At 36.8% G+C, this 1,153,433-nt stretch overlaps 5 protein-coding genes, 1 long non-coding RNA gene and 1 pseudogene across 11 annotated transcripts; 2 read left to right on the top strand and 5 right to left on the bottom strand.

Annotated features, from left to right (window-relative positions):
• Nucleotides 1-49,082: 49,082 nt before the first annotated feature.
• On the bottom strand, nucleotides 49,083-68,272 carry LOC148224952 (uncharacterized). Its single transcript, XR_015802003.1, has 2 exons — nucleotides 68,202-68,272; nucleotides 49,083-49,706 (listed from the first exon to the last, which is right to left on the bottom strand). It is a non-coding gene; the product is annotated as an uncharacterized LOC148224952 (long non-coding RNA).
• A 24,586-nt stretch (nucleotides 68,273-92,858) lies between these two features.
• IL1RAPL1 (interleukin 1 receptor accessory protein like 1) lies at nucleotides 92,859-775,424 on the top strand. 2 transcript variants are annotated; one of them, XM_088160340.1, is made up of 11 exons: nucleotides 92,859-93,004; nucleotides 181,870-181,983; nucleotides 461,692-461,971; nucleotides 509,585-509,771; nucleotides 510,860-511,013; nucleotides 608,625-608,699; nucleotides 738,789-738,921; nucleotides 740,929-741,074; nucleotides 752,048-752,191; nucleotides 761,821-761,991; nucleotides 763,266-775,424. In XM_088160340.1, exons 2-11 carry the CDS (start codon nucleotides 181,902-181,904, stop codon nucleotides 763,982-763,984), a joined length of 2,091 nt encoding a protein of 696 aa, XP_088016466.1. In that variant the 5' UTR covers nucleotides 92,859-93,004; nucleotides 181,870-181,901; the 3' UTR covers nucleotides 763,985-775,424. The 2 variants fall into 2 exon arrangements, with proteins under 2 accessions (XP_088016466.1, XP_088016467.1); XM_088160341.1 differs by lacking the exon at nucleotides 92,859-93,004 and adding an exon at nucleotides 361,908-361,949.
• A 113,623-nt stretch (nucleotides 775,425-889,047) lies between these two features.
• Nucleotides 889,048-891,849, bottom strand: NR0B1 (nuclear receptor subfamily 0 group B member 1). Its single transcript, XM_014878035.2, has 2 exons — nucleotides 891,164-891,849; nucleotides 889,048-889,591 (listed from the first exon to the last, which is right to left on the bottom strand). The coding sequence occupies exons 1-2, from the start codon at nucleotides 891,729-891,731 to the stop codon at nucleotides 889,347-889,349; spliced, it is 813 nt and encodes a 270-aa protein (XP_014733521.1). The 5' UTR covers nucleotides 891,732-891,849; the 3' UTR covers nucleotides 889,048-889,346.
• Nucleotides 891,850-983,975: 92,126 nt separating this feature from the next.
• TASL (TLR adaptor interacting with endolysosomal SLC15A4) lies at nucleotides 983,976-991,995 on the bottom strand. 2 transcript variants are annotated; one of them, XM_014878034.2, is made up of 2 exons: nucleotides 991,734-991,995; nucleotides 983,976-984,974 (listed from the first exon to the last, which is right to left on the bottom strand). In XM_014878034.2, the coding sequence occupies exon 2, from the start codon at nucleotides 984,971-984,973 to the stop codon at nucleotides 984,098-984,100; it is 876 nt and encodes a 291-aa protein (XP_014733520.1). In that variant the 5' UTR covers nucleotide 984,974; nucleotides 991,734-991,995; the 3' UTR covers nucleotides 983,976-984,097. The 2 variants fall into 2 exon arrangements, with proteins under 2 accessions (XP_014733520.1, XP_088016469.1); XM_088160343.1 differs by having other exon boundaries at nucleotides 983,976-984,977; nucleotides 991,734-991,994.
• A 20,442-nt stretch (nucleotides 991,996-1,012,437) lies between these two features.
• GK (glycerol kinase) lies at nucleotides 1,012,438-1,045,833 on the top strand. 4 transcript variants are annotated; one of them, XM_088160344.1, is made up of 21 exons: nucleotides 1,012,438-1,012,599; nucleotides 1,019,371-1,019,444; nucleotides 1,020,021-1,020,127; nucleotides 1,020,681-1,020,758; nucleotides 1,021,747-1,021,826; nucleotides 1,022,817-1,022,954; nucleotides 1,023,366-1,023,475; nucleotides 1,024,170-1,024,236; nucleotides 1,024,850-1,024,867; nucleotides 1,026,722-1,026,757; nucleotides 1,027,351-1,027,418; nucleotides 1,028,626-1,028,668; nucleotides 1,029,348-1,029,428; nucleotides 1,031,313-1,031,391; nucleotides 1,033,269-1,033,365; nucleotides 1,034,495-1,034,579; nucleotides 1,037,834-1,037,954; nucleotides 1,038,142-1,038,285; nucleotides 1,038,885-1,038,965; nucleotides 1,040,384-1,040,470; nucleotides 1,043,421-1,045,833. In XM_088160344.1, exons 1-21 carry the CDS (start codon nucleotides 1,012,534-1,012,536, stop codon nucleotides 1,043,426-1,043,428), a joined length of 1,668 nt encoding a protein of 555 aa, XP_088016470.1. In that variant the 5' UTR covers nucleotides 1,012,438-1,012,533; the 3' UTR covers nucleotides 1,043,429-1,045,833. The 4 variants fall into 4 exon arrangements, with proteins under 4 accessions (XP_088016470.1, XP_088016471.1, XP_088016472.1 ...); XM_088160345.1 differs by lacking the exon at nucleotides 1,024,850-1,024,867; XM_088160346.1 differs by lacking the exon at nucleotides 1,040,384-1,040,470 and having other exon boundaries at nucleotides 1,043,421-1,043,560.
• Nucleotides 1,045,834-1,057,000: 11,167 nt separating this feature from the next.
• On the bottom strand, nucleotides 1,057,001-1,057,848 carry LOC106854226 (pre-mRNA-splicing factor 38A pseudogene; annotated as a pseudogene).
• A 14,060-nt stretch (nucleotides 1,057,849-1,071,908) lies between these two features.
• On the bottom strand, nucleotides 1,071,909-1,115,630 carry TAB3 (TGF-beta activated kinase 1 (MAP3K7) binding protein 3). The gene is made up of 7 exons (XM_014878043.2): nucleotides 1,115,401-1,115,630; nucleotides 1,089,951-1,090,139; nucleotides 1,085,666-1,087,109; nucleotides 1,082,482-1,082,642; nucleotides 1,080,067-1,080,160; nucleotides 1,078,433-1,078,516; nucleotides 1,071,909-1,076,461 (listed from the first exon to the last, which is right to left on the bottom strand). The coding sequence occupies exons 2-7, from the start codon at nucleotides 1,090,050-1,090,052 to the stop codon at nucleotides 1,076,313-1,076,315; spliced, it is 2,034 nt and encodes a 677-aa protein (XP_014733529.1). The 5' UTR covers nucleotides 1,090,053-1,090,139; nucleotides 1,115,401-1,115,630; the 3' UTR covers nucleotides 1,071,909-1,076,312.
• Nucleotides 1,115,631-1,153,433: the final 37,803 nt, after the last annotated feature.

The raw sequence follows: 1,153,433 nt of genomic DNA on the forward strand, positions 1-1,153,433 counted from the left end.
AGGATGAAAATCTACTCAGATCACTAACATGCAAAATCTCCACAACCTGTACTGTGCTGGACAAATCTGCAAGCTAAGCACACATGTATAACACAGGAATTTTCACTATTTTTCATGAATTTAGAAGCATGATGCGTCTTAGAATTTCTGTTTCATGTTTAGAAATTTCCTCATGTTTTAGTTGATATTTTATTATGCGCACAAGTCTACATTCAGAAAAAGAAGTGCATTTAATTTTCTGGAAATAGGCTTGCAGGTTTTTCTAAATGGCATTCATGTTTAGACCAGGACTTTGCCAAGTTTCTCACGAGGTTAAAGATTCAATACTGTGCTGGTTTTGGCTGGAGTAGAATTGATTTTCTTCCCAGTGGCTGGTAAGGGGCTGTGTTTTGGATTTGTGCTGAGCACAGTAATGGTAATACAGGGATATTTTTGTTATTGCTCAGCAGGGCTTACACAGAGCCAAGGTCTTTTCTGCTTTTTCTGCTGCCACACTGGTGAGGAGGCTGGGAGTGCTTGGGAGGCTGGGAGGAGACACAGCTGGGACAGGTGACCCAAACTGGCCACAGGGACATTCCAGACCAGGTGACATCCTGCTCAATGTACAAAGTGGGGAGAAGGAGGAAGGGGTAATGTTTGCAGTGATGGTGTTTGTCTTCCCAGGTAATGTCAGATGTGATGGGCCCTGCTCTTCTGGGATGGCTGAATCCCTGCCTGCCCTCGGGAAGCAGTGAATGAATTCCTTGTATTGCTTTGCTAGTGAGCACAGGTTTTACTTTCCCTATTAAATTGTCATTATCTCAACTCAAAAGTTTTCCAGCTTTTGCCTTTCTGATTCTCTCCCCGATTCTGCTGGAAGAGAGTGAGTGAGCAGCTGCCTAAGACTTGGCTGCTGGCTGGGGTTAGACTACAACAAACACAATGAAGTGCTTCTTATCAAACTTCTGTGCTATTATGGAAAAAACTGTTCTGCAGTCATAACTATCAGTTCTTACAGTAGAATGTCTCCTAGTATTTTTTGGCAAGTAGTATTTTCTCTGTCAAGTTGTTTAGAACTTCTGGTGCACAAATGTTTATTTCTTTCTGGGAAAAAGGAGATATCTGTAAAGTTTAGCTTCAGCTCATATAATTCATCTCATTTTGAATTATTGAGAAGTGAAAACTAGATATACAAGCAGACAATAAAGATAACAAGTAACATTCAACTATAGCATTCTAGGGACTAACAGAAATTGTTTCTTTCTTAGAAGCAAATTGTTTTCTATTTATGGAGATACTTAAAAATCTCTTAAGACAGGAGTTTACATAATAAAAGTGGCTACTTACACAGGATTAAGTGTGTTTACCACTTACTCATACTCCAAGTGCTTTGAAACATCAAGTACAAAGCATAGGAAATAGTCCCATTAAAGTCACTATTTAGAGTACAGAACTGTAAAAGGGTGTATGTAAGGTCAGTTGATGGGCAGAAATCTAACAAAGTCTTTGAAACCTTTTGTATTGGCATCCTGCCCATGCAGACTCTGTACAAAACTTTACATAGTCAAGATACAGAGAGAAATTTAAGAATCACATTTTTTCAGAAAGAGTTCAAATACCTTTTCATTTCATGTTCTTGAAACTTGTAGATGGGTATAGGTGAAAGCCAAAGATTATTTTAGATTCTTACTCTATTCTTTTAACCCCATTGAAACACACAACTGCATAAAGCAAAACTGGGAATGGATGTTTTGTGTTCCTACCCATAAGCACCTTATGAGAAGGCATGGGTAGCAGAATTAATGAGCTTGCACAGATCTGTGCTGGGCAGGTCTGTGGGATTGCCTCACTGGAGACATTGAAGAACCACTGATAATTCACTGGTGGTTTAGCAGCTGCTTAGAGCCCACTGAGACCAGGACTTTTCAATGCCTCATGCTCAGCCAGTGAGGGGTAGCATGAGCAGCTGGGGGGAAGAGCATGGATGGCTAAGGCAGCTGACCCAAACTGGCCAAAGGAATATTCCACACCACAGAACATGATGCCAAATCAGACAACAGGGGGAAGTTGGCTGGGAGAGGTTGATTGCTGCTGGGGAATCGGCTGAGCATCAGTCAGTGAGTGGTGAGGAATTGTGTTGTTCACCACATGTTTTTCAAGTGTTTTACATGGGTTTTATTCCTTTCTCTTTGTCCTTTCCATAACAATTATAATTTAACATAAAATAATGCTATTATATTTTAGTATATTTTAGTTCATTTCAACTATTAAACTGTGTTGAATTCAAGCCATGAATATTTACTTTAATTTCCACTCAAGACTGGGAATGACTGAGTGACTGAATGGTGTCTAGTTGCTGTATGGGGTTAAACCAACAATGAAGTTGGCTCTCTTTGGTGCAGGTTCACACTGCCAGGTCATTATCAGTTTTATTGTTTACCTGGTCTCTTTTGGCAAAACTAATTCTTAGCCAGTCTGCTTTGGCTTGTACTGGTGAATGAGGCTATTTGTCCTATTGAGATTTGCATCCTCCTTTCTTATATTTTTTGTATGCTTTTTTTATTTCTTTTTTCTAATTTATTTATTGTAGAGGTCACTTCAGGTAGCAATGAACCACTTCCCCCATTTTGATATGAGCTATGAACTAGGTGAGGGTGCACACCATTCTATCACCCAGGTTGTTAACAAACAGTATTTGCTGCAACACATATCCATGAAGTGGCTGCCATTTGGACATTGAACCATTGATGAAAATAAGCTTTCAACCTGAGAGTTTAGCCAGTTTTGCACCCATTTATCACTGAGTTGGCTGTGTGAATGCTAGTGAAGACCATGTTGAAAGCCTGTCTAAAGGCCTTTTGGTACAGACTTCTCAGGCTTTTTCTCTGTGGAGAAAAAGTTTATTGAGATCATGATAACCCTGAAAGTCCTTTACTGGAATTGATCTTTATAAAATTATGCATATGTATCATGAGCAGACCAGCTACACTGTGGAAAATAAATAGAAAATGTATATAAGGATACTTACAATGATAAAAATAAATATTTCCAGTATCACAAACTGCACAAGAACCTCCTGTTCATAGTATGCCAAATTACTACCTAAGAAAGAATATACTTGACTATAAAAAGCAAAAATAGAAGCCTTATTATGCTGCTTTTCTTCCAGTAGTGATTCAAAACTAGAATATATGCTGATAATCTGCTGTTAGAAATGTCATCAGTCAAAAATAATCTCAAAGGGTTAAAGACAGCAATTTTGTAGCTGTTCTGCAATGTTACAGTCATGAAAAAGAAAGAGAGCAGAACAGAATATATTATTTAAGACATTAGGTGTTAAGTACGTGGCCCACATCTTTTCTCTGTAATCACACAATGTTTTATGTCTGCTACATGAAAAACACAGTGGCAAATGTGGCAAATGTACCAAATGTCTTTATATTCCAAGTAGGTAAATGGTCTGCTTTGCAAGTGAAAATGAGTGTTCATGCTCCACTTACTACAAAATACTATGCCAGTAGAAAATGAGAGAGGAAATGAAAGAGAAAAGAAATAAATAATACAGAAAAAAAATCAGAGTTATATTGATGAAATAGTCCTGCTAGTCCAGGTTAACACTATCTTCATGACTGGCAGCTTAATAGAAGCAATCAACTTGTTAAATAGAATTTCATTGTGTATAACTAATTACCAATAAAACTTTAAGTTTTCATTTCTAAACAAATTTGGGCCACTCTTTAGACTACTGAAAACACTACATTTTAATTTAAGTAACCTGGATACATGGAAATAGGTCAGTTTATCTCAGTTAGGAATTTCTCACATACCTTTAGATTGTTTTGTTCTCCCCCCAAAAAAAGACAAAATGGTTGGACCTGAGCCCAGAATAAATAGGAGACAAAATCTGGGTTAGTATTTTTGGGGCGTTTTTTGTTTGTTTGGTTGGGCGTTTTTTGTTTGTTTTGGGGGTTTTTTTTTGTGTGTGTGTGTTTGTTGTTGTTGTTGTTGTTTTTGGTTTTGGTCGGGTTTTTTTTGGTTTTTTTGTTTGTTTGTTTTGTTTTGTTTTGTTTTTTCAAAAAAAATGAATTTTCCATTAGTTTCATTATTAATAGAGTAGATGTAAATAACAGCTACACGTCATGTTTGCATTATTTCACATTGAAAATAAATTAATAGTTTGCAATAAAACACTTAATAAGAGTTTTGACAAGTCACTCAAATAGCCTGGTGCAAGACAAGAAAGGTTACACTGGCTTGAAAAGGTTGGGTAAAGCCTGACATTTTCCCCAAAATGGGGTTTGTGACAGCCAAAGAAAGATAAACCATTATAGCAAGCAAAAAGGTCTCCACATCACATGAGAGCACATAGTCAGGACGTATAAATAGAAGAACTTGTCTGATAAATCTGAAAAAGAAGAAAAAAACCAAGCCAACAAACTACAATCATCATGTTATAGTCAGACTGAAATTTGATTATGGTATCTATCAAGTAAGACTCATATCATAATAGATGTATATAGAACCCAAATCAAAAGCTTGCATGAAACCAACCTTAGAAAAAATATATCTGATTCTGAAAATCTCTTAAGGCTTTTCTTTTTTAATATAAAGAGCAACAAATGAGCTGGGAAACTCAGCAGTTGAAGCAGTAAAATGCATTTATGTTCCAGACTGTCACTGAGAAAACAGAATCAACAAAGCCTATCCTGGATCTATGTGTGTGGAACTCAAGTAGTATCAGAAATTCTTCAGAAGACCTTTTCAGATCTTAAAAGGGGATATACAGAAAGGAGACACATTAGAAACCCTGTAAAAGACAGCTGGCACAAGGCATTAGACAAAAACTAATGGGAAACACTTTTTCTGCCTTCCAAGTGAACATCAAATAAGGCGAGTTCTGAAATGTCACTTTTGCAATGGACTGGAAACTATTTGCATTGATTCTACAATAGACTGAGAACATCTAAAAGCTTGTAGTGTTTTGATTGTCAGAGGGTTTTCTAGAAAAATGTTTTATCACGTGTTTGATCAATGGATAGCTTCCTCAAATTCACCATGCAAAAAGCCATAATTGGCAAATTTAAAACAGAATTTATAAAAATCCCAAGTACAACTGAACTAAGGAAAATCAGAGCATTTTTTGTGTTTGGGTCACTAGTCTAGGAGTGGGAAGAATTCTTTATCTGCTAGGTTTTCTTCTGTGACCTTGCCAAATTCACTCAGACCAAACCCATGCAAGGGGAATGGGTAGAATTTAAGCATCAAAAGTTTAAATTCTCAAAAATTCTGCTTATTTGATGGCCAAAGACAGAAGAATTTAACATAAAACACACTTGAATATTAAAATTATTCCCTTTTACCCCTGGATACATTTCAAAGTGTCTCAGTATGGAGAACATTTGAACTATTTTAGGTACTTAATGTATTTCCTGATGGAATAAAAAAAAGTTAAGTATGACAATAAAACAAAAACAAGGGGCTTATGAAGTGTTAGGAATGAGCAATAATACAATATGGGAGATACACAGACATGTTAAACAAGGATAACATCACATGAAATTCATGTTTGTGCAATGTAACCTTTTATTTATATTAGCCATTTAGTAGATAGACATGAGAAGTCAGTATGGGCAATAGCATTAAATGGTTAATATTTGTCTAGAAAAATAAATGAGGCACACATACCTCACCTCTCACCTCTGAAGACAATTAGGAAATTCATATGCAGCACAGAAAAATGATCTGGTGTTAGCAGTCTTTATGCCAACACATTACCAGAAATAGCATCAAAAGTTAAAGGTATTTCCAAAGAGAAATTGTAGAGAAGCAGGAAGAAAGACTAAATTATCCAGTCTTCTGTTTTAGGACCTTGAATACCCCAACTTTATTTTACCTTCAAAAGGCCTCTGCTGCTTATATGACACATTTATAATAGCAAGATCTTAGGATATCTGTTAATCAGTGTCAGTTTTTACTGAGAAAACTTATCAATGTGTATCATGAATCATCGTGATCAGAAACTATTCTAACAACCCTCAGCTATTAAGCAAGGTTTAAAGTTATATATATACTCATGTGTGTATATAAAAATATATATCTCACATATATATATATATCTCGTACATATATAGAGATAGGCATGGAATGTCAAGCAGATCAATGATAATTAATTTGTACGGGCTAGGAAATTATATCTATCTACCTCAGGCAATCAAAGATTTCTTTAATAATTGCACTGGAACCTGTTTTTCAAGCAATTAGAATTTAGTTGCCAGCAAACATCTTAGATTAAAAGAAATTGCATTTTAAAATTACATGAATAAAAATTAAATGGAAATTAAGACTATCGTTGTCTAATAGGCAATCAGAAACACAGGAAGATACGAATTCCCAGGACTACTAGAATAAGTTTAGTTCTGTATTTCTCAAGTTTTTTTCAGTAATTTGAAGTAATGTCATGGGAGTGATCTTGCATGTACTGATTACCAGGAGTTCCAGTGCCTTCTGAAGGGATTCTACGTCCTGCACCTAGGCAGGTGAGTCTATGGGACAAGTTTCTTGTCAATTCCTAGACGTGTGTAAACCAGAGAATGGACAAAAAACCTTTTTAATTCTGATGTTATTTGCTGCTGGGGACTTACACTCCTAGTAGTCAATGCTGGAAATCTATAATGTGCTGCAATATGGTATCAACGGGTAATTGAGCTTGAATATTATTTATTGATATTAAACTTGATATTCAAAAGGATAAGCCTCAGATATTATGTTAAATACATTGTCCCATAGGATGCTTTGAATATTTTTTTTAAATTTAATATGCTGTTAGCATCAATGCAGCAGACATAAAATTAAGAAAAAATTCTAATGAGATTTGGGTGGGTTTAGATAATTCTCCAGTGGATTTATTATCTTAGAAAAGTGGTGTTCTAAGGCATTTTAATGACTCAAGAGATCATCAAAAAAACAGAGTTTCTCGTATATCTTGGTTTCCAAACCATTTCATGTTAGTGCCTGAAGTTAGAATACAATGACTATTTAAGGCCCATAAGAATTGAGCAGTATCCTTGACCCTATTTGAAAAAATATATCCCCTGAAAATAGGAGATATATTAGAAATTTAGTCTGAGCTCTAGAAGAACTATAGTGTTCTGAAGACAAATCTGACCGGCAAAAAACAGTCAGGTGATAAGATAATATGGTTTTCTCAGACTTTAGTTCCTCTAGATAGTAATTGTTCTGCTGCAGGATTTTATGATGAATTAAATTAATTCTGATATTGGATGGGTTGATGCTCACTTAGCTTTTATATTTCTATAATTCCCAGTTAGGGACTAGATTTTGTATGGAAAAAAGGCAAAACACTATACATGTTGTAGAAACAAGAAAAGTTAGTTCCTGCTTTCAGAAGAACTGAAGATTTTGCATCATTTTTGCTGAACATTTATGCATGTGGCTAACTGTGAACTTAAAAGAATCAGACACACACCTAGAGTTAAGCTGCGAGAAAATATTTCCATTGGTGTACTGAAGAAAATAAGTGATACACAAAGATTTAAAGGAGAAAATTTCAAAGTCCTTTATAGATAAGATTTAGATGTTTTATAGATATTATAAGATCAAGTAAGAATCCATCAGTCCCAGCTACTGGTACTGCCCTGAGAGCTGCTTAAAAATGACTTAATGTAGAGTAATGGTTACACATTGATTATAGTCGTGTATGAAGATTCAAAGTACAGTCTTCAGACTCTTATAGATGCATTTCATTTGTAAAGTCAAACTGTCTGACTGCATTTTTGGGGAACAAGAGAGGAAGTGAAAGAAGAAAATATAGGAGGATGTATTTGGAGGGATGTGAATAGTAATAGAAGAAAAATAATAATTTTTCAATTAAAACCATATGCAAAATGAAATTGCAGATCAGGTTAAGTCATTAGACCTTAGATCAGCAATGTGAGAGAAACCATATGTTTTCTTATAATGAGGTCAAATGGAATTTGTTTTAATGTACATTTCCAGGACATGCTACTTCACAAGAAGGTGATACAGCTCAGGAAAAGCAAGAAATTAATTCAGAAGATGATAAATAACTAATAACTATTTCCTAATACCCATAGTTTCTCTGGTCAGTCATAAATTATCAGAAATCAAATTTTGTTTCTTCTACTATATTAGTAGAATGACTGGTGTTGGACACTCACGTACCATCTCCATTGATTCAGAATACCTTTTGCTATAAGTTTAATAAATAACACTCTGGGTCTTTTAAAATTTTAATTGTGATTTATACAAACCATCACCAAACCCATAATTTTTCTATTAAATAGATTTCTGACTATATCTTTTTTTTTATAATATGTAAAAAATGCAGATGTAATCTGTAGATGATCTGAGTCTTGCACCTTAGAAAAAGAAGCTTTTGTTTCTAATGGTTTAGAGGATAAATACTGACTTATACAGAGTGAATTACACAACACCTTTCTTGCTGGGAAAAAAACAGTCTCTTTCAAAATGCCAGTATGAATTTCCCCAAACATGTGCATCAACATAAATCCTCTGAAAGTGAAAAGACTTTTAGGCAGTTTTTGAGAACATAAAAACAACCCACAAGCAAACCAACCAACCAAAAACAACCCAGAAACTATAACTCACATGTTTATGAATCATCTGAAGCATTCTGTTCACCTGTTTTATTTATTTAATTTGTTAACTCTCAGTAAAAATGTATGCCTCAGTAGGTGCTAAAGTGATCTAGCAGGCTAGCACTGACAATACTTGAGCACCTATGGAAGAGATTTGTGCCATGACGAACGTAAATACTGAATACAATTTAAAAGTCTGCCTCAGCATGGAAGGAAATAGACCAAGTGGCTGCTGTGATTAGTGGTTGGAGAGCAATAGTTAACTTGAGATGTGCTCAGGGATCAAAAGCAAAATCTAACTACTTGTGAATTTAGAGTGCAACTTGGAGAGGTAGGAGATTGTCAGTACTAGTCTCAAGCAGCAAAGTTATAAAAGCTGGTGGAACATATTTTTTTCAAGGGGTTCATTTTTGAGGACTTTTGTCACACAGTTGAATATTTGGAAAATGGAAGGTTTTAATATTCTACTTAGCTTGATGGAGAATGGGGGCACTAACAAGGAAGAGGAAGGACTATTCTAAGATGAGCACTGCACAAATATCACACTATCAAATTTCGTGGTGCTCTTCATTTGTTTCACATGTGATAAGCAGAAGAATTGACAAGAAAAAATGAAGACACCCACAAAACTGCTGCTCAGAGATACATTGTGGAATTGTTAATATAACACCAAAACCAGAGAGAAATCAGAAAGAAAGATTTTCTCAGGAATATGTGCAATACAATATTAAATGTACCTACTGTGTCACCATAATATTTTCTCTTTGACTCCATCTCTGAGTTGCCTCTACAGAAAAATTAAGTTTTGACAAAAACTGGAACACAAACAATGAGCTGAATTAAGTCTTATAAAAACCCTCTTTAATTAGGTAAAGCACAATAGCAAGTTCTGAATACGTGTATTGATAATGTTCATGCTTTGTTTCTTTACAGCTACCTTAAGTGTGTGAAAGATATTTATAGCCATAAAAACTAAAACATATATTGTAAGGGGTGAGGCCCAAGTGATTACACTGAGTCCAGACAACACCCCAAGGGAGAGTTCCAGGGGGAGCCAGGAGAGGGGATGGTGTCACTTCCCTTGATGGACTGATATCCCAGCCATTCCTGGAATTGTAATGAGAGAAGGCCCCAGAAGTCTGAGACCTTTATCATGAAGTGCTGATGTCCTCAGGTCCTCTATTGCACCTCCAGTCAGTGTGAGGATACCTCTCTTCATATTCTGCTAACTGGGATTTATGTGCCCTGGTAACCCAGGAGAGGTTTTTTTAGTTTTCTTTGGTTTTGTTTTCCAGGACAAATACATAAAAGCAGCTGTCTCAGTAGCAAGATATTTTCAAAATAGAGATGAGAATGTCTTTTTTAGACTGTTGGTAACATTTTGTGATTTACTCTGCATCCAACCTGACAGTGCTCTCTTAGCTTCATTAGAGAACGACAAGTGATTATAACATTACCTATCTGAAAACAATATCCCACTTTGTTTCTCTCTGAACAGCATAATGCCTTATCTGATGAGAAGGGAAAGGTTAAATGAAGATACTGGTCCTAATTTGAGGGTTTAGAGAGTCTGGATTCATAACTGGTAGTCTATCCCCACACAGGTAGGGCACACTGCCAACATCTCTTTTGATAACCTTCAGGCTTTCTTCAGTCCAGGGTAGACATTTATTTCCATCTTCTTATCTTCAAACACTGTCCCAGCCATACACATTCCTGGCTATAGACTGGCAGTCTTATGAATCAGATTGACATAACTCAGTTCTGCACCTTCCTTATTAGTCATGAGATCATTGGCCCAGCTGTTTCCAGGTGCTATGTTCAATTCTTAGAGGCAGAATGAGAAATTTAGTGTAAATTATTCAAGCTCTTTTTTATATTTTTAAATATAAAATACTGATTGATTACTGACAGGTCACAGACCCTCTTCACACCTGTATACTGACTATATCTCCAAACCAAGCTGAGGTAAGCTTTGCATTTCTAAGTAGCCATTTCTTTTTATGAATTATTGACATCCTGTCTTATATTTAATCATGCTTCAGGGTATCATTTTCACCTCTTACTGCTTTCTCTATTGTTCTATTTTTTTCATGTCACTCTCTTGTTCTTTCATTTTCCTTCCATTTAGTTTTTTTGTCACATTTTTTTATTAGCTTGAAGAACTTTAAAAATTTTATTTCTCTCCTCTTCATATATAGTCTCATTTCTTTGTATTGTTTCTTGCTTGCAATAGTCTAGATGGTGACAGACAAACATTGGCATTACATTAATGGCTGAGCAGAAGTATGCTAATATAAAATTTGTGGAGTCCAATGTCTAGATTACTTCATTAGAAGGACAGCATTTTAAGGAGGTATTTATTAGAAGATTCGTCTTTATGCTTCCTATTGTCAATAGCATGACACAGGAATTCAAGGCAAATCATCTTACTGATGCCATGAACTACCATGTATTTTTCATTAACCAGAAATGGCCTGAATTCAATCATAGTCCTTAAACATGAAATGATCCCACTTAGAAGTCCAGATGGACTGTGCCTGCTGCCTTCATGGAAACGCTGCTGCTGGCTGATGCAAATGTTCAGCAGATTCCTGGACTGGCTTGTGAAAATCTGATACTGCACATGAGATCTTCTTTGCCCAAACTGTCCTATTGCAAACACAGAGAACACAGCAGGTTATTTGCACAAATGACACGTATCTTTTTAAAAATATTGGTTTAGACCATGAAGAGCTCTTCAAAATTCTCCTTATTTTCTCACTTCTGTTTCTATTTATTCTCTTGGCTTTTGTCCTTTTCTGTTTATCCAGCAAACCTTCTTTTCGATTCCTCGTTGTCATATTGTTTCTTTCTCTCATTGTCTCCACATTTGAACTTAGATTGTGGGCTTTTTTAAAAAAATGATTGCACAGACTTTTAGAAGAATCATATTTTACCATGACATATCACTGTAAACTCAACATGAGTTTCTCTCATGTCAACATCTGGCTATATCGTTTTTTGCTGAGTCAGCTGGAAAACTCAAGCTGGTGAAAAGAGGGGATAAGAAATAAATGAGATCTCTAAGCAAAAAGCACTGCCATGTTTAGAAAGAATTTGCCTAGCTCCTGAGATAAATACCAATGTTATTCTAAATATTTGCATTGTTCTTATAGGAAATATTTCTAAAAATACCAAATTAAACTTATTGTCATTATTTTTTGCATTACAAAAATTCTCCCTCCGTCTTCCCCTTTTTCCTTTCCCCTATTTTTCCCCTTATTTTTGTCTCTCTTAGCCCCATTTCTTTTTTTCTCCCCATTGTTCCACATCCAGTTGACTCCATTTTTATACTTTTTACCCTTATGCAAAGTTTACAGTGTTGTTTTGTGAGTAGCAGAGCTTATATACTCAGTTTTTATCTGTCATTTCCTTTAGCTCTGTGCTAACCTTCCAGTGAGCTCGTTGTGCATCTGATCTAATAAGTGCTCCATACTATTGATGTCTTTCCTTTGTTGTCCTCATGCCCTGTTTGATATCATGGCTTCATGGGGAGAGCAGCTCTGCTTGAATCTTTGCATTTTTCTGCTGGTGATATTTTGTTAAATGTTGTTCAATAATTTTTGGAATTGCTTTGACTTTGATGATATTCTGAGTACATCCCTCTCCCTGCTTTTATCAGGAAAGTTCAGTTTCTTTTTCACCTGCTTTTTCACCTAAACTTATCACAAGGTTTTGTTTTACTGTTCATCTTTCTTCTAAATTTTCCTTGTTCTACTTAGTACCGTTGTCAAATATTTTGTCTAAATTGTTGAGATTTCTGCTAGTTGATCTGTGGCCCTTGTATGCTCAGTGTTAGCTTGGTCTCTGTGGCCTGCAGCATTTGTCAGTGGGTATATTTTTGATTATTTATTCTCTACCTTTTATTGTGTCACTTGGCGAGATGAGAAGCTTTTGGACAAAGTCTGAGGAGAAGTTTTAGTCCTAGAGAATGCATCTCAGAAACAAAAGAATGAATGAGCAGATTCTGAATTATTCTAAACAGAAATGCAGGGAAATATGATGATGATGATGATGATGATGCTGATTGTGGTGGTGATAGCTAAAGAGATAGTAGGAAGCAAAACAACATCATAGACTGAGAAACTAATTGTGATAAATATATATATATATATCTAAGGAATAAGAAAAATATTTGATGGGGTTCAGAGGGTGGAGATATGGGGTAGAATGAACGTGGAATTAAAGTGTAAATCCTGCTACTGTTGGTATCATCTCTGGTGCAATGCCTGAATTAATCTTTTGTGGGTTACTGGGCAACAACTTGGCCTCTTCAGTACTAAGACATCCCAAACCACCAATGTTGAAATATATTTTCTCAACAGACCAGATTCACTGGACAAAAGGTTTTGTATAGTTCCATTCTATTTGCTGCCCAGGAACAGATTCCACCATAAGTAGTATAAATTTCTGACCTCACAAGAGCCTTGTATAAAACTGACAAGACTCTGTTCAATTTATTCAATTCCACCATATGTTCAAAATATTTTCCCTTTTTACCCCCTTTAAAAATATGGAAATATTGTGCAGCCACCAATTGCTGTGAAAATAGATTTTTTTTTTCCATAGAATTTATGCACATAAAAAAATATTGTCTTAATGATTTATCAGGAGCTGCTAGGTCACTACATGGGAGGTTGTAAGTTTTAACTGCTGTTACACTTCACAGAACCACTGCATTTTTTTCTCATGGGTTGTTCCTATTAGCCATTATGTATTATTCAGTCTTTCAGTAATTTTCTCTCAAGATATCAGAAAAATCTATTTTATCCAGGTGCCAAACCCCCCAACCCCTACTTTTTAAAATAGAACAATCACTGTACCTGAATTTTGCAGCTTCCTTTTACAGCCTGTATCATTAAATCAGCTTTCAGTAGTCACTTCTGTTTCACAATTCCGATGAAGGTCTCATTCTCCTATCTCACTTTTTCATGCCCTTTGGAGAAAAAAACCAAACTGTGCTAATAATAAATATGCTATTTAGGGTCTAAGGCAGAGTGGAACCTAAACCATTACAAACCTCACTGACCATCTATCTCAGAACTTGGAGAACAAATTAGGAATCACAGTTTCATAAAGAGATGCTAAAATTGTCATCAATAGTCCACAAAAATACATATTTTTCCAAAGTTACTGTGCTTTGATTTAAAAGAGGTGTTTAAAGCATTAAGTTACACACATTACATAATTACATTATAGGAACAAAGACATAGTACTGCTTTTTAAAAACCTCATTAGCAAAACAAAACAATAAAAATTAAACAGTTATTGATGCACCCCATCCTGATGGTGTTGGCAATTAGTGCACCTACAAGTAGTCTTAGTGCTCACCATGCTCTGCAGATAAACACGATGCAGTCACAAGCATTGGCTGCACATCAGGTGAGATGACAGAGTTTTTTAGAGGAAGAAATATTCTAGGAGCAGTATGGAAGTGAAAAATCTTCAGCACCAAAGTGCTCAGCAGCTCTCTCAAGAACACACCCCTTTGGTATTCATCTCTCTGCAAGACAAGGTAAACACTGCCTGTGCTCTGGAATCTTGGCAGCTAACTGAGACCAGATACCACAGGAAGGGCACAAATTGTTCAGAAGTAGGCTAAGAATTCAACTAAATATTGGTGGTTTATGATGTATATGAGCCTGAATCATTTGTATACTGCAAGTAAATGAAACAATGTGCCACACTACTTAATCTGAGTCTAAACTGTTGTACAGCTGATGGGTCAAAAAGGGAAAAAACAGACAATATTTCTTGAAAATCTAGAACTTAGAAAACAGCAGGAATTTTTGTGTCAATGATGCAAATGTAACTCTGGACATCAGAATATAATGGCAATGTTAATAAGAAGATTAAGTGAAAAGAATATCTTTAAGAACATGATTGGAGGGTGATTTATTTTATTTCACCTTTTTAGGTAACTCTGTTGCTTCATTTGTCTGTTTGTGTATTTCTTTATTGGTTCAGTACAGAATGTTTTGGGACTGTTTTTCATTGGTTTTGTAAGTATTATTTTGGGCTGCTGCTGGCAGATATTTCAACATAAAGGCTGTATGGATTTTGCTCTATGGGCTGGGAGGAAATTGATGTTGGTTAGCTAAATCACACTATAGTAGTTGGTGTGCAACATCACTCCACAGCCATTCAATTTTAGATTTCTAGACATAAGGTTATTGTATGAATATCTGGTAAAGAGCTGTTATCACAAAGGCAGCATTATAACTAAAGGCAGATATTATCATTCCTCTCATCTTTCACTGCCAATGTTCACTCTTTTTTTATAAATGTTACACTTTTTACTTATGGTAGAAGTAACAAGGCACTTAATCGTTCTCAATATGTAAAATTGACATCAGTTCAAATGGTACATCATTGCAACTGAGAAAAACTGTAGCTATGATAAGAGGGTAATCTGCCTTTGCTTATTTTTTCTTTAAATATTTTTTTTAAAGATTTTGTTTTCATCTTTTTTTAAAGCTGATGTTAACAGGTCTTCAAAAATGAGCTCACTGAATAAATGCTTAAGTATAGGCCCAAATTTGCAAAATGTTTCAGCTTCTTTATAACTATTTATTTAAAACATCACAGAGGCAGTTCTCAATTTTAAAAAAGAAATCATAACTTTGACTATCACATTAGAAAGATGAAAGTGATTTTATTATGATAGAATGATCCACTAGGTACACAGTATGCTAGCTAGCTAGTAATCCAAACAGAAACTGAATATTTGTGCATGCTTCATTAAGCAATTTTCATGGCGATTTATTTTTATTTTTTAAGGGAGAAAGGAATTTTAGGGAGCAATGATTATTTAGAATGTATATAATTATGAATTGTAAAATTGATGGTTCTAACATTGTATAAGGTTACTATGTTTTTAAATCAATAACATTTATTAATTGATCAATCATATTTGCTCAGCCTTTTAGTCTGCAGTTAATTTTTCAAGTCTCATAGACTCTTTTTCAAGTGATAGGTGTAACAAGTATTATAATCAACCTTCTATTTATTTTTATTTTAACTTTTCCTTTTTCTTTCCCTTTCTTTTAGTTGTAATTCCATTCTCCAGTATAGGTAGAAATAAAGTTGTAAGACAAAAGACATTTTGAAAAAAGAAACAAATTTACACCTCTCATATTTAATGGTTAATCATTTCTCAATGGCAATTTGATAGACAGTAGTTTGAATTCCCAAAATTATTGTCTTATTCGTAGTAGAGGATCAGTTTGAATTCTTTCTTTCACTGTTGTCCCTAATTTTGAAAATTTGATCTTTTTAATCCAAACTCAGTTTTTTTACAGTTGGTGGAAGAAGAGAATGAATCAACGTAGTTCCATTTTCTTTATTTTTTTAAATTGCAAACAAAAAATCTTTTTAGAATTATCTGAACAGTTTGCTGAAAAGTGATACTCATTTGTCCTTCCTTTTCTTCCTGTCTGTTTTTTTAACCAGGTTCCCACTGGTTAATAATAGATCTATGTAGTAAATGCAGTAGCCATTTCACTTATTTTCTAAATATTCCATTTTTAGAAAAAAGTAGAAAATGTCCCTAAATCTGGCAGAAAAGACCAAAAATTATTATCTGCCTTTGCTGCAGAAAAGTAATTTTTAGAGCTAAACATAAATTCAACTATATTTTGTAATGATTTTTGTATTTGGTTCTTGACAGCCTGTTTCTAATTTTGCTGGCAACATTATCATTGCTAGTTTTGATTGATGATCCTGCTTTGGGAAGACATTTACAATTTATGTAATGTCCCATCAGAGAGTACCTCACTGCCAGAACAAAATTGCTGTAATTTAAGACATATCACTTTCAACAACTATATAAGGGTTAAGTACGTATAATAAATACTTAGATACATCCTTAGTCACCCTATTATAAATGCTTTAAACTGTGTTAATTTGACATTTACATTCCACTTGAAAAAGCATGAATCCAGATTGGTACATGACTACAGACTATGCCTAAAAGAGATCATTCTTTACACTTACAAAAAGTTGTGACTTCTGAATATCACTAATGGCATCTGAAAAGACTTGACAGAGCTCTTAAGAGGTCAGGTTAGTCCAGCTTCTCTGAAAAGGTGGGAATTCAACTGAAACCATTCACTGAGTATAAAAAAGGAAAAAAAAAATAGTGGGGTAAAAAATAGTCTTTTATGGAAGTAAAATAAGGTTTTGAACCTGCAGTATTTGATAAATCACTCAAGTGTGTTCAGAAAAGATGAAAAAATGACATTTTTTTTTTTTTTACTTTGATGTAGAGCAAAATAGTATATGAAGGAAAATAAAATGCAATGGAGTATAACGTGGAGGTATAATGTGCAATTATAGCATAGATAGAAAATAAAGAAAAAGACCCATTCTACCTGTGAAAAATGAAACATACCTCTTGATTCCATAGCAATAAAGTTGCTTGTCGTTTGTGAATAATCTGCAAAAGTAGGTGACCAGTGGCAGGCAATGAAACAAAAAGAAAAGTCAGACTTTATGGGTAACCACTGTGGTCTAACACCTGCTGCCAACGCCACAGACACAGGATGGGGGAGAGACCCAGAACAGTGAAAGTAAGGAAACCTGTGGGGTGAGGTAGAGGCAGCTCCATAGGGAAAGCAAAGTCTGAGCACACAACAAAGCAAAACAAGGAATTCATTCAGTTCCCTAGGACACTGGATACTGGATATATACTGGACACTGTGAAAAAACGGCTACCCCAGTCATAATCAGCACAGCATCTAAGTGGGCCACACAAATTACATGAATATCATCATGGTTTGTAAAAGTGGCTTAGACATGCCAGATGATTCATACTGGAAAGAATATTTTACTGTAAACTGTCAGTTAACATAAACTGGAGAAGTACAAGAGTCTTCGGCATAATTCTAGAAGTTGGTTTAAAATTACTGTGCATATCTAGAAGAAAATATGACAGTGCTGTCATAGCAGAAAAGACAGATGTGGAAGAAAATATAAACTAATAGTAATAATAGTACAGGCTTTTCCATTATGAAGCATCTGCAGCTGAAATAGATTGCTTGATTCACATTCTATTTATGGAAAAGTGGTAGGTGAAATTAAAGTGTTTTAGGATCATGTGCCATGAATAAAGGCACAGATGATCTCCAGAAAATGAGAAGATTGATATTTTTATCACAAAGACAGAGAGGTGGTCATGCAGGTTATGTTTGTATTAGCTGTTCTCTAAAATCTATTCCTCCTGATTCAACAGGAGCAGATCAATAGGTAAAACAGAGGGTTCTGTTCTTTCTCATGCTTCTGTTGTATGTGATCCATGGAGTTTGCATTACATAAAGCTGGGTATTTGGGCCAAATGTCCCTGTATACATATGTTTTCATGTTATCTGATGACAAATTATTCAGTAAACTTTTGTTTCCTTGAATACACATACTTCCACATATCTGCTTAGGAATCACAGTGTCATTTCATCTAATTCATGTGGATGACTAGCACATTATTACATTTGTGTGTTCCCACCACTTTTACCTTTATAACCCATATAAGAATAAAACCTCATTTCTGTTCATGGTCTTGCTGCTGCTAAACCATATTTCAAAAATGCATTGTGTGGTGGCTGCTGCCCAAAGAACTTCCCTTTTTGTTTCTCAATGTCCACATTGATTGGAGTGTTCATCCTTTGACTGCAGCAACTAATGCAGAACACTGGAGTGCCAGTTCTGTTATACTTCCAGTTTGAAAAGTAAAAGATGTTTGCTAAAACAGTTCTTCCTTTCTAGTGATGTAATTGAAGAACTGTCCCAGTTTGTGCAGAAATGTTTAGTGGTGAGGGAACAGCTCAGGTGCCCTGCCATGAACTGTTTTTGGACATCCTCCTTTCCAATTTTCAGAGCCTACATTTATCTTCAAAATGAGAATGGGGGAGAGTTCATTTTCCAGGTGAATTTTGCAGCCTATGATTGATCACTAAGTGGCAAGCCAGATCCGAGTGGGCAGATCCATCTTAGTTAAGCAATGACCAAGGTCTCTGAGATGGAAGAGCAGTTCCAGGATTATGAGTGGAAAGCCAGAAGATGCTGAGTGCAGTGCTTGCCCCTTTTGTGACACTCAAGGATCTCTTCAGGTGGTCAGAGCAGCTCAAGGGCCTTGTTATTGGCACACGAGCAGAGTCTGTGTCGTGCTACCCAGTCTGTGTGTATACAGCTCTATGACCATGACCCAATTCACAACTTGATGCCCCCTCTGAACAGGAGAGAATATTTAGGTCTCGTGGTGATTCCTGTTTAGCTTCTTCTATTACAAAAGAAAAAGGCTGCTCTGCAAACACAGTCTACAAATCAAATGCAGAAAATGCAGGAGTCTCTTCAAAACCACACTATTGCCTCATTTTAAACTGTTAATGTAGAGATGTCTATAAAGCTAAAGAGATTCAGAAATTACAGGTAAATCTTAATCTAGTTCTTTTAACCTTTTTCATTATACAATGAAAAAAACGAAATTTAGTGTAAATGGAAATTGATACATTAAAAACTCATTGTCTTGAGATATAATTGAGGCCAAGAGCTTAGCAAGATTCAGTGGAGGATTAGACACATATGTGAATAATAAGAACATTCACTGTTATTTTGCACATATTAATTTTCTTTATTTTTTTTTTTCAAGATTTACACTTTTAAAATTTTATTAATTGATTGAGATTATGAAAATTAACCTCCAGGAAGATTGTTTCATACCTGGGCACTACAGAGTTTATTTTTTCTCATTCCTTTTATGATTGATAGAATTAGGGATTTGACTGGTTATGCATGTAGTGTAGTAAGAGTCAATATTCTGCTACGCACTTTACTGTGCCAAGGTAACTGTGGCAAGTTTTATTAATACTGAAAATTTTGATTGCAAACTGAAACTAAATTTTGAGACATACAGAATAAGATGTGAATCTTACTCTCAATATTCTGAAACAGTTTTTATATTATTCCTATTTCTTCTTCATCAGCTCGCTAACATGTAAATTACTCCTCTAGATGAATCAAAAAAGGATGAAATTGCTGCAGTTTCTACTCCTGCAGAGACTGCATTAGCAGGGCATAAATTTCTACCAAATGCTTTGCTGCAGTTTTGACAAGACTTTTATTTGTCTGATATCTCTTGATTTTGGTGGATATAGTTCCATACCCTGAGAATTCTAGATACTTTTCAGCCAGCTTCCTGAAAGTTATCCTGCTGAAATAAAACTAAAAATAGTTTTATTTCCACGGATTGGTTTAAACTATGTAAAAAAATTGGATGCTTAAAGTTGTAATGAAATGGGCTCCAAGAACAGTAAATTAATGGGTTTAAATTGGACATAATTTGGGATTTTTTCTTTAGAATGATTGGTCAGGCATATTCTAATTAATTCAATGATATTCTACGAGTGTCAGCCTCCTATGTATACCTTTTTTAGCTTTTTATTCCTGAATGAAAGAGAATAACAGTATTAGAATGATGTTTCATCATGACCTATCAAAGGAATGGAGTATAAACAAAGGTTAGAAGGGAAAAACTTGATATTCACTAAAAATTAAAGAGCACAGGGAGAGAAACTCAGTCTCTTTTCTCCTTCTTTTGTGGGGATATGAAACAATGGACTAAGTTTTGGGGGTTTTTTCCGAGTGGAAAAAAAAATTAAAATATCTACTGATGTACTTATGTGGCAATCTGAAGTGATTACTTTCTCTCGGTTTTCATCATGAATGTAGTTTTACCAATGTCTACTTCAGGATATTGATTATCTGAGGAGTGGGAACATGTTTTATGAATTTTATGTCAAGTTTTGGAGGTTGGAGCATGAAGACAATTCCAAGGATTTATGCACTAACATAACTCTGTACGTCTTGGTGAATTTTGATTTTTGAGCACTTGGGAATGAAGACAATAAAGAGACGTGTGGTGAGTCTGTTGTTACACTTCTATTTGATAAGTCACTCTGTCTTCTTTATGCTACATCATCACTACAAAGCATTTTCATTCACTGAAAGTGTATACTTTAATCTAGTGCAAATGAATAGACATTATTGGAAAGGACAATGCACAGATGACAATTCTACTGTTTAATTTTTCCATTAACCCAGGAACATGAGAAGTTGGTTGCACAAAATGTCGGAAAACAAAATCTTATTATGTGATGAAAAGCTGGAACACACACTGAATCTACTCATATTAAACAATTATCTACAAATATATCAGCAGCTTATACTTGGTTTTGTGTGTGCATTTGCTAAGGAAGCACCTTAATTTAAAAAAATGTGTGATATCAAATATGGGCTGAAAGATTAAAAATCCTAATTTTGGCTTAAGAAATAGGGAGAGCAGATATGTTTATGAACATTTAATTTAAAAACCACAACAACTAAACCTCCAACCCCAAAACTTGAGTAACCATTCACAGTTATGTCAAAAGTCACATCTGTCTGTATACCTCAACATCAGACAAGATTGTTATTGTCTATAATATCAAAACTGTAATATTAAAGATCTCTAAATAACATCCTTTAATTTTCAGGTTAGATTAATAAATTGTGAACATTGACTCTGGAACTCAACTGTTAATTAATCCTGAATGCAAACTCATTTAATCCAGCTTTTTAAAGGTTGTCCATCTGGTCTAAGTTTTTAATCAGTGGAAAGAATTGTTCCCTCAAAGGCTGATTATTTCCCTGCTAAAGTATTTTAAGCTAAATACTGACTGGGTTACCTAGCTACTCTTTTAATCCTAAAGAACTTGCCTAACATCGCCCAATAAACTAATGACAAAATAAGGATTTAAACAGATTCCCAAAGTTTTAGACTGTTCTTATACATTTAATGGGAATTTTTCTTTTCTTTTCTTTTCTTTTCTTTTCTTTTCTTTTCTTTTCTTTTCTTTTCTTTTCTTTTCTTTTCTTTTCTTTTCTTTTCTTTTCTTTTCTTTTCTTTTCTTTAATATGCTTCTAGCTGTATATTTAAATACTTAGATACACATATATCTTTCTAAAACTGGTCTTAATTTAGAAAGGATTTGTCGTCTTTTCTTCCCTCATCTAGTGCATTTGTTTTGCCATACATACAAATTAATTTGAAATTCTTAGGTTTTGCTTCGGGTTTATAGTTGGGGTTTTTTTGTTGTGTTTGATATTTTTAATTATACAAATGGCAAATTTTCACATTGGTCTGGTGAAGGACTAGCTACTATATTATATTTATATATATTATATTTATATATCTGAATGTCCTTCAAGACTTCATCATTAAGGAAAAAAATTCTTAATTAAAACCTATTTGTCTGACTTGAACTAGTGAGCCACAACTTATCCATCCTTCATGAACAATAAAAGAAAATCAAGATTTTTGTAATAAAATTTCATTTAGTCAGCAAAACCATGTCTGAATCAGAAAATATGCATAGTCATAGGTGCATCTTCCATAATGATTTTTCAAAAATGAATGAAACATATACAATAAGATTTCCTGAAGTAGTTCAGTAGTTTGTTACCAGTTGTTTAGACTTGTACTTTAATTGCCCTTTTGCTATAGTACTTTTAAGATAATACTTTTCCTTGATATAGGGAAACACTGAATCTTTTAAACTACTCCTATTGTTTACATACAAAACCATCAATATATCTTATGCTTTAGAAAAGATATACAAAATCTAAATCACTTCTCATAATGGTGTATAATCTATGGAACATTGTCATGCTGTCTGTACTGTAAAGCTAGTATTGATTTTTATGAGGATCATTAAGTGCTTTTGAAAATATCATCCAATAGCTGCAGTTTCAAGGTACTGGATATTTAGTTGACTAAAAGCAAAGTTTTGTATCTCTTGTGCTTAATCATTAATTTTATGTTATCTTATTTTCATTTATCTACTCCTCTTTCTTCAGGAACTATCATAATGATTAAATGTCCTGAGTAAAACATGTCAGCTCCTATTATAGGAGAAGAATTTGTGGTGAGGAAAATAAAATTATAGTGTATAAGAAAATAAGATAAATTATGCTAATGGACTTAATTAATCAGAAATCTTATTGAATACTTGGTGTTGCCTCTTCTTAATCAAGACAGTAATCTGTAAACAGTTTCCACCATCATCACTATCGAAAGGTACAACACTTCTTTATTATTATTATTATTATTATTATTATTATTATTATTATTATTATTATTTCTGTGTTATGATCACTGCAAAAAAAAAGGAACAGAAGCAATTGTCCCTCTGATGTAATTTCGGCCTACACTTGGGTAAAAAAGCACAGAAACTGCTAAACAGCATAGCAATAAATGAATCCATCAACAAAAATTACAACCTTGTTAACTAAAGTTTAGTTTGACCAAAAAAGTGCAAAATGAGATGCAAAAATAGAGTTTTCTGTACCATCTTAATTGCTTGTTCCTATTTCATAAAAACTTCTCAGGATCTAACTGCAAAACTGGGGGCTTAGACTGCTTAAATATTTTGGGAAACTGCTTTCTATCATTCAGGGCTCTTTTATAGTTCTTTTTGTAGTATAATCCATTTTTAATTGCAGCACTAAATGTGATGTAGGTCTCTTAGAAGAAGTGCACAGCACAAAGAAACAGAAAATTAGTGAGGCAAAAGGAAACAATGTAAAGAGGGAAAAGCTCAGATGTCAGAATATGGCCATCATATGGCCTCTAGCTGAGAACTTATTTAAGAGAGAGGCCAATCTATAAATGACAGTAATTTACTAATTAGTAAATAGTAAATAGTAAATAGTAATTACTACTACTAAAATTAGTAAATTACTAATGATGATGATGATGATAATAATAATAGTAATAGCAATAAAAAGGATTATCCCTGAATGCATAACTGCAATTTATATTTATATTCTATGTAATTTATTGAAAGGAAATAGTAATATGAAAATGGTATATGGTAATAATACATGGTAATATGAAAAAGGCTTTGGAAGCATATTACTGAAAAATATCCTTTAGTTATAAATAAACCCATATTTCCTGAAGAATTGCATAATCATTAGTACCTCTTATGCTGAAACATGAAAATTGGATAGTAATTTTTTTTTCTTTCCGCAGTTGCATATGGAAAAAAATGAGATATCAGAAAACTTTTCAAAATGCATTTGAAAACATGGCTTGGATAAATTCATGTAGGTCTGCATGCACTGAATATACAGAACTTCTTGTTTTGCTCTTTGGTGTAATGTTGTGACTTACAGTTGCTAGGGAATAGAAAGCTCAAAATCAAAACAAGATTGGCACAGGCTGTTTTGCAAACACATTATTCAGATCTTCATTTCTGATTTGTCTCTCTTTAATGATTGACAAAGACTTCTTTCAAATGTAGAATGTACTAGCTGTCATATGTACAAATCATTCATTACAGGAGGCATAAAATAAAGAATGCAGCCATGTGTTTTAATTGTTTAGTCAATGCTATTTGACATCTTGGTTGGTTTTCCCCGGATTTAGTGGTCAAAGAAGAGGAACATATCAAATTGTGCCAGAGAGCATCACACAAAGAATAGCTGTCTTGTGTCAGCTTGATGAGACTCTATTATAGTGATATCAACTCAAGATATGGATTAGAGTAAAATCAAAAACCTAGCATGTTGCAGAATATCCAGCAAGTAAAAACCACAATGTCTCAGGTTCTATAAAAAATGAATTATAGTTGAAATATACATATCTGAATTCTAATATGGCTGTGCCTTTCTATGTGACTCTTGTTTAGGATATCGTGCTGAAAATAATTGCAAAGCTGGGAAGCCTAATCATTCAATGTGGTCTACTTAGTGCAGGATCTAAGAAAAAAAATCTCTAAAGAAAGGAACTGTGGCAGTATATTCTGGAGAAGAGGAAATAAAACATGGATATGATAAAAACAGGTGTAAAGACAAAAGAAAGAAACCACTGTCCATGAGCCCTCCTGAATAGGACAATCAGTAATAATCATATTTAAGACAAGAAAGATTTTGAAGATAGAACAACAAAATGTTTTTAAGTGCAAGACGTTAAACATTTTAATATACTGGCCAAGGCAGTCCACAAAATTTCTTTCAGGAGCTTCAAACAGAAAATTAGTCAAGTGCCAGATCTACCCATATGTCACAATGATTCCTTGATACAGTTCTATAACACAAATTTTTATTTCTATACCACTAAGTATTATATGCTTGAATTATTTCACCATAGATGGGTATTGATATCAAATAAGTATTTTCTAACCATCTGCAATGTTGGTGACTGTTACTTGTGACCAGTTTTGGCAAAAGCAGAAATGATTGGCTGTCATAAATGTAGCACAATGACACATTTTATTCTGCTCTAAATTTGTCTTAGAATTCCGTTTATCCGACATCCTTCTGTTTACTTAGGCTCAGTAGGTACTAGCTTATTGGAATAAAATTGTACATGATTTCTATGACTAGTAAAGCATGTGAATAAACAGCAGTTCATGTTTCACTGAAATTCTGTTCAAATTCAGCACATTGTTGGAACTGACCTTTTTTTCCTTGCAAAAGTAAATTGTTCAGCTAGATTAGAATCAGACTGGCAAATCCTCAAGGTCAAAGTATAAATCTGCTTTGTGTCTCTGACAGATAAAATATCTCAGGCAAGGGAATCATAGAATCAGAATATGCTGAGTGGGAAGGGACCTAAGGAATCAAGGAGTCCAACTCCTGGCCCTGCACAGGACATCCCAAGAGACACCCCTGTGCCCAGGAGCATTGTCCAAACACTTCTTGAACTCAGATTTGGTGATGTGACCACTGCACTGGGGAGCCTGTTGCAGTGCTTGATCATCATCTGGGTGAAAAAATTTTTCCTCATATCCAACCTAAACCTGCCCTGACACAACTTTAGGCCATTTCCTTGAGTCCTAAGACTGGGCATGAGAGTGACAAGAGCAGTACCTGCCCTTCTGCTCCCCTCATGAGGATGTTGAAGACCACAATGAGGTCTCCTCTTGGTCTTTGCCAGGCTGAACAAGCCAAGTGACCTCAGCCACTCGTAAGGAGGACACTGGGCAGAAGGATCCTGTGACAAACAGTACCAAAAGCTTTCCTGAAGTCCAAAAAGATCTACTGGCTTTCCTAGATCACCTAGGTGGGCTACCCTGTTGGATAAAGAAATCAGGTTCAACAAGCAGGTGTCCCCTCTCATAAAGTTGTGCTGCTTGTAACCAATGACTGTTTTTTTCTTTCTTTTTCTTTTTCTTTTTCTTTTTCTTTTTCTTTTTCTTTTTCTTTTTCTTTTTTCTTTTTCTTTTTCTTTTTTTTTTTTTTGGTTTTTTTTTTTTGTTTGTTTGTTTGGTTGGTTGGTTTTTTTTTTTTGTTTGGGGGTTTTGTTTGTTTTTTTTATTTGTTTGTTTTGTTTTGGGGGGGTTTTTTTTGTAACATTATTTTTCTGGGATAACCCAGCATTAAATGAATAAAAGATAATTAATGAAATGCTTGTTTCTTAGAGGAAGAGCAAGGACTTTTGCGTTCTTTTCTGTATTTAGTGGAAAACTCTTCCAATGTAACACTTGAATTCTAAATAACTCTACTATTATAAATACATTTCTATCCTCGTAGTTTAATTTTTAAGCCTTCCTTTCAGGCTATGTCCAGCTTTGAAAGGGGAACTAACTAACTGTAGGTAAGGTTGGGATGCCAGCACTCATATAAATGATCTGTCAATATTCTGAGTCAACTTTACTCAGTTGCCAGAACAACTGTCTCCTGTGGCATCCCCTCCTGGCAGGCAGAAGGAATTTTGGCCAGTGCAGGCTGGTTGCCTGCTTGGGCAGCCCCCATAGCAGTGCTCCACAGGTGGTGTCACTGACTGAATCCAAGGGCTGGGCTGCATGGGGAAAGACGCTCAGAAAAATCATTCTGAATGAGTTATTGAAGTCATATGACTAATTTGTGCTGAACCCCTGATTGGACCACCTCATAGAAAACTGTAATGACCTTAATTTGATTTGGCTTGATTTACTTTGAAAGCAATTTGAACTCATTGAATTAAACCCTGGTTAATTTTCATTATAGCTTTCACACAGGGATTTTATGCAGTTTAACTAAACCACCTGTTATTTACTCAGTATGTTAACTGGAATTAACTATCTTGAATTACCTTGTGTAGGAGAAATGTAAGTGAAACCAGAAAAAATTGTTAGCGTTTCTTTATTAATTATTCAGATTCTGATTTCACACATGATGTCCCTACCACCCCTAAATGCTTCATTAGAGACAAGTAAAAACTCTTGAGTTGCTTTTGGACTGTTAACTTTATTAAAGGAATTCTTCAGAATTTAACAAAACAAGTCAGTTTAAAAAAATTCCAAATTTGGTGAAAATATTGTTATTGTTTAAACCTAATTCAGAAATTCCTGTTTTTGAGAAAACTTGATCTTGTGTCTAAATGTGACAGTAATTCTGATACTCTAAGTTTTAATTACTAGGCATGAAAGTAACACCAGTTAATAATAAATTCAGCACATGTATGTTTTTCTTAATTTTCTTTTTGACTCTCCTCTCCTCTCCTCTCCTCTCCTCTCCTCTCCTCTCCTCTCCTCTCCTCTCCTCTCCTCTCCTCTCCTCTCCTCTCCTCTCCTCTCCTCTCCTCTCCTCTCCTCTCCTCTCCTCTCCTCTCCTCTCCTCTCCTCTCCTCTCCTCTCCATACATTCATACATCAATCTCTCATCCTTCAGTTTGTGATTTTCTGGAAAATCTCCTGCTTTTTCTTCTCCTGGTAAAATTTTGTGTGTTTTTTCTCCTTCCAGAACAAACCAGTGTCTGGAATCACACTATCCAGTATTGTCTCCAAATGGACAATAGGAAAGGAGCTTCCAGGCTCGAGCACCTCCAGATACTGAAGGATCCAGAGGAGTCAGGGTGGTGCATGACCAGGTTTCTGAGGTTTTGACACTTGGCTTTCCTGAAACCTGGAGCTCTGAATCAGTGAAAATTGCTGAAAATGAGCTCTAACACAAAAGGCAATACTGGCTTTCTCAAACTAACCCTCAGAGCAAGATCTGGAATCTGGTCTCAGGTCTCAGGTAGCACTTGCAAATGTGTGTGCATGCTTAAGCATCACTAAATCTACAATATGTTGGCAGGGCAGAGTTATTACACTTTCTGCTGGAATATTAGATATCTATACAATGGACAAATATTTCTCAGAAACTTTCTGCCCAAGTCATTATTTGCATCATCAGATCATGCATACAAAGAGTTTTAAACCCATGTACTTATTATAATCTGGGTTACTTTATGAGTTTTGGGGACTTTTCTCCACTTAAATAAGGCTTTTGTTAAATGGCAAAATTATTGGTCCTGAAATTATGTATGGCAATTTCTGTAAAGATTTCATAAAACAGAAGTGTTCTGAGGTGTTGCTAAGCACAGCAAAGCACTATAAGTGTACAATTTATGACTATCACTTTTACATGAAGTTCTGAATTTAATGCAGAAGACATTTAAATCTATTATGCAAAGGATGACTTAAACACTGGTTTGTGAGAAAATGTCAGGAAGTTTGCACAAGGCATCAATACCCTCCCCTGGCTGTATTTTTACTCATAAGTGCATTCTTAATAATGACCATTTTCACATCACTCATGGACAGTTTGTAGCAAAGATTTAACATTGAAAAACCCAGCAATATCATAACCTGTTGTAGCTATCCTTGCTAATTAAAATTACATGAGACACATACATTTGGACAGCTAATTTCTTTTTGGATTCAAAAATATTTTTCCAGGACCTCAGGTTTAGTCTAACAGAAAAAACTTCCTCATGCTTGCAGACCTACACCTACACCCTCACTAGTGGAGGGCTGATAAAGATTTCCTGTCACTTGCACTTCCACTCATGAAGGAGAGGAACTATCACACTTGGTCATTGTAAGAAGCCTGCAACTCCCACAGTGGAAGTCTATTTATGCAGCAAGAAACATAATGTTTATGGATATGCTGGCCAGATGATCTTTTCCAGGGGTTGGAAATAGACAAAGCCATTCAAATTCCTACAGAAAATATAAAAATGTATCAATATATGGGAAGTTTCCACGGGATCAGGAAGATCTGTAGTAGAAGAGACACTATAATGGAATATTGGAGATAAAAAACATGTTGTTGTGACAGTTTTGCACTTTTTTTTTTTTTTTTTCCCTCCAGTTAGGCAATCGAAATTATCAGACAGGAAAAATTAAGCTATATTTGCCTCTGAAGAGTTAATTTGTTGATACACATTTTCCCTATGATTCTGTGATTTTATTTGGCAGAATACAGAGGAACCAGACCCATCACACAGAAAAACAGTTGGACTAAGTTGAGGTTTGTGACCCTTTATGGGTCAGAAATATATATCATAGTTTTCTTGACCATTTTGGTAGGTTGACCCTGGCCAGATGTAGCCAGGTGCCAGCCAAAGCCACTCTGTCACACTCTGTCTCAGCTGGATGGGGAAGAGAAAATAGAACAATAGATTTGGGGGTCAACATAAGAACAGGGAGAGATCACCCACTATGTACTGTCATGGGCAAAACAGACCCATCTTGAGGAAATTAATTTAATTAATCACAAATGAAAATCAGAGTCGGATAATGATAAATAAACCCAAATCTTAAAAACACCTTCCTCCCCTCCCTTCCTCCCTCCCTGTTTCCCAGGCTTAACTTTATTCTCTATTTCTTTGGTCAATTCATCACACATTGTCCCTGTCTTTTCTTTCTCCTCAAGGGGAGAACTTCTCACACTCTTCCCTGGCTCCCACCCACCACCAGACTCCAAAACCTTGCCACATCAACCTAATACATCATTTTTTATAACACACATCTGTTTGGAAATGGAAGATACTTAGCTTCTGCATCAGTCTCTGAGCACATTATTGTTAGAGAAAGGAGAGTCCTTCTAGCCTGGCGACCTCACAGCTGCTCATTGTACACTCAGCTATTTGGGTTCTCAGGCTGGGAAATTGATTTGTAAAAAGAAGTACTTTCTTTTTGGGAATAAATGTTACCAGTGTTTCAACTTGAACTCTTTTAATGACTCTCTTTACATAGAAAGATGATCTCATGTTTGGTTTTTTGACTACCTCATATTGCCTATTTAAAACAAAACGTGATAGTTTATTCTATTATACTGTATTATATTATGTAGAAAAGATCAACAATATAGCAGCTGAACTGGGAAAACTGAACATTATAATGAATTGTGATCTTGAACTGTATTATGGTTTTATTTTTAAGAGTTGATGAATATCAAAACACCTAATTTATCTGAAATTATGTATATGCTAATGTACCAAAACATTCATGAGAACATCTGTAACAGCGTATCTCTGCTAGGTATATTGTTCTTGATGACTAGCAAATGAAGATTGTAGAGAGTTGAGATGAAAAGGAAAAGTTATTTCTATAGCATCCCCTTTCATTAAACCATTCCAAGTGTAATGCTTCTAATTATATTTGCATATTATGACTAAAGAGCAAGATTCATAAATATGAGTCAGAGAAAGTTCCTGAAGTGAAGAAGTTATTTTGATTTACAACAGCTAAAGTTGGGCCAGAGGTGCAATTTACAAAATCATTGATTACTTTCAACTTATCATCTTAACTTTTGCATATTTTATTGTACTAATACTTCTTACAGTAACTACAGTATTAAATTATAATTTTGACATTATAATCCATGAAATCCTATGTATATAAATCAGGAAACTAAACTGAAAGTTTAACAGAAAGATTTATATACTCACATACTAAATCAGAACTCTGAAACTTAAGATTTTAAAATAAGTTTTGTATGCAGCATACATAAATCAGCACAATATACCTGATTCTGAAAGTAAATGTGCATAAATCAAATTTATGACAGCGTATATTAATGAATCATAGCAAATAAGTTATACTCAGAAAGTGTTGTTTAATGTGGCAATTTTCAATTTTATTACACAGCATATAGGTTTGCTTGAAGCAGTCCTTTCTCTTCTTAATTTTTGATGTGACAAAAATATCAACTGTGTTCATCATTCAAGAAAAAAAAATAGAAGTCAAAAAATTAAAACACCAGACATCAATCAAATGTTTACTACACCTAGATTGACAACTAACATAAAATCAAGGATGTGCAGCAACTGGAGGTCAAGTGCCTAGTTCAGCTTAATACAATTTAAACTTTTGCTAGTGTTTCTTTTTAGCTAGATAATTTTAAAGGCTTAGAAACACCCAGTTAGAAAATGAGATGAGTGAGTTTTAGTCAATATTCAGTTCTGTATTTAGTGCTCTGTTTATTGTTGCCACTCCCAAGCCTTTCCCACAGCATGAGTCAAGGAGTAAAACTGATATTTCTCTGACCACTGAGAATCGACTTCAGTGCAATCTGTTTTGGTGAAATAATGAACCTGCACCTAAGTTAGAAGACAGCTTAATATTTATTGCAGAGATAACATCCTTTCGGACAACATATTATTGCTTTTATTATAGATTTATACTAACATGCCAGACAGAACAGAACCTGGCAATGATCAGCTATGCAGCCTTGTCACTGAGTGAGGCTTCTGCTTCATCATCATCAACTCCAAGGACACTTCCTTTCCATGAATTGTTTTAAATTCTTTGCTCTGATCTTCATACATGCATCCTTTGACTCTCAATTTCCCCATGTCAATCCAGTCAAATTTTACAAGTTAGATAACACTACAGTCCTTCTGTTTCCTTCTACCTTTTTAAAAGTCGTTATTCACGATTATGTATCAGTCAAAATTGTTATGTATCACTCAGTTTAGGATTTGAAACAGGAATTGTATGTAGTTCAAAAAGCCTGTGTGGGAAAGCTCCTGCTCATGGTAATTTTTGGAAGAATTTTGTCCTCACTCATGATGTAGCATTCACTGTACCCTGTGACCACAAGGTTACAGAAAGTGTAACAAAGCTTGTTGCAAGAAAATTCAGTCCCTATGGAAACTTTGTTCACCTTAAGACTACTCAAGACAAATATAGAGCCTGAGCCTTGTTTTGAAAATCATGGATCTATTTCAGAACTGTTTATATACTCTGTGACCATCAACACATTGTAGTTGTCATGGCTGTCACTTCTAATCAGAAATGTTCTTCTGCCCTTTCTGCATCTCTTGCTCTGCGTTTTCTTCATTAATATGAAGAAATCCAAATCCTGCAATATTTACACAGCAGTTTCAGTAGAAATCTAAGTAGTGATCAAGTATAAACTGAAGAGATCTGAGGCAGTTATTTGTAACCCCAAAAATCATTGATTACAGTGTGAATTAGGTGCCCACATAATTTTGTAAATCTGGTCCTTGGCCCATGGTGTAAAGGAGATACCACATGGTACTTTTTACAGATGGATCATATAAACTGTGCATCTGTAATAAGTGTCACAGAGGTATTTCAGCTTCCTTTTGCCAGCTGACAAATAGAAATCAAACGCAGATGTTGCAGCAGGAAGAGGGAAAGAGAGGGAGAGAAGTCACTTCTCAAGGAGTACATGGAGCCAGCCTAACCCTCTGGTGTATGAGTTAGAAAAGCAGGCATATGTGTAACTGGGGAATTTTTCCAGACTCATTTAAAAAGATGTGATGAGCTCAATATTGTCAGCAGGAAGTTGAATCCTTCTGTGTATAACATTGGAGCTTGCAGCATCGGAGGTGAATTCACAGAGCACAGTGAATATGAATAGCTTACACAGGAGACTTTTATCATACATAATTTCTTATTTTCTCTAAACCTTCAAGGTAGTAAAGTATTGCTAAAGAGTAGGGGAAATGTGCAGCATTACATTACTTGTTTTCATTTCTGTTACTCCTCAGTTTTTCCACTATATGAAATCAAATTGGAAAACAGAAAAAGAAAACCATTAAAGAGGAGGTTGAGTTCATAAAAGAGTGATTCACCTGTGTTAACGACTAGAGACAAACATGTCATGTTTGCATGAATATTCATATATATGTAAAATCTAGGAAAGAACACAGTAAAATGTGTTAAATAAATATATTCAATATATTCTCAGGGATAGTCAAGAATTTTAGTGTCTTTTTAAGAAGAAACAGTGGAAGTTGTCTTCATATATTTTTCCCTCCAGGAAGAAAAATAGGAAGTATATTCTAGGTCATATAGGGCTTTATCTTACATGTGGGGGAATCATTCTTTTTACATTGCTGTTTCATATTCGATGCAGCAATACAATTCTTTTTGAGAGTGAGCACAAAGGGAATGAGACAGAGAGGAGACAGGGAGGAAGGCCATAATTTCTTTACTCGGAGCACATGAGACTGCTGAACTGCCTAACATTTCCTAGGACACCTTAAGTATTTCTCTCTTACTAAGGGGAAAATAGTGCACACTCATGAAGGAGTGGTGAAAATGTTAAAGCTATATTCTTTAATTTTCATGGTATCTGTGGGTTTGGGTCTACTAAATTCCCAAGCCTGTTGAACTGCCTTTCATATCTCAGTGACTCAGAACAAGGTATGTCATGACTTTACTCTGACACTTTTCCTTTGTTACAAAAAGTTGTGTGACCTCCATGCCAGTTCGTGGGAATCCATGTGCACCCCTATATTCCTTTTCCATACTTAGCCCTCCAATAGTAACTGTGGAACACTGAAGGATGTTTGGGAAACCATCTCTACAGACCCATTATGAGAAAAATTTGTCCTTGGTTAAGTTGAAGGCATCGACTGCTGAAATCAAAACACATCTGGGTTAACAAATTTCTAGCAACTTCTGGTCAAAAGAACAGCTCAACACAGGTTCCCTGGAAGCCAAGTCATCATGATAGAAGTTACTATCTTGCAATGGAGAGATTAGTACATGAGAATATGCAATGCACAGAAGGAAGAAAAGAAAAAAAGAGACAACTACTGTGCTGTGGAAAATATGAACTTGGGCCATAAAAAAACCCCCAAACTATCTCTTGAGCTACTTTCACCTGAATTTCCTGTAAAATTCTAATTGCATCACACATATTAAATGTCACATCAGCTATTCATTTCTTTTCTGAAAAATGTATGTAAATTCTATTTTTTCCCCAACTATTTCCAAAGTAAGGCCAACGCAAGTGGATTAACCTGCATAATCACATAATTACTTGTAACATAACTTTTTTTTTGCTTATTTGCTTTCTTTGATAATTCCAACAAAGTAGCTCTTACATTTTGATTAAATTAATGTGAATATGAGAGAAGCAATGTAAGAGCAGCATGTGCAACACAGTATTGTTTTACAAGGGGATGATAAGGACTAGGCTATGGGCAACCAATTTAGATCTTTAATATTTCTATCCTAGTGTGATAATAAAGTTTGCTTCTTTGCATAAAATAAATTGAGTGGGACTGACACAGTTGCACTTTCTTTTACATAGAAAAATAGCATTCATCATGTTTTTTATGGGTATTAACTACAATGAAAATCAAAATGGACAGATATATATAGAAATTATAATAAGCTTAAGGTGTATAAGTTTTATCCATATGAATGTTCTTTTCTTGCACTCAGCTGAGTGATCAAATGTTTGCTGCATCTTTTAATGCCTTTTATTAATTTTTAGCCTTTTTTTTTTGGCTTGTGTTCTACTCAAGAGATTTTGTCATTAAAAAAAAAAAAAAAGACCCCAATATTATCTCACTCCAATACATGTCTCTTGTACTGGGGAGCCCAGCACTGAATACAGATCCCCAGATGTGTGTCACCAGGGCTGAGTACAGGACAAGGATCACCTCCCTCAGCCTGCTGAGGATGCACTGCCTCCCTGGCCACGAGCTCTGCAAGGCCAGGGTGACACAGCTCAGCCCCAGCCTGGTTCTGCCTCCACTGTCCCCATTTCTTAGGGTCAGACAAGCAGAGAAATTAAAGCAGCATGTCCAGAGCAGTTTGTGTGGTTGTAGAAGTTACAGAAATACTGTAATGAATGGCAGTCTAATGCTAAACAAAGCTTGATGGGGGACACAGTCTTTTGCTGGATGCAGCCAAGTTCAGTGAAAATCTAGGAGCACCTTGATCCCTGCTGAGAATAAAGCCTGATACTACAGATGAAACAGCACAGATTCAACAGCATGTATGGCAATTAGCAGGTGCAGCAAACATCAGCTGGTGTTTCAACCAGTCCCCTGTGGTTTCAGATTTGGAAGAAACCAGACAAATCTTATTTGTACATTGGTGTTTTGTTCTTTGGGGCACTAAGTTTGATTTGATATTCTTGTGATGTTTGTACTGTGGAATCATTTTTCCTTTACTCTTGTGAAGAATGGTAGCTCTGTTATTTTGTCAAATTTTAGTTATTCTTTTATAAGCATCAAAATATTATGAGATTTAGGCCTCAGGAAATTAAATATGTTTTGAATCTGACTACTGTGATGAAAATTAATGAAAAATGTAGTTCCAGAGAATAGTTATTTACTAAAAGAAAAACAAAGTAGCTGCATTATCTTTCACTGCAATCAGCACATGTTATCTAATTAACATAGTCCTTTGTTCTTTCGTCTCTGTAATTGTAAAAGCAGATTTAGATGTACAATCAAGCTCTGCCAAATACACACCACTGTTTTTGCCCTGCTCTCTCCATGTGTTTCCTCTCTCTCAACCCCAGCCTCCATACTGCAGTATGATGGCAATTAATACACAGAGTAAGACCCAAACCACCTTCTTCCTGCATCTCAGTCAAACTCTCTTCTTTCCTGGAAAATATGAGAAAGTGAAAATGTCAAAACAGGTGAGAGACTCTAATCTTCAGATCAAATCTTGACAAGCTTGAGGTGTGGACCCAGGAAGGCCAAACTCAAGATTCTGCTTCTGGGTCAGGGCAGTCCCTGATATCAACACAGACTGGGGAAAAAGTGGATTTAGAGCAGCCCTGCAGAGAAGGACTTGGGGGATTCAGGTGGGTGAAAACCTGGATATGAACTAGCAGTGTGTGCTGGCAGCCCATCCTGGGCTTCATGAAAAGAAGTGTAGCCAGCAGTCAAGAGAAATTATTTACCCCCTGTGCTCTCAAAACCCACATCTAGAGTACTGAGTCCAGCCCAGGGACTCCCAGTAAAAAAACATCATTAATCTGTAAGGGGCAGGCCAGAGGAGGGCCACAAAATTGATTAGAGGGCTGGAACCTCTCCTTTGGAGACAGGCAGAGAGAGCTGTGGTGGTTCAGCTTGGAGAAGGCTTTGGGGAGACATTATTATGGCTTTTCAATATATAGAGAGGGCTCATAAGAAAGGTGGAGAGAAGGTTTTTACCAAGACCTGTAGTAACAGCACAAGGATAATGGCATTAGACTAAAAAAAGGATAGCTAGAAGGGTAAAAGAGGGTGTATATAAGGAAGAAGTTTTTTACTGTGGGGGAGATGAGGCCCTGGCACAAGTTAGCCAGGGAAGTTGTCAATGACCTGTCTCTGGAAATGTCCAAGGCCAGGTGTGGCTTTGAGCAACCTGGTCTAGTGGAACATGTCCATGCCCATGGCAGGGAGGTCAGAATTAAATGATTGTTAAGGTCCTTTCCAACCCAAACTATTCTATGATTCAGTGCCACAAGGCTCTAGCTCTTGATTTAGAGGTGGATAATTATCCATTACTATGGACAGTGGATTTTCTAGAATGAAACAGAGATGACCTTGAGAAAAATGGCCTCCCTGTCAGATAAGATATAAAACACCATGATACATCTTAAACTGGAATAAGGCAAGCACTGGTTCACAACTGGTCCTGTATTAGCACTCAAGTTATACCTCCTGCATCACTAAAAACCCAAAGAAGGAAGAGGACTATCATATTTGGGAATAAATTAGATGGAGCAAATAGAACTAGGATTTAAAGGTAAAATACAGCATCAAATTTAAGCTAAACATGAAGAAAATAATCTTAACAATAAGAACTTTAAGACAGTGGAACGCTCTCTTGGGAAAATGATGGAAAGCCTCTCACTTCAGCATTGAACATGAAAAAGGGTTTTAAATGTTGTTTGATCTGTGATAGAAAGAAATTGGTGAGTCATTACAATGTACTTTGAAGTCCGACAGAAGAAGATTTTTTAAAAATCTATGCCTTCCAGTCAAGTGCTGTAGCTGCCTCACTGCTCAGTTCTTGATATGGAGATAACCACAAGAATTTTAAGAACTGATTTTTATGTGATGCCAGCTAGCACTAGGATCAGAAACAAAATGTTATGAACAGATGCATGTGGTTTTCCTACCAGCTACCTAAAGGGCCCACCAGGCAGTATAAATTACTCCATCCCACAGCTGCATTTGACCTCCTTTCTGCAATGAAATTGCCCTGGATATGTCTGTCCTGAATGCAGGAAAAGAGCAGCAAGTCAGGTATATATCAACTACACATATTGGTTATTTAAATAACCTGGCCCAGAACTGCTTGGGATGAGCACAAACCAATACAGGTTCCAATCACAGCTGAGGCATTCAGACTTCACAGCCTCTGTAGCCCCTTCAGGAGTCACAGGGGGTGGCCCCTGTCCCCTCCCAGTGGAATTCATACTGACCAGACTGCAACAAGGTATTGCTGCTCTTCCTGAAACCTCTTGTTCTGGCTTCATCGTAAAATTTTCTTGAGAGTCAGTCAATAAATTTTTTCCCCCACGTTTTCTTGAAAATAAAAAAAAAATATGCATTCCTACATTTTTTGAAATTTGGGGTGACTTGGTGAAAATAAGAGAAATATGCATAGGTAAAAAAAATCTGTTTCTCGTAAGAAGAAAAGAGATGAAAATTCTGGTTTCAAATGAAATTTTTTAACTAATTCACAATTTTAGCTACTTAACTTTTTGCCACAAGTGTCTATGCTGGAAACCTCACCACGTGTTTCTGTGGTGATCAAAGCAGAGGTGCCTGGACAACCCACTTTTGGCAAATTATCTGTTCTGATGAGAACGTGAGTGTGAGTAGTGGGGATGTGTGAGTACCTGTGTCTTTGTGTATGTATTGAATACAGAAACCTGGTTTTTAGAATATTCACCCAGAACTGATCATGCTCAAGAAGAAAATTATTGTTAGCGGGATTAAATAGTAATGGCAGAATTATAAAGAGGATTTGATACAAAGAAGCAGTCACTGGGAGTAGTATAAAAGAAAAATGAAAATTCATGACCAGAGGGAAAGATTTTCAGTGGAAAGGACAGAAATGAAACCTGATTTGGCAGTGACAGAAGTTGCCTTGGGGCATCACAGCCCCTGCCCAGCCCAGGGGGATGTTCCTGTCACTGTCCCTGCCTGATGCTGGAGGGTCCTGGCTTGGCAGCAGCTGCTCCCTGCAGGGTAGGGAGAGCAGGTGGGACCATTGCAGGTGTGTGCAAACACCTCTTTTCTCATCAGTGTCAGGCTCCTGGGGCTTCCACCTCTCCACAGGAGGAGAATGCAGGCAGGGCAGCCCCATGCCTAGGTGGGTGGGGGTTACTGGTTACATCCCTATCTTGGGTGAAGTGTGAACATAATTGCATGTGTGCATACGTGGTATGAAGATTTTGGGACTAGTCACAGAAGAATGTTTAGGGTGTTGGTTTTATTATTATTATCATTATTGGCATTATTGTCAGTACTTTTCTGTTATTTCTTTTGAAAGTATAATATTGCAGATTGTCTATTGTATTAGATATGACTCCTGGATGTATTGTTTGTTGATTGAAAATTACTTACATGTTGTTCAGAAATCAATAAATTGCTTTAATTCTTTGATTTAATTTAGACTTTTTGAAATGAACACTTTTCCCCTTTGTCTATCAGAAATCATTCAAAGAATTTCTACTGGCCAAAAGCAAACCTGCAACAAAAACCTTGCAAAACCTGCCAGAAGGAGGATCTGGAGAACCTCAGTGCCCAGCAAGGTTATGGATCAGATTATCTTGAGTGTGATCACACAGCACATACAGGACAACATAGAGATAAGGCCCAGGCAGCACGGATTTAGGAAAGGCAAGTCCTGCCTAAACAGTCTGATCTCCTTTCATGACCAGATGGCCTGCCTGGTGGATGAAAGGCTGTGGCTTTTGTCTACCTGGTCTTCAGCAAAGCCTTTGACACTGCCTGCCACAGCATTCCAGCTGGCAGCTCACAGCTTGGACAGGTGAACTCCTCACTGGGATGAGAGGGCCTGGATGACCATGTCCAGAGTGGTGGGAATTTCTGTTTCATCCAGTCGGTGACCAGTCCCTAGTGGTGGTTCCCAGGGCTCAGTATTGGGTCCAGTGCTGCTCAATGACCTTAATGATGGTCTGGATAGGGGGATCAAGTGTGCCCTCAGCAAATTCACAGTTGACACACAGCTAGGTGGGAGTGTTGATTTGCTGGAGGGTTGGAAGGCTCCACAGAGGAACCTGGACAGGCTGGATAGGGAAAACGAGACCAGTGGCATGGGGTTCAAGAAGACCAAGTGCTGAGTCCTACACTTCGGTCACAACAACCCCAGGCAGAGCTACAGGCTGGAGAAAGAGTGGCTGGAAAGGTGCCTGGAGGAAAAGGACCTGAGGGTGCTGGTCAACAGCAGCTGAGCATGAGCCAGGTGTGCCCAGGGGGCCAGGAAGGCCAATGGCACCTGGCCTGGATCAGCAATAGTGTGGCAGCAGGACCAGGGCAGGGATTGTCCCCCTGTGCTCAGCACTGGTGAGGCCACACCTCAAACCCTGTGTGCAGTTTTGGGCACCTCACTACAAGAGAGGCATTGAGGGGCTGGAGTGAGTCCAGAGAAGGGCAATGGAGCTGGGGAGGGTCTGGAGCACAAGTGTGATGAGGAGCAGCTGAGGGAGATGGGGGTGCTCAGCCTGGAGAAAAAGGAGGCTCAAGGAGACTCCATGGCTCCTTACAACTGCCTCAAGCTATGCTAGGGGTGATTCAGTGTGGACATCAGGAGGAATTGCTTCATGGAAAGGGTTGTTAAGGAAAGGACTGTTAGACATTGGAATGGGCTGTCCAGGGAGGTGGTGGAGTGACCATCCCTGGAGGTGCTCAAGAAACAACTGGATGTGGCACTTTATGCCGTGGTCTAGTTGAAAAGTCCAAAGGTTGGACTCTATGATCTCACATGTGTTTCCCAATCTAAATGATTCTGTGATTCTATGGAAAATTGAAGATTTAAAAAATACTTTCTTAATGGCACAAATATTAATTTATATCACATTATTTCTTCTATCAATCTCAAAACATGGTGCTGGATACATAAGGTAACTTTACATTGCTTTCTCTTTAAAGATTTTTGAGAATTTTTCATAGGAGATATAGACTTTTGTGAAAGTAAAAACAATCATCAGATTTTTACAAAGATGCACGTTTACCCACAGACACAATATGAGGCATGTGGTGATAAAAAGCTTCAATATTCTATTTCATGCATTAAGATCAATTCCTCCCTAACTCAAATGCCAGAGCTGTAAAATTAATTTAAATGTTGTCCTCACAAAAAATTAGTTATTTTCTTTCAAAATTTTCATTGTAGATTTTTGCAGAGTGAAAGTGTAAATCATAAGACTTACAAGATACATGAATTTACAAGAAGACTCAGGACAGCTTTCAATAAGTCTAAATTGGCCCTTATTAAATGAAATCTAGTGTCATTTCACATCATCTTGTGAAATCTTATGCTAAGACTTTGTATGATAAATTGCAACAATATGAAAGCATACATCTAAGGAATTCCACTGGGAAATTCACTTTTCCATTTTCTCTAGCTTTTGACTGTAGGTAGTGATTTTAGAAAAGTCTAGGAGATATGTTGGGAAGACATTTTCATATGAAAGCAAAGAAGATGGAGCTCAGATGTCTATATAAGTCCGTGTGAAATCCCTGCACAAACTGGAAGCACTATCACATCTTCAGGCAATTGTTTTAGGAGCACCACACTTTTGTTGTGGAAATCAGATATTTACTTGCAAATGACTCAATAAGGGAGGATTCCATAAAAATCATAATCTGTTAAAAAAAAACAAACAAGCCAAACCCCCCCCCCCAAAAAAAAAAACCTCAACAAAAAAAATTGTGAGAAGTAATCATCAAGATGTCATTGAAATGCCACCTGCCTAACTTTCCAATACCTGAAGCACTCCACAGTGGAATGAGCTCAAGGTTTGTCATACAAAAATGTGAGCATTTTCTAAACCCTTTATTCAATCTGATTTTTTTTTGTCTTCCAGCAGTGAAAAAGTATATCTAATCTATGAAATCATTTTAAATATTATCAGTTTCTAGTGGGCAGCTGAATGCTATCTTTCAAACAAACAAGCAAACAAAAAAAAATTAAAAGAAAAGCCACCTCTCTTCATTCAAAGATTCAGTATGCTTATTTTGGAAAGCTGAAGCTTCTTCCACTTCACTAAGAATATTTGGTTCACTGAGATTTATTAATGTGTTGCAGTACAAATTCTCAAAGAAGCCACTTATATTTTTAGGGAAATATGAACATGGTAAACAGCCAGAACATGCAGAGGCACCAAATTGTAAAGGTCTTATCTTGTCTCAGATTACTCATGATCAGCTCAGTGTGTATTAATCTAACTGCAAAACAAGAATTCAATAAGATATTCAGTGGTTTTAGTAAGCACTCAGAAACTAGAACTGAACAAAACCATTTTTTTTCTCTCCAGGAATTCTTTTGTTCAAAAACAAACAAACAAAGCAACACAGAATGTTGTTCCATTTTTTTATTAGAATATGAAGCTTTATTGGAGTTTTTTAAAGATTAAAGCAAAAATTAACTTCTATTTCCTTTATGGGGTGGGAACATATAGGTACATAGGTATGTCTTAAATTCACTTCTCTTCCATTTTTTCACTTTTAGTGTGTTTCCTTTTTATTGCATATCTTAAAATTGTGGGATAAATCATATGGGAAGAGGCTTCAAGAGCTTTCTAGTCCAGGCCTGTGTTAGGTGTGAGATCAGACCAGGCTTCTTGGGCTTTTTCTTGAAAGACCTGCAAAGATGGTGACTGCCCAAACTCCTTGGACCACATCTTTCACTGCTGAGCTACTTGGGCCAGCCTGGACCTCCAGTGTTTCCTGGCACTGCTCCTCATCCTGTGAGGAATGCTGCTGTCCTTGGTCTGGAGAGAGGCAGGTTGGGATCCTCCAACAAGCCCAGGTTCCCTGGCACCTTCTCACAGGCACTGCTCCCATCCTGACCGTCCTGAGGGTGCCCCTAGGCTTGCCTGGGTGGATCAAAGTCTGGTTTTCCCTGGCAGACCCAGCTGGGTGCAGGAGGGTGGGATGGAGTGTTGTTAGTGCAGGGAGCTGCCAGGTCACATCCCGGCTCATGTCCCAGCTGGAACCCCAGAGCCTTTCCCACAGAGCATCTCCCCACCTTGGAGCTCTCATCCCTGGGCAGGACCTGGCATTCCTTGTTGAGTTCCATAAGGACTTTGTGTGCTCATCCCTCTGACTTGGAGTTTGATCAGAAATCCTGCCCTTGAATACTCTTCCTCCTGCTCCCTCCTGTTCGATGTCACCTACAAATCTGACGTGTGTCCTTTCTGCCACCATCAAGATTGTTGACAGAATAATTAAGCTGGACAGATCCATTCTTGTTCCCTGTTTTTTTCCTGCACTTTTTAAAAGTGTTTCCTTCAATATTAAAGTGAGGGGAAAAGGATTAGTCTCCACCCATGAAATGCTTATGGGTTTTTAGCCTTTTTTGTTGATTCTTTTTTCTTTCCTTTTTTTCTTTTGTAGTAATAGGTGAAAAGTGGAATACATGGTAAAAATGGAAAAAAAAAAACCCCTAAAAAGAAAATCTGGACTTGAAAAATCAAGACTCTTTTCCAAAATATTTACAATGTGAAATACAAGTTGAGAGAAGTACCTTGCAAAATAAAAGAGATTTTGATTTTTTAAAATAATTTTTTAAATTACTATTCTAATTTCTTCCAAAAGAACATATTTTCCCCCTCCAAAAATTACACTTAAATTACACAATTTTAAAAATGCAAGGTTTATACTTACTCAGAGTTGATTAAATTGAGCAAGGAACCTGTCACATCCAGAAGAACTGGATGTAATTAATATGAATTAATGATGGTTATAAAGACAGAAAATCATAATCCGACTAAAGAAACACCCTGGATTATTTGTTGGATGAAAATTGCTTTACATACTGTACAGACTGGGGATATGGTCCTGTTGTCATTTCCAAAGAATTAGCACAGAACCAAACAATTAGCCAGGCAAGAATGCTACTAAACATTTTGCAACCAAGGAATGTGCAAGCAATTATTTATCTCAGTGTGACAAGAGAAAATTGCATTTAAACTGTGCTGCCAATAAACATAGCAACTTTCCCTTTTCCAGGATTGGTGCCTCAAGCAAGACCTGAGTGATTCAGACTGGAAAAGTTTCTGAGCATTTAAAAAATTCATTAATCCTGATTATCTGACATCTTCCCTGATAGATAAAAGTCCTACACGGATTCTTTAAACCTCTTCTCTGCCAGAGCTTTACTGTGAGCTCTGGAATCACAGGACAGAACAGTAGGGATACCTGAAAAACACCTGGTCTGGTTTTTTGGTGAAAGCAGGGTCTTAGTTCAGATTATCTATGACCCTGGCAAGACAAGTACAAGTATTTCTGAAGGAGACCACACCAGTTCTCTGTGTAATTTATTCAAATGTTTAATTTCTCTCACCATGAAGATTTATTTCATGTACCTAGATGGAATTTTCCCATGTCCACAGCCTCTTGTCCCATGCATCCTTGTCCATGAAGTAGCTTCTCTTTCTTTGTTGCTACTTTTGAGGTATTCAAAGTGATTAGATCCTCCCTTTTGAGTTTTCTCTTTCCTAGGCTGGGTAGTCCCAACTTTTTCAAACTTTTCTCATATATGTGCTTTACCCATCTTGGTGACCCTGGTTTTTACACCTTTTGAATGGAGGGTGGGCCAAAACTGAGCACTGTATTTTGTGTCTGGCCTAAATAATCACACCTTACCACCTGCTGCATATGTTTTTACTGATCCATGCAACAAACACAGAGTTTGCTACAGGGGTTCACAGCTGACCCAAGTTCAGCTTGCTCCTCACAGCCCTCTAAGTCTTTTCCAAAATATCGACATCCCAGACATCCATCCTCCAGCTGTTACTGCTGCTTGGGATTATTTCAACCCAGGTTTGCATTTCTCTTTGTTAAGCATCACGCATTTTATGGTTTGCAGATCTTTCAGCTTGTCAATATATCCTTGTATGATAGTTCTTCCTTCTGAAATATCTACTTCTAATCCCATTTAGTACCTACTTATGCTGTCACTGAATAGAAATCAAGAGAAGTCACCATTTCCACCTACCCAACATGGTTCAGATTAGAAAATCTTAAGAAAAAAATACTCACAATAAAAGGTCTATAATCAGGAAAATATGAGCAAAAAGAATAAATAACTATATAAGATGTTTGAAGAAACTGCATGAAAGTATATGAAAGGATAAAAGTATATGAAAACTATTTGGAAGGATCAGACAGAATTTTAGAGCTATGCAATTCTTCTAAATGATAATAGTAGATTAATAAAATAGAAAATAGAATAAAGACACAATTGACATATAAAACTCATATTTATATTCTGTTATAATGCTGCTGTGGCAATTAGTCTACCTCAGAAAAATGTACTTACAGAAAACAGGCAATAAATAGGCCATTAAATTAAAGGGAAGGACAAATGAAATGCCTTGCTTCCTCCAGGTGGTGAAGAAATGGATGTAAAAATGCCTCTGGCCTTGGGTATGACTTAAATGTTAGTGAGGGTCAGTTGCATTAAATATGCAAGGCTACCACCCATAACTTTGCTGATGGAAGATGAAGAAATTCACACCAAATAAAAGCTCTGAGTTCCTGCCTCTGAGCTGGAGAAGTTCATGGTGCCTGGATCAAATGGATGCTGAAGCAGCTGATGCTCAACAGATGCTGTAATTTGTTCTGTTTGGAATCAGGAGATTCAGCATTGCCCTTGGGATGCCCCACAGCCAACACAGTCTTTTTTGGTAATTATTTGCACCTTTATCTTTCAATAAATTGGATTCTGTGACCTTTATAAACCAAGAGTATTGTCTCAGGGAAATATGGTAGCTAAGAATATAGTCCAGCATACAGGAATTAGAAGTCTAAAATTTAGATAATCTGTTTATACTCAAGAAATCCTTCATCTTTGAAAGTTTCTATCTTCCTGCTCAAATGGCTTTAATAGCTTTTTTCCCCCCTTCCAAAAACTAGATAACCAGCTCATAAATATATTTTCCTATACATAAAAGCTCCAAATTTAAACAAAAAAAAATTGCTTTTCATGAAACATTCATACATAAAGGCCTTTCAATTTCTTAGATACTTGCATCTCTTCACTAAATTTCTGCAGGTATGTCTGGATTGTTTGTTTATTTGAACATTTTCTTGAACACCTCTAGTACTATTAAAACTATGCTGAGAAATGCATTTGGAATGACGAGTGTTGACACAGCCAAATTGTTTACAAATTTTGCTTCTGAAATCCTCTTCATCATACATTTCTATTCACTTACTTGGCATTTAATTTCCAGTCAGAGAAAACTTTAATAAGATTCATTCACTTAATTTCTCAGTCTGTCACTGCCTCAGTCTGGCCTCTCAGACACACTAAAAATGTTAAGAAGAATTTGCTGACTACAGAATATAAGTATTAGTCAATTAATTAACCAGTAGTATTTATACCACCCAGAGTTTACTTCTCAAAATTGTAATTTTTCATTAGGATAGAGTTAGTACTTCCAGGTTCTCTCTATACAGGTAACTGAATAACTGAATACCTAGTAAACATCTATGTAAATAAATAGATGTACTTCTAAATGTTGTCTTTTTCAGACAAGTATATTACCCATTAGGAATTGTTTTGGCTGGACATATAGCTGGTCAACCATAATTTCTAGTTTATTAACTGTACAGCAAAATTTATCATGGTAGTGTAAGACAATCCAGGAAAAAAAATGCTTAGAATACTCACCTTAATATCTTTTTTCTCTTCTCTGCCAGATATTAAGAGAAAGGGGGCTCTAGAACCAAGAACACAATTTGATAAATATCCTATACTAATTGATTTCAAGACTTCATGTTACTGCTGCTCTTCTTTTTAATCAGTAAAGAAAAGAACATTTTATGGATAATTATCTCTGGGGGAAATTTTATTATATGATCCAATAAAGAAAGAAAACTACACCACTACAGAAAATGTTGTTTGCTAGTCATCAATAAACATTCTAAAAAACTTTTTCTGTATCTTTAGATTTCCTCATATCTCATCACTAAATTTTTTATCTTCAGAACGATATATCAGAGGGTTATGTTAGCACAGAATGACAGCCATCCTGGGACTTAAAGATTGTGCTCAGCCAAGCCAAAAATATTATTCACATGAAAAAATTCCCAAACCAATGAAGACAAATCCTTATCTGGAGACGCTGTGTAGTACAACAGCACACTTTGTGATGAGCAAAGACATAGCGTTGTTCCTCCAAAAATTCCTGCTCAGCAGTTGTACAGTTAGAAACTATGCTTAAGCTGTCTTTGCTGAAATGAAATGATGAAAAAAGATGTTCCACAATTTAGTACGTAAGCCCTTCTGAAAGTATCCCCTTGGAGTTAAGCACTGATAACAATTCATCCCCAAAGAAGGGTGTGATGCCAAGAAAAGGCTGCTCTCAAGGATGTGGCCCTGAGCCCTGGTGTCAGAGATGGGGAGGGATATCGAGCCATGCTCACATTGTTTCGAGTAGACAAAACAATTATTTCAACAAAAGTGAAAGAAATTGAAAAAAGGGCACAGGGATGGATTTAAAAGTGCAGTGTTTCGGTATTTTAACTTTACATTTTATTAGAGAAAATCAAAGAGGTGGCCCATCCTGCCAAGATTTATGTAGAACCTTGTGGCATTCATAGTTAAACTAAGCACACAACACAACCTGAGGAGAAATACTTTTAATAATTTCTGAAACTTCAATGCTTTGGAAAACACACCTTTTAGCAACTTACAGAGACTTACTGATGTTATAGATAATGCTGCAACTTGGAAGATCTCTGAGGATTTTCAGATTTTGTGTGTCACAGGTGTGAATAGAAATAAATGAATAATGCAACATTGTTCAGTAGAAAGACTGAAGTAATGAGTCAGCTTAATCCAGGAGATGCTGTTCCCCTGGTTTCTCTACAGGGAAAGGAAATGACACTAGAGAATGCACAAGGGCAAAACAAGGAAACAAATGTGCATGACAGGACACAGACCCAAGGGCTTGACAGAGTAAGACAGAAAGCTTTGGGCAATAAAGAACTCTGCACAAGTTTACAGTGATTAACTGTGACAGTGCCTTCACTTCTGGGCCTGGATGTGTTTTTCTGTTGTTCGAGGGGCATAGCCCATCTGTGTCTGCTCCCATGGCAGGAACAAAGTCTAGCACCTTGACTCCTCTCTTCACACTCTGTTCTGCATAAGGGAACTCCACTCTTCCTCCAGGCATGCAGTGGCCACGGTGTGCTATCAGGGGGCACTGGGAAGCCAGGAGCCCAGGCTGAGCAGAGACTCACCTTTGCCTGATGGAGCCACCTGCCATCAGACGATGGTGCAGCACTGAGACAGGTTACATTGAAAACAAAACCGAGCTGAAGGCTGTGGGCTGATCATCCCTGCAGCCTAATTTCTAGCCCGTCCACAAGGCACAGTTGTGGCTGAAGCAAACTAGATTTCTGCTGGACAATTCCTGGCAATGATCCAGACAAGAGCATACCCCATTAGGGGCCAATGAACTCCACAGTCATAGGGGAAAAATGTGCACTGGCTTTGTTTCTCTTTGCTGTATGAGGTTCTCTAATAGCATCTGGTATCTTAGCACACAGCTGCATGCCCTCCTTTTGTTTCAACACTCTGCTAAGCTGTGACATTATGCTCACTTTATTGCAGGTATTTTGGACCGAGCAAACTCCTCACAGAAATTACTTATATATTAGAGACACAGAGCAGCATGTGGGACATTGATTTACAGTTGAATACTGTAGACATGTATTACCATGTGTTATCATTCATCTCAGAAAAGAGAAGAATCCCTTTATTTAGGAGTACAACTCCAACCCATGATTCAGATGTAAAGTCTGTTATAGCTCTCAACGGAATTAATGCTGGGAAAGTGATTAAGATTGAGGATTCTTATTAGGTTATGAGTCTGTTCCTAAACCATAAATCTAGAACATCCTCATGGATGGAATCTACATAAGCAACATTAACTTCAGTGAGCTGAGGAAAGCAAGGCAGCATGCTCCACAAAAGCCTGAGGAGTCAGCCCTGGAGTCTCATTGTCATAAAGGGATCAGAAAAATAAAGCTCACATCTAGGAATGGAGCCAGAGGAACTGCTTACTGATCTAGGCAAACACACTAAGATTCAGTGTTTAAGGACCTGATTCATCAGCTTGTTAAAAATCCAACAGCTTTTACCAGATTGCAAACTTTCAGTTCAATTCCTGCTGCTGAATAACTTGGCAAAGACTTTGAGGAGAGTGGGAAATACAAATAAATAATTAAATAAACCCACTGGGAATCTTATACACGCTGCTTTCGTAGAATTCTGCCCTGAGTCTGGAATCTCAATGTTGGCCACTACTGCCACATGCCAAAAATGTCACAGTATTTTCCAAATGAAGGGCAGTAAGGCAGCTCCTCAGCTTAAAAGAGCTTCCTACTCAGAAAGGCAAATGTCTAAGAGTCGTACAGCTTCTCCCAGCAGGGCTAGTGGCAACAGGGAAAGTTGAAAAAACTTTTTCCTCTCACCATCTGATATTCAAATATGATCTTTAGTGTTTTATATGGAATGGAGGCTGAGGTATAAGGAAAATTCTGAGAGGCCATTTCCTTTAACACACATAAAATTCTCAAGTTCCTTTTCCTCACTGGCATATCTCTCCTGAAAATATAGCAATCGTGTTCATTTTCATGATAAGACAGAAGCCAGGGGGAAAAAAACTGATTATTTTACTTTACTCTCTCTCTCTCTATATGTATATATATAAATATATATACGTATATATATATACACCCAGTATACTGGGTATACTTTCAAAATATAAGTTATTGCACAACCTTGACATTATACGTATGTCAGCACACTTCATCTTTCAAATCCCAATACAGGAAAAAAAAAATCGGTTATTCATGTACTACATTCAGCATTCAGAAGCTAAGAAATTTTTCTTGAAGACAGCCATTATATGGCTCTTCTTTATTCAGTTCTCAAGAGGAAAAGAAAGGCCTGTGAGGACAGTAATAATATGTGTTATGCTGTGTTGGAATTTGGAATTCCTTTGTCGTGCTGTATTAAGTGCAACCATGAGGAAAGATGAGGTCAAGGGGAAAAAAAATCGTGCAGGATTCCACAAGGCCACAGCTTCCACTGCAGTGCTGAAGCTCAGACTGTCACTTTGAAAAAGCTGTTAGACAAATACACAAAGGGCATTTTAAAATCATTTTAATAATAAAATATATGTCAGAACCATACTAAAAACTAGACTTCAGCTCAGTGAACTGTGTTTTCATGCATTATACAATGCCAATTGCCATGCAAATAGCTATGAAATAGAGCTAAATATAATTTAGGAGTTCTGTGTCTCACCAAGTAAGTGTCAGAAAGTACTTGGTGCATTACATTCAGAAAAATATGACAATTAAGGTGAACAGGTAGAGAAAGCCTGGAGAACAGAAGAGACTGAATCATTAAAAAAACCCGATATAATCACGGACAAAGACCCTCTAACTAATTAAAGTCAGACAGTGGTGTGTTTATTCACTGGCGGGCAGCATGGGAGTCACCTCTGAAAGGCGGGACCGCCCCGAACAAGGTTCTTTGCCCTCTGTTTATTCCCCAAGATCTCACATACAATACATCTGCATAACCCCAGCACCTCCCATCCCCATCCCATATTAAAATGAGCCCATCAGTCCTTCACACATGCGCAGTTCTTCTCTTGAATTTGGGTTGGTGGTCTCGAAATGGGTCAGTGGTCTTGAAGGATGAAGTCAGGAGAGTCTTCATCAGGTCTCAGTGACCCTCTGGCACAATCCAAGGCTCCGTGCTTCCTGATTAACAGTTTACTTATTTTACGTTCTTCTGTACGTAAATTTATAATAGCAGATAATTTTACCAATTAGCTCTAGCCTAAGCATCTAATAATTATTAACCTTACATTTATCTACCTAACTTACATCTTGGTCATGGAAACAACTTCTACCCTTAGCAAAAATCTTAACTTTTTAAAACCACGATTCAAGACTACTGAAAATCCATTTTGAATTATGGGGCAGAGATTGCCTTCAACTCAAAGATTACCTTTGATTTCAAAAAATTCTCTGGGATTGAAGACACACCTGAATCTCTAAAAATTCCTTAGGAATCTAAGGAGTGAAACACACTAAAGATTTGGAGACTCTTTCCCATCACAACAAAATACTGAAACTTATGTTTTCAGGTAAAAATTACTTTCTTATCTGGTTAAATGCATTAGAGATTGCATTTTCATGACAAAAAAAATATCTATAGCCTGTTTTTATAGTATGACTTTTCTCCTCAAAGTAGATGTATCATGATTGTCCTGCCATGCACACTCTCTGTCTGACATTGTGCTTTAACTTACACCAGCAACTTCTTGTGGTAGAGGAACCTGCACATGGTAGAGGGACTAATTCATTACCCCTTTGCATGGCATGAACCTGACTGAAGCAGGCCTGACACCAGCTTTGCTGTGCCCAAATTTTTCTAAAGATGTTTCAGCAGATCTTTGCCCCAGAGATGCCTCAAAGATCATTATTTCCACTCTGCACTGTCTCTGTCTCACTAAAAACACAAAAAGGGCAGAGGACCTGTGTCCATTTAGAAGTGTGGACATGCTGGAAAGGAATCTTCTGTCAGATAATTCCAGTGATATGAACCTGCCTAATGTTTTCTGCTAGCAAGGAAACCAGTTTATCTAGGTGCCAAGACTTCTTTTTCAGTTGATTCAAAGAAGCAGAAATTTCTTGAGAGTGTTTTATAAAATAGTAAAACAATGCTACCAGTGCAGTGATCACAGAATCACAGAACATGCCGAATTGGAAGGGAACCATCAGAATCATCGAGTCCAACCCTTGGCCCTGCACAGGGCACCCCAAGAGCATTCTCCAAATGCTTCCTGAACTCAGACAGGCTTAGTGCTGTGACCACTTCTCTGAAGAGCCTGTTCCAGTGCCCACCCACCCTCTGGATGAAGAACCTTTTCCTGGTATCCAACCTAAACCTTCCCTGACACACTTCAGGCCATTCCCTCAGGTCCTGTCACTGTCACCAGAAAGAAGATATCAGTGCCTGTCCCTCCTGTTCCCCTCAGGAGGAAGTTGTGACTGCAGTGAGGTCTCCCCTCAGTCTCCTCCAGGGTGAGCAGACCCAGTGACCTCAGCCCCTCCTCCTGTGTCTTCCCCTCAAGGCCCTTCACCATCCTTATTGCCTTCCTTTGGATGTTCTTTAACAGTTTAATGTCTTTTTCACATTGTGGTAACCAAAACTGCACACCAGACTGGAGGTGAGCCACACCAGTGCACAGTAGAGTGGGATATGATGTGTTAATAAAAATAACACATGGGTAAATACACATCTTGCAGTTCTTCTCCTCCTGCCTCAAAAGAGGCTTCTACAGCACTAACTTTATTTCTAAGGGCAAGTGCACAGTGTTTGCAGTTTGGTTTGGGGTTTTACTTTTTTGTTTGTTTGGTTGGTTGGTTGGTTTTTGTTGGGTTTTTTTTTTTTGTTTTTTTGGGGGGAGGGGGAATTTTTTTGTTTTTTGTTTTGTTTCGTTTTGTTTGGTTTGGTTTGGTTGGGGTTGTTTCTGTTGGGTTTTTTTTGTTGTTGTTGTTGTTTTTTGTTTTGGTTTTGTTTTGTTTCTTTTTATTATCCACACAGTTCAACTAAAATAAGAGAGGCAGAACTGAAGGTCACAACTGAATAGGAAAAAACAAAATTAACAATACAACTCCTCTCCTTCCTTAATCTCATGGGTCCTAGCAGTCATTAATGGAAAAACACAATCTTGCCTTTTCAGATGCTTTTAGAAGTAAATCATTAGAGTCAGGATTGTGACAAGGTAAGGTGAGTGACAGGGTGGGTCTCCTGGCACTTGGCAAAGGCTGATGTGGCACATATCAGCCCTGAAGAAAATTGCAGCTTTGGGCTGCTATTTGGGGTATGATGGGCACACAATGTGTTAGGAAAAAGTGTTCAAGAAGTTTCTGCTTGCCTGTAATTCAGGCAAAATTCAGTCTCAGATGAATACTGAGTGAAGCTAGAAACATCTGCTAAAGCTGCCATGGGAACTCTGGTTTCAGAGTAATGTGTGCTGAGACAGGAGAGAAGTGGATGTTCAACAGGTGTCTCATGGAGATGAGTGGCTTCTTCAACATCTTCTTAAAAAAAAAAAATTTCATGAAGACAAGTTAAGGACAGGAGAGTGTGTGATCCCAGAAACACTTAGTTCTAATAGAGCAAAAGGTATCATGTAAAGAGATTTCATATGTTGGAGGTCTTAGAGAAAATGGATCAAAAATACTTAAAGATCACACAAGATATGTATTTCAAAGGCAAAGTTCAGGCAAAAACAGTCAATTACAGGCTAGAATAACAGAAAGGATGGTGACAGAAACATCCAACATTTTCAGAATTCAGATTGTAGAGATACTAGAAATATTTTGACGTACAAGAAGTCTAAGCACCATTAATATGATGGTAAAAGTTATAGAATAGGGTCAGTCCAACGATCTCAATCAGATAACAAGTCTTAGAAGAGTCATTGGAGCCCCTTGTGCATAAAAAAATTAAATCTAACAGAACAAGATCTAATGATATTAGAGGAGAGATATAGATTGCTAAGTATAGCTTTATTTGTAAGAATAGAATATTGTAAAAATTCAGCTTTTTTAAGTTTAAAAGAACTCAACTAAAATAGCTGATTTGGAACCGTAATTAGATTTTTAAATGTGGAAATTGTCACAAGCAAAATGAGGAACTGGAAAAAAATCCCCGAAGTGTTGAGGAGTGTTCATTTGTTGTATTTTCAACTTTAATTGAAAATGTTACAGTAAAGAAGTATATCTCTTGACCTAAATACAACCTGGAAATATATCTGATTTTGAGTTCCAACATCCTTTAATATCTATTTTTAACTTAGCCATTAACTGGTGTGATAGTTTATGTCAGACAAAATTGTTTGTTACGTCTTCATTACTACATAGCATCAGTACTACATAACAATGAATACTAATGCCACAGAGGAATAACTATGAAATTATTTAAAGATAACAATCTTTAAATACCAGATATTACTATTGTAAGCAAAGGGCAAGAGGTATCTCAAAGAAAATTGGGTTGGTAAGTTATAAACCCTGCGGTTTCACCCTTTGAAAGCAAGATAGCTGTAAAGCCTGTATGTAAAGAAAGCAAATTCCTTCTCACTTTCTTCTTCTGTGGAAACAATTAAGAAAAAAGAAGTTTGTGCTACTTCTCTCTCTATTCACAGTCAAGTTGAAAATAAGCAGAATTTTGAGAACACCTGGGCAGTGCATGTTTTATTTCTGCTTAGCAGATAAGCCATTCTCTGTGAAAGTTTTCACTCTGGAAATTGTTATTGTATTCTACATATGCCACTCTACAGTTCAGAGGAAAAGATAAACTTATCACCTTAGTATTTTATTTATTTATGTATTCACATTAAGATGTCTATATATCTCCATCCTTCTTCTTCTCTGTAAATGGTTTCACCAAATTGAATTAGAAAGGACAGGAGAAAAAATAAATTTTTCTCTGCCCTTGAAATCACACTGCATTTAACCTAAAGGAATATGGGTGTTTCCACTCTGCCCTGAGCAGCTTTAAAAGTGAAAGTGGAAGGTGAGAACATAAACTGCTACAATAATTCTCTTAGGAGCTGCCATGCTGCAGACAGATTTGATAGCAACGTGTTTGTCAGACTTCTAGCACTCCTGCAATTTAGCAGCTAAGGACAGTCCTGGGTGAATGTCCTGAGTGCTGATCATAGCAATTGCACCAGTGAACTGTTTCTAGTCTGACCAAATGGCTGTAAATAGGTTTTATTGCTTAATAAAGAGATTATGTTATTAAATACTCTAGCAAGTTTTATTTTTCTATTTTTTTTCTTTTCAGAAACACTGTATTAATGTGAATGGCAAGTATTCATTTTGTCTGAAAAAATTAGGTAATTGCAAAAGGCCAAGGCCATATCATAATGGCAAATTGAACAATTTTGTTACTACAGATTAGATGCCTGGAAATTATTTGATGTTGAGGAAGAAGCAATATCTTTTTCCTCCTGCCCCCTAGTACAAAATATTGAATAAAAAACATTTAATTAAGGCTATTCTCCAGGCTACTGAATTGTTTCCATTAAATGTCCACCTCTCCTGACTTCTGCTCATTTTGGGAAATTAATTGAAAGCAATTATGTCTTAGAATTGTTTTGTCTTTTTGCTTTAATCAGTCAACTCCTATGCAGGTCTCCTACCTCTTAATGATGATATTTTATCTTGTAATCAGTGTGTGAGATGTTCTTTATATTGATATGTACTTCAAGCTGTGTCTATTTGTTAGCTTTTTGCAAAGTTAAAGAGTATCTTATTTCAATCTGAAACAGCTCTACATAAAGTACAGAAATGTAATGTGAGTATTTTGCAGAAGAACTTGCAGAGGTATTGCTTGTCTATATTGAAACCGTCCAATTTTAGGGTTTTGTGTGTGTGTATGCATACATATATACATATATATAATGTGTGTGCAGGTGGAGAGGAGTTAAGTGAGAACATTGTGGTTAACCTCTGTCATCCAGGAAAGGACACAACACACTGGTATTATTTTATGTTTTGGAGAGGGGTAACACCTACACTTTAGATCTGGTTGTTGAAAAATGACAGAGATCTCACTTCTAGTTTCAGATACCAATTTTTCCCCGCCAAAACTGAATAACAACCACATCAGCATTGGATTTTAATATCTTTATATATTAAAATATCGTATCTCAAAACCAAGACTCCTTTCACAGAGAGGTCCTTGGAGAAAAGAAATATTTCCCTTGGCAAAGTATTAAGTGTCACATCTTTAAGCACATATAGTCTCAATGACTGCACTGGAATCTCTGACTTGCACATTTAGACTCAAAACTCAAAAATGCTCTGAAAGCAAGTAATCTTATCAGGCTAATATCTGAAAGCCCGAGGTGCTCTGCCAAGTCTTACCTTTAGTTATATTATAGCATTTTTTAGTTGTAAGAACTGCAAAAAAATCCCTTTTAAAATACAAAACCAAAATGGGTGTTTAAAAACATCAGCAAGATTCTAAAGTTTAACGGGACAGGACAATAGCACTGGCAGCTAAGAACTGTCTCAGATGTTTTAACTGTAATGCCTAAAAATCACTCAGGTGCAATTCATTAATTTTTATAATGAAAATATATCACTAGTCTGTCAAAAATATCCCAGATTTAACATCCTAAAGGACTAAAGGATAGATAACACACCAGATGAAGGTTTACTGGAGGCAAGCTGAATGTCCATCCCAAATACAAATATATGCCTAAACCATTATAAGATTAATATTTCTTTTGTGATTCAATGCACATCCCAGTTTAACCTTTGCTTAATTTTTGCAGTATATTTAAATGCATTGCTGAATCAGTGCATCAAGTCAAATAATTACATTGATGGCATTGTATCAGCTGGAAGCCTGGAGGTTTGGTTTTCCCCATCCCTACCCTTTGAAGTAATTGTACAGGCTTGTTATTGCTAGAGGTACCCAGATACAGTGGATTTCAGAACATAGGGGGTATTCCTCATCCCCATCTGATTGTTCATATAAAATTCTCAAAAGAGTAGTTGACAGAAAAATTCCCTTCTAGCAGTTTTGATGGACATGTAGCCTCTAAGAGTAAACTTGGCTGCTGGATCTGGTATCAAATGACTGCATTTAACTGTTACACTGAGAGAAACTGAAATCTTTGAAGCCTTCTACTTCACTTGAGTCAAGGTTGTCTAATGCACACTCACACAGAGGACTCTGTGGTCTCTGACCTGCACTACAGCCAATTGCTGTCCCTAGAGCTGCACATCTGCAGCATCTGGCCTGGGCCCCACAGTCCCTCCAACCTTATGCCCCACTTGTAGACCAGCAATTGGCATAACCTCACACCCCTCAGCCAAGCTGACCTGCTGTTTTTCTGTGGTCATGCACACAGATCACTAACACAGAGTGCACATGCATTTAAAACAACTGGAAATGGGATTCAGTAAGAGGATAGGAAAACCTGTGCCGCCAGTAACCTGTTAGGGCATCATTAACTCCTTTTGATCTCCTTTTCCTTTTATTCTCTCATATTTGTGCCTCGTACCTACTTAGCTCCTTCCCCAAAAAAATCCTTAAAACATGCCATGAAAGGTTTTACACGATCCCAAAATGCTCTTCCATCCTGGGTCCCATAGGCAGGAGTCTACTTTAGTTTACATGGTGATGCAAAGAGAGCTTCTTTCACTGATTCATATTTGTAGGTTATAGCCCAGGTTCAGCTGTCCTGTCCTTCTCCTTTGATAGCTTTAGGGACAGCTGATTCAGTGTTCTGTAATTTTCACTGACAAGATTTTCACTGATGAGGCTACTAGAAGTGTCTGTCACTGTTCCCCTGTTCCTTGTGGGGTCTCTCTGACTGATCTGCAGTCTTTCCTTAGAAAACCCAGGAGTCATGCTCCTTCCCTTCAGTTTCCTTTACCTTCCCTTCACTTTTGGGCCTGGTGATGGAAGCACTCTTGTACCACAGGTAAACCTTTGCACTTCCTATTTTCACCCATGTGTTACAGTCAGGACTATAATTTCTAAAACATTTTATGGGGTGAGTGGAAGGAGGTGACCTCAGAAGATACCTCCATGCTACTTAAAGATGAAGATATTACTTAGCTGATCTTTATGCTCTGCCTTTTGTAGCTGGGGGCATGCTTTGCTCTGTCCACTGCATTTAGGAATCTGTGTTAGGCAGCAGAGTTAGTAGTGTGCACGTACTTACTCCCAGTCTACACCAGTAAGCTATCACATTCAGTAAAAGATACAGTAAATTGAGAAAGGCAAATAGTTGTACAATAATAGCACTTTTTGGTCACTGGCCTTGCCTAATATCCGGTATTTTGCCTTCTGTCTGACATCAGTTACATTTCCTAAATACCCTCAATCTGGGCACAAATATTGTGAGCACCACTTGTGAACTTTGGGAAGGATTTAGGTCAGAGATTAATGTACTTTTGGAAGAAAAGTTACATTAATCCTTGTGGTATTGTCTATTGATAATATGTTAATCCTCACAGTGTTGTCTGTGGATAATTTAAAGCAGCCAAGAAAAATGAATAAATTTTGCTCTAGGGAGAAGAGCATATAACGACAGCATCTTTTGTCAGCCACCAACCTACTGGGCTGGTGCTGCAACTGTAGAAAACAAAAATTATTCTCACTGACTAGAATGTGAACACAAGTTTGCTAGTTAAGACAAAGAACCATAGTGGGGGGGAAAAAGTCCAGTAAGATGTGGTTTAGTGATATGCTGTTGCATGTGCATGCATGTGTTTAATGCTCTCCAGCAGAGGAGAAAAAGCATACATTTCATTTTTGAGATAGTAGCAGGATCACAGTGTTACCCATAAAAAAATTTCTCAAAGAGTGTTTAAGGGAAATATTTGCAGATATCTGTTGTGTGATAGAAATTGAGAAATTGAAAGGATTTTTTTCACTGGATAAGATACAACAAAGCAGTTTTAAAAATTTCACTTAATTAAATTATATTATTCTAGATTTTTTTTAAGAAATAGAGAATGTGCTGCATAGATATATAAGAGAAAAACACCAGGTCTCCACTGTTTTCTTTTCCACATTTCTATGAGTAAAACCTTAGCAACTGAGAGCTGTTGGACTGCGGGAGAAACCAGATCTACAAAAGAAAAGCGTGGCTTTTAAGCACTTTTTAAATACAACCTGAAATCCACAGGCTACAATGTTGATGATATTCCAATGCCATTCTAACGATAACTAATGCTGTGGTGGCTCTTATTGAGTACCCTTTTCCCCTGCAGTTACTAAGAGGAAGATATTTGAGGAACTAAGGCAACAGAATTGCTGCAAGCTTCTGTAATGCAGAGAGCAGCTAAAAGCCAACAAAAAACCCATCAGCAATAACACCATCAGATTCTAGAGATGAGGAAGTGTTGACAGTGCAGCATTCAGCCATGTGATAACCATTCTGTCATGTAATAGTCTTTTGAAGTTGCTAGCATTAGAGCACCAAGTTTACCTTTATAAACTTTAAGTGTTCATCCACACAAGGGCAAGGATTTCAGCTTCAACCTGAACAGCTTCATAGACAGACAGGGAGAACCTGACTTGGGCTTACTGAGAAATACTTGAAGTTGTGGCAATCTATCCTAGAAGGATTTTTTTTTGGCACCAGTTTTTTAGAAAAAAAAAAAGCATGTTTTTAACATTAACCTGACCTGATAATTTATCCTTTTTTTTCAGTAGCTTGTGTGTGCACATGTACAAGTTTACTCCAAACTGAGGAGTATTTTTATTATTAATAAATGGTATTAGCACAGTTTTTCCAGGTATGTGTAGGTATACATACATATATATAAAAACATTGCATTTTTTAAAAACTACATTTACCATTACATGTAAATAATACTTTAAAAAATAAATAAATAAAATTGATCTTTAAAAAAGTGAATGATTCCTCCACCTCATAAATCTCTTTGTAACCCATCATGAAGTAGGGCTTAGCTGTTTGCTTTAAGAATTAATACAATTCTAAAGATCATTTTTTTGTGGTTGTAATCGACTCTTATTTTATATGAAGTAGAAAGCTTCCAAGACTTCAGTTGCTCTCAGTGTAATAGTTAAATGCAATTATTTTATATTAGATGAAAGCTTCCAAGTTTACTCTTAAGAGACTATGTATGTCCCAAATAAAGCTGCTAAAAGAACCCTTTTCTCTCTGCTGCTGCACTGTTCTGAGGTTCCTAAATGAATCAATACATGACAAAATGTTGTTCAGTCAGTGTTAGCACATGTAGCCCAGTGCACCCAAAAGGCAGTAGATTAATTCTTAGAATTCTAGTCAGAAGTCAAAAACAGCTGAAGACCACCTTTGAAACTCATTTTGTATGATCTTTCAGGCAACTGTCCATAGTGAGGAGGGTTTCCTGGTCTCAGCCACTACCAGAGCTGATGGAAACAAAAGGAACAATTGCTGATTGAACTGCATTCTTTCACACAGAGCCTGGAGTGGAGCTGCTGCTCTGCCATCACTTGTAAACATAACTTTGAGCAGCAGCAAAGGTGATCAATGGCATGAATACAGAGTAACAGAAAGAGAGAAAGGAGGGAGGAAGAAGCTGTACAAAACCTCATGCATTTTACAGCAATATAACATTTCTGACTTCAGGGATCGATTCCTTGTTGTCACATTAACACAGGAAGCATGTATCAGCTAACTCATTTCCATTTTTCTGAGATTAAAACCCAGTATGCTTCCTTGGAATCTATTAGTAAATCTGGCTTCAGTGGGCCAAAAAGGCTCAGCTGAAAAGTTTTCCTAGAATTAGATTTTTGAAACTGTGTGGCATAAGGTATTCTCTTCCTCTTGAATTCCCAGTTTAATTACATTATACTAGGCATGCTGACAACAGAAAAAGCATCTTTTCAATAAACACTTTTAATCCATGCAAAAAAAGAGTAGCTGTGGAGAGCTCTGTGGGGCCATAGCCTTTAACATTGTCTTTTAAGGTTACTCCTGTTCATTAGGAAAAAGCACACATGAATAATTAAGGAAAAATGGAAAGATAATCTGGCCTTCCTGTATCCTAGCTGAACATACCAATGCTTTTTGTTGGCGTGTAGTAACCACTGCCTACTGCAATGGATATTTTAGAAATCTGAGTATGTACTTCTGTCATTTGTTGAGTCAGACAGCCAGAATAGATTTTTGAGTTTAGTTTTGACAAAAACTAAACTAACTTCATCAGTTTGTCAGGCAACTATACTTATTCAGTCTTATTTAGGCTGATTTTCATCAGGAGAGCTCTCTGTGCTTTGCTAAAATGAGAAAGCAAATCATCAAGTGCAAAAATGAATATGGAAAATAGGATTTTTTGTTTTCGTCTTTAAGCAGGGGCATTAGACATTAAGACTGGAGTGGGAAAGTATAGATTATAACATCTCCTCTGTACTACTCAGAGTTACTCTTGAGTGCAGGGGACAAGGACCCTTCTTCTCTTTAAGTGGCAAATTGACTTAATCAAAGCTCCACTGAGGCAGACCAGAGCAACACAGCTTAGCAAATGTATCACTCAGAAGGTGGAATATATTGCCTCAAACTGCTTCTTTTGCTTGCAAAAGGACTAAATTTGCTTGACTATCCTATCAGAAATTTGTGATGTAGAAGCTGTTGCAGAAGAGTGGAAATTGCTGATGCAAGTTAGGCTGAATTTACAGATCCTTTACATCTGGAGAGCAGAAATGTGAATCTGTGACACCAACAGGCATCAGCATGACGTGCAACACTTTGGTACCACAGGGGAGGAAGCGACTTTTGGCAGTCATCCTGATGCATTCAAGTTTCCTACAAAATTTCTAGGCACATTAGTTTCTCCTCCTGCACGAGCCTGGAAATATGATTTGGCCTTTACAAATGATGACATGTTCCAGTCCAGTTCATCCTCAATCCATTTTGAACTTGCTAAATTATGTTTTCCCTCTGCAGCCCCTTCAGAGCTCAGTTCAGGAAGATTTTTCCACCTGTTTCTCTTACAAAAGCAGAAAAAGTAGAAAGTGTATCTATTTACCTGGCTGTTAAACTTCATTTGATCGCCTCTCTGCAACAGAAAGGAAATTCTTTACATTATATATTAATAGCAGAACAGCTAGTGATGTGAGACAGATTGAAACTTTTTTCTGTTTTTTTTTTCTTTTCTTTCATTTTGAATAAATATTTTAGGCCTCAATCAAAACCTTTTTATGCTGACAGATGGGCCTGATTTTTCCCTAGTTCACAGCAGGTTAAATCAGGTGATAAAATTATTATACACTGAGTGAGAAGTGTGCCGATTAGATTGAAAGGAGACTTAATCACATAATTTTTGAAGAGGTAGTTCCCTTGATGTAGCACCTGTGGAGGGGGTCTCCTTTCCTCCTATTTTCTCTTTTTAGGATTCTTCAGATTTTTTCCTATTGGTTTAATATTAAGGTTTCAAAATCAAGTAATTTGAGAATTTTTTTTCCTCTTCAACTGAGCTCATATTTCATTAATACCTGCACAGTAGCTAAGACTTTGCATGATTTACCCTCACTGAATGCTAGCTTAGACTTTTTTAAAGCACCAGGCATTGCTTAAAGGTGTACATTTAGTTTTGCCCTTTTTTGTGAGAAAGGAGTCTAGAATACTTCCTTGACTTAGAGAGATGGATTAAAAATCGGTGCATCTTACTGTGATTCTGAAATAAAAGTCTGCTTTGCTGCAGGATGCTAGAATACATATGAGAGAGCCCTTTCTTGTAATAAAAGCTGGCAGCTGAGCTTTCATTACCTAGTCACAAAAAATGACATCTAGACTGAGACAAAGTCAGATGCATAGATGAAGAGAAGTTAAAAATCACTGGATCAGAGATAAAAATTGAGGTAAAACTGTGACCAAGAGGTGACAAATGCCAAAGACAAGGGGAGTAAATTTCCCTGCCAAGGGATATAACCTGAATAACAAAGAATTCAGGTCTCTAAGGCCTACAGATAATCTGTTTTCTGTATGAGACTAATCATAACTTTATCTGTGTCAAAATGGATAAAAATACGTGCATCCAGGTCTCAGAGCTCCTACAGTTACACAGTGGAGCTCTGCAGAGCCCAGGGGTAATTTTCAGGCCAATATTGCTTGAGGCTAAAATGAAATTAGCAGCATAGGCCTGATAGATCTCCTAAAATAAAGTGGAAGCTTTCCATTCACATTTATGAGAGCTAGATTAGCTCTGATATTTATTTCTAAGATCCAGTACTGACCATCAATATTGCCTTTTTGGTACAAATCCAATTCATACCTGAGCTTTTAATTTACAGATTACATGACTCCCAAAGCTACCATGAAAAAAGGGTTTCTACCCTTGCTTTCTATCCAGCCTCATGGGTCCTGGGTACAAATTGCTTAAAGTAATTCAGTCATTAATATTCTGTTTCTTCTTTGTCTTTTTCTCTGTCAAATATTGTAGAAATTTATTTTGTAAAGAGGTGCATAATAATAAATTTAAACATTGCACCTTTTAAACTGAATCACACAGTGGTTTGAGATAAAACGTCAGGGAGGTTGGGGATTAGAGGGAATGATTTTGGATTTAAAAGAAGTACACATTTTAGCATGTAACTATAAGAATCAAACCACTCAACAGTTGCATTTATTGCTGGATTTTTAAATCTAATTATGAAAATACATTAATATTAATAATTTATGGAGGGAAAAGAGGCTCCTGTTCTTGCCAAATGTTGCACAAATTATTAATACTTGTCAGGGGTGGTATTGTACAAAGACCCTGTGTGTATCACCTCTATTCACATGAATTAGCATTTTACATACAATAACAGCCTCTTAACATCTATCCCAACGAATGCTGGAAAGGGAGCAGATTGCAACTCTTGATTTAATGTTTTATTTTAAGGACTAGTAAAACATTTCTAATGTATTTTTAAAACTCATTGGTATTCTCCTCCTCCCAATCAGTGAAACAGTCTGTTGCTAATGTGGAATGAAGTACTGTTTTACCTGTGTAAAAGATGCTATTGCTTTAAACAGGCTTGGCCAAATCAGCTTCTTAAATCTTAACTGTGCAAGGCAAAAGGCTGAAAGATAGTTTATCACTGTCTGCAACAGGTGTGCTACCAGCCAATTTCATTCGTGTTGAGCTGGCATTCAAGAATTATCTGCAATAATGGAAAGAGATTCTTACTTAATTTGTAGTCCAGCTAATTGTTTCATGGTTTACGAGCACAGAATTTCAACAAACAGGAGCAAAGCCAAATTCTGTTCAGAAACTATCTGCTTGAAAGTAGACATTGTAAGGGTTTCAACATTCACTTTTCTGTTTAATTAAAAACAGGACCATTATTTCTAATATCCCAATTAAACCTTTTTCTGCTTTAAAATCTTGGGGTGGAAAAAAGTTGCAAAAATAATGTTTTGGAAACATTAGCAACTAACTGCAAATCTTAGAGTGAAAATGTCTGCTTTCTACAAAGAACTAGAGACAAGGTGATGCCTTCCAGGGGATCAGAAGGAGGAGTTCTTAAAATAAAATTGGGCCAGTTTCATTGACTTATTCACCCAAAGCCTTCAGTGATTGTTTCTAATACCATGTTGCAGTGTCCTTCATCTGCCAGTGAATGCTCTGCTGCATTAAATCACCATAATTCAGGTTGATTCAAATGCAGTTGCCAGGTTCAGAACCTGGAACATCCTCTTTAAAGGCATGGTTTTATTTTTCTTTTATTTCTAAATGCCATTCAAAGAATGATCAGGGTAGCTATTTCTCTTAAATTCTTGTTCAGAAATGTAAGGGCAAACTGAGTAATGAAGGCATCAGGGGGTGCATATGTGGTCACTACAGAATGATTCACTTTTATCTATTATAGAAAAAAATGAACCTGAAAGCGGTTTACAAATTTCTCTGGAAATGTTAGATAACAAGAGGCCGAAGCACAGAAGTAAGGAAGAGGATGTGCAGTTATGACTGCCATTTGTCTTTAAGCAAAGCTGATGGTACAAAAGAGAGAACCTGCAAGTAAAACTGAGCTTTGTGACTCGGGGTTCACCTCTTGTGGAAAGAGAACTTTCCTGATTCAGACCTTCTCCAAAACACAAGTAAATAAGACTACAAAATATATTAGTGAGGATTACAACACAGGCTTATGTCTCATAATTCCAGCAAGTAAAAGCCTTTCAAAAGACAATAAACACAGGTTTATTACAGGAAATCTTCTGGGGCAAAAACGTTAGTGTGGCTGTTTGAAAGCTAAACATAAAAAACATATTTTGATGTTGCAAAGGTGCTTAGGTTAATGACATTTAGAAGGAATATAGCTAATATTATTTCTTAGCTCAGGAAATTGAGACACAGATGATTTTCTTATTTGCATATAAATTACATTAAAAATTGTTTAACCAAGGCTTTTGACCCCATAGAACATGAAACTGAAATAAAGGCTTGTTGGGTTTTTTTGTTGTTTTTTTGTTTTTTGTTTTTTTTTTATGGGTTGGAGGGTTTTTTAACCTACAGGAAGAAATCTCTAGGGGTTTTGCTCTTGTATTTGTTTCTTGATGACAACTTGGACTTCATTAGAAGTCTGAAGATTCAGTATCAGTAAGACACAAAATGAAGTGAATTATTAATTCAGGTCCTCTGTCTCAAGTTATTCATTTTGGATGTTAGTAGCTTTCCACAAGCATCCTTTGTGTTTAAGCCACACAAAGGTGGGTGAGAGAAACTGAATTAAAGGCAGACTTCCCTATGAGAGGGTAAGAACCCCTGACTGTGGAGGTAGTCCTTATTAAATAAGCTCACATTAAGCTGTAAATGACAGAAGGCACAAAATGGAATAAATGGGGCTCTCAATTTGCCTTTCATCTGAGAATTAGCCAATGGCAATGATAAATGCCTACATGTATATATCTATGTCACACCTTTGCTTTTCATTGCTGTGTGCCAGTGTACCTGTTCAGCAGAGACATGGCAGTCTTGGACTCTATAAACATATCTTGACATAGTTTGAAAGAATATAACATTTCAATTAGATCATGGCTAAATACTTTAAATTATTTGCTTCAATTAAACTATTTGTTATTTTGGTGTGTGGCTTTCAGAGCATTGATACACGGTGGCAGTAATGCACTCAAACAGACATGTTGATATCAGAAACAGCATCCTGTTACAAATGTTATGGCATGGATTAAAAAAAGCATTTAGTATCTTTCCCAACCATTACAAAAATTCAGCAATACATTTTCAAGCATAAGACTGTTTTCCCAAAATTGAGCAGTTAGTGCTTTGTAGCCTCTTATATGAATATTTCTCTATACTGCTCTCTTCCACTTGGTTTCACATCACTTTCTAATCTATTCCCAGTGACTGTGCTTTCTTAGTGAAGTAATAGTCTGCATTATTGCATATCAGTGTGTACTAGAGATGTAGAATAGAGCCACAGAGAACCACATAAAATTTCTTCCCAATGCAGTCCTACATCCTTTATCTGCAGTAGAATTCCGCATTGTAGTGACAAAGACCTCCCTGGGCAGTGGAGCAGTATTGCCCAAATCTGAACTCTTTTAAAAACCAAAAATAAATTGCTAGTAACTTTAATGATCACAAAACTGGGGGAAAAGTAATTTCTCTAAAGGATTCAATAATTTGTATTTTTTATGTTAACTTCTTACTTCTTTGTATTAGTCTCTGCAGTGGAACTGCAGAGAATTTGAAATGGCTCTTTGAAATGCATTTGAAACTATTTTTTATGCTGGCCCCTTTCTTGCATATTAAGTTTTAATCTAGGAAATATTTAAGTATACTCACCTTGATTAACTGTACCTAGTGTCAAGGTGCCTTAAACTAAACATTGAAATGATAGTAATATTTTTCATAAGTTTATCTAACATAATTGTAAAAGAAACTCCAAAACACTTCACTTGGACAGAAAGTCCTTTTATGCACATCTACTAAACACGTGTGCAAGGACTTTTCAGCATTAGAATTATTTATCATTTAGTCAATTCTAACTCTCTTAAAATTAGAATAGCTTTTTCTGTATACTATAATCAAATCTCTCTCTAACTTGGCACTTAAGAGTTTTTGCTTGTGCCATCAAAACAGGTACTTCAGATTGTTTGGAATATTGAGCACCAACAAGACAAATTTCTTGATTTCCTCTTAATTTGTGTTCCCAAGGCTTTTTCTGTCTTTTTATTTTTGTTTCTTTATTTTAATATCGTTTCCCTGTCCTTGACACTTTCACAATTTTTCAATATGCTACTTCCAAGAGAAATGCAATAGGCATGGTCTTAATACGTTGGGGTTTTTTTATTATTATTACTTTTAAATATTAACACTACCTTTTCAATTATGCTAAATAGCTTACACAATAGATCCCTCCAAAATTATATCAAACTATATCAAGCACTAGAGGGATTAATTCCATTAAACATACTGAAGTAGAACAAGTATTAGTTGTCTACTCATCTGTAATAGAAAAGAATTGGTTTATGTAGACCTACACACAAGCAAGACAAGTGGGTTTATGGAGACATTTCTTTATTAAAACCACATTATTATTATTTCCAAATGGTTAAAAAAAATGACAACACTTCAGCCTCTTCTTCCCTTTAGAAAAATTTCAATCACCTTCACAGAACATGAAGAATGATACTTTAAAGAAACGTTTCAAGTTTTATTCTCCTTCACTCTCAAGGACTTTTTTTCCCCAAAGATAAAAGGTTCTATATAAAAGTAAGGTTGTTTGGACTCACTGGAAATAGATTCCCAGTTCCTAATGAAGTCTTGAGACTAAGAAATAGCTAACAAAGGGGTGATTTCTTTTTTCATTTCTTTCACTTTTGAGATGCCCTGAAATTTTTTTGCAAGAACAATGCCTAATAGAAATCAAGTAAAGCCAAATTATGCAAACTACCTATTCTTTCATGTACTGGGGACTTTATTAGAAGCAAGGAGAACTATTTTTTTCCCATTCTTACATCCTTCCACCATGTTTACAAAGTCTCCTGAAAATGTGCACATACTACAAGCAAAATGTTAACCTTAAGAAAGTGTTGAGATAAAAAGAGAGTGAAAAAAGCTAATTCTGCAGCAAGTCAAGTACAACACTGATGCACCTTTCTTTCCCCCATATGAAATACAAAGAGGTTGGAAAGATGCCATGAAAACTCTGAATTCAACAAGAAGAGTCTCCTATTTTATAAAAACTCATTGTATTCACTGGTCAGCAAGGAAGAAGGAAAGTAAAAGGAGAGAACGAAACAGGCACATTCCAGCATCAAAGGGAAGCATCTTCCTGTTTCTGGGCACTGCTGGGACTTCAGTTATGCTGCTTAAGATGAGGCTGCAGTGCATTTCCATAGCCCTTATTTTTCTTGTCTACAATAATTGATTAGATATAGAAAGTTTGCTGCGATTTAATAGAGAAGATTTTAATGTTTCAAGAAAGAGATTGCTTTATATTTTGTAATCATGGAGAAAGTATATGAAGAACATTAGGAAGATTCTATGATTCTGAAAAGAAATGGTAAGATTTTAGTTATAAAATATTTCTTTTCTTTCCGTATTATAATATCAAAAGATGTTTTGTATGAACTTCAAGACATTCCAAACTGAGGTACAATAAGAATACTGAAGGACTGTAGGTTTTCAGCTTGCTGCAGAGAGTCCAAAAGATTTTTTAATGGCATGTTCAAACTCGATATTTGAAAATAAGTTTATTTCAATGCATTATTATTAGAATTACAGCCTGCTAAATCTGACAGTGAGGTAGACTTCCTGGTCATATATACAATGATATTGCAGTAATTTTATTATTATTTTTTTCCTTTCATTTTTTTCTTAAATTATGCAATTAATTAGAGCAAATATGGTTAAGTGCTATCAATGACATAAATACGCAATGAGATCTCAGAGATGACTGCTCTTGAATAAAGTTTATTTAAGTATGTATTGGATTGGCTGCTCTATTATTACTATTGGTTTTGTTGTTGTTATTCCATTTTATGAGTCTGTATTAACTGATTACATTCTCCACAGGTTTTTAATAGGTTACATTAAAATCTTCAGCATTCTAGACATTTAGTAATCATCCTATCACTCTGTGAGCATGGCTGAGCCCTGGAACAGGTTACTCCAGGGAGGTTGTGGAGTCTCTATGATTGGAGATATTCAAAATTCTCTCTGCACTGTCCTGGGGAATCAGCTCTAAGTGGCCCTGCTTGAGCAGGTGGAGGACAAGGTGACCTCCAGGAGCCCATTCTGCACTTAGATCTGCTCAGGAGTTAACAACTAAAGTTTTTTAAACCATTCAGTTTTTTAAAGAGTTAAAGAACTTGAAGTTTATATATTTGACCTGAGGGAATTATGACTGGATAATGCACAATGAAAGAAGTTAAAGTTAGTTGATAGATTTCTGTAGCAGAGCACTTCTTGCTCCCTTACATGCAGAAACTCTGTTGTGGTGAAAAATGGGGAAAGATGAACAGAGTAGATACAGCACATATTATAAAAGAGAGAAGAAAAATCATGAAGGCAAAGTAATTTACAGTAAGTCTTCACTACCACAAAGCAGCAGAGACACTGTATACCCACAAAAATGTTTTTGTAATAAATCTGGAGTTCCTCAGATTAGGCTGACAAATTTTACAGCTATTATGCAATGGTACAGTCATAGAATGGTTTGAGTTGGAAGGAAATTTAAAGATCATGTACCTCCAACCTTCTTGCCATGAGCAGGAACAGCTGTCACTAGACCAGGCTCTGAGTCCCATCCAACCTTGAACACCTTAATGGTGCCACTTAATGGTGTTACTAATTCTTGGGTTTAGTGTTGGTCTGGCAACAATTTCCAATGAAACAAAGAAGTGAAATACAACACACAAAAAAAAAAAACAACCAACCAACAAAAAAAAAAAAAAAAAAAAAAAAAAAAAAAAAAAAAAAAAGAGCATTGGTTAAAGGCTCTTAGGAACATGGGGACAACTCTGAGATATTTTAAGGAAAATCGCTGAGGAGTGGCTGTTTCCTTTATCTGAGGGTTCAGAATAGCCAATGAAACAGAATACCAAAGTCTAAACTAATGACCTTAGATTGACTTTAAATATACAAGGAAAATGCTTGTCCAGTAAATTGGCCAGTAAAGTAGCATCTATGAATTTCCGTATTCAGAAATAAAATTTAAGTGCCCAGTATATGAACAGATGGTCTAAAATTAAACAAATCACAGAATATGCTGAGTTGGAATTCACCCCACAAGGATCAAAGTCCAACTCCTGGCCCTGCACAGGTCATCCCAAGAGTCACATCCCGTGTCCAAACACTTCTTGAACTCAGGCTTGGTGCTGTGATCACTTCCCTGGGGAGCTGTTCCAGTGTCCAGCCACCCCCTGGGCGAAGAACCTTTTCCTGATACCCAGCCTAAACTTCCCTTGACACAACTTCATGCCAGAAAAATCTACCAGATAGACCAAAAACATGGTCTTGAAGCAAACCTTCTTTGTCCAAGGCAGACAAAGTTATTTTGGATATTCAGTAAAATACTTGAGAATGAAAGGACCAGAAAAGAGCATTAATAAGCACATATCAAAAACATGCTTATGTGCTAAGCTGAAATAATATTTTAAGTACTTGGTCTGTTAAACAAATATTAGTTATGACATTTTTCCCTTTTTTCCACAACCCCCCACATAAATCACATTGTTCCAATAAAAACACACAGGGGAGCAACAGAGCAGTATCCTTGCTAGCATGTCACAATCCACTAACTGCAAGATTTTCAGCATTTTATCTGACAACAATATTCATTCTCTTTCTTTTATTTCCATCTTTACTAAGTCAAGAGTCTTTTTAGAATAAAGAATATGGAATGAGAATTATAAACAAAGTCTGAAGTTTGCTTGTGAGCATTGTTGGATGTTTATACAATGTGAATTGCAGACCAATACACAACTAATATTTCACAGTGAGGTGGAATGTAGCAGCTGTTTCATTTTTCTGTTTATCTCCTGTAATGTTTCTGTTATTTCTTTTGTTTTCCAGCAGAAATAGTTTTTAGAAACACATTGTTGATGCATTAGACCAGAAATTTTTCCAATGGAATATATCCTCATCAGATAAATATTCGTATGACTCAATTAAAGCCAGTTTCTGTTTGCTATATGTACAGCCCAAAATGAGCTTTTTTAGAAAAAAACTTAATTTAAACACTAACAGTAGACATCTTAAAGTAAAGGATGTAAATACAGTTTTAATATTCTCCTCCATCTGCCACAATGGCATGAAAAAATATACCAAATATCCCTCTTTTTGCCTTTCTCATTTTTTCATCCAAGGATAGCTGAATAAGGAAATATGAAAAGTTGACTACAAATTTACAATTCTTTGGGCTACCATGTAAAGACTTACAGAATTTTCCATCTGTCCTAACAGCTGGAGACTTAGTCAGATCCCTGGCAGGAACTGTAATCTTTCCTTTTTAATTTTTTTTCTTTGGTGGAAGATTGAAGAGGTCCATAATTTACCATGATTGCTTTAAGAAACGATGCTGTGTAATGAAACATTCTGGCATATTATTCTTTAAACATGGAAGGAATGGGAAGTATGGAGGGCTAACTTGGCTTAATGAGAAATAGTATATAATGACAGATCTGAAAATTGCTCCAAGAAATCTTTCTGAAAAACAGAATTATCATATTTTTATGCTAAACATAAATGTATATAAGGAAATAACTATATTTCTCTTCTCTCACTCTTATTTGTGCCTTGATACAAACAAAAAGCACAGGAATTTAATTAACTCTGAGCTGGAAGCCAAACATTCTTTTATGGGGCCAGGGGTGGAAGATCAGGCTACAATCAATATTGCATTTCTGAAAAATGAAAATATATCACAACTGTCTTTGATTTTTTTACATTGTAAATGTATAATTGACTAAGCAAAACTTTCTATATTTCTATGGAATATTTTATGTTTTCTCTCTTTCAGGTTAAACAAGAAAGACGAAGAAGGCCACTTTTGAATTCTGTGATATTTTGTACCTAAAGTTCCATATCCCTCTTCTGCACTTTGAATTTCTACAGCCTCTATTCCCTGAAATAATGTTGGCCACTGTATAATATCACCAAATTTTAAAAAAGTGTTTTATAGAGTAGATATTCAGTCACATGAAGGCAGACAAATCTTGCCTTTTGTAGTTTCCTTTCAGCACATATATTTGAGAGACTATTTTGAACATTAGCAATATAAATGTTTTATGGAAATTTTGAGAGAATAGGGGTTCCAACCATTCTCGAAGTAATGATCTGATGAATAAAGAACCAGAGAAGAACTTTTTTCAGAACTAGACCAGCATCGTTTTCAAGTTGATAAAAACACTAGAATGATCTAAATGATCTATTGCTAATAAGGATACTTTGTGCTATATACTTCTACTAAATATAATCAAACATACTAATTAAAAATTCAGGTCAGTGAGGGCAAAGTTAAATTGCGTTTCTACTACAGACTATTTATCTTATATTCACTGAATAATATATTTAATTTTTCTTCCTAAAAGCCTGAGAATGTTATTTATCATATTTAAAAATATATGGCAAATACAGAAAGGATCATAGTCCTTTAGGGGAGAAAAGATGACATGACAGACAGGCAGTACTTCTCCTTTTTTTTTTCTCTTTTTTCTTTTCCTTTCTTCGCTTACAAAAGGAGGGGATAAGCTTGTGTATTTGCACAAAGTGAAGGCATATATATACATATATATATAAACCTAAGAAGAAATTTTTTTTATCTTTAGTGCTTATACAATAATATTTTTAGTAAAGATCGTCTCTATGTAACTATTTCTGAAAACTTTCCATAATTTTTAAAAAATTTTTCTTCCTAATGTGAATGACAAAATCCTTCGTATCCATGGATTGAACATCAGGGATTTAGTACCTGCAGTCAGATTGTAGCCTAATTTAATTTAGAATATAATTTCAAGTATCTCTATGAAAAAATGATGCAGAAATACAAAAATATATTTTACTACATTTTTAAGAAAAAAAAAGTGAAATATTTACCACACATGAACAAACTTATTGGTGTTTCCTCAAACACAAACATTTTTCCCACAATACTGTTTGCTTCTCCCATTAGCAAAAACAAGCTCACATTTCTTGTAGATAGCAGTAAAACAACTGGGGTACACTTAATAACCAGTGTCTTATGGTACTGAATTTAAGAGGACCACAGCCATGATCTTTAATCATGCATCAGTTCCAAAGATTGCATTGTACAAGGTGTGTATTTCTAAGAAGTGCCAAACAAATATTTTAATTGGGCTAATTCTAGTTAATTTAACCAGTCAGAAAAAATTATTTCTTGCTTACTCTTTCATGTTGCTGACAGGAAGCACAACTGACACTCATAAATACAATGATATGTCATTTTGAAAACCAGTTAAATGTCTAACAGTTGACAAAGTAAAAAGAAAAGGCATCTAGTATTTAATTCCATGCATTGTTTTGACTATTTTCAGACTTTATTTCAGCCTTTTGACATTAATCCCATATAATTTCATTTCAAGAAGCATTAGAACCAATGGAGTGGTTTTGTCCTTGGATATTGGGTGTCCTGTAACTTCAAGGATTCAATGTTTGATTTTAAAAAAAACCCCAACAAAACAACAAATACATATCCCAACAAAAAAAAACCAAAAAACCCCAAAAAACCAACAACAACAACAAAAAAACACAAAACAAAAAACAAAAAAAACCCAAAAAAACAAACAACAAACAAACAAAAAAAAAAAAAACCAAAAAAAAGCAAAAACAAAAAAAACCCACACAAAACCAAACCCCAAAGTAAGAAAACCTTTAAAAGAACAGCTAAGTCTGTATAGGCTTGCTTAGAAGTTTTATTTATCATATATACTTTTATGAAACTGGGGGAAGTGGTGTTGTCATAGAAGAGCCCTGAGATAACGGGTAGACAATCCAACATGACAAATTTCATTGTCACATAAAAGTTTATTTACAGTAGTTTAAAAATCGTTAGCATTTCTCCATTAAAAACAATATAAAATCATAAGACATTACAACGAGTAATGAGTTAAAACCCAAGCAAAGGTCTTCTCTGACAATTTCATTTAGATTAAAGCAATGTAGTCACATTTCTTAACATTTACTTAATACTTTACCCTCAAAGTAAAAATTTCAGTTTTTCAGTCAAGAAAAGTTGTTACTTTCCCTATTTGCAGTCAGATAAATAATAGCAAAGGATAAATAATTCAGAAAACAGATATTTTACTGAAGATAAGCAGCTGATTAAAGCTATTACTTCTATTTGTATACACCATGGACTACAGGATGTTATTCTTCTATACCTTTGGTAGCATAAAACCTTTTGTGAGTAGTTCAGAAAAAATCAAGCAAAATAATCAAATCAGCTTTTTGGTATAAAAATTTAGCTGGCTGGTTTCATGCAAATGAGGTTACAAACTGCTCCTGTGATCCTTCCCCCATCACAGCTGACGATGATAGGCATATGGATGGTGTTAAAGACTTTAACTGAAACAGCTGTTTGCAAAATGAGCACCTGTTGATGGCAAAAGGGTAGGTTCTCACCTTCATTATTTTGAAATGTAGAAAGACGTAGCTAAACATTTTCAGTGTGTAATGAAAGCCAGAAATCTTTAAGTTCTACATTTACTTCAAACTTGCAAACAGTGCCACAGCTTTTTGACTTCATGCACAGACTCATGGTGGAATAAAAACCTTTAAAAGTAAATTGAGACATTAATTCTATCACAGGCTTTATGTTCCTTCGAGTATTTGAATAACAAGTAACAATGGAGCATGAGGGAAGCCAAGTGCAAAAATATCACTAAATTTGGGATGTCTTTCAGCTTTTTATTCACTCATACTACAGGGCCCATTCATTTTTGCTGTCCTGTCCCATTTTCCTCTGAAGCTGCACTTGCAGCTTTCTGTCTGTGTTGAAAAGAGATGTTCCAGGTACCTTGTTTCAATCCGGTGACAATTCTCAGTCCATAAACTTTCCAGTGTAATTTACAGCCCCACAAAGATAAAAAGGCCAAAGAGAACCCAAAGGAACACTAAAGGATGGTGCTGTGTGCCTTCTAGATGCAAACAGATTGTGTTGCAGAGCAGGATAAGAAGTAATTACGGAAGACAAACTTTTTGAAAAACTTTCTTCACACACAGCACTAGATTTACCAGAAGACTCAAGATCTCCTGCCTTTTGCATTCACAGGTAAAGGTCCAAGATTTAGTAAAAAAAAAAAAAAAATACACTTCTCAGCTTCTACTGAATTTTAAACTTAAGACAGTTGTAAATTTCAGTATTTATAGCAAAAGACAGCAAGAGAGCTCTCCTTCTCAGTCTTGGATAAAACTGCTCAGTAGATACCTAGGTTCTCAAACATAGACTTAAGTTTAAGTGATATCAAATCCTATTTAAATAACATCTTAGAGAGGGCATTGCGGGCTTTCTTGTCATAAGGAATAACAGATAAGGAAAGAAGAGACCTGAAGACCTAGATCTGCTTTCCTTCCTGGCCCTGCTACAAAATATCTGATTGACCACTGGTAAAATGCTTAAACATTCTACAAAATGGGGATAATCTGTTTTACCTCCTAAGGACTAGGAGAAGATAGGTTCTTTCATTCCTTAGGATTTAAAATATACCATACTGAAAGAAAATTTTGATTCACAGTAACTGGTTTTCTCTGTACAGACGTGTGTGTAGAGAAAATGCATGCACGAGTGTGTTAAACTGACCTCTGAAATATACTCAGCTTTTTGGTTTTCAAATATCTTTGGGTTTTTAGAAAGAAACTCTTTTCTTTTTCTGTTTTTTGTTTTTTTTGGGGAGAAGGTTATTCTTACTTGTTTATAACAGGAGAAATTGAACATGAATGTCACAGTAGGCATAGGTAACAATTGGTACTTAGGCTTTAAGGCACAGCCACGCTTTTTTACACTCCCTATGTTATGCGTTTGTTACATGATGATCTGTAGCATCCACAAGAGCTGAGGCCAGAATAATATGTCTAAACATAGAGAACCTTTCTAATTGAATGTGGTAACTTATTGTGCCCAACAATAACATTTTTTTTTTCAAAGTTTGTTGCACATTTTTAATGACTACACGTCCCAGTAATCTCAGTTTTGTACCTTAGCAATTTTAAAACAATGGCTGCTCCAAAACCAGACTTCATTTTCTGCTGTTCTGGTTTCAGTGCTAAGCCAGAGGGAAGACTGCCACCTAATGATCTGTAGGTAAGTGCAGGTTACAGCTGGTATCTTTTGGTTCCAAGTTTTTGCATCCTCCACTGCTTGTAGGTTTAATAGACATTCAGGGGTGGCCAGTCGCTTTTATGGTTGGTTGTGCTTACAAACACAACTGTGGAGCTGCTTGAATTAAAAAACTGAATGGGGAACAGTGATTTGGCTTTCTAACAATAAACAAGCTTGAAAGCATCTCAGCCTGCCATTGAAAGGCTGTTGAGTGCAGCAGCAAGGCAAAGTCGTCATGGGGAAAAAATGAAAATCCTGAAGTATCATAGGTTGCTTTGCTAAATTCATGGAATTAGGCAAGAAAAATATGACAGAAAGGAAGACCACATGAATGAGGAAAATATTACAATCTAATAGTAGGTTTATAGAGAAAACTTCTTCTCCCATTACAAACCTGAGAATTACTTGGTGGAATGAAAAGATAAATACTTTCATGGTACATTTGAACAATTGCATGTAAATTGCAAAGTTGTATTCAGTAGGAGTCTTATTTCAATGTATTGAGACATTGCAGGGGGTGTCAGTCACATTAATACATGCCTCGAGTGGTTGAACGTTCAAGCATCCCTTGTCTCCCACTGCACCAGAGGAATGTGTTAATGAGTCCATAGAACATAATCCTGTCATATTTTAATGTTATGTTAATTCAAATGGCTGAGGAAAAAATCCTGGGGCTAGGAAGATCCATAGCATGGAGCCAAATGAAGCCATGCATTTTGTCTTCATCCTCTGGTCACACAGACCTAGTTCTTGTGAGGGAGAAATTTCTAAAGACACCTTGAGGGAGGGGGAGCTTCTGTGTGACTGCCTTACTCTGAGCTCCCTTGTCCTCAGGGATCAGTGATAATAAGACTGCTCTACTGAGGATTATTTGGGGGTGGATTGAGCATGAATTTTTGGCAACCCTGCTGCTTTGCTTCACAGAAAAGTTGAAGGATTTTTTATATCTCCTCTTTGTTGTGTGTTCTTAGCTAACAATTCCTAGGGAAAAATGAGGAAGAAAGTATTAAAAGGCCTTTGCTGCTCAGCAGTTCAAATACAGCCTTTTAACAAACGTTACAACTCCTCTTTTCAAAATGTAGTTTATTTTAAATATTGCAAGAATGGGAAGACCCATTCTGGCTTCAGCCTTCCCACAGATCTAGGGCAGGCATGACTGCTTAACTGGGCCAAGAATATCCAGGGTTACCCTGTGCTTGCTGAAAAGTGATAAGCATTTGGCTGAACCCTTTTCTTTTAAGCAGAGATTGCCTGCTCAGGGCCTACCTGACATGGGGAATACTTGGTTCTACATTGGTGACATCAAATTCTTTCATTCTTTTGGGCATACAAATAAGGATACTGGTGTCATCCCCCAGCCCTCCTCCTATTCAGAAGCTCCCAAGGGGGTTGCAAGCAAATTCAGGGAACCATAAGAGGTCTCTGAACCAATTTCAGCTCCATTTTAAATACAGAGAGCCAAACATGGGAGTTTCTGAACAGCACACAGTAATTATGAAAAAGTACCAGAGCAGGATGGGTGCATTAAGCAGGATGATGCCCTTAAGGATATGAAAGTTTCAGCATTCTCAGGACTCCCAAAGTCTGCTGGAAATTTAGATACCATAGCAGTTTGAAGCTTCAGTAGCCTGAGAAGGGAATGGACACAAACATTATTGTGGAAGAACAAATTGCAAAATTGTTGTCACTTTGTCTCAGTTATCATGTCACTTCTGCATTCAATAAATTGGAACAAGACCTTACAAACAATTTTCTGAAATAGATCTTGTACTTTATTTGATATGATTCCTATTAACTTTCTTTTTGACCAGGTGATCTAAGAAATAATTGATAGACATTGCAAGCAGATGACCTGTACCCTCAAAATACCTCTGTCTCATAGTCCTGTTTCACTTGCTATTTTCTGTCAGCTTCTCCCACAAAAAAAAAAAAACCCAAACCAACCAACCAAAAAAAAAAAAACCAACAAAAAAACCAAACAAACAAAAAAAAACCCAACAAAAAAACCATGGTGCAGTTCCTCCTGAGAGTGTCCTTTCTACCACTAATTGGTGAAAAATCAGATTGGATTAATATAGAGATTAATATCGGATTAATAATGTTTGTGTGTTTGTGTGTGTGTATATGTGTGCATGTGTGTGTGTTTGCTTGTTCAGAGTCTCAACTATAAGGAGGAAGTCCTAATATACAAAAATTTCAAATGTGAACTGCGAATATCCTTAATTTCTTTTCCTCTTTCTAGACCTCTTGTCCTGATGATAAGCACACCTCTTTTCCAAAAAGTAATTTTCTCTGTTTTCTCCTGTTTAACTAAAAGGCCTCTCTCTATCTTAGGCTAAACTTGCTCCATTTACAGTCAAATTATAATTAACCAAGCTTTAAAAAAATCAATTAATGACCAGATAGTTGTAACCACAAGAAAAAAAAAAGTGTATTTGTAAGAGAAAAGAACATTGATTACAATTCAAAGATATCTTAAGCTCTTTCAACCACTGCTTGGCAATACAAATGAGCTACAACCTTAGCTTTGATGTCTTTTTGCTTCAGTGTCCATTAAATTGGAATTTTATTGGCAGACTATAGCTTAGTTAAGAATTTATTCATGCTATGTCATGCTGTCCTTTTGGCAAGGAGAGAAATTTGGGGAAAGATTTTCAATTAAGGTTTGTTTGGTTTTTTTTTCCTTTTGTCTTTAATGGACAAAGGTGACATTACCCTTAAAAACTGAGTTATTTTCTCTTATATTTACCTGTAAAATAATCTGAAAATATGGCTGCAGGGAAAAATTACAGGTACAAGTGCCAAAATTATTAATCTCAAGTAATAAAACTGCTTTAAAGATTGCTGCTTTCTTCACAATTAAACAATAGTCATGGATACCATTAGATGCCATCCTATGGAAGTATAATCTCTGGTATCATTCCTTGTTTATATGTGTAGATTCTTGTAAGCCAGTCTCATCCTTATTGCCTGATACCATCAAGCAGTATTAATCTTTGAAGCTAAATTACTGTTATGGGTGCTAACCAAAGTCCAGTCTGTTAAGGAGGGAAAAGAAAAAGTGACTTGATAAATATTCCTTATTGTTGAAACTTTCTCTTGAGCAATTGAAAACTGCAGCAGCTTGCCACTTAAAAGAGAGAAAGAAATTTAAGCTGGTTATGAGTGATTAAAAAAAACTAGTCAAAGTGGCATAACCCTGCCCTGAGGAAAAGTAATAGCTGAAGTGAGCATAAGAGATGCATAAGTCTTTCTCAAGTTCTGGATTTGTTTTCTATCCTCTCTGACATAAGAATTATGTATCTGTTACGTAAGTATTTGAAATCACCCATAAAAGTTAAAACAACTTCAGTTGCAAATTTAGAAGAAATGAGTTGAAGTCCCCAAGGAATAATCCCATGCAAAACCAGAAATATGTGATATTTAATACCTATTTTCTGATGTAAACCATCCATTATGTGCTTTATCATCCTTGGGCCAGACGTAACTGGAAGAAACCAGTGAAACTATATCAAACAGCTTGTTCTTGAAAAGAGAGTGACTTCAGTTGTTTCCCTCCATTTGGAGATGCAGTATTCACAGAAGAAAAAAAATGTGACATTGTTTAACTGAGTTTTACTGATGATCACTGACAGAGCACAGTAGATGCTGGAGCACATTTCAACAGTGAGTTTCCTTAGAAATTTTATATATAAGGTTGACTTTAGTCTCCTTTTTAAAGAAATAAATTGGTTCCTTCTACAAGGCTTTGATCATCATGTCAGATGTAAGCAGAATGTATAAAAAGGGATCTATTTATGGGTTACAAAAAAGTGCCTTCAGGTTTATTTTTAGAGCTGATGGCTATTAGTCACAATTCCATAATTGCATTTCAGGTGTTTAGAGATTTCAGGATATTAGTACTGAGTTCCTATTTTGAAAGAGTCATTGATGTCTGTATGAGTATGCTATTATAAAGCATCACAAAAACCCAACAAATTTTTTTTTCCATGTTCCTAGGTATGTAGAAAGCTATTTCTGTAAGTGAGCAGGATTTTTTTAGCAACCCCTTGGAATCTTTGTATCACATTCACGGCCACAAAGATAGGGTAAATTTTTTTTAACAATCAGCATAAATTTTACTAAAATTTTACTTACAAACACTATTGAAACTACTGAAAAATCACTCCTCTTTTTTTTGTGCAATGTTGTACCTTCTAAATTTAGAAATTCATTTCTGCTTATTATTTTATATCCTCTTTACATATTAATGACAGGAATAACCTCACGCAGACTTAGGCATCTGTCATATACCTTCTATTTCCAAGCTTTTAATCCACTTTTCTGTCTAGCTGAGAGTGAAATAGATCCTTCAAAGGTGAGATTCACTTAAGATGGCTACACTAGAATGAGCTGAATCATTCTAAAACAGCTTCTGTTTCTCCCCATGCCTAAAAAGTTTGTCTGGAGCTCAGGATGATGATGATATCCTGATGATGATGATGAGAGCCTAAAGTTATGGAAGATTAGTTCTGCCCTAATTACCAGAGTTAGCATCACAAATTGCAGTGGCAGAAAATTTGTTTTAATTTGTTACAATACATTGCAAAATTGTCTCAGTATTGATTTAGACAAATCTTTGAAACTCAATATAAGTATTCAATTTGTGATCCTCTGACAAAGATTAATGTTTGCACTGTCACTAATGATAGTCAGACCACTATTTAAAACCAAAGACTAGCTTAAGAATGTTTTACTTTTTCTCTTAGGGGACTGTCTTATATTAAAAAAATATAAATAGATAGAGATAGAGATAGATTAGATATAGATATAGATATAGAGATATAGATATATAGATATATATGCTCTTATGGAACCACCTGAAACTGTTTCCATCTCTGCTGATATCACTGATATCAAAATCAGATTTTGATTTGTATAGGAGTTGAAGTTTGGTTTGGTTTGGTGTTTGGTTTTCAGGAGGTTTGTGACTTCTTTCCAGTCTTTGTCTGGGGATTTTACTATAAGGATTTCCACTTTAAGAAGTGATAAATATGCAGTCAGACATAAGCCACAGATCTAGAATAACCTGACAGTTACATATTGGTCATTTATTTCAGTGGGATTTTTTAAAGTTAATGTGAAGCCACACAAAATAAATACGTCAGAGGCCATTGTGGAGAAGTGCAGGGAAATTAAACAGGAGAGAGGAAACAAATTACCTGAAAAAACCCTCTCAATCTCTAATCCTTCAATTAACTTTAAATCACTCACTGTTGTATCTGCCTGTAACAGCAAGAAGATGCCCCTACTACACAGTGTGAAAATGTGTGTTATATAGTGTAAAAGTAGTGACCAGAGATAATAAAATTATTGGAAATTTACAGTGTTCATTGACCCATGAATTCCAAACTCCCATATTCTGAGAAAATGCATTGCTTATTAACAGCTTGTAATACCAAACCCTAATAATACATACAATTATAAAAGAGATGCACATTTTTCCATATGTGATTTATGCACTATTTTTTTTTTAATGGGGTATTGCTAGTAAGTGTTTTCAGCCTGGTAGGAATTTTAATTTTCCATAAAATAACTTGATGTAGAAAAAAAGTAATTCTACAAGTAATGTAGAAAACAAATAATTCAAAGACATTCTGCTTTTGGACAATAATATTTGAATTTGTCCTTCTACCTGTCAGGTGTTCTATTCAGAACTGAAAATATGAATTTTCAAAGAAATTTGGTCAGATTTACGGTTTTGCTTGTTTTTTCTCTGTATTTTCCCTATCTTCATAACCTGGTTGGCAACAAAGATTGGAATTTCCTAATTATCCTAATAGATTAGTGTTGAATTAATATTATCAGCTTCTTTTGCAATTTTTGCCTTTTGCTCAGCCTGGGTGTGATCATATTAAGATGTGGTAGCAGTGACAGTACTGTGATATGCTGGTCTTTGTGTGGAGGCAGATGAAGGTGAGGTTGGGTAGTTTATCATTCTTTCTATAGCAAAGTTGTGCTTCTCAGGGGAATACTTCATCTTGAATTTCATTCCTCAAAAGATGAGGAGTCCAGATTCAATGCATTGGCACAAATCCATGTTACCACATGGTCACTCTCAGCAGCAAACCTGGATTTCTGAGGCTCTAACATGGCAAAGCAGGAAGCAAGGCTACAGCCATTTTATAGTAGCCACAAATCTAATGTTCCAGGCAGCTGCCTACCAGCTAACAATTTTGTTTAAGATGTCCTAGCAATTTAGCATCCTCTGCAGTCATATTTATTTTCTGTAACTGCACATGGGCAAATTTAAACAACCCTTTTTTTTTAGTGGTTAAATAACAGTATACACACAGATATATATCAAGGTAACAAACCTGCTTTGATTCAAGTATCTCAGTAAATCACAGTGGATTCAAGACCTATTGAATTTCAGGGAAGCCTTCCAGAAATTCCTTTAAAAAATTCTAATGAAACTGTTCTGCATACTACTTGCTGTTAAATATTCAACAATAATAAAATGTACTTTGCCTTTATGAAGAGCTATATAAGTATTAAATAACTAAACTTCATGACTTCTATGTATAATTCAGATAAATTTATAATTTATTTTTACTCTTCTTAGGCAAATTAGCAACAAAAGTGAACAAGCCTTATAGTAAACAGTGAAGGATTTTAAAAAATCCTTCCTTCATTTTCTTCACTGACCCCAGTGAAATAACAATTTCCCTACACCTGTTATATAGAGAGGGAAAAACTAAAAAGCTTTTTATGCACTGGTTTTAAAAAGTCATTATACAGAAGGATAATAAAGCCAGTACTACCTTAGCTACAACATAAAATTTAGAATTTTTTTTCATCTCAAGGCACAATTTTGTTGTCTATATATTGCATATTTCACAATATGACAACACATTTAGGTCCATGGTATACACACACACTGATATCTGCCACTGTAGCCTGTTCTACACTCTGAAAAAGTATTTTCTGGGAGAATATACACGGTTCTGAGCACTCAGCAACAGCTGATTCTTTGAAAGCAGATTTGAAAACCCTGATTCTTTGAAAAGAACTGCCATCAAAACCAAGGACTTGATGGCTGGAGATTGACACTTTTCCCAATGCATGTGTTGAAGCAAAAACTTAAGCCTACCTCAATGCATCTACTTTTAAAAGAGTGGGTTTTTATTTTTAAAGTTTGGCAAACTTCTATTTTCAAACATAATGTGTCTGCTTGTTTTTGTTGTTTTATTTTGAAAAACAGAATTTCCTGTGAGTACTGACATCCAAATTACATATAAGTAAAATACCTGAATATTTAATTATACTGTATGCCCTGGAGAGTGGGTGTAAATTGTGAGTACCTCACGGACCTTCTGTACTTGTAATTAGCCTACATTACTCAGAGAAGCATCCTCAAACCTTGATAAAGTCCAGTTACATGGACTGAAGGGTCTCAAAAAGTGGGGGAGAATGGGTGGCAGGTGCTGAGCCTTTCCCTTAGCAACTGTATTTCACAGGGGCTGTGCCACCAACACTGACTGTGAACCCTGTTTGTTCCAGTTTTGTGGTATAAAAAGAGCGCAGGAGTGTGTCAACAGGACAGATTTTACACACTGGAAATGAGAGAGCGAGAGCGCGACAGAGAGAGATCTTTCATCTTGTCAATGCCTCTTCATCAACATTCAGATCACATTGCCTTCATTTCAGACCTCGCCACTATCCTCTGCCTTCATTCTTTTTTCTTATCCTGATTCGTGTCTCTTCACTGCGGAAAACAAAACTTTCTCCTGTGCTTTGACAGTTGTCTCTCTTCTGTCACAAAATGCTACACTGTCACTGTAGATCTCATAAGGAGCAGCTTGCTGTTCCCTTAGAAGAAAGAATCCCGGCCTTTGAAAAAAAATTGGCATTTTAAGATCGAGCAAGGCAAAACTACACATTGAAATGGAAGTTACGTTTTTTTCCAGGTCCCTTGGACAAAGTTATACAGGAGTGTTCTTTTAAATCTTAGAAATTGCTGACCATTCATTTTTCATTTTCTGCAGCTTGCTTTCTGTGCTGTTACAGACTCTCTGTAGCAATCATGCTAACCTTGTAGCATTTATTTTTGCTGTTTATTTCAAGATAATATTTAATGTAATATTTAAACACAGAAGATGAAAATGTTGGACGTGGGACATTTGAATTTCACACTATGGATAACAACAGTTTGACAGAATTGTTTACAGATCCACATCAGGAACAGCTGGCACTCTTACTGAGCTCTGTGAGGTCTCAAATTTGTTTGTACTGTAAAGTTTTCCTGTAACTACATAGCATTTCAGGAGGGTACAATACTCTCCTACCAAGGCTCTCTTGTTCCTGTATAGACTTGAAGAAAGATTCAGAGAGAAACAGAACCCGCACACAGCCATAAGAAAGTCTGTTTGCTTTAACCCCTTTGCTGCCAATAATACAATGGTCCTGCTGCCATCACCCACAAACACGTTTTTTACTCACTCCAGATCTGAGGGGATGTTAGGAAGGTTTCTGTCCTAGGAACAGACTTTTAACCTTCCTCAAATACTAGAAGCTCTACTAGTAAGGTTACAGATTGTAGGCAATGAATAAATTTATTAAAAACAAAAACAAAACAAGTAAAATATGTAAAATTGAGGGGGTTTGTACCATTTTGAAAGGAGTGGTATAATTAATATGGCACAATATCTTTATTAAGTGCATCGCAGGCAGAAGTGAAATTGTGCCTTACCTGGTAGCAGTTTTTCTCCCTTTTTTACATAGAAGGAAGCACCAATGGAAAATGAATTTTCTGTACAGTAACCCAGGCAAGTGACATTCCTCGTCATTTGTTTCCAGATTCTGTGTTGCATTGACTCTGCACGGTATGTATTAACTCTTTCAATATTGCAAAACTTTCAATTTCCAGATACCATAAAAGGAAAACAAACAAACAAACAAAACATATCCATGGAGATTCAGCACAAAGACCCAGTTAGCCCAATGTGTCATCTCTAAAAACGATTAGTAAAAGAAACCTAGGCAAAGGATGAAAGAAACAAGTGAAGCAGACTGTCTCTCTCTGGTGTGTCCTTCTGCCTTGGCTGCACAGTTTAGGTATTTTCTGGACGGGAAGTTGTAGTCAGATTATTGTTTAACAAGAATGTACTTAATCTTTCATAACTGATTTATACTTTGGCCTTCAACATGTCCTGAGGCAATGAATGAATTTTACAATTTACTTATTTGTTATGCATCTGTTTTGAAAATGTCATAGAATAATTTCACTGGCTGCCTCCTCATTCTTGTGTACTGAAAACATTGTTCCTAACACTGTAACTTTACAGATCTCACATATTTCTCTTTGTATTATCCTTTGCAAACCAAATAGGCCTGCCCTGTACAGTCATCCTCTATTTCTCTGAGCAAACATGTTCTATTTGACTAATCCACTGTTAGTTACTTTGCTTAATACTAATTACCAATTAAGACATTTTTTTTAGGACAGGGTGACCCAATCGTGTCATATTCCAGAAAAAAGTTCGTTATTTATTCTGTGGTATAATGTTTCTTTTCAGTTTTGTTTTCATTTCTTGTCCCAATCATTCTTGATGTTTGATTGACTGATTGTTGGAAATTGTTTAATATTAATCTCACATTTTTGAGAAATTTCGACAGTAATATTGATAGCTTCCTTTTTGAGTACTACAGGATCTTTATGAAACAAAAAAAACCACTTTAAACTACGGTAGCCATAATTGTTTTAACACCCTTAGATGCTAAAACATCTCATATGTACTAGAACAGTATCTACAAATTGACTATTTTTCAACTTGTCGCTGCTCGGTTGGCTGGGGCTTTTTTTTCCCCCCCCTAATTCTCATCCTACTGAATCATCTGCTGTTACCAATGATGGCAAACTTCATCTTCTAATGAGTTTGAAAATATTTTTTCTCTAACAGTTATATGCTGTTAGTGGGTTGATTCTCAACATTTTTGTCAGGGCTGAGTTGCTATAGCTTTACATTTAATTCACTATATATAATTTCCAACTATTTGGCTGTGATTTTCATGTTGGAAAATGTTTTTTTTTTCATCTCTAAAAGACACTTTACTATTTCTCAGGATCAAGCTAGCCCTTTTTTAAGGATCTGATGGGTTCTTTCACCAATCCTGTAACATAGGTCTTTGAAGAGCATCCTTTGCACCAACTAATATTTTACCGTTTGAAGTTTATTTTTTTAAAGTTCATTTTAACTAACTTCCATTATGTTTACATATTGCCCCTCCTTACAGTAAAACAGTAATTCAGTAAGAGAAGGTGAGATTGTTTTGATATCTATTTGGAGGGATCTGGTAAGTTTTGCTTCAGGAATTTGCATACTTCACAATGATTATTGTACAGTGGTACTTAAATAATTGACTCTTGAACTGGCTCTCGTGAACTGTTAAAAAGTAAAGAGCTGCTTCTCTTCATTTGAGTTCTTCACTTAGTTTTTCCAAAGCGCAATTGTTTATTATGTCCTAAACTTTAATCACCATGTTCCACCATAACACCCAAGCTGAGGTTTTGTATCACTATCATCTTTAATTATTTTTTTGCTTGCCTTCATCATCTTTCTAATTTCCTTTACAGTCATTGTCCACGTCTTAGATAGGGTGTCCATGGCACACCTGTATTGATAAATTCTTCTCACAAGAGAAGAGTCTGGCAATCAAGACCTGTCATACATGTAATAAAGATATTGATTTTCCCCCTCCCCCTTTGCACTGCATGTGCTGTCCCTGCCTGCCCTCAGTAAGTTATTCCCACATGAGCACCCCAGGTCTGTATGTAGAGGTCGAGATCTCCCCATGGCATCCAAACAGCAAAATGAAGCTACAGATCACATTGACTGCAGATGACTCTAATCACTTACTTTAATAACTGGGACAAACCTTTGCAGCTGCTGAATTGATGCACTGGTAAGCACAAAATCAAGTTCCTTGCTATGCACACGTGTGCCTATATAGTGGGGAGGCAGCAAACCAACAACACTGAATAATAAACATTTCTTAGGTTAATTAATTTTGACATGTATAGCTTTATATGTAATTGATTCACGAGCTCTGTGAGGTAGATAATTCACACATCTTTGATTTAAGCAATCTCTTATTCTGCTTCATAACTTTCCAAAGGATATTTTTACTCAGGAACATTAAACCAGTTAAATTTTAGTCTGTTCCTGTCAAAATGGTTTACATCTATACAGGCAATTTCTGGATTTGATTTTGTTTTTGTCAGTCACGCTCTATGATGAAAGTTTAGTATTTAATGTACATCAGGATGAAAGTAGCCACAGTTCTTCGGGAACTTGCTCATATGGAGCTGCATGTGAGTGAGCACCTTCCTGCTCCTGGGAGTCTCATCACTCCCCTGGCCTGCACAACGCCACATTTTGGTTGATCAACCCGCACCAAGGCTGCAGAAGTGACTTCAGTGTTGAGGGAGTGAATGCTTCCACAGATGACTCTGCAGTGAAAGGAACTAAATTTGTATTTTGCACCCACTAATGGCATGATGACCACATACAGCGTGTTCATGCAAACAGGACTGATACCACATCTCAGAGTGAGAATGGGCAGGTGCTGACAGACATCCAGGAGTGCACAGAAACTGGATTTATTAAATTGTGTACAATATCCTCATGGAGGGATTGGAGGGGGATGCTGGGGAAGGTCTCTGACACATGGCCCTGTCATGCCAGCCATGGCCTGCCCACAGGCAGGCAGGAAGCCCTGGAAATATCCCTTGGCTGCTGAGAAAAGCTACCAGCAACAGAAGGGTTCAGTGGCCAGAGTGGGCTGGCAAGGAGGTGCTGGGCAGGGGAGCAGCACAGCAGGTAGCAAGCATCAGCCCATGGGAGCTGCTCTTCTGGCACATTTGCCACCTTCTGGCAATTTTTAGAATGAAAAAGGAAAATAAAATTAATAGAAAAAGTTTTTCACAAAGCAGCTGGATGACTCAACAAAGTTTTGCTTCTGGTCTTGCTTTTTGCTTTAGGGTTTGGGTGTCGGGTAGGTTGGGTTTTTTTCAGATCAATTTTTCTCTTAATTTCTAACGCTTTTCACATTCGTGACTAGCATTTTCTCATGATGAAAAGTGAAAATCCCTGTACTGGGAGCTGTCAGAAGTAGGGAGGGGCATTACATGTGAATTGCTTTTGGATGTCTGCAGCCCTGCCTTTTTCACCTGCAGCCATCCAGCCCTGGCCACTGCTGGGACACATCACCACTAAAGGATTACTCTGATAGCTTGGGTCATTCATTCTTATGCAACTTTTGTCCAAATAATGCTTGTATAAAAAAATCTCCAATGTTTGATCTTTGGTTAGACAGCAGTAGTGCAAGACTGCTGTAGCACGTACTGAAGCAATAGGAGTCTTTCTATAGACTTTATAGGAATTGGATGAGATTTATATTACTGAATACTTTAAAACTAAACAGACCAGTGAAGGAAAATAATCCCTTATTGCTGACTTCTGTTAATTCCTTGGGGGAAAAAAATAAAGCTACTCTGAACTGAAACATACAGAATTTTTTAAATGCATGAATGCACCTCATCGTTTTACTTTTCTCATCTTATGATAGAGTACTGTTTAATTAAATAGATGAGGTATATGTTCTAAGCAGCTTATGGATGGGTATTATCTTTATTTGAGACACTTTAATGAGAGACTAGGGGAACAGCAAGTAACCATTTATTCTACAAAATTAAAAATGGGCAAGAGATGAACATTTAATTACCTTGACATTATCCTTTTTTATATTCGGTTAAAGCAATTAAGTTGAAGGACAACAAAGCTAATATATATATATATTATATATATATATATATACACATTTATTTATTTATGTGTGTATATATATGTATATTCTGTTTTCTTTAATCATTAAAAATCAACGAAATGCATGCGTTAAAGTAGTAACAAGATATTTAGCTTTTATACAATGTCACTTTTCCTCCATAGGTTCTGGAATGCTCAGGCCACCTACAGCTGATGAGTACCTGACACAGAAGGTTTTCCCTGGCAGAGCTGGGTACCAGATAGCCTGAGCTGTCCAACACGCTCTGCACAAAGCTGCAGAATCAGCCACACAAAAATGGTACCAACAAGAAAAGCAAGGTACAACTGTAGCATTTGTGACAACACAGCCCAGCAATGAGCACAGAACACTTGTACTTATGGAAAGGTGTATGTGGTTGTGGGGGGTTGGCACTGTCTGGATGCCACCCACCCACCAAAGCCTCTCCACTGACCTTGGTGTCTGCAGAGCTGTTCCTCTCACATGTTCTCACCCTGCTCTTCTCTGGCTGTGATTACAACTGCACAGTAATTTTTCTTTTCCTTCCTCTCAAATATGTTATCACAGAGGTGTTCCCACCATTCCTGATGTGCCCAGCTTTGGCCAGCAGTGGGTCCATCCTGGAGCTGGCTGTCTTTGGCTCTGCTGGAGGAAGCTTCCAGCAGCTTCTCACACAACCCACCACTGTAGTTCTTTCCCCTGCTACCAAAATCTGGCCATGCAAACCCAACAGTGGTTCAGGAAAAAAAAAACAACATAATTTCAATTAAAACTATAAACAAGAATTTTTGTGATTAAATCTCTTCATTATGAGATGAGTATTATTCCCTGATTAGGTATGTACTTGTTGGAGTCAGGTTCCTCCGTAAAGGAAATTGCTTTTGAAATTTTCACATGATACAGAATTAGGGATTATTCTTTTTAAAATATTTTATTTCTTGAACACTCTTGCCTAGACTTATGAAAGGGATGTAATATGTATGCAATATACAAAGGACTTAACAAATAAAATGCAATTATATATAACCTAAAATATACAAAATTTAAAAATATAAAATATACACAAGAACTCAAGAACTAGGAATTTAATCACATAGCAGATTTCAGGTTTTACTTTGTTCTCTCTGAAGCATTCAAGGCTACTTAGTCTGCCAGAAGTGGACAAAAGAGAACTTGTTTATAATAAGATCAATGCAATTGTGTTTTGAAAAGGAGAAAAGAAGCTAGCAAAAAATGCGAAAAATGCTGACCTTTTTTCTTTACTGAAACTGTTTAGTAATTAGATTGAGAATGCAGTTTACATGATCAAAGGGTTCAGATGTAGATTTTTACATGAGCAGGGGTTCTGTTTGTTGTTTTTAGTGGGGGAGTGAAGGCATACTTTGGAAATTCTGACTTCATTACTTTTTAAATCTAAAAATCTATGCTTGTTTTCCATGCTGTCAGATTCATATCATGTCATAGTTCTATTGTATATGCACACTCAGCAAGAGAATGTGCAAGTGCTGGTGTTTTGTGTTACCCTGTTTCTCCCACTGCATTTGCTAAAAAGTGGAAAATAAATACACAGATGGAAACAATATTTACTACCTAAAATCCACACGCAGGTAGCAAGAAACCAAGACCTGTCAATCTTTGGACCTTCTGGACAGATTTGCTGGCAGGGTAAGCATGAGGCCATGAAGTTTTGTAGAACTCCTGGCGGCTCAGGGTATCAGCTCTTGGGCAGTTCCCATTCAAGCAGATTGGATTTACTAACCAAGAGCATTCTGCATCATGTTAACGTTCTTCAGACCTTTTTCAGTACTGTCAGCCCTTTCATTTTAGATATGTATTACTTTTAGAAAAGGAAGCTTACTTTGACTGCACCGCTTCACTTTCCTTAATACACATTAAATGTGATGAGCCTTTTAAAGACACACTGAGGTATATATGAGGATGTGGTTTGTGTCTCTTCCTTTTCTCAAGGGACACAAGGCACCAAGATCACAAACATGGTTCAGGTCCAAGATACACTACTCATTCATATTAAACATTTCAGCACACACTGAATGTCATGGAATTAAAACAGTGTTTACAAAACAGACAAGATTATGCTTTTCTCTTTGGTGAAATATCTTGAAGACACAAGTTATGATGAGGACAAGGGAGATCCCCTTCTATATATACTTTAAAATACATAAAACATACTAAGGGGAGGATGAAGCCAATTAGAGTTTAGATATGTGGCTGAGAAGAAAAATAAATTAAAATCTCTTATGCTTGTGTCCATACAACTACATTGCTATTCACAGCAATTCAGTAACTGAGAAATGAACCGAATCTAGCTCCTTTAACCCTGGGATAAATTTAACTCAAGAACACAGGTGGTTGGTATTCTGCACGTGTGAATGGTCTACAGCTTTTCTGTGTTATTCATCTGGTTTCAGCCATTTTAACAATTCCATTGTATTTTGTTCACAGCTTTTGGCTTCCACCCTTTTTCATTTTCCGTTTCTTCTGCCAGACAATTAATCAGCCTCTCTGGGAACTTATATAGCTCCAATGACCACTGTGTAAGAACACCTAACAAACATTAATGTATTTTATCTGCACGGCACCCTTATGAATAAGTGCAGTGTTAATTCACATTATATAGAGAAGGAACAAAAGGACGGAGACATTAAATGACTTGTGGAAGAGAAATCTGTAAAGCATCAGGAACTGAAGGCAAATGGTTAGGGTTAGCCCCAAGCACCTCCTTCCTACTCTCTGCCCTTTGCAGACTATGAGCAGCCTCAAGCATCTGTTGCTCTGTCAAGGCACATGGAAAACTCTTGGGAGTTTCCTTAATGAAGGTGGCTGTGCTGGGAGCCTGTTGTCACATCTCCATGGTGAGAAAGCAGCTTTCCCAAAGGATAATGGTGAGACTCAAAGTTGGGAACCCCTCTGTCTTTCCCTCTCTGTCAAACAGCTAGGATGCCTGGGCTTCTAAATCAAGCACCCAAACCTGCTCTCTAAAGTATATGGTATGAGTCATTTAGCTAACAGAAAATGCCCTATACTGATCCACAAAGAGCATCCCATAAAGTTTTTCATGTCTCTCTTACCTGCCCACGCATATGGATCACTCATCATAGTAGTATCTGAATGCCTGGTTTAACCAGTCACATTAATCTTTTTGTTTTAATATTGAATTTTGACTATTGCTCGCTGCAGTCATTTCTAGTTTCATCTATCTTTTTATCTGACATGAAGAATGCCATTCTGTTATAAGGGGAGGTGAGGTGTGAGCAAGTTCCACAAATTCTACAACAGCTCCCACCCCTCCTGCAACCCACTGGCTCTGCATGGCACGTTATCTGCCTATCGATAATCCTTTATCATGTTCCCTAATAAAATCATATTCTCCCACGGGCTGCTTTTTCTTTTCTCACTTCTCTTGTAAGATATTGGGGGTTTAATAACTAGCAGTTTGGATTCCTCTCTGTGGCCCTACAAGAAGCCAGGATGGATTAAGAGGCAAGTGAATGTTGCCTAGCCTCCTTGTCCGGGTTTTGGAGAGCATTGTTTACAAATATATAAACAGATACGTTACTGTACACACTTATCTCACTTTGCTCAGCTATTTCCTGCTCCTCCACACTCCCCCCCCCAATACAATGTGTTGTAAGAGTTCAAGATGCCTCTGATCCAACACACTTGCCTATGCATAGGCAAGTCTATCTCTTCCCTGTGTGTGTGCACCTGGACGGTAAATGCAAGGGAAGAAGGGGTGCCTACTCCCCTGCACCTTTGTGCAGGAACGGGAACAAACGTATTGAGGGGAGTGTCAGAATTTGAGTTATGTTTTATAGAACATTTGTTTAGTATAATAAACATCTGCAAATTACTATTTATTTCATGAAGTAATTAACATTCCTAATTAGATGCACCTTGCAGCTGCTGTTAATCTCAATTGGCAATAATGCAGTTACATTTTGATACATATCTTCAGAAGAGTTACAGAAGAGAAGGGGAAAAAAAATAAAGACAAAAATCTGAAGAGAAGGAAATAAAACTGTTCCCACACAGTTCAGAGAGTTCGCACAAAGAAGATCCCATGGCAACAGCGAGGCCCACAGTTTGCCTTATAAAAATCCAAGAATAGATAATGTATCATCTCTCCTAAAACGCTTCGCTTGGGAAACCGGAGGGGAAGGGTGGGGGGAAAAAATAAAATAAAGCACAAGAGGTGAAGCGAAGCAGGCTGACCCCCGCGCGTGTTGCGCGTCCGGCGCTCCCCCCGGCCGAGCCCCCGCCGCTGTCCCGGAGCGGAGCCGAGCCGAGCGGAGCGGCCCCGGCGCTGCGGACCGAGGCGGTGCCGGCAGGCGGGCGGCGCCGGGGCGGAGGGAGGCAGGGAGGCAAGGAGGGAGGCCCCGCTCCCCAGGAGTTCCTCCAGGATCCCTTCGGAAGGGCCCTCCCCGGCGGCTCCCCCCGCGGAGCGGAGCCGAGCGAGTGCGGCGCTGTCCATCGGGTGGCAGTGCCGGCCCCTTCCTGCCGGCCCGGCGGAGGGCGCGTTCAGCCGAGCGAGCGAGCCCGTCTCGTAGGAACACAGGGATCGTTTATGCACTGCAGTTTCTCTCGCCTCTCTCCCTCCCTCTCTTCCTCTGCTCCCGAGGATATTTTGGGTGGATTGTGGTTATCAATCAAGATCTCCTCTTCTTTGCTGATCACTTGTCATTTTCACCGGGGATTAGTATCGTTCGGGGCAAGCGGACAACTGATTTTTTTTTTTTTTCATTTCCTCTTTTCTATTTGGAGAATTTTCCCCTAAACCTCCCCCCCCTCCTTTTTTTTTTTTTTAATTTTTTTTTTTAATTTTTTTTTTTTTTTTTTTTTTTTTTTTTTGGCGCTGCGGTACGGGTGCTAGGACCCGTCAGGCACCCTCCCCCGGCCCCCCCCCCGGAGCGTTTTCCCCACATTCGCCCAGCACCAGGAAAGGAACCCCCTCCGGACCGTCGCTCGCCGGATACTTGTGCGGGCAGCCGGGATCCGGCCCGCGGCGGCGGCGCGCTGGGCGCGGAGCTGCCCGCGGGCGGCGCGGGGGCCCCCAGGCCGGCCGCCCCCTTCCCCCGCCCCCCCTCGCCGCACCTGGATGGTACCTCCCGCCGGCGACGCGGGCACTTTCTGAACTAGGAAGGAAGGGGCGACTGGGGGGGGCGGGGGGCGCCGAAGTCTGTATGGAATTACCTGCGCCCGCGGCGGAGCTGGCGGCGGTGGATGGATGGGCGCCGCGTCCGCGGCACTCGCGGCCAGCTGAGCCCCAGGAGTAAACACGGGGCTTCTCCGGCCGAGTGCGCAGTGTGGTGACCGGCACTCGCCTCGCTGACTGATCGCACCGGAGGAACGTTTCGGGAGACTCCTGTGGGTAAGGTCATTTTATCCAGGCAAAAGCCCGGCATTGCTAAACTTGGTGGCGGGTGACTGAAATGGGCACTTTCGGGATTGCTGCATTACCCTGATGAGAGGGGCTCCAGCCGCTATTGGCAGTTGAGTGGAATAACTGCAGTAGGTCTTCTGGTGAGTGCTTTTTGCGATAAATTAAAAAAAAAAGAAATCTCCTCCCTCTGTATTTGTGCATCCTCTGGATTTGGGAGAGTACTGTAAGAGCAAGGAGTCTTTAATTTTTCCTCTTTATATTTTTTATTTCCTTGGCTGTAATATATTTGACTGAAAAGGGTATGTGACAGCAAAGAAGCTCTCTGTGATGGAATCTAATTAATATGAGATCGGATCCCATCCTCTGGTTAAATAGATGTTTCCAACTCTGTGCAGCGTTCTGCTGCATTTCATAGCTGCAATGGAGGTAGAGAAAATATGCTTTTCAAGTTGTTAAACTTTAAGGTGGTGATCTTTATTGATCGTGGTAGAGTGCATTGGTGCTAAAGGGGTTAAATGCCATTGGTAATTTGGGATTACAACTGTTCCTGTAAATCCTGCAAGGAAATTATAGACTGAGGGGCGGTAAGGACAAAATCCCCTCAGCTTCATAGTAGAGAAATACCATAAATGTCACTAGCCTGAAAATATCTCATCCAGCTGCTCTTACAAAATATCTTTTTTACCCTATAACTTACCTACTGAAACCTCGGACCACGTGTATGGGAGTTGGAAGATGTGCAAACAGAGATGCTATCTTCGGTATTTCATACATACATGCATCTGGCTGAGGGACTGTGTGGGAATTCATTCCTGTTACTTGTGGTGTGAAGCGAGACGAGAGAAAAAGGAAAGATCATCTTCTTAAGAACAGAAGCGAGTGAGGGAAGCACTTCAGCCTTTAAAGATTTAAAGGGATCCGAGCAATGCACACTGGTAATCTCTCTCTGCAAAATCAGTTCTGAAAAGAGGGAATGGGGGAAGGTTGAGGGAATCGATAGTGATGACGTTGTGCAGTGCAATGCACTGCAATGCTAAAGTTACATAGTGTGTGCGAAAATATGTACCCTTATGTACTGCTGGTGAGTTCATGCATAATGGATGGAAGAAGATATGCAGATCTGTCTGTAGGAAGATGGATGTATTTGTGCAAAGACGGTGATTATGTAACTTGATTACATCAGTGGCATCAGTCGCCGATAGTGGAATAATATGCTCCTATAGCGTATCGATCACTTGGCTTAACTTTGTAGCGCTCCCGGCAGCGAGGGATGGAGACCTGGGCAGAGGAGGGGAGATCCTTGCTCAGCTCCTGACGAGGGGTTTGCCTCTTGCAGGCTGCCTTTTGCATCAGCGTGCTGCTGGCGGAGTTTCCCCGGGACAGGGAGTTCACGGAGGAGGAGGAGGAGGGGAGGCTGCCGAGGCGCTGGCTCAGCCACACCCGGGGAGAGGCTCCCGGGAGCCCGGAGCTGCACGGTGGTCCCGTGGAGAGCCCCGGCTGCGCGCTCCTTCGCAAGGTCACACCGCAACCTGGGACTTGGGTGCATGGCAACAGCTGAGCGGAGGAGGAACAAAGCCGAAATTAAAATTGATCCTCCTCCTCCTCCTCGTCGTCTCCCCTGGCCGTCGCCCATCTCCAGGCACGGCGTTGTGCTGGCCTCTGTCCTGGCGGTGCCCGGCTGCGTGCGGCGCCCAGCGCTGACAGCGCTGTGTCTCTCGGTGCGAGCAGTGACTGCTCACAGCCTGGGCACGGTGCTGCTCCAGTGTGTTACAATACTGCGTGACTGACGCCAGGAAAAAGTACTGTCAGATACAACAGCTTCATACACCTGTTACATTGACAGGAACCGAAAGGGTGGTCCTTGAACGCATTTCAAGCCTCTTGGAAGTGAGTGGGTGAAGAGCAAAGGTGTAACAGGAGTCTCATTGGTTTAACTCAGACTTTTTTAGCAAATTGTCCTCAAAGATAGCAGTCTCAGGATATGCCTCCTTAATGCCCCTTTTAGAATCCTGAATCATTTTTCCTATCTGTTCAGGGGGAGGAGGGGGAAGAGCACTCCTTGAAGATAGATAAGCTCACAAAGGCACTGCTGTGGGCCCATACCTCTAACACATGCATTTTCTGAAAAATGTAAGCCTGATGAAATCTTAACTCAGCTGAAATGAGTGATCTTATCACCACTGACCTGTGTCCTTCCTCACTTCACTCTGAATTCATTCTAGCAAAATGTCACTAAAATACTTTTCAGTTAAGAAGAGGTAAGGGCAGAGTGGATTTTACATCTCTTGATAAACATGATCTTCACATACCTGCTAGATTTAATGCGCTATCAAACTCACAGTAATTTTACCCTACAGCAGCCTGAAAAATCATTTTTTCCTGCTTCCCTGAAAACATCAGTATTTTAAAGTTGGTTCACCATTAGTTCATGACTATATTCATATTTCTGGAGGATAGATCTGGGCAAGCACTAAAAAATCCTGCTAATGCAGTTTAGAGTTTGACATTCACAGAGTATACTGAGTAAATTGGGAAAAAAAAGGATATGAAGTTAACTCTGTTTCCATCCTTCAGGGGTCAGAATAACACTATGGCAACTCTTATGCATTGCTACAGCTCTTATAATTTTCAGAAATGTCCATTGCATACTCTCTGCCACACAAAATTACGGCATGCTCTTTCCATTGATTCCTTACAGACCCCTTGTGAGACACAGGCTACATACCTGTACCACCCATCTTAAAGGAAAGCACAATTGTCTCCAGAAGGTGTTATAAAACTGGTGCTGTAGAGGAGTAGGCACTGACACTGTAAGAATGTATCACATGATACATGTAAAGACGCATGCAGCATGCAAAGATTTGCAATTTCAGGACAATAGAGAATGATAAGCAACTAAGTTTTATTTATAGATTAATTTTATTGTTGCAGTTTGTAATGCCCACTTGGTAAAAATAGAGGGTTTCAGCTCCAGTGCAATATCTCTTCAGTTTGCACCAAATGTAGCTTTTTTGAGAGGAAAGTTTCCTTGCTGAAGTAAAGCTTTAAATCACTCGGACATATGAAGAGAAAAAGTGAAGAGAAATATTTACATAAAACATTCCCAGGCTCCAAATCTCAGACCACTGAAAGCAGTGAGTTTGGCCACCCACTCCTCACTATTGCTGGAGAGCTGGCTTTTAAAGAAAACAGCAGTGCATGAAGAATAATCTCAGTGCCTTCCTCTGAAAGAGCAGGCTTCTGACTGTCATTGTCATAGAAAACAGTAGACTTGTTTTAATGCTGATAGGAAAATTTGAATCAGGGCACATCATATTGAAACTTTTTTACTATTCAGAGATATTCTTGTAATGTATTCAGAGTACTTTATATGGCCATTATGTTGAACCTATGTATTAGGAAAAAACAAACAAACAAAAAAAGGATAATCAACTGAGGTTTTCCTTCAGTGTATTTGCACTTACAGAGAAGTGTTTGGATATACTTCTGTGTTTCATAACAGCTGTGATATTTAGCGGCTGGGAATCTTTTTATTTTTATAGTTCACACTGCATGATAATATATGGCAATTGAAACATGAAGCTTTGATTAATATGATTAAGAACTAGTGACTTATCTAATGGTGCTGAAGTTGTAAAGTTTAATTATAGAAGCACCATTTGCACAGCTATAGGTAAGGTTGTGTCAGAATTTCTTTTGTAAAGCTCTGTCCTGTTTCCATCCATTGTGTCAGGGGTCCATGAAAGAAGAAGAATTCACAGTAGAGACCATAATGGCTGTTTTAGGTCACTGTCGTGGCCTGTCAGGTCAGTAATCCTTGTGTTTCTTTAAATCTTTATGTGAATGTCTACAGCAGCACCAAAGCAGCTATTATGCTCTATCAATTCAAGTATCTTCTTTTATTTTAACATGTAATTAAATATGCAGTGGTGGACCACAGTGACTTAGTGACTCAGGAGGGGTCATTTAACATATAATTTTTTATGCACTTTCATATAGTTTTCATACTCCTAAAACAAAAAGAGATGAAATGCAGCAATTAATTATTTTGTGACATCTTAAAATTAATTTGGATTTAGGTGAAAACTCTTTTGGGGGGCAGGGAGGATAGAGAGAATAATGAAGATGAAAATTTGTGGGTTTTGAATGTTGACATTCAAACTTTGCATATTCCCCTGAGGTAGTCACATATGGAACACCATTCTGCAGAAGGGGAAAATCCTGTGTCATTTGTTAAAGCTCTGTAAGACCAGGGGAAGGCAATCAGGTAGTGCTAGTTCTCTGTTCTAACACTGAATACTCTGTTTTTCTAGGTCTCACTGTACCTGTGTATTATAGGCACTCCTAGGTCATTGCATGGTGTTATATAGCACACTATTTATGCCTTAATAATTGGATCTGAACAAATGAACCAAGGGTGTCAGTCAGTCCTACTGCTTTATGTGCTTCAAAGCTTCATGTTTATAGGAGCAGCACACAGACATAACCATAATCCTTAAATAGTCATCACATCAACTGCAACATTTACTCACAAAGATTTTTAAATTGGGAATGAAGTAGGAGAAAGGGAGAACATGAACACATTTAGATTTTTGCCAATGCAGTAGATATTGTTTCCATTTTATTTTCTACTTCTGGGAATAATTTAGGAAATGCTCAGTGTAGCTTACAAAAAGAAATACAGAAACCTAATTCATGTGTTGAGAAGACCAATACCATCTGTACAAATCTATACAATCAACAGGCAGACAAGGAGTAGTGTTGTCAGAAAATTTTCTGTTCTCTGGTCCTTCACAGCTGTCCACAGTGAATAGAGCACTGTGAAAGAGGAAGAAGAGGGAGACTGCAGAATGGGTTAAAAAGCTTGTAAATGTACAGACAATGCTGAAGTATCTTCTCTATCTTCTGAGAATATATTTCTGTATTCCTCTTGTCTTTACTAGGGATACTCAGATGCTTAAAGTTGTCCGCTTCTCTTTTTTTTTTTTTTTTTTTTTTGGAAGATACTTAAGATCTTCAGTGCAAGGGCCATCAACTTTTTGTTTTCATGCCTGTTTCTAGTCATACAATGAGGTGTGATCTCTCAGTTGAGGTAACTTGAGGTCCTTTTCCATAAAATAATAAATTAATTTGTTCTCAGGAACATAAGAGAAAGGATGTTTTTTGTTAGGTAAAAAGACTGAAAAGAGAAGGTCAATAATTTTAGAAAATACTGATAAGTTGCAGAAATCAGACTTTGCTCTGACAAAGTACAAGCCTTTGAATTTCCAACAAGGATCCTACCCTACAATGCTCTTGCAAGACTGACACCTAGGTAGTGCAGTTGCTGTGTAAAGCCTCAATATCTCAGTTTCCCCTATTAAGTTCACTTAGTAATGTGTGCTTAGAGTGTCAGTAGCAATGTCTTCTCAATCCCAACCAAAAGTTTAGTCTGTTTCAGGGAAAATGAAGTTGTAGTAATGTGCATCCATTGTCATGTGCAGGGAAAGGCTTCTGCTGCTGGTTAGGAGTGGGCTTAACCAGCTCTGACCTGTCTGAGTTCCCAGACCATTTGCCTCTGACTGAGAATTGCTGTGCCTGAATGGTGTCAGGGACCTGCAGGTACATTTCTGCCTGCCTACATCCATTTGACAGTGCACCTTTACTGGATTTGACTCTGAGCTCAGATCATATGCCTCAGGGATAATTCCTACACCAAGAAGATCTGTTGGTATGATTGAAACCTTGGGAGAGAGCCACAATGTCTGCACAGGAATGTGTTTGGCCAGGATGCTTTTGTGTGGCACTGATCCCTGGCAGCAGTTTTAGCCCTGTGTCTGTCAGGTTGCTGCTCAGTGCTCAGAATTCCAGGATGGCAGCAGAGCACAGCTGTTACCATACAGCACCTTGGCATTCTGCATCTTTGACTTTCCTTTAATGCTTTCTGTCTCTTTCCACATTAAAACTTTTTTTTCCTCCCCCCCCTCCCCAAAGTGTTTTGCTCATTATAGAATAACATAACTGGAAATGCATGGCATTTCCTTTTCAGCAAGTTGTGCATGTGATGGAGATACATATGTTTGTATGTTTGTATGTTTCAATAAGATCTGCATGTTCAATATACATAGAGTTTATTTTATTCAACATCTCTTACACAACAGACAAGGCCTGTGAACTTTCTCCTAGACATTTTTTTCAGGGGATCCCATAGCTGAAGGTGGTTTTCTTACATCAGTGTTAAATCAGGCTGGCTGATTGGCACTGTCTCTCTGCACATACATATATATTTAGTTATCATAGAATATGCTGAATTGAAAGAGACGCACCAGGATCATTGAGTACAACTCCTTGGCCCTGCACAGGGCACCCCAAGAGTCACACCATGGGCCCGAGAACATTGTCCAAATGCTTTCTGGTCTCAGACAGGCTTGGTGCTGGGACCACTTCCCTGGGGAGCTGTTCCAGTGACTGACCACCCTTTGGGTGAAAAACGTTTTCCTGATATCCAACCTAAACCACCCTGGACACAACTTTAGGCCATTTCCTTGAGTCCTGTCACTGGTTATGAGAGTGAAGAGATCATTATTGTCACCTCCACTTCCCCTCAGGAGGAGGTTGTGAGTGCAGTGAGATCTCTCCTCAGTCTCCTCCAGGCTGAACACACCAAGTGCCCTCAGCCACTCCTCATAAGGTTTCCCCTCCTGACCCTTGGCCATCCTCATAGCCCTATTTTGGATGCTCTCTAATAGCTTAATGTGTGCTTTGGGGGATCATTTCTGTAGCTGGTCCCTAGAGGAGAATTATGTACATGTACACATGCACAAATACAGGTACGTATGCATGCCTGTGCATACCTATGCCAGAGGAAGACTGAAAGCAAGCCATAAAGAGGAAGTACTCTTGTTATTCCTTATGCTAAATGGAGGAAAACAAGAATCATTCAAACAAGCCATGAGACAGTAGCTCTTTTTTAGGGTTCATTTAGTATTTATTTTTTAATGATCTGTAAATGCAGCATGTTTGAACACGACACAAATGTATTTTGGAATGTCAAAGTAGAAACATACTTTGAAAGGGCCATCAAAGGGCTATATGTTATCAAATGTAATTTTAGAAATCTACATGGTAAAACTTTGAAAGATACAATCTAAATGTTCCTGGATATCTCTCCTAACAGAACTAGATATTTTCAAAAATCTTGACCATTGTTGTGAAAAAGCTCCACCAGGGTATTTTCTCAGTCCATAGTAGAAGAAAGTTTTATATGCATTATAAAAGAAATGTAAAACTTTGTGTAGTATTTCTTGTATAACACTTTGAAACTCTTCACTCCTATACTCAGAATGAATAATCCATCTGCCTTTGGTAATTCTTCCATATGAAAAGATTCCCATGTGAAGAAAGAGGTGAAGGTTTTGTTTTATTCAGAAAAAAAGAAGATCCAATATGGAAGAACAGGTGATGCTGAGCATGCTGCTATGGAAGAATAGGAATGTTGAAGGCTATGAAAAGAAACTTTGGCTTATCTGATATATTGTTTTCCCTATGACCAGTAAAATTTAATTTTGGAAAATGTAAAATGAATGAAGGAAAGCGCTATTTGAATAGTTCATTTAAATCCTTTCTCTTATGGAGAAGGACACAGTGAAGAGAAAGCTCTAGTAGAATACAATGGCTTGAAAAAACCAAAGTTTAGAAATGTTGCATGGTAATAGATACCTAGGTAAGAAGATTATCAGGCTGTGTAACAGATAGAAAGCTCTCACCTTATGTACCCCAGTTGTGTAATCAGTGGATGTATGTGTCTGTGATTTCTGAAGTGTTAAAGGATGCTTCTTCCAAAGGATTTGTTACTGGCTTCCCTTGGACTCTCTGTTCTTGAGACTATAGTTCTTCACTCTCTTCATTTTACAGACCCAGCAATTGTAGTACTGCTTAATAAAGATGCTATTAATGTTGACTGAACAGCCTAATTTTGCTCTTTAATTCCTCATTACCAAAGTCGTGGTCCAAAACACAGTGGTGGGAATGGAATGAGGCCTACTGCACTCTGTAGGTATTGGATCAATCTCCAGCTTTATCATCTCATTTCCTAATTTTTGTTATTTTCTGTGGGAAAAAAAACCTCATACTGCTTATGTTTAATGGGTTAACATTGATTACAGAAAGAAAATCTTGTAAACTTTAACAGAATCCAATAAAGCTTACTATGTTATTGACAGTATAAACAGTCTTATTAATTTCCATCATTAAGGGATATGCAATCCCCATATTTTGTTCATTTATGGAAAGGAATGTCTCGTTTCTTAAAAGGTTGTTACACCATCCCTGGTCTCTGATATCTCTGATACTTTCAGTTGCTGTGATGAAAAACTCAGAAAGATCTTTAATCAATCACTAAAACTATATGTACTATTAGTGTACATCTTGAGATAGTTCTTTCTTAAAAATTGTTGGGTTAATCAAAATACAGATGGGTTTCAGTCTTTAGTTAGTTTAACTTGTCCTCCTTCATATTGCTCCTTTAGTACTTGATATGTATAACGTATCTATTATAAATAATAACGTATATTCTGTCAAAAGACAGTCACATGGCTCAATGGGCAGATTCTCTACTTCTACTTATGGCTGTTCACTTACAAGAGACCTTCCTTAATTACTGTTTTCTCTTGATTTTGTCCATTTGTAATATCACTTAATGCTTAAGACGTCCATATTAGCTAATGCAATGTTTGTCTTTTATTTCTTTGGTGTCTGAAATCAGGCCCTTTCACTAGTTCCAAATGTTGCTTCTCTGTAAAACTTTGCTATATTTGTCCATACTTCAATTTCTTGTCTCTAAACACTGAAAGGCATAAACACATTCTGCCTTCTTGTATTTTTAAGTGCTTCATCTATTTATAAAATAAGCTATTTGCTTAATATTGCTATTTTATTATCTATGAAGTAGGGTTAGAGAAAAAGTTAATGTCAATTTTTCTTCCTACCTCAGTGGAAATTAAATTTTTTGCCAGCCCTTGGAAATCATAGAAAGTATTTCCATTCTTTCAGCCTCCAGAAATGAAGTAATTTCCATGTTGGTTGGAGGGTGGATTTTTAAATTTTTTTTTTTTTATTCAGCACTCAGATTTTGGGAGGATTGAATCAAAAGGTGCCATTTTAGTAATAAAATTTTAATGAAAACATTTTCTGCTCAGTAGAAAATTAATCAGGGAAGATATTTTCAGAGTACTTAATGCAAGTTCTTAGCAGAACAGGACTCTCAGCTAAGGTCTTTAGATGCTAAATAATACAAATATGAAAATAGTATTGTGAGTCATACTACTGGGGGTGGCTGGGTCAGCTGCCTGTTTCCTAAATACCAATCAGTCTTTTTAATTTGAGATTGATTCACTTTTCATCTTCTCATTTTTCCCTGTTGCCTGAATTAATTATATATAAAATATGGATGGTCATGAATCAAAGATAGCTTCAGGTTTTCCTTTCTGCCAGGGTTCAGGTGTAACCCACCTGCTTAACAGAACAAAAACATTAATAGTGATGGAGCTTTCTGGTTTTCATGCTGAACTTCGACTCCGTGTTTGCTCTTGCTCATCGAGTCTTAATCCAGTGCCCGGGGTGTTGTGGGGAAGGCTGCTGTTGGGCTCAGTGTGTAGTGAATTAGATTTGGGAATTTGAAAATCCTAGCAGCGAGGTTCTCAGATGCCCTGCAGTGCGTTTGCCTGTGGGCAGAGCCATCACCTGCTGCATGCTCGCAGGTACTGCCTGCCTTCAGCAGCTTTCCCTAAGGGAAAGCCGGAGCAGGGCAGCTCCTGGGAGATAATCCCGGCGGTGAAGGGATCTCGGGTTTCCTACATGAAGCTCCTGCTGTTTCTTCCAGGTGTTGTTTCTGGAATTGCCGAGCCGTGCTCAGTGGCATCCTTTGGTCTGGCTCAGCTGACGGCTCTGGAGCGCAGCGCTGCCCGCGGCATTCCCCCATCCCAGCAGGAATGCCCGGGCCAGCGGGCTCCGTGCCCGTGCCACCTGCCGCCTGGAGACTTGTGGTTTCCATGGCTTTGTTTGGTAGAAGACATTTTTGTCTGCTCTGGAGATACTCGTGTTCGCTGGTTTGGAATAATATTAAGTGAAGCAAGGGTAAACCGATTTCACACAGAATCTCCTGTCAGAGCTCTGTTTCGTCAAGAATAATATTAAAGTAACTCCAGTGAAGCTGTTTCATTCGGCTTGCCAGATTCAGTCCAATGTGAACCTTCAACATAGATATTATTGCATTAATTTTAATGAATAAAGATCACAGACTTATTTAATTAACACAGCAAAAACCATTGTCAGCAAGCAAAGAAGTTATATTGCACAGCCACTCTAATGCAATCACAAGAGTATACTTTATGGCTATGAGAATATAATTTTCTTGTTAAAAACCTTTGATGTTTCTTTAAATATATAAAAAACCAGGAAATGTGTAAATAAGGCTTGCCAGCCATCTCAAATGCTTCTAGTTAAAATTAAACTTTTAGCTTTGTGTTCATTTTGATGGGTTTCAGATAACACTGATGTATATATACAAGCATATATATAAATATAAATAAAGATATGCATGTATATATGTGTTGGTTTGAAAGTAAAACCAGTGCGAGACTCCAAGTCAGTAATACAATTTAATAGGAGAAAAGAGAAAAAAAAAAAAATAAAATACATGCAATAATATAAAAGAAACAACCACCAACACAGTCAGAAATACAACCTGACACCCTGTCAGTCAGGGTGTTGGTAGCAGTCCGTATAAATGGTGGCTGCAGTCCTCCTGGATGACAGATGTGGTTCTGTTGAAGCAGTGCTCCTGTAGAAGGTGCAGTTTTCCTCCGAAGATCCAGCGATGATGTGGAAAAAGGTCCGACTTTCCTCTGGGATCCAGTAGAAAGGTCTGCCCTCGGGTCCCAAACCCCAGTTTTTTATCTAGGTAGGAAAGGCTTGGCTCCTGCCCCTGGTTGGGGCATCTCCCAATGGGGTGATGTAATCTTATCAGTCACACAATAGGACTTAATGGCCCATTAACAGAATATATCTTCTGGAGGAGGGATGGGTTGTGAATAGATAACGATGATCATCCCCCCATCTTATCAGATGGCACATCAGCAGAGGATATCTCCCACAGAGATAAGGATCACCACCCCTCCCACATTTTAACAGATGGTGATAGAATACACATTTTTGCATTGTACCCCAGGACATAATCCACCCCTTATTCTATTACCATCTACATCACACCCAAACCAATACCCTCTTACAGATATATAATACAAAATGAAACCTTACATACAGTTCTCACTAAAAATTAGGTCTCTTTGCGGTACACAACGGGTTTCCCCATCTTTCTGCATTACCCACCAAGTGTAACCAGGTCCTTGAGCAAAAACAATCCCACGGATTGGTTTGCCTTTGCCTGTGGTGGGATTAATCCAAACAGTCTTTCCTAAAATACCTTTCATGTGTATCACTGGGACCTTGTCCCCATCCACTGTGTGTAGGGGTTTAGAGTGGGCAGGACCGGCTCGATTGATGGACCCTCGAGTGTTAACCATCCAGGTGGCTTTGGCCAAGTTCATTTCCCAATTTCTGAAGGTTCCACCACCAAGTGCTTTCAAAGTAGTCTTAAGGAGTCCATTACACCGTTCAACTTTCCCGGCAGCTGGCGCATGGTAAGGAATATGATATATCCATTCAATGCCATGTTCTTTGGCCCACGTGTTGATAAGACCGTTCTTGAAATGGGTTCCATTGTCTGATTCAATTCTCTCAGGGGTACCATGCCTCCAAAGGACTTGTTTTTCTAGGCCCAAGATGGTGTTCCGGGCAGTGGCATGAGGCACAGGGTAGGTCTCTAACCATCCTGTGGTTGCTTCCACCATGGTCAGTACGTAGCGTTTGCCCTGGCGGGTTTGGGGAAGGGTGATGTAGTCAATTTGCCAGGCTTCCCCATACCTGTACTTTGACCATCGTCCACCATACCACAGAGGCTTTACCCGCTTGGCCTGTTTGATTGCGGCACAGGTCTCGCAGTCGTGGATGACCTGTGAGATACTGTCCATGGTAAGGTCCACCCCTCGGTCACGGGCCCATCGGTACGTCGCATCTCTCCCCTGATGACCAGAGGCATCATGGGCCCAACGAGCTAGGAATGATTCTCCCTTGTGCTGCCAGTCTAGATCCACCTGTGATACTTTCACTTTGGCAGCTCGGTCCACCTGCTCGTTGTTGTGATGTTCTTCATTAGCCCGGCTTTTGGGTACATGTGCATCCACGTGTCGAACCTTTATGGTCAGTTTCTCTATTCGGGCAGCAATGTCCTGCCAAATCTCAGCTGCCCATATGGGTTTCCCTCTGCGTTGCCAGTTGGCCTTTTTCCAGCGATCCAGCCAACCCCACAGAGCATTAGCTACCATCCATGAGTCAGTGTAGAGATAGAGCCTTGGCCACTTCTCTCGTTCAGCAATATCCAAAGCCAACTGGACGGCTTTTAGCTCTGCGACCTGACTCGATCCACCTTGTCCCTCGGTAGCTTGTGCAACTTGTCGTGTGGGGCTCCATACTGCAGCTTTCCATTTCCGGTTAGTGCCTACAATTCGGCAGGAACCATCAGTGAAGAGGGCATATCGTCTTTCAGCCTCCGGTAGCTCATTATATGGTGGGGCTTCCTCAGCACGTGCCACTTGTTCCTCTTCTTCTTCAGAAGACAATCCAAAAGTCTCACCTTCAGGCCAGTTTGTAATTATTTCCAGAATCCCAGGGCGATTTGGATTCCCAATACGGGCGCGCTGAGTGATGAGGGCAATCCACTTGCTCCATGTGGTGTCAGTGGCGTGATGTGTGGAAGGCACCTTTCCCTTGAACATCCAGCCCAGCACTGGTAGTCGGGGTGCCAGGAGGAGTTGTGTTTCTGTGCCAATCACCTCTGAGGCAGCTTGAACTCCTTCATAGGCGGCCAAGATCTCCTTCTCTGTGGGAGTGTAGTTGGCTTCAGATCCTTTGTAGCTTCTGCTCCAGAATCCCAGTGGTCGACCCCGAGTCTCACCAGGCACCTTCTGCCACAGGCTCCAAGACAAACCATGGTTCCCGGCTGCAGAGTAGAGCACGTTCTTCACATCTGGTCCCGTCCTGACTGGGCCAAGGGCTACTGCATGAGCAATCTCCTGCTTGATCTGGGCGAAGGCTTGCTGCTGCTCAGGGCCCCAGTGGAAATCGTTCTTCTTGCGGGTAACCAGGTAGAGAGGGCTCACAATCTGACTGTACTCAGGAATGTGCATTCTCCAAAAGCCTATGGCACCTAGGAAGGCTTGTGTTTCCTTCTTGTTGGTAGGTGGAGACATAGCAGTGATCTTATTAATTACCTCTGTTGGGATCTGACGACGTCCATCTTGCCACTTGACTCCTAGAAACTGAATTTCCTGAGCTGGTCCCTTAACTTTACTTCGCTTAATGGCAAAACCAGCTTTCAGCAGAATCTGGATAATCTTCTCTCCTTTCTCGAAGACTTCCCCTGCTGTGCTGCCCCATACAATGATGTCATCGATATACTGTAGATGTTCGGGGGCCTCACCCTTCTCCAGTGCAGCCTGGATCAGCCCATGACAGATGGTGGGACTGTGCTTCCACCCCTGGGGCAGACGATTCCAGGTGTACTGCACACCCCTCCAGGTGAAAGCAAACTGAGGCCTGCATTCTGCTGCCAGAGGAATGGAGAAAAATGCATTGGCGATATCGATAGTGGCATACCACTTTGCTGCCTTGGACTCCAGCTCGTACTGCAGTTCCAGCATGTCCGGCACAGCAGCGCTCAGCGGTGGAGTCACCTCATTCAATGCACGATAGTCTACGGTCAATCTCCATTCTCCTTCAGATTTACGCACAGGCCAGATGGGGCTGTTGAAGGGTGAGTGGGTTTTGCTGACCACCCCTTGGCTCTCCAGTTTACGGATCATTTCATGGATGGGAATCACTGAGTCTCTGTCAGTACGGTATTGCCGGCGGTGTACTGTTGTTCTGGCGATTGGTACCCGTTGCTCTTCAACTCTCAGTAGTCCCACAGCAGAGGGGTCATCTGCAAGACCAGGCAAGGTGCTCAGTTTTCTAATGCCGTCTGTCTCTACAGCAGCTATCCCGAAAGCCCAGCGATATCCTTTTGGGTCTTTGAAGTATCCATTTCTAAGATAGTCTATGCCAAGGATGCATGGGGCCTCTGGGCCAGTCACGATGGGGTGTTTCTGCCACCTGTTCCCAGTTAAACTCACTTCGGCCTCCACTACAGTCAGCTGCTGGGATCCTCCTGTTACCCCAGAAATAGAGATGGATTCTTCTCCTACATACTTTGATGGCATCAGAGTACACTGGGCGCCGGTGTCAACCAAAGCCTTATGTTTTTGTGGGTCGGATGTGCCAGGCCATCGGATCCACACAGTCCAATAGATCCGATTATCCCTCTCCTCTACCTGGCTAGAGGCAGGGCTCCTCTATTCCTGATCCTGGTACACGTTGCTCTCTCCCTGTAAATAGGTTCTTGAGGTTCCTTCAAGAGGATCAGTCATATCATCATTCTGATACTGTCTGGAGTTCTGTACACGAGAGACTGGAGCAGCATTGACTCTAGATGAACTTCTTGGGGTAGGTGTCCCTCTTTTCAGCTCCCGTACCCGGGCTGCTAAGGAGGAGGTGGGTTTTCCATCCCACTTCCTCATGTCTTCTCCATGCTCCTGAAGGAAAAACCAGAGGTTACCTCGTGGAGTGTGTCCTCTCTCCCTGCCTGAGGAACGCCGGCTCCTAATGGCAGAAACTCTTGTTGGTTCAGGAGAGATCTGGTAGTTGTTTTCCTTAAGTTCTTTTTTTAGTTTCTGATGGCCCTCTTCAATCAGGCTTCGGACTTGCTCCACCAGCCGTGTTTCCACGGATGAGACATGGGTACGAAATGGGGCTGTGACAGTGTCCTCATAAATTCTTAGTTTATTGGCCAAGACGCCTACCATGTCCTCACCTTCCCTCCACTGCAGCGTTGCCAGGTAACGGGAATACATCTCTGGTCCAAGTCGTGCAAATCTCAACCACATCTGTGACGTGCACCGGACACAGTCTGGGCTCTTAGGAAATCTCTCATCTTCTGAGAAAATGATCTCCAGCACGGCCAATTCCCTCAGGCATCGGATACCTTGTTCTATTGTGCTCCATTTTCCTTGGTGCACCTGAAGATCTTCTTTACAAAGGTATCTGTCCTTCACACTTGTCAGCAGTCGCCGCCAGAGGCTGAGAGTTTCTTGGGTTCTCCCAATCCCCTGGTCAATGACCACATCCCGGGACAGAGATCCCAGTTGCCTGGCCTCACATCCATCCAGAATGGTGTCATTGGCTGCAGCGTCCCAGATGCGGAGCAGCCAGGTCAAGATGGACTCATTTGTCTGGCGGGTGAATTCCCTCCGCAGGTCACGCAGCTCACCCAGGGATAGAGAGCGAGTGATGATCTCTGGCTCTGTCACTTCTGCTGGGTGCGAAGGTCCTGCCACGTCCTCGTCAGTCACTATGCGAACTGATTTGCTCTTTGATTTCTTCTTCTGAACGGGCGCAACTGCTACTGGTCTAGGCTGTTCTGGCTCAGTGATGGTTTGTGTGGAGATGCTGATGGTGCTTCTGGCTTTTTTTCTCCTCTGTGGCAGACTGCATAGACACGGACACCGTTGCTTTGCTTTTGGCTTTTTCCTCCTCTGTGGCAGTCTGCGTAGACACGGACACTGTTGCTTCGCTTTTGGCTTTTTCCTCCTTTGTGGCAGTCTGCATAGACACGGGCACTGTTGCTTTTTGTTTGGTTCTTCTCCTCTTTGTGACATTCTGTGCAGTCGTGGACGAAGTTGATTTGTTTCTTTTTTCCTCTTCCTCAAGAATACGCATCAATACGCCATGTAGTGTTCTGTTTCTAAGCATGTTGTAGGCTGTAAAGGCTGTGCAGAGGAGACAAAGCAGAACTAACAACAATATTGTGCTGTCCTTAGCATCCAGCGGGAACTCAACATTTCCAAAAACTACTGTATCAGGCCGGAAAGATTGGAAAAAATCATCCTTTACCCCTCCCCCCAAGGGCTGGGTGTGATTGTTAAAACCCCGGATGTAGCAACCTAGACTAGGACAAGCAAACAAAGTCGAGTATATATTCCGGATTATGTTCATTGCCTCAGAGGTTATCATGCAGTAGACATAATAGGCCAGTAAAGCAATTTTTATACCATATCCTGGTCTACACAGGAGCATTACAGCTGGCAGATAGTTCCCCATGTGTGGAAAAATATAGAGAGCAAGATATAAAACCCATGTAAGCATGTTGAGAATCATGGTGAAAACAAAATTGTAATACTGACTTTCCTCAGCACCCTTCGTGCCCCACGTTGGGCGCCAATTAATGTGTTGGTTTGAAAGTAAAACCAGTGCGAGACTCCAAGTCAGTAATACAATTTAATAGGAGAAAAGAGAAAAAAAAAAAAATAAAATACATGCAATAATATAAAAGAAACAACCACCAACACAGTCAGAAATACAACCTGACACCCTGTCAGTCAGGGTGTTGGTAGCAGTCCGTATAAATGGTGGCTGCAGTCCTCCTGGATGACAGATGTGGTTCTGTTGAAGCAGTGCTCCTGTAGAAGGTGCAGTTTTCCTCCGAAGATCCAGCGATGATGTGGAAAAAGGTCCGACTTTCCTCTGGGATCCAGTAGAAAGGTCTGCCCTCGGGTCCCAAACCCCAGTTTTTTATCTAGGTAGGAAAGGCTTGGCTCCTGCCCCTGGTTGGGGCATCTCCCAATGGGGTGATGTAATCTTATCAGTCACACAATAGGACTTAATGGCCCATTAACAGAATATATCTTCTGGAGGAGGGATGGGTTGTGAATAGATAACGATGATCATCCCCCCATCTTATCAGATGGCACATCAGCAGAGGATATCTCCCACAGAGATAAGGATCACCACCCCTCCCACATTTTAACAGATGGTGATAGAATACACATTTTTGCATTGTACCCCAGGACAATATATATAGATACAACTTTTATAAAATCGTAGGTATTAATATTTAAAACACAACCATTATGTCAATTTTCATATGTTATTTTTACCATTATTTTAATCATTTTATTTGCACGGTTAAGGGCTGTTTAACCACTAGAGTTTTACTTTTCTTGTGCTTTCCTGCCTGGTCCAACTAGACAGAAAATGCTCCTTTAAGTTTGTTCTTAGGGAATTCAGGAGCACTGTATTGGAGGTTTACCTACTGCACCAAGACCCATTGCACAATCTCACCTGCACATCTGTTTTAGACCTTCACATGTTTTTCTGTCCAAGCTCCCTCATGCATTGCTACAGGAGCTGGTTCAAAGTTTCTGGACGACAAGGAGTCAAGGAACCAGCAGTCACCTGACTGCCAGAATCTTGTCATGTGCAAGCCAGGCTATTGTCTCTGTGCTAGTCCTGAATTCATACTCAGAGGGAGTCTGTGTTTCCTAATAGGGGAAGCTGTGGGCAATACATCTCGTAGTTTGGAGGAGCTGCTTGCTGGGTAGATGGCTTTAGATTACTATTGGAGTCAAGACTTTAACATACACTTTGGTGTGTTTGATCCCACACTGATGTAGAGTATGAAAACCATTGCTTGAAAGCAATGTATATATATATATATATATATGAAAACCAGACTCTGATTTATCTAATCATGAAACCTGAATGCAGAAATGCAAATGCATAATGTAGCCCAAAGTGTATCAGGCTGTATCAGTTCCACCTGAAATACATAAATAAGCAAATTCACTGTTTATTTGGCAGGGACTATTCTACAGTCCAGGTTCTACAGACCTCACTTTTATTTTTGTTTTTATTGACTTCTCAGAATGCTCTCAAGTAAGCTTTCAACCTTATACTTTGTTTCGATGAATGAGGATGACTGAATTTTTAACTAGAGACAATTTACTATAGAATTATCTTGTATTTTTTCTACCAAGATTGGCACAATCTTCTTAGCTTAAGAAGGAAGTTTTTTCTTTATTTATTTTTTCACTGGAAATTTGTACTATAAAGATTATTGTAGGATAGAGGAAAAATAAAGTAAAAGTATAATAGAGTAAGATTGTGCTTGTAGAAAAGCAATTTTTTGCACCTATAAGCTTTATATTTTGTTTTGAGGATTATCTATTAGAAAATAACAATACACACAACTTCCCCCCAGAGAAAATGGAAAAGGGTACACCAGAAAGAAAAATAAATTTTTGTAATTAAATTTAGATATCCATTTATTTAAGTCCATAGCTTGTTTTAAAGTACATATTGTCTTTCTGCTTATCTTAGTGGGCAGACAGACCCTCTTAATATTTAAAGCTTATTTTTAAAACAGCTTCACTATGAAGGGGCACAATTTTTGCTCAGTCCTTATCAAAGAATAAAATTATACAAAATACACTGTCAAGCAACACTCTCCTTTAGATGGTCAGAAATAAAGCAGAGAACCATCACTGATCTCAGTATCAAAATAGTATATGCTTCTAGAGGTTGAGTTTATGGAACTCAAGTTTTGTAACAGAGTTATGGGAGTTTTGTATATGGAATAACTGATTTTAGCAGGAAATTGTGTTTTGTTGATGTCAGGAATTCTAGCTCACTTTTTCTGTTACATGGTGCATAACTTTCATGGTGAATACACGCATGAAACAGGAACTAATTTATCAGTTCCCATAAGCAAATGGCTCTACACACCTCTTTTTTTTTAGTGAAAACTAAATTTTATTTGAAAACAAGGATATAGAGGAGAAAATATCCTTAAGTGGTCCTGCATTTTATGTGCTGTGATACACAAATAAATCCATGAATTACCTTCAGCACTGTGGAGTTTATTTCTCTCTATCAGATGAGATGTTCTCGCTGTCACCAGTCACTGACAGTGATTGTGACACCCTGCTGCACACATTGCTTACATTATACAAAAATTCTCTGTTTATGTAGCACGTTGTTCCTGAGATTTCATACCACAGGTGAACAATTAGCTGTATACCTGCCAGTTAGGAGAACTGAGCTCTGCAATTAGATTGTGTGACAGGTTTTGATGACATTCAGCCTCCTTCTAGAGGCAGACTGTGAGCTGGCAGTGCCTGGCTGGCAGGCAGCGTGCTGGGTGCCCCAGATGGGTGGGCACAGGGTGTGCAGGCAGTGCACCCAGGAAGGGATGCTTGGAAAGCCACAGGGGGTGTCAGCAGAGCCCTGCCTTCCCATCCTGTGCAGCCCTGCCATTGCCACACGTCCTGTGCAGCAGCTGACAGGCATGGGGAAGGCTGCTTCTAAGGTGGATATTAAAGAAGAGCTATGGATAGTGAAGACATAGAGGAATCCTTGCTGTTGGTCAGCGGCCTCTGGCCTGACTTTGGTTTGATCACATCTTTTCTGTTGCATACGTCATCTCTAAGGAGAGATTCCTGCCTGCCAATGTCACCTGCCTTGGTGACATCAGCTCCCAAGTGAAGGAGAGCTTGGCTGGGAGGCTGTCCCCCCACTGCTGCACTCTGTGGCCAGCTGGCTAGGTGGCAAGGAGGGGGACCAGCGTGTGCTGGTTTTGGCTGCAATACATTTAATTTTTTCCAAGTGAAGGAGATAGTTTCTAGTTCTCGATGACCATACCCTCTCAAACAGGTTACCTGGAGCTACAGTTTTTGTCATTTGGCTTTGGGCGCCTTCTCAGCCACCTGTGGTGGACTCCTAGTCTTAGTTATTACTATTACAGTTGGTTTTATAATGAAGTTTATGGGGTAATTTTTACTTTTGTTTGCATAAAGTACAGCCTCCCTCCCCTACACTGTAGTTTTTTCAGACACAGAACTGGTAGATGTTGTGTGTCCTAGGCTACATGCAGGGATAAGCTTAGGGATAGATGGTATCAGAGGATGTTCAATGCAGACCAAACCAAGGCTGCCACCTTGGTGTTAGAGGCAATGTGTACAGTGAACTGCCTTCCCTCCCCTGTTGACTGCAGAAAGCAGCAGTGAGCTCACACCGTGCAGTGTAGATGATCCCTGTGAGGGAGTTTGCTCAGACTGTGCTGCTTGGCAGTGCAGACGTGTTGCCTGACTTGGATTCCCAGGAGCAGAATGGGGTGATAGCATTTCTCACCTCCCTGGCACACTAAGGGAACAGACACATTAGATACTGTGAGATGTGAAGATATGGTAAGATGTGGTGTTTTGTAGTGTGATGAGAGTGCAAAAGACAGACTCCTGTCTGAGAAGATGGATGAGTTCCCTCCAGTAAAGCTTTCATACATGCTGTATCCTTCCTCTGAAATGTGAGCTGGTTGTCACAGGCTCTGCAGTTGTTTCTGGGGATTTGTTATGCAGATGGTACTTTCTGATTATCACATTTTAAGACTCATGCACGCATGAAAGGGAATAGTGAAATGGAGAGGGGTAATCTAAATGAATAAGAAAAGCATATTTATAAACAGATTGTTTTTCCCCTGACATAAATTGAGCCTTACACATTGAGGTTCAGTCTGGCTATATCTGAATTTATGAGATACCTGTCATCTTTTTTTTAATTGCCCTTTGAAAAGCCCCAGAAACATGACTGTCGTCACTGAGATGCTGTGGAGACAGCTCCATGCAGATGTGAGTACCATTCCTCCTGCCTGTTTCTCTCCATCAGCCTGGTCAGGTGTGTGCCTGCTGCTCTCTGAGCCAGGTCTGGGAAGGCAAACGATCTGGGAAGGCAGGTCCCATTTGGGGCACCACCCTGTAACACAGATACTCTTCAGAAGTAAGTTACAAAGCTTCTTGGTCTTGTACACTCCTTTCAACAAATTTCCCTGCCAAAAAAGGGCTGGTGAAACAAAGGTTTAGTGAAATAATTCCATTTGACGTAGCCATACTTTCCATTTGTAGGAGAACTGCACTGCATTCAGCACTCTAGCAGATGTTGTTTGTTCAGCAGATTTCAATTAAAGGTGTTAGTGCTTTTAGAGGCCAAGCTGGACTTCTTCCAGAGCACACTTTTTATTTTCCACTCCATACATAGCTCCATATAATGTCTTTGTACAGACAAAATGTGCATTTGCTTATACCCTTAGAAAGCTTTTGTGATTAAATTGTGGAAGAAATTCTTTTACCTTGCCCTGTCTGAATTGGAAATATTGTCTGCCTGCGGGAGGAAGCAGACATTGTGGTTTGGGTTTGGATGGGAATAGGGATTTTAATGTTGGTGGAGGAATTACTATGATTTCTTTCTATTAAAAGATTGCCCATAATCACACAGTTTCCATTTCTCTTTGCATTGTGCATGCTCAGAACCCATGCCATAGAGCTTACAAGAGAGAGAAATTGGATTGGGGCAGCTGGGGAGCAGGAGGTAATAATAAAACCATATTGGCAATGCTCTTGACAGTATCCATCAGCTACTGCTTGCTTTCAGTTTTTTGTAGGCATTGCAGTGGAGAAGGGATTTGAAGGAAGAGAGAATGGAGTTCATTGTCTTTTTAGTCTGCTCCAATGATTGAGGAAGGCTATAAAAAGCCACCTCAGGCTTAATTTCGTAGTAGCCAATTCTCACAAATTGTCTGTCTGTAGGAAGAGCACAGAGCTTCAGCAATGCCAGGCCACCTGCAGATGTCACTTAGGAAGAATACAGCCCAGTTTTCATTGGACTGTCAAAGCAAACTTGCTCAAAATCACAGTGGTTCTGTAAGTTGATTTCAGCTACAGAAGAATAAATTTCTGAAAAAATTTCTATGAGCCTTTCAAAATTCTGTATCATAAATCACATCCCCATTGCTGAAATCTCAGTTTAGAAAATAGAAAGCTAAACTATCACTAGTGAGGACTTAAACATAATTTTATACTATATAGTATTCAGCGTATTTAAAATATTTCGGCTTTTAGTTTGGTTTTGGACTTGTGACCTCATTAATAAGCAAGTTTTAATTTGAAGAGTTTTTAATTTCTAATGTAGTTTGTGTCATTTTACATCCTTAATAATCAGGTCACATGGTACCAAATGAAACACCTTATGACAATCTAAATTGAGTATATCATCGTTATTACCTTTATCAGTCACAAATAATTAATTGAATTGTGAGTATTGCTCATAGATCATGATGTCTGCTTCTGAAAAATGCATTGACCTATAAATTGTCCTCCAGTAGCCATCCCCAGACTAGACAGGAGTTGCCAGAAGAAATTTGTAGAAAGATGTCTTCTGAATGATGTGTTTGCACAGTAAAGCTGAGTAAGAAGGCAGCTATTCAAAGCCTCTTTTTAAAGGTTTCCTGTTAGATCCATTTTTAAAAATACAGTTTTCTATTTCTAGCATGAATTAACATAAATCACATACGAGATATGTTTAATTTCTTTATTTCTGTCTTCTTATTTCCATGTAAGACAGGACACTGTTGGAACATAATACTAACCACCACATGAATTTATAGTTACATTTTCCTGGTGCCACATTAAGTTTTACCCAAATACAGTAAAATTGTTCAGCAGATGATTCCTGAAACAAGTATTTATTTTTAAAGGTTTATTTTACAACAGTTCATAAACTTCCATTTTCAACTGTTTATCATTTGTTTCTCAGGATGCACTCCAGTTTTTAATATATACACACACATTCTTAGGAACAGAGGACAAGGCCTTATTGTTATGCAGTCCCTACTCTCTCTTAAAACAGTTTTCTTTTAGGCTTGTCCTTCGAATCTGGTTTCTGCTTTCAAGGCCAAAATAGTTGCTGGACAGCTCAGATTCAGTGCCCTTTAATTGACATGACTTTTCCTCTGACTCATGTCTGTTTCCTGACGGTATACAGAAAGAAATCATAACTTGTCTGATGTTTATCGCAATAAACAAGCTAAAATATTCTATTCCAATTAGACTTCTGTTCCCCTTATGTGCTTTAACAGCTGCCTTTGCACTTGTGGTCTGAGTGCTTTTGGAGGATACAGAAACCTCTACATTATGCCAGAGGAGGTCTTGCTAGTGCCATTTGCAGCAGCTCTCCCACACACCTGTCTTCAAACGCAGATACTAAATTTGCAGCTTTTCAGTAATATGTCATTGTGATTTGTCACTTAAGATATTGTACTTATTGCATGCAAATTTTCTGACAGCCATGCTTTGCTGTCAGTCTGTAGCTGCCCCAGCTTGTGATGCTTTACCACTCTAACTTAAGTGTGTATTTAGTGCTGACAATCTACCTAGAATCTGTACATTCTGCCCTCTCTGCTCTTGTAAGTGTCCTTAACAGTGAGTTTTCTTCTGGCAATGTCGGGAATGGAATTAATTGTTCATAAGATGGCTTAAAAATTCATGCTGGAACCAGAAGGATAGAATATTTCAGTGCTATTTCATAGCATATATTATGCAGGATATCATGGTATCTACTAGCATATAGGTATGCAAGATTGAACAGGTCATTCTTGTTCATGGAATCTGAGTACATTCACTGGATCACCAGACATAGTGGTATGTGTGAAACTCAGACCTCATTGAATATATCTTATCTTCCCATAACAAGATGCTATATTTCTCATTGGTTCCTATAGTTATCAGATACTATTTAAAAATCCCCTCCTCTCAGCTCTAAAACTATGCCAGAAAATCTGGCATTTTAATGCAAGTCACAAATGAAGCTAAGAAAAAAATTATTCTTGTTTTTAATTTCAGACCTACAGAAACTTCACATGGCATATGTTTAGACAGGCAATACTCAGATACTTCATTATTAAAAAGTCAAGAAAGGGAAGAACAATCCATTTGGCATAGGATGATTACTAGCCTCTAAAAAAAAGGGGATTCTAGGAAAATCAAGTAATGGTAAAGTGTAATATCAGCATAATTTTAAGTAATAAACCCCCAGGATTTGTCTAGGTTTAGCTGGGAGTAATGTAAATGAGCCTTTGTGGAGCAATTGTGTGTTTAGAGCAATTGTGTGTTTGGAGCAATTGTAGAGCAAACCCTGTGTTTAATGTCCTAAATACTTTGTTTGTGGTTCCTCAGCCTTATGGCCTCATCATATACCAAATTTTTGTGAAAAAACACTTCAACTTACATGCAATTAAGCTTTACTGAGGACGTAAAATTACAGTATAGCCAGTGTGAAATAGGATCATCAATGATAGTGACATCTGTCAGACACAAGAATAAAACCACATTATGAACCCCCAGCCCTGATTGTATTGTCTCATTTGCATAACCAGTGTTAAAAAATCCAGTTATGTTAGGCACTTAGCATTTCAAAATGGCCTTTAAGCACAGGAGTGGGGCTAGGAGGGGGCACCAGATAATTTTAAATTGTAGGATTAGGATGCCAGAAACCATCTGGATAAGCAGCCGTGCCTGCAGTGGTGAATGCAGCAGAGCCATGGACCCCCCAACCATAGCTGTGCCAGGGAGAGCAGCAGCAGGGCAGCAGTGGGAATGGCTGCAGACCCAGCCTTTGAGCTTTCTTCCTGCCTTATTTCCTTCTGTACTGGTGCAGCCAGAGAGTCTAGCTGACTGCAAAAATGCAATATACGGTTAGTCTAAAAAGGACTTCAGAGCACCAACCCCACACCACTTGAATGCCAGAAGTTCCAAGCTAATAACTCCCAACATCCTATAATTAATTAGAACAAGAAAGGCCCTAGAAATTATGATGTGCCACAGAAAGAGAGCTGGAGAAATCAAGGGCATTTAGGGTGTCCTAGTATATATGTGGTGCCGTGGTAAGAGTACAGACATAAAATTCTTTATTAAAGTAAATTAGAAAGTTTAAAAGAAGAAATTACTAAAGCTATAATATAGGACCAAGTCCCATGTTGCATAAAAATGGTATAATTTTTCTTCATTAATGTGTAAGATGGGAAAGGACAGATAGGAAAAAGCAGTCCAGAAACAATATGTTATTAGGTACATCAGACAAAGGAGACCCAAATGAGACACATCTAGGTGGGGAGCACCTTCACAGGCCCTTCTGTCTCACCACTGGGCATGTAGTGAAAATTGCTTTTCTTACTAATCTCAGGTATATTTAATCAGCTAGGCAAAGGTGTATTCATCCTGGCACAAGATGTAATAATTGCCCAAAGAAGCAGCAGGAGGAGGAAGGATTGCTTTAAGGCAGTTGCAGAAGTCTGGAGGAGCTAGCCAGGGGTGAAACAGTATTTCCAGAAGAGCAAGGACGTCAGTTTTTCAGGCTTATGTCTTCTCCCCATCACCTTAGGTAAAACTGTTTGGCATTTGCTGGTAGTAATACACCCACATCACATGAGTCTCATCAGGCACCTGAAGAAAAGTGACAGGAAAGAAGTAGATGCTTGTTAAATTTTATTTTGCTTGATTTTACTTTGCGCTGCAGAAATTAGTACTGTGCATTTAGTGACGTTAATAAATATGAGGTTAATGTATTCACAGCATTTACACATAGTTTTGAATATTTTTAAGGTAAACAGAATACACTTTCCTGTACCACTAGAGGAAACAAACTACATGTAGAACACAGGAAATTAGTATGTTTCCCCAAGCAGTAATTTTACAATATTTCTTTTCCAGTTTCTAAAAAAGGGTGGATTTATATTGCTCCATGAAGTAAAGTTTAAACCACTCTTGTATACAAAAAAAAGTGAAATGGTATATTTTTGATGAAGTATGATGTTCTTTGTACATGAGATTCCAAAGAGAATTCTTGCACTTTTCTTGCAAGTAATTTCTCCAAAATTCATAAAAACAAAGAACAGAGTACTCTGAAGAACAACTAAGAACAACAACAACAACAACAACAACAAAAAAACCTAAAAAACCCCAAACCATATGGTTTTGTGCTGGGTTGGCCCTGGCTTGATGCCAAAGCTGTTCTGTCACTCCCCTCCTGAGCTGGACAGAGAAGAGGAAATAAAACGAAAGGCACATGGCTTGAGAAATAAGGACAGGGAGGGATCACTCACCAGTTACTGTCATGGGCAAAACAGACCCAACCTGTGGAAATCAATTGCATTTATTAGCAGGTGAATCAGAGCAAGATCTTGAGGAATAAAACCAAATCTTAGCAAACAGCTTCCCCCCACCCCTCTCTTCTTCTGGGCACAACTTCATTCCTGATTTCTCTGCCTCCTTCCCTCCAGTGGCACAAGGGGACAGGGAATGGGAGCTGCAGTCTCTGTTGGTTCTTCCTCCTCAGACTTTTACCCTATTCCAGTGTGGGGTCCCTCCCACAAGCAGCAGTCCTCAATAAGCTTCTCCAGTGTGAGTCCTACCCATGGGCTCAGTTCTTCACAAACTGCTCCACTGTTGGTCTGTTCCGAGGGCTGCCATCCTTCAGGAAGAGACTGCTCCAGTGTGGGCATTTCTCTCCATGGGTCCACAGGTCCTGCCAGGAGCCTGCTCCAGCGTGGGCTTCCCACAGGGTCACAGTGTCCCTGGGGCATCCACCTGCTCCAGTGTGGGGTCCCTCTGTGGGCTGCAGGTGGATCTCTGCTCCATCATGGACCTCCATGGGCTGCAGGGCATGGCTGCCCCACCGTCTTCTTCCCCACAGGCTGCAGGGAAGTCACTGCTCCAGCACCTGGAGCACCTCCTCCTCCTCCTTCTTCACTGACCTTGGTGCCTGCAGGGATGTTACTCTCGCATATTCTCATTTCTCTCTTTGGCTGTTGTTGCACACTGTATTTTTTCCTTTTCCTAAATATGCTATCCCAGAGGTGCTGCGGCTGTCACCAATTGGCTTGGCCTTGGCCAGCAGTGGGTCTGTCTGACTTGTAGCCAGCTGGCTTTGGCTCTGTCAGACAAGTAGGAGCCTTCTGGCAGCTTGTCAGAGAAGCCACCCCTGTAGCCCCCCCACGATCAAAACCTTTCTACTTAAACCCAGTACATCTGGGTCAGAGTGAATGTTGCTCTGGGCTGAATGGTAATTGAGCTGAATGCCGGAGAACGTTCTCAATTACATGAGTTGCATGGGCTCTGTCTGCCTTAGCACTTTGGTTTGAAGCAGTAGCACAGTCTTGAAGGAAATCCCTTGGTTGTTCCCACTTCCCACATGTCAGTTCAGTTTCCAGGGCAGCTTTTGTATGATGTGAAACAGGTGGCCCTGCAGAGCAGAGCATTGCTGGCAGCTCCCCTCCCCTCCGCGGCAGCAGAGTTCGGATCCCCACCAGGCTCGTGTGGGTCGGAGCCCCAGCCTGAACTTACAACGAGCCTGGAGCTGGTTCCGAGGACAAGATAAAACCTATTCTGAACTGCAGATTTCTGCTACAGAGTGCAGAAATCAGGGCTTACATGCCACATGATTTGATACAATTATTGTTTCTTTGCCAGGAATTAGCTGATAATATGGAAGGGGTTTGGTTTGGTTTTTGGGTTATTTTTAGTTATTGCTATTAACAAAGGGGGAAAAACCCAATTATATGAAACCAGAATAAGTGAAGGTAATTTGTGTAGATACTGGTGAATGCATGAAGGGTATCATATGTGGACCAGTAAAATAAAGTGAGTTGAGTTGAGTGGAGAAGCACCTCTACCTTTATGGAAGAAATTAGCTGCCTAGTAAAAAATGAAAATGAGTAAATAAGTAAATTTCAACAAGGTACTGCCATGTAGGCTAATATTTTTAAGTGCTCAGCTGAGGTTTAATTTCTAGAGCTGCCATTCATCCTGTTAAAACAGGAGCATCAGCTGTGGGCATGCACGTTCCAGCCTCCCCATCCAGCCCTGCTGGGTTAAAGGAGGTTTCTGCTTCTTCAGATGGTCTGTAAATCTGACAACCAAATTTTCTTAAGCAGAATTTTGTTTAGGAATTTGACCCAGTTTTGCAAATAGTTTTAAAAGAGCTGAAGTGACACTTTGGCTCAAGAAAAAAAGAAAGGAAAAAAAAAAGCCCTGAGAATAGGAAGAGGAGATTTACACATTTCATAGCACTGTTTTGTCAGGTTTTGTAAGAAATGCATTATATAATACAGCACTTTAATCCATAACAAGATTAAAAGTAATTGTTTTCCCATGTTCTGCTTTCCTCTGAGGCTGGTTCAGTACACATCCCATTGTTTGTGTAGTATTGCATTATTTAGTAAAATCCTCAGATATTGAACAGCTGTTTGTTGGATTTGACCTGCAACATTGGAGTAATGGCACTACAAAGACAACAGATTTTGGCAGCTGTACTTTCTGTACAGCTGAACTATGATATTTGCAATAATATGTTGCTTGCAAAATTGCATCTGCTTGTTTTTGCTTCTGACTGTTTTTAAAGTAGCACCATTTATTAGCCCTAAGAAATTTTGGAGATGTGTACACCATTGTTATAATGAGTTTGCATTTCTTGCATTATACATTTCATATCCAAAGCTAAATTTGGAGTTCTAAATTGGTCTGTAGAATTTAAGAACTAGCTGATAATCAATGCTGTCTTAATGGTCTCTTAATAGTAAAAGTACAATGCAGGTGTTAAATTTTACATTTTCTTCTGTAAACGTATATTACTTTTTTTTTTCAAATTACACTTGTCCCTGTTATTTTAATTGTAGTAATTGCAAAGTAGAGTCCAGATGTAGTTACTGTAATTTAATGCTTTATTTATTGACGTAAATTCTGTTCACTGCTTAACTCTGAACTGTTGTTTGTCTTAATTTGTTTAGTTGATGGTCATTCCTTTACTGAAGGGAAGAGGTGTTAGATTAGGAGCTGGAAGATGGTGACTTGAGGAGACTTCACCAGCTGCATAGACAAACAAGGCTTACTTTATTATTGCCTTAATAACAGCTATTGAGCCCTGAGTACAGAGCAGCTCCTTGGCACCTCGTTCCCAGTGTGCAGGGAGCATCCCAGTGGTCTGCTCAGTCACCCTTCATTTCTCCTGTTTGTCGTTGCTTTCCAGCCATCCTCTAATCTCACTAAACAAGTTCTTAAGCAGCTACTATAGAACTCTTCCAAAATATAAGAAACAGCCAGGAGGTGGATGCTGCTCCTGCCTGGATTCCCACGCAGTGCAGCAGGGAAGGGATGTTCCCAGCCTGGAGAGGGAGCTGGCAGGAGCTTGTGTGAGTTGGCCTGGGTTTAACACTCAATGGCCTCTTGCTGGAAGAGAAATTTGCACCCCCATGGAATTGCTCCAGGAGCTAAAAGAGCTGCAAGGTTGATTCTCTGTGCATTTCTTTTTGTTTAATTTCTAAAGAAGATTTTGCATTAGCCAAACTGTGTTTGCATGAGCCAAAAATAAGTAAATTTGTCTGTATCATAAAACTCTTGACCTTTTTTATATTTTCTTGATATATTGCTTAGTACTCTCAGAGTCTTGACACCCTGGTACCATGTATTTCCGAAGAAGAATTTTAACCATGACAACCATTTTAATGACTTAATGAATACTAATTCATGGTAATGAAAAAGAAATATCTTTGTAAAAGAATATTTTGTACAAAAGTAAGGAAAAAATTTAACTCCATGAAAGTCATGTAGAGTAAGAGTGAAAACATATTTGAGTATTACACAAAGTATTTGAAATACTTTTAATGAATAGTTTTTTTTGGTTTTTTTCACAAATGAAAAATATAGAATCTGTGCTTAACTATTTAATGGCCATTCAGAGAAATTTGTATTTGATCAATATTCTTGGCGAAGGTTGATTAATATTCATTGTGGTCTGCAATGAGCAGTCTAGAGAGAGGTGATGAATCAGTTTGCATTCCTGGAACAAAGGATAACCCTGTAGCAATCTGAATTTAGCCAGGCTGGCTCGATTAATAATTCCTAGTTAACTCCTGATTTTTAGCTGTAACTGAGCTTTATTGTAACTGTTGAGTAGAACAAGGGATTTTGTTGCTGTTCTTACCTGTGAAAGAATGATTCAACAGGTTGCCCAGTGCTCTGGCTTTTGTACAACAAAGCACATGCTCAAGTCCTTAAATGCCTTCACTCAAGCCTTCAGTTGTTCTTGTTGGTTAGAGTTTAGCAGATGAAGAACATTTTTGCTGGAGATATAAATAAATAATCCTATCATGTTTCTCTGTAAATTAGTATACTGGGTTAAGCTTGTTTTATTTACTTTTCTGCCTTAGGGTGAACCATTTGACAGAATCACTGTAGCTTCTTTGATTTTAACAGTCAAGGATGGGGATATGTTTGGTGGTTCCCTGTTACTATCACAAAACCGAGCAAGTGACTTGCAATATCCAGTCTTGGAGAGCATTATTTTTTTTCAGTATTCAGATTGGAAAGAGTTTGTAGAAGACTTTCTCAAGTAGTTCTTACTCAAGTTGCATTTTATATTTAAGGTGATCTGCTTATGCTCTCAAAAATGACTCAAATATATTCTTTTACAAGTTTTATTTTTATTTATATATCTAATGGCAAATGCAATACATCTCTTTTAATGATAGATATGAAAATTACTGGACACTTAAGTTCTGCAAAACTACAACGTTTATTTCAAATTTTGTTTCCAGACCTCAAAAGGTACCATTTTCCTGATTTAATCTGCTATGATTTTTTTTTCCTCCATGCATTGATATAGCCCCCGTTATCCTGTTATTAAAAATCTTTAATGACACCTACAATTAGTTGTTCTTGCTGGTTTTATCATCTCTATGCTGCAGTGGTTTGCCATACATTTAAGTCTGACAGATGTAATATAGGTATCCATATTTGCCATTGCTTTTTCAATGTAGATCTATCTCTTTCCAGAGATAGTGAGGCAGTGAAACAAGGTCATGGAAAGCAAAACAGGAGGTGGAGGAGTGAGGACCGTGCTGTGTGTGCCTCCTTCCCTCCACTTGACACAGTGTGAGAGAGGAAGGGCTAAGGGCAGGCAGTGCTGTGATCTGAGCTGGAAGGAGACCAGGCTCACTCCTCCTCCACCCATGCAGGAGCATCCCCAGGAATCCCCAGAGCTCACTTGGAGCATGACAGATGATGTTGGAAAAGACAGTTTTAATTAAAACAAAAGACAGTGTCTGTTAGATGCATCTATTTATAGGTTAGGTAAATATGTTCATCTTTTCATTGACGTCTTAGAGAAGCAGTGAGGATCATTACTATGAACATATGAATATCAGCTTGGCTTTCATGTGTTGGCTTGGAGCCAGTTCTGGGAGCTTTTAATGATGCTGCCAAGTTTATAAGGTTCTCTCATGCAGCTGGGGTTATTCATGAGGATAAGTGGTTACAGGGCCAAGGCTTGGTATCTTTGCAAACACCCAAGGCCTTCAAAAGAGCTTTAATGGCAGAACTCAAAGACAGTGCCTTGAGTGCTTATAACAGTTACTGGTGTAGGTGATTATATTTGATAATTAATGGCACTTAGTAAGTGAGAAATTCCTTTTTTTTCATGCAGAAAGAATATAATATTCAGGTTTTGTATTCAGTGAGCTTCTGTTTACCTTTTATCAATGGTAAAAGAAAAATATAAAGATAAGAAACAAAAAAAAAAAAGCTGTTCCTTCCCCCCAGTAATTTAACTGGGTTGCAAGCATTAGTGCAACAGTATGGCAGAGAGTTTGTTTTTTTGTTTGTTTGTTTGTTTGTTTTTATTGTAGTCTAGATTCACAAAACAGCTTAATTGAAATTCAGTACAGGTTAGTTTTCTTTTGTGTAGGCCTAAATTGGTAATGCTCAGACTCTGAGGTATCTGAGGATGAGGACAAACTGTAGAGAGCCTCTCACAACGGTGCACCTTATGCATTAACAATGCAAATAGTAATATTTGAAGAAAGTGGATGTTTTCATGTATGTTTTTTTTACTATTTTTTTATTATTGGCTCTTTGGAAAATAGGAAAATATATTTTTTAAAAATCAAACACTTATTTGAAATGCTCAAGCATTCAAATACGCTCATTTAAAACTTCAAACAAGAAGATGGAAGGGGTCTTCAAAATTGTCTCCATATTATTTTTATTCTACAGCATATGTTTACAAGTTTTTTTAATGAAAATATATAGCAAAAAAAAAAAAAAAAGCAGAACAGGTCAACATATCTATGCTGCAACAGAGAAATTCTAGTAACATGCACTAAAATATGAATGAAATGTGATGCTTCATTGGTTCTAAATTATAAAGCTGCTTGGTAGTTTTTGTTGTCCAGGAATATGCATCCTTATCCTACCTTATCTACAAGTTCATGTAAAATTTGATCAATATTTAGTGACTGATTTAAAATAGGTACATGGTTTCATGAACAACAAGGGACTTCAGGTTTACCTTTCTTTAAAAGGAATGCAATCATGTAAGTTTTACAAGGTACTGTACAGACAATTCTGAAGTATGCTATCTCATTATATTTTCCTTAATGGTTATTGATGTCTAGATAAACCTCTTTATTATTCTCATACTTGGATATTTATGATTAAGTTCTCAAAGCATCCAGTGTGAAATTTACAAAAGTTTATGAAAGAAAGGTCCTTCATGATTAACAGGTCTCCTACTATGATAAGGCAACACTTGGTGAATGAGGAAGAGGCTATGGATGTTGCCTAACTAGACTTCAGTAAAGCATTTAAAAGTGTCTCCCACAGCATTCTTCTGGAGAAACTGGTTGTTCATGGCTTGGTTGTGTTCACTGGGTAAGAAAATAGTTGGATGGCAGATCCCAGAGACTGGTGGGGAATGGAATTACATCCACCTGGGGTTGGTTCCCCACATCTCAGCATTGGGGCCGCTCCTGTTTAACATCTTTATCAATGATCTGGACAAGGGGATCAGGACCACCTCAGTCACCTTGCAGATAACCCCACATTGGGCAGGAGTGCTGATCTGCTGGAGGGCAGGAAGGCTCTAAAGAGGGATCTGCACAGGCTGGGTTTATGGGCCAAGGCAAATTAATTGTGTGAGGTTCAACACTTGGACCTGTGCTTGGATCACAAGTCCATGAAATATTCCAGGCTTGGGAAAGAGTGGCTGAAAAGCTGCCCAGTGGAAAATGACCTGGGGAGGCTGGTCAACATATGAGCTGGAAGGCTGCCCAGGGGGCCAAGAAGGCCAGTGGCATCCTGGCCTGAAACGGTGTGGCCAGCAGCACCAGGGCGGGGACTGTCTCTTTGTACTCAGCACTCTTGAGGCTGCACATCAAATCCTGTGCTCATATTTGGGTCCTTCTCCACAAGGAAGACATCCAGGTGCTGGAGTAAGTCCAGAGAAGGGCAGTGGAGCTGGGGAAGGGTTTGGAACACAGGTCTGATGAGGAAAAGCTGAAGGATTTGGAGGGGTGAAGCCTGGAGAAAAGGAGACTCAGGAGGGACATTATCACTCTCTACAACTCCCTGAAAGCAGAGTTTAGTGAGGTAGGGGTTGTCTCTTCTCCCACATAACAAGGGACAGGACAAGAGGAAATGGCCTGAAACAGCACCGGGTGAACTTTAGACTGGGTAATAGGAACTACTTCTTCTCTGTAAGGTTGTCAAACATTGAAACAGGTTGTCCAGGGAAGTGGTTGAGACACTTCATGAGTGTGTTCAAGAGGTGTCTGGATATGACAGTCAGGGACATGATTTAGTGATGGATTTTGCAGTGCTGAGTTAACAAGTAGGCTCAATAGATCTTAAGTCTTTTCCAACCTAAATGATTCTGTGAAATACTACAGACTAGAGTTTGTTTTAATGTAAAGGAATCATCTATATCAAGCCAAAGTATCATGAAATTGGTGATGCAAAGGTTTGGAAGGAGGGAGATGTGTCTCCTGTTAGTGACCTCTGCCCTAGAGTGGTACTTCAGCTGGAACATATGACATGTAGTTTATCAGAATTTAAATATCTTCTGCTGTTCTTCTACCATGATGTACATTTTTCATTGGCTCTGAGGTCAAAAAGGGTTTCCCACATCTTCCTAGAAAGTGCCAGAAAATGAAGTTGGCAGTCCTAGGTACTGATGGATATTATATTTATAGAAATAGTATAAATAATAGCAGAGATTTGTTCCCCACAGTAGCAAGACTTTCCTCCAGGTTTCAGGAATTTTAGAAAGAAAAGTGGATTCTCCAAGTACTGTAGTTACATGGATCACCTCAAACTCAAAATAATATGAAACACTCAGATATTTTTCCCCATTCTGAGTATCAAAAGTTACAACATGACTTTCAAGAGATGCCTAGGTAAGGTAGGAATTAACCTCTCTCAAATGCAAACATTTGTAGACTGATTTTTTCAGGAGATAATGTAAATTTTATTATTTGCTTATACCTCGTGCCTATTGGGGTTTTTTTTTGCTGTTTGTTTCCATCTCTCACCATTTTTTAATCAACTTGCTGTTTATTTTGGGCTTTCTAATTATTTACCTTATGAAAAATATGTACTTTTCCAGAACATGACAATTGCAAATATTGAGCTATCTTCTACCAGATAAAACTTCTATTTCAGCATATGTTAACGTTTTCCTGTCTGCCATACTGTGGCTCATTTTGGTTTCAACGTAGTGAAATGCCCTGCTTGGTGTTTTACACAGGGCAAATGATTTTTAATGTGAGGACGTCAGGCTTTCATTACAATTTCTATCATTTGCTTTTAGGTCTAGGGCTTCATAAAAGTATCAGGCCTGTCTGTTTGTGGGTGCAGAAGAGCCAGTGGACCACACACTCCTGTAGAGAACAGCAGCTCTCCAAGGACAGGGTCCCCAGAGCTTGGTAAACATCTTAGAGTATCCTCACAGCTGTCATCCTCACAGCCATTAGGGCTTGAACTTACAAACATAAAGAAATTATTACAACTGTAGGTAAAATCTCCACTTTGAGAGCTGGCAATTTTTTCCCTCTGTTGATCAAAGAGCTTTTATCAGAAAGGCTTATTTTCATGCAGTTATCTAAAAGAGTTATGGCTCGGATCCAAAAAAGTTTGTGCTTATCTTTCTTTGCATTCTGAATCAACATTGGCACATATGTGAGAGTAAATATGGGTATAGATAGATGGTAAAACTGAAATGATATAAAAATTGATATATATACATAGTGTTTGCAGAGACAACATTTGGGGGAGAGGTAAAATCTTTATAAACTCCACTTCAGCACAGAATTGCAGAATGGTTTGTGTTGTAAGGGTACTTCTGGGATTGTCTAGGCCAACCTCCTAGGCAGGGACTCTTTAACCTGACTAGGTTGCTCAAAGCCCACCCAACCTCACTTCAAGTCATAGAGCATCCACAATTTCTCTGGGCAAACTGTCAATATCTCACCACTCTCATTGTAAAAAGAAATGAAAAAGAAAATTATCCTTGCAACCTAAATGTACTCACTTTTAGTTTAAATTTTTGCTCTTTGTATCTTTTATTCCAAGAAATACAAAATGGTTGTGGTTGGAAGAGAGTTCTGGAGGTCATCTAGTCCAAGCCCTTGCTAAAGCAGATTCTGCTTCCTTATACACTACAGAAAAATGAATCTTCTGCAACAGGCCTGACCTTTGTGTTTAAGTGTGTCATCTCTGATGACTTTTCTGAGATAATTTTGGCTACTTGTCTCTTCTGCTGGCACTAAAGATTCAATACAATTCAGGCAAAACCACATGGTTCCATTCTAGGCCCCTCAAATTGACTTCGGGGTAAGGTACTCTTACTGCAAAAGATAGTAAGTAAGGGAAGGAAAAAAATAGATCAAAGAATGAAGAGGATAGGAGCAGGCTGACTTGCATATTCAGGAATGTATCTGCATAGCTGGCAATTCAAAAAGCCTTATTTCTAGTTAAAATTCAAGAGGTTTTGACCTGAAAATAATTGGTAAGAAAATTATAATTGTATCACAATATTTAAAAAGCTTCTCAGACTAGAGATATCTATTAAGTTGTGAATATAAGCAGCTATTGCCTAGTTACACAAAATTAGAAAAAAAAAGGTAAACTACATCTCAGCTGATAGGAATGTTTATCTATTCCCATGGCTACACCTTTCCATACAGAGTTCCAAGGTTTGGGTTAAAGGTGACTCATCTGACTTATGCCCTTCATTCTTTTACTTTTCCATTCATTAGTTGACTTAACTTTAAAACATTTAGAGCTCAACTTCTCGGTTTTCTCTCAATAGGAATAGTAGTGATGATATCAGTTATTCCCACTTTCAAAATTTTTTAAAACCTGAGTTTTAGACAAACTGCTAGCCAGAGTTACAGTATTTTCTCATAACATTTACCTTTTATTGAATAAAATACACATTTTGAGTGGACAAATTGTCGTTGCATCCCCAGGTACTTCCTACAGTGATTTCCATTGACTGGAGTACATGAGCTTGTGAAAACAGAGATGATCGACTGCACTGAGTCAACAACACACTCATTATACTACCAGATGCTTTTATTTTCACATAGCAAGAGGAGCACTATGGACCACTGTTTTCTTTTTCTCCCAGAAGAATTTTTCAGCCTACTTATAATTCCAGAAATGAATGCTCTATTGCATATTTAAAGAAATTCCTGTCAAGACTTTCAGAAATACAGGCTGTGCTACACAGACACATTCTTTATGAATGTAGTGAACTCTCAGCATTTGTTTTAAGAGGTAATTCTGGGGAAAACCAACAACAACAGCAACAATGAACAAACAACACCCCCTCCCCACCTTCTTCTCTCATGACAATAATATATTACCTGATTATTGCTTTTTGTAATCCATCATCCCTCATGTCTCACTGTATGAACACAAATAATACTACCTGAACATCACCCCTGAGAGGTTATTTCTGTGCTTTCTCTGTGTTTACAAACAAAGTGTATTGTTTTCCCTCACACATATGTTATTATCCTTCTCTAAGTACTTGTTACAAATCGACTGTAATTTATCAAGTGCCTGTAATGGATGTTATGTATTTGGATATAGCTGGATTTCTAAAGGTCATGTTTATTACATCTTTGGGAAGCCTGTTGTAAAAGTTTATCAAAGCCTTTCAGACCTGCTGATAGGTGTGGGAATATCACCAGATTATTAATGCACTCTGCTTCTGCTGGTCTACTTGGCAAATGAGAAATGTAAAAAAAAACCTCTGGTATTTGTGCTTCAGGTTTAAGCTAAAGCAAGAAGCACAGAATGAACATGTTCTAAAAAATAGGCTGTGTACTGCTGAATGCTAAGAAGCAAACACATGGATTGAAAAGCTAATGTTTTAATAAAGATATAATATTTTCTTTTTTTTCCTATTCAGTTGAAAATTTTTTGTGGTGTCACACATAAACTTTTAAATATTTACTCATTATTCTTACTATCCTGGATTGAATTCAGCTTTAGTACAAGAAGTGCCATCACATTAAACTAAGGAAGACGAGGAGAAATATAGATTTCCACATCTGTTAGAGAATTTATAGAAGTCATTAGAGCTGTAATAACGTATAATTATATAGTTCTGACTGCAGTCAGAATCAAGACAAGTAAATGCTGGTATGCTAATAGCATTAAAAAAAAATGAAAAAAAAGAAAAAAGAATCTCAGTCTTTTATTCCTTCATGCTCATCAAACAGGTCAGGCAGTCAGGGGTGGATGCAACATGAGATGAATGTGTGAAAGGTCCCTTTTTGCAGATCAGCAAGACAACTTGTCTGTGTCACTGTTCAGCTGAATGTTTCTAGTATTTGCAATAAATGGAACCAAATTCAAAATATAAGCATGAAAAGTACTTTTTAGAATGGTTAACGAGGAAGAAGGAAATTTCACTGTGTTCTTTACCTGTAGAAGGGTCTCAGGTTTATTCCCACCAAACTGAAGGCATTTTGGTCTTACACACTGCTGCATTGCTTGGAGCACTTCAGAGTGAGCTCTGAGACTGGCTGCTTGTGAGAGAGGAGAAACTATTTGCAGTTATATTCTTTCTGCTTGGATCTGAGCTTTATATTGGAGATACATACATGAAGTCATGTGAGGACTAAGAGCACTAAGAGCAGAGCAATGATTGCATAGCACCACACAGAAGGCAAGTATATTTTAATTTCTTTTTCATGTATCATTTAGTGCTCAAGGCTTTAATTTTGCATATCTCTTAAGTAATCAAGGTGTACAGACAGGAGAGAAATTATAAATAAATGACAAGAGAAAAAGAAAGAATGAAAAAGAAGCATGAAAGAAAATGTCAGTAAGTGAAGTACCAATTGGAACATTGTCACTCTCTTGCACTCAGATCAGGTATCCTCGAGTTTCAGACATAATTTGTGTATCTTGTCATGAGAGGGGAGCAGAAAACAGCAGGCAATTACATTTAATCCTTGGGAATTCCAGCTTCTGCCAGTTAATTGGTATGTGATAGGATTTCTAGAACTGAAAAGCTAACAGGGAGAAGGATCACAATCAGGTCTGCAGCAGCCTTCCATGGCCCCTGGGAGTGCTGTGCCCTTTCATTGCCTAGGGAATGACCCAAGCAATAGTGCCTTCATTCTTTACAGTAGTGTTGCTAAAAAAACTTCATTTTAAATCCCTACTGTAATTTTAAGGTACTGTTTAATACAGAAATATAATACTCTGGTATGACATCATTAGAGCTGGCTGTTGTCTTCTCATCTGGACTGAGCACATCAGACCAGAAAATAGATAAATATTATGGGCACATCATCTCTCTGATCAGTGCAATATTTTTAATAGTCTTTTTTTGTTGTTGTTGTTACGTCTCAGAAAGAATCTTTGAAGGTAAAATCCATTTTCCATCTCCATCAAGGTATTTTATATTTTTTCATCTGTACTTCAGTTGTGTCGACTGATACTTCAGATTTCTTTGTCATTCATTTTGGAATAAATACACTAAAAACTATGCATATATTCTTATTGCAACATTGCATATTTCTAAGATTTTTTGAAACATTAATCTGTTGGTCAGAAATTGAAAATAACAATACTTTGGAAGAAGCAAATTATCTTGAAGCCTATATTCCTGCCATGGAAACCTGGTGTCAAAATTCACAAGATAGACACTTCATCTCAACTGTAGAGAAAGCAAATTTGATAGTATGTAATCACAGAAGCACAGAACGCTGAGTTTGGAAGAGACTGGTGGATGTCAACTGCTGGACTTTTCTCCAGCAGGGTGAGTTGGAGCCATGTCCAGATGGCTTTTTAATATCTCCAAACTTGAAGATGCCACATCCTCCCTGGGCAACCTGTGCCAGAGCTTAGTCATCCTCAGAGTGAAAGTGTTTCCTGGTGGTCAGAGAGAACCTCCTATATTTCAGCTTGCTCCTGTTGCATGTCCCTTAAGGAGAGCATGACTCACCCGGACACCAATATTCAGGAGATGTATATGATGAGTTTCTTCATGCTGTGCTTCAGGCATTCATATGGAACTAACATTTCATGTCCCTTCTGCATAGATAAAAGAGCAGGTACTCTGAAGCAAGTGGCTGAACTTGATCACTTATATCCTGAATGGTTTCCTGCACTGCAGGGTATCCTGAGTAATAATTCCGTAGTGGTACCTCTTGAATTTAATCTCCACTGGATAAAACACTTAAATATTGCTTGCAGCAAGAACTGAAATTATGGGCTTATAGATGTGCACCACGGCTAAAAATATTATCCATCCTGCCCAGTGTGTTGCATATGGTGTATTTTAACAACACGAGAATATTGTAGGGAAAAATGGTCGATACACCACAGTTTGGTGATTAAACCAATAATCTAGCAGAACAGGGAGGTAAATTCAATCTCTTCTCCAATTTAAGCAGAGATGGGATCAAAGCCTAGTTCTTGCCAGTTTTTAACTGCAGCTTCCATATTTCAACTTTAGAATCTTACCTTAGTTGTGGTCCCTAAATCCAAGAGGAGACTAAGAGTAATATCTTCCTCTTACCTTATCCTGCATGCAAGGCTTAGGATTCAGAAAATATCTTCTTACATTAATGAGGACCCTGTTCATCTAAATCAGGCATGCAGACACTGCTAGGCCAGAGGTTGCCAAGTGGGAAACTCTATAAAACTTGGTTTGCAGTGATGGAGTATCTTTGTTGGCTGAGCTTTTCATCTTTGTTGGTTCTACCTTTTGGTACAGCACCATCTAAAGATTATTACCTTCTCTCCAAATATACAGTGCTAAAATCCTTTCCAGCTCTTAACACCTTCCAACTCTTATCAGCCAGTCTCCAGACACCAGCTCCAACCTCCTGAACAAAACATTTGCCAGCAATACAGTGTGTACCTTGCTTAGTCCCTCTTAGATGTAGAGTTTAAGACTGGAACAGTGTTCATGAGCTGATTACATGTGTATATGTGTATATGTGGATATGTATATAGAGTTTCTTATAGGGTCTTATTTCTATTTCATGTTACCCTTATGGCCTTTTATCAGAGTTTACACAGTTATTGATGATGTCTTGGTGTAGTTATGTAGAAGTAGGTATTGGATCTAACAATTAATGGAAATACATTCCTTTATCTACAAATCATCTACAGTATTACAATGTCAAATTTTAGAGATGCCTAATTTTAAATTTAATTTTTTGAGATATAAGTTTTGAGGTTAAGAAACTTACATTGTTATGAGAAAAAATATTTACTAATAGGCTAACTTTTTGAAAAGATTCAAAAAAGTCTAGTGGCCTTCATGATGACTGATAGGTTCCCAGTCAGAGCCCTTCCCTTTTCCTTCTTACACTACCCCCATCAATATAAAACCTGTTTGAAGCCAGCTAAAAAAAAGACAATAGGTATGGAATTCAATTCTGGACTTAGATTAGATTCTACATACAAAGCTCATGTCCAATGAATGTCCCCATAGAAATGCTGCTAGACCTTTATTTAATCTAGAAATCATGTGGAGCATTGTCCTCTCTGGTCTTCCATACTTACTCATGCTTACAACTTTCTTTGAGCACACTCTCTACCCTTTCCTTGACACTATTTAACATTTGGAAGAGAATATTTTCCTAATGACAAAAAAGAAAATTGTCTTACCATCTATTCATGAGATGTAACTTCCATAGAAAATGATGGTATCTTTTTCCTGTATAGACATTGCCTCATACAGCCTATACTTAAGTAAAGGATCTATGCAATCATGAGAAGTATAAGTACAAGGTGAAGCAAAAAAGTAGAACTAGTCTTAGTTATTCCTCAGCTATGAAGCCTACTCTGTGGTCTTCTCATTAATGTCTAGACTGCAAACTAGAGAAAAGCTGAGTAATAAAAAAATTAATTTGTTTTGATTGAAAACAGTTCTTTAAATTATTTAATTTCATCCAAGTTGTTTAAGCACTAGAGGAAACCAAACATGCTAAGATAAGCTTCATAATGTTTCAGTTCAGATTAGACAGTAAGGAAACATTTTCTTCTTCCTTTAAATATGGGTGTATCAGAGATATAACAAGGTGGAAACAAAGATCTTGCATGATAAATTCATTGGGATTAATCATGTCTTTTCTGTGAAAATGTTTTAATATAATTAAATGTGAAATAGTTTCAAGCAATTTTATAGCTATTTGGTTTATGTTAGGTAATAAATAAATGATTGTAATTAATGGAGGACTGAACATTTCAGCACATCCACCTGGGGCCTAACAGACTGAAATAAAAAACTCCCCCAGTTTTGTATGTCAAGGTATATTCAATCAACCCAGTAACAGCCCTGGATATTTTTTTAAAAACTGACTGTATAATCCTGGGAAATGATCAGTAATCTCTAGGTTGGGAACATTATCTAACACCTTACAAGCATATAATGGATTTTGTACTTTCGATTGCCTTTGATAAGCACTATTTATGTAGTGGCAAAAGCCAATCTAGTGCTTTTTTTTCTTCTGATGATCTTGATGTTGTCTTTACTTCTAAGAAGCCATAATGCAATAATTTTTATTGAAATTATGAGGGGTTTTTTAAGAATGTAAAGTGAAGAATATGCCAAGCCATTATTTAAAAAGTATCCCTGGCCTAATTTTGGAAACCTGGAAAATATATACAGATTCGTAATGGGATTTTTTGTAAAGCAGTTACTGTAGAAGTGCTATGGTTTTGAAAGGTCTTTTTAGCTTCAAATAACTAAAAGTACATCTATCTAGCACATAATGTATCTTCATCCTGAAGTAGTGGGTTTTTTAAAAAGAAGAAGTCATGAAAGAGAAACTGATTGAAAGCTAATGTCACATGTCCAATATTTAAATTTGACTACTATAGAAGTTTCATTAGGATAAAAAAATCTGTCTTCTTTTTCTGTTGATACTATCTTACTGGATTAATAAGTTTAGCAAAGAAAAGATGGTACTTTCCAGTGCTTAAAGGATGGGAAAGGTTCTTGGGGTTTAGAGGAATAAGGACAGAAAGATTCAGTAGGTGGCACTCTTTCCTTTGAATATTTTCAGCGCCAAAATCTTAAATTTTTGAAGGCTGGTGCCTTTTAAAACGACCTTACAATAAGGAGATACCCTCGAGTGTTATTCTAGATTGGATGGGAGGCTTTAGAAAAAACATGTTTATCCTAACCAATTATTGTATCAGAAAATTATACTCTATTGACTTCCATTTGCTCAGTTGTGTCAGTTGGTTATCATTCCTTTTCCAAAATCTGGAGAATCGTTGATGTCCTTGAAACAATAGCATTATCTCTCAACAGATATTGCAATGAATTTAAGAAAATGCAGATCCTTGTAACACTATAGTTATGATAACATGTTGTTTTTTAGGATCACTGAACAATGAGTGGATTACAAAAGCTCAGTATTTTTTTGTCTGGATAGGACTTGCAGAACCTAGATTCATCCTTTCTTAGGAAAAAAATCACATTTTCTTAGGAAAACAGTGTGTTTGCCTCAAAGTTATCAAAGTGATCTGACATTTTAAGAGCTGACAATGCTTCTCAAAATTAAGACATATTCAAGCCTTTTTCACAGACCTGAACAGACAGTTGTATTCTTATTTAACTAGACAAGATGTAAAAGACAGTATGAGTATAAACAAAAGATGGTTGGGACTGGTCAAATCAAAGAAAACTTTAGTGCTGATACATGTGTTCTCAGAAATGAATGCCCATTTACACACATAGAGCTTTGAAATACTGCCCATTAAGTTTTGTTTTCTCTGCCAGTTCATCTCAATTATTTTACTTTTCTTGTATTTACTGGTGCTATAAGAAGGAAGACTCACACAGCTTTCCTGCCCTGATACACACTGGGATAAGGTGTGGCCCAGTGGAATGCTCTAGGAGGAGCCCAGAAGGAAGACCCAAGGTACATGAAATGTCACTACAAACCATATTCAAGTTTCCAGCATGGCTCTTGTGTATCTCCCAGTCTAGATCTTCTGGTAGTTGGTAGCATTCAAAGACTAAATGTGGCTGTTGGGTTTATTCATCCATGACAAATCTTTTGCAGATTTGCCATTTCATTCCCCTTTGGTGTTCTTGTATCTTAACCGAATTACAACTCCAATACTAATAGTGCTGAAGTGAGAATGAGGTTTATTATACAGACACTTCTCTTTTACTCCTCTAGGCACTGACATAATTTCTCTATTGAAGAGCACTTTTTCTTTAAAATTCATATTTGCAAGATGTCTTCTCATTACTATGATTTTCAGTCTTATAGTTGTATTTCAAGGACAAGTGCACACTTTTGTTCAGGCTAATTTTCCAGAGACAATGTGCTTCAAAGTGAGATTTATTCCTTCTCTTATACAATTAGTCTTACTTAACTAAGTTTCCATTTTAAGACCTATTTTCTTCCCTTCATGTGAATGTTTAAGAGAAGTGAAGGATTATTGAATTGAATAAATGTAGGAGCTGGGCTAGTCTGTTTTTACTCCTAATAGTTTTTTTACTAGCAGAAAATACCCACTATATGGTCTGTGAGGTACTGAAGGAAAATGGTTGCTTTCATGCTGTAAGAATTCAGTTCAGTGTATTTGTAGTGCTTTTCTCTTTTCTCTGTACAAAGTGATTAGATACCATCTTGGCACTGTCTGGGAAATAGAAAAAGTCAGGAATACAACTGCCCGGTTTCTAAGGCCTGCTTCATACAATGCTGTGGAGCTTTCTCTGATGGATGATTACATTTTGGATAGAGGTTGGGGTGCTGACCTTGGCCTACAGAACCTGATATGATTTAAGGCCTGGATTGGTGGTACAATCACAGCTGAAATTATTTCCCCTTCTTAAGAAAGGGTAAGTTGGTGTTGAGTTATCTTTATTGTTAATTATTATTTGAGGGTAAGGAAGAAAACTTAAATCGGTCAAGTTGATGTGTTGATTATCACTCATCTGTTATGAGTTTTGAAATACAACTAAGATGGACAAAAATATAGAGAGCACATTTATGTTTTGGAAATAAACACTGACTTTACTTCTGCACTATGGGTGATACTGTCCAGTCACTGAATATTCACTCAGATGATTTACTCATGTAGGAATAAGTGTTGAATTCAAAAGTGGTCCAGTAAGAAAGAAGAATCCTTATAAAGTTTTGTACCACAGGACACTTTGCTTTCTGTTCTCAAAATGCTCCTTTTGCTGGCATTCTCAACCTTCATATCCATAAGCCGAAAAACATGAGATATTACATAAGGCTAAGCAGGTTACAAGCAATAGTAGTCTCGAATCCTAACAGATAGTATCACACTTCCCAAGTTCAAATACATTAATGCAAAATGTTTAGATTCCAATTTTTAATGCATTAAAAATATGATTTTGTTTCCTTTACCCCACGATTTTTTAACATATGATGAAAATATTTCTTCTATCCAGGAGTTTTGTAAATAGGACTTAATCAAGATCGGGCATCAGAACATGGTCTGTGTTAGCTCTTAAAGGAATTTCAATACATTGCCTTTAAAACATTGAGTCTTTGAGTTTGTCAGGAGGAATAGCTGACTTATTATTATTTTTTTTTTGTCACAATAAAAAGAAAGCTGTACTTACCTCAGTCTTTCTGTTGATCTTTCTAAGGTTTAAAATTTCAGATTCCTTGGGAATGAAGTAGTTGTGAAGCATTTCACACTTCTTAAAACTGCCCCCAGTGATATGGAGAAGCTGATTATAGTCAAGTCTGCTTTCATTGCATTCACTGTGCGTTCTTTTAACACTCTATATTTTACAATCTACCTGCACAGCACCGGAAGTGCCAAGAATGTTGGATAGTTATATTATGTTAGATTTGACAGAAGCTTAACATTAGTTTCTGCTATTACTCCTGATGCCTAAAATGAGCACCTGCTTGAATCTGTTTGATCTGAACAGGTATTCAAGGGTGCAGGTATTTGAACTTAAAGAAAATAGAAAAATTATTATGAAATGAAGATGTGCATGTATCAAACATCTGACATATCATGCCACCAGCTGGAAAAAAAAAAGTCTTGGTCCGTGTCTGAGGTATTTTGTTTCACATCAGTCAAACAGATACCAAAGAAAGCAACCTTTCATTTGGAATCAGCAAAGCTCTGTGTCATCACTAAGATTTCCAGGCTCACCGAGGAGCTGATCAGCAGTGCAGCCAAGCACTAAGAAGCCCTCTTGAATAGTTGGCACCAGACCAGAAGAGACACAGAGCTTGGAGAGTTCCGAGTTGTTGGGGTTTTTTTAACTAGAAAAAACAAAATAGCAAAAAGGCCAAATCTGAAAGTCAGAATCCAGTCTACTTCTTAAACTGCACTAATCCAGATTTTGTTCATGCCTCAAGTTATCCAGAGATAACAAATCTGCATGAGAGCTAGGTAAGATTTCCCTTTCTTCAGCTACTTATTTCAGGAACGAAATATGGTTTAAAACTTAAGAATATAACTTACTTTAAATTCAGAATGTTCAATATAGCTGCATGAAAGAGTGAATTATTGTGGTTTATATGAATTGAGATATTGTAAAAGAAGTGCAAAACTATTCCAGATGTGATACTTGATAGGAAAGGGCACTTAGTATTCTTTTTAATTGATCCTTATAACATCTGAGTATCCTTAGTCAGTTGGTTTTGAAGTTAAACATAGAAATTAGCACACAGAGGTTTCACTTCAGAAAACAGAAATTCAGCTTTTAATTTAGGTCACTTTATCTCTGCTTCCTTCCTGTGTACTCACTTTCAGAAGACTGGAACATAATGTGACTCAGCTTGACTCTCCTGGCAGTACCTCCTCAACAGAGGTTCAGTGTTAAGACATTTGCAGGTCAGAGCTGATGAGCACTGGTGGGGCATGGCAAATGTTAGTGTGTCTATCTGCTTAAAGTCAGAGTTATTAGTGCTTTGCTTTTTATGAGGATAAGTTCATTCTTTTTCTTATTTATCTGTTATTCCAATAATTAACTCATAGTGACGTTCTATTTAATTAATGGCCCTTTTTTTTGACCTAATTCTAAGTATTTCTGCAAACATTGCCCCTTAGCCTGTGTTCCAGATTAGTATGTAAAACACTTTCTGCTGCTTTCTGCTTTAACACTTTACCAGTCAAATGATGATTTCTGCTTTTAACTGGATTTTTAGCCTTGAAGTGGGTCAGTGTCATGTGCCAACCTAAATTAGTTATATGCAAACATGCATGCACAAATGCAGGTGCTTTACCTGTGGAGCAAAGCATTTGGATAATAAAATTGATTCAGGTAACTCTGGGAGCATGCTCTTCAGTAGCAGGGATGTAAGCAAATATCCAGCATGTCACTTTTCACAGGCCTTCTCTTCACTTTTCTGACATGTGCCTAAAGGAGTGATCAAGAGACAAGTGTTGCTTTGAGGAGAATAGTAGTAAAATGACATAAGTGAGTAGAGGAGAAAGAGACATCAGATAATACTTCAAATAGAACGTGGAAAGCTACACAGACTCCAGCAGCACGAAGCAACCTTAGTACATGGTCGTCCTGCATTGAAAAAAAGAAAGCTCCAATAGAACTGTGACAGCAGGAAGTAACAAAACAGTTTGCCAAGTAAAGATTTTATGATTTCTTTTTGGCTTGTCTCAGGGACAGGAAGAGAACACTCTCCAGCTTTTCAAAACTGAGCCTTTGCATCATAAAGAACATACCTTTTTTTTTTTTTTTTTAATTAGTTAATTTTTCTCGTTCTGGAAGATGAAGTCAACTAGATTTGTAATTTTTTTTTTCTTTTATCTTTTTATTACGTTTTTTAAAAACTGATTGTAAAGTTAAAACTCATCTTGCCTAAATGCACCAAAACTTTATCAATAAAAGCACGTTCATGCCAGAACGTGTAAAATATTCCATTTTTTTCTGAGTAGAGCTCTGAACATTACTTATCTTTTCTTAATTTTAAAATTATCAAGTTATAGTACTTTGTTTTTTCCTTGGGATTGATCTACTAGCTGATTTTTTAGATTTCCTGTGTTTTTTACATATTATCACAAGATCTACTCAGTTACATATTGCATATTACATGGCTTATCTGCATGTTCCTTTACATCTGGGCAGCAGGGACACAATGGAAAGAATAATTCACAGAATTCACAGAGTTCACAGAATTCACAGAATACATGGCCTAAAACACCCTGCTGTAACAATTCATCGAATTTCTGTAAAGTACCTGTGGAGTTCTAACAGCTGAGAGTCAGCACAGTGAATCTACACACTGAAAGCTTTTATATAGGTGCCCTGGGCTTTTATAACACTGCCTCTCTTCACTGACAATTTACTTTTCTAGATCTCACTAGGTTCACATTATTACTCATTGTTATCACTAGCATGTCACTGTTACTCTGAAAACTATCCTTCCTATATTTATAAAGGAATTTATATTTTCTATAGCTCTTATTCTTGATTTAGTTATTCACCTTATAATTCTACATAATTCATATCTCTGTGTTTGTAGAATGCTGCGTAAACGGTTTTCATTAAACCTCTGGTTTTGAAACCAAAATGGGCTATGGTTGTCTCAAAATATATTAATTTGAGTGTGCTAATTAAAACACTTGAAATGCAATGTGCTGAAGTCATAGAATAACAGAGTAGTTTGGGTAGGAAGATCATCTGGTTCCACCCCCCCTGCCATGGGCAGGGACACTTTCACTAGACCAGCTTCCTCCAAGCCCCATCCATCCAGTCTGGCCTGGGCTGCAAGGACACACTGCTGGCTCATGTTGAACTGCTTGTCAAGATCAGAAGAAACACGTTACTGAAGAATCCCTGTGTAATATTTTAAGTTCGTTTACTAAAAACAATAAACTGAAGGTGTATTTTGACAACCTCCCCCCACGGACTGTGGATATATCCATGTAACCACAATGCTGCTATAGGGTACTTCAAAAACTGCAGTACAAAATCAGCATCATAAAAACCATTTAGTTTCAATAAGAAGAAAATTCTAAAACATGCATGTAGCCTTACTTCATCTACTTAAGGTTTATTGTTTACTTTCTTTTATGTTCAATCGCTTTCATTCCAGCACAGAAACTAAGAGGTGAGAAAAGCACAGGGAGAAGCTTCTTCACAATCACTCCTACAGCAACAGTAGCCTGAAATCAGGGTGGAAAAAAAATGATATCCCTAATCCTTGAGCTATGAACATAAATTAAAGAGGAGCTACATCCTTTCTTTCCTTTATACTTTGGAGATTCATTTTTGGAGACAGGCCCCCAAGACTGTGTTTGAAAGAACATTAACTGTAGTTTTTAAAGATGCTATAACTTTTTAAATAGGCAAGGTATATCTCACTTCTTTGAAGCTCAAAGTACTGCTTGCAGAGGTCTTTGCAAAAAGTTAGTCTCAATTTCTTCATGAACAGTTTGCAGCTGGTAGTTTTCTGAAAGACTTAATTTGGAGAAGGTATTTCCCTATCAATTTCTGCTTGCAAGTGCTTAAACCTTGTTGGTTTCAGAATATTTAAAATGCTAGCATAGAAACAGCTGAACTTCTAAGTGTTTCACTGAAACTTATTCCACACCCCTTATTACTGGAAGATGTTCAAGTTCAAATTAATTATACTTTAATGTTAAAATACTTCATGCTCCTACTCAGCTTTCCCCCAAGCTGATTTAAAGATAGTTTGCATATGAAGATTTTATACACAATATAGTAAGATTTTTGTCGTGGTAAGAGGTTGTATTTATTGATGGTTGTGCTCAACATATTTGGTATATTGTCTTTGGGGTTTTTTAAATATATGTGATAGGTATATACTGGTGTTTGGTTTTCAGTGCTTTGTTCTTGTGCAGCTGCAATGGAAGCCCCTGATTTTCACACTCAATTTTAGCTTTTTAAACAAAAGTAAAGATGAAGGGTCTAATTGCTTCGGCTCTGTAATTAAATCTTTCTGGTAGGCATGGATACCTCTTAATTATAATTCATTGTAAACACATGGATTTATGTTTGATTGTTTGTTTGTTTGTTTTTCCTGGTCAGTTAATATATGTAATAAAGAGGAACAGTTTCAAAATATTTAGTTTAGCCAGTCTGAAAGGACAAGCAAATAAAAATTTCATTAGAAGATTGATTGAGGAAAATCCACGTTTCTCTATGACTAGCTTTAAGTCTTCACAGCCATTGACTCAGACAATCAAACACTGAATGACAGAAATTAAGGTGTGAGTCTTACAGTCAGCAGCTTAATGATCCATAAGCATGTAGCTAAGCAGTCATGTATCTTATGGAATGACCATAAATGATTAATAGACATGAAAAGCTGGGCCTTGTGTCTCCTCAGGTTTGTTTCTTCTCCTCTACTCTGAGCAAAACAAATCCACTGCTCAATTTCTCAACATTTTATTCTACTGTGTCTCAGCTCATAAGTCTATCACTGGATCTCTTTCTTGTGAGGGCTGACCATTTGTCTGAAATGTACTGTAAGTATAGACAGACAATATGCTTGGACAACATTAATTGTTTATTTCCTTGTGTTTAGTAAGTTCAATTGTTCAATACACAATTTAAAGAGTTAGTTTTGTTTTTTTTCTTAATCTTTAGCTGATAGATGAAGTCCATTTACCAAATTTACTCAGCCACAGTATTTTCCAATCCACACTATTTTGGTACTTCCAGACATATTTGCCATCTACTGATTGAGTGTTTGGCACATTCTGATGATGACTCCTTGTCACGAAGCACAGTACCTACCTCTCTCAACTGGATTGCTGACTAGATCAGATACTGTGGCACCAATATCATCCACCCAGAGCAATCTAGGAACTTTCTTTTGTCTTCCACTTAATTCCATACCAGTCAGCTCTCTGAAGTTTTCCCCTTCCCACTGAATATCTATGTCACTTATAGGCAGCAAATACTGATGTTGGTCCTGTCATCCCATGAAGGAATGATCCCACCAGCCACACACCCACATCACTACTTATGTCAAAGGAAAAAGAGGGTGTGGGGATTGGTTTGTTTGTTTGTGTTCTGTTTTCAATTCAGTTCTTCATACCAGGGTAACCCTCCTATTAAATGGAGAAGACATTTTTGATTCACTTTGCTTGCTGTTGGCCTCTTATGAGAACCTCATTGATTTTCCAAAATTTAGTCCAGCATGACCTGAAATTCCACATTCCCCACTCAAGTCTGACTTCTATTACACAAAATACTATTATTTTATGAAAACATTACTATATTGGCTCATGCTTTCTTTTCTTGTGATCATCATTTATAGCTCTGGTTGCTCTGAGGTGACAGTGTATGCCTGTGCAGCAGCTGTATTCCACAGGGACTGCCTTGGTGAGGTGACACTACCAGGCACTACTGTGGCTGATGAAGAGTTTCCTAACTGCTTTCCACCTTGAAAATCAGGTGTTTAATTTGCATCATGAAGGAGGTGGTGTTTATCCACTGTGTTATGTGAGCCCTTTTCCTGCATAAGTGCTTCTGTGCTGGCTCCTCAAAGTTGCCTTCCTCTTTCTTATTTTATTTTCTCCTCCTCCAGAATTTCTCTGACTGCAGCAAGCCCAGCCCTTCTCCCACGATGCTTACTATAGGTCTGACATACAAGCAGATTAAAAGACAGAACTGTGTTTGATTTCTGTAGGAAGCAGAACAGAGCCTCAGTGCTCTGGTCACCAAACTCTAATTTCTGATTTTAACTGCAGCCAAGTCAATGAAAGATGAGTAGCAGTTTTGAATCATTGCCATAATTTACTGAGGATATATAGAAGTAAGGGATGGATGTAGACTCCCCTGCCAGTATCATTCTGGAAAACAGAGCCTTGCAACTTTAAAACATTGGCCAATTTCCCTTCCTCTAGGTAACTCTCCCCATACTCTCTCAGTGTCCTATTATTTTTAGCCCTTCCATTGACTGCAAATCTCTAACTGTAATATGACATCTGGTCTCTTCATGTTACTCTCTATAAGAATGTCTCAAAGCCTGCCAGTAGAGAGAAGATTCATGTGTTTTTATGGCAAATTTTAAAGAGATTTTTGTCAACACTTCTTGCAGCACATTGTTGTTTTTATCTTTTAATCTTCTGGCTGTTTTCCTTTTCAAACTCTCAGCAGCTGCCATTCACCCTGACTCTCCCACATGCTTGGCTAGTCACATTTTTTTTTCTTGGTGATTGTCATTCTGACAGCCCCCAGGGAGAGTTCTGAAACAGATCCCTACCTGCATTTGCTCAGCACCTTATTCCCCATCTGGTGTTGTGAATTCCTGTTTATTTTCTGGACTGCTAGTTGAGACAGAAAAGTGTACCTTCACACCCTGAGGGGGCATGGTTTGACTGCTTGACAAATAGCCATCAGAGTAAAGGTCTGGAAACTTGGGGAGGCAAATACGGTTGATTATACAACACGTGATTTCACTGTGCTAAATTCTAATTATTGTTAATAAAATTGCAATGACAACTTCTAAATTGCCACTGAAAGAACATCCTTCTAGCATCCTGGTCAGCTGAATCTCAGTTACTGTGCTGACCAAGCCAGAGAGATTTGAAAGTCTTGCTCCCAAGGTCTTACAGTGTCAAATGAAACTGGTCGTACTGATGGTCATGATCTCCAAATTCCTCAAGGCACTGTTGTGTCAGCTGCTTTGACAGGGCTGACCCTGACATTAACCCCAGTGAAATACTGCCACATACCAGCAGTTTGCTTATGCTCATACAATTATCACTACAGAGACTTACATCTGTAATATCTCCTAAAGAAATAAAAGTAGCATTAGTAGCCATGCTGCAAACATATGGTGCCTCAGAGCAGCTGGGAAAACACGGTGCTCCAGCTTTCTTGATGGAAAGCACTTTTCCTCTGCCAACTGCATTTTGTAAAACAGTTCAAAGCCTTTTACCAGCTTTCAGGGAGCTGCTTGCCACAGAAAAATGCTTGTGAAAGGAGTGGGCAGGCAGGCACCCAAACAGCAGAAGTCATAAGCTATCTTGCTACCTCTCCCCATCTTCCAGTTTCTACACAGGGTGCTGGGATTATCTGCTGAGAGGAAAAAATTACAAAAGGTATTTGGATACAAGTAAGCCCCCTATATCTATAGGATGGCCAATTCAGGTCATCAGGTTAACTGAGCATTGCCTTTTAAACGTGCATTCTCTAGGAATGGTATTGCTAAATCAGTGTGTTCCTGCCATACACTTCTTTTGCTGTGGGCCATTGGAATTCTGTGTATTTTTTGCCCACCTTTCTTCTCTGTGGTCAAATCCCGTACTGATCCAGTATCTTGACCACTCTGCTTTCATACTGCTAATTTCAGATCTAACGCTTGTGAAAATGCAACCCCATGGTAGATCCTAAAGATCATCTGATTGACTTCTAAGAGCTTCCTTTCACCTTCTCCTCCAAGGGCATTTCTCTGCTAGGTTCTATCAAATACTGCATCTGATCTCCAGGTAGTGGCACTGACTGTTCGATTTCTTGTTCAGGTTATTGTACTTCTCCTTCAGACTTAGAACCTTAAAACCATAGATTGGCCTGGGTTAGAAAGGCCTCAAAAGTTCATCTGGTCCAACCTTCTGTGGGAAAGAAAGCCTACAAAGAAAGGAAGATTTAAGAAAGGAAGAATATGATGAATATCAAGTCCATCTGTGGAAGACACCCTACAGTAGATAGGGAAAATAAGAATAATTGTAAAAATATTTTCTTCTGTCTATTCAATATAAAGACATCTCTCATGGGATGGCCACAACACATTTTATTTTCCCAGCACAGAACATCAACATCATATGACAGTTTCTCCTTCAAAAAGTAGAACAACCAGAGGAAATATAGGATTACCCATAGGAATGATATGTTGTTTGTGTGTCCTTAGTTACTATGCTCCCATTCAGGATGAGAATCCATATTATATATTCTGAATTCTTTCTGAACAGTTTTCCCTCAAATTAAATGAATATATCTTATTACAATAAAGCATCATTCTAAAGCATTGCAGTGAGATCAGCATTTTAATAAAAATTCTCCCTTCTCTCTCAAAATGTTAAAGAAAAGGAGGTAAAATAAAGGAAAAGGTACAGATACAGGTTCTAAAAAATTCAAGGAAGGAAAGCGTTTCTTATTAAAGCAACAGAGATCTGTGACTTAACCTAATGAATCACTTCCAAATAATTGCATGAGCCATTGGATGTATCTTTTCCTTCAATATTTTAATAAATGTTTAGGATATATTCCACACATCCCATAGCTGCAGTTTAATTATCACAAATAGAATATATTTAGAATAGAATAGAATAGAATAGAATAGATCACAAATAGAATATATAGAATGTTTATAATATATGTCTTACAGACTTCTGTAAAACCAACATCTTCCCTGGATACATACACTTAAAAAAAAAAAAAATTCTTTAATGTGCTATCCAAGAACAAGTAAGAGTAATTGAAAGCAAACTTGTCTCGGTGTTTCAGAGCAGTAAATGTTAACAGTGCTTAAATAAATGACACTGAGGCTTCTGTTCCTATCTGTGGACCTGTGGAGAAAGGAGCTGATGCTGGAGCAGGTGACCGGGCAGGGAACCCACCCTGGAGCAGCCTCTTCCTGAAGGACTGTGTCCTGTGTTAGAGCAGTTTTTGAAGAACTGCAGCCTGTGGGATGGACCCACCTCGGGCAGTGCCAGAAGAGCTGCCTCCCATTAGTGGAACCCCGTGCTGGAGCAGGGAAGAGCTTGAGGAGGCAGAAGCAGCAGAGGCAATATGTAATGGAATAACCACAGTCCCCATTCCCTTTGCACCTGCACTGCTGCTTGGGGAAGGAGATAAAGACATTGGGAGTTCATTCATTTCATTCTGTTAATTTCTCCCAGCTGAGTTTTGCCCATGATGGTAATTGATAAGTAAAACCCCAGTCCCCGTATCAACTCACAAGCTTACTGTTGAATTTTGTCCCTTAGTTCTGTTGGGTGTGGTGTGATATTGTGGCTTGGTGGACCCTTGTCAGTTAGCCAGGGTTAACTCGCCACACCAGCGAAGAGTGACTTCAAAGGAAGTAGGCAAATGTAGGGAGTTTGTACCCATATTGTTGCAGATTTCCAGTAATTCGCCTTTCAGAGTCAGTCACAGCAAAGTATATAACTTTTTACAAAGTATCAAACTTTTGCATGTCCAAAAAAAAGATAGACCATTACTTCAATTCTCATGCAAGAGATGGAAGGAAAAATATTATTTGAAACTGCAGTTCAAAGTAGTCAGTGTTCAACATACATTTAATCAAATATGTTAAGAGAAACATGTTCATCTATAATAATTTAGAGCTGTTCAAATTCTACAGCTTATTTTACTGCAATACATCAGTGAGATTCCCAACAGAAATAATATTCAGGGTTAATACAGCATAATGAGGAAAAGGTTACTTGATCCAAACTAGTAGACATCTCCAGGCAGTTTTCAAAGAAGTTCATATTCACACTGTTAATTACATGTGCAGCCTTGTTAAATTGTCTCTTGGTTTCAATCATTTAGTGTTTTTTTCTTTATAACTTGATGAAGTTAATTTCTTTCCTATATTCCTTAAAACACATATCAGCTAAGTACTATCGATTCAGTTAAATTGCATTGTCACAAAAACTGAGCCTGAAAAATGAACTTCAGAATTCTGGTGAATTTCTGATATTGTACATTGTAAAACCACTAGAAGATTTGAATTCAGGTTTTCAATTTTCAAATTTTCTCTGAATTTTAAGAATGATGATATTTTATCTAGTTGTTTTACTTGTGAACTAAATGGTACTCATGTGGATCTTGATTCAGGGCTTAAAATTAAGCACTTGTAGCAAGTATGGCAGATCTGGATGCAGCATAGAAAGGAAGAGAAAAAGCAAGTGCCTTAGATAGATTATTGTAAAAATATTACTGTATAGGAACCATGTCATAGAGTAAGGGTCATGACTATGCAGTGATCTTATGTTAAAATAACTTATTTTTGCAATAAAACTTGAGTCTTTGAGGAAAAGGAGAATGGACAGCAGATTAATATTTTTCAGAATGTTTTGTCCACTGTGGAAAGAATACTTGCCTATTTGCAAGCTTATGGTTTGTTTTATAGATTAGTTGCTTTGGGATTCTTCTCATGTAAACATAACAACCACTTATTGGAATAAAAATAGAAAGTTATTTGCTCTGGCATTTGGAAATTTTGGTGATGAATGACATATACTAAAAAGAGGTAATACCTGACTCAAGAAAATATGGGGAAATAATTACAGCAATCAGGTTCATGGAAGAAAAATGGTGATCAAGAAATGTCTAATGATTGACAAAGATAGATGAGGCACATTTAGAATGCTAAAAAAGTTGCAGCAACTGCTTTGGGAGTTACCATGTATACAGAATTTCACTGGAAGGAAAGAGTTTGCAGGGTTACCCTTAAGTGCAGGAGAGTGGAAGGGATGAGTATCCATGGACCACAGTGTTCCACCCCTCTCCCAAAGGTGGGATATAATTAGGGTGAAGGGTGCAAAATTAACGGGGAGACTGGTGTTTAACAAAACTTGTGTGTGTGTGTGTGTGTGTGTGTGTGTGTGAAGGGTCTGGAGCACAAGTGCTGAGGGAACTGGGGTTGTTTAACCTGGACAAAAGGAGGTTCATTGTGGGTCCTTATCACTCTCTTCAACTACACAAAGGGAAGCTGTAGAGAGGTGGGGGAACGTCTCATCTCCCAAGTAACAAGCAATAGGACTAGAGGAAATGGCCTCAAATTGAGCCAGGGGAAGTTTGGAGTGGATATTAGGAAAAACCTCTTCACAGAAAGTGTTATCAAGCATTGAAAAGAGGCTTCCCAGGGAAGTGGTTGCATCACCATTCGTGGAGGTATTTAAAAGATGTCTAGATGAGGCACTTAGGGACATCTGTTAGTGGTGGATTTGGCAGTGCTGTGTTAGCAACTGCGCTCTATGATCTTTTAGGTCTTTTCTAACCTAAATGATTCCAAAGACACAGGAACAGAATGAATGTGGACTTTAAAAAGCACTCATACAATGCTGCCCAAAAGGCTTGTATGATACCTTGCCAGGTATCATATCAAGGATGTTATATACCTAGGATAACCTAATGATATATTTCATATATATATATATATATATGATATATTATTATATATTTCATTCATAGTTCTGAATAAAAACTTTGCATTCAAGCAGAAAGAAATACAGAGTGGCTGGTGAAATGTCAGAAGAATGAATATTATGGTTATTATTTACCCTTTATAAGAAAGGCAAGGAAAGCTGCATCTTTCAGCAAGAAAATATTCTATGTGAGAAAGGGTAAACAAGCATGGTCAGCAACTGAAATACAGGTTAGACTTGATTATATTCACATCTTAACTCATACTTGGATATGGAGGGCTCATTTCTGGGTTTCAGGCTTGTCCCCAGTGGGATCACAACTAAGAAAAAGAAAGAAAGAAAGTCAGTCTTGGTGTTATTCTTTCAAAGGATTAGTATGTTCCAGGATTTGAGTGTAATTTAAGCTTCTTAACCATGCATATGTCTTCAGTAGATTATAAAAACAAAACTAAATTTCCATTGTCATTATAAGCTATTAATTATATATTGCAATTCTTCTCACAGAGTAGTGTGTATGAGTGAAGTCATCTCTGGAGCAGATTTGTCATCGACTATTCAAAAAAGCATTGTATGGAGAAGGAGAAGTGGGAGGGAAAGAGATAGGTATGTTACAGGGCAAGGAGGTGGTAAAAGAGGTGTATGAATTTTATATGATCGAGGATAATTAATATAACAAATGAATCTACATGGGGAGAGGAAGGGAGTGAACTGTTCTGAACAGCACACATTTCAACAGCAAGATGGATTGCAGTATTTCTAACCATAAGAGTTAGATTCAAATGAAAGCAACAGTGATTAGTTTGGTTTATGGGGTTTTTGTGTGTGTTTTTTTTTTGTTGTTGTTGGTTTTTTTTGTTTGGTTCACTGTGGTTTTGTTTGTTTATGTGAACAAAACATTAAATAAATGTTTGAAGGAATAAATGAAGATTTATAGGAACATATAGCTGTAGAGAAGAAAAAAAGTTCATAGATCTCCTGTTGGTAGAAAGTTTAGATGAGAAATTATTGTGTAGGAATAAAAAGCCCATTAATAGCTACATGTAGCTCAAAATTTGTTCTATGATAAAACCAAACATGTCTACTGCTACGACTGACTGGCTGTGAATAATTCCCTAATACTTTGGTTTCAGCTGATGGCACCCTGGCAATTTCATATTTATGAAATCAGATACATAATCATTATTAACAGATTTTGATATTCATATGCAATCATTAAACATCACTGACTAATGTGCTGTTTATTGTAGAAACAGAATAATAATGGGTTTGGACTGGCATGATGCGATTTGGAGAGCAGTTTACTTCTCTGCAAAAAAATTTTCCAGTCCTTAATCTTTTGGGAGGTTCTGAGAATTCAATATTAACAGTGGCTCCAGTCAAGAGACAGAAGAGCTCAGTACCTATCAGGATTAAGCCTGGTTTTCATTTCAAAATTCAAGGTTGGACAAGGTTGCTTTTTGTTTTTCTTTTTTTTTCCCTATAACAATAGTGAATAACAATGTAGCACTTCTAAAAGTATCTCCAAGAAATACGAATTAATCTGTTCTGCCTCTGTGAAGACTTTCTCTACATGTGTTGTATACTGATAACATTACTCAAGTAATTATCATTATCTCTGAGCAAGTGTTTTCAAACATTGGATATCTTTTAATAAGGAAAACACAGTGTATTCTGCACAGAAGAGCTGGCAAGATTTCAGGTGATATGGTTACCCAGGAAGAGAACTAGGGGAATGGGAGATGTACTGGGGATTTTAAAAAAAACCAACCAAACAAAAAAACAAACCAAAAAAACCACCACCAACCACAAAAAAAACCCCAAAAGAAACAAACAAACAAACCCAAAAGCAAAACAAAAAACACAAACAAACAAACACAAAACCACCCAGAAATTGAAAACATAAGTGATACTGCTCCTGCACAGCATTATTGGTTAATAAACATCATCATGTCTCACAGGGGTACTGAAGGGATTTAGCAGTGAACTGCAGTTACCCATTGGATGTGACTGCAAAACAGTTCACAGAACTGTAAACCAAAGTTCACAGAGTGGGACACATCACTGAATTAACACAATACTCAATTCACTGTATAGATGCATAGTATCTTTTCAAACTTGTTTACTTCACAAAAGCACTGCAACTCTTTATTTTAATTACTTCATTTTCACTTTTGGCATAATTTAAGTATTAAGTAATTTAAGTTCAGCACTCCAGCTGTAAGAATGATTAATGTACCTGCAATTAATTAATGTAATGGTATAAATAATAATAATGTATAAAACAGTGTGAAAGCACCCCAGTGCTTTTTACCATATTCCACAGGTGTCACATTTTCCTGGGAAACATTTTACATCACTGAGAGTGATGCCTTTTCCTAAGCCAACTAAAAAGTCAGACATGCTGTTACAGAACTGTGATTTAGAATGATATAAAGGAGTGCAGCACTCTCCTGATCTCTCTTTTTCTTCAAAACTATTAGCTGATATAGCTGCAATTTAATTAGAAAAAATAGTTTAGCTTATTTTACCTATTTATAATCAGGACAGTGAAAATTTTACTCTCATTAACAAAAAAAATAATTTTTTTTTTTGGCCAGTATAAGTCATTCTGCCACATCCATAATCAGATAACTGATTTTTTTTTTGTCTCTGGGAAGAAAAACATTATATTATTTCTATTTCTTCACTTCTTTGCATGGTCTGAACTTCAAGGTGAATCAGAAAAGGTTTCCTTCCAGCACTGTTACTACCTAAATAGCAGTGAATACCCCAGCAATGCACACATTCCATTTACTTAAGTTTCAAAATTTTGGTTGAGGAAGGAGTTAATTGAAGGTTCTCTTTCTCCTTTTGTTGTGTATAACAGCAAGTTTGAAAGAAAGCCTGTCCCTTGCCAGCTTTGTCATGGCAAGGAAAATCCATTCCTTCAGTCTGGGTGTCAGCCTGAAAAGCTGCTGTGAGTTTCTAGTCTCATCAAAGCCTGGTGAAATCCGTAAGGATCCTGTGTTTGATCCTTCCATTGCCTCTGAGAATGTGCTGTGGACTTGCTCCCAGCTGCAAGCTGTACTCTGGTTCCCTCAAAAGTCCCAGTTCAGATAGGCAGCAGCAGGGAAAGGGAAGCAGCAGTGCACACATGGTTTTACTTTAGATCCTGAAGCACTTTAGTACTGTCTAAATCTTCAGTAAGGCCAGCTGCTCATTGTACCTTCCAAAGGGAGCAGGCAAAGATGTTCTCAGGGAAGCAAATTCTCCTCTCTGGTGCTGGAACAGAGTAGAAGGAGCAAACCAACAGCCAGTCCTTGGCTGTGCTACTATTTACATCTTTCTGTACAGAATTTAACATGCAGTACAGGTACAATGAGCTGTAAGCCAGCAGGTTGTTACAGCAGTTGCTGTATCAACTGATCTAGATTAAATGCCCAGCTCAATAGTGCTGGTTGATAAATCACTTCTGAATTTAACCTTCCCACTGCATCTTACGAGACCTGAAATGTCCATGACACCGTGCAGGTCTGACTTCACCTTCCTAAGAGAGGGCAGGTCCAGAGCTGACAGCACTGCAGCATTTACCAGGCTCCATTGTGACCTGACCAGGTTTTCCTCCAATTGCTTGGAGAATGCATGGAACTTAATTTTTTATATTTCTACTGGGGCGTGTGTCTTAAATTATGTGAAGATACTTCAAAAATCAGTGTTTCAGTGGGAATTGTGTCCTCTGCTCTCAGTCTATTATGTTAAATAAGATGTTTAGAGACTTTCTGGGCTCCTACTCTTCTTTCTAAACATCAGAAACAAAGAGGTTTTCAGACAGGTGGAAGTCACTAGGAGAGAAGGTACAGGTTTAGGAAGTGCAATGACTCAGGTCTTTCAGAGGCAGAGGAAGGAAAGAATGCATTTCCTCACCTTTATGAATATTTGCTGGATGAAGAAAATCTGACAGATAATAACAGCCCTCTCCTTACTTGTCTTGCATATCTCTGTGTAAGATCCCCCTCTCATAACCTTTTGTATTCAATCCCAGAAATGACTTTAGTAATGAACAAAGACTGCACCACTCCTCTCACTGTCTACTGATCCTTGTCATCCTGCAGAGTGTGCTGAGCTGCCACAGCTCAAGATAAAGCTCTGTTATTGTAAATCACTGAAATGAAAGTGACAGTGTACAGCAGGAAAATGCACAAGAAGAAATTGTTTTAAACAAGCCTTATCTGTAAGAATTGAGGTTGCAAATCTACCCAGTTGTGTGTTAATATCAGTGTAAGTTAGTGAAGAGTGCAAAGGGCCTAACTTGAAGCCTTATGGTTGGCCTTATCCCCTTTTGTAGTCAGTGAGAAGTGTAGCAGAATGTAACAACCTTCAGGCTTAGTTTAAAAAAAATCAAAACCAAAACAAAACAATACAAAATAAAAAAAATTAAACAACAACAAAAAAAACCCCAGAAAAACAAAAAAACACAAACAAACAAACATAGAAATAGCAGTAAAAATAGGGCAATAATATGCTGGTTCAGAGAATAAAGCTATCTAGAAAACCATCAGTGAATTGTGAACTGATAACTGAGAAAACTCATGATTCCTGACTGACCTGGACAAAAAGCATTGCTTCTAAATTATCTGCTTTAGTCCTTCTTCCTTCTTCTCCTCTCATCCAGCTCTCACACACCAAACCAAGTATTTGGAATTGGAAAAAAAAGATAAAACAGTCTAAATGTAATTTCAGAGTTCACTGATTTAGTTTCAGTTGCACCTCTGACTCTTGAAATCTTGTGGGGCTCTGAAAGGAGAAAACAGTATGGAGAGAGCAAACATCATACCCAAAGGGACAGGATTTGTAAAGTCTAAATGGAAGTCAAACAATGTGTATGATAAAAAAAAAAAAAAAGGGATAATAGCTCTTAAGCTGTATGGAAAGAAAACTCATTTTCTTTTCAATAAACTTATCCTTAAAGTGTTATCAATAAGTATGTGGATGGCTTCTTATATAGAAAATAGATCTTATATACATAAGAAATGTGTTTTGTGTGTATGTGAATTCAATTACTTCTGTTTCCATTAACCACTGCAAGTCAATGCCTTCAGATTCTATGATTCTATATTTTCAGCTGTAGCATGAAACATGCTAAAGAAAATGCTTAGAGCTCATGCACCTCTACCTGTACAAAAATTGGTTTTGCTTCCAGAAACTGAGTAAAGTCATAATGCTCTGTATTGCTTTGATCTCTCTGATGCTGCCCATTCTCATATTAAAGGAGAGGAAACTCTCTGTAGATTTACTATGTATTAAAGGACTATGTTTGGAAGTGGTGGACAATATAAAACATTAAGGAATTGCTGATATTATTTGCATGTGACTGCTGAATGTGGTTACTTAGTTACTGTGAAATTTTTATCTCCAATTTGTCCTAGAGACTCATATCTGAGAGCCTGGATACAAGTAGTTATAAAATTATTTAGATCATATTGACAATGAACATCACCTTTAGTAAGGTTATGCAACAGTCAGTTTTAAAAAAAGTTTAAAAATGCCTATATTTTAAAATTTTACAGAATCTCCATGCTTTGGAAGATGAATCTAGTTCAGTAAGTGTGTTTTTTTTTCTTATATATAGCATATCCCATATGAAAGTGCAGATTAGGTTTAACCAGTCTGCATATGCTGCAAAGCTGCTCATGTTTATAGAGCATTTTTATTCTGACCTCACCTGGCTTATGGCTGCAGGAATTGAACTGGAATTCCTTGCAGCTGTTCCCCCCAGGAGGTCCTGCATTGCTTCAAGATATAGGCAAAGACATTTACAGTCATACAGAAATCCTGTAATTGTGTAGTGCCAGAAGGAAGGGAAGAAATATGAACCGTATGGTAGATATAGAAATAAGTAAGACCAGCAGCAAGTGGGTTTGGGAAGTAAAAAAAAAAAATAAAAAATTAAAGAAGACTAAGAAGCAAAGATTATACAGACTAAGCAGGAACTATGGATGTCAGAAAAGGTTAGAGGAGAAGGAAACTATTCTATAAATAATAAACCACTGATGCTTGCAAGTAATGGAAATGTGGAGTTGTGAATAGTTTCATTAAAGAGCTGTCATATGTACTGGTAAAAGTCATGTTGCCACTCCAGTAAATCTGTGTTAGAGAAGCCAGCAACTCTCTGCTGCTACCACTACTGCCTTTTTGACATAAAGTCCACTGACCTGATTATTCAAGGTTAGGATGTTTCTGTGTTAACAAAGTCAACATTTCTTCTTCATTTCACCTAAAAGGGAGAAAAATCAATTGAAATTTTATGTCCTTGGGTCTTTTTAAACAGGATTAGGATTTCGTTTTACTATGAATAACTAAAATCTTACACTGCTCTAGAATATAGCCAAATGTGCAATCTTCATTTGTGTCTGGTACCTGTCTTCATCATGAAAAACTAATTATGATAAATGTTTCCAAATATTTTTTGGATAAGAGCTGGCATTGGTTTTGCAAGTTCCATTTACACAGATTTGGAGAGCCTTGCTGCTGGGGTAAGAAGGCCACATGTTGTGTGGTGTCTCTAACCTGCCTTCTTGCTCGAGGGCTTTACAGGGAATATTGCAGGGAATATTGCAGGGAACTCTGCTGGGAGCTGGGAGGGATCTGTAGGGAGGCCAGATAGCTGCAAGTGGTGCTGCTAAAGAAGTATCCTTAGGACACAGAAAACACAATTAGGCTTTACTGGATTTCTCAGACAGCCATAGCTCAGCTCTGACGAATTTAGAGAGTATTAAGTTTGAACTGAAGTCCACACACACTCACCTGCAAGGTTAAGGGGCATCACAACACTCTGGGAGTTTTTGTTTCTCAGCTGCTCCAAGCTGTTACAGGAGGTGCCATGGAGATGTGTTTTCCAAGGGGACATGAGAGTGGAGGAGGTCTTGGAAAATGATGGATCATACAGACATGAAGCATGGAATATGAATTTAAAACTCTTGTAGTTGTCTGGAGATAGAAATTTCTCAAGTGTTTGTCAGAATTCATGCAGGAGATGTTTTTTATTTGCTTTTTGTGCCTGTCAGGGAGAACTGGGGTAAGTACTTTTGTTCTTTGTGATGTTCCTGGTCACAGGAAGAACAGCTGCCATGAATAGAAAACTATTTTTATTCCTTTGCCTTTGTAGAATTGCTTCATGAAAAATATTTGCTTCTGAGGAAAGATGCAAATTGTTCATCATGAATCTTAAAAAGAAGCAAAGGGAAACTTTATTTCTCAACAGACAACAGTAAATAAGAATTTTGGGAAAACATTGGAAACTATGAGAGTTCTCTCACAGCACATACTACCTTTTAGTTCTTATTTTTCTGTCTGACTGTATTGATTCTTATTTTTCACCTTTCTGTATATTCACCATGTATTGCTGTTACAAGGTGAGGGATGGACTTTCTGTTGAATGCTATATAGCTTTTCCCAGTGAAGGCATTAATTTATTCCACACTAGAGAGACATTGTCTCTTTAATTTTCATTGAAATCTTTTGCTGTGTTATCTACGCTAATCTGAAAACTGAATAAAATCAATGTACACAGAAAATTAAATGATTTATTCAGTGCTTGTTCAATCTTATCAGTCATGTAAAGATTCTAACATACAAAGCAGATCTATATCTATTTCTTTCTCCTGTTTCCTTTCAAAAACTTTATTCCTGTCTCCTTGATGCTATCATTTCATGCCTACAGAATGCAGAAAGAACATGCTTTGTGCTGGTTTATATCCTCTGCATTCTCACTGAAATAGGTGGAATTCTGGAGACACTAAATTTGTATTGATAACTTTTGTAATAGTGAAATGTTAGAGTATATTTATAACATGCTTGAAAATAATTCTTAGTGATACAGTTTTTGATAACATAATAGTTTCATATAATTTCATGATAATTTCATTTTGTCTTTAGCACACCCTCAATGTTGCAAAATAAAAACCTATAGTCTACCTCTGTATACAAGAGACATGTCCCCAGCTCTGTTCTAGAAATACAAAGAATACACATACTGTTCAAAGAATACACATACTGGGACTGACTTACTGGTGCTTATCCACTTGTATAATCTTTACTTGCACAAACAGTCCTGTTGAAGTTAAAACTCCCAGATACAACACAATTACTCACAGGCTTTATGCTTGCATGGATCTTGACAATTGTATTCTGCCCCCCAGCTAAAGGTTTGCCATAGCTTGATATGATAAAACCTTCTAGCTGAGTGCTCCCTGCTGTGAATATATATTTTGAAAGCTGACAAGGATATGGCTTAAGAAGTAGAGAGCCAATTATAAACTGCCACACAATTTTTAATGAAAAAACCAAATCAATCTAGTTTTTAATATCATAACTCTCTTTTCAAATGCTATTGAGCTTTGCTGTTTACCTCACTTTGCAGCATTTGTTCTCAAGGAAGAAATGTCTGATTATAGATTTCTTGCTGATGATAAGAAAAAGAAGAAAGAAGATGTGAACATTTTCAATACTAGTCTTAACAATGACTTTCGTTGTTGGGGCAAAAACTGAGGTCATGTTTGGCACTTAGCCCCAGAGTGTTCTGCAACAGTGCTCTGTCCAAGAGTGGACCTTACCAAAGAGTTCTGCTCTCAAAACTGGAGGCAACTATTTGCAAAACAGCAGTGCCAAAGCTGAATTTTCTAGTCTCTCAAGGACAATAGGCTGGCTGCATTCTAGGCTATATTGTGTCATAACTGCTGGGTACCCACTGTACATATACAAACAGGCTGTACAGACAAAATTTGTCTTCCCTATGATACTAATAATGATAAAACTTTCAAAGTGAATGGTGCACTATCTAGTACATCATCTGGCTTGGCTTTGCTATGATAGCTGTCATAAATTGATTTTACATGTCAATAGTGGCTATTAGCTAATTGCATAATTTGGCTTTTGGATGTGCTTCACATGCAGCCTTACATTTAAACAAAGCTGCCAGTTGAAGAAGAAATGAAATTTCCTGGTTTTGTTCCCCTCATTTGAATTACTTAACTACGTAACCATATCCTTATCTTCCACTGAATGTAATTAAATGACTCTTGGAAAATTATTAAGTCAAGAAGTCTTTGGAAAACAGTTATGCTTGTGCATGAGTGAGTGCATGTGTGTGTGAAGCAGAAAGGGAGTGATGCTGGGAGTGGGGGTGGTCTTCGTTGTTATTTGAACAAATCGAGTTAATGAGTGTTTTCCTGCAAATACCCAACTCTACAAAACATTTCCCCTCAGAGTATTATTGTAATAAGCATTGTCCTTTGGGAGCTCCAATTCTCCATGCTGAATTTCTCTCCACGGTACAGTGGGATTTTTGGCAGGAGCTACAAGGAGCATATGGGATCTCAGTATTAGACAGAGATGTACTGCTGATGGAGAAAACCATTGTGCCCTTACCTTGCAAAGATATGTTATCATGCATGGGAATTATACTGGGGTGTCTGAACATCATTCCTGGTTTAGTCAATTCCAAAAGAACAATACAGAAGTATGTCATTCAAAATGTCAAAAGATACAGAAGTATGCCAGTTGTGGAAACAGAATAATTAAGTCATTTACTATCTATTCATATTCTGTAAAGTCAGCTTATAAAACGTCTGTGGTATTTGCATGGCTGTTTGAATCAAATGTATATTTCTTCACTGTGAAATGAGCATGTACCTCTGCTCACACTCTACCACAGAAATTTTTGCAGCTCCATGCAAGTGAGCAAAATAGGGCAAATTTATACCAGTAACACTCTGACCCAAATACTTGCTAAGCTTGTACATGCCACCTCATTAGATGCAAACTTGCTACTGTGGATTTTTAATATTAGCTGGCTACAGCATATTTTCAACTATTTAGCCCATGTGTCTGTTTAGCAGGCTGTGTAATTACTGCTGTATGTGTCAAGCCTATCCTAAGGTGATAAGATCTTGTTCCCATACTCCATTTCCCATACAAGGTAAAAAAAGAACAACTCGGTGTTACTTCTCTTACACTGGTGCACATTTGCAACAACCTTCCTAAGGTGAAATTGCCAATTTACAAATAAGGGCAACAGTGAAAAAATTGCACTCCTCTGCTCCGTGTCACATGTAACACTACCACCCTTCTCCTCTCTTTTGCCGTTCTGCTACCCACAAAACTAACTTAGCTTTCTTGGTGTGGTAAAGCCCATCTGAATTATAGTTGCACTGTACTTTCCTCTGTAATTAGAAATCTTTTATTGCTCCAAATACCCTTTTTGAAAATAAATTGACAAATAAATGAAAACCTTCTAGCTGCTTATTTACTTCATGAAGAGTTTATTATAATAGTCAGAAAATTGACTATAACATGGGAAGAAATACTGTATGAGGATAGTTCAACTCCATTGTTTACACACATCAGGTCTCATTACTAGGATTAATTTGTTATTTGTTCAATATGAGTCCATCATACACATTAAAAATAATTTGATACAGCTTTTTCTGTTTCATCTGCATTAGACAGCTTGTAAAACGTAATTCACAGAGCACTGTGGCCAACAGAATTGCTTAAACAGTCTTAGCATATTTCTTTTCTAATAAAAGCCAGCCATGATCTTCACCTAAATAGTATTCCTGTCTTTGTAATGGTTGTGAGATTGAGCTCTCTTTGTCTTTAAAACTTCTGTAAATGCCATAGGTCTGCAAGAATAAATTGAGAAAGATTATTTACCTTTAACTCATTATTCTTTTTCTATTTTTCTTTTTTTTTTTTAAAAGATAGGTGTGGCTACTAAATAGTCCTTCTCAGTGCTTTAAGAAATAATGGATAGAAAAGAAAGTAATGCAGCTTTTAAAAGAATGCAATTTTCCATGTTTCTACTAAGAAAAATTAGCATCACATTATAAATCTCAAAATACCACCCTATTTGATGAGAAGTAAATGAAATAAAATGTTATATTTTGCAGACTGGACTTCTGTATGGACAGGATGTTAACTTGTGAATGTCTAACATGTTGGGCAGAGACACGTGGCACTGGGCAAAGGGCTGAAATAGTTGAAATGCTTGATTCTATTCCTGATGAAGCTTTTCTCAATAAAATACCAGATAGTTAAATAGAGTTTATAAGCCTCCTGCCTATATGACAAGTATATCCCTTCTGTAGGGATTTTACTCTTTTGGTCCATTTCCATTTCACCAGTATTTCATGGAGCAGCATGATTATTTTGCACTAACCCATGGGACACATACTACCCGGGATGTCAGTCTGGGAATGGAAAAGTTTGGGGAGTTCAGGAACAATTGTATTTCATAGAAACAAGTTCTAAGTAAGATAGCCAGAAATCAAGAAGACAACTGCTAGCCCAGGAGCTGGGAAGCAGCTCTTCATTTACAAAAATCCACTGGAAATGTGTGTGGTTTATTTCTCTAGGTTAGGAACCAACAAAGTTACTGAAGAGTCTCATACTCTATTGACCTTCAAAAATACTCAACCTCCATCAAAATGTTTCAGTTTTTTAAAAGTGGACAGGAGGTCTAACTATTTCAACATTATTTTCATTTTCTTGTCTCTGGGACAATACACAGAGAGAGAAGAAAACAAGTCTTTCATGTTGAAGGTGTACATTTCTCCTATGTAAATGAAAGAAAAAGGAAAACACTCAAGAAAATTGATCTATGGCATTCTGTAGATGAATATATTTATATTGGTGCCTTACCTAGAAGAACATATTATCCAGAGGTCACCAAAGAGGTGTCATTGGTGAAACATCTCAAGTGCTGTACCACGCCAACCTCAGTATACTAAGGGCATGTTTTTTTACTACTTTTAATCTGATGCTGAGGTGTAAAGACATAATGATCTTCTTTGGAAAAGGAAAAATGAGAATTAACAAAATCAGATTATCTAGAAACTATTTATTCTTTGAAATGAGCAGCTATTGTTAGTGCTGCCATAGAGATTATACTTTGAAAAGACTAGTGTTTCCTGTTTCTCTGCATTGCATTTATCTTATTTTATTTTATTTTATAATCCTGTGAAAATAAGCATTTTGAAAAAGTCTATGGAATGTCATGATTCCAACTGATCTCCTTTGTTTCTGTTATTAGATTAGATTTCTCCAGTTTCATCCTTCTGCAATAGCCCTTGAAAGAGTATGCAGCTGATACTATAAAAGTCAGACATTTTCTGTGTTGGGAGATAATTCTCTGCTTTTATGAGATGTGCATCTTTTAAACATTTGAAATCTGCTGCCAAGTAAAGTTCGTAGTGTGAAGATAAATAATGTCATTAAACTAAAAAAAAAAAACTTTTTAATGATTGGTAGCTATTCAGTGGGCTTAGCAATTTAACCTAACACTTCCTTAGAAAAATCACTACAGTTGCTCAAATTTCTAACCCCAACAATAATTTCAAGACAATGTGGCAGCATTCTTTTATAAAGTGGGTCACTGGTGATTTCCTGAAAGCTTAGCCCAGTAATTTTCATATTCTTTTTATTGCTATGTCAAAGAAGAAATACAAAATGTGATTTGGGTTGTTAAAATGGCATAACATTATTTCAATTTAGCAGGGACTATCTAGGAATAAGGCATGCTTTGGAGGTCATTCTTAATTCCCTTGAGGACAGTTGCTGTGAGCTGGCAGATTTATACTTTCCCAACCCATTGTTTTGCCCTTTGTAATGGTGAAGGAAGAGATCAAGCAAATTCTGACTACAGTTTTCCTGTTCACTCCAGTTTTTACTGGTTACTGTGTCTTTTACTCCTGAGCATCAGCAAATTAATGACTAGCACTTAGCTCATGTACTTTTTTTATTTCACACATACATAGTAAATATTTCCTATCTAGAAATACCCAGAATATATGTAATGTGTAATTTTTAATTGAAGAGATGTTCAATTAATCTTAAAGCACAGGAAAACAGGGAGACACTCAATGCCACAATGAATAAGTGATGAGTGTATATGAACAGTTTTACCAGAAATTAAAACTAAATCTTTCAGTCATCCTAAAGATGAAACAATTCAGCTTTTATTAATTTTCATTTTAACGAGCAGGAATAGGGAATAAAAATTTAAGATGTTAAGAACTCAATAAGTTAAGTTAATAAAAAGAAAAGAAACTTGCCTTTTTTATTGTTGTTATTCTAAATGCAAAAATCTTTCCTAAATCCAGGTCAAAATTGTCAATCAAACATGAATCCAAAAGTCCTCTTCCATTTGTAGCAGAGAAGGTGTACGCAGAATTATGAAAGATAAGGTCAGAGTGCATTCTTGCTGATTCCATAGCACAGCCTGCAAGGAATGATGCACTGTAAGGGAGATTCCCTGCAAGGCTCAGCATATCCCTCCCCTTGGGCCCTTTTATAATTCGATATCTTTTCTTTCCACATGCGTTTGCTCACTTCTAGAATCTTAAAACACATTAGTGGTTAATTACAATTTTGGTGAATTTATTCTCTTGTCCACTCTGCTGTATCACTCAGTATTTACCAGGCTGATATTAAACACCAAAATTATGTTTACTCTAGCACTTCCTAAAAATATAGATGCAATTATAAACAAAGCATTCACACTTTTCTAACTAATTGATTTGTTTGAAAGGTCAGGGATTTTTCAAAACACCATTTTAAAATAATTATTCAGGACTTTCCAAGTTTACCTTCCTAGAAGTCATATGCCCAAACACAGAAGGTTGTGAGAGCTTGAAAAGGTTTCATTACTGTGATCTTTTCTGGTTCAGATTCTTATGTGACTCATTGTTCTTTGCTTGAAAATAAGTAATGCTGTTTGACAAATATGTTTTTCTATGAAAATGGAATCTCTAGGCAGGTTCTTAGAGAGATCCATACGTTGTTGATTTTTTTCCTAAAATATAAAAATCTAAAGGCAGGGTATCACATCCCTTGTGAAGGTTCATTATTAAATTTCATGAACTCCTTTCAGTCTCTCACAAGGGCTGTGTTTCAGAATATATTCAAATATGCTTTGCCTCTATTTTTCAACCTTTAATAGGCATGACGCAAATATTTTGGTTCAGAGTTTTTTGTTAGTAGTTTGTTTTCTTTATTATTTTTCACTCTTTTCCACTCTCTTTCCAAGTCTGCCTTTATGCTCTGGATAGAGTCTGCCCTTATAGAAATCAGCAATTTTCATTTTTTTTTTTAATATATTAAATAATATGCCTTATGTTATATCTATCTAGAGCAGTACTCAGCAACAGATCTATGAGCTACTGGCTTGAGAGTACGTCTTTGAATCTATATGAGCTGTAATGAGTGCAGGAAATATTTAGATTTCCAGAAAAACATCACTGTGTAATTTTGATGTGTTTGAAACTTTGTTTCCTTTATCAGATTCTTGATTTTTGTGAAGGGTAGCAAATCTGGAAAACAAATACATTTGAGAACAATTAACTCCAAAAGGTCATCATGACAAGAAAATAAATTATGAAGAAGTCATTGAGTTTTTGTGTCTGTGCGCTCATCCAAAGTGAGAGTTTATTCTGGTAGAGTTTATACAGATGATTGTCCTCAGAGACTTTGGTCAGCACTTCAGCTTCTAGGAACCAAACAGGAATTCTCATCTTCTTGGAAACAATTTCCCTTAAAAAAAAGGGCAAGGGAAAACAAGAGAGATCTATACATCCTGAAACTGGTCTCTTGAGTTCTAATAAGTTCCTATGAGTAAGATCCTCAGATTTGGCTTGGGAGTGGTGGTGAGATGATAACTCTTTTCAGTAATCTGGCTCCTTGTCTTGCCTGCTTTGGTAATCAGACTGTGCTGAGAGTGGGATTACAAACTGAAGCCCTTTTGTTTCAGACAATATCACACAAGCATCATCTGTTGTTAGGGAGATAGTCATCCAGGGAACAGTCATTCAAACATAGCATGATGTCTCTACCAAATTCAAGCCCATAAAGACTGTTCTATTGAAAGCAGAATAGTCCCTTCCCATTTTATTTTAAGATACACTAGCAGCTGCTGTAATACATAAAACAGCTAAATGATTTCAAAGCAGCATTAATGAATTTAAATGAGATATGCAATCTGCTCTTCTTCAGTCAAACTTTCAACTACTTGGGATGAACAGGGACTATGATTTGAAGGATGTCATCCCTGCTATCTAAAAAACTCTCCTTGGGAATTATATATGTCCACAAATAATGGAGAATTAACCTTGTTTACAAAATTGGAAACCAAATAATTCTCAACCAGCAACAGTCAGATAAAGGACTTTCTTGGCTGTAATACTGATATTTTCCACAGTGGGGAGACAAAATTATTAGCAAATTGGTGTGGATGATGAACAGAAAAGATAATTTGTGGACATCATTTCAAAGCTTCTATTTAATGTACAATTTAGAGGAAGAGATGCATGAAATATTTCAGCTAAGGTAAACCCAACAAACAAAATCTTGTAGATTTAATTTTGACTATATGTTTTTAATAATTTAGTAGGAAATGCGTCATTAAAGGATTACTAAATTATTACAGTAACGTTTTTGTAGCTCCTTTTCATTGTAAGTATTGACATGTGCTAATACTTCTTATAACAGCAACAAATTTAGTTACATGTCACAATCTGTTCTCTGTCTAAATACATGTTTATATTGAGAGACATGGATTTGATGGATGGACCACTTGGTGAATAAGGACTGATGGGCACACTCAAAGGGTTGTGGTTGACAGCTTGATGTCCAAGTGCAAAGCAGTGACAAGTGGAGTTCCTCAGGGGTTCACTGCTGGGACCAGAGCTGTTTAACACCTTTGCTGGTGGCGTGGACAGTGGGACTGAGAGCACCAAACTGATGACACCAAACTGTCTGGTGTGGCCAAAGTGCTGAAGGGCAGGGATGCCATCCAGAGGGACCTTGACAGGCTTGAGGGGTGGGTCTGTGCAAACCTACCCAAGTCCAACAAGGCCAAGTGCAAAGTCCTGCACCTGGGTCACAGCAGCACAAATACATCCCAAAGGCTGAGCAGAGGATGGATTGAAAACTTCCCTGAGAAGGACTTGGGGTTTTTGCTTGTAGGGAAGCTCAACATGAGCCATTATTGTGTGCTTGCAGCACAGAAAGCCAACTGGCTTGGGCTGTATCAAGAAAAAGTGTCAGAGGAGGTGTTTCTGTCTCCTTTTTTTTTTTTTTTTTTTTTTTTTAACTTTTTAAAAGCAAAAACCAAAAGCCATGCCTTTGACAGCAGTCTGATTTGGTCTGGTTCATACCACTACAAAATTTCTTTAGGCCACTTTTATTGAAAAATACTTTGCCTCATCTACGTACAAAATGAAAATACTGTAGACTAATCAAACTAAGATTTAGTTTGTTTAGTAAATGTCTTGTTAAACATGCCCTTAAATTCAACTCTACTCTGTTGGTTCAAATGCAGTCTTTTAAATTCTGAAACTGCTTCACAAACACTGGTTGTTTGGGGAGAACTCTTTTTGTATGTATGGAGTCAGGACCTCTCAGCAAGCTGAAAATGTAATTCTCTTCCAGGGTGACTGTTTTATTTGAAGATAAGTACTTGTTTGTGAACTATACAGACAGTTTGTTGCTGCCTGATATCCCAAGATATTAATCCAGAATTAACAAATGCATTTCCCAGTCCCTTAACTTGCTTTGCTGACGCAAAGCTACACTCAGACATTGCAATAGGTCAGGTCAGTCAGCAAGATTAAAGGATGGCATCATGAACTTTGTAAGCAAGTTAAACCAGAGGTTCAGTGAGTCCTAGAAGACCTAAATGATGATGTCTGTATCTCTGCCAACTACTTTCCTCTCTTCTTTCTATCCCACATCATCTGATGCTTCCTTGAAGATTCCTTGTTTACAGCAAAAGTGAATAGCACATCACACAGTGCTGGCCCAAAGTCAGGTTGAGTCAAAAGTGGAAGTAGAATGGCTCAGTAGATGTTTTTCAACTGTAGAATCAAACCTGGGAAAAAATTAGGAGTTAAAATCAAGGGAAGATTTATGTTCCTTAAATGTGTTTGAAGGACAAATACTTAATAAAATAAACATAAGGATGTACCTACACTGTAATCTTCATGTTGGATCTAACTTGTTTTACTTTAACAAATCAATCTTTTTATCTACCTGTGACAATTGAAGTTAAATTTATTTTGGTGGACACCTGTCAAACTGATGTAGAGTTTCATTATATTAAGTCTGTTTAAAACTTGAAGAGTCTGAATGGCATTTTGCATTGACTTCTACCATACCTTCAGTTTCATGCAGTGCTAATTAGCCACGTCATTTAAAGTGAGGTATTATAACCTGACTTTCCTTCCTTTCACCCTGTCTTTAGAACTCTGTTCAAAGCTTCTTAATTATCACACCACCACTTTTATCCCAGTTGTCCTGCCTTGGGAGATGCACCAGAATGCTGACAAGGAAAATACAATATTTAGAATTTCTTAACTAGCACAAAATGCATGTATAAGATGAAGGGAACCAGAGGCAGGGCGTGATGGAGCAAGACAGTGCTTTATGACTCCTGTTTGACTGTGCAGTGTCTGCAGCAGTGCCTCAAGCCTCCATCTGCTCCTCCTCTGCCATATTTGTCCCAGTGCTATTAGAGTTCTCCCTCTCAGCCTTTACAACTCTTACAGTTTTTTGTGAGGAGGGGGTGTCTTTGTATTTTTCTTCAAACAAATGGTTTTGTTTATTTTTTTTTTTTAACTCTGCTTTGGGAACTGCTGTCCTTTGGAGCAGTTCCCTGTTCTTCCAGACATAGAGTGGAGAAAATATTTTTTTTCTTAAATGTGGTTCATACTTTAATTCTGCTAGCTCCTGAGTAGGACTTCACATCTCCAGTATAAGAGAATATGCTGTTGTTTCTGTTAGGCTAGTCCTTCACAAGACACTCAGTACAAGTCTTGTTTCAGCTTATGAAGTATGATGGAGGAAAGAGTAAAAATAGTGTCAGAAATAAAGACCCTATAGATTCAGTAAATCAAACCAAAATTTGGAAATAGATTTTCCTCAGTGCATACACTCATCTACTGGATTTTTATCAGAAGTCATGAAAAGTTCATGTTTTTATGAGGTTTGAAAAGACTAAGCCTAGAGAAGAGTGTAGTGGATTGTAAACTCCCATAATATTTTGGTGTTCTAAAGAGCCTTCATTCACTCACGTGCAGCTCCCCTATAGAAGGGCCTGTGTAGGGTAGGTGCCGTGTGTGCAGGTTGGTGTAGGAATTGAGCCATGGGCTCAGGCTCCACTGCCTGGCCCTGAGAGTGGCCCCGTGGGAGGTGCCCGTGCCTGGGGCTGGGAATGCCCCGGTGCCCAGAGCTGCTCCTGGATGGGTGTGGGCACGGGGAGCTCTGCAATTCCCCCAGCCCATGGGGACCTGCAGCCCTCATGGTGCCCCCAGTCTGCTCCGAGCAGAAGACACTGCTTCACACGATTTGTTTAATGCTTTTAAAGAAAAAAAACATAATGCAGTTCAGTAAGAGATTTAAGAATTATCATGATGTTCCTTAGCCCTGTACTGTCATATATGATCCTCTAGGCTTTGTGTCATAAAACTGAGAAGGAGGCAATGAGGATTTCTGTCAAAACACAGGCTGGAGTGCTCTGTTCATCATTGAAACCATAGCTTCGCCCTACATTAGCTATATAATTACAAATTCTCTTTAAAAAAAAAAAAAAAAATCCTGTTTTAAAAAAAAAAAAAAAGTGAGATGTTTTTGTGCAGGAGGCATCCTTTTTACTAGTTGCCTGACCTGCAATAAGTAAACAATTAAGAACCCTTGATAATTCATATCCAGTTAAATTGTTTTCATGAATCTGTGTGGGCATCAGAGTTAATAGCAGTGCTAAGAATAAGCTGTCAGCTCTCTTGGTAAGTAGGAGTCATCATAAGCTCCTCATCTACCTCTGCACTCTCTGGACAAAGCAGTTAGTATTGACAAGCTCTCAAATCAGTATTATTGAAAGGGATATATTCTGCCCTGGTAGCACTGAACATTCATAGAACTAACAATTGCTTAAAAATAACCTTACTATTAGGGTTTTTTGTCAGGGAGACAGCATTTCCATTTCTCTGGGAATTGTCCTCTGCTTATGCTACTGTATGTTTCACCAAAGTTTTTTGATATTCTGTTCTTAAACTTTTCATGAAAGACGAAAACTTTTATACAGAGTTAAAACTAAGAGAATTACCTTGCCTGTCCAAATATACATGTTTAAAGAAAAATAATCCTTGTAGCAAATTAGTGTTTAGATATTGAAGACTGAAATATCTTGAAATATTGCATATGCTTATAAGATTTCATATAAAGTAAAAACTTTCAGTGACTATCTAACAGCAGATGCAAAACCCAGAGTATACCAGAGAATGCAAAATGCTTATCATTACTTCTGCTTTATAAGCTGGAAATTAATTGTTTGATATGGGATCAAAGCACATTTTATAAAGTATTTATATTACAAATTGAAGTTTATAGGATCATAGAATGGTTTGGGTTGGAAAGGACCTTAAAGATAATCCAGTCCCACTCCCCCTACCTTAGGCAAGGACACCTTACACTGGACCAGAATGCTCCAAGCCCCGGCCCACAAGAATTCCAGGGATGGGCACTGACAGCGTCTCTGGGAAACCTGTTCCAGTGCCTCACCACTCTTACAATGAAGAAGTTCAAGTTGGTTGATTGAGACAATAGTCAAAACTCTGTCAGTATCTAATGGCTTGTATGTAATAGAGCTAAAAGCTTCCTGGTGAACAGCTAATACTTGTTCCATGAGAGAATGTGCTAATATCCTCCTTTGCTAAAACCTCAGGATTTTCTTACTACACTTGTTATCATTAACTGTTCATTTGCACATAATTACTGACAATGCATGCCCATTAAACTGAAAACAGGCTTCTGTCCTGAATGGAGAAACTTCAGTAGAGAGTGTCCTGACTCCTTTAGCTGGGGCCCCACTGTATGCAATGATTGCAGCTATTAGGCATCACAAAACAGCCAAGTGTGCACAGCTGTGAGCAGGATGTGTAAGGCAATGAATAATGGTCAATGGATGGAGCAAGGATGTTTTACCTGTATCTTTTGTTTGAATGGGATCTTATGCAGATCTGTGAGGCACCTCACTCTGAATTCTTACATTCTCCCTAAATTCTCTCCAGTGAGACAAAGGATGGAAATTACTATGGGGACATTTCAAGCATGATTCTCTCTGCTTGACACAATGCCAGCAACTAAAAATCTTTAATTTCACAGATCTTTTATTTCTGATTTTTTTTCAATATCTTAATTCACATTTTATCATAAACCAATGACACTGATGTAATGAGTGATGTGTGTTTTCATCTCCTCTAAACCTAACCCTTCCCTTCCCTTCAATTTTTTTTAAACTCTAGACACCATCATGAGCCACAATGCCACAGCAAATGAAGCATGTGTCTTTTAGATCCAACTCAGAATTTCTTATCCCAAAATGATGGGCAGGCGTCAGCAATGGCAGTGTTTATTCTAGGAATGCTTACTGTGTCCAAATAATGTTGAATAGGTGAGACAAAATCAGTATTTCTCCCTGTTATGACTGCACTGGCTGCTGAATGAGTCCTTACAATACCATTGTTTGTTCCAATATGACACGTTCTGGGCAGTGGCTGCTGCCAGTACTGGTGAACTGACCACTGTCTATGCTTTACACTCTTGCTCTGTCTCTTAAACAACTCTTGTATTCCTTGTTTGTTTGTTTTGAAGAATTGTTTTCCAGAATGTGGGGACTTCATAGACATCCAGCTCTTACTTTCAGAGGAAGTTTCATACAATCAAAAGTATGGAATAAATAATAAGTGTCAAGGCCAGCTGTTCTCAGTCATTGTGTATAAATGTTAAATATACTTTTAGATATAAAAGTACATTACATCTTAATGTAAAAAGATTTTTAAAGTCTAAAGGTAAAGGTTCTACAATTACTCTGTTCTGTGCACATCTCGGGATGACAACTTCATTTTAGGAAATGTAGTCTGACTGGTATTCAGCTTTTAATCTACTGTAATTGATAAATTCTTCCTACAGAACCAATACCTAGCCATCTGTTATTCATCCTCCCTGCATTTGGTTGATTAGATCTTCTTAATTTGACGATTTACATTTGTTTCTCTGGAGTTTTATTTGTTTTTATATGATTTCTATAGTCAGCATAATTTTCAATACCATCACTTGACCTCAAAAAGTTATGCAATTCATCCCATCTCGTTTAATACGGAAATGTAGCAATCAAAATATTTTCCTGTCATGTAAATAATTAATAAATAATGCTGAGCTAACAACAGGAAGTGTAGAAGTCCATTTGGTATCTGGCCTTGCAAAGTAGTGGCCTTTGGTCATCCTAATGAAACAATGGGAGACTTTCATTACAGAATGGATTTTGGAAGCTCTAGTTCACAATTCTTCATGACAGTAATCTCCTTTAACTAAATGTAAAAAGAAAATAAACAAACAAACAAAAAAAAAAAAGAAAGTACTAGAACCCCATAAACTGTTCTACTTCTAGCTTACTTAATGCTTCTTGTAGCTCTTATTAATCTCCTAGTGTTATAAATCAATGAAGAGTTAATAAGATTTGTGTGTGTGGTATGAAATTCACTGCCTTTGAAATAAATTTACCTTGCATCTGCATCCACTTCTAATCCCTCAATCGATGCGTGAGCACAACAGCCTCAAGCAACTGAGAGACAGGAGCAGACAGATGACTGTCACTTCTTGTGGGTCAGAAATAACCCAAAAATACTGTGTTCCCAGTTCTTTTACAAAAGCTGGGTTGGCTGCTATTGGAGAGGGAGTGATCATGTTCTTTCTCAGTGTGAATATGGGGAGTATGTACTAGAATCCAAAATCCTGTGTAAATAATAAAAGCATCGACTGTTGTTGCATCTATTTTTAGAATATACCAAAAATCTTTTATTTCAGACATCATTTTTCAAGGAAGTAAAACCTCAGCAGTGTTATCCTAATATAGATTTTGTATTTATGATTTATTGGCATAATAGTAGTCAGTCAATAGCACAGATTCATGGGCAAATACACTTGTGCTAAGTTTTGAATTCTGCGGAAACTAGATACATTTCTAGTGAGCTTTTAAAGCTTCCTGGGGGCTTTCACAATAGGAGCTGATAAAATTTTATGGAATGCTCCACTTTTATGTTTAGAGTATGATGGGAATCATTCTACCCAGTACAACAGGGCAGAAATTAACTGAATAGTTTTGAATGAGCTACCCATAAACATTTGCTGCATTTATTTTACAAGTTAACATTTTGCTCGTCACAAACTGTTCCTTTGAAAGCACACAATGTGTGTATGCGTTGTAGAAGCAGAGCACATGCCCAGGAAATGGAAGCATTATTTTGTAAGTCTTCTTGATTTGAAGGAGTTGAACCCACATGTCCCAAATGCCTCATCCAATTATTTTGATGACAGCAATCTCTATAATTTCTGAGGAAAACAAGGTGCTGTGCAGCTGTGCATGCTAAATCCAGGGGCCTGGAAAAGAAGCAAAAGGAGACAAGTTCTGGCTTAATAGTTTTAACACTTCTATAGGAAAGAAGGAGTCCTAAGATTACAGTATTTTCTCATGTTGTTTCTGATGTGCATTTCATCCATTTTAAGAAAAAAAGGTTTTGAATTAGCAACTTGGCATCCCAAGCCTGATCTACCACAGGTAAGACCAGAGTGATTCTCAGTCCCTAAGTATTTGAAGTTCCAGTTTTGAAAGGTTACATAAATACTTGCCATGGTGGGAGAAAATATTACTATTTTCCAGAGAAGTTATTTTTGCGGTTTTTTAATTTTTATCATTATTCTCAAATTAAGATTTTGAAGAGTCATTATAATATCTCCCAGCTATGAAAATTGCTAGCAACATACTGAATATACTGCAATTAATTTGTGACCTGATACTTGTGATACTTAGCTTGTGACCTGAATATATATGTCTTTACTTGATTTATATTTTCTACTGTTATAGTCTGAAATCCTAATTTTGGAACAGCTATTGTTAATTATCAGGATGTTACAGTTTTAAGTTCAGATATTATGTATTTCATGAGTTCTCATTAGTAATAAATAATTGGTAAACTGGAAGGTCTGCCTCTTCTGAAACCATCAGCTTCCTCTTAGTGTCAAATCCAAAAATGCAGCTATTAATAAACAGTATTATTCAGCACCTTAAAGATGTAAATTACTGTAAGGAAGTTAAATGCAGTCATTATTTAGGCCAGCCACACTGCTTTGTGACCTTGGATCTCAGTACAGGCTGAGATTACATCTGAAGGTAAGCAACAGTCATAGATCTGTGACTTTCCACCGAGGCAATGAAAGTTTCTCCTGTGTTGGGATTATTAGGGATTGTCTGTGTTAGGGGTTATTTCACTGCTTGGGCAGTGAGATTGCAAGCAGATTTTGGCTAGAAATTAAAGGCATTGAGATGTGCTTTTCAAAGCTAGCTAAACAAAGCAAAAAGATTAACACAAAAATGAAGCAGGGCTAAGGAATGCCATCCCAGATGGAATGATGGGTCTGGGCAGTTTCAAAGTTCTCTTGTTCAGTGCAGCTAAATGCTGTACCATTTTAACAGGAGAAGTTTTAGTCCCATTTGCAATCCCTTCTTCCTTTCACACTTCTAATCTTCTTTATAATAATAGGTCAGGACTTATGAAGTTATGATGTGTTTGTCAGTGTTGCAGGAAAGCTGACTTACATTGATGGGATGCAGAACAGAGCAGAAAGAGCTGCTCTGCTATACCCACCACCAGTATAGTTGCATATCATCAATGAGTGAATTCTTTATAAGCCAATGATGTAGAAATTGCTCTGCTTTAAATTATGGTACAGTGGGTGATGTATCAAAATGGTAAAGCTGCCTTATCCTTTGTATACATGTTTCTCTCCTTGTGCATATTCCAATGGCAAATTCATCATGTGGACTCTTGTCTTTGTCAGGCAGTAACTTGCCCGTGAAATTTCACACAGATACTGAATTGCTGCTACTCAGATGTTTTTATATGTGGTCTTACTTATAGTCTGCTGACATCTTAAAAGAATAGTGAACTTCTAAAGTGTTTAATTATTTCTGTAAACACAAAACTGTTTACAATCTGTGCATGTTCAAGGGGAAGCAGCAACTTTTCTCAGGTTATTCATAATATTAAAATGTGAGAATTTTTCTCCCATTGGAAATGAGCAGGTTTGAGATGGACATTGGTGAATAGTTGTTTTGGATTTCAGACCCTTTTGAGGAGCAAGGTGTCAGGGTGTGGTGAGGGTGGACTGTCCAACCCCAGGAGTGACACTGGTGTAGCCCATGCCCTCACCCCTGGGTGCAGCTCCACAGTCTTTGAACGTGGGGGTTGTTATGGGGTCTGTCAGCAGCCTTTGGCACGGCAGTGGCGAGCCATGGCCAGGGACTGTAGCCAGGAGCAGAAGATGACAGGAGAGAGGGCTGGATGGCCCATGTGTGAGGAATCCATGCTGAGAGGGGCTGCCTGGAGTGGTGGCAGCATCCAGGTGGGGCCAGAGGTGGAGCTGGAGCCCAGCACTCCTGCAGGGTCGCAGAGGCAGGACTGACATCCCCAGGGTGAGCTGGAAGGGGTCCCAGGCTCAGCAGGGGAAGTCTCAGGGTAGGCTGGGCAGGGACACTCAGGCACAGTACTGATCTCAGGATCTGACAACAGGTTGTCAAAATCTGCTTTGAACAAGTGTAAAGGGCTTGTCAGTTAGTCTGTGAGAGAGAGGAGATAAATGAAACACTTGTTTCTCCATTTTCACAACTCTAAAGTGCAGAGGGAGCTCATATAGTAAGAAGTGTAATGTAAATTGCAGACAACTTCCCTAACATCTCAAATGGCAGGATAGGGCAAGCATTAAATTAGAAACAGGTCATATGTGAGGGTCTAAGATTACCTTGTGTTAGCAAAATTGTGTTTCAAATATCAGCTGTGGAAAACCATTGATGTTGGTGTGATGTAAACTGATAACCCAAGTGATGGTAAGGGGGTTTATTATTTTGTATATGAACATTCTGTCAGAATATCCACAGTGGAGCTTCATCCTCCACATCCTTCTGTCTTTCTTCATCTTTAAGGAAAATACCTTTCTTATTAGTGACTCAGATGGAAGATACTATTTAGGGAATTTTTGGAAAGAAATCATTCTTCTAATGTTTATTAATAATCAAAATACTTAAAAACTTCTGTTAGTGTCTGAGAAAGAGCTTGCTTATTTTGTCAAGTAACTATTCAGAAAACTTTATGAAGACGAGTTTTTAAAAAATGCTTTTATCCTGATATAGTTTCGAAATTAGAGTTCATTTACTTTAAGTTACATCTTGCAAATTAATTTTTCTAGCATATTATGTTATATAACTTCTACTATTCATAAATTAGAAAAATGGAAGAAAAGTACTCATATAGGAAACTAGAGAATCCAGCTGTTCTGCTGTGGTTTTGCTGAAAATGTCTAGTCTTTGGTAACTTGCCATATGCAGAAAAGGAGCTTGAATTCCACAAACTCATAAGGTGAATATACTTAGCACTGACTGGAAAAGGGGTAGTATAGCCTCAGTTTTTAAAAAGGGAAATAGAAAAGACCTGGGAAGCTACAGGGTGATCAGTCTAACCTTGGTGCCTGGCAAAATCATGGAGCAGATTCACTTGGAATCTGTGCTAAGGCACATGGAAAATAAGGAGGTGATTGCTGACAGCCAGAATGGCTTCACTAAGGGCAAATCATGCCAAACAAATTGGGGGGTCTTCTGTGGCAGGTTTACAGTGGTGGTGGATGGGGGAAGAGCAGTTGATATCCTCTAGCTGGATCTGTGCAAAGCATTTGACAGTGTCCTGCGTGACATCCTTGTTTCTAAAGTGGTGAGACATTGATTTGATGGGTGGACCAGTCAGTGGATAAAAAATTATCTGCATGGGTTCAGTGAAAGAGTTTTGGTCAATGGCTCAAAGTCCAAGTGGAGAATGTACTGGGTGGTGTTTCCTGGCGGGATTGGTACTGGGAGCAGCATTGTTTAACATCTTCTGCAGTGACGTGGACATGTCAGCAACTTTAAGGTCCCTCCCAACTCCAACCATTCTATGACTTTATGTTTCTGTTATTCTACTGCTGTTGTAAATATTTCAGGAGCTCATTTAATTTCCTGAAAACACGAACATAATTATCCAACAAAATTATACTTGCAGTATTAAAACCTTGTCAGTTTAGGCAGAGGTGGAATTTCATCTTGATACAAGAACAAGGCTACTAACCCTCAAAAAGCAAAGATACAGAGTGGTCAAGGAGCAACACAAGAGCAGATAAGTGGTGTTAGATATCTCACATCCCAAAACCGTGCCATAAGTTGAGTGATGGTCACCAATGCAGACAGATTTGGAAGGAAGTCCTTTTTCTTTATTTGGAAAGGCAACATTTCAAAATCATACTGATATTATTTGAAATTTTCCTCTTTATCTGACTTTTTGTATTTAAGACTATAAAAAGGTAGAACTGTTTTATTTATCATCTTCTACATCTGCCTTTAAAAGTTAAGTAACACAGAAATCATCTTCCAACTATCTTTGTTTAAACATTGTTGAATGAAACTTTTCGATTATTGCCTGTAAGTTTGCTGCCAGGTTGCTATAAAGGTTTTTGTTTGCTGTCCAGAAAAAGAAATTATGGTTTCAAATTTTTCATGCCTAATTGGCATCATGAGAACACAATTCTTATATATCCTACTAGATATGCTAGACACATCAAGTATGTTAGCCCAGTTTGGTTGCATTTTTTGTTGAAAAAAAAAATCTTTCCTTAGTTTCAGATTCTAATTTCTTTATGATCATGGGTTATGAATTATTAAGATGGGGGCATTTACTTCTAATAACAATACAAGATTGTTTTAAACTTAGGCTGATGTATTTTTTTTATCTCAAGTAAAGACTCCTAGAAATGAACAGAGGCTTCTGTCCATTCTTTGTTGCCTTACCCTGATAGTAAATAACTCACTGCCTCACTATCCAAGGATTTTCTTTCCTGCTCTATTTGCATCAGCACTCCTGACTGACTGAGCCAGCTTGGTGAATTATCTGGGTCTGTCAAGGACACCCTGCTGACCTGGATCCCACAAGATCCATTGAGACCATTTGAAAGAGAATATCATCTCCCTTTTGTATGTCTTTGCTGTATTTGTACTTCCTTTTTTAGCCCCTGTAGTTCCCCAAAATAAGTATTGAATAGTTTTCAGCTATGTGACTATTTCAGTCTGTGGTTCAGAAGGACAAGATGTTCAATTGTTTCTTCAGAAGAGGTTCCTCAAGCAAATGACATGTTAAATTTCAGGTATCTGCAATCTGCTACAATTTATTTGTCTCATAATACAAAAAACACAATCCAGAAATTTTATTCATTACGTAGTACAGAAAAAAGCCACTTAATGAAATATTTAGAAACGCGTTAAGCAATCTAAACAGTGTGCAAAATATGAATGTTTGCTAATCCATGTTCCATTCAAATACTATTGTTGACTTATTACTTCTTTACATAAGACTAAGAAAGTAAATCTTCAGCCCATACCAGGATTCATTTTCATTGTGGAATAACTTTAAATTATTTTATATGTTGAAGTGATGCACATTTCTTAATGGAAAAAGTAAAATTTCTTCTGGAAAAAGTAAATTATATTTTCATATACAGAGATACATGGAATAATCTTAAATTTCTCTAGATAGATTGCCATGTTTACTATACCTTGTATGATGGGTGGAGTCAATAAAAAATATCTTTAAAGGAAGACAATAATGAGTACCATGTTTAATAGGAAAAGTCCTAATGCAGTTAGTTGGAAACCTCTCCAAAGTCTCCTCTCAATTCCTATTCACAATGAGCCCTGCAGGACAGGTGGCATATTGGCTTTTGGTTATCTCAGTTTAAAACACTATCACCATTCCTTCAACTCTTACTGCTTGTTTAATCATCTCCTTTCCGTTTTTTTTTCCTTTGTCATGAACCACAACATGCTTGAATTTAGGAATGCTGCTTAGTGTGGAGGAACAGGGATGATTTGGAGAAAAAATGCAGTAGCTTATTGGCTTCCTGTTGCTTTTGACTGATTTCTCATGAGTTCTTCACAATTTGATTGCTGAATCTTTTTTTTACTGAGACCCTGGAAATGACTAATTTTATGGGCATTTGTATTTGAAATAAGTATATTTTCTTTCAGCTACCATTTTAAGAATTGCTAGGGTTGTCCTAGTCTTCTAGGTTAGCTGCTGGCAATGAATTGACACATTTATGACATCACATTGATTCTAATTTTAGTTTTTCCTTGCATTTTAGGAATTTAACTTGCAGATTTCAGAGGATGTTGCAATACTGTTTTACTTTTTTCTTTTTCTTTGAAGGGCATATGATGGAGTAATATAATGCAGCAGTTTTTAACATATATAAAAAACTTCAAACAGAACAGCAGTATAGGAAGAAAAATGATTTTCAAATAATTAGTCAACAGACATCAGCTAGCATTTATAGGCTAACTGAGAATCAACTCCTTAAAGTTATTTCAAGGGACTGAGCCCATGGAAAATGTCTTACTTTAGTTAAGTTTGATTCAAGTATTGGGAAAGGCCCATAATAAGCATAAGTACAATAAGGAAATCAAAATTTTATTTTCTATTTTTCTGTCTTATCAGGAACTGCCTTTCTATAGTTAATTTAATGACTGCTGAGCTGTTTTGGGAAACATGTGTCTATGTGTATGCATTTTCCTCACAGTGAGTATTTATGACAATTGAAGAGAAAAAAGCATTCTTGGCATTTCCCCAAAGAATGTTAGTCTTGATATACAGCTGTATTTCTATTTCTGTCTCAACTGGAAAATTAGATACTTTCTGATGCAAATGCTATGCTATGTATTTTTGTGTCAAGCAGTGACACCATCTACAGAAAAGAATTTTTTAAAAGTTATTAGTATGCCCAGTTAAAATGTGTGCAATGTATTTATGCAGAAATATTTAACATTTTTTCAGTGCTTTGGTTCACGCAAACAAACAACCCACTACTGAAAATCTGAAGTTGTGAATATTGCTTAAAGATTAAAAAAAACCAATTTTTGGTATTGTATAAAGAAAAAGCAGCCAAAAATCCCTGGTTCTAAAAGACTTTCTTAGTCTACTATTCACCCTTGGAGTGTAGCAGTCTTAAACCCAAAGGGTATGTAAAGCATGGTAAAATAGTTTCAGCCTAAAAAAGAGCACTTAAATTTATAACTGCCGTACATTGTCTTGGATTTTTAGTGGAAGTAACTGAAAGTCAGAAAAAAGAGCAACCATAAAAACATTTTTTGTAGATGTATATGTAAGCTGTCTATCTAACTATTGCTTAATGAAACAGGAGACTTGTTCTGCTTGCTAAAATCAGAATTTCTTAATGGTATTTTAAAAAGAAGAAATAAATTCCAGTTAAGTGACTAGTAAAATAATCTCTTCCTTAAAAAATTCATTGCTGAAAGAAAGCTATTTCCAATTCATGAGATATCACACTTGAGTTAGTGTTAAGAATTTGACTTCTAGAATTATGCCTTTTATTTTGTTTTCTAGTTTAAAAACTACCTGAATATGTTACAATGTCTCGGCCTCGGGCATACTCATTGCAGCAGTGAAGGCATTTTCTCTTGACTTTGTTGACTTGTTGTGAGATTCCCCTTGGGATGCTCCTTTTATACTTTCTTCTGACTTGCTTCTTTTGTTTTCACAACCAATTTCACAAGGGTGACATTTTCTAGAATAGTCAATTTCCGAGGCATTCACCCGGAACAAGGGACAAGAGATGTTAAATATCTGTTTTGAATCACTCATATGAATAACCTGAGGCAGATTTTCCAACTGCCTAGACAACTTCCAGAGCTGTGAAGTACCAGTTCCAATAAACTGATCTTCCCTTCTTTGCATTTTCTTTGCTTGAGCATTTGATTTTTAAAATGTAGAGAAGACCAAAAATACTTTTCCTCCTTCACAAAAGGGAGTGCAAACAGAAGAGAAGGGTTGGAAGACTCTGGGGAGAGCCTGTGTAAAATCTGATCTGTTGCTTATATTGCTGTAAGGAGGCAGTGGCTGCTGTTGGTAGTCATCCCTCCCTTCTTTTTTCCCTTTAGCAGTAGGTTCTTTCTGGTATTTCCAAAGACAGCAGCAGACTTTGCTTTCTAGGGATTTATCACAAGTCATGTAGGCAGCAGCCAGTTTAGCTTATGCCTTTAAGTTAGACCTGAATCTCTGATAATAAATGCACATGAGAATGTCTTCCACAGTGATATGTTTAAAATGCAATTCCTGCCATACTATTATAATAATGGTTCGCCTTGTTGACTTGACAACTTTAATTAGTGATATATGCATGGACCAAAAGATTTTCGTTTACAGAACAGTTTCTTATTGATATTATTGTATTTACTGAGGCTTGCTTTGATAGAATCAATCTTTATAGCTACTCCATGGTTTCCCTACACAAATATCTATAAATACAAATTAATGCATGCATACACGTACATATGCAAATATATGTATATATTTGATTTATTCACAGTGATCAGCAATATTATCTTTTGATGCATGGTCAAAAAGGATGTGTTTGGATATGCTTTCACAGTCAGAACCTATTTACGGGATTTGTAATTGCACAGTAAGATCCCGTGGTTCTTTGGGCAATATTTATTAGGCTCACACAGAGCAAGGAGCTGACTCTTGCTAGTACCCTGGAGGCTGAAGATATCAGCTTCAGGATTTCCTGTGGCATCAGTTAGTGCAGTGACTGAAAAATGAGATTTTGATTTCAGAAAGCTTGACTAAGGTCTGCAGTAAAATGTGGCATAACACATTGTGGTATCTACTCATTGTGCCCCTGGAAAATTAACCTTTATTGCTAGCTTCTAAATTTCTGAAGATCTGTATTATTTATAACTGCCAGTGGTCATGCTACTTTGTTAAATTTTAAACTTTACTAAAAATGTTAGCACTACACATCATTTACCTCCTAGCATCCCCATATTTCATATTTAATTTCTGAGTTGCCTAAATTTTCTGAAGTAGCATGTGAATGTAGGCTAGTGACAGTCTTTCCCTGTGAAAGAATGCTGAATGCAAGAATGCTGAAGCTTGTTAAAGACCATGAATGAACAAACACTTGTGTATTTCTCTGTGAGTACGAATATTGTTTTAAAAATATCACAAACTGTTGTCAAAATATATTATCTCTCTTCCTCATCTTTATTAAATACATAGTAATGAATGTAGTAGATTTGTGCTCAGTTCTGAAATGTCATGAAGTGTGAAGCTTTAATACGGATTATATAAGAAGTCATCATTTTTTAAGCAATTCTTACCATATCCTTTTTTACACCCCTGCTGTTTCTTATTTCTAACCTGTTCTCTTCTAAGGTGAAGATATTTTAAGATACTGCTTTCAAAAAATGTCTTGTAACCTGATTATCAATGAAAGTGCAAAAGACTCACGGTCTCTTTAGAAATCAAAACTTGTACTATGTGGTACCTTCTGAGAATTTTTTCAGCTGATGTCCAGTGCTGTGATAAAAAGAGATGAATATCAAAACCACATTGGTTTAGTCTGGATCTTATTTATAATATTAAAGAACCATTGATCCCAGCCCTTTCTCGTCCCCATTAGGCAAGAATGTTTTTGTGTAAGCTACTCTAATGAATACAAATAGCATAGACAGGCTGCTGTTTGACTTGAATAGGCAAATTTGTCCTCCTTTCCTCTTTCAACACTCTGAAATATGAGATATTAGCCCTGTCAACCTATCCTGAAGAAAGATGGTAAATCACCATGAGTAGATGACACCCTCTTACTTACATGAGGAATTAACAAAATGTTTAGTACCTGCTTTCATCAGCAGCTCATACCACTTAATACCCAGAGTAAGTAAATAGAAATGCAAATGTTTTATTCACATGTTGGAGGTGAAGGCCAAAACATAATCTGTGCTCCCTTATCTCCATTCTAATCAGCATTCACTTCTGATTTAGTGCAGTGAATATGTTACTTTGAACTTGCATGGGAACTTGCTCACCGAAAAGGAAGTTACAAGTGTCTCTGCTGGTTACTTGGAGGTGCTCTTATTTCCCCCCTTTCTCTGTTCCTAAGAAGATGATCAGATGTGTTTAAAATCAGAATGTTCCATTTTATTGTGAATCTTCCGCTCAATTTGTAGTATTAATAAATGAGAGCAAAACTAATGAAGATGGGCATTATTTTCTTTTTCATGTTGGTGGCTTGAAAAGGTTGTATGATAAAAAGGAATAAATAGATGTTTCAGGAGATCTGTTGCAAACTTTTAGCAGGGACTCAATGAACATTAAATGTGTAGACAAAGTTGTAACTTATGCTCCAGGGTTACATGTAGTGTGTGCATGTGTTTGTTTTACGGTAATTTTAGTTTGCATACTTATTAAAAGAAATTATAAAAACATTTTTAGTGCCTTAAATCGCTCACAAAAAGTGTATTTAGCTTTTCCACAATGTCAGTATTACGATTATTTACTTCAGGGTTGTATCAGCACCATTCTACAACCAGTGTTTCTTTCTAATATATTTTTTTTTTTTTTATAGTACTCCAGGAAGCAGCCACGGAAGGACAGAAGATGAAAGCTCCTATTCCCAACTTGATTCTCTTGTATGCTACTCTGACTCAGAGCTTGAAGGTTGTAACCAAAAGGGGATCAGGTAAGTGAATCTTTATCTCTGTGGTTACAATGTGGCTTGGAAAGAAGTGCTTAATGTTTGCAGTATATACAGGGATGCTGTTATGGTTCTGTTATGCTTAGCTTACAGCTAAGAGGATTCAAATTCTGCAGCAAGAACAGTTGGCAGTTTCTATATATTTTTATTGTTTTATGTGGACTTGATGAAAAAAAAACAGATATGTAATGTGAAATGAATATAGCCTTTTACCTGCTAAAGGAAAGTTATTTCCAGAACTTTTTAACTTACTTAAAGGACTATGTTGCAGTCAGTGTTGTTGGGTTACTGGATTTATCTGTTTTAATATATACTTTGGGAAATTAAGATCATAGAGTTTGGGTTTAAGCAACAACAAATAGATAAAACACATTAAATTTAATAACCATGAAAAGTGAACAGCAAAATGTGTTTTTTGAAAGGGATACCTAATATGGGGTTGAAGAGTTTAATTCAGCAAAGGAAAATAGTCGGTATTCAGACATTTGGGTAGTTTTGAATTCATTTTTTCTCCGTCACCCTGGAATTCTAATTTTACTCTCTTTGGCTTTTCACTGGATAATGAAAAAAATAGAATGCTACTTCTGCAAGCTATCTTGCTATATTGCACTAAAGAAAGCTAAATCCTTAATGAAAGCCTTAATTCCATGTTGGTGGATTAATGAAAGTCTTATTCCCATGCTGATTGAATTAGTTAATTAGATTTGTTGTTAGTTGTAGGTTTCCTTTTGGCATTGGAGTGTTTTAGGTAGCTTTTGTTGTGCTGTTCCAGAAGTCTGTCTCTGATTTATTTTTGTCTTTTGGTTGGTAGTAGTTGTAAACTGGTGCTTGGGGAGAGCACAGCTCTTTACACATTTTTGGCAACATCTTAAATTATACCTTGTATTTTCAATGGATTATATTTGTAACAACAGAATGAAACAGATTATGTCTCCAATATTTTAGTGGCTGGAAATGTTGATGTAGGGAAGGCAACCATGGAGTATTACTACAAAGTAAGATATTCTTTAATGAAAACTTGAGATTAAAATATATTTGGGTTTTTTTTAAACTGAAGAAAACTGAAATATACAGACTGTGTGCAGAGCAAAGGATCTGGTGACAGGTTGATGTGTTTATAGGATGCTGGAGCCTCGATAGGTAATGTAGATATCCTTTGAATGTGTCTGGCTAAGATTGTCCTGTTCAAGATTTAATACATTTAAGGCTTAAATCAAGGCCCCTTAATGCAAATTTAGCAAAAATATTTTTTATCATCTTAAAGTAAATTTTAGAAATATTTTTAAGGAACTAAAAAAATACAGCTATCACCTGTTACTTGAAAGTGACAATGATAACTTGGGTTGTCTGTGCATCTTATTTCATAATTTTTTGCCTGTATCCTCTTCATCTGATTAACCAATGCAAGGTAAAAATGGTAAATACACAATTCCAGTTATGTTTGGGAAAGTAATATAATTGCTGTCCAGGAAAAAAAAAAAAAACCACAAAAAAGCCCCAAAAAACAACAACAACGTACACAAGATATACCGAATTTTTTCTCACCCTGCAATAAAAAAAGTAAAACACTAAAATCTTTGGATCATACCTTACTATAATGTGGGGGTCTTGATGTTTCTGCATGCTCCTTCTGTATAAAGCTTCAATTAGATGAATCACCAAGGGTGCAGTTTGTAATACTGTGCATGCAAAGGAAATATCTCTGATTTACTGAAATCTCAGATCCTTCTGCCTTTGGCCATGATGCTTTGTCACTTTAGTTTGGAGAACTTCTTCAGTGCTAGGTGGAATGTAGTGGTGTGTGATGGTTCTTGGCTTGCTTTTGTTGTTGTTTGGTTTGATTTGGTTTGGCTTGGTTTAGTTTTTTTTACCTCCCTTGGGTGCTCAGGAGGGCTAGTTTTGCAATCTTGAAGTGTTTCTACAAAGAAAATCTTATTTAACAGGAGTTTTAACAAACTAAGATTGACTTACGTGTACTGTGAAAATATAAATGGTTTCCTAATGTTAGTGCAACTCATAATTGGAAGTAGGACAAAAAAAAAAACAACTTGGGAAGTATAACTTAAGTTTTATGTGAACATGTTAGCCACATGCAGAGCGTGGTGAGGACATGGTTTTAATATCTTCAGTCAGTTCCACTTGTAAGTGCATTTTGTCTTTGAAATGCAAAGAAAAAAAGAAATATTTTTATACTTACAAGTTGTTATAAATATGTAGTTATAGTATCCACCTTTTCGAGATGTATTGCTTTTCTTTACTTCCTTCTCTGTTATAAATTACAGGAATGTAATAAAGAAATTTACATTAATATCCTAAATAGTTGTTCTAATTGGGATTTATTACTTCTAATTCACTTTTGTTGAGCCTCTTTCTGATGACCAAACCTAAAACCACAGATCTTGTGTTCTTTATTTATTCAATTTAGATATTTTCATATATATAAATATATTTTGATATATTTATGAAGTATATACATTATATATTTTATGTTTATTTTATATATTCAGTATTTAATATTAAAAAGAGCTCCATCCTTGAAGATATGTCTTTTCAATTCTGTCAGAGTAATTCACTTCTTTTCTATGTTTATTTACCAGGTCTGCAAAAAAGATAGTGATTAGTAAAAGAAAGAGTTTGTCAATCTGGTAGACATACATTTCCAACAACTCTGATTTTTCAAGAACATGAAAACTTACCTTCAGAAAGTAATCTTCTAAAAATCCATAGTAATTCTGACCATCTATTGGCTTTCATCACTGAAGCTACATTAATTAGCTATATGTGAAAACAATTAGATCAATATGGTAATCTTGGTTTTATTTGTTTGAAAAAGTTAAAAAGCTTTACAATATAAGAAATCTTAATTTGTGCTGCCTTGGATTTCATTGCTGATCATGACACTGGTCCTTATACAAAGCACTTAAATTATTTAAAGGTAGACTTTGAATCTTTCTACCACTGTGTGCTTTGAATCAAATAAATATTATTATATAGGGAACAAAAGGAAGTGTTAATCAAATATTTCCTGCATTAGCCAGAAAACATACTTTAAATTAGTTTGCTCACAGCTTTTCAATTTACCTGTTTAACACTGTATCTTGAATGATTGTCTCTATCTGACAGAAGATACTTTTTTTCCCCCAGTGAATATTTTAAATAAGTTCTGAAGAGTTTCAAGTTACTCTTAAATATATGTTGGATTTCTTTTACATTGAGAGCATGTGGTGACTGTACGTGTTACATGAGAATGGATGGGTGAGCAGTTGTAGTAAAAATTCCATTCCTAAATACAGATGGTGCAAGAAACTTCTTCCTTATCCATGTATGCAAAAGACTTATCAGCACACCTAAACTTTTCCTGTCGATGAGAGTTCACCATACAACACCTACAGGTTGTAATGCCTTCTGGAGAAAGAAAAGATTCTTTGCTGTAAGATTCCCTGTTCCAACCACTAACTTTACAGTGGTCATGTTTATTAATTGGTTGTTTCAGGTATTTAATGAAATCTCCCTGAACCATAGAGGCTTCAGAGCCTGCAATATTAACTGCAAAGAGGAAATTTCTTTTGTCAAATAATAGACCTCAGATAAGATTTGCTAAATGGGAAGCTGACTCTTGCACTACTTCTCAGCTCCCTTAAATATCTAAAAGCATCTTCCTTCATGAGACAGTTCCTGTCTGATCACAGTGATCTGCTCAATGCAAAGGAAGAATAAATACTTAAAGCCTACATATTTTGATTCGTTCAGCACAAAGTCTTACAGGAATTGAGTTTTACAAGAATTGAATTAAACTTCAGAATGCAGAAGCTAATGCCTGTTTCTTAGCATGAAACCAAGCTACATATAAATTTGTGATGTGCCTAAAAAGTGTGTAGATTTACTTTTTGTGCAGTTCAGCTAAGTCCTTGATAGTATTTTCAGAACTTTATGGTAATGCATTTATAAATGTTTTCCTTTCAGTGACTTTTCTTGAAATTATCCAGTTTCGTAGTTTGAACTAAATTGTTGATTCTTTTTTTTTTTTAGTCATATGGTTTTACATTCAGAGAAAGAGATTTCTAAAAGTCTGTTCTTTATAGGTTGAATGGTATTTGATCACTTACTTGTGCTGAACAGAGTTTTGGCATATGAATTATTTAATATTAATAAAAGAGGAAATAGGTTAGGAAAGAGAGCCTCATGCTGACACATATAGACTTTTTCTCTATAATATATATGTTAAATGAAATACTTGAACACTGCATTGCCATCTGGTGGTTTTTTCCAAGGATGCTGAATAGACAAAAGAAAGAAAGTTTTGGATTTTTTTTTTTTTTTGTTTTAACCCAACAAATGTGGTAAAAGGGAAAATGTGGGCAAAAATATGAAAAGATATTTCATTACATAGAACAATTATGAGCTGATCAGTATGTTCTGGCAGTATTATTGTATTCACTTTTTTCATGCTCACATTGCCTAATAACAATCTGGCTGCCTTGTATCAGAGAGGTGAGAGTTGCTATTACTGCCTCTAGTTTTCTGCTTTTCCATAGATTATTTTGCATTATGAGTTAATTATTATTCTGTGTTCAGTTTTGCTATTAAGAATAGACATTTTATTTTCTAGATCAAATGTATTCTACGATTGAATTATTTAACTGGAAGGAAAATCTTTCCAATGATGGATTTTTGGGATACATATGAGATCCTTTACATCATTATGATGAGATTAAGGTCTATATATGTATTTTGTCATGTCACAGAAGATTACTTCTCTTTTTAATGTCTAATTTTTTTTGCCTTAGCTATTATTTCTCAACATGGGTGGTTCTTGTTGTCGTACTTGGATGAAAATTCAATATTATGAAAATAATGTAGTAAAGACTTTGACAATGAGATGCTATTTTTGAATTTTATTTTATTCTTATATGAGCAAAATATTAATTTTAATGAGGTAAAAATTATTCAAGTTTCATTTTTTTTTTCTAAAAGCAGTGGAACCCTGAGGAACAGACTGGAAATACATAGTAAAATCTCAAGTAGTTCCTCCTTAAGAACTATAAGGTTATATGTTTCTAAATTATGGCCATCCATGATTTTTTAAGGTTTATTGCTCATAAAATCATAAGTATATTTTAGATAATAATAACAGATGTATAAAAGAATGTCTCTGAATAAAAAGACAGTTGCTGTTTTTTGACTTTTTTTTTTAACTGGAAAAGGAACATATCTGTGCAATACTGGCCTTAACATCAACAAAGCCAAGATTTTATACCTCATGAAAAATGTCACAATGAGGACTCAACAATGTAGTTAAAAAAAACAAAAGTAAGGAATATAATTAAGTCATGACAGTATGAGAACACTTTACATCTAGGAAGAGGTTTTTAATTGAGTTTACTCATTTGTACTTAATAATTGAATTGCCACTATTTTGTAGGATATATATATATAATCCAGTTTACATGGCAAAAAACACTTTGAGAAATTGCACATAATTAAGTGCTGAGGCTTAGCAGAGATCCCAGTATTTGAGTATTTGTATTTTTAATTTATATTTTATAACCCTTCCAGGTGAGATTTGGTGTCCTAATTGTCTAGTACTACATAAATAGTACTATTATTATTAGCATCTCCCTTTTGGTAATTCCATTCTGTTTTTAATTCTGCTTGTGTTTTGGTTGCCTAAGTATTTTCCTTTTGGCTTCTTGTCAAAAGGTAATTAGTTGATGGATGTCATATTGGATGTGGTATGCACTGAATAGTAATAAGAAGGTTCAAAAGTAAATTAATATACCTGTTGTTACTTTTCTTATACAATTTATAAGCAGAACACTCACATATACTGTACTCCAGGTACTGTGAGCTTGGAGCAAAGCAATTACAGCCATTAAAGGATATGCTCCTTGTAAACCATTGGAGTTTATGTCAGTTGATATTAATGGCTCCTAGCTGTTGTTTTCACTTCGTTACAGAGTGTTAGTTTCCCATTATTAATTGATGAGACTTGTGGCTTATTGTGTGGTTATGTAGAGCCTGAAATAATATTTAGAGTCTATATCTATTTGAAGTACAAGATTAACTTCCATAAACAATGACTTTTTAAACTGGAACAATCAAGAATATTGTTATTACTATGAAAACTTTTTTTCCATCTCTCTGTTTGGTGACAGGAAAAAAATTTATAGTGAATATCAGTCCTAAGCAAGTATGTGTGTACCTTTCTTATTGCATTGGGGAATGGAATTATTTTTGCATCATGACCTGATTAAGAAGTGAACCTTGCTTCTTATGAGGATTGTTTCAAAAAACTCATTTTGAATTGGTACATAAATATGCAACCTAGTTTATGGTTGTAGCTGTGGGGCTGAATGGGGAAAACTCTGTGGAATATTTTTTCTTTTGAGGGAGAAGAGACAAAATGATTAGGCTGAATATTTAGTTAAAAACATATTAGGGATAAACAGAAATCCTTGTTTCATTCTCAGACAAGTTTCCTATATTGTGATCTACCTATTCCACATTGATTTTATTAACATTAATATTCTTCAGTTTTTATCCTAAGAATAAAAGATGGTTTAGTTTTCTTTTTGCACCTTTTTTGTTTTATTTAAAGATGGCTATTCCTCCCCATTTAAATGTGTAGTAGAAATCGCTGTTTAATTTTTAACATTACAACTTCCTCTTCGTAGTTGGAGAATTAATTAACTGAGTGTATCCACTTGAATTTTTTCCAATTACTCTGCAAGATATAGTTGTATGTCAGTGGAGGAGGGAGTTTCTTGTTTTGGTACTTTCACATTTCTTTCGATGATAGAAAACCTTCAAAAGCAATACAGTAATGGGGGTCAGCTGAGATGAATGATTTCCTATGCCTGCTGGGAGGGAGGCTTAGATGATCCAGGGATGCAAAGACTGTGCCTCCTTCTTCAACACTTGCACTCTGTGTCCTGATCTTCTGCTGTCTGTTGGACAGCATTATGAGGCCTTCTGTAATTAATATAACCCACAGAAAAGTTTTACATCTTCCTGTTACTGCATGACACCAACATGTCAGAAGAGCAATTAGTGTCCTTTAACACCTTATTTAGACATCAAAAGTATCCATATCCTCATCCTGGAGCAATTCTGACAAAACTATTTACACCAATTTTGGTATGATCCTCAACTTTTTTCTTAGTTTATGAAGGTAAACCTCCATTTGACTATTGTTAGATGAAGAGGCATGACTTGCTGTTTGTGAATCAAAAGATACTGGAAGAAAGTAGGAATGAAGAATAAACTTATTTAGTAAATTTCTGCATATTCAGGAGGTTAGAATTCCTTTAGAATATGGTTTTGAACCTGGTGTTTTGCTTTTTTTTCTGTTTGCTTATTTATGCCAACAGTATATGGGAAGCATTAGATTTTTTAAAAATAATAATCTTTTACAATACCACATATTTATTTAGCTACAGAATATTGTATGTGTTGCATTACTATGAAGTAATTTTCAATATGCAGTTTTCAATTGAAAAATGCTGAATAATAATGTTGCTGGAAAGAACACCAAGTTTTGCTAGTTACCTGTGCTTGGCCAGGGGAAGATTTGGCTCCAATGGCCTCTACTCTGCTTTTATAAACAGAGGATGCTATTCAATATGTCAGATGAACAGCAAATATGAGGATTGTGTACCAAGGGATGGCAGGGAGACTATACTGTAAAGAAAGAAAAAAATATAATTCTGTTCCACTGGAGGATTTGGGCATAAATCCTTTGTGACACATTACTTAATTTGGAGACACTATGAAAGCAGTAACTGTTACTGGTCCTGTGAGCATTTATGAACAGGATGGCTGGCATTTTAAAAATAGTTATATGACCTTTTGTTGTTTCTAGGATCCATCCTGATGCTTTTCAGAGGCCTAGGAGATTGTGAATAATACCACAGAATGTGAAAGGACTGTCTGTGTTTTGGCAAAGGGTCAATGTTTTAGAATGTGCAATATATATTAAGAAATGACTAATGATAGGAAAGGAGACAAAACAAAATCTGAAGCCAAAAGGACAGTAATAGATATTCTTACATAGTTCAGTCATTGCGTTTTAGTAGCTGCTTAGGATGACTCTTCTTCCACAGTCCCTGTTTTCCCTGGGGAACCATTAGTGATTATTTTACTGATTGGCATCTGTTGGCAAATGGCCTAAAAGATTTAAAAAGCCAGTGACCTTTGATCAGAAATCACTGTTGCAGAAGATTTATTTATTTGAATATTATCCTGTTAATTTTATGTAGAATAATGACTGTGGAAAAATAAGGCAAAAAACCCTCAAGGACAAGTAATGGCCATCTGATATATTTGTCTTTTCCATTTAAGTGTACTCAGTAGTTAAAATTATTAACTTATAAAAATAATAGCCAAAAAATAAGTTCTGCCCATCAGAATATAATTTGCTATACTTTAAAAAAATTGAAATTGATGAAATCTGTCCTATTAAATACTTCCTGACTTGCTCCTCCTGACGGCTTGAGGGAGAAAGTTCTATAAGTGCTACATACACATATATATGGGTACCAACTTAGCATGAAAAGAAAAGGTTGTCCTTTAGATTGCAATTCTGAATTCTTCAGACATTCTTGCTCAGACTTGTTTCAGCTGTTATGGCCTTTGCTCCAAAAGCAGGATACATAAAGTCTTGTAAAATTTGTATTTTTAAATTTTTTTTCCAAGTATTTTTTTGCAATTATATGGAGAATTATCAGACTGCTGTAATGCTAAATTACAAGACAGTTATGTTAGTTGAGTGGTGAGTGCTCCTGTAATTTCATCACCTCACTCTGAAGGCATAACTCATTTCAGGAAACTGTTGGTTTTACAGATGCAAAGCAGACAATTGTGATGAAATGATCTGAAAACTCATTTAGTGAATTAGCCCACTTCCACAAATGACTCTTTTTCATCCTTGACAAAAAGGAGTAATTTTTACTCTCTCTAAAATAACAGCAACACACATAGCTTGGTCAGATCAAAAGAGAGCAGCCAGCAGTAAAGCTGTTGTTAATACAATTTTTTAAATACGTATAATGTAGACTTTTCTTGAATTCCAAATTTTCTGCTGAATGCCATTGGTGGTATCACCCAGAGTGAACTCTTAAGGCCAAAACAGAGAGGGAAGAATAATGCAAAGTCCCTATATAGGTATGTAGAGATACCTGTGCTATGAGGGAAGGCTCAGCTCCTTCCTATGGATCGTGGAGCCTATGGAGACCCTGTTAAGCTTTCACAAAGGTGATTGCTGTGGAGCAGCACAGCCAAAGAGGAGGGAAAACATGGAACAATAGTGGTAACCTCTTTCTAATCAAACAATCTGAGCCAGGTATGAGAAGGAGTCTAGAAGGGACTAATGCACAGCTCATAGGCTCACAAGGGTCAGGCCAGTCAGTGAGTGCATTGCTTTACTTCTGGTGGCTGTGCCAGGCACTTCACACACTCTGCAAAAAAACCCCACTATTTTGGATTGAATGTTTATTTTTGCCATTGGCGGTGTTTTAAATGCAATTTATATTTTTATTGTTTGAGAGACAAAACAAAATTTTAAACTTTGTATTTTTCTAGGAAATTGCATAAGAGTCAGTAACAAGGCATTCTAGTTCAGTAATAAACATTTTTTGAAATAATTATTCAACAGAAACAGTAGCTGGTAAAAAATTTACAAGTATGCACAGGTTCATTTTTTTTAGTGTACTACTTGCTGTGATTTTTTTAGCAAAATGGGATTATTAACAGATGAAGCAGGAAGCATAAAATTAGAGAAAGTCTGAGAAAAAACCATGGCAAACTATATTTGTCAGAAAATACATTTTTTATTGTGAGAAGTAGCTCTCATGTCAAGGAGAGAAGGAACAAATTTTTTCTGGTCATTAAGAATGGTAAAATAGGGTGGCTTATATTTTTTAAATTACAATATTTTTTCTCTATACATTTGAGATGTATACCATAACATAAACCATAAACCCACTATATATTTGAAATATATACCTTAAAATCAACTTAAAAGTAATATGTAAGATTTGAGGTTAAGGAAAACACTTCTTACGTGAATCTTCAAAGTAAACAGATTTATAACAAACTTATTAATAAATTCATACATTTTATTGGTTTGCTTGAAATAACCACTATTACTGTTATCTGAACTTTTTTTCTTATAATTCACAATTAGATTATTATAAGTCTGTGCAATGAAATAATGAGATGTAACAAAAAACAATTTGGGCACGGTGTTATTTAACAACATAAAAATTTATCACTAAGAGTTTGCTCAACAGTACACCAAAATGCAAAGTCATTGTCCACAAATTACACAAAAAAAACAAAAAAACCCCAAAACAACAACAACAAAAAAAATCCACACACACAATAAACGAACTAATGGACAATTTTCAGGAGCTTAGTAACTGAATCCTAGTGTGATAACACTTTTACAAGTCCTAGAGAAGCTGATAAACCTCCTTCACAGTAAGACTCCATGAAAAAACAGCTGTCCTTATTATCATCTGACTACTGTTGTGCTATCTGTAATTCAGGGAAATTGAAAATAACTGAAATTTTATGCATATTTAAGAAAGTGGACTGCTTTATTCATTCATGACTGTTACAGTTTGTCACTGCTAAGTAATGCACATGTAATAAACCTTTGCACTTCAAGGTAGCTGATACTCATGCATGTACAGAGCCAGCATGTTTGGTGTGTGTCTGGTATTGAAGACAGTTACAATAAAATGCTGCTGTTGATGCTGCATGTAGCATTGATCAACATTGCTGCTGAGGATTTTATACCCAAGTTCTGAATTACTTTTCCTGATAGAGACAGTGGCAAATGTTAGTAAGTTATAGGAACTCTTGGAAGTGAATTACTTTGATAAGCTGTGCCATGTGAGAGAAGAATCTGGATAGGTTGGATTCATGGGCTGAGGGCAATGTTGAGGTTCAAGAAAGCAAAGTGCCAGGTCCTGCACTTGGGTCACAACAACTGCATCCAGTGCTACAGGCTGGAGGAAGAGTAGCTGGAAAGGTGCCTGGAGGAAAAGGACCTGAGGGTGCTGGTCAACAGCAGCTGAGCATGAGCCAGGTGTGCCCAGGGGGCCAGGAAGGCCAATGGCACCTGGCCTGGATCAGCAATAGTGTGGCAGCAGGAGCAGGGCAGGGATTGTCCCCCTGTGCTCAGCACTGGTGAGGCCACACCTCAAACCCTGTGTGCAGTTTTGGGCACCTCACTACAAGAGAGGCATTGAGGGGCTGGAGTGAGTCCAGAGAAGGGCAATGGAGCTGGGGAGGGTCTGGAGCACAAGTGTGATGAGGAGCAGCTGAGGGAGCTGGGGGTGCTCAGCCTGGAGAAAAGGAGGCTCAGGGGAACCTTATTGCTCTCTATACCCACCTGAAAGGAGGTGTTGACATGTGGGGGTCAAGCTGCACCAAGGTTCAGGCTGGACATAGGAGCAATTTCTTCACTATAGGGATGGTGAAGCATTGGGATGGGCTGCCCAGGAAAGTGGCAGAGTCACCATCTCTGGAGGAGTTCAAGGAACACCTGGACGTGGCACTTAGTTTAGTTGACATGATGATGATCAGTCCACGGTTGAACTCAATGTTCTTAGTGGTCTTTTCCAACTTTAATTATTCTATGATTCTATGTAATTTTAAAAGTATCTGATTCTCTAATTATTTATTTACATCGAAGATGCTTTGTTAAGAACCTGAGAATCTCACAATTCCTTTACTTTTCTACCTGCGGCTATTAAAAAGAATTGAATTTAATTTATGTTTTATCAGGTTGATTTAATTAATATGCTCAGTGAAATAGCTCTTTATTTTCTCTCCCATTTGCCTGATCTTAATTTATATGCCAAATTTAATATGAAGGCCTTAAATCTTGTCTCTTGCTTAGGGGAAAGGTCAGGCATCAAGTTCCATCACACTCTAGAGAGAAGAAAAATGTGTTATGTTATGCTTTGTTCACAGTCCTTCACTGCTTTTAGCAATTCTGAATGATCAGTCACATATGAGAGCAGTTTTTGTTTACATCTGCTTCTGTCAAAGCAAACTTCTTGCCTTCTTGAAGACCTCTCTTGCTAAACTTTATTGTGTTTGTGGATTGATTTTGGATTTTTTATTTTTTACCATAGTTAGTTAGTTTTGGTATAAGTAGTATAGTGCTGTATATTTTTTTAAATTTGGGGGTTAAATGATAATGCCTGCTGAACAAGTCTCTATTTGACTTGTGGCAGCATAATGGCATATCTAAATATGAGTAATTAAGTTGCCTGTATATATGAAATATAAGCAAATATGGAGGCAAATTCCATTACCTGGAATCTACAATTCCAGTAACTGGTGTGGATTGCCTTTGCTACAGTTGTTAGTAGAATAATATTGAAGTGCTTTTTGACCACGACTGAGGATGGTTTTCGTATTTATGTGGTTTTGTTGACACAAAGATTTGATCATGAACTGAAGATGGTTGAGCCAATTGATAGTTTTGATTTTTTCAGCTTTCTTTTGTAGCATAATTCAAGTTGGAAGAGATCTTTGGATGTCTCAGGTCTAAAGTAGGGTCATCTCTGACATCAGGCCGGATTGTTCAGGACTTTATCCATGTGAGTCTTTTAAAACCTCTAGGGACAAAGCTTGCACAAATTCTCTGGGAAATTGACAGAGTCTTGCCTTCTGTTGGGGATCTCAAAATACTCTTTTATAGTTCAGAATTAATTAATGCATGAATTAGAAATACAAGTCTGGTAGACCAAATATCCTAAGAAAATCTGAAAAAGGAAAAAAAAGAGACAAAATCAGCTGGTTGATAATAGGCTTGGTTATCTGCAGCAAAATAAGGAAAAATAATTAATCTAAATAAAAATAAGTTCATTTCTTTTCCTTAAAAAAAAAGTAGAAAAGCCTTATAATGAAATCAAAAGAGATAATTTAATATTCAATTAGTTCAACTTTCTGCATAATTTATTTCCATATGTATACTTTTCTTTAATCTAAGGGGTTTTTTGGTTTTTTTTCCCTTTTCCTTAAGGCAACTTACTGCTTCTGTTAAAGGCTAGTAGAGATTAAGTTCCTGATGTGAATAGAAACCTGATAGACCCATCCATTTTTAATTTTGTTTACATATAAAGTTATTTAAATTCATTGCAATAACTCCAAAATTTGTTATATGAAATGAAGGGTTTTTAAATAAATTGCAACTCTGATTTCTCTAATATATTAGTGGTTAGAGTAAGACCTTTGAAACAAACTGTGTGATGGGAAGAATTCTATGAAGTGTAGCTAACCCTGTCAATAAAACTTCTACTATCAGAAAACTGTTCAATTGATACATGCTGAGCATACTAGAATGCACCACTGAAACAATGAATGAGACTAATTATTGAGCAAACAACTTAGGTTTTCATTACCTAGCTTGTGACTTTCTGAAAGAAGGCAATAATACTTGTTATCCTTTGCTCATTAAAAAAACAAAACAAATAAAACCCAAAACAACAGAAAAACCCTATCCAAAATAACCACAAAATCAAAACAACTTTTTGTATGATTTTAATTCATATTACTCCTTTTAATTGGGATATAGGCACAACAATTCTAAGTCACACAATTTTAAGCATTCAAGAGATTCCAGCATAGTTAGCGACGTTGTCTGTGTCAGATTGGATCCATGGATAATCTATTTTCATGGTAAACGCTAAAATATTTGCAGATGAATCTCCTTGACCACAACTGACTTTTCAATACCATTTTAGTCTGTAGTTTAAACTTTATTTTTAAAGGTGGAAAGAGCACTTATTTAATCTTCTGAATTGGATATTACAAGATCTAATACTTTCCTTTGGACTCTGCTGGGTATCTACATAGCTCAAGGATGAACCTTTCAAAGAGTGGTCAGATTATGTAGGGTTTCCTTCGTTTGTTTTCTTTTCTTTCTGATGTTGGCATCCAAATGGATTAATGTATCATCTCAGGAGCTAATCACAGATAATTAAATTGTTTCGTATGCAGCTGAACTCAGAGTCTTAAAGAAGGGTTGAACTACTTCCACTGAAAAAAAAAAAAAAAAAAAAAAGATAAAGGCCTGGCCAGAGGTAGGAGAGGAGGCAATTTAATAATAAACAAAGTGAAAAAAAATCTGAATTTTGTTTTATGTAATATTCTATTTTCTTCAGTTCCCAACACAATTATATAGCTGTGTCTGAAAGGATAATAGAATAAAATATAAATATAATTCTAAAGCAGTGTGGTTCATGTTTAACACTGAGACTTCAAACTGGTTTTTACCAGTGTTCAGTTACTGATTTTCTCTTAATCTTGAATGCCTGCAATTAACATGGGATTATAAAGAGGTGAAGTACTCTGAGATGAAGGGAGAGCTAATTTGTTTAAAACAAAATCTGGATGAGGAACTTTAAATTTACCTTGCAATGAATTGCAAGTCCTACACAAATTATCAGTATCATGAGTCTGCTTCATGTATGTGAAAGATCTACACAATGAACTAGCTGCAACCAGAGAGAGAGATGAAAGTGCAGCATCAGTCTGAAGAGATCTCAAAACACAATAATTTGGAATCTTCCAGACAGTTGCATATAATGGTTAAAATCCTCCTTATTTAAAGTAAACTATGTTAGTTTATTTCAAATGTTGGAAGAACTGGGAAACATATTTACCCTGAACAAGTAAAATATATAACTTAAATATTGAATTTAATATAGTTAAGCATGTCAAACATATTCCCACATAAAATATTTTATAAGAAAAAATGTTAAGTTTCATGAGAAGGGTGTATTTATTAAAAAAAAAAAAAAGGCAGAAAACATAAAATTCTCAGTCTTTAGTCTACCAAGATAATTTTATAGCTTTTAACAAAATGCAATCTACTGTTCTTTACCTTTTCAAGTGTATTATTTCCTCCTTTCTGGATACTCTTGCTTGTTTCTACCTAACAATCCAATTTTTTGGCAAGTTTCTCTCTTCACTTTTGAGCTGTTATTGAGCTTCTCACCTTGACAATCTCTGTCAATCTCTGTGAATAGAAAGTACTTCCTCTAGATGCATTTCGAGATCACTGCTCTTGACAATCAAGCTCCTCAAAAATCTTTAGAATATGTTCAGAACAGGTGTAAATCTTTTCAGCTTAAAGAAACTCAGTGGGTCTCTGGTGAATTGTACATTACTTTGATCTTTCACATCAGAAGAAGAAACAAAATGGCAAATCAATTATAGTCCTTAGGGATCACAGAATCATAGAATGGGTAAGGTGGGAAGAGACCACATCTGGCCATCTTGTCTACCTCCCCTCTCAGGCAGGGCCATCCCAGAGCACATGGCACAGGATTGCATCCAGTTGGCTCTTGAATAGCTCCAGTGAGGGAGACTCCACAACCTCTCTGCACAGTCCATAGTGAAGTTCTTCCTCATATTCAGGTGGAACTTCCTGTGCATCAGTTTCTGTCTGTTGCCTCTTGTCCTATTGCTTGGCACCACTGAGCAGAGCCAGTGTATAAAAGTGCCATGCTGCCCTTTAATACCAAGTGAGTGTTGCATTAAGGCACCCATTAAAGTGACCCTTGGGGGTCTGGGATCAGGCTGCACCTCACTGTGGGAACAGCTACAGACATTACGAGACCTTTATGCCCCCCACGTGCTATTGAGGGCGAACACAAGCCGATCTTTTCTTCTGGGTGCCCCGTCATGCCTTCTGCTGAGGAGAATAAGGAAAAATGCCATTCCATATTTCATTGTGTCTGCAGCCTGCAACATTCATTCAGAACTAAGGACTTTCTGAAAACCATGCTGGATGACTCTTTTTATTAGGAGGAAATTTGTGATCAAGGGAGGAAATTTTATTTGGATAGTGAATAGAAGTTTTAGAAGTCTTTATTTCTGTCCCATTCATTTCAGTAAGTTCTGCTTTGGTTTTCAGAGAAGCACCTTCTCAGCTTAGTGCTCTTTGTGTCATCCTTTCTCTTCTTCCTTCCTTTGCCTGCTCTGTTTCTTTCCTAGTGTCCATCTGTACCTGTGGTAGCTCAGCCAAAGAGCCTCACCACATCATTTTTCCAAGTCCATGCACTAAACAACCCTTGATGAAGTTATGAAGGCTGGTCGTGAAATACCGTTTTAAGATCTTGCTCCACTTGGGTTTTGGCCCTTTCAGACCTTTGCCTTAGAAGGCAGGAACATATTTTTCTTGCTGGAAACTGGAATTCCAGACCATTGCAGTGCGTACCACGGATCACAGAGGGGATCTAACGAGGTTCCCAGGCTGCTGTTTCTGCTTTACCTCCCAAGGGAGCTGTGCAGATGACAAGGTTCTGAAGCTGTCTGGGCTCCCGAAGCAGACAGCAAATGTTTGTCTGCTGGACATTTTTAAGCACATTTCCAGCTCAAAGCAGAGGGAAGAAGAAAAGGGAAGCGAGGAGCTGACAGAATCATGGAATCTTTGCAGCTGGAAGGGACCTTGTGGAGGTGTTAGGATCCCATTAGAGAGAAATGCCTCTGCATGAAAGAAGGTTCAAATGGGACCACATGATGACAACGTACGGATTTCATTCACCATCGATTTTATTTAACAAGAAAGAGGAAGTAGAGAGACAGAAATAAGTAAGAAAGAGGTCTCAGAGAGAGAGGGAGAGAGAGCAAAAGATAATCGGTTGATTATCAGATGATCTCTAAGGTTCTTCCATTCATTCTGTGATTCTAGAAGGTGTGTGGATGTGTATTTTAATTTGATAGTATTATTTACGACTACTATTTCATCTTCTTATTCATCTTAGTCTTCTTCCTTTTCTTTACTACTACTACTATTCCATTTTCTTCATCTTAGTACTTCTTATTTTTCTTATTCTTCTTCTTGTTTTTCCTATTCTATTTCTTACTTATTTCTACTTTTATTTCTTCTTATTCTTCTTATCCTTCTTCTTGTTCTTATAATTATTATTCAACTTCTTCTTATTATTATTCCTATTCTTTTATTCTAATTTTCTTATTCTTATTCATCTTTACCACTATTATTTCATCATCATCATCATCATCATCATCTTCTTTTTCTTCTTCTACTACCATTTCTATTCTTCTTCTTCCTCTTCTTCCTATTTTTGTTATTCTTTTTCTTCTGATTATGTACTGCTACTATTTCTTCATCATTTTCTTATTCCTTTTTTTTGTTTTGTTTTGTTTTTCTTTCTTACTACTAGTGTTTCCTAAACACAAGTTTCATTGCAATAGGGGAATGGTTTTTGTTGCAGGCCTGCTCAGTCTGGAGGGCCACATCCAAGCAAAGGCAGCCCGTGTGGCTCACTCAGGATGCCGGGCAGGCATGCCTGAAGCTGGATGGGTGTTCTTTGTGGGGAGCCGGCTGCTCCCTGAGGGCCTGGGATCCCAGCTGGGGAGCTGAGGGGCCTGGGGGGCAGCAGGGGCTGTGCAGGGCAGGGCCCTGGCTCTGTGCCCCTGCTGCCTGCACCTGCTCAGCCAAGGCTGGACAAGCTGCTGCCTTGGCCGAGCCCTGGGGAGCAGCGTCGGGGTCCTGCAGCAGCTCTGGGTACCTGGGGTTCACCCAGATGGTATGGATGGTGATGCACTCCAGATCCTCCTGTGACTCCTCTTTGTCACTGCTGCCTCCCCTTTGGAACAATTCTGGGTTGTCTCTGACTTCCCCTTTGGACAGCTCCTTTGGACAGGAATGGAGTGTTCCCCTTGGGGAAGCACTTTGTCACCATCATCTTTCTCTTGGGTCAGCTTTTGGATTCCCATGTCTGACTGCTGAGACAGCTTTTGGAGTCTCTCCCAAACAGACAGTTGGGAGAGAACTTGACAGAACTTGGGCAGTCCTGGGTCCATGGAGGGTCCCTCCTCTCCCTCCTCCCTGGCCCAGTCCCACTCTCCCCACTTAATTGTTCGCTCCCACTGCTCTGGGAGCTCTTCCAGCCCCCACCCGGGGAGAGGTCTGGGGAGCAGCAGGGCTGTGCAGGGCAGGGCCCTGGCCCTGTGCTCTGCCTGTGGGGGAAGGAGCCGACTGCCTTGGCACATCAGGGGCTACAAGGCCCTGGCCCCCAGGCAGCTTCCCTCCAGCCCCATCCCAGCTCCGTCCGTCCCCTCTTTCTCCACAGCTGGCTGTCACCTGGGGCCTCATGCACAGACCCAGCTGCTCCATTGCAGGGAGGGAGCTAGGGTTCTCCTCCTTCATGAGCATCTCCATCATGCTCTGCTGCTGAGGCTCTCAGGGGAGCTGCTTCATTGTGAGACAGCAGCTCTCCTGGGACTGGGCACACCAGGGCTCTGCGCCCCTTAGATACCCCTTGAGCACGGTGGGTCTCTGCCATGTCAGAAGAGCTTCTGGGCACCACAATTTCCCACATCACCAAGGGCCCTGACACAACGGGCCAGTGTCACAAAGGACCACAACCTGACATCCCTTCAACAGCTGACCCCACTGGAACCAGCATGGAGCAGTCCTCGGAATTGGGCGCTTGCAGCCCCCAATGTATCCAGAGCCCTGTGAGGCTTTGGACACAATCCCACACGACAGCCCGAGCTCCACTCTGCAGAGCCCTGGATTTGGAGGGTGGGCTGTTTGGGACAGGAGCCATGGGCCAGAGGGGTGCAGCCAGAGGGTTGTGGTCAGTGACTCTGGTAGAAATGATACAACTTTAAAAAAAGTAAGTCACTTTTTGTCATGGGTTTGTTTGCCTTTGCCAAGGTAGGGGAGGAAGTTAAGGTTTTCTTCAAAAGGCTCTTTTCACCAAGGATTTTCATTTTGCTGGCTGAGTCATGATGGGCTTCAATCAACACAAAGAAGATTCCTATACTCTGAAAGTTTAGCATCTAGAGGCTGAGAATAGCCAGAAGATACAGAGAACATAAATGGACATTAGCAAACATTAGCCCCTGGTGCAGTTGGAGACACCTGGTTGGAAACACAGATTTGTGTCACCAGCAAACTGGCTGAAGGCACACTCTGCCCTACTATCCAGAATGGGCAGAACAGGGCAAGAAGAGTGCTGCCAAGGACAGACAAAAAGGGGAGCTTTCCTTACAGAGAGTGGAGCAGGAGAGGCATTCTTCAGCCTGCCAAACTCAGAGGTTTTGTTGGTTTTCATGCAACAAAAGGTTTCCCCTTCTCTCAGTGTTACAGAGTGATGGTGTTTGCAACCTAAGCAGCAGCTGCAGAGAGTTATGTTAACAGCCTCATGTCTTTTCATGTGATAAATAACCCTATTAATGTCACCTGTGGGCACTTGGATTTGGTTACCAATGGGCCAGTCTTTCTCCTGCAAGAAAGAAGGATCATAGAATCTTTGTGTCCAGGAGCCTAAGGCCTACTCACCTGACTTGTGGTAGAATTACCTTCAGATACTTATATTGATATGGTCCCCTAAATATTTTAAAATAACCTGAACTTTTTAATAGTTTCTCCCAAAAACTGATTCTAGCATTATATTGCCTTTACTAAGCATAGAAAGTGCAGCAGTTGAACTGTATTATTTCATAAGATGCCCTAGAGCCATCAAAATTCAGACACGTTTCTGAGTCACAGTGTCATTCTTGCTCTGGGCAAGGAGGTATCAATTTGCTGCTGGCCTAATTTTACTAGCTCAAAGTTTTCAGTTTCTCCCCTACCTTCTCTTCCTATCTGTGTAGCTTCACTTGTCTGGCCAGGAAAAGCTCACTGATCCAAGTTTTTGACAGATGGAACAAGGAATGAAGGGAGATGTTGCATTGCATTAGTCTTGAGGAAGTGCCTTGTTCAGGAGCAGCTGAGCCCTTCAATTTTCATCTCTTTCCTGTAGGAGCTCTGTTGTGTTTTGACATTTATGACTACATATTAGAAACCAACAAACAATAAAGCAGTGGTTTTAAATGAGTTTTGCTGGTAGTTCAACTTTTCATGTACACTTTTAACATGTTTACTTAATGTTTTAAGGACAATTTTGAATTTTTTGGTGGCAGCCAGCTTTCTTTCAGTGTCTTCAAAACAAAACAAATCAGTGAAACTATGGACTGATTTAAAAAAAAATAAAATTAAATATCAAATGTCAGAAGTTAGAACTTGACTTCCAGAATTCTCTTTTTGACCATTAAAGATGATTTTTCTAATTGTTTGTTTCTCTATGCATAGCTATACACCTTGTAATTTATTTTACTGTGTAGTACTGCACATCCTTGATATGCTGACTGAGAACTTTTTGTAAAGTAATATAATATTTCCTGAAATGTTATGGTTCTAGGAGAGATTCTATTATATGACATCACATTTATTTCTGTTCTGTGTAGTGTATGCTTTTGCAATCTAGTCTGAAATAGGTTAGTAGATCAAAAAAAACCACAATGGGATAACTTGTGTGATTCATGACAGAGAGGACTAGCAGGGCAGCAGTCAGGCAGACTGTATGGTATATTTGGCATTTTTACAAAATCATTGTATTAAATTAATAGCCACATCATTTTCAATCCCATAAAATTTGGCTCCACTTTTAAATTTATGTTATGGTCACAGGGAGGACTAATTTTCTTTTCTGATGTTTGACTTTTATAAATGTACCATAATTCAACACCATGACAGTCTAGTGTTATATTACTAAGGAATAAAGTTAAGCAAAGACCTTTTAGCTGATTTCACATTTTACAAAACACTTTGAGACAAAATTCAGATATTAAAAGTTACATGTCACATAGCATTTTGGAATCAGGTACTTCTTGATTTAAATAACTCAGATAGAGCATGTGTTTCAACTATTTTTGAAGCTTTTCTGCCATGGGAGCTCATATGGTAGAGATGCTGTCAATTACCAGCTAAGGAGTTGACTTGTAATGGTTTTTAGAAATAGATGTGGCAATCAATTTAGATTTTGTATTCAACAGAGCAGAAAAAGAAAGTTTGAAACATGGATTTTAATTGTAATGGTAAAATTATCTTAAACCCAACAGATGTTGTTATAGTATTGACTTAATGCATTGAGGAAAAAATCTTGTTCAATTCCATTTTTGACATAATTCAGAATTCTCTTACCTCTCTGCATGTTATTTTCCGGATTTGGGGATATGGAGTATTTTTATTCTGGCGATAAATTTCATCATTTCTAATTTTAAAAAGTTGAGGCAGATAGTATTGAAGTAGATTTTCCTTTATTAAGTTTTATTAAGCCAGCGTAACATAATTAAGTAAAGAAGTCTTCCTATTTACCTAAACACTTTATATTTTGAGAATAGAGTTAAAGATTACTTGGCATAAAGACAGTGATCCTGTTTTTAGGTCTGAGTGTAATTAACCATTTTTTAATAAATGTGGCTATAACCTATGTAAAAATGTTTGCACTTGTTTCAAAATTTTGGCTTTATTTTGACAGAAAAAGTTAAAAATTGCAGAGAAACATGACTGAGGTCTCAGCAATGGTGATTTTGTGGAAGCTCTTTATTTTTAACGTCAAGAGCATAAGATCAGTTTATACACTGACATTCAGTTCCCAAAACCGAAGAGAAGCTGTTGAAGAGGAACCCTCTTTACAAGGGAACATGAGAGAACACCTCTATGGATCTTTAGCCTTAGAGGCTTCTCAACATCCCTAGGAGATCTAAGCCTCACTGATGCCAGCACCATACACTTCCATGAATGGTTTGAAGCACTTCCCGCCCTTCCTTTCCTCCATTACCTAGTCAGTTGATAAAGCTGTCTGATAGTCTGTGAAGATGACATGTTTCTTCTATGATATATGTGCAGAGCAGAAAACAACGATCTTTATTCAAGCTTCTTCATCCTTTCAGGAACAGTAACCCTACTAGAATTTTCTAAAGCATCTAACATCTTTCTCATTGCACTTCAGAATGCAGAGTCATCTAAGGAAGCTAACGTTCTGCTGAGTAATATGATGTAGTATTTAATCTCAGTGTTACAACGAAAAAAATAGTTTTGCTCTCTTCCTCTGAGCTCTTGACTTCATTGCACTTTGCTTCACATTTCTTTTCCGCAGGCAGAAACTGCCCATTAAATATATTTATGTACCTTTGTCCAGCTGCAGTTCTCAAAGTTGGCTTACTATATTATATTATTTTAAAATATTTTTCTTGACTCAAATTATGTAATAACTGCATCCATTCCTATTTGCTTGAAGTATGCACAGTGAAGACCAAAAAAGCGGAAAATATTTTTACCTATCAGTTTTTCAAATGCTCAGAAGTTGAATTTAAATTTATGAAATTCATATTCTTACCTTAAAATTCAACCTTCTTCAAAAGGTTGAGAAATTAAGTTAATATTTTAATTTCTTTGATTACTGCATTAATCTATCTTTGAAGCAAGACTTACAAAACTGTCTTTAAAAGCTGCATCACAGAATCATAGAATCACTAGGTTGGAAGAGACCTTTAAGATCATCAAGTCCAACCCATACCCTAACACCTTAACTAAACCATGGCACCAAGTGCCACATCCAGTCTTTTTCTAAACACATCCAGGGATGGTGACTCCACCACCTCCCCGGGCAGACCATTCCAGTACTTTCCATAAAAATTTTTTTCTTAATATCCAACCTATATTTCCCTTGGCACAGCTTAAGACTGTGTCCTCTCATTCTGTCAGTTGCTGCCTGGAGAAAGAGACTGACCCACACCTGACTACAAACACCTTTCAGGGAATTGTAGAGAGTGGTAAGGTCACCGTGAGTCTCCTTTTCTCCAGGCTAAACAACCCCAGCTCCCTCAGTTGTTCCTCACAGGGTTTGTGTTCCAAGCCCCTCACCAGCCTCGTTGTCCTCCTCTGGACGTGCTCAAGTGTCTCAAAGTCCTCCCTAAACTGAGGGGCCCAGAATTGGACGCAGCACTCAAGGTGTGGCCTCACCAGTGCCCAGTCCAGGGGAAGAATGACCTCCCTGCTCCTGCTGGCCACACTGTTCCTGATCCAGGCCAGGAGCCATTGGCCTTCTTAGCCACCAGGGCACACTGCTGGCTCATGTTCAGTTGGCTGTTGACCAGTACCCCCAGGTCCCTTTCTGCCTGGGCACTGTCCAGCCACACCATCCCCAGCCTCTAACACTGCAGGGAGTTATTGGGGCCAAAATGCAGGACTCGGCACTTGGACTTACTAAACTTCATCTTATTGGACTCTGCCCATGCATCCAACTGCTCCAGGTGTCTCTGCAGAGCCCTCCTACCTTCCAACAGATCAACACACGCTCCCAGCTTAGTGTTGTCAGCAAATTTATTAATGAAAGACTCAATCCCCTCTTCCATGTCATCAATAAAAATATTGAACAGAACTGGCCCCAGCACAGAGCCCTGAGGGACACCACCGGTGACTGATCCCCAGCTGGATGCAGCACCATTCACCAGCACTCTCTGGGCCTGGCCATTCAGCCAGTTCTCAACCCAGCAAAGAGTGCTCCTGTCCAAGCCACGGGCTGCCAGCTTTTCCAGGAGTGTGCTGTGGGAGACAGTGTCAATGGTCTTGCTGAAGTCCAGGTACAACATCCACAGCCTTTCCCTCATCCACCAGGTGGGTCACCTGGTGATAAAAGGAGACCAGGTTGGTCAAACACAACCTGCCCCTCCAAAACCATGCTGGCTGGGTCTGATACCCTGGCCATCCTTTAAGGGCTGTGTGATGACACTCAGTATAAACTGTTCCATTACTTTACCAGGTACTGAGGTCGGTCAGGCTAACTGGCCTACAGTTACCAGGATCCTCCTTCCTACCCTTTTTGGGAATGGCTGTCATGCTGGCCAGTTTCCAGTCATCTGGAACCTCCCCAGTGAGCCAGGGCTGCCAGTAAATGATGGAGAGTGGCTTCACAAGCTCACCTGCCAGCTCCCTCATCACCCTGGGATGGATCTCATCTGGTCCCACGGATTTATGAACATGTGGCTCAGCAGTTCTCTGACTGCCTCCTCCTGGATAACAGGGGGACCATTCTGCTCCCTGACACCATCTACCAGCCCAGCAGGAGAGTTGTCCTGAGGACAAGCTGTCCTCCCACTAGAGACTGAGGCAAAGAAGGCATTAAGCACTTCTGCCTTCACCTCATCTGCAGTTACTAAGTTCCCTCCCACATCCAGTAGAGAACAAAGGCTGGTCTTACCCTTCTGTTTGCTGTTAATATGTTTGTAAAATAATTTTTTATTATCTTTTACAAAAGTTGCTAAATTAAGTTTGAACTGAGCTTTGGCCTCTCTTTAATTTTTTTCCTACATGCCCTAGCACCCCCCTTAGATACTTCCTGAGAGATCTGCCCTCCTTCCAAAGATGATACATCCTCTATTTATTCCTAAGTGCCATCAAAACCTTGTAAAATGCCTACAAAAAGTATATTTTCTTTTTTTGAAAGATTGGTGCTTATAGTTCTCTCTCTACTTCCAAACACTGTAAGTTTCTTCAATAGATTTACAGTCTACCCATATTTCTGTCCCTTTTGCATCTTTGGTATTATATTGCCTGATCATGTATATTTTGGTGTATTCTGGTAGTAACTGCCCAGTTTTTTCTCACTGCTTTGTGAAGAACAAGGATGCCTTTAGTTCAATCATGTCCTTTAGAAAGGGAAGCATGTGTTTATTTTCCCAACTCATCTTAATGGCATCCTAAGGTAATCGAATTCTGGGGGTGAAAAAAAAAAAAAAGTTTTAGTTTTTATTTAACCATACTAATGTAGGCAATTACTTTGAAGTTTCCAGAAGAATATAGCTGTCTGTGGCTGTATACTTACCCATATATAAGGATGAAAGCAACAAGATTCTTTTCAATAAGATGATGCAAAGCATGGAGCATACACTTGAACATTCACAGGCATTTTGTATCTTGCCCAAAGAATTTGGGAGAAGTTAGATCAAAGACAAAAATCAACATCTGAACACAGATGTAAATAAAAGAGACAAATACTTGAAGCCACATAGGGATTCATCAGAGAATCACTTGACCTATTATTTTAGTTGGAAGTAAAAAAACATATGAATTATTCAATTTCAACACAGTCAGTCACATCCTCTACAGAAACCTCCTGTTCAGTTGTTGAATGCAAGACACCACCACTCTAGTTTCCATTAATTTATTGTGAATCTTATTTAATTCTTTAAAATTCTCTTTAGCCAATTTAGCTTCATTGCAAGAGCAATGTTCATCTGAATCAGTCCTGTGGGGATGATTTTTTTACAGTTAATTAGGCATTCATTAGCTACTAGCCCATAGAAAGCAGGAAGTTTCTTGGTTTAACTGTTAATCAATAAATTAACCCTGTTCTTCCTGTTTAATTTTGTAGACACTGAAAAATTCATGGAAATATCCTTTCAGTCTTCTTGGAAAAATACTTAAGTTCTAAAGTAAATGCTGAAGAAGATATGAGAAACATTTTTTTTCTCAGTGATATCAAAATAAATATACAAAAATCACAGAATTAAGATTATTTTAGATTTTTTTTCCTTGACTATGTTGACATTATGGAAATTGAGTTTTACTTTATGTGATATCTGATTCTACAAGCTATGGCTTTTGATTCCATATTCTGGAATGAATCAATTTTAACATACTCTTTCACACAGGTACCTTCCCATAAAATAATGGAACATTTTTTCAGCTACACAGATTGCTTATATTTCTAAATATACGCAAGTTTCAACAATTTCATCTCTTATTTCTGGCAATTTTTTATTTCCAATGTTTTATTTTCATTCAACACACAGAGATTTTTCATGTTTATTATGCTATAATGGTAGCCAGACTTAGTCTTCTGATTTCTGCTCTACTTGGAACTTCAGAGAATTGAAAAGAAAAATAATTGAAGCTTGTTTTAAATGACCAGTCTAGTGTAGATTGATTCTCCTCATTTGCACCAATTTAACAGGGTCTTTCTGACTCTCATAGAATTATTATCTCCTGATTACTTGTGAGTCAGACCTTCAGACAAAGGTCTGACATGGCAATGCTAATCGGAAACTAAATTGTTATATTATGTATTTTAATAAGTGCTAGAGATAAGTCAATGGAAAATACTCTGATACAGTGATTCAGTGACAAAAATAGTCTCACCAGAATCCATAGAATTTTTTTAAGAATTAGAATGGCTTGCAATCCAGTTGTGTTCAAACTGCTGTAATTTCAGCATTCCATAAGGCATTTCAAGAGTTTGTCTGAGATTCACAGGAGCAAATGATACAAGACATAGAATAGTGAAATGGAATATGCATATTTTTAGTTTAGTTTGACAATTTACACCAAATTCAGTAAGCTACTTCTTTTTTATTTTAAAGGGCTTTTGATGTGAGCATCCAGGTGTTCATAAACATTAACAAAAGCTACATTTCAGTGTCATTTCTGTCCACACATTAATAATAAAAGCAATCTCTGTATCTGTTAGAGTAGTTAGAAAAAAAAAAGGAAATTCAGTAAAGGATACTTTAATATAAATACTTTCTTAAGCAAAGAAAGTAGTGTGATGTTTGTTGTTTCCAACAGATTTAAGTAATGTAAGCTCCTTGTGTAACTCTAGAAACAAAACAATTCTCATCTCTTTCATGTTTTAGTGAAATAAGAGATGCTACAGGAAACACAAATAACTTTGTTTTTTAACAATATAACTACTGCTTTTTAAAAAGTCTTTCAAAGCCAATAAAAATTGGAAAATGGAATATTTTACCTTCATTAAGGCAAAGACTAATTCAAATTTGCAGGAAGAATAAATCACATTTTGCTCCAATCTTTTCTTCATTTAGTTTCTTTTTCAGAGGTTATGTGTTAAAATTATTCATCTTGTTTCAAAGTTCCTCTTCTAGAAATGCAGTTAGTCACTGTATATGGTACTATATAAGCTGTTCACTACAGTGTGCATCAGATTTAATTTTTTTCTGTGATAATTCTGATTTTGGTCCTCACAATTGAATCTTCATAGCAATTGCAGTAAATCCAAATTACTCTATACATGTTAACTTGAAAGGTGCTGAAGTAGCCTGTGAGAAGCAGAAGAGTTTGCGGAATTTAAAGAATCTGAGGACAAATCAAGACTCTTATCTCTGGAACATTTTTTTATTGATTTTAGAGATTATTAAAGTTGAGCTTGTCACTCTTCTATTTGTCTAAATGAAGGATTGTTTCACAGGAATGCTTCCTCTCAAGGATTAAATTAAAACAACAAAAAATAAAAGTTAAGGAGAACAGGACAGTAAAGCAATTCCTAGGTTTTTTTCAGCATAATTGTTTTCACGGGGAATTCCTAGAAACAAATAAATAAATGCTGTATCTGTAACAAAGCATATTAATAATTTTGTGTCAAAATAATATTTTATTTTTTTTAGAATTAGAATTTCTTATTTCTTTGCCTACAAATACAAAGCTTTGCAATAGTAGTAGGACAATTGAGGACATGGTTTAATATGCTTGAATGGAAGCATGTCTTTGGTTTTGTCAGCAAATAGTGTTCATTTTTCAAAGCCAAATTTGTCTTTTTGTCTCTGTGAAAATGAAAGCTATGTTTGAGAAAAGGAAGGAAACGGAACATTAGAGTAAATACAGTTTAATATGAGCCTTGTACCTGACCTGAAGGTGCCATTTATCCAGAAGAAAACTAGCAGGACTTACGTTTTCAGGTTTATCTTTTTAATGAGAAAGATCATTTATTCCGGGAAGGGAAGGGAAGGGAAGGGAAGGGAAGGGAAGGGAAGGGAAGGGAAGGGAAGGGAAGGGAAGGGAAGGGAAGGGAAGGGAAGGGAATGTATGTTAGCAGCTGAAGGATTTCTACTAAGGTAGAGAAGATTTAGTGGGCCAGAAAAAAAAATACAGACAAACTTGAATACTGAGGATAAAAACCCCACAGCAGATTGTATGTCTTGTATCAAAGTCATTGAAGAATAGTCACTAAATGAGAAAATATTAATTATCAGTGTTCTCTTGTCTTTCAGACTATGAAACAAAACACTAGAGTGTAAATACTATTATTGTAAAACAAAATTAGAGTTTTGGGGCTATGGATGCATAATTAATTATTTGCTTCATTTAACTGATTTATTGTGTTTTTGAGATTAATTTTTGGTAGATAGTGGTGCTCTCAGGTTTAGGGTAAAATTAAATATCAGAAAGAAACACTGGAATTTGGATTGTTCTGATTTCCAAATTCTATTCTAGCTGTTATAATTAAAAACATGATAATCTTAGCTTATTACAAAATTTATAGCTGGTTTCCTTATAAAATTAGGAAATAGATGCAGAATGCGTTTTTAATAATTCGCATAATTCCTCCTCTACTGTTCCATTGCTTCAATCAAGGGCTCAGTGTGGTCACAATCTCAGTTCTCCTGGTTATGTCACAATAGTGCACCTACACTTTCCAAGAGTCTGGTAAGATCAAACTGTGGAAAATTAACCGGAGGATAATTTTTTTTAATTTTTGTTTTTCAACATGCTGTATAAATTTTCATCAGGTCACAGTAAAGCACAGTGAAAATGCAATTATAGCAAAGACAGATATTTCACAAAGTATCCTCAAACTCCAAAGGAACTGCTGGAGGTGCTGCAATTAAAATATTTCCTATTAGACTCTAGTTGTCCGAGATTTATGAGCTCTAGTAATCAGAAATAATTTCCTGTAAAAAAGAGAGACTTGGGTGCTTTTTTTTTTCCAGCTTTAGAACAAGTAGAACAATGGTGTGAAGTCTGGTTATCAGGTACTCTTTATGGATCTCAGCACTTCACATGAGAGAGGAAAAAGTACAATACAACTTGTGGCACTACTGTTTGTTTTGTAGATTTTTGGGAGCAGGTAAGAAACTTCTTTTCTTTAGGACCCCAGGCCACTGTGAAATTATACAGAAACTTTTTAGATGGGTAATATGATCTTCTTTAGCTGATTCTCAAGGGAAAAAAAATATTTTAGCTAACAGTGTTGACTTTATGGGTGTTTTCCATAGTGGTGTTGTGTAAATTACTTCATGTCCACTTTTCTGAGAGTGGAAGTATTTCAGATATTTCTAGTTATATTCACGGGAAATTAAAACAAAAAAAGTGTTTTATCATGGTTTAAAATATTTTATACTTTTGTGCTTAATGAATAGTATAGGAGTAATTTAAAGTGTTAGGTAACTTGAAGGTAGGGGAAAGTAAGAAAATATTTCTTGGAAAAATTGAAATTCACATCCTCTTTAGCAGCATGTCAAGTGATGTGTAGCCAATTTGGTGTTGCTACACGATCCTCATAACCTCTCCTGAGGTTTAAAGAATATATCTTAGGAGTATTGCTCTGCAAACCCTCACTAATGTAAAAGACTCTTACTTCTTCCAGGAAACAGACAATGCATTTTGGCTCTGTTGGAAAATTAATAGCTCAGCAAGATTTGTTTTAAGGTCAAGTATTGTCTAAGACTGTACCTCTCATTCTATGAATACATTTTTCCATGGACTGAAAAGCATTCCTATATACGGCCTGATACTCTGAACGAGTTTATAAATAAAGTTACAGCCAAGACTTGAAATCCAGTGTTTTAAATACAGTCAGTTCCTTCAGGAGATAAACAAGTATGTCCAGAAATACTTCAGGACTATATCACAACATCTTTTCATAGCGTGCATTGTTCTAGTACAAACTGAATCTTATACATGATGACATTTTTTTTTTTTTAACACTTTTTACTCTTTGTGGACCAGTATCAGAATCAGTTTTTAAACTGCTCATTGGGATTGAATTAAGAATTTGGCAAGCTCTAAGTAGCATGAATTGTGTGAGATTTGTGCGATAGTAAATTAACCATTCCTGTCCTTTCAGATCTTGCCACTGCAATATAAAATTGACTACCCACATGCAATTAATAAGTAAAGACTGTTTACTTATATTTTTGGATCTCTGTTTCAGAATTTAATGTGTAGTAATAACAGACTCAATACAGCACATAGAGAGCTTGCATGACCTAATTAGATTATTCAATCATTTGTTAAAATCAGAGGATATGAAGATGTCTTCATCTTTTTTCATAATTCCCCTGAAATTTGGGAAAAAAAAAAAGTCCCATCAATTTACATTTACTGGCAAGGTCTTTAAAAACATTTTATATTATGCCTTAGTTATACATGCATTTAATTAAATCTACCTGTCAGCAGTATTCAAAAGACTTATTTATCAATAAATGCAGCTAGGATAAAGTTAGAAAAGTGATTGCAATGCAGACTCTATCTCTTACTACAATTATTAAATCAAGTAAACAATTTAGCATATCTACTCTCTTCTTTTTTTCTAGTTTAAATAAAAGTAACTTGCTTAATCACTGTTTGTCAGATGCAGTAATTAACATTTCATGAAGTACTAATAAATCCAGTAAAACCACATAGGGTGGTTTCTTTTTTTTCAAATGTGAAAAAAATATTTGCATGGTGTCACCTTTTTCACTCTAATTAGAGTGCTGTCATAGTTCATGACAATCAAAATACATTTACTGATTTTTTTTTTCATCTAGTAGAGCAGAGGCGACAGTTTCAAACAACCTTAGAAGTCCTCAAATGATACTTTTATTTCAATAATAAACTTCTAAATTGAATAACCTCCTCTGGATAACTGTGTGAAATTTCAGTAATCACTGTGAGACCAGACAAAATTTTGTAGTAAAAAATTGGTTTTAATAAAATATATTAAATTAAAGCCTGAAGGGGAATATTGCATTATCTGATCTTTTATGGTGCAAACTGTAAAATTCCACGTAGTTACCTTCTGCAATAGGTTGCATGCTTGTGTAACCACAATGTGTTTTTCAGAGTTATAACTACTGTTTTTTCATCTTCTGGTTCTGAAATTTCAGATTTCAATGTTTAGGCTTAGACAAGTAGATGCTCAGGTTGTTTTGTTTGCTTGCTTTTGTGGTTTTTTTGCATTTTTTCTCCTGTTTTTTTTTTAAGGAAAGAGAAAAGACAAGAGTATTATATCTTAAAATTGCTGAGCTTTGAGGGGAAAAAAAAATGAACTGATGAATCAAAGGGTGAAGAAAGTATGGTCTTTATCTTTCAACGCTCCAATAAAAAGTTTAAAAGAAATAAAATAATTGAATATTGAATAAGTTAGATAGGGTTTTAATACTTGTCACTTAAGAAATCTAAAAAACCTCCCCTACTTCACGCTGTAACCAGTTCTTTGCTTCACGCTGTAACCAGTGTCTTGTTGAACCTTCTATATCCACAACTCCAAACCAGCTTCTTTCATTATGAAATCAAGTAAAGCAATATACTCGACATCTTCTGAAATCCAAATTATTTAGCAGTAGCAGTTACTTTTTTCAAACAAAGAAAAGAGTCAAAATGTGTTCTAAACACACATGTAGGATTGTCTTTTAGTCTGATTATTTTAACTTATAAAACCTCCAAAGCATGTAGCTGGGACCAAGACACTGCTTTAGTGGTTCAAGTTTTATTACTTAAAGGTAAAGTCTGCCTTCCTTTGTGTTTTCTGTTGGTATGAATGAAGCTTTAGGGAACAGTGCATGATGCTAATATACACTGAAATATTTCTATCAATAGAGTTTAACCAATTTGATTTAGCTAAGGAGCTGAAATTTACTGGTGTTAAATTCCCCAAATCCACTGGTGTTTCACAAACCTTTACCACATGAGAGACAAAGAGAATTGTTTCATTTCTTTGCAATTACTCAAAGTAGTTCTGGAAACATTATAATCCAACTGATTTGAATGTACTGTCAGTGTAGCTCTGTGTGTCAGGATGTGACTTCTGCAGCCAAATCACATACATGCTTGTACCACCAAAGAAGGAGGAGTTACAGAAAACAAGTTACTTACAACATTCCCCCAAAACTACTGAGCTTTCTGCAGCAGTCACCTTTGCCTCTGTTCTCATTCTCTTCAGCAAGACTAAAAGACTTACCTCTCACTCCAATTACACAGCATTGCTTGAGCATGTTTAATGTTTCATTCTAGATTGTGCTTTCCTCCAAGACTTGTATTTTGAGAGAATTGTTGAGAATAGATCGAGTATCCTTTATCTGAGTCTTGATTTTACTTCTGGCAGTGCTTGGAAACTTTGGGATATCCTCCGTGCTCCCCTTCTGAGGCTCTCCAAAACTTTTAAAATCTGTCATGTGATGATCTTCTGGGTTGAGTTAAATTAGATAATGTAACTGAGCTTGTTTAATTTATGTACTCTTTTTCATGAAACATGCATTACTTCACTCACAAAGGTTGTAATGAATTATTTTTATTATGGCTCCTTGAAGTAACAAGTTGTGAGTGTAGCTGAGGTGCCATAAGAGGACAAAGTAAATAAGCAGTAGTTTTTGTGAAAGAATACAGACTGAATTTTGTTCAGAACTCACTTCTACAAATAATTGTTATGGTTAAGAACTGATATTTTTTTCTGTCCTTAGTATGTGCTGCAATAGTGGTCTTGGTTAGGTCATAATTACTCTTTTTTTGTAAAACAGAACAACTCCGATTATGACAGTGTTTCAATCAACCCAGAAAGCATAAAATATACTGCCAAATTATGTTCTGGGGTTTTCTAGGGATTTTTGTTTGTTTGTTTTAGTTTTGTTTGTTTTAGTTTTGTTTGTTTTTGTTTGTTTGGTTGGTTTTTGTCTTTTAACAGAAGGAGACAAAATTATAAGCCCTATGTTCACAAGTGGTCTTACTCAAAAGTTGCACAAGGTGAAAGCTTTTCTGTCATGAAATGATTTTAAAGATAGTTTGATTCATTTTATGCCTACTATGCCTGAGATTTACCTGCTCAATTAACTGTACATTTATTGTACTCATAAAGGTATTTGAGGGTTGCCTGGGCCAAATGATGGTGTTGTTATTCAAAAACTTTTGGGTTCTTGTGAGCACTTTGCAGCATGTTTTGTGAAAATTTTCATCTAGGAGGTTGCTAGTGCCATAAGGAGGAACAAACTCTGAATGTTTCAAGTAGGTCTGGGAATTTAAGAGCCTAACTCAATACCAAATGCATACATATTGACATTATTTGTGAATGTATTATTCTATGTATTTTTTTAATTATATTTTATCCTTTTTTTTCATTTTTTGCTTAGACTCCTCAAAACTAAACTTGATTTCTTACTTTTCCTGCCATGAGGATTAGGTGAGTTAGGTTAATGAGAAGTAGCTCTCTGTGAATACAGCTCAGTGACTGGAAGGATTGACAATGTTAACAATAATTTTGAGGACATTTTAAACAGTCTGTGTAAAATTGTAGACCTAAATTAATCTGTGCCTTCAACAGATTTACCATATCCAAAAAGAGCTATCATATGGTTTCTTTTCTAAAGCCTCAATATTTTAGCTAAGAAATGATGTTTCATATTTCTTAAAATAGAAATCAAAGATTTATTGTTTCAGTTTTATTTATGGCGGATCTCAGTTAATAGAATTACACATTTATGAAGATAGTATAATTTAGTAATCAAATGACCTCATAAAAATTTTTTACCCTCCCGTAAGGTCCTATTAAAAAACTCAGTGCTTAGTTCACTTACCAATTTGCCTCCCTTTCCTTTTCTTGTGTTAAATTAAGTGGCTACACTTGAAGTGTTGCTGCTTAATTTAAACTGAGGTGTAATTTACTTTTTCTTCATGCTGAAGGATCCTCAATATGGAAGGATTTTCCTAAGTAAAATTTTGTTGTGTACCAGTGTAATTCCTGGTCCCACATGAAACTACCTGTGCTTCCATAAAGCACTATTTAATAAAATTAATTAACACCCACTTAGGAGGTGTAACTGGCAAAGGCAAAGCAGTGAAGCACTTCAGTGTACAAAGCCTTAGGAGAGATGGGCACACAACTGTATTTCTTTCAACCTTCTCCTTGTGCTGAGCTGATGAAAGAATGACTTGCCAAAGTTCCATGCTGCCTGATTTCCATGCTGTCCGAGTCTCTTTTTTGCTCCCTAATTCACACTGTTAAATAGCAGAGCCAGAGCAGGGGGCACTGGGGTGACAAAGTCCCCCAGGCAGGAGCCAGCAGTGTTGGCCCTGGAGCTGGAGGCCCAAACAGAGCAGGGGCCCTGTCATCTCAGAGAGGGCACAAATAAGAGCTTCTTTTCTGAAACACACAAATAAAAACCAAATAGAAGTCACGAACAAGTAAAATTAAAGGAAATAATTAAAACTTTGCCATCTGAAGCAAATCAATTATTCCTGCAATTACCTGTACATACTACCATCTGATTTTATATATATATAATTTTTCCCCTTATATTTAACTATTTGATTTTGATTCATGAAGGTGAAACTTGCAGTAGGATGACATATTTAAAATTCTAACATTAAAGTATCTTGTTCAAGAGTTTTCTAGAGAATAAAAAGAGCTGCAATGCATATTAAACGCCTTGTAAGAATTTCAGGCTTAGGGTTTTTTGGTCTAGGTAGGCAGCATATAAATTTAGATATTATTTTGAGTAACACAGGGAGCAAGAACATTTATGTGTTTTAACAAAAGACATGAATATGCTCCATATGGCCTATCTAGAAAAAAAAACAAAACCAAACACATTATGGTCAGGTATTTTATCGTACGTATTGGCTTCACCCAGCAACAATTTTTTCAAAAATTATTCATAACCTAGTGTTTGCATTGCAGTTTTACAGCAAAAAAAAGCACTCAGGTCACAAAAGTGGGTGTTTTGGAAATATTTCCATCTTCTATGAATAGTCATATCAAACATAACTTGGATAATTTAATAGAAAAGGTTGCTTATGTAGATTCTGCCTTACAAAGATTTTTCTGCTTTTCAGTTGTATTGTTCCTTAATAGCTCATTGCTGCCATCATCTATTGAGCTCTTTCGTGTCACAGAGGAATCCCATGGGATTGGAGCCAGTTCAGGAGAGCAATGACAAATGGTGCATTGACTGTGAAAAGCTCCTAGGTAAAATATGAGTTTCATGTCATCCAGTTTAATAACTCTTCACTTAAACATGTCAGGTATTCTCTTGACCTTTCACAACCTAATTTCGAACATTATATGATGAAGTAACATGAGAAAAATTGGAAAAATACTCTTAGCAGCAGAACTTTCAGATAAATAAATCTTTTAAGAAAATCCTGAAACAAATAACTTTCTTCTAGAAATGCTATTGTGAAGGTAACAAATACAAGCACATATATTATTTACAATGGATTAAAGAGAATCCAGGAATCTCAATGTAACCCTCACATGAGTATGGTAAAGGCAATTCAGAATAAGTATATTCATACTAGAGACTACCAAAAATTATGCCAAAAGGCTGGGATATTTTGCAACTTTCTTCTGGTTCCCTAGGTTTTAGCCCCTTCTCTTGTGGTGGAGATGTTGTATCACTTGTGGATGTTTCCTATTATTCAGTATTTCTATTAATATGTGTGTACATTTGTAATTATTAGTATTAGTTGGCATTTAAGTACATAGGCTGAATAATTCACTGCTGTAAACACTGTGTATGTAAATGCATATCTGACTTTATTAGTAGGGAAATGAATAATTTAAAAGATACAATATAGAAAAAAAGTTGACAAAATTCTGAAGTTGTTTGTGTAACTGAAGAAATACTAAGATAGGGAGAAGGAGAAACTGAAATTTACCTAATGTGGCATAAAAGTAACTCATACTTCTGCACATACTATTTTTATATCTCCTAATATTAAAAGTGACAAGAATGATCTCCTGGGGAAATTCTCTTCTTAAACAAAACAAACAACTTCATTGTCTGTCACTTACCAAAATAGAAGTTGTTAGGGATAAGTTTCCATTTTCTGACATTCTTGTTGTCACCCTTTGGTCATTGGTAGAGGAGGGCCAAGATAATTAGAGATGGAAAACCTCTCTTCTGAGGAAAGGCTGAGAGAATTGGAATTATTCAGCTTGGAGAAGAGAATGCTTTAAGTGGTCCTAATTGTGGCCTTTGAGAACCCGAAGAGAGACTACAAGAAACATGGAGAGAAAGTTTTTATGAAAGTGTGTAATGACAGGAGAGGGGGAATGGCTTCAAAGTGAAACAGAGTAGATTTTGATGAGCTGCTGGGAAGAAATTCTTTACTGTGAGTGTGCTGAGGCACTGGAACAGGTTGCCCTGAGAAGTTTTGGGTGTCTCATCCTTGGAAGTGTCCAAGGCCAGGTTGGATGGGATTCTGAGCAGCCTTGTCTAGTGAGAGGTACCCCTGTCTACAGCAGGGGGTTTGGAACTAGATGATCTTATGGGTCCCTTCCAACCCAACCAACTCTAATATTCTTTGATTCTGTGAACCAGTACTGCTGAGTTGAGAGGGACAATTTATTGCAATAATTGTTGGAATGGAATGAGAAAATCAGTATTTGAGAACCAGCCTGGAATATAAGGAGACTTGGAGCTGATTGCCTCCTCCTTTTGCTAGGCTGCTTGTGTGAATTGTGGAATATCTGGCAATCTAAATGCCGTTTTTCAAAGCTGTTTAAACACCTCAAGGTAGTTGTAATTAGTGGTGGTAAAATATCTTTTAGAAGAATGTGTTAATTTCCATTTTTCCCATGGGTGTTGTGATGTTAGGGATAATGGTGCTCCATGAAGAAAACTAAGTTTCAGTGTTTAAACTTGTGAACCAAAAGGTGACATCTTTCTTACTTATATAGTTAAGAGCTTATTTTCCTTTGGGATTAGTGGTGGAACACTTTTTCAGGGCTGTACTCAGGTGCCTAAATATGAGTGTGTAGCACTGTTTAAGATGCTGTGAGGAATCCAGTTTGGCCTCTAGCTGCCCATGCAGAGCCTTCCTTCACTCCAGCATCACATCTGCCAACCACATGCAAGTGGGAAATTCTGAGTGTCTAAATGTGTGAGCCTCTGCCTGACCATCTGGCATGATGTACTGGAGGAAAAAAAAATATTTGAAATAAGAGGATAAGTCTGATATTTTCTATATTATATTGTGTTAAAATTTTAATTAGTCTCCAAGTATCAAACACAGCTGGAAGGAAAGTTACCATTGTCTTTATGTAAGGAGCTGGCATATGTATATGTGTGTGTCTGTGTGTTTGTAACTTTTATCTTTAATTTTATATTTGTGTGTGTTTATAAACTTTTCAGGGTTAGGATGATGTTTGTAAGAGAGTAGTTTTGGTTTTTTTCTGAAATATGCCTCTTTTTAATACAGAAAATATAACTTGTAGGTAGATTCATTATTTTGTTGTATAGCAAACTCATTATAATGGCCATCTACCTGTATGACCAGTATGACCAGTCATACTACCCTGGGGGAGATTTTACAAATGCCCTAGAGAATTCAGTTCTGCCCTATTCTTTGTTCCTGATGCCGTAGCTAAAGCTGGAAGGGGTTGGTGTTGTAAGGCTGCTAGTGAAAAAGGAGATTCTGCCCCACCTCACAACTCTGGTATCAGCACTAGAAATTACATGTCCATGCAGAGAGTCACATAGGGTGACAAATCTGAAGGGAAATGTCCAAAATGAGTTCCAGGTGGGAATAGGGAGAAGCAAGAATGCAGGTAGATAATATCCATTTGTAAAACTTTCTCTAATATACACAGAAACAAAAAATATCTTCTTAGTACCAGTCATATTTTAGTAAAACAGCATTTTTACATGTAATTTCACAGATTAATATCGCTGTACTTTTCTGGTATCTGAAGCTTACATCTTTGGTTAAATGATGGGTGACACAAGGCTAGAGCAAGGCATATCTCAAAAATATGCTTCTGCAAATCAGAATGAAGAGTATGTACTTTGTTCTAATAATTTCTATATCTTACAAGTGAAACTAGAAATTAATCGAAGTACAAATAGGATGTTTGAAACTCAGGCTGTATTTCCAATAGGATTTTTTTTGTAGTTTCATAGCACAAAAATGAATACTTGGAAGATGTAACAATTCTGATCTTTTTCATTTTATAAAAAAATCTTGATGGAACTAATAAAAGAAGAAAAAGTATTTGGCTTTTCATCTTTCATGCAACTCATGAGAAAGTCCAGAAGAGGACTACCAAGATGACTAGAAAAATGGAGCACCTCTCCTATGAGGAAAGGCTGAGAATAGCTAGGATTGTTCAGCCTGGAAAAGAGAAGGCTTTGAGGTGACTTTAGAGCACCTTCCAGTACCTGAAGGGAGCCTACAAGAAAGCCTTTTACAAGGGCATGTAGTCACAAGACAAGGGATAATGGCTTGAAATGAAGGAGGGTAGATTTAGATTAAACATTAAGAAGAAATTCTCTACTGTGAGGACTGTGAGGCACTGGAAGAGGTTGTCAGAGAAGTTGTGCCACAGATCCTGTGTCCCTGGAAGTATTCAAGGCCAGGTTGGATGGGACTTCGAGCAGCCTGATCTAATAAAAGGTGTTCCTGTCCATGGCAGGGTCATTGTAACTGTGGTCTTTAAGGTCCCTTCCTATGATTACTGGTTTGTCATCAGTCTCATCCGTTTTCCTTCAGAGCCAGGATTAATAGAAAAGGTGATTGAGATGGTTTCTCATGTTCGAACTTGGAGGTTTATTGTATCTTAACAAAGAATTACAGAACATGCAACAGCACCTCTAGCTCCTTGCTAGAAGTAGGAAAAATAGCTACAGCTGAGCCTGCTTCAAGGCCTTTTAAAGCTAAACAAACCAATAAAAGTTTAACACCTACATTATTTATCCTTTTGACCCAATAATAGATTCCCATGACCCTTAGAGTGACTTTTGACTGACGAACCAGAGGTTACTACCTAAGTTCCGTAAAGAAGATGGAAGAACGTGAATAAAGAAAAAGTTGCCACTCAAAATTCTCCATCTTGTCCCATATCCACCACTATACTATAAAACCCTCAAATTTAAAACCCATCACCCAGTGAAAATACACACATCTAACCCACTACACATTTGTGATTTCTAACTCATTATTCATATTTACAAGCCTTCTCCAAGGTTTCAGGTACAGAGCAGTGTTTTCCAGGGGGTCTGTGCCTGGAAGCACAGAAAGCTCAAAAACTCCATATTCCTGAGATCCAACACCTTCCAACCCAAAATGTTCTATAATCCTGATGTTCTATAATCAATGGTTCTGTGTAAGTAGCTGTGGTGGCTCACCCTGGCTGGATGGCAGACACCCACTGAAGCTGCTCTGTCCCTCCACACCTCAGCTGGACAGGGGAGAGAAAAAGTAACAAAGGGCTTGTGAATCGACATAAAGACATGGAGATTGTTCACCAGTTGCCATCACAGGCAGAACAGACTCAGGGCTTGCAGTCAGTCCATGCCACCTTGTCTATGCCACGTTGTCTCCACAGGGAGAGGACTCCTCCCAGTCTTCACCTGTTCAAGTGCAGGGTCTTCCCCAGAGCAGACAGTTCTCCTTTTCTCCAACAGAAACTCCAACAGAGTTCTTCCCACAGGCTGCAGCTCTTCAAAACTGCTCCATTGTGGGTCTCCCATGGGTCACAAGTCCTACCAGGAAATCTGGTCCAGTGTGAGCTCCCCATTCCACAGGGACACAGGTCCTGCCTGTAGCCTGCTCCAGCGTGGACTTCCCATGTGTCAGAGTCTCCTTCAGGCACAACTGCCTGCTCCACTGTGGGGTCATCCAGGGGCTGCAGTTATATCTCTGCTCCACTGTGGGGTCATCCAGGGGCTGCAGTTATATCTCTGCTCCACTGTGGGGTCATCCAGGGGCTGCAGTTATATCTCTGCTCCACTGTGGGGTCATCCAGGGGCTGCAGTTATATCTCTGCTCCACTGTGGACCTCCCTGGGCTGCAGAGGCACAGCTGTCTCACCCTGGTCCTCAGCATGGGCTGCAGGGGAGTCTCTGCTCGGATGCCTGGAGCACTCCTGGCCCTCCTGCTCTGACCTGGGTGTCTGCAGGGCTGCTGCTCCCAATGCTTTCACTCCTCTCTGCAGCTGCTGTTGCAGCTTGGCTTTTCCCCCCTTCTTTGACACATTATCACAGAGGCACTAACACAATGCTGGTGGGCTTTGCCTTGACCTGCAGCTGGTCCATCCTGGGGCCAGATTCTCTCTTGGACAGCTTCTGGCAGCTGCTCAGAGGAGCCACCACTGTAGCCTCCCACTACCAAACCTTACCATGCAAACCCAATGCAGCAGCCTCTGAAGAGCCTGAGACTAAACCATTTTGTGGATCTAGTGGTTTTACAATACCCTAACATTGGAACATATTTCCCAATTAATCTACTTAATGATAATTTAAGTGTGTTTCTCTTAAATAATTTTCACTAAAAGTCTACAGTCCTATTATTTATTCTAATACTCATTTTTTGCCTTTTCATCCATAGACACACATCATCAACACACTATCCAGCTACATTATTTTATATTTGTGCATATTTTAGATTCCCTTAGTTAACTTTTATTGTATATGAAACACAGGAAAGATGACAATATTTTCACCTAAGAGTTGTGGTCTTTGAAAGAAATCATCCAGAAAAGTATTTCTTTATTACTTTCTTCTATGGATTTTAAGTTCAAATTCAACACCTTGAATTTAAAACAGAAATATACAACACACTGACATTCTTAAAACAATGTTATAGGAAGGATTAAAGATATAAAGGTCTTTGAAAATATGAAGTGCTACAGAAGAGTATTACTGTGAAGGAGAGCAGGTAGATATTAAAGAATAGAGAATAATCCATTGCTCCCTACTACTAGTGTCCTTTAATCCACTTTATTAATATTTGGATTTAGGTCTTCATAAACATATTAGAAATAAGTAAATATCTGCACAAGTCTAGATCCATGTAACTTACTGTGAAAAGAAATAATAGTAGGTACATGAGCTTCTTCATCCCCTGGTCTCTACTTGCAAATTCCATTGCAAAAAGCAGTAATTGATTTTACATACACTAACTAGGAATTTAAGAACAATAATTACTGAATCTTGGGTATCCCTGTTTAAAAATTGGTAAATAGATAGCTGAATTACATGTAATTGAACATATATATGAGAAATAACTTTCTCAGAAAACATAATTAATAAAAATTATTTAAAATTAACACCACACTGTTCAGTTACAGTACAAAAACTATCTCCACTGGGCATCCTTTATATCCTTTATTTTATATACATATATATATATGCCTTTTTAAAGAGGCAATCAAAATAAAAAAAAAATCAGGTGTTAAATTATTGTGAAGCCTGCATCACCATAAATTTGATGCATATTCATATATTTTATGATTTCACATTAAGGTCCTGAAACAGAATCAGAGAATTAAAAAAAAAAAGAAGTCAAGAATACTTCATGTCTTTATCTGTTCTGAAGTTTTGGCTTTTTTTTTTTCCTTGCTGTTTTTTTTTCTTTTTTTAGCTGAGTCTCTTACCATGTAAATGGTTTATGTAGTAGGTAGTAGGCAGTAGTCCTACAGAAGGATAAATTCAAATCAAAACCTTGTTTTCTCTTACTAACAATTTATAACAAATTCTAAAGCGTTGATGTTTATGTGACAGAATATTGATTCCGATTTTTTTTTTTAATTTGCATGCTCCTAATAAAGCTTGTGAGGTCTAAGTTTCTGCTGAACCGTGTATCTGTATATCTGTGTATATAGACATATTTGGTTTCAAATATTCCTCTCCTAGAATATGACAATCAAAGCTTAAAAAAAATTTCCTTGTTGATGTTTGCCAGTTTATAGGATCTGTGCTTCTATATTCATCATGCACACAATCCCTGTATTTTGCTCTGAATCCAATCATCTTCTTTTTTCAAAATGTCAAACTGTGCATCTCCAGAATTCATGAAGGGATAAAATGTAGAATACCTGGGAAGCTTACTGTATAAAACAGAACATAAGAGTGGAACAGCAAAAATATGTCTATCTGAAACTCTACAGCAAAATATTAAACCACAAATAATTAGGAAACAAAATATCTTGAAGATTTCTACCTTAACTAAATACTTTTGCCATTAAAGAAAATAATTAGAAAATTAGTGGGAAAGGGATTAGCCAATTTTTTTTTTTTTGTAATCATATCTGTTTATAAACCCCTATTCAGAAGGGTCAAAGAAATAGCTGGAGGATTCTGGCAGGATAGGATGCATATTATCTAAAGTAAATGCACTATATTTATTCACTATGAAAGGAAACTACTCTGTAACAAATGGATAAAATTTTAGTTCTAATAGAAATTGACACAAAGGCATTTAAAAATAGAAGGCGTAAGTAGAATTTGTTGTTCTTCATTCCAATTAAAAAAGATGAAATTAATTTTCCTACAATAAAGAAGCCCTTCATAAATGATTTATTCATAGCCACCACTTATCCAGCAATAATGCTGCCATTATTAAAAGGAATATTGATGAGTTAGATGTAACTCTGCCTACATGTGCTAACAAATATGATTAATTCCCTTTTTTTTATTGCATGTTATTTATGCAATTTTTGTCAGAGGCTTGTGTATTTCAGGCATGTTTTCATGTTGCATATGCTATCATATTGTTGTACCAAATTATTTTCTTTTTCCATTGTGTTTATTATGTTGCTTGTGATGTGTGAGACAGTTATTAGAAATATTTAGGGAAAGGACAACTTTTCAATAATATGAAAAATAGTGTTTGGAGTCTTGTCTGAAATATGATGATTTGAATATTTTTGATGCTTCAAGCTTCTGAGTAGAAGGAGCGTCATTAATTTCATTTCTTTTTTTCTTTATTTCCTTTTTTTACCCAAAATCTCCTTTTTTCAGCATCTATTGTATCTGTTGTATGAGAAGCTTAATATTCCAGTAGACTGCAGAACCAACACATTTACAGTTAGTCAAGTTCCCTTGGGCATTTTTTGAAGTTGGTGACTGAGGAAGCTTTATAACTACTATGTTGTACTGTAGGATTTAAGCACTAAGCATATTTTACCTTGAGAATAAATGCTTCCTGCAGTTCCTGGTTTCAGAAGCAAATTCTGACCTTGGCTTCTCCCAACCTCAGAGGAAGATCAGAGCTGCCCAGACCACTGATTAATGGGTAGAGGAGGCTCCAGGCTGGGAGTTTAAGAGGAGAATAAACAAGGATGGAGTAAATGAAGTAAAACAACTGCTTTCCTTCTGGATCAGTTGGGCTGGTTATGAGTTGCAGTGAACCATTCATCCATGCTTTGTCTTTCTTCTGAAGGATGTGTATAGTTAAAATCCATTTCTGGCTTCACTTCTGACTGTGACCCTGCAGTGGTGTAGCATGTAATGCTTCCCTTGGTCTAGCACTATCCTCTGGGATCTATCTGCTATTTCTTTTGCCAAAAAATTATTGGGTTTTTTATGTCACTTCTTTACAGTAAGATCTAAAGAAGTACAGGTATTCCATAAATATATATTTACAGAGCAGCCTCTGTGAAATCCAGTTAACTTTCTTAGAAGGTAAAATGAAAGAGTCACAGTTGGCTTATAACAACGTTTAATGGGACCTTGAGAAAATAATGAAAAATTTAATGCGAGCATGAATCACTCCAGAGAATACCAATCTGCAATCAGTAATTTTACTGTCAGAACATAGAGATTTCACCAACAGGTACGGTGTAGGCACTAAAATTAGAAAAAAATATTATACCCTTTGAAAAGACACATCAGACCCATAGATTACTCAGGGATGTATAATACAAAATTCACTTGCAGCTTACTTCAGGGTAATAGAACTGCTGAGTCCATATGGGGGTAGTGATTTATTCTTACTCAGACATCCTAATGTTGACTAAATATTATTTTAGTATACTAATTCCTTTTTAAATCCACAAACTAGAATAATGAAGAACGATTGAAATTCTAAGTTCAGGTAAATTATTGCTGCTGTACATATAGATAAGCTGCAGAGTCAGTGAATAATGCAAGGAATGAAATTAGTAGGTTTTCATTGGGAACAGTTTGAATCTCTTTTGCATGACGATTCACTATTCATGATGCTGAATACTATTACTATTTTTGGATTTTCAGCTTTAAAAAAAAGATAAAAAATGAAGTATGCTTTCCACGTCTGTCATTTTTACACTTATTTGTTGCCTCTTGATGATTTAACTGTATTTAATTTTGAATATAGATATTTAATAAATTAACAATATGCATTGAAAATATGATGACATTCATTCTCTCTGGATATTTCGTATCACATATCAATCTTGTAACCTCTGTGTGACTTATCTTAACCCACTTTATGACTAAAAGTAAACTGGGTTTTGAAAGAAAAGATCCATCTATTCAAACCTTTGGACTATTCCCTGTAGTGTCTCTGTGTTGGCTTAGGTCAGCAGAAATTAATATAAATGAAACAGTGGACATTCATATGTTGATTACCAAGTGATTAAGATCATGCTAAGTGACAGTTGATATTTATGTGTATTTCTGATTTTATGATTTTTTAGCCATTTTAGAAACAAACATTACAAAAAAGTTTCCTATATTAAAAAAATTCTTGTAACAAAGTAAGTTATTTTAGTTCAATCAATTTATTAATATTGAAACAAAGTAGAGATTCACTGATGTTAGTAGGAGACCTATTTGAAATTCTGGGTGAAAGACTGAGTCTAAATTTTATAAGTGGAGTTCTGTGAAAATGTATGTTGAGACAGACAACAATGGAAATTAGAATTTTTTTTTTCCAAGAAAATATTTTAACTTCCCTCCTTAATCTTGATAACTCTTACTGATCTAGGTAGTTCCAGCAAATATTGTGGGCTTTGGTTCTCACATTTTTCACTGGTTTCATTCACAAGGAGCCCTAAGCACAATGAAAAGCTACATATATGCAGAATTGTAGCCTCAGTGGTTTCTATTATCTTTTTTCCTATTACCCATTCTTGAATTAGGGGAAAGCAGGAGTTGAAGAGAGCAGTTAAAAAAATCAGTTGTGTTCTGAAGTGAATGATAAGAGAGATCTTGGGACTGGCTAATTTGTGAGTGTCTAATTGACATAAATCATTCAAATCATAGGCACGCTATTCAAACAGAGATTTTCAAAATTGTCGTAAATAAGGATAAAACAGGAATTACTGCACCCTGAGTGTTTCCAAGTGGTTTTCCTACTGTTGTAGAAACTAAGTGATGAATTATTTGTTTCACTTTGATTCCAAGAAGACAGGAAATGCTATGTTGTTTCAGACAAAGAAGTGAAATAAGGAGCCAACGATTATCAGAGAAATTCTAATAATTTAGCTGTGTGACATGAGTATGTAGTCTTTGGTGGTGTCTGTGAATTACAAATTACTTTTGTTTTGTCTTTGTGAAAGGTCTTTCTAGATTAAAAATAAAACTAAAAAAAAAAAAGAAAAAAAGAAGGATGCCAAAGATATTCACACTCTGAGAATATGTTGTTTTTATTTCTTTTCAGTGGAATAATATCTGTGCACATATAAACTCCGTGATTCTTTCAAGAGTGGTGGAGGGCATAATTTAAAATTATTAGGTTTTTCCTTGAACATCTTTTTCCATTCCTTTAGGTCACAGGTCTCTAGAATATTTGCAAAGCCTTCATTATTAGGCTATCTTTTCCAGAAAATTGGTTTCATGGGACGCCTGTTTAACATCCTCTGGACTATCTTTCCTTAAAGGAAATAAGTGTTTACTGCTGAATATATTCCTGCATGCATTGCTAAATTCCAACTGGGAATCTGAAGTGTGTGCACACATTTTCTTACTGTTCAGCTACACTAGTACTCCTCCTAATAGATAGGCAAAGTCTAATGGTAAGAAGAAATGGTAAAGAGCCCTTCAGTACAAGAATGCAAACCCTACTTTCTGATGCTGTATATTCTGAATTAATTTGAGCATATGTTTCAAATCTGTGTAAGTGACGAGTAGTGAAATATCCTGCTGACAATTCTGTGGAAAGATGATGATGATGATGATGATGATGGTGATGATGATGGTGATTATAATCATTATTATCGTTTTTATCATTGTTGTCATTTTTATCATAATTATCTAGGACACTTCAGTAGACATTGGCCCAAGAGGTTAAGATCCTAAAAATAGTGTACAAAAAGAACTTGTACTTCCATTAATCTCTCTTATTCATTACCTGAAGTCATTATATATTTTTTAATATTCCATTGAATAGATTAGTAAAACTTTTCTTTTGACCATAATGTAAGTTACATAAGCTATAATTTGGATGTGAAGGTTTTGTAACTTTTCCAGCAGAAGTCTTTTCTTACGGCAAAAAAAGGTAGCAGCACCAATTTCCCATGAGGGTAGAGAATAAATTAATGAGCATATGGTGCCTTTTGTTTCCTCAAAGCAACTGTAGTTTTACTTTCAGTTTTCAATTATCTTCACATCATTCTTGATTACTCATTTTACCTTTACTGTGATCATGTTGGGAATAAAGAAAGCGAGGCCATGCTCATGATGTTGAAAGAGAGAAGAAAATAAAGGTTATTCTGCATTAAAAAAGATGAGAACATTGTCAAACTTATGACTTGTGTTTCAGCCTTGTTGATAGGAAAAGAAATACAAATGTCTTCACGCCAAAATCTTAAGCATGCCCTCAGATGTTTATCCACTCATTTTAGGAAGATTTCATAAAATGATTGAAATGAAAATTGTTACTGTTGCTGGCATATATTTTTGTTTCAGTAAAATTATTAAGTTTTTTTTTTGTTCCTCCTTTCACCTGCACCAGAAGGGTAGAATCATTCCCAGAGATAAATATGAAGAGTTTTAACTCAGAGAAGTCCTTAAAAACCCATTTAACTTGCAGTTACTAAGACTTAAGCTATTTAAGTAAATGTTTTAGAATTTACATATCATTAATTGAAAACAAGTCCGTGTATATTTGGGTCAAATGAATAGCATTTTTATATTTTTAAAAAATCTGTATTGGTAATAAGACACTATTAACTAGGCAATGTATTGGTTTTCATGTTAAAGATGGGATTTCCAGAGCATTCAATAACTGCTTAAGTGCTCAGTGTAATGTCCCTGAAGAAATCTGTAATATGTGAAGTTAAAAAGGAGGGTCATCTAATTATTTGCAACAGAGCTGGTGAGTGAGTCAGTATTTCCAGTCCTGAAAAAGTTGATGGAGTTGAAATCATGGAATCACAGATTGCTCAGAAAGCAAATAAATCTGGATAAGTTTGAGGTTGTTGATGAACTCTTCTAAAATCAGGGTTTTCTGCTAAAATAAAAAATTTAAACAGTATACCTGATAATATATTTGCCTACTTTGATCCATAAAAGGTGTGAAAATTAATTTTCTTTATTCTGCAAGTGTGGCAGGTTGTTAAATCTAGTGCGAGTGTCTAATTATATTTGAAAAGACAAGAAATTCAGCTTTCCTAACCCTAATCTCTGATGACATACCAAACTAAAGATAGGAAAATATACTAAACGTAATAGTGTCATTTTAGCACATCTGATAAAGGCAAAACATTGCAAGGGTTGATAGGTCTTTCATGTCCTGTTACACTGAATCTTATACCAAATTAAACTCACTTTCAATGACTTACCTTTAAATTCTCTGGGGCAAGGATCCATTGAACGTCCTACTAGATTTGTTGATCTGCTCTGTCTTGTCTCTCTACTGTCGTTGTAGGTTGCTCCTAACAATTTCATGTCAATTTTGTCTGTAAATAAAAAAATAACTTTCTAAATATTTTTGTTTATTTTTTCCTTCCTCTTGATGAAAACTGAGACTTTATAATATTGTTGGGGAGGGGCTGGGAATGTGTGATTTTCCTGTCACCACAAGAATAAGCAGAATCCAACCAGCAAAAAATGGGGTCTTTCAGCTAGATAAAAAACGCAGCATTATGGTATTTGGGCTATTGAAACAACTGAAATATCTGGGAGGGAAAGTAGTATGAGATAGCTACATATTCTGTTGGATAATTTCTCAGTTTTGCATCATAGCAAAATTCTCAAATTTCTAACATATTGAAGTAAAATGTTCTGGCAAGTTTCCATTCCTTCATGTTATTTTGTATAAACTGTTTTGACACTACTTTGATTCCTCTTCTGGCCCATATATTAAATGGTCAAGCTCTGCTGGAAACCTTGCTGAAATAACCATCTGCTTTTATACACACTGTGCACTTTAAAAACTTACTTATTGATATCTCTCACTTGTTTCATACTCTTTCTTCAACTTTTTTTTAAATATCAAGATTTTTTCCTCCATTTCCTTGAGTTTTGCCTCTCATTTATCTTGCCACTCTTTTCTTTGGTACACTGCTTAATATGAATCCACTAGAAAACATTCTCCTTCCTTTGTTATAATACTACAAAATATCTCAATGTTCTCGGTTCTTCACCAAAGCAAGTATTTATGAGTACCTCTATTATGTGTAACTCCATGTAACTGTGACCTTCGATGGAAACATTAATAGAGAAGATGAATTACTTATGCAGTCAATATTAAAAGCTCCTGCATTGTAATTTCACTGCATTGTAATGTCACATTAGCAAGAAATGGCTGAGAATCAAGGAACAAGATATAGTTCTGATATCAATAAAATATTTCCTATGAAGAAGCAACACATTACATGTGGAATGCACACTTGGTAATTCAGCTGTTGGGTAATGGTTTTGTTGAGTAACTAGGGAAGAATTAGGGAATGTGGGCTGGGGCAAACTCAGTGTGATTCTGTCCAAAATCCTAATCAAAGCAATTAAAAATCACTTATGGCCACTTGACTGAATCTGCTATGTTCTGTTTTTCTAGATAATTGTTTTGTACGCAGAGTTGAGCTCTTCAGACTTGGTGCACTGAGGATAAATTACCTCAATAAAAAGTGTATTATAACTACAGAAAGTTATCTTTAAGATTTTGACACATTTGAGTGGATGAGTGAGTACATGTAATGTAGTTATCCCTGCTTTAATGAACAACAGTAGAACTTTAGGAACCTTCTTTTTGGTCCAGATGACTTAAATATGAAGAATTAAGTTTAAAAGAACAATACAATTGTTCACAGCTGTTAATAGTTGCTATCTTACATTAATTTAGGTCACTGTATAAGGCTTTTCTTTAGAGCTCGTGGTGGAAAATATTTCTTTTGCTTTACCTTTATCCCCAAGCATAAGTAATTTCTGTCTTAAATAGACTCATGTAATGATTAAAATGTTATCTGATTAATGTAGATTAATTAATTAATATAGATCTCTCTCTTATGATCACTCCCATATGTTATTTTTCTCACTATACCACACAAATTCAGAATAGCTTTCCCCCACAAAGCAAGGTTACATTTAGTGCATTACTGCCTCCCTACCTCCCTTTTCTTCCTTTCTTGAGAAAGGGGACAGCAGTGCATGGCCCAGTGGTCAGCCCATAAATAACACACTGCAGTTTAGAAGCCTCAAGGTCTCCCCTTTGACCTGAAGTTCTGGCAGCTAAATCTAAATAAGTCAATATAAGAAGGTAGACATGCCAGAGTGGTAACGTTTGGTGACTGTTGACATTTTCTTTCTGAAGAATGTCATACTTAGCCTTACTGTAGATTATAGTAGCAATATTTATATAGAGGGAAAGGAAATAAAAACCAACTCAATAATAAAATACCAGCAAGTAAATACAAGATTTATTTGCTGAAACAAGTACCTGAATACTGTGGTGCATTCTGCTGTGGCAGTATCCTTTAAAGATGGCTGAATACTTAACCCTTTTGGCATGCTACCTGTTGGAAGCAAGTAAAGCAATGCATTTTTAGGGGTAAGTGATAATTATTAGCTATTGTTATGTAAGATCTATGATGCAAAATACATCAAACTAGTCAAATAATATTTTTCTTCTTTGTGATTCCATTTTACCAGCTCTGAGTACATTTTACAAAAGCCAAGAGACTGATGAAAGCAAGGATATTATTTATATGAAAGTTAGAGGAAAAAGAAATCTTAATTATATTTGGCCAACAAAAGATTTGGGGAAGAAAGTTTGAGAAGACTACTGAGAAAAACTAAGATGACATAATTAGATGTTAAGAAGTATAATCCCAAAATCCCTATCATTCATGGTAATTAGTTGATAATTGTTGTTCAGTTTCAGATTGTGATCTTATTTTTGTTTTTCAGAAGATTATTTAATGTTTATAGATTTATTTTAATTACAAATTTTAGTTTTTGGGTTTTTTTGTGTTTTTTTTTTTTAACTTTATTTTTACTTGCTTGTACCCTATTTGCAAATATGCTTTATAGATTAGTCATGATACTGATCACAAGAAACTGTTCCTAAGAGAACATTCAGAGTTGCCAGACTATCTAGCACTCCCTGGAGTGAATGTGGCCACAGCAGTGATACTAATGAAGCCAGGAATTTAGGGATTTCTTTTACATTGACTATTAAGGAGGCTGCTCTAAATTCCATCCTCAAGTGAAATAACTGCTGAAGAAATTATTAGGGAAAATAAAATATAAATAAATTATATATAAGAGCATATAATGTATATAATGAAATATCTAAGATTCATAGTACTTTTATGTTTTAACACAGAATATTGTAATAATAGAATATTTCACAAGAAATATAACTTAATCATTTAACACATATTTTCACTGAAATATAGCAGTTTTTAATACATTTCTTGTTCAAGCCTAATCATTAAGGCTTTCTAGTTGTCTAATTTAGATTTTTTTCAAATTGAATACCCTGCATGATGACTAAAAAACTTCCTGATATTTATATGCCTTGACTTATTTAAGACAAATATTAAAATCTGTCTATGTAAATATTTTTTTCAATTTTTTCTGAGGTCAATAAAAAGATGCTCCTGGAATTTATTGAGCTACCTATGGAACTGGATTACATGGTTGAACTCCATATTTTAAAGTAACAACAAAGATCCTGATTTTGGAGAGAATTTAGTCAAGGTACTTTTATATCATTTTATATCTATGCCCATGTCATGACATTCCTTCTTGTTTCAAGGACTATTCCTAGAATTTGTCTCCTAAATTAGGATTGAGCTACCCCTCTATTACATTGTTTACTTCACAGAGTTAAGGTGTATTCCAGGAGGCTGTACCTTTGTCACCTGCTGCTGGCTCCACACTGGCCAGTGGCATCACAGGGCCACCATCTCCTGATTGCATTTGGGCAGCACAATAACGTCAGTGTGAACCTGTATGTTGAGAAGGGCAGAGCCTCTAATGTAATTTCAACTCTGCACTCATTTTTCTGAGTAAAAGTTTCCAATTTTCTGAAGGCTAAATCCAAGTCTGTTGAACATCAGTGTAGTATATTTCAGTGGGTGCTTGTTCAGAGCCTTCAAAATCAAATGTAGTAAATATAAGCAGTCATTTTACTGGAGAAAAAATCTCAATGAAAAAAAATTTTCTATCTTTATTCTTCTTTATATATATTTGTGAAAGAAATAACATTTCTTATTGATTTCAGTAATTGAAAATAACATCATCTAACCCATGAAAGAAAGTAACTAAAGATCAATAAGGAAAAAAAGGGAAAAATACCAGGCACTGATGGATCTGCAAACAGTTAAAATAGCCAGGCTTTGTGTCACTTCTTTTCCTTTGTAAGTTGGTTTCTGCATCCTGCTTTGCTGTCGATATGCACTGAAATTGAAATTAATATTGACATAGACTTGTACAAAATCTGTGTCTAACATGACTACTTGATGGTAATTCAAGGTTCAGGATTATCTGCTAAATGAAGTCCTGTGGAGTGTATTCATTAAACAAGTAGAGATTTATTTTCCTACAGATTTGCCTGGGTGTTTTTTATTTGGTTTGATTGTGGGTTTTTGGTATCTTTAAAACCCAAGTACTTAAATTACTATTTTTATCTTAGTTTTCTTTGCTTTCACCATCTGGATATTGGCAGCTGGCAGTCACTGTTCCAAAAATCATTTAGCTATGGATCCAAAATATAAGAGAGGCCTCTTGGAATATTTCTAAACTTTAAAGAGCCTCCAAGATTTTGTAATACTTTTGAGGGCTGTATTTAGGGATGCTTGTCAAAATGTTTACTCTAGTGTCTTTACCAACATTGATGAAAATGCACTGTTTAACAAAATAATTGGATATTTCATGGAATTTCACCATCACCATTTCCATACTTAAAGACATCCCTGATGTATGCAGTTTCTTACTTTGTTATATTGATGAGAAAATACAACTTATTTGTATCCTTTTACTAAGATATAATGCAGCTTTGCAGCCTGAAATTGGCAAGTATGGTTCCTTGTGCCAAAATGATTTTTAAGGGGAAACATGTCTTGTACTTCAGGACATTTTGCCATCTTGGGAAGATTGTGTCGATGGGCAATGAGGTGCGTGAAAAGGTTGGAGGAAGAAAAATAACAATGCTTCTGTTTATCAAAGGGAACTCTGTGGGGAACAATAGTGAATAGACATCTTGTGTTAGTCTCTTCAGCTTGAATTCCAAAGTGCAATTCAATTCTTTTTATCTCTGACAGACCATTCATTTAATATCAAGAACAGCTTTAAGTGTGGCTTGTGCAGCTTTTTATCACAAGTAAATGCTGAGAGGATACATATAAATGATATCTGTTGTATTTATTTTTTTATATGCTGAACACGATGTAAATGTACAACATGTTGAGATCAAATATCAGTGTGGCTGAAGAAAGAAAATAAAGTGAACTATTTAGGTTTTCAATAATGTGCACTGCTTAGGTTGCTTATTTGTGGGATCTAAGTGTTTAAGGGAATTTTTATTCATTTTGTATTAGGAAAGATGCAAGGACATGGTAATGGGATAATAGTGCTTGAAGTGTTTTCTTAATTCTCAGCATTCTTTTGATAACTTATATTTTCTTCTTCATTCATCCATGACTCAATTCTCAAACAATCCTACTGTGGCAGTAATGCACACATTTTTTTTCTCACTGTCTTGGCACAAAGAATATGTGGGAGTTAGCCATGAATATTTACTTCCTAATAGGTTTTGCCTGTATCAGTGAAAAGCATGGTATAATGCTCAAAAAAATATTTTTCCCTCTCAGGTTGTCTAAAAAATATTTTAAAGTATTGTTGATTAACCTAAATACTATAATCATATATTACATATTTCACAGAAAAGCTAAACTTCCTACATTGCTGGGTTATTGATGACTCAGAACTGACAGTTGTTTACTGTCATGTACAGATGAGAGCCCACTTCCCAGAAAACAGGGACCCTAAAAATAGCCTTTAAAAGGTGCCTGGAATCTTCTACCCAGTGCACTGATGCACCCATCCCCTTCAGATATGGCTGATATGAATGAACCCTAAGGCTTATCAGGCTTATCAGTAAGGCAGAGAAGCAATTTTTTTTAATGTTTTCTTTTTCAGGAATAATGAGCTGAGAGTTTTCTCAGGAAAGTTATTTTGCAGACATCCCAGAATAGCTTGAAATGAAAATAAAAATGTAAAGAAAATATTCCAGCTACAGAGGCATCATGTCTGAAGTGTCTATTTGACATTGCATACATTAATTTGAAACCATACCTTAATTAGGATGTCTCATGACTGACTTCTGTCCATGTAAGCAGGCATTTCAGTGGTGATACTCAGGGTTGTGACCATCCCAGGAAGTGTTCAAAATGTGACTGTGGGCTTGGAGACACAGTTTAGTGGTGAATGCAAATGGTGCTGAGTTAATGGTTGTACTTGATGATCTTGGAGGTTTTCTCCAACCTTAGTGATTCTATGATTCTGTGATTCTGTATTGATCTCTACTGATTTTGGTTTAATCTAGTTCCTCCATCTTCCTGTTTGAAGTCTGGGAAGAGAGAATTCTATCCAGATTTGGAGAGTTCCCTACTCTCAGGATGAAGTGAGTCTTTCGTTAGAGCCTCTTTCCTTATGTTACTTGCAAGTCACATTAGGTACAGATGAATACATGGAAAACAGAGACTAGGAAAAAAGAAGTCCCACCAAAGGTGGAAAGATTCAAATCCAGTTAACACAGCTGTAGATCACTCCTTGTAAGGCTTGCATGTGAACTGTTATGCCCATATAATAAACTGCAAGGAATCTTCAGCCTGAGGCTTTTCAGGTTGGATGCCTAATTGAAGAATACAACCAGGGGTGATGATTCCTGCAAACTGTTTCTCTGCTCATGTTGTTCATTTCATGATCTTCCAGTCCAGATCACAGTGTTTGCTAATATATTATGTATCAGCAACAACATCCATATCTGAGAAGGTCTTAGGCTTGCAAAGGTTCAAGACCATGACAAGTTTGGCTTCAGCTGATGCATATTGCAGCACATTGATGCTTCATGGGCATGAACATTTTTATCATGTGAAACACTTGTATGAAAAACTTCATGCAGATTATTATTTTGTGAGAAATTTGAAACCCATTTGAAGAAATCTGTTCCATAGATCAGTGTATTACGTTTGTTGCAGAGAAGGCCAGTGTGGTGGATTTCCCAGTACAAAGACTTGATGTTCCTCCCTCTTGCATGACAGTGTCTGGCTATCTCATGGCTGCTGTGGACAAACAAATGTAATTAAATGAAAGTGTATTGGCCTCATGAGAACCTTTGATTTGTTCTCCATACAATTTTTGATGTGGTAGAACATCTATGGAAATACTTATTTTTTACTTTAGATTAGGAAAAATTCAGCATTCCATACTTACATATGCAGAAGGTCTTTTATTGAGTAGTGTTTCAGGTTGTTTTCATTTGGATATAGAATAGGACTTTGTTTAATACAGAGATGTTTTTTTTGTTTGTTACAGAGATGTTTACTAAAAAGGACTACCTAAGTATAAGGATGAAGCAACAATAAGAGAGAACCTTTACCAGCTGCATTATTCAGAGAGGTTATTGCTTTCCCTAATTTCTTCTTCTCAATCAATTTTCTACTTTCCTTCTTGAGTTCCCAGCTTTCAAACTGATTATCCTTTGACTTGGCACTCTCTAATTTTGACACATTTTCCTTATTGGCCTCAGCTTGACATCAAAGCTCTCTGCAACTCCTTCTTTACAAAGTAGTGATCTTCTTGTGTAAAGGCATAAAATGATGTTATTTTTCATGGGAAAAAAATAACATATCATTTTGTTTAACTAAGGAAAAAAAATTGAGATAATACAGGGAAAATTTCTGTTTTCAGAAGTATAGATTCTTCCACTTAATTTCTCACAGCTATTTTCTGGACAGGCTTCTTTTACCAGCATGAGCACCTGTTAACTGTTACCAAATTTTCCAGCTCGTTAAGAAAGTTCTTGTCCTACTAATATTAATGTGTGATGGAATAATGATTCACTAATGAGGGGGAAGAGCCCCATCCTTTTCCCTTAATTATAAAGGCCAATAACACTGTGAAAGGAGGTACCTCTGTGGTGGAATTCAACCGCAGAAGGCAATTTTTTTCATCAACAAATCCTAGATATCCTGGATCTGGCAGATTAATACAAGGTGCTTGAAAATTGGTTTTCCCAATCTGCTGTGTCCTGTCAGGATAGGTCCTCATTCCAGTAGTTTTCAGTGGCTCCTTGGTTTACAAAAATTTTGTATTCTTCTCTGGATCTCTAGGAAAATTTTGCATTCTTCATATACTTTTGAAACTACTGGGATTGCTGACCGTCACTGTCAGCTGCACTGGCTCTACTGATCCCACAGTTATGGTTTTATTCTGAGCTGTGCATTTGCACTCAGAGATTATTTCTGAGCATACACCATTACTCTCAAGATGAGAACCATGCCATTTTACCTCAGAAGCCTCCCCATTTGAGCCACAGGGCAGCAGTAAGGATAAAGCAGATGACCTTTCTGGGTGTCCTGTCTCACACCTAAAAGTAATGCAAAATCAGCTCTTATACAAAGCATGTTGAACAAACAAATAAAGATCCATGTTTCAGCTCAATGAGATGTCAGTGAGATAAATTTCCACTCAAGGGTGTTTCACTAGTGCAAAAGCGTGGGCAATTCATCCATAATATGGAATTTTTGAATTTTGTGTTTTGGAGTTTGATCTGTGTAACTTTGTTGACTTTTTAAAAAATCAAAATCATCAATGTCTGCTGTGGGTTTGACTTTATAGAATTTGATGAACTGAAAAAATATTACTGTAGCTTTTCTATCCACCATTCCTTCACTGCTGATCAGAGAAGCAAGATAACTTCTATACATATTTTATTCTCACTATTTTATGCAGAAATGCTGGGAACATTTCTCAGTCACTGCAGTTCTGAAGCTAAGAAGGCATCCTAGGATTTCATCATAAATATTACCTAGGGAAGAAAGGGTGATTCTAGTCCTTTTCCTATCTTACTCAATATGTGCAAATGGCTTATAAAATACATTGAGAGATTGGGGGTGAGAAAAGCATTACTTTCCATTTCATTTGGTTCTGGAAAAGCAGAGGAATGTAAGCCAAGTTTTTTCTACTGCCAAGAAAATCCAGTCTACTAATAGTCTTTCTAAATGTTTAGTGAATTTATCTTGCTGGCACTGCTTATTAACTAAGGCCCAGTGCAGCATGAGCTGAAATAGAATAATTGGTAATTCATTGTAAACATGGCTAGTTTTATGTCCATTTTTCATTTTTTCTTGACTGGTGTTTAGTATTTATACTCCAAAGCAATTGGCTGTCTTCCCATCTTCCACCTGTGGGGTTTGAGGAATTTCTTTTCCTGAGTGAGGTGTGTGTCCTGTACTTAAAGTGTCCACTTTGTGGTTTGTGGAAAACTCCTCTTTGTTTCAAGCAAAAAAACCCAAAAACCAAAAAATACCCCAAACATCATCAACAACAACAAAACAACAAAACAAAAAATCAAACAAAAAAAAACCCACAAAAAAACAAACAAACAAAAAAAAAATCACAAAAAAAACCCAAACCAAAACAAACCCACAAAGTATCTCATTTCAAAATACAGGAATCAAGTTTCAAACTCAAGATACCAGACAGAGAATTAGACTTTTCAATGCTTTCTCAGAGATTATGGCTTGCATGGTGAAAAGCAGAGATAAAGGAATGTGTGCTTAATATGAAAAGCATTTCATAGCAACAGATAAAATAATTGAACACAGAACAGGAACATGCCAAAGATTAATATGATATTGTGGTGGATTAACCGTGACTGGACACCTGGTACCCACCAAGCTGCTCAACTACCTCCCCCTCCTCAACTGGACAGGGTGAGAAAATATGAGAAAAAGCTCATGAAGGACTGAAAGAGATCACTTACCACCATCTGTCATGGGTAAAACAGAAAATTAATAGAATTTATTGATTATTTAATAAGACAATAGGATAATGAAAACCAACCTAAAAAACACCTTCCTCCCTCCTTCCTTCTTACCAGACTCAACCTCACTCTCAATTCCTCCACCTCCTGTGCCCAGGCAGTGCAGGGAATGGGGGCTGTAGTCAGTTCATCACACATTGCCACTCTTGCCCCAACAGGAACACTTTCCACGGGGTGAATTCCTTCAGGAAGAGGCTGCTTTAGTGTGGATCCTCCCTGGGGTCACAAGTCCTCTCATCAAACCTGTTGCAGTGTGGGCTCCTCTGTACATGGCCACAGGTACTCCCAGGAAAGCTGCTGCAGTGTGGATCCTCCAGGGTAACAGCTGCCTGCTCTGTCCTGGGCTTCTCCAAAGGCTGCATGTGGATAACTCCTCCCCTGTGTGCCTCTGTGGGCTGCAAGGGGACATCCTACCTCACCATGGTCTGCAGGGGAATCTCTGCTCCCGGGTGCCTGCAGCACCTCCTTCTTCACTGGTGTCTGCAGGGCTGCTTCTCCCACATGTTTTCACACCTCTTTCCCTGCTACATTTGTGTATTATTTTTCCCCTTCTTAAATACGTTATCCCATAGGCACTAACAGTGTAGCCCATAAATTTGGCCTTGGCCAGTGATGGTCAGACCTGGAGCTGTGTGGAATGACTCTGTTGGACATGGGGGAAGCTTCTGGCATCTTCTCACAGAATCCAGCCCTGTGGCTCTCCCACTGCCAAAAACTTGCAAAGTACACCCCATACATGTACATTGAAAAAATAACCTTCAAAGAAAATTCCCACCCAGCTAGGTTATGCTTTCTTCCCTTTCCACCCTCCTGTGTGTCACCAAAGCTTTCTGTATGGTGAAGCAAAGTCTTTCTAGAGGTCAACATTTCTATTTCCTGCATTTTTTTTTTTCTTTTCTGTTTGAAAGCTAAGGAAAGGTCAGAGAAGGAGAAAGAGCTTGTAAGGTTTAATGGCTGGGTTAAGTATGAACATGATCAGGGTGTTTAGGTTTTAAGGTTTCTCTATGGTAAGGATCAAAGAAAACATGTTTTATTTAATAATGCTTACAATGCACTGGTGTAATGTCATTACAACCTAGTGTTAAAACCTTCTTCTTAATGCAGCAAAATGTTTCCTATAATTTAAACATTTAAATAAGGTTTGTTTTGTTTGGGTTTTTTTTATTAAATCAAGGTCTTATAGTATCAACTTTCATATGCATAATATTTTCTTTTTTCTCAAGAAATTTATCAGAGCACAACCTTTACAGAAATTTACTTAAGGAGTACAATTTCCTACATGGTAGTAGAGGATGTCTTTGTGAAAATAATGTGTTCAAGTTGATTCCTTTTCTTGAATGGAATGGAAAATAAAAAGGCTTGCAGACAATATCTAAGATACTAGCTCATCTACAAAGTATCTTTGCAGTAAGGAGAGTGTAGGAAGCAAAAGTAACTGGTGAAAAATATTTTGCTTTGCTTCTTCCTGTTTTAAAGGAAACTAAAAACTTAAATTCCAAAAATGATACCTGGGTTTTACTGTATTATAGTTCATCTGATACAGTGCATTACTAGTTGTATTTGGGTTTTCTGTTAATTTTAGCTGCTCTTTTCTAATAGAGGAACATGGTATATTTTTAAAGCATTAAAAAAGGTTTACAACTAGTTTACCTTAATTCCTTTGGGCATTACATTATAAGTCATCCTTTAAAAAGGTAGAATGCATCTTTAGTTGGTATAAATTCACTGTCCTTATTGACCGCAATAAACGTTTACAATTTATATCACTGAATGTCTGGACAGAGAGCTTTCCTTCAGTTGTAAATATAGGGTATACACCATAATAATACAAGAGATAGACTGTAAATCCAATCAACACTTCCCTTTGCTTGTTCACAAAGAAATATAATCATGAGTTTAAGAGTACTTGGTGTAACTTACACTTGAAGAACTTAATGTCCAATGTGTTCTCATAGAAAGCTCAATGATTACAGTTTATTCACTGAAGTAATTGTGAACATGTAATTATTTCTTCCATTACTAATAATTACTTAGCCATTTTACTTAGACATAAAAACCAAGACAAAGAAAAAGAAAAAAATTAAATTAAGGCAGACTGAAAAAGAGAAAAAATTTATGTTCTTTAGTTGTGAATTCTGAAATAAAATATACAGAGCCAATGGGCCAAAAAATTGCTTTTGCTAAACAGTTACATAACCCTCATTTCTTATTTTGAATTTCTGTACAACTCCAGTCAGATGGAAATCTGCATCTTTAGCCTTTTTTTTTTCCTGGCATTCAGTTTCTTGCCTAGTATCTCATTATGTTTTGCAACATAATGTGTAGAGTGCTGGTTTTTGTATCAGTGATTTTCTCTTGTGAATATTTATACCATTACCCATGCATAGAATTGCAGCTGTGAAGATGGAACTTCTAAAGGTATCTATATAAATGAAAGAACAAGTCCTAATGAAAACCTCAGTCTTTGAACAGGACTATTATCAGCTTGCAATGAATGCCATTACAGGGAAATATAAAACAGTGCTATAAAAACACTGATTAGAGGGTAGGTTCTCCGGGACAGGGACTCTTTTTCGACTATGAAGTCGGGAAAGGAGTTAGGATCCAGAGTCTGTAGTTTATCTAGATGAGAATATTATTAACTCCTCTTACTTAGGACCCATTTTTCCTGCCTGAATAGGGTTTGTTTTCAGACTTGATGCTGTAAATTGGGTGACTAGGTACTCTCAGAAATAATGGATAATTGAACACCCCAAAAGAAAACATAAGGCATATTCATGCCATATTCCCTTCTCTTTGTTTTAAGACAAAGTGTTGAGGAAGAGAGAAGTGTCTGTAGTATACTATAATGCTTAGCCTATAACTCTCTCTGCTTACCGACAAAGTTGTCTTCCAAGTTCTTGTCATAAGAGAGCTGGAAAATTCTCTGGTATATTTCCTGGGTCTTGCCACAGTCTACTTTAATGCAGACAGTAGTGGAGCAGAGATCCCTTCTAGCCCTCAACCCCTTCACCTTCTCCCGTGGCAATGGGGCATTGAACACTTACTTGTTTTTCATACAGGCATTAAAACAAAAACAAAAACAAAAATCAACCCCCAAAAAAATCAGCATCCTCTCTAAAGCTTTCTTCCCAGGAACATGTGAACTGTAGGCAAAGTTAAGTGTATTAATTTGTCTGATTTTTGGATAAGCTAGTTCCAAGCAATAACTACACAGAGTAGTTATTGCATAGAATTTATCTATGCAATGACAGCTTGAAAAATTGGACAAATCAGAGACAAACTTTTTTTCCTCTGAAATATACTGAAACCTATTAAGTTTTACAGTACCCACCGATTCTGTAAATATGATAGCAGTACAGCTCTTCAGAGTAAATGAAAAACAGTTATGGGAACATTTTCAAAAGGTTCACAGCAACTTTTCAGCATCGTTGCTAACTTAATGAGTATTTTTCACTATAATTCATGCTAAGCACCATGGGAGGAATCAATTGTGACAAGTAGGAGGACTAGTTATTGAGATGTCATCAGATTGCTCATAATCATATATTTTCCCTGTGGATTTGTGCTTCAATTCACACTCTAAAAGTCCATTCACATTTTAATGTAATTAAACCTTTGCTGTATCTGTTTGGTAGGTTGTATTTGATTACACCAACTATGCATATTTTAAAATAAACCTAGTGTGATAAATCCAAAATGTATTCTTATCTGTTTATAGCATCCATTCTTCTCATTCTTCAAAGTGAATTTCCTTAAGACAGCCTGGGTACTTTTCCCTTGCCCCAAATTTCTCTTATTATTCTTACCTGTGAAAATCCCACAGCTTCACCAGTTATTTGAGTAGTGTCAGCCAACCTGATGCTTAGGTCATGCCTTCCACTTTTACTGGATATCTTCTCCAAAGTTAAGGGGAAATCCTAAATGGAACTACAGCTTTGTCCCTCCAACATACACTTAACTTGTTTAGGTTTGTTTTTTTTTTTTTTTTTTTTTTTTTTTTTTTTTTTTTTTTTTTTTTTTTTTTTTTGTTTTTGTTTTTGTTTTTTTTGTTTTTGTTTTTTGTTTTTTTTTGTTTTGTGTGGTGTTTGCTTTTGGTGTGGTTTTTTTTGTTTGTTTTGGTTTTGTTTTTGTTTTTTTTTAATTCATTCTTCTTAACATCACTGAGGTGGTGAAAAAGTATTTTACAAAAAACACCCGTTCAGAGACAGAAAGCCTTCAGCAGCAGTAAAAATTATAGAAGGGAAAATAGTAAAAAAAACATTTTGAGGTACCTCACCTCACTGGAGACAGCATTTCTGCTGTTCATTTATTACTAGAAGGTAATAGTTGTCTATCAGATGTTAACTTCCATGGGAGGAAAAGCAGAGAAAAAAGTGAAAATGTGCTCAGATTTCAATTTTTAAACATTTCCTTCTTTTTTTTTACGGATCACTGTAAGGTCTCAATTATGAAGCCAAATCATGCACTCCAACAAATGCATCCAAGCTTGACACCTCTTCTGGTCAGGTTTCCTTTGTATGTGAAGAAATTTCTGAACTCATTTAGGCAAACTGAAAACATCACTGTTTATTAGTGATTTTTAAGCAGAAGGTTTTCATACTGAAACTGTGTGTATGTGAATTTAATTGAGGCTTTTGTCACCTGTGAAATATACCCTGGCTTGTAAAAATTGAATGTGTCATGGAAATATTTTTATATCAGATGAAAAACAAAGTAAAAATATGAAGAAAAATAGAATCTAGATAGATTTGAAATTATCCTTTATTCAAATAATTATTTGTCACTTTGTCTGTAATGAGTTCTTTTATTATTTAGTCCATCATTCCTAAAGAAAACTGGGCATACATTTTTTTATTCAATACCTCCATTTGTTTTTAACACTAGAATGCTTTTCAAAAGAAGAGAGTGATGTCTAAATTTAAGGGGTTTTGGCTTCATTTTCCTTGAGGGAGAATTATGGATGGAATTCGATAGGTTTCTTTACAGAAATGACAAGGGACAGTGATCCAAATGAACAGTTTATGCAATGTTTGTCATGATACAACAGAAATTATGCTATTTAGGATTTTACTGAAAATCTAAAATGCCTGTACATGTCAAATAGATTGTCTTCCCATAAAATTATATTGTGACCCAACAGCATTTATCTTCATCAAAGGTAATATATTTTATATTCTATATTTACTTTTCATAATGACATAGAGTCCTAATAAATCAAAACGAGGAGTATCATCAATTTTTAATTTTTTTTAATTGTTTAATGTCTTGCCTATTACTGCTATTAATGTGGTCTGGTTTCAATATTTTGTGCTAAGACAGTAGTATTTTAATTTGATATTATTTTTCATTTTACAGAAACTCTGGCATCTGTCCTGTCCAAGTACTTTTCCCTTGCACATTTTACCAGTTTGGCTTTATGTCTTGCATACCACGAAGGAGAAAGTTTCTCTATGCCCAGGTGACTGCTTATCGAAAAGAAAAGCCATAAACAAACAAACCAAAAACCCCCAAACACCAAACCAAACAAAAACAAAAACAAACAAACAAACAAAAACAAAACAAAAACAAACAAACAAAAAACAAACAAACAAACAAAAAAAACAAACCAAAAAGCCCCACAAAAAAAAAATAAAACACACACCATGTTAATAAGATTCACCTCTAAAATTAGGTAATCAGCTGAGATTCAAAGTCCTTAAGCATTTGCAATAAGCATGCCATGACTTTTAAAAATTATCTTCCTGAGGGTTGACAGTTCTGCTCTGTGATCTTTGGGACATAGAGTATGTTATTATTCAGAACTTCTTATTTTATCATTTTTCATGCCTTGGCAGAGAATAGAGGGCCAGGTGTGGGAATTCTGGTGCTTTTGCCACTAACAGAAACCCTAAATCATCAGCATGTCTAAGACAATAAAAACTATTTCATGTGATCATTCAGTTCTAGATTTCATCCTTTCAGCAGCTACTGAATTTCTTGCAAAACTTCTGACTGTCAATGCACAGCTAAGACACCAGAATAGTGGGCATTTATTGTTAAAGTTAGGCAACTCAAATTTTAGGCGTTTAAGTTGCTTATTAAGAACTTCAGGCACACAAGCATCATTAAATCTAAATTCTGTACTTACACATGGTGTTCCTAAGTATAAATAGATCCTCCTGAGACACAGTCATGTTGCAAGGTTAGCAAATCCTTTAATTAACCCTGCATATTTCCATGAATTCCAAGGGGGAAAAATAAAAATTCCTCAAAGATGCAGATGTTCACTCAATCAAAAATGGTCACATGAAACTGGAGGAAAAGAAGTGTTCCTGGAGGCTGTTGAATAAGGCTCTGCTTCCATCCCATTGTAATAGTTGAAGTGAGGAAACCTGGGAGGCTTCCTCATGTTTGGAAACCTCCCAGGAAAGCAGATCCACAACCTCACCGTTGTAAAAATTCACTTCTACTCACATTTTGAATGCGAGAATTTTTTGGTTGTTGCTCCATTCCTTCCCCAGCCCCAAGAAGTAATCTCAGTGAATGTTCAGGGCTCTGAGGTATATTATGTTTGTCTGCTGGGCTGGTTGTTGCATGGACATGCAGAACTGCTCTGTCCTTTTGTGAAGTTAGTGTCACTTTCTGTCAGTCTTAATCATGCACAATATTTGTATCTTTTTGTGTCCTAATGATTACCGTGGTAAAGAGACAATTTAGCCTTCTAAATGCTGTCACCCAGGTTATGCAATAAGACTCTTCAGAGGGACTAATTAACCTGAGCAATCTGGCATGAAATTCTGGTTTACTCTGTTTTTAAAAACCTTTAATCAGTGAATCATCATAACAGCAAGTAGAGGGCAGTTTTATTCTCATTTATTTTGCCGACTGATTCCTCCTTCACTTATTGTGTGATGGTGAAAGAGTTAATTAAAATAAATATGACACTGACATTTAAATAATTCTGAAGAACTGGTAATTATGTATTTAAAAAACAACAAAAACCAAACCAATAAACAAAACCTTCTATTCTGCTGGCATATAATCATTGTTAACTTTTTTTTTTTTTAATGACAAAGTTTAAAAGATATGTTGAAATACTGAGAGAAATTTCAAGACTGGAAAGTCTCCAATAATTCATGTCAGAGATCCGTCAGCAATTTTTTGTGGTATTAAAAAAGAGATCCTATAAAACAAGAGGTATAGCTATCCTTACTCCTTAATTTTCATTAACTTTTTTCTTAATCAAAATTTATTCTTAGTTGTCTGTCTGATTGTTCCGTTGTGGTTTAAACAACAAAAACAACAACAAAAGGGTTTTTTGTGGCAAAGGAGTACTTTTTCCATTGTAGTGGATATGATTGTTGTGAGAAGGTATCCTCGGTGTTCATCACATCCTCAGAGGAAAGGGCAAATGGTGTCCTGCATTTTAGTATTTCAGAACTGACCAAAGGATAATTCTATATATATATTTTGCAGAGTTAGAGATTTGTTATGCAGAAGCCAAACAGTCAGGGATGGATTTTTAAGTGCTGCAGTTTATTTATTTATTACAGGATATTATCCCAGAATTTAATCAGTTAAACCTTCCTGTTGGTAAGTTTTAGAATTATCTACACAGCCTCTATGGAGTAATTTTTTACTGAATAATCAGGCAATTATTTGCTAAGCTTGTCTACATATCTGTATCACAAATCTTTAATGAATTGTCTGGTGGCACCTAATTTTAATAGTAAACCAACGTAGATTAGAACAAAGTTTTTTTGGAAATAAGTTTGGCATCCGCATTACTACAAAATGAATTCATTTCAACTACTATTATTGCAGAGAATAGCAAGTGAAATTATGAAAATGAATGCTTAAAGTCATCATTCTTTCTAATACACACTGACATTAATGCAAATAACCATGATGTAGGAGGAAAAATCATGAATATTGGAAGTTCCAAGATGGCTGGAAGTGGGAGCTAGAAAACCAGATTAGCTGTCAAGCAAACATTTTTATAGAGTGATTGTTTAACCTGGGGAAGAATGATTGTGGTGGGTTCTCTTTTATAACAAAGAGATCTGCGTGGGTTTCAGGCAGCCAAGGTCAATCCACCACAAGGAGTTCTTTCCTCCTAAAAATATTTTCCACTTTGAATAAAAATCACTTAAAAACTGTCTCATAGATAGTTTTATGTGTGAGTTGTGATATTAATGGACCTTTTTTTGTTACAGGACTTTTGAACTCTTGATAAACACAGCATGAAAGTACACTGACAGAGTTAGGTTCTTCCTACAGCTGGAGACAGTATACTGCCCATTATTACAAAACTGAATTTATGCATATCTTCCCGTTGAATATTTTTTAACAACATGTTAGTTTTTAAAGATAGAATGAATATGACATTGCTTTGTCTACTCTGCCTGAGTTGCATAGAAGAGTTTCAGCTGATCTGGCAAAATACTTACTCTATTTCTGAATTTTCAGTGTGAATATTTCTAATTGTCAGAGAACATTTTTTTTCCTCAATTCAGCTTTTTAATCTTTTTAGAAAGTATACTTATATTTAAGATACATAATATATGCTACCCTGATAGTCTCAGTACTTTTTCAAAACTCTATGATTATCTTTTAGACCTTTGGAAATTAAAGTTTTTATTAGAAATATCAGGCTTAAAATAAATCTGCCTTTTGCTATTTATTCTATACGATTTTTTTATCTGCATTCATTTGATCTGTCTCTCCTTTTTTCATCTTAATCCCTGCATTCCTCAGTATTTCCAAATGCAAGAGACTAAATGTATTGTTAGACTTGGGCTAAGATTTTATCCTCTTCCCTGCCACTCCCTTCTTTCTCTCTATCTCAGACAGATTAGAGGTCTGTCTTCTTTTTTTTTTTTTCCTTTTCTTTTCAAATCATTTGACTTCAGGAATTCAGGGTCCAAGATTGAGATAAAACGCTAATGCTTCAAGCATTTTGTATTTTGCATTTTGGCTTTGTTCTTTTGCAAAGAACATCGGCAAAAAGTTTCAGTGCTGAATATAGGACATGCAATCAATTTCTGTAAAACAAATAGATATTTTGGGGGAGAAAACTATGAGTAACTGTGGCTCAAATCTAGCCCTAAATTTAGGTAACATCTGCAAGCCTGAAACACAGCCTTTCTTCTCTCCCACTCTTATTTATGATTATTTGCTTAGTGATTGTGCGAATGGATATGTAATCACAAATTGTGTACCTTTTCTCTGAGTAGAGAATTTAAGTGTCTGAGGAATAGGAACTTATCTATATCATATATAAACAGCCATTTGTCTATAAAGCCTAAAGGGTTTTACATAGTGCTAATCCCAAAGGTGTCTTTCATGCCTGCAGGCAACTTTTTTATTTGATGGTTGCAAGAAGAAGTTTGTCTATTCAGTGCTCATGATTATTTGTCTTTGGGCAAGGACAAACAAAAATAATTCACTCTTATAATTCCTTTATGATAGGAAATATGAATTAACTAAAAAATTGAAGTATATTCAAAATTTTTCATGGGTTATAATTACATAGGCATACAGTTAAAATATACCTCTGTGATCTTTGTACGAGTGTAAAAACTTTCTGTTGGACGCTGAACCCTCTAGTTCTTCTGAACAGCAAAAAAGCCCCTTTAATATAAGATTATAGCAGCATACCAGCAGTGTATGTTAATTGGAAGTCTTTCAATCTCAGTCATCTTTTAGCACGTACTTGACAAACTGGTTTTTTTTTTACATATGAGCACTGTTTACATATACTAAACATTCACAGTTTTCTTTTAGTCCTCTGACATTTTGAATTTATTGATTGGATTGACATTTCTAAAGATGTGGTGGCACTTCCTCAGATATCTAAGAAAATATATGCCTTTATCCCTGTATGTTCCCACATAAAACCTAAAATTTAGATGAAGAAAAACAATAAGTAATCTCTTTGGTTGCACAGCACTGTATATAAAGTTTATTTTTTATTTTGAAGTGGCAATATGGCTTATGAAGCACAGCTTGAGCATGGGAGAGAAGTGTGACTGTCTTTGTCTGATGTGCCAGCAGCCTGCTGCCTCTCTCAGGAAAAACCACCAGCCTGGTGTATGTGTTACTATTTGTGGGATTAACACTCCATGTTAATTCCAGCTGCTGCTCATGCCATTGTGTTCCTGGTAGCTAACTGAGTCCTCCCTGTGCCCAGCTAGGGCAACTGTGTGTCAATTTGGCATTTAAAAAGTCCTTCTTGAATTATTCAGAAATATTCTCTTTCTGTGCATCAGAAGTCACTTTCCTATGTGTTTATAAGAGTCGAACAGTATGAATGGCTGATACATTGTGGTTTGTATGTAGATGATATGTTGCTGGCTGTGATTTAATTATTCATGTTAAATGCTTTTCATTTGCTTGTCCAGGACATTTTCTGGCTTTTCCTGCCTCGGAGCATAGTGTGTGCAGTGAGACATAAGGAGGATTCTAGTGAAAACACTTTTCATTCTTTCCATTTTGCATCAGTCTGGAGGACTGATCTCATCTGGATGGCAAAGAGTCCTGGTACCATCAGCACTGCTGAGCCTTTTTGAGTGCCAGAGGCAGTCTGAGTGACTCAGAGCTCAGACAGTAGGGCTTTTGAGAGCTGCCTCTGGGGCACAGCCACATGGAGTCTCACAGTCACTGTGCTATCAAACACAACAATAAAGCTTCACAATGCCTGTGTGTGAAAATACCAAACTGAGGGGGTTGCTTTCTCACACTGATAAGAGCTGTGAATGGTGCAAAAGTTCAAACTCACATAGTTGGGTTTATTTTCCTCATGACTGAAATCATCATAACCGATTTCAAATCTCTGATTTAATTCCCAAACCTGGCTGTTTCAATGATTTCTTCCAGATCTCCCTGTCTTTATCACTGTTGCCTCCAGCAATAGAGGCGCACCTGCCAACATGAGTCAGAAAAAGTTAGCTAATAAGAAGCACTCTATATTAATCACCATCTTGCTGACAAGCTTGTGTGTGATGTATATGTGTGGGCTGCTAGCAGATTAGTACCTTGTGTAATATATACATAACACACAAGCTAGGATTTCATTGATATCTGTAAAATTTTTGTTACAGTAAGAAGTCTTTTCAGTGCAGCTTATTATACCAGACACAGATGTCCTAAACAAAAAACAAGCTAATGAACAAAAAATGCTCTGTTCATCCTTGTATTCTCTTGGTGTCAAGAGATTCTATGTTTTTTACAAACTCTTTTTTGTTTGCTTTTGAAAGCCTTTTTGCAGAACAATTGTTAGTCCTCTAAACAGATAATTCAAAAATTCATGTGGTGTTTAGGCTTTTTTGTTAATTGAAATATTTAATTCTATATATTATGCAAAGTATTTGGGTTAGGGAATACCTTTTTCTTATTTTCTTCCATAACATTATAATTCACTTAAAAGCGAAAATCTAGAAGTTTCTCTTCCACATTTTTCCTGAGTGATCTTACAATGTCCTTAGGTCCTGCACTTCTATTTCTTTATATTCAGCCTTTCCTTTCTTCCTTGCCAATAGGCCTTTTGGCTTTATCTCTTCTCTAATGACAGACATTTTTTATTTCTCTGGCTATTATCCTTCCCTAAAATTAAACTCTTATTCATTTTGTAGGAGGGTAAATATGAAAAAGAAAATTCCAGGGACATAGGACAGTGCTAAATAGCTGCTGAAATTCACTTAGTGCAGAACTCCTACCCTAGTATATCACCAACAGGCCAAATGAATGGCCTTAATCTGGAAAATGAAATATGAAATTTCCAAAACTGGAATACACAGTGCTGCATTCTGCTGTGTGGCAAAGCACCGCAAGATTGGGGTCGTCATTGTTCATGCAAGCTCCTCTGTGACAAGACTGTGTTTTTCTAGTGGTCCTGAATGTTAGTTTAGTTATATGATTTGGGTTACTTCAGTTTCTTAAAATTCTTGTATTTAAGCTGTGATTTTTAATTTTTTATAATGAAATCCCTGGGTTCACCTTACAGTGTAGCTGAGGAAAACAATGAGGTTGATTCAGCTGCTTTTTTAATTTTATGGCATTTAATGACAAAAATACACTTGGTTTTAAAATATTTCTTTTTGTGCATTTTGGACTACAAAACTACATAATGGGACCATCCTTATACCTGTATCAAGCGTCTACAGTTGCTGGTAAGAACCCTAGAAGTATATCAGAGGACAATATTATTTGTATTTTCCCTCAGTAATTAAATATTATTCTTAATATATTTTTAATTAGAGGAAATAACGAGAGAGAAAAAAAGTGTGATTTCAAACAGACATGAAAGGCTTTGCAGGAACAAATAGAATACTTAAATTGTTAATGGATTATACAATTTTGCTTTGATTTAATGGTTATCTGATGGGATATTATATATATATATATATATATATGGGGAAAATGGCATTATTGTAGTGTTCTCAAGTGTATGAACTTCATTGTGCTAAGCTCCACATATATTAAAAGAAAAAATAATAATCCTATCTGCAGTTATGGTTGTAGAAATTTTCTGCAGGGAAACAAATTCTATTTTAGGTTTTTATTGGGGGAAAAAGGCATTGAGAGATTACAAGACATTATGAAGAGAATGGGATGTACAGTAGTCCCTTGATGTGAGGAAATGATTTCTATAGTCAGCTGTACCTGTACAGAAGAACTAATGCTTTGACTTGTGCTACAAGAATCAGAGCTCTGGGGATCCATCACTGCTGTTGATATTTCACCTGAAGTGGTTTCTGTACGGGCAGTTAAGGGCTGAGATTCACTGGCAGAGATCTGATGTGAGCTCTGTTTTAGGGAGCAGCCTATCAAACACCAATTGTCTCTTACCCTGTACTAAATTGTAGAAAGAGAATCGTTCATTGTCAGCTCGGCTGTTTAGTGCAGGTGGGATGATATGTCTGACATTGCAGTATATTAATTAACATTAGGAAGAAACAAATAGCTAAAGAACATGTTTAGAATGGATTTTATACTCCTCCAAGATATATCTTCTTCTCCTCTTCTAAGTTGTCTGTTATCAGCCAGATAACAAAATCTCTTTTCAGCGATCAGTAAACTGTAGTTGCCACTTGTCTTGTTGCTTCTATTATTTTTTTTTTCATGTACAGTCAACAGAAGCCTTTCCAGGAATGTTAGGGAGGATGTTCTATGGCAATCTCCTGCAATGGCAGCAATAGTTCAGCAAAATGTTTGGTGGGCTGCCTCTGCACAATATGCTTCAAAGAAGATTTATTACATATGATAAGCATGTTATTTTATTACAAAAAATTTACAACAACAAAAAATATCTCCTTGAACATTTGTGAAGACAAAATTGGCTTTCAGATCATTGCTAACACTAGATTTTTTTTATATAAGTAAATAATTCCGTATGAATTCCAATTAAATTGAGATAAAAATGACACATTCAGAACTTTGATGAGCTCATATGTCAAACTCTTATCGTAATGTTATTCCATAATATTTTAAAGAAAAAACAAAACAAAACAAAAAAAAAAAAGAAACACAAAACCAATCAAACAAGAAAAAAAACCAACAAAACAAACAAAAAAAGCAACACAAAACAAAAAAAAAGGGGCTGTTAAGAGTTGGGAAGTTTCCTTCACTGTAAAGATAAAATAAAATAAAATAAAATAAAATAAAATAAAATAAAATAAAATAAAATTAAATTAAATTAAATTAAATTAAATTAAATTAAATTAAATTAAATTAAAATAAAATTTGTTTCTAAATAAGATAAATGTCCCTTTAAAAAGGAATATGATACATTTTCTCTCATTTTTCCATACATTTTCCATTTCAATCATATGTAGCACAGGTACATATTCTTTCTGAATCGATGAAAATCAGACTATCAATCTTTTTATGTGTTTTATTCCATATTTTCACTAAATCTAGCATTTCTGCAGTCTCCTTTCTCTAATTTGGTCCCATCCTTCCTCAAATAGTCACTTTACTGTGTAAAAAATCTTCTTCATGGAAATACTGATTACTCTTTGGCCTGTGTTTTCAGCATATTCAATGTCCATTGTCCAGTACAGAAATGATTACTGAATTTTATAACTGTTCTGAAGAGAAATAGATACTAATTTATAAGAGAGTGTCTTCTAGATTTACCTTCCAAAGCTTACGAGTTTATTTATTGAAATAATGAATTTTCTGGACTATTAGTTTGCAATTTAATTATAAATTGTTAAGGTAAGTAGGTCTCCAAGGTGATGGTAAAATACAATAATCTATGTAACTAAAGGTATTGTGTTCTGAAGAAGGAATTGTCATTAAATCTGGTAATACAATTATTATATTCAGAGAATGGCTAGACACCTATTGCACTATGTATAGAATCATAGAATATTTTGCATTTGAAGGGACCTTAAAGATCATCCTGGTTCTACCCCTGCCATGGGCCTCTCCACAGGTCTCTCAAAGCCCCATCTGACCTGGCCTTGAACACTTAGGGGATGGAATATCCAGAACTTTCCTGGGCAATTTTAAAACTGTAAAATTTCGTCTTCTTTTTTCAAGTAAAGATTTGCACCTTGTCATAAGAAACTTTGGAATTCAGAAGCTATCATGGGAGAGTAAAGCAATACTGAGAAAAGAAAATCTATATGTGTTATATTCAATATGTGACATACATTTTTGTGTAAATGCATATCTGTTATATATATGTTTGTAGCTTTACATTTATGTACATACCTCATGTAATGCTCTGTGAAAGAGTATCCCATCTTGGTAAATGAAACATCAAAAAAGAAAAAAGAAAAGATCAGGTTTCTTAACCAAATCATTTTTCTTTCCCATTAGATTTTTATGTAAGCTGAATAACATTTATCACTTTCTACACTGTTCTTGATGCTGTCATCTCAGGTACTCCATGGGCATCAGCTATCTTAATCCTGACATGTAGGCTGGTGTGGTTGTCTACTAGCATGAAAGAATTCATTTGCTTGTCTTCATGGTTCCCTTGACTGTATTTTCCTTAAAGTGTGATGTAGCTCTGTTTCATACTCATGGTGCTGCTGTCAATAATTCTTCTTAAAGTTACTGTTTTAATATATAAATTATGTCAACAAAAGAGGAAAATTAATCAGGGACTTGAGTAATTACATTATGAAAGAAACATGTTCTTTAATAGAAGGTATTTTAACTCTAAATCACAATTATTAGTCTACTATATTTGCTTATAAAATATGGTAAGATTGAGCTTTTTTTCAAACTCCATCTTTTACTGTAGAATCCTCTTTTAATGGGCTGTGTTAATCTTCACATGTATTATAAAAGGACACAGGTGTAGTGGTTTGCTCTGACTTCAAAGGCTATCCAGAAAAACTTTAACAGATAAAGTAGGTTTTATGGTGTAGTGCAGCTGTGCCTAATATCTCCTACTATTATTTAGTTTCATTAACTGATTTAGAATGTTGTTTTATTGATGAGCTTCTATAGGCAAGTTTTGCTTTTCCTGATATTCATAAAGGAATGCACATATTTTTAGCAAATACTTAACAGTAGTTGGAAGCTGAAGGCTAGAGAAAGAAAAGCACAGCCTAAAAGAAAAGAAAAACATAGTCCATTAAAAAGATAAGTGATTTTAAGTTTCACCTGCAATGGCAGGGTTTCAGATGGAAATCCACCTTTATCTTGCTTTATACACACCTGAAACTCAGCCTCTGACATCCTGCTCTGAGTTTTCCTTTTTCCCACAGGCCCAGCAGTGTTTTGCTGACCTGAGTGTTTATGTTATCAGTCTGTAGAAGGATGCACACATAGTAATGTTTGAAAGACCTGTGACTTAAGCCCAGTGTTATGGCAGTGTTAATCTGCTGTTAGAGGTGGGTAGGAATGGAGCAAACACCTGGAGCACACACCTGGCACAGCTGGGACCCAGATGTGCAGAGCCAGGCAGGCACTCCCCTGGCTGTGCTCTGAGCAGGACATTGCTGCAGAAGATAAAGTTCCTTCCTTTCTCCTGCCTACTTTTTCTCCTGAGATAACTTTATCTTTTTACCTTGTAGGCTTCCTTTATAAAAAAAAAAAAAGCATCCCACAGTTTATTCATAGCAGCTGTGGAAGCAATTCAGTGAAGTAAAATACCTCAAAGAAAGCAGAATTTTTCCAATCTCACATGCCCAAGGCTGTTAAGTAAATCTATTATATAACTAGAAGTACAAAGTCCTCTAATTCTTTTAGAGGTGCCTTTGAAAACTACCTCTGACTTTTACTTTCTGTCATTTAACTGCAACTCTCCAGGACCAGAGGAAATCCTTTAATAACCTGCATAGCACTAAAGGCCTCTCTCTGTGTGAAGAGTGCTAACTAGTGTATCAAAGATATTACTTATCTTGCTTGAACTGAAATTGTGTGTCAGAGCATAGTTATTAAGAAAAAGAAAATAAAATAATTTTATTTCTGATTTTAAATATTGTATAAATCCAGCTGTCATTTCAGTTGGTCCCTGAAAAAAGCAGAGGGAGACAGAAAAACTTATGATTCGGGGCTCTACTTTATGTTCAGTCAAGTAAAAGGTACATTATTTAAATGATTACTCGCTCATGCTTTTTCCACTTCCATAATCTCCAAATGCAGGTGATTATAAATCAGGGAAATCTATTTTTTATATACAATTAAACTTGCTACAAATTTTGGTTTTCAAAAAAAAATCCTCACTTTGCCTGCAAAATTATGTTTGGTTTCTGTTATTCTATAAAGGAAGCAACATTTCTCCTTCCATCAGTTGCCTTAAAGGAAAATATGTATGAATATACAGTATACAGTACTTATATATATAAATTATATATATATGTATTTGTTTTGTTTGGTTTTGTTCGTCTCATTATAATTCTACATTGTTTCATGTAATAACATTATCAGAGCTTGAATATGTAGACAGTTCTTACTGTTTGGTTCTTTGAAGATCCAAAGCAAAGTTCTGCTTTTATGCATTCATACTTTTATCCTCTTTCCTGGTTTAAGCAGACATTTTCCTGATATGAATGCTCTTCATTTTTACTGAATGCCATCCTACCAGTCTTTCACTTTGTGTTTACCACATTCATTGTCATCACATTTTCAAACAGGCAAAATTTCAATTTCGTTTCTGTTCATAGACCTTGAAAAGAATAATGAAGTAATTAAGGGAACATATGGAGAGAGATTATTTTTTTCTATACTGTGTTCTAATTCCAACATTTTTTCTTCCAGTTGAATAGTCCGTTAGTATAGAAGAAATCTTAACAATCTTTTGCATCAAATGAAGAGTGCATCTGCAGTTCTGCATTTCTATACCAACCTCACTAAAATATCACAGTGCTTTAAAAAAGTTATTTTCTTTCTACATATGAAAAAAAAGATGAGCTGTATTTTAAAGGACTGAGTCCTTACTGGTGCTAAAGTCATCTATTGACACCGAGTAAAATCCTTCTTAATAAGTATTTAGTATCTTGTGATACCTGTGAGAGAAGGAAATAATATTAGTCCTCTTGCTATTTCAGCACACAAAGACATAAAAAATGACAAAATTCAATTCAGACTTGACTTCCTGCTAGTGGATCTATTTTTGTGTGAATCTAATACACGAAGCTCTGTGTGTGTGGTAAGTATATCACATCTTCATATATATCAAGATCACTTAATGATACTTCAAGCAATCTCTTTTTTTTGTGGAATAGACTTTGAAGCTGAATCAGAGTTCAGGACAAAAGACACCTTTTGAAAATATCTTATATTTGATAAAGAAATGTGATATAGCAATTTATTTTACTTATTTTTACATGAAATTGCTGTGACTCGAAATCTGTTGAACTAAAACCTCTGTTCTATTTAGGTGTCAGGGTGTCTTGAAACGTGGTTTCACTGTTTTTCTTGAGAATTTCTGAGTATAAGGGGAAGTACCTGGAATAAACCACTTTTGTCACATATGATTTAAAACTTCAGATACCTCAGGGATTTTTCGTTTATAAGCCTATGAATTTAACCTCCTTTCCTAACTGGAAAACATGAATAAAACTGTAGATCCTTGTTATCCATACCGTTTAGAAAGTACAGAAAGTAATTAATCTTACAGATTTCTTTCTGTTACAAATTGACATGAAATAGAAACAACTATAAATTCCAGACTGGTACAGCTTTTAGAAACAAATTTAGCAGCACGTAGCACCTTTTAGGTGACTGATAGGTGTTTCTTTTTTAATTTCCCTCTTGTAGAAATTATGTAATAAATTGTACTTCATAACTCAGAATGACTGAAAGACTAATTTTAGCTCTGAAGTGTTTTTACATCTAAATTGATCAATAAATTGGATGGATTCATTAATTTCTGCTGTCAGGGCCAAGGACTATCAGTGTATGTAACCTTGCTGATGTATAATTTATTAATTTTTCAAACAGTAAGTTTTTAAAACTCTCTGAATATCCCTTCCATTTATAAGCCTTTGAAAAGGGTATTGCAAAGAATAAAATTTTTTCCTGCTATGAAAATGCAGAAGTTCTGTCAATAACAGACCACCACTAACTTGCAAAAAGATGAAAAACTCAGGATAAATGCAATTTATTTCTGACAGCTACATAAATTAGAAAGACATTTTCTGACAAATTAACATCATTACACTTTTTCTATATAGCCAAGGTTTTACTTGATCAGAATGAAATGATGTAGGTGAGAACAGTAGAATTACTGACACATGAACAAATGTACATGAATTCCCATTCACTGAATGAGAAATCTTTTGTGTTTGGTGAAACCTTTTGAAAATATTTAGCATAAAAGAAGACGTCATTCTCCTATTCAGAATTTTCATAAGTCATGACTAATTCTGAATTTAAATATAAAAGACAGTACCTAAGGAAGACCTGGGCTTTTTCCACACACATCAAATCCTGGAATATGCTAAACCAAACCATCAGAACTCTTACTAATCATGCCAAGGATTGTGCTACAAGTTCCAGCAATTCTGTCTCTCAGGAATAATTCCTTTAAAGAATAAACATATCTTTTAAAATGTCGTGTTCTAATGACAAGTATATACATGAGAAATTAACCATGGATGACTTGGTAAAAATCTGAAACAATTCTAGAAAAATTCTCCAGAAACAAAGTATAGTTCTTCCAATTTCCTCTCGGTACTTCCTCATCTTCAGTTATATTTCTTTTAAATTCCTCTTCATTTGAAATTGAATTAAGTAAATAAAAAAATGCATGAGAAACCATATAAAAATTACTTACCATATATACATTCCAGACTATATTTTGAGAAATAAAATGAACGCTTTAGCAGAAAAACAGAATAGAATGCATTATACAGATTTTTTGTACGAAAAAAATATACATACTCATGTAATTGTAAGACCCAATGTATGTTTTCTATATAATGTGCCATTTCAGAGTAGTCTTTTATATAATATTTCTATCTTATTTATTGCTTCTTCATTTCCCCATTGCCCCAATTGTTCCAGCACTTACTGCTGAATAAGAAAATAACAACATTTCTGAAAAAATTACTTTGATTTGGGATTCTTACTGAAAACAGCTCAACTTCATCTGAATCTTCGGTATTTGTTTCTGTTAAGCAAACCCATTTACCTTGGGTTGATAAACCTTCATTCTGCTGATCTGTAAAACCTTTTAGGTAAGGTTGATTTATAATTAGTGGTCAGTCTGTTAGATAAAACCCCTGGTTAGTGAGTTTGCATATCTGTGTTTGCACAGCTGATATAGGGCATATATTCCCATCAGGACAGTTGGAGTATTGAAAACTGACCAGTTCTTACATCCCTGCTCTTCTCTTCCTCATAAATAGGACATTAAAAAATGTGAGCAATCTTTATTTCTTTCAATTTACATATATCAAGGCACCAACTTGAAACTGATGTAAGATTCATGAGGTTCTGATTATGATTTCTGTAAAGTGCAGCTGGTGTCAGTAGAGATAGCTGGTTTTTTTTCTTTTTTTTTAGGGATGTGTCTTGGTCAGCTAATCAAATGGACACATACAGAAGTAAAAAAAAAATAATAAAAAAAAATGTGCTGGTCATTAGCAAAATATGATTCTTACCAATTTCCTTTTTTCATTATTCTCTCTTCTATCCGCTCCTAACTTATTATGCTTTATGATTATTAGTGAACTTTAGGCCTTCAATCTCATTAAGAAATCATTTGAAGAATATCAGTATCAAATACACTAAATATTTGCAAAATACTTTTTAAAATTTACTTTATTTTTATAAAGTATATTACTTTATTTACTTTAATTTATTTTTAAATACTTTATTTAATTCTGTAGGAAGTAGAACATACATGCATGATGACTGATCTTCCTTTGGCCAGATCTTAGTGAGCAGTTGTGAACTTCTGGGAATTAGTGAATATCACTAGACTCCAGTACACCCCATTCAAACCAAAACTTTACCACCTGAGATTTTTTTCCCACCATATTTTGTGTTTCATTTGTTCTTTAGTTATGACAATAGGATGTCAAGATTATGAATTTCAATGCAAATATCTATTTACATCTTAGACAAACTTTTACTACTTACATGAAGCTATGGGCAGTTTCTTTTGGTTTCTATCAGCATTTCTTTTCATTTATATCAGCTACTTCAACTTTCTTTTAAAAAGTTTATGTTTGGGTTAGACCTTCATACTCAGGTAATACCTGGCTCAAGCTTATGATGCCACTACAAGATATTAGATTTGTTTTTACTTAAAATAAATCCAGAAATGAAAGAGAAGTACAATGTGTCAGAGTCTGCACCTGGCACTGCATTTATTTGAATACAGGGTGGCTGTTTGGAATGCTGTGGAAACAAGTGGTATAATATCTACGTGTAGGAATCTGACTTGCACACCCTCAAAAACCCAGCAAGGGATGAGCTGCATCATGAAATACCTAAATGTCTTTAACGGCCTTGGTCTTGTTACTTCAGAATTAATCTAATGAAAGAAATAGTTGTAGTGAAATGACTGAAGAAAAAAGTATCTGTAATATGTTCAAAAATTATATAAAGGTACATATATATTCATTGTAGGAGTGCATGATTCCTCTGTTAGTTTAAGGATAAAAACATCATGGCATGTAAGGTGAAGTTTCTGAAACTTCAGAAACACTCCTGAGCTTTTCTGTTAGATGACCTTCATTAGTACATTTAATGAGTACATAACTAACTTTAGGACATACTACAATTTGACAAATCTAATTTTCATATTATGATAAGTTAATGAGTTTCTCTTTTAACTTGCTAAAATTACACCAGCACCGCACAAAAGATTTCAATGGCATGATTAAAGCATTAATTTAGTCTTAAGTATTTAAAATACATTTCTTTGAAGTAAGAATAACTATTAAAGTAAATATCATAGCAAGATGAACAGAGCATTTCAGAAGACTATTGCATATTCTTATATTTTGGAGTCTGCATGTACTTTGCAAACATAGCCCTAAACTGCCGAGATTTGCATGCAAAAATCTATTATGGATGTTTTTATTCCAGTGAAAAAAAAGAGGAATGAGAACACATCCATTTATTGGTGACCTTTATTTCCCTCTCCTGTTTCTGCTGTTAGTCACAAAGTAGAGAGAATTCAGTCCAGGAAAGAAAAATTCCTTCTGTAAGCAGCTCTTATTTTTCTCCAAGGAGTTACCTCCACATTTCTGCAATATTTAAAGTACAGGTCATGCAGCTCAGCCCTATCAAGCCCCATGAATTAGGAACACTTCTGTTCCTGTTGCATCCTTGCAGTGCCTGCAATTGAAGCTTTCCCAGCACTGGACAAGGGTGTGTCACTGGGTGGAATGTGCAAGACAAGGCACCATTTGTGTCTTTGCTTTTCTTGCTAGGTCACAGGAAGGAAGGAAGATCTGTCTGTAGCATAGCCCTGTTGGTTTTTGAAATAAATGAGGATCTGGCCAAGCTGCCTTGGATTCAAATTTTATTGGGAAAGAAATAGGTAAAAACTCAGGAAAATAAGGGTTCATTTCTTTTCTCCTTTTTTGCCACATTATTAATATGCCATTTTTTTCCCTTCTATGAACTAGCTTCAGAGTGCATTGTATACCAAACATTCACGTTTCTATTTAATGAGTGGGATCCTTTTTGTGTTTGAAAATGTGTTTGCTTTCACAGTAGAGAGCTCTCGACAGAACTGCAAAATTAACTAAACTGCAACTGCTTTGCCAATTAAGTTTCAAGGTGGTGGTTCTGCTTAATAAAAAATTTCAACATAATACTGTTGCAACAGTATAGAGTGTATTCTCCAATTTCAGCTGTCACGATCATCAACTTCTTTAAATGGAGGAACTCTTGATTTGTTGATAAGTTTGCAGTATTACTGTACTCTTCATGGCTTCGAGTTGTTCTGTAGAAAATAATCAGGTGTTTAAGTTGCATTATGAAAGAAAAACCACAGCCCACAGGTCCTGAACTCTGACAAGAAATTCCCTTACTGGTTCAGGGAGAAAAATTCCCCCTCTGCTAGCCCCTAGCCAGACCATTCTGGTTTGGGATGAGCAGTCTTACTTAGACCTGGATGTTGAATTATCTGAAAATCTCCATTGGTAATTCAGAGGCATGGGGAAAAAAATCACTGTTGCAAGATTAAATATTTTACTTAATTATAAGCATTGAAATGCTTGTATTATTTTGCAGGTTGGGAAAAATCCTTTTCTGAAAGGGGAAACATTGCATCCTTATAGCTTAAAGTGTATTTTCCTGTCAAAGTTTAAATTTGTTTTATTTGGGTAAAGTTGATATGCACATTCAAATTAAGGGTGTGTTTTAAATTAGAAATAAAAAAAAATAAGTAGAGGAGCAAGGCATTGCTCCTCAGAAGAGTACAGAATCAAATCCTAAACAAATAAACAAAAATTTTTAGGGCACATCAGGTTTCCTGGAATAATCAATGACTATGATGATGAAGAATGTCTTAAGTGCTATGCACGTTGTTTTTTGTATTTATTATTGTGAAGTATTTGTTCATTTTAGAGGTGAGTATTACTTGAAATAATCTTTTCCAAGTCACATATTATAGAACTGATGTATCTGTTCTGTTCCCTACCATATGGATATGCTTAAAGCAATACATTATACCAGAATGCTTTATCTCCAGTGCTTTCAGTACTACTTGCTCCATGATTTCTTGAAGTATTCATTAATTAAAGAAGCACAATGCAAATTATTGTATTTCAGACTAAGACCAAAGTAAATGAATGTACCTATAAAGGAAGAGATACTATTGTTAGAACACTTCTAACTTAGTTTATTTAAATTATTTGCATAGCTGTAATTAAGCTATAGTGCACTTCATTTCTGCGTAAAAATTAAGTAGAATAAAATTATCACTTTTTAATAACATCCAATTAAATGTCATTAATGAGAATTTAATCACCATGTTTCATATTAGATATAATTAGCTAATGATCTGTAAATCTGTGTGAAACACACCTTAACAATTTAACACTTTACATAATAAAATAACCTATCTAAGCCCAAGAAGTAATTAAGATTTCATATGTGCCATATTTCACTGTCCATGAGAGAAGACAATTGAAGCTCTGATAAAGTATACAATATTAAATTTGACTTGCCCTGCCCAAAGCCCTCTGTACCATTATTTATGCTTTTTTTGAAACTTTCTATTTAAATTATCTTAAGGGTCTTGTATTTCTTGCATTTGTGTTTTGATAATTTGTGGCAGGTGAGGAAATAGCATCTGTTGCAGGTTATTCCATTAAACTATTGCATAGACTAAGGTGGAGGTGTTGGCTTTAGTTTTCTTGGTTTGTTCTTTCTGTTAAGAATTTTAAACAAAGAATTTATTTTATTAAAATAAAAATTTTCTAAGAGATAATTTTGTGATTTCTGGGATGAATTTTCTCAGATTCTCTGGGCACAATTTCTGCTCAAAATCAGTGAGAAAAAGAACTTCTGTTTAGTTCATTGCATCAGTGCTACCACAGGATTTCAGCTTTAATGGCACTATGAGCTAAATTACCCTGCATGTCTGCTGAAGTCTTGTCATACTGACTCTTGATTTTTCCTGTCATCAAAGAAAAAAAAAAAAACCTATGCAAACCCTAAGAAACCAAATGCTCATGCTTTATTACCATTTCCTCTCAAAATAAAAAATATTGATTAAAAAAATACTGTTAATTTTTTTAAAACTTGCCTCCTCATGTTCTTATCTTAGTTTATTGAATTTTGCCATTTCTCTAACTCAGATATTTAAAAGCTGTCTGGACATGGTCATGGGCAATGAACTCTAAGTGGCCCTGCTTGATCTCCTGAGACAACTTCTGACCTCAGACATTTTGTGATTCTCTGATTACTTTGGTATCACCTTGAATATCTCATGCATTATCAGAATTTCAACGTGAGATGAGTATGTTGTCAGCTATGTCTGATTAGATGCTGTGAAGTACCATATTAGAACTGAGAATCTTGTTTGCTTTTAATAAGATGCACCCAGTCTTGAAGCTGTCCCATCAAAAGATAGAGGAGCCCTTTAGTAAATAAATTGCTATTCAGGGCAGAATTTGCACTGGCATTTCATTTTTAACCTCATTTTTACCTTCTTTTTTTCATTGATTTATGTCTTTGGAGGCTGAAACAGAAATTGAATCTTTCCTTTGCACATGTTTTAGTATGTCATAAAGTTATATACTGCATTACTTACTTAATAAAGATTTAGAGAAGTAAAATTCATTCATTGATCCAGACATGTTAGACAGTTTTTAAAATATGTATTGTTATATCATATCACTCATGTCAAGCCTTGCTTAGAAAGTCTTAGTAATAAAAATCATCAACAGTAGTCTTAAGAAGGAGACCAGTGATTTTCTGGTACTACAAATGATAGCTAAAAATCCCTGTCATATTTTAAATGATTCCAAATTATTTATCTTTAAAAATTCTTAAGATTGCTTCTAAAGACTGATACAGCATGAAGCTACATTTAAGCAGAAAAGACTCATCAAATTACTTTTAAAATTTTAGTCTCAGAATAAAGCATGGAGTTTCTCCATTAATACATTGAAAGAAAAATATTTTTGAATTCATGTAATAGTTTCCCTCGTTATAAATATTTTCTCTCTAACTCCCACGTCATAGAAAGTGCAGCTATATTAAACTGAAAATGTATTGCTAAAATTTCACTACTTCCTAATGATTGAATTGGATGTCTGAATCTTCTTTGAATTTCCATTTATTTCATTCTGCATTCCTAATCTAACAAATTTAAATGTTATGCCTTTATAAATGTTATGTTTGGATTCTCATTCACAAAATGTTGTATTCTTTGATTTCTCTAAGATCCTTCATCACCATGCTCAGGAACGTTTTATCACAGAACAAAGGTGCAGGTAGCAGTTTATTAGAGATCCTTGCTAAAGTGGGTGCAAGCTGATTATCACGGGAAGGAGTGAGATCCACTAAGGGACATAAAAAACAGAGTTTATAACCCGGTCCTGGGGAGTCCCTGAGCCACCCACGGCTGGAAGGGCTGACTGGAGATGTGCTGGGATAGGGATAGGGACAGCACTATTCCTGCAGTGGGATGCTGCAGCAGCCCAGCCCTATTGCCAGGACCTTATCCATGGGGAGAGACGCCCCTGCTGATCCTGTGCCTGGCTGTTGGCACTCTTGATTTCCAACAGCCGAGAATCCTCCTCCTGTGAGGTCAGGGAACATCCTGTCCTCAAAGCACGGCTGTAATCAGCAATCACTCAGTTGAGACTGTGATGATAATCATTCACTTTCATCGTGGATTTGCAACACGAGGTCAGACTTTTTTGTCCTCAAGGCTTTTGAAGAGTGCAATTGTGTGCATTGATTAGGGTAAAACTAGCTTTAGCTTATGTTCTGTAAAATGTTTGAGAAAATCTATGAAAGGAAGCATTTCTCTGGTCTGGAATACATATTTCACCTTTTAAAAAATAAAATGGAGGGAAATAAAGATACCATAATCTATTATAAATTGTATAAATAAGGAAGACTAATTTTATATAGCTTTTTATTCACATTTTCAGAAAATAAATTTAGAAATGTTTAGTTCCTAGTAAAGTTTAGCTGGAGGAAAAGAAGAGAAACATTCATCATTGTATCTGTGAGGAAAACCAGCATAAGATGGCTTTTGATGCACAGCTTTGGTCCTTTCATTTTGTATTTAATTTGCATGGATGTGCTTTTGCCCTTTCATATGCCTTTCTGGGGTCTGAACTTCTAGTTCCTCATGGGAGGTGGAGTATAGGATGTGAGGCATGGTGCTGGATTTTTCCAAACCAGAGGAGCACCTGGAGGTTTTGGTGTGAGGTGTTTGGTTTCCAGTATGAAGAAGCATATGAGAAGAAAGGTGTGAGAATATACCATAAGCAGTGCTGGCTAAGTCAGAAATCAAAAGGATATTTGCCAATATCATATTTTCTGCATAGCGATGTATGTAAATTTGTTCAGTGAAAGTTAAGATGTTTCCAGGACATCCACAATTATCAGCCATATCCTCAGCAGTTCAATATTCTACATACTCCAGAGATGTCTGTTATTTGTTGATTTTTAGCTGCACAGTTAAACCAGCAACATGGCTGGGCATCAGGTCTCACTTCTTCACCAAATAATTTCGAGAAAATCCTAAAAATAAAGAGATGACCAAATGTTTAAAAAACATACTTTAGACTAATCCAAACAGGTGTTTTGGTTGCAGATATCATAATATCCCAGCTGCTGATCAGATAAGGCATATCTCTTGACATAGTGATAAGGAGGATATAATTTCCAAATTTAGTAACTGGTAGCTGCTGGTAAACACCTTCCTTTTGAAGTTGGAATGATTCAGGTTATAGATTGAATCTTGTAATTTCTGCAAACTAGTCATCAGTTCTGCCTAGAGCAAGATTTTCCAAAAAGTATACATCTCTTTCTTACCCTCATTTCCCTGTTCTGGAAGTTTCAATAGAGGTTAATCAGAGCTATAAATCACAGGGAAGAATTCATAGGAAGATAATTGCACTGTCTAGCTGAAACAGTCTCTCTAAGAGGCAACGTATACCAGAGTCAGGTGGAGAAGCAGACTTGTCTTTTCAGTATTCACGGTTTGTGAATATTAAATCTGGGTTTTCTTCATCATTCTTCTGAGGGTCACAGCCCCTCAAGTTCATTAATAACCAAGTGTCTTTACCACTTAGGTCCTCATGAGGTCCTGCAATGCATTTATTACCTGGTAGGTAGTAAATATTTAGTCACTTTGAACTGTAGGCTCAGACTTCTGCATGTCACATCTATCAAACATATTTGTTTATTGCACATTGCCAATTTGGAGTACTGCAGTGTTCATTAGGAGATAAGAATCTATCTGGGAAAAAGACTGTAATTTTAGCATTCTTATATGAGTTACTCTCTAGGAAGCAGTTTCTGATGTTGGAAATTAAGTACTGCTATAGTATACATTTTAAGTTATCACACCCCTTCAAAACTCTATCTAGGGGATGTGTCTGAGTCATAAAATGCTGATGGCTGACTTTCATTGAAGGTTTCAGCTTAAGTACTGTTAGTCTTTTTTGAAACCTCACCTTATATTTAAAAGTGTTTAAAAAATAGGAAACTTTGATTTGAAGACTTAAAACTCTACTAATCCTTGAGAATCATATGTAAAATGGAGTTTTCATATTGTCTATTAACTAGGTGGCAGCTTTTAAATCAAAGATTAAGACCAGAAGTTAAAAAGGACACCATTCTTCATCACTTTCCCTATGTCAACCAGGAGAGGTTGCTGTGAAGAACAGTCTTGTATAACCTCAACTGCTGCATGCCAGGAACATGGATGCCTTTGCCTAATGTGGATTGAATTCTGCTTACACAAAACAAACACTTTTCTTCAAAAACGATACGTTTTCTGAGCCAGTGTGAAATGTTATCTCACTATTTTATTTCTCCCTATTCAAGTGAATTCCAGATTTTTAACTTATTTTTTTATACAGCACTTCAAGTCAATAACATAGTGCCTTTAAGTAAAAATCTATCTTATATTTTATTAGGTGTCTGTTAAATTGATGAAAGGGTTGCAAGTGTCCTGGGCATTCTTTACTGCTTCCCCTACTTATTTTCTTCAGTGTTCCATCATAACTGGTATTACAGGCAATAAGAGTCAAAGCAAAGAGATTTTATTGTTTCCTTTGTGTTGGAAGCGTCTGAAGCCTAGCTCTCAAGTTCTGTAGTTCCAAAGAAATATTTGCCTATAGCCTGGGAGGGAGATTGCTACTCTGCTTCCTAGTAATAAAGATAAGTGGTTCATAGTCACTTAAACATAACACCTTTTTAGTGTAATAGAAACAGGCAGTGTTAGTATTAGAAGGAAAGAAACATTTGACTTCAGGTAGGTGGACCTTTCAATTTCTGCATAATAGTGAAATCTCCTGGTTTTCCATGGGATATGAAATATCTCCTCCTATCTCATGAATTTTGTAGCATTTCAAAAAGAAACGATCCTTTTAGTAAAACAAAGAATTATGACATAATGTTATCTCAGTAACCCGTACTTGCTATGTATTATTGCAAAATCCCAGTGTATTTTTCCTGACACCTCTACAGTATTTAACCCAGTTACCTTTCACTAGGGTTTTTTGATGCTTGTTTGTTTGTTTTGGTCTTTGGTTTGTGGTTGTTTTTTGTTTGTTTTCTTTTGTTTTTTTTTGCTTGTTTGTTTGGTTTTTTCCTTGGTATTAATATCACTATATTATTAGCTACCTAGAGACTTTGTACAGTAGCTGTGACCTTTTCCATGATGGGATAACTGTGGTTGTTTTCCACAAAGTTGGTGTCCTGCCCCAAAGCCTTGTCCATTCTCTGTGTAGAGAGATCTTTAACCCACAAACAGAGTTGCCACATTCTACCAGCGATTCACAGAATCTGCTGAAACTTGAAAGCTTTTGCAAGGCAGTTTAATGCTGGGGAGCCTTAGAATGGTTTTTGAGGTGCAAGCAAATTTGTTCATGCTGCTTGCCACATCACAGGTTGTATCCCTGAGCTATGCTGAAAACTTTGCATATTTTATTGCAGAAGGCTTTTCCTAAGTTTGAATTCTAACAAGTTTACAAAGATGTCAAAGCTCAAGACACACATCCCATGAACTTTGTGGTAGAAATAATATCTTATTTTTCAGAAAATGTACATGTAAAACTTTACAGGATTATTTACAGTCCATATGTTGCATTTTTCTGGTACATTTTTCCAGATTTATCTATGATGCTAATTCTTCTTCAAAAACTTTATTGAAAACTGAGAAATTGTCTCTCTAACTTGTATGTGTTGCAGCCTATTCCTTGTTTTACTTGTTTTTTGTAAATTATCTGTTTCAGAATCCTGTGCTTAATTTGTGTGTGCATTAAAGTTTAGTTGTTAAATTTTGCAATATAATTTCAGTATCAAGTTATTCAGAGAGTTGTTGTCAGAAATACATATATTTCATTAATATGTTTATCCTTCTGCCATTTTTGGATTTGTCTTTCTAGGGTGTCTTTAAAGTGAACTATTTATACAGGAATGGCCAGATGGGTAAGAATGCTTCTGACCATAAATGTTGCTGCTCTGTGTACGCAGATTATTGATTGCACATGAATGTTTTATTATTTCTGAGGTAGAATGATTTTTCAGACTTCATATCCTTGATGTAGTTTACTTTTCAATTAGTTTAAAACAAAGTAGAAACAAAAGCAGAAGAAATCCCTTGAAGGAAAGCAAATTAACAAGCTAGGCATGAGGTCAAACAGAAAGTAAATGTCCATGGGCACTTCAGAGCCATCCTGGAAAAACAAATATAAGCATGCATGGGTGCTTCCATATATAATATAGGCAAAAAACAATAAAAAGAAATCAGCCTTGAGCCAACAAAGCTTAAATTAAATGGAAGAGAGGGAAGTACAACGAAAAACATATGTTATATTTTTCTTAGGTTATTAGTGTATTTGTTCATCATTAGGCAAATGTAAGTGTATTTTAAGAAAGCTTTTTATAAAGAAACTTACCTTTAAGCCTTTGTTCTCATTTCATAGCCTCTAACAAAGCCTTATTTTTCTCTTCCTTTTTAAGTATACTCATTGCCCAAAATATATGCAGTGGATATTAAAATGATGTTTGAAAGTTTTCTTACCTCTAGTCATTTCATGTGTTTAAATTTCAAATTGTGTTTAATCAATATTGTATAGTTGTAAAGTTTTTAATGAATTATGAACTTCTGAAAGTTTAATTTTAAAAAAGGATTTGGAGTATGAGTCATTAAAAAAATCCAGAGTCCTTACAAAATCCGCAAAGTCAACTAAGCAATTAAAGAAAACAAAACCAAAAAACCGGACAAAGCAAAACAAAAACATCCACTTCCCAATGAACAAGAGCAAACTTTAAGAAGTTAGGGATTAAAGTTAGGTATAAGAGCACTTTGATATTGCATGCACATTAAACTGAAAAACTGATTGAAACTTAGTTACTTTAGAATCTCAGATTCAGTTTAAATCCCTAATATGTGAGACATCTCACATTTTGGAAAAAAAAAGGAAAATAAATAAAAACACACACACAAAAAAAAAAAAAAAAAAAAAAAAAAAAAAAAAAACAAAGAAAAGCAACAAACTACTTTGAAAAATACTGAGTTAAAGGTAGTAATTTCCTGTGGAACTGTCAAGTGAACATGTTTTCCTTCCTCTAGGGATTTGCCTGTAATTTATCTGCAAGTTTTACACAGATCTTCACTGCCTTGGTGAAACAAAGAAGAATCAGCAATGTTTAGAATCTTCTATGTCAAGTATGCTGTCAGAACTGGGTTCTGGCAACCTCTGCTCATATATTGCAGAGCCATATTTTATGAGTGATTTCTTTATAGTGTGCAGATGTCTTGGTGCTAGTAAAGAATAATCAAATGCATAAACATAATAACAGCCTCCCTGTGAACATCAGTAGTAGAACATATAATGACTGCAGCTATTTGTAATCCTAGAGTGAAAACGGGATATGAACTCTCATAGTGAAAACAGAAAATGAATTTTAAATCATGTTGATGCTTTTTAATTTTTTTTTTTTTTTGTGTGTGTGTGTGTGTTTTCCAAGGATAAAATATTTAGAAAGCAAAGACAAATTCAGAAAGACTGGCATTAGGATCTCCCCCTAACACTGATTCTGCCCTGTATCTGTTTTCTCTTCAAGTTTTACTGTGGTTTCCATGTAGGTGACTGCAGATACTTTCAGTCTGGAGGGGCCACAGACACGTTCCTGGTTCATTTATGGATGACTGTGGCTCATTTGTTTCCATGTTGGTCTAGCGCGAAAAATTAAAATACCAAATACTAATAACTTTGAAGTTAATATTTTGTTGCTGAAAACACATACTTTATTAAATTTGAACCATTTCTATCTTTAATTAAAAAGCCACACAATCTATTTTTGAAAGGTACAGAAAAATTTTACTGAAAATACAGATAGAGCCGATTTGGTGTTAGAGCATTATGTGTACTGTAAAATAAAAGAGCTATAGAAAAGAGATTCAGAAATCAATCTCTCATGTTTAAAATAGCAGAAATATCTAAAAAAGAAAAATTTTAAAAATCAAAACTGATTGCTTGCAATCTAGTTTATGTACGGGTAATTACAAAGTGGACAAGTTGTACATGCCCAAAGCCAAAGAATGGATTGGTGACATAACTAAGAGCAGCTAATAAAGATTTCCTCAAAACTTATTCTTTTAGAATATTTCTTCTCTGGGACATAGAGTAGTGCATTTTTACTATTTGTGTTACTATTTACTATTTATTTTACTTATTTTTACTATATAGGTTAAAAGACTTTTTAATATAGGTCTGGGAGTTGAACCAGCATATGTTAAAGCCTGGTTTTAAAAAAAGTCAGCATGAAAATAGAAAATTGTATATTTTTTTCTTCCCAGGGGTTAGTTTCCATAATGAAATTATGATCAAATATACACTTTAAAAGTTTTTTCTTTAGCTTTTCATCGTTTTGAGTAAAGTATTCAAATACTGTAGTTATAATCAAAGAAAATAATTTCACGGTAGGAAATTCACTGTAAATTCAGAAAGCTCAAATACTTGAAATACTGGAATTATGGTAGATAGAGTACACCTGTAATTTCTGTAATTATGGAATTATTCTGAAGACTAAGATCAAGGACTAGATTTGCAAGGAACTCAAACCTTAGGATAAATCACTGGCAATATTTTGTTACCTAGTGTTTAATTGTAAAATGAATTTCTCTGTCTTGTTGCTGATGGCGAACTACTGAGCAAATTATAGGAAGGAGCAACATATGAAAGGACATGTTTTACACAGCTAAATGAGCTGCAGTGCTGGTGTTACAGAATTAGTATATCTACCCTTGATGCAATATGTACACTCTGTTCATAAAAAATGCCTCACAGATTAAAATATTGATATTTAGTAAATGCATCAAAATGCCAGCAAAGAGTATACAAAAACATATTTTATGTTTAAATTTATGATAAACAAAAGGTCAGTTGGCATAAATTTTGTGCCAGATTTATTGCTAACATGCTGTGCTTCTTACAAAATAAATAGAATGTTCCTATCTTTGAGTCCAATTTTGCTTGCAAATCCTTTAAAAAATACTTTATTTCAATGGGCCTTGCAAATCTCAATATAGGAATTTTGGCATTTCATCTACTTACTCACATGGAATTTAGAGCTCCTTTATGATTCCTACACAAAAAGAAAATTCAAAAGGGAATGATCCACAATACCTGTATATTTAACAAAACTCCAAGCTCAACCTTTCCCTTCTTTCATTCAGATTAGACATTGATAATTGGAAGGCTGGTACTGAAAGTTGTGGAGAACCGTGGACTACCCATTGATCTACATTTCACTTTGTGAAGTAGACGAACAGAATCACTGATAAATTATTTGTTGTTTTTTTTTTAATCAGAGTTCCTAATCTTCATTTCTCACATCCTATTGTCTTTGTAGATTAGGTGAAAACTCATGCAACCCTCTATAGTTGTATAAAAAAGCATATACAAACCAGACGTTATATATAAATTATTAAACTGTTAAATTTGTAAGAGGAAAACCCGTCAATTTATTTAACATTTATTTAAACCTCACTAAGTGCTTCTGATAATGTCATTTGAGATTGTAAGCCAAATTGTGAAGTTAAGAATTAAGCAAGGAATTCAGTCAGGAATTATAAACTTCTGTTTGACCAAAAAACTTGCCTTACATAAGTGTGTTTCTGTATATGCTAGGATCATTTCTTGGGTCCAAAATGGAATTTTGTAACCTAAAAGAGACTAAGGAGTTAATTAAGAATAACTCACAATATTCCATAATCCTTCACTGTGGTGGTTGCAACATGGGCTTGGGAGATGGTTCACTGCTCGTTTTTTTTACCCCCTTGTACTGTGGTTGGGATATTAATGTATTTCAAACCCTCATAAGTTTCATATAATTGAGTGATATTCCACTAACCAATAGTAAGTAAAATGCAAGGGCTTTTTTGAGATGTTGCTGACTTTGGGGACATCCATATTCTTTCATCAGAAAATATGGTGAGAACATCTACACTGAGCTGTTTTTATGCCATGTCTTGAAATATCCACCTGAAAGTTTATATTGTCAGAGGAATTCTTAAGCCTAAACAGCTGACACAAGAAGATTTCTTAAGTTTTGTGTTAGTCTCGAAATAAATAGTAAGTATGAAATTATAGAAAGTTATATTAGTTTAATCTCAAGCAAATAGATTTTTTCTTTTCCTCAGTATAATTGGTGAATATAGTAATTGCAACTTGAACAAGTAATAATTAGCAATTCATTCAAAAAACTGGGAAGAAAATCTCTTTCCTGAATAGCAAGATTTTTGAGGCATAAAAGAAAAAGGCATGCATGCTTGATCTTTTCCTTTTAATTACGCTCTTTTCTTTCTATAAATATATTTCTATGGATACTGGTTTAAACTGTGTGTCATGACACTTCTTCAGATCCAGTCCTCTACATTTGCTGTATAATTCATCACCTATGAGGCTAATTATAGGATTCACTATTTTAGCCCTTGTTCTCTTGTGAGGAGAATAAATGTTAACACACATTGCCTCTTGGTCTTACTAGGACCAAGATTCAGAAAAATCAGATGGATCACCTTCACAGGTAAAATCTAATTAAAATTATTTTAAATGCTCAAGATATGAAGTAAATATACATAAATTTAAGCGTAAACATATGCAGACTATCTCATGCAGTATTAAAATTACGTTAGAAGGGCTCCAGTTCATAATTCAACAGAGTGAACTGCAACTGGGCAGTTACTTTAAATAATAAATATCTCATATTTATGAGTAGAGATTGTGGTGCTGATGTGGATGTAGAGGGAGCTGAAGGAAGCAGAGCAGAACTTTCAGGATGCTTCACACTTTATTCTCCTCTATCTTGCCTGTGTGGTGAGGCTGCAAGGAAGTTAATTCTGCCTCTTAACAGGTAACTATCTACCAGCTTTAAGTTAACCTGAGAATATTTCTTAATATTCATAAGATTTTCCCTTAAAACTGATTTTTTGTGCCTTAGGCATTAGTATTCCTTTCAGATGTGGAAGATAGTCCTGATGAAATTGATAGAATAAGATTGCATACATGTTGTGAGAGGCATGATTTAATATAAAACTTTATATCCTGTAGAAAGTAGTGTTGTGGTTCTTTTCTGCTTACTATATTATTTTAGTGCCTGAAAAGCTCAATATCTTTTCCATAGGTAAAATTCAGTGTAAAGTTGAAGAGAAAATAGGAGATAAATCTGAACTGTCAGGGATTTTCAGATGCACGTGTTTTTTTAGAATTGAGATGCTTTTGAAGTATCACTTTGGGGAAGTTTAATTCCAGAAAAGACAGGCATGCAAAATTTGAGTTGTTTGGGGTTTTTCTTTCTTCCCCGTAACCCTCATAACGGAAATATTGACATCATGATAAATGAGCATGCAATCTAGAATAGCACATTTGGTGTATCAGTTTTGTTGAAATATTAGTGTTATAAATATCTCATGATGAAATAAGAGAGGGGTTCAAGAATATATTTAAGTGTTCCGTTTTCCAAGCATCTTTAGAAGACTTACTCTTCTAAAATTATTAAACTATGAAATGGAAATAAGTTTTTCCCTAGTCTTCAAAAGTTTCTATATTTTGTTCAATCATATTAAAGTGCTTTCAAATGATTTTCTGAGAAAGGTTATGAACTGTCATTACATTCTCGAGAAGTTTTGTTTGTTATCACTGGATTTACATGTAAACTACTGTGATGAGATAAGCAGAACACACTCATACATTTCTGACTTTTTACCCTCCTAATTTAAATGTAGATGTGTTAAATCATTTGCCAGTAAAAATAGACTAAAAAAAGAGCACCAGTATTTTCAGGGTATGTAAATGCTGGCTAAATATTTATCTTGCATCAATATGTTTGGTTAGCATTTCAGTGAAGTACACTTACAGCCAAAAAATTATATAGCTTAAAAATTATTGGGGGGAGGGGTGTATCTTTTTGTGCTGCCTTAGGATTTAATGGAAATATAAGAACTTTATGAAAATATTTGGAGAATTAGCCAAATGTGTCACTGGATATAAACAAAGCACCAGAAAATTCCACAAAACGTTGGCATTTTTCCTGAACTTTAGGCAATATTATGTACAATTTTCCTTTTAATAATTATGAAAGTAACTGTAAGACTCATTTATAATTATGACATATTTCCATAGGCTTTCTAGATTTTATGTAAGAAAATACTTCTTATCATAGGCAAAGCACTGAATAATATAAATTGGGCCTACTTTGCTGACCTCACTGGAGATTTTAATGTTTGTGTGAGATTAAAAAGTGACAGTTGCGTTTTTAAACTTATACTAATTGTTATTTTAGTGACATTTTTAATTTCGTATTTATAGCTAAAAATTTATATAATTATGTACATTTTGCTTGTAATTTTTCTGAAGTATTGGAAAATAATGTGAAGCACTTTTCATATTTGAAAATTTTGCCGGTTTGTCCTCTGATCCTAAATTTTGCCATCTTTCCTGAAATAATGCTTAAATACTGAAAGAAAACTTTTTTGCCTTATTCATCCTAACAGAACAGCAAAAGCCTGAGCCAGACAAGCAGCAGAGTAAAAATTAGTGTAACGCAGAAGAAAAATTCACAAAGTTCACAACTCCATCCAGTAAGCTCAAACACACACACTCACACACACACTCACAGTGGAATACCTGATTTTTGCTCACTGTATGAACTAATAGCTTGCAAAGACAGTCATAAAAAGATAAATAAATAAACTCTGGATTCATACTGAAGATTTGATATTTGACACAGAAAACACATAATGAAAGTATATATTTTTTAAAAGTGCTATTTCATTTTGTCTGTTTTTATTCCATGCTAGTGTGTTTTGAATTTCATTTTAAAGCCGTAATTACTTTTTCTTTTTGACTAATCTCAACAGATTCCAGTGAGAGTGGAAATAACATTAAAGACCTGTAAACTGAGAAAATAGACCAACAATATCAAATTATATGAAGGTCGCAAAGTGCCCTTCTTATTCTGACAGGTAGGGAAGATAAGCAAATATATGGAAAGTCTGAAATTAGAAATTTTATCTTTTACATTTCCGATAGATATTTATACATTATGGCATCACAGTGGCATAAATATGTAGCCACTTTTTCATTTCTCCTAAGCCCAAAACAAACTAAGAATAAGATTTTCCTTCCACTTCATAATCTGAAATGTATTCCAAGGAGAAAATAGTGCTATATAATTGGAATTGTCAGTGGGATTTGCAGAATATTAATTACTGCTTTTTAAATTGTTAACCATTAGTGAGTCATAGGACACGTCTAATTGAAATTATTCAACCGGCAAATATTAAATTAAAAAGTATAGACTACTAAAATAATAGTGTGAATAGGGAGAAATTTAATTCCTTTGCTATGGCAACTTAGAATTTACTGACAACAATGGAAATATCTGTAAATTTCTAAGTTTTTCATTAGCATTTAGGCAAAGCAAAATGCCTATGGCAGGATGATTATGGAATTTTGGTTACTTTTTCTGACTAATGTTAATGCTGTGAGTATGAACAGTGTCCTAGACTTGAGGACAATATGCTTTTGTGTTTCATAATTTTTGCTTTAGCCAAGGAAATAAAATCCATGGCATTTCTCTTACTCTACTGAGTTATTTATCTATCTATCTATCTATCTATCTATCTATCTACACATATACATATATATAATATTATATATCCAAATATATTATCCAAATATATAAATAAAAAAAAAAAACCAAAAACTTTATTTCAGGTCTGTGCACCTCCCTGATGCTGAAATGGAGTGATTTCGGTGAAAACAAAGAAATGAAAGTTAACATTTTGTCTCTGTGTATAGCTGATGTGAAGCAAACCTCTTGAGAGCCTTTAGATCAGCAATTATTGATCCCGTGTGCAGCCACGACTGTTCAGATGGATGCACAGGTTTGACAGGTGTGCAAGGGTAATGTACAGAGTAAATACCTAAGGAAAATTAAATTTGCTCTGTAATTAAACAGGTTGTTATCTCCTCACCTTCTTAATTCTCGGTTTCTGGCAAAGGGATTAGTGCTTAACTACTGATTCACCTCAAGGCAGTTTTCACTCATTTGGGGCCAAACTGGTGAGCAGATTTCAAGACAAATAACAGGGAAAAGATGCAGATTTACCCCACTTAGAAGTAATAATTCTAGCAGCTGTTTTTTGGAAAGGTCTGGCACCTTACAGGCACTTGAGCCTTGGCAGGGATTTTGTACAGGGTGTCACTCTTGCCCTTCCCAGGACCTCACAGCCCAGCTGATGAAGACGTGAATTTTGGACAGGGCACAGCTGGTGCTGGTGCAGTGGGAGCCCTGGAGTGTGACCTTGTAGGGCAGGAAGAGCCTTTCCTTGGGGCAGACTAAGTCTAGATTCAAACACCTGAACCAAAGGCAAGTGAAAGGAGGGAACAGAGTCTTCTGTGCTGTAAATAAGAGCCTCCTACCCTAAAGGGCAGCATCGTGCAGCCAATGTGTTCATATCCTCACCCTCTGTGTACATAATACCACTGACAATCTGGTGCATCAAATATCAACACTATTGATAATGAAATATTATTAATTGCAGTCATCTTGCTCTTGTTCTGTACTTTCCCAGGCCTGATTTCAGCAATTCTGTATTTTTGCTGCATTGTCTCCCTGTTTTCCAAAACAAAATCCAGCCCATCTCTGTAGGGTTACCATGGAGCTCCTTTCCCACAGGAGGGTATTGTATGAGAGTCCTGACTTCTTCCCTGTCTCTTACATCCACTGATACATCCCTCTGAAAGTGACTGGGAGGGGAGGTCTGTGGGTCCTAGGAGAGAGGCTCAGTGAGGGGTGGAGTGGTGTGAGGAAATGCACAATGTTTAAAGGAGTGAAAAGCTCAGGAAGCTTTTGACTTGGCCCTTTCCTTGGGAAGTGAATTGGAACAGGTAAATATGGGAGACGTCCTTCAAATCCCACTGGAAGGCTGAGAGGGAAACTTGAGCAGAAGGAGGAAAAAGGGTGGAGATGGAATTCAGGAGGGTGGAGATGGAATTCAGGAGGATGGGTCTGGGGGGGAGACCCGAGCAGACAATGGGATGGAAAGGTCTGAGACTGATGTTAGGGGTGGGCATGGAGCAGCGCCTGGAAGGGGAAATATGAGCAGCAGCACAACTATTGGAGCTGGTTCTGGGAAATCAGATGCAGAAATGGGACATCTGGGCAAGTGAACATGGATCAAGGAATCTGAGACAAAACCAGGGGAATGACTGTGGAAGGAAAGGGGACAAACTATGAAACAGTTGCTCTAGAAAGGGAAAGGGGGTGTTTGGATGAAGCATGTAAAGCAAAATGCCTGAGTCTGAGGCAAGGAGTGGAGACTTGAGAGAAAAGTCAGAATAAGTAGAAAAAAACTATTTCTATTTGAAGGCAAATCCACATTTAAGAATTCCTCTGATGTTAAAAAATAGACATATTTTTCAAACAATGTCTCACTCTGCAGTTTGGAGGCAGTAAATTGCTGCTCTTGTCAGTTTCTCTGTTTCATATATCTGCCAATAATAATTTGTATTTTAGTCATGATTAATTTGACATATTGTCCGACTATTTGCTATTAAAATCATAGAAATTAAATGTATAAAATGTACTAAAATAACAGATTAAGTGCTGGTTTAGTTAATACTGTGAAATACAAGAAGTCATTAGGAAGTTCACAGCTTTGGTTCTGCTGCATTTGCATACTTACTATAAATATTTAATAAAAGCACTAAATCTGTACAGATCTGAGTGGTTAGTATGGTCTAATTTGAGCTCCTGCATGCAGGAACGAAAAGAAATATATTAGGAGGAAGCATTTATAAAGTACCTGACTCCTGACTTCAATGATTGTTGGAGTAGAAGCACGTCCATAAACAATTCCTAAAATAAGAAGTCCTTCTTCATCTAGGAAAAAAAATAAAATAAAAAATCAAAACAAAACAAAAACAAACAAACAAAAAAAACCCCAAGAAAATTATTATAGGTTTTTGGCTTTATTTTGGTAATTAATACTGAAAAAGTAGTACCAAAAAAAACCCCAAAAACAAAAAAACACCACCAAAAAAACATTTAAAAGAATGAGATGGTTAATCAAATGTTGCCCTGCAAAGCTAGATTTTTTTTTATCTGCCAGAGTTCCTATGTGAAAAGATTCTCAGAACAACCATTTTCCTGTGTAATAATGATTGAGTTTTATTTTCAAGTTTCGAACTTCAGTTCTTGAAGTCTGATTAGTAACCAGTGGGAACATATCACTGAAAATATCAAGTGCTTGTTGTAAATTTAGACACTTGAAATTAGAAGACACTTCTAATTTTCTTTCTGTGGTTCTATTTCTCTTCTGTAGAATGGGATAGTGATGAACTTCTCATAATGGTGCAGAAATTAATTTATTGATAGCTATGTAGAGTCAAAAAATCTGATGAAATTCTGCAATTTGTTTCCATAAAACGATTTGAAAGGTCTAACAATGAAGACAGAAGAGGATATTGAGTGATTTGTCATTAAACAAGTACCACCCATTATAAGATTGAATGCAGCAGGTTTCTAGGGGAAAAATGATATATTACCATGTCAATAAAACGTGCATGTGCAAAGGGGTAAGAATATTCAGGACTCAGTTTGTTTGGCAATACTCTGGGGATTTTGTAGAGTAGTTGGTTAGTATCGAATAAGTGAATCTTTGCTCATAGTTTGAGTTCAATGGAGAAAAAAAATATTTCTCCTTTATGTGGGCACAACTAAAGGCATAACTAAGCAGATACTTGTGTAACAGAGGGAACTGCTAATGCCTCTTACACATCCTGACTCCATTGACATCCATGGGAAACTTGAAGCAAGTTAGTAGTAAAAGGATTTCCGAGAGATTTTTATTTATTTTTCTTTACTGATTTTAGACACAGGAATTAAACATTTCATGTTTTAAATAACTAAATAAGATTGCATCTTGGATGTTGCTCAGGTAAAAAAAGGTCTTTTTTATGTTTTAAATTTTTCCATTTTTTATAATTTCTAATTCCAATAAGAAAACTAGTTGTCTTTGCATATATATCTCTCTACCTTTAAAATACAGATAGATGGTTATTTTTTTCCTTGGTTACCTACACTGTAGAAAGTACAGGAAGTTAAAAATCAGTGGAATGTACCGTGAACATTTGAACTATATGTGCATTAAAAAAAAAAAAAAAATCAAAAGAAAAAAGAAGAAAAAATAAAAGATATTTAAATCCTGATTCTGAAAATTCTAGTATATAATTTTTATACATTTTTTTAATTACAGCCATTTCAATTTTAAATGGAGATAGACCTGCCTTAGCTCCATGCTTCCTGCCTCCCTCCTTTCCACTAGCCTCACCTGGCATGACTTTTGGCCAGCTCTGGGAGCTGGTTTACTGGTTTACTGCCTCTAAATTCCATGTTTCACCTGACTTTTCAATTTTATTTTTTTTTTTTAACAAAAGATAATACACTAATTTATTTGCTTGATTATGTAGCAGAGAAATTTGTAAGGGTACAGCATCAAGCCCAACATGGAAAGTAACTGGTTCTGAGATACAATGATGGAGATCACAGTCTCAAATGTCACCAAATGACAAGTGCTTTCATCTTGCCACTGATACGTGTGCAGGAGCAAAACCGATCAATTAATCAAGCAAAATACAAGATAGTTGCTCCGTTGTTCAGCAGAACACTTAGACACATGATTCAAATGCTTCAGCAAAGGAATCAGGGACAAATCCTTTTCCAAATCTGAATCTTGCTGTCTACTGCCCAAAATATTTCTCATCACATTCTGACATACTCTTTCTGGCTGTTGGTTGTACAGACAGACCTTCCTGCTACAGGAAAGTCAACATTTTTTTTTTCAAGTTCCGATAATGTTTCTCAAAACTTTACATTTTATTATTAACTAATCTAACTACTACCTGATTTTTTAAAAAGTCTCTACATATTGAAGGTTCATATTTTTCTTTCACTGTTTCAAAGATTTTTGAAAGTGACATTTCACTATTTCGTCTTTTTAAAAAAGTACAGAGAATGCTATTGTTTTTCCAGCAAAAAAACCAAAATCCTGAAGTAAACTCTTCCTTGCATTTCCATAGTCTGTCAGCTTTCAACAATGGGATGGCAGGTTTGGTGGATGAGGGTAGAAGAGTCAGCAATATTTGTCTTGACTTTAGCAAGACTTTTGAGGCTGCCTCTCAGCATCACCACAGACAGGCTGATGAAGCGTGGCTTCAATGAGTGGACAGTGATGTGAACCGAAATCCAGCTGAACATCTGTGCCCAGAGTTTTGTGAAGAGTGATACAATATTCAAAAAAAGGAAGAGCCAAGTCCTGCCCATGGGGTGGAACAACCCCAGCCACCAGTGCACACCAGGAGTGCCTAGAAGGCAGCACAGCAAATATTTGATGGGAAAGAATCCAGAGGGAGTCAGACTCTTCTCACGGTGCCCTCTGACAGGGCAGATGGCAGCAGGCACAAAACAGAACTCCTGAGATTCCTTGTGAGCACTAAAGGTGATTTATACTGTGAGGATAAACAGTGGGACAGGTTTCCTAGAGAGGCTGTGTGAAGTCTCCATCCCTGGAGATATTTAAAACAGCCTGGATGCTGCTCTGGGCACGGGGTTGGGCTGAGCTATCCATGGACTCTGCGAGTCAGTGACATGGACTTCAGATAAGGATTGTATTATGTCTTTGTGAAAGAATGATCAGAACTGAGGCAGGATTTTGTCTGTTAAAGTCTTTCTCTTCTTACCCACCATGCTTATTTTCTGTACTTTGGGAAGATTACACCTCTGTGCTTTTTGTGTTCTTGTTTTTCTTGTCATGTTCTTGTTGCTTGTCAGAGAAAACAGAGGTCACAGATTTTCAAATTACAGGAGGCCTAATGAAATTATTTGTTTGGAGACCAAATGTTGCTTCAGTGCCAGTTAATTCATCTCTCTATTGGGCCCTACGTTGTGAAGACAATGGATTAAATTTTTATTTGCCTTTGAGTTGGTATATGCACCATGTATATAAGATTTTTTTGAAAAGTAAAGTAAGGTATGCTGTGAATTTTCTTTACTTTCATTATCAAATCAGAAACTTCAGGCACAGAAAAAGCCAATATCTCTGTGCATTCACAGTCATGTGTTCAATGTGCATTTATTTGTATAATGCATTGGGACAGAAATTGAATGTGTAGGCAAGTATCTGTGTACACTGTGTTTCACTTCTTCATTTTTAAGGAGTTCTTCTGAGAGATTTTCTAAGAATGTTTTGTATTTAAAGAAGGAACAATCAAATGGTTTTCAGACCAGGTAGTAAAGAGTTAATGGATTATATTCATTGTGTCTTATTTCTAGAAAAACAAATTCAAGGAAAATTTTGCCCAATTATCTGTCATGAATAAGTTGAAAAGCAATCATTATTCTAACCTTCAGTTATAAACTGCACTCATCTCACTTTGTATTCTTAAAAGGCCGTGAGAATATTCTAGCTTTAGATTTTTTGAAAGCATTGTTTGGTGTGAATTTTGGTTTTTTTTCCTATTTTCACTTTATTTTCCCCCTTACTTGTCAAGCACAGTAAAGAGGAAAGCTTTAAATTTACTCATAAATCTTAGAAATACCATTTATATTTTGGCTTCAGGAATAATAGGTCATCCATTCTGGCCTTGATATCACCTGTTTTTGTAGCTGCTATTAAAATGTCAACATTTTCTATCAATTACTCCAGAATCATACTTGCATTATTTGTCAGTTGCTAAAATAAGAAATAACAGTAGTATTTCAGATTATATATAGCTTAAATTGTTAGAAAAATCCACCATAATTGATACTTTCTGGATTCTTGAAAATCATAGAAGGCTAGGGAGCAATAATCAGAAAAGATCAGATGGAATACATATATGGTGAAAATTCAAGTTATTAACTTTTTGTTAATTTTCTTGTTTAAAAAAAACAGTAATAAGTTTGTGTTAGAACAATGATAAGATATTAGGAGATTTAGTCTTTCCTTTCTGCCATGTTGCCTAACATTTTGAATTATAGGACACTGCCACTTTTCCAATATTTTTTATAATTTGCTAAGTGTAAGCATTAATATTTAACTGAAAATTATTCTTTATTAATTCATTCACAAACATCTTTAGTAATATTTTACTGAAACTTAACGTTTATTCCAAGGATAAAGAGGAGGCAAAAGAGATAAAAAAGGAACCATATCTTTTTTAAGTCAATCAACATTATTCTTATAATTTACTCATGACCACAATTTTTTTGTGAATTGTTTATTTTATGTTTAATTTAAACTAGTATAACTAGAAGTGACTCTGGAATAGAAATGAGGAAGTCTATTGTGATACACAACTATCCTGAGACACCCTAAAACTCTTTTTTTTATGAGGAATTTATTCTTTTTTAATATTAATGTCAGGTGTAATATTCTAATCTGCTTTCAGTTGAAATAGAATGGAGCCCTCATTTTGAAAGATCTTAAAGACCTGCTTTTCCACTCTGTGTATAACCAGACACTAATTACTGGAGGTCAGAGAGGGGAAAAAAAAGTGTTTTTATATTGTCATTTAATATTACACTAGGTTTTGTTTGCTTGTTTTTCAAGTTAATAACAATCATTAGTGCTTACTACAGATTTTCTAGCATGCTAGAATTATTTCATGCCCTCCATCTTTATCTCTGCAAAGATAACATGAACAAACCTTTGCTGTATTTGTGCGAGCATTATGCATTAAGTAACATCAGTTTCTCTCATTCAGTATAGAAATGCTTGCCCTTGAAATAATTCAAGGACTGAATTTGTCTTGTCCATGACACTTTATTGAAAAATCTGGATGTGCAGTAACTGTTCTGCACGACAGATTGGGGGTGCACGTTTTGTAAATAATTGTCTTTCTTATTGGGAATTACCTTCGTTTGCATGTTTGTCAGAGCTCCATACCCTCTGACCAGGTTCTTTTAGATATCCCACATGTAGAGGAATATCTAATTTACCTGTATGAAGAGAGCTGATGTTCCATGGGATTTCTGATCTAGTGGAACAGTACAAAATAGACTATATAACAGAATACAAATGTAAATTGCACTTAGTGAAATACAGCAATATATACAGTCCAGTCACCAGTTGTTAATACTCTCACCATCACCAGGCTGAGCACCCCCCTCATCAGGAAGGCATCTACATTGGTAAAGTCAGCTCAAGCCTGTGGAGCTCTACAAAATTCCTTTGTTAATTTTTTGGGTTTTATATTCTTTGCTGGGATAATCCACAGCTTCTCTTCTTCAGGTATTCAGTCTCACCTGTGCTAAATTGGTCAGCTCTGGGAGACATTCCCACACTTCTAATGAACTCAGGGAGAAACTTTTACAATGCCTGTTGATCCACTCAGCTGTTGATGGCTCTTTACCTAAAACAAATTTCACCCTCTGGTCCCCTTGGGGCTGAGTTGGCTTCTACATAACAGCTTTGGTCAGTCAGACCCTGCATCATTCCCAAGATTCATGGAATGTATCCTTGCCCAACTCCTCTACACCTCCTTCCATTGTAGGAGGTCATTGGGCAGTCACAATGTTTTTAGAAAAAGTGTCTTGGTTATGAAGATGACAAGGAAGTCACATAACATTTTGCAGTGGACTTAAATTTCATTTCAGGGACACATTCTTTGGTCTATAAAGTCGAAAACCAACCACTCTCATTAAATAAAGCTGGATTCTTCAGCTTATTTCTGTAGTACTCATGTATTTGCTAGATCAACAAGACATTTGAGTTTAATAGCTAAAGTAAAAGGACATGATATAACAAAAATATATGAATACATCTTGAAAATGAAGCTATAAGTTTTATTGCTTTGTCATGTAAACTTTCTAAATGTCTGTTTACTTCCCTGGTATTTTCAAGAAAACTCCAATAATCCAGAAAACAGTAGACTAGCTTCTATTTATGTCAGAGTTGTGGACATTGTTTGTAGATCCAGAGCAGTTCTTACATAGCTGTTGCAATTTAAGTGATGGTTTCCCACATCTCCTCAGAACAAGTTTCTGCTGCAATGCAAACTTTTTCTTTCTCTGTGCACAAAGACATGCACACCCATGCAAGTACATGTATGAAAATAGATGAACCAAAAATCTCTCTACTCTCATTTCTGCTTCAGCTGGACTTGTTTGTTGTATGTACTTCAGCTTGATTCATGCATATTATTTTATAAGTAAAATATCAGTAGGTAAAAACACTTAGAAATATTTGTGAGTATTTTTTATTCTTTACAATGACTTTATAAGTAGAGTGACTTGAAGGAAATGCTATTTCATGGTTTTAAGGCTTCCCTATTTGGATAAACAGTAAATAGTGTACTGTCCATGAAGATATGCAATATTAAATAAAAATTAAACAAGAATCAACCTTCACTCCTACTATACACTTTCTTTTCCTAATATTTTGCTATGAGTAACCAGAATTTTTAATATATACATTTTATGTTATATACATAACACATAACATTGGCTAACCAGACAACTCAGGACACAGTTTGACAAATGATGCCACAATCAAAAGATTCGTCTTTACCAACAAATCAGAGATCTAAGATAGGGATATCCCAATCGAAGTGTTGGCCGCCAGAATTTGTTTGTTGGACCTGTGGCATCATGATTTCTCTGAAAATAGAAAGAATTCTGCAATATTTCTTTATCAATAGATTCTCTGTGATAAATGCAAAAGAAATGATGAGCACAAAATCTGTCATCCATGCAGAAACCTTATGAATTTAATTATCAGAGTAATAAAAATGTATTTTCTGTGGTGTCACATCTTAAATCTCTTTTTATGTATCAATGTGATTAATATTTTTGAAAAAAAATAATTTTGATGCCTTGTTACCCATTGGGAAGTAGAACATCCCATCACACTTGTGAATTATTTATGCTTGTGATAGCAGAACTTTTTATGTTAGTTTCTCTAACTTTGTAACCCTCGAGTAGTCACAACAATTGCTTGGAGTTTGAAACTAGAACATTTATTCCCCTTGTCAAAGGTGGTCTTAAACCTTTGTAAATGAAGGCTCTAAGCCTGAGTCTCTCAGTCTCTCAGCCTCAGCATTACCATGTTCACACATTAGAGATCTCAGCCCTGGATCATGATAGCCACTGACTTTAATTTTTTTTTTTTCTTTTTTTTTTTTTTTTTTTTTTTTGTGGAGGAGAGGTTTAGGGAAAATTTCAGCACCTTCTTTTCATGGGGCTTTCCCTTAATCTTGCCACAAAGCAGAGTCTAAAGGTCTTAGCTTGAAAGTGAAGTCATGAGAAAAACAAGATTAGAGAACTGAGCATGGAAAAATATGTAGAAGCTGAGATATTTCCATGCAGCACTTTCTATCAACCTAATTGGCCGAGAAAAAATTATTTTTAAATTGCTGGAGAGCCTGAGGGCTCATAGGTCAAGTGGACCTCAAGGTACCATTTCTGTGAAACAGATGGAGGGTATCTCCCTTGGAAAGCTGCCAAAATCATGATAGTGATGGGCAGGGACCTGCTGAGAACAAATAACCTTGATAACTGCCTAGATTTCACAAAAATTGCCATTAACAATGCTCTTATATGATAAAAAAAAAAAAAAGTCTATTTTGATATTGAAATACAACCTACAAAATGATTTCACAATATCTCTTCCAAAAAAATATTTATTTATACTTGTAGTAAAACTAATGATAATCCTTACTATTGGTAGAAATAGCTATAATTTTATCAAATTAAAGTCATCTATAGCTTTATTATAAGTATTTTTATTAATGCTTCCATGCCAATTATGTGCTTTTAGACATAGACCCAAAATGCTAGTAATTTTTAGACCATTTTGAAGTAAACCTCCATAAGGTTAAACAATTATTTTATGTTTGAATGTTATTTCTTCTCTTTTTTTACTTATTTTGTGACCTTGATCTATCAACTGAACAATATAATCTAGTATTGATCTTAATTCTGTAGATATTTTAAAATAAAAAATACATAAGATCTGTATGGCAAAAAGATATAGAATAGAAAATTGAAATAATGAGTTACGTTAAGCTCAATAACTCTTATATATCTGATTAAAAGAACCCCACTAACAGTGGGGTATTATAAATATGGATTGAAATGGGTGAAGCTAGGGAGTGACTCAGGAAAGAATTTACATAACAAAGATATAGCACTCCAAGGGAAATTCTTGTAAACAGCATAGTAAAGTCAGATTTTGGAATATGTTAATTATTTTCTACACTTCATCAGTCCTTTGAAAAATAAACACTTCATCCTAAATAAAACACCACCTAGGGGGTATGAGTGACTTCGTAAAAGTGGCAATGTGAAAATGCTGTGGATAGCAGCAGTGACCATGATGATAACAGTACATGTAAATGTTCTTTTCCCCTTTTATGTGCAAGGAAAACCTCAGATAAGAAGTTTAAATACTTCTACTCCAAGCAAAAATTTTTGTTAGCTAATATTTCTGGAAATTTTCTGTATACGACACATGATTTTTGCTGTATAACTTCTTATATTAAGTAATTAGTAAGATTAAGTAATCAGTAAAAGGGCTTTGTGTTGTTTGGTTTGGTCTTTTTAAATTTGCTTGTTTTCTGATGTTCTTTTTTTATCCAATTCTGATATGATTATTAAAAGTAAATATTTTGCTTAGACATACAAGTATCCCAATTAATAAGAAAATAGTAAGGATTACATAGGGGGCTGTCTTCTTAACTTGATTAATAATAAAGAAGAGTAATTACAAAAGACTGAGGGAAGGGTGTAATCAGGAATATTTTTTTAAAACTCTCTGTTGAATTAGTCTGTTTCTTCGTCTTTTGCCTGTAGACAAAGTCCCCTAAGACAATTTTTATTCCAGGTACTTCTGTATTTTTGCTACCCTCAGCCTAGAATTAGCACACCAAAACCTATGAAAATTGCTGTTTCACAGTGAAATCAAATAATAGCATCACCTTTCCCACCCTTTACTTTTGTGAATTAGGAGTTCTGGAGGACACTAAATCACAAATTTGCTGCCCTTTTTTTAACTGTACATATTCCATTTTTGCACAGTACCTCTTCCCCGTTTCTGTTACCAACACCGTTTCAGTCAGAGGGATGACAGCTCTTTGGTCTCTGCAAGTCAATATTTAAGTGTTGTGGTTTGTGGTAATTTATTTACTATTCTTGCTTTTGCTGCAAGTCACTCTTGTTTACTCTGGGATTTTTTGATCACTGAAGTTTAGTCACTGTGTAAGGATTTTTTATCTTTGTTGTTAAATTTTTGTTTACTTACTCGCCTGATACTAAACAACATTCACAAAAGTGAATGCAAATTTTGTTTATTTTGTTAGACTTTTCATATCCTTTCATGACAAAGCAATTTAAGTTGCATTCAAAGAATATCAATGGTTTTATTCACCTTGCTTGCCTTTTTGTATAGTACTATTCCTTTTCTCTAGGGATAAGAGGTTGGTTGACAGGGCAGGTATTACACATTTCTTCATTATACATCACAAGATTTTTATTTTTTTTCCCCCTAGACTTCTGTTAATAGAAAACAGCAAAACCAGCACTCCTAAGCATAAGGAATGCACAAGTGTACTAAGGACATTGCTACTAAGTCAAAATCCACCTGACTGTTAAAATTCAAAAACTGAAACTGCCACTCTCACAGAGAACAGAGATAAAGAATATTTGGGTTTGCAATTCATAGTCATGCTTCACAGGAAAGATTGAAGATATAGGATATATATGTATATACATATATATGCACACACACATATATATAGAGAGAGAGGATATGCTAACTTCATAAGCTGGAGAAAAGTCCCAGTATCTCTTCTATGAAAAAGTGAAAAGTCATCTGTAAGACAGCATCCACTTGCATACATATTTAATGTTACCCTGCAGAGACCATGGAAACTCCTCTTCATTGGGCTGTGATTTTATGGGGAATACTTCAGTGGAACAAAATGCATATCTTTGTGATTTAATCTTCATGAATATGAATACTGAATTACTCTTCAGTACTTCATTATTACAATACCAAGAAATCTTTTCTAACCATGTTGAATACATTAAAAAACAAGACCGCCAATGAAGAGGTGATGACATTCTGTATTTTTCACATTTAACTATATTACAAGAATCTATTAATTGTCTCTGTCAGTTGTTAAAATAAGTAAGCAAGATGCCCTCTGCACGTCTATCAGGATGACTGGCCTAATCAGGCTCAGTAAATTCAATGAGTATTTTGCTAAGCTTAATTAAAATTCAGCCCTGCATTTGAGTAAGCCGCAGTGGTTTGGCAGACCTTCAAAGGGCTACACTGCAGCACAACAATAAAAGTGATAAAGGCACACAAGAACAATAAATGTGATGCAAATGTTCCCATTATTCACAAATCAGGTATGACGTTGCTCCTTTAACTATTTTCTGTTTTCTATGGTGATAAAATTCAATTTTTTGCATTTTTCATTTTCAATCTCTGCAAGTGTTATTCTTATCCACATACCATTTTATGGTTCTAAGTCACTGAAATGAAATAATTTAAAAACAATATGTAAGTTATTACCAATATTAAAAGAATTGCATGATTTTGTTTGGTAAAAATTTCAATGGGACTTTCGCTTTGCAGTGGCAAAACTTTAGACCCTTGGGGGGGCAACACCTCAGCTCGCCCAGTTATTCCTTCAGGTATATTCTTCATTTATGTTTCTTGACTGTATGACCTCAGGTCTAGGTTTCTCCTAGCATTATGTAAATTGCAGTTCCTCAGCATTAGACGTGAAATGGAGCCTTCCCTGCAGGTACTTCAGTTTGATTTATAACTTAGAATTGTATGCCATCACAAATACTTGTTTTCTATTGTTACAAAATCTCTACTGTTCCCCACATATGTTAAATATCTTTGGAATGCTTATTTGTTACCCCCATGAAAAAGTATTAGCTAGACTATATTATTTCTTCAGAACTAGAATTTCCTTTTGAAGAAAATATTGTTATGGTACCTTTGAATGGTGAGGACTCTGCATCACAAATAATTTACAGCATAGTCCTATGTCTTGTACATCATAATGGTTCCCTTACCCTTGTCCTATTAGCTTTGTATCCTGGTCTGGTCCACTGATATTTCAATATTTTGTTTGCATTCTTAGCAAACACTACATTGACTGTCAATCTTGGCTGAAGATTTTTTTTTCCTTGAAAATGTCATTACTTGGAAGACTTATGTCATTCCCTATCTTCTGCAATAAAGTAAACTAACTATGGTAACAGATTTTAAAATGGCAAACGAACTCATTTTTCAACAACTAGAGAAGCAAAAGAGGAGGAAACAGCAAAAACTGAAACAAAGAGTGATTACTGTTGAACAATATTTCTAAAGTCTGATTTTGGTGATAGGAAATAAACAATAGGATTATTTAGAATGAAAAATGGTGATTCAGAGAGAAACAATGACGGAAATATTACACAGTGAAAAGACATTCCTAGCTAACGACATATTGTGTACTTCGATGTTTAATATTTGCTAAAGTTTATCATCTCTGTAGTGGCTTTTATAATCAGAATCATAATTATTTTTCAAGATAAATAAAAAATGACGTAAATATATATAAACTATAAGAAAATATACCTAACAATAAGAAAAAATCTTTGTCTGAGATTAAAAATATTCTTCTTTAAAATAATTTAACATGCTGCTAATAATACTACTTTCACAACTGGACAGAGAATAAAGTGGAGTTCATAAACCTTGACAAAGCAGGACAAGTAAGCATGAAGCTTCTTCCCATGTCCATGGGAGCAGGTGACCTATCTGCCATTTTTTTATTTCCTTTTTCTGCAAATCTAATCTGGACTTTGTTAAATGAAAACCTTTGCTTTCCTTGAACAGATTTGCAGAGAGCAGATCCTTTACTAGGTAGCTGTTCATATATTAGTCACTGGCCATTTGTCCTGCCTCCATTCAGCCTTTCTGTTGTAGGGATAGAAATGCTTCCAGAGCATTTAGGATATTTACAGGAAGAGGAGTAAAAGGAAATTGCAGAGCTTATGCTTTTAAAAAATTATTTATTTGAATTTATTATTTTGTTTTGAAGTATGTGAAAGTGTCTTGTTAAATGAGGAAGATTATTAAGCATCCAAGGTGCTGAAAGATTGTGAATACTGCCTACAAACTATGACTAAACATTTAATTCACATTAAAAGCCATTCTTTACAATTCAGTATTTTTTCCACACGTCGTGACTAAGATACAAAGTTATATAAATCTTTGTAAATGAAGATTCTTTCTGTTTTCCCCAAATTTCCTGATAGCATGTACAATTAATCACTGTCAGTAAAAGGATCGCTTAGAGACAAGATTTTTTTTCATAAAAGACTCAGAAGGAGTCATATTCTCTTATACTTACCTCAGATCTCTGTGCCTTGAGAGAGAAAGTGTGACTAGCACAATAAATGTTAAAAACTGTACATAATAAATTAGAATATTATTACAGATCCAATGAACTATTTTCGAACATTTATTTCACACAAGTTTGTTAAGGAATTAACATAGGTCTAAAATAATTTGTAATTTCCTGTTTCTCTGAGCATTAAAATAATATTAGGTTGGATGCTCTCCTTGGCCCATAACAAAATGACTTTCAATAAACTTACATGAAATATGCTATGATAAATTTTTAAAATAATAGGGTTCAAAGAAGTTGGAAGATTGTTTAAATGGCTTTGTAGAGAGTTGGCTTTCACATGCCAGAGTATGGAATGCAAAATTCCAGACTAAAAATTCCTTGTTCATTCAAATATCTCTAAGTGTGAAATTCTTGAGGCTGCCTCAAAGTAGGATTTCTATCAAGTAATTTTAACATCAAGACCCTGCCTTTTGCAAGCCAAAAAAGAGACATTAGTGGAATTGAGGAACTAAGTTAAATCTAACCTTTAATACAAATGCAGTAAAACAGTCTGTATGTACTTGTATGTATTTAAACTGAGACAGAGTGGCATTTAATGAGACTTTCCTTACCCAAGTCTGTAGCAGCATCTAAAGAGCAATGCCACTGTACAATTTTCTGGATGATCTTTCTATATTGATCCTTTCCTCTCTAGGAGCAAGAAAGGCTTTTCAGGTGCTGGTAGCATTCATCAAAACTGCTGTACTAACCACAGAAATTACTCTTTTGTTTTCCTTTTCAGTGTTCACAATTGCTTTCTCCTCTTCAGTGCTTGCAACAGTTGTTGCCTTGCAAAAGGTTTTGTAAAAGTTTTGGGGCTTTTTTGACCAATCAGATGTTCAAGGTTTCCACAGTAATTACATAATACAATATATCCCAAAGCACTTTAGCAGTTTGTGAAACTTTTTCCTTGTCTTTGTCTGCTTTCATAAAACATTAGTAGTGATCCTCTCTAACTCTTTGGGGTGCAGTTTTGTCTGGGATTAACACATACAACTTTTTGCAAATTAGGAAGGAAAAACAGAATAGAATTTACGGCTGAATTTTGTATTATTCATAGGAATCATTTTCATTTTAATTAATCTGAAGAGACCTTATTAGAAAAACTAAATTGAAAACTAAATAAGAAATGGAACGGAATTGAAGATTTCTGTGATACCATGTCAAGTCACATCTCACTCAGTGGACTGGTGTGCAAGTGCCTATGCCAGCATGAGGGAAAAAATGAAATTTTACCTGTGGGTCAGAGCTGTAAACAATAAACAATTGTTTAAACAATAGGGCACCCACCATCACTAATTTGTCAGATTTTACTTTCTGCAAGCAAAGTGTCACTCACAAATGGAATTAGTATAAATCACCAGTACCAAGTATGAGATTTATAATTACAGATATTACAATACTTGTCATTATTACAATTCACAACTGTTAACAACTAAACATTCCAGCTTTCACAGCAGTGCTGGGAGATGATCAACAGAAAACTGTTAATGTGGAATTTAATAATAATTTATATTAGTTGAAGGTTTGGGGAAAAGTGAGAAATGTTGCACAGAAACTGAAATTTGCTCCTGTCAGAACAGCAGTTTTTACTTTTTATTTTGTCTTTTTTCTGAAACTGCAAGATTATTAAAAAACTAAACTCAGATCTGGACAAGGAAAAAAAAAATAAAAAAAGCCAAACCTGATATAGAAGCAGAAAAAGTGAAAAGTTCTGACAGTCAGGACCATGGACAGTTATGGTTTGTAAAGACACAACTGCTCTTATGTATTATTATACTATTTATGTATTTTAAAAATAAAATGTGGTAATTTTTGTGTTTTGTGTTTGATATGCAGTTTGTTGTCTTGGGTTTGGGTTTTGGAGGTGTTTAGGAGGTTTTTTGGTTTTGTGGGTTTTTGTTTTGGTTTGTTTTTTTGTTGTTGTTGTTGTTGTTTGGTTGTTTTTGTTTTGTTTTGGGTTTTTTTCTAAGATATGCATTTATGTGTGGTTAAAGCAGAAGAGTATTCATGGCACCTGGAAGCACAGCAATGGAAAAAGCATCAGGCAAAGATCATGAGTACAACAGTAAATAAGTGCTTCAAGCACTTTGAGCGTTTCAAGTTCTACAGTTTAATAATGTTTACACCAAGACTTGAGAATATCTTTATGCACTTTAGTAAAATCTACATCCCCTCCTAAAGTTCTTCTTTATCTGCATAACTTCATAACTGCAACAAATTCCCAGGCACAAATACACTTGAGCCCTGTGTTTGTTGTCATACAGCCCCAATGCTCTGCCACATTCACCTCTGTGACTCAGCTTAGCAGGACTTAGGGACAATTTAAAACTGTGCAGGCTGCCTGAGCTGCACCTGCATGTTTGCTTATCACCCCCCCACAAATATCTCATGGTGTGCATGTGTACCATTCATGTGAACAGCATGTTCATATCTGTCTCATGCATGTTTAATATGAATGCCCATCTTATTGCATGTCCCTTTAACTGTGCACATGAGGTTTTAATCTTCTTTCAGACACATGACAATATCCTATTACTTCTTATTAGAAAGTATTTGTCTGGCAAGGTGGAATTTGGCTAAAGTGTATTTCAATATTTAAGTGTCCAGCAGCTGTAAGCCTAAAAATCAGTGTCATTTTAGGAAACGTCATCTTATTTTATCCCAATATCTATAGATTGAATTATTTAATAATGATGAAATTTATATTAATAATTTTCATTGCAGTTCAGATGATCTCAGTATTTAAGAGTTGAGGGAAATGATGAGTAGGGAAAGGTTTTAATATTGCTTTCTTAATCTTCATCTGGTAGTGTAGAAGGAAGCATAACAGCACTGTGATTGAAGTAGTTTTGACTGACAAAAATAGATCTTGTCATATTTTTTCTTTTTTAAAATTAAAACTTTAGTAGTGACCTATGTATAGCTCATTTCACTCAATATTATGTTGTTCTGTTATTTTTGGAATTGTGTGTTTCAGAGCACAAAAGGGATGAGAAATGTTTTGCAATTAGTTCAATTAGCATGGCTTTAAACTTCATAACTTTACTGAAACACATGGGTATATTGAGAAACTTAAGTTATTTTATAATCCTTGAACCCAATAATTTTTCAAGCTGACTACACTAATTTATTTGTTCTTGTACCTTCTATTTAATGCTATCATCTCATGTCTGTACACTTGAAAAAAATGGCTGGACTATTAGGGTCTAATCCCATAAAAAATGTGTTCCTGGGAGTTCCTGGGTGGCATGAAGTCTATGGTCCTGTGGGATAAATAGCTAAAGAGTCATATAAAAATTACTTTGTCTTCCTACTTTGTTGATCATGAAATTTATGATAAATTATTGTTTTGAAAAATGTGGCAGGCTGAAGTGGATTTTGATACATGAGATTGAAATGATGCTAACAGTTATATCTGAAAACAGTATTTGAACATTTATTTTCCAAAAGTTTCAAAAAACTGATAAGGTGGCTTGTATTTTTATGCTGCTATGTTTCCAAAGCCATTTTCTTTTACAATGTAAATAAAAAAATTCTTTCTGAGTTATAGGCATGAGGAAAACTGTGCAAGTATTGTTTTCCTGCCCCACCCAATAAAAAAATAATGTGGCTATGAGATTATATGAGAAGATCCATCAATGGATTTCTTTTTTTCAGAAGTGTTAGCATTATTAAAAAGTGCAAATCCTGAATATCTCCTCAGGTGTAATTGCATCACAAGTCCTTATCTGGAATCTGTCAAGGATAAATGTACCATGTACACATAAATGTGCAAGACACTCTGTAATTGGATCTCACTGGTTTAGGCCACTAAGTAACCCTTGCACAAAAATGTGATGAACATTCCAGTCAGTGTTGATCTAATCCTAAGTATGCTTCTTGGTTGGGAAATACAAAACTCTGTCTTGTCAGTGTGTGATAATGAGAGAAACTGACTGTTAGTGATTTGCACAAGGCTGCATAGTAAATGAGACAAGGCTAGAGCTTCTGAATCTCTTACTATGAAATTATAATACATTTTATTAAATTATTAATATTTTAAGTATAATACTGTTTATATATTTATAAAATAGCTTCTTAAATTTTAAGTCATACGACTCCTTTAGTTACAGGCTCCTGATATAACTAGCTTGTGTGCAATAAAAAAAAAATGCCAGGCATATAAACGTATGCTTAACTATATCAAATTAACAACCTTCAAGAAGTGATTACCAGAAATTAATTTAATATTATGTGTTAGCTGTAGACTTGAATATTCACATAAGGAATCATTGATTTATATGTTGAACTTCATATTTTGCTGAGGAAAGTTTTAGGAAAAGGTCTTTTATCCCCTTTTGCCTTCAAATCTTCACTTAGTATTCTGCTCATACTCAATTTTAATTGCCACGTTATAGTTTGCAAAGATGGTATGCAGCTGTAAAATGCTGCACTTTATTGCAGCAAGAAGAATATTTATCTGAACAGATACATTACTGTTACTGTAAAGAATGGGCCTATTTTACTTTATCAGCAGCTGAGGGGAAGGTTAATGGCTATGATGTATCTTTTACGTTGTCTGTGAAACATGGAGTGCTCTGCACTGTTAAGATTTACAGTGTGGAAGACAAAGCGTGTGCTATTCCAAGCACACCCTTAACAGCACACTGTAAACCTGGGAATTAACTTCAAAACCCCTAAATATCTTAAAAAAACATTAAGACTCGAAAAGAAAATAATTTCTTCACATAAATTCATACTTTTAAGCCTAAGTGCATGGAAAGACCTTATAAATTTTCCGGATGTCCTAAGCAAGCGGAGAATGAAGATGACCAGGATGTTTTCAATATTCATTGTATTTCCATCTGTAGTGCAGCATTGTTTAATTTATATTGGAGAGTTAGTACCTTCAGAGAGGACTTGATCATCCTTTAGCCTGATATTGGGAGGTCCAATCTATTCAGCAAGAAGGGCCACATGGCAGCTTAAGTCTACATGAATACAGTGATAAATATTAAGGATAAGGAAGATACTCAGGTTTTAGGGTTTCCATCTTTTTTGGTCCTGTAGCTGAAAAGCAATGGAATGGTGACACTCCATCCCACTGGGATGAGGTATCCCTATGGCTGCTAGCTGCACTGCTGTAGGATCACTGCAGTCCTGGTAGGACAGACTCTAATGCTATTCAGTACAGGAATAATTAGGATTATATCCATTAAAGATTATGTATTCTGTACTTGTGAAAGCTTGTGATAGCACATATAGAGTCTGATCACTTGGACACAATTCAGAGCTCTTTTTCAGGCAACTGTGTCATACATTGCCCAGGAATGGTTGAGCATGTTAGAGTAACGTCATAAACCACCAAAAAGCCCACTGAGAACAGTCACAAATGAGAATGTTTATTAGAACTATCCAATAAGACAAAAATGTGACATTTGTTTTATCATTTGTTTTTTCTAGAGTATAAATAACTTCTTTATATGGCCTGAGCTTTCATTTTTGTGTCTGACATAATGGGAGGGCTTTCATCCCACACCTGTGCAAAAGGGTGTGCCCTGCACCTCCTCTGTGCAGCTCTCAGGTACTGGAGAAGAAAGGAAGTTTCATTAGGTATGGAAAAGAACATAAGATAGTAATTATCCCAGTACACAATTCAAATGTTTGGAATTGTCAGTTTTAGCCCTTGCTTCCACAGACATCAATACATTTGTACAAATTTAGTAATTTAATTTGAAACTGGTCTAAGAGGCCAGGAATCAGATCCCACATCTCCATCCTCCCAGATAAGGAGATATACAATGAGAAACAACCTCAAGTTCCTGTTTCTCTCCTATTTGTAAACCTGATATTGGAGCTCCCTTCAGCAAGCTGACCCACCTTTAATTTCAAACAGAGTAGTACTGATTTCCTCTATAAGACAATCATAATTAGAGGTCACAAGCATTTCCTACAGCTTTGATTTAAAATATAACTGTATCAGATACTGCAAATTGTCATAGTACCAGACTATTTTTTCTTAGGATTAAAAATTTCGGTTCCTGGGTCATGTTCTAATTTTCTTCCTGATCTAGGATCATAGTAATTCTGAACAAGTTCAAATGTAGAGGGAGCACAGAACAAGAAGCTGCTTTGAAGTCCCTCAGGTAATAGTAATGATATTAATTACTAAGTACAAAGTTTCCCAGTTGGACAGAAGATAAGTTAAATATCTCAGAATCATACCTATTAAGGTGTGACTTAAAAAAGACATTTGAGACTGTTCTCATGATGTAGCAATCTTTCTTTTGGCCATATGGTTAGTTACCATAAAATGGACTGTCTTTGTTACCTGCAGGGGAGAATCTGTCCATGGCCTCTCAGCTGTGTTAGCAGACAGTTCATGTGCATTGGAAAGAGAGTTGGAACCACCACAATGTCTCAGTAAATAATTTGATTCATTTTCATGTTCTGAAATGTGATTTGTTCTGAGAAGTGGAAAGAAGAATATCTCCAGGGTTCTATTGATATTACTAATTAGAGTTTGTACATGGAAATCTGACTTTCTATTTCATAGCTAAGAGAATAGTGTTCAACAGATTCACATTATTATGTTTTTTCCTATTTTATTTATCCATCCATAATTGACACTGAAAGATTTGAATTAAAAGCTAAGCTTATCTTGATAAAATCTTCCAATGATAATGAATTTCATTTCCTAAAATATACCTAAGATATTTCCTAAAATATATTAAGTCATTTTGCTCTGGTTAGGTTTCTGGAGTTTTTTAATAGATTTTACTTTTCAAAATGCAATCAATTATTATAGCTTCAGAGCTTCAATTTGAGTATTTTTGTGGTGGAGTATAGTTTCATGGAAGAAGTGTTTACCTAGTAAAAAAATATGATTTTGTTTTTGTTTAATACTACAAAAAACAGAGAAAATTAATTATAGTTCTAGATATTAAAATTATTTTTCTACAAAATGGTAAAGGGAAAGATAACTTTCTCCCTTTAGTGAAGCTTTCTTAGTCCACAGGGCAGATATCATTAATTGTCTTTCTCTTTCTTCTCATTTGATTATTTCAGATAACCTTCACAGACTTTCCAAACTTTTGAAATGAGAACACCCTTCTTTTCTCTAGAGTAAAGTGTTAAGAACATTAAGAACCTTCCATCTGCAATATTTCATAGTCTGTCTACATGAATACAGTGATATACAGACTTAGGAAAATACAGACTTAGGAAATACAGGCTTAGGAAAAAAAAAAAAAAGATAAATTTTAAGATAATTCTGTAATACTTTCCATTTGACATTAAATATCTTGTGAGAAAGAGTTGTAATAGCCAATGTTGCTATAAATGTATAGATGTGCTAAAAGTAAGGGTGTAAAATATAAGGCTTTTTCTTTTATCAAGTAACTCGACACTGCTTTTTTATGAAATATGTATATATTTTTTTTCTCATGCACACTACTCAAAGGAGGAGGTCAATGTGGGAAGCAGCTGGGAAATTTAGTTATAGGTGCAAGTCTGATATCCTAACTCATCTGCTCTTCAGTTTTCGAAAATCTTCACACTCGTTTTTGGTAACCAAAAGGATTAAAAAAACAAAACAAAACAAAACAAAAACAAAACAAACAAACAAACAAACAAACAAAAAAACTATAGGTTGGAACCCTACACCCTGAGAGTTTTGAAGTTTCTGTGCTTTCTGACACTGACCCCCAGGAGAGCACTGCTTTTGACTCGAGGCCTTGGAGAAGGCTCCAAATTTGAGTGATGGAGTTACGAGTCACAGGTGTGTAGTTAGAATAGAGGTGTGTAATTTCACATGGTGAAGGATTTGGAATTTGAGATTTTTAGAATATAGTAAAAGGTATGGGACAAGATAGACATTCTTGGGCATTGTCTCTTTCTTCCTTCTTGTTCCTTCTTCTTCACTCTTTCAGGTAGTAGTTTTTGGATTGGATAGTTGGTGCTGCACTGCAGGTCACAGGTGTTTGGTTATTGGGTTGAAAGTATAAATAATATAGGTGTTACTTTTTAATTGGATAGTTAGGCTTTAAAAGGCCTTGTAACTAGCTAGATACACCTCCATTTTCGCTCACTTTTAGCTTGTTAGCTGGAAGTGTTGCTGGACGCTTTGTACCATAGATAAGATTTAATAAACAATCAAGCCGAACAAGAAATCCATCTCTTGAACATTCAATCCTGACTCTGAGTGAAGGCAGAAGAAAAAAGCTAACCACTTTCACTATATGCTATGCAATTAATACTGTGTTCATAGAAAAACAGAATATTTTGAATCGGAAGAGGCCTTTAAAGGTCATCTATTCCAACCTCCCTGCAATGAGCAGGGACATCTTCAACTAGATCTGTCTGCTCAGATCCCCTCCAGCCTGACCTGAGATGATACCAGAGATGAGGCATCTACTATCCACCTCTCTGGGTTATCTGAACCATCTGGGCTATTGTTTCATTCACTTTCTTTTAAATTATTTTGTCCTTATATCTAGTCTGTATCTGCCCTCTTCTAGTTTAAAACCATTACCCCCTTTAAAACAGGTCCAGCTAAATTCCAATTTGACCTTGTGGCTCTTTCCATTGTTTTTGTTATTTTATAGTAGCTATAAAATGTCTTTTTTTTTTTTTTTTTTTTTTAATCAGAAAGAAAATTCATTACTTAAAGGTTCTATTGTCCATCTTTGTTACTTCTGGTGACATAAAGGCTTTCTTGTCCCCAAGATCAGCTCAGCTGTTCAGAGCATGGTGCTAATAATGCCAGGTTTGTGGGCTTAGTCCCTATATAGGCCATTCACTTAAGAGCTGGACTTGATGATCCTTGTGGGACCCTTCCAACTTAGAATATTCTGTGACTCTGTGCCATATTCTAATGTATATTCTAATGTATTTACTTCCTCTCTTTCAGGGATAATGTTGTCATGATACTTGCTTGAAAGGAAACTTCCTAGAAACTCTTTGGGGGTTTGTTTGTTTGAATGTTTCATATTATTTGTTTGTTTTATTGCTAAATTCAGTCTCAGTTTTTTGAACTACTCTCTGGTTTTGCTAAGTGTGGTATCCATATAGCTCAAATTGATGGCAGGTTTGCCAAACCTTCTTTGCAGAAACTATCTTCAGGCATATTCCAAGGAGTACAGTGTCTGTGCATTTCTCTCATTCTTGCAGCCAAACTCAGAACATGCCTTTCCAAGATGAGTGATGATACAAGTAAATCATTTGTGACCCCTGCAGCAGTGCCAAAAAAAAAAAAAAAATCCTGTTGAAGGCCATTAACAGCCATAACATCCTGGATTCATAAATCATCTGGTTCAGTTTTTAGCTGTTTGGGTTTTTTTATGCCAGCCCTTAAGGAAAGAAGCTGCTACAAAGCAGAACTGTATAAGATTTAGGTGTGAATGCCCTAAATTCATTCCATGTCTCCCTGTTCCTGCATCAGCTCCACCTGGTAAGGTTGTCTGCAATCCTACAGGTGAGAAAACAAGATGTAAGTGCAAAGACACATTTGGGTACTGCTAGCATAATGAAAAAAATAGCTTAAAAAAAAAAAAAAGACTTCTAAAAGACAATACAGAATAGAATTTAAATTATGAAATCTTCCACTAGAAAGCTACAAATTTAAGTAATACACTTAGTTTCTGGATGCTTCATAATTCCCTTCAAATTAAGTTATCATAAGCAAATAGATCTGGAATTAAAATAATAATGAGACCACTTTTGGCAACCCAGAACTCCGCACTTGTCAGAAATTTGGTTCCCAACACGGAATTTTGCCATCAAATTGAAGGAATCATCCTACCATTTAAGTTAGATGCAAGCTTTGCCTCACACTTCAGTGGTATGAAAATTTAGGAGCGACATGGTGACCCTTTCTAGCACTGAGGGTTTTTCCACATGTTGGTGTCCTTCTAAAGGCCTCGTTGTATTCAGGATCAATTTTCATTTTTCCTTTTGCAAAACCTCTCTCAGTGTGATACTATCAGTGAGAAGAAATTTCAACCATAAACCTGGGATAAATAATGAGAATTGAAATTCTCAGGTCAGGTTAATTTTTTTTAGTTTGTGTTTTTTTCTTGAGAACACATATTCTTCAGAATTCATATCCACTAAGCTCTAGGTGCTGTATGTAAATGAAATATATTAGTGGTTATTAATGGTCGGAGATATATATGCCATTGAGGATTTTCACAGAGCAAGTATTATAGATCTGACAGATCCCTATTTCAAAATGTATGGCTATATATGCTGGAAAATATTTCCAAAATGTCTTACTTTACAAAGTGTATTGACCAAAATAATAATATTGTTTTTTCTCAACTGTTAAACTTTTTAATAATGCCACCAGTCTCATTATTTGAACTGTAATTATGATCACTATGGAAACTCAGATTTGTGACTCAGTTTTTCAGATTCAAAGGGCTTATTTCATCTAATTCAGGTAAATAAAATGGGATTAACATCTCTACTCAATAACAAAAATGAATTTGTGCTTTTTGTTTGCTATGACAGAAATACCTAGTATTTTTTTATTTTTCTGTTTCAGCTATTTCAGTAACCTAATATGAAAAAGAAATAACAAAAAACTGCCTAAAACAATGCAGATGGTTCTATTGAATGAGAGAAAAACAAAGTCGCAATATATTGGTATGCAGACCTTTTTAAAAACATTGAATAAAGGTCAAACTATTTTGAGAGAGATTACTGAGGTAAAAAGATATTTTCCATATGTTGAGCTTTGTTTCTTCTCTTTGTTTTGTCTTTCCTTCTTCCCTTTCCTCTTCCTAATTCCTATTTGGAAGATAAGAACCAAATAAGATTGTTACACTGTTGCTATTGTTATCGCTATGAGAATCCATATCACGATTCAATTTTTCTTTATTCTCAAGACTGAGGACTTAGAATGTGGTGTAAAAGCATCATACACAGACTTTTCTGTCTTTTTAAAAAATGAGTTGTAATATTATTTAGTTTACAATCCCATAATATTATCCATATAGTCTTGTCAAGTGATTTCCTGAACTTCTTCTTCTTTGAGACTTTTTTTTTCTAGAAGTTATTCATTATGTAATCCAAAACCACTTCCAAAATTAAAGCTTCCTAACTGCTGTAAGGGTGAGATAGTCCTTCTACACCACTTATATCAAAATATATCTGCTTAAAAGCAGAACTTACCTCACCCTAAAAGCCCACATCAATAGTGCTTCTATTAAAAATAAATTGAGATACCATTTAAAACTCAGTCTCTATACTTAAGTTTGAATTAAGTAAATGAGAATTCAGACCTATCAATTTTGTGTATTGGAGACATGGGGCAGATGTTTTAAGGAGAAGTTAACAGAAACATTCAAGGTATGTTCCCAGCAATGGACAGGTAAATTAAGAAAAGAAATGACAGAAGTGACTCGAGATTCACTTTTCTTCATGTCTGGTTTGCTTGGGAGCTTGGGGGAAATGTGTGTGTGCCTGCAGGGTCTCTCTTTCCTCCTTTGACCTTAAGGTGCTGCCCCTTCTTTCCCTGTAATTGCATGGCTATTGAACCGAATAGAAAATCCTACAACCCCAGTAGAACAATATTTTGTTAGGTCCAGCTCAGAGAATTGACAGATTTTAGGGATTTTATTCTTTGACATCTCTTCATGTCACTCTAAACCTCTAGTGCATTTTTGCTTTAATGCTTTTAATTAACCCTTTGAAGGAGAAGTATATGAGGGCAAAAATTCTGAAATTGATAGTAAACTTCTCTCAAAGGTGTCCTCAAGTTCAGCTTGCTACAACTGCATATATTTTATCCTAAACCTATCATACTCCATTGAAAATTTAATTTAATTTGTATGTCACTGCTTAGAATATATATAGTAGGCTACCATTTATCTTGCATTTTTCCAAGGCTTAAATAATTGTGATTATGTAAGAACAAAGATATAGTGATAATACATCTATTAAATATTGTATTTTTAATCAAGCATTGTCTGATTGTTACAGATTTCAAAAATAGAAAACTAAAAGGAGAAAAATGTATTTGAGTGAAGTGTCCATGCATCGGTTATTTTGGAGAGTCTCCAAAATTAGAGAATATTTTGATGTTTTAGTTAACAAAGACAATTAACTTTGTTAGAGAAACAAGGTCTATTGAAAGAAATGGAGAAGTGACACAAAATATTCCCATTGCAGCATCCCTTCCACAGGTTTACAAAAGCTGTTCATATTTTTAAGATTCATTCAATACAGAAATGTGGAAAATAAAAGGAAAGCATTCCTGAGAAATTTTATTTTGCAAGGTTAAAATCCTATAATGCAGAAAGATGAATTTTGCTCTTGTTGCTATAGATTATAAAAAAAAAAAAAAAAAAAGGAAGAGGCTTGCTTAGCTTACTCATAGACCTAGAGCTGCAGTTATCTTCCTTACCCTCAATCTTACATAATATGAGAAAAAATGAAAAGGTGTGTTTCATAGTCTATGTTCTCTGACAGAAAAAAAAGGCATTTTCTCTTCTAGCTAAAGTAGTTAATTTATCTATTCTTTCTTTTCATATTGTTTTTAAAGCTATGACTTCTTTAGATAAAGAAATTTAGACTTTTCCTCTACTATCACGTACAGAATTTGGAACATAATTTTTCAACAGTTTTAATGTGAAATACATTAATAATTTAACTATATTTTCTGCTTCCTGTAAGAAAACCATCAGAACAGTAAATAGATCATGAATGTTCAAAGGAATATGCAGAGACTGTTTTCATACTGAGCACCAAATTTTCCTGTGATCCTCATTTTTTTAGTGATAAGAGATCTGCACCTTATAAAGTCTGATTTCTCCATCAGATCTTGGAGTTCAGTTTTTTATGAAGAAAAAAGGAGGAATATTTTAAGACTGTTTTGTGTGCTTGGGGCATAAAGAAAGAAATGTAATTTTAGCTGGGGCTTTGGTCCAAGATGCTCACAGCAACTTACTATAGCAGGAGGGGATTTGTAGTAATGTGAGTTCATAATTGTACAGTCTGAAACACACAAGCAGGAGACAGAAAACTTTGAAATTCAAGCCAATTCCATGCTTAAGATTTGCTGAGCTTTTTATCTTCATGCAACAATGATCTTTTTACTAATATCTGCTTTTAATCCAACCAGTGGCATTGTTTCCAAGTGTCACTGCTGCCTCATGATCTTATTTAAACATGTATTCAGGCAAGGTGAAAATTCCAGTGTGCAAAAAAAAAATTAGCTAAAATACAAAGTCTTTCAACACTCAGAGAATTAAGAATGGATGTTAATGATTATCTATTTCAAACCCTCCAGACAGGGGCAGGGACAACTTCCATTGGACCAGGCTGCTCAAAGCCCTGTCCAACCTGGCTTTGAGCAGTGACAGGGATGGGGCTTCTCTGGACAACCTGTGCCAGTGTCTCACCCTCCTGACAGTGAAGAATTTCTTCCTAATATTTGATCTATACCTACCTTCTTTCAATTTGAAGCCATTTCCCCTTGTCCTATCACTACATGCCCCTGTAAAAAGCATCTATTTCTGCCTTTTGGCCCCCTTTAGGCACTGGAAGGTCACCCCAAAGCCCTCGATTCTCTCAGCCTTTCCTATAGCAGAGATTCTCCATCACTCTGATCATCTTTGTGGCCTCCTCTGGATTCACTCCAGCAGGGCCATGTCCCTCTTTTGCTGAATATCCAAGAACTGAATGCATTACTCTGGGTGGGGGCTCAGTACATTGTGATTAAAACCATTTCAACTTCAAACATTCTTCATGTTCTGAGGTCTGAAGAAAAAAACTTTGTTTTACAGTTCAGCCTGGCATCTAGATCTCTTAAACAATTAATTGAGATAATTTTCCAGCATTGCAGTGTATGAAAGGTATTTCCAAGGATTATAGCTGATGTAAGCTTGCAGTTACTTTATCTGAGTTCAAAAGACAATTGACAGTACACTATCTGGGTCTTTAATGATTTTCTCAAAATTAATTACTTCCTTTTTAATATAAAAAGGTAAACATGGTCATCAATCTGCTATGAAAGAAACAATTCTGTTTTCAGGTGCTCAGCTACGGAATGAAAAGTGCATTATACCTTTATTTATTTTGTTTATAGTACTTTTATTATGCAAATGTTACATCGATATATTTCTATAAAATATACTCACATTTAAAGCAAGGATTTTACTTTTCTTCCTTAGCTGTTAAAAAATTTGTTAAGGTTCCTTTTCTGGTAGGTGCTCTGTAAAGACAGCATGTTATGCTGAGCCAGCAGAGATTAGACTAAATGAGAACACACTTGCTATAAATTTAACAGGGTTCATTTTCTAAAGCGACTGCTTTATGCTTCTGCAAATGGAAAGAAATAGAGCTGCAAAGTCCTAATTTTTCCCACACATATAAAAACTGAAATAATGAATGTCTTGATTTAAATCTTCAAAGAAATATTGTTTTTATTAGGTATAGAACAGAGTACAATGATCAAAAAAGGAGGAGGTGATGGAGGATTTTTGTGTTTTGTACCTTTAGTAAAAAAATAACTGTTTGGTTTTTTACCTCTCCACATTTTTCTAAATGTTGGATTGCAAATCTTTGGATTGTAATGTTCTGTAAACTTCTCCATTAGTGATTGTATGAGGCTAAAACATTCTGTGAGTTTCAGTAGTGCATATAAAATCTGTTTCTACAGCATGTTTATTCTAGGTTCGATCCTTTTCCACTTCAAGTCACTTATAATAATTCTACTGACTGGAGTGCAACAAGATCACTAGGTTGCATATCAATTGCTGTTAGCCCACAAGGTGATTGAGTTTAAAGGCAGGAAGAGTCTTTCTAGCAATTGACTTTTAAAACTATCCCAGATAGGTGTGTACTTGAAAGATAAGTACAAAAAAATTGCCTTTTTGCACATTTCCTGCTTATACGTCAGCTTTTGTGGGTATTGAACAGAGTAATGAAAATATAGTGTGTGGTCATGAATGCTTACTGTAGCCTTAACTCTTCCGAATTCTTTTTGTTGGAAAGTATTATATGCCATGAGTTTGGAGCTTTTAAGTTATACAAACTCAGAGAAACTACTCTTTTCATATAGTAACATATAAAAAATATAATAAAATCAGGCTGCTCAAAAGTTAGATATCTAGATACGTTGTGGACAAAATGAAAAGAAAGAAACAACAGGAGAATAAGGAAGCTATTAATGCATCCAAAAGATGTGTAAGATAACTGTGTTGCACAAGGAAGTTAAGAACTGGTGTGTGAAAGAGGTGCCAGAGTAATGACACTTCAAAACGCAATAAAATAATATCTGATTGCAAAGATTGCAATTAATGCATTTTCAGGCCAGATAAAATAACTTAATTTTTCTAGAAATAATAATTAAATACTTGGATAGCTAACCTTGAGATGGCATTAGATTTTTTATTTATTTAATAGAAACTTTCTGCATGGTATGTTAGATTTTTTTTTTAATAGAATTTTTCAACATAAACTCAGAAAACATTTTGATAATTGTATCTACATCTTTCAAATCTGTGCATCGTTCTTTATGATAAAATTTCATATGTCTTTTCTCCCTCTTTAAAGTGCAATCTAATGTAGGGGTAGAATATCTTGTATAGAATATAGATAATAACCAGCAAAAATAGTGATTCAGCATTGTGTGAAAATAAAATTTTGGATGAGTAATTTGATACATTTTACTCTGACAATAATATATGTTAATTTCACCCTGGCTATAATCTATCACATAGAGTAATATTTAGTATTTTTTTACCCATTAACTCTGAGTCACATATAGAAGTCTTCTGCCAGGAAAATTGGCTGAATAAAAAAAAACCCCAATATTATTAAAGGATGTATGTGTGTGTATGAATGATGTATTTATATTCTGGAAGAAATTAGTGTTGCAGATTTGTATTACTAGAAACTGGAATGTGTAACTTTCAAGGAAAATGTTCTTTATGTATGTTTTACTGTGTGCACTAACTTTACACTGACTTTGTATGTTTATTACATCTTATTTGTATAATAGTATTAGTATGTTCACCTGGAAAACAGAAGTGAACAAACCAGGTGCTTAATATTGCAGTCTTAATATATTGTACTCCAGTATATATGCAATCTATTTCCTTTACAAAATATGTGCTATTTTACAAGAAGAAAATCTGGAATATTTTAATTTATTGTGCAAAAGTAGCTTTATGCTATCTTTTCTTCTTTGCTTGAATATTTGAACTGAGTGTCATAGCTCTGAAAGGGAAAACTGGTAATGAAAATACCTGATTGTACTTTTTCTGCCACAACCGAAGATGAGAGAGGGATAGAGGAGGGAATCAGTTGTAAGGCTAAAATGCCACGAGGAAATGCATGCCAGGGTTTTCCAAGATCTGTGACCACTAGAAATGCATTCAGATCTTTCAGTGTTTTGGTTTCAGTGTCAGTTTCCTGGGCTGGGAGGAAAATATTCCAGATCAAACCATGGGGTGTGGAAGTCCACAAGGCAGCACTACAGAGTGTGTCAAAATAAAGTGGCAAATTTTTCTATGTGTAGAATTTTAATTTTAGAGGCTTGTTTGAGCATGACTTCATTGCAGAGGCCCTAAATATCCTATGTCATGGCTTTTAAGTCACTGAGGCCTCTGTAGCTTCCAGGTCCTGGGTGTTTTCATTAGAAAGTCGCCTATCTCTATGAGTTTCACAGTTTTGTGTCATCATGGAAGTGATTATGGTCAATCACTTCTTTTCTCTGTATCAGTTGTCCCGAATGATATATATTATATATATTTTCCAAGTATGATTATACTTGGAAAAGAATGGAGAAGAATCAGGACCCTACTATTTCCTGTGGAAAGACTTCTCTCTCAGTGCTACCAACAGGTTCTATCTGTTCAGCAGAGTGTCATGAAATAGGAAATTTTGATGTTGTCCCCTTACCCAAATAACTAAAATTGCTTAAATTATCATATCCTAATGTCTGTAGAAATAGTAACATGAAAGTGTAAATATTTTCCTCAGTCTTTGATAAGACTTTTAATGCAGATAATGACTCATTTCAGTAAATGTTTGGACTTTCATTTGCTCCTGTCTTACTAAACCAGACATTTATGTGATTTTGTTCAGCCTAAGCAGACCTTTCATTTAAAAGAATATTGAGAGTTGGATCCTTATTGGCAATGTAATAAAAGAGGGAACATCAAATTACTCTTACCAATTATAAGAGCATGTGCACACCATTTCAGGCCCCATGGCTGAACTGGTAGCACGGGTGCACCTTGGGGAGGCTGGCATGTCTTGGGAACGTGCTCTAGGAATTGGGGCACATGCTTGACTAGAAGAAACTATTCCAGAAAATTTAGTGATCTTTTCAGGGGAAGATGAACATATCAGATTTTGAAATTATTTTCATGAAAGAAGAAATAGTCTTCTAATACTGTCTTCCTTTACTTTCATATTTAGCTAATTGATGCTTAGATTCTGAATTACCAATAAAATTAATCTTTTTTTTCCAAAATGCTTCCAAAGTTTTTGTTGTCAAATTTGCAACTCTTCAAACACTGCAGATTTATAGCATGCAGATCATATATTCTTGAAGTAGATGATGCTTACTTTGGTATTGTGTCTTTGAGCCTTTGCTCTGAAAACGTAGCACTTAAAGAGGTGAAAATAACCAAGAGCTGTTTAACCAATGCTATATACTTTAATTGAATGGAATATTCCCCTTTCATTAAATGGATACCAAAGCTAAATGAAATAACTCAGTGAGGACATCTCATTTTACAGTAGTGCTAAAGCTGCAATAAATGTTACATTATTAAGTCAATAGTCTTATTTTCCCCACTTATTGTACTTTGATTTGTGTCTTTGGACATTCTTGGAATGAATAGCTTGGCTTCTTTTGTACGAAAAATCCAAAATCCAAATCTGCAGTCGTGATTTTGTGGTCAATCTGTGGAGCTTGGAAAAAAAAAAAAAAGTCTAAAATAAAACCTGGAAAAATGTATATCATAGAGGTAGGCTGCACAACACAAGCTCTTTTGCTGTCTGCATCAATTTTGGTGGTACATATGGATGTGTACTAAATACAGTATTTCTTTATTATAGCGTTTAGAAACCAAGAATTTGTGATTTCAAAAGGGCTTACAAAACATCGTATTTTCTGTTTTCTTTAATGAATGAAACTAGCAATTTGCTAAATTCTGTATACTTCTGCTTTTATAATTAAATCTGTTCCAGTCCACAAGCAGTAAAGGAGTAAATGCAATTATTGCATTAGTTAGATATTATTAGGCAAATCTCTGATGTATTATTGACAGTCTATGAGGTCTTCAGAACTTATGAATTCTTAAATTACTTTTAGTTATTAGACAAGGTGATGAAGCAAAAATTACATAATATACTTACAGTCTTTGGAGAGCAGATTCAGCTTAAGAGCTTGGATTGGAAACACTGAAATTACTATTTCATTGAATAACTTTTTTGGGTATGTTTGAACATAAATATCAATAGATTTTTATATATCTCTAGTCAAATCTTATTACATATATATATAAAAGTAAATTTACAACCCAGAGTCATACCTTAAAATTTAAACTACTACAGACACTAAATCTCTCCTTCCTATTTTTTATGGCTCTCATCTTCTGTAAACATGCATATGCACAATTGAACAAGACTGTTGGGTGCCCAGGAACTTTAATGGGCTCTAAGATGTGTGAAACTTTAATGACTCTCTTTGTCATCCTCATGGATGTTCAAGCTGGTTTCAAAGTGTTGCATATTCCCACTGCCCAACTCTTGGTAATGGAACTATGTAATTTTACTCTCTCTGTAGACAATGGAAAACCAGAATCACTTCCATGATCAAAATGGAAAGGCTTCCCAATTCAGGCACATAATTCAGGATGGTAAGCTGTGTCCCCTCCCACCCCCAATGTGAAACATCCTTCTAGAACCTGAGAGAAAGAGTAACAACTTTACAGAAGATCTTACAGTGACAAGAACAGTTAGAGAGCTAATAAAGCTGTTTGCATTATCAATTTCACTTACTATTCACCAATCGTTGCCATTTAAAATTTTTAAACAACTCTGTTGTGAAGAAAATAGAGGTGCATTTCAAGGTGAATTCTGGCCTCTAATGGTTTTCACTCTGAAGAAAGAGACAAGGGTATGTAAAGCAGCAGCTGATTTTCTATCTAAAATACATAAAGGTTTGAACTCATTTTCATAGCAGCAGCATTTTTTTTAAAAAATGAGGAAAAAAAAAACCCACTAGCGTTAACATCAATAGGAGAATCAATAACACAGGATTTTTTGATCTGACAAAACTTTTAATATAGTGTAACTGAAAACATATTTGTGAAGTTGTAAACATTTCAGAAAATGGCTTTGCTCTGTGCATGACGATAGACCAGTACTTTAAAATAACAGTTTTCTTGCTGAAAATACTGTATAGAATTAACTTTACCTTCTAGGATTTACTGAATCACCAGAAGGGGGGATATTTAATGTTCTAACTATGTGCCACAGTTCTCAATTATTTAATTTTCATGTGTTCTAAACTGTATTAGCAGTACTACTGTGCTACATTAAAAGTTCACCTAAATTTAAGTGCAGTGCCCAGAAAGCCACAGACTTCACATTTTGCACACCTGCCACCACCAGTTATCCTCCCTTTGCTGGTGTGGCTTCTCCCTGATTTTTTCCAGGTAAATGAAAACCTGTGCACATGAATCTGCTTCAGCATACAAAGTGCAGACACAGCTGTCTTTTTCCCCGTTTTCCTTCCACTTTACAATAAACATTGTTGTTCTTAGGACCTGTTGATGTTCAATTCCATCTCGGAGTTAGTTAAAGGAGGACAGTAATTGCTTTGGGGCAATGAATACTTAAGTGGCTTAATGTAGTTACATAGAAATTTCTTCTTTCCTCATGAAACCTGAACCAAAAGTTTCCTTACAGAATGGCAGAGCTGGAGACTGGGACAGTGCTGGTGCACACCATTCTGGGGTGTTTTTATTATTTAGTCATCTGCTACTGGCCACTCTGGGAAGGAAACTGGGCCTGATGAAATTCACATCTGACAGAAGCCATTTCTGTGTTCTTTTATACCTTCAGAATATGTGTTAAATGCAGTATGAGCAGCTCTTGCATGAAATAAAAGTCCAGAAATACGCAATAAAATTCTACAGCAAAAATATCAGTAATTTCTTCCCCCTTTCTGTTTGTTCAGGAACCTTATGCCTATTCAAAATGCAAAATGCTTAACCGTTCTGGAGCTCAATGATGTCTGCAGAACACTGGCTGGTAGTAGCAGTTTGTAAATTGTATCTGCTCTTTCTTGCAAGAGTCTATTTAAATAGTATTATTGAATAGAGGAAAGAGTTAAACCTCTATAAGTTTTATTACCATGTTAATTGTAATTTTAATTAAAACAATAAATAATTTAGCATCTTGAAATGATACCTGTTACTTCCTCTTGAGAGTCACTGCAAATCTTCACATATTTTCACTGCAGAGATATTAAAAAACTATAAAACTGTTCTTTCAAACACAAATATATATTTTAAAGTATAGATTTTATTTACTGTGGGTCCATAGATTTTTTCTTCCATCTAAATGCTAGAGAATTCTAATCATTTAAGCAACCTGCATTTCATAATACTTTTCTCCTAAGAGAAAATCCTGAGGCTTCTCTGAGGAAAGTATTTGTCTCGATTTGTTGGTCTTTACAAATCCCACACAGAGTCCAATAGCAGCCTTGCAATGCCAAGTTGGCAGAGGCTGCAGTATTAGCTACAAGAAGGCTTAAGAAAGAGACTGTCAACATTTCCTCCTACAGACCCTAAATAGCTATGGGGCATGAACGGAGCTTTGTGTAAAAATGTGCTCTTGTCCAGCAAGTAAAGAAAATCAGTTCTGAATTCATGCTATGGTGTATCATGGCAGCGCCTCTGCTCTTCTTCACTAGGTTTTTTCTCTGCAGAATTGCAGTAGAATATAGTCTCAGCCTGCCCTTTTTTTAATGTTCATCTTTTCAGTCGACTTAAGTGATTTCTTGTAGAAAGACAAGGATTAGCTTTTGAAAGAATAATGTCTCTCTTTCTCTCTGTTTTTCTTTGTCATAAATAAAGAGACAGATAGACTGAAAAAACAGCAGGTAGTTAGGAACAGTGAAGTACATTAAGCTTAGAAAGCATTAGATCATGATTCCACTTCATCATTTGATTTTAGGAATAACTCAAATTCAAAGTCTGTGACATGAACAAAAATGCTGCTGCTTCTGGCCTGACAGACATAAATCCATGTATCTGCGCTGCTTTCCTTTTTCTCTTTAAGCAGCCAGATCTCTTTGTGATGGATGCCTTTGTTTTCTTCCACCTGTCCAGTAGACTAGTTGTTATATATTGCTGTGGAACATCATCTCATTTTAAAAAGAATTCAAGATTTTCATCTTTGAAAACAAGCCAGTATAATGTCACTATGCAAGATTAGACATTCAGTCTTTCCTATGACAACTCCCAGTGAAATAGACATTCACAAGGCATTATTTTGTTAATTTTTTACATTCTATAAAATAAAACAGCTACCTGAGAGTAATCAGTTTTAAGAAATTAAATCTCAAATATTACTTTGGTACTTACTGACCCATTAAATTAAACATAGAGAGCAAGTAAACTAGGACTGATTATTTTTGGTTTTGTGTAAGAACACATTTTTGAACTATATAAGTCTCCTTCTGTCATGGTATTTCAACTACTGTATAAGCACAAATATTTAATTTCTAGTAGAAAAAAATCGGGTTTTTTGTTGTTTTTTTTTTCTTTATGCTATAGAGGAAGAGCTTTTACAAGTTCTAGCCCAATATGAATGTACCTGGTTTAGGTGCTGATTTGTTCCCACCAAATTATCTAAAATTTCTGTCAGAAAGAAATTTATTGAAGAATCCATCATTTGGATTTGTAACAAGTTAATTTTTGCATGGTTTATGTGCTTCTATGCATTAGAATAAAGCACTTTTTCTTTCTTTTATTTTTTTTTGTGGAAATGATAGTGATATATTGCAGCAAGATGACTTTTCTGAAATCAAGCTTCTCATATGAACTTCTGATATGATATTTCAAAATTAAGTTTTTCTTTAGACTAAAAATGGTAAATCAAATCTCTGTCTTCTTCATGAGGAAGAAAAAGGCCCTGGGGAGTCTACTTTTGACCTTTCAAACTTTAAATGCTTGCATTTCTTAGGACTTCTGAAGGTAAATAGAAGGAAATAACGTCTTGCCCCTCAAAAGAATACATTTTCCCATCTCCTTTACAACTCAGCTATTACACTGGTAATTTTCAGCAGTTTTTTTTCCATACTCTCGAAATCGTTTGCTCTTGGCTCTTTTTACTTTCTGTTCATTTCACTTAGGCTTTCATATTTGTACTTGATTTTACTACAGAGTAAAATCTCTATAATTTCACTTTTCTTTTTTGACACTTCTTTGTAAAGATATTCCATTAGTCTTTACTGCATTTAGGATCTATTGGCTGGTATTTATTTTGGGGACTCTGTGACACTGAATGTGTGAGGCAGGGATACCATTCTGGAATAAGTTATCTGTCTTCACGTCTACATGAAAAACCGCAGCTCTGCCATGTGTTCAAAATTGCATTATCATAAATGGGCACCTGCTAAATTAAATATTTAAAGAGCAATTGCTGTCCTTCTGAAGTGGTCACATTGAACAGTAAAATGAATCTCTTGCCTCAGGCCAATCCCTGTATTGTCTGGTGGTAGGATTTTCATGTGGCCACCTATTGGGGTTCATTTGGGGTGTGCTGGGGTAGCTGAGACACCCTGATGCTGCTGTGTGGCACAGCCTGCAGAGTCTTGCACCTCTCTGGGTGATGTGAATGAGGGATGCCTTTCATCTGGCAATTTGTGCATCTGCTTAGGCTGCTGAACCAGGCTACTGTGTAGGGTTTGATGGCTACCAGTACAGTGCTTGACACACTCCTTAATATTGCTGTCTAATAAATCTATTTAAAGGCATTTTTCTATTTGGAGGTAGAAGCTTCTCTTTTTAAACAAGTTTATTCTTCTCCAAGTGAAAGAGGTTTGTGGCTTTAGAGTTGTATGAGTACTTAAGGGAAGCTCATGCTGAAGCATCTGCAAATGTTGGTTTCTTACGTTTGCATGGGTTTATATTCTCGTTCAAACTGAGGGACTGACTTTTTGTCTATTTAGTTTTTCTTTTAGCATAAGCATTGAGATACTTGACTAGATCTAGAATACTTTTTACTTTATTTTGCTCTTTGCTTGTTTCTAAAGGCAAGATGATAAATTACTAACAAAGCCAAGTAAATAAAACAGCTGCAAACTTTTCTAATGGATACAGAAAGAAATATCTGATTTTATTACAGTTAGAATGAAGTCAGGCTGTGTTGTGTGAGTTTATGTAAAGATAATAAGAACTTCTATAAATGTTACTTCAAAAGAAATATAAAATTTATAATGTCAGATAAATTAATTTTTTTTTATTCTAGGATGTGCATCATCTTGAATTGCTGGATTGCCAATTTGTCTATTGTGTTTTCAAATTTTCAAAAACATAATGTTATCAGCAGAGATTGTTTCAGTTGCATTTGCTTTCAGTTAATAAGACCATATTATGTGTGGGTTTGTCTGTGTGGGTTTGTCCCCACATCAGATTGTAAATGAAGAATGACAGAGGATAAAAGCCATTTAGTTTTATAATTTTTAAACCAAAATAAAGCTGTCTGATGAACGACAATAAAATATCACACACTGCCAATGTTACTAATTAGTAGGATTTACAGGGTTTGATATATTCAGCAGTATGACTTGTGTTTGTGGCTAAAAATGAATGCTAATGATCTATGTAGTGTTAAAATACAGATACTCTATTATCAAAAACTGTTATAAGTGTAAAGACTCTTTTGTGCAAAATGTTGAATGACAAATAAATACAGCTGTAATTCCCAAACAAGTTATTATCTTCTCACTTACGTGTGCAGAAAACTTGTTGCAAATCAAAGTGTGGCTATTTTCATATGTTTATTTTCACATGAGCTTCTTGATCAGGTTTAGAAGATTTTGCACTGATTTTGCTTTCTATTTCAAGAGATGATGAGTGTCAAGTGAAGTCAAGTAAATAAAATAGATGTAAACAGGTGGACATTTGACTTCAATGTTCTTTGAGAATTCTCTGATTATATCTTGTGTTTACTTGCTTATAAAACTTAGGTCCAGCTCTTCTCCTACTGAAATATATATAAATTTCTTCATTTGTTGTGCTTGTTATGAGTTTCACATTCCATTTTTCTGGTAGTGACTCCCTTGAAAATTAACCGAAACATTTCCTTTTCTACAAGAGGAAATTAGACAAGGAATAATTACTTTTATTTTTCTTTCTTTTAAACAGTGAACACAAGCATCTTTTTAACTGCATGTAATAATCATATATAAAATATATACATAAAACTATGTATGATAATATTACAATCTTTCCTTCAAGAGAAATAATGCATTTATAACTTGATATAGTTCTTCAGCTTTCTAATTTTCTGTAACACAAGTGAGTCATGGGAGACAAGCAAATGTTAATTTAAAGATACATATGTATCTGATATTTAATCACTCGAAATAAAAACTCCACTTAAGAGGAAAATATAAAGATTTAGAAGAACGTGATTGAATAGGAAGCTGTTCTAATAGAAATAGAGAGGAAAAGCAGACCCTCACTTCAAGTTTAGGCTTTCCTCAGAATTTACATCTCTCAAGTCAAAGAATAAAGGAGAATCAAATGTCAGCTGTATTCACCTGTTGCTCAAGCAGTCCTTATTGTCAAATTTTAAATATATACACTGGTATTTTAGCACCAAAATATTCTCGAGCTTTGAGATATTGATAAATGTCTGAGAATTATTTTTGTCATATGGCAGTACTTTAAAAAAGGACAGCAGTATTCTAAACTTCTCTGAGTCCAGGTTTGACTGTCTTTAAACTTCTTGTAACTTTTGAGGAGAATAATCCAAAAACCACTCAAGATGGAAAGAGGAAGAGTTGACAAGATCTTATTTCAACGTTTCAGTGTTTTGGCACTTTTGATTTGGGAGAGTAAATGATATTCGAGAGACAAGGATTGATAAAAATATAAGAAACTAAAAGTCCAACTGAAGTTGGAAACTTTACTAAGGAATATGATGAATAACATATAGTGGGCAATGAGGAAAAAATGGCAAGCCTAAAGAAATTTGGGGGAAAAAGCTATATTGCAGAACTGGAAAACCTTGTATGTAGGAAATCAACCCAATGCAAGCTACAGGAGCCTGCATAAGAAACTGAAAGATAAGAGGAGGAAGAGAAGAAACTGACTTAGGAAAGGATTAGGCTTCAGATAGGGTCACAATTGTAATTTCTACCTGTCAATGAATTTGATACAGCTCCCTAAAAGCTCATCTGTCTATTACAACTTATTTCAGGCATATTACTCTGAAAGGAACAAGGACTTTTAAATATAAAATTAGATGTCTGAGAGTTAGATTATTCTTCCTTCTTCTTGCAGAATTCTCTTGATTTATTGAGACCTTTCACTAAATCAGTAATACAGTAGTTTTCTTTTATTTGCTAGAATGAAGCAAAATAAATTTAAAAATATCTGTATCCTAGAAGATGAAGGAAGCAGCTTTCTTCAACATAATTAGACAGCAGCAATTGTACCTTGAGTCAGGGGACATGTAAGAGTGAAAAGATAAGATGTTCAGTTAATGGAAAGACAACAAAACTGAGAAATGGTGTTTAGTAGCAACTATTGCCTCTATGAGAAAGACAGAAAATAATTTCCTTTGGAAAGAAAGATTAAACATTGGTTACTTTATCAACTGTGAATATTTGTCTTTTATGGAAAGAAAACCGGTCACCTACTGTGCTTGCTATAAATACCAGTACTCCTTCCAGTATATTCTTGGTACTTAGTTATTGCACATGCTGCACTTAGTTCTCTAAAATCTGAACTGTATCGTTTCAAAGCTGCATTTTTAAGTAGAAATCTGATTAAACAATATTCTTTGATCCCTTTTTCTTGAGTAAGCAAAGATGAATCTTTCATTTCAGAGTTATGTCCACCACCTTCTTAGTTATCTGGTGACAAATTCGTATGTTGCTGGTCATGTCTAAATACAATCAGAATATAGTGATGTATTTTGTGACGTATGTAATTTGAAATGAATGTCCTTTTTTAAAAGGTATATTTCTGTATGGTTATGTTTTCACTGTAAAGTTTATTAATGTTCTTAAGGATAATCAAGATATATCAATCTGTGAGTGTCATACTGAATCTAATAAATACTGAATCTCATAAGTACTGGTTGGTTGTCTCTTTTAAGATCAATTTGAAGCTGAGCATGGAGATTTTGTAAAATGTATTTTGCAAAATATTGGGAAAGCATCCACGTACTATATGTTGGGAGGAAATGGACATTTTTGAGTGAAATTAAACCAAATATTTAATTCCTCACAGTCTAACTCTTGTGACTCATGTCACTTCTTTTACCCTCTCCATTCATTCTAAAGTTAGTGGTTTATAACTGAGTTTGTTAAAGTCTCTGATGATCTGCAGAGGACATTGTGATTCTGATCCCAGTTTTTGATCCTGGGAGTAAGTACTGTATCCATTCATAGAATTTTGTAATTTTATTTTCTTTTATTTTTTCTGAGGTTCTTGTGAGTTTTGATGCATTCTTTGTCCTCAGAGTTGCAGAAGCTGGAAAACATAGTATACAAAGAAAGTTTTGGATTATGAGTTTCCCTCATATTACTAAATCACAGTATTGTATCCCCTCTGGTAGACTATTACCTGGCTTATGAAATTACTCTCCATGCATCCCATGAATCTCCTGGAATACCTAAATCTCACTGGGCCGCTTACCCAGCAGATGTTGAGGTGGTTGAAGTCCCCCAGCAGGACAAGACCCCGTAGCTGGAGCAAAAAGGTTTTGCAACAGGCTCCCCTTGATCGAGCAACCTGCAGCAGACTCCTAATACTGGTTTCCCTTTGTTGCCATGGTCTCTGACTCCTACCCGTGAGTTTCCAACCTGCTCATGATTATTCCTCAAAATGTTCTTCTGTCTTGATGTAGAGTGAAACTTCAGTATTTTGAGTGGTCTAATATATCTAAAGCCTAAAGTGTATTTAGAATAAATGTATGGAAGACAAACTTTTAACACAACATTCATCTATAAGACTCTCTTCACTTTGTTTGAAAGTGAGAAACTACATGTAGGAGAAAAGAAATCTTTGGAAAACTACCCTTGAGTGCAATAAGGCTTTTCTTTTTATATATATAATATTACTTCAAACATTAGGTACAATTCCCTAGGTCTCACAGCCATGGGTCAGTTCCAGCAGTTATGTGGGTACTGACTTTGCTGTCAGTATAAGCAGGGAGGAGTGGATGTAAGCTGGTCTCCCTGCTCTCTGCTCAGGAGAGGATAGTGTGTGACTGTGTGAGCAGACAGGGCACCAGCAACTGCATTTACCCAACAAAATGAATCATTCTCTTTAGAGCAATGGAGTGGAGGAAAATTGCAACATAAACCTTTTTGTAGTCTTGTCCCTAAATACATGGTGGACAAATACAGGATTATTGCCACTGTCACGGATATTTTTCATCGGATTTTAAACGTTACCATGATAGGCAAGCTATTGACTTTCTTTTCAAAATGTAGTATATCTTCAATTATATATAATTGCTTGGAGTATACAGTAAAGTTATTGCAAGGAAAAATTTGAGCCTTTGGTCATTGCCCAAAAAGCATTTGCCCCTTTTCTTTGCAAAGAATTCTTGATATCAAACAGATTGCTATGCAATTAAAATATTTCTGAAAGAAAATTCATTTCATCTATCATAAAGCATGCTTGTACAAGAAAGGACTTGACTGAAATAATTTTATAGTTTTGTAGTTACCAATCCTGGCAGTACTGATCCAGTGTGTTGTTGGCTTTCAATTACTTCAGTGGGAGGTAAATGCATTTATGATTTTAAGAGCAGGACATTTGCCAAATGTCATAAATATATAAAAGAGTTCTACTGTATCTGGAAGAACAAGTTTTTATTGCTAGTCACTTTACCACCTGGACTATTCTAACAGAAAACATGTTCATCCATATAGAAAACTCTCTGCAGACAGCTGAAAACTCTGATATAGTGACTGGGAAAAATTTTCTGTGAATTGAATTATTTATAAGTTAGTTGTCCTTTCTAAGTTATTTCCCTCACTTAAGTACCCCAAAGTTTTTATGTGTATTTTTTTCTTCACATGTTATTGTTAGCAGAGCAACAAGTATATTGTCTAGATGTCATTGTTTAGAGTATGAGGATGCACAGAACATTGGTAGCTTGGATCCAGACCCATCTCTCAGTCACAAACATGTAGAATACTTCTGTTGCCCTTGCGATTTTATTTAATCATTTACTCAATCTAATATAATTTTCTTTATTGTTAGATAAAAACTTGTAAGTGTTCTAAATAAACTAAAAAACATTTTGCCTGAATATGGCTTTCCCAAATATTGTTTTAAGTATCAACCTACTCAGTCAAATGAGCATCTAATAAGAATGATTTAACATTTTCCTTGCCTATGAGAATAATTAAAAGATGCAGGGAAAGAAAAGTAGCATGAGAGGCAATCAGAACTCTTTTAGAAAACAAGCCTGTGCTATTTTCACTCCCAAAATTACTATTTTCAGTTTACATGTTTGGAACAAGGGTACTCTGAGTGTAGCAGCTCTTCATGAAAATAGTGAGTTAGAAATAACCTTTCTCAACTTTTCTCTTAGACTCTAAAGAACTTCAGAAACTGCAGCCACTATTGCTCACACAACTGTCCTGAAACAAAAATGAAAATAGCATGACTTCTCATACTTTTATATTGTTGATTCATTAAAGGAAATTATGTGTTCTGTTTTCAGAACCTTGTGCTAATTATTCAAAAAGAAAGATATTTCCCTCAATAGCAAAATATCTCTTTGATGTCAATGTTCATTGTGCAATAAAGTTTAACAAAAACTAGCCTTTGACAAGAGTTTCATTTTCTATACCCTACTTTTCTATCCTACTAGAAATAAATCCCTATATCACACCTTTTTCCAATATGTAGCATAACAGTTCCAAATCCCAAAATGAAAGAAAAAAAAAAAAAAAAGTGGAAAAAGCAGATATGTTGGGTTAATATTTGACCAGTGATTCATTTTTACTCTTTATCTTCTATATTTTGTATTAAGGGAAATGATTCATTGCTACTATAAGTCTAAGTGATTTTAACGTCTATCCTAGAGGTATTACAGGTGTTTCAGCCTGTTTCATTTATTAGAGCATTTTGGGTTTATCTCTCGAGTATCTTCCTTCAAAAAGATATCTACTGCGTTTCTGCATCATATCCAGCATCAATCACTTTGATTAGGGTCTCACTCCACAAACCAAACAGCTTTTCTTCCATGGCAGCTCCATATGTTTGCTGCAGCTGTTAAAATTTCCAGGCAGAATGTGACCGTGCTCTGTTCAGAGTTTGTGTCCCTGTCAAAGAGGCAGGAAATTATTCCTCTCTACTTTGATCTGCCTTGAAGTGGAGTGACTCGAAATCTGCCCTACAGCTAGACTAGGGTTGCCTACAAAAACACACACAAAATTGAGTGTGCCTTATTTTTTCAGAGCCATGAGTCCAAAGAGTGCCGAGGCTTGTTCCCACAGCACTGATTGAATATCAGGTCAAAGGAGTTTCATTGCTGGAGAGGCTCCTCCATGGACTTTTTAGGCAAGTTCCAATGATAGAAGAATACTATCAGAGCTATGAGCATGAAATGCATTGATTTAATGATTTTATGGTTTCTAACTCAGGAAAATATTTCTCTTTTGTTGATTATTATTCCTTGTCTTGCGCTAAGAGAGCATGTAAAGCTATGAAATACACTGAACACTGTAGTAAAGTATTAGTTTTACCACAGTGCACTGAACACAGTGCAAAGAATGTACCAATTAGGAGATCCAATTGTATTTGAAGAAATACTACATATTTCCGTGAAGGACACCTTGAAGATCCCCAGCTTACTGTGATTTAATTACATCAAAGGTGAAACAGAGAGCTCAGGTTATTAAAACACATATGTATGAATGTGAGTAAAACTCCACACCAGTAAGGAGAGATGATTTTTTTTTTTTTTTTTTAAATTCTGGTCCTTGGCTAAGTCTGACAGCAGCCAGTGTTGTAAGAACTTTATTCATCCTGAAAACATATGCACTTTTCAGCAACTCGGTGTTGCTGTGTCACTTTTCTTTGCATTTCCTTATCTGGCTGCAAAAATAAATATGCAATGGATCATTACTTTTTGGTGATGAAAAATACAATTTGGCATGCCTTAAATAAGCTTTTAATGAAATTTGTAATAATGCACATGTTCTAGTGACAAGTATTTTTAAAAGCCCTGTGAGTCCATAAACTCAGTTTGACAATTAAGGTTTGACACAGATGAATGAATGTAATGAATTCACTTTACTAGAGGTGTGAAAAATGACTTCAATATCAGAATATCTTACTCTTCACTGATCCTCTGTCTCTGTGATTGCAAATTACTGCTCTGGTTTTAACAACTCAGTAACTGGAGAGGAAAGTTGTTCCTGATGATACCTAGACACTGTTTCTCTGTGTGTGACACCAGGGTGACTGTAAATAGTTGAGCTGTCACAGCACAGAATTTTCCTGTTTCTCACCAAGAAAGAAAAGCAGGAAGCAAATGCAGAATATCAAACACATGCACCATGGCAGCCATGCAGCAACTCTTATGGGAGCTAAGACTGTTTTCATGTGAAAACCAGCTCTATGAAAAATCCTTCTCACAGTGCAAAACAGTATCTAGAATTTTTAATTTATTGATACAGGTCTTTGTTGGATTGCTTTTTTCCCTCCTTCCCAAGAAATGTAAATTTTTGGCTGAATATAAAAAAAAAAAAGAAGTGTCTTTAAACACTTTTCTTTCTTCTAATATACAGAAACCAGACATCTAATAGCAATAGAAGCAAAAGTATCTGGGTTTTGGTTTTCAATTTCCTGATGAAATGCTTAGCCTTTTCACTGGAGGCAGAAATCTTCTGTCGTATTTCAAAGTCAAAATAACTTTTTGTTGTTATAGTAAAAAGTCTTCCTAAAAAGGTTTTCTTAGTTATTGCAAAAAGAATGTTCTTGAACTCCTGGATTCTAATAGGAACATGAATTTATTATCTGTCTGAATACCCTTGTTCAACAAAGCCCTTAACTTTAAAGTGTGGATAAAGCCATAGATATCAGAGAAACTTAAGTGCTGATCTGAAAAAGGTTGTTGGAGGAAAACTTTTAATTATTAAATTAGCAGAGGGACATAGTTAACTTTAGTTTTGTCCTCTTCTCCTCACACGCCCCTTTCACTATTCATTAAGTGCTAAAGTGAGGGTTCTTGTTGTTTAAGTGTGGAATAGGAGATGAGAGGAATGAAAACATGCTGAGAACACCAGGGAGGGGGCAAAAACCCATCTGGGGAGTCCCAAAGCACTGATGCCCAAGGAAGCCCCTGGGTTTCAAGGGGCTCAAGTCCTGTGTTGAGCCCTTCAGTAGAAATTGCAGTCTGGCAATGTTATGATATATGACCAGCTAATATACTTTCTGGTCCCTCAGGAAGACTAAATGCTAACAGATTCGTGCTGGCTATAAAAATGTTTGTGTTCTGGATCCAGATGCTGGAATTCTAGCTAAAATTATCTTCTCTCTGTAACTGTGACAGAGATGACATTAGGAAATCAGTTGTGGTTATTGGTTCAGACCTCAAATGACAACACTATGGAGCAGGCTCCTTCCCTAATTCAGTTTACAAAGCGTTTTTAAAGGAAATTTTTAATAGACAGTGTATATCACTCGTTAGCAGAGAATCAAAGTATCTGTATGGTAAATGTTTTCAGAATGTAATTAATGGTTATTTTGTGTAGGAATCACGATCGGTGAGAAGCATGCTGCAGTGTGTATGAATATTTCAGACATCATAAAAAAGTCTAAATGCGTTCTGGTAATTTTTTGCTAATTAAAAATCAAATTTACCTGTATTTTACTCTATGTGCTGTTACTTAGGTATGTTTTGTCTATGTGGTGAGTCAAGATCTCGTCATAGAATCACACTAAAGAGGAAAGATTTTCTGATAGATTTTCTAGAATGTCAGTAGTCAATGGATGTATATTGAACTCCTATATTTGCATTTCATTAAATTAAAAAAAAAAAAGGTTAATTTTAAGGTAAACTTATGCTCATCTTACATGTGCAGAAAGCCAATCTCATATCTGTTCAACAAAGTGCTTTCGTTGTACTCGTTTTAAGAAACAGAATGTAATTTTGTAGTCAGTAAGGCTCTTTTGAAGCTTTTCGGACCAGAAACAGGGCATGGTTCTGCCCCTCATACAACTGCTGACTAAGGTGGTTCTTCTTTAGGATCAAATATAAACTACTTTGATTTCTTGTTTTATTGTATATGTAAATCTTTGTACTAAGTATTGTACCTTGTAATGTAATATTTGAATAAAACCAACAGAAATCTAAACTAAGATGGGAACAATGAGGCAGACTGCTTCCAGATTAGACATCATATGTCCTAGATTCAGGGGTGGTGGTTACCATGAAAACTCCATGGGTCTCAAGCACTTGGATCCTGTATCACTTAATACTTGGCAATATTTTATTTCATGTGTTCAAATGAAATCCCTGTAGTTGTAATGAATCCTTTCCTTTCTGGCAGGGAATTATATGATTCCCTAATATTGACTCAGTTCCCTTGAATATTCAATGCAAAATCATTAGAGATTTCTTAGTAGAAGAATTAACATGTACCAAAAAGGAATTGCATCAGGGAGATTATATTTGCTAATAGATTTTATTTTTCTGCTATGCTAAATTATATTCTTGCTCTATAAATCTTTATTAAACGCTGCCAATTCAGCATCTTTAACCTGATTGTTTCATTTGCATGCCTTGCCTTTGTGATTGGATTACAGTTTGTTGTACTTTATTCTTCATTATCATCTCTCTGGATGTGTAATTATGCATTATTGCTTAGCATTCAATTTATTTTGTCCAGTATTTGAGTATAAGGTATTCAGGCAATAATTTGCAAAAATATTTTCTGCTTCTTCAAGCCCTTCTGCAGCACTTCCCCTCAGCCTCTGTAACTATGGAAAAAATTAACTGGCATTAATTTTGATTCCCAAATTTCATACATCTTTAAATATATTCTAAAGAACAGCAAATTAGCACAGGGAAACAAATAGTGATAAAATGTACAATATTGTATCAAAGGAAAATGACAATTATTTAAATATGCTATTATGGCAAGTAAAAACCCCAACTTCAAACTTATAAAACAAATACCTGTATTTTCTGAATTACCTAGATTTAAATCAATGATTTACTCAATTTCTACAGTAGACTGACTTAAGGTGTACCTCACAGAAATAAAGTGAAGAGCTATAAGAAAGATGACGAACTGGCTAAGCAAGAGAATACAAAATGTTTATGTTAAGAGTTCTCTAAATAGGGTTTAATAATGAAATTTTTCAAGGATAATTTTTCATATTAATCTTCATTATTATATTGAATAATGACATTACAGGAAGAATGACAAATATGCCAAAGGGAGTTTTGGTGATATTGAAGAGAACTGGGGCAGTTAATAGCTAATAATTACACAGTCCAAAAGCACATCAGTTAGAGATAGCAATTCAGGAAACATCTCTCATTGAATCAGTCTCTTAAGGATGACCAAACTGCAAATATTATATAGCTCTTCAAAAGTCTGCCCTTATTTTAGCCCTTGATAAGGCCTCACTTATAGAACCATTTATATTCTGTTCTCCCAAATTAGAGAAGAACACAGTCTCTTCACAAGTAGCCACATGAACAAGGTAAGGGCAACAGCTGCAAGTTGCACTGGGACAGATTATCTCAACATAAGAAAGAAATTTTTAGCAGGAACAGTCAATCACTGCAACAACTTCCCAAGAGACATAGCATCATGAAACCCATGATTTGGGTTGGAAGTAGACACTGAAGATCATCAAGCTCTAAACCCTCTGCCATGGGCAGGGCCACATTCCACTAGACCCGGCTGCTCAGACTCCCATTCAGCCTGGCCTTGAACACTTCTGAGAATGTGTTCCACACATCCACAATTTCTCTGTTGCAGTGCCTACCTTCATATATCTAATCTAAACCCAATCTCTCTCAATTTGAAGCTATTCTGCCTAGTCTGTCACTATGTGCCCTGGTAAATTGTCTGGCCTCAACTTTCCTGTAAGTTCCCTTCAAGTACTGGAAGACTGCAGCTAGATCACCACAAAGCCTTCTTTATTCTAGGCCTGGTAGAATAGTAGCCTCTACTGCTGCTTTCCACATATGTTGCTAATTGCCTTCTAATTATGTACTCTCATGTAAAGACAAAACCCATGGGACATGGCAGAAAAAATTACTCTACTACCAGACAATTCTCTAAGTCTTTGTCTTCCAGTTTCACCTGAAAGCCATTTCGATTGAAGAACTGGGCACTGAACAATATTTGGACAAACTTGAAGAATGGATCAGATTGTCTAGTTGAATCTTAAATTTCTGAGTCATGTGGCATTAAGATGGATGTGTAGCTTCTTCCTTTGTTTTTTAAAGGGTCATTAGTATCTGTTTTAAGATCATTTACTCGTCGCTCTGGAAGAAAAAGTATTCATTGCAGGTCAGTCAGTTTTAGCAGAAGTACTTGGAACTCCTTTGCAGACTTGATCTCAAAATTATGCAAAAATCAGCTCTGGATTTAAATAACGAAGCTATAAAGTCTGTTATCTTCAGATACGACTACAGCAACCTGGTAAACATTTAACAGTTTGCAATAAAACCTGTGAGATTAAGCAGCATCATTATGTCTAGCCTTCTGTATGGACTCCTAATGAGTGACTGTGCAAGAAATAAGCAAATACAAATTTTAATATGGATGCTGGCTAGGCAAAGCCATTTTGCAAAATGAGAAAAAAATAATTTAATCTGAGGATGCTAACCTTAGAGATAATTTCTGTTCTGAAATATTGAAATTTAGGGAAGATACTGGGGAAGGGTTCATCTTTAACTTTTTCTAGTACAGACCAACAAACAGCCTAAGAGAAAAAATTAGATAAACCTCCTCATTTTTTCCAGCCCATCACTAAAACCATGGGTTCATACAATCACTGATGGAAAAACCATCTGTGCTATCTAACTTTGTAGCATTCAATATTGATAGAAATTTTTGTGACAGACAAGTAAGTGTCTTCTCTGAGGCTTCTGTGGCTTGATGAAACTCATCACCCTAGTATTTCAGTTTAGCTTTTACTTTTCTTTCTTTGTAAACCTACTGGTTTTCCTGTCATAGTCTACAGCATTGCTGTAGATGAGCATCCTAAATTACTTTTCAAAAATCTACTTTAAATCATGTCTGAACTAATATTGGTTCTTTCTTTTTCTTTTTTCCCCTTAATCGTTTCAAAAATGAGAATCATACACATTTCTTCAGGGTACATATATGTGTGTATATATATATATATGTATGTATGTATATACACACACATATATATATATGCATGTGAATGGATGCACCAACAGAAATACATATGAACCCCTACGTATGTTTAAAGGACCAGGCACTTTTCCTTCCAAGTTGCTATTGCTAAGCAACCAGTTCCTACTGCCTGCTGCTCTAATAAAAAGTGCTCTTAACAGAGCTGCATTAAATTGTATTTCTCCTGAAAAACCCTTGTGGTCAATATTGGAAGGCTTCAGTCACAGGCTTTTCAAGAATCATTAATGGAGCATTGTTAGAGTTGACACTTCAACAATACTGAGGAGGAATCACAAGCAATGGGTCAACAAGCTTGCTTCAGCTGCCTCTTGGTAATTTTTAACAATTTTAAAACCACCTTGAGTAGTTCTAATTTTATCAGTAGAGTCATCTATGTTTTCTTGCTGCTTTGAATGAGATTGTCTTTATTGTATATAGATATGTCTGAGTTTGTAATACAAACTCACTGTCCTATTCAAAGAGTCACTGCAAAAATATAATTGTTACAGAAACATATTTCCCTATTTGCCTTACACTTTAAGGATTTTTCGCTTTGTTAACTGTTCCAGCTGTTCATGGTCCTTCTCCAAAAAACCACTAATCAATCACCACACATTGCCTGGAGATGCCTCGGAGCTTGGAAACTTCATTCTGACAAAATCAGAAGTGTTTAATGGAATCTCCTTGTAAATCTTTCAAATGCTACAGGAAGAGGCAATTAAGTAGCAGAGTGACAAGAATATGAAAAAGTCTCCCAGTTATTTTCTAAAATACAGGGTCAATACCTTCCATCTCAGGAATTAAGACTCAAAATATCAGCTCTTAAACTTTGTCATGTCTCTTGGCTTTTTCAGTGAGACCTGCACTTAGACCCTACATCTGAAACAATACTTTTGTAAATTCATATTCCTTCAAGTGGTCCAATTACAAATCCTCAGTTATCCCTGCACTATGTTCATGGATGCCTCCTGATCTCTCATAAGGAACCTATTTAGTTGTTCTGCACAGGATTTGTCAGGTCCTTAGCAGACCTGACCTGCTCAAGTGCTATGATTAATATTCTTTCTGAGCTTCTGCTGATAGAACAGTTTCCACACTACAGGTTTTCAACTGAATAATCTTTACATCCTAAACTTTTCAAATCAGAAGAGTTTTCCTGGTAGCAACTCTTTGTGACAGGTGGATGATAACAACTTACACAGGAAAATGAGCACTCTTGGTGTATGAACTAATGTGCCCTGTTCTATCACACCACTGAGCCCTGCTGTGATGGAGAATAAGCCATTCAGTGGCCATGGGTGAAATATTTAATGTCGGCATGCAGCAGTTGCTCTGTATTTAAAAAGAGAATAAAGATTACTTACACATTTTTGTTCATTGTATTCAGAACTTTGGACCAGAATGTGCTGTACAAGTAGGAGCATTACATCCCCATCACTGGATTCACCATCACTGCATGTAGAGAGGAAAGATATTCCTGGTAGCAATTTCAAAGGAAGGAAGTGCATTTATTATGCTTTTAGGGTTTCCATTTGCCTGCTACCCAACTGATTTTCTAAATGCCACCATACTGTGATGTCCATGTCATCACCTATTATGTTAAAAAAAAAAAAAAAAAAAAAAAGCTATACTTAACATTATTCATACTTTTAGCTGCAATTCAAAAACTACCTGACTGCTTCTTGGATGAAAATCAGAAAAGCTACTCTAGTGGTAGCAAGTAAATAGGAGGAAGGAAAAGAGAAAAATCAGCAGACAGGTGATTTTATAGGCAACATGCAAGAGGTTTTTGTAAGTATGAACTCACAACATGCCTTTTATAAAAAATTATTTCAAAGTATGCTTTTTACTTGCTTTTGTGATTAAAACAAAAATATATATGATTTTTGTGCGTGTGTGTATTAAGTGTTCTCTCAACTTAAAAACTTATAAAATTACATATTTTACACTGTAGTATGGGACAGTACACTACAATAGTTGCAATAGTTGCATATATGTCTATGGGGGGGAGGGAAGGGAAGGGTATCATCCTGAGGCTCTGACGATGTGTAAAAGTGTAAAAAAGCAATTTACTTTTTAAATAGAACTTTCAATAGATGCAGGTAATCTTTTAATTTTGTCCAGTCATTTAGCCATTATGCTTAGCTATATAACATCATGTTCCTGTTATCAATGGAAATGATTACCTGCAAGAATAAAAATATATTTTGAATTAGAAACAATTGCACCTGCTACTTATTTGTAAGATGTGTAGTGATAGCTAAGGCTTTGTCCTAAGAAAACATAAAAATCTATTGCTACAGTGACAGGCAAAGAAATGCAGGCATGAAAGAAAAATTGTCATTTTCAATAGCTGAATAACTTGGTTACTTTTAGGCTAATGGAATTTAAAATAATTTATTAAACATTTCAAGTTTCTTTAAGTATCTAACAAATTTAAGCATTGATACTTACAGAATTAAAATGTTAACTCAAACCTTAACTAAATTTCCAATTAATTAACATTATTTTAATTGTGGCTTCCATAATATGACTTCCTTAAGGCTTCTTTTCATTCAAGTATTTGGTAAATTGTAAAGCACAGAATCTCGGTCAAGTCTCCCTATTACTGAAATGCCAATGTCTGGTGCCCTTCAGTTCGGGGAAAACAGCAAAAACCAAACATGCTATGCATAAAAAATTATATATTTTTTTCTTTCTGGGGATTTAGAGGTTGCTAACTATTGCAGGTTATACACGTTGATCCACCACTGAAGTGCAGAGTGGCAGCTGCTTAAGAGCACAGAGCAGAATTCCCTTTCTTACTCTGCTAAGGAAAGAATACTGCAGCCAACTTAAATTGCAAGTAGAACTAGAAAAGACAGAAGGTAATTACTCAGTGTGTCTTGGGAATAATGCTTTTAATCCTGTGAAAAGTGTTGTGGGATACTTAGTGACCCATATACTTAAGGTGTATATCACCTTCTTTCATATAGAAGCATTTACCTCCATCCAGTTGTTTGAACAATTGTTTGTTTGGGTTTTTTTGTGAGCTCAAAAGAAAAGTTGTGTCTTGTGAATTTAGGTTGCATCTTGGCCTTTCTAGCTGCATAAACCCATGAAATTCATGCAGAAACTCACGAAATTTATCTTGACTTTGGACGTAGAGTCACAACATGTAAATTGGTTGGGGTAATTCTGCTTTATGTTTGGAACTACACTGGGACTTGTCTACATAAGTGCAATTGTGAAAGTTAACCCAAATTGACTAAAGTCGTGAATTCAGAGCATCATTAATTAAAGTAGATTAGTGGATTCACATCCTGAATAAATTAAATTAAACCAAATGCAAACCCTCTTTGATTCTGAATGAGAGTGTCCAGGCAGGAGTTTAATATAGTTTAACTAATCAATTTTTAAAGTTAATTCTGATTGATCTTAATGGGAATCCATGAAAATGAGGCATGTGAAGGTGGATATCTGTATGTGTGGGTGAACTTATACAGAAAGTCAAAGAAATATAATCAAATTAACAAAATACAACTTTGGTCATTTACATTTTCCATTTCAGGAAGTATGCTGATTAGAAATTCAAAATTGTAGATGTGGCCAAGATAAAAGAGTTCCATGTTGCCAGCGATATTAAGTTTGTAAAAATAATGAACTTTTAAAGTCAAACTCTATGTAGGAAAACTTTATTCACTTTTTCATGTGGATCAATTTCATTAAGCCTCCTGCTCCATTTAATAGATATGTCAGTCTCCAGAGGCAACATGAATAATTGTCCATACAGAAAACCTTAAACAAGGTAGCATTGCAGACAATAAAATAAACCAAACAAACTCGAACGTTATACCCACACTATTCCCTTCACAAAGCACAGCCTGTCCTCAGTGCTGCAGTGACACAAGCTGGGGAAAACCAAAGGGGATAAGGATTTGAGGTTTAAGGACAAAATAGATTGCATGACTCTTCGCAGCTTGTTTATTTTTAATTTCCTATTAAATTTGCAATATGTATTCCCCTTCCATCTTCCAGTGCTTAAAATTTTTCTTCATTGTGCAAATTGTAAGTCATGTTTCCAGCCCAATTGGAAGGATGCTTACATTTCCTTGCTATAAATGGTCCTTCATACTAATGTGGTGAAATACACATAATTTGTTATTTCAGTTTCTACTTTATGAATAATATTAATTATTATTCATGATAATAATTACCTATTTGTTCAGAAAACTTCTTCAGCTGAACAAAAAATTACTGGGGAAACAAATTTTATATGCTGCACAGTTAAACTAGTCATAACGTGTGGGGTTTAGAGTGGAATGAATGATTTCTATTTTTATAATATTTTCTGCTAATCTTCAATTCATTATTCTTCTCTGAATCAACACCTTGCAGCAAGGAAACAATGCACACAAGAAATTTATTCTGAATGATTGCAAATTTGGGCAAAAAAGTATGGGCCATTTAATTTAAAAATGGAATATTGTCATATGCAAATTAATAAACTACTGAAAATAGAGTGTATGAAAGAAGGAACACTGATTCCTAGGCAGAATGTTAATATGCTGAACGTCTAGATCACTTAATCATTAAAAATAACAGTAATATGTGATGTGGAATGTTTAACATTCAGAAGTGTGAACAATGGGAAAGGTCAGATACCTAATTACTGAGTTTGTCATTGCCTGGAAGGATTTGTAGGAACTGTAATGGTAAAATCTGTTTTTGTATTGATTTTATGACTGGTCCCAGTTTTTCTTTCTGTATTTGCCAAGTTCCTCACTGGGTATTAGATCATACTTAGACTTCTTAAGAAAACTGTAATCTCACATTTCAGGGCTAAAATGTCAGTTAGATAAAAGCAAGAAAACTGTTAATACTTTCCTTTTTAACAGAATGTGATAACATATAAATCAATTTCTAGCTTTTAGCCTTCGCAGTGCATTTGCTTTAGAATTACATTAAATAAACTTTATAAGAGAAGTATTAATCTAAAATTAAACTCAGTTTCACCTGTTAGTTTAGAATACTGAAATATTAGCCTTAGTAGCCTAACAATGTGATATTTCTATAACAGTTCTTGAAAATCCAACTCTGTGATTATGTTCAAACTCTGCATGTTGGAACAATTACCATCTTCTGTCTCTTGAAATAGTGTCTGGGTTGCATCCTGTCCCCATGCAGGCAAGACTGGATGACACGCAATCTATTCCCTCTTTGCCCTGATTTCTGTGGAAAGGATATGGAGACATGTAGGCTAAAATGGTCCACACTTCGTGAAAGAATTCAAAATTTTGGGACAACAGATCTGCATTTGTTGTACAAGTTCAATAAACCCTTCCTGCCTTCAGAAGATGGCTTTTAGGATTTTTTTGATCAGACTCTTTCCAAAGCATGGGAGACTGGGATCTGTATCTCTGAACTGGTTAGGCTGATTAGAATCCTTCTTTGTACAAGGTCTGGGGAGTGTTATTTCAGGGAGAAAGTCATAATAGCTTGCATGCTAAATTTTCAGTGAATAGAAAACATTGAATACAGAGTACAGGGCACATCTTAGCACCTTCTGCTCTTTGAGAGTCTTCAGTATAGAACTTGTGAATGGGGAAATACCCTGTGCTGTTGGGTTGTGACAGCTGGGTTATTTATTTAAAAAAATGGAATAGACATTAGATCTCCATTCTAAACCTCAGTGGGAATGTAGTACTGCTTTTCTGTAGACCCCTGTACCCCTGCTATCATCTGAAAGCTTCTTGGTGCATTGCAGTAACCCACACTGTGGGACCCCTGTGCTCTGCCCTCTGCACTACAAGGGACTGAAGCCCCCTCGTTTTTCTGAGCTGGGGAGTCTAATACAGCTGTGATGGGTGATTAGGTTTTCAAAAGGCAAGAATGCAAACTATGGTGTGCCAAAGCCAAGACACACAAAGAAACCTGACATCCGAGTTTTAGAGTTATCACATTAGAAGTCAGTTTTGGAGACTGGAAATGGACTTTATCCAAAAGATGTAATAAAATCTGGGCTTAAATAGGTACTCTGAATGTTCTATGTGTTGAACTTTTTTGGCAAGTGCTTCACACTTTAAGAAAAAATAAATATTTTAATAATATCTGCAGTATTCTTGAGAGTCATTTAATGTGATGTCATCTCATATAAAATATGGATTTGTGTACAGTGTTCTATCTCATTAAAGAACGGTTAAAACAAGGACAGCAGCTATTTCTTTTTTGATGCTTTAAGCATATTAGGAAAGGTTAAGCACTTAAAATTATATTGTTCAGTATGGCACAGAAGAATTAGTTTTTCCTTTGCCCTATTTCCATTTTTACAAAGAGAAATGAAATGAAAGTTTATGAGAGAAATTGTGTCAAATAGGCCAAAATTATATCAAATCTTGATGCCATATGGAGCCAGAAATTTTCCTAAACATGAAAACTAAGGATTCCTTAGAGGTCTCAGAATACTAGGCTAAAATGAAGGCATTGCAGCTAATATCCTATGTGCTTTGATAGGTGAGGACAATGTAATGGCCCCTGTGAGACAATTATTAGGCAAAACCATTTGAAGCAGTTTTGTGGTTGCTCTGTCTTACAAAACAAATTAGACTGCAGCTGCCAAAGGGATTTAGACAATACCAATATCATCACATTTTTCCCTGTTTTTCTCTTTCAGTTCTGACAAAAAAATCTGCAGATGTACTCAGAAATCTGTCCAGTAGTAATTAAATTAGCGTGGTAATTGGACTGTAACTTCATTTATTCATGCAAATGAAGACTAATCCATTTTTTTTACCATTTTGTTTGGTTGGTTGTTTTTTTAGCAAATAGAACAACTTACTTAGTATCAGATTTAGTTGACTTATTTTTTCAGGTGTCAGATTTTTCAATAGGTAAGAAAGTTTCTTGAGGCTTAAAGGTTATATCATTGTATATGAACACGAGGTCTTGTCCGTTCAGTGAAGTAGCATATTTAAGAAATATATAATAACCAAGCCTGAATATGAGGGTTAATTTCATTAAATATAATTTGGAATGGCCTTGGGGTACTATTTCCTTTTTTTCATTTAATATTATTTATCAAGTGAGAAAAAGAAAAACAGTAGAGAAGATGGTGGCCTATTTAAATCTTTAATATCAAGATTAGATGTACCTTTTTCCCAATTTTAATGTTGTATATTTGGCCTAATCTTACAAGTAGTGGGTTTCTGAACTGACTTCCTCCTCAATATTGTTAGTATTTAATTAGTTGTAATCTTCTATGAGGATAAATATTGGGGCTTTTTTCTCAACTGACATACATATGTATTCACATGTATGCATACATGCACATGTACACACACACACACACACACACACACAAACACATGAATTTCATCTCCCGCTGAATAAAAACAGTTTTAAAATTATACATTGTCACCCTCAACGCCTGAAGGACAAAAAAGAAAGCTCACCTGATTTGTGACCATTTTAGGGGTTTTTTGACAGCAGGGTTGTTTTTCACTAAAGTTTATATTTTGATACACACATACGCTATTAAAAAAAAAAATATATATATATATATATATATATATAAAGTTCAAACGTCTTCAAACTGCAAATACAGAAGTCTTGCACACACAATGCAAACACTCGAACTTGCAAAAATACCAGAAATGACAGGAAGACCTACAGGATAAAATTTATTTGAAAAAATTGAAGAGATTCATGTGTTGTGGAAAAATGTCATTTGTCTTAAACATGTTCTGTGGTTGGAGAAAAAAAGACTGACTTCACTTCAACACCATAACAGTTTGATTGCCAGGTGGAAGGACAGTGCTGATAAAACTTGTGGGATATTAATGTTGAAACAGAGGTGGACATTTAGTCTGAGGTCTGTGATTATCTGTAGTATAAACAAAGATATAGCCTTGCCCTTTTGAAAAGGTCAGATGCAACATTTCCTAAAATGCTGGGCAAACTTGCAGAGCAAGAAAGGGCAAAGAAGGAAGTATCAGAGGGAACGTGGGATGCACAAGAAATGATATGTCAGCATGGTTAAAATAGGGGAAATAAGCATAAACACAGTAATCTGATGATGAGCACTTTTGGTACTCCAGGTCTCAAGAAGTGCAAGACGGATTTCCTCTATCATCTAAAATAAAATAATGGAATTCTCTTCAGGAGTTTAACTTCATAATGCCCCAATCTCAGTGGTATCGGCCACCTGGCAAAGGATAAGAAATTAAACACACAGTTCCTACCTCCCACCCTTGGTTTCCTGCTTGTAGGAAGTTCTTTAAGTACAAATAGGACATGTCTCTTTGCTATTTGTCAGGGATTTTTGTAATTCTTAAAGTGAAATAATGACTAGACTAAAACCAGGTTAATGTTCCCCCAACATACACACACACTGGCATCAGTAAATCCCTACTGATCACTCCCATTTTATGTATATTTAAACTGGTACTAAATGAGTGGGAACTGTGAGATTTAGAAGCCACTAAACTGCTGTTTCTGTGAGCAGCAAATGAGCCAGTGCTGTGGTTTAAATTCAGTCAGAACTAAGCCCCAGCCAGCCACTTGGGCACTCCCCCCGGTGTGGTGGGGGAGAGAATTGGGAGAGTAAAAGTGAGGAAACGTGGATTGAGATAAAGACAGTTTAATAGGCAAAGCAGAAGCCATGCATGCAAGAAAAGAAAAACGAGGAACTCATTCACCAGTTGTGTTCTGCCATTCCCAGGAAAGCTGGGATCCATCTCGTGTAATGGTGACCTGGGAAGACAAACACCATCACTATTAATGTCCCCCCACTCCTTTTTCTTCCCCTATCTCTATATGCTGACCATGATGCCAAATGGTTTGGAATATCCCTTTGGTCAGTTGGGTTCAGCTGGTTCATCTCTGTCCCCTCCCAAATTCTTGTGCACCCCCAATTCCCTTGGTGGAGGGTAGGGTGAGAGACAGAAAAGGTCTTGACACTGTACAAGTGCTGCTCAGCAATAGCTCAGACATCCCTGTTTAATCAACGCTGTTTTCAGCACAAATCCAAACTGTAGCCCTGCTCTAGCCACTATGAAGAATATTAACTCTATCCCAGCCAAAACTAGCACAGCCAGCATCAGAGGAAATACATGCCTTAAAGAGATAAATACACTTTTTTGTACTTTACCAAGCTGGAAGAAATTTAGTCCAGGCTTACAGTTTTGTTGAACGGAGGTAAATATGTATGTGTGCGTGTATATATAGATACATGTCTTTTATCACCAATGAAATCTCTTAACCTCACTTAAAGTCCTGTCATATTCCCTTCAGTTGTATCAAGAACTATGAAAGTAAAACAACTGTGGGATTATAGTACATTTTTTTCTCAGTGTAAAGAACTGAGATAGTAAGGTGTGAATTTCGACTGAAAAATGTTCTTTTTGCCTAATTAATTTATTAATGAATCTGGCTTTCTGTTTAATTTGATGAAATTACAGGAAACAAAATAATTTGTGATAATAATAATGTAATTTCTATATTTTAGAACTGCTCAATCTTGTCTAATAAGGATAGGTACTAGGATAATTCAGTCAATGGTTCAGAAAGGTACAGAGCATGCTGGCATGCTGAGTAAGAGAGGAATGCTCAAGAAGTGTCAGAAGGTGACCAGGTGACAGATTGCTTTCCCAGGTGCTCTTGCTGGCACTGCACCACTGTGTCTACCTTGTTCTTTGTAGGCTGTGGCACCACGTGCACTCTGCAAGGCACAGGGCAGGAGTGATCAAGAGCTCATATGAATCAAAGTGATTGAAAGAGAAAGGAAGGTTAAATCTGAGCTTAGAGAATCTGTTTTACTCGGTTTCAGTGTCTGCTGAGAACACCAACTGCCTGAAGCCATACTCTGTTAGGTTAGCTGAGCCTTTTCAGCAGTGCCAAGCTCCCAAAAACCTGTCAGCAGTGCCTGGCTAAAGCTATCTGTGGCCATTATATTAAAATGTAGTTTCAGCCTTTTTTTCCCCTCACTGGGAAGAAAAGACAATGAGGATGCTGGGTCTACTTCACTCTATCATAACCTCTAGGACCACAAGCTTTTGTAATAAAAACATCTTTCTAAGAGCCTTATATCTAAAAACTTTGTATTGTTACTCTAGAAAAACCCAGTGACAACATATGCAATTCAAGATTACATTTTAAAATATTTTCAATTTTTTTAGGTGTATCAGAGACATAAAAGTTTTGTTTTAACTGTATGCATTTTAAAATATGTTGGACAAATCAAAATACTTCATTGGATCTTGATTAATAATTGAATGGGGCCTGGCATTTTTCTGTTGACAGTGCGGTTTATTTTTTACTTTTATTCACTATCTTGCAATTAAGTCTTTAAGGTTTTTTTGGGGTTTTTTTTGTGGTTTTTGTTTGTTTGTTTGTTTTGGGTTTTTTTGTTTTGTTTTGTTTTGTTTTGTAAATGTCCTGATAAGATTTTAAATACCTTTTTATTTCTCAATATTTTTTTGAAGCAGATAGGTGTCTACAGCAGTCTTTCCATATAAGTAGTTCCGAAAATTTTCAGAAAGACAAAAATGTTAAACTTCAGTGTTAGGTCCAGGTCTACACACAACCTGGGACTTACTTTGCCACCATCCCACATTCTTATGACCATCAGTTATCACAAAATCAATCACTATTGCCCATCAGAATAGAGAAAAATAATGCATACGAAGATATATTAGAGCAAAGGAAATTATTTAAAAAGCAACAAACAAACAAAATCCCTTTTGACTCACAGAGAAGAACACAAAATGTCAAATGGAAAAAACTGTATAACCCTCACATGCTGAAATTCCCTTCAAGACCAACTGTGCTATTTACTGAATTAGCTGATCATTATTTCCATTCTACATTCAACATGAAACACAAATAGCAAGACATTAATTTGCTTTTCAGGATGATTTGTATTTTTCTGTCAGGTACCCTAGATTTAGGAATTCACTGTTTTGCTGTGACGGACTCTGATCTGATGACTGTGAGATACTAACATTATATTCTTCATTTTTCTCATGGCAAGTTGAAGTGAGGTATTAAAGAAAATATAAAAGAAAAAAATCCCATTAGTCTCTATAGTAAATAGCCTTATATGAAGTTAAAAGTGGTTGGTAAGTTCATATGCTGTGATTTTCTAATTCTGTATTTCCTAAAAGCTTCTACATCTTGAAGAGTAAAAAGTAAATGCACCTAAATACAAGTGAGTGCAGCCTTTCATGTATGTGAAATCCCTGCTATTTTTCATATACATGATTTCCGCCTGAGCTATATTTTACGCCAAAATCTTCTCAAAGTGTATGCTGTCTAAGTAACAAGCTGAGAGTAAAAATTAGTGCAAAGCAGTACCAAGAAAAAAAAAATGCTGATAAGAAACTAGGTATTTTGGAGTTCTAAAGTGGTTCCCTGGGTCTTGCTTGCATTTTGAAAAATACCTCAGATGCACAAAGGTGATTTTTGAAGACAGTGAAGACATTAGACTCCCAGTAAGAATTCTAAAAAACCCCATATTACATCAGTGGGAGTTCATGGGCTGAAAATAAGCTAGAAACCTCCATTTAAAGCAGAATTCTCATGAATAGTATGATCACAAATATCTTTTGACCCTTTCAAATTAAATCCAATGAATTTTCAGTGGAAAATACATTCTTCTTTCATAAGTGCTTATCGAACATTTGAAATACCTCTCAGAAAGAGCCTCTTGCTAAGACTGATCATGTTTATATCGTATGTAAAGTGCATCTGTGAGAAAGAAAAAGAGAGAAAACAACAACAAGAACTATTGAAATTAGCAACATATACTTTTCTATTGCTTTATATTTTTGTTTCCAATTACGTGAGATTAAATAGGATATTTAAGTGGAATACAGATACATAGCCTGGAAGTGGAGTTTTTTAAAAAGTCAAAGTTGAAGTCTAGGACTTCACAATGGAAAGTTTCATGCTTCCTCTTCGAATCATGCTTTCTTCTTTCAGTATTCTGAGTATAGTTCTGCCATTTGTCCTCCTCTATAATCTGAAAGCCATTGCCATTTCATAGAAATTGAATATAGTGGGGGAAACAGTGTTATAAATTAACAGGGCAAGGACGACATCATTGGATGACAGATATATAGAAATTTTTCAAGTAAACTTTTCATTGGATAAGAGATACTAGTCATTCAAACAGCCATTTATTATTTAACTGACTCAATTAAAATCACAATTTTTAAGTCCTAAATTTATGAAAATTAGTACTTATGTTTCTCAGAATGAAAGGTTAATTTTACTCCACATCACATTTGGCTTGGCAGCATAGTTACTGCATGCTTGAAGAAAGAGAAGTAAAAGGATAATTATTCATGTGAAATATTTTTGAACTCAAGTATCATGCAATTATAAATTGCTATTTTTTTGTTGTTGTTGTTGTTGCAGTTAGCAATAGCTGATCTCAGAAAAGCTAAGAAGAGAAAATAGGTCAAATTTTTATGAGCAATCTCTGTGATCAGAACATTATAAAATAACTACTATAGTGATTTTTTTCTCCACAAAATTATATGAAATTGATAGTGTTTACCCAAAAAGTTTGAAAAATTGCATTTGTCCGAAAAGTTTGGATTAAATTCTGTATGTTAAGATTTTTCTTATATTAATATGAGAAAAATGCTGTGTTTAAGCAAGTTTGTCACAATGAATCATGCTAAAACTGGGTTCATGTGTTCTGAGAATATTGTTACTGGTATATTACACCCTAGTAAGCTAAGAAACCCACGAGGTTTTATCTCATCAAGCAGCCTTTGATTCTCATTGAATGCTCACAATACATTTGTTAGGGAAAAAACCTGCCAGGAAAAAGCAGAAGACACATAGAGTCAACTCACATTTGAGTAAATACATTCCCTATCCTGTATATTTGCTTTTGGTGTGCTCTATTCTTGCTTTACCTTCGAAGTCTGGAATACTTGTTGACTCCCCTGCAAGACTGCAGTGGTGATCTCAGAGAAGTGACTCCACTTAAATGTTTCTTTGGAAAGGTCATAAAAACATTCAAAAGAGCTTGCAAGTATTTGGAAAAAATATTTTAAAGAAAAAAACCCCACTTTTATCTATATATGATCTATTACTTTTATATATATATATATATATATATATATATATATATATATATATATATATATATGACTCCCTGAAGTGACATTCTGCAAATGTGAACCATTAGGAGATTACAAAAAGATGGCAAGATAAAAAGGAGAATCATTTTCAGAAAACTTGAGCTGAACTGTTCAAAATCATACCAAAACATGAAAATATTAATGTTCAAGAATCTCCTAGAAACAGAAGTGCCTAGTTATTATACCTGATACATTAGTTCCCTTCTCTGCTCTCTCTTAACCCCCTTCCAGCTGCTCTTCTGCAGCACAGCTGATCCTTTATTCAACTCTACAGGTGTTTACCAGTGTCTGAAATCATTCCCATCCACAGGTGACAAGATCACTTTTTACCTCCAAAACAAAAGCAGTCCCCGCTTCTTACCATCATTTAGAAAGGAAATATTAGCAAGGAAATGGGAGCTGTTTTTATCATTTTCCTGGATTATGAGCATTTTGAGATACTGTTATTTCCCCCTTCTCATTCCATATATCACAATGCAAGTTTTCATTTTCTCAGGTGCATCTGAGGACCCTGTTCAGTAGTTTACTTGCTATACGGGAGGGTATCACAACTATTGATTTTGATAATTTAATCATATGCTCTGTAACACCCTCCAAAAATATGAATCTCTTGCCATATGAAGAAATAGTAATACTAGCTTCACAACGTTCCTCTTTAATCACTTGCAGTACTTTTTGAATTAAAAACCTTATAAAAGTCTGTCGTTTTAATAATTACTGAAAAATACTCTGTAAAATGCTGTTGATGCAATTGAAATTGCTCAGTCATGTCTTGCCCACTTATAGGGCAAGAAGTTATTACATTTAATCTTCTAAAAACCAGAATATGAAATACTAGGTCAAGCCACAGATTTATTTTGTACGACTTGATATATGGATTGACATCTTTCCTCACTATCAGTATTGCTCAATTACATATGCTCTTTCCTGCACACTATGGAAATACCTTCATGGCCACACAGCTGCACTGTTCTCTCCTTCCCTGGGCACTATTGGTACCTCTGAGAACATGGGGGTTAGAGGAAACACTGTTCTTCCCCCGTGTCCTCTGGAAGTGATTTTGGGAACAAGAAGAGGTTCAAAGGCTCACAAGCTTCCAGTTCCACTTGATGGCAGCTTCTTTGTCACTTTTTGAGAATCCAGGCTGTCAGAAGGTGGTAAATTTAACACATAAAAGCAGTAATAATTCAACAGCTTCTGCTAAGGGACAGCATGAACTAGTTGTGTTTTCTGGCTTGAAAAACTTATGAAGAAACATGGAAAATATACAAAGAAATAAAAGGAAAAGGCAGTCTTGTTTAGTAACATGTATTATAAATGTTATTACTCGGAGGTGCAATCATGCTGATTGATGGGGTTTCTAGAGACAGAATTCAAGAGCTTTTGATGCATTTGGAACAAACATATATTAGGGAACTATATGTGGCCTATTTTGCTTCTGGCTACTTTAGATATAAGAGTCTTGCCTTGCAGATTGATATTTTCCATGATTTAGGGAGCACTGAAGAAAGTATAAATGTGTGTGTGTGTGTGTGTGTGTGTGTGTGTGTGTGTGTTTAGAAGACAAAAAACCCAGAAGCAAATTTCAGTACACCAGGGGAAGAGTATTAACATTAAGCTTGAGTAAGCCAAATGCAGTCAGGAACAAGCCTGAATTTTGGAATTTTGTCCAAAAATGGTCATGAATTATGTACTGGACTTACTCATCAGTGTGTCAGATGAGTGTTCAGATTTGAGCAAGTAGGGGTGTTTTCCACAGAGCACTACTGAAGGAATATTAGTCAAATTAAATGAAAATTTCATCTTGCCTTGCTATAAACTTTTCATTTCAGAAAGATATTTTACAGGAGGAATTAGTGGACAACCTCTGTTTTGATGGAGTTGGAGTGTATTAAAAATATTTTAATTTTATTGTTGTTATTTTTGCATCATTATAGATTGTCTTAAAAAGGGGTTAACTAAAATCTGGTCATTTTTGTTATGCTTCAATATCTACTATTTTATACTATGTTTTTGAAAATCTTCACCAAATACAAATGGTTTAGGATTATATATGTTTTGGAAAGCAAAATATTTGAAAGTATCCAATCACTGGCAGTGCATGCTGTACTTTAAAATAGTTACTCAATACCTTTCTTGGAGAGTGGACCAAATATAGGTACTGACATTTCTTCAGCACAAAATTAGTTTTGCTTGTCATTAACATATATGAACTGCCACAATAATTCATTGCTTACCTGCCAATTTTGGCAACAGGACTGCAGAGTAATCTTTATCCAAGACCATCTTAAGGTGGAAAACTTCTCATTTGTCAAAATATGTCTTCTCTCAGTTCCACTCTATCTGTCAGCTTGCAGCTGTAGACTTATACTTGAGTTCTGCCCTACAGTTCTGTGCACTTTCCCTCACTTTCTTTCTTATGAGTAATGTACAAAAACTATTTTGGTGAAGATTGCTTTTTGCTTGTCACAACACAAACTAGAGTGAGGTCTTTTAGAAGGATACTGATTTTTATAAACACAGTTTACAAAATTCTCCTTCATCTTCGTGACTAAAATTAGGGGCACTGACACTTCTTCATCACTATTCTTAGTATATCTGAAAAAACCTCCCAGCTGTTACATAGAACTCTGATTTTGTACAAGAAAAAATACCAGTACTCCTACTGTAAGTGAACTAAGAGAAATTGTGGAAGAAAAGACCAAGAATCTTTTATCTCACAAATCTAAAAATTAAAAAAACATTTTGCCATAGTGACTTTTACACGCAGTCTGTGTGTGTCTGTGAGCATGTATAAAAATTTCTCCATAATTATCTAGAGACAAGAAGAAAGGAAACAGTATCAACACCATGTTTTAAAGAGTAGAATTTAAGCTGCTATCCTTAATCTTAGAATTGATTTTTTTTTTCAAATGAACAAACAGCTCTCCATCTTTCATCATGTCCTTAAAGAATTCACATTCCTTACATTTCTTCTCTAGTGTATTTGTAGGCTTTATCTTTTTTTTTCTTTTTTCTTTTGTTGTTGTTGTTGTTGAATTTCATCAAATCTTAATGAGTCTACATGAAACCAAGAAATAATGTTTCTTAGATGTGTGATCCAGACCTTACAGAATGCAAAAGTCTGCCTTCATCTAAGAAATTCCTTTAATAGGGATTTTATTGAGGTTTTGTTTTTTTGGTTTTTTTTTTTCCAGAGTATCTCAGCAAATGACTGTTCCAGCACCTTGTATGAAATACAAGGCTTATGAGTAGGAATGCATAGAATTTCTGATATCAGGAAGAGAATCCTAGATGTTCATTTTCCCATAAGCTTTGCAGAAAGGCTTCAATGGGATAAATCCCCTTGGTTTACATAGAGTAACAAAATTTATTGCCATGGTGTAAGGGAAAGAAGCAATAGGAGCAGTTCCTGTCAAAGGAGTTTTCAGACACTCTTTTGATCATCTGCTGTCATTTCCCTCCCTTGTATCTAGCTCTGTCCCATTAGTGTATATCACTTGTCTTTTTTATTTTTCTCCATCCCCTCTCCCAGGTTTTCCACCACTGTGGCAGAAAATGCACACATGGCAAGGAGCTCCTTCATCCCAACTTTCACCTCTGTCTCAAGTCTTAATATTCTGTGGCTGTGTTCTGTGGGGAAATCTACTTGGCTTGGGTTCTCAGCCCCCGCTCAGCCTCCAGTCCCCCTATATACTCTACACAGGCACACACAAAGAAACTAAAATTCCTCTGCTAAACCCTCATAAGCTTCTGTTTGATTCTGCAGGAAGTGTGTTTTCATTATTCTGTTGTCTTTTCTTTTCTCTCCAAGTTAATTAAAGTTAATTGATTAATTGGTACTCTGCTATAGCAACCACCCAGCTGGAAAAGCACCAATCTGCAGAGTGATCATATGTGTAGAGCATGTCTAATTTGTTATCTTATGTGAAAAGGCCAGAACTCTTTTTAAATTAGGTTTAACAATGTGTATTTTCCAGGAGAAGCAGTTAAGATAAGAGCTCAACATAAGTACTCACAGGTTCTACCCAGCTTTCTGCAGCAGAAGCACTTGAAATCAGATGCACAGATGTAGCTTTGGTTCAGTCAGGCAACTTCAGGAATCCATCTTCTGTTAAAATGTTTTTTCTGGCTTCTTGCATTTCATACTGACACCAGTACCCCGGCAGACTCTCTGGTGCATAAGCAATCTGCACATTGAGGGGGAAAAAGCCCCAGCTTCCTTTAATAATGTTCTGGCAATGGGAGCTGGGTACTTCCATAAGTCAGTGGTGGCAATTGAAATTACATGTTTAGGGCTGTACTTTCAGTCCTATTTGCATGCTACAATCAAACCTATTCCACTTTGAAGTGGAATTTGGAGAGTGAATTTGTAAAAAATGGGGCATTTGTTTCAGTTGATGGTATTTGCAAGTATATGTAGAGTCCATTGCTCCAGTGACTCATTCTGGAATATACACATTACCAGTCATACTTATGTACTATATAAGAAAAATTTAAATTGGTGCAAATAAATCTTAAAAAAATGATAAATATACTGAAAGTGTTGGCTTGATTGGAAAAGTTTCCTTACCATTTCATTTTTGTAATCAGTTCCAAAATTTTCCATTCTTCTGATTCAAAAGTTTGAAAATACAAATTCCAAGTTATATTTTGCCTAGACAAAAAGTAATTTTCTTGCTATTTGCTTTATTTGCTTTATTTGAGCAATTGAGTAAAGCAAAATGATTACAAAATATCTTCTGGTCATTGACATATCTGTAGAAAGAAGGATTTACTGTTGTTTAGAATATGGTAGCAAGATACATATATATTCACCTCTGTGTAGTTATTTCAGTATCTGTCAGAGGGTTAGGGTAAACCTGAGTTCAACGATTTTCTCTGAAACTTCTCACTAATGCATTTGCTTTCTGTAGAATAACTTGGTTTTGTGCCAAGGGTGAGTTAGAAAAATTAATTTCTGAAAGCATGTTTTCCTTATTTTCCCAGAAAATGGGGTAGAGTATATGGCGTGTCTCTGTAACTTATAGGAATGAGAAATTATGAAAATTGAGGTAAAATGTCAATTTATTAATTATTTATTTTAATTAACTATAGATTTACTTACAGCCTCTTTCTAATATCACAAATTTGTTCCTAAATATTTTTTATGTGTATTCAAAAGTGTAGTGTCATACCTAAATTTACCCAATACCTACATAATATCTAATGTATTAGATAGGTTGAGTTGTGAAAAGATTACTTTTCTGTTAAACACAGAAATTTCACTTCACCTTATGTTAATGTAATGATTTTGTGGTTAAAATTGTTTACTAACCCATTTTTCCTCATTTTATTTTCGAATTTTCTCCAAAGCTTAAAAAGAATATTCAGATTCAAAGGCATATGTCACATTTGAGGAAATAATTATTAATACTTTTATCAGATAAGTCCATCACTGGAAAAAATTGACCTTATCCTTTTGAACAGTGATCATTAACATTAAGGAGTTAATGTTTTTCAAGGCTGTTTAGAAATACTTAGGAACTTACAAAACTTTCCAGGGAAATGAGATTTTTCCAGCACAAAGAACTAAAGGTCAGACCTCACTGTTAACATAAATAAAGCTTCTGGTATCTAAGTGAATGATAAGATAGATTTGCATACAGATTAAATTTAAAATTATAGCAATTAAAATACAATACAAAAAGACATCACTGGAAAGAGAAATCATGATTCCTTCTATTTACAGAATCTAATGTGAAAATCATAATTTAGAAAAAAGAATATTAATTTGGTAGGAAAAAAAGACATCACTTATACATCACCAACAAAATCAGGTAAATCAAATCATTAAAATAAATTATATTTCTTTAAAAAATAACTAAAACATTTCTAAACCACGATAGAAATCATTAAGCTTTTCCTTAAGCAATATCTTCTTGACTTGTTGGGGTTACATAATTTCAAATTTGGATGGACATAGTTACATTATATTTATTAAGCCTGTACAGTTTTATTCAGGTGTATTCTTCACTGGAGATGGATGAAACCTACTTTCCCTAAACAACTTTATTAATTTTTGGTGGTTCCTGGAACAAGAAACACAAAAGGGATTTTGAAAAATGTCTATTATTGTCATTAATAGCTTTGCTAGGTTTTGTAGAAAACTGTAGTATGTGGAATAATAAATTGTCATAGATTTTTGATAAATAAGAGCATCAAGATTAAATTATTTGGGAATATAACAGTTGAAAAAGCACAAATAATAACTTTAGCAGATGTTGACTTAACACGATCCATTCTGCCATGGATCCATAAGTATCTGTAAACGTGAACATCAAAGAAGCATACACAATATACCTCAATAATGAGTGTGTGAAGGGTGTGGACCCTGCATGCCACTGACTGGAAATTTTTTTAACAGTCGTTTTTTTGTCATCAGTTGAGTGAATGGAAAGTGAGTAATGTGTAGTACAGTCCAGTGGTGTCAACAGTTCAAGGCAGGGAAATAAAGAAACAAAGGACAGCAGAGCCACTGGCTGTTTTGCTCCACCTCTTTAGAAAGCTCAGACCTGGATGTCTTTCTTGCAGGGAAAATGAACCTCAGTGCCTCTGTGTGCTTTATAAGAAGGACATGTAATATTCTGTCATTATACTGTAATATAATTGTATGCATGTAATATTATTTCATGTAATATTCTGTACTGTGGCCTGAACCCAGATAATTATGTGACATCAAACACATATGGGAGATTGCCAATTAGTTGTTCTTCATGTGCTACAAGCCCATAAAGCATGGAAAGAATTATTAACAATAGAGGACTTTGCTGCAACTTCCACCTCACGAAAGATGGAGCTTCATGTGTTATCCCCTGGATGCACCCACGATCGTTGCAATTGGTGGTTAACTTTTTTGTGGACAAAATGTTGACCAAAGAGCAAAATCTGCTGGTATGACTGACAGAATTAAATATAACAGTTCCTTGGAGCAATTGTGGAATTCAATGTAATTCTGTGTAACTACAGGAATTTCAAAATAAATGTCATCTTTAAGAGACCATGTCTAACCAATCCCTTACAAACTCACTAGAATAGGTGGGAGAATAGTATATGGAATATCTAGTATCAGTTGAAAAGTCATTGAATAGCTTTTTTCTGAAGTGTCATTATTTCATATTTAACAAGTAAATGATGATATAAACCAATGATAAATATTTTATTAAGGTGTACTGTTTTGTAGTGAATGTACATAGATAGTACAAAAGGTTAGGTCTTTTTTTACTATAATTTAAATAAAAGAGTTGTGGAGTCACAGATGAAGTCTGTCAACTAACATTCCCCTATTTAGTGAGTTAATCTTGCATAAGTGCTACTAGGGACCAATTCTGTAGTGTAAATATTTAGCATTATATTAGACACTCCACAGTGCTTTTTCTGGTCTTCAGTTGCCTGCCCAGAAGGTGAAATCCTCCTTCTGCAATCCATGTCTACTAAATACCTCAGGAAACTGAAGCAGCATCAAACATGCCTAATCTGTGTGTGAGCAGCTGTACCCCCTCCATCAGATTCAGCCTTGTGTCTGTGATAACAAGATACATACTATGGCTGGGCTATAGGAACATATTTTGCTTATTGTAGGACAATAAAATGCAGGTTAATAATGATCTTTAGTGGCTTGTGTTTCAGGTAAACGTAATTTAAAAGTTCAAGGTAATTACTATTTTCTTTCAATAGTAAGCAGTACTCATTACTACCGAGTGACCATTTTGATCACACATATTGAACAGTGAATGCAAGACAGTAGAAAGGCTACATTTTACAACAGGAGAGTAAATGTACAGATATTCTGAAAAGGATTTTAGACTGAGTAATGAAGAAAATTAAGCCTTTAATTCAAAGACTAGTTCAATTTAAGGCTAATTTGAGATGCATATACATTCACTAAAATTAAGGTAAGTGGATAGCTGCATTTTTCAGATGAAGTGAAATAGGGTGAGCACATAATTCTCATTAAAGTTTAGTAACTGGGCACTTTGGAAAGCAGCCCTGTATCTAACTATGTTGTAGTCATCTAAGTCTATGCAAAAACATGACCCTCAGATCTCAGGTATCTTTCAACTTATTTTATATTATTACAAAGATCAGCACACTAAATGGGTACCTAATGCATTTCTATTTGCTTTTTATTTTGAAGTGTGCTTTCTTTTAATTCTTTAAAAACATGAGTATCAATCTTATGAGTTAGAAAGTCATGAGCAAATAATTGTCTGGTCCAGAGAGTACACATCCTTAAAATCATCCTTAAAATCATACTGACTTTACAGGTGGAGGAAAGCTTTCTTTCATGCAATCTAAACACAGCAGCTCACCCCTGATGCCATGCTGAACTGTGGACTGATTTCCAAATAATGATATGAATAATGATCTGAACAATTTGCTGCACTGACAAGTCTTAGAATCACTCAGGAGAGAAGAGACCACAGAAGTTTCTAACATGACCTTTCCTCAGCCAGGAGCACCAGAAAATACTGAATTCAAGTCAGTCACTTAGGACTTTGTTGTGTCAGGTATTGGAAAACCTCCAAGAATGAATATTCCACAACCCCTCTGGATGACTTGAACCTTTGCTTAATTATCTTCAGAGGGAAATTTTTAAACTTAAATGTGGCTGAAATTTCCCCTATTTCAGTTTATCTCATTTAACTGGGGTGTAAAATAATAAGACTTCATTTCCTTGATGGTTTGATGAATACAAATAATATTTGAAAAAAATAGGGGTTTTTTGGGGTTTGTTTGTTTTTTGGGTTTTTTGTCTGTTCATTATCTCTTAAGTAAAATGCATCTGTTCTCCCCTCTTTAAATGACAGGCAAATGAGGTTTAGGAGGTATAGATGTCATTTATTGATCATTTTCTTGACTGGATTTTTTCAGCATCAGCTTCCTACAAAAAAAAATACCTAATGCAAAACTGTGGTAGAAACTGAGCTTTCTCTGAGATATCTGAGTATGTAAAAAAAAAGTTGTGTTTTTGTGATATAACTTTTCCATCAGAAGGACACTTTAATCACTGTATTGTAAAATCTACTGACTTTCTATTTACTTGTCAGAAGGGTAGGCTGGCATGATTTATCCTCCAAAGTACGTGGATGATATTTTGTCTACTAAAGCACAGGGTACACTTGCAAGGTTATTATAATTTAAGTAAAAAAGTGCTGCAATCCACATGATAACAATTTTGATAGAGGAATGTCATCTAAATGTGTACGTATTTGAAAAATATATATAGTGCATAAATAAGGAAAAAAATGTTCCTATCTCAATTAGGAAAGTTGTTAAATTGCAGTTCTATTAAGGAAGCGGCTTTATTCTGCAGAAGGACATTATTTTAGAAACCATGCCTAATATAGCAGGGGGTGACATCAGAGGAAAGTGTGGCTCATATGAAGGCAAGACTAAAGTTTAGGAGACTCTCCCGAGTGTAGAGTGACTCGAGATTAATGCCTAATTTGCAGGTCTGCTCCTTCCTGTGCTCAGGAGGAGACATTTCCTACATTATTAAACTTGATCCTGACGATATATATTGATGTAAAATACAGTGTACGTGAAATTCTGTGGAAGAGTTGTTAAGCATTGCAATTCCTGGTGTGTAAAGTAGAATGGAATCATGATTTCACATTTTACTCTGCAGTGTTATTGACAGCTACTAGAATAATAAAATTAAAAAAAACAAACAAACAAACAAACAAAAAAAAACAAAAACAAAACCAAAAACCAAACCAAACCAAAACAAAACAAAACAAAACAAAAACCAAAAAACAAAAACAAAACAAACCAACAAAAACCAACAACAACAACAAAAAAACAAACCAGTCCAGGCTGCATATTTCATGTTAGGATATAACTATGATTTCCCTAATACCTAGAGAAAGATGCAATAACTACAATCCTCAAAATCCCACAAATTTTTATAGTGCATTCTGTTCTAAAATAAACCATCAGACATGGAAATATACTACTAAACAATTACTTGGCCAAGAACAAGAGAGTTTTGTTAAAAGAAATGGAAGCATCATCAAGATAATCCCTGATTTAGTCTTGACACGTTATCTCAGATTCTCCACTCTTTGAGCTATTATGTGCTGAATTCAGCAGGGAAATGGTTAACCTGGAGCATGATTACACATTTCACTACAGAAAGTGAGGGAATAATACAGAAGTCAGTAAGTGCACAATTCAAGCAGCACAGTGAATACAAGGAAAGAGGGAAAGAATACATAAATAAGTGTTGGAAGGTACAAAATTTGGTGGATCAAAGAAGCATCTATTTTTTGTTTATTTTTCTGGTCAATCTTTTTTCCTTCTTTTGCTTCATTTCTGGACCTGCTGATATCTCACATGAATAACAGTGTGACAGCAGTAACCCTTCAAAAAATTGGACAGTTGATAGTGTGTTTGTTAAAAGACAGGAATTTCTGCTGGGATATTGATGTATAAATTGTAAAGATGGGGTCTTGAAATAAAATATAATATATTTTTAGGTGATTATTATATTAAACAATGCCAGAACTCCTAAGTACAAATATGACTATTTGTACCCATGTTATGACTCCTGTCAGATTGCATCAGGCAGAAATGCTGAGTCTTGGGAGTACCTAGTTAGACTCTACTGGGTCCTAAGGAAAAGCATGCACCAAGAAAGAAAACATTAATGTGTAATAATTCCAAAATCTGAAAATCAAGGCAGAAGAAAGAAAATCTTATATCCTCTCTTTCTTTCTTGCCCCAGCTGCAAGTTGAAGTGCTTCACAGGACTGTGACGCTTTTGCCTTTACAATTTGACCATATTGGTGAATATATGACCAATAAAGTGGTAAAGATGTGGGAAGAAATTTGTGGCACTATCCTCAGCCCCAAAAGCTCTTGTGCAAAATGGGTAATGCATTAATGGGTGCTTGCCATGGATATTTTCTTTGGTATGTGTTCCATGCAGAGCTTAGCTGGTATCTCCAGCATCATGGCAGCCTTATGTATTGTATGGAATTTTTGCTGTATTCCTAGTTTTTATGCCTCTTTTCTACAAATTATATATTTTGACAGTAGGAAGAATATCTATTGTGCTCCACATATGCTCTATTATGCTATGGGCTTAAAGATCCTCACAATCAATGTTAGGAAATGAAATATTTTCTTCTAAACATATCCTCTGTTTGTCTGGGAGGGGGTTTGGCTCACTGAATAGAATCCTGAACATACCTGAACCATATACTAATTGTAACAGCAGCATGTATCTCAAAAGTTCTAGAAAGAAGATTTACGATTGTCTGAGGTCAATTCATTTCCTGCCTCCACTAAAGTGATAAAACAATGAAGAGCTAATGAAGTAAAAAAGTAGTTTTCAACTTTCAGAACATACAGGGACTTTCTTGCAAAAAGCCAGAAAGGAAAACTTAACAGAAAAAAAGTTACGACTTCCTTTTACAGTAGTAAATTTGTGGAAAATAAATGCCTGGCTATTTTGCATCAAAATATTGTGATGTTAATTCTATCAGATTTTCTATAACTGCTTTATTATCACAAGTCACTAAAGCAGAATGAAGCACTTGTTCATAAAAAGGAATAACATTTCCCAAAACAAAGTTTTTAAACCCAAGAATAAATTAAAGTATTTTTAATAAATAGCTCTGAAATATAATGTTGTTTATTAATATGTCCTTTAAAATATAAGATGCTGAAAAACTAATCTGCAGGAATGATAGTTTGCCATGCTCCACTATTTCTAAATTTCTAGGGAAATTTTCTGTATTAAAGAAAGAAGTATATAATATTAATATATTTTCAAAATTCAACTTCAAAAGTTGAATTATTTGTGTCTGCTTTAATATAGTTAATCAACATAAATTGATATGGCAATGCTTAGCTCAGTTAACATGAAAACATCAGTATTGGGAAAAAGGTATTTCCAGATATGACTGTTATTTTGGGGATATTTTAACTAATTCTTTGAATATTTGTAAAAAAAGTTGTTTATCTTTCTCTTAAGATATTTCATAGAATTCTAATGATTTATTAATATATCCAAATAAATGCAACATTTCTTATAGCATTTCTTATTAGCATACTAGAACCTACATCTGCTTTCACAGGATCTTTTTAACACTATTCATGATCCTGAAGGGTCTTTCAGAAGGTCAATTAATCCACTTTTCTAATTAGTTATCATCTTATTATCATTAGCTTGTAATTAAGTGTCACTATCCTGTGCACGATCTGTGCTGTGGCTGGAGAGTGGAGCTCCCTTTGTGTCCTGTCCCCAGCAGGCTGACAGAGATGAGGGTGCAGCATCTGAAGGACAAACCATAGATTGTTTGTTGGGGGCTTTTTGAGTGTGGTGAGGAAATAGAAGTTCATGTTTTTTTATTTGCAGCTTTCTGTTTGTTGAAAGTGGGTTTTAAATTAAGCAAAACCACATAGACCGGAGCGCAGAAAGTAGCGACCACTTTCCAACATGAAAATCCTATCCTGCTCTTTGAGTGTCTGTTTCAAATGGAAAAACTTGCAGATTGAATTATGAAAAAAAGGATTATAAATCTTTGACATACTCATTTCCCAGAAGTCATTTACCATAAGTGCATACTTAAGTGATTGTCTCTTCTTCGTTACATTTTTAAGAGTTTTTGAATAATCTTCCCAGATTTTACTAAAATACAGCATCACCTACAGCTTCTCCTTGGTTCGTGCTAAGGTATCAACATCTGTGCACATATTCTTTCACCTTCCAACAATAATTATAATAATAATAATAACAAAATAGTAGTTTAGTGACTATTGAAGTTTAAAGGGATGAATTACAGCATGGCAGGCTGCCAATTACTTCCATACAGACAGTAGATACAAATGCATTCACCAGGACTTTTAATTCTGAACCATAAGTTACATTTTAGAAAGGAACATTGTAATCTAAATGCTGAAATTATGTTCGAAGTGAGAAATCAAAGAAATGGTGTCTAATCTTTTCCTTCATGACACGCTAATCAGTGACTTTTTATTAGACACTTAACAGGAAATACTTACAAGTATTAAATATCAGAAATTCTTTTGCTGGAAACTGCTGCACTGGCAGAACTGAGATGGCTCTAACCTAACCTTCACATTTAATCAGTACATTTCTCTGCTTAATAGTGCTTTTTCTCCTACTGTTAGCTTTGTGATGATGAAAAACACATTTTGGTTTTGTGTCAGTACTGGAAATAGGACTTGCAATCATAAAATCTTTTGCCACGCTGTGCTGTACAAGTGATTGAACAAAAAATTCAGTCTGTCAAGCAACAGTCAATAGCCATTGTGGCAGCTGATTTTGTGCTGATCAAGGCTTCTGGAGTGAAAGCTTGTATTGTCCTGGGAATGCTGATGTCCTCAACTGCCCAGCAAAGTTAAAGACGAGTAGAGTTAAATGCGAGGTAAAATTTTTTATACAATGATGTTTATAATGTTATATGATGGCATTACTTATGTAACTTTACATATTTATTTATGTAAAACATGAGGGATGTAGAATATAACAGTTAATATTAAGGTATATATGCTACATTCTGAAAGGATAATAGAAGATGAAGAGATTACATTTTCTTAACACTTTACCTTCTCACTTTACTATCATTAAATCCCTTACATTGGATTTCTAGACATGATTTTTTTAACTTAATCATTCACTGTGTTAGGGTATTTTCAGTTGATTTCTGGGAGTTACCTTGTGAGACAACAATGCTACAGTATTGGAAATGCTGCTGGTGTAAGTTACTGCAGAATAGAATAGCTGCTTTATTAACAGCTTCAAATATAAGCTATTTACTTCTGAGGGATAATTCTGGTTTTCAAGTGGAGAAAAAACTTGCAAAACAATGTTAGGGAAGCTGAGTTCTGGTATTATCAAACCTAACACTGCTGAAATGCTTACCTTTTCTTCTGTATTCCATTGAAATGCAAAGCCTCTGAATTGGCAAAACAACAAACAACTGTTTAAAAAGAAATCTTTAGAGCTAGAAAATAAGCATTGGGGTTTTTTTGTCTCTACTGCACTGCTTTAAGCAATTTCACCTATCCAGCATAAACCGACTCAAAACCCATGGTGACTTACCATAACATCTAGTCTAGGATGTCTTTTGTGAGATCAGGTCCACCAGTCTGTGACTGATATTTCTTAAAGAAAAACAGCTCAATTGATTTGGAAGAAGTTTCTACAGACCCATTTATGATGTGCAGCTTGAGCAGCCTCAGTGCTACGCTGGAACTGGTAAATAGAACTGGGAAGCTACAGGACACCTGGCAAAGAAACAATGGTCATTTCTTTTGCTGCAGCAGGCACTTTGATGTCATGTTGGGTTGTCAGGGCTGAGGAAAAAACATCATTCAGTCTTTACTGAGGATAAAATGTAATACGAATTTCCTTGGAAAATGATCCTTAGCTGAATCAAAACCAGGAAGAGACAATCCAGGTAACTAAGCAGATGGACTTCTCAGTTTCATTTTGAAAGTAGTCAAAACAAAACAACAATAAAGGAGCCATTCTATAAATATAAGCATGTTGAAAAAACAAACTTCTTTAGGTTCTGGATGTCTTCTTTCCTTGCTATTTATTTTGTACTTTTGTCTGTTGTTTACTTTTGGCAGTGCTTCATGTGTATATCTACAAGGAAAAATACTCCTGCTGTGGACTCTTCATATGTTCTTTCATATTCTCAGTGAGAACAGGGGAAGTAACTTTCTATAAGTTTACCCCGTGTTATGCTTCCAGTTTCATTAAGATTTGAAAAAAATCCCCAAACAAACCAAAACATTTCTGCTGTGCCACAGAAAATGGATGCAAGGAAGCAGTACATTCGAGGGCAAAATCAAAGCAAGGAGTGGAGGACAGAAGGTGTGAGAAGTGTCACACAAATCTTTCTCCTGGGTGTGCTCACCCACACACAGGTGACAGAGGCCTGGGGATGCAGTGTCAGTCTGGGGCTGGGCTGGGGCTGGAGGGACATTTGGAGGGATGTGACCACTACTGGTCCAGTCCTGCTCTGCTGCTGAATTAAGGATAAGAATTTAACAGAATTTAATTTTGATTGGAATTAATTGGCATACTCTGAGGATGTAAGTGGGAGCGATGGAGAGAGGAGAATAAGGGAGGAATTCTTACACTGAAGGGTAGAACCTGCTTGGCAAGGTTTTCTAGGATCCACCTGGGCTTGTTCCTAGAGTTGAGTATTCCTGATAAGGGTGGTGGGGTAGAGATGAACTCAGACTAGTTGCCTATGCACATAATAAACATATTACATAATTGAATTAATGGAATGTTGTTTTGTTTAATGTAGAAATTCTACAATTAAGTTTAAACTACAAATTTTGAAAAACATGGTTATGTTACTTATGTCTTGTTACATTCCAGTATGAACAAAATTGAATTCAAGTATTGATCTTACCTTTTATTCATTTTGTTTATCATAATTTCCCACATTTGTGCTTGGATCAAAATTAAAGTCTTACTTGAAAACGTCTTTTTATGTATAATTTGCCACTTATGGATAAGTGTGTGTTTTGCTCACATAATCGAAGTTGTGCTTCAGTATGTTTGAGGATGGTGTCTTGAGAATGCCAAGTGGTTTGTTTCCATAAAAATTTAAGTGAATTCAGATTGCCAGGCATCATTATCCTTTAACAGTGACTAAGATACATATATTTCTATTTTTATGTAAATGAAAAAGCAGCATTACCCTGCATATGTGGGGTTCTCTGGAGGTTCTCGAAAGACCATAATTTCACTGCCTATAATGAAAAGTTTGCATTGATGGCTTTTTAAATAGGTATTGCTGCTTCTTCAAAGTGTTAAGACAGTGAGGAACAGTATGTCTTGGATTACCATAAATAGGATAAGAGCACATTGAAGTTGTACCTTCAAACACTACCTCCTGAGAAATGCGTCTGGCAACTTTTATAAGTTCCACAGTCATTTAAAAACATAAACCAGAGGAACAGCAATGAAAATGAGACATTTGTATAATCTGATTAAAGCTATGTGTTTTTTCTATTTAAAAAATGAGCTCTTATTCGAAGAGAACAATGGAAAAAGCTGAGGCCTCCTACCCAAAACAGGAAAGTTCGCAATAAATTTTTTGGTTGTCTTGAAGTCCGGTTATCAGAATAAGTATATTACCTTTCATTCTACTTACTGATTAGATTAAAACACTTAGAGACATAAAAATAAGTGTGCATATTTTTAAATATTGGCCTAGAATATCAGTCACAGACATGACTATATAATAAAAAAGGAAACTCAAAAATCAGCTCTGTCGCATGTCTTGTCAGAATTTAGGACAAAATCTGTTGCAGAAGCTGGAAGACATTCATAGTTGTTATTTTGGAGCAGTAATATTTTGCCAGAAGGGAAAATGCTTTGCCTCAAGTCAGTGTCAAATTTTGCAGCTGAATCCAAAACTTTCTTATGACTAAAGATTTTGTTTTTCTCAGTTTGTTTCCTGAACTTGGAATTCAGTAGAAAATATAATCAGGATACAAATTCCTCATTAAAGTGCAGAAATTAATTCTAGAAACACAACACCCACTATCATGAAATTACCTAATAGTTCCCAATGTCCCATGAGCCAAGCAGAAAAGTACTAAGAATAACTATATTAAAATTGTATATAAAGTTGTATGTGTATATATCATATATATAAAAATATTATATAGATATACACACACACACACACACACACACACACACACACACATATATATAAACACAACATATGTATTAAATTTACAGGAACATTTGAAAATGAGACATGCCTAAAGATGGAATTAAATACAGTCCCTTAATAAGAAGCCAGTAAAGCAAAGATGATGGTACAATAGTAGACAGCAAGATACAGGAAGCAACTGTGGAGAGATTGGGAAGACATTGTAATAGTTTGAATTTACTACTGGGTAGTATGAAATTGGCCATAGCAAGTCAGAAAGCACATCTATTTCAGTACCTCAGTTTTGATCCCAGTTTGTGGCAAACACAGAAGAAGCTAGGGGCAATCATATTATTATATTTTTTAGCTGTACTCAAATGCTCCATTAGTCAGCTATTACCATCTTGAATCATTCCTTAAAGTTTTTTTCTCCCATGAATTAGGAGAAATGTTTTGAGCCTATGCAAGCTGAGGCAATCATTTACCTGCATGTTCAGAGTTCAGCTATGAGCAAAGTGATAGCATATTTCCTCTTTTGAAATTCTAGTGTGATGATTTCAGTCTTTTGATTCCATTTTTGTTTTATGACAAGAACTAAACACTCATTTCTTATTCACCTTCTTCCTGGCATCCATGATTTCACAGACTTCTGTTGCATGCCTGAGGTTTAAAGGTCAGATCTCCTTCAGAAGTGTGTACATATCTTTGAGATTTCTTTCTGCCCTTCTTCACTTCTTTTGAAATCTTATTATCCTTGGACCATAAGTATTTTATATACTATTCCTTTCCTTATCATTTTTATATGTTTTGGTTTTATTTTTCCCTCTTCATCCTTTTTACTCTTTCCCCTTTAGATAATACTTTCACAGAACTCTTCATTGTAATTGCAAATCTTTGGCTAAGTAATAAGATCAACAACTGGTATCTGCTTACTACTAGTGGTAACTTCTTTTCACTGTTTCCAGGAAAAAAAATCAGAATTTCTTTATTCAGTGTACACAATTTCAATGTGTTCAGTATTGGTTTATCCATTGTACTATCAAGTACTATCATGTTGTTGTTCTTCACCTTTTGACACTTTTCACAACACTCTGCTCATTTAATAGAAAAAAATCTTCATTTGAGGTTGAGACATGTAAAAATATTCAGTATTTTAGCTCTGACATTGACACATTTTTACCACAGAGCATGGCATATCTTATACCTGTTCCTAGAAAACAGTTGTCAACAAAGTATTAATCCTCACCATTGGCTACCCTTTTAGGTTTAAACTGTTAGTAAAATATCTGAAGGATAATAAGAAATTCTCCTTATTGTAAAGGAAATAGAAAGCAGATATGACCAATCTGGCAGTCCATCTAATCTAACATTTTCTTTCTGGTACTGTTGAAGATAGTATGTTTTGGAGAATGCTGTAGCAGACATATTTGCAACAACACATTTGGCTTTTTGTATTTATCAAACTTTACAGCTTGAAACAAGAAGCTTCAATCCTTCATCCTTCAGGTAACTTCCATCACTCTTCAGAGCACAAGGTAATCTTTAGCTAACAAGGGCACAAAGCTGCATTTTATGGAGGCAGGTTCCTCCATCATTTTCCACACGAGTACATTGCATTTCTCTCTGATCTATGTGTCCCTGGCCCATGTTAGAGACAGAGTGCTGAGCTAATCACAGCTCTGCTCCTGCATAGCAGATCCTATAAGATAGCAGATGATTCACAACAAGTACAGAATTTCCTGTCAATAGTACATAATTCCATCTGAAAACACATAGTAATGCATGTCAAAAAAGCCAATTGACTGCACTTGTGGATCATTTTTTTTTATCCCTTTGTAAATATATGTGCTGGTATGAAATTCAGTATATATAATATTGGATTTCATAACCTTGATTCAAATTGGGCAAGTATTCATGATTTTTAAAAAATGAGATAAGCAATTTATATTTCTTTTTATAAATATTTTTCTTGTCTCTGTGGAATGGAGAAGACAACTCTGGCAGACTGGAATTGCGGATTGTTGCTACCATTTCTTTAATTTTAAAGTGCTAGCCTGATAAGTGAAAATAGTAACTGTTCTCTGTCTACAAAATACTTTCAACAACCAAATCAAAATTGGGACATTTTTATTCCTTGTTCCATTGTGTGCAAATTTGTGTTCTGTGTTCAGTAAATCATTTGGCACCTTCTTGACAACTGAAAATGGGAGTGATGATATCTTTCTAACTCTCAGAGGTGGTGTGATAGACAAAAACCACTAATTACACTAAGTGATTGTCTGATTAAAGATCTGAGACCAGTGATCATCCTAATCCACCAGTTTTCAGTTGAAATCCTCAACTGTTACTTAGTTAAGGTGCTTCACAAGAAGAGACATTGATTCACCAGAAAATCAAATATGTATTGATAGCTTGCATGTTTTAGGGGTTGTATTTTGAATAAGATGCAGAGTTGTTTGAAGTGTTCTTGAGTCATCTGTTGACTTTTAAAACTGTTTTATAGTTTTAATTCTCTTACAGAGTTAAAACCATTAGGTCATTTCATGTAACTGTCTAGAAGCCATATATCAAGATACTCCTTCAGGAAATACTTTAAATTTTGTCTGACTAGAGGATGACTTGTGGATTGGCTAGCACTCACTTTCAAAAAGACTCTAGTTTGGAATTTAGGCCATATGAAGAGAATATGCTATTTTCGATGGATTGTGTGTCAATTACAGGATTTGAGAGAAGATTTTTTAATTTTTTTTTTCCTTACACAATGTAGAACAACACTTCAAACAGACAAACTGAAAATTTGGCAGGAGGAAAAGGTGCCTCACATGGATACTATAGAATTTCATAAAATTTCCAGCATCACCCATGAATAAGAGGGAATGGCATTCAGAATACAGTCTTAGCCTTAAATGGCAAAATATCGATATTCAAAACAGCATGAGAAACTTAGGGTTATATTTTTAAGGGTTCTTTATATCTTCTTTTTCTTTTTTTTTAATTGATTCAGTCTTTCAGTTCAGTTTCTCTTAGTCTAGAAATAAATATAACTCATAATTTCCAAATCTGAATACGTTCCATTTGAATTGAAAAAAATCATATAACATGTACCTGAAGAAGTTATTTTGTTCCTATTACATTCAACTATTCAGATTGTTGTTCCATATATATATTTCAAAATGTACTGTTCCTTAACTCCAAAAAATATCTTCATGCCACTTGTCGATTAAATTTGTAGTTTTTATCATCATGAAAGTTGAAAATAATTTAGAAGACATTTAAGGAAGGATGGACCCTCCAATTCTGCACTGAAGTTCTGAGACTACTGACACCTTTCTTAATGCAGTGCGGATTCACAGAAATTATCAACTTATTTTTACATAGATTTTCCTCTAATTGCCACATGATCGATTTAAAATTTTGAAAATTATCCTAAATATTAGATAATAGGGTAATTTGAATCAATGCCATTTCCAGATATTGCCATATAGACTTAGGTATCCTTGTGAAGAGTAGTACTAGTCTCCAGTAGATAAGGTCTGTCTTTTTGGACCATGCTATCATTTAACACATCAGTGCTCATATAATTCTGTGGGGTTTTTTCTGTTATAAAACCCAATATACTCACTATGTTAATTATTATCGTAATTGTACACTCTTACATAACATCCTAACTTTATTTCTGTTTGCTACTTTTCAGAGTTTTCTGTGGTTCCCCTGAAGATGTAAATCACAGGGCTTTGTTTTCTTATACTGAGTGCACAGAAAAAAGCATATTCACCTTGAATAAATGCTCACTGTCTTGCACCAAAAGGCATCCTAATTATCAGACTTACTCAAGTCTTTTTAACCAGCAGTATGCACAGAATATAAAATAGTATATAAACCCCTTTTCAGGTGAAGACATACAAACAAATTTTGCTTTCACCTGCATGTGTTTAAGGACAGAACATGAGTGTGTATATGATATTTCTATAAAAAAGGGGTGATGTGATGTTTTTCACTGCATAAAGCAGAGTAAGCAGCACAGCTTGAGTAAGAAACACACGTCACATAAAGAACAAAAGCACTGGTGGGTAAGGAAATGAAAATTAACTTTTGTTAACTTCTTCAATCCTAATCTTTTTCAGAAGTGCTCACCAGAATGGTGGTGGCTCTTAGCAACTATTGCATCAAAGTCCACAGTCAGAAGTGCAGGAATGTTTTTTCATGAGAACATGCTGTTAAAGACACGAACTGTAATTCATTATTTTCTAGAATTTCTGACTTTCTAGCAAATATAACTCCCCAGTTTCATCCCCAATGAGACATTTTCGGCATTAGCAGGTCAAATCCTTGTTTGTTTTGAAGTCAGTGATCCTGTGACATATATTTATTTCTCAGCATCATCTAAATTTCTAAAAATTCAGCTCATAGGCCTGTGTAGATAAATACTGAAATACTTTCTCTCTCTGATTGCCATTAGTGTAAGAAATTACTGACTTTTAAACAGCTTTATTGACCTTTTATGCCCTGAATTCATTTCTCTCAATATCTTCCACAGACCAATTTGTAGATTTGTTAGTTTTACATTTACATTATAGTTCTGGGAAGCTATGCAGAGTGCACTCCTCCTCCTGATTCTTCCTTCTTTTTTCAGATCATACCAAATTTTTAAACATTAATGTTATTTTACTCCTTTTATATTTGTTGCTGGAACTCTTAATGTGCTTGGAGACTTTGAAAAGCTTCACTAAGCTTCATCTGTTTTGAGGCTTCTTATATTTTTTGTACATATTTTAGTTCTTTTTCAAAGATTTTCTGTTAACTAAGAGCTCTTCTCTTATGATCCTTCATGATCAACCTTTGTGCTTTCCAGTTTGCCATCTTGGATGAATAGATACTGCAATTACATAAGTTTGTGTGTGGATATACAAATATGGGCATGTATATGCACAAGTATATAGGCATATGCATATGAACAAATATGTCTATACATTCATATGTGTATGTATAACAGATAAAGAATGTGCATATATGGATATTCATAATGCCATATATTTAGGCATATGAGGAGGCACCCAGGCCCTAGGTGGCAGAGTGACTAGCTCTATAAAACTATCACAAAACATGATTTTCCTTTGGTGCTCTTTCTAAGGACTCCAGCTGTTCATGACACTTTTAGAAGTTGAGTGTACAGTAGTATCTGTGCATCACTGTGACAAAGCACTTTTTGTCTTCTGCAAATTCCAGTTCATTACATTAGTGCTGATGTTCTCTCAGCAGGTGGTCGATGTCAATTATTTTTTGCTTCTGTGTAATGAAAGCTGCTACATATTCATTTCAATTCTGTTACAGAGCTCTGAAGTTCTGACAAGCTGTGAGCAGTTCTTCAATCAGGTAAACTTATGAACAGCTTCCTACTAGTTGGAATCATCTTGTCCCGACTAACCTGGATTTCTCACAACTTGTCTCTATGTTTGCCTCATATACAGTTGAGGTTGTCCTTTTCCTTTCTCTATTTTTAGAGCTTGTTGCAGAAGACAGGCATCCAAACCTCACTTACTCCCTTGCAACAGCTGTTTCCAAATGTTGGACAAGGTGATTTTATTTTAACAAGTGCATGCACAGGATAATTTACATTGATCTGAGACTTGGATTATGTCCATGAGAGAAACTTACCTTGCCCTCGTCCAAGCCAGCCCAAAGTCTCTAGATAGATCAAGCTGAATTCTGTTCCTGTGGAAATAACAGCCCTTCTCTCAAGATTATGTGCCAGTATCAGTCACATGGACACAAAACAACCTAGTCCTGAGTCTAAAAATCTCTCCCAAGTCTTCAACATGCTGCAGAACTCAAATTCTCAATTCCACGTCCAGGATTTTTCCATAACTTTGATATATTTTACACACACGCACACACACACACATATACATATATAACCCCTAACTCTGAATCTATGGAAAATTTATTTTAAAATTTTCTAGGTATTCAAAAAAAAATTCTAAAACAACAAATCTTCTTCCAAAGCCTTAGTTTGTCTTATGACTCATTAGTTGGACAGTAACTCATTGGGCACCCATATTACACTGGCAAATAAATCTGTTGAGAGGCATCCAAGTCATGCTCATATAAATCTCCCTAACAGCCAACTGGAGCACTCCCTCTCCTATGTACACACACACTGCCAGGCATAAAGAAAAGATAGTCCAAAATTTTTACTTTGTGTCCCTCTTGACAATAAGTCATCAGAATTAAATTTTATGAGTGAGGACATAAAGAGTTTCGTGGCTGTGGAGCTGCCACTTTTTACCAGAGTTGGTTTTCTGGACTTGCACAATGCAGTGTGCATTAGGTAGGTAGAAATTTGTTATCAACAGTATAAAAACGTCTGTCATGCTGTCAAGTTTAATGAGAGGGAAACATGAAAGAAAAGATTGCAATCTAGAAATACAATTAGATCTTTGGAAAAGAAGTTTGAGCCATATAACTTGTTCATTAAAACACAGAAATACCAACTCACACACTGTCTGGGGCAGGAAGGCACCTCTGGAGATCACCTGGTTCAAGCCTCTACTCAGAGCAGTGTTAGCAAGAGCAGGGTAGCCAGGAGTGTGTCCAGCTGGGTTTTTAATATCTCTAAGTATACAGACTCCATAGCTTCCCTAGACCACCTTTCTGGGTGTGACCTTCCTCCTCTCAAAGAAGACTTTACTTAGGTCTCATTTTGTGCCCTCTGCCTGAGAAAAGTTTGTCCTCATTACTCCCCCATCAGGGAGTATGATCCCACTGAGCATTCTCTTTTCCTGGCTGACAAGTCACAGTTCTTTCAGCCTCTTCTTTAATGCCAGATGCTGCAGTCCTTGCACCCCTTCATTGGACTCACTCCAGTATGTTCACATCTCCTTCAATCCTGGGGACCCCAGTACTGGACCCAGCACTTCAGATTTGTCTTGCCAGAGCAGAGAAAAAGAATCACTTCCCTTGACCTGCTATCAACACTTTTCCCTAATGCATCCCAAGTTGCATTTAGCCTTCTTGGCTGCAAAGGCAAACTGCAGACTGGTGTCCAACTTTGTGTCCACTAGGACACCCAGGACATTCCCTGCCAAACTGCTTTCCAGATGGGGCATACACTGGTACTTGGGTTATTCCTCCCCATGGTCAGGTCATGGCCTTTACCCTTGTTGATCTCCAAAACTTTTGGTCCATTTCTCCAGCGTTTGAGGTCTTCCTGAATAATAGGACACCAATCTGGTGCATCAGCCACTCTATCAAGTTTTGTATCATCGGTGAAATCACTGAGGGTTTGCTGTATCCCATCATCTGGATCATTAATTTTATTGTTGAACAGTATTGGCTTAGAACAATTACCTGAGGGAGAATCTGTGTGATGTCGTAGAACTGACATTCATTGCTTATGAAAAAAGTTATATTCAGACATTATATTAGAAACAGCTTTCCTGCCATCTTGACTATCAGATCAAAATGTTTCCATTAGCTTTTTTTTCCATTTAATCTATTTTGGAGAAAACTCTTCTTCGTATTGATGAAAAAAGTAATGTTTATAAACCAAAGCCTGACAATTTTTAAGCGATCATGACATTCATCTTAAACTATGAAAATTTTGAACAATATTGCTCATGTGCTTTGTGTTGGACTTTGTTCCAATAAATCTAATTTCAGTTTTCAGTACTGAAGTTTTCAGTAAATGGTCATCTAAAAGGCACATTATTGTCAAATGATAAAGAGATAAGCTATTATAGTTTATGTTAGTCTTCCTCTTCAGTCCTTAGTGGCCACTCTATTTTTTAGTTCAAAAGACTTTTGCATTTACTTTGCTCAGTTCTTCAAGAATTGCAATGATGTTTCAGTAATTAAACTTCATTATGCTACCTGCTAGAGCTCTTGCACTAGACTAAAATTCAGCTGCTGTCTTCTTGAATGACTTTTATTACTTTTGTTCATGTTGTGCCCTTGGAAATCGAACATTAGCAAAGATTTCTCCATTAGGGGTGACAATGTGTTAGACCATAAGGTGATAAAAAGGAAAGGGATGGCAGACATAAAAGGAAGTGTTTGTACATCTTTAAATGCTGCTAATAATACATCAGAAAATATTTTAGTACCAAGCTTCAAGTAAGCCCTGCTCCCTTGATGTTCACATGAACCGTTTTTTTTCACAGAAACTGTTATTTCATAGGCATGTATTATCCAAGTGCACAGTGTATTGTGTTTTCTTGTACTCATGACTTATACCCAGATAGCATCCATCCACTAGAGGTAGCAAAATATATTGGGAAATTGCCAGTGTAATGCCTCACAAATACTTGATAAGTAAGGATCTGCAAGCATACTTGAATCATCATATAGATCAAAAAATAATAGAATCAGAATATTTAAGGTTGGAAAAGGTCTCAAAGGTCATTGAGTCCAACCATTAACCAGATAATATTTATGTTTCTGTTGGCATCTAAAAGAAGACACACTCTGCTAATCATGCTTCTGTAGAACAAGAGGACATTCAGGGTAATCAAGTCTAATTTTTTTGAACTCTGGGATATCACACCTTTAGCAATTGGCAAAAGTCCACCTTACTTTTGTTGTCCACCTGCCCTATAAAATCACACTTCTGTCTTCCTGGCTACTTGCATCCATTTATTTTTGTGTCAGTCTGGTCCTTTAGTTTAAAGAGGATTTTTCACTTCCTGTTCTTTCTTCTTTCCTTTCTCTGAACCCCTCTCCTTCCCACTCCTTGTCACAAGGAAATATCACAAGCCATCTTTCCTCATTGGTTGTGCAGCCTTATCAAGCCATACATTAGCCTCCCAGCCATAGTATTATCCTTCTTCCATTTGATAACTATTTCTGTTTCATTAATCAATCTACAAGTCCTCCCCTGGAGTGCTCCAGTGGCTCTGCACACAGGAAGTGTGCAGACAGAGAAGTACAGACACTGTAGTATAATCACTAATATCAATTTTTGTATCTTTAAGTTCTTAAAAACACCTGTAGGCTGTTATCTTCCTGATCTAAGAAGAAAATGAACAAAGGAAAAGAGAAGAAAGGAAAAGGCTCAAGCTTGTAAATTTCATTAATATCTTTGCCCAGAGTAACTGCAGTTTTTAAAAATTTGTAATTAAATTAAGCATCAGTTAAAACCAGCACAGTCTAATGTAGTAATGTAGCTCTATTTTCATGGACATCGTACCTACATGTCTTGCATTTTCCTGTAAATTAAGTGAAAGTCACTCAGCACTTTTTCTGCAAAGTTTGAAAGAAATTTTCAAAAGATAAAATATTCAAAATTCCACTTTTCCTCTAATCCCTAGTTCAGTTCCATTCCCTCCCTTCTGCCTAAAAATTGGTCTTTGTCATCGTCTGTGCAATGAGAAAAGCCTGCAGGGACTGCATAATCATTGTGTTTCCAAGTAGTTTGATAGGATTATTTTTGGGTGAAACCTCAGAAATACCATTCAGCAATGTCAACTTAAAGATCAGTTATAAAGGATGTGCATAAATAGTGCAGTGTACTGGCTTCATATAAGAAAAAATAATGAGCTACTTCCATGACACTGTGTGCAGCAATGTTTATCAGGCTCTGATTTCTGATCAGTGGAGGTTCTTAGGTATTCAGAAGTGCAGCAAAATGCCTTTTTTTTTTCTGATATGGAAGAAATGCAGGCACACTGAAAATGTGACCTACATTCAGTACATCAGTAATTGAATTTTGTTTTGGCATTATTTCATATTATGGATGGATTTTTTGTGTTTGTTTGCATGTGTGTGCTTGTGCATGAATATACTATATTTCTGTGTTTGTATGTTTCTATATTTTGACAAGGTATCATGCAAATCTGAAAAGTGTGAAAATCAAAACAGTTGTTCCTAATTATTACTTCTATCTCTGTCACAGCATGCAAGTGCAGTAATGAAGAAAGTCAAGAACTGTGCATGCCACCAGCAGTATCAATGCTGAGGAATTCATGCAGCTTGTTTGAGCCCTCATCATTTCTTTCCAGCAGGTCAAGAACTAGTTCAAAAGTAATGACTCTCTTGAATGGCAGTGAATGTGAGGATGCCTTTCCAGGCACTGTTCTCATTCTTGATTTTTCCTTTTAAAAAGTTAGAATTAAAGATATTCCTGCATTCCCAAATTTTTGTGCCAGACTTGAATCACATTGACAGCCATTATGACCAATAATCTTTCCTCATTCATAGGTAGGTCACAAACAAACTTTACCCCAAAAAGCTATTTTTTTCCAACTTTAAGAAAGGAACCTATGTTTGCATTTTTGATTGGATTGTGAGTTTGGAAAAAGAAAAATTGCAAAAGTTTATGAGAGAAGATTACATCTATATGGCATTAAGAAGTATTCTGGCTGACTGCTTCCCTTTACCCTCAATCTCAAATGACTAAAATACTTTCTCTTGGACTTCTTCACTCTACTCGTGTGTTTATATGAAGGATTATGTTGAATTATATAAAGGAAATTTATTGAAGTTCCTAGGGGAAAAAGCCACATAATCATGATAGCATTCTTTTTTAATTGTAAATGCCTTCTTTTATACTTTTATATGTAATGTCTATTTTCTTCTGTAGATTGAAGTTTGATCCTTCACCATAACTTTGAAGAGATAAAGGATAAGGTCTTGTAATGTATTCCCTACATTCCTTCACTCGGCTTTATTGCAGTAGTAAAATAAACCTTTAGCTTTTCCTTTAACACTGAATTTCTGTTTTAAAATATGCAAAATGGAATATTTGAAAATACTGCTATCAAAAATTAAAGCTAATTTTGGCAAGGATCATCTCTTTCTCAAATAGGGAAGAATGAGAAGAGGAAACATTCCTGCTTCTGAGTTATCCTTTAGATCAGTTCAGCCAAGTCATGCCTCATGCAGTGCTATCAAGATCAATAAGACTTGTTATAGAGTGACTTACTGAAGTCACTTTGGATAAATTATTCACCAAGAAGTTCACAGATTTTATGGTATTTTAAGACAATGGTTTAACAAATCTCAAAGGCATGTCAATTTAAAGTATTGATCCAAAGCTTGGAGTTTCAGCTAATTATACCCAAAGATCACAGGTTGATAAAGCTTTCAAAACTAGGCTAAAAAGTTAGGTGGTTTAATTCAAGTGATCTATAAAATTCCCTGCTTAGGGTCAAGTTTAAAACACTGTGGAAATGTCCTTTACAGCAATGGCAGCACTTTTGCCTCCTGCCAAAAGTGGGAAGTGTATAAAGCCTGAAGAGAAAAGATATGCATATTAGGAGAATTCAGCAAATTTTCTGGAACTTCAGTTCTTTCTCATGTGTTCAGAAATTTATTATCATATTTCCCTGAAGATATAATTTAATTTGAAATAATTCTGCTGTAATTTCAGCCTTTTTACATTTTTAACTCTTTTTACTTTGGGACTGTATCCTTTTGTGAGTGTCAAATACCAAGCATTTAGAAAAATATACATAGACTTATTATAGTTAATGAAAGAAACACATAACTTTGCATTTCAAATGGAGAAATAAAACCTAGTTTTGGCACAGCTAAGAGAAGGATAACATAGCATAGAATATTTAGAAAATGCTGCAAATAAAAACTACTTTACAACCTTCTTTCTTTACTTCAATCTCAGAGAAAATAGCTTCATTCAGCTTTATTAGTATTTTCAAGATTCCTATATCCTTTTAAAATGTATTGTTAGTGGTCAAAGGTAAAATATATTGTATAGCAATACAGCTATACTGAAATACCCTTGTTAAAGAGAGCCTTCAATAAATGCTACTTTGAAACTGAGCCTGAAAAATGACAAATCTTAAAGCTACATCTTTTGTCTAAAACAAAAACTGATCAGCTGTTCTACCACTGTCCACTCTTGCCTGAAAACCCTTTTGGGTAAAATTAGCTTTTTGGTTAAACAAAAGAGAAGCAAACAGAAGCAGAATAAACATGATTTATGTTTCTGTTTTGTTCCATATGCACCAATTACAAACAAATTTAGCTGTTGGTGGCCGGAAACCCCAAGGATCTTGTGATGTGTATTCCTGTTTTCTCTAATCATATATTAAATATTGTACTGAGGCCCGTTAAACATTGATAAGCTTTTTTTTTTGCACTGTAAGGTCCTCTGAGATCATTGTTCCTTAATACCATAAAGACCTGGATTGGTTTTATGTATTTATATGGCGGTTGAGATACATCTTAGCTCTGTCTTGTCTTTCCAAGGCAGAAAGTCAGCCTGACTGTATATTAATATTGGTATCATTGTAGTGATTAGCTGTTCAAATCTAAAAAAAAAAAAAAACAAAACTAAAACAAAAAAACTAAAACTAGTTTTCTGATGCTCATTCTTCACTATCAAAGGAATTTTGCCAATCTTTTATGGGAAATTTACAAAAATTTGCAGAATTGCATATTTATCATTTTTTTATGTACAAACCTTTGTAAAGAACTCTACTTTTTTCCAACTCGTGCAACGCATTGGCTTGGAAACATTGTTTCTCTTTTTCCTTTGTTTTTTCTCAGAGCAAGATTTTTCTGTTTTGGTTAAATAATAATTTCCTCATTGTCATACCTTTCTGACTATTTAATGTATGGAGAAGAACTTAGTATATTTCTGGTTTGATATAATTTTTTTTTTCCCTAAGAGATGTTTTTAAGGGCAGAAAAAAACCTCAAGGATATTATCAAACTACACCCATACTTGAATTTTCAGTGCCATTTTTTGAGATCTTGCATTTTGATTGAGATTGGTCCATACAGCCTTTATATATACTTAAATAGCATGTGCTTCTATGCTTATTGATACAAATCATGAAAGGATAGACATAGAGACTGTTTTCTGGGTGCAAATGGGAGAAGGACAGAATGCTGCCACATATTTCTATGTCTGTAGCTTAGGGCATTGGAGTTTCCATCTCCAAAAACAGCAGCTGTTGTTTATCCTTCAGTATCTTTCTGATAAAGTTATGCTACTAAATACACAACAAGTGTGTCCAATATGTCCTTACTCACTCTTCACTTAGATGTGCTGGTGTGTAGAGGGTTCCTGGATTACTAAAAACAGCTGAGTCCAGGGATATTGTTCTCTGTACTTCAGGATCACAGTTGTTCAAGGCAATTTCCCTAACAAGATAAATATATTTACTGACATCTGTAAGTGGTTTATTACCAAGTGGGATGTTAGCCTGATTATTCTCTACTGTTTAAGAGAATGACACATCTCTCTTCAGAGCATAAGATTTCCTGGCACAATTTTCTGTTCTTAACCCTTAATAGCACACCCCCCCCCGACCGCCATAATCAGCTACCATGAATATTTAATAATACCTGTTTGATCTTTTACATTGCCTTATCATATTAGGATCAGAGAAATAAACAATTTTCCCAAAGGACACTCATCTTGATATATATCTGTTCAATTTTCTAAACAAGGGAATATAATGTAATTTTGGAGCTTTAGCTTTTGAGCTTTAGAAATGCATACAGGGATTTTTTTTGTTTGAGATGACAGCAATAACAGCTTATTTTATGACATCTAAATATTTTCTATTGTGAATTTATTAATGTCAATGCTTTAAAGAATTAGAAGTATATAAAAGATCACACATTAGGTTAGAAATTATTTGTTTGAAAACCTACAGGAAGGTATGTCAGGCTAAAAAACCAAACAAACTTAAACATCAAGAAACCTGAGTTTTGATTTTCCTATGTTTAGCTATCTCAGGAGAGTAAGAGGACAAATTCATATTAAGGAGAATTTTAGAAGCAGCCCACTGACTTTATTCTGAGTAGTAAATTTCTCTTATCTTTTAAAAAATCCCATTTCAATTTTCAGTCAAAAGAATAAGTTTTCTCAATCATTATATATTTTTTTTAAGTTCTCTAGATAGTTCAGCAAACATTCCCATCATCGTGAAGAAGTAGGTCGTGGAAGAGTAATGCTATTATTTTGGCACAGCATAGTGGAACCCAGAACAAATTAATTGCTTTGAAAATGCCGTGCCAGTAGAGAGCTGTGCAGCTTCCAAGTTCTGAAGTTATATACACAATTATTTGCTTTAAACATGGGTGATAGTAAAGCCAGAAACTTAGTTGGAGTCGGTTTTTTTTTGTTTGTTTGGTTTTTTGTTTGTTTTTTTGTTTTGGTTTGGTTTGGTTTGGTTTGGTTTGGTTTGGTTTTGTTTTTTTTTAGTTGTTGTTGTGTGTTTTTTTTGTTTTGTTTTTATTTTGTTTTTGTTGTTGTTTTTTATTTGGGTTTTATATTGGGGTGGGGTGTTTCTGTGTTTTTTGGTTTTTTTTCTTATAATTGGTTTTTAATGTAGATATCTAGGTATAGCTGGCCACAGATTTTTTTTATTTCCTCCAAAATAGGATATATCGTACTTCTATCTAGATGGCTGAAACAAATTAAAATATAACTGCTGAATCCCCAAATCTGTTAATTAGTGGATGTAATGACTTAAAAGACTATACCAGCTCTGGCTGACACAAACTTCTTCTGAGGGACTTACTGAAATTAGAACTTTTATTCCAAAATATTTAGGTTGTGCCTGTGTGAAAGTGTGTCTGCAAACAGAGGAAACAAACTAAAGCATGGCTGGGTGTGCAATGGAGTGACCTGTCCTTGGTTTTGCACTGTCTCTCCTAGGGCTGCAGGTCAAGGCATTCCCATAGAAACCTTTTCATAATAACAAGGCAAGCATGTTTTGACTGGTCTTTTTATCCCCCTTTCACTGTGACACTGCTTTAAACTCCTTTTCTTTTCTTTTCTTTTCTTTTCTTTTCTTTTCTTTTCTTTTCTTTTCTTTTCTTTTCTTTTCTTTTCTTTTCTTTTCTTTTCTTTTCTTTTCTTTTCTTTTCTTTTCTTTTCTTTTCTTTTCTTTTCTTTTCTTTTCTTTTATCTTTTCTTTTTCTTTTCTCTTTTCTTTTTCTTTTCTTTCTTTTCTTCTTTTATTTTTTCATTTTCCTTTTCATCATAAAGCCAATAGTTCTGGAATGAGCTGTGTCAGTCAGCTTGACAACTAATCATAAGCTTTTTTTTTTTTTATTTCCATCAAATTTCATGTCAACCAAGACATGTTGCTGACTAAGAATTTAGCTCCAGAAAGTGAGTTGCTGCAATAACTCAGTGCTGCTATTGAAATCCTGTTGCTCCTTCTGTCTTCACTGGTATCAGCCCCGAAGTCCTGCTTCATTTCTACCCATTTGACACTGCTGTTAAAATAAATTCCCACTCAGATAGACAAGAGGTAAAAACAACTTGAGATTGCAACAAAGAGCCAGGCAAAGAGCAGAAAACAGTTCTACATTCACTTCTGTCATAATACTATGAAACTGAAGGGAGAGGGCAGCAGCCTGCCTGTTTTCATGTGACAATGCTGCATTTTTCTACACCGAGAATACAGAGAGGTCCTTTTAATTCTCTTGGCGCCCTTAAAAAGAAATTAAAAATATATATCTATTTTTTAATAATGATCACAAAAAAATATTAGACAATTAGTATTTACTACACAGGAGAAGGATAAGGACAATATGTTCACCTGAATCTCAGTACCTTTCCACATTTACCATCTCAATCTTATTGGAATATTTACAGTGAATTTGGAGGCTCATGTTTCCATGTCAAAAGTGTATATTAAATAAGAGTAGGTATATTTTAGGAAGGTAATAAAGCACAAATTGCACTTTAAAACTCTTGAAATATGTAGTTCTGTAGGCAACTTCATGGTCAGTGACTGAAATAAATTGCTGTTTTGCCTAAAGTTTGCATAATCAGCAAAATTGTGATGGTGTTTTCTAAAATGCTTAGATTCGAATGATTTAGGTTGTGATCCGTGAAGTATAAAATATTTTCTATATTTAAAAAAATAGTATTTCATTGGTTCTTATTAAACTGCTTTTACTACAATGCATTGCAGTGATACCAACAAAGAGGAATATATATGTGGTATTATTTATAATCTAGAAAGCACGTCACAAAAAGTTGATGTGGAGTTAATTGAAAGCTCTTTTGAGTTATTTGTGCTTTTCGTATTTTGTTTTTTGGGTGGGTTTTTTTTGTATTTTGTGTTTTTTGGTCATCTTAGTTTCTGATGAATAGTTTTTCAATATAAATCTCACTCGTGTGCTGCCAATTTTTCATAATGAGGGTGGCAAAGTGATTTTGCTTCAAGTTTCAAATTCTTTAAATTGATGGGATTGCTACCTGATTCTAAAATAATAGAACCTACATTTATGAAAAGAAAGTCATTCATAAAAAGGGTTTCTCTCAAAATATTCTGCTTTATCTGTAGCATATTTTATCTTGAACTTTAAGAAATCTTTATGGCTTCTAAGAATTTTTTTTTTCTCTTATTCATGTCGAATACTTCCTATATAGGATATAATACTACTGAATCAGGAAGCTTTTTTATCAGATAGCTAAATAGGTACTACTCCACAAAGATGATAGAGTCTGTTCCAATTGATTTTTTTAGCCTTATCAATAAATTCCTTTTCTTATATATATGAAAAATATGAGATTCCAGAGTCCTTTTATTTCTTGAAAGCAAATAATAGTAATACAATTTCCATCCCTATTCATAAACAGATCCTTTACTGGGATACACACCACCATAACTACAATGGGCATCAATAGCAGCCGTGCATATGTAACTAAGGACAAAGCTTGGCCCTAAATCAAAATAATTTTCTACAGCAAAAATACTTATTTATGATTGTTCAGTTTATGTTTTATATAAGCCATTCAGTTTTCTCTCTTTCTTCAGTAGTGTATCATAAATTGTAAACCTCCAGTAACTTTGTTGTGTATTACTCCATTGCATTGTCAAATTAATTAATATGTATTTATATTATTCTGCAAAAATCCATTCTTTATTTCTAGACAACTCCTGCTAATCTGGATGTTTATGAGACAATCCAAGCATCAAGCCCTGTAACCCAATAAATGCATTCTTGACCTTGCTAATGATAGATTTCAAGCTTCACAGTAGCTCTGCAAATCCTCAGGAGTGTTTAGGCTTTGTCAGGACTTCTCTTGGCCTGCTCACAGATATGTTTCACAATGCTCCACTGTAAAAGCAATATTCTAATGAAATATTTTCTAATGGCTATTTCCTAATTTGTTTTACTTTTGCTGAGCTTTGTGTAACCAAGTAGTGTAACCATAATTTTTGTGTAGGTAGGACTTCTATGTAATTGTTTTGTGTAGAATGAACTATTTATGTCTATACAATAATAATGAAGAGTAATGGAATAAATGACTGAGAGTGAAGCAGAGCCCTTAAATGTGGGGAAAGATCATGAAGTGTAGAGAACATACAGGGATGGGATGATGACACCCATCATGATGACACCGGCTGGCACCTGGTGATACGAGGACCCCCAGGGCTATAAAAACTCTTGAATGGTCAATTACCTATTGATAGAGAAATATTGCCTTCACAGCTGTGTAAAAACAGTTTTTTAGAAGTAACAAGAGAACACAGAGCAAGTATGTGAGATAGGAAAGATGCTTGTTTGACATCTGGGTAATTAAGATATATTAGAGACAAATAAACCACCACAAAAACCCAACAAAATAAAATCCATACAAACCAAACCACAAAAAAAACCAACAAGACAAAACAAAATAAAACAAAACCAAACAAAAACCCCAAACCAAAAACAAACAAACAAACAAACAAAAAAAACCCAAAGGGGACAAACTGTTTTAGAAATATACTTTTGACCTGAAATGAGGAGTAAGAAGTGTCAACATCAACATGATGCACCTGAGGGAAGGACATGGATTGCTGATGACATGCTACAGTGTCCCACTGTGAGGCTGTGATGCTGCAGACTCTAAGACCTATAGAGGCAGTGAAGGGGGAAGAATAACCCCACAGAAAGGGTACAAAAATCCAAGACATTTCTGCATAACAATTAATTTTTTTTTTTTTTGAGATTTTCCTCTGAAATAGTTTGCTTTTCTCCTTTTCTTTTTCTTGTATTTTCTATCACACAACTAAACAAATTCATGATACTGTATAAAAGGTGTTTTTTTCTTCTTTTTGTTGAAGTAAGGATATAACATAACAAATTCACCATAATTTTTTCAACAGAGCATGCAGCCCCTATGTTGAAGTGTAGATTGTGCCATCTGCTCATGCACTTGGGGAATTTCTGAGTCTCAGAGGTGCTCCCCATGTAAAACATTAATTCATTCTATTCATATGTGAATTCTCAACAAGTCAATTTAAACAGCATGTATTTTTTCAATGTCTCAAATAAGAAATTTTTTCTAAGGCATGTAAGAGCATCCATGCTTTAAATGCCTCGTCCAAAAGAGCAAATATTAGATGACCTGTAACAAGGAAAGAAAGATGGGCTTATGAAAGATTATGTTCTCTATTCTTCAAATTTATTTATTTGGAAGATCACAAAATATTTTTCCCAGTCAACATCTCTGATTTGAGTAGAATCTTCCTAGAAGTGTGAAATTTTACAGAGGAACAGAACAATGAGATGACTAACTAAAAATATTTTCCTAGTCATTTACTGAAAGAAATAATACCTAAAAGACTGGCAGCCTTTCTCCATGCTCAGCAATGATTTTATCTTCACTGCAATGTCCTTAAATCCCATTAGTTCCTTTTATCTTTTCAGAAGGTGATCTGTGTTATTCTCCAGTAATGTTGGAAACGTCATAAGGTGGCTTTTAATAGGAGACTTGGAACATAAAGCAACAAAAGAAGCACATATTTGGATCCTAGTTCTCATTCTTAGGAAAAGGTCCCATGCCTCAGTGCACAATGGGATGGGGATAACAGAAATAAAGATACTGGAAGTGCATCCAGTACCTTCAGCAAGCAGGACTACAAGCTGCTAGCTGCAGCAGGGTTTGGAAGGAGGTACAGATGTGTGCTTGTGGGAAGCTCCCTTCCCACTTGGGGAAACGTGGTTCAGGAGGAACGGGAACATGTTCAGGGTGTAATCCAGGGGCAAAGTAAACCTCGTTGTGTGTTTTACCCAAAGTCTTCACACAGGAGCAAAACCATAGTAATAATGCTTGGAAATCACGTTCTGTGATTTTTTTTTCCTGTATTCATCTTCATTTTTGGAGCCATGTTTTTGAGGATTGACAGTTATTTACTGAGTTATGAATGGCAGCATAACATTTATGCTGGAGGCAACATTTTGCCTCTCCAGCAACCTGAATATGTGAAGATCATACATCTATCTTTTCTAGACCAAGCTAATACCCGTAATCCTGCCTTTATTTTCTTCTCTACTTTTCAAAAAAATAGCTGCTTGAATTTTAGTTGTTACAAAATAAAAGTTTATAAAATTTATTGTGAAAGATATTTGACACTTCCATGCTTCCATGGATGTATCTAGCTTATTAAAAATTGGTTTCTTGCTGCTATAGTTTTTTAAAGGAAAGCCCTCTCAAGTGTCATGCAAACAATTGCTATACCATTTCATAATATTTCAATAATTATGAATTAAGAAACTTTATTAACTGTCATTAGAATTTCTTCTTATAAATAATATTCATGCCAATTAGGACAACACTTTTCCATTTTTTTATATATTGATAGATCATTGTTCTGACATAAATCTTTACTTGTATTGTTGGCGGAATATGTTGGATCAAGTCCAAGATAGTAAAGATAAATAAGTAGAAATGGAAATGAAACTTATGGAAATTATTAAATATTATCATAATCTGTTTCCTATTTGCATTTTTGTCTGTCCTCCTTCAGTATTTCTAATGAAAGAAAACACATTGAATATAAAGAGCTTAACAAGAATTGAAATTCATTTTAAGGGTAAGGAAAGTGACATGAAATTGAGTAGAACTTTTACCATCAACATTATTCATAAGGACCATTTGTTGATTAAACTATCTGTTGTAGTCTCAGCGTGTCATATCACATCAATCACATATGAATTTAAATTAAAGTCATATTCCAAAAAATAATAATTGCCAAGTTGCCACGTGTGCCATCTGAGTGCTAAATTTAAGCTTTTGCAGTACTTCAGCAGCTGCATGAACCTATGAATAATTCATTAACTGTATGAAATAGTAGATTGGAATTAACCAACTAGTTGCATATTTTAGCTAATGTTTGGAATTGAAGAAATATAACTAGCCAATTCACCAGATACTTCCTAATGAAAAGCAATTATTTTGTGCAACATTTTGAAAGATCCACTTAATCCTTAATATAAGCTTTAGGCAAAATGAGAGGTATTGAGTTCAAATTCAAAATTACAAGAAGAAAAAGAATGTAATAAATGATATGTGGAGGAAGAAAAGGTCTACAGGTAGATAATGTGCAAGTGGCTTGCATGTAGCTCCAGGGATTCTTGTTCTTGTATTCTAGAGATAACAGGTGATTTTTTAGGCTTGTTCATGTTCACAATTCTTGTGGGTTTTTTTTTTAGATTGAAGGAATCATGATATACTTTCTATGCACATCAGAAATGATTTGTCTTTTTTTGTAACTAACTAGCATTAAAGTCTATATTCCCAGTTGCCAGAGATATGCTGGTACTGGGTTTGCTTGCTTTATGTGGCTGGTAAGCAACAGCAAATGTCTGATGGAAGGAAAGTGAAAATTTTCTTTGCAGGCATTTGGCATTCTTTTTCTCAAACAAACCACCGACACATAAACAGCTCATTTTATACCCATGGGCTCAAAAGTAATGTATTTTTAAAGCCAGGAAAAGGGGTGTAATTTCTCTCTAGTGTGACTGAAATCACATGATTTTGTAGAATCTTAGAATATCTCAAGTTGGAAGGAACCCATAAGGATCATCAGGACTACTTAAAACTAAACCATATGACAAAGGGTCTAGACATTCCTTGAACTGTACCAGGCTTGGTGCCATGACCACTTCCCTGAGGACTCTGTTCCAGTGAAAAACCTTTTCCCAATGTTCATTTTGAACTTCCTCTGACACAGGAAAAATCAAATGTCTCGGAAAAGGATTTCCCCTTTGGGGAAACTGCTGGCTTAAGAATCTGCCAGGGTAGTTTTCTTCTCATCACAGGGGCAAGTGTGACTCCTGAATATTTTATTGCACTTTATGTTCACCTCAGGCTGCTGGGTTGGTCCCCTATAAACTGGGAGCTTAAAAAATTAGATTGTGGAGCTCATGGACATATGTGATTGCCACTGGTTTGTTTTTTTTTTTTCAATTTTCATAATGTTATTCCCTTTTTAATCTGTGACAGCAGGTACCATAACACATTGTGCAAATTTGTGACCAAGACTGCAGCATGACTCTTAAAGGGGAAATAAGAATTAATGACACCATGTCCTGTGTTTGAAAGGAGAGTCCCATCACTGAGCAATGAAGCCTCATGCCTAGATGAGCCCTTGCCTACTTTCTTTGAAAGTCATCCTTAAGGTGTAAAGTGGGATGGGAAGGAGTTTGTGATACTGTGTAGCTTGTGTGGGGCCTAATGGGTTTTAACTTGCTTTTTTTTTTTGTTAACATAGATGCTTCTTAATTCTTAGTGAAATGATAATTTTTGAATTATTTATAACAGTCATATCCACGCCTTCACTTCTGGATTATACTGCTGTCTGCAACTCGTAAGGGAGCACTTATCCAAGGTGCTATGAAGGGATCAGGTCATGCCAAGTAGAATTTAGGAATTTGTCCAATTTAGGGTACAACAAACAAATGTGTTTCCTTGCTTTAAAATTAGTGTCTGTAGTAGTACTAGCAGTAGCAGTAGTAGTAGAAGTAATGATTCTAATGATAATGATGATAATAATAATAATAATAATAATAATGGGAGGGAGAGAGGGAGGGAGAAATGAGGGAGCCATGGAGAATGCTACCAGTATAGTAGAAGTAAGATGGTAATAATACAAAATGGTATTACTTTTATTCAGATTAATATCTGGGTCCTTTGGTTTAAAATAATGAAGGTGATGCAATACTCTAATAAAGGGAACTACTAAGAAGAGATTTAGGTAGTCCAGCATTATTTTTATCTGTGTATATGCTTATACATAATATACCAGGGCTTTGCAATGGCCAGTGCTTTAAAGATATCTAAATGGAACAGCTCCCAGTCCAGACAAAACACTCAGAAGAAATAAGTGAAAGTAAAGAAGTAAAATGAAGTAACAATGCAGTGGATATTTTAAACTGTGGATGAAGGTGGTGGTTGGTCTGATTAAATGGCAGAACAGTTGACCTAGCAAAATTTAATTCACTGAGGTTAAACAGGAACAACTTTCTACACAGATACATTTGTTTCCTTTGTTGGCCTCTTATTTTACTTCAGCTTTTTCCCATCCTGTCAAGATCATTGAATAAAACATTTAGAGTTTCATAATGCATTGCTATTTCTAACTTCACTTTTAGGTGTGATTTTTTTTTTTATGGTGTTCTCAAGCATGTACATAGGGAGAGATTTGTTCCATCACCTAAGCCTGTTTTTATAGTAATTTAAAAAATCTCTTAGTGTGATATATTTCTCAGGATCTTAAATAATTAGGACAATTGGTCATCTAGCACATTCCTGATTCCACAGGGGTATATTGCAATTAAGAAAATTCTACTCTATTAAGGTAATTTGTTAGTGACAAAGAGATATATTAGTATGTATAATTATAATGATGTTTAGCATTTACAATATTCCTTCTAACTCAGGATCTCAAAAAGTTCTTCAGAAGAATTTGTTTTGCATTCAGACTATGGTACATCTGCTGCTACCTCTGTGTTACAGATAGGGAAAATAAATATCAGAATGTTAAAATACGTGCAAAAGCCTATGTATTAAGCCACAGAAAGATGCTTATTAAAAGAACTAGAAGCAAAGGTTTTTGGCTCTGGTTCACTCTTTCTGATGCATTCAAGGGGCTAGATTGCAACTGAGCTCTGTACCCCGGGCATGAGCCCTCAGAGGTCTCCTCTAGAGTGTGCACACACAGGGAATGCTTGGCTTTAACACACCTTACACGTGGTTCAGATGAATCCAAATTTGCACATCATAATTTAAATCTGGGGGAAAATGGAAGAATCATGGCCTATAGACTTGTCTAAGAGGTGTAACAGCTCAGAACTTCTCTTGGAGCAGCAGCTTCCTTTATACCTCCCCCTCAGGTCTTGTCTGAATCACAATTGTATCCACACCCTTCCCAACAACATATCTTTAATGCACAGATCCTCCCGTGTAAGGACTTAGAATTATGAAATCATTGGCAATGCTGAAGAAAAACATAATTTCTGGCAGATGAAAAGTATAGAAGAATAAAGACATTACACAATTTTGTATTAGAACTTAAAGATATCTCTTTTCAAGTTAAAAAATAGCAACAAACAAAAAAAATATTTCAAATAGTTCAGTTAGAACTTTTATTTCCATCTCCAATACTTATCTCTATATCATCCACATCAACTTCTATGTAGCTCCAAATCCCTCTGGTGTCTTTCAAATATGATGTTTCAGTGCAAATCTATTCTTTCCTTCCTGTAATATAATTTCAGTTTCTTCTTAATAAACATAGACTTAAAATGTTTCTGTTCCATTTTAATAATAATTTTTGGAAGTGTATAATCTGTGAACCAAATACAGAAAATTCCCCTGTCATATAGGGTCTATTTAGATGATAGAGAAAGAAACTCCATGATGCTAAAATAAATTAATTGATATTGCAGTTGTCCCAAGATAGACTACATGAGTGACATAAAGATCATCTGGGGATGTGGAGGTAATAAACAATAAATCAGTAGTTCTCATAATCCACACTTCAAGTGTTTTGGAATAATTAGATCTTTCAAAATGTGTAGAAAAATCAGAGAATCACAATAAAATTATTAGGAAGAAAAGAAGATATTAAATAAAGTTTGGGAAGGTACTATTTTTCATTAGAAAGAAGAAAGACAAAATAGAAGGACAGAGAATAAATTTCCCATAATAAAAGCAGAAAGTCAAGGAATAATGGCCGTGAACTGAACCACAAGAAATTCCACCTCAGCAGAGGAAGAACTTCTTTACTTTGAGGGTGGCAGAGCACTGGAACTGCTGCCCAGGGAGGTTGTGGAGCCTCCCTCTCTCAGCCATTCAAAACCCACCTGGATGTTCCTGTGTCACTGCTCCAGGTGACCCTGCCTTGGCTGGGGCTTGGGCTGGGTGATCTCCAGAGCTCCCTTCCAACCACAATGATTCTGTGATCATAGCAACTGGAAAGAGAAATACTTTCTAAAGCATTTTCATCGCAAAATGTGCGGTTCAGTGTCACTGTCTTATCAGGGATTTAGAAAAAAGAATAATCTTTGATATAGAATGCAAAACTTTTTGGTTTTAAAACTTATACTGTTGATATTGAAATGGGTAAAACAAGCTATAAGGCTTGTATAAGTCAGATTTTCTCAGATTTTGCAGATTTAAGATGAATCTTTCCTCACAGCTACTCTATGAATGTCTAAAACAGAAAACCTTCTTTCAATCCATCTTGGAGGTGGGATGAGAAACAATATGTTGTATTGAGCCCCTGCCAAGCACTGTGTGCTTTCTGCTACAGAGCTCTGGGATGGGAAGGAGGGGGGAGAATGAAAAACCTTGGCTTTGCTATGGGGTCAAATTATGTACTTAAGTCATATTTTTTCCTCTCATTCAAGGGCTCAGGATGTAATTATTTGTCACTCTGAACTAGCCCTTTGTCCATAGTTATTCATGTGAGGTACTTATAGATAAGTATGGTGCAGAAAAATACTGCTTGAAATGACAGTAACAGAAGAAGAAGACTTCTGCTACTGTCATTTCAAACCTGAGTCCTTTAGTTCAAATCTCTTGTTTCTTTCCAGCTGAACTGTAAAAACATGCCAATGTTGTGATGTGAACCAACAAGGACAAGGAAAACCTGTCTAACATAATTTTGCTTGACACCTAAATTATAGTCATGTTGGGTTCAGAAAGTAAAGAATGCAGCAGAAACCAAATGGGCTATTTTTTCTTTAGTGTCAGTACATTCTCTGTTTTCATTTTCTGCATATCAAAAATAGAAACGTTTTCTTCTGAACTAATCAAAGCTAACTAAAATTTCAGGTCAAAAATATTTCTCTCTAGAACTACTTTGATCTTGCAACTACCTTATTAGGTTGAAAAAACAGTTCTAGTTTATCCTACTAATCCTTATATTACTATGCTAGATTGTCACTAAGTCTGCTTTCATTTATTTTTCATGTTAGCTGGAAAGCTCACACAATTTTTGATTTGTATAAATCGTCTTCAAAACTAAGACAAATGAGTACCTTTTATTTCTATACAATTAAAACTTTCATTAAATCCAATGCAAAATTGGATTTATTGTTTTATGCAATTTTTTGTCTTCATTTATAAAAGAAATATAACTCCTCGCAATATTCCATTATTGTAATGATCACTGACCTATCAAAATGCTGGCTATCATTTTAATGCATATAGAATATGGCATAGAATACAAACATACATTTGACATAAAAAAAACATACAAGGAAGCTTTGCATTGCTTTCAAACTCTTGTGCATGTCAAATGTCATTTCTAGAGATATTATTTTTTCTCTTATTCTGAGGAGCTGAACTGTTCCAAATTCTCTTTCAAGAACCTTGCCCACCTGACCATCGAGGCTCAGGCTGACCACCGTTGGCCACAGGCAGGTGAGGGAATGTTGCTGCTTCCATGAATGAAGAATAAGGCATTTCCCCAAGAGCCCTAAGGGACAGAGACAGCCCACTTTATCTGCCTCTTTGTATCTTCGGCTAACAGAACCTCTGTGGACTTCTCTAAAAAAATCTGACTGACTTGCTTTTCTAATTGCTCCAAACTCTCTCCATTTCATCAAGTTTCCCTGCCTGAAAAGTGCTGATAACAGGTCCTCATTCTGGCTGACTGGGAAATGAGCAAAAAGATGCTGCTTCTACTTTTCTTTCCAATATTAATATTAAAGTTTGAGGGATTTTGAAGAAAATTAAATTTTGAGATGATTAGTTAAACCTGCAGCTTTAATTAATCACAGCCTTAATCCATCATAATGCTTATGCATACATCAAGATTTTAGACATATGGACATGAGTTCACACAAGTGGGTTTTTTTAGAAAAGAAAAATGCCAGAGTAAAGTTTAAAGCGATTTTTAAAAAATTTTCCCATACTTATATAAAACTGTGCAAAGCTGAACTTCCACAAAATTTAGAAAAATGTTCGTTTTATTCTGATTTTCAGTTGCTGGAAACCTCCAGATATTATAAAGGCATATAAAAAAAAAAAAAAAAAAAAGCCATAACAAAAAAACCCCAACAAATCTAAATTACTCTGTTTCAAAGAACTAGAAATATGAAAGGAAACTGGGAAATTCTGTTCTGATTATTCTTTATTGCCTTGCAGTGTACTCACAAAAGGACCTTGATTTAGTGTCTGATACTTATTCTTCAGGCGTGTCATGGAATTCTCATCAAGGCCAGGGTGATATCACCAGGCTGACCAGAGACATGATGAAATTCCTATTTACAAAAAAAAATGGTTGTCCCTTGCCTACTGAGAAAAAAATATGCCTTGACTGATACATCACTGTCAACATTTTCTGTCATTATTTATTCCTTTCTGTTTTCTGTGGAAGCCCTTCAGACTCTGTCAGTCCATAAATCATTGGTTATTCTGCTACTTGAAATACTGGCACAGCATGACACATTCAAAATCTTTTTATGCAAGGCCTGTAGAATATTTCCTTAGAAACCAGATATGTCCACATTAATGAATATCTGTGTTACAGGAAAGATGTGTGGAAAATGCATTAAGTACATTGATGCCTATTTCAGAGGGTTTTTGTTTTGATTGGTTTAATAAAATACATGTCATATAAATGTTTGGATGTTAAATTTTTGATAATTTTTAGTGTACTTTTTTTTCATAATATGCAGACAAGTGGTTGAAAAGCTTTATTACATTTTGGGAAGCTGTAAAATCTCCCAATCAATCGAGAGGAGGATGAAACAGTTTCCAAAAGAATCAGTTAAAGGTAGAAAGTGTGGCCCACAGGGACTGGCTCACTGACACTGTCCCAACGTGGTGGATTAGATGACATGTTTAAATTCTTGAGAGCCATTTGAGCCTCTGAAGGAAAAAAAAAAAAAAACCAAAACAAAAACCCAAACCAAAAATATGCTTGTGTATTAAATAAAAGTTATGGAAAAGGGAAAGGAGATAGAGAGACCACAATATTTAACAATGAATGATTGATTCTACGAGTCAAAGAGTAATGGTATCTTGTTTTCAGATTCTTTAAGTCTCAATCCTTTGTAAGAAGCCTTTTTGAAGAGGGCTTTGTAGGCAGCTGGCAAGGCCCAGAAGGCCTCTGTGTCAAGAGTATAAAGGTTTCCATAATCTTAGAGCAATTTGTTACCTCTGAGATGAAAACACCAAAACACTTTTTTATTTTTTTGGGTTGCAGCTATGAAATTCACAGAAGTTATCTGATTTTGGGTCTTGTCTCAAAACATCTTGTAAACAGAATAGATTGAATATACATACACTAGTTGAATAGATGCCTATTAGGTTATTAAAAAAAGACCTTCCTACCTCACTTCAAAATCATGTGCAATCGTGGAGGTGCATTCGTGTCCTCAGAGCCTTGAACTGTGATCCTGCACTCCTGCACGCTTTGACAGTGCCACTGGAGATCACTCTCCTTGCCCTTCTATGAGGGCACTCCAGCAAAGCAGAACAGCACTCTTGACCCTTAAGACAGTGTTCCAGTACTTCTGAAATATGTAGGGTGGCACAAAAAATGCATAAAAGAATCTCATTTGGGGCTTGCTTTTGGTTTTTTTTTGCTTGTTTTTGTTTGTTTGTTTTTTGTAATGAGCACTCCCTATATCAGGGTGTCCTGTGTTTCCCAGAAAGTTTGAGGTTCTAAATAGTTTTAGAAAAGAAATGCAACTTCCTTCAGAGCCCTGTACGGAACTCTCTGTTCAAGCTCTTGTTTTGCAGAGCCAGCAGCATACCATGCACATGGGTTTGCCTCTTTTACAGCATAAAAGCCCTTCTGTACCACTTACATACCAAGACCCTCTAAATGTGCTGGATCCCACAGCATGGTCTATTTATTCCCCTTCTCAGCAGTTTGTCTGTTGCTTAAGTCACAACAACATTAGAGATCTGCCTTATGTTTTCTTGCCTTCCCCTTTTTTTACCCCAAATATATCCCCCTTTTCTATATCCACAATAACTTTAGCAACATTGAAAGATTTATTTTTTTTTTAAGAATTTATTGAAGTATTGTTTGTTTGTTTGAAAACTTGATCAACAAGGAGAGTAATTTAAAAGTGCTAGGCACTGAAAGGAGGTACTTGGGCTTCATGGCCATATCTAGTCTGTGCAATGTTTACTATGTTACTATGGGGAAATTGTTTATATACATAAAGCAGAGCACACCATACTTTCACATATGCTAAAAGCCAAACTCCCACTGCAAGGTTCATAATAGAAATCAAGCTGTTCAAAAAAAGTTTCTTTGACAAGACTCAGACTCATTTTCCTGGTGTGGATTTGGCTTACAGAGAACACGGGTTACTGGTGCTTTTTGGAGTGAAACCGTCTTTTGTCGCAATTTCTCACCTCGTGTTTTCTTCATGAATTAGACAAATCTGTTACTTTCTCTGAAGTAAAGTGCTAATGTCACTTCATGGAAGTCTGTAGGTTGTTGGGGTGCCAGACTGTTTCGGGATGGATCCAGTCAGGATCATGCAGATCTCTGCCTTGTGTAGCCACTGGGAGTTACTGCTTTTGGAAGAATAGAACATCACCATGAGCTGTTGAGGGTACACAAAGAGAATAATTTATCTTTTGGTAGGGTGTAGTGTGCCCTGACAGTATGTGTGACACCTCTGATAGCCAAGGGGGAGATGGGACAGCAGAGAAAGAAGCTGACTCCTATTCCACCCTTGACATTCACTGCTTGAAAACAGGGAGCAGTGCAGAGATTTCCGGATGAAGAAACAGAATTACCTCCATGCACAGTGCCACTCTGCTCACACCTGTGTCACCTGTTCCTGAGTTTGGCTCTCTTTGCCTGGAGAATGTCATGCTCATGGCTGCAGGGCACTCTATCCCAGGGGAATTTAATTTTAAAAACCCAGACTGATTTTTTAAACCCCAGTTGACAGATAGGCATTGATGCAGTGTCATTGAATAGTTCTTGAAAAGGCAAAGGCTCCAGTTTTCTAGCCCCATTTTGTGGTTTCGAAACTCAGTGAATATAATTGAGACTTACCTTTGTTGCTACAGAATTACATTTTTGTACTGAAACACAGGTGCACTCTGGGGTTTCTTTGCTTTCTGACAAATGACTAGGGTTGTTCACACTAATGGTTAGCTAATGGTCATGTAACACCCTGAATAGATTTCCTTACAGTAATTATAACACTCAGACAAAAACCAAGACTTTTAAATTACTGAACTGACTTGTTGAAATACTGAAGGTAAGATATTGTTGCTATCTGAAAAAACTTTAAGTATGTGCTTGCATTTCTATTTGCAGACTGTTATATTTTTAATGATATATTTATGGCTTGAAGTGAGTAATGTTTTATATACAGGAGAAATAGTTAATTTGCTTAGATGACTCATATATTAAACCTATCGTCATTGAATTTTACTTCTGCCTCCATTTCCTGGGAAACGAAACTCTCCTATTAAAAATAATAAAAAAAAAAATACTGAAATAACATCTTGCTGAAGTGTGCAACACAGCTGACACTTTGTTACTTCCTTCATCCTGTTAGGAGAAGCACATGGGAAATATTAAGATACAGCAATGTGAGCACTTTACATTGACCCCTTTAAAGGAATAAAATCCGTTTACTAGAGGAAAAAAACAGCCCACAAAAATATATTTTTATTGAGTCATTTATGAATCCACTGCACGTTTTTGATCACAGTTCCATTTGCACAACTATATATAGAAAATATGGCACATAGTTTTTTTCAGGTAAAGAAGGCCAAATTTGTTGGTCCTACTGCATCATATCTTTGGACTTCCTATTGATTTTCCCATAGAACAACTTCACATGAGAAATAAGGAAACTGAAATGGATAAAGCCTGGGGCCAAACTGAGAGTAATTGTGTAAGAACCTTTTTATTTTTCTTATAAGAACTCCTGAGAGCCACAGTCACTGGGAGTGTGGCTGTGTGGGAGTCACGATACTCACAAGGCTGTGCTAAGGCATTACCAGAGATACATCCCATCAAAACAGTTTTTCTGGCCAATATCTCAGTCATCTGATTTTGATGACGTATTAGATAAATGTTCTGTCACATTCTGGGGCATTTTGTGGGAGACTGTGGCATTTTTGAATGGCTACTAATATTGTACAGGAATTTCGCATCTATAAGGATTGTTCAGATAACAGGTGCTTTGTCAAAGTATAAATGGGACAGCTTTGACCTACTGAAACTAAAGACTCTTGGATTCTTACAGCTCAGCCACAGATTGCAAGAGTTCAAAAGTTAAGTCTAAATCCTATATTTTTGTCACTTTTGCTCAATACAAATTAAGTAAACAGTTTATAATGTACTAAAATGTGTCAATATTAGAGGCAATAAATATATACCTTTTTTTTTGTTGCATGATTCTTGCTTTCATTCTTTTCTTAATTATTTCATAAATTACATATTATTAAGTCTAAATTCTAGAAGTCACTGTTTTCTAGTGTCAAACTTATGCCCTTGTATACATACTTTTTGGAGACACTGCCCAAAAGCATTACACAAAGGATGCATTATTTAATAGACCAAAGGTCAAAATGTTCATGATTCAACATGCCATAGGTCACTACATTTCGAAATGACTGCATATTTCCTAAATGATGCCTAGTTCTGAAATATATTTAAGGAACTGACAACACATCCTCTAGTTTGGAAAAACACAAAGACTTCAGAAATTCTGCAGAAATTGAATGATGAGTTTTGGGGCCTGGGGAGTATATATTTCTTTTGTCATCTCCTTGGTGGGAAAGCAGATTTTCAGATTCTCTAGCACTTTTAAGCATTATTTTTGCATTTAATGTGGTCCATGAGGAGTTCTTCTGTGACACTTTTAGGCCATATTTTTTATTTGTATTGCAACTCTTAATGACATTTTGATAGGTCCATAATGAGTCAGATTTTTTGTTATGCCCTATGTATATGCTACTTTCAAAGGGATAAATGTGGTTGTCTGGCTTCTCTGACATGATATATTCTAGAAATAAACAGGCCTAATATCCCAGTGAATTACAGTCCATTCTCTTCCTCCCCTTTGCCAATAGAGTCTCATGTATTTGTTGTTGTGTCTCGTTGGTTGCTTGCTTGCATTTGGCATGGGCTACTTGTCATATGAATCTGAGGTTTCAGGACTTGAGAGTAGAAGATATTTAGGTCAGTTTTGGAGTAGTGTCTACACAAAGATTATGACTTGTTTTATTATTAAATTACTGATAACCAGTGGTCTTTTTTCTGCCTTTACTTTTTCCTAAGTACAGTACTTTTTGAAACTGTTCGTGGACTGAAAGGAAAAGGTTAATGTGAGATATTTTTTTTGTATGCAAAAGAAAACTATGTCTTTTTTAAGATGCATCAAAAATGTATTAGCTCTTTCAGTCACTGTAAATGCTGCCACACCTAGCCATTTCTTATTAATTTTCAACTGCCTTGTGTATCTTGAAGGATTATTATGACTTAAATTTTTAAAAATTACCAAGTTATTAATCCAAAGATGCTTTATGGAATCTATAATTACAGAAAAAACCCTCTAAACTTTGCTGGTTCATATTTTTAAGAATATTGTAGATACAGTCCTATTACATTGAGGTGTGTACAAAACTACTTTGTTTTCAGCACATTGCATTAGGATGTTGGATGCAGCAATTGATATTTTCCATTAGAAATTATTTACACAAATATGAAAATTATTAGTTTTCATAATGTCCAGGAGATGTATTGATTCATGGCTACCAAAGCCAGGTGATCCTTAAACTTCCTCTGCCTCTTGGGACTAACAATGAATATTCAATTTTCCACATGACATGAAAAATCGCAGTGCTGTGTCTAAAAGTTATTTCCATTGTAGTTCCATTCCTGCCAGTTCCATTCCCACCAGGAAGTCTGATTAGTGGACTGGGTAAGCACTGCTGTTTTTCTGCAGTGCCTGTGCAAGAGATTGGCTTAAACAGCTACTGATCTTTAGCTATGGGCAACCTGAGCTGCTAAACCCACCCAGCATGGCATTCTTATTGCATCTTATTGCATCTTATTTACCTAGTTGTAAGATTCAAAAATATGCGAATGCACTAAAAGGTGCAGCACGAATTGCCCTTAAATTACTTTGACAAAGCTTGATAATTTTCATTATAGTAGTTTTATCAGTCAGTGTCATCACACAAGAGCATGAAAGTTCCTGTCCGTCACACTCAAGGCTGATGTTCTTTCATCTTGTCACACTTAAGTGGAGGTTGACAAGCCCCCGTATGATGAGGAATCCACATAAAAAATACTGAAAAGGCTGAATAGTGCACCTAGGCTGTGCCTGTAGATCACAGTGTCAAAGGCCCAGTCCTCTTCTACGGTGAGATGAACTCAGCTTGTTGCGTGCTACAGAAAGATTGCTGTGGATAAAGCTTCTAGCTGAGTGTCAGAGATGATTAATGAGACAGATAAGAGAACATCCTCCTTTGGACACTAAGGGGCAGATAGCAGAGAATGAAAGAGTGAAGGAAAGCAAAACATTTATGTCTGAAAAATAACGAGGGTCAGCAAAGCTGTGGTCTCAAATTAGAGTTGTGTGTTGGTCCATTTGTCGTTGTAACTTGACCCCTTCTAGCTGATAAAGGACTTTTGAGGGGAGCTGGTAACAAAATGTCCCCTATAGAGAAACAAAAAGGATGAATAGCTTTAATGGAAAGAAACACAGTAAGACAAAAGCAGAATGCAAGCAAAAATCCAGAACTAGGTGTTTCTCAGAATGGGCTATTATTTTCTTCAGCTCTGAGATGGCTTTGTGGAGACAGGAAAAGATTAAGGCAAGTATCTTCAGCAAGGCTTTATTGAAAAAAAACAACATATGAAAGATTAGAAACAGAAACAACTATTGCTGAAAATAGTTTATAAAATACATAGCAAGTTCTAACAGTACAGGGGAGTTCATGACCCACTCCCTCAGCTTCTTGGAGGGGGTGGATCAAAAGAACACAGTCAATATGAATGTCAAAAGTCATTAAGTAGTTTCTTGTTAATGCAGATATACTGTTCATGCTGCAAGTAAAAGATCATCCCTCATTCACTGAACTTATTCAAATGAGTACTTTTGTTATTAGCAGACAATTTGTAGGCAGAAAATTACTTTTTTAGATGCAAGTTTGTCATAATCAGAATCATTGAGTAATTTGCCATCTGTGTAAAATGTATCAGATCTCACAAGAAACTTGAATGGCAGAGTAAATTAGATGAATTCTGTTGATTTGGGAGTGTGTGGCAATACATTTATTAAACAGCAAAATTAGTCCTTGAGATGCTGAAATATTTGTACTAAAATAAAGAGGGCACTCATATTTTTAAAATTTTAAAGTTTTAGAAGGACTTATGTCTCTAAAATATTATAATTTTTATTTATGCAGAAGAGCAAGAAATTAATGGAGTAAGAAAAAAAAATTGAATACACAAAAATTAAAACCTTACTCTTGGTAACTTATGAGTTGGTTAAAACTTGCATTTATCTGTGGTATATTCATTTGAGACCTTCATTGGAGAATGTGCAGTACTGTCAAAACAACTTAAAATGAAGACTCTTCCAGAACACTTTCATTTTAAAATACTGCAAATAGCTACTGATACTGTAATTGAATCACATTTGTTTAGCAAGATGGTTTTCTGAGTGTTTTTTGAGCATGAGCTCTTTCTATTCATTAAACAACAATGTTATATAAGGTTAGTGCAGCAGATAAGTAGCTCGTATGAAATAAAAGCAAAAACTTAGTACATTTTAAAATAACATAGTGAACTTCAAACCTGAGATGTCATTTACAAGACAGAAAATGTGAATGCACGGTTTTCACAGCTATAATGATACAGCCTATCAGTGCAAGCTGGTTTATATAAATATAGTTGTTAAATAGCTTTCACTTATGTTTGGTTTATCAAATGGATCAGTATGAAAATACTTTTTGTTACAAAAACAGATAATAGAAAACATTTTTCAGGAGAAAAGAAATTAAGCATTGCTGCTCTTACTTCCATCTACTTGTTCTTATTAATCTCAAGAAAAGGATAGTTAAAGATTTCTTCAGACTGGCCTCATCCCAGGCTTTTGAACCCTCCCACCAAACTCTACCTGCAGAGAGGAAAAAAAAAGCCAAAACATGAAAGAAATAGATACTTTTACCTGAAATAGAAAAGGCATAAAAATAGACATGCTTACTCTTTAACATGTTTGGAAAAGGGAAGTATCTTGAAGTACAAATAGATCAATGCTTAAACAGAAACATTTAGTGGAAAAAAAAAGGAAAATACATTTACATTTTTTATCTTACATAAAAAACTGTAATATTCTAGTCAGGTTTTGTAAGGTAACCCAAAGGTCTTCATTTGGCACTATATAGAATTGTTTCAATACGAAGAAAGAGAACATAATACAGAATGAATACTCATTCTGCAGTGCTCATTACATTAATTCAGAATTTCATTTAAGAAAATGGATCATTAATACCTAAGTAACAAAATAATTATCACAAATTCTTCCATGTGTCAGAGACAGATGCCTCACCTTTTTTTAATGATGTTTTTTTCAACAGATTGCACTGTTCTCTTCCCCTTTATAATAGAATAATTCCCAAACTTTACAGCAATGGAAATATCCTCAATTTTGCATTTTATTTTAAGAAACTTCCCATTTTCTTAATCTTCCCATATATCTTGGCTTAGGAAAGACAATTTTCTTGAAATTTTTATTCTAAGATTCCAATTTAATGAAATGCAAATTCTCTAGACCTAAAAGATAACTTTCAATAAAATAAAGTAGGAAATGATATTTTATTTTAGAATTGTGAGTATAAAGCATCTTACAAATTCTTGAAACCTGGGTGAGAGAAGGCCTCTGAAAAGTCAGTACAAGAGCCCATATCACAAAATAGATTTTATCTGTCATTTTTATAATAGTCTAGTATAATATTTTGGTTTCAGAAAGACTTATCAATTGAGAAAACATGAGATAGAAGGATGATAAGAAGACAGTAATATTCAAATTCTGCATATTAGGATCTTCCTTTCCATAGTGAAGTCAAGATGTATTACCCTTATTTTCACCAGTCTGAAAGAAATCCAGAGGACTCATTGTTAAGAGCTTCTGATGGGAAGAGGTGAGGACCAGAAGCATCTGGAGGCAGTTCAGGCAAGAATGGAATGACACACATGAAAGGCAAGAGTTTGGCTACTGGAACTGGGTGTGAAATTTTTCTGGCATATTGACTCCTTTACAGTGAAGTAGAAGAATCACTAAATACACAACCAGGAGAGAAAAATGTTATGAATATATCTATGTTAATGTGGATCGTTTTCTGGACCATTGAAAATTACTTTTTCACCTATTTCCCACAGCGTATTTTTATTTAATTGAAAGATAAAAGGGACAAATTATTTAATTAGCCAAATGTTATAGAAAATCTGAAGTAGAAACAAACTCACCTCGAGAGGTCAACAAACCTGGTGAAAATGCAGTTAAGAAAGAGCACTGCTCATACAGCTTTTTCTTTTTGTTTTTAAATAAATAAATTAAGACTTTATTTCACCAATAGCCATTTATGGAGAATAGTAATATAGAAAAAAAATGCAAGGGAGAAAGTTATAGAAAAGCTTCAGGGAGAAAGGTACAGAAAGAGTCAACACCTGAAAGAGGGTGCCAAGTTCAAAGAAAAAGTAAGGCATATATTTTTTAATATTGAGTGCATTTCTCTCCTCAAGAAACTTCCTACAAGTGAGATTTGACCAGATATATGAAGGTCTTTCTTCATTTAATTTCCATTAATGTGTGATGACGCTTTGTAGAGGGGCAAAAGATTGACACACTTTCTTATCTCAACTGTCTGCATTTAAAATGAAAGCTATATTTACAGTTTTTATTTTGGAAAATCACTACAGAGAACAAAGAAAGACTAATTCTACTCTCACACATTTTTAATTCTGAAGAAATTCCACTTACTTGCTTCAAGTTGCTCTTCATCCATACCAAAGAATATACTTTGAACTTGGTACATATGATACCAACTTCCTTATCCAATATTTCCAGATGCCTATGATTTTTTATTTAACATCTTTAACTGGATCTGCTGGTACATGCTGAGGTTTCTATCTAGGGCATACATTTGCATTTCCTCTCCATCAAAACCACTCTCAGTTCAACTGAGAGACAGTGCGTGTATGGGCTTAGTCCAAATTAAAAACAAAACATGCCTGCAAACTTCCAAATCCCGTAGCTCAGATGCCATCTCTAGAACCTCTTATAGTTCCTGTAAAACAGGAAAATATTCTGGTGCTTTTATTGCATGAATAATAGATCAAAGGTATGGGACACAAACACATCACAAAAATATTGCCATTATCATTACCAGAATTTATTTTACTTATTTTTATGGGTACATTAGAATTGAAAAATTTGTCTTATTCTACTAGAATAACCCATATTAGAATTTCCCACACTGAGTATGAGGATACCATAGACTAAGACTACCTACCAAGACTACATACCAAGGCTATCTAACCTCTGTTTTGATTCATGTTAAAAGTTTGTTACTGAAGTGGCATATTTCACAAGAGATGGAGAGAAAGGATGTGATCTGATTGTGCTCATTCCTCCTTTTGTCATATTCACTTCTTAGAGGAGAGATCTTGAAGCGATCTGACCATTTATGGCCTTAAGTAATATGTGTGCATCTTATACTGATTATTGCTTATGTTATAGTCACTGTTGCTTATTATTTATACTGACTCAGCTCTCTGGAACTTCTCAGGAATTGTGGAGAGATTCTCATTCAAATTAGACACACAACTTCATTTAAATCCGTAGGTTTCAAGTTGAGAACTGAAATCTTGCTTAGGATAATTGTGATGGGAAATGGGAAGCTATGCATTCATATGTATTCAAGGTAATAGAGAAAAAAAGTGTGAAAAGAAATTGCAGCTACAGAACACGAAAAGGTGTAAAAACTTTAAAATTTAACTGAGTGCCTTCTTTCTCACATTTCAGAAAACATGCCCATGCTCTTGCTTGCACTGTCTTTCCCCACTGATGTGTTTAGTAAAAGCATTTTAAAGCTTTGAAATAAATACATGGTCTACTGAATTCTGTGAGGTACTCAGTTTTTCACTTAAATAAAAACCCATATATTCTCAGGCTTGTGGATGCATATAATTGAATCAATGCTTAAAAGCCAATAGGTTCTTGGATGCTTTCAATTAAATTTAGTGCATGAAAATAGCTTTTTTCTGGCCAATACTCACATATGCTCTTAACGCAGCATCAGTAATCTTCTTATATGTGTATGTATAAATCAGGAGTGACTCTAATAGTCTTGAGGGCCATGTACTGGAGAAACACCAGAATGAGACTAGAATCAGGATTCAAAATTCTTTCATGACCGTGACCTAATCAATAATGAATTTGCATTAGTTTTGGAAATGCTAAAGTCAGGAAATGGTATCAGACTTTAATTTATTTTAGCAGATGCATGTGAGTTAGTCACAGGGTCCAGAAATCAAAGTAATGTACACCTGGGAGCGCTGCTACCAAATGAGCTCATCTAAGTGTGGGATGTAAATAGAGCAAACCTGGTGAGCAACATGTCAGCGTGCAGTCTACAGCCCTGGAGCTTGTTCTTCACATGGGCCTAAATTTCTTCAACCCAGATTTTTATCAAAGCATATTCTGTATGCAATAAGCAGAGTTAGCCTTGGTATTGATTCAAAACTAGTTTATAAAGGCAGGTGCCGTTCCATTTTAGCCTGTTGAAAATGACTCAAGGTTTTGTCCACAGGAATTGGATTTAATGATCTTTATAGCTACTGACACATCAGTCTTTTCAGAATCCTTTCTGTCTGTATAATTAAATTGAAAGTTGGCACCAGGGAATCTCAGGCTCTGTCAGATAGTATATGTTTCTCCTGGCCTAGAATGGAAAGACTGTACAGGCAATGAGATATTATTCTGCTTCAGTGGATTGGAGGAAAAGAAAGAGAGATTGGTGGTAAGTTTTTTGTCCATGGGTTGATTCAGTGTTCCATTCACTGGACTCCTGTCTGAGGTCTGTTTTCTCTGACATACCTTATTTGCATGTGTTTCTTTTAAACAACATGCTGCGTTTTTATGTAAATTGAGATCAAAGAAGGAAGTTTGTCTTTTTGTTCTGCAGTGAAATTCCCTCCATTTTCCTCTCTTTGTTGCTGTTGGCAGGTCTAATTTGTCAACTGTGTGACCATACACCATTTACAGTCTAGCTGCCATGTAGATTTATAGCGAGGTTGGCACATTAGAAGACACAGAGTCTTTTGCTCCTAGAATACTATTTCTTCATCCTAATTTATCTGTTTTCTTTAATCATTATTTCTCCATTCCATGCATACAAATATATAGGTATATGATGAAGAAATTATTGTTTAGAAATGCTATAACTGCATGGATAGATGTTAACAAAATAATGCTTGCTTCCAAATATCTTCGAAGTAGAGACAAAGAAAACTGAATGATGGCAATGCACTTTCTTTTAAAATAATTTTAATGCAAATTTTCACTGAAAGGGAAAAATATTTCTTACTCTGATAGAAGAGAATATTTTTTTTCTGATTTTACAAAGTCTGAGTGAAAGTACTTTCCAAAGAGATAGACTAATAGAGTTGATGGATAATAATAGAACTACATTTTTAAGCATTCTTTGCTGTCAAAAAGTTGAAACGATTGAAGAGAAGAAAATACATCTATATTTTGAGAAAACAAACTTCATAGCTTTGCTCCAGATTTACAGTCAGGTCATTTCAGGATTGCTACGGAAGCATGGAAATCAAGTCACTAAATATTTATAAGATGTTAACAAGCAATAATTGCAAATAAACATCACGTAGATATTTGTGATGGCAAATCTTACATCCCTAGAATTCGATTTGCAGGCTGTTTTTTGAGAATTTACCATGCAATAATTTTCTCTTTTGTACATAAAAAATGTGTACAGGAAATTCAAAGTCATCAGGGAAAGCAGTAAAACCCGTCTTTACTCTTTTGAGCAGAACACTATTTCTAAAATTATGTATATTATGATGCACACATGTGCCATCTGCAGTGCCTGTTCACTTATTAATTCTTTTTAATCCTACAGTGTATTTTTATGTATTTTGACTGTATTAAGGACCTTGACCATTGACAACAAAGTGGGACCTGTAACGGCAAAGGCAGAGCATTCATTCTGTTCCCTCATAGAGGAGTTAGTGTGACATGATAAAGAAGGTCATGAATAGCAAGAGAAGTTCTAACTCCTCTTGGGAAAATTACTCCCTCTACTCATCATTTGAGAGTTTTTAGCCAACTGAATACTGACTGGAATTTACTGCCTTTCTCTGCCATAGCTCTGCTTAATCTTCAATCAGAAAGGTCTGGTAGGACCTTCCAAAGCATGGTAGATCTTGAAGATGACACCACAAAGAATGGTGGTCTAGAAATGTGCATCCTCTTAAGCATTTCTGAGTTAGTATTACTAGAGGAAAATGCTAGAAATTAGGCATTTAGTATTTTATGGGCAGGGGAGGAAAGGTAAAATTCTTCTCTAATAGAAGTGCAACACATTGGAAATCATTCCTTATGAAACAGATAAAATATTATGAATGCTCTTACTGTTATTTCTTTTATATTTTATTTCTAGATTTAAATAATTATTCAGATAAAAACTTATGTCCGACAAGTAATTGTTTGTGCTTCCCTGGAGTTGGTCTGAACTACTGCATCTAATCAGTTGTTCAACAATCACTGCTGTTTGGGGCTTCACACTGAGAATTGGCTCTGGTGTGATAAAGCAAAAATCCCACACATTCTTTTTTCAGTGCTCTCCTAATTTTTCCCTTTAGAACAGTCCAATTCTCTTCTTGGCTTTCATTAAGCAGGTCCTTCTTAAACTAGGTAAATAACAATATTTCTTGCTTTGTGGTTACAATATTGTCCCTTTGTGGTCATCGAGAACTTATATGTATGGAAAGGCCTGCAAAAATACTCAAATTTTATAGAAGCAAGATTATTTAATTTTTTTATGAGGATGTAGAATTGTATTGATTTAAACACAATCTGGAGACCCTGTTGTATACTAAAAAAGATTACTAGAGTAGCCTTGTTGTTAGCATGACATATTGAAAAAAAGTTCAAGACATGTGGTTCACGTTATCTGCTCAAGACAAACACAATTAAAATACTATAGGTCTCAAGAGATATGCCAAGCAACTCTCTGCTTTAAATTGCTGTAGTGTATGTAATTTTATTTTAAAGGGATTTTGAGATTTGAGTTTGTGATTTACATTGTTATATAAGTATTGTTTTAATAACAGAAGTCCAAAATGTGCTGAGTATTCGTCAAGTTTCATTATTTACTTTGGCCTTTTGAAGGAATTTTCAGTAAAATGAGCTTCACTTTTAAACCTATTTTATTGCAGAGGAAGACATTTGTCTTACGTTTACACTTACATTTCATCAGACAGAAGTTCTGCATATCATCTATGAATATTTAGATGTTCCATTGTCAGGCTATTCCATAATGAATATCTTCAATCCCATAACTCTTCCCATGACAAAAAGAAGAATAAATACTGAAAAACATCTTAATTCACATGTAAAAGCCTTTTGGAAGAGTGAGTAAGGGGGAAAATTAGTTTGCACAGTTACAAATAATGGACAAGAGAGCTGTCCAGAAGAGGAAGAGACTCCTGCTCCGGTCAGTTTTGGTCTAAAAAGACCTTTGGAGGCCTGTAGATAGTGGACAAAATGAAAGGCCTTTTTTCAAGGTGCAATGGACGCTTATCTTTTTATCTGTCAGCAGTAGAGCAATGTGTTAAAAGAGCATGCTGACTTCTTGTTATCTGAAGTCTTTGTTCATATCCCTTGGAGGTTCTCACACTTGTCAAATCATTGCCCTCCTCCCCAGCACAAAAACTTTTAATAGGGGACTGACTGACCATCTGTAAAGCAGTTAAAATGTTTTATTCCAGCTGTGAGGAATTTTTTATTGTTGTGGTTTCATGATCTGAGATTCGATGCCTTGACATTTTGTACACCGATTTCACAAACTGATGTGAACAAACAGAAGATAAAAAGGCAAAACCAGGTAATTAATAAAACAGAATATATGCTGCCTACTTGCTAACCAGAGGCAGAAATGTAAACACTGATGTTACAGATCTAAAGATGTATATTTAGCCCTTACGAGACTTATTAGTCTTCTCCCCCATATTTTGCCTACAGTCTTATTCTGTGTGTGTATGTGTGTGTGTATGTGTATACATATAAGTATGTATGTATGTGTGTGCATAAATTAAATTTTATCCATCTATATTAGCCTTTTGCAACAATTTGAAGCAGTCTAATGATCCCAGTGTTCTTCAAAGTGTTGCCAAGGAACCCAAAAACCTCAAAAATCTCAATTACTTCATCCTATGGTAGCTAAAATGAAGGCTATATTGCGTCTTGGTTTTTAGCTGCAAAAAAGGATGCTTAAACTCCCTTTAACCTCCCTGAAGATGTTTTAACCATCCCAGAATATGGGATAAGACTTCAAAACGAGACTGTTTTCAGAGCTTTACTTCTTGGAGCTTTTAAAAATAAAATCTAAAGCTCAGGAGAGGAAGCATGTCATGATAAAAGAACAGAGGGCTGACATTTAGTGTGATTTTAGGGTTTTCTCCTCAGAAGGTTAGTCTATGTACTATTTACTGTTAGGCTTAGTGTACTCACACAGGTTAAATACTGAGTCCAGCTATATGAAACAAACATCTTGTTTAACAGTTTTTTTCATGTAAAATTGTTAGTTAATATGCCAAGTAAAAGTCACAAGTCTGTACAATCCATAAGAGTTCTACTAAAATCTTACAGATTTTACAAACAGCACGGCGCTCATTCTTCACTCTCATTTTTCAAGGAACACGATATTAGTATGATAAAGATATATCTCTGTCTGGAATTTCTTATTGAATTAAGAAGATATGGGAGTTTTATGTATAAGGAATGTGTCAACATTGTGATGTTACTAATTAATAAAGCAAATTAATGAAGTATTATGGATGCTTGTAAAGTCCTGAGGATACTTTTTTCTCTCCCGTGATCCTCCTGCAAATAAAAAAAGATTTGTTTCTAGTGGACTCTTCTAATGCAATCTTTCATCTTTCCTTCTATTATTGATTCTGGGAAAATATCTTCTAAAATCGTTAATTCTCCTCTGAGCACATGGTATGCAGCTATACAGAATATTCAATAAGAATTTTTTCAGAATTGGAGAAGTCTTATAAATTTGGAAGTTGCTGTAGTTGGGTAGATTTTGTAAGACATTAGGCACACTCAGTATCGTGTTCCAACTCAAAATGACATGAAAAATTTATTTAAAGCTCAAGAACTTAGACAAGTTCTGTGACTTAAAACCATCACGACTGTAAGTCTTAATTGAAACATGCTGATTGCTTGTTCATACTGCAAACCCTCAGCCCATAGAATCATAAAATATTCTGGGTTGAAAGGGACCCTCAAGGATCCCTGAATCCACCTCCTGCACAGGACAGCCCCAAAAGTAACACCATGTGCTGAAAGTGTTTTCCAGTAATTTCTTTCAGTCTGTCAAGGTTCAGTCACGATCACTCCCTGTTCCAGTGCCCAGTCACCCTCTGTCTGATTTTTTTAGTCTTAGCTCAGAAAATTAGTAAAACATTGCAGTTTGAACCTAAATTGTGACAATGAATGGTTAGGGAACCTTGCTATTGTTTCCTACAGAGCTCTGTGCAGTGTGATGTTTGCAGGAATGCCTTACAGCTTCATGGCCCTGATAAACGTGGCAGGTTGGATGTGACTGGTCCTTAGTGCTGCAGTTCCAGAGACACTGTCTTGTTAGAGACAGAAATTATTATTTAATGAGTGTAAGATTCATAGTCTTCTCCAGGTATTAACAGGTGAGTAACACACAAGGTACACCTGAGGTTTATAAGTGATAAAACTTGAAAGAAAAATATAAACCAGAAAAATCTCAGTTATCACAGGGAAAAATAAAAAGAAGACTGAAGAAATTATTTTCAATTATTTTGTGCATGGGTATTTTGAATTATATCTTTCAGTCCTGTGGTCTCAAATGTTATTAGGTCCTCAGAAGAAGCTAATAATTTTCAATACAAGCTGTACTATTTTTTAGCTCCTAAGACAGCATTTCCTGCTTACAAGTGACTCTCATCCAAAAGTGTTTCCTAATTCAGTATTTTTGGGTTTGCATATTTGCTGCATATCATTGACTTTCAGCTCAAAGCCGTTTGAATTAGCACTTGATATTATGAAGTTTTTAAACTGTTTTCCCTGCAGAGAAACCATGACAAGATCCTGCTGTGTTCTGACTTGTTTTGCAATGCAGTTTGTTGTACTAACCTAAAAAGACTGGTATTGTGTTTAATGACTAGCTATAGATGCAGACATACATTTGTTGTTCAAAGTAGCTTGTGTTCCTCTCCAAGAGTTCCACTTTTCGTTTTCTCTTGGAGAAGGGAAGCATAATTCAAAATAAATTGTGGGAGTCCTCCTTTTGCATGGAAAACTGCAAAACCTTGTGACAGAAATGGATAAAAAGCCAAATTAGCCATTCTGTTTCAAATTCAGAACATTTTTCTTTAAATTATGTTCCCACTTTTCTTGTTGCTGTCAGTAATCCTGCACAGTTTAAATTAAGGTCAGAGTTTTGCTTTACCATTCATAAAACATGAGAGGTTCCAGCTGTCTTTCACATCAGCAAATTGGCTATGCAGGGCCATTAGAAATCAACAGGGAAAAAAAAGAAGTAAAACTAGCTTAGTCATTAAACTGAGTGGATAAATGATGATTCTATATTTGTCACATTCAGAGGAACAATGTCAAATGTCAATAGACACATTTTAGAAGTTGAATCACTACTTTACAACTTGTTTAACTTTTAATGCAAATTGTGTACCATTTTAAGGACTTCAACTGGTTCAAGGGCTTGTCTGAGTTAAAGCAGCTTAATTGAGTTTCACCATGTTAAACTAAGCTGATATTCAGTGCGGGACCTAATTAAGAATGTCCTACATAAGCACTATCAGATCTCCTTGTATAGTGTCTATCACATCTCATTTCTTCGGGAAAGAAATAAAATGTTATTATTAGTTGTCATTTAATCAACTCTATAGATCTAGCTCAGCTCAGGGATGCTCAGGAGAATTTTCTTTTAGCTTATGAATCACTCAGTTCCTATTAGCATTGTTAAAGGTTCTTTATTTGCATGTTGTCCCCATATGGTGCTGCTGAAAGGTTTTTCTAAGGTTCCACAGGTGTAGAGGGCAATATTCAACATCAACAGGCTGTGTCTTTTTGGGTAAAGATCAGGTTAATAGTAGGAAGAGACAGGGTAAATTTATTTTCCTTCTATTTGACACTGATAGAACATGAGGTGTAAGTAACTTGACCTATATATCAAGCTTTTTCTGTGATTTTTAGTAACTGTTATTTAAAGAGACTCAAATTTGGAATACCCAGAAGCTGAAAAATAACAGATAAACTACATTAAATACTCAGGAACTCATTTAATTTAAATCAAAACAGATTCCTTAAAACCCTAAACCGAAACAATGTTAGCTAAAGGGCTTTCATAAAAAGATTAATTCAGTGAGAATTAACTAGCTTGAGCCTAGGTGTTAAGCTCCTAAAACTTCCTGAACTGTTAGAATAGGCTTAAATACCTGAATTCATCAGTAATACCTTAGTTAAATACCAGCTCCATGCTGAAGTGCCTTGAAGACACTTCAAAAAGAGAAGTATTTTCTCTTTAATTCTTGTCATAATTAGGTCAGCTTAATTAGAAGAACATTAAATTCTCTGAGAAATTAGAAATTTGCCTGATTTTCATAGGCTGTCAAATTGAAAGTTGCATCTTTTGAAATTTTTGGCCAAAAGCTTTGAAAGCATAAAATGCAGAAATGTGGTAAGTAAGAACATGAAAAAAGAGACTGCTAGATAAGACTGAGAAGATGTGTAAGATGAGAAAGTCAGATACTCAAGGCTATAGTTGTAAGATATCTTTCAGTGGGTTTCTAGGGTTATGGAGACTGGAAAGAGGAAGGTCTTTTAAGCAAAAGTTTGGTACTGCAAATATCTAATAAGAAGATGAAAAATCTGCAAAGTTATTATAGATAAAGAAAACAGAAGGAGCAGTGTGTTAGAAGTAGAACAAATATTCCAGATTTAAAATTAAAAAAAAAAAATTTGGAAAACTGTACTTTATTAAATTGTAGGGAAAATGATCCATCAAAACAAGCAAATTAAACAAAACAAAATAAAACAAACAAACAAAAAACAAAAACAAAAAACAAACAAAACAAAACAAAACAAAACAAAACAAAACAAAACAAAACAAAAAAAAAAAAAAAAAAAAAAGGAAAACCAAGAAAAAAAACCCAAACAATCAAACAGAATAGAATGAATTAATGAATTTTTTTCTTTTTATAAGCAAAAGGTTTTTTGCACAGGGGTGGCTGGGCACTGAAATGGGCTTTCCAGGGATGTGGTCACAACACCAAGTCTGATAGACCTCAATAAACATTTGGATGCTCCCAACACAGACTCTTGGGATTGTCTTGTGCAAAACCAGAAGTTGGAGTTGATGATGCTTGGTCCTTTCCACCTCAGGACATCCTACAATTCTGGGTTGTGCAGTGACTTTAGGAGTTGCCATTGTATTTTCTGCAATGCCAAGAATTATGAATTCCAAATATCTAGTATGAATTCTGAAGCACTTATGAAAAGTAAATCTTCATCAGTCTGTAATTATTAATTTAATATAATGAGATCTTGTTGCAATATTCTTACTTAAACCATTACACAAATTCACTAAAATACTCTAACCAGAGAGTTCAGTAATGTCAATCTATTTCTTTGAAAGCTTTGTATTTACTAGGATGTTTAACAAATTGTCACCAAGCTCGTTTATACCATCAAGCCTGAAGAAGAAATGCTCCATAAATCTTTAGTGGAAGGGAGAAACTTATTTTTATACACATGCAGCAGTCTGTTTTGCATTTTCTTGCATTCTCTTCTGAAGCATGTTTCGTCTGCTTGAATGTGTGTTTGTGTATATATTTATTGAAGGTGTTATATGTTTGGTAGTGGAATTATGAAACGCTGCTTCTCTGTTGTACAATGTAAGCTGTGATTTTATACTCTGGAGTAAAATGGATGGGCCAATGAGAGATCCATTTGGAAAAGAGAGAGGGGACAACATGCAGGACTTTTCTTGTTCTCTGTGTCAATAATTATTGCAAGAAAGGAAATCAATTGACCAACTTCCAGTCGTGATTATCAGACTGAACTGCGCCTTTAGTTATGCAAACAAGTGAAATCATAGCATCACCATTTATTTTTGACTCTCACAAAAGAACTGAAATAGGTAAAACTTGTCAAAAACAATACATGGAGGCCTAAGCTACATAATAAGGTAGCTTATTTATATCAAGTCACTCTACCATCTGTGTTTTCTCACACTTATGAAAACTATAGCTGTAGTCAAGCTTGGTGACAAAAAATAGTTTCCATGGAAAAATTACTGTAAAGCTATTATCTCTGACTTCATTGAAATAATTTCATAGCAACTTTGGCTTTACTATAAGCCCACCTTTTCATGTTAAATATTAATTCCATTCTTATATGGAATGATCTGAGGGGATAGAAATTTGGTGAAAATAAGATCTTAGGTGTAAGTAGGTTTCAAGGACCATAATTAAACCATGAAAAGAAAAACAATAAAAAGTATTGTAACTTAAATGCAGAGGAAAATTCGTCAGTTTCAGCTTATTGAAAAGTTCATCTTAAAGTTCCTATAACTACCATTTAAATCACTGAAAAATATGACTAGAGAAAACAAGTAATATACTCTCATCTGCAGCTGTGAGGCAAAATATTTCAGACAACTTAAACATATTTGATTTCTAAAAACTAACTTAAGTTGATTAGAATTTTACCATTCGTGATTACCATCATAATTTGACGTGAAATTATTATTTGTATGAAAATTAAATTGGGTTTTGTATATTTATCCCATAAACTTCAATTTATGCTGCAGACACAAAACACAAGAAGAAGTAATAGCAAATAAAAGGTTTAAGTTTAGAGATTCTAATCTGGAACAATACATTTTTTCTGTCACTGTTTGGAATTCCAAACTAACTCAAGTTCCTTTATTTGTATTTGTTAGCAAATGAAAGCTTAGCTTTGAAAAATCCAGATACATTTTATTGTACCTAGTATGGTGAACACATTCCAATGTTTTTTTGGTGTATTCTTGGTTATAACAGTTGGACAGTAAGCTAATATTTTTAACATTATTCCTTAAACCTGATCTCTAAGTTTAGTCTTGCCCAATTAAATAATATTCTTGTTTGTCATAATAAAGTGTTCCTTGATTATTTTGACAGGCAAATAAGATCTAGGTCACTTCAGGCTGGATCTTATCATTAAAGCATTTTCAGCAGTGCAGTATCTATTAAAGGGTCAGATTAAATCCAGTGGATCACTTTCTGTGCAGAAAACTTCTCATTCCAAGTTTCATGCTGGGAGAAATAATATAATCTTACTCAATTATAAATATGTACTTGATTTTGCAAATAGTCTTTCAGAGATAGATTTATCAAGTCTCTCAGCAGTTAATGCTTCTATTTTGGCACATAAATTAGCAGTCTCATTTTCTGGAATGCTGGCAGCTGCCAATTTTCAATAGAAATCTTTGCATAATTTAAAATATAATTGAATATTTCCTTTATTGTTTATATCTCCAAACTGAAAGCATGACCAGTCATTAAATACCTGGTTCTGAAACCCACTCAAACTGAAATTAATTAGGAAATTTGCACTGAATTCAGTTGGACGAGAACCTGTTTTTAATAATTTCTGATTACTTTGTACAGGATGTACAGTCGTCTTTCATTTACATCTCTGCTCTACAGCTGTAATATGATTTTTGGATCTGGCCTTTACAGTCTAACTGGTCTGAGTAGTTAAAATGTATGATATGTCCTACTCCTGTATTTATGGGGGGATGAATTGAGACTTTAGAACATCAATAAGAGGGTAATTAATAAGCTTTTGCACGTCATCAAACTGTTTTTTATCCATATCAATGAATTGACATGAGTAAATTAACAAACATACACATAATTCTGTTAATCTCTTTAATAATAAGATATATCATGTAAAAAAAGTTAATCTGCTATCTGCATCTACAGAAATTTGCCATGACCATCTCCTTTCATAACTCTTCATTATGACTGGCAGCTCCCTGAGCTCACATTTACTCTTTGTGGGTCAGTCCAATTGGGCAGTTAAAGGTGGGGCTGCCAGGAATCCTGACATCTAGGTTCATATATATAAATTAGATAATAAAAGCCACAGAGGGGGAAAAAAAATAGTGTCTTGGCTGATACCCTGAGCAATGAAAATCTGTCAGAAAAGTTTGAAGGACATTTCAACAGACAGAATTCAAATTCAAACTGCAAAACACTTTTTTTGCCAGATGTGCATGTGCAGTAATCACACGCATGTGAAGATGTACAGATATACAGTAGGAAGCTCCTTTTCTCGTTTAGCCCACCTCCCATTTGCATTTGTCAAAAATACCAGTAGGCCTCCCCCTGCATGTAAGAGTAAATATTTCATTTCATCCCATATTCTATTCCTTTCTTTTGCTCATTCTGAAGAGAACTGTGTTAGGACAAAGGTTTATTTTTCATGTTTTTTACAAGGGTATAATTGAATAATCTTGGAGACTAGTGTTGATCTTGGGATTTGTGTACCTGGCTAGAGCTAACAAGACAGGGATTTTCTCACAGACAACTAAAGGGATAAAGGACAGCTTTGTTCCTAAAATTGCATAAAGAGAATCTCAGATCTTTAAACTGAATTCTGTAGGAGGTACACCAGCTTTGACATGATACCTAATAATGGATATTGGTCACTATGGCTCATTTATATAAGTTCTGTTCATGTTTCTCCTTAAAACCCTGCTTCTCAAATGGGAAAAAATGGATCTGAGTCACAAAAATGGACTCAGAAATCTGCATTTCAAAGACAGTTATCAAATTAAATAAATGGTTCTTATTTTACTTTTAGAGTTATGAAATAATTGTCCAAGCACTGTTTATGACACTGAAAAAATTATTCTGTATTTTTTTTTTATATTTGAAATTAAGAAAATGAAAACAGGTGAAACTGTGAGTTATATTAATCTTCATGGCAAGCCTCCTGCCATGATTTTTCAGCAGAACAGGTACAAAGATTTATTCAGCTTTTAGTTTATGTGGATCATTTGTGTTAGTATAGCTTTTGTAATAAAGGTCCTGAGTGTGTAGCACCACTGAAGTGCCCTGAGGTGCTAAGAAGATACAGTCCTTTCATTCTGCATGTGAGGAGTGTTTTCTTTGATAAAGCTTTAATTAAGTAAGAAAACGGAAAAAAAAACCCACAACAATCAAACAAATAAAAAAATTAAAACCAAAAACCCTGTAATGCAAGAAGATTTTAAATTTCAGTAATAATTTCCTTTTGTTACAACTGGTAGAGGATTTTTTTTAATTGTTCAGCTCATTGACACCTACGTAATAAAATAGTTAATATTTTATGATAATGGTAAATCAATTAATTCAAAATAAAAGAAATTTTCATTTCTTTTCATGTGCAACACCTATAAAAAGGTGTTTGCTGCTGTTTTAGTCAATTAAAAAATGAGGCTCTATGGGAAAATGAGGCTCTACAGACAGTGCATGATGATTATTTGTAACATATAAACATTGCTAAGCTTTTTTCTAAGGGTTTGCTTATAAGTTCACGAAAATATTTTTAATTAGTTGAACAGTAGCAATTTAAGTCATTATATTTTAACACTTGTGGCATTAAATGTATGAACTGTATCTGCATTTGGGTTTCAGATCTTTACAGAAGCTGAATTAAATATAAGGGTCTTGGCATGATTTGTCTTGGTGTATTTATTCTCATTAGATACTTTTCACAAACCTCAGGTATCTACAGATCAATCTGTGTTGAAGACATAATTGTAAACAATTAGTTTTAAGCTAGGAAGCATCAACAAAAATATTTTAATTCACAGAGCCTAATAGTACACTACAGTCTGTTTGGGTTTTTCTTTTAATTGATTTTTTCCTTATTATTAGCCATCTATTCTCACAAAGGAAGGAAAAGCTTTGCTTATATACAGTATATCCTGGCTATTGTTAGGGAAATTAAAATGTTTCTCTGAATGTTTTAAGATCTCTGACCCTAGAAGTCACAAATCCTACAAAGCAGGGATCCATTAAGTGTTAACTGCAAGTGACATGCTAACCTGCTTGAGATTCTGATACAAAGTAAATATTTTGGGGGTTTGTTTAGCAATAATGCTGCATATTTTTAAATTATTAACCTGAGAATTGTAATAGTGATTCTAATAGTGACTGACTACTCCTTTACATCAGAAGTTTGTTCACAGCTGCCAGGCAGAGTTTTTAACTGGTGTTTGTCAGGAGTTACTCAGTGAATCCCCAGCCTTAACAGAACTCGGTGGTGGGACACATTAAGTGAAGCATTACCAATTATATGGATTTCTTGAACATCCTGCTCCAATATTTAGTGAATGACATACTGAAGAAAGTGTCTGTATTGGATTAATGAGACACCTGTGACAGGGCAAATTTAAGCTAGCAATTTTGAAAGGAGTCTATAGGACTTCTGAATATAACATAATAAAATATACTGCATGATGGATGAAAAATTCAGATTTTTTAAATGTTGCTTTTACCCTCTACTAGAGCTGTGTTTAGAAGCAAGTTTCTGAATAGTGGCTTTTGGAGGAATAAGAATATAGATGTAAGAATATAACTTCTGTTCTATTTTAGTCTTTCTAGATTTAGATGCTCTTTTGTTTTAAAGTCTTATTCTGGAAAACTGATAATATCTGCGACATACTAGGGAATTAGTGCCAGCTACAACTTTATACCTAGAGATGGTTATATAATAAAAAAAAATAAAAGTCTCTTAAGACGATAAAGTTTTGGTGAGCTTAGATCCCATTTTATGATCAACCAACTCATTAGCAACAATACATATTTCACAAGATAAACAGACCTAATTGAAAATATTAATTAGAAGAACACTGAAATTTTTAAATTGTTTGTACTTAAAGATCATATAAATCTTGAATTGTTTCATCAGTTTGTGTTAGAATTTTTAAATATACTTTCTTAATGTGTTATTCTATTATGAACCTCAGGTGTACTTCTGAAACACATTGTGCTCAAACCTACATTTATATCTGCCTTCTAGATAGATGTCATCTCAGTATATTTTGGCAGTGACAAAGAGCAAATGAAAGGATGCCCTGTGCAGGACACCCCAAGAGCCCACACCATGTCCCTGACCACATTTCTTGAGCTCTGTCAAGAAGTGATGCTTGACCACTTCCCTCGGGAGCCAATTCCAGTGCCCAACCACCCTCGTGGTGAAAAATCTTTTCAAAGGCAGCAGGTAAAAGAATGTTGAAGTTATTGGATAGTCAACATTAAAAAATCCATTGAAAATTCAATAGAATTAAACTTTTCGTCAGCATCTTCAATCTATTCAAAAGCAGCAGGATACAGAGTGTGTATCCTAACGTTAGGAGTACATTAATGACTGCTTTCATGACCCCTGCAAGATTTTGCTTCAGGTGTCTCTATAAAATTCACTGATTTGGTCAATATCTAAATAACTGATGTTTAGCTTACAGAGGCTTCATTTCAGAGAATGATTTATTGTGAAAGTTGTCTTATCTGTATTTGGTATATAAAATATTACCTTACCAAAAAAACTCCCCAACAAGCACCCAGTACTACTAAGTAGAATGTAGAACTGAGCTTAAAGAGCAATTCTTACAAATATATTGTTGTGATTCGGGATTTGGGGTTTTGGTGGGAATTTTTTTGCGTTTTGTTTAGTTTAGTTTTGTTTTTCTGAGTGGTCTTGTTTTAGCAATAAAGATATAGTAAAGGAGAACACATAAATGAGGAAAAAAAGGAAAAGTGAGAAATACGAAAAGTTGAGAAAATTGTGAAAGACATTGCTTGGATAGTCAAGCTGTTATAAAATATTCATAAAAGAGGAACTTGTCTGTTTCATTTGCCATGCCTTATGTTTCATAGTGATTTGCATTCCTGTACGATCAAATTGTTTTCTTTAGATGACACAGAGCATCTGATTGAAGAAAAGAAATATGAAAAAAAAGTAGATTTTAGGCTGTAATAGAAGACAGCCAGGATTATCTGCTTCAGTCAGATAACTGCCAGCTGACTCTACTTGTAATTGCATAGAGGTCTGAATCGTGGAGCATAGGCTAGAATATTACAAGAAGCAAGATCTGGTGCAGGAAGGGAAAGAATATAACATTGACAATTTAATAACCTTGTTGAATTTCTGTCCTAAAGAGCTACAGGTAACTTTTTTCCTTCTCTATAAGAATAACTAAAAAATATATTGTAACCTTGCACTATAGCTGATCTTTCTCTTTTAGGTAATTAGCGATTCTTGTTTAATGATAACATTACTTCAATAAAATAATATATAACATTACTTCTAAGGATGTACTTCATAATTATGTTTTCAATAGTACTATTGGTTTAGTTACCAATTTTCATATAGTCTTTACTAGCATATTTCAATTTAGGGAATCTTATGTGTCCACACACAAAAACATATAAATATACACACACATTTAATTTAAAAAACCCTCTACTTTTAGTCAATTAAATGTGCTTGGGAAGTGAATAATGTATATGCAGATTATTTGCAACTATTGCTAAAGTTGCAGTTTTAATTGTAATTCTTCATCAGACAGATTTATTGTAAATTAAATTTGCATTTAAAATATTTTAATCTGCTGACATGGACTCTAGTTAGATTCTATTATAGATTATAGTTCCATAAAATTTCTGCTATTAAATGTAATACTTTAGGGTTTGGATTGTGTTGTTTTTTTTTTTTACCTTGGCTTTGGAACACTTAACTCTTGCTGTATTTTTTATGTTTTATATGTCTAAAACCTGGATTGAGTCCCCATGTTTCAAACATCATTTGATAACATTTCTGTCAGTTTCGAAAGATTTTTTAGCATGTAAAAAATATTTACTAAAATAAGTGTGTCAAAAATATCACTTTTTATATTATAGGAATATTATTTCATTAGGTAAGAGGATTTATTATTACTTTGAAGACTTGGCCATCAGTAACAAAGATATGGGATGAGCTTACATGTGTGTGCAGGCAGGAGCTGTGCCTGTAGGGTTCTTCTGTTCAGTTTTCCTCAACAATCACTGAGGCAAAGAAGTTCTCCTGTTTCCTTTACATTCTTCCTCTACTTTTTTCATTTGTTAATCAATGCATGTGCCTTTTAAAGGAAAATTGCAATAAAATTGAAAATCAAGCCAGTTAAATTTTCTGCTATAACGGTAAAGATAAAATAAACAACTTTTCTGAATCTTCTGTTTCTCAGTCAAGGGATTTTTTTCGGACACATCAGTAGCATGGTCTGTAGATCATCTTTCTGCTATCCTGTGGAAGAAGGTCCTGAACCCTTAAAAAGTAATAAAGTTGTGACTAATGGGTTGCTGGTAAGGAGACAGATTTCATGTAGGCAGCAATGTCTAGAAGTGAAAAATTATGCTCTAATTTTCTGAATTTTTTTTCATGACATAGACTTCTAATACTATTTTGGAAATTATGATCATAGGAAATCTCTAGCTTTGTTACTAAAACGAATATTTTAGTTTTTATTTTCAGTGGTACTAATAGTACATTTGAGAAAGAGACTCAGAAATTAGAGAGCTGATAAAAACATGAATTATTACCTTATTACGCAATTTTTATTAAAAAAATAAAAAAAGAAGCTACTTTTTTATACACTGATGTTAACCTTCAAAGATAGCTTTTCTCTCTTTTAAAAGATTAATAATGTTCTTAATTTAACATTAACATATTTGCTACTCTTCTTTCCTTAGAATATATTATAAGGATGGATTTTTTCATTTCTGTGACTTCAACTGTATTTAAGGTGCAGTTCTAGCTTTAAAATTAGAACTTCTGCAATGTAGTCTTGCACTGTTATTTGTTTGAAATTTTTCCTAGAGACAAGATTCAATATGGGCTTTCATTTTCTATTTAGTCTTTCCTCTGCCACAGGATTTGTTAAAGTACGTAAGGAAAGCTTACATTCTTCTCACTGCATATATATGCATTTATCAAGACAAAGGATGAATCTCATCTACTTCATAATATAGCATTACAAGTATTGAAAATTTCTGTTAAAAGAATCCATTAAAACAAAGACTTTTTTGAGGGATGAAGTACACCTTTTTTCTCCATTTATTGTGACAACCATTCTTTTCTGAATTTAATACTAAGTCACTTATTCATACTAAAAACATAGCAGGATAGTGTGGTTGCATCAAAGCACCACTTAATCACTTCCTCTTTTATTTTTTTTTTTTTCAGTAAACTGGACATTCTGAGTTTTCAGTTGGGCATAGTCTACTGTATCCTTTCACCTGCTGGTTTTATTCCTTTTCCTAGCTCAAAGAATCTCATTCAAGTTCTTCTGGTTTTCAGAATATAAGATTTGCCAAGCTGCCCATTGAAAATGTTACCTTTTCTGATTTGATAAGCAGAGGTATACATATATCAGAGCCTACAGCACTAAATCTGCCTGTTTGTACAGGCCTAAGAAATTCATGTTTACAGCTTGGATTTTCTTTCAGATTTCATCACATGTTGTCACCTTTGCACAATGTGGCAATGAAAGAAATTAATACACAAACTTAGCATGTGTCCTGAGATACCTCGTGTTACTTAATGGGGGCTGTGCAGTCATACCTAGAGAGGATCTTGGACTGTCATGAGTAGTGCCAGCCCAGTAGAGACTGTGTCAATTGCTGGAGTTAAAGCAGAAGGCATGAGCACATATGAAGTGTTGAGTGTCTGGATTTACTCGACAAAGTAATCAGAATACCAGGAGAAAGAAAAAATCATCCCACAGAAATGTCACTAACATCATCAAGTCTTCTGGCACAAACCTCCATCCAGGGTTGTGCAGTATCCATAAGTCTGATTCCAGTCTAATCCACTTGATCTTGGGCAATGCTCAGCCCAAACCTAACACCTCCCCACGAGGCATTTGCACATGAAATACTGAGTCCAGCTGGGGAAGCAAATCTCTTGCCTGTGTCTGCTGCCAGCATTGCAGGGGCTGAGGGTCCCCAGGCACACGTGGCTGCAGTCCCAGCCAGCCTCCAAGCCACTCGGGCTCCTGGGATGTTGGGCAGGAGCTCCCTGAAGGACTCTGTCACTCCAAAGCTGGCTGTCTTCATCAGGCTGCACGTCTCTAGCACTCACCAAGTTCTCTCAGCTACTTATTTCAGGAGTAAGCACTGAAATATCTGTTTTGGTGGGGGGTTGTATGAAAATAAAAGGATAAGTAATATTTACATTTTTAATACATGTTTTTCCAGTAAAGCCTGCTAACAAAAAACAGTTCAGTGTGTCTCTTATTAATTTTTTTTCTCTGTGCAAAGAGGATTCACTCTTATTTACAAACTACTTTATTATGAAACACTTCTTAGGATTTCTTTGATCAATTCATTATGATTTGAGAAAAATGAAACTATCTTACTGCAATATGGAGGTTTATTGCCACTATCACTTCCTTAGAACTTGATTTTGAGTGTGATCAATCTATACTCATTCTTGAGAAAATGTCGAAGGTAATTCAGTTGATAATGCAGAAGAAAAATGGTTTTGGTGTTTACTAAAACGCAGTAAGAGCTTTTTAAATAACAGTCTTCTGCAAAGTCTTAAACATAAAACTAGTCAACGTGAAGTTTTTGGGGCAGTAATGCTCTGGGTGTGTTTTCCTGTGGTGATATTTTGATCTATATTTTTTTTTCTGGCTATAAAGTGTTGATAACCTATCTGTCATGTCCTCAGAAATAATTATCTGTTTGGTTTTTTTAAGATAAGTTTGTGCTTTCCTCAAAATAGTAGCTATCACTGTACTGAATTCAGATGTCCTGCTCTGTAAGGAAAAAATTCTGTATGTCAACATCAAGTGTGTTGAGAAGCTTGTAAATCTTTGGCCATAAATTTTGCTACAATGCTCAAGTTTCTCATTTATTCTATTGTTTAAAATACAAGTCAGACACAGATATATGAAATATCCACCTGAATATCTCTGAAGTTTTTTACTCATCTCGTCAGGTTCCTTTGAAGAATTATCCTGAAAGGAACTTTCTGAGAAGTTATTCCCACCCTCTTGTGGTGTATAATTAGTTCTCTTATTTGCCTGTACCTTTAAGTGAAACAATTAGAAGAGGTTTGCTGCCACTTTCATTGTTGTTCCTATTTGTGTAACAATAGGGGTTTATAAATTGGTTATTTTGCTTTATGGAAATGTTTAATGATCCTTTTAAAAATAAGATCGATGTCATTTTTTTCCTATGTTCAAAACCAACTCGAAATAATTATAACATTAAAAAGTATAAATTTTGCCTTCTCCTTTTTCTGAAAGTTATATCAAATTGAGATTTAAAAACAATCCATTGATTTAAAATCCAAATTTGATCTCACTATGATTTTTCTAATAAAAAGCTAAACGTTTAGGTACATTAAAAACACTGTGGGAGAGAGCCAAGAAGTAAAATAAGAAATCAAGAATTCTTTCACATAAGACATTCCTAAAACTTTCTTAACCTGTTTTCATCATTGTCATATTCCCCAATGCCTCTTTTCTCCAAACTCAGTGATTGATCAATCATGGGTTTTAATTTTGAATTTTAAGAAGTGTTTTTCTTTCCAACACTGAACATCGCTACTATGACCATTCCTGACACAGCAGAACACAAAATGAAATTTTGTCCCAGAGAAAGACAAAAGTGTTATTAAAACTATCTGAAGAACTCTTATGCTGATGTTAGTGTCCACAGGAAGGACTAAACGATCATGTCAAGTTTGAAACTCAGCTCTTCAGATCCAGTTGTTCAAAGTGTTTTTATTTTTCAACACCAGCATTACAGGGTGTTTAGGTATAAAAACGTTGTGGTGAATAAAATGCTGTGGCATAGTAATTTTAGAATGTATATTTGATTTCTTTCCTCTTATACTTTTCTAACAACAGTGATTTCAGGTTGAGATTTCAAATAATTTTGTTAATACTGTGTACTGTGTTTTTGTACCAGAAAGTAAAAGCATTTAACTTCAGTTCATGCAACAGTTTTGGACTAGGATATTACCAACACAGTATGATGTGAGCAAAACTTTAAACCATTGTTCTTTAACCTGCTAACTGCCATATTCTTTTTTGTGATAATCTGTTTCAATTGATAATCAATTTGTGTGATTTCTACCAGTACTTTAAATAAGATAGGATTTTTTTTTCTCCTTGACATTTTTGAAGAATTGTGCTGGCAAAAGCTCTCAACTTATAGTTAACTGAAGGATGAAAAAGATGTGGTATTCTTTCTGAAAACTTCTGAGAGGCAAGGGAGCTCTAAGCAAGTGGGGGATAGACCTAAACCCCTAAACAGTTGCTGAATTAAAACGGCATGCATGAGAAAAGCTTCTCCTTTTAAAACCTACCCACAGAATTTAGCAGAACACAGAAACTGAAGTTTTTGTATGACCTTGCAAGTGTACTGGGCATCATGTCATTATGTAGGATGGGGGTTTACTCTGTTTATTTCTAACTCTGTGTTAGAATTATTTCTTGCTTTGAAAATAAAACAAAGAAATTTGGACTTAACGTAAGCTACAATTCAGTTATAAGTTAAAGATTTTCACAATAAGAAAACATGGTGGAGGAAATCACTGTGGCTGCAGAGGCTTAGACTAGAATACACTATAAAAGAATAGAGTGATGTAAGAGTTCAAAATAAATTAGAGGGAAAAGAATGAGATTTTTTTTTTGCCATTGAAGTTTTCATAAAAATAAATATATGGTGGCTATAAAGAATGTAAGCAAGTAAACTCCATGTTTTTCATATTGTAGTGGAAGATGAGATAGAGACTGGAAAGTGATATCTTTTCATTGCTGAGGAAATGGTGTACTTCTGATGTGCATCCTGAATTCTGACAATTTTTTTCTGCTGAGTTAGAACAGAAACCACACCACACTCCATTAGGTAACTTCTGGCTGTCTACATCTGTAGAAAGTTGCTATTCATATTTCTTGCCCATTTTTAAAATTCCCCTGAAAGCCATGTACCAATTTTGTGTCCTCCAACAAATATGTTAAGTTCAATGCAGTCCTACATAACTCCTCTGCAAATCTCTAACGTCATAGCACACATACCCAGGCGTCTTTCCCTGACTTTAACATAGAAATTTCAGTTTCTAAAACACAGAGTATTTACTCATGGCTCTATATATCTGCTCACTTGAAGTCTTCCCAGTAGGGATATTTTTGTAGAACGTTAGAAACAAAAAGCCAAAAAAGCCCTCTCAGAACTTAAATCACAGCATTTGGCAACTAATTGAAGCATGCATGTAAAAATAGTACATGCTGCAAACTTTGTAGTTCTTGGAGAGCTGTTCTTTAAATTTTCATCACTAAATGTAAGGATTTTGATTTCCTTGGAGTGCAGATACTTATGTGGACAACTTTTTGAAGCACTGATTAGATGACAGCAGAAAGAGTTTGGTTTCTCCTTTTGTCATAAAAGTGATGGTGGTGGAAAGAAACATTTTGTATTAGTCTTTAGTGCTAAATATGGAGAAAAGAAAGCTAATACAAAAATATCTCAGGATTTACTGTCCAAGGAGACTTAACTTTTCAAGACTTTTAAAAATTTTGGGCTTTTATGACAAGGATCAGCATCCCAATGATCATGGGCTCATATGTCTAGCCTAGTCAAGGTTCCTCTGGATGGCATCTCTTCACTCTAGAGTATTGGCCACACTACTCAGCTTGGCATCATCTGCAGCCTTCCTGAGTGTGCAGTCAATCCCACTGTCCATTCTCCTGGCAAAAATACTGATTCCAGTATGGATCCCTGGGGCACATCACTCTGCTATTCTCCACCTGGACATCAAGCCATTGCCTGAAATCTTTGAGCATGACCATCCAGCCAATTCCTTCTCCACTGAGAGCTCCACCCATCAAACCCACGTCTCTGCAGTGTGGAGACGAGGATGCTGTGTGGCACAGGAGGGAAGGTTTTGCACGAGCCCAGGGAGCTGACACCAGCTGATCTCCCCCATCCACCAATATTGTAAGCCCACCATCAAATCTGACAGGCACAATCTGCCCTCAGTGAAGCCGTGTGGGCTGTCACAGATTCTGTCTGTTTTCCACATGTCTTAGCATAGTTTCCAGGAGGATTTTTGCAGGGCTCCAAGGTGAGACAGACTGGTCTGTAGTTCTCTTTTTTGTCTTTTTCATTTTTATAAGACTATAGCAAGTCTCACCAAGGTGGTCTGTGAGGGTAAAAATCTTCTCCACTCTGGATATAATTCTTCATTTCAGAGGAAGAAAAGCAAAACCAAGAAAGCTTCAGTTAAATTTATCGTTGTGAAATTACATCCAAACAGATATTTGAAATCTAAATTAAAAAGTCAAAGCAAGGCAAGAAGTAAATACTTGTCTGAAGCACCTTAAAATGTGTGATGATAATATAGAATCATGGAATTGCTTAAGTTAAAAAAGACCTTTAAGATCATTGAGTCCAGCCATTAACGTAACACTGCCAAGTTCACCACTAAACCATGTCCTTAAGTGCCACATTTACACATCTGTCAGATACCTCTAGGGGTGGTGACTCCACCACTTTCCAAAGCATCATGTTTGAATGTTCAATCACTCTTTCCAATAAGAATTTAATTAATAATTAATATTAACCTCCCTGAGTGCAACTTGAGGCCGTTTTATCTCATCCAGTGGCTTTTTTTCTGGGAGAAGAGACCAATGCCTTCCTTGCTACCACCTCCTTTTAAGCACTTGTAGAGTGATAAGGTCTCCCTTGAGGTTATTTTTTACTGTTTAGTCTGGACAACTTTTGCCCAGTTCCCTCAGCTGCCCCTCATAAGACTTGTGCTCCAAAACATTCACCTGAATGTAACAGGAAAAGAGGAACAGAGCTGGTAACTGATGAAGAGGAATACTATTTAAAACTAAGCCCCTGCGACCACAGCAATTTAAATATTGGTAAACTATTATTGGTAGTAGAGGAATATAAAAAAGAAGTGGTCAGAAATAATGAAATAAAGATTAAAAACAGTGTAGGAAACCACGTTGGCTTTAGCAGTCTAACTGCAGCATAGAGTTGTCATTTAATATCTAATCCAATAAAACTGACGCCAGTGGGAGTTTGCTGTGAAGTTCAATGAATATAAAATAAAGTTCTAACAAAATCAGGTTAAAATTATAGCCTCATTTTCTCTTTCTTTTCTTTAATGTTCTTCAAACATTTTTTTGTTTTAAAAGCTGAAATATGATTCCTTAGCAAGAGCACTGTATTCTTGTATTTCAAGAGGTCACCTTTGCAATTTATTAATATTAAAAAAAATGTGTGAAACATTGTGCTTAATTTATATGGATGGATACCCAGTATATTCTAAAAACAAAAGGCTTTCTACAAAGGACAATGCATTCAGCAGGTTTTCATAATTTGAGAAAACCCATTCAAATGAGAAAAAAAGATACAAATTATACAAATCAAATACTGCATAAACTTTCTTTAAAATATGCATCAATTTAGATCCAAGAGCTTGCATTATGTAATAATATGAACCTTTACAGAACATACTCCAGTCTCACTTACATGATTAACTGACAGCTTATTCCCATCTCATATTAGCAAAACACAGATTTAAGCGTTTATTGATGCTTTACAGTTGGAGCTGTAGCATGCGGTAAAAATTATATATGATGCTCTCTTTTTAAACATTCTGTCTTGGCAAAAAGTGGCAATCCCCTCCATATTTATATTTTATCCATGATAAAAAGACAGTAATCCTTTCTGGGCATGAGAAAGCATATAATGGAGCATGCTTAGGAATCCAAACTAGTGATGTTTAGGAATTAGCTCTTAAGGTTCAGTTCATTATGAAGCCATAAAGAGCAAAGACCAACTGTTACTCCAAATATGTGGTAATACAAAACAGATGTTATAGTACCAGGGAGGACTGTACTTCAAATTTGTTTTAATTACTCTTGAGTGCACCTTCTAATGACAAATCTTGTTTTCTGCTCCTCATTCTGAGTAGAAGCCATACCACCTAGCCACTTTTAAATGCATCATTAGGCTGAAATCTTGCTGGTTCTAAAATCTGTTAGCCTGAGGCCAAATCAAGGGCCCATGACTCTTCAAAAAATAAATGTGTAGTGAAACAGCTTTTTCATCAAAAAAACAGCCATAAGATTTTCCCTCCTAAAGTATGGTTTATTCATCCATCCCAAGTTATATAACCTGGAGAAGAGATTAAAACTAAAAAATACAGACTACCTGTGTGTCGTGCTGAAACTGAGTTACTTCCTTGTGTGTTTCTGACAATTCCTTTTAGACCAATTTATCTCGTCTTCCTTAATTGGGCTGACTTTGCCTTTCAATGGACTGCTTGCAACTCAGCCTTGAGCAGGTGTCAGGCTGAAGTTTATTTCATGCCCCTCATGAAACAGCACAGCGATGTCATCTTTGACTCTTTTTTTTAATTTTTTTTTTTTTTACCTTCCTCATTTGATTCAGTGTTTTTTAATATCAAAACAGGGCGGTAGCATATAAGTAAATATATGTATGCAGCATTCATATCATCATGTGCTCAAAGCTGTCAATCTCTACAGAAACATTTTATTCTTTTCCTAGATATTTGAGCTATTTCGATTAAAAAGGAAACTAGGTCGAGAACATCTAAATTTAAACTGAAATTATATATGCAGCTAATAATGACAAATGACTGTTGACATCAGTGGAACTGCTATTACTGCTATTGGTAGAGATATTTCTTCCCCTGTCAAGATTAAGATTACGGTTTCATGTGAGAAAAAAATTTAAATAGTAAATTTTCCTAAAAGCTGTAAATATCTTGATTGGAGTTAAATTAATTTAAATGAATTTAAACTCCATGACAAATGGAGTTCATTTTTTACAAACCAGGAATGATTTGATGTGATATGCTGAGTTTTTCACACTGACATGTCATAAGCATCATAATTAAATCACCAAATTGCATTGGGATCAATAGTGTTTAATATCTTCAGCAATTATATAGACAGTGTATGACTGAGGGCACTCTCAGCCAGTCTGCAGCTGACATTGAACTGAGTGGAGTGGAGTGGATGACATGTCAGAGATGCCATCCAGAGGGACCTGGGTAAGCCCAAGAAGGTGCCCATGGGAACTTTTGAGGTTCAACGAGACCTGAGCCTGGGTCTGGGCAACCCCTGGTGCCCATCCAGGCTGGAGATGAACAGTGAGGGCAGACCTGCTGAGAAGGATTTGGGGGTGCTGGTAAATGGGAGGCTGGACATGAGCCAGCAATAAATATGCCCTTGCAGTCCAGAAAAACAAATGTGTCCCAAAAGCCCCATAGGCAGCAGGTGAGGGAGGGGATTCTGCCTCTCTGCTCTGCTCTGCTCTGCTGAGCCCCACCTGCCGTGCTGCATCCAGCTCTGGGAAGACATGGACCAGTTGGAGTGAATCCAGAGGAGCACACTAAGATGATCAGAAGGCTGAAAGATCTCTGCTGTGGAGAGCAGCCTGATACAGCTGGGATTGTTCAGCTTAGAGAAGGCTGCAGAGGAACCACATTGCAGCTTTTAGTACTTAAAGGAGGCTTAAAAGTGTAGTAACTTTTAGCAAGTGCTAAAGAAAGGATAACAGTTTTAAACCAAAAGAGGTTAGAATTAAACTAGATATAAAGAAGGGGATTTTTTCCTATGAGGCTGGTAATAGTCTGGAACAACTTGTCCAACAATGTAGTAAATGCTCCAAGGTCAGGTTGGACTGGGCTCTGAGGAACCTGATCTATTTGGGGATTTTCCTTCTCATTGCAGAGGGGTTGGACTAGAGATGACCTTTAAAGTTCCTTTCAACACAAAGTATTACATGTTTCTATGATTCTATGATATTTAGAAATGCATGGATGAATAAAAAGTCTTAACAAATTATGAAATTATTCTAAAGTATCTAAAATAGAGCTGATATTTTATTTTATTAAGTTACAGTGATATTTGACAAAGTAGATTCAAAGCTAAACCTTTTTTATTTAAAGGAAAACATGAGCATAAAAAGAAACCCAAACTATCAATACAAATCTTCAGAGTTTGACAATATCAAATGCAAATTTTGCTGATGGTGGAAAAATAATGTTTATGTATATAAGCAAATGCAATGAATGTATTTATGTTGATCTTCATGTTATCTTATACAACTTTTTTAGTTTTATTCTGAGAGTGGAATCCAATGTATCTGCCATAACTCACTGTAAATCAAGAGATGGTTGTTCATCTGGGAAACAGCTGTTCACAGCTCTGTGGCTGTTTTCTGAACTGCAACTCCTATGAACCATAGCAATAACATCAAAAACACAGCACTTCTGGTTTTCCCTTCATTCAGAGAAAATATTTTCTCTGGAGCAGATAGAAAAGAAGTAGAATTATCCTTTGACAAGCACTAATAACTGACTTATTTCATCATATTGTAAAGAAAAGAGATAGGGATTCCAGTCATGAAGGCTGCATTGTGTTTAGTTCCTCTGGCTTTCTTAGATACAGACTGATTTCTAGAGGAGGCACGCTGAATGCATTTGTAACAGAGGACTGAAACATGAGACAGCAGATATTACTGCAAGGAATTCACTATTGAAACATATATTCTAACAGCTAATATATCAATAGTGTATTGTAAGATCACAGTTGTCTTGGGTGGGAGGACAGCAGTCAGTTTTGCTATTTCTAGGTCACAATTGTTCCCATTTATGTAAGTTTGGAACAGCATCCTAGGAGACACCTTGACAGACTGACTTGACAAACTGCTCCATGGTGTGGCCTGTCAAAATGAGCACAGACCCCGTGGGGCATGAAGAGACAAAGCTGAGGATTTCCACATGCCATCACTCAGCTGCTTCATGTCCCGTGTTTGCATTAAGTTCCCTTGCGTAACTCCAGCATCTGCAAAGTAAAGCACGTGATTCCTACTACCTCTTAGCAGCATTTCTACCTTCCCACACTGGGGAACTTCCCTAAGGATGACTTAAGGAAGTGTTTTGTCCCTCCAGGGGTACCAGGGGACCCAAAATGTAAGAGGAAAAATGTGGAATGCAAAGACACCCACCCAAAGATGTCCCTCTCTCCTTCAACTCCTTGAAGAAAAGGTCAGAAATGTGTGGGAATTAATATTTTTTCATATTGCCATTTGCCACTTAGCAAGAGAAGTATTTCAGTGATAATTGATAGTAAATGAGGAAGTCTATGCATAAATCATAAACGTTCAAGAATATGAATAAAAATTATTTGGAAATATGCCAATTCACTTGCATACCAAATCAGGGATGTTCTGTCACTAAATATAAAATTAGATGCTTGAGTTGTACATAAAACTAACACTGCTTTAACCCTTTCTATTTTTAATATGTGATAAGTGTATATATACCCTCCAGCAAGGAGGATTGCATGAGGATTCAACCCAAGGGAGTACATTAATTCCTAGTTTGAGGTCCAGTAAGGAGGAGAAAGAGGAAAAGGATGAGGAAGAGGAGGAGGAGGACAATGAAGTCCTTAGAGAAGACCTGGTATGACTGGAACAAGACTGTATTTCCAGGAGAGAGCCACACTCTGCAATCCCTGTGGAGCAGCTTTCCCGTGCCCAGGCACAGGCAGTGACTGTGCAGCTGATGAATGCCAGCAGATGGAGGCTGCTTCCACCAGTCGTGCCAGAGCCTATGTCAGTGAAGGGAAATTATACTAGAATGAAGGCTTAAAATGAAAGGAGATACATAATTAAAAAGTTGAGACTCCTTATCATCATGTCATTTTAACCTTGTTCCATTAGCAAAAATAAAATAAGTCACTCAAGACCAACTGTATTTGAAAGCATCTATTTTAAACTTGTTCCAAATTGCCTCTGAGCTTATAATAAGCTGTACTGGTTTTTACTGACAGTAGTTTCTTTTTACTGTGCTTTCTGTGCTGACATATTGTGATAATCCCGTGTATATTGAGGTAGAGGACTACACTTTGAATGCGTTCCAATTGATGATAATGAAAATATATTGAACAAGTTAATAAATATCCTCTTTCTCCATTTTGGCTGTTACTCTTATATTCCAAATCATCACAGGCATTTAAAGAGATTGCTGCCCTGCAGACACACCGGAGGCAACTAAAAGAATTGAATAGTTTCTTGGAGCAGTATGAACATTTTTGCTGCTTTCACACATGGCTCTCAGTAGGAAAAGACACACAGCTTATTAGCAAAGAGATAGACTTACTGCTCTGTGTGGCTGGGACTTGGGAGCTCATTGCAGTTCTATGAAACAGTAAATGTCAGATCTTGGTTTAGTTGTGCTATTAGAAATTATTATAAATATTTTCAGGGTGGAAATTCTAGTGGATCTTGTTTATAGGCTATGTGTAAAGGCCCTCAAAATTATGCCATAACTGAGAGGTAAAATGGTGCTTTATGTCATGACCTGAGCTTTCTCCAGCAGCTCCACTGATGAAAACAACTGCATGTTACTTTTCACAAACAAGCTAAATACACAGAATTTTTCTCTTAATTTTGGAACGGTTCTCAATGCAGATAAAAATCATAATGTACTTTGTTCTGTAAAGTGCTTGTACAGTACCTGTATAATTCAACAAAGGGCTATAAGATTTGAGATTTAAAGTCAACAAGAGTTATGTCCTCAGCCTTGGAAGAAGGGGCTGGGAAATTTGATACTGGAGTTCACACAAGTAAGTAGTCTTTAAGGACTATATGACAAGCATTTTATTCAAATTCCTTCTTGAAACACCTACTGTTGCTCATCTACCCAATAGAGAATTTCACACAGCCCAGTGAAAGTACCAGAAAAAAAAAAGAAAAGCCAACAGTCAAATAAAACCAGAAGGAAAAGAGTTCATTTTATATCCTAAGATGACAGAGCATCAGAAGATCCATTGCTCTGTCATTGGATTAAAACAGACTGTTGGATTTCTTTCAAACCACTTTCTAATTTCATTAAAGTAAGTTGTATGTTTTATATTGCCGATGCAGTCAGCATTGATAGAGTAGTGTAATATAAAATCTCCAAGCCATTGCTGGCATTTTTCTGGTTCCATCTTAAAATTTGTTTATTTAATCACCTTTTACTTCCGTAAGATAAGCGTGGAAGGTGGGCTGTATTTGTGAAAATGAAGGAAGTGAAAATGACAGAAAATTCAGTGAAAGTTATCTTCCATAATTTTGATGAAAATTCCCTGAAGTTGTCTGGAGTCTGCTATAAATACGTGGAATCTTCCATGCTTTATTTTTAAAATCTTTCCTCTAGTTTTTCCATAATTGAAATTCTCAGACTTTGCATGAAAAAAAAGTCTTTTTTTAGGAAAAGGTCTGATTCATGGAACTTCTAAAAATAGTTTCAGTAAGCAAAATTTGATATCAGAAGCAACTGAACGAGCAAACATTATGGAGTTTTCCTAACTGTCAGATAGAAGGATAAGTAGCTCTTTCTTATTATTTGTAAGAGGTGCAAAATTATTAGTCATCTTACAGCTGGCTTTGGTGCTTTAGATGAAACTAAATTTTTAACAACTTTTCTTTCTTGAAAAAGATAAAACCGTATTCTTGCATAATTCAAATCATGTGTAAGCTACTCCTCCTGGAACATTTGATCAAAAATCTTGGGGCTAGTAACAGCTATTAAAATAAAATCTTCATATTAACAGCATAATTATTTGTCTTTGGAGAGGAATTTTTTACTTGTCAAATATTTTGCTCAAAAAACAAAAAAAAAAAAAAGGAACAAGATCATATTCATCTTCTTGGCTAGACAGAAATATTCGAAATTGTTAATTATTATTCATAGGAGCTAACCATAGCTGATAAAATGTGGAGTACAGGTGTAGTTTAGCAATGATGTCAACATCTCATTGTACTGGCACAGGTTTTCCACCTTGTTTCAGTCAAGAAAAACAGTTTCAGGTATTTATGGTGCCATCATGTGGAGATTTCTGAGCATTGAAGAGCTTGAATTAGAAGAGCTGTATTACAAGAAAAGGAAAGATGGACCCCAAAATAGTGCTGGTAAGCTTGAGCTAGAAACAGGTGCTTGAAATGAAGAAATCCTAGCTCATTTCTGAGTCAAGCTGCTGATCTGCCTGCCCTCCTTAAGTATTTGCTTGTGACAGTCACACTGTCTACCAGAACTTGTGTATTTTACTTTAAAGAAAAAAACGCCTGTGATTTTTTTTCCCCAATAGGAAAAAACTGAATTTTGTCTCAGACAAATGTAGATGAAGAAAAACAATGACATAGTTAAATAAACATAAATTACATATTTTCTTCAAAGCAATCATGCTTTTTCCTGCACAGGACAGGGTAGTCTTAGGTTAAAGTTATTCAGAAAAATGCAGCCTGGGAGGTTTGCTGTATGTATGAAAAAGACTTGGTCAAAGTTGCAAGCATACAGGCTTAAGTAGATGGAAGGAAACAAATATGCTTCTTTGGACATAATTTATAAAAAAGATCAGAAAAATATTTTTCTAGTAGTAATTTTAATGTCTTAATTTTTTTCCTGTCTTTTCAAAGCCAAAACTATTTAATTTATCTAGGACGAAACTAACCTAGGTCACCTCCTTTTTTTTCCCCTAGATTCAAGATGGAATATTCTAATAGCTCCTTTTAATTCTATATAGATTGGCCTGCACAAATGCTGTGATTCATCGTGTGAGCCTATTTATGCTCTTTTATTGTGCTGCATAGGACAAGTTGTTCTTTATCAGTTCTTTTATGAGCATGCCATTGAATACCTCTATGCATGCAGAATGGAACATTGTTTTCAAGTCTTTTTTTTTTTTTTTTCTTTCTCAAGAGAAAAGGGAAAAAATGAGCCCCCTAAACCTGCAATAGATATTTTTCCACTTTTCTGCTCAAAGCATTTAATTTTCCTAGTCTTTCTTTAGAGAACATAACACTCAACCCTCTGCTGTTTCCAATGAAGAAACCTCTTGGTTGCTACAACTGATGTCTCAGCAGCTGGTTATCAGCTTTTTAGATCTCTGTATGATTTCTTTTTTTTTAGATAGAAAGTTGTCCTCCCATTTGCAGACTAGGTTTGAGAATAAGGACTTTTTTTTTTTTTGAAGTGTGCCTGCAAGAAATTTATACAAGGAATCTAAATGTGGTGGAGGTGCTTTCCTGTAGAACACTTACACTAATATTAGAAAGTAACCTCTTACACAGACAAATCTGCCTAAGAAGAAAATCTGGATAATTTCTAAAAATGTATTTTATGATTTCACATGATTGTGGAAAAGAATGCCTTGGGTTTTTTTTTTTTTTATCAAATATTTAATTTACCCATTTTGATTTTTAAAGAGTGATCAGGTATTTAGTTTATGGATATAGTTTGGTAAGTTCAGTTATTGAGGTTTAGACCATGTGAAAAATTTTGGTAACTAAAATATGTTACCAGGAGATGAAGATTTATGTAAGAGGATGACAGAGAATAATTTTATCTTTCTGAATTTTTAATAGTTTTGATGGAGTGATAGATGGGCCTTAAGTGGACTCTACAGGTATTTCTGTATGTCGTACTGTAAATATGTTTTACATCAATCTCCAGTCTCTTTTTCACCTGGGTGTTAATTTTGAAACTTGTAGCCAAAATGCTGAGATAAGAGGTAGTACAATATGTGGCATTAGAAAATTATTGTTGCCTTGTGAAGGCAGCTTAGGGAAGGGAGGAATTGCATACAGGCAAAACTAAGTGCAATAGATAAATTGTGAGGTAAACTGGCTATGAAGGTACAGGTGAACAGGAAGGAAAAGGAAAGTGTGTGAAATGAATAAATCCAATTCCTTTAGCAAGGATCCTTTGCAAATAAGTAAGAAGTTTTAGTCAGGCCACATCTCACAATCACGAACTTGCCAATTTTTTTCCCCTGTACCGTTATTATTATTATTATTATTATTATTATTATTATTATTATTATTATTATTATTATTATTATTATTACCCCCCCGGTAATATTTGTAATATTATTATTATATAGAAAGAGAAACAAGCATGGCGTCTATTGGGTCTCTGAGAAGTTACATAGAAAAAATACTGTAAAATTACTCCTCAGCCTCTGGAAAAAACGAGAATTGGAAATCTAGGTAACTGTATTACTTCATGAATTGTAGTACAGACAGTTACTGGCCTGTGTGACTTTCTGTTTTGCAGGGTTAGCTTTCTGGTAAAAAATATGGGATTTGTAATGGTTTGTAGTCAGCTGGAGAAGGCATTATAAACATTTTGTTTTCTGGTAGTCTGAGACTGGAAGAAGGAAGGCAGTTTCCTTTTGACCTTAATTTATGTGCTGATAGAATTAACTTTGGACAGACAAATGTTTTGCCTTTCCAATTAGATTTGCATACTCAGATTTGCATCAGCAACCCAGTTACAAATGCAACGATGAGACACTTCCAAACTTCTCTTAAAATATCCAGTCAAATTTCAGCCCAAGCCAGTGTCTCTTTCAAGCTACAGAAGAAAGATTTAGTAGATTTATGACACTATCTGGAAACTGAGAAAGCTCTTGAAAAAATATAGGGAGAATCAGGAAAGATTTCCTTTTCCAGGAAATGAAAATTAATTTCCTAGAAGGTTGCTAATGCTAAAATTATATTTATTTTATCAGTGCATTTGATCATACTTGTAAACAACTGTGATAAAGCTCCTAATCTAAATGGTTTATAAACCATCAGCTTTACTGAATTTGGATAGGCAAACAGAATAAAATTGATAAACAAAGGTGTTAAAAGCAGTTTAAATATTGTTGTTATATTTTGATATTTATATTGTGTTAGTACATGCACAGTTGCAGGTGACATGTGGTATGAAAATTTACACAGAGAGAAGAACCACAGGGTTGAAAGTCCAAAATATGAAAGCAGGACATTAATGAAAAAAAATCCCAAGATATGAGAGTCAAGAAAAAGTTAACGAATCTGGTTAATATGACATATGACAGTGAAGATAAATTAATTGTCTTATATATGTCAATGAGATTGTCAGACTTTACAGCTAACATATTCCAGACTTTCTCTGTTTTTGAGGGGAAGGAAAAAGAAAAAAAGAAAACCAACCAACCAACCAACCAACCAAACTCCATTAACTTGTTAAGTACAGAAGCTGAGCAAATACCTTGTTCAAGAAAGATTTACTGTTCAAGTTAGAATTGTGACTGAGCAGTGTGTCAGAGGCTGCCAGAAAGGTTCATCCCAGTCATACCTACTGAAAGTAAATTCAGAATTACTGCTGAAGTTTATGGGACTGTTCTGGGCTCAGAGCAAAAAGAGGTCAGAGATTACAGAAATATATACTGTGATAAGCAGAATTTTTTACAGCACTGATGCTCTTGATAATGGGAAAGTAACAGCAAAATAAAATCACAGTAAAAAACAAGAATTAATGTGGTTTTTTTCACTTCCTTTAAGGCAAATCTAGGGAGAAACTGAAACAGTAATAAGTGGGGATGTTTCCAGGATTGTTATAATAATTATTATTGGTTACTCATGTGGCACAGTGTGAGTGCATGAGGCTGTTTTCTGACACAGAAATTAATTATGTAATTATGTACACCTTGACTTGCAGAAATAGATCATCTTTGTGGATAAGAAGAGAGCACTAAGGAGGCTCTTAACCAACTTTATTTTTCAGTTGTAAACCAGTCCTTGATAAAATTTGCCTAATCCTATTTAGAGCTATAGACTGATTTCTTGAATTTCTGGAATTAAGGAGTGTGAAAACAAAATTGATTTTAATTTTTTTTCCATGTTACACAACATTTCTCAGTACTATTTTTTTAACCTAGGCTTTCTTTTCACAGAACTATCATTTAATAGGCATTTCATCCTTGGTTGAGTAACAGTTCTCATCGTTATTCCCTAAATAATTATTTTAAAAATTCTCAGGTTTGACAGAGATATAAAAGGAGTGTTCTATTCTTCATAATTCTCCACCTGTGTTCTTATCATAAAATAGCATTTAATTCTGCCTTTTGAGGTTTTAGCTCTTTTTTGAATCTCAAGAGACTGTTACAAAGTTAGAAGTGTCTTCTCATATTTGTCATTATAAAAAAATATGTATCAAAAGCAATAACAATTTTAAGTTATTTTTTAAGACTGCTCAGGGGTGAAAGGAGTGTGATAAGTCATAATCATAGAACATGATGTTGTCTGCTACAGGCCAGAATCTGGCACTGGTCAACGCTGTGTATTCATGCCTATAAAGGCAATACCCCAGCCCTAAATGCCTGAAAATTCCATGGAACAAATTGAAAGAAAGCTATGAGAGGACAATTTTCAGTATGAAGTGCTGATAAAGGGCAGAATTTTCTAAGGGCTGCAATGTTAGTTTGTAGTAGTTGGACTGTACTGAGTGATACCAGAGACATCCGAAGGTAATAAGATCAGAAGTACCTCTGCTCCTCATTGTACTTACCATCTAACATAAAATGTGAATTTTTTATTCTCTGCCCAAACCTTGAGCTTCCTGATCTAATTTTGTATTGTCTCACAGCAAGGGACTAATGGTGAATTTTCCTTATGTGAATGTAGATAATCAGTTCTATAAATATATCTTCCAATAATCTTGAAAATATATTTTTTCACCTTTGAATTTCTTTATTTATGTGCCAATAACATAATAATATCAAAACTAGCAAACTAGTATACATAGCATAAAATAAGTCCTCTACTTTGTGTTTACCTCCTGTAGTGAATTCTATTATGAATCTGTCATTTACTGCCTTCCTGTGGCATAAAGAAACCCTGTCTCACTCAGCACTACCCAAAGATCCTGTTTTTTTCAGGATTAGCTCTGTGTAAGACCTGTCCTAGATCTCACAATAATGTATACTGGGGCAGGGGGCGAAAAAATCAACATTTGGAGGAGAAAAGGCCAAATAGTTTTGTAATAATTTTGTTCCTTCTGAACACATGCAGAGAGGTTGGTGTTAAAACAACTGAGAGAGGGGAAGATACATTAATGATTATAATGCAGATGAGAAGTTCCAAAGTGCAGAATAAATGTTGCTTGTGCAGATGTTTATAGCCTATCCATGGGATTCATGCATCATGATTCTAGCAACACAGCTAGACCTTCACTGTCTGTTAGTTCAGTCTTAGTGTTTAAAGATGTCATTTGTGTGGAGAATAACACCTGTAAAAATGTTGAGAAACTGTTCATATCTGTAAACACATATAAAAAGAACTGTCCTATATAGAACAATTTGTGTTTTTCCCTTATACATGTAGACAATGGAATGTAGATTAAATCCTTATGATAACATTTTGTGTTCCTGTCTATTTTTTATTACTGTGAAGATGCATGATAATGTTTGCCTAAAAATAAATGTTTGCTCTCATAGACAGGAACTTTTTGTATTAAAAATTATCAATGAACTGGTATCAAGTTCTGTTCCACAAGCTGGACTTTAATTTGCATTGTATTTTCAAGGAGTCACTTAAAGCAAAACATTGCCAGCTGGAAGTACATTTTAATGTAACTTACTCTTCAGTCTTGCAGTCATTCTTTTTATTCCAGATTGTACCTCATTATATTATACCAACATTATAATTGAAAAATCTAATGGAAACAATTAGCATCAGAAATGCTTCATGCGTAATATGTACTTGTATTGGTACAGATTGTGGCATAACTTCTTAAAGGAGAACAGAAATATCTTTAACTCTGCCCAAATGTGGGCTTTCAACAAAGAGGTAAGGCAGTGCTTTGGGGAAAAAGAATCATTTTGAGTAATCAATCCTTCCTATTCTCTTGTCCTCATTTCCATCTCCTGCTCTACTAAAAACATAAAACTCATACTTCTTCTCATTCTTCAAGAATTTATTTACATCTGGAAGCTGACAAGTTAAGCAACTAAGCAAAGACTAAGGTCAGATCAAAAGGTAGATTTAAAGGAACTTTAAAGCTTGACTACATGCCCCCAGCCTAAGCTAGCATTTCTGGTTTTAACTGTGCATCACAATGATTTCATCACTGTCAACTTTAATCCTAGTCACAAGAGTCACTGAATGACAGAATGAAGCATAAAATGTTTTGGCACCAAAACAACCTTCAAACACCACCTAGTTCCCACCCCCTGCTGTGGGCAGTGACATCTTCCACTCCACCAAATTGCTCAGGGTTCCATCCAACCTGCCTTGAACACTTTCATTGACTTCTCTGGGCAACCTGTTCCCATTCCTCACCACCTCCTGAGTAAAGACTTTCCTCCTAACATCTAACTCAAATCTCTTCTCTTTCAGTTTAAAGCCATTCCCACTTGTCCTATCAACACATGCCATGTAAAAAGTCTCTCCCCAGTTATTTTTTAGGCCCAACTGCAAGGTGTAGCCGTGGAAAGTAGTATTAAACCTTTAGATGCAGTGGAAATAAAATGCACAGATACATGGTCGTCTTTCATGATAGGAAAGAGAGACAAATTTTATTCAGAAACACATTTGTTTAAAATAGAATGACTCGCAAGACCAAGGGCAGAAAAAAGATGATTGGTTCAGAGAGAGGACACCTCTTTCCCAGGCCCTGGTCAAGTACCACAACAGGTGTTCTATCTTTGTTATTAATTCCTCTCTATTTTGACCAAGTTATCACCCTGGGAGAGATTTTCCCTGGCCTTCAGCTGGATCAGCTTATCAGCCTGAGAAGAGAGCTAAGAAGCTCTGGCCTGGAATATTTTTCAGTCTGGTTCTCTCAAGTGAGTATCCACAGCAAGGATGTTATGAGGTCTGCCTTCTCTTCTCCAGGCTGAACAAACCCAACTCCCTGAGCCTGTCTTCCTAGGGAGGCACTCCAGTCCTCTGATCACTTTTGTGGACTTGCTCCAAAAAGACTATGCCCTTCTTAAGATGACTCCAGAGCTGAACACAGTGCTCCAGGTAGGGTTTCACCAGAGCAGAGTAGAGGAGAAAATCCCCTCCCTTGATCTGCTGCCCAAGTGTTTTTGGATGCAGCCCAGGACACAATTGTCTTTCTTGACTGCAGTCATTCCCTGTTGGCTCATGCCCAGCTTCTTGTCCACCAGAGCCCCAAGTCCATCTGCACAGGGTGCTCTCAGTGAGTCCTTACTCATGTCTGGGATTGGCCTGACTCAAGTGCAGCACTTGGCCTTGTGTAATCTCATGAAGGTGACCTGGGCCCATTTATGGAGCTTGTTCAGGTCCCTCTGGATGGAGTCCTGTCCTGGTGTTGTGTCAGTTGCCCTGCTTATCTTTGTGTCATCTACAAACCTGCTGAGGGTGCACTTGATCATGTTCTCCGTGTCATTGATAAAGAAATTAAAGAGAATCTATTCCAAGACAGAGCCCTTAGGGAAAGCACTGGTCACTGGCCTCTACCTGGACAAAGAAAGATTGGTCACAGCTCTCTGGCTGCAACCATCCAGCCAATTCCTCATGCACCAGTTAGTCCATCCTCAAACCCATTTGTCTCCAATTTAGAGATATGGATGTCGTGTGGGACCATGTCAAAGGCCTTGAAGAGATCTCAGTCTTTCCTCATCAGCTATTTCAGTCATTCCATCATAGAATGACTGAAATACCGTATACCATTATCCATGGATAAATCATCCCTATAAGGATTCCATCACGTCTTAGCCTGAAATAATTCTTCCTTGGTTTTCAGCTCTACCAAAAGACCTGACCAATAGTCAGTTGTTCTGCCTAAAGTGGAACACTGTTAGGACTGAAAGCAATAATGAGGAACAATTGCTCTGGGCTTAATCTGGTTGTAACCTCTGTGCTTCTGCTTAGAGTAACTGCAAAGCACTTCAAGTCACCATGCTATTGCAGTTATCCTGTCCAGAATAGTGAAAACAAAATTCGAGTGATCTGTGCTGAGAAGAACAGGTCCAGAAAACAAGAAAGCAGCCTGCAAAACTCCTTGTTAACAGCCTTTTACAGTGAATTTCATTTTCCAGCAAGAGCATTTTGCTGAAGATTGCATAGTGTATTGATATTAGTATAAAATAGGTTAGTGAGAAACTTTATCCATAATTTAAGTTACTCTCTTAGAGAAAATGCAAGTAAACTGATGGATTCTGAGAAAAATATCTCTACAGGGTGGCAAAGAAATATCTACTGTAGCTACTTACCTGAAATATCTTTTCCCAGTGGCCCAATTAACTTTATAGTGTGGCACTAAGTTTCACATTTTTTTTGCCATCAGAAAAGGTTTTTTTGCTCTGAATTATACAGTGACCTTGTTTATATCACAAACTCCAAAATAAGGTGACAATTCTATCGTGTATTTAATGTAAAACATTTCAAAGAAGAAACTTGAAGCTGTAGAATAGAGTCTTTTATATAATATGTACTGTGTATTTGGTGTCTGAAAAAGTGACTAATAGTGTCACTTTTCTTGAATTCATATCTTTTGAGGGAAAGTGAAGAGGCTATAAAATGCAAATGTAAAATTAATTTGTTTTGCAGTTATCTATTTTTAGAAAGCAGAGCAGCCTCCACAATTACTTCTCTCTAAATGAAATGAAAAGAAAAAAAAAGAAAAGCCTGCCATCTCTATGGAGCATTATGATTTCCAGCTGTGTCATTTGATTTTTGGCAGCAGGATTTCCTGAAAACAGCAAAATAAATCAAAAACGCCTTTTTTTTTTTTTTTTTTTTTTTTTTTTTGTGATGGCTAAGTGCTTTAGTAATCATGTGTGTCTAATTCCTGATCATATTTCAGAGTGGAGTTTTTTCATTATACTCAAGTGGAACTTGAACGAGTAATGGGTTGTGAGGAAGATTGGGACAACTGGAAAGTTTCATGAATGACTCCTCAGAGAAATGTCTGGCTTCCCTGTTGTGGAACAGCTGGAGGAAATACACTTTGAGGAAATACTCTTTAGAGTAGTCTTTGAGTCAAGTGCATCCTTAGTTGCCTTGGTGTTAGGTTGCTGAACACCAGACTTTGTAGGTGCCTGGGAGTAATACAAAGATTCAGCAACCTAAAATAGGATGTAAAATTCAAAAACCCTTGGGAAAAACGGCATGGCAAGATTTCCAATTCCTATACTCAAAGAACTTTATCTCAGAGAAAGAGATGCTCCAAGTGCCTCTGCAGGTTGCGAATCAAATGCAAATTAAATAAAGTGAATAAAATTAACTCTTTCAGCTTATGTTATTTTGCTTCAGAACAATATTTCTAGGGGAAGCCATGAATGAGACCACTGTGAGAAGTCTAAAGCTGAATTTGTGACTTGGCATGAAAACAAAAAGCTGGATCAGTCAGGTATTTATCAATTAGTTTTTCAGTCCTGTTGATGGGCTTGCCCAGCAGAGCTATCAGACAAGGAAGACTTTTAAATAACTGGAGTTCTTGTAGATTCAGAACCTAAGATTCAGAACCTGCAGTGGTTCTTTTCAGCCATCTTTCCCACCATTTTGCTCTTTAACCTCCTGCATACTCTGGTCTTGCAAATATTTAGGTTGGGCTTTTTTGCATTCTACTTGTAATTATCACAAGATTATCTACACTAAATAATTTTTATTTTATGACAAAAGAACAATAGAAAAATCACAGTTTTCATTGGCTTTAATTCTTGCATGCAAAGCAATATATACTGGAAAAAAAAATACTGCATTCTATGATAAAAATTCATGTTAGACAGTAAGGTGCCATTGTGAATATTTTTGTTATGCAATCTTGCACAATACCCAGAGAAAAACTAGTTGAGGTTTCAACAAATAACATAGACATGGTAAGTTACTCAGAGAAATTAAAGTGTTTAAAATGACAGTTTGCACAGCATAAGTGCACTTAGGATTTATATTCAAGGAGACATTGGTAACTCAACTAGATAAGATTCTGCAAGAATATATTGCTTTGATATAATTTTTAATTTTTTAGCAAACACCATAGGGATTCAACATAAAGGACAGTAAAAATCCAATACCATATTTCTGTCATTTGAATGATCTTGGCATCCATAAATTTAAACTATAATCACATTAAAATGTGCTTCACAGTAAGTTGATAAAACTAATAATGTTCTTCTGAAGGAAAAAGCCCTTCTGCTACAGGATGCAAAAAGATTTTAGAAAATACCTTGTGTTATCTGTAGCTATTTTACCTCCACTCCACAGATTTGCTGGTTATTCACAAAGATCTATTCAATGCCTCTAATATATGTGAATGTTGTTAATATAAAAACTTGCATTTTATCCAGTGTTCCTTCCCTCTCCACTTGAACACAATACCATAATCTAAAAAACTCTGTAACAAGCTAAAAGATTTAAATATTATTATGATATATTGCATTCATTTGTTTCTTTAAATGTGTCAGAACTGATTTTCAAGATATTATGATAGCTGTTTCCTGGGAAATATATAACCTGCTGGCTGAGGTGAACTGCAAATGCTCTAGATTTTGGCTGCCTGCAGCTTCCCCTGGGCTATCACAGCCCTTCTGTGCACACATGTAACCATCTCAGAACATCCCTCAGCCAAGAGAGGGAGAAGTACTTGAAGAAGGCAATGTTAAATGCATTACTATTATTATTTTTAATTGATTTTTTTTTCTTTTGATTTAAAGAATTGCATACATTTTCTGTGTTTTCCAATAAAAAAATAAAACATTGGGAACACCTAAGAACTTCTCAGTGTTCACATGATTTTTTTTCTTTTTATGATCAATCTGAAGAAAGATTATAGTAGAAATTGTAATCAGGCCTATGGAGCTAAGCAGGCACTAGTGCAAAGAAGGCACTGAAGTGCTTACATGGCCTAGGCACTGCTGAAAGGTTCAGCACATGAACAAGACATGAAGTCTTGTTTGACTTACAAGAAAAAGAGAAATGAGGCTAATAACAATGTTTAAATGCTTATCTAAAAAGCATTTTGAATTTGAAAGTATCTAAGAGTAGGATAAATTTCTGAAACATTTCTATATTTCTGATATTAAGGTGATGCCAGCACATTAAGGCTCTCAGGGAAAATGTTTAATAAGGCATTATTTTCAAATGTTCATCTGTAATTTGCCTGGTATGTACTTATCTTTTGAAGGGTTGCTACATCATTTGGAGTCTAATTTTAATCACTGAAGGATGAAATGGGAGAATTTTAATCCTGCTTTAAGTGCACATCTCAATACAGCATTAACTGTAGTGTTGCTACTGATACCTCTGTAATATATCTGACAAAAGCAGCTTGGACAAGCTGGATCAATCAATTACTTCAAACTCAATGAATTTTTTTTTTTCCAACCATGTTTTCTTATACTTCATGAGTATCCTGTGGATTTTTCATGACTTAGGTTAAAATGAATAGTAGAAAATGGGTCATGGTTTAAATATAATAAGAGGATGAAAAAGTAATTAACCAAATGTGTGTGTGTGTAGAACAGCACCAAGGAAGTAAAAGGTTATATATGATTTGCTTATTTTATTTTATTTTATTTATTTTATTTTATTTTATTTTATTTTATTTTATTTTATTTTATTTTATTTTATTTTATTTTATCATCTTGTTTTGGGGGGTTTTTTTGGAGGGGAGTAGGGTGTTCAGTTGTTGGATGTCTTATTGGTTGTATTTGTGGGATTTTTTTTGGTTTTGTTTTGTTTTTCTTTGTTTTGCTTTCTTTTGCTTTGTTTTGTTTGTGGGGGTTTTTTTGTTTGCTTTTCTCCTGAGTTTCACAGCAGGATTTTTTTTAACTATTTTCTTTTTGTCTATGCATAGATGGGTTGTTTTTTCTGGCAAGTGTTTTTCTTGTTCCTTTTTGAACAAGGGGGAAAGAAGGTCTTTTTTGAAATAAGGCAGTAAATAGAAGAAAATAGAAAAACTCTGCTAGCTTTAATGTTTGTTGTTACCAGATTAAAAACATCCATAACACTCTTTAAACTCAGCCTTACATATACTTAGACTTATGATTATATAGACAGAATGAATATATATGCCAGAGAAAAATTACACAAAATTCTAACTTTCACCTGCAAATTTAATGTGTTTGAAAGCATAACATAAGTTGGTTTTCTTACACAATTCCTGTTTTTCCTTAATGAGGTCTGTAAGACATGTGATAGGTAAATCTGAAGTCTGCTGCGCTGAATTTTTCTGAATATGTAATTACATTAAGCTTAGAGGGAAAAAAAGAACTCTATTATGAAAGTATGGAAGACTCATGCTGATATAAGGGGTTTTATTGCTGCAACAACAAATGGTTCTCAGGTAGGGATTAATTCCTCTGTATGCTTCCTGACTAAATAATTACTGATGTCTAAGGCATTGAAAGATTTTGAGGGACTCTATGCTGCAAGATGCTGGCTCATTTCTACCTACTCTGACAAAAGCTTCAGAAAATGGGACTTCTCACTGGCACTTGGGAAGGCACACTAATCACACTGTAAGCCAAAGATACAACAGAGGAAGTTTAGCTTCTGCCTGGCACCTTAAAAGTGCAAATACCAAAAACCTGTCCCTGCCTTCGTATGCTTTGCCATATAAAATCTGTCTCACAGCTGCTTACCTGCCTGTAATGGTTGAATGGAAGGTGAAAAACCAGTCTGGTCTCAGTTTTGCTGACATTTGATATCTGAAAAACCCTCAGTGTGTGGGAGTTCTTATTAATTTTAATCATCACATTCTTTAATATCAACTTGAGTGGATGTATTTTAGAATCAAGGTTGTAATATCTAGAGAAGACCTGTCATGACTACAGCAATTAACATAAAGTGGCACTTGCTGATAGCTGTGCATCCTTATTTTCCTTTTCTTGATCCATCACGTTCCCAGGGGGCCAGGAAGGCCAATGGCACCTGGCCTGGATCAGCAATAGTGTGGCAGCAGGACCAGGGCAGGGATTGTCCCCCTGTGCTCAGCACTGGTGAGGCCACACCTCAAACCCTGTGTGCAGTTTTGGGCACCTCACTACAAGAGAGGCATTGAGGGGCTGGAGTGAGTCCAGAGAAGGGCAATGGAGCTGGGGATGGGTTTGGAGCACAAATGTGATGAGGAGCAGCTGAGGGAGCTGGGGGTGCTCAGCCTGGAGAAAGGCTCAGGGCAGAAACCTCATTGCCCTCTGCCTGAAAGGAGGTTATAGCAAAGGCAGGAATCAGCCTTTTCCCCAGGGAACTAGAACAAAATGGCCTCAAGCTGCACCAGGGGAGGTTCAGGCTGGACATGAGGAAGAATTCGTTCACTGAAAAGGTAGTCAAGCACTGGAATGGACTGCCCAGGAAACAATGGGCAGTAAAGAGCCACTGCCACTGGAGAAGTTCAAGAAATGACTGGGTGTGGCACTTACTGCTGTGGCCTAATTTACAAAGTTTACAGAGTTGATTGGTCAAGGTTTGGGCTCCATGATCATGGAGGTTTTTCCAACCTTTAATGATTCTATGATTCTATGATTTTTCCTTGTCAGGTTCAGTTCTCCCTGGAGGACGCCCTAGCAAACCCCCAAAGTGGCAAAGCTAGACTGTAAACAATAAAAATGTGTATAACTGAGAACATAACTCAGTAAGGAAAAACACACTTTCAAGCGAATGGAAAGAAATTTCAAAAGAAAAATAAAAGTGAAAAACAAGTATTTTTTATGTCTCCCGAACTTTAACTACCAGCATAGTACAGTTGAAGTGCTGTCAATGAATATATTCAGGGCAGGTAGCTCAGAGTGCAGCTGCAGAGCAAGCAGCTGGCTGAGCTCAGGGGGACAGAGACAGGAGGAAAGAGGTAAAGGTGTCACCCCTGTGAAGGGGTGATGACCCTTTGCATGATAAATGGCCCAGGACCTGTGGCCCAGCCAGGTGAGGGACACCCAGAGACATGTCAGGAGCCATCATCCCCCAGACTTCCCATCATTTAGGCTGTGAGGGCGCAGAACCTCGGGGTTTGCTTTGTTCAAGGACCCTCCTCTGAGACACCCAGCTCCAGCTGTCATTTTGTTCCTGCACCATGATTAAATTATTGTAAGGATCGAGGTGTCTGAGACTCTGATCTGGGAAAACCAGGGTCAAGCTAATAAGGAAACCTTGTCTGACTGGGAGTGTGGTCTGTGTGGCTGTGAAGGGTCCTTGGTCCCGGGTCAGGTGGTGAGAGAATGTCTGTCAGGGTGGCACCTGGATGGTCAGACAGGGAAGAAGACTGGTTTTGTTTTCCTTTACATGAATATGGTCATGGCCTCATCCAATATCTAAAATGTCTTTATACTATGTAGGGGAAAAAAGAATGATCAGAATTTTTTCAAGAAAACGGTGTTTCACAGCTTTGTTTGACTGGATTTGTAAATCAGTGCTGGGGACTTTTAAACATTAATTGACCTTATCTCTATAGATACTCTATTACTGCCCTTTGAGAATCCTGACACATATATCTGCAGTACTTGATCTGATGTGTGAGAGAAGTGCATTTTTAATGAATTCCTATAATGCATATACATCATACACAGCTTTGTCTTGCACAGCTGCATGTTTTCTGTTTTCTGCTTTTTTTTTTTTTTTTTTTTTTTTTTTTTTTTTTTTTTTTTTTTTTTTTTTTTTTTTTTAAGAGTACTAGATATTCTGGTAAGATATTTTGAATAATTTAACGGGAGAGGTAGTGCTTTTTCAAGACACATCAGGAAGAGGAAAAGCATATTTTTGACAACTTTTCATCTGAAATTATGAAAATTGAGCTAATCATCCCCGTGTAAAAGAGAAACTTAATACAGATAAAAGCTTGTTTACCTGCACTGTTAGTGTTTTTGTTTAATAGCCACGTAAGTACCCCAAGACATAAGTGGTCACTTATCTTTAAGTAAAACAGGTGTTGAAACTGAAGAGTGAGGAATGTTCACTTAAGGGAGTTCTGAACACTCAGAAGACAGAAGTAATTGTGTGCTAAGTGTAGGTAATAAGGAAACGTTATGAGGTTTTGAGTTTTTTCATCAGCTCATTTAAAACACTATACCTGTAAAAATCAAGTTCTCTGTCAAAGGAGAGAAAATATGGTTTGGTATTATCACTCTTTTGTAATGCTTAATCTGCCATACTTTAATATATTGCAGTTTTAATATTTAATAATTAATATTGTTAATATTGCAATAATCACATATATTGGTGCACTGTTGCTTTGTAAATGCTGCTAGTTTTTTTTTTTTTTTAGTCAACAGTACATCTGATTGCCTCTGAACTGTATGCCGGCAAGAGATCAACAGGAATAATTAATTTTATACCAAAATATGTATGGACATGGCTATTTCTGCTTTGCAAAATAGTAAACATCAATGCTTATAAAGATTTATTTATTTCCAGTTATGCTTTTGATAGCAAATTCATAAACTAATTATAAACGAATGATGCTCAATGACTTCTCTTTAAAAATATAGGTAACAACTTTACTCTTTTAGAAGAAAGCACACATTTGAAATACTCCTTTTCATCAATACAAGCACTGCATCACATTTATAAAAAAAAAAAAGAGAAAAAATACTGAACAGGTCTAGCTATCAAAGTGAATATCCAGCTGGAAATTGTAATGGCCTTAAAAAGACTTGATCATAGTGGTGAAATTCCATTTCTGATTTTCACAATAGGTAGCAGGAAACTGCCTATAATGCTTCACTCACTTTAATCTGAATTTAGATTCTGAATCCATTTGACCAAATGACCACTGGAAAGTGGTTAGTGAGAGATATTGAAGTAGTTTCTATGGCTGTCAAACTGTGATTTTTTTGCTTTTACCATCCTATGGTTTGCCTTTTTAAAAAAATATTATTATTATTATCATTACTACTACTACTGTTAACCTCTACTATTACCATTACTATTAACCAAATTAGCTATCAACTATTAACTACTATTACCAGGTAACATCATCAGTCTCTATTTATATTACATTGATCTACAGGTGGGTGAAATATAAGCCCTTCCTGAAAGGGAAAGGGACATGATATTGGAATTATCTTGCAGAAGCTTACAAATTTAATAGAAAACACACATTTGTTCTGTTGCAGTTTTTATGCCACTTAGAGTATGTTTTGTGGGGTTTTTTTAAAGTTCAAATATTTTCTTAGTTTTTTTCCAAAACCAAAAGACAAAATCCATTGTCTTTGTAAGCTTCAGACTCTATATCTGAAAGGCTTGGTGAACTGAAAAACCATACAATAATTTAAAGTAGCATCTCCTGCCTTTTTTTGAGACACATCTGTTCAGGTTTTCTTGTTTAGCAGTGATAATGTGGCTGTTGCCCAGCAGTTTAATTAGCACTTGCCTACCTAATCTCTTATAGCAGATATTATTACTGAATTCAGGGACTCTGAAAATCCCATATCTGACAAAACAGGCTTGATAATGAAAATCACTATGTTTTTACATTTTATTTGTCTTGGCAAGAGCACCTACTAGAACACATACATTTTTCACTAGCTAGAAAACATGCAGTTCAGAGTTGCAATCCCCGAGCTGTTCACTCTTCAGAAAAACAGAATTGAGCAGGAATTAAAATTGAATGAAAACTGGAGGGGGAGTTACGGAGAAAGACAAAGCATACAACAGAGCATCATTTTCTAGACAGATGTTAATTTGTTTCTCACTGGGTGAAACCGATCTGCTGTAATGTATCTGTGTGTACATTTTGAAATGTTTTTGAGCAGAATATCTGTGAAGCACTGGGGGTTGATTTCAGCCCCTGGGTTTGTTCAGTTGTCTGATTTCTTCACATAGGCTAGCTTGCTTGGCTCCTGCTTTACAGCTGCTGAGAGCTGATTTTTGGTAACTTACACTCTCTGGAGGTGGGAAGGGGGAAGTAATTTTGTGTTTTGCAGAAAGGAGGGGAAATATGCCTAGCCAGTGGTGTTCAGAAGTAATGCTACCTTGGCTTTATCTCTTCCTCTCTAGCCCTCCTCTTGTCAAGGGTATGGGGAAAGGGAGGATGGAGGATATTATTAGTGATTACATATGGACTACAAAGCTAAAAAGCCAGGATATGGAGATAGGATTTTCTTTCACTGGCAAACTGGGGATTACTGTGTCCTTCTAGCAAAAAGTCTCATAGCAAACATGGGTATGTGCTCTGCTGTACAAGTGCTGACCCTCAATATTATAGGGGTGCTTATCCGTGGCTACACAGCAAAACATTTCTTTGTGTTTTCTCACCTGTGTTACAGGACCCATCACAGTTCATGTTCTCATATCTTTGGATAAACTGGCACCATTCTGGGTTTCAGTTCATCTCTTGTGCTGGAACTTGTCTTTGTTCATTAGCTTCTATTCAGGGAGATGTCCTGTCCCATCAGCAGAGATGCAGAGGACAGGAAGGGTGGGTACTGCTGTTGCAAGCCCATGGTGAGGTCTCTCCTCCCAGGACTCACTGCTCAAGATCTCCATCTGCAAACATGGGCAATTTAGTCATCACCTATTTATAATTAACTTTCACATTCCAGGTTGCCACCTTGCTAACCTTTTTCTATTGACTAGTCAAGAAACCAAGTTTCTGTTGGGCACATGAATTAGATACCTAAAGTAGACAGTCTGAGTAGTCAGCACCCAAAATCTCAATTTTCCATATTTTTTACAATGTATAAATTAAATCATTCTTAATAATCATCTTGTAGTAAAATCAAGAAAATAGAATGCTTATGTTTTTGTTTCTTTCTTACAAGAGCATCTCTCCAATCTTTGATATTGTTGTATTGAGATTCACTACTTCTGTCTGTGTACTTCAGCAATAGGTATAAAATGTCAACAATAAATCATAATGATGAAATGGGTAATGAAAATTGAATGTAATGGTTCTCTTGGAGCAATCTCAAATTCTGCCAGGTAACCTATACTTGTTTTAATCGAACTGGAGAAAACTTAAAGGAAATAACTGAATATAGTCTGATGTGATCATATTGAATATTGATAAAAATATTTATAAAGTTTTCTTTAATCTTTTATTTAAATTAATACATTTGCATTTTTCTTTTGACAATGCTAGACCCATCTGGGGACAACTTGTAACATCAGCAGCTGAAGAAATTATTTTCAGTGCTGCTGTTTCATAATTCTGCCTTTGAAGTGCACTGGTTCCAATACTTTTAATGTACCTTCAAAAAATAAAACATTTTTTGTAACTATAATTTGATGCCACAAAGAAGCTTCTTAGTACTACTAGTAATATTCCACATGTTCAAAAGGGAGTGTTTCTTGTACTACAATGATCAAGATACACATTGATGAGTCAAATTGTTTTTTCTCTTCTCTTCATTTCAGACGAACATAAGAAATGATCATAAGGTGGCTGTAGAACTTTCCCAAGTTGCTAGTTACAAATAAGAGATAATAAATTAACTATACTTGCACAAAGAAGAGCAAGTATAAGCTGACCACAGATAAATGTAAGGTATAAATTCAATATAGGCCGTGGAACACAAGATATCTAAACAATCAAAGACAGAGACGATGATGAAATTTCCAGCAGGATTTTCAGAAAAAAAAAAACAACCCAACAAAAAAAACCCAACAACAAAAAAGTGGTCTTAGCATAAGAATTATTAAAGGACTCTCTATTTCCTCCTTTGATAGATCTGATAGACTACAAGAAATATTGACTCAGAAGACCTGGCCCTGTTTTGCCATTAAAAATATTGGATTATTTTATAATGCAAGAGAAAAAGTGGGGGTTTTTAAATTCTTTCAAAGTCTGTACCTAGTAGATGCACTGTACACCTACTGTGTGTTTAGGAGTAGTTTTATTGTGATAAAACTCGATGAATTTTGTTTGTGCATAATTCATTTTATTTAATATTCAAGTATATACTGTATTTTCCCGTGAAAGGTTATTTTCATTAACCTCCAGTATCTCTACATGTTCATTTTACTGAAATGGTTCTTATTATTTTTCTAATAAAAGATAGAATAATGCATTTATATGCAGATTAAATGAAAAGCTAAGCAGCTGTTGGCATCTCAAGAACAGATCAAAGTACTAAGTTATGAAATCTTCAGTTCCTTATTTACTTTTGGATTATTTTTCACTACCTTATGTTGACTATGTAACTTTTTTGATTCTAACATTTTAGAATTTAATTTCAATGTCTTTTATTCACAGTGGTTAATTCTTTTACCATTACATTATTTAACCACCGTTTCAATAAGGTTTGATTCACAAAGAAGTTAATAATTCTACATCATTGAATGCCTTGATGGGACCTGATATTCCAATAGTCCTTAAAATATGCCTTCCATCACAAATTTGCAGGATATTTCACACTGGAAAAAATATCTGTCATATAACATTATTAATTAGTTCTGAAAACTTTTTTTTCTATTTCCATGTCAAGAGGTTAATTTGTATGATAATAGGAACAATTTTATATTATACTGAATTTTTTCCATAGCAGACTATTTATTAATGCCATGGTGCTATGCTGGATAGAAGTGGAAAAAATAAAAACAAACAAACAAACAAACAAACAAACAAAACAACAAACCAAAACAAAACAAACAAAAAAAAAAAAACAGAAAAAAAACCCAAAACCCAAAAAACCCACCAAAAAACCAAAATCAAACCAACCAACCAAAAAACCCCCAAACAAAACAAAAGTAGTAAAACAAAGGCAAAAGAATGCCTTAAATAGAAAGCAGCCAAGTAAAAGATGAATTGAAAACCTTATAAATTAATTTTCTAGTCAGGCTGAACATTTCCAATATGCCTGGAAATCAAAGAACAGCAAAAAAATACTATATTTCTAAAATATTTTTGCCAGAGTGAAACACCGACTCTCGCATGAGTGTTTTGGGCACTTAGTAATTTGATCCTTTCTGACAGTTTTACTATACTTGGCTGCAGTGGAGTGAGTTCTACTCTTTTTAATACCTTTGTCAGTCAGGTGGGCTGTAGTTCACCTGTTGTTCTGGCCCCCTCCAGCAATAACAGAACAGGAAAAAATTAACATAACCAAGAAGAGATGTATACCTGACATCTCTGTAATGGACTAGACACAACATTTGTGTGTCCTTTTTCCCACTAGTCAGAAACCACACTCCAAAACAGACAGGAAAGTGATGGGAGGGAAGGAAAAAGGCATTTCTTCAGAGACCAGCTGGTCTCTTGTTCATGAAGAACTGGACTCCATGGGACTCTCGTTGGAGAAGTCTGTGGAGGATTGTCTGCTGTGGGAGGGAGCCCACGCTGGGGCAGGGGCAGGACTCCTGTCCCTGAGGAGGAAGCAGCAGGAGATGGAATCAGCGTGTGATGAACTGACCACAGCTCCCACTGCCCATCTCCCTGCGCCACTGTGGGCATGGAGGTAGACAACTGCTGTAAGGTTGAGGAGGACAAAGGGGTGGGAGGAAGCTATTTTTAAAATTTGGTTTACATCTCGTTATCCTACTCTGATTTTGGTTGGTGATGCCTTTAGTTTTAAGTTTTCCTATTCTCCTTGGATGTGCTTTTCTGATATGCTAAGGTGATGAAGACAAAACAGTCCTATTCTAGTTAAGAACTCAAGGACAGTTTCTCCAAACTTCAGGCCCTAAGCACAAATTACATGGAAAGGTGGAGGGTGGGTTCATGCAAATTAACCAGAACCCATGAAAGTGTAAGATTTTGTGACCAACCTCCTCCTTTGCTTCCATCTTGGAGCCATCCAGGCAGGGGCCACAACTGTGGCACTTTTATTGCTGGGGTGTGGCTTTTGCAGGCCTTTCTTAGGCCTCACAATAAATACCATTTTATTCTCCTTAACTCTGTGTGTAGCCTCTGTTCCAGCTCCTCAAGGCATCATTGGTGATAAATTAATTTTCCCGTGCTGAGTCTGTTTTGCTGTGACAGTGTTTGTTGAGTGATGTCTCCCTGTCCCCAGCTCAGCTCATGAGCCTTTTGTTATATTTGCCTTTCCCTGTCCAGTGAGGAGGGAGTTACAGGGCAGCCTTGGTGGCACCTTGCACCTGGCTGGGGTCAACCCATGTGCAGGCAGGCGAGTGACTCCTCAGCATCAAGTCAGGGGACTTCTGTATAGAAGGGGAGCTTTCCAATGGAAGGAAAACAGGGACTTTTCCTAGATAAGGCAAGTCCAGAGGTTGGTAATACAGTTTTGTGGAGGAGCGTTCATTTTAAAATGTGGATTTGTTATGAATGGCAGCACTTGACCATTTTGTCATAAATAGGATATTAAAAAATCAAGTATACTAAATGTTTTAAGTATTGATATTTTGCATTAAGTTCTATGTTGTTGTGCAGTAATATGAATATAAAATATAATTATTTGATAGGGAAAAATGAATATATTTTTGAGTTTAATGTTGTCCCCTTGTCTTCTTTTCCAACTTCCATTCCAAAAAGAATTTTTTTATTAAGACTGACCCAATTTTGAAGGTACCCTGGATAAACCTGGATAAAAGATATTCATAGAGATAGGGTGAGATACTGAATTGTGGAAAAGAGAAAAGAAAGTTTAGGTTTCTAATTCAACTTTTATGAGGAGGATGAAATACATAAATTGAATAAAATCTATTTTGAAATGTAACAATTCTATATAATGTAAGTTTAAACTATGGGATTGTCGTGGTTTTGAGAAGGAACATAGGAGGCATTTAGAAGATAAAAGAAAAATCCAGAAGGAGTCAGTTTATTGCTTGAGGTTTTTATCTCCGAGAGATAATATTAAAAAAAAATATAAAATCAGTTCTGCTATGAAGATACTGTGTTAACTCTAAAACAGAGATTCAGTACATGAAGTGTGAAATTGAAGATTTTTAATCACTTTCAGCAAAAATCTCAGTGTGTCCATAACTATGGAGTTACTAATAATATTTTTATAATAATAAAAAGGTCGTATCACCTCGAGTTCATGAATAATCATCTAAAGCAGGTCAAGTTAAATAGGAGACCTGGATTTTAATTTTGATCACTCAATTCCTACAGCTAAAAATACTTTCTTTCTTTTATCTTCTTTTCTCTTTTCTTTTCTTTTCTTTTCTTTTCTTTTCTTTTCTTTTCTTTTCTTTTCTTTCTATTTCCTGTCATAATTTTAAAAATCTCTTCTGAGGAAACAGAAAACCAACCTCCTGAGGATTAATCTAGGAGAATTTTGAGATTAATATTTGCATACCTTATCCTCTTTATTCCCTTTATTTAATGTGTGAAATAATAGAGCATGTGCCACACAGTGAGGTTAAATCACATCAAATTTTATACATACAGTGGATGTGTTTTAATTTTGATTTTATTTCCTTACCTGCCCCTCTGGGTTAGTGGCACATTAAAGAAGGGATTTGCAATTGCCATTTAAGGAGGCATATAATCTTACCTTTTTATGTCTTGCTGCTAGTAGGTCTGTGTATCATGATATGATTTTTTCTAAATAAAAATAATCCTCTAGAAAAGTGTTGGCCTCAATTTCAAAGGTTAGCTGAAAGAAAGAGATTTATGTCAAAGTCTTACACATCAGGGTCATTTATATTAATCAGCCTTTTCTGGACAAACTGTAATCTTGTATTCAAGATTGGTAGAATACTTTGTTTGCTGTGGTTTTCCTTGGGTACATTTGTTGTCATTAAAGATCAAGCCTTAGAGGACAGTAGTAATTAATCAGCTGATGACCAGTGTAAGAACTAAGTTTACTTACACTGCAACATTGCAGTGCAGAGAGCATTTCTCAACTGGAGACAATTTTGCTCTCAAGGACAATTTTCCCTTGATATTAAGAAGACTGTGTTGAGGAGAAGCTTGATAAATACTCTTTCTTACTCTCTTGGCAAACCCAAGTGTGAAATGAGACTCAAGTGTCAAATGAGAGACACGTATGGCTTCTCCTACTGCTGGCTAATGTGCCGAGAAATGCCATGTGAGCAGCCACCTTGAGCTGCTGGAGTGGCACTAATTTATTGCTGGAAAATGGGACAGTGAATGGCAGCACTCACAAAACCCCAGGGAAGGTGGGTGAAAAAATGAGTGAGGGGTTGCTGTAACTGCTCTGACTGCTTTGAGACACTGAGCTCGTCTTGGAAGGGGAAGTAGAAGTTCTGTGTTACTTGGAGAAGCCTACACTGACACCTGCGAGCTTTGAAGCTTTCCAGGCTGGAAGCTGTGCGGTCTCATTAGCACAGAGCTGCTCCCAACCTGAAGTACAAAACTTAACAGCTTGTGCACTACTGTGCTAATATTGAGCTGTTTCATGCCCAGTCAGTGCAGACCAAGTAAAGTGAGCCAACCTTATCCTGCCTTATGAATATATGTAAGCTGTCTTTTTCTTACTCAAGATAGTAATGGATTAAGTACAGGGGAAAACAAAACAACAAGGGAAGCCAAAACCAAAAAACAAAACCAAACAAAACCCCCAAAACAACCAAATAACCTCCCCCCAAAACCGCCAAACAAAAAAAGAAAAAATGAATATATGTATATTTGTATATGTTGTTTTGGGTTTTTTTCTCCTGGCTTCTTAGAGAGCCCTGGTAGGCCCTGATGTATCCCTATTTCAGGAAGTTAACCTGGTCTCTAAACACGACTTGAAGACACTAGAATGACCCAAGTGCTTTTATCCAGAGGCATAAAAGCTGTAGGAAGTCTAAGCAAAATAAAAAACTTGACTATCACAAGGGAACTTGTATTCAGGCTAAATTTCTTCCCCACTGTTTCAATTGCTTAGAAATTCAGAAGTCAGTGTTGCAATTTTAGGCTCTTCTCTATTTCTTCTGTCTACCAGAAATTGCAGTCCTTTCCGGAAAGAGAGACCTTAAGTTTAGCACATCCAGAAACTGTCAAACATGTTCATGTGTGAGCTTTGTGTTGGAATTTTTTTTTAAATTGATATGTATTATTTACCCCAGAAGGGTAGATAGCGGGGATATAAGGGTAAGTATGGGGGGATAATATGAACTATTGCAGGAATTCACTTTTTTGGTATTGTATTCACATGAAAAAAAACTTGAATGCTGAGGAGGAGCATAACAAAACAAGACTAAACAAGGAGTGATATAAGCACTTCTGTTAATGAAAGTCATATGAAACTTTATTAAATATGTTTTTTTTTTCACATGTTTTCTCAGCCTTTCACGAATATCCAGTCTTGGTTCTTTCTCATATTTTTATATACTCTATTTTCTACTTCATTACCCTTAATTTTATTTCTTTTAGTTCAGAAGAGGAAAAGATGGAAGTAGTTTCTTTTTATTTCTAATAGAAAAAGTCCCTGATCTTTTTTCTCTACTCCATCTGGACATAAACCCACCAATTAATGTTTGGCTGTACAGATGATGGTATCTATACCTATTTGTCTACTTCAGTCACTTCTTCTTTCTTCTGACATAAATATGATCCTGTATTTGTACTTTCCACATGTTGCGTTTCTACAGTATTAGCAGAGGGCTGTGACACCAGTGACCCTCAAATTGCACAGCTCCAGATTGCACTCAGATTTCATTCTCTTGTAGCGTGCATTTCTTGTACCGTGCAGCAAAATTCATCATTAATAATTAAATTATATATTTAAGCTTATATGTGCAGAGAAGGACAGGGAAGATACATAGAAGGTGAATCAGTTCTAAAATTGAATAATCCCTGAGGAAGTTTTCAATAATCACAGATCAAAATCTATTTCAGCTCTGTGACATTATCTTGAAAAATTTAGTGGTCTTTTCTTTACCTCTGTGCATTAAAGGTAGCAAAAAGACTCTACAGAGATCAAAAAGAGTGAAGCATCACTCAATGAAAGTTAGTCTCAGAGGAATATTTGGGTTATAAGGTTATCTTACAACCATTTCTAAATTTCAATGAATTCCTTTATACAAAGGTTTATTTCTTCAGTGCATGGAAAGGAGCAGTGTGAGTTTGCAGGCCAGGTTCTTTTACAAAGGTGTGTGTACAGAGGGGGATTGTGAGCACGAGTGGGTGTGCAAGCAGGGCATCCCTGTGAGTGTGCAAAGAGACACGGCCCCACTGAGAGTGAGTGCACAGCTCACTGGGGTGAGCACCCAGTGCTGCAGGGTGGTGTGAAGGGCACAGTGGCAGCAGAGTGTGCAAGGCCCCGTTGTGATCATCTGCTGCTGCACTGCTGCAGTGTGTGAGTGTGCAGGAACTGCACTGTGTGTGTGCAATAAAGGCTGCAGTGTCTGAGTGTGCAGGGACTGCTGCAGTGTGTGAGTGTGCAGACTGCTGCAGGGTGTGAGTGTGCAGGACACTGCTGCAGTGTGTGAGTGTGCAGGGACTGCACTGTGTGTGTGCAATAAAGGCTGCAGTGTGTGAGTGTGCAATGACTGCTGCAGTGTGTAAATGTGCAGAGAATGCTGCAGTGTGTGTATGCAATGACTGCTGCAGTGTATGAGCGTGCAGGGCACCATCGGGAGTGTGCAGGGCACAGTCGTGAGTGTTGGATGTGATGGAGGGGCTGCAATGTCCAGGCGTACGTGCAAGGACTGAGGGAAAAACATATGAAGTGGCTGCCATCATGGGAGAATGCTCTTGGCCACCCAGCCAAGATAGTGGCATCAAAAATTTATTGTTTGAGGAATCCAGGGATGCCTCCAAATCAACTGTCCTTATGGGGGAATTAAGCTTGTGGGTGTTAACTGGGAACACCATACAGTTGGTAGGAACAGGTTCAGGAGATTCCTAGAAGAGCTGGATGACAGCTTTTTTGGTACAGGGAGCTGACTCAAAGAGGTGCCCTCTGTGCCTTGTTGCTTGTTCCCAGAGAGGCTCTTGTGGCTGAAGTGGTGAAGAGTGATCATCTTGGCCACAGCAACCATGCAGCGATTAAATTTGAAATCTCAGTTGTCTTGTCTGCACTGTCTTGCTCTCAAGATGGACAAGGTAAAGGTTATCATGGCTGGAAAACAGCATGTTTTGTTAATGTGTCCATGGCAAAGCTGTTGTCCCAAAATGTGTTCTTTCCCATGCTGTGCAAGAAGCCAATCCCCCATAGAATGGAAGTATTTGATTTCAGTTCTGCACAGAAAAGGGTGCTGGATGACAAAGCCAGTGCAGGACTATCAATATTTTTCATTATTTACATATATTAACAAACTAAATATGTGGTTCTCTAATTAGTTAGTATTCTATCTTTTATTGTTTAAAAGATTCCCCACATATTTTATGCAAATTATTCTGTGTGCTCAGTCTTCCTCTTCCCTAGAGTCAATGGGTTTCTTGGATTGGTGAGCCAGGAGCCAGTGGTTGTGATCTCCTCCTGCCAGAAGTTCCTGTTATCCAGCTGGAGAGCTGAGTTTATGAATTTCTTTCTGCCATTGTCTTCCCTTTGGACAACCCTTGGTGTCTCTCATCTTCCCACTGGGACAGCTCCTGGTGTCTCATCTTCACATTGGAACAGCTTTTGGGTACTCTATTCCCCATTGGGACAGCTCTTGCTAGGGCAAATTTGAGCCATCTAACTGGATCATGAGTCCCAATGTGGCTGTAGGAAATAGCAGTTCCACAACCAAATAAATATTATTGTGTCTGTTCATTTAACCAGAATGAAAAATTGTTTTATAAAATATCAAAAATTTCTCCTTCACTTGAAGATGGCATATTTTTCTCATTTAAAATATTTTCAGTATTTCAATAAAAAATATTGCTATGGTATTCATAGAATCAGGATGCAAAAATGTATTTCAGTATAGTAATGTATTTTGTTTGCTTTATCTAAGGAGTTTTAATTTTGAATGTATTCTAGAATATAGCATAAGTAGAGAAAAGGAAATGCTCTGATGTTTTGATTTTGTCTTTGAAATTTAATGCAGCTAAGCACATCAGTGTGCTTACCTGATCCACAAAGGTACCTGAGGAAGCTTTTTATCTGAATCTCATAGGATTTGGATTCCTAACTCAATTAAATCCTTTCTATTTCTTTAGATTTGCTTTAACCAAAACATTCACACTAAGCTTTAAAGTAAACTTTGGTGAAAGGTGTAAAGTTTTCTGCTCAGACTCGAATAGTAGTGATTTTAATTTCCTTTGCCTAATGAGATTAAAGAACCAAATTACTGTATTACTCTGGTGACCTCTTTCTCTTTGGTAAGCTGTCTCAAGTGTGGCAAACGTGACATGTGGCATGTGGGAACAGGAAATGTCAAAAAGGGGAGCAAAGATTTACAAAATTTAATAACTTTCATAAGCTTTAGCTTCTTGACTTAATATGGACAAAAAAAAAAAGGAAGGAAAATGCCAGATGCTATAATAATATGAGTTCTTCTAAAACAGAAAAATGTGTACAAATAGATTTATAATGACTTTTTGTAATCCTGGAGTGCAGATTTACTATAGTTAATATTTTCTCTTTAAAGTTCAGCTAATATTGTTGTTTCTTGCTAAGTCTTTCATGAAGTTCCTTTTGGCTTAAACTACCATGCTTGTACTTAGGAACATCTGCAGGAAAAGAGAATACATCATAAAAATATCTTAAATTAAAAATTAGTTTCTGATTTGTAAGAAAATATGTCCTTTCCTTAAGCATTTGATGGTGAATTATCCCAGTGTTACACATTAATAGAAGGTTTTCTTGTAGTTTTAGGAAAAGAGAATCCTTTTTTAGTTCCCAGAGGCTGTTATATTCTACCTTTGGTAGTCATTAAGTAACAGGGTGGTTTTTTCTATGAAAGAAGACCTACAAACTGACAATGACTACATTTCTTATAATTTGTTAATACATATTTCCTAATCATTATAGTAGCTGGTGCTGTGTTGTGTGCTAGTAGTAAGGTTCAGAGTAATGTCAAGAATTTATTTTTCCTTTCAGTCATTCACACAGAAAATATTGAAGGGCTCATGAGACTAAAAATAAATTCTAAGGAGAAGGAAAATGCATCTTTCCCAGAAGTTGTTGCTTGTCCACATACACACAAAGCAGAGTACCAGTATTTATTATGTTTTGAAACTTTTTAAGGCATGCAATAAGAGAATAGACTGCTGCAAAGACAGTAATGTTTTAAAGTAAACATGCCACCTGCTGAAGGTACAGCCTTATGGAGGGTGCAGTTTGTGGGGTTTTTTCCCCCATCTTCAGTCATTATTTGCCCCTCTCTGTTGGCAGCACAGTGCAGGTCCTGATCTGATCTGCGCTGTGGAAAATCCCTCCAGTCTCCCATGGAATGCTGGTAATTTCCAGCAATGATCATCCTTCCAGCAATGATGGTCATTCCCAGCAATGATGGTCATTCCCAGCAATGATGGTCATTTCCAGGCCACACCAGGGTATTCTGACAGCTGTGACCAGGCCACAACCTCTCTGCCCTTCCAGACCTCTCTGCCCTCGCCTCCTTCCCTCCCCCCAGTCTCAGATTTTCAGTCCAGCTCTGCTCCCCTGACTTGCCCTAAAACATCCATGGGAAGAAGTCATTGTTCTCTCTTCAAGTGTCTAAATGTTTCTGGACTGTCTCAAAACTGCTGATGATTACTGAAGCCTTGCTTAGGAGATTCCTAATGGCACCATACATTTGTATTAACATATTGATATAAATATTGACATCAGATCCCTGTTCAAGAACAGTGCAATTGCTAGGTCAATTCTTTTGGCATGCAAATGCACACAGTAAATCAAATTGAAGCAGTGATATGCACTGAAGATTATTAAAAAATTCTTCCCAGCTTTGGGGAAAATAAATTACTTTGTCATATTGAGTAAAGAAAAACAAAAACCTCCTAGAAGTGCTTTGTGCTCTCTAATGTTATACTAGCATTCTAGCTTCTATTTAATTGCAGTTTTGAACACAAATAGCTGTCTAACACATATATGGCTTTAAATAAATCCATATTTGCAGTTTCAGTCTAGCAGGACTATTTGTAGGCAAGAAACAGCCATCAAAACCACCAGGAGTTGTATGCTATTAGCATATTCATTCACAAAGAACATTGATATTTTAATTCCTAGATCCAAGTTTCCATATATTAACTTTCTTCCAGTATTTCAGGAGTGAAAGTGATGTAAAATAGAATAATAAATATGTAGTTTTTGAAAATATGTATATTCCTGGTAACATCATATATGGTTAGAACTTTTAATCTTTGAAATTTTAAAGTAAAAATTATACTTTGATTCAAAGTCTGTTTGAAATAAAGTGTTTCTTTGGGTTTCACCTCTTTCTGAAGCTCTCACTGCAATTCTTTACATTTCTGCACAGTATTAGTCACACAGTCATGATAATGCAGTTTAAGAAACTTCCACCAGATAAGTGAAAGCAACAAGGTAATTGTACTCTCCTATGTACGTTGTCATTTGATTAATTTTAATCCTCTTGGGTTATGAAATAATCTGCTGAATTTTCTTGTATTAACTGCAAGTGGACAGTCCTCACATATTTAGTTATTGCAGTTCAGCTGACATTCAGCAACTTTGCTGAATTTTTGATACTATTTAATATAATAGTTAATATTTAATATAAAATTTGATATTAAGTGGTTGATTTCTTTGTAGAAAAAGTTTAGAGGTATACAGTGCAGCTGTTACTCGAGTGCTACTGAAATTCAAACATGAAAAAGTCCTTGATCTTCCTCATAATCTCCAAAACAAAGCTACTGGTGAACAGAATGTAGTTTCAGAAGCAGTTTCAATAATTGAGAGATTATGGAATAGATTAAATAATTTGCCATCTGCTGTGCAACCTGATACCCCAGTATGGCCCAGAGATTCTCTTTTCTGGGAAATTGCCTTTCTAATGAAAAAAAAGGTACACTTACATGTGCTTGTTCAATTTCTAGGAATTAGTTCAACCTCTTCCCATGGTAGTTCTCTTCAGGCTGAGTTATTATTTTGTTGCAGACACTTTGTTTAGTCATTCCAGAGGGAGGTTTAAGACCAGCATGTGCCAGACTTGACTTCCTCACATATTCATGTTGAGATCATGTATCTAAACATATATATGTAATTTATATATATAAGATTATATAAAAAGTTATATATATATAAATTGTGTGATAATGAGGCTGGATGGATGTTGTCTTTCAAAATAAATCACAGTATGTTTGAGGAGCAGGGAGGAAAGAAACTTGAACTCTTAAGGTTCAAAAAGAACTGAAGGTAATCTGGTATAGTCACAGAAGGAATACAAAGGAATTGGTGCTAACAACACCAAAGTTGTGAGTTTGATCCCAATATGGATCATTTACTGAAGAGCTGAACTTGATGATCCTTGTGGGTCCCTTCCAACTCAGACTATTCTGTGATTCTGTAATTCCGTGAAAGAAACAGAGGATGTAGAACTGCCCTTAAATAAAGTTGTATAGTAAATATAATAAAAAAGAACCAATTCATTTCAGATGAGCACAGAAAATAATGCAGTTTAATATCAGGCTTTGGAAATTAATCTAGTAAATAAACTCTTGTGTTTTGTGGCTGTTGATTAAATTCTGCTGTCATCTCTATGCTATAACTGTAAATGTACAGACAGTCCTGAGCTGAAAATGAATAATTGAAAGAAGGTAACAGACAGAAGCACACAGAAGACTGGGGACCTGTGTACCAGGTCTGGCCAAGATGGAGTTATGTTTATTCACAGCAGCCTTTATGGTGCCTTGTTTTGGATTTTAGTGTTACCAACACTAAAAAAGTGTTGGCAACACACCAGTGTTTTGACTATTGCTGAGCAGTGCTTGCACCACAAGGGTTCTCTTTTTCCCATTCTACTCCCCAGGGGTGGGGGACAAGAGATCGAGAGGTGACACTGCTGGGACAACTCACCCAAATTGGCCAAAGGGATATTTCACACCAAATGACACCATGATCAGAAATAAAAGTTGAGAGGTTTTGGCTGTTGAGGTAGGCGTTGTTCAGACACCAGCTGGGCATTGATCTGCTTCTGGGAGATAATGAAGGCCTGCTTATGCATCACTTGTGGGTTTTTTCTCTTCACTTATTAAACTACTTTTATTTTGACTAATGAATTTTCTTTTGCTTTTTCTCTACTTTCCCCTCTTCTGTTGCATGTGTGGCTTAGTGATTGAGAGGATGTGTGGGTGCTTGTTGCTTGCCTGGGGCCAATCCAGCAGAACCTGATCAGTCAGTCCAGCCAGGATGCATTTAAAGTGTGTGTTGACAGAGCTTTCTAATTTATATGACATGGTAAAACAGAATAGGAAGGTTTGAAAGATGCTAACGGGACTGTATAAGCAACAGGGAAAAGCTCTTGGTTTAGAGTAGGAACTTAAGAAGTGCAGCATTTGCTCCTGCATTGGTCTGTCTTGAACAGTTGTTTTGTTTTTTTTTTCTTAAAATAACTTTTGTGGTTTAAATTTTTCAACAAAACACTTGTGGAAATTAAAGGATTGGTAATAATTCACACAAAAATTCTATTTAATTTGGCTTGGATTAGGTAAAAGAGAGAATGACATAAAAAAACTTCCCACCAGATTGACATAATACTATTTTCATGCTTATTATGCCTCGAAGTATCCCAATACCTAGGCATATATACTCTGTTTCTTGTTGTGTGCAGTATTCTGAAGCCAAGAAACATAGCGTTTCTAATTAATTTATGGCAAGACATAGATTTCTTTTCTCGTTATTCCTCTTCCTATGCTAGCTATGTGCATTTGCCAAAATTCCTCAACTACCACATCTACCACTTTTACAACTTCTCTGGTGATGGGAAAAGTGCCAATTTTAGGAACTAACTTCTTTAATAGATGATAATATCCAAAATAGCTTTTCTATTTCCCTGAAATGTCATTCAACATTTTCTACTACTGGCACCCTCTCATAACAGCCACTACACAGTTTTATTCTGAGAACAAAATATACTTTTTTAGCCTTAACCATAATTTTTACATGAGTTTTCAAGAGAGTGAAAAATGCCATTTCAAAATGAAAATGCTGTGCCCAACAAAACTGCAGTATAGCAATATGCAAAGCTGTAATAGCAGTCAGTGCAAAAAGAAACTTAATTGCGTATAAAATACCTGATGTGGTCGTTTGATAGCATTAGTACTGATATTAATTCTTTTTTTTTTTCATTTTTCCAATTTTATACTGGTAGTACTTTGAAAGAACAAAATCTAAGCAGTCTAAGAATAGAACTGACCATGTTCTCTCTCATCTCCATAATTTGTTGATTCTAAGCTCTGCTTCTTCATTCCTGTCAGAGTTTATTTTTGTATCAAATAAAAGCATATGCAAACCAAAAATAGACAATTTTTGCATGTCTTCATAATGAGAACCCACACTGGAATACCATGTGTTATGTTGGATAGAGTTAATTGGTTCAGGCACTGAAATGAGTGTGCTATAAATGATAAACTCTTAATTTTTTTAAAAATTTCTTTCTTTATTTATTTTTTTTAATGATAGCTAGTCTAAACAAAAAGCAGAAAGTAATATGGATGGTAAGGAGATGTAATCCAGAACAGACTGTGATTTTGATTGTAAAATATTGTTGTGAAAATTGTTTTTAAAAAAGTAATCCTGAGTCTCATGCATCACTCAATGATCTTTTGAAATGCTGTTTTATGAGCAGCCAATTAAGGAAAGCCTGTTTTCTTGACCTGTTATGCCTGCTATTTGCCACCCTACCCAAAGATCTTACAGCATGTATAAAATATCCTTTGTTCGATATCTCTACCCATCATATTTACTCTCCCTGCATACTGCCATCTTATTTTTACATCCCCTAGTGCCCTCCTTGATAATTTTCCAGCTTTAGGAACAAAACCTGGTGCTTTCTCCTTTACACCCTCACTTATCAGAATTTTTGTGATTTATGATATCACTTCTTATCAGGTTTGCAAATGCCTTATTAAAAAGCCCTGAAGTTGCTGACAATTAAATAGAAGACACAGGGACATTTCATTACTCTATATAAAATTAAATTAAGATCAGAATTACAAACACAGGTGAACAGGAAAAAGTAAATCTGCTGTTAATATTTATTTTCTTAAATATTATTAAGTGAAAAAAAATAGGATAATTTTCTATTTCTTTTACAATTTTTTAGGAGAATTGTTTTTAACTGTCAGACCTAATTTGTTTAGATGTCTGTAAATCAGATTTTAACCAATATATTGGAAACGAACACTTTTTCTAACCCTGAAACCTATATATTAAATTGAAGCTTATGAATGAGACCAGGTTGCAGCAGAAGACCCTGGAGTTATTAGCTTTATATTTTTGTCCTTTTAAGAATTGAATTTTATCTTGAAAATGATATATATGATACCAAAAATTAAGGGGAAGGCCTTCTTAGTAATGTTAAACATTCTGTGTGTTGGGTCCTACCCAGCAGATACAGCCTGCAAGACACTTGTTTATTAAGCAGAATGATCTCATTATCAGGACAGAGATGCAGTATGATTTGTTTTATACCCTGAATTCACTCAAGGAAATAACTGAGTGGATAATATTTATCCTGGACTCTGTATTGTGCTATTATGTGTAGCAATAACTGGCAGCATATTAAAATAGAGATCAGGGACTACAACCTTTCTTTTGAAGGCAGTTCTGAAATTTCAAAGCTGTTGAATTATTCAAGTATTTTTCAATTGATAAAAGATGATTGACTGCTTGATGATGTGACAATATAAATATAAGCATTGAAAAGTACTGAGTGCATTTTTTTCCCCATAGTTGTTTTGAACCACTGTAATTGAAGGTGTTGATTTTGTGTCAGTAGCAACTATAATTAAGAGAGGAAACATTCGATAATTTATGTGGTCAAAGCCCACAAAGAAAAAAAATACATTCAAGGTAGAAACGGACACAGTTACAATATGAAACTGAATAGAAATATTCAATCTATTTAATATTAAAAAATCTGAATTAATATTAAACCTTTTATGTTTTCTGTCCCTATTTACGTATAACATGTAAATATGTAACATTTTTAAGGTAGCAATGTCAATATAAAAATCAAAATAATTCTCTGAATATATATTTGGATATTTTAAAATGTATCTTTATATTCTTCAAGGAATTTTGAAATTGGGCTTTTAATTAGTTTTTGATACATCCAAGCTTTTTCTAGACTGAGAACTGCACGTCTGTTCTACACATCACATGAAGAGTGTACATAGAAAGTGCTGGCTATGGTGCATACGTGCTATCATCATCTGAGTGTTCACAGTAATATTTCTGAGGACATGACAGTCTGTTTTTCTTTTCATTATGTGGCTTTAAGCCTCTGTTTATGTTACTCAGTTACTGTGGAATAGGGAACATTTTATGCAGAGATCAACAGTTACCTCCTGAAATATCAGCTATCAGAAAATATCACAGAAGGATGTCTGTATCTTATGATGGGAATGATGATCTTCCATTATATCTGACAAAATTGAATTAGCACCTTCGCATAGATTAGCACCTTGGTTGAGCAGTAGCGTGGGGATTTTCCTAGAAGATGTTTAAGGTATTAAGCCTTCCTGCTGTAATAAGGTTAATACAGTTCTAAGTGACTTGAATGTCAGTGTTGGCAGTTTAAGTGGTATAATATTTCTGAAACCAGGAAGAGAAACCCTCTCATGTTCACTTCATTCAAAGAGCACTTTGAGGACATGTTTCCTTAAGGTTATCACTGAGTGAAACTGTAATGAAGCACAAAATTACAGAATGATTGAGGTTGCAAGAGGCCTCTGTAAGTCATATGGTCCACCTGGAAATGGTCTTTTGGCACCATGTCTCTCTGCCTTCTAAATATCTCCAAGAATGGAGAGTCTGCAACCTCCTGTGTGAATTTCAGTAAGCCTTACAGAAAATAAAATGTTTCCTGGAGTTCAGAAAGAGCCTACCATGTTTCAATATGTGCCCGTTACCTCTTGTCCTGTCACTGTGCACCAGTGGCTCTTTGCACCCTCCTGTCAGGTATTTGTATTCATTACTAAGGTCCCCCCTAAGCCTTCTCCAGGCTAAACAGTCTCAGCTCTCAGCCTGTGCTCATAGCAGAGATGCTTCAGTCCCTTAATCAGCTTTGTGGGCCTTTGTTGGACACTGCAGTCTCTACATATCACTTGTATTCAGGAGCCCAGAGCTGGACACAGCACTCCAGGTGTGGACTCATTAGTTCCGAATCCAAAACACAGAACTGCAGTAGCTGCTGAAAAGAAATTAACTCTCTCCTAGCTGAATTCAGGACGAGTAGATATTCTCTTAAAATATCTGGTGGGATATTTTGATGTGATTTGTGCCAAAAAATGAACCACTGGCTGAAAAGCAGTTTTCTGATGTCCAACCTAAACCTCCACTGACACAGTTTCATGACATTTCCTCAAGTCCTGTCACTGGTCACAAGAGTGAAGAAATTGGGATCTGCTGTTCTGCTTCCCATCATGAGGATGTTGAGGACCCCAGTGAGGTCTCCCCTTGGTCTTCTCAAGGCTAAACAAGACAAGTGACCTCATACAGCTTCCTCTCCAGTCCCATCACCATCCTCATGGCCCTCCTTTGGATGCTCTCTAATAGATTAGGTTTTTGGGTTTTTTTATATCATGGCACCCCAAACTGCCCCCAGCACTGGAGGTGAGGCTGCCCCAGCCCAGAGCAGAGCAGGACAATCCCTCCCTTGCCCTTCTGGCCATGCTGTCCCTGATGTCCCCAGGACACGCTTGGCCCTCCTGGCTGCCAGGGCACTGCTGGCTCAGCTTCAACTTTCCATCCACCAGGACCCCCAGGTCTCTTATGAGCAATATCATGCTGAACTAAAGTCAGTGGCATCTCCCCTGCATAATTAATCCTTCATCCAATACAAAGAGCTCGAAACATAGTTGGTTTATTCAGCAATACATTCTCATGGATCCTGCAAGTTAAAGGAATTGAGAACCATTAGAACTGACTATCCTGAGAGAGAAGACATAATTTACAGACTAATAATGTAAACCAAAGTGTACTAGCTAAATTAAGACGTGAAAAGCAAGATTACAATCTGATGATAAAGTATGATGAAGAAATTATTACCTGGTAACTTATATAATGAAATTACCACTGCTTAGAGGTGGCTGTTAATTCATTTTTGGCATTGGGATTTAGAAGTGGAGAGAAATAAAATCAGGTGAGAGAGAATGCTCTTTCAGAGAGGTAAAAATGAAATGATAAAAGATGTAATTGAATTCTGGAATAAATGAAAGTTTGTTTCTTTGGTCCTAAGGGGAAGCTAATAGTGTAGCTTTGTTTCCATTCACTTCAATTTATGCATGAGTAGAACTAAGTCTTGTTAGGGCCTTGTAACAACAAGTTACTAATTTTTAGGAACTGTTGTGTAGGAAAATTGGAACGGGGACATATTCTTTTCCCTTCCTGGTTGTAAAAGTAAATGCAGAATGAGAGGGTTTTTTTTTGTTTGTTTGTTTTTTTTTTCTCCATCTTTCTATGTTGGATCAACTTAGGTTATTGCTTACACAGGGATGGGTGAAAATGTCTGAGTCTTTCTTATTTTGCAATGTATGATAAGTACTGTGTCATAATCCAAATATAGGACTCAAAAAATCACTATTTAGTATGTTTTTCTCCCATTAAAAGAACAAAACATGGTCTAAATTTAAAGTATTTAATTTAAATACTGCTTTAGCTTGCATAATAGCTGGAATTCTCTGTTAAAGTCAGTATTCAACCAGTTCTAGGATGAAAATGGAGCTTTGCAAAAGTTGATTTTCTAAGATGGCTATCTATCCGAGCTCTTTTAAAGTCAATAAAGTGTCAAATTCAAAGACAAAATATTTATATGAGACATAGATACTAATTTTAAGATTTAATAAATTGTCCTTTGGATGTACTGATTGTTTTCTACTGACTGGATAGGGGCCTAGTTAACTAGCTGAGACTGCACACTGAGTTTTTTACTGTATGAACCTAGTGGTGAATTTTCGTGGCTGAAATTGGTTAAGAAAAAAGAAATAAGCTTTTGTAAGGAAGGGATTGAAGAAAATAGCTCTTTGCCTCTTCCTGTTTTGGTATTCTTAACTAAAAATACAGCAGAAGATGGTGTGGGTTTGGTGGTTTTTTTTGCCCTATGGTTTAGTTATGTTACTGGTGTTAAGAATGTCAAATAAATTTAGTTTTGCTTTCTGACGAGCAGTTATTATGGGACAGTATTGGTAAGGGCTGATGTTATTCAACAGGAGAAAAATGAAAACATTAATAACCATAATTTGTAATGTAGTTCTAGAAAGTCAGGAATTCCAGCTAGGATCTGTTTAACATGTTCTTGAATCATCCATTTATATTACTGATAGTAATTTTCCTGGAAGTATTTTTTTGCACATCTGGTGTTATTGTAAAGACAGTTTTTTCCTCCTTCAAATCTATCCCAAACTTTCACATTTTTTGGTTCAGATCACAGTTCCTTGTCCTAATATCTTCTGAGACTTTCACTTGCATGGTAACCCTGAAGATATTTGATTAATGCAATTTAGATGGTGACATCCTGTGAACCACCTGCCCTCTGTGTTGCACTAATTTCACTTCGGTATTTTATAACTGGTCGTGCCAGAGCTGCAGAAAAGATAAAAGAGCAATTGCTCAGATATTGCTCAGAGACTATCAACATTTAGCAATATATGTCCCAATAGCTCTGGCCACTATAGAAAGTACATGACATAACCACCATGAAAATTCAGTTAATTTTTCAGGGATAAAAAGCATACTGCAAGTCCCTCTATGGACTTTTTTTTTCTTCAAATGCAATACTTTCCCACAATAAAGACTGCTCTGTGAATAGTGCTTTCCAAAGCCTTTGACAATCTCTTGTCATTTTCTCTTCTCTTGTAGCTGATGGATGCACTGACTGGTCTGTGGATTACAAGAAATATCAAGTTCTAGTGGGAGAACCTGTTCGTATAAAATGTGCACTCTTTTATGGATATATTAGAGCTAATTACTCCCTAGCCCAAAGTGCTGGACTTAGTTTGATGTGGTACAAAAGCTCTGGACCTGGAGATTTTGAGGAACCTATAGCTTTTGATGGAACCAGAATGAGCAAAGAAGAAGACTCCATTTGGTTCAGACCAACAGTGGTACAAGACAGCGGGCTCTATGCATGTGTTATAAGGTACTATATTTTAATATACTGCATTTTAATTGACCAAATATGAAACAAGGCTTTTAATAATGAGACTTTTATGCCAAAGACATTTTTTTTATGTTCTTTTTTCTTCTCCTCCTGGCATTCTCTTCTCTGAAGGTTTTTTATGCCTGACTAGAAATTGCTATTGAATGTCTTGAACATATTAAATTTGCTTTTTTATAAATTTAGTAATTTATAACAAAATCTAAAATTTATAAGGTGGTTGGGACTGGATGAATAAGTCATCCATTCCTTTCTCTGATTCTGGTTTCACTCTTAGAATCGCTCTCCAAGAGCAAAAAAAAAAAATTATTTAATTATTTTATTTTTTTTTACATTTAGATTTAATTTTATGTGGATTTCATGAAGTGATTTAACTTACTTAACCTTTTTTCTGTTAAAAAAAAATTGCTATTTGATGTTAAGTAGCCGCATCAAGGAAAACAAGGTGAAATTTCAGCATTTTTACATACATTCTCTAGAATTTAATCTGGCTTAACCTGATGATAGAGGCCAAGTGCACGATATCTTCCAAAAATATTTAACCTTCTGATTCATCAAGTTTTATCACCAGAAACTGGATTGAATTCTCTTCTGCTTTTTGTGACAAGTGTTCAGCTTCTTTCTGCATCTTTATTATGGTTTATACTGAGATATTTTTACAACCCTTTACAGTGCTCCTCTCTATCAGGATAACTAGAAAAGTGGTCTTGCTACTAATGCACAATAGAAAGAGTCAAAAGCCAAGTGTAAAGCAATTGAATGGATAGAAAAGGAATGCATGATGCAGCTAGTACAGTGATGCAAGGAAAATGGGGAAATTGTTTCATCAGCATCTGACACTTTTAATTTTTTTTAATTATTATTATTTTTTTAATTAGGTATTTTTTTTTGGTTGTTTGGTTTTGGGTTTTGGATAGAGGGAGAGGGAGCACTGTCTTGCTTTTGTGCCTTGCTGTCTTACTTTTGTGTGCTGAAGGAGATATTTACTGAATAATGTCTTTATAACAACATTATTCTTTGAGCTCTTTATATAACCTGTGAGACATTTCATATCACATTGTTTGTCCAATAGCATATTCAACATGTTTTTTCTGATGGTGGAAGTTCTCTTTAAAAGAAAAACACAAAAACCTACAAATTAAGCTCCCTAAGGAGAATCTTTGCTTATACTTGGATTAATATTTTCTGATGAGCATGTAACTGTAGCCATGAAAATGAAAGCAGTTTTGTCAATTATTCCATAATGCTATTTAAAATACCATAATTAATCTCCTCTGTTTATACAAAGAAAACCTTAATTATCTGATGTTGCAATTTCCAGCAAGTATAGATAAATACTGAATTTAGCTACTCAGACATACTTTATCATCTCAACCTGTATTCACAGCTTTTTGTACATGGATTTTTATTTATCCCAGAGGTAGGTAGGACCATAGTCTAATCTGCATTAAACTACTGTGATGGCTTGCTACCAGTCAGAAATTAGACCTACAAATAAACCACTCCTTTGGCAAGAGAGGGACAAAGGCAGAGACAGTGGGTTGAGATAACAGTTTACTGAAAGCAAACAGCAGTGGAATAAGAAATGCACAGTAATAGCAGCAATATCAATAACAAATAGAGAGGTGCTTTAGACTCAAAAAGTGCTCACACCTTGACCTCCTTCTGCATGGCCACCAGGACAAAGACAAGAGGCTGGCAGTCCCCATAGCTTGTGCCCTGTGGGTTTCCCCACACAAAGATGAGATGGCAGCTGTTCCTGAGCCCAGCACACTGTGCCTTTTCCCAGACAATGACAAGTTGGTGGGAGCTTCCCACAGACGGCTTTCCCCGTCCCTAAGTCCAAGACAATGGAAAACAATGATGGACAAGCCTGTGAGAGATAAATTGTTCATGTCACACTGCGCTGCCACTCTGTTGTGCTGGCTCAGCTCCTCTCGGCTCGGTTTCGCCGCTGTTTTGTTCCCACTGTGCTGTTCCCACACCAGCACTGCCACTTTTGGCCACTCTGCTCCACTGGGGTGCAGGCTGCTGGTCAGAACCACATCCCAGAGCCACACCTGAGGAACGGGATGGGTGACAGTGCTAGAGGATGGGGTCAATCCTAGACATGCCCTCTGCAATGAAGAGAGAGATGTCATGTCACAGAGTTGCTTGTTATTTATAATATATGCACAGGGAATATAGCTGGATCAGCTGCACTAAGAGTTAATTCAAGTGCAGCTTCCAGAAATTATGTATGTTACACATACCTGGTATAATAGCAAATAATAAGTAGTTTCTGACAAAAATGCTGCCTTTAAAGTTTCAAAAATAACTGAAATATTGTTCCTATTAAGACAACATGTCTTCATGTATTCTTTTCCTTCCCTGCCTGAAAACATCAATTATAATCAATGTCTCTAGTAGCAGCCCAACATAATATCAGCATATGTCAGTGAAACTGGAGTTCTGTAGTTAGGTCTTAATGAAGATTTATGTGATTTGGGATCATAGAATCATAGTATCGTTTGGGTTAGAAAAGTTCTCAAAAATCATGGAGTACAACATTTTAATAAGGAGCACCCCATCAACTAAAACATTGCATTAAGTTCCACATCCAGTTGTTTCTTGAATGCTCCCAGACATGGTGACTCCACTTCCCTGGGCACTCCATTTCAGTGCTTTCAGTGAAGAAATTATTCCTGATATCCAACCTGAACTTCCCCTGACACAGCTTGAGGCCATTTCCTCTTGTCCTGTCTTTGGTTGCCTGGGAGAAAAAGCCAGCTCCCACCTGAATACAACCTCATTTGGGATCTTTTTTGAGAATGATAAGGTCTATCCTGAGCCTCCACTTCTTTAGACTAAACAATCCCAATTCACTCTGCAATTCCTCATATGATTCGTTCTATAGACTTTCACCAGCTCTACAATCCTTCCCTGGACACTCTCCAGCCCCTTAATGTCTTTTTTACAGTGAGGAGCTCAAAACTGGACATAGGATTTGAGGTGTGGCCTCACCTTTGCTGAGTACAGAGAACAATCACTGCCCTGGCCCTGCTGGCCACACTTGTTGTTTATACAGGCCAGAATGCCATTGGCTTCTTGGTCACCTGGGTTGTTGACCAGAATCCCAAGATCCTTTCCTGCTGGGCTGCTTTTGAGCAACTCTTTTCCCATCCTGTAGCACTGCACGGAGCTATTGTGACCAAAGTGCAGGACCCATCATTTCACCTTTTTTAACTTCATGCAGGTGGCCTCAGCCCATCTATCCAGCCTGTCCCAAATGCTCTGCAGAGCCTTTGCACCATCCAGAGGACCAACATTCCTGCCCAACTCACTGTCCTCTGCAAAATTACTGAGGGGGCACTCATTGCCTTCTCCTAAACCATCAATAAAAATATAAACAGATCTGGTCCCAGTAGTGAATGAACCACAGGGATCTCCTCTAGTGATGGCCAACAACTGGATGTAGCACCACTCACCATGACTCTTGGGATCTGACCATCCAGCCACGATTTATATTTATGAACATATTTAATGTTTATGAACATTATTTGCTTTGTTAAGCTGTAACATTTAGTGAAGAAAAATGCATATGAACGAGTCTTGTTCAGAAACATGAGTGTCTATATAGAATGTTTAGGATACAGGCAAATAGAAATAACAATAAAAGTTTAAATAAAGCATGACAAATTACAGATGAAAAATCTTCTCCATCTTTAACATACTTAAATTCATTAGGTACTTATTAGCCACAAAAATACTGCCTATGATTAACTTAGTGATATTCAGCTTTGAATATTCAAATTCAGATGACAGCAAGTTTCAAACAGGGAATAACAACATCTATGAAGATTGTTCAAATCTCTTTTCATCCCCAGTTGGTAAAAACCTGAGCATCTGCTTCAGTATCCTTAACTGTTCCCATTAGTACACACAGTACAGGATTTTAGACAGAGGTAGAGAAATTGTGTGAAGTTTATACAACTTTCTGATGAAGGAAGGAAGGAAGGAAGGAAGGAAGGAAGGAAGGAAGGAAGGAAGGAAGGAAGGAAGGAAGGAAGGAAGGAAGGAAGGAAGGAAGGAAGGAAGGAAGGAGGAAGGAAGGAGGGAGGGAGGGAGGGAGGGAGGAGGGAGGGAGGGAGGGAGGGAAGGAAGGAAGGAAGGAAGGAAGGAAGGAAGGAAGGAAGGAAGGAAGGAAGGAAGGAAGGAAGAAAGAAAGAAAGAAAGAAGAAGAAAGAAAGAAAGAAAGAAAGAAAGAAAGAAAGAAAGAAAGAAAGAAAGAAGAAGAAAGAAAGAAAGAAAGAAAGAAAGAAAGAAAGAAAGAAAGAAAGAAAGAAAGAAAGAAAGAAAGAAAGAAAGAAAGAAAGAAAGAAAGAAAGAAAGAAAGAAAGAAAGAAAGAAAGAAAGAAAGAAAGAAAGAAAAGAAAGAAAGAAAGAAAGAAAGAAAAAGAGAAAGGCTAAGGGAATTTTCACTAAAAATTGATTACCTGTTTTAATTGCCTGTTTTAAAATTCCCATTTATTATTTCATGTTTATTTAAAGAAATAATTATATATTGATAACAATGCATCATTCATATAACTGCCATTATTTTAACTAACTGTACAGAAATTAAGAGTAAATAGTTACATTAATTAAAAACAATTGATATAATTTGACAGATTTAGATGTTTAAAATTACAGAAAACCAATACTTCGTATTTCAAGATGAACACATCCTATATAACAAAATAAATTTATGCTATCTAATCCTAAAATTAATTTTCAGATGATTAAGACAAAGAACTATTTTTTTTCCTAAATTCAAGAATCTCACATTTGCAGTCATGGTGAGGGGAAAAAAAAACAAATGTATTCTATACTGTAGTAATGATGCTTTTCAAAGATAATTGGAAGCAGTTTTGACTGACAATTTTTGGAGACTATTAATATTCTGCATTTAAAATATCTCTATGTCATTATATTTTATTTCTGTCAGATAAATAATTATACTAACTGAACAATATGGTAGGGAAGTTATGTGATTCAACAATGTAGTGTCTGCTTGTGTGGATGCATGTGCATATCTATGTGTAAATATAAAACCAGAAAATACAAATTCTGGGAATTTGAATAGAGATATTTTAACAGCTAAACGACAAAAATTAAAGCTGACCTTATAAATTAATTAGAAATACTGCTACATTTGAAGCCCCTACCTTCAGACATGCAAGGTCATAGGAAAGGGTAATGAAGCTAAATGTAAGAGTAGACAATAATCTGATTTCCTTCCTTCCTTCCTTCCTTCCTTCCTTCCTTCCTTCCTTCCTTCCTTCCTTCCTTCCTTCCTTCCTTCCTTCCTTCCTTCCTTCCTTCCTTCCTTTGATTCCTTTCCCCTTCCTTCCTTCTCCTTCCTTCTTCCTTCCTTCCTTCCTTCCTTCCTTCCTTCCTTCCTTCCTTCCTTCCTCTTTTTCTCTCTTTTGCTTTCTCACTTTCTCTCTTTCTCATTTTCTTGCTTTCTCTCTTTCTTGCTTTCTTTGCCATGGCTAACCATCCAGAGTAGGAACTTGTTAAATTGTCAATTCAATTTAAGAAGATATATATTTTTATATATTTCATGTATGCACAATTGTTTAATTATTGTTTAATTGTCAGAAATCTTGAACATAGAATGTATAAGGAAATCTTTACTGAAGGAAATGGTGAGCAAAGAAAAGAAATAGAATCAATTTTTCATAAACCTGGTGGAAGCATATTTCTTCATCATCTTGAATAATGTAAAACATGTTTACAAATGGAATTGCTATTTCTGTGTACCAACCATTTTTTGAAATCTGTCTTACCCAAGGAGAGCCTTTTATCCTGGCTGTATATGCTTATAAATATTTTTATTTCTTTATAGAGTTTTCAAAATTGTTATCTTAAGAAAAGAGTAAGCATTCATATAGCAACCACATATCAGATCTCAATTTTAAAAAAACTAACAAAAACCCCACAAAACAACAACAAAAACAGACAAACAAACAACCCCTCCCCCCAAGAAAGAGAAAGTATCTGAAAATGAAGTCTTAAAACAGTGTGTCTTAAAAGTTCGTAAAGTTGGTGTTCATAAACATGGTATCCCCTAGATCTGCATGAGATCTTTGGTCATGTTTATGTGTATTACTGACAAAGGAGTCTGACAGTGGATAAAAGAAATAAGCTTTCTCAAAGGAATACCAAATGAGCTAGCAATATTCAGAAAGTAGGAAGTCTCAGAAGAACCTCTTATATTCAGAAAGTAGGAAGTCTCTTTTATTCCATTAATTCCTTTAAGACAGTATCACCATTCACTGTCCTGGGTGAAGGGATAGGACGACAGGACACGGCTGCACAGTGGTGACTGTGGTTAACAGTTGCACTCGAGCATCTTAGAGGTCTTTTCATCGTTCTAAGAAAGCAGCAACTCTGACTGCCTCTTGAAATGATGTGCAAGTTCAGGAGGAAACATGAGATGAACTTTCCTTGGTCCCCACCTTTGGTTTATAGAGAGTGCAGGGGGTAACTAACTGTGTCTTCCTTATTCTTACATTCCATTTGTAAGCTTGTCTGAGCTTTTTCCAAGGTCTTTTCTTTTTGTGAAGATGGCAACCGTCACAAGGAGTCCGGCTCTTATTTTCTTATGTTTGGTCCATCTCCTTTTCAAATGCAAGCTTGGTGGGCTAGTCAGATATCCATGTAATTTTTGACTGTGACTTAGAGAGGCTTGGTGAGTTGAAAAAGCCTTCAGGCTAACATTAGGAATTTATACACGTTGGGTAGCTGGAGCTTACATTAAGTGTTCTGTACAGATGGCAAAAGCAATTGCTCCTAGAAATAAATGGAGGATTTTCTTGAAGTTAATGCTTGTTGAAAGTCAGGAAATTGAAATGCACTCATTCTCCACTCCTCTGTCCTGACACTGCAGGAGGTCAGCTGTCTGACATTAGCATCTTCATTGTACATGGCAAACACCTTCCACACGTGTTAGGATAAAGCAAATATCTAATACTGAGGAGATAAGCAGGATACACCTTTCATTTTGGAGTTGGTATAACTTATGCATAAAGCTAAATTCTAGAATGTATTTTCTATTTGCTTGGCTGAGTGAGAATTTAACAATGAAAAACAAGCAAACAGGCATGGTGATGAGTAGAAAAAAGAGCAATATGACCCTGATAGTAGGTGGAGTAATGAATAAGTGAGGAGTCTTCATGGGCTAGAACTGAACAGGTTAGTCCAGATAATTCTTTTATGTAAGACTTGAAGGATATAATAATTTTTACTGAGGGCAAAATAGCAAATGCCTATACTTACACAGAATAGGGGAAGAATGTTGATATTGGGAAAGAAGAAGAAATTAGTGTATTTGACTGAGCAGACAGAATTGTTAACGTTACATTTTAACAGCTCTGAACTTATAGGAGTAGCATAAATATTGTTTGAAAAAAGATTTAAAGAAAAGTCATTTATATGATATCCAGTTTTTTTTACTGCTAATTCTTTTGTTGTTGAGATATTGCTTAAATACAGCAGTATAACAAATAACAGTTTGACTATTGCTTCCACTGTTTTATTAGGGGTTTGTTGGCTTCTCCTTGAGAACACTTTTAGCAAACTAGATTTGCTTTTTGATTGTTCAGGTTATTCTGCTCACAACTAAATTAATAATTCTGACCAAAAAAGTAACATTTCAGATCTCATTTCAACAAAATAATTAATTATGACTGTGGTGTTTGGTTTTGCATATGCAATTTAAGAAAGTCCTAACAGATAGTCAGGCTGCATTACTATGCATTGTTCATAGTGAAAAAAACATAGTTTCTATTTTGTTGAAGAGTAAGCAGTATTTTGTCTATTTTACACTCTACTTCTAACTTCATCCATCTTAGAAAAAGTAGAAAAACCGTGCAACAAAATGGAAGAAGTGGTTTTCCAGCTCCCTCTTTAGCAAATACAGAAGGAGAAAACAGATAAAGTTAATTCCCTATAATAGATATTTTAGTCAAGGCTCAATCGCTTTCTTCACAATGCTACAAAAAATGGAAGACAAAGAACTAGAATTACTTTCATTCATTTTCAAAACACTGGCTTTTAATTGTTTCAAAATTGTATGGATTTTTTTTTTGTTTCACAGAATTCAAAGCAACCAAGCTGTATTGCTAGTACTGTTTTTTGAATCTGCCCTGCAAGTGCTTACTTCTTTGTATATAAGCTATCTGTGGACATCAAATTCAGTTTAAGCATCTAGGTTCTAAAAAGTTGCATGTCAGTTGTTTCCTTTTTAAATCCTCCTTGTTCTCAGGACAGAAAGCAATTTAACTGATGTTAAAATATAACTAAGATTTGATTCTATTATACAGGGATAGATGTCTATTGCTGTTTTAGAGGCTCTAGGAGCATTTCCAGGACACTTCCAAGGGAATGACATATTGACACTAGATCTGGAGGAGGCTGAATGTGGGATACATTTGGGTAAGCCACATGCCACTACTCACACACTCTAAGGTAAATAAAATAATCTTTTTTGTGGCTTTTAAGCTAAACCATTTTCTAGGCTCCATCAGGCAGGCTGACAGCTACAGTAGGAGTTTAGATATAGCACACAGGTGTGTGAATGTAAGTGGATGACAGAACTGAAATGTCTTAAACTGCATTCCAAACTAAATTGATTTTGTTTGTGTGTTTCCATCACATACATTGAAATGCAGTGGCTGATATGAAAGTCAAGGGACATATCTCTGTACTTAGTGCTATGACATGAGGCCAGCATTTTAAATATAAAACTTATTTGATGAGTTTATAATGTAAGAAAGTAATGGAAATGAATTAATTTATGATCATAATTTTTCTGAAATGCTAATCTAAAATAGTGATTGAGGCTCAGCAAATTTATCAATTGACTTAAAAGCCATGAGTTCAACAAATAAGTCTTCTAGTAATTAGTTTAACATGTCCAAGGTTTCTGACCAAAAACTATTACAAATCATCCTCTGGAAAGGGGAAAGCTGTGAATCTTTAGTCAGGCTTCCAGAAGTGTAAAATATTAGATGATCTCTGGTGAAGTTTTGCATGACTTTTCCAGAAGGGTTCAGTCTGAAAAGGGGGTGTGTGCCATGACCCAGAAAGGTTACTAATGCAGTAGAGACTCTGTAGAGAATTTGCCTACTGACTGCTACCACTGTGCTAAGAGTAAATACAGCTGGGAAGAAGGTGCTGTGTTCTCAGGATGTCTTTGGAACAATTCATTCACATCTACTTCCCACAGCCATTAGACTATTTCCCCCAAGCCAAGACTGACCTAAAGCAGTCCTAGCAGCAGTAAGAAGATTTTTCATGGTCCTTGTTCTGACCCTTGCTTCTCTCTTCCTTCACAAAGCAGAAACAGGAACCCAATATTCCCAATAATGAAGAAGAGGTTGTGTAGTTCCCAGCATAAAGAAGACTGGAAAGGTGAAGGCCTCTCCCTCTGTCCCTCTTTCCCTTCTCTTCAATCTTCTCGTCTATTACAAAAAAAAAATCAAAATTAAAAAAAAAAAAAAAAAAAAAAAAAGGCAGGGATATCATCTTTATCAGATATAGAAAGAGAAACATTTTTATCAGAATTCTTCAAGCTGAGGCTCAATTATTTAATTATTTGTCTAGGGGTTTTTTGTGTGTGCTACGGAAAGTTGTATAAATGTAAGAGGATGTCAAGGTGAGAAAATTCTTTTTAAAAATGGTTGGAGGGTTTTATTTTATACCTGTGAGGAGAAATGTTCAGAAAAATTCAGATGCAAATCAGTTAGACATTTGGAAACTTGTTATAGTCATAACAAAATGAATGAAAGAGAAAACAGTGGTAATATTACCAGTGAAAAATAAGTAGACTACAATTAAATAGAATTTAATTAATTAATGAATTTCTTTAATTTCAGTTTTCCAATACATCTAACAGATTCTTTTTGGTTTTGGCCATCCAGTAAATAATTTTATAGTAATTTTGGCTCCTAGTCAAATGCACAAGTAAGAGAGGGTATGTAGGGAACTGGAGGGAAAAATACTGATACTGATATTAATGAAATATTGCCTTGGAAATGTAGGGCATGAAAGAAACAAGTTACTTGCTGAGTCTGGCAATGTCAAAATAGCAGGTTTTTCAAAGGATTGCTGATGCACATGATTCAATAGTTCAGTGTAAAGAGAGTAGAGTACTTGGAGAAGTCATATGAGATCTCAAAGTGCCTCCAGATTTGATGTGCTAGAAGTAATAAAATGACGTCTTGTAACACCTAAATAATTTGAATTAAAATATTTCACTTCCTTGTTCTATTCATAAAATCAGAGTTCACATGTAAGCAAGAGGTAAATAAAGAGCCATGCTTGCAAAGATTCTAATCCATTATGAATTGTACCTTCAGTTCCAATGGTGTCTATAGAGTGACTAAAGAGTAACTCTTTTTTAGTAAATATATCCCGAATTGATGGTAGTTGAAAAATATAAATTTGCCTTAGTTTTTTAATGTCTTCTTTTAAAGCTTACAGGCAGACTTAAGAGATAGAACTTATTTGTAACACTGAAAATAATAGTGTTCCGATATTCCCACTATAGTAACTAATGAAATTTGCATATTTGGTGCATGTTTAGTGTCACCATCTGTCAAAGTAATATAGCCTGGTGATACTAATTTCAAAGGTGATGAGAGTGACCAAATAAATCTTGTGGTATTTAATTGAAAAAGCTGAGAAGATTATCAAAGGTCAAAGATGTCTCTCTAATCTTCATTCAGCTTTTTACTGTGGTAAGCATTATGATATAGCTTTTGAGTGCTAAATTTGGACATCATTTAGAAAATTAATCAAAATTAGACAGTGAGAAAGGCTCCTATTTTCACTTATTGCAAGAGCTAGTTTGTGCATATAAATACACACCCCAATACACACATACACATCCATAGGTGCTCAACTATGCTCAGCATACAAACACATTTGAATATTCATATATGTGCAATATTTGAAGATACATCTCTTTGTCTATAATAATAGAATCACAGGGCTTGGAAGGAACCTTAAAGATTATCTATTTCCAACCCTTTGCCATGGGCAGGGGCACCTTCCACCAGACCAGGTTGCTCAGAGCCCCATCCAGCCTGGCCTTGAACACTTCCAGGGATGGGGCATCCACAGCTTCTCTGGGCAGCCTGTGCCAGTGCCTCACCATCCTCTGGATAAATAATTTCTTTCTAACGCCTAAACTAGGCCTACCCTCTTTTCACTTAAAACCACTCCTCCTTCTCATATTGCTTTCTGCCCGTGGAAAAAGTCACTCTCCATCTTTTTTGAAGCTCCCTTCTAGGAGACTCCCCTCTAGGAAAGTCTCCTCAGAATGTTTTCATTTCCAGGCTGAACTAAAAAAGCTCTCTCAGCCTATCCAGAGGTGCCACAGATCACCTTCATGGCCTTTCCCTGGACCCTCTCCTACCCTCTCTAACCTCGCACATCTTTGTTGTGATGGAGGCCCCAAGCACACATGTATCTGTAGATGCAGGAAATAATAGGATTAATGACCTTCAGGTCCAGGTTCACAGCTATTCTCAATCTAGATACCATGAAAATAATTCTTGTGTATTTCAAATAGCAGTCAGTAACCTCCAGCTGTGGTATGTTATTAAATGAAGAGAACATATTCAAATACACCCTTGTGGTGGTCGATAATGAGTAATGACACACACAGGCAGTTTCTCTATGTGTGACATTATATCTACTAAAATAGCTATTGTTCATGTTATCTTCAGTGATGTTTAAAGTATGACTATTAATATGGTACTTTACAGGCAAAAGTTTAATCAAATGCATTCAAATTTGTGTGCTCATTATCAGTGCTACATACTAAAATTAGCTTTGCTGGTAACATCCGTGCTTTTGGCTATAGTTTTCTTCTGGATCCTTTGCAAGGCAAGGATTAATAAAAATTAAATTTATTTCAGCATAACCTTTTATATTGAGGCAAATGAAAAATAAAAGCCCTGATCTCATCTTTTAATGAAAGTATGCTTCCAGAATCCCTTTCCTCTCAATGCTGAGGAAAGAAGGAAAAGGTGCATAGACCTTCAAGCCTTGTATCTCTTCAGCAGCAGAACAGAGCAGATTTTCAGCCTCAGAAACCCCCGGATTTTTCTACAGGCAGAATACAGGCGAGGCATATGTGTGATACACTGTCCTGCAGTATGATTCTGCATAATGCTAATAACAAAGGGTAAAATCAAAAGACGAGGCTTCTAAACCACCATCTTTGCTTAATTTGCTTCAGGACCCTTGGATTGGCAAAATTCCAGGACTGACCGGCCACTGATTTGCCACTATTCTCAGCTGAGCTGGAAAACAGTATCTTGAGAATGAGGACTTAAACTAATACTAAAAAAAAAAAAAAAAAAAAAAAAAAAAAAGGCTTTACCTGAGCCACTGCTCTGGCTTCAAGGCACCTGATTCTCATTTGCTTTAGGAGCAGTTCTTTCCCCAACAAACAATGGCTTACACTGCTACCAAAGTGCAGAAAATACAAGTACTTATAGTAAACTCTTTCCTCTCAAAGTCTGAGTTTTTGACTGAGATTCTGACTTAGTCACTGGAAAATGGCTGATAACTTCAGTGGGACCTGGATTTGCAGGTATCCATTTGTATTAAAAGTTTCAGAGCTTTTAAAAACGATGAAAAAATTTCCTTCTATCACACTAATGTGTTTTCATTTGACGTAAAATTCAGGAGTTTCTGGAAATGTAACTACTTAGAGTCTAAACTTGAATGTGAGAGTCCTTGCAGGACACTCTGAGTACTCAGTTAAGCAGCTCGAAATCAAGAATTGAGTCTACATTACATACCCATGGAGTAAGTAATTTTTTCAGCTGCTCATGCAGTAATTCCAAGTACGTGTCATTTAATAGTCACTTTCATTCAGTCAAGGTTTATTTGAGAGGAGTTAATCTAAGGATCAAAATTTTCAGTTAACTCTGCAGGGAAAAAAACTAGCTCTTTAAGAATTGTTTGGCCTAGGTTTTCAGGTTGGGAAGAAAAAGGAAAAATATTTTCCCTGGGAGATTGCAGCCAAATATTCTAGTTTGAAAGATGAAAGTTTAATGAAAAACCTGGATAGTGAAGTGATAAAACTATATGTACGTTTATACGGAAATTAAATCTTTTGTATTCACTTCAGTATATGCAGTAAGTAAGATCAGGACCTACATACTGAGCGGTAAGAGAGGAAGAAAGATGAGATCAGAGAACATTTACTGGGGCTTGCACATCCAGAGTACTAAATCTGAAAAGAAAGTGTCTGAGTGGAGGAAAGACTGGGGGAAAAGAAGTGTTCTCATGCTATTTAAAGATAACATTGTAATATAGGCACACAAGGTGGCAGGATTAAGGAATCTTTAATTACTGCATTCCTTTACATCTAGGTTTTTACTTCACATTTTTTTGTTCAGGTATTTAAAATATACAGATTACATGGCAGCAGAGTTATACGATTTTAATTTCAATGGGGTGTGCATGCCTTGCTAAAATTAATATATTATCTCCCACTCTTCTGGCCTATTAATTTTACCCCAGGCTCTGCAGCACTATAGGTAGAAAAGTTATTAATAAATTGTATGGCCTTACTGCTATAAAAAATTATATTGAATTCTTGTTCTTGTTAAAAACATCTCTAAGATGACAGTGAGATTTAGCAGGGATACACACGGCTTTCACATTTTTTTAGGCTGTTTAGACATTCTTAGTCTCCCAGGTAAGGAATGAGAGCCAAGTGCCCCCAGACAGGCAGAGCTGATGCTGGAGGGGACACTGAGCGTGTGTCCAATTTCCCCTCTGCAGAACACTTGCTGCTACATGCCAAAATACCCTCTCCCCAAAAAGATTTCCTTCACAGTAGCATTGCTTTTATGCTTGGAAAGTGACAGCTCCTTTTTCTGCAACAGCAATGTTGTATTGATCCATTCCCCACTTGAAGTGAGAAGAATGGCCTCAAACAATGTGAGATCTACTGGATTGTTACGATACACTGACAGTAAATACTCCATTTATGCTTATTGAAATTGCTAATTTTTCCATTTGGCTCTCAAGTGCTGAAGCCAAAACAGCATGCAGACTCTTTATGGACCTCAAGAACACCCTCTCAAACTCAATCTTGTTCATTATTCAAGAGGTGTTATATCAGAACAGTTGTCTGGCCTGAAATATTTTCTACTGCTTTTGTAAAAATGTTCAGTTTTTCCACCACAAATAGTTTTTCTTATCATAGCGGATTAATGTATTTTTTCGTATTTTTTTGTGGGAACTTTACTTAGGGAGTCATTCTAAATTCATGCAGGTCCCAGGATTAGACCTGTTGGTTGCAGGAAGTGTTCAATAGGGAGTGAATGAAAACAAGGACTCTGTTAACCTCTCATATTGCTCACCAGAGAGAAAATGCCTAGTTGTTAATTAGGGCAATAAAATGACAGTGGATGCAATAATTACAATTTGTTAGAGTGGTACTTTTAAGCTGTGCTTAAGCTGTATTTTTCTTTATGAGAAAAATACACCTGCACAATTTCAAATCTTGTGGGTGTTTAGCACATGAGGAAAATAAGCAAAGGCCAAATGAAATCAAATCAGTTAAAATAGAAGTGTTTGGATTAATGTTTATAGTTAAATATGATCAGCAAGATTAGTCAGTAAATGCCATTTCTGTGGACTTGATGTGGTCTGAAGACATGAATTTTGCCAGCTTTAATGACAGTTACATTGTGTTAGTGAAAGAGATAAGATGCAATTGCACATGAGGAAAATATGTTATGACCCAGATTTTTTGGAAGGCATTCTTCAAGCACTGACAATCAGAGTCCCTCAGCCCCATCAGGGCAGAGCAGGCATGGCTGGCTGCCAGATGAGATAAGCTGGCTGGACAGTGGGCTCCTGCTGTATCTCATACAAAAGACTTGACATAAAGTGATTTACTCAGGACCGTGGGTGTTGTCTTATGTGGGATGTGGGGGTATCCAGTGTATGTCTTCCCTCTACAGTGATGGGAGGGGCAATAAATCTGTGGATGAGGATCTGTCACAGACCACAGTGTAATGTTTGTGTATGACACAGAACAGCAGATACTGCATTAAAACCTTAACTGGGGGAAACTACAGCAAATCCTACTCTTTTCAAAGCCTCATTGCTGGTGGCTTTAAATGAGCAATCTGCTTGTGTTCCAGTCCCTTGCTCCACTGAGGATCTCATTGATATGCAGTACTTACTTTGACCGTCATGTTTTGCTCTTTGGTGATTATAAAATGCACCAAAGAAATTTAATTTGAGAGACAGAATAACTATTATAGACTCTCAACAGCGAAAAGTGCTAAAGGGGAAGTAATGTTTTTGAGTGAACAGCTACAAGATCAATAGAGTTTTGAGCATTTTACATGAACCAGTATCTAGCTCTTTCTGACTCTTCAATAGTTCTATTTAGAAGACATGTGAGACAAAGTTATGTTTCCTGAAGCACTGTATATCAAATTTGCAGATTTGTAAATGCAAATATAATAATGCAGAAATTATATATCTTTGTATAAATCCGAATCATATAGCAGGTGATATTTCTTTGAAGTGTACAAATAGTCACTGAGAATTGTATGATGAGTTTGATTTTCTGTCAAAGAAAAGGATAAAATACTTAGTGTAAGGCACTCAATAATTGTTAGATAAAAATTGGCAAGGAAGTAATTTGTATGTGTTTAGAGTAAATTTGGTGTCACAATGCAGATAACAATCACAATCAAATATGGATGATTTGTTCATTGTGTACTACACTTGCAATTCTTGCAGCTTATTTTTCTATGCTGTTTTAAAGTGCATCATGGGTGTATTTATTTCAGTCATTTCAGCTTCATTAATTGTCAAATTACTACTTAAGTTAAAAGTTAAAGGTTGAAATGCAGAGCATGTCAAAAAGCTTTATGATCCTAACGAGGTCATGAACTTTATATGAATTAGTGCATTTAGAAAATAAATAGAACAGGAAATTATGCAAAAAATAATCTCCATCTTGTTCAAAATGAACCTCCAAGGATCACAAATAAATAAGGATACCATGATTCATATTATCTATATTTACTTAAAATTTCTGTGTTTACCAGTGCATCCTTACATAATTTAGTTCTAGGTAGCCCTGTGAGGAACAGAGAGTTGGACTCCATCATTATGTGTCCATTCCAATTTGAGATAATCCATGATTCTATGACTGGAATTTTGATCCTATACTATAGACTTCAAGATACATATTTCTCTACAGAGAAAATGAAAATTATGCCTCCCCTAAAAATTTAAATTTTTACAGATTAGAGAGCATGCAGTAGGTAGTAGACAGGCATGGTTATCTTCTGTCAATCTGACAGGTGAGCTTGATAAGGATAAATGGCTTCACCTGGAGAACTGCCCAACATTTTCAAAAAGTAATGTAATATGTTTCCAGTTCTCTGTGGTATGTATAAGAAAAGAGGAAGAGGGGGATATATGTGTTTAGGATTTTCTCTAGAATATATATGTTCTCCACACACAGTGAAATAGGGGCAATTGAAGGTATTCTCTTCTAGTTCATAGCCCATTAGTAGTTTTGTTATGTAGTACCCTCAGTGAAGAAAGCTTAAGCGGACTTGTGCAGTTAGAGATCACTGCTTTATCTAATTGTAAAAAATTTAATCTTCAGGAAGCCTAAAAATATACTTTAACTAACTTAATAATACCTTCAAAATAGTTTTAATTTCAGTAAAGAAAATAAAACAAAAATATCTGGCTAAACATAGTAAAATATTGTGAAAAACTGTCTGATCACTTATACAATGTGATTTTGAATCCAAGTAAAATGAAGAATGCAATATATTAAGTGTAAAGTGTAGTATAAAAACAGCTATTTAACCAAACCTTACTGTGATCCATGTTTTTCTATTTTCCTTTATTGTACAAACACTATCATAGCTGCCACTATTTTAAACTCAAAACACTAGCAGACAAGCATTACATGAAAATTTTATTTTAGCTTGAAAAGTTTTAGTCAAGTCTATAAATATGTAGCTACTTGATTATTATTGTATGTGCATTTTTTTTTTTATGACGAAATATTAGGAGTTCAGTTTAAATATGTGCAACACTGCATCAATTATGCCATGTCCAGCACAGGTAACTGATGAACTAAATCACATCCAGGACGATATGAGATAAGGCTGAGAACCTTGATAGACAACAGCCAGAGATAAATCTACTCTGTTAGCACTGTACATTTGTTTAAACATTTCAATCCCTTCTCTGGCCATTACAGGTCTCCTTTTTCTGGACAAAATGTAGAACTACTCCTGGCAGATTTATGCAAGTGAGACATTTGGCAGATGATAAATTATATATTTGTAAACACTGATTTTAATTTTCATAATGTAAGCCTATTCCAAAATGTGACCATTTAATCCCATCATATATGCATTAAAATTTCTAGAACAGAGAAATGCACAGGATGAGGAACTCTGCCCAGGAATGCAGTGACTGAAAAGGTCTATGTAGTCATTTTAAATAATGCTCAGACTTGAACTCGTGTTTTATTTCTGCATCTGTTATCCTAAATATGAGACAGAGGACAGGAACATCAAGTAGGATGGCTCAGTGAAAGGCAGGATGAGGTTTTCGTGGCAAGCAAGTTGAGGAATGTGCACTCAGGCTAGAAAAAATGACTGACTTATGGCTAGTATAGTCAGAGCCTTTTACTTATTGGTTTGAGGAAATGTTCATTTGCTGGAACATTTAAACTGAAAAAAATTATCTTTGTAAAATACATGCTACACCTCAAACAGAAGTTACATTCCAGTATTAAAATAATGCAATTCATAGTGTACTTCATATAGGTGGTTAGACTACAGGATTATAGTATGATCTTTTTAGATGCAAGAAAAAAAAAGATTGGCAATGGAACCACAGTTTTTATTCCTCAGGACGCACCTTAATATCATTATTTGGAAATAGATCTTACCCTGAGAAGGAGCCTAAAATAGTTATCTGAAAATCTTAACAGGAGGCCTTGATAGACCTGAGGAAAATAATGAGCTTAATGATGTGAAATAGTTGAGGTTTGTATTCTTGTGCTAAATAAGTGTTTGTATCTGATCCATAGCCTTACTATTCATTCATGCTGATTTATTCTTCATTGTTCTTTTATTCAACGTTTTTTTCAAATATTGTAGCAAAAGAAGACATGATGTGTGTATGATAACATGTAAATGTCCAGTCATACAAGACAAAAAAAGGCAAAGAATTTATGAACAGGAAAAAAAAAAATGGTTCCAAAGAATTCCAGAACATAGGATATATTTCTTCACATGCTTTGAACAACTGCAGGAATTCTAAGGCAGATCATTGAAAATGTTTATCAGATTTTGAATTTATAATCATTTGCCTTGTGTTGTATGTTAGTTTGATGGTTACATAGTTCATACTATGCACGAAAAGACAAAACTGCATGAGTGATCTTGACAAGATGTTTCACTGAAGTTAATGGACAGGCAACCAAGGTGAATTTTTGAAATGGAACAAATATTGTAAGTGGCATGAATGAGGTTGATTAATTGAGATTTTATGTGAAAATGAACTTTATTTCTTTCTTCTACATGACAGAGTATGTGTGAGGGACAAAAATAATGTGAAACCAATTAATAAATCTTATGTATGTATGAAGATTGGATTGTGAAGAACATTGCAGATTATGAATTGTGTAACTACCACAACACATTTAAATCTTGGCAAGTTAGAAAAGGAGCATATAAATAGGGGGAGCTTATAAGATCATGTTGTCCATAAGTATTTTATTTTTGTCAGAGTATCATTAGAATTCATGACAGTTAAATGTTCAGACAACATTCAAGGGTTTTATGCATTGATTAAGTTTATTGGCTTTGGTCTAGTGTTTAATGAACTGCCAGAAAAATTTATTGCTCAGCATACACAAGCAACATGAATATTATCTATTCATCTTGCTAATATAGACAAAGCAAATGCTAATGTTCTTGGAGTTAACAAACTAAAACCTGTGGTGTTTTAATATATACATACAGTGCTTATGTATTTGTGTATGTGCACATTAAAGTCAAAAAAACTTTGGGCTATCATGATGCATTAATAAAGACAGCTACTCTCCTCGAGGAATTGTTGCCTATTATCATAATATTTCTCATTATAAAAGCTCAAAAATTGTAGTTGAAATTTTAAATTCAAATGTAAATAACACAATTTAAAAAAATATCACAGTATGCACTGTGTGTACTTGTAGATCCCTTTAAATATTATTTTCATGATTCCCTTGCAAGGTCAGAATGATAAGCTTTCCACATCATTTCCTACTACATTTTTAAAAATTGTGATCAATTGCGTCTCCTTGTTGAAACTGGATTCTTCTGACACAGGAATTAATGACTTAATTTCGATGACAAAAGAAGGGGCACCCATCCAAGTCTTGAGGCATCAGCCACGTGAGTTAGAAGGACAAAAATTAAATAAAATAGCATCTTATCCTTTCTCATCCAGAAGAGCTGAGCTTTTTCCTTGATACCAAACTACCCCTAAAAAGATATAAAGCATGTATCATGGAAATTAGTGCATATTATAGTCTAAGAACAAGCAGTTAATGTTAGGCTTATTTTTTCTTGCTGTTACCATTTATAAACTGCTGATATGGAGCTGTTTGCAAGAAAAAGATCCTAATCCACTATAACTAATCCCTGTGGCAGCTGCTGGGTTACACCAAACACTTGTCTCATAATGGCAGCCTCGATCTCAAGAGCATAGGACATAAAAAAGGAAATAGATAAAGGTGCTTCCTGACGTTTGACAGAACTTTATTTATTTCTTTTCCTGTGACTAGACGTCACTCCATCTTGTTCACACCCTCCCTTCAGGTATTTTTATACATCAGTGAGATCCCCCTGAGCCTTCTCTTCTGGCTAGAAAGTCTCAGCTCTCTTTGTCTTTCCTTACAGGAGGAGATACCCCAGTCTCTAAATCAAATTAATGGCTCTTCCAGTGTGTCTGTGTCTCTCTTGACTTGGAGAACACAGAGCTGGACACTACTGCAGGTGTGGCACCACCTCCATCTGCTGGCAGTGCTCCATCTCATGCACTCAGTCATCATTAGCCTGTTTTTCTGCATTGCTGGTTCCTGTTCAAATCGATGCTCCCCAGGACCCTCAGGCCCTTTGCCCCAAAGCTTCTGGGTGTCTCCCAGCACAATTTCATACCCAACATTGTTCGTTCCCAGGTGCAGGACTTATCCTTGTTGTGCTAGATAATGGACCTGATATGAATAATGTTATTATGATGTGAACTAGATAATAGACCTGATATGAATAATGCCCACTTGATAAACAAAATAACTAAAAACTTATCAGTGGTCTTCTATCAACTGACTTATCTTAGTCTGCAGTTTCCTAATATTTTCTTTAGAGACTGTGCTTCACTGAGAGGGGTTCAGTTCTTTCCATTCCTCTTCTTTCTCTCTGTCATGAAATCTGAACTCTGTGCCAAAGAATGTAATGAATAGCACCCTATCAATCAATAAAGCCTTCCTGTGCAAGTGCTTTAAATGTTTTTCCTATGTTTATTTAACAACTAAGTTTTAAGCACTGCTCTGTCAGTAACTAAAATCACTACAGAATCACAGGAGGTTTTGAAAAATGAAACAGGGCCATACAATATTTGAAAGCTTGATTATCTGTCTTACAATCATAAAGTCCTGGTGAAATAATGATCACACTAATAAATCTGCTTGTGCATCATCAGTCTCTGATCTCGAGTCTCTAATGTCTCTGATCTTCTTGCTTCTCTAATCTTTGGTCTGTATTTCCCGATATGAACATTCACTACAATGCCATAAAGATTTTTGAAAGGTGTTTTAAAAATAGAAATCATGGCAAAGAGAAATTTTGTGTTCCAAGGAACACTAAGAAATTTAAGATTAGTTTATAAAATTTCCATTTCAGTGGTTCAAGAAAAATAATCTCTAAATTACTAAAACTAATGCTAACCCAAGGAAATGCAGATTGAGAAAAACATAGTTTTTGAAAGTTTTTCCTCCACATTATATACAGTTGTGATATTCTTGTTCTATGTGATGTTTCTGACTTCTATGATATTACATGTCTCCCTGTGATAGAGGCATTTTCGAGTTTACTCATTCAGAAGTTTTAATTGCTAAAATTCTAGAAAATGTTTAAGATAAATGAGATAAAAGCATATTTCAATAACAAGTTTTGTCACACATGGTGTTTTTGGACAATTAGGGATTGTTGAACTTGGTTTTGTCAGTTGCCAGTTCCAATTCCACCCCAAAAAAATCATTGTAATAACTCTTAAAGTATCTTCTAAAATACGGTGGAAAAGACAGGAAAATATAATGACTTCTTAATTGTTTCTCTTTATTATTCATGCTTGTCAGTAGATACTAAAAAATCTGATTATGAATATTTCAACTCATAAAACATTCTTAACCCAAAAAATTAAAGAGAAACATTTATTTTATTAATGATTTTTTGTGTCAGATTAATAAGTTTTGAGCCTTATATTCCTGCTTTGTCTTTAATGTTACCAAAATGAATTGCTTTATTTTTTACCTGTAATTTATCTGTCCTCTTGCTATAATTTTACTTTGCCAAAATCTAAATGGTGAATTATGTGTTGTTTTAAATTTCCATATAGCAATTAAACATGAAGATGAAGTGACAGTTTTAAAGCTGTATTTAGAAATCAGAGGATTGTGTGTCTGTTTCAAAAGAATTTCAGAGAAGAAATCTGGTGAACCAGCTGAAATACCAGCTGTAGAGAGAGACCATCTTTAAAATGGGGAGAAAGAAAACCTTCTAAAATATCTTCCACTCACAACAATGTAAACCAAACCTAAATTAGTGGTTTTTTTTTTCTTTTAGTCACATACAAAAACTTTTTTTTTTTTTTTTACCTAGTCCTGTATTGTGTATATTTTAATTCTCTACATCACCTTTGAGATAGTGTTTACAAAGGATTGTAAAGGCAGAGTTATGCTCTAGTAATTCCTACTGTAACTTGCAGCTTAGTCATGGATACATAAGCTCCAAACTAGGATTACATAATAGTTGGAAATATGGTTTTGCGAGAGGAATATGATATTCAAAGTAAAAATACACTTGTTTTAATTATTTATGTTTCCCCTTGGAAAGTTACAATTTTTAAATTATTTATTGCTGCAGCTGAGATTGCAGCTGCACTAGGGCTGTTTTCCATGACACCTTTTCCCAGAATAGTTTCAGCTGAGCTGAATCCATTCATGGTTTGAGAAGTCAAGCTATTCTTTCAGTAAGTATTTTTTCACATTGCCTACGATTCTGGATGTACTTTCAGACAGAGAAGCAGTCAGTTGATGTAACAAGTTCACTAAGAAATTGTTTTGTCCTGTGGCAAAAGGAAGAGGATTTATTTAAACTTTATTGCTTGGGTTATTATTCAAGTTTAAGGTGTTGGTATTTTTAAAATAAATCAGTTTGTTAAGATGAGATAAATTCTAAAATATTTTGCTCTTCTGTTATTTGCATTTTGATGTTAATGTATTTTCTCCCATTTTACTTAATGGTTATTCTTCAGTAACACAAGTAACCCCAGTAATCTGGTGCTGTGGCAGCTGACATAATTTCCTACTGAGTGTTTCATTGATTAGTTTATTTCTGCTCGTATTTTTGCCCTATTGGGGGAAACAGAGGTTTATAGATGTGATAGTCCTGAGCTGTAATTCTCAGTGAGCTTACATCTGGGTGATTGCAGACAAGCCACTTGACCTCAATATGACTCAATTAACCCAGCAGCAAAATTGGGTAAACATCAAAATCTCGTTGAAAAGCAGCTGCTGCAGCATCTAAATTAAATTGTCTAAAATTGCATTGTGACAGCATTGCCATTGGGTCTCTAAAGATCTGAATTTTAATTGTTTTTCAGTCATAACACTACATGAAAATGGCTCTAAAAGGCATGCAAATAATGATGTCTCCACAGTTTTGCAATGACATTGCCTGTATGGTCAATGGATACATTTAGGTCAACTCTATAAAATGTTTTTGTGCAGTTTCCAGATTTTTTCACAACTATTTACATGTCTATCTACTTGCAAAATGTGTGTATTTTTAATGATCTTTGGATCAGATAGCAGAAATTTAATCTTTAATTCATCATACAGCAACCTTAAGGTTTTATTGATCATGAGGGAAACCAAGAAAAAAGGAAGATTAAGAGAAGTTTTATGAGGTTTTGGAAAATGAATGGCTCAATTTTGGTAAATATTCCATGACAGTCTCTTTTCCCAGTAATTCTGGAGTCCACATTTAGGAAGCCAGGCATGGCCTAGGTGCTCTCTCTCGTGGCACAAGCAGTAGAAATGTTTTGACAGGATTTGACTTAATAGACTATCTATCTATCTATCTATCTATCTATCTATCTATCTATCTATCTATCTTCAGGCTTATCTTTCTTATGCTGTAGGATTATAGTTTAAGATTTTGGTTGCTATTTTACTCATCATACTGAAGAACTGTGTTATTTTGGGGTACCTTATTCAAATGCAATGGCTAATAGCAAGCATACATACTATTTTTTTTTCTTATGCTGAAATTTTTAATGTTCAGTGATCTCAAACTACTGAACAGCTGAGATGCAAAGCTGGAATCCTGTTTTCTGTTATTTGCATACTATTCCTTAGGTGTTGCATCAAGATTTTTGTCTCCTAATTATCTTTTATTGTGAATTTCTCATCACAATGAATACACTCATTATTTTTTATCCACACTCAAAGCACACCTCAAGTGCCAATCAGTACATTAGTGGCTGTATAGACAATACACTTTTAATATCATACTTGGCTATTTTTTAATCTACATATCTTTTATGACCAGGAATCCCATGGAAAGGATGATTTTGTGAGTCACTTGATAACGTACAGAAAATTTTGTTTCGTATAATCAAAAAGAGCTTCTGAGTTTATCGGTCAATCATTCTAACTCAATACATTTCCTAAAAGCAATCACATGAGGGAAATCTGATGTTTATTTCAGTATGGAAGCAGCTTTATAGAGTAGAATTGCCTCTGTGTGTGAAAAACAGTTTTTGTTTACTATCAATGATCTGCTTACATATATAGCAGTAGAGAGATCTAATTCCTCTTAGTGTTTTAATAATTAATTAATTTTTTTCATTTTGAAAATCAAAGAAACAGCGTACATCTGTTAGTGTATGTTTTCAATTATTCAATGCTATATTCTGTTCTACTCTATTTACTATCACTAGGGTAGCCATTGCCAGATGATTTAACAAAATTAAAAATATACTCCTGATAACTAAAGAGTCTTTATATAAACTTTAAAAAAGTTACATATTCGGCATTTGGTCTCATGCAAAAAAACCCACTGTGCTTTAAAAAAAAATCCATATCTTCAATATAATGGGTAAATAGAAATCTCAGTGGGAATCTTGAAGATGACTTTAGTAATATAAAATACCACAAAATGAACTAAATATAGAATCAAGTAACACATATCGTCAATAGGACAAGAGCACAACACAAATGTCAAGAATTTATGTCCTGTGTCTGGCAATACAGACAATGCTTTAGGTAGTCTAATTAAATAAGAATATATGATTCTGAAATGAAAAAAAATAAAAAAAATAGAGATTTATTTTGGCATGAGTTAATATCTTATATAAAGCATCTTATGTGGAGCCAAAACCATACAGCAGCTCCAAAGGGACACAATACAGAAAACCAGCTCAGCTGGGAATCAAATTTCTATGGACACTTCTTATAACCTTTCACTGTTGATTCTTTTTTGCTCCTGTGTGCCTGAACTTATTGCAAGGAGCTAAGAACTTATCCAGAATATGACTCTACTGCATGGAGAAGTGTGTGCAAGGGTGGTTGTGGATGGATGTTTCAGTGGGTGGTTATATGAAAGATGGAGTAGGAAACACTTCATTTCCCACCAGTAGTAATAGAGCACTTCTTTGTACGGCCTGATTCCTGTCCCTAACTGGGAAAATCACTAGGAGTTGCAGCCACAAGTGTGTGCTCAGAGAAGAATAATAACAGAAGAAACAGTTCTCATGGAGCACAATACACAAGCACACATCTTGATGTATATAGTAAATTTGATATATGTGCTGATGACTTCTGCAAAGGTAGACAGCAGTCCAGTCAGTAAAGGCTTCTCTAAGGCAGATGACATTCCATTACTTGGCAGGATATCTTCTAGGGTTTATTTGATCCTAATTGTTACTGTCTTCTGTTCCAATGGAAAGAACCAGCATGCAGTTCTCAGGATTTTTTAATGCTTATTATTTGCAAAAAAAGAAACAAAGACAAAGAAGTATATAGTGGACCAAAAAAAATTATTCAGATTTTGTTGCTTACTTTTTAGGCAGTCTGATACAATATAATTCCAAAGTTTTTAATACAAATACATATCCTCTCCACGTAAGACATCTTTAAGAGCTACACAGTACATATATCCCTGTGGATTAGATAGTTGAATCTCTGGTCTGAGGAGGGCAGGGATATCCAAGCAAAATGCAAAATTCAGACTGTGCTAGTGAAGTACGTGTACCATTATCCATGTACTAAATTTCCCCTGGAAGGAATTCACAAGCCAATAAGGAACAGTAGTAGTTAGGAAAATAATGTATTTCAACTATCTTTGAGATTTCCTAACGTACCATTCCTTCTGAAATGTCTCCATCTAATAATAGCAATACTCAAAAAGCTGCTAAAGAGGGTATCAGATCCCCAGCATAGACTTTAAAAGACTGAGGATTTTGCTTTATAGGCAGTCTTTTGATTTGGTTTCTGTTTGGGAGTGGAATATAGATTTCATGGTTCAAAATTGTATTCATAGCTCAGCTGCTGTAGTTGTAACACTGAAAAATGCATACTCATGGAAATATTCAGGAGAGACCAAATAAACCTTATATTTATCTCATCCTGGTTAAACTTATTCAATTCCCTCACCTCTCAGATGCTTTCTCGTTTTACTGGATTTAATATATTCTATATAAATTATCTATGGATGTTAATGTCATTTTTATGCTTATAAAATGTCAGTTTCATTCTTTATGTAAAGTATCAAATTAAATTTTGAAAGGTTTCAGAGTGAGTTTTTAATATTGCTCTGCTGACAATGTCAGTCTTATCTCTTTAATGAGTTTTAATAGTTCCCTAGCTGTGGCATTTCTCTTTACTGTTCTCTGACCAGTTAATAACTGCACATTGTCATGTGAAAACATGCTGACTTTTAAAGCCAGAATGAGCAGATAACATTATATCTACAGGTATAAATGGCTGGTTATTAGGCTAAAGAGCAGGAAATTTAATATAGAAGTGTATATAGATCTAGTATCTGATCATGTGAAAACTAATCGTGAAGCATAAATAACATAAACTAAGTTCCTGAAAAGGAATTTTGAATATTTGATGAAAATTTTATTTGAAAAGCTATTACCGACACTGAAAATTTGTAAAGTGGAGTAGTAGAAAAAGACTAAATTTTCCAAATCCAAGGAATGAATACAGTGAAATAATGTACATTAATTTCCCACATCCAGATCATCAATGAAGGTGTTAAATAGGACTGGACCCAAAACTTTGCCCTGGGGAGCATCCCTGGTGACTGACTGGCAGAAACCGCTGTGCTTCCTGAACCTTGTCTACTGGGTTATAACTTTTAATTTTTGTTTCATAATCTGCATTCATATCTGAACAGTTCATTAGCTGAGAGTCATGTTCCTGATGTTCCTATAATCCCAGGTTACTGAAATTATCCACCTTCCCTAGAGCGGGATACCTTTTGTGTCAAATCATAGGAAAGGTCTTTACACAGGTAATAAGGTGTACTTGAGTGGACTACTGGTTAATTAGTCTGTTTTGTTTTGTTTTGTTTTTATTTAATGTAAATATTTAGTTTTCCTCAAAGTAATTGCAGTAATACATGGAAAATATTTTTCTTTTTAATCCTTTAAGAGTGTCTGTTTGCAGTCACTAGAGATTGTTTATTATAGTACATCCTGTGTGATTTTGTTTCTGTGTACACAACTGTTACTTTTTTGGGTGGGTTTTATATTGGCATATGGGTTTTTATTCTGTTAGCTTTGACTCTTTTAAGTAACTTTAAGTTCTGCTCGGTTTTAGGGTCTGTATTCTGAACAAAATTCAAGAAATAAATATCTGACTGTCAAAATTACACAGTGTACTGTACTATATCTGAAGAAGCATATTTTTTCTTGGCACCATATGTAAGAAATTTGAGTAACAGCTGCTGACAAAGGCAATAACTCTTAAAGTGAAGGGTTTTTTTTTTCTCTGCTCTAAAGGCTATTTAGTTTCATTTTTCTGAAAACAAGAAATTGTACCATAACAGCATTTTCTCCAATGTGATGGAGGAAGATATTTAAAAATGCATTTCATGGAGATGGGCTGTTTTAGGATGTCTTTGCCGCATTTTCTCTGGATTGTCTTTCCCATTTAATAAATATACTATCTGGAAGTGTAAATCTCTCTTTAACCTGTATCTCATGAGATGCTGACTTAATTGTAACTTAAAGACCCAGACAAATACATCTTTTAATGATTGTTTCTGAAGCACAGTGACTACTCCATGTTGCAGCTTATCCTGTCCCTATCTGCTTAAAATATGTAAGTGCCTTATGCTCAGCAGCAGGTCTTCATGGATTTATTTTGTAAACAAATATTAAGGGTTTTTTTTTTCTGTCCTCAGCTCTTCAGAGAAAAATGCTGCTGGAAATTCAGATGTTATGCACCAGCTTCTCCTGACTACTTGCAATAGTTTCCTTAAGAATCCAATTTCCTAACCCTGTATAAATTGTAAGATTTTTTTTTTTCACTTTGGGGTATTGAAGGCCTCACAAACACAGTTTGATAAATGGCCTCGAGCAGCAGTGCTGGGTATTGCTCCATGCTGGCCCCTCTGGGTGGTGTGTGCTGGATAACCCTGCTCCTGGAGCAGCTCCTACTCCTACATAACATCAAGCTATGGCATTCCCAATGTTGCACAGAGATGGCTCAGGAGACCTTATACTCCTGTTTCCAATATTGGCTTTTTTTGGGGTAAGCAGAGGAGACCTGGGGTCTAGTTAAGCCCTTGTGAAGGCACATGATATCAAGCTGATTGCTTTTTAAATGAATTTACTCCACCTTTTCTTCCTCCTCAGACAAAAAAGAAATTTTAAAAACCCCCAAAACAGGCCTGCTACTAACTTATGCAGTTAAGTGTAAAAAATCCTGTTCACTGCAACTGTCTTTAGATCAGAAACATTTCTGTGCCACTTGAAAGATCACTCATCTCAGAGCTGGCCTTCTCTAGGTCTCGCCTATCTTTCTGCCCTCTCTGCCTACATTCTGCTTCTCCTTAAGTACCAATGCTTTCAAAACTTCCTTAAAAATCCAGGTTTTTCTTTTTATCAGTGATTTACCTGTGACCAGCTACAGTCCGAGCACACTCATCTTACTTATTTTTTCAATTTTAAGAAAAAAAGTGTGCATTTTTTGAAACCAGAAGTAAAACAAACCATATAACTTTTTGTCTTAAACACTCTTCCTTCTCTTTATGAAAGGTCTATTCTTCTTTTATGTAAGACCTTCAGTCATGTGCTTTCTTCTTGAGTGTTTATACACAGCACCTAAAAGAGGGAGGCATTCATTTTCACTGGCGAATTTGACACTACTAGAATACAAATAATACATTACAATTCTAAGACTTGAACTATAGGAAAAACATATGGGATTTCTCTTAAATTTCAGTACAAATGAATTTGTAAGAGTGGCTTTAAAACTGATGTGGAGAGAGAGAGAGAGAGAGATTTTGTAAAATCTGTGCTCTGCTACATTTATATGTTTTTACTGTTGGGTATTTGTGACCCATTAAAGTGATCATAGAGGCCAGCCTGCTTAGTAAATAGCAGCTGCATCCAAGTTGCTTCAGTTGGCTAGGAAATGAAAGCATCCAAACTCTTGATTCAACCTTTTAGAAATACAGAATGCTATGTCCCAGTCACTCTTCCCTAGGGATCAGGCCAGATTGTTTGCACACAGTGTAACACTGCTACCTCTTGGGACCTGGAGCAGTAACTGTGCTAGCTCTGCTGTGCACTAATGCTGCTTGGCCTCCTTTCCAGGTGCTTCTGTGTGCTAATTAGAATATCAGATTAAATGAAATAGAAGTTTCACAGAGAGATGCAATGTGTTTGAATAACTACATCAAAGTATGGCTAAGGAGGATTGCTCCATGTCTTTTGGAGTGATTCATTTTGAATGAATCATCAATTAAAATGATTTCTGGGCCTTTTGGTTGTTTATTGTTGTTCTTGTTATCATTATTAACACTATATTAACAGCAATGACAGTTGAAAGTAATTTTGAAAAGCAACAAGTATTCTATTGAAAATACATTTACTAACTATATACTGTTGCCTACTGGAGAAGTGGCTCTGTACCTGCAGCTACTCCTCTGTCTCAAGGCACACCATCTTTGAGGCAGTGTTTTGGAAAGCATTTGAGAACTACTATTGAAAAATTGTGTGAGTCTGCATTTATGTGTAAAAAAACAACCAATCAAAAAAAAAAAAAAACAAAAAAAAAAAACCCCAACCAAAACAAACAACAAAAACCAACCGAACAAACAAACTAAACAGGAGGCAAAGTTAAAACGTCAATAATAGATAAAGAGAAAGCAGGAAATACATATTTAAAAATAATATACAAGATATATTACCTCAAATTTAGAAAAGAGCTCTTGCTTCAGCCAGATGTAGATATAGTCCTGTTACAATCCTTATATGACCCCCCAGTTTCATTCAAACCATTTCTTTTGCAATCCTGTTTTATTCTGGTCTTTCTAAAGACAGCTTTTCAGTCATGCTACATTTTATGGTCTTTTTCTGCCTTTTATTATTCAAAAAATCGTGGTATTGTACATCAAAGTGATGTTCTTGTCTAGTCTTCAAAAGTGATGCTTAAACAAGTAATGCTCCTGTCTACCATGTCATCTTTGTGTTCATTCTGTAACTCTGCAAAAAATCATGCAACTCAGGTCTAATTTTTCAAGCTTACAATATATAATAGCCTATCCAAACCAAAGACATTTTTTAATATATGAGGGTATTGCTGAGGAGGATAATATAACTAATAAAATATCATGAGAGAATTAAACGGCAGTAAAAATTAAACCCAAATTTTTAATCATAGCTTTGGGATTCAAAATGACTTTCAGTGCCATTAGGAAGTTAATGATTTGCCCTTGTGGTGTGCTAAATTTGGCTGGCTGCCATATGCCCACCCAACTGCTCTCACACTCCCCTCTCTCTATTGGATGGGGGGGAAATAAGATTAAAAAACTCGTGAGTCAAGATAAAAACAGGAAAATAATTTACCAGTTACCTTCATGGGAAAAACAGACTTGACTGGGGGAAAATTAAGTGTAGGATTGTGAGAAAAAAGGGCAAAACTAAGAACAGCTTCTCCCCAGACTCAACTTTATTCCTCTTTCTCAAGTCCTCTGTCTCATCTCCACCAGCCCAGTGTGGCACAGGGGGATGGGGAATGCTGTCAGCCCATAGCAGTTCATCTTTGCCACTTCTTCCTCACACTTTTACCCTGCTCCAGCGTGGGGCCCCTTCCAAGGGGTACAGTCTTTCATGAGGATACACAGTGTGGGTTCTTCTGCTGGCTGTGGTTCTTCAGGATTTTCTCCACGTGGGTCTTTTCTACAGGGTACAGGCCTGCAGGAACAGGTTGCTTCAGCATGGGTCTCCCATGAAATGCAGCTCCTGCCAGAAAACTTCTGCACGGGATCTCCCCAGGCTGCAGCTCCTTCATGGATTGGGCACCTGCTGCAGCCTGGGGACATCCATGGGTGCAGGTGGATACATCCAGCAGGTGGATACATCCTGCAGTGGGATACATCCTGCAGTGGGATACATCCTGCAGTGGGATACATCCTGCAGGTGGATACATCCTGCAGTGGATACATCCTGCACTGGGATACATCCTGCAGTGGATACATCCTGCAGTGGGATACATCCTGCAGTGGGATACATCCTGCAGGTGGATGTCTGCTCCACCCTGATCCTCCAGAGATGCAGGGAGCCAGCCTGTGCCACCATGGTCATCTGCAGGGGATTCTCTGCTCCAGCACCAAGGGAACATTTTCCCTTTCCTTCTTCACCATGCTTGGAGTCTGCAAGGCTGTTTCTTCCAGTTTTCTCTAAGTCCTCTCCCACAGCAGTTGCGCTGTGGTTTTTCTGAAATGCATTCTTAAATAAGCTTTCCTAGGGACATGGCCCGCTTGGCTGCTGAGCTCAGCTGTGTCCTGAGGCAGATCTATTACAGCTGGAGCAGGCTCTGTCTGAGCTGGTCTCTTCTCCCACCTCTGCAGCCCTCTGCTGCTATCCCCTTGCCATACAAACCCAATACAGCCCTTTATTTTGGTTCTTCTAATATACCTGCTCTTCTTCTAAGCTGTCTGCTGTTTGACACAGTCTTAGTCCCTGCTGTTTAGTTTATCTTCATCTTAATTTCATTCCTGCTTTTTTTTTTCCCTGATGCTACCACCCTGGTTTTACACATGACTAGGAATAGTTTGTATAAAGATTGAACAAGTGGAGGACAAAATGGTGCAGCCACAAGGATGCTACAAATAAAGTAGGAGTAGCTTTATCTTTCATATATTCCTTTTGGCTTTTTCATCCTGTGATATGTTAATTTAGAAATAGGGTTGATTTCTGAGGATAAATATTTAGACCTGGATTTAAATTCTTTTTTGTGATATTTTGTCATATTACTATTTGTGAGGAGTGGGGAAGTAGTCTTTCTGTTTCAGTCCTTCCTCTGTAAAATAGCACTATTACACTTCACAGATGATGAGGTAAATGTGTTACAGAATGTGAAACACTTGGCTGCCTTTGGCTGAGGTCACAGGCAAATACCTGAGCAGGAGAAGGATGGCATTCTGTGTCACAAAACTTCTAGTGACAAAGTGTGCCCACTTAGTTTGGATGGATGGTTACTGAATTATTTTGTGTGACTTATTTTGTATACTCTCTCTTTCTCCATTGGATCACTGGACTGGTTTCAGAGAGAGAGATAAATAAATCTGCATTTTCTTGCATTTTTTTTCATTCCCTTGGTGAGGTTTCCCTTTAAAGAGGGAAGATGGTTCTATGAAAACACATCTGGATTAAAGTGGTTATCAGATATTTGTGTGAACACAATACCACTTTACTGGATGTTTGTATTTAGTGAATAAAAAAGGTGGTAATTTTTATAATGGTCAAATAGAGCAGCTGTTTTGAAATCCAAACTGAATATTTATAAACTCTCTCCATGCTTGATTTAACTGATTTGAGCTTTCAAAGTCTAATGTTTCATCAGAAATTGTGCTAGAATTGTAACCAATAATCTTCCCATGTTGGTAAAACATGCAAACACACATATGATGCATACAGGGGCATTATCTTCATATTAGCTAGATTTTGTTGACAAAAAGAAGATAGATCATTTAACAGATATATAATTTGCTGTCTCCATTGCAGTTTTATAAGAGACACTGTTATAAAAATGGGTATGACATTTGCATTTCTATTTAATTGCTGTGGAGTGAACATAAAAAGATAAGAGAGCCAAGAGAGCTTATTAAAACTGAAATGAGGGCAAGTGATAAAATAATGATATTTTAGTGGTGCTGCAGTCAGATCTGACACTTTCCCCACAAAAAACAATCTTATTCAGAGGTTTTTTGGTGAGGAGAGAGGATATAGAGATTATATAACAACTCTCTTTTCTTCTGAGCTACGCTTGATAAACAGGATCTCTCCATGCCTGTATTTTAACTTGAAGCCTCAGTAGCCTTGGGGACACTGAGGAAAAGTATGTGACTTTTTTTTTATGCCCTGAAGTAGCTTCCTTTTTTCTTTTTCCCCCTGATTTTTTCCTATTCTTTTATTTTTCTTTTCTTTTCTTTTTTCTTTTTCCTTTTCTTTCCTGTGTCAGATTACACCATGCTGCATGTAGGGTCATCTGAGTCTGTCCATGGCATGCCTCATAGCAACATCTCTGAATTTCAACCCATCCAAAGAGATTTAATAATTGGGAGTAATATTTGAAAGCATTGAAGCCATGTTTCATAGACTGAAATGTCAAGCATCAGGAAACACAAGTCTATACTGGGCATGTAAATGAGTTAAGTTCACAATGAATAGTAAAGTATAATCATACAGCTAATAACTTAGTTATAATGTAAGTACACAGAAAGGTAAAGCTAAAGGTATATACTAATCATTTAAGTCAAAGACTTGCTATTCTTTGTTTTAATGACATAATTAAGGCAATGCTTTTATAGAGAAATTTGTAAAAATTCTCCTAGTTGTAAAACATTAACTGACTATACATAAATGTGCATATGCTGCATGCTGTTTTAGGGACTTCCCTCTGCTTTTGAATATCAAAACCCATATTGCTGGCTGAAACCACCACTGATAATTTTACTTGGGACTTGAGTCCAGCTGTGCAGGGAACGACAGCAGGGATGTGTCTTGGAGGAATCTGTGTGCTGGAACAGGAGGCCTATCCCTCCTCTGGCTGGGTATTTCAGCAGATTGTGGCAAAATTCTGCATTGTCAACAGAATAAGCCCAGTTCTGCCCAGTGCTCAGCACAGCCTTCAGTCACAAAATAATGATGAGCTGTCACTGAGCTGACACAGGAACAGAAGTCCATTGCACAGCTTTTCCCCACCAAAAAAAAAAAAAAAAAAAGAAAAAAAAAAAAAAATTCAATTCTGTTCTCTTCAAGGAGATTCATAACTCCTGACACGAAGCTGTATTAGCTTGCACAAATATTGAGAAAATCTGCTCAAATAAGTAAAATCTTTCCAAACCAGACTTTCTTTTATGTGTCCAATCTTTCTTCTCTGGAAATCATAGCTTACAACAAATCTTAAAAGAAGGGACATTCTCCTAAAATTCAAGAGCGTTCTGGGTCTATCTTATAAATAGTGGCATGGCCTGAATTATTTCTAAACCAGTATAACCACTGGATATGGCTTTTCCTTCAAGGACACATCTTGTTTGAATAATTGTGTATGTTGATGCTCTGAAGGAAGAATGCACACAAACCCCACAATTTCTGGAATTAAGTCATCCTATTAGTTTGGTTAAGCTCCATGGTGTGAGCAGGAATAAGGAACAAGCAAATATTTTATTTCTATTGAACCTTTATCTTGCTGTCACAGATAAGATTTATGTGCTAATAGTACTTTTAGGTGCAAATTTGGTTTTGGTTTTTTATGGGTTTTTTTGCTGTTCCTGTGTTTACTGGGAAAGAATAGTATCATTAGCATACATTGCAAAATTGCTGAAAAACTAAAACAACCACATATGACTCTAGGAAATCTATTCTCATACTGTTTTCCTATGAGTGTCTTTTACTGTGTGAAATCTACTGGTTTTATAACTATTTTATTTTCAAACTAATAGACTGGGTTGTTTTCATGCTAAAGGGATCCTGGAGTAATCTTGATGCTTATCAGAGCTATCATGCATCAAAATTGATGCTTACCTTTATGCTGCAATATATTTGAACATATTTGGAGTTCTGGCCTTCTACATAAAACCCCCATGTTTCACATATTTTGACTTTAGGAGAAATGAGCTAATTCATTTTCTGATTCAAACATACATAAAATGTAGAAAATTTTATTTATTGTTCCACTGTTGGTAGCATTGTTTTCATTTCTGAAGCAATTTACATTTCAATGCACATATATGCATGCATTTGATTAACAATTGTACTACAGTCATTCGTATTTTGTGACATGCTCAAAAATTATCTATTTAAAAAAGAATTTAACAAAATAACAGAAAAGTTGGCAACTTAATGCGAACCCTTAAAGAAGGTGCAAATAAATTCTTAAAGGCCAAATATTCTGTTGTAAAGACATTTTATAATAACAATAATGATATTGTCACTAATACCAATGAGCAGGAAATTATAACATGTTTAATGGAAAATCTGCCTCTGTACATGGAAAACTGTAAGGCTTCTGCTATTGTTTTTAAAAGTATCAAGATTATCTCATACATTTCAATCTGCAGATGAAGGAAGCGGAATATAATATGGGGGCTTCAAAATCATGTTCCTTGAAACATTTGAGTAGCATGAATGTCTTGCACAGTTTAAAAAGCACTTTCCTTGGATATTTTTTTGGTATGCTACAATTTGTGCTCTAAAAACCTCAGCATTTAGCATTTTTTAGAAATTGGAAACTGAAATATTTATAAGTTATTTTTCTCCTCAAAAAGAAGAAAGGGGAAAAATTATACAGAAAACATCAGTATTATGGAGCAGCGTTGCTGATGCATAATTACAATGGAAGATTTCCCATAACAAGCTCTGTTAAAAAACAAACAACTCCTAAGTGGCTCTGATTTTTGTGTGCTTTCAGTCCCTCCTCACAGTACAGTTATTTTGGTGACACTTATAATTACTCTATCCTGAAATTTTATCTGGCCTTTTTGATAGTATTGTATCTTTCTTTTGTTTTAGTAGCTCCAAAATGAGTTCGTTTAGGAGAGAAATATTTCTGTTTCTTTCTTGAACACCAAAAAGGGAAAAAAAACACAAAACTTTTGAGAATATTTAGGATTTAAGGAAATTATATTGGTACATTATCTATATGTTCATAATTATTTATATACTGATGTAAACATAATGCTTACATAGTATAGACAAAATCACGGTTGAACTATATTAGAGTGGGGGTAAAATAGTAGGTAGAAGGAAATTAAAACTTCAGAGAAAAATCTGGTAGAAGAAATACTGCTGCAAATCTGAAGTTTAAGAAAATAGAAGTTGTCCAATTTTTTTTTTTTTAGGAAGATGCAGAAACTGATTAGATATTTCGTGTGCATTTTCTTTGGATTAAAGAAAGTTTCAGAAAATCATTAGAAAACAGTATTGCTAGAATATGAAGCATTCAAATATATTTATGATTGCACTCACAAACTTACTGCTCTTGCCACAACACATTGTGATTTTAAAGTCTTTAGATTAAATAGCAAAGAAAGGACGGTGAATACTTTATAAAAAACAGCCTTAGAAAGAAACCTGATGGGATCTTTTCCAGGAGAGTGACTAAGTGAGCAGAAGAGAGCATTTATAAAAAGAGGCAAGGAAAGACCCAGCTAGGAAAACAAGGGATACTGGGAAGAAATCAGTAACTTGTCAAGAATGTTGCCCTGTGTGGTCTTTGAGAACTGGCTGATGATCTTTGTTTTAAAATGAATATACTGATACTTTGTCTGCTATCTCACATGCAGTGCCAAGTTAGTCACACTCTAGTGCCCAAAGATGATTGTGGAAAACACAAAGGCTCAATGAGGGGTTAGAGAGGCAGAGATGAGTAACAAATCCCCATGACCTGTAAGCAGAAAACCACCCAATCACTTGTAGATGTTCCCTCCTGGAAAGGCTTTGGACTGAAGAGTGTGTGGGGTTTCCTATGGGATGCAGAGAGGAAAATAATTTTTTTGTTTAAGTAAAAAATATTGCTGAATGATATTTTGAAGTGATTCTGAGGATGCATGAATCTTAACTGGGGAAATGACCAGAAATACAGAGAGACTAATTCGCGGGAAGGAAATGGAGTAGAATATAAAAGGTGAGAGGATAGTAGGAAAAGGAGCTAAAATGCTGTTCAGTGTAAATATGCCGATGGTAGGTACTCTAGTTTGTCCCCTCTTCTGATTAAAGGGCAGTTCTCCATGTGGGTGTGTTGCTTCACTAAGCAGGTGTTGGTGCAGGATAGAGAGCTTTGAGCTGGCCTGACTGGGGAGCAGGGTAAATTGTGTGAGGAGCAGCAGCTGCTGGGGACTGCAAACCTCATGTGCCAGTGCCAGGAGCTGGGGCAAGCAGAGGTCCTGGGCCAGCTCCTGGGATGAGAAGCCAAAGGCAGTTGCTGGAAGCACCCACATTGAGTGTTTGTGTAGGTATGTATTCCACCAGCTGACTTCAACTTGACCAGCTGGAGGGGAGGCACTGGGCTGGGACAGCTCTGCAGTTCATTATTTCAGCAAGCACTGGGTGCCTGTGTGAGCAGCCCTGTGAGCTCTGTGTGTGTGTGCCCACATGCTGGGTACCTGAGCTTAGCCTGGCTGCTGCATGAACCTGGTGCCTGTCCTGCAGCCTCTTCTCATCCCTCTGGCTACTAGATTCCCCCAACTCTAACAGAGACATCAAGAGTGTAAGCAGAAGTCAGCAGAACAAATATCAAGAAAATAGCTATTCAATTCAAGTTGCCCTGAGTATTAAAATACTTGCAAATGGATGTTAATTCATCCATGAAAAAATGGGACAAAGTGTTTAATCAATACAGGAATTCACAGGTTCTCTTGTTCTTTCCCCATATGATGAAAAAAAAAGTGACTGAAATAGATTGCAGAAACAAAAATAGACAAAAATGTGGTACATAAATGACAAACTAGGTTATATTTTCTACTCATAAATAGTTTATATATTCATTCATTCTCTACCTATTGTAAAAATTGGTGGCAGTATTTTGAGCCAAAGTGTATTTTTAAATGGAATTGAACTTTTTTATACAGCTATTCCTATATTTAGATAATGTGGAATTTGTGGGTGCAGCTAGGTGACATAGAACAGCAGATGATTAAGCTGGCAGCACCGGCCCAGCTGGAAGCTGTGTCCTGCTACAGGAGGAAGCAGCCAAACAAGCCAAAGTGGAGATTCTGCATTTCTGACAAATGAAGTGGACTTTTCTTTGAGTGCACCACCAAGAAGAAATATGTCTGAGAAAGAGGTGTCTGCTACTGTCCCTCGTGCATCTCTGCTGAAAGGTGTTGTATAAAGACTCCGGCACATAAATGTTGCCTCATAGTCCAACTGAAAAAGAAGTGACTTTCAATTATCTGAAATGCATTTAAACTTGTTCCGTTTATCTATTATGTTTGAGGCATGAATTAAAATGTGTAAAGCAAACCTCATTTTTGTGAAATGAAAATAGCTTACACAAGCACACTTGATGTAGGTGAAATTATTCAAAGCTTCTGTGTAGAAATGCTCTCATACATTCATATTGCTGCTGTTCATATGACTTTGGATTTTCATGCCTGGATGTTCTGGGTGATTCATGCTTCCGAGGATGACACGTAGCAGCAAGCTTGAAAACAAAATCAAGAAATGAAAATATATAGCTATAGGGTCTGGCACCTGCCTGTGCCTTATCCTCACACACTGTTTGTTTGGGCAGCCAATGCTCCTGAAACCTTTTCATTTGTCATATCAGAGTTGTTTACCTTGGTGGTAGATAATAATATGGGACAAATAATAGTATAAATTCATATACTTGAAACTTGAGTCTCTGCTGAATTCTCAAATGTGTTGCGTTGTACTTAGACACTGGAGATAGAAATGTGATATTACGAGTGAAGGTCCACAGGTATTGGTTTTATGCTAAAGAAAACAAGAATTAATTTATTTGAGGATTCTGTAGAAGAAAGGAATTAATAATTCTTTAGCATGGAGTCACAACTCATGCTTTGAAAGCCTTACAACAAAGAGTGTGTCCCTCTCGCTGTCCCAGCCTCTTCAATAAAATATTTTCAAAGATCCTCAAATAATATTTTCCTAAAATGGCTCAGTGAGGTTTTTTCTATTCTCTGTAAAGATGATTATTTTTCTACAATTTCCCTTGACTGTAAGGGTATTAAAATGGTGTTTAGTACATTTAAGGGCAGAACTGCAAACTGGATAGAAGCTCTGGAGGCTGAATTGAGAAGACTTTCAACTCTGGGCAGAGTTGATAGCTCGGATGGGTGTAAGACCTTTTTTGCCCATGTTTGTCTTCAGGGATGATTTTGATATGAACATCGTGCAAATACTGGTTTATATTGCCTGAGCTTCCATAACTCTCATCTTCAGCTAGAGACTGAAGGGTATCAGGATCCATTTTAGAGCTTGAAAGTAGAGTGAAATAAAAATATTTATTGTGTTGTTACAGATCATACCGAGGCAATTTTGGAAACTGTTTTGAGGTAAAGCTCTTTGTATGAACACGATCAAATATAGTTAAAAGCTAAGTTTCCTGTGTCCTTTATGGTCCTCAAATGAGTAGCAAATCCAAATTTTGTCATATTCCTTTGTTTATTCATTTGTTCCTTCAAATTCTGATGCCTTTGGAAATTCAGGACTTGCTCTGAGATCTTCAGTCATATAAATTTCATAAAAATTCTTGCATATTTCTAATTTTCTGCTTTAGTAGCAGCAATAGCAGCTTTTCCAAAGACTGACTTTTCTGCAGAAAATTGCTACTTTCTTTTGAGTTCTGGTACAATCTGCACACAGCAATGCTCCTACAGAGCATGCTCCTTCCTTTTAATCCTGTGACTGATAAGGAAGACTGACTGATATCTGAATTGTTTCTTCTTTAGGAAATTAGGCGTAAAACAAGTATGAGTAAAACTGTAGGGGTTGAGGGGTTTTTGGCAGGGTGTTGTTTGGGTTTTTTGTGGGGGAAGGGTTTAGTATTTTTGTTTCTTTGTTTTTTTGGGGTTTTTTGTAGTAAATGTAGGAGTCATAATTCTAGGAATTATTTAGGTTTTTAAATCCAGAGTTGTCATTAAATCCCATTAGAGAATTTTCAGAAGTCTGGAGAAGTGTCATCAGTATGCTAGGAAACAGCCTTGAACCTAATAAATGTGATGATTTTTTAATATATTCCCATTTTTACTGGGTAATATGGGAAAGAGTTATGGAGAGATTTTCAAGGGAATCTTATTCATGTGCAAATGTCATTCTCCTAATATCTATAATAAATGCTGTAATTGTTGGATATCTCTGTCCATATCTACCATTAATGAGTAACTTTTCAGAAAATAACACACTCACGCAGAGTTAGCAACAGATAAATATCTAATCATTCAGAAACAAGACAGATACCTTCATGGGATATTCTTTATGCATCTGCTTGACAGCTGAACAGAAAATTAACATTTGAGACTGAATGACAGGATCTGTCTTTATCTGAGAACTGAGTTCTTTAAGCAAGGAGAGGGAACAAGGGAGAAGCCATTTAGCAGCACTGCATTTTCAATGTTTTCAGTTTTAGTACTATAAAAGAAAGCCAGTTACATTTGCAAAAGGGATGATTTGGTGATAAAGACATTCCAATATTTGTTGACCTTCTGAGTCAATTGTTCCTGAACACAGAAGAGCAGCTGCTGGAGCAAGCTCTGGTGCACCATAGTTTTAAGGACCTCTACCTTCAAAAAATTTGCATTTCTTCTGGTCATTCTCATACCAACCCTAATTTTTTCTGTCCTTTTTGTATAATACTTGGAAAAATATTTTTTTGTTTAATGATTCCCCTGCATCCCCTGTGAGTGAAAAACCACCCAAGAAAACAGATGTTTCATGAACAAAAAAAAATATGCAACTTTGAGGAAAAAGACTTGGGAGTTCTGGTGAAAGCCAAGTTGAACATGAACCAACAGTGTTCCCTGCAACAAAAAAAGGTGAATGATGAGCTGTACTGCATTATACAAAGTATTGCCAGCACACCAAGGGAGGTGGCCCTTCCTCTTTACTCAACAGTGGTGAGGCCACTGGAGTACAGTGTCCAGTTCTGGACTCTGGTGCAAGAGAAAAATGGAGAGTTCAGTGAAGAAGAATGAAGAAGATAAAGGAACTGGAGCATCTCTGCTGTGAGCGCAGGTGTGGACACACACATTTAGAGAGCTAGGGAATTATGGCTTGGAAATTCTTTTCAGGCCTGGATTTCCCCTGACTCTCAGGTCCATTCCCAGGCTGCCAAGCTGACTGCAGCTTCAGTTAGGGAGGCAGTCTCCCAGGGTGATAACTTGGTGAAAAACAGAGTGGAATTCATAATAAAGATTAACACCTGGTGTCTTTCCCATGGGACATCCGGACATGCTGTCCCAGGGGATGTTTGTCCCAATTGTCCAATGAACTACTGTCCTGTCCTCGCTGCACGTAACACGCTTTAAATACGGGCTGTCCAAACAATAAAGTTGGCCTTGTTTCCCCAAAAGAGGTCCCTGTGTGTTGCTGTCCTTTCTCTCTCTTTGCAGCGCAGTGACCACACACAGGCTGAGAGAACTGGGACTCTTTACCCTGGAGAAGGCACAGGAAAATCTTGCTGACATATATACATTTCTGAAGGGAGGGTGCCAACAGGATGGAGCCAGGCTCATTTCAATGTTGCCTGGTGACAGGACCAGAGGCAATGGGCACAAACTGGAACACAGAATGTTCCATTTGAACATCAGGAAACATTTTCCACCATGAGGGCCACTGAACCCTGGCACAGGTTGCCCAGGAAGGTTGTGGAGTCTCCATCCTTGGTGATATTCAAAAGCAATCTGAACACGCTCCGGGGCAAGCAGATCTAAGTGGCTTTCCTTGGTCATGGGCGTTGGACAAGATGACATCCTTGTTTCCTTCTGATCTCAAGCATTTTGTGATTCTGTGATTCTGTAAATGAAAGAGATGGGAATGAAAGAATTTATGATTCTGTAAATGAAAGAAATTTTATTAGTTTGTAATTTTTAAAAGAATAATTTCTGCTATTCTGGCATATGGTGCTAAGTAAGGGTAAGGGTATAAAAATTGCTCCTCTTCAGGATCATTGGTTCCCAAGGAAAAGCAAGTGCCATCGTGTCCTGGATTATGAGGACATAGTATACCTGGAGGCATTTCATGCTATGGTATTATCTCCCTACTGCAGTTTGTTGAAAGCTAAAGGGATTTTCATCTGTAAGGGTACACTTTTGCACAGCTCTTCATACTTCTCTGTCCTCTGGGAATATACATTGATCTGCTGCAGGGAAAACGTTTAGTATCATTCTGACACATCTCCATTCTTGCACTTTATGACTCACTGGCCCAAAATTTCTTCACTAATGATCCTGGGAAGCTTTACTGAAATGAGTAGCAAATTTGCATTAATTTGTAACTAGCACTAAAATATCAAATGTGCAATTACATTCAGACTAGTGGCAATCCATATTTTACTCACCCTATATGCCCTGTACAGTACAATGCTTCTTTTATTTATTACTATCATTTTTAACTACCTCTAACATTTTTAGCTGTAATCCATAAGTGCTATTCTCTAAATTTCCGATACCAAATATTTTAATAGAAAGTTATTTTTTTAATTGAAATTTTCTCATACTAAATAACATATAGGTAAACTATTAATATGCTTTTAAAATTTTTATATAGTAACTTTCTTGAATCACATACCTCTAGTATAATTTTTACAATTATTGGAATCCCCAACCTTCCTATAACACTGGTTTATAGACACATACATATAGACATATAGACACATTCTAATAAAATTTATTTAGATTTATATTCATATACTGCAAGAGTGCAGACAGAGTTATATTATAGGAATATTTTTGCATACCTGTATATTAAGATTATGGACTTTTTTTTCTTTTAATGTATCTGAAAGGAAGCTTTAATGTGAAAGAAAATGTTTGATGGGGAAATTAATTAATTTTATTTAATTTTGCTTTCCATGTAATTGCCAGTAGAAGTTCATAATTAAGGTTATTGTCATAATTTTGTTTGAGCATTTTGTACTAATAAAGTGAAGTTTTATTAAAATGTAGAAATCAATATAAGATTGAAGATTCACTTTGACTTTAAAAAAGAGAGACATCATACAAAAAAATTAATAACATAAAAATTTGCACATTTTTTTCTTAGTTTACCTAAAAAGGAAACTTTGGGGTATTATAAGAATGAGAAAATTAAAGTCCCTTTGTAAAGGCTAATTCTTATTTAATTTTTATTGTTGAAGACATCAATAAAAGGCCTTTCACATCACTAACTAGCTCCCTCTTACTCAAGAAAAGCATTATTGTAATGCAGTTAAACTTTGCATTTTGACATTCTCTTTTGACAGGTTTGGAGTGAAGGGGAAACTCAGGATGGCAGTGCATACCACTTGTGTCAGAAAAAGATAAAATGTGAAGGTTTGGCTTCCAAGGATGGAAACGGCCATTAAAACTAAACAATATTTTCTGGTGTTTCTAATTCAAACCTATTGAAACAAGTATCTTGCAGAGTATTGATATTCAAATAGTCCTGGAGGCTCGTGTGCACTGGGTTATTTCATAGTATCATGCACATAATTAGGTGACCCTTGAGGGAAGAAATCAGTGCTTATGTAATTCAATTGAGGTCAAAAGCAGTTTCCAAACTGGGTTGGCCCCCCAGGGTATGGAAGCAGGAGATAATTTCTAAGGCACAGAGGAAAATTCCAGCTGGCTTCTGTCCATCTCCCTCCACTTTCTCTCTCTTTTCCCCATACCTGAAGCACTGCCCCGGCACTTGCAGCTCTGTTGGCTCTGGAAGCTTTGAGGAAAAGGCAATCTCTGATTTCAGATATCAGAAGCAGCGAGTGTGGGAGTCAGCTATTCCAGACCCTGAAAAAAAAAAACCCCACAAAAAACCAAAAAAACTCCCCAACAACATATAACAAACAAATCCCAAATCTAATAAAAGGGAATCCTGCATATAAAGTCTGTGAACTGCTGTCCTGAATGAATACTCCAGAAGCTGCTGGGAGGGCAGTGACCAGCTGGGACCACCAGATCCTGCCCCCAAGGGGACCTCAGAGCACAGAACTAATCCTGGCTGCCCCATGGTACCTTGGCCTTCCTCCCTCACCACGTGCCCAAGGCCTCAGGCGTGTCCTCAAAAAACCCTGCTGCTATGTAGAGCCTTTAAAATTTTTTGTGTGAAAGTTTAAAAGCTCACAAAGAGCCCTTTGGAGCCACCGGCCAAGAGCACGAGTAGATTATCAATAACGTGTTTTTGTTTCTGTCTTGAATGAATTCTTTTCTCTCCAGCTTTCAGGCATCCAAATAACTGTAACATAAGTTACTTGGACTGAAAAAGGACAAAATTGTGTCTGCAAAATTATGAAAAAACTAATTAATGAAGTCAACAAAAGTTTGCCCCAGAAATGTGGTAGACCATTTATATAAAGTGGATGTAGACAGAGTGGCTAAATTTGCTTATTAAAATTTAAAATAAAACTGCAAAGAAAAGATTTTTCTCTTTCTTTTAAATGTCCAGCTCTGAAGGAGTTGGAAGTAAATTTACTTTTCCAACTCAGTCGGAAATAAAGTTACTTTCCCACTTTGTATGATGAGGAGAAACATAAGAGAGATTTCCTGGCTTCCTGTTTGCTCTCCAGTTTGTTTACCCTGGTAAACAGTAAAATGGCAAAGCACCAGAGTGGACAAGTAACAGGAAGAGTCCCACTTTCCCTTCTGTCATGAATAGGGATGATGAGGGATGCTGCCTGGACAGCACTGAGCTGTAGAAATCCATCACTGAGCTCTTTCCGGTGAGACGGGAGACTGACAATTACCAGAGGTGTTTTTCTTAGGAAATAAAGCAGAGTTTTGTAAACATAAAGGCATCTAGCCCATTTTAGAGATGTATTTATAAAGAAACCATGCTTTACATGCTTAATTTTCAAAGCAACTACTTTAAATGTAGATGGAAATATTACAAAAGCTAAAGTTTAGAGAAGCTCTTCTTGATATGTGTGTTCTCTTGTCCGTTTTGCCCCTTGTGTTTCCTCTTCACCTTTTCCCTCTAACATGTTACCTGTTCATTTAACTTTGTTTAAGATAAATTTGATTTTAATGATTTTGTTGTCTTAAATAAAAAACACCAAACAGCTTTTTTTCTTCCTGTTTTTGTATTTTATACTTTCTGTTCTCATTAAACTTTAGCACTTGAAAATCTATTGAATAACAGATGAAAATGAAAACCTTCACTTATATAGACAAAAAGGTTCTAGCTAATGTTATATTTGCAAACATTTGTGACTGGTAGATTAGGTAAAAACTAATTTGATAATTTGTCACCTCTTCTGTCACCATGTTCAGGGGAAAAAAATGCAAATTAGCAAACAAAAAACCCACCCCAAAGATATCAAGTGATAAGTGAGTTAAAGCACAGTTAATTTAGCTAATACCAGTTTTTAAAATCCCTTAAACTCATGTCATGGGGTTTTTTTTGCTTATTTTATTTGTTTCTTATCTGGTTCCTCTAGTAAGAGACATATGGAAAATTTTCTTACTTCTAGCACATGAGCGTTTTTTACCCTCTGCAGTGTGTGCATGTTCCAGAGAGCTCTTCTGTCTGCTACTTTTTCTGTTGCCTCAGGGGTTTTACATCTACTATATCCTTCATACTCTAGCATGTAATCAGCAAACTCACCCCTTCTTTCTTCTTTTTCTTCATTCCTACCTGGAGACATTTAATTTTCTTTCTCTCTTTCTCTACTGTGAGCCCATTATCTTGGTTTTCTTACCTCATACTGTTTGTTTTGCTCTGCCTTCTGTACCTGCCTCTTTTTGTTTCATCCCAACAGCCTTGGTTTCTGACACAGAGCATGAGATGAGTCAGATTGGCACTGCAGTTAGTATTTAGAATTGAAATAAGGAAGTCTGTGTCACCAGTGGGCATCTGGAGCTGTAGAGTTTTTTGATAATGCTTTGAGCTTTTGAAAGAAAATTCTGTTAGGGAACTCAGCTTACAAAAATCCACCCAAAATTTTTCAGTACCTTGTATCTGGCAGTTTAGAGAAATCCACTTCAAGCAATGAATTTAAACATCCTGAAATATTTCCAAAATGCTTCTCTTATGGAGCAGGAAGCCTTAGCTGCATCTGCTAAAGGATCTGCTGTTGCGATGGAAACTTGGATGTGCCTCAGACAAAATTCTGTCTCTGGCAATTGACATTGTCACTGTTGCAGAACAGAGTTCTTCACTACATCAAAACATTTATTCATAATTTTTGCAAAATTCACTCCAAATACTGAAGGATGCCTATGCAAAAATTTTACTAACCTTGCTTCTTCAGAGACTGGGAAGATAGGAAAATGTCCTCCCTTTTTTTGCCCCTGCCATGTCCTTCTAGAAATATTTAAATACTGAGATTCAGTAGTATGAACAAAACATGATGCCTAAAAACACAGGAAGGAATGAAAGAGAATATTTAAATGTGAAAATTGTATAGCCAAACAGCTCCCTATATACTGCTCCCTGTCATCCAATAACTGAACACTCTCATCCAGTTAGTTTGCTCTTAAACCTGAGTTTGATTAATTGTTCAGAACCTGTTTCCAAGGGTTGAGTCTTCCAAGAACAAAGAAAAAGCCTTTTACCAATTTGGAAAAACAGAATTAAGTGACTTTTTATGATATTTTCAAGACACACGGTAAACAGATATATAAAATATTTCGAGTAACTACTTAATGGAGAAATAATTTACTCTATTGAAAAAGTATTCTTTAAAAAGTGAGTGATTTTCAATTGCATGTACAGGTAAGAATGGGAACTGGCTGTTTACCAGCTTAAATGCAGCAAGAGTGATTCATATTCAGTGGATTCTTTATTTGATTTGCATAAAGCTTAAACAACTTTATTTGTTTATTTGTTTTTTTTGTTTTTTTTTGTTATACAGCAGATTCTCAAACATGTTAACAAATTAGACTTACTTCTTCATTATAAGGAAATAATATTGTGGCTTTTTTTTTACAAGTCCATGAATTAGATCATCAGCTAAGGATCATTCTGCTCAAAAATTTACATTTCTAAGACTATTCTCCAATTTAAAAGTTACTTACAGGGTTACATTTTCTGTAGAAAATTGGACTCTAGAATTCTTTGAATTAAGTTTTCTTATTCTTTATCCTTAAGTATTTCTATCCCCTCTTATTGAACAGAAAAAGGAAACAGGTATTAAGAAACTGATCTTTGAGATTCTGCCATTTCTGAAATACCCAAGTCCATTATAAATGAGAAATCAGCTCATAGAGGATGAGTGGTGATAAGGAGGTGAATGTTTCCTCAGTGCTCTCTGTAGGATCCTCTGTCAGCAGGCCAGGGGTAAAATGCATTTACAGAACAGTAGGAGAGAAATCTTACACCATCACAGTGTGCTCCTGGGGAGTACTCAGCTTTATACACTCATTTGCTCCCCACCTGGAAAATCAAATAAAAAACAAACAAACAAACAAAATTTCAAACAGTTTTGTCTTTTTGCCTGATTGAATCTCATAGTGGAATGTGGGAAGGCAGACAAAGTTCTCTGGTCTCTGGCTGCCTCACTTATCAACATCCAGAAGCAGATGTAGTAACAAGTTTTCAGAGAGAGCACAAGCTCATGAAGTCTGTAGGTAATGCAGAACATTTTGTCCTGGGAATATGGGCACTGAAGGCTATGGTCAACAATCTGGCAGTGCCTTAGGTTGACATATCCTTCATTCTAAAACTAATCACAAGATTGTTTTTAATTAACTTCTGTAAAATGTTACTACTTCCAGTTTAAGGCATACTCAGCACTGATGAATATGTGGCTCTTAGTGTGTTGCTCAAGTTCCAATTTATTAGACTTTTTTTTCTATTTTTATTGCATTACAGAAACTCAACTTACTGTATGAAAGTGTCCATTTCGCTGACGGTGGGTGAAAATGACACTGGACTCTGCTACAATTCAAAGATGAAATATTTTGAAAAAGCTGAACTTAGCAAAAGCAAGGAAATCTCATGTCCTGAAATTGAGGATTTTTTATTTCCATTTAGGGAGCCTGAAATTCTGTGGTATAAGGTAAGGAATGCAAGAGATTTATGCCTTCAAATATATATTATGCAATGTTCTTATAGTTCTCTTGGTGTAAATGTTTTGTGAAGCTTGTGTTGTTTTAAGTTCTGTCAAGAAAAGACAACAGAACTAATGGTAGGAAAGAATGAACTAATTGAGAAATTCAAGTGCTTCCTTTAGTAAACTGTATGAGATATCTACATATGCTTTACTTGAATAAAGAGCTTAATTTTGCTGGATGAAATTCAACAAATACTACCAAAACTTCAGATGCTACATATATATACTTAGGGTTATATTCGCAAATATAATTTCATTGTTTTTATCAATAATTTTATTTCAATATTGGGTAATGCTTTCTAGATCATTACTTAAGGGCCAAGTTCTTACAAGCACTGTTGCCTGTGGGCAGTGCAGTAGAATTAATTATGGTATACAAGACTGTGCTACCTAAAAAGTAAAATTTTGTGGCCTGGAAAGATAATGTCAAAATTGACTGATAGCATATCTAAGGAGAAATGTAGCCAACTACTTGCTTATTCTCATCTTGGATTTTGTATCTGTTATAAAATACATTTAGATTAAGAATGCACATTTTCTAGGTTGAGAGAGCTTTGATTCCAAGATGGTTTTAGAAAGAGACATAGAGCATCCTTATTTTTTATCTTTCTCTTCTTCTTTTTCTCTACATTTTATTTTTTTTTAATTGAATTAAAAAGAAAAATAAAATATCCCCGCAGCCTGGGATTCTGGTAATGTAAAAGTCATAGATAGCAGACATAAGTATAATGCTAAATAAGTAAATTAAATACAAGCCACTGAGCAAACTAATGCCAGAAAAAAAAAAAGAAAAGAAAAAATCACCAAAGGAATTAAGTCCCTTTTCTATCCAGAAGCATAAATATCAAATCAGGTGATAAAATTGGTTTTAACCAACATCTACACAGACTGAATTTTTGCATATTTAGTTTTTATACATTTATAACTAGCCTGGGCTCTTGCCTGGCCACCTTCACTTTGGGCAGCATTGTCCACAGTGGTCCATTTTAAGTGTAAGAGCAAAATCCCTGAAGTTTTATATTCTCTTTAAACAGGAATGCAAGTCAAAGACGTGGAGATCAAGTATTGTGTTTAAAAAGGACACCCTTGTCATTCGGGAAGTTAGAGAGGATGACATTGGAAATTACACTTGTGAGCTAAAATATGGATTCTTTGTTGTCAGAAGAACCACGGAGTTGACAGTTACAGGTAATTACAGGCTCTTTCTATCTCCTATACTTAGAAAAAAAAAACCCATTGAATATTTTGGTTCAAGTTGTGCGTTTTTGAGTCATAACATTTGCACACAACTTTGCTGTGTGTCTATGAATGGTTGATACATTAAAAAACTGTCCTGAATACTTCACAGTGGCATCTGTAATACCTTGACAAGTCTGTTTTGTTCTGTTCCAAAAGCTTTTATTTTCTTTCTTTCTTTCTTTCTTTCTTTCTTTCTTTCTTTCTTTCTTTCTTTCTTTCTTTCTTTCTTTCTTTCTTTCTTTCTTTCTTTCTTTCTTTCTTTCTTTCTTTCTTTCTTTCTTTCTTTCTTTCTTTCTTTCTTTCTTTCTTTCTTTCTTTCTTTCTTTCTTTCTTTCTTTCTTTCTTTCTTTCTTTCTTTCTTTCTTTCTTTCTTTCTTTCTTTCTTTCTTTCTTTCTTTCTTTCTTTCTTTCGTTCGTTCTTTCTTTCTTTCTTTCTTTCTTTCTTTCTTTCTTTCTTTTAGTGGAAATTGTGGTCAAGGAACAGGTAAATTCAGAAAGCATGACCTCTTACAGAAAAACAAACAAACAAACAAACCCCCCCAAAATACCCCAAATAAACACCCCCCCCCCCCCACACAAAAACCCAAAAATAAACCAAAAATCCACCAAAAACCAAGTAATTATGTCTATCGTAGTCTGTCATGTGATTAAATTACTTGGGACATAAAAATACCTGTAGCAATAACTCCACAATACAAGCACTAATTGCTTTTGGACATGAGAGCAGCTGTAGCCACAACCCAAGAGCAGTAGCTCTGTCCCAGTGAGGCCACTGCTGTCTGTGGCAGGTGCTTAAGCAGCACATAATGAGAGACAGGAGCATTTTTCCTATGTTATTCTCTCCCCACCTTCCCTAGTTTATAGTTCAAGAATTTCCTGATCTGAGTCGTCATGCACTGTTCTTACTAATTAATCTGTTTTACATTAGTCTGATTATTTTTTAATCCATTTAGTCTTGGCTTCGAAAACATTTTGAAGTATTAAGTTCCACACAGTAATTATGTAACATGAATAAACTTTATAATTCAGCAAAACAGCAATTGCATAAAATGCATTTAATATAAGCTGCTTTTACAGCTACCCTATCAATATTTAAAATCCATTATCAATGAAAACAAAATATATACTGTAATAGTAATGTCCACAGCAGCAGAACAATGTGATGAATGGTCCATTGAATTTTCCATTCCATGCCTCCATTTTACAATTATGTGAAACATATAGCTGAACATACATGTAATAAGGTAAAAAATGAGCTTTTACAATTATAGGATTTCAATGGTAGGCAGCAGTATGTTATGATCACTGTAATGCTTTGTAGTTTCACGGTATATTTCCTAAAAGAAGGCAGAATGAGGATTTTCCTGGCAAAACAGAAGTGAATTAGATCCATATGGTTGACAAAGGCTTGCATGTATAAGATCTTGCACCTTCAAAATATCTAGTAAATCAAGAAACAAATCCAGAATGATTATGCAGGTTGTTCTTGATCCCCATTTATGTATCTAATATATATATCTGAAGTACAGCAGCAACTAGTTACACACTTATATCAAACATTAGGTCGAATTACAATAGTTTCCTTTAATGGTGAAAAGTTTGTTTTCTCTTTCACTGTATCCCATTTTCCCTCCACATTAACAGAAATTATAGTCAATTAGGGAATGCAATTTTCTGCTGTTGGATGTGTCTGGAAATCATGTTGTTTATGTTGTTTTGGGGGATTCAAGTAATCAATCATATTTATTTAAACTCAATAACCAGGATCTCTTTGTTGTTGTATAGCATTGATTTATTTGGTCAGTACAGATAGGCAATTACTGTCGAGTGATTAACGTCACAATAAATACCAAATACTCTGTTTGATTGTCTCTGATGTAAGGAAAGCAAAGAAGGATCCAAGTGTGTGATTTATACCAAGAATAATGTGAATTATCTTTTGCAAAATTTGATACCTGGATTTCAAAAGTACATATTTACTGCATCTTTAAATGATCCCTTCTGTCCCTTTGGTTGGTGCTCCACTGCACAGCAGTATTTCAACAGGCTCAGAGTGACAGAAAAGAGAAAGAAAAAAGCATTGGAACCTGATTCATGTTACTATTTGTAGGAATAGTTTAAAAAAAATGTAACTCATCACTTGTAGTGTAGGTAGGAGTTCAGTATTTAATGTTTAACTAGACAGAGACAGAAAGAGACTTGGCTGATTTTGATGTGCTAAAAATGAATTAATTCATAGGGAGGGAACTATTCAATTTCCACTTCTGCAAACCCCAGCAGATTTAAGGACAACCTCCAAATTTGTAAACCTTAATAGTACTGTGGGTCTTCATCTTATCTTTAGAATATTATGTGAATAAACAGAACAAGAGGATAGATTTACTCATGGTACTAATTTTTGTTGCACCTATTTCTCACCACCTCCTCTCACTCTGGGCAGCTGTGGACAGTCACCACTGAAGGATTCCCTTCTTTATCCTACAAAATGTATTTTGTCAGAATTGCTGTCACCTTAGGGAAACCTGCTCTTGGATTATATTAACTATGGATGTAATTATAAACATGTTCTTTTCAATATTGCTGTTGTATATTTTTGTTATTATAACCTCCGTGCTTTACACCTTAAATATCTGAGTGCCTCATAGTGAAACATGGAATGGCTTGTATTCTGATTTATTATTAAAGTTGAAAAATAAGAAGAGAATTCACACATTTTGAAAAAGACCAAATTCACTTATTAGGGAGTATTCATCTCATCTAAGTATAGCAGCTGAAACCCCCCAAACTATGGAAAAATATAATTTCCTCTCCTTTTAGAAAATGAGAGAAAAAAATTTGCCCATTCTTAGCTTAAATTATAAGTACTCAATGCCACCTTGGGTACACCTTTACAGTACACCTTTATAGTAAGAACTATGTCATGGCTCACTTTTTTGTTTGTTGTTTTTTGGGGTTTTTGTTTCTTTCTTTGATCTTAATGGAAACTATTTTTTTTTAAGATCTGTATCTCACACTGAAAAAATATTATTGTCTAAGTGATTTGAATCAATTACTTTATTGTACTGAGATGAGACCTAGAAATTCCCTGTTTTTCAAAACAAAAACTATATGCTGATTATTTTAGCTTGTAACTAATCAAAATATTCACATAAAAAGCATAATTGGCAGGTTTTTTGGTTTGTAGTTATGTATTTACACATTCTAAAATGTCCTGCAATGTACAAAGTCATTTGTAGACTTTTATACTTCAGATTAGCAGGTTTTCTTTTATATGGGGAATTTTAATTAAAGCATACCTGCTGTCTCTGGCATAATTAATTAAGAATATGTTTAGTATTGGGAAAGAATCCTGTTAGAAAATAATAGTTTTAACTTGGTCATGATGAACAACATGGGTCGAAAATACTTTGCTTCAGTGATTTGTTTTCTTTAAATATTTGGTTTAATAATCTTTTTTACCTCTAGTGCCAAGGCATTTGTAAATACTTTCTGCTTTTGAAGGGTTTCTTTCAGGTCAAATGAAGTCCAGGCTGTGTCTGAGAGGGAATACACCTGTGCCCACTGCAATAACATACACTCCTCCATCATGGACTTCATAAAGCAAACAGACCCCATCATCCTTGCAGTTGGAACATTACTCATTCTGTTTTAAACATTAAAATACTATTTCCCTTCTGTCAAAAATAAGGAAAGGAAACCTTATACTTTGTGGATGGAATCAGAGCTAATCAATAGATTCTGAATCCTGAAGCCTTTCCTCAGAGATACCTTTTGTTTTCTTTGTTCAATGATTAGACCCTGAGAAGTTCCCTTGGAAACAACTCCTGCTGGAATGAGCACAGTTTTAGATTTACTGATTCCAGCATGTTTGCAATCAAGCTATAGAAATAATAAATTGTGAGAGCAATATTTTATTATTTAAATTCAGTCTGCTTGGGTTAACAAATTTCTGCAATAATCTTGAAAGTGCCAGTTTATTCTTTTTCATCTTCAACCCCTGACCTTTTTCATCTTTAGGGTTTTTTAGGCAAAAAAAAAAAAAAAGAATGCAATTTTTCTCATTCAGTTATACTGTAGTCTTACAGTTTGGGTTATGTTGAATAAGCTTTGACTCTTTCTTTCTGGCAGATTTAATTTTCATTAGCATAATGGGAAATCTTAAATGACTACATGTATGTACGTATTTTTAGAGATGGAAAAATCACTGTAAAAAGAAATAGTATGAAGAAATAATTATGATTAAATTATATACCTAGCATTACAGCTCAAAAATGTGGCTCTTTTATATACAGCTAGCCACCATATATTGTGAATAAAACATAAACAAAAAATCTGAAAGGGACACACACGTACATATACTTTGAAGGTTATAGCCTGCTTTAAGTGGACTGTATTTTAACTGTATAAGACAAAATGTTCACCATTTTTCCCCAAAAAATTGTCTTCACTCTTCCAGGTGTGCTGCTCTTTCTCATTCAATAATCAGAATGCAGAGAGGTGCTGCCATAAGGATGTTTCTCTGTATTTTTAGCAGGTACTAGGTAAGAAAAGTATTAAAGAACAAAGAGAGTTGTTTTCTAAGCATTTAAAGCTTTAGCACAGACTCTACTTGGTTTCTGAAATTAATGACAGGTGTGAACCATATTGAATGCACCCAGTGACTCCTCGATTCAGCTGATTCCAATAATTATCAGAGCTGACGTTCATTCCTTTTGTTCATCATTAATTTAATTCAATTCCAGAACATACTCAGATAGAAGTTCTATTTACCATTATTCTGTGCAAAGACTAATAAAATATAAAGCAAACAATAGACTCATTATGAATGCAGCATGTTCAAAATATTAATCTAGCATTTTAAAATGCATAAAATCCTGTAGATTTAACAAATTTATGGCTGAAGAGTGGGATGAATTTTTTTTTTTTGTAAATTAGAAATGAGTTATTTTCTTTTACAGTGCAATCATTTTAATATGCCTGAAAACAAGGGTCTAAATTAATTTCCTGTGTGTATTTAAGTAATAATAATCAAAACATTTTGTTGATGCTTGGTAAAATATTCTCTATAAATGTTCATTTAACACATTTATTGTAAATGGGTTTAGAGGGTTATTCAAAACCAGCCTTAAATGAAGACAGCAGTGAGCACAGCTTTATGTATTTTACTTCAAAGGAAGTGCAGATGATGTCATGTACTCTATGTTATAAATTGAAATGAATTAGAAAACCAGTTTCAGCAATTTAGCCAAAGAAGAGATGTAAAAGTTAGAGGGGGAAAAAATTTCCATGTTCATTTTCAACCTTGCTGCTGGTGACCTTTTGACATTTCCTCCTTTGTCATATGCTGAGTTGACAAAGACCAGTTTTAATTATTAGAGATCATTCCTATAGCAGTTAGGGCAGAGAGAAGATCCTCTAGATAGAAATTCAAAGTAGGCAAAGCAGGGTGATCAAAACATTTAATAGAGCAGACCCAATTGGCTTTCTTTCCCTAAAATAAAGCCTGACAAATAACGTGTTCCCTTTGGATGATGTGTTTATGTGCTCATAATTCTGGACAATGTCCTATTTCATGTAAAGGAGGCCGCTCTTTTTGTGTTATTTACCAAAAGTCCCCCAGGATGTGGCCACTTGATGATGCAGTCATGACATCTGCTGGTGTCCTGTACTCCCTGTGAACAATACAGTGAGGGTAAAAGTCAGGAGGATGTTTCAATAATTGGTAAGAAATAGACGAAATCTTAGTCTATAATCAAAATTAAGAATTCCACTTAAATTAATAAATTTGATATTATTCAAGAAGCGCAGTGAATTACTGTGCATACTGTTATTAAATTTACAACAATTTTGCTGATTTATTTTTAAACTTGATTTTTTTTCCCTGAATTTGTTTTTTTTTTTTTGTTTTTTTTTTTTGTTTTTTTTTTTCCAATTTTGGCTTTGTGAGGTTAAAGACTAAGGTAAAATAATAAGTCCAAACAAATTTGGTTTTCTACATCAGGTGAAGGAAAAAAATAGGGAAACGACGTTTCCAAAGTGGAAGTTTGTTTGTGTGATTCAATTTCCCTTTCTTCATGAGTCATATGAGAATATTGAAATAAAAATAATGTGAGTGGATGTGGTTACCAAGATGATTGTTTCAGTTTAGTGTAGTGAGGTTGTTAAGATGAACTACATTCTACAGAGAGAAAGAATTTGCAGACAAAAGTTTATCACAAAAATGTGTTAGTGACTACTTAGGATATAAAAGACATATAAACTTGTAGTTCAATAGCATCTCACAAAATTAAATAAATCTGTTGTTAAGGCACCCAAGATGCTTGTTAAACAACCTTTTAAAAAGTAGATAAATTACACTGAATGTTAATGTTTCACATTATTGCTATGGAATCAGAAGACTTCATTTTACTTTTACATTCCCCTGGAGTATGTTAAATCCACCAATACTGTCCTAACTGAGCATTTGTCATTTCTAAAGCTTTTCTTATACTGCTTTAGATAATTTATATGTACAGTGGCATCTTCCAGGATGGTACTTTAATAAACGAGAGTATAAAATGTACCAGTACAATACATAAGGACCTTGTGTTGCCCCCATCCTAAAAGCAATCTGTACACATTCTTAAAAACAGTCTATACACAATTAGACTAACTGAATATTTAGCTTTTAAATGGAGACCATTTTTGCAATGTTTTCATGTCTTTCAAATGGATTAGGCAGATTCTAAACTCAGAGCTATTAGCAAGTTATATTGGTAATACATATGTTCAGAGAGGAACTCCAGACAATACATGTACCTGAAATCATTGCAATTGTTTTTATAAGCAGAAAACTTTTGTTTACAGACGTAAAGACACCTGATTTTAACTGCAGCAATATTACATGGGGACATGTGTGTTAACAGAATAGCAACCTCAAAATCATTTAGAAGGTATATAATATATGTTTTTCTATATTAAAAAAGTAACTTCTCTTAAAGAGTATTGACCTCCTCAGAAATATTGTCATCTTCTTTTCAATACTCCCAAAGGAATTTTTTTTTCCTTTTTTAATGCTGTTATCTTAGTATTAATTAATCACCCAAAATATCATAGTACGTAAACAACAGAAAAACAGCGAATATAAAATTTAAGAAACAAGTTTTATTTGGAATTCTGTTACAAGTGTGAATCAAGACTGAAACTTCATTTCTCTGAGATCGATGTCCATTTGTCCATTGACTTAAAGAGTCAATATTTCATCATTTGACTTTCTGGTTATGAAAGATCAGAATGGATGTTAATTTTAAAAATTGAAATAAGTTTTCAAAAATTCTGGCTCTGCCAATCACCTTGATGTTTTATCGGTTATTCTGTCATGCAATTTCTTTCAGTTAATGAATTAAATAATTCTCTCAGAGTAATTGAAATATACTTTCTTCATACTTTAGTAATAGGTAAAATGCATGGTAGCTGCATAGTGACCCTCCAAAACAGGATGAACAAGAGGGTTTTTTTAATCATAATAATAAGAGAAAATCTGTCCATCTATTTCTACACGACTCTAAAGTGCAGATTTTAATTCTGAATCTGTCTCAGACTATAGTTCCTCCCAGTTTACTCACTTTGGTAAACAGTTTGTTTCAGTCCTTACTGGAATAAATTTGGGTAAAACACCTACTGACTTATTGGAAATAATACAGAGCTAAAACTCAGCAGTCAAGAGAAATAACTGTACTCTAGGGTACTTTAACTGAAAAGTTTAAAAATTAAAGATATGTTAAAGGGAATAGAAATTACTAAATTAAAATCGTATAATAATTTAACTTCTGATGCTTTACTTATCTCTGTTAGAGCTTAATATAGGAAAACAATTTCACCAGCACTTTTTCTTTTACTGTGTGAACGTGATAACACACAATAATTGTTCGAATATGAACAAGAAATTGGAACCAGCAACGACATTTTTCTATTTCTTTAATGTAGTTTTTCCTTTTGCATTGGAGTATTATATTCACATCCAGAACTGGATTCATTTAAAAACATTAGATATAACTTCATAGAAACGTGACTGAGGAGTGATATAAATCAGTGAATTTCTTTAAACGCAGTGAAGACGGAAGAACTAGAGTTTTCTCCCTTTCTAAATCATTCTGTTTCACCTCACTGCATTCTTTTCATGTTCAACAAGAAGATTGTATTTCTCCAGGCACTCGATATGGCAACGAACGTTCCCAGCCCTTAATAAGCCTTTTGTGGAGCCACTAGTCCCACAGCATAATTTTTAATCAAGTTGTGGAAGATTTATTTATCCTGCATACATGACCAGTTGTGTTTTTGTTTTTTTTTCTAGAGGTAAGACTCCTCTCACCTAAGTTTAAAGCTTACACCCACTGGCATATGACTGGCTGTTCTTTGTGGTAATTCCATGGCATGAGTGACATTCTCTTAATGCCAATGTGCTGAACATCAGATGAGCTAAGTTTTACAGAATTCCACTTCCATCTCGACTATCCAAGGTCTCAAGTTGACAAACTCAAATGTAGATTTGTAATATAGGAATCTAAATCACAAGAATCCTACTTTAAGATTTCACGGTTGTTATGGCTATAACCTTTGGAAATGGCAAGCTGGCTCTACATAATATTTTCTTGTTATAAAACAAGCACAAAAATTCATGTTGGCTTTTCAAAGCAGACAAGTACAAATTTGTAGTAAAGATATTATTTATTTTTTGAACAAGATGTACAGCTGGGGGAAAAAAAATACAAGCTTTGGGTGCACAAGGCTGTCTTTAAATCTCAGGGGCTTAATATACCAGTTGGTCTAATAAAATGTATTGCCGTTACCTCGATATGTCTAAAGCAACATTACAGTTATTATTTTTCATGGTATTTAAGTTTTCTTAGGATGGAATCACAGCATGCATTTCTTTAAGCTAGCTGCAGTGTGCAAAATAAGTATAGGGTTTTTTATTAAAATATAGCTATTTTGATTAATTTTGGCAGTTAGAATAAACTGTGCTTCACATGTAACACTGAGTTTCCTTTTTTCATTCTGTGCTTTCTTTGAAAGTGATGATTGTGACTACAAGACAACTGGAAGCTTTCCTTTTATACTTCACTATTCTCAATTCAATGCAAACTAAATATAAAGAAAAATGGGACCTCTTTGAGAACAAAGGTTTTGGTTTGAGAGCTGCAGTAAACAGAATAAATGTTTTATTAGAAAGTAGGTGGGTTACAATGCTTCAGTGTAGAAATGGTAAATTTATTTTAAGCTCCTATTTCTGTTCAGTATATCTTGTAACAGGGTTTTTTTAACGTTGCTATCAGTAGTCTTTAATGTCCAGGTGGGTAAAGAACTGAGGAGAGAGTTGATTTTTGTTTTCTTGTCATATAGTCTGCCAGGAAACCTTGTCTCTTCCATGTACATCCAAGTGAGAAGTGCAGCTTCTGGCTCCTCCACAGCTTTGAGCCTGGCACCAGAGCCCAAGCATCAGCTGCCTTGTGGCATCCCATGCTGGACCTGGCCTCACATGCCACCCCCTCTGACTCTTTGCTTTTTCTCTGAAAGGTTCCTATCTCTGTATTTTGGAGTAGGTAATTGCCTCTCAGTTTGTGATTTCAGTGGCCCAAGCCATTCTCTCTCAAAACCTCTTTGCTCAGACTGCCCCATGAACACACAAACCAGGGATGAGTTTCGGGTCTTGGTGTCACATCTAAGATGTGCAGGACGTACCTTTGAGGGGCCACACTGCCTCCTCACAAACACTGCTCTGCTTGTTCCTGCCCTCCAGCAAACCATCCCTCTGCCCATCCCACCCTGGCCAAAACCCAGGTGGCAGCAGTGGGCGAGGCAGCTCTGGGAAGAAAAGCAGCACAAAAAGAATCCCCTGAGACTGAGGCAGCAGGGACCAAAGTGAGCACCTTCCCACCTGGCCACAGCCTCCAACCCAGCAGCCACCCCTTCATGCAGTGGCAGAACGTTGCTGACATCCTGTTTTGAATTTTCAGGTGTTTCGTTCCTTCAAAACAATTCCATTAGTTTTTCGGAATTTTTGAGCTAGCGTTCAGAATTCAAAAAGTCACTCATGAATAACTAGGCAAAGGGCAAAAAATGCATTGTGATAAGCTCATTTAAATAGAAATAGACTCATTCCTTTGTGTGGGTTGCGTATGCTTTTTTATTTTTTTTTTATTTAATATCTAGATTTTTATGAGTAAATTCAGTTTTCTGAGGAGCTACTCTGACACCACCAGGAAAAACGAAAAATTAAGGCTAGGTGAATTGTTTGTCATTTTCATACAGCTAGCACTGTCTAGAATTTTTGCTTACATTTGAGCAGTGACAGTTTATTAGGATGAATGGCGGGGGGCAGGAACAGAAATTTAAGAAGAAAAGACTCTTGCAAAATGTGGATAATATGACATTTAGTAGAGATTATGTGATCACAACAGGAAAAGCATTCATTTTTTCCCTATTCTTGTCCACAAATAAAAAAGCTGTGAACTTAATAGGAAATAGTCCTATGCAACTATTTCTCTTACTAAGAGAAGCTCTAAAGACTGAAGAAAAATGCTTGAAAGATCTAGTCTGGCTTTTGAAAAGCCACGGACATTTCAAAATGCTTTTGCATGTGTTCTGAAATGTCTTATTCTAAAATATTATAAATGGTAGTTGGCAGATTGCATCTCATACTTGCAAAATCTAATGTTTGTACTGTTCTGCTCTAGATGTCTTCTTGTCTATGTGGTTCAAAAACATCTTTGTGATCTGTCATAGTAATTTTGATATGAACATAAAGCTGAGAGAACAAGGATTTATAAACTCCACTCAGAAAGACATACAGGTAGAAATGCCTGCTAGGAGGTGGGCAGAAAGCATGAAGCACTAAAGGTGTCTTACTGTAGACTATAGTATGTATAAATTTGAATAAAATATTATAAATACAAGTTCAGGGTCCTGTTTTTACTTAATAGTTCCATAAGACACATGATAACTGTCAGTGTTGGTTTTTTATGATATCTCATTTGAAAACAGCAGTTCTTAAAAATGCTACCTTATTAAAAAAGAAAACTAATCCAGCAATATAAATTAAGGGGGGGGGGGGGGGTTTGGACCTTGCAGGCCAAATTAAAAGACTTTAATGACTTGAAAGTTTTCTTTCCATTTTTGAATGCATGGCAAAGTCACTCCTCTAAGAAAACATGAGAGCTGATCTGGCTCCCTTATTAAACTGAGTGCTTCAGAGTATCAAAGGGCAGAAAACTCACATTAACTTGATTAAAAATACTATACAGAGTCAACAGAAAAATGACAAATTTACTTTTGATATTTTAAAAAGATTTTGTGGGCAGAAACAAGAGGGTTTTTTTTAATAAGTTAATTGTTGCAGAATGAATAACTACATGTGTGGAAGGTCCTTATAGTTCCTGCTCATGTACATTATGGAAGAGTAAATAAAATGAGTAGAGTAAGAAATGCAGTTCTGATTCAAAAACTGAATTGGAGGTGGTCTTAATTCTTGTTTGTTTACAGAAATTGATTACATCTAGTTAAATTAACTGAAATACTGTTAAAGTTCCAGGATGTGGATTTTATCCTCAACATGCATAGAAAAAGGGTATTTATTTTTTTAGAGGCTTTTCAGCACTGTCAGCAAGTTAGGATGGGAAAAAATGTTTTCTGCAATTTCAGCCATTAAAAGAGAAGTTAAGCCAGTGCTAAACCTCTGGTCTGTAAAGTATTTTGAGAAAAGATAAAAATCGTTTTCATTGGATTGATGGGTTGTTATGTTAAAAATTTGAGAGAGGGTGAAAAGTGTACTCATCTACGGCTAAGAGACATTTGGTTATTTTTTACCTTTCTAATAAAAACAATAGTCACATTACTATTAAAATCAGTTTTACCTCTTGTAATTTTAATTATAAATATCCAAGTGTTTTAATTAAACACATACACACACCCATTCATTAAATTTGAATGGAGTTTGCTGACTACCAGTCGACAGAAAGAAATCTCTTTTCATTCTCTAAAATCGAGAAGAGGAAAGGAGAGGAGAGGAGAGGAGAGGAGAGGAGAGGAGAGGAGAGGAGAGGAGAGGAGAGGAGAGGAGAGGAGAGGAGAGGAGAGGAGAGGAGAGGAGAGGAGAGGAAAGGAGAGGAGAGACAAGGAACACACAGATTGTTTTGTGTTTGTTTTGTGAGGAGAAAAAAAACAAACGGTTCTAAAAGTTCTTAGCTGTATTTGACCTTTACCAAATTTTGAGTAACATATCATTGAAAAAATACATGGAACTTTCTGCCCTGGAAGTAAAATACATTTTTAACAAGAGAAAGACAATTTAAAAATCCTGCTATATTTTTAGGAAGTTCTTCTATGAGATAAGAGGCAGAATTTTTATGCCTATAGTAATACACCAACTCTTTTTCCTAAATAAGATGACAGTTTTACTGGGTGCAGGGGAAGAGTAGCTGTGAATTCAAACCAAGGCAGTAGAATAGCTGTTGATAGAGTATTTAACACAAATACATATTTCTTTCTACTCTGCAATGGGAGCCTGGGAAGACTGCACCAACATCCCCTTAAAGATTTGTGGTGTATAGGAGAAAATGAATATGCAAATATAGAAGGAGCAAGAGGCTTCCACCAGTAGAGATGGGGGAAAATGCATGTAGAGAAGACAGTGATTTATTTTTTTCGACAGGAAGCCCAGTGTAAATGCAGCTATGATTTTCCCTACTGTGGGAATCTGTACCATTTTTCACAAGATAGTATTGACACTAAAGACTGGTGAAGTAGTCAGAAGTTCTGAATATATTTAAATGAATACAGTTGTATCTGTCATCATGAATGGCTGCTATAATCACAGCTTTTAAAACCCACTGTTGGCTTCAACACTCCATGGTACAATGGAGCTCTTCAGAACTACAATAGTTGTTGACATTCCATTAAAGAAAACAATAGAAGTGGAATGAATATGCTTAGATTTCTTTTTACTCTGTACAACTGATTTATAAAAAGAAATAGCAGAGGGAGAGAGAAACAAGACAAACCACTGTGAAAAGTAATTAAAGATATGAATAATTGGGAAGGGTAAAATACTGCTACAACTATAGTAGAGAGTATTTGTCACTCTTTAAACTATTAAATAGATTTTTAAAAATTGAATATCACTATATCATTAGGATTGCCATAGCTATCGCAACACATTTTTTTTCTAATTTATGTTACAAAATAAAGTGATGTAGTTTTTAATTTATCTTTATGTACCAGGAGGCTGTATAAAAACTGTTATACAAGATTAGTTCAGTTTGAGCCCTAAGACTATATTCTAACTACTGAGAAGGTGTTGGATATTTAGATAAATTTTTGCATTATATATTTTTATTAGCTGGTGATGAATGTAGTCTACCTGAATCTCATTGAAATGGTGCTTCCATACAAGTTTACTGCCCGAGTTTGTATAGAACGATCCTGTGGAAACATCAGCCAAAAACACAACTAGACATAATTTACTTCTTTAAAAAATCATGATTTCCCTCTCCCCGTCCAAAAGGTAGCTCTCAAAATCATTTTAGAATTTATATGAAATACGGTGAAGAGCTTTGCCTTTACCTGTCAGCTTTGCCTTTACCTGTCATCATGAAATACTTCAACTGCAGCATGCAGCCTTTTCCTGTTTGAAAACCTTTATAACTGTTGTGCTCATTCTAAGGAATAGAGAAAGTGAGAGACTCCAAATTGCCTTTGAAGCTATTACTACGTAATCCACTGCATGATGTTCCTTTACTTGCTCAGCTGCTTTATTCTAGAAATGGCATTATAACAAAATAAACAACACTGTCAAATATATAAATCTATTTTTCTTCCTCCCTAAGGTTATGTTAGCTACCTATACAGACATTTGAGAGATATCTCTGCATCTTATGCACAAATGGTAAACAATGTTGAAATATAAATGCATGAAGAATATTAGAATAGGTTTTTTAAAATACTAAATTAATGTTTAATATGTCTTTATTATACAAATAATCTGTCATAGCCAGTCAGCCCTCCTCTTCCTGCTGCACTGAGTAAAAGCAGAACACCTTAGCTAGGAAAAATTAGAAATACTTTTAATTTTGTCTGCTAAATTTAAGGTGGAATTTTTGCATCCACATACCAAATTGTTTCTAAATAACCTTGATTGTCCTTTAAGACTTGATCCACATTCCTGAAACTTCACCAAGCATTGTTAAACAGGTTAGAGTGCAAGCTGTAAATACTGAAATTGTGAGTCTGAGGCAGCTTGACAACTAGACAAGCATTTAGAATTCTTCTAATCTTTTTTTTCATATGTCATCTGTAATAAAGTGAATGCTTACATTAGAAATCAAGCCTTTAAAAATTGTTGTCTATTCCCCAGTTTTCTTTCTGGGAGATTTATCGATGCATAATATACTAAGAAAAAATAACTAAAATTATTTAGAATTTCTTTTTTTTCAGAGTCATGAGCCAAGTCTTAATGATCAATGAAATAAGAATGCATAAGTAAATGAAAAAAAATATAATTGAGAACTTAGACTGTGTGGAAGTGAAGAAATTTAGGAGGAGGAAATGTTAGAGAAGGCAGATATTGCAGCAAATGCAGCTCGAAAACTCTTAGTAGTACTAGTGGAAAGTAATTATTAGATGTGCTGCCTGAAAGATCACAATGTTCACAAAGTCTTTTTTCTGAATGTCATAATTTTGTTACTTGTATAGAGGTTCCATCAAATTATGATTTTTGTGACACTGTAGGAGTCGGTGAAATGTCACCTCTGTCTGGCAGTCGTTCTTGAAAAACAGTTTCACCAAGAAAATAAAAACACATTCTAAACAGCTTCTGCAATACTGCATTGCAAGAGCAGTCATGGGCAGGAGCTTTCTGGGTGTGTTCAGACATTTCCAGCTTTGGAGATATTTAATAGAACCACTTCAGTTTCACCACTGATGAATTCAAAGACTCAGAACTCAAAATCTCTCTTAATCTCTCAGTCATCTGCACTAGACTCATGAGAAAAGGGACAAAAAACCACTAAATTCCTGTTTATAAATTAACAGGCATATCTCATTGTGATTCCTGTCAGACAATGTCTACGTCATAAAAAATGCTATTACAGTCAGTGATAATTGGCACTCTCTTTGGTCATCTCAGAGAAGATGAGACTTGAATGGTTTTGGAGGTTGCACTACCAGCCTCACCATTAGGCAGAATCCCAAAAGTACATTAGAGTACAGGGAGAATGAAAAAAACCTCTCTGCTCTGGTTTGTAGACAAAGAATTTGTTTCTTGACATCATGATTCTTTGCTACTCAGAATAAATGACTTAATGTGAAATTAAATGGTCTCTGTCTGGTTTCTAGACATCTTTCAGTAGTTTGCCTGTGGCTGATATAGAAAAGGAAAAAAATAACTCTTGAATGACAAATCAAGATGTTTACTGAAATGTTGCTTAAATTTAAATTGAAGTGGTTTTTGGCGTTTTTTTTCACACAGAAAAGAAGAAAATTGGATTACCTGGATTAGAATTTAATTTAAATGTATTGATATCTACTTAAGGAGATACCCAAATTACTCCTAGATCAGCCAGAGTTAGGCTAAACTGCAGACATTTATGTTGAGGGACTGTGATGTATTCTTCTCAGCTTGTGCAGTGTCAGCTTTAATATTTATTTAACGGTGTTTTTAGCAGTTGGACTTGATGAACTGAAGGATCTTTTCCAACCGAAACAATTCTGTGATACTATGACTCTGTGAAAGTAGCAGTGGTATTCTCTTATGTCACTACAAGATCCTTTCAGTCCAGCCATATTTTGCAGCCACACAGTTCAGCAGCTAATAGGTATCAGTGTGCACTAACTCTTAACAATGGCCTGAAAAGAAAGTGATTCTTTGCTCTTTGATATTTGAAATTCAGCATTGCTCTATCAGGATCCCAGACTTCACTTTGTATTCTCTGAATATTTTTCTAACTTCAAATAATATTTTGGAGGTTTAAAATTGAGTTAGAGACAGTTATCATGAGACCAGTGTGGTTATATGTATACATTTTAATGGTATTAAACTCATTACATTGTAAGTATTCTTGTTTAAATCATAGATTGTTGATTTCAAATAGCAATATTCATGGGGTAAAAATCAGGATTTGCACTTAGAAAGGCAGTATTACTTCAAAACAAACAGAATCCCACCAGCTAACAGCAGAAGTTAGTGATAGCCTGTACTACTTATCCCAAAATGTGAAAGCAGAAAACTTGCACTCTGCTCTCAGTATCCTGCCCAAATTTCAAGCCATTGCCTTTCTGCATTTCATTTCTAAATCTCCTATCTCATCACAACTGCTGCAAAATTAAACAGTGAACTTTGCTCTGAGAGCCAAGACAGACATTGGAATTTTCCATAATGGTCAGCTGAGATTTTCCCGTGCTGCTCCCTGCTGGATCTCAGGCTGCCCACAGCCCTGCTCCTTGAAGGTGAGCAGTGCAAAATGCTTTCCAGCAGCACCCACTTGGTAATTGTTTTTCTGTCTAAAGTTTCCAGCGATTCTAAACCAGGCAACATATCAAACTGGCAGTGAAAACTGCACAATACGTGGTTGCCTGTGACCGTCAAACCTCCCAGAGTGGTGTTGGCAGGTAAGAGCTGCTCATTTCTAGCTAATCTAGATTTTTCTAGTAAGTTGAAGACAGGTTGGATGTGGCAGTGCTGCCATCAATCTTTATCTTTGTATTCAGTAAAATGCAGAAAATGTTCTGAAACACATTTTCCAATTTCTTTATTGCCAGTAGAGGCATACAATACTTTGTGTGCTTGCCTTCCCAGTCACAAACTCTTCTGATCATATTCTGAGGGACAAAAAAGTCTTCAGGTATTCACTTCAGATTTTGCAATTCCAGCTTGGTTCATAATTTTATTATGTGCCTAACAGCATTTGGATATCAGAGGAATGCATCAGTCACCCTGAATGATTTATAGAAAGGCTTTTTTTTTAAAAAAACTAGCTATTTAAAAAATAAAATGTTTTGAATTAATACTGCTCTGAGTTTCATAACTGCAGACATAGAAAAGGACACCTGTGAAATATGTAGAGCTACAGAATAGATAGTTGCAACTTTATTTACCCAATAAGTTTTGTCTGGATAATAATGCAGGCTAAGGTTCCTTCCTGGATTATCATCTTTCATGGAAAGCTTTCATTATCCCCTCACTGACCCTCAGACCGTCTCAAGAATTACATTCCCTTCCCCTCACATGGCAGTGGAAAGCTGGGTTAAATGGGACTGTCCTTCTTCCCCAGGAGGTCAAGGCTGAGTGTTAGAATATCTCTCTCTGTCATTAGTGCTGATTTGTAACAAAAAAATATACTTGTGCAGCAGACTCAATTGTCCTGAAACTCTGACTTTTCTCCATGTAAATCTTCCCTCTGACTCTTGCTTATCAAGGAGCTAGATACCTTATGAAGTGAAAAAGAGGCACCACATTCACAGAACCATGTGTGTATACATAGGTATGTACATGATAGGAATAAGTAAGAATAATAATAGGTTGTTCAGACCTGAAACATAATTCCTATGCACCCAATTTTCCCCCTAATTTTGACCAAAACTGAAGACTATGTCTTACCTGGTAATCTCTGGTGCTAGCCATGGTACATCAGGCTCTTGGTTACCATTTTTATTTGTCAGCAATTCTCACCTTTAGCATATAAACTATAAATATCCAGTTCATTCCAGTGATTCCCTTCATTAAAACACTGCTGCCTTGTTTAGACTAACCTAGCAGAAAAATAAGAATTATGAACATAAAATGGTTTTACTCCATTCTCTTATGATTTAATTGAAATAAATTTACATTAATTAGATTAGAACTGTGTTCATTTGAAGGATCAGAATATAGTAAAACTGGAGTAGGACTCCATCTTGAGAAAGGGACTGATCTTTTAATTTGCTTTTCAATACCTACTTAAATAAATGAGCTTTTTAAAACATTGTAGGAGCTGATTAATTAACAGAAAAAAAATTACTTTGCAAAGAGACTCTGCAGCAAAATAGCCTTAGAATGACAGTCCTATTCTTTCAAAACAGCTTATCTTTTTGCCATTTGCAAGCTTCCAGTTCTTTGAAAAAAAAGAAAAAAAAATTAAAAAGTAAAATAATAGAATAAAAAAATATTAAATTGGAGTAAATACATTTTCTTCAACACTTTTATTCCTTAAAGGATAAATATTTCTATTTCTAGTTCCTATGAAAACGTTGTAATAAATGTCATTGATTGTGGAAATACGAAGCAGAAGCAACTGCTTGGAGGTAGGAGGGATATTTCCTCTGCATTTGGCATTTAGAACAGGTCTCAGATTGATAAAACCTTTTTTAGTATGATAGGCTGCAGCTGATACAGAGATATTACCTATTGCTGAAATTATTTCTGAAAATAATAATTATCACAGAAATTCAAAGAAAGTTTGTTGGGATTTTCATTCTGGGATTTTTTGTTTGGTTGTTTTTTGGTCTTGGTTTGTTCTTTTTTAAAAAAATCTTTTTTTGAATTTGAGCTAATACTTTTGTTGGAAAACTATGCATCATGTTTTCCACGCAGCTTTTCTAATTTCTTTCTTTGATATATATATATAAAAGTAATAATGACAGAGACCAAGAAAGGGGGAAAAAAGGAGCATTATTTATGCATAATCTTTGCTGTATTCTCAAAGAAGAGAAATGTTTACTGACAAATATAGGATGGCATTAAAGGCCCCTTTGACAGAAGCTTCCTCTGTATTACTGTTCCTGAGAAATGATGATTCTTTCTTCATAGTGAGAGATGGAGGTCAGTAGAGAGTTGCCTCTCTGAAAAGAATTGAAAGGTACTGCCTCTCAGATGAATGCACATTAGTATTAGTATCATACTTTATGGAAGAAAAGTCAATTTTAGGCAGTAGGGCTGTGGTTTGGCCAGTCAAACCTCACTGATATGACAAATTGTCTCATAAACACCAACATTGCTACCCAGTATGTGTCAGACTTGTAGTCCAAAACATAATGAGCCCTAAGCCTATTGTGATTTTAGATCAAGTTTAGCTGTAAGAAAGGAAAAAAAAAAAGTCATAAGTTGCTTTTTTGGATTGATATCCATGCTCCAATTTCCTGCTTCCTTGATGAGGCATTTCTGTCCATCAGAAACTCCACTCTCCAATAGACCTCCCTCAGAAAATGATATTATTCATGCAAAAGAGTCTTTACAGGTTTCTATTGATGTGAGACTGTTTTAGTTGGCACTGGAACTGCTTATGTTTGCCTCTCTCAGGTACTTCCAGCATATCTTGATCCTTTCTGGGGAAATACATCTATGACCCAGCTGACTGGAGGTCCCTGCTATCACAGTCTGCTGACAAGAGCTGACTTCACTTTGGGCTCTTACTCAATTTTAGTTTCTGAGTAACTTTTAATGGTGCATGATATTTCAATTTATTATGTGCTTTCTATATTATTCTTTTTTAAAATTCCTCATTTTTCTAGTTTCATCTCTTAGTTAAATCAGAACTAAAGGGTACATTTATATATAATTTAATGAAAACATGGATATGTGTTTTGCTTTTGAAATGGTAGGAGTGCATAAATTCGTGAAATAAGAAATACAACAAAATTAGCCCAACTTTTACTTTTAAATAAGCATTTTATAGGATAAAAATGGATATATCTTAATACTAAATATCATTATTAAATTAGTAGTTTCCAGAAGTGTAGGTGTGACATGACTTACAGACCCAATATACTCTTTTACAAACCCAAATATATAATTATTACTAAGATCCTAATTTAGTAATGCAAAAAAACTTCTTGAAGATTTTGTTTTATCTTTGTAAAGTTTTCCTGGCATATTCATCACTCTAACTTAATTGTGTTTCAAGGAATGTAATTTATTTTTTTACCTTTTATGAGCACATTTGTCACTTTCTTAGTAGACAGATATCCTGATTGCTATGTTTTAAGCATAGATAAGAGCATTTGAGTAATTCTGAATACTTTGAATTAAAAAACAGTAAAAATCAAGTCTTGTGTTGCAGTAGTAAATAAGTAAGGAGTGATTTCATCTTAAAACTGATACTATTGACCAGAGGTACTGCTCTTAGAGCTATAAGCAAATAGCATATACAAGTAATTTTGGATTAAATATATGTAAAACAAGATGAATAATCAGTTTCCTTTATGTTCTCTTTTTCCCTCTGAACACCCAAATAATTTCAAAAAGCAGAATTGCAACACTAATTTCCCAACAGATAGCAAACCTCGTGAACAAAACATAGATTTATAACCTAAGACATGAATTTTTCATTGAAGTAATAAGAGAGTAGTTACTGTGTGTATTTATGTGTTCTCTTAGACAAATGAAGTAGCTACTGAATTCTGCATTGAAGGCAAATGCTGAAAAATTTAAATAGGACACATATTCATACAGAATATGTTTATTATTGGTTGTATATATCATTTAATATTTAAAAGCCCTTTTATCATGTACTGTAGCTCATGGAAATAAACTTTCTTCTTATTTTTAGTCTTGGGAAATGATTTTCAGTTAGAAGATTCTGGGATTTAATTACAGAACTTTTCAGAAGCTCTTGTTAAAGGTACTAATTCTAACCTGAAAGAATCCATATCTCCACATTTGGTCTGTAGTAGTTACATAAGGAGAAATGAAAGAACTGAATGTCATGACCATGACATTTCCCAAGAATACCTTTCAGTCTTCCCTTACTTAGAGTTCAGGGAATTTTTCCACTGCTCTCTGTAATAATAGCCTTTTTCCAAACTCCATTTCACTTTTTTTTTTATAGTTCAATGTAGTTTTAAAGCCTCCACAAGATCTTGCAGGAAGGAGTTCAAGTCTTGTAATCAAGCATTGTGTGAAAAATGGTATTTTTTGCTTGGTTTGAAACTTTTTTCCTTTAGAGACTGATTCTGTTCTAAGTTACATTGCTGAAAACCAAGAACAAAGCTGCTTTAATAGTTTTAGTAGAAGGTTCAAAGAGATGCAGTTGTTATGCTGTTGACTATTCTGGTTCTCAAATCTAAAAGTATATTATTGCAAATCCTCCAACTAAATGGTAATGTCAAGGATACTCAAACCAATGAAAAAAATTCATAATTCTGAGAGTTACAAATCAGGTCTCAAAAATTATACACTCTTGGATTTTAAGTTGCTCAAGAAGGAAGTAAAGTCAGGCTTTGTTTGGCTGCTTCAGAGTTCTTCAATGTCTCAGTATTTATTCCCAGCTTGACTTAGAGCATTAATTTATTTTACAGCCCCAGAAGTTTAAGCAAGCAGATAAAATAGTGATCAAATTAAAATACCAGTTGTGTAAGGCAGTCGCCTAGATGTACTCCCAAAGTCTGACGTCATCTTGAAGACCCTCAGAAGAAATAAATTTCACAAAAGCACAGACAAACACACATAATTTGTGGTGGTGGTCAGTATTTAACTTTGTCTCACCTGTTGATAGCCATGGAGACAGAAAATCACCAGTGATCAATCTGAGCTGGTCATCTGGGCTCTTGCCACAGTCAGGGATGGGCTGGCTCACACAGATGTGTCTTTTTCTTGCTTACTTCCCTAGGGCAGACAGTATTCACTTCCCATGGCTGTGTTTGGTGAGATAATATCCATTCAGGGCCAGCAGAAACCAGCAGTCACTTCGGACTGATGGCAGTGAGCAGCTGCAGATGAGACAAGGAGCAGGCTCATGGCTGATGTGCTCAGGTGCTCTCAGCTTTCTGATACTCTTGCTCATTCTGACATTCACCTTACTTATACCTTCCTTTTTCTTTGAAAAGGGGACACAATTGTACTTTTCTTGTCTCACTTTTTAGACAATATATCTCTTTAGATTGTCCTTTTTTTTCCCTGTGTGTTGAGGTCTCTTGTAAGTTCTGCAATATAAATACTAAGTGTCAGTGTTCCCAATCAGATATGACAGATTTAAGATGCATAATATTTTTCAAAAGTCATCACTTTTTTATCTAACCCTTTTTCCTTTCTGCTCCCAATCCAGAAATTAATAGAACAGCAAACTAAATACCAGGTTATTCATAGCAAATTATTCAGGTACCTAAATATCCAAATTCACAAAATAAGCTTTCAACTGTTTGCATGTAAGCATTTCACATTATTCACCATCAAATGAAGAAAAATGAAGCACTTTTTCCTTTTAATTTAGTAAAAATGACCAATGTATAGTTGTCATTAAGCGAAGCAGAAGAGGTCCAGTATTTGTTAAAACTGGAACAAGTTTTTCTATATGATCAAATTGTTCCACTCTACCCTTACTCTCATCCTTGAATCTATACCAGGGTAAAATAATTATAGTAACACCCTGGAGAGATGTAGGCCATGCAGTTCTTATGTAGAGGTGCCACAGCACACAGGAATTAAAACTTGATCACATAATTACAAACACCTTGTCATAGAAAATGATGACTCAGAAAGAACATGTTAGGCCAGGATTTGAAACTCATCAGCAATTTCCTGTGCTGCTGTTGTACAGCACAATTAGGATGAGGAGAATGCTAATAAGAAATACCCCCGTCTGGTAATATGTATTTTAACCTCATTAAACACAGTGAATAGAGTTCGGTTTATGTCTGAAAACTAAACACTGATGCCTATAAAGTTATGCTACTTGATGCAACAAATATTGGAGAATTTATGTAATGGAAACATTAAATCTGTTCTAAATAAATTTAGAGGCAATATTAAAGGTTTCAAGGATTAAAAATCTGACATATTTTACCTTTTGGCATTGCTAATAAATTTCTTATATTAATTTTGCTGCTGAATTGATATGGCTGGGATGAGAGAATTTATATTTTCTCACCCGTTTGAATTGACCCTATTTTCAGACTGTAACACCATATCTCTCAATGTTTTCTGGCTACAAAATTGTAAACAGTGCCAAAACATGCAGACTTTTCAGAAGCTCAGAAGGTTTGAAAATCAAAAGTGGTGTTAAGAGAGTGCTCAGATTCATCTCTGTCTTTGCTATTTTCCTTTGCTGTGCTTATTTGCATGGGATGGAATATTTGATCCATAAAGACAGTGATGTAAGAGTGGTTTTGAAGACTTGATGGGAGCAGAAAATCAAGTATATATGAAGGTTTCAAAGTATCTTCATTGTGAACATTTATATTTACCTTTATCAGCCTTAAAGATATTTAGAGTTTGCCACTATGTGCTTATATTTAAATGTAGTTCATCCTCTTTTATAACAGCTGGTTGATATGTAAAATCTTTGATTTTTCAACAGAATGAAAGAATAGATTTTAATAGCCTAATATAGTTAACAAAGAGGGTGAATTTTAATCATTATTCCTTAATAGTCATCTGCTGACAATGGTATGAGCAGAAAAAAACCATTAATTTTATCAATTTATCAATGGTTTCTGTGGTTAACCACTGAAATCCTACTTCATATTTCCATCTTTGGTCTTCTATAAATCTACCCCCTGAAACACTGAACAGTGGAAGTCTTTTAGTGACATTTTTGCAATAAAATTGCAAAAACTGAGGTCAGATACAGGGATGAATGTTGAAGAGTGTTATCCTTATAAGGAAAGGACTGTCTTACAGGGTTTTGGCAGCAGTTAATCATTTGCTGAATTCTACTGAACTCTTATGTGCTGAGATCAGTTAACCTATTTGCATATCTTCCTTTCACCCAATAAAACATAACACATCGTCTGGAAAAACAGATTTTGAGGTGTGTTCTTTGGTGTCACCGTGTAATTCTATTTCAAAACAAAGTGTATATCATCAGCTGGTCTCCCTGACACAAAATATTTAGCTTAAGTGCTCCTAACTTGTAAAGCAATAACACACCCCCAGCAGAATCCCACGTAACTCCTCACTGGTACTCCACACAAGATTCCTTCTGTTTCTGTGCAGCATCTTTTTAAACTCACTGTGCCCATTAACATGCAGCAGCCTTCAGCTCCTTGCAATCCAACAAAATTAGTCCAGATTTCCAAACTCTCCTCTCTGCTTATAGGTCCTGACATGAGATTAATAACATTTCTTAAGGATCTAGCTCCACATTAAAAGATCTTTTCCCAGTGCTTTTTACTGTTTAAGGGGCAAGGAGGAGCATCTTCTGGCTGAGCTGCAAAGTACTGATCAAAGAGTAAGTTTTCAGAATGTGAGAGCCTGTTTAGGGTTTGAATGATGTCAAGATCTTTTTCTCAGATAACTTTAGGGAAGTACAGAGTAGTTTGGGATTGAAGGTAATTTCCTGGTATGAAATACAATAAAATGATTTTTGAGGGATACTAAGATTCTGCTCAATGTACAATATATTTAATATTCTTAAGCTCCTATGCTAGAATTCTCATTGATTATTCAAATGAAACTATTATATTATTTTAAGTAGAAGTCAAATGCATTACAAAGTATTTTCATTGTAATATTGCTATCTTAAATATAATTTAAATATTTTTCCTAACAGTTGATTTATCATTATGATTAGAGTTTGTGTCATTATTAAGCTTTACAAGAAAGCTGAAATTTTCAGGTGACTGAAAATAGGATCAAATTTATAGTGTCAAATGGAACTGTATGTGAATTTAGGAGATATTCAGTGAATCCAATATATTATGTAGCAACAAATTTATATGGATGCATTGTAATGCATGCTTAAGAACGTGAGCTGTATTGTCATTTGGAGATGGGAGTTGTGACTCTTTTTTGATGACACTATCTACAGGAAATTAATTATTTTTTATAGAGGTCAATATATCTATTCCTGTTTTCACTGATCATGAAGTCTCCAGTTAGGGTCTGTAATTGTTGTGATGGCTTGAAAAATAACAACAATATGTCCCAGAGAATCGTAAAACACTCAGCTCTCCTGTTTATTTCCAAACTGTTTCCATGGCCTCCTGAAATATTACATTAAGTCTTCAGTAGTGGTTCTTGAATTTTCCAAGTGAAGTAATTTTTACTGCAGTGAAGAAATTTTCCATAAACATTACAGAAATGTTTAGCAGCAATTTTTCTAATGATAGTTTTCAAATGGTTCATCTATTTTTCCCTCGTGTGTTCATTTGTCCTTACTTTTAATTTCTTCTTCATCTTTCTCACTTAACTCCCACACACAGAGAAAGCCCAGTCTGCAGCACCTGAGGCTGATGAGTGTTCCAAATCCTTCAGTGGAACTTTCTTTCCTGTTTTTTTTTTTTTTTCATACTGATGGTAACACTCAGAAGGGCGTGAAATGGGCACTGGGCATTGCTGCTCCACTTCTGTGACTCTGCATCTTCTCATAAATACCTTCCCATTGTGGGTCAAAGGGGTTCACCTATTTCACCTATTATGTCTTCCAAAACAATCTCTGCTGGACCCGCCCGGAACCAGAAAGAAAACTTCACATAGTTGATTCCATTAACCACCTAATTTCCTAAATGCATTTACAGTACTTCTTAATGGTTTTATGGTAATTAATCTTGACAATATTTTTTGGATAAACATGATGAAAGACACATGATTATAATATTACACATGACTATAGTATTGTTCTTAGATATTTTAGAATACATCAGTACTATTAATTTATAAGAAGTATTTTCATCCTTTTATCATTCATCTTCAAATCAATTTCTTTTTTTCTGGAAATGCTGAAACTTCTGGGATTAAATAGAAAGAAACTTTGGACTTAGATGAGAAAATGATGTAAGTATTTTCATGATTTTTATGTACTAACTAGCATTATGTATAAACTAGCATTTATGTATTAACTAGCATTAAATACAATAATAAACCCTCAAGTATGATATTATCCATATTTTTTACAGGAACAAACCCATTTATCATTCATTACAAATATTCTTTTGCCTCAACAACAAATTGGAGAAAAATACGTAAACTTGCCACAGTTTAATATGCCTTGAGACCAAATACACTTTTAGCCTTTTATTTGTAAAGTTTTTTTTTATTTGAAAAAAATGAATTAGGTTTAGTAATAACTAATATGTAATGATATCTTATTACATATATAATAGCACATACAAAAACAGCAGTACCAAAAGCAGCTCTTCCATTGAGAAGCAAACTGAAAGTAAACTACAAAATTATGGGGGATTCACAGTAAAATGAGTAATTATGGATAGCAAAAATAGAAACTGAATTAAAGAACTTAGTTGTGTACAAAATATGTTCATATATTTATTTAGAAAACTCCTTAGTAAATGTTGTGGTTTTTACTGACAATGATAATAAATTTCAGGACCAGTATTTTAGGTGTGTTGCTACTGTTTTTGGACCATAAAATTAAATTGTAGCTTCTCAAATGGATGTGACAGCACAGCTGTACTTCTTTTTTTAGAAAATAATTCTCTGAAAATTAACTAAAAAAATGGGCTTACCAGTTCAAATGAGACATGACTTACTGGAGCAAGCCCAGGGAAGGGATTTAAAATTAAGGATCCAAAAAAAGGATCCTTATTATTAAATCAGAATCCTTAAATTAAGGATTCAAAATAAGGATTTTTAGCATCTGACAAATGAGGAGAGGCTGAAAGAGCTGAGACCACTCAGCCTGGAGAAGAGAGTGCTCAGGGGAGATTTATACATGCCATAAATACAGGATCGAGCAGTAAAGGCAACAGAGACAGATTCTTCTGGTGCCCAGAGACAGATGACAGGTAGTAGACAGAAACTGAAAAACAGGAAATTCCACTTAAATATTAAAAAAACAAAACAAACAAAAAAATAGTGTTCACTACGAGGGTGGTCACACACAAGAACAGGTTGCTCAGAGATGTTGTGGAGTCTTCATCCTTGCAGATATTCAAAACTCAGCTTGGGCAACCTGCTGTCATGGACCCTGCTCTAAGCAAAGCCTTGGACCAGGCAATCCCCAGAGATGCCTGCCAGGCTCATCCAGTCTCAATATCTTTGAAAATATATCAATGAACAAAGCATGGTGAGATGAATAGATGTGGACAGGAATGATTGCTTCTGTTGAACATTGCTGTCTCCCATGCTTCTTGCCTCATCCATTTCATTTATTTACTGTTGAGGCTGTTGAGGTCATTGCAAACAAATACAAAAGGACGTAGAAAAAGCACAGGTTCTGAATTTAGATTATGCCTAAAAGTTTTATATTCCTTTTTTACTTGGTGAATTCTTTACTGGCATTAGTAGCCATATACAGAAAAAATAGGATTTCAATGTCATAACAAAAAAATAGGTGTCTGACAGGCACATTCAGAACATGTCAAGTTAAACTTGACTGTCAACATAATAGCTTCCTGAATTTTGGTGATGCCAGTTGGAAAAAAAATAAACTTATGTCAGTGGGCTTTTTGAGGCTTCATTGAAATTATCAATCAGTTGAAATGTCTATTGACTGAAGCACCTTTAATTGTGACAATTATTTAGTCAGCTGATGCACAGAAAGGAAGTACATGCCTGAAAAAAGTACAGAGATGAGGTTTAATTATTGCCTGAGAGATGCTGACAATCTCTTTTTGCTGCACCATTCTTGTGACAGCTTCGTTGGCCAGCTCGTGGGTAAGCAGCTGCTTGTGCGGAAGCCAATATTCGGCACACTCACCCTGGGCACTTCTCTTTGGAACCAGCTTCCAGACTAACTGAGCTGCTGGTCTGGACCTGTGTTCTGGACTGATTCCAGCAAGGGTTTGCAGTCTGCCAAATGTAATTATCCCCTGCACTTTTAACTGGTTGTGATAATCACTTCCGGTCTTGTGCAGTTCTGTGAACTGCTGTTAATTGCTTCATTTTTATACCAGAGAATGCTGTATTTCAGTAGAAAATTAGAAAATGAAATTATTTTTCCCCCTCCTCCTCTCTCTCTGGATACACGTGTGAATATTTATTAACACAATTGGTTCCTCTTATTACAAGCTCCTGCCAAATAAAACTGTAATTTAGCTTATCAGTTATTTATGACGTGTAGTTTAATAATTTTCAGATTCACTGCTTTCCCAAGTATTTCAAAGAGAATGAGAGATCAGAAAGTAGAATAGCTGATCTCTCATCTCTCTAGCAGAGGAAGGCATGGAATGGTTCCCTTACACTCAGTGGTAGAAGTAACCATAGCTGTGCCACACTTACAGCACTTCTGTAGAAAATGCAAATTGCGTGCTTTGTCACCTCTCTATCTCACCAGCCACTTCAAAGTTTTTTAAGCCTGTGCTGATGCAACTGATATTTAAAGGGCACTACCTTAGCAATACTGCAGTAATCTAGGAAACCCGTGTACCGTAGAACACTTTCAGGCAGATTATATTTTTAATACAAGGTATAATTAAATCAAAATAGCAGCGAGGACGTGCATATCAACCACTGATTTGCAGGGGTAAATGTAGGGGAGGTTGGTAGGGAAAAGTAATTTGTTATTTTAAATGAGATTGAAGCTGTATGCCTCCAACACAAATTAATATACAGAAAATTTACTATATATATTTACTATATATAGCTGGAGCCTGCAGGTCTGTTCTGAAATTCGCCTCTGTTCTTCCTCCCAAAGATATAATTCAGTCACTGAAGTCACGTCTTGGCTTGAGCTTCTGCATAACCACTCACAATAGAGTCCCTAAGAATCAGTAAGAATACTGATTTTGCTGGAAAAAAATAACAAAATATGTCAAAATTCAGAGGCTTGGGTTGTTTTTTTCTCTATTCCTTTGAAATAACATTGACATCGTGAACCTCATTTAGTTTGTTTTTTCACTGTTTATCATGACTCAAATCCCAAATGATATTGAGATTCCTGACTTTCAATTCAATCTATATTTACTAAGAGAGTTGCTTAGACTGAGTTTAATATTAGATGCCTATTTGAGCATATGAGTATAAATGGTTGTGAAAAAAACCTTATAAATCATTATTTTATTTTAAAAGAAATGGCATATTTTCCAGTAATCTAATATGCATTTGACAATAACCAAAAGTGGGGGCAAATTATTTTTCTGCCTCCTTGGTAACCTAATCTTATTTATGTTTTTGGTTATAGATGTACAGCTAAGGACATCAGAACACTTTAGTTCTTCATGAACTCAAACATTTGCAGATCTTCTGTATTTTGTAAGCATCTTTAATGTGAGCGAAAATATAGAAATAGATGCATAATTTTTCACATTTCTGAAGGTTAAATTTAGATTTTTAGCATCACCCTATTTCAGCAATATTATAAATGTTCCTCACTTTCATATGCAGCATAAGTATGCAAGACAGCTGAACGCTATCTCATTTATGGTGCTAAAAAGAAAATGCCTGGAGCACATTTTGCAATATCAACTAGACTGAAGGGATTACTTGATTTGAAGAGAGATGTTAAAGTTTGCAATGTCCTAGTCATGTCAATGAGAAATAACTTTGAGAGCTGAGCTTCAAAGGTAATAAAAAATATACAAGTTGCCATGCAGTATTAGATATCACTAAATACTGTCCAAGATGACCATGAAGAAGCTGCTAATTTTTTTTAAATTTAAATTCTTATTAAAAATTGTTCCCTACATTTTGACTTCTGAACATGTAAGACAATTGTTGTCATTCTATTTTCTGCTATTGAATACTCACCTGCAAGTCTTTTGAAATGATGTTTTATTGTTCTGTATCATTGCCCTTTTCGTGGCATATAATGAAAGTGACACCATCCGATGTTGCACAAGTGCTGAGTGTAACGTTAAAAAGCTAATGACGTTTATGTATCTTGCTGATGACATTGGGTGTCAGATTTTTTCCACTTATGGGTAATGGGTAATTCAGATACAGCATGGAGGAAAATAGCATACTTTGAATACAGTCTGAGGCTCACTGTCTGAATGGGTCTATTCCTCTTTGTCACTGGAATTTATCAAATTTTCAGGTACATGACTTCTCATGACAACTATTTAAAAAGCTCATTAACACTAAATAGAGTTGATACATATGAGAAACTCCTCATCCAACAGTTCAGCATCTGTTTATGAATTAGCATATGGAGATATGACTAAATGTTTTAATGAAAATTTCACCTCAGAATCACTTTCCTCTGAGTTCATTGTGAATATTATGAGGTCTGCTATAGTCTACTCCCTCTGAGACTGAAGATAAGGCACAGAAAAAAATATTTCTTTGCTATAATCCTTCTGTTTAAAAATGATAGGGAGGCACTGATTAATTTAGTGCCATTCATGCTCTCTGAACAAGAACTCTTTAAATTATAAAATATCATATTATGTCTTTTTTAAGAAAAAATTGTTCTTTTGAACAAAGAAGAAATAAATCTTTTACACAAAGGCATTATAAGGAACCCACTATAAAAATGGAGAAATGCATCCCATATTCTTCAGTCCCATGCAAACAAAGACTTCGTCATGCACTTTGTTTAAGCTTTCTTGTAGTAATGAATAAAGGAACATGAGAGCTTGTATTTGTGGTTTGCAAAATACATTAATGTGACAGTAATCATTAAGAGAATCTTTGTCTTCATGTGAGCAACTGCTAGAAGATTTTATCTTTGGACTTAATTCGGGGATATATTCTATATATATATGAAAGATATAGTCATGGGTATATTGCATATATATGAGAGTTTACTTCTCAAAACTTTCCCAAGTCTTGGGAAACAGTCACGTATTTTTAGCACAGATTAGTTAATTAATATTAGCAATTCTGTGTTTTGACTGAACTCTGTAAAATATTCAACAATTTATCCTATAAAGATGTCTTATATTAGAATGAGATTTTCTCAGTAGTTGCATCTCTATCTCCATATCTTAATGATGTAGATAACATCAATTGAAATAGAAATTCCATTATAAAAATACTAGAGACGTCACCCAAAATGCAAGAAACTCTGGAAGACAAATATTATGTTACTATAGAGGTCCTTTTTCATGGAGGGAATGTTAAACTTTTGTGAAACTTTTCTAATTCTGGAGGAAGTAATTAAACATGGACTAGAGAAAGAAAGCGCAAACCATGAGGACAGTTTATACTTCTTTTGGTGTTTCGTTTTTTGTTGGTTTTTTTTGTTTGTTTGCTGTTTTTGTTTTTGTTTTTCTTTTTTCTTTTGCAATTGTTTGATATGTATTAAATAAGTGTTTATTTAATAAACTTTGCTTGTGGCAAAGCACAGGCAGAGCAAAGGATACCTAGAGGTACCATGGCTGACTTTCAGAGCTTTAGTAAAGCTGCAGCATGTATTGAGTATTAATGGGCTTTGAGAGCTGGCTGAAAATCACACTTTTTTTTTTTTTTTTTATTTGAGGAGTTTATATGGAATATTAATTTCATGGGAGAGAGTTTACTGATTTTTCAAATTAAATTCTTGCTGAAAGCAAAGGCCTACCCAAGTATTTTTTTTCTCATTGAAGTTCTGTTAGACATGGACAATGAAATCTTTGGAATACCCTAGGGTGGCATTTCATACAGTTATCACCAAAAAAAATACACTTGAAATTTTATGATTCCGTAAATGTGATCATTCATTACAAAGACTGCTTATCAGAGCAAACGAAAAAAATAGTTTATAGGAAAACTCTGGTAGGCATCAAGTTTTGTCTTATTATGCATAAAGTCTGCATACAGCAAAAGAAAGGAGTCCAACATCTTGGATAAAGTTGGATCAGGGCTTTTAAGGGTTAAAATAATCTGTCATAGTCTGTTGGATAAACTGAAACAAGAAGCAAAGCAGTGAGAAATTAAGTTATATGAAAGTAAAGGCCTGAGGTTTTTTAGTTGAAGTTTCTATTAAATATTTATAACAGGACAACCTATGTATTTGAACCTATGTATGTGAAGAATACTATTTGTTATCTGTGCTTTTTAAATGCTGCTTATGCCCTTGAAATGTGTAGAAAATGTTTATAATGGACAATAGTGATACAATAGTGATACAGAAACAAATAACTGAGAAGAAATTAGTAAATATTTCCAAATACAAATTGATAGATATAAGTTCTTATGCCTTACATGTTTACTATGTGTATGTTTTCATTTTAAATTTATCTCAAATTGTTATTTGCAGTTTGTGTAAATCTTCCTGAAGAATATTTCTTTGGTTGTTTGTTTAGATGTGAGCTACCTGATCAGAGATGACTGGTCAGCTGGCAATATCAATTTTTCACTCAGAAACCTGACTAAGTGATTTGGAAGTTGAATGCTCTCTGGAGGCTGAAAAAGCCAATTTCTGCCCATTTTAGCCAATTAAATAAATTGGATGTAGGAATATAATAACTGGCATTGCAGAATGGTTGTTCATGCTGAAGTAAAACAATTCAATCTAATCAGATGGATAATTGATGAAAAAAAAAAGGAGGGCGATTAGCAGAACTGCTGTTTTGACTTCTGAAGGGAAGTCTGCTTAAAAGACTGCTTGAAAGACTACCTTTGGAGGTAGTCCTGAAGGCTAGAGGAGGCCAGGAAGACTGAACACTCCTCAAGATGGAAAATTTCAAGGGGCAGGAGTGTCTATGTGATGAAAGGTGAGCCAACAGGGAGGAAGACTGGCTTGACTGAACAGAAAGATTTGGCTGGAAAAAACTGGAAGTCAGGGAACAAATGGAAGAGAGTTTACTACCTTTGGAAGAAGGGGAAAGCAATTTAGGAGGATTACAAGGATGTCAGGAGGTTATGAAGGCATAAAATCAGAAATGTTGTGACCATCTAGAAGTTAATTTGGCTATTGTCATAAAGGACAATAAAAATATTTCTATAAATACATTAACAACTAGAGGAGGCCTAAGGAGAATAATCATCCTTTATGTGTGGAGGGAGACATAATAACAAAAAAGAAGGAAGAGGCTGATGTGTTTAATACAAGTCCCACTTGACTCACCTGATCTCTTTCTATGACAAGATGATCCACTTCGTAGGTAAAGGAGAAGCTGTGGATATCGCTTCCCTGGCTTTAGAAAACTCTTTGACATTATTTCCAACAGCATTCTGCTGGAGAAATAGGCTGCTCCTAGCTTGCACAGGTGCCCAGTTTTCTAGATAAACACTGACTGGATGGCTGAGCCCAGAAATTGGTGGGAGACAGGATTCCATCCACCTGGAGATGGACACCAGTGGTGCTCCCCAGGACTCAGCTCTGGGGAAAATCCTGTTGAATATTTTTTGATAATCTGGCTGAGGAGATCCAGGGCACTCGCAGTCAGTTTGCAGATGACCACAAGTTGTGCAAGAGTGTTGATACACTGGGGATCTGAACAGGTTGGACAGGTGGACTGAAGCTGGAGTTTCAATGAGGTCAAATGCTGGATCTTGCACTTGGATCTCAACAATCCCAGACAATGCTGTAGGTTTGGAGGAAGAGTGGGTGGAAAGGTGCCTGGAGGAAAAGGACCTGAGGGTGCTGGTCAACAGCAGCTGAGCATGAGCCAGGTGTGCCCAGGGGGCCAGGAAGGCCAATGGCACCTGGCCTGGATCAGCAATAGTGTGGCAGCAGGACCAGGGCAGGGATTGTCCCCCTGTGCTCAGCACTGGTGAGGCCACACCTCAAACCCTGTGTGCAGTTTTGGGCACCTCACTACAAGACACTGAAGAGCTCGAGTGAGTCCAGAGCTGGGGAAGGGTCTGAACCACAAATATTAGGAGGATCTCCTCAGGGAGCTGGGGTTGTTCAGTCTGGAGAAAAAAGGGTTCAGGGTAGACCTTGCCACTCTCTACAACCATGTGAAAGACGATTGTAGCAAGGCAGGGATTGGTCTCCTCCCAAGCTGAAAGCAATAGGACAAGAAGAAATGGTCTCAATTTGCACCAGGGAAAGTTTATATTGGATATTAGGAAAAAAAATTCTTCATGGAAAAGGAAGTATCAAGCACTGGAACAGGTTTCCAAGGAACTGGTGGAATTACCATCCATGGAGATATTTAAAAGACTTGTAGGTGTGGTATATAGGTTCAATGGTGTACACAGTATTCCTAGTTTAACAGTTGGACTCAATAGTCTTGGTAGCCTTTTCCAAACTTAACAGTTCTGTGGATTTACAAAAAGATAAAAGCAGAGTTAAAAAAAGAGAAGAGCCAGCTGTCACCTATAAATTTGTTTTAAGACTACCAGAAGTCTATAAGTAGTCTCGATTGATGGTCTATCAAAATGTCAAAATGTCTCTCCTTCACACTGCTTGCATTGTATTATTTTTTTTTAATATTTTCTTTGTGTTTTTAATTGGAAATGGGACTTAGCTGTTGAATTTATGAATGTTTGTCAACTTGGATCCTGTTCTTAGCTTACGAAGCCACATTTCTAATAATTCTGTGACATGATGGCCATTTATCAATTTCTTAATCTTTTTATCAAGAGTGGCTGAAAATAAATGTATTTTCAGGAAGATTTTAGCATACATTGTCTGATCCCTGCTTATGCCATGCAAAGATCACTATACTTTTATCTATTTCAAAAAACTAATTCCAAATGCCAAATTGCTGTCTTCAAGAAGTCATGGGGGACATATGATCTGTCATGTTCAGGTCATGAGTTTAAATTCACACAGGTCAATTGCATCTGAAGATCATTATTATCTGTAGCTCGCTGAGATAAGAAACTTGTACTCCAGTAGTTTTGGTAAATAAATAAAATTTCCATTAGTGCTATTCCACACTTTTCATCTTCTCTGAAGTTATTACATCCATGTCAGAACCTAAAACTCCTTTAGTTTTGCAGTTCTTTATGTAATCTGTCTTCCTGACCCTTGAGTTCCAGACATCTCTGAATAATGTATGGTTTTCCTTGCGAGACCTCAAACTGAGTTAAATGCCCCTACAGTGCTTTTGATCGATTAGGGGCTGGCATGATCAATGACACGAGGTAAAGCACAGCCCCTTCACCATTAATGAGTTTCAGGTCTCATACTTCCTTTGGAGGAGCAAAGTTCAAAGCTGTAGGCATTATGTTTATTCAATAGCTACACTTAAAAAAAAAACAAACAAAACCCAAACAAACAAAAATACAAAAAAACCCCAAAACCAACAAAAAAAAAAAAAAACCAAAACAAACAAACAAACAAAAAAAAAACCAACCAAAATTCCCCCAAAACCAAACCAAAACATAAAAAGCAAAACAAAACAAAGAATAGAACCCTAACAACCCAAACAATAATCAAGTAAAAAACCCACCCAAAATGAAGCAAGCAAGCGAAACCTCAACAACCTAAACAGAACTGAAAAATAATTATGAAAGAACATATACTTAAAATCCACTTTTTTCCCCTCTACATAATATAATTTTTAAGTTGTTCAGATGTTGATGTAAAAGAATGGGCAATTGTTCTTTAAGTCCCAGTTTGTGGTTCAAACAAAATGCCAATTAAAAACTGAATCATAAAATAACAGGAGCTTATTTTTTAGCTCCTTAAAGAAAAAAGCTACCATTAAAATAAGTAAGGCTAATATTTGATTCTTCTGGCTCTCCTTTCATCATCTGATAGAAGTTGTCAAGTTATATACTTAACACATTTCATACAGAGCAAAGTAGCATGATCTGTTTTTATTACTGGTCTAGTTGGACAACTGATGATGGAAAGGAAGAACTGACAAATTGAAACAAGACAGAACCCATGTTCATGTATCCTATCAAAACTGATTATTATAAGAGCTCATTAGTGTAAGAAAGCAGTAGTTTGTATGTATATATGTATTGGTATATTCCATATAAGTAAAAGTAAGATTTGATAGGATTCACATGCTGTTTTTTCCCGTAATACTCTGCTTGCCACTAACAAAGAACATTTCCTAAATTTAGTTTTTTAAATTTTTATTTTGAAATCCTAATTTTCAAGGCCATTGTGTTATAATACCACAACAGGTGGTAATTATTAGGGATTAATCTTTATTTTATGAACTTTGAGTATAACTGTTGTTGAGCATATACTATGATGTCTCATTATTCTGCCCATGTTAATTCATCTTGAGAGACATAGACATACTTTATATCAATTATAAGTATTTGAAAAGAAAACCTTTTTGCTTATATGTGCTCTTAATTATGGGGTATTACACTTGACAAATGTTTCTGAAACTGAGGTAGAAAAGATTGTGAAAATATGTGCAAATCCAGAACTTATGGAAGGAGGTATGATTGTTCATGGTTTTCTTGCTGGTCTCCTAAGCACTTAAAAATTGCACAGAAGGCTTTTAATGAACAATTAAAGTGCATTTATTTATGTTTTCCTGTTCAAAAGTTGGTTTCTGACAGGTGTTGGGAAGGGGATTGAATAATAAATAAAAAACTTGAAATGTGGATTCTGTTCAGGAGCCAAATTGAGGATTAGAAGTTAAAAGACCAGCTGTGAAAACAAGCTGTCATGGAGATAAAAGTTAATTTATATGTACAGCAAAAAAACATTTTAAAGAAAGTAATAATTTTCTTAATTTCAACCTTAGATTGATAACAAATGGAAATTTTAAGGAATGCCCTTATCCTTTTACCACACTAAGATGTTTCAGCCTGGAAATTGCAAGGAAACATCTGTAATCAGTCATTGGTTTTATATTTAGTTTTCCTGAGTACTCAGAAACTTGTAGGATAGGTTTCGCATATCTCCTGCCTCCATGCTCTATCCCCAGAGACAGTTCCATACGTTATGCAAATTACTCAAAAAATTGTAGGGGCAAAATATGAAGTGATTCATTAATTATCTGTCCCACAGAACCTCGGTTTAGGAATTGATCAGATTTGCACCGGCAGATTCTTCTTTAGCTCTTAGCAGACAACTAGAATTTAGAAAATAGAAAGGTCCGTCAAGATGTCCTTCAGGAATGATACCTAGGTCTCAGCTAATTTTTTTTACTGCTCTGGATATGCCTCCTGTATATGTGCCTCATGCACCAGCTGTGTGATATCAGCCTTTTGTGAATGGTCCCTCTGCAATATTCATGTCTAGGCTGATAATCTTGTGGATGTTTTCTCATTGTTGTGAATTTAAATCTAGTTACAAGAAATACAGGTCGTCTGAACGTGGATAATTGACCTGCATTTGACAGCTCTTTGATGCCAACCCCCAACAGGGTGAATTAGGTCAGAGGTGTGCTAAATGAACACTCACTTACCTTTTCTGTGGTTTTGCATGGAAATCTCATGTATTGCATCATACCATGGTAGAGTGGTAGTTTAATTCCCGATACAAATATTTCAGATAATCTTCCTGTGCAACACTCAAATTTTTCATTATTTCAGCCTACTAATATCACACTCTTATGGTAATCTCAAATGACACAAAAAACCCATAGATGATAATAACTTTCATCACTCTGAAGTTGTTTTGTTGCTTCTGGACTGTTTTCTGATTTCATTAAATGTAATGAAGTAATTATGTGGTTTTACTCAGTTTACCATTTGCATTTGTGTTCAAAATTACATCACAATCATTAGCAAAAATAAATGAAAAATCATTTACATTTCAGTTTGTTGTCAGAATACTGGAATTATTTCATTCTTTGTGAATGAGAAGTACTCTAGAGAGTAAAAATGCTGCATTCATCTTAGAAAATAATTCTACTTTTCATGACTATATAATATCTAATATTTATATCAAGGTAATTGTCATAATATGATAGTACAGTGCACAGAATACCTATGGACTTTGTTAGTGTTACATCAATTAAAGTAATTTTTAGATAGCAATGGAGAATTTAATAATAAGGATTCAGAGTTATGAATTTATTGAGCTAATTCATTTAAATGTGGGTCACGGAAGATCCACTGAGGAAGAGAACTAATCTCTCCCTGTGTCTTTGCATGACGTTTTGGCATGAAACTTTCCTATTTTACAAAGTATGCACCCAAAAATTGTGCATAAAAAAATATATGTATATAATTGTCATTTTATAATTCTATTTTCACAATAGAAGATTTTCTTCAGACCCCACTTAACAGTTGTTTTTATAATGAAAAAAGCTCTTTTTTCCATAAATAGCTTGCAATGTAAGTATGAAAAATAATTCATAATAGCATTATGATTATTACATAAACAATCACAAGGAAACAATAGTTCATTGTTAATTATAAATAACAATGAGGACGTGGAGGGGGAATTACTTTGTGAGCACTTTGTGAGTGGCAAGTGCAAGGTGAATCCTTGATATTGAAGGATAAATGAAAAGATTATTGACATACTTTGAAGCCTTTTTTCTCTATTTTCATTTACGATATAATAAAGAGAGGGAATTCAACAGAGAAAAAAAAGAGGGAATTTGTATCATCAAAGTAATAGGAGTGAATCATGAATTTTTCACGTGCGTCTTGAGTAGCTTTTCATTCGAGATGGAGAAAAAAAGGACTAGGCTAATAAAGGTTAAAATGATAGACATTCATTGTCTTGGCTGTAAAAATAAAACTTGACAAGATATAGGTAACCTAGATATGATGACTTGAGTGAGAAATGTGATTTGAAATTGACATCTGAGAAAAAAGTCTGGATGGATGGAGATGGATAGAGATTATTGGTAATGAGAGCAAGGCAGAAAGAAGGAACAGTGTGAAAAAAACATAGTTTAGGCAACTGAAATTAAATTTACAGTTGGGTATTCAGTAAAATATTAATCACAATTCAAATTGAGATCTTTGTCTTTGATATCCTGATATGTGACTCTAATGGATAACCACCCAAACTCTTTCATAGATGAAATAACACACAACTAGGAAGCCATTCTTTCTAAAATAGTCATCTGAGACATATCAGTGCAAACATTGGGTTTGTTTGGGCTTTCTTTTCTGCAATAAATATTAGGAGAAATGTGGTTTTCTACTACAGGTATAACGTCTGAAATTACATGTGGTGAATTTTTTGACAAGAAGACAGTTCTGGGATGTGTTGCCATGTAGCAATGGAAAGTAAGTTTGTTTTCTGTGGAGAGGTTTCATGAAAGAAATAATTTTAAAGGAAAATGCAAAAGGCCAAGTGGACTCTGGTAACTATGGTGAAAATTATGACAGGATTTAAGATCATATTTTTATGTTTAGAATGGACTGAAATAGTGATTCAGGTGAGGTAAAAGAAATTTGAGAAAGGATCAAATAGCAGAAGAAAGACAAAGATGGGGGAAAATTTGGCTTAAAGAAGTTATTAAATCAAAGAAGGAATATGGAGTACTTATTTTCATATAATCTGCAGAGTGTACTAAGAATTTTGTGTTAATGGTTTCTGGGAAATACATGGAAACTCAGCTAGGGATGGCTATTGTAATATTCTGTGCCCATTGTAATTGAAGAGAAAAGACAAAAAAACAAAATGTTGCTGGAGAGGAACGTTGAATGTTTTTTTCTTTAGAAAATGGAGGTCACTTGACCATGTTTGTATGAAATGAAAGGAGACAAAGGGTGATCAACTCTGTGGGAGAATGGTTTGCAGAAAGTGGCAAGTCTCTAAACAACATTTCCCATTGATGTTGCTCAGCTAGATGAAACCAGATTTCTGAGCTAGAAGCAATATTGTCCAACACAGTTGGATATTTATTATGCTCTTAGAGTAAAATGCAATTGAGGAGAGTGAAAACCAAAGGAGAAACGCAGGGAGTAATTTAGATTTGGCATGATAAGCTGCAGAAGGAAAATTAAATCCCTTTTCATGTTAGGAAAGGCTTCTGACCATATCTGGAGGACTGGCAGGTGCTGAGGTGAGAAGAATCTGGAAACAAATTGTCAACCCAGCACAAACTTAGAATCGATTATGGCAAGGCAGAATCCAGCCATTGTATGTTTAATTACTGAATGAACATAGATACCAATTCACTGGGTTGCACATTAATAGCATGACACCATCGTGGTTAAAACAGCCTCAGGGCTCATCATCTGTGGATCATTCCTGGAGTTGCAATCCCCAGATGAAGAACTGCAACCTAGGACGGAGTGATTAAATTGCTTTGGATCAGAGTTAGAGGTATCTCACTGTCTCACTGGGAACAGTGAGCCATCTGTCAGGAGAAGCTCAGGGGAAGGATGTGAAGCTGCAGGTATCCCAGAGAGACACCTGCAGGGAAGCTGGCAAGGCCACTCAACAGCTGCAGAAGGGGAGGGAAGAGCAGAGGAGAATGAGCCTTGCAGAACCAGGCTGTGAACATCAGCTGGTGCCAGGGAGGTGAGCACCTTCTCCTGGCAGCTCGACATGCCAGCAGGACACCTGAGGGCTTGCAGGGCTGACCAAGAGATCTTGCAGTCCTTTGCAGGCTGAGGTGAACTCAGGAAACTGGAGCTGCTCAACCTAAAGGATCTGGTCATGCTTAGAATAACCACAACACTAGACTATTAATACTCATCATGACTGTGTGCCACTGAGTTTATTAGAGTTATCCTCTGCCAACTGTCCTGTTAGAGTTATTTCAGTCATAGACCGAAATTTAAGGAAAAGTAGTTGACATAACTTTTATCAGTTATGGGTCTGTTTCCATGTTGTTTTCTATGTAAGCTGTTGGAATTATATACTTCCTGTATAAACATTTTCTGTTCTTTAAACAGCTATAAACCTTTCTTCCCCAATATCAGCATTAAGAGGTGATAAACTACAAACAGTGATTGAGGCAAGCGTAAAGATATAATTCTGTGTCTCAGTGACGAGTAGAAGAAAGAAAAAAAAAAGGATAATGTCATATGTTCTTTTATTTTTAACAACAAAACAGAGTGATCCTGTTTATAGGAAAAATAATAGTTATACTACAAAAAATTGTAGCACCTTATGAACAGAATTGGATGTGGCAGGTGCTGAAAGGTATAAGGGAATGGATTTAAGCTTGAAAAAACTTAATGCATTACCAGGAAAGTGTGAGTGTGAAGGAATCAAACTCTTTAAAGAGGATATGTTGTGAGAGTAGGAGAAAGGACAGTCAAAGATGACTTGGGAAAAATCACCTTTGCCATGGAGCAGTGGTGAAAATAAAAAAGTTTTTTTTCTAGAGTGAGGTCTTAGAAGCTACATAAAAATTAGTGGCAAAATCAAGTTTCATTAAGGTTCTGGTGGCAGATAGGAGAATAACTAACTAAAACTAACAATATCTGGTTTAAATATTGAGGATAAAGAAATATGCAGTAAATATGAATCAGAAGTTATGATGAAAAGTGGGAAAGGGAAAGAAGTTCAGAGATACTAGCACAATCATAGGAAAGGAGAGATTCTGATGGACATGACTGGCAAACACAGTGACAGGTGATGCAAACATGATGCAGTGTGAAGGTTTGGCTGCTCTTTGACCTGGGTACACTGCCTTGGTCTGCCTTGATCTCATGGATCTATCAGGGACATGGTAAGCACCAAACTATTAGCTTGTCTCAACTACCTTTTGTTTTCATTAAAAAACAAAAACAAAAACAAAAAAAACCAAAAACAAACAAACAAAAAAACAAAAACAACAACAAAAAATCCTTATGCAATTGATCATCAAAGTTGGAATGATGAGAATTAGTATTTTACTGATGACCCTCACCTTTCTGAAAAGCAATCTGAAATAGTTGATGGGCCCAGACATTCTGGTTGACTTAGTCTGGCTGTCTTGTAGTCTAGTCTATAGTACTCAGTTTCTACATAGATATCTTTTTGAAAAGTTTAAATAGAAAAAACATATTTGAATAATTTATAGGAGGCACATTTAAGTGAACAAAGTATGTGACTATCTTCACTGTACAGATATATTGAGATTAAAATATGCACTTATTTTACAGTCAGGTTTCTAGAAAGGACATGAGATTTTGACTAAGCAAATTCATTTAGTCAAGCTTGTTTTATTCCCTGTTCCTCTACTCTAATCCACTGATCTTCCAACAGATTCTTAATTCAACAGAGCACATTTATTCTGGAAACAACCTCAGAGAACATATGATTACTGAAACGTTTTTATTCCTGATATGAAAGTTAGATAAAAAGACCAGTGAATCAGTGTGGTAGCTGTTTACAAGAGATGATGGAAAAATGCATTTTGTATAACAATTTTTCCTCATAAACAGTATGTAATATCAGCATTTTACCAATCTTAATAATGTTTTATTATAGGCTTTACAACTCCAATAGATAAAAATGATATGTACAAATTTGTTTAAACTGATCTATTTTATAGCCTTTTGCATGGCCATTTTTTATTGATTTTGCTCTTACAAATTATTTAAAAAAAAAAAAAGTAAATTTGGTACATTTTCTTTTGTCAGAGTGGAAGAAATATGTGTTAGGGAAAGGGATTGAGTACTTAATCTCCACATAGAGAGAGGAAAGGTTAATGGGAAACAGAAAAACTTTCCCAGGAGCACAAGAATATAGACAGATAATGAAAGTATTACTCTCTATTTCCTTTGAGCTCTTTTAAAAGTAGATGGAGAAGAAAAAAGGACAGAAAAATTCTAGGAGTGAGTCTATGTTTCAAGATAAACTGGAAACTTGGAACATATCCAATATATATGGAGAGGATTAGAAAACTACACTTGGGGAAGGCTGAAAATGTTCAGTTCCTGTTCCATACTCCTTGGAAAGTAACTGTGCTAGGGTACCCCAAGGGCAGGACAAGGTTTGCTGAAAGAAAATGACTAAAAGATGCTTTAGAAATTCAAATCAGGGACTTTAGCTTCCTACATAAACACAAGGGATTTACTGTTCTGGAACAGGTATGTCTCATTCCTTCTTAAATGCTTATATATATATGTATGTATATTTGGCAAAATAAGGCAATCACCTAATATTTTGTCTTCTTTACTGAGGCATCTTAGCCAACAAAACAGGGCCCTCTCTTTTCATTACCCAGTAAATTTATTGATACAAGCAGTTCTTAAAAGTTAAGAGAAACCCCAAAATCCTCAAAAGATCATAGAATCATAGAAATACTGAGTTGGAAGGGACCCACAGTGATCACATTTAACTCCTGGCTCTGCACAACACTACCCCCAGAATGACACCATACCCAAGAGCATTCTTGAAACGTTTCTTGAACTTTGTCAGGCTTGATGTCAAGACCACTTCCCTGGGGAGCTGTTCCGGTGCCCAGGCACCCTCTGGGTGAAAAACCTTTTTCTAATATCCAACCTAAACCTGCCCTGACACAGCTTCAGAGCATTCCCTCGGGTCCCAGACAGAAGATGTCAGTATCTTTTTTATACCATGGCACCCCAAACTGCCCCCAGCACTGGAGGTGAGGCTGCCCCAGCCCAGAGCAGAGCAGGACAATCCCTCCCTTGCCCTTCTGGCCATGCTGTCCCTGATGTCCCCAGGACACGCTTGGCCCTCCTGGCTGCCAGGGCACTGCTGGCTCAGCTTCAACTTTCCATCCACCAGGACCCCCAGGTACTTTTCCACATCACCACTCTCCAGCATCTCATTTGTATGTGCATTCAGAGTTACCCTGTCCCAGATGCAGGATGTGGCACCTGGGAGAGGACAGCCATGGGTGTTCCTCAAAATTCAGCAATGAACTGTGTAGGGAACAGCAAGGATTTTTGCTCTGGCAGACCCAGGTAGAGTAATAAATATAATGTCGGATTTAAAGTCCTCCGTGGTTCCTCTGTGGTTGTTTGTTGGAGGCTTTCTTCCCCCACCACAGGAAAACCAAACTCAAATCAACTTCTTTGCCTTTCCAATATTTTTTGCATTTCTGTCTCTTTCTGGCTTTCACCAGAAGCACCAGAATGGAAAAGTGAATTCTTCCTGGAAAGCCTGCTAAGATTTGACACATTATGTTTTTGGTGTGAGCCTTTGCTGGGATATCCCAAATTCTCTCCCATGGCACACACCCACACTGCACAGGGCAGCACTAAAGCACCCTGCCAGCTCAGGCTTCATCCAGGCTAAATATATTGTAGTCTTTTAGAGTATCCTGCTATTGAATAATTCATTATTTAGTGGTGGCACACAGTGAATGTTATTGTCTTTCAAGATCCTTTTAGTTATTTCCAAGTTATTTCCAAGTCCCCTTTAAAAATACATCTCCTAAATAGGCCATGAACCCATATAAATTTCATTTGGGTTTCAATCTTCAGCACTAAAGCACTGTGTATTCTTTCACTCTCTCTAGCAGTCGTATTTGGAGTATAAGCATCCTGTCAAAGAGAAAACATCTGCTGGTGGATGAACTATTGTAACCTTGAATGGAGGCTTTAAAGTTACATTTTTAATGTTCTTAAGGCATACTTAAGGCAAGGATACTATTTTTTATTTTTTTTTTGTAGAACAATTTCTGTACAATGTCTTGGTAAGCTACTGTATCAAGAATAAAATTTGTAATATATGCAGATTTTTTTGGTGACTTTTTAATGAGGATGGCTGTGTCTCCGGATACCTATCCCTAAATGTACACATAAAAGCAAATTTTCATGATATCACATTGGAACTCATGTTACTTAGAAATTTTTCTATATTATAAAATATTTCGTTTCTTCCATCCTTCAATTTTGAATGTATTGTACACCCTAATGTGTGAATAACTTATTAAATCATTTGTTAAATAATGAGCCTTGAAAATTCTGAAGGAGTCATGAGTACTGCAGTCAATGAAAGACTTTATTCTTTAGACTATGAACGAGAAAACCAACTAAATAATGTTACTTCTCAGATCCCCTGCCCCCTCTTCCATTGCAGAATTACACATCTGCTCTTGGCTGAGTGCTTTATTTAACCCAGTCAGGAAACAGCAAAAAAAATTTATCCAGGTTCATAAAGTTTGAAGGATAGTTTCGATAATCTTAAAAATTAGTCTTAAAAGGTACATTTGAATTTTCATTCCATTTGTGCAAAGCTAAGTTTATAATTTTTCATACCTTAGTACAATTACAGTTAAATAGCTGAAGTTTACATTAAGTATAAACATTTATTATTTTTTTTAAATACGTATTTGGAAAAGAGTTATCATTGATTTTGTGATTTTCCTATGAACTGATGCACAGCACTTGTCAAGAATCCAGGTTAAAGTTGTAGCTGGCTATAGCAATCTTCAGAAGTTGCAGCAACAAATTTTTGTTGCGTGCCTCTAAAATACTGTGATTCTTGAGATGTCAGATATGATCATTTGCTGAATAGATTCAACTTGCAACTAGTTGTAAGCAGTCACTTCTGTAATGATGCAGCTTGTAATGAGATAATATCAAGACATATTTCCATTTTGGCATAAATTATTTATTGTATATAGTCAATATAACAAAAAATCCAGTCCACACTACTCCCTAAATGACAAACTAAGATGATTTGATTGACTTTAAATAAGCTCTCTGAAACAACAATATTTTGGTGATATTTAGTGCTAACAATAGCCAGAGCTAGTGAAAGCAAGAATATAGAATTATTAAGTCAGTGCAAATAATTACATTTTAAAACTTGAAGACTAAAAGTATATTGGAAGACATAACTTTGTGTCAAATACCATTCTTCAGTAGCCTTTGGAAACGTTTCTGTTTTGAAATAAGGTTTTCAAATACCTTTTTCTTGCTTAATGTGCTTATTCCTGTTCATATTTTCAATGGAACACTAGAGTGTATGAATCCATCCACACATCGTTCAGAAAAAGTATTACAATTAATTTAAAGCAGAACAATTTAAAAAGCTGAAATCACTGAGAGTCTGATACAGGTCTGATGGGAGCTGTGGACAGTCACTGCCACTCAGAATTGGAGTGTGGTGAAAGACAAAGACAGGGCTGCTGGGAAAGTGAGTTGGAGATGAGAGGAGAAATCCTGCTTGTCAGCAGAATATTGTACACTGGGGATATTTCAGATGTTTTCTCTTAAAAGTTAGAGGTTTTGACCTTTTTTCTCATATATGGTTTGTCTTAAAGTTCATCAGTCCAGTCGTTTAATTTGTATATTCAGAAAACTATTTGGTTTTGGGAGCTGATGTGATTGTGAGTTATAACAGTCATGCCTTCAGTGCAGTGCTTATTGGACAGGCAATCAGTGCCATCTCAAAATATCACTCTTGATAAATCTCTCCTTTTTCTTCCTGTTCAACACAATGGACTTGTCAAGACCTGTAAACCCAGAGCAGAATACACTATCAGCTTCAAAATAACTGCTGGATTAACCCCAGGGGTTTAGATGAGATGAAGGGAAGATTTAGACACTACAGTAAAGTAGTCTCTCTGGGAATAAAGGAAAGTGGTTTCAAGTATTATACGCTGGCTTTTAGATCTGTGTTACTTATTATCTTGCTGTATGCCTATATAATCCAGTATGCACAAAAAGCTTTAATGAATGCAGGTGTAGTGAAAAGTTTTCAAAATAACATTAAAGCTTTTCTCATTTTTTTCTTAATTTACAAAGATGTTATGTTTTCAATGAGCTGTGGATATTCATTAACGTGTTCTGCAGTTCAAATATATTACAAACAAAGGAGTGAGTTCAGGGGAAATTTTCTCTAAAATGATGTTTTACATGTTATTGAGGGATATTTCTTTTACATGTTTCAGCTATCAATCTTCTGTATCTCACATTTAAATAGTTGTTATTTATAAACAACTGGTTCTGTTTCTCTTTAGTCTGTTCTTTTATCATGTAACAATTTGTGTATATTATTCGCTGCTCTTTAATCTCAAATGAGCTTTTAAATTTGATAATTTTTAAACAAACTTATATCACTGCAATATTACTACACAATAAACACAATGAATTAAAATATTTAATTTTATTTATTTTAAGATTTATAATTATAAAATTTATTTCTTTATAAATTTTATTTTTATGAAATGTAAAGATATGCAAAACTATATAATAATAAAATTATCTTTATGCTTTCTGAATATAAAATAGAAAATCATACATTGATAATTCACTAAGCATGCACTGAACTAAATGTGTCAAATAAATACAAATTTCACAGTAGATTTCTGTATTTAGACTACAGTACCATAAAGATTTTCATTATTCTTTATGGTTTGTAGAGGTGTGAAGAAGTGAGAAGACACTGATTTGCTCTACTGCAAAATAAATTACCATTAGTGTTTTAATGCTAAGGTTGTTGAACTGTGTCTGATCAAGCAGTAACTTAGAAGTCTGAGACACCATACAGAATTATGCTAAAAACAAAGCATTTTAGTCCAAGGAAACAAAAAAAAATTACTTCTAAATGTCACCTACCTAGTTTAAATGCTACACTGATGAGAAAAGGCTTAAAATAAACCTTGAGGAGCTGTGATCATACATAGTTTTCCAACCAATAAACATCAATTCTCACATTGCACTGCACATGTTAATGCACATCAGCTGTAAAAGCTGTAAATGGTCACTGATCAATCTATGGGATCAGAATAGGACTAAATGTAATTACTTATCCTGTTATTTTTGTTCAGCTGCATTCATATATAAACTGCACTTTGATTATTTTAATGATAAGCTAAATGCAACAGGAAAAATGCATGCAAATACATGGAGAGGAGAGCCACCAAGATAATTAAAATATGTACCACCTCTCCATGAGGAAAAGCTGGGAGAATTTGGATTCTTCAGCCTGGAAAAGAGAAGGTTTAGGGATGACCTACTTTGGCCTTCCAGTACCTGAAGGGAGCCTACAATAAAGATGGAGAAAGACTTTTTGCAAGGGCCTGGAGTGACAGGACAAGAGGAATGGCTTCAAGGTGGAACAGAGGGGGTTTAGATGAGATATTAGGAATAATTTCTTTACTGTGAAGGAGGTGAGACTGGCACAGGTTGCCCAGAGGGGTTGTGGATGCTCCATCCCTAGAAGTGCTCAGGACCAGGTTGGATGGGGCTCTGAGTAACGTGGTCTAGTGAAATATGTCCCTACCCACAGCAGCAGGGTTGGAAGGAGATGATCTTAAAGGGTCTTTCCACCCCAAACCATTCTGTGATTCTATGATTCAATGAAAATATCTGTAAACTCTAAGATTTTGTTTGATGTTATTAATATACCAAATTTTAGACAAATCTATGCAGACTGAAAGTAGTTATGGAGTATGTGGTTACATCTCAGATATGTACCATTAAATTGAGAATTCCCATCCAGATAAATGCAGATTTTTCTATTAAAAAAAATAAAATAAGCAAGGCCATGATTCACACAAAACTCCATTCACCATTTAAATTAATCTATTGTAAATGAACCCACTCCAACAGTGATTGTCTGCCAAATGTAATTGTTATATATAACACTTCATTTTACCTTTTTTATTTTTTCATGAAGATACATTCACAAGAAACACTTGAAAAAGCACTTAAGTTATCTCTCATAGTATCATTTATCCCCCTTTCTTAATTCCAGGCACAACATCAGTCTGGAAGAACAACACACTTTCTCCCAAGTCATCCCCTGCATACAAAACGTTTTTCCTGAGCTAATTTAGATGGCTGTGCTTCTATTTAACACACGTTTCTTCAAGGCTGCATTAACTGCAAGCACGTCCTTACACATAAAAATGGCTTTAATCTTTGCTGAATCTCTCTCTCTGGTCTTATCTCTTACACTGCAAATTTTCCCCCAAGCCTATATCTCACTTAGGCCTCTGCCTAAATTCTTACTAGGACTCACCCCTCATATTTTTGCATCATGGTATGCTTGCCAATTTATTGTGTTTTTTATACAAAAGAATGACTAATAAGAATTACATGAAGAATTATGAAATTACAAGGAGCTTTTAATGTATCCACCAGAAAATTTCGCAAGGACCCTCAAATACTTGTATAAAATAGCAATCAGAGAGTTGGCTATTTAGAAATAACACTCTTTTAGAAGTGTATCCCTCTGAATATATCATAGCTAATTTATTTTTTCCTTTTCGTATTTAAAATGTATGTTTTATGAAGGAAATAAACTATTAGCATCTGCTATTCATATAATAGTGTCAATATTTTCAATGCCACATATTGCCAGAATTTATAATAAAAGAAATAATCACCACTATACAACAGTTTTCTCTCTATATTTTGCTATATATCCTTGTGCATACATCTTTTCTCCCAAAATTTTGTATGGAAATTAAAGTTATTAGATGTTTTACTTATCTCAAATGAAAGTGTAGTTGATTGCAAAAGAGAATTGCATAACCAACACTCTTGGCTTTACATTAATCTAAACAGTTTGCAGTCTTTATTACATGCCATTTGCTAGTACTTAAATTGAATCATACTGTGTGGCTTAATTACCTAAGGAATTAAATAAGAATATTCTCAGATTTGCACTATATTTCTGAATTTGTGCAAAAATTGCATCCCTATTATTTATTATTTGAATACATTTTAGTATACCATGGATTGTAAATAGGCTAACAATCAGAACATCTTTTGTCAATATGGGTATGTGGCTATGCAATGTACAGGAGAAAATATAAAACTCAGCATAGAGATAAAATCAATTTTTAATGAGAAGTCAACATTTATAGTGAGTTTTCTGTTGTTGTTGCTATTATTAATAAAACTATTTCCTTTTACTTGACATTCTATTGTATATGCACTGTTGGATGATTTAATGACTCATGAAACTCTTGAAAATGAAAGCAGGGATATAATAACAAAAAACATCTTCAGTAAATCACTAAAACATAGCTCATTTATGTTTATGGTTAATGTGTTTGTACAACAAGAACACAGTCTCAATATACATAAAGATACTAAGATTATAAGGCTTGTATTCTTGAATAAATGTTTCCATAGTTTTCAATCTCACAATGAAAATCTAGAAAGTTTTATCTACAGAAAAATACAGAAGATGGAGGGTTTGTTCAATTCTCAGCACCTTCATTTTTTTTTTTTTTAAATCAGGCTAAAAGATCAATGTGAAATATAAGCTTAGACTTTTCATTTATCAGGTAAGTGACAGTGCATGGGTGTGTATTTTCAATTCTGTATAAAAATCTGGAGAGCTCCTGGTGGCTTTGCTGAGGTCCTTGCTGCAGGCTGGGCAGAGGAAGGAGCCAAGCTTCAGCCACCAGCACAGCCTGGGGGAAACAGAGCATCCCCACTCAGTGTGGAGAAATTTCCTTGGACTTACACAGGGAAATACAAGGATTTCTGCCACACAGAAAGGCACAGAAGGATGAAAACTGCCACTGCTATTCCAGCTCTGTCTTCTCTAATGATTTTAAGTTTCTCATTGAAAACCCTAAAGCTTTTAGTGTTGATCTAATAAAGCAAAACACTTTTGAGTCTAAAAATGGAGGAGCTGGAGAGGAATGGGTGGATGTAAATGTTTTTTGGGAGCTTAATGTACTTGAGTCTAGACATTTACTACAACATTTTGTTTATAATTTAAATGTTTTAGTTAAGATAGACATAATTCTCAACATTATGGTTTTTAATTAAAATGTTTTTGAATTTTCTGGTTGTACCTCATTATAAATGGCTGTATCATTACATTTGTACTGGCACATATAATTAAAAATTATGCTCTCTGTCTGATAAAGAAGTAAACTTCTGTTGCCACTAATTTAGTATTGTTTCAACATGATTTCTGAACCACCAGTTCAGAATGGATGTAGATTAGAAGTCTAACATATACAAAAATTATTTTAGGAAGTAATAATTTTTAATACTTCTCTTAATTGGCAGAGAATTTTTTATGTAAGAGGGAATAAATTTTATGTCTTGGGGAATAATGTGAAAGTAAGCTCTATCGAAGCATTGAATTCCTGGAAATGTAAGAATTTGTGACTCGAAACAGTAGAAAATTAGTTGTTTGTTTCTTTTAAATACCATTTAAATTAGGCTTTCCTTTTTCTAATATGTGGAGAAGTTAATTTTATTTCAAGTGTAAAGAAACACAATGAAATCTTCTGCCCTGTATTGTGCAAGAGGTCATGTTATATTATACAAAGTTCTGCTGTCTGGATTTATATTAGAAATATCTTTAGCCTATAAAATTAGTTTTATTAGTTCATTGTTTGATCATTTATATCAGGGAAGATGAGTCTGGGTTTTATTCTAGGTAAAGTTTTTGAAAGGACTGTTGCATTTTGGAAACAGCAACTTTTCAGTTCTGGAAGTTGTGCTCATCCTCCTTGTACCTTAGGAACAGAAATGTCATTCTCCACTCTCTGAAATGCAAAGGTTGCCCCCTGCACTCAGGGGGCTTCGTGGGGGTCAGCAGTTGGATTTCAGGGGAAAATGCAGCAGAATATTCCCCGGGGAGAGATGATACCTGCCAGGGGAAGGCAGCTGCTGCAGATGGCTTTAGAGGTCAGAGCAGAGGGACTGAGATCTCTCGACTCATCTGGGACAAAGGATGCACAGGAGGGGTCATGTGTTCATGGCTGATTGCATTTTGTGCTAATTATGGCTGTTCTAGATGGGTGATTTTGTACCTGAGCTGGAGTAATCAAACCTCATGGTCCAAAATACCTGGTCTGCTCAAGACTTTTGTGTGAGAGGTGTGAAGCCTTGACCAGACCTGGGCTGTTTGTACCTGAGTAGCCTTTACTGGTTCAGAATCAAGAAGGAAGCCCCTCAGCTTAAGATGTCAGTGGGCAGATGGAGCCACACTCGTCCCAGGCCATCATCATAGTCATAGAAAGTGTTTCCTAATCTTTCCAAAAATGTCAACGCAATCACAGCTTGATCGACTAATAACAAGGGTTTTTTTCAGGTCATTAATTTCCTATAACCTCCTTAGAAGCTGAGAGGAAGATAAAAGCATAATTTTTTGTAAGATATTAAGTCGATAAAACTATATGGGATCACATACACCACATGTCAGCTTGTTTGTCTGACCACCTTTCTGAATTCTGAGTTGAACTAGTTTTTTGGTTTTTTGTTTTTGTTTGTTTTAAGTCAGGAGATACTTATTTAAAGGAATAAAGATTCAAACCACTTACAGGAAGGGTTACTTTGGTTGGAGCATTTAGTATTGTGCCTTCTGCAGTTCATATTGCAGGCAGTGAAACTTTCATTTTTCATGCAGAGATTTCTTTTTTCACAGCATCTTTTTCTCACCAGTTCCAATATTCCCAGGGGAAGGGCAAGCTACAAGAGAAGATTACCTTGTTGAGTATGTAAAATCTGTGCACACATGAACAAACCTTCTTCCCTCACAGGAATACTTCTTAATCCACAGAAAGATATTCTTTGGAGATTTACATCAGTCAACTCTATTAGTTATTTTTTTGGGGAGGACTTTGGGTTTTTTAAAATTTATTTCAGATAGGTAATGAATAATTTATACTTTCAGTAATTTGTTTGGGCTTGATCAAATAAGTGACATATTCTTTTGAAATACACATTTAAGAGTAAATTAAAGTTGTAGCAGCCATTTTACATCCCTAAACTAGACAGAAAAGAAAATAGAAAATCACTGTACTTAGTGTTTGTACTCTTGTATGCATCTAATCCTTTATAAGCAACTTTGCACCAATTTATAAATTTTTCTATTTGCAAGTCAAAGCTGGAGTAGTGAAACGTCTGTTTTAATGTAACTTTAATGTTTACTAGTTTTACTTGGAAAGTAATAGTTCCTTTCCTTGCCTCAACACATAAGATAGAGGGAGGCTGTTAGTGTAACTGGGCTTGTCAGCTTTCCTGTCACAACTATTGGTTCTGTTTCAGCAAAATGTTTTCCAGTCTCATTTCCTGTCACATCAGCAAAACTTTAGTCTGCTCTTGCTGTGAAGTTTCTTCTTATGAGGAAGTGAGAACTCTGATGAAATCTTTATAGTTCTAAGATCTCTATCAAAACTTGCTTTATTCTTTATCCAGTTCCCTTCCCGTCTCCCTCCCATTTCATCAATAAGTATGTGTGGTTTTACCATGAAAGTTTGGACCAGGTGATCCTTAAAGGCTTTTTCCAATCTTCTTTTAATATGTTTGAGGAGTCATGGACTGTTTTTTGTGATGACAATCGAACAAAAATCTGGCGGCTATGTCCTGCAATATTTACAAAAGGCAGAAAAGAACCTCTACAAGGACTTAATGACAGCTAACTCTTGTACCAGTGCTAAGATGATAGGATGTTAAGATGATAGGAGCTCCAGAAGAAAATCAGCTGGTTACAGTAGTTATTTGCTTAATTTTTATATCTCTGAAACTGTAGGGCACAAATACTGCATTAACTTTAGGGCTTTTTGCTACAGCTTTAGAGTTCTGTGCCAATGCTGTGTTTCATGAGGTTAATAACACTTTTATTTCACCTGGAGAATGTCTTTATTTCTTTCTTATTTACATATATTGAAACCAGCATTACCTATTCATATATATGTTTAAAAAATGAAACCAGGATAATATCATATTTCTGTTAACTAATTTCCAGCACTAAGGGCTATCTAATTTCTCTCTGAGTCACGTGTATACTGAATATATATGGAAAAAAGGGAGTTTTATTTCTTTATACAGCTTTGCTAGCATACATATGAAATTGCAAATAAATAGGAAATATTAAAAATCCCTACCCTGTTAACACAGTTTTGTATGCTGTAACTTTGGTAATGAGAGACATTAGGGGAAGGATGGCACTAAAAACCTTACCAGTTTTGTTTTGGTTTAGGTTTTCTCATTTGAAATTCGTTGAGTGATTTTTCATGCCTGTTATTACTTTTCACCTAAAAATCTTCTCTACAGGCCAGCCCTTTTCAGAGTCATTCTAGATCTACCACTGTAATAATGTAAGCTTTTACAGGAGAAAATGCTCTCCTCATGCAGTTCTACAGGCCCATGGAGCATTGCTGAAACAAGCAAATGTTAAGTGTTAATCTTTATTGGTCTGTGAACTTAATCATGCATAACCAGGAAGAGTTCATTTTTTTAATTAAATCACCATCCATTTATTACTTATGTTATCCTCAAAGGAATATCAGTGAAAGGGTCAAAGTCTGCTGGACCTCTTGCTGTTCATTTAAATTAACAAATCTTCAGATCACAGGTGTACATGTTGTGCTAACTTTGAAGATTTCTACATATTAGAAAAATGGGAATTCTGTCTGAATGACAGAATGAGATCAGGATTTCTGGAAAAACTGTTTTTCTGCAGCCTGTGTTTATGAGTAATGTCCCCATTATTTTATAGCAGCTGACATCTATGAAAATTCTGGAGCAACGAAATGTCTGTTGCAAATTGCTTTTAAAAAATTATACAGGCTACTTTAATAATGTCTGAAGAAAAATATATCTTCTTTTATTAGATTGTCTATGGCAGAACCAAATAACTGTTTGAAAACAATCTTGGAGAGGGAAATAAAAGGGAGGACTTTACCTCTGTTCATATACTTATTATATTTATAAAAATCATTCTTTGAGAAACTACAAATTTTTCTTCATTCACATAGCATTTACTTATCCCAGAGGCTTGCCAATCTACATACCAGAGCAAGGATTATTCACTTGCATATGTTCTTCTCAGAAAGTATAATTGAATTTTGTGTTGACTGTTTCCTTTTTGAAAGGCATTTTTCAGTGGCTTGTAACTTCTTAATATGTGCCAACCAGTGTTTTTAAGTTCAGGTGATTTATTATGGCTTCTTTGTTGAAGCTGAGGGAAGAACACCACAAAAAAACCTGCATTTTGTGGGTTTGGGACCATAAAACAGCTTACCATAAGGAAAAACTTGTCAATTGATAGTTTGTTTTCAGAGAACAGAGTCAAGGATACACAAGGGTTTTGTCCAGGATATTTAAAAAATAATTTATTGTTGTTTTGCATTATTTCACATTGCACTGACACTGTCAACTAACTCAATGATTGCAGGATGTTAAGGATTTTACTAAAATCATTGCAACTCTTCAGTCCCCAGGCTAAAAATGATAAATTTATATACCAACTTCTTTTGCATCTTTGAAGATTTTCTAGAAAAAAAAAAGTCATATCTCTGCTGTCTTCAGTTCTGTTGTGCCTGTTTTGAATGCATGTAAGTGAAACAAGGAACCATATACATTATTTTAAGTTTCCATGTAGCAATGGTTTTGCACTGATTACCCACTGAGTTTGATACTTTGTTAGCTTTGAAAAATTTCCTTCCTATTGCTGTTTCTCATTGCTTCAAATGTCTCTGTGCAGAGTCACAGGGCTGAGCCCCCCGGGTGAAATGGGCAGCCCAGGCAGGACATCCTGGAGCCAGGGTGGATCCCACAGTCCTTTTTCCCTGGAGGGCCCTGGGTGACTGAGGGACACCAGTCAGGCCCACGTAGGCTTGTTCTGTGCACAGCTTGGTGCAGCTTGGGATCTATTTTAAACCAAGTTGCCTTTGTGGCCATGTTTGCCCTTCTATTAGCAAAATAGTGTTTATTGAGTGCTGAAGAGTTAAGGCAACCCTGCCAGAGCAAGCTAATTCTGCCCCTCTTAATTATTCAAAAATTACAGTACTTTCCCCCATGAATAATTGATAATTTCCTTTCTGAGAAAGCAGCATGTGTCTTTATTGACACATCCCCAGATGTATCTTTACTTCCAGCCTTATTGCATCTAGAATGGAGCATATTTTTACTGTGCACCACATGGCCAGAGAGAGGCATCTGTACTTGTCCCATATGTATTTTAACCAATTAATATATACCCAGGGTTGACATCTGCTCTGTTCCATTGAACTAATTGAGATTATGTAACGTTTTCATGCAAAGGAGTAAGCAAAATAGAATTTTCTGCTTGCTACATATTCATAAATCCTCATCAAAATTGTATAAAGGGTTATCATCTTCCTTTAAAGTGATGAAAGACAACATTGTCCAGCCAAAATTCACATTAAAATTTTTGGCTATGCTAGTGCATTTGCTGATGGAAAACCAGACAAAGTTCTTCAAAACTTCCTTTCAGTCAATTCTGGTGTTTGGCAGTCTCAATTATGCCTGTAGCCTGAGGCAATCAAGAGATAAAAACCAGCAACTTTAGAGGAGCTTCCAGTTAATAAATTACAGGTTACCACAGAGGATAAGTTACTAACGAATCCTTTCTAACTGGAATGAAAATAAAAATATAATTGAAATAATTTGTTGCTGACCTCATTTAAAAGCCCTCCTGTCAGGTACACGTTATGGAAACATCTGTTACTTGCCCCAGTAGTTCATTTACACTCCTTTGCTTAAAAGTTGTAATCTTGCCAAATATTTACTTTTGCATTTTACTTGCTAATTAACTGTCATTGCTGTGAATAGTGTATTTAGTATAAAGAGAATTACATATTCTGATCCTTATTAGTGTGCTTTAAAGCCACACCAAAAATACACTGATACTTGGCTGCTGCTTTGTACTCTTTCAGAAGTAAGTTTGCGGTTTGATTGATTAGTTTCCACCAGCAAAGAGAAGCAGCTGCAGCTCTGAATAAAATTGTGCTAATGAAGATTTCAAAGTGGTGATCAAAAGCAGCCTTTGCTCTTTCAATTGTACACTTTTCTGAAGATAAATAATTGTGCTGTTTCAGCAAAATGTGCATATCAAAGCAGCTGAATCATACAATTCAGTGGGAACTTTAGAGCATGTTTAACACATTATGACGGCTAATCTTTGTCACATTTGGTCTGTCAGTTGCAGAAGAGTAGAAAGTGATTATTTTTAGCACTGATTCATGTAGTCAATCAAGAGTCTGAATATGAAGAGTTTTCTATATTTGCTCTTAGACAACTATATTTATACGACTGTGAAGACCCACATGTCTAGATGACTAAGTGTTACCTTCTTCAACAGTTTTGGTTAAATGTAGGAATCCCATAACTTCAAGAAGAATTTTGGTTTGCTGGACAGAGATAACAAAGCTGTGTCAGGTGTTTGGGCACAATGGCATGGTCTACCACAGGCTTTCTGGCAGATGTCCTGAAATGGTCTGAGAGAATTTAATTTTTAACACATTTAGGGACCTATAGACAAAGCCATAAACCTTCAGGAATTTCCATTTATATGTTCAAGCAAAGGCGAACTGTTCTCAGCTCAGTTAAACCTCTTTGTATTTCTGCAGTTTTAATGCAAGTTTAATTTTAATGGCCATGCTCACTTCTGCAAAGCCATTTTCACTGAAGTCACCAACCTCACACCAATTCCTCCACTTTCTGAAACACACTTCTGTCCCTTCTGCTTTATGGGAAAACAAAAATACCTGGGGCATGCTTGGTCATGCTAAAACTATCAACAGTATAAAATAAAAAATTAATCAGATAAACCCATAAAAAATAATAAAACCAACTAATTAAAATATTTTTAAAAATCCTACATGGAATGAACAGTTGAACTGAATTACTTGCAATGATATTTTATATAATTTATGAACTTCTTTTTTAAGTTTAAATGAGGCCAATCCACTTTTCAGACATGCAACAAAGAACTTCTGGCAGAGCCACTCAGGTCTCTTGACGAAAGATTTTTTCTGTTCAGTGATTGTTAATTGCTTTTAGTTATGGGTTTTGTCCATTTAATCCAATATTTTAGTAATAATTGTATATCTGTAGTGCAGTATCCCTTTCTTGGCCACTTCTGCACTCAACTTTGTATGAGTCTCAGTGAAGACACCCTGGGATCCCTTAGGCAAATTTGGTGTTCTAAACGATTCAAAATTATTACAAATGTTGACAAAACAACACGTCAAATATTTTTTTTATGTTATGTATCAGTAGAGGGTAATTTAGATGATATATAGAAAAATCCTGACCTTTCTAAATGCTTATCAAGATAGTAATAGGAATTATTAGTGCAGCAAATCCTTACTTTTTGTATTTATCATAATGTTCTACATGGCTTTCACAAAAAAGATTAATTTGCTCTTTCTTTCTGTCTTCTTTTTGTTTCTCTATGTTATATATCTTTTTTAACTGAGTTACAATTCAGAAAAATTACAATATTAAATCCTTGTTGCACGAAAGTCATCTTCCTGAACTTCTGTGAATTATTTTACTCACAAAGATAATACCATGACGACAGACAAGAAAAAGGTCAAACTAAGACAAAACTTCAAATTCTTTTACTATCTGTTAAATTTGCTTCATCTATAATATATTCAAAATCACTATCTTTATTTCCATTCCTTATCAAGTCAGAAATTAAATGGGAAAATTTCATTAACACTGTAATAAATGCTTAGCCAACTATGCTTTCCATTATCTATTATTCAGTATCAAGAAATACTTTCCAACAGTTGATACTATTTTATGAATTTTCAACAGCAATATAAAAATATTTTTAGATGAAGTATTTCCAGAATATACTGGAGGGATTTTTTTTGGCCCATCCATTTAGGAGATCACCCCAAATGTTATGACAGTGTCCAGACTTACGAAATAAATTATTAGTATCTAAATACTCTGCAAGCTGAAAAGGGAAGATAGGGCAAGGAATAAACAATACGAAGTGCTAATTAAAAATAAAATGGTAAAGAAAATTCAGTCTCATCTGCACCTTCTGCAATTTTCACAAAAAACATGTCCAGTTAAAGCAAGTATGTTGTTAGCTTCTTTTCTATACTCAGATCCCATTACTTCTTGCACTTTTTAAAAATCTTCATATTGACACCTGCTTAGCTCTTTTAAAGATGCAAGCATAGAAGCATAAACTAAAACAATGACATCTCAAATTTGATTAATTTGATTAATCAAAATTCATTTTAGTTAATTTTTTAATTAATTTATTTTAGGTACTTGATTAATATGTCAGATTACGATAATATAAGTTGATTTATGATGAGATTAAAATCAGAAAAATAAAATATCAGGGTGACTGCATGTTAGACTTGAGCTCATAGTTGCCTATTTAGTTATGTATAGATAGAGTTATGTATCAGTTACACATAAATATATACATAAATATTTGCTCCTACTTCATGTTTTACATTGCAGCTGTCAGTTGAAATCATCCATTACTTTAAATCATTTAAGGACATTCATTAGAGCTATTTTGGAGATTTTTTTGTCTTGTAATTCTTACAAGGTTTTCCTGGATTACCTCATTATTTCACTTGCTCTTTGCACTGTCTTCACTGTTGATATGATCTTTTTCAATGAAGGTTATAAAAAATGGACAAATTGCATGCGCTAGTTTGAGAGCTATTTAAGCAGAGAGTCTGTTAAAATCTAGGTTGCTGACAACATATTTGCAATCAAAATGCCCACACACCAATTAGTTTGAGGAACCTTTGCAGAGGTGAATTAGCAATGCAGGTAACAAGGTAAATGATTTCCCCAGGGCTCCAGCGAGCACATGGTTCACTGCTGCCACTCATGGTTTGTACCTCACTTTCTGTTCTGTTGTGCTGGAGATTTTTCTAAGCACAAGCATATTCTTGTACTTAGAGATGATCTGCCAAGAAAAAGTCTGAGACCCCTGAGGGTAACGTGGGAATCCTTTCTGCCATTGCACAAACTCAAAGTTGTGCAAAACGTAGGAGCAAAAGGGGTTGGTTGTTTCCTCAAATAATTTTCAGAGGTTATGAATTTAAGCTAATTTTCCTCATTGAAAAGTTGCTTCCAATTACTGTTAATAGGGATTTCATATGATGGGTTAAGGTGGTAAAAGTGGGCATGGTCTTGTGAAATAGATGTGAATTGCGGCAATAGTCAAAATTCAGATTTAAAAATAATCTTAGATGACCAAGTATGATATTCATTTGACTTTAAAAACATTTTCTAGATATGAGAAAGTAAAAATTAAAAAGTGTTTTCAGTGATATGCCTGCTTACCATCCCTAGCCTTTCTCCATCTAACTACAACTTTCCCCCCAAAAAAATCTTTTAAAAAAACTCCACCTTAGTGTTGAAGTAAGGGAATGTTTTAATTCTACCGTTTTGTTAAGTTAAAAATATGAAACCTATTTATATCACTAGTTTAGAATCCACTTATTTTATTTTACTGTTGTCTAAAAAGAGGATTTCATCACTGTTTTCACTTGTGGTTTAAAGTTTCTTTTTCTTTTATTTATCTTTCCAAATACACTGTTAACCTCCAGTTTATTTGCTAAGATAAAATTGATAAAAATGAGTTGCATAAGTATCTTGGTGAGAAAATGTTAACATTTCTTCTGCTGTTCATAGGAAAAATTTATTAATACACAGATGAAGTCACTCTGCGTGTCCAGTGAGATTTAAATTTTATATATCTTGAATGCCATAATATGCTTTACTTCTTACAGTGAGAACCAAAATATGCCATTGAAAAGTCTTCTATAGCAAATAATTCACTTGAGAAAAGAAAAAGTGTTTTAAAATAATATAACGGGTCTGGAAAAAAACACCAGCTGCTGTAATTCCTATAAAAAAAATAGAAAAATTACACTGCACATCAGAAAGATTTTTTTTTTAAAGGTCTCCAGCCCAAGGTTCCTTTTAGCATCCCTCCATTCCCTGCCAATGAGATACAGGTCTTGTTTCCCTGATTTCTTGAGCAATCCCAACTCAGGGAATAAAGGATAGGGCTCAGTAGAACACTCTTGTCTCATTTATGGCATGTTCAGTACTAGGGGGTCCATGATTTCGTGTCTGTTTTCTCTACATGGGAAAAAATAATTGTGGGGCAGAAAATACGAACTGTATAGCACTGCTATATAAAGTCTTAGGCCCTTGTGCATCAAAGTGCTTTTGCTCGTTCCTTAATCAGAATAAGAGTAGGAGCTGAGAATGTTACACACCATCAGCAAGACACTTGACATGGTGCTGAGAACTGGTTTTTTTTTTCTCTCAGAAAATGCGTCATTAGTTAATTCCAGGGTACAAGACAACCTTCATTATTATTTATAGTTTCAGATTTCAGACTCTGTAGAGATTTCTTTAATTTCCATACCTTATGATTGCAGTTAGAGAAAAGCACCCCATTATCCTCATTATTCCTGGGCAGACAAAGCTGTAGGAATGCTAATGATCAAAAGCAGAAATCTCACCACATGTCGCACAGTACTAATTATGTTCTCATTGTCTACATTTCTTTATTTCTTTTATCCTCAGACATTTTACATTACTAAGATATTTTTTCTCATTTTATTTTTTTCTATTAATAAATGACTTTGTGAATGTGAATCTTGTCTATGCTGTATTAAACACTTGCTGAAACAGAGGAGCACACAGGCCATAGGAAATAAGAGAAGCTTGCTAGAAAGTTAGTGCCACCAAAATGACTGGAGTTACTTCTTAAAGGAATGTCCAGAACTACTGAAGTGAACATGAAAGTAGTACTGCAGTTAAGTAGAAGGCAGATGGAGGAGCGAGGCTTTCCAGTGAAATTTTGGCTTAGTTCACTTCTCATCTCACTTGCTCTTTCCTGCAGTAGCCCGAGATCCACTCTGACAGTCACTTCTTGAAAGCTGGGTTCAGCCTCCCAGCTGCGCCTCATTTCAAGAGTCTCAGGTGCAGTGAAGCTCTGCCTGCAAAATGTATGTTGATATGGACACTCCCCTGGGGAAAACAGAGCAAAAGGTGACTCTTTCTCCTTCCCCTTTAGAGGCTCTAATGAGGTGGGATATCTGGGAGAATGCAATAGTTAAATTTTTCTGAGTTGAAGCAAAAAAAAAAATAGACATATTTTTTTGAAAGAATTCCTTTGGTTTTCCTTACAAGTGATTAAAGTATATTCCAATATTACTATTTCTGCTAGTTATTATTTTCCAACCCAATTCTCTTAGCCTGATACAAAGCAGGGACTAATGACTAAACACAGACTTTCCCTTTCCACTTCTATATCGAGGGTCCATGCCAAAAGGGTGTAACATCTCTTGTGCAGTTTCCATATGCCACAGTTTAATCCTGATTCAATGTGACAGCAAGATCCTTTTCCTTCTGTCATCTTATTCTGCCTGCTGATGTCACTTTGTATCCCCAGCCCACCTTTCCCGTGTAGGTACAGAGCATTGCTTGCATCCATGCCCTGCAGCTGGAGGAGGGTACAGGTCTTTTCTGCCCGTGTCTGTGACAGAAGGACATGGACAGAAGGACATGGTAATGAATTCCAGAGACCATCAGATTTTCCAGTTAGTTTGTAATGCTGGGGCTTTTTTATGTATTGTTTTGGCTTTTTTCTTTTTTTTTTTTTTTTTTTTTTCTTTTCTCTTTCTACTGGGTATCCAACATCCAAACAGCATGTCTGATATCTTTGGTTGGTGCCAAATTTGTGCTTGTTTCTGGCTGCAGAGCTCATTACCAGACATTTGATAGGAAAAGTGTTTTCCAACAAGGGCTTCATTATAAAATATGTTGTCAGAAAATTCCTAGTTAGTGATTTTTTGCTGGCATAAAAAACATTAAGATCAGCATAAGTGCAAGCATAACAGTATTTTTTTTTTCTTTTTTATAACTCAACATTTTCTTGACAAATTTTCATTTAAAATTTGCATCTATTCATACTTTATATGGCATTATGACTTAAATAAAGTGCAGTGTATATCACTACATCATGGAGAGAAGACCTCCAGTATATAAGTGAGTGCTTAACTGAATTTGAGCTGCATTTGTCCTGAAGGTTTTTTAGGACACTAGCTTAGGCATGTGACATATCTTGCTTTTCAGTATTATCAAAGGCATCCTATGGCATCTTGGGTACATGAATCAAAGTTTCTGCACCTAAGTCTATACCTACAAGGCAATAATTTTATACCTCATGTGTGAGATAAGGGACTATTGATATTATGAATTTCCATGGTCACAGGGTCACAATATGTGATTCTGTTTTAAATATGAGCTATTAATCCCTTTTCTGATTCTGGTGGGCTCAAATTGTTGTAGTGATAGCTCTGAGATCCAACATGGAGAAAATACTGGTGACTATCCAGTGGTGTCACACTGTTTAATCGTCTATAGCTGGGGGCTCTGCAAACAGGCAGCACTAAACCTGCCTAGAGACCAGAACTGTCACTTTTAAACTTATCTCTGCCTCTTCCTTTTCCATTTCTTAGGTTGCCTGTTCTCTCCCTTCATCCCTACACCCCTCCTGAGCGTCTCTTTCACAGCATCTCACAGTGGTTTTGACCCTCTGTGGGTACCCCACTCTCCACCTCTGCCTTCCCAGTCCCACCAGTCCCAGCTCTTGGTGCTCTGTGCAGTGTCCCACCAAGGGCTTTCTTTGCAGCCCTCCAGCCTCGCAGACATACATGGTGTGCTGCTGCCCTCCTGCCAGCCCCCTGTGCTTCCACAGGTGCCCCGTGCCCTTCTTTGGATCCTCTTTGATGTCAGGGAACATAAACAGACACAACCCTCTCTCTGCTCTGTGCTTGGATAGTCATGGACCCTGGGAGCCGTTCCTGTGCATGCAGCACCATAAAAAGCTGCTTTTGCTTTTTAGCACTTGGGGCTGATAGGAAATTTTGTTTTGCTCTCAGTACACCTCTTGTAATTCTCATATTTTCAATTATATTGGAAAGATTATTTTGTTAAATTCAATCTCTGCTAAACAAAGGGAAACCTGACGGATCTTTGGATGGTTGGACAAAGTTTGCATTTTTTCATTTAACTGCAAGTGTGTGAATGCACACATAATTTTGAGATTTATTTTTTAATTAGGGTTGTAGATTTTTTATACTTTAGAGAAGATTGGTCCCTTTGTAGATCCTTCTTTTCATGGGATAATTCTGTGTTGTTTGGTTGTTGCTTTTAATTACTGGGAAAAAAATGTGAACAGGACTCAGTATATCCCTCTGAGTAGAAATAATCTCCTGGTTATGAACCTGCTCAAAATTGAAACATTCTTAAAAAAAAAAAAAAAAAAAAGACATTTGTAGTTTGTTGGGGTTGTTTTAGGTTTTTTTTTTCCTTTAAGAAATGAAAGAGCAAGGGGTAATTTTTACAAAATAGCATCAGAGATGTTTGAGTTTTATGAAAACAATGATTGCTGTTTAATAGGTATCTGATAACTTTTCTCCATTTTAAATGAATGATATGTGAGAGAAGAACAGTTCAGGAAGGAAATAATGAGCCAGTACTACCACAGCTCTTCTCCTATTGCCCTTCCCTCTTTCAGCAGCCTGCAGCATGTCTACATGAAATCCGTGTCTTGTTCTCATTCTTTTCTAAGTTTCCTACAGATATGCACAGGGATGAGAATATGTTACAGTGTTTTCTTTTGTCTATGTCAGTGAGAAATCATGATACTCCATCTGGTCAGAGTATCACATCCTGTAGATCAGCAGTGTTCTGTAGTAAAAAGTGGTGAAACTTTCCTTCTTTACCTCTATCTCTTGTGTCTTTAATGGTTTACAGTAAGGAAATTATTTTTGTACATCTTGTACATCTTGCGTGGCCTGAGATTATTTTGGTGGGATTTTTATCTTGTTTTTTTTTAGTTGGTTTTATTGTCTTTTGTTTGGTTGGTTTGTTCTGTTTTGTTTAATAGAAGAACTTGCCCAAGGAAAGCCAAAAAAAAAAAAAAAAATTATAATGAAATTTAGACTGTACAGACGAGAGACCTGGGAAAATAATTTCTGAACTTAGGAACCCATTGCAGCAATTATGTAAATTTTGTATAGTATGGTCATGTTTTATTTAAGTACAGTAATAAGGAAATGACTTGAGCAAACCAGCATCTATTCTATTAGTGTCTTTCTACTACATAAAATGCTGTTTGTGTCCTTGTAAATTAGTCTTTAACTGCTACTGTGTCACATCCATTCACGTTTAATGCTAATGCATTGATAAGAAATGTGAAGGATAGATGAGCCATTCATTCCACTATGTTTGCAAAAAGGAAACTGGAAGACTGAGGAACAGAAACACTGGCAGTCTTTTAAAGTTTATTTCTGAAAGCTCTGAACTGTAAATATAACATTGTGTATTTTCTTCTATTTTGTGTTTTAGCTTTACTTCCTAGAAAAATAACATTAGAGAGTTTACAATTATTTTTAACACCCTATGCAATTACTTTTATCTTTTAAATGCACATTCATATGTTTTTTTTTATTTCAATATAAACATTTTCCTAATGAGTTTATTCCTATAAAACACCAAACTAGGGGTTTAAAGGGTAAAATTTTCTCTTCTGAAGACAGTTTTCTAACTTTGAACTTGTTAGCTAGATAAACATATTCATTGTTGCCATGGTTATATACAGGCATAACCAAATTTTCACCAAAATTCATAAAATCAAAGTGTCTGAAAGTATTGTGGGATTCCACTGAGGACATAGCATTGTCTCTGCTTTATAGGAGAATTCAATGGCTGTCATTTACCAAGAGCAACGTATAATTATTACAAGACAAATTAAACTAAAACTTGAAAAATTACAGTTCTTGTAAGAAAAATTCTGATATTTATGATTTTGAAAAATTTCACTGTTATATAGTGCAAAAAATCCTTCAGTAACATTTCTATTATCATTATCCATGAATCTGTTTGGAGCATTTTGCATATACTCCATAAAATCCTAATTCCTTTATACATCTTTCCAAATAAATTATTATTTACGAGAGAGTCATCCTACAGTTAAATTGAAAATGATTCATTTTAGTATTTGTGCACAGCAGATATTTGATAACTATAGCAATTGAAGTGGAGAAATAAATCCATATAAGATATACGCCGTTCTTCCTGTCTTTCATTTATGACTTGCCTTTACATTTATGACAGGCAAATACTTTGGTTTTGTTTTCCATGACTTTTGCATTATGTACAAACAATTTTATTTACATAGACTAAAGCATGAAATTGGCAAAAATAGTCTGTTTCTATTTATTTTGTTCTGATTAGTTAGGGGTGAGCACCTTTAAATTTTGTCTTCTGTGATCACAGACCTGAGGAAGAGAAGCAGACAGTTCCAGATCCTATTTTCATGCCACTTTAGACTTGTCTTGAGACAAGTTACTACAAAACAATGTGACCTTATGAATGCTCTATTTATTCCACTTAAAATGTATCACTTGGTTGTTTTTTCTTAATTTCTATTTTTAATTTGTATTTTGTTATCAGTTTTCTTTGGTAATACAGCTTCCCAAGCTGCACAGCTGGGAAGTAAAAAGACTAAAGGTTACTAAAAATAATGCAAAATTTGCTCCTCCACATGAAGCAGCAGAGTCCTGCAAACACACTGGTCTTACTACCCAGCTAAGGCAGAAATTTGGTCTTGCTGGACACACTCGTGGGGGTGTGAGCACCTCATATTACTCATGGAGGTATTTTTTGTCTTATAATTGTGTTCATGAGAATATCAGAGAATATGATGTATAAGCTCTATAAATTATCTGTATGTGATGGTATCCGTATCCTTCTAATTCTAATGCCAGTCTAAGAAAATTAAAAATCACATTTCTAATATATCATCAATATATGGGTGATAAAAACATTTCCATGTGAGAAATGTAAAATATTGCACTATTATTGCTGAAGGTCCAGGGTGAATTCTTGATTAAGAAAATGGAATAAGCATGTTTCATTCAAATACCAGGTACAGAATGCTCTTATTATGGTAAAAATCTAATTACTAAATCTCAGAATTTTCATATTTCTTCCTTCTTTAGAAAGCATGATATATTCCCTGTCAAAATGTATTTGGTATAAAATTTTATATAAATTGTATTTTATACTATTAAACTACTGCCTGCTTGAATCTGGGTCTAAGCGTGAATAAAATATTCTTGATTTTGTTCTTAGTCTTGATTTTCATGTTATTTTTAGAAAACTTGCTTAAATAATTTGTGCTCTATTTGGGTTGATCCTGGCTATTGTTCTTGCAATTATCTTTTAACCTGAGAGGGTAGAAGAACTGTTTTCATAGTTTTAGTTTATTATAGTTTGACATGACTGTGTTTCTCCATTATTCTTTACTTCTTTAGGTTGGCTTTGTGGTTTTTTTTCATGCAGGGACATGTATGCCATCCCTTTTTCATTTTTTTTTTGCAGGCTGTCATAGTATAAATGCGTGAATGCAATCTCCACCTTTCATGGTAACTCAGAGTTTTTTATCCTGGTTATCTCATAGGAACAAGTTGTGTCATTAAAATATAGGAACATTTACTAGTGCTGAGCTGTGATTGTAGTGTTTGTGAGCTGAAAGACGTCAACATGTTTTTTGTGCAAAATGTATTTTTCCAAGCTATGAAATTGTGATAGAATATCTATGTATTGTATACAGAATAGGACAAAACCTAATAATACTCAGTGAATACTCAGATCTGGTAAGCACTGAGAGAAACATTCTGAAAAACATAGGTTGGTCCAAATGGCAATGCTTTCTTATTGCTAGTTATTTCCATGCTGTTTTGGTGTATTGCAGTGTAGGACAATGCCACTGAGGAATATTTGATTGTAAAAAGCCAATCAGAAATCCAGGCAGATGAGGTCTCTAACCTCTTAATCATCATAGGATTGCGACTGTGTAATAGGTACAGCTGAGCATGTGTGTGTGAATTTATAACAGTATAATCTTTTTTGAAGTGCAGAGCAATCTTTCCTCTAAGACTAATTTAGGAAAATTTTGTGCAAATGCACGTAACAGCTTCCAAGCACTTCCATCATGACTAAAATGAAACAAAGAAACACTTATATTATGAATCCAATGAATTAGTCAAGCTTTTTTCAGTAAACCTATATTAGGATTAAAATATTCTTTTAGTAAAGGCAAAAATAATTTATCTTGTACATATATTTTATTTTTTCTTTTAACTTGGTTTTGTGTAGCTTTCTCTTTTTGTCTGTTGCACTAAATTTACTTTAGTCAGGTCCACAAAAGGGCTTCATGATTAAAGCAGAAAATCATGATTTGTCTTAATTGATTGGGTCAGAATTTTCATAAAGAATTAAGTATTTTGTGTTCTTTCTAATTTAGTTTTCCTTAGTCTGCATCAAGACATTTGTTCCTACACAAATCAAAAAGTTGAAAGGACATAATAACTGATGATATATAATATGCCTGCTTCATTCTTCAGCTTTCTTGTCACATTGGCTCACCAGTCTGTGTTGAACTTTTCTACGTGGTATTAAGTGAACTACAGCATTTTTGTGAAAAGATGATATGTCGTAATCTAGTTGTGCCAAACTGTGAATTAATTTTGCTCAATTGTTTAGCCATAATCATCTTCAAAACCTTGGTTTGTGTTTTGGTTGGTTGGTTTGGTTTGGTTTTTGGTTTGTGATTTTTTTTTTCCCTTTTTTTCTAATTTAATCTTTTATTTGGTATCTTATTGCCTTGGGACAGAGAATCTGACTAGCAAGTGTTTTTCTCAACTCCTATAGGGATTGATTTACTACGAATACTGCAGGAAAAGATGAGTTTGTCAGTTTTATTTGTTAAAATTTAGAGATTAAAACACACATGATGAGTTTTTCATCAATTAGTCTAACAAAAGGAAACTTTTCTATTTAATTATATAACTACAAAGATTTTGCAGTTTGGCTCTGAATGTGCAATCATTTTTATTGGCCTTTTTCCAGCCTTCTCAAAACACGTAAAGCTGTATTGTCAAAGAGAAGATGGCAACGTCAGTGCCTTGATCGGAATTTCCATCAGTTCATCCAAACAAATGTAAATCAATGTTATTATTTGCTGCACCTGAGTGTATTCCATACCTGCAGCTCATACTGAAAGAGAAATATTCTTTTTCTCCTGCTGTGTCCTTCAATCTATTACTCTCCTCTGTTATGATTTCCATAACATTCTTAATATTGATTAAACCTCCTGGAAGGATTTGCTCTTTTCTAAAACATTAACATGAAGCTTTTGTTTCCTCTGTTCATCCTGAGATGCATGTGCTGATGTGTCTGTTTCAATGAATATTTTAAGCAGGAAACAGGTGACAATGGTGAAGTGCTACAATGGAAACTGATTATAAACAGACTAAACTAACCAATGTCTCTCATCACTTTCTTATTGCATAACTACAGAAGTACAGCATTCTTCTACATGGCAATTTACTTCACATTAAGCAGAAAATTCATCGTTACTGAATAACAAAGTATAACTCTACATTTAGAAAGAAGATATGAATCCCTCCATTCTGACAGCTAAAAATAGGTCTTTAAAATAAAGAAATTAAGAAATTTTGAACATATATTTGAGTAATTTTAAAATAATTGACTAATGTCCATATGGTTCATAAAAACCTATTCAATGCATAATGGCTTCTGAGGGAAGAGATAATGTTTGTTTCCACTTTATATAGACTGCAAATATACTCAGTAGTTTGACATTATATTTAAAGAAAAACAAATATATTAAGACAGAATTTAGTTTAAAATCATATATCAGTAGTTTCAGCCCTACTTAAACCAAGCATTTAGAAGAAATCTGTGTGAGAAAAATTCTGCCTGGTAGAATCTTTACTTAGCTCCTTATCCATGTTTAAATATTGGTTGTTGGAAAAAAAAAAAAAAAAAAAAAAAAAGAGGAAAAATAGCAAAGACCAATGGCCTCCCAATTGCTTTTAAACTATTAAGTGTCATTTTAGGTTTTCTTAAAATCTTATGTTTTACAGTTATCAAACAAGAGCTACAATATACACTAAACTGTTTGTCAATAACAATATAACAATTTCCCCAGCATGAAGGGACAAAACTTCTTTCAGTTTAAACTAAAATTACTCTCACTGTCTGAGATGCAGAGTCACTGCTTCAACTGATGTCCAGTTATTAACACGAAAGAATTTGGGATCCTGCTATGCTCCAGCCCACATTAAATGTTCCAGTCACATTGCCTGGAATCCTTCTCATTCTCCCACTTTCCTCATGACTAATATGAATATTGGGCTGTACAGCACCCCCATCTCCTTCCTTTCATGGATGGAACTGCTCAGGAACTAAAAAGGAAAGCCATAAAGCAGTTATTAGTAGAATTCTACTTGAAAATTGAGAAAAGACATGGATTAGATTAAGTGGGGAAAAAAAATCTAAGATATGAAAAAATGGAGATTATTTAAATTCTGCCCTACAGTGATACCATCTGAAAGGAAAATTAATAAATTTTCTGATTAAAAAAAAAAAATCTAGTGATTCTGGGACATTTGCCTACGCACTCATCATAATTGTGGATTTAGTCCATGTTGCCATTACAAAGAGGAGGTGATGCAGCTGTCAGCCTCATATGCTGTATCTTAGGATACACTGTATGATTATATTGCATGTTTGTTTATTTATGGCATCAGAGCTTCAAACATACATAGAATGAAAATCGAAGTGGAAATAGAGAGTAACTCCTGTTGTCCACAATGTCATGGACTATGCAAAGATACTTTGCAAATTACACAAAGTAATTTTTGTTGAGGGCAGAGGTGTTGGCTTTTTCTTTTCTTGTTGTTAAGTTTTGGGTTTTTTTGGGTTTTTTTATGTTTGTTTGCTTGGGTTTTTTTGGTTTTTTTTTGGTTTTTTGGGGTTGGGGGGGTTGGTTGTTTTTTGTTTTGTTTTGTTTTTTTTACTGAAGTACTTGCAAAATGCAGAATTCAAGGCATCTCATGTTCCTTAAAAAAAAACCTCAACAAATCATATAATAGTATATTTTGTGTTCTTTGATTCTTGAGAGGAAAAGAATACTGGTTTGTGTTTGCTTTTTCATTTCACTGGAGTTTATATAAATCTTGGTACTGTGCTTGATTATTTTTATTTTATCAGACAGTTTGTACCAGTATAATGTATTTTTCATGTAAAAATTAATTAATAGCTTATTGTCATTACAAAGAGAAGGTACAGCACTGTATTTGGATTAATTTTTCTCCACTGATGATTAGCACAGAAGCTAGAATGTGGGTAGTCATTGATACTGCTGTGGGGGTTGCATACTCATTATCTCAGCATATTTCTATCAATATCTTAATGAAGGACCCTGCAGGACACACCACACTGCTGGTTTTGGCACACACTCTGATTTTTCTTGCTTCAAACTGCAACACTGAATGTAATCAAAGTGCCATTTCATCTCTAGGTACCAGTGAATAATATGGGTTAACATACTTTAAATTTTGCCTGCTTTTAGGAGCTAATAAATAGTGGAGAACCACCCATCTGGCCCTGTCAGTCCCATAGCCCCCATGCCTATATTCTGAAAATAAACCCAGTTTAAACTGGATTCTTTTGGAAAATATAGAGATGGAGATTTCCTCGAACTTCCAGCATCTGCAGAAACAGAAAACATGAGTTCTTGTGACTTCAGTCAGTCCATTGGAACGGAAAGTTCCCACTAAATTTTCGTTTTCCACAGTTTAACGAACTGTGCTGAAGTGCAGATCCACCAGATGAGTGCCATAATCTGTTGCCAGCAGGTGAATTTTACTCTGTGAAATAATTTTATTTGAAAACAAACCTTTCTTTTACATTTTTATATGCTCCCTGTGTTCCCATGACTTCATAAACATTATTTATCTAAAAGAGTTAATACTGGCTAAATAAATATTATACTGATTAGAAATTAAGTACATCTTCTTTACTGTGCAGATCTCTGTCTCTCCCCACCTGACATTTTTTCTTTTATGTCCTCCTGTGCACCAGTAGCGTTTAGCAGGTTCTACAGACTGAGGAGGAGACCTCTCAGCCTTTGATTTTCTCTCTCCATAGTTCCTTTCAGCCTCTTCTGCTCTTCTCTGTACTGCAGTAGGTTCTTTAAATTTGAAGTAAAGTTATTTTAAAACACCCCAGAAAATGATACCCACCAAAATACACCTGCTGTGTGTGCAATATGACACTTCTTGGTAACAACTTTGTTAGCTGTAGCAGAGAAACATTATTAAACTATGGGTTTTTTTCCCCCATGCATTTCCTTTCTGGTCACACTCAGGTCTTGCAGTCCTTTCACCTGAATGGAAAGCTGTGATGAACTGTGAGCTGCAGTTAAGTATCCTGATGGTGTGGTTGACATCAAGGATGAAGCAAAGAAAGCAGGCAATACTAGCTTTGTTTAACAGCAGCACATCTCAATAAAGTTGATTACAGTTCAACATGGCTGTGAAATTTTATAAATGAAGTAGTAATACAACTTGAAATGGATGGGGGGGTTTTATGCATTCTTCAGAAAAGATTATCCAGAGATTATATCCTGAAATACTTGCTGAAGGTTGTTTTATGGTAGATGAGCTGGGGAGCTTTACAACATAGTTTTAATATAGATAAACTACAATTAAAAAATTTACTATGAGAATAGCTCATTATGTGGTAAACTTTTGCCATACTACCACCATCAATTACTAGCATAAAATTTTATTGTTTAGCTGCAGCAAGAGAAGAGAGCTGTATGAGCATGATGTCCTTAGTTTATCACTTCCACTTTTGAAATTAGTCATTCTTTTCCCCTGAATTCCTCAGCAAGACTTCAGCAGGAGAAGATTGTAGGAACAAGCTACAGATGCAAAACGCTAGAGAGAACTAATAGCATTTATAAAATTCTATTACATAGTTTCTGTAATAATTTGTTATACTGCAGTGAATTCAGAAATTAAAATTAGAGTTATGTTTCGGTTTGCAAAATGAAAAATAAGTCCATAGAGCAAAGTAATATGCATAAATATATAGACATGCACACATAGTGATTCCTTCTTGCTGAATTTCCAATGTACCATTGAGAGATTTTTCTGTTGCTATCATAACAATTGTTCTAGTCAGGTTTATTCTTTTTGTCATTGGCATAGAGATGAGGAAAAAAAAAACAAAAATGTAAAATGGTACAAAATTCTGTGGGATCATCATGGGCAAAGCTCAAAAATATGTGTCATAGTAGCTGAATAAACTTATGACTTATACCTCCTCTGTTTCCTCTCCTGTACTGCAGATATGCTGTTAAATCTGCATACAGATTGTAGCAAAGTCCAAGTGTGAGAGGGTCATACATAAAGTAAAATTGGATGCCTAAACTCAGCCCACATTTGCAAGATTCATTTGAATTTTTAAAATTACGGCATGAATTAATATCCTTTATGTGAGTGTCAGAGAGAGCATTCAGTTATAGGAGTCCTTCAAAAACAAAGACATTTTCTGCCATCTCAACGTGTTTTCTGCCTGCTTACTGTTCATCTTTAATCTTTCCACCACTCATTTTAGAGCCATGCAGCTTATTCAGTCTTAGATTTTGTGCTGATGGGGTGTTTATGTTTCTGACTTACTTTTTCTCATCTCTTGATTGATTCATGGTGAGTGAAAGGGTGAAATTACAACATAATCTTGTCCAGAACAATATTAATGAGACTGCTATTATTAAATTTGTCCACTGTAAAGTCAATGTATTTTTTATTTATTTTTTTTTTAGCATTTGTCTTCAATTACTGAAAGATTAGAATTAACTATACTTGCTTAAGGGGTGCAAACAAAACAAAAAGCAGCGTCCAACAAGTTGTTTAATTTAAAAATATATATAATATATCAGATACAAATGGCAGATAAAAGTAATGTTGCCATTATATGTGTCTCACAGGCAGACATCATTCCCTCTGTCAGTAAAACTGCTGCATAGAATTTCTTCTGTTCCTTTTCTAATGATCTTCCAGAGTTATATTTACACAAGAACAGCTGTCACCAACAAACAACCAACGGGACACTGGTACTGCTGAAATATCTGCCTTGTGATGAACAGCACCAGTAGCTATCCTGTGTCTCCAGCTCTACAATTTCACATTTGGAATCAATAGCTCCAGTCTAAGTGGAGCAGCAGAAGCACCAGAGAGTTAGAAATACAATTTAGAAATTACTGTTTTTATTTTTTTTACAAAATTTCCACAAGATGAACACTGCAATTTAAAAATACTTCATATGATTTATTGAGAATTTGGTATGGGAGGCAATTGCCTCTATGAGACATAAACTGACAATTTATATAGGTTTTTAGCAAACTCAATACATGGTTCATGACACAAGTTCCTATTACTCTAAGCAGTAAGAAACAAAATATAATTTGTCATAGCAGTAAATGTGGATTGATATCCTTTATGAAAATCTAAAAGTAGGAACGATGTTTCTAATACTAATACTCTTCAGTCGAACTCTGAGGGCAATGCTCATGAGTAGAAATAGTTTCGAAATAGGGTTAAAATTTAAAAGCAATATAGTAAAATTAAGTTTTGGTTTGGTGGGGGAATTTGGGGGATTTATGTAGCTGATCTCTACACAGAAAGTCCCACAGTGACAGGAACTTTATTGACTACAACTCTTTGGTACATGTGATGACAGTCAAAAAATATCTTGTTTTGTTTGGGTTGGAGAAAATCTTGCATGCCAACACATCTTTGTACACTCTGTCTAGTCACACATAGTACTGTGCCTTAACCTGGGTTAGACAACTCTGACAGTAGCAGCCCAATAAATGCAAAACATCTGATTTTTCAAATACTTCAGCATATGTGTCTTACCTTAGTTCAGATACCACAAATGATGTGGTCAAAGATGGTTTCACACCTTCAGAAGTGTCATAGCAGTGATATTTTACTAAGAGAAAAGATGCCAATGAGTTGACATTGATTACATTGATAATTATAGCAAAAAAATAATTAATAACTCATGCTTTTATGATGATTCGAGCATGTGTGAAATCTGCAGGACTGAATTTAGAACTAAGATGTCCTCTTTTGTCTATAATCACTTACTAGACATGATATGCTAACTGAATGTATTACTCTGCAAATAGGTCAAACTTTGTATCTTAGCTCTTATTATAAGCTAAAAGATATAAGCTATAAAATTATTAGTTATAAAATTCCAAATGTAGTAATAATTTCAGCCTTTTAGAGCACATACTAGAGAAGGGTCTCACTCCTCTTCAAATATATCCGTTACAACAAACCGATTAAACAAATACCCTGGGAAAAGCATAATTAGGTTTGTGAACACAATGGGGTTCACTGGTTTTCAGAGGGACATCAACTTTCTATCATTCCTCTATTGCAAATCAGAAAATAAACCCACTAAGTATTTTTAAACAAAGGAAAACATGTATACATGTGTATTTTAAGTGTCCTAAAACAATAATACAACTATGCTGGCAATTGGCTCTTTTATAGCACTTACAAATACTTCAGAATCATTAAGTAATTAGTAGAGTACTTACAAAAAGCAATAGTATACGAACACATTGAGAGGGTGTTGAGCCACTCAGGGATATTTTGCTCTTCAACACAAGTATATATTTACTTCAGAATGTACACTCTTATAAATCCTCCCATTCTTAAAATGAAGTGTTTAGTACTTTATTGGGATCCAGCCATTTCTGAAAATAAGTTATCTTCTGTTTGTGTATTTGTAGCATCTCCCCAAATCAGAGAAACCTCTTTGTTTTTGTTAACTTCATCTTTCATTTGTACCTTTCTGAGTCAGCCTGTATGGATTGTGGACCCATAATTTGAATGACCTGAGAAAGGACTCTTAGGGACCAGGTTTCATTTCTGTTAGCAGAGGTATTGAGAAGAAGGCACCTTACTAACTTTGTCAGGGCTTTGCACTGACAGTTCTGTTCAGACTATAGCTGATTTGAGCAGCTGGTTCAGGTGTTCTTACACCTGAAAAGAGGCCCTAAGCACTGACATCATGATCGAGTGCCCATGCTAAGCACTGACCCTTCTTGCACAGTCAAATGCATGGGTCAAGTTTAGAAGAAAAAAATATTGTATATATCTTGTCCAAAATGAAAAGACACCCTGGAAAAATGTATTCTTAGGTGGACCAGGACTTCTTTGGTAATCCTGATTTGGTAGCTGGGAGATTTTTACTCGGGGGCTATGAGGCCACAAACTGGTTAATCCTCAATGACTACTATGGAGAGAAATCTCTGTGGGTTTCTGACAGAAAATTATAGATAGTCATGTTTTTAAAAGCTTGTCATTTCTACTTCCATATATGATAGTTAATGAATACACAAGGAGACTATATTAGCCTCCTGATGTTATGAAGCAATAGCTTTTTATAAGCAAAATGCAGGAAATTTCTAAATATAATTGCCACATGTGATAGTGCGACTTCAGCCTATTACTCTTTAAATTACTCATAATTTCTTAATACTTCAGCATTTCATTGCACTTTTTACCATATCATTCTAGAGCATGAGTGTTCAACTGCTTATCTGAAAAGTCATCAAGCCCACATCAATGAAACAGGTCTATTTTTAACCTGTATGAAGAACTTGAAGTACAGGAACAGAGCTGGTAGATGATTTTTCCCTTAATCAGTGCTTTTAACACTTGACTTTGGAAAAAAAAAATGTAAAGTGTCTATACTCACTCATCTGCATTCTATAAGTCATCATGTGTATAGAAGTCACCACGTTGGTGCTTTTCATGGAGTTCAGATATGATTCTGATTCAGAATGAATAGAAATCTAAAATATTTGTTGGATATTGAATGTTTATTGGATGTTATTCTAAACCACCACTTTTGCATCATGGCTATGGAAATACTTGAAGAAAATTTTCCCCTAACTGTTCACTATAATGGAACAAGAAGTGTAACTGGGAAAAGCTGAAAATATGAATAATTATTTTTTAATTCTATTCAAGTATTTGGAACATCGGGTGGTCATTCAAGGGAACTTCTACAAGTTTTTTTCAATTCAGTTTAGACAACAAGGCATTTAATGGTTATTTGACAAGATAATCTATAACCACTGCATGACACTGAAATTTTAATTGAATATACTCATTTGGGCTTTACCATAAATTGTTATGCTTTGATGTTAATAATAAAGAAATGGAATATATCACATTTAAAAATATATACTTGTAAGTATAGATAATGTTATATAGGATATAAATATAATGCATACAATACATTCCAGATACTTTAGAGGAGGTGTATTATTACAGCTGTAAGTACGATAGATAGCAAATGCAAGGTTGGTTTTAGTAAAAATACTCAGGTTTATAAATAATATATGTTCCTTTGCTGATTTTATAAAAACAATACTTCTGTGAATTCCAGACTATATATTAGAAAAGCATATGGAAGAGAAAAGAATTTTTTAAAATATATTTATGCCTTATACACTGTCTGTTAAATAGAGGCTGGGAATCAGTCTATTCCTTTATTTATCATAGCTGAAAGTTTGAAATTGCTTCAAGAGGAAATGTTAAATAATGAATTTTAAAATTTATAGAGCTAATTAACTTTACATCTAATTATCTAAAGTTTCTTTTTTGCAACTGGCATCACATTAAGCAGCAAAGTGATGGGAATCCAAGTATTTGCACCAAATTCACATCTTCATCCTATTTGGTTTGGTACTGAATGCCTAAATGATTTGTGATTAAAAACAAAACAAAACAAAACAAAAAACAACCTGCTGATATAATTGTTGACAAACAGTACAAACATTTATGTAAGGTATAATGCATGTGTTATTAATAACTTGATACCATTGGTGGGAGATGGTTTTGAGTTAATTATTAATTCCTTCCTTTTGGACTGAGAGAATAAATTTTCTAATTTTATTGCAAAATATATATTTCTTGCAAAGAAGAATTTACCTAGCTACCTACTTTTTAATACTAAATACATAGATATAATTTATTTTGCAAGATATTTTCATATTTTTTCTATATTTATAAATATATATACAACAATTTTTTGCTTAGAGGTGATTGACTTTTAGGAATAGAAAGGAAAGTATAGAGTTGTTATTTTTAAATTCTCACAAGAAAACTCTTATAAGATCTCAGGCTTTTTGGTTACCATGGCAATGGTTATCAGTTTGTCTTTAATATAGGTCATAGTAGTGTTACAAGTACGTAAATTCAGTCTCCACGGTAAACTTAATAAAAACATAATGCTCTTCTTTTACACATTCTGAATCACTCAAAAAAGCTGTATTCAAGACAGATTTCGTTAACAAATGTATTTTTAATCTTTAGCAAAGATCAGAGGTTGCTTGCAACTAATTAGCCGATTAAATGAATGTGATCTCCATGTAGTATATGGCAGCAAATTTCAAAGCAGCAAATAAATTAAAATCAAGATATTTGCTATTGTTTTTATCCCAACCTGTTGATGAGAGAATGACAGTATAATTTTTCCTGCCTTTTTGATGAGGACATAATGATCTGAAGAACATCTCATCAACTTAAAAATACTCAATCTCATCTGTGTAACCTTCTTAAGTTTGATACAGTGTGAATGTGATAAGAAATTGGTCTTCTATCTAGAACAGGAACTGCCCATTCAGCCTGGCCACCAGGACACTTCAGGGTGTGTGGCCAGCACTTTCAGGCAGACCTGCTGGAAGCTGGCAAGGGGGCTGATGCTTTCACTCGCCCATGTGCAGCTCCTGGCCAGAAAGGGCAGTGGGACTCGGATTGAGCACCAGGGTACAGCTCCTGCCCCAGACATCTATTGCATTATGTACAACTGAATATGGAATCCTACAGAACTTGGACCAAGCTCCCTTAGCCAGAGCTTGTTTAATTCTTGTTTACACAGAGTGACTGGGGTCAGTTTGTGGGGAGTAAACTCTGTAGGATATTGCTGCTTTTAGAGGCTTTACCCTTCTGGCCTTGGGAGTAGCAAGGTGCACCTCAGTCTAAGAATTACTAGTTTTCAATTGCAAATAACTCCCCATGTTTAACTGCCTAAGGTATTCCTTTTTAACCACTGGCATTTTCATAACAGTTATCTGTAGTTCAGGCAGTAGAGAAGAACATTGTGTCATCAGCTTACCAGTAGTTAAGCTGCAACTGGACACATCAGGGGCACTTGGCAACTGAGATGCCATTTTAGGATTATAGCATAGAGCTACAGTGTGCTTTTAGCTGAGTGAAATAGAGGGTTGTTTAATATTTGAATGACCTTTTTCAGTTTCCTGGGGAAGTTCATTGTGATGAATCAGAACACATAATACTTTCAGCATTTATGATTTCAGGCTGGTAGAGGCGTGACTCCATTTGTTGCTCTGTTTATTTCTGATTCATTCCATGTATTATTTCAGTATTACAAGAGAGAGAAAGTTCTTTTTTCTTCTTCTAAAAGAATTCTTACTCTTTAGGAGCATATTTATTTCATGGGCTGGTGACTCACAGAGGAAAGAAGAAACGTGTTGAGGCAGCCTTGTATCGCAACCTCAATTCTGTAATCTTTGGAAAGAAAAATTACATTTTAAAAATATGCTTTGTATCTTTTACAAAGTCAGGAGGTTAACATAGTCCTTGTTTGGGACTTAATCCAGAGCAGAGCAGAGCAGAGCTCCAAAATCTCCCTGGTCCTCAGTTCTTCAGAAAATGGGTTAACCGAGTTGCAGCAAACTACATTTTGTAGATGTGTTTTTGAATATACATACATACACACACATATTTCTACATATATGCATGATCATATATACTGTGCAGTGGAAAAATCTTTATAGATTTCTGTTAAGCTTCTGACAGAGAGTTCCTGTCTATAGTGACTGCATTTCAAGATCTGTGGCTGAAGGTAGAAAACCATGTATGTATTAGAATTCATGTTTGACCATCTTTCAGAATCAGCCAGTGACCTATTTGTGATATCCTTCCTTAAAATGTCTGATTAAAAAGATGTTTTGTGTGTGCCTACACATCTCTTTACTATGATTTCTGGTCTGTGCTTCCCCACCACTCCAGGGAAAGTGTGCTACCAAAACACTTACTAAAAGTGTTGGTTTGGTTTGAAGTATCATTCATGCTCAGGGCTTACATTCAAGCAACAGATCTCTTGAGGTCTACCTAGTATATGCTTTTAAAATATATTTCTTTGGTTTTTAAATTATCCATAAAATATAAAAAACACCTGTTGCCAAAACACTCACTGCACACCAGGGAGGGATAGTTGTCAATGTTAGTGATTCACAAATCCTTTCCCTTATATAACCACTTGGTTATTACTCAGCTGATGAAAGTATTTACGGCTGTGTGACCCAAGAATTTTTTTGTGGATGTGCTGATGACTTTTTCCATCACTGCCATTTCTATGAATATCAATGTTAATATGGAATAGGGTATTATGTGAACGGGAAGTGCATTAGGATTTTGATCTCCTTTGTGTGTTGTTCTGTTCTTTACTTGCTCTGACTTACTTTAACATTTGCATTTGACATTTCTATCCATAATACCTATGAAATTAAGTTCAAAGTGTTAATGCTGACAAGCAGCACACTCTGGTTAGCTTTAACATTTCAGTGAAAGATACAACATTAGACAGGAGGTTTTTTCCTTTCCAACCCCCCCCCCCCCCCCAAGAAAAGACAAAAGTCATAAGTGGCAGTTTTGTCTCTTTTCTCTGAACAACAGAAGAAAGGAAACCTCACATTCAAAATTATAACCTGTCTACTTAGAAGGAGAGGTTAATCTGATCATATTAGCTGTACCAAAATTTTGTTTGCAGAGGATTTCTTTGTGCTTAGATTAATTGCCTCATGAAGTTAAAGAGATCATATCTTCAATTACTGTTTAAGTTGAAATAGTAAACAAACGTAAGTTTAAGGTACATTCTTATGAATGCTGAGACCAATAAAGTATATATGACTAAGGAAAAGTTGCAAGTATAGATCAACTGCAACTGGTTTTAATTCAAATAAATAAAGTTTTGACTAGTTCCCTTTGCAGCACTTGCAGATGAGACTAGTTCTTTGGATATCACATGAAGAATTTGAATACATAACTTACTTGATGTAGTTTGATTCTGATGTTCCTGTATTGCTCACAAGCTTGCTTTTGCTTACACAGCCCTAAAATATTTGCTACACCTATTTATGAATAAGTGCATTGACACCAATCACTGTTTGTCCCAGGTGTCTAAGCAAGATAAATAATTTCAAAATACAAATAAGGTTTTATAAGTCATGCATTAACTGAGTATATTGTTATAGATAAAACGGAGATTATATATATTCTTATGCAGAAGAATATATGTTGTGGAAAAAGGTGATTTTTTTTTGTGGAGATAATACATTCAGATATTGCCAATTGTTATAATATTGAATAATTTTCTTGATTATAATTTTATTTGGAGGAAAGTATAGAGGGAGGTAGAAGGCTATTATTAGTTGCAATGTGTCTGTCTATGAATTAATAAATAGTTCAATCATAAAGAAAACTAGATACTTATATTATTTTAATGACAACTTGGTCCTTTTTCAGAAAACATACATGTAAACAATATCCCCAGTTTAATTTTGCTGCTGAAAAAACCTATTTCCTTGTGTGAAAATTGCTAGGGGACATATATAATCAATAGCTGTGAAACTTTAAAATGTGTGGAGTTGAACATATTTTGCTGTTTGTCTGATTCATGAGATAAAGAATTTTATGTATTAAATACTAAATAGATTTAGGTTTCAAGCTAGAGAGGTATTTCAGATAGTAATGAATTGTATCTCCAAAGGAAAATGAAACGTGTGTTTTCATAAACACAAAGGATACAGGATTTCGTAGAAAAGCAGGTGGTGTTCAATACATTCATTAAATGTCTGAAAAGAAAGGTGAAATAGGAGGTGAAACACATGAAACAATGACACAGGTCACTATCTGAGGTTATTCAAGGTAATAGAATTATAATTCAGTAAATTCTGGATTTTCTAATTGGATTTGTAAATTCTCTAATTGTATTCTCTTTCTTCTCTTCTGCTTATTTGTAAGGATACTTTGTCGTCTCAAATATCCATACTATGCTTTGGTACAGAATTCCAAGTTTAAAGACACCACTTTTTGTTATATTTCACCTCTACATGCAGTCACCAAGAGAGAAACCATATTTTTTCAATACACACCTAGATCACAGCATTTTTTTCTAGCAGCTTATAGTGACATCTTTAAATTATGTGTATTATTTGGCTTTTTATTAATGAATCAAAAGGAAAGAGAAACAAGAAATGTAACCATCTCCTAAGAAATTCATTGTTTACAGAGTTGGAAAAATCTATTACAAATAGCCATTCTTTAGTGGGGATGCATTATCAATTCCATAATATGGTTTTTTTTGTTTGTTTGGTTTTTTTCCCCTTCCACAAGTAGATAAGTAGATTTTGCATATTTAATAGGTTTGGTAGGGTTTTTTTGTGGTTAATTCATTATGTAAACCAAGAAAATTTTGCATTTTCATTTTGCACATGCTTTTCAAACAAAAGACAGCTTAATCTTCATTGTCATTCCACTTCCTTCTTGAGATGCAGGATATTCAAAAAGTATTCATTTTCCTGAAAATCTAATCTATGATTTAATTTCTATACTATTCCCCTTCCTCTCCCCAAATACTGCTTGACAAGTTGCTAGCAGCAAAAGTTAAGGTGACTAATGACATTGCATTCTCTGCAGCTCGTGTGTTGCAGTGCAGGTGAGGAAAGGCGTTTCTGGACAAGAGTGGTGGCTCCAGGAACCGGGTCACTAACACGGAGTGGCCAGGCAGAGGAAGAGCACTGATCCTTGATGGATGTGATGGGAACTTTACCAAAAGCACCCTCCCCAGCCATCCAGCTGAAGGCAAAGACTTTATGCATATTGCCTCCAGCAAAATGCAAGTGAATTAATCAGGAGACAGTGGGAAGGAACTTAAGGATTAATGCAATTCGGAAAGGGTCATTAAAAAAGTTCCCAGTGCACACAGCATTAAGGAATTATCATGGTCAGAGCGTTGTTGTTTCATAAAACTGGTGTACTTTATTCAGCAACATGCCTATAGGTAAATGCTTAAACTGCTTGAATAAAAACAAATAAAAAGTAGTTTAAAGGTTTAATTCATCAATTCTGTAAAGAGAATTTATTTTAAATTTTTGTTTTTAAAATATTCAGATGAACATGGAATTAGTTATAAAGTTAAATTAATAAATCATGATTGTTAAAAATATACCTTCATTGTTAGGATTTGTGGAGTGACAAGACTATTTCAGGCAAATGCAAGACATCAGATTGTGACCTTTTACCAAACAAGCACGTCTCGTAATTGCAATTGCCTTTGGCTAGTGAATGCTACTGTTACATTCATTCTCACAATAATTGTACACGTATTGGAAAAGATGTGTCATATATCTTGAATGCTCAACTCACAATAGCTTGGTATGATTACAGCTAATTAAATCAGATGGGAAAACTGTACTTAATCATGTTAATTACTTGAATGAAAAGATACAGAAATTGGTGGATAAGACCTATAACTGTTTCCTATATTCTCACTTTGAGTCCAAACTGTGAGCTCTTTCTTTTTTTTTTTTTTTTTTTTTTTAAGTTTTATATTCTGTATTGTTCAAAGTTTGGGGAAACAGGGATCTCTTGATTTTTTTTTCCTTCACTCTAATATAAATTAAGTATTTTTCATTTATTATGCAAGGATTTTTTTTTCTAAATATCTAAGCCAGTGGTGCCTATCAAATACAATTTAAATTAAAAACACTCCTTCCATTCCTAGTGAAATAACCAACTTCAGAGAAGCTCCATGATGATGAATTAGTTTGCTCAGTGGACCTGTCAACTACAGATAAAACAGAAGAACAGACTACATTGTGAGTCTGGTCTCAGGTTGGACCAACTGGCCCAGAGGCAGATCTTGCTGTCTCTAAACCTGTGGGGAAGTTGTAAGCACTGCCCTTGATTTTAGTACAAGTCATCTACATCTCTGAAGAACTGTGGGTCCTGAATACAAATACAATTTAAAAATCTGTGGGAATTATTTCTGCTGAGAAGTTCAATGATTGAATGTAAAATACAGACAAAAGTGCTGAGCAGCACTTTTTTCTTTAAGAAAAATTATTATATTTGAGACATTACTTTATTGACATAATTAATTTAATACTTTATAACCAAATAACTGTCAACAGAGGAAGGATAATGTGAGTTTTACACATTAGAATTTTCACTTCTCAAAACCATGAGTTTTTCTGCTTATAGACAGAAGATAATAGACAGTCTATTATATGTCCATGAATGTCCTATTTTCTTTAGAGGTCAATGTTATTTGTCTACTTATTGTTCCAAATTTAGCCATCCCAGAGTTACAGAAATGTGACATTGTCATTTTTAATCCCATATGACCATCAACAATTTATTACTTATTTTGAAATAAGTATATGGAAATCCATCTATCTTTTCCATGTTCAAGTCCTGTCTTTTTCCATTTGCATACATCCAAAACGCAACAAGAAATGCACATTAAACCTACTTAAATATCTGGGAAGGATAAGAAATTGAGAAGCTAAAACATATCTGCAGACTATACAGACAACAGTTTATACAGAAGGGTACAAGTGTACAATGCTCATTAATGAGGTAGAAACATTTTACTAAGTGCATCTTAAGGTGCATTTACAATAATAAAAATGCTAGCATGCATGGAGATGATCTCAGAATATCTGATTGTTCTTAACTTCAAAGCAACATTTTCTGAGGCTGATTAACAAAATAAAATCTATTGTATGAAATGATTATTGAGATTAAAAACATATTTTCAATGTTCCTAAGTCTGCTGCCAATGCTCAGCTATTAATAACTTGGCTATCACTTGCAGGCAGCTTTTAGTAAGTCTGTTTTTTCAAAAAATGACAACACTTGGCAGAGAAATTGTCCCTTATTTTCTTTGCAAAAGTTTAGCAGTGAAAAACCTGTTTCAGAGAAGTTTGGAAGAGTTTCATACTCTCGTGAGTTGCTATGTCAGAACTCCATCATGAGGCTGCTCTCTCATGGGCAAAGCAGAAGTGGATGGGAATTACACAGCCTCCTTCCTTCATCCAAAAACATCTTTATCAAAACAATAAGCAAGGTGAAAAGGAAGATTAAAATTTATTAATATAACAAACATTTTTTTTAAGATTCCTAGAACAGGAGTTGGTAATTTTGCCCTGTTTTGAGTAAGGGCTTTGGACTAGAAGACCTCCAGGTTGCAGTTCTTTGCAGCCTCACCTAGCTCTGATTCTGATATTTCACACAATAAGTGCACACACTGGAGGCCTTGAGTACTAATCTTTATTGCCTAAATACTAATAAGACTGTTTTTATTACTGAGAATTTAAAAGTATTAAACTGAGATGTCAAACTTTTGGACAGAATATTCCCCATCAGTGCACTACATAGAAAAGATATGGCTATTACTGCAGGGTAATAACTTTTACTTGCCTTTTTTCTCTCCTTTAAAGACTCAAAGCCATGTAACAATTGCTACTAGACACAGCTGTTTGTGGAAAGAAAATTTGTTCTTTTGCTGTCAAAATGGAACGCAAGGAAGAAATATTTCTGAGGAACAATCCTTCAATCAATATAAGAATGAATATTTTCTCATGAAAACAAAATTTCCCTACTCTGTAATTTTTATTTGTCATCTGCAAAAGTTGATACAATTCTCATTTGATCTTTTTCTTTCTCTAGCTCCTCCATTTCTTATAGGAGTGCTACAGATCTAAATTTTAACGTTCCATACAGGTTGGGGGAGGCGTTATTATCTTGTATTTGAGGTGACAGCTAATTTTCTTATTTCGCTATTATGGTGTGTAATGTACTTTGAACGTTCAGAGAAAAGTCAGCCATATAAACAGTATCCAAGAATATTTGTATGCAAAATGAGTTGTGGTGCTACTTTCTACACAGGCTCCATTCCAGATTTCTTATCCATTGGGAAAGGGTTTAACTTGCTAGAAAATTGCATTAAAAAAAAAAAAAACAAAACCAAAAAACCTTTACAGGCAAGTCACTTGTTTTATGGGGATTTAGATTCCTGCTCCTAGATTTAGACAAGGATTGTGGCACCAAGTGGGATTTATAAAAGCACAGGAATTAAAAAAAAGAGTATCCATAACAAGTTTCTGAGAACAGACATGATAGTGGGACTCCTTAGTATCTACACCATTTTTGGAAACTGGATGAAGGCTCCTGAATCCCTGGTGCTATGCTGTAGTAAGTACTATGCAGTGGCATGGAGCTCAAACACTAATAGCAGCAAGGATTTGTTAGCAGTGCACTCTTCCCTTGCTCACCAGCACACATCATTGAACTTCTGAAACAGAGTATTTTAGCCCAGACAGTGTCCTTATATGTCCTTCTAGTGGGGATCCTCCGTATGGCACTGAGTAGTGCATTGTAGACAAACTCTGAAATAGATTAGAAAATTCTAAAATATTTAACTAGGCCCTTCCTGAAAAAGTTTGGAGTTTGCTTTACAGACAGTATATATACAACTAGGGTGGATATTTTTATGCACCAAGCATTAAATATGGTTTTATAATCACCAGCTCTGGTAACATTTCTGCAGACCAAATGTTTACGATGTCTAATCTGTTTGTTGCCAAGTAACCGTATGATATGTGCTAATATAACATCTGCCATACTGGGTTTGTAGACAGAGCTTTATTTAAAGCTTGGCACATTAAATGGACAATATATGTCAGATATTATTGTTCTCAGGCATGTTTTTCTCCCTCTCCTTACATGGACTGTGTAACTTATTTCGTTTTCATGTCCTAGAGTAGATCTTCATTTCCTAACATGTTACAAACCAGAAAAGGTATGGAAACAAAAACTGCACAGCTGAGACTTCAGACAAGATTTCTATAGAGAAAATGCAAACCTGAAGTCATCTGTGCCAGGGTGTGTGGTGTTATAATGGAAGGATCTGTACACACAGTATAGAACCAGGCACAACATCCATATAATAAACTTTGGAGTTCTACAGTGAAATTTGCATGCCACGTCCCCCATCCCACCTGCTGCACAGACATTAAGTACTCAGGATACCTATGGAATTCTCCAGGCTTTCTAAAGCTGATTGTATGGTACAAATATTTGTTAAAAATTGAATAAAAAGTGGAGACCTGCTAGAGATATTTTGGTCCAATCATCTGCTTGGAATAGGATGAGAGAGGGCAGGCTGCTGAGGGTTATGTCCAGTTGGGTTTTAAGTCTCCAATAAAGTATCTCGGGGCAACCTGTTCCTGTGAGTGACCGCCTGTGAAGAGAATAACATATTTCTTATGTTTAAATGGAATTTCTTGTTTTTGTTTATTTCCTGTGCCATTGCCTCTTACCCTGTGAAGAGCATGGTTCTGTTTTCTTGACTTCACCCATCATGGTTTTTTAGACATGGTGAAGATCCCTTTGAGGAATCTCTTCTCCGGGCTGAGCAGTCTCAGCTGTCTTGGTCTTCTTGTCTGAAATGCTCCAATCCTTTAGTCATCACTGCAGTCCTCCACTGCCCTTATCCCTGTGTGTTGATAGCTCTCTTGTGTTGGAGTGCAGCACTCCAGATGTGTCTCATCACAGCTGAGAAAAGGGGAAGGATCACCTTCAGCCTGCTGGCCATGCTCTGTTGCTGCAGGCCAGGGTGCTGCTGGTCTTCACTGCTGCAGGAGCACAGGGCTGGCTCATGGCTAACTTGTGTTCTGTGAATCCAAGGTCCTTCCAGGCCAATCTGACTTACAGCTGTTCAACTCCAGGCCTGTATTGAAGTCTGAGATTATTGCTCCCCTGGGACAGGACTTGGCAATTCACCTTGTTGATCTTCATGAGGCTCCTCAGAGTCAGAGAATTTCTCCAGCCTGTCAAGGTCCCCCTGAGTGACAGCAGCCCTGTCGGTCATCAGCCACTCTTCCCAGTTTTGTGTTCCATTATCCAGATCACTAAAGAAGTGCTGAACCAGAACAGATCCTTGTGCTACAGGCTGCCCCAAAAGCTTTGTGCTGCTGGTTGCACCTCTCTTAGTCTTGAGTTTACTCAGTTTTCAACCCATCTCCCTATCCAGATACAAAATCCATCGGGATTGTCAGTGAGACAAAAGCCTTTCTTAAGTAAAGCTAAACAGCATCAGCTGCTGTCTGCAGGTCCACTGAGCCCATCATCTCATCACTGAAGGCTATCAGGTGGGTTGAGCACAATTTTACCATTATAAATTCATGCTGACTATTCTCAATCATCATCTTGTTCTTAATAATCTTGGTAATGGTTTTCAGGACTATTTGTTCCATCATCTTCTTAGAAATCAAGGAAAAGCTGGCCAGCCTTTGCTGCCAAGATCCTCCTTCTAGCCTTCCTTGAAGATTAGGAGTGATATTTGCTTTCTTACAGTCCAAAATCTCTCAACTTAAAAGCGAAACCTTTGTCTCAATGGAGTAGATTAAAAAAAGCTGCCTTGGAGGACAGAAAAAAACATGTGCACTCAATGAGAAGTAGAAAAAGAAAATAAAAGGTCTTCTCATTGTTCATGAAAGTGGATGTTTTTCAGGTTTTAGGTCACAAGAAATGATACTATGTCCAAATTCTTAGCAGAGCAAAGACAGATTCAGAAGACTAAATCACTAAAATTACTTGGAGAACAAAGTAATTGTTCTAGTCTTACAAGTCTGAGACAGAAATGAAGCAGAGAGAATAAGAGCAGGTCACCTTTTTAATCAGATGATTTTTATATAGAGCAACAGAATTAAAAGGTTGAATACAAATCCTGAAAGAGAAAACTCTATGAAATATGTAAAATCTTTAATTGCAAGGCCTTTAAATGTCAGTTCACTGGAAGACTTGAAGTGGTCAGGGTACACAGGGTCCTCTTCTCTTTACAAGGCCTCCTCAGAGGCTGAGAAATCTTACTTTGAAATGTCAGCATTATCAGCAGATTTATATTGGATTTAATTATAGAAGAAATATTGAGTATCTAGAATCTGTCTTCAAAGGTCATGAGCTAGTGTATATCCAAGAACTATATGCCCTAACTCCAAGAAAAGGAAAGAATAAAAGCAAGGCAGGAACAAGTTTCCCAATATTACCATACATTTCCTAAAATCACTGTTCTACTGATGCTGCCTTCAATGGGGGACTTTTAAATCGTGTCTGAAAAATCTTCCTGACTGAAAAAGACCTGGAGATGCTGAGCATGAGCCAGGTGTGCCCAGGGGGCCAGGAAGGCCAATGGCACCTGGCCTGGATCAGCAATAGTGTGGCAGCAGGAGCAGGGCAGGGATTGTCCCCCTGTGCTCAGCACTGGTGAGGCCACACCTCAAACCCTGTGTGCAGTTTTGGGCACCTCACTACAAGAGAGGCATTGAGGGGCTGGAGTGAGTCCAGAGAACAGGCATTGGAACAGGAGGTGCTGAAAAGACCTGTAGATGTGACACTTGGGGACATGGTTTGTTGGATTGGACTGTGCTGGGTTAACAGCTGGACTTGATGAGATTGAAGGTCTTTTCCGGGTTTCTTTATGATTTAAATTATTCTAAAATACTCTCCATTTCCTTGAGTTTGAAATCTAAATCTGAGACAGGATATACAAATAATAAGCAAAAAAAAAAAAAAAAAAGAAGGAAAAAATGGAAACTATTTCTGAATTTCAGGAAGAAATTTTAATGATTGTGAAAATATTGAGGACAAGAAATAATAGTAAATACTTAAATCGAACGAAAGTGTGAATCTGGGACTGAACAAAAAACCGTAGGTATCACTGAATAATTGGATCACTGAATCGCTGTATAAAAGAGAGATTCTTGGGGTCATCTGGAAAGAAGGATAGACTAATTGTTAAAAATATTTTTTTTTCTAGTCACAGAAGATATAACCTTATGATACTTCCATCCCCATATTTTCTGTTTTAACTTAGAGATAAAAGCAAGTAGAACAGGTTAGGGTAACAATATGAGAAGGCAATCTAGAATGAAATGCAGTGAAATTTAAATAGTGTGTTGCAGAATGCTAGCTTGATGATAATGTATTAGTCTGGCTTTTCTTATAAGTTTTCCTAAATCATTATTGTTTTTATAACTCTGTTTTGCCTCATGAATATATGCCTATATGAATATGACATCTTTTCAGGCAGCCTCATTGTTAGGAATACTGTGCCTGTTTCTATTTGTTTCACAAGACGTTTACAAGAGTTATAAACACACCACCTTCCTAAAGACTCTTCTAAACAAAGGCATGAGCTAACATGTAGATACAGGAGCAGATTCCCTGACAGGGTCTAACTGCATTGCTGCTGAATGACATGCTGGTGAGCTGCTTCATTAAGCTGAAACATCAGAGGATCTGCTGGTGGAAATGCTCCTTGATACATCATTTAATTGTTTTGTTAGCAAGAAATTTTATTTGCAATAAATGCAGTGATGATATACAATCTGATTTTTTGTGGCAACAACATTCCTTTCTTTCCCCAGATGATCTGATATCTCTAAGACTCAATGGCAGTGAAAAATTTAGCCGACCATGCAAATAGACCAGGCTTTAGCATGATATCCTTTTTCATAAATCTGCACAGGAAATCTCATTTCTGTTATCTTGCTTTAGGAATCAGTTTTGTACAAAAACAATGGTGTAGTGTAGAGAAACTTTAGGCAAGAGAGAAAATATATTTTGGATATTTTAGATACTTTAATATTTATAGTTGTCTTTTTGTATTATGGGTCTCTTGTTTGTTTGTTTGGGGTTTTTTTGTGGAGACAGAGAATCCTGTGACTATAATTTAAAAAGTCTTTTAGCATCAAAGCTTTGCTTTATTCCGTCCCTTCTTCTTTATAAGGTCAGCATATAAATCCTAAATCTGCCACACAGAAAGAGACCAAGAGCTTATCAAGATGTTAGGCTGATATTTCACGTCATAGTTAACTACATATACTCTTTAATTCTTTTTTATTTCAGGACTGCATTAACATCTGCCATGGCAGCATTTTGATTATTTGTACTTTTTCCATGGAGATGATCTCAGGGAAATGTCACTGTGTGTTCAAAAAAACTAACATCTCCTCTGAAGTTATAGGGATAGCACAAGTGTCACATCAGATTCAATTAGAGATGAGCAGATAATGAAAACCCCAACATCTGGTTGCATTTGCTCTTCTCCAGTGTTTAGAGTGTTGGTGATCTCAGGGGACTCACAGGCTTAAAACATTTTAAAAGGCTTCTTGGAAATATTCTTCCCATCTTTTAGATGTCATTTTAGCAACGTTCTCAATATGCACAATGAAAATTTTTGCAACGTCTTTATTGAATACAGGTTTAGATGTTTCTGCACCTTCTTTTAGGAAGGGGCTGGTATTCTATTCAAAGCACTATAAAGGTCTGGGGTTTTTTCTGAAAAAAATCTTACTGAAAAAATTAAAGATTATATTATAAAGATTGGAAAAAAATATCAGAAGAAATGATTAAGTGTGAGAAATAAAAAACATTTTCATTTATATGCCCAAAGCAGTAGAGGTGGGGAATTGTTGTTCGGTTGTTTTTTGGGGTTTTTAATATGTGGTAAGGAGAAGACAATGAGAAAGACATAAACTGATAGGAGAGACATTTTTGTCTTGCAATGCAAGATTTATGGGAACATTTCAGAAGATAAAAGCTGATCTTCAGTCAGTCATAGTGGGAACTAAGTCACATTAGACAGCTCATTTGCTGTCATATGCCTGTGGCTTCTCACACATATCTTCAGTATCCTTATAAGCATCTGCCCTCAGTTTGAACTGCTTGATTCAGCAGTCACACAGTGAGGCAGAATATTCTTACAGGGCTGCTGTGCAATTCATGGCATATGTGACTTTAAATGATGCCCTTGTGAATGAAAATTAATATGAATATAACTGAGAGTGGAGATTTAATGTTGTTAGAAGTCTCAAACAGGTAAAAAGAATTCCCTTCTTATGAAAGACCTTGCCATATATATAGTTTTCAGAAGGCATTGATTTCTCTATTGATAGATCTGAATACATAGGGTTATACCTATGTAAGGAGAAAAAAGTTAAAAACCAGTCTCCCTGCATTGTGTTACTTTTTTTTTGCTCAGCTCACATTTACTCTGAGGAATCTCCGAGTTATCAGTATCAATATTCATCTGGACAGTGACTGTAGATTACTGTTTCAAGACTGCAGATTCAAGCTGCACATGATTATTTTATTGCAATCTACTGTAGATTAGTGCTACTGCATTTTCTTTTACAGACATTTCTTTAAAACAAAGAAATCAAACATAAAAATATACATCAGAGTTTTTCAAGCCACTGCAATTATCAACTGGAACACTGTCGTTTTTCCTTCTCTTCTTTTAATTACTCATGATTCCTGAATATGGCCATCAATGTCAACTTTTCATAAATGATGGCTTTCCAATGACAGTGGTTTATTTTCAGAGCCCTCTCATGACACTTTAACATAGCAATCTAAACCCAAATTCGCTATTTTACTCTAGGTTCAAACCTTCTCCACTGACGTTGGCATAAGATAATCATGCTTGACAGTGCTTGAATAAATGAGATAAATATGATAAATAATGATGAGATAAATGAGATAAATGAGATGAGATAGTTGGAAGGGTGAGTGCACCCCATGCACTTCACAGCCAGGCCCAGGACAGCTCTGAGAGTGTGGAGCAGGCAGCAGTGGCAAGCACTGCCACAGAATTTTAGGATGGTTTGGGTTGGAAGGGACTTTAGACATTATCTGGTTTTAATCCTTCTGCCATGGACAGGGTCACCTTCCACTAGACCAGGTTGCTCAGGGCCCCATCCAGCCTGGCCTTGAACACTTCCAGAGGTGGGGCATCCACAGATTCCATGTGCAACTTATTCAGCTTTATAGTAATTCAGACCTCCTCTGTCCTCCTCAGATATCCCTCCCCTGGCAGAAGTACCTTGTCTTCACAACAATCTGCCTATGAAAAAATTGGCACGACAAATATAGGAGAAAAAGAAACAGAAGCTCAGAAAATTAGCAAGAAAATAAATGTGAATGAGGAATTCTCTTAAGTTTCTAAAACAAACCAAGAGATAGAGTCTTTTTGAACTGTGGGTTGAATTGAAAGAAACAGCACAGACTTGATGAAAATAACTCCATGTCTTTGATGTCCTTTGATTTCTAAGTGTAGGAATATTTTCCCTTTGCATAGCAAAGAATTCTTCCCCCTATTTAATCCTGTGCTATAGATACAATATCTTCCAGGGACATGTCAGTCAGTTTTTCTAAAAATGGTCTAAGTTCATAAACATAAGAGGTTTAATCTCATTGCTTTATCTCAAATCTCAGAAAGATCAGAAGTATTTTCATCTTCAAAATGTAATTTTTACTTCAATAAAACATTTGAACAAGAAATGTTCTGAAATATATATAACTCAGACTGGACAAGTAAGGCAATTATTCCTGTGAATTTTTGCCTGGCATGAAATGTTCAGACAATAAACTGGCTTTCTGATTTGCAGACAATTGCATATGTCTTCCTCTAAGAAACTAAAACCTTTTGCAGTTATCTTCAGGGGAGAATCCCAGAGCACTTCATATATCAGACATAAACCTAGACCTCTGGAATTATAATTTTTCTATTATAAAGCTCGTGCATTTTGAGGTTGCTCCCTTTCGATGTCCAGATTAGTGCTATTTTGATACACAGGTTGAATTAAGATTTCCTCATTGTATGTGTTAAAATCTAACAGTTGGCTGGTGTCTCCAAACAACAGCGTTTTGCACAGAGCAAGTGTGTGCACCTATCATGTGACCACGTTCATCTAAAGCTAAAGCAGCAGCGTAGGAAAAGGAGTGTGGGACTCAGTGGCTGATGTAAAAATATTATCTTCTGGCCAGTTTCCAACAGGGTGACTGATTGTGGTGCCTCTCACTTTCATTACCGCAAGACAAATTGTTCAATACATTTTAAATGTACATCCAATCTGATAGACAGGGAATGTGAATTTAGTCACTTTTTCTCCGAGCAGAATCAATATGTCTGCAGCTGACTGGTATCTCTAAAGTTGTATATTAATTTTTAATAAATCTCTAAAATTGGTTACTTCACTTTTTTATTTTTTTTAACTATAGTTTACTTCAAGTTTGACACATATTTGTTTTCAAACCATTTATCAATGATGGTTCAGAAGTCAAACATAAGATGAGCTGTAAACTTGATTTACGATCAAACAGCTTTCCTTTAAAAGGCACTGACCTATCAATCCCCATTTTTTTTAAGGAGGAATATACCAATTTTGATTACCTGCGTCTGGGATAATGTTCTTGACTCTTAAGAGGGGGGAGGGTGGTGAAAAACAAAAGAAAAAAATTGAGAAGGAAAGAGAAAGAAAAAACAAGAGGGAGGAAGGGAGAAGTGAATCCATGCAACAGCAGGTAATAATATCCAAGAACTAAGATTCTTGCCAGGAAACTTGAGAATTCCCTCATACAAGAATAGGAATCTGAGCACTCTGTTCCTCCTGTGTGACAGCCATGTAGATAAGTACTACCTGGTGGGAAGAGGATCTTCTCGTTATATTTTTAAACATATTCAAAAGAATTTTCGTTCTTTTCATACAGTGCAGAACAGGAAGTGCTTTCAAATCGTGGATATTTTTGTAGGATATGAAAATTATTCCCTTCCTGCATCTATTTATAAAATAAAAGAATAAAAGGTATTTAGCGGATTTAAGAGACCAGATGGAGTTATGAGTTTTATAAATGTTGTTGGGTTCTTGTTATTTAGGAAAAGTTTGGAAGACAGGATTAAATTATGCTTTTGCTGTTCAATTGAGTAGATAATTGTGGTTCAATATATCCATCTGAAAATAATATTGATTTTTAATAGCCTCTCACATGGCCTAGTTAAGAAGTTATTCTATATGATTTTAAGGATATGAAAAAGCTTCTAAGAGACACATAGATCTACTCTAGACTTTCTAAATAAAATGAAGATTGCAGTAACTCTGTGTTGTCCATTAATGTTGCTATCTGTGATGAGTGTGCATTTGAGAGGTGTAGATGCAGCTAGAGAAATTCCCACCTCTGCATCAATCCATTGGGATTAATACGCCAGAACATACTTACATACATTTTCAGGCTAAGAAATGGATCAAATAACAGACACTAAAAGTCCTGATTGACTGGAGAAAATTTCAGATCACCTTGGAAAATTTAATATTTTAAGCACATAGAGTTATTAAAATTCTTTTCCTTGCCTATATAACTCATATTTGCCTTAGTCTAAAGCTCTGAAATGAAGAGTACCCAAAGATACTTTTACTTTTCTGGACAGGTGAAGGTGTTGGCCCTGGGAAATGTGATTGCTTATAGGACAGACATACAATAGCGTGAGGTTGGTAGACATCTAAAGGAATGCAATTCTGGGATATTTTCCCCAGTTTAAAGTTTTTAGAGTAGCATTGTCTTACTAAATATTTACTCTTACTGGCTACAAACATCAGTAAATATCTCTTTAAAATAAGCATATTTGTTTTACTGTTGATTAGGGGGGTTTTGTACTTCTGGGGGATGGGGCAGAGTGCATCTCAGCAAAATGGGAGGAATGGGTGACAAAGTAGAGAACAGAGATGCTATTTCAGAAAGCCTTGAAAAGTTGGAGAAAATAATGGAGTCTAACAGAGGCAAAGGCAATGTCCTGGTCTAGAAGTGGAATAACCCCACGCAGCAGAGCAGAACCTGGCTAGGAAAAAGGAAAAGCCCAGGTGGACAATAAGTTGAGCATGAGCTGATGAAGTCCAACTGCACAAGAATTTAGCCAGCATGTCCAGGAGGGTGATCCTTCCCAGTCCCTTAGTGTCTGTGAGGCCACACCTGGGACACTGAGAAATTTTTAGCTCCTTGCTGTTCAAAAAAGACAGATGTACTGAACCAAGTCCTGGGCAGGGCCACTGGGTGGTTGGCACCTGGAACACCCAAAGTGGTGAAATCTGCATCCACAGAGATGTTCAAAATGTGGCTGGATGAGGTCCTGAGAACCTGCTCTAATGGAACTGCTTCCAACAAGAATCACTTGGCTTCCAAAGATCCTTCCAGCCTACATGCTCCTATGATTCTGATACATCACTCATGTGTCTAATTTATTATTTTCAGTAGCATTTTATTTGTTAAATTATATATTAAATCTCCTAAATTAAACTGGGCATAAATTTTATAATAACTTTTGTTGAAGGATGATTTATCTCCACACATCCTGGGCCTATTCATTTAAAAGTAGAAAGCTTCATAGAGACCTGAGATCCAGGATCATAAAAGTAATGTTGATCTTTGCTTAAACTGATAAAAATGCTGGTTTCTAGTCTACTTATTCATTGCGTTCAGATTATCTCTACAAGTTACTATACCTTTACTTACAATGAGGGAACTTTACTCACAGTTTCAAAACAGATTTAGAACAACAGTGACTCAGAAAACATTATCTGATGAATAGTAATTGAGTTGAGAATGACAGAACTGCAAAATTAAATTTAAATTCATAGTGGATGTTTAAAAAATGGCAATGTGCTGATGAATTATGAGCCTTTACAAAGAAGTAAAGAAATGGGAATGACTAATTTTACAGTTTAAGAGGAAAATATATTTTGAATCCTTTTCTTTTCCACCCACTTTAGCCCTTAAGGAGAAAAAAAAAAAAAGAGAAAAAAAAAAAAGAGACTAAAAGAGGTAATAAAGAATTAACATTGGTGTAAAGAAAAGTAGCAAGCCGGAGATGATGCCAAAAATCGTTCAGCTCTCTCCAAAGCCTGTAGTGCAAAATGTTCCCATAGAGACTAGGAGCTGTAAGAATGAACTGAGAGAAGGTTTGTGGACCAAGTACACATCTTTTACCACTCCACTGAACTTTGATTTATTTCTAGGTCTGATGGGTTGACACCTCTGATAACGAGTGGGTTTATGCTTTTATCATATAAAGGATAATCTCTGTAAAGCAGAAACACGACTTGATAATGGTTCCATTCATTGTCATTGGTCATTGTAGCAAAGTTGAAATTAATGCTGTACCTTTTAAAGAACATTGATAATTTACTAAAAGACCAGAGGAAACATAGTGAAGAGAATGCAACTAAACTTCTCCTGCTGTTCCACTGACAGGAGATGAGTGTGTTTAGTAGATTAAGCCCATACACATATGGGTATGTGTGTGTGTCAGTAAGAAAAGAAGCATTGATTTTGACAAGTTGAAGGGAACAAATATTCTAGAGCTATATCAAAATGTCAAATGTATTTTAAATCTGCGACAGCCCATAATCTGTGTTAAAACCTGAAGTATGAATTGATGTTGAAAAGCAGAATATCAAAATGTTGCAGGTGACTAGAAAAGTTGGAAATTTCCCATGAATATTTACTCTCAGTATTAAAGGGGGAAAAAAAATCTTTTTTTTTTAATATGGCAAATACTCGTCTGTCAGACATAGTAAAGAACACCCTTGCTAACAACAACACAAGTGGTAATAATCAATGTCACTTCTACAAATTAAGTAGACAGGTGTAATATTTAGTAGAATAGCATGGTTTATATACATGCATGGTTTGAACACACTTCAACAACCTTCAGAAGGTTTTTTGACCACTACAAAACTCTTTCTGTTCCCTTATTGCATAAGTCTACTAATATTATTTCAGGGTAGACCAAAAGGGAAAAGGGAAGTAATTGTATTAGGAATCTTGATATTATTTTGTTGCATCCATTCCTTAGATTTTGAAAACTTCTCCTTTTTCCAGTACTCCACTTTACAAAGTTTCAGTGTTGGGAATATATTTTCAAATAAAATTTTCATAAAATATTCAAAATTGTTTTACAGTAATTTAGTTTATGTTCTTGATCTTTTAATGACTATACTTTATAGAAAAGTAATTAAATATCACAGAAAACTGTGAAATTCTGGATAATATTTACAAAAAAAGAAAATTGCAATGTCAGTGCATTTTTGGTTTTGTAGGGGTTTTTTTTGGATGGCTGGTTTGGGGGTTTTTGTTGTTTTTGTTTTGTTGCTTGGTTGTTTGTTGGGGTTTTTTGGGGGTTTTTTTGGTTTGTTTTTGGGTTTTGGTTTTTGGTTTTTGGGTTTTTTTTGGTGGGAGTTTAAAGAGATTACTTATTTTAGTACAAGGGCCTTTAATTTTGGAGCTGTATTTACTGACTAAGCAAAAACATTTGCAGCTACTGAAGGCATGAACATTATTGAAAGAAAAGAAAAACCAAAGCCTTGTTGAAATAATAGGTATAAAGCCAAATCTTAGTCTACCAGTAATAATCAGAACACTACATATATGAATTTCTTTCTTTTCTAGCACCACTAACAGATAAACCACCAAAGCTTTTACACCCTTTGGAGAGTAAGCTAACAATTCAGGAGACCCAGTTAGGTAAGTAGCAAATATAACCTCTGTTCAAATTGTATGAAGGAATTCGATGTGTTAATGTATGTGTGGTAATGATATGGCATGTTTACATTAATAATTTAATTGAAAAGACATTATACATATGTTGATTCCATGCAGAGATGTATGATATATCATCTACAAGATTGTTGCTCACAAAAAAAATCTTAATAATTGATGCTGAATGCTAAGCTTTTGTTACTGATACTAGGTTTTATCTTGCTGAAAGTCAACAGTTACAAGAGTATCTGAACTTTTCTTTCTAAATTTTCTCTTTCTGTATATCTATACATACTTACTGTGGGATTCATTGGGATTTTGTGATTTAAGTTCTGCTCGGAAGACTTCTGTGCTTTGTTGGCTGCTTACAGAATTGCAAAGATATTCCATAATTACAAAGGTTGTGCTGGGCAAATCATCCAGCAAACAGTAGTGTTATCATAATAGCATCTGATAATTCTGAATGCATGGATATTTATGTATAGATGAATGAAGAGAAACTGATGCACGAAGAAAGCATTTTGTTTCACTTTTTCTAGTCCAGTGGATGGTGGGTATGATTGGCCACTTTAGTGTCCTACTGCTGCAGAGGTAATGAAGGCTCCAAAAATGAGTGCATGAGTTCCTAGATTTTGCAGGATATGGCAATTTATCTCTCTTGTGGATTGGCAATGAGGGCAACTTGTAAGAAACAAACAGTAGGTTACACTGGAACTATGCCTTAGTGTCAGAACAGGAACCTATTGATAGATTTTCTAGCATGTTGGCTACAGGAGAAAATGGAAACCAATCTGGTGGAAACAAATCTCGTTGAAAAAAATATATATAAATCTCACAGAAAAAAATACTGCAAGTAAAGCTCAGTACATTCTGCAACACACCATCAGAAAAAGCAGAAGGCTTGCAAATTAATTCTGACAGTCATTGGCAGAGCATTTTATGGTGATTACCAGCTTATGGCTAATAGTGGCCAGGGAATAACTCATATTTTCTTTGATATTAATTAACTATTACTATGAGTTATTCAGGCTATCCAGGTATATTTCTGATATACTGATATAAATGTTTTTTATAAACTATTATACAGAAAAAGAGACATGTAGCATGTGTACTTTCTATTGTTTTGAAGGTATTATTTCTGATACACTGACTCAGAAAATCTTTCCCGTATGCCACTCCTAAATGATTTTATGTTGTTTAAACACAAGGCTGGGGAACAGAGAACAAAGTAACTGTATGTTTGTTCTTTAACTTATGTTGCTTACTGAGATATTTTTGATGAAAAAAAAGAAAACCAAAATCAAAAGGCAGAATATTTCTGCGCTTTGATGTTGTCCTGCTAAATATACTGTATGGTGAGACTATTTCAAGAAGAATGTATTTATTAATGGCTATCTAAAGGCTTTTTATCTGTGGGTTTTTGAATTAATCTCAATTTTGGTTTCTCATAGTTCTAAGAAACATATCAAATAATATGAAAAGAGCTGGGTTTGAAAAAGACATTTTTCAGAAAACTAAATAGTTGTTGGTGAGTATAAAAGAGTTAACTTGAAAATGTCACTTTCAGACACAGATGGGAAAGTCTGACCATAAATTAATGTGAAGTTACCGTACTTAGCCTTATATCAAGAAGATCCAAGAATATATTAATTTGTTGTTTAAAAGCCTGTGAAAAACCTGTGAGAACTGGAACCAGTGAACAAAATTGATAGTTCTCTAACATGAAAACTGTTTTTCCACTCTTAGATTTAATGCCTCGGTCCTGCTGGATAACCTACAAAAGGTCTATGTTTCCCTGAGGAAAGCCAGTGTTCATTTCGGGGGGTCAGTTCATACCATGCAAAAGATGCAGAATATTTTAACGTTGGAATAATGTCAAGGTTCACCTAGAAAGCTGTCGAGCCAGGAGAATCTTGCTCAGCTGGCACTTGGGGTGGCCACATTTTTGTGACCCGTTTAGACACTGCCAGAAATTGTTAGTCCTCCAGAATGCATTTGGGATGGTGTGTTGGCGGATGCTGAGGAATGCTGAGTGGAATGGGTGGTATTCCCATTCCCAAAGAGAAGACAGAGCAAGAAACTAGGACCTTGGGCAGTCCAGGATTTCTCTAGCAGTTCCCCAGTTCCTGGGGAGCTGAGGCAATCTCTGTTCTCCTCCCACATTTCTGTTCTTCTCACCTTGCAGTCCTCCAGCTGGAGCTGGAAATGAAAGAGGCTACGTGTGTCAGGGGATGTTCTGGGAGGTCATTCCTACCTTACAGGGATGTGTGTAGCTCCAGGTGCACATGATGTACTGAAAAGTCAATAATGGCAGTTCACCTCCAAATCTTCCCCTGCTGGCAGGGCCCTGTGGAGCAGTGCTGGGCACAGTTCTGAGGAAGAGCTCAGTAATATCAGTGTATTTCTGTTGAAAGAGCTACTGGAATTCTGTTCTTAAACAGAACACCTCCATGCAGTATCTAAATCAAGCTGCATTAACTCCCAAGACATTAATTTGGCTCCAGCACTGCTCAGAGACAGGCATATGAGACAGTGGCTTCTTCTGTACACAGCAATTAAAACTAATGTAATGAGATCACAAACCTATTGGGTTATTATCTTGCTTGGCTCCCATAAAACAACATCACTCAGGATGTGACTGCAGGAAGGAATTTCTCTGAGGGGTGACTGATATGGCATAAGTCAGACTTGCTGAGGCAAAAGGTGAGAAACTGGAGGTGGAGAATGTGCAGACCTCAATCCTGGGAGCCCACAGGCTCCCAGCATGCTCAAATCACCCACAGTTGTTGAGGAAAAGGTGCCATGCTATTCAGCTGGTGTTTGGGAGTGTGTTAAGCATGGCTGCAACCAGCAACTTTAGGGAGTCACAGGTATCTTGATATCTCATCAGAAATATCTTTTCATTACACTGAATAGTAATCAGAAATGCATGAGAGAAGCAGAGGATAAGAATTGAAGAAGAAGTTAATTTCTCAAAGGTTTCTCATAAAAAATAGCATGTGAGAGCTAGGGAATGAAGTACAAAAACCTAGATAAGGAAATAAAGATTAATTTCTAAACTTAAAGTTTTTTGTTTGTTATTTGAATTCCAATTTTGCAATCAGTTACTTAATCCTGATGCAAGGATAAAAAATGCTAATTACTTTTAAGCTTTTCTCCTGCTAAAAGGGCTTTTATGTAGATATGTGACTCCACTATAAACTACTTCTCCAGAAGCAACACCTCCAGATAAAATACTGTATTAAATACAGTCTTCAAAAGATTGTGTCCTGTAAAGCTTGGAGCTGAAAAAAGAGGAGGAGTATTTTCAGATCTGAGTGGTCTGGCAGCAGCAAAGGCCAGGGAGAGAAAAGCTGGCAATGAACAGGAGGCCAGAGGAGGGAAGGCATGGGAATGAGGATGACCAAGGAACTGCATTGCACAATATTTTTTTTCTTACATTCCATGTGCTAACCAAATCAAGTGTACAAATCTCTGATAACGTAAGACCCCTTTGTAATAATGAAAACACAAACCTGAAAACACAAATGCAGACCTGTTCAGGAAGGAGTTAATTAATATTGTTCCTTATATATCAGAAATCCTAAAACTTTGGGTGACTGTATTTTTAATTAACTTTAATTATTTTTAATTTAAGGGTCATGCAGATGTAATGTATTTGTGGTAGAAATATATCCATTATGTGTAAATTTCTTTTAAAAATTATATTCTGGGATTTTTTATTGGCAAGTTCTGAATCTTTTCAGTTTCACCTTTCAGGTTACAGTGTTTTTCACACCAACACTGTCCAATATCTGCCCCCCTCAAGGAAACAAAGAATACTACTGATAAGTCTGATTTTAGTAACCAGTTGGTTCATGTCATGTCACTAAAGAAGACAAATGTGATCCCACAACAGATAGTAATGTATCTGGATTGAAAATTACAAAACATTAAACAATTATTTAAAACACTCTCAAGCTATTTAGCCTCTGTCCTCACCACTTTTTCAATGTGTCTCCTGGATCTGCACAAGGCTGTAATTTGACATGCCAGAATTCACCCAGAAAAATAAAGCTATTGTTGAATTATTTTTAGCTAAGTAGGCTTGATGTTAGAGAAGCAAAAACAAACAAAAAATTCCCAGAAAACAAACAGAAGAGAAAAACAAACAAACAAACAAACAAATAAAAGGAATTAAGTATTTCCATCACCACATATATGAATGGATCTAGAAGATAAGTTTGTACAAAATCCAAGAAACTTTCCCTGTCACCTGAATAAAGTCAATTTTCCTGAATTTTATCAGACCCAAAACGATACTTGTGACCAATTACACAGTGAATACCTGTCCTGTTTTTCTTTATCTAAAGCATTATTTTGATAAAATTAAATTAACTATTGCATAGTGAATTGGGGATTTATTCTTTCTCACCCTTCCCTGCACAGATTCAAGAAAAATTTCGTTCAACTACTTTTAGTATATTATTTCTAAGGTAATAATAGAAAGAAACTCCCATCAGGGACAGAAGAATGCTGGTTCATTTATAGCACTGTGTTGTCACAAAAATCTTCCACAGAAATTGACTTTGTTAATGATAAAAACCATCCTTAACTAAATTAATCAGTAGATGTATAAATAAATTAACTAAAGTGATGTGCAATAACTAGCAATCAGGGACTCATTTCAGGATGGAAATTTAATTGATAGAATATTGAGAATTTTAAGTTTTATTTCTACAGCTTATATGTAAATGCTCTATTCACTCTGCAATACACATTTTTTTCATTATATGAAGAATTTCAAGTTTATTTGATTACATTAAATGTCTTCAAATAAAATGGAACCTTTTCTTTTTGATCATGTATTTCAATTGGACACTTGGTCTTTGATATACTCTATGATTAGATTAACATAATATGGGCAATAGTTTCACATGGAAATGATTAAAACTGTAAATTTAAAACTTACTTCCCCAATACCATCTAATTTTTTTCTATTTATCTAAGAGCTTGGATTACCCTTTCAAAAACCAGCTTGGGGTAATGACTTAACTACAGATTAGTTCATAAAAAGTGAAATATTTGAAGTCTAGTGTAAATGGATAAAGAATATATGTGCTATCAGCATATGGAAAAAACAAAACCTCAAGCAAACAAACAAAAGCAAATAAACAAAACTTCAAGTGTCTTTGACAATTTTTCCTACCAAGACATAAATTAAAATATAAACCAAACATTCAGGAAAATCTTACACAGGGAAATATTTACCTGATTGGGGCAGAAGTTTGCATATTGCTGATAATTTTGCTTTTTGTCAATGATCATAGCTAGATTAGTTGGATAGATATGCCAGCCAGTTCAAGCCCTGTTGTTGTAGGCTCTGAGGATCATTATGGGAGAGACAGATGGAAAAATGGAGAGCCTGTGAAGTGTCAGAATCAGCAATAATAATAACAGCAGTGAGGGATTTTAGTCAGTTTAAGCAAATTTAATAAATATAAGTATTACCTTCTGTTTTTTTTTTAATTGTTACCTTTATTTCTCTGTGCTATTAGGAAGTTCAGAATATCAAAAGACCTGCTTTAGCATGTATGTACATTTTTTCAGTCAAACCAGATACAACCTGACCAAAATTGCATACAGATTCTTTTACGTGTTCTACTTTAAAGAGGGAAAATAAGTTTTAATTTTTTTTTTTACATTTTCAGCTCAGCTTTCAAATTCCAAAGGCAGAAGCATAGCATTAAAGTGGGCTTCCAACAAGGGTCTTGACTTAGGAAAAATAATAAAATCTAGTGAAGAAGGTGATAAGGGAGGTTTTACTCTCTAAAATATGACTATCAAAAAAGGAAAAAAAAAAGTGTTTGCAAGGTACCTACAATCCCTTCTTTAAACTTGTAACCTTCAGATTGCATTAATCCAACTATTCTGTAGCTAAGGCTGTCCATGACGGGCCTAATATAGTTTACTAAAGAGACAATAAGTGAGTCAGAAACATTCAACTGCACTAATGAAAAGTTTGTGGTTACAGCTTAGTGACAACATGTCAATTGATTTTCCTTCCACTCCTTTTCCTAGTTTAATCAAATCCTAAAAAGGTCATGGATAAAATATTAAAAATTGCATATATATTTTAAAGTCTTCTTTTTCTTTCTTTATTCACTTGTGTGTGTTCTCTGGGAATATATATATATATACATGTACACCTAATCTCTCTCTATGCATGTATGTATTTATTTATTTATTTATGGACAAAATTAATTTTTATCCCACTTTATCAATGCTTTCTCTGGGACACATGGAAAAGTAAAACTTTTTCATTGATGTGATGGTATAATCCACTGAGAATTGTCTGCTCCAGAGTGCCATATATCATATTTATCTGTGTTAAACATCTGAACAGGATTTAATAAAATCAAAAGTATCTGCTCAGTACCTCTGCAACTATGTCCATTTGATTCTTTATGTTCTGATTAGATATATGAGAATATTCTATTTCAGATTGCTTGTGCAATACAACCAGCTTATTTTGATAATCTGAGAGAAGTCTGAAACCTGAGAAGACTTTCCATATCAGTTGGATAATCCTGAAGATTGGTTCTTATTTAAGACTTAAACAATCAAAAATTATATGTTCCTTACTAGTGGACTGAAATATACTCAGATACAGCAAAACTTTTGTAGGAATACTGTGGCAGACAGCAGGATATAAATTACTGTAAGATCATATTAAGTACACATAGCAAGAAATGCAATTTAGGCACATATAGTACATTATTTCATGTAAAATTATAGTCCTAAAATGACTTTAATTTTATATATTTGAAACATCAGGAATCATATCGTTCTGTGATAATTTTTTGCCAGATTTTTTACTTCAAGCTATACTTTCTGAATTATATATAGGGACTTCATCATATATGATGCTGAAAAGAGTGTTTATCGAGTGTTTATCTGTATTTAAAAAAAACCAAACAAACTATCATACAATGGTGCTATGCACAAACATTAAAAGGCTAAACTGAAAATGTCAAATTCAAAGTTTAATGTTGTGCACCATCATTAATAACTATATTTAAATTAACTAACTCCTCCAGAATATCTTGCTATAGGGAAACAGATCTCTTGTGAGCAGAATCTATAAAGCTGATCTCAATAATAAGGTATTGGTGAAATGACAAACAGTAGTTTTTAGTCAGGAATTTATAATCTTTACAGGAATTAATCTGTTTTCCAGTTCTAGAATAAATGTTTTCCAGCATTTTTAGGTAAATTTCCAGCATTGTTGGTAAAACAAGCATGTGCTCATGCAGATCAAAGAAGGAGTAGATTTCCATGAAGCTGCATTGAACACTGTTTTTGTCTTTGTCATACCGTGGATTTATATTAGGATTTAGTACTGCACACAGGTTTCATTCTGAAAAATCCATCTAAATCTGCAAGCATTCTTAATAGCAAAAGTTATTGGAGATTTGAGAGCTCGTCAGGTGACTAGAAAATAGGTGTTTGATGAAACACTAAGGGCCAGGGGGTTAAATGCTTTTGATAAACTCATAGTTTAGAACATAGTAGTGTGGATATTTTGAAGCAATCAGCAGAACAGGATCTTGATATAGATTTGTTAACAGATGTGTAACACTGAGACTCCGGGCTGTGCATTCTGAAGTGCCATTCTTGTTTGTTTTCATAGGATATTATAGATGAATACTCAGGATATATAATCTCAAGGTATAATCAACACATATTTGTCATAAATATCAGGTTTGTTACTTATGTAATTTTATATATTTAATATCTGAGGAACGTGAAAAGAATAAAAAAAATACAGAAATTCAACTTTATGCTACATAGTATAATTGATATCAAAAAAATGAAAATAATTCCAACAATAATTAACATATGGCATGTATTGTAAAGCTTTATATAGCATTTTTTAGTAATGAATGCATGGGGAACTATAGATCAGTGCACTCCTTTGTTTTGGGATAGGCTTGAGAATATTAGATACACATGGTTATTAGTCTAAATTTCATATTGACAAAAAAAGACTGGCAGTGTGTTCAGCGTTCACACGCCAACCACAACTGGTGTCCTGTATCTGTCTGAGAATGCTCTGAAGAGTTATAAACAAAAGATAACACAGCAGTATTTTCCTCAATCTATTCTCTTTTAATTTTTTATTCTTTTGCCTGAGGTAAAATTCTGACAATGGTCTACCTAGGTATTTTTGTTCTTTCCCACACAAGAAAGTAAAATATCACCTGAAACAAGAGGTTTATTGAACGCTTAGTTATCATGCCAGTCTGATAGTATACACAAATAAGAGACCAAATACAAAAAACCCCAGATGTTAAACACTTGTCCCACTGCTCAGAGGTAACTCTCAAGAACCATGGAGCTAGGAAGTTAAACAGTTCTTTAACCTTTAAGAGAAGGCATCCAGTTCAGCCATGCCGAAATTTAAATTTACAGGACGTAGGTGTTTGTGAGGACTTGAGAATTTACCTGGAGCTCTACAGCAAATGTCACCTTCCAATGAATCAATCATTTCAGCTGCTTAAAGTGCCCTTCATGTAGTTATGTGCTAAATTACCAGTGTGATGGTGTCATTCCAACAGTTAGTTTACAACAACTGAAAATATTGGGAAAGAAATATTACACAAATGTTATTCTTACCATGAAATAAAATGTATTAAGTGACTATTCATGTTCACTACAGAAATAATGAATCACATTCTTCAGTTAACCATATTGGGCTTATTTAGAAAAAAAAATTATAACAAGCATTGCAAAATTACTTCTCTGTACACTAATGTAATGAATAGATTGGAGATGTGAGGCTGTAGGGTTATAAGTTTGGTTTTTTTCACAGCTTTCAAACCAATTAATTTGAAATAATAAATGCTTGTAATTTTTAATCATTCATTCATGGTCAGATTTTCATGAGATATCTAAGAGCATGCATGGAACATTTCTCCTCATTAAAAATCAAAGGAGGACTAGCTTCTTGGTGCTGATTTTATAATATGTTTAGAGATTGATACAAAGATACCTATAGGTTTATAGTAGAGAATTTTTGTGGGTTTCTTCTGCGTAGTTTAATCCCCCATAAATTTCTATTAAAGAGAGAATTCATTCCCCTTAAGTCAAGATTAGAGGATTTCTGTTTGGAAGACCTTTTCAACTCTTAATAAAGAAATTCAATACTTATATAAAGCAAGACAATTTAAAAATACAGCAATCTTTTGTTTTTTTAACTTTTGTCAAGTGGCAGTTAATTTCACAGTTGATATTTTATCATAGCTACAGTATCCAAAGTGTCACTTATAGTCTCCCAAAACTTTGGAAAGGTCAGGCATTTGAAAAAGTTTATAAATGCAAGTATTTTCCATCATGTGATACTCAAATCAGTGAAATTTTTCTTCTTTGCAAAAACAAACAGAAATTACATTTAGAAGGGCAAAATCCAAGACAAAATATATTGAAACTGCTGTACGGGAATGAATGATCTTTAGGGGTTTTTTAGAATGTTCAGAATAATTTACTTACTATAGTGGACACATATGCAAATGTGTTACTAACAGTAATAACCTACTCTAAATCAAAATCTAAAATGAGGACTAAAATGTTTTTCTGTAGTAGTTACTGGAGGGATACATACCCAATGTATTTGAAAGAGTTTTCTGAGTGTTGATGCCCATTACAGTTCACTGCTTGCATTTTAGTTTTATGAATAACCACATCTTTTTTCAGAGTTGTTTAATTTGAGGAGCTCCTTGTATCAATTTCTCCCTGAGGTAAGGAGGAAAATGGAAGTAGAAAATGGAGTGTGGTTTCCAGGGCAGACGGAGCAGGAGTTCAAGAGGAAAGTGACTATTCAGGCTCCTACTTGTACAGCAGAAAGAGGCCTGGGGAGGAGGAAAATTTTACTACTGTTTCCTGCAGTTTCTGGATATTCAAACCCATTAGTTTTGTTATTTTCTGTTCAAAATTATTCTGACACAGTCACCTTGAAAGAGAAAATTACCGTAGGGAAAACACCCCAACATAAAACCTCTTTCAGAGTAAGATGCATAAAACCCATTAAGATGCCTAATTCTGTTGCTGTCAATACCTTTGTGTTCCTGCTATTTATATATCATGAAGAGTGCTCACTTTTTTCAGTTGAGACCTCTGTCTCAAATAGGCTCCTGAATTAGTAAAGCCTCTGGAGAGGACACAGTTTCACCTGGCAGCTATGCTAGCCATTAACGGTGTGATGTCTCATGATTGCTTTAAAGAGGTGTAAATCTGTGCTGCTCTGACACCTGCCTCCTGTCACACTTCTCTGATTTCATCCAGCTTCAGCACTCTTCCTTACAGGGCTGAAAAGCTATTTAAAGGAAAGAGAACCAATTTAAGCTGGATGACTTTCTATGCTGATGGTGACATGAGTGCAGTAAACCCTTATGCCAATACATGGTGAGAGTGGGAATTATAGCCAGGGAGAAAAGATGGGAGAAGGTGTTTTGGCTCAAACTGATTATGAAACATCACTCTCAGTCCATACTTGGTCACAGTAAGTTCCCAGAAAATGTCAGTGTAGATCAAGAGGCACCTGTATGACATAAATCATATCACACCACAGTGGAACTGCTTTGCAGCTACCTGCATCTTCCCATCAAGGTGACTTTGCCTGGACTTCGGCAAACTGACAACTTGCTCCATTCCCTGTATAGGATTTTAGACTATATTTTCAGATATCTGGGATGAAATACCTGAACTTGGAGTGTGTGAATGTCTTCTTTTATGATACCTCCACATAAAAGGTGAATGAATATCATATTCCAAAAATATATTAAAATATAGCTTTCAATTTTGTATTGAGCCATTTAGCAAGAAGAATTTTATAAGAGGAAATGGAAATGATGTGGTATATCATAGAAATATATAGCCCAGGTCTTCTAATGTGTTTGCCTTTTTGACTGCTAAATTCATTGAAATGTAGCTTCATTAATTGAGATGTGTTAATGATTCACCATGACCATGACAGGGACATCATTATTTTGATATTATTTAAAGCTGTATATGAATCACACTGATACTTAACTGACTATCTGGAATCCAGTGAAAGAAGCTTGAGAGCAAAGCAGACATATAATTGTGATAAAAGAAAAAAGGGTATTACTCATATCAACTCTCTAATTAGATGTTAACTTTGTTTATCTATTGTTCTTGCTCCATCTCCTTTGTACTCATCAATGAGTAACAAGCACATTGGATAATGGCTCGTTTTTCAGCAGAAGTGCACATGACAGATTAGTGATACTGAGAATAACATAGAAAATAATTTTTGATGGTCATACTTCCACTGCTCAGCAAAATTGAAAGATAATTTTAATTTAGGAAGATGATATTTCCTTTGGTACATTTTTCATCAAAAAATGTCATGTCAGAAGACTTTCAGGCATTTTTTGTTCCTCTTAGTGGCATGCATTTGAAACATTGCTTTGTTATGAAAAAATGCACTGATTTTAATACAACCTGAAGAGTAAGGTTGTTGATTTAACCTTATCTGTACAATACATTGAAAAAGTATTGCATGGTTAATATTAGGATTGAGGGATATCTTATTTTTACTTTTTTCTGACTTTATGTTACAGGCAATTATCAGTGAAAATGGTTCCAAATTAATAATTTTAAGAGGGAATCACGTTTGCTTTGAAATTCTTCCCTTTTTCCCTTACACTGGAAATTAGATTTTTCTGTGGGAAAATTGAGCTGCTGTGTCCTCACTGCTCATGCCAAACTACCAAGGCTCCACCCTCACTGCATTCAGTGAGTCTTTGCACACCTCTCCTTTTCCTCAACTCCATGTAATCATAAAGTAGAGCTCCAGCCTGAGGCAGAACAAAAGAGAAGAGTGTACCAAGTCAGTATCTCTCTGAGTCTGAGCATCCTCTCCGTTGAGTTTTCTTTGTCATTGGGAAGTGTTCATTCCATGAAGGCACGATGGAGTCACTGCCTGATCCAGCGCCCACCCCCTGCACTGCCCCTGCCCCATCTCCGGTTTTGCTTTGTGGCAATCTGTTAAAAACCGTGGGTGTGGACCAGCTCCTCTGAGCTGTCATAATACCCCAAGGCATGAAATGTAATTCATGAGGTTTTGTGTCCCAAATTCAGTATGATTCGTCCCGAATTAACCCAATGGATGAGGAGATACAAAGTGCTGAACTGCCAGTAGCAATTTACGAGCAGCCCACAGATGAAATTAAGGACTTCAGTAGTTTGAGATGTCTAAAGAGGGAAGCTGGTGCATGTATAATTGCTGGATACTTCGAAGCCACTTAATTTGTGTCTCAAGTGTGGCTGACTTGTAGATGAGCTGAGTCCCAGTACGTGACCCAGCAGCATTTCCTGAGACACGTATTCAGTGCTTGGTAAATGGAAGGTAAAACATTGCTGAAGTTTAAGGCTGTGGGGTTTTCTTTGCTTTCCAGAAGGCTCACAGTACGTGTTATCTCTTGCTGGGGCACAGATGTTTTGCAATTCCTTGAACCATGGTACCACATTTATGATTTAGAGAACAATACAGAATCCTTGCTAAATCATCTAATATCATGTTTGTCTAGTCAATATGTAACAGCTTCTTCACAGTTAGTAATGATTAGTTTATTTATTTATGATCAGTAATCTACCTACCCCCAAATGAATTATCTATCATATAGGCAAATGTGTAGATAAATTTGTCTTGCTTATGAAAATACTGCATGGTATTATATTTGAATTAAAACTCTGGGATTTTTTGAAAATAAATTAGGAAACCCAACACAGACAATAATCTCAATAATCTAAAAATTATTACCAGCTGTTTTTGCAGTTCATATTTTGCAGCACAGAAATGCTATACTATACTATACGACTAGGTTAAAAGACAAAAGTATTAAAATCTGAGCAAAAATAAAGCAATTTTTTATTAATTTTGTACAGTCTAAACTGGAAAAATGTGGGACTAGAGAGTCTAAAGAATGAAAACCAATATGATATGTATCATCAGTTTTATTCTGTAGTAAATTCTGTACATAAAATATTTTTTTATGGAGTATAAAGAAGAATAAACTATTCTAAAGCCAGCAGTCTACCTTTAAAAGTAGCTTTTATAATGGGAAAATCTTTGATTATGGCATCCACATATAGCCTATGTATATCATAGGCATGAATGGGACCAGATTACTATAGCTACAGATTTTACAGGCTGTATGGAATAACAATAAATTAAAAACCCAAACATTTTCTTATGCAGAGATGAAAACCCATATCCTGCATCATTGTCCTCATGGTGGCTACCCATAAATGTGTTTTAAAAGACAAGGAGAAGCTGGGTTTTACCAATTGACTGTTTTCTAATAGATATGAAAAATATTTTTTAGAAAGTGTTCAATTTTTTCTTTAAACTTAAACAGGGGAAAGACAATAAAAAGACATATTTTTTCCAATAGGTTTCATCCTTCTTCATGCATCTGTGCTACTCAATTCTGTGTACTTAAAACATTGATCTAAAGAATATTTATTTTGTTCTAAGAAAAGATTAGAGAAAGAAAAAATAAAAAAAATCAGTTCATGATTAATGAAGGGCAAGACTTGTAAAGATCTGTACTGCCTCCTTAAAAACATAAGATGATAACAGAAATAGGTGGCTTGAGAGAGAATCTCTAATGTGTAGCTAAAGGAAATAACTTGTGTTGCATTAATGTTAGGATTTTTTTCCTTTAATGACTAATCCTGGGAAAAAGTGACTCTGTCAGAATATATACATTAATTTTGATTTAAGTAAAAAATGCTATTAAGAATGTTTGAATTATAAATGTTCTTAAAATTTCACTTTTAAAAACAAACTGCTTGGAGTCTTAAGTTAAAGATATCATGAGGTAGAAGTCTGGCATATGTAAGTAATGATAAAACATTTCAGAAGCATGGTATTGAAAGGCATAATAAGAATTTCTCCAGTCTCAAACTTTTTCTGATTGTCTTAAGTCTGCCATCTTCAGTTGTGTTTGCAATTCAAACCCTTTCCAGTACATAAGATAAGAGTCAAGATTGTGTATCTCTTTATGGATATAAATGTTTCAGAAGCCTGAGGGCAATTTAAACAATTCTGTATTGGAAAAACAATATAATTGATTCTTTAACGGCTTAAAAAGCACACTCTCCATATTTTATGTTAACTGTATGTAAAATGTACCTTTTCTACTTCCCAGGCTTCACTGTCTAGAGGGCTGTACCTTTTTTCCCTTTAGTAATCTTCCTTGCCTGCTGGAGATAGAGACTATTACACACAACACTGCTACCATCTACTTCCTTCCCATAAAGGGCATAGCCATCAAATTTTTCATGGATTCCAATTCTGTTTCTTACTTTTCTCTTCCAACATAGCTAGCTTTTTCTATTTAGACAGTCTCTACCACCTTATCATAAATATTTGTCTCTTGTCATGAATAATTATGACTTTCTAGTCTGGGGTCTGGTTATTATTCTCAAGAGTTATTCTAATGTAACTAATGCAAAGGAATTACCTGGAATTTAAACACTGTGCCTTTTGCGGGGCTATAATACCTGCCAGCCACTTTTCTATCTGAGAGGGATTTTAAAGAATTCAGTTTCCAATTAGTCTTTAGTTATACTGCTAGCAGAGGTGGGACAGACACTTCTTGAATCAGTAAAACAAGAACGATTTCTGTGAGAGGACATTTTCTGCAACAGCAAAGTCTTCACAAGTGGTAGTTCTTGTAATGAAGGGACTTCCTCTCCTGCTGAAGTTTCACCCAAATACCCTGAGAGTATAAGAGTTTTTTTCTCCTTCCCCAGTGTGCTCCATAAAAGTGACAGTTATTGAAAAAAATTGTCATTATCTCAGAAACATCTTCCTCCTCCCACATCCTTACCTTAACTCATGAGAAATTCAAGAACTCTGAACATCAAGAATGTACTCTGAACATCAAGAATCCTCTAACACTCACTTGTGCATTTCATACATGGCAGATATAGCTAAGACAGGTATCATCCTCTTTCAGACAACTTATTAATTAAATATATTTATTGATGATGGCCAGACAGGGTGAAATGTGACTGAAATTATTAAAACTTGCTTGATTCACAGTCTCTACATGAATTTCTGCATGTTTGCTTACCACAAAGACTGCAAATTTCTTGAGGAAATACTTCTGTTCTACTATGTACAGACTCTGTAGATCCAAGCTCAACTAGTCATACCTGGTCATAGCAGCTGCTACCACCACAGCAATAATTGTTCTGTTCTGTCCTTTGAAAGACTTTTAGATAACAGTTATTGCTCTTTAGTTCCTCTTTCTTCAGTGCACACCATGAACCCTTTCAAGGTTTAAACCCTATAAAGACATTGCTTTCTTCCTCATTCCTTTACCACTATCTTCCCAGACAAGAAGAGAAAGAAAGACAAAGAAGAGCAAACTTAATTCCATATAGTAAAAGTGTCACTAAAAATTAAACTGAAAAAATAAAAAGTTCTACACCATCTCTTCAATGCCCTTCTTATTAGAAGGCATTTTACAACTGCCAGGCATCCCACAGGACTCTACAAAGATGGAAGCCATTGTAGTTTTCATTTGATTGGCATCTCTGGACACTGAAAATTCTCTCAGGTTATGGTGTAATCTCAGAATGAGTCCTTGCACTAAGATCCAAATATATGCTGCTTAGCATAGCTTTCATTTGGTATTTCATCATCTTTTCAAAGAATCAGACCATGTGTTTGGGTGCATCCACCATCTACCACACTGCCAATTTTAATGGGAAATAAACTAGAAAAAGTGTTCCACATGCAAATATACAGCAGAATCTTTAATCTCTGTGTAGAGATTACAGATTTCAAAGCAGTGTTTATTAGTACTCTGTTTCACACTGATCCCAAATGTTCCCATTATTTGCAGGCTGAAGCCTCCTTATGTTTAGCAGCACAGAGAAGACTACCTTACTTCTGGAAGAGATTCGATAATAAGTAATCTGTCTGATATGACTGGTACTAAAATGCATACCATGGAGTTTAACCCACTTGATTTTTAATGATAATTGTGTTATTTAGAAATTGTCCAATATCTCATGTCTGGTGTTCTGGTCAAATTTCAGTGAGCAACCTAAACTTTAGAAATAACTTCAGAGGAACTTGAAGTGTCCTCGAAAGACTTCTAGTCAGACAATTGGCTCTGAGAAAGCAGAAAAATATATGTGGCAATTAGAGCAAGAAATAAGAAGTAGATTAGGTGTAGGTGTAACGGGCAAAAACTGAGAGCCTTCAGCAAAATGGAAAATCCAGCCTGTTCAAAAACAGAAGTTCACGCATCAGGAGCTGGAATGCAGGAAACCCACAAAATCTCTGCAGGGGTTGAGTTAAACCAAGTAAGTGCAGCAAACAGCAGAAAGGAGGAGGGAATTAGGGGTGCAACATAGCCATTTCAGCCCATTACAGACTGACATTAGGACAACACATGGTGCCCGTGTTGTGGGAGAGGAAAGGGAAATCACAGACTCTCTCTTTGGGGTACTGGACCATGCCACAAACAGCAGCTAAATGCAGAAAGGAAGGAGGATGTATATTTTGTGATTGGGCTATAACTGTAACAAAAGGGAAGAAAGAATCTGTCTTGTCCACGAAGCCAGGATTACAATAGATATTATGTGAGAGATTCCTTAATAACATTCAAATTAGCCTGCAAAGCTAATACTGTTTTCTTCTGTTTCTTAGATGAAAACTGAAAGAAATAATATATTAATGTGGGAAATATGTTAGAACATGAGGGGAATATAGATATGCAGTTGTGTTTCTGTTGAATACTTATACATAAAAGCAGATTTCAATCAGTACTAGAAAATAGGATGCATGTATAACAAAATAGGAGAAAAACAAATAAAAAATAGATAAGATAAAGAAAAAAGATGGTCAACGAGTGCTCTGTGTTTTGAGAATGATCGATAGGGCACACTTCACTTGGCCTTTGAAGCTCTAGCATTTCTATATCCATTTATCTTAACTATTGTTTTTCAGTTTTAATCTTATTACTGTCACATAAGATTTGTGAGAATGACTGCTCATGACTAAAATCACTTGTGGGGGATGATGAAGATCCTGCCTGGGAGAGCTCTGCACTAGCTTTGACTAGAGTGTTCTTGCCTTCTTGTTTCTCTGTACCTCTCTGGACCATATTGACCATGGGAAATTACATTTGTTTCTGTATTGGTCTGTTATAGTCTGTGCCAAATTCTCTCTGTTGCTCACATTATTTTTTCTATCTTTGCTAGCAAAGTCTGTGCAATCATCTACCCAAGTAGAACAGGAATGCCTTTAGAGGCCAGAAGTAGTTTTGAAATTATTATCAGGTAGAGAGGCTGTTCCTGACATTTCAGTGTCCACCCCTGCCCCTTTACATATATTCATTCACCCACTGATAATGCACAAACAGTTCTTAGATAAAGAGAGATTTTGTCAGCCAATTTGTCATGTCGACAAAGCTTTGATAACCTGAGTCCTGGAACTTCCAGGAGCTAATTCTTCATTAAAGTTTTGGTTCAGTTGATTGAAACAGCTGAGAAATGTATATCTTTTTTTCCCCCAGGAGTCATTTGAGTGAATCCAACTCATTAACTCACCAGGCAAGGCTTTTACATGGGGTCTAACTGTAGGCCACCAGTATTAATTTTGCAGTCCTCACAGAGAGGCAAAGGCTTGGGTTAATTGGAGAAAAGGAATAACTGTCACCTCCTAAGATGGGCCAGGAGCTGTGGGCACTTCCACAGTGATCCTGACGGCCTATGGTAGACAAGTGACTTTCCCTTCCCTGCCACACCTCTGCTTTCACTGTACACATTCATATCCCGTGTCAGAAAAGAGCAGAAAGAGCCATTGCAGAGTTACCAGTAACTACTCAGCTCCTTGCATAGAGCTCTTTTAGGTTAGTGGTGTCATTGTTTAGGAGTTTCTTCAGTGTCCCTGTAACCACTTATTTTGAAAAATGCTGATGAAGAAGTGCCCCACAGCTTAAGGTTTGGTTGCAGCAGTGCACCTACGAGGAACAATGTCAAAGATATGTCAGAATGAGAAACACAGATGCTGCTTATGTCCAAGAGTCTAAATAGAATGGGACAACTGTAATAAAGTCATTTTTTAAAAATCCAAATACATATCTTAAAAGAGGAGGAACAAGAAAATAATGGCTAGGTAGTATTTTCCTCTTATGCCTGCATGGTTTGAAAAATGGGAAATATTTTTCCATTAAAAGCTATGGGAGTTAGTGTTGAGAATATTGTATTTACTGGTAACTCTCTTCCTGCTTCAAACAAAAATGAATACATAATAATGAGTTCTTAGCTTTTCTGACATTTTCACAGTATATAAAACCACTGGAGTTTTTTTTTCCAGTTTTAATTTATGGAAAGGTTTAGGAAATCATTTAATAAATGCAACATTTCAAAAGACTTTTGCATATGTGTGTCTCTTACTGATCACTGTCAAGAGAATACAAGACATAAAAGCTGAATATTTAACAACTCACCTCTTTTCCATTAATCACTGAGTTGTCAGGAAAGCATCTTTACAGGGATAAAAGGCTAGCATCAGAGTAGTACAGTGCAAAAAGCACAGTGGGAATTCTCAGTTATTTCGGTGTGGCTACTTACTGTGGAATGTCCTCCAACACTAAAAAACTTAGTTAGAAAATAAAATAAAATTAATATTGATAAATTATTTTGATTTTTAACACATAACTTTTATGGTTTCTTCTGCATGTCTATAGGTAGAACAGTTTTCATATAGTTTATCCATATTCTATATTTTCCATGATATTTCATGATTTTCATAGGATGAGGAATGGGTAATTAAAATAGGATCTAAGGACAAAAAGAGGCAGGGAGGACAACAACTTTCTATTGACTCACAGTATGTGGAAGACGTGTTCTTCTTTAGGCAGAATAAAAATCTGAGTCAAAGGAAGATGGAAAGTACTCTTATCATGCTGGTGCTGTGAAAACTTGGGACATGAAGCTCTATTGGTCATGCAGCATGGAAAGACATTAGAGATGCTGTGGGCATCCTACCTCCCCATGGAAAAATAAATTACTATTTATTTTGTCCCCAGCATTTGGAATAGTGTTTCCCCAGATGCATTGACAAAATTCCTTCCCTTATATAAGAAAAGCTTAAAGATTTTCTAATTCCTATGTCCCAAATCATGGGAATACAAATTACTTCTTTGCACCTACTTGTGCAGCAAAGGTAACTCTTTTTATGAGAGATCTGGGTTTTAATGTTAAATAAAACCTTAAGGTCTTCCATCTTTTTTCAAATTTTTCTCTTCATAACCTAAATAAAACAGTTTTATTTCAAGCACCAATCCCATGTGATATGTGCACAAGGATTTTCTTTAAACCCGTGAATGCTTTTAGGCTGTGCAATAGAAATATTTTCATGAGAACTATACCTAATTCATGATGAAAGAGTAAAAGAAACTAAGTGGAAAACACAAGGACAGGAATTCCTTGTAGACTTCCCTTAATCTGCTTGTTTCTCTTGCATATCTCAGGTTGCCATCCCCATGGATAAACGGAGCTGACCCTCTTTAGTGTCCCCTCATTTCAACCACCACACTCAGGATGGTAACACCTCCATCTGTGCACGTGGGAGTATTTTGTTAAAAAAATGGAGGCATTTTGTTAGAACATTCCAATTCTATCCAGAAGAGCCTACCTGCTGGTACTCTCACTGAACCTCATGACAAAGTTTCTCTTTAATTAGCAAATACATCCTTCTGCTTTGTAAAGGGCCAGATGATCTGTCTGTACTGTTATCTCTTAGAATGTCCTGGGGAAGAGAAGTCCGACATGGCCATTCATGAATAAAAGCTACAGGAGCTGCCTGTCACTCTAAAAGGGTCAACAAATCACAACTCAATAGTTAACACTGTAATACTGTATTTCAATTTATATAGAGGAGCAATGCTTTCAAAGTATTCAACAATTTCATGCTGTAAATTATCAGAATCAGCAAGTACACTGAGGTCCATTTTTCCTTCAAAAGTATTTAATGTTTTTGCCCTGGCTCTTTTCATCTCTTAAATGGGTGACTACTGCCTTCCATGAAGAGTTTGGTGTGTATATGAGCTGCTCAGTAGCAGTGAGGGGTTGGTGCTTTCATGATATTGTTCACAGTGTGCTTTTTCATCATCCTGAAGAGATTTCTCATCCTATTTCCACTCCTATTGCTTTCTTTGCCTATATGGCTGTTTCTGAAGCTGTTCTTTTATTATTTATTTTATAGCTTGTCTCAGAAAGCTGTTAAACTAGTGACAAGCAATCTATCAACAAAGTGGCAGTGCAACGATTTTAAATTTGCATTAACTGAAAGATGCCAGACTTGCTCATTGCTCATTGCTGAAGCAATTTTGTGACCCAACCATCTTGCATCTCATGCTCTACCTGCAGGCTGGCCTTGTCTTGTGACTCTTCACTTCTCCTATATCTAGAGTAATAATCCTTGCTTTCCCACACGACTAGGAACTGGGAGCACAAAATCTAGATTTGTTCTTTCCCTTTTGCTGCAATAAAGTTGCTCATCAGCAACACAAAAGGTGAAATTCTGGGTCCCCAAATGGTTTGGGTAGAGTGCAATAACCTGAACAGAGAGAAGGGGAGAAACCCAGTGCTGTCATAGGTTATGACAGTATTTTCCCTTTGGAGAATCTTCTGCTCTTAAGGACATTAAGAATGAGACAGGCATAGCCTTGGTCACACAATCATTTTCTGACCTTCCTTAGTCCTTTGTGCAGGAAATTTGACAATAAATAATGCTGAAACATTGGTGTTGGGCAACATCTCATTGGTAACTACCTGAGCACACCTAAAACACAGACGTGGACTTGTGCCTTAGTGAGTGTGCATGTGCGTACCTCAGACTGCCCATAAAACTAAAAAAGGACTTAAAAATTATCTAGTGGCTGCTAAGGCTTTTGTACCTTTTTCACAGGCTGGGCTCTACCCTGTACTGTCCAGCCTGCACCAAAGCCCACGTTTGGAGGCTCTTGCACTTGGCACTGGACAGACCTGTCAGGAAGGCAGAACTTTGTGATCTACAGCCAACTCACCAAAATTATAAAAAGCAGGTCTCACATTTCTAGGTTATACTTTGGCTTTTTTTATTTTCCCCTAGAGTCCTGAATTCCATCTCAAGAAAAGCTGCTTTTAAGGTCTCTCTTGGGAAATCTGTCTAAAAGAGCCATGCATTTTTCAGGGCCAGGAGGCAAAATCAAATCTCCTCAGCTAGCCCAGTGGAAAGGCATGATGCTCAGCCTTATCTTGTGAAAGATTCACAAAGATGCTTCCAGGGACTGTATCCTCAGTAACCTATAGTATTTGGTCTCTGAAAAGACATTCCAAGTTCTGGCCTGTGTATTCATGGGATGAGCAGGGCACACAAATGACAAGGGATAGCATGTTGGTGCTGTTAAATGTCAAATGGGATGAAAGCCAGCACTGAGCATGGGTAGGAACACCTTCATCTACCTTTTGGCAGTGACTGTTATGAACTTTCCCTATCTGGGATAACTCAAAGAAAATCAAAATCTAAATTAAAAGTATTAGCAGGTTGACAAAAGTGTATACTTTTGAACATAGTAATTCCTGAGTTTAAAAATATATCTATAAGCACACACTTGAAAATTTATTTCTGGAAGGGAACAGTCAGGCTTAAGGTTTCTCACTGACCTGCTGAATATTTGGGTTCTTTGTTATGTGTTCTGTTATGAAGACGTAAAATACACCCCCAAACACCACCACCCTCAAGTAAAAAAAGAAGATAATTATAATTGCTAATTTTTTGCTCCAAGACTAACTTCCACTGGCTTCAAATTAAACTTAGATTAAACTCTTTGAAACCAGTACTGAGCTGTATTATAAAGTGAATCCCATTTGTGAGTGTGGTTAACTTTCTTCTTTTTATTTGCCTTTTTTTTTTGTTTATCTGTATACTCAGATACACCAAGGCAATTAATTTTCAGCATTATTAGGCTACAAGATGCCTGGGTGTTTTTTATTTTATCTAACACATTTCTTAAAAAGAGATAAATATTTAAATTACATATTTATATTGCTGCTTACTGGCATAGAATATGTTTAGAAGATATGTCATGTTTTAGCAGCTTTTATTCAGAACAGTTGAAAAAAAAAGAACCTCTTTCCAAACAAGTTTTCTGTGTTCCCATTTGCATAACTTTTTTCTGTGGCTCTTGCCTATGCTGTAATAGCTTGTCTTTGATCAGCAGTACAAACATGGCTCCTCGTGTGTGTGTGTTGGCTTACAATTCATTCACAATTAACTCACAATATTCACTCACAATTCACTTAAAAGTCACTTAAAAGTCACTTGCAGTACTGGCTGATGTTTGGCAGTTGCTACCAAGTTGTTCTTCTGAACATTCACAGAGGTAAAATTATCGGATTTATAAGTAAGAAACAAAGTGGTGGCTAGAAGAAAATCACATAGACCTTCTGAAGGAGTTATTCAATTATTGACTTTAAATTATGAACAAGTATGCTCCACATTTTTCCATTGTAGTTACATTTTTGTAACTATTGACCCAAACCAAGGTTTCAAGACCAATAAAATAGATATCCAATGCCTTGTGACTACACACCATTACTTTATATGAGGATAATTTCATGTTTCATTGTATTCTATAAAACATGAATTTTAAAACACAACAAAACACCTATGATCTAACAAATATCAAGGACTTTGTACTTCTCAAAACCCATTTGATTTTAAACCTGTTTTAAAAAAGAAAAAAGAATTGTAAGATTATAACAGCAAGTTTCAAATAAAAGCTGTCAGGAAATACATTGTTTAAGTGAGTAACAAGAAAATACAGATTCTTCTGAGTAACAGCTTGTTTCTTATTTCTGTGTGTTGAAGAATTTTTTACATCAGCAGAGAAGGCTCCTATGTGCACACAATCCTTATGTATTTGCTAGCAATACTGGTGCAAATAAAAGTCAAAGGCAAAAAAAAAGAATCTGTAAAAGTTATTCATGGGACAGTGAGTTAATTTTTCAATGGAAATAATAGAACATATTAAATAAACAATCACAAACCCATTAAAAACAGATTCTACCTAAAGCTGACAGAAATCCACCATTGGCCAAACAGGTTAATTTTTCTGCTTTCTGTGTATAATTGCAATTAAAGATTAATTAGGCTTTAACTGCTGCCTAAAGAGGTGTAATAACACATATTACAAGCATGAATTCAAAGTGTAGCTCTCAGATACATTTGCTGAGTATGTAAGGTTTATTTTCCTGAGGGGTCTTCTTTTCTTGTAAGCTCTTCCCATGCTCTAAATGTATGGAGAGAGCTGAAAAATTAGTATAAAACCTATGAAGTTAGAATGCATTATTAATGAATCTTTCCCTGCTTGAATCAGTAGTTTTGAAAGCTAAGACAACAATACCTAAGTCTATTTTGCGAATAATTGGAAGTGTTTTCTTTGCACATTTTGAAAGATCACTTTTCTTTGATTTAATGGTATTAAACATAAAATGCAAGCATGAGATAGGCACAGCTATATTGCCTGAATAGCATTAATATAAAGGATAAGTTTCAGTTGTTCAAGGTACAGACACAGGCAAAACGCTTCTGTGTAACCACCTTTTGTGGCCAATTGCATCCATACACAGTCTTATTTTCCCCTGGTTTTGAGGCTGAAGTACTGTCTCTTGGCTAATAGGAACAGAATTTTCAAAGTTCAGATGTGCTCTTGTTGAGTGAAAGGTTATACTGTTATTTCAGTATTAATATGTTATTTTTACAAATGAAACTAGCAAAAAATGTGCTAATTACGAATGCAGTTCAAGTGCAGGCAGGCATGTGAACACCTGAGCAGATTATACAATCTATTAATTACATTTAACAATCAGTAATAGACAGAGTAATCTTTGAAACACACACACATGTGTTCACATTGTAGCTGTAGCCTTTCTAGTATTTGTGACTGTATCTTCACTGATGAAAGCAAACGTTTTACCATGTACCCAAACAAATATCCCGGGACATTGATGTGTTTCCCCTCAGTAGTAGAGATGTAGACCAGAAGAGTCACTCAGCAGACCACAATCTCTTTAAGCAGCAAAGCCTGAAACAATTTGTAGGTACAAATCTACTGTTCTGCACACAGTGCTGTGGATTTCAATGCATAGATTCTGGCTTCATATGAATACCCTACTGCTGAATTTAGAGGGCTTGGAAGATATAAATGAAAGTGTCTGTTAAAATCAGCCCTGTGTTTATTCTGGTCCTGGGTTGTTGGAGCTGGGTAGCAATGAAAAAAGATTAATGTCTGCTTGAAAGTACAGGAATACTGCGCTGCCTCTGCATTTCAGAAAACATGAGATGGATGAATAGGTCTGCCTGAATATCTTGGAATGCTTAAGATTCTTTTTTCTCTTAAAAGAACCAAAAGGGTTTGGACCACCCTTTCTCTGGTTCGTGCAAGGAGATTGGAAAGAGTTGATAAATTGTAGTATTAAAGTCTGACAAGAAGGCCAGCAAAACTGAAATAAATTTTACGAGAGTATATTTTTTATACTATCAAGAAATTGAATGTTAACTCTCAGACAGGAAGAATAAGCACGGCTTGTACTCTGGAAACAAATCATAAAACTTGAAGAGACATAAAATAAAACACAGTTCCTTGTTTTGTTGTTCTTTTCTCAGCTCTAGGCCACATTCCTTAGAATCATAGAATCATTTAGGATGGAAAAAACCCCTTCAAGATCACTGAGTCCAACTGTTACCACTGTCAAATCCATCATTAAAACACATCCCCAAGTGCCACATCTACACATCACCTGGTCCTGCAGGTACCGTGTGATGGCACTCCAGATGAGCTCTCTGTGATCTTCCTGGCACTGATGTGCATCTAAGTGGTGTTGCCCTGCAACAAAACACAGGATGAGAAAAGAAAAATCTCTGCTTGTTACTCCGATAACATAGTTTAGCTTTCATATTTCATTATGCCAATTAGGGTCTGATATTTTCTTTTAATAGGATTTTGACTTATAAATTTCAGTAATCAATGGAAGTATTTATTCTTCACTTACATTGACTAGATAATAACATAATTATACCCCTGAGATTGTGCAATATCTTGACATCTCATAAATAATGTACTTTGAAGCTTTTATTTTTTTCCAAATTTGAGGTCAAACTCCACTGTTGTTTAATATTTAAATGATTATTCATGGTTAATGCTCAAGCATATAAGCTTTTTGTAATGAGTTTTATGGGACATGCTGTCACTGCAAGGAGGATTGGCTCCTTTTTCTCTGTTCAGAATAAAAGCCAGAAACAGAAAAAACAGAAACAGAAAAAAACGCCCTGGATGTCTATCTACCTTCTTTTCATGATGTACAGATTAATGTCACAGATTAGTGTCCAGCCCCCCGGGAAGATGACAAAGCATTGTTTATTCTTGGTCAGTAATGCACTGCATTATTGTAAGAAAAATTCAAAACTCTTTTGCCCAGTTCTTTGCACATAATCTTTTCACACATCTTTCTTACCAATGTGCTGTGGGCTGTTTCTTCAAAACTTAGAAGGATTTTGAATATCTCCTCATCCCTCTTTTGTGTAGCTTTTACGGTGCCTCCTCTCCTTTGTGAGTCAAAAACTTTCCAGAGGAAGCAAAGAGCATTTTGAATAATTTCTTACTCTCCGTCTGTCTCTGAAAATACCTGTTTCTCTCCACTGCTTATTTAGGTAATTTAAATTACAAATCTGTTTTTCTATCTCATGTTAATAATCTGAAGAACTACTCCTTTCCAGGATACTTATCCACTCTGGAAAAGCCCTGTGGTGATGAGGGATGAAGTATAACTTGAGTTTATCACTCCTCACAGAACTCAAATATGGGCTACATCGGCCAAAAGGGCTGGGCAGACACCATGCCTCCTCCTTCAGCTGTCCTCTTGAAGGAACTCTTAAGCAAGGTGTCAATGGGAATGGAAACCTAGGAAACCTTGCACTGGGAAACTGGACTGAAATTTGGCCCTGAATGTCAGTCTGGAAGTCTATTTAAAAATTCAGTGTGGCAGTCAGTGTAAAGAGACTAACATGCTGTAACAATGGACTGTAGCTGCCCAAAAGAAAGCCTTAGAGCAACGTTTGCCATCCCTTTATAGCCAAAGGGACTAACTCAAGGTAAATCCACTTCTCTTAAAAGGGCTCACAGCAGTGTCATACTGTGAAAGGAAGATAAAGAGCACGGGGTGGAAAAGGATGGAAACTGAGGCATGTGTAAGAATCCAGCAAAGCATCTTTTAGCAATGTCAGCTTTGAAATGACAGAAGTCCAGTGTGTAGGAATAGAGATGAAAGCTTAAATTGATCCACATTTCTTATAAGGAGTCCATTGGAGTGGTTGACAAACTCTCATTTTAGTATCAAAACCAAGCTGCCCACATAAATTGCACCTTTGAACACATTTGATTTCTGCAGCTTCACCTTCAAACTTCAATGTATGCCTTTCATACACTTTTCCTATTAGTATTGATGCAAGGTGGTATATTCAATTTGCTTAACCACTCCAAACATAAGAATCTGTTCCCACCATGAAACAGGCACAACCCAGGCTCATGTTTACAGCACCTTCATTTGCAGAGCAAGGTAGTAGTAGATTCCCTCAGGCTCTTAAATATTAAAATTTGCCATTTCAAAGAAGAATTCAGGGATGCCAGGTATAGTGTCCAAAGGAAAATACAGTAATAAAGCATGGGCTTTTCCTTTCAGAAGTGAAATTTTCATAACTAGAACTATAAAATCTTCAATTCTGTAAGAGCTTTTTGACTAAAAGTTTCAAAAAAGAAAATAAAAAAGAAAGCATTTCTTAGCATCCACGACCCTCTGGAGTACAATAACAATTCCACAGTTTTAAGAAACAAGTGGGACTAAATGTAAAAAGCATGGACAATTTTTATATTCTCTGAATTAGAGTATCATAGTATGAGTTAATGGGTTATGCTTTTGTATTCAATAACATCTAATAGAGTTTCCCTTAAAAGCAATCAAAATTGGAAGTTAGTTAAACATTTTGGTTGGTGAGGCTTTTTAATTATTCGCAGTATCATGAATTTTTAGTATTACCCGTATATATCCTTTTCTTTATATTACAAATCATTCAAGTAAAATGATAAGTGCTAATGTAAATAAGGATTTCAGTGGCAGTATGATTATAAATTGTACGTTTCTTTAAACTTTGCTTCATGTTTTCTGCTGTGAGTCAATCCTATTGATATTTCTACCAAATATGTACTTGGTAATTAAATTAAATTATATACTCAATATTTGAAAAACTGCAAACCTAAACACTGTGCTGCTGACCAGGCATTTTTATTCTCACACATATGGATATATCAAATAGTCAGCCAACAAATATTGTGAATACTCTGCACCTGTACGAACTCTGCACCCTCACTTGCTGTCTTTGTGTGTTTCTGTGTGAGTGTGTGTTTAAATCTCAAATTTGTATTGCTCCATAGAGTTTGCTTGGTTTTTTATTTTTTTAAAGAACAGAACTGAGTAAACATTCTAAGCAGTCTAATTACTTATGGGTCATCTTAGTGGGTTAATGTGGTTGCTTCCTTTACAGCTCTGCACTTACTCATCTCATCCTCTCTCCGTAAGCCTCTACCTCTTCACCTAACCTGGTGTTCTATGGCAGGGGCTCCATGGCCACATCTGCTCTTGTAGCACAGTGCTTAGGACTCAAGGCAGCTTCTGCTCTGCTTCCAACACAAGGGTGGTCTTTCACTTAGTAATATTCTCAGGTTGCCCAAATGTTCTTCCATTCCCCTTACGGGGACCTCAGAGAGCACCAAATGACATTTTGTAGTTTGTCAAACTAAGTAGCTTGAGGAGATCAGTGAAAAAGAATGAGCGAGAGAAACATTTGCAAAGTGTATTTAGTAGTGTTGTGAAAATAAAAGCTAAATTATTTTTCAGCTGTCAAGTATGGAAACCCCTAACTATCTTTTGACAGATAGTTCCTCCTGTATTTATACCAAACTAATAGATCCATAGGGAGTCAAGAAAGCTCCTTGCTACCTTCTAAATGGAAATGATTCACATGCAGTGATCCATCTTTCTATCTCTAAGTCAAGTCAAACCCTTCACCTCTGACAAGTGGTGAGAATTGCATTTTTATTACCTGCCATTGGAGGGGGGAAGGAGGGGAAATGATAAACATGCTTTGATAGAGTGCTGATAGTACTAGCCAACTATTTTGCAAGCAAAGTCAAATACCAAGCACAATGTAACCTGGACTTTGAGTAGTCAAGACTTTCATGGCATGTCTAGAAAGTCTTTTCAGAAGCATAATACCACTTCCTCCCCCCTCTAAATGGATCCCAGCATTGGTTACTTGGATGTCAGCTTATGTCAGCCAGAAATGCAGCCACATGGAAATTTGAGTGAGAAGCTCAAGATTCTTGCCTTTCAATCCAGAGTAGATTTTTATTTGTCTGGTGAAGGCTGAGAGCAAAGCAAGTCTCCATCTGCCTGGAAATTTAAAACATTAAAAATATGAGAAAGTGGTGAGACTGATATGAGATGTAGTCATCACTTTTAGACTATGGAGTAGAATGGGATTCACTGGGAACAAGATTCTTTGTTTTCTCATATGGAATCTCATCCTTTTGTGCTGCCCTTTAAATCCATATTATTACTTGTTTCTTTTCATTTCTTTTGCAAGTCTTATTCCCCATGGTCATCTTGTCCCATCTAGACTTACAGGCTAATCCACATTTGGCCTGTTTCAGAACTTTTATTCTGTCATATAAATTCTTCGCTTGCAAGGCGCAAGTTACCAAGAAAGAATTTTCAACTTTCTTTTGTGGTGTCCTTGTATCTACAAAGAACTTCCACAAAGCTATGCTGACATTCTCCTTCAAAATCCACCCTAATACTCTCCTTTGCTGTGATACTGTTATGAAATTTGGAAAATAGATAATTACTGTGAGAATACTGCTGTTTTTAATGCTACCGTCTCATTTTCTCTTGCATTTTTTGCATCTACCTATAACAATCGGTTGCCTCTCATCTTAAGTGTATATTATATATATTTAGGAACATCAAGATAAGGGTCAACTGTGAGTGTTGCAGTCTGTAAGGATAATGGTCTGTAACATTTACATGCCTGAAATTCCTAGACATTATAATAATGTCAATTAATATCATTTGTCAGAGCCCAGAGGTTATGATTTCTTTCCTGTGAACTTACAGCTGAAAGCTAAAAAATATAAAATTGTAATGCTGTTTTATAGAATATTTTTCATCACTTAAAAGAGAAAAGCTGTTTATAACATTGTTGCAAAGACAGCCAAAAGGAAAGCTCAAGTCAACCCACAATTCTTTCATTCTGAAAAGCCTTATGTGATGAGAGAGGTCCTATTGCTGCTTTAAAAAAAAAAATCCAAAAATATGCATTTTTATTTATATAGACAGTAAAATATCTTTAAATAGACATGAGTAAGGAGATTGAATCCAAGAGCCTCATGATGCTCTAGTCATGCTATTTCTACATGCAAACCAAGAGTTCCAGGAGTGGCCAAAATGACACCCTCCCACTTGAATGGAAAACAAAAAAAACCCAAATCTTTTGTTAAAAAGTAATGCAGTGGTTCTAATAGCTGTTATATTTTTTAAAGTTTTTGTGACAAAATTAGGAAAATAATTTACTATCTCTGTTGCAGTCTTTTAAGGCAGCATTTATGTCCCAAAAACACTTTCAGAGACTCAGGCAGAATATACCAAAATCACCTGCAATCAACCTTTTTTTAATATATACACTTAGCAATAAATTATTTTGATAATTGGAAAATAATTGATGTTTTTATTATTTTATTATCATTTACATGGTTATGTAAATTTATTATAGGTACATATAGTATATGAATGAATGAATGAATGAATGAATGAATGAATGAATGAATGAATTTTGCAAGCATGCAGTAAGAAAATGTTTCAGTGTTTTTAAAAAGTTCACAATTTAAAATGATCTACAGAAGACCCTGCAGCTACCTGCTTTTACAGGGTGCACAGAAATCTAAGTGATGCATACAAAATCTTGGGAGGTGTGAATTGCCTAGAGGAATTGGGTTTGTTTCTGTTTACATTTATTTAAGATCTTCTAAAGCTTGCCAGCAGAATTTAATGAATATTTAGTTAAAAAAAAAAAAAAAGAACTCATGATAAAACACATCAAATACTTAAACAGGTATTTTTCTTGTTATCTGCAAACTTTCCTTTATAGAGAATGCTGATTTTCTTCCAAGTAATTATTGCATAATATACACTCTAATGGCTATGCACAGATAATTAATATGAGTGTTTAGAAAATATTTGTAAAATATATTAAATCATCTATATTTTCCTATTGGTTCATGTTTATAAAAGTTTGCAATCAAATCAGTAATTCTGCCTTTTCACTGTTTATTCTTAACCAGCTAGATGTTACAAGCTGCTAAAAGACAATATCTAAAATAGAAAAAGAGAAAATAATGGTAGATTAGAAAGTCCTAACAATGTTGGTGATGCTTTCCATGTCTCTAGAAGGTGCTTGGCCCACCAAGGAGCAAAAGCTGGGATCTGTAATTGTTCTGAAGGGCACCAGGGAATGGGATCTCCCCAGCTTCAGGATATCTCTTACACTCATTCTCCACACCAGGTGCTTGACACATTTCCCACTGTGAAGAAGCTTCCACTTCCAGATAAATATAATGACCAGTTTATCTGTTGCTTAAATCCTTACTTTTATTGAATATCAACAGTTGAATATCAGTTGCATATCAACTAGCAGCTGTGATCAGGAATAGGAATACAAACATCCTGATTCAGATAATCAGCAAGATCTGAAGCAAGTGAAATAAGCAGTAAGAGACTCAGACATTTGAGAAAACTCACAAAATGAAACAGTTTAATAAAAATGTGTGGGTTAGAATAATGGCCATCTGCAAAAGTTAATTCTGTACAACTGGAAAGCAATGGGAAATGTTTACGAAATAAAATATCCATAGTTGCTATAGTTAAATGATAATAGGAATTTTAGAGAAGTTGGATTTTAGAAAATGTCTTCCTCTTTAGTCATCAAGCCACTCATTCAAAGAAAAGATACAAAATAGATATTTGGCAGATGATCTCTGATCATCTGAAATAACTAACATTTTGGGATGGTCTTTCTGTGAAGTACTTGGAGCAAGTTAATATCTACTGGTCAGTAATGATATTTTTATATTTTTGTTTCAGTAAAACAACAGTGTATTTATGAAACACATCAAAAAGATTAAAACACAACACCTCCAAACTTTTATTCTTTTATTTTTGAAAGATAGGTCAGTCTCATAATAACCACAGAATCTGTGTCTGCATTCCTGTTAGGACCATCATCTAGGAATCAAGGTCTCCTTGCACTGCTGCTTCATAAGAAAAAATATTTAGGTCATATCACACCATAACATCCTCTGAAGAAAAAGAACTAGTCCTAGGATTAGGCAAGAAAATAAGTTATATCTCCTTTAGGTCATACAGTCCTCTAATTTCCCTACTCTCTGTTCCCAGAGCAATAACCGTTTTCACTTTTTTCATGGTGTATCTCTGAGATACTCCTGATTCTCTAGGATTCAGAATGTATTTATTAGTGTTCATGATTATTCTTAAATTTGAATTCATAGTCTTAAGGAAGTTAAGTCTTAAGCCTATAAAACCTCCACCTCAGCATTCCCAGACCAAGTGCTCAGATGTATAATGTGAATTTTAGGCTTCTTCCTGGGGTAAAATAAAAATATGGTATTGGTATATGGTTTGGACCTCAGGCACCTAATCTCTCCAGAAGTGACTATTATTATATGTGAAGGAAAATTTTATTTATTGACTTCTTTCCTGTACTCTTCTCAAAGGAAAATAGCTAACTCTGAACAGAAGTAGAGAACAACATGTTACAAAACTTTTTCCCTCAATTTATAAATTCTGTGCTTTTTCAGAGAACAAAAATACTTCTTTAAAACTAAAACCCATTACTTAAAGTTTGTCAGGCTGGAAGAAAATAGCTTATCAATTATGCAGGACCAATTTTTGCCCGAGCCAAAAGCACCTCTCTGGTAACTTTCTTTGCAGTACTGACAATCCTCTTTCATTTCCCCTTTGTCACGCAATCCCTGAGGTGATTCTGCAGACTGCAGCCCCACAATGTGTAACACAGTGTTCTGATGGTAACATCAAGCATTTTCTGTTCAGCATATGATTGCTATCAGACACTGATAACATATTTTCCATCTTGCTCACTACTGACAGGTAGAACTGGTCCTCAGTTCCCCAGAGATGGGATGGAGTCCAGGATTAGCTCTTTACTCCGGTGTCCTGCTTTTCAAGTGGAACTCCTTTAGCAGCAATTTCCCACAAATGAGATCTGACTTGTTAGGAGGAAAAGAAACCACTAGAAAATTGAAGAAGTCTCAATACAGATATTAAATTTAGGGATATTTTATGTGTAACAACATGTGGAATAACCAGAGTAACAACCAACCTTTCTTTGTGTCCCCAAAGATCAGAGATTTTTCTTTATTCCATGAAGGATGTGCTCTAGGATGTGCCCATTGTTGTCATCCATGGAAACAGAGCTGGTGTCATTGATTGTCTGGTTTGAGCCAAACAAGTCCTGTCACACCGTGAACAGGTCACAAGACTGATTACCTTTGTACTGCCAGTGTTATGTGGCAGTTCTCTGTTCTTAATGGAGCTTAGGAAGTGGGGGGAAAAGAGATGTCCTTTGGAATTGAACGTAAGGAAATTATGTTTGCAAGTGTATCCCTTCCTCTTTTTATTTATTTTTTTTTCACTGTGATATAGTTTCCATCTTCTTGTACATGAAAGTCAACTTATGAGGAAACAAAATGGAGTATCTAATATATTCCTATTCTTCAAGTAATATTTTAAATAAGGATATATATAATACTTTCATTTGGCTGGTTTTTACTATGGAGCTATTTCAGTTAAGAGTTAGAAAATATTTTTAAATTAAATTCTCAGGTAAATACATATGTGCAAATGATAGAGGCAGAACATTTACTCAAACCAATGTTTATTGCCATACATTCATTTTCAGTTAGCAACAACTTTTTATTTCTGTAAAAAAAAAAATGTTTTCATAAATCACATTAAAGTACGATGTAAAATTGCTCACTTATATCAAATTGAAAGCCTCTCTGATGGTAAATTTTATCTTTAATACGTATTTTTTTCCATCAAGCTTTACATTGCATGTTAGCTTTATGATTATTTTGAAATTTACTACTATTTTATGATATTAGTCATTTAGAAATGAAAATAGAAGAAAATGAAGCATCTTATTGTTAGAAATAACTTTCTACTGTAAAAGTCAGCAGGTTCTTTTATCTTCCAGTGTTAACACTTCTTCAGAAATTCCATATACTTACACTTAAATATAATGAACACATAAAATAAAAAAGGATGGTAGTTTTCCTTTGAGAGTCCCAGAAAGTTGTGATTTGTCACATCACAGATGCCTATAATATCAACTCTCTCATCATGCACTGAGTATAATTTAGGCTGGCACAGGAATGATGTGTCTGCTTTTACACACTTTCTGAGATTAAGCACTTCAAGAGCCCTGATATCTGTCTGTATATACATGGCTATATTAGAGTTGTTTTTTTAGAGATATATTAATAAATGCACATACATATATATACACATTATATAAAAACACACGTATATACATAATTTTGCATGCATGTATATATATATATCTATTTACATATAAGTTATGTGTATATAAAGATATAAATATTTAAAAATGCGCATTAATGGTAGTACAAATCAATAATAATACTAATGATCCTACTGCTACTAGTACTACTATTAGTAGTAATAGTAGTACTACTACTACTACCACTACTACTACTACTACTACTACTGTTATATGATGTATTACTAAATATAAAAATAAATATCCTATTGGGAAGAATTCACATAATGTTTCTCTCATTCAAAAGTCTTTAAAATGCTCTATATCAAGGTAAGATCAGTTTAGGAGCAGATTAAGGAAATCTTTTTAGGGCCCATATCTAACCCTAAAAGAGACATATGGAAAACTCTAATATTGCCAGCCTAAAAAAGCTGGTAGAAATTCTCACCTGGTATAAATCTGTGCACAACAGGGACTTCAGTTTACTTTGTCTTCAGCCTGTTTTCTAGTGGGGAGCAAAATTGCTTGGCTCCAGTGTAAAAAACTGATTATTTATATACTGGTTAGATTTTACTGTGTCCCTGTTGGTATTAGGTTTGCAACAGAAAAATACAAATCTCCTCTCTAAAATGATGTCTCTTTCTTCTGTGCTCATTCCTAAGATTATATATGAGAGGTTAATAGAGGCAAATTCTTTCAATGTGTTCCTTTTTCACAAGGAATAATACACTGTGTCTTTCTTTAATGTAGATAAAGCATAACTACTCAGAAAAGCTGTTTCAGCTGTTGAAATGTCCATAATTTTTATTTATTTCTAAATAAAATCTCATGCACCATGACTTTTGGGAACATGCTTAGAAGATATTTCTTGTAGTACTTACTCTCTCAGTCCATCAGCAGAGATGATTAACTGCAATGTAACCTGTGTGCTAAAGACTGAAGAGAGGGAAAGCTACTCTCATTACAAGGCAAAGATATACATGAGGAAAACCCTAAAACATCATTATTGGCTGTCTTTTTTGTCTATTGTTTTTCTCTAAGTTTGGGATGAAAACTCCATCTGTTGGCTACAGTAGAAGAAGGTTGATTAGGTAATTGCCTTGAACTTTCATGATGTCTTAGCTGAAATCAGGATGCAGTTCCTGAAATTGAAGTGAAAAAATATTTTGTGCTTTTGCCAATTAGAACATAAAGCCATCAAGTCCTTCAGCTCTTCTTTGCCAGCTCTTGAGCAAGATATGGTACATTCCAACCATAAGCTTACTTTTTGGCAACTATATATATTTTAAGTTTAGAAGTTTTTATACTTAGTGGTCCAAAGGTCACTGATGAACATAACTTGGTACCATAAAATCAGTGCAAAGCATCCAATAACGAAACTTTTGAAATCAGTGTTTGAATATTTATTCTTAGGCACATTCTGCAGCAAACTGAAACTCTTCTTTCTTTTGCTGTGAACAGGCTTCACTGGGAAAAGAGCTGATCAGGAAACTTAGGAAACAGAGATATTTTGACATTTTGAGGTTAAACTGAAAAGACACTTCCTGGCAGGGAGCACTTTTCTTGTTCGACAAAGTGTTGCATAAGTACTGACAATTGTCGCCTTTTCCTATCCTTTACAAAGTCAGAATGAGTAAAGCTGCTATCATACACACTGAAGGAACTGTGCTCTCTATTCTGTAATTCAGCCGGGCTCAGACTTGTTTACTTTTTTTACACCTGTTTACGAATCCGTCAATGATATAAAATACTTCAATAAACTACTTCAATAAATCAATGACATAAAAACTTTAGGCATGAAATTGTCTAGCGTGCTCACTAGCTTTCATTCAAAACCAATTGGTGGTCCTACAATTTCTCATATTCTGATACCTAATTTCCTGATTTTCTGTTGAAGCACAACTAGGAAAATTTACTGCTAAATTCACTGGTGCAGCAATGGAAGTGCATTCACAGACGTAGCCCTTACGCTTTGCAACTTTTACAATCATTGTAAAGTAATAGCGCTGTACTTTGTATCCCATTATGGATAATTATATTTTATCACATTCCTAAGTTGCTGACATAAAAAAAATACTGTGTAAAAGCATAGAGGAATACAGAGGGTTTGGTAAAGGTGGTTGCCAAAATGGTGATATCTATTAGTGTGAAGCCAAGTAACTGGTTTCCATATGGTATGGTTTTCCTCTAATCACAACGTATGAAGTCAGCTCCATGGCTGAGCTTGGCTTCAGGACATATGCTGAAATCATTTTAAAGGGCAGTGAGGGCAAAAGAAAACTTTTTGCTTGTGCAGTGTTACCCAAGTGCGGCATGCCTGTTCCCAGTGATCTCTCCTAGAGGACCTTTATGTAAGCAAAATCAGTGAAAAACTTGAGTTAATTTGGCCATGCTATGGTGAGAAATTTTGCACTGCACTTAAAGCAAAATAGGCTGTAACATGGTGAAAAACAAGAGCACTGAATACAAATCATCTTACTGCTAACTTCAACAAGGAAAAAAACAGAAGAAGCAGCACAGAACATTCTGTACTTGTCATGATCCCTGATTTGTAAATGTCTCATAGCAGAGTTCTGGCAGATGCTTTGTGTAAGAGTGATTGACTCCAGTGAAGTAGTTAGCCCAGCCCAGCCCTCCCTAGTGATCTGAAACTGTTTCTCCTTTGCTGCAGGCTGGGTTCAAGCTCTTGTAATAAATCATGCTGATGCCTCTCCCTGAGATATACAGGTTGGACAACGGGGTGTCTCTTCACCTCCTGTTGCAGTTCACCGAAGCTGTTAAAATACTCTAAAGAGTAGCTCATTTGTCACATTGGCCTGGTTAGGAAAAATGCTTTACACAGCTGCCTTACTACTACACCAGAAACTCAATGTTTTCTGAGCACTGAAGGCTTCTAGGACTCCTGTGAATCAAAAAAGAGTTAATATAAATATTGCAAAAGTAGGCAATTTATAGAGAAAATATGTTCACATCCTTCTAATCAACTTGTAAACTGGACTCTCATTTTTAATAACTCGATTGATCTTTCCCAGAAATTCCTCAAATAATTGAAACATTCCATATTTCTATGTTTCTAGGTTGTTCTAATACATTTTTGTATCCTAAGCTGTGACCACTGCTTGAGATGTCTGAGATGTGGAATCATAGAATCACAGAATGATTAGGGTTGGAAAAGACCTTAACAATCATCGAGTTCCAACTTTCCTGCAATGGGCAGGGACATCTTGAACTATACCAGGTAGTGTTGCTCAAAGACTTATCCAGCCTGCCCTTCAACACTTCCAGAGATAAGGATAATATTGCTTTATCACAAACTCTGTGAATATCCTTAATTGCTGGTGAATGCTGAGATTTTATATCAGTATATTTGATAAAAGAAGGAATAGCCACTGAGACATACGTACAATCCAGAAAATCATGCAAGAAACGCTATTTTATAAATTCATATGAAAAGAAATATATAAAGCAAAACAAAGATATATACAAGCATATAAATAATAGTGACAAATGCTGAAGTTTTCAGAAATTCCATGCAGATGAGATCTCTGTTCTGAGATGAATTGGTAGTGGTTTGTTAATTTGGAATCTTACCAGGTACATCCTGACCGACTTGGAATAAATGTATTTGTTCATGTGCCATCCACTTAATATTTCACCTAGACTGACTCTGGTTGAGCTGCATCTTTGATCAGAAGAGAATTAATAGTCACTGAAATACTAATTGCTGGGTTTTTTAGGGATCTAGATGCAATCTTGGCCATTAAATCTCAGGAGTTAAGGAATGAGCCCAACAATTTAAAGATGATCTTTCTTTGGATATTAATTTTTTGTCTACAAATTGGACAAAAATGAAGAGCGTCATAATATCTGTCACAACTGCACTGTTGAAAATAGAGTTGATTGGCAAAAGTTATCTATTTTGTCAAATACAATTAACAAACAGCTGCTAAAATTCTAAATTTTACTCAGGTTTTCCAGGTAGTGAAAAGTGAAGACTATAAGAAAGACTGAACCTCACAAGGGACCAATGACTCTTTTAGGAATTGCACTAAAGCTGATTCTCAGATGAGAGCTGACATTGGGAATGTGTTGACCCTTGAGGATGACATCTTCAAAGAGAGCAGAAGCAGTGGGCCATAAATTTCAGGATGGAGAGGATTGATTTTTATTTTAATGGTTTCTGAACAGCTTCTCTGGGAATCTGAAGAGCCTTGAGTATTTTCTCACACACATAATTTTTAAGTGTGCTGTTGTCTTTCACATTCATTATAAAAACATCATTTGTATATATGCATAGAAGAGGAATGTTAATTTTAGATTTAATTCTAACCACTTTATGGAAAATTGGAAAGGGGCTACATCATGGAAAAAACATTGGGTTTTTACACAAGTTACCCAAAGAAAAAAAAAAAAAAGAAGTGAAATGTCACCTTTAAAAAAAACCACAAAATCAAACACAGCAAAATCCCTCTTGCCTTATATAGCTTATATTTCAGCCTGGACATTTAAGAATTGATAGTCTGTGAAAGAAAAGGCTTGCAATTTACTAGGCCATTTTTATTTTGTCTGTAACTTTTGCAGGCTCTCACAAACCACCTAACACTTCTGGAACAAATGTGTAAAATATTACAGAAACAGTAAAGATTATGTTTTTTCTACTTTCCCCATTGTATTTTACATTAGATATTGCAAGCTATTTTCCAGAGCTGGTATTGACAACAGTCCATATAAATGAAACCATAATTTGTTAATTTTTTCCATGCATCTTTTACTGAATACTCTCTCTCTCGGCCCAAAAAAGGAGCAAAAAATTAAAAGGGCTGAGGCTATAATTAAAAGCATAATAATATGAATTAGATCTCACTTAAGAGAAAAAAATCTCTCAGTTCTATGCCATGATGTACTTTCATGTTTTGCAAGCAGTAAAGCCTCTCTGTGGTGTCACTATCATCTAGAAAAAATTCAACTCTAATTTGTAAAAAATGTTATCTCCTTTTTTAATGCAGTTTTATTAGCTATAATTGCAGAGATGAATTATTCATTTTCTTCAACACCAAAAAATTACCAGAAAAGCAATCCAGGTTAATTATCAAGGAGTATTTTAATACTACTGTAATAAAAAACAGAAGAAAGCTTGCCCATACCTGTTTTTTGTATTACCACACCTGGTTCAGGTTAGCAAGACCCAGACTGGAAGTTAGAGCAGGGCAGGCGAGAGAGGAAGCGTGCAGGGCTCCCACCTCCCAGCTTCCAGATAGGCGCTCTCCTATTTCCCGTCTAAGGAGAGTGGTAGAGGCTGATGGCTTTGGTGTGAGGGCCAGAACCCTCTCAGTGCTTATTCCTGTGACCATTCCCATACTATCCCAACTTAAGGGAGGAGTTTGGAGTCATGTTACAGCTGTCCACAGTAAAGGAGTGGTCACTGAAGTAATATTTATAAACTTTTAATAGTTGTTCCTTACTGTCTTTCAGTGCCACCCCATGCTAGATCCTCTAGAATAACTTACGTTTTTTTTTACAACCACGTGATACTTCTATGGTCTTGAATATGGTTTCAAACAGAACAAGTGTTTAACGTAGTGAATACTAAATATCTCCTAAACCTTAGGAAAGAACAGTATGTCCTAGTTTTGTTCTTGAGCAGTGCTCTTCACCCGGCGTGGGTATGTGTTACTTATATGGATGAAAATTTCATAATTTTGTCTGCCTTCTTGCCTTTAATTACTATCGAGTATAGCATGTATGACTGTCAGAGTGGGTGATTTTATTTACCAGACTTGCTTGTATTCTGTGTAAGTTAATTATTGTTCTGACAACACATACTGATTAGTGACAATAAATGCGCTGGAACGTTTGGAGTGAAGGTATCTGATAAGAACCATCAAAGTGCTTATTTGTCATCCATTTATTTTTAGAAATGTTAACTGAATATTTAGAAATATTATGTCTTGTGTAATAAACCAAAAATAACTCTCCCCTGCTCCTGGTTTTTATAACAATTTGTTTTGTGCAGTTTCTCAATTCAGCTTGTTTGAAGTAAATTTACTTTATATGAAAGACTGGTCTCCATTTTGCTAGTGTTGGACAACCACTTTCAAGTGACAGAAAATTGTGCCCAAAATTTATTTTACAGATGAAAATGTCCAACAGTCATCTGGTTTTGTAAATATCTTTGTTGATCATAGTTTTAGGTGGGTTTTTTTGTTTGTTTGTTTGTTTGTTTTGTTTTGTTTTGTTTTGGGGTTTTTTTCTTTGTTTGGTTTTGGTTTTGGTTTTGGTTTTGGTTTTGGTTTTTTTTGTTTTTTTTTGTTTTTTGTGTGTGTGTGTGTGGTGTTTTGGTTTTCTTTCCTGTTTGGAGAAGAAACATTCCAGTTAGTAACTTCAAATAAATTCTAATCAGTGAGGAACCCATAATCAGGGATGGACCTCATTTCCCTATAGCATCCTGAAAGGAGGTCATATTGAGGAGGGAGCAGATCTCTTGTACCATGCCTGCAGTGAAGGGAACAGAAGAAATGGCCTTAAGCTGAGAGAGGGCAGATTCAGATTAGATATAAGAAAAAAAAAGTCCCTTTTAGGCTGGTCAGGCACTGGAATGAGCTCCTTAGGGAGGTGTGGAGTCACCATCCCTGGAGGTGTCCAAGAGGTGTCTGGATCTTGTGCTGCATGATGTGATTTAAGGGCTCACTAGGTAGTGTTGGGTTAATGGTGGGACTGAATCATCCTAAAGGTCCCTTTCAGCCTTGATGGCTCTATGATTCTGTGATTCTATGATTCTATGCCTCTATGATTCTATGAACTGTGACTATATTGGTCAGATTTGTTAAATGTAATATTTTTGAGCTTTGTTATAAGATAGTTCTTCAATTAGTGATATTCAGGTTTTCTTTCTGATACTGAATTTTGGCATTTAGACAAAGTACCTGAAGAGCCATAAGTAACTGAAGTGAATGATTTATCCCTTCCTGACACTGCTGTAAAGTAGTTGGCTGAATTCCCTAAGGAAATATATTATACCCTTCAGTGACTACTGAGGTGTCCTTGATTGGCCAGCTTTGGAACTTAAAAGCCAGGTGCTGTTAGCACTGCATTTCCCATCTGAACAGACCAGTGTAATTCCCACAAATTACAGGAAGCCTGGTTTCTGATACAGATTCTGTATCAAGTATTTATGTAGCAGGATGTAAGCAAGATCTACTCAACCAATGCTGTAGTCATCCAAACACCTCCATGTTGAGAATAATTTTCTTCAAATGACCTCCTCCTTTGGGAGCAGTAGGACCTTCTAGGTTTGCCCAAGAAACTCCTTGTACCTGCCCAGGGACTAGGCAGGGCTTGGTTTGGCCCTCTTAAAAATCCTGTTGCATTAAAGGACATAAGTAACATAAGTAAGGACATAAATTGCTTTGCCTAATAGCTAATCTTGTTGGTAATTTTGCAGAATAAATGGTTGAGTATCTTCTGTAGGAAGTTGTGCTTGCTCTGGCTTGGATGGAGTTAACTTTCCTAGCAAGCCATATGTTGTTATGTTTTGGATTTATGTCTAAAACAGTGTTGGTTGGTAATGTTTTGGCTTTCACTGAACTATGCTTGCACAGCACTGAGGCTTTCTCTTTTCCCCACTCTGTCTCCTTGCCCTCAAGCAAGTAGGCAGGCTGGGAGTGGGGGAGAAGGTGGAAAGGGACACAGCCTGAACAGCTGACCCAGAATAAAGGGTTAAAGGGGTATTCAATACAGTATTAACATCATGCTCAGCAACAAAAATTGAAGTAGAGGAAAGCAAAGGGATTTTCATTTTGGTTTCCATAGGAGGTGGTGAGGGATCTTCTTTACATTACTTATTCTTTTTTTTTTTTTCCTCTTTCTTTTACTTGAAAAATTGTCTTTACTTGACCCACAATTTTTCTTAGTGTTTTTTCTTCCTATTCTCGCCCCGTTCCTCTGGAGGAAGGACTGAGTGAGCACTGGTGTAGATGCTTGGCTGCTGGTAGTGTCAACCCAACACAGATCTATTTGGCTCTAGGGATTCAAGATAATGACAGATCTGACCAACGTTTGCTAGACTGAACTTAAAGATGTTATATGAGTTTTGCTCTGACTTGGAGGGCTGCTACTTTCTGTTGCTGGTCACAGTGTTGACTTATTTGATCCTTCACCTGACCTGTTGCTGTTATAATCCAATTTTTTGAAAGATGCCTCTGCCTGAATAAAGGTGCAAACGAGATCATATGTCAAAGTACAGGGGTTTTTTAACAGTAAGTGTGAGGTAGAGAGATAGAAAGAAACAGGAAAGGGAGGTGGTGAGGGGAGAGAGAGAGGGAGACAGAGAGAGAAATCAAGCAGGAGATAATCACCACCTCGTGGATCCTGGAGCATTTCTTCCTTTCCCGCAATCTGCCGCAGTGGGAATCTTTGTCTGGATGCATTAACTAGGGTGTGCTCACCTCTGCTTCCAGAGCCCTCCTGTTACAACTTCCTCTCTTCTCTGCCTATGTCAGGTTGCTGCTGTGGTAGCTTATGGCAAGTTCTTTCTGTGGCCTTGACAGTGTTTAATGCAGTTGTGATCTTTAAGTCTCTTGCAGTCTCTTTCTAACGGTACATTCAGTTCCAGGAATTGTTTGTGACTGCTTTCTGCTTTTGCTCTTTATACTGCTTTTAGGTTTTTCTCTTCACTTGTAAAATTTCCCAACTCACAACTTTTTTTTTTTTTTTTTTTTTTTTCTTTGCACTCCCATTGTCTCCCCATAGGGAAGGAGTGAGTGAGCAGTTATACAAGTGATGATTAGCTGCTGGCTGGCATCAACCCATTGCACAAGCCAATCCTTTAAATTAAACTGTTATCAAAGGAATAGAATTACAAATTGACACCATATTGACCATATTTTACACCATGTTGATATCAATGAAACCAGTAAGACTTCTTAGTTTTATATCAGAATATTTTTTTAATTTCTCCAATACCAGTATCAATGAGCAAGACAAACACTTGTGGCAGTGAGACCATGAGCTAGACCTACAGCTGGACAAGGAGCTGGTAGTGTGGCACTTCATAAGGGCAGCCTGCAATGTCCAGAACCAATTCTCAGCAGAGCTCAGAAGAGAAATATATTTTTTCTACTGTTCTTGCTGGTTTATACTTTCCTTGCTTTCACTGCACCCTACACTGCAGCATCATAAGCAGTTTAAGCCTACAATAAAGAGGAAAATTGGTTGCAACTGGCTTCAGTTTCTTCACTACATTTGTTTCTGAAAAGCTAAAAATACAGATTTACTGCTGCTTTTGCAGACATTTTCAAATGCAAGCAAATATATTTATCTGTGTATTTATATTTAGTCTAGAGATGTTTTAATTTATTCTGCAATGTTTTAAAAAAAATCTTCTTAGCTTTCCCTAACTATTTTAAATAATTGAATTATCTTAAGTTCCTATTCCAAATAACTGAGATGGAAACTGATGATTTCATCAAAAATAATTGTTCAGAATGGATTTTATTTGGTTGTTGGTTTTGCTGGGTTTTTTTCCCCTGGTTAATTAAAATTAGAGTGTAGTTTAAATTGCCTTGGAACCCTGCTAAAGCCATTTGTTACATGAAATCTTACAAAAGTAAAAGGGTTATGCAAGGCCAGCATGTGCTGTCAGAAACATTTGATGTTTGTGGGAAATTTCAGTGGAGGATGACAGTAACTGGCTTTTCTATTAAAAAATCTTTGAAGTAAGAGCAAGTGTCATAGTTTAACCATAGAAAAGGTGCATGAACATGAAATGAACACAGACTGAGCTTTCTCTTCTTCTTCATATTAGATAATTAAGCACACTGAACTGCAACACTCTTGTAGTCCTGACCTGGAGAGACTCCTGATTCGACATGTATTTTCCAAATTATAAAGATATTAGGAAATTTGTAAAAGAAAGTTGGGGGGGAAAAAAAGATTCTTTTATTAAGTTTATATGTGGCTGTGTTTAGTTTCTTCTCAAATAGAAGTATCTTTTTCTCAAAGTGTATTTTGAAATCATATTTTTTAATAACACACTTGGAAATACTATTTTTTTAATATAAATTAAACCTTAAAAAATGCCACTAGGGAATAAAGCTAATATCATCATGTATTCTATGGCAAGTGGCTGCTAGTATAGATATATCTGTGATTTTAATTGCAAATGGGAATGACTTTAAAAACAGATTATCTGGGATCTAAATGGATGTGGCAGGGCAGCAAGTACTAGATCTCTTGGTTATGGACACATCAAGAATGCTGTTGGTATCTGTAGGTTTAGGATTAGCAGATGAAGTACCAGAGTAAACAGGAATCCCTGCTCCTTCTGCTTCTCTCCTGTTGTATTCCCTCCAATGCATTTCCACCATCCCACACCTGCTTCATTTCTACACACCCACATTTCCAGATTATTGAAGTCAAACCTGTACAGACTTTTACATCACAGGCAGACTAATGAATTATTTTGCACTGCTGTGACATTGTGTTTCCCATATTTCAGGGATAGGGAAATGAGTGAAAGAATTCACAGCCTTGTTCTCATAACACACTAGGAAAAGAGCAATGTCAGAAGCAGGGAATTAATGCTGTTCTAGAGGCTTGCAGCCTTCATAGAACCTCCTGTCTAAACAAGGAAACATACAACTGTGGATGAATTATCTTCCCGGGAAATATATACCATCTCTGTTCTAAATAGATATGACATATTGTTTTTAGAACTAATTAGGACATTATAATCAGGTAAAAAAATGTAATCCACCAACACATCAGAGTCATCAGTAAAATGCCCTTGGAATTTGCTTAGACCACAATCTTCTGTGAGATTCTTGTTCTAAATATTTTTTTAAGAAATTATTTAATTTTTTTTAAGAAATTATTCCACTGGACAGTACAGAAAAATTCTGAGCTCCTTGAAGTCAGAGCTAGAGAGATGAGCAACACTTTACAACGTGTAGGAAACCGAAAGTGAACTTCTGTCATGATAAATACCATGATTGACATTGTATAACCATCAGTAGGTTAGTTCATCTTCCTTTGCCTCATTTTTCCTATTAAGAAAACAGCAACAATAACTGACCTGTTTTTGAAAGTTTAAAGATTAAAAATATAATGAAAGCAGAATGAAAATGTGGGTGATATTCTGAAAAGCATGATGGGCACAATGATGAACTGAGAACATCAAAGGACCTGAAACAACTCAAGCATTGTTTTTAGGTTCTTGTCTTCATCATTTCAGGGATTTGTGTGTGTGCACACATATATGCACACAGCAGCAAACACAACCAAAAAGAAAAAAAAAAAAAAAAAGAAAAAAAAAAAGAAGAAAAGCAAAATGCTATAAAACTTTATTTTATGCAACTATGCATATACATCATGAAAATAGCAAATTTTCCATGGCTGTTTGCATTGCATAAATACTAGTCTATTAAGTATGCATTAGAACATATATATTTATATGATGCAAATATAGTATGGATTTGGTATGAGCTAGTAGTTTGCTAGAGTCAAGATATTTGTAGAGGACATGATTTCCTGACAGCTCCAGCTTGTCACCACATTTTCAGAAAGCAATGCAGTGAAGAAGTTGGCAGTAGTAAGATCAGCAAGTGTTCTTACACGATAAGAAGTGGCAGTTGCTCACACTGATCCTTTGAAAAAGAAATGCACTGAAAGGAAACTGTCAGAATTGGTAGGCTCGAAGTGTGACCTGCCTCAATAGTATTTCCCTATGGCAAATCTTACTGTAAAGATTGTAAACATTTAAGGCAATGGGGTTTGAGGGAAGTAATACAGGGTTGCAATTGAGGAAATTTTGATTTCTGGTCACTGTGCCCCTGACAGTATGAGCCCTGACACAGGGACAGTCGCTTGGGGTAAGCTGTTCCTCTATGACATCTCTTTATTTTGGTGGACATCCACTTCACTCAGGGCAGGCATCTGCCAGATTTCCATAGCACGAACTCCTGAGCAGCAGGGCAGGCACCACTGCCAGGAACTGGTGTCTTTTTCAGCTCCATAAGCCACTGAAAACATCCAGCTAGTCCTTAGCCAGACTCCATGAGAAGTTAGGCTTTTCCCCCGCTTTTCTCAGGAGCCTGGGCTGTACAAGTGTACTGACTAGATTTTATGCTTTCATCTTTCTTACCCTGCAAAATGTGTGCAGTAAAACAGGGCATGCATTAATGTCAGAACTGGTGTAGATGTTTGCACAGTACAACATATATTTACACTTTTGAATTCCCAATTTCTCTGAAAAACTTGATTTCTTACAGGCTTAATATGGCTTTTCTTTTTCACTGGAGAAGAATTTTATCTTTTACTCATCTTTATATCTGACATTTCTGAGTTTAAATAATTCAAGGTCAAGAATATCCTACTCTCCTCAAATCTGTATAAATTACAGGGTTTTTTTAATAGATAAATGATATTACTCCTACTTAGGCCAAAGTTTCTGTCTAAACTTCTAAGAATCTTTGAATAAAATATGATAACTCTGGGAACAACTGAGTGTTAATAACTTTAGCTGCTTAGGTAGACATATCTTTTTACCCAGTTTAGAACATCTTCCCTATAATATTATGTGTCTGTAACTTTACAACAAACATAAATCAGAAATATGGGCCGTGACACAAGTATTTCTCACCAATTATCATCTTCAAAAATGAATAGATAAAAAAGAAAGTGCTATATTTTTGAATGGTGTCTTAAATTATATGTCCACAGATACCCATTTTTACAGTGAAAGTAATTGCACTAATTTTCTCCAGCACACTTCCAAATTAATAATATATATAATTATTAGGGTAGGATAGCCTCAAGTTTTATAACAAAATTTATCAATTAAAATGTATTTTGAAAAATATCTTTGCATAAAAATGTCAGAGCAGTTATTAGGGAGCTGCAGATTTCAGCTTCCCTTGTTGAAATCTTCCTGCTTTAACATTTCTGAATCATTTCAATGATTTAATATGTCTGTAAGATTACAAACTTCTTATGGGAAGGGAGTATCCTAGAGAACTGATAATCTTACCCCAGAAACAGTTAATCATGGATTATTTGCACGTACTGTTATTATTTATATTTATTGCTGTGATGATGCATGGAAACAAACAAGAATAGCGCTTGATTGTACCAGACAGAAACAAAGCAAAAAGAAAAAAAAATAAATCCCAAGAAGGATATGTGCTTTGCATCTAGCAAATTTCAGTCTGGATGAAATACATGCATGGGAAATGAATATTCACAGAATGTTGTGTAAGCAGAACTAGAAGAAAATTGACATTAATTCCATGGCTGTAAATGGGTGAAGGAGGAAAAGGGAGAAGGCAAGAACAGGATGGGAAGGAAAGGAGTCAGAAAGGTGGGAGTGGAGGTGGAGCTGGGGCTGTGGGGAGCACTCTGGTACCTGACTGGCACAGACAAGGGGCTCTCCCCCAGGGTCCCTGCCAGAATGTGAGAAAAACAGAGGTGTTTTTGGATGGTAGGCATCACCCCAGAAAAGCTGCCTTCAAAGATCAGGGTGCTGCCAGCACTATACTCATCTTCCTTTCCTGCAAGTGATGGAAACAGGCAGGAAAGGATACAAAAATAAAATATTGTGTGCAGCTTTCTCAGCAATCACCTGAACAAATGCAGATTTCTCAAATGATCCTCAGCTCAGTCATTGCATAGTGTTCTGTTCCCTCGCCTTGCTCAAGGGATTCACGTCAAATCCATTTCTTCAGTTGTATTTCCTGTTTCCTGGCAACCACCCACCTTGGAAAAATAAAACCCTGTGCAATGAGAAAGAATGGAAGACCATCTCCTACCCCCTCTACTCACCTCTAGCAAGGCTTTCTATGCTTAATTCCATGCACAGTCAGACAGTCTGTATCTAAGTTACTTTCCTCAGACAATGGTTATGCAAGTTAGGGGCATTTCAAGTCAGTTTGTTATTTAAACTCTACAAAGCTTAATCATATGAATAATTCTGATTCATAAAATTAAAGATGTGACGTTTCCTTTCATTTTCTCAGTGTGTTCATGCGGATGGCCTTTTTTAGAAAAGAAAATGAAATTAATTTTTAAAAGATGATTTCATACAAATAACTTTCTCATACAACATGAGAAAATACGGCAGAAAATTAATTTAAGCATACAATGAGTGACGACAGAATATTAAAAAATAAGCAGATTTTGTGAGTTACTTAAATTCACATTATTACTATTATTATTATTATTATTATTATTATTATTATTATTATTATATCCCAACATGCATAGGGATAGGAAAAATATATGTAGACATTCATTCAGGAAGCCATCCTGTAGAGTTCATGGGGAGCTCACTTGCAAGGAGAAACCGAGTTTTTCACTGCAGTTTGTGTATGTTTGTGCTCAGGTGTGTGAAGGGGTGGATTTCTCAATCTGTTGTTTCTTTTCCTTTTGCTGTAGTCAAACGTTATGTCTTTCTCATCCTTTTTGATACAGTTAACTTATTCTTGGGCATAGCTAACAAGAACATTTGAAGAAAGCTTCAAGAATGTAAACAAAAAGATGCCAGCAGTGAACCCCACCAAAACAAAGATATTTATGTCTTTGCTCTCATTTAAAGACAGACTGTAACAAAAAGCATAGAGAAGAGCAAATATATATTAGTTCTCCAGTATATCCTAAACTTTATTAACTTGCACATCAGGGACTTGAATTCTCAAGTTTAACTTTTTCAGGGAACAAAAAGAGACTAATGCAGCTACACACAACTAATATAAATTACGGTAATTTGTGAAGAGTAAGAATCAGATAACTTCCTGAAATTAGGCAAGGTTCACCAAAAGCTTAATAACTCACCTAGAAGAAGAAGAAAAAAGTGCATAGAATTACAGAATCACTTAGATTGGATAAGACCTCTAAGATGATGAAGTCCAACCAGCATTAACCCAGCATTGCCAAGTTCACCACTAAACCACGTGCCAGGTGCCACATCTACATGCTTTTTTGAACATTCCCTGTGATGCTGACTCCACCACCTGCCTGTGCAGTGTTCTGTGATGCCTACTGCCACTTCAGTGAAGAAATTTTTCCCAATATCTAGTCTGAACTTCCCCTGGTAAGACTTGAGGCCATTTCCCTTCATCCTATCAGTTGGCCCTTGGTGAAAAGACCAGTGCCCCCAGCTAGAATTCCTTTCAGAGCAATAAGCTCTCCCCTCAGCCTCCCTTTCCCCAGGCTTAACACCAGTAGCTCCCTCAACCAGTTCCTTAACTGGCACCAGCCTCATGGTGCATCCTTTGTTCAGAGATGGAATTATTTAGGTTGGAAAAGGCCATCTGAGATCAAGTACAAGCATAAACATTGTGCTACACCATGGAAACAGCACCTCTGTGTGTTTGTGTACACGAGTGTCCTGCAGGTCCTCAGTGGCAAACAGCCCTGAATGGCACAGTGCAGTGAGACCTGAGATGCAGCTGAGAGTTCAAGAGCCACTGTCTTCTAGAAGGACAGAAAGCAAGCTTAGGGGAAAGGAAGGGAGAAATAAATCCTTCTTCCCAGTTTTTCTAAATATCTTAAATTTTCTTTCCTTTCAAAACAGGTAAGCTAATAGTAAGAAGGCAGTTTAAACTAGCATTCTATTGGTGCAATGAAATTTATAATCTATGGCAAAAGATGCTAGATTGTATTCACCTTGCAAGGAGAGGAACAGCTGAGGTGGCAGTTTTGATAATAGCTAGTCTCAGTGATTTGCAATGGGATTTAGATGTACAAGTTTATTTCTGCTAATATGACAAATACATTGAATTAAAAAAATTCAGAAAAGTACTGCAAAACTATGTTTGGAGGCAGGAATACCAGAAGATTTTATTTTAAGAGGCTGTGTAGACTAATCTTATTTACTGTGGGAAGAAAAGCAAAACTTTACATCATGTGATATATAAAATCATGAATCATATAGACTAAAATCTATAGCCCTTTCCAATACCAGGTGGTGAAGAGGTCATTTAAAATGAAAACACAACAGATTCAAAACAAGAGCTCCTACTTAATATAACATGTAAATAGTCTGTGGAACTCTATATTACATAGAATAGTGTTCAAGAAAATAAAATTCTAGGATTTAAAGTTGTATTTATGTAAGACTATTATTAGTCTGTGAGATTAAAATTAAATAGATTGTTAAGCAAACAGTGTACTGAGAGAGCAAGACATTTTCTCCACAACTTTTTTTTCTTGCCATTTATAAAACAAAGACTCTGGACTTCCATTTAAAATGTATTTTTAAAATCTTTTTATATTCTAGTTAGCTACTGGGGTTTTTTAGGTGTGCGTGTGTCAAAAAAAACCCACCAGAAGTAACACTGAATTCTCATTTTCTTAGTAAAATAGAAGAAAGATGTGTGTTTATGGTAAAATGGAGAACCACAAAAAGGGAGGAATCTTAAAGATGAAGATGAGATTTCCTAGTGATTAAAGAAATACATGAGTTGTACTAAGAGGGAACTTGATGTACTCAGGCAGCTGCCAGATGAAGAATGCAGCAAAGCACAAAGTGACACTTGCTTGAATTTGGATTTTGGTTTGGTTTTTTCCTTGCAAAGGGAGGGACAAAAAGACTTTTTCAGTTTGACTCTGATCACTGAAATGAATTAATTGATTCTGACTCATAAGGCCCCATGATTCTCAAGGAAAAAAGGAGAAAGAACATCACAACAGAGACAAGAAGCCTAAAGAAAGCAAATTTTAAACTCCAAGGACTGGTATGTTAGATTGCGAGAGGAAATACTAAATTTTGAAAAAAAGGAGGCTCAGGAGAGTTCTGAATTCCTTAATGACACTATATTGAGGACACATTAATATTTTTCAATGCAGAATGTTGGACCAGAATTTTTAAAAGGAACCATCATGACTGAATCACAAACTCTTCAATTATATGAAGCTCAGGCTTAAAGCAGAAACAATTTTAGTTTGTTAGAGATGAGCACAGCAGGATGCTCACATATGTGGACAGAAAATCAGAAAAACACAAAGCTTTCCACAGCTACCAAAAGACAAAAATTATGTTATGGAAACATTTTTTAATTCTAGAAGGACCAAAGCTCTATTTCTATCACATATGTGTTTTATTGTTGCAATAGACAACCTGTTGTTGCCTGTGAAGTAATACTTTTTTCCCTTAAGCTTTGGATGATTTTGGATTTCCATGTTTGAGCCAGGCTAGGACTAAAACTGATCCATTTTTATGTTGAAAGAAAATTCAAATTATGCTTCTAGTAGTTGTCTTTTTTCAACTTGAATTGCAAAATATTCCCTTTTTATTTTTACGCCAGGTAATGCATGGTGGGAATAATCTGAAAAGCTTGAAATCTCTACCTTATACCGCATAGAAAAATGTATTCCTCTAGAACAAAGATATCAAGGCCTGGATTAAGGAGATCAAATTTTAATGTAGTCAAAATTAATTCTTTTTGCAACACACAGCAGTAGTGTAATTGACAGATGATTATATATCAGCCTTTGCCAAGAATATTGCTAAGCACTTTAAGTCTGGCAAACCCTGTGTTACTTTGTGATTGGTAGAAAAATCTATAATTTTCTCTTGGGGTAAGGCCAATCTTATATCAACTCAAATGTTACACCATGCTTTTTCCTTCACAAAATTCCAGCTGCACACACTGGATGTGCTCCTAAAAAGATGGATTTTATTTATTTTTAATAGAATTTTAAATCTATTTACGGAAACAAGCTGAACAAACTAGACTTTCCAACTATTAACATTTTTGAAGATATTAAGATGCTCTTGGCTTCACCTCTGGATTTCAACTCACAGCTGAGTTGTTAAATTAATGGTAGCAATTCATTATCAAGGATTATAGCAAGTCATTGAGCCTCTGGAGCCCTTTCCCCTCACTGAGTCTGAATCTGAGTAAGTTTCTGCTTGTGCAGCCCAAATACTTATACTCTGAAAAGCTTTTGGTCATATGCTCTTGTGATTATTTTGTTTGGTCTAATAGGATATTTGGGATTATGAAGCATTTTAAGAAGTGTGAACCACTGTAAATAGCAATTGCTTGAACAGTATCACACATTTCCATATCATGCTTGCAATGTAAGATTATCTATATACATAGATGCACTAAGGAAACTGCTAAAATCAACCTTAGGAGAACTTAGTATATTTAAATATTCAGTTTTACTGTGTTATTCAACTAATAGGTTAGCACCCTTCTTTCCAGAAGAAGGCATTGACCATCTCAAGCCATAAGGCACATAGAGTTCATCAGTGGCTTCTTTCATCAACCACATAATTTTTTAGCAATTTGTATTTAAGAGAGAATCAGTATCAAATCTCATTAATTTGTTACTTAATGCAAATTTAAATATGGACTCTAAGTTTACTGAATACTCATTTTTTTGGGGGGGGGGGGGGGGGGGATTGTCATTGGTCTTTTCACATTTCTCTCTGTGGCAGTTTTGGTTCGATGAACTGGGCAGAAACACCAATGAACTGTAGTGGTCTCATTAACCTGGGCATGGTTTGAGGGCTTTCTAAGAGGTGAACATTGTTCACCCTCATGTGTACAGGCAGGCTGATGAAAGCTTTCATATTTTTTATTCAAACCATAGAAAGATATCATTTAAGTCAAGTGATAATTGTGGGCCTTGACCAATTTGACACTGCATGCCTAGAGGGAGTTGCATCTAATCTGCTATTGTACACCTGGGTGCCATCTCATCTTCTGATAGCTGAAAATGCACTGCTGGTAGATGGACCAATTGCTTCTACTTGAATAAGAAATTATACATCTGATGCTAACTACAAGAGTATCTCGGGGTTGTAAAAACAAGAAGATAGAGCCATAGGAGGGTGCAGTTAATTACAAAGACAAATTAACTGACCAATTATGGCCTCCATTTCTTGCTAGCCTGCCTGAGTTAATTATTTTTCACTGATCAAAATAATTACATTGCAGTTATGCATATATTCAAACAAGTCATTTGCTGTCTCAATAAAAAGGGAGAGCAGGTAAGATGTGTTAATCCTTTCTTTTAAAGTAAATGAAACAGTTGCCATCCTTTAGGACAAATAATCCATGTGCATCATGTAGAAAAATAATCAAAAATGCCTGCATAATCAAATATGCTCCTTTGAAAAGTACTTCTGGAATACTAGTGCAAACACTCTTCTGAGATAAAATTGGTAAAGCAGTTCATTTTTAACCAAAGGGCTGCTTTTCCCAAAGTAAACCTACATCCTGATTATGATCAAAACGTGTATTTGACTGCACAGAGTCCAGATCCATATGGCATTAAACGAAAAAGCGTAAGTAGCCTTTTCCTTTCTAGAAATACTGCAAATGCTTAATTAGGATTGAAGTTGTCTCTGGAGTGACAGCACCTTTACAAAAATCCTAAATGACATTTATTACCAGAATCTCATGCATTCAAATGCAAGAAAATCTGGGGAGCAACCTTAGCTGTGAGCACTGCAAAGGAAGCTCAGTAATGAATCCTGGCAATGAGGCTCTAATCATTGCTTTCATGGCAATTATGCAGTGTACTGAGCAGGACTTCAACTCATAGAGAAAGACGGACAATGAATACTGAATTTTAACCTGCCTTTTAAGACATTCTAAACTAATTTAATTGGGATCACATAATTACTCAAAAGGCAATCTCAAGTGCATTATCTTCCTCCTGTGTCAGCCTTCCATGCCTTGTTATCCTGTTAGAGTGTGTCAAAAATTGTCACAGGAGACTGAATCTTACAGAGGATAATAACTCTACTGCTGCTTCTTCAAGCCTTAAACCTGAGATTTGAAATAATGAGAAGGCTCTGCTGCTGGGAAGAACCTTTTTTATTTTGGAGGGATTTTTTGGTTTTTTTTTTTTTGTTTGTTTGTTTTTTTTAAGCTAGACCACCCATTTACATCTGTCATAGGGCTTTAAAAACAATATTTTGAACAGTGGAATCTTCATGGCTTTTGTTCACTGATCTATTATGCATTATTTGCAGAGATATCCAACAGTCCCTTGCTTGCTGTGCTATATATATTCCTAATGATCCTTTTCCATCTCTGTAGAAAAAAAAGAACATGGAAATTATAGTTCTTAGGATGGCATCTTATCTGTTTTTTATAAAAAGTTTACAAGTAGATTATATTCTGATTTTCTTTTCCCTTTCATTTGAATCCGCAATGAAGTTTGATAGCATACTGCACCAATATATGTCTCGGTGTTACTGTTTGTACCATTTGTTACCAAAGACAGAAAAAGGCAAATGAGCATTACCAACTAAATTCCTTGTTTAGCTGTTATTCATGCCCACTCCCAAAAGCTTTGAATTCTACCAAAATGAAGGAATCTGATGGGATTGCTAAGATAAATAATTTTCAGACAAAGTCTTCCATCAAACTTGGCTTTTATATGTCAAAAAGCAAGATAATAAAATTCTTCTGCCACTGCCATCAGTATTTGGATTGGGAGCTTAATGATGCACCGGGACATTGTCACTGCCACTCTGTCCTCAAAACCAAATATTAGACTATCTTTCCTGCATTTCTTTTTACCTGGAAATCATTAATTTCACCAGCAGCAACTGTAGGCCTTGCTGAACTTCTCCCTTCCCCATTTCCGGGGGCCATAGGTAACCATGTTTGATCTCCACAAACACTTTAAATTCTAACTCTACTCCCCAGCTGGACGTCATTGTGGATTCTTAAATTTTACCTGCAAGTTCATTGCTTTGCATTCTTTTGCCAGACCATACAATTTTCTGTAGCATGCATGGTGTGGCATTCAGAAAGGAGAAGCATCCCTTTTCATTTTGCTAATTTTCTGGGTGACGCTTTTAAAATCAGCTGAAAGAGAGACGAGCTATTGCTGACAGCAGGCTTGGCTTGAACAAAAGAGATCAATCTATAGCCAGATCAGTCACTGCTGCAAGTGCTCCCAGCAGCATTCATATCTTTTTACTTGAAGTGCTTCCATTTGGAACTGCTATGCACAGATTTTCTTCCTCTCCACTTTTATCAGCAATGGTGATTTGATGTCAGGTTTTAAGTCCAAGTAAATCAGCATAGACCAATTTGAAAATGACTGAATTACTCTGTTTCTAAAATTTTTTTTCAGGCAGAACACCCTAGGTAATCAGGAACAGTTATAGATCAGGTTTAATGTGGTGACTGGGCATAGCTTTATGACCCATAAGTGAGAGTGGATGCACACTAACAAAGCTAGTTCAGCATATAATAGGCTCAGAGATGAGTGAAGAGTGATATTGGCACACAGTGCTCCATGTACAACCCAGCTGAATCTATCCTTGCTGCACATCCAGACAAATACCTCCGTGTATTTTTGTGACTTGATGTGACAATGAAAATTGGTAGAATTTAGGGGCAGAAATGTTGGAGTATAAATAACCTGTGAGTCATGATGGTATTTCTGGTGTGGTGAGAAGCAATTAGGGCCTCCCTAACACAGAAGGGCTCAGAGCACTTTGGAAAGGACAATACCTTCATGCTATTTTGACTTCTTAGGGGAGAGGAAGGAGAGGAAAATCAGTAGAAAATGTGTCTTCCATGGACACACCACAGAAATGACCAGAGAAGGCCACTGTAGACAGAATCTGATACCACTGTAATTTTTTTTTTGGTCTCCTGAACAAATAGGGTTAATTTATCCCATTATCTATAAAATCTATAAAAAATTAACGTTAACTTACATTACAATTAAAAAATAAAAACAACCAAGCCAAAATTGGTTGACACTATTACTGGTATTAGTTTCCTAGCCAGTACATGAAGGAAATAGTTATTTAATGTTTTATATCCTTGTCAGTATATCACCACCACATGTGATGACATTTTAATAAATATCAATTATATGACAGTGACACAGGCAGTCCCATATCTTTATGTAAGCAGTGGTAAAAGTTGGGAGCTCTTAATATATAAATATGTACAACATCCTTCCATTTGCTGACAACATTCTTCAATTTGCTGAAAACTGAAAACTACTACTTTTGGATAAAATTACCCGTAAAATGAGATCCTGTATGACAGCAATACTATTTTAATAAATTCTGTTTACATTTATTAAAGTAAGATTCTAAGAAATTGCAAACCAAACCAAATTATACTAGTTTAAAATGTTTTAAAATATTTTTACTTTTTAAAGCACATGCACTTTTAAATCTAAACAGCTTTCCATTGCAAAATGAATTAGGAAATTATTTCATATTTACAGAAATTTGGTCACAAACTCCAACAATTATCAAATGAAATATGTCAAGAGAAAAGCAAAACTTAAGTAAAATGCTCTTGTCTCTCATCCTCATCTTTCATCAAACACGGACTAATTAAAATCTCTATTATGGTAAATTAGAATTCATTGCATGTAATCAGCAGAAAAAGGAATATATTTTTCTTTATTTCTTATTGCTTTGTTTTCTATACTGTTTTTTGTTGTGCATTCATTAAACATATAATAAACTGGATTGATATGAGCATATGAAAAAATATTTTGGGATTTCTCTTCAAAGGAGCTTTCTATTTTAACAGTTATAACTCAGTCCTCAATTGTTTTTTAGGTATAATGGTAATAGCAGTAATTATATACTCCTTTATCAACATATTCTTAATTGTCACTCACAGCTATTTACATGTGAATTCAGAAATAGCATTTTACTTACTGCTAGGCAGCTGAGCAGTGTCACTTGTATAATTTATAACAGCACTAATTAAAATGAATGAGTTTTCAATAATGTTCTTTTCAGTGTTTACTGCACGAAGTTTATTAAAATATTCAATGCAATAACAATAAAATCCTTATTCAAAGTAATAATAGGCATGTTTATTTAATTCAATGTTAACTTGCTTTCTGTTAAACTGAAAATAGATTGAAAACTCTTTAATGGCACCATGGTGTTTTTGTTTATCTTCTTAATGTTTTCAAATACTTCTCTGGAGGAGTGTCCTCATAGAATCACAGACTGGTTTGGGTTAGAATGAGGCCTTGGAAATCATCCACTTCCAACCCCCCTGGCAAGGATGACCAACTACACCAGGTTTCCCAGAGCCCCATCCAACCTGGTCTTGAATTCACCAATTCTGTTTCATCCTCCTGGTTATTCATCCTGGAACCAAAGCTTTAAAAGGACTTTTTGTGTAATCCAACTTACTATGTTTCTTCACTTTTTATTAATTGCTTATGGAAAGCAAGAATGCTATTGATATGAATTTCAGCAGCCTGTAGCTGTCATTGTTTCTAATATTTTTTGCTAAATGTCATTTTCACAAAGTGCTATTGGTTATTTTCTCCTAACTACATAAATGGTCTTGTTACCTCTTAGCATCTGTCTCCAGGGACAATGCCTTGCCCTCCTTTATCATAGTCATGAAAGGGCAAAACCAGCATTCAGTGTTCAAGGTAACCAGCTCTTCCACCAAAACCAAATGTAGAAGACTATACTTTAATAAATTACTTGTTACAAATAGTCTAAATATACATTCTTGCTGTGGGACCATTCGATTAGCACAAAGCATCAAACTAATTAGCAATAGCATACATGCAAATGAAGTTGTTCATCTTAAAGAACTTTGCATAATGCCCCTATGATTAGCAAAGCAATTAAAATAGCACTTCCATGTTATTATTAATCTTTTTAATAAATTATGTACACTAGATTCAGTTCATTTTTTAAGTCCTAAAGCAAAATATTTCTTTGCATTATATTCAAGACTTTTTATTGTTTCTTGGTTATATTATTAGTTGGTATATTTTTAATTAATAACTCCAGCCAATTAATTGAAAAAGTTTTCCATTACTTCTCATACTTTAAAACAAATATTTAAAATAATACTGTCCTAATATGAAAAAGTAGCTATAGAATGGCTGTATGTTTATGAGTAATTTATTCTAGCAGGAGAGAGAATCTGCGTTATGAATTTCTATCCAGTGTCTTTTTACAAGAGATAGAAATACACAATTCTGAGCTTAAACAGGAAGGAATGAAAATACTTTTTTTTATGCTCATTCTCTCACCTACTCAATTTCATGCACAGGTAACAGTGCAATGAATTCAAACCCTTGTTTACTACTCACTGACTCCAGGGATAAAAAGTTTGGATCTATGGCTGAGGGGGCAAGTCCACCTCTGTACTGTACCTGCAAACCTGCAATCTGTTTTTCAGGATAAAACATTTTCACAGTAGAAAGATATAAGGTGAGAAGTACCAGCAGCCAACCTTTCATCTGTTTGCTGAAACCCTTTTCTGCTCTGTGTATTAATGAGGCCATATGCTTAACACACTGATAGCTTTCATTTATCAGTGTTCAGAAAATAAAATCAATTCAGAAAGGGCTGATGTAACATTTCTTCCTGCTTTTTCTCAAATCCTCTCTCCACGTGACCTGTGAGCCCTTCTCAAGATGAGAAGGAAAACTGAAGTTGTTGCACTGAAAGATGCTCTGCACAGGCAAAGGGTGAATCCTTTGGGTTTGAAATGGCACGAAGAAATCCAAGGTGAGGGAGAACTGCTGCAAAAGAGCTCTGCAGAAAAGGTCCAGAGAACCCAAATTAACATGAGCCAGCAGTGGCCCCTGTGGCAAAAGCAGCCCCAGCACTCTGGGCTGTGCTGGCAGTGGTGGAGCCAGCATGTCTGTGGAAATCATCCTTTCCCTTCATTTGGCACCAGTGAGGCTGCATCTGGAGTAGTGTCCAACTGCTAAGGAAAAGAGGGAGAGGGGGAGTGCTCTGGAGTTCCAGGTAGGACCTCCCAAAGAGAGAGGTTGTGTCCCATTCCATTTCATTTCTCCATCACTGTGATGGCCAATTCACACTGGTACAGCTCATCTGGTATGAAAAGGGAATTTCCTCATGATCTCCTTGTAGCTGTCCCAGTTCCCACTCCACCGAGTGTCACTCAGGACACCCTCTAAAGGACTTCTACAATCAGCACTATTTCATTCTCTTAATTTCTGTTAAGAAGGGAGGCAAGGCAGCTTTACACAAAATAGCCCAAACCCAAGTGCTGAAAGAGTATCCTTATTTTAACTTAAAATTAGGATCTACCTTGAATTCCCCCTGAAAAACAGTATTTAAAAAAAAAAAATGTACAGGGTAGCTCATGTTCTACTCTGGTCATTAAGAGCTGTGTACAAGTTCTTCTGCCTTTTCTCCCATCAGCAAGTTCCTTTCTTTGCTATCCAAATCAATATGACTTATTTTCCCAAAAGCTTCTTCAAAATGCTTTCTATCTCAGAGATTAGTGCACTGTATTGCTCTCCTTTATCTCATGCTCTTAGAGCCAAATGGTTTTCATTTAAAAATGGACCTATCATCTGAGGGCAGTGGAAAAATGAGCGCTGGAAATTTTAGACTCCAAGATACTTCTTCCTTTGCTGACCAAGTTGAATATTTGTATCATACCATAGTTCCTAGCACAGCACATCTTTACATTGAATCAATATGGATGTGTTGGATACTGAGCTGCACTTTGATCTTATTTTCTTTCCCCCAAAGAAAACTTACACCGAGTGTGATATATATGTAGCTCTTTTCCAGGTTGCTCAGATGACATGATATACTTTGATAAGGAATGCTGCTCAAGAAATGTGGGAAGGAAAAAGGAAAAAGAAAATAAAAGAAAGCTGCTAATATGAAGGTTTTGAGGCTTTCAGTTTAATAGGGCTTTTTTCTTTTGAAATTGGTTTTTGGAAGGCAAACAAAACCTCTAAACATTTTTGAATATCAGAATTATGCTGGCTGAATATTTTGGATGGGAATGTGAGTATCTTTATGCCTATACTCTGAATTTCTTCCCTCTCTCTCTCTCTCTTCACACACTTCTTATTTTAAAAAGTTCCTCTTTGCCTAAACTGACATATGTCTGGGCAGTTTTTCATCTTTGCAAACACCATTTTGATATTTACCTAACTCTGCTTTAAAGCAACTTATTCTCCTTTTGCGAATGATCTGCTCTCTATAAGCCTCCCAAGGATCCATTTGAATAACCCATGGCAGATTGAATCTTACAGAAGTGTAGAAGGTATTTTGGGTGTGGTGCAGAACGCAGGGCAGGTAAGGGGTGTGAGGACATGAGGGCAGTGCCTGTCCCAGCTGCTCATGTGTGAGGGTGACAGGTGAGCTTTGCCTGCTGAGCTGCTGTGCCCCAACGGGAGATGAAAGGAGCTGTGTGCAGCACGATCCTCTTCCCTTCACAGGAAGGTCGGTCATGATATCGTTTGTTTGCAAAGAGAAAGTTTTAGATTTTTTTTACTTCTTCTGGCTGCTCCAAATGTTTTCACCAGGGAATCCATGCCTAAGGTGTTTCTGAGTTCAGATCAAATGGTTCTGTTTCATCTAGAAACCTTCCAGTGTTTCCATCCATATTCAATTTTTCATTACATCTTCCAATTCCTAAATTGCTGAGAGAAGAAACATGAACTTTTACAATGCCAATTATTTCCAAAGTCAAAGGTCTTAGTATAAAAAGAAGAACTGGAATTTTGCAACAATTTCTCACATTTTTCAATAAGAAGGAAGGAGACACACTGCCATTTATAGAAATTTATTGCCAGCATAGTTTTTGTTTGCTCCAATCTCTCAACAGATGAGCTACATAACTAAAGGTAAACTCTTCAGACTACCTATTCTTTTTCACTATCTCAGACTTTATGAGCAGGAAACTGCTGAAAAACATTTACCTTTCTCAGAAATGTCATTACTGCTTTCCAGATTGGTTCCTATTGCAGAATCAACAGAAACCCTAGTGCTACAATTCAAGCTTTTCAGAGGGTGGCAAAATACCACTGGAGAAATGAAACTGTAGAAGATGTCAACCATCTGTTGTTTAACCCAACCAAAATGTATTTATTGCAACTCTTTCATGAGGACTGTGTCTATAGAAGCCAACAAAAGTGCATTTGTTGGCAGCAGAAGGCATCCTTTAATTGTAATAGGAAGAGGAAACATTCCTCTTTCCCTGATGATACAGAATTTGGAGAAATAGTATCAACAAACCCAGAAACATCCTAAATGAAGAATCCAGCTAACAAACATATTGTACTCTCTTGTGTGGCTGACAAGATGTTCTAATATGAATCAGTCAGATGTTAAGTTATAAACAGAAGTCTGCAACACATTCTTTCTTACTGACTCACTCCATTTCATCCAACATGATGTTGTCAGAAATAGAGAAAAATGGCATCAAAATGAAAATCAAATGTGGAAAAGGACCTCAATGTGAAAAGGATGCTAAAAAATGCATCTATCATTATTAAATTTCAAGATTTCAAAGACCTTTATGTAATTGTCTGTTTTAGTTCAGAAAAAAAAAGTCTGATATTAAGTGATTTATTTATTAAGGTATTAACAACACTTCCAATGCAAGTTAATCGCCAAAATGATAGACAGATTTTTCAAGCATAGATTTGACTGATGACAACAATTAGAGGCTTAATAACATATTTGTTTCAAGCTCAAATTAAAATTAGAGATTCAATAAGCTGTTGTTCTTTGGAAACCTATCTAAATACATCACAAGAATTTTTTGATACTTCTGAAGTGAGAAAATTCAGCAGTTCTCATTGTACTGAAAATGAAGCCAATATTTTCAAATATGGAAAAGCAGGACACATAGAAATATGTCGTAGTTTAAAACATTCTTTAAAAATAGCCTTACATGACAGCATTCTTTATAATGGATTACAAAAAAAAAACCCAGGTGGATTAGCATGTAGTATTTGTAGTACACAATTATAATTAATTTATTCTTTAAATTATTTTTCCCCTTTTGTTTGTATCACCATAGGAATTTTTTCTCTTTCATTGTCCTTTTTTATTCATTCCTCTGTATAAAGATACACTTTACTTATAGGAAAATATGAAAAATTGTTCATTATTTTGTTATTAAAAGCATTGGGAAACAAGACAAATTCTGCCTCTGGAAGCTGCATTTCCTACAGTAATAATTTTAAGATTAATTTGAGTTTGTGTTATGAAATTCTTTCTCCAATGAATGGACAGAAAGATTGCTATTGATGCAAATTGAACCAGGATGTTATCCATAAAGTAATTTCCTCCTTAACAGAAAAGCTGATTTAAATATGGAACTTATAACAAGCCCAGTAGAGGAACTAGAGTCAAGAGCTGGGTGAAGAAAAAGCAATCTGAGTTTTGATGTTTTTATCAGCATGAAGGGAAGCAAGGGAAACAGGATACTCTCCAAAGTGGTACCAGTAAAAGCTGATTATCCCATACCACAGTAATGTGTGCTCTGTATATGCTGTCAAAATATTTTTAAAACTTTGATTGCAATCTTAGTACCTATGAGTCCCTCGTCATTAGAAAAGTTAGGTGCTGCCATCATTATAATTCTCTTTACATTTCTGAAGTTTGTCTTTGAGCTTGTGATTAATTGAAACATAGCACAGATTTAGTCAGAATCTTTCTGGTTGTGAGAGCAAGTTGAACTCTAGTAACCAAGAGATTTTGTTTCTTCTTGCCATAAAGCTACCACTAAAATTACAACTTGTGGCCTCTGTATGTTGGGGCATCAGTTTTCATCCATAGCTTGGTCTTTCCATTGGAGTGTTTTATTGTTTCTGGAAGAAGCATTGAAGCAGTGGGGTGACAGCAGCTTTGTGGTTCTGTCAGTGGTGTGAAGATGAAGTCCTTCCCACTCCAAGAAAGGGAGAAAAGTTAAAATCAGAAGATACTGAAGATCATAGAATGAATCTCAGGAAAGCAGGCCAATAGGTAGCTTGTGTAAGAGACAGCAAAATTCCTGGATGCCCACGATCAGAAGCACCATTCAGAGTAGCAAAGGCATGGGATACATCTGAATCTGTGCTGAATGTCAGGGACATGTGTCCTGTACCTGCCTGGACATGAAATGCAGAAAGCTGATCTTAATGTGTTTTCTTTGTATTTGAATACACTTAAATTGAGGTTGTTCCCAAATTAAGTAATATATTTTAAATTAGTAGCATCTAAAGGATATGTAAAAACACCACAAGTGCTCCCATATATAATAAATTTTTTCTGTACATTTTTTTAATATTTCATAAATGTCATTAAGTACCTCTTCCCTTTAATCTGCTTGTTGCTTCACCTTTATCTATTTGATAGAACTGTGTGTGTAGTCCAACATATAAATCCATATTTTCACCTGTACCTTAACAAAAAGTTAAAGCACGAAATTTGGTGGTTTTTTGCAGCAAAGAACATCTGACAATAAGTGGCAATGTTTTCTGTTCTGCAACCTACTTTGAAAATTGTTCTTTTAGACAAGCAACATTTCCTACCTTGTACATTGTTTATATTAATACATGAGTAGAATTTAAGCCTTCAGATGTCATCAAATTTAAGCCACTTCTTGTCACCAAACAGGATATACCTGAATGTGAAATCCATAACACTAAGTTTCATTAATATTTGGAAGAAAATGCTATTAAAAGCAAGAGTATGGTTCAATAGCCTATCAAATGAATGAAAGTATAACCACACTATCTCTGATGCTTGTTTGATTCTGCTTTGTTTCCATAGTAACTATAAATATCTAATTTTAGTACTCTTACAAATATTTTTGCCTTTTCCTTTCTTAGTAATGGATGCTGTTTTTTTTGATGGAGGGCAAGAGTCTGTGCAGGAAATATTAACAAATTGCTTTATGTTGTTCAGAAGTCCAAGCTGATTTATTTCTATAATTAACCTTTATTATAGCTTAATTTATCCTAAGTTAATAATTATAATAAATAGCATTTTGTTGCCTAGAAGTATCTCGTGGCTTTCCACAGGACATGACTTTATAATCCATCTTGATTAATATCTTAATTTTTGCTGTGGAAGCTGGAATTATTTTCGCATGAATGTTTTTTACTGATGATACATAAAACAAGAAAGATAATTAATATGTGGCAATATTACTACAAAGAAATAATAAAATTTATATTGAGATATAGTATCTATGGGAAGATTAGAAATTTAGCCTAAAATATCAGCTTGAAAAAAAAAAAGTGAACGAATACACTTCCAGTGAAATAACACATTATCCGTTCAAGACATGAAGCAAGCTCTAGCAACATCCTAAAATGTGTTCCAGGGACAATGATGGACAGCAGGTGAAGTCAATCTTCCATGTAATACAGGTGCTCAGGAGGCTTGCAAAACTTTATTCTGAGCTTGGCAGGAATTACTTATATATCAGATCTTATATTACTTATATAGCAGAGCTTGCATTCAGTCTAGGATACTTCTCTGGGACACTGAAACAGATGAGCATCCTGTGATGTTTGAATAAGAAATCCTTACAAATAGCAGCAAATATTTGTACTTGGAATTCATGGTGTGATTCTGTGTTTCCTAGCAGGAATGCTTTGTTTTCTATGACTAGACCCAAGATCAAGATACCTGACTACAGTAATGCTTATGATTTATATAATTTACTGCAATCAATACTTCTAAAATAGGCTGCACATGGAGCACCTTAAAACTCTATAGGGCTGCAAATTCACATTTGTCTATGAAAATGGTTACCTGTTAGCACCATGCAAAACTCTAAACCCAGCGTAACAGAACAGGGGAACTGGAGGGCTGCAAAACCCCTGGGAATTCATCCAGATTTGACCCTGCTCTAAAAAGCATATGAGTCGTGTACTAAGATGTTATTTGCAATTCTGTAGGGAGTTCATGGCTTTGCATAGTTTCGTATGTAAAGCATACCAAAATTTCTCAATCTTGTTTGAGGTTTAGAAACTGTCATAATCTGGCTCTCACAGAAGTTCCTCAGCATGTACAATCCAAACACCAATGAGAAAAAGTCAAAGAAACAAGAACTGAATGCACACTTTCCAGCAAGTGAGGATTTCAGTTTCACACTGCTTTACTAGTGAGAAAGCAGCTAATCACTTTTTATAAATAATTGCCAAGAGTCATGAGTAAAATAAGTAAAATACTCCCAGTTTTGTGTCATTGAAGCAATTTCTCGTCATTTCTTTTGAAGCAGAATATAAAACATACAGTTCACCTACCAAAAGTCACAAGTCCCTAGATGTGCAGCAGCTTCTCTTACCTGTGTGAAAATTAGAAGTTATTTCAGAATATCAAAAAGGCAGCAGTTATACTGAAGACATACCAGCTGCTGAACAGCCACTTCTTTCTAAGGACCAGTCTGCACATGTGGAGGATGAATCAGCACAAGCCTGTGGGCTCTCCTTGGATGTCTAATATAAGAGGGAAAGCAGAAATAGGAAAGTAATAGCGTTCATTCCTGGTGGTTCTTTTGTGTGACTGTGTGTTCATAAATAATCTGAAGAAAGGGAGATGGCTCTCTTTCCAAGGTCTTGACAAGTGTAAAGTCCCACAGAAGCAGAATATGTAGACCACAAACCTGTGGCAGGAACTGTTTCACAAAATACATAGTGCAGCAAAGTGAGAAGGAGTTAGAAAGAAGTATGAGACAAAGGAAAACATGCTCCCCAGATTCCTCATTCACAAAAAAGGAAACCTTTATTCTGCTGAGGATCAGTCTAGCCCTCAGGAAGATGGACAATCATTACAGCAGATGCCAAGAGCAATGTTTCTTTATCACTAGACTGTGAATTATAAAATCATGTTTAAAATTGATTTGGAACAAAACCAGTTCAGCCAATGATTCAAACTTTAATTCACATTTAAGCAGTTGTCTTGTAGCATAATTCATCAAAATTCTGTGAAGACAGAAATTCTGCTCTAAAAAAAAAACCCTGCCAGGAGTAAACACCATAACTAGTGTCTCTCTGCTGCTTGGGTAGCAAAACATTGGTGGTAAGAAAAAAATCTGAAAATATCTATTTTCCTTTTGGCTTGCCTATTTACTTGGAATAGAAGTAATGCTTTCTTTTCATTTTGACTGCAAACAGAAAAGTTTTAGGTACCGAGAAGATATTTAATACTTCAAACTGATTTTTTTGGACTGCCATTTTTAGTTTAAAAACTCTTTTTGTCAGAGTTATTTAGAATATCCTTCAATGTTCTTAGGAGGCTTAGTAAGCATAGAGTTGTTTATGCATGTAATGGCTGATAGTTAAGCCCCCTGATTTAAGCTTTTACATTACTCAAGTGGATGTTGTGTTTTAAGCAATTAAGCAATTATTTATAATCTCTTTATCTTTTTTGATTAATTAATTAAATATTTATAATCAATAAAATATTAATTTTATTTAGGGTTAATTATTGTCTATTCAGCTAATGAATTGTTCTATTCCCAGAATAATACATGCATAGGAGCAGGTAGCTTTTTGGCTTTTTCCATATATACAAGAATTTCTTAACATGGTTCTGTTTCAAAGTTATTTAGAAGTATAGCTTAAAGGAATCTCTATCTAAAGTAAAAGATTTCAAAAGAACCTTTACCAGTTCCCATAGAGCAGCTGGAGGTCACAGGGCACAATCATCTGAACTTGTGGTTACAAAGTGATTTTGTGGCTCTGAAGACACACATGGACTTTTTTTTTAATACAGGTGAGACTAACAAGGAGGTGGTTAGTGCTATCTATGATAGCAAGAACTTATCGAAATTCTTTGTACCGTTCTCATTTAAAGAGTATAAAAAGGAAGTCAGCAGTTTGGAAATTATTTATAAAAGAACTCAAAGAATAATGTAAGGTTGAAAAACCGGTCTTAACATTAAAAGACTTTAAAAAAGTTAATCTATTTAACTAAACAAAAAGAAGGTTAAGAGGTGAATGGTTTGTAGTCTTCAGCTGCCCACATGAGGAAAGTATTCTGGGGGTAGAAGGCTCTTTAATCTTGCAGATGAATGGAGAATGAGACCCAGTGGCTAGAATCAGAAGCTTAATAAATTCAAAGTCAAAAATGAGGAAGAATTTTCAGCAATAAAATTTAATTAAACTGTGCAAAATATGCTGAAGTTTGTAGCGTGTCTTCCATCATTTAAAGTCTTAAAATTATGATTAGCTGTCATTTTAAAAGACATGCTCAAACACCAGCATTGTGGGCAAAGTCAAGAAATCAGTGGTTGAAGATTTTGGAGCTGTTTTGTAGGAAATCAGATTTGGAGGATCATAAGGTTCCCCCTGGATAAAATCTTATGAAACTTCTGAGGCTTATATTCTGTTGTCTTTTCTCATAGTGAACATTATTTTCCTTTGCAATTAACCTCTTTTGAAGCCATTGGCACTTCATGTCCAGTATGAATAACAGAATCTGGCACTCAGGAATACTGCAACCTCACTCTGGTTTAGCAGCAGTAAGAAAAATAAGATTTGAATTTGTAGCACATATAGTCCTCAGTGTTTTATGATTGTGACAGAAATCTTTGTACAGTCTTTAGTGTTAGCTTGTTATTTGCCCACCTCCATTCCACCCTGGCACTTTGTGCAGGGTAATGAGTGACCTCTGCTCACTGAGAAGAAAGCCCTTGGAGAATTGTTAAACCTGATTACCCAGGATTACTCAATCCATGGAAGGATCCTGAGTAAAGCCACTGGAACCTCCTTTTTAGAGGGTAACCTTTTGGTTAACTCTGGACTTCAGTGCTACAAGAACTGGATAGTGACACTTTTTCTGGTCCATTTACAGTGGATCTGAACATGACTTCCCAGTGTAAGTTTTCATCTTCTCCACATAGGAATGCCACATTTCTGCCTTGATTACATATATATAAAAATAGAATTGAACATATGTAATGAGCTTGTTTTGCTGGGACAAAAAAGACCTACTTCTTACATACAAAACATGCATAAAATAAAGAGGGCTCTGTAGTGAAGAGGGCTCTGACATATCTGGGGCGATTTATAGCATGCTCAAAGAAAGTGATTTTAGCATGCTCGTGAAGTTTGCCTTGGTAAATATGTTAACATAACTGCAACAGAAAAATTATTCACAACAATTGATCAGTGTTAGACAAGTATAGTAGGCCCAACATATCTTAGAGACTTCTTAGAGAAGTAAGTACTCAAATGTACTCTAACTGAAGGAATGGACAGATGGAACCTTGCTTCTCCCCCCACTCAGGTAAAATTACCCAAACTAGGTGGAAGATGAGTTGTGTTAGAGGACAGTATTTATCCTTTACAAGAGCCTTTTCTTTATGCTCTGGTATGTCCTCTTGTAACTGGCTAAAATAAATCCAGTTGATATTACAGTGTACAAAAATTCTCTTGCAGTACATAACTTTACATATGCAATAATGGTAATTCTACAGGCAGGTCATTTCCATCAACTAAACTGCAGCATATTCTGTAGTTAAGTATTTAAAACAGACTCCTGAAAAAGGTTAAATTGAATCCACAAATTTCACTTAACTGATTAAAATTTTCCATTGAGCAAATGTGTTGTTGCCTATTTGTGATAAACAAGATGGTATTCCAAATGCTTACCTTCCACTAAAATAAGAAAATTACATTGTAATTTAGAGGGCAGCTTGCACTCATTTTATGGGACTATTTCCAGAAGGCATAACTAGCAAACTGACAACATGCTTTTGAAATAGCTCATATACTTTCTTGTTAAAAAATGTACTGCACAAATGTTATTAACTTGCTTCTCTGTTTTACACTTGCATTATAATGCTGCTCTATCTAAAGAATGCAATGTTAAAACCAGCACACAGCCCAAGTCATATCCATAGAATATATTCAGGTATTCAGATTATATATTTTATTCTTAATTTAAATAATTATATTGAATTTTATGTTTACTTAGTATTTCCTTATTTTATTTCCTAAATGCAAAAAAACCATAATAATAATAAAAATCCAATCCTATTAAACATTTATTGTGCAATTCAACAATAATACCCTGAGATTTCGATATTATTACACAATTTGAAATTATATGAACTCATGTTTTAATGTTCCACACACAAGTGGCTGCAGAAATCTACCCATCAAAATCTTGCATATGTTCACAATAGAAATTGCCCTTCATAATGAATGTTTGGATATAAAACTTCTGCCTGTCTAAAGGTGGTCCTGAGATGGTCAATAATGTTGTGGTTAAACCCCTTTAGGCAGACAAGCACCACACAGCACCTCACTCCTTCTGCAGTGGGGTGGAAGAAGAGAAGTGAGAAATCTCATGGACTGAGATAAAGGAAAAGCCACATACACGAGCAAAGCAAAACAAGGAATTCATTCACCCCTTCCCACGGGCAGGCAGGAGTTCATCCATCTGCAGGAAGGCTGGGCTCCATCATGCCATGGTGACTTGGAGAGACAAATACTGTAACTCTGAATGTTCCCCTTCCTTCTTGACTCCCCAGGTTTTATTGCTGGGCATGAGCTCTGTATAGTCTGGGGTATCCCTGTGGCTGGTTGTGTTTAGCTATCTCAGCTGTGTCTCCTCCCAATTTCCTGTGCACTGCCAGCCTGCTCAAAGGGGAATGGTGCAAGAGGCACAGGAGGTCCTGATGCTGTGAGCTCAGCTCAGCAAGTTAACAGCTAAAACAACCCTGTGTTATCAACCCTGATTTCAACACAAATCCAAACCATAGCAACTTAGGTTGCTAAAAAGAAAATCAACAAAAACAATGAGAAAATATAGTTTTGCCTAAGTTTACAACAATGGAATAATTTAGTAATGCAAATTCTGCAAATACAGTGTCATATCCAACTTTTATAGACACTGTGGTGACAAAATATTTGATTTTTTTTTTTAAGTAATTATGCCATCAAACAATGAAAGCTATATCCTTCAAGTCCATTAATGAAGGCTAGCATGTCTGGCATTTACCATTTTCACCTACTTGGAAAACTGTCTAGATCTAATTTAATATCTACTAGGGAGCCAGGTCGATCTACTTTGCATAAATATAAATTTCCAGTTCATATCCCAGTATGGCAGCCAAATTCCTGATGTATTTCTTCAGTGGAGAGGTGGGGAGGTATGCTGAAAGCTCAGGATTTACTCAGAAACCTCATCTGCATTACCGATGTACATGTTTTTTTTTTTCCATTTTGCCACTTTGTAGGACAAAACATGGAACAGAACCAGATTTTGAAAGTTATTTTTACTTTCAGTCAATAGACTTAACAGTGAAGGGGCTGCCAGGTTTTTCAGGCATGCAGAGTTTCTTCATTTCTTCATCACCTTAGTATATTAATGTTTCTCAATATGTTTGGAGGGCTTTTTTTTTAAATAGGATACTATTTATTTCATGCACTGTAAGCTCTATTTGCAGATTCATTAATCTTTGATATTTGAATATTTGATACTACAGGAAAAGACCATAAACATTCTTGAGAAACCTCCTCCTTTCTTCCTTCCCCCCTTCTGCTTCCTTGCCCCACTCCCTCAAACCTCTCAGGATTCAGTTTCCTAGTTTTGTCTCTCTGAAAATGAAGCATTGTTATATCTTCAAGGGTAAGAGAGGGACATAATCCAATGGAGGTTTACCCCATCTTAGACATGACAGGTTACATTTCCCCCAAGAAGCAGGTGTTTACTAATAGAACCAGGAAGGAACTAGAAATTTTTTTAACCAGACGTACAGTTTTCAAATGGCTGTCAGGCACTATGAAGAGCACACGGAAAGTCCTGTGCTCCTGCACCATCTGTACTTGTCCATAGTGCCCCATGGCGAAATGAGCAGGAGAGGAAGCTCACTACAACTTCAATACAGGAGTATCAGGTGCTTGCATCTGAATGAAATTCCTCCCAGCTAAGTAGAACTCTTGTTGGAGCTGGCCATGTTTCTCACCATGGCTGCCTCAGATTACATCCTGCTGCTGTGTACATCCATGTGGTCTCCCTGACTCTTGCTGGAATGCTGTGCTCTTTGTTGTCCCACCTCAGTGAGCACTCCACATCCTACCCCCCAGCTCTTTTCGTGAGCTGTTGTACATTTGTGATCACGGCTGTTGTCCTGAGTGTAGCAAGAGACTCTGTCCTTTCTCAGATGCCAGTGCAGGTAGCACTGTGTAAGGATCTGCAGCAAAATAATATCCTAGCAATTAAAAAGAATTTCAATTTGAGTTTAGGAAAAAGAAGTCTGTTCTGTTTTAGGAAAAATTATATATTATACAGCGATTGAAATTATTAAAAGGAGCACTTTTTCAGCTTAGAGGCTTTCTCATTATCTTTGATTTTAAATATGATTGTGGGATTTCCAGCAGAGAGGAGCAGTTGTGAACAACATTTTGCTACAGTTATTTAACTTTTCCCTACATGTCCTGTAGTCAATGGGTCCATTATAAAACCAAATGAGGCATCTCTGTCTTCTTTAGAATCCACAGCAAACCCTACATGTGCCAATTTTAGTGTATGCTCATTTCTGTGGGAATAATGTTTCTAATCTTTATTACATATTAAAATTAAAATAATAAAAACCAGAATTTTGCATAATAGGAGGAAATACACAGGTGGCTGAAGGATTTTTGTAGTTCTTCTTTTTCTTGGCTCTAAAAGCTAAGAAATTTAGTTTTGAGAAATGAGTAAATTAACAAAACCCATGCCTGTAGAATAGTCTCAGAAGATAATTTGGGATGGTCAACTCGTTAAGCTCTGAGCATTTTGCCTGCAATGTATTGACACATTGCCAAACAATTCTCTCCAGCAGTGACCATTCATGATACTACATTGAAAACAAGGTGTCATAAACAAAACAAAACAAAAAAAGAAAACAAAAATAAAATTAGTTTTTAAAAACCTTAATAAAAACCTAGTTCTGCCTCCCTCAATAGAGTCTGGTACAAAAAGTTAGGCACAGAAAAGTGTAGGAGATCTTCAGACCTTCTGTAGGAACAATTGTAATATTTGAAATAGCACTTAATTGCTACCTCTAGCAGGAAGCTTCAGCTTTATTTGAAAGCAGTTATTTTTTTCATTACCAGACACATCTGTGACTACACATCTGTGTCCAGAATTCTCTGCCATACAGTAAAGTCAAGTCCTACAGCATCCAAAGAAAGGGGTGAAAGGGATCTTAACAAATTAAGGAGTCTGCAATGTAGGTATTTTCTTCTGATCTATTGACCTGGATGTCCTTTGGAGAAAACACAATTGGTGTCCAAAACATATCAGATGTATTGCATCTTACAAGTGCTAATTTAATTCTATTGACCAAAGGTCAGTTATCTTTGAGGTAGACTGTGCAAATGTAGATTTTTGCAAAAGTACAATCCAGTCTTAATTATTCCTTTGCTGTGAAAGGAATTTAAATTCCCTGGCTCTTAGCATGTTTTCATTAAGGAATCACAAGTGTGATTAACTGTAACTCAGGAGAACCTTTCTGCTCTCTTGTCATGAAGGAGTGGTTTAGGCCACTTAAAGAATCATTGTCAAAGGTACTGGTCAAAGCAGATTTTAGTATAAATTTATGAAAGTGTGACTTTAACAGAGTCAATAGCAAGGTTCACTCTATTACTTACTATATGGTGAAAAATGCAAAGGAAAATCAAGTTAGAAGCAATTTAAGATGATTCACATGGAAACCAGGGTTGCAAAAGGGTAAGCATGCAAAAAGGTTTAACAGCATTTAATCATTGACTAATTTAACATTTACAAATTGATTTGATAGAGTTTACTACAATTGCAACAGTAATTTAATTCTAGATCTGAGCAACATTCATACTGTACTAGCTAGAGGGCATCCTAGCTTTTCTCCACACTCTAACATACAAAATAGTATTCAATAATGAGTATAATAAAATGGAAATTAGCAAAATGTTTATGGGGTACAGCATCTGATTTAGAGTTTTTGTCACTGTTGGTGACCACATGAATAAATTGTCCCACAATACTGATTTAATTCTTCTTCACTCTTTCCAGGACATAATACACCTTCTCAGTGACACAATGAGCAAGGATTAGAGCTTTCTGTCCATTGTTTCAGGCATGTTCAAGCAGTTGACACAGGCCATCATGTTGCAGTAGTTTCTTTAGCAGTGTAAGATTCATTCCAGTGTGGGTTAGCCAGTAAATCTTTATATGATGTGCAGATAGATTATAAGAGTCAATAGATTGTGACATGAGTTGAAGAACTAAAGTCACTTCACACAATTCTGGTAAAATTACAGATATTTGAGTGATTGCTCATCTCTACAGTGTTGTTTTTGATAAGAACAGTGCCACAAATAGTTCTTATACAGACATATCTATAAAAGTACATATACAAGTACAGTTTCAGGAGTTTCTTCAGGATGTATTTCAAAATAGCATTTTTTTCAGTGTCAAAGACAAATGTCTTAGGCCCCAATGGTATTACTTTCACAAATAAATCTTTTTTTTTTTTTCCCCATACAACACATGCATCAACATTGACAATTTAACATTTGTTCTCATTTTGTTGGGCTTGTACTGTTCCATTGGTCAAAATTCCATTGTGATTTATTCCCAATGCAATGATTCTCCACACAACCTTCTCTTCTCCAGGCTGAACAGCCCCAAATTTCTCCACTTGCTTGATAAAGGAAGTGATTCCATACTCATATCAGTGTCATGGCCTCCTCTGGATTTACTCCAACAGTTCCATGTTTTTCTTGCACGGGGTACACCAGAACTGTGCACGCTGCTCCAAGTGGGGTCTCACAAGAGCAGAAAGGAGAGGCAGAATCCCTTCCTTTGACATGCTGCCTGTGCTGCTTTTGATGCAGCCCTGGATTTAGTTGGCTTTCTGAGGTGGGAGTGCTCAGATAGGATTACTGTTGGATATGGTTTATTTTGATGTAACACCAACTAACCTCAGGACACCAGCCTGGAAGGCCTCCTGTCACTAACATTTTTACAGGACATTTGATACTGTCATTGTTCCAAATTCATCTGCTTTAGATTCTGATGCTGCTGGGAAATCTGTGGCAAAAAATAGTATTTATTTCTGTTTGAGCTGTTGATTCTTACATTCTGTGTAAGTTTTTGCTCTAGGACTTCTACAATTTTTTCTCCCTATCCTCATATTTTCTTGTTCTTTTGTGGTCACTTCTCCTAGCAGCAGTTTTTCTCAGACTGAAAGCAACAGGATACAATGGGAAGCTACTACTAATATAATATTGCTTTTCTAAAAATATATTTTTTTCACATGAAATTTTGATTGTCTTCATCCCTGTCCATTGGAATTAGAAGTGGCCTAGTATTTTCCATTGTCTCTCCCAGTGACCGAATGGAAGTTCTTGAGGGGAAAAAAAAATTACTTGGATATTCTTATTATGTGTTCTTTGCTTACACTGAGGGGTTACAAAAGTACTTTAAAGGAATGGTAAGGCTGCCTATAGAAAGTGCAAAAGTGTAGGCACTTAAGGTATATGGTGCTTTTAAATATCAATTTTTCTGATAATGGATCTGCCTCATCCCATATACATTCAGTATACTTCCCTTTCCATCAAAGAACAAAAGCCTAAAAATATCTAGGGAGACAATGCACAGGTTTTCCTAACTAAAAGTGACTTAATCCTTAGTCATTTTTCTGGAAGCAATTGTAATAAACCCACTTGCACTCCATGCACTAGACCATCAGAAAGAGATCTGCAATGCAGTCTAATTTATATCTTCTGAATGCCAAAACTGTTCTTTGCCCAAATTTAGCTCATACAAAATATAAAAAAGTGAGATAACTTTTGTCTCTAATACATTTCCCCAGAATTATAAGTTTTACTGTGTCATCTTTAACACCTTGATCCAAAAAAAAGCACCACAAAATATTTGCAAAGGAATACACTCGTATTATTATTGTAGATTCATTATTTTATATAGCTGAAAAGGAGCTGTTATGTCCTCTCTAGCAATATGTAATTTCAGAAATCTGACATCTTTGTCCTCTGACTTAGCTGGAGAATAACCAAAACATTTAGATTATATAATCTTTATGAGATTCATTCATCTAAGTTTTATTTTTTGTATACTTGTATCATAAACTCCATGAGGCCTATCAAAATTTAAGTGTATTACTTAATTGTAACTTCCTTCAGAAAAGAGAAATTTCTCAGTTGAGAATAGTTGCCAGTTCATGCATGACCCACTTAGACATCACAGTGGTGTCTCTCAGACTTGTCTGTGCAGAAGTATGCTGTGCATTATCTGCTGAAATTTGGTGTGCTGTAAGAATATCTTGGAAGTATATCTCTGAAGTGTATGTGATCCATATTTCTTTAAATCATTCTAAATAAATGCCATGTCATTATAAAAAACAAATTCATTTGGAAAAAAAAATTAAAATAATAATAATAATTTTAAAAAAAATAAAAAGCAGCCAAAGTTATAAAGTCAGAAGTGTCAGAAAAGAAAATATTTGGATTATTTCAAAATCAAATCCCTGGAAAGCTGGATAGAGATCTCTCTAGAAATTGTACCAAATTGACACATACTTACTCTGAATTTCAGAAACTTGTATCTCCTGCCAGCTACACATCTTCAGATTATGTTCCTAAGAAAGATGTTTCAGACAGAATGCTAACTTGCATGTTTATGCCATTTTTATTTAACTTCAAAAATCTTTTCTTGTCATTGAAAATTATGACAGACAGCTTATCATGAAGAAGTTTCTTTCCTGGATCACCAGTGGCTCTTCTCTTTAAATGCTAATGTAATTTGGACAGGATTGGTGCAGATATCTTCTCTCTCTTCCTCAAACCAGCAAGTCATTAACTTCTGAGTAAAATGTTCTTTCTTACCTAGTACAGCAATACAGATATTTCAATTGGCATTTATTTCCACTTATCAAACATAATACTTTACCAAATGATGTAAAAAACCAGTTCTGATTGTTGTAAACTTCATTTATACAAATAAAGGAGATTAACACTTTTTTCATTATGAGCTCATAAGTGAGACCAGATGTGGTTGTAGATTAGTGTCTCTGAAGTGAAGGCCACATTTATGACAGCTGGCTCCAACTTTTGCCTTTGAAGAACCTTATAAGATTCTCTTTTTTCCAAATACAGTACAAGACCTGGCCTAAAGCATAAAGCCAAAGGAAGGGTAGAGAAAAAAATAATGAGTTCTTCTGAGAAAAAATGCCTGAAAAATGTTTCTAATATTTAACATGTTCAAGATATAGATAAACTAGTTTATCACTGGCTACATTACACGATTAATATAAATTTCAAATTTTTAACAGGAAGATGAGTTGCTTCTCCAAAGCACAAACAAAATAAGCAGATAGCTTTGCATTGATAACATTTTAGTCAATTTGAATGATGCAAAGAAAACTGCTGATCCTTTTTTCATTTTTACTAACATTCTCTTTTTCTCTCTTACTGGTGGAATTTGAATCTGAGGACTGCAACAGACTGTTTTTCTCTCCTGTTTTAGATTCAAGAGCTATTGTATAACTGCCACTACTTGGCGACCTTTTCCTCCTGGTGTGCAAAGTTTCTCTTGAAATGTCTCTTGCTTTATTGCCCTCTGAAGTAACACCAGCCAAAACAGTGGGAATGCAAACCTCTTCATGCTATCAGAGAGCACCCACAGGATACTGACAGTCTATTTTAAACTGTTTATAATTGTTCACAATTGCAGTTCCTCCAGCCCCTGCATGGATTCGTTTCACGAGAATACCATATGCCTTATCCTGCATTGAATTAGTTTAGGTTTAAGAAGTCATAATTCATTTTATAAAAGAGAATATATTATAGCAATTACTGGAATACACCATGCCACTCATCAAGTTGGCAACCATTAGATCCATAACTATCCATACCTTCCATTCTCCTTGTAAGAATTAGAAAATTTTAAAAACTAAGGAATAATTACCTCCTTTAATCCACAATTATTGACAGTGTTTTGGGAGGTTTTCTAAAGGTCTGAAATCAGTTATGCTTTTAAACGACTACATTTTCTATTCTTTCCCCAGAAGAATATTGCTCATCCCAGAAGAAATGCTAATTTCCCTTTTTGTCTCAAAACTCATATGTGTTCATATGTAGACTTTTAAACTGATGGCTTTCTTGATTTTCTGAAGTGCCCTTGTGTCTCCTATGTATCAATTTCACCTTTAACTGGTTTCCATAAGAGATGCTATATCTGTAGTTAATGTTCTGTTCAAGTACAAATTTACCAGCCTCTATACAATTATACTGTGGTTTATGCTCAAATCAAAGCTGAATAATGGAGAGTGAGTTCAATAATCAGAAAGGGGATTGGGAAGGACTTCAACTCATAAACACCTTTTGGTTTCCTATTAGCATACAACTTGCTAAGGAGTCCCACTTATCTACTTTGGCTTTTGATCTAAAATGAAAAGCTTTATTTATGCCCCTGAATGGTTTATTAATACTGACAGTTGAAAGATAGATACAACATACACAATCCTAATGTTTTCCTTCCAGTGTGGGGAATTCTGAGATTTAAGAAGCTGAAAATCACTTTCATACTGGAGTTTATAAACTGAAATCAGAAGCTTGGAGGCAGTGAGTATCTCTACCTTAACACATAATTTGGTGCAGTATCAGCAGTCAAATAGACTGAGCTGGTTTGTGTCAAGACCTAAATTTTGCATCTTTTTACATTTTGGAGTTTTACTTCAGAATGGATTTGGCCCATCCCTGTGACTGTGTGCCACCTCCACGTGTGTGGCTCAAAGCTGCCCACAGGGAGCAGATTTAGTGCACACATGAGGTTCTCTTTGAAAGGAGTTTAATTCAAGCCTTCTCTGTAAACTGTGTCTGTACATGGTAAATGGATCAAACAGCCTGTAGAACTTCACAGCAGCTCGAATAGCTCGATGAAATCCACAGGAAGAAGTTCTTAATAGGCTGTAGATTCATAGTTTCTCAATTCAGTCCTGATCACATTTATTCATGGTATAGAAAAAAACAGAGAACGAGCAGATTTAAATGCTGGGGGAAGAGGAGACTTTCACAAGCTTTGAGAGCATGGTCAAGCAAGGATCTATGTGCCCTAACATACACTGCAATATTTTTTAACTGCAGAATGAACATGATTTCTACTTCGGTTTTGAAGTCTGTAGCCCTCTATTTGTCCACCATGAAGCCTGGGTACTGGGCTAGAGGGAGCTTTGAACCCACCTAGTATGAGCAGTCTCGGCCACAGTCAATCATGGTAACTTTTAAAACAGAAGTCTTTAAAATGTGTATGGAGAGTGTCAGTTACCACTGAAAGATTCATTATTATTCCAGTTTTTTGTCAGTCTGGAACTTATCAGAAATGCAAAAGTTTGCAAGAGTACATATACATATATATATTTATATTTATTTATATTATATATTCGGTGTCCTGAACTATGTACTGACTGTGTAGCCCTTTACTGTAAAGGCAGTGGTGCTGTTTTCTTAGTGCTTATGTTTTAAGCATATTTTAGTTAATGTATCTCAGGAGAAAAAAATCCAAAAAAACAAAACCAAAAACCAAAAACCAAAAAACAACAACAAAAAAAACCACCACCACCACCACCACCAAAAAAAAAAAAAAAAAAAAAAAAACCAAAACAAAAAACAAAAAAAAACAAAAAACACAACCAATCAACTACCCAACCAAAAACCTCTCGAGTTAATTGTGCAGAACCTACTCCATGGAGAGATAAGTGATGGTGGGTTTTGAAGTCTCACTAAAATAGGATGGAAGTAACAGTCATATTTTTATAAGGAGGAAAGTATTAGTGCAATATAACAGAAGAATCAGCTTCAAATTCAAACTCTTGAGGACACTAAGAGGAAATTGTGGATTTTGAATTGAACCTATAAGTTAGGCAGGGAAGGATTCCCTAACCTTTATGACCATTCTTTCTGCAATTGCAAGGCCACAGGTCTCCCAAACTCATTCCATGAAGCATCTTGGGCAAGTGCAACTGAAATGGCCTTGATGCATTTGACTGGTGTCTGAACTGAGCCACAGGCACCATTCCTGCCATCATGGAGTGGTCAAATGATGAAAAGAGCAAAGAACAAATTGTTGTGTTTCATCAGCCTGTAATACCAGATCCTTCTCTATTTGATTTAACACTCTTCTGCAGTCAGGCAGCAAATGAGCTAAGGTCAAGTGCTGATCATGCAGCAGAAATGTGAGTAAGACATGAGTGTGAAAAAGAGCAAAGTGTCACTTATGTCATCAAAATGGTTTAGCCAGTGATTCAAGAAAGATCATTTCATTTAAGCATGCACAAGGTTATGCTTAGGGCTCTCAATTGTTTCTAAGCATGAACCATGTGAGCACAATAACAGAAAAATTGTTGCAATAATCCCTAACATTAAGACATTTTAGCTTAAATGTTTTTATCCTAAAACTCTTGTATATAGTAGTTAAAGTCTTTGCTGATATAGCCATAGAGAACTGAAAAGAACAACTGGCTGTTTAAAATCTCAAATAGAAAACAAAAGCCACTTTGGCCTAGATCTACAGTACTTCAGTCCAATTCCTTTTAATTTATCCCAATTATCAGGATTTGCATTTTGTGATTTGTTTGTATAGAAACCATCGTGACTGATCTTGGATTGAAACAACAGAAGCACGGGCCTGAAACCTGAAATGCAACCAATAAAATGGACCATCCTAAGACTTAGTAAGATCAGGGAAGAGGTATCTGAAATAAATAGAGTGTACTAAATCCAGGAAAAACATTTTCTTTTGTGATGCAGGGGTACACTAGTAAAGCTCTCTTTGGAGCAATAGGAGATAAATAGAAGAAAAATCTTGAATAAATGCTCCAAAATGTTTCCTCTATCTAGATTGGAACAATAAAATCTTAATTTAAAAAAAAGAAAAAAAAGTAGGGCAGTTGGAAGAATTGTAGTCATTATGATTTCAGATGTAATACAAAAAGTTCAAATAGCAGGTTGTTTGAGAAGAATTGGTTATTGCATCGGACAGCATAATCAACTTCTCTTCATTTTATCTGGATATTGAAGAATAGAGGGAGGATGGAGCAAAATAAAAGGAACACTGCTTTTTTGATGCTACCTTGCTTTTGGAAACACATCTTGCAACTACCTCTCTTTAAAGTCTGGGAGTTTCTAGGTACTTTCATAAGGAAAATGTCCAAAGGCTTCCTCTGATAAGCAGGTGTGTTTTTAAAGCACACTGGATACGTGCAATTATTAGAGAAAACATCAAAACATGAGTTGCTTTTTCTTTTTTTTTTTTTTTTTTTTCTGTCATTGCTTAAGTTGTGATAAACATGCAGTGCTTCTCAATAGGTGTTTTGAAATGTTGCACACTGTTATTTCTTCCATAAGTTTCTTCAGACTACCCTGGTCATGAACCTAGTTTGTCTTCCTAGGAAAATCAAACAGTATATTCACATAGAATTTGTTTAGAAAAAAGCAGGTAAAAAAGGAGGTTGTACAAGTATTGATTTCCCTGATTTTTGTGACAAAATACCTGGTATATAAGAGGTTCAGAAATTAATATTCTGCTCAAGTTCTGATGCTGCACCAATTATCTTATTTTCTCAACACTTACACAGCCTGATAATTTTTGCTCACTATCTCCTCATAAATTGTAAAATCTCACCGTATATTTCCTCAAATGTTGCAATTTTGTTGCTGATATTGAATATACAGATTAAGATATCTACATGTGCATGTCTAGACATGAGCCAGGCTTCTTGCTACTGTAGTCAATGCAGGTGTAGACAACACAGTAGACTCCAATACATTATTCATCTAATTCTTAATTAGACACCAGGACAAACTAGTCATATTTACTGCCTTTTTCATGACTGAGAAGAAAATATTTAGATCATTAGTGTTCCTTTTTCTCTGAAAGGTGAAATGTGTCATGGGAGGACAATTATTCTGCACTGCCATTTTGGGGGCTCACGAGAAACTTACCCACAATGGCACATTTCATGCCAAGCATGTTTAGCCATTTTTCCATCAATACATTCTTCTGGGATATTCAGTGGGCCTTTGGTACTTACACTCAGATGTAAAGAAAACTAAAGAATCATGTTTTATGGCTTAATGGTTTGAGAAAATCTTACAAAAATTACTTAGATATGGAATCACTCCTTTTAGTTATGCTAACAAGTCTAAAACTCATATGAGAATGTCAATATACATATGGTTCAATATTCCTTTCAGATACCCAAAATACACATAAGGGCTTCTTGGGCAGACCATCTGAGTCATGACGACCTGTATGGTTTCTTTACACTCCAAAACATGTATTTTACCCACCTAAAAGCATCTTTGGAAAAAGCACTTACAGACTGAAGTGCATTCCTTGTTAGCAGCAAAATTGTACCCAGGGAGGAGAGGCTGTGCACTCTCTCCTCTTTCTCAAGGACAGATGAAGATATAACTTTCCTGCTCTCCTGTGTATTGATCTTTATGAAAGAAAGCATAGATATAAGGGATGCATTAAATCTATTTAAGCATGTTCATGTTGGTTTAGCCGTTCTTCATCTAAGGCTTACTTATTTGAGAGAGAGACATTAACAAGGAAAAGATACATCTGAGCATCACAAGACTAGTGCTTCTCATGACATCAATAATGTTCTGAGGTAATGACATGCAAAAATCAACCAGTCAACAGAAATCTAATCCAGAGAAATGTAACTTAACAGCCCTGACAAAGTATGCCGAATATGAAACATAAAAGACAATCTTTCATGTTCTTCTTCATTGGTGGAATTTTGACAGTAACATATGCAGAGAAATTAAAAGTAATTGTGTTTCTTGGAGAAAACTAGTTTCAATGATTAAGAAGATTGTTCTAATAAGGTTATTTGCCTCTTAATTGAAAAGGACAACATATGCAGAAGAATTACTGTAAACTACTAGATTTTCTTTTCTCTTGTATTATACAATTTCTCATGGATTTGAATACAGGGGGATGCGACCCTTTTTGTCACTAGTACTTCACATGCACCATGTTTTCAATAGTGATATTTTTGGTTTTTATCTGACAATGACAAGCACTTTGGTTACAATATTGAAATGTGTTCTCTTGTGTTTACAAAGAGATCTGAAAATATATATCTGAATAAGTATATCAACTTAAAATTCAACTTCATAAAGCAATGAGCTATTGATTCAGAGTCTGCAGCTAGCTCTCCTTTACAGGTAGCATAAACATCTCATTTGTCTTTAACACACAGTCCTTTGTTATGGAAATAAGTCACAGGTGTTCCCAAATTATACTCATGATAACATATTTTGCTCATTTGACCCTCCATTTTTTGCAAAGTATAATCTATGAAAAAAGTTAATTAATCTTTCATTGACCTATTTCTTATTTCATGTGGCAAATACACACATTTTATACTCTCATATAAAATATATTTTGAGATTTCTGTGTGATTTTCTATATACTTTCTGCTTAAATTTATTAAAAATTTATTTTTTTTATTGGGTACCTCAGTGGCAAGCGTTGGATTTAAATCCACTGTGCATGGAAGACATGTGCTTTTATTTTTGTCCTTCTATAACTCCAACCATACCAGAAAAAGGATGCAATGCAAAAGTGTAGCCATTTTTTCACACCAGTTTCTTTTCATGGAATTTTAGAGTCAGAGGATACTTTGGGTTTGAAGGGACCTTTCAAGGCCATCTAGTCAAACCCCCCTGCAATGAGCAAGGGCATCCCCAGCTAGAACAGAGCTCTGCACAACCTGGCTTTTGGTGTTTCCAGGGCTGGACAATCTTTCACCTCTCTGGGCAATCTGTCCCAGTGTTTCACCTCCCTCATTGTAAAAAATTTCTTCCTTGTATCTTGGGAGCTTGTTCTGTGCTGTCCTAATAGCTGGTTTGATCGAACTATTGATTTTTCTCTCTGTGAGGGAACACTAACTGGCTACAGGATCACTACAGTTATTCCTTTACACTCTATTCAGCTACTGACAGAGAAGCAGAGGCAGAACAACATATTGTATTTTTCCTGTCCTTTTTTGAACAGATGTTTTTTGTTCTGTTCTATTTAGCAAGTGGGGAAGAAGGGTACAGAGGTGCCAGAGCCCTGAACTTTGACCAAGTACATTATAGCAGCTCTTCAGCTCTGATTTGATTATAATGAAATGTATAGAAATATGCACATAATGGGCAAATAAATAACCCAAATGGACCCCTTTTTACATTCAGATACACTTATGTAAATTAAAATGGATTTAACAGAAGTAAACAGCATATATCCATATGAAACCCTTGTAAATGGGAGCAGAAACAGCCCAAATTTTCTACTGTTAAATGTCAGCAGTTCTCCATCATTTGTTGCAACACTTAGGAGATTTTCAAGGCAGGCAAGTTCAAACTTAAATATCCCCAGATACGTGACCTTCTTTTTTTTTTTACAAAATCTATCCAAAAAGATCTTTCAACTCCATTTTTACATGGAGAACTTTTTTCCTGACTGAATCTGTACTTCAGTAAACAGAAATAATAGCAAAATATTTATTTAAGGAATGGTGAACAGCACTAAAGCATCAAACAGGTTCAACAAAATTTATCGTTTCATTATTTCTTTTTTTTTTCCAATAAATGAGGTGTTGTCCATACTCATTGTTTAAAACTCACTAAAAAAATGCCTTTTTCTAATGATCATTCACAAAATTATGTGGAGTCGTAACATTAAATAGAGATGCTCAATCTTTTTTTATCTTTTCACACTAAGGAAATGAACTAAAATGAAGCTTCATTATGAAAAATGTCTGAGTGAACAATTAAATGATATTTGAACACTCATTTTAAAAATGTTCCAGAGTCTGACACAGCTTAGTTATCACCCGGTATTTTGGATGTTCTTCCTCATTATTGTTCACTACAGAGGTGCTCTCATTGGTTTCATTACTTGGGCAATTAATAGCACTGACTATAAATTACTCAACAAACACTGATAAAATGGAAAAAAAATTGAGTCAGTGTGCACTGCAGCTAATATGCAGAGCTAAAAATCAGTAACAGGACTTTAAATCCCCTTCTTCATATTCCATTCTGTCACTTTCATTATCTTGAGGTGATAAAGAATGAGGTTATGAGAATAATGTAAGTCATTTTATATGCAGACTGAAGTGAAATTTTCAGTTCTCTTAGGACACTCTTTCATTGCACAATACACTGATATCAGAAAAGAAAAAAAAAAAAAAGCCAACAAATTGATTGAATTAAATTTTTCCCCAACATGTTTCTTTTATCCTTCAACAAAAAAAAAAAGAAAAAAAAGGCTCACAAAGATCTATCTCATGTTGCATTACAAGGATGTCAGAAATACTGTTTGAACTGCTCAGCTTCATGCAGAGGTTAAAGTCTAACTTTCAACTTGCTCATCATTAACATTTTGACATTTACTTAGCCTGTCAGTTCAGATAAAGATGAATTCATTAGAGATAGGTAAATAATAAAAAAGTTATTTTCTCTCTAAATTAATATAATGATACACTTTCATGATGAATTTTCTAAATCATTTTCAGCTTATACTTTCCTCTCTATGGGTTCAATTATCTCTGTCATAAAAAATAGTTTTTTCATAGACAACCTTTAACCATTTTTTATGGCCTAACTTAACTATAAAGCTGTTAACATTACATTTCAAAGATGGTGAGAGATTGCCTTTTAACCTATTAGAAATTTTCAGATCAGATATTCTAATATTCATAGATAACCTTAAAAATTAGGAAGAAAAAACTCTGAAAACATAAATATGGATTTAACCTTGAAACCTGACTGGGTTTCAGATATGAAGCTGTCATGTCCTACTGGTGCTTTGTCACTGCAAGTTCTGTGATGTCTCGAATTGGCTGAGACATGTGAAGGCCAGATTCTTCTGAGACTTTGGTTTGATGCTTTTGTTGTAACTGATTTTATGGCCAGTTCCCTCAGGTCTTTCAGACAGGCTTTTTCCTCACTATTTAGTTTTCCACTAAAATTACTCTTTCTATTTGTTTTGAAATGAGGATAGAATTTGGTTGTTTTGTTACCATGCTGGTTTTGCTTTGCCAATTTTGCTCTCAAAAGTTAGAGAGTATGTTTTAAAAAATAAATAATGACAAATGATTTGCTGAATTTGTTTTTAAGTACTTGAATAACAACATTCATCGTAGGGGAACTGAGATGTTTCTGTGATGGAAAAGATTATCTGACTTCAAAAAGTATTGCTAAGTTACGTGTTAGAATTTCACAGAGATGTCTTATACAGACAGCTAAAGAGAAAGATCTGTACACCAGCACTAACAGCCAAGTCTTTTTCCAGGTGACTCATGCCCATGAGTCAATGACAATCTTCCTTTCACCTGTGGACTATTTTCTTGGAGCACAGGAAAGAATCTTTTATAAAGCGATAAAAAGGAAAGAAGCAACATTTTATCTATGCCTGTGAAGACTTCTATTGAGCTAAGACTTTTGTTAGTTAAAATATATATTTTACGATTTATCAAGGAAAGCAAATTAATTTTACCTTCCTGACATGATGACTGTGTCAAAGTCCATCCTACTTGCCTCGTTACTTTCATTACAGCAGTTGCTTCAGTGTTTAGGGACAGAATTCTTTGCCTAATTAACCTCCTCCTTTGATGCCTTTTTCCTTCGTGGAAAGTCTCGCTGTGGTATCCATACAAGGCTGCAGGTATGTGGGGTGTAAAGAGCAGGAGCAGGTACCTGGAACTCAGCTGGCAAACAGGAGCACAAGGAGCAGCAGCAGCAGCAGCAGCAGCAGCGCTGCCTCCTGCACATTAGAACTGCAACTCTTGCACACCTTCCCTAATTCAGTCACAATGAACAGATGGAAAAATGAGGTACCAGGCCACCAAACAGAGTGTAGCTTCCTTGTGCTCATCCTTGCTAATATCAGGACTTGTGGCAGGTGGCCCTGTCCTCCTGACCTACCAGCAAAGAAACTCAGCACCAGCCAAAGCAGCCTGTTGTGGCCAGTGGTTCTGTGAGCAGGTTGCCAACTGCCTGTCTTCCTTCTATGACTGAGGAATTGCAGCAATGGACAGTATTGTGTGTGATTAAGGATCTAAACTATCATTAAGGTAATGAGGGCTAGATTTCAAGACGACAAACTGAAGTATGTCCTTGATTCAGGATTCTTGGAAGAAATTTAATTTTATACTGTAAATGTGTCTTCCAGTGGTGTACAGACACACCTATGGTATGTTTTAAAATGTGTTTTTAAAACAAAAATAGACACTTAGAATATGCATTTTTTTCCCATTTAATGTATCTGAGAGCCACTGGTTCCAAAGCACTACATTGCTGAAATTCACACATATTTATGAGCTGAGCATAGATGGATTTAATTTCTTGAAATTTTGTATCCCCACTGCCTGCTACGCTTTTCCATTTTGAATGCCCTTACCAAAGAAAATTTCCTCTCCTATCTCTTGATCTGATCATGTCGTTCATTCTCAATCCCTTTATTGACTGTTTTTCTCCTTTCCATCATGGTAAAACTATTAATTATTGATGACAAAACCCTTTGCAATCACACTGATATCTCTATTTCTAGTTTATTTTCATCTGCAAGTATTTTACTTTTTCTTTTCCCAGTTTCTTCTACTCTTGACTTGACTTAGCTTCCTATCATATACTCATCCCCAGCTAAATCAGTCCTTTTTCTGCTGCTCTTTTCCAGCATTCACAGATCATTTCCAAGCTTCCTTCAGCCAGTCATTTCTTGTTGTTATGAATAACCATCCCATCCAGTACTACCTAGTGTCTGGAGCTGGCTGTCACTGAAAGCTCTTTAATAAAATGCCTTGGAATATATTTGTACAACATTGTGTAACGAACCAAGCACAGTATAGAGCTATTTCAACTTAGAACAAGTGCATATAAACAGCTTGGTCTGCTGTGAATATCAAGTCAAAGCTCAAGATCATAAGGTAAACAAGAGAAACAAATTGCAGTCATTTTCCATTATGCTTCTATTGCATGCTTTCATCTTGATTAGACTCCCAGAATTCACATCCGAAAATTTTTAACAAGGCTTTTTAGCAGACCACACGATCTGACACTTTGAAATCTAGGTAAAGCCAGTGTTTAGCCTACAAATCCCTGTAGAACAGTTTTAGGAAAGTCTATTTAAGCACCTTTACGTGTAGCATGAATACCCAAAGCACCCACATAAGAGCATCTAAAGCTGGACACACAGACACCACTACCTTGTCCTGAACTGCAGAGTGCTCAGCACTTTAGAAAATCAATGTTCTAAGTGGTTCACAGTTAGAATTTGGGAATCATCTTTAAGGTATCACTTTTATGTTCTTAACTACCAGGCTTAAGGCAGACCTTTAATGGAAAGTTGCACCTATTTTTCTCAGCTCAACAGTCTGAAAGCTGACAAGGTGAGACATGCCTGTATCCCTGAATAAATTGCAACATGTTTACTTTGGGGAAGATTTAGTTGTCAATATCATTCTGTCCTGAAGCGTTGCACCATTTATGAGGAGTTCAATATGAGGGTGAAAAGTAAGGGGGAGTTCATGTCCTGCTTAAATATGGATTTAAGAAACATTAAAAAATAAAATAAAATCTAAATATTTAACAATGGTATTTTATCCCTGCTTCAGCAATTACTGAAATAGAACCAAAGTGTGTTTACAGATTCCTGAACTGAACTCTCACACCACCACTGTCACAAATCACATTGCTTTTCAACAATGGGTCATTTTTAGCACTCAGGAATGGAAAGTTGTTTGAAATGAAATATTCTGTGAATTCACAACAATTTATTTGTTGCTTTTAATATGCTCCTAGGTGATATCTCTCTTTTTTGGCATTTTACAATGCCTTGCTTATTTTTCTCTGCAATATTACAGTAAAAGGGAAGCAGAGTTTTTTCCAAAGATTTATTTTAAAAGTATAGAGTTTGTACTAAAATTCAGCTGAGATGCAAGTTTTCTGGAGTACCTATACATTATAAATTTGGAATCTGCATTATTTATTTATTTGCTTATTTTATGCAAAATGTGTAATGCGATTGTTACTGTTTCTAGTGGAGACTTACAAGATAGAGAAAGGGAAGGGGAAGCTCAAGAGCTCAGCTCTTGATGTAGAATATTTCTTGTCCCCAGATTCAGTCAACTCAGGATAGTGCCTGTCTGATTTGACGGTCATATACTTAAATATACACAATATATTGCTAAAAGGAGTAAGACCTTATTAAAAAAATAGGCAGTTTTCTTCTCTGTTGGTCATAGTAGCTATAAATCCAAGGCTCTGCTTTTCAAATTAAATAAAATAATTTCAGCTGGCTAAGAATTCCTTTATTTATTCTCTCTTAAAATACAGGTCCAGCTGAGGGCTTTACATATCTCTGAAGTAAAGATCCCTGTCCCACCTAAACTTTACAAACATGCAATACTTTCTTATTTTCCTGCAACTAGATTTTAATCTCAGATGCTATTTTTTTCATAAATTACAGTGTTGGTTTATACCCCATGGGATATGAAACAAACACCTTGAGCATAATGAAGGAAATATCATAAACCTTCACTGTATCATTATAACAGTTCCTGAATGAGTTCAGAAAAAGAAATTCTCAACTAGAGAATTCAGATATAAAGATGTGGGTTTGTTGCCCATGCTGGGAATTGAAAGAATCTTCTTGAATCGAAGAAGAATAAAAGTTGCAGACAATGTATAAAAAGTTCTGACTGATCAAGGACTGATGGCTAAAATGAACCAGCCTTTCTCAGCGTTACTGACTTACTAGGAAGGAAATAATGACTGAAAACTAATAACTACTATGAAGTTTATCAACTCCTTTACCAAAAGCAAAGTTGAAATACCCACTTGGAGACTGTGGTGAAAACCCAAATCCTAATATTCTCAGAATTTAAGCTTTTTCAGCTCCAGGATCTTTGTTCAGAATTATTTCTGTTATGAAGCTTTGCTACAAAAGATATGTTATAGACTTAAAATCCTATACATTGTAGGATCAGGTGTCTTGTCGAGCAAATTTTAATTTGAGACTTATGCTCACAGAAATAATGCATCTGTTTCTACTTAAAAACAATGCTGCTGTAAAATGTTAAAAGGCTGGACATCACCTACTGATGGAGAGTAAAGAACAAATCTTCTGGTTTTCTTTGCTTCCACATATGTCTTTGTTTTTGTTTTTTTAGCTGTTTTGGCACACAAGCTTTAACCATCTTATTTTTTTCCCTACTGTCTGCCTGTTAGGGAAAGTAAGAGCTTGGTGGGCACTTGATGTTCAAGAAGGTCAACCCACCACAGTCCTTTTGGTGCCTGACATGGGGTATAACTTGTGAGGGATCTCCCTACCCTCAACTCAACCCACGAGCCTTTTGTTATATATTTTCTCTTTCCTGTCCAGCTGAGGTGGGCAGTGACAGAGAGATTTTAGTGGGCACCTGGAATCCAGCCTACCACTATCAGTCAAAAGTTCAGATATGTCTCTTGTGGTATTATCACTTCTCACTCAGGCAAACAGCCTTGCCTGGAAGGAAGGGCATTTCTCAGAGTAAAAGTGCTCATGTTAGAGCATGAACAGACCTGGACTAGCCCAAGAAATGGCATCAGCATTAGCAACTGCATTCAGGGTTGAAGACCTCAAATGCAAACTGCTAGCATGCCTATAACATGTTTAGGACAAGAGCTGCCATCCCTACCCAGCTGTGTCACACTGATATCTCCTCCCGTTGGGAAGTGACACTGTATTCCTGGATTGCATGGTGCAGGCACGCCTCCTGCTTTAGGGGCAGGGGAAATCTTCTAGTCAGCCTGCTCTCCTCAGCTAATGCAACAGAATGGTGTAAAATGCATTATTTTGGCTTGTGTTAAGGATCTTTTATTAGGTCTCAGTGGTAAATATATTGAAAAATAGAAATATATTCAGTTTCTATAACAGATCAAATCATGAAATGATAGATAAATATTTTGCAGAAAAAATATATATTCCAAGTAACAGAAGTCTCAGATGGACAGAGAAAGAAGAAAGAATTTCATATCAGAGTGGCCTCAACACAACCATATTTTTATCAGGGAACAAGCTGAAAGAGACCAAGTATCTCAAAGGGGAAAAGCAGCTTTGTTTGAAGCATAAACAGGATTTCTGACCCTCGATAAGTTAATTAAAGTTCAAGGAAAACGAGCCATAAATGGAATAAATTACTTTTTTTGTTCTTGAATGATAGGCATATCTGCTCTCAGAAATGGTGTGATGAGACTGGCACAATTTTGGCAGGGCTTTTGATCATCAAAAGGAGGTCGTGCCCTCTCCTGTGTGGAGCTTGCAGTGCCAGCTCTGCAGTAGAGAGAAGCTGATGGTCATTTCATGAAAGTAAATTTCCATTTCTCCAACATGTAAAATTTTTACAGAATCTAGGAGCAAGCATTTCATAAATAAGAACGCATGAATTAATTCACTTACTCACTTATCTGTCTGCTGCCCTTCTGAAATATTTATTACCTGAATGAGGTGTCTGGGTGAGCTGCATATCAAAGTTATGGGGCGTTACAGGTCTCCTTACATCTTCCTGCCTTTGATGGCTCAATAGCTGCCTCTGCAGGGCAGGATCTGAGCTGTAAAAAGGACAGGAAAGCTGCTGACTCATTGTCATGGTTTAACCTCAGCCAGCAGCCAAGCCCTAGGCAGCTGCTGCCTCACTCCACCAGAGAGATTAGGGAAATAAGCAGAAGTGTAAAAGCTGGAAAATACATGGGTTGAGATAAAGACAGTTTAATATGGAAAGCAAAAGCTGCATGTACAAGCAGAGCAAAACAAGAAATTAATTCAATGATTCCCATGACTGGGCAGGTGTTCAGCCATCCCAGGAGAGCAGGTAATGGTGACTTGGGAGGACAAACCCCGTGAGTCCAAACATCCTCCTCTTGCTCCTTCTTCTCTCAGCTTTATTTGATGAGCATGGTACCATGTGGTGTGGGATATCCCTGTGGCCAGTTTGGGTCACCTGTTCCAGCTGTGTCTCCTACCAGCTTCCCAAGCACTCCCAACCTCCTCACCAGTGTGGCAGCAGGAAAAGCAGAAAAATCTTGGCTCTGTATAAGCCTTCCTCTGGAATAACAAAAGCATCTCTGTATTATCAACCCTGTGCTCAGCACAAATCCAAAACACAGCTTCTTACCAGCTACTGGGAAGAAAATTAACTCTACCCAAGCCAAAACCAGCACATTCACTCCACCCCATTTATAATTAATGCCAATGGCATATTAGGACACCAAGAGCACATTCAAATGAAGTAGGTTGTGATAAATAAAATGCATCTCTCTGTGAGCCATGCAGGGAACGAGTTAGGTCAGAAATACATTGGAGCAGGTGAGAATTTTCCTTCCTTAAAACAGGAGGCAAAGGAGAGTCTTTTAGGTCTAAGCTTTGCCAAAGAATCTTTTACCTCAGACTTGAAATTCTGGTGATATGTGAAGCCACTGGATCTGATTCCCACTTAGTGACTTGTGACTTTTGATGTTGAAGGGTAGGGAATATGCTGTCCCAGAGCTTATGCACTGCCAACAGAAATGTGGCAGTCATCCTGCCTAGCTAACACAGTAAAAATATGACAAAATTGGTGCTACCATGTTTTGCCTTGTTAAGTTGGGAAAACAAGAAAAAACATATTTTATACTTTTTAACATATGAATGGCTGAATTCCTGTATGGCATATTTTAACACAGGGTTTTAACACAGGGTTTTAAGCAAACACTGGAAAATGCCTGAGGCAGATCAAAAATCCTCACAGTTTGTTTAATGTGAACTATTTAATTCTAGCTTGCCTAACAGATGACATTGCTGAATCTTAATACAAAAATGGATGACAAAATTCCCAGCTTTCTATGTCTTCAATGACCAGAACTGCTTTTTAAAAATTTTTAACCTATTCTTAGTTAGTACTAATTCATTGTGGGTGTAATGGAAGTGGGAAAAGGGGAACTGTTGATTTGGAAATTTTACTTTCTAAACGTTGTATAGAAATCTTGCCTTCTGAAGGAGGAATATGCCATTTTGAAAGGATCAGTAATGATCTATTGAGACAAAGTATTTTTTTTAGTATGACTGGAAACACATAACAAACAAATTTCCAATTCTTTGATTTCCATCTCTTAGTGAAAAGGTACTGCAAATTCTTGAGTCTCTGTTGTTTAGTGAAACTTTTAATCTTAACCTGAAGGTACAGGTATTGCAAGGGTGCTGCATTATGGTTGTTGTCTCTATTTGCTGACAACATGAGAGAATTATATTTGATGATCTAAGACATTTATTTTATTCTGTTCATTAATTACTCCTGATAAAAATCTTAAGCAGTTTTCTTTCCAGTGCTTTCACTCCTAAAGTCCTCACTGTTGTATCTGAAATCTATGAAGATCTTGAAGGATTGACACATAATCCATTCTTTCTGCAAAATATTTTATAAGATGTATTATATGCTGTGACCTTATGTTTCAGATGATTATGTTTAATTCAATCCATTCACATATAATGTGCTTCTTCTTGTCATCCTAATTTGAATCCCTGTATTTTTAAGATTTTATTATCCTTCTCGATGACTAGGATAATGTTTCTCTTCCATCTTCTAAAAATAAATTATATAAATTCTAATGAAAAAGTTACTTTTGCAAAAAGTATTCAAAAATATTAGTAGTCAGGACATATAAAACTTCATAAATTTGAAAGCATAAGGTGATAAAGACCAAAAAGGAGACCAGGGAGGCAGGAAGGGATGACAAACAAAACTACTCAGAACATCTATGATTCATCATGAGAAATTACCTATTCTAAACATTTGCTCACTTGAAAAACCTATATCAAGTCTCAAATCTAGAAAATCATATAAATAGCTATAAGAAACCAAATTATATATGTGAAAAACTTTATACAATGTCTTGTGCATGAGACACGGAAAAAAAAAAAAAAAAACAACCCAAAGCCAAACCAAACAAAATTGAAATAAACTCCTGGTAATCTCAAACCATCAAAATCAAAGGAATAAACATCCCAGAAAGTCAGAGAGAGAGGATGTGTATGTGTGTGTATGAGTTTGTTACTTTTCCCTTGGCTCATCTGTACAGCTGATTACAGCAAATTTTTTTGTCCTTTTTTTGAGTTGTCATTTTGTGGGTTTTTTTCATATTACCCCAAAACCGACAAAAGTAAAACCCAACAGATAACTGAGATAAATTTTGTGTATGCGTGTTTTTGTGGCCACATATATTAAGCAGAAGTAGAAAATAAAAAATGTACAGTAATTTATAGACAGTATGTGGAGAGACATTTTTGTCTTTGGTGGATTTGTATTAGCAGGTTTTTTTTAGTGAAGGAGACAGAGAATTCTAAATGAATCAAAGCACAGACAATTTTCTTGTTGGAGATAAGAGTAAAGTGATGTGTAGTCAGTGACACATAAGCAAACAACTGAGCATCAGATTTTTCTTATTACAATAATTTGAAATGAGTGTTGTTTATAGTTAGATGGACAGCAACAGTACTGAAGATCTTTGGTTTTAAATTATGCATGCATTTGTTAGAACTCTGTAAACTGTGCATAATCAAATGCTTTGACCTGATACTTGTCTGGTCTTACATCTTCTCTCTGTCACTCTCACTAGGCAACACATAATACAAATGGAAATATAGCATGATTTCAAGTCACAGTATTTGTCTCATTAATTCACATCTGCAATTAATAAGAATAAATTGCATCCATGCTGAAAAAAAATATTGATCATCTTTAAAGATATGCAGTTATTAGCTTTATGGTACCTCAATCCCATTAATATCTTGCTTAGCTGCAGTAATTGTAATTCATAACTGTAAAAAATAAAATTGCTGGTAAAGACTCCTGAGGTATGTTTAGATACATATGAGAATTAATGATTTATAAGGTATAGATCATAGAAATAAACATTTTCCGACTTGGAATGGACCAAATATTGCATTTTGAGCTGGAATTGTGGTACAGTCAATACCTAAATTTGATTTTCACCTTTTCATCTACACTGAATTTATTTCTCCCATCCCCTAGGAGAAAGAATAATGCTGCAAAGATCATACTAGAAAATATGAGAGTGGCAACATAGAAGATGAAGGTCAAATATGAAGAATTATTAGTTCAGCTAATTAATCGGATGCAACTCCATTTAATTATCCAGAATAAGCAATGCAAAGAATAAAATATCTGTAAATAAATGGGCAAGCCAGTGAGGAAGAAAAAAGTTATTATTTTTCAGGAACAGAATCTGATTTTACAAACCCAGCAGCCATTAAAATATTGCTTCCTGACATTTTTATTCTTTTTGAGGCTGGCAGTGTTGATATGTTTTGCTGTAAGTGTCCCTACCTTGAAGATGCTCACACTGGAGCAGAGCTTGGGTCCTTGAGGGTATGGTCTCTCCACTGGGAATCTGGCTTCAAGTTTGCTTTCAGCAGTCGTGGTAGTGTATCACTGACATTAATAATATATATCAGTTTATATCCATTGTCTCACTTGCACTTTATTTTAGAAACTTTTGTTTGAAAATACCGAAAAGTTTTAATGATAGTGTGTTATTTTTAGGCAATTTCCTTTTTTTCATTTCTGCACCAGTCATGGGAAAATAAGTAAGCATCTGTGAGAGATTAAACTGTGCTCTTTAGTGCACTCTAAAGACACACTTAAGTCATCTTACAATCATCTTATATTCTTTTTGGCTTGCAAGCAGTAGTAAGATGTTAACAATGTGAAAGGCAATAGATATAGCTACATATTATATCATAAGAAGAGACAATTAGAAAAAGGGTATGAGATGAAGTACCTGTTTAGAAAGCTGCAATTTTGACTGGTAATTAAACTCAAGTGTTTCATTTTCCCAGTCAGCTCATCAGTGACTCTAAAAAATAAATGATCTGAAATTGAAATCTGTTAGGTGAAACAATAGTAATTAATTACATTTCTCAAGGGACAATATATTCCCAAAGCTTGTTTTTGGATAACCTCTTGAGCAATAGATATTACAATGTACAGGTGGAAAACAGGGGACAATAAGAAAAAGTATAGCTTAATATTAATGAAGCTTCCAGCCTGGTTTACAGTCTACCATCTTTTTCTTAGAAAACACAGAATTAGAAACTTTTTCCTATAGTATGACACCACCTTTGCCCATGTGAATGTATGACAGTATTCTAAGGATATGTTGCAGTGTTTTTGCTGTTAATTACATATACAGAGAAATTGGTGATAAAAAGGACCTAGTAGGTTAGAAAGTAATATTTCTTTGCAATGAGGGAATTCTCCCGAGAGAACACCCTATTATGTTTTTCTTCTATATTGGATTTAAGGCTTGAAGTGTTGGGAATTCCCCTTTTGTTCTGGGAAATTAATCGATTCTCCTTTTCTTTTTTTTCTGACTAATTTTTCTTCTGATTAATTTCCTTCAGTTGCCTCAAGTTATTGTGTTTACTCCCTGCATGACTATCAATCCTTTCTCAGTTTTTGTTTAGCTACTCTGCACATATTAAAATTTTAATCTATTCTTGTATGTCAATCCCTTCAGACCTCTAACATGTTTCAGTATTTTTCTCCATAATCCTTATGTTCTGCATACTCATTCCAGTTATCAATCATCCACAATGAGTGTTGAATTTAAAGCCTCAATTGTCAACTCAGAGATTTTATAGAGTGAAATAAAGACATCTTCCAAAAGAGAACTAGCAGTTTTGAAATTGGTGAGGCAAAATATGAACCTGTTCTTTCCTCCCAGCAGAAAAGGTGCAAAACTGCACCTTTAATGGCTACCTCAAGCAGTGTGTCATGATAATGGCCTTAAAAGATGAACTCAAATGAAGCTTTTCATGATAAGACAGTTGAAAAGCAGACGAGATGTTTCACAGCCAACATGGAAGATAAACAAGCATGCTGCCAACAGCACCTCCCAGTACAGGCAGCAGAAACAGCCACGAGAAGAATTACAGATTTTTTACCTTCAGCAACACTCCATGATAATTTGGATTATTTTGTTCTGGGATATGGATGAGCTTCTTGCCTGCAGCAGTGTTAGGTTTACCTAACTATATCACATTGGTTACCACAGTTCCCCAGCTGTCCAGGAAAAGCCAGGCAGAAGTTTTCTGCTCAGGCAAGAAGAGTTCAATATTACCTTTCTTCATTAGCCCACCACTCAGACTCCAAAGCAGATTTTTTGCTATTTTCAGTAAGCCTCATGCAGAATCCTCCAGAATACAGGACCCCATGTGAGAGTGTTCACAGTGCCCTGATCAAGCTCTAGACAAGTTTGGGCATGAGAAACGATATATCTTATTAAATTACCAGAACTAGCAATGAAACAAACAAACAAATAAACAAACAAACAAAAAACAAAACAAAAAAAACCCACAAGAAAATATAGAGAATCTTAGTAATTGTTCATGGAACTTCATGGATATTCATTGAATTAATTATATATAATTAAAAAATTTTTTTCTGTCCTTACCATTGGAGATTGCTCGATCTTATCCTATCTTCACCATACAGTCTGTCCCATAAAGATAAGACAAGTTCACATCACTTGAGAAACCATCAAGAGCTTTAGGTATGAGAATAATAAACATTTATCAAAGAAATATCTATATTACCAGCCTATACCTCCTTAAAACAGTACAAAGCAAGCCTCCTTCTTGGCTTGTTATGGACAAAAGCTCACTCATCATTCCCATATCAAGAATAGTATGGTTTCAAATTTTCAATTCCCTGAAATTAAAAATTTTAGCAGAATAAAATAATAATAGAATCATTTAGGTAGGAAAATGAAAGTAACCAAAATTTCTCAAGGCTCTTCCTAAGCATCTGAGAATATCCTTTTACCTTTAATTACCTCCTAAAAGTTTACACATTCAGAGAAAAAAATTCATATTAGTTTGGTAATTAGGCCACCTTTATAGCTAAAACCAGTGCTAGAACATAATTCATACTTAAAGTGACAAAATTATGAAATAGCTTGTAAGGAAAAGGTGTTTCATGTAGATAAGTGTCATAAAAAGATGCAAGATTAAAAAACATAGAGTTTGTCTGAAACGTGTTTTAAGTCAGTGACCTTTGGCTAGAATTCAGTGGTTATGAGACAGATTTTCAACACAGGATTCCTAAAGATTTGGTGAGTCCCATACACCAAGATGACATAATTTGTGTGGCACTCAGTGACTGGAAATAATCGTACTGACACATGCAGGAGCAGTGTTCCCATCCTCACAGGCTGTCTGAAGAGCAAAGACAGGATGGCATAAGCAACAAGACTCAAACCCAAGAGTAATACATCATATTTATAAATAATTCAGTATACAAGAATATTTCTCTGAATTTCTAAACCAAAATTTTAATAACAGATTATTAATCCAAATTTCCTACAAGATTTCAAAAATGAGGCATATCAAAACATTTGAACAGACTTGCAATGTTGGATTTGCTGTTTATTTATTTATGTATTTCTTTGCATTGTGTTAGTGCCCCGGAATAATTGCACTAGGCAACAGGCAAATACATTCTAGAGTTATTGCCATTTGCCAGGAATGCTTGGATTGTCGTATAAGACAAGAATGCACAGGGAACTTTGTCACTGAGCTGTCTCTCTCCAGCTGTAGCTCACAGAATATGTCACAGATCTGTGAGTAAAAACAGAAAAGGAAAAGGCACAAAAGTAGCACAGATGATACAGGGTTGTGTGGTTGTAACAGTACATGAAGAGCTCTGATGAAGAAAACACTTGAACATATTCTTAGCCACTGGTTTATGACATTAATATTGTTTTATGAAAATTGGATACAAACACTACAAAAGTATAAGATTCTAAAGGAAAAAAATTAATAAAATTCCCTAAAGCAGTTTTTAATCCAGTAAGGTCATTGAACTTTTAGTTTAGCCAACTATTGCTTAATCTGCATCTATATTTACATGAAAATAATACTAAAAAGATTCTAATGGTCTGAAATGTCACCGTTCAAATTCAGTGTTTCATTCCTCCTTCATTCTTGAAAGTTTGAAACCGCCTAAAGACAAAATAGTTGCTAATATTCTTTAGCTGTCCCCTTACATATGGTAATACCATGTTACTATAGCCATAGGAATTTCGGGTGCCATTTAGCAGAGCATCTCAATTAAGAATGCACATAACCTGCAGCATTCTTCCTTCACACATCACAAAATACAAAATGTTGTATCCCTCACAAGCAAGGCACATCTTATTCAAAGGAACTTCCCTTGAGAAAGGGGAAGAAATTAATTACATTAGGCATATAATTATTTTGAAAAATTATGGAATAATATCATTCAAATGACAGAAAAGGAACAAACTATGAATGTGACTATGTAACTACACAGCCACAACTATGTATTGAAATTTCCTCTTAAATATGAATAATGGGGGCATCAGAACTGATAGCTTCACTCACAATCTTCATTCAAAATCATGTATAACTTTGCAATGAGAAGTTAATTGGTAAAGTCATATAAATTCCTGTTTTGAAATTGCCACATGATTGAAATCCAAACCCATAGAAAACTGCTATAAATACATATTAGTATTGAATCCTAATGATTTACTATAATAATTTGGAAGTTTTTTAACTGTATGTTATTCACAGACTTTGTTAGCCTCCAGTGACATATAGAAGAAAAATCTGGCTTTGATGTTTTAGGTGAATAATTTATTTTCTGCTTTTAGTGTCTTCAAACTATTACCTAGGAAAATCGGATTTAAAAAATCAAATGGGATTATAGGACAGTCTTTGGCAAATGTTGAAGTTGAGCGAGTTCATGTTGTGATGAGAGGAGAGAAGATAATTTTTCTTTTTCTGCTTGATGAAGAGAAGATAGTTTCTCCTATGATGTTTTTCAGGCATCTAGGCAATGCATTAGAACAAATTCACTTGGAAACTGGAACAGGATTAAAGATTTTTTTAAATTGGGAAACTGAACTAAAGTGTTTTCTAATTAACTAAAGGATTTTCTGAGCCTAACAGTTATCACTGAAAATAAAATAAAAATACCTGGAAACTAAATTTTCACCTTCATTTTCATAGTTCGGGGTGTTTTTAAAAAGTATTGTCCTTATGTTTGTTGAAGAGGAAAAATTGTTAAGTTAGCAATCTAGCTGCTCAGAAGTGTTGAGTGGAAGGAATTTTCTGGAACCATAGTTTCTTATAGACAGACAGTTTACTGAGGAATAAAATCCAGCCAAAATGAAACCGATTCATTATGATCATTTTGTACAGACATTAATGGCCTCAGATAACAAAGAACAAATACCAGAGTAAGATCTCATGTATGTAACCAATTTTGTTTGCTTAAATAGGTATTTGTTCATGTATTAACAGACATTGTGAGAGAAGAGGAAAAAAAAATTCCATTTCTGATGTATGGATAAGGAATCAGATAGAAATTTTTCTGACCAGATATAATTATCCAAAATTTGCTGCAATTCATTTTGAGCTGCCTGTCCATTTCCGAAGTCAATAGCATCAAACAAAAACAGTGGTTCACTTTGAATACTGGTTTAGCCTAAATTGACATGCAAAATTTGCAAGCTTTTTTTCTGTTTTTGCACAATTAGAGGGCTGGATAAGAAAAATTAAAATCAGTCATAATGAAAAATTGTAAACCACAAAAGCAATTGGCAGATTTACTCCTTCAAATCAGAGGAAGTGTTTTTAAGGGAAATTTATTTTCATTGACTATTTTTTTTCTGAGAAGGTTTTGGTGTTCATATAAAATAGAATAGAAAATCTTGTACAGATCATTTTAAAAGTCACTATGAATTTAATAAAGAATTTTTTCTCGAATAATTTTTCCATTATTTTTCCTATTGCAATATTTTAAATTCCATTTTGCCTCAATATTTGACTTTATTTCTAAAAAAGTTTCTATATTTTTTAGTTTTTATTATAAAATTATCTTTTTGAAGCCTCCCATATTGAGCAAGCATTTCCCAGCATGCAATAGATTTTTATTTTAAAGGATTTTTTTTTTCCTAAATGTTACACCTTATGATCTATTCTCTCTTAAACAATTTAGTGGCCTGTGTTGTAGTGGTATAATCACATCCTCCAGCTCTTGAAGTTTCTTTTGGAATGTTCTTAACTTTTTTGTGCTCCCAGCTCAAGAACTGCTTAGGACTCTGACCACTATTTGTCATTTATTGTGATGATCCATCTTTGGGAAGCACTCACATCCAGCTCCACATGCCATAGAATGTAAAATAAGGCATAGGTCTTGCCCAAAAATTTAAAGACAAAGTAGATGGGCAATGAGTAAACAGACATGTTAGAGACAACAATTGTAATAAATTTTATTTTCTGGTGCTTTTAAAAAGGTTCATATCCAGACAACTGTGTTAGTCTAGTATTTTTGAAGTTCCTGCAGTTCCTTTGTAATGTCATTAACCCATCTGTTTAGAGTTTGTGGATGTTCTCTAAGGAAGAGTATTGAGGAGGAATTTGAAAGGAAAAGGCACATGTTACATTAGCGTCTGTGTGAAAAAAAAAAATTAACTGAAAGAGAAAATTGTACAGGCAAAGTAAAAGATTAAATTTGAGATGTAATTGGAAAAACATAAATCCTCAATGGAATATTAAGGTGGTGTAAGGAATTGTGGTTTTCTTCTTTTCCTGCAATATGTTTTTGGAAAACTTTCTCGATGGTACATAGAAGAGTCTAGAAAAAGTCAGCCACTCTTAGGATGCAGATATTACTCTGGTAGAAGGAACAAGGAGTCTTGATTTAGCACCTAAATAAAGCAGTGAGTGGCAGCAGCGTATAAGGAAAATAACAATCTGACCTTTGCAGTTGCCATGACTTTTCAGCCCAGGAAGAACAGAGAAGGGATTGTCACAATTGCTGCTCCTCAAAGGCTGTTGACTCAGTCAAAATGCTCAAACTAGCTATTGAGATTAAATTGGCAGGAAAGTGCATTAATACAGTGGTGATATATTTCTGGAGTTTGTATCTGTCTTTTCTTAATTTTGAACTTTACACATACTGAAATTTTAATAAACCTTTGAAGGCAGTGGTGTTTGCAAATGGCATACCATCACTTCCTTGTTTTAAATTATTTTCTTCCTTGCTTTGCAACAAAGATTGAAAAATCTATTCCTGTAATTTTCTCTTTCATTTTTTTTCAGTATTACTACACAGTAAATAAGATGCTTGGTTCTGAGTCTTTATTTGTTGATTTATAGCATACGCTTCACTCACACAAATACTGTTTTTTAATACTTCAGAACACAAAACCTAACATGACATAAAACATAATTGATAAATTACAAAAATGAAATTACTAAAAAGAGGCAGCACTGTGGGTTGAACGTTTGAGGGACTGAGACATCTGAAAAATGTTAGATTCTGCACTCCAAAGAATATTTCCAGACCGCTTTCCAAGTTCATATTGTTTAACATGGAAATTCAAATAATCCAGCTTACATACTGAAGGCATGTTGTGAAATCAATAGAATTTAGCCTCAGCAGCAGCTGTAAGATTTGGCCTCTGGACAGTGTAAAATAATAAGAAAAAATATTCAGGAAAGGCATATATTTTATGAGTAGAAACAGCAATGCTAATTGAATTCTACAAAGAGACTATCATTGAAATGTGAAGAGCCTTTGAGCAAATTTATGGCCACATTATGCCTTCTTTTTTGCATCCCATTGTGCTCATCTGGCTCATAACTTGGCTTCAAGAGCCAGATCCTCAGCTGCTATAAATTGGTGTCATTCCACTGAAGACAGAGAAGCTGCACTGATTTATACCAGCTGTGGACCAGGCATGCTCATTCCTTCTATTTTTTCCACTATTTGAATGAAGGTGTAGCCAGAAAAGCTACTATGGTCTAAACAGCAGATGAATAAACATGGCTGGAAGCATATCCATTATGGCTATAACATTTCTATTGTTTGAATAAAAAGAGAAGACCCAAACTACAACTGGAAGTCAGTTAATTGGACAGTCAGAGACCTCCCTCCCTTATTAATCACCTACCATACAGAGAGGCACATTCAGCTCAGAATAGTTTAAAACTTCACTTTATTTGTAGAAAACCAAACAAAAGTGTGAATTTGTTCTAAGTACATTTAGTTCCTGTGTCTTTGGTTTTGTATTTTTGGTTTGGCTTTTTGTTTTGTTGGGTTTTTTTTTTTTCCTAAATCAATGACTCATCATATAGCTCTCTGAATTTCTGTGTTGATTTTTGAAACTCAAGGTCTTTGATAGAACTAAATTGGATTAGTCATATTAAAATGTGAATGGCATGCATTTATGAACATAGTCTAACCTTGGGTAATACACATTGGCTTCTGAAATCAGAGTTCCTAGTTTCATTACTCTCCTTTTGTTTGTATCCTCTTTCATATGAATTTAATGAACAGGAGCATCTTAAACTAAAAAAATGGAAACGAACACCACTATTATTTTTCCTTAACAAAAATTTAGTATTATTTTTCCTCAGCAAAGTCTTCATGAAGACTCTTGAACTTAATGAATGTATTTTACAGCCTGAATGTTCAACATGACTCACACAAAGTTCAGGTTTGTGTATTATAGAGAAACTAAGATAGCATTTCCTGATATACTCTCTGCACTCTGATATATACCTTCAAAGTTGTACATGTACTTAGAACAGCAACTCTATTCTTCACTTCTTCACAAATTAATCTGTGAGATCAGTTGTGTATCAGACTGCCTCTACCTGAATAGACCCTCAGCATGGTAATAAGGGATTCCTAATTTCTGGGTGACATATCCCATTCTCTGATGCTCAAAATTAAGAAAGCTGAAAGTGTTCATCAGAACACTGAAAAAAGAATGTTTCTGAAGGGCTTTAATTGAAGGTGTCTTGAAATTTCCTGAAGTAACACTCAGTTCCTTGGAATAGCCAAAAGCTGTATTCAAACACAGAAGCACCAATTCAGTGACTGGCTTTTTTTTTTTAAAACCTTTAATTTTTATTTATTTTAAATGAGTATTTTTCCATTGGAACAAGTTAATTAGCCAGTACAAATTAAGGATGAGGGGCTAATTTGTGGCAGGCTGGTACTGGCCCAAATGAAAGGTTCCAAGGACATATCACTGGGAGCAGGGATTCCCTCTTTAAAAGTATGAAGAAGAAAATAAATATGAAAGAAGTTTTTTAAAAAATGAAAAACATCCCTTTTTGCAGTTTATTGGTTTTAGTTAATTAATAATAATCAATTATAAACTATTAGTTAATTAATATTAATCCATTAATTAATAATTAATACCTAGGTGGATGTCATTAGTTACTAAATAATTATTAACTCACTAATGATTAATGGTGATTATTATTATTATTGATTATAATTATAAATTCCACTTCTAGTGTGTCTGCAGTAAAATTATTTATCCCTTTCCCTAAGCATCTATCCCCACAGCACCTGAAGTGCAGATCAATCAAATTTCAGGGAAATTAGCTCCTTGTTCTCCTTAAGTATGTATCTAAGTGACTTTACAACTGTTGGGTAAAAGGATGGAGCCTTTGGTTTGTCTGTAATATCCATTTGGATATTACTTTGTAGTTCCTGTTGGATTTTTTTACCAGCTCTGTGCCAGCAGGACATGATTCTGCTGTTGAGGTAATGTGCTTGTAATAATCTAAAATGCTACTTTATAACAGATGTGTGGAAATGTCCATTATGTTATTCATTTAGCTTGCCATTCAAGGAAAAAAGAGGCAATTCAACACAGTATGAAATGACAGCTCTTAAGAGGGTAACAGATGAGACAGTAAAATGAAACTTGTAGAATTTTTTTCAGGAAAATTCTACAGACTGAGTTGTTCATTGTAAAACTCAGAGTTGGTAATAAAGTATAACCTCAGAGTTTTTAATTCAGCTGTTATGGAAGGACATTATGAAATTTGAGAAGGGAAAAAGGTCCATTTTAGGAGCTTGGATTAGACCCTTTTGAAACAGACCCATGAAATAGATGATTTGGAGTCAATATGGCTGGATCCCAAGAAAATATGTATATGGCAAAAGAACCTTCAACAGCAAGTGATAAAATTAAATTATATCTGTAACTACTACATAGTGACATCAAATTTGGACCTGGTTAAACACTGGCTTCACTGAAACTTTTGAATTTTTGCTATTTACCATTCCATCAGCCTCCAGAAACCCAGAGCCATTGAACTTCTCAACTCCTCTGTGACCATGATCTGTTCAGTACCCCCAGGGGAATAAAGAGATGCCAGCCTGGAGCACAGATGTGAATTTTGCCCCTTTCTCTATTTGGTCACTTCAGTATTACCTCCTGAGGGACCTAAATGCCAAAAAACAGACGTTTTGCTATCTCCAGCTACACACACTTTACATCTAGGGAGAGACTTTGGCTCATATTTGAGTTCTGCCTAGGGAATCAGACGCTTAAACGTGGCAAAATCTTGGCTTGTCATGAAACCAGGTCCAGGCGTGTTTGCTCAGTGTTCCATGGCCGTCAGTGTCTCTGGTACTGCAGGGTGAAGTTTCACCTTATTTCTTGTGTGGAGCCAATGAAGGACAGAAATGTTCATATCACTGTAAGCAACATGATGGCAGCAGATGAACTCCATCCTGTGGGCAAGGTTCTGCTCTGGATCTCCATCCTCTCAGGTGAGGTCAAAGGCTGAAACTCAGGGTGTTTCCCCCAATGCTGCTAAAAACCCTATATCAAGCTGCACACAGAATTTTTCAGTGTGTATAGAGTGTGCTGACCCATTGCCATTCTGAAGATGTGCCAGTTCTTTGGTGTATGAAATGGAAAGTGACAGTAGGTTATAAAATTGTGATGGATGATTTAGGTGACTGTATTCAGCTGTAAGCAATAAATGCTGAGCTAGGCAGAAACTACTAAAGGCAAAATTGCAAGTGATTTACTAGCAATTTAAAGCACATGAGATTTGTAATGCATGAGGCCCTCAGGCCCATCACTTCTCTTCAGTAATGGGAAGCAATATTTTGGTGAAAAATGGCATGTTTAGTTTCAACTTTTTGCTGCAAAATATATGGGTAGCCTAGTTTTCTTCATTTCTAAGGGTGGTAGCTATTTATATCTTATTCAAACTGCAAGTTTATGTTCAAAAAGTTGGCAATATTAATATTCTTTGAATGAGTTTTTATATGAAGGAAAATCAATACTTCAGGATAACTAAAACAGTGCAGTTTTAAAACTTCTGGTCTAAGCGATTCGCATTTCATCTTATGTTCGATAAACTTGTGTGAGATTAACTCCATAGTGAGCCAATACAGCTATCCTTTGAAGGAAAAAATGAAAATGTCATCTATTTCTGCACACATACCAATACAGGTAAGTAGTTCAAATACTAATTCTCATTTAAGAGGGCAGTGATGGGTCAAGAGTTGCTGGCATGAAGCTGGATACTGAGATATCACATATTTGGTGGGACAGAGATAAACACCATCCAGCTGGGGGTTTATGCTGAAATTTTCCTAACATACCAATCTTTAAGTTCATGAAACAACCTTCAAAGTGCTGTTCCATTTTGAACACGAGTGAGCATCTGAAAACGGTGCAGTGAATGTCACTGTGGGTTTGGAGGAATTCAGGAAAAATCCATTTTTGTCTTTGTTTTCCAAGTATGTGTGACATAAACTTTGGAAGGCACAATAAGCCTGCCATCTTACAACAACACAGTCTGAGACAAAAGGCACGTCCACTCACCAGAGCTAATCGGGTTATGACACTTTTCCTTGGGTTATTTTCAACATGGTCATGTTATCTTAACTCATGAATTACAACCTCTTCTCTATCAAAGGCTCAGATGGTAGGTGAGTTCTGCAAACAACCAGATGGTGACCTAATGACTACAAATCCTCCTCTAGCTGGCAAGGATCTGGAGTCTGGTTTCTCCTATGGTATCAGTAGCTGAGCAACAGTCTACTGATATTCCAGGATGGAGAGGGATGATTTGTCTTGGCTGGCTCTTAGTGCTGCCCTAAATATCCCATCTTGTGTCTGCTCCCGTGTCAGCTCTGCCTGCCACACATCTCCTTGTGTGCACCTCTGCAGAACAGATGATGTTAGCTATGGAATAGCTGTTGCAAACATCCCAAATTCAAAGGTACACGTATCCGGAAAAACTTCTTATGGATAGGTAAATGAATAGGTGAAAATTGTATCCGTTCATCTGTTTGGTAATGAAGATTAAAGCCCAGTAGTAGGAAATGAAATTATGCTTATTTTTTTTTTCAAATTCTAGTTAAGCATTTCTTTTACTGAAAACTTGAACCTTTCAAAATTTTAAATTCACAGCAAAACTCTAAAAAGTTTTCTCTCCAGAAATACAAGTTACTTGACACTACAAATCATTATATTGGCAGCATGAGGCAGGACGGAGGAAGTTAAAGCTATGAACTAGATATTTATGCTTTTATCCTCAATCTATTGAAACCATGGTAATACATCTATCATTTCTGTTCTGCCAGTGAAACCCCTCCTAACTTGGTCAATAGAAAGGAGATGAAAGGAAAATAGTAAAAGCACTTTCTGTCTAGTGGCAGTGTACATACCCACTTAAAATCAAGTGTCTTTACAAGGAGCTATAACTTCTGAGAGGCAGTTTTCATGTCCTACAATGACTTTTCCCCCATATTATTCAACTGGAATTAAAAATCATCAAAATCACAAAACTTTCAAGAACTAAAACCTCAAGGTAAATCAGATCAGTCAAAACTTTTCACCATAGTTTCTGAAGGGATCTTTTTAAAGTTTTGTTTCGATTTTTAAACAAAACTTCTCTTTATTTTTCCAGCAAAAGATTCACCTTTAAAAAGGTTGTGTAGGACTTTTTTATTTGGAGTAATTTAGGAGTGGCAAAATGTTTAGATAATTAAACAAAAAGAATTATTGAATAGTGAGAGAATAAAATTATTTTGGCTATCTTTTCATGTAGGCACATGAAGAATTTTTGATAGTCAGATTCTGCTTTAAAAAAGTAGATCTTAATAATCAGGTCTTATGGCAATGGGTGAGAGAATTTTACAGGACTTCTAGTAAGAAGGCTGATGTAGAAATTACATGAGATGTGGATGTTCAGAGATTAAGGATGTCCAGAAAGGGCAGATATCACAAATGCTATGGAAGAAAATAACAAGACTTGGGCACATTCATGACATGAGGAAGAAAAAGATATGGGTATGTTCACAGTTGCTTTCCATCTTTCACACACAAGCAATTGCCATAATTCAAAGTGTTTTTCCCATGTGTGGGTGCAGAAAACAAGTGGTATTTTCATCCATTTCTTCTGCTTCTGCTTTCCTCATTCAAGTGTCTAAACAGCCAAATCTTTGAAGATGTAAAGCAATTTTCTTTTGACTTCTTTAATATAATTACCCCTTTTACTCTTCCCCTCATCTAAATTCTGTGGAGTTTTTTTTTTTTTTTCCTCATTTTTATGAGCATGACTGTTTATAACATTTTAAATCAAAGAGATTGGATCCTGGGATACTAGAGATCACTATTCTTCCAAATTCATACTTCAAACTTCAGAAATAGGAAAGGATTTGCAATTTATGTCCAAAAATTAGACTGGAGCACTTCCTACAGCAGAATATTAGATTGTTTCATATAGTGACAAATGATGAGACACTGATGTCCAATGATTCTTAATGTAAATTGATTTCAGATTACTGTGGAGTCTCTCTTTAGCTGACAGTGATTGTGCAGACATCCATGAAAAGAATTATTGTGCTCTAAATCCACGGTTTTTTACTGTACGTGTTTGGGAGTTTCAGTCATATGCTTTTAATGAAGACTGCTGAAGCTGTGACCATATGGAATTTACTTTGAATAAAAATCTTTTCCATACCAGGAGATTTCTTTTTTTGCTTCTCCCCATGAGCAATATGGCCACAGTAGTTAGTTGCTGTCATTTCACACTCTGGGGTGTGCTGAGAGGTAATAGTCACATTTTTCTTGCCTCTTTCTGTGGACTTCTGCCTGAAGTCTTTCTTCCATGGACCACTCTATTACAAGTAGCTCAGAAACAGCAGGGAAGCAGCCAAAAGATGCAGTGCCCAAAGAGGAGGGACCCCTGAGTGTGTGCCTGCTTAAAATGTACCTGATGTTTAGATGAAACTGTGGTGTGTGCAGGAACATTTCTGCAAGTGTTTAGACCCAGAGAGATTGTGGTAGTTATTTATCATATTATGTCAATCTATTTCAAACTTCCTGTTATAATAATATAAAACCAAAAGAAGATCCAGATTGTGACTATAAAGTTTTTTTTTTTAAGAGGACAACAACAAAGGTAATAACTTTCAAGGAGCAGAAAAATTTTAGATCTATTTCCCTCAAATCTCCTTTTTGTAGGATAGATATCACCTTCTGCTTTGAATTTTATTAATGACAGTAGGTCTCAAGACTAATGGTGCCTGTTTTCAGGAAGGTTATCACATGTGAATAGTATTTGAATAGACGTTCACAGTGGGATGGGAAGATAGAGGAGGATTAAATAGGTTTTTCTAGCATTTTTATCAGTCATTTGAAATGTTTCACACTTAATAAAGAGCACATTAAATGCAGACATACTTAGAATCTGAAGATTTATCCTGTAGTCGTTGAAAGCCAGAACTGTGCAAATTAAATATTTCAGAGTAAACTTCATGTAAGCAGATTGTGCCTTTCTCTTTCCATGTACAATTTCTATTAGTGTGCACATCTAAGCCCAATATTTTTAAGTTCCTACCTTTGGAATCTTTAAAATAGGAGACTTACTCTATCATTTAATTTATTCTTTTTTCTGATAATTACTCTGCAATTAAGGAAAAAGAATATTAATAACATAGATTTGGAGGGACTTTGTTATTGGCAAGGAGAGCCCCCTTTTATTGTAAAAACCTGTATTAAGTAAGCTTATGCTTAAAATATGAAACTGTACTTCTATTTTCTTGACTTGTACAACTTAAATATGGTTAATGAAAGAAAAGTGTGGTCTACTTTAGATTACATATTTAATTCTATATATTTTGATTACTTGAAATTCTTTTAATTAATCTTATCATCATAAAAATGAACTTTTACCAAATATTTATCATTTATCCTTTTTGGAAAGATTGTGCTACTTTTCAATACTCAGATATACAGTGTGTCTAACATGGTAAATTATGTTTAAAAATTGTTTTTCACAGTTTTGTTCCCACTATATGAATTTAAACTATAATGAAAAATGATGAAAGTGCTCATGAATAAGAACTTTTGAGTTGGATTTAAAAATAAGGGTTTTTTTCTCATCATACTGGAATTAGCCTGCAATTTTTTTTTTGTCAAATATAATTAACTTTTTTTAATTTTGTGTATAAAGTTCATTTATTCTTAATTAGGCAAGGGTAATGGTCATGAATGAAACTGAGACCACTCTTGGAAAAATTTTAGAAACAAATGAAAGGATTTTCCCAGAAGTTAAAATTGATTGAATTTGAAAAGTCTGATGAAGTCTTAATTGCAGAGAATCTCTACTGGGAAAATTCAAAACTGTGAGATACTTGTCCAACAAAAAAAAAAAAAAAACAACAACAACAACAAAAAAAAAAAAAAAAAAAAAAAAAAAAAAAAAAAAAACAAAAAAAAAAAAAAACAAAAAAAACAAAAACAAAAAAAAAACCCCAACCCTTTGTTCAACCTAAAGAATCTGAATAAGGCAGTAAGAGCATCTTAAATTTAAGCAAACACCTATACCAGTCTACATCTTTAATCTATTTCTATAATTTCTGTCTAACCTTTTGATGAATGAGTTTAATGCCTGTAATAAGCACCATTACAAGAAAGGATAAAAATGTGATATGGGTTTTCAGTAATTCTGTGGTATTTTTACAATGTTTATTACACCATCACTGAGATGTGGATGGAAATTATCTTTTCCCTCTAGACAGTTTGATACCAGTTCAATTTAGCTCTTAATTATTCACTTTCTATTGCAACCTGTGATTCTTGCCTAATTTATTGTATTTGTGTGAGTGCACCAGAGGAGTGAAATGTTTAAAGGAAATCTATGTTCTTCATCACAGTGCTGAATCAAAGCTATGATCAGATATAAACCAAGAGTTCATCTCCAGAGTATTTAGACTTGGTCAATGTGAAAGAGTGATATCCTACCTCTGTGGTTAATTGTGGCTGTTTGACTCATGGGTCTGGTGCTCACAGCACCTTGGAATGGGGAAATTCCAGCTGCACATCAGCTTCAGTAAATTACCTCTGTTTATGTGAGATTATGTGAAAGTTCTGGTATGTCCTTGGTTACACTGACAACTTCTTTGTAAACTTGCTTTGTGGTTAAGACTTTTCTGATGAATCACAGGGCAGAATTCCCAGCATGGGCCACCAAGTGCCTGGGATATTTTTTCAACCAAGCTTCTGTAATATGAACCCAAAGTGCTCTGTACATTTAAAAGAAACCAAAAAACAAACCACAAAAGAAAAACAAACAAACAAAACTCAAACACACACACTCAAAAAAACCCAAACACAGAAACCCAACAAAAAAGCCCCCAAAAGACAAACAAAAAATCAGATCGAAACAAAACACCAAAAGCCAAAACCAACTAAGCAATCCTTTCTGTAAACTAAAATTCAATCCAGCTCATTTAGTGTCTCTCAATGGTTCAGGAGATTTTAACTCCTTTTGTCTATTCTTGTGACACGAGCAATTCTCCTGGCTTTATATAGAATAGAAGTGCTAAAATCAAGATCAAAATCACCTCAATTCAAGATGCTGAAAGCACAGTCAAAGTGTTCTGATCTGGCATATTTTGTTCCAGGCTGAAAGATTCATATTCTATTTTAGTTTTGGTACACCACCAAAGAATTTTGTGTTATAGATGGTAACAGATAAGCTTCTATTTATCTGTTAAAATTTTTTCAGTAAACTTCTGTTTACTGTAAAAATTGTTTCATCTGGGGAGATATTTTGCCCAGAAAAAATCAGGAAGGATCTACAGAAAACTTCTTGACATATGGTCTTTCCAAGTTCTTGGGCTCAGTCTGTTGTGTTTAGAATACTGAGAAGTCAAGTAAAATCCATGCAGGCTCCTCCATGATAATGTGTAATTCCTCCCTGTGTAATTCAATGTCCACACTGCTGTTCACTGACACTCATGGGCATAAGGTGACAGTGACCATACAAACATGTAAACTGTCACAGGTCACTCAGATGGCATAGTTCAAAGGAAATTTGAACTCACAGGGGATAGCTCAACCTGAGTCTAAAGGGCATGAAGGAATATAAAGTGTTAGGTTGTGTTTACACATCTCACCCCTCGACAGAACTCAAGTATCTGGAGGTGCAAGACCTCTCCCTTCCTCCTTGCTGTAAAAAATGCTCTTTGAATGAGGGTAGGGAAGGACAATTTAGACATGGGAACTTAAAACATTAAAGAAGTTTGTTCTCACAATAATTTGTACAGTTCGACTCTTGTGATTTGAACCTGCCAAGGATCAATACTTGGCTAAGAAATGAGTGAACTTTTTTGGATTGAAATTAAATAACCTTTTTAGGAATATTTGATGTAACAATGATGTAATTCAGTGTCTCATTTTGGAGAAGCCAACTATGTCTTTCAGCACAAAATAATAAGTTGCATTTCCTTTCCAGTTTTCTAATCCCCTTTGAAAAATTCTTCCTTTGTCAGGGTGGGTCATTTCCCAAAATAAAATAAATTAGAGTAAGAAATATTGAAATTTTTTTTTGAAAATGTAAGACACACCTCTCTTGATATTTTCTACTCCTCTTTATCCAAAGTTCATCTGAATTCACAAATAATTTTGATTTTTCTTCCTTTCTATAGCTAGTCAATCACTAAAAAAAAAAAAATCTCTGTCAAGGCAAGGTGAATTGTGTAAAAACTTTGTGTACATCTGAGGAAGAAGGCATCATTATGGTCTATATAGTATTTTACTGGGAATTCTGTTCCTTGCCATCTCCTGAGTAACTGGGACTATCACAATTCTAAATGAGAATAAATAAACCCTGTTTAGACTGTCTCTGTTTGCAAATGAGTTTATAGTGGGTATTTCTGCCTTTTACCCACTCAAGTTTCTTCCATAAAAAAGAAGTTCCCCTCTTTACCAACAGGATTACAAATTTCACTATATTTTTATCATCATCCTTGAATAGCTCCAAGCAATTTATATGCATGAACCTTTTAATTGACTTAACATGCCTTTCTTAGGAGGATAAGAATTAGTTATGAAGCATTACTAAATAGGTCAATTCCCACAATGTTATAGTCTCTGGATAGTCCTCCATTTTATGCATAAAAAAGCAAAGGAATTTCTTATAATACCTTTAGTGTGCAGAAACCTTATGTTTTCTGTGAAATCAGAAGAGGAAGACAGAATTATTATTTAAACTGAGTTATTACCCATGTCCCCACAAGAAGGTATAGACTGTATCCAAGCAAGGCACAGAGGTGACTAGCAGAGCTGGCAAAGGAGCCATTGCCCCAACAGTTTTATCAGGAAGCTGGGAAGAGAATGGGAGTACATAGTTACTTCATGAGGGCAAATACTCCTACTAAAACTCTCCCAAAGGGAGTATATTTCAATCTACCAATAAAGGGGATAAATTCTAGAGAATTTTATAGTGAATTAAAACTAATTATATAATATTTAATGGAAAAGTATTTGTCTTGGCTTCTTTACAAATTGTACAGCTTTCTTGCTGGTCTTTTGGCTAGGCTCCAGTAAAACATACTGAATATGTTAGAAGTAAGAAAACTCTATCCTGCAGGAAGGATGTGGACCTGGTGGTCTGAAAGGTCTTTTCTGCAGCCACTGTGTTTCCATGACTACCTTTCGAATTAGCAGGAAGTGTTGATCCCCTAACACCAGAAATAAAATCTCCTCTTGCAAGGCATGAGTTGATTTTGTTTCTCTCTTCACCATTAGCCACTTCCTCCAGATAAGACTCAGTCATCCATCTTGGCTCTCAAAGGAGCTATTGTCATATTTCTTTCCACAGTTCACCACATTCTTTTTTGGTCTGTGGTCATCACAATGGCATTTGGTGGGGAAGACAGGCAGCACTGGACAGGTCTCTACGTGGCAGTGTGAGCCAGAAATACAAGAAGCACATCAATAATTGTTGTGAGCAGTGAAAATGATTTAGAGACCCATGGAGGAGTGATTGACAAAACCCCATTGTTCTTAGTCCACATAAACACCCAGATTCCATTTCCCTACTGTTCACTCATTATAAAAGACTCCAAAAGATGCACCTTTGCATAGAAGGAGTTATGTGGATTCAACTCATGCATTTATCTCACAGCAATAGGAGCTTTAAATGGTTTTATATTTCATTACACTATTACAGCTGTTGAGCTGGGCAGTGGTAATGATGAGGGTTATTTTGCCAGCCATAAACAGATGGAGCATTACTGTGCAAAATGCTGCAGTGCTGTGAAGACACTGGGTAAAATCCCAGACTAGGATGGGAGTTCTGCTGGCAGCCCAGATAGTTCTTCAGCAGTTGGTTTCTCACAATATTAGTCACTATAAAAGTGTATTAATTGTGTTCAACAGAAGATATAGACCCTGCCATTTGTATTAGAAAAGCTGTTGTACAATTTAAGAACACTGCAGAATACCCTCGGTGGTCTATACAAAGACAGTACAGAAATAAAAAATGCTATCTACAGAAGATGTGAAACTAATAATTTTGTAAAAATAAAAAGATAAAATTTTATGTAATCTGGGGACCCAAATTTTCCCAATTGATTGCAAAAATACTAAAAACCAGTGAAAATAGGAAAAAAATAGGAACCCCCTTCATGATTGTAGGGAGGCTAGACTTGATGGTTTAGGGAGAGCCCTTCCAACACAAAATATTCTATGAGTCTATGAACTAATAAAATATGGAAGACAGAACAGTTTTATAGTGTGCAAGTCAGAATGATTTTATTAGAGGTGAACAGGACAAGTGTTTGTCCTGTCTTTGAGATCAATGTTTCCAGATCTTCATATCTTCATCTTCTAGCAAATATTGTCTCTAATCAATAAAACCCCATCAGATTATAGTGTTAGGGTCCAAGTTTATCACTATTACAATACCACTCACAAGAGTAATTATGTTTACAGGTTGTATTTTAAAAGATGTATTCAAATAGTACCTGAGCCATTAAGCAGCACACGAACATCCATGTGAGAACATATAACTATTTCTCTATCATATTTTTCATCTGAATTGTAGATTAATGACATCCAGTAGCAGTATAAGAGCAGTGACCACCACCCACTTTAACTCCACATATATTTCCATCTCTGATACAATGAATTACTCTACAAAATGTTTTCCCTGATTTGCATCTTTACTAATTTGCCTTTTTTTCATTTTACCTCTGCCTTTCTGGTACAAAAGTATCCCAAAAGCACTATGTTTATTACAAGTCAGTGGTGAAAAGAAAAATAAGTAAAAAGATATCTGGTATGTTATAACTCAAACTGTAAAGATATTTCTACTAGAAGCAGGAAGACTTCTAGAAAAAGAATTAAATTTTTGATGTGTAATGAGCATGGGAGAGATTATTCTCTTCCCCCATGGAGGTTAAGATGCACTGCCCCCAGCCCGTAAACAGTTATGTAAATGCTTAATTTGAAGCATATGAGTCATCTCAGAGCTTACAGAGTGTTAAGCAGTTTCCTCATTGCAGAAGTGCAGCCTAGACAAGAGTGACAACAAGGGTGCTTTGCTAAGGTTTCACTTCCAATTTCTTTGGAGCACTTTCCAGTGCCTAGCCATTCTGATTTTATTTATTCGTTTCCTAATAAGTTGAAAGTAATAATATTGCCCTACAGATTATACTCAATTAAACTTGATACCTTTTATATAAATGCATTAATAAATATTCTCCTTTCTTCACACTTCTTCAAGTAGTCTGCCAAAAACAAATGACCTCTTTGAGGAACAGATGAAGAAATAGTGAATGAAGAAATGAGCAATCACAAATGTAACTAGCAGTGCTTGCTTTCACAGTGACATTTACTGGCCTCCACCAGAAGGAGGTTCCATTGCAATTTAAATCCAATTTGCACAGAAGAAACAGTGTTTGTAGACCTACAGTAAGCAATACATGCTACACTTATAACACCAGTGGGGTCCAGGATAAATAAGCTCTGGTTCAGAAGCAGTGCAGATGATCCAATACAAATTTTTACAGCTGTATTGTTTTCAGGATTTTAGCTATTATTTTCTGAATATTGGTTTACTGTGAGATATACGCTGGCCTACCATTCATTCAGCTGATCTTGGAGGGTCTCTGTTGTGGAATCTCATTGACTTGCTGCTCTTGTAGTTGAATTAAACTAAACAGAGGATTAGAGGACAAATTTCTCTGAGCCCTGATGACAGGTAAATTGGAACAGCAAGTGACAGTAAGTATCCCAAAGTCCTACAGAACACAGGCAGTAGAGCTGGAACTACATCTAAATGTCAAGGTCAGTAATTTTTGGGAAAAGATAGTCTCAGCCCGAACAAATGGGCTTCATAGCATTTTGGTAAATCAAACATATAAGATTTATGGCAATTCAGTAAAGATCACTAAGGTTACAAAGCCCTGGTCTTGAATACTGATAGCCATGTAGGATTTTTCCTACCTGATCAATAGAGCTGGAAGTCTCAATTTCCTGTTGGCTACAATTGTCATCTTGGAAGATGCCTTCCTGTCCAACATCACCAGTGTGCCAGTGGTCTTGGTGCACCCTGGGTCTTGAGGTGGTCAACAGGGAGGCAATCAACGAGTACAGCTTTGAGAAGCTCAAGCTGGACTTTCAAGGACTGTGTTTCCAGGCAGAAAGACATATAAGACTTTCCAAGATCATTTATATGGAGCTTGCTAGCAGGAAAACCTTGGGATCTCCAGCCCCAAGTAATTTACTTTCCTTAAAGGAATTTTTAAACTCTGGGAAAATAGGTAGTCGAGGTCCAGCTGGGTTGCCAAACTTCTTCCTGCATCATTTGAATGCAGATTCTGCAAGTCCTGGGAGAGATCTTAAAATCTTGTTTAACAGGCCAGCCTTGCTTTTGTGACTATCCTGGTCTAACAGCTCAAAGGTGCTGATCTATTCAAATTAAATAAACTAGCAGACAGGAAAAAAAATCAATAAAATAAAATGGCTAATCGTTTTGATCAGAAATTTTGTCTCCTGAAAATCTCTGCTTTTTATACCACTGTCTAAGCACAGAAAATTAATTCTGTTGAAGCCAGTGTGTCCAGTCTATGAATTATTCATTTATGAGCAGTTGATAAATAAAACTGTAAAAATCCTATCAAAGATGATTTTATTCCTGTCTAACCTATTTAACAATTTGCCTTTGTACTTTTAAATAATCTATTGGAGCTTTTCATGTTCCCACTTAATGAAAGGGTGAGCTAGTAGCTCTGCATTTTTTGTCTTTCTTAGTGAAAATCTGTGGGTTTGCAGTTCTTTACACAAACAAGAGCTCATCTGCAATATCTCCTATGGCACCAAGATAAGTTTTTATTCATAAAAGTGACACATGAGTAACTAATAGCTTTTTAATAGAAATACCTCTACAATGAATATAGAAAGCAGAGGGTTTTTTTTTTCCTTCTAAGTCTTCATTTATGAAGAAAATGTCATATCGACCTTTTTCTTCTGCCTTTTCGACAAATGCTCTTTTCAAACTTAAATTTCGTATTTATTCTAATATGTAACATGTGCTAATCATATTAGGAATTATTCATTTTATTCAGAATGGCAAACTGCTGCTCTTAGCTAGTTCCTATTAGTAATGCCACTCCTGATCTTACAGCAGAAGATTCTTTCTCAAGGATGAAGGAAAGTGGCTGTTCTCAGCCAGTTCTCCCACACGTCTTCTGCAGTGTTTTATTTTGTTGACTTTGTTATTTTTCATGATTACACCTCAGAGAAATTTCATAATATTTAATGATCTCTTCTGTTAGAGACCTGGCAGGTTCCAACCTCCCTAATTTTATGTGTGAAGGCAGAGGTGTAAGGTGAATTTACATATTAACAGGGTTCTGATGCCTTGAGAGACTACCTAGAACAGAGGCTAGACAGTGTTAAAGGAATAAAGTAGGTATTTATTAAAAAGGCCTTCAAAGGATACACCTTGGGCAGTACAAGAGCCCAGCCAAGGCTACACCCAAGATGGATGACAGATCACACATTTTCACACTTGTATAAGTTTTGGTCCATTGTCATATTGGGGTTAATTGTCCAATTACGGCTTCAGGTGATGAAGTCCCATCTTCCCAGATTGCTCTCATCAATTCACTGTTGTTTATAATTTTTGGGCCTGAAGCTGCAATGGTGTCCTTGGTTCTCAGGCTGGAAAACGATTGTTTTGTCTAACTAACCTGTGAGGAGAGCTTGCCAACACTTTATATGAAGTTCAGTGTTATATACTTATTCAGTACATAATCTAAAAAATATGAAAGCTAAAACTTAAGGCATCAGTTCAGGCTGCCTCTTGCCTGTCCTGAGTGCTGGAGATCAAGGCCTGGAGTTGTCTCCAGGAAGGGAGGTATTGGAGATTGCAGGATACCTTTAGGACGGGGAGGAGGGATGAGATGAGGCAGGGTGGGAACAGGACAACAGGAATGTTGAGGGTTTTTGTTTTGAGGAGAAACAGCAATATTCTCCTCTTTCAGATCAGCCTTTTTTGGAACCTGGTTTTAGGCTATTGTCACTGGGAAGGTGCCAGAAGCCCATCCCTGAGAGGTACCTTATTACCATCATCCAGCTTTCCATGTACACACCCTCAAAGAGGTCAGGTCCTAACCTCAAAAGCAATCTTTCTGCTTCTCTGCTACTCCTTCCCAACAATACTGACCTAAACATTCAAGATGGAAATAACTTTAAGAAAAATTCCTTATTGCAGTATAAGGGGGAAAAAATGAACAGGACATTGAAAAGTTATTGCTGCTCCTATTGAATTAACTTTTTCCTCACACTCATCAGGACAGGTATTCATTTTAGAGACTAGCTGAAATGAAATAGAAAAGATACAGAACCAAACACTCTTTGTCATCCTATTACCTGCCTTTGACACCAAAGAAGTGCTGCCTGACATCTCAGTCTTGAAAAAAGATCCTCACTTCATTTTTAAATGACCACCCAGAACAGGAGCAATTTTGCCTCTTTTCCCTCTGCCTTTTATTATTTTCCTCTGTTTTTTCATGCTACTTAAATGAGCTCATTACTTAGCAATTGAACTTTAGCATCTCACACTAAAAAGTGTTTTAGGACAACAATTTATGTAAAGTATAATTTAACATACTTGCTATCCAAAACCTAATTTATTTTAAAAAAATCCTAAACAGCTCTCTCCAATCTTGAGTTTTCATTATCTTTGATTATACTGAGAGGTGGAGAAAATAAATAATAACAAGTTGGAAGCAAAGCAGTCAATTGGAAAGATCACTTAGCTTCTTCTTCTACCAATAAATTTACATATTTTAAATTCTCATATAAATGCATGTTTTCTTGAAAAAGCACATTTCTTAACTTCCATCAGAAAGCCTATTTTTTTCTTTTTCCTTTTGTATCGCAGTGCTAATGGAGCTTATTCTTGATCCTATTTTATATGCACATCCTGTTAGAACAGACAGATGAACTGCTAACAAAGGAAGATATATGACCTTGCTTTTTATTATTAGCATTGCTGTATTTAAAGTATGTCAAAATTTTCATCATAAAATTAAGGCTATTTTCTGGGTTTGTGACACTCATACCTAGATATTTGCCTTTCATGTTATCGAATGGTGCATGTACAGGATGTTAGGGTAGCAGATCTTTGCTCTGATTCAGTATGGATGACTATTTTCTTTCCCACTTTTTGTGTTTGTAGATTATCCTAAATTACCAGTACAGTGCTTTGAAGTGTCTCTTTTTGCCTCACTATTCTCACCTCAGATGGTCCATATGACTTCTATAAGTGTGGATTTAAACTCCATTGAGAGTGTACACTATATATATATACAGGAAACTTGCTGGATAAGTGATCATGCAATACTTAATGTTAAGGCCATCCATTCTGGACTGTTTTATAAATAATACTCATTTTCACGTCTGCATTTACAACATGTTTTTAAAGGGATAGATGCCATTTAGATGGCAAAGGACTGAAAGTAAACACTGTACTAAGCACCTTTTAAAAATCCATCAATGTTTTACTATCCAGTAGTTTGTAATAGCATTTGCAAATAATTACATCAATAAAAATCAAAGCCTGTAGCTGCAATGATACTCTTCAGAGCTGGTGATGGGCTATGTAGTGCAAGGGTTAACACACCCTCTTCTTCTTCCCTAGGCTTGGACTAAATTTCTAGCTCCACGCCACAAGTGCAAATGGGTTTTGCAAAGTTTCTGTGGTCCCTTGTGGGCAGGTGTCCCCATTAAAAGACATCATGCAGCTTGGGGTGAGTGGCAGCCTCAGCTCTGGGGGACAGGGGACTGGGTGAGAGGTGGCACACACACCTCTCTCTCCTTGGACAGTTTGTATCATAAATATTGCATAATGAATATTTGTCTCTGTTCCTGTAACCAGCAGCTGTCGTACCTTATATTTCTATTGTCACTCAAACCCTGCTTTCAGTCCTTGCTTTGAGACCTCCACAAACTGTTAAAAGCACAAACAACAATGTAGAAAGTGTTCTGTATTCCCAGGGCTTGAATGGAACAAGGTGAAATTTTCCTTCATTTTCTTCTATTTTTTAGAAATGCCCCAGCTCCAATGCCTCTCAGAACACTTAGAAAATATAAATGAAAACAAAACAAAATAAAAAAACCCACTCAAACATCAACAATAACCAAACACAAAACAAAAACACACACAAAAAACCCAAACAAACAAACAAATAAAAAAATGGGGAAAAAAACAAACAAAAAAACCAAACCAAAACAAAAAATACAAGGAGAAATTACAGCATTGGTGGGAATGCAGTAGGAGGGTGGATTGTGTAGATTGTTCAGGAAATTCACAATTCTATAAGTAAAGAGGATTCATATCCTGCTTGCTGATTTCAAACATTTGGCTCCAGACACAGGAACCCTAAATCCCTCAGAAGTTTTGGTGGGTGGTGCAACCATGGAAATTACAACTAAAAGAGAATGAAGATGGACTAGAGAAACGTGGCCCACATGGCTGCTGCAAGAAGACAAGTCACTTCAGCCTTGTTACTTTCCAGTATTGAAGAGCATCTCCTACTGGCAAAAAAATACAAGAAACCAAAATAGTTTGATGGCGAAATTGTTCTTGAGAAGGAAGTTGTTTTAGGAGAATCTCATTTTATGATGTGCAAGACTACACCTGTTCATTGGAACATGAGGCTCTGCTACTTCCTTCAGTGTCTCCTGTCTGGCCGGGTCATTTTCCCCCTAAAGAGCAAGAGCCAACATGAAGCCATCCCTTGATCAGGTGTTATTCAGGAGCACAGGAAACTCTCCCCCTCTGGCCTGTGAGATACAGGAATAGCTCCTCTTTGCAGAGGGGAACGAAGTTTGCTGCTCTTCCCTGACATCAAAACCAGAGTGAGATAAGGGGATGGGTGCAGTGGGCAGGCTCTGCCATAGAAGAGGAGCTTTCACACAGAGTGAGGACCTGGAGAGTGGAGCTGTGTGGCCCAGGAATGTGTGGCAGGAATCCTGCCTTTGGCCAGACACATTTTTCCCTGTGGGAATTCTTCTTGTAACTCTTCTTGTAACTCAGGTCCTCTGCTCCACAGATCAGGAAGCCGGGTAGAGCATCAAGAATTCACACTTGCTCCCATTTACAAACCTTTTTCCTTCAAAGTCAGGTAGCACGTATGCAGTGCTAGCTGAATTTTTCTTATTCCATTGGTGTTATTTGTGCAGCTGCCTTCACCAAGCATTATCTATCAATCTGCAATTTATTGAGGTATAATCTAAAAAATGCCTGCCTTTCATGTAAAAAGGAAGCCAATCAATAGCAGTGGATTATTCCAGCATGTGTATGGTCCAAGAGTATTGCACATTTGTCACTGAGAAGCAAATGGGTTTCTCCATTTGCATCTTTCTGAACCAGAGGGTTTTGTTCTAATGGATTTTGTTTCAGTGGTTTTTTAGGAAAGCATTTATTAACTAAAAGTTAATTTCTTAACACATGTAAGAGAAATAGAAAGAGTACATAATGTAATGACTATTGTGTAAAAGCAGAAAACCTAGTGCTCTTAGGAACAGCGTGCATTTCCATTTTTATGCAACAGAAATATTTGATATGCTAGGATTTATAAATTATATAAGCAGATACTAATCCATATGATACCTAATTAAATGGCAAATTATTTCTAAGGTTATTCTAAGAATTAGTATTTTCTCTGTCCATTGCATTGCACCTTTTGATTTAAAATAGAAGCACATTTAAACTATGTATATATATCTCACTCATTTTCATTCTTTTGTTCAAGTAGAAAAATCCAATATGAATAAACATAAAATCCCTTTCTACCATCAGAGGTAGAATATAATATTCAGTTTACTGCAGGAAACTGAAACTTGGTGCTGATTTTGTTTATCTGTTTTATTAGTAATCAGTAGGTTCATTTCATCAGGGCTCCAATTTTCAGTGGATCTTAATGGCTTTCCTGGTGAAAATTTGAACAGACTAGCGCTGTCACATATTTTAGAACCAAACTGAAGTATTTTGATTTACATAATAGGTGTGGCTTATTTCAATTGAATTTATCCTATTGTGCCACATTGCTTCATGAGAGCAGTAGTTTTCCCCCAAACTAGTCTGGGTCATTTCCAAATGACATTTTCCATCATATGATGTGATCTGACAAAACAGATTAATTAATTAAAATCTTAGAACTGGTGATGTTTGCAGTGTGTGCTAAAGAGAAAGATCACCAGAGGAAGACAGAATGTTTAATTATTTGTTGTTTGTAAGCTGGAGTCCCAGTTTCCTTAATAAGAGCCCAGGTGTAGGTGACACTGTGCATGTTACTTTCAAAGGCTCTATTTTTTTTTTTAAAATCTTCCATACACAGCCCATCTCTATAGCATTTTTCAGAATACCTCATTACACAAATAATTCCCTGCAGCCTACTAGTCCGTGGTAGACGTGTTTATAAGGAAAGAGCAAAGAGAGGAAAAGAATAGTCAGTCTGGCCAATGGAAAATTAATGAACAATTTATTATTTACTATATATGTCTGACTCCAAAGTTGAGAATTTGATGTATGCACTCAAATTACCTAATGATGATACAAACACTGCAGTCCCTCTCTCCAAAGCAGTTAAAGAGTAGCTATTATAAGATAGTCTAGTAAAACACATTTTCTAATGCTGTTCATTAAATTCTACGTCCAAAGATATCAACTGCATGAACAGTTAGGAGCTGAAAGAGCCACAAGAAGTTACATTTGTATTTAACCTGAATTGATAAGGCTGTTCCTTAAGATTGTTGATATTTAACATATTAAGTTTTTGCAAAGTTTGGGAAAATAAGAATGTTATTTATCATTATCTAGAATCCAGAACATCATCTGTTATTTTTTGTATAGAGCATATTGTGCAGTGCACCTGAAAGGGAGGCTGGGAGAACGTACTGGTTCTCATGATTTATGAGCAGAGCTTTTTGACATGGACTAGCACCCATAAGAGGCCAAAGCAAACCCACTGTAGTCTTTTCAGAAAGAAGAGAAAAACAGGATTTATAAAAAAAAAAAATAATAAAAAAACTCCACAGCAAGGTATTTGAATGCTTTTATCGGCTGGAACAACACTCTTCAGCTTTAAAAAAAAAAAAAAAAAGGCAATTGTATCTACAGTTTTCACAAGAAAAATAAAGTGGAGAGGAAGCTGTGCTGTTGTGTGTTATTCAAGTAGTTCCTCAGCAAAACAAGTCAAGCAACAGCTCTGTTCTGGCCAAGAAAGCCACTGGCATCTCTCTTTGAGTCTGCTGCTTTACCTCTGGATTCTGTTTGAGATAGAGAAATATATAGTGAGAACTGTAATGACTTGAAAACTGTCTTTCCTTAACCAGCAGAGAAATTATTCTAGCTTTGTAGTTTCTTGAGGCTCCAGGAGCTTATAGATCCTATTGCATTCCTTACTGGTAAATATTCTTTAGCAGAGGGAGATACATTTATTTCTTTTTTCTCTTTTTGTTTTTTTTTTTCCCTAATATAAACTCTCCAAAATATGAAGGCCTTAAGAAGGAAACCTCTCTGCTTTTCTAGGAGTTTTCCAAAATAAGGGTCAGATCAGGACTTCTCCAAGCTAAAGACACAAGGAGGTTTCTGGAGGTCAGAGACTGCTGAGGGGCATTGGCAGCCCCAGGTGTGGGACTTGGGGACTCTTTTCAGGCACAGGACAGAACGTGCAGTCCCTGATGGGAGCCCCTTTGGACTCCTTTGTGCAATGGGAACTTTGGGCTGTCAGCTAAAGTTTTTTTTTACCGTGTATAATTAAAATGAAAAAACCACAACACCATAATCAAAGGCAGCATGGTTTAAAGAGAATCCAGAAACAAAACACTTAACAATATTAAGCTGTGCATGGTATGAACAGATTTAAAGCTCTCAAGACACAAGTCTATAAGAGATAACAAACGTGTGAAGTTTGACATTTAGAGCCACCTCTTTCTCTTTTATTTTTTCCAATTAGCGATATTTTGTTACCTAGGATATTTTCTTGTGACTTCTATCTAAAAACAGCTAAGCTTCTAAAAAACAAATTATCTTTTGATCTCTCAGAGAGGGCACAGTAAAAAAATGTATATAAATGCATTTGCTAAAAACAAATAGAAAATATGAGCTTCTAGAAAAGTCAAGCTTGTAAAACAACCAAATGTCTTTCCTTTTCTTTAGCAATACTTGTTTTATGCTTGTGATAGTTGTCTCCAGCCTCTACTTCTGAAGAGGAAGGAGTGAAAAATACTTGCTGAACAGCTAATTTATCAGCCTGACATTACCATCTATCAAGAGGAGAGGCCTGCTGTTAGGAAAATCAAGATTATTGGTTCAGGGGTTTTGTTACCTCTTGTGAAATGAGGGCAAGTTTGACAATCTACACACCTGAGAGATATTCTGGACATTTCGAGTCTCAGGTCCCATACATCACTTCTTTTTCTGCAGCCTGCTCTGGTGGTTGCTGTCTTCATTGATTCTCTCTCACAGTCCTGCTGCCAAAGAGCCCATTCAAAGCAGAAAGGATTTGGGTTTCTTTTCCTTCACAAGCTATGAAGGAACTCACTACAAAATTTTTGTACTCATAGATCTCACCTTTATACCTTAGATCTCACCATATGTGTTTGAATTCAGCACCTTATAAAGTGTTGCAGACTCCAGTATCTTAGGGCTGATGGCAGGACTATGTCAGCAGGAACACCCAGACACCTCCTTTAGGGATCCTGCTGTTGAGCTGTAAATCAGCAGATGGAAGCCCTGGAAGGCAAAGGGCTTTTCATATGGTAATGGCAAGCCTGAACAGGTGAATGAGTTCAGCTCCGTGGTGAACAAGGACTACCTGCTTAGTAAAAAAAAAAAAACAACAAAGAAAAAATCCAATGAATAAGAATGAGGCTTTTGTTTTTTTCTTTCTAATTTAAATAAAAAATCAGAAATTGAAGGAAGGGATTAGTTTAGCCTCTCCCCTAAATAGTGGTATTTACAAATTCTGTAAAAGTTCAAAAACTATAACCTGTCTCTGGTCTTACTGAGAACCTTCTGCTGATGTTTTTTTATATTGTGGAGGAATGGTAGGATGTACTCTAAGTTTAAACCACTGTGGCTTAAAGGACGTGTTCAAAAATGTGATTTAGATTCCAACGCAATCAAAATTCCACTCTGCAGCACAACAAAATAGGGACAGGCCTATTAATGAAAAAAAATAGCTGTGTAATCACATTCAGCACTTTGTATGATGATTGCATGATAACAGTTAGTGGAATGATTATGTCCAACCCTCTCAAACTTACATCTACTGAATTCAAAATCGACAGCATTTGCACATTGTGCCTTCACAATTGTATGGATGCAAGACCTGATGACTTGCCAAAAACTTGAAAAAAACTATTACTCAGTGATGAGATTAGAATTTTGCAATTTCCAGGTTGCAGTTATATTTCAGCAAATAATGTTTGGTTTTTCTTGGTTTTGTTTTGGTTTTTTGTTTGTTTAATTTTTCCTAACTCACTATATGAAGCTGGACATTTACATTGTGTTAAGGGAGTACAAGATATCAAGATGCAAGAATATGTATGGAAACTGGAGAGCAGATAGCAGTAGGTGGTGCTTTGTGCATGCAAGGAAGGAATCCAGAGGAATCTCTGCAGTTCACTCTCTTCTAAGAGGATTCTTATAGTTCAAGGGTAGATGATCAAGTCACACAGCTGAAAACAATATGGTATCTTTTTCTTTGTTTTTTTTGGTGGTTTTTTTTGTTTGTTTGTTTGTTGTTGTTTATTTTTTTCCTTAATCACATTTGCATGTGAAGGCTTTCAAATACTATGGAATTGTTTTAGGACACAGACTTCTCTAAAAATGAGAGTAGCTTCTACTGACCTGCCTGCTGGCCTTGTCAGATGACATTGCCAAAACAAGCGAGTCATTGACTTGTTTCTGTCAACGCTGATCTGTCACACCTAGAAAGTTACCAGCTTTCACAGCCCTCCACTTGGAAGACTGATGTTTTCGAAGTATTTTTTCTCAAATGTGAGTGGAAATAATAGTATTTAATTTCTGTGTGCGAGATTTTGGCTGCATCTGTCTTGACATTTCATAATTTCAAGACGTTAACATTATAAATAAATGGCATAATTTTAAGTGTGTAGGTATTGCCTAGGTATTTCCTGTACATAAGTTGCATAAATGGCTTACACTGCACAGTAAAAGAAAGCCTCACATTTTAGTGCACTGAACATTTTCAGTCTTTTGGGCCTCAACATTACTAGATGTTGAGCATGGCTCTCAAACACTTCCCTTATATGTCTTTGAGAGATCTTTTAAAAAGAGATTGCAGAAATTTTTTTTTTATTATTATAGTTGCTGCCAACGAAAAAAGGCTAGAATCTGTCAGACCAAAGGTGAGGAAGGTGCTCTGGTAACTTGTAATGGTGCAAGTGGAATCTCAGCTGACCACAGAAGATGGCATTTCAGCAATCACAAAACATTCACTATTTTCTAATTACAACTAGCTCGTTCTTAGCATGCTGATGTTTTTAATGAGAAGTTATTCACTAGGAATTCCTTTTTTTTTTTTTTTTTTTTTTTTTAATGTTTGGAAGTTAGACAGTGCCCTCTGCTGGGAACAGGCTCCCCTAGCAGTAGTTTGCAAAACGCCCCAAATGTTGACAATCCGTGAAAATGAACACAAAATCTGTGTTCTGCTCAAGATATTTGCTGGTTTCAAGGAAGCACATCTTGTTGTGGTCCCTTCTTGCGTTCTGCTCTACTTGGAAGAGTACTGTGCAACAAAAACGAGTCTCAATTTGGATGGCAAAGAGCTTTTGACTAATTAAATTTGAACCCAGTTGGCTTGAGCTAACTTTATCACAGTGAGCAGCAGGAACATGTAGTGCTATACATTCCAATTTTTACAAAAATAAACTTAATACTGTAAGAGCATATTCATCAGAAAAAAGGGTGATGGAGAAAAAATGCAGTTGAATTTACTTCTTATGTGTTCTCTTGCATGTCTTTATTGCATTATTTCACAGTTAAAATATTTATAACTATACTGAGAAGTCAAAAGTGTTATTTTTCTTTTTATTCTTTCTTTAAGTTGTTTTGATTTTTCTGTTTGTTATTTTGAGGGGATGCCAATAAAAATAATAACACTTTAAATTTCACTTAATAGTTCTATTCTGATGCCTTTGGACTTTTCCAGGGTCCATTAAAAATACAAAACAAAACCAAAAAAACCCACAGCAAGCAAACCCAAACCAAAACAAAGCTGTTTACCCAGGATGTACCTTGAATTTACATCTTACAGCAAAGGGGACAGGGATAGATTAATTTCCCTAGTAAATTTAATTGAAAACATTTAGTAAATTTAAAACGTGAAATTAAAATCCTTCAAAAACAGTAGTAATAAAACTGTAATAATCCAGCATTTATAGAAAAAATTTGAAATGATGGCATAGAAAGCATTGTATATCAATTCATGAAACTTTCATGACTTTCAGATCTCTTCTCTAGTTTTTCTCAGTACAGAAAACACATGGGAGAAACAGTTGTCTAAGGTTAACTGAGAGGGATTTCTATTAATTGATTGACAGGATGTTTATACCTTAACTTAAAGATGAAGCAAAGCAGCTCTTGTATTTATTATATATTTCATGTTTTTGACAAATCTGCAGACTTGTAAAATCAGATTGTCCATGCAGAGCAGCTGCTTTGTGCCAAAACTCAGATTGTCTGTCTGCTCACTTCAAAGGTGAATTTCTAGGGAAAAATGCAGCCCCTCCTAAAGCACCAGCCCCTCCTACAGCACACACTCACTCTCGTGATGGCAGCTCTGGAGTAGAGATCAAGATGTGCTCCCAAAATGCTCTGTCCATCCATAGCATTGCCCTGCAGGCAGCCTTTATTTACATGTGCTGCAGCTGGAAGCCTCTTTGCTGCACCAAGGGAGCTCCATGCCCTCTGCAAGGAGCTGTGAGTCCTGGAGGAACAGAGCCCCTTATTAATGGTCAGGGCTGGTCATTAGCTGATCACTGAATCTTCCTTGATGGCCAGCTAATGAACATCCCACTGGCTCGTTGTGAAGATTGGTCAAGATAGACAGTACAGGTAATTTATAGCTGAAGCCCCAGCATGCTAATGGCCTTCCCTGAGTAACTGCAATCAACACAGTACTAATAAGAGGCATTACATTCTTCTTAATTTGTTTCTCAGTTGCAACTATTTGATATTTAATGGAAACTTCAGATTCTATGCTTAAAATTATGTTTGCATGTTTTATTTAAGGAGAAAACTTCTTCAAGAATTTAGTGAGGAAAACAACTTTAATATTAAAAATTCATTTTTCTTGAAAATTTTTGCCCTTATTAGATTTTTATTTAAAAAAGAAAATCTATGCTCATAATATTCATCTATAAAAGGCTCAGAAGCCCACTCAGAGCAAAAATCATCTCTCAGGGGTAAATGTTAGCTGCATGAGCCTGGAGAGCTTTGATAGTTCAGCACCTGTGGTGTCTAACCTCTGTGAATCATGGATAAATTGGCCAGAAGTTATAGTCTAGCTGTGTTCTTGCCAGCTCTTAAAAGCTATAAAGTTTCAACCAAGCCTTGGCTTAATAGGAATGCTCTGGAAAAAGCCCAAGAAGTGGCAGTGATGCATTAGGCAGCACTCTTCTCTCCAAGTCTGGTAGATAATACCACAGGGGTTGTCCAATTATCACAGAAGCCTGCTTTGGCTTTAGATATGCAGGTGTCTTCTCCCATTTCACAGATTCCACTGTGCCCAAGACATTCATAATCCTTTAAGGTTTTATATTTTCATTTTCACAAGTTCAAGTATCATAATTATGATGCAAAACCAAAACAAAAGCAAACCCCCAAAACCAAAACCAAACAACTCCACCCACCCCCACCCTCCACTTGGTGTATATCTGCAATTCACCTGCCATAAGAACCGGGTTTGCATGGCAAGGAACCAAGAAATTTATCATGTTCCATTACAGGTTGTCATGCACTTGACCCACCTTGAATGGTGTCCTCATGCTCATTCATTCCTGGCAAATGGCTTCAAGATTGCAAAAGTCATTCCCTCAGTGATTCCCAACTGCAATTCTTGAGCTGTGAAGAGATTGAGAAATTGAGTTTCCAGGGAGGTTTACTGACCATCACTCCTTGGAGTGTGAAAACAGGAGCTATGCTGGTCTTTAGAAAGAGAGTACTTTCCCTCTCACTGAAGATACTCATCTTACCTTTGGCAACTTTGCTCCAGAATATGTGAGATTATTGAAATTTTTCACTATTCTGAGATTCCATTTCATACTTTTTGATCATTCTCTCCATCCTGGTTTCAAGTACTGGCATACTCCTGTCTCCTTAGCAGGCATTGCTTACAAAAGGGATGGTAGCAACCAAACCTTCCTTAAATGACTAAAAGAAAATTAGTTCCTAAAGCTCCAAAACAGATTGTGAAATTAGCAGAAATGGTACTTGCCTTGATGTTGCATATCTGGAACACAAATGTTTGATTCTGTACTTTTCATGGCATGGATATGAGAGTTCAAGCCAGACAGGGGAATCGTTTATAAGACATTTATTGAATAATTACTTATCTTCTTGTTACACAGAATCTTGCATTTGTTTTTATGCTAAAAAGTAAATATGATATTCAAATATTAATGTTGTATGTTTGAGAAGGACCAGGTCCTGACCCAAAATAGTGTATTTTTGAGTAAATTAATTGAACCCAGATGGACTTATGGCATCTTGGTAAGATGAAATACTGCTAACAATGTTTTTTTCTAATTTTTTTGTCCGGGATCTATAGTCAGTGAGCTTTAAAGTCCAAAAACCAAAAAACTGAAAGTGTCAATAAAATATGAATTTGGTCTCAGAAGTAATATAAGCTCCATGGAAATGGTCTCTCCAGGGCGAAAAAGACCACTTCTTTAATCCCAACACTTCCTTAAGTTACTGTGTAATTATCCCCTAAAGGAATGCACGTGGCAGTTTAGAAGACTTGGTGCATGTTGAGAGAAATCTCTTCACAGCAGTGAATGGGAGATCTTCAGCTGTCTCTGTCCTCTTGCTTTACCCAGCCTTACCAACACACAAAAAGTGTGCAAGTTGTCATTTCGACCCCTGTATGTGCTCGAGATAAAGCCCAAAGCCAAGTGATACAAACAATGTAAGATTCCGTAATGAAAATAAACAAAGCGAAGGCACATTAGATTTTTAATTCTCATTATAATGATTAAATAAGTAATCCTGGACATTTATATGAAATTTCTGTTCCTTCCTGTATGTTCTGCTAATGGTTATTCCCATTCTAATGGTTTATAATGTTCAGAATTAGTTGACATGTGCTTTTTTCAAGTTTCAATGTTTAAAATTTTCGTGCTAAAGTAGTTTAGCAATGAGCACACATCTTTCTACCAGATATCCCTTGGCACTGGAGCTCTACAGGAATATACCAACTTCTTTGCAGAAACCATTGCAAGGCTGAACTAACACAGATGTAATTGCACCTCTATTTTACCTAACTTTTCTCTTTTTCAGAGAAAACAGAAATATTATGTTAAGTTAGGTCCTTTTGAAAAGACATAGTCTCTCATATCCCTACCAAAAAGAAAACTTATTGAAAAAAATTATCCTGTTTTTACATATAATTTAATTTCATTTTTATTGTACTTATTTTCAGAAAATGTATTGAATCTAGTGTCATGAAAAGCAGATACTCTTGGAAACTTTCAGCAGCCTGGAAACTGAGGAGTTCTCTGAATATTCTGGTTTTTAAAAAGCAACTGATTTTAAATTTTGAAACAAACATATTTTCTTACATTCTTTGCAACAGGCGGTTCTGCTAATCTAACCTGCAGAGCTTTCTTTGGATACAGTGGAGATGTCAGTCCTTTAATCTACTGGATGAAAGGGGAGAAGTTTATTGAAGATTTGGATGATAGTCGAGTCTGGGAAAGTGATATTAGGTAAGATAAAAAGATGTTTTCTTTTTTTCTCTATATTTTTTGAGAGTTAATGTTGTATTTTTTATCACAGACTAACTAAGGAGCATATTGGGTCTGATCTTTGTTTTTGCAACATCCATCCTTTTCCATTTTGACTCCACCAGCATAGAACAGAAAAATGCCCTCCTCAGCCAAATCTGATTTTAGAGACTTGCAAAAACAGAATAGCTATCAAAAAGAGCTGCAGTGTTGACCAGCTGGAATTTACCTAGTGACCTTTTCAAAATGTGGCAATCTACAAAAACAACCATGAGAACACTCGGTAAGATGAAATGAAGAAAAATAAATATCTTGAGAAAATCATCTCAAAAAAGTATTTTCAAACATGAAGCCTTAAATAAATGGTGAAGTTTGACTTCCCTTTTGGAATGTTTTGATTTCTTCGTGAAAAAACCTGAGTTTCCTCGGATGTGATCTGGCTTGTTAAAGCCAAGCATCCTGTTATGTGGGCTGCTTATATCTGCTGAAATACTTGTTTTGGAGAGGAGCTGGCAATTCATGTACTTCTACTGCTCCTAAAAGTGCTGCCTCATTTAGAAATTAAGGACAAAAGTGGATTTAGATTGAGAATTACATGCTTGACATAGCATACTAAATCCTATCCAATATGAAGTATCTGCTTGGATCTGAAGAGATTCCTTTTCCATTTATAACTCTGTATGTGTGAATATCACTGTTTCTATGTATCATAGAAATTAAAACTCAGAAATTCAGGCAAATCTTAGTGTTCATGCTGTGGATTAACCTCAGCCAGCAAGTAAATTCCACATAGCCACTCACTCACTCCCCTGTTATCCCCCTCAGGTGGGGAGAAGTGCCAGAATAAAACTTGTGGGTTGAGATAACAGTTTAATAACTGAGACAAAGTGAGAGATTATAATAATAGCAATAATACTAATTAGAATCGTAAACATACATTATTAATAATAATTGTATTGAAAATGAGACATAGAGGAATAAAAAACAATAAAAATAAATTATGCACAATACAGTCACTGTTAGAAAAATCAAGAAGACAGCAGAGACTTTCAAGGTCATCATGCCCAGATATAGGCTAAAAGGAAGTATATTTCACCCCAGTGTACTTCAACTTTATTCTATAAGAATCAAGACCAATACACTAAATGGCACGTGACAATAAGATCAGCTGTATTTTGTGTTTAAGCCTTTCCCAAGTGCTTCAGCCAGTGACTTGGCTATCTGATGACTGACAAAAAAAATGGCAAGAAACCTTTTGCAACTTTCTTGTTTTGTGGAGGGAGGAGCAGAAAAGCTCATTTCCACTTCATTTGTCAGGCCTGGAATAGTTTGTCATTTGCTTTCCTGAGTGCCTGAAACTACTGATGGTCTTATTAAGAGGGAAAAAATGTAATGGGAGTAAAAAAGTAAAGTGGAGTAAAGAGGAGTCTTCCACAGGAAACCTTTCATTTATAATTTGTCTGAACTAGTAGCACATGATATACCAATTTTTCCTATTGTTTGATAAAACATTATCCAATTTTATAATGCATTCTAGAAATTATCTCTCAGACCATGGCATGAACACATTGTTTCTGACTACCATGTTGAAGAGCCTCAGAAAAATAAAAAGTATTGTGTTTGGCCCAGACTCTTGGTGTGACTCTAAACACCCAGAATAAATGTTTTCAGTTTTCTCTCTTCTACTGTTCCAAGACTTCATGGATCAGGGTCTCCGTCAAAGTGTACAGTGATATATTATCCATGTGCATATTATTCTGCTTAAAAAAGACAATGAACTGCAACTGTCATTAACATTTACAAAGCCAAACCTCCTCATTAGAAGTGAGGAAGAAAAGGGCATGATATAATTAAATTAAGATTGCATCAAACCATAACCAAATTTGAAGCCAGAGAGTTGTGAGTTGTAAGTAGCATTATTATGTCATGATTATCTAAAGCTTCACTTTGGTACAAGCAGAACAGCAGCCGTGGTTATTTCTTTCTCAGGGTTCTCAAGGAACATCTTGGGGAGCAGGAGGTTTCCATCTCGTTGATCCTTGACTCAGTGGAAGAGGCAGACCTAGGAAATTATTCCTGCTACGTCGAGAATGGGAATGGACGTCGGCATGCCAGTATTCTTCTACACAAAAGGGGTAAATATGCAGCTTTTCTCCATGAAAGGGTAAAATGTAGGGGTGGTCAGTTTGTAGAGATTCCCTCTGACAGAAGCATGAATTTTAGCTTCCTAAGAACTAATACTCAATGATTATTTTTAGGAATTTGTACGACTTGCAAAATAAAAAAGAAAGGATGTCACGGGAAAAAAATACAGTAACACCTTTTAATTAAATCTCTGTAAAAGATGTATTTAATAATTCATTACCTTTAAAATTAATAAAGGCTCTATAGGGAAAAATAGTAGGAAACCACAAGTGATACAACTGTAATAATTTTCTGTAAGAAAAAAAATCAAATTTTAGGAAAAACAAAACCAAACAAAACCAAACCAAAACAAAACAAAAAAAAACCCCAAACAAACAAACAAACAAACAAAAAAACCCCTTTCACTTCCATCAGAAATGCCACCTAAACCCCATGCCAGGGGGGTTCCTGCATAGCCTGACATGGGCATTTTCCTTCCAACACTTTTGTTTAACATCAACATTTGTGAAGTGAAACATCATGACAGAAGTTCCTAGGAACCTTCCTGTTTCTCCTCACCACTCACATCCCGTGATTCCAGCCTGCCTAATGGGCACAGCCATCTCCCACCGAGATGATTACAGGGGGATGGAGAATCTCCTGCAAGTCAAGGCTCCCCAATCCACTCTGTCCACTTCGCCTCCCAGAGGGTTCTCCACAGGCTGGGACTGACACTCCCCACCCTCACACAGCTTCCTGTAAACTAAAGAAAGCAAAGAATAAGCTGGAGCAGAGTCTGCATCTTTCTGACATTCCTGTGCTTTTTTTAGACTGTTTGTAAAAGTGAGCAAACCAAGATCTTACTGTGGTGCTAAAGTACTTGTGGCATCTCAATTTATATCAAAGCAGTGATATCTTCCCTAAATTTAGTTTTGTAGCATGCAAAGTCTGTCTAAGCTTAGAAGGAAAGCATAAATCAAGATAGTATGACCAATTTATTTAAACATATTGTTGGGCACTTCCAATTACTGGAATAGAACTTCATTTGTAGCCATTTTTCTGAACTCTTGTCATTGCTTCTTAAAAGATGCAGATGTGAATTACCAGATTTTCTGCTTAGCCTGGCATTTGTAATATTTTATCGAATTTACTGAGATGAGAAATTGACTTATTAAGTAATTGAACCTCAACAAAATACCAGCTAGTATTCATATACACTGCTTCAGAGATATTTGAACCCAGAGCAAGAGGTTAATCCAAAAAACCCCACTTAACAGCTTATTCTAAATAATCAAATTACTTGATGGAATACTGAAAATAAAGAATTTTTAAAGCTCAAATTTCTTCAAAAGCAATGGTTATTTAACTGACATCTATGAAGTCACATGCTGATGATGAGTCCTTATTTTTTCTTTCATACAAGCAGTAGCTCCAAGACTGAAAACATGTAATTCGTTTCTGTTCTTTGACCACCAGATTTATAATTTAACTTCGTGCATGCATGAATTTTGCAAGAATTTACTTTCCTTGTTCCCTTTCTTAGAGAGCTCAGTAAGTCAAACATACCACAGTATGTGGCCTCATGATGACATGCTTAAGAGGGAGTAATCTCAATATTTAATTGCCCTTATAAATAATAAAAGGACAAAAATAGCAGAAAAAATTTGCAATTTTTTTCCCTCTTCAAGTAAGGCTGAATCTGAAATAGATCTGGAAGCAAAATCTGTTGTGCCCTCAAAAGACAAAAGGCACCAGATACAAGCCTTCTACACGTTTTGCATGGTGACAACTGTTTCAGTGAAATGATAAATTAAGCATGACAGATAAAAATTTGAGCTAGTCTCTCAGGTCTCCTAGGAAGAGGAGTTTTGCACTGCTTGCTTAGTCTCCTGTATATCACCATGACAACCTTTCGGTTTAGGTTTCCTTGTTTAGATCCATATTTAGTCTCCACTAGGAATGTGTTAGCTGTTTATTAATTTCTGATTATTTGGCTGACTTAGAACAATTGGGACCTAACAATTAGGTAAATTTGCTTCCTGAACACCAAGACATTTGCAGATGTATTAGTTTTGGCTGGGTTTCTAGTTAGTGATCTTTTTTTTCCAGCAGTATGACTACAAAAATGATGAATCTGGAATGTTCACTGCATACCTGAAAAAAAAAAATTTAATCCTTTTTAAACTTCCTGTGTGGAATATTATCATCAGGATCAGAAGGGACACAAAGCAGAAAGCTCTGCTGCTGAACAAAGAGAGTTCCTGGGAAAAAAGAGGTATTTAGGGCTAAATGCTGCAGTAGATATTCAGGTACAAAATTTAAGCCTTTCAAACACCCTTGCAACTGCAGCTTCACCCAGGCCAGTAGAGTCCCTGTACCTTTAAAAGTCCAGGGAGAGATTTTAGACATCTCTACACTTACACAGGCCCTGAAAACATAAGAAGTCCACAGCCTAAATCACCTGAAAAGGCCTGGATGCATCTTCCTTAATTCTCCCGGTGCTCAGCCCAACAGGGACACACTGCCACCTGACAGGAGCCCGGGCAGGATCCATCACAGGGTGGTCCCAGCCCAACCCCGAGCCTGGCACAGCCAGCCAGGGAGAAGGGGGCTTCTGGCACTGGAATGGGGAGCCAGAGCCTCTCCTCTCCTGATGTGAATTAATTTCACTGAGCAGAGCACGGTGCCCCTGAGCTCCAACACCCCTTGTGCAGGAAAACTGAGCCCAGCTTCAGCATCCAGCCCTGGGAAAAGCTTGGGTCCCTGGTACTTCCCTCTAGTGCAAACACTCTGTATCTCAGGGAGCCCAGCTCTTATTTTCTCCTGAACTTCTTTTACTTCTTGACACCAGTGGAGAAAACCTATGATCTATGTTTTCTGCTGCCAGCTAACAATTTTTAGAGTCCTAAATTTCCTCAGATGCTGTGCATAGGGAGCATTTAACTCGAAGCTAAAGGCAGTAGAGTATTTTAAGCATGACAATGCCAATGCTGTTTCCTTTTCTCATTCATTCCGAAAAAATTTGTAAAAGGAATAGGAAACAGAGAGCAATCAGAACCCAAAAGATTTAACTTTCATCCCTTTCCTCCACCTTCTGACCAAATTCCTGTCACCTTTACAAGACTCAAGTTATTTTCTCTTTTGTGTGGGGGAAAAAAATCTAGTTGTTGTAATCTAAGTTTGGTTTTGTTACTTACTGGTGAGAGGTGCCATTGATCATCCAGAGCAGTTACAGGTTAATCTTCAGCCAGGTAGAGGAACCTTCTAGAAATTAATTCTGAGAGTGATACTGAAAGCAGCTAAGCAGAAATTGATTAATGACAAACCACAAATTGCAGATGATATAACAGGTGGATCACAGACTACATTCTATTTTTTCAGAAGTTTTTTAAGTAAAGAAGACAAGTTCATAGTCTATCAATGTAGTAGATCAAAATGCAATGCATAAGGAAAAAGAATGCTCTTCTACAGTGTTATGTATTGACAACTGTGACTTTCATGCAGGATGAAAAAGTCTTCATAATCTTATTTTATCATAGACTGTTGTAAATACGGGTTATTATCTAATTATGTGATTATTTTTTGAAAGCCCTCTCTGTACGTCTGCAAGTAGAACTCTACAGCAAAAATAATCTCAAGTTCTATCTTTGCATTACTCTTTAAGCTGTATAGATAATATTTTAAAAGCTTAATAATATACTGGTATTTTTCCTGGGACAGACAGCAGAACTAAGGTAATATGTTTCATGCATTTTTCAAAGTACCTACTTCCCTTTCTTCCCATTGTCATCTATACAGTGTTATCATCTAATTTGCTAGCCTTAGCCTCTTTTATGGTTTCTAGGTTTTTTCTCAGTCATAGATGTTCTCAGTGGGTATATATGAATCTCGTTGACTGTAAGTTAATGAGGGGTGGTTAAAACAAGTTTGGGGTTTTTTTTCTGTCAAGAAAAAAAATATTTTCACTAAAATAAATTGTTTAGAGAAAGAGTTTAAAACTGCCCATGGAAATATATGTTTGAAAAATATGCAAGATAATATTTCCTAGATGGAATGCATCTTGAGGAAAACTACCTTGTTTTAAACTCATTATTTCTTAATGCATAAACATCATATTAATATTTCCTGTAAAATGTAATAGCAAATTCTGAATAGAAAGTAATTCCAAATTATCTTCATATGGTTATTAATGATAATAGAATTGCTGACAAACACATTAAATTGCAGTGCCATTCACATAATAGTGAAAATCTACTTTATTACTTACAGACTTGAATGTATTATATGCATTTTCAGTCAGTTGAACACAATTTCACACAGTGGCAGTAAGGAGTGACAATTAAGACTAAAAGAGAAAAGAAACTAGTTCTTTTTAACCTCTGCAAAGAAACTCCAGGTGTTATATCTCCTTTTACCAAAAAGCTTCACAATGCTTCTGAAATTTCTGAAAGGAAACTCATCACATGAATTAAAGAACAATGAGTTATATTTCAACTTCTGCTAGTTGGACCTTGTTCAATCCAGTGAATCTCTGAGTCTCAGTGGAAGCAAAACTGCTGAAGATCTCCAACCCACTTGGTCAGTTCTGACCTTACACGAGTTTATCTTCCACTCTATAAAGCATTCAGTTTTTATTCTGCACTGCAAGAAAAGCTTTTCCAAGACCCTCATCAGAGTTTAGAATTGGAATTGATATTGGATTGGATTTGATGGAATTGATTTTTCATTCACCTGTGGCCATAGAAGTCTTCAAGTTATCACTGTGCTCAGCAATGCCAAGGTTCATTCTCCCAGGATGTTCATGACACAGGGCCAAAGGAAAAATATCATCATATCCTTTCTTTTCCCAAACCTAACTAAATGTGAATGACCTTTTTACACTCAACCTCATCTAAAATCAGTCGAGGAATAGAATACTAAAGACCTCTGCCTGAAAGAAACTCTTCATAAGATCACTCTTTTAATCAGTCAAGTTTTTATCATCATTTAGAAAATTGGACTAAGATAACTCCAGCAAAAAGGTTTGTAAGATTACTCAGCACGTGCCTGAATCTAACTTTCTTCTGACAAATCTTAGTTCTGACGTGTCAAACAAGTTGGTTTGTTTAACAGATTACTTTTTGAAACAACTTTTGTATGACTTTTATCATAATTCTTCTTTTTATATAACGTCTAAGTGCGAGTTCTAACCTTGATTGGTAAGGATGGAAATATTTTTAAATAAAATGTCACAAATTGTTCCCATAATCCATGCATAGCTAAATTATTTATTAATGCTATCCTCAGAAGAAAAGAATGCAAGCAGTATGTTTTATGATCTTATATCCTTGGAACCCATTACTCAATTTTTTCCCCATATTTTTTGCACCCCTTGGTGCCTCTTACATTAATTTCTTTCAGAAGATCTAAACAAAGTAATAGTGTGAGCTGGTCTGATTTCTGTAGTACAACTGACAAATAGAAGCTCTCTCTCAATAAGGAAGATTCAGGTCATATACAATTCATTAATTTGGGGAAGATAACCAAAGATTACTGCAGATCCACACCATGACACTTTTTTCCTTCAATCTATATCATAAACTGCATTTAAAATGTGTTGCTATGTATTTAAATGTAGAATTTTTCAGTAACATTGCAGCATCTATGTTTTCCCGACCTTATCCTCTTTTGAGCTAACATACTGCTGGAGATAATGTAATTACTCTCCTACTGGGAACAGATATCCTGCACTTCTCAGCAGAAATAAAAATGCCATCGGTAAGAATACACTTCTATTATAGTAATTTGCTATATCTTTTCTAATAACACTGGAAATCCAACAGCACCAAGGCTCAGATATGTTTCCTGCCATACTAATGAATAGATTGACAAGATCCCTGCATTGCATTTGCACACATGTATGCTTATGTATATATAATCCCAAACCTGACTAGTTCTTTTTCATAAGGGAATCAGGAATATATGTTATTTATTTTCATAAAAAATAAAGACAGACAACCAGGTCTCAATAGTTCTAATAAATAAAATGAAACTACTGCACTGAAAATAATTTTGAAAATCATGAGTAAATTTAGACAGCTTCAGTCAACTCCGCAGACATCCACATGCACACATGGCCCATGCTGGCAGAAAACATATACTTTGTGCTAAGAAATAATTTCATAATCAAGCTGATGAGTAGCCCAAATCCACTTCTACTGCTATCAGAATCAATCAGTAATTATTCATTACAGTATCCATGTAGGATATCCATAAAGCATATTCACACATATCCCTCTAGGCACCTTTACTAGAACCAGATTTTTTTTTGGCAATTTGGAACAAACAAACAAAAGTCTTAAAAAGTAGAGAATAGATTTTATACATACGTGTGTTGGATATGTGTACACTGTATAAAGCTGGGGTTCCATACACTATGCTTTGGGAAGACAATTTTACATCTATGCCATAACAAATACTGTACTAAGCAGGGGGGAGGGGGAGAAAAGAAAGTAAAAAAAAAAAACAAACAAAAAAAACCCAAAAAAACACCCCCCAAAACAAAAAACAAACAAACAAACAAAAAAAACCAAACAAAAAATTAAAAAAAAAAATAAAAAACAACTGAGGAAAAACCCCATACTTCTTCATTTTAAAACTATGAGCATGGGTTTCTTTGTTGCTAACTTAAACTCTGCCTACTGTTTATGGCTGATCTCTGATATGAGACTCAGAGAAGTGCTCCTGTGTTAGCCAGCTTCCTTCTCCCTTTAGAAGAAACACACCTGTTCCTAACAAAACCTGCGTCTTATAACACAGCAGTCCCTGCTCCCCTTCCAAATTATATTCATTATCTTTATCATTCCTTTAGTAATTGAAGTCTATGAAAGTATACCTAAACAAACTGGGAACTGTCTCTGACCAAACCCAAACCCCTTCTTTGTGAGTTAAATCATCCAAGACAAACAGAGAATGGAAATCAGTTTAAGCCACAAAGTTACAAAGATTTATTTATGTGCTAACCTGAAGCTCTGTGAATAGTCCTGTTGACTTCAGAGGGATTACTTATAGTCCATGAAGTTGAGCAATCTGCGTAAGTGATTGCAAAATTGAAACCTTAGATAGACTGTAATTGGATTTTGAAAAAGGCTCAGAAACTGAATACACAGCTATAAATCACATGTGCTCAAAGAGTTATAAATCATTTAAAAAAAAGAACAAAATATAATTCTTTTTCTTAGTAGTTCAGCTTCATGGGGGGCTAATTAATGAATAAAATTAATTTAAAATTTTTACAGATCATTAAATGCAAAGCCCCTGAAGCATGTTAAATAAGTCAAAAGATATGAATCTTTGACAGAACACTTTTATTTACTTTCTTCTTACAACTTCAGTTATGATAAGTGAATTACCTGTATGACACAGTGAAAGGAAGTTTATCAAATATTAGAGCCAGGTGAAGATCAAAGATATAACCTGCAAATGTGTCCAATAATTAGGAAATAAAAGGTATAAAATGAATGCATTTATTACAAGCCGTATATGCTAGATATTTGGAGAGGACATGTGCTTTGTTTTAATTAGCTGTCTCTTTCACTGAATTGCTTGGCCAATGCTTCCTGATAAGGAAAAAAATTGTAGACATTGGTCAAAATACTTGTAACAAATCTTGTTTTAAATTGAAGCAATTTATTCAGAAACCAATCTACTACTGCTGCAGCAATCAATGTGTTTTCCTTGGAGTAGAACTGCTCCTGTGCTACTGGAAGACTATTGTTAATTGCCTGTAACTAAATGATTGCTGTGCTTCTGGATGTAACTCTCTGGCACTTGCTCTTTTGTTGTGTTTAACAGAATGCCTGCCGCCCCAAGGGTTAGCCGAGTAATTTTCCTCTACTATTTTCTACATTCAGTCTCAGCTCCTCAAGGAGGGCCAGGTCTGTAATTTGAGCAACACAGCACAGGGGCTAAATAGATTTTAAAAGGTTTGCACTTCTCATATCTTGCTTCTGATGTGGAATTGTGACGAAGTTGAATCTTTTTAGTATGTAGCCACTACAGGAAACTTAAATTTCAGCAGGAAAAAGAGATCACATTTCGAAGGGAGTGTAATGCCTGCTGCAGCAACTGTGCTCAAATCACACTGTAAAAGGCAGAATAAAGCAGCAGAAAAAAAATGTTATTGTGAAGGCAACCATGGGCTGCAACCTTGCTGCTACTCTTTAAGTTGTCTTTACCAGTCACTACATCGCTGTTGGAACTATTGACACACATATCACCAGCACCCTTGGCACTTGCAGAGCATTTTTCAGGAGGAAAGGGAGGAGCCCTCTTAGGGAGGAGCCAGAGCACCTTCCCCAATTCACATTGTGAAAACCCAGGACACAGAAATGTAAAATGGCTTCAGTCACCTGAGGGGCCAACAGCAGAGTCAGGACTGAGCCTTCAGCTTCTTGCAGCTTCAGTTCAGCTCAAAACAGAGTAACACCGTTCCTAAAATCCCTGAGGCATCTCAGAGCCAACCAGTGGCCTTTTAGGGCACAGTTTAGCATCCTGCAGAAATGGAGGTCTGAAAACAATCAACCACTGTGCCCAGGCCAATCCCCCTGCCTTCCACGGTGCTGCACAGATGTGGCTGTCCCATTTCCAGCCCTTTGGGGCGAGCTCAGGCATCTCGTGGGCTGGGTGTAAGGATGCAGCAATCTGCTGGGCTCATCACTGGCCCTCTCTGCCTCTGAACCCTGACAAACTGCCCCCAAAACACAGAGTGAGCGTGTGCTGATGATGCTGTCCAGCACAGAGGAAAGCACAAGCTGGCCCTGTTAGATCAATAGACCATGAAACTTCCTTTGCAAACAAATCTGTTTAAGAAAGAGCCACTTTATCTGTGTACGATCACGATGGCTCAGCAGCAACACATGAAAAGGTAATTGCTAATATGTTTCAGGCTGACTAGAGAATTTTGTTGTTTGCTTTGATGGCCTAATTAAGAACAGTTTCATGTTCTTTCAGATAGATTGTACTGAAGCAAGCATAAAGGCATAATCTTACTTTATGGGGAAACATATAACTAAGGGGGACTGTGATGGCAAAAGTGATGCAGTGTATTAGTGTGATTTCATGCAAAATGACAGAAGACAAATGAATACCTGCAGTTATTTCTTTCCATTTAATATAAAAATCATTAGTTTAGAGAAAACTTCTGTTTTCCAGTTGTAAAGATTTTCTTTGCCTTTAGTGAGTCATAACAGCAGGCACGTAAATAGAGTACTTTGTGCCTAGCAACCCGAAATATTAAAGTCTTTCTTCTAGTTACCATTGAAGAGCTTCATCACCTGTATTACAAAATGATAAACAGGGTATAGTAAGCCAGTGCAGAGTAATTTCCATTTCCATTTATATTCTAAAATACTGCATTACTTGCCTGTGCAAACCATATTTTGTCGAATGTTTTTCATAACATTTCCCTCTCTGGACCAGAAAAGTATTGGGAGTTTGAAATAACCATGTCAGTCTTAAAAATATCTGACACAAAGGAGTTTCCAGCACAGTTTTGGAAAGAATGACATGGAATATAAATGCCTTTTTATTTTATTTTATTACACTTTTAGTGTCTTCTAGAGAGCAATGAAATCTTCTTACAGTTGCCTCATAATAATAAAAAAATGTGTGATTCTCAGTAGACGCTGTCAAATAAATACGATTGTCAATTTTTCTTCTAACCTTTTATTTCTCTAATTGAATTGTACTGTGCTGGATTATCAAATCTGCACAACCACACACATACACAAAAAAGGTTACTCCAGGTCCACACTACTTCACTCAGACAGAAGCTGCCCATCAGAAGAGGACACTGTGAAGATAACCCCTGTTCCAGCGCAGATTTTTTATGAAGCAAACTCTGTGTCTTAGATTTCCAAAATCTGATGTTTCTTCGTTCCTCAAAACTGAGTGATTTGGAAAAGCATGGAAGGTCTTCAGACTTGCCATCTAATGATTTTGAATTAAAAAATTAACCAACTCTCCTCCTGCCCTCCTTTTTTGATACTACCAGTTTTCAGTCATCGAGCAAATGAAAAGCAACAAAGCTTTGTGAGCTTCCTTCAAACTGGAGGCAGCAAAATTCCATGGTGACATATTCCCTTTGTCCTGAAAAGTGGTTCCACTGCTGGTGCTGGACACCTGTGGTGGCCACACCTGACCACTCATTGTCCTCAGGAACGGAGCTCCATGGCGATGATCTCAATCCATCCTGTGAGCAGACAGCAGCAAGGACACCAAGGGATCAGTCTGAATGGGAATGTCACAACAGACAAACCAGGACTGTTGGCTGTGTCCACATCAGCTGAGCTCACTGGGGGAAAAGTGAGAATAAACTGCAGGCCTCTAGGAAACTTCTAAAAATATTAACATAAATATAACTGAGATGTGAGGTTGTAGGGTTCCTTGGATAATGTGTCTTTACATCTCTCGAGTGTTTTGTAAGGATTTTTAATTATTGTTTTTATTTTCATTTCGGGAAAAAAGAATCGAATCCTTAATCTTGTCCCGTTTGCCTACACCCTCTTTGTATATGGAATAAGGGAAGACCTGATTTTGCGTTATTGCCCTCAAAAAGGAAACATTCACCTTTGCTTACACTCTAAGTCAAATGGCCACATTTATCCGGGTAAATCAAACTGTGATCTATCTACAGAAGGAAAAAAGAGTTATAAAATATATAATATATATGCACATGCTCATAGACAAATACACACACACACCCCCCCCAAGCAAAATTAATTTTTCAAATTAGCAATTCTTATGGTGTGTCAGAGAGAAAAAACAGTTTATTGAAGAATAAAAAACCCCATCAATTAGGTATTTATTCAAGGGCTTTATAATGAAATAATACATCAATAACCCATTATTCCTTATTTTAATGTTTAACAGAATTGCAAGGTCTGCTGCTAATCTTTCTGTGGTTTGGAATGTGGTAGTTACTGCATTTTGTAATTCTTTGCAGAGCTGATGTATACAGTTGAGCTTGCTGGTGGGCTTGGTGCTATTCTGCTGCTGCTTGTTTGTTTAGTGACTATCTACAAATGTTACAAGATAGAGATTATGCTCTTCTACAGAAATCATTTTGGAGCTGAAGAACTAGATGGAGGTAAGGCAGCTTCTTAGCACATTTTCTACTTTTTATGAATATCTGTCTTTTATTTCTCTCCACCAAGGCTGAAATTTCATTTCAGTTCAAGATGTGTTAACAGCTGCAATTTTAGGTGCTGACTTGAATATACATTCCTCATACAGCACATAAGCACAGTTACTGCTGAGCTGATGTGTGTGCTGCTCTTTCGAGCTCCAGAAGACATCCATGTCTTTTAGATTTTTATTCCCAAAACTGAATGTAAATTGCCAACATCTATGCATTAAAGATTCTCACTTCCTGTCATTACTGAAAGCCAGCTTTACTTCTCTGTGAGCAAGGGGGTGTTCTCCCTAACTGTATTCAATAGGTAGAGGTTGAAGTTAATCTCAATTTACTGCTTGTTCAAACTGATCAGTTTCAATAAACTGTACTGAGTGTTTGGGAATGTACTCAGTAATTCACTTGCTTGAGTTCATTTACTTAATCACTGGACAGGCTGCAAATGGTCATTAAAGTTGTTCTGTGATTCAAGGACATCCAGCCTAAACAAAAGTAATCCACAATATATGCACCATCTCTGTCAAACATTACATGCATTTTCATCTTTATCTTTTTAAGGACTGAAGGAAAAGGACTTCTTTGCCTCTAGCCTTACTAATCAAAATTGTTGAACAGCAAACTGGTTTGAGCTGCACTCTGATTAATAAGATTTTGTTTCTTGCATCAGAGTTCCTGATGTTTTGGACTACCACGATGTCTTTGGTGACAGGACCTTTTTTCCTACAGAAATACTAATTAAAGTGTTTTTTACAGGTCAAGGTAATAGCCTGTAGGCAGAACACGCTGTGATATATTAAAATAAATATATACTGATAAACAAGTGATGGCTAAATCTGTCACTGATAAGGAAAAGAGCAGTTGCAGAATTACACGTCCTTATATAAGACTTCCATAATAAAATCACTAGGGAATGACCCATTTCTGCCTTGCATCTAAAAATGCACAAGGATTCAAAATAGAAAATTCTCAAAACAACAAGCCCAAGAACATCAGAACATTTTGTAACCTTCTACAGGATTTACAAAAAAGATGCATTAATGTAGCAGCTCAGTGAGGAAAAAGTCAGGTTATTCTATTTATTTTACTGAGGAGGAAACTGAGGCCCAGAGGGACTGTGAGTCATGGAGCATTTTGACAGACACCTTCTTTTTTTTCAGAAGCTGAGATCCACAAAGCAGCTTCCAGTTTAAATGGGCATGCTTAGTTCCATAAATTATGTGAATTTAATAATAGTCAGAATATGTAAAGATAGACACTTAAAATAATAGTTGTTTATATAGATGTAATTTACTTTTTTCTCTCTTAGTACCAGTAATTCTTGCTTTTATATTTGTCATTAATAATTTTCTCAAATAATTCCAATTCATTAGTGGACTTACTCTGCCAGGTGTTACACTCTTGCCTCTCTCTCTTGTCTCATCCCAAACATTGGTCACTTGGGAACGCAGTACTTGAATCATGGATTTTAAACATCAAAAAAGTTACCTCTAAAGGATACTGCTCTGTGATTCAAAAGGAGGAAAACCAATATCTATTCAGTTTATCCTTCTCAGCAAAGGTCACTGTTAAAGGGAGTCAAGCATGGATTCTCCTTAGAAGATCAGTGCAAACACTTAGTTAAGCTTGGGTGCTTAACCACAGCAATATAAAAAGAAAAATACTACTTACAAATTCCTAATGAAAACATGTAGCTTCTACCATGTTCAATATGCTGGATAAAACCCATTGTGCTAATGAAGTGACTGCAGCTGCACATTTCACTCTGTCTCTTTCACTTTCACTCGTGCAAAAGAAGGAAGATGGAGAGAAAATGTTCCACAGAAGCCCAAGACACGGCTTGTACAGAAATAAATTGCAGACATACACCGAGCTCCCTTCCTTTGACTTAGTTTGTTAGTGACAGACACAAAATGCTGAACTCTAAAATCCTATTCTAACCTCATCTCCTGCAGTGCAGCAGCAAAGCGCCCACGTTCTATTCATAATTTACACCATGTTCTGTCATACTTCAGGACAGCATGGAGATAAGCAAACATCAAAATATCACAGTCTTGTTTTTTATGTGCACTGTATTGTACCCAGAGAGGATTTGAAACACTTTAAAGGTGAGGTCCAATTAAAGTTTTCAGTTGAAAATCTATTTTTAAAATTCAATGCTTCATTTCTTCCCTGATCAGAGAACAAGCCCTTCAGGATGTCAAATCTCATCACAATTCCTTTTTCCTTTCCAAGCCTGAGACACATCAGTTTTTCTCAGGCTAACTAACATGCACACTTTTTTGGGAGGCATGGGTAAATTGTGAAGTATTTGAAAACCAAGTATTTAACCCTTGCAGCTCATGCAACTCAATTTATTACTTTCTATAGGGATACTGCAGATGAAACAAGTGATCATAGCTGTCAATTCCTCATTTCTCTAATTTACAGGGTTGAATTTTCCAACGCTTTTTCTCAGCCTAAGGACAAGACTCTCTGTTTTTTTTCTGTCTCCTGCAGACACTGCAGCTCAGTCCCGGGAATGTGAATTGAAGCCCCTTTTTATGTTTTTGTGGTTGATTCCCTGCCTTTCCTACTAATTTAGAATATAGCAATATTGCTGCTTCTCCTCTCATTCCATGCCAGTGTGGGAGCTGGCTCCACACCAGGGGATGATGTGATGGACACCACAATGTGTCATTCAGTGCAGAGGAGCACAGGATGCCCCTGTCCAGCCAGGGGACCTCATGTGAGTGTCTGACAGCTCCCTTGGCCCCTGCAGCACAGGGGCAAGAGAAACACTCTGACCCTTGGGAAAGCAGTAGCTTTTTTACCTGCAGGTGTTTGGCATGACCTTGCATCTCTGAGCCATAACTCACCACTATCAGTTTGGTGGCCAGAAACTCCCAAATCTGTTTAAGAGGAAAAATCCAGTACAAGATCTCTCATACACAGTGAAGATGATAGCTTGAAGTGCTATGCAAGCAAAGAAATGTCCTGTACTGTTCTGAAAACAACATTTTCACAAATAGATACTTCACTGGGAACTTCTGAGGGCTAATCTTTGTCAAATGTCAGGTAACCCTTTTAGTTTTGCAGCTTCAAACTTAAAAGCTTATTTTAAAAAGCCTTGTCCATAAAGCACACTTTAGGGACTCAAATTATATTAGTGAAAGCCACTTTTAGAAGTGATGACTTCTTCTATTTTATTGTTCACTGAACTCCAACAAAAGGGATTTTATACCATACCAGTCTCTGTGGAGCATTTTGACAGTTGCTTTTCATGTATTTTTATTTTCCAAGGACCTTCTCTTGCAGTTGCTCAAGTTTTTAAATTACTTTTTGAAAAGAAGTATTGTGCTTTAACTGGCAGAGTGAAAATGCAAATAACCATTTACAAGTACCTGTGATCAACACATGCCCTGACTTTTTTGTAGCTTGCACTCTGTGACCTTTGTATCAGAAGAGATATTTCTACTGTATAGAAATCTGCTCTTTATCTATATATAAGCTGACTTCCAGGCACCCTAACATCAGTGGAAATTTTCCCATTATTTTACCTGTAACAACTTCCTCCTTTGTACTGCTCCTGCTCATCAGATTGTGCAAGGATCAGTCCCCAGACATGACAGCCACATCAGCCACAGTGAGGGTGGAGAGGAGTCACTTCTCTCAGTAGTGCCAGTTATGATCCTGCCTCAGAGGGATAGGAGGCTCAAAGTGACCAAAACAGATATTTTCGACTTTTTTTTGGCCATTTCAAGATCTGAGAGGTTCCAGTGCATATGTAGATGACTGTATGCCAGTTTTAATTTACATTATGGATAAATCCAGAAGTCTATGGATGACAGGCTAAAAAGCATTGGATATGGTCAGATAGGCAAAAGTACTCAAAAACTTCTACATTTTTTTTAGATTCTAGTTTCAAAGGCAGACTATATGGTACAGCTAATAGTAGAAACAGTTTGCAGGTATCTATTGCTACCATTACCTGGGTAGATTTTTTGCCTTTTAAATTGGTTGAAGATTTTTTTATCAAGAAATTAATAAGCAAAGGTGAATATAATGTTAAAATAAAAATAAAAATTAAAATTAAAAAAAAAGAAATTTCACACTAAGAGGCTGGGAAAACAAGTAGTAATTGAGGACAAAATTTGATCAAATGTGTTGTAAATAGTTTTGTAATGAAATTTACATATATATCCTTTCTCACATCTATACTGGCAAGAAGCCAAGCTTTAGGCTCAAGAAAAAAAAAAAAAAAAGAAGAGGGTGGGCACCCGATAGATAGAAAGTGAGAGCTTCATTTAAGAAGCTGATCCTTAGTTCCTTTAGATTCCATCAGGTGTTCCTATAATATTGAGCAGGAGCTCATTGCAGTGTCCTCAGTCTTCTCAGCTTTCTTTGCCATGGAAACCTTGGTGAATTGAAGGAAGCCACGACCCCTGTGCAGCTCCCTTACAGGGAAGGCAACTGGGCCCTGGCCTTATTGTTTGTTTGTTTGCTTGTTTCCCACCACATTGCTGAAATAATGCAAAGTGCTCCTAATAAGAGTAAAATGTGCCACTGCTGAGCTCTCTCAGTTCCAGAAGTCTTGTTTGGATTTGGTACATGATTGTTTCTTGGCTGGGCTGTTTGCCCTTTCATGAGAGATGAATTTCTGCTTCTTGCTGAGGGATAGCAAATCAGTGCTCAGATTAGGAGACTGGTGAAACTGGTTCTTCCTTGTAGTTCCTGTTGCACTTGGGAGTCCTTATGTAATCATGATTTTGTCCTTGTTATTATTTAGCTGCAAAAGACTAGCAGGGTTCATGGATGAACCTATGGGAATGCCCAGTTAATATCTTATTAACTGTCCAGGACAAGAGCAGGTAAGAAAATACTTCTAAGTGGTTTCCTGGGTTTCATCCCAGTGAAACTCTTAAGCAGCAAGGAATGGCAATGCTTTGAGATTCTTCAGGTTTCTGTGTGACTAAGTTATTAACTTTCAAATATAACTTTTACCATTGGTTTAAGCACCAGCAAAGCACTTGTGTTAATGATTATGCTATGCAGGTATAGCTAGACTGAAATTACTGCTGAAGTTAGTGACTTTGCAATTACTGAATCTTCCCTGGGGACGCACAAAATAAGTTTGCAATAGCAGTCTCACCACTCATTTATATATTCTTATTGGCTATTGGCAAATTGTGACGATAAGAAATCCTGCTCTATGAATATAAATTTCAAATTCTATTAAAATCACCTTAGAAAAATGCAGCTCTCTTCTTTCTAAACATTATGGGTTACAAAAAGGGATTTTTCTCTTATTTAATTACAATTTTATTGCTGGAAAACTCTTTCTTTTAACTCTTCTTGTTTATGCTATTTATTTACATCTGAAATGCAATTCAAACAATAAAAACTCAATTTATGTCTCCACTGAATATGAGATTTTCAAGATTCTGTGCATGAAACGTGCTAATTCAAAGGAAAATTCCTGCTTTTTTCTCTCTTCCTATTTCATAGCATCTAAAGTGCCTGTGTAATTTATGTTATATATATCTTAAAAAATAAAATATCACCAAGATCATCTTTAGATTCCAAACTAAGAGATTGTTATAGGTTAGAAAGTTCAGATGTAAAGTAGAAAAAAAAGAGACTACCATACAATTCAACATCTTTCACTTTTATAAGAATATGAACTATCATGAGGAATGCTACATTTAAAAGAATACTATGGCATGGAAAAAATTGTGTGGGTAGTTCTTAATTTTTGTTAACATTAAAAGGGCTTGACATTTAAAAATAATATAAAATATTACATCAGCAACAGTAAATAGTGTGAGGAAAAGTATAAGTATTTTGAAAGACCTAGGATTTGAGCATTTTATTCAATTCAGCATTAAATGACATTTTTTCATTATATTAAGGATAACCACTATCCCAATGTATATATTAAATGCAGCTCCCAAAATAGTGAAGCTAATACAGATTAAGAAATGCCATAATTTTGAAACAACTACAGTCTCAGAGAAATTTTGAAAGGTTCTTTGTAACCTTTCCTGAACATAGCTCATTTTTTTAAGACAAAAGCTTCCTGTATCAGTTTGACTCCAGTTCCCTTCAGCGTTTGGAAGGATCCAATCCTCTGTTTCCAAAGCTCCTCTTGAAATCCTGAAACACTGAGTTAAATCAGTGCCTTGCTCCTAACGCCTGTAGGAGTATCCCAGTATTTAAGAGGGGAGTAGGTGAAAGAGAGAAATCAGCTTTCCAGTTCCCTGTTGATCTGGAAATGGAAGATCTGCCCAGCCTTGCTGACTACACTGAGCTGTGGATGCTCAGCTGTCTCCAGTGCACTGAATCTGAGGATTGCAGGATGCACAGACACCTGAGCTGACTCTATCATCTAGGTCCTAGGGCTTCACTGAAATAAGGTGACTATGAAATACAACATTGTAGGATTTCTCCTTGTTTTGATCTTTTAATCTGTCCTGTGCTAAATTGTATCATGCCAGATAAAAGTCAGAATTTGTCACTGGCTTAAAAATGGCTGATAAGAAACAAAATTACTCTAGAAAGTCATTGGTTTGGTTTGGGGTTTTTTTATGCATGTATATGATTTTTCTGTCACCATTAGCAGAAATATCTTCAATGTTTAAGTCTAATAAACCCTCAAAGGCCCAAACTGCAGACTTCTTGCAGTGCAACATGGAAATGATTAGAAAACACATACATCTATAATGCAAATTTGATGTTAAATGTGTTTGGTGGTCCCTGTAGAAGAGGAAGTTTTATCTTTCTTTCTGTAGGCACCAGCTTATCATTTCTTCATGTGTAGCTGTTAAGAGAGCATGCATACAGATGAGTTCTTAGATGTCTGATAGCAATTTACTTACCCAAAGATCCCATTTGCATGTGAAAAAATAGATGCATATAGAGTCTGGGTTTCATTTTATGCTTACACTGAGCCTTTAAGTGACTGCTGCTGAGCACATCCTTGGAATAACAAGAAGCATTTACAGCTTCATCCCCTAAAAATTTATATCACTTCTGTTGGATTAACATTGTATAAAGTTACAGGGAGTATGATGATGTACTCTGCATTTATATGAATACCAAAAGGAATGGCCAGTATTAAAGAATCCATGTTCCAGTGATGCAAAAGGTGCCTTGGCTAGAATCCTGGGCCACTAGGTGAAGTCATCTTTCCGTGTGTTATTAATGGAGATGAGATTTGACCCTCAGTGTTTACCCCTAAGGTCTGTCTAAACCTGTGGCTGAGTGCAGCTCCATGACCACTGCTCACTTACAAACTTCTCACTTTCAACTCCACAGAACTGTTGAAATGATAGGACAGTTTGTAACCCACAATGTTTTGTCTGGAGTCTTGCAGTACCAGTGGTTTGGGGCTGACTGAAGCGTTTGTGGACTGAATGCGTCACACCTACAGCACAAACTACATTTGACCTCCTTGTGATCAACTAATCCAGAGCTTCCCCACCCCTGATGCCTGCACACACCTCTGCAGATACACCCTAGACCCTAACCATTCTTTGCCCTACAAATATTAATAAAACTAGGAGGGAAAGATATTTTCCCTGCAATACAGGATGATGCAGCTGTAGTTAGTGGAGATGCTTGAGCCACCATGATATGAAAAATGTATACTTTGAATAAATGCATAAGTGAGATATTTGCATATGCAATAAAACAATGTCACAGCACAAATAATTTCCCCTTCAAGTAAGAATGTGCAAACCATCTTAACAGATAGTCCTCAGCCATTGAAGCAGTTTGAATTCTGCATTATTTCTTGTTATTTATCCCTTTGAGAAATGATGCATTCTCATATTTATTCAAAGACTGAACAGAGCAGCACTAGTCTCAAGCATGTACCGTGGTCATGACCATTAATGAGGTGACAATAGAACATGCCATTGCAGCACCAGCATTTTGTCAGTTGTAATAATTTCCCTATGTATTTGTTGACCTCACTGTGTGCTGACTCTTTTGCCGGGTTAACACTGTATTACTGCAGAAGCAAAAATCTGCTGTGTATGTCCTTCTATATCATACTTGATCCAATCAGTCTTATTTTAAGACATTGTCAAAAGCAGAAGGTGCTGGTCTTTTATTAAAGGACATTTTTTTCATAAATACTCCCCAAAAACTGGAAAATATGAACCATAAAGGCAGGGTTTCTCTTAGGGTTTTTTTGTTTGTTTGTTTGTTTGGGGTTTTTTTGTTTGTTTGTTTTTTTGGTGTTGTTTTGGTTGTTGTTTTTAATTTGTTTAGTGTTCTTTTTCTGTAGCTGTCATATTCAATAGATAATATCCCACAAAAGATGTGCAGGGCACAGAATGAGCACCTGGCAATTTCATGGGCCGAGAAAGTTTAAAAGTAGAAACAGTACAACCAAATTTATTCTGTCATCTGGAAATGTTAATGAGTATAGTGCACATGGTTCCTCAGAAGAGAGAGAGGACTGCTCAAGATTAGCACTGCTCCATTAGTTTCATTTGCACTCTGCATCCGCCCCACAGCTGGCAGTCTTTTCAAAATAATGCTACCAGACTACAAAAAGGTGTAAAATGAAGAAAGGAGTGGAGAAAGAAGACTCGATAAATAAATGAAGTCAGCACTGACTGACTATAACATTACTTATGACACATAGTATTTAGAGTATTCAATCAGATCTCTTTTACAAGCAATTGATATTCTGGGTAGTCTGTTCATAATGTTGTCAAGAGAGTTAGAAGGATGTTAACATTTCATTACTCTTGTCATTGATTTTCCTCTGCTTTCTTCACAACAAAAGTCAAAACGTGACCTCTTATTCCATTGAATTAGTTCCAGAGCACTTGGCATTATTGACCTCCTAATGAAAATTAATGGTGGCTCTTTTGATTCAGTCTTTTAAGTAGGCACACCAAGCACATTTAAAACATAGGCATGGTTATTTCTCATATTGAAGTGAAGTAGCACACTGTTAAGTAATGAAATGTGCATAAATGCAACATTAAATTTGCAAATTTAAGTGCACAGACAGAATTCAAGAAACTTAAACTGTATTACCAGGAGCTGATGCTGGAAAGATTTAAGCTTGGCAATAAATTCAGACCTGGAGAGTTAAAGAGTTTTATAAGGAATGCTATATGTACACTTAGAGCATTTTAGCCTCAGATCTGAAAGTTATAGTAAAATTCTGGAAAGTCTGAAATACTTTGCAGCAGAGACACTTGCACATTATGTTAGGTATTTCCATGCTCTTCTTTCTCCTTTTATGCTAGAGAAGAATGCAAATTCTTCTCAGTGACTGATTTTTGTGCTCATGAGCTGTCACCCTGCAGTCGAGTGGATTTCCTTCATCCGGATTCTTATATAAACTGACTTCTGTCTGTGGATAAGGACCCTCCTTCCTTGCATCTGTGTAACTAAGGATTATCTCTACCAGGTGAAACAAGAAAGCTGAATGGAGTCATATCTGGAGACTGGGTGAAAGCTTCCCATTTTATCTAAACCATTTCCTATTCCTGGAAAATTCTCCCAGAAATAATACCTGGGGAAATATCTGGGAAAACTGCTAGAATAAGGAATTAACTAACTTAATTTCCCTCTTTCCTTAGACAACAAAGACTATGATGCATATCTATCTTATACCAAAGTGGATCCTGACCAGTGGAATCAAGAAACTGGAGAGGAAGAAAGATTTGCTCTCGAGATTCTACCAGATATGCTGGAAAAGCATTATGGATACAAGTTGTTCATACCAGACAGAGATTTGATTCCCACAGGAAGTAAGTCATGTCTTTATTCTCATGTGATATTGAAGAAGAAAATGACTGATTGCAGTGATTGTTTTAGTCTTGTTTCTGTATCTACTCCTTCAGAATGTCATCTTTTCTCCAATGTCTTAGAGAATGATGAGGATAAGCCACCAAACATTAATGTGCATTTCCCAGATAAGAAGATTATTATTTAGCAATTTTATTGTTTTAATTGAAGGTAAAACAGTACAGAAAGGGAATGTATAAGTAAAAGAAATGAAAGAGACTAACTTTTTTCAGATTTTTTGAGGTGTTTCATCTCTAGGAATGAATACCAAGTTCTTTCTTTTCAGTTCCTTAGATTTTGTTTGGAAAGATATCCATGATTCTAAGTATTACAGAAATTCACACAAGAAGGAAAAAGTTGCACTTGGACTAAGGCAGTGGTTGAGTAGTAACTTCTATACTGGAAAAAAGTAGTGAATTATGTCTCTGTCCACTGTAGACAAATGCATAGTGGATGTTCTTGATAATTCTCAGAGAGTGAATTCATTCTAGCTGATACAAGTAGATCTTTTTCATATTTCTTTCACATATTCCAACAGTAATGTTATTGTCAGTTGTTGTACTATTCATATTTTCAGAGTAACCATAAAGGCAGCCACTAAGTTCAACACCTTTAATGAAAGATGAAAGAAAGGATGCTTGATATAGACAAAGCAAACACAAAACATCAAATAATCTCATGAATATTTTTTAAATCTACAGCAAAGTAAATACTCATTTACAGGAGACAACACTGTTTTTATGAATGTGTGTGGCAGAGGCATAAAAGAAAAACAGAATCTAAGCCTATGAAAAAACTTAGAGTATCATTTGAGTTTGAGACTGAGGTCCTGAAGCACATGGCTGCTGCTCTGTTGTCTAATTGGGTGACATGATTGTGAAGGACATATTTGTTCCAATAGTGATACAGGTGATACAAAGCCAGAGCTCATGAACAAACACTCACAATCCATACCATATGTGGGAATAGGTGTTTTGCAGGATCACAGAACTGCTGAGGTTGGAGGGGACCTGTGGAGGTCATATTTTCCAACCTCCCTGCTCAAGGAGGTCAACATAGAGCAGGTTGCTCAAGATGATGTTCTTCCAGGTCAGCCTGGCACATTTGCAATTGATGTTTTTGCATATTTCAGTGAGATCTTCTGTGAGCAGGGATTTACCTCTGTTGTTTCTCACCAGTGTATGAGATCAGACTGTTTTCTCAGATAGTTTTTCTGAGCAATTGTTTTGTTTTGTAGCCTACATTGAAGATGTGGCAAGATGTGTAGACCAAAGCAAGCGACTGATCATCGTCATGACTCCAAGTTACGTGGTAAGAAGAGGTTGGAGCATCTTTGAACTGGAAACAAGGCTTCGAAATATGTTAGTCACGGGAGAAATCAAAGTGATACTGATTGAATGCAGTGAACTACGAGGAGTTATGAACTACCAGGAGGTTGAGGCCCTAAAACATACCATCAAGCTCCTCACTGTCATTAAATGGCACGGACCAAAATGCAACAAGTTGAATTCCAAGTTCTGGAAACGTTTACAGTACGAAATGCCTTTTAAGAGGATTGAACCCATGACAAACGAGCAGGTTTTAGATGTCAGTGAGCAGGGGCCCTTTGGGGAACTGCAGACAGTCTCCGCAATTTCCATGGCTGCTGCCACCTCCACTGCTCTTGCCACTGCCCATCCAGACCTGCGCTCCACCTTCCATAACACATATCATTCACAGATGCGCCAGAAACACTATTATCGAAGCTATGAATACGATGTACCTCCTGCTGGCACCCTGCCACTTACCTCAATAGGTAACCAGCACACCTACTGCAACATCCCCATGACACTAATAAACGGGCAGCGGCCGCAGACAAAAACTAACAGGGAGCAGAACCCCGAAGAGGCTCACACAAACAGTGCCATACTGCCCCTCTTGCCACGGGAGACCAGTATATCAAGTGTCATTTGGTGACCGACACACAAGGGGCTGTCAACCCCCTTGAGTAGGAGCAGAGTCTGCAGTCTGGTGCCTGGAACTACATCCTCGACTGCTGCTGTTAAACATGCATTACAATCGATAACAAACGAGGAAAAACAGGGTCTTGTACATATGTTTTTGCAATTTCTTTGTAGCATCAGTCTTCCTGTTTTACCCATGTCTCTTCCCATTCACATTTTTGACTTTGTTTTATATGTCATTGGAATTTGTATATTTACATTTTTTTTAAATGAAGAGACTGCTGTATAGATAGGAAACTTTTTTGCTTCATTAGTATAGTTTTAGACTTTTTGTTTGTTTGTTTATAACCTCTCTTGGGAATGCTTGGACGAAGCTATGTTGATATCAGAAGCACCATCCATTTTGTTGGCCTGCCTAGCCATGCCTGCTGCAGCTCACCTTTTTTGGAGAGTTTTTGTTCTTAGAAGGACCCCATTGCTCACTGAGAGCTCCAGTTTCATTTCTACTCCCGTAATGTGCACTGCTCCTTCCCTGCCCTTACAAAGACCCCCATTTGGGGTAACACTACAGTCTGATCATCTAACATGTAACTTGGTAGATACCTGTCAAACAAGAGAAAATACCCAATCTGTATCGGTTGCTTCACAGTAGTCACTAGAGTGTGTAGAAACTATAGCCGGTTTGGTTTTTGCTTTCTTGGGTTTAGTTTTTTTTCTTAATTCTTATTTTAAGAATGAGTTGGTTGTATCTTTTTTATAAATATGAAAGCAACCCTATTTTTAACACGTCCTGGAAAAAATATTTATGTGGTTGTGGATTTTATTTTTTAAGCACTCAATTTTTTTTCTTTCTCAACTTTCAAAATCCTGCAAATAACATTTGCAAATGTCAGGCGAGTAAGACAAGTGAGGCAATAGACACTGAAGTGCAGAGTCCTGCTGATATGTACAGTGATGACTTCCAAACCAAAGGGGAATAAAAAAGACAGTATTGTAGATGGTTTGTCACTTTGTATTATAGAAAGTGTTATTTTCAAAAAAAAAGAAGTAAGAGCAAAACATTATTTTCCTGTGGATTTCAGAGTCCCTTGTATTTTAATGTTCCAAAAACTGTATTTGCTTTAAAATGATATATTCAAGATTAAGAAATCTTCTTTCATTTGGTTTTAGCTTGTAACAATAAATAAAATTTTATTAATTTCAACATGATTTCAGTAAGAACTCAGGCAGAAAAAATGACGTGAAATATACCAGAAATATAATTGTTTTCAGAATAAACTTTATTTATACAAAATTAATATTTAAATCAGACCTGGAAGTATTAAAAACAATTTATTCACTTTAATGAATAAATAAATTAGTTTTATTTTTATGTATGATTCTCTCTTTGAGGAGTTGCAAATAATGCATGTACCATGGCTGACAGGGAAGAATAAAAGCCCACCACTGTGTTTACCTCCAGACATCTTTGAAACAAATTAAATAAGCATCTTGCTCATGTTTTAAGTAACAGGAAGTCCTTTCTGGTTTTAGAAAGAGAGAGGAGTGGTGCAGGTCTGTAATATATTCAGGCCAAGCTCTCTGCTAGTCCCTGCTGGCAGAAGCAGAGGAGCTGGAGTAGAGTTACTGGTTGCAGCACACTGTCAGAGAGCCTTGGGTTTGATTTACCCTGGCAGAATCGTAACTGGTGTCCTGGCAAGCAGACCTTAGAGCCTATTTATGTAGTTAATTAGCTTTAGGCATTTTTATGGCAGCTCTGAATGATATTGGCCAATATAAGGGAGGTTGTGGGGTTTGCCCATCATGATTGTCACAACGAGAAAAGTATAGATTATAATATTTTGGTTTTCTTAATGAGAAACGAGTGGAGAAGCTGCAGTTTGGGGGATGTTTGTGGGAGCAATCCAGAACTGACAGTGTGGGAGGAAATGACTGTGCTCCTGTGCTCCTGTTGTGAAAGTCAAGAAATCTCAGTATCTGCATAGGAAGCTAATAGACCTTTGAGGTGTGCACTGATTTTTATTTGCTAAAAATATCTATTTCTCTGAGACTAAGCTCAAGTCCTTTTCTACAATCTGTTCTTTATTATAGTGTCTCTGGACATGTGCCAAACATCCACAAAATGGAAATTAGGCTGCCAGGTCACATAAAATTTTGAGAGCTTTGCACTTCTGCTTTAAGAAAACTATTATTTATTCGCTCTTACAGACACCTGTCAGGCAGTGATGGCATTTTCCTTCATTCATCTGGATGCCTGTCCTGGTTTTCACTGGGCTGAGGTGGGGAGAAGGGGAGGGATTGACTGAGTGGCAGTGTGGTACTTAATTTCCATCTGGGCTTAAACCATGACAGTCCCAAATAACCCAGGATCCTCTGAAAACAATGCTTTTTACTTTTTTTTTTTTTCCCCCTTTACATGCCCTGGTGTAAAGACTGGGATGTGGAATAAATGTAGGATGCAATTATTTGACCACAATCACATTTAAACAATTGGTAGGTCTTTTCTTAGCCACATGGGAAGTACTTTTCTGTTTTTCTATTTTTAGTGTAGATTTAAGCACTTTGAATAGCATGATTCAGGGATTGACAAATACTATTTGATATTCTCACAACTTAAAGAAAGCTTTTCTTATAATGTTTTGTCATAATATTAAATATAAGAAAAATAAACAAAACAAACAAACAAAAAAAAAAAGATAAACCACAAAACCTGAAATAAGTGGACAAGTTGTGGCTTTAGAAACGTTCCTCCATATATTCCTCTTCTGTGAACAGCTCTGTGTGGGGAACAGTGAAGGAAAGTGTTGTGTGTTCACATGCTCTGTGTTTGACAAAAATTCTGTTGGAATGTAAAATAAAATGGAAACAAGCAAACAAACAAACAAACCAAAACCAACAAAAACTGTCATTACCCTAGTCCTTAGGCCCCATCATTTTTGGTGAAGGTGTTTTGGTTTTTGACAATGCAGCCTGAACTGTGCATGCAATAGCCACATATAAGGTTTAGCCATAAGCAAGTAGCACTTTATTTTAAAAAAGGTACAGTGTGATGAGCAGAAAAACTGACTCTGCCTGGTCAGTAACTTTGGGTCTGTATGTGGATTCTATGCACGTGAATTATCCAAGTGTGGTGCTCTGTCTTTATAAGGCTCTCTCTAATCATGGTAGTTTGTGTTATAAAAAGGAGTCTTGTTACACAGCTTGTGTAAATTCAGTATCTAGGTTCTCCAGACGGCACATATACCTGGACAGAAATGGGAGACTGTATAGAATGCAGCTAATTATTTTGAAGGCAAAATGCATTGCTGGGTCTGATTCTGTTCTCAGTTACAGCGCTATGATTTGAGAGTAAATCTAATAAATCTGAATGAGTGCAAGATTGATTTGTGTGGGAGAAGAAAATTGGAAAAGCAAAGTGAAAAGAAATTCATACTTGCAGTCTGTGACAAGCTGAAATCTTGGCTGCAAGGAAAGGAACAGTAAAATGCCTTCTGGATTTTAATGGGGACCATTTCTTACCTGGTAGCCAACATCAAACACTTTCCATATGATCTGGTTCAGAGTTCAATACTGTTAGGCTTAGATGCAAACTAAGATCTTTTTATTACTGCACAGCTGTGAAAACAATGTGTATTTTAACCAATGGGTGATAATCAGTTTCAAAAAAGTCAGAAAGCTTGTTATACCTTCCTGATCAAAATTCACAAAGTTTTATTTGGATATTTTGCATTAATGACCCATTTAAATTATAGATGGAATGGTGAGATTTGGGGAAAAGTGGCCTAGTTAACAAGATTCCTTCATTTTTAAACTAAAAAAAAAAAAAAAAAAAAAAAAAGAAAATATCAAGATAGTAAGCCTAAGGAGCGTTTAATTAAAATCCAAAGGAAGAAACACCACAGTAAAGTAAGCTCAGAAATAGAATAATGGCCAATGGATAATAAAGGGCAAAATACCCACTTGCTTTCTGACTGTATTGTGGTTTCTTTTGTCATGCAAAGCTCTGTACTCTGGATGACCTACATCAAACAACTGCTTTTTTGGAGGCCATCCAGACAGATCAGCAACACAAATGTGTCCCCGTATGTCTAATACACTTCCGAACGATTTTGTACTTGTTGATAGTCTAGCACAGAGAGATTTTTGTTTGTCTCCTACTGTTGTTATAAAGAGGATGGCAAAAATCTGTCAGCACTAAAAAAATCTCTGTAACAGACTTAGTTTATTAACTAGAGTAGCTATATTCCTTCACTCCCACTCCCTATCTGGTTTGCTGTTATTAGAACACTTTTTCTAACCCAGCTAAGAAACAGGTTAAAGTGGCTGGCAACAGAAAAAATGTGAGCAGCCTCATAACAATGAGTTTCCTTGTACTATGAGGGCCTCAAGTTCCTTTTTTTCTTTTTTTCTTTTTTTAATATAAACACATCTCTTCACTTCCTAAATAGCCCACTGAGTGGAAGTTGAAGAACTCCATTGTGTCTTTGATTTCAGATTCACTGAATTTATCATGGATACTGAGCTGTTGTTTGTGATGTAATTCTGCTGGGCCATTTGCCATTGACTCTGTCTCTATTCTCCAAGAAGACTTTGGCAGCATCACACTTCACCAAACAGCCTTGACTTGATATTCTAAAACTCATAGTTGTTGCCCTGGGGAGTAAAAATGATGAAAATGTTTCAGCTACTAAAAATGAATGATTTTTATTGAGGGTTCTTAAAGGGAAATATTCAACTTGTAATTACAACCAGCCTCATCCCAAAAGCTTATCAGCATTCTTAACATTAAATAGCTAATACCTTAAATAACATATTTTCAGAAACATTCAGTAGTCAACTCAAATATTTTTATTTGGGAGGACTAAGAGTTACAGTATTCTCTAAGATCTAAATGTTAAATAAAATTGATTAACTAGTACTGAGCTTATAGAGAGAACAATTTTTTTTCTTGATCACTAGTATTAGGAAAATAATTTGAAGCAAAATGCAAGAGCTAAGAATTTGAGGGAGGTATTATCGATATATTTTATAAAGGCATCTCTTAACCATCAGATGTCAAAAAGAACACACAAATTACGAAAAAATAAAATAGATGTGTTTTTTACCTTCTCTTTCTCTATTAATCACATAGTAGCTCTCTCTCTACCCTCCTCAAAAATAAAAAGTTATCCAGGAACAACTAAGACCCACTGAGCCCATACTCTCAAACACATTTTGTGACAGATAAAGCAGTGCAAGGCAGAGCAGGCATGTCTACAGCTGAGAAGCTCCACGGAGGGGAAAGTGTGTTCCTGTGCATGGAGGAGAAGGGCACGGGCCCCTTTGGCCTCGAGTTTAGTTACTCCTGAGTCAGGTGGCTGCAGAAGGAGCCACGGGCTCAAGGCATCCCCACTGTCCTACCTGCTGCAGGCAGCACACAGGGAAGGTGGGCAGCAAGTTGCTACTGATGTTAATGAAAAGAAATGTGAGGGCTATCAGATGTCGAGGGACAGATGCCCTATGGCAAAGCAGCTGGAAGAGCAGGAACAGCTGACAGTATTTCCCATTTGCTCCATGTTCAATGTAAACTCCAGCACCGAGCATAGAAAAAGGTCAGCTTGCTTGGTTAGTGTGCAGTCTACTAAATGACAGCTACAGAAAATTGCCATCTCAATAAGGTAACACCACACCTGAGCACCCTTGCAGGAATTTCCATCTCATCCTGCCCCAGCCCATCCCATCCTATCCCAGCCCATCCTACCCTGTCCCATCCCATCCTCTCATGCCTCTTTACCTTGCAGACTGAACTGGAGGTACAAGCACTAAAAGTCTGCTGTAAGACTTGAGTTGGGGTCCATTCAAAAACTCTTTGCAGAAATGTTTAGGGTGAGTAGATAACTTCTTTCCTGAGACTTACAGAAGTAAATATTTGAGCTGAAAAAAGGCTGTTTTTTGTTCTCAATACACCATTTTTCACATCCACATAGACTGCTCATATGAAGCAACATCCTGATCTTATTCTGATCTTCTCTGAGGCAAAAAGAAAGTCTTGAAAATGTCAGTTATGGGCTCAAGATATTCCATTAAGCTGCAGTTTGCACACACACATTTGAAACATACATAAAGAAAGAAAACCAAATTATCAATGCAATTACTTAATCTTTTTAACCTGGGTTTAGAGACGATTCTTTTTCGAGAGAAGGTTGTTTTATTCTGATGTTTTGTAGGAAGTAAAGTAAGAGACTTTTCCAAATTTTCTCTCTGTTCTTTGCATGTCAGGTAAATCACAGATTTCTTTAGGAAATCACATTATTCATTGTAAATTTAAAACACAAGTGGCAATGAATTTACAGACATACAAGAAGTTGTTTGCCAGAGTTAATATTCTCTGGTGAACAGCTCGCTGCAGCCCTAATTGAGTTCTTAGGAACGTTTTTGTAGAAAATTTAAACAATTAGCATTATATGTTTACCTTCAGCACCACAGATGCACATTTGTCATCTTAAGACCCAGGCAACTTCAAATGGAGCAATCATGTAAATACAAAGCAGTGAGGAGAACAGGGACACAACTGTCTCTCCATCTATCTTAGCAAAACAGTTCAGTGACACCAGGCTCCTTCTTTGAGACCACTACTCATGCCTACCTCAGCAAAACACATGAATCTGCAAACTGTGCAGATATCTGGGACAAAATTGTTGCAATAACCACTCTCAAATCTTAGTTACATCACAAAAAGCACTTTATGCAATTTTATTCCTGTACATAGTTATTTTAACTTGTAACCATTTAACCACAGAACTGTACAACAAAACAAAATAAGTAGCACTCAAAAAAAGGCAAGGAAGTCCCAAAAATCTGGTTTTTTCCATAGCAAGATATTTCACATGTGCTGCAAGGAGATGACAGACTTGTAACCAAGCCATTGCTAGGGATATTGTGACACAGATACATTGCTGGCGTGACACGAGGAGAGGCATAGGGAAGATATTTATTGGTCATGTTTTGACCAGGTAGGTTAACACAACTAGCATTCATCTGGTCCTTCTGCCACAGAAAATTACAGATATCTTTTGCCTTTAAACCCAAATTTAGCAGATAATTCCTTCATCATTTGCTATCTGAAGCCACTTATATAACCTCTTTAGAGGTAGGAAATGTGTTTTTTTCCTAGCTAATAGGACCTACGTGAATATCTGCCAAATTTCCTATTGTAAATAATGGTTTCAGTACCATTTCTCTTATTTTCTCCAATTACTTCTTCATTCTTCTAAATAAACGAGCTTGTGAATAGCTCTCAGTACCACAGAGCAAATACCATTACTACGTTTTTTTAATGTTGTTAGTTATTTGAAGAGTGAGAAGCAGCAGTGAAGATGCTATCTGCTTGAAATGACACTTGCCAAGTTGTTCTTTATGGAATGCTCAAGAAAAATTCCCTTTTAATCATCTTGGGCACCCTTCCAGATATAGAACTTTCAAGATCCCCTTCAGACAGCAATCTAGAGCATAAGGAGTTGGACACAGACTGAGATGCACATGCATTGGTTATTTTACTAGAACACAGACATCTACCCCTTCTTCCTCAAACTCTTACTGTTCTTCTGCCCTAGATAGTAATTTGCTATAATTTATTTTACATGTCCTGTAAAAATATGACCTAGGATATTTTTATGTTATTCAGAAAACTCATAAATAGGTTACAACATCTTCATCATAAAGGTTTGCAGCTTTGTTAATGATACATGTTCAGCATGCTAATAAAGTTCAAGAAAGCATCTGCCCAGTGCTGGGCAGTGGTGAAGCAGCACCAATTAGTAAGTGGAGGATGCTAAAAGACAAAATACTAATCTTAGCTTTTACAGTAAAAGGGAGTTAAATTATCTCCCAACAATGCATTTAAATATCCATTGCTGTCGCTCATGGCAGTTTTGAGCCACCTGTGAATTTTGCAAGAAAAGCACACTCTTAAATTCTGTGTAGTTACTATTCTGTGCACCATTTCATAAGTAAATCTTTTTATTAGCATATGGTACAGTCTGCACCTTCTTCAGATGACAAGAAAACAAAATGACCAAAAAGATCTTTAACAGAAAGAAAATATGTCTATTTGAAATATTAGAAGAAAAATTTAATCACCTTCTCTTTCATAAAAAAAGCTGAGAAAGTAATAAAAGGAAAGTAATTTGTCTAGGGGATTTAGTTTCTTTAATTTTATTTAGTTACTTTACTGATCTCAGAAGGACCTGACTGTCCATAAGCAGAATGCACAGCATAACTCAAGCAGTAACAGTCCCTTCTTGGGAGCCCTCTGTTCAAAGTTTATCTTGATAAAGCACTTTGTTAATAAAGCTCTCAGCTGGTCTTCCATAATCTGAGGAACCAGCAGAGTAGAATTGCTGTGTAGCTGCTATTGAATACATGCACATACATTGAAGATATAAATGTCTACTTACCATCTTTAATTTTGTATTGATGGAATGAAACAAGGAAGTGCCGTACTAGGCTCTGGCACCTTTTATCTTGATTTTCTTAGTAGTTGATTAAATAAAAAAATATTTCTACTGAAATCAGCAGAATTAATTGCAGCTGTGTTTAACTGGTGCAAAATAAAGAGCAGAATCAGGCCCAGAATTTGTGAACATGAATTTCTGTCTATTCTGCAATTTAATTGGAGTTTCAGCATCACTCATTTTTCCAAATGTTTATAACTATTGCCATACAAATCATAAATTAACAAATGCATTCTTTTCAAGGTTTTCTTTAAGGCTACAGGTATGACTATAAACTGGAAAATATGTCTCTTCTTTAATACACTTTGTTCAAAATCATTAAAGTTAAAATTGAAGCACTAAAGTTAAATAGAAATACATCAATCTATATTTATGCCTATTGTATATTAAAGATTTTACCTAAAGAGATTAACTCATTTATTTTCTAAAAAATTAGATGGGCCATAGCTAAAAGGAACTGCATTTTTGTAGTAATACTATACTTATTGCTGAGACGCAGGAGAGTAATGATCGAAATGTTACTTAGTTTCAATGTATGTTACTTTAAAAAGAACATGGTTTATGTTAACCTAACTTTTGGAAAATTCACCAAGCCTGGTATAAAAAAATGAAGAGCTTATTGTAATAGCTATAACATATTAAACATTTTTGTACTTTCATCAATTTTATTCTTATGGGAGAAAAGACATCACTCACTAAATATGAATGCTGCACATGTTAGCAATAGAAATATTGATTTTTGTAACTTTGCACTTGCCTTAATTTTCAACACATATACAAACACAAATAACACATGGGGTGGGGAGGGGGAAGAGGATTGAGAGAAATAAAACCCACAAAGTAGGCAAGTTTTACATTATTTAATTAATAACAACACATGATCTTTTTCAATATAATCCTTGTAAAGAGCACATGATGCCATAAGTTTGTTAAAGCACAAGGTGTACTTTGTCTAGATTTAAAAAAAACCAACAAAACAACACAAAACCAAACAAAAAACGTTTTGGTGAGATTTTGATTTAGGTTTAAAAAGTTGGGTGTTTAAAAAATCTTTATTACTTACATATTAATATTTTTGTATGATAATATACGAAAAAGGTTTTAAAACAAAACAAAAAACCCACTTGCTTTATAGTGTGCAAATTTTAGAGAAAAGTAAACAGGGTATGTGTCCAATTTGTAAAACAATGTTCTCCTTTCAAGATTACTCTTTCACTGACTAAATGCAAGGTTATGACAACTTGAAATACTTTTTTTTTGTGAACTGACAAAGAAAAAATAAAGCAATGTGAATAATTTGCGTATGCAAATTTATTTTTTTTTAAAGAAATTGTTGCTGGTAGCAATGCAAATTTAACAGCATGGTAGGGAAAGCTTTGAAGGTACCAGCTCAGTGATTTGACTGGAAGGGCATAGTGGGCCAGAGCATAGGCATTGGATTATCTGGCACAGCTCCCCTGGAGGCTGGAGCTGCTCCAGCTTACACCCACTGAGAACCTGACCTCTAATATTTTCTTTCTTCTTGTTTTCTCTTGTTCTGCTGTTTTATCTCTTAAGGATATTTTCTTCAGGATAGATAATTTTTTTTCCGTGTTCTCTTTTATCTTAAAAACTCTAAGGATTATGGTTATAATCATTGTAAAGCAAGGAGTGCAGTCTCATAGCTCTCTGGGGCAAAGAGTTTGTGTGTGGGTGGCGCCTATGTGTTTGATTTGTTACAGCATTGCTCAACTTTTGTGACAGTTTAGCTCCACTGGAACCACAGGGTGACAGGGGAATAGAATAACGTGGTGGGGGATAGAGCAACATGGTAGGGAATAATTTTTAGCAGTCCATGTGTGTGGGTGGTGTGTTTGTGTGAGCATCATGGAAGACCCTGACTGATACAGAAACTGTAGTGGAAGAGAAGGAGCTCAAATCACAGCAGTGTTGTCATTGTACCAATGAAAGCTAATAAGAAAACGTCAAAAAGGGCATTACTGAAAACCTGGATGGATGCTTTTAATTTTTTACGTTTGTTGAATATGACATCATGCCTGGGTCAGGACAAATTCCATCTTTGGGTTTCTGAACAGACTGTGAGCTTTGTGGCTCTCTTCTAAACTGCAGTGGTATGAATCATTATCCAAGGCAATGAGTTTATACCCATGTTACACCACTCAAGTGAATTGCAATCAGCTTCTTTTTCACCAGCCTATCAAGACCCTCATCTTCTGAAGTCCTGAAAGATGCAAGAAACACTGAATTTGTTTCCACTTTTTCGTTATTTTTTAAAGCCGTGGTTCTCCTCAGATGCCAGGGGAATTGCTCCAGATTTGAGCCTCTGTAACACAAGAATTTGGGGCCTTGCAATAAGAGACAGGCACCAGTGCACAGCAGCTCTTACAAAGGTCTATTGTATGCCATAGCTAGAGCTTAAGTTGTCAAAAGGGCTGGTGATCTTCTGGCTCCAGAAGCCCAGGCCATACACCTGTGCCAGGCCTGTGTCTCTGCAGCTCATGGGTACCACAAGACTTTTAAGATGTGACAACTGAATTGGTTTACCTGCAGCAACTCATATTTAAATGCATTTTTAATATTACTGTATTTTGCAGCTGCAGTCTGAAGTCAAGATGAACTTGAAAAAATATTGTTTCTACACTCATCCTTTTGAACTTTGTCTGCTTCATCTACTTCTCATGAGATTTTTATCTTTGCTATACAAAATATTAATAAGATCATTTGAATAAATGATCATGGTTTCAGCAGTATCAACACAATTCATTGGCCTGGTATGGTGGCAGGAAATGCATTTAGCATTTGATTAGACATCATAAGAGTTGTGATTACTCAACTACCAGCATGTGACATGCACAGAAATATGGTATCCACTGTAAATTCAAAAAATATTTATGTATATTTAGTTACATTTTTTAAATATTGCTATTTAACAGACATTAATAAAAAAATTGAAGAACATCATTCTCTATTCTTTACTGCATTACTCTGCATTCCTTGCAATTCTTAGACACATGACTGAGACAAATACAAGTGCAAAAATTTTATTAATTGCTGGTATACTCTCCTAAATTCATGCATGTGTGAACAGGCTGGGAAGCCACATAGGGCTTCATGCTTGAAGAAGAACAATCACAAGAAAAAAGTAAGTAAATAAGACTATTGCTTGAAGAGTGCTGGAGTCTTGGTTTAAAAAAAAGTTAAAGAGAAAGAGAGAGACAAAAAACCAAAAAGAATAAAAGCACCAACAAGCACTAATATTGATCAAAATATTTAGAGTACCTCTGGACATCTTTCTTGGATTCCCCTGACATGTACCACTTAGAGTTATTCTTATAATCAATTGCATTAATTTATTAAATTCAATTTTTCCTCTCTTTATGTACACTTATTTCCACGTTTTATTTTTCCCAGTGTCCTGGGGTGACTTTATGATGTTTTATCCCAGTATCTCCATCTTTCCCTTCGAAATTTGACTCAAATTAGGACACTCAACCTATGCTTTTAATTTTGAAGCAGGTTTTTTCATAATTATTTTATTCTGCATAGATAATTGAATTTTCTATTTAATGAAAAAATAAGTATCATTTAAGTACTAAGTTTGTGCTGTTAGGAATTTAGTGTTGTATCTGTAGTTGAAACATAGGTTTATGAGCAGACCTGTGAAATGCAACTATTCACATGCTGTGAGCCTACATGTCAGCTACTGGACCAGGGAGATCAGAATGTCATTTGAAGTAATACATACATAACTGAACCCTAAATGCTCAGGTATTTACAGTACCCACTGAAGTGCAAATAAAACTGTTGTTTTCAAGGAAAAAGCTGTTTTATTTCAACTGGAGAAATTTAAGAGAAGGTCTTCTGTTAAAGGAGAAACATAAAAGACACCCTGATAGTCATATACTATAAAAGGTGATGCTGAGAAAAAGAGACATTATGATGCAAGATAGATCTGTAATTGTAGTGTAAGTTTTCAAAATTGCTCCAAAAGGTCTGGGAAATACACCCTCACCTCAAATAGACTCATGGATTGTACGCAGGTTAGTTTCAAAGGTCGGTGAATACAAATGCCAAAAGTAAAAATGAACAGTAAACGTATTTTTCTGCAGAAGGGGAACTGCAGTACTGAGAATAATGCAGAGGAGATGAAACAGTAACGTAGAAGAGATGTCCAAGTGCATTGTCTAGAGATTGAAAAACGGGCTCCAGAAAATTAGTCAGAGATCTTTAAAGTGTTTTACTTTCCAGTTGCATGCAGAATGGGTTCATTCTTTTAAATCAATATGCAAAGCACAAAATCAAATAGCTATTCTCTGAACGCTGATGAACCTTACCCAGGTCAGCATGTTCTCCCTCCTTATACTGCAGGGAAATAAGCACTGAGCAAGGTAAAGCTAGGACAAAGCCTGGGCCCCTTATGATTACTTTATATAGCACTCTCATTTCTGTCTTGAGAAATTAGGTGTTGACTGTCTTCAGATTTAGTGTTGGCTGTGGTGGAGACAGCTGTCAGAAGCAACACAGCCCAAATATTTGATGTGGGAATATACTGTGGCTTTTCTGTCAGCAGCACTGGATACACTGCCAACAACAAGCACAAGATTTTTGTTCTCCAGTGAGCATCATCCTGCAACTGATAGCAGCACCACATCTACTGGAGAGAATGGAAAGGATACAAAAGCATTAAAGGAAGGATATATCGTGAAAAAGGGTGCAAGAAAAAGAACTATTGCTCCTATGCTGGTTGGCTTCTCATCCCACATGATAGATAAATTCCTAGTTGCCTCCTCCAGGCCTTTCTCAGTCCTGGTTTCTGTCCCCAAATGAATGAGATCCATAAGCACTGCTGAACCACAGCATTTGAACACCTCCAGGCACCTTTACACTCCCCACTGCAAAACGTGACTTCCTCCAAGTTAACTTCCAAAACTCCCCTAACTGTAACTATTTATTATATGTTCTGCTTGGCCAGAGTTTTGTGTCTACATTTGTGTCTTCGACTTTTGATTTCGATATCCTGCATTTTTAATACATCTAAGAGGACATTTTTCTTATGAAGGATTGGTTGTAAAGCTAAAGAGTATAAATTTGTTTGAATGTACAAAAGAGAAGGTCTTGTTATGTGGTTGTTTGACCTTGACTGGACAACAGGTGCCCACCTCATCTGGATAGGGGAGGTTAATATGAAAAAAAGCTCATGTCTTGAGATAAGGACAGGGAGATATCACTCATCATTCCTCCTCTTCCCATGCAGGGCCACAGGTAATGGGGGCTGTAGTAATTTCATTGCACATTGTCTCTACTGCTCCTTTCTTCTCAGGGGGAGGACTCTTCACACTCATCCTGTTCCAGCATGGGTTGCCTCCTGCAGGATATAGTCCTCCATGAACTTCTTCAGCATGAGTCCTTCCCATAGGCTACAGTCATTCACAAACTTCAGCATGGATCCTTTCCTCTTCCCCTTCCCTTCAGGAGCAGATTGCTCCAGCATGGGTCCCCCATGAGTGTACAGACTCTGCCAGGAGCTTACTCTAGCACAGGCTTCCTGTGGTGTTACAGCCTCCTTTGAACATCCATCTGCTCTGGAACAGGGTTCTCCATGTGTTTGGGTGTTTACCTGCTCCATCATGCAGCTCCTGGAGCAGGGGCACAGCTGCCACACCATGGTGTTCATTAAGGGCAGCAGGGGAATCTCTGCTCTGACACCTGGAGCACCTCTTTCCACTTCTGCTTCACTGGCCCTGGGTGCCTGTAAATCTGTTACTAAATATTCTCACTCCTCTCTTCTCTGGCTGCTGTAGCTTGTCGCACATTTTGGATTTTTTTCCTTCTTTGCTTTGCTATCCTGGTGGCACTGTCACCACCACTGGTGGGCTCAGCCTTGGCTGGTGGCACGTCTCTCTTGTAGACTGTGCCTCTGTCAGACACGGCAGAAGCTTCTGGCAGCTTCTCAGAGAAGTTACCCCTGTCATTCCCAAAAGTTACCCCTATGGCTCACCTGCTGCCAAAACCTTGTCATGTAAACCCAGTATGAGTAGTGTGAGTTTGAAACTGTAGTAACACAACATGTCATGGTTTTAAGGCTGAAACCAGGACAGAAGTGCAGCATTTATTCAAATGCCTGAAATGACAGAACATACTCTTCTCAGCAAATAGTTAATTAGCAATTAATGCAGTCAATAAATGCCTGGGGAAAAATCTCCTTTGGTTATTGGTAAGTAAAATACAGGAAAAGATAGCAACCTAAACAATCATTTACCAAAAAGATTTTAGCATCTTCTAAAGGCACTCTTTCAAGCTATGAAGTTTTTTAAAAATCCCCAAAAACTGTTTTCATCCATAATAACTTTGTAGAAGTTGCCTCAGTCTCTCTGGTAAATAATTACAATTTTTAAACTGATTAAATAAATATTTATATTAGAGATTAGAAGGGGTTTCAAGGATTTATTATAGACTCTCTTTGTTGTAAATAGGATGAAATGGCTCTGATCTAATCTCCTGAGTAAATAACAGATTTTATAACTTTTAATTAAAAATGGGAGAAGTGAGATCATTTTAAATACTAAAATACCAAATACAGCCAAAAATACCATCAAGGATTTTATTCAAAAGTGACAAAAGACATCCGATATAAAAAAACCCCAGAAGAATATTCTATCCTTGATTTCTTCTTTCTTAATAAAATAAAATGCCAGTTACTGACAGTTCCCATCAGAGATTTTAATGTGGGACTGAGAAATGAGGTCTGGTCTTTAAACTTGTATGGACCACTTTGCAAAAACTATTGTGGTTTGAAACTGACTTAACTTTAAACAGACAATTTTTAAGATTTTATGTCTAATGTGTTTTATACATCAGCAGAATCTGGACAACAAGGAATAGAGTTACAAAGATTTTACTTCAGTGTGGAAAGAGACAACTTTGTTCCTGAAGAGATTACTTTCACAGGTCAGAAGTTTTTATAACTGTTCATCCCCATATTAGTCTTGATTTTTTTTAAAAGTCCACTCAGAAACAACAGAAAAACAGTTGATTTTCCTCCTGACTACTACGTTTAGGTCACTTAATCATATGAAGGAGAAACTTTCACTCTCTTTCCAGAATTACGAATGCATTTACATTGGTTGTGAATTAATTTCCCCACTCATTCTTCAATTGTGAAATTATTTCTTGGGAAATTTTTCTCCGTTGAGAATCCTGTTGTCTTAAAATACTTTGTAGGATGTGGTCACTGTGTAAAATAAATTGTGAAGGTATGAAGTAGAAATGTAAAGCTCCTCTATTAGTTATAAAAAAGGCATGACACAAAAGAAGTCCAAAAAAGGCTTGGTACCTACTTCAGAAAGCTCTTGAAGGTGCCACAAAGCAAAAATGAAGGACAAAATACAAATATTGCATTAGGAGAAATGCTACTGGCTGTCAAGTCCAGTCCTTACTATAAGCATCCTAAGTACTCAGTGTGGTACATTTCTTAAACTTAAATCCAAGTAGTTTTTTATTATAACTCTCTTAAATTTATTGTTCCAGGCCATCAATTTCTACTGTTCAGAAGTCATTATACATTTATCCTGAATATACTTTTTCTGTGCCAATTTTGTGTCTATGCACGATAAATTCTCTCATTTTTTGCATTTACTCAGAAAATATTGGGTATTTTGTGTCATCCATGTATCTTGGCCTTTTTAAAATTAAGATAAACAAGAAAAGACAGTCTGGTCTTCCCATAATTCTCTTCCCCCTCAACATCTATGAGGTTTCTCAGTGATGGTTCTGGTGTAGTACGTTGTTGCAGATCTACAAGAAATCTTCCACCAAAGCTTTGCAAGATGTCACTGATGTGTCTATCTCTATTTTTCGCATGTAGTTTTCCTGTTTAATAATTCCTGTTTATTTCCTATTTAATAATTTTCTTATTAAAATAATCTTTTTTTTTTTTTTTAATGAATGTCTAGAATGACCAAGAATTGCCTAATGATGAACTACATAATACTCTATACAAATGTTTTGGGTTTAGTCTATTGTTTGTGTGTGGTGTTCTTAGATTTACTCATTGATAGTGCATCTCAAAGCTGTGAATCAGAACTTTTCCAACTTAAAGCAAGGGCAGGATGAAGACTGTCCTCAATACTCATCTAAGAGCTTCATTACCAACCTCTCCTGACTAAAACATTTGCTTTCAATATAGTCCAACATAATCCTTTTTTCCTATTATTTTATCAGTTTGCTGTATTGTCTAATAATTTCCCATGCATGTTTTACTGAAATCTGGATTGATAAATGTCATGACCCAATGGTGGTGTTTGGTAAATTCTCATTAGGCTGCAGAAAGACACCAGATCCCATTGTCAGGGAACTATTAGTCTTTATTCTACAGTCACCATAACTTTGAGAACCAGCCCACTGTTTAGACTGGAAAGACACTGGTTAACAAGCCCTTAAATTTGTACAATAGATTTCCCCAGGAGTGGAGGCAAACAAGCCCTTAATTTTGTACAGTACACTTCAGTATTCACCTGTTCTGGCTCACAAGTCAGAACACACCCCCATAATCCCCCAGCTCCCAGAGCAGGGTTCAGTATGCAGTAAGGGGTAAAATATGACACACATGTTTTCCTCAGAAGACAAAGAATGTCAGCAGCCCTTAGATCACATATTGGTCCTGTATTCAGCTGTTGTTATCAGTTGAGGCAGTTATCAGCCTTATAAATTAATTAACAATTCTTGGTATTTGACTTCATGTGCAAGTTATTTAGACCTTTGGAATGGATATCTCCAAATTGAGATATCTCCTAATTGAGTTTCACTTCAGTCTTAGATTTAGTAATTCTGCTTGCCTACTGTGTCTCCTATTATTTTGGGGGATAGTTGGCTGTCTCTTTCACCAATCATACCAGATAAAATACAAAGCTTTAATTTATATTCAGGTTCATGCCAACACTGCCTTTAATCTATGCTCTATCTTTACTGTATAGCAGGAGTGAGGGTAGACAATGGACACTTTTTTGGCCTTGGTCATTTATAAGATTATTTTTATAGCATAAGTTGATTTGCAAGTTCTAAATCAGCTTGACTTTTGCTGTTGTTGATATTATCTGACCATAGATTTTTAAGTTTGCTTTGCAAATATGTATCTCATTTTTTCTATTTCTTAGTGAGATTTTTTGTTTATTTTTTAATGAGGATTCTCCCAGCAACTCTTCTGCTTTTCCCTTCACATTTTCTAAATGTATTTTCACAAAGCTTCCTCACTTTGGTCACCTTGAAAGTAGCAAAAGAAACGGTGACTGGCCCATTCTTTGGCCCTGGGGCCAACTTGTGCATCGATACAATTAAAACTCTTTGGCATCCAAAAGAGATGCCTTATCCAAATTGTCTATTAGGAACAATCATGCAGACTTGCTTAGGCACTGACTAGGAGAGCCCTTGGTGGCCCAGAGTAAAATCATGCCAGAGACCCTTTTAACAGCATGAGAGTGAGATAATAGAGCACCACAGGCAATGTTTAATTAACTCATGTAGATGAGTCACTGCTCCCCAGCTCTTCTTGCACATTTCCTGCAAACGAGGACAGAAAGTTGTTAATTCTCACGATCTTATACTGAGTTTTACATATTTTGGAGTGTATCTTAAAGTGTAAATACTCTAAAAGAAACATTTTGGGATAGTTTTACTAGGCATTCTAGAAAAAAATGCTCAATTTTTAAATTTTTTTTTTTGGGGGGGGGGGTTGTGCTTTTGTCTTGTTTCAGTTCATTTGTTTGTTTGATTTAATTTACCAGTGGAGAATGAAAAAATATCACTTACTACTTGAACACAAGGCTTTCAATAAAAGGTATTCTGAACCCTGATTTTTATTTTCTCATCATTTCTGTACCAGAAATAAGAAAGGTGTTTTGAGTAATTTCCTCTGCATATCCAACCAACTATTGACCTAACTTACAAGTAATCTTGAGTGTTTTTCTGGAGAAAACAGAGCTGGAGCATGAACCAGCACATATGCTTCTCATAGGCTGCAGGAATTTCTGATGTGAAGTATCAAACCATGACAAGTCATGGATCAAATGAAAGCACAAAATAACAACACAAGTAATATTTGAAACGTGCCTTTCATGGGTTTGAGAGAACATCCAACTGAAATAAAATAAAAATTAAAATTAAAAAGTTAGAAAACAAAGCATGAGATTTATTGTGTGCCATTTAAAAAGGAGACAGCTAATTCACAAGTTGAAACAAAAATACATTTTTATTTGTGCAATATGAGAAAAAGAAAGAGAGGGAAAAGGCTGATACATGTTAGCAAATCTTTCACTTTGCATTTGAAACGCCAGTCATTAGCCTTTTTTGGGATTTTCTTGTTTTGTTGGAGGTTTTTTGTTCTATTGAATAAGCTTTTCCAGGACATATTTTTATGGTAGTTCTATTTGAATCTGTTGAAAAGAAGTTTGAGTAACCTTTTTTTTGTTTTTTTTCCCATGAGGCATTTCTCTGCAGTGGAACTATTGAGATGCTACCTTGTGTAACTATTTGTAGATAAGTTTTAAAGAGAGACCACTAAAGATATTTTCTTTTGATTTTAACTTGATTTTCTGGATTGCTTAATAATTATTTTATTTCGCATATCTCAGTCCATGCTGCTATGGTGTTTTTGTTTGTTTGTTTATTGTGAAACTGTTCCTGTAGAATCTTGGATTTTCTCCCTATTTTCATTTGGTGAACTGACCTTGGCTGACTGCTGTGTACCCCCAAGCTGATCCTTTTCTCCCCCTCCGGAACACAAGGACAGAAAATTTAATGGAAGGCTTCTGTGTTGAGAGAAGGACAGGGAGAGATCAACCCCCAGTTACTGTCATGAACAAAAGAGATTTAAGATGGGGAAATCAGTTTAATTTATTCATTTTCAAATCAGAGTAGAATAACGAGAAGTACAAACAACTCTATAAACACATCTCTGTTCCTCACAGGCTCACTTCTCTACCTCCTCTCTCTGAGTAGCCCAGGGGGCCTTTTCCTTTCCTCCAGGATGGAGTGGCTCCCATGGGAGACAGTTCTCCCAAAGCCTCTCCGTGACCCTTTCCCACAGGCTGCAGATTTCCGTGCCCTGCTCCAGCGTGGGCTCTCTCAGGGTCACAGCTTCCCAGCCACCAGAGCCTTGCCAGGTACACCCACTGCATTCTGTCACTGTGATCTGCCATGAGGGCAGCTCATCATTTTCTGGAAAGCTTTCCTGTGTCTCTTCTAAGTTGTCATTGCCTGTATTTGCCAAGAAAATATTGCCAGTTTGCAGAGGTTCAGCGCTTATATAAATCAGCATTATGTTGAAAGATGATTGCTGCTCTCTAGAAAGCACTGATTATCTAGGTTTAACATCAACCAAATAATCACAGACAAAGAAATACCAATTAAGGTACTTTTAACTGAATTTTGACTCTTCAGTGCTTCCCTTGTAAAATCTGTGCACAGATGATTCAATATTATTTTGGTTTGCTTCACCCAGGGGGAACATCTAGCTTAACCCCATACCACTGTTTAGAATTTCTTTTTTGGTTCTTTGTGTCTGTGTTTACTGTCTTTCCACACAGGAGGAAGACCTTTCTAGTTATGGAATGTACCAATGAAATGCAAATTATCCTAGTGGTCTAAGAGTATCCAGAAATCTAAGATGAATGTACCTGACATGTCCTTGCCACCTGCCACTGTATTGAACTAAACTGAAAGGGGGTAAGAAGATGGCACCACAATAAGGATAATTTATGATGTGTCAGGCATTATTTTAAATCTTTTTATCTTCTGTCAGCTTAAATCAGATTCTTGAAAGGTACTGGGTCAATGAACAGAACTGCAAAAGTACCTATATTAATTATTTTTTATTTTTACCTATGAAACCGGATCATTTCTGTTACTTATTCAGAGTATTATCTGTTAAATGTGGTTAAAAATGTAAGATTTTATTTCTTCAGCTGTTATAGGCAGCTACAGCTGTGTTCAAATGAAGGTTTCTCCCCAGAAATAAACAAAACCAAGTGCAATCTGAGGCAATGATCCAATTTATTGATGCCCTCAGGTTGCCTAGGTGCCACAACTGACTCTAAATGAAGGTAATGTGACTATACAGCTGTCACCAAGGGAATGGGAAATAAGTGGGGTTCCAAAAATATACAGAGGGGTACAATTTGAACAAAGAATAAAGGAGGTTGGAAAAGACTGATTTCGGTACCTCAAGTTGGATGGGGAAGGAAAAACAAAAGTATCATTTTGTTAGCATGCTCTGCCCATCGCTGGGTATTTCAGTGTCACTGTCACTGTCAAAGCACAGGTGTATGCTGGGTCCTTATGGAGGCATTTGAGACAGCTCAGGAGAAGTTAATCTCAAAATGCAGACTGACAGTTCAATGCCCAACTTTATGGTGCAGTTACCTGGCAACATTCACAGCCCTTCCTAAGGGTTTATGTTCTTTGCACTGAACAGGAATAAAACCTCCTATTTAAGAAGGAAAATCACAGAAAATAGCACACAGAGTAATGAGCATTTATGCCAGAGGATACAAAACTGTGAGAACAAACATATATAATAAAATGTGCCTTTCTCTCAGAGTTAGACATTTCCCTCAGGTCAATATAGATTGCCTGTCCCCAGCAGAAATTTATCCCCTGAGCTCATTTTCTATGAAAACTCCTTAAACTCAGACTGGTACAAGGGTTTTGGTGGCTTTGCTCTTTTCCTCCTCTGCTCCTGCCAAGGGCAATGGGACTGATTTAAGCATTATCAGGTAAGAATTTTTGAGGCTGGATAGATTCCTTCCGTAGAAGCCATTCTACTTCATAAACAGTCATTAAATATTCAGTGGTCCAAAGAAAGAATGGGAAAGATGACTTTGTAGCCTGTGGATAAGTATCTTGTTTATGAAGAAGATGTCCAAATTCATATACCTCCTCCCTTCATTCCTTTCAGATGTTGCCTAAAGTTTGCAGCTTCAACCTCTCCAACAAATTAACTATTAGATTTTCCCAACCAACATGATACAGCCAAAGGCATTGGGTCACAGAATGTACTGAGGGTTTTTTAAGTGAATGCAGCCTTCCTCTTGATTTGTGGATGGAATTCTTTGTTTTGGTCGCATATTACTTCATACACTTTTCCACAGCAGTTAAATAAAGTAGTAAAATCAAATTTTCTTTTTCAAAGTCAAGATAAAAATACTGCTGGGGATTTTTTCCACATTTTTTTTCTACTTAGAGATTGAGAAAAAAACCTGGACACAATTTCTTTAAGGATTTGGCATCAGATAATTGCTGATTTTTCAGAAGTCCCTGATGACTTCATTGTAAATCCATACAACGTATGCCTGGATGGGGCAGAATATGAGATTAATACCTGAGAAGAGATACTTAACCATGCAAAGATTTCAGTGGGAGGTGAGTACCCAGAAAATCCTTTAGGTAGCATGTCTGAGAACATATCTCAAATAGAAAGGATTTCTTACAGCCTTGATTAAAGGTTAGAAAGTCCCTAGAGTCCTTCTCTTTTCCTTATACTACTTTATTGTGCTTTCTTCAATTTAATTTATTTGTTGTTGTGAAGTTCGAAGATTTTCACAAAAATCTGGCAGACACACTTATTCATTAATTTACTAGCCTTAAAGCTGAGAAAAATTCTGTAGCTGCTTAGGCATTAAAAGAAAACTGTATTGAGACTACCTAGCTTTAAGGATGATTCACATCTATTAATGAAAAATTTTCCTGTTCTCTCCTTGTCTACCTTTAATGCCTCAGAATATCTTGCTAGTCCTTTTCTTTGGATGGAATTAAACAGGTTAGTTTTAATGTTGTTGGGTTTTATCCTTTCTGTTCCCTTTCCCCAACAGGAGCAAGTAATTTATAAATATAGGACAGGAGTAGTTATGCAAACAAACAAAATAACTGATATATTAAAGTGGGTGAAGTGACTTCATAATAATTTGCAATGTATTGTGAGTCAGATACATATTTTAAGGGGCTTTCATTGTTATTGGGTTCAGATACATGGAGAAAATACAACAATTTCAATTTACTGAAGTCTACCATGATACAGATGGCAGGTGCACTAAAGAAGACAGTGGTACAGACTGTGAAAATTGAAAAAATTCTTGTTTCTGACTTAGCATCTTCAGAAAAACCTTTATTTTTACTATCCTTATCTTCTTATTTTTTTGGTAGTGCTGTACTGATCTTCATGACAACTATTGCACTAGCCTCACAGAGACCTGAAAATTGAGTAAAGTCTGTATTTAGGCTCAACTTTCTCATGTTAGGCTTTGCATATCTTTTGTACACAGTCTTGTAAACACACTCTGACAAGGCTCTGTGCTATCAAGCAAGCTCAGGTCTGACAGATACCTAGCTTGAAAAAGGCACAGTGTTTTCAGCAGTGTCTTCTGCACCAAGCATAGCATCTTTCAGCTGGAGATCTCTGGCATCTGTTGGGTGCAGAATACATGACATACCTCTCCAATTTACAATTTATTGTAGCACCATCATGGTTTACCCCAGCAGGCAACTAAGACCCCTTTAGCCACTCATTTGCTTGCCCCTGGTCAAAAGGGGGAGAGAATCAAAAGAGTAAAAGAGAAAATCTTGTGGGTTGAGATGAAGATAATTTAATGAGTAAAAAAAAGCCGTGCACACAACAAAGGTGAGAAAAGCAAGGAATTAACTCAGTGCTTCCCATGGTCAGGCAGGTGTTCACTATCCCAGGAAAGCTGGGCTCCCTCGTGCAGTGACAAACAGCATCACTCTGAACACCTTCCTTCCCCTCTTGCATGCTGAGCCATCTATACCAGATGGTCTGGGGTGTCCCTGTGGTCCGTGGGGGTCAGCTCTCCCTGACACACATCACCCTGTCCCTGTCCACAACATCTTGTGCAGCCCCAGCCTCCTTGCAGGTGGGGAGGGTGAGAAACAGAGGGGCCCTTGACACCTTTCAAACACTGCTCAGCAATAACCAAAACAGTCCTGTGTAATCACCACTGTTTCCAGCATAAAACCAAAACAGTCCCATACCAGCTACCATGGAGAAAATTAGCTCTACCAAAGCCAAAATTAGCTTTACACAAGCCAAAATCAGCACAAGCAGACATATGAAAAGTTCACAAAAATATAACCCCCGAGGGAATAAAATAATAAGCACTGATTTGAGCAAATGCAGCATTAACCTAAAGCATTTTGGGCATGAAATGGTCATTTTCTAACAGTCTGAACGTTATAAAGATCTCTAAAGCAGTTTTAAGTAACATTATGTATGGGTTCATAATTTCTTGTTAGGTTAAGTCATCAGCAAAACTAAATAAAAAAAAACTATGCATACTTTTTTTTTTTCCTAATCTTCCTAGTCCACATTCAGGCTCAGCATCCACATTTCCTTTCTGTCTGAAGTTCTTGCTTCAGCAGTAAGGAATATCAAAGCACCTTCTAGGGGTGGGATTGACATTGGAGTCTGCCATCTAGGACAGACAGAGAGAAGTTTCACAACAGACAAAGTACTTTGAAGGTAATTCATATGAGACTATTGTCAAGAATTGTGTTAATTCTTTTTTCAGATAGATGATTTTCCATATAACACTGATCTACCCCTTGTTTCCCCCTCCCTATTCTGTATCTTCCAATATCATCTTCTTGCTGGTAAAAAAAATCCATTTTGGTAACGGGGGGAGTGATTCTCAGCCACCTTAAAGCATAGCCTAAATCATCACTTTCATAATTAATATAAACAAAGGCATAAGTCTCTTCTGAGTTCATTCTTGTGACCACATGAATGAACAGTACATGATGGTTCTGCAGCATCTTTATTAGAGTGTCTCAAACTAATTTTCCAGCAATTACCAAATTATAACACATACGTTACCTAGGATTTTCAATAGTCCCACTTGTTTCAACAGCAAACTTCATGTTCTTAGAGTTTAGAAGATTAATTTTAAAATATACTTTAATTACTTTTCATCAAATTAAGAAAAGTTAATTGCTTTTAGAATTTGAAACTCTAAATATTAGTAGAATTTTAAATGTATCATACAATTTTAAGAAGTTATTTAATCCCAAACCTTCTAAAATTCTGAAACATGAAGTTACCCTAGACAAATAGCTTAATCATTTCCTATCAATATTTATATCTGTTTTCAATAACAATAAAGAATCCAAACTTCAGTTGAGCAATGTAGAAAAATGGAACTAAAACCAGAGTGACTTTAAATATCACTAACACAACATATCTCTCAAAATGATTAGCCTAAATAACATGGGGTACTAGATATTAACTATTTATGTGCATTTATTCCCTTAAAAAGCAGCAATGAACTAAACCCTCCTTTGCAGTTGTCATTTAGGTGTGCACCCAGAGAGAGGCAACAGAGTAGGCATTCACATCCTCTTAGTCACTGTAGTACTCTAGACATGATCCGTACTAGGAAAGTGACATACATTCACTAAGACAGAATGGAGCTCAACTTTGATGAAACCTAAATTCAGAAAGCAGAGTATCATGGTAGTGTTATCACAAACCACGTCACCATCCAGATTAAAATATTAGTCACACTTTGGGAGACACAGAACGAGGGCTCTGAGCAGCTTTGTTATGGGCCATGACAGAAACACTCAAAGGATCTGGAATGGAAAGTCACCTCCAGTATGAAGCTGTATCCACTGCCAAGTTTTGGAAACTTCTACTTTTTATTTGCTTGATTGCTCACTATCTTTAAATGAGCTGTACAGAAAGTGCTGTCAGTTTTAATAGAGTAGCTTTTTCTCTGTCAAGAATCAGATGCACCTGTTGTTCCGCATATACAACAATAAAAATTATCCTAGGTGTAGGACGCAGTGGGTCTCATTCTTAACCACATTACTGCTCATGCAGCCATTCAGGGTCCAACACAACAGGCAGGTAACAGGAAATGTGGTTCAGGTGAAACGTGTACATAATATCATGGACTAAATTTTTATTGTGTCTGCTTGTGTTTTTCAGGAGGCATTGTTATTGGATTAATTGAAATGGAGTATCACGGTCTGTAAAACAGAGGACTCTCTAGCATGTGTAGCGGGGAGTTGATTGTTATTATTGCTTTCATGGTCATATTTTGGAAAAGCTGTGAATTTTCTTGCAGACAGGACACCTACCAGGTTTACTGTATTTCTGTGCTTTTCAAATATGCTTTGGGGCCACGTTCTGGAATAATCCATATTAGTACTCCTTAAGAAAATGTCAGCATATTGTGTCACTTGAGGTATTTTCCAGCACATGATTATCAAATGGATTTTCCTGGCACTTTGTGAAAGTTCCAGATGCCCTTGCAGAGATGGCACCTGATACAGAAGACTGTCATAGCCTTTCCTAGAAACTGCCAGCAGCTGGAACTCTGCTGAACTGGGGCTGTGTGCCAGGAACGAATGATCAAATGTGACAGGGCTTTTTGGGAACACACCCAACAGTGGGCACACATCAATACTTTCTTTAATATCTTTGCATATCAAGCTGTATATATATATATGTATATATATATATGGTTAATATACATGACATACATTGTGTCATTGATGTAATTAAATTAAATATAAATAATTTTTTAGTAAAACATAATTCAGTTTCAATGATAGTAGCTTTTCATGTACATGGTATGGGGACATCAGAGAGATAATTATCCCTCAAGAACAACGAATGATACTGATAAAGCTGAGACAAAAGTAACATTTCTGGCTTTACTAACAGGAACATTTACATTAGCAACAGAAAAAGTGGTTAAAAATAAGCTGAGGTACAAATACATATTGCAAGGAATGGAAAAAACAGCTGTACAACAATCCTTTTTTCCCCTTCTGTTTGCCTCCTCTGGATTTTTGTCTTCCAGGATATCTTTGGATGACTTTGAACATGAGTAAAGGACAAATCTTCTTCATTTAAAATCCTTGGCTAAAGATTTGCTTTCAATTTAGAGGACTTGGAGTAAGGTTGTGTTTAACCCATTGCCTTCATCCATACCAATCAGAGTGGAAGTATCCAAGTGTGAAGTCTCAGAAGCCTGCATAGGTTGCCTCATTGCCCTTGAAGAAGTCCTCTCCCTACATGCCAAGTCAGTGCACATCTCCCTAAGGGTTTTGGAAAGGCAGAGATCTGTTTCTGCCACTCCCTGATGTGGGCAGGAGCTGGGAAGAACGGCAGCAACAGTGCAGTTTTCCCCTCCCCTCCTCTCCTCTTTTCCACAGTCCTCTTCAACTTAGATTTGCATTCACTGGAGGTACAGGTAATCTCTAAAAACTTGAATAAACTGGTCATCAGGAAAATGTGCAATCATGTGATACTTACTCATTTTCACAACTTCATTCTTCTCCCTGAAGATAAAACTATTGATGGGAATAATTATACAACTTTTTCATGTAAGCACATAGAGTTTACATATAATGCTTCGAAAAAATTAAATATGTTCTCATTTCTAGATTTTGCACACCTAGCTCTTGGGGACATATATGAGAAGTTGGAAAGCTATCTGCTTTAGTTTCTAGGAACACAGTGAATTTCAGAGGCCCTTTTTATCTAGCCCTTGGATATTGTGTAAAAGCTGAGGACCCTGAAGAAAGCCTTATGTGCATTTCAGCAAGATTGGCAGTCATGGCCTGGGCTGTCCCACCCGTCCTGGTCTAGAGCCTGCTCCACCTGGGAGGCAACTTCCAGTGGAATTTGTTATTTATGACCATTCACATTTCCAAAGACTCCCACAGCATCCAGAAGAAGCACATGACACTGAGAATATAGCCTGGTGCCATGGCACTGATCAGCTTTTTCTTGGCAGGAGCCTGACTTGAAACATTCCAATAGAGCACTTGTAAAGGAAGATTAATGTCTCTGTTGAAGAGAAAGTAAATCAGGATCCTCTTAATTTCAGTGTTTGATAAAGTTGCCTCAGATTTTATTCTTCTAAAGTTTAAATCTAAAATAACACACATAATAAAGGTTCACATCTATTACTTCTTGAAAAGCACAGGTCTAGTGTCTATAGAAGATCCCTAAACACAGTGGCATTTTTCTTCTCCATTAGACACAAAAAGCTGTTTTTCTAGACACTTTGTAGATATAAAGTTTGATTTTATTGACTTACATTTTTAAAACTAAAACCAGCACTTCTAACTTATATTTACAATGGCTATCCAGCACCATTACATTAACACATTTGATTTATTTTGATAGCTAACCAAGCTCATAGCAAATTACAAGTGAATGCAGCAGGTTGTGGAAGAGAAAATTGAAATTTAAATTGAAGAAATAGCAAGTATGATTCAGTAGTTGAAAAACAGTAATACTATTTGCTATTTTATTTGAGGTTATGGTCTTTCAGCATGTCTTCCCACAGAGGGGGAGAAAAAAAAATCACACAAAACCCTGTGTCTTCATGAGAAACCCCACGATTTTTCTCCAGTATTAAATGGTAAATATGCTAATACTTCAAATTTCATGATGGACTGTGTCTGGCTACATGACTTGTAAGTCATGTGAAATCCTTTAAAATTAATGCTTGAGAGCTGTAAATTTTATGAACCAAAACTGGGTATTTTAAACAACCTTCCAGTGGTTTTTATGAGACTTTTTTATACATCATTAAAATCTGTTTTCTGCTTTGACTAACACAAATTTTCTTTCCATTCTTTTCCCTATTGCAGTACTTAAAAAATGCTTTCCAAGCTGAAATGATGTACTTGTAGTGATTGCAGAGGTATTTTCTTGTCTTTTACTCTTTTAACAGTTTGCAGTTCTATGAAACTGAAACTTGCCTTACTCACAAATTAGAATATGGCTTTTACTCTTCATTTTATCCAAGTCATTAATTCTCAGAATTAAGCAACGTTAACTATCACAAACAGTAAACAATTGCTTCTGTGTATTGATTAAACCATAATATGTTACTGTGACCTAAATGAGAGCATTTAAACTCATATCCCCAGAGTAATTTTGGGCTAAACTGCTGAATACCAGCATTTCAAAATCTATTTGAGTGTTAAGGTCCCAGTGATAGATCACAGATGTCTTGTCTGTTAAGAAAGTGCAACGACACTATATTAAAAACACTCTTGCTAAATACACTTCCAGTTTTCGTGCTCAGAAAATATTTCTTTTTTCTTATATATAACTATCTCTTGTGGCAAAATGATAACACACTTGTCATCAATCAGTTCTAGGACGTACAGAAAATTATGAATACAAAACAGAGCTTCTTCAGCATTTGACTGAAGTGGAATATTTTGAAATTCAATTAAATTTTAAATCAGTAAAAGGTCTTTTCACATTGACATTTTCCATGGTCTGTATTTATTCTCTTCAAGTCATTTCTAATTCATTTTCTCATATTTTAATTTTTTTTCAGGCCATATATTATATATCAAACTCAAAGAGCAACCTGCTTCTTATATCACACATTTCTTTGGTTGCTACCAGTTTGGTGATTTCAACAAAGATTTGTGAGAGCAGATAGACTAGGTAGCATTAGTTTTCAACAGTTCACCAAGGAAAAACATTTACTTGCTTGGGTGCCTGGTAATTTTGTCCCAGAGTGACTTGCTCCTCTTAACTCTTCTGCTGCTAATGAAAGAAGAGGATAACCTGACTCTCTGAATCAGCAATTTGTTCAATAAGAAAGGGATTATTTCCACAGCTGTTCACTTAATAAGGACTTTCTTTTCCACACCTGGATATGTTTTGGTATCATGTCTGCAATTAACAGTGTTAGTATAAGTCTCAAAATTTCCTATTATTGTCCCAGCAAGCAGAATTTTTGATAATTCAATTCATATAAGCAAATAGGAAAGGAATGTCTTTGCTTCATCTCAGCTGGTGATGGTGAGAGACAAATTGACTCTTGTGTCTTCAGAACTCAAAGCAGGTGAAAACAACATTTGCATTATTTTCGTTAATACTCTCCTGAGGTTTATTCTCATTGAGCATTGCATTATTGCTTTACTTGGATCAGGAATGCTATTTCAAAATGTTTCTCCAATGCCCCCTGCTTATGACGCTTGGGTGCACTCTGCAGATTTGGCTCAGTGGGCTTGATCTGAATTCCCTTTGGGTGGAACTGAACATCAGCAAACTCTCCAGGTATTCACTGAGCTCAGGCCATGGAACCAGACAAGACTTGGCCTGAAACTTCCTTTTCTTCTCCATGCTTGAAATGTGTGTACCATGGACATGGCACGCTCAGCACTGTCTGGTTTGCTCTCCAGGGCTGTTCACATTGCTAAACCTGACTGGGGAACAGAAACATAATCCCTCTTTTTCCTTCTTTGTGCTTCGAAAATAAAGTTGTTGTGAAATGTAAATGCCTGACAAGATGAACCCTGGAAAAACTTGGTGTTGATCACTCTATGCTAATATACATGTAATGAAATGCAAATGTCTGGTTATAAAATTAGTTTCACAAGGAATTGCTTAATGTCTGTTCGTCTGATATTATTCAAAGATCACGATTAAAGCAGATATATGCATGTTACTTTTTACTTAAGTGAACAAGATTACACCAAGTTGGTTGGAGAGCAGCCATCCTTACCATAGGCTGCATTATTGCAGTTAAAATTGTTTTACAATTAACATTTTTTCAGAAAATCGTTTCACATTCAGAAAGATGAGTAGGTTTACCAGATAGGAATAGGAATACGGACCTCATCTAAATGGGTAGAGACTCATGGGAGTACTTTTGATGAAGGTTTTATAAAAATGTCAGACAGAATGATTTTACAGACAGCAGACCCCATGAACCCTCATATGGTATTTTCAAAAGTACTTGCATGCACTTGTAAGATGATGAATGCACTAATAATGTGAGAGAGGAATAAAATAGGCTGCAGAAGATCTAGCTGGATCTTTAAGTTAAAGATCAAAATAATATGTCCTGTTGCTCATATTTTATTTTTTTTTTATTAATTTTAAGACTATCCAAATGTCAGAGACAGGATTACGACCTCTTTGAACTTGCTACCATTCTAATATTGGAGTGCTTGCAATTGAAATATTATGGTTCAATTTCAACAGACAAACAGGTAATTCCAGATAAAACCACATACTTTTTCCCTACTCTCTTATTACTTTACACAAACTTGGGAGGCCGGAGTGTCTCCAGAGAGTAATCCATCCAAAAACTATACAAGAGCTAAACCAGGAGGGATTATTGCCATTCTGAGGATGCCTATCTCTCTAGCTGAAAAGGGAGCATAACATGTAGTATATGCTGACTAGTTAGGTAACCATAGTTCAGTATGACAATTCCCATTCTCAGTGTCCATTTAAATTTTTTGTAGTGGATGAGAAAATTCCCTTAAAAATCTTTCTATCAGTGTTAGCTTCGGTTCCCAAATCCTAATTCTTTCCTCTTTTTAATTTATTAGGATTACACATATGATATCAATCCATTGATACAAATGGGTGTTTGAGCTCAGGTCAATGCTGTTCACCATTAACCACCAGCTTTTGTTCCTTCCCAGCATAGAACTTGTCTAGAACGAGCCCAGACTTCATTAATTAAATATCATTGTCAGTGCTTCTTCATAACCTAACTTCATAGAAATGCTCAGATTAGCTGCCCAGATCTGAAGCTGAGATGGGACCAGAGTCAATGAAGAAACAGGGTTTTGTGGGCCATTGGGTAGCAGTGGTTTGTACAATGTTGTAACCTTAGGGCATTTCCTGACCTTCATTGCTCTACCAACCTCTTTGCAGCACTGTGGGTGCCAATGAGAAAGTGAAAAATAAAAACAGTCTAACTGCAACTGCCTGGAGCACCCTATTAAATCCTGCTGCCCCACCTAGAACGTTAAACCTGAGATTATCCAGTGTTTCCATGGGTGGGAATGAAGGTCTCTGTGCTGCTTTAGTACAAGTGCACATTCTCACTCATCACAGAACCAGAGGCAAAGAAATTCTCATGGCTAGCCAGCTGAATTTTCCTGGGTTTGAAATAGGGCTTCATCTAGTCAGTGTATGTCAAAGGTGGTACATCCTTCCCAAAATTACATCACGTTGTTTCTGAATATACAGTAATTTTTTTTTCTCCATGGAGAAAATTAGTAAGTAGTTCATATTAATTCATTCTACCCCTCTTTAAAGCAAGTGATCAAAACCATTTTGCAAAGATTTTATATGAGTTCACACATTAATTCAGATCCTTTCAACTGTTATTCAGCTACATATTGAATGTCATAATAAAAATTAAAATTTCTGAGATTTTAGAAAATCATGTTTTATTTTCTTAAACTGAAAGTTCCATTTGAAAAAAAAAAGCAGATAGTTATATTTTATTCATATTTCCAGTGGAATTATGAGTATAATTTCTTCTAGTTGTTGTTTACTTAAAAAAAATTAGGAAATAAAAATTCATATAGGTAGAAATTTCTGAACACCACATATTTCATTTACAATAGTCACACTGTGGTTGCAAAGGAGCATAATCTTAACTTTATTTCCAGATCAGAGAATATTCTAAGTTGGAAGGGAAACACAAGAATCACCAATTCTAAATTTTCTTGCAATTATGTTCTCAACTTTTGTATAATGAGATTTGTGTGTTTTGGTTGGAATTCTTTAATTTTTTGAGGGGGATGTGTGATTTCTGTTGGTTTGTTTTTCCCTGAGATCTGCTTTAAAACAATGAAGAGTTTCTGGGCAATCTCAGCTCTATCTGAAATAATAAGTCCTGATGTGCCTCAGGTGCAGAATGTGTCTGTGCCCAGCCAGAGCTGTCCAGTGCTCTAAATTTCAGCATTCTTATTAGCTAGAATCCACTGCTGTACCTGACCAGGATAAATCTGTTCTTGATACATTTATTTGAGCTATGCACCATTTCCAGCTTCAGAGTGAAAGGGATTAATGGTAGCCTGAGCTTTATAAATTGTAATTAAAAGTAAGGTAATGCAATGAGTTTCAAGGCATGGGTATTATGAGAATTTTTCATCACCTAGACTATCCCACCCCCCTTCTTTTTTTCTTTTAAATGGGGACTCATCTACATAGTTATCCTATCAGGTATCTCACAGCCCAGAGATAATTACATCCAAAACAAACAACAAGCCTACCTTCTCAGTTTGACTCCTCTCCAGCCTGCTGGCCTCAGCTCTTTAGCTCTTGACACAGCAAATTCTAATCACAAACTTAACTCAGAAGAGCAGCAATTCTTGTTAGTCCCTGCACTTAGTATGACCTATTTAAGATCTCATCCTAGCCCTGCTAATCTTGGAAATCCAATCGATAAACCTGGCTCTGCTCTTTCAGGTGCCTGCCCTAACACAACCATTAAATGCAAGTGCAGTGACCTTCCCCAGTCCTGATATCAATCAAATGCCAAATGCCTCTGCTAGCATTGACCTTCATCTTATCTCTGCAGACTTTGTAGGATCTCTCAGTGAAACACAGTGGTCAGACTTGATTCTAATTCTAAACCAGATTCTGCCATTGGTATAAATACAAGATACTGTAATGTCCTTGATTAACTCAATAATCACAAACTAATAGTTCACTTGATTTGTTATTTTCTGGTCATACCTTCCTTCCAGTGGCAGTGTCTGGATCTAAAGAAAAGTTTTTTACCTCATGCTAGTTTATTCTCACATAATCAAGCAATTTAGCTAACCCCAGATAAATTCAGCCAGTTTTCCCAAAGACTGACACTAAGTCTGACTCAAATGCAACACTACCTTTAACAAAGTCAATCAGTAACCCTCTGTTGGCATTCACTCCTACTTAGTACAATTAAATACAATAATTCTTCTTCCTAAAGCCTAACACCCAACCTATATTTAACATAGTAGTTTATTAGCTCCATCTAACCAGAACAAAACATATCTAAAAGCCCAGCTCTGTGTGTTAGGGAGGATTCATACTTGACATTAATTCTCATACTTCAACTCTCCCAAACCCCACTACAATCCTATACATAGCCTTAACACTGCAAAGCACTCACCTCTCACAGTTTCAGAATAAATTGTGTGCTGAATCTGGCAGAATTAATCCAGGAGTTACTCCTTCAACCTCTGCTATCCTGAGATCCAACTCTGGGCTAAATAATCCCTTCCCTGCATCTTGCAGGATCAGACCAGTCTTCCTCTCCCAGGGATGACCTGGGAGTCCTCAAACACTCCATGATTCACCTTCCCTGTTCCAGGATTGCTCATCACCACTAGACATGCAGCATTTTCAGTCAGAAGCATGGGATTGTTCCACACCTAACCACAGCCATAATGAAAACCATTCTAATTCATTCTCCTCCTGAATTCTGTGTAAGATATTTGGCCATGTCAGCAACAACCTTTATTGATCTTAGCAGTACCAAGATATACAGCTGTCTCCACTGCTCTAAATTTTACTGCTGCTCTGGCAGTGGTAGCAGGGATCTCCTGACAGCTCCTGGTCTGACAAAGTGTCCCGGCTGGGCTTTTTCAGAGAAGGCAGTCACAATACTAACGTGCAGCTTAATGTTAATTCTTGAGCCAGTGACAGATTCTGCTGTGTACTGTCAAGAAGAGATTAAGACTAGAGTTAGAGGACTAGAGAGCAAGAAGGCACTGGGAGATTTATTGCTCACTCCTGTGAGGCTGGGGTAGGAGTTTTTCACGAGTCAATGTATTAGGACACTTAGGAACTGATGAGTGGTGGCACCGTAATTTCATTAGGCATAAGACTAGAAGTAACAGGATTTAAAGAACAGAATGTATCTATATCATGACAGATCCACAGAGTTAGGATGTAACTTTTAGGTGCTTGTAATATCAGTCTTTTCCACTTAGTTCCTCCTTGCTTCTTGCAGAAGTCAAAGAAATGTTGGACGCTTATAATTTTATATATAGAAGAATTATTCTTATTCTTTAGCAAGCCATAGGTATTTCTAGTTAGATAAAATTTTCCCCATCTGTTTTTCGCATCTATAGATTTGTCTGGAAATTAAAAAAAACAAAACAAAAAACCAAAAAAAACTCTATTTTTTTTTTTTTTTACACACAATCAAGACCAAATATCTACACAATTTTCCAATTTACTGCCCATCTTCTGAGCCATCACTGGTTAAAATAGTGCTGATTAACCTGAAGGTAAGGGCATTCATATATTGAAGTTCATTCCCCCAACCCCCGCTGTTTTAAACAGTAAAGCAAATCAAGTTCTGACTCAAATCCTGCCAGTCCCAACTATGACACTTTGTTTGTTCTTATCCTGTGCTCATCTGCTTGCCAAAGCAAAAGGGAAGAGTGTCCATGGATTATAAAGACAATTACTGGTCTAAGATGTGCAATTGTTTCAGAGTGAGGACTAGCCTAGGTTATATTTTAGGAGGACTTAGGTCACAGGATTGCTTTAAAGATTTCAGTAAAGCTTGTGTCTTGAATACAATTCAGAAAAAAGAAGAAATAATGAATAAACTGAGGCACGCACAGCTGGTGAGAATGCTCTGGTGAAAAGAAATAAGTATCATACTTTAGTCTGATGGGCTAATTTGCCAACAAAATATATTAAAATGTAAATCAGTGATGCCTAAATAAATAGACATATTTATTTATAAAATAATTTTACTGCTTTAATCATTTTATATCCTTGTGGCTAAGATGATGTAAAATTACAGAAAATCTTAATGTTTTAAAATAAATTCTGGATGAAGAAGATGTGGCTCAGCTTCAATTCAAGGTCAGGGCAGGAAAGACTGAATAACTATGGTTATTAGTAATGAGGAATATGATCGTCTCTGGTCTAAGGCCAGAGTTTTTGCTTTTTGAGGGAAGCAAGATACAAGACGTGTAGGGTTAGCTGTAATGATAGAGTTTTAACCTGAGGAGTAGTCCTGAACAAGAAATGGACAGCTGCTAGAGTTCAGAACAGCAAAGAAAGATACTTGATGCTCAGAAATGGATTACAGTTTGGGAGTTAGGTTTGTGTCTTCCAAAGGTATAGAGTTAAGATCCTGGGTGTCAGCAGGAATTGAGATTATGCTTTATGGTCCTAACTTGTATTTGTGCAATTAGGCCATGATTTTGGTATACAATGGATCAGTTCTCAAGCTGAAAGCAGCAGCTGATCAGGCACATTAACCTCTTGAGCAGTTAATACTGATCAGAGGCATCAGCAGAAAGAAATAGTTCAAAATCTGATTTTCAAGGATATGATAATAACCCATGAATTTGTGTAGACTAATTATGTTTAAAGTTGCATTATGGGTTTGGCTGAGGTTAAAGACAAGAGACCTCAATCTCCTGTTGGGAAGTGCAAGGAAAGACTCACACAAACCCTGTGAAGGTGCAGAATGTTGTGGCAGCATTCTGACAGCAGGTAGGATTTGCTGCACCTCTGGAAGCTTCATGTTGATGTTGATGTTAGATTTGGAGTTAGGACTCAGCAGAACCTGAAATGCCAAGTTTGTTTCTCAAATAACACAGGACAAAAGTAAGTGTTTGTAATGATATATTGCCATCAGCTATGGGGATAATGAGGTACTCTGCTGTAGTGGTAATTTGGCTCCAGTGTAAATTGCAGTCACAAGTGCCTACATAGGAAATATCCTAAATTGTAATACTAAAATGAGAATAAGTGACAATAGGAATGTTTAAGGGAGACACATTGGAACTGCAAGGTTATGACAGTTAATTCAGAGTTAGGAATTCATTTTAGGGTGCAGGGAGCAATGATTGATTTGAATTCATTGCTGGTCCTGGCTGGGCAAAGGCAATTGCCAGTAAGTTGGATGCTTTGTTGCCATTCCAGGGTAATAGCAGTCTCTGTGGCACATGAGTGGGCATGATTCCACATGTGTATATGTCAAGATTTATGTGTATATAGAATATATTTGTATAAAATATATGTATCTATATATGTATGTAGGTATTCACAGAGTTAAATTTTGACTTAGGACTGAATCTAAGTTAGTTTTCAGGAACAGTTCTGAACTGAATGACCTGAATATTTGACTACTGTATTCTATTCCTTACATTCGTGGACAAAGCAGTAATTTTGAGGCAGTCTACGTTATTAAGCACAGAAATAGAATTGAAGCCACCAGACTTCCCAGAGCACTGACATGCTGCTGAATTCAGAAAGCCCTACCATGTCCCTGAGATACAAACAGATTATATACACTTCAGAAGCCAAACAGGGCTCACCTGGCTCTGATATGAACATTTGTGTGCAGCTGTGAAGGCAATAAAATTCAGCACTGCCTTTAGCCACAGCTAAAGGGAGCAGTAAGAGCATTGCCTTTAGACCCCAGCTAAAGCTGTGTTGGTAAAGGCATCAAATTGTATTTCCTTTCAGCCTAGGATAGGTCATCCAAGTAGGAAAGAGTAGAAAGATTTCAATTTCTACAGTTGTCTGATCATTGACTTGTTTGTTGTTTCCTCTCTTCAAAACCCATTCCATGAATGCATGCAGAAAAGAGGAATATTTAGCTTAATTATTCCACTGAAAACATCATTTTGGGGATCCAGACTATAAAAAGTAAGGTCGGGTAAAACAAAAATTTTAAAACAATTAGTTCAGGATTAAACTTTGTTTCTTAACAAAATAGGGATCAGATAGCAGAAAGTAATTACTTCATTGGTTTCATTGTTCTCTCTTGTTAACATATAAAACCAATTATGAAAAATGTAGATATTTTAATATAATTACTACATTGATTCATTTTTTCTTGTTCTTTTTATTTCAAAAGAGCATGGCAGATAAGTTGCTACTATAATCAGTTTGAAGTGAATTCTGCACTGGTAAATGAGGTCAGACTAATGGTCTTCATAAATGAAGTTTTCAGAAGTAGTGCTAGTTAAAAAAAAAATATTACTTCCTCTACTGAAAAATATTATGTTTTTTAAATATAAATTGGAATGCTTCATTTAGTTGCATTTATTTATAAATGTGACAATGATTCCCTATAAGATTGAGAATATAAATGCCATTTTACTACATTCTCCTATGAGTTGAGTCTAGCACCCAACTGTGGCTGTATATTTAAATATATACTCTGCCTATTTTTTCATTGTTTTCACAGTTGTTAAAGAAAATGTTGCATCATTTAATCTGGTGAAATATGTGATATTTAATAAGGCAGAGCTTGTCCAAATAGTGCACCTAACACCTGTAATTTCTTAGTCTCTGATTGAAATGGAAACCAAAATATTCATAGTATGACAGAAGCCGAATGGAAAAAAGCTTTTGAAGTGAATTTCTATTATTGCATTTGACACTTCCTATGGTAAACTACATTCCAATCCTATAAATGTATTTTTGAAAAAAATCCCCTAGTTCTGACTGAAAACCCATTTCCATTAAAATCAGCACATAAGCTCTTGTAGGCTATGAAGGGTCCAAGGCTTCAGTTACTCTTATATATATATTTTATACCAAGTCAGGCACAGGCACACAGGCACAGGGTCCCTGCCTGAGCGAAGTGGACCATGGTGGTGGAAGTTTCTAAAATCCTCATTCCTCTGTCCATCCCCGCTTATCTCTCTCCTTGAAAATCTACACGTGTCTCTATGCAGGAGAGGATCAACATGAGCTCATAATCTCAAATCAGGTTCAAGAGAAAGAGCCATAGCCAGAATGAGGTACCTACTTCTCTCTTTTTAGCAGCCTTGGACAGCTCTTCTCAGCCCTTTGCCCTCCGTGGCTAGGGACCTTCAGGATGAGACACTTTACCCATGGTTTTAGCTCCTAAAAGATTGGAAACCTCATTTCTCATGTCCCTTATCAAGTGAACTTAAGAAATTACTTTTTTAGTATTTTAGGCAAAACATCTAATTCTTTTAGGAGAAAAAGAAAGATTTAAAGCACTGTAAATCTTATTTTATGTCATAATTTTGGAGCTGTTAAATAAAATTCATTACTTTTGGTTCGTTTTGTGAGAAGTGTTAATCAGAAAAGCAGTGCAACTATAGAAGCCTTTTCATCACATACAAGCACTTTCATCATTAAATGTGGACTCCAATCCTATTTAAGTAAAAGACATTTTGGCAGCAGTACTCATGTGTTGTTTAAAAAATGTCCATCCTTCCATATAGTTCTTTATGGCATAAGGAAGTATTTCACAGATAAAACTGATCAGCTGAAACTCGCTGTTCTACCGTGGAAAAGTTCAGAGTTGTAACAAAACATTGCCAACCTCACAGCTAGTTCCTGTTTTTACATTTCTCAGTAGGAGCACAGTTTTCATCTAATAATTACAAATTCTTTTGTGGATACATGATGTCACCTGAGTTCATGGACACAGTTGAATAAATGCTGTCAAGAAATGGACAGCAGTTACCCTTAGTTGGATAAAGACAGCCACAGTCCCATTCCAAACCCTTACAAGCATTTGACTTGTGGTGAACTCTAAGCTTTAGTAACTTCTAGACAAAAAGAAATATCAATTACATTTGCCTGAATAGTAAAATGTTTTCTGAAGTTGTCTATTTTTCCAGTGCTCAGGAAAAGTGACAGAAAAATCTGTCATAAGCATCAGAAAAGAGAGAAAAAAAAAATCAGAGCTAACACAATCTAACAGATTAACAAATTACAGATTGGGAAAATAAAAGCCCTGGATTCCTCCTAGAGTTCCTGCAAACATTTGTACAGCATGGAGTCTTTACAAAGCTTTTGAAGTGTTGGTCTCACAAAACTTCTCTTGTAAGTGTCAGTAGGAATTTTACAGGGAATCCTGAACAGCTTTTGGAACTATGATATCATGGTAGATATTTACATTTAAAAATTTCAGGGGAGGAAAAAAGCATCACCACTATGAAGTAGCTACTGATTTAATGTAATGCATATGAATATATGTGTGTACACAAATTTCAGTTAAAGCTATGTAAGATCATGACAATGTGCAAGTGGGGAGACTGTGAAATTAGAGTTAATAATAATTAGTATGCCTGTACCATTTGGAAAGATCTAAAAAAATGATAATTCAAAACTACAATATGGGCCCGACTTTGTTCAACAGACACTTCTGGGTATTTGAATGAATAAAAGCAAATTGAAATGCCTTCATTAAAAAGAAAAAAAAAAAAAAAAAAAGAAGGAAAATATATTACCCCTGCATATATTTTTTGCAGAGGCAAACTGTGACCATTTTCTGTGTCTCAGGTCTAACTCAGAACTCTAAGGTTCTGAAAACACGAAGAAGAAAAGAAAAATAAAGATGTGTTTATATCAGATTATATCAGTTATTGTTGCTTTCCTAGCACCAGCAGTATTTTCAGTTCTGCCATTCTGTTTTAAGGAAACAATTAAGAAAAAAGAAATTTTTAAAAATTAAAACTTAATTATTTGTGATTGGCTTCAATGGACAAGCATTTTTAATGTGCTTACAAGGCAAAGGCCATATGATAGAAATACATAAAAAGCATATATAGTGAAAGGAATATATGAAATAGGAGATGCATTACAAATATTCACGTTTCATAAAACAAAATAAGTGGAGAGACATTAAGTAAAAATTGGATACAATGTTAAGAATTTCTTTCTTTCTTTCTGGAGGAAAATGCAATCATTGGGATCCAAGGCATGCAAGAAACTTTTGTCTTTATGTGGATAATAATAACATCCATGCTGTGTCAATCAGGAAAAAGGATCAAGCATTCAACTTCCATCCTTAATATTTTAAACTAAAGAGGAAAATGATCCATAGTGATTTCTATTGTTAAGTGAGAATGTATTGAAGTGAATCCCAGAAGAAAAAATAATTGAGGTTTTTGCACTGACAAAGTATAGGAAAATCCTTGAGAGTGTAAAAAAAAATTTACTTTGATTTTTCTTTCTTACTTGTTCTGAACTCATGCACATGCCCAGGTGCAGGATGTGCACAGTGAGATTCAGAGAGGATTCACCATCATCAGCATCACTGGCCACGACTGCCAGTAAGTGCCTACTGCTTTACTTCATTAGGCAAGAGCAAAAGCAATGCATTCTGCCATTTACAGCCCTCAAAAACATTATTATTGACCACACTGAAGCATATATGAGCTGTCTTGAAAGGAAGCATTCGGATTTTCCACTATGAGTAAAGCACCTGCTCTGATGCTTTTAGAGGAATTAATGAAACCCCTAAATCTCAGAGCAGTTTCCTGATAGAATTAATGAATAGCTGTCAGCACAGCTGGCACTAATTGGCATGCTTCTGGGTACCCTGAAGGAGAAGGAGCCAAGTGGATAATAATCTCATACTACTTTGATTTATAAATGTTCAGAGTCAGACTGACACTTCATTTCTGGGGCAGTACATTTGTATTTTTGTTTGTGTGCTGATCCTTGTTCTGTGCACACGCAGGGATGATAATGTCTCTAAAATGTCAGTTTTGTGGTTTTCCAGAAAGCCATGTGGAAGAATTTTAACAAAAATTATTGTGTGGGCAGGACGGAAAAGGAAAAACCTTCAAGTTGTAAAATGAAAAAATATCTAACTTGAGTGTGATGCTTACGACCTCAATTTCATCAAATCTAGCTATTGTGCTAATTTAAGTAAATCTAGACATCATTGATTCTGCCCAGACTAACTCTCATGAGGTCTCTTGCTTTTAAAGCTTTGCCACAGCCAGAAGCTTCTCATGAGCGAGTGAGACTGAAGTGCAGGTTGAATGCTTGACAGGTTATACGTGTCTCATGGACAGAAAAAGATCTTCACACAGGAGTTATAAGGGGTCGGTGAGAGAGCTTTAAATGGATTTGAAGGGGAAAAAGGATAAAAGCAAACTCACTCAAGGTAAGCCTGGCGACACCCCACCAATATTTGAGGGATGGTTTCTGGTGAGGTCCTTTGGTCTGCTACCTCAGTGGAGCTGGAGATCTGTGAAACAGTAAAGACACAAGGGTTATTGATGTTAGGAATTGTGGAACTGCCTGAGAAAGATCACATAGGAATTAGGGCAATTAGACATTCAAAAGGGTGTTGGGCTCCACAGCCCAGCTGAAATCCCCCTACACTAATGTACATGGGCAAGAAGCAGGAGGAACTGGAAACTTGTGCAACTGGAAAAGGAGCATATAGTTGTCATCATAACGTGGTGGGATGACTCACACAACTGTTACAGACCTCCCACCCAGGAGGAAGAGGAAGATTAAATATTCTGTAACTGGCTGTGAGAAGTCTCATAATCACTAGTCCTTGTTCTCATGGAGGACTTCAGCTTACCAGATGTCTGCTGGAAATAGTGTAGAAGTTTCCTGGAGTCTGTGTAAGATAACTTCCTAATACAGCTGGTGAGGGACCCAGCTAAGGAAGGTGCTCTGCTGGAATTTCTGTTTGTGATAAAGGAAGGATTGGTGAGTGACATGATGTTTAGTGGCCATTTTGTGATCAGAAATTCTCAATTCTCAGAGAAGTAAAAGATGGTCAGCACAACTGCCACCTTGGACTTCTGTACTGCAGACTTTGGCCTGTTTTGGAGACTGTTTGAGAGTTCTCCAAGTGACAGACTTTCAGACCTCCTTTGGCTTCAGAGGATACTGAGGGAGCTGGAAGAGCTCACTGAGACACTTTCTGTCATTTACCGGCAGTCATGGATAACCAGGAAGGTTCCAGTTGACCAGAGCTCAGTGAATGTGATGCTAATCTACAAGAAGATCTAGAAGGAGGATGCTTCTCAGTCTGACCTCTGTGCCAGAGAAGGACGTGGGACAGATCATCCTGAGTGCCATCATGGGGAGGACAATCTGGGGATCAGGCCAAGCCAGTATGGGTTCATGGAGGACAGGTCTTGCTTGACCTTCTCCTTCTATGACAAGGTTGCCTGCTCACTGGAGGAGGGAAAGGTCATGGATGTTGTCCACTTGAACTTCAGTAAAGCCTTTGACACTATTTCCCATAGCATTCTCCTGAAGGAAACTGGCTGTTGGATTGGATGGGTGCTCTGTTAAATGGCTGTGGGGCCAGGCCCAGAGAGTGGTGGGGAATGGAGTTACATCCAGCTGGGGCCAGTCACCAGTGGTGTTCCTCAGGGCTTAGTAATGGCCCCAGTCCTGTTTTATATCTTTATTGATAATCTGGAAGAGGGGAGCAAAAGTGCCCTGAGAATCTTTGCAGACAGCACCAAGGTGATTAGGACTGTTAATCTGCTGGAGGGTAGAAGGCTCTAAAGAGGGATCTGAACAGGCTGTGTGGATGGTCCAAAGCCAATTGTATGAGATTCAAAAAGTCAAAGTGCTGGGCCCTGCCCTTGGATTACAAACAACCCCAGGCAGAACTGCAGGCTTGGGGAAGAGTGGCTGGAAAGGTGCCTGGAGGAAAAGGACCTGAGGGTGCTGGTCAACAGCAGCTGAGCATGAGCCAGGTGTGCCCAGGGGGCCAGGAAGGCCAATGGCACCTGGCCTGGATCAGCAATAGTGTGGCAGCAGGAGCAGGGCAGGGATTGTCCCCCTGTGCTCAGCACTGGTGAGGCCACACCTCAAACCCTGTGTGCAGTTTTGGGCACCTCACTACAAGAGAGGCATTGAGGGGCTGGAGTGAGTCCAGAGAAGGGCAGTGGAGCTGGGGAGGGTCTGGAGCACAAGTGTGATGAGGAGCAGCTGAGGGAGCTGGGGGTGCTCAGCCTGAAGAAAAGGAGGCTCAGTGGAGATCTCACTGCTGTCTCCTACTGCCTAAAAGAATGTTGTGACAAGGTGGGGGTCAGTCTCTTCTTCCAGGTAACAAGTGACAAGAGCAGAGGAAATGGCCTCAAGTTGCACCAGGGGAGGCTTAGATTGAGAATGTCAAGAAAATTTTCTTCAGGGAAATGCTTGTATGGCATTGGAACAGACTGCCCAGGGAACTAGTTGAACCACTGACTCCGGAGATATTTATAAGACGTAGTTGTGGCACTTGGGAACATGTTTTATGGTAGCAGTGTTGGGGTTGCATTCAATGATACTAGAGTTATTTTCCAAGCTTAAGTATTATCTATGATTGCATGAGAGGTTATTTATGTTTAGAGTTTTCCCAAGATAATAGTGTGTGCTTATGCCTTTTGAAGCACCATTCTTGCCGGGGAGTGGTGGCCATGATTAGACATTAGCTGAAGATGAGACCTCATTCTCAGTAACTTTTTCACTTTGCTTACATTAAAATGTTAATGGTTATGTTCTTATATTTAACAGAAATTGACCCAAATGATTATTTAGATCTGCTCTGTTCACAGAAGTTACAGTGAAGTTTGTCATATCCTCACACAGGTTCTCTCAGAAAGCTCAGTATCAGTTGCCATGTAGCAGAAAGTGATTCATTTGTAAAATCTATTCAGCACTTCAATTCCACTGGTGGATTTTGGTTGAAGTCCAGAATTAGAGAAAAAATTTGGTAGTAGTATTGGTAACAGCAGCTTCTTCTATATAGAGATGTATGTTTTCTCTAATTTTTGGGACCAATAACAATCTTTAAAAACATTCAAAATTGCAAAGAAATCAAATTTTGCTACAAGAATGCAATTCCTTAAAAATAGAAATTTGAAATGTAAGAGTAATATACTAACATAATTGGATCAAAAGAAAAGGAGATGCAATTATCCTCTTGGAACAAAGGCTTTTTAATTATAGTGGTGGCTGCATTAATCAGATGCCATATTAATACCTGTAATAAAATGCCTTATGGAGTTCTCTCAGCCTACAGAAAATGTATAGAAAAAAGGGTGATGAAACCAAATGTTAAAAGAATAAAATTATCTTGAAGTCTGGATAGATTAAAAAGGACAGATAGAGTCATGTGAATTCAGGGGGATTTTTTTTTTTTTTTTAATTTCTAGAAGTTAGGCAATGAAAAGAGAAAAAAATGTATATTTTAAAGCCATGTTAAAATCAAAGGGTGTCCTTTGACTTCTAAAAGGAATTATAAGAATTGGTCAGTCATATCCAGTGCTGTTAGTCTACAAAGACATCCTATAAATTGCACCTTATCAGTGGCATGCCAAATGAGACACCAACTACCTGTAACTGGAAATTCTGTCGAGCTGAGGAGATGCAGTAACATTTTCAGGCTGTCTGGATAATGAGAGTGAAAGGCGCTGAGTTTTGCTCCCTTGTGGATGTAAAAATGATTATATTCCAGGCATGGCTCTCCATTTATTGCCACAGAGTTCCTGGCTGTGTGTGAATCCCCTGGATACAGCCTCTCCAGTGCACTCCCCAGAGGATGGGCACTGATGCCCTCCTCCCTCTCAGCAGATGGGAAGCACAGCCTGCTCCTGGGTACCCCTGCTCAGCCCGTGCCTCTCTCACCAGCAGCACGAAATACACACGTTTTTCAAATACTTCAGGGGATTTAAGCTGGTGAAATCCAGGCATGTTCTGTAGCCTAATTTTCACTGGGTCTTGTTTCATTTTTGCTCCTGCATAATGCATGAATGGCACATAAGAAAGCAAGATATAATGAAAGCAGCAGCTATAAATAAACATGAAAACTTACCCACATGTTTTCTTAAAGGAAATCAGATAATGGAATCAGACTCTCTTATGGAAGATGGATTCTTGTCTTTTCAAGTAGTAGTCTTATGAATATTTTCCTGACAATACTTTGAATGTTTCAGTACCTACAGCTACCATGTTTAGAGTACTGAAGAAAGATTCTTCAGCCCAGAGATATTTTCAGAAGAAATCTGATGCCCTTAACACTACCTCTAACTGCAGCATTACCTGCTGAAAGACAAAGAAAGAGCTTAAAGATTTCAATTCACTTTCATTTTCAATTCTATTTAATTCTGTTCCACTGGATCAAGCCCTATCATTTCATAAGACCATTTCTTCTTTTCTGCTTGAACAAAGCAATGAACTCAAAAGTGCTTTTAATCATAATGAACACTGAACTAGGTTAGGTTCCCTATTCAATTTTTGCATATTGGCAACAGATAATTATATCTCAATTTAAAATATCTCTGAAAATGTTCTTCACTGATACACTAAATTTAATGCATATATATATATATAGCAACAAAAAAAATTAAGTTCTGTGGTTTTAGACAAGTTTGGTCTGACAATGTTTGCTTAATTACAGCAGCTGTAAAATTCTAAGATGCTTGGGCTTATTTTAGTTGAGCAGATCCTGTGCTATGGTGAATAATGGTTCATTAAAGAAGAGCCTCCTAGGAGAGAAGTTGTCTAAAGCATAATGATTCAGATTAGCTTTTCAAAGGAATTTTGGATTGTCAGAGCCATCTTTGATCTTGTTTAGTACACCAAAATGAGGATTCTGTATATCAAATCTGCAAGCTAAATCCATGGCAAAAGAAATTGAATAAAATGGATTATTTCCTGTGTGAGGTCATTTGATGGATTTAGTTCTAAATGCTCTCTCTCTGGAATTGCATGAGATCCTGAAAGCTGGAGAACACACAAACAGGAAGATGTGAATAAAGCTCCCTGGTTAAATCCATCAGCAGCTGACAGACTGAGACAAAGTTGAGTGGATTTTTCAAAGTGGAATAATAAGGCGAGTAAGGAAGTTATTAATATTTTTTAAAGGGTATGTTTTGATCCAGCTTCATTTAAAAAGCATAATACAACCCTCATGCTAACCCAACCCCCTGCAGTGCTCTCCCCAGGTTGTTGGAGACTAAAAGAAGGGATCTGGGTTTCTACAAGACCTTTCTTATGTTGTCAAAGCCCAGATAAATCTGTGAAGTACTTGACCAGTTAGAAATGTAGGTATATGATCTCAGGTTGCTCTGTTGTTTTCTTTCTCAGGTAACATTCTCACCCACATTGGAAGCATTTTTTAATTTCCTTTATAGGATATATTTTTGTCTGCCAAATAGTTTTGTACTTATATTTAATTTGTCCTATTTCTTTGGCAAAATCACAGAACAATTTTTCATTCTTTCATTATGCCTCAAATTTGGCATTTGATCATAAAATCTGGTGATTGGACAACAAATCAGATGATTGAACATCTCTGAAAACTTGAAGATTGGCTGGGGATTTTCCATGATGCAGCATTATTTTAAAATTCCATGTACATAAATTCTCTAACATGCACTAACTCCTTGGGAGAAAGAGGAAAATATGTTATAGAAATATTCTTTTAACAACATATCTGGTTAATATTATTTAGTCTGGATGCTCTATATTGAAAATGTTAGTACATTCAAGAATGCAAGATTGATCTTAATCTTTATACTATCACTATGATTTCTTGAAATCCTGGATATATAAATTCAGATTCAATACCTTTTACAACTTACAAAAAGGCAATTTTGGCAATTTCTGAAAAGTTAAAACAGGCCTTTAATAAGATAATGTAAATCACTTTCTTGAAAAACTAAGGCTTTTTTTTTTCTTTAAACCCAGAACAATTAGAGGTAAATATACAACCATCTCTAGCAATAAAAAATAGGTTAATAATTTTTATTAAAAATTTAATATGACTTTCCTACAAACAACAGCCATATGTATCTAACCACCACAAAACAGAGTGTTTCCTGATCCTCAGAACATCCCATATCTTGTGCTATCTTTTGATTCAATAGTTTTCTTTTGATTACCATTGTCCTGTGTTTACTCACCATATCATCAACTTTACTGATTTGTTTGCTAGTTATTTCAAGCGACCTCCACATTTTCATTCCAATATCCTTTTTCTCATCACCATGGGAACCACTGTCTTTTTTATCCTTCAAGAATATTATGTTTTAGAAAAGCTCTCATCCTTGTAATGGAAATTTGCAGGTGAGAACAGCTTCATTCTGTATTCTTAACTTACAGACAATTTTGCTACTTGCAGTGATTTATCATCTCTGTCAGTTCTGTCTCCACTGTAGTCAAAGGTACCATTGCACCTTCTGAAAATGCAGTCACAGTGTCCAATTTTCAGTACTCACTGCAGTTTTAGCACTGGACAAGGGCGGGTCTGCAGCAGCAGCAAAGGGCTCTGCAGCTGTTATAAAAGCTGCTCCATAAGTCTGAGCTGCATCCAAACGTGCAAATTTTAGAGCTACTTTGGGTATGCCTATGTAATCTGCAGCTACTACAGGTTCTCCACTGCACATGTTATTTTGGGAGCCGTCTCTGAATTTTTCTCATTTAGTAGTTTGCATTGATAAATACTAAGGAAATCTGATGAAAATCTAGGAGGAGAATTGGAGTATTAAAACATCTCATTACAGAATTAACATTAAAAAGAAAAGAAACAGTGGAAGGGAGATGAATATAATTTTCAAGGCTTAAAAGAAATTTTGAATTGCCCTGAAGAATAAATAGAAGCAAGACAAGCGTATTCCCAGAACAAATTTTTCTGTACTGTTTCCCTTTCCTTCACAAGCTCTGGTCGTAGGACCTTGGGGGCAGCAATGTCTCAGAGACCATCACAATAAGGAAAAGCTATGGCAAAGATTGCTTAATATTTGCATCCTTTAGGGTCACCTAGACTTTCACATCCATGAACTATAACTGTGAGATGGCATGGTGTTATCATCTCATGGTAATGTTAATTCCTCATGGATTTGTTAAATAGTTGGGGTTTTAGCCACAGTTTTTCTGACATGTGAGAGAAGGGGATGAAGATAGAAGATAACTGTTTCCTAATCAGCTCAATTTGTCACCCAGGCTTCTGGTGACACTCAGCTTCCACCTGGACCCAGCAAAGAAGATAGATCCCAATTCTTTTCCAGGGAAGAAGGCAATGATTGGTTTGGTTTCAAATCTAAGGTGGCTGAAACATTCCTCAGGACGCCTCTTTGCTATATGCAGGCACACAGTGAAATACAACTTGGCTTCTAACTGGACCCCCCAAGCAGTACCATAATGTAAATATCAACAGTTTATCACATGGCAGTCAGGTACAGCCTCCCCATAGCATAATCATATTTCCCATTCTTTTTCTATAAATCTGTCAAAGACTTTCAGTCATGAGTATCTGTGGACATAAGTCTTAGACAGTGTGAGAACTATGTTTCATCTCCATTCTTTAGTTTCCACACTGTTTTCATCCTCTTCTCATCACTATTCATCAGGCACACAGACCTAGGTCTGTATCCTTAAAAACAGAGAACTAACTCTAGATATTTAGGTGGGATATTTTTCAATTTTTTACTTTTTTCTAAGAGATAAGCAATTTAGTTCATTAGTGTTCATGTCAAAGTAAAATCCTCAGACTCCATGTCAGGTGTCAGAGTCCTACAGAAGGCAAAGTATTTCTTTAAGTAAGCAATCTAGTCAGTTTATGATTTATTGGTGTAACTCAAAGTTACTTTTATCTACTAATTCCTTTTTTGTTTCCTGGACCTTGAACATTCAGGGAGCAGTTTGAATCTGTGATTCATCAGATTTTCAAAAACTTCTGAGAAAGTACATTGTAGGAAGCTAGTACAGAACATAAGTTGTCATGATATGAAAGATATAGTGCTGTTAGGGAGTAAGAAAAGCTAAAGACTGAAAACTAAGTAGGGAAAAAAAGAAATCAGTTCTCAGCAGGGCGGAAGGGTAATGACGGGGTGTGACCACAAACTTGTAGTGCTGCTCTGGTTATCTAAACTAAATATAATGTTACATAAGTTGCAACTGTTCCATGAAAAGTAATTAAAATCATTATAAAAGTCAAAAAAGGTTGCAAAGAGATTAAGAAGATTAACACTGGTTTTGTGTAAATGTCCTGAAGAAGATAAAAACTTATGTAGTTGGTAAATAAACCAAATAATTTAAAAACTCTTCTCTATTTTCACTTACACAAAGTGTCAGACTCTAAGCTGATGAAAGGAAATGTTTATTTTAGACAATTTACAGCTAATCTGTAAAATTCATATGGTGATTCAAACTAAGCAGTATAGACTTCAGTAGAATAAGAACCGTTTATAGTTTTCTCATCAATGATCATTTTGCTGAAAAGCAGCACTTCAAATATTAAAAATTTTCCTATTTGTACTGATTTTCCCTTTAAGTAGAAAGATTGTATTTTCTAAGAGAAATCAAGTAAACTAAAAATAATTCTTCTGCACTGTTTAATTCAAACTTTTCCAACTCATAATTATCTGATTTTTATTTTCTTATAGTCTTATTTATTTCCGCATAACTTTATTTCATTTATTTTGCTTTCATTTCAAAATTTGAAGAATTGAAAGAACTGGCACACGAAGATTTATGACAGCGAAAGAAGTAGACATTTTTGGCTAAGTATTTTGATCCCAAATTATCAGCATGCAAGCTTCATAGTATCATAAAATCATAAAATATGCCAAGTTGGAAGGAACCCAACAGGATCATCAGGTCCAGCTCCTGACACTGTACAGGACATGCCTAGAATCACTTCATGTGCCTGAGAGTCCAAACTATTCTTTTAAGACCTTTTTACTTATATTTTGTAAAATATTCCTAGAAAACATGTAACACGCTTTCAGTAACTCAGGAGAATTTCAAAGATAAAGGATCTTGTCATGTGAGCATACAAGCCATATCCTTACAGTAAAAATTATATGATAATTTTTTTTATGGTATGAAAAAAATATGTCCTGTGAGTGGGTTTTCAAGCTTTGTTCCAGTTCATCTGGAAGCAGGCACACACTCACTGCAAGGTTTGGAGGTGCTTACAGAGCTGCAGCTTCTTGTTCCCTCTCCAGGTGACTGTCACACATTGCTCAATGATTGACTGTATCTATGCTTCACACTCACCCTCCTCTCCCTCCTGTCCCTCCTCTCCATCTTGTTGCATTGGACTCTAGGACCGAAGCCTAAAAATGCAGACTAATATCATTCACGACTGAAAGTTTCCAAAAGCATAAAGAATACCTAAAGTCGTGACACACTAAAATAGGTATATCTGCAACCTGTCTAGCAGTGAAAGCAGAGCACACACTCTGTATTCCCCAGACTGTACCTGTGTGTCTGTCTGTCTGAGTGTCCATGTATGTGTTGCTATAAAACAACCAAAAACACCCATCCACCACGTTAAGTGTAGCACAGAGGTCTGATGCAGGCCAGCAGGTAAAGAGGGGACTTCTCAGATGGTGACACTGTTCCAGAACGTGCAGGGGATTTTGGGAGGAGGGCAGGATGGGGTGTGAGAGGTGATCTGGCACTGTGATGGTCCAACCAAGCTGAGGCAATTCAGGAGCTTCTGGTGGGGAACAGGGGCTGGCCTAGAGTGCTTTGGAGAGAATTAAGGATTAAGGGTTTATGAGGCAGTAGCAAGAGACAGGCTGGAGGTAGAAACAGGGTTCAAATGGGGCAAGAATTCAGTGGGAAGAAGAAGACAGAAGCTTGATGTACAGAAAAGAACATACACATGTATAAAAATATAAAATAAAAATATGTATACGTACACAAATACATCCATGAGTAAGTGGGAGGCTCATGCTGGGCTGCATTTTGAACCTTCTGTTTGCACTCCTGAGACCTGGAGCACCCACACAATGGCACAGGCTCCTGACAGTCAGAAAATGCCTTTCCCTCGTCCTGTTCACATGCCACACTGCTCTACAGGAGAGTCATCATTAAAGTCCTTTCAGCCCCACTGGCATGTCAGGGACTGAGCTTTGTTCCACATTTGTTACAGAGAAGTAGAGAGGCAAACATTTCTCCTGTGCCCTCTGAGCACATTTTAGGAGCATGAAAATGTCACATATCCTGGTGATCAAGGTGCCAGGGGAATTCCATACAGTGAGACCCATTTGAGGCTCATTTTATTGGGGATAGGAGGAGGAAAGAAGAGACAAAAGGCCAGACTTTTACAAGAGGCAGAAATCTAAGCTGTGATTCTTTGACTTCAGTGATTCTACAGAGACCCTTTGCTAGAACAAAAGTAAAAACCAGTGTAAGTTGTTAAAAGAGAGCAATGAATTCTAATTTCCAGTTTCTTGAGTTTTACAGTTCCCAATAATAATTTGCAGGATGTTCGGAGTACATCATTTCATCTTTAAAATGTTGAAATAATTCTTATTATTTTTCTCTAGGAACATTTTCTTGTCATTCCTTCATCTTCGAGAAAGCTTTTAATTTCTCTGCTTTTCATTAAGATTCTTATGCTAAATTCATAGAAATTAAGTGATATGATATGCAAACATAAGTATAAAATATTAAAACTTTAACACAGTCTTCAGAATGACTAAAAATATGGGATAAAAATCTTCCTTTAGATTTGAAGTCATTAGACGCAACAAAGGTACATTCCTCCAATCAAAGATAAAATATTACATTCTTTTTTCTTTTCCCCATGACATCCTTCACAATGATACTTCTTGTCCAATGAAAGATATTTATTTCTTACATTGAATTTTCATCCATAGACCAAAAATATTAGACAGTACTAAAGGAATCTATTGTAATTTTTTCCTGCACTCATTTTTTTTTTATTGTATTTTTGTTCGAAATCCATCATGTGATCTCCAGGAGATTTTTGACAGTGTCTCATCAGATTTATCAAAGACTATTCATTTTACCAGTCTATTCCTATCCTATGAAGACTTGCTCCCTGTCCTACAGCCTTTTCCAGTATTATGTTGGTAGCATCTGGCATGGGAAAAACCCTGGAGATTCCACAAATCCTCCTAGGAGTAAAGGCCTTCACACTTAATGAGGTTGTTTGTAAAGTCTACTGAATCTGCTGGACAGGAGGATTTCTTTTGGATTTATCATTCAAATTCCTGTGCCACTAAAAAATATTTGCTGGCACATACCAGGGTCTTATATTTGCAGATTCTATTAACAAATCTGGCAGCTTTATGGAGCATGAATTGAGCTGCAGTCTCTTTCATGAAACAAGACACAAATCACACCTCACATCAAGTAGTATAATTTTCATAAATGTTTAATCCACAAGCACAACTGAAAGGATAAAAAGAAGGTTTTATTTCATAGTATGTGGTGATGCACATATACACAGCTGGTGCTTATTCCGAGTAAAGTTTCCCTTAGGCAAGTAAAGGTCGGGAAAACCTCAAACATTACCAAAGAACTTTCCCAGACCAAGACATTTAACTTCTTAGATTCAATTTTAAAAACGGATTTTCTGTGCGGTAGAAGCACTTTCCCTCTGTAAAGTCTCTTTTCACAGTTATGGGAGGTGTTGTTTGAACAGGAATTACAGTTCCCTGTAGAAGATCCTGTTGACTGACATCCTCTCCCTCATTCCATCTTGTAAATGCTTTTAAATCCCATCTCTGTAAAGTTTTTTCTCCCTTCTATATCATTATTTAAATGAACTCTGACATTTCCAAGTACAAATCGATGAGAGGCTTAGCTGCATTATGGAAGAGATGGTGGAACAAAACGCCTATCTAATACACTGAGTGCAGTAAGATGTTCTCAAATTGGCAAATTTACCTTTTTACTTCTTCCACTTTATCAAGTTATGCCTCTGTTCCTGTTACCTATGGTTAAAGTGTCTCACTGGTCATAAAGTTGGTTTACTTGTGCCACCACAACTGACAGGGAGGATATGAGGATGCATGAGGATGCACTCGTGTGAACGTGTGAGAACATACATATGTGCATACATATAAGAGTACATAGAGATGTGTGTAAATTTATATGTATTATACATATATAAAAATATATTTTATAAAAACATATATATATATGCAGTAATAAGGATTGTGACAACTTAGAAAATTTCCATAACAACAAAGGTTACACTGGAAATTCCCTTCACGGGCAGCCTTTTTGGAACTGAAGTAGAGACAGTAGTTGGTGTCAGAGGAGGAGCATAACCATAAGATAAAAATCCCTGTCCCAGTGAGCATGGCTTCCTCACCCCACTGCAGCACTATTCTGACACAACTGTGGTACTTCCACTCCCAATTGGTGCAAAGGACTCTGCAATGATGAGAGTAGACTCAGGATTTTGTCTAAGGCAGCCCCACAGCCCTTTGTGTTTCCTTTACCATCCTAGAGCTTTTTGTGTCATTCAGATACCAAATACAGTCGGGAGGGAAAGCAAATGTAGGAAAGGAGAGGAGACAAAGAGACAGATCATTTGTCTTCATGTTTATGTGAAATAATTGGCTGGAGAGAGAAAAAGAAGGCAGTGAGAAGGCTGTTCTATCCAGTTTTTCCTCCCAGCAGAGAGGAACAATGGGGAATGTTTTGGAATGAGAAATCTTCTCTGATGCAAAGCAAAGGCACATCTCCATGAATTCCAACAAGCCTTTAGATTGATTATGTGCTGAGAGTAACAAATTATGTTGCAAAGAGAGAAAAACAATGTTTATTTCAATGTCCAGAGTAATTTATATCTCCTCAAACACTTTGAGGAGTATCTGATGCTGTCAGAAATATTTTCCAGTACTATTTGTCTTGAACTGAACCTTTCTGTGATTTCAGGCAGCACTTTGAACACAGCACATGTTGCACACAGCTTCATGGTATGCCCAGGTCTTTTTTAATGACTTAATTAAATAGAGTAATTTGTAATTGTTTTGGGAAGATAAAAACAACTACACCTGAGCTAAATAGTACTGAATGCAATTTTAGTTGTTATTACTAGCCTTTATTTGTCACTGATTACATCAGCATCTGTGTGTTCACAGAATCAGTGTTCCCAGATGGACTTCCCTGGAGACAGTGCATCAAATCCAAAGATCTTGCCACCCTCCTTCCCTGCTCCTAAGATGGCTTCTATGGGTTTGGCTGAGGGGGAGAGGATGCCCTGTTTACTGAACCTTTCCTCCAGAAAACTTAGGAATACTGGGTCCAAGTGTGTCATAGGGAGGGAGAGAATGAACTTGACACTGTGACCATCTGATTATGCCAGCAATGTAGAGCAGGGACTGATGACAGAGGACTTCAGTAGTTTCCTCACCTTCAATCCATCTCATATGTGCATATACAAATATATGCATTGCTCTGGGAAAATATATAAATGCTATCAGCATTTAGGAGAAAAAGCCAATGGGAAGTAAAAGGCTCTCACAGTTGCAGTCTCATAGCACTGAGGAGATCTGTATGCTGAGAGAAATGCTTTCCAGTCCCAGGATGAAAACTGTTATGGATAGACAAAAGATGTGTAGGAAATGAAATAAGGATATGCTCACCTGGAGTTGTTGAAAAGAAATAAAAAGAAAATAAAACTGTCTAAGGTGTAGAAGTGAAACAGATTATGACAGCTGGAGTAACAAAATGGGGACCTAAGAACAGGGCTGCAGCAGAAACAGGGCTGAGGACAGGCTGGTGATGGCAGACAAGACAAGCAGTAGTGTCAGGTTTTGGTTTCCTGACTTCTCTGAAACACACCTACACATCCAGGACAACATTTGTTGAGGTGAGGTACAATCTCAGTCAAAAATATATTTTAACATTGCTTTACTCTTTACTCTGTTGCCTAAAAGCCATATCTGCTTTTCATTTGCACCTGCAGCTATTAATAACTTGGTTTTTAGTGAAAGCAAAGTCTTTTATTACAGCTCTGCAAGGAGCTGCACATACAGGCACAACCATACCCCAGTGCATGTACCAGCTCTGCCCCAGTGTCAGCAAGACTTCTGAAATAACCAGTTAAAATAAATTATGATTCAGTGTATGTAAGACTTGGATGAACCAGCTCATCAAAGACACCCTAAGTGTTCTTGTTTGAGGTATTCACCACGGCTATTTTTCAGCTGTTGCCAGCAGGGCTAAATGGATAGGATTGCTGATCTGTGGCACTCAGAGCTTTCAGCCATAGCACTTGCATTGAAAAAGGCTCTGCTAACATGCAGCTCATTATGCCACCTTTGTGTCTCTCCTGCTTTGGCATTAAGTGGTTGATATTCTTCAGTCTTTATTTGCTGTTTGGGTTTTTTTCCCCAGGAAAAATGGCTAGTGATGTCTGAAATCATAAAAGGATACTCCAAAATCACTGTAACAATTACTACTAATTGTTTAATCTTGTGATATATGTCTACCCCGTTTTTAGTGATTTTGCTCTTGCTCTAAAATCTGTTTTTTGTCAGATAATCTTTTTCTTTGTTCTTGATTACCGTACAATTTGTTATTAGAAAGAACAAATTTTTAAATATCTTCCAAAATTAACCTGCTTGTTTTCTTAAATAAAAACCATGTGATGGTAGCAAATGTCCTGTTTGTCTTAGCTTTTAACTGTAATTGCACACATTTAATTTTTAGGATAATAATTAACACTAATGATCTTTGTAACAATCTCCTAATATGATTGCCCCCTAAGTCCCAACTATCTAGCAATTAGAAAATATTGTATAAATATTTAAATAGAAAATGCTGATATGTTTAAAACAGCCTGTCTGGTTTCAAAATGTTGGAAAATATTTCTAATTTGGTGTTTGATTTCCTGGAATTCCCCTCCACCCAATCGCCCACCAGTAGACACTTCCATAGCAGTCAGGTCAGAGAGGAAACCTAGTTTTATATTCTGAATTAATTCTGTCATTCAAACCAAGGGATTGAATCTTGAATCTCCATCCATGCTTGTTTAATCCAGCCAAGTCCAGAAACAGCCTTTAGTTTTTGAATTTATATGATGAAGTGTCTCGTGTCCCCAGTGTTGTTAGGGGCAAGGCACATAACAGAATCACAGGATGATGTTGAAAGGAATTTTTGGAGGCCATCTGCTCCAACCTCTCTGCTCAGAACCATGTCTAGATGGTTTTTGAATGGATTACAAAACAGAAAGACTTGCATAATTAACATATCATTGATTTTTAGTCCATTAAAAAATGCCCATTTTTAATCCCTTTGTACCTACCATAAAATCTACTGTGTATTGCAAAAGAATATTCTCAATTTTTTTTTTTTTTGCATATCAGAAGATCAATATAAAGATACATTTTATTCAAACTAATCCATGCTATTCAGGCCAAATTTTTATTCTTAAAACTAAGAAAGGAAACAGAGACAAAAAAAATTATGATTGGATAGTGAGCTTACCATTTAAAGCTGTGAATATTGGATGCTTATGAGTGAGAAAATATCAAATCTGAGCAGAAAGATAATACATGATATGATACTTGGCATCCAGCTTTAGGAATGGCAAAATGAGAACTATGTATTGGCTCAGGAAAAAATGGATCTGCAGTGGAGCAAAGGATTGAAGGTGATGGGCTTAAATGCAGAATTGTTATTCATTATGTGATCATTGCAAATATTGTAGATATTCTTAACACATACAGCCCATGTGGTGGAGTATTGTCACATGTCAGTTAGATTCTGTTAGGATTGACCAGGATTTAGGATATGAAGACAATCAAAATTTTAATATACATATATATATATACTTGTGTGTGTATAGTTTTTAGGTTTTGTTGGATTTTTCAGGGTTTTTTGAGGGGTGTTTTGGTTGATTTTGTTTGGTTTTGTTTGGTTTTTGGTTGGTTGGTTGATTGGTTGGTTTTGTTTTTTTCCTTTGGTAAATTTATTTTTAAACTTTCAGAGATACAGAAGAGCAAGACTCACCTCTGCAGATGTGCTTGTTTTGGCTGGGGTAGAATTAATTTTCTTCACAGCGACTGATACAGGGCTAAGCTTTGTATTTGTACTGAACACAGGGTTGAGAATACAGAGATGTTTTTTGTTATTGCTGAGCAGGGCTTACACAGAGCCAAGGCCTTTCCTGCTTTTTCTGCTGCCACACTGGTGAGGAGGCTGGGAGTGCATGGGAGGCTGGGAGGAGACACAGCTGGGACAGGTGACCCAAACTGGCCACAAGGATATTCCAGACTGTGAGACATCCTGCCCAATGTACAAAGTGGGGAGAAGGAGGAAAGTGAGGGTGTTTGGAGTGATGGATTTTGTCTTCCCAAGTCACCATTACACTTGATGGATCCTGGTTTTCCTTGAGATGGCTGAAGATCTGCCTGCCCAAGGGAAGCAGTGAATTAATTATTTGTTTTTCTTTGCTTGTGTGCATGGCTTTTGCTTTTGCAATTAAACTGTCTTTATCTTAACCCGTGAGTCTTCCAACTTTTACCATTCTAGTTCTCTCACTGATCCTGCTGTTTGGGGGGTGTCAAAAGAAGCGTGGAGAAAAAGATTTTGAGCTCTACAAAAAGAGAAAAGGAAGAAGTGAAATATGACGTTGAAACAGAAGATGCAAGTGACTGGAGCTGGAAAATTATTTCAATTGTTGTTCCTCTACTGGACCATACCTCTGCATTTGACCTGGAAATGACTGGTGGGAGGGCAGGCAATATTCTTCTTTGCTGAAATTGCTATCATTTAGCACACACAGTCTATACAAAGCTGAAATGAAGCTTTTAATTAAACTAGAGAGACCAGGTTCAGGGCAGGCTGTTTCCCTTACGCTTTAGTTAGAAACGATGTCAAAAACACAAGGTGAGAGAGAGCACAGACCTGAAAAAGTGACAAAGTTCACTGATTCCTTCTAAAGCTTTGAACTATTCATGGTCTCTTTCCCATTCAATCTACCTGTGGGAAGATTAAGAGAATGTCTTCTGGCCTGATTGCAAAGGTGCTGCGTACTTGCTGCTGCCATTGACTTTTTACTCCATTTGCCTGGCTTCTTGTAGTAAAGCATCTCAGACTTCTCACAGGAGCAACCCCTTCTTAGCTTATCTGTGGGATGCTGGAGATCAGCTCCACCTGGGGCAGGAAAGTGAGAACTCCCTACAGTTCTTCAGTGTGGCTGCAAATTCTCACACTTCTTGAACCCTGTGGGAACTACACCAGGAGCAGCACTCCAAGGAACTTCACTTTACCCTTGACATAACTTTATGTAATAAATATTTGTAGCTAGCATTGGCAGCAACTTCTCCTCTTCTTGGTATAGTAGGCGCTAGGAAAATGTAAAAGTGCTGCTTTTTTTTTTACATTTTGCAGCTCTTTGCATTTTTTGTTGTACCCAAAAACATGATCATTCTCTATTTGAGAGCATTTTGCTAGACTGGCAAAACACCAGAGCTGAAATCAGGACTATGTCTACCACTAAGTAGTATGTAAACTGAAACTGTTTGGTTCCCTTTCAAATAATCTGAAAGAAACCAGTTCATTAGTCCCCCTTCAAATAATAATGAAAATTATTTATTTTGAATTTGTTTACTTTTCATTGAGAAAAAAATGACTGGCTTATTAGCTGTTTGTTCATTTTATGTCATAGAGTGTGCATCAATTTTTAGGAAATTAATCTATGTTTAATCTACCCAAAAAATTTGGTACATGCAAAATACAAGCAGTCGATTCTATCAAGGTGACAAGATGTAAATTAACTTTAATCCATTTTTATTCTCGTAATCATAGGGCCACTCAAAAGCCAAATGGTGGTGGTTTTGCCTGAAAAGAATGTCTATTCTACATAGTACTCTATCATTTTAAGCAGAGGAGTGGCAGTTTTCTATTGTGCATTAGCATATATATTAGATCGAATCTACGCACAATTTTTACATTAGCTGGCATTGATTGCAACATGAAAGGGACTAGTAATATAATGCTACATCCCAGGCACTTATACCAGTGCTTCCTGCTGGTACAACTTTCCCATTGTGGCATACAAACTTTCCCAGTATAATCAACTTGCGTTGCTAAGAGAGATGAAGATGTGAAGATTGATTTGTTGTCAGGCTTTAGTGTATGAATTGGTGAATAACCTACCACAAAGCTAGAGAGTGAATTTACAGAGCCAGGTCATTTGCACAACTGTTCAATGGAAAATGCAAATTCATGTTAAATTTCTTGCCTTTGAGCAAAAACAACATTTGCTACCCCACAGGACATTGTGTGAGAGGAGTCTGCCCAGGGCAGTTAGTACAGATTAATTGCTTGTCTGTAACTTCATAGACTGCAGCATGTTTGTCACACGCCCATATCTTTGCATTACAATTTCTTATATTAATGTAAATACATTTAAAATGGAGAATTGAGCCCATACTTGTCATTCATGGTACCCTGAAAAAGTTATTAAGAGATCTGTGATCTAAAGTCTGTCCCAAAATAATACATAATGCAGAAACAGGGTTAGTGGATATTCTATTTCCCCAGAAAAATAGTCAAATGGAGTTGGCATGCAGACACGCATGGAGAGTCTGCTCTTGCTAATTTTGCTCTTTAAAAAGCTGAATGAAATACCATTTATTTGCTAAGGAAGTCAGCACTTTATATTATCAAACTTTCACCAGTTTTCCTCATATGACTTCTTATATGAAAGAATTTGTTACCCCACAACAGTGATAACTAGGGATTAATTAACATATTTTATTTTTCTATTCCTGTGTTGAGTTGAATGGATCTGGGATAATAGATATAATGAGAGTAATCACAGGGTTGTATTTCAGTCTTGAGAGATCTGCTGACAGCAGAAAGTGCCAGGATGGCAACACTGCCAAGCTGCCATGACCTGCCACCAAGCCCAGGACATAAACAAGGTCTGGGCAGTTCCTCCCTAGGGACAGTGCTGCTCCCAGAGATTTTCTTCAAGCCAGACACTTTCCAGAGCTGCAGGGGTGAGCTTTGGTGTGAGAAAATGTAACTGTACATTTTCTTTTTGCTGCTCTTTAACTTCCCTGAGGAACAGCAGAGAAAGAATATTTCCTGGAAACCAAGAAAACCAATAATGTAAATGCCATATCTTGAAAACTAGATAATTTACTTAGAATTGAATACACAATAGTAGCACCAAAAAATAAATAAATTTTTAAAAAAATAATTTAAAAAAAAGCTATGTAGAAAATACACTAACAAGCAAACAACAATTGTTTGTTAAAATCATGGTTCTCCTTTACATTTCCCTACTTTCTATCTTGTCCTTGAGCCAGAGAAGGCAGTTTTGAAAATGTTTGTTTCAGGTCACAAAGAGTATCATAACAGAGCATAATAAAATTATACCTATGTATATGTATATGTATACCTGTGCATGTAGGCCTAAATCAGAATTTTTTCAATTTAAATTTTTAAATTTTTAAATTTTTAAATTTTTCCAATTTAAATTGGAAATTGGTCATGATTGCATTTTTGTGTTAGATATATCCTCTAATTATTTTCTTTCTGCAACTGTACTAGTGTATAGGGAAAAACCCAAACTCCAGTTACAGAGTTTCTAATTGTTTCAGCAGAAAATTGATGCCTTGAAAGACCACCTTCAGGCATTTCCATTTTCTGCTTTATTTGGGAGGTTTTTTGCATTATATAAAGTGTGACTATTTACAGAACAGGGCGCTCCCATTTTTTCTGAAATAACAGTGCTCAGACTTGAAAATATTTCAGAACACCTCAGAAGTAAGTTTGAAATATGCACACATATGTCTTCTTTTTTTACACTTGTTCTGTATAATTAGGGTGATAATGATTTCCGTGAGGAAGGTTTTGGTTATTTTCAGAAAGGTGACAACTTGTTTTGAACTACCACAGTATTTATTTCTACAAAAAAGTGAGACGAAGATAATACACATTTCTTAGTTCTGAACTAGCAATTTCAAAGCAGTTCTGGACTGGAAATACCTGCTCTGTGTTTAATTTAATTACGTTAGTCAATTACACACTCTGAAAGAAAAATGTGGATGTCACCAGTCAGGAAAAAGGGGATATTAGGAAAAGAAGAGAGGATAAGGTCATCAGGTCCTGAGAGACAAAAAGAGAAATTGGTAATTATCAACTATGGAACACTGAATTATCAGGAAACAGCTTGGGAAAAATTGCAGTATGCCATAACACTAATATCTCAATTGACTCAATGGCTTTTAGTATCTTTGGAGGTCATAAGACTTTTAAAGGAATATTTTGTGGATTCCTGCTGCTACAGCGACATCAACAGTTCCACAAAAAGTTTTATACAAAGTTCCAGTCAGCAAGGTTAAGTCTCGATGAGTTGGTCTTATATCTAGCATCCATTGAAATCAACAAGAAGACTCTCAGTCATCAAAACCAGAGTTAATCATTATTATAAAGACATTTATTGCTACTATTATCGCTGTCACTACTACTACTACTATTACTCTTATTATTCTGTAGATTGTAAGCCACATTTAGAGAAAAAGGGTCTTTCACTTGGAGTAAAATATTTGGTCTGGAACCTTCACTAAGGTGATTGAAACCAGCAAAGGTGCTACAAATGCTCTCAACATGAATTTATTAAACCAAAGATGCCTTGCAATTATGCATTCAAGCCCATGGCTACAATTGTTCACAAGTGCTCTCATTTTAGCTAAATAACACTGTTTAAAAATTATAAAAGAGAACAATTTGCAAACCTTAAGTAGTTTAACTACCACGGTATCTCTAAAATGCAGGTAAATTAGCTTTTTTTTTTTTTTTGAATGGCAAACTGAGGCAAAAGTTATTTATTTATTACACTTCCGATTTCACAGAGCTGCTGACTATTTCCACACTTTCTGCTCTAGAGGACTCTTCCCCAGGAAGAACTGCAATATTTCACACTGCTTTCATACCTCCCCAGAACTGCAAGTGATGGAAGGAACCAGAGCCCAAAGCACCAGGCACATCCATTGTCTTTTCATTAGACCTAGTTACTCAAACCTAGCACAAATTCCCTCTCTTGCATGCATCTTGACTAGAAGCAAGTGCCATGTTGAGACATTCCATATAACTCCTCTCCTGTCACAAGGCAGTGGTTCATGCAGGAATAATGACAGCTGGAAGCCAGCAAGGAGCACTTGAAACAAAGACAAACTGAGTCACTACGGAGCTATGACTGTTAGCCAACTTCTACATTAGATTAAAATGTACTGAAAACAGCAAGGTTATTTTAAAGTGACTGCTTTCAGTACCAGAGTAAGCTTTCTCAAGTTCAAGCTTATGTGATGTTGCTTCCCTTTCATCAATTTACTCGGCTTCCAGGAACTCACTCAGATAAAACCAAAACAACTCAGTTACAGTTTTGTTGGTAACTCAGGGAATAATGCAAAACTCACGTCTCTAGAGTGTCCAAAACATTTTGAAGCTGAGGACTTCAAGTTAGTTACCACAACGTTTAGAAGATATCCTGCAAGATGAATCATCCAATACACATCTCTTTTACCAGATTTTGCTGATATTTAAAGTTTTCCTGGAGGCTAACTTACACATTTTTCACATAAATCCTCTGCTTTGTTTGTCACCACTGGCAATTCTCTCATCTCCTGTAGTCATCAGTGTCAAAAAGTTGGAGCTTTTTTTTTTCAACTTCTCCCTTCATTTCTTTTCCCCTCAGTATTGTCATTAAATCCTGCTGCTATTTCTAATACATTTGAGAAATCCAGTCATTCCTCTCTGTCCCTACCAGCAAAACATGTGTTCCCACTATATTTTGCTTCTTTGCTGCAGCAGAAACATTTTACTTAATGGTGTTGTCATTAAACCCAGCTCATATTCATTCCTCTCAGCAAAAGAGTGTGATCCAAACCCATCTTTGTTTTCTCTGCCTCATTCTGCAGCTCAGGCTCTGCCACATTCTGAGCATTTGACTTTTCAGACGATGTCCATTGCTTTCCTCCCTTCTCAAGAGAATCCTGCAGGACTTGTTAAATTGTTGGTGTCATATTTTCTCTGATGTGGTTAATTCTCAATGCCTTCTATTATTTAAATAGTCTCTCACACTTTATGAAAGACATAAACTAGTTCCAGGAGAAAAAGAAAGAAGCTGCAATTATGGAGAGGCAAAGTCAATGGGAAGAGGAAGACAAATTTTGATATACATAAAAAAGCATACAAATAATAAATATATAAAATATAAAAATGAATATACATACACAAATACATCCATGAGTAAGTGGGAGGCTCATGCTGGGCTGCATTTTGAACCTTCTGTTTGCACTCCTGAAACCTGGAGCACCCACACAATGGCACAGGCTCCTGACAGTCAGAAAATGCCTTTCCCTCGTCCTGTTCACATGCCACACTGCTCTACAGGAGAGTCATCATTAAAGTCCTTTCAGCCCCACTGGCATGTCAGGGACTGAGCTTTGTTCCACATTTGTTACAGAGAAGTAGAGAGGCAAACATTTCTCCTGTGCCCTCTGAGCACATTTTAGGAGCATGAAAATGTCACATATCCTGGTGATCAAGGTGCCAGGGGAATTCCATACAGTGAGACCCATTTGAGGCTCATTTTATTGGGGATAGTGGGAGGAAAGAAGAGACAAAAGGCCAGACTTTTACAAGAGGCAGAAATCTAAGCTGTGATTCTTTGACTTCAGTGATTCTACAGAGACCCTTTGCTAGAACAAAAGTAAAAACCAGTGTAAGTTGTTAAAAGAGAGCAATAAATTCTACTTTCCAGTTTCTTGAGTTTTACAGTTCCCAATAATAATTTGCATGATGATTGGAGTACATTTCATCTTCAAAATGCTGAATTAATTCTTGTTATTTTTCTCTAGGAATGTTTTCTTGTCATTCTTTCATCTTCAAGAAAGCTTTCAATTTCTCTGCTTTTCATTAAGAGTCTTACCTGACTCCCATCCAAGTAAATGGAAAAATAGTGCTTGTGTTACAAATAAAGGAAGATGTACTTCGATTTCTCCTTGTCCTCTGGGATATTTTTTACTTAATTATTTCCTTTTTCTTTTGATTTTTTTTTTGTCATCTGTGTTCCCTTAGAAGATTTTTAACTCCTTTGTTTAGCTTGTGTCAGTACATAATTTGTTCTGCTCTCTATATTGTTCATCTCATTCTCCTTTATTTACTTTAGGTATTTTATTAGTGTTACTTGTCTGAATACGTCCTGTTTCCCTTCTCCTTTTGATCATTCATTTTCCTCTCTCTTTTTATATTTTTTCCACTGTAGCAGATATTATGGAATGTTGGTCATGTAGGAAAAGCATGATGTTTTTGAGTTGAGTCAATAAGGTTGGAAATAAATAGAATATGCAGGCATATGAATAAATCTCTTATGCATCAAAACTATTTTTATGAGTAATTTTAAAACTATTTTTCTGAAAACATGTACCTCTATGAAACTCAGTGGTGTCACAAATAGACAATGAAATTAAAAAATCTAGTCAGCATCTCTGAAAAAGGTTGGGCAGAAAATCAGTACAGTGCCAGTAGTTTTTAGGGGTAATGTGTTGTGTGGGCACTGTTCATTTGGATGGTTGATTTGGTTTTCTTTACAAAGTCTGTTCTTATATTTTAGCCTTGGTTGGCAGTGTAAATTAAAACCCAACACTGGATTTCTTACATAACAGAATAAGGTAAAGTCACTTGCAGCAATTCCTGAATAAAAAGCAATCACCTTTTGTGCCCATATGCACAGACAAAGGAGATTTTCCTGTTTTGCCTCCCACAATTAAAGGCCATATGCAATCAGAGGCTGATTTTGAACAACTGGAAGTAATGTTCTACTCCTGTACCAAAGGGCAGGATCAAGCCCTTGATATTTGGTTCCCATTTATCATATTGCTATTCTGAATGTCACATGTCATTAAATAAGATAACTCTGTGCCATGGTTTTAAAAGGCATTACAAATTCCTTTCATTTCATCAGTTTTAGAGAGAGGAATTTTAGATGTTGATGTACCAAATTGCATTTTGTTTTTCTTCTGAATATCTAATAGCATTTGAGATTTTTCCTTTAACAGCAGTTGTGCTTCTTTCTCTCTCAGTTGGTTTAGGGTTTGGGTTTTGATTTGTTTTTTTGGGGTTTGTTTGTATTTTCTTTTTAAGGTAAACGAGATATTGTCTTAAAGCCTGAGCCAGGTGAGAGGTGAGCAAGGCACCTTTCTACAGGTTCCTTCTACCCTGTGGTCTGTGAGAATGTTTGACAGAAGGAAGAAAGAATAAGCCAAGAATAAGAGCCACTGAGATATAATAAACTTCTTCCCCAAAGAACTGTGTAGACAATTTCAAGCTGGCTCTGCACAGGCACCAAACGAAGAGGATGCAAGTTAACACCGTTCAGATGTGCATGTATGGAGCTGTGTCCCATTCATTCAGGGGGTCTGAAGATGGGGCTGGCTCACTGCTCACACTTTGGGCTGCAGCAAACCTGGGTCCTTACCGTTGGCACTGAACTCTATAAATAAATGTATATGTTCATCAGATTCTATAGCTCCAGGAATTTTGGATATTATTTCTAATAGCCTATACAAGAAAGGTCAGTGATTTTGACTGCATGTAGGAAACTGGAGGGTGATAGGCCTGTCTGGTCCTCAGGTGTGAAAACAACAGAAACTCTCAACCATGACTCAGCATCTCTTAAAGGCTATGGAAAGCAAAAGCTGTGGCATAAGTAAAGCAAAACCAGCAATTAATTTACTGCTTCCCGTGGCTGGGCAGGTGTTCAGCCATCCCAGGACAGCAGGGGTCCATCACACATAATGGTGACTTGGGAAGACAAACTCCATCACTTCATCCTCTTCTTCCTTCTTCTTCCCCCTTAATATAATGATGATGGCATTTCATGGTCTGGAATATCCCCTTGGTCACCTGTCCTGGCTGACCACATGTTCATATTAAACTACCTAGCTCACATGTAGCTTACTCTCAAGAAATTGTCCCTCTGGAAGATGAGAGGTGTCAGAGGGACTGGGTCAAATATGCTGAAATGTAGGAGATGGCTCTCACGAGTCAGTTTCTGAATTATTCATATTTTCAGCATGTATTTATTGATTTTAAAGTGCACACTCAATACATGGCAAGTTCTATGTTTCCTTTCAGAATGATGTCAGCTTAGTAATTTAGCTAGTAAAGGGTCCAACAGGAATGGCTGACCATTGTATCACCCATCTTGAAGTGTTGCACCAGGGCTGTATTGCCAGGGGAGGAGAATTGTAATTTTTCCTCTGCTTTCCCTCTCCTTTGACTGTGAGTTTACATCTTATTCCCTTTAGATAATTCATACTGTATTACTCATTATTTCAGCTACTCTGATTGTTAATGAAGATAGTAGAGAGTACTGTAAATACCATATAAGAATCCAAGTCATGCCAACTACTCTGTAGCACAGCTTGCATCAAGGGGCACAGAGAAGGTTGCTACAGCACACTTCCACTCCATTAGCATTGAGGGGAGACTAAGTTCAAAGGCAGCTCTTTGTGTTCCCTACACTATTCTGTGAATGTTTTTGCAAAAGCTGCTGAGCTTGTTTGGTCTCTAAAGCCTATTTGCCTTTTTTGCTCTGCTTTGACAACTCAAGGGAATATAAAGAAGCTCAAAGCATACAAGTATAAAAATATCTAGCAGGTTATTTTTGTGAGAAAAGAGCTGAAAGTAAAATTTACTCTGATGGTGAGTTGCAGCCACACTACTTATAGTACTTAAAGTGCTCATCTCATTTCTTTTGCTGCAGAATTGCAGATAAGAGAGGCTGAGGTAGATACCGTGTGAAATTAATGTCATTTATCTTTAAATGTCAAGATAATATTCCACTTGATGCCTACATTTTGACATATTGTGCTATAGCACCTAAATTTTTAACATTTCTTTAACCTGCGGAATTAGATTGTTGGAAGAGCTGAAAGTGAACAGGGATATGGAAAGAGAAGTCCTCTACAGGAATGGAGATGCACATGAAGTGATGGAGGCAGTTGTATAATCTCCCCACTCACTCCTATGGACACTTCCATTACAGCAGATAATGTTCAAACTTTTTTATTCTGCTTCTTCTTTCTTTTTCCCTTTTGCTTAGAACAGCACACTAGCAGCAAACCTGTACCATGAGCAACTTCTTCCTTCCCTGCTTTCTTTTTTAATACCATTTGATTTGATAATTCCATATTGGGTTCCTTTAGTGCTTTACACTCTTCTATAATGAGCCAATTAAAGATATACGAGATCTCTTTATTGAGGCATATGCAGGCTGTTCTTTTTGCGTTACATTTTGTTTCTGCTGTGAGTCAGACCTTTCTTTCCTCCCACAGTCTCCTCTTTCTGGGTGGGAGGGTGGGGTTTTTTTTGAGATGGAGGTCAGAGAAGGTTATTCTGAAGCTCGTTCCCCCACTTGTCTTCTGGCACTGTACTAAAAGGTTCCCCATGTTCCCTGGGATTTTTTTGCCTTGTCAAATAAAGTACACACGGCACTTCATTGCTTAGTTCAGCTGCCTTGCTTACCAAAAAAGAGAAACCTTCAGCTGCTCTACTGAGTATGAATATGCTGTATTTGCTTTCTGGAGGAGCAGAAATAGGATTACAGCCTCCTTTGCCACAACTGACATCAGTACCAGTTATTCGTTTTTTCCTGCAAAGATGTACCATGAATGTTGTAGCTTTCTGCAGGTGTTATCTCCCATTCATATAAAAAATCTCACTGGTCAACTCTGTAGGTAGAGAGTGGCAGATGCTTGTGGCCAGACTTTCAACTTGAAAGCAGAGGTTTTGTACTGTACGGCTACATGAACTCAGTTTTTCCCCTGTGCTGACTAGTATATTCTCTTAAGGTGAACTGAAATCCTTAGGAATCCAGATTTTTTGAAGCTTCCTGGTGAGATGCAAGGAAAGCTCAGATCTTTTCTGGGATATGAACAGTATGCTTGTGGGTGTCCGTATCAAGTTTCAGGCTGAAGGGAAGATCCAAAATTTGTGAAGTGCAACATTTCAATCCACAGTCAGCTGGAGACCAAGCCATGATCTCCATTTGAGCTTTTAATTTTTCTGTGTCTTTTCTGGGTTTGGAGATATTAGAGTGGATGATGCAGCTCAGTTGTACTAGGGTAGTTTGAAAATTATGTTGAACTCTACCTAAGCAAAGCAAATTGGTCAGTGTGCTCTTGAGATCAAACTGTACACTGTCATTTCCTGGTGGCACAGTAACCATTATAAGTAGAAGGACAGACAAGCTGGCCAGCACATAAAAATGGAGATGCAGCGTCTTCCAGAGACCTCTGTTTATTGGACATGCAACATCTTTTTCACACACACACTGACACTAAGACGGGACAAGTCAGGAAATTTCTAGCTATCTGTTCCCTTCTCGAACAATTCATTCTATGAGGAGTAAGGGAACATTTAGGTTTGTCCTTTTCCCTTCCCTCCACCTTCATTTAAAGCAAGAGGTCCCTCAATCAAACTTCCAAGTTCTTTCTTTGATAGAAGCCACTTGGCAGAGTTATTTAGAAAAGAAAATCTGTATTTGAACAAGTATTCTGATCATCTCTTTAACTCATGCACAACAGAATCTTGCCTTTCTCATCAACAGGAAGGTATTGTCACTCATGCACTGGTGTGTGATGAACAAACTAATCAGCCTATGCCTATTCCAGTAAACAAAATAAAATAATTCTCTGTTCCCTATTTTCAGCATTTTATTTGTAGCTGGAACTGTCAATGATTGCAGCTATCCTAAAAACATCTTCCTTATTCATTTCTGATGCAGCCATTTAGATATGTGTTCAGAATCCCCAGTATACTTTATATCTTCTCTGCACACCTGCAGAAGGACCTTTTTGCCCCAGTAGCCTGAGTGTTATAATGTCTTTACATACATTGGTAGAATAGCAAGAATTTTATAATGTACCATATCAACAGTTCTGCGATAAGAGAAGAAATGGGAAAATATGAAAAATAGTAGACCTTTACATCTGTTAATACTGGTTTCCTAGGTTACCCTAATCCCTTGTTATTACATATGGACAGCCAGAATGGTAGCCAGAGGAGAATTGTGTAAAACCAACAATTTCACTGGGGAAAGAAATTTTTGGATTTTATCTGCCCAGATCAAAACCAGGGAATTTTTAAACCTCAGTGTCAGTAAAAATGGCATTGCAAGACATTGCATTTGTTATCCTCCCATGATTTCTATATTTAATTTTCTTATTCCACAGGCCAAAACAATTAAACACAGTATTTACTTGTACAAGGCAGTACAGGAAACGCGATGAAAATTTCATGTTTGCTACATTTGAGTGGTAAATGAATTCAAGAGGACATACATAAATATGATAGAAGTTTTAAACTAGTGTAAAATAATCAAATCTGACATTTTTTGCATGAGATTATGCTGTGAAGTAAGGTAGTAATTTGTGGTCAAGTCACTTGTACATTCCTACTGTTGATTTTTATGCTGTTACTTAATTTAATCCCCATTTAGTTCCCAAACTGCAACAAAATACAGTACTCTTCTAGTTATGTTTATACACATTATTATGCCTTTGGCATTACACATTATTATGTCTCTGACATTATGTATAAATCATGTATAGGATTACCTACCTGTTAAAACTTTCCTGCTAAAAAAAAAATGGGGCTGAATTATTAATAAAGTTGACAAACCTCCAATTCAGTTTTGCAGCAACTTCAAGGATTCTGTTGCAGTGCTGTGGCATTTGGGACAGGGTACCCATTAGGTTTTCTTTTCCTAGGGTTAACACATTAAACCAAGCATATAAAAGGATATAAAAGGATGGAACTGCCTATGCCTTCCCTCACCTAGAGACAGCTGAGCTAGCTATAAACACAAGTGTATGGCTGTAAAAATAGGATATCTTCAGCAACACACACCTTAAGGAAATCCCAAATTGTGGCAACAAGGTTGTTTCTGGTACTTGAGCTAAGCTAATATAAAGCTGATGACACTGAAGAATAGACATAAGCTTTTAGGGCTTCTTGCTGTAATCATGTTTTCAGAGCTTCACAGGTGGCTTCTGAATGTTCTGTTATGCTGGAGATTGTTTATTGGCTTTTTTTTTTTTTTTTTTTGGCCCTAAAATAAATGAAACATTTGAATTTTGGTTTGTATAAAATATCTAACTCAAAAAAGCTGATTCTATTCCCATTTTATCTTTTTCCTGTTGATATATGAATATAGACACACACACATATATATTTATATAAATGCTGATATATTTAATTGCTGATAGATATTGACATATCTGTTTATATATATATATATAAAGTATTTAAAAGGAATCAACCATTTACCAGTTACAGTTATCACCATCTGTTTAGGTCAGATCATTTGGAGACAATGCATCCTTTCCTTAGCCCTTATTTGTAGAATATAAAATGCCCAGTGTACTTACTAAAATGTTTACATCTGACATACAGTGATAACATAGCTCTTCTGAGAAATGGGGGTTTACAGGTCTGATCCGAAATGCATAAAATAATATGGCTCCAGATAACTACTTTCTTGCTGATTGTTAGAAGTTGTTGCAAGGAGTGACAGCTCTTTAAATTCTGGCCCATCTCTGAAGTTCTCCAGAGAACTGGCTGTTACTAAGAACGTCATATAATATATCCAGTAAGCAAAAAAAAACCTGGGCTTTGCTGACCAGCAGGCTGAGTTAGAGTATTCATGACCAATATGCATGCAGCCTAAAAGTAATTTCCAGTTAATCCCCAGATTTACCTTTCAAAAAGAAATAAAATAAAAATGATTTTAAATGTTTCCCTGAGGCAAAAGCATTGGAATAACCCATCAACTAGAAACCCTAAGTTTCACCTTAAAGGTCTTTGTGAAACTCAGCTTTTTACCCTGAAGCTATAAAGAAAGACATCAAGTTTGATTCATCTTCACATTAAGTTATGCTAGTATAATTGCATCTCTTCCAGTGGATTTGCATAAATGCAAATCAGGCCCTCTCTACCTTGCATGAAAATAATGGGATTTTTCAAGTTCTTTAAGGCATTGTCTGTACCCCTTTAATGAGTTAATTCTCCTCTTTTAACATTTTAGCCGTAAGTTGTAGGAATAAAGCAAGGTGAAATGTGATAAGTTATCATTTAGAGTCTCATGTTTCATTTTTCCACCTATATTTATGACTCTTGAGAGTCATCTTAAGGATCAGAGGATATGAGAATAAGATCAGGTGAGTTTTACAGTCTCTCACATGAGAATAGTAAAGACCAGCATTTTTGTCAATGCTTTTGCTATAAATACCAATTTTTCTCTTCTTGCAATAACCCATTTTCACTTAAAAGCTTTTTGTGAATCTCAACAAAACTACAGAAATTATTTCATTTGCAATGAAAAGTAAGAAACAAGCATATTTCACGTCATTTATAGTCCTAATAGGGACATTTTGTTCACCTCTACTGCAGCCAAGCCAGTAATTATCAACAGAAGGATTTGACTATAACATTCATGAGATGGTGCTGGCACCAAAATCCTTTCAGAGATGGGTTTTCCTGGACCCTTCATTTTGTTTTATTTCACCTTTGATAGTAATGTGATGACAGAATCCACTCTAGTAAAACCCAATAATGTGATTTCGATACAAATACAACTATCCTAGGAAGATTTGAGATAAATCTGAATAATTTCATACTGCTTCTTAGCTACAAGTTCAGAAACCCTGCTATGTAGAGCTGACATTCCTCTTTTCCTCAGGAAGTTGGGTCCCTGAGCCTAGGGCTTGCTTCAGCTCCTGCCATGTGCTGGCAGTAATATCACCTTCTTTCATATTGTGTCCTGAAATGAAAACTCAAAATCTCTTATTTAGTCTCTCTTGCAATCATGTAAGCCATGCTATGTATTTAATAACAAGTGTGTGTATTTAAAGTGGCTATAAGTTAGGATTTTTAGGTAGAATTTCCACAATCCACTGCTGGAGAAGCTCAAGGCTTCGTGTGCTACAGCTGAGTTTAAGAAGGAGTGGATAATTTTATGAGCAATGTTTGCAGTTATGCATAATAAGCTGGATAATCAAAATTCATGTGACAGAGGATAAAGAAAATCACATTGGGTTCAAACAAGAATTTATAAGCCATGGAACATACTGCAAAATATAACCAGGTACATTATGTTATTTTAAATATTGCCTTTTGCTTAAATATCAGCCAGTGATCATTGGCAAAGCATGAAACAGCATTCAACTGACCAAGCTCAACATTCTGCTCTCAGAACTGAGCTCTCAGCCAGCTTTAATTACACCCTGCTTTGGATAAAATGCAGTGACAGGGTATAACAGCAACAATAAAGGTATTTAGACAAAGACACATAAGAGCAAATTGTTGCAATGCACATGACTCCTCTAATTCATAGGCATTGTTAGTGTGGACAACATCATTAACTAGCTTATCACAGTCAAAAACATCCTCTGAAGGCAGATGGTCTACAATTGCATGATTTTATTTAGGTTTTGATTTACATACTGATCTGAAAGGACTTTATTTTATTTTACATGAAAATGAAAAAGTTAGGTGCATTCTTGTACAGATAATTTCATATGCTTAATTATCTCAGTAAGATATGTTTTATTAATGCACATGTTTTGCTTTGAAGATATTTTTATTTGCATTTGTGGCAAGAAGTTTCAGTCTTTCTTCCTCACTCCTCCTCTCCCACCAACATCACTCTTGGTTGGAGGTGAAAGGATATTTGGGTTCTTGTTAACTGTAGGATTTCTGAACCAAGTTTACTGTCAGGGCTTCAAGTTCACTAATGGGTCTTGATGGCCCAAACCAACATCACCAGAGTCCTCCTCTCAGGTACCCTCATCCTCTTTACCCAGGAGCCTCCTCACAGAATCACAGAATAACTGGGTTGGAAGAGACCTCCAAGATTATCGAGTCCAACCCATGTCCTAACACCTCAACTAAACATTGACACCAAGTGCCACATCCAGTCTCTTTTTAAATACCTCCAGGGATGTTGACTCCAACACCTCCCCAGGCAAAGCATTCCAATACTTTATTATTCTTATTATTCTCAGCTCAGTCCTGACCTTAGCAGTGTTCTAGTCCTAGTCAGACCCTGACTCACCTGCCCTGGTCACCATTCTCAGTAGCTCTGGTGAGATGAAGCCACTGCAGGACGTCCCTGTCCCATTCCCCTGCTACTGCTCATCCCATCAATGCTGCATCCTGGTAGTCCCTCAGACATGGACATTCTTAACAGTTAAATCTTTCCATGAGGAAGTTAGAGGTGTGATGACTATTTGTCAAAAAAAGTCTTCAGGCATCTCCAGCACTCAATGACAATTGACTGACAATGAGCTCGTTTGTGTTGAAGGCTGGGGTTGGGATTTACTCCCTGTTTTTGTCTGTAATGCCAAATTTAATGCTATCTACATTGAGAGGTTATTTTTGTATCAGGATGTAGAGTAACTCACTGACAGCTCCTCAAACTCAAGAAACACTTAAGTCTTTAAGCAGAAAGGAGGCAAAGGGACCCTAGAGCCTCGCTGTGAAGGTGGATCTTCCATCTGTCCTTCAGTGACAAGGAATCTGGATGAGCACTAAATCCCAGAGCTGGTCCAACCCTAGAAAGACAACCAGAGCAATGTCTTAGTGAGATTGACTGATAGTGCCAAGGAGTGTCCCTCTGGCCAGGAGAATGTTAGAGATTTCATCTCAGCTTGGCATGGTGACTTCCAAGCCAGAGGAGATGCCGTCATTTTGAGAGCTTACACTTGGTCTTTCCTGTAGAATCACACACCCTCTGTCTCCTCACAGCCACAAGCTCACTATGTCCTGAAGCAGTGCCTAAAGGTATCATCAAGAAATATTTCTCCTCTAAAATTTGGACAAAGCCATCCCATTTCCAAAGATAAATAAGAGAAGGCATTCTTGACTTCTACAGGATAATGCTGAAGATGGGAAGGATATCTGCAATTCAAATGTTAGAGGAAGATGGCCAGCTGTCCTATTTGATAAGATGATCTCTTTTTTTTTTTTGTAGTCAGGTGTCCTGTTGTTTTGATGAGTTTTATACAGACTGCCATTTGTCTTGCATTGTGGCTATAGGATAAATATTTTAAATTGTCCATTTCATAATGCAGATGTGAGGTGTTCCTGATTGCCATGAAGAAGCTTATTGAGCAATTTCATTTTAATGTTGGAAAAAATGAGCTGGAAATTATCTTGGCATCATACCAAAATCTATAGAATTAAAAAGCAGGTTGATTGGGTTTTATGCTTGTATTCAGACTGGGAGTGTTTTAATGGAGGTTTTGCCTTGTTTCATCTGCTTCATCTGCTCTTTCTTCTGCAGTTCTTTGCAAGTGGTTTTGAAGGAATGGGCTTTATTTGGCCTCCTGGTCGTGTGTTTGTCAGTTTATTATCACTTTCGAGTACAATACAGATAAACCCCAATGTGATAATTTAATGAAATTTTGATTGCTTAACTTTTGTTTTGGTAGCTTTAGACTTAAATAGAGTAGCAATATTTTTAGGAAGTTACTTGGATGTCATGAAAAATAAATAAACTCAGCAGTCTCAATATAATTAATTTTATTTGAAAAAATGTGTTTGAGATGAACAGAGACTGGGATGAAAAAAAGAGATTGTTTCCTCTTGCTTCCATTAAAGAAAAAGAAATCAGCAGCTGGTATACCCTGGAGGGTAAGTGAACTTGTTCAGGAAACAAATGGTTCTAGATACTGCCAAGTGTGGCAGGAGAATAAAATTCTCAGCAAGGAATAAATCAAGCAGGTCTCAAGGTCAAATTCTTCTGGTATCAGGGCAAGCTTGTGTGCAGAGAGCCTTTTGACAATCAGCAAGACAGAACTTACATAGAGGCAGAATCATGTTTAGGATACTTCTCACTGCTTTTCCAGTTATCTTACCAGTTAGTATTAGTTTTCTCTGTTCAGAAACCTCATCATTCTAGTTTTAGCATAAAAGAAAATGTCTTGCTGGAACTTAAAGTAGCTCTCCAGATTTGCATGGACTGATCTCAAAATGCTAGGTCCTGGCACAAAGCAAAGATTTCCCTGCATCAGAAGGGTGATAAAGACCCCAGTCTAAAACTGAAAATGCAGACCTAAGCATACTAAATCTGTATGCTATGCAAGAAGTTTGGGGTGATTTGGTTTATGAAACTCACTTCTCCCCTAGACTTTACATCAACTGAAGTTTACTATTTTTGTATCAGCTATACCCCAGGGAGAGAAGTAGGTTTGGGGTTTTTAACTTCTCAGATTCAAACTGTAAGAATGCAAGAGATATGCTACAGAAATCTGGGAAAAAGAAAAAGCCATACATTTTTTCTGCCTTTTAAGATGAGAATCTGAACCCACTTTTCCATATGTCAGGAAGAACAAGCACAACAGGCTTAGGGAGAAAGCTAAATAAAATAAAAACGTGGAAAGTAGCATCCTGGTATGGATCATTTTGTCAGAACTGCTGAGAGAATCAGGATGACTTCTCTATTCAATCCAACAGCTTTGAACTTGGGCTTTTCAGCTCTTGGTCAGTATATTGCTGAAGATGTTGCTCCTCCCTGATTAGGGGAGGCTATAGGCAGGTTTTCCTGCAGCATGCCCAGCTAACCACCTGCAGCCTGGATGGCTGTGCACCCAGCAATATTTGAACGAGCTACATGGATTTATGTGGCTTGCCTCACAAAGACTCTCAGTCCAGAAGTAGTTATAAGATCAACTTTTTAAAGGAAAAATTACTGTAGTAAGTGTGCTGGTTTGCCTGCCCTGCCTTCTATAAGATCAAAAATCAGTGTATTGGGTTATAATTCTGTCATTCACATCCTTTGGGAAATCCAGCCACCAGCATCATGCAAAATCTGAGATCATCACAAATGTGTCAACTGGGAGATGGTGCAACTAGTTTTGCTGTCAGTTGGGACAAATAAATAAGAAGAAATAACTTCTTATTCAATTGCAATATAACAATTATATTTCAGTCCACTCCCTGGCATTGAGCCACACCTGTTCCCACCTCCACAGGCAGGGGAATAATCATTTTGAAACTCATGGTTTATAACAAACTCCAGGAGGAGTTGTCCCTTGGGATCTCAGCATTCAGGCTATTCCCACTGTAGTCACAGACCTGCAGGAGTTTGCCCTGCAGCACACTTTGAGCAGGGTGTTGGGATGAGATATCTGCTGAAGTCCCTTCCAACTTGGACTCACTCTGGGATTTTGTGAGGCATGAGCTGGTGTCATGAGCACTCAGTCAGGGCTGAGCTGTACTGCACTGCCCTGGCACCAGTCATCCGTGTTGGGATCCCTGCCACACACCAGCTGACACTTCAGTCACCACCATGCTCTGCTCCACTCTCATTTCTCTTCGAAAAATACTTCTGAGAGCCCACTGACCTTCTGAGGGACTTCACAGATGAGTTAATTTATTTTTGCTTTGACACTGGGACAAGAAAACGTTCCCTGACAAGATCGGTAAAGCTGTGTGGCAGTGGCTGCTGGTATCAAAGCTTGTTCGTTCTGTTTCATGAATAGTTCTTCTTGTGCAGCTCTCGCTGGTTTTCCTGAGCAGCATGAGTCTGCAGAGCTGGGAAATATAAACCAGAGGAATTTCTGTTGTGCTCTGTGCTTTAGGTCTATTTCATTTTTCCCTAGATTTACAAATCAAATAGGATAATTTGTTAGGTCTTCATTGTTCATCTTTCAAGTATCCCACAGTGTCGTGTGCAGGGCACAGAGATTTGAGCTGCTCCTCTGGGTCACTCCCATCAGCTGAAAGGAAATGCAATCAAGGTCCCTCTTCCCCAAAGCCACAGCTCTGATAATCACTACAAACCAGGTCACCCTACAGCTTGGAAAATATTAGAAGGGTTGGTTACCTCTGCAACTTCATTCTAATCTAAATCAATAAACGTGTTGATATAAATGATATTTTCCCCCTCCCAGGAGGAAATTTGAGTTGTTCAACAATCCTGCTGTGGCTATATTTCATGTTTTTGAGGTGGCTAGAAAATGCTTTTCACAATAACCACAAAATAGAACAATATCTTGGCTTGTGAAATGGGAAAAGAGTTTGATTTTTCTAATTATGAGATTTTAAAAAAAGGATAAAGAAAACATTTAGACAACAATGATCAACTCTTTGCAAACAAAGCTTGAATTTTCTGCAACATCGCTCAAAGAAAAGCAATTTCTCTTCCATGAATGCTTCTGAATTAATTAAAAAAATTAACTTCTTGGCAAAAAGCTAAAGATTTTATGACTTGCATTAATGAAGTTAACAACAATACATATAGAAGAAGCTAAGCTTTTTAATGGGTTCCCCCGTGTTTCTAACAGAAAACAAAGAAAAACCAAAAAAACCCCAAACAAACAAACAAAAAACAAAAACAAAAACAAAAACAAAACAAAACAAAACAAAAACAAAAACCCCAAAAAACAAAAACAAAAACAAACAAACAAACAAACAGCAGCAACAACAACAAAAAAAGAAGTGTCAAGTGAAGGTTGAAAATAAATATCAAGATAATACTGATGCAGATAAAGGATGAAGAGATGAAGAGATGTATTCAAATATTTGGATACACTGCATGTACCTTGCAAAAACATGAAAGCACAAACTGAATGTTCATTGGCAGGAGTCAGAACTACTGCATAATTAAAAATGTTGCTTTCACCTATGAATTCTTTATGAAGAGATGAAAAGTTCTGTTTTAGCATTGGAATTATTAATATTGTTATCATAAACCAATATTTTTCAATATTTTTCCTACTAAATATTTTATTCTGCTTTTTCAAAATCTTAGATTTTAAGAAGAGATACACTGTTCAAAGGAACACGAGAACTGGGAAGGCTCGGTCCTACAGCTGCAGAGTATTTATGTAATTGTAACACCCAGTAAGCAATTCAATAATGTTACCTAAAAACATTGAGGAAAGAGCTTTCCAAGACAAAACACTTGGCCTCCTTACTCCTATTGCTTCCAGTAGTTACAGCTTAGATAGACAGAGAGATAGATAAATAGACAGAAATAGATAGAGAAAGGTTTAGATAGATATAGATAAATTATAAAGGTATATAGATATAGATGATAGAGATGATATATAGATAGATAGATGATATAGATATAGATATAGATATATAGATAGATAATATAAATATAGTTCTAGATAGACATATATCTTGACTTTAATGAAGTAAAGGTAATTAGGACATTTAACCTAAAATATTTAGAATATTAAACCTATGTATTCCCTATACTTCATTAAGTGCAAAGATGTGGAAGTCTGAGAATTTAGGAAGTTCGTGGTATGAAACAGCTGCAAGCAGTAGTTATGTTCTGCAGAGGACAATGTGATCTAGTGCAGAATATTTAAAATTATTAGATATGTAATGTTTTTTGGCTCATAAAGGATTTGGAATAATCACAAGGCAAGCACAATTCATTTTTTAATTGGCATGGTTCCTTGTGTCTTTTTTCTGATCCAAGAATAATTTTCACTCCAAGGCTTTCTATTTTATTCCTTTTTTCCTCAAAGTGACACAGTCCCACATCTTTAACAGCTCTAGCTATGAGAACCATTTTCTAAGTTGTTTTGCTGTATGTGTTAAAATTATTTGTCTCATTAATTTATCTTTTAAAAAATTGAAAGTAAAACCTCTATAAAATATCTGCATGTTAAACTTACCTGCTGTAAGCTAAAAACCATGCTCATAATGAAAACATACGGGCACATCAACAAGGTACAGCTTTTACTGTAATAACATTGAATTTAACTTTATTTATGTCAAATAAAATCTATATTAACAAGTAAAGATCCACACTTAGCCAATCAATGAAAGCCAAGTAACCATCACTGCACAATAAAAGTGAAACACCACAAATTGATGGGAACCTACCAGTTATTTTCAGAGAAAAAAAGTCTGTGGAAAATAGACAAGTAATTAGAAATAACTTAAAGAAGACAAGCATTTTAAGATGCAGTTTCTTTTAAGCCAGGAAATTCTACATATAATTTACTGAATCCCTCACAAACTGAAGAAATGCTGAAATAGGACTGCATATTTGTGACCTGGCACTGTGGGGACCTAAAGAGGAGGCAGCTCAATTAGTGCTGCTCAATTTTCATCTGAAAGAGCTCCTGACCATTTCCTATGGAGAACCCTGTACACAGGGATACCATAACATTTCCAGCGCTTCCATGCAAAGTCCATTCATCACAGTATTGATTCCTGCCTGTGTCTGAAGTGCACCAGAGCACAGACAAACCAAAAAGGAGCTTCAGGTAGCCAAGAAATCCACATGAATTGCTGCAAGACCTCCTCTGTCTGGGAACTGCAGGGAAGACCCAGAATAATTGTTTTGGCAAGGACAGAGGCAGCTCCTTCCTGGATGTTATCTTTCCCAAGGTCATTTATTCCTTACTCATTTAGGACTTCCTGTCTGGGCATGTTGTACAATCAAGAGTAATCACAGGGCCCCCAGGAAAAATTAAAAACAGAATGAGCTGCCACTGCCAGCAGAGCAGTATGTCAAACCTGCAGATGGGTTTTGAGGAGCTCTTGGGAAAGATCTCAAGTAGGCAAAGAAGGTTATTAGCTGGATGAACTAAGCAGCAAAATCCATTCTAAAATGCCATTCTTTTGATATAAATATCCATCAGAATCCATGCCCTCAATGCTTTTATCTTATTTCTGTGTGGTATTTATGATCTCCAGTCTGCATAGATCATCCTTTCATCATGGGAAGCAATTCTGAAAGGAAGGGTAAAAGCAAATCTATGTGGCTGTTCCACAGAGTATTCTTCACTGTGAGCAGAGCTTCACGTCTGTGAGGACCACAGAGCTGCCTGTGTCCATTTTGGATTTCTGCCTGCAATCCATGAGTCTCCTGTCAGGGCGCAGCACGGCCAGGGCAGGTAGGAAAGGGTCCCATGGATCAGACTGGGGCAAGCACCTTCCCCAGCAGCCTTGTCCCTCTGTGAGGAGCAGAGCTGAGCCAGCAGTGGTGATGGGGCACACCAAGAGCCTCCCACATATCAGTGCCTGCAAGAGTTCAACCCAGGATTTCTCAAAATCATTTTGGGAGCCAGCAAAAATGACTATATGCTACCCAGAGAGTAGAAATATATTTGGAGGGGAAAAAAAATGAAGCAGGAAGACACCGTCAATAACTCTAAGTGTCCTGTTCACTGCCATGTCCCTGAGTTAATATCCTTGCAGCAGCAAGAGAACATTGGGTCAGAAGCTGGAAGGGAGGAGGCTCTCACGCTAAACTGTGCCCTACAGCAGCTGAGCCAAGTGAGCCCCAGCAGAGCAGGACTGCCCCAAAGCACTGCTGGGTGCTGGGAGCAGAGACATCTGACTTAGCTTGTACAGGGTGATTTATAAATGGAAGCAAAGAAGCCTGTGATAAAGAGCCTGTTGCAAAGGCAGAAACACATGAGGATGCTGCTGTCAGTATTAAGGTAAAGGAGTGATTCACCTGGCAGTCTTTCAGATATACTGCTGCTACTTTCTATTCTGGAGAAAGTTTTCTGTATTTCCTATTAGAACTGAGAGTTTGTGAATAGAAATTGTGTTGTCTATTAATGTAAGGCACACATAGTGAATTCAGAAACACCACGTAGAAGGATAAAACAAGTTATACAGTTGTGTTTATACTTTTAATAAGTTTCTCAGCTATTTAAGGCCACCTCATATTGCTGTGTACCATATCTCACAGCAGGCTCCTAGTAACTTGCTGAAAAAAAATGGTTATGCTGAAGTCTTCCATAATATCTAGAGAAGCAGTGATGCTATGGCTCAGTGAGCTGTATATCTACTATGCATGGAAGGTAGAGGACTATAGCTGACTGGACTTTGTCAACACAGGGATCAGAGAGTGCAGTCAGACCACACACACCACTAGCACATGGCTTCAGAATAGAAGAAAGTTCAGTAAATGCCTCTGGCCAAGTCGTGTCTCTGGGTCTCATCCCTCCTGCCTAAAATACTGAACGGATGCAGAAGTTACAGCCACTGAATTAAGGGCAGAGATTTAATTTTGGCACAGAATAGGCTCATTAAGTATATTTCACCCATGTTTCTAACATTGTTAATCTCTTTTAAAGTGCTGTGAAATTTGAAGGCACACATAAAAAAATTCTGCTGGAAACATATCCATTAACACAGATCACGATGGCATCTCTAAAGCTTTTGCATCATTTCAGAGTGCTGTTTATCACATGTATATACTAGGCAATTTATTTTTCAACCATAGATAGTTAAAGGACAATAAAACAGGAGTCATTTTTATAAGGTAACAATCTAGTTGCAGATCCCAAGTGCAGCACCCACAAGAACATGGCTCAATTTCTATCAATATCACAATAAATAACTGTGAAATGGCATTAATTTCACCTTTCCTTGCTTCTCCCATTGTGCATGACACTTCCTCGTGCTGAGTTCAGATACAGAGCTGAGAAACTCAGAAAATACCCAAGGGGTCAAGGAGTACTGTGTCAGGTTGAGAACAGAAGGGGTGATATTGCTCATGCTTAATGTTTTCTAAATTGTTAACACTGAACAATGAAAAGGGGAATAAAAGAACTGATTACATTTTGTCAGAATAGTAATAAACTTAAAGATGAAGGAAACATGGGAAATTATTTTGAGGATCAGAACACAGCTGGTGACCAGAATGAGATGTGTCAAAGAAAGACTGTGAAGAAAGCCACACTGCCAACCTTTGTATAGAAGGACTGGGAATACTTTCTCAGATTTTTTTTCCCCATTGCTGTGAAGGAGTACATTTGATAGGCTAGATTAAGTAATAGCAATCCAAGAGTCATAATTAGCAGCTGTTGATGGTGCTCCCTGGAGACAGTAACTATTTAACAGCTTAAGCAAGGGCTAAACAAGAGGTTTGTAAGGTGCTTCAGAATATCTGTCAGAAACAAGAGAAATGCTGCATCAGCAGCCTCTGTGGTTGCCTGATCTTTCTCATTGCTCTGCTTCCCACATGTCCAGCTGATGTTCCCAGGGATATTTTGCTATCCAGACCTAAACCCATCAAGTAGACAAGCATGCTACATAATAATGGGGATCTCAGGACTACGTGGATCACAGAATTTTCTGGCAGGATGGATTCAGAAAAAATAACATTTTATTAATCCCATTTAGTATATTTATTACTGCAATTTAATAATGGGAGTATTTATGATGGTAAATGTTGCAGATATCCATAACCTTTGGAATGAATACCCAGATTCAGAGACACCTATTCCAAGGCAATTGTAGAAAATTTGCTTGTCTGTTGTACTCGGCTTTACCTCTGTAGGTTGCAAAAGCTGTCACCTTAAAATACAGAATATACCACTGTTAGGAGAGTAGGAGGGCAGAATGTTTTGTTACTGTTATGAATAAACTTTATTCATCATCAATCCTTTAGTTGAACTGAAAATAAAGGGATGATTTGGAAAATTCCCTCCAGAGTGATTACTATGTGTCATCAGTTAGAGCAACACACATTGTTCAGTGCCAAAGGCAGAAGACAAGAAGTTCACCAGTTTGAGGACATGAAAAGAAAAGAGGCCATGGACTGATGATGCAACAATCCAGCATTCAGCCAAGACAACCCAACAAGACAGCTACAGACACCTTGAGTTTCAATACCATCAGTGCAGATTCTGAAATCTAAGAGACATTGTCTCAAAAATCTCACGTTGTCACTTCACTATCTTTAAGTTATATTTATATTACTTATCCTTTGCACAGCTTTACTCATTGATTTACTTTTCATAGTGAAATTACTAGAGCTTTCCATCTGATTTTCTCTTTGCTCTCTACAGTAGGTTTTTGCTTTAGAAAATAATGCATCTGTTGCCCCAGTAAAAGTTATGTAATTCTCCATTTACCCATACAGTTTTGCTCACTCTTTTATGTTTTCCTGCTCATCAGTATGCACACCATCTGTGCCCCTACTACAGTGTTCTGACATGGCCTCCAGACTTAATGGTTTTAGAGTTTTATTACTTTGCCCTTCAGTCTCATGTTAATAATTTTGCTCACTGTTTTGAAAATTTGCCCTTTCAAACCTTGTTCTTAGCATGTCACCCACAGAGAAATTCAGCCCCCTCGCCCCTACATGATATCAAAACTCATTGTGTGGTATGCCTGGCAATCAGTAGAAATATTGTAATAACAAGAAATAATCATAGTAGTTATATTCTAGAGGACACAAATTTATTAATTACAGAAGAAAAGAATAGCATACAAAGCACACAGGGGAAGAGCTATTACCAATGAGTATAAATGAAAAAATGCTTTTAAAATAAACTTGGTCACTTTTTTTAATGTAATGATTGAGAGATCTCAGACAGCACCTACAGCTAATGTATGTGATGCCAGCTGGAAATACATTGTCACAGTTGTGCTAAATCCCCTCAGTCTCTAATAATGTGTATTATGAATCCTGCAAATCAACCCTCAAGTTTAAATTCTGCCCAGTTTAGCTAGGAAGATTTTGGAGACTGGGAACTCTTGCAGACAGATTTCATGGAACATTTGGACTCAGAAGGGCTGGACAATATTATTTCCTCAGACCCAGGAATGTTTTGTAGCAAAGCTGGTCACTTTCAGGCTGCAAGAGGAATAAAGGTTTTCTGATTAAGGCACTGAGCAGCAAGATGAAAGTGTAAATCCCAGCTCTACCAGAGGTTACATGTATATCCCTGGGCAAGTCACATCACCTTTCTGTGATTTACGTCTGCAGCTACAAAAAGCGAATCATTATTTTTCCATCCTGAAGCATTTCTGAGAGTGAGAGCTCCTTTGGAGTTGGACTTTTTCCAACAGCATGTTTGCAAGGACCTAACACAAGAGCATTTTATCTAACTGAGACTTCCAGATGTTCTGTGGAATAGACTATTAAGGCTTCTGCTTAATGCATAGTGTGAAAAAGAAAAACTGCAAATGATCTTTCAATTTTTCTTTTGTAATGTAAGCTAGGAATAACATACACTGGGATATTTGGATTTATATATGTTGTTATAAAGGCACCAATGAGAGAACAATCATGACTTAATCATTCTGAAAGATTTTACTATCTAAATCTGATCTTGTTTATTGGTGTTTTCAAGTTTGTGGAACATGAAAAACAAAACAAGAGATGCTTCATTTTGAAACTGATAAACACATTAACATTTATTGTGGAAATATCAACAAACTTTGCAAGAATACAGACTGCTTCTTTTGTACTCTATCAGTATTCTTGAGTGAGAGCACAGTGGAAGACTTCCCTGCAAAGTTATTCTCAATGACAACTGAATATCTTTGCAGTGTTTTATTTTATATTAAATATGGTTTTATTTTATTATCTTCTACAAAATCTCTTCATTGTTTCATTTAAACAACTAAACCATTTCCATGTTTTTAAAAAAATATAATTTAACAAATTTATGTAATTTTCATCCAATTCAAGTTCAATTTTCATTTCCAAGTTCCAGTGTATTAGTATTTCTCTTCTATCAGAAATAATGAAAACCTAAATTGAAGCAGTTGTTATTTGTAAGAAAAACATTTGCCAACCCAAAGACTCTAGCAAAGACTATTTTAAATTCAAATTTAGTTACTTGTCAGAATTACAGCAGTTGACTACAAGGTAAATAAATGTATGCATAAAAATTTGGAAGAAACCAATTCCAGTGCAGCTTTATGGCACTGAAAATACAGCACAATTCTAAATTTTCAAATATCTAAATTAAATTGAGGTTCTATTTCCCAACAGAATGAATAGAGGGAAAATTGTGACACAAGCAGCAGTAAAGTAATTTTTAAATCATTTCTAATTCAACAGCTTGGAAATATACATTCTATGTTTCAAATACACATGGGCCAATGCCCAGAAATGAAATAATGAAATACTATGAAAAATGTATCCAGATCACAATGACAGAAGAAATTAACAGTAATAACTAAAGAAGTTTTAGAACATTATCCAGAAAAACCTTTCCCTTCTCTTTCTTAATCCAGAAATTACTGTCTATTCTCTTATGCAAAATTATTTACCTAAACTATGAATCTAGAGGAAACTTTATAAAAATTTCCTCATTTAATGAGTTTATAAAGCAGTTTTCCAAATGAGTTCTTTTCAACCTAGGGGAGGCCAAGTATTTTCATCATTTATTGGTAAAGCACACATGTTCTGCTCCTTTCCAGCATGGATTTTGTCTTCAGGATCTTCCATGAGGTTTTCCACCTTAGACTTACATATAGAGGCACATGTAGAGATTTTTATTCAAAGCAGTGTGGTGGTATATTGGTTTTGTTCTATCCATACCTCCCATTTCAGCAGCACCACTGAAACTTGACTTTAGCCTTCATTAAAATTTCGCTTTTGCTGTTTGTGGAACAATAGAAATATTACTCAACTCTTTAAGCTTTTCTCTTTCAAATAAATTGAGAATGCTCACTCTGACTGTCATGCTCTTGGGGCATTTTTGGGATCTGAATATCTGAGGCAATCAGATGGTTTTCCAATGGGCATGATGAAAAACATTATTTTGTTAATGGTGTATGTGCAAGCAAGCACCAACTTGATGGCAATAGGTAGAATTATCTGTTCTGGAAAGTGAATCTGGATGTGTTCAGGTGAGAAACACATCAGCTACTGTGGAACAAGCCTGTATAGCTCAGCCCTGCATTACAAGCAGCTCTCCCCATATCCTAAATAACAACAATCCATTTGCTGAGCTCTGCCTGAATTATAGTTGCTTTCAAATGGACAATAATATTTGTTGATTTTTCATTTCTCTCAACTGTGTTTTCCAAAATGACTGCAAGCTGCCAGCATGGTACTTTGCCACTAAATTAAATGAAATGGTCTCCCTGCTTTTTAAGGACCTGAATCTTGGAAAATATCAGTCTGGTCTCCCACCCACATGCTCTCATCCTATTTCCCTCATCCACACAGCATATGCTTCAGGTCAGGCTGGCTCCAGTGAGCAGCCAAGCAGGAATGTGTCTCTGGAATGAATGTCTTCATCAGCAGTGGAATGGTCAGCACGCCACAAGGCCAAGCACAGCAGTCACAGATACCACTGTCCAGACTTCAGAGAAGAAATCACATATTGTCACATACAGCTGGGCCTTTCTAGGGGTTGGGCAGTGTAACCAAAGGATTATTAAATGGTCATGAGATTAAAGTTACAATTCACTCCCTAATGAGGATACACAAAGTCTTTGAGCTGTAGGACTGACCATGCAAATGCACCTTTTTGTAAGGGGCCTATTTAAGTGACGTTGTTTAGAGCATGACTCCGGTGAAAGATAGAAAATGTGGAAGTCTCCATGATCATTAGTTCTCAAAAATAATTTTTAAAAAACCAAAACCAACCAACCAAACAAAATAAACCCCAAAAAGTGAAAGCGCCTAAAACACGTAAGAAGGCAAAGATTTTTATGGAAACACTATTTATTTTTATGGAAATGTACATTCATAAAGCTTAGCCAGACTTCAGTATGTCTTGCTGATTTTGTTTCTTTAAAATATAAAACACAGTCACTCTTCTGATCACAGACATATGATGAAGCCTCCTGGATCCTGTCACTAGAATCAACAGTTTTGGAGATAAAGCTGTGATTCATCCTTCTTAACCATTCTTGCTCTTGGAATACAAGAAAAAGCAAACCCTGAAGTCTCTTTTACAAACTTTGCTGCAAAGTCCATGTCCTTTGCACTGGCCCAGTGACACTTCTGTGCTCTCTCAGGTGACAGGTCAGATCTCCTGCTCTGGCTGGGCTCTGTTACATTCCAACACCAGGATACTGTAAGTATACCATGGCTCCCCTCTGGAAGTACAATCCAAGATTACAAGTGGAAGAGATGTGCACCCACCTGTCTTTCTCATCCCACAGAGTCATAATTATTAGCTGTAACCAGCAGTTTGTCCAAATGTCCTCTTATGTTTAGGTAACAAAGTTTTTGGTGATGGGCATGTCCTGATGTTAGTGTCCAACAATAATACCAGGATTTTAATTACTACAACTTTCCTCATCAAATCTTCCGAAGTTCTTATAGATTAAACTGTTCAAGAAGCATTAGAAACAATCCCCTGGTCTTCAGATCACTTTTGCTGTGGGCCCTGTAAGTGCTAATGGTCAGACACCTTGTTAATTCTTGGTGTGGTTCTAAAACACAGCTACCAGTTTTGAAATATATTGCAGCTTTCTGAAAATGCCTGCCCAAGGGCAAAATAAGGTCATGCTAAATCAAATTATCAAAGCTTTACTTCTATATAGCATTTATTTTTCAATAAGAACCTCTCTGACACATTTCTGTTTCTCAGACTGAAGCACCTTGAAAGATACTTTCAACATAAATGAGAGCTGCTTCCTCACGGCCAGAGGTGCACTTCTCTCTACTGGTATCAACTGGCTTTTGTTACCTATGAATTTGCTCTCTTCCCCTCGAATGTCATCTGCAGCCTTCTTAGTACAGAAATTTCTTTTCTTTCCAAGACTATATGTGTAACTCAGGATAATTACAAATCTAGCAGTATTCATGAGATCAAATTAGTTTTTGAATGATTCTGCCAGGGCACCAAATAATTTTTTTTTCTGAAATTATATATTTACTTTTAAGAAGTTTGGTTGTTCAGACTACTTATTAGACTCATTAACATAATTATGCTGACACAGAACACAGAGTTTCAGTACTTGTAAAAGTGACTAATTAGGTATGTAATACCTTGATAAACCTTCGAAACACTCTTAAAATGGCTATTAAAAATGACGTTCCATGCTCATTTTTCCTTTATTTCACAGGATATGTATGGTTGGCTTCCTGACTAAATAATACCCAGGAATAAATTAGAGAAAATGTTTTAAAAAAAATAGTTTAGTAAGCATAATCTAAAAAGTGACAGGAAAGGACTGCAACGTGTAAAGCTATGAGAAAAATGGCAAAGAGCAGATATGATAAGTGCGTGTAACTACTTCAGGAGAAGTAACATAAAATACGGGGAGGAAGTATTTCAAGTTATAAGAGCAATATAATAAGAAGCAGTGGCTGAAACTTGAAGAAAGAAAATTAATTTAGGTTATGCACAAGGAATAAAAATGCTAAAACCAAGGACAATTAGACAATGGAACATTCTGCCAAGAGGGGTAATTGAGGGATTGCCATTAGGAACACTCCAGAGCAGACTAGATAAAACATACACAGATTATATACTGACAGTAAATCCTGCCCTAGTGCAGTGATGGCAACCTTTCCTAAGCTATTATCTCACTGATTGTCACAAAAGAAAAACAAAAAAAGTTGAAGTGCAGACAAAGGCATTTGAGTTGAGCTCTGATTTAGCAAGTTTCAGAGAATGATTTCCTGAGCTGAATTCCTCCCAGAGATCCTGAAGAGAGAAATGAAGACTGACAAAGCTAAGCGTGGAGACCTGACAGAGGATGTCAGACAGACATGAGAAAAAACAAAATTCAGAAGAATTCAAATGTATCTTGCACAGCCATATGCTGAAGCCACAGTGAGTGTCTCACTGCTCCTGCAGACTCAGCCTCGGATCCTCGGGAGCTCACACGGACACCCCAGGTGTGCCCCAGTGCACAGCCCTCCAAAACTACAGAACAACGGCCTCACAACTGCAGCTCAGCCCTCAGCAACACTCCCAAATGTGCGTTAATTACTGGATGTGTACTTAGCTAAGGCAAGCTGTAATTCCACTTAATTTCTATTTTTTTAGCCAAAATTGCCCTGGCACTAAGCAGAGGGTATTAAGTGCTTTTCTCGGGTGTGGAGTATACAGTAGCTCTATTATGAGCCCATGGTAATTCATGAGCAGTTTAACTCCTCATCTTAATCTGTGATCTAATTTGGGATCTAATTTTCTTCCATCCTTATCCCATCTCCCCCTACATTATCCTCCAAATAATATACGCTCTCAGAATACCGGACTAGAAATAGAAGTCTATAAATCTTTCAGAAGCATTTATAGAGCTGCTCTGCACTGTGGCATGCATTCAACTGACAGCTGCTGCATGCCTTTGTGTTCTCATTCATTAGACATTGCTGTCTGGATTACATCGGCATAGTGGAATTCTTTATACCCTAATTATCCTTCTGCTCTTTCACTTGCTTCACAAGGTAGGTGCTTTGTAGGTGCATTAGGAAGAATGTGTGAAGTATTGCTCTGGTTAACCAGTAAAACATCAAATGTTCTGCTGAACCCTCTCACAATTAAAAAAAAATCTGACCAGTAGGTTGGGGTGGGTCAGTTTGTTTAGGGAAGGAATTAATAATGGACATTCAGAGGCACAATTAAAGCAAGCGAAATAATGGCCTTCCTTTGACCTCATTGTTTAAAGGATTTCAGGTATTTTCTAAAAAAGAAAAAAAAAAAGGAGCAAGGTCAACTGGGCAGCATAAAAGGGCTATGGTCCTAAGCTCAGGGAGGAAATAGCTTTGTTAGTTTAACAATGCTGGTCTGTCAGCTGTGACACAAGTTTCAAAAGTATTGATGAAAATGTAGCTTTGAGAAGACCACCCGTATAAATGTAAGTGCTTTGCCTTTTTCTAAATACCAAGGACATCACTATGTCATCTATGGTAGCAAATGAGAGATAGAAAGGATCAGAGATGTGTTGGACAGGAATAGCTGATGCACTGCATTTTTAATTTCTCCAATTTACTAATTAAAAATCCTCCTCGGACAAAATGTCTGTTAATGATATTAAAATAGCACAGAATTTCTCAAGTGATGGTTTATTAAAACATACACACATGGAATGCCATTTGATTTCTATAGTTCCAGGTCTACTCAGGATCTTATAAAAAGTATATGTTGTGTTTATTAGCAAATAACACAATAATTATGTTTTCAGCCTTAAAGAGTTGTGACTTCTGCAGCAAAGTGAAAGAGCTGTTTCTCTTTGCTGCATACTAATGGGCACCATTTCCTGCATTGCATATCTTCAGGGCCTGCTGGCCTCGAGACTGACTGTGACTATGTCCCAGGGGATGATAAAACAAAGATGACACAGGGTGTAAAACTCTGGAAGTGGGCTCTCACATGGAAGAATGACACAGTGTACTCCCTCAGTACCCTGAGCAAAGATTAAAGCTGATGCTTGTTACAGTTCTTGAGTAAAAATGTCACCTGACCCTCTTCTCTCAAAGTCTGCCTTTTGCCTCATTAAGGCTTCATTTAGGTGCTTGGATTAGCTTGTATTTCCTAAAAAAAATGGTTTCTTAGTTGTGGAAAGGAAGGATGAGGCTGAGTTGCACTTTGTAAGTCAGCCATTCCTAGGAAATTAGTTCAACTCTGTTGAAATTAGTGTATGTTGCATATATACATTTATGTTCGTGCTTTTCTGGACCATCTTTATGTCAGAGAAGGTGCTGGAGTACGAGTGGGCACTGCTTTCTCACAGTTCAAATCTAAGCAAGATGCACTTTTGTGTCACTTGTCACAAGTGGTACCATTTCCCCATCTTTAAATGCTTACAGATTAGGATATCTCTCCATTACACCATGCAGGCTGGAAGGCAGAAGCCAGTAGGAATAAAAACCAAGACTCTTATTAAATACGGTGGGTGAGCAATGCAGATTCACAGCAGCTCAGGGTACTCCATGCTCACAACTGTGATTTAACAGAAAATTGGCAGAAAGGACATGAGACTTACACATTGGGTGGAAAAGGATTTAGTCATACATGTGGTTAAGTGCTGAGTGACAAGTAGGGAAGGCACTCACCACAGCAAACAGCCGAGTCTGTACCATCCCTGCTTGGATACCTTCAGGGTTTTTTTAGTAGCTGAAACAGTTCAGAGGGGGCTATGCAGACCAGGGAATGGCCAAAGTCAGACCAACGTGGTATGTGCATGAGCAATCACATGATGATACTTGGACTGCATGTCCAGCAAATTACTCTGTAAAATATTTTGTTAAGAGCTACATGACCAGTATAAAAAAGGCTAGATGTTTCTTTTCTATTGTCGAAACAGAGAATACATTACTAAAAACTAAGTCACCAGTCCCCCTATCTTTTACTAGAATACTGAATCCACCCGGCTTTATAACACCAAAAATGGCTTTTCTTAAAACCTGTGGATTCTGCAGTGAAAAGAAACCATCTTCAGAATGTTAATTCATTAGTTTTAGATTATTTTAGCATTCCCCCTCATGCAGTTGCCAAGCCCTCTGGCCGAAAGCACTGAGACATCAAAGGTCATTTGGGCCAATGATTACTTTTGTCAGCTGGGTAGTTTCTTTCACTTGGTTAATTAATCATGCTCTGCATATTTCTCAGCCTCAGCCTGTCTCAGGGAAACAGTATGTGACATTATTGGTACTGGGTTTATTAAAGGCACAGCAAAGAAAGTAATTTGCAGATAATACAGAATTACAACTACAAAGGATAATATCACAATATTGACATTGTATAATTGACTGATGGAAATATTTTGGTTTTCTTGCAACTCAGATATTACTTAGTGGGGTATACAGAAGGACAAATAAATAAATCTGGGAATCAGATAGTTTAAATCTTCCAACCTTGTCAGATTTTAATTTACAGTAATTTTGCAAAATTGTCCTCTTACTATGGCATACAGTTGACTTTCTTACCATAACTTAAGATAGGAAAGAAAGATATTTTGAAACATGAAAGAGTAAAAATCCTGAGATATTGAAGACTACAGGCAGAATTATGAAAATTATGACAGAATTTTTCAGATAAACTCATAGATTCTTGTGAGAAAATGCACATTTTGGGGCATATTTTATGCAGCATGCTTCAGAATTTGCAATTGCAGTCACAAGTTGTCTATCATTTATTTCATATTAGGAGTCAGTCTAAGCCTTTCCCTACTACCATAAATGCAAAAATTGTGGACAATAAAACCAAATAAATAAACACACATAAATACAGAAAACAACTCCAGTCAAAACTTGCACGTTGCATCTACAAATTGAAAAGGACAGAAAGGAATGAGGTATACCTAACATGTAACTGTGGATAGTAAGCTCAATTTTTAATGACTTGTCTTTCCTTTCTTTTACTTTATTTTGGAAGACTGACATAAGCTGTAAATAGAATAATGTTTGCATTTTGGCAAAGATTGGAAAGATTAAAGGATATCCTTAAGTTTATATTTGAGAGAATGCTAAAAATGTAATTTCTTATTTTCCTTTCTAGTTCTTTACCTACAAAGCTAAGTTCTTCTTTCCATGGGACAGCACCAGTACCTTTAAAGTTATGTTTAGAAACTGGTTTTCCAAAACCATATTAAAGAAAATATTAAAGATGTGTGGGTAAAATTAATGAATATATGGAAATGTCATTAATAGACATAGGAGAGGTAGAAACCTCTACTGTTAAACTTGTCTGGTGTTTCCCATAAGGGGACAATTTTCAGGTGATTTTTTAAAATTTTGATCTATTCCACATAAGGCAAACACATTATTTAGCAAATGTTAAAAAAAAAATGCAGATATTTTATTTGAAATGCTGTGGCTGTGCCGTGGTTTCATACTTGGCAATATCAGGAGGGGTCTTCTCAAGAAAATACTCTGACCTCTGGATTAAAATCAGCTTTTGAAAATTAGAATTACTTAGGTTGTTCAGCCAGAAATAATTTCTTCCCCTCTCAACCCATATAGCTGAGAAGACAGTGAGTGCACAGTCCCTGCAGGAAGAGAAGTAGCTTGCAACAAAGGGCTGTGAGGATTCGAGAACACCTTTCCTGCAGGGACTGTTCCCAGGGATGCTGGAGGTACCATGGATTGTGAAATTGAATGTGGAAAGTTTATCCTCTTTCCTCTCTCTCAGTCTTTGTGAGAGTGATTTTTAAACCTGCACTTTCTTGCCCTAGGAACATTCTCTTTCCTGGTGAGTGCTGTGGCCGTGTCCAATGCAGAATGGTCCCGTGCAGGAAGGAGGGAGAAGTGCAGCAGAGGACCAAGGAAGGATCCTGTGTGATGGGAGACTGGGGAGCCCTGCTTGGAGAAGGAGGCTGAGGCATCTCAGGAGACAGGACTGGGGGAGGGAAATTCTGAAAGCAGGGGAGAGGTGATGATGCCAGAGAGAAACAAGCAGAAGAAGACATACCAGCAGAACATATGCCCAGAGCCTGGAACAGAAAACATGACTCCAGTTTTAGGTTTCTCTGCTATCAGCTGATAACTGTGAAACTCGCTCTAGAGAATCTTGCCCCTAGCTGAGTGTTGCTCTGCCGAGGAGGGAATAAATATTCTATCCAAAATTCTGTCAGCTCGGAGGGCCGAGGTCTCTGGAACACAGGCACAGACCGCAGTAGCTGGATGATTGTTTTTCTGTTTTGCTTCTTTCGATAAATTGACAATTTCAACTCAAGAAGCTTTAAAAGTGCGAAATATTATGGTTAATGATTGGGTGAGAAATAGGTATAATTTTTATTTTATTTTTCTACCGCTGGCTGTGGATGTTGCAGATATGGTTATCTTTATTTACATGTTGCACACAAGTCTACATTTCATTTTTTTCCACGGGAACCCAACTGCACTAACATCAATAGATAATTCTTTAACCGAATCAACTATTTTATAGATATATTTATGTATTTATTTATGTGTGTTCTGGGTGCAATTTTATGTATTTATATATTATATATTTATATTTTCTGTTTAACAGTGGCCTTGTGTCTTTTTTTTTACTGCACATTATTAATTCCCTGCTATGAAAATAAACTATTATTAAGTCCCTCACAGGGTTTACTACAGCTATCTGCATTAATGCATCTCAGTGTTTGACAGTTATTTTGGTCACATCATCACAGGGGTGGCTGAAATGAGAAGGAAACAAATCTCATTCCACAGAAAGCTCTGAAATTATTTTCATCCAAAATTGCCAATAATTTTCATTATGTCTTTGACTTTGACTTGAACGTTTTGATAATCTATTTCTATATAGTGTGTAATGCATTCACAGCAGTTGCAAAGATACATGTCCCTAGTCAAACTGAATTGGTGGTTTGCTTCTGCAAACACAGCCAAGATGGGTCTACTTTGCCACAGGGACAGAAGAAGCCAGAGGCAGAGGCAAAACTCTGGGGGTGGCATCTGAGGAGGGCTGAGAGAAGAATCAAGTGGATTCTGGACAACCAGGTCTCTGCTCCTCCTGAAACCAGAGGCAGGGCAAGAAATACAGAAATAACTGATACTTCTAAGCGGAGTTTTAGTTCTTCACAGCCGCATTTACTGCCCTACATCCACAAAATTTCTCACAGTCACAGCAAAATTTAGCTTGTCTTTGCAGGACCTTGACCAGGGCAGAGCAGTAAGTGGGGCACGGCCACTTCGCAATTTTCCTTTTCCCTACTTTTACTCTGCTGATGTGCTCCACTGCCTTTTTTCCTCATGCTTGAATCCAAACCTAGATACATCACTTAACAAACAATGTTCTCTGTGTGTCATAGTTTGTCAAGTCCTCTGACAACTTTCTTTTACTCAGTATTAAAACCTATTCATTTTAAAAGGGAGTTAGCACATACTTTTGTTAGTGAATCAACAATTCAAGCTTTTCTCTTGTAATATTAGCTCATACAACAGGTGTTCCAAATACCTCAGTACAATTGTTTCATTTAAAAGACAGCAGTAATTGTCAATCAGCTTTCATTACCTGCAGTGCTTACTTTTAAGCCCTGATAAATATTTTTCCATCTCTTTCTTGCCTAAAAAGCTTGGTTTGCAACATCATATAAATTGGTTTGTTGTTTTTCTGTTTTTAAATAATCCAGTTGAAAGTCTTTTTGTCCAGAGATAAATGCTGTTCAAACCCACAGGGGTGGCTATAAAGAAAAAGCTGTCAGAGGTACAAAGAAAACTGTTCATCTACCTTGTATAAAGACATGAAATGGAAAAGCCAAGAGAGAGTAGTAAGGAAAGGTCAAGGAAACTTTAGAGGAGTCAGATTAGAATGAACCAGAGGGAAACGAGGTGGTGTGAGTGAGACTAGGACAGCTTTTCAAAGGAGAATGCATAGAGAGTGTCTTCATATATCTAACAGACATATTTTTATTCAGATAAGTATCTTTTCCTTATTTGTATAGGTCACTGGCTTTTTCCAAGAATGCCTCAAGCACAGGATATTAATTTTTTTTTTCTTCCGAAAGTAACACATTTGGAACAGTGAATTCTGTAGAGACAATAGAACAAAGAATCCTCATCTAAAACTCATTTTAGCATATTTGAGTTTAAATCAGCAAGACTCACAGTTGGGGTAGATAGCAAAATAACACTTCTATCATTCTGGTGAATTTACAGAGATAATTCAAATAGGAGCATTAAAGAAAATGGTGAGCTTGTTTGTTCATGGAGAGGGGAAATGGCAACCATCATTAAGCAAACACAAAGAAAAAAGGGAGTCAAGCAGTGAGCAGAAAAAGCGTAGCAAGAGTGAAAGGAGAAAAAGCAAAGGATGGAATTATTCAGCAGTTCCTCAGGAATATGTTAGATTTAATCTGATTTGAGCTTTAGTCTGCTCGTTGACTTCAGTGATAGTTGTATCTAGTTAAACTCTGGACAAATTAACCATTAGAGTTTCTTTAACATGAGACATGTCTCCCAGATAGCTAACAGTTTATAATTTACTCATTTGAAAAATATGTGGCAAGTCAAGAATTTGGGCTTCCTCTTCTTCTGTGTACCTGAAGAGCAGAAACAATTATAGATTTGCCCAGACATGGCAAACTCTTTGTGATAAACAACAAGTAAAAGTGGCTACAACCTCAGTACTTAGTACTGTCATGTAGGAAGCAAAAAGAGTTATCATCTTTCCATTTATTTCCTCCCTATCAAATAGGTTGTCTCTCACTGCCTTATTAGCAGTCCTTAAATGCTACTATTCATATTAACCCCTTGAGATGTGCCGTGGTTAGAAATCCCTTGCTGGCATCCTTGTCTCAAGCATGTTCACTGAGGGCAGGCTTTGCAGTTCAGTCTGTGCACTGTTAGGTGCTGTACCTGCAGCAGCAGCAAGCTCCAGTCCTATTTTTTAAGCTTTGCTCAAGACAGATACCTGCAGAGCCTTCTGTAGAGTTGAGTGTATGCCTGGCACAAATTGAACGCTGCAAGATTTTTACAGCCAGTCTCTAAAGAGTTCTGCTAAGCATGTAAGAACATGGCTTTTGAAAGGCTTTATAAGCTGGGCAAATCAGTGTAAACAATCAAGCAGAGGCAACAGCCACCTTCATGTCCCCGAGATTAGTCCCCTGTGAAAACTGAAATCCACTGCCTAAAAACAAAAAAAAAAAACAATAGTGCTCGTCAAAGGAATTACTGGAGATGCTGTAGCTTAGGCAAACCATTTCTTTTTCTAACTTTAGTCTGGAAAACACTATGAAATGTTAACTGCAAGCATTACTGCTCTCTCTGCAGATAGATAAAAGGAGAGCATGCAGTCACCAAATTACTACAGCATGCTGCTTCCCTTGCCACAGTCTGGTGTTAAATTCTCCCCAGCATTGTTTACTGAGTGCCACAGTGCAGAGAACAGAGAGGAAAACTCTTCCTTGCCCAATTTACTTGCTAGCTTTGCATGTTCAGTGAAAGCCTGATCAAACATAAGCTGCTGCCCAAAGTAGGACACATTTGTTTCTTTTCTTTGTGTGTGTGTGTGTCTGTAAATGCATTCCTTTAATCAATTCACCTGTTTGCTTATCAATTGACAGATATTTTTGTTTTTCTTAAAGAAACATCCAGTTTTTCATGCTGCTGCAAGGTCTGTAAGGCTTTAGTGGTTGATTTTTTTTTCTAGAAACAAAGGAATTCCATACTAAATTGGACAGAAAGCAAGGGCTTTAGTCCACTGAACCAAGAAGAGCAATTTTATTTAACTATATGAGCAGTCTGGTGCAAAAGGTAAGTGAAACATGGCCCATCCCGATCTTTAAAGGTTTAACAGGATTTTCATTGCGAATATTGCATTAAAGAAGAGCTCATTTTTCTGTTTGTGGCTCAGGATGCACAAAGTAAACATGTCCCTCGGAGAAGAAATAATATCTTCAGTACAAACTGTGAGTCACGGCTGGCTTGAGAAGAGAACTCGTGAGGGAGCAGTGCCACCTGCGGGCTCTGCCAACCTCAGCAGGGCTGGCCTCTTACAGGCTGTCATGAATGAATAAAGCAAGGTCTCTCTGTAATCTGCCGTATGTATTTAACTACCTGTTGGGGATGCACAGAATAAATTTTGTTCTCCATCCTTTCCTCTGCTTATGATCTCTTTCTAGCATGCTCAAAAATCTGGCAGCTTTTCTGAAGAAGGGAGAGTATTTTATTCTGGAATTGAAATCTGCGGGGTTGCAATATGCTCTGAGAGCAAGAGGTTTCAATATTGAAAGGAAAATACTTCTTTCCATAACACAGATTTATGTAAAAAATCTTCAGGGTTGAGGAGACTTCAAATGAGCAATGTGTATCCATGATGTCCCACCGGAAGATTAAATGTCCCTGGCAGGTACAAAAGCAACGACTATGAAGAATATTAAATAAACAAAAAGCACACTGATTTGTTTAATTTACTGCCAGATGTTACCAGGGAGCCAGGATTTATATGTGTTCAGAAAGGAGTTAGACCCCTGCACAGATGGGAACAGCTGGTCCTTATATGCTAGGAAAAGAAGTGTGGGGGCCATTTTTTCAAGGAAGTCTCTCAATTCCTGAGCTCCTTTGAGTGAGTTCTTGTGCACTGTTTCTTGTATTTTTTCTCTGTACAGATGTATTTGCTACCAATAGGGAGAAGATAAGCAAGTACAATTGAATTTCACCTCACCAGTGCATCCATTACAGTTCTATTTAAAGAAATGCCTGTGTGCTTGCAGGAACTAATCTTAATGCAACACTAAAATCTCAAATACAAAAGAATAAAAAAAGACTAATAAAAGTCTAAAGCATAGTTAATGTTAAGCAATATAATGGGTTATGCATGGAACTTTCTTCACAGTAACATATCAGAAAAAAAAATCTTGTTACCTTGCTAGATTGTTTCCAAAAACAAACAGCCCAAAATCTAGGCATGCAGGCTGGGAGAGAAGCCTGCTGCAACAGAAGGTATGAGAGAATGAGTAAATGAACCTTGTCACTCTGAACTTATATTACACAATGATAAAAGGAGTTGATAAAAGTGATTACATAAATAGACCTATTGTCGCCTTTTGGGAGAACCCAAATAAGCATTTTCCTACATTTGCCCCAGCTCTTTAAACTCGTGAGGAATCTGTAATTGGCAGAAATGTAGACCTCATCAAAAGTTGTTGGCTAAGAAATATGTGTTTTCTTTCATTCATTTTATGCCTAAAAGGAAATTCTCATTGTTACTCATAAAATGGATCAGTACAACTGATCTTAAAAGTGACTTTCTATTTTTCTTCTACTCAGTTCAGGATTTTTCCCTATTATGAGCAGACACAGGCGTGCTGCCCATCACTATTGTTTTGCACTTTCTTTTGCTTCTTGCTATCACATTTTCCTTTGGCCTTTGGAATGGCAGCAGTCCTGAAGTGGTTAGTGAATATCAGATAAGCTGCATGATATTCACATGGTACCAGTTTGAAGCTATTCTTTTTTCTGCCTTCAAAGGAATAAGAGACCGATACCCTCCATTTAAATTGTGTTCACTTAAAGGCTATCATATTCCCCCTGGAGTTCTCATATGACTTCCCATCTTCTCAGACATAATCAGAGGAGACTTGCAATGTTAATCTCAGTTCTCTAATCAAAAGAATGCAAATTTTACTGCCCTATCTCAGTTTGACATCAGTAGGACTACTGATTACCACTAAGGGACAAGAGCTGTGCTAAGCTTGCTCTTCCAGGGTAGAAATATTTTATGGCTTTATGCTGTTGGTAAGACACTACACTATTTCCCTTCCTCATCATCATCATCATCACTGGTAATCATAGAATAGAATTATAGAATCATTTTGATTGGAAAAGGTATTTAAGTCCATTGAGTCTAACCATTATCCCAGCATTGCCAAGTCCATCAATAAAAGAGGTCCTCAAGGGTCACATCTACAGATCTCTTGAATATCTCCTGTGATGGTGATTCAACCACTTCCCTGGGCAGCCTTGTTCCAGCTTTTGACAACCCTTTCCTTGAAGAAAATGTCCATAATATCTACAATAAATCTTGCCTGGTACAACTTGAGGCCATTTCCTCTGCTCCTGCCATTTTTACTTGGAGAAGAGACCAACCCCCACCACACCACAATTTCCTTTCAGGGAGCTGTAGAGAGTGATGAGGTCTCCCCCAAGCCTCCTTTTCTCCAGGGTAACATCCCCAGCTCCATCAGCTGCTCTTTATCAGACTCCAGACCCATCCCCAGCTCCATTGCCCTTCTCTGGACTCACTCCAGCCCCTCAATGCCTCTCTTGTAGTGGGGTGCCCAAAACTGCACACAGGATTTGAGGTGTGGCCTCACCAGTGCTGAGCACAGGGGGACAATCCCTGCCCTGGTCCTGTTGCCACACTATTGCTGATCCAGGCCAGGTGCCATTGGCCTTCCTGGCCTCCTGGGCACACCTGGCTCATGCTCAGTTGCTGTTGACCAGCACCCTCAGGTCCTTTTTCCCCCCAGGTACCTTTCCACCCACTCTTCCCCCAGCCTGAAGTGCTGCCTGGGGCTGTGACTCAAGTGCCGAATCCAGCCCTTGGTCTTGTTGAGCTTCACACAATTGGTTTTGGACCATCAACCCAGTCTGTCCAGATCCCTCTTTAGAGCCTTCCTACCCTCCAGCAGATCAATACTCCTGCCCAATATGTCATTTTCTGCAAACAATGCAGCTGTCCAAGCCACGTGCAGACAGTTTCTCCAGAATTCTGTGGGAAATGATATTAAAGCTTTACTGAAGTCCAGCTAGACAACAGGCACAGCATGTTTCTCATGCACTAAGTGAGCCACCTTGTCATAGAAGCAGATCAGGTTTGTCAGGTAGAGCCTGTCATTCCTAAACCCATGCTGGCTGGGCCTGATCCCCTGGTTGTCCCATCTGTGCCACATGAAGGCACTCAGGATGATCTGTTCCATGTCCTTCCCTGCACTGAGGTCGGGCTGACAGGCCTGTAGCTCCCTGGATCCTCCTTACAGTCCTTGTTGTAGATGGACATTAGGTCTGTTCCAGTCAGCTGGGATCTCCCTGGTTAGCCAGGACTGCTGGTAAATCATGGAAAGTGTCTTGGTGAGCATTTCCACCAGGTCCCTCAGTACCCTGAGGTGGATCCCATCTGACTTGTGTGTATCAGGCCAGTGAACATTTACTCTTAGATTACAGGGGCTTCATGCTGCTCCTCTTCCTTCTCTTCCAGTTCAGGGAGCTCAGCACCCAGAGAACATCTGGTCTTACTACCACAGACCAAGGCATGAAGTACCTCAGTCTTTCCCTCTATTCCTCCCCCTCCATGTATCGAATAAAAGCCCTCCTTTGCTTTCTAATGTATCAATAGAACAGGTTTTATTGTCTTTTACAGCACTACCCAGACAATTTCTGGTCAAGGTTTGGCTCTTCTCATTTTCTCCCTGCATAACCTCAAAATATCCTCATAGTCCTTTTGCATAACCTGCTCCTTCTTCAAAAAGTCATAAACTTTTCTCTTAGTCTTGAGTTCCGGCCAAATATCTCTGTTTAGCCAGGCCAGTTTTGTTCCTCTGTTCATGTTTGACTCAACATTATCATTAGATCACACAGTAGGGGTACAGAATGACCATTTTTATTGCAAAGACTATTCGTGCCCTTTTCCCTAACCATTTTATCCCTGCTAGGAATTTAGAAAAATTGAAATTTAATGCAGGGTATGTTTTATATTGTGAACTACATATACCTGCTCTGGAAGTGGTAATCAATAAAGATGATGTGCCACATTGCTTGCTGTATATGGACTTGTTAAATTTTTAATACACATTTCTGGTTGCTTAAAAAATAATTCTGCTTTTTCTGTCTATATGCTGCTTAAGATCATTTCTGCATTTCCTGCTGCTGTTTTCACTACTGTTCACATATTCCCTGGATGCTATGAATGGGAACATAGCAACCATTCTGGATGGGATTGCCAGCTGAAAACAGCTAAAACATGGAGATAAGAGATTCAACTATTCAGAAATCTAACTAGGGGAAGAAACAGATGAATAGTCCTATATAATTTGACTTAAGTAAAGCTCAGTTCTTTGGCCCTTTCAAGATCATAGTACCACTTGTACCACTATAAGTATTCAGTATTATGCAAAGGTAAATCTCTAATACTAGAACTGACAGTAAATAAGTGGAGTGTAAGCTCAACTTTTCATTGATGAATTGCAGATGTGTTTCAGTGTAGTGCAGGAATAAAAATCTGACATATAAGCAGGAGCTGTAAATGGATCTTCCATTATCTTCAAGTTGATAAATATGCAGCCAATTTCAGATATGATAAAATCTGCTCTATGGAAGAGGTTTTTACTTATCTAGTCATCTCATCCATACTGGGACACACTGACTCTTACCCAAAGTGTTCTTTGGATGTACACAATCCACAGGAGCACATTTTAAAGTAAGGCTAATAAAGGTGAAGTGCCCTACCACTTAGTCCACTTCAAAATATGAGTGTATTGAAAAGTCTGATTTCAGACCAAAGGATGAGGAAACAACAGAGCAATGGAACTGAACAAATAATAGTAATTTTTTCCATTTTATTTCTGGCTTAAACCAGAACAAAAAGCAAGTCCTATTTCAAAATTCTGAGAGGTTTGTATTGGAACTGAAACTAAATAAGTTATAGTCACAACTGAACTCAAACTCGCCTAGGGCAAATGTATTCATTATGTGGGACCCAGAGGTCAGATGCTGAAGAACAACAATGTGGTCCCAATATGAGTTTATAAACTCAGTGATGTTCTGGTAATTTTGCTCTGGTCATTCTCATCTAATACCTTTCCTTTGGCCCACTATCAATTTGATGTAATGTCCTTTTGGTTTATGCAAAATTTTCATATGTGAACTATATAATAAATATTTTTAAATAATAGAAAATTTACAGAAGTTACTTTCCTCCTGCTGCACTTTCCAGAGAAGCTAACACAAGCTAAAATTACCCTATCCGTAAAGATTTTATTTTATGCTATCAGACTAGAGATACATTATGGAATTTGACTCAGAAAACAAGAACATTTAGAAGTTAATTCTGCCCTTTTTAAGCTTTGCAGCACAAGGTGTCATCCAGGGAAGCTGGGATTGAAAGAAAACCAAATGTAGGGAAGCAGCCTACAGTCAGCTGAAAAAGCCCTGCACAGACTTCCCTTGAACCTCCCTGGGAAGGAGTGGAAAACTGGGGGAAGAGTGAGAAGAATCACACCAAGTGTTCCAGGACAACTTAAACTGGTTTGAGGCCTGATTTCTATCCTGAAATACTTTCTTCATGCTGCAATTTAGCCAGATACTTTGTCAGAACAAGAAGCAGAACCTGAAATCCAAAACTTTTATGTAATCTTTTATGCTGGCAGATCAAATATTGCATTCTCCCAATAAAATATATAGAAAAATGCAATTTTGCATTGTCAAAAAGCTTTAGTTTTAGTCTGTCACTCCTCTTAATATGGGTTTGTTTATCAGCATCATTCCTCCTGGATTGGCTCTGTAGGGATATAATGTATTCTGGTTGCATAGTGCCTATTCATCTATAATGCTCTTGAGTCAGTTGCAGACGTATTTGAACATTTGGTAGTTTAACCTTGAAATAAATGATAGAGAGATGTCTTTTCACCACACCCAAATGTGTTTCTGACTAATCATCATTTTCTTACTTCCAATCCCCTGTCATTATTACAATTCCATTTTTACAGCAGAAAATGATCTTTAAAATATTTTCCATTATCCATAAATAAATGTTTAATAAGCACTCGTTTTGTGGGGGTGTTTGCAGGGTTTGTGTGTGTGGACATGGGTGTGAATGTATGTTCTTTCTGAAATTCCATCTCAAAGTTCAGGTGAAAGTCTGTGCTTTGGTTCCAGGCAGGAATACAGCTGCCTGTTTCCTAAGGGAAATAGGGAGCCTAACAGCTAGGCCTGCTGGAGCAAAAGCAAAACAGGTATTTGGCTTCAACAGCATCAGGTTTTGCCCTCCTTATGCTGGAGACTTAAAAGTTGTGAAGGACTGAATAAACAGCATTTCACAAGGCATGCTGGGTCATAGAAGTTTGTGTTATTCATCAGCAATTACCTACACCTGCCAGGAACTCAGTGCCATCTTCAGGGACAGGAGCAAGGATGAGCCACTAGGAACTACAACCAGCACAAGCATTTTTAAAAGCATTCAGAAACACAAAATAATTATCCTTGGCATCCCTTCTTCTCACATGGATGCATTGGTAACACTACCCTGTACTAAGAGAACTCAGGAAAGAAGGCTCTTCAAAAAGTAGTTTTTAGGTGCTAGCAGAGCAATGGGCAATTGTTCCCTTTCTATCTCTTGAAAGCTGAAATAAGTAGGGGTTAAAGGATGCAGCTTCACAAAGCTCACCAGTGGCAGCTGGGCCACTCTGACTCAGAAAGTTGAACCCCTGTCAGCCACCAAGAAGTTTGAAATGCCCTAAGATGTGCATAAGGAAATGACTGAACATTAAATTAAATAGGTACAAGGCCAGCAAGGCAGAACTTCTCATTATTATAACATATCCTTATTGTTAATTTACATATTCCTATACAGAAATCTTTCTGGACTTATAAAAAATTATAAATTATAGCCTACTAAGCTATCTACAATAAACATTGCTGGTTTTTTGTTGGTTGGTTTTTTTTTTGTTTTGTTTTTTTTTTTTTTTTTTTTTTTTTTGTAATTTATTGTATGAAAAGAGTTACCAAGGAGTCTGTAAGAAGCCTGCATATCAGGTCAACTGGCAAAGAGAAATCTGGTTATGATAATGATATATACCATGCATACTGTTTACGTTTTTCTCTGGAAGATTAGGTATGGGGCAGTGATTCAATGAAGTATAGTGGACCCATAATACAGAAAAGTTAGAAGGTTGCTAAAAATGGCAACCAACTCATTAAATTTACATAATAATGGTAATAAAAGTTTTTATTCATTACAGTCTATAAAAATACTACAGTCATAAATAATGAGATATTCAGGAAAAAAAGAATTCAATCAAATGATAGCAGAAATGTTAATTTTCTTTACAATTCTCTTGTTACTGAAAAAGAATTAAGCTTGTTCTCTGACAAGATTGGTTTAATTTACATTCCTTGTTTACCTTAATATTTATTCAAATGTGCTTCAAATTGTTTAGACTTATTAGTGTTGATCTCCAGGATCATGACTAAAATTGAATAAATTAGGTTTTTAAGTCAATTATAGTAAATTTTACATATATGGTTTTTATTTATAAGCGTTATTAGAGTGGAATAAATTATTTTGCAAAGTGACATAATCATGTCAAATGTTTCAATTTCTCAAACTTAGATTATCTCTGCCCCACTATCATCTCTTTTATTAGTGTTCCCTACAGGTGTCACTGAATGTTTCAATATGGCTTTGTATTTTGACACTGATTTTCTCAAAGTGCTTTTCTCATTTGTGTCTGGTAAATTTAGCAGCCAGCAAGGTGATTGCCTTGGAGGTTGGGCTGGCTGCTTTCCTTCTAAATGATAAACTCTTTTCAGGTTTCTGATACTTTTTGACATTTCACACTCTTCTGAAATGATTGCTTACTGAGTTCTCAAAATTTTCCAGCTATGTGTAAATTCTGATTTTATTTTTTTTAATAGATATTTTAGACTTAAAAAGTAGACGTGGAACAGCCCTATCTCAGAGAAAGGAGAGTTTGCTAGTATAAGCAGGATGGCTTTGAGGTAAAGTAATAAAATTATGACATACCCTAAATAATTTATAAGGATGAAAATAATATAAAACAATAAAATAACTTGTTATAACTTACAATAACTCTTCCTTAGAAAGTCTGTAAAAATTATGAGACTAATTAATCAAATGAAAAAAAATTGAGTATTTAGGAAGCTAATACAAACCAAAAAAGTTCCTGCCTACCTTACAAAATAGATCTAAGCAAGTAATGAGCATAAAATCTGGACAATTGCCTGTGAGGAGTCAAATATTTTAATGACACTTGACAAACAATAGGACCTGAATACTGCTGTATTTAATTAAAAAATATTCTTAAGACTGGGAAGACAGAGTTGTTTTCTATCCCTCTGAGCATACAGAATTCCTATTTATTGCTGTGCTTAAGCCATCCAAAAACATCAAGAAAAATGATCAGGAGATCAGATGAGATGATGGGTGAACAGTTTTTTTTAAATACCATATACCATATCTGGTTTTGTTCCTATGTATCTGTGACATTTTCATTAGCATATGCTAATGAGCATTTGTCTCAGTAAAATTAATGCTTTAGGATATATTTGTTTACCTTAAAATTGATCTTACAGGACCTTCAAATACAGTCAAAAGTTGATACTGCAAATCCTCCTGCTTCTTGCTCCCTGTTCCAGTATTTTAGCAAGGTCCTAGTGACTCTTCCACCTGCTCAGTTTTCAAAGCACTACCTGGGGTACAAAACCTGTTTTTCACCAGTTTCACATTTCACATCTGCCACAGAAGATTTTTTTTTTTTACTGTGCTTCCCAAGAGCAATGATCCGTTCTCTCCTTTGCCACCTTCTTAAAGCATTTTTTACTTTCTTTATTACAAGTGCAGCAAGGATCACTGTACTTTCTCAGGCTACAGACAGATTACAAGATAATTAGTGTTTTAAAGGTGGTGTCTTAGCATCAGAAATCTGGCAAGAGGGCAAGGCAGTGGAAGTTAGATCTAGGACATGAGAGCACAATATGTCTCATGCAGAGAAGCTTTGATATGGGTAATAAATGTATGCTTAAAAAGAATCCTCAGAAAATTCAGGCAGAGATTTCAAAGGAATCCTTCAACCTCCTCCTCTAACCCTTGAACACTAACTAAAGTATCTTCCTGCTCCTCAGCAGCTCTTCTGCAGACAGGTGCCATTTGACAGAACCTTACCAGAATTGTGTAATAAAATTGTGCTATAAGGCCACATTACTCCACCCTTCAGATAAACAGCAAACACATGTGTACAGTCAGCTCATTTCCACATTTTTGAGGGACCCAGTTGGCTGTGTAAGGGAGCTCCTTTATTCAGAGCAAGACATTAATCAAGTTTTCAGATGTAGGTGTATAAAGTGAATGGCTTCAGGTTCCCAAAGCAGGGGGTAAGTTCTGTCCTAGTTTTGCTTAGAGTGATCATCCTGCCTCCCTGTTACACAGAGATAAAATATATATGATGCTCCAACAGGAAAACAAAGCCAAGTTTACTCTGCCACTGAAACAGAGCTCTCAGACCTTGAGGAGAGTGAGGAGGACAAGACCTGGCATAAACTCAGCAATTAAAAGAGATGCAGGGAACGTTCCTGTGAGGGGCCAGACCTCCTCATCACAGTGCAGCAGCTCATGGTCTAGGCAGCAAAGGCCAAAATAAGAAGCTCAGCTAATTGTGTTATTCCTGCAACTTACTATTTATACATTGTATAAATGGAATACCATCCAAATTAAATACAGAATAAAAATTTACTGCAAGAACAACATATTAATGTAAAGCCATATAAAAGTATAATTCAATACTGTTATATTTACATAAATGCATTAAATATTTGTACTTCTTAAAAGTAAATGTGAATATAAAAAATAAATATGTGCTCATCTTGAAATGACTGAAATCTCAGAACTTTGTTTTCTACATAATTTAAAAACAATACTCCATGGGACACTCATTTAATGAACAGTATTTTAGGTATTTCTCTGTATTAAAAGTAGGTATGACAACTATTTCATGTCAGATTTGCTCATTTGAGGATACAGAATTAAAACTAAAATATTCTTAATTCAGGTATGCAGTTTGATTTGCTATGTCTCATGTCTTTTGTGCTTACCATTGGCATTAACATTATTGGAGTAAAAAGGAATATTTCAAGAGATTATTTTTTTCACAACAGAAAATTCAGACACTACTTCTTTGCAATTCAAGCATAAAGTTTTATTTCAAAATTGGTAATTACTATATTTGAAAATAAATATACTGTTTAAAAAAAGAATAGCTCTTTGTTTTGCTTATTTTTCTGAAAGACTGTGCAGACTGTTTGCTAATATTTCAAGTAGAAGGGAAATACAGGCTTCCATGAAATTTAGTGTTCCACTGAAGTACAGGAAACAGCAGTCACAAAATACTGCCTGGAAAAAAAAATAAATTCCCTTGTGACAAATAAAACCTGACAGAAAAATACCACAAATTTCCTCCAAGGAGAGTGATTGTATTTAACAAGTCGCCCTTCGCATCTTTTGTATCTCTGATGGCAGCTGCATCTTCTTTCATTTACTGGAATATACTCAATATTGTAGAAGTGTATGCAATACAGGGAACTCCTGGCTTTATGTATCACTATCAAAACAAAACAGTTTTCAAAATGCTTTTCGTTTGGGATTTGATTTTTTACTTCTCCTAGGATCTTTAGCATCAATGTGTCACAGAAAAGTCACTTTCTGTTTATCTAGGAGCCTGTGTGACCTTGAGTGGATTTCCTAGGGAGGGAACTGCTGTGACCTGGCCACCATGGGGTGACCTGTAGGTGACCACCGGTCAGGTCCACATCTGCACCTGTCCTGTAACCCCCAGAACTGCAGGTGCTCAACTACAGAGCTGCATTCCCTTCCCTCCTCTCCCCAAGTTGTCTCAGATGTCCCGATTACATACCTTATTTCTGTATTTTCTGTAACTAATAATCCTCTCTTTTAATTTCTTATGGAAATCACCCAAACGTAGATGTCATCTCACTATGTAGACATTGTGGTTGTATTCCCCTGGATATGCAAGTCTTTCAGTTGGAAACATCAGCTTCCATCCATCATGCTAAAGAGATAACAAATCACACCCATAACAAAGGAGAAGATTCACAAGTGCTTCAGCCCAGCCTGAGCACTAAGCCAGATGGACCATAATGTTATGGGGATTATAGAAAATATCACCTGCAAGGAGTGCTCTGTGCATGCTCTCTGAGAAGGCAATAGGATAAGAGGGGCTGTAGTAGGTTTACTTTGGCTGGATTTCAGTCATCCATCAAAGCCTCTCAATCACTTCCTTCCACAGCTGGACAGAGGAGAGAAAATATAAAGAAGGGTTCATGGGTTGAGATAAGGACTAGGAGAAATCATTCATCAAATACTATCATGGGTAAAAACAGGCAAGAATTAGAGATATTAATTGAATTTGTTACTAACAAAATCAAAGCAGGATAATGAAAAGTAAAACAAGACATTAAAACCCCCTACCCTTCCCCCCAGCTCTAACTCCTTCCCAGCAGTGCTGGGAGATGGGAATGGGTGTCATGGTCAGTTCATCACTGGTTGTTTGTGCCACTGCTCAAGGAGAGGAGTCCTTTCCCTGATCAGCCTGAGGTCCCTTCCACAGGAGGCAGTTCTCCATTAACTTCTCCAACATGAGTCCATCTCACAGGCAATAGTTCTGCACACACTGCTGCAACGTGGATCAGTCCTCCATGGAGTCAGTCCTCCAAGGACAGGCTGATCCTACATAGGCCCCCCACAGGGTCACAAATCCTACTAGGAAACCTGCCAGGAGCCTGTTCCAGCACAGGACTCCAATGAGCTCACAGCCTCCCCTCAGGCATCCACCTGCTCCAGCCTGGGTCTCCTCCATGGGCTGTGGGTGGATCTCTGCATCCCTGTGCCCTCCATGGGCTGCAGGGGCAGCTGCCTCACCATGGGCTGCACCTTGGGCTGCAGGAGAATCTCATTTCTTGTAGAAATTATGTTGAGACAAATTGGACTGACACCATCATCAGTCCTTTATTAAAAGCTTTTCATGCTTTTGCTCCATGGACTTCTTTCAGACAACTCTGACTCCTTTCCTCATTAGCTGCTTCACACAGCTCTGACTCCTTCTTTCCTCTCTGCAAGCTTCCTTCTGCTTAGCTGGCTAAACCCCAAACTGTCCCTTACATGGCCACCTAACCTTGTCTGTCCCTCACACAGCATCTTCTTACCCCCTCACAGCACAGCCAGCAGGCTCCAGATCCCAAGCTCGATCTTCATCTACAACTAAAACTCACTTTCAGCTATCTTAGCCCACTCTTTTAACCTCCGTCCTCATTGGGCAGGCGAGGCTGTTTCCACTTCTCTGCAATCAGTACAGCTGTTATCCATTGAGGAAAATTGCATTCTGCACTATCTCTTCAAACCATCTTCCCACAAGTTCTGGTACCTGGAGCTCCTCCTGCCTCTCTTTCTCCACTGACCTTGGTGTCTCCACAGTTGTTACACGGTCTCACTCTTTTCTTCTCTCGCTGCAATTATATCTGCAAAATAACTTTTTTTCTTTTTCTTTAATATGTTATCACAGAGGTGTTCCCACCATTCCTGATGGACTCAGCCCTGGCTAGCAGCTGGTCTATCCTAGAGCTGGCTGGCCTTGGCTCTGCTGGACATGGAGGAAGCTTCCAGCAGCTTCTCACAGAAGCCACCACTGTAGCCCCCCATTACCAAATCTGGCTTTGCAAATATAATACAGGGCCAAAGACTGCCTTCCCTTTCTCATGAAACAAGCATACCAAATATCAAAGGAACTGTAATTTTCCTTTTCCTTGGTATAGCCTCAAAACCAGAGCCAGGAGAGAGAAATAGTCTCTATCACCAATGAATACATGGAATGTTGGCTTTTCCAAAACAGATTTAGTAAAGCATTAATCTAATCAACAAACAGCAGGTTTGGTTCTGTTTGGTTTTCCTCACCAGTGTCAGGAGAGAATCCAGGCTCCAGAACTGCATCAAAACCTGTTTGTGGCAGAAGGCAGGACACAGCAGGTCAAAGATCAAGCCTACATAGGAATAAAGCAACAGAGGAGTGTACTGAAGACTTATTATTCACATTATAGGCCTAAAAGATATTTTGAATTGTGAACTAGCTCTTACCTAGTCCCATGAACTGCATGCCCACAAGCAGCTGAGCTCACTCCCTGCTTGGTTTACTGAAGGGAACTCACTCCTGCTCCTCAAGACCTTTCCATGGTATGAGCCAAGGCATGGTCAATGGGAGTGAATGGAAAACTCCTCTCAAAGATAAACTCCCAATCCAAGTGATGCTGCTAAGGATGGCTACTCATGCTGTAAAAAGGCAGAGAAGCACTCTGATAAAGCCTTTTTCTGAAAACAGAACTGCACATCCAGTACCATATTGAGAGAAATAAGAGATTTTTAGGTGCAAAGCAAAATTACTTGTTTCTTGAAATATCACTTCAAAAACTGTGGATATTTTAAAGTAGTCTGAAGATGGATTGGGGGTGGATTTTGTTTGGGTAGAGTATTATATATATATATATATATATATATATATATATATGAATTCCACATACCTAATTTAATTCTCCTTCAGGCCTAAAAAATACAGGAGATCCGAGTGAAATAATTATGTCTATGTGCTCCCTGACTCAGGTCAATTCTGTTGGTTTCCAATTCTACCATTACCACACATTTTTGAAAAATAATATTCGGAACAGAACCTAAAAAGGAGGTCCTGAATGTTTTCCATATTTGATTTTTAAATTAAAAAACTTTGAAGAAAAAAAACAATATACTTACATAATCACAAAAGTTACAACACTATCGTCATTATCTTCTTGCATTTAACTTTGAAGGAAATAAATTTTACACAAGTTACAATGCTGAAGGGAAAAGAATATGAGCTTGTAAGAACTTTAATTTTAGTTGTGAATTAATATACCTTAAACATCAGTAAACATTTTAGTGAAACAGTAGCTGAAGCAGTAGTGCATAAAGTTAATATGCATCAAATGACATACGGGAGATGATCTGTTGATAGGCTGATCCATTAAGTTTGTATGCACAATTCAAATTATGTTTAGCAATTCATATATCTCAGTTATAGCCCCTTTTTATTGCCAAGTCACAGATTGTATTTGTTCAAGTATTAATATCACTTTTTTTCATGGTAAAGTTTAAACACTTCAGATGTCAAGTATTTGATCTGTCCGTGAGTGCTTTAGAAATGTGGGGCAGGGCTGGGGGTAAATAAATATAGCAAAGATTTTACCAAATACAAAGACAACAAAGCAACTTGTCACTTTTTTTTTTTTTTTTTAGCAATATAACATCAACATAATTTCAGCTCCTGGAGAGAGGCTTGTACTAAAACTGGGAAGTATTTCAGTTTTCAAGTTGATTACTTGAACATTACTGAGACATAAATGCCTGCAATTTAAGCTATGAATAACGAGACTACTGCCTATAGAAAAAGACTTGGAAAGGGCTGAGATATAGAACGTTTGTATGCGGTATAGAAAGAATTTATATTTAGTAATTGAGAAGGAGTCTGACATATTCTGCTGACATAATTGCATTTGATATCCAGATAGGGGCAAATTGTTTCTCTTAATGCAAAAAATCTTAAGCTTTAGTCCTTTCATCCCAAGATTTATAACGTGGGCACAAAGTGACTCTGGTCTTTGAGTCTTCAGGAACAGTCAGCAGCAAAAATGGCCCAGGAGTGTAACAGTGACAGATATCACAGAATGATGTGTTCCCATTATATATCTGAGAACATGGATGGATTCATAAACAAGGGGGGTGAAAGCAGGAAAGGAAGAGACATACATCAGATTATTACACAATCATGCAGTTCTCTGCTAGCTGGTGTAAGAAGTGCACTGAAGTTAGATATGTATAGAATTTAGATTTCACTAACAATTTTTTTTTGTTTTTAGAAATAAACTGGGTAGTTAAATAGAAAAGAGTGCAGTCAGATGGACTTTGAAGATTCAGTATAAAGTGGTTATTATTGTTTGTGTTAATGTGTCATGGGAAACCTTATCACCACAGATTTTAAACTAAACAATTTCTCTTACTCTGTGATTTTGTGCCTGGGAGAGGCCAAATTAAGGTAATATATTGACTAACTGAGAGTAATATATTGGAGAGAATATCCAAAGGAAAATACTTCCCAAGTGTGTCCAAATATTTTACTTGCCATTAGTGAAAGAAAAGTCCAATGGTAAAGCTGTATAAAATCCAGAAATTCTGTTCCAGCGAGAATTTCAAATTTTTCTTTGTTTTGATTGTAAATCAAACACAGAATTTTTTTTTACAAAATCTGAAGAGGAGCTCACTTAGGGGAGGAGGGGAAGAATGCTGTCTGTTAACCAAACCTACATCTTGCTGCTTTATACTGATGCTTACCAAAGCAAAATGTAAAATTAAAAACAAATTGACACAAGCAATTTGAAAAAATGCATCTTATTTCGGTGCCTTTAAGAAGGATATTTGGCTACAAAAACAAGAATTGATTTCCTTTCAAATAAAATTGCTACCAAAAGCAGATAATTCCTGAAGCTTTAATATTGATAGAATTACACACTCTCAGATGATTTAACTCTTCTGACTGAGAAGCTGCATCTAAAGAAAGGTAGCCACTAGGGGCCCACATATTAGGAAAAAAACCAAAAACCTCAGTTGAGCCACAAGCCTGTACTGTCTTATAGAAATAGAAGACTTCATGCAGCTGGCTTGCTGAATGGGCCCTGTGGAGACATTGGACTGTGTAGCCCTGAAAAATGCAGTTGGTATACATCATATTTTTGAATATATTCTCCCTCTCTAGAGGCAGGGTAGGATTTACATAGTGCTCCAAATTAGGAGTTTAAAAATAAAAGAAGTATTAATCTTATTTGGAATTCTTTTTGGACACTTTTAGTCACTTGGAATGAAATCCTAGTTATGCTAATTTTGCAGGGAGGCTCGATGATGATTTTTAAGTACTCATGATTTCTTTCACCCCTTGGTGTCTATTTCAGCATTGCAAACTTGCATTTAGCCTTCTTAGTCATTCAGATTCTCCCCTACGACAAGAAGAGAATGATTTAATATTGTTAGGATAAGAGTGGAGATCCCAGAGCATTATATATATTTTTTCCTTTGATTACATGCTCTCATTTTCTTGCAATTTTCTCCCTTTGTCCTCTTCTATTTGATTTTCTTGCTGAGCATCCATTGTAATAAAGTGCCATGTTCAATGAAGTTGCAGTGAGCAATTCAAATAATAGCAGGTGTGGATGTGTAGGAATTCTGATTGGAATGCACTGCTGTGAAGAACGCATGCATTTATAGCGCAGGACATTTCTGAAAGCATCATGGCAATAAGCCAATCAACTCGAATGTGCCAGGGGCAGTGCTGCAAATGTATAGAGATGATGGAATTCATTTCAGTCACTTATTCTTGAGGTAGGATTGGAGGAAAATTTGATCAGTTCATGCATCTCCAATTTGGCCTGCAGATTTGAGCTCTGGCTGCAGCAGAGCTCTCAAGCTGAGCACAGATGGGGCTGGATAGTATCTGGGTGAGAAGCTTTCAAAAAAATCAAAATGCTGCAGTGTGTAGGTGTTGGTAACTCACTAGGCAGCATGCTTCCCTCAGGTCTGCTCCTTAAATTCCTGTCTTTCACCATGTTGGAAAATGCCAGCTTGTTACAGGTATTTCCTTTGAAGATAAGAGTTAAGATCAAGTTCCTTATCAATAATAATTGAAAATCTGAATTTTCAATTGGAATTGTTCTTTTCAACAATAGTTGAAAATTCTATTGTATGTTCTCCATTACTAGCCTTGATATTATGTCTAGCTTCCAGCTCCAGCAATTATATTACATTCTGTCTGCTTTTTCCCATTTCATTTTCCAAAGGAGCAAGGTTAGGATTGCTGTCAATAGAAAATAGCTATGACTACATTTTGCAGAGAATTAGTTGACATTTTTTGTATTAGAAGAAAAGGAAGGGTTGTTCTGTGTACTAGTCACAACCTACTGCAAAAGCTTACTTTCATACATACCTGTTGAGAAAATTTAGGACAGTTACTTCGATAGTATAATCTCTATAATCTCTATAATCTCTTCAAGTTATTCCTTATCTTGCAGTTCAACTCAAACCTTAGTTCTCAAATTACACCTTCAGTTGTGCTAGAGGAATTCAGTTAAAAGTTCAAGCACTGCAACTGGGAACACTATTCAGCATGTTATGCAGGTAAACATAACATGACTTACAACTTATGTACCCTATGGAGCACTTGCTCACCCACTGGACACAATGTTGAACAAGAATTTATATGGCATTGTCTGGGACAAAGTAGAAATTACAATTTTTTTTCAGGTGCTTAACAACATTTCTTACCCGTTGGTTTTAACACTACTTTGCAGTCCAGGATAGGCATCTCAGCTCCACTTCTAACACATTTGCCACTTAGGAAACTCTGTTAAGCTCTTCAAACATGAAGGAGGTTTTTACTGAGTTCTCTCACACTACAACTGTTCGAGGAAGCTGTGGAGGGAGTTTGGTGCTCAGGAACTCAGCTGAAATACCACTGGGGACAGGGGTGGGCGAAGTGGCACCACGGCTGTGGGAAATGTCAGTCATGCCATGGGCCAAGTTCTGCTCAAGTTGCTTCTCCAGCCTGTAGAAATATCAGTGAAGTTGCATGAATGTATAGCAATCTAGAGCCTGTCTTAGCCTGAATTTGCTAAGCTAATGACATTGCTTTGTAATTACACAACGAATCATTGACTATTTTCTGCTTCACATTGTTTACAGGTTAAATATGCTGGTCAAGGTCTAGTGGAGGAAGTATAGGTGACACTAAACTTACATGCAGAAACATTACTTTTATAAAGTGCTTAGGAATCAAAATGCACTCATTGACACACCATCATCACATTTCAGTAACCCGCCCCCAAAACTAACAAATGTAGACAAGATGATAACTTATGTAATTTTGGTGAAAATATCTGTGATCTACCAAAATTTAATCAAGAGATGTTATCATCCTGAACTTCTTCAAAGAAATACAGAAAAATATAATTTCTGTAGTGGTGGAAGTGCATCTTGAAAGATGGGAGATAAAGCAGCCTAACAATAATATCTGTAGTAGAATGGCCCTAGCTATATATATTACTTTAAAAAAGCACATGAGATATCTCAGAAGGCAGAAGCTTAAGATCTCATTTATTCTCTTACAGTTGAGAGATTTTCTCAGTCTTACTGAATTTTTGGTCCCTGTAGTTACAAGACAAAATGAACGTGTTAGGTTATCTGATAAAAATTATCCTGTATACTCACAAAAGGGCCCAGAGAGACAATGGAGCAGAGATATCCCAAATAACACCCTGTGCAGCCAGTTCCAAGCCCACAGCCATAAACCATAAACCAGTTCCAGCAGCCATAAATCCAGGGGAGCACAGAAGGACATCAGGAAGGGGGGAAATCCCAATTCAAGACTCAGAGGGAAGGGAATCCTGTCTGGGCCTTGCTCAGCAGAACCTCAGTCCCAGTGTCCAGGTGTGAAAATTGTCACCATGAGTCACTGGGGGCAACTCTCTGAGTCATCTTTTGGACTGAGGATGGTTCCTGTCTGGAGGTGGGACACATCACGGGGTGCAAGGGAAGAATGTTTTAGGATTGCATAGAATTTCTATGGGATTCTTAAGGGAGGACTCAAAAATGAGAAAAAGGAAAGGATTTGGGGAGTTTGAGAGCGAAGAAAGGAGCAAAAGAGTCCATGAACACATAAAAAAGGTCTGGTCAGTGCAATTGTCTGTCCCTGTCTTGCTTGATTATCACAATCTGCCTCTTGTCTTATCAAAATCAAGAGTGCTTTCCAGCAAGGGACTTTTCCCCCTCAGAGTGTGTCTCTCTGCCTGCCTGCCTGTGACTCTGTGGTGCCACAGAGCCGGGGCTGCATCCTCGGGAGCTGACCTGTGCAGGTGCCTCACTGGGCAGCTCACTGCTGGCTGGATCCACCTCGTGCTCCTGGACTCCCATGGATGGTCAGCTGCCCTGCAGCCACACAGGGGAGCAGGACAGGGCTGGTGGTGCTGCCTGTGCTTTGGGAATGCCCTGGGTGTCTGTCAATGACCTACACTGCCAGACATCTCTGTATGTGCCCTGTGCCTGCTGGTAATAATTTTTCAGCCTCATTATCAGCTGGTTCTGGGGACACAGAGTGGCAGCAGCCCTGTCTTCCTCAAGCTGCCAGGTCCAGCATGATACACTTTATTATTATAGATTTGGAATTTCCAATTCCAAATACCTCCAACAGAATGACCACCAGTTTTAACAAGTCTGAGCAGGTCTGCTGCTTAGCCTTCTGAACTCAGTTCTTTCCTTTGACAGGACAGATTTATTTCTTTTGTCAGAAGAAATGTCTACCCTGAGAGTTCACTGGTCACCATGATAGCCATGAGATTCTGGTTGGCAGCCACAGTGTGCAGATTTAAAATTCCCTGTTAAACTATTCAAATACATGAATACATCTTAATGTACCCTGCCACTTAAGTGTTAGGTCATGGAATGTGACTCAGACAGCTGAATTACAAATGGAAAAAAGTTTTTCAAGTTACAAAGTATAATTTTCAAAACTCCCTGTCTAAGAAGTGATTGTTCTTCTAAATTAATAAGTAGGCTCATTAATGAGGACTTGCTTAGTTACACAAAATTTATGTGGATGCAGGTGCCTGTTAACTAATATTTATATGCAAAATATTTTGAGGGAGAAAACTATTAAAACTAAGAAAAAAATAATCAGTAGAGATCAGATTTTAAGGAAAACCGTAAGATGTCACAGAAGAAAATAGATAAAAATACTGACTTTCATGAAGCAGCACTGTAAGTTACTGTAAGATGATTTATATTCATTCTGCAGATTACTGAAAAAAACATAGATTTTAAAAACCTTAATTGGCTATTCCAGTCTCAAGAGAGAGAAAAAATAAGCCTGTTATTGAAAAGAAAGAAAGGTTTTGATAATGTCAGCATGGATCACAATCATTCTTTCACAGGCTTAAGGTGAATATTGATTAGTATAATTTCTTTGCCTTTTGGACTGTACTTTTTTCACATTTCTCTAAGGAGGTTTCAAAACATTCTTCAGTAGGGGTTGGTTTTTTTCTCATTTCTTAGTATGCATATGAACAGCATCTGCTTTCTTCCCCAGCAATAGCAATGATACTTTTCTACTGCCTCAGTTCTAACCAGTTTAATGTGCTGAAAAGCACAGTGTTGCACAATAACAGCAATTCTGAAGAGCAAAATGTTGATGGAAATGGCAGGCTGCTGTTAGAGGCAATGATGGGGTAATGGGAAGCCCAGATTCTCTGTGAAAGGAGTCGGTGAGGATCTCTGGGAAAATATGGAGCAGCAACATCTGTGTTTCACTAAGCTTTCATGAGAGAAAATGTTCTGGATGTATTTTATTGCAGGTTTTTGATGAAACTGAGATGACACCATTGAATGCATCCAACATTAGGAATGTTAACATTTCTTTCACCACACTTGGGAGCTGCTTTTGACAGAGTATGGCATAGCAGACACAGGGAGACCTGCTGTGTAGTAGATTATGCCAGGCTCCATAGCAGCCATCATATGCTCCTTTAATCTTTCTGCCTTTTTAAAAATTTTATTTCATTTTTCCTCTTCTCCAGCAAAATTCCTGATGTAGAAAAGCCTATGTTGTTTATGAAGTAAAAGGTCTTCAGAAATGATAGTGTTTCACTTTTGATATAAAGCATTCTTCTTGTTGCAAACAAGATTAGCTGTTTTCCTTTCATATTCTCTGCATACGAATTCCAGAGGAACTGCTATGCTAGACATGCACTTGGTTCCTTTTCCTTTCTTTGTTTAAGACAGTTTAAATAAGAACATTAAAATCCACCATAAAGTAAAACCTATTTTTCTCAAGAAAACAAAATAATGGTCACTGAGACAATGGCATTTGCTGATGATGCAATGAACTGCATTTCATAGATTCAGGGCAATTAGGCACTGAAAACTACCCATCCACCAAGCTCATCCACCCACACTGACAGTTTAAGAACAGTCCCACTAGGGAATTACTAAGTGTTTTGAACAGCCTTATATTTAAATTTCACAAGTGTCAAGACCACCTTGAAAAAAAGAAAATACAAGAGATACTTCATATATAACTTCATATAATATCAAATACTACAACCATGAGGTTAGAAAAGTATAGATACAATCTATGCAGAATGAACTGAAGCTGGAAAATATGTTTTAACTGTGATTATTGATTATCAGAAAGTGCCAGAGTGATATAAAAGAAGTATTTATAAAAATTTCTATAAAGAGTTCAGTGTGCTATTTATAAATTGATGACAGGATAGTGTAAATGGATCATAGAGGACTATAATTCATAATTTGTATTTTTTTCTATTCCAATAGAAATCTGTGAGTTGCAGTTCAGGAAAGATGTTGACCAAATGGGTGTGTAGAGGAGGCTCTAGGAAACATGGGTGATTGAAAGAATCTTGGCAAGAAGCTTTCCACAAAATATAAGATTAACTGCCTTCAAATATGCAAGGGTCCTCTGCTACAAAATTTGTCCAAGTGGCTGGTGAATAAATTAAGAAAAAGGGAGATTATGCTACAATATAGAAGGGCCAGCTCAGATGCCTGGAAAACTTCAGAATTTTAAGGGTAGTGACACAAAAATAGACTGAATGGAGGTGTCACAGATTCCCCATCACTAAAATGTTTAAAGGAAAATTAGACAAGCTCTTGCCATGTATAACATGGTGTACAATTCATCCTGTCAGAAAAGGAGGATGGATTAAATGATCCCATGAAATCCCTTCCAGCCATAGGACTATGTAGAAGAACAGAATATACACCCACTGTAATTTATAGCCTGTTTCAGCTTTACTGCTTCTCTTCATATTTTTTTCTTGTCACCTTTACTGTTCTGTAATAAAATAACTGATGGGAAAAGGGGCTCTTTGCTGAATTACTTCTATGGTTTGTATTAAGGAAACATTGAGACCATAGCAACTCCAAGAATACTGGACTCTTCAGGAGCCAAGCAAAATTAAATAAGCAGTGCCTCCTTCATGCTGTCAGTAATTGCTTTACACTTATAAGGGCTCTATGTTTGTCCCATAAACAAGGTAGAAAATACTTTCAAATATTTGTCCCAAGACAGTGACAAGGAGGGAAAGATATGGATAACAGAAACATGAATTGCTCGGTACTGAGAAAAGGAGTGGTCTGCAACTTCCCCAATTTATGTGGAGTAAGCAAGGCAAGCTGCCATGTGTGTGGTTGTCCAGAACAACCTAACTGGAAGGATCCACAACTTCCTTTCAGCCCACATATCTGATGTACTTCCTATAAAAACCTAAGCAGCGTGAGAAAGGGAGAGAAGAGAACTTAGAGAGGAAATTGCAAGACTTCAGACTGTGGTTTCACCCCAGAGCAGAGCTGGGCTGGAGCTTGGGTGTGCCTTGGCTACAGACGGACACACTTCTTATTGAGCTGGAATCTTAAAGTCTAAGCCCTTTCTGAGCATGATTTCTAGACAAAATAACTTGTTCCAGCTGATGACCATTAAGTGTCTTAGAGTTTAGCTGCATGATGCACCTCCTTAATTTAAAGTGATAAGTAGGCTGTGATAATTTGACCATAGCAAATGTCAGTGCAAGTTTTTTGTTCACAACTCAAAATCTCAGAAAGTATAGAAAGGACATGTTGAAAATCAGTTTAAATGTGGCAACTTCTTGAGTTTTGGGACTTCTTTATCAGAACCCACTCAAGCATCGTTGTTACATCCCTCTATTTCTGCACAGGTTAGCATGTCTGAAAATCAGGTAGAAAGAAGTTATAAATTACAGGTCATAAATGCTATCTCAGCCATTTCATCTTGTTTGGGAACAGCTCAGATGAGCTCAGATCCCACCCACAATAGGATTTTGTTCTCTTTACCTTGTTTGAGAGTCAGTTGATGGAAAAGCAGAATTTCCACCTAATTATTCTAGAATTAGAAATGCAGCACTGCCCCTCAGCTTTCTGGAAGTTCTTAAAGATCTCCTCCAGCTCTGGTTTTTCAGGACACCAAAGTGTACTTGACAAGAAGTAGTATACTGAATGTCTGCTGCCTGCCAAGTTGCAACATTTTGAAGATAGAGTCACATCTATTCCTCTGTCTCCCTGATCTGTTAAAGATAGCATTAGGAAAAGAAAAATATATAAAAATTAAAGCCCCAATAATAACAACAATAAAACCGCCTCGTTCCAGTACTGATTTTTTTGGTCATTTGATCAGTCAACCCTATCTGCTCATTCCAGGTTCAAAGAGGCAAAATAAACTGGAATATCTCTTTGAAAAACAGATTCATTTTTTTTCAGCTGGCTTCTTACTCAGAGATGGCAGATATTAGTTGTGCACTTAAAACTTGGAACTGCAGGCCTGCTCCAAGGGTGAATGTAGTTACATGTACAAAAGAGGGTTTTTTTTAATATTTTTTCTCTACTTTTGGAGGCTTTACTGACTTTTTTGTTATTTCTATTAATCCAGTCCCACTAGAAGAATATGATGTGATTTTTCCTGCTACATTTTGCTATGTATGTGTGTATGGGTATGTGCATGTGTGAGAAGGTTCATTATGGTCTCAGCTGGCAGAAGACGGCTGATGGTTTGCCAGAAGTGAAGGTAACTCCAAAGTTTCACTTTACCAAACTGTAATGACTGACAGTTCAGAGTATAACTCGACTCAAGGCTTATTCTGAAAAGTACAAATCCATGATGCCACCCAACAATAGAGATGCTGGGATCAAAAGGAACCTGGATGTCTTTGTGTCTCTCCATCCTCTCCAGATACAGCCCAGATGCCCCTAAAGTGGATGTTAAATTTTCAAACAGCTCCGTTTCAGCAAGGTAAAATTCATCCCATGTGACAAAACAGTGAGTGCTTCTATACAATTAAAGAATTTGTTCTTTTTTTCTGAACCTGAAATCCTTATATAAAATAAGTAAATCACATAACTGCACACAGAAGAGAAAGGGTCTATGTATCATATATGCTTGCATAACACTTCTGTAGTTATTTACCTACATCTAGGCATGTAGTGAATATGTAAATGAAGCTGGGCCAATTTCATTACTGACACAAGCAGTGAAATCACTACCCATTCCTATCAACAATGTGATTTATGTCAACAACATGAATGATTTGTGGCTTTGCATAGAGCTAGTAAGTTATAGACCTGTGACCTCACAGAGCTTGTAGATTTATGAATATTTTTGTCAAAGTTCTTCTGACAATCTCTGTTTATCTCAGCTATTGAATTTTACTCGTGTACATTTTCACTTTAAAATACTAAACTTCCATAATTTAAAATATTAGCAGTCCTAAGAATATATGTGCATTCAAATCTCAAGCTGCATCTCAAAATTCCAAAATTTTTTATATATTTGCTTATACTGTTCGGGACTTTTTTTCAGTGAATGAAAAACTGATAAATTGCAATGCCCAGAAGATCCACTAGAGGAATAAGTTCTGTCTGAAAAGAGATAAAAGTGACTGACTACCATAATTTCAAGACAGTATATGAGGCCAATTCAAAACAAAAAAATTTAAGTTGCAGAATCCCACCTTTGGTAGGAAGGTTACTACTCATTAGGCATTAACAACATTCACAGTCTACCCACAACAGCAAAATGCTGCAAAGTTTAAAGCAAACTATTAGAAAGGTTACCAAAACAAAGGTTATATATAAAACTTAGAAAAGTAAGATTATAAATAAATACTTTTCCTTATCTAAAAGAAGCACTCATACAACTGAAAACACAAGTTGGTTTTTAAATTATCCTCTCTCAGATCTCTTCAGAGAAAAGGACATGGCAAGGCCACTCTGGTGCTTTGTGATTAGGAGCCGATGTCTGGACTGCTGGAGTGGCAGTCCTGAGCAGGAGCAGTGGGAATCTCTGCTGAGGTGGGTGGGAATGGCTCTTTGTACAGCACTGCTTCTGCCTGAGACACTCACTGTAGCGATTGCAGGATTAAATGGCTAGGGAGGGCTGCTCTCAGTTAAAATGTCTCTAACACCCTGGAGGGATGAAAAAAATGATGCTGCTTAGGAGACTCATGCCTGGAATGACAGGGCTAGAGAGCAAACAGAGAAAATGCTAAAATATCCTCAGAAGCCATGTCAATATCTGACCTGAAAAGTAGTCTTTACTGGTACATTTAGGAACATGAGAAGAAATTCTGTGCTGCACATGACAGAGCAGAGCTCCCAGCACAGGACAGAGCCCCCAGCACAGGACAGAGCTCCCAGCACAGGACAGAGCTCCCTCCCAGCCCAGCACTGCTCAGCAGCAGGCAGGGCTGGAAGCTTTTATCTCTGCAGGAGTCCCAGGCAGCTGACAAAGCTGACAGAGCTCTCACATACTGCCAGAGACTGTGGGAATGTCTTGACCTGACCCCCTTCTTCTAGTAAAAGCTACAGTATTAAGAAGCATCCTTTAATGGCCACTTTCCTTTCTTCTCCCTCAGGTGTCCAGTGCTTTGTGCTATCCCTGCTGCCCAGGATATCCAGAAAGATCACCCCTTGTGTCACAGCAGTGGCCATGGCCATCTGAGGCTACCTGAGCCAGAGTTCACTCACCCAGCACAGGACAGAAAAGGATCCATCTCAGTACTTCTACCCAGCAGAATAATGTGCTGTGGAGCACCCAGGGCCAAAGATCCAAGTAGTTTTGGTGGATTCTGTGAGCACCGTGTGCTGTCGAAGGCTGAGGAGCTCACTCTTCACCTGCCCAGCTGCCATGTGGCCCCTTCTGCAGCAGCAGCACCTGGGACAACAGGCCACCTGTCCCAGCAGGCCAGTGAGGATGCCCCTGTCCTCTTCAGTCTCAGATTCCTGTTTGTTCTTCCCTGCTCTGCAACTTTTCCAGACTCAACAGATGAATCCTCCCACAGTGACCTTTTTGCTCAGTCTCTGGCTTGCTTTGTGAGTTACAATCTCTCTCCAGCTCCTACTCAGCTCCAGTCACATTGTCCCCATACTAAAATCAGACCCTTCCCTACTACATTCCAGAACCACATCCAACTCTTCTCTCCCATTCTTCCATAGTTTACCCATGTCTTCAGCTTGGTTCCTCCTACAAATCTCTTTTTAATATCTTGCTTTGTCATTCCTCTTCCTCTGACCTACGAAGAGACATTTATTTTTTCTTTGCCAGTTCTCTGCAAAAACCTTGATAAATTTATTTTCCCATTCAGATTTCCTACTTACCATTCCCAGGTGCTTCCATTAGAATAGACATCAGCTGAATGACTAGCAGTACTGCTGGTGCCAGAGAAATATGATAGAGTACAGTTCAAGGTGGTTTTGCAGTGCACATTTTTCATTACAAATTCAGAAAATTGAGCAGAATAGAGAATTTGTTGAGCCATCAAAACTGGGGATGTAAGCAGGTACCTCTGAGTCATGAAAACTACAATATTTGGTGGCAAAATAGACCCAAGATGTCTCAAGGTGATTGTTCAGCTGAAAATACTGGCCTGTGACCAAGGCTCAGCTATTACAATTAATTGTTAGGAGTACTGCCAACAAGTTTCTTCTGCCACTTAGCAGAGAAATCTGAACACTAGTGTGAGTATTAATAAATTCTGTGTGGCAATGAAGTTGTTTCAATCTGAGGCTGTTGGAGATTTTTTCAGTCCTTACCCAAGACTCATTGTCTGCCACTAACCACTATTTAAGTATTTTAGCATCATGCTTTGTACTTTTGGGGAAAGAGGTTTCTTTGTCAGGCATCCTTGAAAGCTAACTATTGTGAGCTCATATGTTGCCTACAAAGAGGGAAACATATATATATTTGTGTTACAGAGATATCAGGTAAGTTCAAAAGCTTTTGTAAACTCACAGAACATTTACACATGCACAATAAATATTCTTCACATGTAGATTTTTTTATAGGTGTGCATATAAGTGTGTGCACATATAAAAAGATCAACTTAATATAAAAACTAAGCCTGCTCTATTATGGTCTGAACCAATCCGAAGTCTGAAAAAAATCGCTTTACTTACATATTTTTTCTTTTGAATTTTTGGGAATTTCCTCATGGTACACAAGCCTACACAGAATTACTTGAGCACCAGAACACTTTCATTTATGGACCATCATTGTTCTTTAGGATGGGGCTTGTGTTTCTTGCTTGGTTATTTTTCCTCGGTGACAATGTCAAAGTCCATGAGGAGACCCTTAGTGCCATGGTAATAAAAATCTCAGTGATATTTGTGAATGAACTTGTACACCTAGGAATGTCTGGCTACTTCTCAAACAATTTCTTCTTCCCGTAAGTTTTATCTGGTTAGGTACAAGCCAACAAAAGTGCCCCTGCTCCCTACCTTAGTGCAGGAGCTGTGATTATCCTTTGCGCAAGGTGGCAGCAGAAGAAAGCTCTTCAAACTCCTCCCTCTCTCCCCTGCACACCTCCTACTAAGGACAGGAATTCCTTCAACTTTATTAATTGTGTTTTAAAAACCACCTGTTGCTACGTTAATATACGTCTGAACAGTACATGGGGTTACTGATAACTTTTACTTTGGGAACACTGGCACACTTCACTTTCCATTTCTTTACCACTATTCCCCTGGGGGAAAGCTAGAAAACTGAATGCAAAGAAAGGAAAACCATAAGACAAAACCCCCTTAAATCACTGATTTTCCCTTTCTGATTTTACTTTTACAACGGGGTGTTTTTCCAATGACAACACAATGACTTCGGGAGAAAAGATCAAGTCCAAGAAAAAATAAAACAAAACAATAAAATTATAAAATAAAATAAAATAAAATGTTAAGCTCAATGCTTAATTAAGACGTCATCACATGAACGACAAATAGTGATGGATGTACCAGTGGTATACCATGTTTCAGCATAATAATTTTGTTTTTCAATAGGAATAAGTAGTGTGGAGAATCTGACTACTGAAGTCCCAGTTAGCAGTTACCTAGATGAAATAAAATGTGAAGTCCACCCTGCTAGTTCTCCTGACCCTAATCAGCATTTGCTGTTTGCATATTTTTGGAAGCAGTTTTCATTTGCTTGTTGTTTTGGGGAACAGATTTATTTCATTTTCCTGGAGCCCAAAATGTGTTGAATTGAATGTTTTACTGCAAATATTAGAGTGGATGAGGCTACTTTAAGATTCATTAAGCCTCAAAATACTCCTAACACATCTTCCCCATATGGAAGAAAACCTTGGGCAAATATTTAATAACCATCATAGATTTGATTCTGTTAAAGTCAATAGAAGTATTAAGAATGGTACTGACACCGTGCTTATTTTGAAAAAGCAAGGATTACTCACCTTGAAAGTACAATACAGTAAATATGTTCTTTATTCAGAGGCATGGTAAAAGAATAGCCAGTCGACTTGGGATATGAACATTTTCTACAACCTTAAAGCTTGTTTTGATGACCATAACCTTATTCCAAAACCACCGAGTTTAATAAAAATTTCTTTCAGAACTTGAAGAATATTTTATTATGGAATACAAAAATACTATCTATGTAAAAACAATAAGTTAGTTTATTTACAATACTTTACACTATCCTGCTCTGGGACTTCCTTTGCACTGGAATTTTCAGTATTTTACACATCTTTATAATTTTACTTATAATTTTGCACAAAGCATTTCCAAAAGCATGTCATCCATGTTCACTGCTCCAATGATGGGCCTGAAGAATAATTCAGCAACCACATTAGCATTAATAGATCTTAACAAGGAGAGAACAACATTCAGCTTGGCAAATCTGGCTTCATCACCTCTGTGAATGAGTCTGACATGTTCATTTAGAGCTTGTTGTGCTTCCCTCTGCAGTCCTTCAATGTACTGTGTACACTGCAGTCCAGGCAGATCTGAAAAGAGAAATAAATCATTTTGTTTACATCTTTTTTACTTATGAAACAACATTATTCTTACAGAACAACTCCTAACAGCTCACGGACTGTAATTATCACTCAAGGAAAGAAGCAAATTAAATTGCTAGAAGATTTCTTGTATACAAAGTCAACATGCCAAATTTTATTAGGCAGGTCAAATTCTTATCATATTGGTGCTCTGGATATTGAATTATCTTCTTCACAAACCTGAAACATGATATTTATCAACATTCACTTAAGTGTTAAACAAATTGGTTGATAAAAACTTTGATTGAAGAATGCTCTCCAAAACACCATTACAGTGAGGAAGACAACAAAAATAACTTTTTCAGTTTTCCACTTCTACAAAAATCATTGTTTTCATTCTTTTGACAACTGTCTCTACTCCAGTTTATAAATGGCAAGAAGTACTGACTCCAACATGCAACAGGAAGTTTCCCAATGAACCACAGTAGGGATACTGAAAGATAGAAGGTGCAGAATTAAGGCTGTATATGACCACAGAATCATTTTGTGTGGAAAAGACCTCCAAGATCAGCGAGTCCAGCCATTAACCTAACACTGCCAGGTCCACCACTAAACCACATTCCTGAGCAACATATCTACACATTTTTGAACACTTTCAAGGGTGGTGATTCAACCACTTCCACGGACAGCCTGTTCCAATGCTTGACCACCCTTTCAGAGAAGATTTTTTCCCTGCCAGAACAATGCCTCTATCTTTTTTGCATTAGACCAGCTTCCAAATTTGACTTGTACAACATAAGTTTCACCTTAACTATAGTAACTTTTCCTCTCTTATCTGTGTAGAAAGCAAAGTTACAGGAGCAGAAATGATAAATGCAAAGTACCACTATAGGAACCTAACCATCAATAACTATCAGTTTGGCATTGGGAGCGCCAGCAGAGCCCTGTCCCACTTTCACAGGGTACTGCTGTACTTGGGAAGTGCCATGTCCAGCCTGCCAGCTGCCTTTCAGGTGAGTCACAGACGTGATAAGAAGTCCCTTGGTAGGGCTGCACCTATGGGAGTCTCCACAAAGAGAGACGGCAAAAAAAAAAAAAAAACGATCATGACTGCGATACCAAAAGCCACACCAGCCTTTGTTGGTGGAAGCCCGAGCCTTCCCTCGGTCTCCGGGGCGCGCAGAGCCCCGGGCACGGCACGGGCAGAGCCGCTGCCCTCGGGCCGTGCAGGAGAACTCCCGCTGAGGGAAACGAGCAAGGAGCCGCTGCTGACTCCCAGCTTTCCCGACCCGACTGCCTGGAATTCGCTTTATTCGTGGAAAGCATCTGCGGAAAGTGCCTGCCCTCACATGACCCCAGACCGAGCCGCAGCCGGACCCACTCCCTGCCTGCGGCCAGGCTCTTGAGGAAGGGGCAGAAGGTGGAGCCTTGCTCCGTGTCCCTCTACTCCAGCACCTCTTTCACTCTGAGGGAAGCCCCGGGTCAGCCCATAGATATATCCCTGGGGATACAGGCGGGCTCTCCCCGCTCTCCTCGCTGCCCTGCGGCCAAGGGCCCCCGCTGCCCTGCCCGGCCACTCACCCGGGTTGAAGAGCACCGTCCCCTTGAGGTAAGCGTACTCTTTGGTGCTGATGTCCAGGCTCCAGCACTTGGCCAGGAAGCCCTTGATAGCCTGGATCTCGCCGGCCGAGGGCAGGTGCGGGCCGTGGTGCTGCCGGCCCGGTGCCGGTGCCGGTGCCCGCGGCGGGGGCTGCTCGCCCTGCTGCCGGGCGGTGAGGATGCGCTGCAGCATGCTGGGCTCCGCGCTCTCCACCGTCTCCAGGTGCACCCGGTCCTGCGCCAGCCCCAGCAGCAGCAGCGGCGCCCAGCAGCTGCGGACCAGCAGCAGCTGCTCCTCCAGCGGCAGCTCCTGGAAGCAGGGCACGTTCTGGACGAAGCGCAGCGTCTTCACCAGCACGGCCGAGGCCGCCTTGCAAGCCACCTGCGGGCTCCGCAGGGCCACCCGCCGCCGAGACCCGCACGGGCAGCCCCGGGGCGCCGGCCCGGGCGGCGGCAGCGCCCGCTGCTCGCTGCGGAGGATGCTGTAGAGGATGCTGCTGTGCCGCCGGCCCTCCGCGCAGCAGCGGCAGCCGCGCTCCGCGCACGCCATGGCACCCGCGGGGCCGGGGCCGGGCTGAGCCGCCTGGGAGGCTCGGCGGGGCGGTCCCTGCCTCCTGGTCCTGCCGGCAGACGCGCAGCGCTCGCCCTCTGTCCGGCTCCTTAACTTATTTATAGCCGGCGGGGGTGTGTGTGTGTGCGTGTGTGTGTGTGCGTGCAGCCGCAGGCGCTGTACCGGCGGTTCAAAGGGGCAGACACTTTACTGGCTGGAAAAGAGGCGGGGGGAAGGAGGGGAGATGAAAAAGAACCCCAAACCCTCCTCCTCCTTCCCTGAGACAGCGATGCCCGGGGGGAGCCGGTTAGCCGGCAGCCTCTGCCCGCAGGCTGCGATGTGATGAGCGCAAATTGCACCCTCCTGGCCGCGGGATGCCCCTTCCCAGCCCCTCTTTCCCCAGGCCGGCTGATGTTAAGCCGGGGTGCTTCGAACAGGGCAGGGCAGGGCAGCTCCCGCCGCTCTCTCGTTTTGCCACCGTAGGGAGCAGCTCCCGACCCCGCGGGACCCCACCGGGAAATGGCAACTCGCCCCGCTGCCTTCACAAGCACCTGAGAAGTCTGGGGCAGGAAAGACGAGGGTGAATTAGTGAAGAAAGGAACGCTGAATTGGTCCAAATAATTAAATTCCCGCCGGAGGGGCAAAAGGTGGCACCACTAACGACATCGAGGGCTTTGGTGTATGCGTGTCCTAAGGAGCGATGCCTTGTGTGCCAAATGAACTCCTCAGTGCTGCCATGCGGGGAGGGAGAATCGGGCATGTCCTTGCCCAAATGGGCGCTCTGTGAGGGCTGCTAACAGGGCTCTGTCAGGGTGCCCTGAGGCTGGTGCCTCTGCTGCACCCACTGGGATCCCCCATGGAGCCACTCCCGTTAATAATTCCCTTGCTCTGCCTTTCAACATATAGCCCTTCTTTCTGATTATTTTCATTATCGCTTCCGGGTCTGCTTCTCCATGAATCTCTCCTCTTAGACACTTACTTTTCTGTGACCCATGTCCTCCAAGTGGCATAAGGACTCCAAAGCAAGGAAGCCTTCCATCCCTCCAGACCTTGATGTTTACACAGGAGGGACAGGGAAGTAGTGATTGTCCAAATGTGGACTCTTAAATGAAAAATAAACACCTTCTCAGCTCGGCTAAATAAAAGTGGCAGCAGCAGAGCAGAGTAAATAAACACCACAGAAAATAAAGTTACTTCTGTCTGCTGAATATGGGCTAAAACTGAAGCATTTTCTGGTTCACGTGATCTGGAAGAACCTTGAGAGAGAGAGTCAGAGAAAGTATCCAGTTTTAAGAAAAATTCTGCACCTTCTCCACCAGTATCTGCTACGAAGAGAAGACTAAATCACCCTCTAAAAGCTGCATTTTTTTTCCATAAAGTTGTGGGTTTAAAATTTTGCTTGTTTCTTTGTTGCTTTTGGGGTTTGTTTTGTTTTGTTTTAAAGGAAATACCGTTGAGTTATTTGGATCTTGTAGAAACAAAATAATTTTGGAGTGGATTTTGCCAATTTCTTTTCCCCGTGAAGTCAGCCCTACCCTATCAGCTTAGACAGGTATAGAGTCATATAGTCTTTTCCCTCGAAGTGTTTTTTCAGAATTGGACTCAGAGGGGATAATCTTTACAAATGGGATTTACAAATCTTGTTCTTTTTCGTAGGAAAATATCTCTATAAAGTTATGCAAAACACTGACGACTGATGGGCTACCTGCCTCAAGTAAACCTTGTTTTCCAAATGCAAGCTATCCAAAATCTAGATTATCATGCTTTTGTTTTCCCAATGAAGTGCATTTTCTTTTCCACAGACCCAAGCACAATAAAGCCTTTTGTTTGCTTTGCAGTAGGAAAAAACTGCTACAGTGCACCAATTAAAGTGATGTCTAAAGTTTGCTGACAGGTCAGAAGTTTCACCAAATATCCTTGAAAAAATAAAAGATGCTAGATTTACAAACCAAATGTACATAAGTACAAATTTTTCATTTGTAGAGTATCACTGGTAATGGGAAAACAGTCATTTATTTGTCTAGAATATTTCTTTGCCATTCTAGGTTGTTTCCTGTTATAGTCATCAGTGTTTCTTCAGCATTAGTATTTTAGATGCTTCCTTTTAAGCCTTTTTTTGTCTTTTTCTTTCTTGGCTTATTCGGGGAGGGGTTGTTCACTAATTTCAGAGGCAAGTCTTTTCAATTTTTAGAAAAATAGCATCTCTGCACTTTTAGTTGTCTTCAGTAGCATTTTTCCTATGAGGTAAAGATTAGTAGTCTGACTGTGGAATCTAGATGTGTTTTTTATGAGTTTGTAACTTGAAAAATATCTATGGGAATGCACGGTACAGCTGAGACTGGAATCACTGCCTTTGCAGCTTTGACCTTGGACTACAACTGTGGGAATGTTCTGCTTATTATGGGAGGATGCTGCTTACACAGGGCTATAGACAAAGAAAATATTTGTAAATATAACTTTTATACCAAGTCTACAATAGATTTTTTTTTCCCTGATGTAGCAATATTGGTTGGAGGTGTTTAATTTTTCAAGGTATTTCTCTTCCAAACAAGTCTCAAATGTAGATGCAATTCTTCTGTTATATAATGGTTTTGCTGACTCTTCATTTTCCAGACAAACTCATACAGAAAGTCTTTTTCTTTGATAATTATAACAAAATGTGTACCCCACACTGGAACCGAAACTTGGTTTACTCTTCAGTGCCAGAAATCACATTGCTGTAGTTATAAAATGTACTTCCTTCTCTGAGAAGTGCATGTAAACACTCATTTCTCTCATTCTAATTCTTAATGTATTCTGATATACATGGAAGTTTATTTTATTCAGGGCAAATAATCTTTTTCCCAGCTAAAACATTGAGAATATCCTATGAATATTTATTTGTATTTTTCATGTTGATGCTTAGCAATTTTTACAGTCTTTATTTAAAAATCTTGGTTCTGCCTGTCCATAACATTCAAGCTAAATTAACAACAAAGCATTCTATTCACAACCAAAACCCAAATCCCTCACAGAAACCTAACTGTTTGATGGAAAATGCATGAAAATCCTTTTAGAATAAAGTGGAAGTGCCTGGTTTCTGCTGGAAGATCTGATGTTGCATGGGTACTACCAAGCTCCTTGTAGTACAATCATGAATAGGTTTACAAGCTTCCAGACAAAGGATTACTTGTTTGTATTGTTTGGGGCTTTTTTAGATTGTTTTAGTTTTGGGTTGGTTTTGTGTGTGGTTATAAGGTTTTTTTAGCTCAGACAAAGCCTTGGATACGGAGGTGATACAGTGCAGTCTTGGCAGCCTCACTCTCTCGTGTTGCTGTTCAGTGTCTCTGTATCACTCATCTGGTAGCACATCTGGTTCTTGGCCAGAGGGCAAGACTTCAGTTTCAGAACAAGACCAAACAAGCATTTGTTTTTATGCCATCAGTGCTTCAGTGCACCGTTAGCTTGAGAAAAGCCTTTTTTCCATTGTAGAATTTGATCCCAATGTCCTATAAACACACACTATTCCTTTTAGTATAAGTACTGAAAAATAAAATTTGATTTTAAGATCAAATGTAAAGCAAACTCAACTTGGTGATTAGCACAAGAGAAGTTAACTTTTTTCTACAGAAAAACAAAGTTTAATCTGGAATCTTGTTATAAGGATATGATAAGCAATATGTCTTTTGTAAAAATAAATGTTTTATTAAAACAAGGTCTTGGAATTCAAGCACATTGCTGCTTTTCATTCTTTTCTCATTGTGACTATCCATTCATTAGACTGACCACCATTCACATTTCCCCTATTTTTTCTGGGGTGTTTTTTGAAATAAGTGGGGATTAAGGAAAAAGTGGTTCTACCTATGTGCTGCACCACATACTCCTGATGGCACTGCTGTCCCCTTCCTGGATGGGCAATGGATTCCTTAGGAGGAGCACACCATGAGCCTGAGCCAAAGATAGTTGAGGTGGACTCAAATGAGAGATGTTGACCAGAATATCCTGAGGTTTTCCAGCTTCCCCAAGGCCGGGATTTTACAGTGTTTCTGTGTCCCACCACCAGCTCACCTAACAGTATGTGCTTGTTCTGGAGCAGGATGAGCATATGGTGACATTTTAATGGAATTAGCCAGAGTATATAAAAAGGAGTTTATTCCATGTTCAGACCTTCCTACCAGCTGCTTGAAAGCAAATGATGTCTAACATAGTATAAACCGTAATGGTGCAAAATCAGCCTTTTAACATATCTTAAAGAAAACAGAACACACAGAAGGGAATATGTTATTGTTGCTGTCAGATCAATTCTTTGTAAAATGTGGCCATGGCAGTTTGGTTACAGAAATAGAAATTCTGAATTTTAATTTACTCTTATTGGACCACGCACTTCACTGTCATATTTCCACTGGCAGATAGCAAATTTAAGGAAGCCTCACATATCCCAGGCCTGGCCTTTTCTTCTTGTAACTATATGCTAATTTACCTTAGCTAATGCTAGATTAGAGTTAACCAGGTTTTGGGGTAAGCAAAGTTAGGGAAGGAAGGAAACTTGTAAACTTTTTACAGTGAAAGGCACTCAGTTGTTTCCCATTAAAAAAAGATTAATAGATCTTTGGGGTCTGTAAACATCTGTGAGCCCCAGCAATTCAAAACTGCACATTTAGATACATTATTGGTGTTTCAGTGTTTAGATATAAGTAATAACTTATATTTTGGTCCAAAGTGGGTTCAAGGGGCTCCCAAACATCTGCCATCTGGAATGCTTCAGGGTGCAGTCCCATAAACTGTCCTGAGCCAATCTAGCTGCTCACTGGAGATGAGAGGTGGCTTCCACAGAAGTGCCACTGCTTTCCTTGCCCCAGCTCTAGCACACACCCAATTCTTTGGTGAACCAAATCTTCTTTCTAACCTGGTAGCATTTTTGTGACAGCCATTACAAGAAAAGCAGAAATGAGAGAAATTAGATACCTTGAAATGTGCTTTCCATGCTTTATTTTACCCAGCGATACTTTTGAAGTTTCTGCCCCACCTGAGAAGTTGGAACACTCATGACACAGCAGAATTGTGCCTGGTGAGTCAACAAAAAACTAACGCATCAAGGAAAAAAGAACACATAGTTTTCTGCTAATTGAACTGAACTGAATTCATTTTAGCTAAGGCTAAAATGGGTGCCAGAGCAGGTGGAAAGGTTTGTTCTTACCACCCTCCCAGGAGAATGGGGAAAGAGCAGGAAATATTGCTGCAAACCAGTATTCCACTCAGCCACCAAGTGGAACTGCTCCCTCAGGAAGGTAAAGCCATAAATCTTGAGAGCAGAAAGTAATAGGTGTTAGGAGAAGGCTTGTAGCAAGCTTGGGTTTAAATTATTCTTTTAAATATCATGCAGAATTGATCTGTACCCTTGCTAATGGCACTTGAATAAGGGAATTGTGTTATAAAATATTAGTGTAGAAATAGCTTTCAGTTACTTACCTTGAAGAATACACTGCTGATACAGAATAACAGATGGGTAACAGGCAAAAAGCTCAATTAAGTTAGATACTGTTCAAGGTTGTGGCTTAAAGAATAAAACACATTCTAGCTCTACAGTGGCAGGAGGCTACTATGTATCCACTGCACCAATTTTTGAGTTTAAAGTTCTGTATGTTACTACAGCTAATTGAGAGTGGTGAGTTCACAGATACACTTTCATTTGTGACTAATATAACAGGATATTCTGCTAATAAAAAATTACATTCAAATAGGCCTATAATTTGGCATGTATTTTATCTGAATATCAATGGGCAGATTTTTAAAATCTATACATCTTTCTATAGGTTTTAATTCAGACATATTTCATCCAAGTTGGGTATGTAAAAATACTGCGCTCTAGTGAATCAATGATATAATTTCTCATTAGATAAAGTTTGTGTCATGGTATTAAAACTATTTTTTTTCTTTTTTACTATTCTTCAAACGTGAATTTGAAAGGTATATATTTAATTTAAAGCTTCACCTGTAATCTCTATTGCAAATGCTTATGATCTCCAAATAACTTCAGCAGTTCGTTGCACTCTTTGCCTCAATCATCATTCACCAGGTTTCTAAATTTTCTACTCATTCTGTAGCTAACAGGGAAATCACTTGGCATTCTATTCTGCTGGCAGACAAGACAGACTGCACCTTCAGTTCTGTCAAAATAATCATATTAGCTTACCCTCTTTAAAGAAAGGAGTTTTCTAACCTAGATCTTTTCAACACCAGCGGATTAGGGAGTGACCCAGCAGTTCTGCTGGTACATTCAGTGTACTTGCAGTCATTGATAGCCCAAAGTACAGTGGGAAGTGCTAACATCTTAATCTGTCCAGGCTGCAGCCAGACTGCATCCTTGGCTGGGCTGCAATCAGACTTTGAGGCTGAGGGGGACCATCAGCTCCCTTTTCTGGCTTCCTGAGGGCACTGTTAAACATGGAGCTGACTGAAGTGCAACTTCTTCTTAGCTCTCTGCCTTGACAGGACACCATTCATCTCACTGCAAACTCAGTCCAAGGCACTAAAGCCCACCAGTCCACTAGCTGTTTATCCAGGTTTTTGCTATAAAATTAGCACTGTGCTACTGCTTTCCAGATTCACCTTATAACTTCTAGGCTCCTGACACACATTTCTCCATCTAAAATCACAGGAATAATCTCTGTCAATATTCACTTTCTTTTTTTTTTTTTTTTTTTTAATGAGTAAAACATATTTTATCTTATAAACAGCTTTCTAGCTAAAACTTTGAAGGTCTTTTTTTCTTTAGACCTATTTCTTAGATATCCATTGTGCACATTGCAACACTTTTGCCAGTTTCTAAAATCCTTTGAAGTGTGGATAGCAAAACTTTACAGAGGGTTCCACTTGTGCTGTTCTCACCAGTGCCAGGGAGAGAGACACAGTAACTCCCCGACTTATGCTCATTACTCTACGCTCCTACATTAAAGAATCATTAGTCTTTTGGGATCATTGTTGCCTATTTGCACTGGGAACTCATGTCAGACTGCTCCTCTTCTGGGACATCCTACATAGTTTTCTGGCCTTCTTTCAACAACAGAGCTGTCAATTAGCAGAGATAGGATGTCCTGTTTCAATTCCATGCTTGGAATTCAATATAATAATATCTATTATATATATAATGTGTTCCATGAGAATACGTCCAGAAATTCAAGGGGAGAGCTTTTCTCGTCTTCAATTACTTCTCCTCAACACCATTGATCCTCATCTTCATCCATGAATCCCTACATATCTCTTGAGTTGGAGATGGTGGTGTGTGGTTTGTTAATTGTAATTTTGTAAATTTTTAAGTCACTTTTTGCTATTGTATAGTGCTGATGTTTTACATGGTATATCATGTCATTCTGAAAAATGCCTTACCAGAATTCTAAAGAATGTTGTACCTGAGCAGTTACTTTTGGCTTGACCAAGACAGAGTTGAATATTACAGAGCACTGCTATAAAAATTTACGTAGGGTCCTCATAATGTGATTATTTGGCTATTTGTTTACTTCCTCTGTCATATTAAAGCATATCTTTCTAGGTTTTATCTCTGAAAATTTGTGTTCCTTAGAAGACTTAGATTGCAATTCCTTCTTTCACGCTTTTGTTGTTTATTTTGATTACTTGTATGCACCATACAGAGGGTCCATCTCAGAAAAAAACCCACAATGTCGTCATTGACACTTCTTTATCTCTTTCTTACATCCAGGAACACACTCGGTTTAAGTCTCCCACGTTTTTCACAGTCAAGTTTTCTCTGTACACCTGTAGCACAGTAAATCACATCATTACCTTGTCCTTTTAATATCAGAACTGCAGTAGCTCTGAGAATTTAAGCTGTTGCTGATTGTAGATATTAATATTTAAAGCATTCATGATGGTTAATTTGAGTAAAATCGTTATGTTTGCTTTTGATTTGAAATATGACTTTTTACTTTTTATTATCTATGTTGTATCCTTACAATAAAAGTTTCTACATAAAGCATAGAAAATTTAATCTGATACTTTGTAGCTTATTTTTACTCTTCTTGAAGCAAAATCGCATGTTCTCCTTTACCAAACTTAGAAAAGGTTAGTGCTTTACAAACATAAATCTCATAATTTCCCTGGAGATGTTTTTCTCCCATTGGTCTCCTCCCCCTCCACCTCTAAAAGCTTTGTCAGTTCAGGTCTTTTAAAAGTTTCAGTCATGACCAGCCTGAATCTTTGACATTCTTTCCTGGTAAGAAAAGAAGGCTTAACTTGGAAGCAGCTCAGGCTACAATTAAAAATGTGTAAAGGAGAGAGAGAAAAAATACCTTTCTGTAACAGATACTGGCTTTTCCCCAAGGTCTTGCTTACCAGAGGATATAAAGAGTCAGAGCCACTGCCACAGTAGATATTGAACTCCACCCTGACTCCTGGCATTCTTCTCTGACCACCAGAATTACACCAGTTCTAGGGCCTATGTAAAATTGTGGTGCCTTGGACTGTTCAAATAAAGTCTAAGCTTTTTTCCATCCCACAAAATTAAACAACGGTTGTTTTATTAAGTCTAGGAGGAGTAGCAACGACACGGAGGAAATGACAGTCAGTGTCCAAATTCTCTAGGCTGTCAGTTGTATCACCTTCATTCTGATAGTTAAATTAAACCTGCAGTGGCTTCGCCTCTTCATTTTGATGAGTAGAGGTATTCTTAATAACTTTGATTTGTTTCCAGTGATAACTACGACTCCTGATGTTATGAAGTAACAGAAAAAGGAAATCCCATGTGTTCCCAGCATGTGGAGCCTGGGCTGTTCTCTGAGATGGTAATTTGGGAAGGATGATACGCTATTAAAAGAAAATTAACCCCGTTTTTCCAAAACATTTAAAACTTGAGGTGATGTTGCTGAAGCACCATCATTTAATGTCTCTGTTGCTGACACAGCTTGTGTAGAAACAGTTTTAATAAAGTCATTACAGGGTCAATGGAAAATCTCTGCACATATCTGAAGTATTTTGAGTGATTTATGTAAGTCCATGGATATTCATTATGATGATATTCTTTCAGGTTTCCATTGACAGCAGAGCAATGTCACCGATAATGTCCAAAATAAATTATATCATCATAAAGCTGGACCTTAAATGCAACAGAATTAAATTTAAGGTAACTGTTAAAGTCTGACAATTAAGGAAAGTTAAAGGACATATTCCAAATAATAAATTGCCCTGCCCTGGGTAAGTGTTGTCATTCAGTAGGCTTTGTGGCATAGAAACAGACCTATCCATAATCCATGCTACAAGAGCAAGGAAGGGAATGCAGTGAGAGAGCTTATTCTAAATTCTCTCACCTTCCCTGGTTTATAGGTATTTTGTATCAATACTGTTTTCAATGCCTTGTGTCTCTGAGCACTTCAGTTTTCTGTATTAGGTGTTCATTGTTCTTCAGTGAGGGTTCATGTGTAAGTACTCATGATTATCCCCAGCAATTGTGCAAGTGGACCCAGTGAAAATAAGGAGTGCTCATGGATTTCCTGATACAGTCTGTTTTTATATTGCCATTTATGTGGAATGATGATAACTAAAGACTGAGATATGTGCCATTGTGCCATTATGCCTAGGGTCTCTGACTAGTAATAAGAGACTGTCAACAGCTGGACACAGGAATTATCACAATTGGCTGAAGAGGATCGAGACCTCAAGGTCAAGCAACAAAGATATGAAATTATTTGCCTGAGGTTAATTATAATCAAAAACAGAATTGTGAAAAAAATCAGCCAGTTTGTTTAAGACAGCAATAAATTTTCCCCTGGGTTCTATGAGGCCAAGGTTCATCCCACATACTATGGATTCCCCAATTTATCCTCCCTTCCACACTAGGCTTAGCATACACCTTACTTTTAAAATACCGAAGGCCATATTTAATGCAGTGTGTTCATTTTGCTGAAGATACAAAACCAAGCTGGGAATTTGATTCTCTAATAAGCTGAAACAGATGTTGGTCAATTTTCTCACCAGTGAAGCTCTGAGAAATGTGAGCAGTATTCACCAAAGGTCTGAATCATGCTGGCTATTAAATGTTCTGGGTCAAAGTACCACTTTCAGAGAAACAGTGGAAACTAACATAAAAGGGAGTAGTCAGCATTTCTGGCTACTGTACCAACACTGGGAGCATTTACTTTTTTTTATCCATCACTGGGGATGTGCTAGAGCCCTTTCCACCCAGTAAATACTCCAGGGCAGAATCAATTCTACAAAATTTCCCATTTCATTTTCATTAATCTTGTTTCCTAATGTGGTGGTTTTTTATGCGGGTGTTCATCCTCTAAAGCTTGAGTTTTTCTCTGAAAATGCTTTTGTAGGCATTACAGGGCTCCTAAATTCATGATCCATTTATATCTGGAGTAGTTTTCTCCAAAACATAGAAAATAGTGATACACATCTGTGCCACGTTCCTTGAAAGCATTCACTGCTCCTGGGGAATCGGGCCTGAGGACAGAAGAAAAAACGCTTAGAAATCTGGATAGGAGGCCCTGTTCTTTCATAATCCTCTAAAGCCATCAGAGTAGTGTCTTAGTTCTTTGTAGTAAATGAGAACAAGCAGGAAGAAGATCAAGTGTAAGAGAATATAATTTTCCTATGTTGAAACCTATCATTATGATGAAATTAAGAATATGATTAATATCCTCAAGGACACTATCTGGGAAAAAAAGGTAACATTTTGAGACTCCAACTCAATACACACAATTTGCATGTTGTTATCCTAGATTTGACTGCTAAAAAGGAATGAAAGCTTCAGTGTTTTAATCCAGTCATGAATAGTGGGTTAATGAAAAGGAAGAGGCTTTATTTTCCCCATTTCAGATTGTACCTGCATGAAAGCCTTGCTGTACATCCCATATCTACTATCAGGGCATGTAACTGCTCAGCCCAGTGATTTTGGTCACTGAAACACTACAGCTTAACAGTCCTGTGGTGAACTGATGAAAAAAGGGTATAGATCTTGGAGTTATGTATAGAGAAAACATTTCTCTTTGCTTTAGCAGCTTTACAGTCGTCCAGCTGCTTCATTGCAGACCAAGAGCCATGGAAAAAGGAATGGAAACAAGATGGGTAGAAAGAGGCAGAGTAAAATTTGTAGAGTCAAAACATATCTGCAGTTTCCCACTATGTAAGGCTGTTTACTAATATCAAAACCTTTATTTGATACTTAATTGTATGCAAGAGCAATGTGATTTTTTTTAATTAAAAGGTAAATAATAATAAAGAAGTCTGTGATTTTTAATTTCCATTAAATTCACCCTTGAATGAGTGATTTGTATTCAATGCTTTTGTTGACTTTTTAAAGTCAAATAGTTCAGTTGTGATCTAATTTAAATAGTTTTATGGTCATCTGATCTTACACTCCTACCCTTTATTCTGGTACTGAGAATTCTGTGTTTAACTCAGGGCAATGAAGTAAATCAGTTCAAGGAAAAAACCGTTTTTCTACTTTTCTTTGCTTGTGTCAAGAGAAAATAAGCTATTCCCATAAATTTATATATCAATAAATTTATAGCAATTTTTATATCAGGGATGATATTAAACTTGCTTCAGAAATATGTATTCATAAATATTACCATATAGGTGTACTTTATTAATTCTGAAACAATGCAGCTGCTTCTGAAGAGGACCATGGCTGGATTAATGAACTGAAAGTTTCAAGATTTGATGGCTGCTGAAAAGTTGATTGCTTCCTTAAAGCATTCTAATCAGCTAAAGAGACTATCACAGAGCAACACAGATTCATTTGATTCACAATCAGATTCACGTATTTTAATGTAGCCTTCTCTGCCAGCTTTAGTTTTCATTTTCATTTAGATCATACAAGTGTATAATAGGAATAAAGTCAATTTTCCAGTATTTTTTGAAAATGAACAAGTAAAATGCTTGAACCTTGTAGTTCAATGTTCAATTTACCTGTCTGGGGATGCTTTAAATCTTTTGGTTAAAATTTTGAGATCACTTAAGTAAGCTCACTGTTTTGAAAATTAACTAGATGAGGAAAAAAAAAAAAAAAAAAGCAAATGTCCAAGAAAATATGTTCTTTTAAGAGATGGGAGAAAGCATTAGGATACCATGAGTGACTGAAAAAAACATGATCCACAGTGTTATTCAGACAAATAGTTTATCAGAAAGTTTTTCTAAGAGGTTGTGGACTCCTTGATTTGCCCTCTAGCTCATTTTGTTTTGACTCTGAGAGCCATTCATCATCCATCCATCCATCCATCCATCCATGCATCCTTTTCCCTCTATAGCTACTAGTTTCTTCTATGACTAATATATTTTATGTTTTGGAGCTAGATTCTGCTAAATCCTCTAGTTATGGTGATTTTTTATTGTTTTATTCAGATTCTGTACAGTATGAAGAGGTCACAGGCGAGCCAAGTCTTTGTAGTGCTCAGTCAGTAATGAGGAGCAGCAGAAGCTTGAACAGTGTTCATTTAAATTTCATTCTACCTTTCCAGGGTCGAGTCAGTCCCTAATTTTCCATTTCACATCCTGTGTTTTGCCATGGTTGTTAACAGCCTCATAAGAAGACTTAAACCTATGGAGAGTTCTTTCAGTGCTGAAACTCAGTGCTTTGACTTTAAAAAATCTGATTATCTACATTAATTCAAGAAATCTAACCTGAGCATAATATTTGAAATCTTTGAATATTGGAGAATGTGCCTTTTGACTCCTAATTAAAATAAATTAAACATCTCTCTGTCAGTTCACCTCTTTATCATAAGATTAAAATTTAGTCCTGTAATACCTAAATTCAAATAAAATCACTCAAATAGATTTGGATACTTAGCTTGGTTTATTTCTGCCTACTTGGCTACACTTCTGTTGTCAGTAATTTTCAGTGAAATAAAGTGAAATAAAGAAAATCTGCCTTGTTTGTGTCTTTCTGTCCTAGCTTCATGTAATGAGAAATGGATGGGAATGGCATAAAGAGGCTCAGAGCTAAAGGAGCTCTAGCAGAGGAGTGCAGAAGCAGCATTCTGCAATAATTTACAAAATCATTACAATATTGAGCCACTCTGTGACTTAGGATTTGTATTATAGAAACACAACAGCATGTTCTGTATGAAAAAATCCAAGTGCACTGATAAGCTAGAGAAGTAATTAATTTTGGTTTCTTTCCCTCTCCCTGTACTTGTGTGACACTAGACTGTGTCCAGCCAGGCCTAACTCAAACTATCTCAAAGCAATTTGTCTTGCCACAATATGGGGAAGTTTGTTTTGTTTTTTTTTGTTTTGGTTTGGTGGTGGTTTTTTTGTTGTTGTTTTCTTTGGGGTTTTTTTGTTTGGGATTTTTTTTTTATTATTCCTTAAATAAAATTTCATCAGCAAACAAAAATGTCTGGGCCATTTTTCAGGTAGGAGGCAGTAATATGTTCCTGTCACTACTGGATAAACAGAAATACAGACAGCATCATGCATCACTGGTGAAGCAGGACTACAGTGTTTGTTTCACCTACTGTCTCAAACACCTCAAGTATTGTCATGGGTAGAGAGACTGTGAATAACCACAGGTTATTTTAGCAAAGCTTCTACTGCTCATTTTCTACTTTTTAAAAATACATTTTTATTATTATCCTCATACTAAATAACAAGCAGGAGAAGCCTTTTGTCCAGAAAATGGGTGATAAGGCAGTGCAGATGTGGTTCAACTGTGTCATTTTAAAACAAACAGGAGGCAATTTTTCCTGATGTACAACAGCTGTCTGATATCAGTTCTATTTGTTATCATTGCTATTAGAAGAATGATCTATTAGGACTTCTCTTTCCCCTAGAGAAGCTTAAGTTAAAACTCCAAGGACATCCCCAAATAGACTGTAATAGTTCAGACACTCTTATCAGCAGCACATGATGAAACTGTGCTGGCTTTCTCTTGCTTTTCCTACAAGCCTACGAGACTTTACTCAAAACATCAGCAAAGTAAAGGCAAATTCTATCCACATAAGTGCAAAACCAGCCCTACTAACCTGCATGGTGTTAGCATATAGACAGCTGTGATGACTTTGTACCTTTTCTGAGTACTCAGTCTTCCACACCTATTCCATAACTTCCATACCTGCAAGTTATCTGTTGAAATTCCATTTGCAAAGAATTCGTCCAAGCCCAAAGAAAGTTGCAGTGGATTTACAGGAAGATGATATGTTTTGTAAAATGCAATGAGCAGCTTTTGGTCTTAGTGATGATGCTAGCACTATTTAGAAAAAATATTCAGCATGGCCTTCCACTAATTCACAAATAGTATTTCAGAGTAGATCATTAAAGTCTTAAATATGCCAAGTCCTGCATTGTTAAGACTATAACCTCATTTTGACTTTGGAAAATAACATCTGATATTTAGAAGTTTATCTACTTTATAATAACATTAAAACCAAATGTACCCACCAGATTAGGATCAGAATTTAAGTGACAGAGTCAGCATGTAAATTCTTATTACATGCTGGAGCCACTTCTATTTTTCTGTTCATTGATACTGCATGAACTGTGCATAAAATCACTATTTTTTTTCTGATTACCTTGCACAACATTCTTGTTGACCCATGATCACTACACCACATTCATTGTTTTTATGAAACAGTTCTTTGAGAGAATTTTTCAATTTTGCTTTCTTGAAATTCACCTTTCTCTATACCCTCTTTTGTGATGGTCATTGGGCCATGGAAGTGCAGTGCTTGAGATCTGCATCACAGAGCACAGACACAGGTAAGGTGAAGGGAAGTGTGGTGTAGATTTAAATTACCTCAACAAGACAACGTTTCAGCACATCATCAATGCTGTTTTCAGACTGCTGTTAATGACACATAGCTGTCAGTCTAACGGTCTCAAGCACACCACACAGACACACTCTGTCACATGCACTCACACTGTGCTGTGCTGTGAAGAGAAAAGAGCAAAGGTCCAGGGATTTAAAGTACACAGTAGACTGATATATTTTCTTTAATGAAAAGCAATCATTCAGAGCAGAGGCATTTTGTATTTGACTATATAAACTGACAATTTCTGATATGTTATGAATTTACATGGTTATTCACAAAATTATAGAGGGGCTCCTGTCCAGAAGAGTTTATTGCATCTGTTAAAGGTGTCCTGGGTTACCCTGAGCTCCATTAACAGGATTGGAGCTTTGTTTGGATAGTGTGTATAGCAGTTCCTAGCTTCCTCTGACTGTCTTTAGCTACATCATCATAACATGTAGTGACAGCAGAGACTAGAACTTTGTTGTGATTTGTCTTTTCCCCTCTAACTCAGCAATGAAAAAAGGTATCCTGTATTTGCTTATTTATTGTTAAATTTCCTTGCTTTCCTTGACTTAGGGATTGTATGAAAATTTGAGTTTATTGTTCTGAGCTTTAAAGGGGTTATGGGCAGTGCAAAAATATAAGAAGAACAGCCCTGCTTCTATCTCAGTGTTTGTGCTTTGACTGTCAGGTAAACAAAAATTAAAATCAAAATTATCTATTACTTGGTACAACTAAGTAAGGGGAAAAAGAAAAGCTTGTTTACTAAAAGTTCCATCTATGACCTTTAAAAACATGATTACATTATTCAGAAAGCAAAGAACAGTGACACGCCAACTGTTCATTTCACTACTGAAACACTCTTCTGAAATTATTTCATAATTACAAAATTTGATGAGATACCAAGGACAATAGAAATATAATGTTCCTCAGAGAGGAAGAAAAAAGGCATTGTTTAACAAAAATGCTGGCAGTGCAATGAAGCAGTTCAAGAAACTCACAATAATATGTTAATTTAATTTGCCTCTTGTGCTCCCTTAACGGAACCCTTTATGTATTTCTGTTTGCCACCTGTTTCATCCTTCTGCTTACCATTACATGCTAAATTATTTCTTCCACATGTTAATGGTTCTCTAGCTAATCACTATCCTAAAGCATGCAATAAGAGGTTTTGGCTATTTTTGTTTCTGATTGTTTTTCCATACGAAGAAAATGAAATTTATGGATGTACAAACTGAAATTATTGTATCTGTTACCTTGATTTTAAAGACCTACATAGTTGGCTTAATAATATAAATATGTCACTATTAATTTCAAATTTTAGATCTAACATATTTTACCCTGCTAAAAGAAAAAAGGACCCTGTAATAACATGGGCTTTAACAGCAATGGAAGGTGTGGCCTTACAGAGCTCATGTTTGAATTGTGAAGAATTGAAAAGAAATTCTATTTCCATATTAGCATTCTATTTAAAAATATTGTCTGGAACATAACAAAATAGGATTATTCTCCTGGTGAATCAAATATTAACTTTGATTAACTTTGTGTTGCTGTACCATTTAATCCTTGATATTGACCCACTTTTCTCATGAATCATTTGAAAAAGTTATTGCATTGAGACTTACGTCCTTGTTGTTTGGAGAAAAAAAACTCATACTGTTGCAGTCCGTAATTAAAATAAATCGTATCTACTGAAAGTTTTAGCCTTGCTGTGTTAACTCCTTACAAGCTTGCAAGGAGGCTTGCAGGCAGCAGCTTATTTTAAGGTGATGGCAAGTCTAAATTAAGGTCATATTCAATGCAAACATAATGATAGAATTAGATGGAATGCTGGCAGAGCGCTGGTGCCGGGCGGGCAGGTCTCTGCTCATTTCCCAGCTCAGACAGCAGATACTGAGCCTGACCTTGGATAAAACTGTCTGTGTCAGACTCCAATTTCCCGCCTGTGAAAGGGGACTAAATATCTTCCTGCTGCAGAGGTCTGTTTTGAAAGGGCTGTTTATTCAGGACAGAGAAACATTTACTCAGGGAGGATTATAGGGATACCTGATAGTTCCAGCAGCTGCAACACAAGGAGGTGGTGCAGGTTATGAACACTGTGCCTGGGAAGGAGGGGTTCTACCTGCCAGAACTGCTTGCTCCTGTACAGCACCTCAGAGTTTAACTGAAATCCAGCTTTATCATCTTTATGTTCATACTACTCTTTTGTTTTCTTTTATCTTTCCTCTTTTCTTTTCTTTTCTTTTCTTTTCTTTTCTTTTCTTTTCTTTTCTTTTCTTTTCTTTTCTTTTCTTTTCTTTTCTTTTCTTTTCTTTTCTTTCTTTTCTTTCCTTTTTTCTTTCTCTTCTATTTCATATTTTCCAATTATATTTGAATGTACTCTCTCTCATGATTTCCTAGGCTTGTAAATTAAGATTAAATGAGACTGACCAATAAACTCCTACAATGAAAGGAGGTGTAGAGGAGATGGGCAAGGATACATTCCATGAAGCTTGGGAATGATGCAGGGTCTGACTGACCAAAGCTGTTATGTAGAAGCCAACTCAGTCCCAAGGGGACCAGAGGGTGAAATTTGTTTTAGGTAAAGAGCCATCAACTGCTGAGTGGATCAACAGGCATTGTAAAAGTTTCTCCCTAAGTTAATTAGAAGAGTGGGAATGTCTCTGTGAGTTAGCCAGAACAGGAATACCTGACTTACCCCAACAAAGAGTAAAAAAACTGAAAAACTAATAACAGAAATTCAAAGAGAACAAAAGGCTTATTGAATGTTGATGGCTTGAACCCATCTACAATTTCCTGGTGACTGGGGACCCCATTGTCATCATGGTGAGCATTTTCTAAAAGCCAGTAATGGGAATCACTTGATATTGTGATTGAACTCCATATTGCATAGTTCTTATACATGCATTTGGCAAAGTGTAGCTTATATTTGTATTGTGCTGAGCAATATCTTTTGTATCACTCTGACAAATCAGAAATCCCATGTAACATAATCTTTAAATAAGTACATTTAATGCCAAACATTACACCTCCCATAGAATATCTAAAAGAGCCTGATCAGACACTATTGGGCTTTGGTGCTACTTCACACCCAGGTTCTGAGATATGTAAAAGAGAGTGGTGCCTAACAAAATGTCTAAAAATAAACTTTGAAGTAAGAATTCCTCTGTCTTTTAGTAGGTGTTAGTCAACAATTTTGATGTCTAAACATAATGGCTTTTTTAACATGTGTGTTTTCCCTTTTGTTTTCAGAGCAGTTCCCTAAGCATGACAAAGTTTTAGCTGCTATGCAGAGTCCATCTTCTGGCAGCTTTGTTTGGTTTTCCTCATATATTGCAAGGACAGAATCTTTTTAAAAAACAGCTGCAAGAAGATCAGAGATACAGTTGTTGACAAGAAAATTGTGGTGATGTATAAAATGTAAGGGGTTGTAACAACATAGGGCTCTGCTGATACCACCCCTTCTTTAACAGGTGTTCCATGCAAAGACCAGTTATAAAAATCTATTTAAATCTAAATAGTGCCACAATGCAGAGATAGATAGTATTTCAAATTTTACTTTAGGCTGTGTTACCATCTGCTGGTCACCAAAATGATCCCAAATAGGATAAGGATTTGCATTGTGTTTAAAAAGAGCATAGAAGGGCAACTATTTAGAGCTTCTCATGATAACAGTTCATGTGTGGACTTAAAAATATAGAAGTATCTTTGTAAAGTACACTCCAAACAGGAACTATAGGGTTTATACTTTGTTCTTGATTAAGAATTCTCAAATAGTGTTGAAGAATCATCTCCTCCTACTAACACTTTGTATATGCTGCTCTGCCAGTATGGGTCAGAAATTACCCCCCATAGAAAGAAGGCAGGAGGGAATGATGGAAATGCAACTTTTGAAAGATGTTTCCACCTCACTGACATTAGATATGAACAGACTTTTTTTGTCAAATGTTTCAGACTAATATAGTTTGTTTGCAGCTGGGACTTTGTCTGGAGGCTGAAATTCATGAGCTTCATAGTGGGTTTCTAACTGGAACTCTGATCCCAAACTATGCAATAATGGCTAAAGAAGACATATTAATCATGGAAAATTTAGTTGCTGATCTCTACAAACTTTTGGTTTTCATTAACCTTTCTTTTTAAGCATCACAAGCAAGTCTAGGTGGAGTTCATATTTTGACATGGATGCACATAAAAGATAATGTGCCCCGATGCTTGAGAGCCCTAAATGTAGCTGACAATGGAGAACCTCACCAGATCCCTTTCTTCATTGCATTCTTTAGTACTGTAAATTTTCCCCCTATCTGTAGGCCACTTTTCTTACACCAGTAGCTAGGCAAAAGATACCATGGGTCACTGTGATGTCCATGGTTTGCAATGGCCATGAGCTGTCAGTGGGACTGAGGAAGAGGTTGGATTGAAATATTTTAAGTGGCTATGTTAAGAATTTGTGCTGTTTAATATCAGCATACCATGACTGGATGGAACTCAGGAGTGTTTTCCCCTTAAACTATGTGCTCATAGTGTAAACACTGCTCAGCAGAGTTTCTGGAGGGAGCATTGTTCAAATTCCAAGTCTGCTCTAAGGAAAGACTACATTAAAAATAAATGCTCTCACCAGCTCAGTGCTGTGTGCATTTGGGCTGAGCACTAAACTTAGTCTCGCACTTCCTTTAGCTCCTAATAGTGATTTAAGATTTTTATATCTGTACATAGATTTTAATTCCTCCATGCTCTAGAATATCTAAGGAATATGACCACTTTTTTCCTCATATAGTGACACATGGTTTAAGGTCTGCACTAATGGAAATGTGTACAAACTGCTGAGTGAAATTATTTTTTATTATTATTTTATAACATTTTAGTTGATTAAATTAGTAAATACCCTGTCTTTTGTAGACTAGAGGTATGGTCTCTAAATTTTTTCTTGGATATGCTTAGTCTAATTTGCTCCATTTCAAGGTAATTATGATTAGAAATTAGGAATAAGAAATCTTAATTTCTTTCGGGATTTTACAGTGCAAATCCTTATACATAAAAAGAACTTGATATTATTTGAGCTAAATTGAGTTGTAGAATTTTTTGGCTTTAACTGTGAAATTGTATGCAGATGAAAAAATAATTCTGGGAAGGCGTAGGTCTTGAAATTACACAGGCAATTTCCTAGCATTCAGTATTTTTTTCTTCTGGGGTTAGTCTATTTTTGCTATGTTTTCTTCACAAAGATACTATAACAGCATGCCTGACCAACCTTAAGTTGGCTGCAGATGAGTGAAAACTCCAAGTTAATTGCTTCTTTCTGTCAAGGTCAGGAAAATCTTAATTTGGATCCACTGAGGGAGAAAGTTTTTCAACCAACAAGTTCAACTTATTAGAGTGTCCTCAGCTTGATATGACTGAGAGCTTTCAACAGCACACAAGGGCAAGCTGACCTCATCTTTCCTGTGAAAACTTATTGCCAATTTATACTTTTTATCGTTCGAGAAGTGCATGTACACTGCTGCATTGTGAACCTGATTTTGTCTTTTTCCAAAGCCTCTGTTTTGAATCCGTTTCCTTCTTCAGCCCAGCCTGTGCTGCTCTCAGCCTGTTTATGCACACAAGAAAGGTGCAGCAGCAAGCACATGTGTAAGGTTTTAGTGAGGTTTTTGAAAGTTTGAAATATGAATTGTCTTCTACATGTTTAAACCATGATACTGTGTAATTTTTGTATTCTAAATTTTTGCCTGGAAACCACGAATTTTGAATAGGAAATGTCAGGGAGGGCAGAAAAATCATAAGGGAAGTACCAAATCTCCTGAACTGCTATCCATCCAAGCTTATCCTGCATGCACTCAATAATGGGTCTCTGCTGAAACCTTCTATATGATCCAAAGGAGGCCTTGCACTGAATGTCCATTTTTTTGGAGGGAGTAAGAGGCAAATTTGATACCCAGAACAAAGCAGTTTACTGCAGTACAACCTCATGATGTGTTATTTTTCCTTACTGCTCCAACTCAGATTTTTTTTTTTTTCTACAAACCTGTTTACAAATAAATTTCATTACCAGTAAGAAAAAATTGTGACATTTTAATAAAGCCAGTGGTATTTATGAGGGAATAAAGTAATCGCATTCATTTTTAATTTATTGGTGTGTTCACAATTTCTTGCAGTGATTTGAGATGAAAATGGACGCCTTATTTCTAGTATTTTCTGGGGTTTTCTTTTGTTATTCTGGGTTCATCAGTGTTTGAATACAGGTGAAGTGAAAAAAACAAGCAGTAGTTTCAGTGAGAAGAGCAAACTCATTCAGGAGACAGCTTCAAGGTCCCTCTCTGAAGCTATAGATCAGTCTTTTTTTTAAGGAAATATATTTTCCTACATTTCTTCAGACTGTTACATTAAAAATCACCTTTGTCCATATATTAATTGAGGTACTTCTTTTCTAAGTGACAATTTTCAACTTGCACTCTCACTTTTCTATTTTCTTCATACCATGTGCATCAGCTAAAATGCAAATTTTGATTCATTTACCTTGTTCAGGATGCTGTGAATAAAGATTTACTATCTTTGGCTTGTTGATTTTCTTTAAAAATCTTGTTTCATTTAATAATTGATGCTATTTCTTCCCTTCACATCTTGTTTTGGTGACAGTTATGCATTTACTAGTCTTCCTTCTTTTTAACTTAGGCAGCTCTGCCAGTTCAATTTATTGATCACATTTCTTAAGAAACAGCTTGTTCTCTGATATCAATGAACAAGCCACCTCTAATAGCTCAGAAACATCCAAAATAGTATTTAGGCATAATAAATGTCAAATTTAAAGATTGTATTTGAAATATATCTTTGCTTTCCTGTGTACATTCTTTTACAATGATTTAGCTGTTTTCTTTTAGTCTTGTGATGTGTGTCTGCGTGACACTTTTTTGAAAAATATTCAAGACAGTACTTTACTATCTTCTCCTGCAAATATAAAGCAGAAAATCAAGGAAAGTGTAGCAAAGCTGAAAATATTACCTCAGCTGTGGCTTCCACCATCACAGCTGCTACTGCTAGTGGAAATACTCTATTTATTTATTTATTTATTTATCTCAGAGAGCTCCCTTCACATCCAATTCTGACGAATGGAGAAACATGGGGAAGAAGGAAACCTAACACTGGTCAGTATTTCAGTTCAGCTCAATATCTCTGCAGACTGTTTTCATTGCAGAGTGGTTTTGGATTGTGCAAACCAGATTCTGGGAGAAGCTAGACTGAGATATTCTCCCCAGAAATGTACCTGGTGCTCTCCAGCTGCCAGTGGGATTGGTTCACCTGACCAGACTGGAGTGAACCCAAAGGAAAGCCCCAGGAATTACAGAGAGCATCGCTGCTGAATCCTCAGCACTGCTTTATTCTACACTGGCTCCCACTGTGCTGCACTGCAGTGCTGGCTAACGTGGCTGCAATGTGATTCTGTTCCCACTTTATACAAAATTGTCCATCTACCCCTCACAAAATTGTTGTAGCAAATCCCAGTAAGAGGCAGATGAGAGACAAAATTCTTCCAAGGGAAGGAAGGGTAAGGCTGCATTTCAGCAAGAATTGCTCTTTGTGGAGGATGCTCTTGGAACGCTATTACATAGAGAACTCTTAGGGAAAAGAAGAATAAACTGGATTCCTGCAAGAGATGAATCAGCAGCAGGAGAAAACTTTTCAGAAAAGGAGCATTTTATATGTGACCAAGCCACGGTTCAGAAAGAGAATGAACAGAAAAAACATAAATGCAGATAGAAACCGGGAAAATCTTTTCTTTCTCTGATATTTTGGTTTTAGAAAGAATAAAGTTTTTATAAGAAAGAGACAGCCATAGAAGGGCATTGCTTCTTCCCCTGCATGCAGTTTTTCCTCAACAGCATCAATCATCATGCATAGTTTCTTACAAATTTCCTCATTTTGTGTTAAAAATAACTTGCTGTCAAGCAAGATTTTTGAATCAAAGGCTGGAGCAAAAGTATCACTTTTGCAGACACAAAGTCAGTCTGTGTGGTGACCTCCCAAGTCACAGATGTCACATATTCTTGTAAAAGTCTCAGTCCCAGAGTACCTGTGCTATGCTTAAGACCCTCATGACAAAAACTAAACATGGAAAAGTTCTCCAGGAAAGCCAAGCTGCATTTTACCAGAGGGAAAAAGATCTCAATGTTTAATGATAGAAAATTCTGCAAATGTGTAAAATCCTCCCTCTGTCCTGAAAGGACACGATGTGGACTGTCTTTGGTATCCCTTTTATGAGAGAATCTTTCTAAAATAAATTTACTCCTATAGAATTTTCTTTATTTATATCTTATAACTGATTTCATCGGGTCATGAACTTATGTCTCAGATCCTTTGTCCTGTAATATTGAGGATGTGTGCTGTATAAAAATTACTTTGAAATGTTCTTTTCTGCTGGCAGACTCAACACAGTAGGTAGATAATAGAAAATGCATTCTAACTTGATGTTAGTGAAAAAAAAGAATGACATTCTAGTTTGGATTATCATAAACAAAATACATCTGCAAGTAAAATTCTTTTCCCTAACATAAGAATTCATCTTTTCAGGTGCCATTTATCTATATAATATCTTGTAGCCCATCTTAAAACTTGTTTCATTTTTCCTAAATTTCATCTTCATCCTTCTCTGATATTTTGGTAGCATTCAAGTTTAGGTTCAGCTCTGCAGTTGCAGCCGCAGCTGTATTCAAAATTCAAAATAGCCTCAAAAGTCTGAGGCACATGTTTATTTCCTCTAAATGGATTATTGCCCTAAATTATGTTATTCCTCCAAAGATTGATCAACAAACACTAACAGCTTCTTTTTCTAACGGCTTCTTCCATGAAATAAATTACAAATGAGTAAATTGGCATTACAGCACTTTAAAGTAATTCAGTTATACTTGAGTCATTAAAAACTTTTCCATTATTCACTTTATCAGGGTTTACTTTTAAAAGTTAGTAGGAAGGTCAGCTCTCAAAGTCATCCTTGCACTACTCACACTTGAAGCTTCTGGTGTCCAACACTGTACATGTTTTCATGCATTCCCAGATGTCCTATTCAACTTTTTCTATTTCTTATTGATGATGCAGAAATATTGGATGGATGCAACACCAACTTCTGATTTCTATTTAAATACAAATGTTTCTCTTAGCTGTTATTCTTTATTGCATGATGAACAGATGTATGATGTTCCAAAAGCCCTTCATGGTGTGGAAAATAGAGAAGAACTTTCTTGAATTACCCAGGAACTCGTCATTGAACAGGTAGTGCAAGGAAATGAAGGAACATAAGTATAGGATTCACAATGAGTTCTGTAATTTGATATCATTATGCTTAGCACTTACTATTTGTAAGAACTTTGTGATAGCACTTAATGGTTGAGTTTGTAATTAAAGCTGATGGGCTTCTACTGACTTTTTTTTACCTTTTATGTGACCAAACCTAATGTTACTCCCTTTTAAAAGCCTTTAAAAAGAGAAAAGTGAAATCGTATCATGAATCTTCATCTTTCTACTGAAGGGAAGAAATATTTTAATTGTGGTCAAGTATTCAAACAAGAATTCTATAGTGAAGACAGCTTTGAAATCCATGCACAATATTTTTATATATTGCTGTACAGTGCAAATGTGTTCGAGGGATCTGTGATGATGTTCACAAAGTGCTACTCTAATGACCTTATTATTCTGGGGATGAAGTTAGTATCATCTCTTAGCTTTTCTAATACTGTAGATATAGTCCTGAAATTTCTATTATTGGGAATTGTTAAATTACTGCATCAAGAAATGTGTTCAGCATCATACTAAGTGTGTCTTGCAAAATGAAACTCTGGATGACTTCTTCCAAGGCTGCCTGAAAAGTTTCTTGGACAACATCCAGTTACTGTAAAGGCATTTCCAGGATTGTCAAAGTGAGGAATTTCTCAAGTATTCAGAAAGGCAAAAGCCCCAGGAATGTTTCAATGCTTCCTGTCTGTGGCACACACACACTTCCCACACAGTGTTGTCAGTGCCAACTAAAAATAAAACAAGGTCTGCCTTTGGGTCTCAGGAGTAGGTACCAGTACAGACTTCATAGATGTCTAAGAAGACAGAAACATGTAAATTAGCCTTTTTTTGAAGTAGAAGCATTAATAGAGTTCCTTTCCACTTCATCAAGTTACTTCACATATTATAGGAATGTAGTGCTTTCGTGACTTAAAAGTTACTGAGATGGAGAACAGCTATGCAGATTGGTGAGCAAATTTAGGATGATTTCCTAATTATTATTCTTTCCCTTAGAGATACAAGTTAAAATTCAGGTAGAGTAACAGTTCATAAATGACAAGCAAACATTTTGTACATGTCTGTCACCATCACGTCTCCATATGGATTATAGTCAAAATGTATCTACATTAAAGTATTTTTCTGCAGAAGCTCACAGAGCTGTCTCATAGTGTCCAAGTCCTACATAAAATTTATGTGCTGCAAGCAGGTTTGGATCATCCACTGCAGAAACTCTAATGTGGAAATGCTGTTTATTTCAGCATGCATCCAGTAAAAATGGCCTCATCTGTTGCTTTCTGTACTAGATACTAGTGATACAAACAGTAATATTCCTTTTAGGAGGACTCAGTGTTCAGAGTCCTTTGGTTGCAGCTTGGAGTCCTTTTGAAGGGCAGCAGAAATTAATCAGAATTATTTTCATTCTCATGAAATAATTGAAATAAATGCTTGTTAACCTGGTGGATGTTTGGCATAAGAGTGTGACAGTGCAAATGGTAAAACCAAAATGGCTAGTTTGTATTTTTCAGTGTCTGAATGCTTATTTATTTTAGTGCTGTAAGTGTTTATGTTGTTGATAGGCCATGCATTCATGCAGGTTTTGTCAATAGGATTATGTTGCAGCAATTGATTTTCTTTCAATGAGCAAATAACAAAATAATCCTGCTTTGCCTAGGCCTTAATCAAATATAGGTCATATTTTTCTGTGGGAGGCTGCATTCTCCTATCTTTCAATAGGTTATGTGTGCACTGATGAACCATTTCTGCAAGTAGTACAGTCCTTTCAAAGTCACCTGCTCCTACTCATGTTTTCCCCATACACAATATCAACAAACACTATTTTTCCAGGGAGGTGCCAGCCTGATTATCTTGTGTTGTATCAGGTACTGCTCGTCATTAAAGACCTTAAAAATAAGTCTTTCTCTGCTGTGGTAGGTTAAAAAAGTAAATTACTTTCCATTTTAAGGAAAGACAATCCTATTTATTTAAAAAAAATAGGACCTAATTATTTCTTTCCAATGTGTAGGTTCAACAATAAATATTTCCAGTCTAGCTAAAGCTAAATAATTTCACTATTTCAGTGGAAATGCATCAGTTTACAAACAAGTTAGGATCTTTTCTTTATACTGCCATATCACAGCACTGAAGTGCTTATATTCTCAACATTGTATATATTTTGTTGTCAGGGTCAGACCTAGTGATAGTGGGGGGAAATAAAATGTAAGTAACAGTTTAGTGATTTCTGAAGGGGTTTTTTGTTTCTGTGGGTTTTTTGGGGTTTTTTTTTTAGAGATACTAGAAAAAAGATGACAAATCATAAAAATATTGAGAATATCTTTTCGGTGTTTGAAAATGAATGCTGAACACTGTTTCAGTAGTCAGTATGAAACTAAAACAGTGTCTGAGTTTTAGCTAAGAAAAGTTTTTCTTAAATTTCTTTGTGTAACTTCCTCTGAGAAGGCAACTGAGCCTCTGCTGGACCAAACTTCTTTTGCAGAGGGTGGAAAAAAGAGGTGATAGTGTATGTTATCCTATTTAAAATAAAGGGATTGAGTGGGTGTCCTTCAATATGCTGAGGAAGATGACTGGCAAAGCTATGGAGATATCAAAAGGTTCTGTGATTCTACAGCTAAAGTTGCATTTCAGAATAAACTTTCTGTGAAACACAAATCTAGTTCTTGAAAAACATTTATTGCAAATTTTCATAGAGAATTATGACATTGGATTAAATTAGCAGAAGAGCATTTTAGGTACTTCATAGAGACTTTGTATACAATTCTTGTTGTATCTCCAGATCACTATTTTTTTTCCAAGCTGCTCACAAAATCTTTATCCATCCTCATCAGCAGGTCTGAAGGCTTTTACCAAGCATTAAAAATTTCTAAACATATATATCTATGAAAAACTGTACTTTGAAGCTTTCATAATTACTCACAGAACCTACCTGCAAAGAGCAGTAATGCCAGTCTCATAACAGCATGTTTGATTCACACACACTGAAAGAGTCTTAGTAAGACCACTAAACTTTTGTGATTTCCTTTCTCATTCAGTCTTTTCTCAGATTAACATGCTTCTGTGCCAGATTCCTCGGCAGCTGATAAGAACAGCTTGCTCAGGATATAACAGGGAGAAGGGTGAGCAAGGAGAAAGAAAACTACATGTATTTACTATTTTCTAACATGTTGTGATAAGAGGAATGGATATATTTTAACCAGGTGGTCAAACTTCATTCCTTTGCTTTTACAAGACTGATTAAATTGTATCAACTATGAATTTCCTATGAATCTGTGAGTTCATAAAATTCTTTCATATAAAAACCTCTCTTATGATTTTTAACACTAGCTTTGCCATAAGGAAAGATCACTGACCTAGTGCTTTTACCAAAGTGAAAGCAGTAAAGCTTCAGCAAATCTGCATTTTGCAATTCCCTCAAAGTAGTGCAGATCAAAATCAGCCTTGTTTGGCTTCTCCTGTAGGTGAGATCCTGGGAGCAGCAAGAAAGGTTTTATTAGACATTTTAAAGGTGAGTGAAATCACATTTTGAGCAAGCAGCAGAGCAGCTGCAGGAAGAGCTGGTATCCTATGGAGGGATGTTATTGAGCAGCATTCTGTTCTGAAAGGTAGCAAGAGAAAACTGAGGCTAGACCAAAGAATATATGGATTTTTTTGGGTGGGGAGAGGGGGGTGAGAAGACATTAGAGAAGTTGCAGTGCAAAAAAAAGTTTGTACTTACTACCTACACCTTTTGTCCATTATTTGTTCTCCTGTGAATTAAAGATTACATTCTAAGTGGAGCTGATAACCGTTGTGAGATGTTATTACCTGAAGTACACAGACTGACAAAATGAAACATTCATTTGCCTTTAATAATCACACAGTAAATGCATGGAAAGTTCATTAAATCAATCTGTTTCCTGCCAAACCTACAATGGAAAATCCCTGAGGGAGGTGAACTAAACAAATATGTTTGCATAAGTCAAATCAAGGTTTTCTGTGATTTTCCTGAGGTGTTTATTCAGCAAACAAGCCCAGTATCTTTTCTGCATTATCAGTGGCTGAGATGCACCCAGTTTGTGAAGTTCACTTTTAAATCTTTCATCACTGTGCAGCGTTGCAGGTTTCTTTGACAGATGAAAGGTGACTTTGGACATATTTTTATGTCTGCTTTTTATTCCTTTGTTTGTGTGACAGCTTATTTTGATATTTGTGGCTGCTGCTGATTTACTTTTTGGGTTTTCAGCCTGTTTTACTTTATTTAATCCATAAGGTCATTGGATTTCAAGTTTGTGTGAGAAATGAAGATTCTCAGATAGACACAGTGGTAATGGATTTAAATTAAATGAATTGAATTATAGGTTGCCTAATTGGGTGGGAGTAAAAAAGAATGTTAACAGAATTACAACAATCAGGAAACTGGAATAACTGCTGATCTGGAGGCCTCCTCAGAACTCTCCTTAGGTGTTCCCCTCTTTAGGGAAATGGCATTACTCACAAGTATTTCTAACAAATTGTGTTCACTTTCTGGCACCTCCTTCTGCACTTCCACATAAGATTTCTTGTAGCTTCAGAGACAGTAAGAGGAGAGCAGTCTGCCAAAGAAACATTAGAAGTAAGAAGTTCATGTTCAGGCCTGACAGAGCTCAAGAAATGTTTGGACAACACTCTCAGACACATGGTGTGACTCGTGGGGTGTCTCATGCAGGCCCAGGAAGTGAACTTGATGATTCTTGTAGGTGTCTTCCAACACAAGATATTCTATAATTGCATTTCTTTATTTATGGGAGATACAAAGAGAAGAAAATACAAAAGGTAGAGTCTAAAGGAATGAAAAAAAAAACAAAAACGTTTAAGCCTGTTTTCAATTAACTTGTTAAAAACCCTAAGCAAAACTGTCAAAAGATGCTGGAGGTATTTGATTAAAAACCATAAAGATCCTGAAATGAAAAATTATGGCATTCCTTTTTTATGTATGCAACTTATCGTTCTTTCCCAGTCAAATACATGGGGGAAAAATTTCTCTGTGATTAAAGCAAACTTTCTAGTGAGATTTTTAGTCTCCTCTGAAACTCCCTGAGTGATTTAACTGTGGGATCCAAGCTGGGTCAAATTATTTCTATAGTTGTGGGATTTTCTAGAACTTTCCAAAGATATTTCATACCCATGCCAAGAAAAGGATAAGAGATGTTATTAAAAACATCTTTCTGGGTTTATATCACAAATATAGTTCTGAAGGCCTTCATTATCTATTTTGCTAGTACAGTGTTTAAATGAATTATGGCTGAAAGTGCTATCTATAAAGAATTTCTGCTCTCAAAGTAAAGATGACACAACAGAAAAAGATCCAATTTATTCTCAAAGGGTTGTAAGAACTCAGAACTCCATTTTGTAAAGATCTGACCATCAGATTGTAGCTTCCTATTATATTACTGCTCATCACCTGTGTCAGTGCTGCTGCGTGATGCCCTTCCTTTATCCAGGACAAACCTTTGATGCTGAGGCTGAACAGTACAACAGGGATGAGCTCACACCTCATGAGGTGAAATTCATCTCAAACTAAAGGCAGACTTAATCAAAGCAATTTAGGCTCCCTTCAGAGGGTCAATGAGGGGACAGAGGCGCCCTTTGCCATCATTCATCTCATCCTAGATTGCTGTCCTAGGTAAGAATGATGAACTCAGTCTGGAAAGTTTCCTGATGGGTTGCTGTAAGTCATTCATGGGCCTGAGCCCTGAAGCAGTTCTTCAAACTGGTCTGCAGCCTGCAGGATGGATAAATTCCACCAGAAGAACTGTCAAACAGCTGGTCTAATGCTCTGTTCACCACCTGTCCCTTCAGTATTGTGTTGAAGTGGACAAAGGTAACTTAATGCATTATTTCTGGCCCATGAAGTTATTTTCTCATGTCTTCTACCTTGTTCTGTGTCCAAAATGCCTTAATTTCTGTCATATGGCAGATACAGCCAAACATTTGAGAAGGGCTGTCCATCTGCCCAATAAACATGTACTATCTCATCATGCATTGAAATTCTGTCTCTGGACTCATCTGTTTTCCTTTGCCTTTGTCCAGTTACAATATGGAAAACAATGTTTTGCCTGTACACCTTATGTCCAAAGTATTCAATCTTTGCCTGTGGCCATTCTTTTTTCCTAATATATTAGCAGGAACATTCTGTAAATGTCACAGGACAAGTTCGGACATTTATCAACTTCCCTTTTAAAGATAAGGTTCACACAAGAAGAGTTAACATTAGAAAAGCTAACTGGAGAAAAAAAACTCTTCGCTCTATAACACATCACTAAAGTGAGAGATTTAAAGCTTGAAAAGATGCTGCAATCAGTAGAAAATATTTTACATTGTGCAGTGGGTCAAAGCACCTGATCATGTTCCTCTCAGGTCTCAAAATCCATGTCTTTAGTCTGCTTATTCTTCTCTATTGGAGTTGTATTTCTCTAGAAGTGATTAAGATGCCAGACTAACTGAGGTTTAGGATAATCAAGGAGTTTTAGTTGTTATGGAAATAGAAGTAGTCCATATTAGATAAAAGTGGTTGTAGCAGCTTGAGGGAATTTACTCTCAGAAGGAAAGATAAGTGAAAAACAGGAATATGAGAGAGCAGATACTTAACTGTGTTACAGACCTTTCTGTGTCAATCACACAATAATGGTTGCACAAGCCTAGAGGAAATTAATGTTGTGAGTCCAGGATTACTATTCTCTTTGTAATTGCTATTTATTATTTCTGTAATTATTAGAGTCTTGATCTTTATGGAAGGAAGATAGACTTTTTAAAACATGGAAATATTAGAGATTTTTAGCTTCATATGTTTTAAGTTTCTAAAGATTCATAAGGCAACTGGTTAGAAAAGCAATTAATTTAATCTCTGAATTGAGCTCAGATTCCTTGTGAAGAAGGTTAGAAATATCTGATAATCTTTGCAAAGACTCTTGTGTGTGTTTAATTTCTTTCTTCCAAGAGATAACTTAACCTCAAGAAGCAGATTTGTGCATCTTTAAGTCAGTAATTGGCTAATGGTTATCTAAACACTGATACTGAGGTGCACAGGGGTGCCAAGAACTGGTCTTGTATTGTCCATTGTCAAAAGGAGCACATCCCTACACCTCTGCAAGGACAGGGCAATCATCTGCTCATGGGTTAGCACCCTATCTGGTGAGGTTCTCAGCAATTTCAAACACCTAGAAACCATCCTTCCTTCTCTTGCACACTCAAGCCTTTTATGCCCTTGCCATGTGTCTCTGAGATATATTCTCCCTATTTGTCTTTCCTCCCTTTATTTCATCCTATTAAACCTGTAGAAAATAAGTTTCTACTGTGCCCTGAAACAACAAAAATAGAAGACCTGTCCAATCTCTTATCATTTTTTCCTAGCTGGGATGTCTCAGAGAACTACAGAATTTAGGAATATGTCTGAAAGATGGACCTCAGCTTCTACCATCTTTTCTAACCAAAGAACTGAAATATTGATTAAGAGTATAAACCATTTAAGGTTAAAATATGTACTGTAAATCAGACATCAACAGATGACCCCTAACTGGATATATAGCTGAATTAATTTAGGTTTCATGTGACGTCAGTGTGGCCCATGGAGTGAGTTACAGCCTTGCATTCATTCTGGGACTATCTATTATCTAATAAGTCTTAGCTGATTTTAAGTTTCAGGGACGCCAATTGACTATGTATACTTCCTTGTGTCAGTAGCTAATTTTAGGTAGCTAGTCTAATTGAAGATGTTATGCTCCTTTAGCTTGTCAAATAGAAATTCACATTTTCTGATTAATGTGATTCATTTATATCAGATTTGACTTGACAGGATTGACAGTGTGTAATACAGAACACAAGGATGACAGAGTTCTCCATCTCCTCTGTCACATGTCATTATGAATTTTGTAGTCAAGGCTGTGGCTTCAGTTTCTTACCTGAGATATGATAAGATTTGAGAAGTACTGCAGCCACATATGGCCAACACAATCTATTCCCACAGCTGGGGATGTACTTTCAGAAGGGTGAGAAGCTAAACTGCTTTCTCATATTTGTAACGATTATACATAACTGGCTTTGTGATATTTGGGCATGATTGAAAAATTGCTGAGAAAAACTTGAAGAAAAATAGAAAATCCTTGAAAGAAAATTTTTAAAACTTTATACAAAATAGCAAAAAATATTTTGGAGGGGGGAAGTACACAAGAAAAGTTATTTCTAACTAACACATCAGCTGGTGGAAGGGAAATGTGTTAGATGGTGAATGTGGAGCGGTATCTAGAACTTGAAAAACGTGTCAAGAAATAAAAACATGGCAGTAATTAAAAGAATACCAGTAGTTCCAGCACAGAGAAAAAAAGGAAAAAGCAGTAGATAATAGAAAAGTGATCCACAGCTGTGTCCATGGAGAAGAAATGCACATAAGCCCATCCATAGCAAGGGGCTGTGAGTCAGAGATGCAAGGGTGGTCTGTCAGTCCTGAGTCTCTCACACTCAGGGACACAGGAAGCAAAGAACAGAATCTCACCAAGACTACAAATGATATAAAATATGTGGGATTAAGTGGAAAATTGTGTATTCTGTTGCCTCTATAGGTTAAATGCCTTGCATACTTACAGTGCATCTTGAATACTCAATTTCCTGTGCCACAACAGTGTCCTTCCTAACAGTGTTGGCAGTCCCACTGCCTTCCTGATAGTTGTGGCAAGGGCAGGACTTCACCTGCTGGAACAGATCAATCTGCACAGCCAATCCTGCCTCTCCTGGCCCATTGGTGCTGCCAGACTCCCACCACAGCTGCACATGTACAGCTGCCACTGACTCATAGCATCACTCCGTTTGGATGAACCCTTGAAACACATCTGGTCCAATCTCCTGCTCAAAATTAGGTTCAACACCAGGTTTGGGCTTTTCGGGGCTTTGCACAGCTGGGTCTGTCGGGGCAAGGACAGCCCCTGACAATACTTTTGGGTTTCCTGATATCAAGGCAGGAGTGGTGAAAACAAATGAAAAGCAGGTATGACGACCACAACTTGATAAAATAAAGTACTTTAATAATAAGGAAAGTAAATGTGGCCCAAAACCCTGAACACAATAACTGAAGGAACAAGTTCTCTTCAGAAGCCAGTGGTTGAAAACTCAGACAAAAGAAAGTCTAGGGTATAAGTACAGGGTAAGAGGGGCTGGACTTGAGGTCAGGGTCCAATGGGTACAGGGGAAAATGGTGCAGAGGTGGAGTAAGGGACCAGTGGGGTAGGTTGGATGGAACACTGCCTCAAACGAGGGCCAATGGGGATATAAGGAAGAACATTCTAGAAACTGGGAGTGGAGATAAGTAATTGGGGAATGAGGGTTAAGAATATGTAAGAGGTATTGACATAAGCAATCCCATAAGTCTTAGTAGCTTTCTTTTGGGATCATCACAACTTAAACAAATGCCTCCCAGGATTTAGGGTTAGGGTATAATTCTTCTTTGGTGGTGGTTGCCTGGCTTGGAATGCTGGCCAGGCTGACTCCCACATGGGTCTTTGAAGAAAGAATTGCCACCAAGGACAGAGACCTACAACCTCTAAAATGTCCAGGTTAAAGCCCCTGTCTCCCTTCTGTTGTAAGAATTCACTTCAAGCCCTTCCCTACTCCCTGCAAAAGTGGATGTGCTTCCCCATGCTCACTCAATCCTCCTCATACTACAGTACAATAGAGGAGTGAGAACAGAGAAATCAGAAATTAAATGGAGCTCAGTCAAGGCAAAGACTGTATTCAAAAAGTAGTAGCACTGCTATGGCCACAATGGATAAAAGCATGGCATAGTGCTAAAGACAAATCTTTTATTAAAACCAAGTGGGATGTCAGGGAAAATAAATAAACATTGGTATTTCCTGCCAACAAGTATATAATAAATATAAAATATGTTCTTCAAAAATCAGATACTTATTTGAGATTCTTTGCTCTTTATGCATATTCTTGTACTTCCATCCTTGTAATTTTGCAGTTGCAATGTTGCTGTAGCTTAATGATCTAAGGAAATTTTTCTGCATGTATATTACGTTAAATAACTCTATTTTTGAAACACAGGAGAGAATCCTGGTGTTTTGTGGCCAGGGAAAATATAAATAATAACTGAAAAAAGATTTTGAAGTACACTTAAAAGAGATAAATTCTTGAAAGTGAGGAACATCTACACCACATGCTCCATGTAATGTGGAGACTGCAGAATATATAAGAGGTGGCTGGTGGGGATCTATTTTTTTTTAAATAAATGAAAGCTTTTTTGATCTTATATTTTTTTCCAAATAGTAAAATTTACCACTTATTCTCCTCATCCTTAATTTTTAAAGAGAAGTTAAAGAAAAGATGAAAAATATGTAAACATGTTTGAAAATAATTATTTTATATTATATGAAAGTAATTTTTCAATGAAAAAAATGTTCATGTTCCACACATATGTCAGTTAGCATATTAGTGCCAATATTTGTGAGTGGTAGTAAAGATCTACAGGTGACTTAAATGAAATTGGCAACAAACTTGAGATGCGCTTCTATTTCTTCATAAATACAGAAAAATGTTGCCTGTGTTTTTTGTGGGTAATATATGTGACAGTACACATAGAACTATAAATATAAATACAAGAATAATGCAAGTTGTTTGGAGAAACTCAGAGCTGTGTTTTGATGGGTCAAGTATAAGTGGAATATGCTGTTCAGGAATCTACAGAGGAGGACCAGGGTAGGTTTGACATTGTGTTCCACTGTTGCCAAACAAAAGATGCTCCCCTTTTAGAAATCTTTGTTAAAAGGGCTTTTTCCAAAGAGCTATGATTCAGCCTGATGTTAAGAGCACTTCTCCTGTTACCTGCTCTCAGCTTGTCTAATCAGGGGGTCCTTGTAGCTTGAGTGGCAAGGCCAGTCCAATTTTATTCCTCCATAAAAATATAGCTTAGGTAGAATGATCCCAATGTCATAATTGATGCTACCTTTTCATCAATTTCTGGTTCTTGTTTGTTTTTCTGAATATTAAATAAAGCCTGGTGCCTCAGTATATATTGTAACTTTTGCACAGATTGCATTTATTTCAGAATTCCTGAGACAACCATGTGTCCAATGATCATATTCCTTCCACAGATACCACTATGGTAGCTGATACAGGTTTGGAGGTGAAGATAATGGAACCAGAAAGTTTATGGTAATAATAGATCTCTTTCTCTTCATTACATGAGGCATTCTAATTCATGTAATGTCCCTTCTCCAGTGGAGGACTGCAGCAGATTGCCCATTTTTGAGCTCAGTATTAATTATGCTTACTAGTGATTCTGTAGTTGAAGGTCCCATGATAAACTCCTATTTTATTTTTAGGGGTTCATAATTCATCTTTAAAAACCCACTTTAGACTGAAATATGTCACCACCATCTAACACCGACTTATCTGACCCAGCAGTAATATATGATATATATGGAAGGAAGAAGCTGCACTTTGAATAATTCAAGGTGATTATCTCATGTGCAAAATCATTCTTTTCATGTGCATGTCATCAGAATGGCCATATAACTTTGCAGCCAGCATTGACAGGCTGTATCTCATCACAGCACTATGTCAATAAACACAGGCTGGGTCCTCCAACCTACTTTTTCTTCCTTATACAATTTGCATAACAAGAACTGAATTAGGTATTTTTTAAAAGAAAATGTGGGAAAAGCTAAATCTATCAGCCTTTGGACATTCCCAGTGCTAAGATACACGGTAGCAAGATTTTTAATAGGAACCTTAAATTGTAGGTCACCAAAGGAAAAAATCATCTCCTTTGACTCTTGTATAGTGGGGGTTTTTTGTGAATTATGCAGTTATTTGATTTCAGAGCAGAGTTACAGCTTTAGAGGATAGGTATGTGCATCACAAGGCGTGACACTAATGAATCTTGATCTCAATAAAATCATTGGATTTAGTACTCTTTTTCCAATCTATAGACTCAGCTCAAAACTGAGTATCAACTTTTTTCTGCCAAAGAATACAAGTAAATTATAAATCGATGGAGCCTGTAGCCATCAAAATAGAGTCATCAGAATAATGATTAAACTGCCCTTTGTAAAGAGGAAATTAAGCTTCTACTTAATTCATCTCCATCCCAAGGGATTGTGAATTAATTCTCTCTGCATTTTTTCCCCCAATCTCAATAGTGATGGGGAGCACACCCGGTGCTCCCTGAGCTGGGAGCCATTAACCCAACCTGAGAGCTACCAGACTATGAGATACAACAGACTCTCCTCACTTTGTTTGTATGCTCATCTGCTAGCCTTCCCAAAAATTTGTACACCAGGAAAAGCCCTCTAAAAATGCAAGACTGGAAACGTGGATGTAGTCATAGCAGTGGAAATAACCAAGCTACAGAGAAGCAGAGATCTTTTCTCTTCTAGAAACTATTGCAACATAGTTTTGGTTCTCCTTTTACTAGCTATCACTTCACTGAAAATGAGGTAATGCTTTTGAATAATTTAAATTCAGAACTAAAGTAGTTGCAACACTGCTGTTATACCTATCTCTTTCCCACCTTTTCCTATTATAATCTTCATTTCCATAATTTTTTTCATATTACCAGACAGAAATACTTCAGTGAAAAATGGCAGTTTGTATATTTGCTGACCATTTGACATTGATTCCCCCTTTTAAAGTGCACCATGTACTTTGCTCATTCCAGAGCACATTCTAGACCTTCTCTTAATCTGTATATACTGCATATCCTTCCTGGGTAATTTGTTTTTCAGACATTCTTTGCTCTGATGAACTAGACCATCAATAATTCTGTATTTTTCGTTTGGGTATAGACTTACAGGATAGGTCCATAACAGAGATATGGCACAGTACACTTCACTTCCAAAGCTCTCTGAACTACAACTATTGAGACAAGAGCACTAATATTTTAAATGTTTTCCTGTATCAGCCTTCAAGTAGATGTATTACAAGGACTTCCCAAAGAAAAAATAATGGTAGAAGTTTTGCTAACACCAGAGAAGGCAGTAAATATCTCAGCCAAGCACTGTATTTTTAAAATATGTGGGCAAAAACTATCTTAAAAAAATATTCTTCAGGATTCTGTAGTCTGTTGCAGTCATATGCAATGCTTATTATTTCATGGCTTCTACTTGAGCCAGTATGATTCTCATAAAATTTTGTTTAGAATTTAACTGGAAATGGTTCAAGAGTATTGAGGAACATTTAAAGAAAAGAATTTTAGCAGGTGTGGAACCGAGATGAAATATTCTTCTTTATGGTGAGATAATTATGTATTGACAGAAAAATGTGTTTGATTTTTCATAAATGTTTTCATTTAATAAAAAATTCCTAACTGCTGTTCAAAATGTAAGTTTAAAAGCATACAGATTAGTACACTCTAATAGCATCTTCCTGAAATTATTCCATTATCTCTTTTTGTAAAGTTCAGATTTAAAAACCTTGCTTATTCCCTATTGTTATTGGATGATAGGATGCTATTTAGAATAGTTTCAAAAGCTGACAAGACCTACTTAATAGTTTGAAATTATATATTTTTCTCATTAATAAAAATAGCAGGTATTCTTCATTAATAAAAATATTTGAAATAATTGCTATTGTATTCAAAATTATCAGTGTAAATTATAGTCAAAACATATTTTAAAATATTTTAAAGTATTCCATGATCCTGAGTAAACTTAAGAATCAAAAATTAATTAACATTTTAGGCTTCATTTTACCCCCCCAAATCTGAAAGCTGATCAGAGGTTTAAATGAGATTCAAAACGTCTTTTAGTCATTCTCAGAAGGGTGAATTTAAATTTCTGAAAAAAAATTATCCAAAACTCTGAACAGGATTGAAAAATTCCCTTTAAGAGAGTTCACCATCTCTCTTAGAGACAGCACTGCAAATTTGTGTGTGTTTTGAAGTCAGTTCGTGCTTTTCAAAGATAGACTAAATATATGAAAAGTCACTGCTAAAATACAGCTAGGTGTAAAACGAGCAGATGTACTGTGACTTTTGTAAGACACAGCTGATAGTGTCACTATTGCTATAATACAGTCCTCTGCTGTTTTCTCCTCTCCTGTTAGATCAAGACTATGTGAAAAAACCAGAAATAGCAAGGAAAGCCACCACTGCTGTCATAAGACAGCTCTTATTTCCTCAGCAATTCTGTGCACAGGATGAAGAATCACTGCTTGGGTGCAGTGGATATTCTGGTCTAATGAAGCTGATAAGGGGAAAGCAAGAATCTCCCTTTAGCAGTGCATGTGTTCTGGCTGGCTCTGTCTCTTACACGTTTTGCTTTTAGGGAAATTGTCCTCATCTTATGTTGTTCAATGTCACTTTATCAAAGCTCTTATTTGAGGAACTTGTTGAGAAAATTAGAAGTGATGAAGTAGCCCAAGGAGGTAATGCCAGAGTGCACAGGAGATTCTGATGTGAAGCCCTGGCTTCCTAATTGTTATTATGTTTACAAGGACGCCCTTAAAAGAAAAATGAATGCCTTGTTTCACACCTGCTGTAAAAGGTGCTGCAAATCTGGAGCTTGTTTAAATCATTCTTCCTGCAGCAAACTACAGAATGAAACTCAGGCCGTTTAATTCCCAAATACCAGTAATTAAAATGAGTCACATCATCAGAGTTTGGCAGGGCTACAGCTTTCTTTTATTTTTTCATTTTCACATAAATTTCAGCGAAGGTCAGATTTGTTGGGGGAGGAGAAGAACCTGCCTGCTTTTGTGCTCACAGGAGGTTAAAATATGACTTGTTCACAGTGTCCCTCATAGTTCAGGACTTAATGGTCCTTGACGGGGATAACCTAGAAGTTAATTTTACTTTGTGTCCCAAAAGCAGTCTTTGTCACTGTAATCCTTCTTGCAGGCTGAAGGGTATCTTCACCACCTGATCAGACTTTCAATAGCAATTGATGAGCAATATCATCAGCCAAGAAGCACTTTCCTTGTGTTTTCTGGCAAAAGACAAAAAGAAAAAAAAAGAATTGTGCTAGTACACCTTTTCATAAACATAATCCTTTTCAGTGCTCTTTACTTTAAATGTGAGATTTTGCTATTTGTAAAAATCAAAGTCAAGTACTGCAAAATAAGAAACTGCTTCCTCTTCATTTTCCTTTGTATTATTCTAGGCCCACCAGGGAGAAGGATGAGTACACAATGGAGATATATGCCTTTTTTCCAGACTTTTTATCCAGAGGAAAGGAAGCCAAAGACCAGCTCTATCAGGAAGACCTCTAACCTCCTGACAGCAAAGTGTCCCATTGTACAAAGAAACCTCAAAATAAATTGATTTCCTGACTGATAATCTCTAAATAAGCCAGTTTGGATAACACATCTTTGAAACATATACACATGTGATTTCTTACTTGTTTAAACTTTTCTAGCTTTAGGGATTCTATACATGGTAGGCAGAGCTCTGGCAGAAGAGCTTCCCTCCAGCCCTGTTTAAAGTCACTCTTCTAAGACCCAAGCAATAAATCTTCTCAAGTCAACAATGTAAAAGTATTTTAACATAGGCATAACAGAATGCGTTTTTTCTTCCCAGACTTCTGTACTAAAACTGAAAAATGCAACATTTAGTTCTGTACTGAGAATTCTATGCTATAAAGGATTTCCTCAACTGGAGTCAACAACAAAAGCACTGGCTTTAGGACAGCTCTGACACTGCAGCAGCAGGACATTTGTCTCTACACAACTGCTCTAAATGATGTCAAGTTATGGCAACAGAAAACTTTGCTGTGTGATGGGTTTTTTATGTGATGGATTTTTTATGTGATTCTATTAAATTCTGTGGAGATTAGACAGAATCACTTGAATTGTTTGAGTTATATAAAAGAATCCCTACCTTCAACTTTCTCTAATTGTGAAAGTATTGCTTCAATAGCAACTATGATCCTAACCTTATTTTTCAAAGAAAATGCCTTTATTTTTCTTTTTACTCCAGTGAAGATGTTAACATGATAATTATATTTATCCTATGAATGCTACTTTCTGTTGGGAAGATTTACAGGGTATTTTGGTGGGTTTAGTCATTCTAAAATAGTTCTTCAAGGACATGTGGGTCCAGAAGCATCTCTGTGAGCAAGGTAAGATATTTATTGGAATTGTCAAAATAAAAAAAATCATGATGAAAATCGTTTCAATTCTGTTGCTACAGAAGCCAATCTGACTTCTTTTTCCTAGAAGGGTCAGTCTTGCTACTTAAACAGGCTGGTAAGACTGACTGGGATTTCAGCAGCACCCCTGAAAACAGCAGATCATCTGCACAGAGGGTAAATTGGTGCTGTGGCTAACAGCTCTACCCTACCCATTTGTAGGAGCTGCTACACCAATCCTAAAATGTCCTTTGGCATTTGAGGAGGGGTCCACCCGTCAAATGTTGCACTATAAGGATTAAATGAATGTGAAAATTACATTTTATTAAAAGATCTTTAATGTTAAATAAAAATCAATTATAAATATATCTACAAATGGGTGGAATAATTTTAAATACACTGCATTCTATAAGTGTTTATCACAGCTGATGTCATTAGAACTAGAGTTGTATTGTTTTGTATAACTAATAGTAAACATTCCAAACACGATTCAGATTGTTTTCTGTTACAGCAGAAAGTTTAGGTCCACGTAACATTGTCTCTTAACTATGATAAAACCTTCTGGCCTTGAAAGATAAGAAAATACATTTCTTTATCCATGTTACCCTTGGTAACTGATAACATCACTTTATGAGTATTAGTGACTGAAAAGGTGAAAGTAGTTTGTGTGTTAAAGTGGAAATAGGCAACTTTTTTTTCCAATTATATGAAAATGGAATCTTCTTTACTCTCATCAGCTGGTATGATGGAGATCAGCCTCTGCCAATAAGCATCAAGTTACTTATCAACCAGGATATGCAGTTAGAACTGGTTTTAAGTATGGAGAAGAGTATGCAAACAAAATAATTTCTTTTTATACAAAGCAAATAGTACTTGAATAGTCAGCCATGACGAAAATTCCCTTCCCTGACACTGCTCACATGAGTGAGGATTATTCATTTTCACAGGGCCTGTCCTTGAATTGTTTTTCACTGGAGTAATCTCTTGCAGGACATTAACACAAAGAAGCATTTAGCAGTATTAGGAATGATCGAGCATATTCCCTAAGCTGAAATTTCATCGAAGTGATAATAACAGACTAAAGGTGAAAAGAAAAAAAAATGCAAAATATTCCCTAAGGATGCATATAAGCAACACAGAGACCATTTTCATCCTCTTTGACCTCCCCTACTATTTCCAGTTTGGCTGCAGTTGAGCAATATAAATTTCTAATTCAAACACTATCTGTCCTTCTGAACACACAAAATAGAATTAATATCATTATTACAGGATTAACAGTAGAATATATTGAGTGAGAAAATGAAATGTGACCTGGTTTTATCTAACATAAATATCTGCCAGCTCAGTGCCCGTGCTCACTGACACAGCCCCCTGCAGCTGTGGGGTATTTTATGGCTGTGGGCAGCTTCATGTGTCCAGCACTAACACTGAGCACACTCAGCAGCTGGCAGAACAGCAAGGGTGACTGCAGGGCTGTGAATTCCTCACAGCTCCATCATCCTTGTGCCAGGCTCAGAGCCACCCAGTGTCCCCAGAGCTGCTCTGGGCTCCCTTTCTGCTCCACACAGGTGGGGCATCCTGTAAGATGGAAGGAGCTCACAAGGAACAGGATGATAGGTGGGCTTAGCCCCTTACTGTACATTTCAAAGGCTATTTAAAATGAAGAAGAGGGAAAATGCAAGTATTTTTGCAGTAGATGCTGGAAGCGCCTCAATTTCTCCTCTTTTCTCCATCAGGCTCCTCATTAAAACAGGTGCTTCTATGACATCCTGGGAGTGGGCATCAGAGCTCCTCTGAAGGAGAATACTCAAGTGAGGTCACATTACTATCTTCTCTTAACACTCCTTCAAAAGTCATTTATAGGAAACTAATTGTCTTTGAGATGTCTGTCCCCTGACAAATTTAGATCAAATTGGTCAATGAACTGAACATGATTATAAATTGACATATGAGGGTATATAGGCATCTACAAAGAGGATGAGTGCAAGCCTTAGGAAACCAAGCTAAAAAAAATAAATAAAAGTGAGACTGTGGAATGATGAACAGAAATTAAGGAGGTTTTCCTTTTAAAACAAGACATAAAAGATTTATTAAAAAAAAAAAAAGTATGGGCCATTTATACAGCAGAATGAGGAAAACAGAGGGGGCCCACTAAGCCTTACTGTTTTGAAGGACAAGAGGGCCCTTTATGAAAACACAAGGTAATAAACCCAAAATAAAATGTGCTTGAACTAAATTACTTAGATTTTTAAAAGGCTCCAATGTACAAAGGACAGCATTTTCAATTGCTGTAGCTGAGATGGCAATTAGAGTAATTGTTCATCTTAATAATTTGGAAAATAAAATAAGTGCCATGATCCAAAAAGTCAGTCTTTTCAGCATGATATATTACAAGCTCATGTTAGTTGTGTGACAGAACAAAGCCCTGGAGCTTCACCTGAAGCTGGCTGTGGGCTGAGCCAGCACACAGGTGAGGATGGGGAGAGCTGTGCCCTGCCTTGCTTTGCAGGTCCTCTCCCTCAGCTGCCACCCTAAGAGAGCAACACTCAGCAGTAAATTTTAGGAAACAACGCTGCCTTTTTATTTCCCTTGTTTGTAACAGCAGGCACATCCTGCTACACTGTCATCAGCTTCATTGTTTAGTAAAGAATTCAAAGGGTTTGAAATAAGCAGCACTTCTCCTTTGCAAGAAAGAATAGGTTTGACTGCTGAAACCACAAATATTGATTATTCTTGGAACTACAACTTCATTTTATTATTGACAATTTTGGGGGTTTATTGTGGATAACACATACTCCTGAAGACAGCAGAGAAATACTATTGAAACCTCCTCTAGTAGAGGTATATTTTGGAAAAGTCATCATTGTATTTTGACTGGCCTCTACAGTGTTCTCATATTTACACTAAGATTGGTATTATCTTATTTCATGCTTCATTTTGACCTTGTTCACCTAGATACCATTAAATCAAGCTTATTATTTCTCCCCCTGACAGATATGCTGAGGCCATTACCGAATCAATCACAAGTACTAACAGAACTTCTTCAAATGAAAATTGTCTCTAAAACAAATTGTGATTCTTCAATATATTGTGGCATTTGTTTTATGCTTCTCCACTGAGTTCCTACTTTTATGCAATCTGCTGTTTGTTAGTCTCCTGTGATCTTCTAAACTTTCTATTTAGTGCCTGAAGGAACAAATAAACTGACCTTTGTGTTCCAATCTTCAAATTCATCCAACATAGAGTGTACCTAGACACAAGTAAAAATAGATTTTTAAATTACTTGTGCAGTTACAGAAAAACTTGCTTGAGAAATCTGAAATTGTATTAAGCACCTCAAGAATCTCAATAATTATTTTTACATTGCAATAAGGCCCTCTTTCACATTTTATATGAACAGGGAGGAAAAAGAGGTTATTTTTCCGCAGGTTTGAAAACTTATAATTGTTTTTTTACGTAATTTTTGCTCCCAATTTCTTTATAATAACTTAAAACTGTAAAACTGAGGGTTCCTGAAGTAATGCCCTCAAGGCTTTTAAAAGAGTTAATTTAATCTTTAGAAAAATATATAAAATCACCTGCTGGTTTACTTTTATTACCCATCTAATCCCTATCCATTTGAAACATCTCAAAATATTTATGTATTAATTCTCACAACATTCTGTGAGCTAAAGTGTGATATTATATTTATTTTACAAGAACCTCAGGTCATAGAATGTGTTTCAAAGCAAGCAATTGAAAGAGCCTCCAAATCAGACATAGCTCAGTACCTTAAATATTTGTATCTCTATGAATTTTTGTCCTCTCTTAAGTGGAATAAAAATTGTGAGGCAAAGCAAACAAAAAAATTAGTGGATTAACACAGTTATCTATTCAGCTTTGGTATTTCTATTAATTCTTTTCTGTTAACCTTGTAAGAAGCAGGAGATAGTGAAAACAGAATCTTAGCATAAGCAGTAGATTGAGCTAATAGGGCATTAACCTTTAATATTTTGCTCACAGTTTAAACAAATGCAAATGTTATTCTGAAGAAATTTTGAGGTCAATAAATAAATAATTTTTTAAAAAATAAGAAAATGAAAAAAAAGGAAAGACAATCTGACTTCAATGTCATTTATCTTCCAATACTAGGACACTCAGAAGCTGCCATTAACCCACCATAAGATGTGTAACTATTACATGAAGAACACCAATAGACTCTGTGTGATTCTTTCAGGATGGAAGTGTAAGACTAGGATTTCTCTGCAGCTCACAAAATCAGCATTGGACTTCACTTTAAGAAATTAAAGAAACTTGTGGTGCAGATAGTCAAGTAATATCTTATTGTTTAAAATTTCTGCTCATGGAAAATGTGAAATAAATGTAAGCAACCAAATGTGAATCTGGATTTCAAGTTACAATCTGATGGATTTCAGCATGGGATCAGGGTCCTCAGATACCATAAGGCAGCTTTTCTCACCCCAGCTCCAACATTTCCATTGTCAGCAGTGTGCAAACATACAGCTTCAGAATTTTTTTTTTCATAAAATTTTATTTATTATATTATTTGGACAATTTGAATTGTTTTCACTCTTAGGTGTGGCTTTGATTTTAAACATACACAAAATTCAGTAGCTTTGGATCTTGGAAAAAGAGAAGCAGTTTCACTTCTGCCTTTGACTATATCACTTAAAAAGACATAGCTAGACAAAAAACCTAAAAAATAAAATAAAATTTAAAAAAACCAAACAAACCAAACCAAAAACCTTAATTCACCACCATATTTTTATCACCAGAGGAAGACTGGGCTCACTGAAAAATTAGCAAGCACACTTTGCTGCTATCCAGCTATACACTTACCCTCCCACCTGCCTGTAATGGCCTGGCCGTGAGGTTGAGAAAGGACGAGACAGGACATACAGAGAGCATCACAGGGGGGACAGCACACATCTGGGGGGGGGACAGCAGTGCAGCATGACCCCACAGGGTGTTATCTCAGAAAAAGGCATCCCACTCACACAGTGACATCACAGGCATGCCCAGCACCCTTTGGAATGTGCACAGATCCTCCACCCTTTGCCTTGGTGTGCTGCAAGGAAGGAGACAGATATTAAAATGTGCCTCTTCCTGGGAACTGGGCTCTGCCGTGCTTGCTTCTTTCTGTTGTGTATACCTTGAAATCAGGGAGTCACTCCACAGACATTTCCAGAAGGCTGCAGGAAAAACCTTCAGATCCAAAACTACATTGAAGCATGTTACAGACTTCCATTGGAGGCAAAAGGGGTGAAGTCAAAGCACTTTAAGCTGGTTCAGCTTGTCAAATTCCAAAGAAAAAGGGCCAATGTCAGAAGGTGTACATGGGTACTATGTCATCATAACTGCCAAAAATTTTTTTAATACCTTACACAAAATTAGAGAACATATATAATATCTTGAGAGAATGAAAGAACACAGGTTTTTCATTGAGTAACTTGTTGTGGAAGCTCACCTGCATATTGCACTTCCAAGCTCTGGTCCAACAAAACTGAGATGACATGAAATCATATTGCCCTGTTCCTTTATATCCCTGATGAGAAAAAGAAGTCATTCCTAAAGCCCATTCAGTCAAGCCTGCTGCCAAATCCCCTCAAGAAATCTTTCCCAGGCAAATGACTCACAAGAAAACCAGAAAAAAAGTAATGATAAATGCCAAAAATGTTTCAAATCAGCACTGGTCAAGAATATGTTTCTGGGACAGGATGACCCAACAACCATCCTTATTTATAACTGCATAAATTAGGGTAAATTATGATTATTTGTACTGCCTATTGCCAGGCTCTGCAAACACTGGATCCCAAGAGAGTTCTCATCCCAAAGAGTTTGCTGGCTAAGAGCAATTTGTTTCTAAAAAACAACAAAACCAACAAAAACAAAACCAAAACCAAAACCAAAACCAACAAAAACCCCAAACAAACAAAAAAATCCACCACAAGATAAGTGAGTCAAATCTATGACATTGCTATAATTAAATTCATAATTCTCACAAAAAGCTCTTTTATTGGTAATTACATAAGGAGTTTAAAAAATATTCATTAAAACACTTTGATTTCTAAGGGATAATACTCATTAAATTATTTTCTCCTTAATTTTCTCCTTTTACACATTTTTTATATTTTGTAATAGCATGAAGAAAAACAATCTGGACTAACTAGATTTATTTTGTTTTCCTAAGGACTTGAGTTGTAATAAGATTGGAGAGCAATGGGTGGAATGCAAACTTTTTTTTTTCCCCTGAAGTTTAAATTAAGATTTCTGTTTTGCTCATTTTACAAAAGTCTATTTATGTTCAATAGAGCAAACATGTTACTCAAGAGAGTCGAGTACACATGAGATAGAGCTGTGAGTCTACCACCCTAACAGGGCATTAGTCCTACACATATAAAGGATTTGTGTTTTTTCCCACATAATAGCCTGAAAAAAATATTATTACTGGAGTTCTTTTCATTATTATTTTCATGCCCAGAGGACCAAGCTGGCAAGGGTTTCACAAAAATGTATTTTGTGAAAGTTCCTTTCTTGTAAAGATTACAATTTAAGTAGAAAAGAGAGAAATTGGAAAGGGAGGTCTGACAATAGAAACATTACCCAGAGTTTTGCAGAATTTTTATAGTGTTTAATTACTATATTTATTTGTATCTAATCCCAACAGCAGCTCTGTTCTAAAACCAGGAACAGCAATGACTAAATCTTGTATTTGAGATTTCATTGAATGCTGAGAAACAACTGAAATTTTTGTTTGTGTGTGTGTGTTCATTAAATATATTAAAACAGGCTGAGTCTTACAGAATAGCATGTGGGATTTGTTGGGGGTGTTTTTCAGATGTCAAAAGTCAAATTTCAAATGTCTCATGGAATTTCTGCTCTTGCAATTCTTGGCCCAGGGAGTACATCCTGCATGAGCCCAATCAGAAATAATAGCTTGGAATTATAACATACGTGGGCCATAGACACAAACACAACATCTCTGAGGCCATGACATGCCTATCACTGTCATTGGAATTTTAAAAATGTTTGAAGAGGAATAACAGACAGATGGCAAACTCACAAAAGCTGTGTTTGTCTAAGAAGCTATATTGGAAAATTCAAAAAAGGTACCAAATCCTAGTGTCTTGAAGGATGGTTATTTGTCCTTTGGTTTGAGTTTTGAATTAAGACATGTCAGGAGCGAAAATCTCCCCTGAATCTGTTAGATGAGTCATAATCAGTTTATAAGTCCTGCATGTGTTGAGTCCTAAAGGTTTGGATACCCCAGCTGAGATGGGCTCTACAGTGCACACATGAAGATGTTACCTCCTCTGACCAGGTTGTGGCATGGTATCTGTGTCCAGCCACAAGGGACTTAGTTGTCATCCTTCAAAAACCTTTTAAGAAAAGATTATTTTAAAATCCTTTTTACATTCAGAGCCATATGCCCTTCTGGTTGATAGGCATGAACTTCAAATAAAGCACCAGCTCATCTTAACATAGCATCACATGGAACTGTCCATTGAAATTTTAGCAGTAGATTTGAAATGCCTAAAGGGTATTCTTTAGATAATTTAAATAGGCCAGTAGTAATGTAGAGCTTGGACTGGAAAGTGATTCACTCCCAGATACCCTTACCATTCTACACACTGCTGATAAATTAGGCACAAAAGAATTGATGATTCAAATTAAATCTTCTTTCAAGTACAAGATACACTTTATCATTGCTGAATCCTGAAGAAAGGTAGTTTAGCTGTGAGAAGTCTGCCAGACTTTTTTTTTAATCATATGTAATAGTATTAAATAAATTATAGACTCATACATTCCTGGTTCCATAATGGAAGGAAAGCAGGGGAGAGATTCACATTCAGCAGGCTTATACTGCCTCCTGCAAAACAGGATGCACACCAACATGCTCCCAGGATAGAAAAGGCTAAGACATTCAAGCACTTGTAATCAAACATTAAAGGAAAACATCTACTGTCAAAGAGATGTTTTCTCTCTTCTCACACCTCCCAGGTGAACAGCTAGGGAACAGATAGGCAGGTGAGCTGCCAGTGAGGCTGATGTACCACCAGGATTTACTGTAGATTCCCTGCTCACTTATACTACAAGACCAGTCTTGACACTGGAAAACATCTCAAACCCCAACAGCCTGGCCCTTAGTTTTCATTTAAGTTTCAGTTTTCATTTAAATAGAAGGATTACGTAGCTATAATTGTCCTTTACTCATCCTGATCTACAAAACAACCCACTGTGTTCAGCACATTGTCTAAGGGAACTCCAGTCCAGTGTTTAGCAAAGGGTCCTCTGGGTTGGAAGGGACCACTGGGGCCATCTGGCCCAACCTGCTGCTTGAAGGAGGTCTGGTGACAGCAGGTGGCTCTGGGCTGTGTCCTTTGCACTTTTAAAATCTCTCCTGGTTGGACTTCATACTGCTCATCATCCCGGTTTTAGCCCAGGAGTCCAGACAATTTGCAACTCACCATCCAATCTATAATTCACCAGTTAAAGGATATTATAGGAGATCCTGACAAAGGACTTGCTAAAGGCAAGGTAAACATCCACTACTCATCCACACTGTCTGCCCCTCAGAGAAATCAGGTTAGTCAGGCATAATCTGCCCTTAGCAAATCCATCTTCATGTTTCATGGAGCAGGAAGTAAAAAATATTGGTACCCCAGAGACTGAGGACAGGCTGAGCAGTCCGAGCAGACATCATTTTTCCAAAAATTTCTTTTCCTCTAAAGGATGCAGGGAAACCAAAATTCTGCTAAGTAACAGCATCCAAAGTTCATACCTCCAAAATTCTTGCTTGCTGTCAACTCACCTCTGAGAACATCTGAACCTACTTTTATGAATACTTATTCACAGGAACATAGAAGCTACTTGAAGGCATGCTCAATAAAACCAGTATGTTGGACAGTGTCTAGCTGAAAACTGAAAAGTCACTTCAGTAAAGTCCCAGCTACTTCCCTTTCCAAACTCAGTTAAACATGTGAAGCAGACTTTACAAATCATTACTTGTTCCCTTTCACCTGGAAGTTTCTTGAGTAAAACTCTTATGCACAACGGGAATCACACAGATTTCCTCTTCTGCCTGAGGAAATCAAAGCTGTATATATAATTTCTACCAGAGCTGTGTCTATCTTGCTCTTAAAGCATTACATAGATATAATTCCTTTGACTTCCCAAAACAATTTGCTTTATTGGTACACAGTTCTCCATCCTTTATTTTCATCTTTTTTAATGAAAATTTAAGACAGTGACTTGTTTCCAGAATGGAGAATACTACACACACTTGTTGTGGATTTCCATACCAGGAATGTAAGAGTCACTTTGATCATCCTGTTACCCTTCTGTGCACGCTCTCTGCACTTTGAGCAGTGTCCAGAGTTGGATACAGCCAAGCCTCCACTATGCTGAACCAAGATGGAACAGTCTTGGACAAGCCTTAAAAATTACAGCCTCGTTTATGCATCCTAATTTGTAGTATGCCTTTTTCACAGCATGGCATTCCTGATTCGTACTGAATTTGTCCCCCACTGCTGTCCTCAGAACATTTTTGATGGTTTGGTGCTAGCCAGGAGTTCCCCACGTGAAACATTAATTCTCTCTCTCTTTCTCTCTATTTGTAGAGTTTGGGCTTGGGGTTTTTTGGTCCTCTGGCATTTTGAGTTGGCTTTTTGGTTGGTTTTTTTTGGGGAGGTGAGGAGGGGCAGGGAGGACATGTCTCAGAGGTTGTAGGGGATGCCACAGTGTTTGATTTTAAAGGTTATAACTGCAGTTTTTCAAGAGGGATTTAAGCCTGTGGAACCCAGAAGACTGAGATGTCTCTGTACAGCACAGTGGTGAATTATTCACCTGTGTCTCTGTTACTGAAATGTTTCTCCCACAACAGCGTTTTGAAAATAAAATTCTCAAAGTATCTGGAGACTCAAAGGCTCTGCTGAAGCATCTGGTGCCCTTTGTGTAGATCAGTGTTTCCTGAACCACAAAGACTGGACCTGGTTACCTACTCCTCTAGGGATAAGACATTTTAGTGAAGTCTCCATGTGAGTTGTTTTCAACTCTATTCACTGAAACTTTAGTAGCATAAAGAAAACTGCCAAGAGTGAAGTTCTGGTGAAAACTACCATTCAGAAGAAAAATACAGACAAAAAAACGTTCTGGATCCTCTGACATTTTTCTTTGAAAGGGTCACATTTGACTCTCTATGACTTCTAGTAACATAGGCTTTATTGTAACGAACAATGCATACCCTGTTTGCATTTAACCTGAAAGTTAAACAGATTTTGAAGTACTAGGAAGCAAGCAACATCAAATATCCTCAGTTAAATACCTCACTGCAGTGGCCTGAAATGAATGTGACCCAGCAAGTCTTTGTCTGGAGACAAGGACTTATTTTGAAATTGCAAATCTGTTCTTGTCCATGGTATACACACACTATTATTGCTACTCAAAAAAAGCAGTCTGGAAGGCCCTTATTAGCATTTCACAGTAGGCGTTTTTAAATACAAACTGGAGAAGCTTTTGTCCAAACAAGGGGTGCACCTGGACGAGGACATGAACTGTTTCAGAGCAGCTGTCTCTTTCTCAGGTGAGAGGAGAGAAGGGGATAGGCAGGAATTCACTATCCTGTCTTTTGGCTTCTCTCCACCTTTGGACTCCAACATTGCCTCCATACAACAGAGGAGCATAAAGGGTGTTGAGCACCCCAGTCTGCCCTTAGATTTGAAGGCAGTTGTGTGTTTTATTTTGGTAAATCTCTGGTAGTTGTGAGTTTGGATGCTGTGACAGCAGCTCTGAGGTACATTGGCACACAGAGAGAGCTGCAAGAAGCAATGCTGTTCCACACTCCTTGTCCCTTCCAGGTTACAACCTTCTGAAGGCACCCCACTGAAATAAAACATCAGAGTGTTTTTGCTGTGTTGGTTTGGAATTTTTTCCTAAGTGAAGCCAGGAGCTACAGTGACATGAGAGACAGTGTGATCTGATTGAATTAAAGGGGTTAGGAACACATGGTGCATGCAAAGACTTCAGAGCCACGAGTTGAAACTGAGGCAGCATCCCCTGGAAAAAGCATTTACAAAAGGCATAAAGATCATTTAGAAAATGAGGACAGTGAAGAAACATGCTGGTAACCTACGGGCAATCAGCATCTGTATAAGAAAGTAGTGAGAGGAGCTGAGGAACACACAGGGCTGGACAGACACTGCAAGGGTGAGAGGCAGCCACAGGAGGAGGAGAAATAGGGGATGCAGGTGGAGGGCACAGTGCTGGAGGCACAGCTGGAGACACACACCTTTATGGGAGAAGATGCTGGGTCCTGGTTCATACCTGATAAAACACTGCTGGAAGTGATGTCTTCCCACACAGTTTGAGTTATGGTGCTGATGGCCCTGGCCAGCATGATGTTTTCTCACAGGCAGCAGTAATTTGGGTGTGCTATAGCTAAGATCATGTTTGAATACAATTTTTGAACTATCCTGTCCAGAAGCAGGGTGCTGGCCACAACTTAATTGTCAGTGGAGAACTGAGCAGAATGAGTTTTCTTATCAGTCATTAAAAGTTCAAAGAAACACCTCAGATTTTATTCTTTACTGGTGTTGAATAAAACCTTTAAAATTTTTCAAAGGATCCACTGATGTCTTCAACTAATCACTAGTTATTAGCAAGAGTATAAACAGTAACATTGAAAGTTTCTGGGAGCAGGAGGGAGAAGGGAAAAGAGTGTCAAAGTGTTCCATGATATCTTTCACATATACTATTCCAAAATAAAATGGAATAGTGAACTGTGCTGTAAATCCTGCAGCAGCCACATGAAGCACTCCCGTTACTTCCATTTGACCAACTGATACTGTAGAAGGAGCTAATATTTTTTTCTGCTTCTCTAAGTATCATGACAGTACAAAAGTGATTAGAATTGCCAGCCAACTGGCATGATGCTAATGTGAGTTCTCCAACTGTGCAGCTGCTGCCCTGGCACCCTCTGTTCTTTAGATAGCAACAGTTGCATATATTAATTATGCCAGCAGGGAGACAGCAAATTTATGACAGTGCTTAGGGGAAAGCTGAATGCACCTGACATTTACACAGAAGAGCAGAAAAGAGGGCAAGCTATGATCTTGCCTTTTTCCTGGTAATTTAAACAATTCCTCTTATAACTTAGGCACTCTGGCATAGGTTGAGGTGAGTGGAAATATATTTTTAAGCTAGTGCATAGGTTGAATCCCTTAAAATGCTATAATTGCCTCTCTTCCCAAGCACGGGTCAGCTTGGATAACTTGTGCTTGCAGCATCCTGCTGGCTTGCATCCCTGTTATGGTGTGAGGATGCTCTGCAGATTCCCAGAGTGAATCCTGGGCTGTCAGGGATCCTCAGGGACTGCCCAGAGCCCTTGGGGCAGAGGCTGATGGATCCTGGCCACAGGTGGAGCTCCCACTGCTGCAGAGCCCTTGGCAGCTCCCTGAGCCCTGTGCCCACCCCTGCTCCCTCCATCCTGCAGCTTGAACAAAGCATCACTCCTGCATTGTTTGCTGCAGCAACTCAGCCAAGGAAGCCATAGCAAGACAATAGACATATAACCTGATAACCTTGTTAACTTGGTTGAATCAGAGCTCTTAACAAGTAGAAGAGTTTAGTAAAGTGGAATAAAAATATTACAAATATTTCTTGTCAATGTCTTTTCAGCTGTGCCTTTGAAAACATAGCATTTCTTGTGCTTTTATTTAAGATTAAAGCTAAGCTCAAGGACACTAAACAACATTAACAAGGTCAGAAATTACTTTTAAAAAGCCCTACTACAAATGCTAACTAGAGCAGGCAGACAGACTTCTTCATTGTGTTCAAATATCAGCAAGTAAAATGACATAAAAAGATAGGGATGTGCCATTCCAAAAATCTCTGTGCAGTAACAATCTATGATGTGCTGTTTCATATTTTATTAGGGCCAGGCTGTGGCAGTGCCAGAAATCCCAAATGAAGGACAATGTGTGTTAACACTGTCACATTAGCAAATGAAGAGCAAACTGGTGATCCCAAGCATATGAATCACCCACTGCTCCTCTCGGAAAACAGTCTGAGCTTCCCTTCCCACAGCAGTCACCCTGATGTGACTGGTGCCCCACAGCAGGATAAAGCCAGAAGGCAGCACATCCCACACCACTGCTCCTCCTGGGCTGTGCTTCCCTAGACAGAGTGTGCACACGTGTGTTCTGGTTAATTAACAACCCAAATCCATAAATCCCACTTTCCTTCTTCTGTGATTGTTAGTTTTTGTCTCCATCATCTAACCATAGTAATTGCATCTTTCATTTCAAAGCATTCTGCCTTAAAGTTCATTGAAGACATTTTTAAATACTTGAACAAAAAGTTGTATGCAGTGCTAAATAATGTCTACAAAAACTAGACAGAGACAATGTTATCTGTGGTCTCAACTTTCTTCCCTTAGAGAAATCATACATCACATGGGATAGGAATGTCATTGTGCTTGTACCATTTCCCAGAGGCTAATGAAGAGTCCAAATGTCAGATGCTGTTTAAGCAAGGGATTTTTTTTTAATTTGGGGAATTAAAATTAATTAAATTGGTAGCATTTGTTCTATTTTTAGTCAAAATGAGCAGATAAAAAAAATTCAATATATAAATAGTTGGAGGAAACTCTTCAACCCAGATTTGTTTGTCTTTTGGTGTTTCTAAAAGTGACATAAGTTACTAAAAAATAAACTCTTTTCTGGGAATCTGCCTAGTGCTGAGCACTCATGAAAATCTGATCACAGAAAATAGATTGAGAGATCTAAATTCAGGCAGTCAGACTTGAAAGAGAAGAATAAATCTTGAGGAATCTTACTGCTATAGTTACATCTGTGTAATTTTTGGTGTCGGCATTATTTTTGTAGAAGAAATTCTCTTGTTTATCTTAGAGAAGTTATTTTAGGATCTGCTTTCCCTGGCAGAAGGTAGATGCAGTTATATTGGTAGGTCTATGGCTTTTTTTTTTTTTTTTTTTTTTTTGTAAAAAAAGCAGCATAGTAAAGTCATGAATTTTGAGGAAAAGTAGATATATTTTTTAACTGTATTTTTGGTAGTACAAGTGTAAATCCCTGGGACGTCCTGATGACACAACTGCCTGGAACATTGCAATTTTTACCTCTTCAAACTGTGCTTCCTGAGCTTGCAAGAATGTGTGTGCAATGGCAGGACAGGGTCCTCACTGATGTGGATGGGAAGAGGAGGGGAAGCTCCAAATCTGTTTCACACGACCAGAGAGGCAGGGAAAATATCCTGCATGGAGCTGCTGGGGACAGAGAAGTGGGCTTGGGTTTCTCTGATCCCTTGGGGCAAGGGGATATAAAATTTCTGAGGATCTTGTTCAGACACAGCCTGGGACTATGGTTAGGAGAGGGCAAGTGGTGACCCCCTTCTCTGTGCTGCCCTTGGCTGGGCAGCCTGGTCTGACACCAAAATCTGCTTTAACCAGGAGCCTTTAATCAGGGCGTGCTCTTCAGAGGTCCCTTACATCTTAGTTTATTTTAGGATTGTGCAATGAGACAGTTCTAGACAAAGGAAGGAATCAGCTTGTTCCCTCTCCTTCCTCTCTCCTCTGCCATGAGCAGGAGGATGTGCAAGAAATAATTTAAGAGTCAGGAGATTATTCCAGCTATAAAAAGGCAGTTACATAGTAAGCATTTTCCTTCACAAGTTTCTCCTCAGTCTCATAGACTGGGCCTGAATGCTCTTTGTGTCTATAAAAATCTCATTGTTTAGCAGGAATCTTTTAGATCTTTTATTAATTTCAGTAGCATATTCTGAATTTTCTGTGCTGAATACATTATTGAAGCCTTATTTCAAATCACAGAACTTGGGGCTACTGAGAAAAAGGCTTTTGGGGGAAGTTTCTTGATTTTATTTTTCAAAGATAATTTAACAAAAATAATTTAACCGCTTTTTTCTTTAAGAAATACAGCTGCTACAAAGTCAATACTATTTCACTAAATCTCCGTGTGCCTCTGAAAAATAATCTTTAGCCAAAAATCAAGAACCCCAGTGACAGTCTTGATCCACCATGGGTTTGAAATGAATGTTATCCACTTCACCAGAAAGGATAAAAATTCTGCTCCAGCAAGCAACCTTTTGAATAATAGAGATGGGAACTTTCTGAAACCATGCAACCAGCTGCTTAATTTTTGCTACTGTGCTCCAAAACCTTGTAGAATATGAGAGTTTTTAGTTCTGCTAATGATGCGTCATATGAAAGATTAATGTTTGGATAGCTTTAAATCCTCTGAAATTTCTATTAAAAAGAATAACTCTTCACTGAACTGTATTAAATAGTATCAAAATACTTCCACTTTTTAGAAAAATCCCATAGAATTAAAAGAAAAGAAGTTTCTATTTCCAAATAATTCTTTATTAGAGCTACAGTGTCTGATGGCATTGTAGTGGATATTTTTAAGAATACTGAGAGTATTATTTCTTAATTTCTAATTTGTCATCTATATTTGTTTAACACTAAACCAGGAAAAAATACTTAATTTCTACCTCCCTTTCTTTAATTAGGGGTACATGTGATGAAACAATATACCTGCATGACTTTTACAAGTTCTCTTATTATATTTTCCAATACTTGCAAGTCCTGTGTGATTTGAAGAGATTGTTGCTTTTCTCCAAGGTGAAGCTTTAAATAAAATAACATTTACTATATCTTCGTTTAATGTTTAGTGTTTGTCTTAATATTTATTGTCTTAATGAATTTCAGGTTCAAAACACAAGGTTCTTTTCAGCCTTGAATATTAAGCCTGTAAAAGAAGATTTTGGAAAGAATTTTAGAGTTATTTTACAGATTTGCAAAGTACACAGGAGCCTTCTGCACATTGATATATCCCCTCTGGATTTCAGAAAGGTGCTGAGCATTCACATCTTTTGGGTCTAAAGAGGAACTGGACATACCTTGTACAATCTCTTCCTTGATGGCTCAAGACATGCAAGCTGACTTTGTTACCACCTTCTCAGGATGCATGTAAATAAAATTATTGCATACAATAGTCATTTGCCTCATTAAACATACTCAGAGGAAGCTGATATTTTGGAGTTTCTGCTGTAAATTACATTATTTTGATTGAAGATAAAAATTAAAATTCAAATTTAAAAAGAACTAGCTCAGATTTCAGGAAGGAGTCTTCCAAGGTTAGTAAGAAAATAGAAGTAACTTCTATTTTCACTAGCAGTGAACTTTTTGTTGGTGCCTATGTGCAGTCTTTGGACACAGCCAGTAAATAGCACAGGTCCTTCTGTCCCACTGCAGCAATGCTGCTGGTTCCAAATGTGGAAAGCAAAGCAGGAATCTTGACTTATCTTTTTGTTTTGGGATTTTCTTTGTCTGACTAAAGTCTGCCTTTGATAGAAGCAACTCCAGCCTGAGGATATATAATAGACACATAAACACATATAATACATACACAAACAGACCTAAGCAGCAGAACAGCTCTCTTGCAGCATCAGCAAGAACTGCTTGCTCTAACGATTCCCAGTTGTTGTGCCTGTTTACAGCCACACAGCAGGACAGTCAGGACAACAGAAACCAGTCCCTAGAGTGAAGCCATTCCAGCTGGAGACTTGGCACTCACACTCTGAGTGCAGAGTTTCAAGAGCTTACTCCAGATCCAAATTAGAATGCTAATTTAAATACATCCAGTAGACTGGATGAAACATCCTTTTACTCTTTCCCAGAAATAAGAGTTTCTAAATTAAAATTTAGATTCCATCACTGGAGGACATGCACTTTCTGCACTGTGAACTCGATACTTTCCCACCTCTGAAAGTATTTGCCTTGCCACTTGTTTATCCTATCTAGCAATCCATCAAAACAGCAGGAAAAGGATGAAAGCAAGCAGATTAAAGCTTAGAAAGCTATTTGCAAATCTTCTAGTTAATTGAAGGGCTACTAAGGAGGTTATTATGAGCTCAGTTCGGGCACATGTAGTGGTGCTGTAGCCCATGTTAAGAGGGAAGGAGCAGTGTTTATCAGCTACTGGAGTCTCACTCTAATGGCTGGGGACTGTGCTTTAAGCTAAGAATGACTTAGCAGCAAATAAATTCTTCAAGTCCACCACTGCTTTCCTCAGGATCCCCTCACCTGGAGTTGCAGGACACAGCAGTGTAAACAAATGCAGGTAAGGGAGCAGCCTCAGCCTGGTGGCCCAAGGGCAATCAGCCTGGTCCATGCCCCCACACCACAGCCCACTTGTACAGGGGTTTGGCCAGGCTCCCATTCCTGATTATTGCGGTGTGAAAATAAGGCCATAGCAAGTAGTAACTATTAATGAAGCAAAAGCTAGAGAATTTAATGGTGCTTTTCATTGGCCACTTGCAGAATTTATGTTTGCTAGTATCCCACTCAGTCTCTCACTGTCTCTCACTAGGATATGAGTAAAACTTGTCACCTCTTCACTTCCATAAACTTCCATACACTTCTCCATAAAGGAGGTTTTCCAATTAATTTCCCTAAATCCTTTCAAACGAGTACTGAAATCTGAGTGGAATTATGCTTGAGGTGAACACTGAGCAAAAGCTGAAAACAACTGAAAGACAAATTGAAAAAAAAATGCCTTTAATTACTGTATCAGGTAAAATCTCATTATCTTTTTATTAATGTGATGTTTGACTGGTAAGGATTATCAACTCCATATCATATTGCTCAATAGCTTCTCTTTTCTGAAAAAGTTCAGGACCTTTGCCATAGAATATAGATTTGTAAATCCATATGGTTTTCAAAGCCAAAGAATAAATTATTGCCACATCTGAAATACCAACTGCATTTTGGGGCTCCTTTGCTTCTCCTCAGCTACCATTATTTAATTAAATTCCAAATAAAACACACAAAGGTAGTGAAGGTGTCTTTGCCTATAAAGAGATTCAAGTAATTCCTGAAATATCTCCAAATCTATTGGTTTTTATAGCTCAATTGACTTTAAAATAAAATAAAATAGAATAAAATAAAATAAAATAAAAATAAAAATAAAAATAAAAATAATAATAGTGAAGAAGTATTAAGTCCAATGAGATGAAACCCAGTGAATCAACATGGTTTTATAATATGGCAAAAATATCCTGTTTTACCCTTTTGTATACAGACAAACAGTATTGTTGTTATTATTATCATGTAAGTATGTCAAGGGCATGAATGCAACATTCATATCAAAGGGGAACATTCATATTAAACATTCAAATTAAAAGGAACTCTTATTAAAAAGACGAGTGAAGTTGTTTTTCATGCAGAAGTCACTGAGGTTTATCTGGTGCTGTGATGTTGCTGTGCTCAACAGCATGTATTAAGCAATAAAATGTGACAGAGAGAGCAATGCTGAAGGTTAAAATATGACTAAAGGTGCATTATGAGTCACAAGGCTGAGAGAATAGAGATTTCAGTCTGGAGAGCAAGGCAGTCACCTTCTGGAAATGGACTGCCCAAAGTGACTTATGATTATTGCAGAAATGCAGAATACCTGTAATGCTATGGTTAACTATGGATTCTCAGACCTAGGTCATTCCATTACCTTTTTGGAGGTGAGCACTGACAAGGGAGGCAGCTCCCTGCACTGTCAGGAAAGTACGGCCAAGTCCAGATATACATATTGACCAGGAAGTGCAGATTTGAGTTCTTAATTTCTTATAAATTTCTAAATGCTTGAAGTCTAACTCTCTGAACTGCTTAATTCAGCTGATAAAGCAGGAACCTCAAGCTTTGCTCCATATTTTCAGGTATTACATAAATCATATTATTTTGGAAGGAAAGATAGTTTTAATGTTTAAACAGTAGCTTGGATATATTAATTTCAAGATAAAGAATTTTTTAAATTCCATTTCTGACCTAAGATATTGAACAAAGCCAAAGTTAAAGCCATATTTATTTCAGATTCATGTAGGACTTATTATAGAACTTCATTTAAAATAGAAAAAAAACCTGTTGCCAAATTACAATCTAGAAGATGGCAGTAAAATTAAACTGCCAGCTTTTGCTTAGAAAGTCAGAGGTATTGTTTTTCTTCCTTTTGAATCAAGCCTTTTGATGTTCTTCTAAGCTCTAAATTGACACAGAAATCTAATTAAGACAGTGTCTCCTATGTATTTCAATATTCTGAAGTCCATTTCTTATTTCTCAGTGATCAGTATACATTTCACAGTATATGAATAATTGTCCTCTCTTTATTTATAACTTCTCTTTATTCATAGAACTGTCAGTGCTTTGTGTTTGCCTACAAGAACTTTAGGCTAATTTAAACCTGAACCAGACTCCTCGAGATACACCACTTCAAAAGATAAGAAAATGACACCTGCTCTATTCATGAATAGTTCTTCAAAAACAACAGAAGCTTCCAATGGGAAATTTCTACTTGTGATCTAGCAGCTTAAAGAATCATTCTAAAACCAAAATATAAAGCAAAGGTTTTGCCAAGTGCATAAGCCTGTGAAGGTCAGTTCATGTAAAAAACCCCAGAACATCATCTCTGACTGATTTCATTGTTTTGAAGAGTGAAATACATCTCTTGCTACCAAATTAATGGTGGTTTAGTGCAGTCAGAAGCAGTGACACATCCTACCCACCATGACAACAGCCACTGAGGAAAGTGGTCCCCAGCCTTTGTGTCAGCAACCTAAGAGTGGAAAACTGGTCAGAGGATCAGCAGTTAATTCCCCAAGAGATATCTGTTCTTGAATTACAAAGTCTCATGCTTTAACCTTTCTCTAAAACTGTGAATCTCACACAATAATTTAGAACTCTAATTGACAAAAAAAACTGTTGATATTTATCCTTCTCTTCCTGCAATCAATTGACTTTCCCTTTAATTACACTCTCAGCTGAGGTCTGCAATGCACCATTCCTTAGGCTGCTTTGATAAAAATACCTCAGGCTCCTCTTACTCATCTCTCAGGTTAGGAGCTTATTTTGCCTTCTAAAACATGCTATAGGCCATTTACAGTTTTATAGATTAAATGGTCTTAACTAAACATTAATTGAAATTGTTTAACAGTAAAAAGAAATAAGGAGAAATATAAGCATGAAAATTCAGTGAAGTATTTTCTGTTTGTGCCAGCGTTCACTCCTATAATTAGGTGCAATTGATAAAATTACATAAATAAAGTTTATGGTTCAGATTCAATAATATGCCCCAAGGCCTGTGTGCAGGTTTCCAGGATTTTTTCTGCCTTTCCTTCAGTGTCTTTATTCTTCTATCCATCTTGCTTCTCTTCTCATTGCTCTTGTCATTATCAGACATTTTGTACTTGGAGTTCTCATTACCAGCACAATTTCCCACAGAAAAGTTCAATTTTATAAATAAGAAAATAGAAAAGGGAAAAAAAACCTGTGTGTAATTATATAGCAGAGTCTCCTATTCAACTACACATAATTATATTCCCAGGATAAATAAAGCACTTTCTTTCTTATATTTTGCTTAGCTTTACAGTCAAACTATTTTGAGCTTCTGAGGTATCCAGGTATAGGCATGAATGTGTGTTGGGTATATGTGCACACAGAAATGGAAGCAAAGATGAAAAAGAGCTTACTAAATCAGCATGACAAAGACTCTCCAGCTATACCTGAGGACAGTGATCTCTAACGAAATGAAGAATAAATCTCCTAGTAAAAGTGAGAAAGAGAAGTTTGTTCTGTTTTGAACTGTGAGACCTGCCATGACATGGCAATGCCTGAACACAGCAGAAGGAACCTTGAAACATCAGGCAATTCCTGACTTTGCAGGGTCTAATTACAGGACCTTAGAGCATCATCAGATTAGAACTAAATTGGATAAATAGAAACATTGGAAAAGGGCTTGGGAAGAGACTACATTGGTGATTTGAGGTCCATAAAGATGTCCATTACAGAAAAGAGGATGGAGTGATACTTAACGTGTGATGAAGAAACCTCTGGATGCCTGCTTGCTGCTTTTATGTAATTTACAGAATGGAACCATTTCAGAAATTCTTTAACTATCTTTAACCTTCTCCATGAAACTACTATGAGTCTGTGCATGTGCACTAGAAAATAGTTCTATTTTCACAAATGGAGAAAGTCTGAGTCATGTTTTTCTAGATTTTATAATGCTCATGAAAAAGAAAGGAGCAGTCCTTTCTGTGGCAGAAATGTCTTGTGGCATGACAGAAAGATTCAATTGCCACAATTCGTTCTTCCCACTTTTCTAATTTGTTAGCCATCTTTTGCTTTGTCAAAGTAGGTTCAAGTAGGTTTCTTATATTGGGTCTTCAAGCATTTGGGGAATGTAGTTAATTTTCATGTGCTTCCAAAATTCAAACATTCACACTGTGATTATTTGAATTACACACATCACTAGAAAGGTCTTCAAGACCTTCCTGTCTTTACAAACCATATCCACATACTCTGATGAAGAATGGACTTTGCCAGTGTTCCCACAACATTTATAAGTATCTTTTTCTCTCCCTTTAGAATGTCCCTCTTTTTCCACTCAAATACAATGCCAGTACTTTTTAGCATTATTCTAAGTTAATTCTTCTAAGTATTGCCACTTTCCTTATGAACCTTGTCCTGTATTCCTTTTCCCTGTGATTTATCATATTAAGACATTCTTTTTTCAGTCACCAACAGCTTGAGCAATCCAGAACACATGATCTTCCTCTTTTCATTATTTAAGAACACTTGCAATTTTTTTTAACATTGCCAAAATAGCAGCAAAGGTTTGTCTTTTCTTCCTAATAAAAACACCAAATTAACAACCAATATCAGCAAAGGCTTATATTTTCCTGTCTATAAAAGCACCAAATATTGCAGTGGCAAGCAGTCATTTTAGTGGGACGACTTCAGGCAGACTTCTATTCAGCATGGACAAGTGTAGCTGGAGAGCCAGGCACAGGTTTGTCCATTTCATGGACCTGCACCAGAAACATGTGACATGATCTCAAATACTGTCCCCCACTTTGTAAAGATAATTGTTTCCATTCCCTTTCAGAAAACAAGAAGCCTATTTAGCCCTGCCTAAGATTAGGTGGCTTGAGACAGAACATAAAATTGAAAAGTAATGTAAGACAAAAGCAGTATCCTTAAGGTCACATCGCTGCGTGTCATCTATCTATATTGCAGTCTTGTAACCTTCCTGTCCAAATATTATGAAATAAAATGCCTCTTATTGTACCTCTATGAAGTCAGGAATCTTCCATTAAGAAGGGTCATTTTAAGGCCACAGCCCTTTGTTATGTTGCTTCCACATTGTTCTCCTGCTACCATGTCCAAAGGGAGGAATAACATAGACATTGCTAGTGATTGTAGTTACAATGTTATCCAATCAAAACTTGATTGGAGTATTAAATGTATGATACTTGTGTGAAGGACAGTCTGTACCTCAGGATTTTTTTTAAGAACTGGTAATAGTCAGGCTGTTAAAAAAAAAAAAGAAGGATTAAAATTAAATGTGTATTTTTCTCCATTGTGCTGCATCTGTTTTCTGTCAGAATGAATCCTGCTGATCTTGGTTTCAAGGTTTCTATTCTGTGTGCTTTTAAACCAAGGTCAAGCAGTAGGCAGCAGAGGGACCTTGAAGGTGTCATTGGCTAGAAATACATAAGCTTTATAGCTACACCACTAATTATTTATCATTCATAGAAAGAAATATAGATGGATAAAATGATATAGATACTGATACTTCTATAGTTGTACACAAATCAAAATGGCAAAAGACAGAAACTTAAGATTATTTTGGCTGTGCATGTGAGTATACATGTACATTTATTAGTGAGTGCAAATGTCTGTATGGTGATATGTGTTCCAACCTCTATGTCCAGAATGAAATTGCTTCCTGTATGTGCTATATTGTTCACACATATGGTCTAAGATGCCTGAGAAATCTATGAAGGGAAAAATCATTTAACAAAGCTGTCTGCCTAGTATGGTTATATACTACTGCGTGTTTTTTCAAGGTGGTTTCTTTTCATTAAAAATAAAGCCCTTGGAATGAGGCCTGACACCTGAGAAAGCAGACATTTTTTTTAGTGGAAAAAATAGAAAATATTACTTTAATAAATTGGGGCCTTCTTTGTATTCCTTGTTGTGTTTTTCCTTAATTTTGTGTTTGCCTTGAAGAAAGTACAACATCCTTGTACACATTACCAGTAACTTATGGCTTCTCATAGATTATCTGTTTAACTTCAATTTAAAGCAAATTTTATTGGAATGGTTAATGTATATTCAGGGAAGATATCCTGTTTTTCTAAAGCAGATGTGACTTCTGAAAAGCAGCAGGAGCAGGGCTTTATATTTGTCACACAGACACCATGCAGACTGACACATTGGGCTCTCAGGAGATATAAAAACCAAACCCTAAATAACTCATCCTCTGAGTGGCCAAGTGTAGGGGCAGTTTTTTGTCTCCAGCTGTGCCTACACTCCTGGACAGGCAGTCTCTATTGGGATAATGCCCCAACTGTCCCGACCCCAGGGCCAGGGAGCTGTGGACGTGCCCCAGGCTGGGCATCCAGGGCAGGACTGGGAATGCACTTGAGCCCCCCGTGGGTCGGGTGCTGCCCCCAGCACGGAGTGCTGGCTCTTTCCAGATATTTCCATGACCCAGACTGCTCACACAGATCTGCTGATTGCAGCAGTGGATGCTGAGCACCTGCCATACACACCACAGGAATCTGGGAAGGGGCTATGCCAGAATTGGCTGGATGGATTAATTGTTCATTAGCAGCTGAAGTGCCTTAGTAGCCACCAGGACAGTGTCTGCCAGTTCACTTTCATCAAGGAATCTGGTTTGCATCCTCCAAGACAATCTCAGATGTGAGATGAACTAAGCAGAGATGGAAATGGTTCAAACTAAAATACCACACCTGGTCATTTCATGAATGTGGCATATTGATATACTGCTCCTGTGTGACTTTCTGCATTTTCTGTAGGCAAAGTATGCAAAAATATTCAGGCTTCACAAATATAAAAATTTTTCATAAGAAGAACCCCCAGTGTTTGAAAGAAGACATGAGTTTGATTCGCATAGTATATGGCTTTTTTATTCAAAGTGTCAAAAAACACTGAATTTATGTTGATCTAATAAAAAAGTTGGAAGAAAAATTCCTTTAATATACTTCCTTCTCTTTAATGTATGACTGAAAATGCTTCAGTCTATCTATCAAAATCATCACTGATGTTAACAAACTCATATTTCACAAATTTGCCAGGGAACCATGACATTCCCTTATTAGGAAATAAAAATTCAAAAATACCCTGTCTTAATTTAAGGGAAAAAATAGATATACTCAATTTAGGCCACAGCACAGCATACTGTTTTTCCTTCCTCTATTGCCTGGTCCTCTCTAAACAATTCTGTGAGATAAAGATCAGCTCCCAAAATTTCTCCTTTTATAGAAGAAGCATCTACACCTATATTTGCTGACCATTAGTGCTGTGTCATGCTTTAACATATTTCTCAGTTTCTTCAAGTTCTTCCTCATAAATGAGGATGATATTTTCTCCCTCTCTTCCATCCCCTCGATCCTCTATATTTCCATGATTACTTCCAATTTTGTCTGCCTTGTTTGCTGCTTGCTTTCTTCCCACTTGTCCAGAGTGGTGGGACACTGATAAGAACAAAACAAAACTGTTTTCTTTTAAAGACTGATAATTGGTGCCTGCATGAAGGTGACAAAGGTTCACAAGAAGCTGAACATGACCCAGCAATGTGCACTCACAGCCCAGAAAGGCAAAGGCAATCCATCCAGCTCTGGGATCCCTGCACAGGAAGAACAGGGACCTCTGGAAGGGAGTCCTGAGAAAGGCCATGAAGATGATGATGAGAATGGAGCACCTCTCCTATGAAGATGGGCTGAGAGAGTTGAGATTGTTCACCTTGAAGAAGAGAAGGCTCCAGGGACACCTTAGAGCACCTTGCAGTGTCTAAAGGGAGCCCACAAGAGACAGAGATGGGGATTTTTTACAAGGACATGGGGGAATGGTCTCAAGCAGAAGGAGAGTAGATTTAGGTTAGATATTAGAAAGAAATTCTTTACTGTGAGGGTGGTGAGGCACTGGCACAGGTTTCCCAGAAAGGTTGTAGATGTCCCATCCCTAGATCTGTTCCAGGCCAGGTTAGATGGTGCCTTGGGTCTGCTGTGGTGGAAGGTGTCCCTGCCCATGGCAGCAGGTTGGAAGCAGATGATATTCAAGGTCCTCTCTAACCCAAAATATTCTGTGATTCTGCAATCAATTTGCATAGAAATCAAGAAGTTTTGTTTAGAGTCTACTGTCATGAGAACAGAAATTAATGAATTTGGGCTTCCATAGGATTAACTGCTTATAAGGTTTTTTTGAGTTTCTGATGACTAAGGTGATGAGGCATTAACTCTCCCTGAAATGTTTCCTCTGGGACAGGCAACCACTTTTCTCTACGATGGAGCCTCAGCGACTTCACATGAACTGCATAATTACTTCAACCTTTTTTTTCAAAGTGGGCCTGGAAAGAATTTTTTTATCTACCCAGCTCCCTAATATGTGAAAATATAACAATTGAGATATGCACAGAGTGGTCAATCTGAAATCTGCAAGCAGATACAAGTTTATGGTGGAAGAACTAGGTAAAACTAGGTCTAAAAATGTTTTCATTTTTACTTGGGGGGGAAGGGAAAGAGTGTAAGGCTGAACTGCTTATGAAACTCAGCATATATTGACAAATTATTTTGATTTCTCTAGAGATACATTTTAAGAGAGTAATGTATTAATTTGAAAAATTCCATGTATCTGTATTTGTGATTTGCAGTGTCCTGACTGGACCCCACACCTTTACCCAGCACTGCTGAAGTTTCAATTCATGCACCAAGTCTTGGGCACTCCAGACTTTGCACACCATGGCCCAACTGCAGCAGCTTTGCAAGAGATTCTTTACAACTGAAAAATAGCTCAAATAGCATGTTTTATCAGAAATGGGTTTTGATAAAAAATGCACTCCACAGGGAGCACATCTAAAACGGAGCTTTCTCCACAGGCACTCTCCTTTTATGCACATACAGCATCTGTAATGGAAATGAGCCTCCCAAACTGCTGCTTTTAGGTGGAGAAAATGGGAGGGGAAAATGAACCCACAAGGCAGCTTTGTTATTCAGAAGGCAAATGGATGTATACAGGATTTATAAAACTTTTTTAAACTGATCACTGGGCTTGCTAATGTCTTGTACTGCTAACTGGGACTAGACATATGACATCTCTGTTGCTTTAAATGTGTTGGGAGTTTCTGAATATCAGTTCTTCCATTGTTAATACTGCCAGCAAATTTTTGCTCATGCAAGGTCATCATAATCCTGGATATAAACACCAATACTTCAGATTAATTTGATTTGTTGGGAATTACACCACTTGGGCAACCCTTAAAGTGAGCCTGCAGCCTAACAAGATTTAGTTCACAACAATATCTTCATTATTTTTTCCCCTGCCAATTAGAGTGAACATTTTCCTTTCTTTTACTGTCTTTCACATCATCCCACAGAGTAGCAGCATGTCAAGGTTGTTGCATCCTGCAGAGAGAGTGAGAAGTTGATCTATTTCTTGTCGGGAGAAGTGTGGTAGATGGGAGGCATCCCAGCACCAGCTCTTCCAGCTAAGTTTCCTCCTTCCTTTTCCATCCTGGTGACTCCTCTCCTCATGAGGTCCCTTCCTCCTCACATGGTGAGCACCTCCTTGTTCACTCTCTTTCTCTATCATTCAATTAAATTATGCCTGTTGATCTAAAATTGTACAATTAAATACAATCTGTACTAAATAATTCCGGTGTCATAAACCCATTTGTGCACAGTTTTTCTCAGGCATATTAAAATAAATAAGTCTGGTCACTGAAACTGGTGAAAAAATTCACTTTATAAAACTACTTTCTGGATTTTTCCCATACAAGAACACCAAAAAATGATTGAACTATGAAGCACAAACTCAACCAGGCTGATGTCTGACTGCTACAGATGTGTGCTGGAAAATTATTGCATCTGAGTTGAATCAGGCAAAGATTCATATATTTTAATCCACGTTGATTAAATGAATATTTTTCCAGTGACATTTTACATTGCACAGGCAATCTGGTCTCTTCAAGGTTCCAAGAAACACTAATCACAAAGGGGCTCTAAGAGTCTTTATTAACAATTTAATTTCTCTAGAGTATTTAATTCAGAGCCCTTTAATACTGTGTTTGACCTTTCCTTTCCTACAAACTTATTTAATACTGCTCCTAAAAGTGAATTTTAGGACATTGTATTTTTTACTTTTTTTTTTTTAATTGTAAAATGCAGCTTATTCTCATTATTTGTTTCAAAAGCCACCTTGGACTCCACAAACAAGGGCTTAGAATCTTCAGAAGTAATTCTCTTCAGTTTCCTAATGTACATTCTTAAACTTCAGTCTCTCTAGAGAAATACAGTCCTAATGAGCTAAAGCACACAAATGAAATTACCCACCATTTGGCATTATCTGTACCTGGTGTTTAAATGAGGTCATGTGAAATTTTAGCTGCAGTAAAATGTCCATTTATATATCAAATAGACAAAAAATTACACCTCCTTTAATTTGTTTCAAATTATTGTTTTTCAATATGTTGCAAAAATTATAGTTAAGCAAAAAAACCATATTATACCGCCCTGTGCTGGTCTTAGCAAAAAAGAATTTTTCTTAGCAAATGAGCCTCTGTTTCCTCCTATATTCTAATATAGTGTGGGGATTAAAAATATAGATAATGAAATGCTAAAAAGGTCTTTCAGTTTTCCTGCATTAAGTTGTGCTGTGACTATTTTATCCCACCTGGATTTCAGCACAAGTAGTTCACCTGGTTCATTCTCCAGGTGAACAACAAGCTGGACAGGACCCCAAGCCTAGGACCAGGTCTCAAACCAAGAGCCAGGTCAGGACCTAAATCCATCAACACATCCGAGTGTTGAGGCATCCCCTCCTTCCTCCTGCTCCTCCTACGCCTCCCCACCTCCAAATTAAAGTGAGATCCCCTTGTTTTCATCTGAAGTGAGGTACTCCAGGGAGCCCCAGATTCTTCCCCAGGGTAATTCCCAGCTCCCAGTTTATTTTGCTCTCAGCTGCTCTGTTGTACCACACTCTGCAGGACCTGGGTCTTTGAGATACAATTATTACTTCTTAACCCTTCAAGCAGAAAATTTCTAGAATTATCATTTATTCCAAAAGCAGACAAGCATCTATACTTATCTCCTTCCTTTCACACAGTGAAATGCATCCCTTTTATTACAAATAAATGCAAATATTTATTAGCAATGTGTGCAGCCATTATTATTGTTGTCCTGGTTAATGCTGTCTCTGAGGCAATGGCATATGAAATACTGCTTATGGCATCCCCAAGTGGAAGCAAAACTGTTCTTAAAATGTTCTTTGCAGAGTTAAATACAAAGAGTGAAAATAAATAATGTCAGGTCCTTGCCATGATCTGCCCATTTTAAACTTTTCGATGGCACAAATCATCATTAATGAAGCACTTAACATTACACTCCCGACAGCAGAGCATAAAAATTACTGCAGTCACCCAAAGGATAAGAAGAAACATGGCAGATAACTTCTGGAGAGGAAAGATTTACACTCTTTTGATGAAACTTTATGGGTTGCAGTTTACATTAGAATAAAGCAGGGGAAAAATTCTTATCTCTTGAAAGCTTTTGGGGGGATATATTTGGAAGGAAATTGTGGACTTTTTCCCCAAATGAATGAAGAAATGTCAGAGAGCAAGGTCTCAGCAGTAGTGAAATCTGGTTTGCATCATCAGCTATTTTAGTATAAAATACTGTAGCTGGAGTAATAGGACATAGAGATTTGCATTATAATGAAGAATAAAGTAAATTCTATTATGCAAGTCGCCTTGTTACATGGATTTAGTCACAGTTTGCTCCCAAATAGCTGACAGTAAGCTCAACAGCTGGTATCTAATGCTTAATTTCCTTCCTGATTATTTGTAAAAACAGAATATCTTGCTCTTTGTATGAAATTATTCATAGAAAACAATCTCAAATTCATATGCCTAAAAGGCGTGGATCAGCACAAAGGCTCCTGTTGGTGATGAAGGATATGGCAGTCCAGGTGAGAGTCTGTGAGCAGCAAGAGGTTTCACTCATCTCCACTCAGAGGTGTGGCAGGGTTTGTGTGGAGCTGGGATGGAGGCTGAGCAGGTCCTGGTGATGGAGGGGGAATTCTTTATGGCACAAATTGGTTGGTGCCATAGGAGAAGACCACTCAGTCCAGACTGCTCCATGGTGGGAAGGAAATAGGTTTTAAGGCAGGACCTGGCCAAAGGGGAAGAGAAATAACTCTGTGGAGAGTAATTAGCATTTGCGATCAGAGGACAGAAAAGTATAAGAATGGAGAGGTCATTTAGAAAAACCAAAAAGAACAAATTAAAAATTTCAATGCTGCATTTCATTTTGCAACGATTTTGAACAGAATCAGTAGAAGAAAAAGGTAATCTTTAGCTTGGTTCCACCATGCATGTAACTAGAAAGAGAAGACTTGCATGCTATTATGCCTTCCAGGTAAAAAACAAAACAAAACAAAACAAACAAACAAACAAAAAAAAAAAACAAAACCAAACAACAAAAAACCCCCTCTAACCAACCAATCAACCAAAAGTCCTACCATTCATCAACATGTCACACTATTCAATCCAGAATCCAGAATTCTGCTCTCCTGTAGAAAGTGTTTTGAGGAAAACTAAGCAACTAAGCAATATATTATATTCAGAGAAGTATTTTGCTCTCTAGAGCTTATAAAGATGGCATCTAGGTTCTGAAATTCAATTTGTCTGCTTATCAAGAGGAACATTTACTCTCCTCATTGCAATCAATTCCTACTAAAAATAAGGTGATGATGGTAAATGCATGCATTTTCTCAAACTTGATACATTTGATTGAAAATTGGGGATTTTCTCTCTATTTATTAACCAAAGTATTTCTAAATTTAATCCTACTTTACGTTCTCTGCAAGTACATGATCTATTTAAACCCTGTTTGTATTGCTTCATGTTTTCTCAGAGATTCACCTAATTCACTAACCTATTTAGCTTATCCTTTGAGATGAACAGATTGTTTTTGTGGAAGGATCAAAACCATCTTAAAGTCTTCTGGGCTCCCTGTGTTCTATACAGGAATTTTCTAGAGTATCACAGACGCTCCCAAATGCTTCTGGGATGAAATAACAAATAGCAGCACAAAAAGCAATAGAAAATTGTGATGTATTCACAAGTTACTAACCAAGGAATCCGTAAAAGAAAGGTAGCCTAATTTAAATTCCTGTTGATCCTAGATCAATATTTTGCTGTTATCTGCACTATAGATTGTTGTAGCTGTCAAATTGATAATCATTATAACCATATCCCAAACAGGAAACACAGAATTAACTCTGTTCACAAGTTTCTAGAAAATGTATCACTAAAATGCAACACAAAGGTGAAAGTATCGCTTTTCTTTGACCCATGAATTTTGCTCTCTATCTAAAATGGGTCAAACAATTCTACCGTATAATCTTTTTTCATTTTTTTTAATTGCAATAATTTAGAGGAATTGGTGTACAATGCACATTCCATCTTAACAATTGTGCAATCAGCTTTCAGAAATAACACTATAACTCTGCCTCTGATTTTGTCATGGAATGTTTTCATTTGACCTATTTTCTTCCAGTATTCCTGATGGTTGCTCTGGGAAACCAAGACAATCCTGAGCTTCTGCTAAGTTGAAATGTGTCCCTGTGGTTATTAATTTTTTTTAAATATAGGGCTAATGCTTTTCAGCACAGAAGCTGGAAAAGATAGGGATTACTGGGTATGTGATAAATGCTGAATATGACAGACTGCTGGAAATGTCTTCAGTACTATGAGGGGAGAATTTCAAAGGCAAAAACAGGAGTTAAGCCTTTGAACATTAATGAGACATTGGTAGATGAGCACCCGTATCCCTGATTAACATAATGACAGTGGGAAGAATAGAAAATAATTTGGTCACTAGAAACCCGTTTCTTATGCAGTCTTCAGTACCTCTTTATACTGAGAAGAGATACTTTAAGGGATCAAATAATTTCTCTTTTTATTTGTCCACCGAGGAAAATCATGCACTTGAATCACCTGTCCAGTTAATCACTACAGTCTGGTTTGGAGATGAAAATGCAGGTTAAAGCTGGTGAGTGTGAAACTTGGCTATAAGGAAAGCCCCCTCCAATCTCACTGATCTTCTCTTTGCCGTGTTGAAGATAATTTTGATCTTACCTGCTGCTGAATTCAGCATCCACACAGCTCTATTCTAATGTCTGGCATGCTGTGACAAAGGGAGTACCAGAACTGGGCAGCCTGACTGACACTGCTATCGCCATGTCACCGTGTCATATGAGCCTTTGATATGGTCAGTGGTTATTCTACATGAATACATATTTCAGGAGCAATATCTGACCAAGCATTGAGTGTCTTCACTAGGGGGTTGTGGGGGTGGGGGGCAGCCTGTTTTGACTGGAAGGACTCTGAAAAGACAAATCCTTAGATTTTTTTCCTTTTCTTCGATTCATGACAACTTGAGTGTTCTCAGTGAATTTACCACATACCTCACTGTGCATCAAGCAGGACACAAAAACAGGGTACATGGTAACCCCCTGACTGGAAGGTGTTCAAGGACCAGGCTGTGCCTTCATAGGCAGCTCCTGGAAATCGGGCAAATGCCAAAAGCTTTTATGAAATGAGTATTGTCAAGCCCTGAAGCTAGTCAGGGCATTTCTTTGCCTTGCTGCTCTGGAGGCCAGAGATGTTTTCAGTGGGGCTGAAGCAGCACTGGGGCACTGGAGCTGTTTCTCCCAGGGTGGCAGAGGAAAAAGGGCTATGCTGAGACCTTTGGCCAGCAGCACACTGGGGTCCAGCTCCAGAAATCCCCAAATGCCACCACAGACACAGCTTAAAGCACTGACTAGAGCCTCCACTGCTGCATCTTCACTGGCACACAGAAATCAAAAGAGAAGGTTGAAGCCTCACCTCTTCCTAGGATCAACAAATAAAGCACCCAGTAAAAGCTGGTTCAATGGGAGTTTTTTATGATGGATGAAACATTATCTTTGTAACTGACGTGACATTTTGAGCCCTTCTGTGGAAAGCATTTTCCATCAGAAATGTTATTACTATTTAATATTTTCCATTTGGTTTGAGGTGCAGTTTATACACAAGTTATCTCTCTCAAGAGAAACAGACATCCATGGCTTACAGTTTGAGCTGGAGAGATCATTAACATGGTGACATTTCAGGAATCATTAGCAAAGGTGATAGGTACCCTTGGCAGCCTGGGGAAAGATTTTATACAGTGCAAAAAGGTCCTAAAGGCATTTCTCATAAAGATCATAAAGACTTTCTGTCCCAGTGACACAAGTCATGCTCTGATTGACAGAACAAGATTTAACACTGGTTCTGTGAAGACTGATTTTCCGTTTAGATACTTAAAAGCATGCGTATGTTGGCTAGAGAAGCCTAATGAAAGCAGAAATCAAAGCAGGGTGAAGCAGCTAAGCACAGAGAGAGCTGTCAGAGAAGATGTGCAGCAGTGTGAGCTGAAAGCTGGGTGAGGTGAGTGCAGTGGGTACCACACTGCTCACCTCTGCTGCCAACACCTGCAGGAGCTTCTGGTCAGAAACATTGCACCAAAAGTGTGACTGGTTTTGTGCATTAAATCTAAGACAAAAAGATGTGTTTGGTACATTCATTGGTAAGCAAAGAAAAGCAGAAGGCACAGAGAGAATAATCTGTATGCTTTTTTACTACTGACTTTTTAGTATCAATACTGAAAGACAGCTCTCTGACTGCTCAAAAAAGTATCTCTGGCTAACCAGTGATAAAATTCAGAAGAAAAGTTGATGCAACAGAGGCATAATTTCATCTCTCTGCAGCAAACTGACTGAGGCAATTACATATGATGTGTCTCTGAAATCCAGCAAACTCCTGTGGATAAATCCCCTCTTTTCCACACTTCAACACTCTTCAGAGTGTCACTCTTTGTGCACAGAAAAGGCAATGATTTAGACAGCAATTTCCAGCAAACTTTTCACATGCCATTCTGTCAGTAATCTTCATCCCAGGATGAAGAAACATTTCCAATGGTTTTGAAGTTTTGTAAGGTCCACTGAGATTTCCAAGACCAATTACAAAATGAAGGATCTACTTACTACTTTAAACATCCATTTTCAACTGAGAGTGATATGATTTAATGCCTAGGATATCTGGGTATATTTTATTTTAATTTAGCGATATGTTGCTAGATTTATTATTTATGGATACACACAGGATGGCTGCATCTGGACTTCTTAACTCACAGTCTTTGCCTCAACATTGAATGCCTATATAATACAGCAACAAGTTCCTACTGACACATCAACATTTCCTGTTAAATCATCCCATGGTGGGAGCCTCAAATGTCCTCCCCGAGGTCTTAAGTACCTGGGCAAAAAATTCCAAGCAATAGCAAGCATTCCAAGCAAAGAATGAGGATTCACTGCACAACATTCCTTTACAACTCTCTTGTTTCCCAGCACTTGGATGTCAGATGTCTCCTGCTGTATTTGTGAGCCAGCTCATCTTACTCCCTCCTTTTCCCTCTCTCTCACCACTTCTCTTTTCTCAAGCTTTTGCATCATGACCTCTTTGGACATAGTGTTTCTGGCTGCCCTGAGCTCAGAGCAAACAGCTCAGTGGCTGAGCAGCTCCCTACGTGGCTCCCATTCAGAACAGAGGAATCCTGGCTGAGCAGCCAACTCCCAGCACTGCACCAGGCAAGCCCTGTAAAAGTGATGCATACCTGCTTTCCCCCAGGCTTTCCCTGAGAAATTCAGCCATGTTTTGGCAACTAGGCATCTATCTGGAAAAATCTCCTGAATGCATAAATATTCCTGGGGTTTACTAGTGGTAATGCTCGAGTCCTTTCTCTTTCTGTATGTGGTAAATAGTAGAATTTGTTCTTTGCAGTGTCCTACCTGTTGTGTGTGTAACAGGCTGAGCCACACAGAGCTCTGCTTTGGTAACAATAATCAGCTGCACAGGCTGATAGAGCAGGGGCTGTGCAGCCTGGAGACGACAAGGCTCCTGAGAGACCTTAGAGCCCCTTCCAGTACCTTAAAGGAGCTACAAGAGACACAAAAAAGGGCTTTTTACAAGGACTGCAGTGACAGGACAAGGGGGGATGACTTTAAATGGAAAGAGGTTTAGATTAGATGTTCGGAATAAATTTTTTATGATGAGGGAAATGAGGCACTGGAATAGGTTGCTCCAAAAAGTAATAGAAGCTCCATCCCTGGAAATATCCAAGGCTCTTTTGAGTGGGGCTCTGAGCACTCTAGTATAAGGTGTCCCTGCCCAGGGCAGAGGGCTTGGATTAGATGACCTTTAAAGGTCCCTTCCAACCCAAATCATTCCAGGATCAAGCAAACAGTGAGGCAACCTTCCCAGGGGAAGCAGCCAGGCAGGGGCTGCAGCAGAAGGGAACTGGACTTCACCTGAGGGGCACAGAAAGATGGGATTGCCCAAATGGAATGTGTCATCCTCTGAGCCTTCAAAATAGAACTGAAGCTCCTAACCTCCTGTCGAGGTAAGGGGATCAAGTGGCCCCACAAAATGTCTCTACATTGGGAAAAGCAACAAGCCTGAAGACCTTGAAGGGCTCCTAGTACATTACTAGGTGTCAAAGAGATGTTTCTGATTAGTCTTTGACAGGTTGCTATTTTCTACATTTTTCAAGCACCTAAACCCTAGATAATTATCTGTGTCTGTTCCCAAGTTCTTAAAATGCCAGACGAAGGAATTTTTTGCAGATTTTCCTATAGTGTGGCTTTTAAAAGCTGATAATGGTAAAACAATGACACCTTGTGGCACAGAAGAGCAATCAAACCCACATAGCCACAGGTTTAGATAAAGCATTGCCAAAAAATAGATTACATTTCCCAGAACTACTTTGAATTATTGATGAGCTAAGTTTTCAGCTACAAGTTTTTGCTTAGATCTTTAATCTAAAATTGTTCTTGATGTTTACAACGTTTGAAAGCATCCTTCTAATGATGGGAATAATTCAGATGCTTGTTATTGAGGAATATAGCAAACTTCCAAGATAGTTCTGTAACTGTTCTTGCAGTGAATAACAATTTTTTTCATTTATCAAATATATTCATGCTGTTAAAAAACACTCAGAGTAATTGTTCATCTTTTCAATGTCCCTGACCTTACTTCAGGCAACCAGGTGATTTAAATTGCACGGGCTGGCAGGAGAAATGTGATGCAGAATTGCTAACAAGAAAAATGAGATGCCTGTTAGTTTCATGTAGGTTAAAGGGAACACTCCAGCTGTCCAGAGTTTTCTCAGCAATGAGTATTTTCTGTTGTAATTATTTTAAATGGGCATAACTGAATGGAGCAGATGTGTTGCAATGTCATTTTAGAGTTCTTATCAGATTTTAGAAGGTTTGATAATGGTGATTTTATATCAACCCTATTAACTCCACGAGACTGGAGAGTAAATGATTTGAAGGCAGCTCTTCCTTTAATTTGTGGGTCTGTTCAAATCAAAAAGCAATAATTACTGAAAGTGGATGAGAATTCCTACAAACTGAAAAAGACCCCAAGAGATTGTTGCAGCCTCACAAGCAAAACATTTCAAACTTTATACAGTTCACAAATATTTTCCTATCTATTCCAAGTACCAGGACTGATTACCGACCTTACCAGTATCTTCTTTGACCTCCATTTAGACAAGGTATACTGCAAATTATTAATTAAGATGACTGGTGAGCTATTCCTGGTATTACATTATGCAACTAAAACATTATGCCTGCATTCATATATTTTATAACTGTCTAAAAACTAAAATCTTTTTGTCAGCATAATAACATTGCTGGGACAGCACTACTCAGTTCCAAGGGTATTCTGGGGACAGGAATGAAACCCACAATGTTATATAAAAAGCATATCATCATCAAAGAAGTGATATACAGGAACAAGGTATATTTGGTGCCTCTGTCGTTTGTCACTGGGGAGTTTCAAATCTTGACACCCTTTTTGCATCAAGAGGTAGGTTGGTTTTTTTCTAACCTGGTGGCAACAAAATATATGTTTTACACTGGCATAGTGGAAATTACAAAATAAATCTTAAATATAATTCACCTCAAACGTTAGACAAGAAATAAGTCAAATATATCAGCGATGGCACATGACTAATAGTGCACTTACATAAAACGTGGAAATTACTTCTGCTCTTGTAAAGGAGCCTGTACTCACCAATTATTGCAAGACCTAATGGTGCATTAAGCGATTTCTGCTGTAGGCAGTGCACACCCAAAAAATCACAGAGCTTCTGTATCACACATTAAACCCAAAATCCCAGCCTCGTGCTCCTCAGGACTGCAGTGCAGGCCTTGGCATGTGCTGGGCTCATCTCCCATCCTCCAAAGGCCACAGCCTGGCACGGGGCATCCTGCACCTCATCAGCAATGTGGGGCCACAGGTGAAGTGGTGCCGAGAGATTTCTGGTCTGATGGGAGTGGTACTGGTGGGCAGTGGGGCAAAGTGGTGACAATTTACACTTCCCATTTTCAGTCCCCTTAACCTTGTTCTGCAGACAGAGACTAAACCAGCCCTCAGTTACACCTGGTCTTTGCCAGCTCTGCTGTAGCTGCAGAGGAGCCAAGGACAAGTTCCTGGCAGCCACTCCTCTTCTCACCCATTTATTTTTTTTATGCCTCTCACCCCACCTGAATCCCAGCTCGCCCAGATGCTGGAATATTTCTTGCATGCAGCAGTGACACAAAGCTCACAGGTGAGAGGGTTTTTCCATGGTCATTGTGTATGTGTTTTATTGCCATCGTGTAGCATCCTCTCACCTCTGTTCTGTATTCACTCAGTTCACACTGGTCACTGACCTCAGGGACTATCTCTGGGTTCGCACTTTCAGTAGACATGAGGGATCTCAACTGCCTGTTTTTAAGAGAACATGAAAATGCTGGAAAATTACAGAAAATAACAGTTATTATGCTTATGCACAGTGAAATATCCAGACAACTCCAAAAAAAGGATGTGCTTTTTTACTTCTTGTTACAGTGTGACAGAGATAGAATATCTATGTCCTGATGTACAGAGCAAATGAGATGCTTTTACTTGTTTGCTTTCTCATTGAGTCATTAAAGTGAGTTGATGAACGTTAATTTTTACATCAGGAAAAAAACAACAAATGAGTCTTTCTTTCTTCCTTTGTTCTCACCTTCTGTTAGTAAACTTCAAGGAATTAATAAAGATTGTCACTTTCACAGCTCATAAATGAGAATTAACCATCTTTATTGTGAGTTTGGAGATTGATTTAACCTTCTTTGGCCCTCTTGTGAACTACACGTGTGGCATTTTTAATGTTTTACCATCTTAAACAGAAAAGTAGATCATGAAATCCTGAACCTTCTAAAATTCCTTAAATGTATTTTTATTTTCTGTTTCTGAAAATTACCCAAACTCTTCTGTTTCTTCTGACCTTTTGCTTCCTTGGGTTACCGATCTTCTGATTTGAAGCCACTTCAATCCTCAAGGTAACATTGCTCCACCACATAAACCAGCGTTTCAGGGAGGTCTGATTTTGGGAATACCTGGAGGCTGAAAGCTTCAGGCATCAGTGAGACTATGTGTCATCCCCTCAGAAAGCCTCCAAAATCCGTCTGCCTAGTAAAATCCTTTTGAGAAGTAATGGCATTTTAACATGAGCAGCATGTGAACTGCATGTCAGGATGAGATGCACCCTTCCACCAGCCCCTTACAATGCATTTGCTACAGCCCTTGCCACATGAAAATAAAAATTAAATCTTTCCTCACCGTGGGCTGCCTGGCACTAATATTTGAACTAGAATTAAGAGCTGCTAGAGCTCAGAATTCCTCCCCTCAAAATACAGCCACAGGAAAAGCTCCAGAAAATTATCTGGCAGGTAATCAGATGGCACAGGCTCAGATTTCCCATCTTGAAGTGGAGCAGACATATTGTCCAAAATGCAATGAGCACTTTTTTTGCCTCCATTTCCCCACCCTTGCATTCAAGCGTTCATTCCTGTGCACAGCTTGCCTGCCACTCCAGCCCAGCCACTGAGCTTGTGCTGCTCCAACACTGCTCTGCTGGTGGGGAAATACAAAGCACAGTGACTCACTGGGGGTGAAACCAGCAGGAAATGAAAGTGGGTACAACATGAAGATATTTAAATGTGGACTAGGCAGCTGAGGGAGGTGCCCTCTGAGCCTCCACGGAGCTGTTTTGAAGCAAGGCTGGTTTCCCCAGATTTGAAACAGCAGCAGAGGAATTTTGCTGGACGTTTCCTTCCTCTTCTTTTCTGCTCTTCACATCAAAAACTTTTGAAAATGGCTGACACTTGGCTTCTTTGCTCAGCAGTTGTTTCAGACTCTCAACAGACTTGGACAGATAAGAAAATTCTGAGTATGATCACACGCAATTTCAAACTCTCCTTCATAATTTTTTTCCTACAAAAACCAAAATATTACTTTTTAATTAGCATGCTGTAATTCTTGAATGACCACACCAGAGGCTAAGACATGCTCCCATGGCTCTAGCTCTATGTTTATTTCAACCATCCACTGCTCATTTTCAAACTTTTTTTTAGCCTTAGTCAAACTTGCACTTTAGTTGATAAATAAATCATAGCACCATGCCCACTACTCTACTTTATGATCTGGTGCATAAGAAAAAGGGAGGTTAAATTCAGGCAGCTTTTGGGGAGGACAAGAGACCTGTTTTAAAACTCTGATCTGAGATTAAAGCTCCAGAGGGAAATTGCTCTGAGCTGGATCTTACAATCAGGATATGTCTAAGCCAAAAAATATTTCTTCTTTAAAACCCAGTTGTGCAATGTATTTCAATTACAGGAGCTTTGGATTAACATTACCACTGCACAGGTCAATTTAGCTAAAATGTTCCTAAATGTCTTATGGTCCAGACCTTACCAGAAGAGTTTAAAAACAAATTGCTTGAATCATGCACTCATACATTTTTAGCTATGCATCGAAATATAATTTCACTACCCTAAATATAACCATAATATTAAATCAGACTGTTTATGTGAGGAAGATTATTTACATATTTCCTCAGAATTAGTCATTTGGTTCTTGAATTCAGTTGTGGCTGTTGCACGTACTAATGCTAAAATCCTTTAAATATATTTTTCCATTTCTGAGAAGCAGACAAAAATCTCTCTTTCTTCTTATTATTAATATCCTTTGTTCAATGTGTTTACCAGACCCAAAAGTGAAAAGATCAATTATAGAAATCCCCCAAAACGGAATAAAACCAAACTGTTCTAAATACTCTGATGAAAAGACTTCTCATTTTGCTTTGCTCAAACTTCAATCTTTCACAGACTAAATGCTCACTAATTATTCAGTCACTCAAAAAAGGAAAAGATAAATAATTTTGTCTGGTTTGCTTTCGGATATTTTTTAGTGATTGTTATTTAGATTTAGCTCAGTCAGAACTCAGTCACTTTGTCTTGTGTGCAATGATGCATCTACCATTGCAACAGTGTACATGCTGAATTAATACTTGACTCAAAGCTTTTTAATACAAATTCAGGAATTTTTTTACTCACAGGTGGAGTAGGTGGATAGCAGGTGAAGATTTGCTCTGCAGTGATACCAAATGCAGTGAGAAGGAAGCAGAAGAGATTGAACAAATTAAATCCTGAAACTGGTCACCAGAGAGAAGAGATCAGTGTTTGGAACAGTTTTGTAACCTTCAGACACCAGATAATTTAATCCCTTTCATTTATCCCAGCCTTGCATGCCTGTATCACTGAAAGTGAAGAGTGGGCTCATGTTTAAGGTGCTGTTGAAGCTGGAGAGCCCCAAGCAGAAGCATCTGCTCCTGGAACAGCCCAGACACTGCTAGGGGAATTCCTCTACTTTGCATGGAAGGATCAGGGGAAATTTAAAGCTAAACTCTGCATCCAACCTATAAATTTTGACTCCTATTTGTTTCTTTCTAGGAAAGATGCTACAAAAGGATTGTGTGGCCAGGAGAGGTTTCAGATCTTCTAAACTTGCCTAATCCAGCCCAGCATCTTTCTGAGTGATTTGATGTCCTGGTAACTCATGGAAAGGCTCCAATTAGGACGAGAAATCAATGCTCCCTGACTCCACTGATGTGGTCAATCAACAGGCACAGCTTGAATTTCAGCTGACAACTCACACTGAGCTGGTCAGAGTCCATTCACAATGGAATAAAATGCCAATAGGAAATCATTAAGATATCATTTCAATGGAATAAATGCAAAAATAACATCATTCTCACTGCATTTTCTGCAAGCACAAACAGAAACAGGAATCATCCAGCTAATTATTTAAGGTGATTATTGGATACTTTTTATTGTTCAGATACTGAATATTGAAAATGTCACAGAAATGTCATAGAAAATGTCTACTCTTCTCTAAAAAACTTTTTACTCAAATAATTCAATATAAAGGTTCAATCTTCAGAGGTTATTTTATTCCTTGCTTGTATACTTGAAGTAGATATAAAATTCAGATCCAGTCTCTCATTTAACTTACAATATTTATTTCAAAATTCACCTGGGTCTGAATCAAAAGCTATGCAAAATTATGCACACACTTTATTGTACATACTCCTCTGTGAACAAAAATTCATAAATAAAATACCTGTCATGTTTTCAAGCGTTGTTTGCATATCAGCTTCACAATTAGTCCAGATAAATTGCAAATATTGTTGTAGATAATGCCAGAGCCTGTATTTTCCCTCCTAAGAGTGAAAGATAAATTCAATGTGTAAGACTGAAAAGTTCATGAAGAGATTTTCTTACTTAACCTGCATATGGAGGGGCTCTGATGGCAACTTTTTAAGGCTTTTCCCCCAATCGTGTTTCCTTGGCATGACTTAAATATCACTCATTTTTACTTTATTTTGAGAGTTTGAGCCCGTTTTAATTCCTGTGGTTAAACACAAAATTCTTAAAGGTTATTTTCTACCTACAATCTTCACCTTACAATGATTTTTTTTCTTTAGATTGCAGTCCCTTCTCATTTCTTATAGAAAAAAACTACACTCACAATTAAATTCAGTGGAAGCCAGAAAAAAATATGGAGGTCAGACAATTTAAATTATGTCCTTTTCCATACTGCAATGCACTTCTGAAGAATTGCTTAGCGGAATGGAAGGCTGTCAAAGTCCTTCTCCATTCCCATGCCATCTTTTATTTTACTTGTATGAAAAAACTAATTAATATGTCTGAAATAATTATTTTTAATGAGGAGTTATCTATTCTTTTTTTCATAGAGAGTTCTGGAACAGGAGTATACAATTAAGAGATGACAGTTCAGTGATCCAAAGTCTTTTTATTTCCCAAGGTGCTACGGATCAGTCCAAGTTCCTACTTCTTTCTATAGACACTCTAATAGGTTTTCCATTTCTGGAGAGTATTTTTGAACAGTTAATTCCACTTGGAAGAAATAAGAAGCTTTCCAGATGACATTTTACATTCATCAAAATATGTCATGCTAGATGTATTAGACCTTTCTTCTGCTAATTTACAGATAACCTGAAAAAGGATAGAAAAACTGATTCAAATTAGTTCTAATTATGTGCATCAGGAAGACTTCAAAATTAAGCCTTAGTCAAGACATGGAAAAGGAACAGTACAAAATATGGCTTCAGAATATTGTTCATAATATCCAGCTTATATAAAAATGCATCCAGCTACAAATTCAGATCCAGTAGAAAAAGATAATAGAAGTAATTTCTGTATGCTTTCTGCCTACAGTGCTCCATGCCTATTCCTTTCCCTTAGAGCTCACAGGTGAAAGCAAATAAACAGTCATGTTTTCTTTTTTTCTGTATCAATAAGGAATTTGCCAAGGTAGGCAGCAAACATAGCTCCTGGTTTTATTAACATTCAGAATTACACAACAGGATATCTGTTACCCTTACAAGGCTTGCTACCCAAGGAACACCAAATTTATGACCCTTCTTTCAGTCAAAGATACTGATCTTCATTTATCAAGTGCTGTGAAATCTCAAAATTCAGTTAGGTCATTCCTCAGTCTGCACAATGAAAGAACAGTGTCAAAAGAGTGTACAATTCTATCTGCCTTAAAAGCAAATTCATGTCTTCCTTTTGCAAATGGATCTGGACACAGTGCCTTTCACTTAATTGCCTCCAGACTGCATTGCTACAGCTGTCACTAATGTAGGAATGAAGACAAATACAAAATCTATGCTTTGAATAAATCTGTTCCTTCAAGGGCTGCAAAGCAGCAGAGTCACAGTAGGCTGTGAGGACCACATGCCTGCTGGATTGGGTTCCACAGAATTGAATAGCAGGGTCTCTTGGTAGCGTGCCTTTAACCAGGACAAGCTGCTCTGAAGCGTTTTCATTTGTTTGTTTGTTTGCTTCTCCATGCCCCACTCCCCCAGTCAGCTGAAATCTAGAGGCCTGATTTTTCCAATGCATTTGTTTTTCTGGCTCCCACTACAGCAGATGCAAACAATGCTACAGCTGTGCTCATGTGGGACACATCAGGTCACCCAGGCCAGAGGCAGGGAATTGAGAAGCAGAGAAGTCAGGCATGGTATGTAGGACATGTAAAAAATAACTTAAATAATTCTAAGTGGTTAAAAACAATCTCCAGGGCATTCTGCCTAGGAATAAGAAATGACTGGCTATTTCTCTTCTCCATCTTCTTCTTCAAGAGGAAGAGGAAGCCACTGGGAAAGCTGCCATCTTTCCCTGTCTAAGGGTGACCTGGGAGCCCACTCTTAGGGCTAGGCACACTTGCATACTCAAACCATTGCTCTTGTCCAAAAATCCATTTAAACATTTCAAAAAATACATATCCCAGAATATAAGGTTTTCTCTACATAATACTAGTATGCTTCTCAACTGCATTCCTTTCTTCTTATTATTCATTCACTCTGTAAAATTAAATTGGAACACTAATACAAAATTGAAAGTATCTCTTCTTGTCCTAGATAGCTCAGTAGACTCTTGGCACATTGTCATGACATCTTTACTTGCTGTAAGTCTCTCTGATATTTGGAATTCACTGTTGGAAAATCTCTAGAGGAAATACTGAAAGGTAGCAATCTGCATTTTAGCCAAAAATTGGAATCTGTATCTACAGAATGGCAAGTCACATCAGAACAATTACATTTCTTCGTTTCTATTTCCCTCTGTTCTCTTACCAGCTCTGGAGTAACTACTCCGTTTATAAAAGTTAGGATGCATCTGATCCTCTAGATATTTCCTTCAGCTCTCAGTTTTCTTAAGGAATTGTGTCTTTAACATTGGTACTCAAGTAACTGCCTTTCCTTGCAAATTGACATTGTACATCCTGGATCACAGCACTCCCTGGGAGTCTCAGGTTTCTCTCTTATTCAGCACTTCTGTTCTCTCCCTTTGCTCTCTTTCTTCTCATCTAAATGCAATTTTTTAAAGTCTCCTCTCCTCATGCCTCCTAATTCCTGTAACCTGAACCTATGAGTATTTTTTCCCATTTTCATTCCATTTTTACGTTTTTTCTCTCCAGTCTCTGCCTCCAGTTCCTGTGGTAGATGTTGACACAACCCCTGTGCTGCACATTTCACCACACACTGGGCAGCCCCAGTCAGCTCTCCAGGACTGTTTTTACCACACACTGGCCTCTTCTGATCTCTTACTGTTTGTGTTTTGCCAGTTTTCTGTGCTTCTTTCCCACTTGTCCCTAGACAACACTACCACAAACTTTCATATAGTCACCCAGTTCTTCCAGCTCAATGACATTTTTTTATCTTAAGATATCTCCTTTCTATTCTCTTTCCTTTCTTCTATCAGCATAATTGTTGATTTTCATTGTTTTAGCCATGACTTCTACATCTTCCTAGACAAATGACCCTGCTTTTGCAACTCTAGATCACAGCTCTAGATACTTTCATATCTTTTACTTATTTCATATCTTTTTCCTATTTACCTTTCATACTTTTTTCCTATTTCCCCCTTCATTATTTTTCTTGATAAAAGAACTGTTGAGCATGCCAAATTAAAATTTCATTTTAACCTTTTGATTCCATTACACTTTACCTTTCCATGATCTCATTTTTCTTGTACAATTTTGCCCACCTTTTTAAATTTAATCTCTTCTGTTTGTCTCCATGGCATCACGTCCCCAGTATAATTTCTTTTGCATTTCTTCTGAATTCTTTTTTATCTTTACCTTCACAGTATGAAAATGTTTTATTCTATTCTGTCTAAACAACAATTTAAAAAACCCTTTAATTCTATTTGTTTTCACAATAACTATATCTTCATTGTCCTTTTACCTTAAGTTTATTCCACATGCCAGTCACAAATGGTATCCATCAACAGACACAGATGGCTCTTGTCCAAGTTCTCAGCTTCTGCATTCTCAAGCACTACAACATCCTTGACTAATTCAGTCCTGCCTTCCCCACCCTTCTACAAAAATTGTTTTACTATTTCCTTGTTTTGAGCACATCATTCTTCTCTCTTAACTCCTCCACTGCTATCCTGCCTTCATATCATCAAACATGAATAAAAATGAAGTGTTACATCTCCTCACGGCCTCACCCTATTCTATCTCTCAAAAGCAAGATAAATAAATAAATAAATAAATAAATAAACAAATAATAACAATAACAAATTATGCATGGAAACACACTACCTCCAAGATTATGAGAACTGAATGCCTCATTGTGAAAACATCAATCTGACCTGGCAGATCTAAATCTAACAGAAAGCTTCTCTCCCAGTTATGGTCACATCACTGAAGTTACTGTTCATATCTTTTGGATAAATTTTCTTTCTTTGTATTAAAGGTTGGCATCTGATATCTTACTTGAACTGAGTAATACTTTGTTTCATGACACAGCCCACTGAGGTCATGACTTGCAAAGAGAAGTGCTATTTAACTGAAGCCAAGATGATACAACTTGCCTATAACAAACTTGGCTTTTAAATATTATTTTTAAGTTTATATTTGAAAGATCAAACATTTTTTTCCTCTTCTTTTGCTTTACAGTTTTTTAAAATATGTCAATCACATCTAACAGTCAAGGATCAGAGGCTGTGTGACTTCATTAGATAAAAGAATACAATTCATGGATTTTTCCCATATGTTGTTGTTCATGTGAGCAGAATAAGGAAACAGATCACTAGTGAACTTCATTTCATGGTACATGACAATTGGCATGCAAGCAGAATGCAATCTCAAACTGGTTTATCTTCTTACAAATGCATATTTGTATACATCAGTGCTTCAATAACCTTTATAGTGTATGTAATGACAGCTGATATCAGATTGGTTTTCGCACAAGTGCTTTAGAAATATGATGAAATGATTAGTAAATAATCATGCTCCTGACTCTATATAATATATCATATAATTTTATAATATATTATAAAATTATATAATACCTAAAAGGTAATATATTATTTTACAAAGGGATTAATCTATAATTTTAATAATTTAAATGAATGTGATTCTATCAGGCACCATTCTGCTTTGTTTCAGTCTTTAAAAGTACACTTTTTAATAGGCCTCCTGTTTTCCACAGGAGTGCTCTAGATTCTATTTCCAATCTGGAATTTATTTTTCTTTTTTTTTTGGCAATACATCATAGGTTAACAGAAATAATAAACTTTACTAGTTTATGTTGTTCTAATTGATTCATTTTAATAGTTTTTCCAATGACTAAACCTCTAGCTTCTTACCTAAGTTTAGCTGGTCAAGGCCTGAGCTAAAAGCAGGATGAAGGGGGGAAAAAGATACTTTAGAGCTGCTCTGTATCTCACCATTGATTCAGTTGTGTAAGGTACTTGTGGCATCCTTATGCTAAAGCAGAGCACATCACAAGTTGCCTGGACTGAAGGGATGTATCCAAAGGACAAAGTAACAGAAGAAGAAAATAGCAAGACCAGAGGAAAGGAAATTAAATTAAGTTCTCACAGATCAAAGTTGCTAAGAGAAGATGATAAAGCAAATGGTATACAAAGAGCTGGTAGCCTCATTGGAGTTAAAACTGAAAATTTGATGCTATGGGTTTGAAGAACATTGTTCAAAGCTAAAATTAGTTCTGTGAATTAAAAATAATTAACTAGCTCTTTCTTCTACTAATAAATTTATTACTACCATTGCACCCAATCCAAGTCTCACATCTGTCTATAATGAACTGTGAAGCTTTATATAAAATTGAATGCCTTAATAGGAATTTGAGTTGCATACTTCCATGGTCTTGAATGTGCTTTAGTCAAGCACTGGGCTTCTGAAGTGACACTTCAGCCAGCTTTTGCTAAATAGGTCAACTAAACCTTGAGATTAATTAGTTTAAAAGTGCTGGAACTGAAAAACCTCTAACTTCTCTTTCTTAAAATTGGTGAGTCTACCTTTGTTAAGCTCTTTTTTCCTTTGATATTGTTTCTATGTAGAAATGCATTGGAATGTGTCACCTGTGTTAAAATGGTACTGATCAAATTATTACTGGTTGGTTTTTTATCTTATTCTATCCTTACCCTCCAAACAGGATCCATTTTCAGGCAAGGGAGTTTGTATGTAAAGATGAACATTGGACAACTGCATCAATGAAAATACCAAAGTCAGCTCTGCCAACAATGATTTTATTCTTATAGTCTAGCTCTGGTTACAGAAAAATTAATTTGTAAAAAAGGCACTGCATGGCCTGACTCTGTAATTCCTGTTTTTTCCCATTCCCATTGCTTTTTCTTAAGAAAGGTCTCCTATCCCACTTTGTATTTAGCAGGGAAAGGTCAGTTGGTCAGAGCTGAGTAAGCCAGTGTGAGGATCTGGAGGAAAGCTGTGGAGTGTCTGGGTGGCCACTGCTCCAGCAGCAGCACCAGCAGCTCCTCCAGCCCCAGGAGCAGGAGTGAGGATGGGACACATCTGTCCAGCACAGCTGATGGCCACTGCTTTTGTGTTTCCCACCCAGATACGGCTGCAGAGGGAAGGAAGGAAAAACCCCATGTGGGATTCTACAGCTCTTTATGCTTGAAAAATGCCATAGGTGGAGCTGGGGAGATTGCTGTCTTTTAAGTACAAAGACACTCCTTCCATCCAGGGAGTGGCTGGAAATGCTGCCATCAGGCTTGTCTTCACTGGGAAAATTGTGAAACTTCTTTCCTCAGCTCTCCACCATCTCTCGGTATGTTTCACAAGATCAGCTCTGCAAGGGCTTCCTCCACCTTCACAGGAGTCCCTTGCTTCTCCCACAGGAACTCAGGCCATCACCAGCCACTAAGTCTCCCCATCTCCCTTTGCCAGTGGTTCTCTCCAGATGTTTAGTATCTGACTCTGCCATTGTACTGGTTGTTCTGGTTGTTAGGGAAGCCAGGATCATCTTCTGTGAGCAGGGATTATAGGGGCAAGGGGAGGTTAGAGAGCACAGGAGCATAGCTTGCAAAACCTCCAAGTGCAGGGTTGCATGGCAGGAGGATGGAGGGTAATGGTGGGGCAGTCCTGGAGGTTTTGACATGGCAGAAATGCAGGAGCCCTCAGTGACCAGCTTTGTGGAAAGCTAAAGCAGGAGTGTCACATTGTGAAGGACAGCAGCACAAAGTTCAGTAATAACCAGATGTTAACAAAATGAGGCACTTTTAATACTCCTAGAGGGGATTTCCACTTCAAGCAAGGTAGTTCGTTCAACATTTGCCCTGAAAGAGATGTAAGAAGGTTTGAGAATGAGCCTCAGGAACATTGTTCCCTTTAGCCTGCCTAATGTTCCAAAATGCCATCCTAATCCTGTCAGCAGAAATGCCTTAGAGACAGTAAACCAGCTCTTCCCAGTAGAGCAGAAGCAGAAGTAACACTGCAGTGCACAGATTAATTTTGGTTTGACCTAAACTTCTGTTCCTTTGCATGTGAGTCATATTCTGCTACATATTTCTAACCTGCAAATGCTCTTCAAAGACAGTGATGGTTTTACCCAGCACAACACAGATTGGGGACCAGGTCTCAGTCCATATTAGCTGACATGGCTCCACCAGCTAGGGACCAGCCCTGTCAATTTGTATGCCAATACATTGATTTAAGCTGCTGTCATGCTCCCACTCTATATAATCAATGCAGATGGAGAAATTCATGTCCCTTCTGAGCACTGTCCATAGCCATTGTATGAGTCTGTTGGAGAGGGGGTGACTCTGAACAGAGAAGTGCCAAGAAGACACACACCAGCTATCCTAGACATACAGGTTGCATTTAATGAGGTTTGTGGCAAGTTAGTGACCTTTCATATGTCAATATTGGTGTAAAATCTGCAGTCAGATATCACTGCCACATGATGATTGATCTCCCTAAACTGATAATAATCCCTCCTGAATCTGGGACAAGTGATGCCTCCCAGCCCATACTGTCCATATCAGCAAGATATGTTACAGCAGTTCTGATAATCAAGGTAACAAAACCTGCAGTCCCTTTTACCCCCTCCTGCCCAAGCCATTTATACTGGCAGCTGGTTACATCCCAGCAGGTCCTGTCTCAGAGAGAAACCTGTGGTAGGAAGGAGCTCAGGAAAAGGATAGTTCTAAATAAATCCCCACTGCTTCAATCTTTGAAAGGACAGTAGAAGGGGAATGAGGCAAACCTTGGGGTGCTGGGAGGTCCCAGCTTCCCCAAGGTGAAATACCCAGAATATGCCTGGTCAGAGTCAGCACTGTAGAAATTCATTTATTTCAGTTTTGGATGCTTGGCTTTTTTGCCTTCATCTGAACCTAGCAATCAGAGCATGAAATGCTCACTGTCACATTCAGCAGAAAGCCCAGTCTGCACTTTATATCCATTTTTCTTCCCTCCAGTGTTTCGTAGTACAGACAAGAAATCAGAGCCAGCAAAGGGGTTAAAACCAAAGACAGCACCTACAGGTCCCAACAAATTTGACAAACCCTTTCCCCCTCTCTTTTCTCCATCTGCCAAGGGTTTTTTTTTTTTTTGTCACACTACACATCCAGCCTTCCTGAAGTCCACAGGTAATTTTAATCTGCCACAATGATGGGTTCAGACTCTTGGAGGCATAGTCACACCATCTATAAACAATAAAACTCCTAGCTGCTATAATCATGTTGTCAGCAATGAGTAATATGTTCTGCAAAAAAGGCCTAAGGAAGCTGGTGGAGTATGCTGAAGGTGGCTATAAACTATCCTTCTGAGAACAGTTTTTTGACAGTTGGTCAAAATTTCAACCAAAGAGTTAATGAAATATTCATCACAATTTTCTTTGCCTTCTTAAATTATGTTAGTCATATTAAAATAGCAATACTGTTATGAGGTGTGTGAGGGCAGAATTCAAACTCTCCTCTCCAACACACAGACCCCAGACACCGGGGCTCCCATCAGCATTTTGGCAAGCTCATGTCAAGAAATTATGTGCCCCTGACTAAAAATTAGTTCTTTAAGAGAGCTACTAAAAAACTGGGATCTCTCTCTTTAAATACTTGACCCTGATGTGGAAGAGGAGGAGGGGAGAGAGAGAAGGAGATTATGATAATTGCTTTATTGCATTGATAATATGATAGGCTGCTAACAACCTGAGTCAGGGTAATAGCAGCCTAATTGCTATCCAAGTGCTTTCAGCAGGAAACAGGTACACCTAGAGAGGCACCTGTGCACAGCAAGATTAGGTGTAAATGGAAAAACGACAGAGATATAAATGCACTTAGTATAGTGGAAAGTAAGAAACAGTTGTTTATGTAGAAACTGCCTGAAATCCAAGAGTTGCTTTGGATAATGGGATGTGGCTGGTATGTAATTCATGTGAGAAACAGGCACACTACAGGGCTCAAAGTGAAATGGGTATTTATATTTAGGCAGAGAAAAGAAAATAACATACGTGGGGAAGAAGTGGCTGATGCTATCTTTCCAGAATAAATTAGCTTCTGAAATGATTATGATCTTTTTATAAAATAAAATTAGTAATGTCAGTCTGACAATACAAAATAAGATCTTTCCTTGAAAGTCAGTATGACTGCAGTAAGTGATTTGCCTGGAAGAAAGCTGCTTGACAATGGAATGGTTTGTAGTTGATTGATAAATATCAAATATACCCTTCATATGCATGAGCCTGCTTGTGTACATTTAAGATTGGTTGTTCTCTGAGCACTGCTCCTAGCTCTGGCAGCAGGTGGGAGGTTTCTACTCGGGTTTGGGCAGAGCTCTTGGCCCCTGCTCTCCAGCTGCCCTCCCTCTTTCCTGCTTCGGTTCTGAGAAAGAGGACATGGTGACCAGGTGCTGCCCACGCACCTGGGGGGAAATGGAGATTGGGATTTCTGAGTAAGAGAGGAAAAAATGCTGTTTTGTTCGTGCAGGATGAGGTCTGTGGAGCAGGGAGAGCTGAGTGCAAGAATCGATTGTGTCCCCAGATGAAGGAGTCAGATCTTTCAGCAGGGCTATTGATCTACGCATTCAACTCTGCAAGTTGCTTTCCACTACGTTTTGCAACTGAAACTCAGTGATATGAATGTCAATAGGCATGAACAAAAGCCTCGTGTTTTGAAAAGCCTGAATCTGTATCCGTAGGATATAAAAACTGTTACATTTCCGTGCTTTTACTCTCCTCTGGAAGTCATTTTCCAGGTTGTTGGTAATGGATGTTGCACGCAGAATATACGTGTGAGCCTATGCATTACCATGATTGTTATTTTCCCCTAAAAATAACCTTTTTTTTGTATTTATAAATAGCATTTGATCACAGTCTAGAAATATTGCATACCAGAAATTATCTGTCTTGAATTGCTGAATACTAGTATTTGGGTAGGCTGTTACGGCAACAGAGGTACACCCTCTGGATTTAAGCATCACAGGTTCTCATGGCAATTTTTTTTTGTATAGCTGCACACTTAGGAAAATATGCTCAGCTGTCCCAGTAATCTCTGGGAAAACAGCAGCAACAGAATAAACTGACATGTTTATCACCTTACATTTGTTTTTAAAATATACATAAAAACCTGCCTTAAATAAAATACATAAATAGCTGAATCAAGGGGGGGGAAAGCACACAAAGGCCAAAATAACACTGTGGAAACAATAACATAAAATAATTTTATGAATGCTTAGTATAAATTAGTACTTATGTTATAGTGGTGCTCAGAACTTCAACCAATGATGGATTGGTTGTCAATACATTATACATTATGAACACTCAGAGTAGGTACCAACCCTTGCCATGAGGCAGCTCTGGTTATTGTTTTTTTCTTCTTTTTTAAGATTTAGTGAAATTTTACAAAATAGGACCTTCTATCAGAAATACATCAAGTTCCAATGACCCTGACCTATATTATAACAATCCTTACAAAAGAAGTGTTCAGCCATGGTGTCAAATGCTCCATTTCAGCTTTTCTTCTGCATTCCAGGGCACTGTTCACATGAATCCAATTGACATTGGAGTAGCTCTTTTTCTTCAACATGCAATCCTCATAAAAAAGGTGAATTCCACTTCCTTTTCTCCCTTTATTACTACTGCTGTCCCCACATGACCTGTCATGTCAGTGTCAGGTGTGTAAGCACCTGGCAAAGGTGGAGTCTGTGATCACAGGTCCCCAGTGCTCATTGTAAGGGTTCAAGTCAGTGTAAAGCACACAGGTTTACACACACATTCCAGAGGATGCTGTCTGTTTGGAAACAGAGCGTGTGCTTCACAAAAAGAGATGGTAACTCTTGAGCAGGAAGACACCAATTAAATAATTTGCGTTAGCATAGAAAGAGCTGTAAAGTGCCTATCCCTGAATAGCTTTAAGAACAAGTTATAAAACCTATTATATAACCCTAGGAGGGATATCCTAAGTAAAGCCCTTAAGGGCAGGAAGGTGAACTGGATGACATCCTAAATTCTGTATTTCTGTGGTTGTGCCATCACTGCACTTGCTTGGCCTTGCATGAGTGCAAGCCCGCACAAGCACAGACCCAGAGGTAGGATGACAGATGCCAGAGGGAAGAAATTTGAAATGATGCATCAAGTATGCTGGGAAGAAAGCAAAAACCTAAACACCTGGAAGAGTTTCATATGCTCCTAAGTAAATTTTTTGTGAAAGGTTTTAATGTCGGAAGTCCATTAAAAACACTTAAAAGAAAAAAAAACTTACTGTTCCACAATAGGAGCTGCACAGCACAGAATACAGATAGTCTTACTTATTTAATATGTACTGAAAGGTTTTATTTAAGTGGTGGATGGTAAATGCATTTTTATTAAGCAGAAAGTATCTTAAACTAAAAACTGACTTTGAAGAACATAAAAACTTTCTAACATTCAAACACTAAGCATTAATGTGACTGTATTGGGAAATATGCAGAGTAGGTGTGCTCATTTCTGAGGAAATCTTCCCACTGGCTATTTGTAAGAAGCGGGTAATGACAATGTCTTTGGCCTTGACAGTCTCCATGTTCCTCTCCCGTGATATCTGCATGCTGATTTGATCCACGTTAGTCATGATCAGCTCTGAGGCCAGGATCTGGGTGGGGGATGCCCTGTTTGCTGTGCTGTCCATGATGTATTGCTTGTACAGTTCCAGCAGCTTCTGCTCCAGGTAGTCGTTCAGGGCGGAGTCGGAGAGGGGCTGCAGGTGGGGCCCCAGGCTGGCCAGGCGCCAGCACGAGGAGTGGCCCTGGACTGGCCTGCGGAGGGTGTCACTTGTGGGGGGAGCCTTCACCGACTCCATGGCAGGAGGAATCTCTGAGGACTCCAAGAAGGGGCCTATGCCACTGTCACAAGCAAAATCTGTCGTGACTGAGCTGATCGGCACCACGTAGTCCCCAGCTATATGCAGATCATTGTAGTTCTTGCAAATGCTCTTGCAGGAAGGTGGAACCAGGTAGGTGACTTTTTTTGTCAGCTCCTCACAGCCATGCGTAGCTGGAGGTGGCTGCCCTGTGGGTGTTGGGTGCTGGACAGGCTGTGGGACATTATCCTTCTGTATTCTGCTGTGCTTGCTACTTCTAGAGCAGACTGAGGAAATGCACTTGCCAGCAGATCTGCATCTCTGAAGGAGGCTTTTTCCTTGTGCTTCAACTGTGGAAGAATAATTAATGGGCCTCATTTCATACACCCCTTCATCAGGCAAACTCTTGTAGAGCGTGGGGTTCAGGTCTTCACAAAGGTAGGTGATTCTATGAAGGTAACCTTCTGACAGCATCCTTCTCCAAGGGAAAGGAACCGCCAGCAGACACAAAAATGAGAACAAGTTAATTACAAAAAGTTCATTTTAAACTCACTGAGCTGTGATTACACTCACCAGTCTGTTACTAGCTGCAAAGAGATGTCTCTAATATGGACATAAACAAAGTGTCTCTGCCTTACTAGGGGACTTGAGTCAGTGAGTGATCAGCCAGCCTCCCTGTTGTGCTGAATCTCACCAAAGCATGTCCTGGATAACATAACATATGACATGTCCAATGCATCCAATGGCAAGTGAGTTGTGGAGAGAGGGACAAGAAGTCTTTTGTTGTGGAATAGCTGCTGTAATACCTTATACTTAAATACATCTAATTTTTGCCCTGGAGTTCATTAAGAAGCCTGGGGTTTCCCTCTTTTTCTCATATGCATTTAAGAAGCCAGGGGTTTCCCCCTTTTTCTCATATGATTTGAAGCAACTTTTGTTGTGTGTGGTTTTTCAGCTGCCTCTGAACTATGATGATTTGAGATTCATATTGAGAGTATCACCCCTCTTGTTCCAGACTAACAACAACTGTAGGTGTGGTTCCTTTTTCATTAAAAAAATCTCAGACCATGAAATTTGCACTCTGCACTTCTGCATTGCAATCGGGATAGAATGAATCGTCTCTACCTTTTGCACACAAAAATGTCAGTGGAAAAATCAAACCTTTTTGGAGGCATGATTCATCTGGCCTGGTTTAAACACCAAAATCAAAATGAAATGAATTGTGCCCTAGATTTGCTTATCACTCTCCAGTTGTTATAAGAGGATCTTAAGCTAGAGCCTAGATATAGATATCTGCAGGTCCTTTTGAAGAGACAGTTTTCAGTGCAATGCATAGGAAAGTGCACATTTCAGAAGTACTTCAGCTGGCTCTTTCACTGTGGGATTAGTGATACCACAGCTCTGGAATCAGTTTGCATTGCATTTCTGCAAAGGCACAGCGGGTTCCAGCAGTCACTAACTCTCTCCACTCTCTAGCAGGCAGCTCAGCCTCAAAAGCTGCATAGAAATGTTAGTAATTAAAGACAGATTTGCCAGCAAGGACACACATGCTGCACATCAGTAAATGTTCTGCCCAAGCTTTAGCATCTCCACTACAAAAAAAATTATTTTGAATCCACCTCTGTCTTTGTTTTTTTCAACCAATATCAAGGATACAATCAATGGGAAAGATGTTCTAAAGAAATGTTTGGTTCTCACCAAAGAGAAAGTAAATTTAAAATAAAAATAAATTAAAATTATTAAAATAATTTCTTTCTTTATATACTACAAATGGTATTTTCCAAGAGTGAAGGGACTCTCATTTCTTAGTGAAGCTTTCATGTGCCACAGTTGCTAGTGCAAAATGCTGCACTATTAATTGTTGGCTAAATCCTGTCTAAACATGAAGAGAGACTTTGCACAGATGTTAGGGAGGAGATAGTATGAGAAAAGACTTTCCTTGGGGGGAGGGAATCACTTCCACATCATGAAGAAGGTTGAAGAGAAAGTTGAAGAGAAGACAGCCTTCCTTCAGGCAGAAATATTAATGGGAATTAGATGTGTCCAAACACTTGCTTTGGTGACCCTGGATTCTCTTCATTGCTGCCAGTTGTGTGAGATTTCCCAAGGGCAATAACATTTAATTAAAAGTGACCTATTTACACAGAAGGGGGAAAAATCATATTTGGGGCTTGGCAGTCCTTGCAGTATGCTGCTGTTGTCTTGCTTTGGCTTTCAGCTGTAATTAAGGTGCCCTCATAGAAATCTTAGCCAAATGCTAGAGCTGCTCAGGTTATCAATTCTCTCTTCTGTTTCTGTTCCCTTCTTTTGCAAAGGCTGCTCCCTTCTCCCCACCATCCATGGCCCAGATGTCTTTATTGCAAAGTTACCACTAACCGTGGCTAGCTTGAATCTGGAACTGTTATATATTTATCACTGTGTTATTTTTAAAGCAGATTCGGAGAAATGAGTGGAAATGTAACATATGGCCTGTCCACTGCTCAACCAACATAGGTCAAGGCAGTTGTGTTCGGGTAGCATGTGACACTTTGGTCTTTCCTGCTCCCCAGATGTGAGCTGTTTGTGCCATAAGGTGCTACATGAGGGAAATGAAACCATTGGTTTCATTTCTTTGCACTGCGCTCTGCTAAGCTTATTTTAAGAGTGTTGGAGCACACTGAGACAGGAGTGGAAACAAAAGAATTGATAAATTCAAAAATATCAGGGTCTCGTGCTCAGAGTTGTGTGTTCTGCTGAATGAGTTATAAGCTTACCCTCTGAAGCTACCAATGGCTGCCAAACTAGTCTGGCTCTTCGCATCTCTTCAAGGAAATCTGACTTAAGTTTTGATAGGCAGTGCTGAGAGCATGAATGCAAAGGGAGGTGCATGTATCTGTGGTGTTTTTTGTCCTAGTACTTAATATAATATATACCTCTGTTGAGTTATTATCCCATCACTCAACAGTCATGCAACTGTGCCGCCCGTAATTTTTGCATTTTAAATCGGATAAGGATTGCATTTTTCATTAATTCTGCTTTCTTGAGCCCTTTCTCTTAATCCCCTCTTCGTGCCAGAGACACACATACACCAGGATTCCAAGGGCACAGACATTATACCTAATGTCTTTCAATATTTGGGTTTCATGCTCCTTAAATCCAGATTTCACTTATGTCTGCTTGAAAATAATTGTGTAACTTTTTGTTGCACAAGGAAAACCAATCTCTTTTACAATTCCAATCTGACACATTTTGCACATGTAAAGTGAACAAAAAGAATTTTCCTTGTGTTGCTACTGCCCTGGCAATAGGCACCGACCACATTCCATCTAAGCTCAGTGGACATAGAGGGAGAAGACTATCTGGTTTACACTATTTTTTCTATCTGATATAGTCTTTATTACAGTCAGATGATCTTAAAAACTCCTATGTCTTGGTTGAGGTTTTTGTTCAGTTCTTCAGCAAGAGAAAAGCCTGAAGGCAGGATAAATGCTTAAAGCCACATGGAGAATCCAGGGATATTACCAGTGTGTGGCAGCAAATTCGCTAGGTTGTAATGCTTGTAGACAGTGCCAATGTTTGCATAAAGACCTCAGATTACAGTCTGAGAAAGGGTGCACAAAGAAATGTGATAAATAGTGTCCTGTTCAAAAACCTAAGCAAGATGAAAAGTTGCTAGAGAGAATGGAAATAACATGGTGCCAGCTGGGATCAGAGTTCAATGGAGAAAGGGATATTCTGCATTGCAAAAGGAGGGGATGGAAACTCACAGAAGAGACAAGCTTGTGTGGAATATGTCTGGCTTTCAGATCCCTGACCAGAGCTCTGAATGGCATTAAAGTTGTGCTGCTGGGGATTGGAGCTTGACTTTATCACAGGGTATACCTTGAGTTCTAGCTGATTTGCTAGATGGGATCCTAGGTGACAGTCTCCCTGTCTTGAGGGAACTCAAATCCTATGGATCTGTCTGTAGTATTCTTTCCCTATTTTTAGAGACATTTTTCCAGTTTGTGGAGATACAGAAAGTGAAGTGTGGAATCCACCTCAGATTACCAGACACACATGCAAGAGTCCTGGCAAGCAGGATAGTCTGTAGAGCAAGCTTACATGTATTGCAGGACCCATATCTTACCGTCCCCTGGGGCTAGTGTGGAACAGCTCCCAGGAAGCCTCAGCACAGTCAGTGTGGGGAAACCAGGATAGTGAAGAAGGTACTATCATGAGCTGTGCACATGGGTAGGTAGAGGCTCTCCTTAATGCCTGAAACCTACAGATCTTTGGTATCTGAACCTCCTTTGTTTGGGTAAAGGTAATGCTGATGACACCAAATTGTGTGGTGAAATGAACACATTTTACAGGGAGACCTGCACATGTGGAAAGTGGGCCAGCAATAACAGCATCAGGTGTAACAAAGGCAAGTGGCAGCCCCTGCACTGGGCGACACAACCAAAGAGCTGAGCACAGGACCTGTGTGCCTGGGGAGCCTTGCTGAGGGGGACCTGGGGACCCTGGTGCACAACAAGGTGACCCTGAGCCACAAGTGCAGGGCTGCCACAATGAGGAAAATCAAATCCTGGGCTGCACCCACCGGGGCACAGCTGGCTGAGATAGAGACAGGACCTTCCCACTCAACATTTATCAGCCTGCCCCTGGAGCATCCAAGTTCTGGTCTCAGAAAATGAAAACAAGATGTGGACAGACTGGAGTGCTTGTAATGGAGGGCCAAGAAGATGATCAAAGGGCTGGAAAAGCTGCCTTGTGAAGAAAGTTTGAAGGAGTTTGGACTCTTCTCCATAGAGAAAGGAAGACCCAGGGAAGGGGACAGCTCATCATAGTATTCCAGTATCTGCAGCTGCAAAAAGGACAGAGGTTCTCTTCTAAGCAGCCACATGGAGAAGACAAGTGGCAAGGAGCACAAGTAGCATTGGAATAGAATCACAGAATCACCTAGGTTGGAAAAGGCCTCTAAAGTCATTAAGTCCAGTCCTTAACCCAGTGCCACTGCTAAACCATGACCCAAGTGCCACATCCACGTTTTTCGAGTGCTCCCAGGGATAAGAGGGAAGAGGTTTCATATCAATGTAAGAAAGAAATTTTTACAGTGAGAGCAATCAATGACTGGAATCTCTCAGGAGACATGGTAGAGTCCCCTTCACTGATGTTTTTGAGATAGGATTGGACAAAGTCCTACAAAATGTCATCTAGGCTTCCTTTCCCATGAAATGTTGGACCAGATGATATTTCAAGGTCCTTTCCAAGTTATGCTGCTCTCTGACTATAATTCTACAATAGCAGTGGCTGCTGTTTGTTAGGAGTGGCTCACTTTGCCCACAGCAGAGGAGAAGATGAATAGCCAGAGGGTGGTTTTGTACAAGCACCCAAACGCTACCCACTACATTTGTCACTTCCTCTCCCTGCTGCTGCTGTTGCTGCTCTGGAAGATCTGGGGCACACAGAGCTGCACAATGAGGGTCTTTAAGCAGTCACCATGAGCCAAACCACTCTTGCCTCCTTCCCACAGCTCTCTTCACTCTGATCTTTTGACCCTCTCACAGGAGAAAGCATAAGCCCTGTTCATCTTCTTTATTCACATGTCAACAGTTGAAGAGATGTAGAAAAGCTGGAGTACCTCACCCATGGAGGAATATGGGCTGGTTTGAGGGGAACAAGTAGGTTTGAGAGAATAAACCTGTATAGTAAGAGTATGAGGGAATCTGCTGGAAGAACAAGCTAAAGAAAGCAAAGAGGAGACATCTTCCCCAAGAAATCTACTATACTGTTAAATGCTCGTTTGACAAATGCCTACCAATTTTTGATCATGCTAAATGGATGGCAATGAGTTTCAGGAGCATTAAGCTTTTTTAATTTAGAAACAAATACATTCTCAGTGTATTTTTGAGTGTTGTTGTATCTTTAAGTTGGGTTGGGGGGACATGCTTCCATAAAAATACAATGAAAATTGTATGTTGAAAAATATAGCTTCTTAAGCTCTCAAAGTTTTCCACCCAAGTTTGTTTTATCAGTTAAAGTTCCTTGAAACTTCATACAGACCAAGCCTGGTTCTTCATTCTTCATACTTTTCTACGTCATCTATGCCCATACAAAGTTGGTTTAGGACCCCATCAATCTGGTTGGATAGCATATTACATCTCATATCCACTGCTGTAAACAACAGCATGAAATCTGAGGCAGGAAAGAATAAGGCTCTGCATTCATAAGAAAGACTTGACTACATAATATTTCTATCCTGTGTTTCTATCATTTTCTTCCTGGGGTGGAAATAATTTCATGTCTCTGGGTGTCTGTGTTAATTTTAATGAGTGGTTAGCTGTTATGAGTGAACTACATGTACTGCAACGTTTTGAATCTAAGCATTTGAAGTAAAGAGGCAACAAATCCACGTGAATTCTTACAGAAGAGAATACAGTTTCTAGAAATGAAAATAATAAATGGTAAAGCAAGAAAGACAGAAAAGGCTGAAGGTGTTTCCCAGAAGGAGTGAAGGAAATGGTCCACAAAAAGGCATTGAACTGTTAGTCACGTTTGCTGTGGAGCATAAAAAGAGGGGAGAGGAGACATATACGTGTATACCCTCGTCAAGCTATGAATTTGCAGCAAACCAGGAAATTCACTGAGAATCAGGGAAATCCAATCATAAAGTTTCTTTGTTTATAATTTTTAACATCAGCATGTTTTCAGAGAAACCTCATCTTTCTATTGATGAACTTATTTTTTAAATATTATGCCCATATTAATCTATTTTGGTGCCTATTTTTATTTAGACACTAAAACACTCTAGTTGGAGTACTCCAGTTGGAGGACATTAATTAGACAGTACAGTAACATGCACAGAAATTTCAATAACAATATCTTAATTAAGATAAAAACAACACAGCTAGTAAGACACTATTAAAATATTCTGGAAAACCTGTTTAGTCTGATTTTATGGAAGTCCTTAGAAGTATCAGAGGAAAAATTTTGGTTTTGTTTTGAAGTCTCATTGCGACCACAGTTGGTCATGATTGTGAAGACAGCACCTTATAAATATTCTCATCACTTCCTAAGGCAGCAGAAAATACCTGTGGATGAAAGGCTGAGACTCTGCAAACACACATGCATTCAAAAGAGAAAAAGTGCATCCTCATTTTACCAGCTATTTATCAGCTGTGGTGCCACACAAACAGAACCAAGACACTTTGATAAGCAAGGGCAACATTTTCATACATTTATATAATGCACAGTATATTTTAGTTCTTACCTCCAAAGATACAGGAGCTGACCAGGTACAAAAATTGATGTCTTCTAACTAGTTTGAAGCTTCCTGTGAGTCTGTCTTACCCCAAAATGCAATGTTCTCTTTTTATTTCCTTTTTAATGATGCTTCTAAGATAACATCTGTTTTACTTCTAATCCTCTAGAGCAAAGAAGTATAGAAAGAAAGTCCCTTAGGAGATGAGGGGGTTTTATAACTGACTAAACTGCAACACACTGAACTTGCTTCCTCTTTTATGTCCAAATTAAACTTCATTGTGAAACTGTGTGCTGTTAAAATAGCTGATTGCAACACACTCAGTCCAGGCAGATGGATTGTTGTAAGAAAAAAAGCCCTGGTGACTCAAATGCTCAGAACAATCTTAGAGAAACTGTTCATGTGTTGGCAGCTTACAGTGCACTCCATTTCAGCCATCACTCTCCTTTTAGCTGACACGATGAGACATCTTTACATGTCAATACTGCCGTGCCAAATAGGTTGGAAGAGTGAGGTGCCAAAGCAGAAATGCATTGCACAGCAGGCCTACTTTGTTGTCTGCAGACATATAATTTTCCACCAAGCAGTGCAGCACAGCTGCTTTCTCAGATTTTGCTTTGGCAAACTTGACAACACTTGCAGGACAAAAGTTAGACCTGAAAGTTAAGCCTTGTCTGTTTTAGCACTCAGTACCATACCCAGGAAATTTGTCTTAGGAGGGGCAGTGGATGAAAATACCTGGGGCAAGCAGGAATTCATCCTCCACGCATGAAGAGTGCAAGCAGTGAATATGGCTTTGAGATTGGTGTTGGGAGTATTCCTTAAGGGTAGAAGAAAAATACTGTGTGAAACATATAACTGGGCTGTTTGAAGTGATCCCAATAGGACATAGAGAATTTGCTTTAAAAGGGTTCTTTATGCATCCATACACTGCAATAAGAAGAGAAATATATTAGAAATATATTTAAATTCTCAGCGAATTTTAACTTCCTCATTTAGTACCATGTGTTTTTCTCAGAAGCATCCAACTCTGCCAGCCAGAAACAATACTTCTATTAATGGCATTTTCCTAAATATTCACCATGATGCAACATATAATTGGTACTAATATCAAAAACGTCTTCCAAAGTCTTCTTAGACATAGGCATGAAAAATAGTACGAGTGTCAGTCTGTCCCTACCTACACATTTGTAGCTAATTCATACAAGAGTTTAACAAGTAATATTGTACCCAGTCATATGCCATTCTAGGATCAACAGCATCTAAACAGCACAAAAACTGGAGAACACTGGCAGTTTAATGCAAGTCTCATCAGGTATCTTTGCTGTAAAAGTTCTCCCTGTGGAAACAAAGCTACTCTCATAAGACACCAACTCTTTTTTCCTTAATATTAACATTAATACTAACATTATTTTAATTTTTTTCTCTCATCTCTCATTTGTACTATGGACCAATCTCAGGCCTTTGTCAAATTCTGACCCAACATTTTTTTCCATGTTTCCTTACCTGAATGAAATGTATTGAGGGAAGCAAGAAATAAATCTAAGTGAGGTTTTATCTCTTCTGTACATCCAAAGAGCTCTATATTCACAGAAGCTCAATATTTCTAGTTATACTGCTGTGAAAAAAACTTTGGTAGTATAAAAAAGCATTTCTGTAAAGGCCTTCAGAGAGTTTTCAAAATATTTTTTTTAAGAATCTAAATCCATGCAAAACCAAGAAGATACAAATGGACAAATATTTTAAAGTAAAAGTGCTTCTACTGCTAGAATAGCACAGCTGTCCAGAACCACTGTAAAATCAATCTACTATCATAGATTTACCTAAATATGGATTTAAGACTTATCTTCAGGCAACTAGATTTGGATAAAATAAGTGAACTTTTTTTGTTGAGCATATGGAATGTTTTCAGTTCTCTAGAGGAACTCAAACATTGTCTGTATTTCTGCACAATAGCTTTGTGTACCTATGGAAGGGAGATATAAAACTGTAATTTCTTGTCTCTGAAATTGCACATTAACATCCTGGCAGTCTAGGCTTTCAGGACACCCACTTATTCTAGTGACCTTTACCACATTTACAGCTGACCTTGGAAGAGTCATCCTCAGCTAACAAGCACCATCTTATATGAATTTTTGCCATGTGACTTATAAACTGCTCTGAGTGCAGCACTCTGAGGGCCAGATCCAGATGTGAATGAGCTGGATACAACACAGAAGCACATGACCCCTTTTGCAAAGATGCCCACAGGTACTGTGCCTCCCATGCCCAGAGAAACAGATGTGAGAGAGATCAAAGCTTCCGCACCTTAGGGAATCATTCAGTCAGTCTCTTCATCTGTAAATGTGGCTCAGATTGTCTGAGGCCGTACCAAATTATTTTGGTCAGTGTAATTCACTACAGCAAGCCCAATTTCATCAAGACTGGGTATCCCTATCCACCGCGCCCCCCCCCACCAAAAAAAAAAAAAAAAAAAAAAGAAAAACGTTTCAAGTAAATTACTATGCTTCCTTCTCTACCACATTATTCTACTCACAGGGAATTTCCTTGAGGAAGTTGCTTTAATTTTGATCCTAAATCGTTCTGATGCTTAGTTTTTTGTTTCAGTTCAAGAGTTTATCTTCAAGACAAATGTGCCAGTTTTTTGCCCTCACTCTGCTTTGGTTGGCCTCTGCTTAGCCTGGGCCTGTTTGGTCAGAGAGTGCAAAGGCAGCTGCCTGTCTTTTGCAAGTTAAATACTTATATTCTAAAAATGATAAATTGGGATATTTGGTAAGACAATATTCCATAGCTTTTTTTAAAATTTAATAGTAGGAATAAGTGCATAAAATAAATCAATTTTCCTGTACACATACACAAGCAGATATGTATACAGTAAGCTCTCTCTGGTTATCAAACTATTTTAGCTCTATTCTTATTTGGTATATCTATACCTGTAACCACAAATTTTGACATTTAAACAGTTAAAGATACCACTTTAAGATTATGACCTAGTTTATAAGTAATTTGTGCAATAGGACAAAGGGGATTTTTTTAAACCTTTTGATCTTTGTAAGGAAAGATTTTATGGGAAGGAGATAAGCATGTTATCCAGCACTCCATCATAAAAAACAATCGTGAATGATTTATATTCCTTACAGCAGCAAAATCAGATACATTTCAATCTTTCCAGTATATGTGGAAGTTTAACTTGATTTGGGCTGAAAACCCAGTTTTCAATGCATTAATTTCACCAATATAACCAATTATTTGAGTAAATCAGCAGTCTTTAAACAGAGAAGAACCTCCATCACACAGTTATCTTTCCTCTTTCTTCATTGCTTTGAACAGAAAATAGATCAGTAGAATTTTCTAGGTAAAATGTGAGGATTCCCATCTCCCAAATGAGTGCCAGGCAAGTCTGGTTTTGAGATACCTCAGGCCAAAGGGAGTCTCCTGGATTAATTACTCCAGCCCTTTACCTATTATGTGGAAAAAACCGTGATTGTGACATTGTTCTCTTGGCCATGCATTTCCAAGGAGGAAAAAAAAGACCATGAATGCACAGAGAGCGCTGCCAGTCTAGAAGAGGTGAAGGAGTTTTGATGCCCACCCATACTTGCTGTTTCCAGCTGTCCATGGCCAGTGATTGCAGTGAGAAGTCTGGCTGTCCTTCAGGCCCAGAGCCTTAATTCCAGGAACTCAAGGAGCACAGCACCTTCCACGTAGTTATATCCATCAAGTTCTGCACCCAGGGTATGATACTTCAAAATGAAGCAATTGTTTCATCACACAAAAGTGGCCACTAAATCTTTTAGTTAACTACAGAGGCATTTTTACTTCAAGTACAAATAGGGTAATAGTAGGGAACATTTGCTGCTTTTCGTTCTCCTTCTAATCCATTAAATATACAATTTATTCCTGTGTTAAATTTCTTTTCTCCTTTGTGGATCACATAAATATTTAGTTAAATGCAGACATTTCTACAGGTTCAATTTATGTGCAAATCAAGGAAACAAAAGCAAGGCCTTTGATATGAGAAAATTATAAGCAAGAACATTGCACCCTCAGATAAAATCTCCAAGGCCAAGGGGAGTTTGCTTTGGGAAGAGATAACAGTATTGGATACAGCATATTGAAGCTGATCTACATTACATTCCCAGCACTAGCCTTTTGTAGTAACAAGGAGCCAATTAGTGAAGTCTTTTCAGTTCATGTTCTTTTCTTCTCTCACTAATTTACACAAACTAGGAGATTGATCTTGTCACAGTTCAGAAAACTTTCCCTTCAGTCTCAACCTCTTCATTCATAACCCCTTATTTACCTTTAGTAGTCAAACTATTCTGCTCATATCCTTTGTTTTAATGGTCACAAATAATCACTGATGTATCCTGAACAAAGTACATTATTGTACAAGTAATCCCACCGATGGCAGAGACTGTCCTGAGGTTTCCATGCATAACCACATGCATAACTACACATGGACACATACACCTTTAAGCACTGCAGAGCATGAATCACAAGCAGCCTGTAAAGCATCAGAAGGCAGCAAGAAAGCTGCCCTCTTTCCATTGTCTGTGTCTGGCCAGAAGCCAAAAACTTTTTTTTTTTATTCTCCTATCTTTTTTTTTTTTTTTTTTGTCTCCTAACTAGTATCATGATAACTTAGAAATGGATGGTTTTAAACCAACAACCAAGAATATCTAAATCTAAATGCCACCTACTTTTTAGCACCCTCAAATAACAACATGCATAAAAGGTGGTCTACAGTGTGCAGATACATAGAAATATATTTACTGAAATCGTGATGCACACCACAGATGCTGTGCATGGCTTGCTCTGTGCTGCTGACTGAAATACCCCAGGGTCTGATGCATTTCAGTCAGCAGCAGAGAGAAGCCTGACTCTCAGCACACTGGGGAGAGTGCAAACCACAACTACTCCTCAAGCAATGAAGCATATTATTCCCCAGCTCACCACCCAGCTCAGCAAAAGGCTTTATCAGCACCTATAACTCTCATGTTTGCACCTTCCAGATCTTGCTAGGCAGTCTTCGGGGGTCATTTTTTAAGCTTCGCAGGATGCACACATTAGTTCTGATCCTTTCACAGAATTTGTTCTGGTAGGCCTCACCATTCTTTTAAAAGTTGATTTTTTAGAGGGGAAGTTTGCCAATCACCTTTTTTGGGGCGGAGGAGGGTGATTTTTGCTCAAGGTATATAATTCCTCTGTAAGTATTTAAATTTTCAAAATATGTCCATATACACTGAAGGTTTGGTGATTTATCTCAGTTTTAAATTTATTTAATGATCTTCATACATTAAAATATCTTTGAATGCTTTAAATTCACATAATTCATTTCAGCAATATTAAAAAAAAATATAAACCTGAGTGTGCATAGCAAATAGAAGTGATCAAAATTAGTATTTCAGGTATCACACAAAACAGCTAAGGCTGAACCTAAGGCATCTCCTGCAGAACAAAAAAGGGTTTGAGTTCCTATGTCAGATCACTTCCTACCACAGGAAATCCCCAGGGATGTTACACTGCATTCTTGGCTTCACAAGTCTGAAATGATTATTCACACATGCTCACTTATTTAAGTAGAAGCTAATTGCATCCTACTTATTAGATAGAAAGGTGTATGTACCATTGGATTACTGATAAAACTAACCAGTAGGTTGGGAAGGAAATATTTTTGCTGCCTCCATATTTTATTGAAGGAGTCTTTTTAGAGATGCAGTGCCTGAAGCAGATTCCAGCAGCCCGCACCATCCTAGGGAGAGGGCAGCAGAGCTGAAGTGTTTTTACCAATTTTGACAGAGCTTGACTTTCTATTCACAAGAATCTTTTCCTGCTTTCTTGCCTCTGGGTGAGCTCATGATTCTCTTATCAGCAGGTCTCTATATCTAATAAACTCTAAGCCTCAGCAAATCCCAGCTGATAAGAGGAGGAGCTTGTTCCTTCACCTGGCTGCACCTTGAGGATAAGGAAGACTATTCATCTCTGCAGGACAAGTGCACTACAGTATTTGCAGTTTTCTTCCTGGCTTTCTGCCACTGTGGCTACACACACCCTCTAGGACAAAACAGGATGTTCCTAAGGAAGGACTGGTTAATCATATTATAAAATTTCAAATGTCATTTCCAAGAACAACAAAGCTTGCCTGAAAGACTGCCTACCTGTACAAAATCCTGTCATATGATACATACCTTAATTCCAATGCTTGCATTGGGTCTTCGTTAAAAATAAATCACACATTCAGCTGCTAATGTACTTCTTGGTTCAGTGACAACTACTCACTAGTGGGCGGGCTTTATGATCAGGCAGAGAGCTTTTATCTGTAAAACAGGACTGAGCAATAGATGAGGGCTTTCATTTTTAGGTTTTTATAAAATTGAAGGCAGTCAGGCTACTAAGAAGGGAAAATTTTTTAGTAAGTGTATCAAAACACCACAAAAATTGCAGAAATCCAAGAAGACTTACAGTGGTCTGATTTCTTTAGCTGCATTGGCACATGTCTGTAATTTCTAGGTAGAGCCATCCCGTGATAATAGGGTGATTTTAATGGGTTTTTTTCAAGTACTGGCTCTTAATTTGACTCTGATTCCTACATTTCTCACTTTCTTACTCTTTAATCTTTCCAGCAGTCAGCTTTTACTGCCATTCTAAATTCTGTGTCAGTAACATTCATTTGAAAATTTGTCTGAAAGTAGCAACAGAATAAGCAATCGATCTACTGAGGACTTTTAACAAAACAATGATGGAAAACCCTCCTGCACTTTGGTCCATGCAAACCAGAAGCCGTCACTGCCCACTGGGTTTTTTTTAAATTAGGTAATCCTGAACAGCCATGCCATGAGTAAAAGAAAACAGGAAAAGCAGAGAATGCAAGGGTCTGGAACACGTGTGGACAAAGCACTGGCTCCATCTGCTAAGAAATTATGCTTAGCACAGTTATTCAGGGACATTAGATATGAAAAAGGAAGTGAAAGGAAGGAATGTTTTAATGGAAAACTCTCTGAAAAGCAGACTGAAAGCAAATGTTCACTGAGTTGATTTTTTTGAAAGAGGTGGTTGCTGTAAAGGGACATAAAAATATGAAATTGAGCAATTAGGCATGGAGAACCAGGGAAGCATTGTTAGATGGAGGCTGCAAGCGAGATTTTGCAAGGAAGACTGGTAGGAAAACGTTATTTAGTTACATGAATAAGAAGAAAATTTCAGAAAAATTGATCCAGTGTGGTTTCTGAAGAAAAAAAAAATATTTACTTTAAGATGGAATTCAGTGAGTTAATGAAAAGTGTATATTTGGTGTGGTACTTAGGGGATTAATGGAAGATGTATATATATGTTGAGGAAGACTGGGACAGAAAAAATACAAGGATTTAGAAATAAGAGAGAGCATTTTAAATTTAAAAATTTACATTACAAGCCAGCAATGTGCCATTGTGGAAAAAAGGCCAATATTATCTTGTGCTGCATTAGGCAGAGCATTGTCTACAGTTTGAGAGAGCTGATCCTTCCACTCTGCTCCAGCCTTGAAGATATTCAAAATCAAATGGACACTGTCCTGAGCAACCTGCTCTCACAGACTTATCTTTGAGCAGATATTTGGACCAGAGGATCTTCAAGATGCCTTCCTGCCTCAGCTGGTCTGTGATCCTAAATAGAAAGGAGGCAGAAAATACAGCATTTGGCACAACAGTCAACAAATATTTCTCTGCAAATGTTTATTACTACTGCAGCATAAAAGAGCATTGATGTGTGAAAACAATATGATGAAATACACAAATATGTGTGACTGTAAGCACAATGACACAATAGACAAAAGCTGGATATAAAACCAAAGAGGTAGCAGAATAACCACAAAGGAGGAAACTAAAGTAAAGAAAGTTTTTTTCCTCAAAGCAGCATTTGCTATTTGAGAATTGGGGCTATATTGGCAACACTGCCAAAATCCTCTGTTTCCAAATGAGATATGTAAATATTACATTACTAATTTTCTCAACTGGTAAAATCATTTAATAGCAAGCATGGGTTTACATAACACTTTCAGCGAAACAAGACAATCTCTTGGATTTGGTTACACAAAAGGGAAAAAATTCAAGTGATTTCAGTAACCACTAAGCAAAACGCCAAAGACAGTGGCCACAGGCCAAATAATTACATTTTCATAGAGAAAGGTATGAATGCTGGCATCAAGAATCCCAAAAGAGCAGAGAAATTTCTGAAAACCAGTAAGAGGCAGGAAACGTACAGATCAGGACAATGTAGATGACTCCTAAGTCAGTATAAAGGAATATTTGTATCTTTCTGGGCATTATAAAAATGTTGAAAAAATGTGAGGCTGTAATGTCAAGAAAAATTGGTTATTTCCTTTTTTTTTCATTAAATTGTTTATTTTTTATTTTGTGTTAGGTAGCTGGCATCTTTAAGGACTTGGTAAAGCTATTGATAAAGGGAAGCTAGATCATCAAAATTACAGATGTTTAGTATTTTTGCCATTTTTTTTTACTTCACATCAAATCAAGCTGCACAAACATCATTATTTCCAACACAGAAATTCTAACCTAAGAATTATAGTGACAATCAGATATCTGTATCATCATTCAGCTCAAGAGCCATGCATGCTAAGTCAAAGAGGGCAAAATAAAATCATAGAAGAGGTCTATAAAATAATTATACATACCATATACAATGATAAGGAGCACTTATGAGCATAATTCACATTTTGCTATGGATTTGCTATTACAGGTAAATGGGAAATATTTCACAATATCCTTGACTCATCCATGTGTGATACATGATGCAATCAATTTCCATGGAAATTTGTATCTAACCTTTTACTAGAACAGTACTTTGAACCCCATATTATTATATCTCAGCAAAAATCAGGATTAAGGCTGCTTCCTGTCAAAGCAGGTTGTTTAGCACCCACAGACTGCAGAGAAAAGTGGGCATATTATTGACAGTGTTCTCTAGTAGCCCTGAGGAACTCTAAAGTACAGCTGCTAAGGTCAACAGTCCTGGTCTCTGATGACTACCCTGAAGGGTTGGGATTTTTTTTTACTGAAGTGCTTGAATCCCTGAAGTCATTCTAAAGAAAAGACTGGACTCTGGAGACCATATCTCCACATCTCCCCATTTACATCCCACAGCTTTGCTGCAGACCCAGCTGTACCTTCAGGGTGAAGCACAAGCTCTCCTAAAGAGCAGAGGCTGCTTGGTCACTGCCTTGCTGCCTTTCAGTTGTGGTTAAGGAGAGGGCAGGGAGGAGACAATTTTAGCCATTCTGTCGTTGGCTTTGCTGCCAAGCAATGTGACCTCTGGGATGAACTGGGCAGGTCTGACCAGCTCTGCACAGCAGTGCATGGGCACTTCCCATTAACTCTGCAGGTTCTTAGAGCAGCCCAGGGAAAAGGACAAACAGCTTGTACCTTGACTCACAGCCCCGGCAGCTGTGGAGGACAGGGGAGAGGAGGAGAACAAAGTTACCTCTTTTGCTGTTTTAAGTGTTAAATTGAATTACTTATGATTCGGACATACCTCTTACAGGGTGGAATGTTTTGTAACACAATAAACATCAACCTGACATGAGTGGGTATCTTTGTAGAGCAGGAGGGAAGGAGCTTTGTTCTGTCCTCTAAAAAATGTAATTTTATGAAACCACTTGAGAACTGAGAACTTGTTTTACCTGAAGACTGGAAAGAATCATTCTTTTACTTTTTTATTTTTTTTCCTTAATTCTCCAGCCCTCGGGCCCACAACCACAGAATATTATTATCAGATTTCCTTGGGAGGCTGATTGTTTAAAGTTTACCTGATGAGGACTTTTTACATAGCCAAAAGCTAGTGTGCCATTCTTAAATCCTCCCTCTCCTGCCCACAAAGCTCCCAGGAGAAATGTACTTTGTTAGCTGAGACTTCCTGTTTTACATACACTGTCTCAGCTGTCAAAATTTTTAAAAAGTTAAACCTTCTGCTGATGTGTATGAGGAAAAGAGCATTTCAGCCACAGAAGAGCTCTGTGTTTTATATCGGGCTTCTAATTATTACAAAATTTTAAAGAGGAAGAGGCAAAAAGAAAACAGAAATCAGTCTTTCCAGAGAAGATATAGAAAAAATTCTTTTATTTGGATATTGTGTCCTCTGATAACTTAAGGCATAGCATAACTGAATGTATAGGCAAAAAACAGGTGTTTTCAACCTTAGAAGAGGGTGATGGGGGCACTTTCTAAGTTCCCTCCCAACCTAAATTATTTTATGAAAATAATGGCATTGAACTGTTAGAAAGCCACTTACTACTTTATGCTATCGGATGTATATTGTGATTTTATTTTAACGTAATAACTGGAATTATTATATTATACAAAACTTTATCTCTGTTTTAAATTACATATATATAAAGACACATGTATTATATCTACGTGTATTAATTATAATTATGTAGTGTACATACCATTTATTTTCAAAGTTCACATCATATATTTATTGTTAATTAATAGAACTGTATTTCTCTATGTTTTATATGCCTCCAAGATTTTTAATACCCTCAGTTCTCTTCTGTTTTAGCGGACTCACATGCTCCACCATGTGAGAAGTCTGTACAAAATACACTGTGGATGTAGGTCTTTTCTGTACACTCACTGTTTTCATGATGTTTAAAAAAGTACAGCAAACAAAACAGTAAGCAAAGATTACAGAAAGAAACCAATTTTTATGTTAAAAATTTTATCTTGTTTCTTTCTTAAGTAAGCAGTGACAAAGCAAAGCAAACACGCACATCAAAACACAACAAGCACATCAAATTTTAGAGTATCCACAGGAGACAAGCACATCTCCTTGCCTTCTCAAATTCGCTGCAAAAGTTTCCTTTGACTGCAGGGGGAGCAAGAATTTTCCTAAAGTGTTTTTGAAACATTTAGCTGTGGTGCACTCACTTGTGCACCACAGTGTGCAGTGCAGTGTCTTGCTCATCAGCTAGATAATTATTTTTCCATAGAACAGAAAGAATAAACCATATACACAGCATATGAAACACTGAGCAGTGTGTTGCCTCAGGCTGACTCCCTGTAGAAACAAATGTATAAGAGGCTAAAGTTAGTAATTTAATTTCTTTGCCTTATTGTACCAAAGGCATAATTTCATACAGAATGAACAGACAGATATAAATTTATCTTGGAATAACAGGAAACTTATGTTGTTAGAAAGGTAATTTTTTTATTTCTGCAATAAACAGATGAATTTTACCAGTGCTACACGATATTCATCACCTGAATATGTAGCCTTATGATTTTATCTATGCCCCTACTATTTTTTATCCTAAGATCCTTGATAAGGAGCATATATGGACAAATCATTTTTTTTAGTCATTAGAATCTTATTAAACTGCATAGAAGAATAAATGTAGCTTCTAGAAGTTAATGTACTCACAGGGATGACTCAGAAATAAGGCAGGTGGAACAGTTTCCACCCCAGCTTAACTCTGCCCCTAAGGAGCTCCTGTTCTGCAGAAGAGCACTGTAACCTGGAAAGAACCAAATGTTATGAGTAAGCTCTTCTGATAATGGAGCAAGAGCACTATTGCAATTAGAAGTTGATAACAAGGAGCTGCAATATGAAGATTGACATACATTCTGTTAACAAACCACTGATAGGTAGAATGAAATGTCAGAGGCTATGGAATATGAGGGGATAACATGACAGCAGTGTGCTGCAGTTGTCAGGAACTCATCATAGGAAACCCAAGCAGGAAACTATGTTTTGAGGTATATTAAAGAAAAACAGGAAGTTGCTGTTGGGAAACTATTCAGAGAGTGTATAAATTCAACATAATTTGACCATGTATAGAACTCCACAATAACCTATTGAAATAGCCATAAGTGAAAGCGGAGGTGGAACCATCTTCAAGTGGCAAATATAAGCCTGTAACAAATACCTCCTGCTGCACAAGTGTCTGTGCTTTAGAATCCAGAATGCAAACCTGACCACTCAGCTTGCTCACCTAAGTGTTACCTTATGGTCATCCCAGAGAAAGACACCCCTTATCTTCACCTCTGCTCCAGCATCCTGCCCAGCAGGTTTGGCTGAAAACCAGCTGGGTCTGACAGAGGCAAGTGTTAACTCCAGCATTGCCCTGGGTTTCAAAGACAGACACAGGCCTGGTGTCTGTGCTGGATCAGGACAGTATTGTCAGCACTTCATCCTCACCTTCCAGGACTGGAGCAGGAAGAGCTGAACTGGTCACTGTTTCAGACAAGCCTCTTCTTTTTGTGTGTCATGTTCCTCCACCAGCACACCAGGAAAGTGCAATCTTTAGATTAGCTTTCCTAACTATTGCTTAAAATATGTGGTCTCAGCAGATGCTCAGAAAGCAAACAAAAATCATCAAAATGTCACATTCAGTCTTTGAAGATCAGTCCAGATATCCACTTTCTCTTTGGGTAACTGGGCTTTTTGCCTTAATGATATCAGTTAGATATGTCATGGCTTTTGCATACCTTCCTCAGGATACTTTTGAGTTTACCTCACAAACTCAGTTATCCTCCACTACTGAAGAGCCTTTTTCTCCTGGGTAGTTTCATTGATGGCTTAGTTATCTTCCTCTCTGTGTTTTGCTGGTAGTTTATTTTAGTGGAATACATCTGAGAGCCTCTTCTTTCTAGAGCAGGGTTGTTACTTTCTGTCTCCATAAGCACAGCTTTGAGGTTCTGCTTTGGCAACCACAGAAAGAAATATATGCAATATCTCCCAGATTCATTTCAAATCCAATTCAATTCTGAATACAAACACAGCAAGACATCTTTTATGAAGCTCGACAAGACTGGTGTTCATTTCAGTGTCCCTGCTGAGGTGTATTTTCCAGCCATCATAGGTTAGGAATATTATTGCTCAATCTAGTATTCTCACTGCAAAGAAAACCACAAGACACTCCCTTTCTCCACTCCAGCAAGAGAGACAAAAGGCAGAGATTACAGGTGGAGATTTACTGGACACAGCAATGAGATAAGAAAATGAACAGTAAAACAGCATTAATAACAAAAGCATACAAAAAATGGATGATTTACGCACAAAAAGATGCTCACTAACATTCCAAGAGTTCCATCTCCTCTATACTCTCTCACTAGGTAAAGTTATAGGCAGCAGTGAGATGTCCACTAGGTTTTCTCTTCCTAAGGCTAAGCAAACACGTCTCTCTCAGCAGCTGTCTTTACATAATCTGTGAGTCCCCCAGAACTCCACCTGCAGGTAACCAATACCATTTTGCCTTCTCATATAAGCAGAGCTTAAAGAATGTCCAGAAGACCTCAGTGTAGCTGAGCTCTCCTGTCAGTTTTATGAGAGATACACTTGTTTTGTGATGTAAAATTGGAAACATCTATGTATTAAAGTTGTTCTCAAAAGCAGACAGTACAGTCTAGTCTTCATGATAATAATGCAGCCATTAACTTCTCCAGAATTTCCTAATAGATGGCTAACATTTGATTTGATGATATGGAGGCTGAAGGTCTGTCAGCAGCTGAGGCAATCTAAGAGGTTGCAGCTGCTGAATATTTCATGCTGTCCTCAGTCTCCTCCACATCATCTCCTACTTATTCTTAACCTTTCCCATGCTCCTTGCTGTGGTAAGCTCTGCTTTTCCACCAGCTCTGGCACTCATTACAGCAAGTGAGTCAATTCAGCTTCTTGGCAGAGTACAATCTGCTTTTATTTTGTCTGGGTATGTTTTCTGCCATAGTAATGAGCTCAGAGGACTCAAGAGAGGATCCAATAAAAACCAGACCCCTTGCACATCAAGCAGAAACTGCATGGCCAGAATCAGGATGGTAGTGGTAAAAACATCATCCTTTAGAATCTGTGTGAGGCTAGATCTAATTACCCTATGGAATCTGGCCTCTGCTAGTTATTACCAGTTTATTCAGTCCTGTCCTCTCTGAGGGCAACAGGAATGCAGTTACTGATTCCTGAGAAAGGCAGTGTCCAAGGAAAGCAATGCCTTTGGACCTCAGAGAAAGCTGTGCTTTACCTCTGCTCTGCTAAGCATTTGCTACGTGACCATTGGCTGCTCTAGGCCCACCTCCATATCTGCAAAAAAATGCCATAGCCATTACATTTTCACAAGAAATTTCATAGAGATAATACATAAAAACCCTTTGATGTTCATAGAAAAATTGTACAGTTCCTGAAGGCATCTAATTACCTAGAGTAAATGACTAGATCATTTTATAATAATCGGTACTGAATTCTCAATTCACACAGAATCACTAGGTTGGAAGAAACTCAAGGTCATCGAGTCCAACCCATACCCTAACACCTCATCTAAACCATGGCACCGAGTGCCACATCCAGTCTTTTTCTAAACACATCCAGGGATGGTGACTCCACTACCTCCCCGGGCAGACCATTCCAGTACTTGATCACTCTTTCCATAAAAAAAATTTTTCTTAATATCCAACCTATATTTCCCTTGGCACAGTTTAAGACTGTGTCCTCTCATTCTGTCAGTTGCTGCCTGGAGAAAGAGACTGACCCACACCTGACTACAAACACCTTTCAGGGAATTGTAGAGAGTGGTAAGGTCACCGTGAGTCTCCTTTTCTCCAGGCTAAACAACCCCAGCTCCCTCAGTTGTTCCTCACAGGGTTTGTGTTCCAAGCCCCTCACCAGCCTCGTTGTCCTCCTCTGGACGTGCTCAAGTGTCTCAAAGTCCTCCCTAAACTGAGGGGCCCAGAATTGGACGCAGCACTCAAGGTGTGGCCTCACCAGTGCCCAGTCCAGGGGAAGAATGACCTCCCTGCTCCTGCTGGCCACACTGTTCCTGATCCAGGCCAGGAGCCATTGGCCTTCTTGGCCACCAGGGCACACTGCTGGCTCATGTTCAGTTGCCTGTTGACCAGTACCCCCAGGTCCCTTTCTGCCTGGGCACTGTCCAGCCACACCATCCCCAGCCTCTAACACTGCAGGGAGTTATTGGGGCCAAAATGCAGGACTCGGCACTTGGACTTACTAAACTTCATCTTATTGGACTCTGCCCATGCATCCAACTGCTCCAGGTGTCTCTGCAGAGCCCTCCTACCTTCCAACAGATCAACACACGCTCCCAGCTTAGTGTTGTCAGCAAATTTATTAATGAAAGACTCAATCCCCTCTTCCATGTCGTCAATAAAAATATTGAACAGAACTGGCCCCAGCACAGACCCCTGAGGGACACCACCGGTGACTGATCCCCAGCTGGATGCAGCACCATTCACCAGCACTCTCTGGGCCTGGCCATTCAGCCAGTTCTCAACCCAGCAAAGAGTGCTCCTGTCCAAGCCACGGGCTGCCAGCTTTTCCAGGAGTGTGCTGTGGGAGACAGTGTCAATGGTCTTGCTGAAGTCCCAGTACACAATATCCACAGCCTTTGCCTCATCCACCAGGTGGGTCACCTGGTCATAAAAGGAGATCATGTTGGTCAAACACAACCTGCCCCTCAAAACCATGCTGGCTGGGTCTGATACCCTGGCCATCCTTTAAGGGCTGTGTGATGACACTCAGTATAAACTGTTCCATTACTTTACCAGGTACTGAGGTCAGGCTAACTGGCCTACAGTTACCAGGATCCTCCTTCCTACCCTTTTTGTGAATGGCTGTCATGCTGGCCAGTTTCCAGTCATCTGGAACCTCCCCAGTGAGCCAGGGCTGCCAGTAAATGATGGAGAGTGGCTTCACAAGCTCACCTGCCAGCTCCCTCATCACCCTGGGATGGATCTCATCTGGTCCCACGGATTTATGAACATGTGGCTCAGCAGTTCTCTGACTGCCTCCTCCTGGATAACAGGGGGACCATTCTGCTCCCTGACACCATCTACCAGCCCAGCAGGAGAGTTGTCCTGAGGACAAGCTGTCTTTCCACTAAAGACTGAGGCAAAGAAGGCATTAAGCACTTCTGCCTTCACCTCATCTGCAGTTACTAAGCTCTCTCCTGCATCCAGTAGAGAACAAACAATTCCTATCTGAGGGTGTTGCACAGTAATTCAGCAGGCCTTCACCAAACTGAAACAGCAAACCAAAACGACGGGATATATTTTCTTTACTAAGTATGTTTTTTCCTTAGTAGAATATATATTTGACAGTATGCTTTAATAAAAACTATCCTTCTGTACTCCCTATAGACATATGGCACTTTATATTCACTTCCATTGTTTTAGTTCTGCTGCCTGATGTAAGAGCTCAGGTTTGTGCAGGATTAACAGAATTAAAACCATTGTAGCAACAGTCTCAGGTTCTTCATGTAGTTCCACTGCTGCTTCTTGGTTTTAATATCTTCATTACATATGAAAACCAGAGCCTGGAGTGTACATCACATTTTCAACCTCCAACTAGGATTTAGAGGCAAAATTATCAAATATCACTATTTAGAGCAATTTACCTTTTTGCTAATCCTACTATAGTATGCAGCAATTTCACATAAGCCTATTTTTTGAAATATCCACTGTTCAGCGAAAAAAAAAAAGGTGTGAAAAGATGTCCCTTGTGACCAGCAGTTGCCTTGCCTCTGCTAACTTAAGGCTAAAGTAAAGTACAGAATGAGCCTATGAGAATTGGCCCTATCATCATCTTATGGAGCATTAATTAGATTAGCTCATTTGATTTTTAAAAAAGCTAGCCAAATACAGTAGTTATGAAAACAGTAGAAAGCTAACTCATTTTTAATGTGTCCCTTCAACGCAGTGTATAGTTTCAGGAGTAAATTTTGCAGTAAGTTGCCATAATTTTTTATGGAAGCTAGAAGACTAAGTATCTCAGTTAAGGATTTTGAAGCATGGAGTAGCTACTATACCACTAATAAATATTTATATTCTCTGAAGTATTCATTTTAATCCTGAGAAAATTTACTTTTATCTATACAAAATTCTTGTGGGTTTTTTTCTGATTTCCCCATTTTGATTTGAATAATAGGGCTTTGAGCAACCTGGTCTAGTAGAAGGTGCCCCTGGTCACTGGCAGGGGAATTATCACTAGATGATCTTTGACATCCCTTCCAACCTAAGCCATTGTGTGATTCTATAATTCTTGTAAAGACTTACTGGCTTAATAACTGCTTTTCAAAAGACTTCATATAAGCTGTCTTCAAAATGCGAGTTTATTTTCATTATTTATTTATTTTATTGTCCACCAGAAAGACAGCAACTGCAACAATGATTACTCAGGGTTTGAACAATGTGAGAGTGATTCTAAATATAAAATGTCATTCGGGAAAAGTATTGTCTAATACCAGGTCAGAAGTAAAACATATCCTGCGAAACATTCATTTCATCACAGCAGTCATGGCTTCACAATAAAACTGTTCTTGCCAGATGGTGACAGTGTACTGCGTGTGCCAAAACAAACGTAGGAGACAGAACACAAGAATGGTCATTGCAACTGCCCTGCTCTTCTCAGGATGCACAGAAAGGTTCCCTGCACACGGGTGCTGCAGATGATCTACAGAATGAGAGGCACTGGCAGCCAAGGTCACGACCTGTTAGTGCTGGCTCCCTGCGTCAGAGCGACAGCGTTTATCCACTTGTGCATGCACAGGCACCCTCGCACATACCACTCATCTTCCCACTAGGCTAAAGGGTGCATGTGGCAGCGTGACTCATTACCCTGGTGCCCTGCACACCCTACAACTACACCTGTTCCAGCCGGGTCCCAAGGACGTGCCTTCTGTCCCTCCTGGAGGAATCCAGGAACCCGATAATGTAAGGAAGTGCAGGATTCGATGTCTGAGCCCTCTCTGTCATCCTTTCCTTTCTGTCTCCCTCTCTGAGGCAGAAGGGAAAGACGTCGACCTTTGGCATCCATTCTTTAATTCACACTGTATCACATGCTTGGAGTAGCCTGACACAGTCACATTTTGTCCTTAGCTTGAGTTCGATAAAGAAAAATCAGCCAGAAAGAGCAGAATGTAACGGCCAACTTCCCTTCACTCTTCTGAGATTAAAGATAAAAATCAAACTGAAACTAAAAAAACTCAAACCAAAACCAAAGAATTGGGTTTATGTGCTATTGAAACAAGTTCTTTAGGAACTAAATTATGTTGGATCTTAAAAATGCACCACAAATATTTATGTGCTTAATGAATGCCTTCTAATGTGTCCACTTCAAAAATATATTTTAAAAAAGAAAAGCAGTGGGGCTGTATTCAAAGATGGAAAAACCTTCCATTTGAGTTCAGTTTACAGAACAAGAGGTCAAAAAGCTGCATGTGGAACAAGAGCGTCATTTACAGGAATCTGCATTGCGTGGGCAGTTGAAAATAATCAGCAACTTTATAAATGTTATATTTTGAAGAACTGAATTCAACTTTCTTATAATTAAGTCTTCTAAAATCAATGAGACCCTCCATTATTTTTACCAGGATGGAAATTGTTATAGCAAATATATATAAATTCCAAAATATCTCCTTCTGTCAAGAATAATATATACAAGGCTCTCAACTAGCACTTGAGCTTTATTTTCTTTTTTTTTTTCCATTTTGCAAGTTCTTCAGCAGGAGAACAGAACAGCAAACAACGTCAGCTGCATTGGTAGATTTGCCTCGGTAAGATCTGAGCCAGAAGCAGAAGAAATTAGTCCACATGGATATCCACACTCCTTCCTTTAAAGGAAGCTAATTCGTTTAAAAGTGCCTCAGCTGACCGTGGCCTCACATCATTTTACTGTGAAGGTACAGCCAGAGCTCCACCCTTTCTTCCCCTGCAGGCTTCCCTGGGACAGTACCCTCTATTCCTACTCTGCAAATAGTATTGCATAATAAATACTACAAGAAAAAAATATTCAGTGAATAGGAATGTGAAGGAAGTGAGAGCACACTGTTGAATGAGCTAGGAAGAATAAACCATTCTCCTTGGCCCAAATCTTTTCTAGTTTTGGACTAAATTATTTCCTCCTTCCGCCTGTCTTGAATGTCTGTTGAGGCTTAAGGAAGTATCACAGGTTATTGCTGTCACCTCTCCTGTTCCTGGTATATAAACATTCATAGGCATTGCTAAAGAACACCTAAGAAAAGGCACCTCCCGGAGAATTTCTCTAACTCAGTAATCCTTAACAGTGCAGTAGTATTTCATGTTTTGCATAAATGTCTGTAACAATATTGCTTCCTCCCTTCTTGGATCTAGCGAGACCTCAACCTTTGCTGGAAATTGTCACATCCTGTCTTGAGTTAAAATCCGCTCAGAATACAATACTGCAGCTTTTAAAAGCGACAAATAACACAAACCCCACACTTTTCCTAGGAATTATACTAATTAATTCAGATTTAAATAAGATCCCATGGGATTAATTCCTTGAATTCCTAATCTACATGGAGATGCTGTAGCCTTGCATAAGTTTTTCTAATGAACTTCAGTTCTTGGCTGGGGCTTTAGAATAGAAGCTCCCTGTGACAAGTGAGGGAAGTAGAGGGGGGGATCTCTGGCAAAGCCAGGAGGGATCATTATGACCTTGTAGTACAAACTCTGTGGATCCTTCTCTAAGGGTTGCAGCATGTTCTTGAGCAAGATGATCCCTAAACTATAGCTAGGTTCCAAAAAGAAAAGATATCAGTCTTGGCAAAAAGATTTGAGAATAATAGAAAATCTTTGACAATATTTGGCAAGCGGTCCAAGTGCTACTTCACTGTCAGTCTTGAAGATGTGGATGTGGATCTTATAAGACTGTCTCATTTCAGATGTTGTAGTTAAGGGCTGCAATGAAATCCTCTTCTATTACACATAAGCAGTAAGTGTTGTTCACGCCCCATCCAAGGGTCCTCGAAGAGGAGCCTTTGTTAGCTGAAGCACTAACAAACAAAAAAATTAAGAGTTGGGTAAGGTATCTCGCAAAACATTCCCAAGTGACAGTAGATTTTGCTTATCACGGAGCAATTGCGGCAAAACACCCCAGATTTGAACAACTACCAGTATTGTGGGGTAATGGCAAAGATAAATCTATTTTAATGGTGTCTGTGGGTGCTGGTTTACTGGCACCGTCTGTCACTGGCAATTTTTCAGGCCCTTCATTCAGAATTGTTGGCTTTTGCAATTCCATCCCGGCTCTTACAACACCAGCGGTTTTTCTTGAACCACAAGTTACCTTAACATGAAGTAAGGAAGGAAGACCGAGATTCCATTTTTTTAAAGCCAATGAATATCGTTGCATGACGTTGGGTAAAGCTTTAAAAGATAAAAGAAGCCGCTTCAGAGATGTATCATAAATACGTGTAACATATGTCGGTCATCCACGATTACACAGCCTTGCACAGTTCCTCGGCAGTATTCGCTCTGAACAGAAGATTTCCAGAGGATACCCCGGCTTGGCATTTCCCCAGCGGGGTCCCACCTCAGAGTGCGTGGGGTTTCTTTTCGCTCTCCCTGATAAGGAGCGAGACACATTTCGCCCGTGGAACGCCGCCTCAAGGCACAAATGACCCGAAAAGCGCTCCCGGGGCCTGGTGCCGCGGCTCTCCCGGGACCGATCGGGGCTGCCCTCAGGAGACCCCGGGGCTTTCCCGCCGCCCGCGCGCCACTGCCGCCGCCTCAGGGGCGCTGGGGCGGGGCGAGGGACGGGGGCGTGCCGCGTGCCGCGCGTCACGTGACACACCCTCCTCGCGGTCCCCTCGAGCCGGGCCCCGCCCCCAGAGCTCCGCCCCCGGCGCGCCCCGGGCTCTGATTGGCTGCGGGCTGACAATGCGCGAGGCAGCGCCCCCCGCCCCGCCCCCCCCGCCGGCTTCACCCCGGCCGCCACGCGCCGCCGGCCGCGAGCTGCCCGCGCGGCGCTGGCGCGGCCGTTACGGGTGCGGAGCGGGCGCTGAGGGGGCCCCATGGCCGCGTCGCTGGGGCCGCTGGTGGGAGCCATCGATCAGGGCACCAGCTCCACCCGCTTCCTGGTGAGCACAGCACAGCGCGGCGATCGGGGCGGCACCGGGGGCAGGCGGCGTCCCCGCGGCCTGAGGGGCGCCGCGGCTTCCGCGCCTTTACTGCTCTCCATCCCGGCGGGGGCCTCTGCCGTGCCCTTGGGGAAGGGCGGGGGAACGGGCCCGCAGGGCCGGGCTGCGCTGTGCTGGCCGCAGCCTCCAGTCTCCCGGAGAAGCGGCGCCGCTCGGCCCGGGGGTGCCGGATCCGCCGTTGTCGGTCCGTGGCGTTCCCGCCGCGGCGCGGGGAGCAGCGCCCGTCCCGCGGGGAGCGGTCCCGGGGCGAGCCCGAGAGCAGCGGCTCCTGCTGCTGCTCCAGGGACTGCGCGACCCCGCCGCTCCGAGCTGGCTGCGTTTGCAATCTGTCAGGTTTTCAATCTGTCGGGTATCTCGCCCTGAATGGAGTCAAATGAACAACGTCCTCAGGCACTGGGGAAATAGATCAGTGCGAGTTCGGTGACTGTGATTAGCTGGTGTTCAAACAATGCGATGACTCCGCTGTGTCCCCGCTCAAACCTGCCCGGGGCCTGCTGGAGTGACTGCTGCAGTTCCAGCCCTAATGTCAGTGCATCTTGTGCACTGTAGGCATTCAGGTGGCTGAACCTGTGCACGTTGTGAAAAGCCGTTTGCTTTAAACGCTAAGAAAGATAATTTTAAGGATAGGAGAATTAATATATTACTCATATATTTGACCCTTTAGTTGAAGGATCTAGTTATTTCTGTATGATGCAATAGACTGTAACTAATGCTGTTATGTATGAAACTTGCTATAGATACTTTTGGCTTGCAAATCTCTACAAATATACTGTCCCCTAGTCAGTTAAGTCTTGGTAGTTTGACATAATTAAAGCCAACTTCCTCCATGAAAGTGGAATAGAGATAACTGCTAGATATAAAAGTTGTCAAATGTGCAAAGTATGAATTGAGAAACTGAATGTTTTTGTTTGCTTTTTTTTTTTTTTTTTTTTTTTTTTTTAATGTTTCCCCCATGTGAAACGTTCCTTCATGAAGCAGGAGGCTAGAATATCTTCTTGACCTATGTTACCATTATTACTCAATATCACGACCTTCATGCGATTGTCAAGTGACAAAACACAAGTCTGGGGGTGGAGAGAAACTCCAAACTGACAAATGACACCAGTGGGCTGTCTTAGATGCCAATCAGGAGTCCTTTTTGAGAACGAACTTGAAGAAGCTCTCTGTAACACATTAAGATAAATTCTATCTGCTTTTATATGCCAAATTAACTTTTTTCTTTTCCTAAAAGGATGATAACACTAGTAGAAGTAAAACTTAAGCTCTTTTTACAAGCATTTTTACAAGTTCCTTTTAGGAGGAATTTCTTACACTACACACATTCATCGATGGCTTTTATGCAATTGGGGAGATTTTGCCTGTCTACAAGAGGATTCAGATGCTTCCTAATTTTTTCGAGAAGTATATTGTATCTGTCACTCTTAAATTCTTCTTGTATCTGTCTCAGTGTCTTTCAGTTTATGTCAAAATACAACATTGTCTTAAACTTGGCAGTGTGATCATGTCATTGTGATAATAAAGCTACATGGGCTTGAGCAGATAAGATACATGATCGCTGAGTTAAATCAGGGCACAGGGGAGAGGGAAAGAAGAGAGCAAAATGTGCAGAGATCTACAACTCACCTCAGTCATTCAGATAACAGCACATGCATCTGTAGAATTCTGTGCTAAAAGGGGATCACTGCAGTTGGAAGAGAGATTTTGCCTTGAAATATTTTGAACCAGATTGTAATGTATTGTTGTCTATGCCCAAATTATTTCCTTGGCTCTGTTGGTCTTTTACTTTTAGCTGTTTTGGTTACATTTCTCACTTTTTCTTTTTAAATGTAGTGTTTCCGACAGTTTTTGTCTTCACCAAGTCACAAGACAAAATCAACTTGCTGCTTGATTTGCACTTCTGTATTCAGTACTTCAGTGCAACTGTTAGCTACTTTTTAAAGTGGAAGACATATGATTTTGACTGGGTCAAAGAGTTCTTCTGGATGAAAAACTGTCTGGGCCAATGGGGCCAAAGAGTGGTGTCAGCAGTCCAGAGTGTAAATTCACAATTACACGTGGCAGGTTTGCCAGAGGTGTCCATAGCGGTCAGTAGTGAGGGCTGATAGCTCATAGTGTTTTCAACAGCCGTGGGGATGGGTTGGGATGTTCTCTCAGAGGGGGGTGACCAGCTGGCTGAAATTCCAGTCGGAGAAGGGGCCTGTCAGAATATTCATAAAGCTTAACAAAGATTAGCTCTTGAGACAGAATGCTTAGAAGCTGCTTAGTGAAAGAAGACACATTCCTGCTGGACATCAAGTTGGATATATGTGAGCAATGCGTTCTTGCGGTGGTGCGAATTGTGAAAAGTTCAGAAAGTAATTGTTGCCGTCTGTGGAGCACTTAGGAGACAGCGCCTGCAACACTGTGTCTGATGTTAGACCCTGCAGAGGACGAGACTTTGAAGAACTGGATTTCATCCAAAGAAAAGTACCCCTCTGCTGCAGGACAAGGCCATGGAAGGAGGGTTTGGAAGATGAGAGGTTCTTTCCTCACAAGAGAGAGACTAAGAGGTGTCCTCAGCTATCTAACCACCGTTTGTGGAGAACACAGAACCAGCCTTTTCTCAGACGTGCACAAGGAAAGACAATGGGCAGTGAACACAAGGTCCTGCAAGTGAAATATCCAATAGATGTAAAGAAACAATGTTTCACTATGAGGGCTGCGGATCTAGGGCTGAGAAGGTGTGTGGAATTTCCATCTTTGCAGATACTCAGTGCCTGAGTAACAAAGACTCTGAACAGCCTAGTTTTAAATTTAGGCTTACCTGAGCAGCAAGTTATCCTGTACACAGACACAAGATTTGTTTCTCCTACTTGTGTGAATGAGAAGGCTTTATGAGCGCAGAAGCTAAAGAAGCACCAGAACTCAGGAGCATTTCTGTTACTGTTGCTCCTTATTTAGCCTTGCCTCTCACACAGCACACATACAGTGCAAGCTCTATGCAATGTTAGCTTTATCCTGCACATTCTCCTCAGAGGGGAATCCATTTTACACCTCTACTGGAGCAACATGACCTTTTGGGAAAGAGAAAAACTTGATTGTATAACTAGCAAGAAGGGTTAAATATATTGTAAATACAGTTTTCCCCCTAGCTATTATCACTTAAAATGAAGTGTAGTTTTACTTTTAAATCCCATAATTGTAAGCAGCTCCTAGATGGTGAGGGAGATCTGTTCATCACGAGCCTTCCAAGAAGGGTAATTGCTAGGAGACTTGTGGAACTGTACTTATTCATAAATTCTGATGGTGCTACTCCGAGTTAAATACTAGAGAGGGAATTATTGTCTCTTATCCTTGCTTCAGCTGAATTAATTTCAATGCAATTTCAGAACTCCAGCTCTGAGTTTGTTTGCCTGCAAAGCCATGGCTGATCCAGCCTGACAGAAACTCATGAAGATACAGCATAGAATAGCAGAAATAGCTTTTCTGTAGACAGAGTTACATCACAAAGCTTGAGAGATGTGAAAAGTTACTTCTAAAATGTGGGGGTTTTATTGTCTTTTCAGCTGTGCAGCTTCTTGCATCACTTCCATGAGCTTCATATTTCTGTTCATTCCTTCAAAATTGTTACAATTGATTGATATGAATTTTCCACTAAGATAACAAAACATGAACATAATACACAATAGTATGAAACTGTACCCCTTCATGGGATGTGATGCATTATATTAAAGACCATATAAAAAGCTTGAATTAAGTGATCAGTCCCTGTGCCTCTCTGCATGTTCACATACAGGACACCTATGTAGGCTTTTCTTCTCTGCAGTCCTGAGACTCAAGGCTCAAGTTCTAATTCTCTGTTGGGAGTAGAGGGAGGATATTGTTTATTCCTTTTCTTTAATCTCTTACTAGAGATTTCAGTACATATCTGGTGGCTTTCACTTTCATCTCCGTTCAAGACAGCTGTTCAAGTCCAAAAAACCTAGACAATTCTTCATGACTGCTGATAAAATTAGGGCAAATTTGACTTTGGCTTTCCCCTCGTCACACAACTAAGAGATCAGTAGTATAAACTGGAATCAGTTCTTAATGAATATGAATGGATTGAAAGCCTCTAGTCCCAAGAAATTATAGAAATGCACTTCAACCCTGTTTCAACAGGGATGTATTGACCTTATCTGAATTATTTGTACTTACTGTCACTTATTTTTCTATCTCTCCACTGTTAAACAGGGGCTCTGTAGGGGATTTTTTTGGCAACAGTAGTGGTTTTTTTGGAGGGAGTGGGAAAGGCTTTGAGGTCCCGTTTGTTCTAGTTATTCCCTATGTTATTTATAATTTTGTAGGTTTAAGTTTAGTGACTAATTTCTGCCATCTTTCCAAATATCAGAATTCTGTTTATCAGTGTAGAAGTCATAGAGGCATAGAATGATTTCGGTCAGAAGGAACCTTAAAGATTACCTAGTTCCACCCCCACCATGTGCAGGGGCAGTTTCCACTAGACCAGGGTGCACAGGGCCACATGCAACCTGATCTCAAACAGGGATTGCTCACAGTGAAGCCTTTTAATTCCTTGCCCTGAATAACAGGGAGTGTCTGCTGCTTTTGTTGAGAATGTCAGAAGCTTGTGGGTTTGTTTGTGATGGATTAGCAAAGTGTGTTTGCTAGTTCTCTATGGATATGAAAAAATCTGTGCATTTATAATGTTATTGCTTCAGTTAAAAATGTATTCCTGTCACAGTTCATTGATGTGTCTGCAAGTCACATACTCCACATTCACTTGATGACTTTGTCTAATTGAATCTGTACTTCCTGCTACCAATAGAAATCTTTTGCATTATCTTCTGTTTCAAGAAATACTGAATGATTAGTTGGTGAATGGTTACCACATGATATTTAACGTGGTTAATATGTCAGATATATACATACAGTTTAAATACGAAGTCTTCTATCTTTTTGTCTTTACTCTAAAAATCTAGTAAATGTGAATATGCTTTTGGCAGAAAGGCAATTTCAAGTAATCTTACTGCATACATGCAAAACAACCTCTCCTATTAACCATGTTGTATAGCATTTTAAGATCCATATCCCATTATGCAAGTTGCTTCCAAATGTGTAGTACTGATAGAGCTTTCTCTTTTATTGGAATAGATCCATGTCAAGCCTCAGCTGGTAGATGAAACATAGATAAGTAAAGAAAGTAAAAATAATTCAGTGGTGTTCTTTCTATGTAATCTTTCCAGCTGATAGCAGAAAAGAATGATCGTGTACCTTTTTAAGACTTCTTTACTGGGCAGTAGAGCTTTCAGTGTTTTCCAGAGTTTGTGCTGTTTCATCCTTGGAGGTTTTCAAGATTTGCTTAGAAAAGTTCTTGAGCAACCTGGTCTAATCTCATTGCTGATTCTGCTTTGAGCAAGAGGTTATACTAGAGATCTCTTAAGGTCCCTTTCAGCGTGAACTATTCTGCAATTCTAATATATAAGTAGAATGTTTCTAAACTTCCAAGTTTCACTCTAAAGATACTCTTTAAGGTTCCAAAGTAACTGGAGAATCAGAACTTCATCTCCTTTCTGTCAGAGTTGTCCTAATAATTTCAGAATAAAGTGTACTGTGTAGATAATACCAAGGGTTTATGGATTAAAAGCTTTAAGAGAAATTCCTAAAATTTGTGGAATGAGAAGAGAGCATTAGCAAGCATAGAAAAGATTCAGCTGTATCCTAGAGGCTGGATGGGTATAAGTGAATTTTGTTTCTTTAGCATGCAAGTGGATTTCTAAATCTGGCTCAGCTCTGCTTGCCATAAAAAGGTAGGATGGTGTCCTACTGACATTTCCTGCAGCTCACCTGAACCTGCTGCTAGATGTTACTTTCTACATCTCAGAACGTTCTTCACACAAAAGATTCCGTGTGGTGCTGGGGAGAAAGAGCCATTCCCACAGGATTGGCACCACTGCCCAGCCAGGCACTCTGGCTCACTCACTGTGCACTTCAGTTGAATGTTTCACCGTGTGTCCCTCAGCTTGGCCTCGGCAGAGGTTCCTTTTGAGAACACACTGCTTAATGAGGGTTGTGCATTCTCAATGAGCTTCTACTGCAAGGCAGAACCTCAACTTGTGATTCCTTAAGAACACTCATTGATAGAGTCCTCGTGATTCTCGACTCTGCTGGTTTTTATTGTATTGTATCCAAATTTAAGTTACTTTGCATGTTCTTCTCTTTTTTGATGTGTTGTGTTGCTGCAGTTGCATTCTTGTCAGATTGTTCATGAGCTCTGTACTTGTAGTTTGTTTTAAAACAAAATGGGTTTTGCCTAGGTACTTTCTTGTTCTTCAGTTTGGTCCCTTCTATGTTTTGTCACAGATTTTCACTCTTCCTAAAAGTGAGCTAAGCCAAGAAAACACGCAGATAACCCCTGCAATAGAATGGCACAGCAAGAGCTAAAGAAATGTTGTTATCAACAACACTGGGTATATTACTGAGAGGTATTCTAAAATGCATCAGGAGTTTAGCTTCTATAACCACCACAAGAAAAAAGTTTGCCAAAATAATCTTTGCCTACCTTAATTTTAAAAGTGCATATATCTCAATCCTTGTTATATAGATGTTGGGGTTGATAATAGAAAATTACTATCCGTTGTCACAGCACTGCATTTGTTCAAAAGAAAAAATGTTAATTATTGTCATTTAAATGTCTGTGTTCATAGAAAATTCCATTATGTAATTTGTTTTCAGGTTTTTAATGCAGAAACTGCAGAGCTCTTGAGTCACCATCAAGTGGAAATAAAGCAAGAATTCCCTAGAGAAGGGTATGATATTTTTTATTTTTCTATTTGTGTACAGTTTGGTAGAGCTTATCTTTGGGTCATCAAAACCGAAGCTGATTAATAATTCTTAGTAGCACAGTAACTGCTGTTAAAGTCTGGGCAGAAAAAAATGGCATAAAATAGCTCCCACTGGGTGTCCAGAATGTGCCTGAGTTACGGAAACTGGAAACTAAAAGTACTCGGTGTTTGGCTCTGATCACTCATTTACATATTCAACGTCTAAACGTTAAAATTTAAAACTAAAGTTTAAATGAGACTTAACATCTCATTTAAGGTGATAAAGCTGGTAATTTTTACATTTGAATTGTGGTCTTCAGTTTGGTCCATAGAAATATCTTTGTTTGTTCTCTGAGGTTGTGTTTGTTTGTTCCTAACTGACCTACCATTTGCTGCCAATGCCCTCTGTATAGAATAAAACAAAACAAAACTCTTTCTAGAGATGTAAAACACTTTTTGTAACTATAATTGTATTAAAATGCTCAGTTTGTTTTTTAGACTAGCGTTCTTTTTTTCTTTCTGTGTAATTTTTTATTAACTGGTGTTTACTGTTTGTTAAAGATGGGTGGAACAAGATCCAATGGAAATATTAAACTCTGTCTATGAATGTGTGGAAAAGACCTGTGAGAAAATGAAACAACTGAACATAAACATCACTAACATAAGAGGTACTTATGGGTAGAGGGCTTGAGCATGCTCATGGTTGAGCAATTCAGATACCATACTTTTTAAGTTAATAAATAGAAAGGTGGCAGCACGTGCCAGCTTTAAACAAAATGCTAAATTGTATTTGAAAGGAGTTTTTTGGGGAGGAATAATGACAAAATAAGTCCCTTGTTTATATTAGCAATGCAGAATCTACAAAGTAGACTTAACCTAAGCTTGTAAAATCACAGAGACAAGTGATGAAGAAATTCTGAAATTTAGTTTAGGACTTTAATTTAGGAAAGCTGTTTCCCCTGTTAGTGTTCTTGCTGGCTCCGTTTTTGGCCGAAAAAGAGAGAGGTTTAGAGTATATAGGTTAAGCAGAAAAGATGAGTTCTTAGAAGTAATATTTCTAGATTATATCTTGAAAAAGTTGGAAGCTTTTTATTTCCCATTTACTGTCCTCTTCTCCTTACCTGTTCCTCCCTCCTTTCCACCTCTCCGTTCCCTCCCTCACCCCCCCCAAAAGGGGAAAACAAACCTTCTGAAAAGGATACTTTCTATTTTGTCCTGAAGCCATTGGAGTCACCAATCAGAGAGAAACAACAGTGGTTTGGGACAAGACAACTGGAGAACCTCTTTATAATGCTATTGGTAACTATGATACTTTCTAAATATGCACTATCATAATATGAATATGTTATGAAAAAAATGCTTTTGTAGTTTCCTGTGCAGGTCTGGTTGTGGCCTAGCCTAGTAATTTCTTAGATGTTTTGATATCTATTTTGTAAAATGTGTGTTTGGATACACACCAGCGTAGTTTAAAAAAGCCTATTCCATAAAACGTATTACTTAATAAATCACTTTATAGGTTTTTCAAAAGAAACCCCCAATGTTCCTGAGGGGTTCCTGGCACAAAATGCTCTGACTTCACCTAACATTCCTTTGAAATTTTCAGAATGCTGTTGATTTAACTTGAAAGAAAAATCGTGTTAAATAACTGTAATGAATACTTATTGATGACTTAATGAATACTTATTAATACTCAGAGTTTTATTTTTAACTTAGCTTTTCAGATACTGTCAGCTGAAAAATGGTAATGGTCTAGAATTGCTTTTTTAGGTCATGTCAGGTGCTAGGTATAGTTTGGCATAGTATGACTGGAAAACCAAGACTCTTCTATAGTCAAATATATGTAGTCAACAGCTTTATCTAAAACCCAGCTATACCCTGATATCTTCAACATAGCTTTTAGTTGAAAGTTTACACAGAAATAGTAAGTAATCAACCTATTTGTTTTAATCTCTTAATTTAGTCACAGTCATCTGCTGCAAAATAGCATTAGTCCTTTTCCTATATTCTGATAAAGTATATATTCTATTTGTGGAAAATTCTGTTTGTTTCTCAAATAGTTCATTCTCCTAAATCAAATGAGTTTATCTAATCATTTTAATTTTTACAACCTTTAAAATATAATGTGTCTTTAAAATATAATGATGATACAGTATTATTTCAACTACATGAAAAGGTAAACATAGACAGGAATTTACTGGGAAGATCTTTGGTTTCATAGAAACAGGCTGAACATGTCACTTTTTGTGTATTAAATCACTTGACTAGTTAATTTTATCCATGTTTTCAGTGTGGCTTGACCTGAGAACCCAGTCAACAGTTGAACGTCTTCTTAAAAAAGTTCCAGGGAGAAACAAAACTTTTTCTAAGGTAGGGGATATTCCAGAACACTTAAGTGGTAGCTGCTGCAATGTTTTGGATATATGTGTTTAAAATTCCCCAAAACAAAGTAAGTTGTAGCTTCTAGTCCCTTCTTAGTTTGTCAAATAATAAAAAAATGAGCATAAGACATCAATCTGAGACTCAACAATTTTTAATTTCCTTAAAATTAATGTTTAACACTCCTTTAATTTCTCACTAAAAAAGTTAAATGAGTAATAGTGAAACCTAATCCTGTGCTAATATTAACCTAATCTAGCCAATATTAAATAAACATTGCACAAAAAATTAAGATCAAGTAGAAAAAAAACTGGAGAATAATTTACTGATATGAAATGTATTATCCATTCTCATGCCTTAATATTGAAATTAATTGCATCCAATCTGAGAACTAGGAAGATCATTCATAAAGAGCAAATTCATTCATTTTTCGTGGGCATATATATATAACAATTTGAAAACTAAATACTTGCAAAAAGGTGTCACAATTGCTTGATTAATGTTGTCCTTTACTGATTGTATAACTATTATGTATATTTTATATGATATATTTTTCTATAAGCAGGAATCAGACATCAAAAATTTATAAACTTATTTGATTTTCAAGTTCTAGTAGTATGCAAATTTTATCTTTCCTGTGTTGTCCTGCTCATTTTTGTTGTTGTTACTTATTGTCTAGTCATATGGAGATACCCTAGATAAGACAGGCCTTCTACAAACAACTTTTCCACGTAGCTGATCTTTGAACTGCATTTAGATTGGCTTTGATCTTTGTCCATTATTGCACTGGTTATTTGGTTTTGATGTTTTCAAACTTGTCTGTTGTATGCTTAGTACTTATTTAAATAACAAGTTTGTGTAAGTTCTTTGAGTTTTGTATCTTTTTTTTTTTTCCTTACTTTCACCATTTTCACATATAACTACAATATTTATGAAAAAGATTCTTGCCTGGTGTTTAAATTATTTTTTTGTATTTTACAGTTTAAGACCGGTCTTCCACTTAGCACTTATTTTAGTGCAGTGAAACTTCGGTGGCTTTTGGATAATGTGGAAGAGATCAGGCAAGCAGTTGAGGATCAAAGAGCTATGTTTGGGACTATTGATTCATGGCTTATATGGGTATGTATTTGTGAGTTTATTATCGCTCTTCTTACAATGAATTTCCATATCGTGTAAATCTCTGTGAATGTGATACACAATGACCACTGATGACACAACGATGTCAATAAAAGCTACTACTGAATTCCAGTAAAGTTCCTTGCAAGAGGAACTTTTACTATCCTTATACCACTATATTTTTTTCTAGATGCTTATGTGTAGTTTACCACTATAATTTGCTGTAAAACTTTGCTCACACGTTCAGAAAAATCTTGGACTTTAGAAAGTATTAGGTCTGCCTCTTTAGCTGTTACAGAAATACCAGAGTTCCTAATCCCAAGGTGAAAACTTTGTGATTTTGAAATTTTTTTTTTGTAAGTTGTTGAAGTAAGCCTATATCTCTCCTTGATGAATGGTGATATTTTTGTTCAGAGTTTGACAGGTGGAAAGAATGGAGGCGTTCACTGTACAGATGTCACCAATGCCAGTAGAACAATGTTGTTCAACATTCATTCCTTGGAATGGGATCCTGAGCTCTGCAAGTAAGCTCAGTTTTTCAGTAATGCTATTACTTAAATAGTTTCTAACTCATTTAAAGGTAAGAATCTCTTATCCAAACTAAGATCAGCAGGTACTGTTCTCTTTACTGTTGACATTAACTTAGATTCATTGTTCTCCAGGTATCCAATTTACAACAGTCTGGAGTTAACTAAAAGTAGCAGAATCTTTCTGTAGGTGGAGGCCTGGGTCATGGAAACAATTTGGCTCAGTTGATTAGAGCATGATGGTTATAATGCCCAGGTTATGGGTTCAATCACTGTACAGGCCATTCACTTAAAATCTTTGTGGGTCCCTTCCAACTCAGAATGTTGTGATTCAATAGTTTCTTTATTACTTAATCAAATCTGTACAGCAGCTGGAATGATAGTATCTCTATTTGAAATCTGAATTTACTAACAAATGTATTATTAAGATGTTGTTGGAAGAAACATGAATTTCTATGTAAAAGAGTTGGATATGTCCTCAAAGATTGAAATATATGCTGTTTTACTCCGAACTTTAATGTTCACTTTAACAAGTGGAATAATACATAGCTATAGATTAAAACCTAGAAACAAAAGTTCCCTTTATAGTTGTATTTTAATTTGTAGCTTAAACTTATTTAAGAAAATAAATGTAAAATGTTTTCTGATTTAGCACTGACTAAAAATATATATTATTTTTTGTTGTGTTCAGGTTCTTTGATATTCCTATGGAAATACTTCCAACCGTGCGAAGCTCCTCTGAGATTTATGGCGTTATGGTATGTTTCCCAGTATTTGTGTGAAATTCATCTTATAAAAATATAACTATATCCATTTAGATTAGACAGATTCCATAGACTAGGACTAATGGCTTTTTCTAGACCAATGTTGTGTAATTTGTGATTAGTATGCTGTTATCTACTGTTGTATAATAGTATAGGATGTTGAGTATTTGATTACTTTAACACAGCACCAATACTTCTGACACAGTGACATGTAATTAATGAACTTCAAGATTGGATAAACTGGATGTTGTGATTTTGCATTCTTCTTCCTGGTGATTTGAGCTATTGTTAAATAAGAATACATGTGTTTTGTAGTGAAGACAAGTTACAAGATGGATTTTTTTTAAATAGAACTCTAACTTCCCTGAAATGTAAATATTTTTGCTAATGTGTTAATGGAAATACCACTAGAAGTCATTGCTGACATTTATTAATGTGAAGGTTGGATAAGAGTGAGTTGTATTAAGCTGAATGAGCAAGGTAAATGGAAAAAGATACTGCCTGACCACCAGAACAGAATTGCTCATCACTTTAAATGTGAACTTCTGCTTCTCTTCCCCTTTCTTTCAATTTTTTTTTTACTTTTTCTTCCTTTTGCTGGCTGTAGAAAATCTGTCCTAGCCGGGTGAGTAGAGGCTTCCATTAGGCTGACCACCTATATCTTACCCATTCTGCTCAGATGTTGTGCATTTTCATTGGTGTAAGGATTAGAAAAAGTGCACTTTCTAGAACAATAAATTTGCTGTGTGTTTCCAAATCTGAGATAATACAATTAGAGTTCTTGCCAAAATTATTTCTAAAATGTGATTTCAATGTATGTGTTTGTCTTAATTTCCACACTGTTGAATATTTCTTTCCATAATGAGCTAAAAAATACGGCTACTGCCTAATAAATGTTAAGTATAGTATTTTATAAATGAGAAAAACTGTCCCTTCTGTCTAAAAATATTAATTCTGTGGTAGCTAAACATCAGATTCATGTAGAGCTTTTTAGTACATTTATAAACACAGTTATCTTATATCCAGTTAATTAAATTGGGAACTTAAGAAAAAGAAATTCAGATTGGAAATACACTTGCATGGCTTTACTGAAAATGCATTTTCACAATTGCACAAAAAACAATTTGAAGAAACAAGTAGAAATTGTCAGGAAATAGTTAAATAATTAAATAAAATTTTCAGGATACCCTCACTAAGTTTGCACATGACACTGGGTTGGGCAGAAATGTTGGTCTGCTGGAGGACAGGAAGGGTCTGTGGCTGGATCTGGACATGCTGGAGCAATGGGCAGAGACCAATTCTGTGAGGTTCAACAAGGCCAAATGCTGGGTCCTGCCCTTGGGTCACAACAACCCCAGGCAGAACTGCAGGCTTGGGGAAGAGTGGCTGGAAAGATGTCTGGAGGGAAAGGACATGGGGGTGCTGGTCAACAGCAGCTGAGCATGAGCCAGGTGTGCCCAGGGGGCCAGGAAGGCCAATGGCACCTGGCCTGGATCAGCAATAGTGTGGCAGCAGGAGCAAGGCAGGGATTGTCCCCCTGTGCTCAGCACTGATGAGGCCACACCTCAAACCCTGTGTGCAGTTTTGGGCACCTCACTACAAGAGAGGCATTGAGGGGCTGGAGTGAGTCCAGAGAAGGGCAATGGAGCTGGGGATGGGTTTGGAGCACAAGTGTGATGAGGAGCAGCTGAGGGAGCTGCTATAACTCTTATACACTCTTATATATTCTCTATAACTGCCTGAAAGGAGGTAGGAGTAGCCTGGTGTGGGTCGACCTCTTCTCCTAGGTAACAAGTGATAAAACAAGGGCCTTCACAGCTTGTCAAATTTTGGAACAGGCTGCCCAGAGAAGTGGTGGAGTCATCATCCCTGGAGGTGCTTGAAAGATGTATAAATGAGGCACTTAGGGACATAGGTTAGTGGTGGACTTGGCCAGTGCTGGGTTAAAGTTGGACATGATAATCTAAGAGATCTTTTCCAATATTAATGATTTTATGATTCTGTAACAGGAATGTAACTGAAAAACTTTGGTCGATTTCTTTAGAAGAAAGCCTATAGGAGACTTAATAAAATTCTGTGTCTTAAAATCAGGCACCTGCCTTTGCTTCGGATGTCACCACAGCTATATTTTTTTCCTAATCACTTTGCCATTTTGCACTTTTGCATTTTACACTTGTCATTTATTGCACAGATTACACTGAAGTGCATTTTCTGTATAGTATTATTTCAAGAAAAATTATGCTAGAAACTTTTGAGGTCACATAAAGTATATTTGTAAAACTTCCTGCTCTCCATTTCTTAGCAGTTTAGACATGAGCTGCATTAAGCTGAAACAAAGTGTGCACCTGAACTGAACATGTTGCTTACATGACCCTTCTTTGTTTTCCTTTGAGCATTAAAAGTTTAGCTTATTTTTCATTACCTTCAATTCTATTCATGGAAAGCTAACGCAGTTTTTCTTTCTCTTTTTGTAAAACAGGAATCTGGAGCTTTGACAGGTGTACCAATTTCTGGGGTAAGTTCTACTTCCATTCTGGCATGACAACCTGGAACTACCTAAGCATAACTTCACAGGAAAAAGCTTTAAGATGAGTGAATCTTGCTATGAATTAAGTTTTTTGGTTTTTACTTCAGGTTACACAGGAAGTAGACTTTTGAAGATGAATCACTATTTGGCTCTTTTTATTACTATTAAGGTCTGGCTGTGGAAATACAAATGAGAGCTTTAATGAATATGTGTAGTGCTGTTGGAAACTTGATATCTCTAAGTAGATGAGTAACATTACGAAATGGAAGCAAGCTCTGCTTCATATAGATAAAAGAAGTATATACATAATCCAGAAATGCTGGGCAAATTCTCAACTTTTTCTAGTAACATTTATAAAGATAGTAAACTTTAGTTTTTATTTCTTTAAATTGCTCACCATAAGTAGAACAACACATTTCATTTGCAGTTCTTGTAAAAGGAAGAGTAATAAAAAGCATAGCTTTTTTCTGAAGGTTTTTCCTTGCTTTCAATTACTGTGTGCTACTAATAGATCAGCATTATAGTCAAATATATAATTCATATGAGGATATTTGCTAAAGAAAAAAATCTCTCACTTTCAGTGCTTGGGTGACCAGCATGCTGCTCTTGTTGGGCAAATGTGTTTTCAAGATGGGCAAGCAAAAAACACGTAAGTGATTAGCAAAATAATAAGATAAACACACTGCTCTGTTTTGAATTTAGCATTATGTTCTCTTTCAAGTGACTGCCAAATTCTTTTGTAGTTAACGTGTAATTACAGATCTAACTTTTGAGTGTGTTGACCCACAAAGTAAACCATGTCTTGACCCTTATATAAAGCAATGAAGATATTAAAGTTACAGTTGCAGTGTCATTTAAATGGTGACTTAAGGTTAAGCAAATACAGGATGGTGAGTTAGATTGCACAGACTTGAATGACACAGCTTTGCTAAATGGGAAAGGTCCATTTCAGTTGCAGTGCTTAGTTTTGCTTATATGTCTAACTCCAAGTGGAGAATTTTACGTTTGCTTTTTCCTGTTTCTCAGCCACTTAGTGTCCTTTGTTTAAAATAGCTGATCAGTTAAATCAGGCTACTGATATAATCAGACAATAGTTGGAGGAAAAACTGTCTGCTGAAATGATTTACTGTTCCATTTACAACCAGGTGCTTAATTAAGCATGTAGGGACATACACAATATGGGATTTTCACGGGTATAATTACAAATTAGTCTATCTTGTTTGTTTCTGTTATTGCTTTACTATCTCTTTTTCCAAATATAACTGAAGCCTATCTTAGATTTAAGCTATTAATTTTGAGAGTTTTAAAAAGGTAAGGAATATTTTTGTCGAGAATAACTTCTTAGAGTAAGTTGGAGTGGTTTGTAGTATTTGTACTCTTTATATTAAACACATATATGATTTGGTATTCAAATGGGAAGCATGCCATTTTTAAGAAAATTTTGAATGAGTTATGTCTAAAGAAAGCCTTCTTTGTGACAGGAACAAAGTTTCTTAAAATTTCCCCTTTAATATTGTGAAATATTTATTTTATAAAATCACTCTCATAATCAGCTTAAATTGAAGTAGGTAAACACTGCCACCAAGCAGGAATTTACACTTAGTTTTCAGCCATATCTCTCCTTGATCAAGTGTTAGACAAAAAATGGCGAGAGAGAGCGATATGTGACTAGATTTTTCAGCTTCAGGCTGCATTAAAATCAACTTTTTGAGGATAGTTTTGTCATCAGTTAACAGTAGCAAAACCTTCTAGGGTCAAAAAGTGGTGTCATGATTCTTCACAGGGGACTCATGAATTGCAGTAACAGGTTATTATTTAAACGTTCTGGTTTTAACTTTGCTTTGCTCTCATGCTAGGTATGGAACAGGTTGTTTCTTGCTGTGCAACACAGGTCAGAAGGTCAGTTGCATCTTTGAGTTGTTTGCCTTTTCGTTTTTTTACAATCTATTTAAATTCTGAAACACAACTGTATGTTATCCATTCTTGGACTTATGAACAACAATTATATTGCCAGACATAAGGAAAAGCACATACTGAAGTCTGAAAGAATACAAATAGCAATTTTTCAAGGTGTTTCTGTAAGACTCCATTTCTACCTCCTTAAGTTTCCAAACAGGAAACATAACTTTTCTTGACAAGTTTCTTGCTCCTCCCTTGTATATGTTTCTTGTTGTCACCCAGACAGGATTAAGTGTTGTATTTTTATTTAACTTTTCCTTGTCTTAGCTATTTTATTTCTTCCCTTCATTTTCTCTCCTTGTTTCTTTGTACTTGGAGTTGAATAAATAGCACAAAACTGTGGCTTCCTTCTCATTTAAATCTCCTTTTAAAGACCCACAATTATTTTTCTGTAAGGAAGATGGAAAGATCTGTAGCAGCTTGTGGAAACAAGTATTAGCACCAACAATCTGAGTGTTCTGTCTTAGGTGTTTATTTTAGAGTGACTGATAATTTACTTTGTTTAAATTTTGCATATTTCATTTGACAGTTTGGTCCCTTGTTTATTATAATTTGAATGTTTTTATTTAAGCATTTTTTGCCTCTGTTCATGCTTTACCTTTTCCTTTTCCTCATTTAGTCTGTGTTTTCTGAGCATGGTCTTATAACCACAATAGCTTACAAAATGGGCAGAGACAAACCTACTTTTTATGCACTAGAGGTAAGTTCAGTTGTTTCTTCCTTTTTGTAATGATACATGTTCTTACTTATGTTATCTGCTATTTTTATGGTATCTTCAGCTGTGCAGAAATGAAAGTAACTGTGTTGTGCTTGTGTGCCTGAAGGTTCTGTGTGGTTTTGGTTATCTATGTCTCCAATCTATATCATGTAATCTAATAAAAAATATTTCTTCATTGCATCATTTATACTTTCAGAGCTAGATGGCTAAAACATTTTTTCTGTTACTCAGTCTCCTAAATCTTTAATAAATACTATAAATAAAGAAAACATAATTTTTTAATACTAAATTGGGCTTTACAAAAGAGAGGAAAGTACTAATGTTTCAGTTATTACTTCATGATAAAAGGCATAGCTATGTGTTTTTATTTTGTTCCAATGGATTTTACTTCTAACTTTTAAGAATGTGAATCGAATTTCTGGGAAAAAAAAAATGTCTAAAAATTTAGGTTTTTTACCTCTTTAATTCAGATGCCTACTTATAGAATTCAGTTTCTCAGTTCTCCAAACAAATCTGAGCACATCCAAATTCTGTAGAAAATTGTATTTATGCTTAAACTTCTGGATTCATTCTTCTGAAGCACAGATCAGCTGAGTTCCTATTTGGCACCAAATATTTGTTTAGAACAACAAAATGATTATTCTTCCATCTGTGCTGCTTAATGTGCTAAGTATTGTATTATAATAATTATTCTCAAAACACATATACTGAATGGTGATATTGAGCTTTTATAGACAGACTCTGTTTTCCATGTGAAATAAAGGCAACACAGGATTTTCTTCACTGTGAGAATAGTTTGTGGCTTATGGTACTTTATTAGGATGTGGGAGGCTGCATTTATTTCCTTTTCCTTCCCTGAGGAAAGTCAATCTTGCATTTACTATGACCTAGCAAACTCTGGGATTTTTATTTTGTGTAGGTATGTGAGAGGTTTGTTTTATTTTTAACCCATGTTCTTAAAGCAAGAACTGAAACTGTCTTGAGAGTGATTTGAATTCCTCTTTACTGAAACACCTGCACTTTGCTTCTTCTTCACCTCCAAGTCTTTAATGATATTGTCTGAAAGCGTGGCTTCAACAGAAGCTGTTAAGTGTGCTTTGTCCTATATCCATGCTAGAATCATCTACATTCTGCTGGTTGAGACACTGCAAGAGTCAGAAAATGTGGGTTCAGCCTTTTCCTTTAATCAAACTGCTATCTTGCAACTGTAATAGCCAGCTGCTTAGAAAACACCCTGCCCCTTCTAGCAGTGGCTTTGAATGAAAATATAATGCTGCTACTGTTTTATGTGAAGCTTAGTCTGCTGGACTTGGCCTTGGGGTTAGATGGGAGCCATGCCACCCATCTGTGATGTGATAAAGCCATTCAGGTCCATTTGCTGAGGCAACAGAGCAATCTTTCTGGCAAATGTACAGGTGTCTAAATTTTCTGTCTTTCTGTTTGTATTTAGACTAGATATAATTAGTCTTGTTTTTTTTTTTTTTTTTAATCAAAACATAAAGCTATTAATGTGTCAGGAAAAGAAGTCTGAGGCTACTGAACCTCAATAACTGTATATTCAGAAGACGAAAATTAGAAAGATGAGAAGACTGCTTAGGAAATGTCATTGTAACTTCCACTCATGGAAAAAAACATGCAATATACACCTTTCTACCTGGAGTCTGTGTAACAGTCTGCCCTTTTTACATGGAAGTCTCTAGATGCCAAGAAACTTTGTGGTTTTATTGTGGGCATGCTTGGGAGTGCTTCAAGCTGTGACTGTAAGCCTGCAGGTGGAGGCCACAGAGACCTCTCCTCCCCACTGTTTTTAAAGGCAGCACAAAGCTACCCATTGTTGTCTCCTAATGGAGTGACTGTTTCCTTCAGGGATCTGTTGCAATAGCTGGGGCTGTTGTTCGTTGGCTGAGGGACAATCTGGGTATTGCTAAGACTTCACAGGAAGTTGGTGAGTATTGATTATTCAGTTTTTTAAGTTTTCCAATGTCACAATGTCTCTCTTGGTGAATGAAAGCTCAAAATATTTAAGTAAAGATGGATGGTGCATATATTTTGCTGTGTTTAAACACAACAAAAATTTACTTTGCGTTGATGAGCTCACTCTTGTTGATACATGTATTTCATGGTGCCTATCAACACAACCTTGGAAAGGCTTTGTCAACTTTCCTCTGTTGCAATCTATACTGTTTAGTCATTTCCCTGTTAAGCAGATATTCAGGAAGATACATACTTACAGAGTATCTCCTGGTTTTATACAGTGTTGAAGTTTCCAGAGCCGAGAGTATTTAAGTCTGTATTACAGAAACCAGCGTATATTCGATCCTAAACCTACATATTCTTGTCATAAACATGAGAAGCTGAGACCCTGCAAGTGCAAATAGTTATGTAGAAGGCATCATATCTATTGAGTTTGGGATCTCAGTTTGCAAAGTTGCCTCTTTAAGGAGATGTGGAGGAGGGTAATCTATTTTGGCTGAGAATGCAGTAATCAGCATTTGTGTGGCTGATGTTTTCTAATTCAAATTAACTGAAACAAGCTGGTTTGTAATATAAAAACTAGGAACATCAAAATTTGGAAAAAAAATGTCAGAAGCATGCAAAGGCAAAAATTTAAAAGTGATTTAATGAGATTTAGGATTGAAAATAAATTCATTACATATTTTTAATAAATTGATATCTTATTCAAAGGTGGGAAAATTTAGAATTAAAATTTTATGTAGAATTTCAAAGATTTATCAGAAAAACTCAGAGCATCAGTCTGTTTATTCTGAAAGAAAGCTTTGAAGATCATGCAGAAGAATATAAACTACTGTCACATAAATTAGCCATTTGTTGAGACTGCAGTACCTCTTCACAAGTTTGTCAAGACCTTTGGAAGGTTTGAGTTTCAGGACCTTTAACCTTGTCAGTGTTGTTAAAGTCATGTAGGGATTCATCATCTCTTCCTGTTTCACTGAACTTGTCCTTCCTTCTGCCTTCACTCCCTTTTTAAAGCAGAGTCTATATGAAAGAATCATTTTAGAAAGACTTTTTGAAGATGCTTTTCTATTTCTTTCCTACTGCTATGTTTCTCTGATCAATGCAAACAAAAGAAATTTGCAAAAGCAGGAAGAAAATGCTTCTTTCTTGTAGGAAAGAGCTGTTCATATGCATTATCTTTTTTGTCATTCTAAATATAATTATATATAAATATAATATAATTCTCAATATAATTTTTTTAATTACATTTTTTTTTATATTGACAAGTTCATATATCCACAGTTATTCTCATATCAAGAAACTTAAAATTTCCTTCTAGCTGGCCTTGTGATTAAATACATAAGCTGACAATTTGGAGCTCTAAATCCATTTGAAATTAATGGGAATTTAGTTCTTAATTCCCTTTGGTCTTGATCCAGTTTCACTTGCTTGCCTTGACTTAAATGAAAGTAAAGTGTGACCTTTTGGACTGCTTTGAAGGTTGCATGCTCTACCCACATGATAGATAACATTTGAAAACTTCACAAAATCTAGGTCAGAATATTGAGTACACAGTTTTGGGTTTCAGTTTTAATTTTTCATTTTCCATTTTACATTTCCTACAACTCCCTGTGCTCCATCTGTTCATATTGTTGCAAAAGGAAAACTGGTTAACAAGGAGCAGAGTGCCAGCATTAGTTGTATTGCCAGTTGTATTTTCTAGTTGTATATGTGGCTGGATTATGTTTGTAGCTGCCTAAGATATCCTGAATATTTTTTTAATTTAAATAATAACACCTTTAAGTGCTGTGTTAAACTGTTGTAACAGTTATGAAAAACTAAGTAAGTGTTTTGTGTGTGCATTAGAAAAACTGGCTGCAGATGTGGGAACTTCTTATGGCTGCTACTTTGTGCCAGCATTTTCAGGACTGTATGCACCATACTGGGAACCCAGTGCAAGGGGGTAAGGATCTGAGTGAATGCTGCATTTGCAGGGGGATTTAATAATTTTACAAATACCATTCCTTCCAGGTATGTGAAAGCTTTCCAGTCTATTGAAAGTTCTTTTCTACTCCTTTTTTTCCAGTCCCTTTCCTGATAGTTCAGACTCAACCACCTGGTACTAGTTCAAACAATAGGTTTTCAGTTGTCTTTTCTGTAGTTGTATGCTTGCCTATTGTTGTTGGAATCACAACCACATCACTGCCATGGCAGTCATGGAAGCATAACAAATATAATTATAAATAAAACTTTCCTAGAGTGGGAAAAAAAGTCTTAAAATCTAACTTGTTCCCAAGGTTTAAAATGTTGCATCTTTAGAATTCAGATGCTTCTTGTATGTATCTTTTTCTTTAAGGAAAAAGTAAAATCTCTGAATTAGACATTTTTACAGTCTCATATCACGGTGCTTAGCTTTTAAATGGCTTAAAACTGATTTTTGGAACGGTAGCAATGAAAAATGTCCTTTAATATCTTTGAACTTGCATGTATCCAGCAGTATTTCTGTTATAGTACCATGCTGTTTCTCAGCTGTTGAAATAGAATAAAACATGATTATCTGCTCTGCATTCAGAGTACCTTGGCAGAATTCAGCTTACTCATGGTTAGATGTGGCATAATTCCCATAACTAAAAATCTCTTTGAAGATACAGAAGCAACTAATGATCAGACTAGATCTGAAAACAATTTCAAACATTTAAGGAACAGCACTGACCCATATGGGCTTTTCCTTAAGAGCTGAAAGCATTAGAGAATTTATTAAGATTTTAGTGATAATTTATAGTATTTTTAAAGAGAAATCAACCTCAATCATACCATTTGGGTTTTTTTTCTTAAGGACAGGCTAGAATTTGTGGAGGTGTTTGTGTATGTGTACAGATGATTTATGGCAACTATATTGATTGGACCCTGAAAGCACCTTGTCAGGAAAACAAGACAGTTTACATTAAAGAACACCAAGCTTTTTAACATTAAAAAATAGTCTCCATACAATGGAACTGAATGAGATTTGAATTAGAAGACCTAGTGTGAAGTATAGGTTTATGTCTGATAAAGAGGGGTGTCCTAACTGTTTTTTTTTCTCTCTTCAACAGTATCATCTGTGGCCTTACTCAGTTTACAAATAAAAATCACATCGCCTTTGCTGCACTAGAAGCAGTCTGCTTTCAAACACGAGAGGTAAAGGCAAATCGGGTCCTAAATTCATTTTAAATGAGTGTGATAATAGGGACTAGCTCTTCAGGAAAAGAGGGGATTTAAAAGATTTACTGAAAATAGTCATGTGCTTTATATTGTACTTGGATGCTATTCTTGTCTTTACTTGTTGCTAATGTTGAAAAATTGCTCCTGTAGACTTAGCTAAAATTGAGTGGTACATTTTTTTGGAGTGGTAATGCTGCTTTTTATGAGCATGTAAAATAAGATGAATGTATTTTGTGACTATTTTGAGGGGCAGAACATAGAATGTTTAAAATGGCAGGGCCACTGACATAGCTACAAAGTTTCGTTAGTGTAGGAAATGACACTTAATGGTCTGCTGTGACAGAGATGGCTTATGTGACTTCTGGTACACAAGAATTAAAAGGACTTAAAGCAAGACAGCAGCAAACATACCAAGGGAAATCTGGCTTCACTTCCTGCCTGTTCCATCCTTCAGTGCCTCAGCTTACATTCAGTAACAGACAACCAAAATTCTCACAGAGGAAATTAATCCCCCCAGCCAAATCAAAGGAGTTGATATCAGTATGAGCATTGGGTCTTTATATCACCATCTACTCCTCCCTGTGTTTACCTTCCCTGGGTTCTGTGCAAATACAGGAGGAAATGAAATCCCTAGACCTTGCAGGATAACAGTCAAGCCTTAATTTGATTACATGAATTAAAGTGCTGTTATTTAAACATAATGATTTTTAAAATAGCATCCTGCTCAAACCTTGTAAGATGAGGGAAACAATGTGCTGTTTCTGTAGTGACATAGAATAAAGAACTCATTGAAAAAGATTGACAGAAATTTCATCCAGGCTTCTGCTTTTCAAACTGTGCTGACAGCCTCTGAGTCCTCAGAAGGTTGTGAAGGAAATTGGAAGTGGCATTCTAATTTTCTAATTCTTGTATTAGAAGTCAGAGTAAAGTTACAGGCAACTGAACTGATTTGTTGTCTGCTCCTCTTTCCTTGTCCATCCTCCCATCCATTCCCTCTCATGTGACAGCTCAGTGAACTTTCCAGCAGAAAATTATCCCTTTTTTTGCTGGGCTATTTTTCTGCTGGATTAATGACCTCAGCTGCCTCACAGAGGCATTCAACAAATGTCAGAATGCAAGGCAGGGCATGTGGCTGGGAGAAGGAGAGAGAGGAATAAAGCTGTCAGTTTGAGTGAGGGTGAAGTTCACTAAACAGATCTAACACTTCCCCATACTTTAGTCACTCTGATTTTATCACAATGACAGGAGTGCCTGATCAGGCACTGGACACACTTAAATGAACAGATTAAATCATAGCAATACAGGTAAAATATATGTATGTTTTCTAAAGATACATCATTAGTCTTCCTTGTCAGAAACAAAGTTCTTTCAATTCCACTGAAAATGGAAGTCTTCAGGAAAACCCTCAAACGTTACCTCCTTTGGAGTTCTTGCCTGTTTGTGACATTCACTTCTTCTGAGTACCTTGTTATCCAAAAAAGCTTCTTCCTTATGTAGACAGATGACACTTTGTACATTTTTTATTCCAGAAGGCATTTTGGAAAAAACAAGCAATTCTTCAGTTCTAAGAACTGTACAATGCTGTCATTAGGAAAAATCTGCATGCTTGGATCCTTGCTCTTAATCCAACCTCAGTACAATAGAGATAGCAGCAGCATGACCATGATTTGTTTTGTTCCTTCATCCCTTCCTGGCTTCTAGCATTCTTTTCATTATTTTAATCTCTGCTGAGTGCATGCAAATCCAACATGCTCTTACACAGTGATAAACAAACCTAGAACCCCCCGTGGTGCTGAAGTTCCGAATGATAAAAAAGGCAGATAAAATCACCTTAGACAAATGTAAAATTATGTATGTGATGTATGTAGTATAGTACTGCCAGCAAACTTTGTGGAAGAATCCTGGTTTCAAATTTATTTCTAGAGCATTGAACAGTGCAGGTCTATAGGTAGATGCTGCCACCATGAAAACTGGCCTTACTATTCTTACCTTGTAATTTTTAACCTTTATTTAGCCTGAGCAGGTCCTTTAGTTCCTTTAAAGGTTTGTCTGGTAAGGGACCTTGCTGATTTACTTTCTGGAAACTGGGAGAATCTCCTGGATAGTTCATCTCCCTGTAGTTTTCACTGTCTTGCAAATGCCTACAATTTTTTTGCTCTTTTTAAAATAGCATGTTGACTTTTCCTGGTCAATATTGTATTACTGGGTATTTTGTGAGCTACAGAACAGGACAGAATGCATTGTAGTTTTGGGGTTTTTTGTAGTCTGTGTCACTTGTCATTTAAAGCTGAGAAAAACACGCCTCTTTTTTTATTTAAATACACTGAAAAAATATGGAAAGTCATTCTGTACTTGTTAACGCCTAATTTGGCAATAAAAATTATGCACTAGCCTTACAAAATGTAAATGAGATATTTAACTGACTGCTTTTACAAAACCCTAAAAAAACCACTATTTTGTATTTAATGGTGCTTGTGGGGTAATGCCATGGTGTTGCCAGCGGCTAAGGTTTGAGACAAGTCTTATGTTTTAGGAAACCCTCTAAAAAGCATATTGAGAGGTATCAGTGAGTTAAATACTCCATCTTAGTTAATTATCCCTTAGAAACACTTCAGCACTTTTCAGCTACAGAATGTGCCCAAAAGAAGGAAACATAATTTTACCAAAAATTGCACTAACAGTTTATTTTTTCTGTCTTGTTTGATATAAAATTCTCAGTTTTCAACAGCTAATTGAAAATATTTGAAGAGTCTGTTCTTTCAAAACATTTCAACATTCCTCAGTTCTTATTGAAGAGTCTTCCAGATTGCCAGATGTTTTACTTCTTCAATTCTTTAATCCATCAACTTAGAGAAAGTATCTAGACAAAGGATGATCACCTGAAGGACTCCCTTAATTACTGCTGCTTCCTTTGTTAGCTTTGATAAATGTTCTCATCAGCTTTTCTTAAAATTCTTCTCAGGCCACATAAGCAGCACATAGGGTACATCTAGAGCACCTGAGGGGAAAGGTGTCCTACACAAAGATTTCTGTAATGAAGAGAATGTACATGCTGTATATTAAACAAAAACGTGTCTTCATTATGTCTGTTTTGCTTTTTAATATATAGGGGAGGGGAATGGTCTACTTAACCCTCTTCAGCAAATGCTGTAATGTCAGTGTTTTACACTCAAAGGGTATCAGAGCATTTCTGTGCAATTAAATGGTAACATGTGTTACTCTTAATTAAGATTCTAGATGCCATGAACAAGGACTGTGGCATTCCACTAAGTCAGTTACAAGTAGATGGAGGAATGACCAATAACAAAATCCTCATGCAACTCCAATCAGACATTCTCTGTATTCCAGTAGGTAAGATTAATTTACAGCTGCTGTTTTCTTTTTAATGGTGAAAACAGTTTGTAATGACTGTTGAGAGCAAATTGGGTAGCTTGCTTTGTTGTTGCATCTTGGTAGATATGTCAGTCTTTAGTTCTGATGTCATCAAGGTGTGACTTCCATTAAAAATCATTGTGGTTTTCTCTGTGTTTTCCTTCAGTAAAGCCATCAATGCCTGAAACTACAGCTTTAGGAGCTGCTATGGCAGCAGGAGCTGCAGAAGGTGTTGAAGTTTGGAGTCTGAATCCTGGAGATTTGACAGCAGTCACATGTGAACGATTTGAACCACAAATCAACCCAGAGGGTAAAACCTTTTGATGTTATCTGAGTTGCAAACTTGGTTTTTTCACAGATGCTAACAGGACTGGTTTTGGGTACTCTTCTTTTGGCTTTAAAAAGCCTACATTAATTATTGCTTTTTAGCTAGCTATCTTTCTCATCAGTTCTTAAGTGCTTGTAGGGATGGAAAGTATGTACTTGACATAATTAATCCCTGTGCAAGATAAATGCTTTTTTGTCTTTTCAATTATTTCTTAATTTTTTGGTACATAATTTTGTATTACCATTTTGATTATAATTACTTCTAAAATCCCTACTTCAAGACAGCATTTGAAAGGTTTCTACATAAATATCAATTGCTTAAATTTGTCCTGCTTGTAAATCTTCTTACTGGTGAATATGAATGAAATTTATTTTATTTCTTCTTATTATACATAACTATGGGGTTTTAGGGTGGAGTATTTTTGTGTTCGAGAAAGGAATTTATATTTATTTCTCTGTTCAAAGAAGTGATACTGTGCAAAAGAGTGAAAAACTCATATTGCTGTATCTGGTTCTTAAATACTTGTGGTTGTATTCCTATGTATTGAGAGGCTTTTCTGTTTTCTGACTTCTTAATTTCAGAAAGTGAATATCGCTATGCCAGATGGAAGAAAGCTGTGATGAAGTCTATGGGATGGGAGACATCTGAAGGTCCTTCAAATGGTAATCAGAATTTAATGCAGGTCAGGTATTATTAATTAGCCAGGTAGCCTAGGTGCTCATCTTGCTTTTGTTGACCTTTTCTGTTCATACCATCTCTGGATTATTATAGTGATTTAAAGGTCATTACTTAAATCCACTGTGGAAACAAAGCAGGAAAATATATAGCTGGGTCTTCCTCCTGAAAGGAAGGCACAAGCAATATCTTGTAGAATGGCACTGATTTACAAAGGAAAAAATCTCACCTATAAGACAAGATACAACACAATTCTAAGAGCACAGGGACTTTGTAAACTTTCTTATACCATAACCTCATGCTGCAAAGAAGAAAAGTTCCATCCTGTGGTTTTGCTTGCTGTATCTTGCCTTCATTATTTGCTGTGTAGAAAGGAGGGATCAATATCCACATCAAAATCTATTTGACCCATAGGGGGTAAGAGCAAGGAGTTATCATAAAGTCAAGAATTACACAGACCTATTGTTCACATACAGAAAATACGAAAACACTTGAGGCACTGAATAAGATCTTTCTTCTGAAGTAAAGGCCTTTCTCATTTCATCACGTTTGAATTAAATTAAACCTGCAGTCTTCTGTGATCTATGATTTGAAATTTTATTTTTGTACTATTTTAGGATAAGTTTTTAGTCCTGAGCAATAATATAACACGTAATTTATGGGCTATATCGTCAATTAATTTCCCTTTTATTGGAAAAACTATTAAAATCAAAAGTATTAAGTAAAGAATCCTCAAAATTTAAACTCCCCCTACAATCCAAAATCCACAGTTGGAGCCCTCAAGCTGCATGTGGCCGCTTTCTTCTTGAAAGCTAAAATTTTCCTTTTGCCATCCTGTATGTAGGTTTAAATATTTTATTTAACACTGTGGCTTACAAACAATTCTGTAAAGGGAAGGGAAACAGGTAATTTAACATGAGCAATACGATTCCTTTCAGTATAGACCTTTATGATTTAGTACCTTAGCTCTTACCTGGTGCTTATCTTATTAGGATAAAAAAATCTGCCTTGCAGGTAAATAAATCTAGGGGTTTTTTCCTTCAGTTTATATGAAGAGATATGTTTATCAAAACTTACTTCAGTGATTTTCTGATCTAACACCTGGGGGCAAAATGTCATTTTCCTTAGTTCTTAGGTACTTTAGGGATAGGTTAGGATTGGAGAATACTAGATATGGGTTCAACCTCAATAGTGCTGACAGTGGAATTTGGACTTGAACTCTTACAGAGAGAACCTGATTTGAATTATTATGGGGTTTATGCATAATATTTTTTTAGTTCTGCAAATGTCACTACATTTATTACTTTTTGCTTTTCATATATATTTAACATATATATTGCAATTTATATATATATTTCTCTTTTGATTTGCCTGACTGGAAACACCGTCCCCTGGATGCCATCAGGTGACATTAGTATCTTCTATAGTCTGCCTATGGTTATTTTTGTTATGACTAGCATGGTAATGTTAATCGGATCAAAGTACGTCTCAGGTTAGTTATTATTTGAATGAGATCACGTTACAAACTATCCGCGCTATCTTAAGTTTTGGGGTTTTTTTGTATTCCACTGTCTCTCTCTAGCAAAAATGGCTGATGCTTTTTGTTGTTCATGCACACAAACGTTTGAGGGTGTTAATCAGGCATAATGTACCTAAGGGAATCAAGGGAATGCCATCTCAACTCCATCCTCATGTGCCATTTAATTTGTAGCTGTTGGATGCACATGAAACCTTGGAGTCTCCCCTCCCTTTGTCCATCTGTGCAGACTGCACACAGTTTATAAAAGGGATACAGTACAGATTGGAGCAGTCTAGCAGACTTATGCATTGCCTGCTTTACAGTGTGCATGGCAGATAAATCCTGTATTTATCCTCTATTTCTTCTTGCACTGTTTTTAATTATTTTGAGAATCTTGTTTAAGTTAAGTGAAAACTTCTTCTTCTGTCCCTGAAAGGCTTCATGCACTCATTTGATTTTTCTGGAGCCCTTTAAACTGTTGTATTTTTAAAAGTCTTTGTCCACTAAATCTATAAAACATTCTTCTTGTACTTTGCTCTTGACAGAAAAGTGAATTAATTTAGTCTAAAAAGAAGAGACCCTAGAAGGCTTAGCTGTAAAACTGGGAAGGGATTGTGTGCATATGCAATGAAGATGCATCTTCAACCTGTTAATATACAATTTATTTTAAAAGAAAACTCTTAATATAGATAAAAGTGTTAGTTAACTTCTGCCAGAAGTAAGACATTTCATAAAGATATTGTCACGGTAAGAAGAAGAAGCTTATTTGATTGTGACATTTATTCCTTGCCACAGAATTTCATTCCAGAGAAAGTATTTTACAGTATAAGCATTGTTGCTGCTTAGTAAGCTGATTGGGGGTTGTTTAGTTTTCTTTTTTTGTTTTGGTTTTGGAGGGATAGGCAGGGGGGTGTTAATTAAATGGACAATTGAGGACTCTAGCATGGTGCTGCGGTGACGTGTTTGTATTTTGTTTCTACTCATTCAGCCTGAATTAACTATTCAATTGTAATTTTCCTTGCATGGAAGAGATGGTTGCAGCTTGTAGGAGAACTAAAATCAAACTAAAGAAGTGCTAGGCAAAAATCAAAATGAATAAATGGATTGACAGTGATTTACTAACTCTGGAATGTATCTGTGAGTAAGAAAGAACTATATTATGAATAGTAAAATAAAACTAGCTGTGAATAAGTGGGTAAATTTTTAACAAGCTGATCAAAGTGGCATGACTATAAATTCCAGGTCAGGTGCTTCACCACATAGAGGGTACCTAAAATAATATGGAAAATCAATGATAAATTAGTAAATAAGCAACTTAAATTCTGGGATTGCTTTTTAAAAACAACTAATCAGTAATTTGCATATTAAACTTGCGCTGCTGGAACTCATAAGAAAATATTTCTTTTTCTCCCTTCTTTAAGCTTGTCAGTGCCTTTCTGACCCACAATTGGGAAACATATTCATCTCAACTCACTGTGACCTTTAGAACCCACTTTTGCCCTTGTTTTCAGATAAGAGTAACTATCAATATGGTTACTGTTACTATGTGTGTATAGTTGTTATATATACCAATATAATTACTTTATGTATGAATATATTGCATTACTGTTTACATGGTAAGCTTGGGAAGAGGAGTAGTTGTGAGAAATTTCCTGCTCTTTGTTTTAAAAACTGAAGAGGTCTCAAAAGGAACAGCAACAGTGATGTTGCATATAGGGTTGTAGTTTTGCCCAGCTGTGCATTAGTGTAGAACATGAGATAGAGAATTTGCATTGTCAGCTGGGGCACGGCTGCCTTCCCCTTTGACACTTGCTCTGGTAAATATCCTTTTGTTTTTAAAAGCTAGAACTTGTTGACCAGGATTTCCTTCTAAGTCAGTACAGAAACTCCATTTAATTAATTTGGTAGTTTTTATCTTTTAGTGAAACACTATAAGTCCAATGCAGTCATCAGAGTAGTAGGTTTGAGGACTGAATTTAGGGAGGATTGAATTCATCCTTCATGTGCTGAAACAGCAGTAAGTCTCACATAGCAGCAGTGCTGATGTTGAGAATGTCTCTCGAGAGCAGGGCCATGATTTTACAGCTACTGAAATGTGAAGGAAAAATTTGCTGTGCCAGAATAGAGAACACTAGCATAGCAAAAGCCCATTTACAGAACTGCTAAGCTGCCTTTTCATGTGGCACCTGATGACTGAACAACACTCTATTTAATTATATCATTTCATAATTTCATCAAAATCAGGCCAAATACTTGTACCTTATTTTATGATCTTCATTCTTCCCTCCTGGAGAGAAATGGATAGTATTATTTCACTATTGAAGCAAGCTGTGTATAACAATTAGAGTTCTTATGGTAAGACTTTTTTAAGTTTTTCACACTTGTTTTGGAAATGGACATCAGGGAGATTTCAATACCTTTTTGTTTAATTTTTTTTTTCCCTCACAGAATGAGACATCAGTGCTGATAGCAAAACTATATTCTCCCTGCTTACATACTCTGTGGGGCTTTGTTTTTTTAAGATTCTGTTTTCACTTTTTTAGTTTATTGTGTTGTGACTGGTACTGCCAAAATGCATAATAATTTATATATTCTGCAAGATAGTTTCAATAATACTTTCCCAAATTTCTGAAAGTTGAGGTCATATTTAGACTATAATAAGCTTAAATTACCTTCTTTCAATTCTACTTGTTAAAAATTTACCCATCTTAATAGTGTGGTCTCTGCTTCCTTACTGTGCACATCCCACACACTTAAGAGCTGGCTTGTCTGGTGTCACAAGATTTATCTAGTTTATAATTGCAATAGTTGAAAACAAAAGTTGGTTTTACTGAATTCCTCTTATAGTTCAGCTGTATTATAGAGTGTTACTAATGTTTTAGAAAAAGTTCTGTGTTCCTAATGCACATGTTTTTTATTTAAGGTAAATGAGGCTACTTAGTGGACTCACTGGATGCAGCTGATATTTTTGTTTCGGTTTGTTTTGTTGTCTGAAGAGATTCCACCACCAACGTGATTATGCTACTTTTGTGGTTCAATCTATTCATGAATCCATCTGTCACCAGTCCCTGCGTAACTTCCCGGTGGTGCACTGAAAATTCAGTCTTCAGCCCTTCATACTCTGTTCCTTTACCCAAATCAGCTCCAAATGCACTGGACGCCTTTGTGTGGACTATCTCACATCATCCTTTAAAATTTCACATGTCCTAGCTTTGTCTGAGAAAGTGGTATGAAAAATACTGTAATCTCTGAGGTAATAATGGCAGATAGCTGTCATTTTCAGGAGTTTGGTACTTCATGCAACACACTTCAGAAAGTTAATGATGCACTATGGAACTTTGTAAACATCTTACAATTCTTCCAGCTGCTGTCAATTATTTTTCATATGCCAATGGTTGCCAAAGATGTTTTATTTAGTTGCCACTGGTCTGAAACACCTTCCATGGTACAAACCTTTCAAACACTAGCCCAAGATGGATTACCATAGTACATATTGCCACTGGTTTGGCAATGAGGAGTTTGCTGCTGTGGTCCACTGAATATTGCTGAAACATTCAGTTTTGATGTTAAAAAGTTTGGTTTGGCTCTGGCACATGTAGTCACTTGACCCATCAGAAGTATTTATGACACCAAGTCCTGTAGTAGTACCTTTAAAGAGATGAGAGGAAATAGTGTTTTGGTTAAGGCCACGTTTCATCTTGTGGTTTTGTGCTAGCTTGGAAAGACAAATTTGATGCAGCATGCTGTTGACAGGACAGCTGCTTGGTCCTCAGTAACTGATAACTCTTCAAACTACTCTGTACAGTGCCCTTTTCTTGACCAATACTGCATATATCCTGTCATCCTGCTTAAGTGACTATTTGTCAAACTTTAGAAAGTTGAAGCTAATTTAGCTTTCATTAAAAAGGGTCCATTCCAAACTAAGTATCAATGCTTTAGTTCTTGATTTCATTTAGTATATCTCAGGGACCAAAATCTCCCTTTCAGTTTCCATGTCCGTAGTTTTAACTGCAAGTTGTTGCAAAATATGCTGGGACAATCCAAAATTCTGTCTTAGTAGAGTAAGTACTGGCACGTGAAATGGGCCACTGGAATTTACAGACGATGGTGACAACTGAATCCCATCCACTTTGAAATCGTTTGTTTTCCACATGAAAGGAGTGAAGTAATAACCTTATCTTCAGCTTTCCTGTATGAACGAACAGCATCCCAAATGCCAGCCTTATTGGCTAGGTCAAGGAAAAGGTGTTCTTGTGTAGTGATGTTGGATTAGTATGGAATGGTAGCAAGGTTAAATGTGGGAACAACAAAGAATTTCAAAGATGTGTTTAAATGCACTAGGAGTTAAAGGGAGAGGTTTTTTGTGTGCATTTGCTCTTAAAGATTCTTGTGTTTAACAAAGTTTCTTTGATTAGAGGCTTAATTTTTAAAAGGATGTTATATATGTCTGAAGCAATGAATTGCACAGGAGTTCAGGTCTGTACAATATATTTAATATCAAATGCATATTAATTGCCTTTTTATTGTCAAGTGCAATGACTTTTGAAAATGTGACTTTTAACTTAGAAGATAAAGAACATTTTTCGTCCTGTGGTTGCATGTATAACTTCAGCAGAGAGAAGGGATTTTGTACACTAATGAAAATGTAACAGCATCATTCAAATACTGTCTCTCCTGTAAGTACTCACATGTGAACTGTGACAGCCAAAATTTCTGGTGTTTCCAGTTTGTATTGGAGAGATAAAGAGTGAAAAAAGAATATAATCCCATAGAAAAGTTTTCATACTCCTTATCTTTACTCTGAGCTGTTTCTGATCCCACTGTATCCTGAGGAAGAGGAGTGGAGCAGCCTGTGGAGCACAGGGAGTAGGGGCAGAACACACCTCAAACTCTGGACTTCTGAATATGACCTCTTGCCAAAACCACTGAAGTGCTGAACCTGGGAACGAATAATGCTGAAGTGTTGCCTTTGCCCATGATAAATGTGGCAGGGCGAAAGCTTGTACCTAACAAGTAGGAGAGGGAAATTTTGCTGCTTTTCTGACTTATCTTTTACTGGGAAACACAATTCTTATTAATTTTTCACTGAGTAAGGATCATTATTTTATTTTCAATTGCTGTTGCAAATGTTTTTTAAGAGTTTCACATCACTGTTAACTTTCTACCAACATAGTTGAAATATATTGTAAACTGCTTGTTGGCGGGGAGGGGACAAACTGTTAAAGTTAGCTTTTTGTGAAGCTGTGATTTTTTTTTTTTTTTTATGAATTACCAGTTTATAAATTCTTAATTGAGAAATGCATTAACTTGGTATTAAAGTACCATAAAGGAATTGATGTAAGGTGTTGGTTTATTCTTGCACATCATCTTTCAGACACATTGTCACTAATATTTTTACATGAGGCACAAGTATACACTGGATATAAAAAAGTAAAGCAGCCTCTCAGAGACATGCTTTAAGTTGCTCAGATGTACAGGTGAAATACGTGCAGTTGTGCATTCTGCTTCAGTGATGCAAGGACTCAAGGTCTGGATTAGAAATCACATTTCCTCAAGTCCCTCCATGTTCAGGAAAAATCAGGACAACACAAGTAAAAGGACAGGAAGGAACATGGTCGTAGTATAGGTTTGATGCAAAGATGGGGTGGGGCCAATACACAAACAGGTTTTGGTCTTATACTATAGTCTGGCTATTGCTACAGATTCAAAAGCCTTTGTGAGCTGTGGAAAGAAATGAAACAGCAAACATTGCTGGGGGCGGTAGCTGGGAACAGAAGTGCTTCTGTTATTTTAAGAAAGGAGCATGGGCTGTATCTGATGGTTACATTTAAGGAGTGCACCTGATGGATTCTTATTCTATCTCTTTGTGGCTTCCAGCTGCCTTCTACACATCCAGTGCTCCATGATTATCTAAGGATATGGCCTTCATTCGTAGCCTTTACAAATCCTTAGTCTCCTATATGGCAATCAGTTGTGTGTGTCAGAAACAAAACTCACACACCAACATACACATGGAAACAAAAATGCATTTAAATTTCACATCAGCACACAAACCTGAGGTAACACCTTATCACTCAATATCAGGCTTCTCTCTCTGCGCATAAGACTCCAGTGTCTTCCTTTCACATGGCAGAATTGCAACCTTGCCCTTAGCTGCCCTGCACAAGAGTCTACTCAAATTCCATGACTCATCAAGCTGGAATATTATGAGATTAGAATTTTATTAATTTAATAAGTTTCAGAAGCTTATAAATATTTTTTTCCAGTGAAAGCTAATATGTCTGTTACTGGAACTCTGTGCTGTATAAACAAGCTTCTTAATATCTGCATCAGCATCCAAGGTCTAATCTTTCAATCTAAAGAGCCCTAGATCTCTATCAGCTATTAGAATGCTGCCCCATTATGAGCTGTAGCTGTGTATGCACATATGTGTTTTTCTAATTACTATATTTTATATATAAATTACTGGAATTTATGGAAGTAGTACTCATCAATCATGGAGATAAAGATGGGCACATGAGTAGCCCTTTAAAGCTGGGAAGTGGCACAGGAGCATTGCTGGAATGATTTGTCCAGAGGGCCCAGTGCTGCCCTGAGGGATCCCTACAGGCTGGAGAAATGGGCTGACAGGGACCTGAGGGAGCTCTGCAAGGGGAAGTGCCAAGTCCCACCCCGGGAGGGGCAAATCCCTGCACTGGGACAGGCCAGGGACCAGCCCACTGGGAAGCAGCTCTGCAGGACAGGTGCAGGGGGCTCCTGGTGGACACAAGTTGAACCCTTGTTTCCAGCAATTGAACAAAGGCAGCAAACAGCGCCTGGGGCTGGGTCAGGCAGTGTCAGCAGCAGGGCAGGGCAGGTGATCCTTCACTCAGCCCTGCTCAGACACACCTGTTGGCCACTGAAGCTGTGGATGCCTCACCCCCAGAAATGTTCAATACCAGGTTGGATGGGGCTTTGAGCAACTTAATCTAGTGGAAAATGTCCCTGCCCGTGTCAGAGCAGCTGAAACTACATCATCTTTAGGAACCCTTCCAGCCCAAAGCATTCCATGATTCTGTGATAACCTGGAGCGCTGCATCTTGCTCTGGGATTGCCAGGATGAGAGAGATACAGACACATCAGAGGAAGACCTATGACAAGCCACAAAGATGGATGAAGTGTTAGAGCATTTGCATGGGTGAGAAGTTGAGAGACCTGGGCATATTCAACTTGGAGAGAGCTCAGATATAAATTCCTGACACAGGGACTAAAAGCCAGACCCTTCTCAGTGGTACCCAGAGATAGAGCAAGAGACAAAGGACACAAGACAAAAGAGCACAGGAAATCTCATTCAAACAAAAGAAAACAATGTTTTACTCTGAGGGTGGTCACACAAGGAAGCAGACTGCTCAGAAAGGTGGGATCTCCATCCAAGATACTGAAAACCTGATGGGACACGGCCCTGATATCCCTGACCCTGCTCTGAGCAGAGGGCTGGCCCAGACAGAAGTGCCCTCCTGCCTTGGTCCATCTGTGGGGCTGGTTAGATTAGCCACAGCTCAACCCCAGCACAGGCTGAAGGCTTGAGCTAGCTCAGAACAAAGGCTAGGGGAAAGTCCATGCTGGTTTATTTGGACAAAACCAGTTCAGTTTGTATGAACCAGCTGTCACTCACTGTTGTATTTCAACATTCTTCAGCTGGCAGTCTTACTGTGTTACCCTGTGTACATGTTTGCTTTGGAAGAGCCAGCCTGACTGTGTGGGCTGGTTATCTTTCTTGGTTTAGTCCTGAGAGACATTCTCTTAAGCAGTTGCAGTGGGAGTTTAAATAAAAATATTCTTTTTCAGATTTCTGGTTGCTTTAATCTAACACCTTATTTTTGATAGGGAATTACACCACCAAGTGGTTCAAAGGAGCCTAGAAGGCAAGCATGGGATAATGTGTTTCCAAAGACATCACAGTTAAATTGCAGTTAGCAAAACCTAAAAGTATGAGCTCCTTAAGTTTTTGTAATTTGAAGACATCAGTTTGGGAGTAAGTAATTTTTTTTTTGTAGTGTTTTTATCCTTTAGATCTATGGGCTGCTGGTCTAGGAATTCCTTCTCTGGCTGTCCTTCAAAGTACATCCATGTCAGCTGGAAGGATGTCACACACTGTTTCTTTTCAGTTCTGCAAGGATGGGATTCTTTGGGAACTGAGGATCCAGCAGCTCTGATTGCCTGATTGCCTGACACACTTCCTAGGTCTTGTGCAACTAGAAAACAGACAGGATGGCACTGGCCATCAGTTGTCTCTGTCTAGAACAAGCATTTTCCCTCCCACCACTAAAGCCAGTTGCAGTTGTATTCTGTTTATTTTGGCAAGAAGATGAGTTAGCCTGCTCAACAGCACCCACACTTCCTTTGCTACTTCAAAAACAGCTTCAGGAGTTGTGGTTTTATCACTTCTGCTACTTATTTTTGCTAAGGTTTCAGTCCTATTCCTCCTTCTTGCTTAGGTTATCTTGCAGGTGGAGCCATTGCTAAAAATTTGGCACAGATTTTATTGTCTGATACAGATTCATGAACTCTCTGCCTTTAACTTTTATGAGCACAGAAATCCCTTTGTTATTACTACTCACTCTTCAACACCAGGAGTGAGGTGAGAGGATACATAACATAAATATTAATGCCTTTCCCTGCATGATGTTTCAGTATTAAAAATCACTTTCTTCCACAAACACTAAAGCCGAGTGCTGGCCCAATATGAAGGAAGGTTACTTGAAAAACTATGTAAACTGTTTCAATCTCTATCAGCTTATAACTAGAATCCAACTCCAAGTCTTCTGTGGACAGCATTTTCTGGAATTAATGTACTAGTGCAGCTTGTCAACCTTGATTGCTCAAGGGCAATTGATTCTTCAGTTGTACAATTCTGAAGAACTGACTCTTCAGCAGAAGAAAGGGCTTTAATAAAATAAAATGTTCTTCAAAATCTCACAGTAGAAATACTGGAGGCATCAGATATTCTCCATTTCTGGGATTTTTTAAGGAAAAAGAGGAAAAGGGGGGAATCTGGAATGTGCAAGAATCATGTTGTCACTGTCAAGTAAAATACAAGATGATAACTACAATATTGTTCTCAGCTAAACTTCAAGACATGTATTTCTAAGTCTCTCCCCCAGCAAATAGGTATGTATCACCAACACAAGCTATTTTTGTGTGGACTCTAATTCTCTAAAAGGTGCAGTGCAACATGATGCCTCTATCCTGTGACTCTAATACATAAACCTTAAAGAAAACACATTGTACCTTGTCTTGCTTTGGATTTCAGCTCACTGATGAACTTCCAACTCAAGTCAGGGGCTGTCATACCCAGTGACATATTTTGGACCATGCCATCATTGCTTTGACTCTCACCAGACCTTTTGTTTACTTCTGGTATCACACCAACAAACAAGTGCACACAAGGCAGGGTTTGTCAAACTTCAAAATGTTAAATAATGTTGAGCAATGCTAAGCACAATTTATGTTAATATAATTAATGATTAAATTAAATGAAACATAATTGTGCTGAAAGATTTTATTTGCTAATCTTGAAATAGGTTATTTGCTTATTCATGAGGATGTGAAATACTGAGTCACAACTGATGTGCAGATGAGCTACGCTGTATATTAGAATATGCAGGTAGGGCTTTATTATTCAGTGTATGAGGCAAGCACTTAGGAAAGGTAGAAAAAACCATACCTGAATTTTAGCAGTTCAGAATACAGTGTACACAATAGTAGATCAATATAACAAGCAACAGGATGGTTGAAGGTCATGACAGTAGGATGACATTGGTTTGCAGAATATCCTTGATATATCTGAAATGGTTGGAAGAGTTCCTTATAACTTCATTAAAGAAAGCCAATCAGTTATTCCCACTTGATTTTCTTGCAAAATCTGTTGAAACTATCACAGCAGCATTTGGCACAGTATTGTCAAATGAAAATGTTGAAATCATAATTTAAATATTTATGCAGAAACATGAGTCACAGCTGTACTACCTTACCATAGAAACAAAGATAACATCAGCATGCAGGCAGCTCACTTACACACTGTAGGCCAGTACTGCCAAACTAGTTTGCACCAAATGTATGGTATTAAACACTTATGAGGAAAGACAGTGAGGTCTTTCATAATAAAATTAAAAAAAAAAAAGGTGTGGTAATTAATTCTTGTTTATAGACAGTCCCTTAAGATTGTTCATATTATGAATTTCCACCTAAAAGTCAGGAAGTTCCAGCACCAAGGTTACAAACAGACCTAGCAGTCCATATCCATTAAAGTATAATTAGTAATTTCTTTCTCTCAATGGCCATTTCATTTTGGACACTGCCTAGACTTTGAAATGACTGATCTTCTATAATGAAGAAAATGGATGTAAGATCCATGCATCTCTTGTTTCTCTTTTATTTTGAAGTTAAGGTTTTGTAGAGATAAGACATGGGACTGAAACTACACTGAGCCACAGCCTTTGCAGACACACCTCCAAGTACCTCTCTCTCGTTCTCTTGTGGCACTGTAAACAACTCAGACATGTTCAGAAGACTGCTAGCAGTTGTTGGTTTATTATTTTGGGTTTGCTTATCTACTCCATCACTCTGTCTGGACATGGTGTCAGTAGAAACATTTCTGTTCCAGAGCAGGAACAAGGAGCTGGGGTTTCTCCATCTGTCCCCTCACCCTGCTACTGTATTGATATAATGTGTGGTAGTCTTAGGGCATATGGAGTCACACACAGATGCCAGATAACATCCTACTTTCAAAGCACATTTTCAGACCATGTACTCCTTTTTCCACCTTTATCATGTATCCCTTCTCTTGCTGGACAGCAGTGCAGCTCCAGCCCAATAGAAACCCTCTACAGAGGGCTGAGCTAAACAAGCGTTCTGCCCAAGTCCACACACTGAATGTTTGCTGGGGTTCAGGGCAGTATCTTATGGATTTTTGACAGGATTTTTGTCAAGAACAGAGTACTGCTTCTGGAAAACAGCATCTGGGAGTGAAAAAAATAAGTGTTTAATGAACTGCATTTGTATAAATCCAACCATTCCCTCTTTCCCAGGCTCAGTGCTGAAGCCAGGCCCACACAGTAGCCCCTGGCCAGCAGAGCTGTGCTGCCCATGGCCAGAAGGATGCTCTGCTGGGTTGCTGATGTGGTGCCTGCACACCCCACACATAATGGCACTGCTGTGCTCTCACTGCATTTGTGGGCATTGGGGTGGGGACTCATCTAAACCCTCTGCTTCAGCACCACAGAATTGCTCTACTGCTATCTCGATTCTCTGCATTTAGAAAGGCTTTGGCAGAGCTCCCCCTTAGCATCTCAGGCCTGAACTAAACCAGGCTGATATCAGAGTAATTGCAACAGCTCCTTTTTCAGGGCAAGTCACATAATATTTCTAATTTCAACAAATAAGAACAAATAGAGTCTATTCAAAACTAATCTTTCTTCAGTGAAGACAAACTTCCAAATCGTGCAAGAAAAGAATTAATGGTGAGAGTTTACAAAAGCCCCCAGTGACAGAATCCCTTCATTTTGGGTGGGTGCACAGGTAAGATCGATTGATTCCTCAGTCCCCTTTGTCCTTACATTGAGCTTGAGTAGCATTCCACATGGTGGAAATTTTCCAAGTAACAAAAAATAGATTTGTCACCACTGTAATTTTCTTACCAGAGCAGATGGTAAGGAAATGTGATCCTGGCTGTAAATATGAAAATACTGTTTGATCAGTCAAGTAACTCCATTCCTGGCCCCATGTGTGGGTCTTATCATTTAGCAATGCATATTTCATACACAGAAGTCATTTGCATAGATATTTATTATGTTATTAGGTTCATTTTCAACAAGCCTATATTAGTTTTGCTTCTTTGACATTTTCATCATTTGCTAGTGCCACCTGGGTTAACATTCTGTTAATGCCACAAGCAACTTGAAATAGTAAATAATTGTGCAATTTATAAACTGCAATATAAACAAAACAAACATGTCCACATGGCTATGGTAAGTTCTGCTTTGAATCTGAAGCTTTTGACTGATTAAAAGTTTAAAGCACAAATTGTATTTTCTGAACAGAGGAGGTTTCTTAATCACAGTTTGCTTTTGCTGAAAAGTACCATCTGTTTATAATTTAAGAAAAGACACTTGTTGACTGTGTTAGTTTCTCAAGAAAGCTCAATTCACTCATAATTAAAGCCGCTCACTTGGCAGTTTGATGAACAGAAGTCCTTTGTTTATTCACAAAGCCAGCCATGTGCAGGCAGCACACTCAGTCTTGCTCTCTTACCCTTGTACATCACATACCCAAGCAGATTCTTGCTGCCAATTAAACCTGGGCTATTTGTTTGGGCAGAGGATATAAAGATAACACTTTGTCCCTTTGTCCCTGCTGTTGGATGGACAGGGAGGAGTGTTTAACACCATGGCCAGCAGCTGGGCAAACACCCCTGGCTTTGTGTCAGGACCCTGTGGCTGGATCTGTCAGGCAACAACCTGACATCACCCTGGATCCCATTCACTCACCTTCCTTCTTTCACTGCATTTCATTCATTGCTCTTCATTCACTGGCTGTTTTGATATGGACACACTCTGTTTAAATGGCTCAAAATAAAACTAACAGCAGTGGGACCAGCAGCTGGCCCTGAACTCATGCCCAATTTCCATCACAGGCTGGTTCTTTAGGAAGACTTCAGGATCTCTGAGGAGTGATTTTGGACCTTCAAAGGCAGCAAGGCTCTGGACTTGCAGTAGGACTGAATAATTCATCGGGGGTTACACCAGGATTCTTTTGCTCAGGGCTGTCACTCTCAAACAGCAGGACCTAAACAGATAGGTGCAGTCTGATCCAAGTCCAAGTCCTCAGCCAGGATGGCTCAGCCATCCCACTCAGCCATTCACATCATGTCAGCTTTGCCCAGGTGACATTTAGAAACCTGCTGGGGTCTTTAACAAAAATAAATTCAATTTAAAAGCCCAGAGTACTGCAATTGCTCAGGTTTATCAAATTTATCAAATAAATTGTGTAAAGGAAGTAGACTTAAAGCACTACAAAAGTTTTAATTAAAATTTATATCAGTATGTAAAAGGAAATCACCAACTTTTATAATTAAATCTTGGCAAAAGGATTTTAATGAAAATGCCAGTGAGTAAATTGCATTAATTGTATAAAGCTACTCAATATGGCTTTCTCTGCTGCTCTGCTGATAGAGTAGGAAGAAGGATGAAAACACCATGCCAAAACCTCTCTGCACAAGAGTGGATATTAGTCACTTCAAATTCTTTCCTGTTTGATAGAATGCATTAACTTAACTTTCAGAGGGAAGAAAGTAATATTCTCAGTGGTGAAAAACAGCTGGGTATCATTAATGGCTTGAAAGTGGAGGTGGTGCTTTCATTGCTTCCATTTCACTTCCTCCTCCCTCCTTTTCAGAGACATAGCTTTATTTTCCCTGCTCTCACTTAACTGACTCCCAGTTACAGCATTCTGGCAAAATGAAGCTGGATTTTTAGAGGTTTCCTTCTATATCTTGTCAAAGAAGGCACTGGTGCATAATGTTCAACAGATTTGTTTTTCCTCTGGGTTATGTTTCCTTTGTTGTCTGAGCCACCTCATAAAAAAATGTGAGAGAAGCTCTTCTACATCATGTGTGCTCAACCCCCCTCAAGTGGAGCTGTAACTTTGATATCCAAAGGACAGATTTTATTATGTTCCCTCTTTGTCCATCAGTGCCCTTTGTCTCCACAACAGTGGAGTGCTCTCTGTGCATTCTGCTCTGGAGAGCTCCCCCCTGGCCCTGCCCCAAAGCCCCAGCTGGAGCAGAAGGCAGGCTGTGTGCTGCACACCCAAGGGAAACTTTTCCTGCTCCTATCCCAAATCTGTTCGTCTTCCTTTCTGTGATCCATTGTCAGGAGGAGGGACAAATAGAAATGGGTTTTATGTGGCCTAGTCTTTCTCTCCACTACTTCTTTGTGTTTGTCTTTGCAGATAAAGAAATTTTGATGGTTTCTGAGAAATAAGAAAGGGAAAGGCTCTACCTTTTGCAGCAGTAGCTGCTTGTTGCTCTTCCCAGGAAAGGAGTTGCTGTCAAGCAGAGGAATTTATTTGGGGCAGTTCAATAGCTGAAGACCAAATTTTGCAGGATTAGCTCCAGTCAGAGACAAAACACCATCATTAAGGATAGTCTGGAAAAGATCAGAAAACAGAAGAATTGCCAACCTGTGTGTATTTGTGGCCAGGATCCAGTGTTATCTGGATATTACAGTGTTATATTAAAGATGAGCTTCCCTGCTCTCCCACACTCCTTCACCTGATACATGCTTTTCTCCTGATTACTGCTCGTTCCCCTGGCAATAGGAGACCCTGCTGCTCTTTGTTTTATGCTTTAGGAAAAGCCCTGGTGGCACTGCTGGGTGATCAATAAATGAGTCACAGCCTGTGGCATTTAATTTACTGCTGTGCCTCAAACAGGTTTCAGTGATACAGCTGTGGTTCTGTGGTGGAAGGTAAAGCTCTTAATTAAAAAATTGCTCATCCCAGAGGGATGGGGGTGGATGTTTTTTACTGCCACCAGTTCCTCTGTTACTGCCAACCTTTAATTGGTGAAGAAAGTCATGAGGTCTCACCACTGCCCCAGGGATGGTGCATTTACCAAATGAGGTAGGGTGCATGTCCTAAGGAGCACAGGCAGGATAAAGGGTTTATTCCTTTCCTTCAGGGGCCTACAGCTGGTTTATCAGTCACTGATGTTTTGTTGTTTCACTTTCTCCCTCCCTCCACATCACTTTTCCACTTAAGAGGATTAGAATTGTTAATTTTAATTGTTTTAATATTAGTTTCTCAGTGCTTAGTGTTCAGGATTAAAAATAACAGTTGCAGGTATAGTTATGTATACAGGCATGTATTTTATATTTTTTAGTTGTCACCTCTTCTCAGGCTTCAAGGAGAAGATAAATATAATTCTGTTTTTCAAATCACATAGTGTTTGTGTTGTTGGACTTGGCAGCATGTTTATGTCCTCTAATTGAACTTTGGAAGGCAGCTCTCAGATAGAAGATCTGCTGGGTTTCAAGGAATTATCCTCTCATTATGTATCTTTTCTTTTTCTCTGTGATGTAGTGTGAGTACATCAGGATTCTTCTACTTGAAGTTTATTATTTTTCCATTCCCTCCCTTTGTGGAGTGTTGAAAGAGAATCTCTAAGAGTTATAGTGCTTCATACAATTGTAAAATGTCAAATAGATGGTGTTTATTTTTTACTATCTTTTTAAAATGAAATGGTATTTTTTTCTTTTATGGATTTGATCTGTAACACGATGAATCACTGAAAAATTGTAGTTTGATTTTTTTTCTGTTGGGGGCACAGAAAAGTGAATACCGCAGTTCATTATTAGAATGCAAGAAGTTCACAAATTATTCCAAAATCAAAATATGAGTAGGTAGATGAATATGCAAACTCCTGGCAATTACTGTGCTTTCCAGACTGCATGGTGGGACTTGTATTATTTATATTCTGTCACAGATCTATTACCTATTAACTGTGATGAGCCATCAGCTCCAGATTAAGTTTTGAGCCAGTGTGCTTTTCCTTGCATGATCATTTTGGTTTCAAAATAACCTTCATTCTCTTCCTGCTGCTCCTGATGGGGCTAATGAGCAAAGCTTGTCTAAAATACCCCAAAGGCAGTTAAAACCCCAGAACTTAATTGCTGGTTAGAAAAAACTTTTGCTGAGAACGTTTCTATTCCAAGCCCTGAATAGTCATTTAAAATCACCCAAGTGATAGTTACATAGCTCCTTCAAGATACATATTTTGTAGTGGGCTGTTGATTAGGTCTCTAAATGTCTTTGGGATTTGCTCAGGTCTTCTTTGCTCATGAAGAACTAAATTTATGTCTGAATAACTTCTTTGTTCCTTTTCAAACACTGAAATTCCATTGGAGAAATTGGGAATAGGTGAGGAAGTTTTGGGGATGTGGGCACATGCCTAGGTTTTGACTGGCCTGTGAGTAGATCTAATGAAATGTTGAACTCAGTAGTTACCAAGACTATTAATTGGGATCAAGACAGGATGTTTTCCCAGTAGGAAGAGCAGTTTGGCAGTGGTCAAGGACATACTTTTTTCTCCTTCCCATAACTAAATGTGCTGGTTTGAAAGTAAGCCAGTGGGAGAAATGGACCTCACACTTTGAGAGAGATTTCAGGCCAGTGTCACAATATAATAGAATTACGGAAAATGCAATGATACAGACAAGCTGGTTTAAACCCACAGAGTACAGCCTGGCACACTGCTGATCAGGGTGAGGGTGGTGGTCACAGTCTGAGCAGTGCTTGCAGTCCTGGTGAAGTGATGGTTGCAGCCTTGTTGCAAGCAGTGGTCCTGTGGAAGGACTGGTCCTCCTGTGCAAGTTTGGGTCTTCCTCTGGATCTGTCCAAAGGCTTTGGCTGTTCCAAGTCCCCAAAGCACCCAGAGCATACATGGTCAGATCCGGGAAGGAAGGTTCAGTGCCTCCCCCAGGGCAGGGAATGTGTCAATAGAATGTGTCTGTGAGTACGATGATGTGCTGGAGATTTAGATCTCGGTCTGTGCTGCCCCTCCCGGATCCGCTCTGGTGCCATCGGGGGCTTTTTCTGCCTCTCCCGGCCCAGCCAGGGGCTGCTTCTCTTTGCAGAGCAGCTGTGCCTTCTTGCACACCTGAACCACACCCCTGGACATCTGCTGCGTTTGTCCATGTCTGTACATTCTCCTGCAGTGGTCTGGAGATAGGATTCATTCCAGCTTTTCATCTTCCTCCTCCTCCTCACTAGATTCTGCAACATCCATGTGTTCTTCCAGAGCACTGGCACGGGGCTCCAGCTGCTCAGCTTCTTCCAGAATGTTCTGTTTCTGCAGTCGAGGCAGGACGATATCATATACACATTCCTCATGGAGCAGCTCATCAATAAGTTAATCCATGTGCATCAGCTCAAATTCCCCATTTCTGTTCCGAGGTTTTATTTTCTGACAGTCACTGTGCAGTGGTTCCAGGCTCCTGTAGCAGTGGATGGCAGTGCCTGTCAGTGCTCCAAGCATTCAGACATACTGGAAGTCCTCATTCCTTATGAACTCCACAACTGTGTCCTTCTCCAGCTGGATCTGCAGCATCTTCAGCATCAGGCACAAGAGGGTGTGGGTTTAATGTTCCCTCCATAGACGCCCCCCAAGTACTTCAGCTCCATGGCCTTGTCCATCACCAGCTCAGCTGTGAGGCCAAAACACTCCTCCCTCAGTTCTTGGACTCGTGGATGCTTTTCTGCCCCAGCTGCTGTGTGTTGGTGCTGTGAGTGTCCCTCACCGTGCACTTGGCCATGGTGGGTGCTGCACAGTCCTGCTCACAGCAGCTCCAGACTCTGCTCCCCTTCCATGAAGGGCTGTGCTGCTGCCCTCCTCCTCCTCAGTCACTGTGCATGCTGATCTGAGCTTGGGTTTCCTTTTCAGAGCAGGGGCCACTGCTACCACCTGAGGCTGTCCTGGCTCAGTGATGGCTCGTGTGGATGTGGTGCCTGTTGCTTTGTTTCCTTTTCCCTCTGGCTTGGCTGGTTTGAAGGCAAACCAGCATGAGAAATGGTGGTCAAGGTGGGCTGCAATCTGCTGAAGTCATGGTGGCAGTCTTGTCAAAAGCAGTGGTGCTCCTGTGGAAAGTCTGGTCGTCCTCTGGATCTGTCCAGTGCTGGCTGTTCCGGGTCCCCAAAGTGCCCAGATTATATATGGTCAAATTCAGCAGGAAGGTTCAGTATCTCCCCCAGGGCAGGGAATTTCCCAATGGAATGATGTAATCCTGTGAGTCACAGGCTATTTTGGGGACTCCTTGATGGCCTAGATGGGTACAGCTGCCCACTGGGGCCATAGGGCCACTGGCAGAGGTAAATGCCTTAGGCTGGGTGTAGCTCTCACAGCTGAATCAGTTTGTGAAGACCAAGAAACGCTGCCCTGCCAAGGCTTTGCCTCTTTCCCTTGTCTGACACCTGCTTGGAGCCTGGGGCTTGGCTGTGCCCTGGACAGCTGCTGAGAATGATCCACCTTGAAGAGTCCATCAGGAAAAATGCACTGGGGCAGAAGCCATGGCTGGGTTACACCCTACGATGTAACCCAGCACACTAAACAGCAGATTAAGTGCAGGGAGTGGAAATAGAAGTGATAAAACTACCCACTGGAGGTTTTAGTAGCTCTGTTGCCAGAAAATCCTGTGTAGTGGCCACAGGCACAAGACTTGCTGAGTGGCTTTTGTGCAGCACTGGGGTCACTCCTGGCCAGGACCGGGGAGCTGCTGAGCAGGGCTGACCCTGGTGGCACTTCCCACTGCCTGGCACCAGTGTCCAGGCATCCTACAGGCTGAGGAGAGCAGGCTGGGCGTGTCAGCAGTGAGGGTGTGTGTATATCCCAGTTCACCATTTGCTTCAGGTCTGTTGGCAAAGCAGAGCTGAGGGCAGCTAGAGGGAGGATGATGATGGTCTGGTGACTGAAATGAAGAAGAAGCTGTCAATCCCTCACTCCAGTCACCCTTTCTGCCTCACATGGACCTCCCACAACAGTGGTGCACACGGGATTTACCCTGATCCTGCCCAAGCACAAGCCTCAAACAATGCTACAAATTCTGCATTTATTGGACAATAGTTCGACTCTTATATTAACTTGGGGAAACTTTTAACTCAGTGAAAATTTTTTCTTGTTGTGTTCTTAGTAAATGCAACTCAGAGTTTTACTTTGATTTTAAGAGCAAGAAAGTTATTGGCTTTTCAGCCTGGAGAAGAAAAGGATCAGGGAGACTTCATTTCAGTATCTTCACTGGGCATATGAAAAGGAGAGGGAAGAACTTTTTATTTGGGGACAGAGCAACAGGACAAAGGGCAATTGTTTTAATGTGAAAAAAGGCAGGTTTAGAGCAGATGTTTGGAAGAAATTCTTCAGTGTGAGGGTGGTGAGGCACAGGCAAAGGTTGCCCAGAGAAGCTGTGGATGATCCAGCCCTGAAAGTGTCCAAGGCCAGGAATGATGGGGCCCTGAGCAACCTGGGATAGTGAATGGCATCCCTGCCCAGGGCAGGGGGCTTGGAAGTGCATGACCTTTAAGGCCCCTTCCAACCTAAACCATTCTATGATTCCATGACTTTTAATTCTACAAGATACATCAAAGATTTCCTGACAATTTATGAGCTCCTTTCCCCAACACTGAAATATTGATGCATCTTTTCTATGGAATGAAGCTAGAGTTTAAAACAAAGTCATCTATTTGTTGGTATCTGCTACTGCATCTCTATTTGAAATTTGATTTTGCAACTAAACTATTGATGCCATTTGATAGCTTAAGAACATCACAAAAAAGCTATAAAGGAATATTTTATCATTATTTTATTTATAATTTAATCATGGATTAAGAGAAATATCTGTAAATCCAAAGATGTCTAGTCGTTACTTTTGCTGTATTTCATCTTGTGCTTTTCCCATCTTTTAGCTGAAGGACAGGAAAGGATTTTAGTTTTCCCTAACAGTGCATTTTTTCTTTAAGGACAGGCAAATGAAAAAAAAAAAAAAAAAAACCAACAAAAAAACGATACCCAGGATACCCAGGATAATGTACCCAGGATGTAATAGCTCTGATCCAGGGAAATGTCTTCATTCAGAAAAGGATTTTAACTGTATTTTAACATTATCATCAGCTTCAGTGAGAAAGAAGTAAATGTGTGTTTCCAGAATAAAAAACCAGCTTTGAACAATTTGCATGCTTTGTCCTTCTCCCCGGGAGGGACAGGAGGTCTGAGTTCCTTGATGAATGAGAACAATGAATATGCAGATCCAGTACAGCAGCCTCTTAAGTCCTTTCAGGAGACCTGGTAAAAATAGATCAAACAGAAGCAGAGGAAATCTCAGTGTGTATCTCACATCACTGTCTCTCTGAAATACAGAGTGCCTGAAGCACAGTGAAACAAGTAAATGTAAGGAGAGGATGGCAAAAATGGAGTAAGAATTTTTCAAGGGGAAAAAAAAGAAGTTTGAAAAAGTAATAAATGTTTTATTGCCTTAAATTCTGAAAGGAATTTAATCAATAATGGGAAAGGTACCAAAAAATTCTGTATCTCAGTATTGATTTTTATACTATATTTATCCTTTGAAAGGCACAAGCAGGTCATTACTGAATCAGATAGAAGAGCCCTGAAAAGCTGAGGACTTTCATCACCCTCAAAAGCTACATATTTGTCACTCAAGATCACAGTGAACATTTATTTTTGGAAAACCATTAGTTCCACATAGTATGTAAGGGAGAACAGTCACAGCTGTCAGACAAGCCTGATGTTTCTGTTGCTGTCTGTGAGGGTTCATACATCATTCTTATATTTGAAAAGATTATTTTTCTAGCCTAACAAATAATTTATTAATTTACTTGGCTTTTCAGTTAATTATTACCCAGCATTGAGCCATTGGCAGATTTGTGACCCTCTTTATTACAATTTTATGTAAAACCCATGGCATTTACATGTTGGACCTTGTATAAATAAACTCTGTACTAACCAGAGGCTCTGTAAAAGAAAACAAATAGTGTTCCAATGGCTAAAAATTTCCCCATCCTCTGAGGAAACTTGACAAGCTCTGCATTTGTGTAAGGTTTTCAGGGCTTGGACTGTTCACTCCTGGGTTTCCCACGTGGATCCTCCTGCCAGAGGACAGTGTGCATCCCTGTTGTATCAGCAGTAGCCAAAATGCCCCCGTTGTGCAATGTTTATTTTACAACTTCTCTATATTAGCTCGCCAGCCAGCCATCTGTTTAATTACAGTTTAAACTTAAATGCTTTTAAAAAACCCAAATAACTCTATCCCTTTTTCAGTATCTCATTTCAGTGCCCTCTCTGCTTTGAGTACTTTTTCTTAGCCTTTTCTTTTTCTTCTGTTGCTTCATGAGGAAGACAATATTTTCTTTGAATATTAAACATATGGTAGGACTTAAATGACAATGAAATCTCCAAGTTAAGCCTTCTATCTCGTTATCCTTTACACCTTCATTTCGGTTTTTTCCTCTAATAGCCCACCAAGATCATGATAAACTGCTCCAGATAACTCTTTTCCCTCAACAGAGATCAAATGATTATGTTGGGGTGAAAACCAGGAGGTGCTCAGAGAATGAAAAATGAAGCCCATGGCAGCTCATAATAAATCTCCCAGAAAAGCTGACTGTGTGAATGAGGTGCAGGGGAATGTGCATGAAGGGCTGAGCAGCACTGCAGTGGGTCAGACCCTAACTCAGCTTGGCTGCACCTGCTGAGGCACCAGCAAACAGCTCCACCTGGATCCTGGCAGTAAAGCAAGACTCAACTGGCTAACATAATTCTGTGCTATTCTGGGGAGTTGTGAAGATAAGAAAAAAAGAAAAGAAACAAAACCCCCCAAACCCCTGCCCCCATTGGTTCTTTCTTGCAGGTAAAAGATGATCGGGATGTTAAAAATAGCATGGTGTTTATAATTTATTCAGTTGTTTTTATTTCAGGTTTTGGTGCCCTAGTTAATAGATATGGTACTCAGGCTATCTTTGAAAAAAATAATTTCAAACTTTCCCCACAGATAGGGATTTTTTGACAAGGGCTTTGTGCTGAATGTCTACTTAAATAATTCTGTGAGCTGCAGTAAAAGAGTTACAGTGAACCTGAAACTCAACTCCAGCATCTTTTATATTCTTTCAGTGTCTAATGTCTGTAATTTACATAGAATCTCTTCTGAAGATTTTTTTTCTCTTTGTGAAAAAAAATGTTTCTTTTGCTCTTTTAATCAGACAACTGCTGCATCTTGCATTATTCACAGGTTTTGCTGGACAAACTGGGGAAAAATTAAGTTGTACAGTTTCACTTCTCAGTTTTGAAAGATGTGGTTATTTCTGTTGATTTTTTCCTAGGTCTTCAGGTAGAGAGCTTTCAACAGTAATTATTCCTGTCAGGATGAAAGGGGGAATAAATGGACTTGTAGGTATTTGCTATTTACATTGACAATATTCAGCCTTGCTCTAAATGTCTTGTCATTATGTTTACAAGATAAAGTAACCTCTGTGTTTTGGCACCAAATTTTGCTGTCTTTCTTAATGTACACAGTCCAAGCTGTCAAAACAAGTAACAAATATAATGAAAAGGAAGCACTGAAATCTGTAGAAAATGTGGACACAAAACTCTTTTTCTTGTTGAAAAGAGAACTGAGCATATGAACCAAAGAGACTTTTCCCATTAATACTCTTCCCTGAATTTCCATTATTGCAAAGGTGCTTTAGTGCTGAAAAATCAGAACTTGCATTAATATTGGAGCTGATTTATTCAATATTTTCCTGTTAAACAAAATTGGCTTCTGTAAATAAATAGAACTGCATGTTCTAGGCTAATACCTTTTTGCTCTGTGTTGTAATCTCTGTAAGTGCTGCAGTTCAGATATTCCAGGAAGGCACACAGAATATTGACTGCTGGACACTGTGCTTATTGCATTCTCATAAATATTCCTGTAAAGAATGTTAGGAGTTGTCCCACATCCAAACCAGCACTAGGCAGCTCTCAGTAAATGTTTTGTTTGTGTTCTAAGTTGTTTCAGGCAGAATCACATGAATACCTTAAATTCAGATATCTTCAGATAACATGAAACAAAATACTACTAAAACCTGTGAGATTGTTGTTTTATTTATCCCAAGGCTCTAATTTGGGGCAGTAATACAGAGGGCATGCCTGTGACAAACTGGATTCCTGCTGAAGTTTTGGAGGGAGGCAGATTTTTATTTCCCTTTGTAGCTTGCTTTTGAAACTTTCTCCTTGGACCGTTCCCTAAGAATTTTAATGAAATCAATTTTGTGAGGGAGGCTCCATTTCAGTGTGAAAAATGCCATTGCAGGCCTGATACTGAAGACATAATTTCCTGTGAGCATAAACTCATGCACTAATAAAGTAATAGTTCAGTTGGGGCTGCTCTACACACGCTCAGTCCCAGCAATTTCACACCTTTTTTTGGCTGAGTTGATGCATATCCAGTGTGAGGATAACTCGATTTGAATAGACTGAAGGCAAACATCTTTTACCTTGCTCTTCTGTATTTATTAAGACTTTCCATTTACCTATTTTAATTTCACAATAAATGGTAATGACCAGTTAGGCATATTTTATCTGTCCACAGAGGAGGTCATGTTTTCTTTTACCTCAGTGTATTAATAATAGTAATTTGTTTGTTTCTAGTTTTGATGTAGCAAAGGATGTTTTCCCTTATTTTCAAGGCTTATGCTATTGTATACTGAACCTTTTCTTTAAAAACTTAATGCATGTAAATCATAAGGAACTGGACTTGGATGACCCTTGTGGGTCCCTTCTGACTCAGGATATACTATGACTCTGTAATTCTGTAAAGTAATTAATTCACATTATATTGGTGTTTGTTAAAGTGAATTTTTCTAATAGCACCCAGAAGTTGATGTGGGTGTTTTTAACCATGAGCTATGACTTGTTCACAATGATTTCCTTCAGCAGCTGTCCAACACCTTGTACTGAGATGAAGATTGTACAGTATAAATTTTGCTGTGTAGGACTGATCAGGAAAGCAATGATGGTGTTTTCTGTCCAGGTGCTCGATGTGTGACAGGTTTGGATTCAGCTCCTGGTGTGTGACACTGGGCCAGTGCAGTGTTTGTTCCTGTGGTCCACCCCTTCCAGTGGGGCAGCAGCAGCAGCAGCACTCTGCTGCTGGCAGAGGATGTTGTGGGAATGCATTGGCTTCCATGCTGTCCTCTTGAAGGTCAGCTGCTTAACTGCTCAGAAATAGCTTCCTTCCCTTGTTTTGTTAGGAAAGTCACTATTTCATTATCCCAGCTCAGGATTAATGGAACTGTTTGAAGAGTCTGGTTGGGAGAGAGGGAAAGAAAAGCCTTCCAGGCATTTCTTTGGTTTATGGCTTATCTCAGCTTTAACAAGTGACAGAGCAGCATCACACTGACCTCCAGAGAAGGGTGCTGAGCATGTTTGTACTTGGTAATTTTACTGCATCTAGCAAAGGACTGATGATATCAGCAGGTTTACTCAGCACAGGGGCAGTGGCATGTGGATCTCCATGAAACTCAGTAAAACTGACCACTAAGCCCCTAGAAAGACAAGACATCACCCTGAGAGCCCCATACCTACAGGTGCAATGCCTGTCTCTGAATCTAAATTTATTCCATACAATGACATGATCAAGGTGAACTTTGTAATATTCCAGAAATTTAGCCTTGTAATGTGTGGCTTTGCCAGGATTTGGAATGGAAAGCTTGGTGTTACAAGCAGATATTGGTAACTGCTTTAGCAGTGGCCAAGCATGGCTCACAGATTAATGCCCACTGCAATCTCAGATGCTGAGAATACAAACAATGCACACACTATATAAGCACTAGAAATCAATTCCCAGAAGGCAAAATATTGGTTTCTCTGTAGTTAGAACTGAACAAGAAGTTAAGAAGCACAGTTGCTCTATCCTCCTTTACCTGGCTTTTAGGCTGTTACACAAACATCGCAATGATCAGGTTTCTCTAGGCACTCACACCCTTTACCAATTTTTCCAGAACATTCTGGTTTATTTGGAGGTAGGATTAGTGTTTGGGCACAAGTAGAAGTGCTGATTGGTTTTAGACATCTTCAGAAGCAGGGGAATGCTGCAGAGCAGATTGTATGAGTTCATCTCTGGGGCTTCAATTCCTTTAAATTACTTTGTCCAGGTAAATCTCTGGACTCTTGCAAGCCCTTTCCAATTCAAGAAATCTTTTACTGATTGTTACTTAGGTCCTGCAGCTCACTGTGGACACTGACATGTCAGTGGAAATGGTTCACTGAGATTTAGACTGGGTATTAGGAAGCATTTCTTTACTGAAAGGGTGGTCAAAATCTGGATCAGTATTTTTTTATCAGATGAAAAGAAAACCAAAACAGATATGAGTACCCATCTTGTGGTTCGTGTCATGGATACTCCCTTTGTAAAGAAATTTTGTTAAATTCAGTGATTCAGCTGCAGTGGAACACCACAGCAATTGCAAAACTCTGTATATTGGAAAAGGAGAAACAAAAGAAAAAATTACCATGGAGAGGCCTATGCATAACACCAATGAAAATTGAGACTAATTCATACTGGTTTTGCTTTCAAAATCTGTCAGGGAAGATAAAACTGATGGATGCAGAGCAGGTTTTAACTGTTCCCATGCCCACAGAGATGGAGATCTTGCCTCCTACTCCTCACTATTCTCCTCCTGGGAGGAACAGGGCACTGTTTCAGTGCTCAAATAATACTGTTGTTCTTTGTAGGGAATGTCTAAAATCTTAGAAAAGGGCTTTGAGATTAACCTGTCAGAAATCCTGAACTACTGCAGTGTGAGAATAAATGTGACCTGAAGACTAAGAAGTTTGTCAAGGAATATTAGATTTTACCAGTATCTTCTCCTGTCAAAGCTGATGAGCAAAAACAAAGTCATATAGATTTAGTGCTACTAGTGCACATTTCAGAATCAGTGCAGCACATCTGGCAGCCTTACCTTAAAAAGAAAAAATCAAAAAATAAGGAAAAAGAAAAAAAGCAATAAGGTTTTCAGTGAAGGTGTGACATTTAGAGCCTTAATCTAGATTGTATCTCTCCCTACAGCACATGAAGGGGCTTTATCTGCTGTGGATTTTTCATTCCTGATATTTGAAATGGTGGCAAACTGAACAAACTGCATGGTAGAATGTTTATGTTGGTGCATTCCTGAGAATCATCGCTGAGCCAATGAACTTCACTGTGCTGTGCACCCCCTTGAGTAGGAAAGAAAAGAGGAAATCAGAGAGAAAATTAGGCTGTTCAATTGCTATTTATTTATTACAAAATAATATTGAAAGTATCATCTCTATTTTATCTCTTTTTCATGGCTTTTGGGAAGAGGGCAATAAGGGCACCGTTGCCACAGGGACAATAATGGCAGTCTTGGTGATCAGGTGCCCCCCCAGCAAGTTTGCAGATGACACCAAGAGGAGTGATGCAGGTGACACACCTGAAGGATGGGAGGACATCCATAGGGACCCGGACGAGCTTGAGAAGAGAGACCATGGGAATGTCATGCAGTTTAACAAGACCAAGTGCTGGTGCTGCCCCTGGCCTGGGCAATCCCAGGCAGCAGCAGAAACTGGGAGACCTCACTGAGAGCAGAGCTGCAGAGAAGGACTTGGGGGTGCTGTTGGATGAGAGGCTGGCACTCATAGCCCAGGAAATAAATGCTGTCCTGGGCTGTATCAAAGAGGAGTGGACAGCAGGTCCAGGGAACTGACTGTGTCCCTCTACTCCATTTTTGTAAGACCCATCTGGAAAGATAAACAGATACTATTACTTGAACACAGTATTTAATGTAAATAACTACACCAAGGTACCAACACATCTTTCTCTTGATGTTCCTCACTATCACCTTACTCTTCTCACACCCTCTTCTCACACCTGAACACTGAATATTATAAATGGCTGTAGTTCTTCACAAATTCTGTCACTAAACTCTTAAATCTGTGCAGTTTTGAAAGGAGTACTTCAGGTTGGCTGCCCGACAATCAGAGACACAGAAGTAGATGCTCTGAGAAGTGACCAAGACCGTGAGAGGAGCCCATGTTTGAGGGTGCTGGGAGTTCTGAATCCTAATGGCCCAGCACAAGTGTTGACCTCATCCCATAAGAAAGTGGCATGACAGTGTATCACACATCTCTAGGTCACACACGTGTGTGTCTGTCACAGGGCAATGGCCTGCAGGAGCTCAGAGATGCCTTTGCCTGCAGCTGGCAAAGGCAGATGGAAAAATGTGACAGCTGAAAAAGAGCATGACCTTCTAATGATCTGAACAGCTGCAGAAGCTAGAACAACCCAGACGAGACAAAATTAATATATGGGAGACAGTAAGTTATTCCTCTGGATATGGAAGAGCTCCCTCATTTGTCAGGGCAGAGAATTTCTTTCAAAACAGTTTCTTTTCTAGAACATATTTGATGCCAGTAGAGTTTGTGAGCTGGAAAACAAGCGAAGTGGTTATCCTTCACTTTCAGTTTTAAGGAACAGCTTTGAAAACTACTGGGAAACATTTACACACTCAGCATTTATTGCTGCAATAAACTCGCTTTCATTTTTAAAGCAAAGCATCAGCATATGGGAATTCCACACACTTGGTGGTTTTTACAGCTCATGAAAACATCTGTATTTCCCTTCCTGGTGCAGAGATGATTGAGACTCACCCAGAATACTTAAATAGTGTAGCCATATTTAGTGTAACTCCCTGCTATTGCTGTGCTGCCATGGGTGTGATCCTCACAGCGATCCTGCACAAAGGGAGCACACAAACATCCAGTGAGGGTGCCTGGCAGAAGAGCTGACAAGGAATCTCTCAGGGAGCAGCCCAGCCTCTCCCTTTCCCCAGCTGCTGGCACCTCTGCTTGTGTGCACTTGTGTTCTCCAAAGGCTTTCTGGCCTCCTGGACTGTTATGGTATCCACCCACCCAGCTTGGATCCCCATAACCTCATCTTCCATAGCCCCAGTAGTGCAGACACCCTGTCAATGCAGTAACACAATCCCAGTTCATTCCCAGTGAGGGAGAGTTTATCTGGACAAGGCACCAGGCTGTGCAGTGCTCACAGATGGATGACCCAGGTGCCTGGAGTGATTCTCAGCATAACCATTGATCTGGGCAGATGAGAAAGGCAAAAAGGCAGAATGACCATGGCTTCTCAGCCCCACACAATGAGAATGCAGCTGGATTTGAAACAGTCAACCTCTCATGACAGAGAGCTGAATTCCTACTAAGAATTTAGTTAAAAAAAAAAAAAATAGACACCATAACAAATCAGAAATGCTAGGGCTTTGCACCTCAGCCTGACTGAAGGGAAAAATTCCAAAATTAGGAATTCACTAGCAACCTAGCAAAGAGCCAAGCAATAAAGCACATCGATACAGTTAATTCATTCTTTTCTAGTATTAAATTCAGAGAGAACTTGAAGTTCTACATGAGCAGTGGGTGTCGCACTGGGATATAAACTGCATCAGCTGCCATTCCAGATGACCATCTCAGAATGTTTCAATAATGGTTATTTTTCATGACATATGCTGCACACAGCTGTTCAACACTCAGGAGTTGACCTTAAATGTTCATAGTTCATCTATTTGGATTTTTTTTCACTTCTAAGAGACTACTCCACTTACAGAAGTGCTGCTGGAAAGAAGGTGATGCTCACCAGGTGAACATTTGCATCAAGAACTGTTGCTAATTTGGAAAAATTTTGCTATCCATCAGATAACCTTGGTTAGGGAGCCATCAAATACATGGGGAGCTTCCTTGGCCAAAGTAGGATATATTTCATCTTGGATTAGTAGTGAAAGGCAAGCAACTGGGAAAATATGACAGAACATTTAAGGGAAGCTGGTATCTTGTTTGCTAAGTTTAATAGTGCTGTAGTGGAAAGTAAAAAGGATTTTGCTATCACTTGAATCATGGACTTCAGTTTTAACATTGTGACACACAGACTGCTAGATCAATGTTGTGCATGCAAATCACTAATCATATGATTGATTAAATAAACAGCTATGTCCAACTTATATATTTAAAACCCAAAATCTATTTCCAATGTCTCATGTCAATGTACAACACAAGGTATACAAATTTTGCTGGCAGTTGCAGTTTCACTGGACGTAAAGACTTTTACTACCAGCATTGGCTTGACTTTCTTAAAAGGGGACTAGGATCAAGGCAGTCAGTTGCTTCTCAGCTCCACTGAAAAGAACAGTAGTAAATTTCAAAATGACACGTATTTTTTTAAGATTTGCTGTATTAATTCATGGAGTATTTATCCAGTTCTTTCTGTGTGGTACCAGTGTTGCAAGGAAGAGTGAATGAACACAAAGCTCGTTACCTACTCACTGCAGCTCTGAAATTTTCAGAGGTTGAAGGATGATCATCAGGGACACAGCTTCAGAGTCACACAACATCATCAGTCAAAAAAAAGTAAAAAGATAAAAGGTTGTCTGTTTGGCTTATGAACAATCAGTTTTGAGACAGATGGAGGTTGGGGGAAATATAAAATCAATTACCTTCAACATCAACCAAGCTATGAGGCTTCAGGCTTTGTCACCCAAGGCTCTCCACCATGAAGCAAGGCAAGGCATTTGCCAAAACTTAATTAGAGAGAAAGATTCACGAACTCTCATAAAGCACAAGTCCTGCTCTGCAGTTTTCCCAGACCCTTACTCCCGCCATCCACCTGGAAGTGTGTTTGACTGTCACTCTCCCTGTCCTTGGGGGCCAGGAGGCTCCTCCATGTGGATCTGACTGCGGGCAGTCACACCAGGCACTCTCCAGCACACAGGGTATTGCCAAAAGCAATTTCCGCTTTGCAAAATCATTACATTTAACTCAACGGCTCAAAAGTAGAGAGTAATAATTTCAGGTGAAATTAAATATAATCCCCCAAGCCTGAAATGTGCAAGACTGGTTCAGGACATTTTAGAACAATCTAACAGACAGCCATGAGAGTTTGGAATGAATATTTGAGCTGTGACTATTCTGTCACTGCAACCAACGCCAGAATTTGGTTCAGAATATCATATGCAAACCTATGAAAATCTTCCTCACCTAGCAGCGTTTTTCCTGAAGTATTCCATATTTTCCCTAAACTTCTTTTCCTACAACTCTTCCCAAAAAATAAGAAGCCTTTAGTTAAAAGCAAAGCAGCATCTGCATTGCACATATTGGCATTGTGGGTTTAGTTCCTAAAGCAGTAAAGGAACAACATTGACTTAATTTTTAAGCAAACCTGGCAAGAGAGATTTTGTTAACTTCAAGAAGGAAGAAGGGACAGTGAATTTGTATCTTCAAAACAGAGCTTGAAAAGCAGCAAATATATGCACGGTTATCCTGCCTATCTGGAAAATTACCTGCAGAGGTTTTTTTGTGGGTTGTTTGTTTTTTTTTTTTTTTGTTAGGGGTTTTTTTTGTGTTTAACTGAATACATTATTGTTTTCTAGAGAAAAAGTATTTTCTGAAGCAGACTGGCACCCCTGAAAGAGGCTTTTACAGTCTGGCCTGGCTTTACTGTCCTACTAGAACATGTCACATTCACAGACCCTTCAGCTAAAAATTAACAAAGTCCCTTCTTTAACAACTTCACAAGGGTTCCACAAAAAAATCAGGTGACCCATTGACTATGTAACACTTTGAGTCCAGTGGTTCACATAAAATCAGGTATCAACCACTGCCTTCAAAAACATGCATTTATAACCAGAGATGGTCCAACAAAGAATACACTGCACCTACCCATCATAGCATGGGCTATCCTGACTAGAAACAGCAGCACTAAATTGCAGGAGTGCTTACCAGACTACAGGACAAATCAGGTCTCAAAGAGGCACAGGTTTTAGACATGGTTCACTGCTGCCAAAACTAAGTAATTCTGAGGAATTAACCAACCAGTTTTATGCAATTCAGGCAGACTCTCCTCCTTGTGACTTCAGGGAAACAATAAAAAATAGTGATGACTTGTTGTTAGACTGGTGTGTTTTGGCACTGTATGGTCTCCATTAGCACAATACACTGGACAGGTAGCATAACTTTTATATATTTTTTTTTTAAATCAGCTTCAACTGCAATGATTTCTAAAGCAATAAACATCAAATGCTTAATTAAAATACAAACACCTCCTGCAACTGTGATAACTTCAACTTAGCAAAAGGAATGCAAAATGAAATTCTTACCTATGTTTCCTGACCGAAGTGCAGCAGGTTTGTCAGCAGGAAGGCACTGAAGGACCTTCAGCGTGTGTGAACAGGACCCAGCAGTGGCACGGCTCCGGAGCTCCCGAGCTGATGCCACAGAGGCAATGGAGAACACAGGAAGCGCCTGCACTCAGATTTTGCACTTGCACCTCTCCACCCTCTCCCAGAACAGTGCCTTTCCAAGAGGTTAAAGCAGCAGAGGGAATTCTGTGATGCAGACATTGGGTACTGCTGATAGCAGGGATCCAGCCCATCATCCAGGCTACAGCCCAGAGGTGCTGCAGCAGGTAAAGCTACTCCAGTAACAACCCTCTGGTCAAAGGTAAGGGAGAAGGGCTAAGGTCAACCTCACACTCTGAACACGCTATGTCCTGTTTCCACACCAGAAGCTGCACAGAATATCCACCATCTAAATGGGATTCCTGCTCATTCACATGCGTGGGAACAGGATTTGGACGCCAGTTCAATATTCAGCAAATGCCTAATGATCACCAAAACAAAAACCCCAAAAGCCCTGAAACAAACCTGCTATAGCTACAGGTCCAAGTGGGAGACCAGAAACAATCAGGCTATGAAGGCCAAAAAAGGCTGTACTTTTAACATGTTTCCTACTACATACAAGAACAAATGCAGGATGTGATGTTTGCTTAGTTTTATTAATTTATTTTTGCAGGAATCTGCAACTTGGAGTATGCACTTTCTGGAGGTACCATGCATGCATAGCCTCTGAATGCTTTTATACAATTTCATCTCTTAGTAGTAAGTTCATTCACAGCATACACAAATCTAGAATGTAGACACCATATATACAGGATTAAACAAGATCGTGTCTTCTTTCTTTAATGAAAAAATTTAACAGGGTTTCACACAGCAGGAAGTATGGATTAGATACACTGGTGCCACCATAAATAAATAAGTTTCAAGAACACAGTTTTTAAAAATTGATTTCAAAGATACTGGAAATCCAGGATTATAATATTGCATTAACTCCATTGATTTCTGATTATTCCAAGAAAAATATTTCCATTTATGGACATAAACAGCAATGAAAGCCCCAACTGAAGAAATGTGGCAAAACTCTGTCATGTCTGGGTTCATGTAAGATTTGACATTTTGAAACGAAAACAAATGCAGCTGCACACAGAGACAGTACTGACTGTGAGATGTGATATCTGTGCATGTCTTCCTTCCTTGTGAGATTTGGAGCCACTGCAGTACACAGCACATGAATTCTGTGGTACCAAATTGGCTGTTGAATTGTTTATGTCCAACTATCCACTTCTCATCAGGACAGTCATGTTCACATTCTAGGGTAGACCACTGGATTTTAAAAGAACTATAATCCTGATGACAAGCTTGTTTTTAACATATTTAATATTCTCACATTCTTTTTTAAAACATTCTTTATTGGTTTTATTTTGTCCCCATTTCAACTCAAGTATTTCTATTTCAGTTTCAAGGGATTTTACAATCAATATTAAATGTAAAAGTATTTAGAAATTGAAAAAGTATTTAGAAATTGAAGTGAGAGATGTATAGCTGGGAGAGATAAAGTAACTGAGAGAAAAGTTGTTTTCTTTTTTAAAAAAAAAACATGATTCAGTAGCATATCATAATCAGAAAGTACTGAGACCAGCTCTTTTAAGAATTATTACACCTTTTCACCACACCTCCCATTTTTCAAGGGAAACACACACATACCACAGACACACAGATACACAATTCAATCTGATCTAAGACTACATTTTACAAAGTAATTCCTTTTGCTTGACTTCCCACCCCTTTCCTCTTCACCCAAACAAGACTAATAATTACATCAAATTAAAAGTAGATCCAAAGTTCAGGATTTCTTTTGGTTTACTATGTTCTGAATGATTTTCCACAAGCTTCACTCTAAACTTTTAAAGAACTACAGTAGTATGCTATAATTAAAGGGAATTCATCTTAATAGCACAGTAATTATAAAATAAGCTTTATAAAATTTCAATGAACAGTGAGATCATTTTGAATAACTGAATGTCCAAGTCAGTTACAAACTCTACCAATCTAGTAGCATGGTTGAGGGAAAGCTCAGTCATTAAGGAAAAAAGAAAACACAAGTAGTGCATTAACTCAACAGCATCAGCATCCCAACATTCTCACACACACACACACAAGTTTTATACAATACAGTGCATTTTGTATGCCAGCTGACATTAGGGTTTTATGTGCATTCAATAAATATTTCATAAACCAATCTTTTTGGTATAATCTACAATTCAGTTGGGGTTTGAATGGCATCACCTGTTTTCAGAAGGAAAACGGATCTTCCAATATTCAAAATACAATTACATTCTAACAAACTAGAAATATTCAAGCACCATGTCAAGTCTTTACTATTAATGTTTGTGTATGGGCATTTACAAGTAAAAGAATAAAACAGAAGGGTGTGGTGGTTTTCTTTGTTTGTTTGTACAAGCAACAAATGAGAGTAATTGAAAAAACCGAATAAAATCATTGGTACAAAGGACTTATTTTCCAATTTAATGGCGCTCACTCACTCTTCCAGTAAGTATCTTGCTGTGGTGGCAGCCTTCCTTCTCTTCCTCTGGTGAAGCTGGGACTAAGATTTGCAAGTCTCCATGTATAGTTACTGCAGTTCAGGGCTTTTTTGGACTGAATGCATATTTGCACCTCCTCCCTCAAAAGTAGCATCTATTCTGTCTGAAAATGGCACAACTGTATTTTTGCATGACACCCCTACTCTCATTTGCTGTCACTTCAGTTGCTTTCTTTTTGTAATTCCAGCAAAAACAAATGCTTCTAGAACTTCACCAGAAGTACAAAGGAACAGAAAATTGAACTAATACAACGGCAAAGGCATCAGGATAGAAAAGCCATGAAATTACTGGTATTGTTTGGAGTCATTCATTATACAGCTGATAATAGCAATGCTTCTGCTCATCTGTTTTCTAGTTCTCAGTTTTGTCAAACTGTCCACTGACATGCACAAAATTATTATCTGCCTTTTAATTTCAGCTGACAGTAACTTTCTTACCCCCCTCCACACGTGATGAGCTCCCCTCACAGCAGTGTAAATCACTAGGAAGGAAGGAAAACTACCTCTGATGCCTTTGACTTTGTTTTGCTCATCAGTGGTGCACACTGATTGCTGGAGATCGCTTAGCTTATTTTAAATTATCCTGAAGATTTAGTTAGTGCAAGAACATATTGAAAAATGCCAGATAAAATATTGGTTCCTCATTTAAGATCAACAGTTCAGTTCTTACTGTTGTCTTGATAAACTGGGGGAGAAGACACCAGATTGAGCAATGCAGTGAAGATGAGTTTTTTTCCACCCACCTCTTGCAAATGCTGCTTTATTTTAAATAAGGATTCAGACATATGATTGTTCTATCACAGCTTAGCATGTTATCACACATCAAGAGAACCGTGGTAATTGACAGTATGGATGTGGTTGCCATGAGCTAAGAACAGCTTAAAATGAAGTAGTTTAAAACTCTCATTGTAAAGTTAATAGCAAATTTTGCTTTACCAAGTCAATTACCATAATTCAGCTGAAGTGCTTGGCTGCATCTCTGAATTGTGATGAAGTTATACCATAAAAACTCAAATGCACTGTATCAGCCTCTGACCAGTACACAGAACACCCTACTCAGTCACACAGTTGTGTCACAGAATCATTGAGCTGCCCAAACCCAAGCTCGATCTCAAAGTATCGAGTGCTTTATTCCAGCAGCCTGAAGCATTCAGACAGATTGAACATTACCTTTAGAATACAGTGTATCCTAGGCAGATAAGTACCAGTAGGATTTTCAACTGCAACGCTTGTGTTCTTTAACCTATGACAAATATTTCCTGACCAAAATAGAAAGAATGCAGTGTGTAATTCTTCAGGATCTGGCATCTGCTATTTTGTACAGGCTGGTTTATTAATAATGTGCAAATAAACCTTTACTGAAGAGCTGATTAATTATTTTTCAGCTAACTTTTATCTGGGGCACAAAGTACCTTCTGTGCTGTAAACACCATGAATTCTTCACAAATTGGAAGCTGAAAAGGCCTAAGGAACTGGGTACAAACTCTTCTCAAACACAACCATGGCTGAGCCCAAGTCTTCCAAACGGAATTTGGAGTAGCCTGTGTTTGGCATGTGTCACCATGCTGCTGCACAGCACAGGCTCAGAAGGTTGTATAGAAAAGCATCCTTTGAGTTTGGAAACACGACGGCCCAATGAAAGCATGCAGCAGGATTTTCATCTGCAACGTGGTGGAATTCATTCTCGGTTTATTACCAGTGTTGACACAGCCAGGTGAGCACTGTACAAGCAAACGGGATTGTAAAAAATTACCTCTGATTACACTCTGTAACACTCACACGGTTCCTCATTTAGTCACCTCAGGTCACTATTTCAAACAGCAATTTTTTTTGTAGACATAAGTTACCCTGAAAAAAAGCAGCAATTACAAATACCCTTCTCCTTGTTTTTTTTATACATTGCAAAATTTATCATTTCATTTACCTGTCTTCTTTTTCAGTAGCTTACAATCTAGAAGCACAGGGAGCCTTTGTTTTCCAGCTAGCTGTGGCCAGGTGAAGTCAGCTCTGGCTCTTCAGTTTTTCTGGTTAAGTGTAACACTTCACACCATTACTAAGAGTCCTATAATTTTCTTTTTAAAAACAGTAGTTTTGAGTTGGGTTTTTTAGAGCCACTAAGCAGTAACTATAACCACAGGAATAAACACCAGTAGTTATTTGCTTTCCTGCATACATTCTTCTCAAAATTAATCCTTTTACATTTTCAGGTTTTGTTTTCTGCTTTGCTCACTGCAATGGGAAGGAATTTCACCCTTAATTTATTTATTTTCTAGTGCAGCAGAAGCAGAAACATCCTAACACATTACTCCCACCCCTTGCAGTATGAAGATTGTAGACTGGCAAAGGCTGGGCAGATGGACTGAAAGGTTCCCCATGTTTCCTTCTGTTACAGCTGTTGGCTTGAGAGCCTGTGTTCAACTCAGTGCAGCCCCTTCCTGAATTTCAGGTGTATCGTGGCATTTCACACTGTTCACAGCGATTTAGTGCTGGGTGATTTAGAAAGGTGCAGCTACCACAATTCCATGGGGCCCCTTCAAAGTCTTCATCTCTTGGCTGAGTCCGTGGAGTCTGTTTGGAGCTGTTTTGATGCTCTAAAGAAAAGCCAAAAGAAAACATTTCCTTTCAGAAGAGAAGGATTAATAGTCAAGACCACACTACTGGAAGACCACCTAATTAAACAATTTATCTTAAAATGAACATGCAAACCTTTTCCTAAAGCACTTCTAATTCAGTTTGTGAAATCTGAATATTTAGGTACTTCAGTTCTGTAAAGAGCCACTTTACTGTAACACCTTAAAACAAAGAAGAGCACTCACCACTGTTAGGTCACCAAAACTGATAAAAGTTTAATAACTTAAAACATACAGGTTTGTTACTGGCACTGCAGCATCATCCTGTTAAGGTTTACTCACAGCAGTCTATTTCCAAATTTTAAACTACAATAACCCTGCTTTACCTGAAGGGGAAAACTACTTCTAACTTAATTGCTTCAAATAGTCTGACAAGACATCTTTTTCTAGCACTTATTCAGGTTGAAAAAGAATACAACCTAAAAATAAAATGACAGGCCTATTTCAAAACAAGACAATTCTTCCTCATGTCTTTGAAGCAGGGATATATGTATGTGAAGCAGCATTTAAGTCTGTTTTCACTCATAAAATCAGTATGTATGCAAATCACACATTAGGCCTTAACTCACAGAAACACTCAGTTTTCCATGTCTGCTGCCCCACCTGCTAAGAAATGCAGCAGATCACTGATGACAACCTTAGTGCAAATAGTACTTAACTCTTCAGAGACAAACGAAGGGAAAAAAAAAAAGTAACCTCTTTGCTTAGATGCAAACAGATTCCAGCCCAGAAGCTGCACAGACACGTCAGCAGTGCTTGACCTCAACAAATTCCTGGTAAGCCAGGCAGTGTGGGCACTCGACTGCGTTCCATTGACTGGCCAGATGGCAGCACAGAGCACACCCTTGTCTGCCCACACCCGTCTGTCTGCCCACGCTTTCAACAGCTCAATATTAAACAATATTTATTATTTAAGGAAATTTTAAAAAAAAAAGATGACTTCATGTAAAAATCCAAGCTCTGAATACAGTACAGCAGCCCTATAACTGATCTCTAATAAGCCGACAGAGGAAAACCTGGAAGCTGGGTGTATAAATCCGTACAAGGTACTGTTTTCCTAACTGCCAAATAAAATAACTTATTTCACATGAGTTTTGCACACTACTTTGCTTTGAAATAATGCATCAAATATGGTAATGCAATCAAGATAATGTCTTCAAGCACCACAGAGTTAACAATTCCTTTATCAACCGCAAGATCACTGCAATTTAAGGTGAGCCCAGGCAGCTGCCTGCCCATCACAGCTCACACGATGCTACTGCTTTCCTGGACACTACCACCTAATGCAGAAAACTTCTCCCAGTATTATCTTTTTGAGCCATTATCAGCCATTCTAGGCCTTCTCTTTCTTTTAAATTTCCATACAGTTATAATTTTATTACATTGAGGGGGTAAACTCTTGCTTCAAAAGAGGGGGGAGATTTCCTAATATGTATTCAAAATTCACCTACAGAAACCTTTGTGGAGTGCTGTCAGCAACCAGAACTCCTTTACAAACTTTAGAGTGTCAGGGAGACTGTAGGATTACTAATTCAGAAGAGCTACTTCTTTTCTACTAACAAGTGCAGTACATGCTAGTTACAGCAAGAGGAGACATAATATTATAAATCTTATCACACATAACATTTTCAGGGAAAAGATCACTGTTTTTTCTGTATCAGAACATAAGATCTCACATTGGCTGTTTCAGCTCTTTTTTGTAATAGAGAATAACTATTTATATAATCAAAGTGGTATTAACAGAACATTCATTTGCAACAATCTGCCTGAGGAAAACAAGTTGCAGCCAGGTTTACTGCACTTAAAAGAAATGCTTTGGTTTGACATATAGAAAGAAAATTTAAATAAGTAGAACTGCTTCCTGTCACCACAGGGATTGCTTAAAAAAGAAAAAAAAATGCAGATTGGTGATGAATCCTGTTGTTGACCTACCTTTTTTATATGGCTTTGGTGGCACAACAGGACCAGGCTCTATGTTATCATAGAAATTACATGCGGCTTTTGGATCAAAGTTTCCTGTCATAAAAGAAAAGAAAGAAAGTATAACTTGAAGGTTATTTAAATGCCTATGCCAGCAATATGAACATCCAAAGGATTCTTATTTTATACATCTTTTTATTATATCTTAGCTTTTTCACAAGTTTTGTCACGTATTTTTAGTCTTCTGTCAATCATAGTAATTGTTAGCAGGGCAATCCCATAATGAAAAATCAACTCCAGCTCAACGTTTTGTATTGCTGTGAAAACCTGTGAAATGTATGTCTTCCTACAGGATACTTGATAAAAAAGGACTGTGCATATCCTAAGCTGTTAGATTCCATTTAAGACAAATTTCTGTTGCAAAAAGACTTTGAAAAACCCAGCCTCTTGGTTGCAACCTGTTGTTCAGTTGTGTATTACTTGGCCACAGCCTTTGTCAGCAAAAAGTTAAAATTTTAAGTAGAAGATCTTCACAAAGGAATCATTTTTTATAATATGCTCTTGACAAAGTCATTTTATGTCACCACTTTCTTACTAATGAAATTTAACTTGGCCAACAGAAATAGTAGCAAATTAAGTTTATTAGGTTGCAATTCAAAAAACACTCACCTTTTAGAGGTAATTTGTCATTGCTAATACAAATTGAACTCTAAAAACTCCAAATATTCACATTTAAGCTCAGGCCATATTAGAACCATAGGATCATTTAGGTTGTAAAAGACCTCAAAGATCATTGAGTCCAACCACTATCCCAGCATTGCCAAGTCAATCACTAACCCATATCCCCAGGTGCTGCATCTACAGGTTTTTTAAATACCTCCAGGGATGGCAACTCCACCACTTCCCTAGGCAGCCTGTTCCAATGCTTGACAACTCTTGTCCTGAAGACATTCTCCCTAATATCCAGTCTAAACCTGCTCTGGTGCAACCCCATGCTGATTCCTCTCATCTGTCACTTGTTACCTGGGGAAAGAGACTCCACCTCACTCCAACCTCCTTTCACATTATTGTAAAGAGCAATAAGGTTCCCCTGAGACTCCTTTTCTCCAGGCTGAGCACCCCCAGCTCCCTCAGCTGCTGCTCCTCATCACACTTGTGCTCCAGACCTTCCCCAGCTCCACTGCCCTTCTCTGGACTCACTCCAGCCCCTCAATGCCTCTCTTGTAGTGAGGTGCCTAAAAGTGCACACAGGATTTGAGGTGTGGCCTCACCAGTGCTGAGCACAGGGGGACAATCCCTGCCCTGCTCCTGCTGCCACACTATTGCTGATCCAGGCCAGGTGCCATTGGCCTTCCTGGCCCCCTGGGCACACCTGGCTCATGCTCAGCTGCTGTTGACCAGCACCCTCAGGTCCTTTTCCTCCAGGCACCTTTCCAGCCACTCTTCCCCAAGCCTGCAGTTCTGCCTGGGGTTGTTGTGACCCAAGGGCAGGACCCAGCACTTGGCCTTGTTGGAACTCATAAAACTGACCTCGTCCCATTGATCCAACTTTTCCAGAGTCCTCTGCAGAGCCTTCCTAACCTCCAGCAGATTAACATTAGTGACTATAGCCAAATGATGTTTTTTAAAAAGTATCAATTCAATACCTCTAGATTGAAGGAGATCAACTTCTTTCAGTGTACAGTCAACATTTATTTGGAGTTGTCTGTTGAGGCTTCTCAATCTGGTCATTTCCTCAGGCTAGAAAGAAACATCCCGAAATAGTAATTGTGGGAAAGTCAGCATCTTATTTAAAATAGAAATAACATTGCTATATCTTTGTTAACAGCTTTATTAACAACTGAGTATAGATAAAGCACTGAAAGAAGCCCAACTGTCTGGCCCACTACACCTAACTCATCTGCCCTCAAAAAACATTCTTCTCTTGACATGTGAGAAGGAAAACAAACAAGTTACTTAATATTAAAATTTGTTAGTAAGATGACATAGCTGAGCTCAAGGTTATAAAACCACACGTTACTATATTCTGTATAAATGGATGACTTGCTACCTGAGTTTGCATCACAATAATCAAAAACAGAATACAAACTGCAGCCCATGTTAACTATTACTTGATTATAACTGAATGAGGTCAGAAGTTTATTCATCTTCATCAACCCAAGGAGCTCCAAGAAGCCAAACCTTCTAGCCCAGTACATTTAAATCCTTCAATGATGAAAGATTGTAATTATTCTTAACAGCATAAGCAGTTATTTAAGTGCATATATTTGCATATAATTAAGAAACCCTATGTTACTGGAATGCAAAGCTTTCTTAATGCTAGCAGCATCAATCACTAACACATTTTATCCCAGAATGCATTCCAGTACCACAGTCACAATATCACAGAACATTCGAGGTCGTAAGGAACCTCTGGAGGTCATCTGGTCCAACTCCTCTGCCAAGCCTCCAACCAGCCTTTGTGCCACTGATTGCCACACTCTTGGCCTGGCTGCTTATCCCATTTTCAATGAACCAAAGTGCTCATCCAGCCCATACTTCATCACCTTCTCTATGAAGATCTTACAGGAGACAATGCTGAAAGTCTTGCCAAAATCTAAACAGACAATAACCACTGTCTAGGTTATCAGGACAGACTTTGCATCCTAGAAGTTTACCAAATTGGTCAAGCTTGGCTTCCCCTTGGTGAATCTATGTGACTACTGATGACCACTCCCCTGTCCTTCACGTGCCTGGAAATGGTCAGCAGCATTAGCTGCTCAATTACTTTTCCAAGGATCAAGGTGAGGCTGACCTCAAGGTGAGGAGGACCAGTTCCCTGCGTCCTCCCCTTCTTGAAGACAACAGTGGTATTTGCTTTCCTCTAGTCTTTGGGAACTTTCCCAAACACCATTAGTCAACCAAAGATTATCTGGAGTGGCCTTGCAATGACACCTGCCAGCTCCCTCAGCACTCATAGGTGAATCTCATCCAGGATTATGACCTCATGTACGCCTGCTTTGCCTAAGCAATCCCTGACCTGATTCTCTTCTACAGAGGGTGTACCTTCCTAGCTTCACTTTTCCCAGGGTCTCTGGGACCTGGGATTCCTGAAGGACTGTAAAGACTGAACCAAGAAGCTCATACAGTGTCTCAAGACTTTTCCATGTCCTACATAACTACATCCCTCAATTTGCTGAGCCCACATTTTCACTGGTCTTCCTGCTGTCAGCTAGGTAGTAACAGAAACCTTTATTTTGGTCTTTGAAATCCTGTGCCAGATTCACCTCCAGTTGGTCTCTAGCTTTCTTAACCTCATCCTGGTGCACTCAATGCCTCTGTACTTCTCCCAGGTACATCTTTGCCAAATGCTGCCCTGAAACAGGTGAGACACAGAACAGCCATAGCAGCTAAGCAGCCAAAGGCCCTTTTGTGCCTTCCAGCCTACACCTGTGTGCATTGTTTGTCAATACAGCCAGTAAGTGTGAGCTGATTTACTTAACAACTGCACACAGCGGAAGATGTGTTTCAGCCAGATGAATTCCCTTATCAGAGCCACACACATGTTTGGGCTAGAGTCACTTGCAGGTGGAAGTCACACAGATAAGAAGAATCAACAAGGAAAATAGGAGAGTTCTAACTATTTCAGGCAACACTGCCACTGAAAAGTTATTTGGCACATCCTAAATGAGAAATACTGTCTATGTGGAGCAAGTACTCAATAAAATAGCTTCTTAAAAACAAAACTTAAACCTTCCTGAATGAACACAAGTTCTATATGGCTAAAGTTTCTTGAACTGACTTGGACAGACTTTTCCTTGGTTAGGAAACCAAGTGCATTCAGTTCTGTAGTCCTCAAAAGCACATCCATACAATTTGCTCAAGTTTAGAACACTAAGAAAACTGGACACACAACCATTTCATAAACTACAAAAATTAGCTTATGACAAGTCAAGTACTTAAAGTGTCTCCAAAGACTGAAGATTTTATACTCAGAAGTATTTTTTGAACAGTACTTTAGTTTCATCAAAACACAAAGAATAAACGTGTATGTTGAATTAAAATACTAACAAATTGCTTACTGTTGGAATTGCAGTTGTACAGCTGACTCTTCGAAGTCGCCTCTGCATCAGATCATGCTCCATACCATTGACTTCAGTCTTCAGGCGTTCAAGCTCTTCTTTCTCAAGCTTCAGTTCCTTTGCTAATCTCTCCATCCTTGCTCGTTGATGTAACAGCAAGGCTAATGTTTTACATAGAAGAAATAGTTACTAGTATATAAAAACCGGGAACACTGAGTTCTTAACTTATGCGCAAGATTCATGAGTGACCTTTCTGGAAAAAAAAAGGTGATCGTAGACATGCAGCCAAATATCAGTGTGGAGATGCTTTCATGCCAAATGAACTACAATTTAGAACAAAGTTCTTCCAGAATAAAAACACATTTTATACAGTAACTTGAAGTTGTTATTACCATTTTGGTCAAAGCTTCTTTTTTTGCATTTGGTCTTTCTCGTCTCAAAAATACAAAGGCACCTGTACAAGGAGACAGCTTCTCAGGATGAAACAGCAACCTAGTTATACTAATACTCTACTGACAAAACAAAACAAAACAAAAAACCAGAGGTAAAATCAGAAGGTAACACACACTTCATACCTGCTGTTCAACAGCAGCCTTGAGACTTTAGCCAAATGTCAGTCCCAAATTGGTTTTTCTCACTGCTATTACAAATGTGGTATAACTTTTAAGCAGTCTTAGGTTTTCAGGGAATATTGTAATCTCCAATACTTTAAGTTCCCCGGAGGTAAAACTATAGAGCTGCAACAAAATAAACTAGAGAATCCAGAAAATAAAAAGGTGAGTTAGCTCGGGTGCTTTGGACTCTTAATTTTATAAGAGATTGATTTCCCAACCTCTTTCTGCTGTTAAGTCACTGCCTCATTTTCATCATGGTACTGAAATTTATGACTCTCAGTCACAAGGTGATGTTGGGCTCCCAGAGAACCAAAGAAAATAATTTTGACCAGCTAGAAGACAATATTCAGTTTCCTAAAGAAGAGTATTTCTCAGTATTTCATCATGATGCAAAGCTGGCCAAGTCAGTGTGATGCTTAATCCTTTCTGATCAGGCTGGTTTTACCTGATTGAAGTCTGCTAGGACAGAGAAAAACAAGACATTTGATGTGGGTGTTCAGACAAACATGCTGCTCATATAACAATGTTCCAGCAAACTGTTCAAAGGACGCTGTAGAACCTGCAAAATACTACTTCATGAAAAGCCCCAGCCAGAACTTGCTTTTTCTTCACTGCATCCAACAAAGGCAAAGGAAAAGCACATAATATCCAAGAATATTAATATATGAGCTAAAAAGAATTAGAAAAATAAGTAACATGACAACTCACTGCAAAAGCAGAACACCCCAACCTGTCAGAAACAGGTATCAGCATTCCGCACAAAAATGTATCAATTCAGCAATTCATGGCCAAAGAATAAACACCAAAAAGCACAGCCGACAAGAACATCAGGTGTTTTTACACTACAGGCACCAAAATTATTGAACAGAACTGTTCCCTACTTTTTCAAGTAGCCTAAGTCATGCAAGCAGAATTAAGAAAAAAAGTACAGATAACAGACTGAATGATTTTCCACTATTGTTACCAAAGCCTGTCTCTGTATGATTCCTTCAACTTAACGCAGTGTGACTACAATTCAGAGCTTCACATTACATTCTAGTGTAACTCATCAAATATGACTCATATTACAAAGAAGCAGTCAAAGTACAGACACCAGAACGAATTTCTGGTAACACTTTTTATAAATGGCTTACATTCCAGAGAAAATTAAATAAACTTGTTCCGTAAATTAAACTGTTAAATACACTCTTTTCTAGGACTCCTTTGTGGTAGTAAAGAATAAAATGTTGATTCTTCTGCAATTTATTTCTATCAAGAGTTCAGAGTGCAGCAATTAAAAAAAAAAGCTCTGGTAGGTATGCCACAAATGCAAACACCCCAAAAAGTATATCCTAATTAGTGTTATTTGTTTTGCTTTTCAGAGACACAAATCTAGTGGAAGGCACAAAAGCAAAACCAGGTTTTACATTTCAGAACATGTTTTCCACAGCTATGTGAAACTACTTGTATTTTCTCCCATAAATGACTACCTTTACTGAAGCTGTAATAGTAACACTACAAAACAAAGCACAAGACCTCAATTACAGACCTACTGGCATTCACTATTACTAAAGAACTGGGTCTACAGAATTTCCAGTTGGGTCTATGAGGTACAAAACAGCTCTGTTGATGAGTCAGAAGAGCTCAAAAGGCAGTAAGTGAAATAAGAAATCAAGAACTACAGAGCAGCACTAATGGCTCTCACTTCAGCTGTCTGAAGTAAAAAAAAGCTGGGAGGAACAACAGATTAATAGAATCTTCTTTCCAAACACAAATCCAGAAAATACCTGTTGCAGGCTATCCTTGTGTCATTACCCAAATGACTGGGTATGAATGAATGAATGCTTGCAGATTGATTCACTTGCTCAGTTTTAAGTGTTTCAAATCTACACAGCAAATGACTCCAAGAAAAGTAGTTTTCAGCTTAGGATTTAATTTCACATTTCTTTTCTTTACTGAATTATCAAATTCTTCATTTGTACATGGCATTAAAACTATGTTTTATCCCTATGCAGCAGAACGCATCCTAAAATTTGTTTGCCAATCTCTTCGTCCTTTTTGAAAACTCTAAGATGTGAACTTCTAAGTTCTTCAAAATAATTATTTTATTACCTTTAAAAAATATTTGTATTGGCAAAGTTTTTTAGCTGCGTTCTTATCTCTCTTTCACTTAATATTCTTCAATCTAAACCAAATGCAGAAGCCAGTGCTTCAGGTGTTCTAAAACACTTGAATACAGAACAAATACAAAACATTATAAAAATCTACACGCAAATTTATGACTCAGTTCTTCAATGCAGAATTGATAAAACTGACACACAGTATATGAACAAACTACTTATCATTGTTAATTGCAGTGTTTTAAGAAAGTCCCCTAATATCAAAAGCAAAGCAACATTAAGACCCTTAAAAATTCCTTATGTATTAGACTGAAATTTGGCAGTATTTAAAAAAAAAAATCAGAAAAAACAGTCTGATTTTTGCCACAGTTTCTGTTTTTCTCTATACAGGTTCAAAAATTCTCACTAAGTAGCAAAATCAGGCTGAAAAGGCATTTTACAACACCACAATTTGCAGGGTGAAACATTTACCTTGAGTGTAAGCATAGTCGTCTGATCCAGAACTAGAACTTCTCTGATACTTATGGCTTCCTTTTTCTCCTCCAGATCCTGGGATTACAGAAATAGGTTGAATAGGTTCTGGTGCTGCAGAACGCTCTTCTTGGTCCACTAAATTTAAAAGATTCTCAGTCGGTGCTCGACCTACTGTGATTTTAAAAATGGTTGGGTTTGGCTGAGAAGATACCATTACCCGAGGAGACTGTGTTGGTGCACCTGCAGGTCCAGTTGGCTGAGTGTAGGTAATATATACTGGATTAACACTAAATGGAGGTTTGGGTTGTCCTGACATACCTCTGGATGGAGAGCTTGAAGGAGGAGTAGTAGGTGCATACAGCGGGTGCTGGTTTCGTTGAGATGGTTGATTACTGATTGGTGAAGGGCTTCTGTTCATTGCAGTCCCAGGTCTTTGTGGTGGCTCAACTGTAATTTCTATTTTATTCATGGAACCTTTGGATAAACTAGGTCCAGCAAAAGGAGGAAGGTATGATACTGAGTGACCACCTTGCTTTTGAAAAGTCTGGGATGCTTGCTGATATGGATGGGGTGGGACAGTGGAAGGACTAGGAGGCATGAAAACATGTGAACTCAACTGAGGAGGTTGAACTTGGTGCTGAGGAGAGCCAAAGGGAGAGGGACACTGGGATGCCGGTGGTGATCGAAAAGCCGACTGAGGGATCTGGGGTTGTTTTGGAGAATACTGAGAAGGTTGGTAGTTCTGTTGATGTGGATATACAGGTAGAGGACGAGGAGTATAATGTGGAACTGGGCCCTGTGGCGATGAATGCCACTGTGTATTCTGAGGAGTCTGTCGTCCTGAAGAACTTTGAGATGTTTGTCTAATATAAATAGAGCCAGGAGTCCCATAAAGATTGCTTGGAATCTGTGGAAGAATTTGTAGAGCTCTGGGTACACTCTGTCCAGAGGGGAGGTTTTGTGATACTGTAACAGTAATGGGATTTGTACTGTACCGAGGTATGTGCATATACGTGGGAGGGCCTTGCATAGCAGACGTGTTCATTCCTGGTTGTATGGAAGATGGCTGTGGAGGTGGCTGTGGAGGAGGAGTAGCTGCATTTCTATTCTGGTCATTCATGAAAAATGGATTGTAACTAGGAGAAGCTGCCACCACGGCGGGAGCAGAATGTGGTTCTTGAACTAAGCAAATCAGCTGTTTACCTGCCGTGCGCTGCGGGTCAATGTGTCCATCACTTGAGCTGTGTACCAGTGTACGACCACCATTAAGTTGAGCTCCATCCCCCGCATGGTAGCTGGTATGAGGATGAATACCCAGATTAATGTGCAAAAGGCTATTTCTATTCATTCTGGTGTCATCAGGGCTGTGGTACTCCATATACAAATACTTGCTGCTCTCCTGTGCCAGGGCTCGACAACAGGCATCGAGGTTGTTGTTGTTCTAGGAGCAAGAACAGACACCTATTACTGCCATAGAGCACAGGGAAGAGCAACCAGTTCACCATTCAGCTGAGGCCACAACTAGGCCTGGCCTGGACACAACTAGGGGTAACATTCTATACAAGGTATTGCGAAATAAAGATCATACTTGCTACATAGTATGCAAGTAATACATAGCTCACATTGCATCTGGCAAAATGCTCTGGTAACACTAGTCACACTATGACATATTAAAAAAAAACCAAGTCCAGTTCTAGGAAAGCAATGGTTACAACTCTCTGTATGTTCTTCAAGGAATAAGTCTGTATAATTAACTGCTTCTAGTAACCACACAAATCAAATTAAATTAGATCAAAATTTCAAACTCTGGAAAAGTAAAACAAAAATGTAGATAACATTTCAATGTTTATCTGAGTGTTCACTGTTTTCACTTTCTATTTACGGTTTACCTGACTATTTCTCTTCACCTGGAAATTTAAAAACCCAACATTTTATAAAAGTTAACAACGAAATCAAAGTACTGCTTGAAGAATTACTGGGGATTCCATAATGAATATTACAATTCCAACTAAATTTAAACTGCCTGTAAGAATTTCAAGCTTAAGGCTAAAAAAAGGTTTATTCATACATCAGTGAGAAACCAAATAACCCTTTTCAATGTTTGATTTGTTCTGTGGTGCTGGCAGTTGAAACTATACAGACAAATTATGAATCAAGTAATAAATATAATGGGGCATTCCTTTTCCCTTCTTGCCCTCTCCACTCATTTTAGCTTAATGTAGTCTGCTAAAAGAACAACTCAACCAAACCAGTAAAATCACTAGAAAATGTTCCGGATGGTGGACTTCTTTGTCTCCCCACTTTATCATATAACGGCCTCCATCAGCTGTTGCTCAGATTTTAATTTAAACAGTAGCTAAAGAAAACAAATTTTACTCTAAGTTCAACTAAATCTGACCCTTAGCACCTTAAATTTGTTAAACATGACCCAAGACTGTGACAGAGAGCACCTTCTTCCATGGCAAGTGTGCATATATTTATACATGCACATACACTCCTGCCTTCCTCAGTGTGCTAAAATTAGCATTCTAAGGAATATACATTAATAGTGGTTGCACTGCTATTGTAAATACTATCAATATACAAATTTGTATGCATGCATTACATATATATACATATTGCATTGCCATACAATTTTCAACAGCCACTGGCTGAAAAGTCATGTTACATTTCTTTTCTCATGGACTGATACCTAGCCAGTCTTAATACCAAAGTGAAGATGATTTCCCCAAAATTTCCTACGATTTCACTATCAGATGAACTCACATATTCTGTATCTTCTCATATGAAGAGTTACTACTAAACATGACACAGGAGTTCAGCACTTAAATAGGAACAGCTCTCACTCTACAGACACTTCTCCCTGACAACCTCCCTTCATGCTGAACTCTTCTAGACATCAGTGGTCAGCGGGAATACCCAGACATATCACCAAAAATCTAAGATCAGAATATGTGGGAACTAGACCTTGAAATAACAACCAGCACCACAATACAAAGATAGCAGTCTCAAAAAAGTGAGCCACTACTATCACCCACTTGCCATCTAAATCAAACTTGATGAACAGAGCCTTCAGCTTCCTTACATCACTTGGTCAGGGTGTAGGTGAAGGGAACACGTACAAGACAGGCTCTGATCTGATTTTATCAGGGTATGGAATATATTTGTCATTTCAAAGGACCCGCAATTTCTGACAAGTGTAAAACTCCAAAATGATTTAAATCTAGAGTATTTACTGCAAATGGTTACTGGAAACCAGCTCACACATCTTTAAATATAAGATGGGTTTGGAGACAAAATCTATACTTAAAAACAAATATTTGCTGTGCAAAGTTAACTAGCTATCCAGAATGCCATATTATAGTTACAGAACACCATATGCTTCTGCAGCATTAGTTCTTTAATTTTATCAGTTTAAAAATGTCTATGACACAGTACATCAAAAGGATCATGTACTAAGCAGTACAGAAGATATGACTGTCAGGATAAGTAAAGCTTTTTTGAAGGACTTCCCCTACTTTATACTGAAAGCAATTAATTTTTATTAGTATAGTTTAGAAGACAAAATGCAGAAATTACAACCCCTATTCTAAGTAAACCTACTCATGTGCCAGGGACAAGCAAGATGCAAGTACAGCTTTCCAACCTCAGCCATGGCCACACAAGGCCAAATTAGATTTTGCACGTTTCTATTCCATTCCTGAATCTTCCCAGTAATTGAAGGTATTCCCAGATGACCACTACTTATTACATGTGATGACTTATCACTTCCAATTTCTGATTTTAGATGAAGGTGGAAGGATGATATGGAAAGGAAAAGGAGCACAGGGAGAAGAACCACCACCTGACCTAGAAAGACAGAAGTACAACTAAACCTCTGGAGAGCCATGGAAATAGATACCATGAAGAGGGAAAACTGTCAGATTGCTAGCTAAGTCCAGCTCATTTCATGGAAGGATGAGTCACTGTTTACTAAGAACTTCTCCAGTACAGGTATGTTATTTATGTAGCCATCATCAATTAACATCCCATTAGCCACCTTCTTTATTTTCCATATGCATACAGCCACAGGTCACACAGACAATGAAAAAACATCAGTGCAAATTAACCTCCACAAATCTAAGTCAAGAATGACAAGTTTTGTACCTAAAAGACAAGACAGAAATATAAGTAGTGGAGTCTTCCAACCTTTTAAAATAAAATCAAGAGAATGAAAAAAAAAGGTTTTCATACTAAACTCACAATTCATGTCAAAATAAAATACACAGACTCCTCACCGTACCTGAAGCATGCACTGAGACACCACCCCTTCAGGTATCTCAGGGAAACGCTGCCGGAGATCATGGAGTACCTGCACATCAAGCTGCTGGCTGCCCTGCGCCATGCCAGATGGATGATGTTCCAGATTAACAGAAAACGGAAGTCAACAGGCCTTCCAGTGATTGTGGTCTTCTGAGGCTTCTGGCATTTTCTGTAAGAAAGAAAACACAATCCTTTAAGCCACCACGACTTTCCATCCTTCCCAAACTGCTTGTGTAGAAAAACTACTGTAATGCATTTTAGCTACCAAGAGAGACAATAGCTTAAACACAAGGGTGGGAATAATTATGTCTCAAATAGCAACATTAAAACACTTAACATACCACAGGTATGTCTATATGGCATTGCACTGGAATGTGCTAGTTCAGGTCTTTACTCAGTCCCACTGTGGCACCATGTGTAACTTTAATTACTGCGACCTGCATAAAATGGAACTGTTATATATTTACTCGCAGTGAAATTCTGAACAGTCTGCAGAAAAGTCTGAAGTTATCACCAAGTACAGATGTCTTAGTCACAACATGCTAGCAATAATAGGCTCGAAAATTAAGTAGCATAATTATCCAAAAAAATACTCCCCTATTAATAGGGTTCAAACTCTACATCACTACAAATCCAAGAAGCCAGAAGCAATTTTTGTGAAACTGAAAAAGAATTAAACAGAATTTAAAGAGCCCTTTCCAGCATTAGATAAGCATCTATGTAAGATTTTTGTAAAGTACCTGTTACATTGATACTAACATAACGAATTACAAAAACCAAACCAAACAAAATCCCCTGAATCTCTTTCCATTTCAAAATTCTGTGTTCAACAATAAAAAGATTCTATCTGAACTTCAATACCCAAAGACTACTGGAAGGCAAATGCAGTCTGAGTTAACAAACGCTTTTTGCACTTGTGGCTCATCATCGCAGCAGTAACCAAAAGGCAGCTGATGTCTAAGGAAAGATTCACAAAAACTTTGCATGAGGTGATGCATGACACAGCCCCTGTTACACATCTATCACTGCTAAGCTTCAAAAGTCTTTCCAATAATACTGCTCAGTGGAATTCTCAACTGCAGAGAATGCACTGCTGTGTTCAAAAAGGAAACGAAAATCAGATAGCAGCAGAGCTGGTGTTTAATAATGTATTAGCTACCCAAAGTCCCAAGTTAAAATCATTCTTATCTTGACCTCAGTGCAGCTATGGGTGGCACATAGCACAGGTAGTCCAGTCAGATTTTCATTTGTTAGCTCAACTTCCAGCAGCAGCCTCCAGCAGCACAACAGACCAGCATATGCACACATACCTCTAGGCACTAAAATTTCAAGTTTCCTCTGAAAATGTCTTCATTTTCATAGACAAGAAAATATCTCTTTGAAGAAAAGTAAAGTGTCAAGTTCAGGGTAAAAAAAAAAACAACTTTGGTAAAGTTTTAGGGGTAAAAAAAGCAGGTCCACAATCTGTGGCTCTGCAAGTGGACAGCTCTCAGCTGCCCTCAGCATTTCCTGAACACCACCTGTGCACACAGAAAGGGCCCCTCTCTGCCCCATCCCATGTATTCCAGTAGCCAATATAACACCTGCCACATCACACACTTTTCCAAGATAAATGAGACAAGTCTAAAGATCAGTGAGCTATGTGAGTAATCTTGCTCTGACTTAAGAAATACAGCAATAAACTTACATTATACATCACAATTCATTTCTGTCCATTGCAGAAATGCTTTTTTAAAAAAGGAAATGGAGCTTCCACCAGCTTCCACCAGAAAATTCCTATCTACACTTGCAATAGGAGATCTTTTATAAAACTAATTATTTTTTGTAAATGATGAACAAACATCCTATTCCAAAAGGCAGAGCATCACAAGAATTCTCAAAGAAAACCTGACAGCAACCAAGCTCTATGTGTTTCTAGACAACTCTCCTTATCCCAGGAAGTAAAATGCAGTAATGAAAGAGTACCCTACCAGAATAGATTGCAGTTAAAACCTCTGTGGAATAACAAATGATGGCATTTGAAACATTAGTTAATAATTATAAGAATTTCATTTGCACCGGCAAGAGCCTTTGCATCACTTCTCTCTTCAAACAGAAGTTTAAATATAACACAGGTGACTGTGTAAATGCAACATGTGGACTGAAGAGCCATCATCAATATATTCAATGTTTTTTCTACTACAATTTTAAAATAATAGAAGTTAAGTTTTTGTTTTCTAACATTTCCCAAAGAGGTGTGGTGAGTAGAGGTATAATAAAAAGTAACTGGCAGTTACTGGCCAACTATGGATTTTATCAGACAATAGGTAACAAAGTTCCATTTTTATTTTGAGGAGTTGAAGCCTCCAGCCTTTACAGTTATACAGATAACCTTAAAAAGTCTACAAGAAACCCAAAATAACTTTTGGAAAGCATGGACAAACACATAATCACATTCTGAAGTCCTGGGATTACATAGCTAAACTACTGTGGAAATTTGTTGCTTTTTTTTCCCCCAGCCAATACCACAAAATTTACTACTGTCATTATGTACAAGCCCAGCCTTTTGTCCTACCTATTGTCCAGTATTTTGTTCAGCTTATTGTACTTGACCTGACTACAGCTGACTGCACATTTTCCACTCTAAGCAGGCACGAACTGGCTGGAATACAATACTCACTTCCCATGTTGCTCCACAGCACACGGCAGGCAGAGAAGCAAGTTATTCAGAGAGCCAAGAGCTTACAGCAAAGGCTACACAGCTGAGATGCTTAGACAAGAACTCCTGCTGAGCCACAACAGGCTAGGAAAGCAATCCTTCAAAGACTTTCTTCCACAGCACTCACAGGCTAAGGGACACACTGAGGTGCCTTACATGACGAGCCTTGTAATTACTGAAAGTTCAATGCATTAAATACCACCCAAAGTCAAAATGAAAACAAGATATTTCATCTGTAGCTTTCAGGAAGGAGTTGAGAGTACCCAACGTCTTGATGAAAAGTATCTCATGAAGATGGAATAAATTAGCAGTGCTAAATACATGGCAGTTCTAATGGCAAAACCACAGCATATTGTCACAGAATTGGTCCTGCTGTGTTAACACACTGAGCTGACCTCAGGAGCCACTCAGTGAATCCCAGGGATTATGCAAACCATATCTCAAGTCCTAAAGAAATACAATAATTTGTTTTTTCACACCTTTTACATGCCCAAATGGTATGTACACGAAAACAGTATCTTTACCTTTATCTTTTCCTTAAGCCATTTGTGTATATTACAAGTTAAGAAAACAACCAAAGGTTTTATCAATCAACTGATGTCTCTCTTCTGAATAAATAAATAAAAAAGCAGAACTACTACAGTATTGATCCTCCCCAAGAGCTGTTCAAATACATAGAGAAGGACATTTATTCCACTTTCGTCATTTTTGAAGCACTAAATCAATTAAAATGAAGACACCTAAATCACTAGGAATAAGATCCAATTGAAACCAAATTATGTCAATGAATACTAATTAAGTCAATAAATACTATTGGAAAATGTATAAACTGTGTACTGATGTGTGCTTATACAATTACTATGTATGGAGCAATTAAGTAATTCCTGAGTGAATTTCCAGAAAATAGGCTACCTGGAAGACAGTTTCTTAGGCCTTAAAAATTTAAATGTAATTGTTAAGAGTTTTATAACAATAGTTGGGCATTGAAGTGTAAGAGGAAAAAATCAAGAGGCAGAACACAGTAATAAAAAAATCAACTTACAGAATCATAAATATACTGGAGTCAGAAGTGACCCACAAGGAATATCAAAGTCCAGCTCCTTGCTCTGCACAGGACAGTCCCAAGAATCACACCATGCCTAACAGGGTTGTCCAAACACTTCTTGGACAGATACCAGGTCAGAACTGAAACTGCACTTTGAACTCTCCATCTTGCTCACCTTCCAAACAACACTAACACTATACTCTACAAAAACTCTTCCTGAAAACTATGACAGACCAACTGATTACAGGCAGCAGCTCTTTATCACTGGAATGATTACACCCCCTACATCTCTGCTGACACATTGGTTAAATGTTTCCAAAGGCCATGATACTGTCCGTATACTGCTTGCCAACATTAACATATGAGAAGACAAGAGACTAATTAGCTCAGAAAACATATTTAGAAAGTACTTTATTAGACTGAATATTAGTGTCTGTGGGGTTTTTAGCTACTACTGTGGTTTTAACAAATAAATATTATTTTAGCTATTACTGCATCATCACATCCCAATTCCACTTCTGTATTTCAGTACTCAAGTAGATGTTAAGGTGTTTTACTACTGCAGTACTTCCTAAGAGACTACAAACACACAACAGAAAAGCTGTTGAAGAGCAACATTTCTGTAAATCAGTTTCTATAGAAGCACGGCATTTGAAGATAAAAATTCAAACTGAGTTGTTTCACACAAAGGATTAACTATGCACAAACGTGATTTTTAACATCTCAACCCACACATACCTATTATTTAATAGGCATCCATTATAGCCTTGTAAACATGCCCAGCATATGACCTGGCTGCAAATGCAATCATGTAATCCCACCTCTAATCCTTGAGCAGCCTCTGGAACCACTGTTACCTCAAATTCAAAGGTGCCTGCCTGCAGTAGAAAATTACGTCGGCTGTAATTGTTAAAAAACATCACAATCTATTAATTCCAATACTGAAAAGAAAGACAACAGATTTTTATACTAAGTTTGCATTTATGTAACCATTCAAATAAGCAAAAACAATTAACTCATCCCACAAATATCAGAAGACTGGCATCAATCCAGCTAAAACGTTGGACTGCTCTTGCAGCAAAGGCAGGCAAATGATTTTATAGTAATGTGACACCTTCACAAAGACTTGCTAACTGGAAGACCTTAAAATCTCAGAAATATGAGAAACTGAAGTGTTGTAACAGCGCCAAAAGCACTTTTTCCTCACAACCATATTCAGTCACACACTTACTGTATAAACATGATATATGAGAAAAGCAAGGATTATTTTTCCCTGCAACTATCCAGCTAAAATAATTTTTAGGATTATATATAGCTAGGCACAACTTTCCCACCTCAGAAATCAGAATGTCTATTTGTTAAGAGAAGTTTTCTTTATTTACAGGGTGATAGATCCCACAGCTTTGGGACTATATTGCCTCACACAGTAGGAAAGATACAACAGAACTTAAAGACATTCTGTCAGTTCATACAGACTTGTAAAGTTCAACAAAGCAAAACAAAAGCAGTCAATGTTTAAAGTCGAGCTCAGCATGCCACTGCCACTGTTCTGAATGACTGGCTACTTCAGTAAAACCACAGCTTCATGGTGTGGCAAGCTGTCTTCTGATGAACAGTCACTCACTTGTGTAAAAGATCAACATATTCATAAATCCACTGGATGGTAGGAAGGCCATGTGAAGCACAAAAAAGAGGTATACAGTGGAATGAAACTAAAAATAAAGCTGACAAGCTATCACTGTTGACCAATTGATTTCTTATGGTAAAGTTATACAAGCTCTCCCGACAATTCCATATGCCTGCCCATTTATCCATATAACATTTACTCAGATGTCATGTGATGGCCTAGAACAGCTCAAACATAAATCATTAAAGTCAGCGTGATTAGAATACTATCATCTCAGATGGATGAAAAAGGAGTGTAAAGCAATAAAATAATTCCTTCAACTTTTTTTTCCCCCAGTAGCTTAAGCAGTGATCAGTTTTATTCATTTTTGAAACTCCTTCCACAGACTCTATAAATGAGTAATATTGTGATACAGTGCGGTGTGTCTTTATCACATAAAAGCAATATGTAACTCTGAGGTAACAGAAACCCGGACAGAGGAAATCCATTTTTGGCAGAACAGTGACACTGCCTAGAAACATGACTCATGCATAAAAAGGTTTCATCTGTAACCTGTGCACAAGCATGTTAATTACACAAGATGTTACAAAAATTTAAAAAATCATTATCAATCACTATTCTCTCTTAGGCATGTGTTTTGTGTGCTTTAGTATTTGCTTTGTTTTTCTGCCTTTAATTACACTCTGCCATCCTTACGGGCCATCAACACCGAAATGAACTAGTGCTTAGTGTTACTCATTTACTGTTTTCTCTCTTCCATTTACATTACAGAATCATTAGGGTAGGAAAGAACTTCCAAGATCAAGTGTAACTTCTGACAGAATACCACCATGCCCACTAAACCACATCACCAAGTGCCACGTCTACTCATTTTCTGAACACTTCCAGGGATGGTGACTCCACCCTTCTTTGGGCAGCCTGTTCCCATGTTTAACTCTTTCAGTGAAGAAATTTTTCCCGGTATCCAACCTGAACCTCCCCTGGCACAACTTGAGGCCAGTTCCCTTTGCTCCACCTCTACTCATCTGGGAGAAAAGATAGATCCCACATGGCTACAACCTCCTTACAGGCAGGTGAAGCAATAAGGTCACCCCTGAGGTCTCTCCAGGCTAAACGTGGCTCCCACAACTGCTCCTAAGAATTGTGTTCCAGGCCCTTCACCATCTCCACTGCCCTTCTCTGGACATGCTCCAGCACCTCAATGTCCCTGCAATGAGAGATCCAAAACCTGTCTTTTCAAACTAAACATTTATATAGATACATTATTTATTCCATTGCTTTGGAAGCGAAAGGGTTGAAATTCATCCCTATCCCATATACAAAACAAATCTCCACAAAGTAGAAATTACTTTTAATACCTACATTACGCTGGGAAATTGTAAAAACTAAATGATAATGAGAAGACCACTTAAATGGAACAATGATGCTCCTTTTAGCAAGTAGCTAAGAGGTTCTTGGCCAGTAATTTCTCTACTAAGTAAGACACAGCATAGTCTGGTTGGGACAAGACTTCAAAGGTCACCCCAGTTCCAAAGCCCAGCTGAGGGGGCACTAGACCAGTTTGCTCAAAGCCCTGTCCAGCACAGCCCAGAACACTGCTAACGATGGGACATCACTTGTCTGAGCAGACTGTTCCAGCGTCTCACCACCCTCATCAGAAGTTCCTTATTCCTAATTCTTCCTGATGTCAAATCTAAACCTACTGTCTTTCCATTTAAAATCGCTGCCCCTCATCCTGTCATGACAGACCTTGGTAAGAAGTCTCCTCTAATCTTTCCTCCAAGTCTCTCGTATACTGAGAGGCCATAGAAGTAAATACTCTGAAGGAACTGATGGTTCTTTCACTCCAGTAAACAAGTAGAAGCAGCTCTTGCTACAGAGCAAAGTTACAAAAGAGAAAGCTTCCAAGGCAGGGGGATAGGCCAGCAATGATGCCACCATGCCACAAATGCCAGCTTCCAGGAGGGCTCTGCAGAACACGAGGCACAACTACAAGATGCAAACACAAGTGAGTTTGTACAGCTCACAGATAATCCTGAGGTTAGCATAAGCATCACGACTGCACTCCAAAGCTTTGAGAACAATGAACTGCCTTTCTTATGAGGACATATGATCTATGATTTCTGACTGAACATTTGTGAAATGAGGCTGTGGCTGGGAAAAATCCTGCAGGGAATAGTACACTGTCAGATTTCCTAATTCATCAACTTCTGTGCTGGCCCTGATAAGCACAGTTTTATGATAATGCAAAAAGTTTTTGGTAGTGATATCCTATTCTGGGAATCAAAATGAGCCAGAAAGGATATAAGAAAATTTGAAACTGAATATATACTATAAAGCATTGGAGAAGACCTACTGCAAATCCACTGATCATAAACTTCAGCTTTTTCTTCATTTTTAAGTACAGTCTGCTATTCATATTTCCAAGTTTAGCAATTACTAGAAGCTGAGGTTTACACAAGAGAGAAACTGAGATAATGAAGTGCAGAAGTACTGGACTATTGCTTCATACACAATCTGTTTGAGAAAGTGAGCTTCCTTCTCAGGAGTTTAAGATTAACACTTCTCAAAGAAGCAATGTCTCCAAATATTGCTATGGACAGTGAGTTATCTGCAGAGCACCAGTCTGAATCTTGACCAGGATAACAGGAATTCAATATTGTTCCAGACTGAGATGTTTGATAGCTCCTACACAAGGTGATTCTCAGCATTAACTCCTACTCCTACATGCCAAATTCATTGCTACGTACTGAATTCACCTGTAAAACATTTGGAACAGGCTTTGTTCTCAAGATATATTTACAACAGTTAAAACACGAGTCTTTCCATAAGACACTTCTACAAAATGAAACACTGCAAGTACTTTTGCAGGAGTTCAGTGCAGTAAGAATTCACTAAAGCCAGAAGTTGCAAAAAGTGTCAAGATAGAAGCCATAATTTAAAAAAAAAAAACAAACAACCAACCCACCACATTTGGATTACTCACACTGAACTTGTAAAATTTTGGTGTTATACCAACACTCATAAATCAGCTGTTACACATTTCAATGGCTAAATGTGTCCCTCACTTTTCTTTACCTTTTCACTTTGACTTGAGCTTCTCCCTAATAAAAATGACTGCTCTAAACAAACAAATTGCTATCAATAAATCTGAAAAATGCTCCATTTGCAGAGTAAAAGCAACACAATTGCACTGATTGTCTGAGCCTGCAGATACTTTTATAAAAGGCACACCACTGCACTTCACACATTCAGGGCTACACTATTCGATTTACTAACCATTTTTTTTCACATGGGTGGCTCAGAAAACAATTAAGTCTCTGGTGAATTTTTCTATGACAAATCTTGAAAATACTCTATATTCAATATATTGAATCAAAGCTTTCTACTTTGTTGATAACTGCATATATGGAAAAGCTTTACAGTATTGTGTTAGTTTGAAAGACAGGTGTCTGCTAGGGAAGGCAGGAGCCTCCCATGGAATGGAGAATGTAAACCCCCTCCCTCCAACTTACTACAATTTTGAAATTAAGGGGCTCTCAGGCAAAGATATGAGGAAAGAAGTAACAGTTCTTTACTAGCGTGTATAATAAAGCAAACAAACAACAACAACCACAGCATTAACACCAACCAGAGCAGGAACCCAGAGACCCTTCTAGGCCATGGGCACTGTCCCTTGGTTCAGTTCATGGCACGGCCAGCAGGGGCGCTGGTGGCTCCCAGCCAGGCAGGGCAGGGGCAGTGATTCCTCCAGGCCTGCAGGGGGCGCTGTGGGCAGGACTCGAGGACGCTGATGGCGGCTGGGCCCAGATAGGAAGGGATAGGAGAGGCTTTGGTTTATAAACCCTGGGGCAGTGTCAGTCCCAGCGCCCAGATGGGAAGGGAGGGAGGAGAGGCTTTGGTTCACAAACCCTGGGGCAGCCGATCCTGGTGCCCTGCAGGACTCTGAGGAGCACCACACTGGGACGGCAGGAACGAGCAAAGATCCTGGGCTGGTGGATGAGATGCATCAAACTTTGGGGCTGTGGCTGGCACCGCAGGACGTGTCGGCAGGCAGGGTGTGCAGGGCTACACTGCAGTGAAAGCTCGGAGCAGTGCCGAAGCAGCAGCGGGGTTGGGACAGCGGCAGCCCAGCTCCCAGCAGGGCAGGGAGAGGCCAGCCTAAAATCTCGGGCACCTGAGCAGACGGTGACAGGTCCCTCTTTTAGTGAGGTGAGTGCTAATAAGATCCTAGTTCAGTGCTGCCCCAGACCACGTCCTCTAGTCGATCGGAGAGAACTTCCCATAATGAGAGAAATGCAACCAGATACCCTGCTTCCCCCTTAGGCTTGGCCACTTCTTTGTTTTCTTATGTACCCAGTAGTCAGTGTTTCTTAGCAACTTATGGGAAAAATTCTATAGGTAAGGAGGACAAAAGAAAAGAAACCTAACCCCCAACAAAGATGCAGACAATTTCTGTAACACACCTTGTCTTAAACATTCACATTTTTCTGCATCATTGAGAAAATGATCACAAAGTATATTTACACCATAAAGCAGAAGTATCCCTTTTCCTGCAGAGACAGAAGAGACTGTAATTACCAGTAGTTTCAAGTTAAGTGACCTGTGTAAGTTTATTAGCAGCCTATATAAGTGACAACTCTGCAAAAAGCAACATCAATTGCAGACTGTCTGTACACTCTATTCCCTACATTTCTACACCCAGTATGTCCAGTTGAGAAAGGAGAAAATTATAGTGGGAAGCACAACATTCAACACTCTGGCAGGATGACCATCAGCCTCTCCTCACTTTGGCCATCTGAAACTAGAAGAAAAACCCTAGACTGGAAAGAAGTGGAGTGAAAGGATGACAGAATCAGCTTTCAGGATCCCCAGCAAATACAAATTGATGGAGGATATGACTCTTCACACATGAAACTGAGGAGGGAAACAGACAAGCACATATAAACAGGAACAAAAAGGGAGAAAGCTGATAGAGAAAAAAACAAGGGACAGGAGTCAATACAGAACAATAGTACAGAAAAATATGAACCATACTCACTCCAGCAGAAAACACCACCTTCCAATTTTAAAGTTTTGAATTAAACTTTGGTGGCCTGATTGTGTAAGTTTCTTTGACATGAATAATTGCTATAAAATACGATGAACAAGTTATGCAGCGTGCCTGTCTTTTCTATCATTCCAGAAGAATTTGTTAACGTAGGGAAATCTAACATGGACCTTGCTGATTCTGTGGTATCTTCTGACAAGTCTTTGCATGAAGACCTCACGGGAGTGTTGCAAGACAGTCACATAGAGAGGTTACACACCACGTTATATTAATGTTACTTATGTTTATTGCAATATAATATATTGACACATTGAGGTTATCCATGATCACACCTGTACATGTATCGGTGCTTGACCACGTGCCATAGTCAGGGAACTGCTGGGCCCAATATCCTTGGGCAAAGCAGGAGGCACCTTAAAATAAAAAATTATCTGCCAACAACATAAATACACACAGACCTGTATGTGTATGAGCTATATGTGCATATATACAGATGTCATACGCCCTAGAGAATGCTTTTTGCATCTTTTTCTCTTTTTTTTGCTTTTGGGAGCAGAGAGAGAAGAATGCCTAAAAATAAGATCACAATCATCTTCTATTAACATTATTTTATCTCATCTTAGCCCCAGATGGACTTGGGGGGAGATGTGCCTTATATACTACACAATACATTCTCTTTCTGCACTGACTTCAGCATTCCCTATTAAAAAATACAAATAGGATACAAAAAAAAAGTCTGGTGAAAGGAAAGCCGTGAGTTTTCCTTCTTTCCATAAGCTTTCCATATGTTCCATCTGTTGCAGGAAGAAGCATTGGTATGTAAAGTAATGTTTAAACAATTAGCACTCAGATAAAGCTGTAGCTGTCCTGTCTATGGAACTGCTTGAAGAGCAAATCTCTATAAGGAAGTGTTGATATTATTTCAGATTTACTTGTTCCATCATCTTGAGCCAGAAATGGAATAAGCCAAAAGAGATAATGGAAGGACTAGAATATGAATAGAATTTTTCATCCTAAAATGTATTGATGCATTCCTGCCAAAATTCTTGTACAGCTTCAACGGCCTTTAAGAGTATCCACTATCTTTACTTGATGAAAGCTTTTAGAGTATCCTCTTCCTACAGACAGCTGCAAACCAGGTTGGTTTAACACCTGAGAATTACAGATACGAGCAGGAAAACTGCATCGACCTACAGTAAACCTTTTCATGAACAAAATTAATTTCTGCTTAGAGTCACAGAATGGGATGGGGTGGAAGGGATTTTAAAGATTACCTAAATTCAAACCCACTGCCATGGGCAGTGGCACCTTTTCACTAGATTTATATATGTGTGCGTGTGTTTATATATGTTTGTCAATATATTTTTATTATTTATATTTCTTGTATTTATTGCTTCTCCCAAATTAAAAACCTAATAGCTACTCAGTAAAATCTTCTGTTCCCAACTCAATGTAGTATCCAAAGTCTGTACATTTGAAAAAACAATACTTCTAGCTAAAATATTCTGTTCTTATAATGCAGCAGTCTTCATACTGTCAAATAACTTTCATGCTCTTCTGTGCACTCTGGGCACAATTTTAAGCTGATTTTTTCCTAACATTTATTCCAATTTTCTTATTTTTCTAAAGTTAAATTGGAACATTAATGAATTATAATCCCTCATAGGTCAGCTATAGTTATATGAAAGCACAGACTCCTCCTAAAACCCACACATTAGCTCTCCAAGGCTTTAAGTCATGACTTGAGTATGTTAACCAAAGCTGTGTTTGCAGTCTGGACACCTTAGTTACTCAACTCAATGACACTGCCTGCAAAGGCAGGTTGGCAGTATTCAGGTCATCAGTCATAACATTTGTTTATTTTTGTTGGTCTGACACCAGGCCAGAAAATTTCAAATTCAAGTGATGAAATTAATGCAATTCCTGGCTGGAGCATGTGTAATTTTTTACATATAGCTGAGCATAAAAAGACCAATTTTGTGATGATGGAGCTGGATGCTCTTTTACACAGTCTGTGACTGTAGCTATAGCAAGAAAATATTGAACAACCTTGTGGCTTTATAGAATCAGCCTTGTGGTATACAAAGGAGAGGGAAAGAGGTCCTCGACTACTAGGCAGTCTTTCCACAGCTGACACTGCATGGCTGGCTGATGGTGAAGTTACAAGTAAATGTTGCTTTCATCAGGTAGAGATACTGAAAAAAAAACAAAACGGTATAAATATGAGACAAAATGAAAAAGGCACACTTTCTGGAACTTTCAGGAATATGTAGTATTTGACTTTTCAAAGCGTTTCACCCAAAAATCCCTATTCATAGTTTCAAGGATTTCATTTCAAGGTATTTTTACAATATCTTATTTTTATTCTACATGACAAATATCCTTTCAAATGTAAGTTACACATGCAAGTTAAACACTTTAAGCAATCAGCATCTCTCTAAAGCCAAATAATTTCCACGATGATCTGCCTTACTGTACTCCATTAAGGTTGGTAGGATAAACTGCACTGATTTCATTTCCCTTTTAGGAAGCTATCCTCATAATCCTGCTTTAGAAGAAAAAAACACTAGGGCTCAAAGGCAGCTTCAACCTAAAATAGTTACTAACTCATTCTGCTCTTGAAGAGGTTTGGATTATTTCACTTCTCAAAAACAAAAAGATGCTGTCCAGCAGCTCAAGGTATGTACAGCCTCCAAAAGCCATGCCCTTCCTTATTTTAACAGACCTCTTTCTTTTAGGATTTATGGAGTTTTGTGGGTAAGTAAAGCAATAACTAAAGAAACAACAGCAATAGCTGTTGAAACATTCTCTACACCACACTGAGCTTGCTCTGGCGTTTGTGCTGTGCTCAGGGCTCTTCACCTCCATCAGAACAGAAGACTGGAACTGGCATCCACCCAACAATTTGAGTGTCTCAGGTGCACTACAAGAATGCAAAAGCCTTTCTTTCACCTGATATGTCACAGTGGTTTCCTTTGCTTAGGTTCTGCAGCAAAGGAGGAGATGTGGTATTTAGTTCTTTAACCAATCTCCCAGTTTCTTTACTGTTAAGAAGTGGGAGTGTCCATATGGTTTGTAAAAAGCAACAATGTGGAGCATGCCCAGATCTTCAATTAATAACTAAGAATTTCAACCTTTTCAAACTAGTCTTCCAGTTTAACTCCCTTGAGTCTTAGAGGGGCATCATGCACTGAAAACACAGAGGAAAAGGAAAAAAAAAGTCAAGGTCATATCTTACCACAAATCCAATGCAATCTTATATACAAGTGGAGGTTAGACAGCCGAAAAATCTAAAGTTTAAAATAACCTGCTGTCTTCTCCTGGCCAGCCAAGCACAACTGCCACCAGAGTATTCCCCTGAGGCCAGTAAATGACACACAATGCCTGCCCTGGACAAAGGAGCACAAAGTGAGAGACTTATACATTTCTGAATAAAAAAACCCCTAACCAGTTGAAAGCAAAAATATATTAAAATAACATTGTAATCTGATGCCTTGATTCCAAAATCATAGCTCAAGTAGTCACACCCTCTGCTTCACCAAACAGCCCAATGACTCCTTCAGAATTCTCACAACATTACTGCAAACAAACTCGGCTCTAAGCATTTACACAAGCCAGGCTCAAGTGTAAGCTTTGGGTTCTCTCTGCTTTTAAAGGAGAGGGAGTAAAGGAGGAGATGAAAACCTTTGACATTTCTAGTGCTGTTTAAGCACAAGCCTTATTCTATTTTGTTCTGTCATTCCTCCCCCACAGGAGGAAAAGCAATGCTACATGTTCAGTATGTGAATGGCCAGATGAGCTGAGCAATACCATAACAGACTTGTTAAGTTTGACTATAAATCATATGCAGATCCTCTGCTCCTTCCAACTGATGGGGAAATATGCAAATTAAGTAATTAGATACCTCTGAGAAGCCTGTTCTTTGATTCAGCATCAACTTTAAATAACAAAGGTAATTCATGTTTTAAAAAACTCCAAACACAAAAAAAAATTGATGCTTATTTTCACAACTATTTCACCAATCTTCCATCATGGTGAACCAAACTCAGTACTATTTAAAGTCTGGGGGGTTTATTGGCTGAAAAATGATGAAATCTTTTTTTAGAAACAGTATTTACCTGAGAACCACAATCAAAAGAACCCCTAGTTACTAGATTTACATTATAATACTATCTCATCCAACCTTACTGATTTCTCTGTTTTAGCCACCTTCTGCCAAGAAGGGTTACTGGGCTCCAGTCAGGAATGCACTTTGAACACTCAACACCCACTAATTCTCCATTACTGTCTGCACAGTTTAACCAATGAAATTACTCTTAATTCAACTATCTTAATACATATTTTGTCTAGTTTTCAAATGGATTAAAAGTAAATTTCACACAAATTTAAACATTTCCAGAAGACAATGAACATTCAACTCTATACATACTTCCTCAAATACACAATCTCTATTACTTTGTCAGATTTCCACATCCAACCATTCACTTTGATGAGAAGAGCAACTTTCTAGATATTAGAAAAGTTAATGAACTGAACATAGTCCATAGATGAAACTGCCTTTATAATAACACATTTCCAAGTATGTGTAAAGACATTCCTTCTCTAGTTATCCATGCTCAATTCAACTGAATCAAGTCCAGAATAAATAGAAACTACACATATAAAACTCCCAAACAGGGACACAATTAAGCCACAGGTTGAAACACTGTAGTATTGACTTTCTACTTTTTATTCACTATGTAAACTTTCAATGGCATAATGAAAGAATCATAAGTATGATAAAATTCTATTTAAAATCTCAATTGGCATTATTTATTACAAAAAGCAACTTTTAAAATTCAAATTATCATTTTCAAATATGAACCAAATATTTAAAAGAAATCTCATTGCTAGAAATCAGAAGTATGTGTTCCAAATTTACAAAATTTTTCATACAGCTACTTTCACCTAAATAAAACAGAACCGCCAAATGTATCTTACATTTAAAAAGCATGCTTACATTTTTAATGCGTTTTAAAAAGTGTTTAATAGCATAAAACAAACATATCTCTAATGAAGACTACATAATAAACATATCCTAGACTGGTCTGTGAGTCAGTAGAAAGGCAACTTCGAAGTAAATTCTGGAATATTAGAACTGCTGAACAAGATGCTATTAAATGTTACTTCCAGAAACAAAAATTTTAAAACAAAAAAAAATTAAAAAATAAAGAAAAATTCTAAAACAACAAAAGTATAATAATTAACAGAAGGAAAAAACACACCAAAAATTACAAACATACTACACTCAAATACCAAGCTTCTTACAAACTTTAACGGGGAACATAGGGCTGCAGTCTAATTCCCTTCTATGCAGAGACACAGAAATACAGTTACAAGGGAAAAGCAATACTGAATATCCAAATCCATAATTTTTTTGTCCAGCATACAGTGTCACAACTCAAAACAGCAAGGAAACAGCTATCCCAGCAAAAGAGAGATGGTTTTGAACTGCTGTTGAAATCTGAAAACACTAAAAAATTTAAACAAGTGAGTATTAGGCACAAAACTCCTTTCTTCAGGAAATAAGATGGGGTGGTGGTGGGGGAGGAAACTTTATCTAGGGAAGTATTTATCATCATAAAATGCTCTCCAATAGCATGCACTCTGGGTGCTTCCACAAGAGAAATTGTCACAAAGGAAGTATCATCTGACTGTTTCATAATCACTTTAAAGCAATAAAAACACAATATTCTGAAAAAAGAATTTGCTTCTCCTTTCCTTTCAACGTTTGCTCCTCCCAAAATACCACCACTAATCTAGAGGCCAAATGGCAACATGAACATCACTAAAGCTGAACTTTGATTTACAAATACTAAACGCTCACCCAAACTGGATGAGTTCCCCAATTCCCCTCAAAACCCCACAATATCTCGTGTCCTAGACAGACACAAAACTTCAAGACGGAAGCAGGCAGCCAGGATGAGAAAGAAGCGTTAGACCAAAGTGTCAGGATGGGATCTGACCACAAAGACCTCAGAGCAGACTCCTCCTTCAGGTAAGGCACAAAAACTTATTAGAAATTAGACTTTGTCCTTAAGAAAGCAGCCCAAGTCACAGTCTGAGGCTCAACTCTTTGATGCCATTTAGCAGTTTCCTGTTACTCACAGGAACCTCATATTGCAAGGAACTATGCAACCAACAGTTCTGGTTGCAGCCAATATATCTGGTTGGTCACACTTTACCCAGTGATTTAGACACTGAAGTAAAACATGTAACATTTTTTAAAGTCTTGTTTTCCATGCTAAGTGATAGAAAAATCAGTATCTCCTTGAAATTCAGATGATCTATATTCAAGCAAACCAGAAACCTAAACCTTGGAAAAGTGTTGATTGTTCTCAACTTCCTGAATCTTGATTTTTTTTTAATTTGTAAGAAGTGGGAAAAGTTCTTAGCCTTGACCACAGGAAAAACAAAGTCATCAAACCAGATTAGCTATGAATTTCAGGGATTAGCAAATATGAATCACAGAAGAGAGAAAAATCCAAAAACCATGGCAAACTATACAAAATACTAATATCGTGATTGAAAAATGTTAGTATTTTGAGATACGTAGAACTGATGTGAGTTTAATCCAGTATCATATAAGAATTAAAACACATATCTAAAGACAAGTTTGCAACCCTCATAGATCCTTCCTGAAAAATTATTCTGCAGAAAGACTTAAAATCACAGTAATATATTCAGAAGTTACTCATCTTTGAGTGTTTAATAAAACTAACACAAATTTGATGTACTTGAATATATGTGTAATAAAAAACTATTATAATTCAACCTTGACGTTTGCACCTTAGTAAACTCTTTTAATATTTAAGCAGTCTTATTTCATAGCTAGTAAAATCGTTAACCATTAAAGGAACCCACATTAAATACTGCTTACTACAAATTCAATACAGCCATTTAACTGCTTTTTAAGAATACATTATTCAAATCATCACCAAAATACTTTCTGATTATTTTAAAAAAAAATCCAATTTTTGGTAGACTATTTGTCTACTGGACAGTCTTCTAGTGGCATTCTGTCATACTGTACATGCTATCAGATAACCAAACAACTAAAATGCTCATAGTACATAGTATGGGATCATTAGTAGTACTGAACAAATAACCCCAAACATCAATTTTTTCTCCTCGGTTGACTTTTATTATAGTTTAATAAAAATTAAGATTATTTATGATTATGTAATGTGCTTACATAATTCACAAATTCTACTACACACAGAAGTAACTTACCCTACACGTCTACACATACCATAGACTTGCTGGGAAAACAAAACAAACAGCACCCTCATCCCCCATAAAACCAACTACAGTGAAAAAAAACAAAACAAAACTCAGAAAAGCAGACAAAAGAAAGCCCTAAGCAAGTTTAAATGCATTCCCCTTAGGTATGTAGTGTTCATTTTTTGAACAGCCTAAACAGCCTGTGCCACAAATAGTTTCACTTAAAAAATGAGTGCAGCTTACATAAGCACGTGGCAGTCAACCATTTTTACTGATGGCACTACAACCAACAGTGGCAAAAAAGTTCAGAAAGCAGCACTTAGGAACTAATTCAAAATATCTACAGTCCTTACTCCAAGGCTGACTAAGTAAGGCTACTGGCAAAGCTTAAACTCAAATATTCCATGAATTGTCAAGTGGATAGAGCAATCCAAGGATTATGCTCAAGAGAAGTAATTCAGAGGAGCCCTAAAGTAGAAATTTACTACTGTCACAAGGACACAACTTCTCCCATAAGACACATCTGTTTTTTCTGGAATCATGTTTTAGTACATAAGCAAAACATAAGAACAAAACATATCAAAATGTCAATGTCATAACTACTTTCATCTCACCTGAATAATAGAAATTCTAACACTTAAACCTATTTCGTTTTTGTCCTCTTCTTCTAGAGCCCACAAAAGCATTATTTTTCAAAGCTTTCAAAAAAACAAGAGACATTTTAGAGACTTTAGAATCTCATTATTTAAATTTCTTTACAGGAAGCTGGACAAAACAATGATCTATGATATAGATTTTAACAGGATTCTGTTAAATCAGCTCCCCAACACCAATCTCTCTTCAGCTAGTTGTCTGAGCCATCAAGTCCATGAACTGCAACCCCACAGGGACCACAGCTTCACTGATCCCAGGACTGGCAATAAGAAGTTTTCTCCACCTCATCCAACCACCAAGAGAATGAGCAGAACCTCTCTTTCAGAAGATACAGATTTCTTAAAAGGTAAGAGAAGTAGGAGCTCTTCTTCCATCCCCAGTGTGTTTCCAGGACAGGAATCCTTCATCAGACAGGAGACACCAGTCCACTACTGCTGTGTTTCAGCCACTCAATAACAGATGGACATGAGGACAAACTGCACTGGGATTTCTGAAATCAAAACCCAAGAACTGAATGGTACAGATAAGAGCCAAACAGCACAAGCCTCCATGCCCTGATCACATCTTGGGTAACATATGCTCTTAGGAGAAGTGTCATAAATTTTTGCTACAACTTTTACAGAAAAATGTCTCAGTTAAGGAAAAGCAGCTTTCAAGTGACTGAGTGTTCCTCCAGAAATAGAAGCACTGTTTGTCACAGTACCAGAAACAGCTATGTTGTTGGTACTAGTGCCTCCACGAGTAACAACAACAGATCACTGAAGATGCCTCAATGTCCACATTACTATAGAAAGATTTCACTCACCTGATGGAACTAAGACCATCAAGACCTGCTGAGAGGATTCTTTCTTCTCTTTGGAAAACTTCAAGCTGTCCTCTACAGAAGCCATCTCCCTTTTACACACCCCTTACTCCTAGATGAAGGAACTTTATTGCAACACTTAGGTGATTTTTTGGACTCCTTTTCTCTTTTTTTTAATATAGTAGATCATAATTTCTAAAGACAGACCAAAATAGCTGATCTTACTCAGGTCTCTCTTAGGCCTAAGGCTACCTTCAGGCTCATTTACCTCAACTCCCAAATCTTGAAAAGGATTGGCAGTTAGAACATTTACTTGACTTGGAACTTTTTTTAAAGCAAAAGAAGCATTCATGGCATCTAGAGATTGGGTCAAAAGCAGAGAGGTAGATTTCATTTAAGGGAACCTACATTCTGCCATTTATGAACTTAATTCAGCTGCAACAGATGTGGTACAAACTCTCACTTCCTTTAAAATGGATATTCCAAGAAAACAATAATTAAAAAATGTTTGTTGCAGAAAGTGCCAATGAACTCAAACCAACACAGAAGGAAGCTGGATGTGAACAGGGATAATTCTCACTGTCACTGCCTACTACTGAAACCAGTACACAAATCGAAGAGTAACAGCTTCAGTGTAAGAACAGGAGAAAGTATAAATCTGCAAACATATTCCTGAGCAATTATTCAAAAAGTTCTTACTCACAATGCATGAAGCATTCAGTCCAACAATGCGATTTGTTATGAAACACCTGTATAAAATATTGATGCTCATGAAGTTGGAACAGCATGCAAACTTTTATAACCACATTTTCATGAAGCTGCCCAAACAGCAAGAAACAAAGCATGGAAAAAAGACTAAAATAGCTGTTCCCCTGTGCTATCCATTTGAAACTTACTAATGAGTTTTAAAAAATCCATGCTAATGTACAAAAGCCCTGACAAAAGTGTTAAAATTTTGTCTAAGTGTTCTGAATTCAACTACTTACTCAGCAATTACTGAAGTCACATTTCCAAACGTCCAGATAACCTAGCAGCTAAAACTTGACTTTTACCAGGAAAGAACATAAAGTAACTTTTCAGCAGAATATCCAAAAAATAACTTTAAGGTTTTTAACACATTCAAATCAGCAGTGAGAAGATATTTGATGTAATGCTTGCTAGCAGAAATTTAACCTATTTGTATTTTTTGAGTCAATATGAAGCAACAGAGAAATTGCACCAAATTAACGCTTTGTCCTACCTAGACACATAATTTCTGATCCAACATTAGCAGGATTACAGCGAGCATGACTATTCCTTCAAGATACACATAAGAATTTCAAGGAAAAAAGGCAGATACACTTTAATGCAATGCTCTGCAACAGCCTACTACCTGGCTTACTATTTCTTCAAGTTGATCTTCAAGAACATCCACATGAAAGCCAAATTCTAGATTTTTTTCATAACTTGCACAACATCTAGGTTAAAAAAAAAAAAAGAGACAACAAAAAACAACCATCTCCTATTCATCAACTATTATTGATCCTATGCCCAACGCGAAAGAACAAAACAGTTGTAACTCTTTCAAGTGCTAGGAAAAAATGCCCATATCTTGAGTCAAGCCAAAGTATACAAACTCCCCACTGAAGACAAAGAATTACATTTGAAGATTTATACCAGTGTGACAAATAACATACATAGAACAAACCAAGGCTTTTGCCAGCCATTTTCTAATGCAGCTGTAACACTGTAAACTAGGAAGAGTTGCTCAAACAGATGAGACTTGGGGGCAATTCACCTCAGAATACAACCAAGAAATGGAAAAATGTTTAAGCTTAAAGCTGCAACAAGATTAAAATATCAGCACTGCTGTCGTTCTTTCTGCCAAATCTGGTAAGAAACAGCCAATACTGAATGCAGTTTATTAAATCATACAAGTCTTTTTCCTGCCACAACATCCAAGACAAATACTGATAGTAACAGGGTTGTTTTTTCCTAAAAACTGTCAATTTATCCCTAGATCAACCATGATTTCACAGAAATTGACACATTTTTCATATTAATGTACACTTTGGTGTACATTTGGATATGCAATTTCATTTGAAAGAAAGTGTGGAACAAGACTGTGAACAAGACATGATTGAACAGAACCTGCAGAAAGGCGTTTTCCAGAAAAATCTCATAATGATCTACCAGCAAGCCCAGATGCAGATAGGAAAACATCTGTATTTGAGCTGTGGCAGCCAGGCTGCTCAACATTACCATAGCAGAAGGACCTCCCTCTCTCTTTGTGACTTTGCTATTTGCTTACAAAACCCCCTGCTTTAAACAATATCTGAAAAGAGCACTAATTTTCCTTACAACAGAGCCAGATTAGGACAAAAACTGGTAATTAAATGCTTTTAAAATACCACTACTTCGAATTCAGGCCCTTAATAAAATAAAGCCCACCAGGAACTGAAGAACTAATGCTTCTTAAAAACACAAAGCTGTATATAACCTCAACAGAGATGGCATTTTTCATGTTTATACTGTAGTGATATGCTGGCTATTTTAAACAAATACTTGAAAAGGAAGAAACATTCAACATAGTAATCAATGGGGTGTAAAAATATTGGAATGTTACTTGCACTCTGCCATTAACTTGAGACAGACATTGTGATCTATCTGGTATTAATAATCTTCAAAAAGAAAAAAAGAACAAGAAAAATGCCAAACAATGCCAGAACGCACTGCACAACTTGAACTGTATCAGCAATACAGGTGGCCTTGTCTCACCTTATTACACACTGAATTTTGTGACATGTATCTCAGCTCCTCAAGTCAATGAAAATGCCCCAGTGATGTATTCTTCTGGAAGTTGTGTAAGCCTACTGGATACCAGTACCACAGTGCCACCTCTTAAACACTGACTGAAACAGCACAGAAGTTGCTGACCAACCACCCTGCTCACAGAACAGGAGATAGCCAGCATGGATATTCAGTACCACAGAACCACATACCCTACCACCGCTTGTCTGGAGCAGGAGAGAGCATTTTGCTTAAGTATTACGAGCACATTCCCGGTTTGAAAGACTTTCAAAGGACAACTCTGACTGACACTTGAAGGTCTGGCAGACTACAAGAACCTATTCTAGCAGTGTTTTCAACCAACACCTTCAACATTTACACACGCGAGTCTAAACAAGTATTTCAAAACTCAGCTTTCCATTTACAGTGAGAGCTTCACACGTGGGAACTGGCACCATGACATCACCACACATTCGACTTCTGCAAAACGGTTCTCAATCTCTCACAAAAACAAGATAGTCAATATCGCCCTTCGGACAGTATTTTAGTCTACTATGCCCATACAGAAATAAGCCTAGAGAAAATCTGTATTATATAGAAAACAAAGAGTTCCAGCTTGGGGGGAAAAAAAATAAGACAATAATGCAAAACTTGGCCAGGGATTTGAAAGTAAATCCCTAATATCAGTTTACTGCACTAGGTAGTGTCAATTTTTTTCAGTTTGGCTTTATTTTTCTGTTTGAGTAAAGACAGTAACAGGGACAGGAAAAAATACTGCAAAACCACAAGTCACAGATATTTCTATTGTGTACCTTGCAGTCCAAAGTAGTCCAAAAAGTGCTTATGATAATGTTTCAGGCTTTGTAGGAGCCCTCTCAGTTTCACACTCCATTTGTCACCTGGCTTGTAACAAAAATAACTTCCACTGCAAACACCTTTAGTACTTCACTTGCACTTATGTGTGTGCACACAGGCACTGCACCTACATCAGCTCACAGCAGTGGGAACAGCAGCATCACAGATGCTCCCAGAGCAGAATGTGTCATAGCATCGTTGAGTTGGATGACTAAGCACACACAATAGACTTAATGTTACCCAAAATTTACTAGATTTGATAATTTACTCAATGACTCAATCATCACTAAAATACCTTTGGTGTCAAAAAAAGAAATCAAAGGCTTTTGCTTGTGTTGGTGATTTTGCTGAAACTGAAGCTGTGAAAGTAGGGATTTGAAAGTCGTCTCAGCTGAAGAAAAAGCTCTTTGAAAAATAATTCAATAAAACATCTTAGGTTTCCTATTTATTATGTACTGCAATATACACACATGTAACTCACCCTAACCAAGGATACTTTTGCAGGACATACTTTGAGGCTACTTATGCTGTTTACAAATACATAGAAAGTTAATCAACACGGGTTTCAAGTCAGGAGAAAGCCTCTACAGACCAGAGCAACCATTTAAGCCCCATATGATTCTTAAGAGGTGACAGAGGAGAGAGCTGCTGCCAGATAACCCAAAGAATTGCATCAATGTATTCTCCTGGCTGACTTCAAAGGAGTCTTTTTCCATTAGGATTACCTTTTACTCTGCAACTCAACAAAGAGACACCAGCACAGACATCACCAAAGCTGGCTAAAAGTCAAATATGTTTTCACAACACCTATTCAACTTATCTAGTCTTTCTCAAGATGAAAAGTCATGGAATGAAAAAGGAGCCTCAGTGAGATTCAGGAAACAAGAATGGACACAGACTCGTTACATTTACCTACAATCATCTGTAAAGGTCATGACCCAAGACGAAAAAAAATGTATCATAAAAGTATAATTGCATAATAAGAATACATCACACGTAACCAGCTGTGTTTAAACCAAAAGATTCAAGATTAAAGTCAGGCTTAAATGCTGAGTTTATTATTCTTTACTCGTGTGCAAAATTTGGTGTGTTAGTAATTTTATGGACAAACTCAGTCTATATATATATACTTATATATATGCATTATTACAGGTTGCTACAGCACTCTTCAGATTGTTGCTGTCAACAAACACTGCTTACAAGGCAGGACAAAATAAAAGCTTTAACAAATGTTGTGAAATACTTTATTTTTAAGAATCCTGTTCCTCTCTCTCTCTACAAAGAGGAAATGAATTTAACATTTCTTCTTTTTACATGAAATATGTTAACTGCAAATATACTTAAGGAAGAGCAGAAGAAAGTATTGCTTTTCTCACAAATCTAGAAAACAAAATTAAAGTTACCAGAACAGTGACTGGTCTTTGACCATACAAGCTTTATCTGTAAGTTACAAGAGTTCTGTTATAGTAAGTCCTCTGGAAACATCAACGATCAGGTGGACCTGCTACAAAACATAAGCCCATAAAGAAATACTACTCAATTTTGTCACCAGCACTAAAAATAACAAACACATATTGACACAACAGCTGGATAGCTTAGCCTGATCATTCTCAATATTTATTTGGAATTGAAGAATAACATCTTCAAACATGTTAGCATTGAGACCTTCCATAACAGTGTAATGCATGTTTACCTAAACATAATGTCTTACTTTTTCATTACTTTCCAAGTATGACATATCTGAGCCATTCCATTTTTTTGGAAACAGGGAACCTCTACCAAACCCTGAAGTACAGATACTCCCAAGCCATCTAAGCAATTGTCTTCCCTCTCCTTGTTTTCTCCTTGCCAAAGCCAGGGAACAACGGCCAATATCATGTTACAAGTTATGTCTGAACAAGGGGAAAAGCACAGGACTGCACAGTCCTACACGAACACTGAACAGTACAAATAAGAGCTGCATCCATCCACCATATCCACTTACATTAGAAAAACAACTAAAATGAAACTCGAGTTAATCTTCCTCAGAGCCAATACAAGCAGTCGATAAGATCTCAAAGCCGACCTGAAGCCAAGACTCTGGACAGAGCACAGCCAAGGCCTCGCTACCTTTGGGGGCCTTCTATTTCCAGAGCCAAGGCACAGCAGCAGCATCGCGCTGCAGTCACGTCCAAGGGGCAGTGGCAGCGTTTACCTGTGAATCCATTTGCTTTTTATTACTTAATTTATTTTCACGCAGCAAGAGCAGCATCAGTGGCCCAGCAGACACCACAGCCACTGCTGAGGGGACACCCGCACGGGATCCCCGGGCACTCCGCTGGCCTCGCTCCGCAAAGGGCTCCAAAAACAATGACCAAAGTTTTCCCTGCTCGGTGCGTGGGAGTGCGGCAGCAAAACAGGAGCCAGGATCAACACGAGCCGCCTCCCGTCACCACACCCGGGCCCACGCAGGGCAGGACACCCCCTGCTCCCTGGGCAGCCCGTCTGCGTCCCCCGAGACGGCTGCAGCCCGCTCCCACACGGGGAGGGGGACACCCACAGCCCGGCGGGATGGGGGAAGCGGGGGATGTCACCTGAGCCTCCCTCACCGACCTCCGGCAGCGGGGCGGCCCTGCCCGCCCCCAAATTCACCTCCCACACCTCTCCCTCACCACCGCCCCCCCTCACCGTGCTGCGCTGGGGACTCGGCTCCGGCTGCGGCTGCGGCTCCGGCGGCTGCATTCCCGCCCCCCGGCTCTGCCCCGGGCCTCGCTTCGGGGGCCCCCCCGCTCCTCCTGAGGAAGGGGAGAGGGAGAGGCGCTTGCCCAGGCGGACGTGGGCGCGAGGAGCGGAGGCTGGAGCAGGGACAGGGGTCCCGGGGCAGAGCGCGGCCGGGAAGCGCTTCCGGGCTCAGTGCGGGGCGCTGGGGCCGCCGGGCGGGGCGGGGCCCCGGCTGCGCCCAACGGCATCCGACATGGCGCGGCCCGCGCGCGCCGGACCGCACGGCTCTCGCGAGACTTGGTGGAGGGAGCAGTCGCGGGGGGGGGAGCGGGAGAGCGAAAGCGCGCGGCAACGAAAGGGGGAAGGCGGCGGGGGCGTGGTCGGGGGCGTGGCCAACACTGGGGGCGGGGCCAGGCCTGTGTGAGGGGGCGGCTCCGGGCCGGGGGTTCCCTCCTGTTCCCTCCTGTCCCTCCTCCGTCTCGGCGCCGCGGGGGACGCTGAGCGCCTTTAAACAGAGATTCCCCGGAGCCGGGCACGGTGTTGCGTGCTGGTGGTGACTGGGACTGTTGGACCCTCGGCCCGGGCTTCTCGCTTTAGAGAAGCCTGAGCGCGGTTGGGCGGTGACTGGAACTAAAGTGTTATTTTCTGACTATTGATCACAGAATGTGTCAGCTTGGACCACAGTGGGTCTCTGGCCCGGTGTCCCCGCTCTTGCAGGGCCATCCTAGAGCACATGGCACGGGGCTGTGTCCAGACGGTGCTGGAATGTCTCCAGTGAGGGGACTCCATGCCCTCTCAGGCCGATCTATTCCAGTTCTTATATAGCACGGGAGAGCTATGAGCAGAGAAACGCCACTGTGCTTTGCTTCTACACAAATGTCTCGTGTTCCTGTGCCAGCCCATGCAATATTTTTCTGTCCCTCTGCTCGCAGGACAGGCTTGGGGCTATTATGATTAATATGGATTGATCCAATGTGAACTTTTAATTGACATCTATGGGGGCTGAAATCTTCCTGTTGAGGCAGAGCATTGCAGATGGTTTAGTGGGTGTACACTGATTTTTCATCCACAGACTGGGCCTTGAGATTACATTCTATTTGTGTGCCAATGTAAACTGGTCTTAAGCATCTTTTCCCAAATCATAAAGACCATAATTTGTGTTTTTCAGGATTTGTGTGTGTTTAGATATTTTTCTTTGTTTAGACAGCACCTGTCTTGTGTAGATTTTTTTTTTCTTTTTTACTTATCACAGTTTCAGAGCCACAGAAACACCATTGCGTTGGTACTGATGAGAGCAGATGCAGAGCTCTGTAACCACCTTCTGTCTCTCTCTAGAAGAGAACTGGAAGTGCAGGAGGGACATGTGTCTTGTATTGCCATTACTGACTCTCCACGTCACTTTCCGTGTGCAGAGGCCTCGGCTCCCATGTCAGAGGTTGTGTGAAGTTAATTAAGGAATTCCTGTATTCTAATCCCTACATCGGAAACACTCCAAGCCTGACTAACATTTCTGCAGAGGCAAGATGCAAAACTGGAAGTAAACAGGATCTCGGTGTAACAATACTTTTAGATAGAAGAGATTGATTCTTATCCACTGATTGGAACTGTTATCAAGATGCCCAAGTGCATATTCCTCAGCAAAAATCCATAATTTCCAAATATAAGTGTGTGCTGTTAATGCCAATGAATAGCTCCCATAGCTATATCTAGTCTCACTAAAAATGTAAGAAACAGCTCTTAGTACAGCTGTTGAAGTTGTGCACATGACTGGCTCTGTGCTCTGGCTAATTCTTCAGCATTTTTTGTGTTGTCCAGCTACTGTCTTAATTCATCCTGTCATTGTTGGTTTCAGATTTTTCAAATCAACATCAGAGTCACTTTGTCATTGCATCTCTGTAAAATCCTTGTACTATAGCTCCAGTGTGTGTCCTGGCAAACCCCTGTAGTTTCATACAACTGGTCTCCATGGCTCCATTTCACTTCAGAAGCAGCCAGTGCCTTGTTTTTGTTTGGAAATGATGCTTTTCCTCTGCAATTCTCTGCAATGGACTAATGGAGGTCTATAATCCAGCAATTGCTTGACTTTTATCCCACTTTCAAAGCAGGAGTGTTCCAACAGAAATTGCAGACACTCAGAATTTTTCATCTACCCTTAGCTAGTTGTAGGCTTGAGACAGGATTGTGAGACTGGGAAATTAATCGGTCTTGAAACTTCACAATTAATCATAGCACAGCCAGGGCTGTGCTCAAGAATTTAAGAAAAAAATCCTTATGGGTATTAGGTGCCTGATTATCCCAGAAATCAAAGATTGTGTATGTTCTAACTTTGCTGAAAGCATCTCTGAAAGCATTAATTTTATTGCCGAGCCAGCTTTTCCATCTCTTTGCCGTATGACAACTACAAAAATTGATTATACAGAAAAGTAATGTTAGGAAAGCGCTTAATGCATTTTTAGCTGCTTCTAATGGGATTTAGCAGCTGGAAACAAGGAGAGCTGGCACTGAGTAATCAGGGCTGTTCTTAGAGAGCTGTGTGGGAACCAGAGCATCAGGACTCTGAAATAAATCACCATTTTTTTCTGTATTTTAAGAAAAGCAATATATGCAATGAAAAATTTGAAAGCTAGACCTCAGTACTTGCAGCTCAGATGGTTAACTCAAAGTCAAATGGAATTCATTGTTAAATCCAGTCCTGTAATAACTTCTAGATGAAAATGCCCCTGGGTTATTTAATGCTTATGGCAGTTACTATTACCCATCTTTGAAAGGCCTCAAGTTTGGATTTAAATTCCATGCTACATTAATTTTTAAGCAGAACAAAAATGTAGTTATTTCTGCTCCCCTTTTCTCTTTATGAGCAACAATCCAAGAGACCCATTTTCTTATTTTGGAAGAAAGCAATTTTATGCATGTTTGTGCCTAGGAATTGCAGTCAGAAAAGTGTCTTGGCAAAATGACCCTTCCCTAGGTTTTCTGTCTGAATAATTCCTATACTCACTTAGTTCCATTTACAAATCAAAAGCATTGTTTTCCAACCTAAGCACTGTAAACTGAGTCTTGAATCTAAAAAGCCAGACTGAGTTCTTTCCCCCTGTTACACGATGGTCGGTGTTTTGTCACTGAAATGCAGCAAACAAATTTATTTGGTGATGCCTAAAAGGGAATACAGTCCCACTGTGTGGGTATGAAATGCATCCATTTGTCAGAGTTTTAGTAAAAAAAAAGTTATATTTTTTGGTTCTAAAGTACTTCGAGTATGTAACTATCATGGAAAAAAGCCAAAAAAACCAGGAATATGTGCCTAGAGTAAGAAGATACCTTTTTTTTTCATGTTGTTTTCCTTATGGAAGGAGATTACCTTGGTATGAAATCTAAGCAGTCATCTATAGGTCTGTGGTAGTACTTTGTGTTAGTGTCAGGTCCTGCTGACCCATGTGGTGTCATCCTTTGTGCTTTTCCTTCTGCTAAAGCTGTTTGCAAAGCTGTTGTAAAGCTGTTCTGACTCTGCTAGGTACCCTGGTTATTTTTTCATTTCAAATTGGTGTCAGCCATGTCACTGAGGTAGCAGTAGAAAATGTTTATTTTAACAGGGATCATGGATCAAGAAGTTGAGCTCAAAATGAAGATATCTTGGAACTTACTAGTAAACACAGCAATAGTGAAGCTGAGAAGTCAAAATAAATCTCTGAGAAAATGAAAAATATTCCCAAGAGCAGTCAAAATTGCTATTGCTTTATCTTAAGGTGCAATCTTTTGCTGCCTTATGAAGTGCAGATCTAAATAACTGCGCACTGTTAGACCCTCAGAAGAGTCACCTGATGCAGTTTGGGGCACCTGTTGGTGCATGTTCAAGTGTGCATATGTGTCCAGGAAAGGATAAGGCATTATCCCCCACTATTCCCTTTTCTCTTTTTCCCTTATTCTTCACTTCAGACATACAACACTGTGTCACATCTCTTTTTGTACCAGAACATTTTCAAGGTATGCGTTTGTACTCTGAAGTTCTGTGACTGACTCCAGCAGGCAGGGACAGAACTCTGCTGCTCTTTGGGAATAGTCTTCTGACCTGGAAAGCAAGGCAGACACTGGGAAAAGCCCCAGAGCTGCCCACCAGGGTTCCAGCCCCCACCTCTTCATTGGCTTGCAGTCATCACTTTTATTTTGCAATTTCTGTAATTCAGTTTGCTGCTTTACAGATTAGTCTGTGACTTGGAAGAACTAGACTTATTGAAGAACAGATTCTTTAAAAGCATGCTTAAAAACTTATGAAAATTTCAAGTGTTCCTTTGCAGAAGCTCCTTAACAGCTGCAGTCCTGGCATAGTTGTTGTCACTAGAGCTGTTAAGTTGGTGCTGAAAGATTTATGAATGAAATCAATCATAACACATAAGGGATTGGGGCATAATTGTTTTCTCAGTGTTTGAATGGAATATGTAGTGTGAGGAAAGTAAAAAGACATCCTTGTGTGTATGCCTTTTATGAGCATGCATTTTTGTTGTTAGGCTCAAAGGCTTTAGTAATTATTCAAATGGAATTTGTGATTTTTTTTTCCTGAAGTGATGTGAAGACTATGTTTCTCTTTTGGATGATATATATAAATATAAGTGATTCCCTTGGGGATGTTTTTCATCACTGTTAATTTTGGTGCTCTGGTCAGATATAGTTTCTGAATACCTAGAGTTCCCCTGTGGTAGCAGAAATGTAAATGAATGACGTAATTTGCTCCTTCTGTGCCAGTGCTATTGTGTGGGACTACTGTATTCTATAAAATGAGCTTCCGTTTTTATCTTAGGTGTGGCTGTCCTTCCGCAGTGCACACAATGCTCCTGGTTTGAGTCCATTGTGCCATTTATGTGTTACATAGATGCACCTAGGCTGGGGAGTCTGATTTGTAAAATTGTTTTTAAGGATTTTTAAATTCTTGAGAATAAAAGAAGCACATTTGTAAATTATCATAATAGAAGACTGTGTGTGTTCCTTAGGATGATTTAGTGGTTTGCAGTTCCCTCAGGATGAGAGTAACATTTTTGCCTCAATTCTTGTAATCAGATCTAATAGTATCAAGGTGTTTTTTGTGGTTCCCAGATTTTTCACTGAAGTGTGACATTTGAAAAGGAAATAGTGCTTTTGAATTGTACTGACTGCTTGTCCAAACTCATCATCACATACTGTCAGTGGCCCAGTCATTGCACAGTGCCACTGATGCTGTGAACAGGAGCAGGGGCAGATAGCAGATCACCGCATCACATCAGATGTGGTTGCTAGTGAAAGCAGGCAGAATGATCGGGGCAGAAAAACCCCGTCTGTAGAAGTGAAATACTCATCTTTATGGGAATGCAAGAGAGTTCTGTGTAGCATATAGAAAATATTACTGCCTAAGGATCAAACGTTCTTTACACTGTTGCTTTCCTACTCGTGTTGGGCAAGAGAGATACAAGGAGTGTTACAGCCCTGTGAGTTTTTCCAGAGGGAAGAAAGAGTGTGCTTTGACTGTGAAGCAAATACTTCCTTTTAGTCTCTGTTGTTATATTCCTGGAAAGATGCACAAGTGTAATAGAAAATTATTTTCAAACCACACTCTGTAATACCACACAAAGGCGCAACCCTGCTGCGGGATATGAGTGAAAACCAACTACTTACATGAGCTTTGGGCAAGGTTCCTACTTATTATAAAAAATACAACAGATTTCATTCTGTGATTGTTTTGATTGTATTTTATAGCTTGCTATGGAAAGTTTTGTTTCAGCCATACTGGAATATTTTGGGCCAGCAGTAAGAGTGTAAGTTGTGTGTTAAACACTTTCAGCATCAGTTTATTGAGTCAGCACTTGCAGAATCTTTACTCAGTAATGATGGGGCATAACCACACCAAGTTTAATCCATCTAACATGCAGTTCGACAATCATATAAATATAGCACTGTAGGTTCTAGTGAGGGCTCACAAACTTCATATATATATATTATATATACATATATGTAGGGTTTTCTGCAGGCTTGTAGAGTCAGTGATGAAGTATGTGCTGCTGAGTTTATGTTACTCCTGTTTCTAGCTAGGTGAAAGTTAACGTGAGTGTGCCCACTACACCAGAACCAGCTCTTGTGGCAGAGGCATCTGCAGAAAGGCTGCAGTGGTGTCATAGTACAGACTGGGTTAGTAGCCAGAGATTAATGTAATTTATGACCTACATGTGTTCCTAAATAGTAATGGAGAATTTTATCTCAAATCACTGGGCAAAGCATGTAACTTCTTGAACCTTGAAAAGGAAGCTTTAAGGTAGAGCCCTATAATTAAATATTTAAAAATGTCTTGACTGTTGATTTGCAGTTTATGACATCTTACAGTACTGCAGACCAGCCTACAGCCAGAGCAGTTCTGTAACTCAGCAGCACCACTTTAGGAGGAAGACTGAGGTGGTTGAAGAACTCTGGTACTTCAGGGAGAGCTGAAGCTGAGAAGTTTTAAAAAACACAGCTCGTGCTGCAACATTTTATTGAAACAGTTCCCCTCAATTCTTGAGAAACTAACAATTCTGAAGGCACCTGTGACTCCCTGTTCCAAACTCTCATCCCAGGACAATAATCAGTTAAGTGTTGAACTCCCAGCAGCTTGGGCCATATGTGAGTATTTTACAGCTGTAATGATTATGAAAGGCCAGGGCAGATCACAGGACAGTGTTGGTGGAGCACGAGGACTGTGCCCACCATGACCTCAGTGATTTGCAGCCAGGACACCGTGGACTGGCGTGTGCAGCAAGGAGATTTTGCAGAGTCACTCACAGACATTTCTCACAGGAGAGCTGGGACAAACAGCTTCTATTTCCAAAATGACACTAGGTCATATGTGGGGTTTGAGCTGTTAGTTAACTTGCTTGCTGAGGGCACTAGTTTATAAGCAAGGGAATTCTCTTCTCTCCAGCCAGATGAAAAGCACTGACCCTTCTTTCTGTGTGATACTGGGATCAATAGTAGGAGGCACTTCCAACACTTCTGGTGTGGTGTACCCTAATTGAAGTGGAGTAGGAAGACAACTGATGAAAAAAAAATCTTCTTACATATATCTTTTTGCTGAGGTCTTTTTGCTAGCTGCCTTAGATTCCTTGGTATTGACTTTAAATCCTTTAAAGAATTAAGCCACACAGTATCAAATACTATGATTCTCTTTTGATCCACAGACCACTGTTTTTTTCCAGTTACAGGACCTAATATAAAGCGTATGAAAACAGAAAACAAATCAGGTCATCAGATGAAATTAGATTAATATTTCCTTTTTAGGAAATTCCAGATGGTCTACAGAAAGGTTTTCCCTGAGACACTGGTAATAAAGATCCAACACCTTCTGCTCTCTTTGAAAATATACACTCCTGAAATTCATTCCACCATTTTTCTCCTTAATGAATAGAAGTAAATTTTCTGAAGACAAGGAAGAACTTCCTGCTGCTCGTTTTGTATGGAATACTTAAATTTTATAAAATTGGGCAACTATTCTAATATGCATAGCTTAAGATAGATACATTTGTTCTGTATTAATCAGGGCTCTCATAGTCCAGCCTTCTCTATTCTTTTCTACACAGGTTATCAGAGCATGAAAACTAGTTCTGATTAACCTTCTGTCAGGTACTGCATGAATAAGAGCAAGCAAAAAAAGGACAGAAAATTCCAGTAATTCTCCTGAGTTATATGACCAAGCAAAATCTGAGTGGGTCATTTTCTTCAAGCCAATAGTCTGAAAAGCTAGGCAAAGTTTACAGGGGACAGAGGAAAAAAATCAACCAAAAAATAAACTACAGAAACCCCCCAAAAAAGACAGTACGAAGGCTTTTAAAGAGACATCCCTCAGGGAACTAACACCTTTTAAATAAGCCCTTAATCGAACATTCAGCTTTCCACCATTGAAAGAAAACATCTTTTCCAAGCAATGTGTTTTCCTTTGTGTCAAATCTGTGCCAACACAATAGTAAACACAGTGAATGCAAGTTAAAAAGAATTAAAATCTTCATTATTACAATGAAATTAATGGAGAAGAGAAAGTAAATGCTCCATATTTCAGTCAAATAATATAAGGGAACTAAGTGAAGCAGTAAACAAATCAGGGTGAGTATTTCAGTTTTCACTAATGATAGTGTGACTTTAAAAAGTAATTTTTCAACATCTGCGAGAACTGTTATCTTAACAAATACTTCTAATTATATGTGAAACAAGGTAGCTGCTCATTTCCAAAGAGAGATAACTATGTATTTTTAATTTATGTTGCTACACAATCCTTTATTGCAGTAAAACACAAAGCATACTCTTGACTTTTTTTACATCAGACGGCAGCTAACAACCACTACTGTTGTAGTTTTAAAAACTTACTTTTTTTGTCTGTCTTGTCCCCGAGGAAATGTTTTGTTTCGGAGTCTGCATATGCCTTTGAACATGTACCTTCAGCAATATAATAACTGGAATGGTGTTATTCATCCTTGGCTTCAAGGATCCCACTCCAAAACTCTTACCCAAAGTTACCAGGCTATATTGCATGTGATTACAAGTGGAAGCCGTTCAGTTTCCAGTAACTGGAAAGTACAGTGAAATTTAAAGAAAGCTGCTTTTAAAAATTACCTTTCAAACCTCACTCACACAGGGTCTGCTACTTGTTAACATTCAAGTCAAGGCAAAATTGTCTGTGCTTCCTTTGGCACAGAAGATAATCCTCATGCATCGTTTGCATGGGAAGGCAGCCAGACCCGAAGTGTAGACAAAACTCCGCGAGTATCCCCGGAGCGAGGGTTTGCAGGACGCCTGGCCCTGCGCCTTTCTTAGCAACGCCATAAATCTTCTGGAACCCATCAGCATAGGGGAGGCTGAGTTTACTGCTTCTGTTTCCTATCTCATTGCAGTCTTTCAGCCAGAAGATGTGTCTGCCAAGGTGTACATAGAGGGAGCTGGTGTAGTTCCAGGAGTGAGTTTGTGCTATTGAATTCTGTCAGCATTGCAGCTTCACTCAGATAAAAATGTTACCGAAGTCAATAAGCTTGCAAGGGCTTGCAAAAACTGTGTAATTTGCTGTTTGGTTTGGTTTTGTGTAAGGATGAGGCAGGTTTTAGGGCAATATTCAAATGGGAGCAGCATTGATTATTTTTCAAGTAACTATAGAAGAGTTACATTGTGTACAGAAATTAACTCTTAAACCCATCAGAGTTGGTTTTATTTTTAGATTTTTAAGGAGGACATTTAAACTTAACTCAGCTGGAAGATTTTCCACTGATTTGATTTGCATAGACTCAGACCCTTAATGTCTGAGAAGAGAATCAAAAGAAAGACATACTCAGTTGAAAGAGAATTAAGCATGCAATATCTTTCTTCCTAAAGGTTATTTTTTTCTGGGCTTTCTTCTCCGTGAGTTATGACCATGTGCAGATTTTCCTTGCTGCGTGAGTTTTGGTTGTTAATGACAGGAGCCACAGACATCAGAGAAACTTGTACTGTCAATTTGTATTTCCATTTCAGCCCTCTCAGTTGTCATTGTAAACTGAGAGTCTTAGCTAGATTTTATTATGTCAGGCTAATATCCCTGAAACCGAGTGAAGAGAGAAGAACAGGGTCAAAGTGTGTATGGGGTTGCAATAGAAGAATTTCATAACAATTTAATGCTGTCAAAAAAGAATACACAGGATGCTTTTTCCTTAAATGGGGTGAAAAGTACCTGCATCAGTTCCACCAGAGCATTTGAAATACATGTCACCAAATTCTGAAACGGGCTTAGAAATTGTGAGGAAGTTTAATTTTTTGCTTGCTTGTGATTTTGTCAGTATAGTTAAATAGTTTTATTGAACATTTGCTTTCCAAAATACAAAACACTTTTTTTTTTGTTCTCCAAGTATTCATTTAAAGCAGTTTAACTTATATATAGTGATTGCTTCCTAAACAATAAATAGTAGAAATGTACTTCTCCTAGGATCTCTTATTCATCCTTCTCAAAGTATTTTAAGTAGATAATTAACACTGGGTAATTAAAAGTATCTTCAGTCTTTATAATTGTACAGCCTATAATTTTTCATAGTAATGTGGTTCATTTTATCTGAAGTTGTTCAACACATATCTTTGTACCAATTTAATTTGCATGTCTGGTTGGTACCACCTTCCCTCGGTTTCCTTCATTTTGTGAGATGCTCAATTAGTCACAAGTCTGAAGATTTCAAGCAGACTTGTGGCTTGGAGTACCCCTTGCTTGCTGAAATCCTTTATAGGACTTAGCATAGTATCCTTAGGGCTAAACCTCCAGTGCAGCAACACAGCCCTCAATTTATAGATAGCACACCAAAAGGGAGCAATTCCATGGTCATTACTTCCTAGCAAAAGGAGGCAAGCATCCGTGAAGATGGAGGGATCTGTTAGCCATGTGCATCTTTTTCCCAGCTTTACAGAAGGCTCAGGATATTGACATCCCTGTTCTCCCCATCGTGGGCTTCTGTGTGTTCTCTGCAAAAGCCCAGCCTCTCACTACCCCTGGTAAGCCGTGGTAATTTTATGGCCAGGGTGGTAATTTTATACATGAATCTGAAATTGCGCAGGTTCGGCTCAGCAGAATTGACTTCTAAGTAACGACTGTATTCTAATGTGTTACATGAAAAGATGCAGTTTGATAATTTTCATTTAATAAAATTTTTTGTGAGTAAGCTGTTAGCACCCTTTTTCTAATAAAATTGCTAGGTGAATGCAGATGAGTAGTATTTCATATGTTAACCTATCTACATTGTTGCTGTCTAAATGTTTTAACTGAAATACTCTTAATGAGAACGTATTTCCTAAGTGATTGTCAGTTTGGTAACAATTCAAATCATACAGAACAATGGACCATGTTCTATATTTAGCCTAGCACGAGGCTCCAGCAGGGAGTAAGGTGGACAGAAGTGTTTTCATGTTGTCACTGTGCAGTCTGAATTCTGGGCTAGGTTGGGTCTACTTGCTCTAGGCCACAAAGCTCAAGGGTCTAAAGTCATAACTGTAACAAATTCAGAATCCATGTAAGAGGTTGGCACTAATATACAATGCTTTTGTCATGGGGTCAAAAGTCACTTTTGATTATATTTTTGATAACTTTTTGTGATGAACTGTGTTGTCCAAAGAGAAGAAAAGTCTATTTATGCATGAGAAAACAAATTGTTCCAGCCATGACTCTCCAGAAATGTCTTATATTCTCTGCCAGTTCCTACATTCCCCAGGCCTTTGATACTCATGAATCATTTCAGTAAACCTTATTCTTTCTGGCTTTATTTGATTTTTCTGTATTAGGATGTATCATAGGGGATAAATGTTGTGTCATTTTTTTGCCCAATGGTCATTTTCTCTCTGCTTTAAAAATCTGAATTTGATTTTCCTCTTTCATTAGATCACGTAGTGAAGCATTTGGATCCTTCTTAAGCATCATAATTACATTATTTCAAAGTTCCTTTGTCACATTCATTGCTAAACACACGTTTCTTTCTATGTTATTTCTAATATACCCTATCAGAATGACCAAAGCTTGAAGTATCAATGAAGGAGATGCTAAGGAGGATTGAGAGAAACAGTAGCCAATAAACTAGCCAGGCTTCCAGTGAAGAGACTGAAATAGCAGCCTTCAGTATAGAGAAACACTTCTCTTGGACATTCCTAATGTTTGCAGGGAGCAAAGATTGGGATATTTTATTCATTGTCTCCAAAAGTCTCTTGGCAACTAGATTCCCTTCTTTTAATTTATAACAGTTCATGACTATTCTGACAAAGACTGAAGACATAATAAAGAAAAAAAATAAGGTTCTTTTTTACAGTGCATTTTGTTCACAAGAAAGGGTGCCACCGATTGTGAACCCTCGGGCACCCTATAATGACTTGTATGAGAAGTCTGTGACATGGACAAGAAGCAGATTGAATACATTGTTTCTGTGGCTTTCTCTTCCTTTTGGCAAGGGATGTGTGAAATTCTCACCTGGTAGAGATCCAAAAGGTGAGCATTGTTAGCAAAAAGGTAGATGTAAATATCTGAAGCCTTAATTTCCCAATCCAGGTTGTGCAACTTTGCTAAGTCAGAGGACTGAGTTTATATGAGGTCTATGATGTTGAGAATGTTATTGGAACTTTTTTGACTTTCAGGTGCTGATAATGCTTCTGATAGAGTCCAAGACCAAATTCAGAACGTTCTGATACATCATCACCACCAAAATAACCCAAACTTCCAAGAGAATGCATCTGAGTGAGTGGCACTGTGATTTGCAGCTAATGGCTGTCATCAGATTTGAGTCAAATTTCATTTTCAGTTACCCAGCTGAACTTAGAGATCCATAGCCACTTTGACACACACCTTCTCGACCAGCTCCTGCTGGACATCTCTCCTAGTTCCAGAAGTACACAGTGGGATTACCCTTGGGAGATCAGGCTGTGGATGTGAGGTGGTTTTCAGGGACTGAATCTGTAGTGATCAGCTGACTGCTTTCTGATCCTTTCATTGATGCTGCAGTCCACTGCACATGGCATCACATCCACATGACAAATCTGGAACAGAGCTGGCTTCCCTGCTATCATTAACTTTGGTTCATCACGATGCTTCAGCGACCTGCCAAGCTCTCCAGTAGTAATGGGATAAATATAACTGGCTGAAGCAACAACACAAGTGTAAGCAGCAACTTTATCTTGCCATTTCAACTTTACACTTTGGAAAAGGAGTGACTGTTCTGAACAACTATCACAGCAGTTGCTGATATTAGCCTGAGCTGTTGATGGTGACAGGGTTCCCAGAGGAGACTTACAACGTCCCAGTGGATTCACGTTTTATATATGTCAGCTTGTAAATGGTTGGAACTTCCTTTTGGCATTACAAGAGATCAGCAGTAAAGAAGCTACATAAGCCAATTTCTCTCCTGTAGTTGATGCAATTGACTTTTCAGACAACCAGGCCCAAAGAACACATTTAATGCTTTCAGTGCTAGGTTTTAAAATTCGTTTTAGTGGAACAGCTTTATTAGGTTTGCCCAGGATTTCTGTTGATATAAATAAAGGATACCAAATCAGGTACCTAAAAGTGACCATCAAAGAACTCAGCACTGTGGAAGAAGGGCTAAATACTTATCCCCATTGCTGTAAACCCAAACTAATACCAACAAATCAAAATAATTTATTTTAACAGGAAACTATGATACCTAACACAGAATATATATAGCCTTCAGCATCCAATGTGGTAAATCTCTACTGAGTTCACTTGTGGGACTGAGAGTAAAATGTGTCCCCTGTATCTTTAAGAGACCAGCAGCCTTAGAGCAGCAAATTAGCCTCAGTCTGCAGTCTGTATGTTAAATGAATGACATTTTATCATACTTCCTCCAAGAGTGCAGATAGTATGGGTAGATACAGGATGTACCTGTGCTTCTTGTTAGTTGCTCAAGGATCACACTTTCTATGTTATGCTTGCTACCATTGTACATTAATCTACTTTACAGTTTTATGTCAAATACTTTTTTGAAATCCAAATAGATTATGTCCATTAATCACTTTGCCTAGTCTGTGTTCCTTGTGATCTCATCTCTTATTAATATCTTTAGGATCTTGGCTACAACCAAGGTCAAACTGGTCTATAATTTCCTAGCTCCACCCCAGGCCTTTTTAAAGAGGGTTATGCTTGTGTTACGATGTCCTTCAGTAGCTACTTCATTTTCAGAAGGCTATTAAGAATCTTTCACCTGGTTTGTATGGTTTTGATTTCTAAAGTTTTCTAGAGGTACTGAAAATGTTGCTTTTAGTTGCTTTAGTTGGCCCTTTTGGTGTTAAACCTGGACTCTTCGCTGCTAGAATCTTTCCACATCTGGCACCATCTCATCTTCTTTCTACATAGAAAGTAGCTCACTTCTGTTTTCATTTACCTCTTTATAGTGTAAGGTTTCTAACTGCAAATCAAAAAGCCTTCATCTATTTTTTTCCTTGCTTCTGTGAATATGGTGATTCTTTTTGTAGTCAAAGTATGGACAACATACAGGATTGCTCAGGCTATACAAATATTCTTGATTAGATTCTGTTTTTCAGGGGTGGAAATGAAAAAAAACCAAAACAACTTTTATTAATAGCTTGCTCTCATTGTATCCTGTCTTCTCTTTATATATCCATCAAGTTTGAAAGAAGTTCATTAGAGGCCAGATCATTTTACTTTGAGGCCTTCAACACATCCCAAGCATAGCAATGGAATTTAAAAAGCAAAGAGAAAGCAAAATTGCAGCACAGTAAACAACTATATACAGATTACAGGCTAAAGATGATTGAGATGAAGAAAAGTTATCAGACAGAAATAATATTTTAGTACGTTCTGTAGGTAAAGTCTTTGTCCAGATTGTAATGATTGGAGTTGAGTAGTTGAAAGTGGTGTCCAGAGAGTTAATTAAATAAATAACATCCTTGCATGCCAGTGACTTTAACAGAAATCCAGATGGGCTAAAAGACCTATCAGCAGCACGTACTGTACCTGTCATAAATAGAACCAAGGCCTGTCTACTGTAATGAGTCACAGAGAGAAGTTTTGATGTTATTTTGTCAAGTGTATGTGTGACATGAGAGTAAACAGGAGATTCCACTGGAAATCCTTATTAGAAGTCCTTCAAGAGAATGAAAATATGTTAAAAATAAACCATGGAAATTTGCTTTATCTATTTCGAAGGAAAACATCTTGCTGTTTTAGACTTTCTTACCCTGATAATTTCCATCAGTGATATGAATAAATATATATATTTGACTTTGTTTTGATTTGGGTTCTCTCAGTTCTGAGTGAGATTGCCCGTTCACGTTGTATGCAGAACAGTGCAGCTGAGGGCATAGAACATGCCACGTATATGGTGTCAGCATTCTCAGCATGTAGCATAGCTTCAAAGGCATGTCACAAATTAAGATCGTGTTTAACGTACTGTTGTCTTTGCTGATGCTTATGAAATTTGCCACTAGTGTTACAGCTTTTTTTTGTTGTTGTTTGTTTGTTTGTTTTGTTTTGGCACCCAGTCTCTTCTTGAAGGAGTTTATATACATTACTTGGTCAAGGATGCAGCATAATCACTGTACCTTTGGAAAAAAAAAAAAAAAAAGTGGTTTTTTTTCCAGCAGTAACTACCAATATGTGCAGGAGTGGGCATGAGTGGAGTTCTCAGCCCTTTCAGGGAAAAGGAAATGTTTGGGCAGGAGTGGGTGCCTTCAGTGGATCAACACTTGGTGCAAGGCTCGTGTTGCAGACAGGAGTTTGGCTCCTACCACACATGTAATTAGAAGGAGCAAGGACTTTAAAGCAGGAGCAAGATCCATCCGACAAGATGTGACACAAAGAGTGTCTTTGGGAGGCTTCAAACCTAATGAGGACATCTTAAAGCTGGTAAATTACTCTATGATGGAGAGCAAGCATACAGTGTTTAATCTCATGGTGCACCATGTTTAGACTGATTTTGGAGAAGCTGCACACTTAAGCTGAAGTAAGAATCATGCCAAAGCTGACACCTATTTTTTTCTTTTTTTTTCTTTTTTTTTTCTGAAAGAAATTAATAGCTGTATTTTCTTTTCCTTTCATTTACACAAATACAAATGACCACCTGAGAAAGAGAGGGCATAAACAGCAGCTTGTATTTGCTTGTATTTGCTTTGTATTCACTTGAGGAGCAGAAAGAGCAGCTAAAATCCCTCTTTAACAAGAAGGATTTGAACAAGCTCAACACAGTAAAATCAGTGAGTTCCGAAAGCTGCTCTATCACTGCACCCATCAGAGGGCAGCAGAAACTGCAGAACAAGCCACAGATGCTGTTTTGTTGCTTTTAATTTCACACTCAGGAAGAACCAGAAAAGAAAATAAACAATTTAGACAAAGAAAAAAAAAAACACTTCAGAAGCCCTTCTGGTAAAAGCTAGATTAATGCCTCATTTTAATAGCTTTGAAGTGGTCTAGTGCAATTCTGAGCACAACAATTTCCAACAAAGCAGTGTAACTACCTGTTGGTGAGAGCAGCTATTCTGCATGTGATAGTTGGAGCATTAGCAGTGAGGATATGAGGTCATGTTAGTATAATGGTAATTAGGGCAAGGATATGAATAGCCATTACAATGACTGAACAAAACATTGGCGTAGAAGAAAACCAGACTGGTTTTTAACAAATTAGTGTTTGGTAGCATGGAGTTTTGGATGAATGCCTTCAAATACAAGGAGAAAAATATGTTGCAGTTTGCAACAGGGATATAGAGGTTTTTAGTGACATTTCATTTAATTGTTGGAAAATAAAAGGATTATTCCCTAATTGACAACAGTTAAAGGATTTCCAATACTAATGCATTTTCAGAAATGGTATCCACAGTAATAAATGAATAGCATTCAGAAACAATAAAAAGCTAGAATTAACATGTGATACAGAGACTGTCAGCCTAATGACCTCTCCAAATGTCTACTGTTCATACAGAAGGTATGAAATTAGTGGCAATAATTTTTATCTGTACATGATGCCTTGAATTAAGTTGGGAGTAACCAGTGAATATAAATAAATTATACATTTTTCTTGCTACTTATCTGTATTATTAACAGTATTTTGAAGTACCTGAAGTAATTGTCAGAAAGTAAATCCGGTAAGGTTACTCTGGAATAGACATTAAAAGTATTTCTGTGAGTAAAATTTTATTACTGTGCCAAAGCAGCACCCATGCACAGAGAGATTTTAAAGGGATGGAAACAGGAACAGAGCCTGTCTGTAATAACCTCTGGACTGCACACTAATCTGGACAGCTAGTTCATCTGCTTTAGGAACTTCATGCAAATTCTCACCCAAATCTGATCTGATTTCCTATCTGAAGAATTTTTGGTGTATAGTATGTACAGGCAGAGTCCTGAAAATGGCACCGAAGCCTGTTCTGGCAGCTCTAAAGGCATGGAAACCAATCAGTTGAAATTATTCAAGCAGCTTGCTCTTCATTTCTTCCCTCGAGCAAAACCACAAATCAGAGCTCAAGGAGAAAAAAGCAAGAGATCCTTCCTCAGAGACAAGAAAGTTCTGTTTTGCAGAGGGTCTCCAATCCATACTGCTTCAGGAGTATATAACTCACTCGTGTGTATAACTCACCCTTCATTCCCTTTGTGTTGGATCAGGCAGGTGAATTCACCTCTCCATCCAAGGCAGCACAGCAGTGATCTCCCAAACTAAGAAAAATGAAGAATATTGTGACAAGGGGCAAGGATTTAGGGAAAAAAATACCAAGGCATGCCAATTGTAAGGTTTTAAAAACTCTTTGAATTTTAAAAAATTGAGAGTGTGTAATGCTTGGGGTTGAGCCAGAAGTGCATCTAACCCCAATTTAGCAGAAGCTGTGTTCCCACAAGAAATGTTGTTCATTCTTACAGAATCTGTAAGATCCTGTGAACTTAGGAGGGAGGCTCCTCTATGCTTCTGGTGAAAGGCAGGAGCAGGCGGTTCACTCTTCCATTTGATTGCTGACTTCAGTGTGAACTAGATGGCAAGTGACATTATTTTTCATAAAAGCCAGATACAGTTCAAAGATGCTGCCAATAAACAGTTAAATCCATTTGCTGATGTGGGGGTTTTTTTCTTCACACAGTGGAACATAACATTGATTTGAATATTCATTCCCTTCATTTTCAGCTCTGAGTAAATGAATACACCACTTTTCACTGTTTGTAATTTATGTAATTACCTTTGTCATTTGGATAAGATTTAAGCAGATGAAAGGATTGAAGAGAGGATAAGGTTGTTTTTTTTTTCTTAAAGTTTTAACAATAAAAGTAAACCTGTGATTTTAAAAAGAAAACAACAAACATTCTTTGTCACACTCCAGGGCAGCCCTTAGAGGTTGCAAGCAGAACTAGCAAGGATGATGTTTTCAGTGCTGTCATCAGTGGCAGAAGGAGAAGCATGTAGAATTATTATTTCCCCTGAAGACTCAGAATACAAAATAGTTTAAAGCAGATTATGTTTTCATTTTTTCTCAAAAGGATCTGAAAGACAAACAGAAAGCAGGCCTTGGGCGGCAGCATTTGCTCATAAATGACACTCATCATAGATATTGGTAAAGCATCTTACAAATGTCATGTATTGGACTAGCACCTTTTGCATTCAGTGCTCATTTTGCACACTCTAGGTCATTTGTGTCATTTTAGTTATCATTTTTATAAAAACTGAAATAGCCATGCTAGGTAGCCCGCGGTAAATATTTCTATAAATGAATAACAGTGATTAGATTGGCATAAAAAATTCTTTCATGGAAGGATATTGTTAACTCAGCACAGCTAAACTAATAGGAGTTTTCTGTATTGGAAAAACCTTCAAAGAGTTTGAGGAGGTCCTGGAAGCAAATGTATCTTCAATCCTTTTACCGTCCCTATCAAGGTCTGGTATTTTATTGCCAATCCTCACTCAGTGTTTTGTTAGCATTTCCTCATTACTGTTAAACCTTTTGACCTCACTGATCCAGGAACTCTTGGCAAAGAATCCAGCAAGCAATTTGCTTTATCCAGGTCTTAGTCTTGAAGAAGCTGTTTGTGAAATCATCATTTGTGCTGCCCCTCTCTTAGCATCTTTCATTAGACGCATCTAATCAGTGTGTAACTGAACATATGCACAAGGCTAAACCTTAGGTTTAGCATTGATGATGCTGACACAGGCAACATAAGGCAAAGAAGAGTGGGAAAGGGATGAAACAGAGAACTACAGGGAAGAATTGAGAATGAAGAAGAGGAATGACTGCAGTTTGTGAATTTGTAAACTTTCCTGCCTCGACCTTAAAACTTAAAATTGAATGCATTTTAAATCCAATACCTAACAGATTTATTTCTATCACTGCCTCATCATGTTTCCTTGATTCCTCGTAGGTCACAAAGTTTTGTGCCTGAAGAAGCTTGTCTGTCACTTTCAAATAAATTTGTACATCACTAAGTACTTCATAGATCAGAAGTCAGTAGGGGTTAGGAATATGTATACTAGCGCCTTTAATTTCGTCATGGCTAAATGAATTCATTCAGAGCCTAAAAATGCAAAATAAAAGGAATTATCACTTGAAGTGGAAGAGTTTTTAGTCATGCAATAGATACACAGGTACAAAGACTATGACAATCTTTTCTCTTAGACTCTCTGAAACAGCATTTTAAAAGCAAATACTGTCTGACAGAAAAACGGACAGGCTTGCTCTTTTTCTTCCGTAATATCTATTATCTTCTTCCAACATGGGCAAATATTGCTGTTGATCCCGTAGTTCTGAGTTCACTAGGCAAGGTAATACCAGTGAATTAACCCATGAGATCCACAGGCGTGGGTTTTCTGGCTTTTTATTAATTTTCCAACTGAAAAGTTTTCTGGAGTTGTCGTTCTATGAAATTGCACTGTCTCCCTCTAGTGACTGCTTCTATGCGTCATCTCAGGTTTAACATGGAATTCTCAGAAACAAGGCATTTTTTACAGTTTGTGTTGCAGTCTGGTACCAGCCCATGAATGCCTCAGCACTCGGCTGCTTTTAATGTGGCTGTTAGGTTTGCAGTGTTGGTACTGCAACTGTTAGTGGGGCCAAAGCAGGTTTAGGAAATCTATCTTGCACCACAACAAATTCAGCTCTGTGATACACCAGCAATCCTTCAACCAGGGAGTACAGGCACCTCATGGAGCAAGTGTGCTGCAGCCTCTGGATTTCTTTTAGTGTCAGGGTTAACGTCGAACTGAAGGACCACATGCTGCTGTCCAGCAGAAGCCAGATTCCATAGTTCAGAACATTGAAATCCAAAGTGTTTTCTTTGTAATCTTAAATTGCAAAGTGGATGGCTGACGTCTTCTCTCACCCAGGAGCCCTAAGTTTGCAGATCAGCAGGTAACACTTGCTCCATTTACTCTGGTGATTTTAACTCTTTGCCACCTGGGTCATACACCCAACTTCTCAGAATCCTGCACCATTAATATTGAGTGTTGTTCTCCCATATCTCTTAGAAATTTTATTGTTGACAGGAACCAGCTGGAATCTGAATGTATGGGCTGTTATGTCTGCATGGATAGGATTCCATTTGCTGGATTTCAATCCTGCCTGATTTAGGGCTCTCGCAAATCAACCACCTGAACTGGGTAGAATTGCGTAATTTTCTGGATGTGGTATCCCCATGCACCCCAAGGTTTTGTAGTGGATCTGTCTTCATACATGTGGCAGGGGGGATTTGAAAGAGATAAAGGATCATTTCCCCCTAGTTCCTTATCACAGGCATTACTCCCTGTATTTCCATTTGCTTCAGGAGATGTAATTAGTTTTCTAATCCAGACAGTGCTGGGAGATTAGCAGCCTGCTCCAGCATCATCTCTACCTTTTCTTCCAATTTTCGTTTTTTCTCCTTTTCTTCCTGTAACTGTTTGTGAACCTGCCTCAATAACAGTAATAATTCAGCTGCTTTCCTCCCTTTTCTGGCCTCATAGAAAAATGCTGCCCTATCTCTGCATGCCCCCCGCTCCAGCCACATTTTGTACTAATTTGTCCATTTGTTATTGGTCCTTGAGACTCAGCAGAGAATTAACTTCTTGCTGACAGAAGTCAAAGATTGTCTAACCTAACACCACCTTCTCGACTAGACCATGGCACTAAGTGCCATGTCCAGTCTTTTCTTAAACATCTCCAGGGATGGTGATTCCACCACTTCCTTGGGCAGCCCACCCCGAAGCCCAGTGATTCCTTCTGTGAAGAACTTTTTCCTGATGTCCAGCCTAAACCTCCCCTGGTGCCCCTTAGGAATACGTTCTCTTGTTCTGTTTCTGGTTGCTGGGAGAAGAGACCGACCTGGCTACCCCCTCCTTTCAGTGAGTTGTAGAGTATGATACGGTCTCCCCTGAGCCTCCTTTTCTCCAGGCTGAGCACCCTCAGCTCCCTCAGCCGCTCCTCACAGGACTTGTGTTCTGGACTCTTCACCAGCCTTGTTGCCCTTCTCTGGATGTGCTCCAGTAGGTGCTGCTGAAATCAGCAGTTCCATCATGGGGATCTCCTTCAGGCTGTTCCTTTCCAGAGGGTGGTCCCATAAACTGGAGCACCCAAAGGCCTGTGGAGGCCATTGCATCACCTATTTCTGACCATCAGATCTTGACCCACAGCTGGAGGCTCAGCCACCTCTGAACACAGTTTGATGGGTGCTGGGAAACAGCCTTGTTCCCACAGAGCTCCTGTTTTTCTCCCTGCACTCGCCTTCCAAAGTGGGAGCACTGCCTGTGTCCCCCAGGCCACTGAGAGGTCACTCTGGCACAGGCAGAGCTGTGGCTTTGGCCCAGTATCAAGAGGGAAGATCCTGCAGGGAGGAGGGAGGAAAGAAGTGCAAGGAACAGCCCTGCCAAGAGCAACCCGAGAGCAGGATGAGGAGGAGGAGGAGGAGCAGGAGCAGGATGAGGAAGATGGGGTGCTCCCAGCACCAGAGTAGGGATCTGTGCATCGGTCACAGAGCTCCCATGCTGGAGCACATGGACATTTCCTGAAGAACGTGTGGCCTGTTCAGTGCCCCTGCAACAGCAGGTTTATCCTGAAGCACTGCAGCCCTTGGAAGGGCCCCATGCCAGGGCAGGGGACAAGGATGATGATGGAGCAGCAGAGAGGAACAGGGGTAGTGTTCCCGTGCATCCTGTCACTGGGTCCCAGGGAAAAGAGATCAGCACCTCCCTCTCCACCTGCCCTCCTCAGCAAGATGTAAAGAGCAGTGACATCACCGTGAGCTTGTTCTTCTCCACATTAACCCTCTCGTGCTCCCTTGGACACTCCTCATGAAACAGCCCCAAAGCTGAGCCCGGGGGAACACCGCTGGTGTCTGTCCCCAGCTGGATGTGACACCATTCCCCATCACACTCTGGTCCCAGCCCCACAGCCAGTTTTTCACCCAGCAAAGAGCACACCATGAGCAGTCAGTTTCTTCAGGAGAAAGATTTGTCCAGTATTGAAGACTTGACTAAACTCCAGGGAATCAACACTCTCAGCCTTTCTCTCATCTGCTGAATTGGTCGTCCTCTCCTGGGAGGAGATCAGGGCACTGTAGCAGGCCTTACATTGAGTACCTTGCTACCTTCCTCCTCCTCCTTTGCCACTGTCACTTTTCCCCCATCCTTTTGTTGATAATGTAGTTATGGAAACAGTTTTTATTGTCTTTTTAGGGCACTGGCCAAATTAACTTCCAGTCATTGGCCTTTCTGATTTCCTCTCTGCCCAACACCAGGCTGTGTAGTCTTCCCAATTGTCTGTCCCTTCTTCCAAAGGTTGTAAACTCTCTGGTTCTATGTGAGTTCCACCTGAGTTCCATCTAGAGCCCCAGCAGACTGCATGAGCTGTCACTGGGGAGCTCTGGTGGGATCTGAGGGCACAAGTGCCCAGCTGCCCCATGCAGCAGTGCTGTCACAGCTGCAATGCAGCTCACATTTGCCCATTTTCAGCCTGTGCTCAGTGCTCCAAACCTGCCTAGCTATGAAGAGCAAAAGGAGTGTGCAGGGTTCATGAGCTGACCTTTTTGAGATCGGGTGTGTGCAAAAACAAATTAGAAAATGAAGAAGGCGGCAGGGAGTGCTGGGTTATCCAGCCGTGTATTGTTGTGATCTCCACTGAGAGATTACTTCAGTGAATTGGAAGAGGAGAAAAGTAAATGTCAGATCTTGAAAAAGAATATCCTCACCCTATCTTCAGAAAGTTCATTTTAGTGAAAGGAGTGATGAACTGAAAAGCATTAGAATCAATGGACAGTCCCGTAGTTTGAGGTCTCATTAACCAAATCCACCTCTCAGTGGCAGTGTCTGTAAACCTGCAGTGACCTTCAGCACTAGTTGTGTGCTGCAGACATGAAAACAGAGTTTGGATGACTGGTTTAGCTGCTTTTATAGATTTTATACTGTGTTTTAAGAAGCACATGAGTCTTGAATTACTAAATGAAAAGACATAAAGTAAAAAATGAATTTTGCCTGTTACCTGTCTTCACTTTACCTTTTTGTGATTCTCTTTTTTTTTCTATTTAGCTGTCTTATACATGGTCTCACCTGAAAACTGTATTGGAAGATAGTTTTAACGTCCTTTGTTAAACTGATGTTTGTGCTACATGGTTTGCAATCTGTGTCAGTACAGTGCAGCATCACATAAATCATCCATCCTCTGCTACCTATGTGCTTCTGGCAGAAATGGTGGCATGCAATGACATTTTTCAGACACTTTCAATAGAGGTGTGTAAAATCATGCATATATCTGTTCTTTCAGAAAAAGATTAAGGAAAAAGCCTAACATGGGAATGCATTTTTACTTTGAGCTTCTGATTTGTGTACATTAGCAGTGGAAAGTAAACGCAACTTGCATTTCTAGCACATTTCCAATTCTGAGCATTTGGAGACAGACTGGTACTCTTGGAGAATTTCCACTCATTTATAGAAATTCAGTTCTGAAAAATGTCTCGCTTAGTTATCAAGGGATTAAGGCTGAGGCCAGTTGCTACACAGATTCTTCTGAAACTGTAGGATGAGTGTATTTGGCCAGATCTCCCAAGCCCCATATCATGAGTGGAGGTCCAAACAGGGTGCAGTTTAGCTTTCTCTTTGGCCACACATCCATGTGTTCATTTCTCAGGTTCCCAGTTTAGGCATATCAAATTTCAGTAGCAATAAATAATAATCACTTGCTCTTTCACAGCAATTTCAAAGCACATTGCCAAAAGGCAGTATTGCCTCAGATTCACAGGTGAGAAGCCCCTGAGAGCAGAGACCAGCCAGTGAGTACAGTCTGGATTCCCTGAGCCAGACAAGAGGATCATTCCCCAGTCCTAATGTGCTATCTTGTTTTTCTGTGAAAAAGTGTTGGCAATGCTTTTTGTGCTATGCACCTCTGAAGAGCTTCATGTGTATTCACCCCTAATTTAAGCAATCTCTTGACAGAGACCAGAGTGCCAAACTCTGAAAAGCTTTGTAAGCTGCCTGGTTTCCTCATCCTGCTGGACCACATCAGTATGATGGATCAGCTTCTGGAGCAAGAATTCTTCCTTTTAGGAGGAATCATACATGTAGTTGCAGAGTTTGCTCCCTCTTCCCTGACACCTTGAGGATGTAGCACAGTTTCCCATGAATTAAAGTGGAATACAAGGCAAGACGTAAAGCATTTATCCAGTCTGTATGCTCCCCAACTCTCTTCTGTGTTTTATTTTTCTTTCGGGTTTACTTGTTTTTTTTGACTCCTTGTGCAAAATAGTTTCTCTTCAATAAAAGAAAATCTGATAGTAGACTGAGACTCAGGACTTCTCAGCTGTGTGGTTGCAAGTGAAATTGGGCATACTGTGTCATTATGGATGTGCTATTTATGAGAGACTGAAAACCCGAAAGAGATAATGTAAACTTGAAGGAATTAATGTCTCAAACACTTTGTAGAAGAGAAAGGGAATGTTGCCATACCAATGAGACAAAGTGGGGTTAGAAAAGAGGGTCTTGTGGAGGCAGCATTTTTTGGGGACCAGCTTCCTTATCTTGGTAACTATCTCCAAAAACAACTTTGAGACAGCATTGCATTTGTGCCTCCGACAGGGAGGAGGGGAATTTAAACCACAACAGCTCCCAACACCCTTCCAGACTCAAGAATAACAAAATGTTCATATGCTGTAAACAGCACAGCTGAGCAGGCTGTGTGTGTATCCACCATGCAGAGGAACTGGAACAGAGACAGCACTGGAAACCTGGTGGTGACCCAGATCTCTTTACCTCTATTTTTCAATCTTTCCTTCTTCCCTTCTTCCACTTCTTAAAAGTTTAATTAGTTGCTGCCATGGACTGTTCAGAAATGTTTAAATCATGTTTGGAAAATTCTCTGTCAACCCCCTAATGAGTCTTTATTAATTATAAACAAACTCTGTTTTTTTTAATGCTCGCCACTTACAACACTTGAGTGGGCAGATTTTCCTGACAGTGATCAGGACACGCTGCTGACACCAGCAGGACCCTCTCTGTCATACCTCATTTTTTTTTTTACAACCAACACTTTCCCTTAATTCCCTGAAACAGCTGGATCACAGTGACTTAAGCTTAAAATCAACAATAAGGACAACTCAAAACAAGCTTCAAGTCTTGAAATTTTTGGTGCAAATGCTAAAACTTATAAATGCATCTGAAAAATACATTTAAGTCTGGCAACTAGAGGAGCTAGAGGAAGGACTGCTGGGCACTATGATGACCTTGGGTTTCAGTGACCAATTCATGCTTAAACACAGCAGTTGCAAGGAACTTGTACTAAAACCAAAATCAATTTGCCTATTCATTACACCACTTGGGAAAACAGCTGGGGTAGAATGAAATGTGAAAGACCAAAGGAGTGTGTTAAGCCTGACAACTCAGTAGTATTTGTCATTTTTTTGGATCCCCGCTGGGTGATCTTTTCACAGAGACAAGTTTATTTTGAAAGATTGTATTAAAAATGGAGGAGAAATGGGGTTGGCCATTTTGTATCAGGGAGCATAATCCTGGTTAAATTAAACCAAATGCAGATAACTGTTTAGAAAATCCTCTGGCCAAAACTGTTGTTATTCTGTGAGCAGAGGGAGAATAAATTAAGCTTCCTCAGACAGCTACAGTAAATATGAAGTTATTGCATAGATTAATGAGCTAATGATTTATGCACCTGCCCTTTACCTGTGACTCCTTTTCTCTGGGATTAACTCTAATTTTCAAGGACTCAGCACATTGAAAGAGTCTCTTTTCATTACTGATTTTACATTTTTTTCTCTTTCTCTCATATCACTTTCTTTCCCCACATTTAAAAAAGCAATATTCTGTCGCCATTAAAAAAAGTTTAAAAATGCACAATTTCAAGCACAACTACTAGAGATATTTTCAGTTTCTCTATGTAATCTATAGCATTTATTTCCAGTTCTAAAAACGTCTGTGTAGCTGTTATAGTCAGTATGTTCTCATGCTCAAAACCCCCTGTTTCCATTCCTTTAAGGCTAGTAGAGGGTTGTTAGGATTGTGCCCTGAATATCCAGTGTCAGAGGGACACTGCTGCCTGTGGCCCCCCCAGACTCCTTGCTCCTGCTCAGGTACCTCTGAACAGCAGCAGGGCAGAACTGGTGCCGTGGGTTTGCAGGTGGGCTGGGGTAAAGTTGCACCTCAATGTCAGTCTGCCCCAGTGCCACCCACAACATTGTAGTAAAGCACCACTGCATATTTTGCTTTCCACCACTGAGATTTCCTTCATTGGAGACCCTCACTGATGTTTTGCACGACTGCAGCAACATGGCCTGGAGCAAATAAAAATATTTGGTTTTTAAGCAGAGACATAAAAAAATTGCTTCAATAATAACTTCAAAACATTCATAGCTCCATGCATTTTGATTTGGTACATCTTTTTTGTGGTTTCCAGGGCAGTAGTACCCAAAACATCTGAAATGGAGACAGAACCCTGGCAGTGTGGTGTAGGCACTTGATGCTACATGATTCTCCACTAGCACTGACATGAGAGCATCATATAAGCCTCAGAGAAAGTACATGAAAGTTTTATTGGCACTAATTTGAGATGGATGACCTGAGTGTTGTATTTCTCTTGGCATGCCATACCATGTGAGCTCAAATCAAAACTTTATACCCTACTATCCCCTCAAGCCTCAGATACATATTTGCAGTTAGAGGTGAGAAACCAAGTGTCCACAGAATAAACAGAGCAAGGGTCACATTCTCAAGTATTCCTAAGATGCTGATTTATTCTGTCTTTCTGTTCCTATTCCATCTCTGCTTTTGACCCAGACAATATTTACCCTACTGAGATTTCCTCTGTAATAAGTATCAATGAGACTGGGCTTCACATCTCTGACCTGCAATTCCTCTGCTGCACTACAGGTCATATTATGTTTTTTCTTGTTTTGAGCATCAATAGTGCTCAAAATAGTAAAAAGTGTATGTTTGAATAAGCATAGCTTTGCACAGGATGTGCCAAAAGGCAAGATCATAAAGTTTAGCTTCTGAAAGGAAATATTTTGAGGAATGCAGAATCAGAAGGGAGCACCATGACCCTTGCAAACTATTCCAGGGGCTGCTCACTGTGTAATGTGAATGAGGTTTGCATTATACTGCAAACACCTAAACATTGCAGGGCATAGAGTATTTGCCAGTACGTCCTATACTGAAGTAAAATATAACTAAAGCAGGTGTAATGTGGATCAGAAAAATAGCAGGTTGTCACACTAGTTCCCTGCCATAGCAAGGGATGTGTCAGATGACACAGAAAACCTGCAGGGGTAGGCAACTCCCCATGCAACAAAGAAAATAAATTTCATCATATAAAAGCTTTTTCAGTTTTGTTGTTTAATTAAAATCTTTTGTGTTTTACCTACATCTAAACTGATCCATTTTCTGCATTTTGGGGCATTTAATCTGATCTCTCAGGAAAGATTTGGCCAGTTAGTGACTGGTCCTGCTACTGTTATGACCACCAGGGGACACCTCAGAGCCGGCATAAACCAGCAGGACTGCAGAGCAGCGCTGCCTCCAGGCTTCCTGAATTGCAGCCAGTCTTGTAAAGTGTCCTGCTTTTTATTTATGGAACTTTGATAAGTAGAGATTCAACAGGAATTGCTTCTAATGCCCTAAATTGATTAATATGAAGTTTATGCGATGCTTTTATAATGCAAAATAATTATTTGGCTCATAATTAAATATAAGGTTATGACAAAGAGTGATCAGATCACTCAGGAGAGTTTATAACACAACAATTGTAAGGGAGTCAAGATTTCCCCTATGCTTTGTTTACTTAGTCTGTGAGTCCAGTGCTCATTATTTTCATGCCTTCAGAATTGTCAAATATTGGGGATTTTTATCTTTTCAGTGTGTATGCATTTGTAAAGAATTTGTGTTCTGAGCCAATAATACAGTTGTTGGACTCATTTATCTGCAGAGAAAGTGATTTCAACAAACATTAATATATTTATATAGTGTAAATAACAAATCATCACAAGTTTTATTGAAGACTGGTCTTTTGATTTTCCTATGGCTTTTCAGTGAAAGCAAAAAAAATATGCAGAAACTAAAAAAAAATAAAGGAACATAGGTTAATTCAAATTAGAAAGAGAACATGTTATAATTCACAACATGTCTCTCTTTTCTATCTTAGAGTTTATCACAAACCAGTTAATCTCTCTAAGAGACTTCCAGTTCCTTCAAGTGTGTGCAAGAAATGGCTATGGCTGGACTTTGCTGTGGGAAAAGTTGTTTTTTTTCCTCACATTAAGTGTATATCCCCAGATAAATAAACATCAGTATGGCCTCATGTCATCCTATTTCCAAAACACACACACAGGTTGTAAATGAATTTATTATTCAGATATATTCAGCTATTGAAAGTGCCTAATTGGCATGACATGTGCCTTGGGGATTTTTCAATATTCTTAAGTCACAGTGTGTGAAATGACACAAGTAACAGTATTTGCCACGTTTTTCCAATCTAAAACTTGGTTTAAGGACAAGTTGAGTAAACAGGGCCTAAATTCACAAAATTTAATTGCCAAGTATTTTTATTCACAAGTTCCCCCATCAATGTCAATAGTTCAGGTGCTTGGGCAGCTGTGTCACAGCAGAGTCACCTGTGAGTTCAGGTGCACCTCCTTGTACTGCTGTCAGTCCTGCCATGCCCTCGGGGGGCTGCCAGGGGGTTCATGTGGTTTTGCAACTGGTGAGACATGCACTTATATAGAGAAAGAAATTCCAGCCTTTCAGTTCACAGAGTCAAATCAGCTTCTTACCTCACAATGAAGAGCCTGGCTGAAGAAGAAAAAAAGTGAAACTAAGGCAACTTCTTTGAATTTTAGGAAAAAAACAAACAAACAAAGTCTATTGTCTTAACATTCTAGTGTTGCATACCAAAAACCAGATTAAATCTAAGTGAATGCAGCAACCCCCCCCCCCCCCCCAGCCCCAATTCTCCTTCCACAAGTTCCTTCTAAATCTCAAAGCATGTGAGTAAACCAGAGCTGCCATGTGGAAAAGGATGCAAGCTCTGCCATGCTCTTACCTCCTCCAATACTGCAGTGGTTCAGCAGGACTTTGGTGTCTCTTCATGAAAAGGAGACCATTATTTCAATGTTTAAAGAGTCAAGATTTGATGTGCAGCTCACATATTTGATGTTCTACCTCTCCCAATTAGTGTGTCATCAGAGAGCTGCAGGAGGGGAGCCAGCAAAGTAATGCTCAGATCAGGTGGATGGCAACATCTGAATGCCTGGTGCTGAGCCACTCCTGCTTACAGTGATCACATCCACGACCCTTTTCAGAAAACCAGTGTCAACTGAAATTGTACTGAACTTTATCAAAACTGCTGTTCTTTTAAAGCAGCAAGATCTTTGGCTGATTTCTGCTTGTGCCCTCTCATGAAGGGGGTCACTTATCTGGATGAAGAATCAAATCTAATAGTACTAAAAATCCTTGAAAATTATAAATCTTTACAGAAGGGCACTTATCGTCATTTGGAAGTGGGACTTATGTGACATAGTGCTTTTCAGATTAAAATGGTTTCTTTCTAAAGGTTTTCTCCCTGTATTAACTTCATGTAACTGGATTGTGTTTGTACAAAGACCTATAATGAGTGGGGTTTTTGCTAGCAAACTGCTGCTATAGCTCCTGTTGTCAGTTTGATTAGCCTGCCTGCTTTTTTGAAGTAATGTCAAGGAATTTTAGTCTTAAACGTCAGTATAAATAGCTTAAGAAATGTTGCCATTGATGTGAACATAAAAATGTGGACTCATATTTTCTCTATATAATTTCCACATTCTTTGCCTGCTTTCTAATAAGATTTTCTTAAAATTTAAATAAGTGCTGAGCGTCCAATATTTCATTTCCATTCTTCTTTCAGCATACATTATTCAGTATCCCATCATCTGTCCTTGGGCTGTTCAGCTGCTGGCTCCAGCTGAAAATGTTCTGTGCTTTCCTTGTGTTCAGACTCTGGCCAATCCAATACCCACAAACAATCATCTGCAGAGCGAGGTTAGGAAAGGTTTGATTTCTCTGGGACAGAAATATTCTCTCCCCGTTTGTTTTACTAGGATACAGAATAGGCCAAAATTAAGGGCGTATGTAGGCACTTTGTTGAATCTGGGCCATTGAAATCAGTGGAGGTTTTGTGGAAAACTGAATATCATACACGGTTTTTTTCAGTGCTGGCTCTGTAGAAAAACATTTCTGAATAAACATTGTCACAGTTCCCACAATTTCCATAGCCACAGGCTGGTGGGGAACCAGCAGACCTAGTGCTTTGGGAAAGATTCTGTTTTCTCTGTGCTTTCTTTTTTCAGCTGGTCAGTGCCATGAGTGCTCCTGCAGCAGTGAGAGGCATAGATAAGGATGAAATTTAGGAAGCATATTCCAGACCAGCCCTGCTCAGAGCCCTCCTCCTGCCCCCTCCTGTGCTGCAGCCACTGGTGGAAGGAGACTGCTGATGCTCACAAGTCTCATCCTTGACTTATTGATTTGGGCTCATCTGGGAATTAACTACCTCCATAAGGTATTTGCTGTTAGCACAGAGGTTACTGTGATACTTTAGACAAAGCCCATTTTGAGATTTACTGCTTGGCTTCTGCCCATCTGAATTCTCTTTGAAGCAGAGAAAAAACTGCAGCTTTTCAAACTTCTTAGTGAAAACAGTGTCAGCTGATGGCTGGTACTCTTGTGACAGTGTATGCAAAGATATGTAATGTCTGCAGAACTGGTTCAGCAGCAGGTCAGTTTAGAAGGACTGAAACATTCCTCTATGATTTTCAGTAAAACATGATGCAACTATTTAAAATGTTGTAGGTTTTTCCTAAATGCTAATTTTGAAGGTATGCACCACCTCAGAAAGCAAAATAAGCTGTCTTTTTATTGAAGAATCACAGGAGGCAGTAAAATGAAATAAAATACATTAAATTAAATTAATTAAAGTCTGAGAAAACTTATGTTGAATGAGCTAATGATGGGCCCTCTATGGAGAGAGCAAACCCTTAATCAAGGTGAGTGCAAGGTGCTGCAGAGCACCTGAAGGCTTCCATTGCTGCAAATAGCAGCAGAGGAGAAAAGGGTGCATGTGATGCTGTGTTTGCTGTAAACAACTAGAAAATGAACTGAAAAACGTATGGCTTCTTGCTACTAGAAAGCATGATGGTGCATGTACCTGTTCTTTTCCCTTTCCTTCAGTATATTACAATTGTTTCTGCCCGTTGCCCACCAGCAGCAGAGAAATGGCTGGTGAAGGCTCTGGACCTGCCTCTTGCCAGCTCTGTGGTGACACCTCCATGCACACAGGGGTACAAGGGAACAGAAGGACAATTTGTACTAAATAGGATAAAAGTTTATGAGATGTGGGAATGTGCATATGCTAATGAACATGCTGGAGGTGAGGCAGCCACATGTCCATGGGCATTTCCTGTGACAAGCACACGGATCAACACGGATGTTGATGGGGCCATGTGCTCTTCAATCATTTTGCCATGGTTTTGGTGCCCTTCTATTATATTATGGCTTAGTTTTAGATAGATCTTTGGAAAAGTATCAGTGCCTTGTCTATGTAGATGTTTAAGAAATGTTCTATTCCTTACCTGGGAATTTGTTCACCTCAGGATTTAGTGAATATTACATCCAAACGTGGTGCATGGTGAGTTACTTCAACTGCTAAACATTGTCGTCACCATGTGAGAAAGAAAAGAGCCCATTCAGCAAACTGCCAAGGCAGAGAGAATAGTTATAGAGCCCCTTTTTAAATTCAAAAGTGCTCTCTTTTGGGCAATTCCAAGTGTGATACTTTAGAGCACTAAAATGCCATGAGTAGTATGTGCTTCAGGGTGAATACTGTAAAACCTGCTGCAACTGAATGGCATTACAGACCTGTGGACTGCCTCATCCAGCCTTGGCAATTCATGCAAACAGGGATAGCAAAATAATGTAAACATGTCTTCCCTAGATAAAAGAATCTCATTTGTAAAATACGCTAAAAATAAAGTCAAATTTAGGAAACATAGAACCTAAGAAAATAATTAGGTTTAATTTTTTATCGAAATCCTCTTATTCTTTCCCAGGATGAGGTTTAAACAAAACAAAAGCTAAATGTAATAATTCCTATCACCAGTTGATCTTGAGAAGTGATTACTCTGAGGCAGGCTACTGCATATCTGCAGAAAAAGAGGTTCTTAAACATCTTGTTATATTTTCCTCCTTAACCACAAGATTCATTCATGCTGATGTCCCAAAGCAATGCCTTCAGAGCCTGTATCGTCAGAAATTGCAGGCATCTGTGCAGATATTGGTGATGTCTGATCACACCACCAGCCTCTGGCATCCCTCAGAATAATGCCTAGACATACCAATCCAGCTGATTAGAGCTTCTGTCTTTCACTGCTCTGTTAGGAGGGCACATGTGATGGGGAACTGAGTCTGTCCTGGTGCATGTGATCATGTGCTGATTTTTATTGGTGCTTCCCACTCCCAGCTGCCAAGAGGCTCAGTGCAGTTGCAGTCAGAGAATATCTTTCAGCTGTCATTACATATTTGAATATAGAAAGAAGCTAGAACGGCATATATATCAGAATTTTTGTTGTTGTTGTTGTTCTGCAGCATTTGCTGCAGGTGCCATAAATATACTGGAATTCATTTTATCCTTCCTTTAGCTGGGTCAGGACAGCAAAACAAGTCAGGGCAACATGACCTCAGAAATTGGTTCCTCTGAATAAGGATTTTAAAGAAGTTTTGAAGCAAGTGGCCTGAAGAAAGTCCATGTTCAGTTACAGTAAAAGGACATTCTGGCCATTTTGCCTTCTAAATGAATTTTTGCATGGGAAGAGAGCAGAAAGTCAGGAAAGGAGGATTCCTTTATAAACAGGAGAGTTAGTGAAGACCCATCCTGATCAGACGATCAGATGCCTGGGAAGCTTGTCTGCTGATGCACACAAAAACTTACCAGCACAGAAATCAGAAATGTTAGCTTTTATTCCTGCTGCTTCTGTGTATACTGACAGATCAAAACTACCTTTAAACACATTAAAATATAATATTTAAGGCACTTTCTTCTTTTTGCATTCATCAAATTCTACCACCTCACAGTCCAGTATATTCTCCTGCTGTGCAGGAGAAGCAGAGTTTTTCTCTAGAAGCCCCAATGCATGTCCAGTGCTGAGGAAGAACCTGCTCATCAAGGGGAATGGTTGGCGCTTTAAAATGCTTAAAACAATACCCCTGTTGACTGGTTATGAGAAGCAAAATCTAGTAACTGATTGATTGTAAAGCCTGAAAATAATGTGACTTGGCTGCTACACTGATTTCTGTCAGGGCATTGTACCTGAAAGTCTGAGGTGGTAAAACCCAAGCAGCTCCTGAGGAGAACAGAGCTGCCTCAGTCAAAAGCCAAGGAATGACAAAATATTTAGGAGCCTTGAGTCATCATTCACTAACTTTTAAAAGCAGGCCCTGAGCAGGTTACCAGACCCACTCAGGTCTCCTTTTTCAATTAAAAGATCCCTATAATGAGTGTGAAAAGGGGGCAATGGTGAGGCTGCCTTTGGTGCAACTGCAGCCCCTTATTCCTCCCTCACTCAGTCACACTCGTGGGCCAGCTCAGTGCTGCTTGGAAGGGCTGCCTGACCCACTAACACAGAAAGAAGGAGAATAATAGGGTTATTAGTGGGTGGGGGAGAGAAAAGAAAATCAGAGAATTACAGAATCATCAGATGGTTTGAGTTGGAAGGCACTTGAAAGATCATTCAGCTCCAAACTGCCTGCCATGGGCAGGGGCACCTTCCACTGACCAGGTTTCTCAGAGCCCCATCCAGCCTGGCCTTAAACACTTCCAGAGATGGGACATCCACAGCTTTTCTGGGCAACCTTAAAAGTTCCAGTCTTTCACTACCTTATGTGTAAAGAATTTCTTCCTGTCATCTAATCAAAATCCCTCCTCTAGTTTAAAACCATTCCCCCTTTGTCCTATCACTATCTACCCATGTAAAAAGTGACTCTCCATTTTTTTATAAGCCCTTTCAAGTACTGGAAGGCTGCTATGAGGTCTCTCTGGAGCCTTGTCTTGTCCAGGGCCCAGCCATCTCCTAAGAGCTGTCACTGTAGTGCTCGGGGTGCAGTCAGCCCCACGCTGCTCCACACAGGGACCCTCTTGTTTCTGGCAGCAATTCTTTGTGATAGAATTGCCCTTTGCTTTTCTCAAGAGGATGATGAACCTGAAGCTGATGAGGTCATAAAACAATATTGAATGGTGAAAGTGAGATGATCTTGCATTGCAGCTGCAGGCATACTGGAATGGAATCCCCGCAAATCACATTAGATTTGCACTAGATTTCCACAATGAGGAGCATTATTAACAAATAAAAAACTCCCATCTGTGACCCTTAGGAAACACACAAACAAAACCAATAGAAGCAGCAGTTTGTTTTTAACCTCTTCCTTGGCCCCTGTTGCCTTAAGCCAGCCTCCTTTCACACTGTGTGTCTGATGTGGAGATCTTAGTCCCAAAAACTTGGAATGCAAGTGAGTATGCACAAGCTGCACCAAGTTTCAGGGTCTTTAGAAGGACCATGAAAGTGCCCTTTTGGGGTGCAAATAAAGGCTCATTTGCCAAATCCATTAGCAGGAATGGATTAGCTCATAGAGGAGGCAGGATGCCTCTTTGGGGAGAGACAGCTTTTAAATATCTGTCCACCAAGATATGCTTCCCAGCTATTAATTTGGGTATTAAAGATCATCATAGACGTGACAAGGATTCCATCAGCCATTTTAATTTCTGCTCAGGGACTTGCTATGTACTATTGTTATACATAGCATCACCCAAGTAGATGGAAAAGACTGGAAAAAGCACAGTTCTTCTGATTTCAGTTCTCTCCTTAGTTCCTTTCAGCTTTCTGCAACTGCTGAATCTGTTTTGCAGTCAGTGCATGCTGTTGGGGACGTTAGCAATCTGTCCCTCTAGCTCCTGTGTCCTGTGTTAGATCCATTGAGAGTCTGGTGTTGTGCTGCTGCTCAAGAAGCAGAGATCTCTGAGTTTCACTCGTGTCTCTCCCAGCACAGTGGCCATCCCATAGGTCCTGGAAGGGGTGTGTAATAGTTTCTCACCCTCTGTGGATAAAGGAAGGGAGTAGAGGGGGGATGCATATTGCAACAGGGACTAGGGATTTTATATATGTAAATATCTTTCACAAAAAAAAGAGAACTCAATGACTTTGTTACACCAATGTCGCAGGTGCTTCCTGGGGTCACACAAAAGGTTTTTGGAAGTCAGCAGAGCACTGAAACAGAGAAAACAGCCTTTTATGTCTAGAGGAGAGTGGAAATTGCACCTAGCATGTTTGGACTTTTTTCTTTCAAATTGTTGTCTTCTCTGCTTAAAATACTTTTTGCTAGTATCAGCTGCAGAGTCTTTTTTTTTTCTTAATAACATTTTAATGAAGCTTCTGCTAATGAGAGCTCTGTCAAAAACTTCCAATTATTACCACAATATCCCTTGATGTTTGTGGGGAAATGGAGCATTGGAGTATTAATTGAGCTCCTGATAGTAAAGAAGACCCCTCTAGCAGAACAAGAATTAAAACTGAGAAGCTTTTGGAGTCCAATATAGGACTCCAATATAGGAAAAAAGAGCTCTGAAGGTGTTGGGAAGGTCATCATGATGATCCAAAAAAAAAAATTCTCTGCAGGGAAGTGAAAGGAGCTGGATTAGCAAAATACCTGCATACAAAATGCAGAGTTTATCCAGAAGTCAAACGGAGTTGTACTCCATGCATAAAATATGAAACCTGGGAAAAAAACAAAAAACTGCTTCTTGCTTGCTATAAATGCCTGTGGGTCACATCAATGCAGTTGTAGACTGTAGACTACTGTACACCATATTGCCAAGAGAAGATTTTTGAGAGTTGTTTCCAGTCAGTTTTACTTTTGTTAAAAAAACAACCAAGCAACTAGACCAACCCAGAGAGCACTGGCATCAGTAGTCACAATGGCCACTGCCCTCATACCCTTCAGGCTTCCCTGGGAGGAGTAAATCATCTGAGAAAAAAAGAAAAAAGTTCACATAGGAAAAGAGGAGAAACACTCATTCGAAAAAAAAATAAAAACATGAGACAGTAATATTTCCCTTACAGATTTAGATTAAATACCTATGCCTAGAAAAAGTGTGTTGCAGAGAGTTCATAAAACTGTGCAACCAAGTAGCTGTTGGTGTGCTTTATCTACGAATACCAAGTTTAATTGATCTATTTCACATAGTTAAGGACTTACATACACTGTGATCATTGGATATCAAGTTTGCCATGTGGCAAAGAGCTGTGAAAATACATTATGTGCCTTAAGAAATGAAGGAAATCTCCCATCCTGGTGTAAATTGGACTTCCCTCTTGTCTGGGAAAGGGTTAAGCTTTTAGCAGAGTCCCAGGAAACCATGATGGAATGAACGTTCTCCCCTGGCTTGCTTTCCCCCAAGGCAAGGGCAGTCCCAGTGTCCATCCTACCCCACCAGTGGTCACCAAACTGGCCCTGGGTGTAGGGGCTGATTGGCTTGACTGTGACCCCAGAGATGGGAACAAGCTGCATCACTCTGGTTTGCAGCATTTTTGGTGAGGGGTGTAATCCAATCCAGATTGCCTTCTCCAAACTTTCAGAAGTTTATGTGATCTGTGTGAGTTTCATAAATAGAACTCCTGAATTGGTAGTCTCAGAGAGAAAACAGATTGGTTTTCCTCATTGTTTTACTTGCCCATAGCTTTCTGCCTACAAGACCTGATTCATCTCTCACTGAAGCTGATGGGAATGGTCTTTCCACATCCTGGCTGGAAAACAGGCTGTCTCTGAGCTTCTGCAGAAAACATTAAAAGAGTGATGGGCAAAAACGATCATCATTTCCACAGGACTAGCTGGCTACATCTCTGTGAGTACATTTAGTGTGCTGAGAACAAAGTCTCTTGACAGAACAGTTTACATGCACACTGTTGGACTTTCTTGGCCTCCCAAACAGGGCAGTCACATGCAAGATGTGTCACAAGGATGTGGAGTATGGAGACTATGAGTTACCTGAGGCCAAAATTGTCCCAGAGGCCGTTGTCATACTTTAAAATCCTACCTGCTCAAGTGCAATGCTCAGGAATATCTTACGGTGCCAAATAGTAAAGATACAATCTCTGCTTGAGACCCAAGCATAAGTATTGAATAAATGGAAATTCTTACTAGATGTTTCTTCACAGTCTTTTGAAGTAAGGTCTTATCCTGAAAGAAAGCTCAGCCCACGTGTTAATCAGAAGCTCCTCATTTACTGTGTTTCACTGTAAACCAGCTTCCTTAGTTGTTTTTTTGTTGGTGTGGTTTTGTTTGTTTGGTTGGTTTTGGTTTTTAAATTTTTTTTTAAAGGAAGGTTCCTGTGCTTTTTGCTTTCTGTTAATTCTGTTTAACCTGGAACATGGCACAGAAAACTGCAAATTTGTCCATGATGAATAGAAACAGAGATAGCATAGCTGACAAATTCAGTCTGTTAAGTCATGCAGCGTGTTGCTGGAAAGGATTTGGTGATGATAAAAATGTTTGCAGTTCTGCTGAGGATGTAGGAGACACAAAGGCATCTGAAACAAATACTAAAAAAACCACAACAGACTGTAAGGAAGCCCCAAAATTTGCCAAGAGTCATATCTGAAAAAGGTCCTGACAGTTAGTCTATCATTATTCATGTAAATAGCAAAGCTGAAGTAATTCACACTTTCTAGATAGGATAGAACTTTGTTTGACACAGCCAATGACTGTAACCAGTTGTGATATATTGCTCTGTGTCACCGCTGGTTCAGTGATATATAGGGGTATTGTTGAAACAGCAGATTATTAGGGAAGTTAGAAGCAATATAAAAGACAGTAGGATAATGCCAGATTTGTGTTCCCAAGTTATGTGACAGAATGAGTACAATTTTGAAAGCTTCAACATCAACCAGAATAGAAACACGGCTTTTAGTATTTTAGTAATAGTGTTATTAACAAACTACTCTAACCCATGTCAAAGTACTTAATGTGCTATAATAACATCAATTA

Source organism: Sturnus vulgaris, chromosome 2 (assembly GCF_052056855.1).
Source record: "Sturnus vulgaris isolate bStuVul1 chromosome 2, bStuVul1.hap1, whole genome shotgun sequence".
NCBI lineage: Eukaryota > Metazoa > Chordata > Aves > Passeriformes > Sturnidae > Sturnus > Sturnus vulgaris.

Coding starts and splice junctions, on each gene's coding strand:
- IL1RAPL1 (XM_088160340.1), top strand. CDS start 181,902: ATGAAAGCTCCTATTCCCAACTTGATTCTCTTGTATGCTACTCTGACT. Junction 511,014..608,624: donor CACGGAGTTGACAGTTACAG/GTAATTACAGGC, acceptor TTTCTTTTCTAG/CACCACTAACAGATAAACCA. Junction 752,192..761,820: donor AGCTGAAGAACTAGATGGAG/GTAAGGCAGCTT, acceptor CTCTTTCCTTAG/ACAACAAAGACTATGATGCA.
- NR0B1 (XM_014878035.2), bottom strand. CDS start 891,731: ATGGCGTGCGCGGAGCGCGGCTGCCGCTGCTGCGCGGAGGGCCGGCGG. Junction 889,592..891,163: donor GACGGTGCTCTTCAACCCGG/GTGAGTGGCCGG, acceptor TTCTCTTTTCAG/ATCTGCCTGGACTGCAGTGT.
- TASL (XM_014878034.2), bottom strand. CDS start 984,973: ATGCTGTCAGAAGGTTACCTTCATAGAATCACCTACCTTTGTGAAGAC.
- GK (XM_088160344.1), top strand. CDS start 1,012,534: ATGGCCGCGTCGCTGGGGCCGCTGGTGGGAGCCATCGATCAGGGCACC. Junction 1,028,669..1,029,347: donor TGTGCAACACAGGTCAGAAG/GTCAGTTGCATC, acceptor TTCCTCATTTAG/TCTGTGTTTTCTGAGCATGG. Junction 1,038,286..1,038,884: donor ACCACAAATCAACCCAGAGG/GTAAAACCTTTT, acceptor TCTTAATTTCAG/AAAGTGAATATCGCTATGCC.
- TAB3 (XM_014878043.2), bottom strand. CDS start 1,090,052: ATGGCGCAGGGCAGCCAGCAGCTTGATGTGCAGGTACTCCATGATCTC. Junction 1,087,110..1,089,950: donor TGTCTCAGTGCATGCTTCAG/GTACGGTGAGGA, acceptor TCTTGCTCCTAG/AACAACAACAACCTCGATGC. Junction 1,078,517..1,080,066: donor TGATCTCCTTCAATCTAGAG/GTATTGAATTGA, acceptor CTTTTATGACAG/GAAACTTTGATCCAAAAGCC.